We start from the raw sequence: 1,153,433 nt of genomic DNA, 5'->3' as shown, positions 1-1,153,433 counted from the left end.
TTTAAAGAGGCAACTAAGTTAAAATGGGGTTGATAGGGTGGGCCCTAATCCACTTTGATTGCTGTCCTTACAAAAAGAGGAGAACAGTACACAGACGCACACAGAAGGACAACCCCGTGAGGACACAGGGAGAAGTCACCATCTGCAAGCCAAGGAGAGAGGTGTCAGGAAAAAGCAACTCTTCAGACACTGTAATGTCAGACTTCTGGCCTCCTGTTTAAGCAACCCCGCCTGTGGTATTTGGTTATGGCAGCCCTTAGCAAACGAATACAGAAGCTGTGTGACTTCGGCCCCAATTTTGGGGTTCTGGGCAGCTGCTTGATCAGCCTCGAGATGTAAACTTATTTCAGAAGTTCAGCTTCTCTGATGAAACCCTCACCTATTCAGGGTGTTCAGCCCTTCTGGACATATTTTTGCACCATTTCCAGTTTGGCGACGGCCATGGCTAACTTTGGTGAGCACCTGTTCAATGCAGACAGTGTGCCGAGTACACAAGATTGGATAACATATTAATAAAATCATCACCAAACAATATGACACAGACACTGCTATTGGCTCCAGTGTAAAGGGGAGGAAAATGAGATTTAAATATAGTAAGTGGCTTATCTTAGGTTATAGTAAGCAGCAGATTGCAGATCCAAACCAGGGTTGTGTATTCATGACCTTACTGTTTACAAATATCAAAAGCCAGCCCCAAAGCGAGCTGGTATTGATGAATTCTATATTTTTGCCCTGCCATCTCTCATCCATGTATTCTTCATCTGTTTATGTGCTCCTCATGTTTATCAAGTGCTCTCTATATGCCAGCACCTGCCTAGCCTGCCATTCCTGGATTTTCTTCCTCACCCACCATGACTATAAGGAAAAAATAATAGTAGTCATCCTCGGTGCTTTCCACAGCCTTGGTTCCTTCTGTGCTTGTCTTTTAGAGGTAACTTTTGAAGGAGCGTGCTGCAGTTGTGGAGTGTTCTTGAAGTACCACACTGGTTTTGGACATGTCCTTTGCCTTCCAGATATAGCTCTTTCGAGCTGTGTTCATCTGAGAGGCTTCTGGGCAGGGGTCATGCTAGTTTTTGTCCTGCTTCAAGCCATTTTCACTCAAGTGGGGCTAATCTGTGGTTGCATCATCCCAACCTCTTCATGTCTTCTGAGGCTTTTCTTCTCACATCTTTGGCAGTGAGCTTAGGCCCACCTTTTCTCTGGGTTTTTACTGGCGCCTCCACTCTCCAGTCCTCTTGGGACCGCATCTGGGATCACTTACACCTGCCCGTCTCTCCTGTATCCAGGAAGAGGTTCCAAGGCCCAATGGCTCTGGCTTCTCAATGCCCATAGCACCCAAGTCACTGGCCCGCCCCATTCTGGCCCTGACAAATTCTTGCTGGGACTATTAGCAAGTTATTTTCCATATCCAAATTCTGCCCATTCTTTGGAACTCAGCCTAAATGCACCCTGTAATCACAGCTACTCAGGAGGCTGAGGCGGGAGAATCACTTGAACCCGGCAGGCGGAGGTTGCAGTAAACCAAGATCACGCCACTGCACTCCAGTCTGGGTGACACAGAAAGATTCCAAAAAAAAAAAAAAAAAAAGAAAGAAAGAGAAAAGAAAGAGTCAAATATTATGAGCTGGGGAACTGGGCCACCATCAGCAGGGTGACACTGGTTTGGGAATGAATGGGAAGTGTGTCCAGGGACGGAGGTGGGCCCTCTGCCCTCCTGGCTGCTCCCTGGCCTTTACATCCTTCTGTGTGGCTTAGTTTGATTCTCTCTGAGAATTTCTAAGTACAATAATAAAGTCCTTCCATTTTATTTTATTGGGGCTACTCTCTGCCCAGATTGCCATGTGTGTGTGTGTGTGTGTGTGTGTGTGTATAAAATTACATTGTGTGTGTGTATGTGGAGAGAGAGAATCCGTAGACACACATGAAAGAAAGAATGCCTTACATATCATTCTATTTTCTTATTTTGATTTTTATTTATTCTATTTATTCTATTTCATCTTTACAGAGATGGGTCTTGTTATGTTGACAGGGCTGGTCTGGAACCCCTAGATTCAACCAATCCTCCCACCTCGGCTTTCCAAAGTGCTGAGATTATAGGGTGAGCCATTACTCCCAGGTGCACACTATTCTAGAAGTCCCTGTAGGCTGAGTGGAGGAAAGGGCTGCTTCCATTCTCAGCTAATCTTCCTTAATGAATGTGTGTCAATAAAATCAACTAGAGTGTTTATATGCAGAGGATTTTTTTTTTTTTTTTTTGAGACGGAGTCTTGCTCTGTCGCCCAGGCCGGACTGCGGACTGCAGTGGCGCAATCTCGGCTCACTATATGCAGAGGATTTTTTAAGGCCAATCATATATTTTATTTAATCTGACAAAATTACCTTTTTAACATGTAACCAATGTTTAGAAATGCATGAGATATTTTATAGTCTGTTTTTGCACTAAGCCTTTGAAATCCATTTTGGAATTTACACTTACAGCTATCTTAATTTGGACTAGCCACATTTGAAGTGCTAAATAACACTAAGCCTTACCTCTTTAAGTTTGTTTTAAAAAATATGTTTAACAATTTTTTATTATATGCAGAGGATTTTAGTAACATTGTATTCATTGTCTAGCATTAAGCCTAAATTGATAGCCAACAAAAAAGCTATTTCAGTCTTTGTAGAAGAATATTTTATTTAAAAAATTTGCTTTCTTGGGGGGAAAGAATGAAGTTCAATAATCTTATGTCCACTTATTTCTGAAAACCATCATCTTTTATGTTGATCTCAGAGTTACAAATTTGGCTGCGTGTTTTCCTGCTTTTATGAAGTATTGTTTTCCTGCAATTACTCTAGTAATTGGTGTGTTTCTTCACATCTGCAGACCTTGCAGGAATATTGGCTTGGTTATGTTACCCTGCGATCCAGAATTTTAGTAAGACTTGGAGGGTTGTATGCTATATTCATTGCATGAATTACATTATCTATTATTCACCATATTCGCGGCATCCATATGCGTAGAGCTAATGCATTCCTGATGGTTTTTAACTTGCATTGCAAGACCTTATTGTAAAAACAGCGATTCCATAGAAAGCAGTGAGTCCCTGTAAACCAAGGTGAATTTGTAGCAACTGTGTAGTGACCGACCATAAAGGATACATAAAGCACCACAGTTTTCTCTTGGACAGTAGCCTCCTGGTTATAATCTCCTCTTGCCCTTGAGGGAGGCCTGGTGTGATGAGTGGTGCCAGTCTTCCTCTCTCAAGGTTGGCCGAACTGGGGAGTCTCACATCTGTGAGCAGCCCTCCCTGTGACTCTTTAAAGTGTGGCCTTGACAGGATCCCTGCCTTGTCTATCCTCCTTGGGTGCTAGAAGCCATGTGGGTTTTTTGGGAGAAAGACATCGAGAGATTGTGAGGACTTGTGACAGCCCTGAACCTTCCTGGGAAAAAAACACAACCAAACAAGGCTGATTTCTGCTTCTTTGCTGGTTTGCAGCAGAACAGCCAGAAACATGGAAGGGGGGTTTCTAGCCTTCAGTTCTCTGGCTTCAGAGAGGCCCATTTGTAAGTTAGCACCCATACGTTTATCTGGCTTGTTCTCAAAAATTTGCAACATTAGATTTTCTGATTGTTCCAGAGAGTTTGTCCTCGATGTATGTTACATACCCAAAGCAAAATGCTGGCTGGCTGATGGTACTCTCTGACTCTGGCTGGAAAGAATTTGGCATCTCCATGAAATGAAAATAATGTAGCCAGTTATCTAGTGACAGGTCCAGCTGCTGGCAAGCATATTATTATGTAAAAAGGCATGCACTTGAGTTTTTTCAGATCATGATATTTGTTGTTATGCAGAACTTCCGGAAAGTTACAGGTGAATACAAAAGAATTGAACATAATATAGAAGAAAGAGTATAGCGAGACACACATCTGACACTCTCAGTCAACTTAAAGGGAAGTTCCACAACACACTCCGAGGATTCAGATGTGGATGAGTTCCTTCCCTTCCTTCCTTCCTTCCTTCCTTCCTTCCTTCCTTCCTTCCTTCCTTCCTTCCTTCCTTCCTTCAGGATTCTCACCTTCCATTCATAGTCAATGGTTTCTTGCTGCCCTTCCTTCCTTCCTTGGGTCCCCATGGAATTATATGTGGTGTGTTAATGTGGGGGTCGGTTGAAGGGGCCAGATGCTGCATACGATCCAGCTCCAGAGCTTGGTGTAGGAAGGATTAGAAGGACAGCCTCCTTCATGGAGGGCCAAGGCTGAGGGCAGACAGCTGCAGTTGAAGTGACGACTGAGAGCTCTTGAGAAAAACCAGGTTTCCTCTCAGCTGAATTATTGCCCGGGCACTCACTAACAACTCTTGGAGTCCCTGGCTAAGCTTTCCTGTGGTTCATGAGGGAAGCGGGGCTGTGCTCTGGGCTTCAACCTCCTGGTCTACCTAGTACCCTTTTTAGACCCGTTGTGCACCCTCATGTTTTCCTGCCTCCCACAGGTTGTACTGTCTCTGCTGGAAACCACTTCCCCACCTTGGTCATTTGGCCAGCTTCTACTGATCTGAATTTCAACTCATACAGATGTTCTGGGAGCTGTCTTCCCTGGCTCCCCCCATGCCTCCAACCCCAGCCGAGTGTGAGTTAGCTTACCTCATATATCCTCCAAAAGCATCTGGGCTGATTCCTATCAGAGTTATCGGCTACTTGACTTTCTCTACCTCAGGACAGAGGCTTTTGTAGGCATTTCTACACTATGAGCTCCCATCATGGTAATTCACACAGAGAAGGAAATTCATGTCTGTTTCAAGGATGAATGGATGAGTGAATGGCCCTGAGATACTTAATGGGTACGAAGTCAGGTTTGACATGGAAAGTGGATGCTGTAACAGAACTGCTAATGTCTGTGGTAGCTGGATGGCAGGATGTCAGCCCGAAGGTTAGGTCAAGATTTGTATGTGTAAAATGAGGTAATAGATTGAATATTATAGTGCATAGACTCTTTCTCTCACATGCCTGATAAGGAGTAACTGGTACTCATCAAATAGTTTTCTTACCCATTTGTCCTGACATTAGAGTGCAGGTATGGACAAAGGACAGGGCCTTAGAAGAAAATTATTTTGGAGAGTTCTCACTCTGGAAAGAAGTCTTATAGGGAGAGCTCTCTGGGAACTCCACACTGAGGCTGTCAGATTTGTGTATGGGGAAAGATGGGGTAGACACATGTCCATGACTAGTTGTGACACATCATGATGATGAAAGAACAAGGGTTTTCCAAACATTGGAGCAACATGTGGGCCAAAAGCATTAAGTGACCCTCCAGGTCACAAATGATGGCTTCTCTCCTTCCAGGAAGAAAACACTCAACCCTGGGTCTGAGGTCTGAACTTTTATAATTTTTGGATTTTTGAGTAACCTGAGGATCTGCCTCCAATCAGCTGGAGGCCTCTAAGAAGGCAGCTTGAATTCTATGTTAGTCTTTTTAGAATTCCACCCTCCATCCTGGGAGCATTGGGACCGCACAGCTTAGCTTATCAGGGCACTGAATAGCATCTGACACTGGAGTAGGATGTCCCACAGAAGGCAGCAGGAGGTGTGGAGCTGGGGGAGGTGGCTGGGGGAGGTGGGAGTTCAATGGGGACATGGAACCCGGCCATGCATTATTTTTGTCTGCCTAGCATTCCTGCATTTAGAGACACATACTCCCTTATGATGAATTATGTGGTTAGAGTCTACGGTGGGGTACCTGTCAGCCTTTTAGGCATGGTGCTTTGTGCCCTTTGGCCACCATGGGGCATAGTATCCAAGCTGAGTCAGGCCCCTTGTCACCTCCCTGGATACAGCGACTGCTGCCAGGTATAGGCCCTTTCCTGAAGCTGAGTCTTGGAATCCTTCTATGCCATTTTCTAGACTAAAGGTTGAAATTTTACTAAGGTTTAATATCTTTCTCTTCATTTTGGTTCAGGAGCAGAAGAGTGTTAGCTGGGATTGTAGCATCAACTTTGCTGCCACGTGAGAAAATTTGATTGCAAATAGAGCCTAGGGGAGAATGGCAGATCTGAAACACCTGTGGAGGGAAGGAATGTCTGGGAGGGCAGTATTGAACCTGCCTCTAGTTCCTAGATACACAAACTCAATGACATGAGTGTCTCCCTCTCTCTACCCTTCTCAAAGCTTCCATTGTTAAAAGTTTCTTGTAATTCTTTCCAGATATACTGGCATCCATCTATTTATTACACAGAAAGGACCGTAATTCACAGACTTTGCTTTGTGCCTAGATTGTTTTCACTTAATAAAAGATCTTGTAGATTTATCAATTTCAGAATATATAGGTTTCCTTTATTCTTTTTACATATCTTTTTTTTCTATTTCACTCTGTAGGTAAAATGATTTATTTAATCAGTTCCTCATTGGTGAACATGTTGGTCGCTTACAGTTTTTATTTTTATAGGCATTATAAGCTTCATTGCAATGACTAGTCTTGTAAATGTAGTTTGATCAAGGTTTAGGACAACATTACTGGTATAAATTTCAAGTAGCTTATACATTAAAACATTTTGAAAGTTACTATTGAATTTCACTCCAGAAAGTTTGCACCAGTTTATACTTTCATCGATGGAGTACTGGAACACCCGTTTCCTCACATTCTTGCCAGCACTGAGCAGCAATTATTTTTTCCTATATTATGGAAGAATAATGATGTTCCATTATTTTATTTCCTCATTTCATATGTTTATTGGCCATTTGTATATATTTCTTTATGAAATCCTTATTCTTATTATTTGATCATTTAAAAATTGGGCTGTTAGACTTTGCTTACTAATTTGTATAAGTTCTATAAATAAAGAAAATTAACTCTTTTTCAGTCATGTTCTTTTTCTTTCTTTCTTTTTTTTTGTTTTGAGAGAGAATCTCGCTCTGTCGCCCAGGCTGGAGTGCAGTGCCGTGATCTCGGTTCACTGCAAGCTCCGCCCTCCGGGTTCAAGTGACTCTCCTGTCTCAGCCTCCTGAGCAGCTTTTAAGCACTTTTTCAGTGACTTTTTAAAAAATAGAATTTTACATTTCTGTGTGTCCATCTTTACTTCATGACTTCTGGCCTTTGGATTATGCCTAGATGACCAATTCATGTATCCATCTTTTCTTTTAGAATGTTTATGATTTTTTTCCTATAAAAATGTTTTATCCATCTGCAATTTAGTTTTGGGATAAGAAATGAGGTGGTAACCTAGTTTTATTATTTTCCAAACAGCCAATTTTTATATTATCCTTTATTTATAACTCCTCTGTTTCCCATTTATTTGAAATGTCACTTTAATTTATGAACTAAATTTCAATAGGAAATTGTTTTTATTTATAGATTCCTAATTTTGTTTTATTTATGTATAGCTTTTCCAGTGTAATGGGCTTGCTAGTGGTCTCCAAAAGAGATGCCCTTTCAGAGCCTCAGAATATGACTTCACTTAGAATAAGAGACTTTGCAGATGACTCTGGAAAGAAATCATTTTCAATCAGGATACGCCCTACATTCAATGACAGGTGTTTTTATGAGAGACAGAAAAGGAGATGAGACAGGGAGGGACACAGGAAAGAAGCCAGGGAAAGACCGACACAGAGACTGGAGCCATCCATAAGCCCAGGAATGCTGGCAGCCACCAGAAACTGGAAGAGGCAGGAAGGATTCTGCTCTGCGGGTTTCAGAGGGAGTGTGGCCCTGTTGACACCTTCCCTTTGCACTTATGTGCCTAGAGCCGTGAGGGAATACAATTCTGTTATGTTAAGCCACCAGGTTGGTGGTAATTAGTTGCAATGCATTAGGAAACTAGTACATCCAGTCTGAAACATTCCTAATTATTTGAAGGTCGGGTGTTTTAACATTTGACAGCACTAGTCCTCCCTCGTCACACTTTGATCGCACATTCTTTGGTACCCTCAGAAGTAAACCCAAGATGAGCCTGTGTCAAGAACAGCTAGAGTTGAGGACCTAGGCTCTGTCTGTGGGAAAGACTGTTTGCTTAGTAGAATTTCACACCAAATTAATGAGAATCAGACCTTTGACCCTGGGTACTTAACTTAGTTTCATGATTACGTGACACTTTAAAATCAGGAGGACAGATAGATCTATCTCAGCTGTCACTCTTAGTGTTGGGAGATAGCCCTTCTCCCGGCACCTGGCTTAAATCAACTCCTGGAAATAATTATGAAAATCAATGAAGCACAAATAAGAGGGCCCCTTCTTATTGACCACATCGTATATTATGCTTCTGTTTAAAGGAAACAGGGAGCGGCTTTTGTTTTTTAAATTTTTTTAATGAAGAAAAGCCTTATTTACTGGTGCATCAAGGAAAACAATAGCTGATGAGATAAACTTTGTCTTTTGAGTTAACAACTGAAGTGAGAATTCTATGAGCTCAACAGAGCAGTGAGAGTTTACCAGGGAACAATCTAAACAGATACCTTTATCGTAATTAAGTTCATGCTCATCAGCCTGTGGTTCTCTGTTGGAAAGGAAATGGTTAATGCTCTGGTTTCCCACCCTTCTCTCACTTACTGTGGACAAATCTAAAAATGCTCCTGTCTTGTTCAATTTAAATGCAGCTTTGCCCTTCCAGTCAAAGCCCTCATTCACAAGATAGTGGCCAAGTGGGTAATTCCTGGTTTAGGCCTTGAACATCTGGTGGCCTTTGAATCTGATGGCATGTAATTACAGCAGGGGCAGCCAGACAATTGGGGATTAGAGGGATGTTGTTTAATCTTCCGCCATATGTTCCCATTTAACCTCTCTTCTCTCTTACCCACACCCGCACACAGGAAGCATCTCCCAGCTGCTCCCGAGACCCTGCCTCCGTGGAGGCTGTCTCCCTCCGAGCATGGCTGGAACTTGCTGGCAAACCCACAGGCATTCTACATTTCAAGGCTTTACAGTTTAGAAACATATGACCTATTGCCTTTCAGTATTCAAACGATTCCTATTTACCCTACTCCTGATTCCTTGTATTTTCTTGTCCATAAATTGTTAATCAGCATGATCATGATCTAGTTGCACTGGAACGGACAATGGACAATGGTTCTGTCTTCGTGACAGTGTCACATCACATGAAACCATGTCCTGTCCACCTCCTTCATGTCTGTCCCAATGGACATTAAGTGGGTTGATGGGGGTTAGAAGGTTTTCAGAGCCAGATACAAGCCCTGTTTTCTTTCTTTCTTTCTTTCTTTCTTTCTTTCTTTCTTTCTTTCTTTCTTTCTTTCTTCCTTCCTTCCTTCCTTCCTTCCTTCCTTCCTTCCTTCCTTCCTTCCTTCCTTCTTTCTTTCTTTCTTTCTTTCTTTCTTTCTTTCTTTCTTTCTTTCTTTCTTTCTTTCTTTCTTTCTTTCTTTTTTTGATGGAGTCTCTTTGTCGCCCAGGCTGGAGTGCAGTGGCGCAATCTCGGCTCACTGCAAGCTCCGCCTCCCAGGTTCACGCCATTCTCCTGCCTCAGTCTCCCTAGTAGCTGGGACTACAGGCACCTGCCATCATGCCTGGCTAATTTTTTTTTTTTTTTGTATTTTTAGTAGAGACAGGGTTTCACTGTGTTAGCCAGGATGGTCTCCATCTCCTGACCTTGTGATCCGCCGGCCTCGGCCTCCCAAAGTGTTGGGATTACAGGCGTGAGCCACCAGCCTACAAGCCCTGTTTTCTTAGGCTGAGGACATTGGAGTTACCTTGTTTCATGATGCTCCTGCCAGGATAAAAGTGGTGGTGAGACACACAAACTACTAGACACAAATGCTGTTATGTGTCAGGATTTGATAAGCAGCTGTCTGTGTCAGTTTGGGCTGGCAGTATCTTAATATTATTGCACATATATTTTACAATTTTAATAAACATTTAATTCCTTCTTGAAGGTTAGGTTCCATTTCAGAAAACTTCTCTCGTATGTTGTGTCTCTTCAGTTTTTCCTTCTTTATTATTATTAAAGTTACATGGATGCTAATCATATCTTTGTTTCCCATCTGTCTTACTCTGTTCAGGTTGCTATTAAAAAATACCACAGGCCAGGCACGGTGGCTCACGCCTGTAATCTCAGCACTTTGGGAGGCCGAGGCAGGTGGATCACCTGAGGTCAGGAGTTCGAGACCAGCCTGGCCAACATGGTGAAATCCTATCTCTACTAAAAAATACAAAAATTAGCCGGGCATCATGGCACATGCCTGTAATCCCAGCGACTCAAGAGGCTGAGGCAGGAGAATTGCTTGAACCTGGGAGGCGAATGTTGAAATGAGCCGAGATTGTGCCACTGGACTCTAGCCTGGGCAACAGAACGAGACTCCGTCTCAAAAACAGCAACAACAACAAAAACAACAACAACACAACAACAACAACAAAAAAACAAAACCACAGACTGGGTAATATATAAGCAATAGAGATTTATTGCTACCAGTTTTGGAGGCTGGGATGTCCAAGATCATTTGGAGAACTCATTTTTGCCTTATTTTGTTTATAGTGGTTTTTAAACAAGTCTCTGATTCCTTGAGAATTGAAGTTCATCTGAACTTAGTTAATTGCTGAAGAGGTGGTTCATCAGGCTTTCTCTAGAGAGTGACCTGCTTTTGTGGATGAATGTTTGGATGTAAGCCTCAGGATGGAAGCTGAATCTCTAGTTCCTTGACTCATCTGTTATCTAGGATTGATGTGAGCAGGAGCTGCTATGCCTTGTGGGGAGAGTGGTGAGGTCTGCTGGGACTGGACGCTGATTGCTTAGGGGAACAATGGGAAAGAGAATCCCTGGTTGATGAGATGAAAAGGGAAAAAAGACATGGATTGTCAAAGAGTTCACTATAGAGTTCTCTATAGTTCACCAGTCTCTTTAGAAAAATATCCTGGAAGTTCCACACTGCTCTTTAAAGTTTAATGAAAGTGCACTTAACTTATTTGTGGAAACCTAAGGAGGAGGAAGTGGGATTAACAAGAACCAATCCAAAATCTGAATCTCTAAGTATTGTAAAGTATTAGGAAATATGTCTATCTTTATTTCTTCATGAATTTCATTTTAGAAAGGAATGTCATACTGAGTTAAGGAGAATGTATTTTTAGCATAAAAAGTAAATTTCACATCCAAATTGAAGAAGAGTAAGTCAAATTATCTCTGTTCACTGGTGACATGAGCTTATGGCTAAAAAACCCTAGATTCCCCCAAAAGATTCCTAGACCTGATAAATGACTTCCGTAAAGCTTCAAGATACAAAATTAATGCACAAAATCAGTTGCATTCCTATATAACAGCAATAGTCCAGCTAAGAACCAAATCAAGAACTCAATGCCATTCACAATAACCACAAAACAAATAAAATAACCTGGGAATACAGCTGACCAGGGAGGTGAAAGTCCTCTACAAGAAGAACTATGAAATACTGATGAAAGAAATTGTAGATGACACAAACCAGTGGAAAAACATCCCAGGCTCATGGATAGGAAGAGTCAATATTGTTAAAATGGCCGTACTGACCAAAGCAATCTACAGATCCAATGCAATTCCTGTCAAATTACCAACAACATTTTCCATAGAATTTTAAAATTCATATGGAACCAAAAAAGAGCCCAAATAGCCAAAGCAATTCTATGTGAAAAGAACAAGCCAGAGGCATCGCATTACCCAACTTCAAACTATTCCACAAGGCTATAATAACCAACATAGCATGGTAGTGAAACAAAAATAGACACCTAGATCAATGGAACAGAATAGAGAACCCAGAAATAAGTCCACATACCTACAATCAACTGATCTTTGACAATGTCAACAAAAATAAACAAAGGGGAAAAGATACTCTATTCAATAAATGGTGCTGGGAAAACTGCATAACCATATGCAGAAGAATGAAACTGGACCTTCTACCTCTCACAATATAAAAAAAAAACTCAAATGGATTAAAGACTTAAGTGTAAAACCTCAAACTATACAAATTCTAGAAGAAAACTTAGGAAAAAACACTTCTGGACCCTGTTCTAGGCAAAGATATTACGACTAAGACCTCAAAAGCAAAATTCAACAAACCCCAAAATAGACAAATAGGACTTTATTAAACTAAAGAGCTTCTGCACAGCAAAAGAAACAATCAACAGAGTAAACATAACCTACGGAATGGGAGAAAATATTCACAAACTATGAATTCCACAAAGAACTAATATCCAGAATCTATAAGGAAATTCAACAAATCAACAAGAAAAAAACAAATACCCCTTTAAAACATGGCCAAAGGATTTGAGCAGACACTTCTCAAAAGGAAACATACAGGCAGCCAACAAATGAAAAACTGTTCCACATTGCTAGTCATTAGAGAAATGCCATCTCACACCAGTCAGAATGGTTATTATTAAAAAGTCAAAAGAAACTAACAGATGTTGGCAAGGATGTGGAGAAAAGGAAATGCTTATACACTGTTGGCGGGACTGTAAATTAGTTCAACTCCTATGGAAAACAGTATGGAGATTTCTCAAAGAACTAAAAATAGAACTACCATTTGACCCAGAAATCCTGCTACTGGTATATACCCAAAGGAAAAGAAATCATTTTATCAAAAAGACACCTGCACTCATATGTTTATTGCAGCACTATTCACAATAGCAAAGTCATGGAATCAACCTGTGTCCATCAATGGTTGACTGGATAAAGAAAATGTGGTACATATGTGTATATGGAATACTATGCAGCCATAAAGAGGAATGGAATCATGTCCTTTTCAACAACATGGATGGAGCTGGGGACCATTGTCCTAAGTGAAATACCTCAAAAACAGAAAGTCAAATACTGCATGTTTTCACTTGTAAGTGGGAGAAAAAAAATGGGTACACATGGACATAAAGATGGAAATAATAGACGCTGAGAACTCCAAAAGAGGGGAGAGTGACTGGGAGGTAAGGGTTGAAATACTGTCTATTGGGTGCTATGCTCACTATTTGAGTGAGGGGTTCACTGAGAGCTCAAACTTTAGCATTATGCAATACACATACCCCCTGAATCTAAAACAAAACAAAACAATCCCACTACCAAAAAAAAGTCAAAATAAATTTCAAGTATCTCCTACTTCTGCTGTTTCTTTAGGAGTTCTTCTTCACTGGAGAATGTTTTGGATTATGAGAGGAATTCTTGAGGAAGACTGGGTTAGCAAATGCCTTTCTGCTCTATTCAGCCTCAGAAGCCCATGCTCTATTAATGAGGACTGCATGCTGGAGCGTTGCCATGGTGTGAAGGAAGAGACACTTCTAATTTGCTTCCTAAAAATTGAATCATCATAGCGTGAATTTCTCTTAGTCTCTCATGATTCCAAACTCACCTGGTGCTAGGTATGCAGCTAGGCCTTATTTATTTATTTTCAATGATGAGGCTGAAACTACCTTTGACAGAGTACTATTCTAGTCTGGAGAGACTAAGTGTTAAAACAAACAACTCCTAAATCCCGGTGGCTCAAAGTCATTTTATTTCTTACTCACAAGAGTCTAATGAGGTTAGGTGGCTTTCTTGGGTGGTTCTCCTACATGTGCTAATTGAAGAATCCAGGTTCCTTTTCTTAATCAAAATTAAAAATCTAAGTCCCCTAACCATTTCAATAGACGCCTTGTCTTGGCAAAGGCATTCCAAAGTTAACCTGAACCATGAGTTCAGGCCATGATGGGAAGTGGGAGCTGACATGCCTCATTATCCCCTACTCCTTTTTGTAATTACTGATATAACAGACTTTAAGTCTGATAAGAAACATTTGCAATTTATTCTCTCTGAAGCCTGCTACCTGGAAGCTTCATCTGTATAATAAAACCTTGGTCTCCACAACTGTTATCATAAACCTGACATTCCTTTCTATTGATAATAACTCTTTTACCCAATTGCCAACCAGAAAATCTTTGAATCCACCTATGGCCTGAAAGACCTTGCTTCCAGTTGTCCTTGCCTTTCTGGATCAAACCAATGCATATCTTACATATATTGATTGGTGCCTTATGTCTCCATAAAATGTATAAAACCAAGCTGTGCTCTGACCACCGTGGGTAAATGTCATCAGGATCTCCTGAGGCTGTGTCACAGGCACATCCTTAACCTTGGCAAAATAAACTTCTCGACTGAGACCTGTTTCAGATATGTTTTCATTGACATTTTCTTCAAGTGGTTCTGCCGTCTTAGAGTTCTTCATGTTTAGCCTCATGGTTGGGAGAGATGGAGCATGGAAGACAACATGAGATGCTTCAGAGCCAGGTGGAAGCGGCATTTCACCCACACTTGTTACCAGAAAGGGGTCCTGATGCAGACCCCAAGAGAGGGATCTTGGGTCTCATTCAAGAAAGAATTTGGGGTGAATCCATGGAGTCAAGTGAAAGCAAGTTTACTAAGAAAGTAAAGGAATAAAAAATGGCTACTCCATAGGGAGAGCCGCCCTGAGGGCTGCTGTTTGCCCGCTTTTATGGTGATTTCTTGATTATATGCTAAACAAGGAATGGATTATTCATGAGCTTTCCAGGAAAGGGGTGGGCAATTCCCAGAACTGAGGGTTCCTCCCTTTTTAGACCATATAGGGTAACTTTTGGACACTGCCTTGGCATTTGTAAACTGTCATGGTGCTGGAGAGAGTGTCTTTTAACATGTTAATGCATGAGCAGTGAGGATGACCACAGGTCACTTTCCTTGCCTTATTGGTTTTGTGGGTTTTGGCCAGCTCCTTTACTGCAAACTGTTTTATCAGCAAGGTCTTTATGAACTGTATCTTGTGCCGACCTCCTATCTCATCCTGCCTAACCTCCTGGGAATGCAGCCCAGCAAGTCTCAGCCTTATTTTACCCAGTCCCTATTCCAGATGGAGTCACTCTGGTTTAAACACCTCTGACACATTCATTGACCAGACCCCAGTCAGATGTCCCAACCAAACTGCAAAAGAAGGTAGGTAGGAAGTGTAGAGATTTCTCATATACCTAGGAAGACACAGAGGGATTTGGGTGGATCTGGCAGTCTGTGATGCTTGTAATTAAGGAAATGTTTACATCATTGATAACTATCAATCGTGTATAAAATTCCTCCAGTTGTTCTTTTGATCTTTAGGGCAGAATTGGGTCCTCATAGCCCTAAGATCATGGCACACTGGCATCACTGTGGTGTGCAGGGCTCCTTTTTATTTGCCCTTCCCCCTTGTACCAGCTCTGCCTCTCCTACACCTCTCATAGCCGCTCTCTCCAAAGTGTTTATTATGTGTTCTGAAGTATTCATGTGCCTTGTAGAAGGAGCATCGTAGAGTGGGTTTCTGCCTCCTCCCATCTTTTCCAATTCTTGATATTATTCATGACGTATATAAAGTGGTCTGCCATTGTAATTTTGCACTAGTTTGAATGATAGGGTCTCTCCAAAAGTCATGTTGAAACAAAACTGCCCAAACAGTAGTATTACGAGGTGGGGCCTTCAGGAGGTGATTAGGCTATGAGGGCTCTCCCTTCGTGAAATGAGATTGGTGCCTTATAAGAAGCTTGAGGTGGCCAATTTTCCTCCTTCTATCTCTTCTGTTATGTGAGGACACAGCATTCCTTTCCTGCAGAGGGTACAGCAACAAAAGGGCCATCTTGGAGGCAGAGACAGGGATCCCATCAGATGCTGAAACAGCTGGTGTCTGGATCTTAGCTTCCAGAACTGTGAGAAAGAAATTTCTGTTCTTCATAAATTATCCAATCTCAGGTGTTTTGTTATAGCATCACAAATAAACCATAGTAGGTTTTATTTGTGTTACTTTGATCACCACTGATTTCTATACCTGCTTACACATACCCTTCTGTAGGTTCTTAGTCATGTTTTTGTTTTCTATAGAATTTCAATTTTCTATAAATTTTCTTCTTGCTGATTTATAAGAGTGTACATTCTAAATATTAATATGCTGTTGATTTTTGATGAGGCAAATCTCCTAATCTGTCATGTGTCTGGTAACTTAGTTTTTAGCATTTGTCCCTAAACCAAAAGCCTTAATTTTGCTGCATTGAATTGACCCATTAATAAATAACTTCATGGCTTGTTCTTTTTGGTACTTGTTTAAACAATCTTGTGCTAATTTTGGGTCACAAAGACCTTTCCTATATCTTTGCAATTACTTTCAACTTTTAGGTTTTTAAGCTGTCTGGAGTTTAAATGTTTTGATGACGTCAGCTGGGAATAAAGCTTTATTTTTCTCCATAGTGATTCAATTTCTTGCAAATCATCTACTAAACAATCTCTTCTCTTTGCACTGTACTATGGTGCTGCCTTCATTATACACAAAGTTGGTGCAAGACTATCCCTGAGCTCCTTCAGGGGTCTCATTGATCTATTTGTCCAAATCTGTGCAGAACCATATTGCTCTTATTACAATAGTTTTATCAAGTTAAGTCCACCGTGATCCTTATCTTTAGTCTTCATTTTCAAAATCAGTTTAGTCACTTGTGGCTTTTTATATGTAATTTTGGAATTATTGTGTTGAATTCATTTAAAAATCACCTGAAATATTAAGATTGCATTAAATATACAGATTAATTTAGAGATAATTGGTATATCTACAATATTAAGCTGGTTAATTGGTGTATCTACTATATTAGGTATACTATATTATGCTATTTGCACAAGGATCAGGGCATAAATTTCCATTTATTCATATTACTAATATCTACTAATTACTTAAACATTTCCATAAAAGTATCATGCATTCCCTCTTAGGCTAATTTTTTTAAAAACGTGGGTTTTAGTCATAACAAAGTTTAATTGGGGATGCATTCTTCTGAGAGGGTTTCTGTCAGATTCCATCACAAATGCCTGTAGAAATGTGTCCCTCTCGGTAAGAGTTGGCTGGTTCTGCCTCCATCATCAACCTCATTCTCAGATGGAGCTCTTCAGAAAACGTAAAAAGCTCCCATCAATTAAAATAAATTAACTGCACCCTGGGGATATGATTTAAGACATGAACTCTGCCTGAGTAGAAAAATTTCAGCCTATTTCAACCCCAACAATCCTTCAACATCATTTACACCCCAGGGAGCTCTGGGACCTCTGTTTTGCTTATGAAAATAACACGCATTAAGAAACGAGGACACTGGAAATGAGTACTCTTTGGAGAAAGACTCAGGGCCTCTCTGAACTCCTCCACCAACATAGTGTTCACAAAACTATACGTAGTTTTTCTTTTGCGTAGTTTTACCCAAGAACTTATGCCACTAAAAACCCAGCTTAGGATGGCCTGAGGCCAGTACAAATTTTGTTCTGAAGTCTTGTGTTTTAATAGTAAAATTTTATTCAAAATTTGAATTCTCCAAAATATGCTGTTTACAATTTTTTTTTTCTAGGCTCAACATGTTGGGAGGTAAAACGGACTCTCTAGAAGGTTGTGCTACATTCGACCTACAGCTTTGCATAACTCAGGCACACTGCCCAGGGGGCTCTCTGAAGACAATTCAGGTTTTTTTGTTTGTTTGTTTTTTGTTTTGTTTTTGTTTTTGTTTTTTAGACAGAGTCTCGCTCTATTACCAGGCTGGAGTACAATGGCATGATCTCGGCTTACTGCAACCTCCGCCTCCTGGGTTCAAGTGATTCTGCTGCCTCAGCCTCCTGAGTAGCTGGGACTACAGGTGCGTGACACCACGCCTGGTTGATTTTTTTGTATTTTTAGTAGAGAAGGGGTTTCATCCTATTAGCCAGGATGGTCTCCATCTCCTGACCTCGTGATCCACCTTCCTTGGCCACCTGAAGTGCTGGGATTACAGGCGTGAGCCACCGCGCCCAGCCTATTTTTTTTGTATTACATTTTGCTTGGGGATTGTTAGGGGCTGAATTGTCCTCCCCGTTCTCTGGTCCCCAATTCATATGTTGAAGTCCTGACCTCCAGTACCTCAGATGTCACTATATTTGGAGGTATAGTCTTTTAAGAGGCAATTGAGTAAAACGTGAGACCATCAGAGTGGGCCTTAACCCAGTCTGACTGGAATCCTTGTAAGAAGAGATCAGGACACAGAGGGATGACCCTGTAAAGATGCAGGGAGAAGGTGGCCATTGCAAAGCCAAGGAGGGGGGCTCAGGAGAAACGACCTGCTGACCCCTTGATCTTGGACCTCCAGCCTCCAGAATGCTGAGACAGTCAGTGTCTGCTGCGTAAGCTCCCCTGCTCCGTGGTTGTTTGTTACAGCAGCCGAAGCAGAATAATACAGGGATGGACCCGTAGTTTCTATTGTTAAAAGGATATTTTTCTTTGGGAGGCTGAGGTGGGCGGATCATTTGAGGATAGGACTTCGGGACCAGCTTGATCAACATAGTGAAACCCCATCTCTACTAAAATACAAAAATTAGCCGGGTGTGGTGGCGGGTGCCTATAAACCCAGCTACTCGGAGGCTGAGGCAGGAGAATCGCTTGAACTGGAGAGGTGGAGGTTGCAGTGAGCCGAGATTGCACCACTGCACTCCAGCCTGGGTGACAGAGCAGAGTGAGACTCCCTCTCAAAAAAAAAAAAATACTTTTAAAGGATCTCTCTAGAGGACCTTGTAGTCCTCCAACCTTCTTTGATCCTTCCACAAATTATTGGTTTCCTTTTTTTTTTTTTCTTTGAGTTGGAGTCTCGCTCTGTTGCCCAGGCTGGAGTGCAGTGGCATGATCTTGGCTCACTACAACCTCCGCCTCCCAGGTTCCTATGATTCTCCTGCCTCAGCCTCCTGAGTAGCTGGGACTACAGGTGCCTGCCACCATGCCCGGCTAATTTTTGTATTTTTAGTAGAGACGGGGTTTCACCACGTTGGCCAGGCTGGTGTCAAACTCCTGACCTCAGGTGATCCGCCTGCCTCGGCCTTCCAATGTGCTGGGATTACAAGCGTGAGCCACCGTGCCCTGCCTATTGGTTTCTTTCTGGGCAATAAAGACCAGAAAGAGGTCAGCGTGGGCCAGAGGAAGGAAGAGGGGAGCTGAGGAGTGAGCTTAGTCCGGGGTGCACTGGTGGTTCACGGCAAGCAGGAACTCCACTCAGGGGAGAAGAGGTGACCTCCAGAGAATCCTGAGGAAAGAGGAGGCACGGGTCACGCCAGGTCATGATGCTGACACAGGATTCTTTGGGTTCCCCTTCTTCAGCTGGAAATGTCCACAGCTGGTGGTGCTCCTGCCCAGGCTTTGCTGGGCTCCGGGCTCACCGCTGCACTTGCCCCTCCCACTCGCCAGGCAGGCTGCATTCGGCTTGTGCCTGCGGCCCAGATCTCACACCTGCCAAGGGTGGGTCAGGCACGCGCTGCTGTGGCGGGGCCGACAGCTCCAGGTGCTGGCACAGCGCTGGCTCCGTGTGAGGCTGTGGCTGGACCAGGCATACCACAAGCGGCGTCCGCCTTGGGAGCCAGCATCTAGATAAGGGGAGCATGGTGGTGCCTAAAAACTCAGAGACGACAGCCACTGTGGAGCTCCAAGGGGGTGATACAGTGGGTCACGGCTCTGGCTCAGGGAGTCCTGAGGTCTGGGCCCCAGAAGGGTCGCAGCTTCTTCGAGGTGTCTGATTCTGGATAAAATAACAATGTTCGTGTTACAGTTCATTCATTCCCACCATCTGCACGCTTCGCAAACGGGGGCGTGTCCCAGCCCGTTGGGTCCTGCCACCCTGGGGCAGCCCGCAGCCCCTGGGCTGGCCTGGCCACCGCTGCTTCCCATCACACGGGGCAGCCACCCAGTACCGGTGGAGGGTGGGAGGGCTACGGTGTTACCGCCCCTTTTGCACCCACGATTCATCGGGTCCTGGGTTCCTGCGTCCAAGAAGAATGAGGTTACACAGACCACCAGAGAGTGAGCAAGGCAGAGAAGAGTTTCATTGAGCGACAGAACAGCTCTCAGTGGAGATGGGACCCGCAGTGGGTAGACCCTACCTGAAGGCGGCAGGTAGTTCCCAGTCCGGGGTTTTTTATGGGTTCAGAATGCAGGAGTGCATGCTGATTGGTCCATGGTCAGGCCTGGAAAAAGCACCATTTGACTGGCTAAAAGGCATCTAGGAAGTTCTCACTCTGGGTCATGGACTTCACCCAGAACTGGCAGCCCAGTTTTCAGGCTTTACGCTGTTTTTGGCTTGAAGGTTGGGTTTCAAGGGGGACCCACCCTTTCTGCCTAGGAATTTGCCTCGTACTGCTATCAATATTATGGTTAGCATGCAAATGAGAAGAGTTTTTATGTCGGGGCCAGGACGCCAAGCCAAGACATAAACTCCCAGGGAAGGGGCTAGGGAAGAACAGAGTTGAGGCCAGAGATGCCATTCGACCCAACAGGCCTGGGGAATGGGTGCTGTTGATGTAGGGAAGTTTAGCAGAAGATATATTTTTCAGCATGAGCAAAGCATGAATGCAAGGAAAGTTTGGGTACAGGTTGTGGGGAACCTGCCCTCAGGGAAAGATCCATGGTGTTGCAATTCACAGACCCACCTGGAGTGTCCAAGGAGCTGCAATTCTGAGGAAACTGGGTTGAGGCTGGACTTAGTTCTAGGAACCCAATAAGGGAGGACCTTTACTTGTGCATTTATGTTGAGTCAGCAACACTCAGGAGGGCTCGCCTTGGTTCAGACACTGGGGAGGGTGCTCGAGAAACTGACCTGGAGTCCAGGCTCATCGGCTGTTGAGTTGGGACTTTCTCACTTCCCTTGTACTGGAACCAGGATAGTTCTGGGACTCGGGATGAGACTTGGCCTACAGGCGGGGGAAGAAACTTCAGCCTCTGGAAGTTGAGTGAAGCAATGAAGAGTAAGAGAATGAACAGCAGTCAAGCCATTACAAAGAGGGGCTCAGCAGCAGTGTTTGGGGGTGAGTCGAATGTTTAGGACAAGGATCCTGAAGTTCTCTAAATGTGAACCCGTGACTTGCCATATGGGATCTGTCATAGGGAGCGGGGACGTTGGCTGTTAGTGATATTATAAAACTCCAAACTGTAAGATTTCAAAACAAGCAATTATTTTAGCAGAAAATGAGAGACCAGCTTCAAGTTTTCTTGTTAGGACTTGTTTCTAAACAGCTGAATAATTACTGTCGTCTATTTAAGATTTCCAGATGGTTTCTATATTTTCCTGCTTTCTTCAAAATTTCTCAGCCTTTTTACACTTGTCTCAAAGATTGCGATGAAATTTCTAATTGAATCATTGCATTTTCAACAAACATTTCTTAGAGGCCCACTCAGCTAAACTCTGACTGAGATGCAGAAAATCTCCCAGCGCTATTTTAAGAAGAGATGGGGTTTTATATAATTTGGGAATATATATTTTATATAATCTTAGGAATTTTTACCCATTATATTTGCAATTAAACCAATATTGACAAGTCAAATACTGATTTGATGAGGTGTCTGAGTCTGGATAAAATAACAAATTCCATAATTTTCAATTAAATGATATTTTAAGTTGACATTAAATCACAAAATAGTAACATTTTTTCTTTTATTTTTTTACATGAGGATAATAGAATTTTTTATTCTTTTGCAGGAAACTTTAGTTCCATTGCGGATACCCTGGTTTTTTAGTTTTTATTCAGAGCATTAAGCAAAAATGTATCTGGGTCTGGGAGTAGCTGCCACAGTCATGTTGTCTTTTATAAATATTTGTCATTAGCTTTGTGTTTGGGGCCTAGCGTGGGACAGAGGGGCCCAGGGCTTCTCAGCATCACTGTGGTCCATACTGTCATCTGGCTCCAGGTTTTCTGTGTTCCAGTACAAGGAAGTGATTCTAGTACGAGGAAAGTGAGGAAGTCCCAGCTCAACAGCTGATGCGTGAGGCCGCCTGGGAGTCTCGCCTTTTCCAAGTACAGCCTTATGTTTCCTGTGTTCTTCATTCCATCTCTACTGGCTACGTGTTGTTAGGTGTTTCCTGAGGTCCTCACTGAATACGTGTTTCTTTCCTTTGGAAGCTTATTGCATTTTTACTTTTCTTTTGAGGGTCCATAATTCTGCTTTGAATGATAGGCACGTGCCTGTATGGACAAGTTCCGGTATAGATATGTTCCCATTCCCCTTGATAAATTATAATTCTTGAAGACTGGCTGTCATAGATAGATATAGACATAGAAGTGTAGATATATAGATATGCACAAATAGATAAAAATATAGGTCGAGCGTGGTGGTTCACATCTGTAATCCTAGCACTTTAGGAGGCTTAGGTGGGCGAATCACACAAGGTCGGGAGTTCAAGACCAGCCTGGCCAACATGACGCAATGCCGTTTCTACTAAAAATACAACAATTAGCTGGGCATGGTGGTGGGCGCCTGTAATACCAGCTACTCAGGAGGCTGAGGGAAGAGAATCATTTGAACTTGGGAGGCAGAGGTTGTAGTGAGCCGAGATCGCACCACTGTGCTCCAGCCTGGGCCACAGAGTGAGACTCCATCTCAAAATAAACAAACAAACAAACAAACATAAGTATATGGAAAGAAATAGAAAAATAAGTATAGATTGATAAAGGGATATAGATATATAGCTAGATAGATAGAGATATAAATAGTGTAGAAATAGATAAGGATAGATACACATAGATATAGGTGACAGATACACAGATTGATAAAGATTAAAGATATGTGCATATTGATAGAGATAGAGTTACATATATTTCCTATTCAGTAGAAAGTGACCTCCTTGAAAACAAGGGATTTTTGTCTGTTTTCATCACTGCAGCATTCCCAGCATCTAGAACCCACCTGTTCTGGGTTAGACGCCTACCTGTGGGTTCAGCCGGCACCTGGAATGCAGCCCTCATACACTCATGCTGGGCGGCTGTAATTGCCTGCTGTCCGTTCCTCATCCCCGTGGCACTGCGAGCTCTGTGGGGCAGGCCTCTACACCCCTAATCATTGTGTTCCCATATCTCTCACTGAATATGTGCTGACAAATTATGTATATCTACAAAGTGTTCCTGAACAAAAAGAGACACTCCTTCAAGTCTTTGTGCAAATGTCACCTTAAAAGGAGGACTCTCTGGAAATGCTGTTTAAAAAATCAAACTAGTGTGCTCCCTCACCCAGAATGTTTTCCCCTTTAAGTTTTCTCCAAAATTTTATGACTGCACTACACATTTCCTTGCCTGTCCCCAGTGAGGTCAGGGGCTCTATCTTGTTCTTTCCCTGAAAAGTATCTGCAATGTCGGTGTTCAAAAAAGGTTTGTTGAATGAATGAAAGACCGAAATAGAATATCAAAATACATCTGAGGAATTGTTAAAAAGTTTTAGTGATTTTTAAAATAAATATTTATAAATAAATTTTTTAAAATAATTTTTAAAATAAATATATTTAAAAATAATTTTAAAAACTTACTTTAAAAAATTAAAGTGTAATAAGAGCTTTACATTGATGTTCTCTGTGTACCTCTCTCTGTAGATTGGATTTAGCTGGTGAAATTTTGTTAAGCTCTGTGAGGCACCCCCCAGGAATCAGCTTCCTTGTTACCTGGAGGAAGCTGACAATCGATGTTAACTACCCTCAAAGTCTGGAATGAGGACTGAAAAGGAGCTGGATCACAAAGTAAGAAGACAAATCTTTCTTTCTCAGGACTGGTTTGGACTAACAGCTCTAGCAGCTTTGCACAGATGACTGATCCTGTGCCTAGGCCTGACACGTTCTCAACAGATGTTTCCTGAATCAAACATCTCCATAAAAATATAGTTCTTCAATGTGCTTCGGAAACATGGGTTTCATCAATTAAATGTGAGGCTCATCTATAAGGCATAAACCCTTCCAAATCAAATGCAGCAAATATGATCGTAAACTTGCTGTTATAGGAGATGCTATGCTATTCCACATAGTTTGTGAAAGGTCTGTAGCTTAAGAGGGAGGCAGGATTAAGTGGAATGTGGAGACCCCACATGTTTGAGGCGGGGTCTGTCTTAGCAAACGTGGCTGGCTGTATCACCACTGTGGACATGTGCCACCACTCGGGGGCGCCTTGCTGTCTCTGTAGGGTGCTGGAGACCCAGTTTGCAAGCCTGCAGCACTCTGCTGGTCGTTCTGGAAGCTCCTTTCCACATGGCCCAGAGATTCCCGTTAAGGTCTTTAGTTTAACTTTAATGAATGCTCCAGACCGTGGTGTTGACAGACAACAAATATGAGTTCCTGTGCAAGATGTCAATTTACTAGGCTCTTGCCAAATTTCTCTTTTCTTTTTTAAAAAGAATAGTACCATATTTGGAGGCTACATGTTTACATTTAGAGTTTAAAATGTGGACTGCTATAAAGGAATAAATTGAGAGATGGTTTGGTGGTTTACATTTTTCCCTTTGATATATAGCACATGTTAAAACCCCCAATGGCTTGCACAGTGCACACACCACACTCCTTGATGGGCCTGCCTGCTGGGTCTGGAATGTACAGGTCCACCTTCTGCCCAAACCCGGGCAGAGTGGGCTCTTGGCCCCGACCATCCCTTGAGCACATATATAACATGTGCTATATATCCCTTGATATATAGCACATATTAAAACCCCCAATGGCTTGCACAGTGCACACACCACACTCCCTGATGGGCCTGCCTGCTGGGTCTGGAATGTACAGGTCCACCTTCTGCCCAAACCCGGGCAGAGCGGGCTCTTAGCCCCGACATCCCTTGAGGCTCTTAGCCGCGAGCATCCCTTGAGTCTGCGGTGGGAAGCTAGACAGTGGGTTCCAGGCGGGCAGGCTGCCCAGTCCTCTTCTACCCTGTCCCTCATCATACCGTCTCTTCCTACCTCTCCCTCCATCCTTCTTTTCCTCCTAGCGAGCGTCCATTTCCTCCAGAGAGCTTGACACAGATAGACGGGAGAGAGAGAGAAGCTTGTCTTTTGTTGTTTATACAGCACGGTCCATTTTATTTTCTGGTTTGGATTTTGGACTCAAGTTTTGGAGTTTTCCTGTTGGAGTGAATGTCTTTGGGTGACTCTGCGTGTGGGGTGATGGCTGTCCCTGTGCCCCTTCTCTCAGCTTGCTCAGGGCGCCTCTCCACTTTCCAATCTTCCTCACCACACTGAACTTTGAAAAGGAGGGGATTGAAGGATTAAACATACATTTTTTTTTTTGAGACAGAATCTGGCTCTGTCTTTCCAGCTGGAGTGCAGTGATGCCATTGATCATGGCTCACTGCATCCTTAAACTCCCAGGCTCAAGCAATTCCCCTGTGTTGACCTCCCAAGCAGCTGGAATTACAGGTGCACCACAAGCCTGGCTAATTTTTTTTTAATTTTAATTTTTTTGTAGAGACAGAGCCTCACTATGTTGCCCAGGCTGGTTTCAAACTCCTGGCCTCAAGTGATCCTCCCACCATGGCCTCCCAAAGTGCTGGGATTACAGGCATGCGCCACCATACTTGGCAAATATATGGTTCTTTAAAGCCCTTCATGGCTCCATTTTTGGGGCTGCCATGAGTCTCTCTCGTACACTCTGGGGAGAGTGAGGAGGGAGGTGGAGAATAACATGGGGAGGGAGGGGGCAGTTTTTGCTGTGTGACCACCACACTCTGCCCAGGCCCCCCCTGAGGCCCTGGGCTACCTTTTCTGTACCCCATCACCCTCCCTACCCAGGAACCAGCCCTGGGCACCGACTGTGACTTCTCCGTGGCCAGGGGAAAGAAGAAGGCTTCAAGTGGATTGGGAGCAGCACATTAGATGTGTCAGCACAATTGCTCTTCTTTTCACATGCCCTCATTGGCATCATATGTGTATATATATAATTGTGGTAAAATGTACACAACATACAATTTACTTTTTTTCTTTTTTTGAGACAAAGTCTCGCTCTGTCGCCCAGGCTTGAGTGTGGTGGTATGATCTCAGCTCCCTGCAACCTCTGCCTCCTGGGTTCAAGTGATTCTCTTGCCTCAGTCTCCCTAGTAGTTAGGGTTACAGGCACCCGCGACCATGCCCAGCTAATTTTTGTATTTTTAGTAGAGATGGGGTGTCACCCTGTTGACCAGGCTGGTCTCGAACTCCTGACCTTAAGTGATCCGCCCGCCTCAGCCTCCCAAAGTGTTGGGATTACAGGCATGAGTCACCATGCCCAGCCCTACAATTTACCTTTTTAACCATTTTCAAGTGTACGGTTTAGTGGCATTAAGTGCATTCACATTGATGGTGCAGCCCCACCATCCTGTGTATGTTATTTTTCACATGTGCTTTCCAATTAATTATTTCCTGCATTCTTTCAGCCATAGGGGATATGTCTGGGCTATGATAAGCCTTCAAAATGAACAGGAGGTTTTGGGTGAAATGGCCCTGAGGGCAACACCGAGCAACTCAGGTCCAAGTGGCCGGTTCGACCAGGTCGTGACTCCTCAATGCCAGCAGAGGGCGCGAGCGGACCGACCCTTGCAGCTCCGGGCCTCCCGCTCCCCGCGGATGCGCAGACCCGGGAGGAGCGCTGGTCCAGAGCAGGTGCGGAGAGCAAGTCAGCCAGCACGCACCAAGCAAGAGTGCCGGGTGACGTAAGGAACGCGGGAGCCCAGCAACATGGGAGCTGTTTAATTTTTTCGCCAGTTTTCATCGGTGAACGGAATTCTCAAGGAACAATCTTTCTCCCCTCTCTCCCAGCCCGCCTCGTTCTTTGCTTCCGAGCTTTTCTGGTTCCAGGGGGCAGTTAGCAGCATTTTTGGGGTATTTTAAACGGGATGGGCGGTTCTGGGGTATCCAATACCACTCAAGGCAGGCAGAGGCCCATGGTGTGCTGCAACGTTGGTGTGAAATTTGACTGGGAGACAATCAGGAAATGAGAGAGCATTTCTCGACTCTGTAATGGTGTGGAGCGAGTCATATCTATCTAGAGATGGGTATGGCTGGGAACGCGAAATGTTTCTCCAAAGCCCCTGCAGTCACTCATGGCATTACTTAGAGAAGACATAGAAATCAGGACCTCCAGTCTTCACGTGTCTGAAGAGGACCTAGCTATGAATAGCAGAACACTCCACTGGCAGGGGGCTGGCTAGGCGGCAGCCATGCCCATTGTCTACAGGCAGCTGGGATATTTTTAGCAAACAACCAAGAGTAAAAGGAAGAATTCTTTAGGAAATGAAACTCTGGCAATTATAGCCACAGAGAGTCAGATAAAAACACACAGATATTGTCAACAAAAAACGTAAAAAACAACTCTATTATTTTTAAACCTGATAACCTAGAATTAGTTAAAAAGAAAACTCCACTCAAAAACAAAAATGACAAAAAAACAAAATTCAAACCAAAAAAACCCCATGATCTTTAAGAAATCTTTACTAGAAAACAACTCATTATCTAACAGATTTTTAAAAAGCATTTTCTCTTCTCAATGATGAAAAAGTACTTTCCCTCCTTGACCATTCACTACTCCTTGTCTATGAACAATTTCAGGAATTAAAAACAAAAACCAAAAATCAAACACCAAAAACCTCTTCTAACTTGCTTTTCGTCACTTTTTTTTTGTACTGCACTTTATTTTCCAGGTCATCTTGCTTTCGTATTAGCAAAAATACACTGAACTTTGGAGTCTCTTTCTTTCCTATCTCTAGCTGAAAAATAAAGTTCTCTTATGCAAATGAATGCCTTATGTCTGACTTTCTTGGGTCTATGTAATGGGGTTGCTGGCATTTCTTTGACCTCCTAGTAGAATAATTAGGTGCTCTAGTTACCAAGCAACAGAATGTCGGGTGACATAGGAGCAGAGATTTCTGGGCAGACACGGGAAAGATGGAGCCTGCCTCCTGGAGAGCCCAAACCGGGACTGCATCTCTGTGGGGACACTGAGCCTCCTGCCATCAAGGTTGATGCTTTCAGGTAGCCAACTTGGCTCCACTGCCCCCAGACTGGGCACAGATGGGATGCCTGCCCATCCTGCATCCCTGTGGACCTGATTGTATGCAGTGCCCATTTGAAGAATTCAGTCACCTCTTCACCATCAAGATCACTCAGTCCTTGGTCCTGGGGAGGAGGTATCGCCTGTCCATGTCTCTGGTATTAAAGTCTCGACGTGGCTGAGAGGGACTGACCCCATGCACTTAGGGTTCTGAATGGTGACTTTTGTGTGTCAGACTATAAAACCCCTAAAGAGGAAAAATACATATGGTAGCATGGGAAGATTTTCTCTGTCTTTAAAATTTTGTCTTGTAAAACCGAGTAAATTCTTGAAGTGGCACATCAACAAAAGAAGGATATTATACAAAGATGTATGGATAGGGCTATTGTCCCAAAATATCCATGTGTTTAGGGGAAAACTCCCAGAATGTCGACTGCGAATTTTCCTGATGTTGAGATTATGCGATTATGAGTAGCTTCTAATTATTGTCATACATTTCAATATTTTTCAAATTTTCTACAGTTGATGTTGCCTTTACATTAGAAAATATAAACATGTAAAACGTACCTCTGTATACATGTGTATGTGTGTGTTGTGTGTGTTGTATGTGTGTATGTATGTGTGTGTGGGTGTATTGTGTGTTGTTTATGTGTATGTATGTGTGTGTGTTATATGTATTTGTGTGTGTTGTGTGTGTTGTATGTGTGTATGTATGTGTGTGTGTTGTGTGTGTATGTGTGTGTTGTGTGTGTATGTATGTGTGTGTGTTGTGTGTGTGTGTTGTATGTGTATATGAATGTGTGTGCATATTTGCACAATGTCCCGGGGTTTGCTTTCCAAAATGTGATTGTCTTTGTATATCACCTAAAATCTGCTTATTCCTCCAGGGGGAAAAGGAAAAAACTCACTTCTGAGCAGGGCCCTGAGTTGCTTTGTGAACTGCTAGCACTTCCCCACGGCCCTGAGATTTGGCAGGTAGGAATCTTCTTCTTAGCCCCGTGATCCTCCTGCTGTGTTTTTGGCCCCGTCCCCGGAACTTAGATTCCTCAGCTGCAGTTCATAGTGATAAGAGGTAACATTGGTTGGGCACTTATTTCTTCACTGGATGCATATTTTCTCTCATTAGTCCTTGCACTGAGCCTGAGAGGGAGGCTCTGCCATCATCTCCACTTTTCCAATGACAAGACAAAGACACAGGTGTGGCCAAGACCCCTGCATCACCCACCAGCCACCCTGTTCCTTCTAAATGGGGTGGCGGGGCACCCCCAGGGCGTGTGAGGCTTACAAAATCAATTTCACCAAAGAGGTTCTTGGGAATTCAATAACATATTGAGATTAGTTGTTTAAAATACATTGAACATTTCAGTGTATCAAGTAGAGTCCACACACTTGGTCCAATCTAGGTCTGGGTGAGAAGGCTGCCTTCTTATGGGATCTGGTTGGATGCACAGGGGATAACAGGTCCCGCTGAGACACGGTGACCATGTGGTCCAGGCCTCTGTCGATGGGTTGCCTCCTGCTGTCTGGGCAAAGACCTGACCTCTGTGGATGTGAGAGACCGAGGTTTACGCACAGGCTCATGGCGGAGAGACTAAAGCAAGCACGGCCCAGACAAAGTCCGAGGTGATGCTGGGAGGAACTCCAAGACCGTCTGTCTGCTCTGTGGCTTTCCTGGTGCAAAACCCCTGCTGTGTTAGGGCTAAGGTCTACCTCATATGTCCCTGGAATAGGGAATGTATTCATTTACATTCTTACTCAAGAACATGGTTGATGTAACATGTTTCCCTGGCAGTCTATCTTGAGAAGTTTCATGGCAATCATTTTAACTAGCAACCACTCTAGAACAGTAATAGGCAAGTCAAGTTAGTGTCAGTCTATCCTAGACACATGCAGAACCACGAGTCTTTCTGAGGGATGATGACTGCATAGACTTCAGACACATGGCATGTTGAAATGGAGCAATTGTGAATGAAGCCCTAAGCAGCGTGGTGGACAGAAGTGTTGAAAAAACATCTGGAATGCTGAATTCTTATCGCTGCCAGTCACTGCATGACTCTGCAAGATTACAACTCTAAAATGCTCCTTATCTCAGGATTCTAACTAATTGTAACAACTCTGGTTTTTTTGATTGTCATACATTTAGGAGCAAGACAACTTTGCAGCTGTCTTTCCCTTAACAGATCACACAGTCTTCGTTTTTTTTTTTTTTTTTTTGAGACGGTCTCACTCTGTCACCCAGGCTGGAGTGCAGTGGTGCAATCTTAGCTCACAGCAACTTCTGCCTCCCAGGCTCAAGCAATCCTCCTGGCTCAGCCTCCCGAGTAGCTGGGACTACACACACCACCATGCCCAGCTTATTTTTGTACTTTTAGTAGAGACAGGGTTTCACCATGTTGACCAGGTTGGTCTTGAACTCCTGACCTCAAGTGATCTGCCCACCTCAGCAGACGATCTTGGAGTTCCTCCCAGCATCACCGCTGACTTTGTCTGGGCTGTGCTTGTTTTAGTCTCTCCACCATGAGCCTGTGCATAAACCTCGGTCTCTCACGTCCACACAGGTCAGGTCTTTGCCCAGACAGCAGGAGGCCACCCATTGACAGAGGCCTGGACTAGATGGCCACTGTGTCTCAGTGGGACCTGTTATCCCCTGTGCGTCCAACCTCCCAAAGTGCTACGATTACAGGCGTGAGCCACCAGGCCGAGTTGAGATCATGCAGTCTTTTGGCTCCAGGTTGTGACATTCTGTGGTGACTTCTAGTAGATCTCTGCTCAGACCCAGGCACTCATTTATTCAGTCAACAAATGTTTATGGAGCTAGGAAAATGAAGTGGGAGACAGTTCTCTGCCTTTAATGATTGCACCTCTTAGCAGAGATGCCCACAGCCCTCTAGACACAACGACACTTTGTGTTTGTGTGTAACAGACAGCGAGGACTCAGGTCAGGGTTTAACAGAAGTATGTTTGCACTAAACACATCTCTGTGGGTTTGGAGTTGGCCTGGCTGCGTCAGAGTGGAACGCAAATGAGGTTTAAGTTATGTGCAATTAGAAATTTCTCTTTTCCCCTTCGTCTGGTTTTGCTCATCGCTAATCTCATTTCTTGCTCTCATACCCATCATCTGTCCTGGCATCAACTTAGCAGAACAATGTCTATGAAATTAAATTCACAACAGCCTTGGCAGCTGATTCGGAATCTAGTCCTGATGTCATCTGGATCCTGGGCTGCGGCCAGTGTGGAGGCCCTGCAAGGAGCAGAGCAGCAGCGGCAAGGCCGTTTGTAGACAGGCCTGTTGAGCCCCGTCTCGCCTTGGGGAGGGCAGCAGGAGGCTGAGCTCTGTGCCGAGAAACTCCAGGGACCATTAGAAACCCTGGAATTGCTTCTTCCGGAACCTTAATCCCCATGACTTAAGGACACCAGGAGACAGACTTCCACCTTTTGGATAAAATCACTCCTAACAGTTAGCTAGTCACCTCCAAACAACACCGCATGCTAAGAGCCCAGGATTCCTACAGCCTATTTCCCAGACCTTTGCGTTCTACCAAGTTTCTTGGGGGATGACAATCTCCCTCATCCGTGTATTTTATCTCCCTCCCCTTTTACTTTGCCAGCTGAATAATTTGGCTTGTGTAAAACAGAATGACAAAAGGTGATTGTTTTGAGCCTTTTGGGCAGGGACTGCGTAACAGGCCTTTTAATTCCCAAGAAAATTGCTTTTTCTATACAAAATATACTGTACCATTCACTTCTCAGCAGAGCCATTTCTATTCGAACATAGCTTCCTTTCAGATTCGACATACAGTATGTAAATGTGAGCTAGCAACCAAAAGCTCCTTTCTAAAATCGAGACTGTTAATATTTCCCTTTTAGGACTGTCACCTCCCTCAGACGGCAAATTACTGTCAACTTTCCTGCTGCCTGGCAGTGGGTAACTGAGCTTTTTCTCCCATTTGTTGAAAGGAAATATTGTGCTAGGGACCATTTCTAGAAAGACATCTGTATTTAAAAGTCATTATCTCCAGAAGCGGGCATCAAAAGTCACTGGCCGTGCTCTGTTCACATCAAGTAGTCGGCGAACAGGTTAAACATCTTTCCATTGTGTGTGAACTTGGTAACTCTTGGTCTATTTTAGAAGGCTTCAGTTCGGTGTAATTACTACGGTTTCTAAAGGAGTTTCTGTGTAATTACCATGTAGTTTATTTTATGGTAACTATGCAATTAACTTGTCTCACTTCTTTAAGTGGAAAATACTATAATTCTAATACAAATGGTTTGGATGCTAGTTTCCCCAACCATACTTTCAAATATCTATATTTTAAGTGATTTCTTCATTTTTTCCCTTCCCTTTCTTCAAATAACAAATCTGGTTTAGTTATTTTATTTTATTTTTTTTGCTGTTTTTTTTTAGAGCAAAAAAAGGTAAGATTGTTAAAATTTTATTGGGCAGCCCCAAATTATCAAGTTATGTTTTGGGACAATGATAGTTAAACACAACGGTAGTTAAATGATCCACACCAGTGAATGCTGGCCAGGGTCTTTACAGAATCTCTCGAGGTCTGATAGAAATCAAGAAGAGAAGCCAGAGGAAAATGGATACATTTGTATTTACTTTTCATTATGTCAGAATTAGCTTTAGGAGGCAATTTTCTAGACTTGCCATTTCTGCTGGGAAGGTGAGGGTGGCATTTGGAGAGTATCCAGGGGACATCCCCTCCAATTGTTTAAGGCACAGGTAGGGCAGATGGGGCTAGATTGCCATGAAAGGCTTTGAAAAGTGGAAGCTACCCCATCGCTAATTATACCCTAGGGGAAAGTGGAAAGTGTCAGCCCATAGATTTTTTTTTTTTTTTTTTTGATCTGGAGTCACGCCCTGTCACCAGGCTGGAGTGCAGTGGCGCGATCTCGGCTCACTGCAACCCTTGCCTCCTGGGTTCAAGCGATTCTCCTGCGTCAGCCTCCTGAATAGCTGGGATTAAGGCATGCACCACCACGCCCAGCTAATTTTTGTATTTTTAGTAGAGACGGGGTTTCACCATGTTGGCCAGGATGGTCTCGATCTCTTGACCTTGTGATCCACCCACCTCAGCCTCCCAAAGTGCTGGGATTGCAGGTGTGAGTCATCGCACCTGGCCAGATTTTTTTTTTTTTAATATCATTTCAATTGTTCCTGCCTGTGTAACCAGCTGGGATGGCATTTATACAGCCCACTGAAATGTCTGATGAATTAAAAGCAAACCAATTTACCTGTCGAACAGTGGGCCCAAGGCCAACCTTAGGCATAATTCTGACTCATCTAATCTCATCAATTCATTTCTCCATTCATCTTTCCAAGCATCCAAGACATACAAATACCTAGGCATTGGGGCAAAGGAGATAACACCCCCACCCCTGAAGATCTTATAGCCCTGTGTGGGAGGCGATTGGAGTGACAGACAATTAGAATAGAGCAAGAGAGCACCGTGATGGCGTGAACAGTCGTGCTGTGAGAGCACACTTGCATTCTACAAACACTCTACATTCTACAAATAGAGCACCTCCTATGCACTGGGTGTTATTCTAGGTCCTGGAAATGCAACAGAGAGAGACCCATGAAATATCAGTCCTTACGGTGCTCACATTCCAGTAGGAACATGGGAAATCCACAGGTAAACATGCACACTGATTGCATGCGATGGTGTGTTTCACATTCTGCAAAAGGACAGGGAAAAGGGCTGGGGAAACAAGGAGCCATGTTGGATGTGGTGGCCAGGGAAGGCCTCTCAAGAAAGAGGCATTTGAGCAGAGACACCATAAAGTCAGGGCGTGAACCTTGGGAAGGTCTGAAGAAACTAGGGTCTCCGCAGTGGACTTGGCAAGTGCACGGCACAGAGGCTGCTGTTCCAGGAATAGTGAGGCTGGATGGGAGCCTCTGGGAATGAGGCCGGAGAGGCTGAACTGGAGCCACATGAACATCACAGGGAACTGGTGGGTGTACTGTTGTCTGTTTTTTCTGCATGAGATAGGACGTCGTGGGAAGATTTTGGGTGGGGGAAAGACAAGATCTGATTTTGTTTTTTAAAAGGAAAGTATTACTCTTTGGCTGTTGTGTTGAAAATAGAACATAGATGGGGCAAGAAGGGAAGGTGGTGAGCAGTCTACAGTAGCCCCTCTTGACCCAGGGGAGGCCTTGCAGGACCTCCGGTGGATGTCTGTTGCCACGGATAGTACTAAACCCTATATAGATTATGTCTTGTCCTATAGATACCTATGATGAAGCTTAACTTAAAAATTAGGCACAGTAAGAGATTAACAGTAACTAATAATAAAATAAAACACCTGTAGCAACATACTATAATAAAAGTAAAATCAGGGTGGTTTGGACACAAGCACTGTGATATCACAACAGTCCATCTGATCACTGAGATAGCTACTAAGTGACTTATGGGAGCATAGTGCAGACAGTGTGGGGATGCTGGACAAAGAGGGGGTTCACATCCCAGGCAGGATAGAGCAAGATGGTGAGAGATTTCATCGGGCTACCCAGAATGATGCATAATTTAAAACTTAATGGACTGTTTATCTCTGAATTTTTTCCATTTAATATTTTCAGACCACAGTCGACTGTGGGTAACTGCAACTGTGGAAAGTAAAACTGCAGATAAGGAGGACCACTTGTCTCGAGTATTCGAGGCGAAGAACGATGGTGGCTTAGGCTTAGGGATTTTTGGTGGAGGCTGCACAAAGTGCAGAGTAATCTCTGAATAGGCTTTGAATATAGAACCAATGGGCTTCACGACTGAGCTGCGGGTACAGCAGCAGAGGGTGAGGAGGCAATGTTGGCCCCTAGAATTTTGGCTTGAGCAGTCAGAACGGATTTGCTGAAGTAGGGGTGACCTTGGGAGTAGCAGGGCTGGAGGTAATGAACCAAGGCTCATCTTTGGGCCTGCTGTGTCTGAGATGTATGTCTGGTATCCACATAGAGATACTGGGTAGGAGCTGGATACAGGAGTCTCGAGATGGGAAGGGCGCTTGAGGTGCTGATGTGATCTGGCTGTGTCCCCACCCAAATCTCATCTCGAGCTGTAGATCCCATAATCCCCATGTGTCGTGGGAAGGATCTGATGGGAGGTCTTTGAATGCGGGGGTGGGTTTTACCCGTGTCGTTCTTGTGACAGTGAATAAATCATGAGATCTGATGGTTTTATAAAGGGCACACTCTCTCTCACCTGCCACCATGTAAGATGTGCCTTTGCTCCTCCTTTGCCTTCCACCATGATTGTGAGGCCTCCCCAGTCATGTGGAACTGTGAGTCCATTAAGCCTCCTTTTCTTTATAAATTACCCAGTCCTGGGCATGTCTTTATTAGCAGCATGAGAACAGACTAATGCAGCTCATAAGGGAGATGAGGTCACTTTTAGCATGCAGGAGGCATTGAGGGTGGTGAGACTGTGTAAACTCACCAAGAGAACAGGAGTAGGAAGAGGAGAGGTCTGAGGACGGAGCCAGTGGTGCCCGACGTTGACAAGCTGGCAAAGGAAGGAGTGGGGATTGGCAAACGAGGCCAAGAAGATGCAGACAGGGAGACAGGGAGAAGACTGGGGGACCTGATGTCAAGGGAGGCAAGGAAGGAAATGCTGAAAAGGGAGGGGTGATCAGCCATGTCCAAGGCACTGAGAAGTCAAGGAAGGTGAGAGGACTGCCCCCAGGCAAGACAAAGCAGTCACTGTCATTCCTGACAGCATTCCAGAGGAATGTCTGGGGCCAGAAACCCACACGGAGTAGGATCAATAGACCGGGGGTGAGCGGAGCTGAGGAGGTGGACAGCAAGATAGATCACTATTTTGGGGAGTTTTACTATAAATAGGAGCAGAGAAATAAGCTGGGCAGAGGTGAACATGAGGCCAAGGGAGATTTCTTTCTGAGAAGGGAGATTCCAGCATGTTTGTGGGATAAAGGAGTGATTCCTTGGAGAAGAAGGACAGAGGAGAAGAGTGAGAAGATGACTTGTGAGGCACAGGTGAGAGGAGGGACACAGAGTCCCAGAGAGGGGTTGACAGGAGCAGCTCGACCAGGAAGGAAGGCCACATTCACCAGTGCAGAGCCAGGGTGGGAGGCAGTGAAGGGTGAGGAAGAGAGCAGAATAAAGCTCAGAAAGGCATGGGTCATGCATAGAGTCACAGAAAAGGGTGGCGCCAGGCCAGCTTGCGTCCCAGGGCTGCTGACTCCAAGTCAGTGCTGTGGTTTCAAGTGCTCTCTGTCTCTGAATTTGGCAATCTCTACCTTTCTCCTCCTTTTTCTTACCTCTCCCTTCACGTCTTCCAGCCAGCAGACCTTTGAATTAGCATCCATTTCTAAGTGTCCTGTCCTCTGCCTTTGACAGGCAGTATTTCATTCTGGATTTTGCCTTTTCATGTGTTTGCGATAGAAAGAATAATTACCATTCCTCCCCCAACAAGATATCCATGTTTTAATCCTCAGAACCTGTAAATATGCTATATTACACAGCAAAAAGGACTTTGTAGGTGTGAGTAAGTTAAGGATTTTGAGAGGGGAGGGTGGTCTTGGATCATCTGGGTGGGCTCATAGTAATCACAAAGGTCCTTATAGGAAGAAAGTAGGAGGTTAGAGTCAGAAAAGAAGATGTGGCAGGTGTCAAAAACAGAGATGGAGTGACACGCTTTGAAATTGGAGGGAGGAGCTGCCAGCCAAGGAACTTGGGTGCACTCTAGAATCTGGAAAAGGCAAGAAAACACTCCCCGTAGAGTCTAGAAGGAACACAGCCCTGTTTATACCTTGATTTTAGTCTTGCAAGATTCATTTCTGACTTTGGGCTGTTGCAGCAATAGGAGAGTAAATGTGTGTATTGTTAACCACTGCATCTGCAATCACTTGTTACAGCAGCAACAGGAAACTAATACATCTTTATGAGAATTTACAGAGTATGAGAGCCATGGTTCTGAGTTCCATCCTGCTCATAGGGTGCATTGACCTCTGTGAAAGCACTGACACTACCAAAGGTTACTCCTCTTTCGGAGATAGAGCAGGCTGGTGAGAGAGGGATGGTGGACAGATGGTGCTTTCAGCCTCTGCCATATCACAGACTAGGCCTCTGATGCGTGCGTGCCCCAGGCATAGCTACATAATCCCCAGCCGTGACTTCTGATTTGGCAATGCTGCTAGTAAAGCCAGTCATTTCAGCAGCGTGGTGACTGTGACAGAGGTTGGTCATGGTCTCAGCTTTGTGCTCTGCTCTTTGCCCCAGTGGCCAAGGCACAGAACCCCATCTCTCTGCCTCTTTTCACAAAGGGAAGGCCTGCAGGACCTGTGCAGCCGACTCAGGCTTCAGAGTAGGATAGGTCAAAGGCCTTCAATTTCCACTAATTTCAGTTGACAGCATTTTTGTCTATTTGCAAATTTGGGACTTCTCCAGGAAGCCTGTCACTAGGTGGTTTTATGTCATTGCTGTTGATCTTGAACCAGTATAAGCTGTGAATTGCAATCCCTCCCTAATGTTTTTGCTACAAAAATTAATGTGCTGATTTTCTTCATGTGCACCCTTGGATGATGTTGTGATGGGTGGAATTTTAAAAATCAGAGGTACAGGTATGTTGTAATGATCAAAGACAGCATCTGAACTGCGGAGTCAGTGAACTATTTCCCGTAATGCTACAGGAGTGGGTGTCTTCATTTTCCTTTCTATGAAATTTCCACTTCCAATGCAATTGCCCTTTGTGGTTAGAAAAGAGGAAAACAATAGCATCTTATATTCTCTCACTCATAACTCAGACACAAAGCTATCACCACGAAGTGAGAATTAAAATATAGCCCAATCTTCGCATTTGGAAGGTCAGCCAGTGGTGAAGTCTTGCTAAATATTATAAAATGAGATACATTCACCATCTTAATTGGAGCTCGGAAGTGCTCCAATTGTGTCCATAAATTACAGCAAAGAAGATAGTACATGAATATGATATGGTGGAACTTGAAGGATGCCTCTGAGTTGAGCCACAAAGTGGGCAGGGAGTGGACAGTGGCTGGCTAAATCCCTGCCCTTCACTTTGGCAGGCATCTGGCAGGGGCAGAGATAGGAGCATAGGGTAAAATTTATTGGAGATGGGGCATTTCAGAACTGTAGTCTCTCTCTCTCTCTCTCTCTTTTTTTTTTTTTTTTTTTTTTACTATGAGCACAGGAGACTCAGAAGAAAGAGGATGCCCTCTGGGGCATGGCCATGGTGGGAAGCCCCAGCTGCCAGGGACACAGGATGGGATACCTCAAGTGTGTTGATGAGGCGTAGGTGGTAGCCTCTGCAGAAACGAAGCCTCTGTCAGTGGATGGGCAACTTCAGCGCACCTGGAGCCCCTGGTGAAGGCTTTATTTAGAGTGACTGTCATTCCTGACAACATTCCAGAGGAATGTTTGGGACCAGAAACCCACATGGAATAGGCTCAATAGACTGGGGGTGGGGGGAGCTGAGGAGGCAGAGATAGCAACATAGACCACTACTGTTTTGGGGAGTTTTGCCGTAAATAGGAGCAGATAAATAAGTTGGGAGTTGGTGAGCATGAGGCCAAGGGACCCCTCACCTGGGGGTGGCAGGGGGTTGATTATGCCTCTGGGTTTCTGCTGTATCTATTCTTCTGGATCTGCTATTTACACATCACCCCCACTAGGCTGCAAGCTTCTTAGGAGGTGGGTCAGTGTGCTACTCATCCGATATCCCCAGTGTGCTTCCCAATGCCTGGCTCCTAATTCAAGCTCAGTAATCGTTGGATGCAAAAGCAAGTGGAAATCCTCCTAGACAGGGATAGGCAAACTATGGCCCTAATTAAATCCGGCCCCTAGCCTGCTTTTGTCAATAAAGTTTTATTGGAACACGACCACACTCATTAATTTACATATTGTCTATGGCATGCTAAAATGGCAGAATAAAATAGTTCTTGTGTGATCCACAATGCCTAAAATATTAAGTCTTTGGCCCTTTACACACAATGTTTGCCAACCCCTATTCTAAGGCAATTATATCACCACTTGGTGATTGTATCTTAAGCACATTATAATGCTGTACTGAGAATCTTCTGTAAGTTTCCTAATTTATTATTTGAAATAATCAGAGACAAGTTAAATCAAGTCAATTCAGGATCCACTGTCTGCTCCTTTTATTCAGGACTGGACTGTCCTGGACTCTGAAGCATTGCCCGGCCCCCAGGGTCTGGGAAGGGCTCAGGAGGGCCAGCCTTATGCAGGGAATACTGAAAATGGCTTTCTGACCCCACACTATTTCTTTGTTCATTGGTGCACACTACCTGAATTCTCATCAAACACCCCTGTGAGAATTAAGGATATCATTGTTGTATGCCTTATTTTTCAATCAAAGTGCTTTCTCCCCTCGTTCTGACCTGAGATGGGCAGCGCTGGTGAAACAGCCTTGAGAAGGCCTCTGCGCCCGGTCTGGTGGTGGGAGGGGCATTGTGGAAAGCAGGGCAGGCAGCAGGGTTGTTTCACAGCTGGGGGCTCTTTGGAGGGAGGAAGGCCTGCCTGGCTTTTTAGAGTTGAGACATTAGGTGAGGAGAGGGCAGCCTGGCTGAGTTCCTGGAGGGGTGGGAAGAGGAGGACTGAGGAGGAGAGGGTGTCCAGTACCCAGCCTCCCTGCTTCTGAGCTGTGCCCCTGGATCAACCGCTATGCACAGGACCTACTTCCTCAACAACTGGGCAAATACACAGAATCCCGTGGTTCCCAATGGTAGGCCCCGAGGGCACATTTGGCAGTGTCGGGGAAGCATTTTTGGTTGTCACAACTGAGTGTGGTGGGTGGTATTATCATCTAGTGGGTAGAGACCAGGGGTGCGGCTAAACATTCTACAAAAAATTCACAGGCTGGTGCCCACCCCTGCTGATCCCCTCCACACACACACACACACACACACACACACACACACACACACACACACAGAGGCATCTGGCTCTGCAAGTCAGTGGTGCTGAGGTCAGGCAGCCTGGATGGGATCCTGGCATACCCGCACACATCCCCTGAGCTGATGAAGGCTGCTCAGAGAGAGGCCATGCGCGGAGAGGTACCAGCTTGGCTGGGACCAAGTGAAAATTTCTTGCCTGGAAGATTGTAAAGTAATTAGATGGGGCAACTACCTTCTGTTTTGGAAGAATAGGAAGAATTATCTTGTCATCGCAGGGCAATTATCCTGTGAATATTTTGGCAGCCCATTATGTTTTGCTGTGTAATTGCAATTAACATGTAAGTGATCTAGTACTTCTGGTGTGTGTCATTCCTCTGAAAAATATATGACTAATGCCGCGGTGACAGCTACACACGTGTGACATATCTACAGGAAGAGGTGGCACGGCCATCAGCTGCATTGTTGGCTTCTCACCCAGGCTCCAAGCTTTCAAACGTTTGTGTTCTTAGAGGAATTTTAGGCATGAATGTATAGAGGGGTTTGGGAAGCAACGATGGAGCATCCACGTTGAGAGTGGCCATGTGAGCATGTGATTTTTCTGTCTCTTAGAAACACTTTCAGGTACAACACTGATTCTTTTGAGAGCACAATGTCAATGGCAGAGAATACTCTATCTGTTGAAACAGTAGTTCAAATGCAATTTCTTTCCTCATATCTTTAAATGTTTCAATATGGATTTAATTTTTTTTTTTTTTTTTGCTAATGTAGACCTCAATTTTCTACTAGAATTCGTAGGAGTGTCCATTGTCCTTCAACGACAAACTGTGATGCGTCTCCCGTAGCTGTGTGCATTTCAGGGTCTAACACGACAATCACCTTTACTCTGAATTTTCAATAATGATTTGCTAATTTTCTTCAAAGAGTAAACTTTCAGAAAATGTTTTATTTTGAATTGGAGAGCTATTAATATAATGATTCATTCTGGCTCCTTTTCTCCTCTCTAGTCATTTCTAGCAGCAAAATAGGGTGTCATAGAGTATGTTAGCATATCATGAGGAGCTTTGGCCGACCCTGGCCCGCTGCTGATGTCTAAAGAGGGTTGGCTCAGCTTGGGGCGCATGCCCCAGCTCCTTGTGGACAGCTGTTTGGGCTCAGGTTGGAGGCCCTGACTTGTGCTAAAGCTGGTCTTCCTATATTGCACATGGTTGAGAATCAGGCCGGCTGTGGCCTCCAGCCCTGCTTCCTTTTTTTGTGGATCTAGGAACTAATTTTCATCAGATCCTGTGGGGATGACCAGGTTCTTGGAAACCTACTCACACCGGTTAAAACTTCACAAGACGGAAGTGTAAGCTCTCAGGCTGAGATGCTGATTGTCAGTGATTTGAACACCCAAGCTCATCCGAGGAAACTGAATCCATGATGTTTCACTATCCTCCTGGCCGTATACCCCAGCCTGGCTTCACTCCAAAACTATCCAGTTTTTTGGCGATGACAGTAACATCTCTTAGTCACCCAGGCTGCTCTTTGGTTGGTTCCTGATGCCTGAAGTCTTTTTCTTCTGTGTACAGTTAGCCACCAAATTGTATCTTTGTTTTCACTTTCTTTAGTGTGCATCTATGTGTTTGCTCCTGCTCCCCATAGGCTCATAAGCTAAGTCAGGTCTGGGCTGCTGGAACAAACTGGTTTCTGGGCCAGCTCATCTGGGATGCAGCAGCTGAATTCATTTTCTACAGCATAAACATAAAAAACACAAAATGTGAGGAAATGCATTTATTTTACATGAGAGGTCTTCATTTTTTAAAAAGAGATAATCAGTATTTATTTTACTGTCATCGTAATTTTACATATTGAGTTTTTAACACCAAGTTAGAGTTATGGTCACAGATTATGGTGCAGATGTTATCATTAATAACTGATATTTTTGTGCTTTAAAATTTTTCAAAGCAATTGTCTATGCATTATCTCCTCTGGTGCATTTAGAGCATAATTTGACTTTCCAAAAAGAAGTATTAGCATACAATTTTTCAGAAATATATGAAATATACCTACTATAATTATACAAAGTGATAGATATGCATTATATATGAGTTTAGAAATATGGTCTTTATTACACCCTCTTAGGATCAAGAACAGGGTCAAAAATGAGCCCTCACTCTGAATTCAAACCCCTACCCTAGATTCATTTGTAAGCCTTGCCTTCCCATCAGGCTTCCTGTACCCTAATTAGGCCCCAATTCTCCTATATTCCTTCTGTACAATCATTTCATAATGGTTGCATCTAAGCTACTAGTTTAAGAATCTAGATAATAACACATCTTGTACAGAATCATTGATAATAGCTGCATATTTATAATCTACGCCGTGAATGTTTTCATCTTTAGAAACACAATAACATATTGCTCATACCAATTTTGAGTCCCCTCATGATCTTACTTTCTTCTTAACTGCTGATTTCTTCGTGCTGCCGTGGCTGTAGCATCGTCAAAACACTGTCTGGTTTATCCAGCACGTCCCCATGGGACTCGTCCTGTGCCTGCTGCTCTTATCGCCTCCGATTCCATCAATGCTCATTCACCTCATTCAGCATTTACTGCATTTAGGAAACATATCCAAATGTCTCTGCTTTTATCTGGTACATTCCACACAGTCCACAGTCCACACTTTCTGTTGGTCAGTACTTACCTTTGTGAAGGTTTTTGTAGGATGCCTTCTGCTTTTCCTCGGCTCTGGGGAGGTGACATTTCTGCTCATGGTGAGGGCTCCCAGTGGTTGTCCTGCTGTCTGGGGCTGATGCAGCCTCACCGACTCCTCTCTGCAAGTCCATCAGCGTCCTCGCCCCATCCAGGGGTGCAGTGGGGACCATGGACAGAAGATTGGCTCATGGACAGTGACACAGCTGGTTTGCCCCGGTTAGCACTGGCTTAGCTCACCAGTCACACATTGAGTCAATTATTTCAACATTTTAAAAAATTACAACTGCGGTTAACTATTTTGTTCTATTCAAAGTTGATGTGAAATGTTTATTAGGATAAAATTTTGATATCAGCTTTGATCTGGCCACTTTCGGCAGGAAACAGGTAAAAGATCTGGGCTTAGCTAATATTTTTTCTGAAGATAATAAGCCATTTATCAGCAAATCAAAAACTTAAATAAAAGGTGGATATGGTGTGGTTTGCAAATACCTTGCAAAAGAAGTGTTCATCCTCAGGAGCTGAATGGATTCTCCCTGCACAAACCAGGGCAGGGGGACAAGACATTCTCCTTACAGGTTAGCCTGGTATGTCCCAGAGCGTGCAAACCACGCAGTCTCCTCCATTTGCCTTAATGCATGTCCTCTTTGGTTAAATGCCATTTTATGGCTAAATGTTATTGTTCTTTGAAATTGTGAAATGTTAATGGAAATAAACCATTAATACCAAGTCAAAGTTATAGATGAAATCCTACTTCGTGCTTTAGAGATACAAACTTAGAGCATTTACCATTGACATGGGGTCTGGAGAGGCGGTGAAGAGGCAAGATGATAGAATTTAAGCATATGCTCTACAAATGTTTATCTTTCTATTGTTATAGAAATGCACGCTTATTATAGAAAATTTCAAAAGTAAAAATAGCATGAGAAAGTATAATAAATCACCTTCAACTGGTAACCTTGGGACAACCTCTGTCAATATTTTGCCTATCTTTCTCCAGTCTTTTTTTTCTATATAATTTTTTGTTTTTAAACGTAGTTGAGAATGAACAAATGTATTAATCCTGACAGGCAAAAATAGTGGGCCGAAATCAACAAAATAAATTCAAATAAGGACGAATGGAAATTCTAACATTTTGTTCAATTAAGTATTTTTACTAACACAAATGTAGGGAGGCCTGGCTCAACGTAAGTTTAAGTGAAGGATATCATGGCTTTTTAGCTGGTTGCAAATTGAATGTGGGGGGAGTCTTGCCAGTAAAATCTTAAAATTAATGGAGATATACCTAATGCTATATGACGAGTTAATGGGTGCGGCACACCACATGGCACATGTATACATATGCAACAAACCTGCACGTTGTGCACATGTACACTAAAACTTAAAGTATAATAAAATAAAATAAAAAAAAAGAAACATAAATGCTACATTAAAAAAAAAAAAAGGAAATACAGTGTCCTGGTCAAGGGAGGTAATCTAGGGCATTCTTGGAAAAAATTGTGAACACGTGTCCTGATATACGTACACAGGTTCAAAATTTTTTTGATTTTCACGTATTTTTGAATATGTGAAAATATTTTTGATTTTCACATATTTCTATAGTTTTATACATGTAACTGTAAAATGTGTCAGAAATATGACTCATGTCAAATATGTTACATGTGTGTACGATAAGTAAAAATGATAGTAAATAAAAGTTGTCATATTAATTTCCCATGTCTGGATTAATTTCTCACCCCTAGGGTGTTGTGTTGGGAATCGCTGACCTGAAAGAGTGTGCTTCGCTCTGCGCATCTCCAATATGTGCCTCTTCCTAGAGACTGGTGCCTGGGAAGATGAGGGGTCTGGGAACGGAGTCACTTGGGGACCTATGGGAGACTGGGCCTGCTCAGTCAACTCTGTTAGAGACTTGAGACCCCCATGAGCCACTGAATGTCCCACTGCAGTGATGCCAAAGACTCATCTCTTCCTTCTTGAATTTTTATCTGTTCTTGTGACCATGCCATGTGTGTGTACTGTGAAATTTATCACGTATCCTAGCCTTGCCAGAACTTGGGGAGGACTGTGTAGTCATTCTTGATATTAAAAGAACCAACTGCAAACATTACATAATTGTGAAGATGACCTCAATGAGTCTTATGCTCTGTGTGAACACTCCAATCCTATCACACCCTCATGATCTGGACATTTATTTTCTAAAATAACATTCTTCTGGCAGATTTAGGCACAATAAAGGTGGGAGGGTAGATGCATGCTCTGTCCAAGGGATGTAGCATCTGTACATTTCTATCTGTAACCGCACAAAGGGGAAGAGGCTTACAGTGCCTTTTGCTAGCATAGGGCTTGGAGATCTAGTACATCTATTGGGATTACAGGTTTGCAGTACCCCACAGCTACGGTTTCCTATCCAGTTCAAGTATAAGATGCTCTTTTGTATTTGAGCCAAAGGACTTTCTATCAATGGCTCTTGACTTGAGTAGATATGAAAGGCCTTTGATATTCTTAAAAGATATGTCTTGAGATCTTAATAAATATCAAAATTTTCTTATGCAATTACACATGGTTTTATCCAGGAAAAATATATGGTGGGCCGGTCAGAGGACAAAGCCCTGCTGAATTGTCACTTCACTTTTTTATTTTCTTTAACAGACAGAGTCTCATTCTGTTGCCCAGGCTCAAGTGTAGTGGTACGATCATAGCTCACTGCCGCCTTGAACTCTTGGGCTCAAGCAATCCTCCTGCCTCAGCCTCCAAAGCCCTGGGACTACAGGCATGAGTGACCGTGCCTGGCCCTACCTTGCTCTTCAGTACATACTGCACTTGCACCCAGGGACAAAAACTATGAAAAAAATGTGCAGTGTCACTAATCACCAGGGAAATGCAAATTAAAATGACAGTGAGATACCACCACCTTATTTCTGCAAGTATGGCCATTATTAAAAAGTCAAAAAAAAACCCAATAGATGTTGGCATCGATTTTGGGAAAAGAGGATGCTCACACACTGCTGGGAATGTAAATTAGTACAACCTTTATGGAAAACAGTATGGAGATTCCTTAAACAGCTAAAAGTAGATCTACCCTTTAATCCAGCAATCCCACCGCTGGGTGTCTACTCAAAGGAAAATAAGTGATGATATGAAAAAGACTCTTGCACACATATGTTCATCACAGCACAATTCACAATCGCAAAGATGTGGAACCAACCCAAGTATCCATTGACTAATGAGTGAATGAAGAAAATGTAGTATATATACACCATGGAATATTACTCAGTCATTAAAAGGAAGGAAATAATGCCTCTTAGAGCAACTTGAATGGAGCTAGAGGCAATTATTCTAAGTGAAGTGACACAGGAGTGGAAAACCAAAAGCTGTAAGTTCTCACTTATAAGTGGGAGCTAAGCCATGCATATGCAAAGGCATGCAGAATGATATCATGGACTTCAGAGGCTCAGAAAGGAGAGGGTGGGAGGGGGATGCAGGGATAACAAACTACACATTAGGTACAATGTACACGACTTGGGTGAGGGGTGCTCTGAAAGCTTAGAATTCACGACTATAAAATTCATCCATGTAGCAAAAAACTACTTGTACTCCAAAAGCTATTGAAATAATTTTTTTTTTTTTGAAAAAGAACTATTGCTTCCTGAGGCTGCCTCTCTTTCTCTTTAGTTCAGGACCTAGCACTAGCCAGTGGCTCGCTTTTTGGGTCATTTATTACTCTAGGAAGAGGAAAAGTTTAATCAGTTCACAAGAGCTGCTCATAAGTGTTGTGGAGAAGAGAATCAGCTGGGCTTTTGTGAATGGGGATATGGGTTGGTCAGCAGGCTTATTCTCAGGCAAATGATTTGCTCCAACATGCCAGCTTCCTACCTGGCATCAAAACAGGTCTCAGCAACATCACAAATTATCCTATGTCATGGACATGGGAAGTTAGGAAGAACAATTCAACTAGAATCTCGAATGAGGAGCAAATGTGACCGCTGTTATTTCTTCTTTGTTACTCGACATCCTGGGAATGTCCCCAGTTCCCTTGAGAATTAGTGGTCATACAGCAGCAAAGCTTCAGGTACCTTAAAGATAATCTTTTTATCCCATCTCATTCAGCAGAAGAGGACTTTGGGCCTCAAGGTTGTCATAACAAATCAGTGCAAGCACTCTAGCTCCACAATCCACTCATCTTCTGTTTCTTTATCTGTACGATGTCGTGATGGAAGAAGATTAGAGGTCATTTGTGTCACATGCTCGGAATGGATGAGACAGTCTATGGAAAAATGGCCCCTTCTAAAGCAGGATTTACACTAAGAATTCCTGAGTCCTGATGCTGGAGCTTCTTTGAAGACACAGCTAGGACAATAGCCCCTCTGTCCAAGCCTATGGGCCTTACCAGTGGCCACAGCCACGGGAAATGCTGTTCACACTGCTGATGACACAGTGGTACTGTCTTTCTAAAATCACCATTTTCCCACCTCAATTCTTTCTACATGGTCATTTTTGAAAACTCTAAATTCAGAGGGAATACTGCCATGTGTGAGTTATGCAAGTCGCACACATAATTTCCTTGCAGTGAGATATGAAAATAAAGTCTCTTTGTAATAAACAAAAAATATTATGCATAATTTCCCACTGGTCTTTTTTGTTAATTGGGCTCTTACTGTTGAAGCCTCTAATGTACAGAATAAATGAATAACTGGCTTTTATGCACAGCCTCCTTTCATTATGTACAAGGGCTCAAAATTTAAAGTGAGCTATTTTTAGATCTTACATTATGATATAAAGGATTGTTTATTGCTGGTAATGCAGGAAGCAAATTGCATTCCTGCTTCTGCCTGATTTCTCTGTGGTAGCTTATGCTGGCTTCCATTCTTGCTGATTCATTAATTACATCCAAAAAAGTCTCGAGTAAAGTCTGATCATTTTAAACAAGGAATGTGGTTCTCAAACAATTCTAGTACAATTCAAGTTCAAATTCTGCTTTGACCAATCAGGATAGTGGTCCTTAAATGAATCAAATTAAAATTCTCTTATGTGAGCCCTGCTGGGGTGAAACATAGGAAGTGAGATGTCATGTTAGGGGCAGGAGCAAAGTTCTCATTATGGCTTTTGCTTCAAAGGTTGGTTCTCTGCACCCTCTTTCTCAAATCCCTTCTGCCTCTCCAGCTTTTTCTCTCCTTTTCCTTCTCTGATTCATGATCCAACATTACGAATCTTTTTTAATGTGACAAAATGTCATGGTGCCTCACCTGATAGTTTTTGTTCTTTCAGGATCTGAGGCGGTAAACATAGAAATGACACAGAAAATAACGGTGAACTCAGCAACCTCTTAAAACTCATCACAATGATTCGTATATATCTTTCAAAAATCGTATAAACACATGAAGAATTCTTTTTTAGCTTATGGAACAATATGGACCCAAGACTATTCACAATAGGGTTTCATCTGCCCATAGGTTGAAAAACAATAAACTCATGATATGTAAGTTTTCATTCATTTATTCATTAACCTTTTGCTGGCTGCCAGTGATGTTCTGGGCATGAAACAAAACAAAGCAAAGCAAAACAAAACAAAACAAACAAACAACAGCAACAAAAAAAACAGACATGGAAGAAACAGTTCTTGCCCTTAGGTGGGCACACGTGAGCCAATAACAGACTCATCTTGGGAGGCTGGGCAGTGCTGTGCCCTGATTGGATTCCTTCTCCCAGGGATAAGTAGCTGTGTGACAATGGCATGTCAGTTTTCTCATTGATAAAATGGAGGTAACAGTAACAGCCTCCTTCACTGGGCTGTGGCAAGAATAAAATGAGTGACAGCATGTGGAGCATATGGAAGTGGCTGGGGCACACACATTCCATGGGGTTAGTACTGATGACTTGTACCCGGTGGCAAAGGTGTGGTCCAGGGGTTCCAGTCCCACCAGCCTGGGCGTGCACACAAGAACCTCGCCCTCCGTGCAATGCAGACACCTGCCCTCAGAAAAAACAGACTGCAAAAGTGCTGTCTTTGTCTTGTGAGCCTCAAGCCTTTGTCCAGGACAGGCTGGTTAACCTGGCAGCTAGGAGCAGAGGTTTATACCCGGACTCACGTGTGCATACGGATCACCTGTGGGTCTTGCTATGGCACAGGTGGCTGCCCTGCCCCAGAGCTTCTCATTCAGCGGGGCTGTGCATGCCTGAGAATCTACTTTTTAAACAAATTCCCAGGTGAGGTCACTGCTGCTGGTCCAGCGGCTGGCTAAACTTTAAGAACCACCGTGGACACTGCACCCCAGGCCACTGTGGGTCTCAGGGTTTTCCACAGAGGGGAATGTTTGACATCCTGCATCTTGAATGCTACTACTTCCTTAGGACACCAACATTTTACTGCCTCTGATGAGGGCTGACAGCTGCTGATTTACAAAGAGCCTTTGCATTTATTGAGGATGCTTGTTTCTTACCCAACCTTTCCTCTCCTGGATCTCTGTAGACAATTTATTTTTCTCTTATGTTACAGTATCATGATGATTGTGGTTATTGTCTTATAATTTCCTATTCTATCAATTTTATTTGCCTCTTTAAGTACTCTAGATTGAAGGAGTTGTTGGCTGATGGATCCAAGCCAGTCAACCCTCTCCTGTCGCCCCTGTCTGGCACCTCAGTGGCATTCATCCCCCTTAGAAGAGTTAATTCCCTCTACGTATTACTCAAGGTACAGGAAACAAGATTGGTGAAGTTAATAGTTTGATCAGGTAGGACTCAGAGCCTAATTTGTCTGGTCTGCAGTCCAGTGGTCAGTCTGAGAAGGTACAGGTGGCCCGTTCTTGTCTCCTTTCCACATCCTCCCAGCCCTCCTATCTCATGAGTATTCTAGAAGGCACAGCTGCTAACCTGAAAGGTCAGTGTTGTGGTCTTTGCCTGACATCCCTCAAGTGAAAAGAACACGCTCGGTGTTTGAAAACAATGAGATTTTTGTACACACACCAAAACACTTCCCCTGTCCAAAGAGTAGTTGGCCTCATTCGGTTGTGTTTCACGAGAAAGCGTAGTTATTTCTGGAGTTGGTGAAAGATCTTATTCAAAATCCCTGCAGAGTCGACATCAGCAAATATTTACCATCCATCCACTCCAGCACACTCTGTTCTTATGTACACCCTAGAACTACAAGTAGAGATACATATAGATACATTTTAACGAAGAAGTGACTGATAGGAACTGATTAGCTAAACTTGGAGTTGTTCCTGAACCACACTTTGATTTCCAAATGAGAGGTGGGAAAATGGAATTTGGGGGATCAGCAAAGCCCTCTGAATGGCCGGGTGTGCCCTGCATTTCGGGAAACCGCCAGCAGGTGGGAGAGAAGTGTGGCTCCCTCCCTACATCTGCCACGGAGAATGACATACATCATGTAGCAAAGCACGGGGCCTCCACGGAGAGCTGAACAGGCTGCTTTAGGATGCAGTAAGAGATTGCAGTCGGTAAGCACAGCGTGGTGATTTCAGGCAGGAACTCGGCACCCAGGCTTGCACCCTGCTTGCTGTACACCTGAAGCCATTTTGTCCCTCTGCCTGCTGGCCCACAGCCAAGGCTAATAGAGAAGCGTCCATTCATCCACATGCAGGTCTCCCCTGTCCTCTTTCTGTCTCCCTGAGCCTCCCCTCCTTCCAGTCCACCTGCTTATTTCAAAACAAGTTCAATTCTTCTCACTTCCCTTCTGTCCGTATTCCATCCTAGTCCCACCTTCATTAACATTTAAATATTGAATACCTGTAAAATAATACAGCTGCCTTTAGGAGTGAGGACATTGTGGCTGACTTTTTTATTTGTACCTGATTTGTGGTCAAATAGGATTGTTATAAAAGGACTCTGAACCAGCCAAAGACATCAAATAAATGCCAGCATCGGCAATTAAAATGCACCATGTTCTAGAGGCACCCAGCGGCGCTGCCCCAGTTAGGGCTCTGTCAGTGGCTCAATTATAACATCCCTTTTCAAGGTGGCTGGTCATTGTCACTCACTCCGTGCTGCGGCATAACTGGCCACAGTTTTGCATCCTCAGAGTTTTTTGAATTTTGTAAATGCTGGTATTTCTCTTTTAGAAACATGTGATTAAAAGTAGTTGTTTGTTCCTTTCTAGGAGCATGAGATGATTTAGGAATTATTTCTGAGAGGTGCATTGCGTTCCCATGCTCACACTGAGACCTGATTTTTCCTTCCTCCCTCCCCCTCTGGCTCCTTCCAGCTGCTCCTCCCTCTCCCCACATCTTTGAAAGCAAACCTGGAGCTAAAGCTTGCACAATTAGCATTGTTCAATGGCCTCACTATAGGGGCAGAATTTTTTTTTTTAATTTTGTGTGAAGTTCAACTTCATCACCGTTTTCCTTTCTGTAGAGTCTCATGGTAGAGATTTAAAGGATTTTTGACTCTACTAAATAGAGGACTGGTGAGATGTGAACAACTTTTCAGTCGGTCACAAACCCACATATTTTGTGGATATGATTATTTACTGCTTCCACCACATGTAATTTTTGGAAACACACAGATGGAAAATTTCTGTCTATATTCTCATCTGCTGCCCTTACAAATGGGGTAGAGATGTTTGGAGTCGGGTAGTTTGTCTTATACCTTCTCCATTTGATTTCCTGGGCCTCACACACCTGATTGTGAAGTTCCACATGCTGTATTTGTCTTCAATCAGACCTATCCCCTTGTGTTCTGTTTAGCTTCCTTTTCTCTTTTTACTGTCCAAGTATTTCTCCATACTCCAGCTATTTTCCTATTTCCTACTTTAAGGTTCATAGCAAAAGTCACCACCTGCATGAAGCTTTTTTTCTACCCCTATAGGGCAGATGTAATGGCCAACTTTCTCTATTAGGACATTTATCTATTAGAAATATTCATGCCTCCCTCTCTGAGAAGATGCATCTCCTTGGGTCAATGAGCTACGTGCATCACAGAAGTTTCACAGAAGACAGGCAGAATGATTTTACATGAAGAGAGAGAGAGAGAACAGAAACTTTCACAGATACATGACAGAAAAGAAAGTGGCCCAAAGAAAATAGATGTAGATACTTACAAGTAATGAACAAGGACCCCAGCTTGCAAAGCATGAAAGTACCTTATAAATCACGGAGTGCAGACCAGTCACCTGTTTTGCACTGGGTGGGGGCGGGCTCAGCAGAGCTGCCTGAGGGTGTCGCCCTCTTTGGTGCCCATCAGCATCCAGGCTCTGCTGCTTGTATTCTCGTCGTTTCTCTTTCCACAGGGTCCCGTGTGATCATCATTGTATCGGGGCCATGGGTACTATGGCCTATACCCTCAAGGATGTTAGTGCTGAACTGGTGGTAAGGAGGGTATGCATGGAGAAATATGCTGATCCACCAAGAGAAAGGACAGGCCTGGGGCCCCAGGGTACTGCCTGGATGGAGCAAACAGGAGGATGTCTATTCCAGCTGCAATTTGCATGACTTGCTGCTTTGTACACCTTGTCCATATGCTATGGTTTGGGTCTGTGTCTCCACCCAAATCTCAAGTCGAATTGTAATCCCCAGTGGTAGAGGTCAGGTCCAGGGAGAGGTGATTGGATCATGGGGTGAAGGTGTCATGAATGGTTTAGCACCATCTCCCTTTGGTACTGTATAGTGAGTGAGTTCTCGACATCAGATTGTTTAAAAGTGTATGACGCCTCCCCCACCACCTTCCTTCTGCTCTGGCCATGTAAGATGTGCCTGCTTCCCTTCACCTTCCCCCATGATTTCAAGTTTCCTGAGGCCTCCCCAGAAGCTTCTATGCTTCCTGTACAGCCTGCAGAACCGTGAGCCAATTAAATTTCTTCTCTTTATAAATTACCCAACCTCAGGTCTTTATAGCAGTGCAATAATGGACTAATATACTGTACTTCCCATAATCAAAATGGGTTCACGGGAAACAGCAATGATCAGCATATAGCTTTCCCTTTTAGGCCTAAAGTGTACATCCTGACCCCTGGTGGTGCACTTGGGACCAGGAGCATGGCCTGTTTGAATGGCTCTTCCATGTCTATCCCATATCAGGAAGCTGTCTGCAAACTAGGGGTCTGTTTGCCCAGTTATAATTCCCCCTCCCCTGACATTGATATAGCTATTGATACAGCCTTAAGTGCCAATCAATTAGTAAATACACAAACACAGTGCAATGGCCAGTATAGTTTGCAGGACAGTTCTGTCATATGCCTCAGTCTTCCCACTCATTAAATGGGTGGTTATGAAGATTAAATGAGTTAATATGTGTAAAGCTTTGGACACAGTGCCTGGCATATAGGAAAGGCTCATTGTATGTTAGATATGCTGGTGCTGCTGCTGGTAGAGAAGAAGGAAATGAAGAAGAAAAATAAGAAGGAAGACGGAGGAGAAAAGAAAGAGATGAAGAAGGAGAGAGAGGGAGAGAAGGAAGAGGAGAAAGAAGCAATGTGATATACTTTTATTTTTTGAGACACGGTCTCACTGTCACCCAGGGTTTCACTACATCAATGCCAGGGTAGAGTGCAGTGGTGTGATCATGGCTTACTGCAGCCTTGACCTCCTAGGCTCTAGCGATCCTCCCACCTCAGCTGAAAAAATTTCTTTTTCAGATTTTTCATTGTTGGCATATAAACATGCTACTGATTTTTGTATGTTGATTTTGTATCCTGAAACTTTATTGAATTTATTTATCAGTTTTAATAGTTTTCTTGTGGAATCTTTAGGTTTTTCCAAATATAAGGTCATATTTTCTGCAAACAAAGATAATTTGGCTTATTTCTTTCCAATTTGGATGCCTATTATGTCTTCCTCTTGTCTGACTGCTCTAGCTAGGACTTCCAGTACTATGTTGAATAGCAGTGGTGACAGTAGGCATCCTTGTCATGCTACAGATCTTAGAGAAAAGAATTGCAGTTTTCCCCTATTCAATATAATACTAGCTATGGGTCTGTCAAATATAGCTTTTTTGTGTTGAGGTATGTTCCTTCTACTCCCAGTTTTTTGAGGGTTTTTATCATGAAAAGACGTTTAATTTTATCAAATGCTTTTTCAGCATCAGTTGAAATGATCATATGATTTTTATCTTCTATTCTGTGATGTGATGTATCACATTGATTGATTTGCATATGTTGAACCATCCTTGAATCCCAGGGATAAATCCCACTTGGTCATGATGAATGATCTTTCTAATGTAATGGTGAATTCAGTTTGCTGGTATTTTGTTGAGGATTTTTGCATCAGTATTCATCAGAGATATTGGCCTGTAGTTTTCTTTTTCTTCTCTTTCTTTCTTTCTTTCTTTCTTTCTTTCTTTCTTTCTTTTTCTTTGTTTCTTTCTTTCTTTTTTCTTTCTTTCTTTCTGTCTCTCTCTTTCTTTCTCTTTCTCTTTCTTTCTTTCTTTCTTTCTTTCTTTCTTTCTTTCTTTCTTTCTTTCTTTCTTTCCTTCATGTGTCATTTTCTGGTTTTGGTAACAGGGTAATACTGACCTTATAGAATAAGTTTGAAAGTATTCCCTCCTTCTCTGTTTTTCAGAATAGTTTGAGCAGGTTTGGTATTAGTTCTTCTTAAATGTTTGGTAGATTCAGCAGTGAAGCCACCTCCTGGGCTTTTCTTCATTGGGAGAGATGGGGTTTCACTGTGTTAGCCAGGATGGTCTTGATCTCCTGACCTCGTGATCCACCACCTTGGCCTCCCAAAGTGCTGGGATTACAGGCATGAGCCACCATGCCTGGCCATATGTACTATCTCTTGAAAAGTTGTTGGAGTTATAATTTTGGATTGGTTCATTGTTTAGTTTTTCTACTAAGGATAAGAGCAGTTTATACAACACAGTCACAGTGTTATAATACTCTGTGTTTTTCTGTGTATTTACTATTCCCAGTGGGTTTTGTACCTTCATGTGATTATTTATTGCTCATGAATGTCCTTTTCCTTCTGATTGAAGTGTTCCCTTTGGCATTTCTTATGGGACAGGTCTGGTGTTGATGAAATCCTTCAGCTTTTGTTTGTCTGGGAAAGTCTTTATTTCTCCTTCATGTTTGAAGTATATTTTCACTGAATACACCATTCTAGGGTAAAAGTTTTCTTTTTCCCTTCAGTACTTTAAATGTGTCATGCCACCCTCTCCTGGTTTCCACTGAAGAGTCAAGCTGCCAGATGTATTGGAGCTCCATTGTATGCTGTTTGTTTCTTTTCTCTTTCTACTTTTAGGATCCTTTCTTTATCTTTGACGTTTGGGAATTTGATTAATTGTCTTTCTTTTTTTTTTTTTTTTGAGACGGAGTCTCTCTCTGTTGCCCAGGCTGGAGCGCAGTGGCACGATTTTGGCTCACTGCAAGCTCTGCCTCCTGGGTTCATGCCATTCTCCTGCCTCAGCATCCCGAGTAGCTGGGACTACAGGCGCCTGCCCCCACACCCAGCTAATTTTTTGTATTTTTAGTAGAGATGGGGTTTCACGGTGTTAACCAGGATGGTCTTGATCTCCTGACCTCGTGATCCACCCGTCTTGGCCTCCCAAAGTGCTGGGATTACAGGCGTGAGCCACCGCGCCCAGCCTGATTAATTATCTTGAGGTAGCCTTCTTTGGGTTAAATCTTCTTGGTGTTCTATAACCTTCTTGTACTTGAACGTAGATATCTTTTTCTAGGTTTGGGAAGTTCTTGTCATTATTCCTTTGAATAAACTTTCTACCCCTATCTCTTTCTCTAACTCCTCTTTAAGGCCAATAACACTTAGATTTGGTGGCAAAGCCAGCCAGGCCTCTGTCCTTCTTTTCAGGGCAGTGAGATTCCCCCAGGTCCCAGGTGGGTCCAGAAGTGACATCCAGCAGTCAGGGACTAGAACCAAAAACTTCAGAAGTCTACTGATTGTTCTACTGTACCGTGGCTGAGCTGGCATTCAAATGACAACACACAGTCCTTCCCACTCTTCTTTCCTTTTTCTAAAGGCAGAGGAGCTTCAGCCCATAGCCACTGCCAATTCTAGGCCACAAGGAGTACTGCCAGGCTATTGCCAATGTTCCCTTAAGACCCAAGGGCTCTTAAGTCATCTTGTGGTGAATTCTGCCTGGCCTAGAACTCACCTTTCAGAGAAATGGGCTCCCCTCTAGCCCAGGGAGGGTCTAGAAATGCTGTCTAAGAGTCAATTCCTGGAATCAGGGACCCCAAGAACCCACCTGGTGTTCTACCCAACTGTGGCCTTGCTGGTACTGAATGTGCTAGACAAAGTCCTCTTTACTTTTCCTTCTGCTTTTCTCAAGAAGAAGGAGTTTTGCCCCATTGCCACCACAGCTGGTAATGTGCTGAGGCTTACCTGAAGCCAGCAAATCTCAGAGGCTCACCCAAGACCCTGGATGTGATTCCTGGGTATCACTGTTGGTTATTCAGGGCCCGAGGGCTTTTCAGTTACAGGTGATAAATGCTGCCAGGACCGGATCCTTTCCTTCAAGGCAGCAGGTTCCCTTCTGGCCCAGGGTGTGTCTAGAAATGTCATCTAGGCACTAGGGCCTGGAACAAGGGCCTCATGGCTCTGACCCACACCCTATCCTGCTGTGATTGAGCTGGTATCCAAGATGCAAGACAAAGTCCTGCCCACACTTCCCTCTCCTCTTCTCAAGTGGAAGGAAGGGGTTTCTTTTGGAGCCGTGAGCCATATAGCCTGGGGTTAGGGGAGTGGTGATGCCAGCACTGCCTTGGATGCCCCAGCTGGAATCTCAGTAGGTCGTGTGCCCCTGCCCCAGTCCACTGTCTCCGGGCCTAGTTCAGCACTGGGACTCACCTAAGAGTTGCAGTCCTTATGGCCTAGATTGCCATTCAAGTTTACTTGGAGACACAGGGCACTTCGGCTGTCGTTGGTGAGGTCTGCAGGAAGTCAGTCTGGGGCTGCTAAGATTGGCGGTTTCCCTCTGGTTAGGGCTGGTTTAAATGCTCCCTCCATGGGCAGGTATCAGCTGAGTTTGGTCCCATTTCCTTTTCTTTTCTAACAGGCAGGATTCCTTGTGATGCTGGCTGCTTGGGTGAAAGGGGGATTTCCCTGGCATTTCCATTTCGGAAACTATAGGTAGTTCTCACCATGCTTTATGAGTCGTTCCTGATCATTGAAATAGTTACCGATGGGCTGTAAATCACATGCAATGGCTGAACAACACACAGCACCACAGAGCAAGGGTGAATCTTTTATGTGCCCAGCAGCTCATAAACCCAATCAGATTTTACTTGTTTCAGTTACTTTGGATCCCATAACTAATCTAGTCCTTCATTGAGATATAGTTCCAAGTTTTCGTCCTAGAGCAGGAATACTTGTGGGAAGGGGAGGAAGCAGCCTCTGGCAGTAGAAAGTTTTACTGTATAACAGAGAAGCAAGAAACTGCTTTATTCCAGTGCGCCTCTAAGAAAGAGCTCTGAGCCTGAACCTTTTGTCACAGGGTTACCATTGCACTCAGAAACTTTTGTATTTCTTTGTGCCTGGAAAAGGCCTTAGCAATCTTTAATTCCCAATACATTGTTGACGCTCAGTAAATGTGAAATAAATGCACATATAGTAGAGCTGAAAGAGGATCTTTAAGGAACTCTATCTTATCCCCTTAGCTTCTAGATAAAGAACACAAGCCCCTAAATTGGTTACCTGACTGCAGAGCAACTTGATGATGACAACTGGGCCTTGGGACTTTTTTTCCTTTTCCCCCTTTCCCAGGTAGACTATAGGACCTCCTAGAGTCCCGGCTAGAGGAAAGTCACTCCAAAGGATGGGTCAGGATGGCCAAGTCTCCTGAGTGCCTTTGGTGGCCCAGTCCTTGCATGGAAAAGCAGGAAGAGAGTTGAGCCAGACTCTATACTGTGGTAGTTGGTAGCAGGGAAGCAGGTGTCTATAGAAAGTTAAGCTGTAGGGTTTGCAGCAACATTCACAGTATCCTGTGTGTCCATGGGCCATTTCTCAACAAATGAGGGCATTGTAGCTCTCTGATGCTCCCAAAGAGAACATGCAGTCTTACTTGGGCCTCCATTTCTTCATCTGTGATGGGGAGGACAATGTCTGTCATTCATGGGGGCTCTTACGGATGTATGGCACTTTGATTAGTGGCTGGCACAGAGCAAGCATTTGGTAAATATTAGCTGTGTATCTGATGATTTGTAATGGAACAACTTGGTCAGCATATACCAGGATGGTGGAAACAGGCAGTCCTCCAAAGGATTGAGTTGGGAGAAATTCTCTTTGTGAAGGGCACTTGGAGGATGTTCCATATGTAAATGCTTGCAAATAGACTAGACGATCTCTCTCGGTGCCTCTAGGCCTCTCTGTTTATTACAATCAGTAAAATGTTTTAAAGAAAAAGAGAGCTTATGTTGCCCAGGGCTTTTTTTCCCCTATATTTTAATCAGTTGCAGTGGCAAATAAATGAGATGGTCTGTTCTCTAGTGTTAGAGATATTTTGCAGGCTAAAATATTTCCAACTTCTGATTTTCTAAAAAAAAAAAAAAAAAAGAAAGAAAGAAAGAAAAAGAAAAGGAAGAAAAAAACTCAAAAAACCTTTCTCTCAGTTTATATCCTCCTCCTTGGTAAAGCTAAATTTTAAATCACAGAGTTAGATCATCAATGTTCACTCAGAGGATTGTAGCAGAGTCATTAAATCTTATTACAAAGCGAAGTGCAGAAAGTAATTGCACATATTTGTAGGTAGCTTAGAATTGATTAAAAATGCATAAAGAAAAGCTGCAAAATTCTCTGCAGGCCCAAGGATGCTACCCCCTCAGGGAGACCTTACAGCTGCTCATTCTCTGAGTAACCTTCTTCGTTTCCCTGTGAACAGGCAGAAGGGCGGCCAACCTGGCACTCCAGCCTTTCTGAGCAGAGCGTGTGGCAGCCCAGACAGGTTGCTATGGTTCAGCAAGCCCAGGAGGAGTGGAATTCATATTTCTTTTGGGACGTATTAAGGAAAGCTCATCATCTTGAACTGACGGAATCTTACCCAGCTCAATGTTCTTACCTCAGAGGCTGCATTTTTGCAAGGTAGCATTTGCTACAAGGGTGGGCTGGAAGGTGAGAAATGGAGATAAGCTATTGGGGTGTTTCTGGAAGGAGGTTTTCGTCATATGCAAGTTGCAAGCATAGCAGGTTAGCTGACGTCTTTAGTGGGATTTCAGCATATTTCCAAGGAAATCCACTGGTGTTTACCTCTCCCATTTATGATCTCTTGGAAGTCACTTCCTTCAATAATCAATCAATCACTGTGACTGGAACATCAAGGTGAGAAATTACTTCATTTAACTTACATGTAATGAGTGCTTATTATGAGCCAGCTTTAGTTGTGAAGAACTAGCTCCTACCAGAAAGGAGTTCACATTATGAGAGAGAGAGGGAGACAGAATACAGGCACACCTCATTTAACTGTGCTTCACTTTATTGCACTTTGCAATTATGCTTTTTATAAATTGAAAGTTTGTGGCAACCTGGCATACAGCAAGTCTATAGGTACCATGCTTCCAAGAGCATGTGCTCACTTTTTGTCTCTGCATCATATTTTGGTATTTTTTGGTAATATATCAAACGTTATTATTATAATATACGTTATGGTGATCTGTGATCAGTGATCTTTAATGTTACTATTGTCATTGTTTTGGGGCACCACCTACTGCACCCACAGAAGATAGCAAACTTAATCTATACATGTGATGTGTGTTCTGACTGCTCCACCTACCAGCCATTCCCCTGTCTCCTTCCCCTTGGGCTTCCCTATTCCTTGCGACACAGTGATATTGAAATTAAGCCAATTAATAACCCTACAGTCGCCTCTAAGTGTTCAAGTGAAAGCATCTCAGGTCTCTCATTTTATTTATTTTATTTCATTTATTTATTTTTGAGACAGAGTCTCGCTCTATCACCCTGGCTGGAGTGCAGTGGTGCAATCTCTGTTCACTGCAAGCTCCACCTCCTGGGTTCACGCCATTCTCCTGCCTCAGCCTCCCGAATAGCTGGGACTACAGGTGCCCACCACCATGCCTGGCTAATTTTTTTGTGCGTGCGTGTTTTTAGTAGAGAGGAGGTTTCACCATGTTAGCCAGGGTGGTCTCGATCTCCTGACCTCGTGATCCACCTGCCTCGGCCTCCCAAAGTGCTGGGATTATAGGTGTGAGCCACCACGCCCGGCCAGGTCTCTCATTTTAAATAAAAAGCTAGACATGATTAAGGTTAGAGAGGAAGGCATGTTAAAAGCCAAGACAGGCTGAAAGCTAGGTCTCTTGCACCAAATAGCTAAATGGTGAATGTAAATGAAACGTTCTTGAAGGAAATTAAAAGTGCTACTCCAGTGAACATACAAGTGATAAGAAAGCAAAAGAGCATCATTGATGATACGGGGAAATTGTTAGTGGTTTAGATAGAAGATCAAACCAGCCACAAGATTCCCTTAAGTCAAAGCCTAATCCAGAGCAAGGCCCTAACTTCTTCAGTTTTATGAAGGCTGAGAGAGGTAAGGAAGCTGCAGAAGAAAAGCTAGAAGCTAGCAGGGGTCAGTTCATGAGGTTTAAGGAAAGAAGCTACGTGTATAACATAAAAGTGCAAAGTGAAGCAGCAAGTACCGATGGACAAGCTGCAGCAAATTATACAGAAGATTTAACTAAGATCATTGATGAAGGTGGCTACACCAAACAACAGATTTTTCAATGTAGATGAAATGGACTTTTATTGGAAGAAGAGGCTGTCTAGGATTTTCACAGCTAGAGAGGAAAAGTCTGTGGCTGGTTTTGAATCTTCAAAGGACAGGCTGATTTTTCTGTTATAGGCTAGCAAGAGAGGCAGCTGGTGACTTTTAGTGGAAGTCAATGCTCATTGACCATTCTGAAAATCCTAGGGCCCTTAAGAGTTATATGAAATGGACTGCCTGTCCTCTAAAAAATGGAACTGCAAAGCCTGGATTATAGCACAAGTGTTTATAGCATGATTTACTGAATATTTTATACCCACTGTCAAGACCTACTGCTTAGAATAATATATTCTTTTCAAAATATTACTGTTCACTGACAATGCATCTGGTCATCCAAAATCTCAGATGGAGATGCACAAGAAGATAAATGTTGTTTTCTTTTTTCTTTCTTTCTTTTTTTTTTTTTTAGACAGAGTCTCACTCTGTTACCCAGGCGGCGTGCAGTGGTGCAATCTCGGTTCACTGCAAGCTCCACCTCCTGAGTTCAAGTGATTCTCCTGCCTCAGCCTTCCAAATAGCTGGGACTACAGGTATGTGCCATGACGCCCAGCTAATTTTTGTATTTTTAGTAGAGATGGGGTTTCATCATGTTGGCCAGGATAGTCTCGATCTCCTGACCTCATGATCCACCCGCCTTGGCCTCCCAAAGTGCTGGGATTACAGGTGTGAGCCACCGCACCTGGCCTATAAATGTTGTTTTCATGTCTGCTAAGACAACATCCTTTCTGGAGCCCACGGATCAAGGAGTAATTTTAACTTTCAAGTCTTATTATTTAACAAATATATCTTATAAGGCAATAGTTGTAAAAGTTATTTATCTGATGAATCTGGGCAAAGTCAGTTGAAAACCTTCTGGAAATTATTCAACTTTCTAGGTGCCATTAAGAACACCTGTGATTCATGGGAGGAAATCAAAATATCAACATTAACAGGATTTTGGAAGAAGTTGATTCCAACCCTTATAGATGACTTTGAGGGGTTCTAGACTTGAGTGCAGGAGATAACTAAAGTCATGGTAGAAATAGTAAGAAAATTAGAATTAGAAGTGAAGCCTAAAGATGAGACTGAATTGCTGCACCGTGATGATAAAACTTGAACCAGTTGCTTTTTATGGATGAGCAAACAAAGTGGTTTCTTGAAATGGAACCTACACCTGGTGAAGATGCTGTGACTATTTTTGAAATGACAACAAAAGATTTCTAATATGACATAAGCTTAGTTGACAAAGCAGTGGCAGGGTTTGAGAGAATGGACTCCAAATTTGAAAGTTCTATTATGGGTCAAATGTTATCAGACAGCATGGCATGGATCAGAGAAATCTTTTGTGGAAGGAAGAGTCAATCGCTGAAGCAAACTTCATTGTTTTCTTACTTTAAGAAATTGTCACCTCTAGTCCAACCTTCAGTGACCACCAACCTGATCAGTTAGCAGCCATCCACGTTGAGACAGGACCCTCCCCCAGGAAAAATATTAGGACTCACAGAAGGGTCAGATGATTGTTTGCATTTTTTAGCATTTTAATAAAACATTTTAAAATTAAGGTATGCACATCATTCTTTTCACCATAAGGCTATTGCACACTCAAGAGACTATAGTATAGTGTGAACATAACTTTTATATGCACTGGGAAAGCAAAAAAAATTGTGTGCCTCCCTTTATTAAGGTGTTCACTTTATTGTGGTGGTCTGAAATGAAACCCCAAATATGTCCAAGGTATTCCTGTAGTGATAGATGCTATAATGGATATGTTTGCATGGTACTGCGGAAGCACAGAGGAGTTTTATTAGTTAGCTTATTAGGCTATTCTGTGGTAACAAGAAAAACCCCAGTCCTCAGTGGCTTTGAACATAAACCTACATTCCTTCCTCCCTCCCTTCCTCCCTCCCTCCCTCCTTTCCTTCCTTCCTTCCTTCTTTCCTTCCTTCCTTCCTTCCTTTCTTCCTTCTTCCTTCCTTCCTTCCTTCTTCCTTCCTTCCTTCCTTCTTTTATTCCTTCTCTTCTTCTCTCTTCCCCCGCAAACATTTATTGAGCACCTACTATGAGCCAGACATTGTACTGGGTGCTGGAAATACAACAGGTAACAGCCCCTGTTTCCAAGGAATTAGTGATCTGTACTCTAGATCTTCCCTTTTGAGTACATCCTCAAGGGAAGAATATTTGAACTATCTTTTCTTCCTTTTTTAATTTTTTTAAATACATGTGTTATTGAAATGTACATCACTAACCCTACAAATCCTAAACTAAACACACTTCTGTGAACAGCACCCAGATGTAAATAAAATATTTCACACTCCCAAAACCCCAATTTGTGCCCTCTCCCAATCGTTAATCCCCAAAGCAGTACTATACACTATTTTTAAAAAGTGTTTGACCTTTATAAATAAAAGCATACCTTTTACCAAAGAGGATTACAATGAAATACCCATAAAAATGGCTTCTTCTGCCCAACCTTGTTTGTGAGATTCGTCTGTGTTGTGATAGAAGTAGTTTCTTTTTATTGCTGTGTAATATTTCATTGCATAGATACACCCCAAGATACTTACAATCTACTGTTGATGGACAATTGAGTTGTTTCTTATTTTGACTATTAGACACAGTTCTGGTATAAAGATCTTAGATGTGAAATTTCTAGATTAGGGATAAGCATATGTTTAGCTTTATTAGAAATTGCCAGTTACACAAGGGAGTTTTACCAGTTCAAATTCTATCCAGGAGGTTGTCAGAGTTCCAGTTGTTCCATGGCCTTCTCAACACTTAGGAATGTCATTTTTTTTATTTTAGTTATTCATGTAGGTATCTCATTGTGGTTTTTGCTTGCATTTCTCTGATGGATAATAAAGTTGATGATCTCATTTTCTTATTGACCACTTGTACCCGTGATTGTGAATGACCTCTCCTGCCTGTTTTTCTATTAACTTGTTGGTCTTTTTTCTTCTTAATTGGCAAATGTATTTTCTTGCTTATAAGTTCTACTGCAGACCCAATAGCTCTCCAGGGTAGCTCCCTTGCACATGGAGACTCAGGGATCTAAGTTACCTGCATCTTATGGTTACTCTAATGAAATCACATGGCTTCCAAGTCAGTAGGTCCAGGGAAGAAACAGCTGGAAGGTCTTGTACTAGCAGTTAATTGCATTGGCCTGGCAGTTACTCACACCACTTCTGCTCCTAACTGAATGGGCAGAAGTAGCCAGATGTCCCCACTTAAAGGGAGGGGATTGGAAAGTGTGGAGGAGCAGGTGAATAGTCAGTGATTGGTAAATGTCTCATCATAGGAGGAATTACCCATCTCTGCTTGAGGAGATAAAGAAGGTAAGAAAAGTGACAAATTAGCAGGACACATGCTGGTTTAGCTGAGTCTGGAAAAATGGGTATGCGTTGCTGAAAAAAACAGAATGGCACAAGGACAGAAAAGAAGAGGAGGTGACATTCCAGGGATAGAAGCCTTAAAATCTGGGCAAGCAGAATGAATTCACAGCTTTTAAATTAGTCAAGGGAAATCTGACAGAGGTGTTTGTCTCGTGCTGGGTCTTGAGAGAGATGCAGGAAGCTCTGGCATTAGCCAGTATTTATTTCACAATATCCAAAGTTCTCATTTCTGTAAACATATGAACATTAAGAAAAAGACTGCTCCATATGGAGAGATTGTGAGACTTTTTCTTGAAATGCAAAATATCCAGTATTGTGTAACAACGCAATACTCTTGGGTCCAAGGCTACCAGTAGTTGTGGTTGTGATATTTGTAGCCAAATTGGAATGTTGCACTAAAAGCCATACTTGGGGGCACTCAGGTATATTTACTCATTTCTTAAAATCAGTATACAGTCAAATGTACAGTTACAACATGTTGATAAATGTCTGTTATTTCTATCAGAACATAAATTATCTGGGGGCAAGAACCAAATCCTACTGTCTTGTAAATTCCTGAGTTAGTCAAGCACTGTACTTTGAACAAAGTGATACCCAAGAAAATGTCATTGAATGGAATTTTCTTATTTTAGTTGAATCTTTTGAATAATTAACTAAATGAAATTCTTCTTTGGGAAGTTGATTCCTTCAGAAAGTGGCTTCCAGTTTAGAATGAGAGGTGGAACGTATGTGTTTTTATCTCTTCCTCTGAAGTTGCTATTATAAGGAAAGTAAGAGAATAAAAAATGTATTCTCTTTCAACCAGAAAGAGAATCGGAGGAGACCTGCCAATGAATGACAGCTTTCTAGGTATTTTCTTTTTTTTTTTTTTTTTTTTTTTTTTGAGACGGAGTCTCGCTCTGTCGCCCAGGCTGGAGTGCAGTGGCGGGATCTCGGCTCACTGCAAGCTCCGCCTCCCGGGTTCACGCCATTCTCCTGCCTCAGCCTCCCAAGTAGCTGGGACTACAGGCGCCCGCCACTACGCCCGGCTAATTTTTTTGTATTTTTAGTAGAGACGGGGTTTCACCGTTTTAGCCGGGATGGTCTCGATCTCTTGACCTCGTGATCCGCCCGCCTCGGCCTCCCAAAGTGCTGGGATTACAGGCGTGAGCCACCGCGCCCGGCCTCTAGGTATTTTCTAAAGACAAAACTGTGTAGAGTGATGGTGAATGACGAATCATGGAAAGGAAGACCCTCAACTCTGCAGCTGTCTATGTGCTCAGTAGAATCCCATGGAGGCCCTGAATTCAGAACACTTTTGAAGGTAGGCGTGTGATGTAGGAGGATTAACCAAGAGTAAACAGACAACCTATCAAATGGGAGAAAATATTTCCAAACTATGCATCCAACAAAAGTCCAATATCCAGAATCTATAAGGAACTCAAGCATGTCAACAAGCAGAAAACAAACAATCTCATTTTGGAATGGGCAAAGGACATGAACAGACACTTCTCAAAAGAAGACACAACGTGGGCAAGAATCATGTGAAAAAATGCTCAGTATCACTAATCATTAGGGAGATGCAAATAAAAACCAAAATGAGAACCATCTCACACCAGTCAGAATGGCTCTCATTTAAAAAACTAAAAAATAACAGATGCTGGCAAGGTTGCAGAGTAAAGGGACTTATACGTTGCTGGTGGGAATGTAAATTAGTTCAGCCTCTGTGGAAAGCTGTCTGGAGATTTCTCAAAGAACTTAAAACAGAACTACTATTTAACCCAGCAATTCTATTATTGGATACATACCCAAAGGAATATAAATTGTTTTCCCACAAAGACACATGAATGCATATGTTTATAAAAGCACTATTTACAAGAGCAAAGGCATAACATCAATCTAGATGCCCATCAATGGTGGACTGGATAAAGAAAATGTGGTATCTATATACCACTGAATACTACACAGCTATAAAAAAATGAGATCATGTCCTTTGTTGCAACATGAATGGAGCTGGAGGCCATAAACCTAAGTGAATTAACACAGAAACAGTAAACCAAATGCTGCATGTTCTTACTTATAAGTGGGAGCTAAATATTGAATATACATGGACACAAAGAAGGGAACAATAGACACTGGCGCTTATTTGAGGGTGGAGGGTGAGGAAAAGTAAGAATTGAAAAACTGTTGGGTACTATGTTGATTACTTGGGTGACAAAATTATCTCTACACCAAATCCCTGCAACAAGCAATTGAGCCATGTAACAAATCTGCGCCATGTGCCCCTTGAACCTAAAAGTCGGAAAGAAAGAAAAAAGGGTTGAGCCATGACAAAATCTTTCCTACCCTATGAGCACAGTACAGCCAATAAGCAGATGTTTACCCTCAGGCAAAAAAGCAAAGGTTTCTCCACTAAACAAATAAAGTTGTCTGTGGAGTGGCAGAGTAGCTAATGAGTACTGGTGTCCCCAGGCTCTGAATTCTGGGGCCCTAGGGGTTCAGCTGATTTCTATCCTGTTCATGCTGGAGTGAAACCTTCCCAGAAAGTGCCTCATTTACAGACACGAAGCTCACAGCCTTGCAATTGCTGTATTTTAAAATAGAAATGGACAATTGGGTAACAGGCATTTGAGGAGTCTGCAATGTAAAGAAAAAACACCAAGGTAAACAAGCAGAAGAAAATGACCCAGGAGGAAGCAAATAATTCAGGGAATAAAAATGTACTTTAAAAAAATCCTAATTGATGTCCTCAGAGAGATTTGAGAAGACATAAAATTGATAATACATAAATAAGATGTTAAAGACTATCAGAGAACAAGAAAGATCTCTTGGAAAGAAAAAAAAAGATATGCAAACTACAAAATTCAACAGAAGGTTTAACAATGAAAGTTGGGGGAATTTCTTATCAAGTGGGACAACAAAACCAAACAAAAAGGAATAGAAACATATGCAAGAAACTGAGAGATAATAAAAGTCTATTTACAAGGTCAACATACAGTTAACAGAAATTCCAGAAAGTGAGACCAAAGCAAACACAAGGGAACCAGTTTTTGAAGGCATATTAGAAGGTTATTTTCTACGGCTGAAGAAGGAACATGTCCTTGAACTGAAATGGCCCTTTGATCCTGGCATCATGCATGAGAAAGACCACATTGAGACACATCATTACAAAGGTTCAGAATACATCAATTAATAAAATATTCAGAAAGCCTCTGTAGAGTAAGAACTGTTCATTTACAAAGGATAAGAGTCAAGCTGGCTGAAAAATTCTAACCAGCAATACTTAATGTTACAAGACTGAGAGGGATGTCTTCCAAGTTCTGAGGCAAATGATTTTCAGCTTGGAATTGTATATGCAACAAAATTACCAACTAGCTGTGAAGACAGATTATGCAAGAACCCAGAGGTTTTATTTCCTTGGCAACCTTTGTGACAAAGCTATTTAAAGACATGCTCCAGCAAAACAAGGGAGTGAACCAAGAAAGGAGGACTTAAAGTCCAGTAAGAGTATCAGAGGCTTTTGAACCAGAGCAACTCCATCTTGAGTAAGGGCTGGGTAAAATAAGGCTGAGACCTATTGGGCTGCATTCCCAGATGGTTAGGGCATTCTATGTCACAGGATGAGACAAGAGGTGGGCACAAGATACAGATCATAAAGATCTTGCTGATAAAACAGGATGCAGTAAAGAAGCCGGCTAAAACCCACCAAAACCAAGATGGCCACGAGAGTGACCTCTGGTTGTCCTCACTGCTACACTCCCATCAGCACCACGACAATTTACAAATGCCATAGCAATGTCAGAAAGTTACCTTATATGGTCTAAAAAGGGGGCATGAATAATCTACCTCTTGTTTAGCACATAACCAAGAAATAACCACAAAAATGGGCAGCCCTTGGGGCTGCTCTGTCTATGGAGTAGCCATTCTTTATTCCTTTTCTTTCTTAATAACCTTGCTTTCACTTTACTCTAGGGACTCACCCTGAATTCTTCCTTGCACGAGATCCAAGAACCCTCTCTGGGGGTCTGGATCAGGACCCTTTCCTGTAACAAGAGTAGATTGTATCCAGGAGGATAGCTCTGAAACAGAATTAGAGAGGGATTAGGTTAGAGCAAAAGGACTCCATAAAGATGGGAAAAGGAAGAAAAACAATTTCATGTATTTGAAAATGTCCTTAAATATTACATGGTGGTAAGGATATGACAAAGGCAGACATTACAAGATAGATATAGATAGATAGATAGATAATTAAATACTCCAAGAAAAACAAAATGTATGCAAAATGAAATTAATTATCACTTCATTTTTTATGTTATTTATTTCCATCTGAACCTAAGGACAAAGCAAAATTGTGTTTACAGAACAAAATGCATGTACTGCAAACCTTGGCCATGAAAAAAACAAAAGTATGAAGGGAAATGAAAGGAGACATGAAGGAAAGAGATGGGCGTTCATATACTCATTTTAAGAAGAAGAAAGTCATGAGATACTGTCCATAGTTGATCAAATAGATAAATTATAAAAACGGTAAAGGAACAAGCATCCATGATATAACTATATTGGGAGGAAAGAAGAAAAATAATTTAAAATGCTTTTGTGAATTTAGTCCTCATCTCTTGTTGCAGGCAATAATGCCTAAATTTGATAATTAAAGACATACAAAATTGAGGTTGTTACTTAGAAATAACTCTGTAAAGAACTAAATATGGGCAGATTTTTAAAAGTTAGGTTAATTTTTTTTGTAGGCAGGTTTAGGGATAAGAAGGAGTTGAGTAGATACTCTTGCTTTTTACTATAGACTTATTGATATTGATACTATTTGACATTTTACACATGTGCATTTATTACTCCGGGAAAAAAAAGTTAAATTCTCACCAAAAGTGGTTCTCCTTTGCTTTTAGATATGTGCATCTCTTCCCAGTTTGGAACTTTTAGCAGAAGTTAAAGCCTTTGATTTTTTCCAAAAGAGTGAATACCATATCTGATATAATTAGGCTTTGCGTTGCCGCCCAAATCTCATCTTAAATTGTAATCCCCATAATCCCCACGTGTCAAAGGAGAGATCAGGTGGAAGTCATTGAATCATGGGGGCAGTTTCTCCCATGCTGTTCTCATGATAGTGAGTGAGTTCTCATGGGATCTGATGGTTTTATAAGGGGCTCTTCCCTCTTCCCTAAGCACTTATCTCTCCTGCCGCATTGTGAAGAAGGTACCTTCCTGCCCTTTGCCTTCTGCCATGATTGTAAGTTTCCTGAGGCCACCCCACTCATACAAAATTGTAAGTCAATTAAACCTCTTTCCTTTATAAATTACCCAGCCTTGGGAAGTTCCTTAGAGCAGTGTGAGAATGGACTAATACAACATCTCTCAAAGGACAGCTAGGCTTGCAGCCTAGAATAAGACTTTTCTGTTTAGAACTTTATATCTAAGAGAATTCTGTGCAAGATTCAATTCAAAAACTTTTAAGTGCATGCATAGCCTCTTAGACACTTCTGGAAAGGTATCCCAGTTGAGTGCATTGAGGAAACCTGTGGCTACATCTTGTAGTCAAGGGGAGGCAGAGAGCTGAGCATGTTCCCATGTGGTGATCACTCAATCCACTTTCCTAGTTAAGCTGAATTACTCAAAGCAAAAATGGTTTTCTGACTTTTTCTCTGGAGTAACTTGCAAAACAAATGGGCCAAATCCTTCACTCTCTGTTATGCACATACTTTTGAGTGTGACTTTGTAGCTTCTCTCATTAAGAGGTGGAGTCTACTTCCCCATATCTTGAATCTGTGTGGGCCTTGTGACTTGCTTTGACCCATAGAATGTGGCAGCCACCGTCATAGTACTTGAGAGCCAAGCATAAACCTCAAGAGAACTTGCTTATCTCCAGTGGTTCTGGAGTCCTGTAGCTTTCATGCTACAGGCCAGCCTGCTACAGGATGAGAGATCATGTGGAGCAGAGGTGACTCATTCCTGCTGAGGCCATTTTATATGAGCCAGTCCCCAACCAAACCAGAAGCTGACATGCAGATGCACAAGTGAGCCCAGCCGAGATCAGATGAGCCCAGCCCCACCTAATCATGAGTTAAATAACTGAATGTTGTTTTAAGCCACTGCATCCTTGGGTAATTTGTTACAAAGCAGCAGCTAACTGCTATACTTACTTATATTTTATATATATGTATATTATATATGTGTGTATATATACATATAAAATATATAAAATATATGTACATAAAATATATGTATATTATATATGTGTATATATATACATATAAAATATATGTATATTTTATATATATACATATATATAAATTTTGAGAATCATACATGCCAGATTGCCTAAGGATGAGGGAGGGTAATGAGTGTGATTATTTTGTCTTTATTTTCTAGTTTTATATATATTTGTCTTTATTTTCTAGTTTTATATATTTACATATATGTCTTTATTTTCTAGTTTTTTATATGTATTTATATATACTTTATATATATATCTTTTTATATATATTTATATATATATTTATATATTTTTTATATATTTTTTAATATATATATTTTATATATATACCAACACACAAATAAGCTGCTTTTTCACCTTTTCATGTGCATATTGTTCTACACATTGTCAATATCTGCAATCATTTGACATTCATTATTATTTTTGATCCATTCCCTAGTGTGCTATTATTTACCGTATTTAGTTTTCCAATGTGAGAAATGAATTAGATAATATTACAACAATGTAAAGAATGATCCAGCCCCCAAATTCACCTTTGACATCAAGTATCCAGATGAGAAGGGAGGGGAAAAAGACAGTCTAGTGTGAATGTGCATGCATGTGGTGAGGAAGAGCGAGCTTTCTTAGAAAGGCATTTTATTCACCCTTTCCTCTAGCTCCAGATCTAACTGCCAGTTCTCAGGGAGCATGTTGTTCTCTGGGACCTGGAGGTGGGGCCAGAGGGAGGTGCCTACCAGACTGTATTGTGCTGTTCACACTCCAAAAGCTCAGCAATTGGGCTTTCCTCTAAATGAGGTGCTATTAAATGAACTCTGTGCCCCTCAGCCGGGATCCGCATGCCATTTCTCCCTAGTAACAGAGCAAACAAGTCTTAATGAAAAATCATGACCTCAGCAGAGCCTGTAAGCACCGGGCTGCTGTTGAGACTTTGTAACCGATGGGCAGCGGTTACACGGTTTCACTCACTAAAACCGTGAGGCTGTTGCTGGATGAGGCCACAGGTTTCCATAGCAACAGAAGTGATGGCAAGCCCTGGGGACTAGGGGTCATGTGAGGTTCATGTGGGGAAGAGGAGGATTCACGTGGCTAAGGGGGAGGAGAGACTCCTGGCACTTTCTGCATTAAAAGGGAGGCCGGCGCTGGGCGAAACCGTGAGGTTGGGAAGCTTGTCTTCCACGGCTTCCTCCTACTCTTCTGTTCTCCCTTCTTTTCCTTTCTAAATCCTGCCCTGCTTGGGCTGCTCAGGAATCCCCACTTGGCACCTGGACCTGGACACAGCCCATGGAGCAAGCCTGTCCACGCCTCCTTAGCTGTCTCTGCCCTGCTACTTTGCAACCTCTTTACGGATTGATGGTGCTGAACTGGAAGTACCACTGTGTGAAAGACCTGGAGGGCAAATATTTTCCTTGACAATTTTTATGCTGGACCAAGAGATCTCCACAGATAGTATACTTCCCCTCAGGACTGGCATGTAGGTTATCTGGAGAGTCCAGGTCTAGTCTTGATTGCTAGTAAATGTGTTGAGAATTATGGGACTGGGGCCAGGTTGGGCCAGTGGGGCACTGTGATCAGCTGGTGATGTCTGCCAGTGTGCAGAAGAGAAGCCGGTGATGGTGAGCAGGTTACCTGCTAACTTCCTTCAACCCAATTGTGAAACACCAGACAGGAGGGAGGCTGGGGGTAGAAATAGCATATAGTTGAGCTCCTTCACGTTCTGCTTGCATGTGAGGCGTTCTTGTTTCTATACCACTGTAAACACTCTTCTCTTACAAGACGTTCTTGCACCATCTACGTCCTGGGGCATATTGACCCATCAGATGATGTGGGAGAAAAACTATGTGTCTCTACAACTCATGTCTACTCACATTTTGAGTCTGAAAAGGTGGATTTTTCCTATTTCTAGTCATCTCGATCACTTCCTCAAGTCTTACCTTAAGAGAGTATGTTCTAGACCTTGGTTCCTGCGGGGAAAACATCTCCTCTTGCTTTAGCAGCCTCCAGTTAGAGAAAATTCACAGTTTTGTTCACTCTTCAAGGTCCACTTCTGATTTGCATTGATATTTGGAAGATAGGACCACGTGTTTCCCCCCAATTAGACTTAATGTGTGACTTCCAGAATATGGTCTGTTAGAAGCTTAAATGTTATCCTCAAGTTTAGTTTCTATTTTTCTATGCCTTTGCCAAAATGGAGCATGGGCCTGACAAATGGCATTCCTATTTCAAAAACATATTGTTTGGAATGAGCTACTGAAAGGCTGAGAAGAGGTAACCAACCTTGCTGGTGGGTGGGGAAAGGCCATTTCTTGTATTTCTAAATGTCAGTGACCGTCAGCCCACATGAAGGAGGCCGCTGATGCCACTGAGGGTGGTCAGGGTCCTTGTACCTTTCCTTTGTGTCCTCAAGTATGTCAGTTTCCTATTGCTGTTGTGAAAAATTTCCACAAACCCAGTGGCTTAAAAAATATGCATTATGGCTGTGCTTGGTGGCTTACGCCTGTAATCCTAGCACTTTGGGAGGCTGAGGAGGGCAGATCATTTGAGCTCAGGAGTTCGAGACCAGCCTGGCCAACATCATGAGACCCCATCTCTACTAAAAATACAAAAATTAGCTGGGTGTGGTGGTGCGTGCCTGTAATCCCAGCTACTAGGGAGGCTGAGGCAGGAGAATCACTTGAACCCAAGAGGTGGAGGCTGCAGTGAGCCAAGATCGCATCATTGCACTCCAGCCTGGGAGACAGAGTGAGACTCCATCTCTCTCTCTCTCTCTCTCTCTCTCTCTCTCTCTCTCTCTATATATATATATATATATATATATATATATATATATATGTGCATATATGCATTTACTCTCTTAGTTTTAGAAGTCAGTAGTCCTAAAATCAAGGTATCAGCAGAACTGCCTTCCTTCTGATGTATCCAGGGGAGAATCTGTTTTTTTTCTACTTTTCCAGCTTCTAGAAGCCATCTGCATTCCTTGGCTTTGTCCTCTTCCTCCATCTTTAAAGCCAGCAGGGTAGCATCCTCCAATCTCTCTCTCTCTCTGTGACTCTGACCTCTGCTTCATTGTCACATCTCCTCTCTGTGTTTCTGACCCTCCTTTCTCCCTCTTGTAATGGTCATTGTGATTATATTGGTCCAATTCACATGATCCAAGATAATTTCCCCATCTCAAGATCCTTAATCTCATCGGCAGATTCACTTTTGCCTAACGTGGTAACATATTCACAGGTTCCAGGGATTATAATGTGGGCATCTTTCTTTAGGGAGGTGTGATTTTGCCCACCACATTGAGGATCAGGACTTGTTTCCTGTGGCCTGATCCCAGTGGGGCTGGGAAACCTGGCAGAGATGTTGCCTATTCTGGGCTATTAGTGGCTAAGCTACTGAGTAAATTGAATGACCTATGGTCACCTTGCCATGAATTGAAAGACATATGGTCACCTTGAAGAAAAGAGTAACAAAAACCTTGTGTATTTTAAAAGAGAATAAAGACAATCAATTCTGTAACTAAAAAGTAAATAATTTTCATCCCCAATACTAGCAATGGCCCTCCATGAATTAAGGCAACTCGATCTTTATAAGCATTATCAACACTCTCACAACAGCCTCTTCAAACAGGCAAGTTTTCCAAAATTACAGTCCATGTGGCATTTGCATCAGCAGCTGTCTCTCCTGCTACAAAGGAAGCTGCTTTTGTCTTGATGTGAGCCAAGCAATGCTTGCTTTTCTGTTTTATTTTTTTCCCCCCAGAATTCCTTCTCTGATATTAGGAGGTCTTCTCTGGGAGTTCAGTGAACTGGTCAAAGCTGAGAGATGCACCTGCTGACTTTGTGCTCTTGTCTGCTGTTTCCTTTCCGCTTAAGCCACTTTCAACAAAACAGTGAGAGAGGTTTGATTACCTTCGGAAGTAGCTGGCTCAGGCATGCAATCAGGGCTTAATTGGAAACCCTGAGTGCCAAGTCTGACCCCTCAGATGAGCATATTCCTTCCAGGGGGAAGGATAAGTGTATATTTCTTTGTAGGGGGTCTCTTGAAGCCCCTCTGCACTTAATAACTGAAATCAAAGGCTCCCTGAATGAGCCCATCTAGGCAATAGAAACTCTTTCATCTGCATAACACAATTTCAAGCAACTCCCAGTGAACACAATTCATCTCTTTAAAAGACACTGAGAGTCGAGCATGGTGGTGCATGCCTGTCATCCTTGCTACTTGGGAGGCAGAGGCAGAGGCAGACGATTGCTTGAGCCCAGAAGATTAAGGCTGTAGTGAGCTATGACCATGCCACTGCATTCCAGCCTGGGTGTCAGAGTAGGACCCCATTTCTTAAAAACAAAAACAAAAACAAAAAAGATACTAAGGGAGAGAGAAGAAATTTCATTTTGAGTATCCTACCCAGAGCTATCAGCACCAGGGCTCAGCAGGCCATTGAGGTGGAGATAGACCAGTCCTCTCGGGCAGGACAGGTGAGACTGAGTCACAGTTTGTAACAAATGTGCAGGAGGTGCACATTCTGGCTGTCTTCACTCAGGGAGGACTTAAGTTCTTGTTGTCCCTGGGTTTCATAGCTTCAGGTCTGGGCAGAGGTCTGTATCTTCTGCCATCATGCATTACTTTCATCTTTATTAGAACTTCGTAAGTATGGAATCATCCAATATGTGTTCCTTGAGCCTATGTTTGCTTAGTAAGTGTTTATAAGATTCATTTAAGCTGTTGCTTGTATCAACAGTTCATACCCTTTCTCCTTCCTTCCTTTCTTCTTTCCTTCCTTTCTTTCTTTCTTTCTTCTTTCTTTCCTTTCTTTCCTTCTTTCCCTTTCTTTCTTTCTCTCTCTTTCTTTTTCTCTCTCTTCCTGCCTTTCCTTCCTTCCCTCCTTTCTTTCTTCCTTCCCTCCTTTCTTTCTTTCTTTCTTTCTTTCTTTCTTTCTTTCTTTCTTCCTTCCTTCCTTCCTTCCTTCCTTCCTTCCTTTCTTTCTTTTCTCTCTCTCTTCCTTCCTTCCTTTCCTTCCTTCCCTTCCCCTCCCCTCCCCTTCTCCTCCCTTCTTCCTTCCTTCCATTTTTCTTTCTTTTTAAACTGAGTTATATTTCCATTGCGTGTATGTGTCGTCATTGGTTTATCTGTTCTCTTGTACATTTGGTTTGTTTCAGTGCCTGGCTATTATGAATAAAGCTGCCATGAACATCCATGTACAAGTCTTCATGGAGTTATACATTTTTATTCCTTTTGGGTAAATTCTTAGGAGTGGAATTGGGGGTCATATGATAAGTATATGTTTAACTTTGTAAGAAACTGCTAAACTTTTTTCAAAAGTGTTAGAACAATGTTACTTTCTCCCCAGCAATGTATGAGACCTTCAAATATTCCACATTCTTGCCAGTATTTGCTATTGTCTGTCTTTTTTGCTATAGCCATTCTTCTGGCTTCCTAGATATTTTTTAGTTTTGCTCTTAAAATAGTTTTCTTGGTTGCTCTAGCATTTGAAATATTCATCTTCAACTCATCCAAGTCTATTTTTAAATGATATTATGCCATAATTTAAGAAACTCATAGCAATATATACATTTTCTCTCTCTCATTGTTTGTGCTATTGTTCTTATATATATTACTTCTAAATGTGATAAACTCTAGAATACATTGCCACTACTTTTGTTTTAAACAGCTATTTTTTAAAGAAATTAAAATATAAGACAAATCTATTTTACATTCACCCACATATTGATAATTTCTGGTGCTGTTCATTTCTTTGTGTAGAGATTTCCATGTGGTCCTGTTTTTATTCTACCTGAATAACTTTCTTTAACATGTCTTCTTCTGTGGTCTGCTGGAGATGAAATGTCTTGTTTTTCTTTTTTTGTCCTGAAACACTTTTATTTTACCTTACTATTGGAAACATCTGTGCTGCGTATAATTAATTTCTGAGATGTCACTTTTGTTTTGATTTGTACTTTAATGATGTTGATTCATTATCCTCTGGCTTGCTTGGTTTCTGCCAATATATCAGGTCCTTTTTCTTACCTTTGTTTCTTAATAATATACTCTGTGTTTCTTTGGCTGGTTTTCAACTTTTCTCATTATCGTCAGTTTTTAGCAGTTTGCTTATGATATACCTTGGTGTGGCTTTTTTTCGTGTTTATCCTAATGTGGGTTTAAAAAAATTTTTAGAGATTGTCTCACTCTGTCACCCAAGCTGGAGCGCAGTGGGGGTCATCATAGCTTATTGCATCCTTTACCTCCTGGGCACTCCTCCTGCCTCAGCATCCCAAGTAGGTAGGACTACAGATGTGTGCCACTGTGCTCCGTTATTTTTTTTTTTTTTTTGGAGATGGAGTCTTGCTATATGGCCCAGGCTGGTCTCAAACTCCTGGGCTCAAGGGATCCTCCCACTTCAGCCTCCCAAAGTGCTGGGATTACAAGTGTGAACCACCATGCTCAGCCTAATTTAGGTTTTTAGATTTTAGATCTTTGAGTTTTTTTGTTTTCTTTGAATTTTGTAAAAACTTAGAGTCATTATTTTTTCAATTTTTTTTTTTTGGTTTTACTCTCTGTTTTATGTTTCTAGGACACCAATTATCTGTATATGAGACTGATTGATAGGATCACACTGCTCACTGAGATTTCCTTCATTTTTTTCACCCCTCTTTTATCTATACATTTTATCTTAGATAGGTTCTATTTCTATATTTTCAGGTTTACTTAGGTACTATTTCTATATTTTCGAGTTTACTGCAGTGTCTAATCTCTTGTTACTTCCGTTCATTCAGGGAATTTTTAATTTTAAATGCTATATTTTTATCTCTACAAGTTCTTTTAAACAATATCTTTCATCTCACTCCTAGCAGTTATGTTTTTCTTTAAATCTTTGAATATATTTATAATATTAGTAATAACTTCTTTTACGTCTTTTTCAGCTAATTACATCATTTCTGTCATTGCTGTCATTGATAGATTCTTTATTTTGGTTCTTGGTCACATTTCCCCACTTGTTTACATATCTAGTATTTTTTTTTCTTACTGGAGTTAGACATTGTATTTTATGCTATTGAGTACTGGATTTTGTTGCATTCCTTAAAGGTGTTGGACTTTGTTCTAGCAGGCAGTTAAGTTACTTGTAGACCTGCTTGATCCTTTCAAGTTTTTTTTTTTTTTAATTATGGAATTGGGTCAAGAGTAGCCTTTTCTTCTAGGGCTAGTTTATTCCTTCTACTAAGTCATAGCCCTTTTTGTGTCTGTAATGAATGTCCCGTGTACTTAATGAATAATCACTGCTTGGTGGGAACTTGGAAACTTCCCAGTCATATGTGAGCTCTGGGAATTTTTCAGCTTATTGTTACCACAAATAATTTTCCTTTACCGCAGCTGTTCTTTTTCCTAGTCTCAAGGAATTTCACCCTAGATATGTGCAGATTCATATTCAAGGGCTCCTGATGCAGATTTTTGTAGCCACTTTTGTGTGTGTGTGTAGCCTCCTTCCCTCTGGTATTCTGCTGTACAAGTTCTAGCTGCCTCCAGCTTCCTGAAGTACATATTTTTTTTCCACAGTTGAGCAGGTTGCTGGGATCTGTTTGGGTTTTCTCTCTCTAGTGGGTGGTCTGGAAATTGTCTTCAGGCAGAAAGCCTTAAGTGTTCACCTTGTTTGTTTCCACCTTTAATCAGGGATCACAGTCCTGTGGTAGGTATTGTCCAATGTCCATTTATTTCATATATTTTTCCAGTTTTTCTAGTTATTTTTAATGGCAAGAGTGCAAGTACTTTATCAATTGCTCTTTCATGGGCAAATGCAGGCATCTATATTTTAAAATTTAATTCTTATAATAACCCTAAAAGGTTAGTATTATTAATCCCACTTTACATTTAGTCAATCTTAGGTACTGAAGGGTAAGAAAATTGATTGTATCACCTTGTTAACAATTATTCAGCATTGTACCAATGATTCATTCATTCACTCACTTCACAAATGTTGAATACTTGCTTTGTTCCAGACAACAGGTTGAGTCTAGAATGCTGAATAAAGAATGCATGGTCTTGGTACTTATTGAGCTTGCAGTTTCCTGGTGATGACAGCACAGTGCCTGGCTTATTGTAAAAGATCAATAAAGATTTGCTGAATTGATAGCAATATCTGCAACTGATGCTGTAAGAGCCTCCTACTATTTGTGAGTGGAGGGCCTCAGTTCTGCTTTCCCGTTCCACACACTTCTGCAGTGTTCCTGGTTCATGGTCATGCAGCTTTGGCTTGGTTGCTTCCCATGACAGGAAGCTTGTTATCACACAAGGCGGCACATCCCATTATGAAACTCTAATTAACTACAAAGTCCCACAGCCAGGATATAAGTCAATACTGGGCCAAAGAAAAAGTGTAGCAGTTGTTCTGCAGAGGAGAAAGGACAGAGAGGAGGGAACTTGGGAACCACGAAGACTGACTTCATTCATCAATTTTTCCAGTGCCTGATCAGGACCTGTTTGCCTTTTAGTCTCCGAGATCCCTATCTTTATTCTTCAGCAACTGACTGACAGCTTGCCTGAGAGGCTGTGCAAAGAATTCATGTCTGCTGCATGAGTGGTGGGCTGGGGCCAGGATGGACTGGGTGACCACTGAGATTCTTCCTGCTTCTGAGCGCCTTCAGCTTGAGTTTTCTTGCTCCACTTCTGCTCTTCAGAAGCTTTATTCATGGTCAGACCTAAAAAATATAAAAAGCTAACCCCTGCAAGTGCACCTTCATTGCACATTTTCTCCCCAGAGTTTACAAAGGGTTTATTTAAAGTTGCCCTAGTATTTTCCTCTGCACTATATGATCTAATTCCACCTGGCTTGTTTCCACATTTTCGTCTTCTATTTCTGAGTCCTTGCTTCCACCTTCACATCCTACTGGGTGAAGCTTATTTGTAGTCTCAGAGGCAACAAGACTGTTCTCTGTAGTAGGGGCCCTAGAAATCTGTGTCCTAAAGTGTGGGTTTGGCCCTTGGACAGAGATCCAGGAAATACAGGTCTCTTGTATGTGTGCTGTGTTTGTAATCTGAGAGGCTCTTAAGAATGTTTTATTTATTTTAATAAAGCATTTTAATTTACCTTGGAAAAACAAAAAAATCTAATTTAAAATAAGGAATAAGGTTACCCAATAAACAACATTCCTCTATCATAGTGATTTCAGGCTTTGAATAACCTTGTTAATTCAATTCAACTATGTGCCTGGGCTAGCAGAACCGACGCTTAATCCAAGGAGACAATAGGGTAAATTGGATTGCTGGTAGCTCAAGCACACTTTGGTCCTGCTGGCCTGCTTCTCTCAAAGGGCATATGGCTTGAGCAAACCCTTCAGCCTTAGCCATGAGTAGAACACCTGCTCAACTAACTAGAAATGTATTTAACTGTGAGTATGAACCTTCAGTATAAAAAGTTATTACATATTCCTTTTCATATAAATATTTCAAGTAAAATGTATAAGACAAAATATTGATTGCTGAGAGTGATAGTGTTGAAAATCAACTGAGTTTCAGCCATGACTAAGAATAGACAGGCCTAATTCAATGATCCTGTTGGACTAATCACTATGAAGCCAAATTGTAAGCCAATTTGCAAATCATAGGATTTGCAAGTCTATCAGCAACTATAGTAGAAGGTCCAAATTTCTGGAATATATAGTCTGACTTCTATTTTTATTTTATTTTATTTTATGACAAAGTATTACTCTGTTACCCAGGCTGGAGTGCAGTGGTGCGATATTGGCTCACTGCAACCTCTGCCTCCTGGGTTTAAGGATTCTTGTGCCTCAGCCTCCCAAGTAGCTAGGACTACAGCTGCACACCACCACACCTGGATAATTTTTGTATTTTTAGTAGAGGTGGGGTTTTCCATGTTGGCCAGGCTGGTCTCGAACTTCTGGCCTCATGCAATCCACCTGCCTTGGCCTCCCAAAGTGCTGGAATTACAGATGTGAGCCACCATGTCCAGACTACTCTGACTTTTAAAATGTGGTTGGGTCTGATATTTGAAATGTATCACTCTATGTAGTTAGAAACTTTAAATCTCACACTATTCTTTTTGCTTAAGTTAACTACTTTGGCTGCAAGTACCTCTCATTAACCATATATGCATCTTAACCCTCAATATCATGACATTGATTCAGTAAGAAATTATCTTCACATGGCTTGACATAAATAATGCTAATTATTTTTGCTTTACATTCTTCCTCCAAAGCCATATCCTGCCTTTTTATCCTCTTTTTTCTTCTGAAGTCTTAGCCCTAATTTGTACATAAAAACAAATTAAGGTAGGAGGATTGCTTGAGCCTGGGAGTTCAAAACCAGCCTGGGCAACAGAGAGAGAACTCATTTTCTACAAACAATAAAAATTTAGCCAGGCATGTTGGTGTGTCCTTGTAGTCCCAACCAGTTGAAAGGCTGAGGCCAGAGGATCACCTTTTTGAAGGGGAAGGTAACTTTGAAAATTACTGGGTTTCTTGTTATTTTTTCTTGTTAAAAACTTTTATTGTAAAATATAGGAGCTCTACAAAAACAGCACAAAACACATGCCTAGATTACTTACTTATAATGTGAGCGCACTTAAAACAAACACCCAGGTCAAAAATGGTGCTTTTCTAGCCTTCCTGGAGTTTCTCCATTCCAATCATACCAAATCTCCCTGAAGTAGCCACTCCTCTGGATTTCCTTCTTATTTATTTATTTATTTATTTTATAGACAAGGTCACACTCTTTTGCCCAGGCTGGAGTGCAGTAGCATGATCATAGGTCACGGCAGCCTCGAACTGTTTGGCTCAAGTGATCCTCCTGCCTCAGCCTCCTGAAGTAGGTGGTTTTACAGGCACATACCACCACTCCCAGTTGATTTTTTAATTTTAATTTTATTTTGTAGAGATGGGGTCCTGCTATGTTGCCCAGGCTGGTCTCAAACTCCTGGCCTCAAGTAGTCTCTCTGTGTTGGCATCCCAAATGCTGGGATTATAGGTATGAGCCACCACTTCTGGCCTCCCCTGATTTTTATTGTAATAATTTTTTTGTATTTCTTTACAATTTTATCCTCTCGTATGAATCCCTAGACAGTACAGTTTAGTTTATAGTTTTCACAAACCTTCAGTTTGTGAAAAGTGCAGTGTCTGAGAAGTGCAGTAAAGGTGAAGCACAATGCAGGGAGTTCTGCCCCTGTGCAAAATGTTCTGCGTGCATGCTGACCCTTTGGATTCAAAATAGAACTGTAAACTCCGGGGTGTTTACCAAGCTTCTCCCATTCTACATTTGAATCTTCTTTCTTCCGATTAAGAACCCTGGTTCTCAATGACATGGGAATGATAAAATATCCCATAATTGCTTGTTTGTTCATTCCACCTTACACACAAAAGTCTCAGAATAACAATACAAATGCTATCACTGCCGGTATCATTAATGAAAGCATTAAATTGTTTTGTGGATGTTGTACTCATTTTGGCCCCATTTTTCGGTAACATTATATATATTTTGCCAGGGCACAGAGCAATACATACCATGCTCTTTCTGTTTTAATCCACATTATTGAGACTTAGTTATTCAAGTAACTATTTAAAGCTTGCAACCAGTACCTTTATTGGTGCCTCACTAGATATTCTGGTTTTCTGAAGTTAATTCCTTAGCAAGTCCCTCAAGAAGGGCTCACACATGCTGATAACAGTTTTTCTGTGTCATTTATGTATGGAAGTCAGTTTGTTGGCTCTAAACCTGAGGCTTACATTTTCTTTCATATTTTAAATGCTACTCCATTTTCTTATGGCTAAACCATTGCTGTCAAAAAGCCTGATGCTAATACTTTATTTCCCCTTATAAAGCTATAAAGCACTTGCTTGTTTGTGTAGATGTCCAAATACATTTTTTAAGTCTAGTACTTTTACTGGACTATATGACTTGGCCATTCTGGGTCCATATGATAGGGTTCAGGGTGTCTTTTCCTATGTATAGTGCCCATGTGTGGTGTGTATGTAACTGTTTACAGAAATCAAGTTTTTATGTGCATAAGTGCTTATCAACACTTTAGTGGGACCGCAGCATTGGTTTCTGGAATTCTATGAACAATATTTGGGGAAGGTTCTAGAGCAAGGATCATCAAACTGCAGGCCATGGCCAAGTTTGGCCAGCTGCCTGTTTTCTTGCAGCCTGCAAGCTGAGAATGGTTTTTGCCTTTTTGAATGGTGAAATTTGAAATGATTCTGTAAGTTCCTATGCACAATCCTCCATATTCCCTCTTGGCCCTGAAAGCCTAAAATATTTACTTACCTGGCCTTTTAAGGAAAGGCACATTGCCTCCTGTTATGAAAGAACGATTGCAGCAATGTGGGTAAGCATCCGGCGGACAGGGTGGAGGCCACCAAATCAGGAGATTGACTCGATTTGTCCTCGATGCCACAGACTTTCGTCTCCTCATTTCTTTTTGCCTAGACATCCTCTTTCAGAACTTCCCACAGGGATCTCAGATCCTGCCTCCACTTCCCATCTCCCTTTCTACCTCTCTAGCAAGCTCCTCTCATAATGGGGCCTGATGAAGTCACTCACATTGAGGAAATTTACAATGTGCTGGGAAATGCTATTCATTCTGAGAACCTTTCATTTATCTAGGGATAATGGCTTTAAGGAAAAGGAATCGGTGTCCGAGTTTTGAATTCCAAGATTCAGTCAGTGTGTGTGTATGAGTGTGAGTGTGTGTGAGTTTATATGCGTGAGTGGGGGGCTATGTGAATGTGTATGTGTGCATGTGCCTGAGTGTGTGTGGGGGTGTGACTGTGTATGTGGTATGTGTGAATGTCTTTGTGTGAATGTGGGGATTGTGTGAGTGTGTGTGTACAAGCATATGTGAGTGTATGGGAGTGTGTGTGTATCTGTGTGTATTTACGTTTGAGTGTGAGTGGGGAATGTGTGTGTGTTGGGCGTGTGAGTGTATGTGCAGGTGGTGTAAGTGTGCACATGTGTATGCTTATATTTGTGTTTGAGTGGGGGTGGAGAATGTGTGTGTAGTGTGTGTGAGCGTGTATGTGTATATTTGTGTTTGAGTGGGGGTGGGAGATGTGAATGTGTATTTGTGTGTGAGTTTGTGTTGGGTATGTGTGTGAGTGCGTGTGTGAGTGTGAATATGTGTGGGTATGATATGAGAGTGTGTGTGAGTGTATGTGTGTGAGAGTGTGTGTGAGTGCTTGAGAATGTGTGTGAGAGTATAAGAGTGTGTGAAGGTGTGTGTGAGTGAATTTGTGTGTGGGCGTGTGTGAGTCTGTGTGAGTGTATTGGGTCTGCAAGTGTGTGTGTGTGTGTGTGTGTGTGAGAGAGTGTAGGGTGTGTGTGAGTGTGTGAGAGTATGTGTTTGAGGGTGTGTGAGTGAATGTGTGTGGGTGTGTGAGTGTATAGGTCTGAGAGTGTGTGTGAGAGTATGTGTGTGAGTGTATGTGTGTGAGTAAATGTGTGAGCAGATGTGTGTGAGGCCGTGTGTGTTTGAGGGTATGTGAGTGAGAATATGTGTGTGAGAGAGCGTGTAAGTGACTATGTGTGTGAGGCTGTGTGTGTGTGAGCGTGAGGGTGGTGGTCATGGTGAGCTGGTGGACTGGGGTGCTCCCGGGCTTCCGAGGTGCTCCGTGCCTCTCTCCTGAGTCATCTATGGGATCTGGAGCCTGGACCTGGTGAGCAGTTCACTCAGTGCATCCGATGACCTCCTCTCAGGCCAGGCAGGCTACAGGGGTTGTGAAATGAAGGGCTGCACCGGCTCTACCCGCTCCCCACTGGAACTCGGTTCCCTCCCCGGGCTGGAGGGCTCCGGGGCTCTGCAGGTGCAGGCCTCGGCACTGTCAGGACTCTGGTGAATGAGCCTTGAGTGGATGAATGACCAAGTGTGTTCTTGGGCGGGAACGCATAACGTCGTAAAAATATCACGTGTGTCAAAATTGCAATCCCAACAGGATGTTTTTTTTGGAATAGAATTAAATGATCATATTGCAGGCGGTGGGGGGAAGCCTGAAAATTTCCTGGAAAACAATTAGAACATTAGTGAAGGAAATTTACACTACACATTGAAGGTAATCAAATCAATATTGTTTTAGTGTAGGAACAGATGAATTAATTAATAGAATAGAGGATCCAGAAATAGATTCTAATACATAAGAAAATTAAATTCATGATAAAAGTAGAATCGACGTTTTATTTAGAAAAGTTGGCTTGTCTGAAAAGTGATGCTGGCATAACTTCCCGGTTGTCCATCTGGAAAAATAGAACGTTGGACCCGCTATGTCAGATCGAATCCAAAAATAAATTGCAGATGGATTAGGGACATATGCTTAAAAAAATCACTAAAAATTGTAAAAGCAATTTTAAGGGTGAGGAGACATTGTTAACAAAGAAAACTGAAAAGTTATGGGGTGATAGAAACGCACATCACAGTCTATATGAACATTCATTGCAGAAAAAAGCCAGGAACAAAATTTAAAAATAAGTGATAGTTTTGGAAAATGTGTTTGAATGAAGAGGACAAATAAAGCTCTGATGTCTTACAAAAATGACAAGAGAAAAGAGAGACAGATGGGTCCAGCCTGTGAACAAAAGGACCTGGGGATCTCCCCGGAAGCAGGACTGCCTGTGTCTAAGAAGTGTAGGGAGGCGTGGTTGGGGTGGGAAAGGATCCCATTTCAGCTCAGAGGCTCCCTCAGTTCCCAAGCCCCCACATCCTCCTCAGTGGTCACGGGGTGGCCTCAGCGCTCCCAGCCTTGCCCCGCCGGCCCCTGCATGTCCTCGGGGAGGCCTGCCTTCCTTCATCCCTGCCAGGGGTCCCCACCCTGCACGCCTGGCGAGCGCCCCCATGTCATGGAAGCAACGACCTTCTCTACCTCCACCAGTCTAGGGGCTCTGCGGTCAGCTTCAGGTGCTGGGTTCCAGCGACATCATGAAGAGTGCAGTCAATACCCGCTGCGGAAATGGGTATGAACTGCATAAGAGTTTTGTGTGTCCCCTCCCCTTTTACAAATTCAGCCAACATTTAAAAACTGATAGATTGTAATAGCTACCTTTCTTTCTTTTCTTCAAAGATGGGAAGATCTGTACTCTGGATGGAGCAGTGGCCATCCCGGAGCTGCGGAGCCTCTCCCTTCCAGTTCAGAGTCCGCCCCAGACCCTGCAGGCATTTGAGTTTGAGACCCCAGAATCTGGCTTCTCCGGTGTTTTCTGTAGCTCTGGGGCCACACCCCTGTTTTGAGTCGGCTGTATAAAGCTGCTTCTCAGGTTTCTGGGACCATTCTTTACCAGATCCCCTGTGAACCTTGGCTTTGATTAGAGCTAAGCTTGCTCTCGTGGTTTTTGCCTTTAGATCCAGCACACCTGGTTCTTGTATTCCCAGCTTCTGAAAATGCCAGCTTTATGGTTTCTATCGAACCATCCGTCCATCCATCGACATACATGCACGCATATACACGTACATGCACATATGTGTGGGCACATACATATAATTTTACATATATGTATTTATTTATAAAATAGCTTTTAGTCAAGTTCTCTTCCAGATATTGAGACACGATTTTCCCATACCCTGGAAGCAGGCAGAAATAATTATGGGGCAGACTTTTGTGCTGTTTCTTTAGGGATTTGGGGGATGCCTTCATCACACCATCCACTTTTCCTGTTCATGGCTCCGCCATCCAGAGCAGCACGGGCTTTCCAGCAGAAGCAACGTCTTGGGAGAGCTGCACGTCTGCCAGTTCTAACGAGACTCTTGTCTTACTGGCTGTTATGAAAAAACAGAAACAAAAACCAACCAAACAAACAAAACCCTTGGAACTCATGAAAAACTTACACTCATATTTTTAAAAAACCCTTCTTTTTCTTATAATAAGGGATATATGGATTAAATTCTTAAATTAAAAATTAAAAAAAGAAAAGCTTTTGCATCTCTCATGGGGATATCTGTGACTTATCATGCAGGGCTTGGCTGTTATCAGAGATCAACTGGCAATAAGCCAGCACTTCTCTTCCATGATCTGAAGAGTCTCAGGCTACACGGCTCCCACCTAGTATTTCCTGGTACTGGCTTGTGTTTTGAACACATCTGCAAGACACCCTTGGTTGACTCATTAATTCCTTGTCATGCTCTCAAAAAAAACTTTAATGGGGCTATTTTCTATATATGTAGCTTGCATGATGAGCTTTTTCCTTGAGATTTTCTAAATTTTCCTGTAGGTCCTGAGAATCCATCTCCTGATCAGCTCTTGATGTAATTTCCAGACTCGGTGTGAGGAAGGTGGTTATTTTTTACAATTTGCTCTTTTTAAAACACTCAGGGAGACAGTGGTTTTAATCATCCCAAGCCTGCCACTCAGCTTGGTGGCCCCGTTTGTGTGTCTACTTGAGAGTCTCATAGCAACGTCGCACCCAATGGCAGGTTTCTTGAGAAAAGCTGGGGATGATTTATTGATGGCATAGGTGAAAATAAAAAGAGTTTGTAAACTTGGGTGGCAGCTTTGAAAGGTGGGGAGTCAGAGCCTTGGGCTGATGAGAACCATGAGGACCTGCCCCACTCAGGCAGAAAGAGGTGCCTCTGTTACCAGCTTTATGTCTTTTGTTTATTTCTAACAGGCTCCACGTGCACCATTGAAGCCCTGACTGTGTTTGTCCTGGCTGCACTCACAGAGAGCAAGAGTGATGACAATTTTGAACACACAACTCAGGCTCTCGCTTCTTGCAAGAAGAGGTACCACGTGTTAGTCATTTACTAAGGGCCAGCTCTGCTACGTATTTCGCTTTTGACTCTCACAGCAGTCCTGGGAGATGAATGCTTCCTCTTTCCACATGTGACAGATGAGCAAATCGAGTCTCTAAGAATTTACATAACTGGCTATGGCAGGGCCAGAGATTGCACAGGGCGCTGCCTGACACCCAGGCCAATGCCAGACCACATGGTGGCCTGTAGCGTGGAGGTGAAGAGCTCCCATCCAGAGGCCAGACGGTGAAACCTTTTCTCTCTACTTGCTTGTTGGGTGACACTTACCTCTCAGGATCTGTTTCCTTTTATACAGAATGTGGACAGTAAAGGGCCTCTTCATAGGGTTGGTGCAAGCTGTAAGTAACTACAACACCAAGGCTCACAGAACAGTGGGGCAGCTCGTGTAAGCATGAGATGTCGTTGTTGCCACGTCCTCTCCAAAGAGAAAAGAAAATTCCTTGGTAAGAAATGGAGCTTATATTTTTAGAGGTCTGTTGGGTCAATATTCACATTACACATTTTCCATTAACTTCCTGCCCTCTCCCTTTTTTTTTTCTTTTACTGAACTCTGGATTTCAGCCATGCCCAGTATATATGCTTCACAAACTCCCAATACGCACGTTATAGGTATCTGCACTATTATACCATGTGGGCTCCCATGTGGTGTCACATCTGCCAAGATGAAGTCTGTTACTCACATGACAGTTATGTTACCTGTCACAAGGACAGAATTCTGGAAGAACAACTCATTTCTCAGTGAATGCATGGTTCCCCCAGTGATAAAAAAGTGTCTTTGCACGATCCTCTGCTCTCCTCTCTCCTAATGGGCACGCCAGAAGCACGCAGTCAGGGTGCCAGCCAGCATCTCCCGCTTGGTCCTTCATTGTTTGTTTGGTGTTTAGGGTGCTAGAGGGGCCCTGGATTCTGTGAAGCCAATTGTCCTCTCACCCATCCCCTTCTCAGTTTCTGCAGGGCATCCACTCGTGGGTAGACCCAGAAGTCCCCAAGGAGCAGCTTCACACTGTCACCTCTTCTGCCTTTCCCAGCCCACTCCCTCTCGGGAGCACCAGTTCTTCCCACTCACCTCCTGTCCCCATGCCAGTGTGTCTTCCTTTTTGTTTGGCATGTTAGGGGCTACGTTGTGTTCCCCAAATCCATCTGTTGGAGCCCTAACCCCCAAGATCTCAGAGCGTGGCTGCATTTAGAGATAAGGTCTTTAAAAAGTTAATTAAGGTAAAATTAGATCATTAGAGTAGGCCCTGATCCAATCCCACTGGTGTCCTTATAACAAGGGAACTTGAGGACACAGACAGGCACAGAGGGATGACACTGTGAAGGCACAGGGAAGATATCTGCAAACCAAGGAGAGAGGCTCAGTCCTGCCGACACCTCCATCCTGGACTCCAGCCTCCAGAACTGTGAGAGAAGAAATGCCTGCTGCTTAAGTTAATTAGTCTGTGGTGCTTTGTTACAGCAGCCCTGGAAAACTCAGAAAACAAAAAGAAAAGAAAACATATAGTGAAAGCATTTAACACACTGGAGATGCTCAATAAATATTACCATTTTTTTTCTAAATGGTAAAAATAAATAATAAATAAATCCAAAGAAAAAGAAAGAAAACTCATATAGGCATTAAGCAAAAGTTACCAAAGTCAGGTTTGGTTCTATCACTTTGGATGAGCAGAATGGCAGAGGCAGCCCACGGCCAGCAGGTGTTCTTCTACTTCTGCCTTGGGTCAGACACCATGCACCTAGGAGGGGGTTGGGAGGAACGAGAAGGGCAGAACATCCACTCAGAATATTCTTACGTGGAGCTCTCCCTGAGTCCATGCCAAATCAAATCCCTGTACTTATGTTCAAATACATGATATGTAAATTTAGTGAGAAAACTGTACTTTCTTTGTTCATAGTTAGACATTTTCACTTTCTTTTTCAGCAAAACCAGTGTGATATTCAGAGTTCTGGCAATAAATTAAAAGAACTCTCGCTGACTTCAATAGAAATAGTCTCTTACCTGGTGCATGTTTTCCTTACGTCCTGTCTTTTGCAAATGAATTAAGCAGAGGGGAGAAGTGTAGAGAAAATAATTCAGGTAACAAGCAAAGTTGATTCGAACATGCACGGGTGTTTTATAGAAACCATGCAACACCATGTTAATTTATTTTACATGATGAGAAAAAAAATACCTTTCAATAAAATGCCCCACTGCATTCTCTTGAAACACGAAATACTGCCTCTCCAAGTTGCATGTATTTCGAAACCACACATGGCAGAGTTATCCCCTGAATAGTCTGCAGCTTCAGACAAGGATGGGCACGGAGACCACATCCATCACTGTACTCTCTCATGGCGCCAAGTGCAGTCCCACACTCACAGCACAGGGCCTCAGATCACGTGTGCTCCCTTCTGGCTGGTGACTGTCACTCTCTTGCTGTGCTGGATATGCCAAGAAGTGAAACTGGAGCCCAAAGGACCTTCAGCTGAAGCTATATTGTATGTATGAGGGAACATCCTTGAATCTAGCAAGTCCTTGGAAACCCAGATTCATTCATGATGCCGGCCCTTCACTTATCCCCCTGTAAAATAGAAATCACAGAGTGATGCTCTCCTGCTTGAAACCCCCCCAGAGACTCTCCTTGGCACAAAGAATAAAATCCACACTCGCATCAGAGCCTGCAAGGTCCTGGGGAGCCACCCCTGTTGGCATCTTAGCCTTGACTTTGACCGCATGTCTCAGTGTATTATGTAATATGTGGCCCCAAAGGCCATTGTTGATTTTTTCAAATATCATTAAGTCCTTTACTGCTTCAGCATTTCTGAGTCTTTGCACACACTGTTACCTGTGTTTGGAATACAGTTCCTTTCCTGTCCTGGTCTCCAGTGCACAGACATCCACATATAGGAGCATGTGCATGCAAACACACACATGTGCACACATGCACACTCTATCACACCATGCATATATACGCATACACACGTGCACAATCACACACACACACACACACACTTTTCCTCTCTCTACACTTAGAAAATGTCTGTTCCCCCTTTTGGTCATGGCTTAAATGTCCTGTCCACAGAGACAAAGAAACCATCCCAACCTCCCAAATGAAACGATAGGCCTGTTGATTTACAGTTTTTTCTGCTTTCCCTTGATGGCACCCGTCTTTGTTATGAAAATATGTCATTTTGTGTAATTATTCAGTGTCTGTCTCTGCCTCTGTGAGGGAGGAGTCCTATCTAATTTGTCCGCCACTGTTTACCTCCAAAGGAATATCCGTTCTTCCAGTCTCACTAGCTGCTGAATATGAAAGTTAATGAAGCAAAGACCTGTGACTTGACACCTCAATTGTTGCTTTAATGAAAGTGTATACAGACTCCCCAAGCTTTTCTTCTGTACAGAAAGAATGTTGTCATAGGATTCTTCATATTTTGCCAATGGATATTCATTAGCAACTGAGAATGAATTTTTAAGTAGTCTGAACCGGAAGACATGTTCATCAACAGAGAAGCGGTGATGACTCCTCCCTAGTCTAAAATGAGGTCTCCTAAGAATGATTTGATCTTAGTTTCCTTGACCTTAGGTATTTGTGCATTTTTCTTACATGCAGATTAGGTAACTTAGATGCCCTTTTCCTGGCCCCAAAATTCACATTTGATAAGATCATAGACAACTGTAATAGAATGCCTCATGTTTGTGTGGCATTTAATAGTTTACAAATGGCAGTTTCAGTGTGCAGCATCTATTGCAAGGAAGAAGGCGTGCTCCTGGGTGGCTCATCGTGCTTAGCCTTCATATTTTCAGGACTTTCGCCCTACTGAACTCTTCTGTCCATGTCACCCTCGCTGGCTTCCCCCAGGGGTCTGCAGGCTAAGGGCCAAATCTTGTTCACTGTTTTGGTGCCACCTGTGAGCTGAGAATAGTTTTTACATTTTTAAATGGTTGGAAAAAAAACCAAAAAGAATACCTCGTGACAGACATACAAAAATAATACAAAATTCGAGTTTAGCATCCATAAATAAAGTTTTATTGGAACCCAGCCACTTCCATGGCTTTCCTTATTGTCTAAGGCTTCGGCTGTAATGACAGAGTTGAGTGGTTGTGACAGATAGGGTCTGCCAAGCTGAGAACATTTTCTAGGGGGTCATTTAGAAAATGTGTTTGCCAGTGCTTTGCTGACATAGTGACCCGCCCCTGGGTTTCCATCTTGCCCCCCTCAACTGAGCTTCTCTGCCATCCTTCAGTGTCTCAGGCCCAAAGAAATTTCTTCTGGAAAGCATTCCTGACACCAAGCATAGTCCACTCCCCATTCCCTGTGTTCTCGTGACCTCCCTGGTTCACACTGTGTTTTTGCACCCCTAACCCCTGCTGCATATGGTGTTGGTGAGATTAGAGTAAGAATCTTTCCTCCTCTATAGACTGTAAGCTTTGTGAGAGGAGGTTCATATCTGTTTTGTTAACCACTGTGTCAGTAGAACTCAACACAGCACAGAAATATTTCTAGAATAAAAGAGTGAGGTTTTGAATGCCATCTCATACAGAGGAGGAGAGTAATTTCATATGCAAAAAAAGGGGCCTCTGAGAACTCAGCCAACCAGAACCCATGCTTTGAACCATCAACTGTCCATAGTCGCAGGTCACAGGACAACATGGCTAATTAGATCCATGGCAAGAAAGCCCCAACTGTAACCTAGGAAATCTCTCAGGGATTGTTTCCTGGAAGGGCCTCATATGGGAAATGACCTCCAAATGCCAAAGGATCAGAGAAACCAAAGAAGGAGGCAGACAAATCCAGTTTGTCGGTATTAGTTGATGTATCGGGGAACTTACACATGGAAGCGTGGCCCTGGGTGGCCACAAGACAGGTGGCTCTCTGCACTGTTAGTCCCCAGACGTGGGGCTTACGTACCACAGGGAAAGGGTGTACGTGCTCCCGCAAAACAAAGACAACTCTCCAGGACAGCAAGAATGTCACGTGCGCCATCGCCTCTAGTTTGTGCGGTAATGTCCAGGTTGACACGTTCTTACACCAGGGACAGTAGATAAAGTAGAAACCAGGAGGCATTCATGGGACTGGGGCTATGAGACATCAACATGGTGGGTTAGCATCCAAGAGGGACCCACTTTTGTCTCCACAGGGATCATTAATTAGAAGTAAAACGTGCAATCTTTGTGGTAGAACTTTTATAAAACCATGAAGTTGGCAGCAGTGAACAACCCAAATGGCAAGTCTGTATTGATTGGGCACTTATGTTACATGCATCAGGGCTAAATTTCATTATCATTAAGACACAATTATGGCCAGATGTGGTGGCTCACGCCTGTAATTCCAGCACGTCAGGAGGCTGAGGCGGGCAAATTGCTTTGAGCTCAGGAGTTCGAGACCAGCCTGGGCAACATGATGAAACCCCATCTCTACAAAAAACACAAAAATTAACGGGGTATTGGTGGTGCAAGCCTGTAGTCCCAGCTACTCAGGAGGCTGAAGCTGGAGCCCGGGAAGCAGAGGTTGCACTCCAGCCTGGGCGACAGTGAGACCCTCTCTCCCCCCCCAACACACAAAAGACAAAATTATGACTACGCCTACTTTACAGATCCAAAACACAGGCAAAGGAGTTATATCTTAGTCCAGAGCCTGGATTAAAATCCAGACCTGTTTGTGCCCCATAAGTGGGCAAGTAGCTCCTAATAGGGTTAGGTGTAGGCCTCCTCCACTAAATGTTCATTCCCAAAGTTTGCCAGTACCTTGGCATCCCTGGGGCTGCAGGCTGTTGTCTGTAACATGGAGACAGTAAGCTTCAAACAGCAGAAACAGCATCTCAGACCCAGTAGCTGCCGAAAGCTGCAGAGTGCCTGACTTGGAGCCAAGGAAATGTTTATAACACAGCACTGTTAAAATTACCCATTTAGAAGGTATTTTTCTCAAGATTTCCCTTGGGTAATTCTGAAGGGCAAAGTAATTCTGAACCCAGACGCACACAGTGTTTGCTGTGCCACCTCGTAATGGAAATAATACCAGCTTAACTGGCTCAGGGCCTCTGAATTCAGAAGCAAGCTGAGGAATAACATGTAATGGACTGTTTTTCCAACACCAGGTAACGCTTATAGGCCACAAACAGTGTGTATGGTGAATGCAACTTTTGATCATTATAACTAAAAATTTCCAATCAATTTCTTTTTTCTCACCTCCATATCCAGCATGACTGGAAGCCTATTTTTTTTAACCTTAAAAAATATATCCAGGATTTCTAGTTTCAGCTTCAAAATGTAAAGAGTTTGAAAGTCATTACTCCCATCCTTCCAACAAGAAAAGAGCTAAAAAAGCTAAAAATCAAAAAGCTCTTTTCAATCCATCAGAGCACTAGAAAGATGTAGCCACCCAGATCTGCTTGTCTGGAGCAGATGTCACTGGCACCATGAGGTAGGAGCATGTAACTGGTAATGTTGTTGGATTGCTGGAAGCTGAGTATGGACCGGTGTGAGGGTAGGAAATTCCTAGGACTGCAGTCTTAGGGGGCTCCATATTTTTGTAGGCTTTACCTCTAGGAATGCTACCAGGTTCTCACATCGAAGAGCCAAGGAAAATCTTGTTGTCTTTGGCAAAGGGAGGGGAAAAGTAACCATTCTGAAGTATATCCAGGGTATTCTCCATAACTAAGGCCCCACCAGCAAGGGGAAATGCTTCGTTAGAGCCTTATCCCAATCTGGGGGCTCCTTCTAGCCTTCCTGTAGCACTTCAGGGAGGAAAATACCTAAGACATGCTTGTGAATATCACAGCCAAGTCTAAAGGCCAAAAAGACACTCGGTTTTAATCCTATTAATAAGATTTTAGAATGCCCCTCCTCATATTACCTCCATGGCAACAGGGTTCCAGGGCATCAGGACTGGCTTGGAGCTGAGACTGCTGCAAGGCACAGGCTCTTCTAAGGAAAGGTTCTCAGGGAAGCACTAGGACATCAGGGGAGGACAAAAACAAGGGTGCTGGAGGAATCTGACACCTCCGGCACCTACAGCTACAGCAAGCATTAAACACAGTGCAACTCTCAGCCAGATTAACTTAAAACCTAGCACTTCAGACCTACTTACCTCATTGCCTGTTACTGGATATGTTACATCCAGCTTTCACCATAGATTTACATGAAATTTTAAAAGGAAAAAAATAGTTTGAAGAGACTAAGGGGTCTGAAGCATCAGAATCAGACTCATAGATGACAGATATTAGAGTTATCAGACGAGATTTAAAATAACTTTGATTAATACGCTGAAGCCTCTAATGGAAAAATTAGACAACATGCAAGAACAGGTGAGTCATGTAAGCAGACAGATGAAAACTCAAAGAACAAATAAAAAAGTAATGTTAAAAAGCAAAACACTGTAGGCTGGGCATGGTGGCCCACACCTGTAATCCCAGCACTTTGGGAGGCCAAGGCGAGCAGATCACTTGAGGTCAGGCGTTCAAGACCAGCTTGGCTAACACAGTGAAACTCTGTCTCTACCAAAAATACAAAAATTAGCTGGCTTTGGTGGCTGACACCTGTAATCCCAGCTACTTGGGAGGCTGAGGCACTAGAATCACTTGAACCTGGAAGCAGAGGTTGCACTGAGCCGAGATCATGCCACTGCACTCTAGCCTGGGCAACAGAGTGACTCTGGACTCTGTCTCAAAATAAATAAATGAATAAATAAAATTTTAAAAATAGAAACAAAACATTATAACAGAAGTAAAGAATGCTTTTGACAGGCTCATCAGTAGACTGGACAGGTGGAGGAACGCATTAGTGAACCTGAACATAAGTTAATAGAAACTTCCCATCTGAAATGCAAAGGGAAAGAGAATGAACAACAACAAGAAGGAACAGAAAGAACAGAACATCCAAGAACTGTGAGATAACTTCAAAAGGTATGACAGACACATAATTGAAACACCAAAAGGAAAAGAGAGAGAGAACTGAAAAGAAGAAATATTTGAAGTGATAATGGCTGAGTTTTCAAAATGAATGACAGACACCTAAACACAGATCCAGAAAGCTCCCAAAATATCTACACCTATGCATATCTACCATTTAAGCTACAGAAAAGCAAAGATATAGAGAAAATGTTGCAAGCAGTCAGAGGAAAAAGAAATAATTTTACCTATAAAGGAACAAAGATAAGAATTACAGTGGACTTTTCATCAGAAACCATGAAAGCGGGAAGAAAATGGAGTAAATAAAATATTTTAGGTTTTGGAAGAAAAAAACAAAAACAAAATGCCAACCTAGAATTCTATATCCAACAAAATTATCCTTCAAAAGTGAGGAGAAATAGAAGTTTTCTCAAAGAAACAAAAACTGAGGAAATTTATCACTAGTACATAGACCTTTCCTGTAAGAAATGTTAAAATAATTTCTCTATAAAGAAATAAGATGACATAGGTCAGAAACCAGGATTTACATGAATAAAAAGAACATTGGAGAAAGAATAAATGAAGAAAAAATTGAAACTTTGATTTTTCTTATTTATACTTCATCTAAAAGCACGATCTCGGCTCACTGCTTAAAATAATAATAGCAATAATGTATTAAGTGAGTATAGCGTATGGATAAATGAATGAATTATAACAATGTCACAAAGAATGGGAGGAAAGAATTAGGAATACTCTGTTATAAGGTATCAGCACTACTTGTGAAGTAGCGTACTATTATTTGAAGGTGGACTTAGGCTAATTAAAATGTATATTTCAAACTCTGGTGCAAAACCTATTTAAAAAAAATAAGGATAATTGGCGGGGCGGCTCACACCTGTAATCCCAGAACTTTGGGAGGCCGAGGTGGGTGGATCACGAGGTCAGGAGATCAAGACCATCCTGGCCAGCATGGTAAAACCCCTTCTCTACTAAAAATACAAAAAAATTAGCCGAGTGTGATGGCGCTTGCCTGTAGTCTCAGCTACTCGGGTGGCTGAGGCAGGAGAATCACTTGAACCCAGGAGGCAGAGGCTGCAGTGAGCTGAGATTGCACCACTGCACTCCAGCCTGGGCGACAGAGTGAGACTCTGTCTCAAAAATAAATAAATAAATAAATAAATAAATAAATAAATAAATAAATAAAATAAGGATAATTGATATGCTAAGAGAGGAGAAAAAAATCGTTTGCATAAAATGCTCAACTAAAACTAATGTAGGCAGAAAAGGAGATGAGATAAAGACACCAGAAGTGCAACAGGTAGAAAACAGCTGCAAACATGGTAGCTATTAATCCAACTGTATCAATAGTCACTTTAATATGAATAGTCTACATATAATTAAAGGACAGAGATTGTCAGGGTGGATTAAAAATAAGACACAAGTCTCTAAATTTAAAGACTCAGGGAAGTTAAAGAGCTGAAACAAGATATATTATTCTAAAATTAACCAAAAGAAAGCTAAAGTAGATATATTAGTTTCAGGCAAAGTCAATTTCAAAATATGGAAAATTATCAGAGATAGTGAGGAGTATCACTTAATGATAAATGGGTTAATTCTGCAAAAAAAAAAAAAACCCAGCATAAAAATCCTTCATATGTATAAATCTCACAACAGAGTGTCCAAGTATGTGTAGCCAAAACTGACAGAATTGAAAGGAGAAAAAGACATATTGATTATTTAGTTGGAGGCTTCAATGTTCCTTTGTCAGTACTTGGTAGATTAAGCAGGCAGAGAAGATATGTGAGGATATAGATGATCTGAACAGCTTTATAATTAGCTTTATTTAGTTGACATGTATAGAATACTCCACCCAAAAACAGCAGAGTACATATTCTTCCTAAATTCATCTTTACCATGGCAGACTACATCAGGGCCATAAAACTCTCCTTAAAATTGTAAAACAATAGAAATCCTTTGGAGTATGTTTTTAAACTACATTGGAATGAAACTAGAAATCAATAACAGAAAGAGAGCTGGAAAATCCCTAAATATTTGGAAATTAAGCAACAAAAGCCAAAATTGTACATTGGTCAAAGAAAAAGTCTCATAGAAATTAAATATTTTGATCTAAATGAAAATAAAATACTATTAATCAAAATTAGTTGGATGCAGCAAAAGCAGTGCTTTGAGAGAAATTCATAGCATTAAATGTATATGTTAGAAAGGCATAAAGATCTAGAGTCAACAACCTAGGTTTTCATCTTAGAAAACTAGAGAAAGAAGGGTAATTTAATCCTAAAACAAGCAGAAGAAAAAAAATAAAAATTAGAGCAAAAATCAAGGATGTTTTGAATGCAAAAATGATAGAGAAAAATCAATAAAACTAAAAGCTATTTCTTTGAAAATATCAATAAATTGATAAACCTCTAGCTATGAAAATCAAGAAAAGACAAAAAATATCAACACCAGAAATAAAAGAAGGATCATTACTATTGATCTATGGACATTAAAAGGAATACTACGAATGACTCTAGCCCATAAATTTGATCACTTAGAAGAAATGGACCAATTTTTTGAAAGACATAATTTACTAAAATCCACACAAGGAGAAATAGGAGAGTCTTCCTTACCTTAATAATAAAACGTTAAAAAAAAAAACCTACAGCTAACATCTTAGCTAATGATAAGAACCTGGACCCTTAACCACTAATATCAGGAACATGGCAATAATGTCCTTCCTCGCCACTTCTTCATTGTACTGGAAGTTGTAGCTAGTGCTAGAAAAAGGAAATAGAAGTTATACATTGGAGAAGGAGAAATAACACTGTCTTTATTTAGAGATGACATGATTGTCTATGTAGAAAATCCCAAAGAATTGACAAAAAACTCCTGGAGCTAATAATAAATATAGTAAGCCATAGGACACAAAGTAAACATATAACATTCAGTTGTTTGTGTCTATATTAGCAATGAACATGTGATATTTAAAATACAAATAAATCATTTACATTAAGTTATGCATTGAATTTTCCCCCCCTTCCAAAAAAATATGTTGATGTTCTAACCCCCCAGTACTTCATAATGTGACCTTATTTGGAAATAGGGCAATTACAGATATGATTAGCTAAAATGAGGTTCTACAAGACAAGGTAGGCCCCTAATCCAATGTGACTGCTGTCCTACTAGAAAGAACAGCGTGTGTAGAGACAGAGCCAGGCACAGAGAGAAGATGTGAAAACACAGGGAGTAGTCAATCTACAAGGCAGGGAACACCTGCAGCTTCCAGCAACTAGAAAACAGGCATGAGACAGAGCCTTCTCTCACAGCCCTCAGAAGAAATCAACCCTGCTAGCACCTGGATTTTGGGTTTCCGGCCTCCAGAACGGTAAGACAATAAGTTTCTGTTGTTTAAGCCACCAAGTTTGTGGTACCTTGTTATAGCAGCCCTAGGAACTAGCACAGAATAGCACACACACACAAAAGGAAAAAAATAGAAGAGCAAGAAAGAAAGACATAAAAGAAAAAAAATTGTAATTCTGTGGCATAAACTTAAAGTATTACAAAATCTGTGTGTGGAAAAAGACAATCTTTTATGAAAAAATCAAATGAAGTAAACTGGATTGCATGTCCTTGGATTGGAAGGCTTAACATTCTTAAAATGTTAATTCTTCCCACCTTGATCTATAAACACTAGCAATAGAATGAAACAAGACACAGGCTGGGCATGGTGGGTCATGCCTATAATCCTAGCACTTGGGGAGGCCAAAGCGGGTGGATCATCTGAGGTCAGGAGTTTGAGACCAGCCTGGCCAACATGGTGAAACCTCGTCTCTACTAAAAATACAAAAAGTTAGCCGGGTGTGGTGGCAGGCACCTGTAATCCCAGCTACTCTGGAGGCTGGGGCAGGAGAATCACTTGAACTTGGGACGAGGAGGTTGCAGTGAGCCGAGTTCATGTCATTGCACTCCAGCCTGGGTGACAAGAGCAAAACGCTGTCTCAAAAAAATAATAATAATAATAAATAAAAAGAAGACACACACTGGGAAAAAAATATTTGCAAAGCACATATCTGCCAAAGCACTTGAATCCAAAGTATACAAAGAACTCTTTAAATTCAACAATTGGGAAACAAACTATTCAATTAAAAAATGAGCAGAAGATCTGAAGAGACCCTCACCAAAGAAGACATACAAATGACAACAAGAGTTACGGAAAGAATTTCTCAGTATTCTTCAAATAGCAGGTGGAATATCACAGATACTCAGTTTCTATACTCCGAATCCTACTACTCATTAGTCACCTCCCTCTTTTGAGCCTTATAAGTCATGTGAGGGTGATGGAGAGTTGTGTGAATATTTAAAAAGAGAATAAAACGTGTCTGACAGTGTAGATTATCAGTAGATCTTAGTTTCTGCCTTTAAAAATGCTGTACAGTTGACCCTTATATGCAGATTTTTTCTTTTCTTTTCTTTTCTGTTTTTGTTGTTGTTGTTGCTGAGACGGACTCTTGCTCTGTCACCAGGCTTGAGTGCAGTGGCACGATCTTGGCTCACTGCAACCTCTGCCTCCTGGGTTCAAGCGATTCCCCTGCCTCAGCCTTCTGAGTAGCTGAGACTACAAGCACGCACCACCATGCCCGGCTGATTTTTTGTATTTTAGTAGAGAAGGGGCTTCACCATGTTGGCCAGGATGGTCTTGATCTCCTGACCTTGTGTTCCTCCTGCCTCAGCCTCCCAAAGTGCTGGGATTACAGGCGTGAGCCTCCGTGCCCGGACGAAGTTTTTTTCAATGAAGTTTACACAAAGTGTGCCTGCCTCTTCTGTCTCCCCTTCCAACTCCTCCACCTCCTTCATCTCTTGTCATCTCTGAGACAGCAAGGCCAACCCCTCCTCTTCCTCCTCCTCCTCAGCCTACTCAACGTGATGATGAGAACCAAGATCTTAATGATGATCCACTTCCACTTAGAGAATAGTAAATATATTTATCTTCCTTGTGATTTTCTTAGTAACTTTTTTTTTATTGTAAGAACACAGTATATAATACATTTAACATACAAAATATTTGTTAACCGACTGTGTGTATTATCGGCAAGGCTTCTGGTCAATAGTATGCTATGAGTAGTTAAGTTGTGGGGAATCAAAAGTTATACACAGATTTTTGACTGCGTGGGGAGTTGAGTTGCCACCCCTAACTGCCATGTTGCTCAATGGTCAACTGTGTTTAGGTATTTGGCTCACTGTGAGTTTTGACATCAATTCTGTAAAAATTTTAACCTTGTATGATTTTCTGCTCAGCAGTGTAAGCCTTAGTCATATTCATGGGAAGCTTCTTCAAATCAAACCTCATGTTTTCCCATTTGTGATGATGTTGCTCTTGTCCGCTAGACTGCCACAGCATCAGCTAGAGGAGGCTGCCAGGACCACAGTTCCCACAATAATGCAGAGAAAGTGCGACAAGCTAGAAGATCAGTCCTCTGAACTGAATGCATTGCACACTCAGATTCTCTAAACTAAACAAGCGTGATCATAATATTTCTTTTGAACTGTAAAGACAATATGTTACAGAATTTGGAAAAATAGATAAAAATATCACCCGCTGTTCTATGACATTCACAAAATACTTGAGTTTTTTCCTTCAACCATTGCAATCCGGGTCCAGATACATCTGTGTAAAATAACACACAGATGAAATACAGAGTAAATGTTTCTATTTAATGTGTGTTTCCATGGGAAGACTCTTTCTACTGATGAAGGCCTGAAGGCAGAGAAGACAAAGCATCGTCATACTGTTGGTCATTTCCTCTAGGAAAACAGAAACTGTAGGACTTTCCCAATCGAGCTCTTTTCAGAAGAAAATTAGTTTCTTCAGGGATATCTGGAAAGGCTGCATCTCCTGATAAGCACACGCATTTTGTACAATGTTCCATAATTTGAAACTCTTTAGAATTTTTTTGCTAACACATATTTTCCCCATAAATCTGCCCCTAGGGGGTCTACTACATGAATATTTAGGGGATGCTACCAGGATGGATGGTCTCTAACAAGTGGGGAAAGATGCTTTTACCTAGGAAAGGAGACCCTTGAGACCCTGACAGAGCTGGGATGGAATAACTTAAGTTCTTCCTAAACAAGTGACAGAGCCTTCAAGGAAACCCAGTCCTGCCTGTTGAGGTGCTTCCTGCTGTCCCGCGACAGCAATCCTGTGGCTTGCAGCCTTGGCTGGCCAGACCCCCACTGTGTCCTTGCAGACAGAAAGCAGAAGCCAGTTTCCTGACCTATTGATGCTTCATCCTCAGGAGCATTCTGGCATTCAAAGGGCCAAGCAAGGTTTGGAGCAACTTTAGGCCTTCAAGCTGCTGTCTTGTTAGAGCTCTGGAAAGCTAGGTCCTCAGCAATCACCTCAAGGCTTCGTCCCTCCAGCGCCAACTCTTCTCCAGCTCCGTAGCTTCGTTCCTGTTGGCTGTTATACATTAGAAAATCCCCTCCTCTCATCTCTCATTCTTGGTGTGGTCTCTGATACAAATGGCAGACAGTCCTTTGCATGGATTTATATCCTACAGGCCACATCCCCACCCTCTCTCTCATTTAACCCATGTGTCATTTTACTGGGGAAGAAATGGAGACTTGGAGAGGATACGTTGCTGGAAAGTGGCTCCAACTCCCAAGTGGTGACTCCAGAGCCTGCACCCCTTGGTCACTCGGCACCTGCCTCAGCTTTTCTTCAGGGCTGTGGAGCAGTGGTTTCTGTCCCACCCTTCTCAGGAAGGGATCTTTTCAAGCTTGTCTCTTCCACTGTATTGGTCAACTGGGCAAACAAAGCCCCCACATTTCTGGAGATGCTGCTGCAGGATTGCTGCAGGACTGATGACCTTCTCCTACAGGATCCTGTCACCACAGGATCACCCCCTCAGCCTGTGTTAGGGCCATCTTCAAATTGTAAAGGAAACAGGGAAATAAAGACGCTTGAGGGGAAGCACCAAGGTACTCAGATAACTTTTCTCTTTTCATTCTAATGAATGTGTGTGTGTGCAGTATGAGTGTGTGCGTGTGTGTGTGCGTGCGCGTGTGTGTGCAGTGTGAGTGTGGGTTTGTGTGTAGTGTGTGTATTTGTATGGTGTGTGTGATATGTGGTGCATGTGGTGTGGGTTTTTGTGTGTGATGTACGTGCTTGTGTGTATGTGGTGTATGTGTGGTATGTGGTGAGTCGTGTGTGTGTTTGGTGTGTGTTTGTATGTGGGCAGTGGTGTGTGTGTGTGTGTGATGTATGTGTGGTATGTGGTGTGTGTGTGGTGTATGTGTGGTATGAGGTGTGTGTGTGGTGTGAGTATGTCTGATGTGTGTAGGGTGTGTGCATTTGTGTGGTGTTGTGTTTGTATGGTGTGTGTGGTATGCGGTGTGTGTGTGTAGTATATGGTGTGTGGTGTGTGTGTTTGTGTGTGGGGGTGTGTGTGTGATGTCTATGTAGTGTGGTACGTGGTGTGTATGAGGTGTGTGTCTTTGTATGTGGTGTGTGTGTCTGTGTGTGGGGGTGTGTGTGATGTGTATGTAGTGTGGTATGTAGTGTGCGTTTGTGTGTGTGGTGTGTGTGTTTCTATGGTGTGTGTTTTATGTGTTGAGTATGTGTGGTGTGTGTATGGTATGTGTGTTTGTGCTGTGTGTGTTTGTATGGTGCATGTGTGGTGTGTATAATATATGGTGTGTGTTTGTGTGTGTGTGGAGGGTGTGTGTGTGTTTGTGTGTGTGTGGTGTGTGGTATATGATGTGTGTTTGTGTGTGGGGTGTATGTGTGTGTGAGATGTGTATGTAGTGTGCTATGTGTTTGTATGGTGTGCTGTGTGATGTGTGTGGCATGTAGTGGTATGTAGTGTGTGCTTGTGGGGGGGTATGTGTGGTGTGTGTGTGGTATGTGGTGTGTGTGTGGTATGTGGTGTGTGTTTGTGTGGTGTGTGTGATAAGTAGCGTGTGTGGGGGTATGTGGTGTGTGTATGTGGTAGGTGGTGTTTATGTGTGTGTGGTATGTGGTGTGTGTGTGTGGTATGTAGTGTGTGTGGGGTATGTGGTGGTGTGTGTGTGTCTTTATGTATGTCTGTGTGTGTGTGGTATGTGATGTTTGTGTGTGTGGTGCGTGTTCGTGTGGTGTGTGTGTGGTATGTGGTGTTTGTCTGTGTGCATGTGTGGTGTGTGTGTTATGTGGTGTGTGTGTGCACTTGTATGTGGTATGTGTTTTTGTGGTGTGTATGATATGTGGTATTTGTATGTGTGTTTGTGTGGTGTGTGTGGTATGCAGTGTGTGGGGGGTGTGTGGTGGTGTGTGTGTGTGTCTTTGTGTGTGTATGTCTGTGTGTGTGGTATGTGACGTTTGTGTGCATGTGTGGTGTGTGTTTGTGTGGTGTGTGTGTGGTATGTGGTGTTTGTGTGTGTGTTTGTGTGGTGTGTGTATGTGCTTGTGTGTATGTGGTATGTGTTTGTGTGGTGTGTGTGTGGTATGTGGTGTTTGTGTGTGTGTTTGTGTGGTGTGTGTGGTGTGTATGGTATATAGTATGTGTTTGTGTGGTGTGTGTGGTGTGTATGGTATATAGTATGTGTTTGTGTGGTGTGTGTGGTGTGTGTGTGGTATGTGTTTGTGTGTATGTGTGTGTGTGGAGGTAGTACTTTCCCTTTCCTAAGGTGGGGACAGAGGATGTCCAGAGAGCAGCTTACAGATATGGGGAACTGAGCTGAGTGCAGTGAGGGGCCTGGGGAACTTAGTCTGCATCCCTCTCCCCAAATAATGTCCAGGATATTTCTTCCTCTTGCTCCAGAACTAAGGATGATGATCATTTAGTTTGTCTTTTAATCAAAGATGGGAAAATTTTTCTGCCAAGCAACACTGATGCACATCAATTTAATTAAAGGTCATATAAATGAAAAGCAATTTTATCTGTTAGAAAGGTATGTAAAATGTTCTAATCTTTTAAAAATTTTGAATAAAATATACAAGCTCTACTTAATAAAAGCAATAAATTAAAGAAGTTAATTTCAGCATCGAGTTTAGAAGACAATGAGGTTCTGAAATGGAGACCTGAAGAAGAAGGAAGACAAAGACAAGCCTCTCGCCAGTTTGCTAAGCTCCAAGAGACACACATCTCACTAATTTACCAGCACTGGGCTTGATTTGAGGGAAAAAAAATACAATGAGAAAGATTGTGGAAAAAAAACTCTCAGAAAAGAAAGATCAGCATGCATTAGGAAAAGGAATTTTAAAGCTGTAATTTGAGATCTAGAAATCAAGTCTTATCCCATGTTAGCACTACAGGAAAACGCAGTCCTGCTACTTTAAAACGTAGGAAATGTCACTCCTGTATCACTTGAGGGAAATACGGTTTTGAGTTTAAGAAAAGCTCTAATATTTATATTTTTCTGTTTATATAATTAAATTCCAAAATATGCAAATTCATTTTGCAACATGGGGATTAACGGAGCCCTCCTTAAGGTTTGCCAGGGATGCTGCAACAAGTTGAGCTAAGGGATAAGATTCATTTAGAAATTCTACAGATTTATTCCTTTCTGGTGGGTGTGCACCGATATCTCGTCATGTTCTTTAACTTGTATTTCCCTGATTAACAATTATACTAAGAACCTTTCAGCATGAATAATAGTCTTGGATATTGGATATCCTCTTTTGAGAAATTCCCATTCGATTATTTGCCCATAAAAAATAGGTTGTTTATCTTTTTTTATTGATTTCCAGAATCTCTTTAAATATTCTGGAGTCATTTGTCTGATGCAAGTATTGCAAATATCCTGTCCCACTCTTGGTTTTCTCTTTAACTATCTTAATGGTTAGTATGTTTTGATTGACACAACTAAATTTTTATGAGTCCAATGGATGGAATATTTTTTATAATCAGTGCTTTCTGAGTGATGTTTAACTTTTTTTTTGGCTATCGCAAGGCCACTAAGATTCATGAATATTGTAGATCCTTTGAATTTCCATGTTTAAGTATTAAATTTAGCTTGTTAATTTCCTCAAATATATCTGCTGCGAATTTGATTGGAATTTTATTGATGCTATAGAAAATTTGGGGAGACTTAACAACATTGAGTATCTCAACAGAGACATATGCTCATTTATTTAAATCGTTTGCAGTCTCTAGTTTTCAGTGTCGAGTTATTGTACGTCTTTGATCATTTATTCTCAAGTATTTGATGTTTTAAAAATACTATGTGAAATAACATAACATTTAAATTCGTTCATGTTCTCATCCTCTGTTGATAGCATATAGACAGGAGGATGGCAGCAGGTTGGTGGAACAGGACTTTTCTGTGCTTGTCCCCCTGTAGAAACATCCGTTTGAACATCTATCCTCATGCAAAAATACCTTGACAAGCGTTCACGAGACCAGGTGAGACATCACAGCACGTGTGGGTAGCACAGAAATACTAAGAGACCATTGAAGAGGGTAAGAAAGTTTCAGGTTACCCTCACCCAAGGGTAATCTAACCCCCAGGCAGCACAACATGGAGAGAAATGCTCACTGCTTGGGGGAAGGAGAAGGAAGTGAGCACTGGACTTTGCCCTGGCCCTGGGCCTGCCTTGGTAAAACCTAGCACTGGATGGCCCCCGCAGCCCCACACTCCAAGCAGGTATGCACAGACTGAGCCTCCAAGCCTGCCTCAAAGCCAAGCCTGCCCAGAACCAGGTTGGCCCACACAGCCCCAGGCTTCAGGACCTCTCCAGCACCAGGTCAGCACTCCTGGACTCAGGCACCAGGCCACCATCTGCAAACATCAGTTCCAGGCCTGCCAAGTGCCAGGCCAGTCCCTGCAGGCCCATGCTCCAGCAGACCCAGGATCCAAGTATGACCCAGTAGAGCCCAGCGCTGGACTAGCCCTCATGGACTCAAGCTCCAGGACTGCCCCTGTGTCTCCAAGCACCAAGTTCAGCTCAGTGCCTGGCTGGCCCCTGCAGACTCAGGCTGAAGGTCTACCCCAGAGCCAGGTCAGCCCAGTGGACCCAGGCTCCAGACTGGTCCCTGCAAACAACAGCTCCAGGCCCATCATCTTGGATTCAATCAACTGGTCTACCACAGCAGATCTAGGTTCCAGGCGCGACTCCAGAGCCCCAGGCACCAGGCCTCCTTAACTGCTGACCCAGTAGAGCCCAGAGCTGGACTAGCCCTCATGGCCTGCCTGTCTGAAGACTCCAGCAGCAAGTCTGCCACTGATCACGGCAGATAGCCTGCCCCAAACCTCTGGGTGGTCTGACTGGTGAAGGGCTTTCCCAGACAAAGCCAGTCTGAAAAGACTAGAATAACTCTCCTCCGCTTCTTCAAATCCACAGACTGACATCAACATAAGGCAAGAAACATGAAAAATCAAAGAGAGATGACACCACCAAATTTTCCTTTCTTGAAATGCCCATGACAGTTTTTTTTAAATCAAAATTATAAATTGATCTGGGAAATGTTTCCTGATCTTCTATTTTCTGAAACTTTTCATAAAGATTGCTGTTATTTATTTCTTAAATATTCTGAAGAATTCACCAGTAAAGCCATCTTGGTTTGGATGGTGGAAACAATTTTACTGCAATCAACTTGTTTAGAAAATACTAAACATCTTCAGGTTTTCCATTTTTTTTTTTTTGTCAGTTGTAGTAATGTGTGTTTTTCACATCTTATTTAATTTTTTAAATAATTGTCATAAAATATTAAATAATACCCTCAGTCCTTTAACAATTACAGGATTCTTAGTAATGTTTTTAAAAATATGTTGATATTTGTAATTTTTAGATTCCCTCATTTTTCTGAAGTACTCTGCAAGTGGTTTATAAATATCATTAGTGTAAAGCATCTACTTTTGGCTTTGTTGATATTCTCTGTAAGTATTTGCTTTCTATTAAATTGATTTCTGCTGTTAACTTTACTATTTCTATCTTTTGACTTTGTTGGGTTTAACTTCTTTTTCTTTCTCTAACTTGTTCAGATGAAAGTTTTGATAATTATCAAACATCCTTCTTTTAAAACATATTTATTCAAAGCTATACATTTTCTCCTAAGTGCTGCGTAAGCTATGAGATTAGAAATGTTAAATCTTTATAATTATTGAGTTTAAAGTATTTTGTTATTTCCACCATGATTTTTCATTTGAGTCAGGTTTACTTAGAAGTGTGTTGTTTAACTTCCAAGTCCTTGAGAATACTCTAGTTGTTTTTCTCTTGTTGATATCCAGTTTAATTCATGGGCCAATGATTTAATCTGTGTAATTTCACTTCTCTGAAATTTGCTGGGACCAATTTTTTTTTTTTTTAAACAGAATCTCGCTCTGTTGCCCAGGCTAGAGTGCAGTGGCATGATCTCAGCTCACTGCAACCTCTGCCTCCCGGGTTCAAGCAATTCTCCTGCCTCAGCCTCCTGAGTAGCTGGGATTACAGGCGTGCACCACCATGTCTGGCTGATTTTTTAAATTTTTTACTAGAGACGGGGTTTCACCATGTTGGCCAAGCTGGTCTTGAACTCCTGACCTCAGGTCATCCGCCCGCCTCGACCTCCCAAAGTGCTGGGATTACAAGCGGGAGCCACCACACCTGGGCCTGAGACCTATTCTGGCCCACCATATTGTCTATTTTGGCAAATGTTCCACGTGAACTTGAAAATATATGTATTTTGTATGTCAAGTTAGCGTTCTATACGTGCTAAGGCAATTGAATTAATCTTAAAATTTAATTATTCTACAGCCTTTCTATTTTTTTCTACCTCTTCTATATTTTATGTTACCAAGAGAAGTTTAATGAACTCTCCAAATTTATAGTAGATTTGTTTATTTCTCCTTTCATTTCTGCGAATGTTTTCTTTAGCTATATTGTAGCTGTTATTAAGTGCATACAAATTTAATATTTTACATCTTGTGGTTCAACTGATCCTTTTATCCTTCTGGTAGACCTCCCTTAGTCTCTAGTAACAGCTCTTGCCTTAAAGGTTGGTTTTCTTGTATTAACGTAGCCACAACATCTTTCTCTTGGTTATGTTTGAGTGTCATATTCATTTTTATCCTTTTACTTTTATCATAATGGTGTTCATATATTTATTGTCTGTTTACAGGAAACACTAAATTATTGGAGCTTGTTTTTAATCAATTCTTCGTCTTTCAATTGGATCATTGAGTGCATTTATGTGCAATGTAATTAACAATAGAGTTGAATTAAACTTCATCATCTTCCTATTGTTTTTTATTAATCCCACCTGTTTTGGTTCTTTTATTAATCTTTTGGATTAGTCAAGTGCATTTTTATCACTTTTAGAATTTTACTTATATAGTATTATTATTTTTACAGTGGTACTTTAGGAATTGAATGCTCATGCCCCACAAGTATTGACTTTTACCACCTTCTACATAATAGAAGACTTACGTTAAGTGTCATTGTATTATCCACTCTCAACATTTGTGCTATTATTATCATACAGTTTTGCCTCTGCATATATTATAAGTCACACATGGCACTATTATAACTTTTTGGATGAATGCATTATTAAGATTAAATTAGTTATTAAACAGTTAATATTATTTTATTCCTATGCATGTATTTACTCCTTCCAAGGCTCTTCCTTCCCTCCTGAAGGTATGTGCTTTCCTTCAGCTTGAAGAACTAACTTTAGTATTATTTGTCATTTCAATCTTCTACCAACAAATGAATTAAACATTAATTTTCCAAAATGTGTCCTTATTTCATGCTTTTTGAAGGACATTCATTAATCTATGAGGGAATAGAATTCTAGGTTGGAAAGTTGTTTCATTTTCTTCTCTCAGCACATTGAAGATATTCCTTTTTTTTGTTTTGTTTTTGTTTTTTGAGACAGAGGCTTGCTCTGTCACCAGGCTGGAGTGCAGTGGCACGATCTTGGCTCACCGCAATCTCTGCCTCCCGGGTTCAAGCGATTCTCTTGCCTCAGCCTCCGGAGTAGCTGGGACTACAGGCGTGCACCACCATGCCCAGCTAATTTTTGTATTTTTAGTAGACAGAGGGTTTCATCATGTTGGCCAGGACGGTCTCGATCTCTTGACCTCATGATCCACCCACCTCGGCCTCCCAAAGTGCTGGGATAGATATTCCATTTTTCCAGCTTCCATAGACTCTATTGAAAAGGTAGACTGTAATCATCGATAATGTCCATTTGAAGGTCGTGTGTCTTTTTTCTTGATATAAAGATTTTATCTTTTATCTGGGTTTCATTTTAACTAAATGTGTTCTGGTATGAATTTGTTGGTAATTATCCTGTTTATGGTTTGCTGAAGTTTCTAAGTATATGGGTTAAGGTCTTTTATCAGTTTTGAAAAATTGTTAGCCACTATTCCTTCAAATATTTCTTCTGCCCCACCCTCCATTGTCCTCTCTTTTTGGAACTTCAATTACACGTTTATTAGACCTTTAAACTATGTCCTGACTTGTATTTATGCTTTGCTTTTTAAAAATTATTTTTCTTGACGTATTTCATTCTGGGTATTTCAATTTACCTGCCTTTGGGCTTATTACTTCTGTCTTCTGCTGTATGTAGTCTTCTGTTTTAAACTTATACAATACGTTCTTAATTTCAGATATTATTTTTTTCAATGTCCGAATGTCTACTTAATTCTGTTGTATAGTTTTCACTTCTCTGTGGCTCTCCTTCCCTGGTCAGCTATTTTGTACATCTCCCTCACTGGGATTTGTCTGGTGATTTTCTCATGATTAGACCAGGGTTACTGGTTTTTGGGGAAAAGAGTGTAGATATAATGTGCCATTTTCACACATGTATCTAGGGTACGTATTATCAACATGACATTCCGCCATTGATGGTAACCTTGATCCTGAGGTGGTGTTTCCCAGGCTTCTCCTGCTGTGCTGTTTGGGAGGAAATTCCTATACACAGCCTGCATTTAAGAAGTGCGGAGTTATGTTCCACTTCCTTAAAGATGGAGTATCGACATACATTATTTACAATTCTGCATGGGACATTTTTGTCTTCTTCATTTATTTAGTTGCTCAATCATTTATTTATATCAGTATGGACTAGTGAATATGTAAGTCATAATCCAATATTACTTTATTTTTTGCTCAAATTACTTTGGCTTTGACCATTGAGAATTTGTCCAGTTGACTTCAGTGTTCTTTTCTTTTCTTTTCCTTTTTTCTTTATTATGATTATTTGTGTGTGTGTGTGTATTTTTAGTAGAGATGGGGTTTCGCCATGTTGGTCTGACTGGGTCTCAAACTCCTGACCTTAGGTGATCCACTCACCCTGGATTCCTTAAGTGCTGGGATTACCTCTTTATTATTTTTTTAAGAGACAAAGTGTCTGCTGGGGTCACCCAGGCTGGAGTGCAGGGTGCTATCATACCTCACTGCAGCCTCAAATTCAAGGGATCCTCTTGCCTCAGCCTTCCTAGTAGCTGGGACTACAGACATGTGACACCACGCCCGACTCCATCATTGTTTCTTTGAGCATTTCTTTACATTCTGGTAACACAATTGCAGGCTCATCTTGGGTATTTTCTGTCCCACTCCTAGAATTAAATATTTATCCGAAGAATTCTGACTTATTTTGTTAGAGATTGGTATTAGAAACCAAGATTAGGGGCTATATGTGCTGATCTCTACACATATTAATACATTTTTTTCCATACGTAACTATCTGTATGTATGTTAAACTAAATGTAAGTTTTTACTGATGACTCTAACGCTAATCTATTACTACATGAATCATTTTTGCCTCCTCCCTTGCTTGTCTGTAATCCTCCACTCCTACAGTGAGACACCTGGCTCCCACCATCTGCCACTTTTACTTAATTGTTCAAGTCTAGTATACACGTATAATAGTTTACATGTGTTAACCTATGCTCCTATGAGAAACAACCTTATCAACCATACGGTGCTATGTATCATTATTTTTACTTCTAGCTTTAGAGACTCCACTCATTTCCAAGGTTACTTAGGTTAGTGTTTCCCCCACTCCCTGTAGTGACATTGTTTTACACATTTTTAATGCAGTTTGATATTTTTGTTACAGTCTGCATTCTGTGCTGGGATCCCTGAACTCCTAAGTGATTTTAAAATTTGTGTACATTTGCTCTTTGTGCTATAAAGTTCAGTGGGTTTTGACAAGTGCATAACATCATGCATCCACCATTACAGTATCAGACAGAATAGTTTCACTGCCCTAGAAAGTCTCCCGTGCTTTGTCTATTCAACTCAGCCCCACCAGCCCCCTGAAAATCACTGCTCTGCTTACCACCTCTATAAATTTGCCTTTTCCCAAAATTGTATGATTGGAACCTCAGTAAGCAATCTTTCATACATGTTTCATAAATGCTTGTTGTTTAAGACATGCAAAATACGGTAATTTTTTCTTCTGCTTTATATTTAAATTGCTCCTGTTTTGTCTGGTTTCTTAAGATTGAATCTTAGTGTATTGATCTTAGATTTTTCTCTTTTCTAGTATGTGCACTTAATGGTATAAATTTACCTCAACACACTGCTTTCACTGTGTCCCACGATTTTCGACATTATATTTTTCAGTTGTATTAATTTCACTTTGTATTCAGTAAGGTTAAGAATAATGTGAATTCTAATGTCTTTAGGAAAAGTATTCTATAAATGTTAACTAGGTAGAGTTGATTTATAGTGCTGCTTTAATTATCTATATCCCCATTAATTTTTCTGTCTGCTAGATATATTAATTACTGATGGAGGGGTGTTGAACTCACCAACCATAATAATGGATTTGTTTATTTGTCTATTCATTTCTATCATTTTCTCCTTGCCTCACATATTTTGATATCCTATATTAGGTACACACATATTAGGATTATTATATTGTTGGAGAGTTGACCTTTTATCATAGCATAAGTTTCCTACTAATCCCTGATAATATTCCTTCTTTGAAGAGTAGACTTCCTTGTTTAAAGATAATATAGCTACTCCAGCCTCCTTGTAATAAATTAATTGTGTAATGGTATATCTTTCTCCATCCTTTTACTTTTAATCTATCTGATTGCTGATATTTAAAGTGATTTCTTGCAAAGAACAGTTGAACCTTTTTTAAATCCAATTTGACATTCTGTCTTTTAATAAAATTATTTCAATTATTCACATTTAAAGTTAAAATTGATGTGGTGGTTTAATAGCTCCCATGTTTGTAACTGTTTTCTATTTATTGTAATATTTTGCTCCTTTCCTCTCTTCTTTTTTTCTATTTTTTTCTGGTTTTAAGCAAGTATTGTATTTCTCTCTTAACATATCAATGATACTTTAATACTTTTTCTAGTGGTTGGTCAAGGGTTTACAAAATACATTTGTTACCTACTTTTACTAATTTAAGTCTATTTTCAAATAATGCTATGCCAAATTATATGCCAAAGTGGTACCTTAAAGCAGCATCCTCCAATATCTCCCTCCCATCTTTTACACCATTATTGACTTCATTTGACTTACCCATGTGCTATACTCAATAACTTTTTCTATTATTGCTATAGGCAAACAATTAATTTTCAGATAAATTAAGAAAAATAAAAATGCATAAGTTTATTGTGCCTTTATTTATACCTTTCCCAACATTTTTTCTTTGTTTATGTAGATTTCCGTTTCTGGCCTATATCATTTGCCTTCTTCCTGAAGAACTTACTTTAACATTTCTTGTAGGACAGATCTGCTGGCCATGAATTCATTTGGTCTTTGTCTAGAAAGTCTTCATTCTCCTTCACATTTAAAAGATACTTCACTTGTATAGAATTCTAACTAAGTTGGTTCTTTTTATCTTTCAATTTTTTAAATATTTCACTCTATTCTGTTCTTGTTTGGATTGTTTCTGATGAGTAGCCTGCTGAAATTCTTATCTTCATTCCTCTATAGGTAAGATCATTACTTGTCTTCCAGATTTTTTCAAGATCTATTTTTTGTCTCTGGTTTTCTGCAGCTTGAATTTGGTATGCCTAGATATCCTTTTTGTGGGGCTGTTGGTTGAGGGGTGAGGGTGATTTTTCCTGCTTGGTGTTCTCTGAGTTTCCTTGATCTGTAGTTCAATGTATGCCATTAATTTTAGAAAATTGTTGGCCATTATTATTTTAAATAGTTATTTTGCTAAGTTCTCTATTTCTTTTTATGGGATAACAATCGCACATATGTTACACTTTTGAAATTGTCCCTGTGCTATTGTGAAATATATATTTTGTCTTTCTCCTAGTTTCCTGATATACAGCTCCCAACAGTCTTAAAATCTCTGGAGCAATAGGGCATCATTTGTAAGCTAACAAGATGACTGGTGGCTGGCAGCCCCTAGGTGGCTTCAGGATAGGGGCTGGCTACTGGGAAAGACCAATATTAAGACATGATTAAAGGGTTGAGACATTCAGTCCCACCCCCTAATCTCTGAGGAGGAAAGAGGGGCTGAAAGTTAAGCTGATCAACAATAATCAATGACTTAATCAATCATGCCTATATAAAGAAGTTTTCATAAAACCCCAAATGGCTTGGGTTTGGGGGACTTTTGGATAGCTGAACACATGAAGGTTCCTGGAGGGTGATGTGCCCAGAGAAGGCATGAAAGGTTCTTGCCCTTTTTCCCTTGCCTTACCCTGTGCATCTCTTCCACCTGGCCTTTTATCTGTATCCTTTTAAAATTCTTTCTAATAAACCGACAAACATAAATGTTTCCCTGAGTTCTGTCGAGGCACTCTAGAAAAGTAATCAAACCCAAAATATAAATTATGGAAAGCCTGATTTATTGCCTCTTGGTCAGAAGTACAGGCCACAGTCTGTGCTTGTGATTGGCAACTCAAGTAGGGGCTATCTTGTGGGACTGACTCCTCATCCTGTGAGATCTGATACTACCTGCAGGTAGATCAAATTCATTAAATTAGAGGGCATTCAGCTGGTGTCCACCAGAAAATCTGCTGTGCAATGTGCAGAATTTGTTGTTGGTGGGGAAAATTTTTCACACATCTTGGTGCCCAGAGGTGAAGTGTTCTGTGTTTTGAGAGTAAAGCAGGAGAACCTGAGTTTATTTTTATTAAAGTCCCACAGATTTTGGATATTCTGTTTCTGTGTAACATTTTTTCTATTTTTTTCCTTTTTATATTTCAGCTTAGGAAGTTGTTAATTGATGTATACTAAAGTTCACTAATACATTGGCCATATCATGTAAACTGATGATCCCATCAAATGGTCTTAATTTCTCTTACAGTATTTTTTCTATTTTTCTTTTTTATCCTTTCTTAGAGTTTCCCACTCTTTGTTTATATTACCCATATATTATTGTATGTTGTTACTTTTTACTGTTAGTGACCTTAACATAATACTCATGGTTATTTTAAATTCCTAGTCTGATAATTTCAACATCTATATAATATCAATCTGGTTCTTATCTTTCTTTGTCTTTTCAGACTGTGTTTTTTCTAGCCTTTCTGTATGCCTTGTAATTTTTTGTTGAAAGCTGAACATAATGTACCTGATAGTAGGACTGGAGGTAAATTGGGCTGTGGTGCTGTTTTACATTAACCTGGTTAGGAGTCTGGCTGTGTTTGATGTTTGCTACAGTTGTAGGTACCAGAGACTTCCGGTTCCTTCAATGTCATTGTTTTTTCTCACTTGTTGACTTTAAGCTTCCCTAGGTATTCCTTCTTATATAAAGTCTGCATTTTACAGCTCTTTCAGCTGTAATCCATTGTTTTTTATACTAGAAACTTGTTACTGTGGTGGTAAGGTAGGAAGAAGAGAAAGCATTCTATAATCTCATAATTAAATCTCAGTGTGTTAGTGTGGTTGTATCTCTAGGTTATGACCTTCATAGTATTTTTTCTAGTAACTTGGCTTTCTTTTTCCACTTCCTTCTTATGTCTTTCTTGACTGCAGTATTCCTAATCTATTTCCTTGAAGCTGTGACCCTTTATGATTATGCTTTTTCCTCTTTGACCTTAGGGAGGCCAGATGGAGCTTGACTGAGAGAAATGTCTTTCCCACAGGTAGGATAAGGTACTAGCAAATTCTTTTCCACTAGGGAGTAGTCCTTTTTTTGTGATGACTTATTACATTTCATAATGATTGCCTTTCCTCTGCCAGAGCCAGGGCATCTTTCTCAAAGCTTCAATATGAGAACCCAGTGTGGTTCCAGGAAGTGAAGCCCACAATGTGTGGAGGATCCCCTAAGACTGTGGCTCCCAGGACTTTCTCACTTTCATGCTAGCCTATACTTTAGCCTCTAACAGCTCATCAAAATTGCTACAGGAATGTCCCCACCGGTTTTTGAGTCCAGTGGCTTCTGTTCCAGATAAGCAGATCTTGACTATTATGCTCCGTGTTTGTTTCTCAATATTTTGATGTTACTTTTTCCCTGTGACCTCCATTTTCTGTTGAGTTCAAGGAAAGTCACTGATTTATATTTTTCCAGCTTTCTCTTGATTTAAGTAAAGGATGAGAACTTCTAGTCTCTTTACCTGTCAGAGCTGAAACCAGAAGCCTCTATTTTTTTTTTAACATGTTCTGACTTATGGATCCCACTGTCTGACTAATAATTTTTAAAATTATATTTCAGGTATTGCATATAAATAAATCTCAGGTGCTCTAGATAATATCTTCCACTGCTGAGGATTCAATTTCCTCATGTGGGCATATATTATGAGGAACTGATCACCTCAGTCCAATTAAAATTACTTTTGGTCAAGGCTGGATTGCAATTTTAGGATTGTTTCACATCTGGCAAGTCCTTGTTTCTTGTATATGGTGCTTCTAGGTTTTGGTTTATCTCCTTAGCCCAGAATATTCTGCCCTTTAGAGATTTTGTGCTTAGCTCCTTAGCCTTTCACCTTGTACAAGTTCAGAAATTGAATCTGGCAAATGTCTTGAGAGACCTGCCATGTGTTTTTATGTAGGCCCCCTCCCTCTGTGGGATATTTTGCTCTGCTTTTATTGGGCATGACTTTCCCAGATGTTTGACTGAGGGACCTGTTTTCTCAACTCGAATGCTTTGCCCTTTGGAGGCTTTGAATTTTTCCTGCACGTAGGCTCAAATATGGCTGGCAGCTTGAGAGGGAGGCCAGCTTCATGTCTGCTGAAGGGCTTCTCCCTGTAATGGGACTTAGTCTTTTAATCACTAGATTATTACAGAAAATTTTAATCTGTGTTTGTGTCTAGGTTTTTCCACTCCCAGCACTGTCAGAGAACTCAGAAGTCTCATGGGGAAATTGTTTGGAGATGACAATAGTTTCCAAGCCATCACTCTACCCACATGTGACTTCCCAAAGCCTACCAAGAGCATCCCTTAGTTTGAGATAAGCCTAATCTTTAACTGATGTCCAGAATTGGCAAATAATGCCAAAAGAAGAAAACAGCCAGCAATGACTACCTCACTAGAAGGAACTCTTCTGTCTCTGGGGCTTTAGTTCTTCTAATCTTTGGCTTTTCCATATGTCTTATTTCATTTGTTCTGCTATAGCAGAATACCTGAGACTGGATCATTTAATAAAAACAGAAATGTAATTTCCCACAGTTCTGGAGAATGGTCTAAGAACAGGATGCCGGCATCTGGGAAGGGCCCTCTTGCAGTGTTCTCACCTGGCAGAAGTGGAAGGGCAAGAGAGCAATAGTGGGAACTCACTCACATGAGCACTTTTTATAATGGCATTAATCACAATGGGGATTAAGTTTTCAACAAATGAATTCTGAGAGACATATACAAACCATAGCACTATAGCTTTCCAATCCTTTAAAAATATGGGTTGTGTAATTTATCCAGCTTAAAAAAAATTGTTGCAGTGGTGTTATTGGTCTGACATGCCCTAATACATCTTCCTGGAAGCAGAAGACATTATTACTTTTCTATAAGAAAAATTAGAATTCTTTCATTTTGGCCTTTGCCTATATGCACCATTTCTAGTGGTAGATATCAGCAGAACTGTCTAATCCTCCTTTATTGACTCATCACATTAGCTGGGAATATGCAATCATCACTACATGTTAAGTGTTGGATGTCAAAAGAGTAGAAATCCAACATTTATATTTCAAACTTTGAAAGGCATAATAAACATACATTCATTTATGGTTCTTATGGGCATTTAAGGGAACACAGTAGAAGAGAATTCAGTATCCATAAAGAGGAGCAGAAAGCACAATAAAAAAAAATTGCACAATATTACATGAAGCAGAAGAAAACTGAAGTATCCTGTGGGGCACTTTAATTAGAGCCCAGAAAATTGCAATTTCTTTAGAAACAACACAAAGAACAGGAAACATCCAGTGTAGATTCACAAAGGACTACTTAGAGGTATACCAAAAAAAAATTATGCTGGAAACGATAAACAAGGGAGTGAAACTCAGAAATGAAAGGAAAAAAAAAAGTTAACTTCAAAAAAATCTCAAAATGTTTCAACATGATATAATGCCAATTAGACCAAAACAAAAACAAACAAACAAACAAACAAAAAAAGACCGAAAAAACAAACCCACCAAAAAACCAAAAAAACAAAATCGGAAAACACCACTCTAGTTCCTCAACATCCCCCGCAAGGATGCGAGTTGTTAAATATTTGAGAAAATTGTGAAAACAATCAATGTGACTTCAAATTGTTTGTAGTGCAAGGTAGACAGATGACAGTAATGGTATGAGTCTTTGCAAACAGACCTTTGTTTATTTTTACGATTCCTTAGTGTTGAAATATCTGCTTGTTCAAAATATGAAATGTATTACACATATGCACGCGTATTTCTGAGTGTATGTGTGCACTAAAGCAAAGGCAGAATAATTGTGTGTCACTAGTTTTATACATAGATATGGCCACTCTCTTTTCTTTTTTCTTTTCTGAGACACGGTCTCTCTGTTTCCCACACTGAAGTGTAGTAGCGTGATCTCAGCTCACTGCAACCTCTGCCTTCTGGGTTCAAGAGGTTCTTCTGCCTCAGCTTCCCGAGTAGCTGGAATTATAGGCACACATTTCCACACTCAGCTAATTTCTGTATTTTTAGTAGAGATGGGGTCTTACCATGTTGGCCAGGCTGGTCTCAAACTCCTGGCCTCAGGTGATCTGTCCACCTCCGCCTCCCAAAGTGCTGGGATTACAGACATGAGCCACTGTCCCCTGCCAGGTACTCTCTTTTCTAAACATAATTGAGAATAAATAATCTGACATATGTGTGTGTACACTCAGGAGTCCTAAGGGACAAGTGTTTGAAATCAGTAATGTTCCAGAAAATTCAAGGCATACTGGGATGCTGTGTTGGGGCAGTAGAGAGACCATGGATTCCAGAGTCAGACTTGGATTCAAATCCTGGTGGCACCACAACAAATGGATGAGTGTGAACAAGTCATTAATCTTTCTGAACTTCAGTCTCCTCATGTCTAGAATGGGGATAATATCCATTTTCATAAGGTTTTGGTGGCAATTAAATTAGTAATAAATAAATTAGTGATGATAAATACCAAGCACAATGCTGGGCACCTGGTAGGCATTCCATAAATGATAGATCTGATAGTCATGTGGTGCACAGGGAACAGGAATTATCAGGCAGCAGATGGTAGAGGCATGGCTAAAAGGTGGTGTTTCAAGTTAAGAAAGAGGGGCAGTGGTAGAATGTGGACCTAATGAACTCACTAGGATATCAGAGATTGGGGAGCAGAGTTGGTAGATGGAGGAGTGTGGCACTGGTATTGCAAGAAAGCCTGGGTTCTAGGAAAAGAAGAAAGATGGCGACATGTACATGATGTAGGTTGAGGGGACTGTGATGCAAGTGTGGGGGACAGTGATTGGGCCCCAGAGGGGTCTCCCTGACTATGGCATCTTCCAGGTTTTTCTGAGACTTGACAGTGTCTTCTTATAATGCAGTCACAACAAATCTGGCAATCCAGGGATCCTACTTTGGGACCAGGTCTCTATTGTACCCTCCCATGAAGCCAATATAGTGTATAATCAATTAAAAAATTCATGTGCGATCTCTTCCACTCCTGGTAAAAGTCACTATGACTCTTGATGAATGATTCAATAGCTTCATCACCACTACTCTTAACTGTAAGATGAGGGGGTTGAGATCTTCAAAGACCTTTACAAGGCTTAAAGTCCATGCTGTCAAAATTGAGGAAATACGTGATTGTTTTTTAGAATAAGGATCAAAGTAAGAAAAGAACCATACAACTGATATGCAACAGGATGAAAGACAATTGCAAGTGACTACTGTGAGAATCAGAAGAAAACAATGCAGGGGTTATGGTGGGCAGCAAGCCAGATGCACATCTTCATTTGTGGCACTGCTGAGGGACAGAGGGCAATTGAGGGTGGGAGATGGGGAGAAGGAACAATTCTAATTTGTACAGTAAACTCAAATAACCCTTTTATGGGGATGGAGTTCAAGGAGGAAAAGGAGCTAACTTAGAATCTCTTGCTGCTAAGTAGGTAGAAATAGTGGCTCCTTCCTCCTTCACTAAAGGGTCACTGCACAGAGAAGTTTAGAATGTGATTCACTTTTGCTTCCTTGTAGAATTTTTTTCTTCCTCTTTTTTTCTTCCTCTATTTTAGGGCCTGTAAGAATTTTTTTCTTCCTCTATTTTTAGCCTTCAGCCAGAAATGATTGAGTTTGCTGAGTGACTGGCCTCTTAATTACATTTACCTGATAAAGAAAACATTTTGTGCTTAGTCAAACAGTAGATAAGGATAGGGTCTGGGCAAACACCACTGAAACAAAACAAATCTACTTCTCATGAGGTCAGAACAAAATTCCAAGGAAAATCCAAAAGAAATTGGTCAGAATGGGTGAAGGAAAGACATACCAGGTTTCCAGGGGCAGAAGGTTCTAGGTGTTACCCTTCATTATAAAAGAAGATGTAAGCTATGCATAAATGTCAAGGTAAAGGCATTTGGTCCTGCCCAGGAATGTCAGAAGGTTGGGAATACATACTCTAGAATTTCAATCCAGGGTTTCTGAAGTGATTGGACTTTCATCCCTCTTCCACACACCCTTTCTTTAATTAGACACTGTGTTTAGGCAGTAGGTCAAAGTGTTAAATGAGATTGGTTTCTAATGCTCTCTGGCCTACAGACCTATTGCAAGGCTACCACTGCATGAAAAGGGGGGAAATTTATACTGTAGGGCATTCTTTTCCCTTTGGCTTTGCCATCCAGTGGGGAAATCAGAATTGTTGCCAAGTGATGCTTGCTAAATCTCTTCTGAACAGCTTCAGAGAAGCTACTCAAGGGAGAATTGCTGAATTTTATTTTAAATTTTATTTTCTCACATGGTAGACAGATTCTAAGATAAAACCCAATTATCCCTGTTTCCTGCTGTCATGCCTTTGTGCAATTCCCTCCCACTGAGTTTGGGTGGGACTTGCATCTAGTCAATAGAATATGGCAAAGGTGCTGGGATAGCTCCTTTGCGACTGCATTGTGTTATATAAAATTCCAGACTCACTCTTGCTCTCCTATGGGCCTCGAAGAAGCAATACGTCATGTTGTGGAATCAATCTGCCTATAGAGAAGACCACATGGCAGAGAACTATGGGTGACTCTAGGAGCTGTGGAAGTCCCCAGCCAAGAGCTAGCAAGGAACTGGAGCCCTCATTTCTACAACCACAAGGAGATGAATTCTGCCAACCACCTGTGTGAGCTTGGAAGTGGATCCTTCCCCAGTCCAGCTTTCCAGTGAGAACACAGCCCAGTCAATGCTTCATTACAGTGTTGTGTGACTCTAATCAGAGGACCCAGCTAAGCTGGGTTTGGCCTATTGAACCACAGCAATTGAGAAAATGAATGGATGTTGTTTTAAGCCTCTAAACTTGTTGTTATCTGTTTTGCAGCACAGAATATTAATATACCTTTATAAGCCATATTCTATTATACTTGGGAATTTTAGCTCCTTCATGTTGAAAGTCTTCAAGGACTTGGCATGATGGTGCCCAGCTCTTTCCCTCCTACAGGCTGTCTAAAGAGGCAGGTGTGAATGACTGTCCATATTGGGATGACCTTCTTGAGGCACAGCCACACAGAGTGGCAGAAATACTACACCAGGCCTAATGAACATCAGGTTTCCTTTGGCATGGACTCACTTATTTTACCATTCTCCTATTGTGACAGATCCTGTGCTAGGCACATCAGCAGAAATATTAATGTTTAAGACCAGGAACTGCCCACAAAAATCTAGAATCCAGTGGAGGAGAGGAGAATTTAGATAAATAACTTCAATATAAGCCACATCTTGGGTCCAGACAATGAGACATTTCTAAGGAAAATTCAAACTAGGCAAGGTGCTCTTGCATTCATTCTTCCTGGAGTATCTTCTTCCCTATGTCAGCCCCAATCTCCAGACTTCCTGTGCTCCCATGCCTTCAGCTGTCGAGGGGTCTGCCTGTCTTATCTTAACCCAAGCTGACCTCTCTGCTCACTCCCTTACAATTTAAAAAGGGGTCACAAATAGGGCTATTTTCCATGTTAGCACTGTGAGTTTTAACAGCATTCTCAAATGCTGTGCATTCTGTTTTTACATATTTCAATGCTCAATGGTGCTCATACTTAGCAAAATTTTGTATTAAGTGAATCTGATTTTTGGTACCTCTGGTCTTTGCTTTCTGCATCCTTTTCCCACTGTGATCTGATGCCTTCTCCTCTATCAAATGCTGATCACAACAAAAGCATCTGCTGCCTTGATCATCTACTTTGACACTCTCTTGCAAGTGGATCTGTATGACTATGATACCCTTTCCAGGTATTCACAGAGTAAGCTCTAACGCAGTGGATTAAAGGGTTTAGTCATCATTTAAATAGAGTGAACACACGGCAGGAGCTTTCTTTCTGAATGGAAGTTTCTAGAAATACCTCTTTAGGCAAGTAGGCAATAATCTAATTTGCCCATGCAGAAGACCAGATCCCCCAATCTCATCCATGACTAGTACTATGTCAAATGCTTAAAAATAATGGTGTCACATGTGCATTTAAGACAGTAGTTCTCAACAGGGGTGATTTTGCCCCCTATTGGGCATTTGGCCATGTGTGGATACACTTTTGGTTGTTACCAAAAGTGGGGTGGTGTGGACTTTTGGTTGTTACCAAAAGTGGGGTGGTGTTGTTGTATTGGCATTGAGTGTGTTGAGGCCAGGGTTGCTGCTGAACCTCCTGTTATGCACAGGACAACCCCCACAATAAAGAGCTATCACCCACATTGTCAGTAGTGTTGAGGCTGAGAAACCCTGATTTAACAGACTCCAATTCAACCCCATTTATTTGGCAAAAAACTAGCTCCAACAGCAAAAATAAATTAAAGGCAAATCCCCACCCCTCCATTTACCCTATTACCTCTCTTCGAACCCTCCTTCTTGACTGGCCACAAACAAAGCTGAAATAGAAACAAATGTAGACTAATTTTTTTTCCCTTTGAATTTCTGTTGGGTTTTTAATATTCATCTTTATAATTTTATCCTGATTGTGAACATTTGGTGTTCTAGATTACAGAGAGATGATCATTATTTATTTAAAAAGCAAATAATAATGACCACATGGATCCTCCCACCCTGATTCTTTTTTTTTTTTTCCATGCTTTAAGTTTTAGGGTACATGTGCACAATGTGCAGGTTAGTTACATATGTATACATGTGCCATGTTGGTGTGCTGCACCCAGTAACTCATCATTTAACATTAGGCATATCTCCTAATGCTCTCCCTCCCCCCTCCCCCCACCCCACAACAAGCCCTGGTATGTGATGTTCCCCTTCCTGTGTCCATGTGTTCTCATTGTTCAATTCCCACCTATGAGAGAGAACATGTGGTGTTTGGTTTTTTGTCCTTGTGATAGTTTGCTGAGAATGATGGTTTCCAGCTTCATCCATGTCCCTACAAAGGACATGAACTCATCCTTTTTTATGGCTGCATAGTATTCCATGGTGTATATGTGCCACATTTTCTTAACCCAGTCTATCATTGTTGGACATTTGGCTTGGTTCCAAGTCTTTGCTATTGTGAATAGTGGCGCAATAAACATATGTGTGCATGTGTCTTCATAGCAGCATGATTTATAATCCTTTGGGTATATACCCAGTAATGGGATTGCTGGGTCAAATGGTATTTCTAGTTCTAGATCCCTGAGGGATCACCACACTGACTTCCACAATGTTTGAACTAGTTTACAGTCCCACCAACAGTGTAAAAGTGTTCCTATTTCTCCACATCCTCTGCGGCACTTGTTGTTTCCTGACTTTTTAATGATTGCTATTCTAACTGGCTCACACCCTGATTCTTAACCCTGGGGTTAAGAATGATAAAAGCTGAGACAAATGTCCTACACATGCAAATGTCAAAGTCTACATCATAGTTTAGGAACAGGTTTTATCTCCTTATCTAGAGGAGGAAGAGTCAGCCACCTTCTCAAACCTCCCAAAAGGAGGATGAAAAAAACCTTTGTTCCTTGGAGATACAAGAGAAAGGATCCTGGATTCTCACTCTAACCTATTGGAATGTAAATACATCTTTTCTAGGGCCAGGTAGGCCCTCATGTCCACTTCTATAAGCTAGAGGTGCCTTCAAGTTCACAGGGCTCATTTTCCCATGAAATGTAAACATATGCCCCCAGAGAAAGGTAGATCTCTCTGGAGTTCTTTCACTCTTTATGCAGCTGTAAATTAATTTCACAAGGCTTTCTGTGAGCCCAGGTTCCTGAATTTGCAGACAAATATATTCAGAAAGCCTCAACTTCAGAAACACAAAAATATGTTCCTATATCTGACAGTTTCCAAGGGTCCAGGGTCCTTAAGGATGACTTAAAGGATCTTGACTACCTTTTCTTCTCCTTCTGTGACTACCCCATGTGAGGTGGATTCTCCTGTCATATAGAAGACCAGCACTGCTGCTTGTCCAGAAAGCAGGAAGCATTCCTGTGTCATATCCCATTAGGATTATGCCCACAAATGTAATCAAGAAATCCTGCTGAGTTGGTAGAGCTATTGATTAAGATACTTCTCACACCGTTCTGCTTTGAAGAGTCAATATCCCCACCAAGAGGTTATGTTAGGATGGGAATTTGACCCTGAGGCAAATCAGGGGTGGATCTACATCTCAGGTCCCTCTAAATCAGTCTCCAGGGGGTTGTCACGTGTGCATGAGTGCATGCACTCATTGTGCATGGCAGCTCTGTGTCCTTATCTTGGCAGCCTGTCCTGAGTATAGAAAGGAAAGACATCTGTGTGGATTGGATTCTTTCTGCCACTGCCATGTATAGCCCACAGTCAGCAGCTCTATCTGCAGAGTCAGGCAAGGACAGTTGTAGCACACTCTTGGCATTGGGTATTATTAACAAGGATGCTAAAAATTAAGGGAAAGCTATTCTATGATTCCTTCAAATTGCACTATTTTGGGATAAATATGTCCTGAATTATTTATGATGGAAAAAACAATTGGTACAATAAAAGAGACTAAGTAGCAGTCACTAAAAAGCAGGTGTTTATAATTTATGAAATAAAGCTTGAAGGTGAGACATGTTAAATATATTACTTACTCTCTGACTTGAAGGATTAAATGTTCGCTGGGGAGAAAGTGATGATAAGATACCAGACGCCAAGTTTGAATCCTGTTGTCCATGCAAAACATCCCAATGAGAGGGGGCATTCACTCCAAGTCCATTTGTCAGGAATTTGGTAACAAAACAGACTTTCAGACTCAGCCAGGGTGCCACGTCCCCTTTTCTCCAGAGATTGACAGAGACAATTACAGTAAATTGTAAAGACTGGCTATCAAGCAGTCTATTCTGTGATTCTGTCATGTAACAAGAAACTCATCCTAGATTTTTTTTTAGGTAATAAGTAGATATTTTCAAAGTTTACCCATTTTGATCTGAAGCTCAGGGAAGATCATATACCCATTATCATCACATGGTATTTATCACACTTGTAACTGCCCCATAACTATACAACTTAGGACAATCAAAGTCCTGGGAACTTCTAATCCATTAGTGGCAGAAAAGATACTGAAAGGGAAATCTGTACATCAGCCTCTGGGATAATTTCCAACTGGAAAACTTCCATTGTTTTAGGTTGGAAGGTGAAGTGTGTTCTATGGAAAAGTTTAGACTCAAGGTTCCATTTTTCCAAGGGCAGTGGACATAGCCCTGCCTGAAATCATTGTTAGGTGACATAGCTTCAAGGATCTCCATTCCACCTAGGATAAACTTACAGCACTTGGGACCCAAGGCTAAGTAAGTTGTCAGGGGCAGAGAACTGAGGAAGCCCCTCTATGACTTGATCAACAGCCTTTTCTCAAGATCCTGAGTGCCCAAGCCAAGTCATATTTGTGATAGCTGAGTGTCTTAGTCCATTTATATTGCTATAACGGAATACCTAAGGCTAGATAATTTATCAGGAAAAGAGTTTATTTGGCTCACAGTTCTGCAGGCTGTGCAAGTAGCAGAGCGCCAGCATCTGCTTAGCTTCTGGTGAGGGTCTCACCTGCTTTCAATCATGGCAGAAGGCAAAGGGCAGCTGGTGTATGTAGAGATCACACGGTGAGAGAAGAATCAGGAGAAGGGGGAAGATGAGAGACTCTTTTTAACAACCAGCTCTCATGGGAACAAATAGAGCTAGAATTCACTCTCCCCTTCCTCCCACCCCCAACCTGTCCCAGAAGGGGCATTAATGTACTCTTTAGAGGTCCACCCCATAACCCAAAGCCCTCCCATTAGGCACCACCAACACTGGAGATCAAATTTCAACTTGAGGTTTGAAGGGGACAAACATCCAAACTATAGCACTGGGTATACGGCCAACCCAGGAAGAATCTAGGAAAGAAATACAATATCCTCTTTCATCTCAGAATATAGAACCTGCCTGTAGATGAGCCTAAAGGAGTACAATGAGATATCTTGGGCTCATTTATTCAACAAGTGTTGCTGAGGGTTGACCAGTAGGCTCAAGGCATACAACTGTGAATGTGACAGATAGAAACCCTTTCCCCATAGAATTTATAGTTTAATAAAGAAGGAAGAATTGAAAGAAGGTGGCAACAACAAAATGTTATAAGCTCATCAGGGAAAAACCTAGGGCTTTCAAGGTCCATGGAAAGGCCCGCTGAAGATACACTGTCAGAACAGACATGTGAAGGTGAAACAAACACATCAAGCAGATGCCTGGATGCCAGTTGCTGACCAACACACTTGGCAGACAAGAGGACCTTGAGCAAAGGGGGATCTTTGCAGGTAAAATACCTGAAGATTTATTCTTTTGTCTCCAACAGTCAGGGAAGCCTGTGACACCCCTCCCATGCAACTGTGGAGACCATTTTATAGGATGCAGTGTTTTAAAATTTTTTTTCTTTCTCCCTCCCTCCCTCTTTCCTCCTTTCCTTTCTTCCTTCTTCCCTCCCTCCCTCCTTCCTATCTTCTCTCTCTTTAATTCCTTCCTTCTGTATCTTTCCTCCCTCCCTCCTTCCTAACTTCTCTCTCTTTAATTCCTTCCATTTCTTTCCTCCCTTCCTCTCTCCTTCCTATCTTTTTGCCTTCCTTCCCTCCCTCTCTCCTTCCATTCCTCCCTTCCTCCCTCCCTCCCTCCTATCTTCTCTCTCTTTAATTCCTTCCTTCTGTTTCTTCCTTCCTTCACTCTCTCCTTCCTATCTTTTCTCCCTCCTTCCTTCCTTCCTCCCTTCCGTTCTTCCTTCCTTCTTTCTTTCCTTCCTTTTTCTTTCTGTTTCTTTCTGAAAGCCATCATCTAAACTCATTAACCCCTGTGGAGACTCATCCTTCTGGCCTTTTGACATTTGCTCAGAACCGTACAGCAGCCAGAAACCTGGCAAAAGACTAGAGTTGGGGAAGTAACAGACTGAACTTTTGACACCTGATGTACCCAGCCCTCTGGTGAGAGGAGTTGATCACTATCGCCAGAAACAAACTCCAGTCGTACACTACATTTTTATTATATTTAGTAGCTGTCCATAGATACATTTTATTATGATTCTTAAGTATATTTGGCTCCTGCCTACTAGTGCTTGTGCTTAGTCTTCATAGAGCCCAATGCCCCATCCCTTCCTGGATCGTTAGGGACAAGCTCTGGGATGGCTGAGCGTGTGCAGAAGTCACTGTTCTGGTGACCAGAGAAGCAGCCCTCATTGTATATGGCACCCAAACTGGAGACCAGAAGTCCATTTCTCTTTCCATCACATGCCCTCAGCACAAGTGTCCCAAGGAGGAAAGTCCAGCAAAGTGGCTTCTCTCCTCCTCTTCTCCGTGACCTTTTCATTCTTGAGAATGAAACTTTGTCAGTTTCAGTGCTAAATTCAACATAAAGGAAGAAAATCCTACAATCTGTGGAGGTACAGCAAGATAGCTCTGGTGGCACTCACAACACACAGTGGGCCAGGTGAAAATAGACACAACCCATTTTATGATGACCTGTTAATCAAGAGGGGAAAAATAGGTCACATTGATGCTTCAAATTATAGTGGCTTATAGAGATTCAAATAACATATACATCAGAATTTTATGCCACAAAATAATAGCTTTCGCATAAGTTTGAAGTGCTGACACTGACATTTGTGGCAACATAAATGCTATTAGGGGACACAATCTTTGAGCCCTGGGGTGTGGCTTAATGCTCTCAGCACAAACTTTCAGTAATTTTGTGTCTTTGTGTGTGGATGAAAGGTAAATTTGGGCTATTATTTCTATAGCCCTATATTAATTCTGGCACACCTTGCACAAAATCTCATTATGTTACTTTTTTCAGAGTCAAAGTGCTTATGTTATAAAGAAGCTAAAATTTCACCTGTAGGAAAATTGGCACAATTTCTTGTTTTACCATCCTCAGTGCCAGCATAAAAAAGTGTACTTTCTGTTTGGGTAATTTTGCACAGCAGGAACTTTAAATTATTTACAGCTTTCCTTATCTGGAACCAGAAGAAACATACCATTTTCCATGCCACAATTTATACTGAAAAATGTTCTTAGAAAAAAGAATGGGGGTAAATTGCCCATGTGTTCAAGAGTCAGAGGAAGAACAAAAGAGTGTCAAAAATCAAGGGTCTCTTTTTCCTGCTATAATCAGGGTGGATATAAGGGACCCTGTCTAGCACCAAGACACTAGAAATTGCATTGTTCTCAGAGGCTTCTGCAAAATGGCTCCAAAACAAGCCTCTGTGAATGACCAAGAGTTTCAATGAAATGAAGAAAACCTGGGCATGAAATTGGAAGTAGCTCTGGACAGAGGCATGAGCCTCTGATACAGTTGTGCTGTGAAGATTGATCTGTGTCTTATGGGAAATGCTAGCCAAGGACTTGTGTTTTGGAAACTCAGTCCTTTTAATCCTTAGTTTTGGGGGCATTTGCATACCTAGAGAGACAAAGGGAGAGCCGAAGGAATCTCCCTTCTTCTCTTCTCAGCCCTGAAGCTTTCTCCAGCCTTTTAATCACCCTCCCTTCCTGTGTGCCTCGAGGCAGCCTCCAAATAGGGTTACTAAGCTTTGCCATATGTTAACCGGTCTCAGTCCCCAGTGCTGCTTAAGAATTTTACATCCTGGTTTTGCATTGATCTCCTGTCAGTTTAATTAGTGAGAATGGGTCCATTAAGGTTAAGTTTCTGGACCTGTGTGGCTTGAGACCTCATCTTATAAAGAAGGGAGAGGTGTCTAAGGGCCATTCTAATTCTATTAATTAATTGACTCAGTTCAGTCACACATAACAGCATAACGATAGCAGCCAATATTCATTGATCAGGCATCATGATGAGTATCATAGAAGGTTTGTCTGTCTTGGTCCTTACCTCAATTTCCCAATAAACTAGTGCAATTTCTAAAGCTAATTGAAAATCACATAGATAAGAAGGGGTGTTGCTAGTTGTAGTCAAACTAGATGCTCTGACTGCAGAAGCCACCCACACAACTGCCCTGTTCTACTGAATAGCAAGCAAGACGTCCTCTCTTGGAAGCTATTGTTTGACATAACTCATGCAGCACTCCTTCACTACCCACTTATCCTACTAATATCAGTTGCAATAAGACTATTAGTAACAGAGGGCATTTAGTAAGTACATTATAATTTGCAGAATGTTTTCTCATCTTAATTCTCTTTCTGAGACTCACAACAACCTCATGGGCAGGGAGACAAATGTTTCAGCCCTGTTTATGAGGAAATAGCCTAGTTCAGGAGGATATGCTGACAATTATTTGCCTACCGAGAAGGATAACTGAACAGGGCTCTCTGAATTCAAGGCCTGAGCTTACATCATGAGCCTGGCCCACTTCTCCTGTTCTAGAGTTTTGCTCCCAACAAATAGAATCATCTTTATTATAGTTGGGCAATAGTGTGTGCTTGCGCTCCAGGTCAGTGGAGCAAAGTGATGGGAAGCCAGGTAGCAAAAGCTGTCAGATCATATAGCTCATTTCTACTTGATTCTCAAACTCCAGTTAGAAGGCACTTTTGGGCTCATGGCAAAGAAGGCTTGAATTAAAAAAAAAAAAAAAAAGCCACTGGCAAATCGGGGCACAGGCTCCTAGGAGGAGCACTGAGCAATGCTCTAATCAGAAAAGGACCAATGCAGACAGCCAATTCCACTGAGCAAGCTGATGGCAGTTTGGGGACTGGCAAATGGAGAAGACAGGCAAAGAGGAACAGAAGGACATGGGCCACTGTTGGAGGTGGGGCAACAGGAACCTCTTTCTGACTGTCATTGTAATCAGAGAATCTTTGTCTAAATGACAGCAGCTTAGACTTGGGAAGCAATGAAGAAACCCAGGAGATAGCATCAAGAGCTTGGACCTTGCAGTCATCAGAATCCCACTGCAGCACTCACTGGCTCTACAATCATGGCTGAGGAACTTACTCCACTTTGCTTCAAGTTGTCCATCTGAAAAATTGGTACAATAATGATTATTCTTGAAATTTTTTCCAATTGTTTCCAGAATTCCATGTGTTAATATATACAAAGAGCCTATCAGAGTGCCTGGCACACATGGGGTCAGGGGGTTAATAAATATTGTTTTCTGTCTTTTTTCTCCTTTCTTCAGGACACAAATGCAACATGTGAGGGTCAGAACTTCATTCTAGGCCCAAGTAGGTGACTTATTCCAAATCCCATAGTTGGTACATTCAGAAACCTACTTAGTAGGAGTCCCTGGGAAGGCCAAAGGTGGGAGAATTGCAAGCAGCTGAAGGGACAGGGAGAAAGGGTACCAGAAAGAAGAAATGTCTCTTTCCTTTGATCAGTCTGTAGCTTCTGATCACCACTGGCTGCGGAAAAGCAATAGTTAAAATAATTAATCCACTTTCATAACCCCACATAGGAAGAAAAATCCTTCCTGGCCTGAAACACAGTCTGGACCCCTCTCTACAGGAAACTCCTACTAATAGGTGGTCCAGAAAGGATTCACCTTATTCAAGAGGATTAATAAAAAATAAACACCATAAGATCTATCTAAAGGTATTTCAAGAATAAGTAAGAGAAAATGGCAGGTCAAGAACACTCACCAGAAGAAAGATTTCATGAAACTCATAGAAACCGAGGCTAAAAATATCTTCAGAAAATGTATGAAATCTTAATTATCACAACAAAAAGCAAAACTAAAAAAATATATATAGGAATGCAGAAGCTCAGGGAAGAGATAATAAGAGAGTGTAGCAGAAACTGAAAGTAATACAATGAATCCTCAAAGTCATCGATAGATTCTTGGAAACTGTGACTTTAAGCAAAATGACCAGGTCCTTAAATAATGGCATCTTGCAATTCCTCAAGGATCTAGAACCAGAAATACCATTTGGCCCAGCAATTCCATTACTGGATATATACCCAAAGGATTATAAATCATTCCACTATGAAGACACATGCATACATATGTTTATTGCAGCACTGTTCACAATAGCAAAGACTTGGAACCAACCCAAATGCCCATCAATCATAGACTGGATAAAGAAAATGTGGCAGGTATACACCATGGAATACTATGCAGCCGTAAAAAAGGAATGTGGTTATGTCTTTTGCAGGCACATGGATGAAGCTGGAAGCCATCATTCTTAGCAAAGTAGTACAGGAACAGAAAACCACCACATGTTCTCACTTATAAGTGGGAATTGAACCATGAGAACACACGGACACAGGGAGGGGAACATCACACACTGGGGCCTGTCAGGGGGTGGGGGACAAGGGAAGGGAGAGGATTAGGACAAATACCTAACGCATGAGGGGCTTAAAACCTAGATGACGGGTTGATAAGTGCAGCAAACCACCATGGCATATGTATACCTGTGTAACAAACCTACGTGTTCTGCACATGTATCCCAGAACTTAAAGTAAAATTAAAAAAAAAGAAAATAATAATAATAATGTGATTTTGTTATAATGTTGATGAGAAAAAAACCTATTTTCTTTATATGTCATTTTGCTCAAAATCGCAGTTTCTAAGAACCAATTGATGACATTAAGGGAGGACTTCCTGTACAGAGTGGAGAGAAAACACAATGTGCATTCTCCTCGTGTTTGTGGGTATTAACAGAGGGGTTGGTTTGTGGGGGTGGTTCACCACCATCCTGGAAGCTGAACTGACTGCAGTGCTATTTAAACTATTTCAGGGCCTAGGAAAAGGACATGATCTTACTTTTCTAAAAATGACATAAACATAGTTTTGCTATCAAAGGTTAAAAAAAAAGGATGAAAAGCAAAAAGCACAGGCAAATCTCACTTAGTAAAAATATCCAGCAATACACTGACAAAGTAACACCAAGAGCTTTATTCCCAGAGGGCAAATTCCTTCAATACTTGGACATCTTTTAACAATAAGATAATACACATTATCGAGAAAAAAAGAAAAATTTATAAACCTCTCCTTAAATGCTGAAAAAGTTGATAAATTTAACAACTATTAATAAGAAAAAAGTAAGTACATAGTTTCTCATCAATAATGAAATATATCCAACATAACATATATCAAGTACATGCAATCTGTGAACTAATTGGTTCCTGATTTGAAAAAAATCAGCTATAAAAGCCATGTTTTGAATTAGTTGAATACATATTAAAACGAGCTGCATGTTATAATAGAATCATTATTAACTTTTTAATGCATGATAGTCATTTTGTGTATATGTAGAAGAATAATCTTATTTTTTGGAGATTTACGATTTCTGTATTTTTTTGACTAATTCAACAAATTTATATATATATGTGTGTGTATGTATATATTATTTTTGTATGTTTTAAAATGTTCATATTAAAATATTTTTAAAATGCACATCTTCATCCCAAAGTCACTTTAATGTTTCTTAGGAAAGCCCTGGAAGCATCCCCATAAATCAACAGGAAGACAAAATAATGCTAAATGTTTTCACTCTTATTTTTCTTAATCTGGAGCTAATATTCAATGCAATCAGAAGGGAGAGAGAAACAAAAGGATAAAACAACATTTTCATTATAGAAAAACATGAAAAACTGAAAGGAACTACTTGAAAAACAATTATAATAAAAGAATCCAGAAAGTGTCAGGATATGACTATGAAATACACAAACATCAATTGATGTCTTATACACAAGCAATGGGACATTCTAGTGAAAGAAACGGCACACTTGTAATATCAACAAAAACATGACATAACTTGGGGTAAACTTAGTAAGGAATGTTGAAGACCATGATGAAGAAAATGTTAAAGCACTATGAAGTATTACCACATGTAGACTTGGTCAAGGAAAAACATATTCTGCCCGAACAAGAAAAGACAACTTTATAGAATTGGCAAGTCTCCCTTCATTAATCTATACATTTAATACTATATCAATAAAGATATAATATCATTTTTAATGATGCTCTGCAAATTTTATTTTACTTTTTAAAATTTTATTTCAATAGTTTTTGAGGAACAGGTGGTTTTTGGTTACATGGATAAGTTCTTTAGTGGTGACTTCTGAGATTTTGGTGTACCTGTCACCTGAGCAGTGTACACTGTACCCAATGTGTAGTCTTTTATCTCTCACCCCCTCCTATCCTTTCTGTCAAGTCCCCAAAGTCCATGATATCATTCTTATGCCTTTGCATTCTCATAGCTTTTTGAAGAGAGGAATAAAGAAGCTTTCTGGAAACAAAAATATTCCTTTTCTTTTTTCAACTTTTATTTTGGAATCAGGGGGTACATGTGCAGGGTTGTTACAAAAATAGATTGCATGATGCTGAGGGTTTGAGTACAGATGAATCTGTCACCCAGGTAGTGAGTACAGTACCCAGTACCTAGTTTCTTTCATCCCTTCCTCAGTCTCTTCCTCCTTGTGTATTCCCCCAGGTCTCTAGTGCCCATTTTTTTTGACCATGTGTATCCAATGTTTAGCTCCACTTATAAGTGAGGACATGCAGCACTTGGGTTTTCTGTTTCTGTGTTAGTTCACTTAGGATACTGGTTTACAGATGCATCCATGTTACTGAAAAGGATATGATTTCGTTTTTTGTTTTTTTTTTCCCTCCCTGAACATGACCAATCTCATCTGGAAAAAAATTTCTTACATAAAAATACAATAATTAAATCAGTGATGTTGGTCTTAGCTAAGACATAAATGGAAGAGGCCCATAAATAGATCCAATCAGATCTAAATATTTAAAGATGCTCTTTTAAATTAGCAAGGAAAACAATAATTATTAATTAAGGGATACAAAGATGACTTGATTGTATTTGAAAAAATTAATAGTGGAAAACTAATCTTCAATAGCTCAATATATTAAAAAGAAAACAATACAGAAAACATTAAAAGAAAACAAAAGAATGCCGAATTCTTTTTAAAGTGTTCCACAAGACCTAGACTAATAAAAGTGACTAGATAGAGCTCTGAATTGGGAAAACCTTCACAAATTCAAAAGACAAATGACAATCTTGCAAAAAAAGTTGCATTTTTTTATCATGATCAATGGGTTAATTTTGCTAACAAAGCTATGAGAAAATATTTATAATAAAATGGAAAACAAGGAAAGGATATATATATATATATATATATATATATGCACACATACACACACACACATAGTGTCTGCCATTCCTCCAAGCACAAAGAGCTCCTAGACACATGAGAAATATTCCTTCTCACTCAAATTAAGATTCCTGCAGATTTAGACCACATCAGAATACTGTTGTTCATGTGTCAGATTGGCATGAATCAAAGATAACACAGCTCGTTGGAGAAGATGTAGGGACGGAGACACCCTTGTAGTATGGCTGGGATAGCGTATATTGTTTTAATACAGATGATGCCTTGGTGTTCATGTTTAGGCCTGGTGTTAGTTGTTTGAAATCCAGTCTCAGTGCACAATCGCCTTTGGCCTGATTAAAACTTGCCCTTACCATGTTGTTGTTTGTGATGAACTCACATATTTGTCATCCCACTGACCCCAGACCCGGCTCATCTCACAGCTGCTATGATAAAACCACATGGTGAATTGCTGCATTATGCCGTTATGCAAATGAAATTCCTCTTTTTTTTTTCTTTAAATTAGGCAACCCACAGGCCCCTCAGGAAGGCCTAAGGGAGCATGAAATGGACCTCACTAAAAACATAGTCCCTCATCAAAAAGTCAGGAAAAAACAGGTGCTGGAGAGGATGTGGAGAAAGAGGAACAGTTTTACACTGTTGGTGGGACTGTAAACTAGTTCAACCATTGTGGAAGTCAGTGTGGCAATTCCTCAGGGATCTAGAACTAGAAATACCATTTGACCCAGCAATCCCATTACTGGGTATACACCCAAAGGATTATAAATCATGCTGCTGTGAAGACACATGCACACATATGTTTATTGTGCCACTATTCACAATAGCAAAGACTTGGAACCAAGCCAAATGTCCAACAATGATAGACTGGGTTAAGAAAATGTGGCACATATACCCCATGGAATACTATGCAGCCATAAAAAAGGATGAGTTCATGTCCTTTGTAGGGACATGGATGAAGCTGGAAACCATCATTCTCAGCAAACTATCGCAAGGACAAAAAAACCAAACACCGCACGTTCTCTCTCATAGGTGGGAATTGAACAATGAGAACACATGGACACAGGAAGGGGAACATCACACACGGGGGCCTGTTGTGGGGTGGGGGGAGGGGGGAGGGATAGCATTAGGAGATATACCTAATGTTAAATGACGAGTTAATGGGTGCAGCACACCAACATGGCACATGTATACATATGTAACTAACCTGCACGTTGTGCACATGTACCCTAAAACTTAAAGTATAATAAAAATAAAAAAATAAATAAAGACATAGTCCCACCAGTGCCCCTGCCCCTCTACACTTGCTGGTTGAACTTCCTGTTGCCCTTGGACCACCCCATTCCTCCATCTCAGGCTTCTTAACCTCTCTGGGACCTGTAAGTAATAAATTTCTTCTGTTGCATGCATTTGGGTTTCACCTTCCCTCTGTGTCTCACCTGACTGACATAGCCAAACCTAACCCCCAGCCCAACTGGCAGGGCTTTCCTGAAGAGTGGCTATCTTGGCTCATGGCCCCTCTAGACAGAAAGACCTTAAGTCTAAATTAGAAAGGAATGATAACAATGAAAATTAAAACATGGAAATGGCCAATTGGTATATTTTTAAGGATACATTTACTAATATTTATTATAAATTTTAATTATACTTAAATTACATATGCTTGTATTTATGGTTATATGGTTATAATGTTCAAGACTATATCAATAATATTATTTATCTACAATATGTTAATATTTTCATGCGCGTCCGTGTGAAGAGACCACCAAACAGGCTTTGTGTGAGCAACATGGCTGTGTATTTCACTGGGTGCAGGCGGGCTGAGTCCGAAAAGAGAGTCAGCGAAGGGAGATAAGGGTGGCGCCGTTTTATAGGATTTGGGTAGGTAAAGGAAAATTACAGTCAAAGGGGGTTTGTTCTCTGGCGGGCAGGAGTGGGGGTCGCAAGGTGCTCGGTGGGGGTGCTTTTTGAGCCAGGATGAGCCAGGAAAAGGACTTTCACAAGGTAATGTCATCAGTTAAGGCAAGGACCGGCCATTTACACTTCTTTTGTGGTGGAATGTCATCAGTTAAGGTGGGGCAGGGCATATTCACTTCTTTTGTGATTCTTCAGTTACTTCAGGCCAACTGGGCATATACGTGCAAGTCACAGGGGATGCGATGGCTTGGCTTGGACTCAGAGGCCTGACATTCCTGCCTTCTTATATTAATAAGAAAAATAAAACAAAATAGTGTTGAAGTGTTGGGGTGGCGAAAATTTTTGGGGGTGGTATGGAGAGAGAATGGGCAATGTTTCTAAGGACTGCTTCAAGCAGGATTAGGGGTGGTGTGGGAACCTAGAGTGGGAGAGATTAAGCTGAAGGGAGGTCTTGTGGTAAGGGGTGATATTGTGGGGTTGTTAGGAGAAACATATGTCGTATAGAATGATTGGTGATGGCCTGGATACGGTCTTGTATGAATTGAAAAACTAAATGGAATAAGAGAAGGAGAAAAACAGGTATAAAAGGTCTAAGAATTGGGAGGACCTAGGACATCTGATTAGAGAGTGCCTAAAGAGATTCAGCATAGTCCTGCCAGCAAAGATTATTTATTTACTTCAAGAGTTTAGAGTGGCAGTTTGGGGATAGCACCAGGAGATATCAGCTGTGATGGCTTGGAGAAACAGTGTAAACTGGCAGTGTAAACAAGAGCAGGGCATGTATGAGTAGTTGAGAACGGTGAATAGGAGTATGATAGACAAAAGATAGTAGGGATGACAAGTTTTTTTGGGGCACAGTCTAAGTTGGTCTGGTGTCGAATGAGACTGGGGCCTAATAAAAAGGAGCGTCTATACAGGAGCTTAAATGGGCTGTATTCTGTAGCATTCCGAGGACAGGCCTAAATTCTGAGACGCAAAAGTGGTAAAAGTATTGTCCAGTCCTTTTTAAGTTGGTGGCTGAGCTTGGTGAGGTGTGTTTTTAAAAGACCTTTAGTCCGTTCTACTTTTCTTGAAGATGGAGGACCTTAAGGGATATAAAGGTTTCACTGAATACTAAGAGCCTGAAAAACTGCTTGGCTGATTTGACTAATAAAGGCTGGTCTGTTTTCAGACTGTATAGAGGTGGGAAGGCTAAACTGAGGAATTATGTCTGACAGGAGGGAAGAAATGCCTGTGGTGGCCTTCTCAGACCCTGTAGGAAAGGCCTTTACTTATTCAGTGAAAGTATCTATTTAGACTAAGAGGTATTTTAGTTTCCTGACTCGGGACATGTTGAGCAAAGCTAATTTGCCAGTCCTGGGTGGGGGCAAATCCTGGAGCTTGATGTGTAGGGAAGGGAGGGGGCCTGAATAATCCCTGAGGAGTAGTAGAATAGCAGATGGAACACTGAGAAGTTATTTCCTTGAGGATAGATTTCCACGATGGAAAGGAAATGAGAGGTTCTGAGAGGCGGGCTAGTGGCTTGTACTATAGCATAGCCTGCCTTTGCTGGTGTGTGGCAATTAGGCCTGGTGGAACTGCCATCAATAAATCAAGCGTGATCAGGGTGAGGAACAGGAAAGAAGGAAATATGGGGAAACGGGGTGAATATCAGGTGGATCAGAGAGATACAGTCATGGGGGTCATGTGTGGTATCAGGAATAATGTGAGAGGCCAGATTGAAGTCCACGCCAGGAACAATGGTAATTGTGGGAGACTCAACAAAGAGTGAGTATAGCTGAAGGAGCCGGGAAGCAGAAAGTATATGCGTCAGGTATGAGGAAGAAAATAGATTTTGGAAGTTATGAGAACTGTAGAGAGTGAGTTGAGCATAGTTTGTGATTTTGAGGGCCTCTAAAAGTATTAAAGCAGCGGCAGCCGCTGCACGCAGACACGAGGGGTAGGCTAAAACAGTAAGGTCAAGTTGTTTGCACAGAAAGGCTACAGGGTGCGGTCCTGGCTCTTGTGTAAGAATTCTGACTGCACTAACTATGCCTAGGAAGGAAAGGAGTTGTTGTTTTGTAAGAGATTGAGGTTTGGGAGATTAATAGGACACGATCAGCAGGGAAAGCACGTATGTTTTTATGAGAATTATGCCGAGATAGGTAACAGATGAGGATGAAATTTGGGCTTGACTGAAGTAATGGGGGCTGTCTATGAAGCCTTGTGGCAGTACAGCCTAGGTAATTTGCTGAGCCTAATAGGTGTCAGGGTCAGTCCAAGTGAAAGAAAAGAGAGGCTGGGACGAGGGGTGCAGGGGAATAGTGAAAAAAGCATCTTTAAGATCAAGCACGGAATAGTGAGTGGTGGAGGAAGGTATTGAGGATAGGAGAGTATATGGGTTGGGCACCACAGGGGGGATAGGCAAAACAATTTGGTTGATAAGGCACAGATCCTGAACTAACTTGTAAGGCTTGTCTGGTTTTAGGACAGGTAAAATGGGGGAATTGTAAGGAGAGTTTATAGGCTTTAAAAGGCCATGCTGTAGCAGGCGAGTGATAACAGGTTTAATCTTTTTAAAGCGTGCTGTGGGATGGGATATTGGCATTGAGTGGGGTAAGGGTGATTAGGTTTTAATGAGATGGTAAGGGGTGCATGATTGGTAGCCAAGGAGGGAGTAGAGGTATCTTATACTTGTGGGTTAAGGTGGGGGGATACAAGAGGAGGACGCAAAGGAGGCTTTGAATTGGGAAGAAGGGTGGCAATGAGATACAGCTGTAGTCCAGGAATAGTCAGGGAAGCAGATAATTTAGTTAAAGTGTCTCAGCCTAATAAGGGAACTGGGCAGGTGGGGATAATGAAAAAGGAGTGCTTAAAAGAGTATTGTCTAAGTTGGCACCAGAGTTGGGGAGTTTTAGGAGGTTTAGAAGCCTGGCCGTCAATACCCACAACAGTTATGGAGGCAAGGGAAACAGGTCCTTGAAAAGAAGATAATGTGGAGTGGGTAGCCTCCGTATTGATTAAGAAGGGGACGGGCTTACCTTCCACCGTGAGAGTTACCTGAAGCTCGGCGTCCGTGATGGTCTAGGGGGCTTCCAAGGTGATTGGGCAGTGTCATCTTCAGCCGCTAAGCCGAGAAGATCTGGGAAGGAGTCAGTCAGCCTTGGGCCAGAGTTCCAGGGGTTCTGGGAGTGGCTGTCAGGTGAGTTGAACAGTCCGATTTTCAGTGGGGTCCCACACAGATGGGACGTGGCTTAGGAGGAATCCCAGGCTGCGGGCATTCCTTGGCCCAGTGGCCAGATTTCTGGCATGTGTAGCAAGCTCCTGGGGGAGGAGGTTCTGGAGGAATACCTGGCCACTGCGGTTCAGGCATTTGGAAGTTCTTGTGTGCTGGAGATGTGGCTGGGGTTTGTCTCACAGTGGAGGCAAGGAATTGCAACTGTTTTCTGTTATTGTACACCTTGAAGGTGAGGTTAATTAAGTCCTGTTGTGGGGTTTGAGGGCCAGATTCCAATTTCTGGAGTTTTATTTAATGTCGGGAGCAGATTGGGTAATAAAATGTATATTGAGAATAAGACGCCCTTTTGACCTTTTAGGGTCTAGGGCTGTAAAGCATCTCAGGGTTGCTGCCGAACGAGCCATGAACGGGGCTGGATTTTTATATTTGATGAAAAAGAGCCTAAACACTATCTGATTTGGGATAAAGAAAAGGGAGCATTAACCTTGACTATGCCTTTAGCTCCAGCCACCTTTTTAAGAGTAAATTGCTGGGCAGGAGGGGGAGGGCTAGTCATGGAACGAAACTGTAAGCCGGACCAGGTGTGAAGAGGGGAGTTGATAAAAAGATTATAGGGTGGAGGAGCAGAGGCTGTGGAAGAATTGGGACCTAGCTCCGCCTGGAGAGGAGCAGCCTGGGGAGGAAGGGAGAGGTCAGATGGGTCTGTAGAAAAGGAAGATTAGAAAGACTCAGTGACGCTTGGGGTTGGTACTGAGGGGACAGGCAGGAGGGAAAGAAGGAAGATTTGGGACAAGTTGCACTGGGCACAGAGACTAGGAAGGGACTGATGTGTAAAAGAATGCCTGGACATCAGGCATCTCAGACCGTTTGCCTATTTTACGACAAGAATTATTTAGATTTTGCAGGATGGAAAAATTCAAAGTGCCATTTTCTGGCTACTTGGAACTACTGTCGAGTTTGTACTGGGGTCAAGTGGCATTGCAGAAGAAAATAAGGCATTTACGTTTTAGGTCAGGTGTGAGTTGAAGAGGTTTTAAGTTTTTGAGAACACAGGCTAAGGGAGTAGAAGGAGGAATGGAGGGTGGAAGTTTGCCCATAGTGAAGGAAGCAAGTCTAGAGAAAAGAGAGAATAGAGAAATGGAGGGAAGGGGTTCGGGGGTTCTTACCTTCCAGAAAAGTGGGAAAGGGGTTGGAGCGCAGAGATAAGAGGTCGGGGAGTGGAAATAAGGGATTGGGGTGCAGAGATACGAGGTTGGGCCATGGAAATAAGGGATTGGGGCACAGAGAGAGGTTGGGGTGCGGAAATAAGGGATTGGGACACAGAGATAAGAGGTTGGGGTGTGGAAATAAGGGATTGGGGCACAGACATAAGAGGTCAGGGTGCAGAAATAAGGGATTGGGGCACAGAGATAAGAGGTTGGGGCATGGAAATAAGGGATTGGGGCACAGAGATAAGAGGTTGGGGCATGGAAATAAGGGACTGGGGATTCTTGCCCCATAGAAAAGCGGGACTTGCCACTAAGGGTGAAGGAGAAGGGGTTGAGGGGTACTGCCCCTCTCCCAGAAAAGCAGAGAAGGGGTAGAGACAAGGAGAGAAGGGGTTGGGGTACTTGTCCCTTCCCCAGAAAAGCAGGACTTGCCGCTAAAGGTGAAGGACCAAGGCAGGCGTCCCTGCGTGGTCTGACACCCTTGAAATGTGGGTGTATAATCAGAGAGGCATCCCTGCAATGAATAAACACCAAGGGAAGGCTGCCTTCCCAGTGCGTGACCGGTGCCGGAGTTTTGGGTCCACAGATAAAACATGTCTCCTTTGTCTCTCCCAGAAAATGAAAGGAATTGAAATTAAGAGAAGGGAGAGATTGAAGAGTGGAAAGGAGAAAGTGGTTGAGGGACAGTGAGAGAGGTTGGAGAAGAGAGTAAGAAGAGGCCACTTACCTGATTTAAAATTGGTGAGATGTTCCTTGGGCTGGTTGGTCTGAGGACCTGAGGTCATAGGTAGATCTTTCTCAGGGAGCAAAGAACAGGAGTACAGGGGGTTGATCTCCCAAGGGAGGTCCCCCAATCTGAGTCACGGCACCAAATTTCATGCCCGTGCGTGTGAAGAGACCACCAAACAGGCTTTGTGTGAGCAACATGGCTGTGTATTTCACTGGGTGCAGGCGGGCTGAGTCCGAAAAGAGAGTCAGCGAAGGGAGATAAGGGTGGCGCCGTTTTATAGGATTTGGGTAGGTAAAGGAAAATTACAGTCAAAGGGGGTTTGTTCTCTGGCGGGCAGGAGTGGGGGTCGCAAGGTGCTCGGTGGGGGTGCTTTTTGAGCCAGGATGAGCCAGGAAAAGGACTTTCACAAGGTAATGTCATCAGTTAAGTCAAGGACCGGCCATTTACACTTCTGTTGTGGTGGAATGTCATCAGTTAAGGTGGGGCAGGGCATATTCACTTCTTTTGTGATTCTTCAGTTACTTCAGGCCATCTGGGCGTATACGTGCAAGTCACAGGGGATGCGATGGCTTGGCATGGGCTCAGAGGCCTGACAAATATCATATTTACAACCATTATAAAATTAAAGTGCAACTGTCCTTTGACTTGGAAATTTCTCTTCTAGTCTTTAATGTACAGGTATATTCACACATGTAAAATTTATGTATGGACAAGGCCTTGCAGGATTAAAAAAAAAAACTAGTAGAAAAAAATTTTTAAGTACTTATATTAGGAAATGTTTAAATCCATTATGACACATTCAGTTAGTAGCAGGTGTTGAGAGGGATGAGATAAGTCTTTGGCACTAACATTGAAACAGCTCCAAAATAGATATTCAGTGAAAAAAAAAATCAAGAGAAAGGGTGCTGTGCTTAGGAGGCTACTATGTGTAGGAATTTTCACTTCCACGGTCTTCTCAGGTAAGTATAGAATATCCATTTCTGGGGGAATCCTCAAGCAGTGGGTAACAGTGCTCACCTCTCAGGTAAAGTTGTGAAAAGGTGATTGGAGAGAAACTTACATCCAACTGCAGAACATTTTATCTAAATTTCTGTACCATTTGCACATATTACTTATTCAAATTATGAATGCAATTTGAAAGATAATGACATAATAGCAAACACTCAGCACTTATTATATGCCAGGCATTAGATGCATTGATTTGTATCATCCCCACAGCAGTGTTATGAGGTAGGTATAATTAATATGGATAATAAAAAAACAAAGCACAAGGCCTGCAACTCAAAAGTAGAGAAGCAGGACTAGAATTCTTCCAGCGTTTGCCTCAGAATCTCTGCTACATTGGATATGTTTGTGGAGGAAGGACCAGTGAAAAGGAATATTTCCATGGTAGATGATACAGATGAGAAGGATCAAGAGTAATGGAAAGGAAGTCCTAGAGGGCGTGTGAGGGTTGAGATCTAGGGATCAAAGATGCACGTTGTTCAAAGTCTCATGCTAAGTGCTCTTATCACAAAATACAGGTGTATCATGAAAATATTGTAGGTTCAGTTCAGACCACCACAATAAAGCGAATATTGTAGTAAAGCAAGTCATACACATGTATTGGTTTCCCAGTGCATACAAAAGTTATGTTCATCCCACACTGTAGCCTCTTAAGTGTGCAATATCATTATGTCTAAAAAATAATGTAGAAACCTTAACTAAAAGTATTTTATTGCTAAAAAATGCTAGTGATCATCTGAGCCTTCAGCACATGATATGGTTTATTTCTGTGTCCCCACCCAAATCTCATCTTGGATTGTAATCCCCATATGTCAAGGGAGGTGATTGAATCATGGGGGTGGTTCTTCTCCATGCTGTTCTCATAATAGTGAGTTAGTTCTCTTGAGATCTGATGGTTTTATAAGTGTCAGTTTCCCCTGCACTTCTCTCTCCTGCCACCTTGTGAAGAAGGTGGCTTCTTCCCCTTCTACCGTAATTCTTAAGTTTCCTGAGGCCTCCCAGCCATGTGAAACTGAGTCAATTAAACCTCTTTTATTTATAAATTACCCAGTCTCAGGAAGTATTTTTATAACAGTGTGAAAATGGACTAATACAGCAGGTCATATTTTTTTTTTTTCTGGTGGAATGTCCTCCTTTGATGCTGATGGCTGCTGACCAGTTAGGGTAATGATTGTTGAAGGCTGGGGTTGTTATGGCAATAGGACAACAGTGAAGTTTGCCACATCAATGGACTCTTCCTTTCATGAAAGATTTCTCTGTAGCACGCAATACTGTTTGCTAGCGTTGGACCCACAGTAGAACTTCTTGCAAATTTGGAGTCAGCTCTCTTAAACCCTGCCACAGCTCTATCAACTAAGTTTATATAATACTCCTTTGTTGTTATTTCAACAATGTTCACAGCGTCTAACCAGGAGTAGCTCCCTTCTCAAGAAACCACTTGAGTTATCAGATGAGGAGTTATTTTTACAGATGGGCAATGCAAGTGTTTATTAATTTGCCTAATTTCAATATTGTTGTGTCTCAGGGGATAGGAAAGCCTGAGGAGAGGAAGAGAGACAGGCAGCCAGTCAGGGGAGCAGTCAGAATGCACACCCCATTTATGGCTTAAGTTCACCGTGTTTTGTATAGATGTGGTTTGTGACTCCCCAAAACAATTACAGGAGTAACATCAAAGATCACTGACCACAGATCATCATAACAGATATAAAAATAATGAAAAAGTTTGAAGTATTTTGAGGCTTGCTAAAATACGGCACAGAGACCTGACGTAAGTGCATGCTGTTGGGAAAATGATGTCAATAGACTTGCTGGGTGCAAGTTTGCCAAAAATCTTTAATTTGTAAAAAACTCAATATCTGAAAAGTGCAGTAAAGTGAAGTGCAATAAAACAAGGTATGCTTATAATAATAAATAAAGCAAGTAGAAGAAAAATTTTAGAGGTGATGTATAGGTTTATCATTTACATTGTGGTGATGGTTTACAGGTCATACTTATCTCCAGACAAACCAAATGGTATACATTAAATATGTACAGCTTTTTGCATGCCATTCTTACCTGACTAGAGTGTTTCTAACCAAAGCATCCTCTTTGCTTGATAACAGAAGGACCTGGTAGACAGTAAGACAGTAGAATTATAAATCAGGAGATAAGTGTGTTCCAGAAGGCAAGTCATATAGAACAGAACCACAACCTAACACCTCTCTCCAACTAGCATGGCAAAACACAAAATACAGACAGTAACAAGTGTTGGTGGGGATGCGAAGAAATTGGAACACATATACACTGATGTTGGGAATGTAAAGTGGTGCATTTAGCCTGGTACATTTAGCATATGGCTAAACATACAGTTATAACACAACAATTCCACTCCTAGATGTATGCCCAAGAAAAATAAAAACATACATCCATATATGAAATCAGACAATATGTGGTCAGTCCTTTGTAACTGTCTGCTTTTACTCAGCAGAGTGTTTTCATATTGTCTGAATTAATGTATATGAAGGGTCCAGAATAGGAAAATCTATAGAGACATAGAGTAGATTAGTGGTTACCTGGGGCTGGGAATGGAAGCTAAGGGGTGAATGGGGAGTAAGTTTTTCATGGGGTCTGTCTTAGTTGCTTGGGCTTCTATAATAAAATACCATAGACTGGGTGGCTTAAACAACATAAATTTATTTCTCACAGCTCTGGAGGATTGGAAGTCCAATGCCCAGGCCAAAGTTCTAGCCAGTTTGGTTCCTGGTGAGGGCTCTTTTCCTGGCTTGCAGATGGTTGCCTTCTTACTGTGTCCCCCATGCAGAGAGAGAGAACGAGGGAGAGCAAACTCTCTGGTGTCTCTTCTTATAAGGGCACTAATCCCATCATGAAGGCCCCACTCCCTGATCTCATTAACCCTAATTACCCCCCAAAGGCCCTATCTCCTAATACCATCTCATTGGAGTTTAGGGCTTCAACATATGAATTTTGGAGGGCTGCAAATACTTAGTTTATAAGAGTTCATTTTTAGGGTGATGAAAATATTCTAAAAAGGAAGTGATAGTTGCACAATTCTGTGAATATCTAAAACTATTGAATTATATGCTTGCAATGGATGAATCATATGGTATGTGGATTTTATCTCCATAAGGCTATTTCTGATTTCTTTGTGAAATAAAAGGTGAGGTTGTTTCCTGAGAACCTGGGGGAAGATGATGCAAGAGAGATAAGATGTTGTGGGGATGAGAAGGGCCTTTGACCAGGATCCTGCAGGAGGATCACAGGACTGCAGGTTGAAGGGTTGGGTGAAACTGGCATCTGAGAGCTTGTTGTCATACCAATCCTTCAGATATGGTTTCTCCAGTGGCCTTTGGCAGACAAGGTATATGAATGTCCTCCTAGTTTTAAACAGATACTCAAAGAATACATATTTTTATTTTATTTAACAGTGTCTCTCTTTGCAATGGACTGAGCATATTTGCAGAGGTGACTGGATAGAGCCTTGCCCAAGGGCCCCCATTCCCTAATAAAACAGCCATCATCACCCCTACCAGCCCCAGTGTAACTGCGCACAATGACTTTACTCCTTCAGCCTACATTCCTTCCCTAGAGTAGTCATCATCATTACAAACACTCAGTGTGCCCAATTTTCGGCACATCATCGTTACAAACACACAGTGTGCCTAGAGCTGTGTTATCCCTTTTGAGTAGATTAAATTTTTTTTTGTTACAACGAGAAGAGTGTCATTATACCCCCATTATGGATAACAGACCAAGGCTCAGAGGCATTCGGTGACTTACTCAAGACTACAACTTGCAGGCTTTGAGCTTTGGGACTGAAGGGTACCTGATGACTAGGCTGGTAGGATTTCCACCACCCCATGCCACCTCTTCACACATTCAATAAGCACTTCCTGATCACCTCCCTGTGCCGGGTACTGAGCTCAGTGATGAGGATATAGGGATGGCCTCAAGGAATTGCAGAGACCTGGCCCTCTTGTGTGGAACCAGTCATGGCACGCCATATGCATAGGAGGCAGGATAGTTTAATGCAGGTTTTTGATTTGTGAGACATTTTGACACAAATTTTGATGCCACCATTTGACATTAGCTGGGTCAAGATGACTTTATCAACATCACTGTTCTTTAAAATGCCAAAAGCTCCTTGGAAGAGGCATACCTGAACCTGAATACATCCCTAACTCCCACTTTGGCTAAAATGTATTTCCATTTTTTTTTTTATTATAGCAATTTCTTCTATAATGTTTCTTTGTTTTTCCTGAAAAAGAATTGCTTTTGTAATCAGAAAATAAAGATTTTTTGAGAATTTGAAGAGTGGCATTCATTTCTAAGGCATGTTAGTCCAGTCACCCCAAATCATTCTTTTAAAGAGTTTTCATGATACTAAATATATCACAGAGCGTATGGAGAAAACATTTAGTCATCAAGTGGAAGATTTCCTGGCATATCTAGACTCAGAATAAAGAAACTTCCTTCTTATTCCCCAGGCCCAGGGGCTAAAATCTGTATATATTCTATCAAAAGGTAAGCATAATTGTGAAGCCTACACAAAGCAGAGATTTACAATGTCTACAGCTGATTTTTTCTCTTTTTTTTGGTTTTCAATTGTATTTTATTTTAGATGATATATTCACAAGGCACAGTGTTTATACAAATACAAAGGGAATGTAAAATTTTCCTCCAGTTCTCTCTTCCAGCCATCACCTCCCTTCTTTAGAGGCAACCAAAGTTACCACAATCCTGGCAGAGCTATTATACACATATATTAGCAAATAGGTATATGTGTGGGTGCATATCAGTACAGACACATAATATATCCATTCATTAACATAGATATAATGTAGGTATCTAATATGGACTACTAACATTGATTATTTTTTGCATGAATGATAACAACTATACACATTGATGCATGCTTTGCTTCTTTGCTTCCAGTCTTATCAGAAATTTACCATAATAAAAAATCTTCTACAAACTGATCTTATATAATCTAAGATGCCTTAATAATACACTTTTATTTTATGGGTCACTAAAAAGGAAAAAAAAAATGCCACCAATTAAATCATGTCACATCCATTACTCATCCCAATATCCAAAACACATCTTAAAGATTGATAAAATAGAGCATATTGTCATGCAAGGCTGTAGGATAAATCCCCAGAAGTGGAACTGTAAGTTCAAAATGTAGATACTTTGTTCTTGACTTTTGATTAGAATGCTTGGTTTATGGGTTAAGAAGGATACATTTTATCATGTTAAGGAAGTAGCTACCTAATCCTGTGTTATTGGAGATTGTTCTCATTGTTATTAATGTTTTTGCGGCATATGTGAAGATAATCATTCTTTTTAAATTTTTTGATTAATTAATGTTGTGAATTACATTTACAGATTTTCTAATTTTGAAAACCAACTTTGCGTTTCTTAAATAAACTATTCTTGGTTAAAATGTGTTGCTGGTTAACACAATTTTCAAAGGAAGAAAACATTGGTTCTATTACTAAGTAGCCAAATCTAATTAATAACTTGAAATAATTTAAGGTGATACCCACCCTCCTCAAGTGTCTCAAAAATCTCCCTGTACCCTCTCAGGAGATGATCTAGCTCCTATTTTATAGGAAAAAAATAATCAAATAGATATTCTATTTTATTTGTGAAATTACACATACAAACCTATCTACATCCCTTCTTCTCAGCTTCTGAGTTACAGTGAGTCCCTTCCTCTTATTTAAGGCCAAGTGCTTCCCTGTGCCTTGGCTCCCAAATTCCTCCCAGGTTCTCATGATACCGTCACTTATTTTCATTCTCCAATGGATCTTGCGTCTTGCAACTGGTCCTACTGAAGTGGTGTTGTTTGTCTAGAGAAATACTTGAGGTTCGTTGTCTCATGCTAAGGAAATTGAAGATGTGGACACACAAGGAGTTTATTTAAGAGTAGAAGTTTAGGCCAGGCGCAATAGCTCATGTTTGTAATCCCAGCACTTTGGGAGGCCGAGATGGGTGGATTACCCGAGGTCAGGAGTTCGAGACCAATGTGGCCAATATGGTGAAACCCCATCTCTACTAAAAATACAAAAAATTAGACGGGTGAACTGGCGGGCACCTATAATCCCAGCTACTCAGGAGGCTGAGGCAGGAGAATCGCTTGAGCCCAGGAGGCAGAGGTTGCAGCGAGCCAAGATCGTGCCATAGCACTCCAGCCTAGGTGATAAAGAGAGACTCTGTCTCAAAAAAAGAAAAAAAAAAGAAAAAAAAGAAAAAAAATAGAAGTTTAATAGGCGAAAGAAAGAAGAGAGAGCTTCCTTTTCAGAGGAAGAGAGCCTGAGCAGGTTTTTGGGTTTGGGGCGAGATGCAGTTGATTTTATAGATGAGCTTGGGGAAGCAGTGTCTCATTTACACAGGATCTAGAGGAGTGGTTGGATCAGGTGTGCCATTTACATAGCCTGGGAAGAGGCTGGCCAACCCACCCTAATCTTTTATTATGCAAAGGAGTCTTTACCTAGCTGGTGCCACTTTACCTGCACACTTGGCGACAAAGAAAAAGGCAAGAGGGAATCTCCATGTTGAATACACCTACCTGACTTCCAGGTATCCCTTTAATATTGGCAGAGCTGCCAACATTCATCTATGCAAGTCTCCAGCTTGCTTATCTTTGCTTGCAGCTTGATTTTTCAGGGTGCTTCTTGTTAGAAAAGAAATGATTTTGGGGCTGCTTTTTATTAAAAGGAAATTTCACCGAGACCTCATTTACCCTTAAACTGCCTACACAATTTCTTTTCAGCTCCTTTATCACTACCCCTTGGCTTTTGGACTTGAATGGAATTTTTATTTCCCATAAAAGAAACGCCTTCCCTCAACCCTACATTACTCCACACCTGAGTCTATATCTTTCGCCCTTTTATAGTTAACCTCTGGGAAAGAAAAGAAAATCATATTTTCTGTCTGTATTGTCTCACTTTCTGTTTAGTCATCAGTTCTCTGTGATCTGAATTCAACCCAACACTGCACTGAAATGTTCTTATTAATGTCATCGATAACCTCAAGTTTCCATCCTACTTAAACCTCTTGGTATTGTTCAATACTGTTGATTTCTTCTTGTGGCAGTGTCTGTTCTTGGCTCCGTAGCACCACATTATTTCAGGGTTCCTCTTTTTTTGTTGTTGTTAACTTTCATTTTAAGTTCAGGGGTACACATGCAGAATATGCAGGTTTGTTATACCCATAAAGTTGTGTCATGGGGCTTTGTTTTTTTTTTAATTATACTTTAAGTTTCAGGGTACATGTGCACAACGTGCAGGTTTGTTACATATGTATAGATGTGCCATATTGGTGTGCTGCACCCATTAACTCATCATTTAACATTAGGTATATCTCCTAAAGCTCTCCCTCCCCCCTCCCCCCACCCCACAACAGGCCCTGGTGTGTGAAGGTCCCCTTCCTGTGTCCATGTGTTCTCATTGTTCAATTCCCACCTATGAGTGAGAACACACGGTGTTTGGTTTTCTGTCCTTGCGATAGTTTGCTGAGAACGATGGTTTCCAGCTTCTTCCATGTCCCTACAAAGGACATGAACTCATCCTTTTTTATGGTTGCATAGTATTCCATGGTGTATATGTGCCACATTTTCTTAATCCAATCTGTCATTGTTGGACATTTGGGTTGGTTCCAAGTCTTTGCTATTGTGAATAGTGGCGCAATAAACATACATGTGCATGTGTCTTTATAGCAGCATGTTTTATAATCCTTTGGGTATATACCCAGTAATGGGATGGCTGGGTCAAATGGTATTTCTAGTTCTAGATCCCTGAGGAATCGCCACCCTGACTTCTACAATGGTTGAACTAGTTTACAGTCCCACCAACTGTGTAAAAGTGTTCCTATTTCTCCACATCCTCTCCAGCACCTGTTGTTTCCTGACTTTTTAATGATTGCCATTCTAACTGGTGTGAGATGGTATCTCATTGTGGTTTTGATTTGCATTTCTCTGATGGCCAGTGATGATGAGCATTTTTTCATGTCTTTTGGATGCATAAATGTCTTCTTTTGAGAAGTGTCTGTTCATATCCTTCGCCCACTTGTTGATGGGGTTGTTTGTTTTTTTCTTGTAAATTTGTTTGAGTTCATTGTAGATTCTGGATATTAGCCCTTTGTCAGATGAGTAGATTGCAAAAATTTTCTCCCATTCTGTAGGTTGCCTGTTCACCCTGATGGTAGTTTCTTTTGCTGTGCAGAAGCTCTTTAGTTTAATTAGATCCCATTTGTCAATTTTGGCTTTTGTTGCCATTGCTTTTGGTGTTTTAGACATGAAATCCTTGCCATGGGGCTTTGTTGTACAAATTATTTCATTACCCAGTCATTAAGCCTAGTACCCATTAGTTATTTTTCCTGATCCTCTCCTTCCTCCCATACTCTACTCTCAGGTAGGCCCCAGGGTGCATTGTTCCCCTCTATGTGTACCTATGTGTTCTCATCATTTTCCTCCCACTTATAAGTCAGAATATGCAGTATTTGGTTTCTGTGCCTGTGTTAGTGTGCTAAAGATAATGGCCTCCAGCTCCATCCATGTCTCTGCAAAGGACATGATCTTGTTCTTTTTTATGGCTGCATAGTATTCCATGGTGTATATGTACCACATTTTCTTTATCCAGTCTATCACTGATGGGCTGATTCCATGTCTTTGCTATTGTGAATAGTGCTGCAGTGAACATGCACATGCATGTATCTTTATAATAGAATGATTTATGTTCTTATGGGTATATACCCACAAATGGGATTGCTGGGTGAAATGATATTTCTGCCTCTAGGTCTCTGAGGAATCACCACACTCTTTTCCACAATGGTTGAACTAATTTACACCCCCACCAACAGTGTGTTTCTTTTTCTCTACAACCTCGCCAGCATATGTTATTTTTTGACTTTTTAATAATAGCCATTGACCGGAATGAGATGATATCTCATTGTGGTTTTGATTTGCATTTCTCTAATGATCAGTGATGTTGAGCTTTTTACCATATGATTATTGGCTGCATGTATGTCTTCTTTTGAGAAGTGTCTGTTCATGTCCTTTGCCCAATTTTTAATGGGATTTTTTTTTGTTTGTTTGTTTTTGGTTTTTTTTTGCTTGTCAGTTTGTTTAAGTTCCTTACAGATGCTGGATATTAGACCTTTGACAGATGAACAACTTGGAAAAATTTTCTCCCATTCTATAGGTTGTCTGTTTATTCTGAGGATAGTTTCTTTTGCTGTGCAGATGCTCTGTAGTTTAATTAGATCCCATTTGTCAATTTTGCTTTTGTTGGAATTGCTTTTGGTTTCTACATCATGAAATCTTTGCCCATGCCTATATCCTGAATTGCTTAAGTTTTCTTCTAGGGTTTTTATGGTTTTGGGTTTTAGATTTAAGTATTTAATCTATCTTGAGTTGATTTTTATATATGGTGTAAGAAAGAGATCCAGTTTCAATTTTCTGTCTATGGCAAGCCAGTTATTCCAGCACTATTTATTAAATACAGAATCTTTTCTCCACTGTTTGTTTTTGTCAGGTTTGCTGAAGATCAGATAGCTGTAGGTATGTGGTCTAATTTCTGTGCTCTCTATTTTGTTCCATTGGTCTATATCTCTGATCTTGTACTGGCACCATGCTGTTTTGGTTACTGTAGCCTTGTAGTATAATTTGAAGTCAGGTAGTGTGATGCCTGCAGCTTTGTTCTTTTCACTTAGGATTGCCTTGGCCACTTGGACTCTTTTTTGGCCCCATATGAATTTTAAAATAGTGTTTTTTTTCTAGTTTTGTGAAGAATCTCAGTGGTAGTTTAATGGGAATAGTATTGAATCTATAAATTGCTTTGGCTTTGAGAAGCATGACCATTTTCATCATATTGATTCTTCTATCCATGAACATGGAATATTTTTACTTTTGTTTGTGTCATCTCTGATTTCTTGGAGCAGTGGTTTGTAGATCTCATTGTAGAGGTCGTGGGTTTCCTCTTATGCCTTGGGTGGACTGACCTCTACTTCATTTGTAGTCTTGTCTTTAGCTGGCCATTAACCGTAGTTTCTAAAGGCCTGGACCAAGCTTTTCTTATTTTACTGTGTTCTCTTTCCCTAGGAACTGTCTCCCATGCCCACAGCTTCATTTACCACATGTAAACTGATGACTCATTACTCTATTTCTCCACCTATGGTCTTTCCTCTGAGCTCCAGACTCATATATCCAATTGCGAACTGGGCTTCTCCACTTGGAAGTTTTGTTGACATGTCAGACTTGACATGTCTGATCCTAAATCCATGATCCCAATGCCCCCCACCCCACCCCATGCTGATATGGTTCTCCACTGTTACCTTTCAAAATGGTAGAAGCCTCTTTACAGTTATGCAAGCCAAGCTTCTGGCATCTTTCTTAGAACCTCCCTTTCTGTGATAGTCATGAGCTGGAGCTGGCTAGTATTGGCTCATGATAGCTGATTGTTACACCTTCTGGAATTTTGTGGCTTATTGTTAAATAACAAATTATACAAATTTAATTATTAAAAGTTAAATGTTATTAACTTACAATTAAGTCAATTATACTAAAGCAAAGATAATATATATGAAGAAACATCACTTCCTAATTATTTTATTACATTTTCCTATCATCTATGCATTTGAGATTATTCATATCTATGGTGTTCATATGTAGAGATCCTAACAGTGCTGCTATGCATCTCTTCCCTTCTCTGCCCTCAGTGACCTTGCATCGATAGTTTGAAATTTACCATGGAGGAAGTATATTCACCATGAAAATTGGCAAATGTTACCAACCAGAGCTTTATTTATTGCTTTGTTACTTGTCTCGACTTAAGAAAAAATTGGAGAAAATGTTAAAAATGTAGATTAAACTTGTAAGTGTGTCATGTCTTTAGGCATTATGATGAGAACAGCACAAAAAGTTGAGGAAATGGACTTCTATAATTCAAAAATTATTAACCCATTCAGCAGCAAAATAGATCCTGTCATTGACCAATAAGTGAAGTTCTGACGTGGGTCTTCAGATTTCACTTTTGCCTCCCTTCTTAATACAAACAAAAATATCAACTAGTATTCATGTCAGAACTAAACTTCATTAGTTGTAACATCGGGTCTCTATAGATATGAATTCTGCCAACATGAATTAGAACATTAGAGTAGTGAAAATCAATTTGCTATGTGAAATTTATAATAAAGAATACTACTTTTGTTATTATTATTTGAAAATTGTGTGCTGCAGTCATTTATAAGAGTAAAGTTCACAATAAACTGTATGTATAATATATGGAGACAGATGTCACACACATACCTTCAGTTTTTGATAGTTTTTAAAATTTTACCGTGACACCATGGCTCACCAGCCCACCACATTTACTACCAAGACCTGTTGCTGTTAATCCTGCATACCTCTCAACCATACCCATCTCCTCTACCTCAGTCTAATTATGACCATCTACCAAATGCCAGACCCCTAAGTAGCCCCTCAAATCTATCTTCCTCCCTCCAGTCTTTTTGAACTTCAAATGTGATCATTCATCTTTTCTTTTTAATGAATATTTTATGAAGGACTGGCTGTATATCCTACTGTAGAGGCTGGTTATAAACAGCAATGGATAAAACACACAGAACTCTCTGTCTTTGTGGCATTTACACTCTGGAGAATTAGAAATTAGTAAGTGCTATAAAGTGAAATGGAGCAAGGGTGGGGGCTAGCAAGGGCGGGTAACAAGGTTGTAATGATCATAAATATTGCACAACAGTACCGCCACATATTACTGCCCCAGGGAATGGCTTCTGGCTCTACCTCTTAGTGTCAACTTAAATCCAGCTGTTCCATCCTGTTTGACCATGGTCGTAGGTCTCCCAAGCCCTACCCCATGTCAATTTCCCTCTTCCCTCATCCCAATTTCCACTGAGCCATGTTGACCCCAGGCTGGGAGAAAGCCCCAGGCTTATAGTTTGCTTGGGAAAATAATTTGAATAAAAATCTAGAGCTTTATTCTTATTTCAAGTGAAATTTTTTACCCAACAGTGAATGCTAGAGGGGAAATGTCGAGCATGAGCTCAAATGTCATTGAGAGTGCATATATTTTAAACTAAGGAGGTGGGGATACTTTGCACTGCATGATGACTGTATTACAAGGGTTACAACTTGTGCAAACGGGTCTTTATAAGCTACTCTTCCTGCTCTCGGTGGGTCAGCAATGGAATTGTCTTGGCCAGTGAGAAGGGCCTTTTCCTTCACGATGGCTGAGACGGTATTTTAGTTTTCTATTGCTGCTGTAACAAATTACCACCGACTTAATCACTTACTGCATAAATTTATTATCTCCCGGTTCTGTATATCAGTAGATTCCCAAGCCCAGCATGGCATGGCTGGACTCTCTGCTCGGGGCCTCACAAGGCCAAAATCAAGATACTGTCCAGCCTGGGCTCTTATTTGGAGGCTGTAGGGAAGAATTTCCCTCCAGGTTCACTCAGGTGTTAGAAGAGTTTAGTTCCATGCGGCCATAGGATGGAAGTCCCTGTTTTCCTTCTGACCATTGGCCAGGGTCACTCTCACTCTCTGGAAGCCTCTACATTCTTTGGCTCATGCCCTCCCCACCGTCAAAGTTAGCAATGGCCATCAGGTACTTCTCACACTTCAAATCTGACTTTCTCTTTTGCTTTCCTCTTCTGTTACTTTTGAGGGCTCTGGTGAACACATTGAGGCCACCAGGATAATCCAGTATAATCCTTCCATCTTAAGGTCATTTATTAGTAATCTTAATTACATCTGAAAGGTCTCCTTTGCCATGGAATGTAACATTCCTGGGCATAACACCAGTGGTCTAAGTGATTGGGGCCAATATTCTGTCTCCCACAGTCTTCCCTCAGGTCTATGTGATCCAGGTCCATCTCTCATACTTCCTAACATCCTCAAAACATACCTCATCCCATTACAGCATCAACTCAGAGTGCAAAATTTCATCAAAATCTCATCAGTTCAAAAGTATACCAAATCAGAGGCCAGGTATGGTGGCTCATGTACGTAATCCCAGAACTTTGAGAGGCCAAGGCAGGAGAATCCCATGAAGACAGGTCAACAAAAGTAGAAAAATTAGCCAGACATGGTGGCACACACGTGTAGTCCTAGCTATTCGGGAGGCTGAGATGGGAGGACTATTTGAGCTCAGCAGTTTGATGCTGCAGTGAGCCATGACCATGTCACTACACTCCAGCCTGGGCAACACAGTAAGACCCTGTCTCAAAAAAATGTTTTTTTAAGCACACCAAATCCTGTCATCTAAATCAGGTACAGATGTGTAAACCATTAAGTCCAGGTCTTGGGCACAATTATTCCCCCTCCATGGATCCGTGACACTAAAAAGAGAAGGTACCTGCCCCCAATATATAGTGAAAGAACAGGCATAGCTTAACAGCTATAGACATTTCCACTGGAAGTGGCAGAAAATGGAAAGTAAAAAGAAGTCACCAGCCCAAAGCAAGTTTGAAGTCCATCCAGGCAAACTGTATTAGGCTCCAAGGCCTGGGATGGGTCCCCCATGGCTCTCAGCTCTGCCCTCTGGGCTCTCAGTTTTGCCCTGAGTCATCATCCCCTTTTCAGTTGAAGAGTTTTATCAACCTGCTTCCTGCCAGTAGAATTTGGGGAGTCCAAAATGCCCCCTGTTATTTCATCCTTACTCTGTTCCTTTTGGTCCCCACTGGAAGTGCTTATGTTAGAATAAAAGCCTCCTTCCAACCAAGGAACACCAAAGAACCTCACAGTCCTCTGGAACTGCCACAGGGGTTCTTTCGCAGATCCCTCATCCTAACGTGCTATTATCTTGTAAAATTATGATTTTACATTTAGAATGTTTCCTTTTCTTTTGTAGCATTTTAATTCGTATATCAATGAGTAAAACCAGAACACTGGTGGAATGGTCTGCCTCTGTGATCCCAACCAAATCTCATCGACGGGGAAGCCTGGTGGGAGGTGATTGGATCACAGGGGCGGACTCCCCCATGCTGTTCTCATGACAGTGAGGGAGTTCTCATGAGATCTGATGGTTTTAAAAGTGACAGTTTCCCCTGTGCTCCCTCTGTTTCCTGCTGCCTTGTGAAGAAGGTGTCTGCTTCCCCTTCACCTTCCACCATGATTGTAAGTTTCCTGAGGCTTCCCCAGCCATGTGGAACTGTGAGTCAATTAAACTTCTTTCCTTTATAAATTACCCAGTCTCAGGTAGTTCTTTATAGCAGTGTGCAGACAAACTAATAACAACCAACGTTCATTTGTTATAAGTGAACTTGATCTCTAGGAATCTGATTTTAAGAAAATAATAGGGAAGGAATTCATTTGATTCTCTTTACCCTTGTGGTTACAGAATTTGGACACCAATGTAACCATAAACCCCTATAGTACATTTGCTATTTGTTTTCCACAACTCTGGATTATTTCAAATAATCGAAAAGAACATTACAAAATATCACTCACAATTCCACTTTGAGAACCATTTGTCAAAGAAATGATAAAATATCCCATATGTAAATTAAATAGACATGAAATAGATTTATTCATGGTTGGCCCTTGAATAGATATGCTCAAATCTGAAATGAGTCACAATAGAGCCATTCATTCAAACACAGCATGTCATAATAGACAAAAAAAATTGAGAGGCACCTAATATGAGGAAACTGCTATAAGAAAGAATAAAGCAATAAAAATTTAATGGGGAAATTAAGGGAGCAAGAAATTTAACAGGACAATGAGAAAAAAATTTACAAAAGAGAAGGTACTTCCCCCCAGTATCTTGCCTCCTATCTTGATAGGAGTTGAGTGATAGATATCATTGTTATAAGCAATATTTTAAAGGGAGCCTGTATTTTTTACTTTGACCCTTAATCAGAAATTCTTTGAGAGTGAAAAACATTGGAGAAGAAAATAATGGAAAGATTAATTAATAGAATATGAACCAAATAAAGGAAAAATATGGGAAAAAATTTTGGTATTTCAACAAACTAGTAATAAATTGCATATGTATGCATGTATACATTTAAATAGATATCTACACGCATACGTACGCACACACATGCACACACACACACACACAGACCCTCCAAAGGTTTGATTGTGTTATTTTCTAGTGCAATTGTGCTGAAATTTGCACTTGGCCACAAAACAACATAAAAGTCCATCATTTATTCCTCAAGAGATGATAGCAAGTTGGACATTCATTACTGCATTTCAATAATCTAAGAAGGCTTTCAAATTAGAGCCCTTAGGTCATCCTAAAGGTGTTAATTCCTGAGATGCTGACATTCAAGTGTGCAGAGGTTCCAGCTTTTGCGACAGATGACCATGGAAAATACTGCATCAATTAGGCTGGAGTGCAGACATTTATTGTCATCAGTATTCGAAAAGGTATTCTGAATTGCTTACTTATTGGTTTATGTGGGAAAAATTACCATTGACAGAGAATTTTATTTTTGCAGCCTTTCCCTTCCTATGCCTGTTAAGAAACTTCCTTTTGGCTGGCTGAGAGAGAGTCAATGGCCAAGAGCCCAGATACTGTGGATCAATTCACACGGGACAGGACAATGAATTAGTTGGGGAAGTGGAAAAGAAGAGACGGAAATAGTGCAAGCAGTATTAGGAGGAATTTGGGGGAGTTTGCAGAGAAAAATCAGAACTATCGTACTGCTTTATATATGATAGATACCAAGTATTGTGGGTTAAATTGTGGCCCCCAAAAGATCATAGTAATGGAACCTGAAAATGTGACCTTATTTGGAAAAAGGGTCTTTGCAGATGTAATTAAGAATATCCAGATGAGATCATCCTGGCTTAAGGGGGCCCTTAAATGAAAGACAAGAGAAGGGGAGAAAACAGACAGATGGGGGAGAAGAATATGTGAGGGCCGAGGCAGAGGTTAGAGTGAAGCATCTTCCAACCAAGGAACACCAAGGGCTTCCGGCAGCAACTGGAAGGTATGAGAAAAGGAGGGCATTGATCATCCCTCAGTGACTCCAGAAAGAACCAGCCCTGCCAACCCCTGACTTCAGACTTCTGGCCTCTAGAACTGTGAGGGAATAAATAGCTCTTGTTGTAAGACCAAGGTAATGATAAGCTGTTAAAACAGCCTGAGGAAATGAATGTACCATGTGTAGGGTGGAGAGTGGGATGGTTAGGTGCCAGGGGGTAGAGGGAGAAGGAGAGAGAAAGAGAGAAAGAAGTAACAAAGAGATGCAAGAGAGAGCTCACCTTTAAAGGAAACTTTAGTAAATACATTTTTTTTTCAGTGACAGACTGGGTGAGGAAAATATGGTACATATTTATCATGAGCCATATACATACATATCTACACATATATGTATACCATATACATATCTACACATACGTATATGTATACACATATGTATATGTGTAAATATGTATATATGTATGCCATATAAATATATATGTGTATATATGTATATATGTGTATGTGTCTATGTGTATACCATATACATATGCACCATGCAGCCATAAAAAATAATGAGATTATGTCCTTTGCAGGGAGATGGATGGAGCTGGAGGCCATTATCCTTAGCAAACTAATACAGGAACAGAAAACCAAATACGATGTCCTCACTTATAAGTGGGAGCTAAATGATGAGAACACATGGACACACAGAGGGGAACAACACACACTGGGGCAGAGGAGGGTAGAGGGTGGAGGTTGGGAAGAGGGAGACAATCAGGAAAAATAACTAATGGGTAATAATAGGCTGGGTGATAATAATACCTGGGTGATGAAGTAATTTGTAAAACAAACCCCAATGAGACAAGTTTACCTATGTAACAAACCTGCATGTGTACCCCTGAAATTAAAAGAAAAGTTACAAAAATTATATATATAATTATATTTAAAAACATATTGATATATTATAAAAATATGTATATATTTAGACATGTATACATATATATATTTTTAAAGTTTCTACTGTATACCTGGCTGTCCTAGGCACTTGGCTGTCATGGAGCTTATATTCTACTTTGAATGTCAAACTCTCCTAGGGTGAAAGTTCACCGGGGACCACCTGTGGTTCTGAATTCAGGTACTTTCCTGCCCCATTTCCCTCAGAGTGACCATCAGCCTAGAGGCAGCAAAACTGTGCTGTTGGACAGAGGAGCAGTTGCCCGAGGTGACCCAGGTGAGCCATGGAGGTTCGTGAGTCACTCAGCAGAGCTAGCAGAAAACTGTGAAAATGGGTCTGAGCTAGGCATGACAATTCCCTCAAGGACGCACTGTTCAGAACTGCACGCATCAGAAGGAAAACCAAAGACACAACATGTTACGTGAATTCCCCGAAATGAGAAAGGCTGAGTAACTTCCTTGAGAAACTGCCACCTGGAATTAGGAGTTAACCTAGTCTCCATGGACACCCAATTTCTTAAGGAATTTGAGTTGAGCCACTCCTGGATAGACAAAGGCGCCTCCCAGGCACTGAGGCTTGGTTTCCTCTTCCGGAATCACTGATTTGCCATTGGAATGTTATGAGCTCATGGAAGCAGGTGGCAGGGGAGGAGCGGAGGCCACTGGACAGCACAGCGGAGGTTGCAGTGAGCTGAGATCACGCCATTGCACTCCAGCCTAGGCAACAAGAGCGAAACTCCATCTCAAGGAAACAAACAAACAAACTCCAAAACCAACCAACCAACCAAACAAAAAACCAAAGGAGTCAAAAAGTGGAGCCCAGTTCCTAGAGAATTTGGATCATAAAGCTTTAGCTAATATGAGGAAACCCTGATGCTCTTATTTACCTCTGTGCATCTCAGCAGTCCTTGTCATGCTACTCCTGTTAATTTCTCTTCAGATGTAAAAACAGATTTTCCAAGATTTCCCCCACTTCTCTGCTTTCTTCTAAAAAACATGTATGTTTGGTGGTCTCCAGTTCTCTTTTGGAACTGTACTTCAGTTAATCTTGTTCATGGCAGATCTGAGAGCTCCTGCCTGTTGCCAATGACTGTGACTCGCTTGGCAGAAAGGAAAGCTGATCTCAGAGCGCTTCAGCTGCACCACAGATAATGTGCTCAAGTTAAAAGCAATGGAAAGGTCATAACATGTCATATCTGGAGCTGGAATGTTTCACAATTTATTGAGGATTACTTATTTTATTTTATTTTTTTCTCCATAAGCACAAATATTGCCAAGAAGAGTATGAGCTACAATTTTATGTCATGGATAAATTATTTCTTCCACATCGCAATTAATTTTTATTTAATTCATTTTCATTCATTAATTTATTCATTACACAAGTATTTCTTGAGTTCCTACTATGTGCCAAGCTCAACTGAGTTGGTTGATGGAAAATATGCCATCTTGTGCTTTTGGCCATGGACTCTGTAATTTAGTACTTTCTAGTTCTCTTCGCCCATTTCAGTAGATAGTCTCATTTAATTTTGTATTTATCACAAAGTGTATTGTTAAAATCTGAATTCACTTATATGTTTCTAAAGCAATAGTGATAATAGTTACTATAATCATAAGATGTCAAGCTGATTTAATATATTTAAAGATCAACTTGCTAACCAATTTCAATGCCAACATACTTTAAATCACTGATATAAAATGGTTGTAGGAGACAAGAAAAATTTAAAAAGAGGGATAGGAAACTTAGGTACACTGTGCCCATCAGTGACCTTGGGAACCTGTTATAAAATCTTTTACATTTTGAAAGGGTGAAATGAGTGGTTGGAGAGAGACATTTAAAAAAAAACATATGCAGGTATAACAACACATTTAGCAAACTAATTGGGGCCTGTTTGCAGTAATGAACCAACCTGTTGTCCATCACGAATGCACCAGTCAATGTTGACAATGGTGACATTGTGTGTTCCCAGGACTCAGAAGGTTGTGATGTGAAAATGATCCTCCAGTCAGCTCTGTTAGCCTTGATTCCAAATTGAACTCTTAGAGAAATATTTGGTTAGACCTGAGCTTTCAAAATAAAGCAAATGCACTTAAAAAAATCAAAATAACTTACAGACAATGGTTTTACAGAACCATGTGGATTAAGTGGATTTAACTGTAATTTTAGACAAAATAAGGTTAGTTTCAGGAGACTTCACATCAGGAGTTTTAAAAAGTTAAACAAAGCACACCAATGCAATGGAATTCCATGCTGGCTGCCTGGTGGTAAAACGAATAAGCAGCTTCCTAGATCAGCACAGTAATCAGTGGCCATTAGGCTAAAAGGAATCAAAAGATACAGAGTTCACCTAGAGTTTTTATCAGCGTTTAGTGGTTTTTGACTGAAATTACCTTATATTAGTAAAAAAAAAAAAAAAAAAAAAAAAGAAAAAAGAAAGAAAAGAAAAATCCAGATTTGCATTAGGTCTTCTAGTGGAAAATCAAAGCAAGTGTTGAACAATACAGGTCAGGAAGAAATAAAACAAAAAATCTACAAAACAAAAACAGGATCACTTTGCCGAAATAATTCAGATTAACCACAAATACCAGCGTCGCTGGGCAATTACTCCATTCCAGGCAGTGGCGGTTGGATCTTTATGCATGGCCAGATTTCTACTGAGTTTAATATTTCTCTAACAGCCACGTAAAATAGACATTCTTCAGCTAGGAGTTTGAAGGCTCCTTAGTGTAGCCTCGCAATTGCCCACCCAATCCTTTCTACCTCTGGGATGCACATGACCAGCAGGTAAGTAAGTCTCCTTCCTGGCCTTTCCTCTCCTTCCTTTTTCCTTTCTGTTTTTTCTCTCACCTGAGCACCTACCACCTTCACCAGGACGGTAAGCCCTTGGTTCACACTAAATCTGGACACCCCTCTCTCCTTAAGTCTGACTCCTCATGAAGGATGCGTACTAACTAGTTTCTTGTTGCTGCTGCCACAAATCACCACAAACTTTGTGGCTTAAAACAATACAAGTTTATTCTCCCGTAGTTTTTGGAGATCGGAAGTCTAAAATGAATCTTAGGGGGCTGAGATCAAGGAGTTGGCAGGCGTGGTTCCTTCTGGAGCTCTGGGGGAACCTGCTGCCTTGCCTTTTTCGGCTCCTGGAGACTACTGCCTGCATTCCTGGGCTTAGGCCCCCTTTGCATCACTCTGAGCGCTGCTTCTCTGGCCACATCTCCTACCGACCTCTGGCATCTGTTTTGTAAAGACCCTGGTGATTCCATGGGGCTTCCCTGCATAATCAGAGATCATCTCGCCAACAGCAGATCCTTAATTCAGTCACATCAGGCAGTCCTTTTCACTATATAACGTGACATATCCACAGGGGATTGGGGTGAAGGCATTTGCTGGGGGGGATTATTCCACCAACTACAGGGCCTCACCAAATGCTCCACCATGTGTCTACAGCATCCTCTTTGCTGTCTGGCTCTTATGACGGCAACCGTGTTACAGCATTTTTAGCTATTTGCTAAAAATTGACTCATTTGCCTGAGAAATCCCAGCCTTTGCCATCTGTGCGGTCCACTTGCTTGCCCTTGGATCTATTTCTGGGCTGTTTTATGCTCTGCTCCTTAACACAGTGGGGCTGGCCCCATAACCAGGCCTGCAGCCCCCATCTGCTGGTTTTGGGTTGGATTGGGGAAGTCAGGGGAAAGGAGAAGCTGGGACTTTCCTCAGCTTCCCTCTGTGCTGGATGGAGCCTCTGGCCCCAGATGCATGTTCTCTGTGGTTTCCCCTCCTGCTGGTAGTTCCATTCCTCCCCTTGTCCTCTCCATTTGTTTCTCCAGTCTCCTTGTGCTGCTAATCTCTGGGTTGCCTCCCTTTCCGCTGTGTGTGCTTTTAATTCTTTAAATACTTTTGCATTTAATTCTCCCAGTTATATTTCCTCTATTAAATTATCTGATGGGGATTTTGTTTTCCTGGCTAGGCCCCGAAAGATCCACCATTTCAGCAGCAGTGGGGAGGCAGAGATAAAAATGGCTTAGCCTTCTTCTCAGAGGTTAACAGTGTGGCTGAGGACACATCAGAGCAGTGTTGTGCGAAACATGATGAGGTAAGGGTGACAGGTGCCCATCAGCAGGATACCATGGGAGCTACAGATGGGTTCTCTAGAGAGACGTTAAGCCTAACATAGATTTGGTTTGGAAGGACGGAAAGAATTTCAAGGCAAAAAGGTGGGGAAAGGACATCTCAGGAGGTGGGAAGAAATCAGTAGACATGGAGGCAGGACCCTGGAGGGAGCCGCTGGGGATGAAAAGTGCCAGGTGTGGCTGCGGGGCCAGGTTCACACACTCGGGAGGGGTGGGACAGAGTGTCCTAGGGCCTCTGGAAAAAACTAATGTACACCAGCTGGCTTAAAACAACAGAAATCCAATCCTAGAACTTTGGGAGGCTGAGGCAGGTGGATCACGAGGTCAGGAGATCGAGACCATCCTGGCTAACACGGTGAAACCCTGTCTCTACTAAAAATACAAAAAATTAGCCAGGCGTGGTGGCAGGCACCTGTAGTCCCAGCTACTTGGGAGGCTGAGGCAGGAGAATGGCGTGAACCTGGGAGGCGGAGCTTGCAGTGAGCCAAGATCATGCCACTGCACTCCAGCCTGGGTGACAGAGCAAGACTCTGTCTCAAAACAAAACAAAACAAAACACAAAAACAAACAACAACAACAACAAAACCCAAACAAACAGAAATCCACTCTTTTGCAGTTGTAGAAGCTGGGAGTCTCTAGAAGTCATTGAAGTCCCATATTCATGAGCCGTAGGGCCATGCTGTCTCTGAAAACTCTTCCAGTTTCTGGGGGTGGCCAGTTATCCTTGGTGTCCCTGGCTTGTGGAAGCTTCACCCAAATCCCTGCCTCTGTCATCCATGGCCTACTTCCTGTGTGTATCTTATTGTCCAAATTTCCCTCTTGTAAGAACACCAGTTGTTGGATTTAGGACTCTTTGGATTTAGGACACCTTTGTCCAACAGAAAAACACCCTCCTTACATCTTCACCTAGCCAATGCTTACTTGTCTCATGCTAAAAAAGCATTAAGCAGAGAAAGACAGTGAAGAGCTGGGTATTGCAATTATCTTTATATGATTATCCATTCACCCACCCTCCAATTCTCTCCACTTAGGACTCCACTTAGACTCAACCCAAATCTACTCTGACCTCATCTTGATTACATCGGCAAAGACCCTATTTCCAGTTAAATTGCCTTATGTAGCCTGTGAATTTATGTTCACAGGTACCAGGGGTTAGGACTTGGACATATGTTTCTTGGGGACATAATTCTGCCCATAGTAGGCTGATTTATGAAAAGTCCCAAATGCCATGCTTAGACATGTGTTTGGTGCTAGGCTGTTACATTAGCTGAGTAATGACGTGAGGGTCATTTTCTCTACTGTTACACTGCCGTGAGCATTTAAACCAACCCCAATCTCCTTTATTAACAAAAACACAAACAAAACAGCAACTTTCCCAACCCCATGTGTCCCTCTGTCTCTCCTCCTTTTAGAAGCCAACTTGTCTACACTTGCTGTCCCCACTCTATACCTTGCATCTATTCCACCACCCACTGAAATCTACATTGTGTTCCCATTACTCTCATCTGCTCCCTCTGCTATCAGCCACCATCTTTCCTTCTATCTGCTGAAGGTGCTCCACTCTGCCAAATAGTGTCACTTAGCTGCCGCACCCCATCTGTAACTCAACTTCTCCAAAACTCAGTTATTCACTTCTCTATTTTTGAGTCCTCTGTGATAGCAATGAATGGCCTCACTACTGCCCTAGCTCCCAAACCAGAGCTCTAAAGTCAACCTCAACAACTTATTCTCACTCCTGCAATATCCCTAACTCTGCATAATTGCACTATCTCTCACTAAAATTGCTGCAACTATCTCCTAAACAATGCCCAGGCTGTCAGACTGGCTACTGTAAAATGCTTATAGCAGTCACAGAGCTCTTTCATGAATGGGAATCTAGTCATATGACTCTCCTGCTTGAAACCTCTCCGTGCCTCCAATTGCCTTCAGCACAGACTGGCTTCTCATGCTGCTGACCTGGCCCTGCAGGGCTGGACCCAGCTTGTTTCTATTCTTGTCATGCAACGTATATATTGCCTTACATGCACTACCTCAAGTACTATACTACACACATTTCTGAAGCCTAACTATGCTGCTGCTCGTCCCACAAAGCTTTCATCCAACAGAAAAACTCCCTCCCTACCTCTTCACCTAGCCAATGCTTACTTGTCTCATACTAAGGAAGCATGAAGCATGAAACAGAGAAAGCAAGTGAAAAGCTGAATATTGAAATTATCTTTCTATGATTATCTACCCCCCCATCCCCGTCCTCCAATTCTCTCCACTTAGGACAGAATCCAGGTGTCCTCTCTCTTGACACCTCAGGATGCAGGAGTGCAGGGCTAGCCCCCCACACTGAGCACTAGGAGAGGCCAGGAAATTCCCTAAATGATGGGAACATTTCAAATACTCATCAGTTCCCAAATGGACAGGGTAGAATTGGCAGTTAAAAAATCTCTTTGATTTCCAAGCCAAGAAGATGTATTTTACATAAATGACAGGAAATTTGTGCTCCTTTATATCAAAGCCTTGTGCAGTGCAGCATGGACTTGACCATCTGTGGGGGGACTGACTAACAGAAGCCACTTCTAAAAGCAAATCCCAATGAAATTTGCCAATTTGTATTTTGGGAGATACCAAAAATGTCAATGCTGAAAAGGGCCTTAGCCATCACCTAGGTCCAACTACTTTGCTCTCTATACGTAAGAGCAGGTGGATTCAGAGAGATCAGATGACTCACTTAAGGTGATTTAACTCATTGAGGGATGAGCAGACACAGGCAGTGAGTGTCCCAAGCCCCGTGCCAGTGTTCCTTTTATAGACACTTTCTATCATTTCTGATGATACTTTCCATTCCCATCATAGTGAAGAGAAAAGGTCAAAGGAGATTTAGAGTCTAATCCTGTTGAACTGCTCACCAGCTTTGTGATCCCAGGGAAGCAACTTGTCTAAGCCCAGACTTTCCATCTCTTCTATGAAGATATGGTTTAGCTGTGTCCTCACCCAAATCTCATGTTGAATTATCGTTCCCACAATTCCCATGTGTTGTGGAAGGGATCCAGTGGGAGGTAATTGAATCATGGGGCCAGGTCTTTCCCATGCTGTTGTCATGATAGTAAATAAGTCTCACAAGATCTGATGGTTTTATAAAGGGGTTCCCTGCACACGTGCTCTTGGCTGCCACCATGTAAGATGTGACTTTGCTCCTCCTTGCCTTCCACCATGATTGTGAGGCCTCCCCAGCCATTAAACCTCTTTCCTTTGCAAATTACCCAGTCTTGGGTATGACTTTATTAGTAGCTGGAGAACAGGCTAATACAATAAATTGGTACTGGGAGTGGGGTGCTGCTGTATAGATATGCAAAAATGTGGAAGCAACTTTGGGACTGAGTAACAGGCAGATGTTGGAACAGTTTGGAGAGCTCAGAGGAAGACAGGAAAATGTGGAAAACTTTGGAACTTCCTAGAGTCTTGGAGGGCTCAGAAGGTAGGAAGATGCGGGAAAGTTTGGAAATTCCTAGAGACTTGTTGAATAGCTTTGACCAAAATGCTGATAGTGATATGGACAATAAAGTCCAGTCTGAGGTGGTCTCAGATAGAGATGAGGAATTTGTTGGGAACTGGAGTAAAGGTCATGCTTGCTATGCAAAGAGACTGGTGGCATTTTGCCCCTGCCCTAGAGATCTGTGGAACTTTGAACTTGAGAGAGATGTTTCAGGGTATCTGGGGAAGAACTTTCTAAGTGTCAAAGAATTCAATAGGAAGAAGAGGATAAAAGTTTGGAAAATTTTCAGCCTGATGATGTGATAGAAAAGCAAACCCCATTTTCTGGGGAGAAATTCAAACCAGCTGTAGGAATTTGCATAAGTAAGGAGGAGCCAAATGTTAATCACCAAGACAATAGGGAAAATGTCTCCAGGACATGTCAGAGACCTTCATGGCAGCCCCTTCCATCACAGTCCTGGAGGCCTAGGAGGGAAAAATGGTTTCCTGGCAGGGCCCAGGGGCCCCTGCTATGTGCAGTCTAGGGTCTTGGTGCCCTGCATACAAGCTGCTCCAGCCATGGCTATAAGGGGCCAAGGTACAGCTTGGGCTGTGATTTTGGAGGGTGAAAGCCCCAACCCTCAGCAGCTTTCATGTTGTGTTGAGCCTGCAGGTGCACAGAAGCCAAGAATTGAGGTTTGAGAACCTCCACCCAGATTCCAGAGAATGCATGGGAATGCCTGGCTGCCCAGGCAAAAGTTTGCTGCAGGGGTGGATCCCTTATGGGAACCTCTGTTAGGGCAATGCAGAAGGGAAATGTGGGATCAGAGCCCCCACACAGAGTCCCTACCAGGGCATTGCCTAGTGGAGCTGTGAGAAGAGGGCCACTGTCCTCCAGACCCCAGAATGGTAGATCTGACCATTGACAGCTTGCACCATATACTAGAAAACCCACAGACACTCAATGCTAGCCATCTGGGGGACTGTACCCTGCAAAGCCATAGGGACAGAGCTGCCCAAGACCTTGGGAGCCCACCTCTTGCATCAGCATGATCTGGATGTGAGACGTGGAGTCAAAGGAGATCATTTTGGAACTTTAAGATTTGACTGCCCTGCTGGATTTTGGACTTACATGGGGCCTGTAGCCCTTTTGTTTTGGACAATTTCTCCCATTTGGAATGGGTGTATTTATTCAATGTCTGTATCCCCATTGCATCTAGGAAGTAACTAACTTGCTTTTGATTTTACAGGCTCAGAGGCAGAAGGGACTTGCCTTGTCTCAGATGAGACTTTGGACTGTGGACTTTCGAGTTAATGCTGGAATTAGTTAAGACTTTGGGAGACTGTTGGGAAGGCGTGATTGGTTTTGAAATGTGAAAACATGAGATTTGGGATGGGCCAGGGGAAGAATGATATGGTTTGACTCTCTCCCTACCCAAATCTCATCTTGAATTGCAGCTCCCATAATTCCTATGTGTCATAGGAGGGACCCAGTGGGAGGGAATTGAATCATGGGACCAGGTCTTTCCCATGCTGTTCTCATAATAGTAGATAAGTCTCATGAGATATGATGGTTTTATAAAGGGGAGTTCCCCTGCACGCGTGCTCTTGCCTGCCACCATGTAAGACATGACATTGCTCCTCCTTGCCTTTCACCATGATTGTGAGGCCTCCCCAGCCATGTGGAACTGTGAGTCCATTAAACCTCTTTCCTTTATAAATTACCCCGTCTTGGATATGTCTTTATTAGTAGCGTGAGAAGACTAATACACATGGGGTGTCATCCATCCTGTTTTTGTCCTTGTCTTTATAGCAGAATTTAATATTCTCAGATAATACAGCAAATGCACATTATGCTTTTACTAAATACCTCTTTAGTTAGCAGAAAATTTGCAGTGCAGATTAAGAAGTAGTTAGAACAACAGTGAAACTCTGCTTAAGAAACTGGTGGGATGCTGCCAAAGCAGCACTTCCTGGTACATTTATAGCCTTAAATGGTTTTATTTAATTTGAACAAATAAAATTATATGTAATATTTAGTCTTACTAAATAATAGTCTTGTATAATAAATACTTAAATATTTAAAGAAGACAAGTAAATTAGTTAAGCATTCAATTCAAGAAGCTAGATTAAAAAAAAAAAACAGTAGAAAGGAGACGACTTGGATTAAGAATAGTTAACAGAAACGCTGAGGTGGTTTTAATTACTGGGAAGCTCAATAGCATCAGTGGGGTACTGAATTAAGTAAGAAAATAAAAGCAATCTGAGGCTTAATATAAATAAAATGCTTTATGCCAAAGATGGTGATTGCTATGGAATATTCTGCATTATTCAGTTCAGCTCCAGGGCTTTAAAAGATTGGAATGAGAAGTATGGTGAGTTAATTATTCAGGAATTACTATGGAAACTGAATGTCTAACCTAGAAAAAAGAGCCTATGGAAGGATCTACAAAAGGATGGGTGAGACTCATCCTTTATTTGATAATTTAGAAATAATCATAATATACTTGTTTGGAAGTTATAAAAAGTCAAATTTCAAGTTGTTATAAGTAAAAGACATCGATCTAACAACTGGGAGTGTTCAAATGGAGCAGGGTGCCCTGTGAAGTTGCATCCTTTTGGTTCTTTCTGGAAAGAGTTCAAGAAGGTGGGATTATCTGTGAGTAATGGAGAGAAACTAAATGGGAGATCCCTTCCCTTGTGGGAGACTCAGGATCCTAAGAGTCTCTTGATCTAGAATAATAATATGATACTGTGGAGTCAATTCTAGTATTTAAAAGCTGTTTTCTACCCACAAAACTCTATTACACATAAAATTTAGAGAAATGTGATCTTATAATCATGTTCCTGGGGCAGTGTGAGCCACTCCAGATTACTTTCTTCCTAGAATTCATTATGATTAGCAGCTATCTTATTTATTATTTGCTTATCTGCTGCTTATATTATTAGATACTATTTGCTTATCTGCATATTGCCCTTGTTCTCCTTCCTGAGAACAGAGACCACTTTTTCTGAGATCTCTGTGTACTTGGTACCTAGTAATGGACTCGCACATAGTCAATGCTTGGTACATATTTGTTTAAAGAATGAGTCTAGAGTTCTTAACTTTCTAAATGGTCAATGTATCTGGTTCAAAGGATTCATAAACTCTTGAAATCTGTATCTAAATTGGGTCTGTTGGGGAAGAAAGTCCATAGATTCTATCAGACATTTAAACGGCCCCCAGATCCAAGCAGGGCTGAGACCATGAGTTCAGTAAGAGCAGGAAAAAACAAACAGGAGTTTACATTTTTTTCTCTAGAACATTGTGGAAAATTTAGATTTAGTGCAATTCCAGCTGAACTCCAATGTAGTTGCTCTGTTGGAAAAATCTTCATGTGACCTTTCTGGAAGTTGACAATTTGTATAGGATGTAAATCTGATGGTTCAGCTTTAATCACACTTGACTCAGCAAATTCCCTCTCCTACCCTATCAGATAATAGATTTATTCTAAATTTTTTTTTCAGTTTTGAGGAATATTTGTATTTCTTAATACCATGAAAAAAATTTCAGAGATCCCTGAAACACCCATCTCTCTCTCTCTTTTTTTTTTTTTAAAGCACCCACTGGTTTTAGCACAGTGCAGACTCCTTGGGTGGAATTACTGCTCAGAGAAGCACTCACACAAACACAGAAATATACATGCTTGTGCACACACACACTGGTGCACACACACAGAGACTCACTATATAGGAGTCTAAGGAGGAAAGTCCTCAAAGGAGGAAAGAAAGCGAGTTTGGACAGTTTAGACAGCTAATCTACATCGTTTAACTGGATCATTTTTATTCCTGTATGAGTAATTTACAATTGTCTCATTATGGTAGAGACTGTGGCAAGCTCCACTCTGTTAGGAGTTAAATATACACTTAAAATTAATCCCACTGGCAGCTGTGATTGGAATATAAAAATAAAAGTTGATAAGAAATCATGAAATAGCCTGGGCCTTGGCCTCTTTTCGACTTCAGGTGAGTTACTCTTACCTCTGCAGGTCTCTCATTCTCTGTCTTCCTTCGTATCCATTATTTGCATTCCCATAAAATCACAGAATATTGCAATGAAACCCCAGACCGTGATGGCAGCCCTGAAACTCTAGCTTCTTTATTCCCATCACCTGTCTCCCTCTTACAGGGCTAGTGGGCTCTTTGACAGATGACAATAAAATTGGTCAGGCGTGTATCACCATTCTTCCAGCCCTGTCTAGCTCTGAAATGCAAGTAGAAGAAGCCCCACTTGAGAATCTTCTGTGTGACCCCAGGTGCAGGAAAGAAAGAGTCGGCCCTACCTGTGAACACAGGTGAGGGGTGGGGGAAACCCTTTTCTTATGCAACGTGATGCTCATTCGAGAAGTGGTAAGAAGGTTCTAAATGAGAAAATACAGCCTCAAAATGTTCTTTCCATTTTGTCCTTTGACCTGGAGCTAGAAAATAAGTCAGAGAGACTTTTTTTTTTTCTTTATTTGGGGGCAGAGATGAAATGGAGGGAAAACACCTAGTTACTACTTCTGACTTCCAGAGATGCTTTTCAACTGGGTAAAAGAAGGAAATCTGTTTAAACCAAGAACTAATACTATGAATTTGTAGGGTAATTGCATGTTCATAGACCTTGTCCCCTGGAGCATCTGTTAATCTCTCTATATGTGGAGCATCTGGGATTTTCAGTAATTAAAAGAAAGTTTGGAGCCAGATATTTCCTTGAGGAGCCTGGAGAGGTTTGGGCTGCAGGTTCTGTGTAACCCCTGGCACTCAATGACATTTCCAGTACATTGGTTTAAATTGGGCATTGTAGATGTATTTGGTGGTGAGTACTGGCAACTTGAATGCAATAGGGATACATGAATGCAGGCAGGACGGAGGTACGTTTGTGGTTCTCAGGCACTCACACCCCAGCCGGGAGTGTGTTTCTCACACTTATTTGTGCTAGCATCCAGTGGCTGTGGAATTTGCACGTGTCCTGCACCGTCACTTGCTTTGGGCCTGGTCACTTCCTCCACAGCTGTCCTTTCCCCTGCCCCTGCCTGGGTCCTTCTCTGTGAGATCCACGTTGCATTCCTTGGCTTCACGCGGGGAAGCCCCCCGCCCCCAACCCTGTGCCTGAAGCTGCTCCTCCTTGACTTTGTGATCAAACAGGCTGTACTTCTTGTTGCCTTTTTTTTTGTCCACTTGGCCCAGCTTTTATATTTTCCTATCACCTCTGTGAATGAAATTCGTGGAGTCGTGATTTCCCAGGGGAAAACAACATTCCTCCCCCACTCCCTAGTACCACATTTGAAAGGGATTTTTTTTTTTTTTCTGCAGCTACAATCCATAGAATTTCTGTATTTGGACTTGACTTTTACAGCCTGTCTCTCTGCAGCCATTCATAGCTTCCTGGTATAAAAGGGGCAACAAGTGCTGACCACCTGGGTGGTCACTGAGCTCAGTACCACATGTATAAAGGGCATCAATACCGACCAGCAAAAACAGCCCATTGTGTGTGCAGGGTGGCCCTGAGGTGATCCCACCCTTGGGTGATGAGCAGGGCTCAGCTGCTCCCAACTTGAGGTAGCACCCAAGTTCATGATCATCCCGAGGGCTGCTCTTTGGATTCCACACCAGGCTGTGCCATGTAATTGCAGAGTTCAGGTAGATGCAAACACCCTCCCAAGCCATTGCTGCAGCCCATGTTAATTACTCTTCTTCTAGGAATTCAACAGAGCCAGGCTCCAGGGGTAGGAACTCTCACCCTGCCAGCTCCAGGCTCCTGTCAGAATCACCATTTGAGAGCGTTGGGTAAGGACCACAACAGCCCCTCCTCAGGTCTTCCCCGGGGCATTTCAAGTCTTCTCAGTGAACACAAATGAATTCCCTTCTTCGTACCTAAATAAGGCTGCTGATTGACCTGGCGCTAAAAAGGTGGACTAAGGCAAAGACGGCAAGAACGAGAATGGGAAACATTCTTTGGAGCCCCCTAACAGGAAACATATTTACTTTTTGCATTTCTGCAGACATTCAAAACAATTCCTGAACATTAAGAATCGTGCACCCATTTGGAATAATTGAAACTGAAATGTGAAAGGAATTACATTTCACTAATCCATTTACAATGGTATGAATTGCTTCTCATAGCCAACTGCCAGATGGGCTGCTTTATTTAATAACTTGAATGCTAAAGTTCCCCCAGGCAAAGAGACAGTTCTACCACCAACTGTGGAATTTTCTTTCCCTTTCTCCTTTTTCTTGAGGTGGCCTGGCTTTGGTCCAAAACTTCCTGAGCTCTCAGCCAACAGGAGTACCTTCTTGCCTCTCCCAAGTTCTATCCGCCCACGCTGCGCCTCGAGGGGACAAAAGGGGAAATAAAGAACATGTCCTGTTTTGTTCCCACCCCATGATGGCTCAATTTCTCATAATTTATAGAGATAAAATATGCGTGACGGCTACTCTCGAAGCGCAGGAACAGGAACTCTTAGGACTTTGTGTCAAATAGAATCATCAAAAAAAAAAACCTTTTGAATCAAGGGCACTTGGGGAAATGATGTCAGGAAGGCCATCTTGGTTGTGTAGCACAGCAAGGCTCAGGGAATTGCTTTTCCCAGGAATCAAAGCACTCGGAGGGCCCTCCAGGATGGTCCTGTTGTCTTCTTCTCAGAGACTCTAAGCTCTTCTTTAATCAGGTTTGGTACAGAGTCCAATTATTTGTCTGTTATGAAGGTTTGAGACTGCAGAGATGTCAGGAGAGAAAAACGGGTTAGGGCAGAGATTTTCCACGTGTAGGCTGTGGAATCTCTGAGACCCTTTCTGTGGGCCATGAGGTCAAAAGCACTTATATCATATAATCAAAAAGATTTTCTTAATATAATACTAAGGTGCTATTTGCCTTTTTTTTTTTTTTTTGCACTGTGTAGACATTTGCACTAATAATGCAAAAGTGATGCTAAGTGTATTAGTCAGAGTCCTCCAGAGAGAAATAATAGGATGGAGATACAGAAGAGTGGGATAATACATATATACATGATAGATAGATAGATAGATAGATAGATAGATAGATAGATAGATAATTTTAAGGAATCAGCTATGTACTTGTGGGAATTAACAAATCTGAAATCTGCAGGGTATACCATCAGGTTAGAGACTCAGGGAAAAGTTGATGTTTTAGTCTGGAGCCCAAAGGCGGTCTGCAGGCTGAATTTCCTCTTCCTCCAGAGAGCTTAGTTTTTTCTTTTAAGACCTTCAACTGATTGGATAAGACCCACCCACATTATGAAGAATAATCTGCTTTACTCAAAATCTATGGATTTAAATGTTAATCGCATCTTTTGTGTGTGTGTGTGTGTGTGTGTGAGATGGAGTTTCGCTCTTGTTGCCCAGGCTGGAGTTCAATGGTGCAACTTCGGCTCACTGCAACCTCCGCCTCCTGGGTTCAAGTGATTCTCCTGCCTCAGCCTTTGGAGTAGCTGGGATTACAGGCACCCACCATCGTGCCTGGCTAATTTTTTGTATTTTTAGTAGAGATGGGGTTTCACTATGTTGGCCAGGCAGGTCTCTAATTCCTGACCTCAGGTGATCCACTCGCCTTGGCCTCCCAAAATGCTGGGATTACAGGCTTGAGCCTGTAATCACATCCATCCTAATCTCATTTTAAAAGTACCCACACAGAAACATCTAGATCAGTATTTGATCAAACAATTGAGCACCATAGTGTACTCAAGTTGACATAAAATTAACCATCACGGTAGGTAAAACTTCTGGTGCTTCAGGATAAATGAAGGCCATGGATTCAAACTTAATAGTAGTCATTGAATTCTTCTTGATGAAATAATCTGAAATAATTTTATTAAACCTCAAACCCTGAGTTTGTCTTTTTTTAAGTTTAAAAATTAATTTTAATGTCATCACCTTTCTCTGTTACCATATTTGTATAATTATTTTCATATTCGCAAGCATAGCATTCATACATTTTGATATCCTTTTTCATTTAATTGTTAATTAATTATTTTCATTGGTATATAAAGATTGTACATATTTTAGAGGTGCATGTAATATTTTGATACCTGTATACAATGTGAGATGATTAAATCAGGGAAATCGGGATATCAATCACCTCAAACATATATCATTTTTTGTGTTAGGATCATTACAAATCTTCTTTTCTAGGTATTTTGAAGTACACAGTACATTATTATTAGCTATAGTCATCCTACTCTGCTATTGAACTTTAGAGCTTATTCCTTCTGTCTACCTGTATTTTTGTACCCCTCAACCAACTTCTCTTGATCCCTTCTCCCCACCTGCTCCTTTCCAAGCAGCTGGTAACCATAATTTCCCACTGGGAAGATTTCCATTCACCACCATCCTTCCGGGGTGTCCCAGCAAGGGGTCGTGGTGCTGCAAGTGTGCACTTCTGGATGGTGCCCACACATGGTGCAGAACCATCTGTAAACCAAGCCCGAGTCTTCCCTTCCTCTGTCACCTGATCATAGGGAACTTCCCATGAGGCCACGGTGCAGGCTGGAAGAGAGAAGGCAGTATAGCAGGAGTGGGGACCATGGCCATTGGGGTCACTTCTTCGTGTAACTTACTCATGTTTTCAGGGCCTGCTTGGGCCCAGTCACGTACAGACCACTCCTGTCTGATGATGGACAGCTCCTGTGCATGCCCAACTTTACGGCGTGGTGGGTCATGTGCATGCCCAACTTTATGACCCAGTCTGTGATGGGGACCCCAGGTCACATGGTAACCTGGTAGCCCATGGTAAAGTGTTTAGTTTCTATCAAGGCCCAGTTGCAGGCCAAGAGCTGTCTCAAAAAGAGAATGGTTATCTGTGGAGGATGGCAGAGCCTTCCTCCAAAATCCGAGAGGCCTCCACTGCAATTCACCTATAGGGAATGCCTGAAGCTCCACACTGTTTTCCTCTCTGCCACTGACACCTCCAGCACCATTGGATCTGCTGGGTCATATGGTCCAGGTGGCAGGGCAGCTTGAACAACAGCCTGGGCCTGTTGCAGAGCCTTCTTTTCTGAGCCCCACTCAAAACTAACAGCTTTTTCTGGATCACTTTATGAATGAACTGGAGAAACACCCAACCATCTTCCCTCCAAAATCCAAATTGACCCACTAGGTGTTGTCCTTCTGTTTTGGTTGTAGGAGGGGCCAGATGCAGCAACTTATCCTTCACATTAGAAGGGATGTTTCAACAGGCCCAATACCACTGGACCCTTGAAAATTTCACTAAGGTAGAAGGCCCCTGAATCTTAAATGGATTTCACTCTCACCCTCTGACATGCAAATGTCTTACCAATAATTCCAGAACAATTTCTACTTCTTGCTCACTAGGTCCAATCAGCATAAAGTCATCAATGTAACACACCAGTATGACATCTTGTGGAAGGAAAGGCAATCAAGTTCCCTGCAAACAAACTTGTGACATAGGACTAGAGAGACGATAGGCCCTTGAGGTAGGACAGTGAAGGTGTATTGCTGGCCCTGCCAGCTGAAAGAAAACTGCCTCCTGTGAGCCTTATGGACAGGGATGAGGCAACAAAGGCATTTGCCAGATCAATAGCTGCATACCATGTACAAGGAGATGTGTTGATTTTCTCAAGCAATGAAACTACATTTGGTACAGCAGCTGCAATTGGAGTCACCACCTGGTTAAGCTTATGAAAGTCCACTGTCATTCTCCAAAATCCATCTGTCTTCTGCACAGGCCAAGCAGAAGAGTTGAATGGGGATTTGATGGAAATGACCACCCCTGCATCTTTCAAGTCCTTAATGGTAGCACTAATCTCTGTAACACCTTCAGGGGTGCAATATTGTTTTTGATTTACTATTTTCCTAGGTAGAGGGAGCTCTAACAGCTTCCATTTGGCCTTTCCTGCCATAGAAGCCCTGATTCCACAGGTCAGGTAACCAATGTAGGGATTCTGCCATCTGCTAAGTGTGCATCTATTCTAATTATGCATCCAGCATGGGGGAAATGACCACATGTGGGTCTGGAGACCTCCTGGACATACCGTAAGTCAGAACTGAGCCAAAACTCCATTAATGACTTGATCTCAATAAACCCTACCCTAATTGAATGGCCCCAGTGATGTTTTAGGTTCAGAGGCAGTGTCCAGTAGGTCCTTGAAAAATCTGATTATTTCCTTTCCCACAATGCACAGTCATTCTGGCTAAATGCCAGAGGTCCCTTTGGGGAAGCATCAGAGAAACTTTAACGGTATACATTTTCAGTAGTGTACCAGTGTCCTTCTTCAGGGAGACCTGGTCTCCCTTTCACGCAAGGGGCTCTGCATCTATAAACTGGCTCAAGTCCAGAAATTGGTTGAGGGCTCATGATTCTGTTTTTATGATTTGAGTTAGACTTTTATTCACCTGCCCTGAAAGTTTTCTGCTTATACAGACCAAGTAAGAATGTAGTAGACTTCCCATTTATTTCATTTCTAGGAACACCATGATTAACTCCAATGTCATAGGCCAACATGAGTCAGACCTCTGATTGCTGAATTGCCTCTGCTGTCCATTACAGTAACTGCACCCTCCTTGCCTTTGGGGATTGAGTGCTGCCACTTGACCTCTGCCACCCCAGGATCCAATTATCCCCATTGCATTTAAGTTTTCCAATTGAGTAATCGTGGTTCCCACGGTAGGATCTGGCATACAGGGAACAGCAATCATAGAGCTCTTCAGGGATGCTGGGACTTCCATACAAACCTGTTTCTCAAGGAGTTGGTGAAACATCTGTTTTCTGGATCCACCAGTGTGGGTGAGTGGGTTTTAAGTGACAAACCCACTCTAGGATTCCAGTCTGCCTAAGCCTTTGAGTCCCTGCCTCTATATTAGCCCAAGGGAGATCAGACGTCTCCAACTCATTCAGGGCACACCATCTTTTGGTCCATGTTTCAGCCAACCAACCAAACAATTATTGCCTGTTTAAACTCCCTGAGCTGCAACATTAAATGCAGAATCCCTGCTTAATGAGCCCCTATTAACACAACTTTCCCGATCCAACTTTATGTTCCTTCCATCATTTTCCAACATTCTTAATATGCATTCCCACATGTGTTTTCCAGATTTCTGCTTGCATAAATTAGAAAATTCAAATAATGTTTTTGACTGTACCACACCTCCCATGTGTCACCCTGTGTATCTGACCTTTAGGGTCCAGCTGGGACTTCAGCATAGTTAAAGGTCTGGAAGCAGAGGGATGGTGGGGCTGGGTCTCGAGGAGAATCAGCATTGTCTTGCCTGAGGGGAGGCCATGACCATTTCCTCAGGCAATGCAGGGTTTTGCCTCTCAAACAGGTGGAGAGGCCTACATCCCCCAGGATGCCACTGCCATTGAGGGTGAAGAGGCCACTTTCCCGGGAAAACAAGATTCATCAGAATTTAGGAGATCAGTGTCCCGAGCTTTATCAGGGTCTTCCCACATGGCCCCATCCCAGCTCACAGGGTCCTATTCTTTCCCAATCAATGCCATGATTTTAATAGTAGACCCCTGGCAAGACTAAGAGTTCACTTTTCATTGTAAGTCAGCCAATCTCAGGATGAGGGCTTGTGTTTGATTTTCAGCAATGTTAACCCTGTGGCTACAGAAGAGGAGATTCTCCTTCAGGGCACATTTGGAAGCTTTTGGGCTATTTATGTACATCTGGAGCAGAGAGTTGGAATCTCTGAGCTCATCCTTCTTTCATCACTTTGTCCAGTGATGTTAGGAGCAACCAATTGATGTCATTATATTGTGTGGTTTCCCACAAATGCTCAAAAGTGTCATCTACAGAGTCAATGAGTTCTTTGCTTCATAAGGTGGTGAATTAGGAGTATTAAAATTATTTGTTTTGTGTATCTCTATTAACAGTTCATGCCATGGACTATCAGTGCTATCTGAACTATTGGTACAATCTTTCGCATTTTTAGGTCTAGTCAGATTAGAGAGCAAAGTTGAGAAACTCCAAAACCAATTAAGAAAATTCATTCTTAAAATTCTGTTTCTTTTTTTTTATTATTATACTTTAAGTTTTAGGGTACATGTGCACATTGTGCAGGTTAGTTACATATGTATACATGTGCCATGCTGGTGCGCTGCACCCACTAACTCGTCATATAGCATTAGGTATATCTCCCAGTGCTATCCCTCCCCCCTCCCCCCACCCCACTACAGTCCCCAGAGTGTGATGTTCCCCTTCCTGTGTCCATGTGATCTCATTGTTCAATTCCCACCTATGAGTGAGAATATGCAGTGTTTGGTTTTTTGTTCTTGCGATAGTTTACTGAGAATGATGATTTCCAATTTCATCCATGTCCCTACAAAGGACATGAACTCATCATTTTTTATGGCTGCATAGTATTCCATGGTGTATATGTGCCACATTTTCTTAATCCAGTCTATCATTGTTGGACATTTGGGTTGGTTCCAAGTCTTTGCTATTGTGAATAGTGGCGCAATAAACATACATGTGCATGTGTCTTTATAGCAGCATGATTTATAATCCTTTGGGTATATACCCAGTAATGGGATGGCTGGGTCAAATGGTATTTCTAGTTCTAGATCCCTGAGGAATCGCCACACTGACTTCCACAATGGTTGAACTAGTTTACAGTCCCACCAACAGTGTAAAAGTGTTCCTATTTCTCCACATCCTCTCCAGCACCTGTTGTTTCCTGACTTTTTAATGATTGCCATTCTAACTGGTGTGAGATGATATCTCATTGTGGTTTTGATTTGCATTTCTCTGATGGCCAGTGATGATGAGCATTTTTTCATGTGTTTTTTTGGCTGCATAAATGTCTTCTTTTGAGAAGTGTCTGTTCATGTCCTTCGCCCACTTGTTGATGGGCTTGTTTGTTTTTTTCTTGTAAATTTGTTTGAGTTCATTGTAGATTCTGGATATTAGCCCTTTGTCAGATGAGTAGGTTGCGAAAATTTTCTCCCATGTTGTAGGTTGCCTGTTCACTCTGATGGTAGTTTCTTTTGCTGTGCAGAAGCTCTTGAGTTTAATTAGATCCCATTTGTCAATTTTGTCCTTTGTTGCCATTGCTTTTGGTGTTTTAGACATGAAGTCCTTGCCCATGCCTACGTCCTGAATGGTAATGCCTAGGGTTTCTTCTAGGGTTTTTATGGGTTTAGGTCGAACGTTTAAATCTTTAATCCATCTTGAATTGATTTTTGTATAAGGTGTAAGGAAGGGATCCAGTTTCAGCTTTCTACATATGGCTAGCCAGTTTTCCCAGCACCATTTATTAAATAGGGAATCCTTTCCCCATTGCTTGTTTTTCTCAGGTTTGTCAAAGATCAGATAGTTGTAGATATGCGGCCTTATTTCTGAGGGCTCTGTTCTGTTCCATTGATCTATATCTCTGTTTTGGTACCAGTACCATGCTGTTTTGGTTACTGTAGCCTTATAGTATAGTTTGAAGTCAGGTAGTGTGATGCCTCCAGCTTTGTTCTTTTGGCTTAGGATTGACTTGGCGATGTGGGCTCTTTTTTGGTTCCGTATGAACTTTAAAGTAGTTTTTTCCAATTCCGTGAAGAAAGTCATTGGTAGCTTTATGGGGATGGCATTGAATCTGTAAATTTCCTTGGGCAGTATGGCCATTTTCACAATATTGATTCTTCCTACCCATGAGCATGGAATGTTCTTCCATTTGTTTGTATCCTCTTTTATTTCGTTGAGCAGTGGTTTGTAGTTCTCCTTGAAGAGGTCCTTCACATCCCTTGTAAGTTGGATTCCTATGTATTTTATTCTCTTTGAAGCAATTGTGAATGGGAGTTCACTCATGATTTGGCTCTCTGTTTGTCTGTTGTTGGTGTATAAGAATGCTTGTGATTTTTGTACATTGATTTTGTATCCTGAGACTTTGCTGAAGTTGCTTATCAGCTTAAGGAGATTTTGGGCTGAGACAATGGGGTTTTCTAGATATACAATCATGTCGTCTGCAAACAGGGACAATTTGACTTCCTCTTTTCCTAATTGAATACCCTTTATTTCCTTCTCCTGCCTAATTGCCCTGGCCAGAACTTCCAACACTATGTCGAATAGGGGTGGTGCGAGAGGGCATCCCTGTCTTGTGCCAAAAATTCTGTTTCTTTAGAATCACTTTTGGTACCACAATCTGCATTAGAGATTGAATTACTTATTGAATCTTACTGATTGAATCAGTGAGATGTATGGAAGGGGATTTATTAGGGGGAATTGGCTCACATGATCACAGAGGCAAAATCCCATGATAGACCCACTGCAGGCTGGAGAAGCAGAGAAGCCATTCATGTGGCTCAGTCCCAATCCAAAGCCTCACAACCAGGAATCCCCTAGGGTAGCCCTCAATCAGGCTGAAAAGCCCTGGGAGGCTGTGGTGCAAGTCTCAGAGGCCAAGAGCTGAAGAACCTGGTGTCTGACATCCAAAGGCAGGAGGAGAAAAAGCATCTTGCTCCAGCAGGGAGAGAGAAAGCAGAGACAGCACGCAGTCCCGCTTCTTCTGCCCGTTTTGTTTCAGTCACGCCCTCAACCAATTGGATGCTGCAAACTCACATGGAGGGTGGATCTCCCTCCTCAGTCCACTGACTCACACACCAGTCTCCTCTGGAAACATCTCACAGACATACCCGGAAACGATGCTTCACCAGCCATCTAAGCATCCCTCAACTCAGCCAAGTGGTCACCTAAAATTAATCATCTCACAGCTCCACTGCAGCTGACTACATTTTTGGCCAGGCCAACTGGAATCAATGTGTGCCATGCTGGGCACCTCTTCACCATGCTTCCTGCCCAATGCCCCTTTCCTGGCCTCACGTTCTTTTCTCATCTTTTACCTCTTTGCAGACCACTCAATCTCCAGTTCCTGAACGACCTGCCCTTCAGACCCATCCGGCCTCCAACTCTTCTTATTTAGTTTGGACACACACAAACCCATCTCAGATTCTTTCTCTTTTTCTTCTCTCAGGAACATCTTCTGACACTTGCATGGCACAGTGTCTGCCTTCTTTCATTCTCTGCCCACATATCATCATCCTTGGGATGGCTCTCTGAGGACCACCCTCTGGAAAGGGACACACTGGCCATTTTCCATCCTCTTACCTTGCTTTATTTTCCTTCTTAGTTGATATGGTTTGGCTGTGTCCCCGCCCAAATCTCATCTTGAATTGTAGTTTCCATAATCCCAACATGTCGTGGAAGGGACCAGGCGGAGATTATTCGATCAGGGGACTATTTCCACCATGCTCTTCTTGTGATAGTGAGTGAGTTCTCACAAGATCTTATGGTTTTATAAGGGGCTTCCCCTTTCACTTGGTGCTCACATATCTTCCTGCCACCATGTGAAGAAGGACATGTTTGCTTTCCCTTCTGCCATAATTGTACGTTTCCTGAGGCTTCCCCAACTATGCTGAACTGTGAGTCAATTAAACCTCTTTCCTTTATAAATTACCCAGTCTTGGGGATGTCTTTAGTAGCAGCATGAGAATGGACTAATACGGCAGTCTTTTCTTTTGCCATGATATTTCACATTTCCTTTTTACTTGTTTATTGTTTTTCTCCCCCGTCTTATTCACTACCATGGACATGTGCCTTTTTCATTCACTATCATGGCCCTTTATTTAAAACAGAACCCGGCACATAGCAGGCACTCAATGCATATTTGTTGAAGAAATGAATTCACTCCCAAAGTCTCCTTTTCCCTTCTGATGTACAAATAAGAGTTCTCAAAACTTGCCTTTTTTTAAAAAAGGAAGAAAAATCATTTCATTCCAGAAAACAAAATGCTTTCTTTCCTCCTCTTCCTTCTCCAATTCCTTCCACCCAGCCACAGCCCACGACTCAGTGCCTCTTAGAGACAGTGTCCCTTGGTGGCATAATACACATGGGGTCAGCATTTGACTTCTTGATTTGGGAGTGGCATGGACACAGCTCATTTGCCCAAGTCAGATAAGATTTCCATCCCCACATCAGGAACTCCAAGTCATTGCCCAAAGTGGGAGTGGGAATGAGAGGAGAAAGGAAGAATTTTATAATTCATCCAGGCTTCAACTCTAAACATTTATTTTAAAAATACTTTTTTTTTTTTACTACGACAGCATATGTATTGCAGAAAATTTGAAAACTATAGAAACTTAGTTTTATTGATTGACTGATTTTGATATGCCCATGTAGAATGCTTATCCAGTGCTAGACACTCTTCACAACAACCCTGTGAGGTAGGTACTATTATTATCTTCTTTTATAGATGAGGAAACTGAGGCACAAAGGTTAAGTATTTTGCCTGAGGTCACACAGCTTTCAGGGGGAGAAGAGGTTGGGTTTAAACCTGAATCTGCATCCAGAGTCTGTGCTCTTAAACACTATGTGAAAATAAAATAAAAATAAGATGTGTGATTTAGAGATAACCAGTGGCTATTTTTCTCTTCTTTGTGAGATTTTGTTTTCCTTTCTCTTTCTCTGTTTCTCTCTGTGTGTGTGTGTGTGTGTGTGTGTGTGTGTGTGTGTGTGTCTATACACAAATTCTGGGCCATATTGTATATTGCTGCTTTGTTTTTAAGTAAAGTACTTCATAAATTATTACATACCTTACATTTTCTCGTGTCATTAAGTGCTTTTAAGACATGATTTTAGGCCGGGCGCGGTGGCTCACACCTGTAATCCCAGCACTTTGGGAGCCGAGGCAGGCGGATAACGAGGTCAGGAGATCGAGACCATCCTGGCTAACACGGTGAAACCCTGTCTCTACTAAAAATACAAAAACAAAATTAGCCAGTCATGGTGGCGCATGCCTATAGCCCCAGCTACTCGGGAGACTGAGGCGGAAGAATGGCGTGAACCCAGGAGATGGAGCTTACAGTGAGCTGAGATCACGCCACTGCACTCCAGCCTGGGCGACAGAACAAGACTCTGTCTCAAAAAAAAAAAAAAAGAAATGATTTTAGTGGCTTCATGGCATCTCATCCTATGGATGTCTCACTGTGAATGTGACCTGCTGTGATTATTGAACACTGAGGTTGTTCTGTGTTTTTATCATGAGGAATCCTTTCCATCTGCTGGCCACTTCCGTGAAGCCTTATGGTGACAGCTCAGCAGTGGACGCTCTAACCTCACTGCTGTGGTTCCGCAGGATTGAGTTAGGAGAGTGAAGCTTTGGCTGACATCACTGATGGCTTTCTTGTATTTATATATTCTTGATATTTTTACATCTGAATCCAGGCATGGGTTTCCATCATCATCCAATGACACTGCAGTCAAGAACAACCTCATTTGCTTAATATACAGTGAACATGCAGGTGTGACTCGCCCACCCCATGCCGGGAGTGAATTGCCTGATGGTCCTCACCGAGTAGTGGATTTATGAGGATGTGGAATAACCTTTGCAGGAAACAGAGAGCTTTTATTCAGCCACTGCCCCATTCCCAGACTTTCCATCTCAGCACGCCAGTATCACTAATCTGCAAGCATCTTTGAGAGACACACACTGCTGGAGCACATTTTCCAAACAACAGAAGCCATTACGTTGGACAACATTAGCCATTTTTGATGGAAATAATGCTAACATTCAGCTTCCCTGGAGCAGGGATGTTCACAGCATCCCCAGGGATCTGGCCTATGATCAGGCCCTGAACAAATGCTTGTTAATGTCCGGAATGAATGAAGGTGGTGAGGCAAGCCCCCGGCATCTGATTCTGCAAAGTGAACCTGCCTTTTGCCTTTCTCCAGGACTCAGGATGATCCTCCCCAGCTCTCAACCTTCCCTGCATATTCCCCCAGTGGCAAGCAGGCAGATGGCCACTCCTGCAGCAGGGACCCTCTGCTGGGGTCTTAAGATTGCACCTGCTCTTAGTGGTTTCTCTCTCCCCACACCCACTGCTGGTGTGGTGCAGCCTCTAATCTGATGTGGGCCGATAATGACCAATGAGGATTTGTGAATAGTACAGTTAGCAAAGAGATGTTTACCCATGCTGTATAAAACAACCAGCAACCAAGTTTGTTAGCACGTGGGTGTATTTTCTATGTCTGAGGAGTGTTTCAGCCCACTGATGACAAGCCTGTGGCCTGTAGAGCTACTGTGTGGGTGCCAGAAAGCTACAGGTGCCTGTGAATGGGCTCAGGACCTGGTTTGATGCCATTTTCATCACTATTTTTCAGATATACAGAGACATTTGTTGCAATTTATAAAGTAACAGGGACTTGAATGATTTTATTAACATTTCTAAAGAAAGAGCATTTATTAGCCCTGGAGAAGGGCAGCAGCCAAAAAGGAAGAGCATTTGGCCTGAGTCTGAACATTGCTTGAGGACAGGGCTGGCTTCTGGAAGCTCAGTTATAAATAGAGAAAAGAGGGTCCCTTTATTTTAGGTGAGGAGGGGATCCTAGCTGCTGGGCACTCTGTGCACAAAGTTTCTGAGACTGTGCGTGTGGCTTGGGGTCCTCCAGGAAGCTGTGCCCAGCAGAATTCGATGTGCAGGAGACTTCCTGGGGGGCTGTCTGTAGCGCAAGTGAGCAGAGAGGGCTTCAGGACATCATGGGGATCTGACAACTATAAGGAAAGGAGGAGGAGGTAGAGTTGGGTAGAAAGATCCTCACTCTGAACTAGAGCCCCCAGAGAGTCTTGAGCAGGCTGACAGGGATCCCAAGATTGCCTTGGAGGTGGCCTGCATTGGCAGAAATGGCCTGGCTCTTGTACTGTATCAGAGCTGCCTGGGGAGAGAGTGGTCTCAGCGTAAACACTGCAGCAGATATGGGAGATGTGGCAGATGGGTGCTGTCCACAAACTACACTCCTGGCTGTAGCCTTTTCTCAAAGGGTGGGCTGAGATGCCCATACCCAGCTGCCCCATGGCTCATGTCCACTCACATAGGTGGAGGGGCCCTGGGGAAGGTGGACTCTCAGGGGTGGTCCCCTTCTCCCACCTGAGCTCATCCTGAACTGTCCTCATGTCCCTGGACCTGGCTGTGCACAGGAATTCCTCTCCCAGGAATGCTGGTCCAGATCAGAGAAGGGCCACCACGGTGAGAAAGAGGAAATAGCTGATGGAGAAGTGGAGTCATCAAGAAGGTATCAGGCAGGAAAGCACATGGCCCTGGTGTCATTTTCCAACACCACAGTTACCAGGAAAGAAGCCACAAGCTATAGCTGCAACACTGAGGGACCGAGTGAGGGTGAGACCTTTGACATGGAAGCTAGAGCAGAGTTGGCCAAAGAAACATGGGGACAAGGACCATGAAGCCCTGGGTGGGTAGCACTACATAAGTGGAAATCCACCACCACATGTGTCCCTACACACGGCTCATAGCTTTCTTTTGTTTTCTTTTTCAATGGGCACTGAGTAAATTTATATTTTCTTGTACACAGGAGCAATTATTCTGAAGCTGGCAGTGGCTGGGTGCTAGAAATGGCCACTAGTTTAGGCAGTGCCGGCTCCTCAGCCATTTGTAAATTTACATTTTCTTGTACAGAAGAGCAATGGTTCTGAAGCTGGCCATGGCTGGACTACTAGGCATGGCCACTAGTTTAATGCAGTGGTTGCTCCTGAGCCATTGGCCAGCTCGGGCCTGAGCTGAGCAGAATGGTTGTCACAATGGTGGCACCTTTTAGCTCAGAAGATGCAGATACCACTGAGAGCCATCGTGGCAGCTCTATCTTTCCAGAAAAGGTGTGGGAGCTCCAGGCAGGTGAACCTGCCACACTTGTGTTCTGAGGGCCTTTCGTCTTCTCCTGGATCATTCTTATCTCCTGAGTAAGTGGGGCTCTGTGCTTCCTCATCTGCTTTGGGTCTGTGGTTGTTACTGTGAGGCTCAGCCTGGCATTGACCTTCCTATGTGCCATCTGACCCTTTTCCTCCCACCACTTACATCTGGCTCTGCCCTGGTTCATGAAACGCCTTGGCCCACCCTCACCTGTAGATGTCTCTGCTTAGCACTTTGCTCAGTCAAGAGGTTTACCTGTCATTTGCTGTAGATAATTAATATGTATTTATATATATCCCAGGATAAAAATATATATTTACATTTTAAGATAAATATATATAAAAGTATATATATATATATATATATCAGGATTAAAACATATATATGTGTATGACCTAAAATGTGTATTTCTTTAGCTCAAAATGTTTACTTTTGTTTACATTCAAAACGCTTTTCCACTTTAAAACATATTTACCATTGTCTAGAAATGTTTTGAACATATCAGTTTTCCTGATGGGTCACTGAGCACTTTCTATGATGGCTATGTTGTTTGATTTTGGAATGGTTCTACAACTGAAATGTGCCTTGGCAAATTTAATCACCTAATTATAGCATAGAATCTTTCCCGTGTGGTAGAGGTAAAGCTGTTTATCACAGTGACTTTTGACATCACACACATTTTTCAAAGTCACATTACTGGGGTTTCATCGTGAGAAGAGCCACAGGTTAAACGCCTCTACATCAAGGCTCTGTCCTGGATAACAGATGTGACTTGTACACATTTAAGAAGATTTTCATCCTTAAGTTACTGACAGCCTGATTCAAGAGAAAAGACACAAAAATTCCTTACTAAGTATAGACACTAAATAGGTGCTAAGTGAGAGACGGTGACATTAAATTCCATGGAGAAGAGGGAGAGAGGTCTATGGCAATGTCACATTTAGCTTGTGGCTGTACGTATGCAATAAAACATGCACTAATAATATTTAATTACTGTGATGGTGTCTGCCAGGAGCACCGGGGTTGACTGTGCCCCACTGAAGGGGGAAATGGGAAAGTGATGGGGGAGCCAAGCAGGTGCTCTGGGCAGGGAACAGCATGGAATCATGGAATGGTTCCAGGAGACTTGAAGACTAGGCTGAGACCTACTTGATTAGAATGAATGGTTCATTGAAGTGGGGGTGATGAGAAATGAAACTGGAAATTAAGTGAGACACCTCAAAATTGTGACTTCCAAGATGAGCCGTAAGTATCTTCTCCCATGCAGGGTGTGGATTCGAGCACAGATGGCCAGCCCACCTGCAGCCCGTGGTTCCTCAGCATCTCAGCCATCATTTTATTTTAAAAGATGTAATCCTGTGTGCCTACTGATTCATTGATTTGGGGTTACAACGATGGAGGTGTCAGCTCAAACAAGGGGGTTGTGCATAAGGAGAAACAGTGCATGCATTAGGTGTGGAAACCCAGAGCCCAGGACACTGAGGATTCCCCACGCTTAGCATGGCTTGGAGGGAGCTCCCACCTTATAAGAATCCTCAAAGGGCTGAGTTTACTGTTATTGCTGAAAAACTCATGTTCTTTTCCTCCCAGCTAGTAAAGCTATTTCATTTGGTAAGAAAGATAAGCAGGTTGCGTTCCCTGTGATACCTTGCTTCATCACAATTTAATCAAGAAATAAGAATAATGGATACTCAGATGTGGGACTTGCCACTTTGAGCCCCACTGGGGAGAATGAGAGAGCCCCGCTTACTCACAGAGCTGGTTACGTGCAGTTGAGCCCTGGTGGGGGTGTCTCTGCCTCTGCTGAGCCAGGAGGCTGACCTTGATGAACACATCCTGAGGCCACTTACCCTCTAGCCTCTCACAGCTTCCCCAGTGAGAGGCAGGGGAGGGAGATTTGAGGGGGAAAGGGAGAGATGAATTATGTCCAGGGACAGAGATGGCTTCCCACTTTGGTCCCTGGGTACTGTGCAAGCTGTCTTGTACCTGTATTTCAAGACATGGGCCTTTCATTGAACTCTCTTCACGAACTCTTTGTGGGTGCTATCTGATTCTTGCCAGGTCTTTGATGGTACCACCATACCTCATCCTGTGTGTGATGTAGGCAGCATCTTCCAAGAAGTGTATGAGAAGAGGATGAAGGCATTTCTCCCTTTAATCTTGACAACAGAGGGGACACTTCCAAGGAGAAGAGCTAATCCTCTCTATGTACCATGGACCAGGTACTAAGCAGGAAGCACTTAGCCATTACATGTATTGCCTTATTTCCTTCCCATCCCATTGGGTACTGAGGCCATTTTACAGAGGAGGAAACTGAGGCACAAAGATTAGATAACCATGCAGCTAATGCATGCTAGAACATGAGATTAAACCCAAGGTCTCTGAGTTTATAGTCCACTTACAACCATATGTATGTTTTCTTCTTGATAATTATTTCATTTCCTGATTTTTCTTTGATTTCCTCAATAAAATTTTTCTAAAGATCAATAGCTAAAATTGATATTATTTTAAAACATTGAGGTATGATAAAGTATTTTTCCCATTTTAGATGATTAAACAAACAAATAAAATGTTGTGTCATTGATCTAATTTGGACTTTTTCAATTCTATTCTTAATATTTTCTTAATAGTCCAAATGTCTTGACTTCGTTTTTAACTGTAGAGGAGCTAGTATATGCTGGACTTAGTTCAATTACATTGTCAATGAATAGTGAGGTAACATTTCTCATAGAGACACTTGGTTAAAAGTAGTTATGAGAAGCAAACGAAATAGAATGAAAATATAATATTAAATAAAACATATTCATGATATGCCATAGATGAGATTAAACTTACAAGCAGACTTTACCCATATGCTTTCTTAGTATAATTTATTTGTTAAAATTTTTATTTGTAGATAAATTCGTTAAACATAACTGTTTTTAATACAGGGCTCTTATTTGAATTGGTTATTTATGTTGAAATGATGGTTTGAAGTTCCCTTTTCATGAGTTACCATCACTGAATTTCAAATGGTGTGTATACTAAAACCCACATAAGCATAAGATGGAATCTCTCTGACATCGTTTCTAAATGCATTCCTGGCTCCAAACCCAACATGAGTGAACCAAAACTTATCACCAAAAATTTGTCACAAGAGGTAAGACACACAAGACACTTTGACTTTCAGCTCCTCCTCTAAAAAATAATTTACTCCACCTCTAAAAAATAATTTAGATATTATAACCCTGTCTCTCTCAGCTATAAGAATCTTTTCTCTTTCATGTTTTTTTCATTGTGGTAAAATATACACAACCAAAAATTTACCATTTTCACTATTTGTAGCGAACAGTTCAGTGACATTAAGCACATTCACATTTTTGTTCAAATGTCTCCAGAACTATTTTATTTTCCCAAATGGAATCTCCATACTCATTATATCAATGTGTTTGAAGCGTGATTCAGCACTCAGCATAGTGCCTACCTGCTACAGCTAGTGTCACATGAACAATTGATAACCCTATGGCCCCATCCAATTGCTGATAAAATATGAATGCCAGAAGTCAAGATTATAATCCTTTTCCATGCCAATACTGAATCCATTGATCTCTGTAACAACTCATTAATCAGCACGCTGGAAGCAATTGTCCAACTGGCTTACAGTTCTTCTAATTATTCCAAGTTTTCCTCTTCAGTCTCCGCTGCATTCACAGAATGGAGGAAAGTCTTTGTCAAAGGACTTCCTGAACTCAAGCCAACTTTCCCCTGGGGTCTTAATCTTTGAGATGAGATCTAACAGATCAGTAATCTTGCTAGAAAAAGAAAAATGATGCTTTATCAGGACATCCTCTTTGTGACCCCATGCTCGCTATTAGTTGCTGTTTTATGCTCATGAACACATCCGCAAGGCCAACATGTGTCCAGCATGTTCAGTTGTTTACATCAGGATTAGCCAGGGTGCCTCCTTGTTCATACTACAAAATCAGAGGGACGGCAATGTGAGCAGGAGGCACGCCTTCCATGGCTGCTCACTGCCTGGCTTGGCCATGCCATACCCTGGTCCCGGGTGGCACACATGCCCTCCACTTTGGCGATCTATCACCTCCTCCACATCCTGGCACTGCTTGGTACTCCTTGGGCTGCCTACCAGACCATTAAGTGACCCTGAGCCCTCCCAGGTGTCACCATCTCCTGTATCTCTTTTACAACAGCATCCCTTCTGAATTTTCTAGTAAGCTCAAATCCACCTTTTCTAAACCAGCTTTGTGTGTCTGATTTGTCCTGAATTCCTTCTTACTATTAGGGTTTTCTTTTTTTTTTTTTCTTTTTTTTAAATTTATTATTATTATACTTTAAGTTTTAGGGTTATTGGAAATCATCGTTCTCAGTAAACTATCGCAAGAACAAAAAACTATTAGGGTTTTCATGAGACCACATTCACTTTCTCCCGGGATTTCTGGAAATTTACTTTAGCAAATGTTTATTCAACACCACCCAGCACTTGCCAGGCATTGTTCTCTTTTAACCGTCATGACAATCCTTTCAGCTAAGTACTGTTTATTGCCTCCATTTTCAGATGCAAGATGGGTATGAAAAGGTTAAGCAGCTTCCCAAGCCTTGGGGCCATGTGAGCCTGTCTGGTCCCGGAGTCCATGCTCCTAGCTCTGTATTCTCTGTATGCTGTGTCTCCAGAACAAACCAGTTCTTTCTTGGCAGTTATATTAAATGTCCCCTTGTTCCTTCTTGGGATAAAATTTTTAGCATTACTGGTAAGCCAATAATGCATTAGATGTTCTCACTAAGATGAATGAGATTTCCCTTAGACGCTCTTAGGCTGGAAACCCCCACCATTCTGGCCCCAGAAAGATGCAGATGGTGTTTTCCTAAGGCCGGTTACAGGGGAGCCCCTTCTTTTCCCCTTACACACATGGCCTTCACTGCATAATCACACTCTGTGGACTTTCACGTAGTCCAGTGTCCTCTGAACACAGAGTGCCACAACTTCGTCTCTTCAATTAAACATTTAATTATAAAAGGAATAAAGCAAGGTAAGTGTTGCAAGTGCCAAGGAAAAAGTGTTCTTATCTTTGGTCTAAAATTGTAAGTGTTCTTTATAGAATGCCTAGCTCATCTTCTTTCTTTCTGCCTTGCTCTTCGCATCTCTGAAATGCGGTATTATCCATAGCTAGCTCATAAGATTGTTGTACATGTAATCAATAAATAGCAACTAATTCACAAAACTATATTAGCAGATGCGGCATAGTTATTGCTTTCTACCCTCCCCCTCGAAATTATTCAAAAGACAATTTTAGCTAAATACATCAGGTACATTCTCTAAACAATTTATATTTCTCCTCAAATAAAATTATATAGCTGCTTAATTCAAACAGGCACTTAAATCCATTCCCCCTTTAGAAGTAATTCCAGATAAAAAAAGGAATGAAGCCCATATTTACTGTATAAAGAAAACAATCCAGAGAGATTTTTGTGAGCTCAAAGAAGTTCGTGAAGTTTAAAAAAATCGCTTAAGTCTTACAGCTTTGGGTCTGAGAAAGCATATATTAAAACTCAAAGCTTCAGGTAACCACAAAGACACTTCTTAATAATAAGGTATTTCCTGTATTTGTACCATGAACAATTTGAAGTTTTTTATTACTCATGTTTGTGCCCCCAGAAGTTACTATTAAAATTATTGTAGCCCTTCTGGTTTCCTTTTTGTAAGATTTGTAATAATGGATCTTTCTTCAGTGACATTTACCTGACTTTGGACATCCCCCATCATAGAATTCCTGGAATAGAATAGATTATTCTTGAACAGAGCTTTATGAATGATACAGTTTACTAATTCTGCTGTCTCACTGAATCCTCCCAGCAGCCCTGGGAGGTACTATAATCATGCCCACTTCACAAATTCAGAAACTAAGGCTGTAGAGTTGCACCTGTCTTTTGGGAGTGAGATGTAGGGGTTTATACAGTAAAGTTTTTTAGGAGGCTGAGGTCCTGCTAGAAAAGGGAGGGCTCTGGTTACACTTTGGATAAATCATATTGTCCTATCAGACTTTTTTTCCCTTATGCTACTAGCAGTTTCAATCAATGATCTGTAAATTCACTTCTGGGATCAATGATGTATGATTCTAAGCTCTCAGAATGAAAAATATCCATATGTACCATGTGGCAAAACCTCTTTGCTGTCTCTGGGTTGATGTGTTTAATTTGGCTTGTCTCAGAAATTTAGACTTGAGGCTTTTAGAAGCAAAGTCGCATAATTCTGTGGTTTGACTCCCAGAACAGCCAACATGTTTCCTTAAGGTCTGGTTACAAATGCCTGGGATGCTGTGAGTTTCTTTACTGGACAGAGAGTTCCTTGAGAAGCAAGAGCATGCCGATGATTTCTTTCTTCCTTAGTCCTTGCCACATGGCCGGTGATTACTAAACATGTTTCCAATGGAGTCCCTACAATATGGACATCGTTAGGTTAAGGGCTACGGGGGATACACACCATGTTCTGTGCAGAGCTTGCTCTAAGGACTTCCAAGCTTGGCCAAGGAAACAAGGTGTGGCTTCCTTAGAATGAGGGCTGTCACTGTGCCTGGTTGGACTGCAAGGGCTCTGAGTCTGAGAAAGGAACAATGGTCAGGCTGGAGAGAACTGGAAAGGCACTGGGAGGAGCTGGCATGGGGCTGGGCCTGGAGAATGGCCAGGGATTAGATGGGAATGACAAGGCTGTCACCATGGAGGATGGAGCCTGTGGTCCAGGTGTGTCTGGGCCATGACCATTAGGACTGATTCCTCACGGGAAGGGGTTTTTTGTTTTTTGTTTTGTTTTGTTTTGTTTTTTTGGCAGAGAGAGGACAGGGTCTCAGGACCCAGGCTGGAGTGGAGTGGCACAAACATGGCTAACTGCAGCCTTGACATCTGGAGCTCAAGTGTTCCTCCCACCTCAGCCTCCTGAGTAGCTGGGACAATAGGCACACATCACCATGTGATAAGGTTTGGCTGTGTTTCCACCCAAATCTCATCTTGAGTTGTAATCTCTGTAATCCCCACGTATTGTGGGAGGAACTCTGTGGGAGGTAATTGAATCATGGGGGTGGTTCCCCCATGCTGTTTTCATGATAGTGAGTGCGTCTCACAAGATCTGATGGTTTTATAAGCGTCTGCCATTTCCCCCTTCACTTGGCACTCATTCTCTCTCCTGTTACCCTGTGAAGTGGTGCCTTCTGCCATGACTGTAAGTTTCCTGAGGCCTCCCCAGCCATGCAGAACTCTGAGTCAATTAAATCTCTTTTTTAAACAAATTACCTAGTCTCGGATATTTCTTCATAGCAGTGTGAGAACAAACCAGTACATCATGCCCAGCTAATTTTTATACTTTTTGTAGAGACAGGATCTCACTGTGTTTCCCAGGCTGGTCTCAAACTCCTGAGCTCAAGCAATGCTCCAGCCTTGGCCTCCCAAAGTGCTAGGATTACGGTTGTGAGCCACTGTACCCGATGTGGGGAGAATTTTTAATAAAAGTTGTGGGAAGGTTGGAGATATCAGCTCTGACCTCCCGAGGTGATGACCCTCCTCCCAGATCCCCCGCCTCTGAATGCTGCCTTTAGTAACTGGACTGCTGACAGGCATGAGATGCCTGCCAGCAGTGGCACTGAGCTAGCCCTGGGTGCTGCCAGCCACTCATCAGTGAAAAGCAAAGGCTGTTTTCCTTTTAGGTAGAAGAGAGAAAGGGAAAACACAAAGACCAAGCTGGGAGACCAAACACTGTCAAGGTGGCATTTTGCCAACATGCCACAAAAGCAAGCACAGAGAGACGCCAGAGAGTGAGCAGTTGGCTGGAGTGGAGAAAACACCAGGAAATGGAAGGAAAATGGTGAGAAATGAGGCAGAAGCCAAGTGGATGGAGAAATATCAAGATGACATGCACATTCTAACGACAAGCCTGCAGCCATAAGTATGGATGGGTCAGAAGTATTTTTTTCTCACCCCATCCCTCACTGTGTTGTCTTTTGTTTATATCGAACATTTTCTACCTCAATCACTATATACATCAGCATGCTAGGACACAATACTGTGTGGTTCAGGTAAAACAGGCAAATTTTCAAAACTCATGTTTGAGATATTCCTAGTAACCACCCAGAAGTCATAATTTTTGCACAATGTGTGAGTTAGGGAGTTGTTGACTTTGCCTTCTTGTTTTTCAGATTTGGTTAATAGTGAATGGTGTGTTGCTACCGATCTTGGCAATGCTCATGTGGTTTGGAAGGTTTTCCCCTGGACCCACTGGCAGTAGGACATAAACAAGCCATGTCCCAGTAGGGCGATGTGCAGGCTTGGTTCCAGCTTGGCACCTTTCCTCTGCTATCTTCATAAGCACTCCCTGGAAATACCACCTCCAATCTCATGATGAACTGCACGGTGGAAAAACACTTATTTGAGTAAAACCAAAAGCTTCCTAGTCATCATTCTTAGACAGTTCAGTCCAGTCCAATGGACTGCGCATTTTGTGGGGCAACCAAGGAGTTACAATGATTCCCAAATGCTACGTGGACTGATCAGTAATATCAGAGGCAAATACTTGGCAGGTGAAGTGGCTGGAACTCTTGGAGTTTTGGCCAACACAATGTGGATGTTTTTGAATTGTTGTACTTTTTGTCAGCTCACAGCTTCAGTGGTTTACCACTGTCCCCTTCATTCTGTCTTATATCAAATACTCCCAACCCTTCTGTTTCTCACCTGGTTTGAACTGGCTAGGCCTCACAATTGTAGATTCTCATGGAAGCCTGAAGTCTTCCTCAGTTACTGTATTACAAATTCATTTTGAATACTTGTCTGTTTATGTAAGTGTCTCTTCTCCAATATCAAGAAATAACCATAAAGGTAGTAACCACATTTCTCTAGTTGTCTGTTGCCTTCCCAGGATCTAGCAGAGGCTGCATGCACACTTGTTGAAAGAATTGTTAGTTAGCTGGTAGGCACTGCAATGTCCCTGAAAGGATGCAGGAGGGATCTGTTACTTCACCAAGATTAACATGTAAATTAGAAAACAAATCATTTTAGTGTCTTCACTCCTGTGTGTGTTGTGGGGGGGGGGGAGGGGGCGGGGGCCTGTTTCTGGTCCAGCCCTCAACTTTGAAAGCCTGAAATTTAAATCTTTTATGTCTGTTCAAGTCTTGGTTTTCTCTTCCAGAATGCAGTGTACCAAGTGGCCTCCTTCATTGCCTGCATTTTGAATGCAGTCAGGCTGCACAGTGGAATGGAAATCCCTGGCCAAGATATACCTCTTAAAAGAAAATAATCTCTTCCTCTGTGTGTATGCCTGCGTCTACATATGTATTGTGGGGACCAGAATATACCACCCCAAAATATAAATGACTGTTGAACTGAAGGCAATTAAGAAGAAGTAGGTACAGGAAAGAGCTCTCCTCTCCCTTTATTTGCCTAAAAGTAGGACACAGGCTTATAAGGACAAAAGGAATCCTGCCCTGCCTTCTTCTCCTATGGGAGAACAAAGGTTAACCACGGAAGACAACCTTGGGCACTGATGACCCTGGAGATGATACCAGAGGCATCTCCACGAGCAAGCTTCCCTAACTCGCCTTTATTTACCATTATGTGTCTTCCTGCAAGCTGCTGCCCTGGAGAACCCAAGTCCTTTTCTTTGTCTTGTTACTTCCTTAAAAATGTACTGTTCTTTGTTAAAAATGCTATACAAGCCAGAATTCAAAGCCATCCCTTTGAGGACTACTCATTCCCTTGGCGTCTTTCATGTACCTATGAAATATACACATTAATAAACTTCCATTTGTTTTTCTCTCATTAATCTGTCTTTTGCTACAAGAGTCCATTCCAACTCTGAACTTATGAGTGTTAATTATCTTTATTCCCCCAGAGTTCATATGCGTGTGCGTTCGTATGAATACAAGTGAAACACTGTTTTTCCTCATATGAAACATTATTTTTTCTTCAACATTTTGCATTTTATGTTATCTATCTTAAGCATTCAAATAGGATCCCAAAGAGTAAGTTCATTTTTTTATAATGTCATAAAAAACTAGAGAGATGAAGAGAGGGGCAAAGCAGAACTGCTCTCAAAAACCTGCCATGCCTCTTTACCTGAATGTTTTAATTTGGGGTAAATATGAGACACTTCATATACCTGTTTTAAATGACCAAGGAAGCATTTGTTTTTGACAATGATAATTCTAGAAAAGGAAGGAAAGCTTCAGTCGCTAGGAGCCCATTTCATCCTCAGGGTTCAGTAGAACCAGGACTGTCAGGATTTGACCATTTTAACACAGAAAGATCATTTGAAGGATAATAAGGTTGTATGAAAATAAATTTTATTTTTATTCTGGTTTTGGAGATGAAGCGGGGTAAGCAGCCATAACAATCAATAGAAATCATTAGAAAGATAGGCATAAATGACATATGCTTTAGGGTTTAAAAATACAGCTGTGATAGGTCTTTGGGACAAAGAGTTTTGGGGGTGCTATGGTTGGCATGTGTCCCCCACAATTCATGTGTTGGAAACGTAATCCGCAATGCAACAGTGTTGGAATGTGCGCCTTCAGGGAGGAATTAGGTCATGGTGACTCTGTTCTCATAAATAGCTTAATGTCATTGTCAAAGGGCTTGATGGAGAACTTTGGCTTCTTTTTGCCTTTCCATCCCTTCCACTATGTGAGGAGGCAGCATTCCATTCTCTGGAGGGTGCAGCGTGGCAGGCACCGTCTTGGGAGCAAAGACTAGACTCTCACTAGACACCAAACCTGCCAGCACCTTCATCTTGGATTTCCCAGCTCCAGAACTGTGAGAAATAAATTTCTATTGTTTATAAATTACCCACTCTCAGGCATTTTGTGATGGCAGCACAAATAGACCTAAACAAAGATGTGTACTAGCCAAGCTTGACTGAAAAGAGCCATTTCTTCATCTGCAAGCAAAAGAATCCAAGTGCCATAAATGGCTTTATGTTTTATTGTTTGCTCTCCCTTATATTCTAGGCCTTTGTGTGTTTGTCCCGTGAGAGGTGCAAACAAAAATATAATCACCACAATACTCAAAATGCATCCATCACAACTCCCTGCAGAGCTGAAGTTAACGCAGGCTTTTTTGCAAGGAATGCAGATTGCAAACACCCTGGAGTCATCTCTTGACTACAAAGCTGAGGCAGCTGAACCACTTAGCACGGAGTTGATGTTTACAGCAGCCCTCATAGCATGATGCTACTTTGCCTATGATCTAACTTAGAATTCCCTGATCTGTTTTTGTTCATATGAGGTCACTTCAAGTTAAATCTAAAAAGTGGTTTGACAACATGCAGATTTTTCTCCTTGCCCTCCATGTATGTGCCCCATTTCTGTACTGAATAGTGAGATATCTTTCAGGCTGGCCCTTTGCATTTGGTAAATGAACTTCTCTGGAGCAGCTGAAGTGAGAGATCCACAAGGTACATTTCTGTTAATTCTTCTGCAGATGTTGTCTGTTGATATCATTTATATTCCTGCCATATTTCTAAACATGCTCCCCTTGGGTGGACTCTCACAGTATCTTCTTGTTCTTGAGTGGCAGTATGTTAGGCTGTTCTTGCTTTGCTATAACGGAATACATGAGACTGGCTAATTTATAAAGAAGAGAGGTTTAATTGGTTCATGTTTCTGAAGGCTGTATAGGAAGTATGGCATCAGCATCTGCTCTGCTTCTGGTGAGGCCTCAGGGAGCTTGCAGTCACGGTGGAAGGCAAAGGGGGAGCCAACATATCACACGGTGAGAGTGGGAGCAAAAGAGAGGGAGTAGTTGCCACAGATTTTTAAACAACCAGATCTTCTGAGAACATGCTCACTATCAAGGACAGCACCAAGGGGTTGGCATTAAACCATTCATGAGAAATCTGCCTTCATGAACCCATCACCTTTCACCAGGCCCCACCTCCAACACTGGGGATTCAATTCAACATGAGATTCAGAGGGAACAACCTCTAAACTACATCATTCCACTCCTGGCCCCTCAAATCTCATGTTCTTCTTCCACTGAGAAATATAATCATCCCCAGCCAGTAGTTTCCCAAAAGTCTGAATTCATTTTAGCATCACTCAAAAGTCCAAAGTCCCAAGTCCAAAGTCCCATCTGGAGTTGAGTCCCTACCACCTATGAGTCTGGAAAATCAGAACAAATTACTTGCTTTTAAGATACAATGGGGGTACAGGCATTGGTTAAACATTCACATTCCAAAAGGGATAAATCAGCCAAAAAGACAGGGGCTATTTACATGTACAGCCCCCACACAAGTGCAAAACCAAGCAGGGCAGTCATTAAATCTTCAAGTTCCAAAGCAGTCTCCTTCAACTCCACGTCCTGCATCCAGGGAACACAGGTGCAAGGGTTGGGTTCCCAAAGCCATGGCAGCTCTGCTTCTAGGCTTTGCATGGTTCAGTCCCCACAGCTGCTCTCATAGGCTGCAGTTAAGTGCCTGTGGCTTTTCCAGGGTACAAGCTGCTTATGGATCTACCATTTTGGGGTCTGGGGGAAAGTGACCCCCTCCCTACAGCTCCACTACGCAGTTCCCACACTGGGAACTCTGTGTACGGGCTCACACCCCATATTTCCCTTCATGACTGCCCTAGTAGAGGTTGTCTATGAGGGTTCTGCCCCTGAGATAGGCTTCTTCCTGGGCACTCTGGCTTTCCCATCCATCCTATGAAATGTAGACAGAGGCTGCCAAACATTCTTCACTTTTGCACTCTGTGAACCTACAGGCTTAACACTATGTGGAAGCCACTGAGGCTGATGGCTCTCTCCCTCTAGAGTGGAGGCCCAGGCTGTAACTTGGCCCCTCCAGCTGCAGCTGGAGTGACTGGAATGCGAGAAGCAAAGTCCTATGACTGTGCAGGGGATTGTGGCCCTGGTCCTGGCCCCCCAAAACATTATTTGCTCCTAGAACCCATGGCCTGTGATGGGAGGGGCTGCCTCAGAGATCTCTGAAATGTCTTTGAGACCTTTTCCCCCCTTGTTTTGGCTATCAGCACCTGGCTCCCTTTTAGTTACGCAAATCTCTCTAATAAGTGGTTGTTCTGTAGCTCACTTGGATTCTTCCACTGAAATTGGGCTTTTCTTTTCTACCACATGGCCAGGCTGCAAATTTTCCAAATGTTTCTGATATGCTTCCCCTTTAAATATAACTTCCAACTTTAAGTCATTTCTTTGCTCCTATGTCTAAGAGTAGGTTGTTAGAAGCAGCCAAGACACATCTTGAATGCTTTGTAGCTTAGATTTTTTTTTTCTACCAGTTACCCTAAATCATCACTCTTAAGTTCAAATTTCCACAGATCTCTAGGGCGTGAACACAATGCAACCAATCTCTTTGCTACAGCATAACGTGGATGACTTGTGCTCTAGTTCCCAATAAGTTCCTTATTTCCATCTGAGACCTCAGCAGGCTGAACTTCACTGTTCATATCACTATCAGCATTTTGGTCACAATCATCTAACAAGCCTCTAAGAAGTTCTAAACTTTCCCTCGTCTTCCTGTCTTCCTCTGAGCCCTCCAAAATCTTCTAACCTCTGCCTGTTACCCAGTTCCAAAGTCACTTCCACATTTTCATGTATCTTTACAGTAATATCTCACTCCTGATAACAATTTTCTGTGTTATGTAGTTCTTGCATTGCTATAAAGGAATACCTAAGACTGAGTAATTTATAAAGAAAAGAGGTTTAGCTGGCTTATGGTTTTGCAGGTTGTACAGGAAGCATGATACTGACCATCTGCTCAGCTTCTTGTGAGTCCTCGGGGAGCTTGCAATCATGGAGGAAGATACAGAAGAAGCCAGCACATCACATGGTGAAAGCAAGAGCAAGAGAGAGAGGGAGGAGTTGCCACACACTATTAAACAGCTAGATCTCATGAGAACTCACTATCACAAGAATAGCATCAAGAGGATGATGCTAAATCATTCATGAGAAATCCACCCCTGTGATCCAATCACCCCCAACCAGGCCCCATGTCCAGTACTGGGGATTACAATTCAACATGTGATTTAGAGAGGACACACATGCAAACTACATGAATCAGTGAGTACAACAGCCTCTTTCAGGTCTCTAATGGTTTGGTTGTGTCCCTCCCCAAACCTCATCTTAAATTGTAACTCCCACAATTCCCATGTGTTGTGGGACGAACCCGGTAGGAGATAATTAAATCATGGGTATAGGTCTTTCCCATGCTGTTCTCCTGATAGTGAATAATTCTCATGAGATCTGATAGTTTCAAAAATGGGAGTTTCCCTGCACAAGCTCTCTCTCTTTGCCTGCTGCCATCCATGTAAGACGTGACTTGCTCCTTCTTGCCTTCCACCATGATTGTGAAGCCTCCTCAGCCATGTGGAACTGCAAGTACATTAAACCTCTTTCTTTTGTAAATTGCCCATTCTTGGGTATGTCTTAATCAGCAGCATGGAAACAGACTAATACAAGGTCTGTAGGGGAAGTGCTGAGCTCTCCTACCATTTCCTTCTTCCTGTAGTTTTGAAGCTTTGGTCAACTGATATGCATAGATTAATTCATAGTATTGGGAATAATACGGAATGAACATAGTAGCTGACATTTATTGAATGCTTACAATGTTGTTGGAGCTGTTCTGAGCACGTTCTATGTACAAACTTTCTTGATTTTCTCAGCCACTCTATGAAGCCAGGTATCAGTTAGGGCTTGGTGGGGCTTGCTTAGGATAATGGGAGGTCACATATTCTTGGAGCTCCAAAGTGCACAATTCTCAGAAGGTTGCTTGGAAACTGCTGCAAATTTCCACATCTGTCTGGTGCTGATGCTCAAACAGCTACCTTCCACTGATCTCCAGGCCAACTCCAGAAAGCCCATGACAGCTTCTCATTGGCAGAACTTCCCTGGAACCCACTGGTATAGAAAGATGGAATGTGAGTCTCCAGGCCTTACCCTGTGGATTAGGGGAGCATTTTGAAGGCAGATACCCCACTGAATGTCAACACATAGCATCTGGCACATGGAGAAACTGCTATTATTTCCATTGTACAGAAAGAAAATTATGGCACAGAGAGGTCAATTAACCATTGATGTGTCCAAGGTTTTACAATTAGTGAGTGGTGGATTTTAAATCCAAACCCAGGTAATCTGTTTTGTAGTTCATGGTTCTAACCACTTTGATCATGCTTGCTTCCTGCTAGGTGTGGCATGGGAAGGTGCTGTGGTAAGTGTGCTTAGGCTGGGCCACCTCCTTTAATCCTTGAGACAGCCCAGGAGGTAGACAGCAATGGTAGATACTGTCATTATCCCATTGTGTGCAGGTAAAAAAGGATGCTCAGAGGTGTGGAGCCTGTGGCAGTCTCTCTAACAGCAAAAGGGGGAGCTGACCACATCATTCTTCCCTCTGAGCTACTCCACAGAAGGTGGCCAGGCCAGGGATATCAATAAAGGGTGTCCATTAGCAAGGGGAAGCCTGAAAGTGAGCCAAAGCATATGTCCATCATGGAAATCTCTTGGCTGGTGGGAGTGGTGGAGGGTAGGAGGTAGGCTCCCAAGATATCCGTTAAAGAGCCCTGGGAGAAAAGGAGCTGGCATCTGAGCATCTGCCATGGTGAAGGAGCAGACAGCACCTGCCAAGTCAAGATAAAGTTTTGCATCTTCAGGTTCATGCTTCCTTCCTACTCAATACTGAAGACTACAGCAAGGAAGTGGATCAAGGAAGGATAAAATGACACCCTGACATTATCCTTGCAGATTTTCCAGCCTAAATCACAGCTGAACTGCAGGAAAACCCAAAAGATATTGACATTTTGGAATTAGACTAGACTGGCTTTTTTATATTCAAAAATGAGACTTTACAAATACCTGAAACTGACTAGAAAAGCTAGCTTCCATGAGACATCACCCAGTGCTGCAGAATAGAAAATTGAAACGTAGGTTTGAAGATTGTGGTGGGTTAAAAGGAAAACTATTTCCTGATTACAACCTCCCAAGTTCAGCCCCTTGCATAAGCTGGTTACAAAGACATCATCATCCTTGATTTTCTCAAAATAGTCTGAGGTGAGGCCACTATATCTATTTTACAAATGAGCACACTGAAGCTTAGAGAGTTAACTGACTGCCTGATTTGAGGTGATAAAGCTCAAAAAACAATCAGACACACTCACTTCACTGGATTAACACAGTTACTTTGGATGAAGACTGCCTGAGTTTGTACGTGTTTTATGATTTCTCCTTAGAGAGTTTGTTCCTGTCTAGATGTTGAACATTTGGCTATGGTATTGTAATAAATTCTTATGGAGAGATTATATCAGCACTTAATGAGAAACTGGTGGGTAGTTAATGAATCATTAATATTTGAGTGAAGCATCCACTGATTGTTATATTTGGTAAAGAATCCAAGTCTACAGCACAGTTCATATTTGAACCTGACATTGATTTATACAGATTAGCATTAAAGGTAGTATTTTATTACTTGGCAGGAGAGAGGACAGACTGACTGGGAGATCAATAATCCCTTGTGGATTAATGATCAGTTGGGGAAATGAGAAATTGTGAAAAAGATAGAAGTCAAAGAACTATTGTTCCAGACTGAATTCGACCCAGGATAGTGGCCCAACTCAGAATCCTCCGCAGCTGGCATTCTGGTGCTCGGAGTTGAAGAAAGGAGATTGTAACAAATATCATTCTTGCAATTACTAGGAGACAGAGCACTTTGTTAGCTTTATCACAGCTGAAGGTTTACTAACTCTAGCACCATCTTGGATCTGGTAGAGCCACCCCCAGCAGTCCAGACAATTTGGTTCTGGTCCAATTGTAGTGTTTGCCCCTAGCTTTGAAGTATTTATGCCTGCAATGCCTTAGTTTTCTTTCACTGTATTCAGGATTAAGCCTATTTGCATATCTATTTGCCCTTAAAATCATACCATGTGTTATTATTATTGTCATCATCACCACTACCGCCACCATCATCATCACTATATTGTAGGTCCTTTTTCCTCCACTAATATTTGTGTACTTTTTAATAATCAAATTAAAACAATGCTGGAAGTCACATGTTTTTGTCTCATGGAAAATGCCTACAATCCCTAAGCCCATAGCCATGTCAAAGTTCTGAAAAGCCTTCAAATTAAATGTATAGGAAAGTATAATATAGTATAATATAAGGTAGCAGGGATTAGAAGTCTATAAAAATGAAGTATTGAAAAATTTAGTAAAATAGTACAGTAGAAAACTGAATGCTAACTTTAAGATACCATACAATGTCTTTTTAAAAATCTACCTTATATACTTGAGTTATGCCTACTAAAAAGATATAAAATAAAAGCTCATGTATTTGAGGGGAACTACTTAGAGTGAAATTATTAAAAATTCCCAGTGCATCAAATAAAAATGTACTAATGATTAATTATTTCATACCTTAGGCCTTAAAAAAAGTTTTAAGACAATGTCAAAAAAGCACCTTCCAGGACTCCAACCTACAACACCAAGGTGTGCTCATAACACACAAGTGTCACAGCAGCCAGGGAAGCGTCATCTTTTTTTGTGTGTAAAATATTTCTTTTATTTGTTCTTAATAATTTTTAACTAAACCTCCATAATTGGTACAAAATTCTTTTTAAATTTTCATCAAAAAGGTTTTCTTCTTTGTGTAGGAATCCCAGCAATTTTACAGCAACTCAGTTATAAGCTCAGAAATCAAAAATTGCCTAAAAATTATTGGACGTTTAATTCTTACAACGGGCAACCAACTTCATTGATTTTTTTGTTACCGTTGAAAGAAAACTGTTTATTAAATTCACCATGTATTTTCTGACAATGTCTCTTTTTTTAACTTTTATTTTATGTTCAGGGGTACAAGTGTGGATTTGCTACACAGGTAAACTTGTGTCATGGGGCTCCGTCGTATAGGCCACCTCATCACCCAACTATTAAGCCTAGTAACCAATAGCTGTTTTCCCTGGTCCTCTCCCACCTCCCACCCTCCACCCTCCAAAAGGCCCCCGTATATGTTGCTCGCCTCTACGTGTCCATGTGTTCTCATCATTTAGCTTCCACTTATAAGGGAGAACATGTGGCATTTGGTTTTCTGTTCCTGTGTTAGTTTGCCTGGACCTGAATTCTTCAGAACTCTGGGGAGGTAGGACTGTGGAAGGTGGTACCCATTGATGACTGCTTGATTCAATTTTCTCCACCTTTAACATAAAATTCCAAGCAGAAATAGCAGCTTAGAAGTTATTTTCAAAGGTAAAACATAAAGGTTTGTTAGAAACTCCGGAGTACATGTGATAACTTTCAGCACAATAAAGATATTGCTGTAAAAAATACAAGGGATGGAATTGAGTAGAACAGTGTGAATTCCACACTTTGTTGATTGTTGTGGCTTATGGGTTTTAGTGCACTGTGCTACTGAATCAAATTGAAGCTGTTTTCAATTCTTTACGTATCCCCTCTTCTCCTTCTTTCTAGAGACAGGCCTCTTAAACATAGAGTGAGCTGGTGACCTGAATGAATGGGGTCATGAAGAAGGTGCACTACAATGATTCCAGAGCAATAACTGGGATAATAAAAAGCTGAAACCCACTGTTTTCAAGATACAGTTAAGATTGTAATTACTTGGCAATGGATGAGTTATAAGATGGTTTTCAGAAACAACTTAGGTAGAAACAGGGTGCAAGTCCTTGGTATTGCTATTATATAAATCAGATGTCTAAAATGTTTTGTTACGTTATTTAAAATAAAATGGAATAATCTGAATGACATGTCCAAATATGAATACTATGAAGTAAATATTTTTGGGTGTGAAAATCATGAATAATGAATCCTTCACCTCAAATAATTTAGATAGGATGTTAAATCTGTGTTATAGTACACCAACCTCTTCAGCTCTGATTTTATAAAGCATGGGTATGTTTTGAACACAACAAGGCTACTATTCAAGATTCTTCTAGCTATAACTCACTATTTGTTTGTTTGTTTGTTTGTTTATTTGAGACAGAGTCTCGCTCTGTTACCCAGGCTGGAGTGCAGTGGTGCGATCCTTGGCTCACTGCAACCTCTGCCTCCTGGGTTCAAGCAATTCTCCTGCCTCAGCCTTTGGAGTAGCTGGGATTACAGGCATGAGCCACCATGCCCGACTAATTTTTGTATTTTTAGTAGAGGCAGGGTTTCGCCATGTTGCCCAGGCTGGTCTCGAACTCCTGACCTCAGGTGATCCGCCCCCCTCGGCCTCCCAAAGTGCTGGGATTACAGGCATGAGCCACCGTGCTGGGTCCACTGTTAGCTTTTTTTTTTAATCTTTCTACTATGAGAATTGATGTTTAAAATAATAATCATGGAGCTGAACAAGCAGGGTGAGGCTTGTCACGTCTGACTTTGAGACCCTAAGCCTAACACTCCGGATGTTTATCCCAGAATGGTGTTTTCTCTGCTGCTGCTGCTGCTGCTTTTTTATTTTTACTTTTCGCTTCCCTCAGAATTTGAAGTCTTTTTTCCTTTCCTGGTAGACACTTGCTTCTATATCAATCAGTGCACGTGCTTAAGGAGGCGTAATGTGCAACCCCTTCCAGGGATGATGGCAATCTACCAGCAGTGAACTTCAAGCTGCAGAACTGAAATGTTCATTAAGAAATTCCAGGCACCACTGAACTGTTGGAAAAGTCTTTGGAGGGACATAGGAATATGGTCTTGAATCCATGACATGTGGTTTGAATCAGTCAGTACTACATTATTGTCTCTATTCTGCAGATGAGGAAACTAACACACTAAGAAGCTAAGGAATGTGGTGGTCAAAGACTACCATATAGCTAATAAGTGGTAGAGTGAGATTCAAGCCCAGCTCTTCTTACCCCACACCTGGGCTCCTGGCATCCTGGTGTGCAGTGCTGGTGACATCAGATAACAAGATGGCGCACACACATTTCCTGGGAAAGGCAGTGCTGCACAGGGCCGGAGAGATAAACGGATGGAAAATTAGAAGCAGTGGGCGCCGGCCAGGCTTTGAGCTAACTGTTCCCAGATTTTCAGCAAACCCTAGACCTCCCTGGGCCTCCAGTGACCATGCTGAGCCAGAGGCTCCCCAAAATCTCTCTCAGGTATGAATTATATGACTTTCAAAAAACTGCAATGTGTGAAGTACTTTACACATTGAATAGAACTAAATAAGGTCTTCAAAAGAAGTGGAAGATGTGACATAGATATATTTAAAAGAAATTAAAAAAAAAAAAACCCAAAACAGAAAAGAGCCTGACTTCAAAAATACTGATTTTCATCAATAATAAAACAAAAAACTATACGGTTACTGTGTCCACCCATACAAAAACTATATGGTCACTGTGTCCACCCATACAAAATAATTTGACTGAACTAAGAATAAAAAGTTAATTCCATGGGGCATTTCAGAGGGGTAGAGGGTAAGAGGAGGAAGAAGATCAGGAAAAATAACTAGTGGGTATTAGGCTTAATACCTGAGTGATAAAAGAATATGTACAACAAACCCCCAGGACACAAGTTTACCTGTGGAACAAACCTGCACATTACCTCTGAACTTAAAATAAATGTTAAAAAAAGAAAAAGTTAAATTCAGTAACATTATCATACACCCAGTTTGGTTAAATTTTTAATTTTGTAAGTTGATGGTACTGGTGTTGAAGACGCAACATGAGAAAAGGCCTGGAGTGGCAGACTGGGGCCCAGGCAGTAATTGGGCAAACCTGAGCCTGCACAAGTGCTGGTTACTGCGTCCAGGGAGGCCCCCAGCAGCCATGAGCCCAAGGCGTGGGCATGACAAGCCATCCTTTTCCAAAGTAGGCAGATCCTTCCAAGAATACATTGGGATACACAGCCCAAAAGGGCAAGGAAAGCCTTGGAGTCTGGCTCAAATGCCTAAAATCCCAAGAGGATCCCAGGGGAAAGAACTTGTGGAATGAGACACTGGAGGAGAAGGGAAGGATAAGAAGTGACTTTAATATCGTCCTTCAGGCTATGGAGAGCATTTATGGACAATGATGCCTGTTCTAGAATTTCATTGAATAAATGGAAATTGTAATAACAATAAGCCAGGAAGACATTAAAGGACAATTATTATTTTTTTAATAAGGAAAAATTTTTTAAGCAGTGAATTGATCACAAAAAAAAAGTCACACAATTGACCTTAGGCTCCTAAAGAAATATATTACCAACATTTTTTTAACTCATAAAATTTAGCTAAAACTACTACAAAGTAGCAAAGAAAATTAAGAAAGAGTTCATGGAAAGTGACCCTTTGAAGATCTTATTTCTTTTTCTACCCTTGCCCTGCAAGATTGCTGGTTAGGCTGAATTACGTTGGCAATTCCTTTTCATCAGACATTTGGACATTGCTCCTGGCTTATGAGAGTCTCATCTCTTGTTTTGTTATTTTTAGAAGTAATACAGGTACTATGAATAGTTTAAAATAAAATAAAACAGTGATCCCCCTATGATATGCTAGCAATAAAAAGTGATTCTATAAAATTCGGGTATAACGTAATTGGTGGTCAGCTCTGATTCTCTGCCCAGGAGACAGGAAAGACTTGGAGAGAAAGTTGAGATGAGGAGGAAAATGTCAGGAGACTCCATTTCAAAAAGTGGGAAGACAAAGGGTGAGTCCTCCTGTTGCCAGATTTCTCCCAGTTCACTTTCCTCAGCTCCAATCCCACCAAACATATTGTGCCTAGTCACCCGGGGAATCCAGGAATTGCTGACACTTTTCTGGGCATCCCAGGCAGCCACATGCACAAAGCCATCCCTACCCAAAGGAAAGCCTGTGCGATACAGGCCAGCAATGGGTGCCCACCTGCACACAGGGTCAGCCTGGGTTTGGCCAGTGTGCCCACTCCCTGGACAGGCAAGCTCACTCTGTTCCTGTTCATTCCTTAGCCTTTCAGGAGTACCCCCTGTTTGTTTCAGAGCTTCGTGCATGGCAGTGGTCCTGCTGCTGGTGGTGTGATGGTGGCTTTTATGTTTCTGCTCATTGAAGGATGTCATAAAATGAACATCAATCCCCTAAGAAAGATTTCAGTGATTTGCCCTATTTTTGTGCTGCAAGCAGATAAACTGCAAATAACTATGTCACCTTTCAAAATCAATTATCTGGCAAAGCCACAGCCCTGCTGTAACTTTCTGTAATGGCCTTTTTATATTCTCAATAGTCCTCTCCCTCTATTTCTCTATTACACCTGTCCACGCTGTACTCCGAAAATTTCAGAAGACTCTCAGTTACCTACCAGGTTCCTCTTCGCGGTGGTTCAAGAGCGACAGATTCCTGGGACCGTGCTAAACAGAAGACTCAAATGTGTGTAGTTGGCAAAGCTTGGGGTAGAGTCAGGTAAGGAGCTATGGGGTGATGTCTTCACTCTGCACTGGTCTTAAATCAGAGTTGACACCTACCCGGTTGCCACCTTAACCTACATTTTGGCTTTGTTTGCTTGGTTTTGCTTATTAATTTATTACTGTTATTAATTATTATTAGAGACAGAGTCTTGTTCTGTTGTCCAGGCTGGAGTGCAGTGGTGCAATCATAGCTCACTGCAACCTCTACCTCCAGGCTCAAGAGATTCTCTCATCTCAGCCTCCCAAGTAGCTGGGATTACGGTCATGTGCCACCACATAAATTATTTATTTATTTATTTTTGTAGAGACAGGGTCTTCTTATGTTGCCCAGGCTGGTCTTGAACTCCTGAGCTCAAGTGATCCTCCCTCCTCGGTCTCCCAAAGTGCTGAGATTGCAGGAGTGAGCCACCGTGCCTGGCCTGGTTTTGCTTTTGAAGTTGGCTTCAGCAGTGAGTCTTTCCTGGTCAGGAGGCACAGAAAGTAAAATGGACTCTTTCTCATCATTTTCCCCTAAGGTTAGTCTTTTATGGAACACAGGATGTGCATAGGCTTGAGCTCCTCTATGTCTTAAGGCAATGTAAGGAAACACATCCAAATGAACTAGTTATTTCAAGTTCTGGCAGAACACTACCCTTTGCACCGGCCAGGCTAACCTGGGCTGTCATTTGCACTGCTGGGCTGGCCTGGTCACCTATGCGGACAGTCTTCCCAATGCTCTCTCTCGTAATTTGCAGGTACAAACCTGCTGAGTGACTCAACCTGTTTCCTGTGTGAGCCTAGGGCAAATAAGAGAAGCAGCTGTTTGTCCTCACCTGGAAACTTGTTCCTGTCTTCACTGAGACTTTTGGAATTGGGTAACAAAAATTGTTTGTAACCTGTATGTTTCGGTCACCCTTGTTGCTTTCCTGCTGACCATCAGCCACAGTGGGACTCCAGTACTGCTTGAGCACCTGCTGTATACCCTGTGGATATCAACTTGCTCCATCCACACACGGTCCTTAAGAGGCTGACATGGTTTGGATCTGTGTCCCTTTGCAAATATCATATTCAATTATAATCCTCAATGTTGGAGGTCCGGCCTGGTGGGAGGGGATTAGATCATGGGGGCAGTTTCTAATTTAATAGCATCCCCTTGGGTGCTGTTCTCATAATAGTGAGTTCTCATGAGATCTAATTGTTTAAAAGCGTTTAGCACCTCCCTTCTTACTCTCTGTTGTTCCTGCTTGGGGTCATGTGAGGTGTCAGCTCCCCCTTTGCCTTCTGCCATGATTGTAAGTTTCCTGAGCCCTCCCCAGAAGCTGATGCCACCATGCTTCCTTTACAGTCTGTGGAACTGTAAGCCAATTAAACCTCTTTTCTTTATAAAGTACCCAATTTCATGTATTTCTTTATAGCAGTGCAAGAACGAACTAATACAGAGCCAGAGGCCATTCTCCCCAAGGTACAGCTGCTCTTATTTGTAGGTAATACGGCCAGGGTCACCCACCAGTGGGATCTGAGCACCGGTCATCTAAGAGGGTGGCTTAGAAATCAGTCTTCAAAAATAAGTCCTGAACTTCACACACTGGTGGTGGGGAGGTAAAAGTGTGTAGCCACCTTGGAAAACAGTTTGCCAGTTTCTCAAAAAGTTAAAAATAGAGTTACCACATGACTCAGCAATTCCACTCCTAGGTACATACCCAAGAGAAATGAAAAGAAATGTCCACAAAAACCTGTACTTGAATATTTATTGTGACACTCTTCACAATAGCGAAAAAGTGGAAACAATTCAAATGTCCATAAACTGATAAATGGATAAAGATAATGTAGGATATCAATACAATGGAATATTATCCAGCCATAAAAGTATGAAGTACAAACACATGCCACAACATGACGAGCCTTGAAACCATGTTAAGTCAAAGAAGCCAATCGCAAAAGACCACACATTGTGTGATTCCATTTATATAAAATGTCCAGAATAGGCAAATCCATGAAGACAGAGTAGAACGGTGCTTGCCTGGGGCGTCAGGGTTGGATAGGGTAATGGGAACAAACTGTTAATGGATAGAAGGTTTCTTTGCCAGGTGAAGTGTTCTAAAATTAGACTTAGTGATGGTCTTTGGCTTTTACAGTTTATTTATTTATTTATTCATTTATTTGTTTGTTTGTTTGTTTTTGAGACGGAGTCTCACTCTGCCACCCAGGATGGAGTGTAGTGGCACAGTCTCGGCTCACTGCAACCTCTGCTTCCCGGGTTCATGTGATTCTCCTGCCTCAGCCTCCTGAGTAGCTGGGATTACAGGCGCCTGCCACCACACTCAGCTAATTTTTTTGTATTTTTAGTGGAGATGGGGATTCACCATGTTGACTAGGCTGGTCTTGAACTCCTGACCTCAGGTGATCTGCCCGCCTCAGCCTCCCGAAGTGCTGTGGTTACAGGCTTGAGCCACCATGCCTGGCTGGCTTGTACAGTTTAAATAGGTCAGGTGTGGGGATATGAGTTATCTCTCAGCAATGCTATTATTTTTTAAAACATCAGCTTTGTAGGTCATAATTACTTGGGTATATTGGGTATACGTTAGAGGCAGAGAGAAAATACTTGGTCCTCAAAGCAGAAGTTTGGTGGTTAAGGAGGGAGCAGGAAGAGTTTACCCTTTTGAGTGCTCAGAGCTATTATTATTTTTGTGGATTTATTGACACGTAGGAATAGAGCTTTGAAAAATTTTAACCATTCTCTTCTGATGGTTAGGCAGTAATCGGTATCTGTACAAGCAAATAGAGATGATCAAGGATCAACCCACGTCAGTTCTTTTTTCACTTGTTTCACTGAGGAAACAAATAATTGCTCCCAGAGCAACATGGAATGAACAACTGCTTCATTACTGGAAAAACTCTAACCCCCCTCAGAGTTTAAATAGGAATACATAGAAAGCATAGTTTCTTCTTCCAGTTTCTTATTTTATGGTAATGAAAACAGATAATTAATAACAATAATCTGACACTTTATAGGCTTTTACATATTCTTAATAACATATTCTTTTTTTAACTTTAGCAATGTCTGTGTGAGAAGAATAGCACAAGCAATGTTATTCACATTTATTTTTATTTATCATTTTTGAGATGGAGTTTTGCTCTTGTTGCCCAGGCTGGAGTGCAATGGTGCGATCTCGGCTCACTGCGACCTCCACCTCCCGGGTTCAAGCGATTATCCTGCCTCAGCCTCCGAAGTAGCTGGGATTACAGGCATGTGCCACCGCACCCGGCTAATTTTGTATTTTTAGCAGAGATGGAGTTTCTCCATGTTGGTCAGGCTGGTCTCAAACTCCCGACCTCAGATGATTTGCCCGCCTCGGCCTCCCAAAATGCTGGGATTACAGGCATGAGACACCGCTTCCGGCCTATTCACATTTCATAGGTACTTAGTATCAAGGATTATTAGAGTGGTTAAGGATCTTGCGCTTAATCATACAATTCACTAAAATCCAAGTCTCAAGACACTTTCTCATACTGACTGCTCCATTTTAACCCAAAAAAAGTAACTTCTTTCCCCTACCCTCACGCCCAATAAGAGACATATACATACAGAGATTATTATAAAATTAAAATTCTTTCCCTAATTATAGTTTTCAACTTCTATATGCAGTCATGCCTCCAGAACGGAGTTTACAGGAAACGTAAACATTTCCTCCTGGATACAATTACTTCCAGTGGAACACCCTTGTCCTGCTCCAGTTAAGAACCTGGAGAACAAAGAGGACTGGAAGCACATGTCACCTTTCTGAGGAGGCAAACCCTCTTTTTTTTTTTTCTGTCTTTCTTCCTTTTTTTTTTTTTTTTTGAAACGGAGTCTCACTCTGTCACCAGGCTGGAGTGCAGTGGCACGATCTTGGCTCACTACAACCTTCATCTGTCAGGTTCAAGTGATTCTCCTGCCTCAGCCTCCCTAGTAGCTGGGACTACAGGCACCCGCCACCATGCCCAGTTAATTTTTGTATTATTAGTAGATATAGGTTTTCACCATGTTGGCCAGGATGGTCTCGATCTCTTGACCTCATGATCCACCTGCCTCAGCCTCCCAAAGTCCTGGGATTACAGATGCGAGCCACCACGCCGGGGCAAACCCGCTTGAAAGACTAAGGATGATGTTTTTTTTTTTTTGGAGGCCCATTTTGTGGCCTCTTTTATTTCATTTTCATTTTTCTTTTCTTTTTTTTTTTTTTTTTTTTTTTTGAGACAGAGTCTTGCTCTGTCACCCAGGCTGGAGTGCAGTGGAGCTATCGCGGCTTACTGCAACCTCTGCCTCCCGGGTTCATGCCATTCTCCTGCCTCAGCCTCCCAAGTAGCTGGGACTACAGCTGCCTGCCACCATGCCAGGATAATTTTTTTGTATTTTTAGTAGTGATGGGATTTCACCATGTTAGCCAGGATGGTCTCGATCTCCCGACCTCATGATCCACCTTCCTCGGCCTCCCAAAGTGCTGGGATTAGAGGCGTGAGCCACCGCGCCCGGCCACCTCTTTTATTTCTTTACCTGGTGCTTTAACTGACTAAGTAGGGGGTTGGAGGGCTGGAAAAGGGAAAGAGCAAAGCCAGACCATTCGACCCATTACTTATTCAACTCTAGAGATGAGGCCACAAGAAGAGAAGAGAGGAGATGACAACCACATCCAGAGAGGGGTGCCACACAGAGAGATGGAGGCTAGATTGGAGTCTATTCACAAGCCCTGCATTCGACCTTTAGCTCCATTATGACGTAGCAAAGTCATCTTGACTGAACGCTCTGAAGTTTTGATTATTTCACCTACAATACAAGAACTGGGTTGCCGAGAATTTTATGTGAAACAGCATTATGTGAAAAGCATCCATGATGTTTGTTACCTCTAAAGTTGAGTATTTATGGCCATGCCTAAAGGACATTTAAGTGAATTGAGTCAGACTGGGTAGTTTCCTTGATTTTTTAATAAAGTGCACCAGCCTGGTGCTAATCAAGATGATGAAGTGTGCTCAAACAGGGACCGTAAGACTGACAGAACAGAGTGGCAATAAGACACCAAATTATAAACAAGACTAAAGGCCATGCGCGGAGGAGTTAGGTTATACACCTGTGCACTTAAAGAGTCAGCTATGTTCTGCCACAAAGATTTTCTTTTTCTCCACACTGGCCTGGCGATGAGCAATAGTGAAACAATTGCAGCTCACTGATGGACAGACACTGACTAACTGACCTCCTCACCTCACCCAATCCCACAAACCATACTACAGCTTTGATTGGAAAAGAGACTAATTTTAGTAACTTTCTCCTGATAAGAGACCCTCAGCCACAGACTGGTGGTCGGGCAGGTCCACAGAGGCTGCACACTGAGGACCTTCCTGTCCTCTGCTTCATCTTTTTATATATAGAGATTAACTTTAATGCATTTAAATGTTACGTCTCCACCCCAAAGTGAACATGGGATGCATATTACACACAGGTTTACCATGCATGCACATACACCCCTCATAAATATTCACAGCCCCTCCTATAGCTTGTTAAATATATATACTTAGCCAACCCATTCAGCATAAATTCCTGTCTCACCCATCCTCCTTCGAAGTAGCTGCTTTCAGTCTCTGCTGAAGGCTATGCTTCCTAGTCTTTCAGGGTGGCCAGAGGCTGCAACCCTTTATAAGAAATTAAGCTCTCTTCTCCAAGTGTATGGACCTTGGGATTCTTTTGTGGACAAGTGTGAGAAGTTTGTCTTTGATGTCCTCTCAATCCCTGAATCAATGTCCTCTCAGCATGCGGTGACTTTCCCAAACCTCACACATCCAACCTTCCTCCTTCTAGCTCTTGGAGGAAAGAAGGCAAGGAGCCAAGCATTTGCTGAGTCGATTGAGTTTCAGGCACTCTATCAGGAAGGATTATATGTGGTAATTCTGCTAAGGTGTTGATTACAGAGGCTACATCAGGTAGTCTGATAAGGGATTAAGAGGGAACCCTGCCCAGAAGTTGTTATGTTTTAATAGTGAGAAGTTAATAGTAATCACATCTTTCTGATTCACCCAAGCATTTCTTTATTTGCTCAACAATCATTTATTAAACATCTAACAAGTGGTCATCCTGCCAGCTCCTGTAGGGTATGAAGGTGGACTCACACTGCCAGCCTCACGAGGAGCTAATAACTTATCGTCAAGGCCCCCAGGGAGAGGGTGGGCAGCCGGAGCTGGCCTGGCAGCAGCATTATGGCTACACCAGTCACTAAACACGCAACTTTGGGCTAGTTTTGCATCTTTTCCAAATTTTAGGTTACTTGTTAGTAAAACAGAGAAAGTAATCCTCTCTGGCTCATAGGGTGTTGAATGAGGGAATGATTATAAAGAGCTCCACATGGGAGGAGCACGTGGTTCTCAGTAAAGACCTGATATTGAGTTCCATCCAAGCGTATGAGCCCTCAGTAGCCCTCCCGGAATGTGAGGTGGGTAAACAGCCTGCGGAGAATATTGCGGGAAACCAGAGAGAGGGTGCTAGACCATAGCCTGGGTTAGAGGAGGTGATATTTAAACTGGATCCAGATGGGTGAAGGGTGGGCTCTTCCCTGGCAGAGGGAAAGGAGGGAATTTCTGGTGTGTTTTGGAGCTGTGGATATCTGGTTGTTCTGGGACTTAGGGTGATCATGCATTGGGTGGCGTCGGAGAAGAAGGTGAGTTTTCAGGCTGGGATGCGTTTTATTTCTTTTTTTTAGAGATGGAGTCTCGCTCTATCACCCAGGCTAGAGTGCAGTGGTATGATCATGGTTCACTGCAGCCTCTCACTCTTGGGCTCAAGCAATCCTCCTGCCTTAGCCTCCTGAATAGCTGGGATTACAAGTTCATGCCACCACATGCTGCTAAGTTTTAAAAAATATTTCTTTGTAGAGATAGGGTCTCACTATATTGACCAAGTGGGTCTTGAACTCCTGGGCTCAAGCAATCCTCGCACCTTGGCATTGCAAAGTGCTGGAATTACAGGTGCAAGCCACCGTACCAGGCCTGGGATGTGGCTTTGAAGTGCCCTCTGTGGCATGGGATAGAGGTTGATGTTTATCAATGAGAACCTGGTTTAACGCAGAGTTCCCAAAATGTATTCCCATTCCCCTAATTCTATTACATTTTACCTTTAAAAGGCTCGGTATCAGATTTCTGAAAACAAACTGCCTTAGTAATATACAATTGTTGCGATGAGCTAAATGATAAAATGTATAAAATGTTAACAGTCTCTCTCCTCCCCAAGTGCTTTCCAGTCCCATCCCCTGAAGTAACCAAAGGTAATGCGTTGGTTGTGTCTTTCTCCACGCACTTTGGGAAATCCTGGCTTAAAGGGAAAATATTATCGCAGTAAAGTGACTGACAGCAGGGGTGATATTCTCAGTCAAAGGCTTTTTCTGAAGATCCCCCAAGTCACATCACCCCTTAACTGACTTCAAGTCAGGTTTTGTGTCTGCCACAAAGAGATAGGTTCTTGATAAATGAAATACTGTAAATGTTTTGTATGTTGGGTATTTTAGTTGCTATAAAGAAAAAGCTTCTAAATACATCTCCAGCTATCATGCTAATGAAAAGATCTGATGTTATATGACCTGAAGGAAGGAAATAAATGTAGGCCACCTCTGGTTAAAGTAGCCATGAAAAAATGGTGCAATGCATTTCTTTTCTTTTCATTTTTTTTTTTTTTTGAGACGGAGTCTCGCTCTGTCACCCAGGCAGGAGTGCAGTGGCGCATTGCCGCTCACTGCAAGTTCCGCCTCCCGGGTTCACGCCATTCTCCTGCCTCAGCCTCCCACATAGTTGGGACTACAGGCGCCCGCCAGCATGCCTGGCTAATTTTTTGTATTTTTTTAGTAGAGACGGGGTTTCACCGTGTTAGCCAGGTTGGTCCTGATATCCTGACCTCGTGATCCGCCTGCCTCGGCCTCCATTTCTTAACCCACAAGAGACACACAAGATTTTATTTTATTTTATATAATTTTTTAAATCAGCCATTCAGAGATCTGGCACAATAAGCATAAATATCCCTTATCTGTGGACTTGCTAGTTCTGGATGAATTGTTTTGCATTCTGAGGAAAGGCGAACTCTATCAGTCTGGCTGTGCTAAGCACCGGAGATTCCACTGGGTCAGGCTCAGCTGGGTCTGAAAACTGCTTCCCAGACAAAGGCAGATGAGACACAGGTGGAGGCACTAACCGGGCCTGGAAGCCAGGAATTCAGGTTTCCACTTCAAAATGCATATCCAGTAAGCTTTAAATGTTGTTTGGATATCAAATTTGTGTAACACAATTTACTTTTAAGATTGTTTTGATTCTTACTATTCTATTTGAGACATTATAAAATAGGCACACTGACCGTATTTATGGTAAGCTCATTTTTGTAGGATAAAAATTCAGCTTCTAAAGTTAAACTCTGTTGCTTGCAAGAGTATCTCTAGTGTCATAGAAAACTAGAAGCAAAAGGCCACCCAACAGAGCATCGTTATAACATGTCGTTTGGTGCAGACGTGGGTCTGCAAGGCCAAGGTAGGCAGAACATGACGTGATCAGTCCGAACAGTGGAATAAATTCTTCCCTTTGACCATAGAGGGTTCCTGTTAGGTAAGGAACTGGTGTGCTTGCCCTGTCTCTACCAAGTTCCCAGCTGGAAACGGATGGCAGGAGCAGTGAGCAACTGTGAACTGAGGTGTGGGCACCGAGTACGAGAGGATGACATGACTCAGGAATGGCCCCAGCACAAAGCTTCTCCACTCCTAAGAGTGAAAGGGCAATGGGAGCAAAGGGTGTTATAGGACCCTCATCATGGTCAGAAGAACTGTAAGAAGCAGGTCACAGACAGGGCTTGTGGGGCAAGCCTCTCTCTTTCTGCTCTCTGGGTTCCTGTCCAGGTCTCTGTTGGCCAAACCCAATGAAATCAGTGTCTTAGTTCATTTAATCTGTGATAATAAAAGTACCATAGATTCGTGGCTTATACGTAACAGAAATGTATTTCTCATAGTTCTGGAGGCTGGAGTTCAAGATCAGGGTGCCAGCATGTTCGGTTCTGGTGAGGGCCCTCTTTCAGGGCAATCTGGTGAGGGCCGATTGCAGACTGCTGACTTCTCATTGCATCTTCACAAGGTGGAAAGAGGGTGAAATAATTCCTTGGAGTCTCTTGGACAAGGACAGTAATACCGTTCATGAGGGTTCCACCCTCATGACCTAATTATCTTCCAAAGACCTCCTAATAGCATCACATCAGGAGCCAGCACAAAGCTTCTCCACTCCTAAGAGTGAAAGGGCAAGGGGAGCGAAGGATATTATAGGACCCTCATTATGGTCAGAAGAATTGTAGGAGGAGGTTGCAGACAGGGCTTGCGGTCATTAGGAATACAGCCTAACGAGAGGACACAAACATTTAAACGCTTGCGATGAGGGAGTCAAGGTGATGCAGTCCATAGAAGTTAGCTGCTTAGGGCACAGAGACGGCAGGGAAGGGTGGAGGGCTATAGAGACCAGCCAGTACTCATAATATCTGGGATACAGTAGTCGAAACGACATCCTTATTATAGTGTTAATGTTATAAATAAAAATGAGTTGAATCTGCATTTTTATTATATTTCTATACCTATAACAAGTTCATGAGCTATTGCTGTGAAACAGGATCTCACATGAAGAATGGCATGACTTCAAGGTGGCAAAGACATGTTATTTAATAAACAGTCTCCATGATCACTCAGAAACTTTGGTAAATATAGTCTGTAACTTTCTGTCTCTTGTGCATGCGTTTCTAAAACAGCTATATGGAGATGTAATTCATATACCATATAATTTACCCATTTAACGAGTACAATTCAATGGTTTTCAGTATATTTACAGAGTTATACAACCATCATCAAATCTGACTGTAGAACCTTATTGTCATCACAAAATGGAACCTGATAGAGTTTGGTTATTTGTCCCATCCAAATCTCATACTGAAATGTAATCCCCAGTGTTGGAAGTGGGGCCTGAAGGGGGAGATCTGATTGTCTGAAAGTGTGTGGCCCTCCCCACTCATTCTCTTGCTCTGTCTCTTGTTCCTGCTCTAGCCATGTGACGTGCCAGCTCCCTCTTCACCTTCCACCATGGTTGTCAGCTTCCTGAGATTCTTGGCAGAAGCTGAGCAGATGTGGGTACCCTGTTTGTATAGCCTGCAGAACCATGAGCCAATTAAACTTCTTTTCTCTATAAATTGCCCAGTCTCAGGTATTTAGAGTAACAGAAGTATGGCCTAACACAGAGCTCTTTACCTACTCCAATTCTCCTTTTCCCATTCTCTGTTCTCTTTCTACTCCACCTGCCCTAGCCCTAGGCAACCAGTAATCTATTTTCTATTTCTACAAATTTGCCTAGTCTGGACATTTCATATAAATGGAATTATGCCACATGGGATCCTTTGTGACTGGCTTCTTTCACTTAGCTTAGTGCTTTTAAGTTCATCCACACTGTTGTAATTACTTCATTCTTTTCTATTGCTCAATAATATTTCATTATATGGATATATCACATTTTATTTACCTATTCATCAGTTAATGGACATTTGAGTTGTTTCCATTCTTAGCTATTATTAATAATGCTGCTAAAATATTCATGTACAAGTATTTTGTGGATATATGTTCTCATTTCCCTTGGGTTGATACCTGGGAGTTGAATTGCTGGGTCACGTGGTATCTCTATGTTTAACTTTTTAAGGAACTGCCCAGTTGGTTTCCAAAGTGGCTGTGTCTTATCTCATTTCCAGCAGCAATGAGTGAGGGTTTCCATTTCTTCACAACCTTGCAAAGATTTGTTATCATCTCTCATTTTGATCCTTAGTGAAGTGGTACCTCATTGTGGTTTTCATTTGCATTTCCTTGATAACTAATGATATTGAGAGTCTTTCCATGTGTTGTGGTCATTTGCACATGTTCCTTGGGGGGAAAAAGCCTCATCACATCCTTTGCCCATTTTTAATTAGCTTATTTTTAATCACTGAGTTGTAAGAGTTCTTTTTATAGTTTGAATACAAATCCCTTATCAGACTCATGACTTGGAAATATTTTCTTCAGTTTGGTGGGTTGTGTTTCCATTTTCTTGATGTTATCATTTGCAGCACAAAAGCTTTTAATTTTGATAATTTTGCTGAAGTCTGATATATACTTTTTTTTTTTTTATCACTTGTGCTTTTGGTGGGCTACTGAAGAAGACTTTGCATAATACAAGGCCACAAGGACTCACTTCTATGTTTTCTTCTAAGAGTTTTATAGCTTCAGCTCTTACATTTACATCTATGATCTATTTTGAGTTACTTTTTGTGTATGGTGTGAGGAAGTGGTTCAGTTTTATTCGTTTGCATGTGGATATCTAGTTGTCTCAACGTCAAAAAGTTTAGTCTTTCCCCCTTGAATTATCCCAGCACCCTTGTTGAACATCAACTGACCATAAAGTTAAAAGTTCATTTCTGGATTCTCAATTCTTATTCTGTTCCATTAATTTATGTGTCTGTCCTGATGCCAATATTACACTGTCTTGACTACTGTAGCTTTGTTGTAAGTTTTGGAGTTGAGAATTATGAGTCCTCCAACTTTGATTTTCCTTTTCAAGTTTGTTTTGACTATTTCAGTCAATTGCATTTCCACATGAATTTTAGGATGTACTTGTCAATTTGTGTAAAAAAGCCATCGAATATTTTAATAGGAATTGCAGTGACTTTCTAAATCAATTTGGGGAGTATTGACATTGTAATAATATTGTCTTCTGATCTACGTTAATGAGGTGTTTCATTTAGGTCTTTTTTACTTTTCCCAGTGATGTGTTATAGTTTTCTGAATACATGTTTTATGTTTCTTTCGTTAAACATATTTCTAAACATTCTATTTTTTTAATGCTATTGTAAATGGAATTGATTTCTAGATTTGATTTTTAGGTTGTTAATTGAAACTGTATAGAAATACAGCTGAAATTTGTAAATTGATCTTGTATCCTGCAATCTTGCTCAAATTGTTAGTTTTAATAGTTTTTAGTGGATTCCTCAGTGTTTTCTATATACAAGATCATTTCATTTGCCAATAAATAGTTTTACTTCTTCCTTTTCAATCTGAATGTCTTTTATTTCTTTTCTTGCCCAATTACCTGGATAATTTTTTTTCTTTTTTACAATTTTGACTAGAAGTGGTAAGAGCAGACATCCTTACTGTGTTCTTGATCTTGAGGGGAAAATATTCAGTCTTTCACTATTAAATATTATGTTAGCTGTGGGGTTTTGTAGATTTCCTTTATCAGATTGAGAAAGTTCCTTTCTATTCCTCACTTGCTGAGTAGTCTTATCATAAAAGGGCATTGGCTTTTGTCAAATGTTTTGTCCACATCTATTGAAATGATCTCAAAAATCGTATTCTTTATTGTATTAATACGTGTTGTAAGCATTGATTTTTCAGATGCTAAACAACCTTGCATTCCTAGGATAAGTGCTATTTGGTCATGATGTACAATTCTTTTGTGTATTGCTGAATTGGGTTTCTAGTATTTTAAATCTACTTTTATAAGGCATATTATGAAATTCATCCACTACAGATTCTGTCTGTAATTTTCTTGTGATATCTTTGTCTAGTTTTGGTATTGGGTTAATACTGGCCTGTGGAATGAGTTGGGAAACAATCCCTCCTCTTCTAATTTTTAGAAGGGTTTATGAAGAATTGGCCTTATTGGTTTTTCAACTGTTTGGTAGAATTAACCAATAAGGCCATCAGTATCAGTGCCTGGGCAATTTTTGAGGGTAGTTTCTTTTTTTTTTTTTTTTTTTGCCTGGAAAATTCTAATTAGTGTGATTACTATGGAACTGGAAGTAATTATTTTTTATATATTTTATTTTTTATTTTACTTTAAGTTCTGGGATACATGCGCTGACGGTGCAGGTCTGTTACATAGATATACATGTGCCATGGTGGTTTGCTGCACCTATCAACCTGTCATTTAGGTTTTAAGCTCCACATGCATTAGGTATTTGTCCTAATGCTCTCCCTTCCCTTTCCCCTTTTGCCTTTCCCCCACCTCCCGACAGTGCCCAGTGTGTGATGTTCCCCTCCTGTGTCCATGTGTTCTCAATGTTCAGCTGCCACTTATGAGTGAGAACATGCAATGTTTGGTTTTCTGTTCCCGTGTTAGTTTGCTGAGAATGATGGTTTCCAGCTTCATCCATGTCCCTGCAAAGGACATGAACTCATCCTTTTTTATGGCTGCACAGTATTCCATGGTATATATGTGCCACATTTTCTTTATCTAGTCTATCATTGATGGGCATTTGGGCTGGTTCCAAGTCTTTGCTATTGTAAATAGTGCTGCAATAAACATACGTGTGCACATTTCTTTATAGTAGAATGATTTATAATCCTTTGGGTATATACCCAGTAATGGGATTGCTGGGTCAAATGGTATTTCTAGTTTTAGATCCTTGAGGAATCACCACACTGTATGTGGGTAGTTTCTTGATAACTAATCCAATCTTCTTACTTACTATATGTCTAGTCAGATTTTCTACTTCTTTTTTACCTGGTTCCAGAAATTTGTTCTTTTCTAGCAATTTGTCCATTTCATCTAAATTATATAATTTATTTCCATATAATTTCTCATAGTACTTCCTTATCTATTTTAGTAGACTAACAATATTTCCTGATTCTTTCCTAACTTCAGTAATTTGAATCCTCCTTTTTCTTAGTCAAGCTAAATAAAGGTTTCTCAATTTTGTTAATCTTTTCAAAGAAACAACTTTTCATTTTATTGACTTTCCATTGTTTTTCTATCCTTAATTTCATCTCTAATATTTATTATTTTATTTCATCTACTTGCTTTAGGTTTAATTTGCTTTTTGTTTTTCTTCCCTAGTGTCTTCACGTGGTAGGTTAAGTTACTGAATTTAGATCTTATTTTTTAATAAAGGCAATTGCAGTTTAAAAATTCCCTCTGTCACTGCTTAATCTGCATCACATACATTTTGGTGTTATGTCTTCATTTACATTCATCTCAAAATATTTTCTGATATTCCTTTGGTTTGTTCTTTGACATATTAGTTATTTAGGAGCATGTTGTTTAATTTCCAAATTTTACGACTTTCACAAATTTTATATTGTTATTGATTTCTAATTTATTTCACTATGGTCAGTGAAAACAGTTAGTATGAGTTCAATTCTTTTAAATTTCTTTGGGCTTTTTTTGTGGTTCAATATATGGTCTATGTGGAGAATGTTCCACGTGTGCTTGAGAAGAATGTGCGTTTTGCTCTTATTGGTTGAAGTGCTCTATAGATCAGAGGTCCCAAACCCTGGGCCATGGTTTGGTACCAGTCCATGGCCTATTAGGAACAAGGCCACACAACAGGAGGTTAGCAGCAGGCAAGCTAGCGAACTTCATCTGTATTTACAGCCAATCCCCATCACTCACATTACTGCCTGAGCTCCGTTCCCTATCAGATCAGCAGCAGCATTATATTCTCACAGGAGCACAAACCCTATGGTGAACTATGCATGTGAGGGATCTAGGTTGTGTGCTTCTTATGAGAGAATCTAATGCCTGATGTTCTGTCACTGTCTCCAATCACCCTCAAATGGGACCATCTAGTTGCAGGAAAACAAGCTCAGGGCTCCCACTGATTCTACATTATGATGAGTTGTATAATTATCTTATTATATAGTACAATGTAATAATAATAGAAATAAAGTGTACAATAAATATAATGCACATGAATCATCCTGAAACCAGCCCCTGCCGACCCTCCACCCCCGCCTGTGGAAAAATTGTCTTCCATTAGACTGGTCCCTGGTGCCAGAAAGGTTGAAGATTGCTGCTGTAGATGTCTGTTAGGTCTGGTTGTTTATGGCATTATTCAAGTCCTCTATATCTTTGTTGACTCTTTGCCTAGTTTTTGTATTTATTATTGAAAGTGAGATATGAAACAATTATTTTTGCATTGTCAGGTGTGCTTTACCTATTTTGGGGACTCTGTTGTTTGGTGTATATATGTTTATAATTGCTATGTATTCTTGACAAATTTGTTTTTGTCATTATAAAATTTCCTTCTTTATCTCTATAATTATGTTTGTTTTAAAGTTTATGTCATCTGATATTTATGTAGCTACTCCAAGTCTTTTATTGCTATATACAATTTTTTATCCTCTTACTTTAAACCTATGTATATCTTTGAATTTAAAGGGTGTCTTTTGTAGATATAATATAGTTGGATCTTGTTTTTATTTTGTCCAGTCTGACAATCTTTGCCTTTGGTCAGGTAGCTTAATTCATCCACATTTAATGTTATTATTGATATGTTTGGATTTGTCTATTATTTTACTTTTTTTAAAAAATATGTCACACGTATTTTCTGTTTCTCTGTTTCTCATTTACTACTTTATTTTGCATTAAGTGAATATTTTCTAATGCAGCATTTTGATTTCTTTACTGAGTTTTTTACTATATATTTTCCAGTTTTCTTTTTTACTGGTTTCTCTGGGATTTACAATATACATATTAACTTATCAGATTCTACTTTAGATTTATGCTAACTTAATTCAAGTGAAATATAGAAACATTATTCTTACATAACTCCATTCCTTCATTCTCTTTTTAATATATTTATAATGTTTGTTACATGTTATAATAATAAATGTTTGTTTCTTAGTTTACATTTCTGTTTCTCTTTATTTCTTCCTGTGGATTTTAGTTGCCAACTTGTGTTATTTTCTTTCTCTGATATAATTTTGCTTCCACCTGCCTCCTTTGTGCTATTATTGTCAAATATATTACAATTTTGTAAGTTATGGGCCCAATAATATAATTCCATACATATTATCTTATGCACTTGTCTTTTAAATCAACTGAGAGAAGAAAGGAAAAGAAATATGCAATTATACTATCTTTTACAATTAACTCAACTATATAATTACCTTTATTGGCATATATTACCAATAACTATATATTACGTTTTTTGTCTCATAAATTTGAATTACTCTCCTGTCACTTACATTCAGTTTGAAGATATTTCTTTGGTATTGCTAATAAGACAGGTCTGCGTGCTATAAATTCTCTGCCTTTTTTGCTTTCACATTAGAAAGATTGTCTTGCTGAATATAAAATTATTGGTTCTCTCTTTTTCTTTTAGCATTTTTAATGTCATCCACTGCTTTAGCCTCCATTAATTCTGATGAAAAGTCAGCTGTTGAAATTATTGCAGTTTTCTTGTATGTGTCAAGTTGTTTTAGTCTTGCTGCTTTTAAGATTTTTCTTTGTCTTTGGCACTCAACATTTTGTCTATAATGTATCTGGGTTTGGATCTCTTACATTTATCTGACTTAGAATTTATTGAGATATTTGGATTTGTAGATAAAAAGTTTTATTATATTTGGTCTGTTTTTAGCCATTATTTCTTTAAAATTTTTTTTGTACTCTTTTCTCTCTCTGCTGGTTTGATATGCTCATTGCACTTCACTGCTTGAAGTGTTTGATGGTTCCCCACATTTGCTAAGACTGTGAATTTTTCTTTATTCTTTTTTTCTGTTCTTCCAATTGCATCATCTCTATCCACCTATCTTCAAGTTTGCTGATTCTTTCTTCTACTAGCTCATATTGACTTTTGAGCCCCTCTAGTTAATTTTTCATTTTGGTTAGTGTAATTTTCAACTCTAGAAATTTCATTTGGTTTGTTTCAGCAATTTATATCTCTGTCGATATTCTCTATGTGATGAGACATTGTAAACATATAGACCTTTACTGTTTTAAAGCATGGCTTCTTTAGCTCTTTGGAAATATTTATAAGAGAATCTTTGATGTTTTCATCTAAGTCCACAATTTGAGTCTCTTAAAGGTACTTTCTGTTGCCTGGTTTGTATTTTTTATTTTCTGTGTATGTGTCACTCTTTCCTATTTTTGTTTTTGAATGATCTTTCTTTTTCTTTCTTTCTTTCTCTCTTTCTCTCTCTTTCTCTCCATCTCTAGCTCTCTCTCTCTCTCTCACTAAAACATGGACATCTTAGATAATATATTGTAGCAGCTTTCGACACCAACCTCCCTCCCCTGAGGCTTGTTGGTGTTATTTGTTTTTTTATCTGTTTAGTGACTAGTGACTTGGCTGGACCAGTTTAGTGAAGTCTGTTTCCTCTGCAGTGTGTCACCTTTGATATTGCTCCTCACAGGGTACTGACTTGGACATGCATGACAACAGTTTTAGCCAGGCTTTCTGTGACCAATCTCTTCGTGTGATCTCCCCATTAAGCTTTGGGCTGTTTTCACGGTGTTGAGATCACACTCAACTATTATCTTCCACTTATTGCTAGCTGATTGCACTATTGTTTTTTGCACTGCCCTGGGGCATACATTGCCCCACCTTCTAATCCAATTAAAATCAGGCCCTTTTGCAGAGGTAGTTTTTGAGGCTTTCTCTGACTCCAGATGACTCTTCTTAACTGATTCTCCCCATGGTTCTTTCTGATAAACTTCTAGCTTCTCTCCTATTTCACATATTGATATCATGAAGCTATAAGCCTTCTGTTAATTGTTTACCACCACAATCTCCATTGTTTTTTCACAATGTCCTTTGGCTTGGACTTTCCTATGCTCTGTTCCAAATAAAGACAGTCCTGTTAGGGACAGCTACAGAGTTCTCTGTTTCTATAGACTGTCTCTCTCTTGGGAAGAGATTTTATATATATTTCAACTTCTCTTTTAGATACAGGGGGTACACGTGCAGGTTGGTTACATGGGTACATTGTCCATAGATAGTGAACATAGCATCTAATAGGAAGTTTTTCAACCCATGTGCACTCCCTCCCTCCCGCTTCAAGTAGCCTGCAGTGGCTATTGTTCCTATGTTAATGTCCATGTGTGCTCAATGTTTAGCTCCCACATATAAGTGAGAACATGTGGTATTTGGTTTCTGTTTCTGTGTTATTTCACTTAGGGTTATGTCCTTCATCTCCATCCATGCTGCTACAAAGGACATGATTTCATTCTTTTTTATGGCTGCATAGTATTCATGGTATATATGTACCACATTTTCTTTATCCAATTCACCATTGATGGGCACCTAGGTTAATTCCATGTCTTTGTTATTGTGAATAGGGTGGTGATAAACATATGAATGCACGTGTCTTTTTGTTATAATTATCTGTTTCCCTTTGGGTATATACCCAGTAATGGGATTGCTGGGCTGAATGGTAGCTCTGTTTTAAGTTCTTTGAGAAATCTCCAGACTGCTTTCCACAGTGGCTGAACTAATTTACATTCCCACAAACACTAAATAAGCATTCTCTTTTCTCTGCGTCTTTGTCAGCATCTGTTGCTTTTTTATGTTTTGACAATAGCCATTCTGACTGGTGTGAGATGGTATCACATTGTGCTTTTGATTTGCATTTCTCTGACGATTAGTGATGATGTGCATTTTTTCACATGTTTGATGGCCACTTGTATGTCTTCTTTTGAGAAGTGTCTCCTCATGTCTTTTGCCCATTTTTTAATGGGGTTGTTTTTTTCTTGTCAATTTGTTTAAGTTCCTTATAGATGCTAGATATTAGTCATCTGTCAGATGCATAGTTTGCAAAAATTTTCTCCCATTCTATAGGTTGTCTATTTACTCTGATGATAGTTTCTTTTGCTGTGCAGAAGTTTGTTAGTTTAATTAGGTCCCACCTGTTAAAATTTTTTTTTTGTAATTGCTTTTGAAGACTTAGCCAAAAATTATTTGCTAAGGCCAATGTTAAGAAGGGTATTTCCTAGGTTTTCTTCTAAGATTTTTGTAATTTGAGGTCATACATGTAAATCTTTAATCTGTCTTGAGTTAATTTTTGTATATGGTGAAAGGTAAGGGTCTAATTTCATTCTTTTGCTTGTGGCTAGCCAGTTATCCCAGCACCATTTATTGAACAAGGAGTTCTTTCCCTATTGCTTGTTTTAGTCAGCCTTGTCAAAGATCAGATAGTTGTAGGTGTGTAGCTTTCAAAATAATAAGAGCCGTCTATGACAAACCCACTGCCAACCTCATACTGAATGAGCACAAGCTGGAATCATCCCCCTTGAGAACCAGAACAAGACAAGGATGGCCTCTCCCACCACTCCTAATCAACATAGCAGTGGAAGTCTTAACCAGAGCTATCAGGCAAGAGACAAAAATAAAAGGCATCCAAATAGGAAAGGAAGAACTCAAACTATCTCTCTTCACTAACAACATGATCCCATACTTAGAAAACCCTAAAGACTCCACCAAAAGGCAATGAGAACTGATAAAAAATTTTAGCAAGGCTTCAGGATACAAAATCAATGTGCAAATCAGTAGCATTTCTATACACCAATGATACCTAGGGTGAGAGTCATATAAAGAACACAGTCCCATTTACCATAGCCACAAAGAAAACAAAATACCTAGGAATACAGCAAATCAAGGAGGTAAAAAATCTCTACAAAGAGAACTATAAAACCCCAATGAAATAAATCATAAACAAAACAAATAAATATAAAAATATTTCATGCTTATAGGTTGGAAGAATCAATACCATTAAAATGGCCATACTGCCCAAAGCAATTTACAGATTCAACACTATTCTTATCAAACTACCAACAGTATTCCTCACAGAATTAGGAAAAATTATTCTAAAATTCAAAAAAGAGCTCGAATAGGCAATGCAATCCTAAGCAAAAAGAACAAAGCCAGAGGCATCACACTGCCCAACTTCAAACTATACTATAAAGCTACAGTAGGCCAGGTGTGGTGGCTCACGCCTGTAACCTCAGCACTTTGGGAGGCCAAGGTAGGCAGATCACTTGAATTCAGGAGTTGGAGACTAACCTGGCCAACATGGTGAAACCTAGCCTCTACCAAAAATCACAAAAATTAGCTGGACATGGTGGCAGGCACCTGTAGTCTCAGCTACTTGGAAGGCTGAGGTGGGAAAATCGCTTGAGTCTGAGAGGCAGAGGTTGCAGTGAGCTGAGATCACGGCACCACACTTCAGCCTGGGTGACAGAGCAAGACTCTGTCTCAAAAAAACAAACAAACAAAAAAGCTACCGTAACCAAAACAGAATGGTGCTGGTACAAAGACAGACACATAGACCAATGGAGCAGAATAGAAAACTCAGAAATATAATCTGCTCTTAAGTTGAAAGTAGGAATAGAGGCCTATTTCTATACCCCTGATCTATGCATGGAGCATTAAATGGGGTGATAGCCTCTGGTATTCTTAGCTTGCTTCACCTGGCATAGAATCTCTACCCTACAAGTGGGCTGGGATAAAGATAATTGGGGCCCAATATTCTTGGCTTGCCAAGCAAGGGGTAGAACTTCCATCCTATGAGAGGGGGCTGGATGGAGGAGGGGAACCCCAGACATCTTGGCCAGGCTTACTTGGAGTAGAACTTCTGTAGCACAGAGCCAGAGGAAGGGTGGATGAGAAATGCTGGTGGCTTCACCACCCTGGGGAGAAACTGTAGCTATTGTACCACTAAGGGAAATGGTAGCCTTATGTTCTTGGCTGTAAGTTCCTGGAGTATAGCTTTGATTATACTGAGTTGGGAGTGGGGTAGGGAGAGAAAATGTCATGGCTCAGATGCTTCAGATTCTTGTTGTTCTTACAGAGACTTAGTTGATTTTCTTGAAATAATGTTTCTACATTTGTGGTATGCCTCTCAGGATGATTTCCAGGGATATATATATATATATATTTTGTATATACTTATATATATTTATATATATTTATAAATATATTTTATATTGCTTGCTTCACCTGGCATAGAATCTCTCTCTCTCTCTCTATATATATATATATATATATTTTTTTTAAACGTTTTCCACTAGGTATGGTTGTTTCACTAAAGAGAGGGTTTATGTAGCTCCTTATACCACCATTCCAGAAGTGTCCTTCTATATGATTTTATGTGTTTCTTTTTGTTTATATTTTTAGATAGTTATTTGTTTTTCAGTTTTCTGACTTATCTGTGTACTTGAGTTGAAGAATTACATAGTTTACAAGGTTTGCTACAAAATGACATCCTCATCTCCTCTCTCTATTTTCCCTAAAAAATCACTTTTAATTCTTTTTAATTGATATTAAAAACTTATCTCCTTGTTTAGAAGTAATATATTTATAGAACAAAATCTTTTTTAAAATAATTTCAGTTTTATTGCCAGGTGTGGTGGCTCATGCCTGTAATCTCAGCACTTTGGGAGGCCAAGGTGGGTGATCACCTGAGGTCAGAAGTTTGAGACCAGCCTGGCCAACATGGTGAAACCCCATCTCTACTAAAAATACAAAAAAAATTAGCTGGGCATGGTGGTGGGCACCTGTAATCCCAGCTACTTGGGAGGCTGAGGCAGAACAATCACTTGAACCCAAGAATTGGAGGTTGCAGTGAGCCAAGATTGAGCCACTGTACTCCGGCCTGGGTGACAGAGCGAGACTCCATCTCAAAATAATAATAATAATAATAATTTCAGTGTTATTAACTTCCCATGATAGCAGATGAATACTGAGTTCTATTTCACTCTGCCATATCTCTGACATATGCTTCCGTCATGCCTCTCTCAAGGTAGTTGTCATATTCATTAGATCAATACTACATGTTCATATCAGTGTTTCTGAGTAGTCCCAATATTAATAGCTGAGCTATACAGAGTAGTGCTTTCTTTCCCTTCTCATTTTTAAAAATTTATTTTTTCCTAAGGTTAATATTTGTTGGGCTCTCTTATTTGCTTGGTTTCCCATGTCATTATTACTAATTCCAAACTCTCTCTGATTTATGTAATTTTCCTCTTACTGTATTCAAGCACCCAGACATTTAAAGACATCTCCGGAGAGCTTCTGACCAGATTCTGCCTGAACTTGTTGCTCTCTGGGCTTAGGATGCAGCTGCATCTTAGGATCCTCACCATCCTTTTGGACAGTCCCTTCATCCCTGTCTTGTTTTAGATCTTCTGTTTTCTGTACCTCAGGTCTTCTTTTTTGGTTTCTACTTTTGTTTTAGTGGAGTTCATCCTTCAGTAACTCCCTGATAAAGCAATAGGGGGGTAAAGTTTTTCAGACCTTGTTTTATGAAAGTATATTTATTCTACTTACTAATAGTTTGCCTGGGCATGAAATTCTAGGTTGGAAATAATTTTACCTATGGTTTTGAATGACTTGGTCATCTGTTTTCTAACTTCTAGTACCATTTTTAAGAAATCCAATGCCATACTGATTCTCAATCCTTTGTATTAAATGTAACTTTTTTTTCACGAAGAGTTTACAGGATGGGTTGCTGCTGTATCCTAAAGTGTCACGTAAGTGTGCTGAGGTGTAGGTCTATATTCTTCTGTTGTGCTAGATATTTGATGGGCCCCTTCAGTTTGGAAAATCATGTCCTTTGAATCTGAGAAAGCTTCTTGGATTCTTTGAGCATGCTCTTCCCTCCATGTGATCTCACCTCCATCTGGATATCCTTTAAGCCAGATGTTAGACTCCATGGGCTAGTCCTCTAAATTAAAAAATGTCTTATATCTCCAATTTTCTTTCTTTAATTATTTTCTGCTTACAAATATGTTTAGTAGTAGCATTTCTTTATGTTAAAGAAAAACAAAGTTCAAATGCCCAACCATAATTATGTTAAACACTTGGTATGCATATGAATAAAGACAAAGGGCTGCTGAGCAAATCTGAATTTAAATAGAGGTGTTGTAGGTATAATTAACCGTAACTTATTTTTTGAATAAGTAAGAATAAAGTCACTGGCTGCAAAGGATTATTAGAGATGTATTTTCCAAAATTCATTTATCTGGACTCCCTCTCCCCACCTCTACCCCCTGCCAACTGAGCAGACCTCCCACTATTAAACCAAAATGACTACTCACCCTCACCCCCCAGCAGTTATAATACACAACATCACTGCCCCACCAGATCAGGGGAACAGGGCATTTGGCCTGTGGCTCTGCAATCTTTATCCTAATCTTGTTCCAGCTTCAAGAGCCTAACAGACGCCTGTGATCACCTGAGACTTCTTAAACAGCACCGATACTTCTATCTGGTTGGAACCTTAAATGCCACCACTCTTCAGAGACAAGGTTCTCACTAGATTCTAAATCTGTTATTTAAATTACTTTTCAATTTAGAAAAGGAGAGAGAGAAGAAACTTATTAGAATAAGGCCACCTAGGAATGTTCTTAACCTCTCCATTGAGCTTTTGGCTGATACACGAAACTACACATAATAAATACAACTTTTCTTCCAGGTGCACAGCTAAACAACAGCTTCTGGCACTTGATCTCCAGTGTTCAGAAAGACGCACTGCCCAGAGTCAAGCTAGTGTGTAGATCCAGTGGCCTCTGCCAATGAGGGCTTGCCAGTCATCAGAGGACAGACAAATAGGATCCAGCACCAGTTATTGGGCCTTCCCGCCTGTTGAGTTTCACAGGCAGGACGTGTGTGAGGGGAGTAGCCCATACTTCTGTTGAAAGATGGCTGTAGTACTCTTTAGGGCACAGATGATGACAAACTTTCCAGGAACAGATAAGTCAACTGCAGTGGAGCCCAGGCAACATTCAGGGCTCTGGCCAACCCTGATGTGTCCCGCATCAATGAATGAGGACAATCAAAGCCAGAGGTCTTGAGACTCCTCAACATTCAGAGAATTGGCCTGGGAGCTGAGGCTGGCACTGGAGAGAACAACAGGTTCCCCAAACACTTAGGCCAAGTCTTGCATAAAGGCATGATTAGGAATCCAAATGCCTACAAGAGGAGTGAAGGTGTTCTTCACTCCTTCAGGAGTTCAGGTACTTGTCCCGCTCTTCTAAGCATTCCATCACCAGGTCACTGGTCCTGGCAACAGGTCTTTCAAGAGCTCCTTGAGTACTCTCCCATGGCAGGACCTTGTGCATTCCTGCATCCTGGCATGGAGTCCGGAGCCCGGCATATGTTAAGTGTTCAGTACACATTTCCCATTCCAGACTCCTTGGGGAGCCTGGACAAGCCCTTCCTGCTCTTTCTTTAAATTTTTGCTTTAATTTCTAGATGACGGTTTCCAGTCTTTCTATTGAATTTTTCAATTCTGCTATCATGTTTTTAATTTCTAAGAACTTTACTTTTGATCTTTGAATGTTCCTTTTAGAAAAATAACATGTATTCTATTATTACAGATGTAATATTTTTTATCTTCTCTCTCTGAGGGTAATGGTTGATTTAATGACATTGTCTTCTTGCCAAAGAGTCTTTTTCTTTTATGTCACTATTTTTTCGTTTTTGTTTATCTTGCTCACTGTCTTTTAGAATAGATTTTTTTTAATGGCTTGGCTCTTTTGAATATTTAATCTCTGCTTGCACTTAAGAATTGTAAAATGCTGGTTGGCAGCTCATTGACACCCATGGACTCATTGACTCTCTAGAGCAGTGGTTCTCAAAGTGTGGTCCATGGAGCAGCAGTGTCAGCATTCCCGAGGTGCTTGTTAGACATGCATGTTCTTGAGCCCCTCTCAGACCTTCTGAATCAGAATCTAGAGTGAGACCCAGCAATCTGCATTTTAATGCCTCCCTCCCACCATAATTGTTATTCATGCTACAGTTGGAGAAGTACTGAAAATTAAGGGTGGTCTGCCTTGGTGGCTTCAATGGGGGGATCTGCATGGCAGTATCTTAGTGTCTCTTTTGGACTGACCAGGTATCACAGTGTCATCTCTGGCTGCCAGACTCCTAAGAGCCTACTAGAGAAAGAAGGTGGGGAATCTCACCCTTCAGTATATGAACATTTCTTTAACATCCTGTTTTCAATTTGAATTCCATTTTCAACTGTGTCTGGTGTCATTCAATCCAGAGACTGTTTATCTCTCTCTAGAATCAGACCCTGGGTCTTCAGTCAGATGACAGAGTGGCAGTTCCCTTTTGTCCCTCTTGCTGGTTCTGCTACATCTTGCCTTCAGTTGTCTTGGTTTCATAATCTCCCATGTTGGCTCCCACATTCCACACAGAGCCCCCAGAGCTCTGCAGGATCAGCTGCTGCCTGTGCCTCCTGACCCTCCTCTTGCTTCCCACACTCCAGCAGACCAGGCTCCCAGCCATTCCTGGTCACTGCAGCAGCCCTCCTTGCTGAGGGCCTTGGCATGTGCTTTCTTCTCTAGCAATGCTTTCTTCTTCCATCCTCCTTCACCCAGTCTAATTCTTTACTACCTGTTAATGGCTGAAATGTGTTTCTCTAAAAGATGTTGAAGTTCTAACCCCCAGTACCTGTGAATATGACCTTATTAGAGATGATCAAGTTAAGATGCACTCATTATAGTGGTTTCTAATCCAATATGCCTGACGTCCTTATAAAAAGGAGAAGCCTGGACACGGACAGGTGCACTGGGAGAATGCTGTGTGAACCCCAAGGCAGAGAACGCCATGAGAACATGCAGCAGAAGCCGAGGAACACCCAAGACTGCTAGCAAATCACTAGACGCTGAGGGTAGGCCAGGAAATGATCCCTCTCTCAGAGCCTCAGAAGGAACCAACAGTGCTGACACTTGATCTTGAACTTCTGACCTCCAGAATCGTGAGAAAATGCATTTCTGTTTTGAAGTTACCCTAGCATGTGGCGCTTTGTTACAGCAGTCCCAGGAAAGTAAGACACCACCCGCTGGTCCTCCTCATGATGCTGTCTGATCACTCATCCTTGGTTAGGACCTCTTTGCCGTATCTCCCCACACCTTACACTTTTTCACCCAAGTACTTTCCATAGTACCATTATTTAATTGCAATTTCTTTAATTATTCAAATGTTTCACTACTTGTGCAATTCTTGGTTTTATTTGCCCCCATTAGTCTTCTTGTCAGTCCTCTGTGCATGCAGGGGTTGGGGTCATTTCTGTCTTATTTACCAACATACCCCAACCACTTAGCACAAGATTTGGCACATAGCGATCTTGGTTAGCTCTGGTCGAAGGATTTAATTTTCTTTGATTTCTTCCGTCTCCCTCTCCTTGAGGGTCGCATTAGATTTAGACGTATAAAGTAGTCTGTGACCTTGGCCCTCCTACTGGAAAGGAAGCTCCAGGTCTGCCCCCAGCTGTACTTACTGTGGCTGGCCACTTACTGCCCTTCCTGGGCTGCTGTCAGGGAATGAGGGAACTGGTCTTCACTTACAGCCGTGGCCTCCACCAGGACATTGGACTCACCCGGGGCTTATAAAATGCAGACGCCTTGTCTTCACAGCAGCTCAAGCTCTCTAGGTAATTCTAATATGGGAATCACTGAATTTGAGCCCATTTACACCTATCTTAAGTACAGTAGTAATTTATTTGGTCACTTGTATTCCTAGTTCATAGCTGATTAAAAACCAGAAGTGAATATGGGGGCTGGGTACCAGAAACTGCTCCCAAACACCAAACAATTGAGTTCCGCCAAATCAATGGGAACACTAAGTATAGGGACAGATGGGCCTCTGACCTACACTGTAATGTTCACAATGATGGGCTTAAGTAAATAAGAAAACTTTAGTTATGCTCTGTGTGCATTCCTTAACAAGGTGGAAAATGATAAATCACTAACAGTGCCACATTGAGCTCTTCTGATGTACCAGGCACAGCTCTGAGCAGAGATGATATTTGATTTAAACCTTACAAGAACCTTATAGGTTATGTTTTGTTGATATTCCTATTTTTCAGGTGAGGAAGCTGAGGACTAGAGAGAGCCAGTGAGTTGTTCAAGGACACATTACTAGTAATAGGAGGGACAAATTCAAATCTTCATCTGTCCAACTTGAAAGTTGGTAATATAAATGTTTTTTGAGCAAGTTCCTTTTTTTCCCATAAAAGAGAAATTTTTTTGTGAAAATTCATTTATGATGGCATTGCCTACCAGTGCCATGTTAATGACACTACCAGTGTTAATGACCTACCAACACCATGTTAATCGTGTGTTTACTTAAAAATTACCCACAAGAATGAATTGGGTAATGGATGACAAATGTGAACTTTTCAAAAGTTATTTAATTTTTATTCAGACCACACTGGTAGATAAAAAGAAAACTAGAAGTGATTCTATGGTGTTTTACTCCTTTGCACCTTCTGAAGAGAAGCAGATGCTTTACTGAGTTGTATTTGCTGGGTTTTCCCATCTGATTAACAGTGAATAGCAGAAATGTGCTCTTTTACCTCATCTTCCCTTTTCTGGCCTGCTTTGAGGCTCTCTTGGTAAAATGTCTGGCCTAAGACAGGACGTTTTTTGTGGGCTGGTCCAGACCCCATCTTTGCCTCACTTTCCTGCATGGTGAGTTCAGATCAGGTTGCTATTATAAGCTGATTCTCATAAAAGTCTGCGAATAAGAAAAAGGAGAGCTTGTAGCACTGGGAGATTTACATTCCTCTCCTGGTAGCAAGAAGGTCATTCTGAATATCTGTTTGCAGGGAAATATGCAGTTTGTGCTTTCTCTGCAGGTTCTAAGGTCTCTCCTCTAAAATGGATTGTTGCAGTTTCTTCAAGGGAGTCCAAACAGGGAAAAGAGAACTGGAGTGAAAGAGCGTTTTGTATTCGCCCACACTTCCTCCTCTACTAGTTGATTATGAAAACCCCCAACCTAACAGATGGCTTGGTGCAGGGCTCTTTGTTGAAGATACTATTATTAACAGATGAAATGCATGTGTCCTCCACACAGACATCTCAGGAGGGCAGCTCTCCAGCCAGATGACGGTCCAATATTCTATTAGCTTGGTGTGAAAAGGAGAGAATTTTTAAATCAGTTACTTTCACTCTGAAGTGCAAGGATAAGATGTAATTCTGCATTTTTCTTTTCCTAATTGGAAGAAGACGGCTTCTAAGTCTAAAAGTTTACTTTGTTGGCATTTGACTGACTAAGACTCTAGTTTTGGTGGCTGGAGATTTAAATTCATATTAGACTCATTAAGAAACACAAGTAAAACTTTCAGAGTAGAAATGAATGGGCAATCCCCAAATAATTCAGTGGTACTTTTTAGCTTATTGAGCCAAATATACTGATAACAACTTTTAGGCATCCACAGTTATCCAAACTCAAGTCTCAGTTGGGGTTACGTTTGTGGCTTCTCAGAGTTGGACGGGACCTCAGAAGGCTAAACACATTTGAATGTGAGGAATCTAAAAAAGTGAGGAATTACCAGCACTTATACAGTAATTAAAAAATCAGATTAGAGTTGGTTTGGTTTTTTTTTATTATTTTATGTTAATAAATAACACTCAATAAATAGTGATCAACCTGGGTTGCTGCCGGGGAAAGGTACCCAGACCTTGTAACACTTAAAATATATGCAAAATAACTTAAAAGTCTTGATCACGACACTGTAAAAAGGTTGAAGGAATGAATTTCCAACTTTCCTGCTGGTTAACGAGTGGAGATAGAAAGGGAGATATGTGTTAATTTTGAGGAAACTTCCTTCTTATTCTTTACCACACAGCTCTACTGGGTAATTTCCTTTTGAGTCAACTGTAGAGTGAAGAACAAAGGCTTAGATATCTCATGAAAAATTCACTGGCTGTAGGTTCATAGAGTATCCAGCACTGTCCAATATAACTGTCTGCAATAATGGAAATGTTCTATATGTCAGCACTGTTTAATATGCCAGCCACTCACCATTGTGGCTACTGAGCACTTGAAATATGGTGAGTGCAACTGAGGATCTCATTTTTTTTAAAGTTTATTTTAATTAATTTACCTTTAAATTGAAATAGTCACATAGCTAGCAACTGACGTATTTGACAGTTGTAGAAACCATATATAATAACCCCTTAAAGTTCATTGGTATCTTTTTATAATTAAAAAGTAGACTTGTGCATAGTAAAATAAAACAAAATTAGTAAGAACACATCTATTTAATAAAGAAGGCTATTTCATGAAATTATATATCCCTTCTCTGTCCTACCCCAGTCTGTTTTTTGAGATGCAACTATGGATAACAGCTTGTTATAGATCTCTCCAAGAGCTTTCTATGCATGTATAAACAGAGAAATGAATACACATTTCTTTATGGGAGTGGGAACATACAGTATCCACTAATTTTATTTCATTACTCTTCCAGCTTCAAAACATCTGGAGATCTGTTATATGAGCCCTAAAGCTGCCTAGTCATTTTAATAGCTGCATAATATTCCATAATCTAGATGAATTATTATTTAATTGTTCCCTGATGGTGGATATTTGGGTTTTTCCCATCCAGTTGCTATGGTGTAATCACAGAACTGACCATTCATCCAGTTATATTTTTGCATATGCATGTGTGGCTGGTATTTTCAATGATAGTAAATTGCATGAGAAGAGAAATCTCAGAGACAACACCAGGATGCAAGTCATTTAGGATTTAATAAGTTTTTGTCCTTGAAATGCTCTCAGAAACAAACAAGAGTGAGTATAATTTTCATACAGTGAGCATAATATTGACTGTAAGCACCATGTGAGAAACAGTTGCTGTCTGTTTTGTCCACTGATATATACTGTGTGTTCACAGTGCTAGCCAGTAGCAGGGGCTGAATAAATCTTTGTTCAATGAATAGGTAGATGTCCTGGTTGTGGATCACATTCTGAGTCTTTCACTTGCTTTGGAAAGGATCTGCCAAAGACCGAAGAGATTAAATTTGTCTTAAATAACAAAGGCCATTAATATCTCTCACAGTCACATGTTATTTAGTTTTCAGTTGCTCCTCAGCCATCCTTGGAGGAATATCCATTACTATTCCTAGAGAAATAGTCATGAAAAAGTTAAAATACCTTAGAAATATTGAGAGTTGCTTTTCAAAACTTTTCTTAAGATGTGATGAAATCATATAGGCATTGGCAAACAGATGGCATTAGCTATGGTCTGGACTGCGGGTGCTGCTTCTAGTTGCTCTCAGTGGGCCTTCCTCAGCTGAGAGGGCACTGCCCTCAGCCACCCTGGCACATGCCATGCCTCTGCAAGGCAAAGGATAGAAACCATGAGCAAGGCAGTCAAGTGGACTTGAATCTGGCCCTTTCCTTACTCTCCAACCACAGATCTCCATAAATATGCTATGCCCTTTTTTCTGTAAACCACTTACCATCCCTCCCATTCCCAAAAAACGTTCACTTCTGCAAGGACTTGCTCTGTGTAAGTGCAGAAAACAGGTTCCATCTCCCGTGTCACTTCCTTTACTCTCAACTGCTGTTTCCATGGAGTTTTGTTTCTGACTTCTCCCTACCCCATGGCCCGGCCTTCTGGAGGAGAATGAGGAAGTGAACCTGATGGGGTACTGTGATGGTTAATTGTATTTGTCAACTTGACTGGGCCATGGGGTGCCCAGATAGCTGGTGAAATATTATTTCTGGATGTGTCTGTGAGGGTGTTTCTGCAAGAGACTTACATTCGCATTGGTGGACTGAGTGAAGTAGATGGCCCTCTCCATTGTGGGTGGGCCTCATCCAATCTGTTGAGAGCCTGAGTAGAACAAAAAGAAGAAGGAAGGTTGAATTTATTCTCTACCTGATCCCTTGAGCTGGGGCATGTTTTCTGCCCCAAGAGTTTCTGGTTATCAGGCCTTCAGATCCAGACTGGAATATATACCACTGGCTCTGCAGCTCTCAGGCCTTTGAACTACACCACTGACTTTCCCAGGTCTCCAGCTGGCCGATGGCAAGGTATGGGACTTCTCAGCCTCCATCGCCATGTGAACCAGTACCGTACAGTAAATTGCTCTCTCTCTCCACACACATATATGTATAGGGGTGTGTGTGTGTGTGTGTGTGTGTGTGTATGTATACATATAGTCTATATGTCTATATGTAGTCTATAATATAATATATGTATCCAATTTGCTCTGTTTTCTCTTAAGAACCCTGGCTAATATAAGCATGTTACTTTGTTTAGAGATTTTAACAATGAGAAAAGGTCAAAATGGCCTCTTATCCAACACATGTCCACTATAGTGGGGGCTGCAGAATGAAACACACCTTCAAGGCTGCTTATGAACTCTCAGGAGGATATGGATGACATGAGGGAGAAGTGACAAGTGATATGGGAAGAATGGGCCTGTGGACCCACAACTGTGATGGAAAGTGGGTTCACACCCCTCACTAAAGGTGCTGCTAGGTTTCAACTAGGCAGGACCTGAAAGATCAGAAGAAAAGGAGACAAGAGAATTTTGACTTTTAACTTAGTTCCACTGTGTACCTGACAAGCTGTTCGCTGTATTGTGCTACACAAATCTTGTCAGGTTTCATAATTTACTTAATTTTGTTTCTTTATTGCCTTTTAACATAATTTTAGATTTTTTAAGAAAATAAAAAGAATCAAACAACCCAGAAAAGTATAATAGACAAAGAGAAAACTGGCTTCCCACTACTTAGATAGCTACCATTGCCATTTTAACAGTTATATTTTACATAAGTGAGGTTATGTTATATGTGTTGATTTTCTAAACCCCTTTCTTTTTTTTGTTTTTTGGTTTTGTTTTTGTTTTTTTCCCTTTCTCCTCCTCTCTCCACCTCAACCCAATCAGGTAACAAATATTAACATTTGCTGTGCAACATTTTTTCACCCTTACAAGATTTCAGTCTCTCTCTCTCTCTCTCTCACACACACACACACACACACATACACACACACACGTGTATTTTACGAAAGTGAGATATTTCATGTGTTCTTCTGTATCTTGCTTTTTTCGCTTAATTAAATGTGGTGGAAATGTCTACACATCCCTGATTTTTTATGACTATATTTAATTCAACATCCCTCGAGGATAGGCATTTGGATGGCTTCCTCCCTTCTTCCTTTCCTTTCCTTTTCTTCTTCTCTGTCTCTCCTCTTTCTCTTGTTTCAGCAAACTATTCGGCAGCAGATAGCACTGCCCATACAGCTTTAGGTTCTGCTGATGTTTTATCTCAATGGAACAGATGCCTAAGACTAAGACTGCAAAGTTGAAGTGTAGGTGATTTTTGTTTTGTTTGTAAATAGATATTGCCAGAATCCATTAAAATTAAAAACAGCTACAAAAGTATCAAATTGCCACCAACAATGTCCACAAGTATCCTTTCCCCCTGTGTCCCACCAACATTAGTTTCCTTGTCATTTAGTTCTTTTCCATGTGGAGGATGAGAAGAAATATGCAATTGTTATTTAAATGTACATTTCCCTGCCTATTAATGTGGTTCAGCTTCTGCTCAGGTTTATTGGCTGTTTTGTTTTCTTTTCCTCTAAACTATCATATTCAAGTCCTAGGCCTATTAATTGCTTTTTGTTATCAATTGTTAAATGTTCAACCTTATATTGATATTAGTCCTCTATCTTGCAGGTGGTGAGTGTGCCCCTTAGTCCACCCATTACTTGTCTTCTGGCTTTGTTTTGGTCAGAAGTTTGCCATTAAAAGAATATTGCAGTTATTTGTCTTTTATTTTATAGCTTCTGGGCTTATGTCATGTTTAAAGATGTATCCTGGCCAGGTGCAGTGGCTCACACCTGTAATCCCAGCACGCTGGGAGGCTGAGGCGGGCAGATCACGAGGTCAGGAGATCGAGACCATCCTGGCCAACATGGTGAAACCCCGTCTCTACTAAAATATAAAAAAATTAGCCGGGCATGGTGGTGCTCGCCTGTAGTCCCAGCTACTCAGGAGGCTGAGGCAGGAGAATCGCTTGAACCCAGGAGGTGGAGGTTGCAGTGAGCCGAGATGGTGCCACTACACTCCAGCCTGGGTGGCACAGCAAGACTCCATCTCAAAAAAAAAAAAAAAAAGATGTATCCCTGGCCACTGTGTTATACATGAACATGCTGTCTCCAGAATATTCTTCTATCTGAATTGCTTGGTCTTACATTTTGCTTATGACTCAAGTATTTTTCTTGTATAGTTTTTTTTAATTAGCATTTTTAACGTGTCTGAAATGAAGTAAGCGTCCAATTTTATCTCATCCCCAATTTCTTAGACTTCTCTCAAGCCACTAAAATTTGGTTTATGTAAATGAAAAGGAAATGTCTGTATAGTTTTCTTGTTTATTTCTTTCCAACTTCTGCTTTCTACATCGCCTTCCTTCCCGTCTTTTCCTCATTCTTGATCTGTGTTTGACACTGTTCCCTTTCTTCTGCTCTTGCGTCAAGGCATAGAACCTCACTAAACACAGCAAAGCTGTAGCATCAATAACAATAGTAAATACTTACATTTATGGGATCTTTTGCTCTGCGTGCTGGGCCCTGCTCTAGGCGCTTGGCAGGTTTTAAGTCATGTGATTGTCATAGCAGCTCTGTGGCATAGGTAGGGTTAACAGACCAGTCTTTAGAGGCCAGAGGTAAAGCCACGTGCACGGGTCACCTCGCTCTGGCTCAGGCTCAGCAGCCCTGACGGAGTCTGACCCCAACCCAGGTCTTAACCACTGGGCTCCAGAACCACATCACTCCTGCAGGGAACACAAGGCTGGCCCCTCGCCTTTCTCCACGTAGTGTTTTGGGACCCCTGCCCCTCTCTGTTTAGCACCTCCCCAGTGAGGACGGAGCTCCTTTAGAGACCCTGGGGCGTTTCATCAAGACTGTCTTCCCTGGTGTCTGAAAAGCTGCCCACGAAGCCACAGAGCTGAGCTGTGGCTGGGGCTACGGGGTCATACAAGGATCCCTGAGCTGCTTCCTCATTCTGCTGCCCTTGGGGCCACGCTGGATCATTCCCCAGACATTGAAAGCCCCGTGCTAAAACCAGGATTTCTCCGCTCATCTCATCTGGAGGCCCCTCCTGTAAGGAGGCCCCAGGGACAGCTGCCTGGCACGCCTGGCGCCTCCAGGAACTCTGTATGAACACCGTTCTTTCAAGAGGGGGCCGCTGCACCCCTCCACGAGAGTCCCGGGGCTGGTGGGGGCTCGGGTCCCTCAGGCAGATCCAGGCCCGCACCCCCATCTGCAGCTCTCCCCCCAGCCTCTTCCCTCAGCGTCGTCCTTCCCCTCAACTGAATCCCAATGGGCTGTCATGATCAGCGCTCTCCACACAGGCTTATGTTTCGGTTTGAAGTCTTCTCTGCTTCTAAAACCTATTTGATACAAACCCCGCCTTGACCTTCTCTTATAATTCAAATCCCTAGACTCAGTACCTGTCTTCATTTAAAAAAATAACTTGTTAGAGTGCCTATGAGCAAGCCACCTGCCCAGTGCGGAGTAAAGAAATATTTATTTTGATGAAATGTGTATGCAAGTTGATAAGCTGATTTGACATCTAAGAAGTGTTTTTTTTTTAAATTCCCTTCCATCTGGGTTTTTTTTTTTTTTCTATCACAATTCTATGTCTCCCAAGGTGTGAAATGCAGGAGATGTCACTAAGGGTCTCTGTGCCTTGCCTCATGCAACACTTTTTTTTTTTTTTTGATCTAGTCTCTTTCATAATTCAGCAGATATTCATTGAGCATTTACTATACGCTAAGCATTATTCTAGGTGTGGTGAGTGCAGAAGTGAACAGAAAGACAAAATCTCAGCTTTCATCTAAGAAGATAAGCCCGTAAATAATTACATACATTTATAAATCAATATAGTGAAAATAAAGCTCAGCGGATACACACTGGTAGGGTGGAGAATGCTATTGGTGTGGGGGTTTGTCAGGGAAAGGCTCTCCGAAAAGAAGGTGTCTGCATAACCAGTGATGGCAGTGGGAGGGTGGCCCCTGGGGTGCCTGAGGGAAGAGTGTGCGCTTGTGCTGAGTGTGCCTGCACAAAATGCAGGAAGCCAGCGCTGGGTGTGTGAGCAGGAAGGTGGCAGGGGCAGGGGATCTACCCTACAGGAGCTGGTGCTGGAGAACACAGGGCTCATGGCCATGGTGAGGACTTCGGATTTCACCTTGCATGATACAGGGAGGCAATGGAGAGTTTGATCAGGGCTTCCAATGATATTGTGTGTGTGTGTGTGTGTGTGTGTGTGTGTGTGTGCGTGCATTGCAGGATCAAGGTGGCTGCTTTACAGAGACCAGGCTGTGTGTGAGAGAGTAGAAGTGGGGAGAAATGTAAAAGCCCATGGGAGATGATGGGGTTCCTGTTCTTGGTCAGAGGCTCCTCTGTCCACACAAGCATCCACCATGGATCTGTAGGAGTCATCTTGCCATCCTCCCCGTCCCTCCCCACATGCCCCAACTCTTCCCTCTTCAGAAGGGGACTGATCATTACTGGACCTCTGGGTGTTGTGCTTGGGTTCAGACCAAGCTCTGCCCCCAACTGGCTGGGTAATATAGTGCAGGGTTCTGGACCGCTCTGAGCCAAGGCTTCCGCATCTGGAGGGCAGGGAGGAGAGAAGCAGTGCTCACCTCCCAGAAAAGAATTGATTTTGTGAGCACAGACAGCACGTTGCCTAAAACTGAACATACAGATGTTGAATGAGTGTCAGTGACGAGCTAAAGGCCTCATGTACTGAGAATGATGCAACTGTTATTTAAAGTACTATTAAAGTATTTCCAACTCCTGATCATCTCACCTTTTAAATGTCTTTCACTATTATCTGCGGCAAGTGGCTTCATCCCAGTCCTACTGCACTGGTCAGGTCTTCCTCATTTCCTAGAAAGTTCTCCCTGCATCCTTCTCACATTCCTCAGGCCATTATCCAGTGTGTCCCCAGAAGGGAATGTTTCCAAGGCATACCCCTCATTGTGTCACTTCCCTATTGACCATACATCAGTGGTTTCCTTTCGCCTTCAGGATGGACCCCAACTCCTCCTTGCAAGGGGCCTTCCATGACTGTGCTGTGTCCTGCCAGTCTGTCTCTGTACATTCAGCTCTCTCTGCCGTGGGGCAACTGTTCCTTCGTGTACAAGGCTGAAGCTAACAGAGTGTTCAGGACTCAGCTCCGGTATCTGCAGGGAAGCCTTCCCTGCCCACTGTCTCTGCCACACCTGCTTCCACCACACACACACATACCCACCCACCCAAAACAATGCACATAAACACACACCACATATGCAAACACACAAAATACACACACACACTAAAATACAAACACACACCACAGAAACACATAAACACAAACACACTTTCACAGAGAAACACACACAGTCACAAACACAGATACCACACACACAAACACACACCAAACTCAGAAAGACACACATGTACAGCACACACACAGGCACACACACACCACACCAGCTAGTTGAATTAGATGTGTCAACTCCCGATTATATAATTTATCTTATCAAATTGTTGTCACTATTATTTGAATTTCCCACTTGATTGAGGTTAGTAGATACTGTGTTTTGGTCTTTTTTTTTTTCTTTTTTTCCACACAGTAAGGCATGTAAAGTACATAAGGCTTAAGTGTACAGCGTGGCAAATTTTCCATGTGTATTTTCCTGTGTGGTGTTTACCCACACCCAGACGGAGAACATTTCAAGCAGCCCAGAGGCTCCCCGGTGCCCAACCCGGTTCATCCTCATCCATCTTTAGCCCCCACAGGGACTACTATAACAACTTGTAGATAACAGACTTATGCCAAATATTTGTTGAAGGACTCAATCAGTTCATTGGAGGAAGAAATGGGTGGGTCGCTGCTGACATTCTTGATCATCTCTGCCGTTTGCAGTTCTGAGACCAGAGGTGTGGCAGTGTCTGGTTTCAATGAATCAAAACACCCTATAGCCAGAGTGAGGCTTTGCCAAGTAATGTGTTTCCTCAAAATGTTTCTATAGGTTCAGTTGTAGGCTGTTATGACATCATGTAGTGGTTATCTGTGTAACCTTCTCAGAGCCAACTCCCATATCTCATTGAATCCTCTCAACAATCTTCTAAGATCGGAAGGGTGGGTATGATTACTCAATTTTCCACGAGAAGAAACTGAGACTCCAAGTAAAGTCTGAGCTCCTTCTCTGCACAGGGAAGCACCATGATGGTCCCTGATGCACACGGCTCAAGAGAGTTATAAAGCAAGATGCTGGTGTCCTCACCCAAATCTACAGAAACCCTTCTCTGCCCCTTGCCATTTGACTTCAGGCATCTTGATCCTGTTGGGGTTTAACTGTATTCCCTTCTCTCCAAAAGATAGGGTGCAATCCTAACCCACAGTGCCTCAGAGTGGGACCCTATTTGAAAGTAGGGACATCAAAGGTTGCAAATGTAATAAGTTGAAATGAGATCATACTGGAGTAGGGTGAGTCTCTATTCTAACATAACCACCATTCTTGTAAGAAGAGTAGAGACGCCCAGACACTTGCAGGGATAAAGAAAGCCATGTGAAGACAGAAGGTGAGATCAGAAAGATGCAGCTGCAAGTCAAAGAGTGCCAAGGATGGCAGCAACCACTAGAGGCTGGATGAGAAAAGGGGAAGCTCTCCTGCAGGTTGCAGAAGAGGAGGTTCCTACCAACACCTTGGTTTTGGACTTTTAGCATTCCAAATTCTAAGACAATAGGTTCCTGTTGTTTTAAGTCACCCAGTTTGGGGACGTTTGTTTCAGCAGCCCTAGGCAACTAATGCAGGTCCCCCATGGGAAACTCCTTATTGCCTTGATCAGAATGAACCCCACAGGTCCAGCAGGACTGAGGCTTCCCACGGTGGAGACCTTACTGCCTAAAATGCCCTCCTTGCTCATCCCTGGCAACATTCAACCCCCAACCCTTCCTTTAGCACAAGGCTCAAAGGCCATTGCTTCATATATGCTCTTCCTGGTTCTCCAACAGAAAACAGAGGAGTAACAGATGCTATACTTGGATGATGTAACCTGGATGATGTAACTCCTCAAATGTGCATTGTTCCTTATTTAGCATCAGTCAAGTGAGCACCAAGGTGGCCTCTTTGACTTTACCTTTCTTCCCCTAGGATGGCTGACCCAGAGCTGCAGGAAGACAGAACTGGGGAAGGGAAAAGTCTGGATGGAATTGTTTCAGGTCAAAGGTTGATCTTCCAGAGGCTACACTGATTAGGAATACAAAAGGAGGAATCACTGGAAACCTAAGGTATTTTATAAAGTTAACTTTTCCAGATGTTTATACTCTCAGGGCAGAATCCCCTGTCCTTGACTCAGTTTTGCATGTTGACATCTTAACTGAATTTGAAAGCTCAACGTTCTTGCCATTTCCTCTGAGACTTCTATATGAAGTACAGTACTCACTTTCCCTCCTAAATTACCATGGCGCTTTATGTGTACACATGTGTGCATATCTGAGGACAGGCTCCGCCTTCTACCTGCATTAGAGATCTCCATTCCAGCCCACAAATACTTACCGAGCATGTACTTGGGCCAGGCCATGAGGATACCTTCCTGAACAGGAAAGAGTGTCTGGTCTCATGGAACTCACAGTTTAGTGAGAAATAAGTATGTTTCTTACTGAAGTCTATTACGTAAATACATTTGAAAAGACACTGGTGCATGTGTTAGGCCCATTCAAGGTCCTTCACCCATTCACCCTGTGGCAGATGCATTAATAGACAACCACGGAGAGGTGCACTCACACGGGGTCCCATCTGGTCCCAGGCAAAGAAGGGCCTGCACTTGGGGTTGAATTCTCTGTAGTCACCATCTTGAAATGTTTAATGATATCACCTCTGTTTTACCTTTTCTAAATCCAATGGGACAATGGAGCATGAAGAGGGCTTGGAGCCTTGGCTTCTGTACCATCCTGCTACCTGCCACCTGCCACCTCTCCTTTGGGAGAGGTTCTTGGCTGTCCACTTCCCAACCCCATGTTCCCCCAGCTCTTGAGCAGCCTCTGCCCCTGCAATTGTTGCTGCTTCCCAACAGGGTGGCAACTGCATCATTTTGGAACAGCAAGCCTGTGTTCTGCCACCACCTGCCATCTCTGGTGAGTGTATGGGCATGTGTGCAGGACAAGCACTGTGCAGGAGTTCAGAGAAAGGCCTCGCAGTGACCATCCCCTCAGCAGGCTGGCAGTGCCAGGGCACATTCCACAAGTGGCCAGAGGCTTGTGCCCACCTCCAATCCAGATACCCAGAGCTTCCCAGCATGGAGGTTGCAATCCCTGAGGGATCTCCTGTCCACTGTACATTGGGACAGTGGGCTGTGGGAGAGAGACAGTGGCTTCCCCACCCCCTAACTGTGGCTGGCCACAGCATGTGGGTGCAGCCAAGGGCAGGGAAGCAACTGGCAAGTGGAAGCCTCTTGTACTGCACTGAGTCACCTGGAAGGTCTGTGGGGTCTGTACAGGGGTGCATTCCCACGCCCAAGGAAGAGCAGCATGTAGCAGAAAACACCATGACTGGTTGAGAGAGGCAGGAAGAAAGGAGGAAGTGTTCTGTTTTAGCACTTGTTATGGTGCTTCTTTTTCATTTTGAGAAAGGAGCTCTCCATTTTCATTTTATAGTGGACCCCACAAATCATGTTTCCAGCCCTGCTCCCAAACTCAGTAACAGTTAACCACAGCCATCGCTAACTACAGTGACCATGTGCTGTCAACGGATGGAAAGATCTTCACACCTCTGTGAGTTAAGAACTGTGATAATTTCCAGTCTGCATATGAGGAAATTGAGGCTCGAGTCACATGCAGAAGCCCCACATCGGGGTAGTGGAGGAGCTGCAATTCGACCCTGGGTTTCCCTGACCCCAGTGCCTGGGCACCCTTGCAGGTGGCTAGTGTGCAAGTAAGAATTAATGAATAGGTCAACCAGCCAGATGCAGGGACAGAATCAGGCCCATCCCCTGCCTTCCTGGGTTGCATTTGGGAAGGACCAGGGACTGAGCACCCAGCATTTGCAAAGCCAGAGGATGCTGGTTCTGGTGCGTGGTACTGGGGGCTGGGCCTGCGCAGCCTGAGTGGGCGGCAGCACGTGATCACCTGCAGCTGCAGAGCCGTGGTGAGCCAGGCAGCATCACCGGCTCAGCTGACCCTTCCTGGTACACAGGGCCTGGCCATCTTGTGCCCAACCCTGGTAAAGCACCATTTTGTTTCTGCCTCACCATTTGCTTCTCCTGTGTTTTGTGAGCTGTCTGAGATGTGCATCATTCTTCTGTATTTGGAGGGGGACATGGAGCCCAGTTAGGATACCTAGTGCCTAGGAAAAAGCCTACTCAATTTCCCTTGAAAATGTCTCCCTTGACCCCCACCGAATGCTTTTTTTCAGTCCTGATTGTCCTGACTGTGAGCATTCCATCCTGGCTTCTACACTGGGGTGCATTCCAGCCCTGTCGGTCATTATATTGCAAAGTGATGGATAGATGTACGCCCTTGTGAGAGCTTTAATTTAAATATTATCATGACTTCAAGAATCATACAGAACATTCAGGAAATGTTAACATATTGACTTTTCACAGAAACGTGAAAGGGGCTATATGTTTGGGATTACTCAAATTATCAGCAATTTCAATCAGCTTTTTTATGCGCCATTCAGAGAGCAAAATTAGAAGTGCTTGTGTTTGCATTCTACCATGTATTCAAGATAATTAAAAATTAGCCCGTGAAATCATAGAGATCTTTACAGTAGCAGCAAGGATTTGGAAGGAGCATTTCCCTCTAAGCAAATGAACTGGACTTTTCTGAGAGTAAATACGGAATCGGAATCCAGCTGCACATTTTATTAAAACTACGAGCATTTCATGTTCACCTCTCCGTGGCTGGCCACCTTCCGCAATAGTCACCCCGGCCATCCCTTATTAGCAACCGGCAGGAAAATAACTAAAAATAAGCAGCTGTTGAAATGATTATTTAAGCCTCTAAGAAATTCCTCCTGATGACTGTGCGTGACTGTGCGGTGGCTGCGCTCTCCCCGGTCCTGCCTCAGTTCGGCTGCACGTCTCTGCTGCTGCTTTAAGACTGCAGAGCGCCCCAGCGGCCAGAGGCAGGGGAGGGGTCCCTGCTCGCCTCCGCGCTCGGCTTCACTCGCCCGGCTCGCAGGCAGGGAAGGTTGGCAGAGGGATCCATGTGACTGAGGCCGGAGCACGGCAAAGATGAGCCTGCCCGCCCGCCTGCTGCCTGGATGCGGAGGGTGAGGGCTGGCGCACGGGAGGCCGCTGGCTGCGCATTCTGGGCGCCGAGTGCCCGGGATGAGCTCACGCCCGCGTCTGCGGCTCTCTCCACCTGCCGACCTGCCGGGGGCCCACTGAGCTGACGGCGCACCTGGGCTCCGGCCGCAGCGTGGGGCGCGGCGCCCGGGAGCAGGTGTGCAGGAGCGCAGCGCGCGGCGAGCGCAGCCCTCGCTCCGGAGCCCGGCCGCGCCGCGTGCCCGGGCGGCTAGGCAGCGGCGGCGGCGGCGGCGGGCGGCGGGCGGGCGGCGGCCCCCGGGCAGGTGCCGAGCGGCGAGCGGAGCCGGGCCGGGCGGAGCGCGGGGGGCGAGGCCGGCGCGTCGCTCGCGGGAGGCCGGGGAGCGGCAGGGGCATGTGGATACTGGCTCTCTCCTTGTTCCAGAGCTTCGCGAATGGTGAGCCTTTCGGTTTGTGATGAATTTCGTTTCCTTATCATTGACCGGGGGGGCGGGGGGGTGGGGGGTGGCATTGGATGCATGGGTAAAGTCTTCTTTCTTTTTCCGCTTCATCTGTGTTTAAAATTTCGTGCTTTTATTTATTTTTTAAATATCATATTTATTTTTTGGGGGAGAAGAGGTGGCAATGGAGAGGCCCGGGAGAAATTGCTCTGTAATCATTGGAAGGCGCTTACCTAGCCAAGTGACAGCTCAGAGCCTAACTCCAGTACTAGAGAGCTGCCTCATTCAGAATAAACCAGGTTTGGTGACAGAAGGAGAGACAGGAAGATTGCCACTTTGAATATTACAACCTGGAAAGGGATGTGACATTCCAAGTGCACGCAAGTGGAGGGGTCAATGAGGAACATCTCCCTTCAGATTCAATGCTTTTTGAGATTTTTCAAACACGTAATTTCATGCTAGTACAATGTATCTCCAGCACCAAGGAGGGCTTTAAGAATGTTCTGTCCTTCTATGCACCCCGTGCTGCTTCATGCTCCTCACAGTCGTTTATGTAAAAATATGCACTGATAAGCATTACATCATCTGAAATGTTGACAAATTAAAAAAAAAAAAACACCTGTATAGTTGTAAAAATGAAATCAGTGAATATTGTAAATAGCATACATTTCCTCATGCCCAGCCAATATTATATTTTGAAATGATTTCTTCCTGGGTATTTAGAAAGCTATTGCTCTTGACTGAGTCAGACCCAATTAGTAAGTGTGACTGCACCTTAGGCTGCCTGTCACCGCATAAATATGAACTTACATGTATGAATGGCTTCCTCTCTTGTGGGAACCAGAGGAAATTGTCATCATTTGACATCGCCTGGGAGTAGCTACGGCTTAAATTCCCATTTCAAATTTTGGAACACACATCTGCATAAAATGTATAACCTACTGACAGTTGAAATTAAACCATTAAGCAGAATCCCCTAGCCAGAAGAGAGGAGAGAGAGAGAGAGAAAGAGAGGAGGGAGAGAGAGCGAGACAGACACAGAGACAGAGAGAGAGAGAGAGAGAGAGAGAGAGAGGAGAAGAAGAGAAGGTAAAAGAAGAGAAGAGAGGAAATCTGGCCCTTGTGAGAAAATACGAGAAGCAAAGGGGAGGCTCTAAGATTTTCCTGGAAGACACACAGGGAAGCTCTGTGTGTTGGCTGCAAGGCAGTGCATTTTCTTTGCCTACCTAGACAGTGCCTAAAGAATCAGCATACCAACAGGCCAGAAGAAATGCATGAGCATTGTCAATTTTTTAAAAAAACGGTGACTAAGAAAAGGTAGAGTTGAAAGAAGGTACTATCAAAATGAACATGAAAATGATACTTTGCTCTCCAGTATAACCTAAAGCAAAGTGTTTGAAACTTTCATTTTGAGATTTCCTAGCAGGAAAGAATTGCAACAAGTTCTGACAAGACACCCATCTTTCCCAGAGGGCACCATACCTGTCCTGTGTCCTCCTGGGAATTTCCCTTCAGGGACAGATGTGCTTAGGGAACATGCGGAGATGTGTCGGGGAAGTCAGCCCTTTCTGCTCTTCTGCTAATGCGACCTCCTAAGAAATGTAGAGATGCCTACACATGTGTTCCAAAGACACAGAGCCTTGACACCCTGTTTCGCCTGTCAGGGAGTACCTTTCTGAACTCCTTGGAAAGGCCTGGGTTATAAGAAGAAACAAAATTTGCACCCCATTGGGAAGTGTGTGTTTCAGGATGATGAAAGAGGCTGTGCTGGTTGTCAGTCAGCCAGTATTTATTTACAGTTTTAGCATTTTGTATGACAAAATGGTATGGAAGAATTTATGATACTGATACAGACTATTAGCCTCTGATACAGAGATGCTATATGTGTGTGTGACTTTTTTTCTGAATCAGCATTTTATAACTAAAATAAACAATCATAGAAATAATTATATATGGTAATACAATTATATGAAACCTCAAATATTCTGCAATATGAAAAATATATGCAAAAATTATGTAGGTACTCATATAGTGAGTTCTGCAAGTATTATTTTCAAGACTTTTAAAATCAACTGATAATCACCATTATTGTAATAAATATAGGTAGATTCCACAATATTAGACATAAACAGCAAACACAAATGAATATTTTACATTGCTGTATTACGTATTCTGATCCAATCTAGCAGAAGGCTATGGAACTGTCTTGTATAAAAATGCCCCTCTCTTTATATGATCAAGGATGAAAACATTAAAAGCCTGCTGTAAAGCTTTAGGATCTTTGAAGGGGGGAGGGGAAATCAGCTTTAAACAGTTTTCTAAGGTATGGTGTTCATTACATACTGGGGAAAGGATCATAAAATATATAGACATGTTGAAATAAAATAAGAATCCAGTTTGGAACTATGCCTGTTTGTAAGACCATATTTCAAAAATATAAGAGTAAATGGTTTCTACCTATCTGAATTAAACTTTAAAAAATTGAGAATATTTTTGTCAACAACTGTCATATTTTGTTATACCTCAACTTTGAAAAATTTCTGAATGTGTGTGATAAAAGATTGATGAATTCTAATACCTAAACTGATTATTGCTAGGCCTCAAGCATCAAAATGCCTGACATGATAACTTTTTTTTTTCATTTGTAAAAGATTATGTAGTTTAATATTTGGGGCTATTAAAATAAGCCCACAATACATCTGCATTTTAACAGTAGACAACAATATTTTTCTTATTGATGTATCAGAAGTACAGTTATTTCTTAATAAAAGTATGGTTGCTAGACAGGCTGCAGGCAGTATTTTTGAAAAAAAAAAAAAAAAAAAGAAGAAGTCAGTGACCAGGCCCTTCATAGGTTAAACCCTTAAATGAATGACCTCACCTGATGAGGTGCAGTATCGTGTTTTAAAGCAGTCAATTTGTTCTGCAATGTTCTGGAAATACACGCGAGCTTCTGTTACAGTGCAAGGAGCCAAGGTACACGTATGTGCAGACACTCACCCACACACGTCCCTCGGTGTCTTCTCAGCAAAGCTTCCTACTGCATTGTGTTTCATTACCATTTCTCCTGGTTTTAACCCCAGAGCACATTCTAGTTTAAAATTATTGCTAAAAGAAGAGCCAGGCCTTCAGACAAACAGAATGATGAAGAATTAGATTTATTATATGTAATATAGTTTTGCTAGTATCCTGGCATCTCTGTTTTTACACACACACACACACACACACACACACACACACACACACATGCATGCATTCCTGACATCATCTTTTCCTGAGCTGTGGGATTTTCAGTTCTACTGCATCCGCTTTCATGGGGCCTGAGGGTCATGGAGATTAGAGACGGTGGGGTGCTGGGAGTAAGAAGGTGCTCATTAAAGAGAAGATGAGTATGCAGCACCTTTGAGCTTCATCCATTCACTTGATAGGAAATTACAGAGCACACGCTTGCTATTTTATTTAATTAGAAGCAGACCTTTGTAAATACAAATGCACCTTAAGGACTTCAAAGGTGATTTTTATTTAATTCACATAAATGTATGTAAGGAAGAAATGTTATCAGGTGAACAATTTCAGGGCTGCCTCCACTTCCCTTTCTCCCCCATCTTTATTAAACAGATTAAAAAGCTATCCATAATCTCAGGGTTCACCTAAATTCCGAGGCCTTTTAACTTAAGCTGCATGCCCCTCCAAGATGCCCTCTGTAGGAAAACAAAATGCCACGCAGACCTTCAATAAATGCCAGTGGATCGTTCTCCACTTTTTGACTCTCTCCTTTGTCATTTTGGTGTGACCACGGTTTGCTGCCTCGGGGGATCAGTGAGTCACGGGGGGCAGAACCAGCGCAATACAGCATTCTGGTAGGGGAACTAATTTTGACTAAAATATTTGCCAATTCTAATCCCCAATTCCTGGACCTCCGGGTAGCTGGCAAGGTATTTTATGTTAGATGTGTCTGGAGTAAGGTGCACGGAGTATTTCGACAAGAGACTCAATTCAATGCGTATTAAAACTTGATTGAGAGAGGGAGAGAGAGAGGTCATTTTATAAAGAAAGACCTGTGAACACTGTAGATTGGAAATTTATGTTTGCAAAATAAAAGGATGGGTTTATCAAGTGGATGCATTTACAAAATGTGGCATCCAGGTTTCGTAAAATTAGCTGAATTCTACGGGTAAGATTATGAATGTGGCTCATAAATAATTAATAGGTAGTGAAAAAGAATGTATTTTGCATTAGGCAGTGCATTCAATAGTATTTCGGAAATGAGCACTTCGATTTCCTCGGTTTCCATGCGTGGCCCACCTCTCCAGAGCAGGGCAGGCACCCAGGGGTGTGCCCACACAAACAAGCGCGTGTGGGCATTTTCTTGGCTGCTGCGCTGAAGTGCACGCTGGGCCTTGGTGCCCGCACCCTCAGCCTGGGAGATAGGGAGGTGGTGCTACCTGCAGGCCGATTGTGTCCCCGCCATAGGACACTAGTGGGCGGCAAACCTCACAAGACTCTTGCAGCCAGCCTTCAGCAGAGCCAGCAAACCCAGCCGCCACCGAGGGAGGACTGCTCCATGCAGATGGTCAGGGGCTTTCTTCTGAAGACGCCTCCCCCACGATCTCTCAAGTTCACTGCGCCCAAACTCCGGCGTCGTAGAGTTCGTCTAACAGGAACCGGGCAAAGGCAACCGCAGGTCAGGCGAGGTCCAGCAGCCTTTGTTTTCAACTGTACAGCGGAGGACCGTATTCACAGCAATATCTAGAAACCTAGAAGGTGCCCAGAAAGGAAACACAGGTGTTGCAGCGGGTAGCGGGCCCGCAGAAGGGTGCATTTGCACCCCCTTTCCAAAGCCGCGAGGGAACCCCGGCGTGGCGCGCGCCTCGGAGGTGGCAGCTCCGGGAGCAGCTCCGCGCCTGATTGGCTGACCTTCCAATGTCATTCCAGGAGCCGCCGCTTCTCCTGCTGATGGTGACAGGGGTGATGCTGACGTGCCCGCTCCTCCGCAGTCCATCAATCTCCGCAGGCAAGGCTCCGGGACCGGGAGCCCCCTTCCCTCTCCCCCAGGCCCACTGGAAAACACCTGTTCCCCTGGACTGGGGGGTTAACTCTTCAAGTTCCAAAGACCTGGGCACAAAAATGCTCATCTTATCTCTCCGCGCCCCTCCCCCCAACTATATTTATGTTCTTTTCTTCAATGTTGTGAAAATGCCAGAAAATTCAAAGTTGCATTTCCCTTGCCGAATCTATGGGTTAAGATAAGGCAGTGGGAATGGAAGATTCCAGCAGCCCCACGGAGTATCCACTATGTCGTTCTGAATTCAAAGGGTGGAGCACACGGATGTTTTCTGCAGGTGACGCAAGGTCTGTCAAGGTGGCAGGAGGGAAGCAGGGACAGGATTTTGGTTCAGAGGTCAGACAGCTTCTGACCAGGACGTTCAGAAGGGTTGGGTTTCACAAATCTGCTCCTGAAAATCAGTTCCCTCCATATTATCCTTTTTCTAAAAATCTTGGCTGTTTCCTTGATGGAGTCTGTGGTAATCGTTACGCCTGCATTTAGGTGATGCTGATTTGGCTAGTGACTGCCTCTCTCACTAGCTAGACAGGAGCCTCCATAGTCTGAAATGCGTGCGAAGCCTGAGCGTGTCCTTAGCACAGAGCAGAGCACATGGTATGGAGTAGTGGAAATAGATGATGTTCCTTACGGAGTGAAAGGAAAAAGTGATAGGCAGAGCCTTTCTCCCCTCCTTAACTCCTGTCCACCTTCCTCCCTCCCGTCCACCTCTCTCTTCTGCCTCTAGCTGATTGGCTCCCCCTCTTAGTTTGCTTTCCTGGACTTGCTCTCCTGGTCCCTATCTTGCATTCTGACTAAACCACTGGACTCTTTTGCTCTACCCACCTTTTTCTGTCGTAGTGACTCAATCACGGTAGAAATGTTTATTTTCCAGAAACGCCTGTGGCTTGGGGCATTTTCTTCTCTTTTCAAAAAGAGATTCATATTTCGAGTATCTGATGGGACTTCATCACTGTTGCACAACAGCTATGTAATTGCTTTAGGTGCTCTTCCTGCCGTGCAGTGGGTCAAGTGTCACAGACAATAATTTCATCCATGTGCTGGACCCCTTGTTCTCAAGTGTACGCTGCTAAATGGCATGATTTAAAATTCCTATACAGTGTTTATTGCCCTGTCGCATTTTGAAAGCCAGCCAGAAACATCAAACCGACATTTAGGTTCCCCGCCCACTCCGCCACCCCCAGCTCTTGGGAATTCATTTCTTCATCAAAGAGCCACCCAGGACATCAAAACAAAGCTTACTTTCTCAGGCCTTAATTCATCTTTAAAAAGTCATACTACTGTTTTCTTCAGCATCCTATGGATTTATGGGTTTTTTGTCATTATCTTTATTTCTTATTTTGCAGATTCAAATATGACAGTTGCTATCTTCATCAAAGTAACATGAAAGGATATCTTAATCATTGTTAAAGTTGATTTTTGTCCAAATATAAAAATCAAATTAAGTGTCTTATAGCTTACAATATTTATCAGCTTTTGATTTTTGGACATCTCTATTTGTTCTATGTGATCAACGCTGATTTTTTAAAAATCATGCAACTGGATTAATTTTTGATCTTGAAGCCCCCTGGATTATGTAAATACATATTATGGTTTAACAGAGAGGGATGAATGGGATTGAGAAGATATATGTCAAGATATGAAGAAGGAAAGAGGCTACTACACAGAGAGTTAGAATGACAGGGATTAATGAATCTTGCCTGTATCCCTAGTTATTTTTTTTACTGAGAAGACAGTGAGTAAGATTTAAGAGTGAGCAAGCAGTCCTATTTATAGAAAGCTGTTTTTAAGTGCAGCCGCAAAGACAGTGAAAGAAAGAATTGAAAATGCAAGAGATCACCTCCATACTAAATGCTAGCTTCCCCTAACGTCCCAGCTCTGTACAGCATTTTGTAGGAGAAAAAAACAAAAAAAAAAGCATACCAACCCTTGCAGAAATATTATGAAATCTCTTTGGACTCTCTGCAGAATATTCTAGAAGTGCTCTCAGTCTTTAAGTCTATGTTAGGCTTGGGAAGCTGGGGATGAGAAGGCAATATATATATTATCTGGAAACAGCTTGAGTAGGTCTGAACAAAAGACTGGAGGTGAAGGGAGGACATTGAACTTGCAGCACTGCTACAAATATTTATTCTGCAATAAGCCTTGCCTTTCTTAAAGATGTTTCACGGCAGAATAGTAGGAGGGTGAAATCTGCATACATCTCAGTAATAAAGCAATTACTGAGAGAAGAGTTCAAATTTAGGATCCTGTGATTATCACAAGTCCCTCCATGTTAACCTGTTCTCAAACTCTGGGGTTTTAAATTGCAATATATGAAGTCCTTATTTGTCAGTCTGTGTCGGGCAGACAATATCACCCCAGGCTTTGTGATTGACACAAATGTTATTGGACAAGGGAAAAAGAATGCCACATGCTCTTATAAATGAAATAGTCTTTATAAGATTCCATATATAAGTGAGATCATGGATTTTGTATGTGTGTGTCTGGCATATATCACTTAGCTAATGTCCCCCAGGTTCCTTAAGTATATACAATTTAGCATAAAAAAAGAAATGAAATAGTTTTCCTTTCTAGGCCTGTATTTGTTACTTATAGCATTCTGGTTTTCCTGGTTCCAAGTGGGCTTTGGGTTTTATTAATAGTAGAATCGTTGAATTTTTATGCAAATACTGCTGATTTACAGGTTGGAAATCTGGACAAAATCAGACCTGCCCTAGAAGATGATGCTGTGGAAAGTGTTTGCCTTTTGTCTTATAAAGAACCATCTATAAAATGGATCATTTTGTCGCTAGTCTCTCCAGACTATGAAATTGGCATTTTGATAAGGTGATGGAAAGAAATTTGAACTATTTAATTACTGATTTTGATTCATACAAGCCTTGACTCTTTTAGTATTAAAATGAAGAAACAGGAAACAGTTTTAAGTCTGGTTTTACATAAAATTTACACTTTTTTCACACTGAAAATAAAACAGTAAAAGCCAGCTTATAGTTCTTTCTAAATATCCCAACTTTCTCATTATTGGATGCTTCTGCAAAACAGCAGTATGGTGATACCACTCCCAGTGTTGACCTTGATGACCTGAGGGTCCCAAAGTGGCTTCAGCATTATCATGGAGTCACCACAATGATCAGGTAGAAGCTGGTGTTAGGACCAGCGTGAATGGGTCACAGGGGCTGAGGGGGGCTGTTGGGAGGTAGCCCATGCCGTATACTGAAGAGCCATCCATGCCACTTCAGGTGGGTGATTGCAGTGGACTCTCTTACCATTGATTAATCTTCCTAATATTGAGTAAAGCATTGATTCTTCTCATAAGCATGAACTGCTGGATGATGGGAACATTTCTGTGATTGTATCATAAGAGAAAGACAAGTAGAAAGATAATTAGAACTGCTGCAATTCTATGTATATTTTAATTTAATTTATTTTTTTAAATACAAAAGACAGCTATATTTCCTATATAATAAGGAAACTTATTACTTTAAGGAAATATACTTTCTCACGAGAGAAACTCAAGATTCAATTCTTTTCACAGTTAGCCCCGCTGTGGTGTGATTTGATCTTGGGTTCCATAGAGATACAGAAAATCCAAGTCCCAGTCTGCTTAATTGCCATGTTTATTTTTTAATCTCGGCTGTAGAGCATTTTTAATAACTGATATGTAGCTTGCAGGGTAGAAATAACAATGCTTTGGAATATTACCTGTGAGACTTTAGGAATGAGCTGAAGACACCCAACAATGACAACAATGGCCTCTACCAGCAAAACGGGAACCATGACTACTTTATCACTCCTGCCGGATCTAGTTCTTGTCAGTTCCTGCAAAGGCTAGTCACTTGTCTATTTCGTTGGCTAGTGAAAAGGAAATGCACAAGAAATGTGGAATGCTGTCTAACAGACAGAATCCTCCTTTCACAAGTTGTTTAAGTTGGCAGCCCAAGTTAGCAACCTCTATCCGGGTCCTTAACGTGACAGCAGAATGTGGGTAGGATGGTTAATTACCAGATGTGTCTGTTATGACTCACCCAAATCAATAGCTATTAAATCCTTGGTGGCTACTGTTTTAGAATAGGCTTCATTGAATATTTGTATAGAAATCTGGGTAGAAAAATGTGGACCTCGAGGTGATCTAGGTATTTGTTTTGGGCAAGGAACTCTCATCAGTGGTTGGTTTATTTGTGTCTTGGGGGATCTCACATCATCAGCCTTTATTAATCACAGGCACGAGGGGCCCCACACTCTCCCCCATACCTCTACCGCCCCATTGCTGAGGATGGGAGAGTAAGAATATAGAATATGCTGTAGGCTTCTGTGGGATTAGATGCTTGGAGGCAGCGGAGGCAAATGTTCATGGGAACACTGAATATGGAGGAAGAGGCTGTGCCAGCCCCATAGCCACACATCCCCTCCACCCTTACATCAGGATAAGAGGTAGACCACAGTCTGTTGACACTTCAAGCTGAACATTAGTTAGTATCCTTCTATGTGGGCCTTCCCAGGTAAGGATCGAGGACACTGGTTCTCAACACCCCGGTGTTCTGGGTCAGGGAGAACAGAGAAAGGAGATATGGAAGTTTCCTGAAATGCATTTCCTCTCATTAGCCTCCTGTTGGAAATTCTGATGCCAGCGTTGTGGGGAATGGGCTGTAGTTTGGAAAGCTCCCCAGGTGTTTCTAATCCCATGTGACTTTGTCTTGTTTTTCCCACCACCACTGGGGTCTCCCAAGTTATGGTTTCCATGTTTGTTATGTCGTCTTCCAGCTCTGATACCAGAGAGTCTGATTCTGTAGCCTTGGTGTATGCACGACCTGTGAATTTGCATTATTAACGCATGCCTTTGCCTGTTCTGATCCACATGAACCATAATTCACCTTTGCAAAACACACACTTGCAAAGAAGCTACCCAAACAGTAGCTAGGAAGTTGATCCAGTAAAGTTCCAAGTACATCTCGATGAACTGTTGGAGAACTCTGTATTGGGTAGTAATTTATTGGGAATGTCTGTATACAGGGTTAGGTCTTCACTGACCACCATAAGAATTTGGGCATCTTTCGGGATAATTGGTGCTGGGGTTTAGTAACAAGAAAGATTCTGAGTAGAGGGGTATGTAGATCCTGCCAGAGGCACTCCCAATGTGGATGCTAGCAGCTTACGAATCATCTGTGTGTATTAATATCTATCTCTTTGCACCATTTTTTCTTCCTGTTAGCGTATTTGATATTCAGGTTTATAAATGCTTGTGCTTTGCTTATGGTCTTGATTCCATTGTATTTCTCACATTGGTCCCTTCTTCGATAGCAGCTGGAGTCCCAGCAGAGAAGCCCTTTGAAACCTGCCTGTAACCATGAAGCTCCAGGCAAGAGATCCATAGTGGGAAACCATTTGGGTAACTCTACTGAACAAGCTTAAGAGATGAGCTAGAACGGGCTGAGACAGGGCAGGAGAGTGGATCTGTTTGCAGCTAGAGGTTTTGCTTTGATGCCGCCTTGGGATGCTGCACATTCCTTTGTCCAGGGCACAAGCTCATTCCAGAGCCAGATCTGAAGGGCTTTGGGTCATTTGCTCTGTTGGATGTTCTTGGCTTTCTTTTAGGTAAATAATCACAAGTTGACTGTATTTACCATACAAAGTATATGTCATTATCCTAAGTTGTCAGAAAAAAGAGAGAAGCTGGCATATAAGGGCATATGTGCATTTTAAACCTTGTTACATATATGACAAAATAGAGGGCAGTTATTGGTGGCAGATTAATTTTTTCAAAACATCGTGTCCTTGATTTTGGCACTAAAATAGACTCAAATGTGTGCTGGAGAGAGGCCTAAATTCAGAACCTTAAAAATACCTTTTTGTGTCCTGAGATCTTATTTTAGATAATATTAAAAATAACTTTCCCTCCTAGGCATCTTAAACAAGTTTGATGTTATAATCCTTTGGTGATTTTATTGTGATTCACTATAGAAATTACCTTTTTGAGTGGCCGTTTTGAAATTTAGCTTTAGAAGGAAATGGTATAAAAGCCATTGTAGGCTGAATAAATGTGAATTCTGCTTACTCATCACTACAGGAATTAGGGTAGACTGTCTCTTTACAATAATAGTTTCCTATACTCATGTTCCTTTAAAAGGGGGTGGGGGCATTATATTAAGAAGTCACAAGCTCTGACAGGGGAATTGCAGAAGAAGATTTCAGTTTAAAATAGCTCACAGTTCCTCTCTGATTTGGAGTTTTCACAACCTACATGGTATAGCACAGACTGTTCTCTTTTAAATTTTGTAGTAGAGTAGGTCAATCTTTTCCCATCTTTCTGCCACGGAAAGGGCATAAATATTTCCATCATCAGATTTAATAACCTGTGTTAGACTCATGAGTAATTGTAAATGGTGAAACACTTTCTTCATAAAAAAAATAAAAATGAGAGATAATGTGACTCAGTATTATTATTAGAACAAATCACCTTAACCCATAGAAAATATTTCTTTCCTGCAGCAATAAGTGTTGAGTATTTTTCCCTGGGGTCTCTAGCATCTCTTGATAAGAGTGAATATTGTTAGGTCCAGCCTGACTGGTGGCCAAGGCAGGTTAAGTTTATGCAATGAGTCGATTGTGGTGGAGATACATTTGCAAGAAATGGAGGAGCAGTCGGCATTTCACCTCTCTCCATCTTGTTCACCTTTCTCTCTCCCTCTTTAGAAACTGGGAGCAAATATTAGAGCTTACATGTGCTCAGTGAGAGTGGAGGGAGAAAGCTGTATTTTCCTGGGGGGTCTGGAGGCCTTCTCTGGGTTTATTCATTTTCAAAGTCACTGGTGGTTTGCTCTCTCCTGGGTAGGTGGAAGACATTGCTGTGACCTCTTGCCTGCTCAGGGCACACTGAAGTCTAGAAGCAAGGGTTGGAGTTCTCTGAGCCTGTGAGTGTCCCTATTCAAAGGTGCTCCTGGAAGTGTCTCCCTAAAGGTCTTTGATGGAGGAGGCTGGTATTTAATTATTTTTTTCTGAAGTGCACAGGCATAGGCATTATGGGTTATTGTAAAGCTCTAAATAGAGCCATGAGAAATAAGGTAAATCCATGGAACTGGGCAACTATTATTATTATTATTATTATTATTATTATTATTATTATTATTTTATTATTATTATTATTTTGGAGACAGAGTCTCACTCTGTCGCCCAGGCTGGAGTGCAGTGGCGTGATCTCTGCTCACTGCAAGCTCAGCCTCCCGGGTTCATGCCGTTCTCCTGCCTCAGCCTGGCGAGTAGCTGGGACTACAGGCACCCGCCACCATGCCCGGCTAATTTTTGTATTTTTAGTAGAGACGGGGTTTCACCATGTTAGCCAGGATGGTCTTGATCTCCTGACCTCGTGATCCGCCCGCCTCGGCCTCCCAAACTGGGCAACTATTATTTTAGGCTCATTATTTTTTGGCAAATGGAAATAAAAAGACTCCTCCCCTATTTTTATGACTTGGTTACTTTTAAAAGAAGTATGCACCGGACAAGCTGTGTTCTTCAGTGGTTCTTAACGGAGGGCAATTTTGCACCCACAGAGGACAGTGAGCAATGTCTGGAGACATTTTTGGTTGTCACACATCTGGTTGGGGGTTGCTACTGGCATCTGGAGGGGACACTCACTATAAGATGCTCAACACCCTGTAATGCACAGGACAGCTCCCCACGACAAAGAATGATCCAGTTCAACATCTTCATTGTGCCAAGGTTGAGAACACAGACTTAAATAGCTCAGAGTCTAGTTACCGTAACATCAGTACTGCGTTTTTTCCATGGATTTTAGAGTGGTCCTGGAGAGAGAGGAGGAAGGAAAATGTCATGAATCTCAGTTGCAATTCCTTTGGCTGCTAAAACCATAGCTGGTGATGCTTGTCATTGATTAACTTTATTTGCTATTTTCTTTCTTTTCTTATGAAGAAAGGGAAGCCAAATCTGTGTTCCCTCTTTTGTCATTAAGAACATGGATGCTCAGGGTGTTCCTGGGTTCCTCCAGCCATTTCTCCCTCAAGCAATTATGCTAATTAGTGTTTGATCAGATGATTAAATTATAATGTGATTAATCCTGTGTGCTAACCGCTCTGAATGCATTTTCTCTCGCCTGGTTGCCCTGTGCCTGAAGCACCCTTTTCTGCGGCTGGCGGAGGCCTGTTTTTCCTGTGGATGTGGATTTCTGTTTTCAAAGCACTGCAAATTCTCTTTGTTGCCTGGTAAAAGGGAGAGGGGATATTTTTGTAACCTGTTCTCTCAGGCAAAGGCTGGACTGGAGAGACCTCTGGGAAATATTGAAACCGTAGCTAGAAAGCACTAATGATTTGAAGATACTAGATGTGGAGAAACGCTTGAAGAGGAGAGTGCAGAGACAGCTGTAGTGGCTCCAAAGTCCATGAAATCTTTTTCTCTGAGAGACTTTTCGCTGTTTGCCTTCCTTTCCCTTCTGAGTGTTGCCTAAGTCTCTGCCTCTTGTGTATGTGATGGCCCCGGGAGGGGTGTTCTCGGTTTATTTTAGGTTTATATTTCCTTAAAAAGGCACGACATCATCTGGTTTTGTTTTCTGATAACACAGTTTAGGTTTGCTCTTGCATGCCGTGTACTTTAGACTGGGTGATTTTTTGAGGTGAGGTTCGTTAACTTAAAATGTTGATGAAATGCTTCCTAATGTAAGAAAATTGGGACTGCATAGGAAAGAATGTGAGTAGAAAATATCGATGGTGGTGTTGTCATTGATGGGCTTCTTCTCTAAGGCTGCAGATTACCATGGCTCATTGTGTAGTTTGATGAGCTTAGCAGTGATTGAATTTTTCCTTGCACCCTATCACTTTTTCTCCCTTTATATTAGCTTAATGGGGTAGTCTGGATACAAGAAATAAGAGCATGTAGAATATGTGCAGTTTTTTAAATCAGAATTTGCCTGTGTTTTGATCTGGCTGGAAACGATAGCCTCTTGCGTTCAAGAGCAGGTCACACGATGATACCATATATTACCATTCCAGCTTCCCGCATCCTAAGAACCCCTGGGCCACAAGAATTACTCATAGAGAGAGTAATTATCTGCATAGATTGTCACATACCCCTTCGAATATTGTGTAATCTCCTTCATAGAAATGAAAATCTCTTGGTTTGCTTTGAAGAAAGATATCCTCCTTGTAATTATTTCCCTAAAAAAGAATGAGGGTAAAAGGAAACTCGTATGTATTGGGCATCTAAAGTGTGTGGACACTTGAGTGACCATTTGATTCGCACTCGTTATGTTTATTAGCTACAATAGTAATGATCATAAAAACAATAGCTTGAATTTATGATTTATTACTAGATGTGAATATTGTTATTATGACCATCGTAAAGAAGGCATGGTTAGACAATGTGCTCATGGTCACACAATTGTTGAATGACAGACTGAGGACTACGCCTCTGTTCATTCTCAGTCAAATGGGTATTTTTAATTTCAGTTTTACAGATTGCAAAACCAGGGTTTGGAAATGTTGACTATCAGGCCCTGGTCAGGTGGCAACTGTGATTTGAGAATAGCACTTTGAGCCCAGGTTGTCTGGTGTCACAGTCTTTAAATCTTCTCCCAAATCAAGCCACATTCATTCATTTGAAGTTTTCAAGCTGAAAATGATTATGTTAAATTTTCTTTAAAGAGTTGTTTTGGGAAAGTGAAAGATCGGTTTTTAAAAATCGGTGTATAAATGGAAAATTCATTTACTTTTCCATGTCAGCCATTTCGCTTACTTAAGTTAGATAAGTAAGAGACAGGTTAATTAACTCTTACCCACTTCAGAGGTGCAACTATTTCATGAGATTGCATTCTGTTGGGAAGAGTAAAATTGGAGACCAGATGACAGTTATATTACATTCATATTACAGGATAGAATCTTTCCCCAACTCTCAAATTTAAATCATGCATCTGTTTTTAAGTACACTCTATTTCATTTGTCCTGAACTGACTACCAATTTTCTCAATGCCAAAATATCAGAATCAAAATATTTTTGAAATTGCTAATTGGAGGCTGAAATTGTGAGTTTTGTATCAGTTTGAGCTTTTCTGAAAAAACACCCAAATTAGTTTTGTTAGTAAGCGTCTGAATCTTATTGAAGCTGAATCATTTTACCGGAAGTGTCCATGGGACATGCGTCTTAAAGAGTTTAGAAAATACTGCCTAGACATTTCAGCCTGACTGAAAGCTCTTGTAATAAATAAGAATAAGCTATGCCTGTGTGTGCCTGTGTGTGTGTGCATACCTGTGCCACGCTATGGTGATATTCTTATTACTCTCTCACACTGAGTTAAGGTTCAAGCCAGCTACTCATATGTGATATATGTCTTCTGAGAAAGGACATTTGCCTTCTGTGGAGTGTGTCCATTGTCCAAATGTGATGAAAATAGACCAGTTCTCTCAGAGCTCAGAGCTTCCCTCGGCTGCTGGCTGCAAGGTGGTGGAACTCGGTTTATTGCCTGGTTGGCCCCTCTGCAGGATACACACTGCGTGGTGCTGGTTGGAATACTGTTCTAATGAAGTCACCATCTGGGTCCACTGGTTGGTCCCCTGTCGTGACAATTGCCTTCATCCTGTCCAATCAGCCACCTCACAAACCTTGGCCAGGGATCCCATGGAGAGTCTGACTACAGAGAAATTTAAAGATATTTGTCTTCTTGTCTGTGGCCTAAGCAGCCTGAATTTCATACTATGGTAATACTGACAGAATCACCTGTTTATGGAGTGGTGAATGAACCTGTTTATAGTAATTGCTAATATTCATTGAGCTCTTATTGTGTGCCAGAAACTGTGCTAAGTGCTTTTTTCTACCATCCCATTTAATTGACAAACAAGTCTTTGAGGTGCCTGTTGGTATTATTTCCACTTTACACTTGCGGAAATTCAAGACTTACAAAGGTGAATGCCTTTCCTAGAGAAGGCATACATTGAGCCGGGGTGGAAGCAGGATTTGAACCCGGGCAGTCTAATTCCAGAACTCCTGCACTTGACTTCCAGGCTGTCTTCCTGGATGAATGAGCCCCAGATAGGTCAGCTGGTTTCTGAGTGCACATACTATTTAGAGTGGTGATATAGCTTGGATATTTTTCCCTGCCCAAATCTCATGTCCAGTTGTAATTCCCAGTGCTGGAGGTGGGGCCTGGTGGGAGACGTTTGGATCACGGCTTGGCGCCATCCATTAGGAGGGATCCTTCATGGCGTGGCGCTGTGCTTCATGATAGGGAGTTCTCTTAAGATCTGGTCATCTAAAAGTGTGTGGCACCTCCCCCACCTACTCCCTGTCTCTCTTGTTCCTGCTTTCACCCTATGACCTGCCTACTCCCCTCTCACCTTCCTTCATGAGTGTAAGCTTCTTGAGGCTTTCTTAGAAGCTGAGTAGATGCCAGCACCAGGCTTCCTGTAAAGCCTGCAGAACTGTGAGCCAATGAAACCGCCTTTCTTTATAAATTACCCAGTCTCTGGTATTTCTTTATAGCAATGCAAGAATGACCTAACACAAATGGCCATGCTTATCTGGAAAACTGGAAATGTAAGTTATGGGGAGAGTTAAGAGGAGCCAGATAGCAAACATGGCTTTCTTAAGCTTTTCTGAAGGAAGATGTGGGAAAAAATGTGGCAATATGAGAACAATTTGGGAGTCTCAGGGTTGGTTTGTTTTCATCCCAGCATTTCTGGAATCTCAGCTCATTCCTGAGATGAGAGGCTCAGTCACGAAAACATTGCCAAGCACTTGTGGCCTCTCCCATGCAACTAAGCACCTGGTCATCCCCACTTCCCAACGTGCAGCATGTGTCACCCATCTTTTCATATCCATTTCTATGGTATTTGGATTAAAAATTAAACCCTCCAAATTTCAGCAGACAACACTAGGTGACCACCACCTGTCTGTAGTGATCTCGATACCATCACGGATCTATCTCTTGACAGCTGACTCCAACGCCAACTTGCTTTTCCTCTGACCTGTTTCACCAGGTGCTCACACCTACTCACCCATGTCTCAGAGACTATAGACTTTGTGATATACCTGATTATACAGCCCCAGCCTATCTGCCATTGCATCAGAGCAGCTGCACTTGACCAAGGAGCTCTCGCTGCACACACTGTGCTCTGACTGGTCTCATTATGCATGACCACAAACCTCGAGTGGGCTCTTAGCTCTGCCCTCAATCTACCTCACTGCCCTAGTTGATTTCTGTGTCTGTGGGAAGACTACTTCACACCTTTCTCACCTCCCCAAACCTCAAACTCCCCTTCCTTTCCCAGACTCTGAGTCGATAACCTCATATGATTTACTGAGAAAACCGAAGAATCAAGTGAATACTTGGACTATTCCCTGCTCTCCAATACACACCCACACACTCAATTTTTCATGTGATCAGCGTCCACTCCTGTTTTTATTGCCTCCCTTTCACCCCACTGATGATGGGGGATTCAGTTATAGGGGTGGTTGAACACATGACCCTGGGCAGATAAAATTGACAGCAGTGTTGCATTCAAGTATTCCCACAGCCCAGGGGAGTAGGACAGGGCAGGCCATACAGAGTGAACTAGCAGGGGCTGCGGGAAGCAGACCTTGTAGTAACAAGAAGGGATGGTGGCCGTGTGTGCACACCTGTAATCCCAGCACTTCAGGAGGCCGAGGCGGGTGGATCACCTGAGGTCAGGAGTTTGAGACCAGCCTGGCCAACATGGTGAAACCCCATCTATACTAAAAAACTACAAAAATTAGCTAGGTGTGGTGGCATGTGCCTGTAGTCCCAGCTACTTGGGAGGCTGAGGCTGGAGAATCACTTGAGCTCAGAAGGCGGAGGTTGCAGTGAGCTGAGATTGTGCCACTGCACCCCAGCCTGGGTGACAGAGTGAGACTGTCTCAAAAAAAAAAAAAAAAAGAGGGTGGGGTGTCCCCTGGTTCCTGAGGGAGGATGTGATTGGCTTATTTGGCTGATTCCACAGGCTGACGGGAGACCGAAGCCCACTACTCATGGGTAAGCAGGCACTGTGCCTGGTCCCTATGAGCGGAGTGCCATTTGGCTAGGGGACTTTATCCATGACAGCTCATGGGTGGGGGAGAACTAGCAGGTAAGCCCTTTGAGGCTCTTCTGAATTTATCCCGTTCACAGCAACACAATATGGAACCTTAATCTCAGGTCCCACACCAGACCCATACACATGACCTTCGCTACTGTGACCATGGAAGCCCTGGCCTTGCTCCTGTTGAAAGCTGAAACCTCCATTCATGTCCAGAATTCCACATCTCCCATCTGCTTAAAGACTTTGCCCTTGTATTTATTTTTATTTATTTATTTTTATAGAAACAGGGTCTCACTATGTTGCCTGGGCTGGTCTTGAACTCCTGGGCTCAAACAGTCCCCCCGCCTCAGCCTCCCAAAGTGCTGCAAATACAGGTGTGAGCCACTGCATCAGTCCTGCCCTTGCATTTTATCTCAGCCTCAACTTCCCCCTCTTCCAGCTCAGCATATCAACATTCTGTTTTCTCTCTGTTATCCCTACCACTGTAAAACGTACTAACAACCACCACCTCCCATCTTGTCACCACTTCCTTCTTCCATCCAATTCCTCTGATACTTTTTAATAGTAAAACTACTGGAAAGAATTGAGTATACTAGTGCTTCTCAAACTAACTGTGCTGAAAGATCAGTTTTTCATTTTCCAATCTGTTGCAGCTTGATGTGAGGTCCTTACAGTACTTGCCTCAAACACAGCTTGTTGCTCATGCTTCTTATCACATGAGTTGAACGATACACAAAGTTGCCTGTACCGCCCTTCCTGAGAATGGAGCCCACTGATCACCCCCTTGAATGTTGCAGCAACTTCTCAGTTTCTGTGCTTGTCTCACTGTAGACAAGAAACAAGCAGCTGGTCTGTACACACTTCGATTAGCGCTGTTTCAACTCACCTGACACTCTCATCTTTCAGTCTCTGTTGAACACACACTGATCAGGTCTTCTTCACCACTCCATTGAATCTGCTTTTGTCAATGAGGCTGATGACTTCCACATTTCTAGTCTTCTTTTTCTGTTTATTTTCTTTCTTTCTTTTCTTTTTTTTTTTTTTTTTTGAGACATGGACTGACTCTGTGGCCTAGGCTGGCATGCAGTGGCACAATCACAGTTCACCATGGCCTCAAACTCCTGGGCTCGAGTGATCCTCCCACCTCAGCCTCCTGAGTAGCTGGACTACAGGTGCTGCACCACCACGTCCAGCTAATTTTTAATTTTTTTGCAGAGATGGGGGTCTCTTTATGTGCTAAGATTGCAGGCATGAGCCACCACACATGGGCCACGTTTCTAGATTTCCTCATGTTCACTCTCTCAGCAGCTGTGACACAACAGATCACACTTCCCTTCCTGAAACACCTTCACCTGGACCGTGCACACCTCACTCTCTGGGTTTCCCTCTGCCTCACTGGCTTCTCCTTCTCAGTGTCTTTGGTGAGCTTCTTCCCTCTAATTAGACTCTAAATGTTGCAGCCCACTCCAGGGATTAATTCTTACCCCTCTCTTCTCCTCTCCTTTCCTCTCTGCTTCCTTTCCCTTCCCTTCCTCTCTCTAATTCCTCTCTATATAATTTAATTTAGGTCAAGGCATTAAATGCCCTCTCTATGCTGATGACTTCCATATTCGTATCTCTATCCATGATTTCTTCTCTGAGCTCAAATCCAGATCCTGAAATCCAGCTGCCTACTCAACATCCCTTTACAAAACTCACAGGTATCTCAACATTTAAACTCTCTGAAGGAGGCCTTCTGGATTTTCCTCCCTGTAACCACTTCTATCTCACATTTTGGTCATTCAAACTGAGCATCGCTCGTCCCTCACTGCACAGAACAGAAATCTCAGAGTCGTCCTTGATTCCTCTCTGTCCTTCACATCTTGTATTCAAACCACCAGCATGTCCTAGTGATGCTACTTTAAGAATCTGACCATTTCTTCTACCTTTAAATTCCTTCAAGCTGCGTTCTCCTTTTTGCCTGGACTATCATGATAATCTGCCAACTCACAGCTGAATTTCCACCCAGTAGCCAAGGGATTTCCTCAAAATATAAAGCAGATTACATCACTCCTCTTTCCAAAGCCTCTCCCTTCATCCCCAAAATAAACACAGCATTGCCTACACCTCAAACCCCTTCCATGGCCTGGCTTGGGCTGGCCCACCCCACCCCCTCCACAGAGCCATGCTGGCCACCTGGATGTTTCTACAGCTTGCTGAGCTGGTCCTCTCCTCAGCACTGCACTGGCCGCGTGTTCTGCCTGGAATGCTCTACCCTGGCCTTTTCCCGCCCCACTTCTTCACTTCTTTCAGTTCTCTGTCCAAATATCACCACCTAAGAGAGGTCTCCCTGACCACCTGATCTAAAACAAAGTGGCCTCCTTGATTGTTCAGTTTCTCCTTGCCATGCTTCAGGTTTCTTTGTGGAAGTCAGAGTACTTAAAATCATATACTTAGAAGTTTATCATCTGTCTCTCCCAACTGGGGAAGCCCACATTTGTCTACTGTGCTCACCTAGAAGAGTGACTAACAGGCTGCAGGTGCCCAGTAAGTAGTTACTGATTGAATAATTAAACCAATGAATGTTGTTTAAAGCAATGTATAGCTCTTAGGGACTGGATGTCATTGCTGTCTCTTCAGTTCTACTTTATTTATTTATATTTCTGATGGAATGACAGTATATCTCTGTGTGACAATAGTTTCTGCATTTGGAAGATCTGCACTTGTATTTTAATTAAAAGATCAACAAGCATTATGCCCTAGAATTCTCAACTCTCACGCACCCATAAAAGATATAACAATAAAACCCCTTACTTAAAAAAAAAATCTTTGTTGACTACCCATGTAATTTCTGATATGTTGTATATACTTTGAGGAATACAAAGATATTTGGTTCAAAAATTTTTGAAAATGTTTACTGAGGCCAGGCACGGTGGCTCATGCCTGTAACCCAGCATTTTGGGAGGCTGAGGTGGGCAGATTGCCTAAGGTGGGGAGTTCAAGACCAGCCTGGCCAGCATGGTGAAACCCCGTCTCTACTAAAAATACAAAAATTAGCCGGGCGTGGTGGTAAGTGCCTGTAATTCCAGCTACTCGGGAAGCTGAGGCAGGAGAATCACTTGAACCCGGGAGGCAGAGGTTGCAGTGAGCTGAGATCGTGCCATTGCACTCCAGCCTGGGCAACAGAGCGAGACTCCATCTCAGAAAGAAAGGAAGAAAAAAAGGAAGGAAGGAAGGAAGGAAGGAAGGAAGGAAGGAAGGAAGGAAGGAAAGAAAGAAAATGTTCACTGAACACCTATATGCACTAAACTGTAACATCCAAGAAAGCAGGGATTTTGTGTTGCCCATTGTAGTATCTTCAGTTCTTAGAACAAGGACTGACACGTAAGTTGCTCCCTCCATATTTGTTGAATAAATAAATGAGAAAAAAACACTATATTAACGACTGTGCAAGAAACAAAACAACTTCCTCTTTTCTGGGTCATGGCAAAGTCTCCAGGACAATAGGACATGCTCACAGCTTCTAAAAGGGTGTACCCAATAATGACCACCATGTCGGACATACAGAGAAAGCTCTGCAGTGTTTATGGAAGCAGAAAACAACTTCTGATTAGCCTATTTAAAAAGGGCTTCAAAGAGAGGGGGATTTAAAAACTTTACTTTTAAGGTTGTGTATGCTTTTGACTGGGAAACGTGGGCAGTGAAAAGATTGGCAGGAGAAAAGAGGAAAATGAGGGAAGTCCCCGGGTGTGGAGGGAGAGACACAGAATTCTATCAAGCTGCTGTGCAAAGTCATGGTGGAAGACACATCTAAAAATGGGATAGGGGCCGGGCGAGGTGGTGCCTGTAATCCCAGCACTTTGACGGGGCCAAGGCAGGAAGATTGCTTGAGCCCAGGAGTTTGAAACCAGCCTGGAAAACGTGGTGAGACCCAATCTCTACAAAAATATTTTTTAAAAAGTAAGCTGGGGATGGTGGCCTGCGCTTGTGGTCCCAGCTACTGAGGAGGCTGAGGTGGGAGAATTGCTTGAGCCTGGAAGGTTGAGGTTGCAGAAAACCATGTTTGTGCCACTGCACTCCAGCCTGGGTGACAGAAGTGAGGCCAGCTTCTGTCTCCAAAAAAAAAAAAAAAAATCAATAATAAAAATGGGATAGGGAGCAGATTGTGGAAAGATTTGAATTCAAATTTAGATGGAATTGAATTGAAGATTCGTGTGTTAAAATGCTCATCTCTATTTGAGCAATCAATGCAGTATTTTGGTTGCCGCACATAAGAGACATTGGAGAGCAGAGAGAATTGGTGGAAGGGTGGCCAAGCAAAGGCTAATTCCACGGTGCCGGGGTGAGATGATCTGCCACTAGGACAGTGATGGCGGCTGGGTACTGACCTAGGTGGGAGGCTGGGGGACAGAGGGAGCCCAATGGGGATGATCCAAGCATGACTGCTGATAAGGTTGGGTCTAGATTATCCCCATGGCGGTGTCTCACAATGTGAGTTTACCGTTAAACTAAAGCTGTGGATAGATTTTATAGCCTTGTGTGTTTAATTACTGCCAATATTGCCTACTTTTTTTTTTTCTTTTGAGACTCTGTGAAATTTGCGTTTCTGCAAACTATGTGCCAGAATGGAGTCATTGACAGGGATTTTATAACACCTGATGAGAATTATTCTATAATTTTATCACAGCATAACCCAAGAGATGCTGAAACCTGACTGCATTGCAATATGTATGGATCAGAGGGCACATCCTGAAGGGCTAATCAGCTTCAATCAACTCATAACTGACAAGTTTAATTTCTTCTGTTTTTTGTATTTCTCTTGAAATTAAAGTATACAAAAATGTAGTATTGACAGTGAATTTGGGTGAGGTTTCACTGTAGCAATCACCATCTATTATTTTACAAATCATTGGGATCAATTTTGGTTCCTGTTAGCATAAAGCTATTTGGGTTTTTAGTAACCAGAAAATGAAGGGTTAAGCACACCTATAAATATTTATATTTTTTGTTATGTAGTATAACTTGGTATCACCCAAATATCCATTTTCCCTCATTCATATCCTGAAAAATTTTAAGTTTAAAAATGTGTTCCACGTTGTGAGTTTTGAAAGCCTTAAACAAGTTGAATTGAGATTTACAGGATTCAACTTAGTGTAACTTTGACCTCAAAATAATTTACAATTCATTTCATATTTCACATCTGCAGCCTCACTTTTTCGTTGAGCAGCTTAATGGTTTTTTTTTATGGTTTATCTGTTTTTGGCCTCCTTGTCTGTCTTCCTTTCTCTCCTCATCTTGCACACTTATTGACACACACACACACACACACACACAATGTATGTATGCTAAGATTAAGCATTCTTTCTTTTTTGGGGGGGCGGTGCTGGGGGGCTGGTGTCTCGCTTTGTCACCCTGGCTGGAGTGCAGTGGCACAATTTCGGCTCACGGCAACTTCTGCCTCCCGGGTTCAAGCAATTCTCCTGTCTCAGCCTCCCAAGCCGCTGGAATTACAAGCATGAACCACCAAGCCCGGCTAATTTTTGTATTTTTAGTAGAGACGGGGTTTCGCCATGTGGGTCAAGCTGGTCTCCAACTCTTGACCTCAAGTGATCCGCCCGCCTCGGCCTCCCAAAGTGCTGAGATTGCAGGCATGAGCCACTGAGCCAGGCCGAAGTGTTATTTCTTATAAGAAGTTTATGTGTAAATTCTTTGCTTTTGTACTTATTGAAAAAGTTATAGTTTTGTACTTATTGAAAAACTGAAAATAAAGAGAAGTAGGGTTTACATATTGTATATACCCATCTCAACGTGATACAGATTGTGAGGAACTGGCACTATCTAAGCAGGGTGATCATGATACAGAATGTTACTAATGTTATTAATGACCGAAGATGAAACCAGTGTAAACTCACCAATGGGCTTTCTTAGAAGGAGAGCATTCATTAACCTGAAAATATTTACTGTGCTTATTTTATGTCCATTGGGAATATGGAATAAGATAAGCACAGTATAAATATGGTTTCTTAGTTGGCCATTTCATTAGGAAATTATGACATAGATAAGTACAAAGTAACAAAGTCTTTTTTTTTAAAAAAAAACAGAGGTAATATAAGCTAATAAAACAAGGAGACAAACTGAATAATCCAATTTAGTTAGATTATAAAATGAGCTCCTGATCATTCTAAAAAGACTTTTTTTTTTTTTTTTTTTTTTTTTTTTGAGAAAAGATCTCACTCTGTCACCCAGGCTGGAGTGCAGTGGTGCAATCTTGGCTCGCTGCAACCCCTGCTTCCCGGGTTCAAGTGATTCTCCCACCTCAGCCTCCCGAGTAGCTGGGACTACAGGCATGTTCTACCATGCCCAGCTAATTTTTGTACTTTTAGTAGAGACGGGGTTTCACCATGTTGGCCAGGCTGGTCTCAAACTCCCGACCTCAAGTGATCTGCCTGCCTCAGCCTCCCAAAGTGCTGGGATTACAGGCATGAGCCACTGTGCCCGGTCTTTTTTTTTTTTTTTAACTTTTATTTTAAGTTCGGGGATACATGCGCAGATTTGTTACATGGATAAACTTGTGTCATGGAGGTTTGTTGTACAGATTATTTCATCATCCAGGTATTAAGCCTAGTACACGTTAGTTATTTTTCCTGATCCTCTCCCTCCTCCCACTTTCCACCCTTCAATAGGCCCCAGTGTGTGTTGTTCCTCTCTATGTGCCCATGTGTTCTCATCATTTAGCTCCCATTTATAAGTGATGACACGTAGTAGGTATTTGGTTTTCTGTTCCTGCACTAGTTTGCTAAGGATAATGGCCTCCAGCTCCAAAGACATGGAACCAACCTAAATGCCCACCAATAATAGACAAGATAAAGAAAAATGTGGTATATATATACCACGGAATACTATGCAGCCATAAAAAGGAACAAGATCATATCCTTTTCAGGGACATGGATGCAGCTAAAAATGTTAAATATAAACATAGAGGAGAAAGGAAGCTTTGTGAACTGTACTTCGGGAGGGCTTTATGGAAGTGAAGCTGTTGCCACAGAATCCTAGGGAACATGGATCAGTGCTGTCCTGCAGTTTGAGAAGAGGGCTAGGCATTGAAAGCACTGCTGTGGGGTGTGTGTGTGTGTGTGTGTGTGTGCGCGCGTGTGTCTGTGTGTGTGCATGCATGCACATAAATCTAGAGACTGAATGGATCTGAAGGAGGCTGAAGAGCAAAATCCAGGCTGCAGTGAGAAGCTTTTAAGGACTCTCAGAGCAAAGCTGTGTGCAACAGAGCTAAAAGATAAAATGAAAAATGTACTGACTCTTAAGTTGTGAAAAGTCAAAAAAGACAATTTGACAAACTCAAAACAGTGAAGATGATTCAAGAAATTAGAGTGTGTATATATATATATGTGAAGATATATATATCTATATATATGTGAAGATATATATATCTCTCTATATATGTGAAGATCTATATGTGAAGATATATATATCTATATATATGTGAAGATATATATATATCTGCGAAGCCCTCCCCAACTACAGTTCATACATATATATATATGTCTGGATATCTGGTTTGGGTACAAAAAACTTGCTGTACTAAATTATTGATAATATATTTTAAGGCAATTTACTAAGTTAAAAGCATAATAAATTATAATCTATTATTGTGCTCTAGAGAAGTTATTGCTTAATGAGGAAATTAAGGTTAACATTGAAACCTGGGAGGTTCTGATGTTTAAGTGGGCATAAATCTTGAATGGAGTTAGGCTCAGGGCCACACTGGGTGATTTATCCAAATTCACTCACTCTTGATTTTTTGTTTTTTTCTTTGAATTTTTACATGGCTATGGAGTTCAACCATAAGATAATTTTTTTCTGTAATACATATTTATGACCCTAATTTAAAAAAATTTTATTTTACTTTCAGTTCTGGGATACCTGTGCAGAATGTGCAGGTTTGTTACAGAGGTATACATGTGCCATGGTGGTTTGCTGCACTTATCAACCTGTCATCTAGGTTGTAAGCCCCATATGCATTAGGTATTTGTCCTAATGCTCTCCCCCACCTTGCCCCCACTCCCTGACAGGCCCTGGTGTGTGACGTTCCCCTCCTTGTGTCCATGTGTTCTCATTGTTCAACTTCCACTTACGAGTGAGAACATGCAGTGTTTGGTTTTCTGTTCCTGGGTTAGTTTGCTGAGAGTGATGGCTTCCAGCTTCATCCATGTCCCTGCAAAGGACATGATCTCATTCTTTTTTATGGCTGCATAGTATTCCATGGTATATCTGTGCCACATTTTCTTTATCTAGTTTATCATTGATGGGCATTTGGGTTGTTTCCAAGTCTTTGCTATTATATATAGTGCTGTAATAAACATATGTGTGCATGTGTCTTTATAGTAGAATGATTTATAACCCTCTGGGTATATACCCCGTAATGGGATTGCTGGGCATGACCCCAATTTTTTACCTAAGAGCTTTTTATAGTTCTAGCTTTTTTTAGTCACAAGCAGGGGGCCTTTATTTATATATCCCTACACACATTATTTTTCTCCATAAATTGTCAACTTCCTGCCTTATCCCATTCCTGATGATGATATCCTGTTCTTGGGAATTAAGGCCCTAGAGCCCTAGAACCATCAACAGTTAGACATGGAAGGACCTTTGTTAATTACCTGTCAAAATCTTCTATTTGAAAGATAAGAGGGGAGTGAGGATCAAAGATGTAAATTGACTTCTTTAATGAGGCACAATATGAGTGGAATGGAGCTGGAACCCAAACCAAGCTGGCCTATCTCCCAGCTCTAGACAGTTTCCATCATGGCAAACATATTCATGAGAAGAATGTTGGAAGAAATTAGAAATTCGCATATAAGCCAATGCAGATCAATATATCCATGCTAGATTGCGTGATTTATCACAACAGCTTGGCCCACAATGATCTCGTTGGTTGACTGAGATGGGCCTTTTTTACACTCAAAATTTGTGAGGATTAGTAATTATATGGCATTAGCATTATGTTCCTAAATTTATGGCTCAGTGAATGCTAAGTATGCAATTGGGAACGTATACACAACCATTATGTGTTTGGCCCTTGTTGTTTCCTGAGACTCAACATCTTATAGGGTGAAAATCCAATAATGTGTTTTGACGACATAGACTGCCCCCACTGTCTGGGGAAGGTTCACATGGGGCTGAAAAGCTCCCCTGCCTGGGTGCAGCCCAGCACAGTGCTGTGGTTTGAGGCAATCTGTGTTCAATTACGGTAAAATGTTAAATTAGCTGAAAGAGAATTTTTCTGGTCACTTGAGTCTGCCTTTTGGACTCCATTAATCATTCAATCATTAAATCATTTATATTAACCCTTTCTAACCAGTCCTAAAATAATCAGCTTTGTGTTCCGTGTTTTTCCTCAGTTAGATTTTCTTGGGCAAATAGCCCTGGGCCCCAGTGAAGAATCCAGCCTACCTTAGGTGCTCAGTCAGTGTTGAGCAAATGGGTGGATGGCTGTTACGCAAATGGGCTCCGTGTAGGGCTTATTAGACCTCAAATCCTGGTTTCCTGTCATACTTCAACAGGAAATGCTACATTTGTACTTCAGATCTAAATTTTATTTTAAAGCCAGAAAAAGCTCTTTTTATATAAAATAATTATGTGGTTATTTTAAAGTAACAATGTCTCATTCCAAAGACCATCTCTTTCCTTTTTTGGTTCAGCTGTGTTTTAGACATTATCTAAATTTAGTCGTTCTCTTAGATTTTATCACATCTTCAAAAAATGCTATTTTAGAGTAAAGAATATTTTTAATTGTTCTGTTCTTAACCTCAGTGTCCATGGAGGGTTGGAGAAGAAGCAACATATATGAAGCTGAAGATTGATTTCTAAACCTTCAGTTAACGTTGGCTTTCCAAGAGCAAATGCTCAAGCGTGGGATAACTATCTTATGTGACTTTGTCTTTTTTTTTTTTTTTTTTTTTTTTTTTTTTTTTTTTTGTGAGACGGAGTCTGGCTGTGTAGCCCAGGCTGGAGTGCAGTGGTGCGATCTTGGCTCACTGCAAGCTCCACCTCCCGGGTTCAGGCCATTCTCCTGCCTCAGCCTCCTGGGTAGCTGGGACTACAGGCGCCCGCCACCACACCCAGCTAATTTTTTGTATTTTTAGTACACATGGGGTTTCACCATGTTAGCCAGGATGGTCTCATTCTCCTGACCTCGTGATCCACCCGCCTCGGCCTCCCAAAGTGCTGGGATTACAGGCGTGAGCCACTGCACCCGGCCGACTTTGTCTTTTTTTTAAAAAGAAAACAACACATCGCATGGGGGCGGGGTGCCTCCATCCAGGCAGTGTTGCAGGGACAGGCGGATGTCCCTTTACCACATCGAGGCCCAAGGAGCTTTCATCACCGGGAGCTTCTTTTTTTTTTTTTTTTTTTTTTTTTTGAGACGGAGTCTCGCTCTGTCGCCCAGGCCGGACTGCGGACTGCAGTGGCGCAATCTCGGCTCACTGCAAGCTCCGCCTCCCGGGTTCACGCCATTCTCCTGCCTCAGCCTCCCGAGTAGCTGGGACTACAGGCGCCCGCCACCGCGCCCGGCTAATTTTTTGTATTTTTAGTAGAGACGGGGTTTCACCTTGTTAGCCAGGATGGTCTCGATCTCCTGACCTCATGATCCACCCGCCTCGGCCTCCCAAAGTGCTGGGATTACAGGCGTGAGCCACCGCGCCCGGCCACCGGGAGCTTCTTGAAGTGATGAACCACGCAGTGTTATATTCCTTTTACCTTCTACTCTGTCATATAAATGATGACAAATTGCCTAGCTGTAAATTTGAAAGTCCCTAAATGGCATTTTTGTCAAAGCCTTGAGAACAAAATGCTTACTCGGAGAGATTTTTAAGTCTTGGGAGACGGGGTGGCGGGGAGCAGGCCTAATTATTATGCATCATGGCACAATGCATTATGCATCACGCTTGCTTTTCTGCTTTTTAAACACTTGTTATGGATGATGAAACTAATTTAAATGGACAAACAGGGCGCTCTCCTGCACATTACTCCTGTGATGTCATATTCTTCTTCCAGGGGATTTCATCCTGCTTCCCTTGGAAGTCCCCCAGACATGCACATTTTAATAAGACACTTTAATAATTAGCTTAGAGATAATTGTCAGTCAAGGGAAAATAACCTTTTATCATAGGTGCCTTGAAAGTGGCCTGTTCCAGAGAAGAAACAAGCGATCTGATTTGCACTTAAGCTTGCTTCCCTTTCCCTCCTGGCATTTATGTGGAATAAAATACTACAAACGGGGGAGAGTGTAAAAAAAGGAAAAGTGTGGGTGTGGAAGGGGAAGCCGGAGCTGTCAAATTGTTAAGACAAATGGGGCTTAGAGAATCCTAATTAAACCTGAAATTGCTTAGAAACAGGAAGTATGTATTCCTAATTGTTGGCACCAAAAAAAAAAAAGAATCTAATTTACTGCATATCTTTAAATAAGAATAACCCATTATTTGGCTGAATGAGAATTCAATCCTTACCTATTGAAGAGGTGAATGGCGTGATTTTAAAGGCTATGAAATTCACCTCCAAAGTTCATCATCAGCTTTAGAGAATGTCAAAAAAGAGCGAGCTCGAAGCCATGTGTAGAATTTTTTTTTTCTTTTTCTCATAGGTGTATTCTAGCTTTATTTTGGGGAAACTTTAGTCTATTGAGACCTTTAGAAATATTATTTGGGTCTCTAAAAAATAAATATGGGCATATAGTCTCAAGACTCAACAGAAAATAGATTCATTTTGAAGACAACCCAGCAGCGTTGCTTAATAAGAAAAAAAATGTATCCCCTTGGGCTAGGACTTCAGTTCCTGGGAGGATGTGAAAGATCTCTATTGCAGATCGCAGCACCAGTCTTTCCTCCTGTTATTGTATCTTTTGATGCAGAGGATCAACCACCCCTGGTTTTTGTTGTTGTTTTTATTGAGACAGAGTCTCGCTCTTGTTGCCCAGGCTGGAGTGCAGTGGTGCAATCTCGGCTCGCTGGAAGCTCTGCCTCCTGAGTTCAAGCAATTCTGCCTCAGCCTCCCGAGTAGGTGGGACTACAGGTGCATGCCACCACACCTGGCTAATTTTTGTATTTTTAGTAGAGATGGGGTGTCACCATATTGGCCAGGCTGGTCTCGAACTCCTGACCTCGTGATCAGCCTGCTTTGGCCTCCCAAGGTCACCCCCTCTTTTTATTTGGGGGTAGGAAGGGCATCTAGCATCCCGACACCTCAAATTCATCATCACATGGTGCAGGACAGAACTAAGGACAAATTAGGACCCTTTCTGAGCCTTTGCTCAAGCTTCAAATCACACTTCTTCTCGTTTGTACAGCACTTATAGCACTTTGACTTTCATTTATTTAAAAAACACATTGAATATGTTATCCCCACTTTTTAGAAACTGATTTTGCTGTTTTGACATTGTTTCTCTAGTAGACGGGAAGGGATAATAGATTGGAAGCAGGAACTGTGGATTCTGCCTGTGGTTGCCTCTCTGACTTTGGGATCTCAGGGATGTCAGCCACATTGCCTCATCTGTGGTGACAACCACAATGGTGACAGGTGGAATCATGATGGCTGCAAACTACTGAGCACTTTCTAAATGCCAGGCACTGTGTAGGATCTTTCATCATCACATCTCAGTCTCACTGTAGTCCTCTCTCCCCTTTACAGATGAGCAAACTGAATCACAGAAAGGTTGAGAACATTGCTGAAGGTCACTAGAGGTGTGTGTTCAGTTTGAATGCAGATCACCTGACTTCAGGAACAGTATGATAACCTAAATCCCTAAACTCATATCTCCCATCCTGTCTACCTCACAAAATTATCGTAAACAACAAAGCAAACGGCCATAACTTAGGAAAAATACTTTGAAAACAAGGAAGCACACCCTGGGTGTGTGTGACACTTCCATTATTATCACTTTCTCAGCATTTCATCTGGAAAACGGACGTAATCACAGTTGCCCTAGAAGACAGTGGTGCTCATTACATGGAAGAGATTTGATTAGTGGTGGAAAATTTTGTCTTTTAATTTGTCCAGCAGAGGGTTGGTGCCAGCTTTATCCTGGGAGACAAAGGGACCTACATTTGCTTATATTTGCTGACTAGGTTCTTGTGTCTGTGTGAGGGGCAGCCTGCCTTTAAGGCATTATCTGTGTCAGCCCAGGTTGAGGGCTTAGGGATGGAGGCTGCTGGTGGAAACAAATGAGCTTTGTTTAGGGGGAAAATAGCCTTATCTCGTGGCAGTCTGTCCCTTCCTATTTGTTCTGAGAAAATGACCAAGTGATAGGCCCTTCATCATGTACAAACACTCTTTAGATTGGGGTTACCTTTTTTCTTTGGGAACTGGAACTAACAAAATGGCAATGACCTGAAGGTTGAGAATGACTTCTCCTCTCCATTCAGCCCCTACCCTGTCAGCTGTCACTGCCTGCATCACTGGGCTGCAGCATTTCAGCATCTTCTTTCTGAAGCAGATCAAATCATGCTTAGAAAATTTGATGTGTGGCCCTTCTCAAGGGCTTTTCTTCACTTGTTTTTATTTTGAACTTGTAAATTGCTATCACATTTTCAAACACTGCAATCACCTCGCTAATTGCTGTTTTTCATGAATAAGAATACAAGATCAATGGCCTTTTCAATATTTTCCTTTACCGTGAGGTAATCGAAGGTCAGTACATAAAGCTCCTGACATTTCAGTTACCTGCTCTTCCTCCTGTTAACTGGATTACCTACTTGCCTCTTGTGGTTGGTCCCAGTGTTTTTATTTCTGCCTCTGCAATTGTCAGGGTGTGGTTCCAAGTCAATCACATCTGCAGGTCAACGTCTCATCTTCGTTTTCCATTATATCCTTTTCCCGCTCTTCTTCATGATTAACTAAAACCCCTTGACAACAATGATCTATGTATTTGTCAATGTTGCTGCTAAGCCTTTAGCATCACCACGGTAGAGACAGACAGCTCCCTTCCTCATCAATCCTTGTGTTTATGTGAGCATTTAAAATAGCTATTAGATGTAACTTAGAAAGAAGCAGTATTTCTTTTGTCACAGCACATCTTTTCAAGAGAGATTTTGCACTTCTCACTTTGGTCCTTTCTCTACTACGCTAAGGTGTGGGACTTCACACAGATTGTTCTTACATTTTTAATGAACAACAATAGTAAGCAATTAAGAATTTTAGCTTGAGATTAAATATTGAAAAATGTCACTAAAAGAGTTACAAAAAGTGCAACTGGACCTGTGCAGAGCCAGAGAGTCTGCATGGTTCTGCGGTTCTTCATGCGCAGGAGAATTACACAGTTGGCACATCCCAGCCCATGCTGGAGGCCACAAATAAAGCTGTTGTTTAGTATGCTCCAGTTGCATTTTGGTCACATGTGCTTATATTAATGCCTTTGCTTTCTGCTTCCTCTTGGGTATTATGTGGTTGCTTGGCTGCAACAGTGAATTCCAGCTGCATTGATGACCACTGGAAAACTGCAAGAGACCAAAAGATTCAGGGAATCGAGCCTGCCTCATACCCCTCATAAAGCTGGAAATTAACTCCAAAAGAAACCGTCAAAACTGGCTGTGCTCAGGGGCTCATACCTGTAATCCCAGCACTTTGAGAGGCCGAGGTGGGTGGATCACTAGGTCAGGAGTTCAAGACCAGCCTGGCCAAGGTGGTGAAACCCTGTCTCTACTAAAAATACAAAAATTAGCCGGGTGTGGTGGCGGGAACCTGTAATCCCAGCTACTCGGGAGGCTGAGGCAGAGAATTGCTTGAACTGGGGAGGCAGAGGTTGCAGTAAGCTGAGATTGCGCCACTGCACTCCAGCCTGGGTGACAGAGCGAGACTCCATCTCAACCAAAAAAAAAAAAAAAACAAGAAAGAAAGAAAGAAATCCTCAAAACTATACAAATATATGGAAATCAAATAATCTGCTCTTGAATAATCATTAGGTTAACAATGAAATCAAGACGGAAATTTAAAAATTCTTTGAACTGAATGATAATAGTGACACAACTTGCCAAAACCACTGAGATACAGCAAAAGCAGTGCTAAGAGGGAAGTTCACAGCATTAAATATTAAATGCTGACATCCCAAAGCCTGAAAGTGCCAAATAGACAATCTAATGTCAGACCTCAAGGAACTAGAGAAACAAGAACAAATCAAACCCAAATAATACCCCTGTCTTCATATACCACAGTTATTTAGATTAATCAACATATGTGTGGTCTCATAGGTTCTCTTGCCCAACCATGGTTTTTAGGTCAGAGAGATGTGGGTTCAAATCCAATCAACTCTTCCCTAGCCTTTTATGGAATGAAATGGTGTTTCATTTGTGCCGTTATCAATCATCATCTCTATTATACTCTTTAGGATATATTAGGCTGCACTTTTATGCGCATGAGCTTTTTGTATTTCTCCTCGTATTTCAAAGCCAGAGTTCTCTGAAGACATGTCGAAACCCATTTACTTATCTCCCTGCCTATACTCACTCAACACCTGGTGAATTTCCATCTGCCATTCCTTTCACTAAAACAATTTACCCCAAGATCACCAGTGACATACGTATTGTTGAATTTAGCAGGCAATTTTCAATCCTCACAGCAGTTTCCAACACTGGTGACCACAATCTCTTTACTGAAACAATCTCTTGCTTTGGCTTCCAACTTCCCACTTTCTCCCTCCTTCTTTTATTTTTCTAGTCTCTGTATCAACTGGGTTGTGCGTGACCTTTAAGTGAATTCCTTAAAGTTCAAACCAAGGCTCTCCTCTATCTTTATTCTACATCATCTTCTAGAATGATAAATGTGTGCCCATAACTTTCTATTTCCTACTGTACTTTGAGCTTCAGACCTATATGTTCAATTGTCTGGACATATCCACTTCGAACTCTCAAGGTTTCTTCTAAAGCTAGTAATCCTAACCAAGTTCCATCTTCTCCCTCTGTGGCCCACAAATAGCCATACCGTGAGAGTGTGGGTAGTCATGGTTCACATGTATCCAAAAAGAGAGCACAGGTAATGGAAGGGAATTTAGGTGTCTTGGGAGCCATGGTGTGATTTCTTGATGAGAGCTGTGGCTCAGGGGTCACTGTCTGCGTGCTGGGCACAGTGTGACAGTAGAATGCATGGACTCCCAAGCTGAAGATATAAGTGCTGGGTTATCTAGGAAGACTTCCTTCAGACACTGGTGTGATGGTGCTGTCATTGACCTGAGTACCTGCTGCATGGAAGGGGAGAACATATTCTTGCTAAGACTGGGTATTTGAGATGTGGCAGTTTATGAGGTCAGATGGTAACGATTTCTGGCTCTCAGTTGATTTGCTATATTTTTCTGATTCAATTCTGTTTCTCTGGTTATATCTGTTATATTCCTGCTCTCCCTTACCTGTTTCCTCACATCTAAAGAATACTTCACTCTTCACTTACTCACTGGTATTTTCCCTGTAAACCTCTATGCCTTCTCCTGATCTATTGTTTATCTCCTTGTAAGCTAACTCTTCTACTCTCCAATACCAGGAAGATGGGAGATGAAGAAGAAATATTCTCTTTTTGCTGAAGCAAGGATGCCTCAATTGGAGAACATAGTGAGAGTGAATCACAACCTAAAGGCACTAAGAAGTGAGAAAGGCCGGAACAGACACCAAAGTTGACTTCCAGTGGTCCCAGGTGCCTATCCCATATGGGACCCCATAGGTCTTCAACGCAATCTACTCAGCCTGGCTCAGCCCACAGAGAGGTTCTGTGGGAGATAAAGATTTCTCAAAAAACCAAAATGAGAAAGAAAGGCTAGGCCTGGAAAGTGACCCAAAGCTGAGTTAACTGCTCTCTCAGCCTCCAGGTTACCCATGAGGATTTCTCCTTTCTGTCTGCATCAGCCTTTGTTCTGTCTTTGCAGACTGCCTTTATCTGCTTCTCCAGCATGGACCACCTGGTTCTGCTGCTCCAGGGCCCCCTTCCCAATTTCTGGTGGAAAGAATCTGACTCCACGTGCGCCCATTGATGGGTGAACGTTAAAACTCTTTAGAACACACTTTCTTTTCCAGAATTCATGTTGATGAACTTGTAAGAATAATTAAATCAATTAAAATTCAACAAGCATCAAGTATTTGGTAGGTTATCAGGTACTTGACTGAGTCAATTCAGGATTTAATCTCAACAGGTAAAAGCTTAAAAAGGAAGCAATCATTTGAATTAATGTTTGAAATGCAGAGCCACAAATACTAATTTGGGGGTTCTGGCTAATATATAACACCCTCGAAAAGTCTGTTTGTATTTAAATATCACATGGAGGCTCTGTTTCTTGCTCCTTGACTCTGCACGCTGTAGCATGAAAGTGATGACATTGGACTCTCTGTCTTCTCTGGCAGAAGCCCACTGGAAAGGATGTGAGAAACCCTGACTAGGGACACACTGAGCCTTCCCATATTATTTAATGACAGTCTGTGCCAGGGCCTCCATTAATTTAACTGAATGAAATATTCCTATCTGGGGTTTCAATAGCCCTTCACTGAGTATCTCCTATACAATGTCCCCATCATGGTGTAGCCTCTCATTGCAAACATACAATGACCCCAAGTGAAAAAATTATTTTTATAACTATAGCATTTTTTTTAGAGACAGGGTCTTGCTCTGTTCCCCAGGCTGGAGTACAGTGGCACTATCATGGTTCATTGCAGCCTTGAACTCCAAGGCTCAAGCAATCCTCCATCCTCAGCCTCCTGAGTAGCTGGGAGTACAGTCACACACCACCATGTCTGGATAGTTTTTTAATTTTTATTTTGTAGAGATAGGGTCTTGCTATGTTTCCCAGACTGGTCTTGAGCTCTCAGGCTCAAGCAATCTTCCTGCCTTAGCCTCTTGGGTAGCTGGGACTACAGGCATGTGCCACCACATCCAGCTACAAAAATTTTCATTATTACCTCAGCTGGACAAGCGAGAAAACTGAAATCCAGGGAGGTTGGAGCTGGGTCAGCTAATTAGTGATGGGGCCAGGATCCAAACCCAGATCTCTCTGACTCAAAAGCTTAAACACTCTACCCAACCTTCTTGTGTTCCTGGTTTACCAGACTACCCACCAGGAACAGACTCGGGACCTACTGGGTTAAGGAGAACTTCTAATAAATTCATCTCTTTTTACATGACTTCTCTCCCCCTTTTCAGCAAATTTCTGGAGTAGAAACAATTTACATTCTTCTAAGATAATTTTCTTCCCCCTGAAGATTACCACACACTCCTTCCTGTGCACAGACCTGAGGGTGCAACGTTCTAGCTCCTCAGGAACTTCTGAGAGGGTGAATCGCAGATTTGGATCAGGGTGAAGGCTATGTTTGATCAATGTTGTTCCACAAGGAGATGCACAGTAACATTTAGACTACAAGGAAAAGCAGCTCCAGCCCTCTTCTTTGTCTGCAAGTTCAGCCACATGGGCTGTAATCTCATAGTTTCAACAGAGGGGCCTGCTGCCTCTGGCCTTACTGGGCAGCAGGTGGTGGGGACGGCTGTTCCTTCTGGAGCGACACTGCCATCTCGCCTGAAGTCAGGAGGCAATGGTGCAATGCACTGCTAATATTTTTCTCCTGAAGACTGATGACTTGCTGGATCTGTAGCTAAATGTCTTGTCTCATTTTCACAGCCACGTCATCGCCCTTTTCCTAGTGCTTGTGAGTGAGTCACGTGCAAGGGCCATCTGGGAGGAAGCGTTCTGTTAAACCTTTCTTTAAAGCATCTTTTTGATGTCCTGGGAAATGCACCTGCCCACTAGAGTTCAATTCAGCAAATAATTGTTAAATGATCACCATAGGCAGGGGACTTGCTATGAATATAACAAAGATGAAAATGCCAGTTGACAGAAGCATGACGTCTCCTAGAGGACCCAGATCCAAGTGAAGCAAGTGCAGTCCAAGGCAGGGCAGGGTCTAGGCTGACAGTTTACAAGGCTCAGTTTCTTAGCCACTTACCTACTTCTGAAATGCATTCTTATATGTTTAACATCTTTATTGAGCGATAATTTACATAACGTAGGATTCACTTATTTTAACTGTATGATTCTCTGATTCTTAACAAGTTCACAGAGTTGTACAACAATCGCCCTTTTAGAACTACCCCCAAAATATCTCTCATGCCTATTTGAAGTCACTTCCCATCCCTGCTTTGAAGTCCCACCCCCAGTCAACAGCTTCTGTCTACTTTCTTTATAGATCGGCTTTTCCTCAAATTAGGATCTGCTTCTGGAGAACTCACACCAAGACACGGCCCCTTGTCCAGTCTTATGAGCTACCAGTCTGTCCTGGGACATGGTGGCAGCTGTTGTCTCTTGCCTTTATCGTGGTGGTGGCTGTGCTGACCTGGGGAACCCTGGAACTTCTGCTATCAATCCCAACAGGCCAGAGCTAGGTGGATGCTCTGGTCTCATCTCATTGGATGAGACCCCTGTCCTGCCCTAACAGTCAGGACAAGGGTCTAATCCAATGAAGAGGGGCATCAAAGATTGTTCAAGAACAATCAGATTGACCATGGGAATGGGTCAGTGGTGAGCATGTAGGATAGTCTCTGGGGTAGAAGTTAGATGCTAGGCGCAGGTTAAGGAGCCTGGAGCTGATGGTCCAGGAGGGTTATGTCACCTAACAAAGCAGAGAGTGTCAGCTCATCTGCAAATGGCGTTTGCCTTTGGGGTAATTCCAGCCCACACTGAATAGCAGGTCCATGTGTAATCTCCAAAGTCTTCTTCAACTTTATGAGAATGGGCCTGGGCATGGTGGCACATGCCTGTAATCACAGCACTTTAGGAGGGCAAGGTGGGAGGATTGTTTGAACCCAGAGTTTGAGACCTGCCTGAGCAGCATGGTGAAATCCTGTCTCTACAAAAAGTGAAAAAAATTAGGTAGGTATGGTGGTGGTGCACCTGTAGTCTCAGCAACTGGGGAGGCTGAAGCAAGAGGAACACTTGAGCCCAGGAGATTGAGGCTGCAGTGTGCTGTGATCATGCCACTGCACTGCAGCCTGGGTCACAGAGAGAGACTATGTCTCAAAAAAAAAAAAAAAAATGATGGTTGTATTAACCCAAGGCCTACTTAGAATCTCAAAGACCTTTCTCTCTCTCCTCATCTCCTGCCAGAGCTTGACCACTCTGTGGTTCTAGCTGCACTTTTATCACTTCTCTGTTCTACTTGCAAGATGGCTTCTTTTCATTTTTTTGTGAACTTTGGGTCTGTATGTTGTCAGCAATCTTCAGTGGGCATTTTTGGGCCTCTTGGTCTTCTTGTGGTCTGGTGAGTAGAGATGTTGACTGATACAAGGACAGTGGAATTCCCCCATTGCTTCAATAATTTTAATAGCTGACCCTTTGAGGAACATTGAAGCTGGATGGTCATTCAGACTTGTCCCAAATTGAGTTGGGCTCCAGCAACACCCATTGACCAGTCATTGGATGAGTGATGTCTTTGGGGAGGAGGCGTCTTTGGTTGAGGTCATAGAAGGACTCAGCTCTGAATTCTTTGCAAACAACACACTCAGCAGATGAGGAGATGTGTACTTAGGCCCAGAAGTAGGAATCTGGACAGCAGACCACAGTTTCTACTATAGACAACAAAAGCCACACAGTGAACATGGAGCTAAAAGTCACTGTGGTTCATGAACTATAATATACCTCACAATAGCATGCTATAATATGTAAAAATACCCCTCGGACAGATAAGAGAAGAAGGTGGATAGAAATTCAGGCTTTTGGCCCTTTTCACCACTTCCCAACCCTCTTCCCTTTTTCTCTCTTCTCTTGTCTCCTGCCAGAGCTTGACCACTCTCTGGTTCTAACTGCACTTTTATTACTTCTCTGTCCCACTTGAAAGATGGCTTCTTTTTATTTTGTTATGACCTTTGGGTCTTTATATTGTCAGTTGCTATAAATGAATAAAGGCTTTTTCCTTCTTAGTGTGTTGGTGAAGAACTAGGAGTATTGCACTCACTGATCAGGAGGGAACAGGTCTAGGGAGTGCATAGAAGCTTTCCAAGAGGAGTGGACAGGAAGCCTGTCCTCCCCCTCGCCCTCCACCCCCATCCCGCCCCACCTCCTGCGAAGGCAGGAGGACCATGAACCTGCAATTTGGCTGATGGCAGTTAAGGGGTAATCAAAAGTCCAGGCATAGGAACTGGTTCCTTAGTGTCCATCCAAAGCCTCAAGAGGCTGACCTGGAAGGATGCAGGTGTGAGAAGCCATGTGTGGATCCCAAGTTTAAGGACATAGATGTTTTCCTTACAGAAATGGAATTTGGACACTATATGGTTACGTGGTCAGCCAGCAACAGAGTTCAATAATAATAAACCCCTAATAAAATATTTATGTTTTTCCTTATATTACGTTTCTCCTATGAAACACTTATTGATTGATTGATTGATTGATTGATTGATTGATTCATTATACTTTAAGTTCTGGGATACATGTGCAGAACGTGCAGATTTGTTACATAGGTATACACATGCTATGGTGGTTTGCTGCACCCATCAACCCATCATCTACGTTAGGTATTTCTCCTAATGTTTTCCCTCCCCTAGCCCCTCACCCCCGATAGGCCCCGGTGTGTGATGTTCCCCTCCCCATGTCCATGTGTTCTCATTGTTCAACTGCCACCTGTGAGTGAGAATATGTGGTGTTTGGTTTTCTGTTCTTGTGTTAGTTTACTGAGAATGATGGTTTCCAGCTTCATCCATGTCCCTGCAAAGGACATGAACTCATCGTTTTATATGGCTGCATAGTATTCCATGGTGTATATGTGCCACATTTTCTTTATCCAGTCTATCACTGATGGGCATTTGGGTTGGTTCCAAGTATTTGCTATTGTGAACAGTGCCGCAATAAACATACGGAAACACTAATTTCTTAGGGTGATGAAACTAATAGAAACACAGCCCTTGAATGTATTTGTACATATTGTAGCATTCACAATTTTTTCAGACCTCATAATTGTCAAAATGAAGGGTGGATTTTGAGTACCTCTAGGATTTGGAAATAAATTATGTGACTTTTTACCCAAGGTCATTCAAAGACGCTTGTGTAGCAACTCTATATTTGTATTGCAAGAGCTAGACTGGAACTTTAAAATATCATCAGATCTCTGTCAGGTAAACTCACAGAAATGAGCTTATTGGTCAACACACTTTTTTTTGCATCTTCAGGGTGCCAGGCACTGGGAGAATCGGGGCACCACAGATCTGACTCCCCACTTGGTGGAGCTGACAGTAAAGCAATCACGTCAATAATGGCAGCATTCTGCAGCATATCAACAGCAAAGTAGAATGCACCTTGGAAGGCCACAGTGGGGACTTAATCTAGCTTGTGGGCCAGGCAGGAAAGAAGGGCCAGCCTCATAGTGAGAAGGCTTCCAGGGATAGTAAATCATGATGTGCTGAAGGATCTGAGAAGAGCCCAGCAGGGCTGAGGTGTAGCAGGCAGGGGTATCGCAGTAAATCCCCAGCAGGAAACAGATGGCAGGCTCATCTTAGAAAACATTGTGTTTAGGCCAGGTGCGGTGGCTCATGTCTGTAATCCCAACACTTTGGGAGGCCGAGGCGGGCAGATCACAAGGTCAGGAGATCGAGACCATCCTGGCTAACATGGTGAAACCCTGTCTCTACTAAAATATAAAAAAATTAGCTAGGCGTGGTGGCAGGTGCCTCTAGTCCCAGCTATTCGGGAGGCTGAGGCAGGAGAATGGCATGAACCCGGGAGGTGGAGCTTGCAGTGAGCCGAGATGGGGCCACTGCACTCCAGCCTGGGTGACAGAGCAAGACTCCATTAAAAAAAAAAAGAAAAGAAAAGAAAGAAAACATTGTGTTTAATAAAGGGACCATTTACTATGGTATGGGCTGAGTGTCAGGACAACAGGCTAGATGGTATAGGGCTGTGTGATGATGGACTTGCCACCATCCTTAGGCCTGGAGGGGTCAAGGGGTCATGGCGTAATTCCCAGAACCTGGAAGGGGAAGGAAACTTTGGTTGACCAATGGAACAAGCTAAGTAGGTTCATTGGGGAGTGAGCCAAGGGAATGAGTTACTGAGTTTACTCTTCTACTGCCTTCCAGTCTCCTGTCTGGACTCCTGTGGCCCTGAACACACCAAAAGTCAGAGGGCATGGAATCTCACTGATGTCATGATTACTGGTCAGCCTCATGAGCCAGAAGGCAGGATGGAGGGGGAATGAACAAACAGAAGGAACCCTCACAAAACAGAGAGGGGGAAAGAGAGATAGACATACAAGAGAGAGCTAGGAAAGTTGGCAGTGGCCAGATTTTAAGAGATACTTGGCTCATATTAAGATTAAGGTTTACTTGGAAGTCACTGGGCAGTCATCTGTGTGATCAGATTATTATAAGAAGAGAAGTAGCAGACTGGAGGGTGGATTTGAGAGGAGCAAGGGTGGATTCTAGAAGGCCATTTGGGAGGTCATGACAGCTCCCTAGGAGTTGGGGGGAAGTGAGCTAATTCAAGAATATTAGAAGAGTCTCGTTCAGACAGCTGAGTGGACGTGCCTTTCACTGATTTAGGAAACATTAGCATTAGACCAATTATGGGGGTGGGGAAGGAGAAAGCTTAAGTGCAGGTGTGATCATGGTCAGCTTGAAACACCTCTGAATACAATTGGGTGGGGTACAATGTAGCAGCGGGAAGTTAAGTCTGGAGCTCAGTAGATAGTCCTAGATGGAGGGGAATGTTGACTTATAGATGGGAATTTAGCAATGGATATAGTAGAGGTCTCTAAAGAGCACAGGTAGCATGAACAGATACAGAAGGCCTAGGACAGAATCCATAAAAATGTCAACATTTCAGGATTGTGCAGAGACAGATGACTGAGTAAAGAAGACTGAGAAGGAACAGATAAGTAGTCGAAAACCAAGTGGGCAGGGCAGGAGGCAGGTTAGGGTGAGTTGCAAAGTGGCTGAGAAATGAGAAAATGAAACCGTGGGGGCTCTCATCTTCTCCAGGAAGGTGTGCTGGGAACGGGGAGGGGAGATAGGGGCTAGCAGGCAGAGGGTGGTAGGAGCAGAGAGAGCCCTGCTGGGAAAGGAGGACTTGAGCCTACCTAAATGATGACCAGAGTCAGTGGAGAGGCAATGGCAATGGAAAGAACAAGGGTCCAGGAGGAACAGGATAATCATCAGGGAAAGGTTGGAATGCGGAAGGCAACCAAAGCATCCTGCAGAGCGTGCATTTTGAATTTCTGTGATCCTCTGGAAAAACAACCTTCTGTGCTTCAATTTAAAGGAAGGTGCATGGACTCTGTGCTCCCCTGATTCTGAACCACACTCCATCAGCAAGGCCACATCCACATTCAGAGCTCCAGGAAGCCTCCCCTATCCCTGTGGACAGGACTTGGGGAGTGGCCTTGTACTGCACAGGTCACTGTCTCCATTCTAACCTAAGTGAGGGAAGAGTGGATTGGTCCCTGGAGTGTTTACAGACTTGGTGCTGATGGAGGGGTGGTTTAAAGGATTTTTAGCTATTTCCCCCCTTTCTTTATTAAGCAGAAGAGAAGACTGGGTCCTGAGAGTAAAGAGTCTGAGGCTTGAGTAGGTTAGAGAAGGAGAAATGGTCATTTTGTAGAGCAGGAGAGGGGATGCTCCTTAGAGACACTGAAGGACCATTTAGGCTGGTGACGGCAAATTTATTGTGACACAAATCTTCCCAGCTGTGGGATTTTCCCCAACAACACTCAACGGTCCAGACACAGGTATAAAGGTGTTTTTTTTTTCCCCATTCTTCCCTTCCTCTTTTCCTTCCTGTCTGATCTATCCAAGTTGGAGTTCATTACCCACAGATTCTATACATAAATGCCAGTATATTCTATATATACTAAAGTCTGTAGATTCTAGTAATTCCTAACTCACCAACCAACTACAAGGTTTAACAATAATAGAATCACACATATGTCACCTTTCTAAATCATTAACCTGAGAGACGAAAGAGAAGGGGGAGTCTGGGGGCCCGAGATCAGTGACTAGAGGGTGTTGCAGCACTAAAACATCACACGATTGATCAGACCTATCATGGCTCTTTCACTTTCATGAACATTTTGTGTTTTGCTTTAACAGAATTTGAGTCACTCCTATAGGTGGCTTTAGTGGTCCTTCCCTGGGTGTTTTCTCAGACTTGTGGTGGGTAATGGGGTAGCATATGTGTGCTCACGTGACAGAGTGGAGTTCTCATCATTTCACTGCCTTCTTGGCAAACAGAGGCAATGAGAACGTCAAAGGCATCATTTGCATTTGTAAAGCAAAAGCCAGTGATCACATCTGTATCTACCATATGGCAGATGTTCCATAATTATTTTGAAAAACATATGAGATTTCAGCTGTGCAGCACTTATTGGAGACTTGAGGAAAGAAATTTAGGGGCAAGAAATTTAGGAATGAGTATTATTTTCCTCTTAGAAACTGACTTCTCTGACTTACCCTAAATTTAGTACTTCCAAAGAGAATAACAGATTTTCATCATTGTAAAATATCAGCAAAAACAGACCAAAGTGCTGCCATAAGGAAAGGAATTCTGTTAGTGGTACCTTGTCTGTCTAGTTGTGAGGTGTGGTCAGCTGCGTAATGCTGTCACTTCCCCAGGATATCCATGTCTGTATTAGTCTGCTTTCTGTTGCTTGTAACAGAATTCTAGAAATGTGTAATTTATAAAGAAAAGGAATATGGTTCTTACTGTTATGGAGGCTAACAAGTCCAAGGTCAAGGGGCCACATCTGGTGAAGGTCTTCTTGCTGGTGAGGACCCTTTGCAGAGTCCTGAGGCAGCCCAGGCCATCACATGGTGAAGGGCTGAGTGTGCTGCTGAGATTTCTCTCTTTCTCCTGTTACGAAGCCACAAATGCCACTGCTGTGATAACCCATGAATCCATGAATGGATTAATCCCATTGTGAGGGCTATGCCCTCATGACCAAATCACCTTTAAAGGCCCCACCTCTTAATACTGCCACATTGGGGATTAAGCTTCAACATTAGTTTCAGAGGGAGTAAACATTGATATCATAGGCTTTTGCCCCTGGCCCCCAAAACTCATGTCCTTCTCACATACAAATATATGCAATCCATCCCCATAACCCCAAAGTCTTAACTTATCCCCACACCAACTCGGAAGTCGAAAGTCCACAGTCTCATCTGTGAGTCTGTGAAATCAAAACGGGTTGTCTACTTTCAAGGTACCTAGAAAGACTCACAGATTTCTATTTTCAAAGTGATAAATAGGCAAAAAGAAAGGCTTAACTAGTCCCAACCAAGTCTGAAACCCAGCAGGGCAGACATTAATTGTAAAGCTTGAGAGTAATCTCCTTTGACTCCACCTTAGCCTCCGAGACACTGGGGTGGGAGTTGGGCCCCCAAGGCCTCAAGCAGTCCTGTCCCTGTGGCTTTGCTTGGTGTAGCCCATGCAGCTACTTCTATGTGCTGAAGTCTGGTCCCTGAAGCTGTCCAACGTGGGCATTGCATGCTACTGGTGACTCCACAGTTTTGGGATCCTGGTGGAGGTCCTGCCTCTATGGCTCCATTAGATATTACCCTGGTAAGGACTCTGCAGCAGCTCTGACCCTACAGTTACATACAGCATTGCTCTAGTGGAAACTCTTTGTGGTGGCAACCCCCCCTGTGACAAGTCCCTGCCTGGGCCCCCAAGCTTTTGATGACATCCTTAGAAATCTGGGTGGAGGCTGCCAATCCTCTACAACTCTTGCTTTCTGCAAACCTGAGAATTAGCACCACATGCATGCTGCCAAGAGCCTGCAGAATTAGCGCTACATGTATACTGACATGTGTATTCCTTCCAGAGCTGTGCCACAAGCCATACCTAGGGTCTCTTGAGCCTAACTAGGGCAGTTGTGGAGCACCGTTCTGGAGTGCAGGAAACAGAGTCCTCTGGTGGCCTTGGGCACTGAGCCTATGGAGGGTGCCCTTGGTCTAGCTCCTGAAACCATTCTGCCATCTTAGGCCTCTGGGCCTGTGATGAGAGAGGCAGCCTCAAGATCTTTAAAATGCCTTCAGGATCTCTTTTTTCTGCTATCTTGAGGAAAAGCACCTGGCTCCCTTCTATTCATACTAATATGTTTAGCAAATGGTCTCTGAGCTACACCCTTGATTTTCTCTCCTGAACACACTTATTAACTTTTCACTTGGCCAAGATGAGAGCTTTTCAAATCTTTCTGTTCTGTTTCTCTTTTAATTATAAATTATGTTTTTAAATTATTCCTTTGGTCCCAAATATCAGCATAAGCAGCCAAAAGTAACCATGTAGCTCCTTTTATATTTTCCTTAGAAATGCCTTGTGTCAGACCAAGGCAGGGGGATCACAAGGTCAGGAGTTCGAGACCAGCCTGGCCAACATGGTGAAACCCTGTCTCTACTAAAGACACAAAAAATTATCCAGGTGTAGGGGTGGGCACCTGTAATCCCAGCTACTTGGGAGGCTGAGGCAGGAGAATCACTTGAAATCTGAAGGCGGAGGTTGCAGTGAGCCAAGATCAAGCCACTGCACTCCAGCCTGGGTGAAAGAAACTCCATCTAAAAAAAAAAAAGGAGAAGAAAGAAAGAAAGAGGAGTTTGAGACCAGCCTGACCAACATAGTGAAACCCCGTCTCCATTAAAAATACAAAAATTAGTTGGGCGTGGTGGTGTGTGCCTGTAATCCAAGCTACTCAGGAGGCTGAGGCAGGAGAATCACTTGAATCTGGGAGGCAGAGGTTGCAGTGAGCCGAGATTGTGCCACTGTACTCCAGCCTAGGCAACAGAGTGAGACTCCGTTTAAAAAAAAAAAAAAAAAAAGAAAGTAAGAAAGAAGAAAGAAGAAATGCCTTGTGTCAGATATCCTAGTTCATCATTCTTAAGTTTGGCCTTCCATAAAGCCCTTGGGCAGGGACACGCTTCAACCAAATTATTTGCCAATTTATAGGAAGAATGGCCTTTACTCAAAATTTCAATACCTTGTTTTTCAGTTCTATCTGAGATCTCATCAGAATGGCCTTTACTGGCCATATCTCTATTAGCATTCTGGTCACCACCATTTAACCAATTCCTAAGGAGTTACAAACTTCCCTTAGTTTTCTTGCCTTCTAAGCCCTCACCAGAATCCAGGCTTTTTCTAGCCTGCTCCCTCAGCTTCCATCCTCTGCCCATTACCCAGTTCCAAAGCCACTTCCACATTTTCAGGTGTTCACTATCATCAACACCCCACTCCTGGTACCAATTTTCTGTCTTAGTTCGTATTGCTTATAACAGAATGCCTGAAACTGGGTAATTTATAAAGAAAAGTAATTTATTTCTTACAGTTATGGAGGTTGAGAAGTCCAAGGTCAAGGGGCTGCATTTTGTTGAAAGGTCCTTTTGCTAGTGAGGGACTCTGTAAAGTCCTGAGGTGGTGCAGGGAATCATATGGTGAGGATGCTTAGTTATTGTTCAAGTCTCCGTTTTTCCTCTTATAAAGCCACTAATGTCACTCCTGTGATAATCTATTAATCCACTGACTCGTTAATCTATTAATCAATAAATGGATTACCTCTTAAAAGTCCACATTTCAATATTGCCACATTGGGGATTAAGTTTCAACATGAGTTTCAGAGGGGACAAACATTCAAACCAAAGCAGTGTACTGTCTCCAAAACCTGTAAATGCTACCTTATATGGCTAAAGGAATTTTGCAGATGTATTTAAATTTAGGCTCTTGAGATTAGAAGATTATTTTGGATTAACTATTAAGCCTAATGTAATCACAAGAATCTTTAAAAGAGAAAGGCAGGAGATCAGAAGGATAGTAAAAGATGTGATGATGGAATAAGAGGTTGGAATGATGTGTCTCTCATAAGCCAAGGAATTCAAGAGGTCTTTACAAGCTGAAAAAGACTTTATGAGGTGGAAAAGCTTTACAAGCTGAAAAAGGGAAATCAGATATTCCCCATGTTCCTTCAAAGGGAGTGCAGCCCAGTTTATATCTTGAGTTTAGTTCTGTGAAATTGAACTTGGACTTCTGTCCTCCAGAATTGTAAGAGAATAAATCTGCATTGTTTAAAGCCACCAAACTTGGGGTAATTTGTTATAGTGGCAATAAGAATCTAATACTGTAGAATAATTTACTTTGAGTTTTTTTTCTCTGAGTTTCACCAATCAGCTATTCCAATGTATATTCATTATTGATTTTCCTGCATAGGGAAGGTAATGTCAGCAATAAATTTGAGTTAATGTGTTAGCTCTCAATTTACCTATTGGCAATATAGATTCAAATTAGAGAGGAAGCATCACCTACCCCAAAGCCCCAGCAATCTAGTTCTTTTAACTCATTTCACTCCCAGAGTAAAACAGGTATTTTGGTAAGGGAATCACTGATGTTACTTACAAACACAGGCTCTCAATTAAAAAAATAAAATTTTCTTTTTGGTCCAAGCTTTCTCTTTACACACCTCAATACCATCCTTTGCCTACAAACTTAACTGTGGATATCTAAAAATGTCTTTATAGGGTAATAACATTTTTCCAAAAGTCAGTAGCTTAATTTTAGAAGTAAAACATTTTAATGGCTTAGGCTATAGTTTTATAGCATTGGGAATGGAATTTTCCTGTTTTTATGGTAAATTTGTTTATCTAAATTGTTCTAATTTTAATCTCTTTAATTTTGTATGACCTTTATTTTATTTTTAATTGAAGAGCAATATATACTGAATGGGTGAAGTTTGTAAAACACTTGAAACACACAAAAAAGCAACTCTTGTAGTTCTACAATGTAGAGAGATACTGCTAACAGTCTGGTATGTCTTTTATTAAACATTTACAATTAGGTGATTGTTTTATTCTTTTTTTACTGCTTCATGAACATTTTCTTCACATCAGTAGACGTTCTTCCATATTACACTTATAATGACAACATCCTAGTTTATCGTATGTATCTGCTACTATTAGCTGATCCTCTACTGTAGATTCAGGTCATTCCTGAAATATTATTATTGCCAATTCATGTGCTTTGCTCATTTCTTTTTTGGTGTGTTATTTGAAAAATAGGTTTGCAAGCTTTTATAAATGCTAGGCTTATTAATTTTTAAAAGGTATGTATAATCTTCAAAGGTCATTATTTGCCTTTTAATTTTGTTTATGGTGAGCTTTATTGATATATAAGCATTAATAAATTTCATGCAATCGAAACTACTTGGCATTTTCATTTAGGGTGTGTCTGTGATGATTTGTATTCTCTTTTTTTTTACAGATAGGTTTTCTTTTGTCTTGATGGTATACTGGATTTTAACTCTTTTCTTCTTTTAGATCAAATGCATATTTCCTTCTTCGTGGTGGAGCAGTGGTGTTTTTAGTCCTTAACTAACCACTTAGCTTATTCTGTATTAAGAACATTTTTTCCCACTTAGTATATTTTTGACCCTAAATCTGCTGGCTAACTTGATAGTCTGATTCATCTTAAAGCGGCTCCAGGCTGAATTCAATTACAAACATAAGGATAGTATTACTATCTTCTGTAAATATGCACATACTTACATTGTGAGTTAAATACCTAAAAAAAGTAATGTGCATCTAATGAAGGATCTTTTTTTTTTTGTCCCAGATGACAAGATAAAATTCTTAGTACATGGTTTCCATTTTTCATATTTTGGTAATGTCCCCACTATTAACAACATAAACTGATAAATTAGAAAACACCAGATCCTTACAACTGTATTAAATTTGAAGAAAAAAATGATTTCTTTCTATCAAGGTAGAGAAAAAAGAAGCTGAATAAGCTCTGGGTTTCTGGAATGTCTCCATTCAGCTCTTTCTCTGCTTATGTTCCAAACAATTGCATAAAAGCAATCCCAAACAAATGTTTATAGGGCTGCACTCCGAAATAAAGATAATGAATTCTACATAACAAGTACACTCTTTCCCCTGGCTGTTTGCATTTAAAATGTACATTTTGCAGTAATTTTGATGACTTCATTTTGAAGCAGTTCTTAACAGACATTTTGGAAATGTCTCATGTCATGAATTTATTCATAAACCAGCCTGTCAAAAACCTTAGTGTTCACTGGGGAGAATGTGTCTCAAATGCACAAGTGGTTGTTCCACCTACATCATCCACCATCTTGAAATATCATTATTCATTTCCATTACTTCTTGGATGTTCTGGTTCACTGCTACTGGGTTTCGCAACAGTGTGGAGAAGAGACCATGACATTGAATTACCGGCTAAGCAGCATCCATAAGTGTTATATTCCTCCCTTAATTATGATGAGAACTTGTGTTTAGGAAGCTGTGATGTTTACTGATATGGTTAATGGTCAATGTCACTCATCAAAAGGGTGATAAGACAATAATGGGATCTTGGAACAGGGAAGTCAAGATAAGCACAATGTGTCATTTTTTCCCCTACAAGCATACAGTCCTTAATGAAGACAAATAGGCCCTAATGTTTATTTGTTCAATGAACATGCTATTGGATTGTGAACAAGAGGTCAGCGTGACTAGCAATGAGGTGTAAGCTGCTCTATCAAAGGGTGATATTTAGTGACTAGAGCAAGTCCTAGAATGTTTTACAGTAAACCATTGTAGTTACAACACATTGTTTCTACCCCTCTGATCTCCAAGAGACAAGGAAAATAAGTGGATACTCTTGTCTTTCCAATCTGGAAAATAGAATTGGAAGTGGATGCTTTTTTTCATTTCTAATTCATAGCTCTTTGATCTTGATTATTCATGAAGCATATGCGTCCATGACCATGTGTTAAATCAGCACTTATCATATTTTATTGTGACATTCATTCCTGGGAATTTTATTAAAATGCAGATTCTTGGGTGGGAGCTGAGATTCTGCATTTCTAACCAGCTGTCAAGTATTACTCATACTGTTTCTGGTCCATGGACCATACTTTGAGTAGCTGACTGATTCCAACTTGCAAGACAGAGACAGCAGAACCTGCCTACATAGATTTAGAACCTTGTCTCATAATAGTGCATGTATGCTTAGTGAGGCAGCATAGTAACATGGATAAAAGTGCAGGCTCTGGGTGTGAATTCTACCACTACTTTTGCTAAGCTTTGTGTAGTGCCAGTCACCCCTATAGTCTCTGTGATCAATGACAACAAAGATTTATTTTGTGCTCACATTACGTGTTGGACTGACTGTTGGCCACAAGTGTGCAAATTCTGGGAACCACTTTAAAGACAGCCTTCTCTGGGACATGCCATTTTACCCTCATCTTTTGGGAACCTACAATGACTAAAACTTCTGCTCGGATTTGCCGATGTCATGTCCACTCACATGCTATTGGCCTGAGTCAGGAACATGGCCAAGCCTGATGTCAATGAAGCAGGGAAGTAGACTCCTTCTGCACACAGCGTGTATAGACATATGGCCTCCTGCAGGAAAGGGAGTGAAGAGTTGGGACAAGAACACACTTTTCCATTGTGACTTAGTAGCTATGTACTCTTGTTATTTTCACAGGATTGTTTTGAGGATTGAATAAGCTAAAATGGATAGTACATTGTACCTACATGACACTTAGGAGAAGCTCAATAAATGCCTGTAATTATAATTGCTTTTGTTTTTGTTCTCATACTTCACCCTAGTCCTCACTGCACAGTTGCTGTACCCTTGAGGTTGAGAAAAGTCCCTCTCCCTGCCTTTCATGATACATGAAACATACTGAGGCCCACTAAATACCAAACAATCAGATCATCTGAGGCATCTGCAGTTAAAGAAAACTGGATTACTACACAATCAGTTATTTCCAAATAATTTTAGACAACGATTGACTTCTTCCTGGCCATCATATTTTCTGAGTTTTTGACTTGAGTTTCAGATCACTAGATTTCCCCTGATTATTCTCTGAATTTGTTTTATGGCCTGTTCTTGGGTCGTTTGTTCTACAGATGTGTACTGAGCATCCAGTGAAAGTCAGCTGTTGTGTGAGGAGCAAAGATTCATATAAAGTGTGGTTACTATTTAATGAAAGTTTGTGAGTACACTCTTCATAGACGCCCTCATTCACTGTTATCTAATTGCCAGGCAGTGCTGGATGAGGGTGCAAAGGTGAAATCCAGCCTAAATAAATAGGAGTCTGGGGAGCTTGAGCATATTTAGTTAGCCAAGGGGAATCACTATAGCTTGTGAACAGTCCAGGAATATGACCTTGGATTTCGAAAAAAAAAAAATTGTGGGTAGTATATGTAAGTTGTTGGAGCCTCTGCCATTGGGCACTTGGTGGAGTGAGATTATAGGGCTGTGAGCCAGAGCATGGTGTAGTGAATGGGATAGATGTGTTTGTGTGAGAGGAAAATATCCAGTGGCTGCATAGCTCTGAAGATTATCAGTCCAGGCAATTGTGGACAGGCAATAAGTTTATGTGATGGAGGAGGTAGTGCATTCAACTGGGGCCGAGAGTTTGCGTTGTGAATAGTATAACAAGACACAGATGTTGGAAAAAGGGGTTCAAATAATTTGCAGACCAGCTATCCAGGTCAACTAGCTGATGATCCATGACACAGTGCATGTTAAAGGCCTATCAATCTTATTGTGTAGAAGGAGTATAGACCAAGGGATACGTAGTCATTAAATGCTGAAGGTTGAGATCCTTGTTGATGCAATTGTTCACTTTACTAAGAGGTACTTTTTTTTTTTCAATTTGACTAAGAACAGGCCTGAAGATTATCAGTCCAGGCAATTTTGGACAGGCAATAAGTTTATGTGATGGAGGAGGTAATGCATTCAACTGGAGCCGAGAGATTGTGTTGTGAATAGTATAACAAGACAGAGATATTGGAAAAAGGGGTTCAAATAATTTGCAGACCAGCTATCCAGGTCAACTAGTTGATGATCCATGACACAGTGCATGTTAAAGGCCTATCAATCTTATTGTGTAGAAGGAGTATAGACCAAGGGATAAGTAGTCATTAAATGCTGAAGGTTGAGATCCTTGTTGATGCAATGGTTCACTTTACTAAGAGGTACTTTTTTTTTTTTTTTTCCAATTTGACTAAGAACAGGCGTGCTTTACTCATAACACACTTGTTTTTGGTGCAGTATATCGCAAAACAAAGTTGCTGTGTTAAGTTTAACTGTGATTTAAACTGATGTTGCCTGAGTCCCCAAAGACCAATGAAACACAAGTGGGATGGAAAAAGCAGCCACTTCTATTGTTGCCAAATGATAGAAAAGATTTGAAAAATCAAATGCATCAGGTTAGCCTCACTGTGCAGCAAGGAAAAAAATGAATTAATTATAAATAAGATGAATAAATAATTTAAATATATCACTTATTGCTTCTTTATTGCTTAACACTTGAAAAATTGTTTCAATTAGAAACTTAAACTCAATTTGATAGACGAAGAGTGTGCAGCTCAAGATAAATGTAAATCCCTTTGCGATATAAAAATTTGATTTTGCAGTATGAGCTCTATTAAAAAGAAATTAATAATCTCTAGAAAAAGAAGGCAGTGCCAAGGAAGGTTGGCCTTTTCCCACAGAACATTGCTTTTTAAGAGGAAAAATCAGTAAGCTTATTATAGAGAAAATTTTTTAAAAAATCAGAAACGCAAAATACTAACCACCAACCCCACAAACAACAAAACTAATAAGCATTTGTCTCTCTGGATTTCATATTAAAACCGTAGAGTAGGTTTTTGTGCTTCTTATATTTCACATGATTTTTTGTCTAAGCCAGACAAAATGCTTCATTCTCTCTTTGAGTTTGTTGGGCCTATAAAAAATGGTAGAACAGTCCAGGCATCGTGGCTCATGCCTGTAATCCCAGCACTTTGGGAGGCCGAGGCAGGTGAATCACCTGAGGTCAGGAGATTGAGACCAGCGGGGTCAACATGGTGGAACCCCGTCTCTACTAAAAATACGAAAATTAGCCAGCCATGGTGGCGTGCGTCTGTAGTCCCAGCTACCCGGGAGGCTGAGGCAGAAGAATCATTGGAACCCAAGAGGCAGAGGCTTCAGTGAGCCGAGATCACACCACTGCACTCTAGCCTGGGGACAGAGTGAGACCCCGTCTCAAAAAATAATAATAATAAAATAAAACACCAGAACAATTTCATATTTTTTGTACCTAAAAAGCAAGGGATTTATGTATCTGAAGTCACAATGGACCTTACCCAAGACAAGAGTATCCTGGAAAGTTGCTTTGATTCCTGTGCCATCATGTTCTAATGCTGCAAACCCTCTCTCCGCATTCTTGGCAGATATGGCCAATTAATGAGATCATGATCTTTTGTATGTCCAGTCTAAACCTCAGAATCCCTCCCATCACAGGCCTCCAGCCAGCCACTTCTTGGCACGTGGTATGAAACCTACTGCCCATCTGTCCCAGCAGCTGAAGGACTAAGAGTTCAATAACATTTTATCTGGCACATGAACAATTTGCCTGATTTCTTAACTACGTGCAAACATCTATCACCTTATGTTTTAGTTCAGTCTGCAGAAATGAGTTCTTTCTATTATGTATAGAAAAAAAGCAAATGTCTCAGGAAATTATGTGGCCTATGTATTTTACCTTTTGGACCTAAATATACATCTAAGAACTAAATATGGCCTGAGAATCAGCTCCCCTCCTCCCCAGAATCTCATAACAAACTGAACACTCATCATCCATCAAAAAGCAAACACAAAATAAGAAAACACCAGCTGGGCCACAAATGCCAGTCCAGGCAGCTTTCAATTAACATTCAGAGCTGTCAGAAACTCTACAGCAGGGGTAGAAAACGGATGGTCTCAGCCCACAGATGTCTTGCTTGGCCAGAAGGAGTTTTATTTCTTTATTCTGGCCCTATGTGGGTCCCCTCCTCTCCAGGTATCATAGGCTTCCATACTGCCCCATTCTCTTTATCCCAGTGACATCTGAAGACCCCTGACTTTGTGATTCCTGATGGCAGAATTCTGTCTTTCCTCATTCTCAGTCACATATCCGTTTATCTCTCTTTTATGGACTGAATCATGTTCCTCCAGAATTCATATGCTGAAGCTGTAAACTCCTAATGTCACTGTATTTGGAGATAGGATCTTTAAAGAGGTGTCTAAGTTAAAATGGGGATATTGGGGTGGCCCCTAATTCCATGTAAGACTGGTATTTAAGAAGAGGAGATGGCCGGGCACGGTGGCTCATGCCTGTAATTCCGAGGCAGGTGGATCACCTGAGGTTAGGAGTTCAAGATCAGCCTGGCCAACATGGTGAAACCCCATCTCTACTAAAAATACAAAAAATTAGCCAGGCGTGGTGGCGCATGCCTATAGTCCCACGTACTCAGGAGGCTGAGGCAGGAGAATTGCTTGAACCCAGGAAGTTGAGGTTGCAGTGAGCCAAGATGGCGCCACTGCACTCCAGCCCGGGCAACAGTGAGACTCTGTCTCAAAAAAAAAAAAAAAAAAAAAGAAGAAGAAGAAGAGATTAGGACACCGGGACACAAAGAGGGATGGCCATGTGAAGACGTGCGGAGGAAGACGACCATATATAAACCTCAGGAAAAAACCTACCTCCAAACACCATGATCTCTAACTTCTAGCCTCCAGAACTGTGAGAAGCAAATTTCTGTTGCTAAGATCCAGAGTCTGTGGTCTTTCACTATGGCAGCCCAGACCAACTAAGACACCATCTCTAGTCCTGAAATCGTGAGGAAGCAGCACTCCCCAAGTCAATCTACATTCAGTGAGCTGTGGGGAAATGGACTGCAGTGCTGAGCTTCACGGCCTGAGTCCCTAAGGTTGGGATGAAGACAATGTGAGGAGAGTCACTTTGATTTATAGCTCCAACAATTATGAAGCCTCTTAGGAATAGGGCAAGAAAGCATTTTACTGTGTCTCGACTCCAAGAACTATAATGACATCTTTTAAAATTTCATTATTCTTTTTGTTTTTTTGAGACGGTGTCTCTCTCTGTCGCCCAGGCTGGAGTGCAGTGGCGCAATCTCGGCTCACTGCAAGCTCCACCTCCTGGGTTCACGCCATTCCCGCCTCAGCCTCCCGAGTAGCTGGGACTACAGGCGCCCGCCAGCACGCCCGGCTAATTTTTTTGTATTTTTAGTACAGACGGGGTTTCACCGTGTTAGCCAGGATGGTCTCGATCTCCTGACCTCGTGATCCGCCCGCCTCAGCCTCCCAAAGTGCTGGGATTACAGGCGTGAACCACTGCGCCTGGCCTTAAAATTTCATTATTCTATTTACAATATAAATAGCAATACTAAGCCAACGTAAGCGGATATTGTCAGTGTTGCACGCTTTATTAGAGCTTCTTGGAAGATAGACATAAACACAACCTGCCATCCAGCCGTGTCCACGTGATGGCTTGGAGAGGCTTTTGCTTCAGCAGCCAGTCAGTACTAAGCATATTTCTTTTTCTTTTCTTTTTTTTTTTTTGAGATGAAGTCTCGCTTTGTTGCCCAGTCTGGAGTACCTCTGCCTCCTGGGTTCAAGCGATTCTCCTGCCTTAGCCTCCTGAGTAGCTGAGATTACAGGCAGGTGCCACCTTGCCCGGCTAATTTTTTTTATTTTTATTTTTAGTAGAGATGGGGTTTTACCATGTTGGCCAGGGTGGTCTTAAACTCCTGACCTCAGGTGAACCACCCACCTCAGCTTCCCAAAGTGCTGGGATTACAGGCATGAGCCACTGCACCTGGCCGATTGAATGTATTTTTCTATGAAGACCTTTTCCCTGTTTTATGAAGCATCAACTGTGCATTCTGGGTGGAATAACAAATCTGAGTGGAATACTTACTATTTACTTGTTATGTGCTTCCTAGAACATGTTACAAATTCTTATTTATTTTTTGTGCTGTATGCTATAGCATCCCAAACATCTGTGATGCTGTGTTACACTAGAGACAACATTCTCAGGCTTGCATGCACACTCACATACACATGTGCACACACACCCTCATAACACACAATTACTCCCTCCACAAGTCAATCAACCAATCATTTATACAACTTCATCCCATAGAGTGTTCTTTAAATTTCAAGCCCATGAAGGATGGTGAATTCTCAAAGCAATTTCATTGCAGAGGGCAAAACGAGCTGTCAGAACTAGTATAGGTTCTATTAAGGGTAAGATAAAGTAAACTCTAATCAGGGCCAGTAAGAAAAAGCTAACTACGAGAAGCTTGAGAAAGATAAACGTTTGCCTGGCCAACACGGCGAAACCCCGTCTCTACTAAAAATACAAAAATTAGCTGGGTGTGACGGAGCACACCTGTAATCCCAGCTACTCGAGGGGCTGAGGTAGGAGAATTGCTTGAACCCGGGAGGTGGAGGTTGCAGTGAGCCGAGATTGCGCCACTGCACTCCAGCCTGGGAGACAGAGCGAGACTCCATCTAAAAAAAAAAAAAAAAAAAAGAAAGAAAGAAAAACGTTTGCATCCTAGGGGGCTATTTAACCAAAAGGTGTATGGCTCCTGTGAGCTCCAGATAGTGGCTTGTGAACCTCTGATATTAGAAAGGATAAGAAATCATCCGTTTCTGTACTGAGCCTCAAAGAGAAGACTCAGCCCTAGTTAGGAAATACAAACAAGACCTATTTCCGCTAAATTGGCAAAGCCACCAATCAGAGCCATATAGACTTTGTGTGGTCAAGCTTCCCACCACTGATTTCATGACTCCTAACGGTAGAATTCTGTCCTGTGAGGCTGAGAATGAACATCTAACTTTAAGAAATACAGCAGAGGCCGGGCACGGTGGCTCACGCCTGTAATCCCAGCACTTTGGGAGGCCGAGGCAGGCGGATCACGAGGTCAGGAGATCGAGACCATCCTGGCTAACACGGTGAAACCCCGTCTCTACTAAAAGTACAAAAAATTAGCTGGGCGGGGTGGTGGGCACCTGTAGTCCCAGCTACTGGGGAGGCTGAGGCAGGAGAATGGCGTGAACCCGGGAGGCGGAGCTTGCAGTGAGCCAACATGGTGCCACTGCACTCCAGCCTGGGCAACAGTGCAAGACTCCATCTCAAAAAAAAAAAAAAAAAAAATCAATCTACTCCTTGCATCATGTGTGACATTTTAATTACCTAGGCAGCTTATCAGGACATAATGAAGCAGCTGCTATGATTATAGAATTTTGTCCCAATTATTTACAAAGCTGCTCAGCTACAGAAATGTCTCATTGTCATATCCAGCATGCTTAGGTTCTAGAGCAGGTGTTAAGCCTGATTTACTGGCCAAATCAGAAAATTATTCCATGGCCGTCACTTTTTCTTTGGAGCCAAAAGATTAAAATTTAAGTTATTCTCTGAAAGTGTGATTTTTTTTTTTTTTAATCTTGATTGTCTTCTTCCGGCTATCAGCTATCTTTCCTCGTCGTCCTGAAGGTCTTAATGTTTCCCTGGTTTCATTCTCTGTCTTCTTGGTGTTATCAAACTCTGCTCTATCGGCACCCTTCCAACAGGTGAGTATGCAATATTCTGATTCTCCCAAAGGATAAGATGAAGCGTTTGTAGCAAAATGCTTTTCACAGACCCCTAGTAATACTTTTTTCCAAGCATAATGAATACCGACTATGCGCCAGGCAATGAGATAAAAATACTCATATTTTTTTCTAGTAGGAATTCTAAAATTAGATTCTGATTGCTAAGCAGAAAACAGTTCTTTTAAGGCTACCTCTAAATTGTGGTGCTATATGGTTGCTGAAATCCATAAAACAGTATAAAAAGGTCAACTGTTAAATTAATCTTTGTGATTGATTATTGCTGTCCTTGCAATAATCTGGTTTAAGTTAGAAGTTGCATTGTGGCTTTAGTTTTAAATCGTCACAGAATCCCTTCCATATGCTTTTACAGAAAAGAGAGTATGATATTTTAAAAGAAGTTCACATGGAACATTCTCTAGGGAGGTAGACATATTGTGTGGGCCTAAATGGATGAATTTACAGGATGCTGGAACTTGGAGAAAGTGGTCAAAAGTAGCTATCACTGCAAGTTACCTAACATTACTACCTTGAGGCCGGGGAAGTTGGAGATAAGAATGAGTGCTTCCAAATAAAAAGCAGATGGAAGAAAGGGACCTATATGGATAAGAGATGAATGAGTTTCTACTGAGGAGGCCATGCTTATGTTCCCATTGTGACTGGGATGGCTGAGATACAGTACTTCCTCTAGTGAAGGTATAAAACAAAAGTTATTTTTCTCATTAAAAAAAAGTTACACTTTAACACAAAGGGGAACCAAATTTACTTACAAACAAAACAAGTAAGGATAGACAGGGTCACACCCCCATGGCCTGAATTTGCATAATGTTGTCCTTTTAGATTAAGAAGAAATGTGTGCTGATGAATTGTTCATTTTTATTCAGAGCACAGAAATCTAGTTTCAGAAAAGAAGTGTAGGTCTACTTGAGTCATAATGTTTTCTTATTGAATAACATGCATTCATTTCAGAACTAAATGCATTTAGTTTATTGGGAATAATGAAGTAATTCTTGGAAGAGGGCGAGGAAAGTGGACAGCATGTTTTATTCTGGTGTTGATTTGCTTGGATGTTCCACAGACAGTCCAAGCTTTTTGTAGGTCAGAGAAACATCCTTAACCTGGGGCAAACTTTGACACCCAGCAGATGCCTTCAATCCTCTTTATCTATCATAGTGTCTGTTTTTCTGTGGTCTCTTTTACTACTTCAGGTTTGCTATTAATGATTATTTGAACTCATTTCCTCAGTATACAATTGGGGGAGGAGTGGAGAAGATTAATGTCATAGTGTCATTTTTTCCCTGTATTTTGTGGGTCTGACCTCGAATTCTGATCCTTATACTCTCTTAAGTTTATACATGGATAGAATGTTGTATCAGAATGTACTTATAATGGTTGCCTTTACTAAGAGTATATTAATTATGGGTTGAGCTTATAATTAATTGACTTCATGATTGTAAAAGTGAAGGGCCTGGTATTACACCGAACTGCTTCTTAGCACAAAGTAGGAACTCAATATATATGAGTGGAATGGATGAATAAAAGTGAGTATAAATAAACCATGACTGCTAAGATGAACCACTGTTCAATTGTAAACAATGCAAGATAACCCAATCGTTTTGACATTATGAGGGACGTGCATCTTTTCTTGAGAAATGGGGTGAGACATTAAGTCAGGGGCCTGATATGAGGAAGTGGTAGATTCATTTGTACCAGCTGTTTAGTGACAATGAGAAGAGATTACAGAAGTCCAGTGTGTCTAGACTAGGCCACATGTGATTTTTATCTTAAATCTGATAGTGGCATGCCAGTTAGGACACATCATTCGGCAAGATGTAATTGATATCTCAGGTCTGGGAAAAAACCTTAAATTGTTTTGTGCTCTTCTGAGTGGCTAGTATGCAAGCCCGCACATTTAAGATTGACATCACTTTTGAGGGTGTTTCTGCCCCTGAGTAGGGACCTGCCACATGGTGGCAAATGTGTTTCTGTGAAATACTTTCCCAGCCTGTATTTCATGGACTAGTCCTAGGTGGTCTTTGCAAAATAGAAAAAAGCTGTGTCCATGTTCAATGATTCAATGTATTTAGAAAATTGCCATACGTTTCAAATCGAGCCCTTGGGCTTTGGAATCAGGCAGGGCTGGGTTCCCAGTTGGCAAGTTTGCAAACTGTGTCATCCTGGGAAAGTAACTTAGCCTCTCTGAGTTTCAGATTCGTAATATGAAAAATAAGAATAATAACACCAAATTTTGGGGACTGACTGATGATTAAACAGGATTCCATATCCATATCATATTTAAGCAATTTTAGTGGTAGCCTATAGTAACTAAACTATAAATATTAGTGATTACGACCATTATTATGATTAGTATTGGTTTCTTTCTCTTGGGTATTTAAAATAGACATAAGGAACTCTGACGAATCCCAAGGTGAAGAAGTCACTGACTTGCCTTAACCAGCAGTTTCTCACTCTATTTGACCAAAGGTCTGGCTTTTTCACTTAGCATGAAGATGCCATGTCCCCTGCAGCACCTTTTGAGAAAACATCTAAGTGCACTACTTCTCAAAATTCAGTGTCCCTTCAAGTCTCCTGGGTGTCTCGTTAAACTGAAGATTCTGATTGATTAGGTCCAGGTGGGCTCAAGACTGTTTCTAAAAAGCTCCCGTGTGCTGCTGATGCTGCTGGTTCGTGGACCTCATTATAGGTAGCAAGGACTGGGAGCCCGTGACTATGGTACCTGCATGTCTGAAGTTTATATGTGGATGATTTCTTTCTTTCTCTTTCTTCCTTTCTTCCTTTCTTTCTCCCTCTTTCTTTCTTCCTTCCTTCCTTCCTTTTTTTCTTTCTTTCCTTCCTTCCTTCCTTCTTTCTTTGTTTTGTTTTGAGACTGAGTTTCGCTCTTGTTGCCCAGGCTGGAGTACAATGGCACGATCTCAGCTCACCACAACCTCCGCCTCCCAGGTTCAAGCAATTCTCCTGCCTCAGCCTCCCAAGTAGCTGGGATTACAGGTGCCCACCACCATGCCTGGCTAATTTTGTATTTTTGGTAGAGACAGGGTTTCTCCATGTTGGTCAGGCTGGCCTGGAACTCCTGACCTCAGGTGATCTGCCCACCTCGGCCTCCCAAAGTGCTGGGATTACAGGCATGAGCCACTGTGTCCGGCCAGATGATTTCTTTTAGATGAGATAATTGCATATCAGCATTAGGGAAAAAATACCATCTCAATGGAAAATGATGATGGGAGTATGTGGAAAGGAAAGAAACTAGTAGTCTACCATTTTATGTGGGTCTGTCTCTACCCTTCTGGACTGTAAATTCTCTGAGGAGGCAGATGTGTTGGTTTCCTCACTGCTCTATCCCAATGCCCATGGCTTTTCTTGGCATAGCATAGACAGATACATACATATTAAATGACTGAATGAATGAATAAATGAATGAATGAACGACAGGACACCGAGTCTTTTCATCCTGGGAGTCCCATTACATGCCACATCCCAGAGGTTGGCGGGAAGCCATACTGTGGTAACTGAAAGATATGTACAAGATTAGGATTTAGGCAGCATACGAAAGCCTTACTTTTATGCTTTATTTATTGAAAGTACTCTCTATTTTTTGTTAAAAGTCTGTACTGCTATTCTCCTGATAAGTGTATTGGCCAGTGAGGCCTTCCTGCCCTTATTTTAGGAAACTTCAGGAGCACCTTTTCCATGGTGGGACCACAAAGGCAGTTTTCCATCAGAGTAATTCCACAGTGAGCTCAAGGAAGGGTACAAGGATGGATTGAATAATTTCTCTTACAGCTCCTGAAGCTCTCTACAAGGGAGTATTTTCTTATTAGTGTTATCACAGCTCCTGGAGGATAATAGACAATCAACTGAGGAGGTCCTCAAATGAGATTTCTCACAGATTTGCTCATCAGTGTGGTGCAGGTTCATAGCTTTAAATCTCACCAAAGATAGTTTATGTTTGTGGCTCAATGCAAATTGTTTTGCCCACATCTAAATTTATTTCCATTTTATTTGTATTGGTCTCTACTTCTAAAAAGCTTTTAGTGCAGAATCATCGAGTTGACTTGGAAGTTATCTTTCTGTGCATTTAGACTTTATGAATTAGAAGACTAAATGGTATATTTTAAATGGATATAAAAAATCAAATGAATAAAATAGGCCATAATTCAGCTTTGTTTAGAATGAATATTGTCTCAGTTCACTTGGGCTACTATAACAGAATGTCACACCTGTGTGCTTCTCAAAAACCAACATTCTCCCCCCACAGTACTGGAGGCTGAAAGTCTAACATTAAAGCAGCAGAAGGTTCGGCATCTGGTTAGGGCCTGCTTCCTGGTTCGTAGATGGTCATCTCCTCCCTGTATTTTCTCACAGTGGAAAGGAAACAAGAGCACTCTCTGGAGTCAATTCTATCAGGGTACTAATCCCATTCCTGAGGGCTTCCATGAATTAATCACCTCCCAAAGGCTCCATCTCTGAATAACATCACATTGGGGGTTAGGATATCAACAATGAACTTTGGGGAGGCACAGATATTCGGCCCATTGCAAATATATTTGTGCAAAGGAGATTCTAATAAATGTTGACTTGTTTCTGTATGTTAATCCAAAGCACGTTGTATTAGTCCGTTTTCACACTGCTGATAAAGACATACCTGAGACTGGGTAGTTTATAAGAAAAAAGAGGTTTAATAGACTCATAGTTCCATGTGGCTGGGGAGGCCTCACAATCATGGTGGAAGGTGAAAGGCACGCCTTACACGGCAGCAGACAAGAAAGAATCAGAGCCTAGCGAAAGGGGTAACCCCTTATAAAACCATGAGATCTTGTAAGACTTATTCACCACCATGAGAACAGTATAGGGGAAACCGCCCCCATGATTCAATTACCTCCCACTGGGTTTCTCCCATAACACATGGGGATTATTACAATTCAAGGTGAGATTTGGGTGGGGACACAGAGCAGAACCATATCACATGTTTTTGTATATTCTCTAATAAAATGAATAATAAATAGTTATAAATATATAAAAATATTTATATATTTTTGTATATATTTATAAATAAAATAATAAAAGATGAGTTATTTTATAAATTTGTTTTAAAAGAAAATTTTCTTTTAAAATATTTTCTTTTCTCCAAAAATATTGCATACCTATTAGATTATATACAGAAGCAAATTTGACCTTTCCAATTTTTTAAAGGTCTGTATGTGAAGAAAGAGAAGAATGCGATTTTTTAGGCTACTTTGAGCTATGCTCCCCAGAGTTCTTTAGGAAGCAATGGATTCTTCAAATTGGGCATCCTTAAAGCATCACAGTCATTTGCCTTCAACAATGCAGTGCTCATGGACATATGAAAGACATTTTAATGCAGTTTTACATGTGACAAGTTGAAAGCGTCTTCCAAGAGTTCCACCACACTGGTGCTGTCCACTCCATTGCTCGGGATTCTTTGCAGTGATTTTTGAGAGGTGTGGGCCTTTTCCTCTTTATGTGTCACGTGACTCCACAGATGCCTTTCCTGTGTCACCCGCAGCAGATATTACTTTCCCAATTAAAGTCCTTTTAAAGAATGGCTTTTCTCCAAAAGTGGAACTGAGGCCTTTTAGTGGTTTCTTGCTATTTTTGACACACATACATGTATGCATGCACACACACACACGCACACACACGTACACACACATGCAGATAGTAGCAGGTTTAAAGCTACACATTCCACATCAATTTCTCCCCATCCCTGGCTTCCAAGTGCACGGTTTGGTATTGCTGTCTGTGTTACACAGGTTATTGCTGCAATCCCATGTGCCGGTGCTGGTCAACACTGAAGAGCTGTGCCCGCACCTCATCTATTGTAAATCAGTGCCAGCCTTAGGGTAAATTACCTTCCTGGAGTGAGAACTGTAACCTGCTAATGCTGCTATGTAACAGTCTCAGCAATGTCTGACTCCTTCTTCGGAATGTTGTTATTGAATTAGGTGTTATCCAATGTCCACTTTTACACTCTCCCTTCTCTCTTTTCTGTAAAGAATTTGGTTGCATTGTTTGTCTCAAGGATGAAGAAAAATACCAATAAATACCACCAGCAACCTCCCCTGGCAGGTTCAGGACATAAGCTCCATAATCTGAATTTCCCTCCTATGTTTCATGAAGGTAGATGATGTAATCCCTATGTGATCCGCCTCAGGGCAGTCATGTTAAAGTGTGACCCACCTGAATTCTCAACTAAAATTTACCATACAAAAATAAGTGGAAGGTCACTTGCATTACGGAGAAGCAATTCTTAATATGACACTTATTTATTTAATAAGTACAGACTGAATCCCAGCTATGTACAAAGCAGAAAGTGATTTTTTTTTATTTATTTTATATTTATTTATTTTTTAGACAGGGTCTCACTCTATGGACCAGGCTGGAGTGCAGTGGTGTGATCATGCCTCCCTGCAACCTCAACCTCCTGTACTCAAATGATCCTTCCACTTCAGCTTCCCGAGTAGCTGAGTCTACAGGTGCATGCCACCATGCCCTGGCTAATTTTTTGCATTCTTTGTAGAGATGGGACTTCACCGCATTGCCCAGACTAGTCTCAAACTTCTGGGCTCAAGCGATCCTCCCGCCTCGGCCTCCCAACATGCTGGGATTTCAGGCTTGAGCCACTGCGCCCAACCAGGAGGTAATTTTAAAACTCACAAGCCACACTTCCTTTCTGTGAGAAGTTTGTAATTTAGGATGAAAACTAAGATGCTTAGGCTAATAATTAAAATGAAAGCCCATTACCGATTCAAAGTAAAATAGAAGTTAAGAAAGGCAGAGGCCACTTATGGTCAGTTGGTTAGGAAATAGTTGCTGGACGTGATACCATTGGAGTTGGGCTTGGAGAGTGGGGCTTAATTTCTGGCAGGACTAGAAGAGAAGGTTTTTTTTTTTGTTGTTTTTTGTTTTTGAGATGGAGTCTCGCTCTGTCGCCCAGGCTGGAGTGCAGTGGCGTGATCTCGGCTCACTGCAAGCTCCGCCTCCCGGGTTCACGCCATTCTCCTGCCTCAGCCTCCCGAGTAGTTGGTACTGCAGGCGCCCGCCATTGCGCCTGGCTAATTTTTTTTTTCTTTTTTTTTTTTTTTTTTGTATTTTTAGTAGAGATGGGGTTTCATCGTGTTAGCCAGGATGGTCTCGATCTCTTGACCTCGTGATCCGCCCACCTCGGCCTCCCAAAGTGCTGGGATTACAGGCGTGAGCCACCGCGCCCAGCCAAGAGAAGGTATTTAAAGTAGAGGAAAATGGGAAGAAGATGCAGTAGCTTGACCATTTAATGATGAAACCTAGTGCAGTTTGGCTACAGAATGTAAGTAGGACATAGCTGAGGTCTGTTGAGAAGCAATAATGGCCTGGGTTGGGGTGGTTTCTATGGAAATGCAAAGAAAAGTTAATTAGCTCACAGCGTGAGCTTAGTACATTCATCTCTCTGTATGTGTGGGGGATTGGTTTCGGGACCCCCAAGTATACCAAAATCCAGGCATACTCAAGTTCAGAAGTCAGCCCTATATAACCTGCATATAAAAAAAGGTTGTATACTTCAGTTTTCCATCCCTCAAATACTGCATTATCAAGCTACGTGTGGTTGAAAACAAATCTGTGTCTAAGTGGACTTGTGTACTTGAAATCCGCATTGTTCAGAGAGTCAATTGTATGTACATTGGAAGAGTGATTGCAGTAATGAATGCTATTTACTAATCTGATGTTCTGCCGTTCTATATGCTGGAAAGTAAACACATGATAAAATTTAAAATGTACAAAATGGGCCAGGCACGGTGGCTCATGCTTGTAATCCCAGCACTTGGGGAGGCCAAGGTGGGCAGATCACTTGAGGCCAGGAGTTTGAGACCAGCCTGGCCAACATGGTGAAACCCCATCTCTACTATTTTTAGTAGAGATGTTAAAAAATTACCCGGGCATGGTGGCACGCTCCTGTAATCCCAGCTACTCTGGAGGCTGAGGTGGGAGAATTGCTTGAACCCCGGAGGTGGAGGTTACAGTGAGCCAAGATTGTGCCACTGCACTCCAGCCTGGGTGACAGGGTGGGACTCCGTCTCAAGAAAAAAAAAAATGTTACTATTAATAATTCAAGAGATACATGTTAAACATCTTGTTTTGATTTTGTGGAATTTAACTACATCAATCGCCTGAAATATGGCCACAGAAATATTCTAGTATTATACCATATTTAGTGTACATAAACAATTCAAGTACTAGTCTGCTAGGGTCCCATAACAAAGTACTTCAGACTAGTGGCTTCAACAACAGAAATTTATTTTCTCACAAACCTGGAAGCTGGATTTCTGAGACCAAGGTGTCAGCGAAGCTGGACTCTCCTGAGGCCATTCTCTGTGTGTCTTTATAGGCCCACCCCTCTACATGTTCCTGCATCCTCATCTCTTCTTTTTGTAAGGACACCAGTCAGATTGGAACAGGACCCACCCATATGACTTCGTTTTACCTTAAATACCCCTTTAAAGACCCTATCTCCAAACACAGTCACATTCTGAGCAACTGGGGATTAGAAATTCAACACATGAATTTTGTGGGGACACATTTCAGCCGGTAACACTCCACACACTTGACTTTTCAAGTTTCTTATAATATTTTTAGTTCATAAATAGGATAACAGGAGATATATATATATATATATATATATACACACACACACACACACACACACACGTTTATATTTGGAAATAGGTGAGGCACAAAATTATAAATGGTAAGTAAAATACTGAAACCCAAGTCACCTTTACAAAGTTTAGGTGGCCAAGAGGTTGCATGTCAGTTTCTAGAGCCTCATCATGCCAGTATGCAGGTGGGTGGTCCCTTAGCTTCTGATAGAAAGAACATGGGCTCTGGAACTTTGTTTGGAAAGAACACGTGCTTCAGCACAACTTGCATTTAAGGCCAGATTCTGCTATTTACAAGCAGTGTGACTTGTCTGGCTCTGCTTCCTTGACATTCAAATGGAGACGATGACATCTACATCTGCGATTGTTATAATTGAGAAGATGCATGTAGAAAGCCCTAGGCTCCTAACTCTGCTTGTAAAGGTGAGATTCCTACATGGTGTGAATGAGGACACACTTCTGAATTTGATCTGTACATCAGGTGTCTGTTTTTTCCTTCCCATGGATATAGCTGTATATATAAATCTTAGTTGTCTTTTTTAAAGAAAACCCAAGCTCCTTACCATCTGGTCTCTGCACACCTTCCTTACCCCACCCAGCCCTCTGCTCACTATGCAGTGGCCACATGGGCATTTTTCTATTCCTTGGTGATACCCAGGTAATTCCACTTCAGGCTCTTTACACTGCCATCCCTTTGCCAGGCCCGGCTGTCCCTCCAGGTCACTCAAGTCCTGGCTAAGGGTCCTTCACTTACTATGTATTCTGAAGTCACCTCCCATCAACTCACCTATTTTATTTTCCTCTTAACTTTTTATCATATAAAATTATTTATTGATTTGCTTTTTATACCATTTGTCTTCCTCACCTTTCCCCACTGGAATGGCAGATCCATGAGGACAGCAGCTTCGCCTCTCTTATTCCCTATTGTAAACTGGAATAGTGCCTGAATTTGATACGCATGCAATGAGTACTTTTACAAGAAAATGTTATAAATGTGTAACAGCATTGAAGGGTATAAACTTCCTTCAGATAAATTTGGCAATACATATTAAAAATTAATACTGACGTCTGAACCAAAATTTCTCTTCGTCAGAATCCATTCCATGAAATGATTGAGGAAGTTTTTAAAAAGTTTAAGTGTGTTTATCATCAGTCAGTCAGGCTATGGTAATAACATCCTAATAGCCCGTCTTGCCTCTCTCTACTCTCCTTCTTTCATACTTCAGCCCAAAATACCTTTCATTCCCATTTTTAAAAATACACCAAAATGATCAAGGTTAAAAAGTCAAAAGTCTAATATAGTAGAAAACAATAGTTAGCTATTCCATCTTTTCTGAGCCCTTCCATGGGCAGGATTATTCAAACACAAGTTTAGTCTACTCACACTCTTTTTTTTTTTTTTTTTTTTTTTTTTTCTGTTTTTGAGATGGAGTTTCGCTCTTGTTGCCCAGGCTGGAGTGCAATGGCACGATGTCAGCTCACCGCAACCTCTGCCTCCCGAATTCAAGTGATTCTCCTGCCTCAGCCTACCGAGTAGCTGGGATTACAGGCATGCACCATCATGCCTGGATAATTTTGCATTTTTAGTAGAGATGGGTTTTCTCCATTTTGGTCAGGTTGGTCTCAAACCCCCGACCTCAGATGATCCACCCTCCTTGGCCTCCCAAAGTGCTGGGATTACAGGCATGAGCCACCATGCCCGGCCCACATTCTTTATGATTTTTGATATACTGAACTTCTTTTCACACCTTACTTTTGACTTCTATTTGTCACACTTTATCATCCTTATACATCCTTCTTTCTTTGTTTAATAAGTTTTTCTTTTTTACTTTTACTGTACTTACTTAGAATGTATATATTCTATTTCCATTTATTTAGATGTTACCTTGGAAATTTACCATGTACATTTAAATTAGCAAAAGTCTGCAATTAAGCAATAACCTAAGCACCTTCTTCCATGAAAAGCAAACAAAAAACAAAAGCAGGTTTTGGAGCATTTTGATTCTGAACACTCACCTCAAAACCTACATGCTTCTGGGCCAGGCACGGTGGCTGGGTGACAGAGCAGGACTCCGTCTCAAAAACAAAGAAACAATCAAACAAAACTTACATGCTCCTGTTGTTTTCTCTACTTCTATATATTTATTTTTTTTTAACCCAGATACTAGGTATTATTTTATTATTAGCTTATTCAGATGTTATTTCTTTGGATTTGCTTACTGTTTTATAATTTCATTTGTTCATTCTTACTTGGATCCCAAACCATCTTTTTAAGGTCGTGTTCCTTTTTCTTGAAGCATATCCTTTAGAATTTTCTTTATTTCAGGTTTCTTTGTGGCATACCCTCTCAGTTTTTGTTATCTTTACCCATCCTTGTTTTATCTTTTTCATAAAAGAGTATTTGGCTGGGCACACAATTCTGTACTGACTATATATTTTCCCTTTGTACTTTGGAGGTAAAATATCATTATCTTCTAGCTTTCATTAGTGCTGTTGGAAAGTCTGAAGTCATTTAAATTGTTTCCTTTTTGTAGGCTGTTTGTCCTTGCTCTATGGCTTCATTTAAGATCTCCTCTTTGTTTTTGATGTTCTGTAATTTTGTCAAAGTGTGTTTGGACACAAATTTCTTTTTATATATTCTGATTTTATTTATCTCAGTATATTGTACTTTTGGGATTTTTAATACATATTTTCTGATAGTTCTAAAAATTGTATCTTTTTAATGATTTTCTTTTATATTCCTGAGATTCCAGTTAGTTATCTATTTAGTCTTCTCATTCTGTATTTTATTTATCTTAGTGTCTCTTTCACATTCTTCATCACAATTCTATTTTTGTCTTACAAATAGATTATCTCCTGGAATTCTTAATGATGATGATGATGATTATTTTCGTTTTCTCCCGTTTTCTGAATTGTGTTTCATCCAACGTTTGTATTTTTATATTTGTTGCCTTGGTCTTCCTCCTTCATGATGCAAGCATTCCTTGAATATCTGATGGCTGTTGATTTCCATTTATATTAAAGATTGAGCAGATAGGAAGGAAACTTATATAAGTGGGCAAGGGTTATGGAATAGTCTTTGTTGCTTTATGATGTGCTGTTGTCTGAAGGTTTTCGGCTCCCACCAAATTTATATGTTGTAACCTAATCCCCAATGTGATGGTAGTAAAAGGTGCAGTCTTTGAGAGGTGATTAGGTCATAAGTGTGGAGCTCTCATCAGTGGAATTCGAGCCCTTATAAAAGAAGCCCAAGGGAGCTCATTGGCCCCTTCCATCATCTAGGGACACAGCATGAAGGCGCCAACTATGAGCAATGAACCCTCACCAGACACTGAACCTGCCAGTGCCTTGATCTTAGACTTCTTGGCCTCCAGAACTGTGAGAAATACATGTTGTTTATAAGTCATCCAGTCTATGGTATTTTTGTGAAAGCAGTCCAGCAGACTAAGATATAGTGAGAGAGATCGGTGCTTCAGAATCTGCTGACATCTTTTGGTTGCTGACAGCTTTTCCTGTTTTCTTTGCCATAATGATTTTCCCTCTTTTCTTAGCTCATTACTCTTATTTTAAGGAAGCTTAAAGGGAATATCAATAGCTCATTCTACCATCTTGAATTAAAAGCCACATGTAATTTTTTAAGAAGAACACTCTCATTATATTAATCTCTTGCTTGAAATATGCTCCTTGCTGCCCATTGCTCATAGAACAAAGACCAGGATCCTTACGTTGGTCCCCAAGGCCCTGAACAGCCTTCTCCCCAGAGAATTTCCACCTTCACCTTAAATCATGCTCCATCTGGCTTTCTGTGCTCTTTTCTCTTCTGCTAGTCCACAATGACTCCTCCTGTCTAAGGGATGTGCACACATCATATGCTCTCTGTCTGCAGGGCCTTTCTCCTTCCTCTGGCCCTCACAACCCCTGCTCCACAACTGCAACCTCCTAATAGATCAATTTACCCTCTTGTATTATCTCAGAGCATCAGAGATCTTCTTTGTAGTACTTATCAAAGTTGTGATTTTTCTTTCATTTCTATGACTATTTGATTAAATCTGTCTCATCCGCAAATAGAAGTGGGCAGCTGATCATAATCCTGAAAGACACAGTACCTAGAACACCATAATCTTGAATGTTGAAATCCTAGAAAGTCAAAATTTGCAAAGTCTAAAATCCTGAAAATAACAACACTGAAAGATCAAATCCCCAAATTATAATTCTGGAAGAAATAATATAAAAAATTATATTAGAGGTATTTATTTATATTTTTAAAGGGGGATTTATTGGAAAAACATAAAAACATCATCGAGAAACATGATAGGCCACTTTACACAATAAAATAAGCAATAATAACATAAATATTTTTGCAAGCATAAACACTCAGGTATACTAATGATAGTCACATGAGCATAACAGTTAGGAACAGACAGCACATATTCATAAAGAAACAGGCTAAAAAGGGAAATGTATAAATTCACATCACTATGGTTGGTTATTGTGTGCACCCAGCTTTCTAACTACAGTCGTCTGAAATACCATGATGAACAACCTTAGTCTTTTGACGAGTCAATCAAAACTGCAAAGGTTCGCCACCGCATTTGCAATCGCCCAAAGAACCAAGATCTCCAGAAATTGCATCTTTCACAGATACAAATGTACAAAAAGGACATCTCTTCATTTATTGAGGAAGTTCCAATGTTTATACTTTGAGAACCAGGGATGCCGACGATGTGTCTCTCAGTCCAAGGTTGAAAACCTCAGGATCCTGGGAGCTGCTGGTGTAAGTTCCTAGAGTCCAAAGGTTGGCGAACCTAGAGTTCTGATGTCCAAGGCAGCAGAAGAAACATCTGTCCCAGCTCTCAGAGAGAGGGATCTGTGCCTCAGAATCCGTTGTAAGCTTTTGTTGCTGACAGCTTTTTCCAATTTGCCTTCTGTATTTGTTCTTTCCTGGTGCCCAGCGAATTGGATGGTGCACCTGACAACATGGAAGGCAAATCTTCCTCACTTAGTCCACCCAGATTCATACGGTAACCTCTTCTGGAAATACCCTCACAGACACACTCAAAATAATACTTTACCAGGTTTCTAGGTATTCCTTCAGTTCTTAATCAAGTTAACACCTAACATTAAGTCCACTGGTGACCACATTAAGTCACTACTGGTCAACGTGGGTAACTTGGCACCCATATTCCTCGCCTTAAACCATGCTTAATAACAAGATGGCTAGATCTGCCTAACATGATGCAACTATTTTCTGATAGTGATTTTCAAGATTTTAGATATTAGGGATTTTAGGCTTTAGGGATTTGAACTTTGAGATTTTTGGTCTTTAGGGATTTCAATCTTTCAGGATTTCAATTTTTGGGATCATGGCATTTGTGATTGTGTCTTTTGGGATTATGATACAAACCCAACAAGGGGTCAGATTGGGTTTGAAAATGAGCAAAATTATTTTGTAAAAATTATAATTATATGTTATATAATTATTACATAATAATTTTGCTCATTTTCATTCCTTAGTCTCCATGTAGTGAATGAATGCATAACTGAATGAGAGATGAATAATAGCAGTAAAGGACCTTGGATGGTTTATCTTATGCTATTTTTTGAGGATATTCAGGAGATCTTTGTTGAATCTGTTCCATGATCATGGTAAGATGTTTAAGCTGAATCTCAGACTCACCGAGATAGAAGTAAGTGATGATGAAGTAAGTGATAGAACTAAGTGATGATGAATGTGGCTTCCAGTATGAACATGACTTATTTATGTCTAATAATGTGTTCCATTTGTACAGAACTTTAGGCTTTTTAATATAGTTTCACATATTCAGATTAATTTTATCTTCATATTTTTATGAGACATTTTGTTGGTTCATTTAGATGAACTGGAATAAGACTGACTCATGTCTCTGCAGGTTATGAGACACATTTAGAAACGAAGATGCTAGGATCATCAACCACATGGCCAGGCAACAAAGAAGGAAAGGAACTGTCACTCATGTGTACCTTTCCGAAAGTGGAGCCTGGAAGGCTGTTTGAGCTCCCAGGCAGTCTGGAGCCCATGCTGTTCCATTGCTCCTTCATGTACAACCCACGGAGCTTCACCTGACCATTAACTTCACTCAGTTTGATTCCCAGCACACCAGCCTCTGTCTATGTCTCTCTCACATCACTTTCCACTATGAATTATGCTTGTTCTTCCCCTCTATCACTTCTATGCTCTTTCACTCTACATCTTTTATTAAAATCTCAGAGAGAGAGAAAAAAGATTGGTCTTAGGGCAGAACTCTCATAGTAACTAAGTCACAGGCCGCCTGTCCTGTATGATGTGGTGTGCAAAGCACTGTTGTCTTAAAGTGCTCTGGAAGCTCCCTTCTGGTTGTTGGACAGCATCTCAGCTAGCACTTCCCCTTGTTCCCAGTGGGGAAGCCTCAACCCAATTTCAGCTTCCCATGGGACCAATATCTTCCTTTTTCAGGGTAGGGGGGATGCATCTGAACCCAGCTTCTACTGTGTCTTCAAGGCTTCCGTATTCTGGGGATCTGGACTTTCCAAACAGTTGCTTCAAACAGCTGACATCTAAATTCATCCTGCCTGGTGCCCCGGTAGCTGGATTATTCCCTTACTTACAAGATTGCTCTCACACTTGCCTTGTTTAAAGGGCAGGCAGCCTAGCAGAGGGGAACTTCCCCTAGAATTCACAGCCACACTGCCTGCCCACCACAGTGTCTTGGCCCAAATGCCTTTCTATGGCATCAGAGGGAAAATCAGGGGCCTGTGCTTTCTTTTGCTTACTTACCTTGGCTTGTAGGCACTTTGCTGAAATGTGTTAGGTTGGTGTAGTGGGTTGAACAGTGTTTCCCAAACATTCGTGTTCTCCTGGTACCTCAGAATCTGACCTTATTTTGAAATAGAGTATTTGCAGATGTAATTAAGTTAGGATCTGGAGATGAGATCAGCCTGGACTTACTATAAGCCCTAAATCCAAGGACTGGTGTCCTTCTAAGAGAGAGGAGATGGAAATTTAGACATGAAGACACAGGGAGAAGAAGGCCATGTGAAGACGGAGGTAGAAATTGGAGTTGTGTGTCTACAAGCCAAAGTATGCCAAAGATTGCTGGCAGATACCAGAAGCTAAGAGAGGCATGGGAATTAACACTGCCTACATCTCAATTTTGGACCAAATTTCTATTGTTTAAAGCAACCAGACATGTGGAAGTTTGTTATGGCAGCCCTCAGAAATGTAAACAGCTGGGTTTCCTAGAAGTAGAACCTGAGAAGGGGGTTCTCGTGCGAGGGACTGATGAAGGATTGGTTGAACAAGGGTTAGGTGGGGAGCTGCGTAAGTCAGGGATGTGGTTTCAGCTGGGGACTGGCCTCTGTCTGACCTCACAGGCTGGCTCTGGCGCACAGAGCGCCCTGCAGGGATATGATCCACCTGTGGCAATAGGGCCAATGCTTTGACCCCTAGGTCAGCCAGTTACTGACTGTGGGCTGCTGGGAGTGAGCAATGCCTCCAGCAGGAGCTGCTTTTTATTTGACAGAAGACAGCTCTCCGGGACAGGGTCCACCACCGCGGCGATTATGGCAATCGTTATTTCTTAAGGCAAATCCTGTGAAGTTATGGAATTTGTTACGGGCCCTGGTCCATAATGGTGGCAGCCACGAGAGGACGTGATTTGCGTGAGTAACACCCACAAAGGGAACCACGTTGCACAGCACAGCAGATGCCCACCATTCCGGCAGTTATCTGTATTTGGGAAGGGGGAGGTTGTATGATACAGAGAGGAAGAGGGAATTTGGCTGGGGAGGCCACCAAACCAAGACAGGCAGTTGGACATGGGCAGGGCTCCTGCTGAGGGAACTAAGACAGTTCCTAAAACTGCCTGAGCTCTATGCAGAGCCACCCGCAGCAGGAGGTATAGGACACAGGTCTGACATGCCTATAACTGAGAGGAAAGAGATAGGCAATAACCATTAAATCAGGCTGGGCACAGTGGCTTATGCCTATAATCCCAGCACTTTGGGAGGCCAAGATGAGTGGATCACCTGAGGTCGGGAGTTCGAGACCAGCCTGGCCAACATGGTGAAACCCCGTCTCTATTAAAAGTGCAAAAATTAGCCAGGCACGGTGACGGGTGCCTGTAATCCCAGCTACTCAGGAAGCTGAGGCAGGAAAATCGCTTGCACCCAGGAGGTGGAGGTAGCAATGAACCAAGATCACACCATTGCACTCCAGCCTGGGGGAAAAGAGCAAATCTCCATCTCAAAAAGAAAAAAACAGAAACAAATCACTTTTTAAACCTATTACTAGCAAAACATTTAAAAACAGAAGCTAGAAGTATGTGTTGACACAATAGCACATTTTATCAGCCCTTATTATGAAAATTCTGTGTCAATTCCCGTCCACCTGACTTTGAAGTTATCAGCATGTGTAGCAAAAGTGAATATGTTTCATGGCCTCTTTCCCATGAACGTATTCACATTTTATGAAATAATAAAATTCGCATAAAGATTACATCATAAACTCCAGTCTCCATTTTCCCCTCTTCATTGTATGCGACATACGCACGTTCCCTGAAAATAAAATGTGCGTGTAAAATTAACTGGCTATTTTAGGTTGAGTTCCCAGTGTACCTATTTGGAATGCCTTTCCAAGTCAAAACAGGTTTTGAGGCTGTAACAATAGCATCACAAATAAAACAAGTTGGATTCAGAGTTTTACCTAAAGTAATTGGGAGTAAAAAAGGAATTGTTCAAGGTTCCCCACTATATCTTCATACTTCCTTTCGCTGGCTCTTGATTTACTTAGAGATGCAGTTAAGATGGAAATGAGCCATGCCCAGAGGGATGGAGAAGGCAGAGTGAGTGAGTTCCGGTGTTGCTTTTATGAACCACGCAAGTGCTCTTTGCAGAAACCTGGTCCGGAAGCCTTCCCCCGTGTAGGTGCGGAGAGGAGAAATTGCTCACAGTCTGAAGGAATAGCATGCACAAGAACACATTTTCAAGGGGTTCTGCTTTCAAAACTCCACCTTTCGGGAAAAATGTAAAAGGTGCTTTGAGATGACCTTCACTCTTGTTTATTCCCAATACTCCCTCCTCCATCCGTTTCAATCATTGCAGCTCAGAACTGCGTTATGACAGCAGCCTGAAGAGGAACCCAGGCCTGCCTTATAGGACACCCAGCCCATGGCCTGCTCAATGAAAATACCTGGTAAAATGGGCAGCATGGTTCTATGCTAATGAAAGCTCGTGCCCTTAAGTGGCTTTCTGTCCCTCATGTGGGCTGGGTGGCCTGTCTCCCACTGCGTGAAGCCTACAGCTCTTTACACTGCCCAACTCTGTTTCTTGGTTTAGTTTGACTCTGCAGCTACCCTTGGGCATGCCCTGGAGTCCGGCAGCCTGGGGGTGCTATGCCATGTCCAGGCTGCCTCGTGTTTACCATGATCCCCTTGGCTGCTTTCTTTCTTTCATTCTAAATCTCCTGGAAGTTTCCAGAAGAAAAGACTGCCAACTTCTCACCTTGGCACCCTTTCTACCTCTTCTGTTTTTGCATTTTACTTTTACTTTCAATATGCCTCTGCATCTGTTTAGTAACAACTAAAAAGTTTTCCTAGCTAGGTTATGACTATCTCAGGCTTTGAAGCTCTGTTCTTCTTACCAGCCACATGGTTAGGGCTGCCTAACTAACCTTTCTGTGCCTCAGTTTTTTTCATCTGGAAGATGGGGATCCCATAATAACATTCGCCTCCTGTAGGGTTGTTGTGACAATTAAGTGAGTTTTCACACAAATAAGGTTTAGAGCTGCACCTGGCCATTTGCAGGTGCTGAGTGTTAGCTGTAGTTTCTTTTTCTACACCCCCAACTGTTCTGAAAGACGGTAAGGGCTGTGAGCCCTGACTTGGCCGTTATCAGCAATTTTGACAATATTGCATTCTTTTTCCATGGAAAAAACTCGAATAACTCTTACAGATGAGTTTCAAAGTCAATACAAGATCATCACTGTATTCTACAGTTCCAGACTTGGGTGCAGTATTGGTGCCTAAGCTGGCCAATTTCCTAGCCATTGGAGGTGTGAGTCTCACGGCACTACTTTAATACTTTGATGCTGAGATGCCAATAGAGAAAGAAAATATTGAAAAGTTGAGAAACTGATTCTGAATTTGGTTTTTATATTTTGATAAAAATGAAGAGAAACTAAAAGAATTTAAGGAGACCAGTCTTTTAAGAAATGTTCAAGTCTACTTTTTGTTTTGTCTAGGGAAGAAATGAAGACCAGTTATACAGCAACTCCCTTTTGTTTTTAGGAAGATAATTGGATATAATTTTGAGAATGTTCCTTGGTTTAACCTCGGGGAAGAGTTCAGTGTTATTGTTAAAGAAAAAAAAATGACCTTTGATAAGGCAGTAAGGCAGACTTTATTCAGAGCCATAGAGACCCTGCAATTGCATTTTGAAGTGGGCGAGAGAGATTGGGCACAATTCCAAATACAAAAAACAAATGGGAGTTTATAGCCAGGTAGTGAGGTGGGGATCAGTGGATGGAATATTATTTACAGGAGACATCAAGGGTAAGGGGCATTCTGGCTACATCACCTGAACATGACTCTTGCTGAACACAGACCAGGGTGATCAGACAACCACCTGGGGGTTGGTGAAGGAGAAACCTGATCAGATAGTTAGGGTGATCAGATACCCAGGATAGCCAAACTAAGCAGGATTCTTGCTAAAACTGGAGAAGGCAGAGACAAGAAAAAATGCTCCAAAGTCAGGGCTTAGTTGAGAAGAGCTTAGAGAGGGGCCTGCCTAAAGTCTGGTCAGGGAAAGAGTCTGTCGTGATACACAGTTAAGCACAAGACTCTTGGCAGATGCTATGAGATCCACCTCTCCAGGGATGGTTGAAGGAGGCTGGCTTGGATTTGGGACTCTCTGAAAGGGCTCTCACTGTGAAGACAGCAGGATGCTGACAATACCCACCTGTGTCCACCACAGCATGCAGGCCTCATCTACTTCTCCACCCACCTGTGTCTGCCACAGCATGCAGGCCTCATCTCCTTCTCCCCATGGGTGCAGCACAGCTGGCCAGCTTTGAGGTTGGGGTCATCTGTGGGTCTCTGACCAGAGCTCCCACATTCCCTAAATGGAAAATGAAACCTGAGAATTTTCTGTGCTGCACCATCTTTGCTAGAATACTTGGCTCAGGACCAACTATCAAGAATATGAGAGAACAAGTAGTGTATCACAGAGATGTAAGTGTCAATCCTTGTTCTGGAATGTTCCCTGCAGTGGGGATTCAGCACAGATCATGGCCACTTATAGCCTTGGGAAGTGAGAGCAGAGGGTTGGGGAAGGGCCCCCATGAGCCTTTCAGGTCTAGACTCTAGTGGATTAATAGGAGCAGACATCCCCAGCTGCCCTCTAGAGATAGTTCTAATATTTTAGTCACCATACTACTTCACCCTGACATCAAAGGACGTCTTCAATATGCATCTCTTTGATAATCTCCCCTCTTGGGTGAATTTCAGCCTGTCTCAATTGGGCCTCCACCTTCCTTTTCAAAGAAAATGCCTTGTTTTTTCCTCTTGTTCTATAAGATCTTCCATACCCCTATGCTATATCCGAGGTCTGGTGCTCAACTTCTGTTCTCAGTAACTACTGGCTTTTGTTTCTAACTTTCACTACAATTACAATCAACGCAAGCTTTGGGAAGCCTGCTTTTACCTTGAAGCACTTCCACATCAGGAGGTCTGAGTGCAGAGGTGCTCCTTACAACAGATGGATTGCTGCACTTACCGGGGAAAGGCCATCCTGTGATGTTCACCAAAACTAACAAACACCTGGAAATGGGAATTGTGTTTAATGAAAATAAACTGAAGCTGGCTTCGTTCATTATACCCAAAATATTAGCCATCTCTAATCTTTTCCTCACAGGTTATGCCCTGCAGGAATTACTGGGAGGGATAGAGAAGAATGCTTTCGGTTAGTGAAAGACAAGCTGTAATTGTTGGGAGCACTGGATGAGAAAATGCACATAAAATCACTTGGAAACTTGGATTAGCATGCAGGACAGATAGGTTCTGAAGCTCTTCCCAGAATTATCACACTGCAGCCCCTCAGGGTGGGGGTGGGGGGAGGGGTGTCACCGTAAGGTAATGAGGCAGGTGGGAAGGCCACCTGTCTTGGCTCAGAGCCACTGGGGTGCCATCTGGGTGCAATTCAGGCAGGGGGTGACTGGCCACCTGTCCTGGCTCAGAGCCACTGGGGTGCAATCTGGGTGCAGTTCAGGCAGGGGTGACCATGTTTTCTTTAATGAAGTTATAGCCTATGCTATGTGAAATACCTGGATGATTCCCTAAAATCGACTTTAACAGTGTTTGCCTATATTAGTCAACTTTAGAGTGTTTTATAAGTAGTTTTCCACTTAATCACATTCATTATTCTTGATTTTTTTTCTTTTTGTCCCTGTCACTGAACATTTGCATATGTAGACAAAATAAAATGCTGTATATCTCATAGTGAAACCATGTAACATGCACACACGCACACACACACAGGGAGAGAGAGAAAGAGAGAAAATGGTGAGCCATGTATCAATGATCATAACTGACTAAACTGGCAATGTTAAACTACTGCGGGTTCTACCTCTCAAAGATCCTGAATGTCACAGGTGGCACCATCCGTAGAAATGGTAATTCATCCCGTCAATTAGCTGTGATGCTCAGGACCAAATGTTAGCAAGGCTGGGATTAATAGCAAGTGATCATTTGCATCTGGCATTCAATTGGGAGCTGCCATGAGATGCTCCCACCCTGGGGTCTCTGTTCTAAATATACGACAGGCTGATACTTTGCAGGAAGGTTCATTCTCAAACATAAATAGCACACATGGTCTTTGCATTTTGCCTCCCATCCTAGCTGGAGAAGCTTATTTTGTATGTCATCCTAAAGGTCAACTTTCTCACGCTAAAAAAGAAAATGGGCATCAGGCGAAGGTGCAGGGAGCGCAGAGAATGCTCAGTGCAGCAGCTGGTGGTTGTCCTGTACCTGCTTCGTGCTTGTCTGTGTGTTTTGCCCAAAGTGATGTGGGCCCGAAGTTACTGCCAGGATCTGTCTGTGCCCTAGTTTTGCCCAATTCTCACGTCACCAATTCTACGACCCTTATTTCAGATTGAAATTTTTTCATGTGAGACCCACTACCTGAAGAAGGCAACCCTGCTTACTTACTCTAGTAGGAAAAGGAATGCTGGTTTTCTCAGAGTGAAACTATTTAAAATCTTACCCCTTATTTTTCCAAACACACCCCTCCCACAGTGCTCCTAACATGTTTTAGTTGACAATTAAACGTCTTTGTGAATTAGTTTTTTTGTTCCCTGTTCCACATTTCCCCTACCCATAAGGCTTACGTATTTCCTGTAAAGCAAGTACCCTTCTTTTAAAACAAAGAACCATGAAATTAAGAAAGGTTTTTTGGCTGGACACGGTGGCTCATGCCTGTAATCCCACCACTTTGGGAGGCCAAGGCGGGTGGATCACCTGAGGTCAGGAGTTCGAGATCAGCCTGGCCAACATGGTGAAACCCCGTCTTTACTAAAAATATAAAAATTAGGCATGGTGGCATGCACCTGTAATTCCAGCTACTTGGGAAGCTGAGGCAGGAGAATCACTTGAACCTGGGAGGCGGAGGTTGCAGTGAGCTGAGATTGCACCACTGCACTCCAGACTGAACAACAGAAAGAGACCCTGCCTCAAAAAAAAAAAAAAAGTTGTTTTTTTTTTTTTTTTTTTGGAATTGTTGTTTTGTCTTTTTAAAAACATTAGTGATGGTGACCAAAACTTGGAACTTGGAAGCTGTCAGTTGGGTGAGGCTTTCCAGGCTGTGTTTTCTCCATCTGATGCTCTTCTAGCAAGCATTTTCTTTCAGTAAAACTCCCAGGGGAAAAGAATGTGAAATAACTACTTTGTAAATGATACCAAGCCTCAATGTTAATGTTCAGTATTGATATTGAATGTCTCTCAGCATTTTAGTTAGTTATGTGTCATCTTCCCTTAGGTTTAAGAATGTCATATATCAGCTATCCTGTTAAGGATATGTATTTAATCCTTTGAAAATATATATATATATACACACATACCAAATACATATAAAATTGAAAGGCTCTGTTTTATATTTTTATGTATGGGGAAAATGGGGAGAATTTCAACTTACTTTGTAATCGGGTCCTAACAGTTCATGATTTTTAATAAGTAGCAATCTTACCAGCAGTGCTTTCCCACCGTAGATTTAATTAGTCTTTCTTCCCCCACCCCCAACCCCTTTTGCTAGTTGACGGAGCTGAGAGGAGGGAAACGGCCGCAATTTGAAACCTTGTTAGAAATTTATGAAGTGCTAAAATGTTTTATTCCCAGAGGCTGGCTTGCCAGCTGTCACGAGCTCCCTGCCTGCCTCCGCGGCTGTGATAGCAGGGGTAAGAGGGAGGCTGCCAGAGCTGCACAGGGTGGGGAAATGCCATTCCCATCAGCAGCACAGGGCGGAGGTCAGCTCCTCGTTCTCCTGCAGCTGACCAGCCACATGTGAGATGAGAATTCAGGGGATCTGGAGCGGGCATCGGAGCCCTAGAGTAAGACCCTTTGCGGCTGTTGATAACAGGCACTGATCGCTGATCATGCAATGAGACGTCAGCTTTGGTTATAGAAATTAAACAACCATTCTGTTGGTGGCCTCAAACAGATAATTGGCCTCTTACTAGCAAAATGTCCCTGAACTAATTTTTTCTGGAGGAAACACCTTCTCACAAATGTTACCAGGTGTGAAGGATGTTCTTCCCGGGGTCATAGCCTACCTGCAATGACTCTCTGTGTCCCCATCCCTCCCCCATTGCTTCTATGATGCCTGGAATGTGTCTCTCAGGAAACAAAGTTTAAAAAAATTTTTTTTCTTTGGTCCTTGAATGGAAATATCACTTGCACACTGTGGTCATAGATACCCCAGAGAATAAACAATTCATAATAAAGGTGCAAATCACCCACGTTAGATGCTGAGCTGGAGGAAGTGCTAAGTCTGACATGATGGAGACCAAAAGGCCCCACGGAAGCAGAGGAGGAGGAGGAAGTGCCTCCTCCAGGGCCAGGGGCTGGGCCAGGCAGTGCCTTCATGATTTGCCTCCAAGTTGCTCTGCGCAAGGAATTGGGCATGGAAGAAGGAGCCAGAGACCTCAGAAATCTTCATGGCAATGACATTGGTTAGGAAAGTATGCCCTCAGCACCCTCTCCTACTTCCTCTGCCTCTCCAAACCAACAATTATAGTAAGTACTTTTGGTTCCACAGAACTTTCTGACAAGTTCTTTTTTTTTTTTTCTGTGATACATGTGCAGAATGTGCAGGTTTGTTACATAGGTACACATGTGCCATGGTGGTTTGCTGCACCTATCAACCCATCTCGGTTTTAAGCCCTGCATGCATTGGGCATTTTTCCTAATGCTCTCCCTCTCCTTGCCCTCCACCCCCTGACAGGCCCCGGTGTGTGATGTTCCCCTCTCTGTGCCCCTGTGTTCTCATTGTTCAACTCCCACTTGTGAGTGAGAACATGTGGTGTTTGGTTTTCTGTTCCTGTGTTAGTTTGCTGAGGATGATGGTTTCCAGCTTCATCCATGACCTTGCAAAGGACATGAACTCATTCATTTTTATGGCTGCATAGTATTCCATGGTGTATATGTGCCATATTTTCTTTATCCAGTCTATCATTGATGGGTATTTGGGTTGGTTCCAAGTCTTTGCTATTGTAAATAATGCAGCAATAAACATACATGTGCATGTGTCTTTATAGTAGAATGATTTCTAATCCTTTGGGTATATACCCAGTAATGGGATTGCTGGGTCAAATGGTGTTTCTGGTTCTAGATCCTTGAGGAATCGCCACACTGTCTTCCATAATGGTTGAACTAATTTACACTCCCACCAACAGTGTGAAAGTGTTCCTATTTCTCTGCATCCTCACCAGCGTCTGTTGTTTCCAGACTTCTTAATGATCACCATTCTAACTGGCTTGAGATGGTATCTCATTGTGATTTTGATTTGCATTTCTCTAATGACCAGTGATGATGAGCTTTTTTTCATTTTTTTTTTTTTTTGGCGGCATAAATATCTTCTTTTGAGAAGTGTCTGCTAATATACTTGACCCACTTTTTGATGGAGTTGTTTGTTTTTTTCTTGTAAATTTGTTTAAGTTCCCTGTAGATCCTGGATATTAGCCCTTTGTCGGATGGGTAGATTGCAAAAAATTTCTCCCATTCTGTAGGTTGCCTGTTCACTCTGATAATAGTTTCTTTTGCTGAGCTGAAGCTCTTTAGTTAATTAGATTCCATTTGTCAATTTTGGCTTTTGTTGCCATTGCTTTTGGTGTTTTACTCATGAAGTCTTTGCCCATGCCAATGTCCTGAATGATATTGCCTAGGTTTTCTTTTAGGGTTTTTATGGTTTTAGGTTTTACATGTAAGTCTTTAATCCATCTTGAGTTAATTTTTATATAAGGTTTAAGGAAGGAGTCCAGTTTCAGTTTTCTGCATATGGCTAGCCAGTTTTCCCAGCACCATTTATTAAATAGGGAATCCTTTCCCCATTGCTTGTTCTTGTCACGTTTTCCAAAGATCAGATGGTTGTAGATGTGTGCTGTTATTTCTGAGGCCTCTGTTCTGTTCCATTGGTCTATATATCTGTTTTGATACCAGAACCATGCTGTTTTGGTTATGGTAGACTTGTAGTATATTTTGAAGGCAGGTAGCATGATGCCTCCAGCTTTGTTCTTTTTGTTTAGAGTTGTCTTGGCTACACAGGCTCTTTTTTGATTCCGTATGAAATTTAAAGTAGTTTTCTCTAGTTCTGTGAAGAAAGTCAATGTTAGCTTGATGAGAATAGCATTTAATCTATAAATTATTTTGGGCAGTATTGCCATTTTCATAATATTGATTCTTCCTATCCATGAGCATGGAATGTTTTTCCATTTGTTTGTGTCCCCTCTTTTTTCTTTGAGCAGTGGTTTGTAGTTCTCCTTGAAGAGGTCTTATCGCATCCCTTGTAAGTTGTAATTCCAGGTATTTTATTCTCTTTGTAGCAATTGTGAATGGGAGTTCACTCATGATTTAGTTCTCTGCTTGTCTATTATTGGTGTATAGGAGTGCTTGTGATTTTTACACATTGATTTTGTATCCTGAGACTTTGTTGAAGTTGTTTATCAGCTTAAGGAGTTTTAGGGCTGAGATGATGGGGTTTTCTAAATATACAATCATGTCGTCTGCACACAGAGACAATCTGACTTCCTCTCTTCCTATTTGAATGCCCTTTATTTATTTCTCTTGCTTGATTGCTCTGGCCAGAACTTCCAATGCTATGTTGAATAGCAGTGGTGAGAGAGGGCATCCTTGTCTTGTGCCAGTTTTCAAAGGGAACGCTTCCAGCTTTTGCCCATTCAGTATGATATTGGCTATGGGTTTGTCATAAACAGCTCTTATTATTTTGAGATATGTTCCATCAAGACCTAGTTTATTGAGAGTTTTTAGCATGAAGGTGTTTTGAATTTTATCAGTCCTTTTCTGCATCTGTTGAGATAATCATGTATTTTTTGTCATTGGTTCTGTTTATTGATTTGTGTATGTTGAATCTGCCTTGCATCCCAGGGATGAAGCTGACTTGATCATGGTGGATAAGCTTTTTGATGTGCTGCTGGATTCGGTTTGCCAGTATTTTACTGAGGATTTTTGCATCGATGTTCATCAGGGATATCGGCCTGAAATTTTCTTTTCTTGTTGTGTCTCTGCCAGGTTTTGGAATCAGGATGATGCTGGCCTCATAAAATGAGTTAGGGAGGAGTCCCTTTTTTTCTATTGTTTGAAATAATTTCAGAAGGAACAGTATCAGCTCCTCTTTGTACCTCTGGTAGAATTTGGCTGTGAATCCGTCTGGTCCTGGGCTTTTTTGGTTGGTAGACTATTGATTTACTGCCTCAATTTCAGAACTTGTTATTGGTCTATTCAGGGATTCATCTTCTTCCTTGTTTAGTCTTGGGAGGGTGTATGTGTCCAGGAATTTGTCCATTTCTTCTAGACTTTCTAGTTTATGTGTGTAGAGGTGTTTATAGTATTCTCTTATGGTAGTTTGTATTTCTGTGGGATCAGTGGTGATATCCCCTTTATCATTTTTTTATTGTGTCTATTTGATTCTCCTCTCTTTTCTTCTTTATTAGTCTATCTAGTGGTCTATCTATTTTGTTAATCTTTTCAAAAAACCAGCTCCTGGATTCATTAATTTTTTGAAGGTGTTTTCATGTGTCTAACTCCTTCAGTTCTGCTCTGATCTTAGTTATTTCTTGTCTTCTGCTAGGTTTTGAATTCGTTTGCTCTTGCTTCTCTAGTTTCTTTAACTGTGATGTTAGGGTGTTGATTTTACTTCTTTCCCACTTTCTGATGTAGGCATTTAGTGCTATACATTTCCCTGTAAACACTGCCTTAGCTGTGTTCCAGATATTCTGGTACACTGTATCTTTGTTCTCATGGGTTTCAAAGAACTTGGTTATTTCTGCCTTAATTTTGTTATTTACCCAGTAGTCATTCAGGAGCAGGTTGTTCAGTTTGCATGTAGTTGTGCGGTTTTGATGCTCTACATGTTTAGAGAAACTTCTCTAGTAATGAACTATAGAAATGATCCCTGAAAGTACTCTTCTGATAAGTTCTTTTTTAAAAAAGTAAACGTACCAGGGCACTCTCTAATTGGGATCGTTTCTCTCTGTATTAGTTTGTTAGGGCTGTTAAGAAAGCATCACAAACTGAGAGGCTTGAACAAGAGAAGTTTGCTCTGTCTTGCAGTTCTGTAGGCTCCAAGTCCAAGATGAAGGTGTCAACAGGGTTGTTTTTTTTCTGAGAGCTGTGAGGGAAAGATCTGTTCCAGTCCTCTCTCCTTAGCTGGTGGATGTCTGTATTCATGATCACATGATGTTCTCCCTGTAGTACACATCTGTGTTCAAATATAAGATGAGAGATGGAGGGGTGGAGGAGAGAAAAAAAGAGGGAGGGCGGGAGGGAGAGAGAGAGAGATGCTATGTTGTTGGCTTTGAAAATAGAGGGGGGGCCATGAGCCAGGAAATACATGTAGATTCTAGAAGCTAGAAAAGATAAGGAAACAGACTCTCTCCTAAAAACATTTGATAACAGGTACCGAGCTGGGAGACTTGGAGCAGATAAGAGCTGTACTTAGATTTAGCAAAACTGCATCTTCGTGATGAGCCAGACTCAAGGATGATAAAGTCCACTACTTGGAAGGATCATGGATGCAGCCTTGGGTTTAACTTGAAGTCATTCACTGAGTTCAGATACCAGACTGACTCTTTCCATAAGGAATTGCCTGGTTAGGTGAGGGTAGAAATTCAACAATGACTGTTGCATTCCAGAAGAAGGAAGGCAAAGAGCCAAACTCCAAGTTGTGCTTTGGGAATGTTGTGATTATAAGTAAGTGCATCAGCTCCAGGCTCCCCAGTGTCACATGCACACACTATGGGGACTGATCGTGTTGATTCTCAGTGAGGTGTCTTGGGGACCCTGTCCCAGCTGGGAAGGTAGGGATGTATTAGAAGGCTTGGTGCCAGGTGCAGAAAGGGGAAGATTCTGGAGGCCAGGCACAGTCCATGAGCTGTAGCCAGAGATATGGCATGAGAATAACATCTAACTTCCCAGAAAAACAGCACAGCCAAGCCAGGCATCAGTCAAGGATCACAGGAGGAGAGATTTGCAGGAAAGCAAGGTTCCTCTACCTGGGTGGCAAAATGCCACAGCTGCTGAGGCTTCCTTGACTCTTGCCTGCTTGAAACTGGCAAAGCAGTGACTGCTGGTGGCTATGAATGCTTGTTAAATGGCCCATTCTTACTCCCTGACTGGCCTGTGCCCAGGACCTCTGCAGTTGGATAGAAAGACAGTGTCTCTAGGGTAAGGCAGGTCAGAATCAAACACAAATTCCACTCAGTATGACCTGTGGCTCCTGTGCAAGCTAACGTCACCCTCTCAGCCTCAGTTTCATGATGTAAAAAACAGGAGGAATTCTGAAATATTTGAAGCAGCTGTGAAGCAAGGGCCAATTGAATCAATAAATGTGAATGTGGCTGGGCGTAGTGGCTCCTGCCTTTAATCCCAGCACTTTGGGAGGCCATGGTGGGCAGATCATGAGGTCAAGAGATTGAGACAATCCTGGCCAACGTGGTGAAACCCCGTCTCTCTCTACTAAAAACAATAAAAATGAAAAAAAATTTCAAAAATTAGCTGGGTGTGGTGGCATGCACCTGTAGTCCCAGCTACTCGGGAGGCTGAGGCTGAAGAGTTGCTTGAACCTGGGGGGTGGAGGTTGCAGTGAGCCAAGATCCTGCCACTGCATTCCAGCCTGGTTGCAGAGCAAGACTCTGTCTCATAAATAAATAAATAAATAAATAAATAAATAAATAAATAAATAAATAAATAAATGTAAACGTATCCAATACAGCTCCTGATTCTTCATGGAGGCAAAAAGATGAATGCCCCTCTCGTCACCTCCCCCTTTTGATGTGTGGAGGGCGATGGCTGCATTTTCATCTGGGACAGTGATGGAGATAGAAGGCGGCAGTGAGGAAGGAAAAGGAGGGAAGCAAAGACTGGCACCCCAGGCTGTGCAATGACTGCTGCCAGGGGCAGGCTCATGGGATGATGGCAGGAGGGATGGGGAGCTGGCTTTGAAGTCCTGGACTGAAGCCAGAATGGTTCTCATGCTCCCGTAGCAAGTGCTCCGAGGCCAGCCCCAGCAATCAACCCAACTGAGGGCAGCACAGAAGAGTCTGGACAGCCCACTCCCCGCCGTATTGATGTGCATAATTAGCCTGCAGGTGCACCTTGACTGGGGGACAGAGAGATAGGCAGGCCAGCTGGCAGGCTGCCCCCAGGGATATGGGTATTTATCCATGATCAGAAGGGCACAAGCGAGTCACGTGCACTTTAAAGATCATTCAGTTGGTTTTTTTATTCAGGCTTAAAAAGATGTAATCCAGCCTGAAAAGATTCCAGGGGCAATGAGGAATTCAAAGCAGAGCCGGCTATTAGGTGACCATGATGCTTGGAGAATGTGGGGGCAAGGAGGAGTCCTGATGCATGGGGTCATGGAGAGTGGTGGGAGTGAGATGGGCACTCAGGATAGGCTTGGAGCACGTGGGAGGCTGAGAGCCTGGGGACTGTGGAATCCAACCTGGAATCCTCTTGGATGGACTGGGAGACTCAATGCCAAGAGATGAGACAGGATGGGACTAAGAGCAAAGGCCCCAGGCTGGGAGGAGCTATGTGTCCCTTCTCTCTACCCTTCTCTCCCTCTCCTTTTTGTGCCTCCTCACTACCCCATTTCACACCCCTTCCAGGCAGCCTTGTGCAGTCCGGATCCCTGTACTCTAAGGATTGTCACAAGCATACTTGCGTTCTTTATTTATGATGATCTATTAACAAGAATAAATGGTTGTGGGTCAGATAAAGGGCTAAAAATCAAAAGTCATCCTTAACATCTTTAAGATGCTACTATGTATCATCTGTCAGGGCATGAGGGTCTTCATCAGGCCCACTAAAGAATCCCATTTCTCTTGAACCAAGTGTGTCATGACTGGGAGGAAGACAAGACCATTTGGGGTGTGAAGTTTTGGGCTAGAGGCCCTTTTAGGAGCCAGGTTAGCCCCCAGCTTCCCCAAGAAACCAAGCTGCCCCCCTCATCCTCGCCTAAGCAAGCAGCTGATGACAAAACCGGAGTTGGCCTGAGGGGTTCAAAGGAAAACCATAAATAGACCCCCCAAAATAAGAAAATCATGTAACTAAATTCTTTCCACTTTATGCCAGCAGTCACCACACCTCCTGTCCTCTGTATCTCAGTTTTAGGTCTTTTTTTTTTTTTTTTTGAGACAGAGTCTTGCTCTGTCGCCCAGGCTGGAGTGCAGTGGCACCACCTCGGCTCACTGCAAGCTCCGTCTCCCGGGTTCACGCCATTCTCCTGCCTCAGCCTCCCAAGTAGCTGGGACTACAGGCGCCTGCCACAGTTTTAGGTCTTTATTCTGTGTTCCTCTTTATTTTTTTCCCAGTCCCTTTTTCTGCATCTCTCAGAATATACACTAATGTCCTAGGACAGCCGTAACAAAGTGCCACACATTGGGTGGCCTAAAACAGGAGGAATTTATTTTGCCATAGTTCTAGAGGCCAGAAGTCTAAAGTCAAGGTGTGAGCACGGTGGTCTCCCTCTGAAGCTCCTGGTGGGAGTCTGCTTCGCCTCTCTCTGTGGCTGCTGGTGGCTGCCTTCTCAGTCCCTGTTGTCATATCTATCATACCGTGTTCTCCCTGTGGGTCTGTGTCTGCCTCTCTGGGTCTTTGTCCAGATTTTCCTCTTCTTATAAGAAAACCAGTCATTGAATTAGAGATCATTGTAATCCAGTATGACCTCATCTTAATTTGATGACATCTACAAAGTTCTTATTTCCAAATAAGGTCACATCCACGGGTACTGGGTGTTAGGACTTGAACTTACCTTTTAGGGGGACACGATTCTGTCCACTGTGATGGATATACGTGTATTCCCCCACATGAAACAGTACTCCACACATAGGGAGGATTCAATCGAGACTTGATGCCAAAACTTAGTGGCCCAAAGTGGCAAACATTTATGATTTCTCATGATTCTGTGGGGGCAGCTGTGCAGCTCTTCTAGTAAGGAGAGGCACTCTCTTGATTCTCTTAAGTGTCTGGGCTTCAAATCGGATGGCAGGCACAACTGGGCCTCAGCACATGCTCTTTACCCTCTGGTGGACTAGCCTAGCCTAGTACTCGGGTGGTGGACCCATGTCCCAGGAAGCCACAATGCTCATGCCCTTCCCAACTGCTTGCATCACATCTGGCAATATTCCTGTGACTAAAGCAAGTTGCATGGCCAACTCCAGATTGAAGGAGTAGAGAAGTCAGGGGAGCAGCCAAGTCACGTTGCACAGGACATGCATGAGGAATGAGAGAATTTGTTGCAGCCATTTTTTGCAAATAGTCTACCATAGAAGCTGAGTGACATGACCTTTTATATATGTGGAAGAGTAACAATATATACACATGGGCTGGGCACGATGGCTTACGCCTGTAATCCCAGCACTTTGGGAGGCCGAGACGGGTGGATCACGAGGTCAGGAGATCGAGACCATCTTGGCTAACATGGTGAAACCCCGTCTCTACTAAAAATACAAAAAAAATTAGCCGGGCTTGGTGGTGGGCACCTGTAGTCCCAGCTACTTGGGAGGCTAAGCAGGAGAATGGTGTGAACCCCGGAGGTGGAGCTTGCAGTGAGCCGAGATCATGCCACTGCACTCCAGCCTGGGCAACAGAGCAAGACTCCATCTCAAAAAAATAAAATAAAAATAAAAATAAAATACACACACATACACACACACACACACACACACACACGACCATTTGTTGGGCAATCTTTCTTACAGGCTGAATTGTAAATATTCCAGAGATAAATCGCACAGACTTGGGAGTTATATCGTCTGGCTTGCAATACTACCTCTAAGATGTGCAAACTGTATGGCCTTTGACCAACCTTTCTGTGCCTCAGCTTCCTCATTTATAAAACAAGAATAATAATACCTCCCTCCTATGGCTGTGAGTTGTAGGATAAAAGAAGTTAAAATATGAAGTGTTTAGTACAGTGTATTTGTCTATTCTTGCATTGCCATAAAGAAATGCCTGGGCTGCGCGTGGTGGCTCATGCCTGTAATCCCAGCACTTTGGGAGGCCGAGATGGGTGGATCACTTGAGGTCAGAAACTCAAGACCAGCCTGACCAACATGATGAAACCCCATCTGTGCTAAAAATACAAAAATTAGCTGGGCATTGTGGCAGGAGCCTGTAATCCCAGCTACTTGGGAGGCTGAGGCAGGACAATCACTTGAACCTGGGAGGCAGAGATTGCAATGAACCGAGATCATGCCAATGCACTCCAGCTAGGGTGACAGAGCAAAACTCTAACTCAAACAAAAAAAAAGAGACTGAGTAATTTATAAAGAAAAGAGGTTTAATTGGCTCACTGTTCTGTAGGCTGTACAAGAAGCATAATACTGGCATCTGCTCAGCTTCTGGGGAGGCTGCAGGAAGCTTAGAATCATGGCAGAAGGCAAAGAGGGAGCAGGCAGCTCCTATGGCCAGAGCGGGAGGAAGAGAGGGGGGAGGTGCCACAAACTTTCAAATAACCAGATCTCACAAGAACTCACTCATTATCGTGACAGTACCAGGAGGATGGCACTAAACCATTCATGAGAAATCCACCCCCATGATTCAGTCACCTCCCACCAGACCCCACCTTCAACATTGGAAATGACATTTCAACATAAGTTTTTGGCAGGGCCACATATCCAAACCGTATCATACAGTGACATGCATAAAGCAATTACTAAATAAGTGCTATCTGTTTTAATTTAATTCCCAACTTCTTGCATCAGATCTGCCAATATTCCTGTAACTAAAGCCAGTTGCATGGCGAACACCAGATTCTAGGAGTAGAGAAGTCAGGGGAGCAGCAAAGTCACATTGCAAAGGACATGCATGAAGGATGACAGAATTTATTGCAGCCATTTTTTGCAAATAGTCTGCCATAGAAGCTATATGAATATCTCATTTCAAGATGTATGAGCATCTCATTTTGCTCTTAAATTCACATCAGTAAACTTTGGAATCCCCTACACAACTCGCCTATACCTTGGGGGGCCAGGGTGCTACCTCAGTCCTGCTCTCTGCCTTATCTTTTTATTGCAGCATTTTCACTCTGCTGTGGCCTCTCAGGGTAGGGGAGACCTTCCCTTTCCTTTTCTCCACTCCTACCAATCCAGAGTTTCTATCATCTAAACCATACCCACCCTCAAATCTAAGATTCCTCTCAAGAATCCAGGCAACATCTTTTTAAAAACTTTTTTATTTTTTATTTATTTTTTAGCAGGTGGGGACAGAGCCTTTTTATGTCACCCAGGCTGAAATGCAATGACATGATCTCAGCTCACTGCAAACTCTGCCTCCCGGGTTCAAGCAATTCTACTGCCTCAGCCTTCTAAGTAGCTGGGATTATAGGCATGCACCACCACGCCCAGCTAATTTTTGTATTTTTAGTAGAGACAGTGTTTCACCATGTTGGCCAGGCTGGCCTTGAACTCCTGACCTCATGATCCGCCCACCTCTGCCTCCCAAAGTGCTGGGATTACAGGCATGAGCCACCGTAACTGGACCCTAGGCAACATCTTAACCTCATCCTTATCCCCCAAATCTCTCCATGTCCTGCCCACTGCATCATCTCCCTTCCTCTTCCATGTTGTGGGAACTCTGTCCTGAGCCATATTCTAAGTCTTCACACCATGTCTTGTGGCAAAACTCCATCATTAGACCTCCAAGCTTTGTTCTGCCTTAATGCAGAAGGAGGCTTTGGGAATTTAGAAAACTCTCTTCCCTCTCAATTGTCCTATAAATCCAGACTTTCAAATGAAATGCTTACCATAGACTTGAGAAACAAATCAGAAACTCAGAGCAAAACCCTGAGTCTTTATTTTAGGCTGTATCTTTCTTTGAAGCAATGGCTGCCATCAACTCCGTGTGTGAAGGAGACACAGGACAATTAAGAAACAAAAATGAGCGGTGGTGTTGCAGGTGCTGTTGGTGCCTGCCTGGAGCCTGTCACCTCCTTACCATTTCCTGGCAGCACTTCCAGCTGCCCAGTAGCAACACTTCCCCTAAGGACTCTCTTTGGCAGGTGAAAGTGCCTGAGATTGACTCCTGAGAGCAGCCACGGCCAGTGACAGCCGGAGGTGGTGATGTAAACCTCAGCTAGCTAGGCTTTCAGGAAGAGTAACTGAGGCAGGGTCCTGCTCTGGTTCTCAGTGTCTCCAAGAGATGAAGCTGCCATTTCTCATAGTGGCGACTTGCTATAATGTGCCCTTCATTGACCGTCTTCCTTTTATTGTTCACTTGCCTCCTTTCCTGCCTGTGTTTCCTGAAACCAACTACCTCACATAAACTACTTTTGCTTGAATCCCTGTCACAGAGTCTCCTTCTGGGGGATTCTGAAGGTAGACACATTTAATATGTCAAAAGTATTGCACCTGTTGTGTGTTTTAGGGGAGTGATGATTAGCAGAAAATAGAAAGGAGGCTATTATAGTGGTCCTGGGCATGGGAGAACAAGAGCAGGTGCTGATAAAATCAGGAGAACTTGAATAGTGGCAGAGCTGGCAGAAACACGGAGGATGTGTCGGAGGGTCTGGTGTGCGGTTGCTCCCCACAGCGGAGTCTGAGCAAGAAAAGAGGCTCTGGCCTGATGGCAAGAAGACCTCACGGCTGTTTCTTGCCATTGCTGTCACTGTCATGTTCATAGGTTCACTGCCCATAGCAACTGAAAGAATGTCAAATGCTTGCACAACCCCCTTCAATTTGTAGATGAAAACTGGAAGTGTGGACAGGTTAAGTGGAAGCTCAAGGTCATAAAGCCAGCCAGCTGCAGAACCTTGCACTGTAAGTTTTTGTTCGTGACAAGGCCCAGCTCCACTTCAGGTGCGGTTCAGATTTTTGTCTTCATTCGTTCTATAAAACTTCATTTTTTGCTTTTTACTTCTCGACTCTTCTAATTGTCCTTTGTATGTCTATTAGGTGTGGGTCCCCCATTAGGCTGATCTGTAGCATAATTTCTACAATAGGAAAGGGAGATAAATAGGACATTTAAGATGCCTGGACTCATCTAAAGGTTGTTTAAAAGCAATTACTACCATTAGTTTGAAGCCTACCTCTGGCTACTCTGATAGTAATGTGCACCCAGCAATCCAATTAGTTTGGAAATGGATTAGTCTATTTGTTACCAATGTGTGTGGTTTAAAATCAGTATAATATACATCTAAAGGTGTGTCCATTTTATCTATTGACACTTTGTATAAATGTGTTGCTTCATCTTTCCGTAGGTAATTTACTCACTCCCTTCTCCCATACTAAATGTTTCTTCATTACAAATTGATTTCCTAAACTATGATTCATGATGTTTCAGTTTCATTGTCTTTATTAAATGACTGTAATTCTTTCTTTAGTTTTAAGGATTTCCATTTTGTGTCACCACATTGGACTAACCATGGACAACCAGATTTTCCATAGAATGAGGTCATTTTCTGGGAACTAACAGACCAAGGAATACCCCCTGATATACTACATTGGAGGAATCCTTGCAGATACTCTCTCCAAATGTGTTAAATAAATAAAATAGTATGTTCATCAAGTACCTCTGGGGTACCAGAAGCACAGATAAGCTGGTGTCCAACATGGAGCAAGTCTGGCATTGAGGTGTTAGAAGAAAAAGGCTGGGCTCCCTGAACTCTGTTACATGGTGGAGGCTGAGGGGCCTGTTGTGTAGATTCAGGTGCAGGCCACGTGACAGGGTGTTAGCCATGTAAGTCCATATTTTCTCCCATTGCTTCACATCTATTTCATCTATTACTTCATTCATTCAACAAATGCTTAGTGTCTATTATTTAAACGTTTCTGGGGATATACTAGTGAACAAAACACTTGCCTTTCCTCCTTGCTTCCCTCTTCTCCCCTTCTCTCCTCCTTTCCTTCCTTTTGTAATTCTTTACTCCCCGCTTTTTAAAATTGAGCTTATTTTCAGGGCTTCCTTTGAACATCTGCATTCTTATCCAGTTTTGGAACACTATTTGTGTTGTTGTTGTTCTGTTGGACAGGGTCTTTCTCCGATGCCCAGGCTGGAGTACAGTGATGTAATCATGGCTCCCTGTGACCTCAAACTCCTGGGCTCAGGTGCTCCTCTCGCCTCAGCCTTCTCAGTATCTAGGATTACAAACACAAGTCCCTGCACCCAATCTATAAAAGTATTTTTTTAAATAACTGCATATTTTATCACATATTGCCTCAAATCTTGTTGGTCCTCTTGCCAAATTGTCAGATATTAGTGGAGACACAGGTCAGTTTCCCAAGGAAAAGCATTAAACGTGGTCCCTGCCTCTTGCTGCAGCATTTGGCTGCAGGAATGTGTGTGGATTCCAAGCCAGAGGGAGGGCCCCACCTCATTAAGCCGACCTAGGGGAGGGCCCCAGCTGTGCTCAGTCAGGAGGAAGAGGTGAGCTGGCTTTGGAGAAAAGAAGAGGTTACAGCAGAAAGGAAGCACCCATTCTTGACAGAGTCTTAGGGAGCCTTCTCTCCTTTCTGGATACAAAGCTTCACACTATAATAAAACCATGTGGCTTATGTAGTTAATTGGTAGATTATTATTACCATGTACAAAGTGCTGTCAGGAGTGCAAAAGAAAAGATGACCTGCACTTTATTCTTGTTTTGACTCTTCTTGGAGTTTTGTCTATTGGGATGTTTGCCATCCAGTTGGGCTATAGAGCTAACAATGAATAGTGTGAATTTGCTGCACAGTGAGCTGGTAATGCAGCAGATAAGCAGAACAGAGGCATCAGATCAGTGGCCGAGGAGATGGGGATGGGGTCATTTATATTATGAATATTGGATTACAAGGAGGTGATGCACTCTGCTTGCTTCAATGATTTTTTAAATGTAACTTTGTCTTTTTTTGTCTTTTAAAAATGTAACTTAATTTTTTTTACACAAAATATAAACATGAATAGAACCCCACTTAAGAAATAGAAAAGTGTCCTTGAAAAGGCCCCTGTGTGCTCCTCTCCAATCACGTCCCCACCCCACCCTACAGTAGGAACCCCTCTCCTGAACTCCTTGTTAACTAATCCTCAATGTTCTTTGTAGTTGTACCACATGTTTGTAGCCTTAAGTAATATTTTGCTAAGATGTGCATGCTCTTGAACTTTATGTAATTAGAATCACAGAGGAAGAGTTCTTCTGGGACTAGCTTTGTTCTCCACATTATTGCTTTGAGATTTATCCATGGTGATGTGTGTAGTTTGTTCATTTATTCAACAAATAAATTTTGGAGGCAAATACTGAGTGCCACACATGGTTTCTGGCTGCTGGGGATACAGTGTGAACAAAACAGGCGGAAGCCTTCATCTTAAGGTAGCTTTATTCTAGTGGGTGTGGGAGAGCAATGCATCAGATAAATGAATATGTAGACTAGTAGATTGTAATTAGTGCAAAGAAACTGAAGCAGTGAAGAAGAGTAATTTTAAGGGAGACGTGGAGTTTCAGATAGGCTAGAGTCGGTCTCGCTGAGAAGGGGCACTTGAGTGAAACCTAAACGAAGTGATAGAGTCCTGGGGATGTCAGCGGGGGTGGAAGAGGGCTTTTCAGGCAGAGCAAACAGCAAACACCAAGGCCTGCAGCAGCCTGTGTGACAAGAGCAGGGTTAGCAAGGGAGGGACAGGAAGGGGAGATAGGGACAGAGAGGATGTTGGAGGTTTTTGAACAGGGTGGCATTATATGACTTATGCTTTAACAAGATTTATCTGGCTATTGTGTTGAGCATAGAGCTGAAGGGGCATGGGGACTGGAGCGAGGGCTCCAGGTGGGAGTCATTTTAGTCATTCTAACGAGAGATGGTGTGGACATGGGGAAAGGAGCAGCGTGCTGGGTGCATCACAAAGGCTGAGTGTAGGATTTTCTGATAGGTTGGATTTGAGGTGACAGAAAAAGTGAGAAATCAAGGACTGTAGCCTGAGCAGTTAGAATGGCAGAGGGACTGCTCATCGAGTGAGGGAAACAGGGCAGGGAAGGAAGATCAGGGGCTCAGTAAAAAGAATGTTCGGTTTCTGATGCAAATTCAACATCCTGGTGCAGATGTGAGCAGGCAGTTGGGTGTAGAAGTTTGGAGTTTAGATAAGAGGTCTGGATCAGACATGGAAATTTTGTTGCTGCCAGCCTGGAGATGATACTAAAAACCTTCAGAACGGGTGAGATCAAAGGGAGAAAGGGAGTGAGTACAAAGAGACTGGGAAAGAAAGAAAGTCCAGAGACTGTGTTCTGGGATCCTTCAAAACGTAGAAATCAGGAAGTAGGAACCAGCAACAGAGACTTAGAAAAAGCAGCAAGAAAATTCCTATCAGAGGGAAACCATGCATGATCAATAGTGTCAATTATCACTGCTACAGCAAAACACAGGCCACTGGTGACTGCAAGAGCATGTTCAGTGGAGTGGAGGGGACAAAAGCCAGCTTAAAATGAGAGACTAGGAGGCTGAGGGAGAAAGTGGAGCCAATGAGGTCAGGCATGGTGGCTCATGCCTGTAATCCCAGCACATTGGGAGGCTGAGATGGGTGGATCACCTCAGGTTGGGAGTTTGAGACCAGCCTGGCCAACATGGTGAAACTCCATCTCTGCTAAATATATAAAAATTAGCTGGGTGTGGTGGCGGGCACCTGTAATCGCAGCTACTCAGGAGGCTGAGGCAGGAGAATCACTTGAACCCAGGAGGTAGAGGATCCAGTGAGCTGAGATCACACCACTGCACTCCAGCCTGGGTAACATGTCTCAAAAAAGGAAAAAAAAAAAGAAGAAGAAAGTGGAGCCAATGAAGGATTAGAGGGGAGAGGCTACGTGGGAGAAATAACAAGGTTTCAGACAGTTACAGGCCGCCCTTTATACATTCCTCTGTAGGTGCACATTTAAGTCAGTTCCATCTCTCAGCTTCTGTGAACAGCGCTGGAGTAAACATGGAGTACAGACATCCCTTCAACACACTGATTTCATTTCCTTTAGATCTATATCCAGTAATGGGACTGCTGGCTCATATGCTATTTCTATTTTTAAATTTTTGAGGATCTTTCATGCCTCTTTCCATAATGGCTATACTTATTTACATTCTCACCAACAGCGTGGAAGAGCTCTCTTTTCTCCACATCCTCACCAGCATTTGTTAAATTTTTTGTGTGTTTTTGATGATAACCATTCTAAGGTGAAGGGATATCTCATTGTGGTTTTGATTTGCATTTCCCTGATGATTAGTGATGTTGAGCATTTTTTCATATAGCTGTTGGCCATTTGTATGTCTTCCTTTGAAAAATATCTATTCAGATCTTTTGTCCATTTTTAAATTTAATTATTTGCTTTTTTGATATTGAGTTGTTTGAGTTCCTTATATATTATGGATATTAATCCCTTGTCAGATGCATAGTGCACAAATAGTTTTTTTTCCCCATTCTGTAAGTTGTCTCTTCAATCTGTTATTTCCTTTGCTGTGCAAAAGATTTTTAATTTGATATAATTCCATTTGTCTATTTTTGCTCTTGTTGTCTGTGCTTTTGAGGTTGTCTTTAAAGAATCCTTGCTCCATTCCATGAAGCATTTCCTCTATGTTTTCTTCTAGTAGTTTCATAGTTATGGTCCTAACACTTAAGCCTCTGATCTTATTTGAGTTGATTTTTGAATATGGAGATAGTGATCTAGTTACATTCTTCTGCATGTGGATATCCAGTTTCCGAGGACCGTTTATTGAGGATACTGTCCTTTCCCCAATGAGTACTTCTGGTGCCTTTGTTAAAAATCATTTGGATATACATACATATATTTATTTCTAGGTTCTGTATTTTGTCACATTCATCAATGTATCTGTTTTTACGCCAGTGTCATCCTGTTTTGGTTACTATAGCTATGCAGTATATTTTCATCAGGTAGAGTGATGCCTGAAGCTTTGTTCTTTTTGCTGAAGATTCCTTTAGCTCTCCAGGATCTTTTGCATTTCCATATGAATTTTAGGATTGTTATTTCTATTGCAGTGAAGAATGTCATTGAGATTTTTATTATAGAGATTGCATTAAATCTGTAGATCACTTTGGATAATATGTATATTTTTAAACATTATTTCAGTCCATGAACATGGAATATCTTTCTAATTTTTTGTGTCCTCTTCGATTTCTTTCATTGGCGTTTTATAGTTTTCATTGTAGGGATTTTTCACCTCCTTGGTTAAGTTTATTTATAGGCATTTTATTTATACCTTGTAACTATTGTACATGGAATTACTTTTTCAATTTCAATTTCAAATAGTTTGCTATTGGCATATAGCAAACACTACTGATTTTTATATGTTAATTTTATATCCTACACCTTTACCAAATTCATTTATTAGTTCTAATATTTTTTTTTTGATGGAGTCTTTAGGCTTTTCTCTAACCATCTATCTAATTATGATGATATTGTCTGCAAACAGGGAAAATTTGACTCCCTCTTTTCTTAATTTGGATGCCTTTTCTTTCTTTCCCTTGCCTAATTACTCTGGACAGAATCTTCAGTGCTATGTTGAACAAAAGTGGTGAATGTGGGCATTTTTGTCTTGTTCTACATCTTAGAAATGAAGTTTTCAACTGTTTCCTGCTCAGTATGATGTTCTCTGTGGATTTGTCATATATGGCCTTTATTAAATTAAGGTGTGTTGTTTTTATAACCAATTTCTGGAGGATTTTTATGAAGGAATTGAATTTTATCAAATTTTTTTCAGCATCTATTGAAATTATCATATGGATTTGGCCTTGATTCTGTTAATGTGGTAATATTATGTTTATTGATTTGTGTATGTTGAATCATTCTTGCATCTCTGTGATGAATCCCACTTGATCATGGTGAATTATCTTTTTAATATATTATTGAATTCAGTTTGGTACTATTTTCTTGAGGATTTTTTGCATCTGTATTCATCAGGAATATTGGCCTATAGCTTCCTTTTTTGTTGTTGTATTCTTTTCTGATTTTTGGATCAGGGTAATGCTGGCCTCATAGAATGAGTTTGGAAGTGTTCCCTCCTTGTCAATTTTTTGGAAGAATTGGTAGAATTCTTGTGAGAAAGATTAGTTGTAAATCTTCTTTAAATGTTTGGTAGAATTTATCAGTGATACCATTAAGTCTTGGGAGTTTTTTGAATGGGAGATTCTTTAGTACTGCCTCAATATGGTTATTCATTATTGGTCTATTAAGATTTTCTATTTCTTCATGATTTAATCTTGCTAGGTTGTGTCTGTCCAAAATTTACTCATTTCTTCTAGATTTTCCAATTTCTTGGCATATAGAAATTTACAATAGGCTCTTATGGTCCTTTAAATTTTTGTAGTATCAGTTTTAATGTTTCCTTTTTCATCCCTGATTTTATTTATTTGAGTCCTTTCTCTTTTTCCTTAGTCTAGCTTAAGGTTTGTTGTTTTTTTTTTATTTAAACAAAAATACCTCCTTGTTTTCTTGATCTTTTGTATTGTTTTTAAAACCTCTATTTTGTTTATTTCTGCTCTGATTTTTGTTATTTTTCCCCTTCTAATTTGGGGTTCAGTTTGTCCTTCTTTTCTAATTTCTTGAGTTGTGACATTGGATTTTTTATTTGAGATCTCTCTACATTTTGGATGTAGGCATTTATCACAGTAAAATTCCCTCTTAGAACTGCTTTTACTATATCCCATAGGTTTTGGTATGTTGTGTGCATATTTTCATTTGATCGAGAAATTTTTAAATTTTATTTTTGATTTCTTCACTAACTCCTCTGTTGCTCAGGAGCGTGTTGCTTAATTTCCATGAAGTTTTACAGTTTTGAACATTTCTTCTGTTATTGATTTTTAGTTTTATTCCATGGTGGTCAGAAAAGACACATATGATTTTGATTTTTAAAAAATTTCTAAGACTTGTTTTGTGACTTTCATAATCTATCCTGGAGAAAATATCATGTCTTGTTGAGAAAAATGTGTATTCTGAATCTATTGGGTGGAAAGTTCTGTAAATGTCTGTTGGATTCATTTGATCTAGAAGGCTGTTTAAATCCAACGTCTCTTTGTTGGTTTTCTGTCTGGATAACCTTTCCATTGCTGAAAGTAGGGGTATTAAAGTTCCCTACTCTTATTGTATTATAGTCAATCTACAGACCTTTCAGATCTATTAATGTTTTCCTTACATATTTGAGGGTCTCAAATATTGAGAGTCCCAGTTTTGGGTGCATACATATTTACAATTGTAATGTTCTCTTTCTGTATTGATCCCTTTGTCATTATATCATGGTCTTTTTGTTTATTTTTTACCATTCTTGACCTAAAGTCTATTTTATCTGATATAAATATTGTTATTCCTGCTTTTTTTTTTTGCTTCAATTTGTTTGGAATATCTTTTTTCCATCTCTTTAGTCTGTGCATGTTTTTATAGGTGAAAGATCTCTTGTAGACAGCATATAATTGGGCATTTTTAAAAATCCATTCAGTCACTCTATGTCTCTTAATTGGAGATTTTAATTCATTTGCATTTAAGGTTATTATTGTTAGGTGGGGCTTTACTACTACCATTTTGTTACTTGTTTTCTGGTTGTTTTATAGATCCTTTCTACCTTGTTTCATCTCTTATTGTTTTCCTTGAGAGATTTTTTTTTTCTAGTAGTATGTTTTGATTTCATGCTCATTATTTTTAGTGTATCTATTATAAGTTTTTGCTTTGTAAATACCATGATGCTTAAAATCATGTTATAGTTAAAACAAGTTATCTTAAACTGATTAACAACTTAACTTTGACTGCAAATTAAAGCAAGAAAAACAAACTACATTTAACACCATCCCACACACGTTCATTTTTATTTTTGATGTTTCAATTTACATCTTTTTATATTAACTCTTAACTAATTGTTGTAATTACTATCTTTAATAATTGTTTCTTTAGTCTTCATACTTAAGATCCAAGTGGTTTACGTTCCACAATTACAATATTATAGTATTCTAAATTTGTCTGTATTCTTACTTTTACCAGTGAATTTTATACCGTTAGATCTTTTCTTGTTACAAATTAGCACCCTTTTCTTTCAGATGAAGAACTCTTGTCAGCATTTCTTGTAAGACAGATCTGATGTTGATGAATTTCCTCAGCTTTTCCTTGTCTGGGAAAGTCTTTATCTCTCCATTGTGTTTGAAGGATACATTTTCCATGTGAACTATTCTTGGCTACAAGGTTCTTTCCCTTCAGCACTTTGAATATATCATCCCAATCTCTTCTGGCCTGCAGTGTATCTGTTGAGAAATCTGCTGAAACTTGCACTGGGGCTCAGGTGAATGTGATATGTTTTCTTTCTCTTGCTGCTTTGAGTATTTCTTCTTTATCTTTGCTTTTTGATAATTTGATGCTGTGCCTTGGTTAATTTCTCTTTGGGTTGAATTTGATTGGTGATCTCTGAGCTTTTTATACTTGGATACTGTCCTTTTTCTCCAGATTTAGGAATATCTTAGCGATTATTTCCTTAAACATGCTTTCTAGAACTTTTTCTCTTTTATCTCCTGGGGAACTACTATTATATAGAGGTTAGTTTGCCTGATAGTATCTCATAATTCTCATAGGCCTTCTTCAATCTTTTTTTAAAGATTTTTCTCCTCTGATTGGGTAATTTTATATGTTCTGTCTTTGAGGTTGTGGGTTCTTTAAGTCTGCTATTGAAGATTTCGAATAAGCTTTTCATAAATTTCAATAAGTTCAGTTATTGTATTCTTTATTCTTAGGATTTCTATTTGGATTTTTAAAAAGTGTTTCTATTTACTTGCTAAATTTCTCAAATTCTTTCAAAATTTCACTGCATTTTCCATCCACATTTTCTTGTGACTCCCTGAAATTAAAGAGGATTATTCTGAATTCTTTCTCAGACATTTGATAGATATTTAATTCTTCTGGGTCCATTATTGGAGTTTTGTTTGTTTCTTTTGGTGGCATCATATTTCCCTGAGATTGTTTTTGTTGTTGTTTTGTTTTTTTTAAACAATTTTTGCGTGTTTTATGATGATGCCTGCATATTTGAAGAGAAAGCCACTCTTCCAGCTTCTGCTGGTGTTATTAGTGTTGGACCTCTACTACTTGATATTGGGACTTAATCACTGCCCTGCCATTGTTTCCCAGTCTAGGGAACACTTATAGTGAGCACTGGAACTTAAACACTGGACTAGAACTAAATTGCTACTCTACTATTGTTTCCTGGTCTGGGAAAGACTTAAATACGTACTGGAACTTAATTTCCAAAGGAACTTAATTTCCAAACTCAGTTGTTTCCAGGTCAGGGGAAGACTCCACATGAGCACCTGAGCTTTGTGGGAAGTCTGGCCAGAGATTCAGACCTTCCTGCCGATCATGCTTCCTGCAGCACTATAGTGCTGGCCGGTCTCCTCAGTATGACATCTGCATCCCTGCTGATTGGAGCTCCAAGATTCCAGCACCAAGTGATCAGCACCCCCACTTTTTGTCCCCAGTTCACCCCAGGTAGTTCAGCCCTCCTAGCTCTCCCAGGGGTTCCTGTGCAGTGAGACCTGAGTGGGCTTCCCATGAAGATTCCCATACTGGTAGGGGGATCAAACATCCACCTCCAATTCCATCTTCCCACCTTAGAAACCATGAGTCTGTGTCAATTCTCTGTGAGTGGCATTATACAAGCCTGGAGAAGAGAGTGGCACAGTCTGAAATGACCATTTTTCTTAGTTATTATGGCCTAGTGGGTTTCTCCACTTCTCCCCAAGTTCTGGTGAATTCATGGTGGTATTCTTGTCTTTTAATAGTTTCCAGTTGTATGTTTGTGGAGGAAATAATGTCAGGGTGTCTTCTATTCTGCAATCTTGCTCATGTTTCTCCTTCATAATTACTGTTACTTTTTATAGAATTGTATTTAGATCTATTGGTCAGCAGATTTGATTATAAGAAATTTTGACCTATTTACATCATGAGAACAAAGAAAAATTTTGAGAAATGATAGGGAGAATTCCTCAGATCAAGGACTTGTGAAAGATCCTGAGAACTGTTGACCAGACAGAAACATGGTATCAGAATAACTCTCTTGTATCACAAAATTTTTTTTTAAATGTACTTCTTTATCTCAAATTTTAATTTTTTAAAATATACATTTGATTGTTTTTTTCTTCTAGTATAAGCAGATCCTCACTGCATGTTTTGGGGTGTGAAATTCGACATCTCTAGCAGGTTAACCTCTTGTATTATGTCAGAGTGGGGAATAAGCTCAGAAAAATATAATTTATGGAGAACATTTTCTCATTTTCTGGGACCTTGTAAAGACCTTATTTGTTCCAGGTGACAGGCCCCAAGTGGAATAAAAGGCCATTATTGTGAGAAATGACAACTCAGATATAGCAAAGTTGTTGCCAGGAGTTGATGATGCAGAAACAATTTATTTTGGGCAAGATGGTATTGAATGGGGAGTCTATTAGTGGTATTTTACCATGTGAATTTCTATATGAACCATGTCTGTGGGAGCACTGCTGCATTCATTTGTGGGATGTACTGCTTTTTGCTAGTTGCCGTCAATAAAATCTGTTCTGTAGCTCTTCAAAGTGGTTGATTCAGCCACTCTGTATTCAGGCCATAAAGATCATGAAATGAAAGTCTTCTGAGCTCCAATTAGAGTGGAATGTTATATCTCAATGCAGAAGTCTTCTTCAGTAAAGTAAGTGTAAGTATAAATTTGTTTAGTGAAAAGTACCTTTTGGAAATTGTACTTTTGAGACAGAGGCATTCAAACTCTGACTACCGCTTGCCAGGTGGGTAATTTAGGGGATACTGCTTAACTTTTTTGATAATTGTATTTCCTCATCTTTAAAATAAAAATAATGATGAAAATGTTAATTAAAAGGATGATGATGATATTGACAATAATGGCAATGATGATCATGACAGTGAAGATGGCAATAACAGTAACAATGAATCTGGTGATGATGATGACAATCTCAAACAACTGTTGTAAGGATAGGACGTAATCCATTCAAAGTAACCAGCACAGACCCTGGCCCACTAAAGGGAGATCATTAAATTTCAGCTGCCCTTAACTGCTTTCTCAAACCTCTACTCTGTTTTCTGGATTTTCTTTATTTGTGTATATGTATCAGTTTTATATTGCTGCTGTCACAAATTATCACAAACGTAGTGGCTTAAAACAACATACATTTATTCTCTTGCAACTCTGAAGGACAGAAGTACAAAATCACTTTCACTGGATGAAAATCAGTGTGTCAGTAGGACCATGTCCTTTCAGAGTCTGTAGAAGAGAACCCATTCCCTTGGCTTCTCCAGCCCTACAGTGGTGCTCCTCATATTCCTTGGCTCCTGACCCCTTTCTCCATCTTTAAACAAATTCATTAAAGTTGCAGGATACAAAAATCAACATACAAAAATTAGTTGCATGTCTATGAGCTACACCAATAATGAGCTACCAGAAAAAGAAATTGGGAAATGAGCTGCATAGTGAAGTAATCAGAAATCAATTCACTGTCCTTAGTTCTGCTGGGACCTCCTGTTCAGGATTTGGCAGTACCAGTGACAAAGGCTAAAGCTGCTTGGAATTATATATTCTCCATCTTAAAATGCCAAGGTTACCTTGGACTTCAACCTCAGATGTCGCATGTGACTGTCTAGGTTGTACATAAAGATACGAAGGGTGCCCATTGAAGTTGGCCAGTGCACAACTTGTGTGGCTGTACGTGGTGGGCTTTTTCTGATGCCCACCAGACTAAAAACTCTAGAAATGTGTGATCTCTATCTATCTTGTATTCTCAGCACCTACTGCAGTTCTTGGCATACAGTAGAAATTCTCATTTAAGGAAATGAAGGAATGAACATATAGGAATAGTCAATACAAGAACACTAAGTAACACCTCATCTGGAGTTACTCAGGTCAGTATACTGAGCTGCTCATTCGAATCACCTGGTGGAAATTTTAAAAAATAAAAATCTCAGCCCAGATCCTATTGACAGACATTCTGATTTATTTCATCTGGATGGGGCTGCAGTATTACTGCTTTTCTAAGAAGTATCCAGGTGAATCTACCGTGCAGCCAGGTAGCTAGAACCTGCTAGTCTGGAAGAGTGGTTCTCAGACTTCATGCATTAAATTTACCCAGTGGACTTGTTAAACACACAGGTGACTTTTCTTACTCTGTCACTCTGAGTTTGGGGGCTGAGATATTGCATTTCTAGTAATCACTCAGGTAAGGCTGATGTTGTTGGTATGGGGAACCATGGTTTGAGAACTGCTATTCAGGAAGACAGCAGAGAAGATAAGTTCCTTTAGTGTGCATAGGTGGAAAACAGTTGGTAGAGTGATTCTGGAAGAGTGCATGCATGTGCATTCACATGTTTTATTAACATGTGAATATGAAAGATATTAAGCACCCATTTGTCCATTTTAAATATATAATTGTATCCCTTCTGTCCAACAGCATTTCACTGTAGACATTTTTAAGTGTCAGTTTTTTAGCTGAAAAACTAGAAAACCAAGGAAGTAAATCATTGCCCAAGCTAGACTTGATCTTTTCAGCATGTCAGAGTCTCATGCTTTAGAAAACCAGAGACCACTCTCACTATTTTGTGTTCATCCTCTTTCTCCATTTCCAGTCACTTTTTCTGCACTGACTTCAGGTTAATCTTCCATAAGAGGGCCTTGGTGTTCTCATCTTATTCCTATGCCCCCACTAAATTCTGAGTAAGTGTAACAGCCTTTGTCCTTCTGCATGCCACACAGTAGTTACCTAGCTAAGATATTGTCAATCAGTTTGAGAGACTATAAGCTGCCTAACCTAGAGTTGGAGGATAATACCAATCTGAGATCTTCTGAGCTTAGCATCATTATCAACTTCTGTTACTTCCACTAAAACCTTTGTAAATCACAGCAGATATATTTCAGAACTGTGCCACTTATCTCAGTGCCTCCAGGCATTTCAAAGTAGTCACTTCACACTTGCCATCCTCCCTGTCCTTCTGAGTCCTCCTCTCAGCCCCAGTGTGTCTACCACCTCAAAGCCTATGGTTGTTAGCCTGCCTTACTTGGGTCAAAGACCTTGACTCCTTCCAGATGGATCCTAAACTTCCCTTCCATTCACTTTATCCAAAATGAAATTGTACATTCTTGAAATACACAGCAGCACTCAACAAATGCTGAAAATTATATGATTAAAGTAATTTGCACTCAAATGTAAATAAGGCTTGATGCTCCATGGAAGTTTTGAATTTTAAAGAAGAGCTTTTTATTCCCAATGGCTCTAATGTGTGGGAAACATATTGGGGGAGGAGGCACATGGGGTCAGCAAATGCTGTGGACAATTCTCTGCCCTCTTTACCTGGGCTGCCGTTAGTTTGTCTGGCAGGGACTGAATATATGGCTTTAATATTCTGGCCAAACTATCTCCTCATCTCCCCTTAGCTTTGCAAAGTGGCTGCAGTAAAACCTGCCATGCTTGGATTGGCACGGCTCAAAGCTAACTGTATTTGAAACTTCACATTTCAAATCTCGAAGAAGACTTCTGTATTAAATTTAGAGTTTTTTATCCTCAAAGGAGTTGTACATTTTATTTGTGTCAAAATTTACAGAGCACTGTCTTAGGCGCTTTCTAGCAGTTGCTTTAAAGGGTTGTCAGCTCCAGGCATTTCCTCTGCCCACATACAGGTGTTGTCACATGTTCCCAGGTGAGGAGTTAGCAAGGGTTTGCTGTAGCTCTTGGTTTAAATGTTGGCAAAAAAAAAAAAAAAAAAAAAAAAAAAAAAAATTACACCTGCATCATCTAGAGGTGGCCTTTCCCAATGGACATTTCCACTTGTGATGATGGACTGAATATTGAAAATCATTTCTGGAAACTGTAAAGTGAAAGAAGCCACTGACACTGAACTGCCTGCCAGAATCAGGAGATAATTTCTTTTCTGGGGGAAAAAAAAAAAAAAACTAATTCTCTAAGTTTTAACTGATTTCGGGAAGTTAAAACTACAGTTTATCCCCAGGGTTATGGGCCAAACTGTACTTTTAAAAAAATTATATGTTGAATTCCTAACCCCCAGTACCTCGGGATGTGACTGGATTTGGAGATAGAGTCTTTAACGAGGTGATGAAGTTAAAATAATGTCATTAAGTTTGGCTCTAATGCAGTCTGACTGGCATCCTTATAAGAAGAGGAGATTAGGACAAAGACTCACACAGAGGGATAGCCCTGTGAAGACACAGGAAAGAGAGAGGCCCCAGGAAGAGCCAATCCTGCAGACAACTTGGTCCTGGACTTCTAGCATCTAGGACTGTGAGAACTAAATTTCAGTTGTTTAAGCCACTCATCTGTAGTGCTTTGTTATGGCAGCCCCAGCAACAAGAAAGTTGTTGTCAAAGAATACATCCTTTTGCTGGACCAGCCTCTCTGGGGCTGCCCCTTCCCTGAGCAGGTGGATTTCTCTGTCCGACTCCTCAAGGGCATGGCCCCCACCTCCCCCCAGCATTGCTGCAGACAGTGCTCCTGCCATTGTCCTCTTGTCGCCTGTCTAGGTTTGGTTGTCCTTGTTCTTTCCTCTTTGCCTATGGCTGAAATTAAGAATGGTGACAAGATAAGACTATAATCCTCTCCTTTAGTCTCAGTACAAATAATACCACATTAAAATCTGGAGAAAAGGAACATGATGATCCATGGGAAGGACAGCCAGCTCTGTAAAAGCATCACTGGACGCTAGCAGAAATGGTGCACTCCCCACCAGAACTCATGCTCCCCCTTCTTCCTGCAGGGTTGGAGCTGGGAAGCAGCTGCCCAGACACAGGCTGTGGTTTCCATCCCTCTCCTTGTTGGGGATTGTCCGTGTGACTCGCCCCTGCTGAGGGATGGCGAGTTGAAGTGATGCACCTTCCAAGCCTTGGTAGTGAAGCAGGAAGTGTGTTTCTCTGCATTCTCTGCTATCTGGTTCTAGGACTTTGCTTCTCCAAGTGTGGTCCCCTGACTGGCAGCATCAACGTCACTCGATGATTTGTGAGATGCGCAAAACCTGGGGCCCATTCCTGACCTACTGAATCAGATTCTCTGGGGTGGGGCCCCGCAATCTGTCTTTGAACAATCACTCTAGGTGATTCTAATTGACCTCCACTTTGAAAAACACTGGGATAGAGGACATGAGAGGTCTCCAAAAGGCAAGAACCAAGGTTCCTGAATTGTTGTGTAGAGGAAGGGCACCCACCAATCATGAACACTACTGGGGTGACCTTCATGTGACTCCTAAGCAAGATGTAAATGCCTGTTAGCTTGGACCACTGAAATTCTGGGGTTTATTTGTTACAACAGTTAGGATTGTCCTTAATGAAGGGCAGAAGAAGATGCGATTACAATTAAGTGGTTACAGAACCAGCTCTGGGTCCCTGATGCAACTCTTTCCCACTGTTTGCTTTAGGAAAAGAGCAAGAGTTAGAATTTCATGCATTGGCATGGTCTACCTGCAACCTGTTGTGCATTTTAATTTAATTTAGTTTCTTGGTAAAATTTTTAAAACCTTATTTGGTAACCTCTCAAAAGCAAGAAACTAATTGTTCTTCTGATGTAAAATATCAAGCAAATACAATCAACTATTGCTACTTACGGGGAGGGGGTACATAACAGAGCAGACCCTTCTCTTTGCCAAGACTGTCGTGAAATGCATTTCACATGAATGAAACATATGCCTCCCACTAGTAGGAGCCACAGCATCCCTTGAAGGCTATCACTCCCCTGAAATGAGAGCTACCTCTCAGACTAAAGTGTGGTCAGAAAGGGAGACTTGAATGGGAGGATCATTTTATTGACTGTGCCTTCAGAAAAAGAAGGTGGTTTCTGCATGACAGGAGGTAAGGCTGCACCTCACCTTGATATGGGCTGGAAGACTGGGAGCCCAGAACCCACTCAAGAGCCCCTTCTGAGGTCAGCTGGATGCTGGATGTGGCCAGGCTCTGGAAAGCCAGCAGAGAATGAGATGCTCTTTCTGCCTGCGGAGATTGTGTTCCTCTCCCTGTGGCTTAGTGTCATCAGCCCTATAATCACCTGATAGTCATGACACATGAACCCAGACAGGTTGCTGAGTGTTTTTGAGATGGAGTTTTGCTCTTTTGCCTAGGCTGGAGTTAAGTGGTGCAATCTCGGCTCACTGCAACCTTTGCCCCCTTGGTTCAAGTGATTCTCCTGCCTCAGCCTCCCGAGTAGCTGGGATTATAGGCACCTGCCACTATGCCCAGCTAATTTTTGTATTTTTTTTAGTAGAGATGGGGATTCACCATGTTGGCCAGGCTGGTATCAAACTCCTGACCTCAGGTGATCCACCTGCTTCGGCCTCCTAAAATGCTGGCATTACAGGCGTGAGCCACTGTCCGGCCGGTTGCTGAGTTTTTAAAAGCAAACCTCTCCAGTAACTGGGTAAAATGTTGATGTATTTCCTTATAAAGCTGTGTGTCTCTATTTTTTATATATATACACTTGTGATCCTATAATATGTATCATTTCTGCCTTACAGTGAAATTAAAGCCTGCCTTTTATTTTATAACCAAGAGTCAGAATTCAAGAAATTCACTAGTAAAGCAATCCATTAGTAAAAATAAGAAATTAGAATAAAGGAAAATATTGTCTATTGTCCTAACTCCCATAATTCTAGAATCTTCCTTACAGTATTTGTTCCGTAGCATCAACTTGCTTTCTGATTGAAATCACTGTGTGACTGTAATTTTGCTTTCTGCTTAACATTTTATCTTAAGTATTTTCTATAGTGTTTCACGGTCTTTTTAAATGTAATTTTTGATCCATAATATTCCATAAAACTAAAGTTCCACAATAAACTATCTTCTTCTTGTGGAGTAGTTATATAATTTTCAATTCTATAAGGGTTTTTAAGTAAAATTAAAAAGAATAACTTGGTGCAAAAAAAACCCTATGCTATTTAAGATTGTAACTTCAGTATATGTTATAGAAGAAAGAAGCTTGGGCTTGACAATCTGTGACATCATAGAAAGATATTTGGTCTTTGTCCCTGGTTCTTGACACAGGAGCTCCTAAAACCCTTGAGATGTCCTGAATGACAAGTGTGAAGGAAGCCTCTTTTGTTCTAATGAGGTGGTTGGAGGCCCTAGATACCTTCAGGATGGGGGGCTGCACACCAAAAAGACCAAGTCACAGTGACAGGGTTGGTCACAATTGGGGAAGCCTCAGAAGAAATCAACCCTGTGGATACTGTGATCTTGAACTTCTAACCTCCAGAACCATGACAAGATACATTTCTGTTGTTTGAGCTGCCCAGCCTGTGATATTTCGTTACAGCCCTAGCAAACTAATATACCCACGGCCCCCATGAGCTTACCCCCTGACTTTTGGAGAGAGAAGAGGAGCTGGAAGTTGAGTTCAGTTACCAATGGCCAATGATGTCATCAATCAAGCCTATGTAATAGAACCACCAGAAAGCCCCCTAAATGATGGGCTTCAGAGGAGAGCTCCTGGGTGGGTAAATATCCTTGAGTGAAGAGAGGGTGATGCGTCCAGGGAGGGAGTAGGGGCTCTGTGTCCCTTTCCCCATACCTTGCCCTATGCATCTCTCCTCACATTTGGCTATTTCTGAGTTACATCCTTTATTTGAAACTGATAATACTAAGTAAAGTGATTTCCTGAGTTTTGTGAGCAGTTCTAGCAAATTATGAAAACTGAAAGGGGAGATTCATAGGTTCCCCTTGACTTTGTATTCAAGTTGGACTGAAGTGTGGGTAGCCTGGGGATGAGCTACTTGCACCTGGCATCAGAAGTGAGGGCAATCTCGGGGAATGGAGCCCTTAAGCTGGGGGTGGGGAAGTCTGCACTACCTCTGGGTAGTGAGTGTCAGAACTGATCTGAAATGTAGGATATGCATTTGCTCTTCCAGAGAGAATTGGTTGGTGTGAGAAAAAAGTCTGCCCATTTGGTATCAGAAATGCTGTAAATAAAAAATAGTGCAGAATGCAACAGATTTGGGTTTGAATCATGACTCTGTCACTTTCTAGCCATGTGGCCTTTGTGATCTTTCATACATTAGTTAATATCTGTCCTCCTTCTTAAAATAGGACTAATCTCTACCCTATAAGGTGCTGGTGGTTGTTCTTTGAGGGCTAAAGGATGCAATGACATTTCAAATCTCTTAGCACAGTGTGTCTGGAATGTAGGTGGGTACTGCACAAATGGTAAATATTTGTATTACAAAATAGGCCCCCAAAAGTGGAAATACTGGGCAAGAGTTTGCAGCCTTTTTTTGGGATCTTGACACCTATAGCCAACTTGCTTTCTAAAACATGCACACACTCATTTCAGATGAAAGCAAGTGTGTTTTAAACACTGTGGCAGTTTGTAACAGTTCCTTAATTGCTGTAAATTGTATACGTTCCTTAACTAGTTGTATTTCCTCCTTGCTACTTGCCTGCTCATGTATCTTTTGAATGGAATTTAATTCAGTAAACACAAATAGTCATCTAGCTTGTATCAGTGCCGTACTAGGTGTTAGAAATGCAAGCATAATAGGATGCAGTACTTACCCATTTGGAACTTTAAATCAACTGGAGGAGAAAAACACGTGGATCAGTACCCTCAGTGTGATACATGCAAATAACATATATGTACAGGCAAAGAGAACAGAGAGTAATGAATTCCTTTGCTAATTTATCTCTCAATGCTTTAGCAATTTTTTAAAAATTCATTTGTGAATAGTTGACCAGTTTAAATATTGAACCAACCAGCATTTCTGTTTTGTGACAATAACAAGTCAAAATCCAAGATTCTCTTCTTACTTTGTCTACTCTCTTCTCTTCCAAAAGCACATTCACGTTTGTCTACATAAATACATGAGAACATTCAGAACCCAAGAAGGTGGACTGACAAAGCTGAGGGACGGTAGAGACTGCACGTATTAAACAAGCAGGAAAACAACCCTCAGAGTCTACATTTTCATACAACATTAGAAGGAAAAAAGGGTATTAACTGAAAAGAAGGGTGTGGAAATCAAGTGTGAACGAGCCATATTGAAACTCTGGCTGGAATGGTGGGATGGAGGTCCCAGTTGAATTTTTCCTAAGAGGCTGCTTGGTAAACATTATCTGTAGACCTCTCCGACAATTGGATTTACATTCGAAGAAGCAGATTGAGGCTCACCCTGATAGAAGAAAGTGCAGTGATTTACACAGGTTGGATGGAAGACCTTTCTGTCCTTTGTGTATGCATGGCTTGACTCTAAGCTCTGGCCCCTTTGTCTCTTAAAGAGGCCTTTCTCAAGGTGGCTCTTGAATATTTTTAAAAGTATTTTTCAAGGCTCCCTGCATCCAAGCATGGCACCCATGTGCTGTGGGTCCTTCTCTCCCTCTGGCCCATGAGTGACTTATCTGAGAGATGGGTTTGGGAAGAGGAAGCAGCGTGCCCCTTTTCTTATCTTCCTCCTGCTCTCCTCTTGTAGCCCCGTAGCTTGATCTCTGTAGATGCTGTTAAAGTGGAAAGCTTCAGGTGAAAATTTCCTTGGATTGGAGACTCTCAGTGTCATCTTTTGACAACATTTAGCGTTTCTTGGGGTGACTCCGATTTCTAGATGACCCCACATCGCATCTAATGCACATCTAAGTTAATCCTCACAGGGCTTACTCTGCTTATCATTTATTAAGGACTGACATTTGTATAATTAAGTTAGGGCCCATCATCTGTTTAAGATTCAACAGTAAGTGATGTCGGGGTTTACGGATGCCAAGACACCCCAGCTCCCTGCCTATATTTGGAATCAATTAACAGAAAGATATAGAGAGGGGTCAGGTGGAGATCAAATATCATCTGTTTATGACAAAGTCTGAGCTTGACAATGTGGTGCTGACGGGTGGCAGCAATGGCCTTGCTAATCCTAAACCCCAGAACCAAACCAAGCCAGGCCCCTGGAGCCCTTCCCCCAACCACAAGCAGGGTCTTGCTGCAACTTAACATGGGGAGAGTGGAGCAGAGCAGAGCAGTGGGCATGGCCCCTGAGGTCAAGGAGGCTAGAGGGGAGAAGAAAAGGAGGCGTGTCACTTTCTCTTCCCAAACTCACCTCTCTGATAAGTCACTCATGGGCCAGAGGGAGAGCAGGACCCACAGTCTATGGGTGCCATGCTCAGAGGCAAGGTTTCTCAGCAGCGGCCTATTGACATTTTGGGTTGGATGGTTCTTCAATGGGAGGGACTGTCCCACACACAGTGGGATGTTTGGCCACATCCCTGGCCTCTACTCATTAGATGGCATAGCACTCCCCAAACCCTCCCTCATGACAATCAACAGTATCTCCAAACATTGCTAATTTTCCCTAGGGAGGGCAAAATTACCCCCAGTGGAGTAATTCCGCTTCTCCAATGTGAGGTCTCACCAAAAAGTAGACTGGGAGTAGGGAATTGAAACCGCAAAAGAAACTGCAGGCAGCAACCTCCTCAGTCCCATCAGTCAGTATCCAGCAGGCTCCTCTGTTCTTTCCAAGCTCCTGGTTCATACCTCCCCTGGCACTTGTCTCCAGCCTGCCTCCCTGTAAGTGCCTCTCCAGTGGGTTATTTACGAGTGCAGCAACTACCTGGCCTTTTGCCCCTCCAGCACCTGCATGCATGTCTGCACCCTCCCAGTGCCTGGCACAGTTTGCCATACCTGGGGCCTCTTTTGTATAGGTCAGGAAGGTAATGATTTTAGAGAAAGTTTCTCAGATACAGGAAGAAAAAAATAGATGAGAGTATTTTCCCATATTAATCTTTAACTGTCGCTGTAATTGCCTCAAATCACTTTATGCATCGTCTGACCTGCCAATCACATGGATCTTACCCAGCATAGAAAAGCAGAGACTCTGAAATAGTAGAAAAAATAGCAAGTGATCATCATATCCGTGGTGCTGGCTCCAAGCCCAGGACTCGCACAAAGTACCATTAAATGGTGATAATAGTCACATATATTGCTTTCTTCACATTTTAAGTCCTCTCAAAAAGTGTTTCATATTCATCATTTGTATGCATTTGTCTTGGATTCAGGCTAGACTTTTCTAGTTTTATGATACAAGTAGCTAATTAGGACTAGTATAGGGGCAAAAGTAACTTATTTTGCAAAGCATGCTCACTTGAAATTGCCTCAATAATTGTATGAGCTATTTTAGGAATCAGAGCTAATGTGTGATTAATTAGAGGACCTTGTCCACATCAGTCAGGCAAGGAGCCTCCAAGGAGATGAAGTTATTGAATCAGTGTATCTCCTCTAAGGCAGAGAAACATGCATTCTTCTTGTGATTTCATGACTCTTAATTGGAATGAGTAAGAGACTAGATATTGCTGAGTCAACCTTCAAGGTTCTTGGCATCTCCAATACACCATTCTCCTTGAAAACATTTCAGTATGTTCAATGTTGGGCAGTTCTAATTGTTAGAATGTTCTGCCTTACATGGTGGTGGCATCTGCCTCTCTTTAACTTCATTCTTAAAGGAAGGGAGGGTCCTAGGGTGATATAATAGATTTCATCCTCCTGCCCACAGCAGTCATTGCAGAATCTTCAGAATTCTATCACATTTGTCCCATATTATGGTCCCTGGTTCCTCTACCATCCTTGTTTCCCTCTGTTAGGGGTTGAATGGTATCCCCCAAAAACTATGTTGAAGCCTTAACCACTGACCTCAGAAGGTGATTGTATGTGGAGATGGGGCTTTTAAAGAGGTAATTAAGCAGGCCTGGTGTGGTGGCTCCTGCCTGTAATCCCAGCACTTTAGGAGGCCAAAGCAGGTGGATCATGAGGTCAGGAGTTTGAGACCAGCCGGGCCAACGTGATAAAACCCTGTCTCTACTAAAAATACAAAAAATTAGCCAGATGTGGTGCACACCTGTAATCCCATCTGCTCAGGAGGCTGAGGCAGGAGAATCACTTGAACCCGGGAGGCAGAGGTTGCAGTGAGCTGAGATCGCACCATTGCACTCCAGCCTGGGTGAAAGAGCAAGACTCTCACCCGGGGGGCGGGGGGGGGGGTGCAGTGGGAAGGAGGTAATTAAGTTAAAATGTGGCCTGTAAGATGGGCCTTCATTAAATATGACTGATATCCTTATAAGAAGAGGAAATTAGGACACACACACAAAGGGGAATGTGAACATACATTGAGAAGACACTTTCTACAAACCAAGGAGAGAAGCCTCAGAACAAACCAACCCTGTGGATACTGCAAACTTGAACTTCTAACCTCCAGAACCATGAAAAAAAATATTTCTGTTGTTTAAGCCACCTGGCTTATGGTATTTTGTTACAGAAGCCCTAGCAAACTAGTATACTCACCGCCCCATGAGCTATAGCCTCAACTTTCCCCTCCTTATCATGAGGACCATGATTGCAACTGCCTTGTGGGTTGATGGGGAATTCCATGAGATCATGCAGTGTCTGTCCTGGTATTTAGTGAAATTGTCTTCTTGTTAACATTATTCTCACTATCACTCCTATCATACTACCTGTGTTTAAGTGACTAATGAAAACATTAAATACAACAAAGTTAATACTAGCCTAATTTTGTGTTACTTCAGAATCTGTAAGGTTGACTTTGACCCATTCCTAAATACTTCTTCAGAACAGTCATGCTTATGGCTCACATCCTTATTACCAAACCTTCCTTACCGAAGCTCATATTTGTTGCCTCTGACATTCTAGTTTACTGGCCTCATACTTTAAAAGTATGAGAGAAACAATAAATATGTAAATTATTTTGTTTTTAAATGCATAGAGTTGGTCCAAATATGCAAACATAAAAATAGGTCTTTAGGTAGTGACTTGGGGTCATAGGTTTACTTTCTATGGGCTAAACATTTTTCTGATGGTAACAGGATCATTCCATAATATTTTGTAACAATTTCTGTTTTGGGCTTTAGTAATCATTGAGCAAGTTGCATGTGCTATATTGTTAACATTGTACTCTAGGTGCCCCAAAATATGCAAATACTCTAAATCTACTGATTTGAAATCTGGGGTATTGTGAGTCCGGGGTCTTGCTCCCACCCCCTCCTCTCTTGCAGTTTGTGTTGCCTTGGCAACAGTCTTCCAGCACATCACATCAGGTGGCCTCTTATAGAGACAGCATCATGGGCTGGACAGCGTGCCAGGCTTGTGGCCCTGGGGCATCCTTGATAGATGCTATGGGCGTTATTTTCTGCTTATAAAATCTTAGAACAGTTATGTCTTTACAGATAAGATTTGATTTTTATCAAACGGTGGAAAATGCTGTGACTGGCACGGTCTTCACACTCTCTCTTGGAAATCTGCGATCCTGGGTCGGTTTAATTTAAAACATTCCAGTAATAACTTTCAGACTTTACAACTCAATTTTATTTTGAGAAGTCATCATGAAGGAAATATTTAAGAAGTCTCATTCCTTTAAGTTTAAAAATGTTCCACAGGATTCATTTGCAACAGCCAGCCACTCACCCCAACCCCAAACTTCCAGAAAAAATTATGCCTCCAGGACATTTCTCCAAATGAAGTGTCAAGTCCAAATCAAGTCAAATTTCCAATGTGGAATAATGGACTCTATTTTATGACCTCCTGCGCCCCGGAGGCTCTTCGGAGCCCATTACACAGCTGGTGCATATTAGGTATAGAAGGAAAGAGACCTGAGTGGCTACGGGTTTCTGCTCGGTGAAGCCCAAGCCACATTTCATAGGTTCTGGGATTATTAATGGTATGTCTAGTTGCCTTGAGAATGTTCAACTCCAGTCTGTTATGAATACTTAATAGCAAGGAGAATGTGATTCTTCTCTTTTCAGAGACGTTTCTGTGACTCGGCGAATTCATTCTAGTGTGATAGGCAAACTGTCAAAATTAATGAATTCCAACTGAGATTTGGTTGTAGTGCAGTTGTAAATTAGCATTAATACCACAGTGTATGTTGAATGTGCTACATTTTCACCATGGATCTGGCCTAGAGGATGTCTTTGGAGGAAGCCACTCTAAAAATCATGTTTTCTGGTTTGGTTTTTTCAATTTTTGATCATAGTTTTAATTCTGGAAGAAGTATATGAAAGTAGGTCATTAAGATTTTATAGAACACAACAAAAAAAGAAACAGGAAATAAATGTTATAACCAAAGACATGTTAGCAGAGTTGTCTTGTTTTTGTGTGGCTGTGACTTAAAGATCTGATTACTGAACCTCAATCTATCTAAATGTTAAGTGATTACAAAGGAACACGATTCAGTTTATAAGGCTTTAGATGAGCTCCAAGGACTACACGGCATACCTAGCCCAAGCACATCTTATTATGAGAATTTTAAATAATCTGCAGCAATGTTTAGATCAAAGGTGTTTTAAGTGGGGATTTGGACCTTTAAGGAGCTGGAAACAGAACTGTGTGTGTCCTTTTTGTTCATGACAGAGTGCAGCACTTTCTTCTCATTCTTAAAGGGTTCTGAGCCCAAACACAGTCACTGCTTAACTGACAACCTAGCACCAAATCCCAGCTCTGTTCCTCACGACAGAGTTCAAAGTTTATATGGTTTCTCATCTCTGACATAAAAATAGCAGCAATAGCAGCCTGTGAGGTGTAGTTTGAGGATTAAAATAAGGTTTTGTATTTAGATTACTTAGCATAATCCTAGCACATAATGTGTATTCCATAAAAGCTAATTATTTAATCATGCCAAGAACAGAAGCAATAGTTACAGCTTTGAATATAAAGTTTGATAATGCACTTGGTGATATTTTCTTGGCAGACACGGGGCTAGCGACCCATGTCAGTGGAGATTGAAATATTGCCACGTGTAGATGCATTACCACTGAGTGAAGGAGCACACTTGGGCATCTTGGTGCTTTGCTGACACACAATACGGAATCCAGGGTAACTAATTTCCTTCTCTTCTCTAGAGCTCTGACTTCTCACCTAGTGCAGTCTGTAAGAATAAACATCTATAGGATTAAATGTGACAATGATGGGTGAAAATGCTTGGGAAGGGCCTAAGGTGCTGTGCAAATGGAGAGGCGGCATTCAGAATCATTTGTAGTGGGCTAGGCATGGTGGCTCATGCCTGTAATCCCAGCACTTTGGGAGGCTGAGGCAGGTGGATCACCTGAGGTCAGGAGTTCGAGACCAGCCTGGCCAACATGATAAAACCCCGTCTCTACTAAAAATACAAAAAATTAGCCGGGCGTGGTTGTAGGTGCCTGTAATCCCAGCTACTCAGGAGGCTGAGGCAGGAGATTTGCTTGAACCCGGGAGACGGAGGTTGCAGTGAGTCAAGATTGCACCACTGCCCTCCAGCCTGGGCAACAAGAGCAAAAGTTGTCTCAAAATAAAAAAAAAAAAGAATCATTTATAGTGAATGTTTAATTTTAAAACACTATATGTCACTGAGACTTATTGATATTTAATTGAATTTAGCCTAACAGTCTTGTGTTCAAGAAGTATTAAATATTTGTTGAGACTCTTTGCTACATGCTAGAAACTATTGTAGGAATTGGGAATACATCAGGGAATAAAATCAACCAAAATATTTACTTTTTAGGGACCAAAATTTTAGGATAGGTTTAGAGGCAGACAGTTGAAGCAAGTATAACAAATAGGTAAATGATCGAGTGCACTAAAGACGCTGAGGGCCATGGGGAGTAAGTGCAGGCGTGGGTCGGAGGGGGCGCTGCAGTAGTGGAAGTGCCGCCATCTTTACCAGGCAGTCAGGGGAAGCATCCCTGAGGGGGAGACGGCACAGCCAAGGCTGGAAAAGGTGAGCCAGGGAGTTTCTGGGAGAAAAACATCCCAGGTGGAGGGAGAGCAGGTACAGAGACCCAGAGGTGGGAGCCTGCAGGGGTGGTCTAGAGACGACAAGGAGGCCAGTGTGGCTGCGGTGGGATCCCCAGGGGAGGGTGGTAGGAGATGACATCAGAGAAGAAACAGTGAGGATGGATCCTGTAGGAAGATAGGCTTTTACCTGGAGAATGGGGTCCTCAAAAGCTCAGAACAGAGGCCAGAGATGGCCTGAGCCATCTTAACTGGATCACTCTCACTGATGGAGCTGATGGATGAGAGTGTGTGTGTAGGGGACCAGGGTAGAAGCAGAGAGACCCATTGGGCACCAGGGAGAGGTGATGGTGGATTGGACCAGGGAGTGGCAGAGGAGATGGCACAAGGCAGATGCAGGGTATATTTTGAGGGTACAGCTAAGAGACTTATTGATGCTGTGAATATAAGATATGAGGAAAACAGGGACCTCTACAAGCACCCACATGTTTGGGTTGGGCAACTGTTAAGAATGATGCTTTTTACTTCTTCGATTAAAACTCTCATATTTTAAGGATATTTTTGAGTATACCTTATGTGACTCTTATTAATTTTTTTCTGAAGTACTAACAAATGTGCAGAAGAATCACATACATGAGGAGGAAGGCAAGAAAACTTCTTGAAGTTTTAAGAATACTGGATCCCAGAACAGGGGCATAGCTAAGTGGACAAGGAAATTAGGACAATAATTTAACCAGGGTTCCAATCAACAGATTTTTTAAAGTCTTGCGTGTTTGAGACTCCTAAATAAGCCTCTGTAGGCGAGATTTCAGCATCGTGTGTTTTCCATCATTGAGAGCCTGTGGGGCGTCATTAGTCTCCAGCTGACTGATGTAGGTGAGAATGTCTTATTTTGTTTTTTGTTGTTTGTAACAGAATGCCTGACACTGGTATTATAGAGAAATGATATATTGATTTCCTCCAATTATGGAGGCTAAGAAGTCCAAGGTTGAAGGGCCACATTTGGTGAGGGTCTTTTTGCTGATGGGGACTCAGAGAAGAGGGGGCTGGGTATGCCAGCTCAGATCTCTCCTCCTCTTCTTATAAAGTCACCAGTCCCACTTCCATGACAACCCACCCACTAATCAATTAATCCATTACTCCATCAATCCATTCATGGATTGATCTATTCATGAGGGCAGAGCCTACATGACCCAATAACCTCTTAAAGGCTCTACCCCTCAATACTGCCACATTGGGGATTAAATTTCAACATGAGTTCGAGTGGGGGCAAACATTCAAACCATAGCAGAGAATCAGACAAATTGTGCTGCGTCCACTTGGAAGGCACTGTTCCGCATAGGGTTGGTTTGGGCTCCTTCTGATCATGATTGGAATTAGACAAACTCTCTGGAAACACACTCACTTACAGACTTTGCTTTCTGTGAGTATTTTTTTTTTTCCTGTTAAAGCTGACTCTTCTATGTTCAGACCCATATTTTTAAGTTATCTTTTTACACTGAAATTCTTAATCTTTCAAGTTTAGATATGGATTTACCTTGATTTTATGGACTGTGAATGCCCTCTTTTCTTATCTTTTTCTATTTTATCTATATAATGATACTACCATTTGGGGTTAGATCAATATTTATGATTTACATTATTATGACTATGTAAATATTAGCTACAGCTGAGCCACATAGTATATGATGAACACTTTTTCTATTACAGCTTTGTGTTTTTCCTAGGATTAATAATCACTTGCTTCTTTGTTTACTTAGTTTTCACTGCATGTGTTACTAATTCATTCCCCAAATTCTCCAACGGACTAAACACTCTTCTTAATACATTCAGATGCATTAGCGTGCTTGAATGTTTATTTTTTTCCTGGAAACATCTCTCCAGGAGCCTTCTTTCTGCTTTAATCTGGACTGATTTCTGCTGTATGTTTGTTGTTCTGTTATCGTTCACAGTTATTCTGGAAATTCTTTTTGTTTCTCACCTATGTTGTACCGTCTGTTTTCTGGATATCGTATGTTCTTTCTGAGTTTGCAACCTTTTAATTCATTTTTTAATTGCTTTTTGAAGAAGGGTACATGAGAGGTCAAAATTTTGACTTTGCATGATCTAAAATTGTCCTCGTTTACTTGTTTGATACTTTGAGTATGGAATTCTAGGTCAGTCACACCTTGCTTTATAAATGGCTGCACACTGAGGTCCAGAAAAGGCAGGCCCTTGGTCTCCACACTCCTAGGTCAGAACCTGAGAGCAGGTTCCAACTACAGAGAACCCCAGAAATGATGGCACCTTTTCTCACAAAGAAATGCTTTTTCCACCTCCACAGAGGTCTGCCTTCGGTTACATTTAAGTGTTGATTGCATTGTCCATACACTCAGTGCTGTGTGAGCACACGGTTTACAAGGATGACAATGCCCCCTTTGCTGCATTCAAGGTACAAATGTTTTGGCAATGAATAAAGTCACATATACGAACAGTCTGTTGATATGCAAGGGCAAAAATACAGAACTGGATCAGGTGGTATGAGTACAAGGGATGGTAAAGTCAGGTGAGTTTCATTCATGCAGTATTCCCCAATGTCCTCTGGGAAGATAGAAGAGTACCTCATACCTGGAGCCCGGACGCAGGTTTTTTTTTCCATCACTGCTTTGGCGACAGTAGGCATTGCTGATAAGAAAAGGCAACTGGACATCTACACTTTGTCATTGCTTCCTCATCCTGCCACAGAAGCTTCATTAACATGGAAATAAAGGGATTTACAAACACTCTAAGGACAAAGGGGAAGAGAGATGAGATGCTGGCAGTCATGAGATGCCAATGGCAATGGATTTAACATTGTGGAGAAAGCCAAAAGAAGTCATACTAGAGGAAGCCAGTGAGCCAGTCTCTCATTCAGAGCAAACCCTGGAAAGGCTGGTAAATTCGAGGGACCAGATTAGACTGGAGTCAATCCTTAAAGAGTCTTTCAAAGTTTTTTTAAAAATTGTCATCACTCATGACTTAGGGTGTATTTGCATTTATGAGAATGGTCATTTATTTTGTTTCTGAAACTTAAACCTGTGCGTTACATGAAGAAAGAAATTACTTAAAACATTAGATTTCTGTAAGTCCTTAGGTCAGAGCAAAATGAAAAATGAAGCACTTCTGAACATAGTGAAGTTCTAGCAAAAGAAAATAATGCTCAACAGTGTATTAGTCAATGAAACTAAGAAGAATTTATGTCTTTTTGTCATTTCACTTCAGTGTTTTCACTTAATGCTGGAGTGAAAGGTTTAATTACCGAACTTGGATTTTACATTTTTATGCTGAGGTACCAGTCAGTCTCTGGTTATAATTCATTTTCTTCTTTAATCATAGGAGAAATGATTCAGTTGGCTTTGGTTAACGTCCTCCTCCCCTTCCCTTTGATAATCTTACTTTATTGTTGCTTCACTGTTTTTTTGTTGCTATTTCACATTGCCATGTTTTTGGACATTCAATTTTGTAATTTTTTCCCTCTCTCTCCAACTCTTTGCCTCTTAATCTGCAGAAAGCAATTCTGTTAACATTATTGTGATGTTATCTTTATTTCTCTGTTATTTCTGCTGATTTTCTTCATTTGTAATTCTTTACATAACTCTGTACTCTTTCTTCATTCGTTTGTTCTATTCTTGTTCCCCAGTTTTTATGCTTCCGAATCCTAAGGAGCCATTTACATCATTTTGGTTTATTCATGTGCTTTACTGCCTGTGATCATAATGCTCACTGGGTCTTCTGCTCCTTCCAAATCGCTAGCCACTTTCATGCCTTTTGAAACCTTTGAGCTTAAAATGTAAATGCCGGAACGTAGTAAACCACATACATATTATTCATTACAGATTCTATATTCCTCTCTGAAAATGTACACTTAACCCCTAGCAATGTTAATGAGAGTGACTTTAATCCATCCAAAGGGATGGAGAGACTTTTATCTCTAAAATGAATTCCCTATACACATATGGAAGTAGTACTCTAGAAATGGATTGCAAACAATACTCAGACATTTTCTGGGTAAAACACTAATTTATTTTTACTTTTTTTCTCCAGAGCTTTGTAAAACCCATGGCAAAAATCAGGCTTTTTCCTTCTTGTTGCAAAATAAGTACAAATATTGGATAAAAAGAACATTCTTACACAAAGTAGCTAAAATCTTCGAAGTGTGTTCTTATAGCACCTCAGAAATTCTTTTTGTCAGCCACTCATCCTTGTGGTCCCTTGATATCTATATAATGGAATTTAGATTATAGTAGATGATGTATATAAAATACAGATTGTTACTTCTTAAAAGGAATCTCTTTAGTTATATGTAGTATGAAAACCATAATATTTTTCTTTTAAACATTTATTTATGCATTCAATAAAAAATGTGAGGGCTTCTATTATGTATTAGCCAGCACACCAGCTGCCTCTAAGAATAAGATTGCATCATCTCCTATGAAGCATGCTGCCCCTCTTCTAGATTGCAATGGAGTGGGGTGCACATGCAAAATAGCTATGAAAACATTGATGACAGTGTGATGCAAGAAGCTGAAAGGTAGGACACGGTGTCTAGTATGAAAGGTAGAAGACCGGGAATAAATTCTAAGGAATTGGTGTTTAGCTGACATTCAATGAATGAGTAGGAGTTAATTGGATAAAGGAGGGTGAAGTGTTCCAGCTAAGAGCCTAGTACCAGCACAGACCCCGAGTTGGAAGGGGATTGGGGACCTAGGACACTGAGGAGACCAGCGTGGCCAGACCCTAGTGTATGACAGCTGTGAGATGACATTGGATTTTTTCTACTCACAGTTTCTTAACCTCCAACATTCAAGAATGCAACCTACATCTCAACAAAAAACACTGTTACGTTACCCTAATGGTAATTAGCACTAAAAAAAAAAAAAAAGAGCGAGAGAGACCCAGCTCTCAGTTCTCCTTTTGGATTTTATATTTTTCACTTTAATTCCAGCAGATTTGCTTCATGTCCTCTGAAGCTCTTTTATTAGGTACATAGACATTTAGGATTGTTATGTCACCTTGATGAATTGACCACTTTATCATTAGGGAATAACCATCTGTCCCTAGTAATATTTCTTATTCTAAAATCTACTTTGATATTAATATAATCACTCCCACTTTCTTTAGAGTAGTGTTAGCTTATATTTTTTCTATTTTTTTTACTTTTGGTCTATCAGTTTCTTTATAATAGAATTTCTCCTGGATAGCGTATAGTTAGGTATTTATTTTTTATTCAATCTGACAATGTTTTACTTTTAAGAGTGTTTAGGCAATTTATATTTAATGTGATGGTCAATTTGGTTTCGTTTAAACCTATCATCTTGCTAATTGCTCCCTATTTTTTCTATCTGTCCTCTGTTCCTTTATTTTTCTCTTTCTTGCCTTCTTTTGGATTAATGGAGTATTTTTTAAATTGTCAATTTTACCTGCATTAAAGGATTAACATGTAAGTTTTGTTTTTATTTTGCTTTGTAAGTGGTTGCTTTTAGAGTTTACAATGTCCATCTTCAAAGTAACATGGCTTACTTTCAAATAATACCACTTAATTTATAGAAGGACCTTACAACAATAAATTTTTATTTCCTCCTTCCTCCTGCCTTTGTGTTAATATTGTTATTCATTTTATCTATATGTTACAAACCACACAATGCATTATTATTGCCTTAACAGTAATGTATCTTTTGATGATTTAAAGTGAGAAAATATGATTTTATATTCACCCACATGCTTAACATTTTTGTCACTCTTCATTTCTTTATGAAGTCACAAATTTGCATCTGATATTATTTCTTTTCTTCCTGAAAGATTTTAACGATTTTTGTATTGCTAGTCTACTGACAATGAATTCTCAGCTTTGGAATGTCTAGAAAGTTATTTTGTCTTTATGAAAATTTTTCTGCATATAGAGCTTTAGGTTGACAGTTTTTCTTTCCTGTCTTTTTTTTAAAAAAATGCTTCAAATTTCTCTCCCCTTGTCTTCTGTTTTGCGTTGTTTCTGATGAGAAGTCTGCTGTCATTCTTATCTTTGTTTCTCTAAATATAACATGTATTTATTTTTTAATCTGGTTGCCTTTAAGTTTTTTTCTTTATGTTGGATTTGAACAATTTAATCATGTGTCATGTTGTGGTTTTCTACATGCTTCTGTTTGGTGTTTGTTGAATTTGATGGATAGTTGAGGTTCTAGTGTTCATTAAAGTTTGAAACTTCTGTATATTAATTGTTCGATTTTTTTTCTGTATCTCATTTTCATCCTAGAACTCCAATTATACGTATATTAGGCCAAACGATATTGGCCCACATCTCACCAGTTTTGTGTTTACTGTTTTTAAGCCTTTTTAAAGTTTGTTTTTCAATTTGGGTAGTTTTAATTGCTCTGTTTTCTGGTTCATTGACAGTTTCTTCTGAAGGGTGTAATCTGCCATTAATCCTATTTGTCTAACTTTCATTTCATATATTACATTTTGAATCTCTAGAAGGTCCATTTGACTGTTTTATTTGCAGCTTGGCTGTTTGTATTTTCTCCATTTCTCTCATCAATGAGCTCTTCCTTTTTCCTACTGTCTTGTACATATTGACAGAATATTTATAAGAGTGATGTTAATATCCATGCTTGCAAATTGTATCATCTCTCATTTATGTGTCTTTCTGTGGAATAGTTTACTCCTAATAATATGCCATATTTCCCTTATTGTGTCCAATTTTTTATTGAATGACAGACATTGTAAATTTTATATTATTGATTGATTGTTGGTTTCTATTAATTATCATCAAAGTTTTTTGTTGTGCAGTTCAATTACTTAGACTCAGTTTGTTCCCTTCTAGGATCACTTTTAAATTTTGTTATGATTAATTTGTCCCCTGCAGCTGTGTGATACATTTCTGAATACTCAATCTGATGTTCTATTTATTAGAAGTTCTTACCTCTTTTGCTGGTTGAAACATGAACTATTTTCTCCCCTGTGTGAGCTTCACAGATTTTCACCCACTTCTTTCTGGTGTTCCTAATCCAACCTTGGTAGTTTTCTTACACGCATGCAAATATCAGCACACAGTTAAGGACTCATCAACTGGAAGCTCCTTCCGCTCTCTGGAGCTCCCTCTCTATATAACTTCCTTCTTTCCACTTTGTAAATTCTAGCAGCCTTAGTCCCCTCAAGTGTCATACTTGGTCCCCCTAACCCCACAATATAACCAAGTTTTATTCAAATTTCCTCCTTTTGGAATTATCTTAGAAACTCAGGAAGTAAGCTGGGCCACTCATAAGGTCCACTTTGTTTGTTTCCTTCTTTCATTTTTTTTTTTTCTGTACTGTCTGAAACTTTAGTGAAGACATAGAGTAAATCCAGTTCTTGTTTCTGTGTTTTTGTTTGTTGTTTTATGATGGACAGAGACAGAATTTCATATTTCTAAGTGATGACAGTTGCAACATCATTTCACAGCTTGGGAGTAGATAGAATGAGTGAAATATATTAACGTTAAAGGCAAAATTGCTATAACATATGAGCACATTTTAATAACCTGACTTGGAATCACTTCATAGAAGCCTTGGAATGCTTTCCAAGTCATTATAAGCCCATCATTTAACTGATTTGTGATTGTCTGATCGAGATGACACTGAATTTCTAAGCATTTATCCAAAGAAAAAACCATTTTGGAGTCTCAGAATCAGCTAAATGTTATGCTTTCTAGATATGTTTACCTAAGGCTAAGTTATATTCCCTTTCATTTTGGAAGACCTTTACACAAGCAGTTCATTTTAGTAAGCATACCCACTCACGTATTCCTATGAAATCAATAAAGCTAACTTGAACCCAAATGGCATTTCCATTCAAAATTAATGTACCCAATTTGCAAATTCGATAGCCTGTTTTAGTTCTCATGTTTTCTGACCTCTCTGAAGCAATTGACAGTGTTGAAAACTGTTGGTTAACGTCTCAAAATGTCTTTTTGTTTCTAAGACATCACTCTCTAGGGTTTGAGCTACTGATCTCCTAATTTCCTATTTATCTCCTTCATGATTTTTTTCCAATTTCTTTAAACTCTTTTAATTTTTTAATTGAAATGTTACATACATGCAAATCACTGTGTACACATGCAGTGTGCCCAGCACCCAGATCAAGAAAAAGAACATAGCCTGCACCTTGGATGCCACCTCATGGCCCTTTCCATTCTCTGCACCTGACCCCACCCCCACGGGCAAACTTTATTCTGACTCTCAACATCATAGATTAGTTTTTCCTATTTTGATGTTTGATATAAATGGAACAATACAGTGTAAATCCCTTTGGTGTCTTTTTGCTTTTCTTCACCATTATAGTTGTGTGATTTATAATATTTTATGTGCAGATTGTTCATTGTTATCAGTATGTAGTGATTCAAGGTGCCAATATATCACGATGTATCAATTTTATTATTGATCGATATTTGGTAAGTTTTCAGTTTGTGACTGTTACAACGTGTTGCTGCTGTAGATATTCCAGCGTGTATTTTTTGATGGACATATGCATGTGCTTTTGTTGTATAAATACTTAGGAGTGAAATTGTTGAGTCACAGTGTACACATGTGTTCCCTTTAGTAGAGGCTAATAATTTTCCACAATAACTACTGATTTACATTACTACCTGCATTGTTTGAGGGTCTTGTTGCTCCACATTCTTAAGACCCTCAATATATTCTGTCTTTTCCATTGTAGTTATTTTGGTGGATGTGTAGTAGTACCCCACTGTACTTTTAATTTACTTTTTCTTAATGACCAGTGGCATTGAAGCACTTTTTAATGTGCTTATTGGCCATTTATATATTGGCCTTTGTGAAGTGACTGTTCACACCTTGTGTGTGTGTGTGTGTGTTTTTCTTCTTTGGAGACAAGGTCTCACTGTGTCGCTCAGGCTGGAGTGCAGTGGTGCGATCTCGGCTCACTGCAACTTCCAATTCTGGGGCTCAAGTGATCCTCCTACCCCTGCCTCCTGAGTAGCTGGGACTACAGGAGCATGCCACCACACCCAGCTAATTTTTGGTAGAGAGAGTCTTGCTATGTTCCCCAGGCTGATCTTGAATTCCTGGGCTCAAGCGAGCCACACACCTCGGCCTCCAAAAGTGCTGGGATTACAGGCATCAGCTACTGCACCCAGCACTTTTGTCCATTTTTGTTGGACTATCTTTTTATATTGGTGTGTAGGAGTTCATTATGTATTTTGGGTACAAATCTTTTGTCAGATATTTTCCTACCTTATAAAATACTCCCTATCCCTGAGGATTTACTTCTGGTTTTTGTCTCTTCTTGTTCTTTACACTTGATATGCCTTGGCTGTGCCCTCACCCAAATCTCATCTTGAATTCCCACATGTTTTGGGAGGGACCCAGTGGGAGGTAATTGAATCGTGGGGGCAGGTCATTCCCGTGCTGTTCTCATGATAGTAAGTCTCACGAGATCTGACGGTTGTTAGAAGTTTTCCTGCACAAGTTCACTCCCTTTACCTGCTGCCAACCATGTAAGACGTGACTTGCTCCTCCTTGCCTTCCACCAGGATTTTGTGGCTTCCCTAGCCATGTGGAACTGTAAGTCCAATTAAATACCTTTCTCTTGTAAATTGCCCAGTCTTGGGTATGTCTTTATTAGCAGTGTGAAAACAAACTAATGCAACACTTTTCTTGGAATATCTCACCCAGTGATAGACTTAAATTTCCCTGGCTGCCAAATATGTCTCTAGGGTCTTGGACTCCTATTTCCAATTTGCTATTGGGTGGCCCAGGGGCAGTGCCCTCTTTACGTTAGTGAAACTGACATGTTGTTTCCTTTACCAACCAGCTCTGTCTTGTAGGCTCTCTTTGTAATAGTGTAACTGTGCAACTGGGTATGCAAGCAATTACATTTGCCTCCTATTGACTTTTTTTATTTTCTTCACTCTTTTTGCTCCCACATCCCTGCCCACCGATGCTGGTAGGATCATATCAGACATATCCATAATTAGGCCTTTTTTCTCCCTTCTCACCACCAATGCCCAGCTGGCCTAGACTCCCAGCAGAGCAGTCTAGCCAGGCTTTCTGCCTGCAGTCTTCTCTCCCTGTCTACTCAGTGTTTACTTTCTCAAACTTCAATTTGGGAAATTGATTGTTCATTGTCAAAACTTTCATTGACTTCCTACTTTTTAAAATAGCTTTATTCAAATATAATTTAGATACCATAAAAAGAATCCACTTAAAGCATACAGTTTAGTGGTTTTTAGTATATTCACAGATAAGGTGCCTTCACCACAATCAATTTTAGCAGGTTTTCATCACTTCAAAAGAAACCCTCCTATCCTGTCCCGTTACCCAGTCCTAACCATAAGTAAGCCACTAGTCGACTTTCTGTCTCTACAGATCTCCCTCTTCTGGACATTTCATACGAATGGAGTCATACAGTATGTGGCCTTTTGTGGCTGTAATTGAGGGTCATCCCCATTGTAGCTTGTGCCAGTTCTTCACTCTAGTTTATTGCTGAGTGATATCCCATTGTAAGGCTAAGCCGCATTTTGCTTACCTGTTCTTCAGGGGATAGACATGTAGGCTGTTTCCACCATTGGCCATTATACATAATGCTGCTTTAAACATTTGCTCACAGTTTTGTGTGGATGTATGTTTTCATTTCTCCTGGGTATGTGCCTAATTGTCCTTATTGTCTGCAGGGCTAAGCGCATGCTTTTTAGCTTGGCACCTGACACTCTTTACAATCTTGACTTTATAATCAGCACCCTTCCACGCCTTGGTTATTAGTGTGTCTGCTGGTCTTGGCACAGTGCCAGATACATGGTAGGTGCTGAAGAGTGTTTCCAAGATAAATGAATCTAAGAAACCTGTAGCTCCCTCTCCTAATCGTGCAACACTTTTAGCTGTGCATTGAATTTCCTGCTTCCCAGCACCTTTTTATTTCTCTCCTGACTGGGACAACTCAATGTCCTAATATTTTTTAAGACTTCTGCCTAGAATGTACTTTTCTTTCCTCCTCTGGAAAGTTGTTTCCATTTTTCATAGGTCAGATTAGTTTCTCTATCACTTATGCTTCTGTTGCATTTTGTGAATGTTTCTGTCACAACCTTCGGTAAATAGAATTATAATTGACCTCACTATGTGAACTAGAGTACCCTTCAGACTGAAATTTCCTTGGCAGTAGTACCAGGACTTGTTATATCTTGCATTACTGGGCCCTTACACAAGACCTGGTACCTAGTAGGTGCTCAATAAATATTATTGCATCAGTGAATGCTTGTGTCACTGCCTACTGCAAAATTCCTCCCACATCTCCCCTTTTCACCCTGCCCTGTTTGAATTTTAAGAAAAGCTAAAATATTGATTTATTTTCTTTTTGGTGTAACACTCTTCTTTATGTTTGTCAGTGGAGCCTTGGTTATGCCGTCTGTTACAGGGATGTAAAATATTGAGAAGTCTGCAACTGAAGAAACAATTCTCCAAGGTCCCTCCCATTAGCTCCCTTAGTGTTGGTACCCCAGGATTTTCAACCCTGAATTTCACAAGATTGTGCTGAATGTTTCATTTAGCTTTCTGTTTTGAACCCACAGTTATTTTTTAGGAACTTTCACACACACACACACACACATAATTCACATTAAGGTTGCCTCTGCCCTTACTGGAGGAAGCAAATGTTACTGTATTAAAGAGCAGGAGGCACTCTATAAAAAGAAGTGCTATTATTTAGGCAGATGGATGGTCCCTTAGATGGAAGAAACAAAAGCTGTTGGAATATAGTTTGGGTTTTCTTTTGCCTGTGGCCATATGATGTGTCTCTTAGAGAATGAGTTTATGTTACATTATTAAACCCTGTGGCATGAAGGAGAAAGACTAATGTAAAATTCTTTAAAAATATAAGGAGAAGTGACAGTAATCCCCCATAGGTCGCTTATCTCTTTAACTGCTAGGATTAAACATTTATTTATCATTTTTTTCCTGCAGTCATTTAAATAATTTCACAAGCTGGCTTGTGGAATGAGATTTTCAATAAGAAACTATACATTTAATTAAGCAATGTTTCTTGTATACATTTACATTTTTAAAGTCTTGCTATTCTTAACAAGACTACTTTTAGGATACAAGAGGATAAATTCAAATATGACCAAATTTTGCTTAGTTCAAATTACCCACAGTCGGGTTGATAGAAAAATAATGTAGGGAAAAAAAATAAAAGAATCCTGGTGGAATTAATTAGCCTTGAAGAGTGACAGTTACCTCATTCCTAACAATATGTTTGGGGTAATGTCAGTTTCTTGGAAAGCTCAAATGTAAAATTACAGTGCTACTATCAGCATTTTTATTTGAGTTGAAAACTGCCGTGTTGAACTATTAACTATGCTTCTGATCTGAACCGATTTCTTAGTTAGCAATAATTTTCATATTCTGACTTATGAAGCATTGCTAAAGACTTTAGTTATGGTTGGGAGAGAAAACTATAAAACACTTACGACTTGATGAACACCCCTGCCTCTCTTCTCTGTGGGTAAGAGCTATCGCTTGTACAAAATGTATTTTTCTCTGCCACCTTTTGGCAATTGGTGTTCACTGTGCTTCCCAGCTTAGCCATAGCCCCAACTGGCCCTGGAGGCCAAACTCTTGGTTTCTGCCAGTGATGGAGACCAAGAGAAAAACGATGGATGTTTCAAGTAAGATACCTGGAGGATGCTAAATCTCATGGACACAGCTTCCCCTAGATCTGACTTTCCGGAATAAAGGCAGGCATATAATGAAACTAAAATAGTGATGTGAAAAGGTTTCACCTATTCTGTATGAGTGTGAAGAGTGAAACTTTCGTGAATTGTTGTCTTGGTTCATTTTCTGCTACTAAAACAGAATACACAGACTGAGTAAATTGTAAACAACAGAAGTTTATTTGGCTCATGGCTCTGGAGGCTGAGAAGTCCAAGGCCATCAGGTGAAGGTCATCCTAGGTGGAAGGATGGAAGACAGAAGCAAGTGTTCAGGATAGAAAGAAAATGGAGGCAGAATGTATTATTTTATAAGGAGCTCACTCCTGTGATAATGACAATAATCCATTCATGAAGGATCTGCCTCTTACGAGTCACCTTTTAAAGTTTCCACCTCCCAGTACCATTACCCTGGTGATTAAATTTCAACGTGAGTTTTGGCAGGAACATTCAAATCGTGGTATTCTGCCCTGGCCTCCTGAAACTTCTAACATACAAAATGCATTCATTGAATCCCAGTACCCCAAAAGTCTTAAGTAATTCCAGCATCAGTTTGAAAGTCCAAAGTCTCATCTGAATCAGATATGAGTGAGACTCAGGCATGATTCATCTAGAGGCAAATTCCCTCCAGCCATGAGCTATGAATCAAAGCAAGCTATCTAATTCCAAAATTCGATGGTGAGACAGGAACAGGATGGACATTCCCATTCCAAAAAGGAGAAAGAGGCAGGAAGAGGTAACAGGTTTCAAGTAAATCTAAAACCCAACAGAGAAAACAACCTTAAGTTTAAAGCTGGATAAGAAACCCCTTTAATTCCATGTCCCTCACCTGGGGAACACTGGGGTGGGGATTGGGTCCCCAGGGCCTCAGGAAAAGCTGCCTTGGTGGCTTTGTTGGGCTCTTGGGCTCAGTTTACCCAGCAGCTCTCATGGGTTGGAGTCTTATGTCTGCAGCTCTCCCAGGCTGATGTTATGTGCTGGTAGCTCTACAGTTCTGGGATCTCAGGGCCAGCCCCACTTCCGTGGCTCCACTAGGCATTACTCTAGTGGACAGTCTCTGCTGCAGCTCTGGCCCATTAATTCGTCTCAGCACCGCCCTAATGGGGACTCTTTGTGCCGGCTCCACCTCTAAAACAAGTCTCTGCCCAGGGCCGCAGGCTTTCTGGGAAGTCTTTGAAGTTTAGGTGGAGAAAGCCATGCCCCACAGCTTTTGCATTCTGTGCACCTGCAGAATTAACACAACATGGATGCCACCAAAGTTTATGATTAGTACCTTCCAGAGCAGTAAGTTAAGCCAGGCCTGGGACCACTTGAGCCATGGCTGGGGCAGCTGAGGAATACTTTGTCACAATGCAGCGGATAGGTCCCGAGACAGCTTGGGTAGCAAGCCACGGAGAGTGCCCAGGCCTAGTTATTAGCTCATCTAGTTATTAGATTAATGTCTCTTCTGCCTCTATTCTGCTCCCTACTTCTTCCTTTATTGTGACAATCTAAAGTTGGTGCTTAGTGTTTAAATGACTGGTTACATGACCATTTAGTTTCTTAACAAGATGTAGTGCTAAAATGCATGAGCTCATTCCACCATACCAAATCTTGACCACCATATGCCATCCTCATAACTTTCTAACAGTTCTTCCTAATGAAGTTTTCTTTCTAGGCTATAGTAGGCCAGGAATCTCATTACACTTGCCCTTCCTCATCCCCACACCAACATATTTATTGATATATTTCCTAACCTTAGTTAAAGAATGAAGTTTTGCCATGTGCACTCTAAGGTATATTTGTGCAAGGAAAGACAGCAATCCTTCCCATCTCTCCTTAGTGAGGTTAGGGGTTAACCTTCTTGGTTTTACTAAATAGAAGTCTACATTCCATATAGGCACACGAGAGCAAGTTTCCTAATGTAACTGTGACACAACACACGTCTCAATGCCCTGCAGGATTGTGTGTCATTGACCACTGTGTTTATACTGATAAACTTTTCTATAATTGAAGCCTTTGGCCCTGGTAACATTTCCATCCTATATGACACCAGTGAAAAGTTAGAGTTTTCATTGGTGCCATATATGGCCTAACAGCCAGAGTGACCCTCAGATCTCACCCCAGTAGTGGACCTGTCAGGTAGATATCATCTGCCAACATCCCCAAGGAGGTGTAGGTCTTCAAGTGTGAGATCATCCATGTTATTTCCAGCATTGTTGAACAAGACACTTCTTGAGACGCACAGATTGACAATAGCTTTTGATGCTTCCCCTGATCAAGGAGAAAGAGGGTCTTATCGGGGGCCCATCTACTTTGGAGACATCTACATTGTGTGTCCCTCACAGGGGAGCAGAATTCACATCAGTATGTAGGCTTTCCTGTTCATAGTGGAAGGGGGGCCACAGTTTGTAAGCATCTCTCTATATCAGGACCTCGCTAAAGGCTTTCGCCTGTACCCCCCACCTTCTCTCTCTCTCTCTCTCTCTCTCTGTCTCAACTTCTATACAGTCAGTTCCTAAACTGTGAGAGGTAATTCCAATCTACTTAAAAGAGTTGTAATTTTGTAAAATAGAAATTCCAAAAATACTTCAAAAGGTTACATTATATTATCAACAGAAGTTTGACATACCACATGAATTATGAGATGGGAAAATGAAAAAATATGGGGACAGTGAATGCACCAACTAGCATTTACGAAACACACACAGCTTGCTAGGCATTAGGCTTAGGGCTATGAGCCCATTGAATATGTGAAGTTTAACTAAAAATCAAAATGTTTATATAATAGATAAATGTTAGATTCTTTTTTTTTTTTTTTTTTTTTTTTTTTGAGACGGAGTCTCGCTCTGTCGCCCAGGTCGGACTGCGGACTGCAGTGGCGCAATCTCGGCTCACTGCAAGCTCCGCTTCCCGGGTTCACGCCATTCTCCTGCCTCAGCCTCCCGAGTAGCTGGGACTACAGGCGCCCGCCACCGTGCCCGGCTAATTTTTTGTATTTTTAGTAGAGACGGGGTTTCACCTTGAAATGTTAGATTCTTACATGAGTATGTTTTCATAAAACAAACTACACACTGTCACTGTCCAGATTCAATGGGTTCCCAAAAACATAACAGCCTGAGAGTCTTAGTTGTGTCATTGCCTTATTCAATGTAATAATTATTGCTTGTAAAAATGTTTTAATCCAGTGATAATCCAGATTTAGTACTTTCTTCCATCTTGGTGTATTTTATTTATTGCTCATGCTCTATTGGGGAGCTTACATGGGATGTTAGTTGGCACTTTCTGATTACTTTATTTAAAATAGAAAAACATTTCAGAAAGACATGGTTGTAGAGGGTAACTAGCAGAGCCTCATTTGATGTCTCCTGTTGAGTTACCTGAAGGGAGATGCTCAGAGGAAGAGTTGCATGCAGAAGGCCTCCTGGGAGTGTATTCTCAAGAGAGACATCAGCAAGGGTGTGAGGAAGGCAGAATGAGTGGAGGGAGAAGCTTCTCTGCAAAGCTCTGATGATAGCGGTCTCAGGTGGGATGCACCTTCAGCATTGTTGCAACTTAACACGAGGGGGCCAGGCTTGTGGAGCCACCTTTGACCAGTCATTCCCTGCAGGCCTCAGACAAGGCAGTTCCCTGTAACTTGGGCTGGTTCCCAGTGTAGGACTCAACATAGGATCTTTCCAGCTGCTTTGGGGCAGGGTGCATTGGCGCTAAAGAGGAAATCTGAAGGGAGCCCCACAGTGTCCACCAAGTGGCAGCAGGGAAGAACATGCTGTGAGTAGAGTCAACCACATCTATTCAGCCTTGTGCCAATGCTTGGATGCTGTGCTTCCTAACAGCAGGGTGGAGACCACCCGCTACCCTCACATTTAGTGAGCAGGTTAAATCTTATTATTATAAGATGAGTCCAATCACCTTTGTAAATAGTGTTAATTTCTTCATCTCTTTCTTACCAAATCATGTCAGTTAACTACAGGCAAAGTGAGGGGCTCATGTATTTTATCACATAGACTTAGTAGCAACCCCAGCACATAGCAGGAGCCTGTAACCCCTCAGCTCCACACCACGGAGAAAGACTAGATCTGGAAGCACAGGCCATAGACCCACTCTATACAGAGCTGCCTGTAATCCCCACACAAATGAGGGGGGACTGTTATGCCACATTTGGTTCTAAGATGAGAAAACAAAAATCTCAAAAGCCTTCATCAGAAAGACTGAATCTAGTTCTGCCACCTCCTAGCCCTGCGTTCTTGCTCAAGTGACAGCCTGTATCCTGTGTCCTTGGTCAAGTGACAGCCCTGTGAATCTCCATGTCACCGTCTGCAAAGTGGAGCCTTTGTTTACCTAGCGGAGCTGTTGTTCATCTCGAGTGTTAGAAGGTTGTCTGGTATGAGATACTATGAAGCATACAATAAATGTTATTCTCACTTCTGACCAGTGAAGTTCATTCGAAATATCTGGGGCTTCTCTTCTCTCTTACAAATATGTAACTAGGTATGCACCTGCTTTAGAAAGTCATGGAGAAGCTCAGATGTGTGACAAGTAGGCCTTCATTATATTTATAAATCTTTTATTTAACTTGTAAATTCTGGAAGTCACGTTTTATTTCTTCACATAACCAACACTCCAGAAACACTTGTTATAGGCCCTTAAATGAATTAAAAAGCCAAATGTGTATGAACACATTTGATGATATTTACTTGTAGAAGCGAAAAGAGAAACAATTTAAATGAAAAGAGCAGAAAAACAGTTCATAAGAATATGTATAAATTGTGCATTCACTGATATTTACTTGTGAAGTCCGTATAGAACCATGGAATAATGTAGATGATGTATAAAAGAATTAAACAGTTATAAAAATGGTACATTTTACGTATGTACACTTTAACATGATATAATTATATAGATAAGGCATGGAGGCAGGTGGACCACAAGGGAAATGTAAAAATCAAAACAGACACTGTAGGCTGGTGGAGTTGAGTCATGCTTTTGTCAAAATTCTCTTTATTGTTATGTCCTATTTTAAATAAAAGTGTATTGTTGATTTGACATTGTATTTTCTGATAATGGTGCTTTTTTAACATGCTTTACTCTACAAAGAACTTAAATTTACAAGAAAAAAAACCCCATCAAAAAGTGGGCAAATGATATAAACAGACTCTTCTCAAAAGAAGACATTTATGCAGCCAACAAACGTGAAAAAAAGCTCATCATCACTGGTATTAGAGAAATGCAAATCAAAGCCACAATGAGATACCATCTCATGCCAGTTAGAATGGTGACCATTAAAAAGTCAGGAAACAACAGATGCTGGAGAGGATGTGGAGAAATAGGAACGCTTTAACACTGTTGGTGGGAGTGTAAATTAGTTCAACCATTGTGGAAGACAGTGTGGAGATTCCTCAAGGATCTAGAACCAGAAATACCAGTTGACCCAGCAATCCCATTACTGGGTATACACCCAAAAGATTATAAATTATTGTACTATAAAGACACATGCACACATATGTTTATTGTGGCACTATTCACAATAGCAAAGACTTGGAACCAACCCAAATGCCCATCAATGATAGACTGGATAAAGAAAATGTGGCACATACACACCATGGAATACTATGCAGCCATAAAAAACGATGAGTTCATATCCTTTGCAGGGATGTAGATGAAGCTGGAAACCATCATTCTCAACAAACTAACACAGGAACAGAAAAGCAAACACCGCGTGTTCTCACTCATAAGTGGGAGTTGAACAATGAGAACACGTGGACACAGGGAGGGGAACATCACACACCGGGGCCTGTTGGGGTTGGGGAACTAGGGGAGGGATAGCATTAGGAGAAATACCTAATGTAGATGACGGGTTGATGGGTGCAGCAAACCACCACGGCACGTGTATACCTATGTGACAAACCTGCACATTCTGCACATGTATCCCAGAACTTAAAGTATAATAAAAAATAAAATGTTTTACATATGATTTGCAATTTTAATTAAAAATGTGGCAAATTTCATTGCATAATAACCCTCAGTGAAGCTAGTAAAGAGAGCAATTTGATCCCAGCAACAAGATCTAGGCATTCACACATTCAGCTTCCCTTTACTGAGAGTCCAGTGAGAGCTGGGCTCTATGCTCCAGGTAATAGTGGGAGTAAATTAAGACCTTGTCCTCATGAGGCTTATCTCTAGTGGCAGAAGATAGACAATAAGTGAATATAAAATATATACAGTCCAATGGTGGTCAGTGTGGGGAGAGAACAGGGTTTGGGGCATGAGGCAAAAAAACAATCTATTAAAAATTAACATCCAGGATAACTTAACAGTTTGTGTACAAAATGTGAAATTAGGATGGTGCCTTATTTTTTAGTATCAGCCTGTCTGCTCACAGCATTTTCAGAAAATTTGAATTATTTGGTTTTATTTGAGCCTGCGCCTCATGATTAATTTTCAGGATAACTTTCTGAGGCCAGACATTGAACTGCAAATGTCAAAGGCATGTTTTACTCACCTATGGATCCCTGTGTTGTCTTCTTGCAGTTTTCAGTGAAGACCTACACTCCAGCCTCTACTTTGTCAATGCATCTCTGCAAGAGGTAGTGTTTGCCAGCACCACGGGGACTCTGGTGCCCTGCCCCGCAGCAGGCATCCCTCCTGTGACTCTCAGATGGTACCTAGCCACGGGCGAGGAGATCTACGATGTCCCCGGGATCCGCCACGTCCACCCCAACGGCACTCTCCAAATTTTCCCCTTCCCTCCTTCAAGCTTCAGTACCTTAATCCATGATAATACTTATTATTGCACAGCTGAAAATCCTTCAGGGAAAATTAGAAGTCAGGATGTCCACATCAAGGCTGGTGAGTACAGCTCTGGGCTTTGTTTTTTCTGTGCCTGCTTGGGATGGGAGGATAATGACAATGACACATAGCAAAATGCCATCACAGCAGAGAACCAATGAAAACCCCATCATCAGTTCATTCTGACCTTGCTGATGACTTCTTTAAGGTCTCCTTGTTTAGATTTCAAAGTGCCTTACATTGTTGGAACTAAACCTTGAAAGAAAGCAGTGATTAGCAAGTTGGCAAGTTCTAACATCCCAGCCTCCTTATATTTTGTCTAATTTGATACTCTAATTCAAATTTTCAGTGTCTCAAACCCAATGTGTTTGCTTCCACCCCTCCTTTTTTCCCACTTGCCCTTCCCCTACCCCATCCTAGGGGAGGAGAAAGAGAGAGAAAAAAATGACAAATGGTTGAGCTGGAATAAAACCATAGCATCAAGATGTACTGTTATGGAAACAGAATCAATCTAATATCCTTGCTTTCCTTGTGAAATAGAAAGGCTATTTTAACATTTTTGACTGTATCACATGTTGCTGAAATGTTGTCAGTACATAAATCCTGAATGGGCTATGTTCCTTTTAACAACATATTGTGTCTTTTTTTAATCACCATTGCTACAAGTCAACCCAGGAAAGAATACTGCCTGAGATACACAGACATCAAGGGCTATATATACAGGACAGATTGTGTGGTTCTATAGATTTAACAAAGCCCTGCAAAACAAACTCACAGCTAGACTCCTGTTAGCAAACAGCATTTTAATTTTTTTAAGTCTAGCTCTGAAATACTTGTGTAGACTGACATAATATAATAGCAGGGCAAAGAGAATGTGACTTTGATTTTTTTCTTATACACCAGGTAGCTGGGGGAGCTTTGCAATAATTTCTTCAGTAAGTGAGTAGGTGCTGGTAGAAGACATCACAACATGAGAAAAATATGAGGTGTTTCTGAATTCCTGCATATGATCTCTTTGATGTAAGCCATCAAACATTAGACTATGACTCATGCTGCTAGCTAGTCATTTTCCCAACTATATTTTGATCTTTGTGACATGCTCATGAATTCCAAGACCTGCATGAGAATTCACATAAGAAAGAAAAAAAGGATTGTCTTTAATCAAGATATATGAAAATTTGATGTGTCAAATAATTACAATGCAATTTGTATAGGGACCTCTAAACCTGACAAACAGGGAGATACAGTGAATGACTTTTACTGGGAAGACTGCACATTTTAATGATGTGTTATAAAAGCGTATTTATAATCTGCAAAACACCACTTATAGGGAAACCTAGAATTTCAAACAGCTCCATCTGTGCGTATTAATCCATTATGTCTGCCTTGGATTTTCTGTCAGATAAAGGAATGAAATGCTTACTCCTGTTTTAACTATCATCTTCTAAATTAGTCATAGAATTCATTGTTTTTGCATGACACTGAAAGTTTTAGAGCATGGACATTGCATCATCTTGTCTGGCGTCTGTGCTACCTGCCTCTTCCTACCCAGTTGTGCTTTTACTATTTATGTGCTGGCGTTCTTGACATCTGAAACCCTATGGACTATGAATCCAGCATATGGATGACTACTGTATCAGTTTGAACATATAAGATGGGCAGTCATATTACCCAAATCAAATTTCTCTCCTGATTTCATTTTGCTTTTTATTGTGAACACATAATGGTTATAATAATCTTTTAGGTTGTTCACTGGATACTTGAAAATCTTTTTTCATCCTGTTTATGTAAATATGAGTACAGAACTGGAAGCTTGTTCAAAAAGACAGATGAAGGGCATAAATGCTACCCTTTGACAGCTGAAGGGTAGGTTTGAGGGTGATGACTGCTCACTCACGGGGTATCCTCTTCTGTATCAGGTCATCCTAAATGTCTAAATATCCCTGTAGATTGGTGTTTGGATTTTCCTGGAATAAGCTATTAGGTAGAATGACTTCATAATCTTTCCCTTGGCAGCACAAGGGATTCTCATTCTTAAATTTCAGAAATTTTGACCTAGGTCTGGGTGCTAGCAATTGAAGGAAGGTTTACTCATCATGTCTCATTAATCATCAATCCTAGTCCTAACATAAGATATTTTCTTGCCTGTTCTAAGGGCTGGAATGCAGGTGGGCCACTTCAGACAGTATTGCTCCTTACCCAGGCTGCCTTTGCTACAGAGCAAGTAGCAATGAGCCGCCTGATCCTGGGCAAGTCAGAAGATTTCTCATGATTGTTTTCTCCTTAGCAGACTGTGCTTTCTTTCTTTCTTTCTTTCTTTTTTTTTTTTTTTTGAGACTGGAGTCTCGCTCTGTTTCCCAGGCTGGAGTGCAGTCGCGCGATCTCGGCTCACTGCAAGCTCCACCTCCCGGGTTCACGCCGTTTTCCTGCCCAGCCTCCAGAGTAGCTGGGACTACAGGCACCCGCCACCACACCCAGCTAACTTTTTTGTATTTTCAGTAGAGATGGGGTTTCACCGTGTTAGCCAGGATGGTCTCCATCTCCTGACCTCGTGATCTGCCCACCTCGGCCTCCCAAAGTGCTGGGATTACAGGCATGAGCGACCCCGGCCACAAACTGCTTTCTAACATTTGACTAGGACTTTTGCTTGTGGCCGAGATGGAGGTGTGGGAGCCACATTTACCCTTTTATCTGAAACAACCAAAAACCAGTGTCCTGAGGCTGATAGGGTTTAACTCTATGTCCGCACCCAAATCTCATCTTGAATGATAATCCCCATAATCCCCATGGGTCCTGGGAGGGACCCAGTGGAAGGTCATTGAATCATGGGGTAAGTTTCCCCCATTCTGTTCTCGTGAGAGTGAGTGAGTCTCACGAGATCTGATGGTTTTATAAGCATCTGGCACTTCCGTTGCTTGCATTCATTCTCTCTCCTGCCACCCTGTGAAGAGGTGCCTTATGCCATGATTGTACGTTTCCTGAGGCCTCCCCAGGCAGTTGAAACTGTGAGTTAATTAAACCTCTTTTCTTTATAAATTGCCCAGTCTTGGGTATTTCTTCATAGCAGTGTGAGAATGGACTAATACAACCAACTGAAAAAAAACAACGAAAAATGCAGACAAAATATCTGAAGCAACCATTTTCAAGACTGGACCTCAGGCAGTAGAGGAAAGCATTCCTTAAGGAGCTGGAAATAAGATGTGTCCTATGCTTGCCTTATGCTTTGGGATAAAGAATATCAAAATCTGCACATAAATTTGTATAGCAACTTTATTCCTAATTGCCAAAACATGGAAGCAACAAAGATGTTGTTTAGTATGTGAGTGGATGGGGATAAAGAATCTCTCCTTGACTAACTTTGGAAAGGCTCCTCTGAGCCCTCCTCTCAACTAGTTCTCAACCTTAGCTTTTCACATCTGGTCTCTTGTCCCCAGCTTTAGCAAGAATCCTGCTAAATCATCCCCTTACTCTTGATACTTGATCACTCTTAATATCTGATCAAGTTCTTCCAGTCCCATCTTTGATGTATACATGTTTGGCCTGATTTTAGCAAGAATCTGTTAGGCCAGTTTAGCAAGAATCCTCATCCCTTGATGTCTCCTCTTTCTAATTTTCCACCCACTGCTCCCCTCACTGTGTTCATTGGCTATAAACCCTCACTTATCCTTGTTGAATATGAAGTTGAATTACCCTTCCCTGTTGCAGTCATCATAGATGACTCCTACTGGAACAGACATGAATATAATCTTATCTTTTTAATAAGTGTTAGAACATTTTTTTCTGTTCTTTAATATTTTTGAGAGGACATCTCCCTCTCTTGTCCAGGTCGGAGTGCAGTGATGGGATCGTGGCTCACTGCAGCCTCAACTTCTGGGCTCAGGTGATTCCCCTCAGCCTCCCAAGTAGCTGCGGCTACAGGCATAAGTCACCACACCTGGCTAATTCTTTAAAAAAAAAAATTTTGTAGAGGGTATTCTCACTATGTTACCCAGGCCGGTCTCAAATTTCTGGGCTCAAGCCATCTGCCTGCCTCAGCTTCCCAAAGTGTTGGGATTACAGGAATGAGCCACAGGGCCCAGCTACAATTTTTCTTTAACATTAGACAAATTATAGTATAAAATGAAGTATTAGTCAGCGATAGAAAAAATGTGCTATCAAGCTATGAAAAGATATGGGGGAAATTTAAATGCCTGTTACTAAGTGAAAGAAGCCAGTCTGGAAAAGCAACATAGTATACCCTTCCACCTACTTGACATTCTGGAAGAGATAAACTAGAGAGACAGTAGAAAGATCAGTAGTTTCCAGGGGATAGTCAGGAGGGAGGGAGGGTTGAACAGACGGAGCACAGGGGATTTTTTTAGGGCAGTGAAACTGTTCTGTATGATACTGTAATGGTGATACCTGCCATTATGCATAGAACTTACAACATAGAGTGAAACTTAGTGTGAACTATGGACTTTAGTTAATAATAATAATGTATAAATATGAGTTTATTGTCACAAATGTATCACATTAATGCAAGATGATAATAATGAAAGAAATTAAAGGATGTGGCAAGAGGGAGAATATGGGAACCTGCTGTGAACTTTTCTCTAAACCTACAACTGCTCTAAAAAAAAATCAAGCTTTATTCAAAAAAATTAAAACATGCTTCAGGAAGCTTAATGACAAATTAAGCCCCAAGGGAAGGGATGGTGAAATTTAAAAAGAAGTGGAAAAATGCAGGCCAAAATTTTCCAAATTTGTTGAAAACTATAAACCCACAGATCCAAGGAGCTCAACAAACCCCAAGCTCAAGACACGTGAAGAAAAAATGCACAAAGGCACATCATAATATAATAAAATTGCTCAGCGCAATAATAAAATATCAAAAGCAGCTACAGAAGAAAGGCATATTACACACAAAGGAACAAAGATAAGAATGACAGTAGACAGGATTTTTGTTGTTGCTGTTGGGTGTGTGTGTGTGTGGATGTGTGTATATGTGTGTTTTATGAGACAGGGCCTTGCTCTGTCAACCAGGCTGGGGTGCAGTGGGGTGATCATCGCTCACTGCAGCCTCAGCTTCCCTGGCTCAAGTGATCCTCCCATCTCAGCCTCCCAAGTAGCTGGGACCAGAGGTGCATGCCGCCACATCAGGCTGATTTTTATTTTTATTTTTGTAGAGATGGAATCTCGCTATGTTGCCCAGGATGGTCGCTAACTCCTGGGCTCAAGAAGTTGCCCTGCCTTGGCCTCCCAAAGTGCTAGGATTACAGGCAAGAGTGGAAGTAAATTTATAAAATAATGGTGAGATGAAGGCTTTCTCAGACACAAAATAGCAGAAAATTTATCATCAGCTGAATCCTACTACAAGAAATCTTAAAGGAAGTTCTAGAATCAGAAGAAAAAAATGACACCTGATCAAATCTTAGATCTACTCAAAGGAAAGAACTGCAATGAAAATGGTAACTACATGAGTATCTAAATCAGATTTTTTAAAAAATTGCAATATTTTAAAAAATAATTGGCTATTTAGACAAAAATAGTAACAATGTCTTAGGTAGTTTGTAACATAGGCAGAAGTAAAACTTATAGCAACAATAGCATTAAGGCCTACAGTGAAGACATGGGAGTGTAATATTGGAGGTTATTTTGCTATATGTGAAGTTGTGTAATGTCACCTGAATATAGATGGTGATAAGTTACAAATGTATACTACAAAACCTAAAGCAACCTCTAAAATAACAAAACAGAGTTATAGCTAATAAGCCCACAAAGGAGAAAAAATAGAATCATTAAAAAATCCTCAATCCAAAACAAAGAAGAAAATGATAAGAAAAAGGAAACACGGTAAAAAAAAAATACATATCAAATAGCAAAATGATAAACCTAACCGTATCAATATCCACATTAAATTTAAATGTTCCAGTAACCTGAATTATAAGGCAGAAATTGCCAGATTGGATTTAACACTGCTTAAAAGAAACATTCTTTAAATACAAAGGCACAAATAGCTTAAAAGTAAAAGGATAAAAATGATATACCATCCTCATCAAATCAAATCAACCTAATTAAAGTAAACCACTGAAAGAAAGCTAGAATAGCCACATTAATATTAAGCAAAGTGTATTTCCAAACAAATACACTGTTTGCTCAGAGCATCTTGCATTAGTGTGATACATTTGTGACAATAAGCTCGTATTTATACATTATTATTAACTGAAGTCCATAGTTCACATTAAATTTCACTCTATGTTGTAAGTTGTATGCATAATGGCAGGTATCACCATTACAGTATCATAAAGAACAGTTTCACTGCCCTAAAAATCCCCTGTGCTCAGAGCTAAAGCAGTTCATTTCATAATGTAAAGGGGGGAGGTGAAGAGGATATGACTATTGTAAATGTTTATGTACCCAACAACAAAACTTCAAAATACATAAAGTAAAAATGGATAGAACTGCAATGAGAATCAGACATATCAAAAATTATAGCCGGAGATTTCAATACTCCTAGTTCAATAATTGGTAGAAGTAGACAGAAAATCAGTAAGAACAAAAAAACACGTGAATGACACTATCAATCAATTTGATGTAATTGACCTTTAAATAAAGAACATTCTATCCAACAACAGCACAATATAAATTCTCTTCTGAGACACACAGACATTTACTAATATAGACCATACTCAGAGCAACAAAACAAATCTCAGATAAATTTGTTTTAAATTCAAGTTGTATAAAATATGTTGTTTGATCATAATGAAATTAAATCACTAACAATAACATCTCTGAGAAATAACCAAGTACCTGAATACTGAATAGCACTCTTTTAAATGATCTGTGTCAAAAAAAAAAATTCAGAAAAAAATTTGAAGAAGGAAATTAGAAAGTTTTTTCAACTGAATAAGAAATGAACACACAATATATATGAATTTGGGGAGTGCCACTAAAAAAATAGGGAGATTTTATTGCTCTAAAAAACTTATATTAGAAATTTTTAAAAAAGTCTTAAATAGTGGTCTCAGCATCCATTTTAAACTGAAAAAGAGGATAAAACTAAAACTATAAGCAGAAAGCAAACAATGAAGATCAGAATGGAGATCAATAAATTATAGAACAGAAAGAAACAATAGAGGAAATCTATGAAACTAAAAGTTCTTTTAAAAAAATTGTTAAAATTGGTGTGTTTTTCACCAGAAAAGTGAGAGAGTTGGTAAATGACTAATACCAAGAATGAGGGAGATAACGTCACTTTATCTTCTACAGGTATTAAAATGATACTAAGAGAACATTAAGAAAAGTAGATGAAATAAAATATTTTTTGAGAAACACAAACTATCAAGACTCACTCAAGGAAAAACAGATAAACTGAATAGCCCTATATCTATTAAAGAATTTAAATTTATTGGTAAAAATTCTCTACAGTAAAATTCCTGGCTCAAATGGCTTCACTATTGAATTCTACTAATCCTTTAAGAAAGAAATAATAATTTTGGCCAGGCACAGTGGCTCATGCCTGTAATCCCAGCACTTTTGGGAGACCAAGGCAGGAGAATCACTTGAAGTCAGGAGTTCAAGACCAGCCCGGCCAACATGGTGAAAATCCATCTCTACTAGAAACACAAAAATCAGTCAAGTGTGGTGACACATGCCTTTAGTCCCAGCTACTTGGGAGACTGAGACAGGAGAATTGCTTGAACCCAGGAGGCGAAGGTTACAGTAAGCCAAGATTGTGCCACTGCATTCCAGCCTGTGTGACAGAGTGAGGGAGACTCCATCTCAAAAAAAAAAAAAAAGAAAGAAAGAAAGAATAAAAATTATAAACAAATTCTTCCAGAAAATTGAGGAGAGAGTATTTCCCAAATCATTTTATGAAGTTAGCATTACCCTAATACATAAACAAGACATAAGAAAACTAAAGACAAGTATCTCTTCTGACTATACATGTAAAAATTCTAAAAATTTAACAAATTGAATCCAACAACATATAAAAGGAATAATACATTATGACCACAAAGGCTTATATTCATAATGCAAGGTGAGTTTCACATTTGAAAATTAATCAGTGTAAACCATGTGATCATTTCAACAGACACAGAAAAACATTGATGAAACCCAACATCCACTAATGATTAAAAGAACTCTCAGAAAACCATCAGTAGAAAGGAACTTCCTCAATCTGATAAAAAGCAACTACGAAAATCCTGCTATAGCGAACATCATACTTGTCAAAGATGAAATGTTTTCACCCCCAAATGAAGAACAATATCAAAGTGTATGCTCTCACCACTTCTATTCTACATCGTCCTGGAGGTTCTATCCTGTGCAACATGACATGCTATAAGAAGATGTGCTGTGACCCAGACCTTCTTGTTTTATTTCTAGAGCATAGGCAAAGTAGATTTGTCATAATTAATTCTAAGAAATAATTTTAGAATTATTGAAATGGTAAATGAGCATTGACTTCATCTTAGTCATCAGCTGCATTAACCCTTAACAAGAATCAGCTTGTTTTTTGAAGCATTGAGGCTAGGCATTGACTTCTCCTCTCTAGCTATGAAAATCCTGGATGGCATTTTCTTTTAATAGAAGGATATCTTCTGTACATTGAAAATATATTGTTTAGGGCAGCCACCTTCATCATTGACATTAGCTGGAGCTTCTAGATAACCTGCTGCAGTTTCTCCATCAACACTTGCTGCTTCACCATGCATTTGTATGTTATAAAGATTGCTTCTTTCTTTAAATCTCAGTAGCCAACCTCTGCTAGCTTCCAGTGTTTCTTCTGCAGCTTTCCCACCCCTCTAAGCCTCCCTGGAATTGAAGAGAGCTAAGGACTTAGTTTGATTTAGGCTTTCGCTTAAGGCAATGTTGTGGCTAGTTTAATCATCTCTCCAGATCTTCTATCTACTCAAATTTTCTCCACACCACCAGTAAGGTAGTTTCACTTTCTTATCATTTGTTCGCTGAAGTAGCACTTTTCATTTCCTTCAAGAACTTTTCCTATGCATTTACAACTCGGCTAAATGCACAAAAGGCCTAGCTTTCAGCCTGTCTTAGCTTTTGATATGCCTTCATCACTAAGTTTAATCATTTCTAGATTTTGATTTAAAGTAAGAGATATGAGACCATTTCTTTCACATGAATACTTAAAGACCACTGTAGGGTTATTTATTGATTTAATTTCAGTATTGTTGTGTCTCAAAAAAAGGGATGCTTCAGGAGAGGGAGAAAGACGGAAAATGGCATGTCAGTGAGGTGGGCAGAGCACATATGACCTGTATTGATTAAGTTTGCTATCTTCTGTAAATGTGGTTTGTGGCTCCGCAAAACAATTACAATAGTAATATCAAAGATCACTGATCAATGATCACCGTAACAGATATAATGATTTTAAAAGTTTGAAATATTGTAAGCATTACCAAAATGTGACACAGAGACACAAAGTGAGTTCATGCTGCTGGAAAAATGGTGCTGATAGAGTTGCATGATGCAGGGTTTCCACAAATCTTCAACTTGTAAAAAACATAATCTCTCCGAAGTACAATAAAATGAGTATTTCATGTGAGAAACGCACATACAGCCATCCAGATGCAAAGAATGGACTCAGAGACACGAAGAACAGCAGAAGCGACTCTTTTTTTTTTTTTTTTTTTTTTTTTAAGACGGATTCTCGCTCTGTCGCCCAGGCTGGAGTGCATTGGCGCAATCTCAGCTCACTGCAACCTCTGCCTCCCGGGTTCAAGTGATTCTCCTGCCTCAGCCGCACTAGTAGCTGGGATTACAGGCATGCGCCACCACGCCTGGCTAATTTTTGTATTTTTAGTAAAAATGGGGTTTCACCATGTTGGCCAGGCTGGTCTTGAACTCCTGACCTCAGGTGATCTGCCCACCTCGGCCTCACAAAGTGCTGGGATTACAGATGTGAGCCACTGCACCCAGCCTAAGCAAGACTTTTGATGCAAGATCAGGCGCCTGTTAGGCAGGCACACCCAGGGCAGGTAGAGCAGGTAATTTATTGCCTAGCAAGCAAGTCCCTCCCCCAGTTCCTCATTGATTGAGTACTATGGAGTTACAATCTTCCTGGACATCGCCTAAGTTTCATTATCCCCCTTTTAAAGTTATAACCCAATCCCCTTCCCCACTTAAGTTTTGATTTCCCAGTAACAAAACTTTCTTCCCTTTTATGGGCTGACCCCTCGTCTACATTCTGTTTGCTTATCGTGACCTTCTAGGTGCATGAGCCATGCAATTTGTTACATCTGCAGGCTGGCTGCCAGTGCTTAGATTTATTATGCCTTGAAAATGGACCATTTAAAATGTTTTCTCACATTCGCTGCTGTCAATGTAGACCAACCGTGTGATCTCTTGCTCAATAAATAAGCCATGTGTGTGTAATCAAAGTAAAGTTGATTTCAGTTTTAAATAACTTCTTATAACTATAAGATGCTTTTCGTAAGCTTCATGGTAACCACAAAGTAAAAACCTATAGTAGATATGCTAAAAATATAAAGAAGTATGAAAGAAATTGAAGAGGACACACACACACAAAATGGAAAGTTATTTCATGCTCGTTGATTGGAAGAATTAATAGTGTTAAAATATCTATACTACTCAAAGTGATCTACAGATTCAAGGCCATCCCTACCAATGACATTCTTCACAGAAATAGAAAAAAAAATCCTTAACTTTGTATGAAACCACAAAAGACTCCGAAATGCTAAAGCAATCCTGAGCAAAAAGAACAAAGCTGTAGGTATCACACAGTCTAATTTCAAAGAATACAACACAGGTGTAGTACTGGCATACTATAGCATAGTACTGACATAAAACAGACACATAGACCAATGGGATAGAATAGAGAATCCAAATATAAGTCCATGCGCTTATACCCAAATCATTTTTGACAAAGGTACCATGAACACACATTCAGGAAAGGGCAAGCTCTTTAAAAATTAGTGTTGGCAAAACTGGGTATCTATATGCAAAAGAATGAAACTAGATCCCTGTCTTTAACTGTGTATGAAAATCAACTCAAAGTGGGCAAAATACTTAAACTAAGTCTTGAAACTATGAAATTACTGAAAGAAAACACTAGGGAAACACTATAGAAAATTAGTCTGGGCAAAGATTTTTGGGGTAAGGCCTCAAAAGCACAGGCAACAAAAGCAAAAATAGACAAATAGGATTACATCAAGCAGAAAAACTCTGCACAGCAAAGAAAATAAAAATCAGCAAAGTTGAAGAGACAACATGCAGAATGGGGAGACTATTAATATTTGCAAACTCTCCATCCAACAAGAATATAATGATGGATGAAACTGGAGGTTGCTATGCTAAGTGAATTAAGCCAGGCTCAGACAGACACACATTACATGTTTTCACTCACATATGGGATCTGGAAAAGTGGATCTTATGGAGGTGGAGAGTGGAATGGTGGATACCAGAGGCTGGGAAGCAAGGGGATGAGGAGAGGGGTTAAAGAGTAGTTGGCTGAGGGGTATAAAAATACAGTTAAATAGAAGGAATATGTTCTAACATTTGCTGGCACAGTAGGGAAATTATAGTTAATAATTTATTGTATATTTTTAAATTGCTAGAAGAAAAAAGATTTACTGTGCTCCCAACACAGGGAAAAGATTGAAGTGATTGATATTCCAATTACCCTGATTTTATGATTATACATTTTATACAGGTATGAAAACATCACATGTACCCCAGAATATGTACAACTCTTATATCACAATGAAAATATTTGATTAAAAAAATAAATAGGCCTGATTTTGTTTCAAAGTCATATTACCAGAGATTTTTTTTTCTTCTGATCTAAAAAGATGACAGATTTTACTGAATGAAGGCTAAAATGATTGCAGTGGACCCTACTGGCATCCCTGAATCAGATCCCCCAAGATCTGCGCGCTGGTTGCTAAGAACATGAACCTGCAGCCTTCAGAGGATTGCTTGGGCACTGGAACCATTCACAGAAACAAGAGTGGGAAATGCCTGGGAGTTCCATCCTCCTGAGGCCAGCCCTAAGCCAATGACAGACAGCTACAACAGGGGATCCCAGCTCCTCTGCATGACCGAGCATGTCAGGTGTGGCTGGGACTTCACCTGAAACCACACACCTGCTTTGCTGCTTCCCTCCCTGCCCTACTCACACTTTCCCTGCCTCTCAGGGGATTGTGTCCTTGCTCAGTCGCTTGAACCCAGCTCCTCCTTTTGGGGTCGAATAAGGAGAAGGGATGGGGAGTGTGCAGTTTTCTTCTGATCCCCGTTCTCTCTGAGCGAGCTGGGGTTCAGAGCACCACAGTGCTGTCCCTGCTTTGAGAAGATCTGGGCTCTCTGGGGAGAGCCTAACTTATGACACCAAGCACAGTACTTAGATAATACTCTGTCTTATAATGCAAATGTCAATCAAATTTAAAACAAAGTGTATTTTTTTTTTTGCCTGCATCTCAGGTTTCTAGCCCAGTGTCTGTTACTGCAACAAAGTTAGCAGTAGTTGGATGTAGAATGAAGATCAAGGCTGCACCCCTGTCTTCGGGGCTGACTATGGGCTCAGGAAACTCACATGGCCCTCTGAGAGATATATCGCCATAGACAGCAATGTTGGTGTCTTAAGTTATGGAGGCCTCAGGAACAAACAATGCTCTATTACAAAGATTAGGAGCTTTAATAAAACCCTGATTTGCATTTTTTTAAAAAACTATAGATAGTGGCTATAAATTCAAATGTGCATACATGTATATTCTGTAAAAGGATTAGAAGTTCTCCCAGAATGGAAGCTCTGTCTTTCTATATATTCAGTCTCAAAATATGTATTGAACACCTCTTGTGTGCCAAGTATTTTCTAAGATAATTTTTTAAAGGCTCACTGCACAGGCTATCTTTGTGGAATGAGTAATCGAATAAGGAGAAGGGATGGGGAGTGTGCAGTTTTCTTCTGATCCCCATTCCCTTTGAGCGAGCTGGGGTTCAGATCACCACAGTGCTGTCCCTGCTTTGAGAAGATCTGGGCTTCTTGGGACTGACCTGGAGGTTGGAGAAGCAAAAGTCACACAGGTTTAAAATTGTGACTACTAAGGTGTCCTGGTACTGGTGAGGGCAGTGGGTAGCTAGAGAGGAGAAAACTCCATGATATGTGGGTAAGTGCTGGGACTGAGGGGTTTCCTAGGACACTGGACATTGGGTGGTAACACTGGGAATGTCCCCGGTCAGTCACCCCATATTTTTATGGCTCCTGTGATCCCATCTAGTGTAGGCTGTACACCTGGTGGGAAGGCATTTCCCGTGTCTCCCGGTAAACAGGTGAACATCTTTTCTTCTCACTTTCCTGTCTGATACATGGAACTTGACCCCTTTCCTTGATTTCTATTAAAAATTATCCTACTTGAGTCATTAATGTTTGAAGCAGAGTCTGCGGAAGGTTTGGGGAGACAGAGTGATTTTATTGCAAAGAAACAAGCATCACACAGACAAAGGAGCTTAAATTGAAATCATTCCCCTGCTTAGGGGCACTATTCCTGTGACGGTAGACTCTCTCTGTTGACCAGTCCCTCTTTCTCCTCTGTCCTCCATCCTCCTCTTCTCCTCTCTGTCTTCTGCTTCTCACCATGCCCAGATTCTCACCAATGAGTTTGATTAGTTTGCCTATATCTTCATAGTCTTTTTCTAATCTATTACCGTAGACCTCAGCTCCCAGCAAAGGTTTACTTATGCAGGAGCCTTTCTGTACAAAGTCAGTTCCCTCCTCTCGGTGTAAGGATGTTGTTGCTGAGGTCAGTCTCTTGGGCGCCCTGAATTTTTGCCTAGTGGACCTCCTGCAGGAGGTGTGGAGTTGCTGCCTGGACCTTCACCTCATGCCGCTTGGGGATTACAGTGATGGGGGTCGCAGAAGATTTCAATACTTGGAAAAATCTCTCTGGTTAGATACAATAATGAAGAAATTCTCCAAGTTGGGGAAAAACGGCTAATGTTAAAAATGGAAACTGGAGAGGAAGGCTTTCATGAAAGACATGCTTTACTACAAAAATGCTCAGCATATCACAAGGTTAGCCCGACCTTAACAGTCCTCTTCTAAAGAGCTCACCTCTGCCTACTGGGAGATTTCCCTTGAGAAATTCACCTTTAGCTTTGTTGGTGTGTTAGTACCTTTTGAAACCATTTTCATGGCACATATTTGTCCAGTAAGTGATTAATTCTTTAAGTGAGGTGGTTAGATGATTAGACAATAAGTTATCTCTGTGGGTATCTTAGAAAATCATAGACTTATAAGATTTAGACCTTGAAGAGGTTCCCACCACAATGCCCTCATTTTAAATTTGAGGAAAACAAAGCTCTAAAGAAGTAAGGCTGGCACATCTAATTGGGACTATATTCATCAGTGTCTTACTTCCCTGGAGACAGATCTTCCCCAACCCTGGGGATCCATCTCTGGCTATTGGTAAGTGTGGCCTTACCCAACCTGCTTCTAGCAGACACTGTTGAATTTTCACCTACGTTAACTGATTCACCACAGTCACCCTAGGGGGCAGATGCTACCAACATCATCCCCATGGTATAGATGGTGAGAGGATTTGCTCACTGCCCCACAGTCAGGGAGTGGCCGAGCTTGGATTTGAACCCAGGGAGTTGGGCCTGCTAGGTAGGTTCTGAACACCAGTACCACCCTGCCTCTGAGCCTAGACATCAAGGACGTGGAAGTCCACTCTGCAGTCTTTCTGGGATGCTCCTATCATTGGAGTGTTTGGGCAGGCTGTCTAATCAACATCCTTCCCTAAACAATGGGAAGCAGGATCAGTGTTTCCCAAACTGCTTTGCAACTGTCATTTAAAAATTTACTAATGAAAAATTATTTTAATTGTCTCAGAGTTCTCAAGGCTTCCCAGAAAAATTGCCTTGCCTGAATTTTTTATTCATTTTTTGCAGTCAGAAAAAAAAATCTTCCTCGGCCCTTAGAGGACTAATAGCAGTTTGCCATCATCATAACTTTGCAGAGCCAGTAACTTTTCTTTCATGAAGCTATTTCCTATCTCATGATACCTTCAGGGGGTCTATTAACTATTTTCGATTATACTCTGGCCCCTTGGTATAGAGTGTAGTGTATTTTTTTTTCTTCACCCAGGCTGGGTGCAGTGATATGATTATAGCTCACTGCAGCCTCAACCTCCCAGGCTCAGGTAATCTCATCTCAGCCTCCCAAGTAGCTGGGACTACAATCACACACCACCATGCCCAGCAATTTTTTTGTATTTTTAGTAGAGATGGGGTGTTGCCATGTTGCCCAGTCTGGTCTTGAACTCCTGGGCACAAGGGATCTACCCATCTTGGCCTCCCAAAGTGGTGGGATTACAGGCATGAGCCACCTTACCCAGCTATGTATTGTTAAGGGAATGAATGTTTTCTTAAGTCAGGCGATGAAAGACGTGAAATGTAGGCATCTTAACTGTTTTCCAGAAAGATATGTTATGCAATTGATGTGTGTGTGCTGCAGTGTATATATTACAGTGAGATACTCTCAGAATGAGCCTGTTGACCGTGTGCCTTACTGACGTCCTCTTTCTGCCTTCCAGTTTTACGGGAGCCCTATACAGTCCGTGTGGAGGACCAGAAAACCATGAGAGGCAATGTTGCGGTCTTCAAGTGCATTATCCCCTCCTCGGTGGAGGCGTACATCACTGTCGTCTCATGGGAGAAAGACACTGTTTCACTTGTCTCAGGTAGGCTTTGCGTCTCCAGGGTGCAGGACACCACGCTCACCTTCTGAAAAGGTTATTTCAGAGATGGAATCGGGTCTCCGTTTATGTGTTCATCATAATTCAGAATTAGTATTCTTAAGGCTGATGCTATTTTGTAAGTAAACCTGAAATAAGTGTTTTGTATTGGCTTATAATGGCTTGATTCAGACATCCTTTGGTGGGTTGACTGATGAAGAGAGATTAGTTACCGGCACTGTAACTGTAGCCATTGTGTTAACTTTTTTGAGAAAATTGTGGTTTTACGTCTGCTTCTAAAAACAAGGTAGTAGTATTTTGCATCTGTGAGAGACCTCAGCATTGCATATATAGCTGACATTCTGAAACTAAAATCTGGAAAATGGAAGCCCTGTTTTCATGACCTTTTGGTGCTTTCCAATGTCTTGAGAGTTATGTTGTATCTCTGACCTATTTCTTGAAGATTCTACTAAGAATATATATGTAGCAATGAAATGTATATTTGCATATGAATAATTTCTTGGCTTATATTTGGTGTGTAGAAAAGACAAAATTTAAATTTAGCCTCCAAGAAACTGCAGTTCTTCATTTCTAATGGTGTTGATTTCTTGCTCTGTGCTATTTACCTGGAAAGGCGACTGTCCGCGTGATGCATGGTGCTCCTGTTCTTACATCCTTGGATAATGACTGTTGGCATATCTCAAAATGTGTTGGCTGCTTTCGGAAAAGAATTGTGAGGAGCATAGTCTGTGTTCCGATGTGGATTATAAATAGTTGCCTTTTTTAGACATGTCTGTATGCCCTCACATGCGGGTGCACACACGCACAACACACATGTTAACAGACTTCTTGACTAAGCAACATTTTATCCATTTATAGAGAGCAGAATTTGGAACTAAACCCTCACGGTGACACACCGTTTTTGTTTCTCAGCTTATTGATTAGCTAGAGAGGTTGGTTACTGTACACCACCACCAGAGGCATTTAAAAGATCCAAATCAAAGTTGAAATACATTGCCATCATAGCACATTACAGGAATCTAGGATAGAATGGAATTCTTAGTTTTTATGAAAACATTGTCTTTACAGTGAATTCAAAACCCCTCACACTTCAATGAACAGTACATTCCTTGCTGTTATGTTGATTAATTATCATAATTTAACTTAGGGTGTTGAAAAATACTAAGCTTAATAACTCAAATGCGATTGTAATAATCAGAATAGAGACTCCCTTATACATTTTTATTTGCTAATTTTCAGTGTTGAAACATCTTCATCTTCTCTCCTTAGGGGTCATGTTAGTTGTCTTAATGGCAAATGGAAGGATTTGATGACAGTCATCTGGCTAAGCTCGGAATCAAAGGGGAGAGGCCCTCCAATTTATATGGCAAGGGAGTATAGGTTCAGGGAGTGGAAGAATTGGGAGCTACCTTTTCAATCTTCCGGACTCGGTGACCTAGGATAGAGACTTCACCATCTTTTAACCCTGTCATCCAAATTTTCAGCTTCATGGTCTGCTCTGGCAGAGGAAGAGAGCATGGGAGAATTACAAACGCCTTCTTAGTGCTTCCACTTGGAGGTGACACATGTTATCTCTGTTCATATTTAATTGGCCAAAGCAAGTCTCATGGCCATGCCTGACCTCAATGGGGCATGTGCCTGAAGGAAGAGGAGAACTGGAAATCTGGGTGAGAAATTGAAATATCTACCAGGAGGATTTTTTTAACTTTTATTTTAAGTTCAGGGGTACATGTGCAGGTTTTTTACACAGGTAAACTTGTGTCATGGGGGTTTGTTGTACAGATTATTTCATCACCCAGGTGTTAAGCCTAATACCCATTAATTATTTTTCCTGATCCTCTTCCTTCTCCCACCCTCCACCCCGAAGTAGGCCCCAGTGTGTGTTGTTCTTCTCTATGTGTCCCTGTGTTCTCATCATTCAGCTCCCACTTACAAGTGAGAACATGTTCTACCAGGAGGATTTTTGAATCTCTTTGGTTATGCATAATACGTGTGTTCTTTTGTTTTTAGACATCTTTAATTAGCAGCATCCTCATTGTTCTTGTTTCACCTTTTTGCAATCTCTGTGAACAGACTTTATTTTCCTTCAAATGTGAACCTAACTAAATAAAAAAAAGGAAATGTGTATCTAGTGAGGGGATGATGCTGGCATGCAATATAGAATTTATGCCCCTCTGATAGGAACTGTTAAAGCCCATGTCCTCTCCTCAGTCAGATACTGGAGCTTCATCCTTTCATACAATTTTAAATGCAAAAGTTTTGGAGAAGTGCTTGGTTTGTACTTCACAACAGCATCTAGAAAATAAATACAACACAGGTGTTTATCTTATTAAGGAATACATCAGTAAGAAGCTTTGGTTGGTTTGTAAGTAAATCACTGAAAGAAAGGGAGAGAGAGACTTCATATCAGGTCGTTCAACCTGAGTCGAATAGACTTGTCACTAAAAATGACCTTGTAAATGACAACAAGGCCCCAAAGCAGTGGCATGATCTGCTAATAGAAAGTCTGGAAATTGAGCATTTTACCTGACTTCTGTTGCTCACTGCTACAGTCAGACCCTGTTCCCAGTGTCTGAGCTCCACCCATCAGCAATGCCCAGAAAAGGAGGTCATGAAGTCACTGGAGGTGACGCATGGTTTAAAACATTGGAGATCTTAATAAATAAACCATGCTCAGGAGGTTTAGGTGGAGAAGGGTTATATTTCTCTCTGGTTACCAGCACAAGGCACAGATAAGGACAGAGGACAGCCTCCCTCCCCCATCACCCAGGCTGTGCCGGGGTGGAGGCCGCTAAAAGGAAGACCCTCCCTCCCTCCACACTGGCTGGGGCTGAGCCACTCCAGGGAAGCACTGGGATTCTTGGCTTCAGGGAACGACCTTGCATAGCACAGAAGTCCCAGGAACAGAGGGACTTTTTCTAAATTAGCCCTGACCTTCAGGGAAGCTGTCCTGAATGCCATATGCACAGCAGATGACCTGTAAAAGGTTAATTTGTCTCTGCTTTGTATATAAACTGTAACTCCTGCGAGCTAGTTTGGATTTATTCCTTGGCATGGCCATCTCCCAGGTCCCTCTTCCCGGATTATCAAGTCATCCCAGCCTGCTGGGATCTGGCTGGGAAGTTTGTTCCAGGAAGCATTCGTACTCTGCAGAGATCACTTCCTTCAGTGGTTGATTCTTTCCATGGAGAAAAGCGATTAACTAAATCAGCCATGGAAATAAGCCTGTGTAAGTATCTTACTAAGTGAGTGAGTTAGGAGCAGGTATGGGAGTGCCAGAGAGTTGACCTAGGATAGCTGAGAGCTGATGGCAGTCAAGAGAGGGCCCAAAAGCATGATTCACAGGCCATGGCCCAACGTGCCCCACTGGGCTCAGGGCGAAGTGTGACCTGTCAGCCTGGGGGATGCTTAGCTGCTCAGCCTTGACTGTTGGGAGATCCCCTGGGAAGGTCGGAGCAGCAAAGACCTGCTTCTAACAGATGAGCTTTGGGTTTCTGTGAATCTCTAGGCCAGGGGACCTTTGGAAATCCTGGTGAAGGTAAATGGGTATTTGTCTTCTACAAATTCTTTTTTAATGAAAAGCAAAATTAAAGATGTTTGTGTATTTCCCTAAAAAGAAGCAAAATGGTTTCTATTAGTATGTCTCACTAGGTTTTGCCCTTTATTTTGGTTAAGAAAACAAATGAGTAGTTTATTTTCCTGAGAAGCACAAATGCAGTGTTTGTCAGGGTTTAATGAGTGTTGTGCATATTGTCATGGTTCCTTTTGGGAGCTTACTGCACATTAGGGCCTGCATTGATTTCTTTCCAGGACAGGCTTCGGTTGGCCTGAAGGTAGACGCAGGAATCAAGTTATGCCTCTTCATCATATGAGGCCATGAGGCTACCATTATCAAGGACATTAATGAGTTCATTGATTTGGAGTGACCTTTGGAAAGAATACCCCAACAGCTGAAAAGTAGAAATCCCATAATTCTACCAAATGGAGGAAAGATTCATAATATCTGATGTTGCTTTTCTGCCTGCCTGAGCTCTTCCCTGGGCCCTGGGGCCTTACAGGGTGACCCTTCCCTCTGGTATGATGGATGGGGGTGGGGTCGTAAATGTGCAGAGGAAAAGCATTTCAGAGACAGGCACACAAGGTGCCATCAGATGACCTCAGTTAATATGACAGATCCTGACCTATTGTGTTCTTACCTCCCTAAAATGAGCCAGGAAGAACAAGAGTCATGATGTCTATGTGGATTTTTTTAGACATCCTCATCACTTATCCTAAGCTGCAATGAAATCCTTTTAAATGCCATAATATTAATGTAGCCCAGTAAAAATATAGTAGCTTGAATAATGACATGCTTTTGGAGGTACTGCTGATGTGGAGATACATAAAACACCATCCTGGAAAAAAACAATAACACCGGCTTTATATTTGGGTTTCCCTTCACAAGCCTGTTGTGAATTTCCTCCCGATTAGGGAGGCCAGCAGTAAGAGAGCCCAGCCTTCCGTTTCTGTTTCTTCTGATAAAATTGTGAGAATCTCACCAGGGGTTTAGCTACATTAACATCAAAGACACAGCCCAGGGGTAACCGGATTTGGAAAATGGAAAAAGCAAACATTTTACTATTCCCAGAGAAACTGCCTCCCTCTTTAGCAGTGGCCCAATTTTCTGCTGTAATATTTCCTATCTGAATACCTCTATTAGTGATGATTCAAGGAGAATTTTACCTCTTAGGATCATTGAGTTCAGGTCGAAGGATGATTATCTTCTTTCTGTATTTTGGCTAAACGTGAACAATTTTCTGCCCACATGAAATATCAAAGGACATAAACCAACCACTTTACATGAAACATTGGCTGTAATTCTTCACTGCCACAACTGGGTCTGGGCATCATAGATCACGCAAGACTTGGGCTTTAAGAAGCACTCCCTCCCCAGGCCCCTGCAGAGATGGTTTCTGCTGTTGAGATGCTTGGGGAGATTCCTGCACTGTCCCTCTTGGGGTGTTAAGTGCTGCAGTAGGCGCTTAGGGCCTGAGGCTGTAGCTACACACACGGTTTTGCCTGGGGAAGTAGAGAAGGTTTCAGAAAGGAGGTTGTGATTTAAGAAAACCTTTGCATTTTAGAGAGGGGAAAAGAGATTATAGGTACAGCCAACCAAATTAGACAAGGCTGCCCTTAAGCACGTTTCAGCAAACCAGAACTAAGAGCAGATTGGATGCCGTATTCTCATGTGGGGAGGGAGGGAGAGCTAGCACAGCTGTCGGGGGGACCTGAGGGTCATGCTGTGGGGGGCCTCTGCTTTGTGCACTCTTGACTATAGAAGTTAACCTTCCCTTTCTGTGGCACTTCTATTGTGATTTTATTGCTCCTCACTGAGCATTTTCCAGACATCTGCTATGCTGTGGCTGCTATCTTGCGGAGACCTGAGTCTGCCCTCAAAGAGCTTATGAGTAAAAGGAATGAGATAAACATTAAAATAATGTGAAATTTAAAAAAAACCTAGAGTCACCTGAAAGCCTCATCTTTGATTTTAAAAGTGCCAGAGAGTTGCAGAATTAAAGAAGCATTTCTTTAACATTCACTGAAAAGAAATTCGTGGGACCAAATGAAAAGTATAAAAGGAACATTTTTCTGTCTGTTATCATCTACCTAGCTATCTGTCTTTGTATGTATCATCTAATCTTCTATTTATATTGCTTTTAGTAAATAAGAACCTCATTTTAAACACTGGAAAGTATTCTCAGCTCAGAACGTGCACATCAGACTGGAATTAGAAAGGCACAGAGATGTCATGTTTTTACCATGCTATATTTTTGGGAGTGAATTAACTGAGAAATAGGAAGAGAGGGCCCTGGTCTCTTTCTTTTTAAAAATCATTAATTATGTTATACTTTTTCCATTTAAGTCTATCGCTCACTAAATTAGGTTTTGCATGTTACCCCGCTGCCACCTGAAAGTAATTAAAAGCTGGTTGTTTACAGCTCTGGAGAGCCCCTGTGTGACACCAAGAATGGGGGTCGTGTAAGGCGAGGGGCACAGCCTGAGTCTCCAAACAGCTGCCAGCAAGGCTCCAAAGCAGCCACAATAGCAGCTAGTCTGCAGGGCCTCAGCCTGCCAGGAGGAGACCTGCACCCATTCTGAAAGCTGCAAACTGTGTATTGTGGAGTACAACCCAACACAGAGAAGTACGCTTTTGACTTTTGAACTACCAAAACAAGTAGATAGACACATAGAGATAGGTATGTTAATATTTTTTCTTTAAAAAAGAAAACAAGAAAAGAAAGCATTGGGGCAAATTTAGCCCAGAGGATATCAGGAGGGGTGTGTGTACATGTGTGTGATGTGCGTGTCCACATATGTGTGTGGTGTTTGGTGTGGTGTGTGCATACGTGTGTGTGGTGCATGATGTGTGTTTGTATGTGTGTGTAGTGTGTGTGGTGTGTGTGTGGCATGTGGGGTGTGTACTCTGTGTATATGTGGTGTGTGTGTGTGCCGTGTATGGTGTGTGAGCTCTGTATGTGTGTGGGGTGTGTGTGTGGAGTGTGTGCTGTGTGTGGTGTGTGAGCTCTGTGTGTGTGTGTGTGTGTGTGGAGTACGTGCTATGTGGTGTGTGTGCTCTGTATGTGTGTGTGTGTGATATATGCAGGGGGTGTGTGTGATGTGTGTGCTCTGTATCTGTGTGTTGTGTATGTGTGTGTAAAACCTCATTTGTTGGGCCACTCAGTCACACTAAAATCCCCCTTGATTTCCTATTTTAAGTTTCTGGAATATGACTTGATTGCAGCGCTGACTCAGGTTAGCTGGGTGGCCTAGGGAAAGGCGTTTCTATCTCTCTCTGTTTTTGTTTTTGTTTTTGTTTTTGTTTGCCTCAGTTTCCTCCCATGGATATGCAGTGATTTCTCTAGTCCTCTCCCACAATACAATGCCAGGATATTAAAATTCCAAATTGAATATTCCACTTCTTAAGCCAACTGCTGTCAAAGTTATTTTTTCACTTTCTTAGATTTAATCTTGCAGGATGTTACATGCCCATGTCAAAGGTCCCCAAGCCCACCCTCAGGTTTGGTGATCTGCCAGGAAGACTCAGCATGTAGCTGCATCCATGGCTGTGACTTAATACAGGAGAAGGCTATGGAGCAAAAGCAGCAAAGGCAAAAGGCACATGAGGTGACATTCAGAGGAAAGCAGGCCCCAGCTCTCAGGGGTCTTCTCCCTGTGGAATCACTAGGAAGCACTTAATTTCTCCAGCAATGAGTCATGATAAGAGGTGCAATGTTGTCTACCAGGGGAGCAGGAGAGCTCCTGGAGACTCAGTGGCCAAGGTTTCCTTTGGGGGCAGGTCACGTAGGCACCCTGGTATGTTTGGTATGTGCCAAAGTTCCAGACTCCCCAAGGAAGGCAGGTGCTCATCATGAACTGTATTGCTTATGCAGTTCAGGCAGTGAGCCACTCTAAGGGTGGTGGGAACGCTGCCAATATCCTAGTTCCCAGATACCAGCCAAGGGACAGTCCTGCAAGCAGCCCTTCATAAGACTGACAGTCTCAGACCTACTGTGTTAACTCTTCTCTGTGCCATGCAACTTTTTAAATGATGTTGGCTCATCTTCATTTTCATACATTCAACGATCACTTTGCATATGCTCATCATGAAATGCTGGAGAAAGCAAATGAAGAAAATCTATGCTTTATGTACTTTATTGCCTTGTACCCAAGTATTTCAAGCCTTAAGAAAGGTCTCATCCCAAATTATTTTAAGGTCTGAAAACACATTGACTCATACTCTTCCCTTGCTCCACCTAAGTGTAAATGGAGTTCATTTTATATTCTGCCATTAAGGATCTTCTGCTTTCTCTCTCTCCCCGTGATGTTTGGTTCTTTCTAGACATGGGAAACAGATGGCCAGCTAAGTCAATCAGATGTAATTTGGACACAAGCATATTCTCTGGTCTGTTGTTCATCTAAGAGTTTTCATTTCAGGAAAATTCAAGAGAATAACAGGATCATTTAGGAAAGAATATTGTGTAGTGATAACCATAATGCTGTTAGATTATTATTATTATCGACAAGCTAAAATAGATGTCACAAATCAAGATTTGCTTAGACAATGTGCCACAGTATAAGAAAACAGGATTTGAGATTGAGAAATATAATTTTTGACTCAGAATAACTTGCTAGCTACTCAAGAAGTCAGTGTGAACTCAAGGTATTGTCGAGCAGAGATAAAGGTGGGTTGGACCAGGCTTATGGTGCTGTGTCCTTTGCTCTGGGCTGGAGCAGGTGGAGGAAGGTCTCCTTAAGCAGATGGGTTGCTTGGCCTCCAGAAATCCCTCAGGCGGAGCTACCATGGCTGTCAGCCCTTTGTGGCTGTCCTTCTGAGCAGATGGGGCAGGATGGAGTAAACCATCCAGCAGCCCAGACTTCCTCTCTCCTCAGCAACCGCGTCACCTGTGGAATCCTCAGTCTAGGAGCCACCCCGCTTCCCTTCTCCACCGTCAGCCTGTGGAGCGTTCCTGCAGACTGGGCACATTGAGCATTTATGCCAGTCCGGTTTCTTTTTTCTTTTTTCTTTTTTTTTGATGGAGTCTCACTCTGTCACCCAGGCTGGAGTGCAGTGACGCGATCTCGGCTCATTGCAACCTCTTCTCCACCGAGTTCAAGTGATTCTCCTGCCTCAGCCTCCGGAGTAGCTGGGACTACAGGCACCTGCCACCACACCTGGCTATTTTTTTTTTTTTAGTAGAGACAGGGTTACACCATGTTAGCCAGGATGGTCTCGATCTCCTGACCTCGTGATCTGCCCGCCTCGGCCTCCCAAAGTGCTGGGATTATAGGTGTGAGCCACCGTGCGTGGCCCGGTCTTAACCAGCTCTTCACTGATTGTCTGGATGCTCAGGTGTTTTTGCGCCCGCGTCTGTATAGCTGAAGAGGTCTTTCCCAAGCTTTTTCTCAGCATCCTGGAGCACCCCATTCTCAACTCTGCTGCACCTACTCTCCAGTGTTCAAAGGATCGTAACTTTTCACTCTGCAGGGGCTGAGAACAGCTTTCTTCAGATGACCCTTTCTACCTCCTTCATGGCTCAGCCCCACGTTCTCTCCCACAGGAAGAGCTGTCCTCTTTCCTTCCAGCTTAGCCTCCCACCGTGCTGCCCTCCTGGTCCCCTTACCTGCTCCGGCGTTCTAGGACCTCTTTTCATCAGCTGTGCCCTCTGTTGCTTCAGACAGCTTCTCTTTAGTAATTACCGTATTTCTTGTGACACAGGTGCTCAGGTCCCCCAGTTTTAAAGAAACCTTTCCCTTTGCTAACTTCCATACTTCTTTCTTTCTCTGTCTTTACTTTCTTCCTTCCTTCTTTCTTTTTTCTTTCTCTCTCTCTGTCACACACTCCTTTCATTCTTTCTCTTTCTTCTGGCAAACTGTTTGAGATAATAGTTTATAGTAGTGAGTATTTTGGGCTTTGCCTGTTACAATCTACTGAAATTCACTACTTCAAGATCACCCATGACTTCCAAATGTTAAATCCCAAGGCTGTCTCCTGGTCCAGTTTCTCTCTGACCTCCCTGTTAGATGTACACAGTTGACCTACTTCCTCTGTTGGTTCCTGTATTTGGCAGCTCTGGACGCCAAAACAAAATATCACACACTGGGTGGCTTAAACAACAGCAATTTATTTCCTTATAGTCCTGGAGCCTAGAAGATTGAGATCAGGCTGCCAGCATGGTCAGGTTCTGATGGGGGCCTCATCCTGGCGTGCAGATGGACGCCTTCCTGCTGTCCTTACATGACTGACTTTCTCATGTTTCTTCTTGCAAGGACACTAATTCTATCCGATTAGGGGCCACCCTTATGACCCGATTTAACCTTAATTACTTTCATACTCCAAATTACTTCTCTTAGTAATTACTGTATTTCTTGTGACACAGGTGCTCAGGTCTCCCTTCCCTTCCCTTCCCTTCCCTTCCCTTCCCTTCCCTTCCCTTCCCTTCCCTTCCCTTCCCTTCCCTTCCCTCCCCTCCCCTCCCCTCTCCTTCCCTCCCCTCCCCCCCCCCTCCGCTCCCTTCCCCTCCCCTCCCCTCCCCTCCCTTCCCCTCCGCTCCCTTCCCCTCCGCTCCCTTCCCCTCCCCTCCCCTCCCCCTCCGCTCCCTTCCCTTCCCTTCCTCTTTCTTTCTCTCTCTTTCTCTTTCTCTTTCTTTCTTTCTCTCTTTCTCTCTCTCTTTCTCTCTTCTACCTTTATTTTCTTCCTTCCTTTTCTTTCTTTCTTTCTTTTTTCTTTTTCTTTCTCTCTCTTTCTCTCTTTCTTTGGGGTTAGGGCTTCATCATCTACAACTTTAGGGGACACAAGGCAGTTCATAGCAGTTGCTCTCCTTTGGTTTGTATCCAACTACACTGCCTGGTTGATCTTCTCTCTGAATATTTCGGTGCTATCTCTTTCCTTCAGTTTGCATCTTCCCCTCTCAGAAATGTATGTCAATCTAAAAGTCCAATCCCATCCACTTTCTGTATTGGTCATTTCATCATCTTCCAGGGCTTCATCCATGACTTGCACCTGTGTGACCCCAACTTCGGACCTGCCTTCTCTCCTGGTCCTGCTTATTCACTCCCCCGCATCCCTCTGGCCACCTCCAACAAAGGAAACCTTCCCCATGACCACAAAGGAATTTCCCTTTGATTTATTCATTTATTTTTCAATATCATGACTGTATTAGTTTCCTAGGACTACAAAAAAAAAATACCATGAACTGACTGGTTTCAAACAATAGAAATTTATTTCCTCACAGTTCTGAAGTCTGCAAATCCAAAGTCACAGCGTCAGCAGGGCTGTGCTGACTCAGAGGGCTGCGGGGAGGGTCTCTGTCAGTACTCTGGGGAGGGTCCCTGTCAGGCCTCCCAGCACCTGGTGTTGCCTGCGGTCCTTGGCTCCTTGGCATCCTTGACTTGCAGAAGTCTCACTCCATCCAGTCCCTCCCTCTAGCGACATGTGACTTTTGCCCTGTGTGTGTCTTTGCATTTCTTCTCCTCTTCTAATAAAGCCAACAGTCATATTGGATGAAGGGCCCACCTTATTTCAGTATGACCTCATGGTAACTTAAATGATTACATCTACCACAACCCTGTTTCCAAATAAGGTCACATTCTGAGGCTCCAGAAAGGACATTTTTGGGGGAAGCTATTTAACCCACTATGATTACAAATTCTTCCAATTCTTTATTTGCCCTCTCTCACACATTTTATATCTTTCCATCTCCTGCTGGACACACAGTAGACAACTGATAAATATATACTCAATGAGATTCTTAAAAAAAAAAAAAAAGCATTTTTAAGGGAAGGAAACAAAAAGCAGACAGCCCCATCAGGGTAGCCAGGAGTGCTGGTGTGCCAGGTCCTGTGGGTCCCTGCAGCCCTGTCCCCGGCGGCGCCAGCATCCAGCTGGCAGCCACACCACCAGCTGCCGCTGTCCCAGCTGCAAGTAGCCTGGTCTGTGTCAGAACGGGCTGGGGGCCAGTAGGGGACAGGATCCAGGCAGTCCTGGACCAAGCACAGGGGCGGCAGGCAAGCTGCTTCACCTGCATTTCAGATCCTCACTTTCGGGTGCCACGGTTTATTGGGCATCTTCAAGTCCTGTGTTTCCTTCCTCAAAAGGAAAAGGGGGAAATTTGTTAATGGACAAACGACTCATCAGTTTCCCAAGTGATTAGTAGTCTGAAAACATGTGCATGAAAAAATTGCCTCAAAAGTTACCCTTGATTACAAAATCAATTCCAAACAAACTGAATTTTTATTGGATAAACTGTCACCTGTGGTTGAAACTTCAACAACTAGATTCTATTTGCAAAGTTGTATTGACTGTCCAAGGCTCATGTATGGGGGAAGTAATGAGAGTATTTACAGAATATTTCAGTGTGTGTAGTTCCTGAAAATACAGTTATTCCAAAATTAATTCCAAACTAACTGAATTTTTATTGGCTAAATCGTCACCTGTGGTTGAAACTTCAACAACTAAATTCTATTTGCAAAGTTGCATTGACTCTCCAAGGCTCATGTATGGGAGAAGTAATGAGAGTATTTACAGAATATTTGAGTGTGTGTAGTTCCTGAAAATACAATGATGCTGCTGAAAATATTGGCTGTCCAGAATTGGACTTTATGAGCAACAGAAAATCCACAGCACACACTGCTCTGCAGTAGAGCAGAGTCAAAATGTTCTTTGAAAAGAAGCTATAAACAGATACAGTAAATAAGCAAAAATACACAGATCCTGTGTGCTCTTAGAGGTGGTTTCAGGTTTCTGCATGTCTTTCATTTTGCCAGCAGCGCACAGCAGGGCTTGGGTTTGCACTCAGAGGAGCCTGGCTTTGGGTCCCTACTGCACAGTTGTGAGACCTTCCATAGTTAAATACCTCTCTGTGGACCTGGGTACTGTGTTTTTATAAAGATGAAGAGTGCCATAACTGCAGTTTCAGGCCAAGTGAGGTGCTCCATGAATTGGAACATAGCTAAGTAATTCTGGACCTCTAGGTGTGCATTTCTCTATAGAGCCTGTAGATAGTGTGGAGCCTGAAGCCAGTGTCTAGGTCCATACCCCATATTCAACCTGGACCAAGTTACGTAACCTTGAGTTAGTCATATAACCTTGCTATGCCTCAATTTCCTCAACTGTAAAATGGAAATAGGAATAAAAATAACATTATAGTAAGATTGTTATAAGAATTAAATGAATTAATATAGGTAAAGTTCTTAGCACAGTGCTTGACATTAATGTTTGTCATTGTCCTTCTTCTTCTTATTATTATTATCATTATCTTCTGTCTAAAGTGTTTGTATCCCAGAAACCAGAAGGTCAGGACACCGTGGTTTCAAAACAAATAGGCCGTTGTTTGTGTGAGGCTTGTTAGGAAGTAAAAGAAAAGTAGTTCTATTTAAGAATTGCTAAAATGCAAGGTATGCTGAAGAAGTCATGGGGAAATAATCCAAAATCCTTCAATTTCAACATAAAAGCATTAGAATGCTATTGAACTAATAGTCTGTAGGATTTTAAAATAAACAACTCTTTACTTATTTATTAAAACGTTTATTTTTCTTAAATAGCAAAAGTATGATATAAAATGACAATAAGGCAGAATGAAAGGATCTTATATTTTGCCTTAACCATCACAGCTAAATCAGAGTATGTATTTGCAGTAAACATTAGTATTTACATTAAAATACTTGTAGCACATGTCAGTTATTGAATAGCTAACAATTCTATGGCATGCACATGTCAGGTTATACCTAAAAACTTCTCGACAACCCCATTAAGTAATTGCTTTTGTCGGCCCCACTTTACAGATGAGAAGGCTGAGGCAGAGAGAGCTTCAGTAAGTGACCCAAGGTCCTTTCTTGAAATTCTCCCTCTCTAGAAGATAGAGATTTTGCCTTTTCTTAAACTTTCTTTCAGTTTCCCATATTATGTACGTGCATAAGAGCCAACAAATATTGTCGACTGAATGATAACATTACCATTCCAGACACATAGTAGAAGCTTAATACATGTTTATGGAGTGAATCTTGAATAAGAAACTTTTCCATGAGAGTGGTGGTGTTATTTCCTTTTAAATTCTTCTTAATGCTTTAATAAGAGCTTTTGCTTTTCTATATTTTTTTCTACTACTCTAAAATCAAATTTCACATCAGCCTCTCCTCCCAAGGCAAAGAGTGCCTGTGTTGGCCAATCAGGGGCAGCCTGGGATTTCATAGCTGACATCTCCTACGTGATGCCGTTCTGAGGGAAATCGACATTTCAAATTCCCAGTATTTATTATTCCCAAAACAAAAGCTGTCTTCTTTTATTTTCATGAAATGATTTTATTGTTGGAACCACCTACAGCTTTACACTGCAGCATTTGTTAAAAAGCAGGACAGTGCAAGTCAAGGCGAGGCTGACATGCCGAGACCTTCAGAGGCGCGTTACAGCATTTCCTGATGCACTGAATCCATAGCCACACCACGAGCCTCAGACTTTACTTTCAGTTTTTTATCTAAAGGGTTATACACATTTGGTGAGCACAGAGTGTCAACCTGCCATGGATAGCTTTTGTGTGTGAGGGCATGTTGTTTCAAATAGTGATCAATATGCTTCACCAATTTATGATGATGGATCTAAGAATGGTAGAATTTCTGTGTGGAGAAGCTTCAGGGTGTCTTTTTGAGCTGGATACTGGAGCCCTGGAAAGGTTACATGGGGGAAAGGGATGGCAAAAATGACAGCTGCTGAGCCAATCAGATCACCCACACGCGCCCATATGAGGATGTAAATATCACCTAGATCAGCCTCCCATCTCTATCACTGGCTCCGATTTCTCATCGGAGAATTATTTTATAGATGAAGAAAGCACCCAGATGTGAAAAGTCACCTGAGCAGTGAATGGCGGTGCAGGGACTCCAACCTGGGATTTTGTGGTGGTTGTGTCTGCACTAGTTCTGTGTTCAGTTGAAAATTTCTCCATTACTGTCATTTAAGCACTTATTCTGGATAAGGCAATGCTTTTAAAGTTGCCATTTTAAAAATTATATGACCTGTTTTAAAAAGACACAAAAGAGATAGAAACACGCCAGATATAACCTAATTATAATCAGTAGGCTTATTATACTGAAGGAATTACAAAGACTTATTTTTCTGAAAGAAGTTCATTGAAAACTGTACTTCCCAAAATGATTCATTTTGAAATAAACTTATAACTGAGCTTTACTTCAATATCAAATATTTAAAATATACTTTAATGCAAATAATATGTTGTATATCTGAAAATGTTTACCTGTAATTTCTGAAAAAAAAGTATTATATATAAATATTGTCTTAGATTGTTTGGGCTGCATTAACAAGTTACCATGCATTGGGTGGCTTATAAACGACAGAAATTTATTTCTCAGAGCTCTGGAGGCTGGGAATTCTAAGATCAAGGAGGTGGGTAGATTTGGTGTCTGGTGAGGGTTCTCTTCCTGGTTCATAGACAGCTGTCTTCTCATTTTCTCACATGGCAGAAGAGGCGAATGGTGTCTCTGGGGTCTCTTTTTAGAAGGGCCCTAACCTCATTCATGAGGGCTCCACCCTCACGACCTAATCACCCTCCAAAGGATCCACCTCCCGATAGCATCACATTGAGGTTTAGGTTTCAACATATGAATTTTGGGAGGCAGGGAAATAGATCTTCAGTCGATATACATATTTTTTTAATAGATGGAAATATCCTTAGGCCAATGTTTCTTGACTTTTTGGGGGGATCATGGACATGTTGAGTAAGTAATAAAAGCTATGGGGCAGTGGATCTTCAGAAGAACACACCAGTATCGAAAGCTGCAACAGTCCAGGCCTTTTTTGCTTCCTTTCAACCTTGTGACTATCTGCATTCCCTCACCCCCCGGCTCCCACTTGTCCTTACCCAGATTAACCAGGGATTCATACTCCATTAAAATGCCTGATATAGATGTTGGATCGTGTCTTCCTTTTTTTCAACCTAAATTGCATTTTGAAACCTTCAGCCACACTCTTTTCTCTGATCTCTTATTTGTCCTGGTTTCCTCTGCTTCTTTTTATGCACACATTTTTTTTTATCCTCCTATGCCCATTGCATTGTACCAGTATCTTTCACTACAATTGTTCTTGTACCAGGAAAAGTAAAGGGTTTTTATAAAAAGCCTTCATCAAGTCATTTTCAAACTGCAGATGATACTAGGAAAGAAAGGCCATACTGAGATTCCCCCCCGGCTAATTAGATGGTGAAATTTTTAGTTCTCAGCATTGTTATCTGTTTGAATTGAAACCCTATCATTGAAAAAGCCAAATGAACTTGAAATTGAGGAGGGCCATTTCCCAAAACGGAACGCAGCCAGGCTGAATCCCTCGGTGGAGAGCCAGGGAGCACGAGGCCCGGATGCACGTGACTCGTTTCCACAGTTCTGATTTCCAAGCGAAGTAATTTGTTCTTTAAAAAAGTTATTCTAGGATTCAAGACTTTAAAAAAAATCTGTATTGCCAAATGCTTACCATGCATGATGAAATATTGAAGAAAGGTGTATCTCAGCCTTGCAGGTAATTTTTAAATGATCCACAAGGATTTATTCAAGGTCAGTAAATTCTGTGTTCGAACTTTCCATGTCAGTCTGTGTCCCACACTGTGTCCCCATCAAGTCAATTCCTCTGATGCTGAATCTACTCTATTCCTTGCCTCTAAGTAAAAAAATTTTTAAAAATTAAAAAACAAAACAAAACAAAAAAACAAGCAAACAAAAGAACAATACGGCAATCGAAGTCTCAAGCATTTCCTCTTTTACTGAATTCGACACAATTCCATCGCTAAGTAGAGAAAACCTGAACATCCTATTGCTGGCCGTGCCTCCCAGGGTTCTCCAGTAAACCTTTTCCATGAAAGCCTGAAGTCCATTTCAGATGCAAAACATGCAGAACCTCTGGGCTCCGCGAGGCCTGATGCATGACTTTGATAGGACTCTGCACATGCTTAGTTGATGGTCCTGAACATGTGTATTTTCCTGAATTTCTTGTGCTTTTTTTACTGGCTTTGACTTGTTGACATAAGATGAATGTTTCTCTCTTGTTTTATCAAAATATTTAAGTGTTTTTAGTTTTGTATTGAGATTTTTAAAAACAAAGCTTTTCTTGCTAGTAAGGATATGGATGATTACTTTCTTTTCAAGAAAAATGGTGAAACTGGAAAAGTAATTTCATGTATTTAAAATATACACTTGTTGCATAGTTATTGATCAGTTTATAAATTTTACACCTTTTTGGTGGTGGGAAAAATATATTCATAGTGACTTCTATCTTAAATTCTGGATCTAAGACGATGCTGCTTTTTACTAATAGTGGCTATAGAGTATATGTGTTCTTGTAAAATGGTTATGCAGAAGGAGAATAGGAAGGACTATAGATATGTGATTAAAGATATTTCTCTTTTGAAGGGTTAGTTAAATTGAGGAGGCGGCACGAGGGACAAACATTGTAAACTCTGTGTAACAGCAAGGATATTCAAGGTGACAAGGATCAGAACCTCTGTGAAGGTTCAGTAAAATTATTTGTGCACATCAGGTTATTATATAGGATGTAAAAATCCAGTTTTATGGCAAGATTTATTTGTTTATTTGTGACTAACATATACGACCTGAATTTAAAAACTAGAGGCAACACTCATAGCAATTTAGAATGCAGCTTTTCTTGTGATTTAAATTGGACTTATTTTTCTTTAGTCTCCAACCCTTTCTTAGAAGAATTATGGTGGAACAGAAGCTGTAAATTAGGGACAGTTATTTGAACCTAGTTACAGAAACGAAGTTATTGGCGTGGGGATTCTATAGGAGGGACTCTACATTGGATGGAAATGAAGGAATAACTGGAAGAAGAAAGGAGCAAATAGGCCCAAGTATACATTTCACTGTGTGAACCCATAATTCTCTCTGATAGCTGCATGATTAATTCAAAGATTTATTGATTTTTCCCTTCTCTACTCCAGCCTGCTGACCTGGTTTTGTTGACAGGTTTGTGTGGATCAAGCCAATCTGACAGATGAAAGTGTGCTACCATATTAGTCCCCGTGGTCTGGGGCAAATATTTTATACAGTGTCCTTATCAACAGTAACCGAACACATGTGAGGCATCCGTCAACACTCCTTCCCATGCCATGCCATGAAATAGACTCAGAGATGCCAGCCCCACAGCAGAAGCAGCTGGGATTATTCGTTTTAATGAACATGCATCGTGTGTACGTGTGTGCGCGTGCATGTGTGTGTGTGTGTGTTTATATAATGAGGTGGGAGTGTGGAAGTTATGGCATTTTTACTCTTAGTAACAAATATTAACTGACAGTTAGCTTTTAAAAATACCTTTATGGGCCGGGCGCGGTGGCTCACACCTGTAATCCCAGCACTTTGGGAAGCCAAGGCGGGTGGATCAGGAGGTCAAGACCATCCTGGCTAACACGGTGAAACCCCGTCTCTACTAAAATACAAAAGATTAGCCGGGCGTGGTGGCAGGCGCCTGTAGTCCCAACTACCCGGGAGGCTGAGGCAGGAGAATGCCATGAACCTGGGAGGCGGAGCTTGCAGTGAGCCGAGATCGCGCCACTGCACTCCAGCCTGGGAGACAAAGCGAGACTCCGTCTCAAAAAAAAAAAAAAAAAAGAAAAAGAAAAAGAAAAAGAAAATACCTTTAATGATACCTGAGATTTACTTCAAAACAATCCATTGCCAGGGGTGAGGTTGTAGCCTGAATTGATAATTTCTGAAGCTGGGGGATGGTACATGGAGGTTTATTATACTCGTTATATCCTTCATGTGTGTTTAAAATATTCTATAATGAAAAGTTGAGGAAAAACACCTATAAGACAAATCATATTTTTTACTTGAAACTTCAGATTACATGTTTAAACATGAGCAATTGGCACATGACCAAGCCAGGAATAGGCAGATTATAAATGTCATATTTTAAAAATTAATGCTACAACAACTGAAGCATTTTTCTGTTGGTTATGAGCTCTAAATTCTGGCCAAAGACTAGAACCACAAATAAAATGGTCCTTTAAGACTAGTGAATCATCTCCAAGTTGAGTGTATTCCTTCTCAGCTAATAAAATGAGATATTTTTGACCAACATTTCTCAAACTGTGTCCATGGAGAGATTAGGAAGATAGGGAAAAGATTATGTGGATTCTGGTTCAAAAAATTTTAGGAAATAATACATTAAGCAATAGCAACCCAGTTCCATGCAGCACGAATGTCAAAGTGATTGTGGCCACTTTTTAAAACCAATTAAATTAGTTTATTTTTATTTTTATTTTCTCTTTTTAGATGTATTAGTCCATTCTCACATTGCTGTAAAGAAATACCTGAGGCTGGGTAATTTATAAGGAAAAGAGATTTAACCGGCTCACGGTTCTGCAGGCTATAGAGGAAGCATGGTGCCAGCAGCTGCTTCTGGGGAGGCCTCAGGGAGCTTTTACTCATGGTGGAAGTCAGAGCTGGAGCAGAAAGTTCACATGGTAAAAACAGAAGCAAGAGAGAGTGAGGGAGGAGCTGCATACTTTTAAACAACCAGGTCCCATGAGAACTTACCATCTGAAAAATATTGTGGATAGTGCTAAACTATTCATGGGAAATCCACCCCCATGATCTAATCACCTCCCCAGGCCCCACTTCCAACATTAGGGATTACAGTTCTACATGACAGCTGGGCAGTGACACAGATCCAAGCCATACCACCAGACCACTCATGTTATTCTATAGAATATAATTTAGAAAAAACTACTTCCAACGTAAGGCCACTAGAGGTGATTTGCATAAAATTGAGGTTGTTTAAGGCCTTGAGTTCAACAATTCAGGGTTAAATATGAGTTAGATGTTTTCATAGGACCAAACAACATTTATAGGTCTTGAATAAATCTGAAATTTCTACTTTTATAAAGTCTAATATGTAGATACACTGGGTTTCATTGGATTCTAATTCCATTTTTTGTATTTTGGGGGGGGCATCATTTTTATCTTTACTACCGTAAAACAAGACACCATCACAGCCAACTCCAAATGGCCAGCTGTGAAGTGGAAGGAAAGATGGAACAAGAGGCAACCAACCATGTGTGGGTGCTCAGGTGGAGGGGACTGTGGTTGGTGGAAGACCCCTAAGTGGAGTGAGCTTGGATAGGGAGTCAGGATGGGAGGTGGCCAGGGAAGGGATGGGGCAGGGCCAGCCTGCATATGAAGGGCCTTCCTGGTTAAGGCAATAGCTTTGGATTTTTATGCAGGGATAATGGCAAACTGTTGAATTCTGGGCTGGGGATTGATGTGACTGCTGTTGCTGTGTGGAGAAAAGTGCGGGGGAGAGCAAACATACCATTAGATGACTAGTAGGAGGCTGGTGGAGACTGACTTGAGTGGCAGACATGGGGACAGAGAAAAAAAGGACAGATGTGAGAGATGTTTGGGGAAGCTTTGGTATGTTGGCTGATAGATTAGATGTGGGGGTGAGAGAAAGACAGTCATCAAGGATGATTCAGGTAAGGAATTTAGTGCATGTTGGTACCATCAATAGGTGTGGAAACTCTATTATTTAAGGTTATCAATCAGAAATTGAATAGCATTAATAATAGGCAAAGCCCTTTAGGCACTCTGTTCTTGGTGTATATGTGTGTGCGGAGGATGTCCTGTGAGCCACTTAGGCTCACTATAAATATCTTTCTGAAGCCTTCCTTGAATATACTACTCTGGCCTCCTACCTTTGCTCAAGCTGTTTTCTTTTTTCTGTTTCACCTTCAGCTTTATCTTACTCATGCTAGGTCAGACTTATCACTGACTTCACTGCATTTTTGTTGGCTGATTTCCAGTTAGTCAAAATAAAAGAAAGTGGATAGTTTTGGCCTTTGAAGCAAAAAGAGACACAGGGACCTCTCTTTCCAGCTTCCAACTCCGGATATAGCAGTTGATGGTCGACATCTCACAGTAATTATTAGGCACTATAATTTTGCTAAATTTACTTAAGCTAAACTAAAGACCACCAAGAGCACCTTCTACGGACTGATGTTATGTCCCTCTCTAAAAGCCATATATGTTGAAGCCCTAACCCCCAATGTGACTGTATTTGGAAGTGAGGCACTTAAGGAAGTAATTAAGATTAAATGAGGGCATCAGGGCAGTACCTAACCCAATAGGACTGGTGTCCTTATAAGAAGTGGGAGAGACACCAGAGAGCTTGCTCTTTCTCTCTCTGCCATGTGAGGACACAGAAGGTGGCTGTCTGCAAGTTTGGAAGAGAGCCTTCACCAGATACACAGTGGCTGGAAACTTGATTTCGGACTCTGGCCTCCAGAACTGTGAAAATATAACTTTCTGTTGTCTAAGCCATCCTGCCTGTGGTATTTTTTGCAGCAGCCTAAGATGACTAATACAGCACCCTTCTGCTCTTCTGTCTGACTGTGGTTTCTTGGAGAACTGCTGTCTTATATTCTTCTTACTTCCAATGGTCATTCAATTTCCATACGGTTTCCATGTAGTCTAATGTCAGTTCATTTTTATAAATTTAAACTATTTTTCCATTTTTCCCATAGTCATCCTTTTTTTTTTTTTTTTTTTGTTTAAGGAATCATCTTGCTCTGTTTCCTAGGCTGGAGTGCAGTAGTGCAATCTCGGCTCACTGCAACCTCCACCTCCCAGTTTCATGCAATTCTCTTGCCTCAGCCTCCCAAGTAGCTGGGACTACAGGCACACACCACCCACCACACCTGGCTAATTTTTGTATTTTTAATAGAGACGGTGCGGGGGGGGAGTTTCACTATGTTGACCAGGCTGGTCTCGAACTCCTGGCCTCGTGATCCACCCACCTCAGCCTCCCAAACTGCTGGGATTACAGGCATGAGCCACTGTGCCAGGCCTCTTTGTTCATGTTAGTGTATGGAGACTTTTTTATTTGTTCAGGCTAGTCTGTTCGCCTTTTCTTCCTTTGAAGAAATTATCTGTTCTCCTTATAAGTTTTACAGTGTTCAAACTTTGGATCATGTCTTTTTCTCTCTTTGATCTCTTTCTAAATATCCCTTTATTTAAAACTGTGCATGGATTTTCTCCTAAAATCATGTGGTGAGGAAAATGAACTTTTACATTTCTTCAGGAAAGTAAACCTGGTCAAAGACTACAGTTGGGAGAAATTTTAGACACTCACGTATGTGACTAGACTGTGGATGTGAATGGTGTCTCGTTAAGCTTGTCTCAGGCTTTCATATGGCAAAGTAGTATTTTTAAGTTCTTTTTAGGTCCTGCCTTTACCTCAGGATGCATTTTCTTATAATCTGATTACAATATTTTTTAATGGAGACTATTTTCTCTTGTACAAGTTATATGACAAAAGTACATTTGGCTTGTCTTCTGTTTGTTTGAGTTGATTGTGTTCTGATTAGGAATGCTAAGTCACCTATGCAAAAGCAACTGAGAACTAACTTAAAAACATGAATTATTGGGGAAATGTTTGTACACCCATGTTCATAGCAGCATTTTTTGCAATCGCCAAAAGATAGGAACAGCCCAAATATCCATCACCCAATGAATGAGTAATGCAAATGTGGTACATAACATTCCCTGGAGGATTTGTCAGTCTTGAAAAGAAAGAGAACTCTGACATATGCCACAACAATCTTGAGGGTATTACGCTAAGTGAAATAAGCGTGTCACAAAAAGACAAATACTATATGATTCCACTTATATGAGGTATCTAAAGTAGTCACTTTTTTTTTTTTTTGAGACGGAGTCTCGCTCTGTCACCAGGCTGGAGTGCAATGGCGCGATCTCGGCTCACTGCAACCTCCGCCTCCCGGGTTCAAGCGATTCCCCTGCCTCAGCCTCCTGGGTAGCTGGGACTACAGGCACACGCCACCACACCCAGCTAATTTTTTTTTTGTTTTAGTAGAGATGAGGCTTCACCATGTTGGCCAGGATGGTCTTGATAAGCAGTCAAATTTACAGAGGCAGAAAGTTAGAACGGTGGTTACCAGGGGCTGGAAGGAAAGAGAAATTGAGAAATTGTTTAATAAGTACCGAGTTAACAATACTGAACTGTCCTCTAAAAATGGGTAAGATAGTAAGTTTTATGTTACATGTACTTTACCACAAATAACTTAAAAAACGTATTGCACCTCTTCTCTTAAAATAGCTGCATGGGAAAATTGATTTTATTTGTAAGTAAAGACCTAGGTGAATTAACTTGAACTAGTACTATATTGTGACATTGTATTTTATAAACAACTTCCAAAATCATAATCATAATTATTTTGTCCTGGTATTTTTTTAAAGGATGTGTGTGATGGTATTGAATTTGGACTTTTTTTTTTATTATAGCCATATGTTGAAAAAAATCAAGCCTTAGAAAATGAAAAGTATATTGTAGGCTTAAAAATTATAATAACATGGTCGGGCGCAGTAGCTCATGCCTGTAATCTCAGCACTTTGGGAGGCCTAGGCGGGCAGATTACCTGAGTTCGAGATGAGCCCTGCCAACATGATGAAACCCCATCTCTACTAAAAATACAGAAATTAACCAGGCGTGGTGGCACACGCCTGTAATCCCAGCTACTTGGGAGGCTGAGGCAGGAGAATTGCTTGAGCCCGGGAGATGGAGGTTGCAGTGAGCCAAGATCAAGCTGCTGTACTCTGACAGAGCGAGACTCTGTCTCAAAAAAAAAAAAAAATATATATAACAACATTTGGGAAAATAGAATGATAGTAATTTTATCTGTCTTTATATTCTTTAACACTTTGGTGACTGAATTATAGACAACTAGTGTATAAGCTACAGGAAAGCAGAGATTTTGGTCTGTTCTGTTAATTTCTAGAATAGTAACTGGCACATAGGAACTCCATGACTCTTCATTTAATGAGTACACGTTGAGAGTATCCAAGTACTAATTACTCTTTGGGCACGTGGATTGTGGAAGTGTGGAGACCAGTCCACAGTTCTCCTAGATATAAGGAGCTTTCCCTGTGTCTGTTGATCACATAATTATTCATCAGTGAGCTCTTTGTTGCTTTTGTATCTTAGGGTAAATAATTTAAACAGATCATATAGATAAGACACTGAAAATCTCTCCACTGAGAGGTGGAGAGATTCGTCTAGGGTCTCAAAATAAATGACTAACAGAATTGTTCTCTGTTCAGGACACTAAGTGATGCAAGAAATATTTAGTGACCACCGACTCTGTGAAGGTCTTGAGCTTGGCTTTGTGAATATAGCTATGAATAAGAGAAATACGCAATCCCTGCACTCAAGGAATTTATTATCTGGTGTGTGTGTGTGTTTGGCACGGAGGTGATATAACTGCTTCCTGAACTCAATACAATCTTTTCATTACAGAGCCTCATTTTAGCCCCAATTTCTGTATCTTTTCTTTGTTTTTTTCCCAATCACTATCTTTTGACTGGACTATACTACTGAAAGGAAGTGGAGTCCTTAGGCATCTCTGGGTGGTCTGGAGTGATCTCATCTTCCAGGAAAGCTGTTACACAGACGTTAGTTTCTGAAAATGATATGACATGCAGCTCACTGTAATACAATCTATTAATTCAACAGATAAAGTTTTATGTTCTAATCTCCCAGAATAGTACTTAAACAGTTTAGTGCACATGAATCACCCAGGAATCCTGTTAAATAAAGCAGATTCTGATTGAGTAGCTTGGTGTGGGGCCTAGGATTCTGCATTTCTAATGAGCTCCCAGGTGTTGCTGAATCTGCTGGTCCAAGGCTGGTATTGTCAGTGACAAGGCTGCAGGTTCTTAGCCCTGGTTGTTCATTACAACCCCCTGGGTGGATTTTTACAAATACCAATGCCCTTAGAGATTTGCTTTAATTGGTCTGGGCTTGGGCTCCAGCATTCATATTTTGAAAAACTTTCCAAGTGAGTTTTATGTTCTACCAGCACTGAAGACCACTTCCCTGCACAAACACAACTGATGCTGCCTGTCATTGTGTGTAACTGAATCCACTGATGTGAGTTGGTGCATATCAGTACCTTTTATAAATGCAAGGAAGGCTGGAGGCTGGGGAAATTGTCATAAGACAGCACCCAGTGCAGGGACTAGTGTACAGCAGTGTGTTTGCTGAATAAGTGAGTGAGGCAACGAGTCATTTTCAGACACTGTAGAGGATGGCTAGTGACTGGATCCCAGTGCTGTTGCCTGGAGCTCTAGCAACTGTATTTGGTATCTCTAAACATGCTGGCTATGGGATAGCAGAGTTAATAGAATGAGACTGGGGCCTTCTACTTCCAGATAAAAATTTGGAAAGGTATTAGAAGGAAGGTACTGGGGAAATAAGTTTTGATCTATGATAGATAAGATAATTGAAAACCAAACCAAAGAAATTAAATTCAGAGTGGAGAGGTGTATTAGTCCATTCTCACACTGTTATGAAGAAATGCCTGAGACTGGGTAATTTATAAAGAAAAGAGGTTTAATTGACTCACAGTTTCACATGGCTGGGGAGGCCTCAGGAAACATAGAATCATGGCAGAAAACAAAGCAAACACATCCTTCTTCACATGGCGACAGGAGAGACAAGTGCCAAGCAAAAGCGGGGAAAAGCCCCTTATAAAACCATCAGTTATCATGAGGACTCACTCACTATCACGAGAATAGCATGGGGGTAACTGCCCCCATGATTCAATTACCTCCCACCTGGCTCCTCCCACAACATGTGGGGATTATGGGAACTACAAGATGAGATGTTGGTGAGGACACAGCCAAGCCATATCAAGAGGCATAAATCGAAGGTAGCCTTCCAGGGACTGAGGTCAGATTTGTCCCAAGTTAGACACTTTGGGCACATATTTTCAACAGACATTCCACAAAATATGCAAGTATTTATTTTTTGATAGTATGTTTAAATACAAATAGAAATCAAGCCTTAAAAATGACTCGCTGATGAAACTACATTTCTCCTGCTCGGGACTGCATTTCAGATACTGTCCATTTGCATCTGGGTCCATGATGTGCTGTTGAAATAACATGAACTCAGCTTGTAGGTGAAGGTGGGGAGGGAAACATGCATTTTTCCATCTGAACAGAAAGTGTGTTCTGGCTTTTTTCTGAGATATTATTTTTATTGAATTTTAAGACCCACACAGGAAGTGGCTTTCACTTGGTTTCATCTTCCTGATCAGTGCATGTTGGGGACAAAGGAGAGAGGAGGGAGTTAACCTGGATAAGTCTGCTGCTTCTTCGGGAGAGTGGGGCATCCCACCAACCTGCTGCCCATGTTGCTTTGTGGGGATACATGAAGCAGCTTCTAGAAAGGCTTCTCTAGGAGCTTGGTGAGGCTGTGCAATGCCTTTTTTGCAAAACGCTTGCTGTTCACTAATGGAGCAGATGAAATAATAAAGCCAACCAAGGAAGCAACTTAATGGGGAACTAACCAGCCACAGTGGCTTTTGGAACTCTTGTGCCTTGCTGCACATCACTTTGAAGTAGTCTGTGGAGTCCATGCTTCTGATCCTTGGAACATTTGGTTCATTTTTATGTCATTGTTGTCTAGCGCTAACCGCAACTGGTCCCATAGACCTGAAGTAGCCCAGGTGCAGGGGCAAAGCAGTGGCCAGGTGTGAGTGCTGAGGGCCTAAATATTTCAAGTACAAAACGCCCAGGAAAACAACCACCGGGGGCTTTACCATACTTATAAAAAGGAATCCTTCCCTCTGAAAGCCTCCAGCCTGACTGTAGGCAGAAGCAGAAGCAGCCATTGCCCATGCAAGGTGAGGAAGAACAGGTGTTGGTGAACAGAGTGGGCTCAGGTCATCATTTGTGTGGCAAAATTCTATCAGGGATGAAAGTATCAGCAATGGGACCACCTGGAACCCAAGCTCTGCCACTTTCTTGCTATGTGATCCTGGGTAAGTTATTTAGCCCTTCTGTTCCGCGGTTTTCTCCTCTGGAAAATGATGAGGATGATACTACTCTGCTCATAGGGTTGTTTTAAGGGTTAAATGAGGTACTGCATAGAAAACACTCATCTCAGGGCTGGGCATGCACAGTGCATGGGTGTAGCTATCATCATCCTCCTCATATTTAGAATGCTTTTCTGTGGCCACCCATCATCAGTATGTGCCTATCTTCATCAGCAGTGAAGAGGACAGAAGCTTCTTTCTCCCTTCCTGGCATGCTGGAGATGTGGTTGGTCTCCTCAGGTTACCATTAAATTGTTGGCAGTCCCCACTGAGAGTAGGGATGCAGCCAACTCCACAGGCACCTGAGGAGCTGGCCCTCTAGCAGGTGTCAGCCAGGAGAGACATTTACCAAACTGAAGTTGGGGAAAAGCCTGAGCTGATTCCACACTCTAAGTCACCTTAGGGCCCAAAGAACAGGTGGCATGAGATACTCAGGGAATGCTATGGCAGCGTGCCTAACCATGGTTCTGCAATCTTCACACCCGAGGTCATGGCAGCGGACAATTTCTGTCTTCTGGATAAGATGGGGGTGTATCTGTCTGTGAGCATTCATTCACTGATTCATTCAAAGTGGATGGATTGGGCATTGCCATGGACCAGACCCGGCACAGATGGGGTGCCCAGGGTGGAACGGTGAGCAGTAGTGCCAGCTGTGTCTGTGCTCATGGGCCTATGGTCTTGGGGAAGACCTCAAGTAATCATGTAAATAATGACCTGCTTACAATTGTGAGACCTGCTGGAAATGAACAACAGGAGTGGGGGCTGTACGGGGAATTTCAGGGGACCTGGCCTGTCAGAGGTCAGGGAATTTATGCCCTGGAAAGTGACAAGTTGTCCTTTAGATTGGTTAAAGAAAAATGAAAGTGCGGAGAGGACATTCCAGGCAAGGGGAACAGGTGCAGTGGGCACTCACAGAAGGCCAAGGGGACAGCCCTGTTCCACAACAGCCTGCTCAGAGTCCAGTTTGCTCCTTGCTCCTGATTGGAGATTTTTCACATACTGTCTCCCAGCAGAGGATTCTGTCCACAGGTATTGACAGGGCCTGGCTGGTCTCTTCTTGTCATTCAAGTTGTAGTTCAGGAAGGATGCACCCAGAAGGCTGCTTTTGACTACTCACTCTGAATTTGCCACCTCCCCATGCCCAGCCTGCCTCTGTGTTTTCTTTGAAATTCTGCCGTTCCTTTATTCCTTTGCTTGCTATTTATAAAGAAAAGAGGTTTAATTGGCTCCCAGTTCTGCATGCTGTAAAAGCCTGGCACCAACATGTGCTCAGCTTCTGGTGAGGGTCTCAGGAAGCTTGCAATCATGGCAGAAGGTGAAGCAGGAGCACGCACACCACACGGGGAAAGCAGGAACAAGAGGGAGAGAAGAGGAGGTTCCAGACTCTTAAACAACCAGATCTCCTGTGAACGAACTGAGTGAGAACTCACTTATCACCAAGGGGATGGGAGGTCCACCTCCAGGACCTGGTCACCTCCCACCAGACCCCACCTCCAACACTGGGAATCACATTTCCACATGAGATTTGGAGGGGACAAACATCCAAGCCCTATCACCTGTGTACCATTTGTTGCTTCTCCTCTGAACAAAAGTCCTCAAAATAGGTTCTTCGTCACATCCACTGTTGTCCCTTATTTTCAGGACACTGTCTGACAATCTGACAAGGAAGTAGTGGGCACTCCACGTCTGTGGAGCAATGGACAGTGGCTCCCAGTCTGGCCAAATTTCCCTAACATGAAAGCATGGAACACTTCCTCTCACAGGTCAAACGCGTGGAATGAATTTGCAATGCAATTCTCGGCACAGCTGACTTTCCTTGTTGCTTCTGCTGGTTTTGATCACTTTCCCTGGGGTGCTGTGCCATCAGGAGCAGGGGCCTCCTCTTTCCTCTCCTGTCGGTCCTCTCCAAGTGATCTGCAACTTCATCCCGGGGGGAAACAGGGCAGGGAACTTCCTCCTCAATTTCTGATATTGCAAGGTAGCAAACTCACACAGGCCTTGATAACAATAAATGAAGAGTCAGGTCTTTACAAATATGATGAGAAAATACAATGGAAGTCCCAGTGGGGAGTCCCCACTTACTCCTTCCATGCCAATACAGATCTCCCTACAGACTTTACCACTGGTTCTATATATATGCGATGCCAGTGGGAAGGTATTTCTCAGCCGTTAGAATAATCCATTTCCTTTATCCCGGACTATGGATAAGAGGACATTTGCAGGAGAGGGGAGACACTTAGGAAGAAAAGACTGGCTTTGTGAATAGAAATACATTATTTGTGCATATGTTGTAGCTCGACTAGACTTTGAGCAGACTGATATCTGAAAACATATTTATAAGCCTGTTATAAACTCATAATTCTAAAATATTGAATTTTATTTATTTTGCATCTATAAACTGAGTTTTGAATTTGTGCAGTAATTTGCATTATTCAGAACTCTTGATTGCAAGTGACAAACAGAAATCAAAAAAAAGTCTTATTGGCTCACAGAACTGAAAACTCCAGGAGTAACTGCCTTCAGGCCCAGAAGCATCAAGGTGTCCAGAAACTCTGACAGGAGCACCTCTCACTCTTGCTGTCAGTCTTACTGCTCTTGGAGTACTCTGGTTTAGATTGGCTCCTTGGCATACCTAGCATGGCACGTTGCACACAACCCCAGTGACAGTAGCTCAGTAGCCAGGGGGAAAGAGTCTTCTTTCTCCAAAATCCCTGAGAAGGGTCATGTCACATGCCTATCTGTGAACGAGTCACCATGTCTAGGGGCACAGAGGTGATGACCTTGGTCTCATGCCCATGAGGGATGGCTCCTCAAAGGAAAACCCAAGTGCTCTTATTCTAAGAGGGAGAATTGGATGCCCAGAGACAAAGTCTATAGATGTACGTGGTCCAGTGTTGAAGCGGTGGGAGGAGAGTGCCGGCAACACAGGCAATTCCACGTTGTGTGCGACTGGCCTGTGCATATGGAGGTGTTCAGTGACCTGGCCCTGGACACTCCTGCTAACAGGACACACACATACTCTCTTACACACATACATGTCCACACACACCACACACACACACATATACACCCCCCCCACACACACACTTTGACATACACTCACATGCTTATATTCCCCCCACACCATGCACAGACATACACTCACATGCACATATGTCATACACACACCACACACACTGACATACATACACTTAACATGCATACATGCACACACCACATGACATACACTCACACATACACACCACACACATACATACTACACATACTGGCATACACACAGGTGCGCACACACACACACTCACATGTGCACACACACACACATCATTGACAACTATGAAAAGCCCCTGCATACCTCAGAGCCCCTCAAGCTGGGCTTCTGATGACACCTCAGGCACTCTCCCCTTTTTATTTTGTTTCCCATTTACTTCCTACCTTACCCTGTTCAGGCTGCCGTAATAAAGTTTGATGGACTGCGTCGCTGAAACTACAACAGTTCATTTCTCATGGCTCTGGAGGCTGGAAGTCTGAGATCAAGATGCCCGCAGGGTGCTGGTGAGGGCCCTCTTCCTGGTGGCAGAAGCCGACTTCTCCTTCTTTCTTTGCCTGGCAGGGAGCAGGGAAGGAAGTGAGTGGTCTTGTGGCTCTCTGAGGGCACTGATTCCATTCTGCCCCACCTCCCATAGCATCATGTTGGGGAACAGGGTTCCAGCATATTAATTTAGGGGACACAAACATCCAGCCCCTAACACTTCCATTCTCATTAATTGCCTTCAAAGAGAGCTAAGCTAATCCTAATGGTAACTTTGGCATAAAGCAAAACTTTGAGAAGATGACATCTGATATCTGCTGTTCAATGCATGCTTGTTGGGAGAAGAGTGTTAAGATTTGGACTTTGCGTCACTTATGGCCAAAATAGGACGCTCCTGTATGTCTGCACTTGAATTTAAATATGCCAGTCTCAATATAAAGCACGGAACTCATGCTGTTTAAGCAAGAGCACATATTAAGGCTGGCATGTCTGTCAAGATAATAATTTTGATAGAGGATTAAAAAAAGGAAAAAAATGTAGAGAACTGAAGGTAAAAGATAGCCAGGATTAGACCTTTCAATATTAACAGTGAACTTTCTTTAGATATTTCTTACATAATCATCAATGCTTATAAATTCTAGTGCTTCTGTCTTTTCACAGTGTTGTGTTTTTGTTTGTTTGTTTGTTTGTTTTAACAACGTAATGTGCTTATTCCTCAGGCTTCAGGTAACCTCTGTAATTACACACCCAGTGCTGATGCCCACGGGCTGCCACAAGGCTGGGCATGTTACTTTATGCTCTAACCCTATGTGTTCAATAAGTACTTTGAAAAAAATAATATCTTGCTAGGCATATTTTAAATCATAAAAATCTCAATTTTAGGGTTTTCTTCCCTCAAATGTTAATTTACTATATTATTTACACTTATTTGCCAAACAGGGAACTTTTGCTCAAAGAAACAGGTGCAGTTTTAGAAGCTGAAATTAAACACCTCTCTATTCTCATATTGCCTTTTTTCCCTTTGGACACGCCCCAAAGCAGACATCCTGCTTACAAAAGAGAGCTTAATGGCCTCCCTCCTGCTCTCCCTGCCTGAAGTCTTTCTAGAATTTGGAAATATGTCCATTTTGTTAGGGCAATCTGTTAGTGTTAATGATTTTATCAATCTAAACTCCACTAAAAGAAGCAAATCAACACAATGCTAATAAATTCTGTTTGTTTTCTAATCCCAAGAAGACACAATAAATTAACATACATTTTTAATTTTAATTATAAAACCTTTCAAATAGGGATGTTGTCTCTCTTATCCTCACTGTCATTCTTGTGCCTGGTACAGAGCAGATATTTTGTGAGGGTTATTTTTGTTGTCGAATAATTGTATTTTAAATACACAGAAAAGGACAGAGAGTCACAAAAACAAAAAGCACGAAAGAAAACAAAAACCAGGTACTTAAGCCCAACATAGAGTCAGATGTTTATGCTTTGCCACATTTCATTCATTCCTTTTTTTATGAATACGAGTGTTAGATAGAATTGAGGTCCCACTCACATTTTCTATACACATCTTGAAACCTCTGCAACGTATTTGTGAATCTGTAAACCATAGAAACTAACACAGTGTATTTTTCAAATGCATATAAATGATATCGTGCATGCTAAGATTTTTCTTAGATTTCCTATAAATCATTTCAATCAAACTCTCCCTACTTTTCTGTGGAAACTATGTAACAAAATGCTCTATTTCCGGAAGCCTCCAGGCCAAGGGTGAGTGAGCCTGGGGTGTTCAAATGTAATCAGAGTCCAAAACAGGCCCTTGCTTGGGCTCAAACTAAACTGAGTTAAGAAATTAGCCTGGAAGGGAGAGAAGGTGATGTCAGATCTTAATAGGATAACATTGCCATGAGTTCTCCTTGCAATAGAGGAGGCTGCTTTTCTTCAGCAGTTATTGAGATGTATGTTTCTTTTTTCACTAAATTTCTGTTATTGTCGGTTGATTTTGACCACAGGTTGTTGTCTTATTGTCTTGACTGTCAAGGACATATAATGGCAGAGGGATTCTTAGGTCAGCAGACATGCTCTCAGCTTAGGCAAGCCTCAGGGGCTGTATGTGTTTCAGAATTTCTCACATTTTAGATAGCTATCTAAAAGTAAATGTTACCATACTCTGCATGTTTTCTACACCCTCACGGTGGAATGTGGGGCAGTAATGCTTCAAGATTTCTTCAGCAGAACTGTGGAATTTTTATTCTGTGTGTAATGAACAAGGCTCAAATAGAACCTCACGTCCATTTGGGCCATGTTTTGGCAGCAGGTGAATCATGAAAATACTTTTTCATTTTTGAGGTATTTTTGGATTGTGGGATTGCAGATAAGGGATTGTAGATGGGTGTTATTGTTGTTGTTACAATATAAATTTCTATAACTTCTGGCCAGTTGTTAGAATTATCCCTTGTTTTTCAATGTTGACTCCTATCCCTCCCTACCTCTCTCCCTCCTCCTTTGATTTCTTCTTTCCTGCTTTCCTTCCTTCCTTTCTTTCTCTTGTCATTTCTTTAGGATTTGAAGAGAGGGCACAGTATACGATCTTTAAGGACTCAGATTTTCAAGTTAAGCATATCTGTGGCCAAATTATCTTTCTGCTGCTCATTAACTGTGTGGCCATTTTTCTATGTAACTTCAGGAGTTTCAGTTTCCTGAGATAATCATATCTACCTCCTGTGGTTTTGGGAAGATGCAGTAAGGTGATGGATGTCAAAACATTTAACACAGTCTTTAGCATATAACTAGCACTTGATAGATGACCACTGCTAGTATTGCTGTTGTCGTTACCATATCACACAGCATGCACCATTTGCTATTCTCTTTTAAGCAATGAATTTATTCACATTCAATTTCTTGAACATTTTTGAAATGCATCTGGTCTTCGCTTACATGTATGTTATTTGGCAACCTGTCTGAAAATATTATTAATTATGGTTTCTATCGTTGGCTTTAGCTTTAAATGTTGCTTGAAGGCCCCTGGCACACAGCCATGCTTGACCATGTGAGGAACATGATGCTGCCCCCATCAGGTACAGCCTAATGGGGTGGATGGATGGATCGATCGATAGATACATAGATAGATAATAGATAGACAGATAGGCAGATAGACGATAGATAGGCATATACATAGATAGATAGATAATTGGTAGATATGCAGAAGAAAATTAGATGGTAGAAAGGCAGATAGATGAAAGATAGATACATAGATAAATAGATAGGCATATACATAGATGGACAGATAACTGATAGAACACAGATGATAGATAGATAGATAATAGATAAATAGTAGATAGATGGATAGTAGATAGATAATAAACAGAAAACAGAATAGATATGAGAGAGATGATAGATAACTAGAGTGATAGAGAGATGAGAGAGATGATAGATAGATAGATAGATAGATAGATAGATAGATAGATACTCATCTGATCACCAAACAGGTGTGAACAGAGGATGTTTTAAAGTGTGGGATTCTGCATTTGCTGTGAACAGGAGTACACCAGACAATCCTTCTATAGGAGGAAGGGAAGAATGCATGGGGCCAAGGTTTTATTTTGCTAAGAAATCATAGCCTTCCCAGAGTTTAATTGCCTCCATTTTTATCAAATAGTTAGAAACACGACTATTTTTTTTGACCCTTGGAGGCACATTGGTGACATCTGTGGGGGCAGCGTTACTGATGGTTGTCCGTCTGTATGTTGCTGAGCCCTGCAATCCTGGTATCCCAAGATGCCTCCCCTCTTCCAAAGAAGCACTTAAGAGCTCAAGTTGATTACCGCAGGGGCTTGAAGACGAAGCCTCATTTGCCCGATTATCAGAACAGATGAGGTGTGCACACAGCCTTTGCAACTTTCCATTCATCTCAGGAACTAAAATGAGTAATATTTTTAAGACTAATGTCTTAAATTTATGATTTTATTTGATTCTTTATTCAGCAATTTGAATATTATGGTTGATTACAAGTACATAATAAGAGCCTTTCTGTGATTGGCATTTTCATTTTTCTAGGTAAATAAAGTACCTCTTGATCTGTTTTTATTTTTCTTCCTACCCCCACTCCCCCCATCAATTTTCTTTCACTTGTGTTTCTCTACACATACTGTGGGCATCCCAAGGGGACCGTAGTCTTCTTGTTCATGTTTCAGACTTGTAAGTCGTATGCAAATGCAGCCATATTTTACAGATTGGCAATTTTGCTATAATTAAGCTTCATGAATATGAAGATTCTTGTAGAATTCCCAGGACGCCCCATGGTGAGGATTTGCAATGAAATTTCTTCTCAGCTCACTGTGACCTATTAGAGTGTCAGTTTGGCTCAGTTTCAACATGGTGTTTACTCTTATGAAGTGCAAACCACTTATTAGCTAATTTTTAAGCCATGACAGAAGCAGCCTGAGAGGCACATTTGTCCAGAGGGCTTGACAAAAAGCTAGAAGGTCAGTGTCTTCACAGACCCACTGAGGTTCAGAAATTAAATGATAATTTTGTAAACCAGGCAGGAAGTGACATTTGTGCAATTGCCTTTGATATGTTTTCTTTGGCTGTGTTTGGTTTCTTTGTCTCTGCAGAATCTCAGAATGAGCCAGCCTCTAACTAAAATGGCGCTGCTTCATCTTAAAATCTCTTTGTGACAGCTTATGACAGGAGATCCCTTGGAACCCTGGTTCTCTGTGGGACCTTTCCTGGACTCCTGTGTCTGCAATACAAATGTTAATTCTCAGCTCTATTAATACCTCAATATCACTTAAAAGATATCCAAGGGAAACTTTACCTGGCCAATTTCTTTCCACAAAGTAGCATTTCTGAATTGGAGATTGCTGGTTGGCTCATTCTTATTTTATTTACTTTTGTAAACAGGTTATCATTTATAATTCAAAACTCAAAAAGCATACAGAAAAAATTCTAGTCTCACTCCAGTCCCTTACTCTCCATTCCCTGGTATGCCTCCCCCACCCTCAGGTACTAATAGTTATTCATCGGTATCCAACCTTCCAGAAATTCTCTTGTATATACACAAAACAAATAGAAATGTATCACTTTGTACCACCAGTACTTTAGAAATCATTTCAGCATGGGTACTCCTGCGGGGTACTCCCTGATCAGATTGCCGCGTTGTGGAAGATTTCTTTCTGCCTGTCAATTTTATTTCCAGAAAATAGTGGTCACATTGCTTTAGGGTAAGTCACCAAAGGGTGTAGCTGCGCCTGTGTCTGTGCAGCCCTCTGGTATCCTGTTCTCAGCTGAAAATAAAGCCCTGGAATTGGTCCATTTCACTTTTTCTTTTTCTTGCAGTTTGAAAGGCACTTGAACTAGCCCACTAATGTTGCTTTTTACTCCTTTTACATTTTAAAAGGAGTCGTACCCTGGTTTATTTGCTTTTATTGCCTGTGAAAATGGCCTGAGTAATTAGACCAACAGAGAATTGCATCTTAAGGGCTAATTATTGATATATTCCTTGTGTCAGCTCAAAAGTAACCTCTGGGGATAGAAGATTAGGCAGAGTATGCCTGCCCATGAATATACACTGTTCATGCCTCTCTAGGCTTCAACACACACAAGGTCATGTAAGGCAACCTTACCTACCCCATTAGGGTCCAGAAAGATATCCACCTAGGAGAGAGTGTAAATATCACACCCATCAACTCACTCTTATGCCCAGTGGCTCATCCTTTCAAACATGCAAAACTTTCTATAATGGGGAATCTGAAATACTTTAACAAGTTTAAAAATCTTTATTGAGCACAGATTTTGATTTTTAAAAAATATTTTTGATAGACATACTATGGTTCAAGTCCCATACTTGCATTAAAGGGTTAAGGTGGAACAATGCTTCATGCACAGTTAGCATTTCATATTTTTTGTCCAGTGAAGAAAAGAAAACATTCTCAACTTTGATCTCCTTTAGTTTAAAATGAGATAAGATAAGATACACTCCAGCATCATGCTCTTACTTAAACTGAGCTGATTCTCTTGATTTCTATTTCTTGCTTTCCTCGCCATTGGCCTGAAATGAGTAGGCATGACAATTTTTGTCCATATGTTGTATGTAATTAAACTCCAGCCTTTACATTGCCACCATCAAAGACAGCGAGGAAGAGACATTTTATTATTGCAATTCACTGTCTTAAGGTGGAAGCTTCTGCAACGGTGACACAGAAGCGTGATGGAGAAGGCACAAAAATGATCCATCTTGCTCTTTTAAGAGAGGAGAACATACCGGACTTGTGCAGACAGAACTTTTTTTTTTTTTTCTATTGAAGCATCTTCTAGTGCATTTAAGCTTTTTTCTTGTCAACTTGAGGATGGAGTGAAGAAATAACACACACAGCTTGTTTGACAGTGTGGCTATTAATGAAGCAAGCAACAACAGCTTTCACTCATGCACAACAGGGCTTGGCTGTGTGGTTTGCAAAAAGCGATGAACATTTTCACATTAGGATTTTGAAGGGGCTGGTGAGGAAACTAAAGATCATCAGCATTTGCGTGTGAAAATAAAATGGAAACGTTAAGAAAGGTTGAATGTAGCCTTCAAAAGGGGGTAGAAAGAACAAAATGAAATAAGAGTTGCTCTGGTTTGAATGTATGTGTCCCCCCAAAATTCATATGGTGGAACCTAAAACCCAATGTGATAGGACTGAGCAGTGGGGCCACTAAGGAAATGATTACATCATGAGCACTCTGCTTCCATGGATGAGATGAGTGCTTTATTTTTGTTTTGTTTTGAGACAGTGTCTCACTCTGTCACCCAAGCTGGAGTGCAGTGGTGCAATCATGGCTCACTGCAACCTCCACCTCCTGGGCTAAGCAATCCTCCAGCCTCAGCCTCCCAGGTAGCTGTGACTGCAGGTGTGCACCACCACACCTGGCTAATTTTTGTATTTTTCGTAGAGATGGGATCTTGCTATGCTGCCACGCTGGCCTGGAGCTCCTGGACTCAAGCGATCCCCTCACCTTGGCCTCCCAAAGTGCTAGGATTATAGGCATGACCTACCATGCCAGGTGGATTAGTGGTCTTAAAAAAGAGGTTGAATAGTGGCTCATGCCTGTAATCATAGCACTTTGGAAAGTCAAAGCAGGAGGATCACTTGCATCCAGGAGTTCATGACCAGTATTGGCAACATGGCAAAATCCTGTCTCTACAAAAATTAAAAAAAAAGAAAAAAATTAGCCAGACATGGTGGTGCACACCTGTAGTCCTAGCCACTTGGGAGGCTGAGGTGGTAGGATGGCTTGATCCCAGGAGGTCAAGGCTGTAATGAGCCGTGATTGTGCCACTGTGCTCCAGCCTGGGTGACAGAGTGAGACCCTGTCTCAAAAAAAAAAAAAAGAGAGACAGATTGAAGGGAGCACAATAGCACCTTTTGCCCTTCTCCCATGTAAAGGTGCAGCTATAGGGTGACATTTTAGAAGCAGAGAGGAAGCCTTGCCTAGACACCAAATCTGTCTGTGCCTTGATGTTGGACTTCCCAGCCTTTAGAACTGAGAGAAATAATTTTATGTTATTTCTAAATGACCTGGTCTCTTGTGTTTTGTTATAGCAGCACATGTGGACTAAGACAAGCATGATATTTTAGGTTCCTTAAGCAGGGTAGAGAAGAGAGTCAGAATCCTAATATGTCTAGTTGCTGTCAAGATGGGTGCATGAGTGTGGCACGCTGTGGACTGTGCACTGCAAGAAAGCAGGCTCCATTTTCTCTCTCCTTCTCTGGCTGCTTCGGAATCTCCCTAAGCTAGCTAGTGATTACCTAGTACAAATACGCATTTCCAGACGTATCTCCCTGTCTAGACTGAGAGTATCTCCACAGCTGAGGGGGTATCCTTAACCCCTGGTGGAAAATCTGGTACTTAGTAAGTGTGGCAGGCAGAGTAATGGCCCCTAAAGATGTGCGTGTCCTAATTTCTGGAAGGTGAATATTTCACCTTACATGGCAAAAAGGATTTTGCAGATGTGATTAAGAATCTGGAGATGTGATTACCATGAATCACCTGGATGGGCCCGGTGTTGTTCAAGGGTCATTATAAGTGAAAGTCAGAGTCAGGAGAGTCAAGTTCAGCATGATGAGATGTGAGGAAAACTCCGCCAGGCACTGCTGACTTTGAGGATGGAGGAAGCAGCCATGAACCAAGAAACAGGGATGGCCTCTAAGAGCTGGAAAACACAAAACACACTTTCTCCTCGAGCCTTCAGAAGGAGCACAGTCCTGCCAACACCTTGATTTTAGTCCAGTGAGATCCATTTAGGATTTTGATCTCTAAAGCATGAGGTAACAAATTTGTGTTATTTTGTGCCACCAGGTTTGCAGTGATTTGTTACCGCAGCTGTAAAAATTTAGTGCAGTGAACAATCAAAATCGAACAGCCTCTTGCTTCACATGTGCCATGTGCTGACATCAAAGAGGTGCTGAGAAAGTACTGCTATTGATTTTGTACTAGCACCAGAAAGCAGAGAGCATGCTTCTAGGACTCAACCTAGAGCTCCATTTCTATGCTCTTGATAAACAACTTCCATCTGCATATTTGGGTCCATTTCCCTGATAGCCAATATGATTTTTAAAGGAAAACAAAAATATTTTTACCAGACAGTAATATCGTATTGGTGATTGGGTTAAAAAGCTAACAGTTTTTCATGTATGTAATGGGTGTGAGGTTTTTCTTTTTTTCTTTTTTCTTTTTCTTTTTGAGATGGAATCTCAATCTGTCACCCAGGCTGGAGTGCAATAGTGTGGTCTCGGCTCACTGCAACCTCCGCCTCCTGGGTTCAAGCAATTCTCCTCCCTTAGCCTCCCGAGTAGCTGGGATTACAGGTGCCCGCCACAATGCCTGGCTAGTTTTTATAGTTTTAGTAGAGATGGGGTTTCACCATGTTGCCCAGGCTGGTCTTGAACTCCTGACCTCATGATCTGCCTGCCTTGGCCTCCCAAAGTGCTGGGATTACAGGCGTGAGCCACTGCGCCTGGCCAGGTATGAGTTTTAATCCACAAAGACGGCATGGTTAGAATTGAAGTTGTATTTTTGTATAGTTCAACTTAATTTGTAACATATACTGCATGATGCCAGGTGGTAGAATCTTAATTTCATTTAATTCACGATGATCACAGTCAACGCGGGGTCTTCTCCACTCTGTGTCTGGGTGCTTTCCTCTGTGTTTAGGAGTCTAACCTGGGGCTAAAGGATCTCAGCAGACCAAGTAGAGAGGGTGTGGCCTTCTTTCCATCACTGATACCAATTCACGGCCGGCATCTGCAGCTACCAAGTTTCCATCATTGAGTCAGATTGCCTCTGGCCTCTTGTGTCCTTAACTATTAATATAAAGCCTCTCCACAAAAGGCTCTTTCAACAACATCTATGGCCTTGTGAGACACCCTGAAAATGCCTGGCTGTGGACCACCCTCTCCAGAGGTGGAGGAACTCTCTTAGGCTGTTGTAGGACCATCCACCTGGGCACATCAAAGCAGCCATCTTTTTTCTACTGCTCCAAGACCGTGTCGTTAACAGGAACCCATGTGGAAATGTTGGACTGTGTTGGAGTTTCCTGAGACCACCCCTTGGGTTGATGATTTGCTGGAGAGACTCACAGAACTCTGAAAAGCTATTGTTGTTAAGGTTATAGTTTATGAAACAGTGAAAGGATACAGATTAAAATCAGCAAAGGAAAAAGTGCATAGGAAGGAGTCCAGGAAAGACCAGGCACAGGCTTCCAGTTGTCTTTCCCGGAGACCTATAGGGACAGGGCTTAACTCTTCCAGTAAGAAGTTGTGACAACACATACAGAGTATCATCAACCAGGGAGCTCATACAAGCCTTGGTGTCCAGGGTTTTCATTAGGGGTTAGTCACATAGAGTGCTCAGATGACTTACCTTAACACTTGAGTCTCCAACCCCTCCTCCAGAGGTTCAACTGACACAGCGTGGCCCAGGGTCCCAGAAGAATAAAAACAGACACTCGTCATAATCCAATTGTTGGCATAAACAATCTTGCCTGGCCCCAAGCCTCAGGTCTGTAATGACACTTTTATCAGGCTGGAAATTGCAACAGCTTAGAGGTTACCTCCTAGGAGTCAGTCAAGGGCAAGATCTTTCTTTAGAATGTGTGGGATTTGGACCCCCTAAGCCTGTGGGATTAACCCTTTACTGCACACAGGCCTAGATTCCCTGGGCTCTCAGCTAAGCCCAAAGCCATGTGTGGTTTCCACTGTGTCTCCTCCCATTGGATGTGCCTCCTGTGGATAGGTCCTTGACTCAGGGCTTCTCTGCTGTTAGCCATGGGCTCGTTATTCAGTCTGGGTGGAAAAAAATGGTTCTGGCTGATCACATAGCTTTTGGCATCTGTTGTTCATGTCATCAACTAAATGACATGACACAGAGATTAGGCTTTTGAAGCTCAAAGCAGGATTCTTATAGCTAGAAGTTGTTTTTTTTTTTTTTTGTTGTTGTTGTTGTTTTCAAATTTCCAACCTTAATTTTAACTTCAGGGGCACATGTGCAGGATGTGCAGGTTTGTTACATAGGTAAACAGGTACCACGGTGGTTTGCCGCACAGATCATTCCGTGACCCAGGTATTAAGCCCCACATCCATCAGCTATTCTTCCTGATCCTCTCCTTCCCTCCACCCCCACCCTTCAACAGGCCCCAGTGTGTGTTGTTCCCCTCCATGTGTCCATGTGTTCTCACCAGCTAAAAGTAACTTGACTTTCTCACTCCTTTATAATCTTTTACCTTTTCCCCTGAGAAAAGAATGCCACCAACTAAATGGGGAAGTATGGCCCTAGAGAACAGTGCTGAGGTCAGCAGGTGGGGCCAGCAGAGAAAAAGGTGGGGGGGCTGACCTCTTTTGTGCCTGTCCCTTATTAAGGAGGAAATCCTTTCCCAGAAGTCACCAACAGATTTTAAAAAATGTCTTTATCTCATTGAAGTTGGGTCCCACTTAGACTAATTCCTGGCAGAAGAAACTGATTTTGGTGTATTTGACTTAAAGCAAACATAATGTATTCCCTAAAACTGAGTATATATCCATCAGAACAAAACCAAGATATTTCTTGAGCAATCAGTCAACAGTGTTGGCTATAATATGCATGTAAGATATAAGACTCTGCAGCCTTGTAAAGCTGCGGTGAAACTGAGTTTCCAACAGGTCAGAGAGTGACGAAATTGCAGTAGCTCTACTCCAGGGACTCCACAGCACTCTTTAGGTTGGGAAAAGCAAGTGAGTTGCTTTTACAGGTGTAAATCAGAGGGATGGAAATTATTGATGAGATAATCGAGATGGGATATGAGCAGGTATTCAGAATATATACGGTTTGCAAATGAGAATGAAGACTTCCCAATCCTTGGAGCAGTTCATAAAGGTATGTCAAAGCCTGCAGGAGCCTAAGGAAGAATGTGCTAACTTTTGAACCATGTAGATGGCTCATAAGAAATATAAATATTGAATACACTTTTGCTGCTATTAGTGGCTGCCTTCATAGTTGTGCTCAGTAATTTGCCTGAAGACCCTCAAGCCTTGCGGTGTTAAACATTGTGATTCAAAACCCAAATCTAGCCAAGGCCGTCCATGTGTTAGATGCTTCTCCACCCCAGGAGACAGGGCCTGGAGTTGGTCTGTGTGCTTGGAGCTCATGAGGCAATGACCTGAGCTGCAAATCTTCAGCTGTGCACCCACAAAGCTGCCCCAGAATCCTAGCCATAGTGTTTCAGGCCAGACCTCAACTTTTCCTCGGATCATGGGTTATACTCCAGATTTTGAACTGGACAGCTGGACAACCTTTAGGAACCCTCCCCTAGAACTGGGAAAACTCCTAAACCAAGCTCCTGCCTGACCCACTCTCCAGGCTCCACCTTTCCCCTCTTCTTTATTTGTTTATGATGGAGTCTTGCTCTGTCGCCCAGGCTTGAGTGCAGTGGTGCGATCTCAGCTCTCTGCAACCTCCGCCTCCCAGGTTCAACCAATTCTTCTGCCTCAGCCTCCTGAGTAGCTGGGACTAAAGGCGCACACCACCACGCCTGGCTAATTTTTTGTATTTTAGTAGAGATGGGGTTTCATCATATTGGCCAGGCTGGTCTTGAACTACTGACCTCATGATCCGCCCGCCTTGGCCTCCCAAAGTGCTGGGATTACAGGCGTGAGCCACAGTGCCCAGCCTCCCCACTTCTTTATTAATGAAGACAGATGTCCCAGCTCAAGAAAAGAGAGTGGAAAAACTCCTCCTTCTTCTGCCTTTCTGTTCTATCCGGGCTCTGAAAGAACTGGACGACGCCAGCCCACGTGGCTGAAGACAATCTTCTTTACTCAGTTCACTGATTCAAATGTTAATCTCTTCTGAAAACACTTTCACAGACACACCCAGAAATAATGTTTAACCAGTTATCTGGGCATCTCTTAACCCAGTCAAGTTGACACATAAAATTAACCCATCACAATGTCATTGATGAAAATTGCCTAAATACCTCCACCCTTGTGAAATTGATAACTACCTTGTCTAACCACTTAGTTAATGATAAGTGGAAATGTTGCCTCTACATCATGCAAAATGTGACAGATAGGGAATAAATGCTTAGAGATGCTTGGATGAAATAAAGCCTTGTCCAGATGAAGAGGTTTTTGTTTTGGGCATTTGACCTTGGGAAGCAGTTCAATTAAAAAAAGAAAAAAAAAGTCCCCGTCAGTGATTTTATAGCACCTGGTAAAATTGCAAGTGATTGCTCACTTCTCCCCTGCTCCTTCACCCCTGCAATAAGCTTTGTTGTCGGTCACAGCCTTATGACCTCCTCTGTGCTGCTCATCTCACAGAGAGTGTGGAGCACCCTGGAAGTGAGACTCAAGGCCACCAGCCTTCTGCAATCTCCAGGTCTGTACCTGGAGCAAACTCTACTCTGTCTCTCTCTCTCTCCAAGTTTCCTTGCAGAAGGCACTGCTGACAGAATAGGTGAGACAAAATATAGTGAAAAGAGGAGCTGGTGCCATCCAATCCAGAGAGACAACTACCTGGCCTGCAGTGCCCTGGGCTTGCTGGCATAGCTGGGCTCAACTGAACCTTTCCTGCACAACATCTCTATTTTGTGACCTCACTGTGGCACACTCACCTCTCAAAGCGCTTCTGAGACCTCCCCTAATGTGAACTACCTTGGCATGTTTTTTTCCACCCCTGCATATTATTGTTTGTGTGTCACTGTTCTCATTGCCAGGGCATTGCATTGGGATTTCTTTGTCAGAGCACATAAAGAGGCGTATCCAGAATAGGTATCCAGCCAGCATAAAACAATGTGGCATAATGTGTTGCTAAAGTATATATATTTTAAATTCTTCTGTAGTAGTTGGTAATCAGAAATAGTTTACTTGAGACCACGCATTATCTAATGACGTTGGCCCATGGAGGCTGTGGTGGTGGTGTGGTCTTGGGAGTGGGGCTGTCTTGGAGGTGGACAGAGGTGGAGGTTCCAGGTGGGATGTGTGCAATGCCTCCTGCTGCTCTGGAGTGGGCCAGAGGTGGCAGGGACAACCCAACAGGGTGGGGGCTGAGGCTAACCTTGAGGAATTGGGGTTGGGACCAAGACAATGGTCTTTTAAGTTCAAGCTAGCTGAAAAGTGCTGGCTTCTGGGTGATGCCCAGCCCAGACACCTTCTTTTGTAACCAGATGTAGTGCACTGGCCTGATGACTATTAGCTTAATGGGAGGTCAATAAAGTGTGTGAGGCTAAATCACAGTGATGCAGAATTTTTCTCAGCCACTTTGCCAACAAGAGACCTCCATGGCTGGCGATATCCCCCTGCCTGGGCCTTGCTCAGCCCCGGGCCTGCCATTGGAGGCACCCCCACCCGCTGAGCTTGCTGTCCTATAGCTTGTACCCATGTTTGGCAGTTCCCGAGCTCCTGTCCCGTGTCCAAGAAGAATGAGGATACACTGACAATTCCAAGGGTGAGGATGGGCAGAGAAGAATTGTATTGAGTGATGGAACAGCTATCAGTGGAGAGGGGATACAGTGGGTGGTCCCCCAACCCCTCAGTTGGGTTGTTTATCTCCCAGTGTGGCTAGGTCTGGAGCTTTTTATGGACTCAAAATGGAGAGTGTGTGCTGATTGGTTTATGAGTGTGCAAAAAAGGTTAAAATGAAGACACCACTCAAAGGCACGACAGTGTAGAAAACTAATTAGGAAAGGATAGGTATATGTAAAATAGATGAAGGGTGGGGATCAATCAGAGAAAAGTGCACCAAAATGGAAAGACAGGTTCTCAATCCAGTCTGTGGATGTACCCAGGACTTATAGCTAGGCTTTAAACTGTCTTCGGCTTGAAGGTTGGGTTTCAATGGGGACCCACCACTGTCTGCCTAGGGATTTGTCTGTCTCCTGCCACTATCAACAGCTCAGCCACGGACGTCAGCTTGGGACATCTGCCCAAACGAGAGATCACCCTAGCAATTCCTAAAATCAGAAGTGTCAGGACAGTTGGGTAAACAATGCTATAGCTTCAGAAACTTGCTGAGCAGTGTGTGAGTGTGTGTGTGTGTGTGTGTGTGTGTGTGTGTACAGGGATATGTATGAAATTAGAGGAAAGTTTTTAATTACTAATTTATGTATTTGTGCAGGTTGTTGAATTATTTTAGTATCACCCCAGATATACATGCAGCACAGCAGTTATTGAATCTTTTCAGTTACTGAGTCTTTTATTTTACTTTTCCAAATTTTGCAAGTATGTGAACTACAACTGCTTTCTTTCTCTATTTATTTGTTTTCTTGCTACTCGGTGCATGTGCTGTTGCATGCACCAAGTTAATTCATTTTATTTCCCTAACAAATGTCAGTATCTCTCCCTCCCCCTATGCAGCACATCATTGCCCACTCAGCGTCACTGTTTGGCACATTCAATGTGGAAGACACATGGGTGAATCATTCCCAGCATCTGGACATTTAGAGTCAGCTGGATGCTGTTGGGTGTCTTATTTTTCATGCAGATGTGAGGCATTATATAAAGCAGCCACATTTGTATTAATGTTGAAAGGTCCTAGGGTTTCTGCATTATGAAATGAAAAATAGCTATTAGCTACTATTATCTGATGAGGTTTGAAGGTATGTAGTTCTAGAAGGAATATTTTGAATGGACATAATTTCTCAAATAATATATAGTTTTTATCCTAACTACACCAAAGATTTTGTCTTATAACTGTGCTAGCACTATTAAATTTTTGTCCTATCACTAGAAATTTTGCTATTTTAGACAAGAGAACCTGACTTTGGACTATGATTTATGTAATGGAATTTCGAGTGGTCCATTAAACTTATTTAATAACCATAAAAACTGGCATAAAATTAGCCATAATTCATCAAATCTTACATTATATTCTTAGTCTGGGATTGATGTTTAATCAGATTTTTTATTGTTTCATAACATTTAATGGGCTATTTATAATTATTTTCTCAACTATATCTGATGGAAAAATATATTACAGAAGAGTTTTTAATGTTCCAGAAATAAGGATATAAATATACAAACAGTGCTCACCCACACAGGAACTAAGGCAAAGATTGTTGCTGTTATAATTTCAGAGCAAATCGATTGGCCTTTGTAAGCTATGATTAGTGTAGACATCCTAATAACAGCGTGTGGTGAATGCTGGTCTTCTGAACTTTAACAACTCCTCCAATTCGGCCACCAATAAAGTGATGATAATAGGACTGAAAAACTTGTTCTCACAGTGATAAATTTGCATAGCCCCATGCATATTTGTGGCTTGAATTTTTCCTCCTTCAAAATCCCAGAGCAAAATTTGAACAACTTTGTGTCTTTATGATGTTATAAATTCTTGGCAAGAAAGTATAGAGTGATGGCAGAGAGCAAAGCGAAACTTTAGAAGAGAATATTGGCAGAAACCCTTGGAGACTGGTCCCGAGCTGTGTGTGCAAGTGGATGCATTCATGCATGCAGGGCATGGAGGCTCTCAGCTGTGATGGGACCCAAGAGATGGTCCAGGGCCCCTGGAGGGCCTGGAAGAGATTGGAAACAAGAGTCGAGAGTGTTCCCTGGCAGCTGAGCAAGGCCAGTCAGCCTCACTGAAATTCAACTGCACACCAGCTTTCTACTTAATATGTTAATTTTGTGTTCCATTTTCTCCTGCAATCCTTTCTGCCAGCCACTCTTCGCTTTTACATGCTTCATGTTGGAAGTCATTATTTCTGTCATCTCTAAATATTTCATCCAAGGAAGAAAAGCTAGGATATGTCTAGAGAACAGAAACTAAGTTTGTAGGAAGTTTGGTGGGCAACACGATGGACTCCAGATCAGTCAATGCCACGTGAGTTCTCTTTGCTAACAAGAAATCAGTGCTCATGGTATCAGGTGAACAGCCCCCCTTTTTTTTTTTTTTTTTTGACAGAGTCTCTCACTCTGTTGCCCAGGCTGGAGTGCAATGGCAAGCTCTCAGCTCACTGCAACCTCCACCTCCTGGGGTCAAGCCTCCTGCCTCAGCCTCCCAAGTAGTTGAGACTACAGGTGCATGCCACCACACCCAGCTAATTTTTGTATTTTTAGTAAAGACAGGGTTTCACCATGTTGGCCAGGATGGTCTCGATCTCTTGATCTCATGATCCACCTGCCTTGGCCTCCCAAAGTGCTAGGATTGCAGCCAGGAGCCACTTCTTTTAGTGATTTTCAGGATTAATTTCTAGGCCTTATGTTCCACCCTGTGTCTTTCTTTTCAATCCTAGTTTCACAGCCTGCTCCCTTCATCGGCTCAAACTTCATGGTGGTACTTTATCTCCTCCACCGCCTCCAAGAACGGTATCTTTTCATTTAGTGCAGTTAATTTTATAGGCTAAAGGCTCTAAGGTTCTAATACTTGTATTGTTTTTCACTCTGCACCCATTGTATTTTATAGAGGAAATATTTTTGATGTCCCAAGACAGTTTAAATAATTTATTGTTTTGGAATATTCCCTGGACACAACAAAATACTTTTTGCTCAATTTTTCCATTTTTCTAAATTGAAATGAATTTAGAAGTGAATATGGTAAAATAATTGTATAATAACCACTTGATTTTTTAGACCCATGACCTAATATCATCAAAACACATCACAGTGTTTTGTGAATTACAGGAGTATTTACCTCAGATAGAGAATTGGATTGTGCATTTCTAACATAAAACATGAAGAGGGGCACCGTGTATGCCTGCCTGATTGCTATGAGATTTAGGAATCGTCCTACCTATTCTTCTCATACTACTTATAGTTATAAGTCTTTACTAAATAGTGGATGCCTACTAAAAAAAAAACTGAATTAAAGCATCACATGATTCCACAAATATGGATCAGTTCCAATTTTCACTATTTTACCCTAATTCAATTAACAGCCTTCTACAGTCCAGCTGAATTTCATCTTTATGTATCATCATCTCTAATAAAACATTTTTACTCTTGGTTCATGATTTATACTGCTCTTTATCGGATACTTTACATTCAGTTATTGCATCTCTGTGGTTTCGGATGCCTGTGTAGCATACTCAATCATCAAAACTGTAAGAAACAGGGCTGATTGTTATTTCTATGCTCAAGAACATTTTCTTTAATTGCTGTGGCTTTCAGGACATCAAACAACCACCACAGAAGGAAGGGAAAGGAAATATTAGGGAGAAAGGATGCAAGAAGAGAGTACGTTAATTATTCTCAAAAGAGCCCATCATGCTCTTTCTAGGCTGTGCTAGGAAAGTGTCCTAGATTGGCAGCCCCCGGTATGTGTATGCTTCTGTGGCCAAAACCTGAAGCTGGAATAAAATGAAGTGTTTTTTTCTTGAATCTTTACTTGCAAAATTTGGTAGAAGGGTATGAGTGCTTGGCTTTAGTAACTTGAAAACAATTTTTAAAATTTGGCAGTTGTATTTTGAAACTGTTTTAAAAAGAAGAATGACTATATATCTCCTCAGATTTTAGGGATGGAACGTTTTGACTGTGAGTTGTCCAGGTTCTTGGTGCATTGAGCAAAGAACTAAACAAAATCCACAAAAAATGCAACAAGGAATGAAGCAATGAACGAAGTAACAAAAGTCCAGCTTTACTGAAGTGAAAGTACACTCTACAGAGTGGGAGCAGGCTCAAGCAAGCAGCTCAAGAGCCCCGAATGCAATGTTCTTTAGGGTTTCTATTAAGCTAAAAGAATTTGGTAACACCCCTAGGTGCCCTTTCGAGGCCTCCAGTTAGTCACACCCTATGAAAGATTGGCCCACCACCAATCAGAGGCTGAAGTGAAGACTTGGCCCACAGTGGACCAGAGGCTGAGGTGGAAACTACTGTTTTGCCATCACAGGAGTGAGGGCATGGCCTGTGTGCTAATCTTTCCTAGAACTGGCCGAACCTGCTGTTTTCTTGCTTATGCCTTAACCCTTGGTTACCCTAAACCCTATTCTCCTGCCTCACCATTGGTTAGCTATCCATTTTCTATTTTCACTCACTCTGATGAGGGTCCCAACTACAGATAAACCACTTGACTCACCAAACACTGCTTGCTGAAGTGAGAAATGTCATAAAGTTATCTGAGTTTGGCTTTGTACTCTTTTATTTGAAAGAGCGTGTTCATCCATTAACCCATCCATTCAGAAAGCATTTATTAAGCACCTGCTGTGTGCTGGCTTTGCTCACTCTGCCAAGCTGTGAAATCTGTTTCTCTAGGCGGAGTTCTGAAGTCACCCACATTCTGAATCTCAGTCTTGGACCAACTGAATTAGAATGTCTGGGCTGGGGCTTGGGAAGTTGGGAGTTTAACAAGATCTGCCATGGTTTTTATGCATGGTGAGCCTGCTGGTCTCAATTGAACAAATGTGGATGGAATGAAGCATGGATTAGTCTGTTCAGGCTGCCGTAACAAAATCCACAGACTGGGTAACAAAAACAACATAAATGTATTTTCACACATTCTGGAGGCTGGAAGTCCAAGACTAAGTGTTGGCAAGTTTGGCCTCTCCTTGGCTTGCAGGTAGCTGCATACTCATTGTGTGCTCACATGGTGTTTCCTCTGTGCACACATCCCTGGTATCTCTGTGTGTGGCCAACCTTCTTATGAGGACACCAGTCATTGGATTAGGGCTCACTTTAACAGCCTCATTCTAACTTGAAGACTCTGTCTACAAATCTGATTCTACTGGGACTGAGGGCTTCAATATATGAATTTTGTTGGTGAGACACCATTCAGCCAACAGCAAAGCAAAAGAGTCCACTCTTGGCCGGCATCCCAAATTAGTTGAACCTCTGCCATCTCAAGCCAGAGCTTTGCAGTCCACTCTGAAATTGGTGGGTGACCTGTGGAGGTAGTTTCTCCCCTGAGAGCTTCTCAGTGCACAGTTAAGGCTCTGAAGTCCTCCTGAGCAGCTCGCGAAACTGAATTTAAACCAAAGTTTTCTACAATAATTTCACCATGACCCTCTGATGTTTGCAAAATTTCTGTTCTCAAACAGGTTGCTCACTTGTAAAATATGTTGTTTCTCCAAGCTAGAGAAAATAAAACAAGAAGAAGTCAGGCCCCTTCCTGAAGGCCACCCAAATGTGACTTAGAGATGAGATATCAATCTGTCTTACTCAGTTCAAGACAGTAGGAAAAACATTGTGTATTTACAGGCAGTAGCCATCAGACAGATCTTATTCCTACATATCTGAGCTGCACTCTGGAATTTTATCATATTAATCTCTAGTGTCTCTTCATCTACCCACCCCGCCACTCATCCCTCTAATAGAAAACAGTTTTAGTTCACTCCAGAGACTGCAGCAGGTGCCAGGAGCCTGAAACACACAGCAGCCCCAGCCTATGTATCCCAGAGCCCTGAGTCCAGGCTCTATGCTCTTATCAAAGCAAATACAGAGCCCATCACTGGGTCTCCTGGGAGGCCCTCTGCCCTGGTGATTCTCATTCTCATCACACATCAGAATCACAGGAGGCTGTAATCTTTGAGAGGCCAAGGTGAGCCAATTGCTTGAACTCAGGAGTTCAAGACCAGCCTGGGCAACATGGCAGAACCCCCAACTCTACTAAAAAAATAAAATAAAAATTAGCTGGGCATGGTGGCAAGCACCTGTGGTCCCAGCTACTTTGGGTGGCTAGGGTGGGAGGATGGCTTGAGCCTGGGAGGTGAAGGTTGCAGTGAGTTGAAATCACACCACTGCACTCAAGCCTGGATGAAAGAGCAAGACCTTGTCTCAAAATCATTTTTAAAAAAATGAAAATAGAATTACAGGAGAGCTTGTGAAGAGGCAGATCCCTGGACTTCATTCCTCACCTCTGGAACCAAAAACTCCTGTAACTGGGGGCAGAAAAATTTCTCTTTTTGGAAGCTCTCCAGGTGATTCTAGTTCTAAACCATGGCTCTTTCCGGTGTAATTTCTCAGTACTCCTAATGGGTGCTTTTAACTATGACCTAGATCAGCTGCTCCCTCTTGCTTGTGCTGGATACATACTTATCGTGCCTCTGTTCCAGCCATGTCACCCTGCTGTGCTCTCCGCCTCCAGTGTTTCTTCATTCTTTAGACTAGCACCTGCCCCTCTTCACCAGGGAAGCCTGCATCATGAGGAACACCAGTATTGAAGTCTTCATCTCTGTGTTCCTTCAGGGCTGTGGAGTCCAACAGCCAGGGCCCAGCTGTGCCAGTACAAGATGTATCACCCTGGACAAATATTTACCCTCTCTGAGCCTTGATTTTCCCATCCCAATCCACAACAGGAATACATGAATATAATCTTTGTTTTTTTTTTTTTTTTTGAGACAGAGTCTCTGTCACCCAGGCAGAGTGCAATGGCGCAATCTCAGCTCACTGGAACCTCTGCCTCCCGGGTTCAAACAATTCTCCTGCCTCGGTCTACCGAGTAGCTGGGATTACAGGCACTGGCCACCATGCCCAGCTAATTTTTGTATTTTTAGTAGAGACGGGGTTTCACCATGTTGGCCAGGGTGGTCTCGAACTCCTGACCTCGTGATCCACCCGCCTCGGCCTCCCCGTAGTGCTGGGATTACAGGCATGATGAGTGTAAACTTTGAAATACATATTAACTTGGCTTTTATCAGTGTGTAGTAAGGCTCTCCATGTCAGAGTAAATAAATCCACCAAATAGGAGTCAAATAAATTCTTATCTGAAAATCCAAGCCTTAAGATTAGGATATTCTAGAACTTCTCTTCTAGATATTTTCAATCATGTTGAATCTCTTGTGTTACATATTTAAGAGAAGGAGAAAAGAAAGCTTCTTTTGAAAGCCTGTGACCAAAAGAAAGAACTGGAACCAGCAAAAGCAAATTGGTTTGTTTTCACTCAAATAACCGTCTGCTTGACTTAAATGTGATCTGGCAAATGGGCATTGCTACAGGAAACAAAAGGCTTCTTTTGAGCTTCTAGAGAAAGAGAAAGCATCCTGAATACTTAATCAAGATACCTTTTCCTACAATTAGTGGAAACCAGCTCATGTCTGTTTTCTCTCGCCCCGTTTCCTTGTATAACACTCATCTAGCTGCTTCCGTGAGGTAGATTTAAACGTCCACCACCCAGACCACACCCATGGGGCCACCAACATTCTAGAGCAGCTTGCTCTGTGCATCTTATCCACACTGCCATGCGCTCTGTTTATCTCATTAGAAAAACCCTTGCATATTTACTAAAGGCAAGAGGCAAAATAAACGCTGAGTTACATATGTAAAATTCCATGCAGCATCGTTCTCCTATGTATTACTAGGTTTGGTTATTTTACATGAAGACAGTTTCTTTTTACACAAACAGTAGGGCTCTTATGCAGTTGTTCTCTTTCAACATGAACACAATAGACTAGATAATGTTGTCTGTTTATATTTCTTTCCGAAAGTAGGAATAATTTCCTAAATTGCTTTCACGTACTGTGTAAAACACCGTAGAAGTTCTGAGGCTTATCTGACATCTCATTGTCCCCTGGTGTGTGTGTGCGTGTGGTGTTTTTGTGTGTGTGGGGTGTGAGTGTGGCAGAGAGGAAAGGGGAGCTGTTTGATTCTGTAGTTCCTTTTCTGCCTTCTTCCTTTCTCTGTAAACTTTGGATACTTATCCAAATTACTAACGGCAGATTGAGCCCTATGCAGATGGCATGTGTCTGTGACAACCTCTGCTCTCCACATCTCTTGGGCCTGTTTACCTGCGCTCCCAGAGCCTCCGCCAGCATCCCAGAATCTCCATCCCCATCTCTCACTTATACACACATCAGTCATCGGTTATCCATTAGCTAAACCGCCTTCCTTAATAGCTTTACACTGTTTGCTTTCTCTGGAACATTTTTAGTTAAAATTTCATAATGCAGTTGCACACAAATGAAGACACAGATGGCTGCATCCTCCGTCTCTTCCCCTCGTTTACAGGAAGCTGCGGATCAGGGAGGGGTGTTAGGGTTACCCACATGGTAAGGGCAGAGACAAGAGGGGACCCCAGTTTTCCATGCTGCACATGGTCATTGCTGGGGACTGAGGTTTGCACATCACCCTGCCCTGTTCTCCCTCCGCTGGGGAGAAAGTCAGGGATGGAGCAAGCTGCAGCATCTTCTGAAAAAGAAAAGGTGGCCTTGTCTCCAGGTCTCCCCTCAAGTCCCACCTTCCCATAGTTTTCTGCCACTTCTCTTGATTTTCCTCTCTGCCACTTCTCTTGATTTTCCTCTCTGCAGCTGCTTTGAGGTGGGTTTTCTCCAGATGCACACTTTCCCCTGCTTTGCGTCCTTATTCTGGTAGAAGCACAATCTAAAGCTCATTAAGGGAACTAATCAATTCTGTGCATGGCGCTAGCTCAGCAGATCACCACACAGGCAGCACTATTAGCAAGTCGGTGCTTAACACATGGCACTTCCATGAATCGATATGGAGCCCGTGTAGAACAAGGCATGGGTTTTTTTCTCCTCCCATTAAGAAAAACTGATGCCAAAAATAACTTCTCAGATATTTTCAAGTATGACTTTTATGGAGGGAAAAAGCATTTTTGTTTGCAAAATCATGCTTCAATGCAGGCCAGTTGTGAATTGTGATGGCTTTTATTTCTCCTGGGGCTGTAACTTTAAGGGTTTAGAATTTGGAACCACAGCCTAGCTAATCATGACACACACACACACACACACATGCACACACATACACATACACAAAGCATCACGAAGAACCATACAAATTGTACATTATTTTACACATGGAGGCTCACTCTAAAATAGATACCATTTTAAATATTAACTAAAACTTGTGCTCATTGTATGTTCATTCTATATGTACTGATTTGTTATTCACATTTCTTTCAAAATCGTTCAAATTTCTAGCCCACATCAATTAAATATTAATAGTACTTTCTACAAACATGAGCGCACAAAATAAATTCAAATCTATTTTTCCCACTGGTGTTATCAGTACTGCTCATACTTTGTCAGTATCTAAGTATCACATGATCTTAAAACTAATGTCACATACTAAAAAGCTTCTGAGGCAAATTGTAGAAAGAACTCTCAACATCATTGTTCTACTGGACAACATACATAAAATTATTTTACAGTGATGGGAGAGAAATAGGCTCCTCATCCTAAAAGCTGCGAAGACAGTAGCGGTGCCGTGTTTTGGCGTTACTCCCCTGTGGATCCCAGCGACGGGTGGATTTCTCCTGTGCTTTATCATCAGACACAAAATGGACCAAAATGGACCAAAATGGACGAGTGTGAGGGACACAGAGGCTGCTGTAAAAAAAAAAAAAATGCAGGATATTTATGGGTCTATGACGACCCAAATAATGAGCAAACATGGGAATCCCCTGCTGAAAAGCTGTCACAGAACTGAAGCCTGCCTGGAAATATCTTGAGAATGTTGATATCATTTTAATAGGATCTAAAATGAGAATTCTATCAATATAAAACAGGGAGAAGGGCCTCCTTCTATTTTTAAAAATACCCAACATTCATGTTTTTCATATTTTCCTAGCCTATAATTACTCTTAATCAAAGCACAACAAATAGTAAACAGTAAAAATGAAATAAATGTGGTGACAGTTTGCCAATAACGAGGAGAAAATGTCCCATCTGTCTAGCCGCGAGTAAAATGGGTGTAATTACCGCTCATTTTTCTCGTAATTGCTGAGTTATTAGTTTAAAGCTTACACACAACTGGTGAACAGTGAGTACTACCCATTCCGTAATTACAGCCCCAGCCTCGCCGTGCTTGAAATCAGGGAATGCAAGAGCAGAGGAAACGATCTGAATTAACCCTGACTGCTTGCACAGAATTGTGACTGTCTATCTTATATTTAAATTTTATAAACTCTGAGTTCCTTTGCTATCCAAATGTTAAACTGGAATGTTTGCAAATCCAGCTTGAATTCTAATTTGCTTTTAAGCTATAGTCTTGCATCTGCTTCTAATGGTGAATGCATAAATTCATTTTTGATAGAAATAATCCATGCAGACCACCACCCTTTGCATTGCATTTGTTAAAGTTATGCATGGTTCACTGATATGCAGGGGTCTGTTAGCAGTTATGTTACCATCTCGTTACCAGGGAAATTCCATTTGAAAGTTTAGGATTACACATGGGTAGTCAACACCTGACGTACACAGCAGGGCAAATACAGAAAAAAGAATCTCCCTTGATTGTTTCTGTTTATTACAAATCAAAGATTAAGACAAATAGAGCTGTGGTTTATTTCTTCTTCCAGTATGTTATTTTATCTCTGAGATTCACCTAAGAAAGACTAAGTTCTATGATGTTCTCATAGAACTATAGCTACTTTTGCCTAAAATGCTGATATCATTTTAATAGGATCTAAAATGAGAATTCTATCAATATAAAATGGGGGCCGGGCATGGTGGCTCATGCCTGTAATCCCAGCACTTTGGGAGGTCGAGGTGGGTGGATCACCTGAGGTCAGGAGTTCAAGACCTGCCTGACCAATATGGTGAAACCCCATCTCTACGGGGTTTTTTGTAAAACTACAAAAATTAGCCAGGCGTGGTGGTGCGCACCTGTAGTCCCAGCTACTTGAGAGGCTGAGACAGGAGAATTGCTTGAACCTGGGAGACAAAGGTTGCAGTGAGCCAACATCATGCCATTGCACTCCAGCCTGGCTGACAGAGTGAGACTCTGTCTCCAAAACAGAAAAAGAAAAAAATTTATATATATATATATAGATATATATTTATATATATTTATATATGTATATATTTATATATATTTATATATATATTTATATATGTATATATTTATATATATTTATATATGTATATATTTATATATATGTATATATGTATATATTTATATATATTTATATATTTATATATATTTATATATTTTTATATATTTATATATATTTATATATATTTGTATATATTTATATATATATTTATATTTATATATTTATATATATATTTATATTTATATATATTTATATATATATTTATATTTATATATATTTATATATATATTTATATTTATATATATTTTTATATATATTTATATTTATATATATTTATATATATATTTATATTTATATATATTTATATATATATATTTATATTTATATATATTTATATATATATTTATATTTATATATATATATTTATATTTATATATATTTATATATATATTTATATTTATATATATTTATATATATATTTATATTTATATATATTTATATATATATTTATATATTTATATATATATATATATATATGAATGAGAAGGGCCTCCTTCTATTTTTGAAAAATACCCAACCTTTATGTTTTTCATATTTTCACATTCTAGCAAAGGTAGATTTTCTGGGTTACCTCTCTTTGGGGTCCTGTCTTTGGTCTATACAGGGAACTGTAACTCACCACAGACAGAGATAGTGCTGAGATGACAAAGCTGGGCTTGATTCCGCTTGGATCCCTGGCTTCTCAGCCATTCCTGATGAACCTTTTATTAGCTGCCTGTCTCTGATCCGGGAACACTGATGACAGGTGCGTTTATTTTGAGGGAGCATATCCTCAAGCTATGGAGTGGTTGTTGAATGAGATGTTGTGAAAAAAAAAAAAAAAAAGTCATGAGACCCCCGGCCAAAATCCTCAGACTAGCGTGGCATTTTTTTTTTCCTAGCAAGTTATGTCATTTAATTTATAGATATAGAAGTGGAGACAATGAAAATATAGCATAGTATGTTCATTTCCTTCCTCTGAGCCTGAGTGATGCCAAGGCATATTTTTCTATGTTAGAGGGACTACCCTGGAAAAAGGAATGGTTATAGTAAAATTTGGTATGGAAGATTCACTGATACGAATCTCACATTTTCGGAAAGAGAGGAGATGAGGAAAGGACTTGGTGATGATCAAATATAACCTAAGAATCAAAGTTATTTCCATTCCTGGCTGCAGAAGCAGTGAACCACCCCCTTCCTTCTTCCCTCTCTTTCTTTCTCTCTCTCTCCCTCTCTCTCTAATATTTAACCTCTTGGTTGAGATAAGCTGGTGAAAATCATGGAAATGTATTTTTAAAATCTTCATTCTAAGCCCCCGAGAACCACAGTATGCCAGATTCCTTTGAGCTCCGCATAAATGTCTTGGCTCCGTGAACCACGTGCATCTTATGCATAATCCTTTGGTTGTGCGCGCCAGCTGGGCAGCAGAGATAGCGAGTGCTGGGGTCTTGCAGCTTTAAAACTGTGCCCAGGCCTCACTCAGAAGTAGGAAAATGAAATGAGCATTTGCATAATCTATCTCGAGTTACCCAGGTTTCTTTCAATCTTCTTATCACGTTTTTAAAAAAATCTATTAAGAGAATATTAGAACAAAATGCATTTTTCTCTTCAGAGAATTCATTTTGCCTGCGTGTTTGGGTCCTATAGGGCTTTTCATTTGTTTTAGTTTTTTAAAATGCCTTAAGAAAAATTTTTAGGAGTTTACTTTGTTCCTACTCTTCTCTATTTGAGTCAGCAACACATATTTAGATTAATTCTTTTGACTTGGAAGTGCAGTTCTGAGCGATTACAAAATTTTTATCTAAAAAGGCTCTAAATGAATTGAAGTTGTGAAAATTGTGATAATTTATTTCCTGGAATTGAAATACAGAGAGAAACTAAAATACACACCACATTTTAATTCAGTGTTAATTTCTCCCATTTGCTTATAAAAGAAAACATGGTGCAGATCTTGTGTACTTGAAATAACTGTCCACACATTCTCAATCCACAGTCACGAATCAGACACACACACATGCACACACATGCACACACACCTGCCCACGCACACACCGGCATACACTGCTAAAGTAACAAGCTTGCTCTCCAGGCCTGTGCTGCCAAGGCTGGCTGGCCAGACTGCCTGCCTCCCTCTCTCTTTCTTTCTTAACTAGATTATTTTCATTAACTCTACTTTCTAAATCTTTCTTTACCTCGGTAGCAATTTGCAGCTGCATCATTTACTGACACGTGTTTCTTGAAGTTCCCTAGCAGGCACTGAGTTTTGAAATCCAGCGGTCTCCAGTGTCTGGCCCGCACACCAGCATTTGGTACTGCTGCCCTGTCCTTTTCCCTCCTGCTGACATCCCTCCCTCCAGGCTGTCTGCTGTGTGTCTTCGCTTTCTCTTCTTTATTTTCCCCTTTCTCTCCTGTCGATGGGATTTCCCTTCTTTCTTCTGCCTTGTCTGTCCCCTCTCTGTGTCCCTTCTTCCTTGAATGGTGACCTACCTCTCTACAGGCTGTTCCCAGATGCCGTCATTCTTTCATTTAACACAGAAGTACTAAGAACTCATCTGTACCTGGTGCTATTCCAGGGGCTGGAAGACTACAGAAAATTTTAGAGAGACAAAATTCCTATCTTTGTGAAACTTATATTCCAGTGGGAGCAGGCAGACAACTACTAAAATAAACATGTAACATGCTATGTTTGATGAAAAGTGTTGTAGAGAAAAATAACTCAAGGAAGGGTGATAGTAGGTTGAGGCTGTTTAATGCTTTAAACAGGATGGTTGGTGAAGGTTTCTGAGAGGTGGACGTGGGTGCAAAGACACCCTTTCTTCTCGCTCAGTTATTACCAAAACGGAAAAATCACCACGTGCCTGTGCTGAAGACAACCTTGTAGATACACAGGCTTCAAATGAATACACTGAAGTTCACACATTTCTTTAACCTGGGATGTCCCAAATATTTCTTTTTAGATTTGTACATATTTTGTTTTACTGATAGCTTATTTGATGTATTAAGATACTATTACAGAGAACAGGAATTTCTAGGGCATATTGGGAATGAAAAGTATGGCCATCGTGTTGCATCTGAGCTGTGGGTCCCCATAGAAATGTGAAGAGATGAGGGAAAAGGATAAATCTTTGGAGGAAGAGTGTTGTAGGCAAACAGAACCGTAAGTGCACAAGTGGGAGTGTAGTACCACTGCATGCTGGTAGAAGCCTTGGTAGTGAAGAGCTGAGTGGGGAAACACGGTTCCGTCACAAAGTCCCTCTGTGTGCAGACAGAGGCTGATGCCAGCTCTATGCCTACTGCCAACCGCTGCCACCAAAAATTACGGACAGAACAAGAGGAACAAAAGCCACAGAGCTGGTCTGAATCTCATTCCTGAAACATCTTTCCTCTTATTGTTTTCAAACTTTCTGTGTTTTGAAAGTTCTTAAATGTAACTCTTGTGCTTTTACTCCTCCATTAACCGTTCATCAAGTCGTCTTTCAATAAAGAGACTTATATGTTGTGTCTTTGAGATTCCTTTATATTGGGATATAAAGGAGCATATCCCACTAAGGAATAAATAGCTGCTAGGCTTTCTCTTTCTTTCTATTTGTTAGGCTATGTTCCTGGGTCGAGAATAAGAAATAGTAAACCCTTTGTGTCCTCCCTTTGGGAGAAGACCACCTTATACAGCAACAACATGGGATCTCTGGGGCGCATCATTCCCTGGGAGGCTTCCCAATCTAATAGGAGACTGCCTCCCTTTGGGAAAAGACAACCTTGTGTTTTCTGTGTATGGTTCATTCCAAGTTACACACATCCAAGCATCTTACACCATTGAACACGCTCTCAAAATTCACTCCAGGCATTTGCGTTTTGACTCCATGCATCCCCATCAAACAGTTCTTAGCCTACAGTCCTGACGGAGGCCCATCTGAGCAGCCATCTTATTCTCAATGTCTAGCTAACCCCTCCTTTCTTCTCACTCAGTTATTGCCAAAATAGAAAAATCGCCATGTGCACGTACTGTACGTGGCTGTGGATACACAGGCTTCAAATGAATACATTGAAGTTAACACATTCTTTAATGTGGGATGTCCCAAATATTTCTTTTTAAATTTGTACATATTTTGTTTTACTAATAGTTTATTTGATTTATTAAGATGCTATTTACTGAGAACAGCAATTTCTAGGACATATTGGGAACGAAGAGTATAGCCATCTTGTTTTATCTGAGCTGTGGGTCCCTGCTCTTGCAGAGAGATGTGGAACTGGGTCTTGCTGTGAGATCTTGTGAAGTCACCGCCTTCCTCTCAGGACCACCGCCATTTGATTATACGTTGTGTGCATTCCTTCACGTGACCATGTGCCAGATGCAATAGAAAAAGTCGTTTCAGACTGCCACTCTCTGCTTCCAAAACCCAAGTATCACATTGGTTGGAATCGATGAAAGTAACTGTCACCCAGCATTTGTGTTCGCTGGTGATGATGTATTAAATAGGGAAGAACCACAGGCTGGGAGGACATCAGTAAACAACCTAAAGGGGGTTTTAAATAGCAAATCAATATGGAACAACGGATGTAGAAAATTACCAGGAAATGGATAATTAAGTTCCTGCCATGCTCTTTTACAAAATCTCTGAGAATAAATTCTCTTAGGACAAATAAAGAGGAAAAGTGATGCCCATGAAAACCTTAAGGAAATGATTGAGTGTTGGTGCTTAAAGTGATGGAGTATCGGTGGTGTCATAGTGTGCAAAGGGAACCCACAGCCTCTTGAAGGGATTCGCACATGGTCACGTCCATCTTTCCATTCCAGTGGCGCTGGGCTTCCTGTGGATGCAGCACAGTTAAGTGTAGTGGTCTTTCTAAAAGCACCGCACAGGTGCTTGTCAATCAACGTGGAATGAAAGCCACCGGCCTAGGGATGAAGAGTGAGTGAGACCTCTTGCATTTTCCGACTAAGCAATTTCAGTGCTGTCGTGTGATCTTGTTATTCCAATAAGCAAAACACGTTATTTTATTTTGGGCTCAGTGTTGGATATACTGAAAACAATGATAATAACCAGCATTTACTATGGAGCACATACTGTGTCCCAGGAACTGTCGTGTCCTTTATATGTTTTACCTCGTTACTGAGTGTGTGTGTAAAACAGCTCTTTATTATGTGAGCAGAACAACTCCCCAATATATGTGTGATAGTAGTGTGTCTTTTAATACATTTGTGTATGCATATGTATATATAAAACAACTGTCCTCTCACCCTCCCCCCACCCAATTTCCTTTTATTCTTGTAAACGACTTTCTCTACCTCTTCATTTTTTTATTTACAGAATGACAAGTATTCATAAAGCCAGGTATAGGCAGATTCTATCAGTTGGCTACAATAGCTGGATTTGTCTTGGGGGTAGTTTTATTTATTATTTTGCCCTCCTATTTCTGACAGGCTCATGAACCCCTGAGCACTGGGGTCAGCATAGACCTGGTCAGCAGCCTTGGAAGCCAGCATAGCTCTTTGGAGGCCCCATGCCCAGGGCACTACCCTTGCAAACTCAGAGCTGTAAAAGGATGCCCTCTTCAACTGCGTGGACGCGTGCTGTTCAAATGCACCTTCTCACAGAACCTGTGCAGTAGCGCAGGGAGGCAGACTTTGTCAGAATTGTACCCACATTTTACTAGGAAAGCACCAACATGCAGACAGTCTGAAGAACTTGCCCATGGTGGCGAGGATAGTGTCAAAGCCATGGCCTCTGTTGCCATCACCCTTTATTTTTCCTTCTGCACCACAAGCCCATGTCTCCTGATATGACTGGGAAGCCTCATGGGGAGTGAGGTTCCCCACAGAGATCAGATGTGTTGCTGTATAACTTCCTACTTTGGGACAGAGATAAAATGGATGACTTCTTTGGCCCTCCCAGTCCTGAGATTCTATCATCCAGATTCATTCCAGTAAACATGGAACACCACCTAAATGTGCTGGAGTGAACAGAGTGATTGTTTCCATGACTGATTTCAGTGTCTTAATTCCTTCTCACCAATTCCATGACTGTGGGGCCTGAGGGACAGGACAAAAGAGTAGACCCAATACTGGGAAGTCTTATTGGGTTGCAGGGGTGCTCTGAGTCAGCTGGAGGAAAACGGTGAATCACCCATGCAAGCCCAGAATCCCACCCAAAACCATGCCCAGAATTCAGACACATTTTATTTTAAAGAAATAACAAAAGTGGTTGAATGAGGCAAGATGTGGGAGTGAAAGACTGGACCTGATGGTGACAGCTAGGGAAAGGAATCTGAGCTGCTAGAGCAGTTCAGTAGCTGGCTCAATTATCAAGCGGTGAGATTTGCTGGCAAGAGTCAAATAAGGAACAAGAAGACAAATGACATGGGGCAGATAGAGCTGCACTGTGGCAGAGCTGATCTGCAGGCTGGTGGAGCAGAGGAGGGGAGCCACTGAGCCATGCAGAGAGGCCACGTATAAGATAATACGAAGTGACTTGGCCAAAATGTGTAAGCACAGAAGGTTCATTGCTGGCATACACAATTTCTGCTACATAACATGGTGTCCTTAATGGCCATAACTGCTGAAAAGCACAGGGAGAAAGTGGATGTTATCTAATTTATAAAATGATAATACTTTTATTATCCAGATTGATGACAGATGCTCCAACCCCCAGAGTCTTTCTCTCCTTGGCCCCTTGACCTGAATTCTTCAAGCGGGGACTTCGTTTCATAGCCTCTGAGCCCATTCTTTCTTCCCCCAACTCCCTCAAAAATCAAATTACATTGTAATGATCTGTCCACCTTTGGGTGACACTCTACCGTGTTCATCTGAGACTCTCTCCAGCGTTTTTGTTTGTGTCCAGGCTTCCAGGAAAGCTGATGGGGTCTACATGCACTTTTCCTATATCCCCCACTGACAAGTACAGTGAAGGCCGAATGCTCAGTGAACAGTAACTCTCTGCCCTAAATCCAGGTGGGTGATGGATCAACACTGAACTTTTATTTATTTATTTTTTTAGAATATATTACTTTGGCTGGGCGCAGTGGCTCACGCCTGTAATCCCAGCACACTGGGAGGCCGAGGAGGGAGAATCACTTGAGGTCAGGAGTTCAAGACCAGCCTGGCCAACATGGTGAAACCCTGTCTTTACTAAAAATACAAAAACTAGCTGGGCATGGTCACGTGCACCTGTAATCCCAGCTACTCAGAAGGCTGAGGCACGAGAATCTCTTGAACCCTGGAGACAGAGATTTTTGTTGTGGTAAAATATACATAACATAAAATCCACAATTTGAGCCATTTTTAAGTGTTGACTATACACCATTTAAAGCAACAAAAATGTTTGCAAATTCGGGTTTTATCCAACAATGCATGCATTTCCTGTAGATTTTATTCTCACCTCACCTCTGTATGAACTCTCTGCCTCTGCTTCTGTCAAATGTGTCCGTTCCCTAATATTAGACATACTTTGTGCTTTCCTGCTTAATTAATTGTTTATACAGCCCTTCTCTTTCCTTTTCACTTCTGCTTTCCTGGCCACCACACCTCTTCCTGTTGGGCTCCATGGTAGACATCCATCAGCATTTACTCCTTGCCTCCCAGGGAATCTAGGTCATAAAGGGCACCCTCTTTGTTTATAGCACTTAATAGTAATTGTAACATCTCTATGTTGTCTATATTGTCATTTACCTCTTCTATTAACTATTCACATGCTACCAGATAACTTCTTTTATTAATCTGTATGTATATGTCAGGTTCTATAGTAGATGCCAGGTCTCCAATAGTAAATATGAATATGATTATTAATATTAAATATGATTTGTCTCCTTTTCTCATGGAAGTTTTATACTCTGGACAAAGGGCAGACATTGAACAATCACTGTATCAATCAGAATAGGCTATGTTGTGGTAGGCTAACAACCTTCAGCACCTTCGAACAACAAAGGCTGATTAATTTCTTGCTTACTCCATTTGCCCTGGTGGCTCAGCTGTGACTTTCATGGTCCTTACTCATGGACCTTCCACACTGAGGGAGCATGCTGCATCTGGGGAATTTTGGATATCAGGAGCACTGAGAAAAAGAGAACACAGTAAGTCTCAAACTAGCTCTTAAAACTCCTTCCTCACTTCTCCTCTTGTTTCATTGGCAAAAACAAGTGACACGGCCAGTTCTGGCTTCAATGGTTGATAGATATGTAATCTTCCCCTGAGGAGTTTGGGTATCGTTTAACTGGATATACAGGCTATACATACAAATGCACAATTGCACATTTTTATGAGACTCAAAACCCTTCCAAAGTAAATTTGATTACTTCTGTTTGAATTTGGTTTTGAATTTTCTAGAATTAAAGGGTTCGAAGAAATGTATAAGGATAATCTTGTCCAATCCCAAATGGTTTGACCCATGACTCTCAATCTCTGGGCCTCTGCATAAGAGTAGAGACTAAATTATTTTATAGGACAAGAAGTAGAGTAAACATCCTAAGTGCTTGCCATAGAGTAAGTAATATCACACACACACACACACACACACACACACACACACACACACACCACACACACACATACTACACACACATACACACACAAAAAGATAGATATATAGGGCTGGGTGCAGTGGCCAGGGAGGCCGAGGCCGGCAGATTGCTTGAGGCCAGGAGTTTGATACCAACCTGGGCAACATGTCAAACCCCATCTCTCCAAAAAAATTACAAAAATTAGCTACATGGTGGTGCATGCCTGTAGTTGCAGCTACTCAGTAGGCTGAGTTGAGAGGATAACTTGACCCCAGGAGGCGGAGGTTGCAGTGAGCTGAGATCGCACCACTGCACTCTAGCCTGGGTGACAGATCAAGACCCTGTCTCAAAAAACACAAGAAAAGATAGATAGATAGATAGATAGATAGATAGATAGATAGATAGATAGATAGATAGATAGCAAGTGCTTATACCATGGACCATTCTAAATGTTTTTCATCTATTAACTCAAGAGTCAACAAACTTTTTCTGTAGAGTAACAGACACTAGATATTTTAGGTTTTGTGGGCCATGAGATCTAGGTTATTACTACATAACTCTGCCACTGCAGTGCAAAAGTGGCCACAGACAATACATAAACAAATGATCTTGGCTGTGTTCCAATACGGATTTATTTACAAAAACAAACAGTGAGCTGGTTTGACCTCTGTTTTAACTTAGTTTATTCTGATGACAACCCTACTGTTATCCCCATTTTATAGAAGAAGAGGCCTGTAGAGGTACAGTAATTTGTAGAAGTGCAGTTGAGGCTTGTAGAGGTTCAATCATTTGTCAAAGTTCTCTCATCTGGTAAGTGGGGGAGCCAGGCTTTCACAAAGGCAAGTTGGCTCCAGGGTTCATGATCCCAACTGTTAGGATTCATTTCTTCTCTAATAATGCTACTCTGCTGAATTCAGTTAAGCTATCGAAGTATGGATCAGAAAAGAGGGTTGGGCTTCCAATATATTTGCTCATTTTATGGATGATCTTTTCTGTCTACAAAGACAAAAGACACAAATTATTTGTGGTTTCATTGTGCTGGGGTTGTGTGATTTACTGAGCCACACTAAATACACAACAAGGTGGTATACAAAGTGGTCAAATGTACCATCTGAATCATTCTTGACATACACGGACACACAACTTTGGGGGTCTTCAAGTTTCCTTCTACCCTTCCCAGCAGGGTAGAAGAGAAGACAAAAACACAGCAGAAAAACTCTGTCCAAGAATGGGAAAGAGTAGTTATGGCATGCTTAGGTGGTGGGAAACAGCTGATTTAAAGTTAGTAAATCTGAATCCAAATAATGGTTCGATTTCTCTGTGCAACCATGCTTAAATCCCCGTGCTTCTCCAAATCGGAGCTTTCACGTCTGAATCATGGAGATAGTATATCTACTAACAGATGTGCTGTGAATGATAAAGGAGTTTAAGTAAGTGCAAGTGTTGGCTAAATTACAGCATCTTATAGATATATGTAAAGTCATCGCTATTACTGGATTGTCCTTAGAAATAAGGGTTTTGCTTTTGTTGTATTTCAAGGTGACTTAAGTATGGTTGACTGCATATAGAAAAGGAAGAATCCAAACATGTACTCGCTGTAATTGAGTCTTTAAATTGCATATTTAAAGAAAATTACTAGCTTTTAAAATCCCAAGTGATTTTAGAGAAGACTCACAGAATTGTTAAGGCTTTCCACAACATATTTACTCATATAGTGGGGGTGGAAGGAGTTGGATTTGCCCTTGTGGTTTTCATAGAGTTGACAGCTTTTCTTGCCTATTCCACAAGTTCTAATGCTACATAATTTTTAAGATTTGGTCCACTCAGCTATCACTGTGATCTCCCAACTTAAATCTGTTATCAATTTTTCAGTCCTCTCCTAGTTCTTTGCATTCACTTCTATTTGCCACAGGTTATTAGAGTTATTTGTCCATTCATTCAACTAACGTGTGGCTGTCTATTATGGAGAGGCAGTGTACTAGATGTTAGGGACACAAAGCTCATGAAGTAGATATGGCTTCTGTCCTCAGTCGGTGTATCTCTCAGTCAGAATCTGTTACTTGAGGGGGCAGCTGGAGCTCTTTCTCCCTTCCTAGTAGGCTGAGCATATGGAAACCAGATTCCCAGTTAATTTTAGTTGTTGTTTTCTTGATACGTAAAGAAAAGATCCATAAACTCAAGATGCTTTCTTATGAATCAAGTTTTCAAGTTTTATAGCATTCGCTTTGTACTACTTGTTTTGACCCCATTGAGAAGTTTTATTTCTTCTGTTCTCCTGATTCTTCGCCATTTTAGCAGCAAATATGTACTTACCATCCACTATGTGATTGATGCTTTGGAAATACAATGGAAAACTTGGTAGCAATGAACCCTCTGCCTTTAAGAAGCTTATATTCTATTTTAGATTAGGGAAGCAGGAAGGTCTCTCTATGTACAATAGAATGGGAAAGAACGAGCCACATAAGTGGTGTCAAAGAGGAATGCAAAAAGACAGCATGGCTGGAGCCAAGTGAAACTAAAAAGAAGATGAGGTTGACTAGAGACATGATTCAGATCACCAGAGGCTGGGAGGCAATGGAGAGCATTTTGATTTGATTCTAAGTTCAATGGAAAGTCACCAAAGAGTTCTAAGAAGGAGTATAACATAGGGTTTGACACAGTGGGTGGGTGAAGAAGATCACACTTGCTACTAGAGATGGGGAGTACGTTGTAGAGGGGAAAGTATGGGTGCAGAGAGATCAGATGGGGGTTATTTCAGGTGTCTACATAAGGGATGATGGTGACCTCAAATGGAAGTAGAGGTAAGTGGAGAGATGTGAGATACATTTTCAGATAGCAGGAGTAGGACCTGCTGATGGGTGTGTTGACATGGGCTGAGGGCAGGGATGAGGCAGGAAGATGGTAAAATCAAGAATATTCCTGGGTTGCGCAACACTCCTCTGTCCACTCCCTGTGATGCGATTTGGCATTTCCCAACTCTGCCTTCCCTCCTAAAAATCAGGAATCGGTCTTATATTAATTTTATTTTGGGTTCTGTATCTGTTGAATTCCATAAACATCTCTCATTTTTTTCTGGTTACTCATTCATCTATCAGAAATTGTGTAAAGTCCATATTTTTTCAAATTTAGACACCTAAATAATAAAGATTTAAACTATTAATAAACATGTACTTAATTTCAAAAAGAGCCTGCTAGACATAGGTGAATAGGGTTTCCCATTTCCCGAGAGGAGGAAGAGGTGAGGAAGATTGTGTGGGGAAAATTGAGAGGAAAATGGAGCAGTAGTAAAGGAGAATGCCAGCTAAAGGGAATTTTGTTTTGTTGTTGTTATTTGTTTATGTGTTTTTTGTAAAGATGAGATACAGTAGAGCATGTTTGCCCAGTGAGTACAGTGATCCAATAGAGAATAAGCTGTCGTGGTGCAGATACAAGAAAGATAAAAGAACAGACGTAATGACATCCTTGAGAAGGCCACAGGGTGGGGGCTTTCCAGCTCCTGCAGCAGGATCCGCCTTGAGTGGGTGATTGGGGTGGGTGCAGGGTAGAGAGAGATTCTAACTGAGCAAGTTTAGGATGAGGGCTTGCACTCCAGAAAAGGCTGGAGAAGGCACTGAGAGAGCTGTTAGGAGGGAAGCCAGAGATGAGAAACATAGAATCTCATCTCAGGGAGTGAAAAAGGAGACTCCTAGACACAGGATGGTGGGCCTTTGTTGAGCGACTCTTCCATAGAGGAAAGTGCCGGATAGCTGGTTTCTGGAGAATTTAAGTATTACTGTATTATACATTATAATGCATCTTTGTATAATGTTTTTCTCTTATTCCCCAAGATCTTTCATTTTCTTTTGGAAAATGTGGACAGTTAGTCTCCATGTATATCTCTGTGGTTTCTTACTCTTATATTAATTTTGTTTTGAGTTGAATATCAATTGAACTTCATCAACATCTCTCATTTTTTCAGGTTACTCATTCCTGTTTCAGAAATTGTTCATAAATGTTCATTATTTTCACATTTGGACACCTAAATAATAATGATTTAAACTAAACATTTATTTAACTTCAAAATGTATATACTATTTGCCTTTTTTATGGTGAGAATATATTTGTATAATACCTATTTATGTCAACACAGCAACTAACATAATAAATATACTCTTAGATTATAAAAGCTCACTTTATATAATCAAAGAATTTTCTTTATGTTATAAAATAACTGGTATGAATATGCTATTTAGATTATCATTCAATTACTTACACCTCATTTCTTTCAAAATGTATTGGAGATATTTCCCAATTTGCAGGTGCTTGGAAGGTTGGAGTGATGAGTGTGTGTTTGTGTGGATGTGCTTTTGGATGTGTATGCACACAAAGGTTTCTTCTTTCCTAATCTAATATTTCTTTTTTCTTTTTTGGCCTGACTTCTATACACAATTTTCTTAGCCCTTCTGGTAGGTTATTTAGGAACTCAAAAGTGCTGGGTATTGGCTTTCATGTCCTGCCAGCCTTCCTTCTTTTCTTTGGGAGAATGTTCTGCATTCCAGGAGACCCTGCTCCCAAGCATCATTCACATGGTCAGGCTGTCCAGGTGCCTCTCACCCCACTTGGAGATGAGGCTGCTCTGTTTTCCTACTTTGGTAATCCCTGCCTCTGTTCTAAGGGCCTGGCCAAAACATGGAAAGTCTTACTCTTTTTTCAATCCGATCTTACAGCAGTGCTGGTGACATTTTATTCTAGGTAGATGTTTGCATGAGGCAGTTCTTAAAAAAAAGTTTAAAAAAAGATCTTTCTGTCTCTGAGCTTTTTTCATCTATTTCCTCCTTCTGTCATATTTCCAGAAGGTAATTGAGAGTCAGTTATGTTTTATTTTATTTTAACCCAGTGATACAGGCAATGATGAGTTTGCATGTTAGTAAAATGGGAAAATGAGATGTGTAGAGGCTGAGGGGCAAAATGAGAATCGGCACAAAAATCTGATTGATACAACATTCTGTGAGAGGCAAGAATGTCCCTGTTAGGCAGGAAGCCCTGGGTAAGATAACCTGGAATGGGTGTATATGATCAGAACACAGGGCAAAAAAAACCATCCTCAAGACTTATCGCCATATGAAGACTGAAAGACAAACCAACCTTCTGAGTGAACTCACTGAAAAAAATCTTGTGTGCCTGGAAACATTCTGAAAGGGGCCCCTCCCTTGGGCTATAAAATCAATGGTGAATATCATTATCAAATCAGATATGGGTAAGCTTTTACAGCATCCAGTTCCCAGTGACTATCCCTTAAAGAACAAAACAAAACAAAAACACCACTATCCGTAGGCAAGTGTTTTCTCTTGACCACATATTTACATATGAAAGTCTATTCTGGGGAAGGACAGTGAGGAAGATGGAAAAATCAATGAAAAGCTCCCTCTTTGAATTTGTAGAGGCCTTTCTTTCAAAGGTGAGCCCTTCTGCACAGATTTGTTTGCAGAGACCCACACAGGCCCCATATTTATTTAGTTCCTATTTGAAAAGAAGCTTTCCTCCTGCCTTAGAAGAAGCTCATTACAGATAGACTTCACCTTTCTGTTGCAAAAGATGTTTCCTTGAAATGAAAATGTAATGAGTGTTAGATCAGTAGCATGTAGCTGCCAGGCTATCTCTTTGATCCAGTTTGGAATGCATTTGTTAAAAAGCTGCTTTATTGATTTTTTTAGCTGCTTTTTGCTGTGTTTGGATCATTTGTACATATACACATCACAATTTTTGCTACATCAAAGTGCTTAATAAGTTCACTGCACTCAGGAAATAGCATACAAAACAAAGGAACTTTGCTCTATAAAGATTTCTGCCTCTTAACCTCCAGTATGAAAGTTGTTTTTAATGTGTTTTTTTTTTTCTGAATAGCTTCAAAATATTTTATGCAGTCTTCAATGAGTCAGCCAGGGCCCCGCTTCAGATCTCCTTCTTTGAAAATGATGCATTCTGGAAAAGGAAGGATTTGATTGAACGAGTAAACACATCTCACATCCATTCTGCTGGACAGGAGTCATTTTACTTCAATTAATTATTTAATTGGCTCAATTTGTGGGTAGCGGCAGCTTCCAGGAAAGTGTTGACAATATTTGATGTATGTGAGGATAGCTACTAATTTAGTAATAAGTTGAAATTTACTAGGTAACTAATGTGATGTTTGTTTATTAGGTCCAATTATATGACAAAGAATGAGCACATTATAACCTTTAATGCTGATTTTTTTTTTTTTTGTATCATGTACATACAAATCAGTGTTAAGTGCTTTTAACTCTAAACAGGTATTTCCTGGGGGCAGACTCGGAGCCAGCTCAGTGGAAAGCACGACTGGGAAGACAGAGCTGAGTTTGCTCCACTTTTGGTCTCAGGCCAAAAGTGCTGACTGTGGTCAAGTGTGGGCTGCACAGAGGAGCTGTCCAATCCAGCTTTCCAACTAGACCCCTCGTGCTGGTATTCGGGCAGGCTATACCTCCTGCAGATGTACAAATGAACATGCATTAAAGATTTTATTTACCTCATTCAGTGAGGGAGCTAGGAAAACATTATAAACAGTTGAAATGGGGATCAAAACCAACATTTATTTGTCAGTAATAGTGAAATGAATATGCAAATGGAGTCAAAACTGGTTTTTCCATGGGAATGGTGTCGGTGGGGAGGGAAACCAATTAAACCCCTATGACAGGTGGAATTTATGGTGTTCATTAGTTACCTACAGACTATAGGTTTGTAAAATAGCTCAAAGACAATGAAAACTTAGAATGTGATAACCTCTAGAGTCTAGAAATTGTGGCGCTTCCCATTGAAGCACACCTTTTTTTGTACACCTCCAACAGTGGGGCGGACACTCAAATCCTTTTCTTTTTGTCTTTAAAGTCAGGAAAGTACGTTGACTTCAGGGGTCAGGTGAAGGTCAAGGGGTAAGAAAATAGGAGGCAGGTGATAATTGTGGGCTTCCAGTAATATTCTGGTAAGTGAAAAGGAAACATGACCTAAAATAGCAATGCATCAACTGAGTATTTAAAAGTCTTTTGTCTTTTCTAGAAATTTTGTCATCGTGGTGGTAGTTGATGTAAAAAGTGGTTTTCCTACTTTGAATTTTATCTTTTATTCTCTCTCTCTCTTTTTTCCCCTCCCTCCTTTCTTTCCTTCCTTCCTTTCTTTTTTCTTCCTTCCTTTCCTTCCCCTCCCCCCTCCCTCCCTCCCTTCTCTCTCTCTCTTTCTTTCTTTCTTTTCCATGACCTCATTCAGTGCCAGTTCACATTTTCATCTTGATCCATCCCTTTGTACATTGGACTCTCAAAAACAGCAATTCTTAACAGCTCAATTGGATTTGCCATTTGGGGCCATCTCTGTACATGGCCTCTAAATAAATTTACGAACTCCCCTTGGTGCAAAATTGAGATATAGATGAATGGGTGGCTCCCTAAGAGAGGAACGGGGACACCTGGGTCTGGTGGAACCATGTCCTGAAAGCACTATATGACTTTGGCAAACAGCACTCTTCTCTGGGTGCCATCCCATCTGGTCCCCAAGCAGAAGTCAGAGGGTGCTTAGCAGCCATGGCCTGGCCTGGCTGCAAAGGGCATCCAGTCAGCATTGCTTTGTACACTGGAGCTTTGAACCAGTGATCCTCAAGCCTCTCCAGTCAGGTCACTGGGAATTTATACTTTCCTAAAATGTCCGTTTTCTTGCTGTTTGCCTCAGAATGAAATCTCACCTCATGTGATAGTAGTCATGAAACCCAAAGACACAATGTGGAGAGGAGTTCACGAGAATGCCTGGTATGAGGAGAGCACCCCAAATCACTCTTTATGAGCTCATCTCAAATCTCGGGCTCCACTTATCCCACGGTAGTTTTTTTGTTTGTTTTTTTGTAGTTATAAAGATATAATTTACATGTAATAAAATTTATTTTTAATGTGTATTTCTTCTTTTGAACATATGCTTAGAGTCACACTACAATCAGATAATGTTTCTGTGGGACACCCAAACTTTCCTGGTGCCCCTTTTTTGTCATTTTTATCCCTGGTCTCCCAACTTTAGTAACCACTGTTGTGATTTCTGTCTCTATATTTTGCTTTTTCTAGAATGTCATATCAATGGAATCCTAGAAATGCAAACTTTTGAGTCTGGCTTCTTTCACTTATAATGCATCTGAGATCCATCAATGTCGTCACACGCATCAGTGCACGCTGAGTCGTATTCCCTTGTATAAATGGAACCCGGTTTATTGTCTCACCTACTGAAAGGGAGGTTGTTGGGTTGTTTTTAGTGATGGGACATCATGAATACAACCAGTAGAAACGTTCATTTACAGATTTTTTATATGAACACAGTGTAGTGTTTCTGAATTGGATGATAAATACGTGTTTAATTCTATAAAAAGCTGTCAAACTGTTTTCCAAAATAGCTAATCTATTTGGAATTCTCACTAGCAGTATATGAGAGTTCCAGTTGTTCCATCATATTCTCACCATCATTTGGTATTGCCTGCCTCCCTCCCTTACTCAATCTTCTTTTTTCTTTTCTTTTTTTCCATTATATTCTCACCATTATTTGGTATTGCCTGCCTGCCTGCCTGCCTGCTTGCCTTCCTCCCCTCCCTCCCTCTCTCTCCCTTCCCTTCCCTTTTTCCTTCCTTCCTTTCTTTTCCTTTCCTTTCCCTCCCTTCCCCCTCCCTCTTCTCTCCCTCCCTCCCTCCTTTCTTTCTTTCTTTCTCTTTCTTTCTTTCTTTCTTTTTCTTTTTTCTCTCTCTTTCTCTTTCTTTCTTTTTCTTTTTTCTCTCTCTTTCTCTCTCTCTTTCTTTTTCTTTTTTCTCTCTCTTTCTCTCTTTCTTTCTTTTTCTTTTTTCTCTCTCTTTCTCTCTCTTTCTTTCTTTTTCTTTTTTCTCTCTCTTTCTCTCTTTCTTTCTTTTTCTTTTTTCTCTCTCTTTCTCTCTCTCTTTCTTTCTTTTTCTTTTTTCTCTCTCTTTCTCTCTCTCTTTCTTTCTTTTTCTTTTTTCTCTCTCTTTCTCTCTCTTTCTTTTTTCTCTTTCTCTCTTTCTTTCTTTTTCTTTTTTCTCTCTCTTTCTCTCTCTCTTTCTTTCTTTTTCTTTTTTCTCTCTCTTTCTCTCTCTCTTTCTTTTTCTTTTCCTTCTTTTTCTCTTTTTCCTTTTTTCTTCCTTTCCTCCTTTCTTGCCATTCTACTAGATTTCATAGTGTTATCTCATACGGTTTAAATGATATTACCTTAATTACTAATATGTTGAGCTTTTTTTTTTTTCTTTACATGCTTAAAATCTTCTCTGTTCAAGTGTCTGTTCAAATCTTTTGACTGGGCTCTCTTTCAAAAGCTTTCCAATTCAAATTCTATCTTTCCAAAAATATGAATTCATTAAGTCTAGAAAGTATCGATCGGCGTATTTACAATGCCTGTGGATGCAATGGCGAAACAAACTCCTAGAACAGATTATTTTGTAGTACCTTAATACATAGATATTAAAGCAGTAATCAACTCAAGCCAGAGTGGATTCACTAAGAATGAATAATGTAAAGGGACCCATTTCCTTTCTTTTTCATGAATTAACTTAATTTTATATTAGAATAGTTGAATAGATATATTTTATTTCATGCTTGTGAACAAAATGGAGAAATATGAACTGCGTAACAATAGGTAAATTATATTTTGTTGAAAAACTATTACCCCAACATATTAATCTTTTTGAATCTGTCTAGCTGGAGGAATGTTCCTTAGTAATTAAATTCAAAATAATGTAATCATCAAAAATATTCCAATTAAGTCAACAATAATTGTTTTATAAATATTATTAAATGTGTATATTTTATTCTTATTTTAGAAATATCACATATTATAATAAATCTGGTATAGTTTCATGGGAGAAGGATCCTCTGACATTCATCTCAGAATGCTATACTTCACTTAAAGTTTACTTCCTTTTGTTATATTAACCCCACTTCATGAGATGCTATTTACTCTACTTTTTTTAAATGTGTATGCCTCACTTTAATGGTGTTGCTTTTGTTTTTTTTAAAATTGCTTATCTTTATATTTGAGCTTTCCTTTTACCCGGTGGGTTTAAGTGGCATACTGCTTGCTTCAGCCTATTTCGAGTAATTCTGAGGTAGAGGCAGGACAGATTGCGAGGCCTGTCATGCCAGGAGCTGCAAAGTCTCTCCCCTTCTTCCTGGGTCTTGGTAGACACTTGAGTTTCTGCCATGTTGTCCCTTCCACCTCCAGGCGCTGCTCCTGCCTGAGTTCTGCAGCCAAGTGCCCTGTGATTGCTATAAGAAGGAGGAATGAGGACTGGGGGGCGGCGATGCAGCAAACTGACCAGCTGCCACCTCTCCATTCTCCCAGTCAATCTCTCTGATCATTGTCTCTGCGCTAGCTCACAGTCTGGAAGCTTGGAGAGCCTCTTTTGTTTCTCCACTTTTTTTTTTTTCTCAGAGTTCTCTGTAAAAGCATGTTTTGGGTTGTGCTCTCCTGTTTCAATTAATTTATATCTACCCTCTGACTTTTAGGAACTTATTATATTATTTGACAAAGCACAAATGTGCAGAAAAATCCTAGGCCTAATAAACCCAGATGTTCTGGATGCAGATTCATGCTTCTCTCTCATGAAACTCCGCCTCCCAGGCCATCAGGGTGAAAGCAGGGTGGCAGCTGCTGTGAGGACAGCGCTGCCATGCAGCGCTAGAGACCATTCCCCACACCGCACCTGCTGCCACGGCAACAAGCACCCCTCCTGCCCTCCCCCTTTAGAGGATGTCATGTGGAAGTTCCATAAAGGCAAAGACCACGGAGAGCTCATCAGTGGATTTTACCCAGTAACATTTTAAAATGTATTTATTCCTTCTTCGTTTGGATTTTCTGAAAACGGAGCACACATTTCGATAGGCATCAAGCAGCCTGTTGATTTCATGTGTACTAACTAGCAATTTTCTTCTTATCAGAGATGCTTATTGAAACACGAGGCTTTCATTTCTTAATACAATGACACCTTTTTAATCAGTCCCGCACAGCTCTTAATTCAGGAGCCAGAATGTCAGTGAATAAAGTTCTCCTTAGAAAGCAGACCTGACAATTCCTATGGTTCGTGAGGCTTCACCTTCACCCAGGCAGCCATATTGACAAAAGCCCCAAGTGTGTTGCAAAGTGGGTGGGTGCCGGTGTTTTGCCTGCTTCGCGTTGGAACACCCGTCCTCTGTCTGGCATTGCTCTGCAGTAGGAATTTTGGTGGGAAGGAAGAAGTTGCAGAATCTGAGTCAGCAGAGTCTCTATTTCTAGATGTGCTTGTAGCTACTCTATGGACACCTGACCTAGCTTCTTCTAAGTCAGTGCTCCTCAACTGAGCACAAGTTTGACCCCAGAAGTCATATGGCAATGTCAGCAGACAGTTTCAACCATAACGACTGGGAGGGAGCTGCTGGCATTTAGTGTGCAAGGACCAGGGGTGCTGCTTACGCATACTATGATGCATAGAATGTTCCCACGAAAAACAATTGTCTGACTCCAAATGTCTACAGCGCCAAGCTTGAGAAACCCTAGTCTCAGTTACAGTACCTGGGAGCCAGTGGATCTCCAGTGTCCTGCTCGGGTCCTAGAAGGAGCTGGGAGGGGGTAGATTGTGGCCTCTGGTGTTCTGTGATGGCAGCAGCAACATTTACTCAAGACTCATTCTGGGCCGGGCGCGGTGGCTCACGCCTGTAATCCCAGCACTTCGGGAGGCCGAGGCGGGTGGATCACGAGGTCAGGAGATCGAGACCATCCTGGCTAACATGGTGAAACCCCGTCTCTACTAAAAATACAAAAAAATTAGCCGAGCGTGGTGGCGGGCGCCTGTAGTCCCAGCTACTCAGGAGGCTGAGGCAGGAGAATGGCGTGAACCTGGGAGGGGGAGCTTGCAGTGAGCCGAGATTGCACCACTGCACTCCAGCCTGGGCAACTGAGCAAGACTCCGTCTTAAAAAAAAAAAAAAAAAAAAAAGACTGGTTCTGTGCCTGGCCTTTGTTCTGGGTGTTGGCTTCTGCCTGGCTGTCTTAGAGTCTATTTCTGGTGTCTCATAACCATTCTTTTTTTTTTTTTTTTTGAGACGGAGTCTTGCTCTGTCGCCCAGGCTGGAGTGCAGTGGCGGGATCTCGGCTCACTGCAAGCTCCGCCTCCCGGGTTCACGCCACTCTCCTGCCTCAGCCTCCCAAGTAGCTGGGACTACAGGCGCCCGCCACTACGCCCGGCTAATTTTTTGTATTTTTAGTAGAGTCGGTGTTTCACCGTTTTAGCCGGGATTGTCTCGATCTCCTGACCTCGTGATCCGCTCGCCTCGGCCTCCCAAAGTGCTGGGATTACAGGCGTGAGCCACCGCGCCCGGCCAATAACCATTCTTAAGTTCCGTGACTCACTAGAAGGGCTCACAGGGCTCAGGGAGACTCAGGACTATGGTTCATTACAGTGAAAAAACACGCAGTGGCATCAGCAAGGAAAACAAATGCACCAGGCAGTGTCTAGAGGAGACCCAGCAGTGGCCTCCAAAGTCTTCCTGTGGATTTGCGCAAGACACACTCACTCCTCCAGCAATGAACTTCAGTGATGTAAGCCAAGTGTCTAAGCCCAGGGAGGGCAGCTTGGGTCTCAGAGGCTAGAGCTTTTATCAGGAGCTGGTCACACAGGCACCTATTTCCAGGAGGAAACGTGACCACCGTAAATCATGCTATTGACTTGGTACGAACCAACTAGATAAGCTTGGGCAGCATGTGTCAGGACCCCGGGTGTACAAAACAACCTTATTAATTAGCAGCGCAGGGAATATTGCAGGGCCAAGTTTTCAGGAGCTGGCCAAGGGTCAGTTAGGCCTTCCTGAAGAGATGTGAGACTCTGGCACTGTCAGGCAGCTAGCTCTTTCCTGCACACTGCAGTTGTCAAAAACTTCCCAGTCATTCTGTGCTTTCTTCAGTAACCTTTCAGTGAAGCCCTTTCTGCTAAAGTCAGACAAGTTCAGTTATTTCTGCTTCCAACCAAGAACAGGAGCTGACTCATACACAAGGTAATTCAAAAATAATAACCGAGGCCTCTTGTGTTGTTTGCATGGATCTTGTATGCATGTGTGTGTGTGTGTGTTTGATTTGATTTCAAAACGTTATCATTTCTATCAGAAAGGGAGCTTTCTTGAAGACTTCATGACAGCCACACATGAGTCCTTGGGCTGGTGTTCTAGGGAAGCACATTATCTGCCCGTGGCCTTTAATGATATGCATTTAAAATATTTTTTCTTTTTTTAATAGAGCCGAAGACCCAGGACACAGGCAAAGACTGCCCATATCACATTTTTGACGTTTGTTGATATAGAGCTCTCTGCCCAGGAAAGACTTTAGCTCCATCTGTCTGCATGTTATTACACATCCCAGGCCACTTAATACATCCAGCTTAGCTGTGGTCTGAGGTACCCTGCTTTTCTTAGGTTTGAAATGAATGCAGCTCATGCATGTAAGATGTGTCATAATCTCTTAGGAAGCAATATCACCACTCAAAATAATGAAAGATCTCGGAAAGAAAGGGTACGAATTTGTTGGGGAATATTTAGCCATGTTGTCTGACTTTCTTACCCACCACGTTTTTTGTTTTTCAGAGCCATTGAAGATAATGAAGAGATCACTCTTAAAGTGCTCTTTTTTTCTTTTCAGATTTTAATAGTAAAGCAGAACTTTAAAAAAAAATAAAGCTGATAAAAATTATTCATAGATTCATCATTTAGAGAAAATTGCTGTTAACATTTTGGTATATAATATTCCCATCAATTTTCTTTTCTTTTCTTTTTTTTTTTTTTTTTTGAGACAGAGTCTCTCTCTGTCGCCCAGACTGGAGTGCAATGGCATGATCTTGGCTCACTGCAACCTCCACCTCCTGGTTCAAGGCATTCTCCTGGGTTTACAGGTGTGTGCCACCATGCCTGGCTAATTTTTGTATTTTTAGTAGAGATGGGGTTTCGCCATGTTGGTCAGGCTGGTCTCAAACTTCTGACCTTAGGTGATCTGCCCGCCTCGGCCTCCCAAAGTGTTGGGATTACAGGCGTGAGCCACTACGCCTGGCCCCCATCTACTTTTAAAACGTGTGTGTGTGTGCACATGCATACATATATACATAATGTATATAAAATATATAATAAAAACATAAATATATATTTATACATGTGGCATAAGTGTGTGTATATAGAGATGCATGCACAGGTAGTCATAATTTATGCAGCAATTTATACATAATGTATATCATGTAATCCTGTTGATGTTCTTCTGAAACATGTGCCTGTTTCATTGATACCACATCGACCTGCAATATTCTTCTGCATCATGGAAGAATGTAGAATGGCCGCATGGTATTCCATCTCATCTCATACGATAGTCAGCACTTCCGTTACTGGACATACAACTGTTACCATTTATTTGCAGTCACATGTCAGGCTGTGATTAACATGTTTAATCAAATCTATGTGCATATATAATTTTACCTCCAGACTATATCTTGGTGGTAGAATTTCTGAACCAAAGAGTGAGCACATTTTTCAAACAATTGAAACTCATGGCCAGTTATCCTCCATAAAAGTTGTTCCAAATTTCACACAGTAGGTCTTTTTTCCCATGAACTTGCCAATCTTAATGATTTCTAATTTTTAAAAAATCTCAACAGTTTGGTGTTTGTAAGTAGCTTTTCATTATAATTAAAACAACCTTGATTGTTAAGGAGTAGCCAGAAACCCTTTAAACAAAACCTTACTGGTATTTTTTGTTTGTTTGTTTTAAATCAGGATGTCAGCCTGTTTAAATTTACCAAGTACATGAAAAGGAAAACAAAACAAAAATTTCTTGACTCTAAAAAACCCTTAGGGTGGTCTACAGCCTGCATCTCTCTTCCATGACTTCCATGACTGCATCTGACTTCCATGGCCTCATGACTGAGGCCTGGGGCTGCACTCAGCAGGACAGGCCACCTTAGGCTGGGCCCCCGGGGGCAGTGCCAGGATTGGGACTGGGGTGGGACTGGTTGACAGGAGTCTTCTCAAATTATCTGTGCATCTCACAGGGGAATATATGGGTGTGCTTTTTTCCTTTGATAGGATGGATTAGGAGGACTCAGAGTTTTTCTTTTGTGCAAGGATAACGATTTGCTCCCCAAATTTTGATTGTCTCATACTCATTCCTTTTCTAATTATCCCATATTTGTTAAATACAAGATAATAGATTCTGACAAGCAATCAGCAAATGGGCACCAAGTGATGTGCTTCATTTTAATTGGATTGCCTTTTTTTTTTTTCCTTCTCTGCTAAATTATAGCCCATCAGCATGAGATTCCCTGTGGTGAGCAGCTAATAATATGCCCAGGTGCAGCCAATTTTACTTCCTAAAGAAGAACTAGTAGCTACAGATCCCCCTAAAGTGAAGTGGAAAAGTGGGCTGTAATAGCTCGTCTCAGCAGTGCGGCATGCTAGGGCAACTTTTACATCCGGATCTCTATTCTAACAATTTTTTTTTAATGCAGTGGCAATTAATTTGCATTATATTGATGAATTAATGAGGCACAGGACAGAAGGTTTTCTTAGAGACTTCTGAGAAATCTCTTGTTTAATTTTGCCTTAGATGTTACAATTTTTAAAAAATCTTTTTTTTAAGAATTAGGAATATAAAACCACTATAGATAAACACAAATGAAAATATCACTGTTAAATGAACCAGTGAAACAGCATTCCATATGTATTTTCCAAAGTGGTGCTGGGATGTGGCTTTGCTTTGGTGCACAAACCATAGACAAATGTACCCAATGGAATGTCAGTTAGGTTTTTGGGAACACTTTTCCCTATTTGCCATTAATAATGTTTGTTCCTATTTAAAACATTTTAGTGACTTTTAATTAGCTACAATGAGGTGAGAGTATATGTTTTAATCTTTATCTAACTTAATTTTATTTTTAAGCCACTTGACCATGATGTGCAGTTTTCAGATAAACCCAAATATTCTTTCTGAGGCTGAATCAATAGAGATTTTCGTCATCACATACTACACACCATCTGTCACAGCCATCTATCTGTTACTCTCTTGGTCAAGTGGCCACCAATACTCTTGAGCCAACTTGAAAACATATGGGAAAGACAGTAAAGGGACAAGGATTAAAGATTCCTGTCTTAATTCTTGAACCTGGAAAGAAAAAATGAAGGAGGAGAAAACAGAAATGGAGAAAACAACAATCTCCCCTCCCTACCAAGACAGGGAGGGTTTTCAGGGTGACCTCTCAGTGTGTCTTCACTCAGCCACTGCCTTCCATATTCCTGCCACATTCTGGTTCAGTTACTATTGTCCACACATGTCCTTCTTCCCTTGCAGTTTGTCCATCTCCACACTTCAGCCAGAGGGATTATCAAAACCCTTTGATAACATATAACAGACATCCTCATGCTGTATAACAAACATCCCCTTAAAACTGCCATTGGCTATGTTTGTAAACATGAGATTTGGACAGGACTCAGTGGAGCAACTCCCGTCTGCTCCAGGATGCCTAGGACCTCTGCTGGGTAGACACCAATGGCCAGTAGACAGAAATCTCTTTCTCCTCGCGGCAAATCTGACTTGGGGATTTGTAGAGGTCATTGTCATTCATGAGCTGATATTTGCTTCTCTTCAGCTCATTGCCAAGTGTCCCATCCACATGCTATCTCTAGCATGGTGCTTTCTGGGTAGTCACACTTCAGGGCTTCAAGAGAATGTTCTCCCAAAGACTGGGGTGGACTGCAAGGCTTCTAAGGACCCGAACTTGGAGATCTCAGGACCTCACATCCACCAGATTCTCTTGGTCAAGCAAGTCAGTAGGACCAGTCAGAATTCAAAGAGAGAGGGGAATTAAATTATAAATCTCAATGAGCAGAGCAGCAAAGAACTTGAAGACATATTTAATTTCTATAAAATCGTGTTGGATCATGTCACCCTCTAAGCGTACAACCTTCCAAGGCTTCCCATTGCTTTTCAGATAGAATCCAGCACTCACCCCAAACAGCCTGTATGTTCCTGCTGACCAGACTCATCTCACAATGTGCTCTCTGAGTCCTGCTCTGTGTATTTCAAATCCACTGATCCTTTATTTCTCTAACTATGGTGGTTGTCCCACCTCATGTTCCTCTCTTTGCACACTGTTTAGCTAAAGCCAAGCTATCTTCCAAGTCTCTGTTTAAATGTCACTTAGTAGGGGCAACCTCCACTGACCCATGGGTGCAGTCAAGCTTCCCTGTCTTAGCATCCAGAATTATCAAATAATTAGTTGTGTGATTTAGTATATGCTTCACTGAAGTCCCATGAGGGCAAGGGCATAGTGTGTGGTTCAGAGCTATTTGCATAGCACCTAGAAAACTGTCCTGCACACAGTTGGCACTTACTAAATATTTACTAATGAGTCAACATTACATTAGCCAACCTTAGGAAAGAGTGCTTACCTGTGCATCTCAAATGACACCAACTTTGTGAAATAATAGTCTCCTGAGACATGCTGGATCTGCACCATCCAGTAGGGTAGCCCTGGCCACACACAGTGTTGGGCAGTCAAAGTATGGCTGGTCTGAATTGAGGGTGCCATAAAATACATACCCTTTTTCAAAGACATGGTGTCACATCAAAGGGTATCAATTGTCTCATTGATATTTCATATGAATTACATGTGGAAATGATAATAGTTTTGATACGCTGTGTTACCTAACAGTATTATTAAAATTGAAAACTAGGCCGGGCACAGTGGCTCGCACCTGTAATCCCAACACTTTGTGAGGCCAAGGCAGGCAAATCATGAAGTCAAGAGATTGAGCCCATCCTGGCCAGCATGGTAAAACCCAGTCTCTACTAAAATTACAAAAATTAGCTGTGGGTGGAGGCGTGCACCTGTAGTCCCAGCTACCCGGGAGGCTGAGGCAGGAGAATCGCTTGAACCCGGGAGGCAGAGGTTGCAGTGAGCCGAGATCGCGCCACTGTACTCCAGCCTGGACGACACGGTGAGTCTCCATCCCAAAAAAAAAAAAAAAAAAATTGAAAACTAATTTCACCTGTTTCTTTTTACATTTTTATATGACTTTTTGAAAATCTGAAACCACATATGCAGTTCACATTTATGTCTCATGTTATATTTTGTGGGACAAAGCTGCTCTGAAGAGAAGGTTCTAGGGTGAAATGTACTTGGAGAAATTCTGCAAGCACTCTCACTCTTTAGAGGGTTTGCAATGAACATATCAAAAGCCCTGAGAAGTCCTGCAGCAAAACTGCTGTTAACTCTAAGCCAGTGCATTTCAAAGCTGACTGGACCTTGCATAGGTCTCATCTTTTTAAGACCTTGGATATTCACCTCCCATGAAACACACTTAGGGAAACATGATTAGGTGACGGCCACCCTGATGCCTGGCCCTGAGGTCGTGGACATGGTTCATGTAAAACTGAATCTTATTATGCAGATTAGAGGCAGAGCCTATGGAAGTGCATTTTTATTGGGGGAGGGGAGGGGATGGAATCAGACACAGGAGAAGTGCCAAATTCAAGCACTTTGGCAGAATCACACAGCCCCACACATAAAGTCGTATAAGCACATATGTTCCCACCGGAAGCTGGAAGCCGCTTCTACTCTGATGGAGGGGATGGGGCCTTGCCAGCCCCAGGGTCATGGGCAGCCCGTGCTGGGCTCTTTACAGACATCTAGGGCTGTTCCTTGGTTTGCCTTATTTCTCTAGTTTGCTCAGTTTGCTGAAGGGGCAAACCAAAGGTAGGACACAAGTTCAGGTCCACAACGGCTGGGTGCAGTGTCCGAGATGGAGGGGAGAAATGTACACCGAGTGGCCGTCAGGGCAGCAGATGGTCTGCAATTTCCTCCCAGAAATGTGGGCATTTTTTTCTTTCTACAGTAAAGAGTGGATATTGTCTCGCTGGGCTTTCTGAATTTCATTTTTGATGAGAGATTTAAATATGCTGTTTCTCAGCCCAGAATCCTCGAGATGTTCGTGTGGACTATGTCCCAAGCCCCGTGCTTGTTTTAAAGGTGTTTGGTTGTCAAGAAAGGTATCCTGTGAACCTAAGAAATAGTCCGTCTCCCTATGAGGCAGGATTGTGGCCTCTTTTAAATTAATCCCACGTGAACTGTGACCTCTTTGTTGGACTGTCACCAGAATCATCTTGATATAAGAGCACTGAGTAATAAGAATCTAACCAGAGCTTGAGGCAGCCGTGATAGTCTCACCACCATCTGCCCATCCTGGAGCTAGACTTTCCCAGGCAAGGCCTGCCTGTCCTCTGTCAAAGCAAATGCTGGCCTCCCATTAGCTCCTAATTCTAATAAGGGTTTCTATTTTATCCACTTACCTCTCCTCCAGTTGATATTTCCCAACATCTTTTTTACCATCTTCCCCAACAATTCAGTCCTAACAATGCTCTCCCCTTCCTGAGTCATCTTTCCTTTTCTCACAGAAGTTCATCCCTTCCACACTGCAGGATTAGAAAGATCACTACCTTGTGTTATTCTCACAGAGCAGAGATGCCAAGCATTTCCCCACAAGCATAAATCTTAATTGCCGTCCTTGCTACAAATCATAAATAACCCTAGCCCAGGTATCATTGCACAGAAAGCCAGGCAAAGGAGACAGAAAGCCAGGCAAAACATAATGAAAAGGTATTAATTGATAACTAAACAGGTGTTCTATCTTGCTCCAGTACAAATTTTATGGCAACAATTTTGTTGAATTGCTTCTTCTGGCATTGAAAATTTCATATGATGTGCATAGTTTCACTCTTTCTAAACCCATCTGGGGAAACAACAACGGCAAAATCGTGATTTAAAAATCTGAAGCAGGCTGGGCGCGGTGGCTCATGCCTGTAGTACCAGCACTTTGTGAGGCCAAGGCAGGTAGATGACTTGAGTCCAGGAGTTCCAGTCCAGCCTGGGCAACATGGCAAAATCCCATCTTTTCTAAAAATACAAAAAATAGCTGGTCATGGTGTCACATACCTGCAGTCCAAGCTATGCAGGGGCCTGAGGATGGAGGACTGCTTGAGCCCAGGAGCTCGAGGCTGCAGTGAGCCATGATTGTGCCACTGCACTCCAGCCTGGGTGACAGAGTGAGACCCTGTCCCAAAATTAATTAATTAATTAATAACAATCTGAAGCAATTCAACTTATTCAAAACACTTTACCCAGAAAGAACTTGCAAATTACCCAGGGTGAAAACGAGTGGTAGCTCCTGGAATTAATAACCTTAAATTTAAAGAAGAGAAGAGGTCCCTGGTACACTTCAAACCAAAATTGTTGTATCCTTTAAGAGTATTGCAAAGTTAACTTTCTAAATATGTGAATTTATTTAAATTTCCCAACAATTAAAATGAATCAATGTTTCCCAAATTGTGTTCCATTAAATACTTCTCAGGGAGAGTTTGAAAGTTCTGCATTTGAATATGGGCTTTGATGGTCAATAGACTTGAAAAATACCTCATAGTAGAGATCTACTAAGAATACAACGCATACAAGCACACTAAAAGTGCTGAGATATTCTGTTGTCAACACACCTGTTTCACTTCAGCTAACCTTTTCCAGAGCTTATCTGGGCACAAAACAGTTTATTTTGAGCTGTATCTCTTATTTTTCCTTAGAACACCGTTTAGGAAATGAGAAAATATACAATGTTACCTGGTATACAATGGCACGGTTTCTTTTTTGTTACTCTGCTCAACACACCTAACCATTTCTCCCTAATTTTAATTTTGCATATAATCACAGGATATTTTGCTGTTCTTTGCAGTTTCAAATATATTTTCAAAATATTAATTTTTATCCCTAATGCCAGAAAAATACACTGCTATGGCATTTCAAAATTGTAGCCATGAAATAGAATGAGATGTGATGTCATCACGTTTTTAGGATAATTTCTCACTGCCACTAGAAAAATACTTCAGCAGAATTCATGAGGATTATGTATATTTTATAATCAGTCTCCTCCTACCATTTATGGTGCTCTTTAGAGGTGATAATTCTGTCTTTTGAAGATCTCTGGATCACAGGAACAAGAGTGATGGCAACACCAAGAGCAAGCCAGGGCCCTCCTGAAACTCCCCCCTTCCTCACTCACTCTTCACTGCAGCCTCTGAGAAGGGACCTTGGCCCTGTACCAACTTCCTTCTCCATCCAAAGTGGCACCTATGGAATGGCGCCTCTCAATGTGGGAATATTCTAACCAATTGCTTTGTATTAGTTCATTACCTTGCTGCTGATAAAGACATACCCGAGACAGGGTAATTTATAAAGAAAAAGAGGTTTAATGGACTCACAGTTCCACGTGGCTGGGGAGGCCTCACACTCATGGCAGAAGGTGAAAGGCACGTCTTACATGGCAGCAGGCAAGAGAGAATGAGAGCCAAGTGAATGGGGAAACCCCTTATAAAAACATCAGATCTCATGAGACTTATTCAGTAGCATGAGAACAGTGTGAGGGAAACCCCCACCCGCCCATGTTTCCATTACCTCCCACCGGGCCCCTCCCATGACACGTGGGAATTATGGCAGTACAATTCACGATGAGATTTGGGTGGGGACACAGCCAAACCATATCATGCTTCTTTTCATTTTTCCCCTAAAGAAAGAATATCGCTTTCTAAAAAGATGAAATCCCTGAAAAGATGGAATTTATTTCCTAAAAAAAAAAAAAAAAAAAATCAGAATTAAAGGGAGAATGAGGCATATGAAATTTGGATCCAAATAACTTGAAGCACATTTCTTATATATGATGTTCTTTGTAGAATTCCTTTGACTGATTGGAACCATTTATCTTGCTGTGATTTCACAGCACAGGCATAATTGTGATTGTTTTATTAGTTCTTTTTGCTGATTAACTGAAACATAATTGTGCTTTTTGAAAAAAGAGTGTGAAGTTAGTTGATTTCTGAAAAGGTATGTAAGAATGTAAACACGAGGATTCTTAATATCAGTGGAAGAAAATGACTCAGTGGTGGGACTGTGTTTTCACACTGCTAATAAAGACATACCCAAGACTGGGTAATTTATACAGGAAAAAGGTTTAATGGACTCAGAGTTCCACGTGGCTGGCAAGGCCTCACAAACATGGTGGAAGGCAAGGAGGACCAAGTCATGTTTTACAAGGATGGCAGCAGGCAAAGACAGAGCTTGTTCAGGGAAACTCGCCCTTTATAAAACCATAAGATCTTGTGAGACTTATTCATTGTCACAAGAACAGCACAGGAAAGACCTGCCCCCATGATTCAATTACCTCCCAGCAGGTCTCTCCCAAAATATGTGGGAATTCAAGATAAGTTTTGGGTGATGACACAGCCAAACCATATCAGACTGAAAACAGAGCAGAGAGATGTTCATTCCATGGAAGCTAAAAGGTACATTTGCTCTGAGCTGTGAGCTCGCATACAGAAGTGGGCTGCTCAGCTACTACAGCCCAGGTCACACTCTGCTGTCTCCTGGCTGTGTGACCTTGGGCACCTTCTTTAACTCCCATGCACCCGTTTGGTAAAACTTGGGGCTGGCCTGGGTTGGAGGCCAAATTCAACCACAAGCCAGCCAATGTTAGCCAGCTAGAGGATTTGTACTTGACAAATATTTGTGTTTGACTGTTGACCTGGGCAATGTTTAAAAATTTATTTTGAATAGTTGCCAACACTAAACATTTTAAAGGTAACATAAAATCTGGATTTCCAGCTCCTCTGGAAGAATTATAAATCTGGCAATGCAGGCTCTCATTCCCACCTGGCAGCTCCAGCAGTGGCTTTGGTGCTCTTCACTCCAGCTCATCAATGTCCCCATCACCCCCTCGTGGCCCCAACACCAACACTGAGACAGAGTACCAGCTGCCAATTGTGTGGCTGTCTCTTTATTATAATTCAGAAGCATTAAATGATTTATGATATTCATATTCCTATCTAAAGTAGAGTATTTGTTTAAAGAAAAATGAAATATAACATTTTTATGGAAATAAGAATGTGCATTGGCTGGGCACAGTGGCTCACATCTGTAATCCCAGCACTTTGGGAGGCCAGGGTGGGTGGTTCGCCTGAGTTCAGGAGTTTGACTCCAGCCTGGCCAGCATGGTGAAACCCTGTCTCTACTAAAAATACAAAAATTAGCTGGGCGTGGTGGCACATGCCTGTAATCCCAGCTACTCGGGAGGCTGAGGCAGAAGAATAGCTTGAACCTGGGAGGTGGAGGTTGCAGTGAGCTGAGACTGCACCACTGCATTCCAGCCTGGGCAATACAGTGAGACTGTCTTAAAAAAAAAAAAAAAAAAAAAAAAAAAAAGAATGTGCATTAAGCACATATATAAGTGAAGAACATATTTTTTGTTTAAAACCCATTCACCTTTGCTCATGTTTACTAATGTCTTGGCCCCTGATGGCCTTTCATTCTGTAGCCTGTATAGAGCAGGGATCAGCAAAATGGGGCTCACAGGCCAAATGTGGCCCAACCCCTTTTTTTGTAAATGAAGCTGTATTGGGACGCAGCCATGTTCACTTATTCGCATTTTGTTTATGGCTACTTTCATATTACAATAGGACACTTCAGGAGCTGCAATAGAGACTCTGTATCTCTCAAAGCCAAAAATATTTATCATTTGGCCCTTCGTAAGAAAAAGTTTGCTGACTTTGATTTTCAGCGAGGGCACCCAGAGAGCTTGGAAGTGATTACTCCTGGGCTCATAACATGAAAAAAAGCTGAACAGAATGAAAATCTATGACTTTTCTGGATTCATCAGAGGATTGAGGTCACAGGGCAAACCACTGGTCTGCAATCTGGAGAGACAGGTCAACACAGAGAATGAGAGCCAAGGTCAGCTTACAGGGGGCAGAAGCTTGCGGAGCCAGTGATTGGTAGGAACACGTAAATGGTAAGTTCAATGAATTGCTGGAGACTAAGTATGTGAGGCTTGAGAGTTAATATTTCCTAGGAGCCCCTACAGCTTTCTTGAGTTTTTCCTCCAGGAAGCTCACCAGATTCTCACATGAAGGTCAGAGAAAAATCCCCTCCAGTTCTGAGCATGGGAAGTGAGAAGGTAAGTATTTGAAGCAAGCCCATTGCATTCTCTATAAGAAAACCATGTCCTTCAAGGAAGGCTACCTTACCAGAACATTGTCCAACTTGAGGAAAGGAAAATTAGCCACTGGTGCCCCCTTCTATCCTGCCTGCCTCACATAGGAGGAGGAAGAAAAGCTAAAAAACAAACAAACAAATAAACACAACCACAAAGCACATCTGAAAGTCACAATCCAGGGACTTGGGTATACTGCAAGCTGAGATTTTATCTTAAGAGTATGGAGAGCTTCCTCTCCCTAACACCTCAGCATCACATCAACAAGGCTCCAAAATAATACCAGTGAATTACAGCTAAGAGAGCTGCAAGATGCAGCCTCTATTCAAGAATGAGTTCCTAGGGAAACACAAAGACAACAAGAGAGAAAAGTGAGATAAAGAAACTAAAGGCTGTGTCACCTGCAGCTACATCAAACATTAAATACAGCCCAGATTCATGTAAAACCTCATGCTAAAAGTCTAATTATATTAGCTTTCATTACCCAAATACTGTGTCTGACTCTCAACAAATAATGACAAGAAATGAAAGGCAAGAAAAAATACATATGAAGAGACAGAATAAGCATCAGAACCAGACTCATATATGGCAGTGATTTTGGAATTATTGGATATGGAATTTAACTATGATTAACAGAATTAGGGTTCTAATAGGAAAAGTAGATGACAAGCAAGAACAGATGGATAATGTCAGCACAGAAATGGAAACTCTAAGGAAGAATTTAAAGGAGGTGCTAGAACTCAAAAGCAATGTAGCAGAAATAAAAAGTGCCTTTGATGAGCTCATTAATAGACTAGATATAAACAAGAAAGAATCAATGAGCTTGAAGATACGTCAGGAGAAACTTTTTAAACCAAAATGCAAAGAGAAAAAAAATGAATGGAAAAATAGAAACAGACTGTTCAAGTACTCTGGGACAATTACAAAAGGTATAACACATGCAGAATGAGAATCCCAGAAAAAGGAGAAAAGGGAGCAGAAGATATATTTGAAATAACAATAGCTGACAGCTTTCCAAAATTAATGATAGACACTAAACCACATATCCAAGAGGCTCAGAAAAAAAAAAAAAAAAAAAAGAAATGCAAAAAAGTCTACACCTAGGCATGTCATATCCAAACTGCAGAAATCTAAAGAAAAAGAGACAATATTGAAACAAGCCAGAGAAAAACACCTTACCTGTAGAGAGACAAAGCTAAGAATTATACTGGACTTTTTGCCACAAGCTACACAAGTAAGAGAGTGGAGTGAAATGTACAGTATTGAACAACAACAACAGTAACAACAGCAACAAAAAACCCACCAAGATAGAATTCTCTGTCTACATAATGTTTCTTCAAAAGTGAAGGAGAAATAAAGATTTTTGTCAGACACAAAAAAATTGAGGGAATTTGTTACCAGTAAACCTGCCTTTAACATTTAAGAAAGGTTAAAAGAATGTATTCAGAAAGAAGAAAATAGCATGGGTCAGAAATTCAGATTTACATAACAAAAGGAGGAGCTTCGTAGGAATAAATGACAGTAAAATAAAATGCATAAGCAGAATTAGAAAAACTTGCTGTTATAGTTAGGGGCTTCAGCACCCCTCTGTCAGTAGTTAACAGAGCCAGCAGACAGAAAATCAGTAAGGTTATAGTTGACCTATGTAACAATGCCATCAAACAACTGAATCTAATTTACATTCATAGAATACTTCATGAACAACAGCAGAATGCACATTCTTTACAAATTCACATGGTCTATTCACCAAGACTATATTCTGGACTATAAAAGACATCTCAAGAAAATTAAAATCATAGACATCATATAAAATATGGTCTTGATTATAATGAAATTAAACTTCAATGGAATTAAATTTAATAACATAAAGACAGCTGCAAATCTCTAAATATTTGGAGAATAAAAATACACTTCCAAATAACACATAAGTCAAAGCAGAAATCTCAAGGGAAATTTAAATTATTTGTAACTAAATGAAAATATAACCTATCAAAATGTGGGATGCAATGAAATCACTGCTTCACAGAAAACTTATAACATTGAATGCATAGATTAGAAAAGAAAAAAGATTTGAAATCAATAGTCGAAGCTTCCACCTTAGAAAACTGGAGTAAGAAGTGCAATATCAGCCTAAAACAAGCAGAAGAAAGAAAATAATAAAACTTAGACCAGAAATCAGCTACATTGAGACCAGGAAACCAGTAGAGAAAATCAGCAAAACTAAAATCTGGTTCTTTAAAAATGTCAATAAAATTGGTAAACCTCTAACCTGGCTATCAAGCAAAAAGAAGACATGAATTATTAATATTGGAAATAAAAGAGAACTCATCAGGAATGCTTTCATAGATGTTAAAAGGATAATAATTAAAGGGATAATAGGGTTATGAAAAGCCCTGTAGCCATAAATTTGAATACTTGGATGAAATAAACTAATTTCTTGAAGGACACAGACTATCAAGATTTGTATAAGGAGAAACAGATATTCTGAATGGGCCTATATCAATGAAAGAAATTGACTCAATAATTAATAACCTTCCAAAAAAGATAGCATCAGGCACCAGTGTTTGCACTAGTGAAATCTACCAACTCTTAAAGAAAAAAAATGATACCAATTCTTTGCAATCTCTTCCTAAAAATAAAAGCTGAGCTGACGTTATGTCTCATGACTATGATCTCAGCACTTTGAGAAGCCGCAGCGGGCGGATTGCTTGAGCTCAGGATTTCCAGACCAGCCTGGGCAACATGACAAACCCTGTCTCTACAAAAAATACAAATAATTATCTGAGCATGGAGGCACATGGCTATAGTCCCAGCTACTTGGGAGGCTGAGGTGGGAGAATTACTTCAGCCTGGGAGACAGAGGTTGTAGTGAGCAGAGATCTAGCCACTGCACTCCAGACTAAGTGACAGAGTGAGACCCAATCTCAAAAAAAAAAAAAAAAAAAAAAAAAGTAGAAGCAGAGGGAACATTTGCTAACTCATTTGATGAGGCCAGTATTATCCTAAAACCAAAACAGATAAAGACATCACAAGAAAACTACAGATCAATAGCTCTAATGAATTTAGATACAAAATTACTCAATAAAATACTAGCAGATTAAATCCAACAATGTATAAAAAGAATAATGTACCATGATGCATTTGGATTTATTCCAGGTATTGAAGGATGCTTTAACATTAGAAAATGAGGAAATGTAACCTATCGCATTATAATAGGCTGAAGAATGAAAATCATATGATCATAACAACAGATGCAAAAAAGAATTTGGTAAAACCGGCACTTATTTATGATAAAAATGTCTCAGCAAACTAGGAATAGAGGGGAACTTCCTCATCTTGGAAAAAAGAATCTACATAAAACCTATAACAGACATCATACTTAATAATGAGAAAATAAGTTTCTTCCCTCTAAGATTGGAACAAGTAAAAGATTTTCCTTTTCATCACTCCTTTTCAACATTGTGCTGGAAGTCTGAGCTAATCCAGGAAGGCAAGAAAAGGAAATAAAATATATACAGATTGAGAAGAAATAAATAAAATTGTCCTTGTTCACAGATGACATGGTAGTCTATTTGAAAATCTGAAACAGTTAACAAAAAAATTTCTGGAATTAATAAGTAGTCATAGAGGGTTGCAGGATACAAGACTAATATATGAAAGTCAATTGCTTTCCAATGTACCAGCAATAAACAATTGGAATTTGAAATGAAAAACCAATATAATTTCTATTAGCACCAAAAAACCCACTTAAATATTAATCTAACTACATCTGGACAGTATTTACATGAAGAAAACTACAAAACTCTAATGAAATAGACAAGATATATAGAAATGGAGAGAGATTCTATTGTCATGGACAGGACTCAATTTTGTTACGATGTCAGTTTTTCTCAACTTGATTTATAGATTCAGAGTCATCCCAATCAAAATCTCAGCAAGCCAATTTTTACACATTGAAAAACTGATTCTAAAGCTTACATGGAAAGCTAAAAGACCTAGAATAGGCAAGGAGATACTGTAGAAGAACCATGAGAGAACTGACATTACCTGACTTCAAGACTTTTGGTAATCACTAGCTTCTGGTGTTGGTGGAAGAACAGGCAAGTAGGTCAATGGAACAGAATGAGGGCTCAGAAACAGATGCACACAAATATATTCAACTGAATATTGACAAAGGAACAAAGACAATTCAATGGGGAAAGGATAGTCTTTTCAACAAATAATGCTGGAACACCTGAAAATCCATGTGTGAAAGAAACTAGACACAAAATTTAGCAAATATTTTACAATACGTGCTTTAACAACAACAACAAAAAAACTCAAAATTGATTAGAGACCCACATATAAAGTGCAAAACAATACAACTACTAAAAGATAATATAGGAGGAAGTCTAGGTAACCTTGGGTTTGGTTTTGACTTTTTAGATACAACCGCAAAAGTATGACGAATGAAAGGACAAATTAATAAGTTGGTGCTATGGTCTGGATGTATGTGTCTCCCCAAAATTCATATGTTGTGATAGTCTTAGGAGGTGGGGCCTTTGAGAGGTGATTAAATCATGAGGTCTCTGCCCTCGTGAATGAGATTAGTGCCCATATAATAAAGACCCCAGAGAGCTGCCTTGTCTCTTCCACCATGTGAGGACGTAGCAAGAATCACCATCTATGAACCAGAAAGCAGCTCCACACAAGACAGCAAATCTGCTGGTGCCCTGATCTTGGACTATCCAGTCTCCAGCACTGTGAGAAATGTCAGTTGTTCATAAATTACCCAGTTGATGGTATTTTCTTATAGCAACCCAAGCTAGCTAAGATAGTTTGACTTCCTTCAATTTAAAAACTTCTGCTCTTTTTATTGTTGTATCTCTGCCAGGTTTTGGTATCAGGAGATGATGGCCTCATAAAATGAGTTAGGGAGGAGTCCCTCCTTTTCAATTATTTGAAATAGTTTCAGAAGGATGGTACCAGCTCCTCTTTGTAACTCTGTAGAATTCAGCTGTGAATCCATCTGATTCTGGGCTTTTTTTGGTTGGTAGGCTATTAATGACTGCCTCAATTTCAGAACTTGTTATTGGTCTATCCAGAGATTTGACTTCTTCCTGGTTTCATCTTGGGAGGGTGTATGTGTCCAGGAATTTATCCATTTCTTCTAGATTTTCTAGTTTATTTGCATAGAGGTGTTTATAGTATTCTCTGATGGTAGTTTGTATTTCTGTGGGGTCAGTGGTGATATCCCCTTTATCGTGTTTTATTGTGTCTATTCTTCTCTCTTTTCTTCTTTACTAGTCTATCTAGCAATCTATCTATTTTGTTAACATTTTCAAAAAACCAGCTCCTGGATTCATTGATTTTTTTGAAGGATTTTTTGTGTCTCTATCTCCTTCAGTTCTACTCTGATCTTAGTTATTTATTGTTTTCTGCTAGCTTTTGGATTTGTTTGCTCTTGCTTCTCTAGCTCTTTTAATTGTGATGTTAGGGTGTCGATTTGAGATCTTTCTGGCTTTCTGATGTGGGCATTTAGTGCTATAAATTTCCCTCTTAACACTGCTTTAGCTGTGTCCCAGAACAATGATAACACATGGACACAGGGAGGAGAACAACACATACTGAGGCCAGCCAGGGGGTTGGGGGCCAAGGGAGGGAGAGCATTAGGATAAATAGCTAATGCATGTGGGGCTTAAAACCTAGATGACAGGTTGATAGGTACAGCAAACCACCATGGTACATGTACACCTATGTAACAAACCTGCATGTTCTGCACTTGTATCCCAGAACTTAAAGTAAAATAATAATAATAAAAAAAAGCCTTCTGCTCAGCAAAAGACACAATTGAACAATTGAGAACGTTAAAAGACAAGCCAAAGATGGAGAGAAAATCTTTGTGAAACACATATTGGAAAAAGACTTGTATCCAAATATATAAAGCAGCCTTAAAGCTCAACAATGTGAAAACAAATGATCCAATGTTAAAAAAGAACAAAAGATCTGGAAGATCACCTCACCTAAGAAGACACAGAAGTGGAAGATAAAGATATGAAAAGATGATCAGCATTATATGTCGTTAAATAATTTTAAATTAAAACAATAACGAGATACTACTCTATAGCTACTAAACTGGCTAAAATTCAAAAAACTTACAATATCAAATGCTGATGAGATGTGGAGTAACAGAGACGGCAGAGTCACTTTAAAAGACAGTTTGGGCCAGTCGCGGTGGCTCACGCCTGTAATCCCAGCACTTTGGGAGGCCGAGGTGGGCAGATCACAAGGTCAAGAGATCAAGTCCATCCTGGCCAACATGATGACAACCTGTCTCTACTAAAAATACAAAAATTAGCCGGGTGTCATGGCGTGCACCTGTAATCCCAGCTACTTGGGAGGCTGAGGCAGGAGAATCACTTGAACCCAGGAGGCGGAGGTTTCAGTGAGCCAAGATCGTGCCACTGCACTGTAGCCTGGGTGACAGAGTGAGACTCCATCTCAAAAAAAAAAAAAAAAAAAAAAAAACAGTTTGGCAGTTTCTTACAAACTAAACATAGTCTTACCATAGGATCCAGCAATCACGCTTCTTGGCATTCATGCAAATAATTTGAAAACTTATTTCCCCGTAAAAATCTGCACATGAATGTTTACTAAAGGCAACCGAACTAAAATCAACCGAAGTGTTCTTCAGCAACTGAGTGAGTGAACTGTGGACTTTTACTCAGTGATGAGAAGAATGATCCATCAAGCTACAAAAAGATCAGGAAGCACCTTAAATGCATACAGCCACACAAGGAAAGCAAGTCTGAAAAAGCCACATCGTATGTGGATCCAACCATATGACATTCTGGAAAAGGCAAATGCTGAGACAATAAAAATGTCAGTGACTGCCAGGGATGTGAAGGTGGCAGGTGGGGAAAGATGAACAGGACAAACCCCAGGGATTTGTGAGGCAGTAAAACTATTCTGCATGGCACTAGCATGGTGAATACATGACATTATACATTTGTCAGAAGGCACAGAACGTACAACACACAGAGTACAGCTTAATGTAAATCGCGGCCTTTAGTTAACAGCAAATTCCTCACACTGTTGCAAGATGTTCATAATATAGGAAGTTGAGTATAGGGGAGTGGCAGGGGACAGTGCATGGGAGCTCTCTCTACTATCGCCTCAATTTTTCTATACATCTGTAACTGTTCTAAGAAATAGGCCGGGCACTGTGGCTCACGCCTGTAATCCCAGCACTTTGGGAGACTGAGGCGGATGGATCACCTGAGGTCAGGAGTTTGAGACCAGCCTGCCTGGTCATCATGGCAAAACCCTGTCTCTATTAAAAACACAAAAAATTAGCTGGGCGTGGTGGTGGGCACCTGTAGTCCCAGCTACTTGGGAGGCTGAGGGGGAAGAATAGCTAGAACCCAGGAGGTGGAGGCTGCAGTGAGCCGAGATCATGTCACTGCATTCCAGGCTGGGAGGCAGAGTAAAACTCTGTCTCCAAAAAAAAAAAAAAAAAAAAAAAGCCTATTACTGTAAAAAAGATAGGTTAAAAAAAAAAAAAAAACCGGCTTGCAAACTTTGATTTAGAACCATGAACCTTTTTATCCTAAAACTCTGTGAAATACTTAGTACCCCATTTCTGTCATTAAACCAACAAAGGAGACATTTCGTTTGAAGAAGATATTTTCCCAAGAAATAAAACATAAATATGAAATACACAAGGTCATGTAGGAAAAGTAGATTATTTTTCTTTACCCTGTGAATATTGCTCTCAGGGTGTAGCAGTGCCCTCCAGTCAGGCAAAAATTAGTTGAAGCTAGTAATAGCCAACCTGGCTTAGAAATAACGGCTAAATATATGCATTATGTTGTGAGTGCTTACTATTTATTGAGAGTGTGTTTTATTAGATTTGGGTTTCTGAAAATGTGATAAATTAATTGGGTTGGTAAAATTAACTAGCAAAAATATTTGTAAACAGCTATAATCTTAATTACAAATGAGTTTATAAACTTTCATTTTTTCATTTTAAGGGAAAAGACAAGTGTAGAAGATGATGCTGTTTATTTTATTTTTAATATAACATCATGCTGCCTTACCTATTATCTTTTGATGAATTCTGGAATACTGAGGAACATGAGCATATATATATATATGAAATATTTGTAAAATGAGGAAACTGGGAGCTATTTTATTTTTCCCCAAGAGTGATTTTCAGCTATAAAACTGTAATGTGGTCAGGTCGTAGATCACATAAAAATCATTCTATGTTTCCCTTAAAATTATCTAAATAGAGTTCACTAGTTTTTCTTAATGTGCACATTTCGTATCACCCAGTATGGTCAGGGGTGCAGGAGGTAGGTCATCTTCAAGACATTTTCTTGTTGCAAGAAATTACCACAATTCTGTGTTCTGTTGTTCTTGTTTTTAAGATATTTACCTGCCAAGCATACGGCATAATTATACTTTCCAACCTCTCCAATTAAGAAAGAACTTTTGGTTCTTTGTGCTGTGGAACTCTGAGTAGATAAGATGTTTTTTCTTTTAGCTAACTGAATAATACCCACAAAATTCAATAAGCTCTTTGACAAAAATGGCCATTGAGGGCCTCTGAGTCACCTTACGCTCATCAACTCCCACCCGTCAATGAATATCAGAATATGGGCTCTAATATGCTTTAAAATTAGTCCTTCCTTAAAAAGGTGTCATGTAGGGGAAGCACTCTTATATTTGAAAGCAAGTATCAGAAAGCTGGAGAGTGGTACCGATCCTGCAGATATAAAAATATCTTTAGTGTTTTTCTAAAACATCTACTTTTCTAGGTAGTACCTGTCTATTATTAGGGGACAAGTGAGTCAGCCGTGTTGATGTGACGATATTAGGGTCCTTCTTGCTACAAGCTCATGTGCCATTTTAAGGCTTACCCCCAGAGCATGGGCTCAGCAAACCACTGCAGAGAAAACAGGCTGGTCCTAGTGCTCTGCCTTGTGCTAGTTCTTGCGCAAAGGAAAACCACAGGCCAGCAGGGCCTAAGAATCAGTCCAGACACGCACATGCACTCACACAGAGCACAGAGGCCACAGTTTGCCGCCTGTGGATCCCATTACCAACAGGGATGACTTTAGGTACCAGGATACTTCGTCTCATTCAGGTCAAAACTTTTACTTTGCCTAAAGCATTTCTCATTCGCGATGTTTGGATCCAAAGACTGTAGTAATGCTACAACTTGCTTGCTTCTTTGCTATTTTCCTTTCTTTTAAAAATGGATTCTCATCAGAACATCCCTTTCAATGTAATAAACTATATTTGGATCTGATCCTCTTATAAATTGGAACCAGAGTATGTGGTTAGGTTGTGCCTCATCTTTTCTGTTGATAAGTGTTTTATGTGAGGAGGTTCAGAAGAGCTGACTTTCAGCTACAAAGGTTGTGTTCCCGTTCCTGAGGCAAACAGCACCCTGGCCTTCAGGGCAGAGCTTGGCTGGGCCTTTAAGCACTGGGAGTCTTTTGCACACCTTCGAATAGAGATGGCTCTTGGAAACCCAGTATGTGCCTTTCCCTAGCAATTTCTCTTTTCTTTTCTTTTTTCTCTTCTCTCCCTTCCCTTCTCTTTTCCTTCCTTCCTTCCTCTTTTCTTTTCTTTTTTTTTGAGACAGGATCTCACTTTGTCACCCAGGCTGGAGTGCAGTGGTGTGATCAGGGCTCACTGCAGCCTTGATCTCCTGGGCGCAAGTGATCCTCCCACCTCAGCCTCCTGAGTAGCTGGGACTGCAGGTGTGCACCACCATGCCTGGCTAATTTTTGTATTTTTTGGAGAGACGGGGTTTCACCATGTTGCCTAGGCTAGTCTCAAACTCCTGGGCTCAAGCAATTCACCTACCTCAGCCTCCCAAACTCATGGAATTATAGGCATGGATATGGAAAGAAATGCATAGCAGATGGTAAAATAAGAAGGAAACACAATTGCACTTGGTGGCACCAAAGAAGGCCTGCCCTGTGCTGCCTGGGCTAGGGGGACTTCAGAAGGTGTCCTATTTGAAGGTGCACCCAGTAAGTGTTGGTTGCTCACCTCACCCAATACCTACCTGTCCTTCCATCAGGGAGCACATAGAATTGGGCTCAAGAGCATGAAACATTCTCAAGCGATATCTCTTTAGCATATGGGGTTCCCTCTACAAAGACTGAGGTTACTGTCTTGGCATCAGCCTCCCCTCCCCTGAGTAACACCAAAAACACAATCATTTGTTCCATTTGCTGGACCCAGTTGAGAGCCCACATCTGTTACTGTAGACAGTCAAGTTTTTATCTACATACAAGTTATTGATTATCTACAAGTTATTGATTATGATTATGGCATGCGACCCTCTGTTCACACCTAACTGTGCTCCAGCATCCTCTTTAGGCCATCATCCCAACATTATCTCTATGGCTACTCTTTATTACCCCCTACCCTGTGCCAAATATTGTGCTAACTAATGGCCTGACAGCTGTTATTTTATTGAATACTCACAGCAGTCTTGAGACAGTCGTTAGTGTTTTTATTTTTCAGATGATAAGAGTGAGATTCAAAGAATACAAGTATCTTGCCCAAGGTCATATTCCTGAAACGACAGGCCAGGATTACTGCCCAAGTGAGTCCTCTTTAAACCCAGGTTCCTGTCCGCTATTGTGATAAGCTATGTCACACTGTAAAATTAGTCTGCTGGTTACCTTCCAGGGACTCATGGCTTTGCAGAATCTCCACCCACCAGCCACACATGTCCAGACTCTATTGCACAGTGTATTATTGTTCCAAATCTAGGATTGATTAATATTTTCCTGTTTTACCTTTAAGAGGATGACCCTTTTTTGACTTTATCCCAATAAGTTTTGAGGTAGGGGCATCTTCCTACAGGCCTTATGGATGAAAATAATTCTCCACAATTTTAAGTATGATAGCCACCTGAGATTAACTGAAAAGGGGCTTGTAAGAAAGCAGAATTTTGTTTCAAATATAGGGGGATAAATGAATGGACCTAAGTAACTTTCTGAAAAAGCATAAACGAAAACAACAACAACAAAATATGCTATTTAACCTGTGTTCATAGGAGTCGATTAAAACCTTCTATTTTGGAACATGAGATTTAGCGGAAAACATCTGTAGATAGGTAGCAAATGTTAGCAGCTATTTAAGATGTAAGTCTGACTTACTGATGAACATCAGAAATGGATCACTCGGTCGCTTGGAAATTCAACCTCCATTTCCTGTGTGTAAAGTAAGCTGAACTGGCTCAGACTGAGCATTCTAGCTCTGAATAGTAAAATAACAGTGAGGAACTCATGACCATGATACATGATGCTTTCAGATAATTTTAAATAGTTTTATAATATTGAAACATCATAGCCTGGTATAGTGGCTCATGCCTGTAGTCCCAGCACTTTGGGAGGCCAAGGTGGGTGGATCACTTGAGGTCAGGAGCTCAAGACCAGCTTGGCCAACTGGTTTCACCAGTAAAGATGGTGAAACCCCATCTCTACTAAAAATACAAAGAAAACTAACCAGTTGTGGTGGAGCATGCCTGTAGACCCAGCTACTCGAGAGGCTGAGGTGGGAGAATCTCTTGGACCCAGGAGGCAGAGGTTGCAGTGAGCTGAGATCATGCCACTGCCTGCCAGCCTGTGCGACAGAGCAAGACTCCATCTCAAAAACAGAGGAAAAAAAAAAAAGAGAAACATCATGAAAAGGTGAAGGATTGGAATGCTGATAGTTGAGGCTACAAAACCATGACATAAGTCTAGGAGTTTGGCCTTTATTCCAAGGACCAACAATTTCAAGAATTATTAATAGCACAGACTTAATAAAAAAAAATTAAAAAATCCTTTTTTGTGAAGTTCCAATATATAAAACATATGCTTTAACTCTTAAATAGTGTAGTTTAAGTTAACAGGTTTCTAAGGCAGTACCACACTTCAGTTTAGGGCAGAAAATACTTTTAGTACTAATTTTGAACTCTAATCCAGAAACTATTTTGGCTCTTCAAACATTTAACTTCGTCAAATGTATTTTGTTTTGCATCTTTTAAAACCTCGTTTCCATTTAATCACTGGTACAATATCTGCAATTCATTAGCTCAACAAATATGTGCGTGCTTGTGAGTTCTTCTGAACTCTTAAGGGCTGGGGACAGCAATAAGTTAGAATTCGATCTGTGTCTTCATGGGGCTTATATTCTGTGAGAGGGAAGGACAATAAACATATAATCCATGGTGATACAAGTGCGGTGAAGAAAATAACCCAGAGTGATGCTGTAGAGATGACATGGGGTGAGGGTGATGGATGAGATGGTCAGGAAGGGTTCTCCAAGGTCTCCCTTGGCAAGTGACATCTAAGTCAAGACTTGAATGTGAAGGAAGAAGCCAGAAGGAACAGCATGGGCAAGCACACAGAGGCAAGAAAGAGTTTGGTGTATTGGAAGAACAGGAAGAAGGGGTGTTTCGGAGTGGACAGTTAAGGAAGTGGTCAGTGAAGTGGGAGAGACAGGGAGGGGTGAAACCACTACACCTTAAAAATGATAGCGAGGTCTTTACATTTTATTTCAATTGGAGCAGGAAGCCATTGTCCAAAACCAAATAATAACTTGACCTTTTGCTTCCTATTTGAGTCTCTTTAACTTATTAAAAATAAGACATACAAGCTCATATGAGTATGTGATATTTGATAGATATTGAGTTAATATAGTTTATCAGATATTTCAAGTATTTGAAGTATCCTTACTGTTACCTTGCCTTAGGATAACTACCTAAACTCCTTACAGACTAATTGCATTATCAGAGTAATTTCTCACCTGAAAAATTTAACATTTTATATATGCAAAAGTCAGATTGAAAAAGAAAACAAAATTGTACTTAGCTCTAAAACTTTAATGGGGTATTACTGCCTTCCTGGATGTTGTAGACCACCTTCTTAAATGTGACACATTTAGCAATTCTGAATGCCAGCAGGATGTTGTAGACTACCTTCTTAAATGTGACACATTTAGCAATTCTGAATGCCAGAAGGCAGCTGGGCCATGGGGGAGAGTCCTGGCTAAGGTCAAAGTAAGACCCTGTCCCTTTCTTGCTCTTTAATTCTTGGGCAGATAATGTAGTTTCTATGACACATAATTCCTTCATTTGTAAAATGGGTCCAACAAGCTAATACATATTATTGGTAAGCTATTAGAAATCGAATGCATTTTCTCCAAATAGCCTGGGCCATTTGTATTGCCAACGTATACTTGGCATATGGTTAAGGGATTGAAGTGAAAAATATTAAATTAGAATTCAGTTTGTCCCTATTATAACTATGACCACTTCTTGGGAACAACCCTAGAGTTTATGTATATTTATACCTTGTTACCTCACTTTGTTCTTTCCAAACTCATTTTTAATAGAATTATTCCAAGAAATTTAACCCTAGTGGACACTTTCTATTCCACACAATATAACATACCCTCACAAGTACACTCCTTTTATCTGTTTCAAATGTCTGTCATACTGGGATAGAAAACAAGTTAACATACAATTTTCCTCTTTACTTATATCGAATGGTAAGGAGGCTTTTAACAAATGGCTTTATATAACAACTAGTATTGCGTGTTTAGGTAACAGGTGGATACTCAGTACTTTATTGGCAATGGTGATGAGGGAATTTTGATCTTGGAATTCCCAGCCTCCTGAACTATGAGGAAAAATATTTATGTTGTTTATAAGTGTATTATTCTGTTTCCAGACTGGGTAATTAATAAAGGAAAAAGTCTTAATTGACTCACAGTTCTTCATGGCTAGGGAAGCCCCAGGAAACTTACAATCATGATGGAAGGCAAAGGGGAAGTAAGGCACCTTCTTCACAAGGTGGCAGGAAGGAGATTGAATGCAGGAAGTTCTACCAAACACCTAAAAAAAATGTGATCTCGTGAGAACTCCTTCACTATCACGAGAACAGCATGGGGCAACTGCCCCCATGATTCCATTATCTCCACCTGGTCTCTCCCTTGACACATGGGGATTATGGGGATAATGGGGATTACAATTCAAGATGAGATTTTGGGTGGGGACACGGCCAAACCATATCAATAAGCCATGGCATTTTGTTATAGCAGCCTGGACAAACTAAGGCAGTTGGTTAGAATACATGTTTTTAAGGCAAAGATGAGGAAAGGGAAGAATCCTGGACCTCACCATGATAACCAGATGGTTTAGACAGGGCAATACCCCTCTAAGATGCTGCTTCACCTGAGAAATGAGGAGGATAATATTGGTACAGGACTTTCAGAAGTGAGATAATGTTCAAAAGTTACAAAAGGGAGACCCAAGTATAGTCTCTTGTTAGTTTCTTAGTATTTTTGACTTTGAGATTTATTTTTTAAAGTAATAGTAAGTGACATTATTATTGCTATTACTAGCTATATCATCTATTGGCTGGTTACTGTCACCAGCACTATACAAAATCCTTTAAATATGTTACCTCATTTACTCCTCACAGTGACACCATTAAGTCAGAGCTGTTTCCCCACATTTTACATGAGGAATCTGAAGTCAGAGAGTTTAATCAACTTTCCCCATGTTCACACTGGGAGCAGAGTGGTGGAGATGGGATTTAATTCCAGCTGTAAATGCATGGGGCAGAACCCCTGCAGGGGCTCCATGGCTCATTAATGTGCCCCTCTGGCCCAAGCATGGGTTAAGAAAGTGGACCTAATGATAGAGCACTAAATAGGGGATATTCGAATCTTGCATTTATCAAAGTGCCATTGTCCATATCATGTTAATATTTTATATTTACATACTTCCATGTAAGTCGCAGACCTGGGATATGAATCTAGGCCTTTGAGCCTAGGCTTGGTCTTCCCTGTGGGTAAAAATCCTGTTGCACTTTGGGTCTATTTCTTAGTTACATTGGAGATTCATATTCAGTGTTTGGAATTTCTTACAAAATGACGGAAACTGCCTACTAATTCCCATTGATTGAAGACACAATATCTACCAATTCAGTTCTCAGGAAGAGGAGTTATTAGGTTTAAATTTATTTTTACATCTTAAAAGAAACTGCTGAGTGATAGGAGAGGAGAGTGTTAACTTGGAGTGACAGATTAAAAAAAGTGAGCCAGTTCATTTGTACATAATTTTTGGCTATGTTATCCAGACATAAGCTACCAGAGGACAAAGCAGTGTAATAAATCTAATATTCTCAAATAGTTTGTGTGCAGAAGTTTAGCAGTGAGGATGGTTTTGTAATGACCGCACATGCTAGATTGCAAACTCCATTCTTCACTATTCATGTACATTTGATGTCATATACATTGCCAAAGATGATTTCAAAAATGCCAAGCTTCTAGTCTCACTTTCCTTAGTTATGATACCTTATATCTTAAAAGGGTGGTAATTTATTAGTTGGTTTTTTGTTTTTTGTGTGTTTTTTTCTTTTCTTTTTGGAGATGGAGTCTTGCTTTGTTGCCCAGGCTGGAGTGCAGTGGTGTGATCTCGGCTCACTGCAACCTCCACCTCCTGGGTTCAAGCAATTCTCCTGCTTCAGCCTCCCAAGTAGCTGGGATTACAGGCACATGCCACCACACCCAGCTAATGTTTGTATTTTTAGTAGGGACGGGGTTTCACCATATTGGCCAGGCTGGTCTCAAATTCCTAACCTCGTGATCCACCCACCTCGGCCTCCCAAAGTGCCGGGATTACAGGCATGAGCCACTGTGCCCGAACTAATTTATTAGTTTTTATTATTTCATTTTGTTTAGATAGAAAGCATGGAGTTAAACATTAATTGTACTGTATTGGCTGCCAAAGCATAGAAATTGTATTTTGGAGGTGAGAGCTGCAGGGTGGGTTGCTGTTTCTTCACTGATTATTCCCCATGAGAAAAAAGTGACTTGTTGATTGCAATTTCGTTGTGAATAATAGTTATTTTCATGGTCTTTGGAAAACAAGACAGAGAAGTGGAGAGGGATATGGTAGCACGGCTGGGATTGTCACAGGAAATAACTTGCCCCAGTCTACTTTTTTTCATACACATACAGTTTGAGTTCCTAATTAATCAGTTGAAAAATCCAGCTCCTGAAAATATGGCTACAGAATACTGATCATTGATTGTGATTCATTTTGCTTCACATAAATGGTTGCATTTTCTTTTCAATGAGAATAAAGTTTTTCTTTTTCTTCCTCTGTCAACATAATTCCCTTTGTTCTTATTCAGTTTTCTTGTTAAATGTTTTTCCACATGTAGAATTTTACAAATTGAATAATACATGCAGAAAAAAAGAAAAACAACAACCTGTCTTTTTTTCTTTCGTCTAGGTCATGGGAGAATGAAAAACTAGAATCTTCATGAGCATTCCATACTAAATATTTGTATTAGATTATCATTATTTATTACTTTGCTAAACAACCATTTTTATCCATCACTTTTTATGAATCTATAGTAAAACAAAAGTAAACAGCCTCCATGCTTTCAACAAGGAGAGTCTGTTGCTCTAAAAATGTCCATTTCACCACAGTTTTTCCTCATCACCACTTGCTGAAACTTACTGCATTTGTTCATGTTTATTATAAAGACTTTTGCCATCCTGCTCGGTATTTAAGATTCATCACAAGGGTATTCCCCCTTTAGATGTTCTGACTAATGTTGATATTAACCATGTGACATTCACAAAGTAATTTTTTCCTGAATATATGACAGTATATATTAGGTTGGTGCAAAAGTAATTGTGATGTTTGCCATTACCTTTTAATGCCAAAATCCATGATTTTGAGCCAACCTAATATCAGAGGGGTAGGTAATGCAATTGTAAGTGAGTGTTCTTTGGAGTCAGGTAGATCCTGCCTCTTCTCAGAGCAGCTGAGGGGCCCGCCAAGGTCTGTGGCTGTAATCCTGAGTCATGTGGATCAGGAACGCCTTTAAGTCCATGCCTGGCAGCTGAAGGCATCTGCAGTTTAGATTCTCCTTGTACCAATTTTGCAAATCTCTGCAATATTGGAAGCCATGCACCCAGCTGAATGGAAGCAGGTGAAAACAAGGCCGCATGAAGTCATAGCACTGTGGGCAGCAGTGCACCAGTAGTAGCTCTTTGTGCTCAAGAATCAAATGATGACTGTTGGCAGGGATTAAAACTGGGGCTGACTGAGTGCTGGGCTTTGATCTTGCCAAATCCACTGAGACAGCTGAAATTTCATGAAAAGGTGACAAGGATTTCCTAAACCAAATGCAAATTGATGTTTAACTTTCAACTCCAGCTCACACCCAAAGGCTTTGCAAGTGCTTGAAAAAAGAATATCTGGCTTGTACATCAGAAAATGACCTTTACAATATATTTTATTTGGGCTAAAACTTGTGCTGCAGCATCACTGAAAAAAATTACTCTTACTATTTAAATGATTATACTTTTCATAAAATTTCAATGACAGAGATGCTAAGTAGAGATGATGTTTATTGAAAGGCATTCTTAAAATTTGAGAAGGATTTATCAAATGATAAACAACATTTTGTGATAAAGACTATGCATTCCCACTTATTTGGTAATGCAGCCAGTTACGGGGTACACACCATTTTTTTCTTTAACTGATGTGATAAAAAATTGTATAAAACTTAATAAACATTTTCCAACATGAATGGATGCTGTAATTAACCTATACTCACTAAAATCAGTGTGTGGATTAGCATTGTATTGGGAAAAATATGTGATTATGTGAGTTATAACCCAGATTTTGTCATGAAAATTAGATGCTTAAAGCTAAGACATGACCCTAGTGTTCTCATCAGAAATACGGGTAGATACAAATTAGATGATTTTGAGGTAATTTTCAGTTAAAAGTCTCTGATACATATCCTTTTTCATATCCTCTCCAATGGACCCTTGTTTCATTGATGAGATTATTACACGTATTAATTCGCTCCCAAAGCCTTTTTTGTATGTTTGTTGATCACAAGATTATTTTAAGTATAATAATTTTACTAGATTTAAAAATTATTTTTGAAAAGGTTGTGTCCTCTAATGTACTCCTTGAATTACTCATCTGCTCTTCTTTATTTTTGTATCTGGAATTAGTGCCTTGTTTTCCTTTTTAGATGCTGTGTGATGTGGTTACTGCCCCAAATGTTCATATTTGCTACCACTTAGAGTCCAGCCTTCTTCTGTTGTCTAATTATATGCTATTAAGACTGTCATATTGTGTTGTTAGGTACAGAAATTTGCTTTAGAAACAAACTGAGGATTGCGTAAGTATTGACATGGCAGGGTAGTGTTCCATGTGTTTCTTGGGCAAGTTGGGTTTCAAGCATGGATCTTTGTCCACACCTCTCGCACCTTCTTGGAAATATATACAGCAATGTCACCAGAAATATCTTGCACCTTAAGGCTGTCTGTCACTGTCAGCATCACTTGGAAGCTGGTCAGGAATGCAAAATCTCAGGCTCTACCCAGATCTCCTGAATCGGAATTGAACTTTAACAAATCCTCTAGTGATTATTATGCAAATGAAGTTTGAGGAGCGCTGGGCTGAAACATCCTTCTCCTTCATAACAGCTTTGGGTGGGGTGCTTCTGAACACTCTTTCCCAAGATGCAGTGTTGTCATTTTCCTTAATCAACTCTGTCTCTGGGACACAGAACAGTCAAACAAGATTTTCTGTGTTAGTCTGCTTTTATGTTGCTGTAAAGGATTACGTGAGACTGGGTAATTTATAAAGAAATAGGTTCATTTGGCTTATGGTTCTGCAGGTTGTACAAGAAGCATGGTGCCAGCATCTGCTTTTGGTGTGGGCTTCAGGCTGCTTCTGTTCACAGTGGAAGGCAAAGGGGAGCCACTGCACAGAGATCCCATGGCAAGAACAGAAACAAAAGAGCACGGACCAGGCATGTTGGCTCATGTCTATAATCCCAGCAGTTTGGGAGGCTGAGGTGGATGGATCATTTGAGGTCAGGAGTTTGAGACCAGCCTGTCCAACATGGTGAAACCCTGTCTCTACTAAAAATACAAAAATTAGCTGGGTGTGGTGGTGGGCACCTGTAATCCCAGCTACGCAGGAGACTGAGGCAGGCGAATCGCTTGAACTTGCGAGGCAGAGGTTGCAGTGAGCTGAGATAGTGCCATTGCACTCCAGCCTGAGTGACAAGAGTGAAATTCCATCTCAAAAACAAAAACAAACAAAATGAGCACAGGGAAGGTGCCAGGCTCTTTTTAACAACCAACTCTCAGGGGCACTCTCATGGGAACTAGTAGATAAATAATTCATTCTTTACTGCAAAAACACCACCAAGCCATTCATGAGGGATCCACTCCCATGACCAAAACACCTCTCACTAGGCCCCACCTCCAACACTGGGAATCAAATTTCGACCTACAACTTGGTGAGGCCAAACTATATCCAAACCGTAACACCCTCTTATTTGGTCAGTCACTACTGCTGAGAGGTGGGTGGAATAATTCTTCATTCAGCATTAAACAAGAAAAAATAGATCCTCTCTGAAATTGCCCATGTATTTTGCTGTGCTTTAAAAAAGACTTGTAGATCTATTACCACTTGTAAACTTTTGCATATGTGTTCTTTTAAGCATTTTTCTTTTTTTTTTTTTTTTTTTTTTTTGAGACGGAGTCTTGCTCTGTCGCCCAGGCTGGAGTGCAGTGGCGGGATCTCGGCTCACTGCAAGCTCCGCCTCCCGGGTTCACGCAGCATTTTTCTTTAACACTCAATAGAGTATCTTCATGGATCTAATGAGCTCCAATATTTCCCATCTCTCCAACCCTTTTTGTGCTTGTGTTAGTCCATTTTACATTGCTGTAAAGAAATACCTGACACTGGGTAAGTTGTAAAAAAAAAAAAAAAGAAGTTGATTTGTCTCGCGGTTCTACAGGCTGCACAAGAAGCATTGCCCCAGCATCTGCTTGGCTTCTGGTGAGCCCTCAGGAAGCTTCTACTTGTGGTGAAAGGCAAGGTGACATGGCCTCCCACATGACAAGAGAGGAAGCAAGAGCGAGAGGAGGGTGGTGCCAGGCTCTTTTTAACAACCAGCTCTTGGGAGCACTCTCTCTGGAATTAATAGAGCTGAAACTCACTCATTACCGTGAAGACGGCACCAAGCCATTTATAAGGATCCACGCTTATGACCCAAACACCTCCCACTGGGCCCCACTTTCAACACTGAGGGTCACACTTCAACATGAGATTTGGAGAGGACAGACATCCAAACTGTATCAGTGTTCTTGTATCTGTGGAGCATCAGAATCACCAAGATGGATTTTTGACAATTTCAGGTTCATAGCTCCCACCTACAGCGCTTCCTGGACCGAGAGAACCCCCTCCGCAGGACCTGGTAACTGTGCAGAGCTCTTCAGGGCTTCCAGGGAGCTGCCATGTTTGGGCCCTGCTGACCTGACTTTGCAGAGTCCCTGCTGCTTCTTTGAGGGAGGGAGGTGTGATGAGAACAGTGATGTTGATGAATGTAAAAGCACTTCGCAGACTGCAGCTCTCCGCACATCGCCATGGGCACCCTCTGCTTTCATTCTTCCATTCTGCGATTCTTCCTGATTTCTATGCTTTTTCTAGCACCTCACTGCCCTGCTGCCGACGCTTCTGAGATGAAAGTTGATCTCAATCCTTGTCATTCTGATAACACTCCAGCTTCACATCTTGAGATAATTCCAAGGTTCCTTTTATCTGACTTGCAGATGGATTTGCAAAATATATGTAATTCATTTATCACCTAGGCTTGACCTGGTTACTTCTACCATGAGGTAACTAGGGCTCTGAAACTGGAGTTACTGGTGCTTCAGGTGAGCTATGCCTGTGCCCCTGTGTAACACCAAGGAGCGGAACCTGACCCCAACAGGCAAGTTCATGGGAGGAATATCAGCTTCTCTGTGCTTCTTTTCTTATGGATTTTTCCATGGCACATATGGGAAGTGGGGATCAAATGAGGTCTTTTCTGACTGATACAGAATTGTTTTCCCCTACAGGTTTTTGGGGGCATAGTTCCAAGCACACTGGCAATTTTGCCTCATTCCTTAATGCAGAGGTATCATGCTTTTCAAAATACAGAAAAACGCCACTGAATTTTACTCACTTTGATCCTTTACTATCTGGGCTTTTTTTTTTTTTTAATAGACTTTATTTTTTAAAGTAGGTTTCATTTCACAGCAAAACCGAGTGGAAGGTACAGAGGTTTCCTGTACACCCCTGATCCCACACATGCACAGCCTCCCTTGTTATCAGCATCCCCCGCAAGAGTGGTACATTTGTTATCAATGAACCTGCCTTGAAAGATCATTATTACCCAGTGGACATAGTGTATATTAAGGTTCACTCTGGGTGTTTATTAGTTTCCTTGAATATTTGAAAGACTCAAGGAATTTCCTTCTGAACCAGTTTTCCAGCCAAAAGGAAACTGGCATTTTTTAAAAACTAGGACATTTTCTCTCCCTTTATCCTCTTCTCTTTTTTCCTTCCCACTCCCCTGGTAGGTCTGAGGTCCCTTAAAGTTGAGGTGAGGGTGGGAAGAGACAGGTGGGGACAGCAGAGTCAGGTGTGGTGGAAGAAGGGAGGGCAGAGGACCAGCTCGTGTTCCATGTACCAGGCCGAGAAGCATATTCGTGTCTGTGGGTTCGTTTGTGGGTTATAGTTCCGAAAGTTGATATACCACAAATACAACTCTCTGGAAATTGAACAGCCAGATACGAAATCAATGGAAATCAAACCCAGTCTGGAATTGTTAATATAATCTGTCCTCAACCCAGAAAAAGCAGTGAGTGCTTCAGATGGTACAATGTGTACTGGCCCCTGGTAACCTTTGCGTTGCTGGCTGTGCCCAGGATGTTTATTTCTTTTGCCTTACATTTATAAAATGGATCTCTTGGAAACTTCAGTACTGGTTTTCTAAACATCCTTTTGTGATTCTACTTTGTACTTGCCTGAATTCTGAAGTGATCTTTCTTCAATAGTTCATTCATAGTCAGTCATCCTTGATCTATATATATTTTTTTACTGATTCCTAAAATTTTTTGGTAAGTTTAATTCATCTCTCATCTAGTAATGACTTTAATAGTCTGTTGCAAATATCGGATTGCTTTTCCATTGCTCAAATATCAGTGTGCAGTACATATAAAGGCAATTCCTTTGTTTACCAAAGGACAGTTCCCACTAGGTTAAATCTATTGCTCCATCTGGCCCAGGGGATGGGTTCTGTTCACTTAGTGTTTCCAAATATAGGGCACTGTGTTCTAGACACTCTTGCTTCTAGTAAGGCAATGTTCAAAATATCATCTCAACTTCTAGTAAGTACTTATTAGTAAAACGCAGATGCTCTCTAACCAGAGCTCATTTTCTCCAGGTCTTATCTTTATGTACATAGTATATGTACAGAATCCCAGTGACTGCAAATTCCTGGAATATGTATTATGTGTGTTTATGTCTCTAATTTGCTATCTCTCCTTGTATGCTTAATGTTGAACTTTAAAACCACTTTTTGGGAATTGTTACAAAAGCTATGTTTACTACATACTATGTGTATATATTTATAATACATAACCTAAGAATGTGTTGCTCTTGATCCTTTCGGCTGGGACTGTTAGTTATCTTGGTCTCTGAATCTGGTTTCTGTGTATGTGAGTATGTGTTTATTTGTATATTTTGTCCCATTTTTGGACTCACAGAAAATTAAAAACCTGCAAACCGAAACTCACCGTGAAAATATTTGATATAGGTGTTTTTGGATGCATTTTAAAAATAATAAGTATTCTCATTATTTAAACACTATTGTAACACTTCAGCAAGATGCAGATTTAGGCCTGAAATCAACCACTGGAATATATGAAGAAGAACTGATTTATGGATGTTACTTTATAGAGTTTTATTATACACAGTCCCCAGGACTATATAGCCAATCCCAGTAGGGCTTAATCAGGTACCGTTAAATACTGGGCTTTAGGACCATAATCCTAAACTGCAGAATGACATTTATCTAAAGTAATTACCTTGTGACTCAACCACATTTCACTAGTATTTGCTAATCTCCCTAGCATATGGGATCTGGGAATTAAAAATAAGCAGATCAAATAAATTACATTTTATGGTATCCTTAGAGGATACAATTTGACTTTGGAATTGAAAATATGTTTGATTGCGTTACTTTGTTAATTTTTTTTACAAGGAAAAATTAAAAGAAAGAAATTCTTCTATATGAAAATGTTACTGTATAGCTTTAAAGGCAGTAAGAATAAACTCGTAGCCATGAATTACCAAACTCAATGCCTTTTTGTCTGTTTCCAGCTAACACCTGTGTCCCCTGGAAGGCTTGGGTAGCAAATGTGCCCACCTAACAGTGGGAAAAATAGCTTCTGCTGGGCTGGCAAAAGCAGAAAGTCGTATTTTGGAAAGAGTGAAGAAAAATGTCAATGCTGACCTCACACTTTCTCCCAGTTTCTGTCCCCATCCCCACTCCCCTCCTCTCACACCTGGGAGGAAGTGAGAAAGTTGCTACAGTTTAGGATTATGAACTTTGGAATAAGACAAACCTGGGTTTGAAACCTGGCTTGCCCACTAACTGGCTAAGCAAACCTGGCTCTGCTGTTTGACATTCCTGAGCCCCTATTTCTTCGCCTGTAAAACAGGGATGAGAGTGTATACCTCACCAGTTTCAGAGATAAGATTTATAAAAGGTCCTAGGTGAACACTTCTGGCTCAGAGATTGACACAAAGTGCCATAAACAGCTGCTCAGCCCATGGAACTAGCAAAAGGTGGTCTCAGTCCTGAGGGTGGGGACTAAAACTAGGTTTCCCGCCACCTCCTTGAGGCTGCAGCGCATTCCCCAGCTTCTGCCAGAGGACCACATATGCTTCTTCGTTTAAAGGATTCTCTTACGATTTAAAAGGACCTGCTTTATCCAGAGTCCTGTCTTCTTTTTCATTCCCATTGATCATTTGTGTTTTGCTGAGATGTTTTTCTATACTATATTATTCGTCTTTTTAAAAACAAAACACAGCTTTCATTTTCAATTCCTTGTTGTTTTGTATTTTATCATCTTTCTTCGAAGTCCTTTCAGTTTACTGCATTCTTCTCGCTTCTTAAATTGAATATTGAGCTAATTTGTTTCCAGTCTTTCTTTTTCAAAAAAGAAATGCATTTAAACCTATACACTTCTTTCTAATAAACACCATAGCTATGCTCCACAAGATACTTTTCAAAATCTGTTATTGTTTTTCTTTAGTTAGTCATGTAGGTACATATATTTTTCCTTTGGCTTCTGGTACATTGGGTGTTTTCCACTTACTGCATTTGGTCTTGGATTGTCTTCCAGCCCACCCGCCTTTCCTGTCCCCATTAGATGATTCTCTATTTCCTTTATTTCTTCTACTGGTGTGGAAGTTTATATAAGTTCTATTGATTTTTTTCTACTTTCCATGCTCTTTTAATTACAATTTTAAAATCTACCTTCTTTTTAACGTTCTCAGTAGTCTGTTTTGTTTTTTTTTGAGACAGAGTCTCCCTCTGTCACCCAAGCTATAGCTGTAGTGCAGTGGCACCATCTTGGCACACTGCAACCTCTGCCTCTTGAGTTCAAGCAATTCCCCTGCCTCAGCCTCCCAAGTAGCTGGGATTATGGGCGCCCGCCACCACGCCTGGCTAATTTTTGTATTTTTAGTAGAGACGGGGTTTCACCATGTTGGCCAGGCTGGTCTTCAACTCATGACCTCAGGTGATCCACCCACCTCGGCCTCCCAAAGTGCTGGGACTACAGACGTGAGCCACCCCGACCAGGCCTCAGTAGTCTTTAAAAGTTAATTTAATGTAGTCCCAGCTACTCGAGAGGCTGAGGCAGGAGAATGGCTTGAACTCGGGAGGCAGAGCTTGCAGTGAGCCGAGATCGCGCCACTGCACTCCAGCTTGGGCAACAGAGCGAGACTCTGTCTCAGGAAAAAAAAAAAAAAAATTAAACATGGTAAAGTTGGATTCTCCAAGGTAGATCTAGAATCTGTTATTCACCATTGGTTCTGGTGGATGATCTGAAGTGAAGATCCGTGTAGCACGGACCCTAGCCAATCAGGAGAGAGGCCTGACCATCAGCTGAGTACCCTGGGCCACCACGTGGCTCACAATGGCTGAATGCCCACCTTCTACGTGACATCCCACATGTGAGTGTGACACCCTCTTAGTACCAAAGAAAAATCTTCACTTTTTTTTGTGGTGAAGGTCTGATAGTAGTACATTCTTTTATTCTTATATCTGAAAACATCTTTGTTTTGCTTAATTTTTGACTAATAACATAAATGGAGATGGAATCCTATATTGACATTTATTTTCCTTCAGAATTTTTGTAATGATTTTCTAGCGACGATCTTAACTTTGTCAGTAATCTTTTTCTCTCTGATAGGTTGGAATATATTTCTCTGGCTCTGTAATAGTCTGTAGTTTCATATAGGCAAGACATGGGTTTCTTTCCTGCTTGGCTTGTAATCTTTCTAGAATCCAAGGATTCTGGCTGTTTGTCAGTTCTAGAATCTCCTTCAGATTTTAGCTCTTCAAATATTGTCTCTTCTTTCGTCTTCTTCCAGGTCTCCTATTAAAGAGACATTGGAATTTATCATTCTTTTCTCTATATCTCCTAACTTTTCTTTCATATTGCCTACCTCTACCCCTCTGTGTTATGCTTTGGGTGATTTCATCAAATCAGCTTTTTTTCCTCACTGCTTCTTTTTCTTCTGTGTCTACTCTGAAGTTTTATTGAGGTTTTTTTTTGGATCTGCTTTCAGAATCCAAATTAATTTATTATAATTTAATTATGTACCTCTGAACTTCATATGTATTGTTGCTTTCAGATGATCCAAAAAAACACAGACCCATCAGGTCTTTTGCTTGCTTTCTGTGGTGGGCTGTGGTCTGTGTGAGAATTGTTCCCCTTTGGTTATGTTGATTTCCTTTGATCCCTATAGCCCATTCCCTCTACCTCCCTCTGTCGTTACAAATGTGCTAATGTGCATCTTTCTGTGTTTTGCACAATGCATATTGTTGTTTTGTTTGCATGTGGGTTTCAATTTACATCATCAAGTTGTATTATACATCTTTCATCTTCATCCACACTATGTTTCTGGAACTCTTCCATGTCACTTGAAAATTAAATTCCTGACACCTAACTGCTGCACTGTACTCTATGGTCTCTATACTGCACATTTTATGTATCCCCATTCCCAGGGATGGATTCTAAAACTGACCAACAACCCCATCATACATCTTGCTGTGTCCATAATTTATTCCTTCCTATGGGTTCTTGTTCTCGCTGACTTCAGGAGTGAAGCCGCAGACCCTCACAGTGAGTGTTACAGCTCATAAAGGTAGTGTGGACCCAAAAAGTGAGTGGCAGCAAGATTTATTGTGAAGAGCAAAAGAACAAAGGTACCACAGTGCAAAAGGGGTCCCACGCTGGGTGCTGCTGCTGGCTCCAGTGGCCAGCTTTTATTCTCTTATTTGGCCCTGCCCACATCCTGCTGATTGGTCCATTTTACAGAGCACTGATTGGTCCATTTTACAGAGTGCTGATTGGTCCGTTTTACAGAGTGCTGATTGGTCTGTTTTACAGAGTGCTGATTGGTGCGTTTTTACAGAGTGCTGACTGGTGCATTTACAATCCTTTAGCTAGACACAGAGCGCTGATTGGTGCATTTACAATCCTTTAGCTAGATGCAAAAGTTCTCCAAGTCCCCACCCTACCCAGAAGCCCAACTGACTTCACCTCCTATTGCTACAGTGAACATCCTTGAACTTGTCCCTTTCTGAAGGTGTGTAAGAGTGTCTCTGGGCTATTCACAGAAGGGTTTAACTAGATACTGCCGGATACCTCTAGGCTGTGACGGTGTTAGCCTGCACTCTATTTTTCTCAGTGCATGAGGGTTCTTCTGTTCCTATATACTCACCAATCCTTGCAAATACCTGGTTTTCTAATGTAATGCCCAACTTTGTTTTTACTAACTCTGTTTTTAGGCTTGTTTCCACCTGAATTGATTCTCCCTTAGCTAAGAGAGCCAGATAGACTCCATCTTGGCTCTTTGACTGGCAGCCCCTTCCTCAAGGACTTAACTTGTGCAAGCTGACTCCCAGCACATCCAAGAATGCAATTAACTGATAAGATACTGTGGCGAGCTGTATCCGCAGTTCCCAGGATTTCGTCTGATTGATAACGCCCAAAGCCCCGAGTCTATCACCTTGTAGTAGTCTTAAAGCCCTTGCACCTGGAACTGTTTACTTTCCTGTAATCATTTATCCTTTTAACTTTTTGCCTACTTAACTTCTGTAAAATTGTTCTAACTAGACCCCCCTCCCCTTTCTAAACCAAAGTATAAAAGAAAATCTACCCCCTTCTTCAGGGCCGAGAGAATTTTGAGCGTTAGCCGTCTCTCGTCGCCGGCTAATAAAGGACTCTTAATTCATCCCAAAGTGTGGCGTTTTCTCTGACTTGCCTGGATACAACATAATGGAGGCCCCAGCAAGATATTAACGCCACTGGGCGAGAGCCAGTCTCGCTCCGGGCTCCCCCGGAAGGACAGCCGGCTCGGAGGGGGGCGCCACCTGAGGAAACAATTTTCAGGTCCCCAAAGAGTGACCGTCTTCCGGAGGAGAGCGGATCGACTACCGTGTCAGTGCCCTAAAATTCAACATCTGAGTCCTCAGCTTCTCACCCCGGGGTCAGGTAGGTCAGATTTGACTTTGTTCTGGTTCTGGTAAGAGGGAAGCGGCCTGGTCGCCGGCTAATAAAGGACTCTTTTTTTTTTTTTTTTAATAAAGCTTTTGAGTAAATAATTTTATATTTTCAAATTTCTCCATAATAAGGGATGGTGAATGAATATATAATACATAAATAAATGAATATTCATTTATATATCATTACATATATTTTGTTCATAATATATGAATGAATGGATGAATTAATTTATAAATTTATGATATATAAATTCACATAGAATTTTCACTAAGATACCCTCTCGTGCCCTTTCCAATTTGCATCTTATTTTTTTTTTTATTTTATTGTTATTATACTTTTAGGGTACATGTGCATGACGTGCATGTTTGTTACATATGTATACTCGTCTCAAAGTGTGGCGTTTTCTCTAACTCGCCTGGGTGCAACGCTAATTGTTGATAGATGCAAAGGTATAAAAAGATATTTCGTGATCTTAGCCCTTTTTATGATTATTAGTTAATTCTAGGAGTTTTGAAATAATTTATTTGAACCTTACGTAAAAATTGCGCATTTATATCTTTTCATTGTGCTCCTATGGGGCTTCCTGTCTTCTTCTGTTGGATTTTTCAGGAGTTCTATATATATATTATAAGTATTAAATTTTGTTGATTTTAGATGTTGCAGGTGTCTTCTCCCATTCTGCCACTATCTTAACTTGTCTCTGTTCTCCTGTGTTAAACAGAAACTCATGGTTTCTCTTAAATGATTTTTTGAATTATAATTTATATACAATAAAAGGCACTGATCATTTTTTAGCTTAATATGTTTTGTCATTGGAAGACACCCAAGTTGACACCACCTAAAACAAGATGTAGAACATTCAGTTAACTGTCCCCAAAGAAGATTCCCTTGCTCCCATAATTATCAGTGTCCCAGCCTGCACCCAACCCAGATGCAATCCTTTCTGATTTGAACACAAATTAGTTTTACCTGTTATGTAAATAGAAGCAAGTGGTATGTATTCTTAGGTATCTGATTTCTTCTTTTAAATTATAATACTTCTGAAATTCACACATGTTGTTGCTGATTTCAGAACTTTGTTTCTTTTCTAAACATTTTTCCTATTCTGTTGCCAGACTTTTGGGCTGTTTCCAGGGATTGACTAATAGGAGAAAGGCTGGTATGAATATTTTTGTAGAAGCCTTTTTGTGAACATATGTTAGGATTTCTCTTGGGGAAATACTAAGTGGGATGGCATGTTTAACTTTATAAAACTTCTAAAAGGTACCACTTAAACTCTTGCCAGAAATGTATGATAGTTCTTGTTGCTCCATATTCTCTCCAACTTTTCATCCCAACAGTATTTTAAATTTTAACCAATATAGTGTGTATGAGATGGTATTGTATTATTGTTTAAATTTGTCTTTATCTAATTACTAATGATGCTGTTACATGTGCTCATTGGACGTGATATGTCTTCTTCTGGGAAGTGACAATTCAGGTCATTTGCCTAATTTTTCTTGGGTTGCCTTCTTACTACTGAGTTGCAAGAGTTTTTTTTTTTAATATATTTTGGGTATGAATCTTTTGTCAAGTATAATATTTTGTTTTTAATTTGTAGCCTGCCTACCTATTTATTAGTGATGCCTTTCAATTAGCAAATTTAAAAAATTGATGAAGCCTAATTCTTTTATTTTTCTCTAGTTAATTTTAACATAAGGAGTTGAGTCGGACTCAAGGTTTATTTCCCTCCATCTATTTATCTGATTCTTACAATATTATTTATGAAACAGGCTTTCATCCCCTGTCACCTAATTGGCTTTGCACCTTGATTTTTAAAAAGAGCCGTATATGTGTAGATCTCTATTCTATTCCCGTAATCTAATTGTCTGTCTTATGCCAAAACTACACTGTCTTAATTATATATGTTTCATTCGCGTCCGTGTGAAGAGATCACCAAACAGGCTTTGTGTGAGCAATAAAGCTTTTTAATCACCTGGGTGCAGGTGGGCTGAGTCCAAAAAGAGTCAGCGAACAGAGATGGGGTGGGACTGTTTTATAAGATTTGGGTAGGTAAAGGAAAATTACAGTCAAAGGGGGGTTGTTCTCTGGAGGGCCGGAGTGGGGGTCACAGGGTGCTCAGTGGGGGAGCTTTTTGAGCCAGGATGAGCCAGGAGAAGGAATTTCACAAGGTAATGTCATCAGTTAAGGCAAGGACTGGCCATTTTCACTTCTTTTGTGGTGGAATGTCATCAGTTAAGGCAGGAACAGGCCATTTTCACTTTTGTGATTCTTCAGTAACTTCAGGACATCTGAGTGTGTATGTGAAGGTCACAGGGGATGCGATGGCTTAGCTTGGGCTCAGAGGCCTGACAATATGGTTGTTCTAGAAATCAAATTGTATAATTGTTTTGAGATGGTAGTGATTACTAATGTTTTATTGCAGTCTTAAAAATCAGGTACCTTAGCCAGGTGCAGGGGCGGGCACCTGTAATCCCAGCTACTTGGGAGGCTGAGGCAGGAGAATCCCTTGAACCCAGGAAGTGGAGGTTGCAGTGAGCCAAGACCCTGCCATTGCACCCAGCCTAGGCGACAGAGCAAGTCTCCGTCTCAAAAAAAAAAAAAAAAAAAATCAGGCACCTTATGTGATTCTCTTTTTTGACATTGTTTGGCTTTTGAAATGTATTATCTTGCCCTACTGCACTACCTAAGACTTCTTGAACAATGTTGAATATTGATTAGAAGTGACTAAAAGTGATGAGTGAATACCTTTGCCTTGTTCCTAACCCTAAGGGGAATGTTTCCAATAATTCAGTGTTAGATATCATGTTATTTGTATATCTTCTGTAAATGCCCTTTATCAGATTGTGAAAGTTCTCTTTTATTCTTAGTTTTTTGAGTATTTCTCATAAAAGAAGCTGAATGTTGTCAAATGCTTTTTCTACATGTATTGAGATAGTTATATAATTTTTCTTCTTTAATCTGTTAATGAAATGAATTATTTTGACTGATTTTTAATGTTAAGCCAATTTTGTATTAGAAAATAAACTTGACATGGTCATGACCTGTTATTCTTTTTAAGTTTATAGCATCCAATTGCTAATATTTTAATAGATCTTTGTGTATTGGACCATAAGGGATATTTTTCTTTTTTCTTAAACTTATAATGTTTTTTGTAGGTTTAATATCTGGGTCGTGCAGTCTCAGAAAGTCATTTGGGAAGTGTTCCCTCCTCCTCTATTAAAAAAAAAATTGTGAAGGATTGGTAATTGGTATTACGCCTTCCTTAGATATTGACATCTAGTCAGGAGTTTTTTCTTTTATGTTTTTGTTTTATTTTATGGGAAGGCTTCTGATTACAAATTCCATTTCTGTAACAGGTATTAGGCTATTTAGATGTTCTATTTTTTCTTGCATCAGTTGTGATAAGATGCGTTTTTAAAGGAATCTGTTTTATATAAGTGGCTGTATCTTTAATGGCATAAAGTTGTTTATGATATTCCCTTATTTTTAATATCTGTAGAACCTGGAGAGATGCTACTACTTTTATTACTGATATAGATTCTTTTCATTTTTTCTTGACAATTTTTCTAGAAGTATACCAATTTTATTAAACTGTCTTAAACAAATTTCTCACATTGTTAATTTTCTTTTATGTGTTTTCATTTTATTTCTGCTGTTTTTATTATTTCCTTTCTTATATTTTAGTTGTTTTTCTTAGCTTATTAAAAGCTAAAACTTTTTGTTTTACAACTTATTATTTTCAATTCAAATAGGGAATTAAAGCTATGAATCTCCCTCTATGCACCACCTTCACTGCCTTTCACATTTTGATATGTTGTGTTTTCATTTTCATTCAATTCAAAATATATTTTATTTTTCCCTGTGGTTTTTCTATAGGTCATCATCTGTTTAGAAACATGTTGTTTAATTTTCAAATATTTGAGTAGTTTTAAAGCTATTTATTTTCATTTATTTCAAGTTTATTTATTTATTTATTTGAGACAGAGTCTTGCTCTGTCGCCCAGGCTGGAGTGCAGTGGCGCCATCTCAGCTCACTGCAAGCTCCACCTCCCGGGTTCACGCCATTCTCCTGCCTCAGCCTCCTGAGTAGCTGGGACTACAGTCACCCGCCACCGCGCCCGGCTAATTTTTTTGTATTTTTAGTAGAGACGGGGTTTCAATGTGTTAGCCAGGATGGTCTCGATCTCCTGACCTCATGATCTGCCCGCCTCGGCCTCTCAAAGTGCTGGGATCGATTTTAATATTATTGTTTTCAGCTATCATACTTTATATGAATTTTATCATTATGATTTGCTGGGGAATTTTTCATGTTGCAGAATGTGATTCATCTTAGCAAGTGTTTCATGTGATCTTCTCAAGAAATTGTAGTGTATAGTTGTTGAGTGGAGTATTCTATTAGAGATAATTATGTAAATTTTGTTGACAGTATTAAAATCTCCTATGTTCTTTGATTTTTGGTCTACTTGTTTTATCAGTTATAATGAGAGGCATATTAAAATCTTCCATGGTGAATGTGAGCTTTTCAAAAGCAACATTCTTCCTTTAGTGCTGTCAAGTTTTGTATCATGCATTTTGAATCTCTTTATTAGGTTCATACACATTTAAGATAATTACTTCTTCTTGATGGAGTGACTCTTAGCATTAGAATATACTCCTTTTTCTCTCTGGGTTACTATTTGTCTTGAATTGTACTCGGTCAGATATAAACATAGCCGTCGAGATTTATGATGCATAGTGGTTGGATAGTATGTCAGTTTTCAACATTTTATTTTCAAATATCTATCTCTTTATGCTCTAAGTGTTTCTTGTAAAAGTCATTTATTTGAATCTTATTTTTAATTAGTATGTAAGTGGTATTTCATTTATATTTAATGTAATTATCAATACAATTGTATTTAAGTATTTTACCAGTATTTGTTTCTCTTTCTTATTTCCTGCCTTATTTTGCATAATCCAGCAATTAACTTTTTAAATATACTTTGTGTTATTTTTTAGGAGTTTGCTAGAAATTACAGTATGTATACTTAACTATCATAGTCTAATTTTCAATTATACTAAACTTTAAAAAAATCTAAGACTATCACAATTATATAATTCTATTCTCTCATTCTTTGTATTCTTTTGTTTCACTGTATTCTATAAAACTTATAACACATTGCTACTGGTTGTGCTGAAATGCATATATATGTACACACAAACACACACACACACACACACACACACACACACCCACACACACACATGTTGAGTATCCCTTATCCCAAGTGCTTGGTACCAGAAATGTTTTAGATTTCAGATCTTTTAGGATTTGAATTTGCATTTGCATTATATACTTAGTAGTTGAACATCCCTAATGAAATGTGCAATTCTCCAATGAGGATTTCTTTGGAATGCCATGTTGGATCTCAAAAAGCTTCAGATTTTGGGCCAGGTGCAGTGGCTCACACCTGTAAACCCAGCACTTTGGGAGGCTGAGGTGGGCAGATCACCTGAGGTCAGGAGTTTGAGACCAGCCTGGCCAACATGGCAAAACCTCATCTCTACTAAAATGGGAATATTTCAGATTTTGGATATTTGGACTGGGGATGCTCAACCTTTAATATGTGCTTAATATATTATGCAACATGTATGTCTGTATACAAACAAACACACATGTATATTAAATATAATAAGTAGGTCCTTTATTTTTACCTATATGTTATACTACCTATGTTTTCATTCTTTCCTGCAGATTTGAGCTTCTATCATGTATGATATTCTTTCAGCCTGCATTTCTTTAAGCATTTCTTGGAGCACAGGTTTTTTGGCTAAAAAAATCTCTGAGTTCTTCTCTAGCTGAAAATGTCTTTACTTAGCTTTCATTTTCTTAAACTGATACATATTAGATGTCCATATCTTCAGGATACATGTGATTTTTTGAAGCATTCATATCAAGTGTAAAGATCAAATCAAGGTAATTGAGATATCTATCACCTTGAATATTCATATTTTATTTATGAGAAGAATATTTGAATTGCTCTCTTCTATAGCTTTTATTTTTTTATTTATACTTTGACTAAATGTAGAATTCAATGTAGAATTCTATGTTGACAGTTTTTTTTCAGCATTTTGAATTTTTTTTCCATTGTGAGGAACTCATCCATCATTCTTTTCATACTTCCCCTAAATATAACATGGGCTATTTTTTCTTGCTACTTTTAAGATTTCTTTTCAATTTTTTTTTCTTTTAAGGTTCACCTCTGATGTACCTAGGTGTGATTTTGAAATAACTTTTTAAAATCTTATGTTGTGGTTTGCTAATCTTCTTGGGTATGTACCTTGCTGTATTTCCTTAACTTAAAAAATATTGGCTATTGTCTCTTAAAATATTTTTTCTCCTGTATCTCTCTTCTTCTTCTGGGATTCCAATTGTTTATATTGATTGATATTTTTACACAGGTCTTGGATGCTTTGTTTTATTTTTTTCATGTTTAATTTCTTTGTGTTTTATTTTAGATATTGTCTATTGGCCTGCCTTTGATTCTTTTCTCTTCTATGTCCAGTCTGCTATTAAGCCCATCAAATGAATTCTTCCTACCTAGTATCATACAGTTACGTCCTGATAGTTCCATCTGAGTTTTGCTTTCACCGTTTGCTTCCCATGCTGTAGTTCTTCACCTGTTCACACGTGTCAGTATTTTCCTCTAGAGCCTTCATCGCAGCTACAAAGTTCCTGAGTGATAAATCAAACATCTGGGCCATTTCCATATTTGTTTCTGTTAATGAGTTATCTTTTAAACATGGGCCTTGTTTTGTTGTTTCTTTGTGTGTCTTGTGACTTTCTGTTTTATGCTAAACATTGTGTGCAGATTGAAGTAAGGAATGTTTACCTTGCCCTTGCAGGAAGGACATGCTCCTTCTGTCCTTCTGTCGGGCTGGTGATGTGGGGCTGAGTCAATCTGACATGTGGCTGGGCTGTGCTGGGCTCTGTTGCAGAGTTAGGATCCTGAGCTAGATTCTCTTTACCTTGGGTTCACATGGTGTGAAGGTGGGGTCAGCACTTTGCCTTCAGAAGGGCTTGGGATCTGAGCACCAGCCAGACTCTTTGAATCTTTGTGCTTTACTGACCAGTAACCAGCTTTCCAAACTGTGGGAGATCTCTTTCTGCTTTACAGCTTGCCTGCCAGCTCTTTGAGTTTCTGGGGCATTCTCTTTGCTCTCTAGACCTGTTCTTGACTTTCTGTACCTGGGGAGATCTCTTTTTGCATCAATGGACTGCCCTCAGCCTTTGAAGGCCACTGCAGGGTACTTGGGGAATGCAGAGATCCACCTCAGTTCTCCTGCACTCATCCCAGCTTTTGGCATTCATTTTGTTCACTACATTTGTCCTTGCTTCCTTACGTTCATACCACAAATTTTTTTTTCTGCTGTTTGCTAATTCTATGTTCTATATATTATTTTTATATTTTAAATTTATATTTTGCTCTCTTGACATCTGAAATCCAGTGTGAACACACAAAAAATAAGTAGGAAAAACTCCAAGTTTCATAAACCTTACCTAAAGAAGTCATTTCTAATTTATTCATAATTGAAGCTCCTGAAAGGTCTGATACAGCTCTGGTACAAGGGAGGTATGTCAGTCAGGGTCCACCACAGGCACAGAACCAGTAAGTTATATAGGGGACAGATAGAAATCTGAAGAGGAAGCGCTTGAAGTGTTTTTAGGAATTGGCAATTGCTGTAGCAACTATGGGGCGGGGCTGAGAGTGTCTGAAATCCGTAGGGCAGGCTGTCAGAAAGGGCTGGCTAGAACTCCCAGGCAGGAGCTGATGCCGCAGTTCACAGGAGCAATTTTCTTCTTTCTCAGGGAAGCTTCAGTTTTCCTCTTAAATCTTTTCGACTGATTGAATGAGGGCCACGTAAACGATCAAAGACAATCTCCTTTACTTAAAGTAAATTGATTACAGCTGTTAACCACACCTACACAATAACCTTCATAGCAACACCTAGATAAGGGTTTCATCAAATAACTGGAAACTATAGCCTGACCCAGTTGATACATAAAACTGTTTATCACAAGAGTAAGGGTCTATTCCACAGTGTGGCACAGTATGTGTTAAAGAATAAACTGTAAGGAAGAAAATAAATGGAAGCAAGAAAATGAAAGGGCTGTGAATCCTGACATCATCCAACAGCAAGGCACCCTGGGGCCAGCTCTCCTGCACAGTGGGTAGGTCTGTGTCCAGTTGAGGGACCCTCCTGCACCCAGTGACTCTCCCTTCTTGTAAGCCCCAAAGAAATGCTACTAGGCAGGGGGATAAACAGCCTATCTGGGATTAGGCATCAGCTGTTACTGGAGTTGTCTGGGACAGCCAGCTGCCCAGCACCTGGAGATGCTGAGGCCCATGGGAATATGTGGGCCCTGCTGCCAAGGGAAGAGGCCTCCTGCTACAGCCCTCGTGGTAACAGAAAGGAGGACCCCCTTCTTCCAGTTGGCTCATTGTCTAGCCTGCCCTGAGTGAGCTCCTGGGGCCTCTCTCACATCATTCTGCCCACTGCACAAAATTGTCTGCTTATAGGGCAGACATTAAAATGCTGGTATTTTATTCTCAAAGTGTAAGATTATTATTTATTTTTATTTTGCCTTTCTACCCATCTGTATTTACTAAAACTTTTACTATGTGACTATATTAATTCTATAATAAAAATCAATATAACTTCCAGCATTTTAAATAAAAATGGAGACAAGTTTATATTCCCCGAGGAAGAAAATATCATTTTAATATTTTGTATTTTCCATAAGTCTCCACATATAAATACCTTAAGCATCTCCTTGAATGTACAGCCTGGAGTGTTTCTGTGCCTGCAGTGGTCTGTGGGAAGGACAAAAAACACCCTAAGACCTGGGAGAACTCCTTTTTGGAGGCAATGGGGTAGCTTGTATAATCAGAATATTGGAAATGATTAATCCAAATTCATTGTCTTTTTTCAACTAGACCAGCAATCTTAAAGAAAAAAAATATATATATTTGAACCATACTAACACACTGTGCTTTAATAAGGATAGACAAGTAACTTTGCTAATATGCTCTCTTTCTCCTTGCTTCTTGGGAAACTGTCAGAATGGTATAAAATTTAGATAAGATGTTGTGACTTAGAAAAGAATTTGATACAGGAAGAAGGGGGTGGTACACATGCATTCCCCATTCATTGCTAAATGCTTCAATCAAACATAGTTTACGTATCAGAAATGGAAAGAAGAAGAGACAGGAAAACATACTGATTATCTACACTATCAAGAACACTAGAGGCGGAGGTTGCAGTGAGCGGAGATCGCGCCACTGCACTCCTGCCTGGGCAATAGAATGAGAGTCAGTCTCAAAAAAAAAACCAAACAAAAAAACACTAGATCAAGAGTGGTAGTTTTGTAGAGAATAAATTCTTATAGAAAGGAACAAAATATCCTAAAGACTGAATTTTAATGTTTTTGAAACTAGTGTTTCTGATAATTTTCAAATCCATGCCATTTAACGAGGAATAGGCAGAGTGCTTATGTTATGCCTGATGCTAATCTAAGTTTGGGAATGCTAACACATTAGCAAACAAAACATCCCAGCCCTTGACCTTGTGGAGCTGGCATTCCCGTGAGGGGAGACAGATGTTGGGCCTGATGAGTAAGTCCATTGTAGAATATGTTCAGAGTGATAAGTAGGGGGAATGAGATGAGGAGGGGCATTTGGGGCGTATGGATAATTATAGAGACAGATGTTTGTCTGTGTTCCTTGAAGTGGGGCTTCTTTGGTTTAGTGCATTTACTAGTGGATAACTAATAAAAAACGGCTGCAGTCCCTTGAGCCTTATTTCACTTGGATGTCCATTGTCTTCTAGAGCAAATTGTTATTATTTGGTGTGGAGAGGAGATGCGGAAACGCAGAGCTCTGGCTGTGTCCTGAGCACTAAACCAGGCACTTTCATTTCCATTTCCTTCGTCTTAGCAAGGAAGACAAGGAGGCATTAAGCAGCTAGCTACCTTGCACAAAGGCCGTTCAATTAATGGGTGGTGGAAGACCGGGAGGCCCCAAAGCCGGGGCCAACTATTTGCTAGGCACAGTAAGTTCAGTGTCTGAAACCAGGATACGTTTTGGAGCCCATGACAATTGTTTTAATTTCTTTTAAAATCAGAAGGAAAAACATATGTAATCCAGCCTGATTGTATTTGTCTTTATACTTACAGAGTCATAAAATGTAACACTGATTTTTGGGGAGGGAGGACCCATGAGCATCTTAACATGGCCCTGCTTATGTGTCTTTAATAATTCTGTTGCCTACACCCCTTCTGCTTGTTGTTTCTTGGCATTTCTCCTTCGCACTGAAAGGATGCTTGTGCTTACGGACTTGGGTCATCTTCAACCTGTGTCCATCCCCACTTTCCTGTGTCTCACAGAGGGCCAATGAAGCCAAGGCTGTTGTCAGCAAGTATGATGCTCAGCATTTGGTAGGGTGCAACACATATTTGTTCAATGAGTGAATGAATGAGCAAATACATGAATACATGAGTGGAGGAACCTGGCAATAGCAGTAGTGGTGGGTGGGGGGATATTTACTTCTCTTCCTAGCAGACTTTTTTTCAAAGAAATGTGGCATCAGCCCACTGAATGTTCCAGCCAATGAAATTATTTTCAAAGCATTCTGTGTCACAAAGCCCATATGGCTCTGAACTAAAGGGAGAATTAGAAATAATCTGAAACTCAGTTAAAGATAAGTTTGCTAAATCCAGTGCATGATGAATTCAAATTACTTTTGCATAATGAATAATGTGTTGGGTGGTGAGTAGCGGTGTGAAAAGCTAAATTGTGATAAACGCAAGCTTGCAAGAGTCAATGAATGTCTGGAGAGTCTTAAACTACTTAGGTGCAGTTGAAGGTCAAAAGTTCAGCAATGTCTGGCAGAGTAGATCACATGGGATTCTCTTGATTATGTTAGTAAGATTTTATGATATTACTTTCAGTGTCTTGTCTTCTCTGGATGATGGCTGGTAAGCATGTTTCAGGCCATGGCATTCTTGTTATGATGTCTCCAGAGAGACTCCCCAGCATCACTAGCCATCTAGGGTGGCCGTTTCTGAGCGTCAACAGTGCCAAAGCTTCTGCCCTGTCTCCCAAAGCACATGCTTACAGCAGGCTAAGGAGAAAACCCTGAAACATGAAATGTAGGACAATAATAATATATGTGAAAGAGGAAAAAGGATGACATCTTAATGACTGATTTAGCAGAGAGGGTTTACAGAGTTTGGCTTACGTCTAGACTTAAACCCTTTTGGTTTGAGAAGTCATGTTTTAGTTATCTTTATGTGCCGTTTTTCATGAAGCTTCTCTTGGCTGGGGTGTAAAGTTGATATAAAAGGGTACATGTTGTTGGTTCATGCGTTCATGCTGGGGGACCTGCATGTGTGGAAATGACAGGAGTGACAAGAGTCCAATTTTACAAAATAAACTGGGACTCTGAAGTTTTGGAGGCAGACATTTGTGATTCCTTCTGTGTAGTTGAAAGTGATTCACCTGGCGGTATTTTCCCTCTGTTGAAGTTGAATCCCCCTTTCCATGTGATGTTAAGGATGCATGTGGACAGGCAATATGGCCCTTCTTCAGATAAGACACTCTGGGCTGCTGGCTGCGGTTCTGGGACATCTTGAAGCCCCCGAGGCACTGAGTGTGAACATGTGGGTGCTGATGATAATTCAGAAGCTATTTAGAAGGTAGGGACAGCAATGGAATTTTGTGGAAATTAATTCCAATGTAAGTGTGATATGTCACTTATCCAAGGGTGTTCCTTATGTGTGACCTATTTCTATGACATCAGTGGCATGAGGCTTCTCTGTGAACATATTAATATCTTGGCATTCTTTGGTTGAGATTAGCATCAGTCAGAAGCTGTGGATAGGCTAGAGTCAGCTCAAAAACCCCTGATCACCTACCCTGACCCCTGAGAGTTTATTACGTAGTCACAGATGGCTTCTCTGTTCTATAAGAGTAGAACTTCCTCTTCATGGTCTTCTTCGAGCTACAGTGTCTCTAATTTCCCTAAATGGCTGCTCAACTGTCAAGAGATGTAAGCCCTATTAGCCGCATTGGCCATTCAGCTATAGACACCCAGTAGCCATGGTGGGTAGCAGAGCAGGTCTGGCTGGAGAGGAGAAGCCAGTACCTCGGCTACTGGAAGGCAGCAGGCATACAAAGGCTGCACTTCTTGGCTCCTGTCTTATGTCTTTACTTTGTTGTCTTCACAACATGGCCTTAAAGTATTTTGGAAATGGCACCGTGTTGGGTCATGTGTGTCAGGGGAGCAGTATCCTCCCCTCCACCTCTGCCCATCCCACCTGGGCCTCTTCCCTTCCAATCTCCAGGTGCTCACCTTGGAGGCACAGGGAGCAACTAGGTCTGTACAGCACACCTTGCTGGCACACCAGTTCTCCTTATTGCCAAGCAGCTTCTCACCCTAATTAGGTATTAAAATAAACTTGCATTTGTTATGGAAAGAATGTGGCTTTGTGTGTTTTTAAGGCAAGACACAAAATTTTAGGAAATTTTATTTCTTGACTGGCAGAATAGGACACAGAAGGGTCTAGCCTTGGCAGGTTCCCGTTTCACGTGCTCATTCCATTTAGTCTTGAAAACAATCCCATGAGTAGAGACAGACCTAGAGAAAGGAACAAAGTGGCTCAAAGTGACCTTTTTGTAGGAGGCAGGGTTGGCAGGATCCAGGCGAGATACTTGGTGCTGTCCTCAGCCCTAAGTCCATGCCCCAAAACAGGTCAAAGGAAGGCCAGAAGTATTGATAGAGAAGTAGAGGAAGGAGGAGGGTGGTGGGAGGTCAACGCTGAGTAAATAAAGCAACACTGCCTCTTCCCTCTAGCTTCTTTGTGTGCATAGTCAGAACAATTTCTCCAAATTTACTCTGAAGATTAGTTACTGGCATCCGTGAAGAACTTGGAAGGGACAAACGTACCATTGTTTTCATTTTTGTTCCTCACAGGAAAATTCATACTCTCAAAATCATTGTTTTTTCCCCTGCAGTGGTCTGTTTTGTAGAGTTCCCTAACCACTTTGTTTCCAGTGGTAACTGTGTACTTTCCTCTGACACAAGATTTTAAGGAAAAGAAACTACCAAAGATGTTTTATGTTGATTTCTTTTTCCATATTTAGGACTGCTGACCAAGCACATTTATTGTGGTTATCATTAAATGTTTGACATTTACAAACAGCAGGGCACAGAGTACGCATCTCTCAGATGGGCGGGAAGCCTGAGAACCAAGGGCTTTCAGCCGCGTGCCTTTTGCATGGCTGGCCTTGCTCACAGCTCTGCTCTCACTCTGCCTCCCTTCTCCCCTGAAATGTGCTTTTTCATAGGAGGCTCTTTCTGTTTTGGTTTTCCTGTTTTTATGGCTCTGCTTCTAAACATATAACTATATATAAACATATAAACATATATAAACATATAAACATATATAAACATATAACTATATATACACATATAACTATATATAAACATATAAACATATATATAAACATACAAACATATATAAACATATAACTATATATAAACATATAAACATATATAAACATAACTATATACACACATATAACTATATATAAACATATAAACATATATATAAACAAACATAAACATATAACTATATATACACATATAACTATATATAAACATGTAAACATATATATAACATATAAACATATAAACATATAACTATATATAAACATATAAACATATATAAACATATAACTATAAACAAATAGATATATTTTGTTTTACAAATTTTTATTTTGTTTTATACATATATAAACAAATATATATATATATTTCAAAATATAGATAGTATTATCATTGATCTGGTGGAACTCTGAGAATTTCTGGATTGAAGTTCTCAGAGTTCCACCAGATCAATGATAATACTACCTGTATTTCAAAATATAGGTAGTATTTCTGCTGCTTCTCTATGATGTGTTAGTAGTAGATCTCTTGATCTCAGGTGACTTCAAGCTGGGAGACAAACTATCTTTGTTTAGCAAGGACAGAGAAGTTAACCAGTTGCATGACTTTCAGTAAAAAAAATGAGAGAGTCCTGGACAAACCAAGACAGTTGGTTGACCTGTGAGTGGTTTCAGTGTGCAAGAACACACTGGCAGTTTTGACATTTTGAGATGTGGTGGCTCTCCTAGATAATAAACTGTCTTCCACTTCTGTGTAAGCTTTTCTTAGGGATAACTCACCCTGCTTCAGCAAATCCGGGCGATTGTCTCTATCAGCCAAATTCTGCACATGTAGCCTCTGAATCTAAAATAAAAATTGAAATAAAAAGAAAAATATAAGATGCTTTGTTTTTGCGTCTCTCTCTCCTAGCCGTTGACTTTTAGTGCATGTCGTGCAGGCGACAGACGTATTGCTGCCCTTTCTGTCTCTGGTCCTTTTTCTAGGGCAGGATCCAAGTAGTTTTTGTGAGCATTGCAGCCAGGGATCATTTCCTCTTTCCCTTTTAGGGCCACAATAGTGACCTCCAGCAGCACTGGGTACTGAAATACAGGGCTTTGGCTTTCCCAGGCTCATACACATAGCAGAGCGTCTGGTTTAAGGTCTGTATAATTTTGTGTAATTATATTCAATTGCTCACTCAATCTCTGATCACTTTCTAATGAGCTGTTATTTTCAGAGGTAGTAGAAAAATCAGTTCAGGAAGAGATGATGATGTGAGAGAAATAAATAGCAAATGACTAGTGAGGAGAAATTACACAGTAAACATGATGCTGAGCTTTCTCTGAGTGAGTGGTGTGTCTAGGGAGGTGTATTATGAAGTACATTGCTATGAAGAACGGCCTGAGACTGGGTAATTTATAAAGAAAAGAGGTTAATTAGCTCACAGTTCCACATGGCTAGGGAGGCCCCAGGAAACTTAACAATCATGGCGGAAGGGGAGGCAGGCACATCTTACATGGCCTGAGAGAGAAGGTGAGAGAGCATGTGAGAGTCTGGGAAAAACTAACATTTATAAAACCATCAGATCTCGTGAGAATTCACTCACTATCATGAGAACCGCATGGGGGAAACTACTGCATTGATCCAGTCACCTCCCACCAGCTCTATCCCTCAACACCTGGGGATTACAGTCAAGATGAGATTTAGGTGGGGACACAAAGCCTAACCATATCAGGAGGGGTGTGTTAGTTGAGCAGACACAGAAAAGCAAAACATTTGAGCCCAAGAGTGGAACCCATCCCTTATAAGGAGAGACCACGATGTGGGGAAAGTCAGTGAAATGGACATATGGCTAAGTTTGTTTAGTGTTTGAAAATGTCACCGAAGTCACTTTTTAATAATGAAAAATATGTGGATTGAAGAGTTTAAAAGAGAAGTATGCCCAGATGTTATTTTAAAAATTGGAGTGTATACAAAGGGCCCCCAAATCTAGGCTGCCTTAGTATTTTTGCCCCTAGCTTTGTTTTCCCTTAAGTGATGTCAGGAACTGCCAGTGTTGGCCTCTGCATCTCCAAAACTGAAGACAGCTTAGTTCACTCGGTCTCGTCATTATTGTTTCATGAAAGCATGTCGTTGGGAGATCTGGGCTCAGACCTAAGATTGAAACAAAAAAGGAAAGAGAAAGATAAGAAAACCGTCTCATTTTCAAAAACCTTCACAAACCCCACGTTTTATTAAAATATAAACCATTTGAAGAAAAGCCAGAGGAAAATAGAGGAAATGGGGTATCACTGAATGAAGCAGAAGCTAAAGGATGATCATATAAATTGTCTCAAATAGCAGGTCAGGAACCAGTGGCCTGTCACCATGAAAACAAAGTTAGGGGAAATAGACAAATGAAAACAAGTGAGTTTACATTATTCCTAAGAACTTTCTGCCGGTGAGAAAATAATGGAACGACGTGTAGTCAGCATACACACAGGAATCTATATTTTGTAGGTTATATTTCAAAGGATTCATGTACCCTGAAAAGAACTGTTGACTGTAGGGTAAGTTAACACCAGGGGGTGCTGGGTGCAGGCACATTGAATCTGAACTACTGGGTTGCCATTTTAGACTGTTACCATCATCACTGTTACCACACCTGTAGTTTAGGTCATTAGATAGGTGTGGAAATGAAGCCTGGCTCCTTATCAATCGAAAGCCTATGCTCTTACCAAATACACTATGCTATTTAATATTGGTAATATTAGTGAAATTTAGCCGTTTCAGAGTTTTCCTTCTTTCCCCAAAGCATCATTTGTCAATGTTTGTTAACATACGACACTTAATGTAATCCTCATAAACAAAGTGGACACCCTCAAGTTGTTTTCTGGGATTTTTACATAAGCATATGGTCCTTGAGCAATGATGGTTTGACTTTACTATGACAATATTTGGCTTTACCGTGGTGTGAAAGTGATATGCATTCAGTAGAAACCATACTTCAGATTTCAAACTAGATCTTTACCCGGGCTAGCAATATGTGGTTCCATACTCTCTTTTGATGCTGGGCAGAGGCAGCAAGCTGCAATCCCCAGTCAGCTACACTGTCACGGGGGCAAACAACCGGTACTCTACAATGCATTGTGTTGCCAGCTTTTTTTGGATGTGATTTTGCCCAACTGTAGGCTAATGTGAGTGTTCTGAGCACATTTCAAGTAGGCTAGGCTAAGCTATGATGTTCAGTATGTTAGAGGTATTAAATGCCTTTTGACTTGTGATATTTTCAACTTACAATGAGTTTCTCCAGACATAATCCCACTGTAAGTCGAGGAGTCGCTGTATTAACAACGGGTAGACTGAAAACACCGATGTGCAAACCTGGTTCAGTACGGATGGGGTGGACATCGGCATCAGGGTTCTTGTGAATATTCCCCGGGAACATGGGGAACGTGGTGTTGTGAAATCTAGAGCTGGCCAGGAATTTCCGGATCCTTACCTCCAGCTTTCCACCCCACACAGGGGGTCCCCCTGGAGCCACCTGCCTACCTGACTGCTTATCTTCCAGCCTCTGTCTGAGCTTCTCTAGGTAACTCCTACATCCAGGGCAACTAATTTCCTGGAGCAACAGAAGAGCCTTCCTTGTATTGAGACAACATGCATGGTCTCCCTGCAAATGCTGCCTCTCTGCTCCTACATCTTCACATTTTAGTGTAGAAAGAGCAATCGTGGGTGAGAATTTAAGCACAAGTGTTTAGTTCAAAAGACAGAAAATTGGCCACGCATGGTGGCTCAAGCCTATAATCCCAGCACTTTGGGAGGCCAAGGCGGGCGGATCACGAGGTCAGGAGATCGAGACCATCCTGGCTAACACGGTGAAACCCCGTCTCTACTAAAAATACAAAAAATTAGCCGGGCATGGTAGTTGGGCGCCTGTAGCCCCAGCTACTCGGGAGGCTGAGGCAGGAGAATGGCGTGAACTCGGGAGGCGGAGCTTGCAGTGAGCCGAGATCGCGCCACTGCACTCCAGCCTGGGAGACAGAGCGAGACTCCATCTCAAAGAAAAAAAAAAAAAAAAAAAAGACAGAAAATTTTAAAAGCATCAAAACAGCCGTTACAGAGAGGGAAAAAAAGTTCTTAAGTATCTTAGAACTGCTTCATTTCAATAGATGTTGCAATAAGCTGACTTCTATATGACTTATAGGTCCCGAATCATTGATATTTATGTTTGCAAATTTGTGTGTTTTGTGTAAATGAGATCCCAGAACTACAACATAAACTTCTAATGAACTCTGTTTCTATACCTATGTGGATCCTGAGAGGTGCTCAAATATGAGAGGCTGTTTCTCTTAACCTCCTATTCTGCTTAAAATCATTTGTCTTTACTTGTACTTTTTTTTTTTTTTTTTTGAGACGGGGTCTCGCTCTTTTCGCCCGGGCCAGAGTGCAGTGGTGCGATCTCAGCGCACTGCAAGCTCCACCCCCCGGGTTTACGCTATTCTTCTGCCTCAGCCTCCCCAGTAGCTGGGACTACAGGCGCCCGCCACCGCGCCCGGCTAATTTTTTGTATTTTTAGTAGAGACGGGGTTTCACCGTGTTGACCAGGATGGTCTCAATCTCCTGCCCTCGTGATCCTCCCGCCTCAGCCTCCCAAAGGTCTGGGATTACAGGCTTGAGCCACCGTGCCCGGCCTACTTTAACTGGAGAATTCATTCTTCCAAATGTGCTCATTCATGGTTTTATTTTATTTTATTGCATTGGATTGTATCATTGCATCTCCTACCTGTGCATTTTAAGAGTTTCCACTTCAAACTTTGTTTCATTATGAGGTAAACCTTAAAAAATAAAGCCTGTTTTCTGGAGTGCCACAGACATTTTGTCAGAAGAAAATGTGACTGTCCTTTAATCGGGCACTGTTTTATGCACATAATACAAATGATTTCTGCATGCTTATCAGATCTACTTGTGGGCTTATAAATTCACTTCATCCTGGCATACGTAGTGAAGGACATTCCTCTGTGCCCTGTCAAGAATAATCAAGCTTTTAAAATCAATTCCAGTGGTGATAAAAATAACGAGGATGGTTTGTGAAAAGGGACAAAAACTTGGTAAAAATAACATTGAAGGATTTACAATATACAGAGAGAAAGTGAACCATCTCTTTGAAAATAAGTGTAAAAAAGAAAAGTGTATCTAATATTTTTATTGATGCATAAGCTATGAAGAGAACTATCAATGTTTCTGTCTTGCTCTAAATGAGATATGACTGGTGGGATCCCAGATCATTTGATTATCCGTTTGCAGACTGCTCTGTTTATTTAAAACATAATTCACTCTCTCATTCTATAGATGGACTTACTAGATAGGAGTCTGTGCTTTATAAGTGAAATTAACTTAGATAATTTTTTTTTTTTTCTTTTTGAGATGGAGTCTTGCTCTGTCGCCCAGGCTGGAGTGCAGTGGTGCGATCTTGGCTCACTGCAAGCTCCGCCTCCCAGGTTCATGCCATTCTCCTGCCTCAGCCTGCTGAGTAGCTGGGACTACAGGTGCCCGCCGCCATGCCCAGCTAATTTTTTTGTATTTTTTAGTAGAGACGGGGTTTCACCGTGTTAACCAGGATGGTCTCGATCTCCTGACCTCGTAATCTGCCCATCTCGGCCTCTAGATCATTTTAATGACAACTGATAAAGAGATAATCAAATGATAACCTGTTTTTCTCAGTGATAGAAATATGTGATGGAAAGTATCTGAGACTAATGAAAGACATGGAAACTAATTTACCGATGATCCTTGGATACTAGTTATGGAAGTATACTTATATTATCTATGCAAATATACAAGGTCTTTTGAAAACCTTTTACATGCCCAACGCCAAATATATTAAGTGAAGCTACACAATAAGATACTGTAGGATCAGTAAACAGGTATTGCTAACGTTTGTAGCAAAATCCTGTTGATCCACATTGTTGGGTCTTTCTTGGTATGGTCTAGTGAGATATCAGTGCGTGTGTATATATGTATCAGTGCATTTTAGTTCATTTTGTGTTGCTATAACATAATACTGGAGGCTGACAAATTAAGAAGAGGTGTTTGCTTGGCTCACAATTCTGATGGCTGGAAAGTTTAAGATTGAGCATCTGCATCCAGTGAGGGCCTCAGGTTGCTTCCACTCATGACAAAAAGCAGAAGAGAAGTGCGCATGTACAGGGAGATTACATGGTGAAAAAAGGAAGCAGCTGGGCATGGTGGCTCACGCCTGTCATCTCAACACTTTGGGAAGACGAGGTGGGCAGATCACGAGGTCAGGAGATCGAGACCATCTTGGTCTCTACTAAAAATACAAAAAATTAGCCGGGCCCGGTGTTGGGCGCCTGTAGTCCCAGCTACTTGGGAGGCTGAGGCAGGAGAATGGCATGAACCCGGGAGGCAGAGCTTGCAGTGAGCTGAGATCGCACCACTGCACTCCAGCCTGGGGGACAGAGTGAGACTCCGTCTAAAAAAGAAAAAAAGAAGCAAGAGACAAAAGCCAAATAAGCCAGACTCTTTTTAACAACATACTCTCTCAGGAATTAATTCCCGAGAGAAGGGGAATGCACACCTGAGGGAGGGCATTAATCTATTCATGAAGTATTTTACCCCGTAACCAGAAAAACTTCCACTTGGCCCCACCTCCCAACACTGCCACACTGGGGATAAAATTTTAGTATGGGTTTTGGCAGGGACAAACCACATCCACACCATAGCAGTAAATATTGATATACAGTTGACCCTTCAACAACATGGGTTTGAACCGTGCAGGTCCACTTACATGTGGATATTTTTCAGTAAAACTTACACTGGGTGTGCCTGCCTCTCCTGCCTCCCCTTCCACCTTCTCCACCTCTCCCACCTCTGCCACCCCAGAGACAGCAAGACCAACCCCTCCTCTTCCTCAGCCTACTCAATGAGAAGATGATGAGGATGGAGAACTTTGTGATGATCCACCTCCATTTAATGAATAGTGCTATGATATGGATATTTATTCCCTTCAAACCTCATGTTGAGATTTGACCCCTGATGTTGGAGGTGGGGCCTAGTAGGAGGTATTGCGTCATGGGGGTGGATCCATCATAAATAGGTTAATGCCATCCCTCAGGGGTGAGTGAGTTCTCACTCTGTGAGCTCCCTCCAGAGCTGATATTTAAAAAGATTCTGGTACCTCCCCTCTCTCTCTCTGACTTCCTCTGTCTCCATGTGATCTTCACACAGTTGGTTCCCCTTTGCCTTCCACCATGAGTGGAAGCTGTCTGGGGTTTTCACCAGATGCCTAATCTTGAACCTTCCAGCTATCAGAATTGTGAGCCAAATAAACCTTTTTTCTTTATGAATTATTACCCAGACCTCTGTATACTGTCATAGCAATACAAAATAGACTAAGACATATAGTAGTATATTTTCTCTTCCTTACAATTTTCTTAATAACGTTTTTTTCTCTAGCTTGCTTTATTGTAAGAACACTGTATTTAATACAGATAACATACAAAATATGTGTTAATTGCCTGTTTTTGTTATCAGTAAGGCTTCCAGTCAATAGCAAACTATTAGTAGTTAAGTTTTGAGGGAGTCAAAATTTATACATATATTTTTAACTGTGTGGGGACTGGACACTGTGGCTTTGTTCAAGAGTAAACTAAATACATAGAATCTCATCTTCTGAATATTATAAACATTATTAGACGTGTCTTTCCTCAAAGGTGATTATTCTATATAGTGATTTGGTTTGGAGGTAGAAAAAGTGCAGAGAAAATTTAAGCAAATATTAAACATCACTTTTTCTTCTATACACTCTATTTTTCTTACTGACAGAATTTTTCTGGAACATTTAACAGTATCTTCTAACAGGTACCTCTCTCACCCAACTTGTCCTCAAGTAATCCCCCTACCTCAGTTGAGCTGTATATGGTGGCTCACACACCTGTAATCCCAGCACTTTGGGAGGCCGAGGAAGGGGGATTACTTAAGGATAAGACTTCAAGACCAGTCAGGACAACATAGCAAGACCCCATCGCTGCAAAAAATTAAAAAAAATATTAGCCAAGCATGGTGGTGGACACCTGTAGTGCCAGCTACTCAGAAGGCTAAGGCAAGTTGATCACTTGGGAGCAGAAATTTGAGGTTATAGTGAGCTATGATTGCACTAATGAACTCCAGCCTGGGTGACAGAATCAGATGCTGTGTCTTAAAAAACAAACAACAACAAAAAACGTTGGTTTGAAATTTGACAAAATGTTCTGCATTCACATTTAGAATAAACGTTTTATATGAGGAAGTTAATATGTCATTTTCTATAATTAAATACAATATAATGTGGGTTTAAAATTTCATTCTGATTCTTATTTTGGCATCATTAAATATCATTACTCGATCTTGATATTTAGAAGGTTTCAGAAGCCAATTACTAGTGCCTCAAAAACTCAGTACTGTGGAAATGACATATCATTGGGTTCTGGTAATGAGGAATGACTATTTTTCTTTGGATGTTACTATCAAAACATTTTTATAGGCATCTGGAAAATATCTGCCTGATTAAAGAGCTGTGTTTTAAATGCTCAAGATCACGTGTGCTTTTTTCTTCCCTGTGTTCCCCAAGCAAATGGAATGCCATCTGGATTCTAGATTTGGCTTTCTCATGTAATGGATGTGAGACCCTGAGCTAGTTACTTAACATCATCAGGCTTTCTGGAAAGTGAGGATAGGAATGCCTGAATATTGAATTTAAAATATTCAAGTTAATCATGTATAAACTATAAAGATTTTTGAAATATAAAATATGCATCATTTCATTCACTCACTCACTCATTCTTTTATTTGTTAATTCATCCACCATTTACTGAATGCCTTCTGTGCACTAGGTACTGGGCTTGGTGCTACCTACTGGAAAATTAATAAAACATTGTCTTTAAGGGGCTCACAATGTAATGGGGGAAATCACCAAGAAAATAAACAATTTCAATACCATGTGTCAAGTGTTAAATTCCAGTACAACATGTTGGTGGTTACAAAAACGTAAAAACAAAAATGAAATATTATGGGAGCAGAGATTACACTTAGTATCCTCCAGAAGGTTACCAAAATCCATTTTATATTTTACATATAGTTTGTTCTGTCATCTTCTAAGAATACCTAAAAATAGGAATTACCTCTATAATTTTAAAAAATAATTTAGTGCAATACAGCATAGGAGGAGAGTATGTCTCCCTCTATGTGAGTGGATAACCGTCTCTGTAATATATACTTTTCTGAGATTTGTTACTCATATTCTTTACTCAGTACTATATTCAGTACACAATGGAATTCCTGTTACTGTTGACTAGATGACTGTCGAAATTGGCTCATTTCCCCAAAATTGTCCACAAGGTGAAGGACTTGAGGGGTCCCTGAAAGGCTAGGTCCACAGAAGAACTTTCCCCATGGTACTGGCCAGGGGAAAACATTCCTAGTCAGAGACAAGTATTTCCAGGATTTAAACTATCTTTCCATTTTTGTAAGAATGATAGCTGCCCTTTCCCCTGGATCTTGCACCTAAGTAAGACTTAGCAGAAGCAGTCTAATTTTATTGTTTGCAGTTATGTTCTAAAATGTTTTTAATTCGTTTAATCCAACAATTTGTCGCATTAAAAAAAAAAAAAAAAACTAACAATCAAAACAAACAGCCAGGCATGGTGATGCATGCCTGTAGTCCCAGCTACTGGCTACTAAGGACACTGAGGCAGGAGGATTGTTTAAGCCCAGGAGTTTGAGGTTGTAGTAAGCGTTATGACATCTGTAAATAGCCACTGCATTCCAGCCTGGACATCTAGCATGACCCTGTCTTAAACAATACCTCTACAAATGACAACAATGACAAGCACCCTGATTCAAGATCTGGGATTTTTTGTTTCCTCCTCCGCTTGGCTTTGCTCTGAGGAGGATAAGTCACGTAACCTGTTGGGCCTCAGTTTTGTCATATGATAAATGAGAAAATGGAACTAGGTGATCTTTCATGAACCTTTTATTTTTAACAGTCTTGTTTTAGTGATCCTATGACTCTGTCACAGAATGTTAAAAAAAATAATTCAGAAGAAAAATTTACAGGTTGAAATGGATTTGAGAATTGAAGCATGAATTGCTGGCAGGTGTTTGCAATATACTTTTGGGTGCAAACGGATGTGTTATCTTGGGAATGAAGAGTGAGAAGCATTTAGATATCACAGTTGTTGGCTAGAAGAGGAAGGATTGGTTAAAAAATTAAAGGTATATTTGGTTAATGATATATATGTAAAAATCTTATTTGTTTGCAAAGAGTTAGACACATCTGAATTTTCTTACATTATACATTGTAATGCAGGGGCCTTCTTGCAGGGCCTTGGGATGTGTCCTGTACACAAATAACTGATACCTCCTGAAACCTTGCATCAGGGGAATCCTGGTGGATTTCCACATTATCACCACAGGCCTTTCAATATAAAATGCTGATTTGAATGACATACTGTCATTGAGTTGATCTCTAAAAGTTGCTGGAAATTTTCAGAAGAACTTGATCCTCAGATACTACATATGCCCTTTCCAAGGCATAAAAGGTAAGTCCAGTGGTACTTTCATAAAAGCACTGCTTAAATATATAAACAAAAACATTTTGTGGAGTTCTACAATCTAGAAAGAAATGTGACTTGTGCTGTTTCTTCTTTTATTTTTAAAATCCACCAATAGAAACTGTCCCTAAGAGGCTTTGTCCTTTAATCCTAGCTGATTGTTAAACGGTTTGTTATTAATATCTTACAATTCAGTGCAGATGGTTTTGAGCAGTGATCAGATGAACAAAGATGCTTAGTGATGGTTCAATTTCCGGGTTGGATTTGCATCCTAATCTTAGTCTTAAAAAAATTAGAAAGCTGTTTCCACATGAGCTGTATAATGTTTTACTTTTTTACTACAATTGCTGTAATACTTCAGTCCTTAAGCATAGAAAATAATGCCCATTATTATATTGGGTGAAATGAAAGCTTTTTAAGTGTAAAACATGTAATTGTAGTCTCAAAACTATTTATGTGGCATCAATTATGGTGAAATTAGTTCATGAAGGTAGGTGAAAATACATAAACATTGTGTATATGCTAATTCATCTAGATAAGAATTTTCATGTAGATTTGGTCAGCTGTGTTAGATTTAAATGTAGTTTCAGATCTGGTTCAGATGGAAAGTAGATGAAGCTGCCAACCTTTGGCAGCAGCACACAGGTGGAATAGCTGAGATAGAATAGGTGATTGGTGAAGAAGATAGAAACATTTCTAACACATAGAAGATTTCAGGACAGTGAGTGTGGCACATTCTAGATGTTTCCCACACTGCAGCAATGGGAGATATACAGATCTTCCTCAGTAAACCCCTATTTCTAGACTACGTGAGTTTCCAGTTGAATCAGATTTGAGAAATGCAGTGTGCTAAAGGCAGCTCTTCTTAACTCCCTCTGTGAACCCAAGGAATCTGTCTCATTCATTGGAAGGGTCTAGGAAGGGAAGAGAACTCTTTTTTTTTTTGAGACGAAGTGTCACTCTGTTGCCCAAGCTGGAGTATAGTGGTGTGATCTTGGCTCACTGCAACCTCCAATGCCCAGGTTCAAGCAATTCTTCTGCCTCAGCCTCCTGAGTAGCTGGGACTACAGGCACACGCCACCATGCCTGGCTAATTTTTGTATTTTTAGTAGAGACGGGGTTTCACTATGTTGGCCAGGCTGGTCTTGAACCCCTGACCTCATGATCCGCCCACCTCGGCCTCCCAAAGTGCTGGGATTACAGGTGTGAGCCACCATGCCCAGCTGGAAATAGAACTCTTACAATTTTTCTGAGTTTATCTCTTTACATCAGCTGCCTCCTTACTGTAAACCAAAAAATACAAGTCTAAGCCCCCCAGCTGACTGAATGGACACACCCTCTTGGCCAAAGGGACCCAAGGAAACCTGAAAAGGTAGTTCAGGCCATGACAGGAACAGAGGCCATCAGACATGTCTCATTATACACTCTGCCTTTTGGAGTTTAGACACGACTGAGCAGCATTAACATTAAAATAGAGATCCTAAGATGGACAGAAAGATTCTTCATAGCAATAAGATACCAAATTCCAACCTAACTTTAGTATAATATCACATAACAGATAAAGAAGGAAATCAAAATATTTTACCCCAAAATATCTTTCCTTGCCATATTTTGGAAATGGTTCTGCAAAGCTGTCTTTTGTGGGGGAAATTTTGCACCTGTAAGGAATCCCTATTAACATAACTAGATCTTTCATCTTCCAGGCCCTCCCAATCCTGAAGAGATTAACAGAGAGTCTAGCACCTTTTAAAAGTCTGAATGGGAAACATTTGCTATCTATTGTCTCTAAGGGCAGCCACCTATGAGACTTCATCTACATAATAAGAACCTCAGTCTCCACAACCCCTTATCTTAATCCAGACAGTTTCTTTCTACTGATTCCAGGTCTTTAGATAATAATTGGTTGGAATAATTGACAATTCCAACCAATTGTCAATCAGAAACTCTTTGAATCCACCTATAACCTGTGAGCAACACCCCCAACCACTTCAAGATGTCCTGCCTTTCTGGACTGAACCAATGTATACCTCGCATGTATTGATTGATGTCTTATGTTTCCCTAAGACGTGTAAAACCAAGCTGTAACCCAACCACCTGCAGCTCATGTACTCAGGACTTCTTGAGGCTATGCCTCAGGCCATGGTCATTGGTATTTGGCTCAGAATAAACCTCTTTAAATATTTCAGTTTGGCTTTTTTCATTAACACTACACTTTTTAAGTTTGACCTAAAGGTTTCTCTGTACATAGTGAACTGTCATCTAACTGGACGTGTAAAGGGACTGTAATCTACACTGTAACAAGTAGCTGAGTCTCAGCCAATCACAGCATCCCAGTTTCAGCCAATCACTTGCATCCAACTATTCAAACTGAGCTCAAATAAGCCTGTAAGCAGCCCTGCTGTTTCTGTGCCTCTCGTCCCTTTTGTCTACCTCACTTTCCTTTTTCTGTCCATAAATGTTATCCCAACCATGTGACAGTCCCTCAGTTACTCTGAACATATTATGGTTCTGGAGGCTGCCCAATTCTCAAATCATTCTTTGCTCAATTAAACTCTGTTAAATTTGTCTAAAGTTTTTCTTTTAATAGCTACTACTACTCTAGAGAAATATCCACAAAGACGTAATGTGTTTGTTCGGAATACCTTGTTGAATGGAAAGAAGGGTCTGTCCTAAGGGACAATTGCAAGGATTGAGACACTTGGTGGCAATTTTGAGGAAAAAGCAATTTTTTTTTGAGATGGATTCTTGCTCTGTCACTCATTCTGGAGTGCAATGGCGTGATCTCGGCTCACTGCAGCCCCTGCCTCCCAGGTTCCAGTGATTCTCCTGCCTCAGCCTCCTGGGTAGCTGGGATTACAGGCGCGTGCCACCATGCCTGAGTAATTTTTGTATTTTTAGTAGAGACGGGATTTTGCCATGTTGGCCAGGATGGTCTCAAACTTCTGACCTCAGGTGATCCGCCCACCTCCGCCTCCCAAAGTGCTAGGATTACAGGCATGAGCCACTGCGCCCGACTAGTAAAATATTTTTGAGTAGATGGCTAAACAGCAGAAAGCCCTGGGAGGCAGGACGGCCCAGAGAAAGGATATTGGTTGAGCTGAGTGTCAGGCCTGGGGCTCGGTGTTGGTGTGGATCTGGGATCCAGATACCAATGACTAGCTGGGTGATATCGGACATTTCCTATAGGTAGGACTAGTATTTTGGTAGGGTTCTTTTCATTTGTAAATAACGTCAAGAACTCAAAATACCAAGCGTAGGGCTTGATGCTCCATGGATCCTCCATAAAGCAAGACTCTTTGCTTAGCTTTTCATTATTTCATTCATTTCAGCATTTATGTCAGTGTGTAAAGGATACAGCAACCTGTTGACTTAGCCAGCACATTTTCTCAGCTTAGATACTGGTAGTTAACAGTATTATTTATCTCGTCTTGCATGATGTACCTCTAAGAGGTTTGTTCATCACCACCATTTCACCACAGCCCTTCTCCCTGTTAGCTTAGCTGGGGTTTCCAAACGTCAATATAACAGATTAAATTTCTTTGTTAAATATGAAGGTGAGTGAGCTGAAGTATGACTTGTCCCAAAATGTAACACCTTATGAGACAGGCCTAGAACCTAGGTCTTCCATACCCTTTCATGCTGCCTGAGTATCTCAGTGTGGTTGGCAGCCTATTAAAACACAGACATAACTGATTCAACTCAGGGTCACAAATGTACATATCAGGGAACTTTGTTTTATTTCGTTTGGTCATATGGATGCTGAGAGAAGGTAGTGTAAGGACCACTGCTTACCGTTCTCAGCTGTTCTCTTCCTAAGCGCAAGTAGTGGGACCCTCACAGCCCTGGATGCATTGTTGTTTTTTTTTATCTCGAAGTAAATGACTGAAGAATCAGCAGGAGTTTTCCAGAATGAAAATGTAATACCTTGGTCTGTTTGGAACTCAGTCAACACCTTAGGAATGTTCTGCCAAGCTTGTTTATGTTACAAATTAAATGTATGTATCTTTAATATTTTTGTTGTTGGTATTCTCTCAAAACAAGAAGATAAATGACATTTTTAATGTTTTTTTTGAGACAGGGTCACACTGTGTTGCCCAAGCTGAAGTGCCATGGTGCAATCTCGGCTCCCAGGCTCAGGTGATCCTCACGCCTCAGCCTCCAGAGTAGCTGGGACCTCGGGCGCACACCACCACACCCAGTTAATTTTTTGTATTTTTGGTAGAGATGGGGTTTCACCATGTTGCTCAGGCTGGTCTCGAACTCCTGAGCTTAAGTGGTTTGCCCATCTTGGTCTCCCAAAGGCTGGGATTACAGGCATGAGCCACCGTGCCCGGCCTTGTTTTACCCTATTTTGATTCTTCCATGGCTTTTGGAAAATGCACTAGATTTTTAATTCTTTGGGCCACTCTCAGATAAAATATCGCTGTGTACTACTATTGACATGTTAATTTGTCTTCTAACGGACAATTATATATCCCAAAGTCATGCCTACCTAATGGTACTTTAAAAGGACTAATTTGATGATCACTGTTGAGGATGTAGAAAGGCTGTGACCCTGGCCTTTCAAACACATTCTATTCAATTTTGCAAATTGAGAAGGAAAGTAAGAGGAGAAAGAAAAAAACTGCTGTAATAAAATTGGAAATTGTTTCAGGAAATTGCACGTGCTATTGAGATCTTTCTCTGATAATTTAGAAAAGGAAATACAAATTCTATTATATATTTTATATTGTACATATATATATTTTTTTTTTTACTGGTTTATTTTCAGTTGAAGATTAATTACATCCAGGATTGTAAATTGCTCACGGGTCATTACCAGTCACCTACTGTCTTGCAGCAGAGCAGGAAATCAGATGTGGGCGCTTTAAGATGAGCTGGTTTAGCGTTCACTTACTTAAAGATCAGTACCAAGCCGAACCCCCTTGGGAGGAGTCGATGGCTCATTTGGCCCCATGGGGAGGGCGGTAATTAAACTCTGAAGGCAGCCCTGATGTTCAGCTAAAAGCTGGTCTTTAAATAGTAATACACTCGCCTTGTAAAGTGCTAGGCCCTCGGGTGGCTGTTGACACAGTGCGAGGAGCTGGCGCTTTTTTCTATAAAAGCCAAATTGAAGAAACTGTTATGAACTCATCTGCATAAAGCAATATGATTTTGCCTGAGGGTGCAGGCAATGGGGAGTGATTAACCAACCGGCTCTCTCCCCGCTCCTCCGCAGCTCTGCTAACATGCCACTTGTCACTAAAAAATTGGAGACACCATATGCCAGGCTGCCTCTGCTGAGCGCCCCTTACTGATGCCACGCGAGGAATCCCTCCCCAATTTGGGGGGCTGCGGGACACTGCGCAGTGTCTGTCTGTAGAGGAAATGCTGCCTGCCTGCCTTCGTCTTGCTCCCTGCCTTTCTCAGCAAGGACATTCCATTGTTCCAGGGAACGTGGCAGAGACGTTCTGAGTTTGCTTGAACAATTTGAGGCACATTTGAAGGACAGTGGAAGCATTGCTCCAGAAACCCAGTGTCCAGACATCTTGTTTCCTCTCCTCCCTGTGCTGAAGGCTGGAAGAGGTCCCCTGTGGCTGGTTCTCATGACCTGCCTTTTGATTCCACCGGTGTCTTTGTACTTGTGCAGGAAACTCAGGAGGGCATGCCTTCCTCCTGCAAGCCTTTTATTTCTCCTAAAACCTACTTTGCGTTCTGTCTCCCGATTTTTCTGTGCTCCATTAATTATGCAAACCTCTTTTGATTCAATGTGCAAACAGTGCATTAAGGTTTTAACCTTGAGGAGAATGGTTTTCATGAGGCCTGACAGCTGAATCCCAGGACTTGGAAAAGGAGACGACTGTGTTTGGCTTTTGAAGAATTAGCTTTCACGTCCCTCCGGGTGATAGGTTTGGGTGCAGAGTGGCTTCTGGGCTGATTTGATTATAAGCCACCATTTTGTGTTTCCCTCAGTCACCAGAATTAAGATCTTTCTAACAGCAGGCGTGTAAGAAGCAAGAAAGGAAGGCCGTGGTGTGGGAGTGTGGAGAAAAATGGATTCTAGAAAGGTTAGCAGGCTGTCTTCCTTGCTGCTATTGTGTCTACACCGGGGGACAGTGGGGTCATGTCTGCCTCTGGGCTGTCTTCCCCAGGATAGACAGGGTTGGGGACAGAGAGGACGGTGAGGATTCCCCATGACCAAGGTTGGGCTGCTCTTGGCTCTGTCTTAGTTGCTCTGCTTGATGTTATGAGGGGATTTGGATGGGGTTGACATGGGCCTCAAGAAGAAATGCTTCTCAGCCCCCTTGCCCCCAATAACTGGGGGGTATCAGCCTTTAGAAAGGATCCTCCAGGCTCCCACCCCAGCCCCAGCCCCTGGAGCAAAACCACATTCTCACTAGGCCTCTCCTGAAAAGGGGAAGTGTAAGACGTGACTTCCCTTAGAAAGACCTGAGCTTCTCTTTTTCTATGGGTTTTGGGGTGAGGCCAGCAGTGACTTAATCCCAATAAATATTAAATGAGACATAAATCCAACTTTAGCAAATGTCACCCACAGATTTTTGCTAAATCAAACTTATTTGTATTTTATTTTTTTAAATGGATGAACTTCATCTCGAAGGAATATAAAAAAACTGACAAACCAAAGGCCACTGAGGTCCATGCATGGACTAGGGAGGAAAACCCCATGTATTTACTGCCAGATCCATGCCAGGAGCTGTGCTTGGGCGAAGCCATAGCTGGTGGCATAGGTATTGTCACCCCCTACTCCTCACATGGAAACTGAGGTGGCTCAGAGAAGTCTACATGATTTGCCTAAGGTCAAAAGGCAGGGAAGTGGCTGTTATTTGAATCCAGATCTGTCAGACCCAAAGCCCATGATCTGTTGGCCACTTTGCCGTTTGCTTTGGGCCAGAGTCTGCCTGAGGCCCTGGCAGAGATGTCACTGACTGGGCGGTGGCCCTTTTCCAGATACATATCCCCATGACCCAAGGAAATGCTGCTCACAGCTACCCTGAGTGTGTGGACCCCCAGCTCTCCTGCACAGCTTCCTACTGAAAATATCTCCCCATAGATGCCTTGTGAATCATTTTCCCAAGAAAAGGACTTCTCTACACCTTAACCCTCTTTAAAAATGCTTGTGTCCTAGGAGGGGAGAATGTACCCGCTGAGTTTCATGCAGGGGTCTTGTCAGGGAAGACAGAATGAGTGCCTATGCACTGCCAGGTCCTGGTACCAGATCACATCATTTAAGTATTACGACCAGGTTACTAGGGATTATTTGGATCTTCTTTTGTGGAGGAGGGAACAAAGGCTCGCCAAGGCTGGAAACCCACCAAGGTTTCCCACTGGTAGAGAAAGCCCAGACTGGACCTGACTTTCTGTTCCCAAAGCCCTTGACACGTGGCCACTCCAGTCACTGGTTTTCTCAGTGACAGACTGGCTGGGCTACACACAAGGGGGCTAGGGGCTGAAGCCACTTTTTGAGGTGACTCTTTGTTCTCCCCTCATTCAGTAAGTGTTGGAGGCTGGTGCTCGGAGCCATAGCCAGACCATTGCTGGTGCCAGCTCAATGCCTGCAGTGTGCTGGGATGGTGTGCATATTTCACACATCATCTCACACAATTCTTACCCCTGCCAAGTGTCCCAGGACACCTGTTTTAGAGATGAGGAAACTGAGGTTCCCAGAAAGTCAGTGGCAGGTGCAAAGGTCATGCCTCTTTGTGTGACTTCTCTGTGGTCTGTCTGGTTTCCCATGACATTTCTGGCTTTTATAAACTATTAAAGCACAGACTGAAAGAAAAAGTGGGACTTTGCAGGTGAGGCTGTTTAACGTGCTGGAAGAGTGAATATATGTAAAATTTCGGATATTACAGGGCTGCCTATCCCCAGTGGAGGTTGTCTGGGCAGAAATGATTTCCCTGATTTGTGAAGATTAATAAATATTTTGTAGGTCCTTGGTCAACTCAGGCTGCTGTCACAGAATACCATCGTCTGGGTGGCTTAAACAACAGACATTGATTTCTCAATTTTAGGGGCTGGACATCCACAATCAAAGCACCAGTAGATGCTGTGTCTGCTGATGTCCATGTGGCTTTCAGATGGTGGCCTTCTTACTGTGTCCTTGTATCCCTACATGGCACAGAGCAGAAGGACAGAACACAAGCTCTCATGTCTTTTCATAAGGGCACTAATCTCATTCTTGAGGGCTTCATCCTCATGACCTAATCACCTCTCAAAAGTCCTACCTCCTAATACCCTCACCTACTGGGGTTTATAATTTCGACAAATGAATTTTGGAGAAACATAAACAATAGGTTCCTAAATTTTGAATTCTGGCGCCTATTCTACCTTTTTTTTTTTTTGGAAACTTTTAATTAAATAAAAGTGAATACATGACCCAGTTTTCTTATTTGGAAAAAAGTGACGCAAGTTCAATTTGACTATCAAATGCAAATTGAAAGATAATTTTCATTTGGAAAGGTTCAATTGATAAATATATAACAACAATAAAAATGGCTAAAGTACATTTCCTAGGGTTGTCATAACACATTAACATAAACTGTGTGGCTTAAAAAAATTATTCTCACAGTTCCAGAGGTGGGAAGTTCAAAATCAAGGTGTCAGCAGGGTCGAGCTCTTTCTGAAAGCTCTAGAGGAGGATTATTTTTGCCTCTTCCAGTTTCTGGTGGCCCCAGGCATTCTTCAGCATTCCTTGGCTTGTGGCCGTATCACTTGAATCTGTGCCTTCATCTTCGCAGGGGGTTCTTCTCTATGTCTCTGTGTGGCCTCTCCTCTTCTTACGAAGACACTAATTATTGGGTTTAGGGCTCACCCTAAATTCAGGATGATTTCATCTGAAGGTCCTTAACTAATTACATCTGCAAATACCCTATTTTCAAATAAGGTCACATTCTGAGGTTCCAGAGGACTTTCTTAATTTTGGGGTGACACCGCTCAACTTAGTACAGCTGCTATTCATGTGAAGTTTCCGATGTGACAGACTCTTCCAAGTGATTTGCATATACTTTGCATAGACTGCCTCCCATAATTCCTGTTCTACTCCGTGACCAAGGCTTATTCCTCAATTTCTAGAACCCTGCATGGTGAGTTATTTTCAGCCCACCTGCCTGTATTATGAAGCTTCTCCCCTGCCCTCCTGACTCCTGCTGATGCTGCAGGAAATTTCACCAGTGCGATGGCTCACCCCTCACTTCCAGGTATCCTCTTGGTTAAACCCAACTCACACTGACTAAGAGTTCAACTTGGCACTTACTGTCTATGGAACAGGCATTTTCAAAGTTAAAAAGTTAGCTTTTGAAAGAACAGTGAAAGAAGTGTTCCCCTTGGGTAGGTAGATGAGACAAATAATGAACACAACCGAGAGCAGCAATATTTTATTTACAAATATTTTTAATTATGTAAATTTATATGAAATAAAACTTTTAAACAGGAGATTATGAATAATAATAGTTGTCATTTAATACTTTCGTTGCCTGGGGACAGTCCTAAAATTACTAAAGTAATGCTTGGCGGCTAGGTGACCAGAGACTCATGAGAAGTACTAATTTGATATCCCTTTAGAGGTAAAGGTGGAAGACTGATACCAAGTAGACAGGGTTTGGAGGCTTCCTCAAGCTGGGACTTAGTTTCCCTTGTAGATTTGGGATCCCTGCCCCCCCATTCCTTTCCTCCACAGACTCACTGTGGCTCCCCCTTCCCATGAGGTATGAATAAAGGTGTGAAGAAGGGATGTGTGATTTCCATTCAACCTGACATTCTGCTTAATGCATTCCCCTAGAGGGTCGCTTGTGATAGGACATGACCTACCCCAGATTCTGGTTCTGGGTCATGAGGCCAATGCTCTGTGACCTGGCTGCCCATGTCCTCTTCATCACTTAGCTAAAGGCCACCTGGATGCCAAATGGTGGATCCCAGTGGCCATCATAACATTTCTTGTCCCCATCCCTATAATTGATTGCTGGAATCAGGGAAATGGCAGGACTTCCTAGGACTAAAATGTTTAGGCCTTTGGGGTGTTGGAGGTGAATACATCAGGTTTTAAAAATTTATGGCATTTAGACACACACTGTCAGAGGGAAGAGGAATCTTACTTGTCTGACCTTTCCAGCCTATCAAATATTTTAAATACTTAAACATATTTTGTATGTGAGATGTATTCTGTATTCTTTTTTGAAATGAGCCAGATACATTTTATTTAATGCATTGATTGTTTCCCCTTAAAAATGAATCAGATAAATATCTCAAGGAGCATATATTGTCTTCAGGGAAATGCCACACAGTGTGATCAGCACCACCGCAGAGGCCCGGGTGAGGGGCCAGTATTCAGAAGAGGACACCTACCTGGAGCTCTTTCCTGGGGTCGTTTCTAATATTGTGACATGATGCTGGACTAGGAAGACCTGGAGTCTGGTTAATGGTGCAAATATTTAATAACTAGGATTTTAAGCACTTTGCTCCAAGCCTTCATTTCCTTATTGACAAAATGAGCACCTTAGCCCATTTTGGGTTGCAATCATAAAGTTCAAAAGACTGGGTGGCTTAGAAACAGCAGACAATTATTCCTCACTGTTTTGGGGGCTGGAAGTCTGAGATCAGGTTGTCAGCAGATCTGTCATCTGGGGAAGCCTTGCTTCCTGCTTCCCAGACAGTGCCTTCTCTTTGACTCCTCAGATGGCAGAGAGCAGAGCTGAAGAATAAGCTAACTCTTGCGTCTTTTCTAAGGGCACTAATCCAATTCTTGAGGGTCCCACCCTCACGACCTCACTACCTTCCAAAGGCCCCACCTCCTAATACAATCACAGTGGGAGTTAGGATTTCAACATATGAATTTTTGGGGAGCACAAACTTTCAGTCCATAGCAATGAGCAATTAGAACAATTTGAAAACCATTAATCTAACTTCCACAACATTTGAGAGTAGATGCTGGGCATCCAAATGTGTTTCTTGTGACATCGTTACCCCTAAAAATGTTCTCTTATTACAGTTTCAAATTCATGTTGAATAGGTCATTCCCAACGATATGTATAGATAGCACTGAACATTCATTTTTTGAGATTGAGTATTTATTTTTTGAAACATTCTATATATTTTGAATAATCTTCTTCTGAAATCAGTCAGTTAGAGAACATGTAGGCAGATAGTCTCAATGAAGAAGTGGATCAAAAATGCCATGTGTTTTCAGAAAACAAGTTTCTTTTGTTAAAACTTTGAGTTCCTATTTCTTTTTCTCCATGCTCTTTTGTGTATTTTGCTTGGTTCTTTCTTTGCTTTCAGCCACTGATCTATGCAAGTGACATTCTTTTTGATCATCAGGACTGCAAGTTATCCCAAAATAATGCCTTTTGTTTTAGAGGCGTTGCCACATCTACCAGGTCCAAAACAAATAGAAATTTAAATTTATTCCAAATACTTGTCTTCTACTACTTTCAGTGCAATACATTTTGCTGAATTTGGTTGGATTTCTTCCAAGTCTTCCTAAACATCAATATACTGAAAAATCATTCTTCCTTAAGTATAATATTATTACTTTATTAAAGTTCATTTTAATACATGTAATGACATCACAACTTGTAAAATGTTGACCTTAGGTCTTATATATACTTACGCACTTATATGCATTTATGTGTGTGTATAGACCACACACACACACAAATATACACATATATGTGATATATTAAACATTTTAAAATTCTTGACTCTGAGAAAGGCCTCTATTCTTTTAATAAGGAAATAACTTTCAATTTATGAAGTAAACTAAACCAGAATAAATGGTACAGACAACTATTTATGAAGAGCATTATGTTTAGGATTCTTCTCTTAAAATACTTAAATTTAAGCTTTGCTGTTTATTCTCGTGTGTTTCAAATATGTATTATCTGATGCTTACTAGCACGCACTTTATTTTATTTGTAAACTTACTTTCCACATAGGTCTTGTTTCAGAGAAGCATTTAAATATAGTCTGTTACTAAAGGCTGGCATAAAATAAGTATTGAAATAGAGGCAATTGCAGAAAGTTCTGGACTAGTTATAGTAATGTGAATGCTTTTTTATTGAAAATTTTTATGTTATCTAATATGCAGAAAACAAATGAACAAAAATAAAAATAACAATGGCCTGTAAAATGACATTCATTAGTATTTTGATGTATAAAAAGACTTCCCCTGTATCAAGATTATATTGATATGCAACTGGATTTTCTTCTAACACTTTTATTGTTTTATTTATAACATTTAGTTTTGTAATATGCACCTGTAGTCCCAGCTACTCAGAAGGATGAAAGCAGGGTAATCACTTGAGCTCATTAACTTTGAGACATGCCTGGGCCACACAGCGAAACCCCATCTTTAAAAAAAAAATACCCCAAACAAAAAACCTTTAAAAGTAATATATATGGGATTCCTTTTAATAAAATATTTTCTCTCAGTTGTTAGTTGGTTGGCTCAATATTTGTTGGTGGAGTAATGGCATTAAAAACGGATTGAAGTTGATCGAAGAGGGATCAGGGTTGCACAGAAAGGCTGGGAGGGATGGGGGAGCTCTTTTAGGGCATTTTGGCAGAAAGCAAAGGAGATGCGGGACCCAGTAGCCTAAGCAGCACCCCCTCTCTTTTGTTCATGTTTGTTTATTACCGATCTTTTTCTGATTTATATTTTTAAAGCTCTTATATCCTAGGAAGTTTTGTTTGTTGCCTCCTTCACTAAGCTTCCTACAATGTGGAAGAATTAAGGCCATATTTAGTGACATTAGAACACAGGAAGCAAATAAAACCTGCTTCTCATCCTCCAGAGATTCACAGCGCAGTGTGAGGAGGGGCATGGAGGGACGTAGATGTGGGTAATTAACATCGACAGAGAGATTACGCTGTGTGTGAAAATAGAATCTCTGAGTCCTGTGGGAGCGGAGGGGAGAGAGGAATTGGTTCTATCTGGGAAATCAATGGAGGCTTCTTAGAGGAATTGTTGTTTGATCTGAACTTTTGCCTTCAGAATCTAGACGGACCTTAATTAATGTTTAGTGAATGGATTAATGAATAGAGTGTTTTTTTGCTTTCTGCTTTTGGGTTGTGTGTGCGAAGGGGAGGTGAGCGGGCATCAAATGTAGGAGGAACGGCCCAGAAGCATGACAGTTGATAATTAGTCATTGTGTGTTAAGAGCTCATTAATTCTAATAAAGATATTGGAGATGGATCATACGTGAAAATAAAGCACCCCAAATGCATAATGCAACTCAATAGAAACAAACTGCTAAAGGCTATCGACACTAACATTATAGTACTATGCAAGTAAGGACAGGTTTTTTGGCCATATTTTTCCATAGCATCTAGGAAAAAATAGAAACGTGAAAATATTTGTGAGTACATGGGAAAATGATTTTATGTTAATAAAGCCATTAGGTAAAACGAGACACACCAGGAATGCCCTGGGTCTTATCTGCATATAGAGACTATGCTTTCATCTTAATGAAGGTATCTGGTCCATATTTTCCCTTTTCAAAAATCTCAGGAATTGTCTTTTTTTCAATTAATAACATCATAATATCCCTTCTCATCTTATAAGAAACAGAGATACACAGGACCAACAACAAAAAACATCCTTGCTCTTGATCTGTCCCTGATTATAAGTGATTTTAGCTGTATTTCATTTCACTGATTCTGTTTGCAAACAGGCTTTCACACTTGTTTTTAAGAAATAAACTCCTTTTCTCAAATAAAATTTCACTGGAAATCCCAATTTTTCTTTTTTTTTTCTTTTTCTTTTTTTTGAGATGGAGTCTCGCTCTGTCGCCCAGGCTGGAGTGCAGTGACACAATCTGGGGTCACTGCAAGCTCTGCCTCCCGGGTTCACGCCATTCTCCTGCCTCAGCCTCTCCGAGTAGCTGGGACTACAGGCGCCTGCCACCATGCCCGGCTAATTTTTTGTATTTTTAGTAGAGACGACGGCGTTGCACCATGGTCTCAATCTCCTGACCTCGTGATCCGCCCGCCTCAGCCTCCCAAAGTGCTGGGATTACCAGCGTGAGCCACCGCGCCCAGCCATGGAAATCCCAATTTTTCTAACAAATCTCAGCGATGCTCTGGTGGACCCGGTGTGGACATCTGGGGTCTGGGCCCTCTCGGCCTCCCCAACCACAAGCTTGTCCCATGGAGACCCCTAAAGCTTGTCTGTAAAACATGGGACTCCCTTAAGTAATCACTGGGCTGTGGTCAGCGAGGTTCCATCCTAGTCCCAAGTTTTGTTCTATGAAAGTCTCTGTCTGGGTTTCTTTTCATCCTCTAAAGGACACGTTTTTCTCTTCATTTTACGAGTTGATTTTCCTTTGTGCTGTTTCATCCTCTACTACTTGACCTCATGAAGGAAAGACGGAACCCAGAGAACTAGGTATTGCCCTTCATTGTGTCTGAGACCCCGAATAATAAATTAGAGCAGAAATGTATCATTGTCTTTCTTCTCTCCTCCTTCCCCTCCCTTGTGCTCCATGTTCCCCAGTCTCATCAAGCAATTCTACCTGAGAGGCCTTAAGATCTGATTTGAACACCACGGCCTTGATGACTTTATTAGCAGGCGGTTCAAGGACCACACTGGGAGGAAAGAAAAACAAAACACAACAGAAAATTAAAATAAAGTAAAATAATACCATTGCTCCAGAATTCATTGTATGGCAAACACAGAAAGCACAATATCAAGGCAAATTTTGATTTCATACTTAAAAGTTGCTCGCTTTTAGTTTTGGGCCAAATTCTGCTTGGTGTCAAAATGGGGAAACCAGAATTGTTTTCAAAAGATGAAATATTTCCCAATAATAATTTAAAACTTGGACATTTCACAGCTTTGTGATTGTTAGAGGAAAGTACTTGGGGGAGTGGCGCATTTTGGTTGAAGCCAACAGCTCCGGGTCCTACAGGACAGCGTGATGGGCCTGCTTAGCTTCCTGCTGTGCTTGGCGTGCTGCTGTGCACGGGGTTAGCTTTGGATTCATACAGATGCTGTCATCTCTTTCAACTGGAAATGAAGGAGCACTAACACCCCATCTCTTGATCAAACACGTGACCTCTGAGTGGAGAGGGCAGAAGGGCTCTCAGGAGTGAGTGACCGATGGGAGAGAGGCTATCCCCAAATTATTTGGCTGTCAAGCAGACCTTTACCCAACTGAGTGGCCCCTGCTCTGCCTCTGTGTCAGACAAACACTACATCCATCCCTTTACTCATTCTCTTGCTCCACTGCTCACTCACTCACCTACCACTTAGCATTTATTGAGCGCTCTCTCTGAGATCCAGAGATGAATTCCACCTGGGTCCCACTTCAGGGCCCTCCAAAACCACATGGAAGGAGGAGGACTACTTCATATAATGCGAAAGGTGCTTGGGAAGCGTTGGTTTGTTGGGGCTGCTGTAAGGAAGTACAGCCAGTGACAGAAATGTATTGTCTTACAGCTCTGGAGGCTGCAATTCTGAGATCAAGGAGTCAGCAGGGCTGGTTCCCTCTGAGGCTGAGAGAGAGTCAATTCCAGGTCTCTCCCAGCTTCTGGGAGTCTTTGGTGTTTGGTGATTTCATCTCTGCCTTCATCATCTCAGGGCATTCTCTCTGTGTGTCTGTCTGTGTCCAAATTTCTCCTATTTATAAAGACACCAGGCATATAGGATTAAGGACCCGTCCTACTCTACTATAATTTTGTTTTGTTTAATTACATCTGTGACAACCCTATTTCCAAATAAGGACAGAGGTACTAGGGATTAGTACTTAAGCATGTGAGTTTTTTGGTGGGGGTGGGGAATATAATTCCTATAAAAGGTAGCATTCTCTCCCAGTAATTTCTTCTTGAGGCATTAGATGTCACAAATAAACAATGTTAGTTTTCTCAGAGTTTAGTTACTCAAGAGTGCTGTCCATTTGTGGACATGTTTGCAAGAGGAGAAGGCAGCACCGATCTATGTCATAAATCAGCCTGCTGTCTGTCTGTCTCTCTCTCGACCTACCTCCCTTCCTCACCACATATTGAATAAATTATACTGAGTGATATGATATTTCAGTAGGCCTCCAGGAACTTTGTTCAGTGAAAAGAGGGTTTGATAAGTTGTTAAACAATAAATTAATCAAAGTGCTCAATGCTAAGGGACTTTCATGGGTATCTCTGTGGCCCATGAGAATGTTCTGGAAAGCCAGGGAGAGAAAAAGATGTTTCTCAAGTCATGAGCTGGAGTCTGAGACCTGAAATGGGAGTAGAAAATCCTCTGCCTTTTCATCCGGAAAGTTTGGAATAAGTTAGGTGTTTTGCAGTTCTAGGAGCATTTATTAAGGGGCATTTCCTAAGTGAGGCAGTCCTGTTCTGGGGATGCACAAGGAGGCACCATGCCTCTGGCCTTCAAAGCTGTCACGGCTGGACTTGTTTTTAAAATTCGAGAGCTTTAAATCAAGTTCAGAAATCATTGCCAAAATTTTCTGTGTCCTCTTTACGCATCCCAAAACTGTATTTCTGTGTCAGCCGTTATATTATGTCCTTACAAAAATTAATAAGACCAAATCTTCACCCTGAATTAGATTAGAATCTACCGGGACCGGGTGCAGTGGCTCACGCCTGTAATCCCTGCACTTTGGGAGGCCAAGGCGGGCGGATCACGAGGTCAGGAGATCGAGACCATCCTGGCTAACATGGTGAAACCCTGTCTCTACTAAAAATAAAAAAATAAAAATTAGCCAGGCGTGGTGGTGGGCGCCTGTAGTCCCAGCTACTAGGGAGGCTGAGGCAGGAGAATGGCGTGAACCCGGGAGGCGGAGCTTGCAGTGAGCCGAGATGGCGCCACTGCACTCCAGCCTGGGGGACACAGCGAGACTCCGTCTCAAAAAAAAAAAAAAAAAAAGACTCTACCGGTCAGCTTTGGTTTTCAAAATCCATTGGTAGAGTATTGGAAAACCTTTGAATCTTAGATGGTTTCACATCACCTCTGTAATGACCTGACCTCTAAATATAAGGTCATATTCTGAGGTTCTTGGGGTTAGGACTTCAACATAGGAATTTAGGGGGTCACAACTCAACCCTTAACAGTGTCCCAGTCGGCATCACAGGAAATCAGTTTCCGCTTCTTCTCCAACCATAAAATCGAACATGCTGATGCCCACTTTCATTGTTTTTCGCACATTTGCTGGCTGAATGTTGGACACTTACGTTTATTAAAGGCATGAGGTTCACCATTCAGAGATGTGATGTAAAGTAACGTCTCAGGCTCAACACTGCACTGCAGTGGGTGTCCTTGTAGGGGCTTCTTTATTTGCCTTGAGAATTGGCCACAGCACTTACCTCCAGCTTCTTGCCTATAAATACTTCTCAACCAAGTAGGTGTTTTTTTCTCCCAAATCATGATCCATGTTGACCTTGCAAGGAGACAAAGTCCTGCTTTAAATACTTTCAGGTGTGGTTGGACCTAGACATCTCTCACTATCTTTGAACCAGTTGGTCACCTTGCTCCATTTAGGTGTATCTGAGGTGCCGCGTCTCTCTACAGTCTCACAACCACCAACCTTTAGCATGTTATGTATTTATCTGCCTGTCATTCCCACCTGACTTTGAGCTTCTCAAGGGCAAGGATTGGCTCTTATCCATCCTGTCTCCTCTGCACGTAGCACAGTGCTTGCTACATATCTGATACTCAACTAATAATGTACATTAAGAAATGAGATGAATATATTTTTGAAAAATGTGCTTGCATATCTACAGTTAGTTGAGTCTCTACAGTAGGAATGATGCTGATAATTTATTTTTTAACTTCGACAAACACTGTGACTCTTACATCCTGATTGGTAAAGGCTGAATGAAAGTTAAGGAAACTAAGGCTTATTGAGATACAATGTGGCAGGCATTTGCCAGGATCTGAACACACGCCATCACATTTAAACCACACCCTAACTCTGTTTGCATTTTTGTCTGACATTATGGTTGAGGATATAAGTCTAGGGAAATTATTTGCTCAAGTTATTATATGTTATAATAAGGAGAAAATGAACATTTTGTTTTTAGTGCTTATTCACATGAAGCACTGTTCTAAGACTTTAAATATGTATTATCTTATTTAATTCTCCCCTACACCTTTAAGATAGAGAGTGTCATTGTATCCATTTTAAGAATGAGGATACTTAGACACAGGGAATGTAAGTAAATATGCAGATCAGATAGGGAGCAGGTGGCCAGCCAGCATGAAAACCTAGTGACTTGGTATCAAAGGTTACAGTCTTAACTGTGACCACCTCTTGGGGAACCAAGTCAGACCCAGGTATGTCTATCAGAAAAGTCCATCCTCTTGCCCCAAGCTGGAACCCCCTATTTTTCTTATTCACTACTAGATGATACCACGTAAGTTTAGAGATTACAGAGGTAATATTGGGAGAAATCATTACAACCGCCCATGATTTGATGTCATTCTGTACTTTATTTCTAAATCAGAGGATAATTGATAATAGATTAAATTAAAATAAGTAATATAGAAGATTATTTTGGGGTAATTACCTTACATAAAATTATTGAGTAACATAATAGATTACTTTTTAAAAATATATCACTCTATATCATTGCCCTGGATAGCAAGCAAGATACCTGCTCTTCAAATGTAAAGAATGTTTTTCAAGGCAGAGCTCAAGAAATATGTTCATAAAAATGAACACTTGGTGATAAATGTCATCATCCTGCAGAGTGAAGCAAGAGTTCTGGGGACATGCCTGTGGAGTCTCCAGGTCCACATCAAGGCGGGGTACACACATGGATCACCCCAAGTCTACCCTTTGTGCAGGAAGACTCCCTTCAGCTACCCTGGAGATGTGCACATTTTCTAGTCGAATTTCCTATTTTTCCCTTTCTTACATACAAGAGGAAGTAAAACCTTGACTTGCTTCTGAACTGTCACAAATGACATTTACTTTTTTCCCTGTGGAAACTACTTGAAATAATTAATATCCAAGAATATAATCTTTATGCAACTACTTTACTCCTAGAGAAATTCCAAGGTTAGAAAATGTCAAAAGGAATCTGAATTGATTTTGCCACCTGGGGTCAAATTTTCTATTCTAGTTATGAAAGTCAATTTTCATAAAAAAATTTCACATACTCTAACCTGGGAATATCCTAATTTCAATGAATAAAAAACATATGGCTGCCTGTTTAAATTTTGACTTTTAATGCAGAATGGTGGTATTTAGCTTTTACCTTCTATTTTATAAAATTCTGTTATTCCATAGGAATAAAGTAGATGCAGATTTATCAAGTAAATTTTAAAATATGTGGCCATTTTAAAATGAGATCATACTTGCAGCACATCAGGTATTAGTAACAGAAGATTTATTTAAAAGAAAATCAAATGGATTTCCTTTCAGGGAAACCACTTGAAGAAGCTAGAATATTGAGAGTGATGACATGTTCCAATCACCTAAATAGGTTTTGAAGCTTCATTTTCAAACCTAGATGGAGGAAGGAAGAGATAGAAAAACAGAGGGTTAGATGGAAGGATGGATGGATGGATGGATGGGTGGATGGATGGATAGATGGGTGGGTGGGTGGGTGGATGGATGGATGGATGAATGGATGGATGGATGGATGGACAGATGGATGAATGGATGGATGGATGGATGGACAGATGGATGGAGGGTTGGATGGATGGATGGATGGATGGACAGACAGGTGGATGGATGGTTGGATGGATGGATGGATGGATGGATGAATGGATGGATGAATGGATGGATGGATGGACAGATGGATGGATGGATGGCTGGTTGGATGGATGGATGGATGGATGGACGGACGGATGGATGGACGATGGGTGGATGGATGGATAGATGTTTGGATGGGGAAATAGATAGGTGGATTCATTTCCTTTAACAATGCTTATATGTTGGTTTTGTGCATCAGATCTTGAATTAGGAAATCAGAGAAAGAAACAATTTTCACATATATCCTGGAATATGCAAAATATTTTGTACATATATAGAGCAATGAAAAGGAAATTATTCTTACATGCATTCACACATGCCTGGATTCATCACACACATTGGCAGGAGGTAAGGATAGTTTTGATTATTTTTAAGCCAAGACAATGAGGTAGCGTTTATTCTCTTTACAGTATCCTGAAACAATCTTAGGACCTACAGAATCCCTTTTCACTCAGATTCCCTGCTTTTGCTGACTAACTGCAAGTGAAACATTTTTCCATTGAACTTGTAAAGTTAATTCAATTAAGTGACTTTATTTTAACCCACGTCTGTCCAGGCTTCGGATGACTGTGCCATCCCTCACTGAGGCTGTCACGGTGGTCCCTGGGGCCCTGTGAAATGCCCAAAAGCACATATGCGCACATGCGCGTGCGTGTGCACACACACACACACACACACACACACACACACACACACACAGAGCCTTGTGGCTGTTTTGAAGCACCACCCCCGCCAAAGTCCTACCCAGGGCCATTCCATTTGCAGGTTTCTCTAACCCCAAGTTCTCTCTTCTCCAGGTCACCCCATGCTCTCTCTCCCCCAGGTTACCCCAGGCTCTCTTGCTCTTTCCTTTGAGTCTCTGTACTTATGTCCCCTCATCAGGATGCCCTTGGCCATCTTATATCAGCAGCATGCCCCCATCACCCATGATCTTCTTTCCCTGCTTGCTTTCTTGTTCCGGACCACTGAGCTAAAGCCCTCGGCAAGAACTGTCTGAACACTACATATAAATCATGACCTGCATGAGACATTTCTGACCACCTTTCCTTTATGTTTCCCTATAGCTTTCATTACCGCTGCACATACCCCATGCTTGCTTATTTATGTGTTGTTTTTTGCTTGCCTTCCATGTGTCTAGAACATTCATGTTGTCTGCTCATTCAGTGAGGCATCTCAGACACCTAGACTTGAAGTGATTCTGTCACAAAATAGTTCAGGGAAATCAATCTGCAAGGAGGAAAAAGATGGATCTTTTATTTATTTTTTTAACTTGACGTCAGCAACTGTCTTATCTGATATTTATTAGTATTTCAGATTCATTGTTCTTTTTTTGTTTTCCCCAGTGGTTTGAATTTTAAAGGAATTTCTTTGTATAAAGTATTTTAAGCACCCTCTTTTATATAAAGTATTAAATCATAACATTGATTTAAAGCCATTTAATTTGTATGACCTTTTAAGCAGCCGTGAGAGCATAAAAGAAGAGTGTATCAAAGCAAAAAGTAAGAACTCTTGAGTCTTTTGAAAATATTTACTTTGAACAGATTGCAGCTCCTTAAATGATGAGGCTTTGGAATCTGGGAGGTGGTCAGACCCCAGCTCTGCCTACTTGAGGCCACCCACATGTCGCTGGACCCACTGTGTGTCCTCCCCAAGCCCAGCACCTCATCTTCAAAGTGACACCCACAATAGACAGCTGTGCAGAGCATTGAGTGGGATGCTGGATGCAGAACCTGCCAAATATCACTGGTTGCTGATTTATCAGTTTAATTGAATTTCTGCTGCAAAAGAAGGAAAGGAATGGGGGCAAGACCTGCATTTTCCATGACAAGATTTGTGTTTTGATGGCAGGGAATGTGCTGCATGCCACCCACCTGTGATGCAACCACTCAGGAATGGGGACCAAACCTTTTTGCCCATCTCTCCTCCTTCCTTAAGGCTGAGCTGAGAGCTCTGGGTTGGAATTTCCTGTTGGAATCTGCTCTGTTCTTCCTTCACCCTTGCCCTGAGCAAGCTCACTGAGCAGCTGCCTCTCTGAGCCGGGAGCTGGGCCCAGTGGTGGAAATACTGACGTGGTCCCTGCCCATCAGTCTGCAGTGCAGAGGGGAAACACACCCAAGGCTACTGTGGGACCCTGGGGTGTGCTGGGTGCTGGAGAAGGACCGTGCAGGAGCTTGGGCATGTGGCTATAAGAAAGGACAGGTAAACGGAGACAGGGGTGAATGAAGAATGAGACAGGTGTGGTGGCTGGAACGGTGTACCCAGCAGAGGGAACCTGATCCCAGAGGGTGCATAATGCGCCTGAGACCGGCAGCAGCCTTGGGGAGAGGGAGGCAGATTCCAGGCAAAAGGCAAGCTGCAGGTGCCAGCAGGAACTGTAAACCACCATGTCCTGCAAGCCTTGGTGGTTTTGGCTCTGCTGGTGTTGACGAGACGCCAAGAAGGAGATTGTAGCTGGAGAGAGACAATCACGTTTTCAGTGTAAACTCTTATTCTGCCTGAGGTGTGGAAAATAGTCGTGGGAACGAGGCTGACCAACACCAGAAGCAGGGCACTCCTTGTACATAGTTCAGTCGAGGGGAGTCTAGGGAAGCCTGAATGGATGGTTGGATGGATGGATGGATGGATGGATGGATGGATGGATGGATGGTTGAATGGATGGATGGATGGATGGATGGATGGATGGATGGACAGGCAGGGCTGAGAGATGTTATGGCAAAGAGGCATGTAGCTTTGATGGACACCACGGATGTGGACAGAGTGAAGAAAACAGGGAGGATGTTGTGACTCCCTTATCGAGCGATGGGGTGGGTGGTGGAAACTGTGGCTCTAGGAGGGGCCTGAGGAAATGTGGGTTTAGGGTGGAGAAAGGGTGGTTTGGTATTCCATAGGTGGATTCTGAAGTGTCCTGGGATTTCCAAGTGAGAGGAAAACTGTCTCTATAGATGAGAAAAAATATTTTCTTAGAGCATTTTAATGTCAAATAGAACTTATTTTAGGTTATTTGTCATTTTAAATTAGCCAAGCACTTGAGTCTTTCTATAGGGTGGATATGCAATTGCTCAGAATTGTCTTATCATGACACAGAATGGGATAGAGCATTTACTTTCAGTGTAAACTCAGTTCAAGACACCACCTGTTATCAGAGCTCCCAAAAGACAACTTGTAGACAACCAGTCAACTGAAGGGCTGAAAATTATTTTTTGTGAATATTTAAAAACTTTTTTTAACCTGTAGTTTTGTTTATCAACAAAAGTCAAATTGAGAAAAGAGAGCTTATCAAATCTGTATGTGACTTAAACAATAAATGGAGTTTCAGTTCCTGGGTAAGAAAATTATTCTAAAAAGAAAACCAAATCAGGAGGAGTCAATGGTGTTTCTTTGTACTGAGTTTGTGTCTGTCGTACAATGACCATGGAATGGTGCACTTGGTTTGGACAAGTCACTTCTGGGGGCAGTGTGGAGCTACAGCAGAGAGCAACTGAGATGTGAGCCCAGGGCAATTGTATAAGGTGTTCAGTTCTTATTATTTCATCATGTTAAGGCATCTCTTGAAATAAACAGCACCCTTAGAGTTAAAGCAATATATCTGTGACATAGAAATTGTTTCTCCAAAGTATTGCTGGGGTCAATGGGAAATAAGCAACGACAAGCCTGTTCCCATAAACTTTATTGCCTCCTGTAACTGACTTTCTAAGTAAATAAAGGTTCTTAGTTTTGCTTTTCTTGCAGAAAGGAAAGAAAGAGGGATACCCGAGGGATAGATAGCCAAGAGTTATGCTAATTCTCTGATATTTTATAATAAAAGAGATTTCATCTAAAAAGAAAAGGAGGTTCTGAAGGTGGTTATGTACATTCTTCCAAACTCAAAGTCACGTCTGGAACATTCTTATATGGAAAGAGCTAAAAATACTTAAAAATTTACCTTGAACATTTCTCATCCAATCATATTATGGTCCAGGCAGGTGCTGATATGAGGGACATGATGGTGCAATATCCTTTGACAAGCAGAAGGGACTGTGAGTCTCTGAGGATGGGATGCAGACCTTTGATCTGCTCCATACCAACTATGAAGGAGGTCCATGTGCTTTTGAAACACATTGTAAGGATCCAAGACTTTGCAGTTAAGGTTGCTCCTAATAAACACAAGCTAATAGTGCAAATATGATTCCTGTGCAAAGGTAAAACTATTTAACGGCCACTAAGAAACAGCACCCTGTTTTGTAATAGTAACATGTAAAACCAATGGCAGATGCATGCCAGCGCCTCTTAGCACTGGAGAGCACAGTGATCACTGCCTTACTGGAGAAACTTCCCAGAGGGGAGTGCCATGGAATGCTTTGAGGAAGAGGAGGGGCTAAAAATGGAAAGCCTAGGCCAGAAGCAGTGGCTTATGTCTGTAATTTTGGGAGGCTGAGGAGGGCGGATCACGAGGTCAGGAGATCGAGACCATCCTGGCTAATACAGTGAAATCCCATCTCTACTAAAAATACAAAAAAATTAGCCGGGGGTGGTGGCACGCGCCTGTAGTCCCAGCTACTCAGGAGGCTGAGGCAGGAGAATTGATTGAACCCAGGAGGCAGAGGTTGCAGTGAGCCGAGATTGCACCACTGCACTCCAGCCTGGGCGACAGAGTGAGACTCCATCTCAAAAAAAAAAAAAAAAAAAAAAAGTGGAAAGCCTGGACATTGCCAAAGACAAAATGTGTCTTTCATCCTGTCCATGAGGAGGCTCTGACTGCTGCTCACCTCGCTGGCTGCTGCTCTGTCTTTTATCCTCTAGGATTCTGAAAGCAGAGACAATGACTTAGCAGGTGAGTTACTGAGGCCAACTGAGCAAAAACAAAGGACAGATGGAGTACCTGGCAGTGGAGGAGTAGGGACGTATAAAGCCATCCCTCAAGGCTTGTGACCTTAAGGAATAGACCAGTTAGTTAGAAAGACAAGATGCACTTGTACAAAATTTACCAACAGTATGAGACTATGGTGCTAGCAAATGTCACAGACATGACGATTGAAGTAGAAGAAATTCTTGGCTCAAGGAAGAGCAATATCCAGTATTTACTGGAAGGAATATTTTAAATTAGTGCTGTTCTAGAAAATTCAGGGCAATGGCTATGCATTATTCTATTTATAAAACATTTCTACACACTCTATGTATAATAATGTATAACAAAATAACAGGCCAGTAATTACTATAATGGAGTATAATATAGTATATTATGAGAACTGGAGGCCAAGTTCTCAGAGGAAGCCACTTTATTCCTTAAGTTAATATGATGAATCTCGCTTTGTGTCTCTTATGCCTTATTTGAGCCACACAGAGGAGGAAAGAGGAGAATCCCAACACATAGTAGATTCTTGAATTTCACCATTAAATATGGGTCAGGACTGTGGCTATGGCTGTGCTTATGTCATGGAGAGCTTTGTGAAATTAAATCAATGATGATTTATGAAGTCATCATCAGAACATGGTAGAAATACTATGGTTTTGGGCACTGAACCACCCCAGTGTTGAAAGGTTTGCTTTTTGGCTTTGAGGTTTAAAAAGGAGCTGTGATATTTTGAGACACAGAGATGATGGATGGCAGCCAGACCAGGTTACCTTACATGGCAGAACTCCTGGAGATGACTAGTGGCATGATTAGAGCATCCGCTCCTGTTTCCACAGCTATGAGGCGGGTGGTCTTCAGATAAAAGGAGAGCCGCATACAGGGTTTCTGTCTCAGGATTTCACCCACGGTTCTTCCTCCAGAGGCAAGGGTGAGCTTCATGTTTCCTTTGCACCAGTAGCAATGACAGCAGAAACAGGCACTGCAATATAATTATACTGGATTTATTCCAGGGTGTATCTGTTATTTATTACTGTATAACAAACTACTTCAAAACTTAGTGGCTTAGAACAATGGCTATTTGTCTAGTTCATGATTGTGTGAACTGGCAATTTAGGCTGAGCTCAGTTGGGTGGTTCTTCTGCTGTCAGCTAGGTTCAGTCATGAGTTTATGAGCAGCTGCCTGTCAGAGAGGTGGCTCTTCTCCTGGGGTTGGTTGCCAGCTATGTGTTAGGAAGATAAGGAGAACTGGATCATTGTTTCCTGTTGTCCAGCAGGCAACCCTAGACTACCTCACATGGTAGCTCAGTAGGTTTCAGAGAGAGAGTGTGCAGAAGCTTAGACTCAGTGCTGGTACACAGCAACTTCTTTCACATTCTGTGGGCCAATGTGAAATACAAAGATGCCCCATGTGGCTAGAGTGGAGAAGAAGACTATGGGACTTGATAGGAGGAGTTGTGAAGATCATTGTAAAGGCTATGATACTTGGAGACATGGAGGATTATGGCTATTTTTGGCATCTACCATACATGGGGTAGATTTTGTCTGAAGGCAGTGTGGCTGGAAGCATTTAGGAAGTGAGAGCTTCACCTGTATGTCCATATAGGGACACTATCAGGAATAGGAAGGTCAGAGAAAAATGGAGCTTAACAGAGCAAATGCCCTAAAGAGACACAGAGGCCAGAGCCACCTGCTTGGAAAGATCAGAGGGATGGAACAGCAGGGCAGGGACTTTAAGCCACACCAGGCAGTGCAAATGCTGCTAACTTTGCAGGGGCTCAGGAACACAGGCCAGGGAAGCACCTTGACCTCCTGGCTCCAAAGCTCTGAGCATCATTCTTAGAAATAGCTCCCCTGCCAGCATATTTTGTACCACTGAGAAAGTGACTCAGGATCAAATCCAGAGCTCTGTTTTTTTTTTCTTAATTAACTAATTGATTTTGACAAATAAAAGTGCTCTGTATTTAAATTATATAACACAATGTTTTGATATATGTATATACTGTGAACTGAGTGCCACAATCAAGCTAACTAATGTATTCAGGCCTCTGTTGAAGTGCCCTAATGGTTCTCTTCAAACTGCTGCAAAAATCTGATAAGCAAAGTTCCTGGCCAGCCCGAAGTTACCTCGAGGGCTCTCATTATCTCCCTGAATCCCACCCCCCGGCCTCACCTACCATGCCATCTCTCACCCCATCCTCTTTTGGCAGATGTCCTTGTCTTCTACACACCTGAAAAGGGGAAGGCATCCAGTTTCATATTCTCATTGCAGCACCTGTGTCAGTTAAGGCTTGGATGGAGCCCTCTGAGTAGCCTTCACCCCCTTCTCCCTGAATAAGCCAAATAAAAGTGGGTTTCATTTGAGGGAGTGACATGTCCCTGAAAGGCTTGGCCTTGTGGTAAGTCACAAACAAGGCATGAACAATATTCCCACCTTCTCCTCTCTGCTAAGTACTTGCCCTGAAAAAAACTAAGTTCTGCAAAGTGCTCAGAGGGTTTAGGTGTGAACCACCCAGCTGGAGGCAGAGTTATAGCTCTGCCTCTGGGGGCCAGCTCCAGCTGGGAGGTTGATGGGAGCCTCTGACGCTGGGCTCCCCGAGAAGCAAGATCCTAGACAAGAATTTGAGTGTAAGGAACTTCTTTCAGAGGCAGGCCCAGAAAGTATCCTAGGAAATTGGGGAACGGACATGGGAAAGAAAAGAAGTCAGTAGAGAGGGTGTTGTCCAGCAGTTTATTGGTGTGGGAAACTGGGGTTCAGTCCCACCTGGGGCCCCCGAGAGATTTGGTACAGTACACTTCAAATGATCATGTCTGAGATACCAGGAGCCCACCTTATCTATGGCTGAGGTCTGTTCATGCTCTGTCTTGTTTGCTGGCCAAGAGAAGGTTCTCAGATGGAAGGCCACAGGGGTTTTCAGTAGGAGCCCTCTTGGCTGAGACTGAAATGAGGGTACCTCAAAACATTAAGTGAATTTTCTGAGACCATATAGCTGGGAGCTGAGTCTGTCTAATTTTAAAGTCCTTGTTCTTTAACAGGAGAAAAGAGAAAATGGTGACAAATAAGTAGTTTCTTGGATCCAAGACATTGAGAGTGGCTATTTCCTCCTTGCACAGAAGGCTTCTTGATGGAAACCAAATTACTCTGAAAAGTTACTAGTTTTAATATCTTAGCAAATCATTTGATACATTCACGGAAGTGTTTATCAGCAATGTATAATTGTTCTTCTCACTTAAAGAATGTTTGTTTCATGACATTGGAGATCTGTAACACAAAGACCCACTTTGTATGATGAACCCCCGTGGTGTAGCTGCTTACAGGGCCCTCACACACACTCTTTTGGTCCCTGACCACATCTGTTTTAACCTGGTTCTGACTATACCACTGTCCACTGCTAGACAGAAAAGAGGAAGACATGCCTCATTCTCCAAAAACTGGAGGAATGGCATCATTTTCAAGTTTAGTTTTTGTTGTTTCCAAGTATATTTATGTAATGCTGTATTATATGTATATACTTGCCATGAATTAAATACGTCACAAATAAAATCCACTTTTGGGACTCAACAGTATGTAAAAACACAAGTAGTATGAACAGATTTATTTATAAAGTTATGATGAGCCTTTCTGAAATCTTTCTAGCATATCACTGGTGTAAATGTCATGGGAATTGAAAATAATGTATTTGAATTTCACAGTCTTCTGTGAATGGATTTTTTTTTTTTTTTTTTTTTTGAGACTGAGTCTCACTCTGTTGCCCAGGCTGGAATGCAGTGGCATGACCTTGGCTCACTGCAACCTCCACCTCCCGGGTTCAAGCAATTCTCCTGCCTCAGTCTCCTGAGTAGCTGGGATTATAGGTGCATGCCACCACGCCTGGCTAATTTTTGTATTTTTTAGTAGAGACAGGGTTTCACCATGTTGGTCAGGCTTGTCTTGAACTCCTGACCTCATGATCCGCCCACCTCGTCCTCCCAAAATGCTGGGATTACAGCTATGAGCCACCACACCTGGCCCTGTGAATTTTTTAATACTGCATTTCCCAAAAAGAATTTGTCTTTCTCTACTTTTTAAAAAAAGTTTTCCCTGAGTCTATTATAAAGTCATTCTTGACCAGAAAACTCAAGCAAAAAAAGAATGAATTAGTTGACTTGTCCAGATTCTATGTTTAGCAGACATGTGTACCAAGAGTTTGTATTGATTGTTAATACATGATAACACAGAAAGCGCTGAAAAATCTTAACTCTATGTAAAGTGTTTATATATGTATATAAGCACTTAAGATTTTATGTAATATAACTTTTTCTATTCAACCTTTTAAGGAATATCTAATATTTTAAATTACTTTATCAAGCAAAGAAAAAGGACAAGTTTAAAAATAAAAACATAGAAAAGGAAAAAAAAGAGAATTATCCTGTGGTGTTCTCTCATTAACGAAAAATAAAGGTTTCGGAAAATCTGTTAATTTTCCAAATTTTAGATTTTTATGTGCTATTAGATTGGAAAATGACAGATTAAAATTTTGAAAAATTTGTTCATGAAAATTCTAACTTTAAGTTGCTCATGATCTAAATTTTCTTAGCTCTCATGAGATCTGGTTGTTTAAAATAAATAAATAAATAAATTTTCTTAAGGACCCAACTGCCACTAAGATTGTTTAAATGGTAGCTACTGGCATTTTTTGTTATAAGCCGAATTTCTTTCATCAAATCAAGCTCACACATTCACTCAAGTTCTTAAGATACTGTTGAAATGGGAAAAGTCCCTTTGTCCCCCTCTCAGGGTGTGTGATGGGGGTGTGGCTCGTGTTTTCGGTGCCTCACTGCTCAAACTTTCAGGAGAGGGCATACAGACAGGCAGGCTGTGGTGACTCCGACCCCATGGCAGCGTCTAGAGGTGAATGTTTACAGCTCCTGAGGCCCCAGTGTGTGTGTGTGTGTGTGTTTGTGTGTTACTGTGTGCTCTATTGGTTTAGCATGTGCAGGTGGCTTGTGCGTATCAGATCAATTAGACTCCTGCCTTATCACAAAGACAGAGGGCTTTTCTGTATCCCAGGATTTCTTGCTTTGCTGTACCAGAAGAATCAGATCACACCTGGGCTTGGAGAATGAGTGCAAGGTTTTGTTGAGTGGAAGAAGCTCTCAGCAGATGGGGGAGCCAGAAGGGAGATGGAGTGGTAAGGTGGTTTTCCCCTGGAGTTGGGCCGCTCAGCCACCAGGGCTCTCCTCCCTCTGCCTCCCCGAAACTCTGCGGCATTCACCGGTCAATGGCCTGCTGGCCTGCTGGCTTCTGTCGGTGTGCTCTTAGGCCGGTGCATTCCTCCCGAAGTCCAGCCACTTGTGTCTTTTTCCACTGATGTGTTCCTCTCAACATCCAGCTGCTTGTGTGCGTGCCCGCTAGAGTCTCGGGGTTTTTATAGGCACAGGATGGGGGCATGGCAGGCCAGGGTGGTCTTGGGAATTGCAATATTTGGGCACAAAAACAGAAATGTCTGCCTTCACCTAGGTCCGTGGGCACAGGCCTGGGAGTAGAGCCCTAGTCAGGGACCACAACCTCCTCTACCCAACACTTCCCTGCCCGCTTCTGTATCACTATTCCTTCATTAATTAGAAAGTATGCATTTTTTAAAATTATGAAGTGTCTAGGTGTCTGCCAGCATTACTCAATAGGAAACTCCAATAGAGGAGTAAAGTTATTTCTCCAAGGTCAACAAAATTAATAAATACAAAGCCTTCATCACCAGAGCCGTGGTGAAGAGCTCTTTGCACTATGTGTAAGCGAAACATGAAATCAACAATTTATTTACCTTCAGTGTAAATTGTTCATTGAATGTCATTATGTTGTCGATTATTGATTCCTACCGCATGTGACAATTACATGTGCTTCTGCCTTCCCTGCCCTGAGTACCAGGCTGCTTTCAACTCTGGGCAGCAAGGTGGCAAGATAGAGTTGATGGAGTTGCGAATGGAAACAGGAAGATTTGGCATCTGAATCTCGAAAACTCTTGACGAAAATTCTCTTTAGATACAGAGATTTGATAACTTCTTAAAGCGAAGTTTGTTTTGCTCATGACGATCACACCTATCAGCTGATCAATTCTGTTTCCCTTTCAAGGAAAAAAATATGTATCCTGCATCAGCAAGGATTCATGAACTAAAGGACTCACAGAGTAGAACTCTCCACTTTTGAAACTGAGGAGCCAAGGCCCAAAGAGAAAACGTGACCTAGATTTAGTCATTATTTATTGTTTTAAAGGGGGGACAATCAAATTAATGAAGGCAGTTAAAAATACATTGCATTCTTATTAAATACATTTTGTAGGATTTATGCCTGATGATCATGAACATCAAATCTGACTTTCCTGTTGAGCAAAATGAACTATAATCAAGTGGAACGAATTGCTTTGCTATTATCCCTTGTTGTGGATTTGTGTCAGCACATGGTAACTGAGCTGAAATGGGCTTTGTTTGCTTAGCTCTTCTCCTAAGGAGAACAACACCATTTACTCTGAGTTTGTACTGGGTTTCTGTCTACTAACTGCTTATATTGGCCTTACTTTAATAAAGATTTCTATCTCACTCCTTAATACGGCACATGCCAATGGGAAACACATACCTTATGCCTAGCTTTGTTCTATAGCAGAGTTTCTCAACCTCAACCCATTGACATTTTGGGCAAAATAATTCTTTTTCTCGGGGAGGGAGTGGCGAACTGTCCTATGCATTTTTAAATATATTTTTTAAAAAGTTTAATTGACACACAATTATTGTACCTATTTATGGGGCACAACGTAATGTTTTGAAACGTGTATACGTTGTTTAATGATCAAATCAGGATAATTAGCATATCCATCACCTCAGACATTTATCATTTCTTTCTGGGGAACATACAAAATCCTCTATGACAGCTATTTTGAGATGTGCGTACCTTGTTGTTGACTGTAGTTGCCAGACTGTGCAACAGAACGCCAGCACTTCTCCTTTCTCATCGTTAACTTTGTACCCATTGACCCTCCACTCCCCATCTCCCTATTCCTACTCCTTACCCCATTCTATTCACTATTTTTATAAGATTGACTTTAGATTTCACATATGAGTGAAAACGTGGTATTTGAGGGGTTAATATTCAGAATACATAAGGAACTCAAACAGGTCAACAGCAAAAAGACAGCAAAAAAAATTAAAAAGAAGATATACAAATGGACAACAGGTATATGAAAACATTCTCAGCATCACTAATCATCAGATAAATGCAAATCCAAACCACAATGAGGTATCACCTCACTTCAGTTAGAATGGCTATTATCCAAAAGACATAATAAGATAACAAGGGTTGCTGAGGATGTGGAGAAAGGAAACCCTTACACACTGTGGGTGGGAATAAAAATTAGTAAAGCCATTACGGAAAAAAGTATAGCGGTTTCTCAAAAAACTAAAAGTGGACCTACCATATGATCCAGTACTTTCACTCCTGAGTGTACATCCAAAGGAAATGTCCTGTGTATTTTAAGATGTTTAGCATTATCCCTGGCCTCCACCCACTAGATGTCAGTACCACCCACCCTCTCACTCCCAGTTGTGACAACAAAGAATGTCTCCAGGCATTACCAAATGTCATCAGAAGGTCAAAAATGACCCCGGTTGAGAAACACTGTTCTACATACAGTAGGGATTCTTGAATTATTGTAAAACACAGAAAGAGTGCTTTTAAGTTGTTTGAAATTTTATTTTATTAGAATCTATGAAAGTATTTTTAAATTTTTAGCAATACATAATATTTGTACATACTTACAGGGTACATGTGATATTTTTAAGCAAACAAGCAAAGGCCATTTAAGCTCAATTCTCATGTGCTAACTCAAATACAATGATTTGCAATTCCTTATATACACACTACATCACACTACATATATTTTCTATTTATTTATTTATTTTTAGAGAGAGAGAGTCTTGTTCTGTCACCCAGGCTGGAGTGCAGTGGCACAATCTCGGCTCACTGCAACCTCCACCTTCCAGGTTCAAGCGATTCTCCTGCCTCAGCCTCCTGAGTAGCTGGGACTACAGGCACACACCACCATGCCCGGCTAATTTTTTTATTTTTAATAGAGATGGGGTTTCACCATGTTGGCCAGGCTGGTCTCGAACTCCTGATCTCGTGATCTGCCCGCCTCGGCCTCCCAAAGTGCTGGGATTACAGGTGTGAGCCACCGTGCCCGGCCACACACTACATAACTTTTCATCCATTCTCACGTTAGTGTTTGTGTTTTATTTCCTCCTCAAGAATCTATAAAATATAAAAATATTTAATGCATTTAAATTGTTGACAGCAATCTTTGATTTTGAAATACTTTCATGAAAAGCATATTTTCTGGAAGATAATAGCATTGCATTGAATCCTGCTCCTCTTAACTGACTTGCTATAATTATTGCAGAGAATTATTTTCTCTTGAAGAAAGATGGTATTTAAAGTAAGGTATAACTACTGACCTGTGTGCCTCTAGAATGAGAGCAAGTAAGTATACCACCAAAATTCAACTGGAAGTTTGTAGTTTTATGGCTCCTAGAATTTATTCTAGGAGCAATTTATTCCACTATTGCAAGCTAATCTACTTCACATATAATTTAGGGCAAATGAATTATGTCATTAAGGAAACATATTCATTTAGAGTTGTTAAATGCCTTCTAATAGATGCAAGATCTGAAATAATATAAATATGTGCTTATATTAAGAGTCAGGGGCAACAAATTTTAGAGTCTAGAATGTTATAAGAAGGAAGGTCATGTGTTTTATGATTTGATTTAAACTACCCTAGTGATTCAAGTTACCTAGAACCAATAATCAACAGGGTATTTTATATGTGTATGGACACACACACACACGCATACACACACACAGAGAGAGAGAGAGAGTGAGAGAGACAGAGACTTAAAGAAATTGGCCCACACAATTGTCGAGCTGGCATGTCTGTAATCTGTAGGGCAAAGCAAGAGGCTGGAAGCTCAAGAATGATTTCTATTTTTATGTTATGGTCTTGAGTCACAATTTCTCCTCTGGGTGTCTTAGTCTATTTGGGCTGTCACAGCAAAAATACCATAAACTGGGTGGCTTGTAAACAATAGAAATTTCTTCCTCACACTACTGGAGGCTGAAAAATCCAAGAATAAGGCACCAGCACATCCAGTATCTGTTGAGGACCCACTCCCTGGTTCATAGACAGCGCCTTCTTGCTTTATCCTCAGATGGCCAAAGGGGCAAGGGGTCTCTCTCAGGTGTCTTTTAAGAGTGCACAATACCGTTCATGAGGGCTCTCAAATCCCCACCTCCTAATACCATTACCTTGTGGGTAAGAATTTCAACACAAATTTTGGGCAGATACAATAATTCAGACCATAGCACTGAGACTTTTTTTCATAAGGTTCTCAATTGACTGGATTGTAGATGTTAACCATATCTACAAAACACCTTCACAGCAATACCCAGATTCGTGTTTGATGAAATAACTGGGTATTATTACAGCCTAGCCAAGCTCACACATAACACTCACCGTCATATATTTACACATGCCTAGGAAGAGTAAAATAAAGGGCTATCTGGACATTTTCTTGAATTACCAGATTCATAAATACAGTTATGTACCACATAGTGACATTTCAGTCAACATCGGACTACATGTATGACAGTAGTCCCATAAGATTATAATACCGCATTTTATTGTACCACTTTTATGCTTGGTATATTTAGAAATGAAGTACTTAACATTATGTTCCAATTACCTACAATATTTATGCAGTAACATGCTGTATGGGTTAGTAGCTTAGGAGCAATAGGCTACACAGTAAAGCCTAGGTGTGTAGTAGGTTATGCCATCTAGGTTTGCATTAAGCACACTCTGTGGTGTTTGCATGATAATGAAATTGCCTAATGACATACTTATCAGAACATATCCCACTGTTAAGCCATGCACAGTTGTATCATGATGGATGGATGTTCTTCCTATAACTCAATGAAGTAAAATTTTAAGGTTTTAGGTGGTGTGTGTGTATATATATATACATATATATACATACACACACATACACATATATATACACATATATACATGTATATATGTGTGTGTATGTATATATATGTGTGTGTATGTATATATGTGTGTGTGTATATGTGTGTGTATGTATATATGTGTGTGTGTATATGTGTGTGTACATATATATATATAAAATATATATTATATATATTATATATATAATATATAATATATATATAAAATATATATTATATATATTATATATAATATATAATATATATAATTTATATAATATATATAATATATATAATATATATTACATAATATATATAATATATTATATATATATTATATATATATATGGGCAAACTGCATTGAAAATATGTGCAGATGGTCTGCGAGGCTCTTTGACAGACTGGCTGCCACATGTCAGCAGATGACTGGGCTTGTGCCTCACCCAGCAAGACAGGACGCATCTCAGGCCTTCAGGGTCTCTTGCAAATGGTCAGAACTCAAGGGTCCATTGGAATGCACACACAGATTCCTATTGAATTGGAATATCGGCTATTCACTCTGTGTTTAGGAATACTCAGTATCGAGGTTCACTAATACCCATCATGGAGGTTCTATGTGCCCTCCTTGGTCCCCTGTGTCCCTGGACCCAAGGTGTGCCCACCCTCTGCATGAAGCACCCATGTCTCTGTGAACCAAGAGTCTGCAGAGGCCAGAAAAGCATGGGACCCAGAGGTTGGCATTTGGGCTAAAGCTCATACTCAGAGCCATGTGCAGGGCCAAACAGGTGATGAAAAATGAGAGCACTGGGCTGGACCCAGGCTGAACTCAGGAACAGGCAGCAGCAACAAATTTCCAGTAATGAGAGTCTGCCAGGGACACAGCACTGTCACTTTCCTCCTGCCACCTCAAGAGTTAAGCCTAGGGACAGCTGCAGGTCTCAGTGCCCACAGCAGCACCCCAGAACTACATTCCAAAGAGGGGATCAGAGAGGAAGCACTTTGGTTTTTTACACAGCTCCTATTTATGTGTTCTTATGACATGCACTGTCCTGTTTTCATGGTTTTGTTGAAGTTCCAGGTAGAATGGGCTAAATGCACATTAAGACTGAAAACAGAATGTTAAATGGCATCATAGACATATTAGAAAAGGAGGGCTTAGAGATTACCTGAGTCAACCTTGTGTGAAAACTGAGAAAAATGAGACCCTAACAATGTTATATGGTAGGCTGCAAAGGCTGGCTTTGGGTCCCAGAAGAAAATATGCGTGTCTGTGTGTGTGTGTGTGTGTGTGTGTGTGTGTGTTGCTTGTGTGTGTGTATAGATGTGTGTATGTGGGTATATGTGTGTGTGTATATATATATGTATATACAGAGAGAGTATATAAGGTGAATATGTACATTTGCATTTATATATAAATATATAAATACACAAATATAAATATATAAGGTATATATATACACACATAAGGTGTGTGTGTGGATGCATATATATGTGTGCATATATATGTATATGCAGAGAGAGCGTATATGAGGTGAATAGGTACATTTGTATTTATATGTAAATATATAAGGTATATATATATACACATAAGGTATGTGTGGGGGTATATATGTGAGTGCATATATATGTAACATATGTATATATATACACAGAGTATATAAGGTATATATATATATACATATGTTAGTATGTAAGGTATATATATGGTGTATATATATGTATATATATAATATATGTATATTTACAGAGAGTAAGGTGAATATGTATATATAAATATATAAGGTATATGTGTGTGTGTGTATATATATATATATATATGGTGTGTGTGTGCGCATGTGTGTGTATCCGGATTTGCTACTGTCTAATGAATAAACAAGATCCAGATTTGAAACACAATAGTGTATATGAATGTTATCAGAAAAAGCCCATCAAATTTCTCCCACACTGGGGCACTGCAGAGTCCTTCCCTTCTCGAATGTTCTCCCTGGCACTTGTGTTTCTCTCCTTCCTGACCTCTGCCTAGTCGCAGATAGAGATGCATTTTGACAGAACCGGGAAGAGTTGTTCTATTTCCATGGCAACGTCAATTCACATTCTGCAGGTACATTGGCCGCCACTGCCTAAATGAAGGCTCCTCAAGGCTCTGTGTGTTGCCGTGCCTGGCCAAAAATAACTGGGCATGCCACCGTTCCTCACAGCCCCATGGAGAGAGGCATTAAACTGACTGGATGCCAACTGTCAACTCTGTTCCTGTCTTCCTGCTAAAGAGGAAGAAACAGGAACTGCCAGTGTTTTGGGGGAGGGGAGCCAGGGAGGCTGCTACATTGTTTCCATGGTCTGAGAAACATCGCATTTCCTCTGTTGAATGGAACATGAAATACATTCTTACTTGTTCACCCCAGGGGCACCAGATAATTTGTATTTCAGCAGAAGTATTATAATTACATAGTTTAGAGTTAGAATTAATTAGCATTTGGGGAAGTAGTGATAAAACCAAGCAGTTATTAAAAAAATTAATTTTAATAGAGGTCAGTTTGGAGAGAGTGCTTGGTTTTCTTTTGAAAGATTTGTGTGTGTGTGTGTGTATGGTGGGGGAGATAAAAGAATAAAATTATTAAATGATCCTTTAATCAGTCTGAAATGTGAACTACCTTATCATTAGACGCTACCACTGGATGTTAAAATCCAAATTAGTGGCACACATGCAGAACATATTTCAAAATTAGTCAAGAGTTAGGTGAATCTTTGAGGGTTATCTATGAAAAAAAAAGAAAGTTTTGTAGAGTCCTTTAAAAAGTATATCATGTTCCCAAGAATGTGGGTCATAACAACCTTCTTGACGTTAAACATAGTCAAGAATGATTTCATGTATTATACTAGACACATGAGATACTTCATAATAATTAAATATTGTTTGAAGAATAATTTTTGAAATCAGTTAACATTGCCTACGAGTGCGCTGAGTGTGAAGCTCTCCTGGGAGGGCTTGTGCACCCGGGAATAAAGTTGAATCTTTGCCCTCATGAGGCTTTTACTTTGTTTTGAGTGAGGAGTCAGAAAAGACTGCAATTTTTAAGAGTATTTTTACCTTCAATTGGAGTTTTACAACACTCCTCTAAGTTCTTAAAATCAAAGACCATCACAGTTAAATTTTAATTTTTTTCTGAAATTGATCACCGTTCCGTGGTTGTATAAAAGACTGTCCTTGTTCTCAGAAGATAATGTTGAAACCTTTGGGGAGAAAGAGACATCATGTATGCAGTTTACTCTCCAATTGTTCAGCAGTAACAATAAGTGTTTTCATTAGAATGAGAGAAAGGGAAAGCAGTGGAGAAAATGAGGCAACTTGTTATCAAGTGGTGAGTGGAAGTGGAAGGTATGCTACAGTTACTGTACTATTCGTATAACTGTTCCTTCGTTTATATATTTTTTTCAAAACAATAAGTTAATGTAGTCTATAGCTTTAGGCAAAAACTCTTTTTCAAGGAAAAGGAGCAGTGTGCAAAAGTTATTTTTATTTTTTCTTAAATGAATTCGCAGTCTTTTTGAAAATCTGGAACGTCAACACTTGTAAATGTATACTTCTTTAGTTTTCAGATTATAGTAGGAATTACCCTACTAATATTCTGAAATAAGAAGTAGCCTTTACTGATGTACCAATATTTTTAAGCAGTGCCAGTTTCTAAGTAATCTTTTCTTAACTTCGCTTCTGAAAATTTGAAAAATGTCCTTTCGTCACAAGCTATAGGCTGCATTAGTTTAGCTTTTCCTTTTCCTTCCAAGACAACACCCTTGCCGCAGTTTGGGGCCAGAATGATCAGCTGACCCATTCCACATCTTTATACTCTAAATCAAAGTTGTTCCCTTTAAAGAGCTCATTGGAGAGGAATATGTGGGATTTGATAAGCTCCGTTGATGGTTTAATAATTATGAATGTTTAACAGACATTATACATTTATCCCACATTTACTAGTATAAGAGCGAAAATAAGGAATGAAAGCAAATTGTTCTGCAGGGTCCATTTGTGCATGCTATTATGCCCCATAAAGAAAAAAAATCTTTCATAAAGGATCGTTAGTTTTTTCATCTTATTTACACCATTAGATGTTGCTGCAGAACATTAGAATATGCACTGGTGCAACGTGAATAGTCTGTCTGCTATTTATTGCATAATCCATTTTATGCAATGTCAAAAAGGAAAACAACCAAAAATACAGGGTTTATTTTAAATTAGGAGTTAAGCTCTGACTTTCTGATGTGCTAAGTTGAAGCCTGGAGCATTTTCTCGCTAATCCAGTGTGAGTTTCTAACAGTGAGCCCTGTTTTAAGAGGAAAAAGGGTGATGTAGTCCAATTAATAAGATGGCCTTGTTCATTTTCCCTGGGATGATGAAGCATTGGATGGCTCCCTGGCTCAGTGAAAACAGGGTGGAAAAACGTTGATCCAGGAATTGTAAATTGAGCATGCAGGGCTCTGCAACAGCTTTCCTATACTTCTTTGGGAATAAGGAGTAGGGTTCACCATACCTGTCCAGTTTTCTTTGCACTTGCCACTGTTTCTCTTAAATTGTTTTGGGAGGTTGCTTTCATTTTGGCACATTTTTGACGAAAAATGTGTGCCTTCAAGTTCATGCCCAGGTTGTCTGTCCTGATCACACAAATGGCCTTGGAGGTTCCTTATGAATTCTGTATGCAATCTGTCACTGCATTGCTTATGTAGCAGTTTTGAGTGCAAAGCCTTGAAAATTAATGAAGTGCCTTTCTGTTTTCTGTCCCAATCTGTGATCTGGTGCCTGGAGGGTATTTTGACTATTTTTGACTTCACTTGTTTTTGTTGTTGTTGTTGTTGTTACATACAGTTTTTTTATTTTTAAATTCTCTCTCTAATATGTTATTTTGCTTTTATTCTGTCCATTCATTCAACACCATGTTGACATAGTTTGGATATTTGTCCCTACAAATCTCATATTGAAATTTGGCCCCTAATGTTGAAGGTGGGGCATAGTGGAAGGTGTTTGGGTCATGGGGAAAGATTCCTCATGTATAGCTTGGTGCCGTCCCTGTGATAATGAGCGAGTTCTTTTTCTACTAGTTTATGCAAGAGCTGGCTATTTAAGAGAGCCTGACACTTCCTGCCATCACTCTTGCTCCTTCTCTGGTTGGGTGACCCACCTGCTCCCTTTTCACCTTCCACCATGATTTGAAGCTCCCTGAGGCACTCACCAGAAGCAGATGTTGGTGCCATGCTTCTTGTACAACCTACAGAACCATAAGCCAAATCAATCTTTTCTTTGTAAATTATCCAGCCTCATGTATTCCCTTACAGCAGCACCAAACAGACTAAGACATATATGCATAGTTGTGTTCTTAGATTTTGTTGTTGTTGTTCCCAAGATAGATTTTCCTTTCTTTTTTTCTTTTCTGTTCTCCATGTCTCTTCATTCATATTACAGATGAGGCACAGGACCTGGGCTGAAGTATGTACGGGGTAGGTAGGTTATGTTCTCTCCTCTTTCTATGCAGTCGATGTAAGAATCCCAGCACTTTGGGAGGCCAAGGCGGGCGGATTACCCGAGGTCGGGAGTTCAAGACCAGCCTGACCAACATGGAGAAACACCGTCTCTACTAAAAATACAACAAATTAGCAGGGCGTGGTGGCACGTGCCTGTAATACCAGCTACACGGGAGGCTGAGGTAGGAGAATCGCTTGAATACGGGAGGCGGAGGTTGCGGTGAGCAGAGATTGCACCATTGCACTCCAGCCTGGGCAACAAGAGTGAAACTCTGTCTCAAAAAATAAATAAATAAATAAAAATAAAAATTAGTGGAGGAAATGGGCAAGCGTCGAAGCTGAGAATTTTCTATGGTCCCTTCCCTCCCCTGCAGTTCTGGGAATGGCCACTAGGGACGCAGTTGTGCCGTTAATGGGTCTCGGGGGAGGCCTTGCCCAGGTGTGAACGAGGGAGGTCAGAGCACTGTTACTCTTATGGCGCATAACTATACAGTACTATAACTTTACTATGATAACTTCACTGAGCAACGGTACAAATCGACAAATGGACAACAGTTTCTATCATTGATTAATCAAATAATCAGAAGTCAATAATCTGCTAAGAATATTCTGACCTCTACTGGCCCTTGGCAATAGATGGAGACAGAACAATGCCGCAAACGTGAAGACAGCCTCCCACTCTCTCCTCTCCCACTTCTCCTACAGGCTTTGAGGATCACCACGTTTCGCTCCTTCATTCACATGTCTCTGACATTTTAGAGTCCAGAACATCACAAGATACCCATAATTTCCAATGACGTGAAGTAATAGAGATAAGATTTAGTAGGAGAGTAAACCTACCTCTGTCCTTGCTGTTGTATCCCCAGTGTGCAGTGGGGTGACTTCCCAGAGTAGGTGTGAAGTCAGTGTTTGTGGAATAACAGATATGAAAGAAAATAGACTCAGTTTTGTAAGAAAGAACAAGGTTCACTCAGGATAAGATGGGCAAGGGAATTTCTTCTTATGTGTAATCGCTGAATCATGCATAATTGGAAGGGAAAGATCACTGCTACGTTAATTTCCTCCTGCAAACACACACACTCTCTTCTTGCAAAACAGTGTAACCTATCTCCCTTGCCTTTCTCATTGGAGAAAGCTTTTTGCATGCAAGTGTTTCCCCCAAAAGCAAGACCTCAAATAGAATACTTTTTTTTTTTTTTTTTTTTGAGACAGAGTCTCACTCTGTCGCCCAGGCTGGAGTGCAGTGGCGCGATCTCGGCTCACTGCAAGCTCCAGCTCCCGGATTCGCGCCATTCTCCTGCCTCAGCCTCCCTAGTAGCTGGGACTACAGGCGCCTGCCACCACGCCCGGCTAATTTTTTGTATTTTTAATAGAGACGGGGTTTCACTGGGTTAGCCAGAATGGTCTCGATCTCCTGACCTCATGATCCACCCGCCTCGGCCTCCCAAAGTGCTGGGATTACAGGCGTGAGCCACCGCGCCCGGCCGAGAATACTTTTTGTAGGTTGGTGAAAGAGTGACTTATGTATAGGCAGAGGTGCAAAGAGAGTGTTTTACTGGAAGTGCAGGGTTGTAACTTTACTCTATAAAGAATTATAAAATTTGTAGACTCATGAATATTAGAACTGAAAACAACATTAGTGATTCTAGTTTCATCTTTTCCATGTTTGTAGTCAAGGAAACCTTTTCTTTGGAGAAATGATAAAGTTAACCACAATCACATTCATTTTGAATATTTTTGTTATTAAGTAACATATGCTAAATTTATGACATTTGTTTTCAATAAGAGCTGTGACATGGATACTCTAATCAAGAAATTAATGTAATAACTTACATTAAGCTGAATTTCTTGTATTTAAAATTTTATCTATATGTGAATATATTTTTAATGTCACTTTTTATCAGCCCTGTTAACTTGAGGGCTGTGGCAAAATTCCTATTTCTTTATCTATAAAATAAGGATAGTATCATATCTGTTCTGCTTTCCTCTTTTCTCAAAAGTAACTGAGAAAATGTGAAAGCATTTTATGAACTATAAAGCAACATACCATGAAGAGAATTAAACAAATGAATATAATTTTATTATTCTCCCAAATAAATCCAACCTTTATTATTAACACATATGTGAACAGTGCAAAAACAAGTCTGATACATTTTTTAAAGGTCAGGAATTTTGTAGAATTTTTAAACTATAAAAGAAACATGACATGATTTTCTCAAACATAAATTTCTTGCTTTTATTCTAATACGTAAATAAGCACAATACTGATAACCTATGGGTCAGATCTGGCAGGCTTCCAAATTAACCCATCTGGCAGAAGTCTTGTGATTCATGGCAACATGCGGTCCCTGGGTAGGGTCTTATCAGGAGTTCTCCAATTGTTGGCATACTGTTTACTATGTAACTTACAGACACTGAAAAGGATCCTGATTTGTTTCAGAATGGGAAGAAAGTCTGGCTGATGGTCTTGCACATGGACACTTTAACCTGTATGTTGCCATCTGTAGCCAATGATTGTAACTTCTGTAATGTACCCTCCAATGAAAAAGGACAGCTCTGGTGTGAGGAGTTCTCTTCCTTCTAAACTTTCTTATAGAGGCCTTCCAACTCCTAGCTGACTCTGGAACACACCCAACTTCTGTTGACTTCCTGAGTCAATCTTCACATTTAGTTTTCAATAAACCTTTGTCAATCGTCACGTTTGATTTCGAACAAATGTTTATCAAACCATTATCAAACCTCAACAGTCTTAATTTTGGTCAACAATACTAACATTTTGAGCAACTTATTATTTAAAAATTGATGTATATTAATTCCTAAAAGGTGGACTTATTACAATGTAACAACCAGTCATATCTAAAATGCCACTAGAAAATTCCTCATAAAAATGCTATCTCTGTTGAATTAATAAATTTTCCCTTCAATTTCATAGTCTTTTTTTTAGAAGCCTAGCCTATATAGTGTTTATTTCTATATTGGACCTGGCTATACTCATTAGTGATTTTATAGTGCTTTCTTTGTTATTTATTTTAGAGTGCTTTGGGGGGGGACAATTTTAGATTCTTTTTTTATGAGATGGAGTCTCGCTCTGTCACCAGGCTGGAGTGCAGTGGGGCGATCTCAGCTGACTGCAAACCTGTGCCTCCTGGGTTCAAGTGATTCTCCTGCCTCAGCCTCCTGAGTAGCTGGGACTACAGTTGTGTGCCACCACGCCTGGCTAATTTTTTGTATATTTAGTAGAGACGGGGTTTCACTGTGTTAGCCAGGATGATCTCCATCTCTTGAACTCGTGATCCGCCTGCCTCGGCCTCCCAAAATGCTGGGATTATAGCCATGAGCCACCTCACCCAGCCTAGATTCTTTTAGAGAAAGATCAAAGCATGTGTAATAAAGTTTGCTTTCTGTTCTAGTTTTGTTTGGTTTCAGAATGCATGTATAAAATTTTTATAACTTCACAGAGTAGGATGGCATTGTGCTTGGGCCTCGTTCCTGTTTTTTAATGTGATTACATATGAGTTCTTTCATAGAAATTTTACTAGCTAGTGGTCACTGTGTGTGAAATGCTGCTTATTGACTGGGTCCATGTCTGTGTCTGGTTTTCCTCATCATTCTGAACCCACTGCATATTGGCATTTGCCAGTGGGGTGAAAGTACTGTACAGGCCTTTTGGAAAACCAGGCTCAGGCCCCAGGCTCTGAGTGAGAGGAACAATGGGGAGCTGTCATCCCCTCACCTCCTCCCAGTGAAAAATAGAAAATCAAATCTCCTTTGGCCACTTGGCAAGGATCTAGCCGTTATTTCTCCAGTGTAAAAGAAAAGGGTCTTGGAAAAAGACCCTTTGCTAATCAATATACGAGTAGGAAAGATTAGAGAGGTTTGACATCTTGGGCATTAGGATTCACTGCCTGAACTCCTTTTGAATTCTACTTTGTTTTATTTTCTTGGAATTTATGGCTGCAAATGACTGTGCTCTTGGAAACTGAGGGCCTGATGAAAGTTCTTCCCTTGCTTGTGTAACAAGTGACACTCACGGACTGACATCAACTTCCAAAAATATGCAGAATTTTAGAGAAAAAAACCAACTGCACAAGTTGCAATTTTGTACAAAGAGGAAACAACAATAACTTTGTGTTTTAGGTATTAGGGAGCTCATCCATGTTCAGGCCATTTTACCAAATTTAAAATTTTTAATAACCAAAATTTTACCTTAGAAATGTAGCATTTTGCCATCATTCCTTTTGTCAAAATGTTGTTTTTCTGGCTGGACACAATGGCTCATGCCTGTAATCCCAGCACTTTGGGAGGCTAGGCAGGAGGATTACTTGAGGCCAGAAGTTTGAGACCAGCCTGGGCAACATAAAGAGACCTTGTCTCTATAAAAAAGTAAAAAAAAAAAAAAAAAAAAAAAAAAATATATATATATATATATATATATATATATATATATATATATATATATATTTGCCGGGTGTGGTGGTTTGCACCTGTGGTCTGAGTGACTCAAGAGGCTGAGGTAGGTGGTTCCCTTGAGCCCAGGAGTTTGAGGCTACTGAGAGCGATGACTGCACCGCTGCATTCCAGTCTGGTCGACAGGGCAAGACTCTATCTTTAAATAATAATAATGATGATAACAACAACAGCAATACTAATTTTAAAATGTTGTTTGTCTCCATATTTAAATGCCAAACTGTTTAGTTAACATTTTTAATTTGATTTCAATTAACCTATGCTTGGGATCTTTTTACCATTACAATTTGCATTTGAAATACATAATAGAGTTATTCTAATAATCCAAAAACAGACTTTTGAGATCTTTTCCCTTCTCTTTTTGATTTATAAATAGCATATTGATTCCCATTTAAAGTGTGGGTGCAGTGTGGCTGTCAGCATATTCCATTTTAGTAATTTCATTATTGATTTATTTCTTTTCTAAAAGTTACAAAAGCAATGGTGATTTGCTTTCGCAAATAGAAGTGACTCAGAATGGTAAATACTCACAGTTCATGGTTTCTTCCCTGCCTGACAGTGTGAGTCAGAAATTAAATAAATCAGTGTTGAAATTCCTAGAATGGAATCTGCTGGGACCCACACTGCGTCCATACTCCATCCCCTTCTCTACAACCAGATTAAACATACTCTCTCCATGTAGGGTGGCTCCACTTAGGAAAATAAAAGTGACTCAACTGTACCCATTTTTCCACAGGTACATTTAGCAAATACCGGTGGGTTTTGGTTACAAAGGTCCAGGGATTGGTGCTCTAGGAGAGCAGTTCAGGAAAAGGGTCTGTATGCAGGAGTGGAGGGGCGAGGGGGTACAGAGAAAGCTGCTCTGTGATAGGCTGTCCAGAGGGCAGCTCCAACAGTCTCCTGTGAATGTAAGTTATTTTTATTTATACATTTATTTTTTTGAGACAGAGTCTTGCTGTGCTCTGTCACCCAGGCTGTAGTGCAGTGGCATGATCACTGCAACCTCCACCTTCCAGGCTCAAGAGATCCTCCTGCCTCAGCCTCCCGAGTAGCTGGGACTACAGGTGCACAACACCGTGCCCAGCTAACTTTTGTGTTTTTTGTAGAGAGGGGTTTCACCATGTTCCCCAGGCTGGTCTCAAACTCCTGAGCTCGAGTGATCCGCCCACCTCAGCCTCCTAAAGTGCAGAGATTACAGGTGTGAGTCACCACATCCAGCTGTAGATGCAAGTTATATTCACAAATGTAAGATGGACATTAGAGTACGTGATTTGCCTGCTATAGAAATACAGCAGTGTGTATGTAAAGTTGTAAATGCCGTATTTTTTACCCGTAAGACAAATAGAAGAGCTATATGCTTTAATGATGCATAGGACTATTTTCTGAAATCTGCTACTGGTGTTGAATAGTTGCGGCTGTTTTTTTAAATTTATTTTTATTATTATTATTTTTGAGATGTATTCTAGCTCTGCCACCCAGGCTGGAGTACAGTGACGTGATCTCGGCTCACTGCAACCTCTGCCTCCAGGGTTTAAGCAATTCTCCTGCCTCAGCTTCCCGAGTAGCTGGGATTACAGGTGTGTGCCACCATGCCTGGCTAATTTTTGTATTTTTAGTAGAGATGGGTTTTCACCATGTTGGTCAGGCTGGTCTCTAACTCCTCACCTTGCGATCTGCCTGCCTCGGCCTCCCACAGTGCTGGGATTACAGGCGTGAGCCGCTGGGCCTGGCCAAGTTGTGGCTGTTATTTTAACATAGAAAGTTTTTTTCCAATCAAAGTGTAACTTCTCTGATAATATGCTTTGTATTTGTGATTTATGTTTTAGTAATAGTAGGGCAAAATATTTTTTTCCTCTTTTGATTACCACTAGACCAATATTTTTTGTATTATATTTAAAGTTGATATTTTGGTAACACAATAAGATAAAATATATCTTTTTCCCTTTATAACCACCAATCTGATGTTTCCAATGTAACAGTTTTAAAAACGCTTCTTCCTGGATATACCTAGTGATTCCTGAATTCTCTTACTGCAGCCTAACGACTGTTACTCGCTCTTTGCTTTAAATAATCTTGACACATAGTCCTCATCACAGATCCACATTTTCTTTGGCCATATATACAAACTCGACAGTGTGGTGTTGGAAATGTGAAAGGGCTGCTAACTCTCCTGAATCTGGGGTCACTGGTTATCAAATACCATTTAAGCACTTTATATCTGAATTAAGCCGATTTTGTTTGAGCCACTTGATTTTTCCAATGAAGCAAGAAGGAGCAAATAAGTGGTAAAAACAACCTTGGCTTGTTTTACTTTTCCTCCGTGAAGTCAGTGAGTCCGGGGCTCCCACTGGTATTTTTCATGTTCATCATGGACGTCCCAGGCAGTAGCACATTCTGAGAAATGGCATCTAACCTTTCAAATTGAAGATTTTATTTGCTAGAATATTCACTCTTTATTGCTTATCTCAAAATCAGGTGGGATGAGTGTCATTACTGTCCCCTCGTGCATGGGCTTCAGATCAGTTGATAGCTAAGCCTAGCCGATGCTCATTCATCTTTGAGATTAACAGAGTAGCTTATAAAATGCGTTACACATTTTTGAAATGCAAGCATGAAGTGCGTTAGTAAAAAAGTTCCTTCAGTAAATCTTTAAGAATCTGGAAAAAAGCACAAGTCAGTTTAAGAGTATCATATCCGTGGTTCACTTTGCAGCAGTGACTTTATATCTTGTTTTGTGTGTGTGTGGTTCTTTGCATCATTTTGAACATTTTCTTGAATGAAAATGAGTCAGATACAGCTACTTTGCTTGTCTCCTGTAGACACACACTTTGATTAATAGAGTTGTTGGCGAAGTGTTAAAAGTCAAGAATGTTGTTATCACCACACACAGAGGGACTGGATATGGGGAGTGTAGTGGGATTTTAAATGAGAAGCACTGCATATCACAATCATAGAGTAACTCCTCGAGTGATTTTACGTGATGAGCCGAGCTTCCCCAAAGAGTAATTTAATTGGCATATTTGAAGCTAGAAGTTTCTGACAGCCACCCTGTACCTTAGCAACAGCCTGTTCTCTTAGTAAGAGTCCCTGTAAACAGGTGGGAAAATTAAGGCACTCCAAATGTTTATCAAGTGTAGGACATTCATTATAGTATTTACCTTTTAGAGATATGTCTGAAATTCCATAAGACAGTTTAAGCAAGCCACCAGCTGTTGTAAAGGGACTGAGAAAGCTCTGACTAGTAGACTTCTTCTTAGAATTTACCAGACTTTTTTTTTTTCTCAGAATGCTGTGAATCATAAGACTTTCACTAAACTTTCCTATTCTTATCAAACAGCAAATAAACTGGCTAAAAATAACTGGAAGAAATCTTTTAGCATGTAACAATACTCAACTACATGGAAATAACTCTATCCTGTTTTCCTTTGTAAAACTGCAACAACAAAAAAATTGTCATTTTCAAACTGTGCTGAATCTCTGGCAGTTTTTGAACCCAGCTGCCTGTCACGGTTTGAGTCTCTGTACTGTGTGAGTGATGATAGGCTAAATCCACTTCCACTGATTTTTCTAACTCATTCTCAAAGTTGTCTTAAGGCTTTCCCATTATTTCCAATTACCTGTGAAAAATGGGCAACCAGGAGGTGGGACACAGTACCACAAAACCAAGTCATTGATAGGCTCTTACCTTCCACCTGGTGGTGGCCTCAGTCTTCCTTTGAATCTTCTGAGTAACATAGCACCAGAGAACCATATAAACAGCCCTTGATTTCCAGCCTCAGAGGCAGACATGAGAGCTGGTATGACAGTCAACTCTTACTATATCTTATCTGTATACTATACAAATAAGGGAATAAATACAAATAAAAAGATTTTTTTCTGATAATAAAGTAATGCATGTTTCCACTGGATAGTCTTAAAACTGCAAATAGTTACTGAGAAAATAAATAAAATGCACTTGCAGTTTCACCCCCAGAGATCCATAATCAGGTCCTCTGTATTGAACCATTCAAGGGGGAGTCCAGGTTCCATTGGAACACAGGATGGATAGCGGCCCCAGAAGTTGCACAGCTCGGGTCTTAAACAGCTGTTAACATCTTGTGTCACGCATTATTTGAGCCTTTCGCATCGCCTATGTAGTTTTTCTGTTGTTCTTCTTTTTTTATTTTGCTTTCTAAAACGAGTGTCATGCCATGCTGACAGGTTAAAGCTTGTTGTATCCTGTATATTTTAATGTAATGCCCGCTAACCACAGTATTCCACATCGAGAATTCTGTTCTCAGTGACAGGTGGACTGTTCTCCCGAGGGAGGGCTGAGGCAGGAGGAAGTACTCAGACTTAGAGAAGGCATGGAGAACAGGGAAGGCAGGGACAGCTGTGTGCCCCGTGGCCATCACCATTGCTGGGACCTGATTCTTGATGCCCTCCTGGCTGAGGAGTCGGCCAACATCCCTGGTACAGACTTGGTGTTATTGAGTGATAAACAAATCCTCTTCCTCCTCTCTCCTCGCCCCACTCTTTTCTTCCTCTTTTCTCTTCTTTTCTCCTCCCCTCTTCTTTCCTCTTCTCTTCTCTTTCCTTTCCTTCAATGTTCTAAGCCTCAGACTGTTCATTTCTAGAGCTGGCCAGATAGAACAGTGAGTCACGGTGAGATATTGTGTCCCATGGATTTGTTCTACCAGAAACGTTTATGAGCCACTGTTGGGGAGCTCTGGTGCTCTTTTGAAATATCCAATAGCATCTTTCTGATGAAAGCCTGGAAGAGAGGTTCCACTAGTCAGTGAACTAGCAGAAATGACCAACTACAATGATAACCCATGACCATCAATTCACAGTGGCTGTAAATCAGTGCCAATTCAGACCTGAATTACCAGGTCAAATACGGTTCCAAGTTGCACAGTGAAGATACTATCCAGCCAAAACTAAAACCAAAACCAAATCAAACAAATACATGAAAATCAGAGCTAGATCTTAATCTTTGTGGCTTGAGAAATCCAGAGAAAATAGGACCCTGGGTAAGCCCTGAAATTAAAGAGACGAATGTTAATGACTTAAAGATTTGTGTTCCAGATCTTCAGTGTATTTTTGTTTGAGAGTTCTTGTAGCTACCTGAGGTAAGGTAACCCACTGAAAATCAGCGGATGTGCAGCGTGAAGTTGGCATCTGACAGCTCCTTGATAGCACTGCCACCTGCTCACTTGCTCATTCTAGCTACAACAGTTGGTGGGAGAAACATGTGCTAGTCTTGTTATAAGTGCATGTTAATAAAGTTTTCTCTGATAATGCAGGAAAGCTGGGGACAGAGGTAGCTAGAGTTTGTTTTTCAAAGATAACATTTCTAGTCTGGTCAGATGCATCCATAAGAGGGGGAATAAACAGTGTAGGCTGATACTCATCTGGTACTAATATCCTCTTGGTCGAAGCATATCAGGCGGTGAGTGAATACAGGGCAATGCTCGAAGAAGACTTGAAGCATGGGAGCCTCAGCTCCAAGGTCGGTGGAGCGCTCTTTGAATTTAGCCCTGCAACCCATCAGCAGTGTGGCCTTTGGCAGATCACTCTCCAAACCCTGGTTTCTTCTTCTGTAAAAGTAGCATAATAGATATTCTTAATGCGTAACGTTGGGAAGTAGGAAGTAAAGAGAACATATGCAAGTGACTTTGTAGCAGATATTTCCTTAAAGGAATGCTATGGTTCTAATTGTCAGCATCACTGTCGCAAATGAGACGTTCTTAACCTGCTGTGTGCCGTAGAGCTCTCTGGCAAACTCATGGAGCCCATGGAACTCTCCTCAGGATAGTTTTGTTAAATAAAAAAAATTATACATAATATTATAAAGGAAATCATTTAGCAAATTATTACTAATATATATGTTAGGCAGAATTATGACTCCCCAAAAATGCCTGTGGCTTAGTTGCCAGACCTGTGAATATGTTATGTCCTATGGCAAGGGGAAATTAAAGGTGGAGATAGAATTAAGTTTGCTACTCAGCTGTCCTTGACATAAGAAAATTATTGTGGATTATCTGGGTGAGTCCAATGTCATGACAAGAGTCCTTAAAAGTAGAAGGAAGAGACGGGAGAACCCGTGTCAGAGTGATGCAATGGGAAACTCGATGGGCCATTGCTGGCTTTGAAGATGGAAGGAGACCATGAACCGAGGGGTTTGGGCAGCCTCTAGACATTGGAAAAAATAAGAAAATAGATTCTCCCCTTGAGCCTGTAGAAAGAAGACGGCCTGCCAACCCCTTGCTTTTAGCCCAGCTTGACCCATTTTGGATTTATGGCCTACAGAACTATAGATAATACCTTGGTATTCTTTTATGTCATCAAGTTTGTGGCGATTTGTTACAGCAGCAATAGTAAACTAATACAGTTATCAAATTAGATAAAATCCATGATGTATGATATGTTCTTCTTGATTAATTTATTAAATGACACACTAGATTTGTGTCCATAGCAAATTTTAAGAAGTTATTAGTGTCAATAAAAATGTATAGAGAGCTATATCTGAAATGTGATTTTGAAAATATTAGTAATTTTTATTGATGATGAAGTCACAGTACTAATACTACTGTGGTTTGTTGCCTATATTAATAATTTTAAAACATGATAAATTTCAGTTAGAGGTTAGTGAAAAATAGAACAAATGTTTTCCTATACCCAGCTTCAGGGAGCTTCCTGAATTTTATGCATAGAGGGTATGCAGGCCCCAGATTAAGAGTCCCTGGTTTAGATATATGAAAGAATGAGAAACCTTCTAAGTTCTTCAAGATATATACAATTCAAAAGCAAAATTAGAAAATCACTGCAGCCGGAAAGAACATTAATAATCCATTAGCCGGCGCTGTGGCTCACGCCTATAATCCCAGCACTTTGGGAGGCCAAGGTGGGGGTGGATCACCTGAGGTCGGGAGTTCCGGACCAGCCTGACCAACATGGTGAAACCCTGTCTCTACTAAAAATACAAAAATTAGCTGGGCATGGTGGTGCATGCCTGTAATCTCAGCTACTCTGGAGGCTGAGACAGGAGAATCGCTTGAACCCGGGAGGCGGAGGTTGCTGTGAGCAGAGATCGTGCCATTGCACTTCAGCCTGGGCAACAAGAGCAAAACTCCATCTCAAAACAAAAAATAAAAGAATACGAAGCTTAATGCCTTTAAAAATTTATTCTCATGAGAAAAGAGGCAGCTCATGGATGACCTCAGTGAAATCAGTACATTCTCTGTGGAGACAGTCTTTATATATCACAATGAATAAAAGTAGGGAGCATAATTTTTAAAAATGGAGGACTCAAGACACAGATTGAAAAGGGGAGCACAAATATAAAGCTCACAGGAATAATACTAAATATAACACACCTGGGTAGAAACGCATCATTTCCTCTAGTGTTTGGGACAGAAGTAATAACAATACTTCAAATATGTATTTGAAGAATATATATTTTAATATACAAAGAGGTGAGGTTGTCACATAAAATAGAGGATGCCCAGTTCAATTTGAATTCCTGATAAACAAAACATAATATTTAGTGTGAGTATATTCCAAATATTGTGTGGAGCATACTTATCCTAAAAATTATGCATTATGTAACTAACATTTAGATTGAAATGGTGTCCTGTATTAGCTAAATATGGTAACCCTGCTGAGAAGAGACTACTAATTCTACCTTTAGGCTGTATGAAGTAATATTTGCAGTAATAGATATTGTTTGGAGTATCTCTGCAATGAAATTCTCTTTGAGCTTGCTCTCTTTAAAAAGAGAAGCCTCGTGCTGCATACCTACCATATTGCCTCTCCAAGCCCACTCTTTCCCTGTCTTCACCCTGCTCTGAGCCCCAGGAGGCTGGCTGCCTCAATGGGCTCCCAGGTCATGGGCTTCCTACCAGGTTCCACAATGGGAGGCATCAGCAGGAGACTATAGGGCAGAAGAGCAGTATCGTTAGAGAGTTGATTTTGTTTCACCTGCTCCTTCCCATTCAGGTTGCTCTGAAACCACTCCTGCCCACTAACCCTCCATGCCTAGGGAAGATGACAGTTTTGAGCTGCTCTTAGCCCCTGGGTACTGCACTGGCTTTGTAAATTGCCCCTTTATTAATGATTGAGCTTGAAGGTGCCATCTCTTCCCTTCTGGAGCTTTAATATGCTGAAGAATATGATGTAGATCTCCAAGGTCAAGAGTACCGTCTGCATCCATGAAGCTGTGAATTAGAAAAAGAAAAGTAAGATTTGGAAAGAAAATAGTTAAGTTGACATTCAATAGTGAGGTCTTGCTGGTCACTTAATCTCTCTTTTAAAACAGATATTTATTCCTGGAAGGTTTCTGGAAAAATTAATAGAAGCAGGAGTCTTAATCAGTTGAAAGACATAAAGACATAGACTACAGAAATAAGCAGTTTATTACTAGAATGTCTATGTTACTCATAAAACAAGACATAAATCCTGTATTTATGAAATATATGTATTTAAAGGGCTTTCTTCAGAAAACTTAAAAAACAAAATATTTAGAAACTATTTCATAAATATTTAGGAAAAAGGCAAAAAGAAGCAAATCATGTGTTGTCCTGAGACTTTTTTCCTGCAATCTCCCTTTTCTCCTCCTCCCTCCCAGTACTGCTGAAGTTTTCTTCCTAAAGAAGGGTACTCAGCCGGGCGCAGTGGCTCACGCCTGACGCCTGTAATCTCAGCACTTTGGGAGACCGAGGCAGGTGGATCGTGAGGTCAGGAGATCGAGACCATCCTAGCCAACATGGTGAAACCCTGTCTCTACTAAAAATACAAAAATTAGCCAGGTGTGGTGGTGGGTGTCTGTAGTCCCAGCTACTCAGGAGGCTGAGGCAAGAGAATCACTTGAACCCAGGAGGCAAAGATTGCAGTGAGCCGAGATCGCATCACTACACTCCATCCTGGGTGACAGAGTGAGACACTGTCTCCAAAAGAAAAAGAAAAAGAAAAAAAGAAGGGTGCTCAGATCTTCACCTCCAGCACAGACACTTGGATGACTTCCTTCTATGCATCTGAGAAGTTTTCAAAAAATATTTGCTAAATTTAATTGCATTTCTGCTTCTTTAACCCAACTGTCTTAGATATGGTTTGGAAAAGAGCAAGAGAAAAGTAAAGTTAAATTCCCTAATTATTTCTTAAACTTTCCCCAGAAACTTAATGGGCACGTTGGATCATAGTTTGTCCCACATAGTAAATGAGACACATGCGTTGCTGGTGAGTGCCTTCTTAAATAAGAACAGAGATCTTTCATCTAGAGGCTGGCACAGATTGGAAGGTTCTGGCTGCTATCATCCTATATGTAGTAGAGTTTTGGTTTTTTTGTTTGCTTTAATCTGAATGTCTGATTGAGGTATTCAAAGAGCAAGAGAGAAACCTGTGAAGAGATGGACTATTTGTGTCAGAACTGTTTAATCTTGTGGCTAGGATCACTTGTATTGTTGAGCTAGATTCCTCAATAGCTGTCTAGATATTTGACATATGGTGTTTTACTCTATTGTGGTATATGACCACATAAACAGATAAAATAGTAGTAATCTTTTCAATCTTTTATAGTCTGCAAGTATTCATACACTTATTTCAAAGTAGTCTGTTTCTAGCTTAGGTAAATTTAGATGATTTCATTGAATACTGTATTAAAAACCTGCTTCATTCCAGTTAATTTTTTTCAGGAATTATTACTCATACTACAAGGCATTATTTATAGCTCCAGCTCTCTTACATGATAAAGAATGAGCTGCGTATTACATTGCTATAATGAGAAATTCTCTTGTGTTTAAATTAATCTCCCTTCTTAGCATTGAGAAATTCTGTGGATTCTAAAATTCTATTTGAGAATTGTAAGAATGTTTTATTACTCTCTTATAATATGTACCATATTTTTTCTCTCATATATCTGTCAGTGATGGGTATATATATATATATATATATATATATATATATATATACACACCCATATATATATATACACCCATATATATATATATATATATACACACACCCATATATATATACACCCATATATATATATCTATATATATATATATATATATATATATATGGGTATATATATACACACACACTATATATATATATATACATAGTGCATATATACATATTATATATATATACACATACTGTATATATATTCATGTTTACATAGGTATATGTGAAATACATGTGCTTATAAATCCTGAACAATGCCAGGCAGCTGTTTTTATAATCTTGCTGGTTTATACAGAAGTCAGTTTCTACCACCTTTCTTCCAATCCTAGGGAAGTTGTCTCTAAAACACCCATCTACAGCAGAAAGGGAAGCCCATGGGCCAGCCACTGTGTGGTTTTTTATACGCATTGCTTTGTTTAGTCCTCACAGCAGTCTTGCAGAGCAGGTGTGGCGTATTCCCATTTTTAGATAATCAAACTGAGGCTCACTGAAATACAGTGAGCTCTTTAAGGTTACTCAGCTCGTAATGGTGGGTCATTGTTGCCTTCATATACAATTGACAATAGTAATTCCTCCTGGCAACAAAATGAGATATGTCCTGAACTCTCATTGTGAAGGAGGCACTGTGCCAAACATTTAAGCAGCCCAATGACACAGAGTTATTATTCCCGTTTTATAAATGAGGAAAACCGAGACACAGAAAGGTTATGACATGTGCAGATTTTGAAACCCAGATCTAATGCCAAAATCCATACTCTTAACACTTTACTATGCAACCTACCATGTGCTAGACTTTGATGAGTCTGTTGGATTATACTCGAAATCCAGTACTTCATATTTCATAATTTTAGTGGTTTCAAAATCCACGTTATTTTGACCAATTCCAACATAGCAGTTCTCATAGCTGGAAATACAAGTTAGAAATCAGCTTCCATTTAGTGATGCAAAACTCTGCAAAGGCAAATGTATGCAAGCTGATCTTTATGAAAAGCAATCCCAATTAACTTTATTTTTTAAACAATTTATTTGTATATTGACAAATAAATGTATATATATTTATTGTGTACAACAGGATGTTTTCTTATATGTATACATTGGGGAATGGCTAAATTGAGCTAATTAACCTATGCATTACTGAATATACTTATTTTTATGCTCAGAACACTTCAAATTTACTCTAAGGGCTTTTCAGGAATACAATATGTTGTTATTAATTGCAGTCACCGTGTTGTAGGATAGATTTCTTGAACTTATTCTTTCTGTCTGACTGAAATTTTGTCGTCTTTGACCAACATCTCCCCAACTCCCCACCCCTGCCCCCACCCCTGGAAACCACCATTCTACTCACTACTTCTATGAATTTAATTCTTTTAGATTTCACATATGAGATCAAGCAGTGTTTGTCATTTGTGTCTGGCTTATTTTACTTAACATAATGTCCTTCAAGCTTAGCCATGTTTCAAATGACAGAATTTCCTTTTTTATAAAGCTGAATATTATTTACTTGTGTAAATTTTCTTTATTCTTCTGTTGACACTTAGGTTGATTCTAATTTTTGTCTATTGTGAATAATGCTGCAATGAACATGGAGGTGGAGATATCTCTTCGATACGCTGATTTAATTCACAGCCTTTGGATATAGATCCAACAGTGGAATTACTGGATAATATGGTAGTTCTATTTTTGATTTTTTGAAGAACCTCTATACTGTTTCCAAAAATGGCTGTACCAGTGTAAATTTCCACCAATAGAGTACTAGGGTTCTCTTTGATACACATCCTCACCAATACTTATTATCTTTTGTCTTTTTGATAACAGCCATCTGATAAGTGTGAGGTGACATCTCATTGTGGTTTTAATTTCCATTTTGCTGATGATTAATGATGTTGAGCATTTTTTCATGTATCGATTGGCCTTTTGAATGTCCTATTTTGAGAAATGTCTATTCAGGTTCTTTGGCCATTTTTTAATTAGGCTATTTGTTTCTTTGCTATTGAGCTGTTTGCATTCCTTATATCTTTTAGATATTAATCCCTTATCAGACATATGGCTTGAAAATATATTCTCTTATTCCATAGGTTCTCTTTGCTGATTGTCTTCATTGCTGTGCAGAAGCTTTTTAAGTTGATATAATCCTAGTTGTCTACGTTTGTTGCCTGTGCTTTTAGGGTCACATACTAAATTCATTGCCAAGATCAATATTATGGAGCCTTTCCCCTGTATTTACTTCAAGTCTTATGTTTAAGTGTTTAATCCATTTTGAGTTGATTTTTGTATATGGTGTGAGATAAGGGTCTAATTTCATTCTTCTGCATGTGGATATTGTTTTCCCAGAACCATTTATTTAAGATTGTTCTTTCCTCAATGTGTGTTCCTGGCACCTTTGTTGAAAATCTATTGACTGTAAATGTGTGGATTTGTTTCTGGGCTCTTTATTCTGTATTCTGTGCAACTGGTCTGTGTGTCTGTTTCTATGCCAGTACCATCTGTTTTGGTTACTGTAGCTTTGTATATATTTTGGAGGCAAGTAGTGTGATGCTTCCAACTTGTTCTTTTGCTCAAGATTGCTTTGGCTATTTGGGGGTCTTATGGGGTTTCATATACATTTTATGCTAATTTTTTTCTATTTCTTTGAAAAATGCCATTTTGATAGGGAGTGCATTGAATTTGTAGATCACTTTGGGTAATATGGACATCTTAACAACATTAATTATTCCAATCCATAAACATAGAATATTTTTCAATTTGTATTTTCTTAAATTTCTTTTAACAATGTCGTAGTTTTTAGTGTACAGATTTTTCACTTCCTTGGTTAAACTTATTCCTAGATATTTTACTATTTTTTGGCAGCTGTAAAAAATGAGACTATTTTCTTGATAACTTTTTTGGATAGTTCATTGTTAGAGTATAAATATTCTACTACTTTTTATGTGTTGATTTTGTATTCTGTAATTTTTTTGTATTTATCTATTAGTTCTAATAGTTTTATGGTGGAGTATTTAGAATTTTCTACATAAAAGATATGTAGCCTGCAAACAGTGACAATTTAACTTCTTTTTTTTCCAATTTGGATGTTTTTAATTCCTTTCTTTTTCCTAATTTCTCCAGTTAGGACTTCCAGAGAAGTAGAACAGAAAGGACAAGAGTGGGCATAGTTATTTTCTTCCTGATATTAGAGGAAAACTTTCAATTTTTCATCATTGTGTACAATGTTAGCTTTGGGTTTGTCACATATGCCCTTTATTGTATTGAGCAACATTCTTTCTATACCTAATTTGTTGAGAATTTTATCATGAAATAATTTTGAATTTTCTCAAAAGCCTTTTCTGCATCTATTGAGATGCACGTGGTTTTCCCCTTCATTGTGGTAATGTGGTGCATCCCATGTATTGATTTGCATGTATTGAACCATTCTTCCATTCTAGGGACCAATCGTACTGATCAAGGTGAATAGCCTTTGTAGTGCGCTGTTGAATTTGGTTTGCTAGGATACGGGCCTGCAATTTTCTTAGAGTGTTCTTGTCTGGCTTTGGTATCAGGGTAATGCTGACCTTGTTAAATGAGTTGCAAGCTTCACCTCTTAGACTTTTTAAAATAATTTGGGGAAGATTAGGATTAGTTCTTCAATATTTCATAGAATTTATCAATGAAGCCATCAGGTCCTGGATTTTTCCTTGATTAGAGTCTTTTTACTATTGACTCAATCTTGTTACTCATCTCTGATCTATTCAGATTGTTATATTCATGATTCAGTCTTGGTAAGTTGTATGTGTCTAGATATTTATCTGTTTTTTTATGTTATCCAGTTTGTTGGTGTATAACTGTTCATATTAGCTTTTTATAATCCTTCGTATTTCTGTTGTATCAGGTGTAATGTTTCTCCTTTTATTTCTGATTTTGTCTTCTTTTTTTCTTAGTCTAGCTAACGATTTGTTGGTTCTATTTTTGAAAAAAAAAAACCCAACTTTAGTTTTGTTGATCTTTTCTATTGTTTTTCTAGTTCTATTTTATTTGTGTTTGTACTGACCTTTATTATTTCCTCCCTTCTACCAATTATGGGCTTAGTTTGTTCTCCTTTTTCTTGTTCCTTGAAGTGTAACTTTAGGTTATTTGAAATCATCTTTTTTTTTTAATTTAAAAGTTTTTTTGTTAAAAACTTCTTTATTAGAACTACTTTTGCTACATCCTATAAGTTTTGGCACACTGTCTCTGTTTTCATTAGTCTCAATGATATTTTAGTACTTAAAATTTAGACGTAAAAAATGACCTATTAATTTCTTCTTTGACCCATTGATCATTCAGGAACATGTTTAATTTCCATGTATGTGTGAATCTTCCAAAATTTCTCCTGTTATTGATTTCTAGTTTCATACCATTGTGGTTGGAAAAGATACCTGATGTGATTTCAATCTCCCTAGATTTGTTAAGACTTATGGCCTTTCAGTCTATGCATGTCCTTAAATCTGAAGTGACTGTCTTACAAGCAGCACATAGTTGGGTCATGTTGTGTTCTTTTTAAATCCACTTATCCACTCTTTGTCTTTTTGTTGTAAAATTTAATCCATTTACATTCAAGGTAATTGTAAATAGGTAAGGACTTATTAGTGTCACTTTGTTACTGGCTTTCTGGTTGTTTTGTAGATCCTTTGTTTCTTTCTTCCTCTCTTGCTGTCTTCCTTTGTGATTAGGTGATTTTGTTTAGTGGTGTGCTTTGATCCTTTACTTTTTATCTTTGTGTGTCTACTATAGGTTTTTGCTTTATGATTACCATGAGGATTACATAGGTGGCTTATATTTATAACAGGCTATTTTAAGCTACTAATGACATAACTTTAATTGCATACAAAGGCTACACTTTCACTTCGCCCAACAGTTTATATATATATGTATATATATGTATATATTTTTTTTTTTTTTTTTGAGATGGAGTTTTGCTCTTGTTGCCCAAGCTGGAGTGCAATGGCACGATCTTGACTCACTGCAACCTTTGCCTCTCGGGTTCAAGTGATTCTCCTGCCTCAGCTTCCCGAGTAGCTGGGATTACAGGCACGTGCCACCATGCCCAGCTAATTTTTTGTATTTTTAGTAGAAACAGGGTTTCACCATGTTAGCCAGGCTGGTCTCGAACTCCTGACCTCAGGGGATCCACCTGCCTCGGCCTCCTAAAGTGCTGGGATTACAGGTGTGAGCCACCATGCCCAGCCAGTTTTCTATTTTTGATGTCACAATTTGGATCTTTTAATATTGCATATTTCTTAACAAATTGTTGTAGCTAATATTATTTTTAATGGTTTTGTCTTTGAACCTTCATACTAAAGATATAAGCAATTTACATACTACCATTACAGTATTAGAGTATACTTAATTTGACCATTTACTTACTTAGACTGAGTTTTAACTTTCATATATTTTCGTGTTGTTTATTAATGTTCTTTCAGCCTGTAGAGCTCCCTTTAGTGTTTCTTGTAAAAGGGGTCTGCTGGTGATGAACTACTTCAGCTTTATGTTTTCCTGGGACAATTTTTATTCTTCCTTTATTTCTCCTAATAATAAGCTAATATTTAAAAATGTAAAATTTTGACATTAAAAATATAAGTGTTGGCAAGAGTAAAAGTATAGAGATTTTGTATACAATTAAAGTTATGTCCTTTTCTGAAGGACAGGTTTGTTGAATTGGCAGTTTTTTCTTTCAGCATTCTGCATGTATCATCCCACCTCCTCCTGGTTTGTAAGGTTTCTTCTGAGGAATCTGCTGCTAGCTTTATTGGAACCCCTTTATTTTTGATTCACTTATTTTCTCTTGCTGTTTTCAGGCTCCTCTCTTTGTCTTTGATTTTTGATAGTTTGATTATAGCATGTCTTGGTGTAGTCTTGCTTGCATTGAATCTGATTGAAAATTTTGACTTTTCTGTACCTGTATATTTATACCTTTCCCTAGATTTGGAAAGTTTTATACTATTAGTTTTTTAAGTAAGTGTTCTACCTCTTAGTCTTCCTCTTCTTTGCCTCAAACTCCTGTAATGCAAAGATTTGCTTTCTTGAATTGGTCATATAATTCCATGTATACTTTCTTCAAATTTTCTCATTCTTTCTTTTTTTCTGTTCTAATTATATAATTTCTTCTTTAAGTTCACAGATTCTTTCTTCTGCCTTATCAGGTCTACTGTTGATGACCTTTATTGCATTTTTCTGCTCCTCGATTGTATTTTCTAGCTCCAGAATTTGCTTTTAAAAAAAAATGTCAATCTCACTGCTAAATTTCTAATATTGATCATTTATTGTTTCCTGATCTCAGTGAATTGTTTCTCTGTATTTTTTGAAGAGTTCTGAGGTTTCTTAAAAATTTTTTGAATTATTTGTGAGAAAGATCATAAATTTCTAGTTCCTTTAGAGTTTTATTTTATTTCTTTGGTCTTGGAATCTGCTCTGGGAGTGTGGTGGGAAGTCAGCCTGTTCTCAATTAGTTCTTTTTTCTTATTTTTATATAACTGGCTACCAATGACCTATATTCAAATAGAAAGCAAGCCAATTTCTTAATTTAAGTGGAACTTATCCTCATTATCTATAATCTATACCTAATAACACATGCATTATAAAGTAGAATTTATCAAAGGCTCTGAAGCACTAGAATAGGATTTTTTTTTTCTAAAGCAATGGAAAAATCACTTGATTTATTTGAAAGATATTTATTGGTTACTTATTATACTCTGGTCATTATTCTAGGTGTCTTAGATATTTGAGTGAACATAACAGACAAAAGTTTTCCTTTATGGGATTTCTGTTGTGGGAAGAAGGGTACTACATCAAACCTAATAAATATGTAAATTACATAGTATGATCAAATGTTATGTGTAGCATGTGTGAAAGAAATGAGACCCCCGGGAAGGGGGGTTGGGAGTGATGGCATAGGGGTTGGCAATAGTCAGTGGGGGCAAAATGCTTCAAACAGGGCTTGCTGAGAAAGTGGCATCCGAGGAAATGCTTAAAGGAAGGGAAGTTGCTGGTGAAATGTATTTAGAGGAAGAGCTTTTCAGGCAGAGAGAGAAGCTAGGCAAAGGTCTTAGGGCAGGAGTGTGACTAGCATGTTGCAGAAACAGCACAAAGGCCAGTGTGCCTGGGTTGAATGAATTGGGTGTGGGGGTGTTTATAGAAGGAGGGTAGGTAGGACAGAGAGGAAATGGGAGACAGGTTACCTGGGGTATTGCAGCCCTTGGAATACCCTTGAATGGTACAGGGTACTTTTGCATGGATTTGAACAGAGAATCTAATTTCTGTTTTAGCAACTGCAGCAGTTGCTGAACTGAGAAAAGACAGAGGTGACTGGAGGGTGGGGGTGGCGTGCAACACTAGAAAGAGGCAGGCCTGCAAGGGAAAATTGCCAGAGTCCCAGCAATGCTTGACAATAAGAGAATCGTGGCAAAAAGGTTAGGCAGAAGCAATCACTCTCTGGTCATATTTTGCAGGTAGAATAAGTAGGATTTGTTGACAATGTGAACAGGAGATATGAGATAAAAAAAGAGAGCAATTACCAATAACCTCCCAGAATTTTGCCTTATTACCTGTCAAAGAGAAAAATAGATTTTTCACTAGAAAGCATTTATTTTTAAAAAAGAATAAGAGAACACATTTGAAGTGTTCGTAATTAAATTAATTTTAGACTCTAAAATTGCACTTTCTTTTATGATATCGTAAGACAAAATACTTTGAAATTTTACAAACATCTTAAAACACGGGGGCAGAGACTCACAGATTTTATAAGCTGGTGAAGTTTTATGTTTGAATTCCTCATGTGCCCAAGTCACGTAAAAGAATAATGGAGCTCATCCATGTCATCTGTAGTTTAAAAAGTGACCTTAAATCTGTTTTAATTAATTATTTTGCCAAAGTTTGGCAATTTTAGAGAAAGTTGAAGAATGATTTTTACACTAATAGAAGTCAGCAAAAATCCCCAGTGACAAGGAATCCTTGTGTGAATAGAGAATGCTGGTGTTTATACTGACACATTTTCATGTCCATGAGACAGAAACCTTGCAGGACAGTGGGAGAGAATGTGGGGATAAAAACTAAGCAAAGAAAGCACATTAACAATTGGTCCTCATCCTACCAAGTGCCAGAAGCTCCTGCCTGCACTGCCAAATGGCTCTAGACAACCTCTTTGTGACGTCAGGGTGGGGGTACTCCAGCCAGACCTCTCTCAAATCTTTTCTCAAGAATGAGGTGGAAGTTAAACAAAGACTTCCCAACCCTAACCTCCTTCCTCTCACATACCCTTACCTGATTCCTGCATGGAGAGGAGGATGGTATGTGATCCATCAGCCACACAGTGGGAAAGTAATATTTCAACATCCATGTAATGAAAATATACTGTGTGAACCTACATAGTAAGTAAAAGAAATTAAAATGTCTAGAATCCAATTATAGATTCCATTTTTTTAAAAAAATACTGTATTTATTGTGTATAACACTGTCCTTAGCAAATCACATAGACCTACTGATATGGTTTGGTTCTGTCCCCACCCAAATCTCATTTTGCATTTTATCTCCCATAATTCCCACGTGTCATGGGAGGGGCCCGGCAGGAGGTAATTGAATCATGGGGGTGGGTCTTTCCTGGGCTGTTCTCATGATAATGAATAAGTCTCAGGAAATCTGATGGTTTTATAAAGGGGAGTTCCCCTGCACACGCACTCTCTTGCCTGCTGCCATGTAGGACATGATTCTGCTTCTCATCCACCTTCTGCCATGATTGTGTGGCCTCCCTAGCCATGTGGAACAGTGAGTCAGTTAAACCTCTTGCCTTTATAAATTACCCAGTCTCTGATATGTCTTTATTAGCAGCATAAGAGCAGACTAACACACCTACAAAATCTTACGTTGTATCCTAACTGAATAATATATCTTTGATTTTTATTTCCATTTCCAAAATTTAGGGGATGGAAGATGTCTTAGGGTTCTCTGGAGAAACAGAACCAATGGTACTTATTTTTTTTTTTTTTTTTTTTTTTTTTTGAGACGGAGTCTCGCCCTGTCGCCCAGGCTGGAGTGCAGTGGCGGGATCTCGGCTCACTGCAAGCTCCGCCTCCCGGGTTCACGCCATTCTCCTGCCTCAGCCTCCCGAGTAGCTGGGACTACAGGCGCCTGCCACTACGCCCGGCTAATTTTTTTGTATTTTTAGTAGAGACGGGGTTTCACCGTTTTAGCCGGGATGGTCTCGATCTCCTGACCTCGTGATCCGCCCGCCTCGGCCTCCCAAAGTGCTGGGATTACAGGCGTGAGCCACCGCGCCCGGCCCTTATTTATATATAGAAGATATTTATTTTAAGGAATTGGCCAACGTGATTACGGAGGCTGATAAATCCAGAATCTGCAGGGTGGGCCAAGAGGTTGGAGACCTTGAGAAGAGCAAATGTTGCAGTTTAAGTTCAAAGTCAGCAGGGGACCCAGGAAGGAACTGATGTTCCAGTTTGAAGGCCATCAGCAGAAGAATTATTTTGCTTGAGGGAGCTCAGTTTCCTGTTCCATTTAGGCCTTTAACTGATTGGATGAGGTCACCCGCATTAGGGAGGGCAGTCTGCTTTGCTCAGAGTCCACTGACTAAAATATCAATCTCATCCAAACACACCCTCACAGAAACACCCAGAATAATGCTTGACTAAATGCCTGGGCCCCCTGTGGCCTAGCTGATTTGACATCAAATTAACCATCACAAAATTTTCTTTTCTTTATGCAAATTTTATAGCATTACTTTTGTGTTGTGGTTTTTTAGAAGCATAGACCTAGAGAATAGTGCCCATGACCTCTGACTATCCTATTATACATGAGGATTGCATAGTATGGTAGAATCTCCTATAATATTCTTTCCACGTGGCTGCAGAATCTCTGTGAATTCTCTTTGAAATCGCTGTGAACTCTCTTGAACTCATTTTTGTTGGCTTTTGGTGGGGAAATAACTAGAATTTAAATTGTGTCCAGTAAAGGTGATTCTGGAAATGAAGCCAAGGAAAAATAAACCATTTGCTTAATCTTTCAAGGGGCACAATAATTGGAAAAGACAATAGTGAAATAAAGCTTTTTCTTTTCACTGTTCGAGCTATAATATCCCTCCCAGGTGAGAGGTATTCTGGCTGTAATTCCCAAGGGAACCCTTGTCACAGTGGCGTCTTTAGTGAGATGATTTGATTTTTACCTTTTTTCCTTTGGGTGGATGCCTTTCTCCTCTTCTTGACTGTGCATGTGTCACTCTGTGCCCACGGAGACAGAAAAGAATAAAAAGCTTACCTCTCCCCCTGAAATGCAGCAGAGTCAAACTTCAGAGTTCAGCAGTTTCTCATTGAAACTATCAGGCAATCTGATGCAGAAAGACAACCTCAGACATGACTGAGCCTTCAAATAGAAGTTTCCAGAGACCAAACGTCTCTTTTCCTGGATCCCCGATATGGAGAGAAGCCGTGATCTCCACAGAGACTTCCAAGCTCTCTGGCATCACTTTAGCAGAGCAGCCCTTGCTGCGGAAGCAGAAACTCAGAGAGGAAGGGCTTTGCTGCTGGGGCTCAACAAAGGTGTCCGTCTCCAGCCAGCCACTGTTCCAGGTGCGGAGTACAGAGAGGGCGACACACTCATAGAGTTGGTAAGTTCATTGAGAATGGGTGCATAACAGGAAAAGTTTTGATTAATGTGGAGCCTTAATTCAAAATGTGGTCCCTGACCAGCAAGATGAGCATCAACTGTTAGAAAGACAGAAACATCAACCCCTCTCTGGATCTCCTGAACCAGTGCCTGTGTTTTCATAAGATACCCCAGGGATTTGAATGTGCCTTAGTTTGCGAAGTGCCATCTAGAGTGTACAAGAACCAGAATGTACATAAATTTGACTCTAATCAACTGGCAATGGCCTCTTCACTATGCTGGCTACAACTCTCTTCTCTCTCCTGTGCTCCTTATCTCAGTGAATAGCAGAACCATCTATGAAAACTCATGCCAAAAACCTGGATGTCTCCCTGGAAACAGCCCTCACCCTCAAGCAGCTTCATAGGTTCTCTCTAGAATGTTTCTAGAAGCTGCCCATCTTCACTGCCTCTCCCCTGGTTCCGTCTCTAAGATTATTAACTTTCTCACGGGCTTCCTTGCCTTCACCCTCAGCCCTTCCAATGGATTCCCCACCCTGCAGTTATGCTGATTTTGCTAAAATTCAAATCTTCTCATGTATCCCTCTGCTGGAAATGGTTGAGTAGCTCTGATTACTCTCAGCATGAACCCACATGACTTGGTGTGACTTCTACCTCTCTAAGGATGTGGCTCCAGCAGCCCCCTCCAGCCTCACCTCATGCAACACCCAAGCCTGCCTGAGAGACAATAGCAGTATGCTTCACTGGTGAAATGTTTTATAGCTACCTGGAGTGCTTACCCTCTACGTGTGAGCAGGCAGTCTCTCTCTCTCTCTCTCTCTCTCTCTCTCTCACACACACACACACACACACACGCACGCACACACGCACACATGCACACACACAGAGAGAGAGAGAGAGAGGGAGAGAAAGAGAGAGAGAGAGAGTTACAGGTTATAGAGAGAGGGAGAAAGTGCTTTCTCACCCTGAGATTATTCCATGAACCCATAGATAAGTCAGAACCAGGAATTACATAAAAGGCCCATGAAAGGTTAAATTTAAAGGATCAAACCTTTGTGCTAAAGACCCTGCTTCAAACATGTGGAGTTCCTCATGGTCTTATTCTCTGAGTCTGCATGTTGTTGTTACCACCTGCTTACCTGGTGCTCCCAGACTGTTAGAAGCAGAAAGTGAGACCAAGCAGAGTTGCTAAAGGCAGGCACTGATGACCCCATGCCAGCAGGACTGGCACCCAGGAAGGAGCAGAAGTACTCTAGGGAGCCAAGCAGGAGCTCAGCGGAGGCCAGGGTGAGGGCAGGTGTCCTACAAATGTCAACTCCGATGGTAGCTGATTTCAAGCTCTGTTTGATGACAGATGTTGATCCCAGTGGTTTCAAGCTTGAGCCATTCAAGGAACATTAGAAACTAGAAAGGAAATATTGCATAGGTTCTTCAAATATCAGTTTACCCCGTGAAAATTCAAGCTTTAGTCCTAATGCTTAAACAGTGCTGTATTAAGGTCTGTGTGCACTTCAAGGTTAAAACCTGAACTGTAAAATATCATTTTTTACAGTTATGGGCCCTTTTATGCTACAACCCCAGACCCCCTGAGGGCCTTCTCATTCCTTCCTTCTCCTTCCCCCTCCCTCCCCTGCCATCCCCTCCTCTCCTCTCCTCTCTCCTTCCCTTTCCTCTTTTCTTTCTCTTTTTCTTCTTTCCTTCCTTCCTGCCTGCCTGCCTGCCTCTTTTACTTGACATTTATTGGTGAGTAAATACTCCATGCCAGGATCTGAGTTTACAATGGTTGGTGGCTAGGATGGACAGTCTGGAGTCATCTGAAAAAGGACAGTCAAGAGGGGAAGGACCAGCCAGTATAAAGGCTGTGAGTTGAAAGTCATAGAGAGAGTAGTGGAAAGAAAGGCCCAGGATAAACCATGCCGGGTGATTATCCCAAGTCCTGGTGAATGCATTTCATGTGCTTTGTTGACTGTGTTACTGTATATTCACTAGCAACTGAGTGGATAGGGGTCTCTCCTTATAGTTGGGTGATCTGTTAGCCATCTATGGCTGACCTCTAGGAATCAGGGAGGGTCTTTTGATGTGTAATTTGAATATTAGCTATATCTCAGGCTTTATTTTTGCTGCCCTCAGTTTATAGTACGTAGTTTTGTAAGCTGCCTTAAAAACTTTTAGACACAAGCAAGTTAAAAGAATATGCAGTAGATTTAAATGAGGCTCCTATTTAAAAACATTTAATAAAAGTAATGGTGTAATAATTGTGTTGGTAGTCAAAAGGTAAATTTCAGACTGTGTGTATATGTGTGAAAAGTCAGTGTGTATGTATGTGTATGTATATATGTGTGTATATAAATATATAATAACATACAATATAAAATATACATTTGACACACAATTTAAGTATACAGGTTTAAGATATTTTAAAGTTAAATAACAAATAGAAATAACATATGCATGTAAGTAACATCTAAATTGTTCTATTTAAGTATGTAATTTATAAAATAAAATTATTTAAACTTAAATACATTTTATTTATTTATTTGTTATTGGTGGATTCAAAAACTACTGATGATTAGCCTTCTGTATTAGTTCCTTCTGTGTCTGGTAGAAAGTCAGTGTGGGCCGGGCGCGGTGGCTCACGCCTGTAATCCCAGCACTTTGGGAGGCCGAGGCGGGCGGATCACGAGGTCAGGAGATGGAGACCATCCTGGCTAACACGGTGAAACCCCGTCTCTACTAAAAATACAAAAAATTAGCCGGGCGCGGTGGCGGGCGCCTGTAGTCCCAGCTACTCGGGAGGCTGAGGCAGGAGAATGGCGTGAACCTGGGAGGCGGAGCTTGCAGTGAGCCGAGATCGCGCCACTGCACTCACTCCAGCCTGGGCGACAGCGAGGCTCCGTCTCAAAAAAAAAAAAAAAAAAAAAGAAAGAAAGTCAGTGTGATATTGAAATATGTAGAGTGGCTGACTGTGTTTTATTTTTGGAGGGTGGATGCAAAGGGGGTAGCAGGGAGCTTAGTAGCAAGGGACCTCAGTGAGTCTTGTGTTGTCAGTGAGGCCAGAAATTGATGTAGGCGGAGGAACTAAAACCTAGTTCTTCAATTCCTCTGTATAATAACATAATGAGACTCTGGAAGCGTCTCTAAAAGCTGCTGGAGGAAGCTTCAAGGACATGCAGATGAGTGGAAATGAAGGAGCAGGAGCAAAGAAAGGTGACCTCCATGACAGAGCAGGAAGCTACAGGCTGGGACTGTTGGCGTCACCAAAACATTCTCTGCAGGAGGGATAGACAAGAACTTATAGATGACAGCATCTACCATTTGATTTTAGGATTTTTTCAGTCTTTGCGCTGTGTGGCAATTGTCCTCATCCTACATCTCCCTGTATAAAACAGGTAACCACAGCAGACTTATGTCAGCAGCACTTTGGGGAATGAGGGAGAGAGAGTTGCATTTTATGCTTGGCCTCATGCAAGCTGGAGAAAGAACAGCAGCTTCAGGAGATGACGCAGTGGCAGGAACCAGAGGAAAAAAAACCACCCATGAACATTATCCAAGAGTTTCTTTTTTAGGTGATAAAATCATGAGTTTCATACAAATAGCAGATGAACATTGAGTCAAATATTTTATTTAACTCATTCATGAATGAGGGAATTGCTAAGATGTTGCAACTGGTTCCATTGAAGATTCTATCCACAGAGATTTGTTTTCTATGGGGCAAAATGTATTTGCAGCACTGAGAACAGGAGTCCTTTGCCTTGCTATGGACAGGAAGTGTTTTCATTGCTTTATGTTTTCTATCAGTTAACCTCTATCTCTGCAGAGTTGTAAACAGTCAAGTCAAAGACAAGCTAAGGTATAGATAGGATGGATGGATGAACTGGATAGGGCATTTAATGCCCACTTACTCAATTTCTGCCCACTTCCACCTTTCACAATTCTGCCGGACAATATATTTGAGACGGTGAAATATTCGGGAAGCCTCTGGACAGACCCATAAATCGTAGTCTTTGGATGTGGACTTTGTTTATAGGTGGGGAACCTGCTGAAGATTAGATGAGTTTGGGTGGGTTGAGACATTCTCGAAAGCAAGAACCTTGTCTAACATCTTTTGTTGCCGAGGACCTACATCCTGCCCCGTAGAATTAACAGTTCGTAATTATTGGCCAATAGCCAAAATGTCAGGATTAAAATTGCTTACCTCTCAGAAAAATTAAAAATACTTCCTCAGCCTTGGTAAGGAAAGAAGTGATTAAACATCTAGAGTTTTAACTTTCTATTAAAATTTTAAATTGGAAAGAACCATAGTCATAGAAAGCATTCACAGCAAACTTTAGGAACACACAAAAGACACGTGTGTACCAGGGAGCCCACGCACGTCTGGGTACTATTGTTAAAATGAGAAGAACTAGGCACACTAATCTATTCCAGGGATAGGATGCTTGAAATGGACAAATAGTAATCTAGGTTTATTAATGGGTATTCATAGTTGTTAAAGGAATTATATATAAATAATTTCCAACAAACAGCTTAAGAAATTTTAACTTATGTTTAATTATAACATGCCTCCGTTATACAGGAAAATAAAAAGAAAAAAATTATCATTGTGTAATCAGGCAAAAACATCATGGCTTGTTGATCCTCACAATAATATTGTTAGGAGAAATAGCTATTAAAGATATAATTCCCATGGTAATTTCCTGTTGAAATGTTTGGCCAGTGACACTAAAACCAAGCCAACTTAAATAAATATATTGCCCGTTTAAGTTGATTTCACTTAAAAATAACCCACAGTAATATCATAAATGCCTAAAACCATACTTATCCATAATAGGTAGCTGTTTTTTCCTCCTTACTATTCAAATAGATTCGACATGAAATGAAAGTAAAATCTCACAATGGTGAAAGACTTCTGGAAATTTTAAAATAGATATTTGCTAATTTGTAAGTCCTGCAAGATCATGAGGAGTTTGTGCTTTTCTGCAGATGCACCTGCATGTTTACTTTTCCCATTAAATGACATTTCTTCTGTTTCTAATCTTCTAGAGATGCAGAAGAATTGCGTGGGACATTTTAAAATATTAGTCACAACTAATTTGTCATCAAATTTTGTGAGATCTTTCACTGACACAGATGATCAGTATATAAAAAGCAAGTCAAATATACTTTAAAAAATAATTACATCCACAGCACCACAACTCTACCTTAATAAAAATTTCACAATTAGGCGGGCTGTGTGTCATTAGCCTCCCTGATAGCATTCAGTGTATTGTCACCTCATGTTCAAGCACACATCTGATAGAAGCAAGACATTCTGCCACCTCATTCCACCTTCTCTATTTTACACCTTTAAAAGTGTGGAGGTAGTGTGCTAAGAGTTATAAATTGTCTTGCTGAAATTCTTTGGGAGAAAACATAGGGGGCTTCCATATAAAATAAACAGTGAGACTCAAAAATTCTAGAATCAAACATTTATTGCCCTCTGCTGTCAGGGTCCACCTCCTGGGAATGTGTGTTACCTTTTGCTCTAATTCTTTTTGAAATGTCTCCAGAGAGTATGAAAATGTAGTGATTTCTCTGGTTTTGATTTTCAAAACCAATAAAGTTTTTCCTTTAGTCCAATTTTTAAAACACAAAATGTTTTCAAAGTATACCCATGTTGTAGTGAGTAAAAATTCTGAAAAATTCTCTATATTAAAAAATAAAAATAAAAAAGTTGAGTCTAGAAGGGGCAGAGAGCAAAGAACAGTGTGAAATATCTACAGATGACAAAGACAGTCATTAGCTTTATTATTTTGGGTGCTAGGCACGTGTTTTCAATGTAGTTATACTCTCCCACAGCTATAAGGGCATAAAGCTACATGTTAGAAAAAGTGCTTCTGACACTACATAAGTGTACAATAGCTACGTTTAGAACTGTTCAGTGTGGTCATATTTTAAAATTATGAAATGTAGGGAAGAAATGCAATTATGTGAATAAAAAGACTGGAAATGGTCTTCATTTCTATGCAAGGATGGCCACAAAAAAGGTGACATGGAGCCATTTTCATGTACAAATAAATGAGAAATAATCTCACAAGGAGGTGAGAGGCTGCACTTGCTCTTCCCCCCGGAGTGGTGTTGCCATGGTAATTATAGTGACTTCAGACACTTCTGAGATTTCTGGTTTCACACTCAACTGGGAACGGCGAATCGCCTCTATGGGTGACAGGATCCACTTTGGATCAATAAGCAGTGCACGTGTGTTCCGGGTCTAGCTCTGCCTTTCATTTGCTGTAGCTTCATAAATTGCTCTGTCCCTCACTCAACTGTGACACGGGTCCTGTCTGCCACTCCGGGTTGTTATGGATGGAGAGCCAAAACGCAGCTGCTCAGGAAGTAACTAGGCAGTGCATGTGGGTTAGGATGGCAAGATTTAGTCTCATCATTTGTTGTTTCCACAGTTGAATATAGTTCTGGCTTTATTATGAACTTTAAAAATCAGAAGAAGAAAATCACACTTTCGTAGTGTTGTTGGATTATTTTTGGTCATTTCCACTCATACTGAAAAATGCTGGGTATTTGAGTCCATTTCATTGTTCCTGAGCAAGGCTTTCCTTTGCTCTTGTGAGCTTTTTTTTTTTTTTTTTTTTTTGGAGACAGAGTCTTGCTCTGTCTCTGTTGCCCAGGCTGGAGTGCAGTGGCATGATCTTGGCTCACTGCAAGCTCTGCCTTCTGGGTTCACGCCATTCTCTGCAAGCTTTGCCTCCCGGGTTCATGCCATTCTCCTCCCTCAGCCTCCCGAGTAGCTGGGACTACAGGCACCCGCCACCATGCCTGGCTAATTTTTTTGTATTCTTAGTAGAGACGGGGTTTCACCATGTTAGCCGGGATGGTCTCGATCTCCTGACCTTGTGATCTGTCTGCTTCGGCCTCCCAAAGTGCTGGGATTACAGGCGTGAGCTACCGCACCCGGCCTGTTCTTGTGGTCTTTCTACAGGAAGTGACTTTTGCTGCAGGGAGCTTCTGTTGGGGGAAAAATGAATTTAATAGTTTTGAAATAGTGGGTTTTAAAAAGTGTATGCCCAAGTTTATTTGACTTACAGTTTTGGAGGCTGAGAAGTCCAAGGTCAAAGGGCCGCATCTGGTGCGGGCCTTCTAGCTGCAGCATTTCAGGGTGTAGGGCATCCTAGGCCCAGAGGGCAAAAGCATGGCCTAAAAGAGTTGTTTTTTTCCCAGATGAGAATAAATTGTTAATTCTTTCCCAAATCAGTAATTTTGGTAGGTTGACTAAAATGTTTTCTGATTGCATCAGAGAAAAGATATAAATATTGATATTTAGAGTGCCTTTTGACCTTGAGCCAGTATCATCTTTAAGGTCCAGTTATGTGAAATTCAAAGTGTCAGTGATAATGGCCTTCCTAATGTACATTCTTTACTGTCACTTAAACTTTCTGCACTCAAAACCATGTGGCACATCGCTGTTTAATATGACAGTCCAGCACGAGGCCTTACATTCACAACCTTCAGTAGCAACAGCGTCAAATTTCTATCATCAAAATTGTAGCATGTAAATATGTCACATGAAGATAGGTTTCAATACAGAATGTACGTGAGAGATAAGTAATGTCTACAAACATTAAAAATTCCTCTTGACTATGTTTCAAGTTTCTAGAAAATGAAGTATGATATTTGCAAAAATATAGCTTCAATGTGTTATGCATAGAACTTAATGTGTGTGAGGCTATGAACAAGACTGTCTCAGTCTCTGACCTGTTATTTGTTCACACTGAGTTCAGATTTTTAAAGGGAAGAATACCAGGAGGGAAAGAGCAATACTCTCTCTTCCCTAAAAGGCTTTGGGAAATGCTTTATCTCATGTGTTAGTGATTCTTTAACTTTTGTGTATACAGCCACATCTAGAAAGAGACTATTTCCTTTTCTAACAGGAGCCTATAGATTTCTAAAAGGAGCCTAAGTCAGGGCACAAGGAACTGCCTCTGGGCTGTGAGGCTGGAGCAGCCTTTGAACAAGGACTCCCAGAGAAATGGCGTTTGACCTTCCTCTGCCTCATTTCTGGCGTTCTTGTTTCTTAATGTTGGGTGCAGGCAGTTTCTGTCACAGCTGACTGAGTTTGGGGGTAAAATATTGTGGCACAATATTTAGTTTTGTTTAATTAAATAAATGACATGGTAAACAAATCTCATACATGTTGCTATCATTTACCTGGCACAAAAGACCATTAGCTGTGTGTGTGAGTTTGTGTGTGCGTACATGCATACGCATGTACACACACATATGTCTGAAAATAAGATTCAAAATATTTACAACTTATTTTTCTTCACTGCTAGGATATTCATTTTTACTGCTGACAGATTTTTAAAAATCATGTCAGTCCATGTGGAGAATCCCATGTGATATGGTCTGGCTGTGTCCCCACCCAAATCTCATCTTGAATTGAGCTCCCATAATCCCCTCGTGTTGTGAGAGGGACCCAGTGGGAGGTAATTGAATCATGGGGGCAGGTTTACCCATGCTGTTCTCGTGATAGTGAATAAGTGTAATGAGATCTGATAGTTTTATAAAGGGAAGTTCCCCTGCACACTTTCTCTTGCCTGCTGCCATGTAAGACATGCCTTTGCTCCTCCTTTGCCTTCTGCCATGATTGTGAGGCCTCCCCAGCCATGTGGAACTGAGTCAATTAAAACTCTTTCCTTTATAAATTACCCAATCTTGGATATTTCTTCATAGGAGTATGAAAATGGACTAATACATATGTGAGATGTTTCTAAGGGGACTAAGGAATTAAGCATATCAGAAAACATAGATGAGCAGATGTTACCCCTGCACCGTTAATGATGATGATGATTGTGTACTTCCCTGAGCAGATGGAAGCACTGGGCTTTATAGGGTAGTAAGAGCTGAGTTTCATGTCCAATGGACCTGAGTGGTGAGTGGCTTTTTCATCTTGGTTAAATTACTCATGGCCATGTCTCTGGCTTCATCACATTTAATTGAGGACAATAATAGAATTTATAGGATTACTTAGACGTTGAAATGCCTCATTGCAATGAAGCACTTAGCACAGCACCTGGCACATAGGTGGGCTTCTGTTCTTACAGCATTCTTCCCCCTTATCTGCAGCTCCACTTTCTGCAGTTTGAGTTTTCCTTGATCAACCATGGTCTGAAAATACATGAGTGCAGTACAGTAAGATGTTTAGAGAGAGAGAGACCAAATTCACATAACTCAGAATACAGTATATTGTTTTAATTGTTCTATTTTATTATTATTTATTGTTGTTAATATCTTACTATGTCTAATTTTATAAATTAAACTTTGTCACAGGTGTGGATGTATAGAAAAAAACAAAGCATATAAAGGATTCAGTACTATCCGAAGTTTCAGGCATCCATTGGGGGTCTTGGAAGCTGTGTATAAGGCAGGGCTACTGTATTTGTTATTTTGTTGCAGTCATTGTAATTAGTTGTAGTTGTGGTAGTAGCAGTAATAACAGTAGTGATCATTGTTAGATTTATAGTTCTTTGCTCAAAATCTCAGTTCAACACCTGAAATTAAAAATCCTCCCTATTGGCCAAGAACTGATTTTTTAGGATGTTCCATATATTTTGAAGATTATATGTAACAAAAAGTGGCTATAATTTTAGTACAATGTAACTTTTTACAATTTGCTATTTTATTTGGTGCATAGAAATTAAGGTCATGCAATCACTTTGGAAAATGACCAATCTTTTTAAAAGCTGGCTCTGTGCCTACCCTATGGCAAAGCCATTCCACTCCCAGCTATGTCCCCAAAAGAAAAAAATATTTACCTATGTCCACATGTACTACAGGTTCCCAGGTACACACAGGCATATACAGTGTTCTTGGCAGCACTTTTCATAATAGCTCCAATCAAAAAACTATGCAAATTCCCCCAAACAGCTAAATGGAGTTATGTTCATTCAATATAATACAGCTAAGAAATGAGAATGAACAGCCAACAACTACACACAACCATGTGGATAAATCTTGAAAAGGTAATGTTGAAGGAAGAGAGACAGACACAAGAGAATATATTCTGTGTGGTTCTATTTACATAAACTTCCAAAACAGGCAAAACGAACCTATCCTATTAGAAATCAAGATACTGGGTGGCTTTGAAAGAAGAGTAATGACTATAAAGAAGCATGGGGGGTGGGGCTCAGGGGTCCTGGTAATTTTTTTTCTCTACCTAAATGTGGGTTGCATGGGTGGGATCAGTTGGTGATGATTCAGCTGGGCTATTCAGTTAAATGTACTCTTCTCTAGGTATATTACACTTTACTGACAAGTTTTTTAAAAAGACAGAAAAAAATGTCAGTGGAGAAAATGTTGTTATTTTATCTTTTAAAATACTGAATAAAATGTTAACAATTTAAATGAAAATGCATGATTGGATTTTAGATTAAATATATCATTTTGATAATATTCTAAAATAATTACAAATTTGTGCTCAAATGAAAAGCAGACCTCTCAGTGTTAATAAACACTGTGTGTAATTCAGTTCCTCAAGTAGTATGGGTTTTATCACTTTCTTCCAAAACATAAAAAAGTGAAACTTACTAAGTTTCATATGCTGTTTTAATGGGCAGGTTCTCTGGAAAGGATGTAAGTACATATGGTGGAAATAATTATAGATGACTCACGGCCATCAGTGGAAATTTACACGTCCTTTGGAACTTCAATACTGAGCATCTGAGAAATTGCAAATTTCTACTATAGAAAAGACGATCAGAAAAAATACCGTTTTCTTTTTTTTGCCATTATCATTTTTTAACTATCTCCTTTTTTGTGTGTTAAGCATGGTATCTCCTTTTTCCTATTTCTTTTCCTTTTCTTCTGGTTCTTATCTTTTGTTAGATCAATTTCTGATTTTCTATGGCAGATAGAGAGCTGGTTTTATTTTTCTAGACTATTCAGTGAAAAAGAATTCATATTCCTCTTTATTTGTGAATATTGTATGAATGAGGTTTGAACAGGTATATTTTGAAAATTTCTTTTTAAATTAAAACACATTTTATACTTTTCCACATTGAGATCCTAAATGCCTGTGGGCTGACTGCAGTCTTCCTTAAATACTATTTAGGAAGTTATATAACTTTTGTTTTCTTTGAGCTCTTCCCAAATATTCCAAATTTCATGCAATAAAATATACTTATTTGTACTTTAAATTTTAAAATGAACATTATTTTTATCAGGTCTTGGCTTGCAAAATTATGGTCACAGGACTAAGGTGAGAAAGTAAACGTTTTTCCTACTCTCTCTGAATTTTCCCTCAAGTTTTTTTTGGCAGTTCATGGTTAATTGGATTGTTCACGTAGAGAACTTTCCACTCATTCTTCTTATTGAGGCCTTAGCAGGGAACACTGTATAACATAGCCTACAATGACTGATTTTTGAGCCCTTCCCATCAAAGCTTTCCCTATGACCTGCCCTGCCCACCACCTAACCAATGGTTAGTCAGCAAAGAATAAATTCTTTCCCCCAAAACTCCCCAGTTATAGTCTTCTGAAATTCCTAGAGTCCCTTCTGTCCTCACCTTAAGCACATTCGAAAGCTCATTGTTTAGTTAAGACCACAAACATTTTAGCTGATAAGGTTGTGAGCAAACTCTATTTTAAACATACCTCTTATTAAATGTTTGTGATTGTCACTATCATCATCAATATTATTATGATAAATTGATCACTATGTGCCAGACACTTACCTGTGCATTTTGCATGCAATATATGCATATTAATGTTATCTAAAAATTAAAGCCTTATAACAACTCAATGGGTTATATTAGCCTCTAAACTGAGGCTCAGGAAAGTTAAGAAATGGTCCAAGTCGTATCCATGATGAATGGCTGAGCTGTAGCTCAAACTCAGAGTTGACTGCCCTTTCTCATGCCATATTATCTCCCTAAAATTATCGATATACCTTCACTAAGGGCCTTCAAATGGGGACCCTCCTATAGAAATACAAGGACGTTTCTGGCATAGCCCCTTTCTCTATGAGGTGGTTAGTACAGCATGGGAGTGAAGCACCCAAATGGGGACCCTCCTATAGAAATACAAGGACATTTCTGGTATAGTCCCTTTCTCTATGAGGTGGTTAGTACAGCATGGGAGTGAAGCACCCACCCAAAGATGAAACACTTGTGGAGGAAAGAAGCCTAATAGGATTGGATAACCTGACAGATAGTTCGAATGTCCTACAAAATCAAAAATGGAATGAAATACCAACTTACACACAAAAGAAACTTGAAACTACTCAAATGGAATAGGCTGATGTGTTTTTTTTTAAATTTTATTTATTAATTTATTTATTTAAGACAGAGTCTTACTCTGTTGCCCAGGCTGGAGTGCGACGGCACGATCTAGGCTCACTGCAACCTCCGCCTCCCAGGTTCAAGCGATTCTCCTGCCTCAGCCTCCTGAGTAGCTGGGATTACAGGCGCATGCCACCAAGCCCGGCTAATTTTTATATTTTTAGTAGAGATGGGGTCTCACCATGTTGGTCAGGCTGGTCTTGAACTCCTGACCTTGTGATCTGCCTGCCTCGGCCTCCCAAAGTGCAGCCACTGCGCCCGGCCAGGCTGACCATTTTGTATGGGAAAGTCAGCACTTTCGTGAATGAACACATTGATCAAGCCACTGAGGAAAATGTGATTCAAATCATAAGGAGGCCAGGACGAAGGTCACACAAAGAGCCCCTGACTCTAATCTACAATCATGACGAAGGGGGCCCCAGTCCAGTTCTAGGAGAAGCCTCCCTGCCACATCCTGTGACAAGTTTCACACCAGCAGGGATCTTGCTGAGCCAGTTAGGTGGGCTGAGTCCAGCCCTGGAAGATGGGCCATCCTCGTGTCCTTCTGAAGGGCACTGGCCTGAATGCCAAGACCTAAATAAAAGCAGATTTTGAAGGTTTAAACGTGGAATAAACCCAAGAGTGACCCAGAGGAGCCAGCTGAAGTGCTAATGCACCTTCACAATCAAAGATATGAAAGCTTGTCATTAATTGCGCACGACAGTCTGAAGGAGGAGGGTGGAGCATCTTGCTGGCTGGAGAAACTTCTGGAAACCTTAAGTGCTCTCCAACTTCAGCATCCAGGGTAGGTGAGGCAACAGCAAGCCTACTGACTGTTTGGGGTGATGGGCTTTTTTTTTTCCTGGAGAGATGCCAATCTTCAGAAGCCCTGAGAGCCTGCAGAGCTCCATGGAAGGTCTCTGGCCTAGGTGCCCAGGTGTGGGTCTGCCTGCACTGGGTCTCTGAATGAGCAGGGCTCCCTCGCAGTTCTCGTCGTGGGAACCCTCAGAGGACACGGCAAGAACAACGTTCCCCTCAGTCTCTAATGGACACGGACTGCCCTTCCCAGGCAGAACGCACGCACTCGCCTGCAGAAACCTTGAGTTCACCATTATTTATTATGTCTGGGGGATGCTGCCATCCCCTGTGATGCCCCTGATTAATGATAATGTGCAAACCTGAGGTAATTCGCTGACATGTTAGATCTTTGTGAGGCACCAGAATGGAAGCGGCATTTTTCAAACTCTGCTCTGCGGGAGCCCCAGGGGCTGTTCCAGCTCAGGGGGGAAGGGGAGGGCGGCAGCTCCCGCGGCTGCTGCTCCATTTTTAGCTATTTTATGTGTTTATTTGTTTACAATGCTTGTTAGGATTCTGGATGGACAAAGAAAAGTATTGCCTACAATAAAAGAAAGAAAGAAAAAACAATTAAATGGAATATTATATGCTGCAAAGGAACATGCCAAGGGGTGCTTGGACCATTTTCTGGAATTTTCCAGTACTGAATATGCCTTTGTATTTTTGGTTGTGTTTTTTTTTAATATTTATTATATATATTTTTGAAGACGGAGTCTCACTCTGTCACCCAGGCTAGAGTGCAGTGGCGCAATCTCTGCTCACTACAACCTCCACCTCCTAGGTTCAAGTGATTCTCCTGCCTCAGCCTCCCAAGTAGCTGGGATTACAGGCGCCTGCCACCACACCCAGCTAATTGTTGTATTTTTAGTAGAGAACTGGTTTCACCATGTTGGCCAGGCTGGTCTTGAACTCCTGACCTCAGGTGATCCGCCCGCCTCAGCCTCCCAAAGTGCTAGGAATACAGGCATGAGCCACTACACCTGGCCCTTGCCTTTGTTTTGATGATCGTCTGCATTCATCTGCTAGGGCTGCCACAAAAACATGCCACTGAGCAGGGGTTTGAACAGCAGTCATTTGTTTTCTCATAGTTTTGGAGGCTCTAAGTCCAAGACGAAGCTATCAGCAGGGTGGTTCCTTCCAACACTGTAGATGGCACCTCCTCTCTGTGTCCTAACGTGGTTGTCCTCCGTGTGTGTCTGTGTTCTCACTTCCACCTCTTCCAATGACACCAGTCATACTGGATTAGGGCTCATCTTGATGACCTCACTTTACCTTAATCACCCCTTTGTAGGCCCTATGTCCAAATACCTTATCCCGAGGTACTGGGGGTTGGGACTTCAACATGAATTTTGGAGGGACATCATGCAGCCCATAACAAAATCTGACAATAGTTGTATATGCACATTCTGTAACACATAGAACCTGTATGATCTACCTGATAGGTGACCGCTGCCCAATTTCAGAGCCCTCAGTTTTGGTCATATTTGCGCTGGTGTTAACACCAGGCTATTATCTAAGGGGTCGGCATCCGCAGTCTATCATGTTGGAAAGCATGGCAGCCATTAGGTTGGCCGTTATTGTCAGATGGCTTCTCAGCCCCCTCTTGATTTAGTTACTGCCTATGTCACTGGTGGATTCCCAATAAGCTTTGTAATTAATTCCAGTACTTGCCTTTGTCTATTCAAATTGTACATGCAGTATAACCTTAACCACCTCTAGGTCCAAAATGAATGTGCCACTCTTGGTGCCACTCTTTGTGCCTGCAGCACATTCTGCTTTTCTAATTCATTCTGCTCTCCTTTAGTTTTTAAAAAGTTAAGAGCCGTTACCTAGCCGTAGCTGGCAATTCTTGCTTGCAGGTAAACTGAGTTGCCATGGCTGCTTTTTAGGAAGGTCTCTGCCTGGTTGGTGAACAGCCCCTTTATTCCCCCAGAACAACATGGATACTTCTCCTCAAATAAATCCGTGCCCCGTATGGACCGTCCGCTTTGCCAGGGAAATGGGTTTGTAGCCCACTGAGAGGGCTGACCCATATGACCTTAGCAACAAAAATATGAAGTGCACAGCTGTGTTTGCACCATCAGCATGGCCAAACACCCTTTCTCTTCTCGTTTCTCTCCACACAGTGATGTGCATTAACTGGCACCTGGTTTCTGCATCACACATGCATATTGGGAGAATTGTTATTCTAGAAGGGGATGGAATGTGACACACCTCAGATAATTGCTCTGAGAAATGAGTATGAGGTCTTTTTAAAAAAACTTTACATTTAAACACACAAACCATTTAAAAAAACCACTCCTCCAAAACAGACACACAAGTGAAACAAACCAAATCGACTGTCCATCCATTTAATTTTGAACTATCTGCAATATCACCTTAAAGCTCTAAGCTCCTAATGATTTTGGTCATTACAAATCCAAAATAACATTATTTCAAAATGAAGTTTTACTATGATTTTTCCCATTTGGGAAACAGTATATCCAATACAACAAGATGCATGTGTACCTCCATTAAAATTTTAACAATTAGGAAAATTAGAATTTATATATGATAGATTAAAATATGATTATTTCCTAAAAGTTTTCTTTAGTTTTACGGGTTTGCTTCTGGATTGCTTTCAATAGTTATTAGTGAATTTAAAATTTGATTCAGTATGAAGGTAATGTACACCCATCTTCTTCAGAACACGTATTTTAAAATGTGACATCATCTGTTCTGAGTCTAAGCACTGAAGAATGAAGTGTCCACATTCACCGTATTTATGCACAGACACATTCTCATTCCATTGACATTTAAGTGATGTAATGAACTAAAACTGCCACAAAGAGAGGAGGGTTGGGAGGCTGAGCTCTGGACAGCTCTGTCACTGGGCAAGTAACATGGTGTTTAGAAAATCTCTGCTCCTTTCTGTGCCATTGGTCTATATCTCTGTTTTGGACAAAAAACCAAACACCGCATGTTCTCACTCATAGGTGGGAATTGAACAATGAGAACACTTGCACACAGGAAGGGGAACATCACACACCGGGGCCTGTTGTGGGATGGGGAGAACGGGGAGGAATAGCATTAGGAGATATACCTAATGTAAATGACGAGTTAACGGGTGCAGCACACCAACATGGCACATGTATACATATGTAACAAACCTGCACATTGTGCACATGTACCCTAGAACTTAAAGTATAATAAAATAAAAATAAAAATTAAGTAAAGTAAAATAAAATCTCTGCTCCTGTTTGCTGTCCCCACTGATAAAATGGTAGAGCAGATCACTCCTAAGTCAGAGCTTGTGTAATAGCTGCGTAGGAGTGTGAAACCAGGCTACTTGGGAGCCAGTGCTGGCTCCAGAACTTTCCAGCTGCGTGTCCTTGGGCAGGTGGTTTACACTCTGTTGCCTCAGTTTCTCCAGCAATAAAATAAGAAAAAAATCATAGCCAGCTGATCAGGTTGTTGTGGAGGATTACATTATTAAATCTTGGCCAAGCCCTCGGAGCAGACTGTAACCCTAGTACTGTCTCATGCATAATCAGTTACTGATGTTGTTTTAAAAGCACTGGGTTAAAATTGCTGCACCTAAGATCTAGAACCTGCCCTACCACTGCCTAGCTGTGGTGGCTGGAGGCATAGAGCCCCATAGTTGTGGAAGGAAGGAGTGGCCCCAAAGGCCTCTACCTAGTGAAGTTCACTTCCCCCTGCTTCCTTCCCTAATGTGGTTTCTTAGAGTTGACATAAGCATATTTCTCTGACACACAAACAGATGACTTTTTCTGCAGGATTGGTCAGAACTTTAGAAGTAAAGTGCTCGAGTTGATGAGATAATTTGCAGCTAACTGCTTGAAGTTCATGTTGGTTATGCTAAACCTTAGAGAAAGAAAGCTACCGTTTCTGAATCTTTACCACTTATGTTTTTATCCGCTCTGACACATTAAAGGGAGAAAAATACCAGTAAAGAAATGGCTAGAGAAAATGGAATATGACAGCTAGGGTCTAGGGAGGAAAACCGTGAAAATGTCTGTAATGAAAAGAAAATTGCTAGACAAAAATAATTTGTAATTTGTCTTCTACATGTGGCATTCTAAGACTACTGAATCAATATTGCAAGTTCTTTGTTAGCCATAATAATAGTAATTTTTAATAAATGCCCAGGTGAGGTGGCTCACACTTGTAATCCCATCACTTTGGGAGATCCAGGCAGGAGGATCCCTTTAGTCCAGGAGTTCAAGACCAGCCTAGGCACCATGGGGAAACCCTCTCTCTACAAAAAATACAAAGATTAGCCATACATGGTGGTGCAAACCTGTAGTTCCAGCTTCTTGGGAGGCCGAGGTGGGAGGATCTCTTGAGCTGGGGAGGTCAAGGCTGCAGTGAGCCAACAATCATGCCACTTTGCACTTCAGCCTGGGTGACAGAGAAGACTTTGTCTCAAAAACCTAATAAACAAAACACTTCAGGTGCATGACTAAGAGTAAGCTTCGTGTTGGGCTCAAAATGCTGTTCAGTTGAAGGCGCTGGAGAAGAGAGGGCAGAAAGCTCTTGGACTCTTGGACAGCCTCGCAGAAGCAAACCTTGCTCCAATGAGGGAGGCACCAAATGGCACAGGTGGCTTTGGCAGGACGTTATTGTAAGCCTGCCACGTTTCCGTGGCATACAGTTTAGGATCCAAGGTTCTTTAATATTGTGTTTCCATAGCTTTTTCCTGCAAGGCAGACACGTAACATTAATGAGCTCACAGCACTCTTGGTTTTAGTCGTAGTTACTGAATCCTCATTGGCTGAAAAGCTTTGTGTATTAAGTTACACAATTTTTTTCTTTTGCATCCAAACTTGAAATAAAACATACCAATTTGATTATTTTATATTAATTATAACATGACTTACGTCATTGTGGTTTATTGAGGTTAAAAATTGATGTGCTATACTCAGAAGACAGAAATGATTATTAAGATAAAAGAGGCCCCTGTAATTCTATGCCCCAGAGATTAACATTTTAAACATGTTGGAATAGATTTCTCCTTTCATTTTGCAGTGAAAATATATGGGATTACATTATTCTAAAACCGTTTTTTCCACTGAACCTATTACAGCACTTTTCCATGGACTACATATGCCTCATTGTTAAATTTTTTAGTCAAACACTACATGCAAATAATTTTAATGTCATATGGTTATAAAGAAATTATAACAACAAAAAACTGAGAATGCATTCCCCGTTTTCCTCCCACGAAGAAATCACTCTCATTATTTTTTAACTAAATTTCTGGTATTTAATTTTTTTCAATCTTATTCATGTATTTATTGACTTCATATTGTGATGGTTCAGAAATTTAGGTCACTTTGCCCATATTCCCATCCTCCCAGTATGTCTTACATTTTAGTTAAATCTATTATAATCATGTAAATATTAAGTGTCAAGCCAAGTTGTGTGCTATGATTACATTTTTCCTTTTTGCTTTAAACATCTAACATTTCCACACTTCAAAGCACAAAATGATTTTCCACATGTTCAACTTTGTCAGGGAATTTATTCTATTTTGTTTTTCCAGCAGAGACAGCTCCAGGAGCCCCTCTACCAGCCTCCAATCTGAAGGGGCTGCCACCTTAAGTATTCTTCTCATGTCTCCCCTATGCTGGATTTCCTATTTCCTAAATCCTGTGCTTTCCCATGTCTTTTTTTCTCCCTCCTTTCAGCGGGACATACCATCCATCATTTCTGAGAAAGGATGCATGAGAAGAACATTTTTAAGAACTTATGTTTGCAAAAAGAATATAAGTTTGGAAGTAATTTTTATCTTAGAAATTTTAAAAATTGCAAAGGGAATGATTTCTCCATTGTCTTTTAGCTGCCAGGGTAGGGGTTGTTATAGTTCTGATTGCTGACCTTCGGGTGTAAGTTCACTTTCTTCCTTTTGGGTGGGCAGTGTTGAGGCCATTCTCTTTATTCCTGAAGTCCCGTAACTTTATGAAGGTGTGTGTGGCTGTAGTGTGCTGGGCACTGAGTGGCATCTTGGAATGCAAACACTCCTGCCCCTCAATGTAGGGTGATTTCCCTGTATTTCTTTATGGATGATACCATTCCTACTCTTTCCACCTTTCTCTCCCGCTGGAATTTCTACTGTTCAAACAGACCTCCTGGATGGAGGTAATTTTTTTTTAAATCTTTATTATTTTGTTGTACAAATCTCCTCCTTTTTGACAGTTCAGAAATTTTCGACTTTTGGTTCTTTTCTTTATACTAACTTTCAGAAAATATCTACACTTCCATCTTAAATACCCAATAATCTGTTTCAGTTTAGCCAGAGAATAAACCCCTTAGGCTATCGAGATGCTTCTGGAAGCAGCATAATGTGCAGCTGAATGTGCAGGCGGGGCACGAGGACGCAGAATTTCAGGAAACCCCTCCTTGTTCAGCCCTTGCCCCACTCCAAACCCCAAAACCTTTGAGGCCTCCCCCTCCCCAATCCTGTGTGCAATATTTGCTGTTTTTCCATTTACTCCCTGACTTCAGATTGTTGAGCTTGAGTTCATGGACATTTCATAGTAACCCTGAAATATTATAAGTCTCTGAAATAGTGTATTTCTCTTCCTTTCTCTTCTCGCTCCTTCTCTTCCTCCTCTCTCTGTCTCTGCTATGAAATTAACTAGTTTCTTATTACAAACCAAAAAGTATCTCAGACAGGTCTCAATCGATTGAGGAGGTGCACCCAGGACACAGGTCTGTGCCTTCCTCCAAAGATGATTTTGAGGGTTTGGGGATTTAAAGGAGAAAGGGCAGATATTGGGGAAAGAGAAAGAGAATTTTAAATTTCAGTGAATCTTTATTTTTACATAAGATAAAATAAACATAGGGCAGAGGAAGCAAATCAGATGTGCATTTGTCTCAGATGGGCAGAGGAATGACTGAGTTCTGTCCTTCGTCCCGCACCTGTGAAGATAAGCTATCAATTTATCTCGTCAGGGTGAAATGCAACAGAACTATTTTAGGGTAAAGATCTTGGGGCCCGCAAGGAATTTCCTAGTGGGCAAATTGTGAGGGAGCTATGTAGTTTTTTTTTTTTTTTTTTTTTGGTTAATCTTTGTAGCTATCTTATTTTGGAATAAAATGGGAGGCAAGCTTGCCTGATATAGTTCCCAGCTTGACTTTTCCCTTGGGCTTAGTGATTTTGGGGTCCCACGATTTATTTTCCCCTCACATAATTGATGACATTTTAGTCCTTATTCCTTTACTTTTACTATTTTTAAAATTGCTTATAAAATCCCAATATTTGTGTATTTTTTAATCAATTCTTAGATAAGTTACTGCTTACTATAAATTCGTGTACATTTTACAATATTCCATATTTTAACAAATTACCCTCAAAGACATATCAAATTATTAAGTTTCATTTCTGGAAAGTATGTATAAAAGTGTTGATTCTTCTCTTACACTTCCTGACATTAAGCGTTATTTTTTAATCAATTTTATATACAAGTCAATTTTATGCCATCATTCATACTTCTAAATACGTACTTTTAGAAAGCTACATATTCCTGAAAACAGAACACTTATTCTTTCCACACAAAATAGTCATTTGAAAACTTCTGCAGATATAGACAAGTAAGTCATAAAACATTTAAATGTGTTTACAGAGATCAAGACTAATTATTTTGTAGATTAAATCTTTGTGTGCGTGTGTGTGTTTAAGAAGATTGTGGGGATTAAATCATTGTGTATATGCACAGTGTTTAAGAAGTTAATGTGCTGGAATTAAGAGGCAAAGGCAAATAAAATTGTTTCTAAAAATTTGTGACCTATCTTTGTGTCAGAAACAGCTTATATTTAAATTTGTTGTTTCTATAAGTCCACTTAATTGTCTTGATTGTTTAAATACAGGTAGAGTAATAATGATCAAAATCTGGGAGCCCTCTGGTGGCCAAAATATCTTTAGCTACAGACATACATCTTTGGCTTATGTTCTAGGTTCTCAAGATCTAGTTATTTTAAACTTCTTGAAAGTATAGGCATTTAAAAATAATCAACAGATGAACAAAGTGAAATAAACAAGAAAAAAATGTAATTGCATTAGGAAAACAATGTAAATTTGAAAAGTGATAGCCAGGTTCAACTCAGTTCTTGTAAGTGTTTTTGGAAACTGGCAAAAATCAAATGCATGTATTTGTCCGGGAGAAGCCACAGTATCATTGGAACCTTGTCCACTCTCAGCAATGCAAAAGCCCTTTGAGGTGGTCCCATAGAAATTTATAACATGTTACCCTCAATGAAGTGAAGGCATTTAAATTGGAGGAAAAAAGAAAAGAGGTGTGTTAGCTGTCTTCAGAGGTCAGAAGGGATTCTTTGTCATAGGATCACATTCCTTACCTGGACAGTGCAGGGAGAAACGGAAGCTGAAAAAACAAAACAAAACAAACAAACAGTTTCAAGTCCATTTAAGAAATAAATTATTATTAAAAACTATTTTTAAAAATGGACTGCCTTGATAAGCAGTGAGTTGCCCATCACTGTGAGTACTCAAGCAGGGAGATGGAAACACACTTGTTAGAATTGCCATGGAGGGGACTCAGGCTCTCAAGCTTGGGTCTAAAGTACATGGTCTCTTCCAGTGCTGTAACCCTGGGGCTACGTGGATCAACAATCAACCATCAGGTAGGAACTGTTGATGGCCTCAGAGCCTGTCTCTTTAAATCAGAGTTTCAGGAATGAAAAGTGATATTGGCATGAGAGGTCTTGGGTCTAGACAGGAGTGAATGTCATTTGTCTCAAGTTCTAGGAGGGGTAGATGTATCCAGCTGCATGCCGCCTTACTTCTGAAGGGATAAAAGCAGAGATGGCTTCTGATCTCCAGCAACTCCTTAGTTGTTCATAAGCAATGAATTTAGAATCACAGATGGGACCACACATATGTCTGTGGGATGCTGGCGTTTCTTTCTGAACAACAGTTCCATTTTTATTGCACTCCTTGTGACCACATCTGCATGTTTCACAGTCTTTTTGAGATTTTTGCAGGCATGATTCCGTCACCCAAAACAGCAAGGATATGCTACTCTTATTTCTATGCCTTCAAAAACAAACAGATCTGCAGATTTGACAACCTTGCTGAAAATATTTTTTTTTTTTTTACCAAACGTGTTTATAATCAAACAAGTTGTCAGAACAAGGGGTCATTGTTGCTTTCTCAAGTATTTCAAGAGTAAGCTGTAATGGCATTTGGAGAGAGAATATAATTTTATTCTCTAGAACAGGGGTGTCCAGTCTTTTGGCTTCCCTGGGGAACATTGGAAGAAGAATTGTCTTGGGCCACTCATAAAATACCCTAATGATAGCTGATGAACTAAAATAAATTGCAAAAATGTCTCATGTTTTAAGAAAGTTTACACATTAGTGTTGGGCCACATTCAAAGCCGTCCTGGGCCGCGGGTGGCCTGCACGCCACGGGTGGGACATGCGTGCTCTAAAGGAAATGAGATGAATGGCTCGTCTCATTATTTTTAATGGAACAGAGCTTCTGTAGTTGATCTGGATCCATTTGAACAGGTGATTTAACCCACTTGGGTGCCTCAGTTTACTCATCATTGAAGGTACCTTTTCACATGCAGTTCTATATCAAATGTTCAAACAGAGCTTTTGGGAGACGTTTAAGCTCAGACCTGAAAGAAGAGAAAGAGCCGCTCATGATAACTGGAATAACAGCATTGTGGGGAGAGAGAAAAGCAGGTGCAAAGGAGGCCAAGAAGCATTTCATGTGTTTCGTGCAGCAAAAGGACAACACATCCCAAGCCAAGTAGTAGAAGGATAGATTGATGAGAAAGGATGTTGAAGAGACACACTGATGCCAGATCTTGCAAGATCTTATATGTACATGAAGGGAATTGGGATCTTATTTTAGTGCAAAGACGAGCCACTTTTAAGCATTTTAAACAGACGAAAACAATTTTATTTACATGGTTCAAAGATGGTTCTGGGCCAGATGCGGTGGCTCACACCTGTAATCCCAGCACTTCGGGAGGCCAAGGCAGGCGGATCATGAGATAAAGAGATCGATACCATCCTAGCCAACGTGGTGAAACCTCATCTCTACTAAAAATACAAAAATTAGCTGGGCATGGTGATGTGTGCCTGTAGTCCCAGCTACTCGGGAGGCTGAGGACAGAGAATTGCATGGATCTGGGAGGCAGAGGTTGCAGTGAGCTGAGATTGCACCACCGTGCTCCAGCCTGGCAACAGAGCGAGACTCTGCTTCAAAAAAAAAAAAAAAAGATGGTTCTGGGGAGAATGAATTAGTGACGGAACAGGAACAGATGCAGAGAATCCAGGTGCACTTGGGACTGAACAGGGTGGCTCTTTCAAAGATGGAGGAAAGTGGGTAGAAGTCGGATATATTTTAAAAGTGGGCTGGACAGGAGTACCCTGATGTTGCAAGTGAGGAAAACTGAAGAGTCGCAATGACTCCTGTTTTGTTTTTGCTTGGACAGTGCTTGTAGATAGAATGAAAAGCAATGCCTTTGTGTGTATGGGGGTTCTAAAGTGAGGGAGTCATGAACTGAGGCTCAGCTTTGGGAACCTTACATTTAAGTGACTGTGAACAGTTTCTACCTTCCTCTGAGCCTGTTCTCTATTTTTCCCCATTGTACTCATCACTTTCTAACATGCTACCTAGTTTATTTATCTTGTTTATTGTTTCTTGTCAATCTCCCTGCTCCACCTGCTCCCTGCTCCTGCATTGAAAGGAAGGTCCATGTGGGCAGCGATTTACTGATTTACTTTTATTGATGTTCCCAGAACAGTCCCGGAGCCTCCAAGGCATTCAGAGAACCTCTGTAGAGGTGTGAAGGAAGCAGTCAGGCTGCAGAGTTCAAAAGAGAGACTTGGGAGATAGAAATGTGGGAGAAATTCATATGTGGATGGTAAAATCATGAAAATGGATATGGTTACCTCAGGAAAGAGTGTGCAGATGGTTCAGGAAACAGCTGGAGAATCTCTAGTTGATGTTTGGAGGGGAAGGATGAGATGGCAAAGCAGAACCAGCAGTGGGCATTTTATCAGGTGAGAGGTTAGAGGGGGATTGTCCTAGAAGCCAAGAAAAGAGAGGAATTTCAGAAAAGGAGGTGCTCACCTTCAGAGGTGCTTTCTAGTGAAGTATGAGGTAAGGCCAACAGTTGCGGGATGGGTGTCTAGGGATGAGAAGACAAATGATGGAGCTCAGGGAACAAGAAGGATGCCAAAGAGGCTGGAAGCAGATGTTAATGATGGTGCAGCCTTCTGGAACCAGCCTCTAAGGAGCAGGGGTCTGGACCTGCACATGGATGGGTGGTGCCAATCTGTGATTTGAAAGCCAGCATGGGGACCAAGGATGGACCTTCTCTTTATCTGGTCCTGATGAAGGTCAGGAAGAGCAGCAGCCTATGTTGCAAAGGATGGGGTGAGATTGGGTCTACAGAGGATGCCCAAGTTTCAGTTAAGACCTGGGGAAAGTGGGGATGATCAGAGCCTATGCTGCTGATATTGGAGGGGAATTTCAGAGAACACACTGGAAGAACTGATGGAAGAAGGGGTGATTGGACAAATGAGCAGACATTCAGTGCAATACCGGGTGGTCTCGGTATGAGCAGTGAGGCTTGCATTTCTGATGCTGATTGAGATGGACAGAAGAATATCAGGGCACTGGGCATAGTTGTTATTGGATGTTCAGCTATGTCCAGCTCACCACATGTGATTTAAACTAGGCATTTGGGGTTTATTTTTAAAGTGCATTTTAGAAATTCCCAGATAACTCCTTGCTTGCAAGCCATTATCTAGTAGGTGTGCAATAATAATGAGCTTCTCAATGCCATCATTTTAGTATCCTAAGGAAGTATATTACAATGCTCGTTATTAGGCTGAATAATATGAAATTGCTGTTTTATATGTCAAATGTGGACCAATCAAGCAATTTCAGATGGTTCAACCTAGCACTCCTTATAGCAGAAAGTATGTCAAAGAGGAAATAGTAGCAACAATTGCAGTGATACAATAAATCAACTCTTGAAAATACTTTGAACTATATGGAATAAAAATAAGATTAACATTTCTATTTTGCAAAGTTGAATATCAGTTGACTTTTCAGAAATGACTGGGGGTTGGGAAATGACTCTTCTCCTGGCCCCCACATTTACCATGTGGCACCTAACTCTGATCAGGTGCTACAAGTGGGAATTCTGCTCTAGCTTTCACCTTAGGGTTGCATTAGAATCATCTAGGGATTAAGATTCCTGACACTCAGGCTGTAAACCAATCAATTAGATCACCTAGGGATGGAACCCAGGTATCTATACATTTTAATTGGCCCTGAGTGGTTTCAATGTATCAAGATTGAGAACTATTGCTCTAAACCAGTGCTTTCAAACTGTCATGCATATGGTTCACTTGGGGATCTTTATTGCCACCTCCCCTGCCTAAGCATTCTAATTCCATGGGTCTTGGGTGCAACAAAGATGTGAAAATTTTTTAAAGATCTCCACGTGATTCCAATGTGCAGTAACATTTTGGATGCCTTGCTCAGTCTAAACCAAGAGCTACATTAAGCCAGCGGTTCTCAGGCATGCATCACATCAGGCTTACTTGGAGGACTTGTCAAACCAGAGTGTTAGCCATGGCTCTAAGATTTTTATTCCAGCTGCCAGAAGATGGGTCCAAGAATTTGATTTGCTAACCCATTCTCAGGTGACACTTCTGCTACTGGTCTTGGTGCCACATCATGAGAGCCTCTGTACCAGGCTCTAATAGAAGTACTCTTGGGTTCCTGTTTGTGGGTGGTATGGCTGGGATCTCCTATATTCCCTGCATGAAATTTTCTTATCTGAACTTGCAGGAAGGAGTTCCAAGAGGAAAGACGTGGGTTAAAAATCCCATCTGCTCCCTACTGCCTCCTTATCTTCCTGTGGTCATTTTTCTATTCTTTTCTGCCATATTCATTTCCTGCTGCTGCTGCTTTAACAAATTAGCACACACCTAAGTGGCTTAAGACAAAGTTATTGTCATACTATTGTGGATGTCAGAAGTCCAGAGCGTTAAATGCTCTCAGTGGTCTAAAATTAAGGTGTTGGCAGAGCTAGGTCCCTTTCTGGGGGCTCTAGAGCAGTTCTGCTTGAGTTTCCCAGCTTTTTGAGACAACTTGCAGCTCTTGACTCACAATCCATTAGTCCCTTCTCTCTGCAAAGCCAGCAATGGCCATTCAAGTCTTTTTCACATTGCATCGCCGGCTCTGATGCTTGCTTCCACTTTTAAGAACTCATGATTACCTTGGACCCACGTGGATAATCCAGGCTAATCTCCCTACATTAAAGTCAGCTGAGGAGCAACCTTAACTCCCCTTTGCCATGAAACCTTACACATTCACAGGTTCTGCGGATTGGGATGCAAACGTATTTGTGGGGGGATTGGGACATTATTCTACCTGTCACACCTGCCTCCCCCCAGACCCCAGAGCTGGAATGCTTGAGTGTGAAACCAGCTCTGCCTCTTAGAGCTGGGTTACCTGGAGCAGGTCATTTAACTTCTCTAAACTGCTGGAACCCAGGGAAATAAAGTATCTACCTCACAGTATTTGTGGCAGGGCTACCTACTGTGGGTAATGAATCATATGTATGTGTGCCAGGTCCTGGAAAAGGGATTTTAGAAAATGTTATTATTATTGTTATAATGTTCATCTTTTGCAATTGTATTAAGAGTTTCTGCCTATAGTCACACAGTTCCTCATTTCATAGGCAAACACCAGTTTCTCGGGTATCCTTTCAGAGCTACTCTATGCATGTATAAGCATATGCAAATATATAATTTATTTGCAGAAGTGGTAAAGTATTATGCCTATGTGAATAATACTTCATTCATGTTTTTTCTTTCTTTTAAACAGCTGCATTGTTCCTATTTTATGAATATACTTCATTTACTTAGCTAGCCTTTATTGATGAATATTTTGTGTTCAATTCTTTTGCAACTATGAACAGGGCTGTAACTGATAGTCGTATAAATCAATAAGCTTGCATATGCACCGTATATCTGTTGTATAAATTCCTAGAAGTGAGTCTTCTGAATCAAAGGTTATATACACTTTAAACGTGTGATAGATGTTGCCAAATTTGTCTCTGTATATATTTTATCCATTTTCATTTCCATCAGTACTATGAGAATGTGTATTTCCATATCTCTTTGGCTGATTCATGTCACCCAGCATTATTATTTCTGCCGTTCTGACAGTTGAGAATAACATTTCATGTTTTTTATTTGCATCTCTCTTTTGAAGAAAACCAGCATCTTTTCACACATTTCTTAGCAATCATATTTCCTTTTCAATTAACTACCCATTTATGTCCCTCATCCATCATGTTTTTGGGTGGTTGATTTTTTTCTTTAATGGATAATTAATAGGATTTACTCACAGTTTAAGGAAAGATCTATTTTCTGTGGTCTAAATTACAAAACATTTTCCTACTTTGTTTACTTTTTGCTTTTGCTGTAAATAATTATTTTTTATGTGGTTAAGTTTCTAAGTTGTTTATGGAATCATAATTTTGTATCATACTCAGATCTTTGCTATCTTAGGCTACAGAAAACAAAATTTCCCATATTTTTGTCTAATAATAACATTATTTTATGTTTGTCATTTGTATCTCTGGAACTTGTTTTTATTTTTTATTTTTATTTTTTTCTTCCAACTTTTTAAAACATTTAATGATATTCTATTTTAAGTTCTGGGGTACCTGTGCAGGATGTGCAGGTTTGTTACATAGGTAAATATGTGCCATGGTGGTTTGCTGCACCTATCAACCCATTACCTAGGTATTAAGCCCAGCATGCATTAGCTATTTATCCTGATGCTCTCCTTTCCCCAATGCCACCAACAGTCCCCAGTGTGTGTTGTTCCCCTCCTTGTGTCCATGTGTTCTCATTGTTCAGCTCCCACTTATAAGTGAGAAAATGCGGTGTTTGGTTTTCTGCTCCTGTGTTAGTTTGCTGAGGATAATGGCTTCCAGTTCCATCTGTGTCCCAGCAAAGGACATGATCTCGTGGAACTTGTTTTTATTTGATGAATTCGATAGGAATGCAATTTTAGTTTTTTCCACAAGTTCCAGTTGCCTCAACACCATTTATCCATACTTGATTCTGTTTTTCCTACCGATTGCTACCTTATTTATTCTTTTTTTTTGGGTGGGGGGCAGGTTTTCTTTAAAATCTGGTTGTTTTTGCATGTTTACTTTAAAACTGGATTACTTTGCTGGAGAAAAAAATATCTTTCATATTTTGCTAGAGTTGTTTGAAATATATAGATTAATTCATGCATTGCTTTCTTTAGGATATTGTGTTCCCATCTTAAGTAGAGTCTGCATTCCGCTTACTCAATGGTCATTTTGTGTAGTAAAGAAGCATTTCAACGTGCTGTTCATATGGTTTGTACACATTTTTTATACTTATGCTTTTTGTTTCTATTGTGCATGGATCTTGGATCTGAAAGCATGCTTCTTTGTACATACTTAGGCAACCTATTTACTTTTTACTTTTTACTCAGTCACTTCACTGAATTATCTTTACCATGTCTAAGAGTTTTTCCATTGGTTCTCATGAACTTTTTATTTATACAGTTATATTTTGTGCAAACAATGGTAATTTCCTTTCTTTTTTAATATGCACAGTTTTAATTTCCTTCTCTTATCGAATGGTATGTTCTAGCATTTAATTTCATCACTATCTGATTCATTCCCTGTTCTCATTTCTAATTTTGTTTTGTTCTTCTTTTCTTGCTTAGTTTAATCAACAATCTAATTTTTATTTCAAAACTTTTGATTTATTTAATAGCTCTAACATCATTCTGTTTTCGAATGCATTGATTCTTGTGTTTATGATTTTATTAACTTGTTCCTTTTGCTTTTTTGTTCGTATTTTATTGATTTTTTTTCTAGTTCTTTTAGTTGGATGCTTATGTCATTTATTTTCATCCTTTCTTGTTATTTATATACGTATGTGTACAAGACTTAAAATGTCTCCTGAGCATTGCTTTTAACATTTTACCTAGGTTCTACTCTCATATATAACTTTTGTATATGTTCTCCAGTCACCGTTTTGGTTTCCTTTGTGATTCAAGAGTGAATTCTTGGTCATAAATCCTGATAAGTTCTAACTTTGTGGGGAAATATTTAATGAACTTCTCTTTGTGACCTAACATGTCTTCAAGATTGGCAATTTTTTCCTTGATTGCCGGGAAGGAATATGAATTATCTGTCCTTAGGTTACAGAATTAGGTAAAGTACAAATAGATCTAACTATGTTGTTTAAATCTTCATTATTTTTGCTTTTGATGTTTAATCAACAATCTAATTTTTTATCTTAAAACTTTACATTTACTTAATAGGTCTAACATGATTCTGTTTTCAAATGCATTCATTCTTGTATTTACGTTTTTATTAACTTGTTCCTTTTGCTTTCCTCATGCATATTTTATTGGCTTTTTTCTAGTTCTTTCAGTTGGATGCTTATGTCATTTATTTTCATCCTTTCTTATTATTTACATATGTATGTGTACGAGACTTAAAATGTCTCCTGAGCATTGCTTTTAACATATTACCTAGGTTCTACTTCATATACAACTTTTGTAAATGTTCTTCGATCTCTGGTTTTGTTTCCTTTGTAATTCAAGAGTGAATTCTTGGTCATAAATCCTGATAAGTTATAACTTTGTGGGGAAATATTTAATGAACTTCTCTTTGTGACCTAGCATGTCTTCAAGATTGGCATTTTTTTCCTCAGTTGCTGGGAAGGAAGGTCAATTATCTGTCCTTAGGTTATAGAATTAGGTAAAGTACAAATAGATATAACTATGTTGTTTAAATCTTCATTATTTTTCTTTCGTTGTATACTGGGTCAGTCATGGACTGAGAGATGTGAATTGAAGTCCCTCACTATTGACATACTTCTGCCTATTTAAAAAATTCTTGTAGGTTTCACTTTATTAAATTTGATGTAATATTTTCATCGTGTGCACATATTCATACCTCTTACATGTTTATTGCTGAGTATATGCTTACTCATCATAAAGGGCCATGCTTTGTCACAGGAATGCTTTCTACCCTGTTTTAACTGTGTCTGCTACTCAGAACATGGCCATGGCTTTCCTTTCCAATTTGCCTGATTTGCCTTTCCACATTATTAATATTTGATATTTGTAAATACTTTAAAACTTACCACAACAATGTATAGTTAAGTTTGTGGTCCAAAGGGAGGCATATGTAGCACATTCACATTGTAAATATCATATTTTACGTTATTCTTTCTCTTTATATCTTTATTTTGCATTTTCCCCTCTTTTTCTGTGTAAGTGTGTGCAATATTTCTTTTCATAATATGAAAATGTGGGATGTTTTTAGTTTTTATAATGGCTAACTCTGTAATTACAAATTGATATAATACAGGTTTTTTTGTTTGTTTGTTTGTTTGTTTGTTTTATTTTATTATTTTTTTTGAGACAGGGTCTTTCTCTGTCCCCCAGGCTGGGGTGCCGTGGTGCAACTGTGGCTCACTACAGCCTCAAACTCCCGGGCTCAAGCAATCCTCCCGCTTCAGCCTCCTGAGTAGCTGGGACCACAGGCATGTGCCACCACACCTGACTAACTTTGTATATTTTGGTAGAGATGGAGTTTCACCATACTGCCCAGGCTGGTCTCGAACTCCTAGGCTCAAGCAATCCTCCCGCCTTGGCTTTCCGAAGTGCTGAGGTTACAGGTGTGAGCTACCATGCGCAGCCAGCCTTCTTCTTTTTCCAAATACAGTGTCAACTTCCCACTATGGCCAGAGATGAAATTATAAAGTATTCTAAGTATGCCACTCCCCAAATTAACTTGGTTATATTTTTATTGGTTTTTCCAGTATTTATATCTTGATTAATTGATTTATCACCATTAAAGAATCTATTTGATTCCTGTATAGGCATCCCTCTATCCCTTATCTCTCATCTTCTTTGTCCTATGGACTTTTGTTACAGTAATTCTAAATTGCCATGATTTACAATTGATTTCTGTACAGTAATTTCCACAGATATTTTACTCCTAATACTATAGTTAAATAGAATAAATGTGGAGAGACAATACTTTGCTATGGTTTTGTGATTTTTCATCATTTTATTATGAAAAGTCATAAATATATAGAAATATGAAAATAATTGTATTGTGAGCACCCATTAACCATTACCTGGATTGTACAATCAATATATGCAATATTTGCTTTACCTATTAGCTATCCATTTAGTGACACTCATCATTCCATTGTATTCACAATAATTTTTGTATTGTGTATTCACAATAATTTTTGTATTATTGTGAAGTGTATTGCACTTCACAATAATTTTCAGATAGCAATCGACTTTACCTTTGAACACGTTAGCATACATATCGTTAGCTAGAGTTCAATATTAGTGGTCTTTCCTCATTTTCTCATTAGCTAATTTTTTTTCTGATTGTCAGGAAGATTTTACAGCCCCTGCAATTCCTGCCTATTTTCCCATTTGAAAATGTGACCTGTAATCATATAATTAAATGTTATTCTGCCTGGGTATAACATTTTGTTTTCTTGAGAATTTCATAGATGTTATCCCAATAGTTTCATAAGTAGACTGTTACTGTGAGAAAATCTGAGATTGGTGTAATTTTAATTTACTTTTTTTTAAGTGAACTCTAAAAAATTTTTTTTCTAATTATAATTTATCTACAAAAGTCCAATTAATGAAATACTAATTTAGATACAGTTCTTGCTAAATTTTTAATATCAACTATTCTTAGGGCATTGTGATCATTTTCATCTGCATATTCAAGCCTTCTTGCAATGATACTTCTCTATTATTTAAAAAAATTATATTTAATACTTTTTTCTTTTTCTTTTCTTTTATTATTATTATACTTTAAGTTTTAGGGTACATGTGCACAATGTGCAGGTTTGTTACATATGTATACATGTGCCATGTTGGTGTGCTGCACCCATTAACTCGTCATTTAGCATTAGGTATATTAATACTTTTTAGCTCATTTATGTGCTGCTCTTCCCCGAGCACACCAGTTATGCAGATTTTGAATCTCCTTGTCTTCTTCCCTGTCTCTCTCCCTTGAATATTTTTTCCTATCTATCTATTTATCATCTATCTATCATCTATCAATCCATCAATCTATTTATCTATCATCCATGTCGTTTTTTTGTTTTGTTTTGTTTGTTTTTTGAGAGAGAGCCTCACTTTGTTGCCCAAGCTGGAATGCAGTGGGGTGATTTCAGCTCACTGCAACCTCCACCTCCTGGATTCAACCGATACTCCTGCCTCAGCCTCCCCAGTAGCTGGGATCACAGGTGCATGCCACCATGCCCAGCTAATGTTTGTATATTTACAGTAGAGACGGGGTTTCGCTATGTTGGCCAGGCTGGTCTTGAACTCCTGACCTCAAGTGATTCACCAGCCTCATCCTCCCAAAGTGCTGGGATTACAGGTGTGAGCCACCGTGCCTGGCTTGGTTTATGTTTCTAATGCAATTCTTCCTCTTCTGGACAGTGTCTAGTTTCTTTGGGTTGATTACAATATGGCAATCAGTTTTTTTATTTTTTAATTCCCTTTTTTTCTTTCAAGTATTCTGATAGCTTATATTCCATCTTTCTCTCGTCTGAACTTCATCTTTTACCTCTGCTCTGAGCTATTTGATTGCTTCATTCAGTTCTTTTCATTCATGACCATACATTTCGTTCAAATGATTCGTCGGCTCAATAACTACTTTTTCTGGTGGAGCATTATGTTCCACTTGTTTTTCCAGTGCTTCTCTGAACCTGGTCTTACATTACATTGATATCAATCCCATGCTGGGAGCTTCTTGATCTATGTCTCGCTTTTTGGTGGAAGTCTTCCTAGATCAGGTACTTGCAAAAGGTTTATTTGGAGCGGGGAAAGCATAACTAGATTAGTAGGAGTCATCCCCCATTTACAGGGAAGTACCTTCTGATATCAGGTTACATTTCTGTGTGAGTTGTTCCACTTCACTTCTCTCCAGCCTACCAAGGTCAGCAGGTTGTGCGCAGTTTGTGATTCTGAGGACCTCTGCCTCACCCATTCTTGTGGACGTCGAGATAGAATTTATCTGGCCCTGCCTCTCCTACTATTTTATGGTGCCACACACTCGAAAGGAGAGGTACCCATCACCAAAGTCATCACCAAAGTCTGTGATTAAGCCATTGGTAGTGTTTCCTCTCTGTATATTTACCCTACTTTGAGAAGAATGCTTCTGCCTGAGATACTGCAGAGACCTTCTTGTGGCGACTTCTACATTTTCATTTGATTTCCCTTGATTTGGGAAGGTGATTTGCATGTACGGAAATCACTTAGTTTTTTTCAAAGATGAATTGTATAAACTCTGCAGCTATTAAACACTTCCCCGTGTGAACTCTTTGCCCATCCTTCCTCTTCATTCTAGAAGGATTCCTTTCTGTTCTATATAGTGCCTTTACATTGTTATATTGCTTTTTCTGCTTTAGTCATACATTTTTTAAAGTGGGAAAATTGGGTAATTGAAAATTGAGTGTTTCAGAGTGGTCTTCACAGAAAACTTTCACAGATATGGTTTCATTTCATCCTTTTGACAATCCTTCAATTTGGGCATTGTAATCTTCATTTCACAGAAGAACAAAAGAAACTCAGAGCACATGTTATGGCTAAAGCCACATACGAACACGTGACTAGGCTGAGTTTCTGACACCTTCATTGTTTCATTATACTGCCTTTCATAACTGGGAATGAAACCTGAACAGTCCCCTGAACATGGTGAGAGTTTAGACATTTGATATAGATTAGAAAAAAGAGAAAATTGCCCTGATTCATCATGAGCAGACTTTGCCATGGTGACAGACTGTCTAATTGGCTTATATATATCTTTCTGTTTCAGTCCGTAAGTTTGCTCATTAGGATGTGTTTTTCTTTATCCTACCTAGGCAGGTATTTGGGGTGTACTCGTGAACCTTGTTCCCATGTTAGGGCCCTGTTGGAGAGTAGAATAGTTTCATGTGCCAGGCATAGGCCCAGCCAAGGACATATCCCCTGCTTCGATGTACTTACACACAATGGATGCCTTTGCTGATTCAAGGGCCAAGGCTCTTACTTCCTTTTAGTCTTGTTAGTGACTAATTAGTTCATCTCCTGAGCTTTTCAGTTAGAATACTTTTACAGGAGGGCAGGGACTGTTTGTACTTTATATAACCTCAGTGCTTCAAGCATTTCAATATAAATGTTTCTTAATTGAATATTATCTGTTCTTAAAAGAAGAGTTGTAGCACTTTGATGTTCTACTTTTGTTTATCTCTTGTCAACAGCAGCAAATATTTATTGGCATTAGTACTAAGCAATGCTCAGATGGATGGTGGAATTGTCATCCTAAGGTGTTGGATCAGGACATGGGCAGTGGTCCCCAAGGATAGCTGGAAAATCGTTGAGGGTAATTGAAGCTTTCTGGGATGTTTTGCAAATGCAAAGGAAAACATGCATTTTGTTGTTGCAGGCGTTTTGTGCATTGAGGACATAAAGTCATTTGCCTGTCATAGTGCAGAATCTGTCAGGATTGCAGCTGTCAGCTTGTCAGTGTGACCTTTCCTAGTGTGACATACCATGGAATTTTATGTCATGCTAGGACAATATGACAGGACTGTGCATTGCTTTTTCAGTAGATCTCTCCATCCTTATCTTCTCAAGAAAGAATACATTCTGAAAGAGATAAGGGAGTACGCTTATCACATATTAATCCTATAAAGTCAGAAAGCAGATAAAAAGGTTATACATTAAGCTTGATTTTATGCAGTAATTCACATAAGTGTGTGATATTACTTATGTGTGTTTGCATGTATGTGTAGATATACACATATATCTCACACACACACACACACACACACACACACACACACACACACACACACACACAAAGTCTTTAAAATTCAGGAACCAGAGAGGCAGCCATGTTTCTGTCTAGCAGCAGGCAAAGAAAGACTGGAAATATCCAAACTCATTTTAAATGCCATTCTGAACTTAATATGGAATTACCTAATTATGTCTAATTCAACAACTGAAGCATAAACTACTGATTTCAGCCCAAGCCAGAATTTTACAGATTTCCCTATTTTCCTGTATAGAATATAACACTTGGCACAAATCCTAGATCACATCTTCTTTGCAGCTATTACCAAGGCTCTATGAGCCTTGGTAGAGAATGGTTTGCATCATGCACTAAAAAAAAAGCAACTAAATCCTAACATTTTGAGTTTCTTTTTTTCTATTGGTAGGGAACTCTCACAGACGTTGATATCACATAACCTAGTAGCATCCTGCTTGCTAGAGCATGAGTGCTGTATTGTATGCTTTATGAAATAGAATATAGAAGTTTGCTTGATACTATTTGGCAGGTAATATATTTTATACTTTGTATAATGCTAATAAGTTATTAGAGTAACTGTTGAAACTAAACTTTCAATTGAAAAATGTTTACGAGCAAAACAAGAATTGCATACGATATCACTCTTTAACTTCTTAACTTCACTAAATATCATAAACCTCTTTATGTCCCGATGCACACGTTTCCTGAACCAGCTTGTAAAAGGTGTAATTGTTCAGAAATCAGATTTGAATACTCAGTTTTTTATTTCACAAGTTAGATTGATGCATTTACAGAGTATTTTCCAGGATACCTCCAGGATACCTGTGTGTGTGTGTGTGTGTGTGTGTGTGTGTAATATAGTGTATACATAGTATGTATATACTATTATAGATATTATATAGTGCTCTGTATCTATATATAGTACATATAGTCTGTGTATCTATACAGTGTTCTGTATTTTTCATTGGATGTATTTTTCTCCACATTTAATCATCTTGATTTTGTGTATAATGGGTAGGAAAAATTATTTTTGAAATTCTCCTGGTTGAGGGGCCTATCGGTACTTCATAGTCCCAGGGAGGTAATCAATTGGAATCTTTCAGCAGTAGCGCTGACTGTTGAGGGACCCTTCTGTCATAACCAGTATCCACAGTGAACTGGGAATACCTCCTTAAACCCATTTATGCTGGAGGTTGCAATTTTTTTGAATTTTTGCGTCAGTGAAAAATCAGACTTTGATGATGACCTTGAGCAGTAGGATATAAATAACTCCCACATGTTTAGTGTTCCAATAATGGAACACTTGGGTATTGCATTGATGTTAATAATCCAAATAGTTTCTGGCGTGCACACATCCTCCAGCCACCCTGAAATTCGAACCCTAGTGATTTGATTTATTTGTACACTTCTAGGCAGTCCACCATGTGTTCTGGAAACAGTTGCGGCTAAATTACTATCATTGTTGTGCTTTGGCACATGGATGTTTGATGCAACTGAGAAAGCAATTTTAATGGAATTTATTCTGACAGCTATATATACCTGGTGCAGACTTAATATGACATGATACGAGCCCCACACACCTAATTGTGTAGGATTCTTATGAATACATCACATGGATACAAAACCAAGAAACACTCAATTATCTCATGTGTTTGATGTGGAAATTTCTTTACTACCCCAAGTCTGTTACCTTTCATAACCATTAAAGCAGCCCCACTAATCTTTTTATAAAGATTTATGTTTCATTCAAAAAGAAGGGATGTCTAAGCCAGTAGAAAGTGCCATGGGGAGCTGGGCCATAATAGTAAGTGCTCTCCTTTCATTAAAATACCTCCTGTTCTTTTTTATAAATGCTGGAGACTGGCCTTCTCTTACATTGTGGCCCTTTGGAGTCTGAACAACTTAACCTCAGCCATCAACAGGCGATCCAAATTCCAGTGGGGCAGAGCCTCTGGATGATGGGGCTGAATGCCCAGAGATGACTTGCAAAGCATCTCGGAAATCTTTGGCCTTCCTGCCCCCAACTCCACTGACGTGCATGCTTATTTGTAGGCCTGCCCTTGAAGGACAAGGCATACAGATTTTCATCCATCCTGGAATGGTCCAGCCAACTGGCCAGAATGCCCACCAACAGAACATATCTTGAGCAGGAGGGTAGGTGACCTGCAGAGATTCACACGTTTATAAAATAAGATTGAAATCCTAAGATGCAAAAAAGAAACAAATAGTACTGTTCAATCGTTACTGGAAATTTTACATATGCGTTCCTTAGTAAGAAGCTTCCTATACATTTCTTTTCAGAGATATAGTAATGTCTGTCATTAAAAAGCAGCAACAACAACAAAACTTACCTTTGATAAAGTCTCAGTATATTCAATAACAATCATATGTAACATAGACCCTGTGAGCCCTGATGGCTTAGATAAACTTCATGCCTATGAAAGATAAAAATCTCAAACATTTGCAAGCAAATTTTATTTCTGAATTAAAACCTATGTTGTAGGCTGTGAATATGGGCAATTCATCAAATGTTCTGAAGTCATTGTCCATGAATCCTAAATCAAGGGCTTTATCCCTGTAAATATTTTTTTCCAAGGCCATCAAGCTTGTGTTTCTGGGTAAATAACATTTTTTTTCATTACTGAAAGCAAAGTGCTGAGTTTCATGTAGTTGTGAATGAATTAATAAGATTGTGGCCAGAATTTGAAGGCAAACAGTGGTACATCAAAAACATGTGGGATCTATTTTCAAGTGTCAGCCAGGACTAGAACATTTTAAAAATCTGTACTTGACGGCCTCTTCAGCAAACTAAAAGTGATTTGTTCTGCTGGTTTTCCCAGTATCAAAGCAAGCAGGAATCTTCAGATGTATTATTTTATGTTACGTTGTTTGGTTTGGTTTATAAAGGTGCTATTGTGCCATGGTGTGAAGAAAATTTTTTTTTAAATGAGTACCAGAGTAACTTGTTAACCATTTCCTGTATAGCTTTCTAAGACTTTTCACTGCATATTGACATTTATGTTGATGTGTATGGAGAAATGTCACTGAACATTTCATTGAGTTTTTCTCCTGTGTATCCCAAGGCAGAACTTTCTTAAAAGAAACACAAAAAATCAAATGTAACATATTAAATTTTATTTCTGCCTTTGAAGAAATATTTTAATTGGCTTATGTATTGTGGATTTGGCCATCAACTATTATAATGTATAGAATTAATTAAAAATAGGCTTAAATCAAATATATTAATGTAATTGTGAAAATTCCTATGAGGTACAGTATGCCTAATCTTTATTAAGAAATTTAAGACTGTTTCATCAAAGAAACTGAAGAAGTTTAGAAGTAAAAAAGATATATAGATGTTAGCTCTTCTGATTACCTTGGCTCAATGTTTTCATGCTTTTATCTTCAACAAAAACTGCCACCAGAAGAACACAGGCATAAGTCATATGATGCAGCAGAACTAGCTTTTAAAATAACTGCTTGATTACTGTTTAGAATATAGCATTAGACAATACATCATAGATGACTCCTGAAATCACTTTTTTGGTCACACATCAACATCTGTGGGAGGTACAAGTTTATTTTGATTTCTAAAAAGTGAATGTAATAACTGGATGTTTTCTTTTCATCTTTCATTTCTGAGAATACAAGGATACGGATTAGTGTCATGCATTTACAATTTCACATTGTGGGATGTACAGCTCTTACAGGTGAGGAATATACTTGAGAAATAGTCATGTATATAAAAATATTGTGATAGAATGATGCTCCCCCACCAAAGATGCCTAACATCCTAATTCCCAAAACTTGTGTTATGTTACATTCCATGGGAAAAGGGAAGTAAGGGTGCAGCTGCAGTTAAATGACCTTGAGGTAGAGAGTTTATCCTCTATTATCCAGGTGGGCCCAAACTAATCATATGCATCCTTAAAGGCAGAAGACCTTTTTCAGACATAGTCAGAGGGAGGCGTGACTACAGAAGATGGCCGGAGAGAGTCTATGGTGCTGAACTTGAAGATGGGGAAAAGGGCCACAAGCCAAGAAATTTCGGCAGCCTCTGAAAGCTGGAAAAGGAATAATAATAATAATTTTCTCTTCAGAGGCTTCTGTATAAATGCAGTCCTGCCCACCTTCATTTAGTTCAGTGAGACTCAAGTTCAACTCCTAACCACCAAAAGTATAAGATATAAATAAATGTGTGTTGTTTTAAACCACTAAGTTTGTGGCAGTTTGTTATAGCAGCAACAAGAAAACAAAATAAATATGAACAAGATTTAGCCTTTTCACCCTCCATCCAGAGACAAAACTCTCATAATTATATTTTTGAATTGATTTTGTGAGAATATACTCCTAAAAACAAAAGAAATAGATTTTGTTTGCAGCATACATTAAAGTACTCCAGAGAAATCAGAGAGCCAGTAGAAGATTAGATAAAGTAGATAGATAAATAGATTGATTTATTATGATAAATATTATTGATTTATTATTGATTTATTATAGATAAATAGATTGATTATTATTTATTAGGAAGGTCAAGCAGTCCCATGATCATTTCCCTACAAGCTGAACCAGGAAAGCTGGTGGTGCGAGTCAGCCTGAGTCTCAAGATTTGAGAACCAGGGGACCCAGTGGTATAATTCCCAGTCCAAGTTCCAGTGCTTGAGAACTGGGGGGCCACTAGTGTAAGTCCTAGAGTCCAAATGTCAGAGAACCAGGAGCTGCGATGTCCATTGCAGGAGGAGACAGATGTTCTAGCTCAAGAAGAGAGAATGAACTCACCCTTCCTCTATGTTTTTGTTCTATTTGGGCCTTCATTGGATTGGATGGTGTGTGCCTACGTTGCTGAGGGCCATCTTGTTTACTCAGCCTACTGATTTAAATGCTGATTTCTTCCAAAAACATCCTCGCTTCACAGACACATCCAGAATTAATGTTTCACCAGCTATCTGGGCATCCCTTAGCCAGTCAAGTTGACACACACAAAATCATCACACACAATAAACAGACTATAAAACACAGTTGATTTCCATGTTGACCTATTGAGGGAAGTTAGCCTTTATATTGAATTTTATTCAACATGTACAAGAAATGCTTAATTTTATTAGGCTAATATTATAACAACTGTAGAAATAAATATCTAATTGATCAAAAATGCCCTTTAGCAAAGTAAATTGGTCTTGAAGAATAGAGCAATCACATAAAAATAGAACTTAAAAATTCCAAGTAGGTTTGAAGTTGATCGATATAAGCATCACGCTCCTCCTCGTTATGCTGCTATATTTTGTGGAACACCTACCACAGATAAGCTGTCTGATTTAGGAGAAAAAAATTAATGTCATTCACCACCAACAGAAATGTGCTTATTCTTTCAAAATGATTATTGTTGCTGAAAGTACAAATGTATTGTATTCAGAGTTGCCATAACCACAGTAAGGAGTTATGTTGCATGATGAATGTGTTTTTTTATTAGAAAAACCAAGAAAAGGAAAGTTTGCCATAGCATTTCGCTGTGTAAATTAGAATCAGTCTTTCCATTGGGTCTGGAATGTCTGAAATACTTTTTTTCCTAATTTGAGTAATGTTTTGTGATCATAGGTTACTCTTACACACTATAGCCTTGGATAGAGGTGGTTCATTGTTGTCAAACCATAAAGCACACGAACAGTAATGGTACCCAGAAAAGAATAAATATTTCAGAGGTTTGTGAAAAATACAATAAGTACATTTTAGTTTGTTCGTGGTCTTTACTTATCCTAGACCTTTTACAACCAAAATGAGTCATGGGACTTTTAGAAGGAAATTGTCAGTGTTAGGTTTTGTGATGGTAATGCAGCAATCTCCACCTTCCATGATGCAGCCCATGCTTGGGTATGAGACTGTAAGGAGTCGAGTTTCATTCACCTACATGCCCAACCTTAGCCTGATTAGTAAATCCTCCACCCTGAGGAAGAAATGTTCATTGGTGGGTTCCCTACAGTGACCCCTGTGCTGCTAGGGAAGGGATCTCATCTGCATCCCACACCATCTCTGCCAGAGCATGACAGAATAAGCACAGCACAGGAACACAAGGAGGTGACCAAGCGGGAGGGCACCTTGGCAGACAGGCTACCTCATCAGTAGAGGAGACATTGGGGTCTTCAGCATCACTCAATCCTGTCTCTATTTGTGAGTGTACCTTGTCATCTTTGCTGCATTTGGGGCTGGCCCTGTCATTAGTATTTCCCCAACAGGACTTTGAAAGTCATAGGGATTTATATTTTCATTCTTAAGTACTATTTCCAATAAAAGACTTCTAGATTTCTTAGGGAACATGTGGTTGCTCTACTTTAAGTTGAAAACAGATATGTTTATTTAATGGTAGTCAGTAGAATTATTTCCTTTGAGGGGAGAGCCATAAACCTGAGTTGCTGAGAGTGATTCTTAAATGAAATTCACTTTGAGACTTGGCCAGAGCCTGTTCTGGCCATTGTAAACCACACACTAAACACATTTGCTTTTTTGCTGGTTTTAATATTGACAGAAACACTGACTGGGAATCGCTCTTCCTTAATGCAGTTGATCCTTCACTTTTTTGCAGAGGGGGCCCTGGGTGCTTAACGGAAGATAAACTGGAAGGATACTGAGTGGGGTCTGACCAGCAAAGCACTGTATGCAGTAAAGATTTCCACTGACAACATCCAAGATGGGCTGACATTCCTTGTGCCCAGTGGCCATAGGACTGGACCTTTCCATTGGATTACATGACATGGCCTTAGCAGAGTCCACAGTTGCCTTGATTGATGACAAAGTCAAGCAGACAAGCCAGCAGGTCATTTCAGCATGCAATGACCATCAGTATCCATTATTTGGACTATGTAATAATCTTTCAGGAACACTGTAAACAGTGGTATTAGACCTAAATAACTAATATGGTTTTAATAAACCTAAATTACTATTTAAACTTAAATAGCTTTTAGGTATTCTTGACATCACTTCTTGATGTCTGTCAGGTAATAAGTTCCCACGTAAGAATATAAAGCTAACGTATCCTCTTAAACCTTTGTTTCCAAAACCAAGAGCATTTTACTGAAACTCTAATATACAGGCAAGTTGATCCCTCATTAAGCCATGTGTTCATCTTAACAGATATGCACATATTTTTCTAATACAGAAACCAGTTTCCTAGACTAATTGAAGATCCTTGCATTGAAGGTAATAGAGTCTTATTATTTGCATTCAGTGTGAACTGTAAAATCCAAGTCATTAGAGAAAACAAGAATATGCTTCTCTTTCAAAAAACATCAAGCATGTTTTATATAGTCTTAGTTGCAAATTTCCATAGTTACTATGTAGTGAAGGTTTTCTGAAGGAGATGAGGATTCTTCAGAGCAAGGGTTCAGTTAACTGGCATCTGGAAAGAACCAACCTTAATTCTAAATCCTAACTGGATTTTCAGAGGCCATTCTGAGGGTAGTAGATTTTATCTATGACCTTGTGTGCCAGATGTTTCATTTTATGTTCTCCCTTATTTACCTGAAAGTGATGATGGGCAAGGGAGGCATATGAAATTAGCTGACTAATGATAACACGTGATCAACTACAGGCTTCATAGCTGAGATACCCCAAAGGGTTTAATTAGGATTTCCTGCCAATCTGAGATTTGGAAAGTGATTTGGGATAACAAAACAAACACATGGAAACAGAATGTGATTTAAAGAGACGACTCACTTAAGTCACCAGTCTCCAACAGAACAGAACCAATGTTGCATTATCCCAGAGTGAACTGAGTCACCTAACAGCCCAGAGGCCAGCACGCAATTAAAGCTTCTGAGGTGCTGTGATCTGAATGCTGGTGTCACCCCAGAATTCATATGTTGGAACCTAATACCCAATGTGATAATATTAAGAGGTAGAGCCTTTTGGGAAGTGATTAAGACATGAGAACTCCACTCTCATGAATGGGATTAGTGCTCTCATAACAGATGTTGAAGGGGCTGCCTTGTCTCTTCCACCATGTGAGGATACAGAGAGAAAGTACCATCCTGGAAGCACAGAATATGCCCTCACCAGACACAGAATCTCCTGGGGCCTTATTCTTAGATTCCCCAGGCTCCAGAACCATATTTTGTTATAGCAGCCCAAATGGACTAAACAGAAAACATAGACAATGTAGGGCAAGCGTAGGTCAGTGATAGAGAAGCTTTGAAGCAGGAAGGAAGAATGTGGGATGGACAGTGAGTGAGGCACATGTAGGGAATGGAGGTAGACAGCATCATCCAGGGTACATTACAAATCCCACCATCATATGTAATCTGCCATTGTTCAGTGTGAACAGTCACTGAGCATCAGAAGACCTTGATCCTATTCCCTTCTCTACTTTGGAGCAAGTTACAACATCATGGGCCTCAGTGTTCTCATCTACCAGATAAGAGGATCAGGCCCAGATAATTGTATCAGTTCTTATTCATTTTGTAAATATTTTATGCTATGCCCCAGTTTTTAAAAATAGAATATGTATTAGTCAGCCATTACTGCAATAATGCAGTGTAACAAATAGCCCCTGAATCTAAAAGCATCTCTCTCTCTTGCTCATGGGTGCTCCAGGTGGCTGGATATTGGCTATGCTCAACCGGTTTAGGTTGGACTTGCCTCCAGGTACCAGATTGGTCCAGATTGGCCCTACTTGATTCTCCTCTCCCTTATGCTAGTAAGTATGTGGGGTTTTCTCTTCTCAGGCAGATCACAGCAGTGTCAGAGACAAGCCAAGCCACACAAAAACATTTAAAACCTCTGTTCCAGACATTCTGCTATCACGACCTTGGCTGCCAGTTACATGTCGGACTCCAAAGTCAACAGCCCTGACAAGTGTACACCTCATACCCTCAGGGAATGGCAAACAGTGGGAAAAATGATAGATTGGCCACAATCTAGTATCCTGAGTCTCCAGTTTTAGTTATGAATCCTCTCTTGAACATGTTTTAGAATATTTCAAAGTTGAGAAAGGAAAGTAGCCCCTATTAATGCTGGAAAGACAAGGAGGGAAAGAAAAGTAAAAGCAGCAGTTTTTCCTCTATTATTGCACCTTATTCCTTGTCTTAAGGAAATCCCCATTTTGCACAAGATTAGGTTATTTAAGTGTTTTTCTTCACTTACTTTCTTCTAAATTATTGGTGAAAATACTAAGTTCACAGCCAGAAAGCTTGACATAAATGCCTGTTTGTCAACTTTGTAAAGTGGATAGGAATACAAATATGATGTAGAGCTGCTGTAAATCTGGTAGAATAATTAAAACTTTAAAATATTTCATTTCATGTCACTTGTAATCACTACAACTGTAGGAATGATGTAAAGCAGAGAAAATAGGACCCATCTTACATCTGCTAGTGTTTGTTATGAGGACATTACCTTTCCTTTACTTTTTTAAAAATTTCACCAGTGAAATTATATTGACCAAATGAAAACTCATAGATTACTAATGTGAATTTACTATTTAAAAATAATGTTGAACTCATATTGGACATAACAAGTGATGATATAAACCTAGATTTTATTTTGATCATGAAATAACCTAGTCATGAGGAGTAGGACTGTGGAAACCTGGCTTCCCCAGCAGGAACACAGACGGGAACACAGACCACCATGAATGGAATCCTGTAATCCATCTGCAGCTTCAACTCTTTAACTCACAATGAAGCCATATGAACATTCTCTTTAATTAAGAGATGTTACAGTTTTGTGAGATACAAAATACTACCGAAATAAAGAAGGATTTCAACGTCTTTATTGACACTCTACTGCAGCATAAATGGATCTACCAAGTAGGGTACATTATGCAGATACATGCCCATAGCAATACAAATGTTAATTAAAACCTTGTTTAAGATTTCTATTTTGGAATGAGTTAGCATTTCATGCTGGTAAAAGAAATTGATTAAGCGAATTACATAAATTAGCCAATACTCAGAAGATCCACATAGCCTTCCTGTCACTAATATAGATTTTTATCAACACGATATGATCCACAGGTGTGAGAGCAAACATAACAAAGGAAATAACTAAGAAATCTGTAGTGGTGATTTCTGCATCTCGGGAACTTATCATCTAATACTTTATAACAAGAACAGTTATACTCTCTCCTCTGCTATTTTGTATGCTTTTGTTTCATGTCCATCCACACATGCATACACATGAACACATGTACCGGGGAAGAGAGACAAGGTTCACAGATGTATCCTGTATTATTTCCTTCATTAAGGGGGCATGTTCCAGTTGGAGAGTCTAAACATTAATAAAAAATTAACTCGGCCAGGCATGGTGGCTCACGTCTGTAATCCCAGCACTTTGGGAGGCCGAGGCGGGCAGATCATGAGGTCAGGAGTTCGGGACCAGCCCGGCCAATATGGTGAAACCCCGTCTTTACTGAAAATACAAAAATTTGCCGAGCGTGATGGTGTGCTCCCAGCTATTCAGGAGGCTGAGGCAGAAGAACTTCTTGAACCTGGGAGGCAGAGGTTGCAGTGAGCCGAGATCGTGCCACTGCACTCCGGCCTGGGTGACAGAGCGAGACCCAATCTCACCAAAAAAAAAAAAAAAAACAAAAAAAAAATTAGGGGTCTTAATTTGTATCATATTCTTTTTATAAATTATTGAATACATTGGTAGTACATGTTTATTATTAAAAGGTAGCAGATACCTTTTAAATATAAAAAAATTAAATTTAAAAATATTTAAATTTAAAAAACTAGTAAATTTTAAAAAATAAAATCACTCTGATGTCACCATGCTAAGATGGATACTGTGACCATTTTGACCTCAACATCCAGACTTCTCTCTACACATATGCATGTAAATGTATATATAAGTTATATACACAGATATTTTACATATATAAACTTAAACAGGATTGTGCAGTGCCTAACATTTTATAATGTACTCTTTGATTCAACAATATATGATGAATTACTTTCTGTACTAAGAAACATTTTTAGGGAAACTCATTCTTTCAGCAAATATGCTCGGTTTCTTTCAATATACCCCCTTGGATGAAGTTGTAATTGTTTGGTTGTCTTCATAACCTCTACCCTCTGGATCTATAATCTAGAAGAGAAGATAAACATTAGTTAAGTAAACAAACAAGTGGATTTCTTACAAATAGTAAGAAATATTCTGAAAGCAAAATAAACAGTGTGCAATGAAAAAGAGCAGTGGAAGAATAGAAGCATGAGGAGGAAATGGAGATGAGTTGCCAACAAACTCAGAAATGATTCCATCATGGGGTCCCATGGCACAAGGATCCTGAGCAGAGGGCATTGGTCAGCGAGTAGATGGGAAAAGATGCATGCACAGAAGCCCAGTGAGCTAAGAAGGAACCAGAGAAATAAGTCTGGGGTTCATCCAGGGCTTGGTAGGGCAGGTCAAGGGTTTAAATTTTATCCTAAAGTTTGAGTATCTTTTAGACAAGAGAAGGAAATGATCTATGTTTGGAACCAGAAGTTCATTGATGATTTTGGCAAAAGGATGCTTAGAAGAAGTAGGAGAGAGGTAGCCAATTTGAAGGGTGAATGGTTTCATAAATTTATGGTGAGGGATCTGCCTTGTTAATCCTTCTCATATTGTGGAATATTTAGCATCTATTGTCTTTGGTACCAAAACAAAACTGAAGAGAATGATGGTAAATATCTATATCTTGGATAACTAAGTCACAATGAATAATCCTGCTTGTTAGAGGCACATGACAACTCACACATGGTCAACGCTCTATGCTTATTCGGCCTCCAGGGAGCTAGACCAAGGGAAAGACTTACAAGAAGACTACAGGATGGGGTTGAGGGGTGAATTTCAGGGGGCTAAATAAACAACAAGGCTCTGTCTTCTTGGGTCATGTCTTCCTTGGTCGGCTCTCAAGAAAGATGATCCTGGCACTTCCTCCTTCTTGGAACCTGGGCTCTAGGGTCTAGATCTGGTCTACTTGGCACTCAGAGACAGACACTCCCTTTTCCTTCATATTCTATGTGTTTGCCTCAGGGTTTACCATTTCTTGTCCACAGACTAGTAGAAACTGAAGATCCAACTGAGTAAGCTTGGGGTTGGGGGAAAGAAGGGCTGAATAGGTCCCATAGCCTGCATCCAGTGCAGACCCCAAACTTGCCTGAAGTCCATTAAGAGAGTGTCCTCAAAGCTCCAGGTGGTCCATTCTAATAACATTGATGATAACTGTATTAATAATAGGACTAGCTAATACACACTGTAAGTGCTGTTCAATTTACATATGTCAACTCATTCCATCCACTCAGCAACCTCATGTGGTATAGGTCCTGTCATATGGGGTAGCCCTGAGGCTACGTTGCTCAGTGTCACACACAGCCAAGACTCATGTCACACACAGCCAAGACTCAGACCTGGGCCTTTGGACTTCGGAGTCTTTAACATTTGTGATTACCCTTCTTCTATACTGTCTCTTTCCGTGTCTGTAAGTGCTGTTCAGTTTCCACATGTCAACTCATTCCATCCACTCAGCAACCTCATGTGGTATAGGTCCTGTCATATGGGGTAGCCCTGAGGCTACGTTGCTCAGTGTCACACACAGCCAAGACTCATGTCACACACAGCCAAGACTCAGACCTGGGCCTTTGGACTTCGGAGTCTTTAACATTTGTGATTACCCTTCTTCTATACTGTCTCTTTCCGTGTCTGTAAGTGCTGTTCAGTTTCCACATGTCAACTCATTCCATCCACTCAGCAACCTCATGTGGTATAGGTCCTGCCATATGGGGTAGCCCTGAGGCTGTGTTGCTCAGTGTCACACACAGCCAAGACTCAGGCCTGAGCCTTTGGACTTTGGAGCCTTTAACATTTGTGATTACCCTTCTTCTATACTGTCTCCTTCCATGTGTCTCTCTGGAGAACTGCCACTAGGTTGAACAATGAGTCAGATGTTCAAAGGGCTAGCATCATGGATGCTGATCACCCAAATGCTATCTCACCATGGCCACTGACATCATTAATGTGCAGATACATGTTCCTACAACTCATTCAGAAGACCCAGGTTGCTTTACAGTCACAAAATACTTTTTTGTAAATACTGTAAATTGTTGAGGACATTGATCCTCCCTGATTTGGACTGAGGCACAGAGCATTGGGAAGGGGTCCAGAAGGTGATATGGTTTGGCTATATTCACACCCAAATTTCATCTTGAATTCCCATGTGTTGTGGGAGGGACCTGGTGGGAGGTAATTTAATTATGGGGGCAGGTCTTTTCCATGCTGTTCTCGTGATCTTGTGATAGTGAATAAGTCTCATGAGATCTGATGGTTTTGTAAGGGGGTGTTTCCCTGCACAAGCTCTCTTTGCCTGCTGCCATCCATGTAAGACATGACTTGCTCCTCCTTGCCTGCCATCATAACTGTGAGGGCTCCCCAGCCACGTGGAACTGTGAGTAAATTAAATCTCTTTTTCTTCCCAGTCTTGAGTATGTCTTTATCAGCATTGTAAAAGCAGACTAATACAGAAGGAAGCATTGGGCTTTAGCATGGCTAGGCAGCTCCAATGTGTGCATGGGACTCAGATCTCAGCCACTTCTGTCTGAGGTTCCGAATACATGCTTCCTAAGTACTCAGTGCTGAATTCTTTCTGTTCAAACATCTGAAGTGTTGCTAGTCCTACCTTTATAGAACTATGTTTCACTTAAATCTGTTCTACCTTTAACTTGACTTTCTGACTTCACTCCAGTTCCACTGTATTAATAACTGAACAGTGGGATCCAGGCCTGATCTGCACTGGAATAACATTTTTGCACAGGGATCTTTTAAAAGTGATTTAAGTTCTGATTCTGTTTTGCCTGTGTATATGTTGTGGAACTAATATTAACTAATTTATTGAGTACTATTTGCAAGACCTATCATAGCTGTTTTGTGTCTAGTTTCTCCCTTAATCCTCACAACAGCTCCATGATACAGGAGGTAATATTAATATTCCCATTTTGGAAATGAGTAAGCTAGGACCCAGAGAGGTTCAGCAATTTGCCTAAATATGCACAGCTAATGGGTGGTAAACAGGGATGTTGCTTGCACCTATGACAATGGTGCAATAGAAAAGGGTACTTCTACTTTATGATACCTCACTTTCATCTGCTGAAAAATTATTGAAATATACTGGTTTTTTAAGAACATGCCACTCTATGGCTACCTTCCAGAAAAAAAAAATTGTAAAATTTATAAATCTAAGATGTCGATATTGGCAGTGTGCTTGGCATCCCCTAGAGTGTGTAGGGGTGAAATCTGTGAATCCAACTCCAGGAACCAAGCTCTCAGCATGTATGTTACAGTGCCTCGTGAGAGATGAAAGGTCTGCTGTTTTTCAAAAGGTGCCAGAAGACACCCTCATTTTGGAGAGCAAAAATAAATTATCTCAATCAGTCCTCATTCCTTATGTTGTTAGCATCAAAAGAAAGCTTTTTCTCGGGCCAACATGGTAGCTTTTACTCAGAGACACTGTGTGCCTATTACCAGCAATGATAGGTCCAACAACTAAATGTTGATGAGACCTTGGACCTTGAGGTTGGCCAAGGCCGTGCTATGATTGCAAGATTCAATTTGGTGCCATGGTTTGTGAGGCTTACAAAAGTGTATAATGTTCATTTGCTTTATGTCGGATTATTGCACTTTCTCATTTATTTAACTCCTTCACTTACCACTCATTCATTCATTCATCAACCCAATCATTGTTTGAAAGCCTACTGTATATCAGGAACTGTTCTAGACCTCCAAGATACCAAGATTAACATAACACATGATCGTTGCATCTATGGAGTTTATATTCTAGAATTGTTTTACTTTGGACAATATCACAAGCTCTATTTTATTGAGTGTGATCATTAAATTAGGATACCAGATCTTAGGGTTGAAAAGGGTCTCAAAAATTATCTCATCTCCTTCATTTTAAGCTCAATGACAAGTGGCATCCTCAAGGTCACACAGTCTATGGCAGAATACAGACTCGATGCTGTGTCCCCAGACTCCTGGTCCTGGGTCTGCTGCTACTGCCAGAAACTTCATTTTAATCAGGTGTTGGTGTCAGCATACACCTGGTGGCGAGCAAGAAGGCAGCTTCAAGGTCAATACAGGGTAGGACATAGGGTCAGACTGAGACCTGTGAGGCTATGAGATGAACATTGCTGCAAGCCAAATCTGAGAGCTTGGCCTCAAGGGCCTGACTGCCAGTGCCCCAGTTCTGGCTCTTCTTCTTTTTTTCTTTTGTTTTTTTGAGACTAAGTTTCACTCTTTTTGCCCAGGTTGGAGTGCAGTGGCAGGATCTCGGCTCACTGCAACCTCTGCCTCCCAGGTTCCAGTAATTCTCTGCCTCAGCCTCCCGAGTAGCTGGGATTACAGGTGCCCACCACCACGCCTGGCTAATTTTTGTATTTTTAGTAGTGACGGGGTCTCACCATGTGGGCCAGGCTGGTCTCGAACTCCCAACCTCGAGTGATCTGCCTGTCTTGGCCTCCCAAAGTGCAGGGATTACAGGTGTGAGCCACCACCCCTGGCTGGCTCTTCTTTTAAGGTCTGTGAACTTGAGTAAGTTATTTAACCTCTCTGTTCCTCAATGCCTCCCTTGCAAAATAGAGATAATCATAAAGCTGGTCTCACAGGGTTTTCACTAAGATTATGTAATTGCTCATGGGAATCTTCATACTTCTCCCATGGTTGGTGCTTGGTGAAGCTTGGCTATTGTTATTACTATTATTAGTAGTAGTATTGCCTCTGTGACTCTGTGGACACCTTGGTGGAGCCCCGAGCTTAGTTTCTTGAATCCCCCTTGTGATTCTTAGAGTGGCAATTCCCACAGCAAGTCTCCCCTTGCTTGAAAATGGTCCTGAATGTGACCCAAACAGTGAACATGTCACAGAGCCTGTCTACACCCCTTCTGAAGAAAGCCGCCTGTAGGTCATCCATCAAAATAATCATTTAATTTCACATTCCTGATTTTGATCCTTTTCAGGAATCCTGAAAGTGAATTCCTACCTTTTCAGCCAAATGTAATCTACTTCCTGTGTTTTCAGCCACCACATCTGATTATAGGTATGTGGCATATCTGCAGTAAGTGTAACACACTATTTCCCAAAAAGAGGCCATAACTCACATGCAGAACCAAATCCTTTTGGAAAACAGTATATGCCCTTCCCAGAAACCCAAAATTTACAATAACTTATTAAACACCCTGGAGGGTACTGAGGTAATAAAATCTAAATTCTATAAATTGATTGTTTCAGCAAGAAACAGGCTTCCAAGCTGGCTTCATGCATGCAGGAACTCTATCATCCCAAAAGACTGTGCTCTTAGAAGGACCCAGTGCTTGACTTAATGCGCTGCTGTTTTCGTCTTGAAATTCTTAACCATTTTTTAACGAGGGCGGCCTAGTTTCACTTGGCGAGTCCTTCAAGCTTTGTAGCTGTTCCTGACACCCCTCATCATATCCCACAGAACTGGTGTTCTGCCAAACAAGTCTCAGGTGAGACCCCTGTTGTCTGTTTTCTGTCATCTGGGTCAATAAGAGACAAACTCAGTGGAGAGTTAAGAATCTATCTTAATTGTTAAAAATATGCACCAGATTTCCTAATCTAAATGTATGTGCACACACCACTAGATGCCAGCATGAACCAGAGCTGCTGAATTCCTGTTCAGAGAGAATTCAGCTCAGCCTTGTTTTGAGAAGTTCTAGGTTCTTCCCCCAGAGGACTATGATGGGGCAACTTAAACCCGAAAATACTGTTCAAGTGTAATTTGTGTAAACTAACCATCTCAGGGGGAAATTTTTCCATATTAATCTTTGTGTAATTTCTGAATTATAAAACTATTTTTAGATGAAGAAATACATCACTACAATTGATACAGAGACACTTTAATTTAATTGGCACAAAAGTATGTTAAAAATATTCCACAGTACAGATGCTCCCTGACTTATGATGGGGTTATGTCCTGATAAACTCATCCTAAATTGAAAATATCTTAAGCTGAAAATGCATTTAATATGCCTAACATATTGAACATCATACTTAGCCTACCTCAAACACTCAGAATGCCCACATTAGCCTACAGTTGGGCAAAATCATCTAACAAGTCCGTCTTGTAAAATGTGTTGAATGTCTCATGGTTGTTTTTCTTGATTCCATGGCTGACTGGGAGCTGTGGCACCCTGCTGCTGCTCAGCATCATGAGAGGGTATCATATCACATATCGCTAGCCTGGGAAAAGATCAAAATTCAAAGTATGGTTTCTATTGAATGGGTATCACTTTTGCACCAGTGTAAAGTGCAAAAATCCTAAGTCAAACCATCGGACAGGAACTGTCTGTATAGGTAAAGGGATAGGCATAGAGATCAGTGAAACTGAATAGAGAACCCAGAAATAGACCCACACAAATATGCTCAGCTGATTTTTGACAAAGGTACAAAAGCAATTCAAAGGAGGGATGATAGTCTTGTTTCCATAAAACAGTACAAGAGCAATTGGATATGCATAGGCAAAGAAATGAACCTTCACCTAAATCTCATAGCTTTTTTTTTTTTTTGGTAGATACAGTTTTTAAATTTGTATTATTTATTAATTTTTAAACTTTCATTTTTAGGTTCAGGGGTACATGTTCAGGTTTGTTATAAAGGTAAACTTGTGTCACCAGGGTTTGACATAAAGATTATACAAAAATTCACTCAGAATGGATCCCAGGCTTAAATCTGAAATGTAAAACTATAAAATTTGTTGTTTTGTTTGCTGCATAATACCAACTAAATTAAACAAACATTAGAGAAGTTGAAAGAATGCAAGGATTTAATAAATCATCTAGCAACAAGGCTGCACTTTGAGCAGCTGCGGGCTCACAGGATTTTCCTTTAAGCCAAGAGGATTCCGCTTGGCAGCTGCGGGGCAAGGCCACTGGTGTGCCACGCCACCTCACACCGCAGCCACCAGACTTCAGAACTGGAAAAGGGTGATTCCGGGGTAATCTCTGCCACCTCCTGCCTAAGGAGAGATCTTGTCCGCTCCCTACCATTTGTCTATCACTGATCGATTCCATTATTGGAAAACTTTCTAGAGCACTTGTTGGGGACAATGTAGGTCTTTCAGGATAGGATGGCCTGTCTCAAAAGGTCATCCTAGGGCCATGTTCTTTCTTCGTTTCCTACTTGTCCCACTCAACAAACAAGGCTAATTGTGGCTACCTCTCAAGGCTGTGAGGAAATAATCATTCATAGCTGAAATGGGTCTTGTAGATATCAGTGATTGTACATTCTCCCCAATATCTGGATTTAGTGTCTAATCGGGTGTTTTTTTGTGACACATGTTGTATTGATAATGATCAATATAGGTTTATTGAGAATAACAAATAATTACACAAATTCAAAAATTATTTTCCTTCATTATACACAGGGCATATCAGGACTGCTTTTTGCAATTATAATTGAGGTGCTGCTGCATTATTTTGTTTAATTATTTCCACCTGATGGCCTGATTAGGAAAATTGCTCACCTTGTTTTCCTAGCATAATGCACCATTATGAGAAGCAATTACTGCAGCCTGTGTCCCCAGCCCCCAGGCTGAGCTACCATCCTACAGTGGCTACCATCCTGTAGTGTGCATGGTCTTGCCAGCGTCCAGATAGAGTTTGAGTTCAGCCATTTGATTCTAAGCCTAAATTCAAATAATCTGTTTTTCAAGAAAGGGTTTTGTTTAACTCTAAGACACTGGAAAGGTGATGTGTGATTTCTCATTTGCTGATGTTTGACGCCGTTGTTGGCGTCTCCGTGTTGGCATGAGCACACTGCTCTCTGCCTCCATGTTGTGTGTTCACACCTGCTCTGGCTGTACAAGCTGAAAGGGTTAAACGTATCCTGTCCTGGTGGACTTTGTGTGGCATTAATGTTTGAGAATAAGTGTGCTCTGCCACCACGTGATCATGTGTGTGTAAACATGATTAAAAGGAAAATGGTGATGACAAGGCTGGTAAGGAAAGTTGTGGAACTGCATTAGGACAGGCAGCCATGCGAGGGCCAGAATGAAATACCCAGTTTGGAAGAAGAAAGGCGGTCTAGATGCCCCTTGGAAGTCACTGGCCCTTCCCAGGTGAAACCATGTGGTGTGGACTCCAGCTGCCTCAGGTGACATCGCCCAACGCAGGTGATATTATCCACTTCAGATGACATCGTCCACTTCAGGTGAAATCACCTACCTCATGTAACATCATCTACCTCAGGTGACATTAACCAGCTCAGGTGATATCTTCTACCTCAGATGATGTCATCACCTCAGGTGACCTCATCCAACTCAGGTGACCTCATCCAACTCAGGTGACATCATCTACCTCAGGTGACATCATCCACTTCAGGTGATATCATCTACCTCAGGTGACATCCACCTCAGATGATGTCACCTATTTCAAGTGATGTCATCCACTTCAGGTGACATTGTGCAGTCTCTTGCTAGCCATTTCCCTAAACTGGAAGAGAGATAGAAAAAAATAAATCCTACCTCTGCCATCCGCCAACAGTGTGAACAAATCCAACTCTCTCCAAGCTTTTGTTTTCATTCCTTAATAATTGAATTATAGGAAAATCATCTTCAAAGAAAAATGCAGTCCCGTGCAGGGGTTGGAGATGGGGCCAGTCAAAGCAGAAGGAGCCCATATGAACAGGCAGATGTTATGCTTTCTGTGTTGGTCCCGTGCAGCTGGTGCCTGCCTGCTGCAGGTGCTCTTTTTTTTTTTTTTTTTTTTTAGACGGAGTCTTACTCTGTCACCCAAGCTGAGTGCAGTGGCATGATCTCAGCTCACTGCAGTCTCCACCTCCCGAGTTCAAGCAATTCTTCTGCCTCAGCCTCCCGCGTAGCTGGGACTACCTACCATGCCCGGCTAATTTTTTGTATTTTTAGTAGAGACAGGGTTTCACCGTGTTGGCCAGGATGGTCTCTATCTTCTGACCTCGTGATTCACCCACCTCAGCCTCTCAAAGTGCTGGGATTACAGGCGTGAGCTACCATGCCCGGCTCATTTTGACAGGTATATTAATGAATGAAGAAGAAATGTGACTGATTTTTTTTGTATCTGTAAATTGCTTATAATTTGAAACAGATAGAAAATGGTTACAACAGAAATGTTGGCTTTCACAGCTGGGAAAGAAGAACAAACGAGAAGCGATGGGTCAACCTGGTTAAGAGAGTAGGTTTCAGGCTCAGACTTCCCCAGGTGCAAACCCAGCTCAGCTACCGTGGAACCTGGGCACATGACTTCACCCTCTGGGCCTCAGTTTCCTCACCTGTATGACAGAGATTATCTCACCTAAGCCATATAATTGCTTTGAGATTTAGTAAGTTGATGCATGTCAAAATGAAGGGCACTGACTACTTTTTTCCTTTACTATATCTATTCATAGCTCATCTTCTGGCTTCGTTGATGAAAAGGGGCATCTATTTTAGGGCAAGATAATTAGCTGTGTCCTATATGATAGGCTGAATAATGCCCCATTCACCAAAGATGTTGAATCCGAAGCACTAGGAACCTGTGAATGTTACTTTACGTGGGAAAAAGGACTTTATAGATGTGATTAAATTGAGGATCTTTGGAAGTGGGGAGGATATCCTAGAGTGTTTGAGTGGCATCTAAAGGTAACCCCAAGGGTCCTCATAAGACAGAGGCTGGAGGGCCGAAGTGGGAGGTGGTGGTGTGAGGAAGGAAGTGGAGATCTGAGTGATGGCCAGGAGCTGAGAAACACCGCAGCCTCTGGAAGGTGGAAGAGGCAAGGAACAGATTCTCCACTGAAGCCTCTGGAAAAAACAGCCTTGCCAACACCTTGATTTTAGCCTTTTGACTATCAGAAGAAGAAGATATTTATTTATTTATTTATATATTTATTTTTTATTATTATTTTTGAGGCAGAGTCTCATGCTGTTGCCCGGACTGAAGTGCAATGGCACGATCTCGGCTCACTGCAACCTCCTGGGTTCAAGCAATTCTCCTGCCTCAGCCTCCCAAGTAGCTGAAATTACAGGCACCCACCACCATGCCTAGCGAATTTTTTTGTATTTTTTAATAGAGCCGGGGTTTCACTATGTTGGCCAGGCTAGTCTCAAACTCCTGACCTCAGGTGACCTGCCCGCCTTGGCCTCCCAAAGTGCTGGGACTACAGGCATAAGCCACCACACCTGGCCAGAAGAATACATTTATAAGAGAATCAGTTTCTATTGCTTTAAGCCACTAAGTTGGTGGCAATCCATTACAATAGCCACAAGAAACTAGTACGGTTGACTCTAGAAAAATGCAGCAGTTGGGGTACTGACTGCTCAGGCAGCCAGAAATCTGCATATAACATTTTACTCCCCAAAACTTCAATATAGTAGCCTACTGCTGACTGGAAGCCTTACTGATAAACAGTTGATTGACATATTTTTTGCATTATATATTTTAGATACTGTCCTCTTACAATAATCTTGAGAAATGAACACATTATTCAGAAAATCATAAGGAATAAAAAAATATGCTTACTATTCATTAGGTGGAAGTGGATCATCATAAAGGTCTTCGTCTTCATCATCTTCACATTGAGTAGGCTGAGGAGTCATAAAGGTCTCCGTCTTCATCGTCTTCACATTGAGTAGGCTGAGGAGTCATAAAGGTCTTTGTCCTCATCGTCTTCACATTGAGTAGTTCATTAGGTGGAAGTGGATCATCATAAAGGTCTTTGTCCTTGTTTTCACATTGAGTAGGCTGAGGTGTCATAAAGGTCTTTGTCCTCATTGTCTTCATATTGAATAGGCTGAGGAGGAGGAAGGGGGAGAAGGATTCATCTCAGGAGGGGCAGAGGCAGAAGAAAATTTGTGTATCAGTGAAACTGCAGAAACTTGGGTTGTTCAGGGGCCAGTTGTACACCCCATTACATGAGATTTCAATTAGTTTAGATGGAAGTTTTTCTGAAAATCTTTGCATAACATCAGCCCTTTTAAATGAGAGATAATGAAGATGTGGCAGGATAACTATTTTTGTTCTATTTATCTTCGCAGAGATTCTGTATAACATAGAGATGCTCCATATTCTCAGACTGCTTTGCTTTTCGAATTGCTGGTTTTCATTTGTAAGATTTTGCAGTTGTTTTTCTCCCTCTCCAGCTGTCTCAGTAGCGGCTTCTCTCTCACTGCTGCCTCCACCCTTACCACCTTCTAGTTGTACAGCTAGAGAAGAAGAATGCCGGTAAAGATGTGTGAAGCACGTGCTGTGTGTTCTGCCTCAAGTGCGTCGCACACGGTATCTCATTTGACTTTCCCAAAACCTCTGTTTACAGATTGTGACAATGAGGCCCAAAGAGGCGAAGCCGGCAGTAAAGCTACACAGGAGGAAGATAGACAGGAGTCCAGCGGTAGAGCCAGGGCCCTGAAAACCACTCTTCACTGTTGTATTAATTGGGGTTCTCTAGAGGACAGAACTAATAGGATAGATATGTGTGTATATATATAGGGGAGTTTATTACGTATTAACTTACACAATCATAGGATCTCACAAGAGGCTGTCTGCAAGCTGAGGAGCAAGGAGAGCCAGTTCGAGTCCCAAAACTGAAGAGCTTGGAGTCTAATGTTCGAGAGCAGGAAGCATCCAGCCAGGGAGAAAGATGTAAGCTGAGAGGCTAGGCCAGTCCTTGTTTTCATGTTTTTCTGCCTGCTTAATATTTGCTGGCAGCTGATTAGATTGTGCCCAACAAATTAAGGGTGGGTCTGCCTTCCGCAGCCCACTGCCTCAAATGTTAATCTCCTTTGTCAACACCCTCACAGACACACCCAGGATCAATACTTTGTATCCTTCAATCCAATCAAGTTGACACTCAGTATTAACCATCACAGCTGTCTCTACATCAACTTGTAGAAAACATTGTGTTGCTAAAACTGTACCTAAAATAGCACTGAGCTAGGCTGTGAGTGAAGGTATGAAGATTAATTCTCCATCAAATGCAATGTGCAGAGTGCTGGATTTTAGCAAGAGGTGACAAGCAGCGACCAGCCCCCTCTATGTGTGTGAGGGTACTCTTCAGATTACTGGATATTAGGAAAAATTATTTTTTGTTCATTTGTATTTTACACAAGGTCTTAATGACTTTTAATAGAGTTGCTCTGAAGGCTCTTTTCTTGGTCATTTTTAAGGAGATATTAGTAACTTTAATTCCTATGACCCAAAATTGCATTAAGGAAAGAGGTCATGTCTTATTATATTTTGCATCTCACCATCTGGAATAGCGCCCAGCATAGAAAAAATCCAGAAAGTGTTTATCAAATAAGTAAAATAAGTAACATATTCTGGAGTACTTAATAATAGCCAGCACTTAATGAGTACTTACTGTGTGCCAGGCAGTAAGCCAGGTGCTGTTTGTTTGTATTAACTCATTTAATTCTCTACTGACATTATAAGGACCTGAAGTACAAGGGCGTTTAACAACTTTCCAAACTACAAGTGGCAGCCCTGAGCTGGGAGCCCAGGCTATCTGGGTCCACAGTTCACACTTTAAAACTTGATGCAGGCTGGGCTTGGTGGCTCATGCCTGTAATCCCAGCACGTTGGGAGGCTGAGGCAGGTGGATCACCTGAGGTCAGGAGTTTGAGACCAGCCTGACCAACATGGAGAAACTCCATCTCTACTAAAAATACAAAAAATTAGCCAGGCGTGGTGGTGCATGCCTATAACCCCAGCTACTCGGGAGGCTGAGGCAGGAGAATTGCTTGAACTCGGGAGACAGAGGTTGCAGTGAGCCGAGATCACGCCACTGTACTCCAGCCTGGGCAACAAGAGTGAAACTCTGTCTCCAAAAAAAAAAAAGCACAAAAAACTTGATACAATACTGCCTCTCTAAAGTCCATAAATGTAACATTTAAAATTATATTTTGCAAAAGACATTTTGCAAAAAATTGGAAATCTGCAGTTGTGTTTGCAATGAAAAACATTATTATATTTTGTTGGTGCCATATAATAACATTGAAAATTTGGATACAACTTTAAGCACCATGGGAGAGCAAAGATTATGTCTTGTTGCCAGTTCATCTCCCTTGCCTAGCAAGCTCAGAGCCTCCTATACAGTATGTACTCAGTAGCCATGTGGGGGCTGTCAAAAGTGCCATGCTGCAAGGGGTTACAGTGATGCTTGAAAAAGTACCTAAAATGCAAAGTTTTCATACACTAATGCAACTTTCATTATATTTTATATTCCTAAATGAAAGGAGTCACATGAAATGGTGTGTGTGTGTGTGTGTGTGTGTATTAGGTCGCTGTATGATAAAGGAAGTAGAACGATATCATGTCAGTGGTCAGCTGGGACACAACATGCCTATGCCCAGGGCAGCGGCCAGCTGAAACACACAGCCCCACGACACTAAATATGGATATTTGCTCTAGAGGGAATTAGTAAATTTGCATATCCTGTTTGGAGATAGTTCTGCCTTCTCGTTTAGTTTTTGCTTGTCTTAGACTCTATAAAAGACTCATAACTGCAGTTCAACAATTGATAATAAAATAGTATTTGCAGCAGTGTGTGGTGGCTCACACCTGTAATCCCAGCACTTTTGGAGGCTGAGGCGGGTGGATTACCTGAGGTTGGGAGTTCGAGACCAGCCTGACCAACATGGAGAAACCCCATCTCTACTGAAAACACAACATTAGCTGGGCATGGTGGTGCATGCCTGTAATCCCAGTTACTCTGGAGGCTGAGGCAGGAGAATTGCTTGGACCCGGGAGGCAGAGGTTGCAGTGAGACGAGATTGCACCATTGCCCTCCAGCCTGGACACCAAGAGCAAAACTCCATCACACACACACACACACACACACACACACACACACACACACACACACACACACACAAAGTATTTGCCCTCATGGTCACACAGTTGAGGCCAGCGCCTTTGTTGGGAGAATGAAGAGTAAGTAAATCTCAGGTAAAATATTAGGGTTAAGACAGATGAGCTTTGGTGTTGAACATGCCAAGCCTAAATTTCAGAAACTTAAAGGCAGATTCCCCTTCATAGTAGATCAGACTGGACCTGGACTGTGAGGACAGACAAGAAAGATGGAGCTCTCCCAGAGCGAAGATGATACAGTGTAGCACAAAGTATAATGGGTCAAGGTCTGGAAGAATTTAGGATCAAAATTCAGCTGATTAATCAGTATCATTTGGGAAATTCCCTTTAAAAAAATGGGGCTTTCTGCCTCAGTGCTGATATTCATCCAGAACACAATACTTAACTGACCTCAACTGGATGACATCTTCAATCAAAGCTCACAGGAAGACATAGCAGCACCAGGCCACATGCGGCAGGCAGCCGTGAGCATAGCCTCCCTAGCTTGTGTCTGGTTTGGTTTGATGCATCAGGATGAGAATCTGCAGCATTCTTCCAATGACAAAGCCAATGGGGCAGCTTATCCTCTCCCTAACTCTTTCCCTGTGTTTACTGTGCTGTAGAGATTTTGCATAAAGTGCTGCAAAGTGGGTAGCAATAAGGGAGCTGAGGTTTCATTCACAGAGGGAAGGCCAGGGATTCTGAATGTTGACTGCAGGTGGGCATTGTGTTTGGCAAATCTCTTCTACTTGAGGTCTGACCTTAGCCTTCTAGACTCTGAAAAACGATCCTGATACTGACCCAGATTGGAGGGGGTTTGGTAATTCTGGTTCATGGTAACAAAGCTCCCATTAACCTATTGAACAATTGAGTTTGTCAGTATATGAATGGCCCATGCCCAGGGCCATGGTCAGCTGGGACACATGGGTTCATGCCGAGGGCCATGGTCAGCTGGGATACACGGGTTCATGCCCAGGACAGTGATCAGCTGGGACACACGGGTTCATGCCCAGGACAGTGATCAGCTAGGACAGACAGCCCCATTCCAATGACAGTGGTCTGGTCAGCTGGGACAGACAGGTCCATGACCAGAGCAGCAGTCAGCTGGGCCACCTAGGCCCCTCTCCTGTATGCCCTGCTCGCTGTCTTCAAGGCTCATTGCAGAGAGTGCTGTGGCCAGAAGGTTGCTTGGTGAGCCTGGAATCAGAACACTCAAGCTTCTGGTATCTCAGACGGCTGACAGCATCAGGTCCCGGGGCTGACACCTAGGGAGCTGCTTATTATACCCCCTGTAATAAGTATTCCCACAAATAGGGATAGTACCCTTGCACACTAGATTTTTTTTTCAAAGTGTTAGCCAAGTACCAATGAAGAAAGAGCAAATGTGAGCCAAGATGACGGTTTGGGCTTGACTGAGGAGAATGACTGTGGACATTGTCCTGTGTGTGCTGCTCCAACCCCCCAGCCCAAATGACACCATTCCCATTGTCATGTTTGCTGTGGTCACTAGCTGGTGCTCCTAGGAAGCACACAACAAAGCTTGCTGGGCCTCTTTCCTAGGCTCCAGCCCTTTGAGTTATGCCTCTGGGAAAGTATCTTGTACTTTTCTTCATCTCTCATGTCATAGTACTCTCTAGAACACTTATCTTTTATGACATTGACATCTAAAAACAAAATAAATAGTGAAATGTGGCCTTTGACAACTTTAATATTGCCATTTACATTATGAACCTTTAACAATTTAGAATGTATAACGAGATGACAAATTTCCTATTTCTGAAAGTAGTCACAGATGCATAGTAGTATAGACACATAGATGCCGTGAACTGTTCCCACAGCAGGCAACGTCCACTCGTGAAAATGCCCATAGACCACCTCGCCAAATTACTGAATGGCCAATGAAAGGACAAATGGAGAGAAAAGGAAGCAGCACAGGTTTTCCAACAAACTGTCCATGGATCTTGTAAAGTGACAACATTTGTGACCATTGTAGGCAGACCCATCTATGCAGCTTCTGTTAACTGTGACAGCAGTCAGGCTAGTTTAGGAAGTCTGCCTCCTGCTTAGCTAGCCCCAGGGCACAAGCCCCTGACAATTGTGCCTGGCTTTGCTGGATACAGTCCAGAGTCGGTCTTTTCTTCCAGTGCTACCAATGGAGTAGTATGGGGCCAGCCACACCCTCTGACCCCAATCCATGTGTGTTCACAGGTGCAAATTTAACAATCAAACATGAGATTTGGAGAAGCTCTTGATTGACCAGCAAGCAAAGTGAAATTTACTGAAAAGTTTAGCTTCATTGTCCTTTATTCTGCCCCCTACAAAAGGATATTATATATAGATAGATATCCATATATACATAGTTTATTCATGTTCACATATATAACATATATAGTTAACATGTGTATGTTTATATATGTTTATGGATACACATGCATGTGTGTGTGTATATACATGCTGAAGGTGGATTAGAAACTATAAGATTGGAAGTAAATATATTCTTTAGAATTATACTAAAACAGAAAAAAAGCTGTATTTTTGTTTTTAAGTTTATGAAATGAACAAGGAAGAGTTTTTTTTTTTTTTTTTTTTTGGACACCGAGTTTCGCTCTTTGTTGCTCAGGCTGGAGTTCAAGCGATTCTCCTGTATCAGCCTCCTGAACAACTGGGATTACAGGCACCCGCCACCACGCCCAGCTAATTTTTGTATGTTTTTTTTTTTAGGGGGGGGTAAAAAAATTCTTATTTATCTATTTATTATTATACTTTAAGTTCTAAGGTACATGTACACAACGTGCAGGTTTGTTACATATGTATACATGCGCCAGGTTGGTGTGCTGCACCCGTTAACTCGTCAACCAAACACCGCATGTTCTCACTCATAATTTTTGTTATTTTTAGTAGAGACGGGGTTTCACCATGTTGGCCAGGCTGGTCTTGAACTCCTGACCTCAGGTGATCCACCCACCTTGGCATCCCAAAGTGCTGGGATTACAGGCATGAGCCACCATGCCTGGCCGGGAAGAGAATTTTAATCTCAGCTACATCATTATCTTTTTTGATCCCAGCATTCCTTTATGTAACCCAAACCTTGGTTCTGTTTTGGAGTTGTAGCCTCAATAACTGTAAGAGATTAAACTTCTGTTGTGATAATTTTTGTTTGTTTTTTGAGATGGAGTTTCACTCTTGTCACAGAGAGTGCAGTGGTGCAATCTTGGCTCTCTGCAACCTCCACCCCCCAGGTTCAAGCAATCCTTGTGCCTCAGCCTCCAGAATAGCTGGGATTACAGGCACCCATCCCCATGCCCAGCTAATTTTTTTGTATTTTTAATAGAGATGAGGAGATTCACCATGTTGGCCAAGCTGGTCTCAAACTCCTGAACTTAAGTGATCTGCCCACCTTGTCCTCCCAAAGTGCTGGGATTACATGTGCGACTGGCCTGTTGTGATAATTTTTTGTGGAAACCCCCAGGAAACTCACACAGCTTATTTAGATTAAAGATAAGAAAGCTATTTCCAGAATATAATCTATTCCCAGAATGTCATGTCCTCAGGCATATCGTTGTTGAACCTTTGATTATATTCTGGAAATAGATTTTTTATCTTTAATCTGAAGTAAATTGTGTGAGCTTCCTGGGGATTCCATAACATATGACCACAATAGAAGCTGATTCTCTCACAGTTCTGGAGCTTACACCTCCAAAATTCAGGTGTCTGCAGGGCCATGTTCTCCCTGACAGTTCTGGAGAGGTCCTTGCTCACCTCCTGCGGCACCTGGCGCTGGCTGGCAAGCCTTGCTCTTGTTGGTTTGTATTATAGACATCACGCCAGTCACACGGCTGGCTTCTTCCAGTGTTTTTACCTCATGTTCCCTCTATGGGTGTCAGTGTCTGTCTCCATATTTCTCCATTCTATAAGGACACCACTTATATTGAACTGGCACCCATCCTAATGGCCTCATTTAAATTTGATTATCACTATAAAGACCTTATTTCCAAGTAAAGCCATGTTTTGAGATACTGCAGGTTAGGGGTCTGCCATGAATTTTGGGGGGACGCAATTTATCCCATGACTTCTAAATTAGAAAATAAAAGAAATCTGTTTTAAAAGGTACGTCATGCTGCTAGGCTATCTGCAAATTAACAGTGTTCCAAATCTTGGTATTGATGTTTGCAAAATTTAAAAATAGGACAATTCAAATTTTACCTTCCTGTTTTTAGAAATCATATTTTTATATTAGCTTATTTATTAAAGTGGAAAACCGATATTAGCTATATATAAAAAGAGAAAGGATAATAGGAAAGTGAGGAAATATAAAATTTTGTTTGTAATATTTCTCTAAATGTTTATCCAGCATCTCCCTCTTCCCCACACCCCTCACAGCCTCCGCTCTTGGATTTCTGCCCATTAAGACTGATAGCAGGAACATCTATGAAATGCCATTCATAATTAATTTTGTTACATCACTGATCATGGCCCACATGTGTTACTGGTGGATGGTATCTGAGTTACCGGCAGCGAATCCATATGGCTCTATAGCAACACCAATTCTTGCCTCCTCAGAGGAAAGAATTCGACCAAGGGGTATAAGGCACAAAAAGAGACTGAGGCAAGTTTCAGAGCAGGAGTGGAAGTTTATTTTAGACAGCTTTAGAACAGGAAAGAAAGGGAAGTACACTTGGAAGAGACTGAAGCAGGCAACTTGAAGGACAAGTGCAATCTTTAACCTTGATCCTAGGACTTTGTAGGCTGGCCCACTTCAGGTGTCTTGCACCCCTTTCCCATGACTCTTCGCTTAGGACGAGCTTCCCGCATGCGCAGTGCCCTCCTTCCCCTTGGGAGGTGAGCATGCGCAGTGTGTTTAGGAAGTTGTAACACCGTTTACATACATGTTCTCAATCTCTCTCTCTCTCGTTGTGGATAATGAGTCAGTTAAAAATTAGTAACTGTCCTTGTTAATGAAAACCTACCTACATTAATACAATACTTCTGTTCAAAATATTCATCGTGACTCAAAATTTTGGGAATGAATATATTTGCTGTTAAAATGCTTCTAGATGCTCGCATATGCCACTGCCTGGCAAAGTCAGAAGAGGGTACATAAATTACCCAGGCGATACCTTCTATGCCCTCTGGACTTTTATGCCTTGTTAGTGTCTAAGGTTACAGAAAAAAGAAATGGAACACTCGGGTTGCCAGGGAGACATCCAAGCCTGTCAACCCCTCTAGCTCTAATAGTGACAAATGGTACTTATTACATCAGGACTAATTTCATTGGATTCTGCTCAGATAAAGATACTTAACCTTTACTGATAAAATTGTGTCGTTATAATTACTTAGTAAAAGACCTTATTAGGCAATAGTATTCTATGTGGATAGACGAACATTTTATTGAGGTTGATTACCTATTACATTGATGGAATATTTGAATGTATGATTTTCTGCAAGACCTTTACTTCTTGGAAAAACCTGCAGCAAAGAGATTTTGGTTTTGTGGCTGCCTCATATGGAGGAAGTTTAAAAATGTGGTTTTTGCAAGTTGTTATTGAAAATCCAGAAAAACAACATATACATTTTTTAAAAAATAGACTTTACATGTCAACTTTTTTGTTGTTGTTATTGAGACGGAGTCTCACTCTATCACCCAGGCTGGAGGGCAGTGGCGCGATCTTGGCTCACTGCAACCTCCGCCTCCTGAATTCAAGCAATTCTCCTGCCTCAGCCTCCTGAGTAGCTGGAATTATAGGCATGCACCACCATGACCGGCTAATTTTTGTATATATATATTTTTTTTTAGTAGAGATGGAGTTTCACTATGTTGGCCAATTTGGTCTCAAACTCCTGACCTCAAGTGATCTGCTCACCTCCGCCTCCCACAGTGCTGGGGTTATAGGAGTGAGCCACTGTGCTCGGCCACCAACTTTTAAAACAAAGCTTTCTATCCAGGCACATAAAATTAAAATATCCAAATATGTCAACGAACCTTTTAGACTTTTAGGGTATATGCCCTCGAAGGCCAAGACTGGAAATAAATTACATTTTGAATGTCAGTTCCATCTGACTGGTAGTGACTGCCTGGAATGCAGAACTGAGAAGGATTCTGAAGTCTTATCTGTGCTCACTAGAAAAGAGTGTAGTAATTGATTAGCAATGTCTGCCATGGGCATGAGCAGGACATGCATCAGTGGATATGCTCATAATTGCCATCCCTTGTCTAAGTTTATAGAAAGATAGCAGTTGTGTCAATGAGGCATTCAGTTTAAAAGAGCCTTTTCTGTCTCCTCCATATGCATTACATGCTCAGAGCCTCCTCATTCTCAGTTTGTCTTAGGCAGGGAAACCACAGCCCTATAGGACATTTCTCAAGGTTGGCTCTGTAGACCTCTTCTAAGCACCCTCCCCTGCAGGGCACCTGGGAAAAGAAATGTCCTCTCCCAAGGAGCTATTTGTTTCAACACTGTCAGAGAGAAAGTCATGGAGATATTTGTCTTAAAATCCAAGTACTTTTTGTTTCCTTTGTCCATTTTGGTTTCCGCCTCTCAGGTGTTAATTCTGCTAAAATGGTGATTGATAATACTGTTGTTTATCTCTCCTGAGAGCCAAAGATATGCCCCTTGATGGCGGAAATTCAAAGACTGTGAGAGGCAGTAAAAGAAAGGCTCTGGGACAGGGTTATTTTTCAACATACACCTCAAAACACACAGCGCTGGCAGCTCCTATGAGAGCACATGTATTTGATATCCAAATTTTTCTAGCCTAGTGTCCCACACCAATCCCACAAGCACAAATGTAATTCTTCAAAAAGGAGCATGCTAAGAAGTGCCCTGAAGTTTGCAGAATGAACTCATGCAGCACTTTCTGAGCAGGCTGGGTTCCCCTTGCCTATGACTATGCTTACCGAAGGTCAGGCTTCCCTTTGACAAGACAGGACAGGTACTGTATGCTTAGTTTCTCTCCTCTGTCTCACCAGTTTCGGAGGCGTGTTCAGGTTCTAACGTCAGGGGTGAGGTGAATCCAGGTGAGGAATGGTGGAGTGAAGGATGCAGTGATGGGCCTGAGCTGCAGGCAGTGGTGATACCAGCTCCTCTCCATGGCTCTCAAGTCTTGAACACACATCAATTCCTCTGTCTTTCTTCATGGCTGAAACAATTGTCAGGTTAACATATTATGGTAAATATAGGTGAGAAGGTGACACTTTTAAGACTATGCCTGAGGCTGTTGCTCCCAGGCACTCTCCTTATTAAGCTTCTATATTAGTTTAATATTAGTTTAGTATGCTGGGTCTGCCATCACAAAGCACACACAGTGAGTGGCTTACAGCGAAAGAAATGCATCATCTCCCAGTTTTGGAGGCTGGAAGTCTGAGATCAAGGTATCAGCAGGGTTCTTCCTTCTGAGGACTCTGAGAGAGAATCTGTTCCATTCCTTGATCGTAGCTTCTGGTCGTTTGCTGGTAATCTTTGGCATTTTGTTGGCTTGTAGAAACATCATCTGATATCTGCCTTCAGGGTCACATGGCATTCTTGTATGTCCGTTTGTGTCCAAATTCCCCCTTTGTATAAAGATACCAGGCATATTGGATTAGTGCTCACTCTAATGACCTCATTCAGCTAATTTCATCTGCAAGGACAGTATTCTCAAATAAGTTCACATTCTGAGATACTGGTGGTAGGACATGAACATACAAATTTTGGGGAAACAGAATTCAACCCATAACACCATAGATACTTGGTTCAAACCAACTCTCCTGAATCCTGACCTTCCTGCTTGCTCCATAAAGTTTGACTTGATTCCCTCAGTTTTCCTCAGGATTTCAGTGGCTTCCACCTTTTGAAAACAAAAGCTGATTTTCTGAATTATAAATACCAGGCATTCTGATTTTAGCAAATGTAGAGGCTTTTGATACGGATAAAGAAAAGATAAACGAAATCCAGAACCCAAGTCATAGATCTTGAGTCATACACTCAAGCGCAGATTCATGTCAAACTGTTTCCTTTTAGTCTTTCACATATATCTATAGACTTACTTTAAAAATGAAAATTGGCATTGTTTATATATAATTTCTCACCGGGCTTATTTTACCAGTGTTACATTGTGATTATCTCATCAAATTATTCAATATTCTTGAAAATATGAGTTTTCTTGAGCTACAAAGCTATCACAATTGGTATCCTGTTACTGTATTTTGCTTTGTGCCTAATTTTTTTGTTTTATTATATTATCAGTCCCTTAATATGTCATTTTCATAACCACTTTTTCTCTAATGACTCAAAAGCATTCCTTCAGTATTTGTTCTAATGATTACTCTTAAATTTTATATATACTTATCCAAACTTTTTTATAGGTGTAAAAGCCAAGAATAAAAAAGTATCTATGGGTTTCTTGGGTATAAAGTGGGTAATTTTATATAATTTTAATTTTTTATTCTTTCTAGTCAGTTCCTTGTTCCAATAACAATAATGTGAGACTTTATACATGGTGATGATGATGCTGACAATGATAGAATTGATTTTAGGTTTCATGACCATATCATATCTTTTGACATAATTTATGTTTAGCTGAGATTAAGTTATGCAATACATTCTTGAGTTCTTTTGATAGGCTAGAAGATGTATCTGAGTAATTTTTCCCAGAAATTATATGTGAGTGGTATAGCTGGTGAGACCTTGAATCTGGGTGAATCTCTTTCTTTGCCCTCATATATGAAAGATAAGATGGCTGGGTATAGAAGTTTGCTCAGAGAGGTGCATATTCTGTTCCATTGACCTTGGATGATGAAACCCAGTGTTTTCATGTATAAATTACCTGTTTTACCAGCCTGCACAGTTAGAAAACTTTCTTTACCCCTATATTTCAAAATTCTTTGATATATGTTTCAGAATTATTTCTCTTTTAAATAATATTTCGGATACTTCATGAATTTTTCTATCTGAAAACACAGGATTTTATGAACTCTTGAATACATTTAAAAAATATTTTCTGGGCTGGGTGTGGTGGCTCACGCCTGTAATCCCAGCACTTTGGGAGGCTGAGGCAGGCGGATTATGAGGTCAGGAGATGGAGACCATCCTGGCTAACACAGTGAAACCCCATCTCTACTAAAACTACAAAAAAAAAAAAAAAAGCTAGCCGGGTATGGTGGCGGGCACCTGTAGTCCCAGCTACTCTGGAGGCTGAAGCAGGAGAATGGCGTGAACCCGGGAGGCAGAGTTTGCAGTGGGCCGAGATCGCACCACTGCACTCCAGCCTGGGTGACAAAGCGAGACTCCATCTCAAAATAGATATATATTTTTTTCTTTAATTATTTCCTTTTCTGTGTCCTGAATTCCTGGAATTTTTGGAAAAAAATAGGTTGAATATTCATGTCCAGTTCATAGGTTTTTAAATTGTTCTATCAGGGGTTTTTTTTCTCTAAATTTTTGTGAAACATTTATAGTTTGTATTTGTATTTTACCCCACTAATTCAATTTTATGCATTATTCTACTGTTTTCAGTCCTTAATTCATTTATCATGTTTTTTCATATCTATCCAGTTTATTCACATCCTAGCCTATCCCCTCATTTTAGCAGATTGTTCTAGTTTCACATACAAAATTCCTTTTTGGTTTATGTTGTGATAATTAATTAGATGTTTTCTAAAACACTAATTTTTACTGTTTGCTAAACAATCTTACTTTTGCCCTTCAGTACCGGCAATCCTGAGCAAAAGAAGGCTTGCTTTGATTGCCAGTAAAACCCATGTTCTTGTGGCCATAATCTTCACCTCACATAACCTAAACACCCTCCTTGGAATATTACAAAATTCTCCCGTTCCCAGCTGCAGAACTATATGAATTGGATTTACAGATATCATAGTTTTTTTCAGCATCCACATCTTTAACTTGAATTTCAATTAAAACTTATTGGTTGGTCAAAACTTAAACTCTTAGAAGATTTTTTGCTCAGATACCATGTCAAAGTTTAGAGGACGTTCACTGAATCCTTTCCTCTGGCCAGCCTTACTTTCCTGTCTTCCCACCCAGACAGTTTTCCAGAATCTGAGCATTGAAATCTCCTGCCAAACACAATGGATAACACTGAATCTCAATGCTTTCAATGGATGGCATTGAAATCTCCTGCCGAACACAACTGATACTCTGGCTTCATGTTCATGAAGGTTCTTTACACCCCTCTAATCCCCTATCGTACTTCAATGGTTACTTCCAAGGAAGTTCTCCAATCTGCCTTTTGTTGAGGAACTTTTGCATAGAAGAAAGGGCAGGTGTATCCACGCACTAGGTCTAGGTTTGAGGCTGCCTTAAAGTTACTGAGGGCAAGGGGCTTCATAATTTGGAGCCTCACCTTCCCCGTTTATACATGAGGATCATGATAGTGGACAGGCATTTTTCTTAGAAATAAATGAGATAATTTGTATAAACAACTTTTTTTTTGTATTTTGTTATTGTGATCCTTTCTTCATGTCTATTATGTCAAGTGATGTACTTATGTGAAAGGGATTTTTTAATTTTTCTTGTGATTAATATTAACTAAGCACAACGATTATAATTTGCTAAGTTAAACTGAATTAAATTGCTTTATATATCTAGAACCAGACCGGAAATATCTGGGTGGTTATTATAGCTAAATTCCATACTATAGCAATAAGATAAAATATGAGTTATTTACTGTCTAATATGGACATATACATGGCTCTGTATATCTATTTTTCTTCATCAAATATCAAATGCAATATTACACATTAGACACAACAATTAACTTGTGTTCATGTTTCTGAAATTGATTCTAATGTATTTTCTATTGTACTCAGAAATTTACCATCAATTTGCAAGATCTTTATAATGATTATTTAAAGATTACCTTATTTCTTCACCTTTATTGTCTTGAAAAATGGTTTCTGCTCAAAAAGAATTAAATCTGTAAATGACGAGTTAATGGGTGCAGCACACCAACATGGCACATGTATACATATGTAACAAACCTGCACATTGTGCACATGTACCCTAAAACTTTAAGTATAATAATAATAAAATTAAATCTGTATGAAATATTATATATTGGCAATAAAAAATGAAAATAAATGAGATAAAAATAGATGTTCACGCAACCTTAACAACTTTACAATGCTATTAAAGGAAAATTTTAGGAAATTTCCTATTCAGTTGGGAGTTGTCATATTGGAAATGCAAATATGGACGTCAGAGTTACAGATATAGTCAGATGCCTCAACCAAATCAGACCAATGTCACCTTTTCAGATGACAAAATTTGAAGGAGCATTGCACGTTCCAGAGTCCCTTGATTTTCACCTGTAATGATAGCTAGTTACATGAGATGTTCTTGAATTTTGAAATTATAAAGCATTTTTGGGGGGCATGAAATGTTCATGAAAGAATGAGATTTTAAATTTTATTTACATTTCTGTTTTTATCTTTCTAAAAAAATCCTAAATTAATTCTGAAATCATCTTGCTCTATAATCCAACCACTAGAGAGTAGTATAATACCTCTCCTAGACATATCATTCATGAAATTTTATTAAAGTTTTTATTATAGGATCCTTATTTTCTTTTAGTTTAATAATTCTATCAACTCAATTGAAGTTTATATCAATCCCTACAATTTTTTTTTGCAAATAGCTCACTTTTTTCCCCAAATTGCTGAAACTACAAACCTGTCATTTTTCATTTTGCTCTTGCTTTGTCTTGAAATACAGTGACTATTCTTGTCTCCAAACTCTTTGTCTGCTTATTTTGGCAAAATGACAACATTTACACAAGAGATGGCAAGAGGAATGTCCATTTTCTTTATTAGATAACTTCAACAAGCATCCATTAAGCACCAAAAACTTACCAGGCACAGAGTGCAACCAAGGGTATTTCTACAAATAATTACGAGGCTTTTCCTTCCTTTATTGATAAAACACGCAGACAGATGAAGACATAATCTGTGTGTGAGCACAGTGGGTCAAGCGATCAGTACAAATAAGGGTAACGGAGTTCAGAAAGGGGAGAAACCAATGCAGGATGGGCTGTCAGAAAAATGCCACAAAGAAATAGAGGAGTGGGCAGGAGCAGAGCCTTGAAGGACAGGTATGAAGCAGAGCGTTAAATCAAATGTGTCCAATCCAGAAAAAGGGGATCCCCTCATGTCCAGCCAAGGCAGGACTTTTCACATCATGTCCAAGTGTGCAGGTCATTTTATTGAAAAAAATATATTTGCACAGAAAAACTGATGAAGTCTAGATTGCAAATAACCTCTTTTGCCTATTTTGGAAGTTTGAAGTAATCCTGTGTGCCTGTAGTTCCCAACCTTTTTTTCTGCCTAAAAATAGAAAATCTGAGCTATAAAACCTATGTGTCATTAATAAAAATGGATAATGATGACAGCGATGCATGACATGATGGTGCCGTCCTGAGAGTTGGGGGAAGGTGTGTATAGGGATTGCGGCAGGGGTTGGGAGAGTTTAGAGAGGGGAAGCAGTGTATAAGGATGAGAAGACCCTCGAAGAGGGTCCCACCGGCCCCCTGGGGAGCCTGTGCAAATGGTGCCTCACAGCAATTACCTTGCCAGGGTGTGAGATCTCCCTTAGAGGGATAGAGGCATTTGTGCAGTTCTGCAGATCAGATTTCTCCAGGGCCAGGGCAACTTCCCTGTCCAGGCCTAGGCCAGTTCTTTTGTCCTTTCAGGATTCTAGATTTCTCTTCCAGTATTATCACAATGTCTCCTAAGCAACTGTGCTCCTTGAAAACATTTGGTCTCACTCCTCAGCATCTTGCACAGTGACCATCCAGACCTGGGTCATTCATTAGTTTGTCTACCTCATATTCATTTCTCTTTGAAATACATCTATAACTCAGTATATTAGCTCTGTTTGTTGTTTGAACAGTCTAACAGTGGTGCCACCAACTTTTGGCACGCTCTGTTAAAGAGACTGTAGATGACAGTGCCCTTTTATATTCCGCCATGTTGCACTGCTATTTTGTCCTAGAAATTGAGCCAGTTAAATTCCATCTGTCTTTTCTTTTTTTATAACTATATAAAATCATGTATCCTACATTTAAATATAAATACAGAGCTTTGTTAGAAAAAATCAGGCTCGTTTGATGATAATCTTTAATTTGATATCAAGAAATACATTCTATTGAGTACCTAACATGTGAAAAACGTCCAAATCAAATTCCAGGTCTTTTTTTCTCAGGCTTTTTCTTCCTTTGTTTCCATGGAATCACACCTTCTTTCTGTAGCTTTGATCCTGGAAAATGTTGTAGGCATATATTATAAATCCTGCTATATGTAACTTTGGATATATTTTATTGAGGGTAAGAAAATTGTCTCTTGGTTACTTGTGAATATCTATATGCTGAATAAAGCTGAGATGAATAAATAGCTCTTCCTTCCTTTGTCCCATGTCTTGATAAATTATCTTTTTAGCTTTTAGACCTGATGACTTACCTTGTGCTTTATCAGAACACTTTGTTGCCTTAGGCAGGTTCATGTCGGCAGGTAATGACTCACTCGAGATATTCTCTGCACTTTGATAATAATAATCTGTGATTTTTGAGACATACCTATATAGCTAACTGGATCAATGTATTTCACACTGCAGGTTGCACTCATTGTTAGGATCTGAAATACATTTAATATTGTAAGGCCAACATTAAAGAAAAAGAAAGAGAAAAATAGGGACTAAGCAATATCAAAATGTACCTCATGGAAAAAGTGTAAATTATTCATTAATATTTTGCATTCCCACAAGTAATAGTTGAAAAGTTTAGTTGTCTCAGTTCTTCACAGTACGTTTTAATTTTAGCTATTCTAGGAGGTATGCGTTGGTATCTCATTGTGGTTTTACTTTACATTTCCCTGAAAATGATATTAAACATTTAAAATATGCTAATTGACTGTTCATATATCTCCTTTCACTAAGTATCTGTTCAAATATTTTGCACATTGTAAATGGCAAAGAAGACTTTTGTTTTCTTATAGTCGAGTTCTAAGAACTCTTATATGTGCTAGATACCGGTCCCTTATCATATATATGTTTTGTAAATATTTTCTCTTAATCTGCAGTTGGACTTTTTATTTTCTTAAACGTATTTTTGGAAGAGCAATGGTTTTCAGCTGTGATGTAACTTGTTTTATAAATATTTTTTCTTTTATAGCTCAAATTATTTTTGTCCCATATAAAACATCTTTGCTTAGCCTAAGGTCACTTCCGTTTTCTTAAATGTTTTCTTCCAGAAATATTACAGTTTCAGCTCTTACATTTAGGTCTATGAGCTACTTCAAGTTAAGTTCTGTATATGGTTTGAAGCAATAATTGAGGTCCATTTTGGCCATACAGATTTCTTAGTTTTTTTTCCCCTATGTATGTTCACATATTCCAGCACTACTTTTTGAATTTTTTCTTTCTCCATTGAATTACCTGTGCACATTTGTTGAAAACCAATTAACTCTATCTGTGTGGGTCTGTTTTCAGAATCTAATCAGCTCCTTAGGTCCCTATGTTTATCTTTGTGTGAATAATATACTGTCTTGATTAGGTAACTCTATAATGAGTCTTAAAACCAAGTAGTCTAAATCCTTTCACTTTGTTCTTATTCAAAGTTGTTTCAGTCATCCTGTATCTTTGGAATTTCCTTGCAGACTTTATAATTAGTTTGTCAATATCCTGCTGGGATGATGATTGGGATTGCATTGAATCAAGAGAAATAGGAGAAATTGGCAAAAACAAAGGGGCTACAGGCCCCATGTAAGTCCCAAATCCAGTAGGGCAGTCAAATCTTAAAGCTCCAAAATGATCTCCTTTGACTCCATGTCTTGCATCTGGGTCATGCTGATGCAAGAGGTGGGTTCCCATGGTCTGGGCAGCTCTGCCTCTGTGGCTTTGCAGGGTATAGCCTCCCTCCTGGCTCCATTCATGGGCTGGTGTTGAGTGTCTGCAGCTTTTCCAGATGCATGATGCAAGTTGTCAGTGGATCTACCTTTCTGGGGTCTGGAGGACAGTGGCCCCCTTCTTTTGGCTCTACTAGGTGGTGCCCCAGTAGGTACTCTGTGTGGGGACTCTGACCCCACATTTCCCTTCTGCACTGCCGTAGCAGAGGTTCTCCATGAGGGCCCTGCCCCTGCAGCAAACTTCTGCCTGGGCATCCAGGCATTTCCATACATGTTTTAAAATCTAGGTGGAGGTTCCCAAATCTCAATTCTTGACTTCTGTGCACTCGCAGGGTCAACACCATGTGGAAGCTGCCAAGACTTGAGGCTTGTACCCTCTGAAGCCACAGCCTGAGCTCTATGTTGGTCCCTTTCAGCCACAGCTGGAGCAGCTGAGATGCAGGGCCCCAAGGCCCTAGGCTGCACACAGAGACCTTGGGCTTGGCCCATGAAACCACTTTTTCCTTCAGGTCTGTGATGGGAGGGGCTACAGAGGTCTCTGACATGCCCTGGAGACATTTTCCCCATTGTCTTGGGGATTAACATTTGGCTCCTAGTTACTTATTCAAATTTCTGCAGCAAACTGGATTTTTCCTCAGAATATATTTTCTTTTCCATCGCATGGTGATGTTACAAATTTTCCCAACCTTAATGCTCTGTTCCCCTTTTAAAACTGAATGCCTTTAACAGCACCCTAGTCACATCTTGAATGCTTTGCTGCTTAGAAATTCCTTCCACCAGATACCCTAAATCATATCTGTCAAGTTCAAAGTTCCACAGATCTCTAGGGCAGGGGCAAAATGCCATCAGTCTCTTTGTTAAAACATAACAAGAGTCACCTTTGCTCCAGTTCCCAACAAGTTCCTCATCTCCATCTGAGACCACCTCAGCCTGGGTTTCATTGTCCATATAATTATCAGCATTTTTGTTAAAGCCATTCAACTAGGCTCTAGGGAGTTCCAAACTTTCCCATATTTTCCTGTCTTCTTCTGAGCCCTCCAAACTGTTCCCAGCCTCTTCTTGTTACCCAGTTGCAAAGTCACTTCCACATTTTCAGGTATCTTTTCATCAGCACCCCACTGGACTGTACCAATTTACGGTATTCGTCCATTTTCATGCCGCTGATAAAGACATACCCAAGACTGGGCAATTTACAAAAGCAAGAGGTTTAACTGGACCTACAGTTCCACATGGCTGGGGGAGCCTCAAAATCATGGCAGAGGCAAGGAAGAGCAAGTCACATCTTAGATGGATGGCAGCAGGCAAAGAGAGAATGAATGCCAAATGAAACGGGTTTCCCCTTATCAAACCATCAGATCTTGTGAGACTTATTCACTACCACAAGAACAGGAAAGCGAAAGACCCAACTCCATAACCCAAACAACTCCCACCAGGTCCTTCCCACAACACATGGGAATTATGGGAGCTACAAGATGAGATTTGGGTGGGGACACAGAGCCAAACCATATTAGTGAGTATTGGTAGTTTGTGGTTTTATGAGAAACTAGTCTAAGGTGTTTAATTTGTATGTGTAGAATTGCCCATATTATTCTCTTATTATTCTAATATCTGGAAGATCTTCAGTGGCATCTCGTATTTCATTACTTATATTGGTAATGTGTGTCTTCTCTCATTTTCACTTCTTCAGTCTTTCTGTTTATCACTTTGATATCTATTTCACATCAATGGTTTTAGCTATTATAACTTATGTTGAGTAGTGTTTATGTGAGATTTTTTGTTTGCCTTATTTTTTATATCTTTTTGCTTTAACCTTTCTATGACTTAACTTAAAGTATGTTTCTTTTACACAGCATATGATTAGGTCTTGCATTTTATACAATCTGATAATATTTGCTTTTTAGTTGAAATACTTGCAGTATCAAAATTCAGTGTGATTATTGACAATGTTGGGTTTCAGTCTTGCTATTTGTTTTCTGCTTATCCTATCTATCCTTTGTTCTATCTTTCCCCCTTTCTTGCCTTCTTTTGGATTAAGTCCATATTTCATTGTATTAATTGTATAAAACATTATTTTGTCTCCATTCGTGGCTTATTCTGCCCCTCTTTTGTTGTTATTGTTTGCTTGTTTGTTTTCCCCTACAATTCAGTGTGTGTGTGTGTGTGTGTGTGTGTGTGTGTGTGTGTGTGTGTGTGTATATAATTACTGTCTATCTTCAAGTAATATTGAGTCTGGTCACATATATTGTTGAATCTTATTACAGTGTATTTCCAATACTCCCCTGCTAGACTTGCTACTATTTTTGTGTGTATTTTATTTCTACATATGATGTAAACTTCACAAAATATGGTTAATTATCTTTTAAATGGTTAATTATCTTTTAAAGATATTTTAAAACTGATAATAAAAGGTGTTACATTTAACCACATATTTTCTGACTCTCATGCTCCTCACTTGTTTACATCGGTTGAATTTTTTCTGATGTTCTTTTCTTTCTGCCAGAAAGGCTCCTGTGAGCAGTTTAGTGCAGGTCTGTGGGCAATGACTTCTTTCTACTTTGGTTAGTTTTAGCAAGACTCAACTTTACTTACTTTTTTGAATTTTTTTTTTTTGTACTGTATAGAGAATTCTATATCAACAGTTTTTCTTTGAAAACTTTACAAGTGTCACCCCATTGTCTCTGGTTTGCATGGCAAAATCTTGTCTTTCTTGTCTTCATTTGTTCGTAATTTAACCCTGGCCCCTTTAGATATTTTTTTCTTCATGACTGGCTTTCAGCAGTTTGATAATGATGCATCTCGGTGTTGTTTTCTTCATATGTCCTTGGCTTAATATTAACGGTACTTATTGCATCTGTGGCTTTATAGTTTCATCAACTTTGGAACTATTTATTTCAATACTCCCTTCAAATATTTTTTCTGTTCTATCTCTTCTTTCCTCTGATAGGAGTCCTAACTCTGCCTCCCCTAAGTCTCTAATTGCACATATTCTATACTGCTTGATATTACACTTCAAGTCATTGATGCTTTGTTCATTTTTATCTGGTTCTTTTTCTATCCGTATTTCATTTTGTGTAGTTTCTATTGTTGTTTATGAGTTCACAGATGATTTCTTCTGCATTGCCCAACTTCCTATTAATCCCAACCAATGATAATTTTTCATTTCAGATATTAAATTTCTTATCTTCTAAAGTCTTACTTGGGTTTAATTTTTATATTCTATTTCCATTTATACTATCCTTTTTCTGCCTTCTTGAAAATGGCACATATTTATGATCCGTGTTTTAATTTCCTTGCCTGTTAATTTTATCATCTGTTTCATTTCTTTATTTTTTGGACTGTTAAAATGGATTTATTTTTCTCCATATATATAATTTTGCTTTATATAATATATACATATTTCTGCTTTAGACATGTTTTGTAATTGTTTAGTGGATGTCAGCCATTTTGAATTTTATGTTTTGGGTGCTGGATTTTTTAGTTTTCTTTCAATATTGTTGGACAGTTTACTGGGATGCAGTTGAGTTACTTGGCCTCAATATGATTCCATCAAGCCTTGCTTTAAGCCTTGTTTGCACAGTTCTTGTTTGCATGGTTCCAGTCTAGAACTGATTGGCTCCCTTACTAAGGTAATATTAATACAATTCTGTGGTTTCTACTTGATTTCTCAAATATTCAGACATACTTTCACTGACTTGCAGGGATACAAACTATTCCCACCTCTGTATGAGCTCCAGTGATTCTTGTTCTTGCCGTAGCCTTGGCTAATCTTCCCACATGCATTATCAGAATAACTCAATAAAAGACAGGGGTGGGCCCTCTGTAAAACTCAGGATCTGTCCACCTCTCACTAGGATTCCTCTAGTACTTTTTCCTACATTCTAGCTCTGTGGCCTCTTCAGCGTTGAAACTGTGCTCTCAACTCAGAGAAGAGACCATCAGGCTGGTTGGGTCATCTCTGGAAAAGCAGAGATTTCACTTTGTTCGCTTTCCTTATTTCAGGCTTCCCTGCATGTTTTCCAAATTTATAAATCACTATTTCATATATTTTGACCATGACTCAAGTTGCATAAGATAAAAGGGAAAATAGGGACTTTCTTAATCAAGGCTGAATGTGGAAGTGATTATAGTGTAATGTAACATTTAAAAATACAAATTACATTCTAATGGAACTTTTTAATGCCATAGCTCTCAATACTCAGAAGCTAAAGGTATTGCCAGTATTTACTGTACAGTTTTTATGACTATGTATTTGGGAGCAGTTTTGAAAATACACCCTTAGGTATTTAAATTATTCTTTAGGCTTAATGGTTTTCTTTCTTTGTAAGCATTAATATTGAACTATAATTGTTATCCAAATAAATATTTAGTGATTTCTCAGAGAAAAAGATAACCACACATTACCTAAACACCTGGATAGGTCAGATGATAATATTCTAGTTCCATTCATAACATACTAAAAATGGACTATTTGGAGATTGCTACCTATTAGAGAATAAATGTCTCATTTATCGGAATCACACTAGCCTACGAACTCTAGTTATGTCATTTAAAATTATGACTGGCATCATGGGGCACACAGTGACTGCACTGCACATGTGAGTGAACACGTCACTCCAGCTGTGTGTCAGACAGGGGTACTGCATCATCCCTCCTGTAGGAATGAGTGGGCTCGGGGAAGGAAAATGGAGGGCACATCAACAGACAAAAACAAAGCCTACTGAATATCCATAAATGATGTAACTAAATCTTAGGATAGAAGAAACCTACAAGAACCAATGCCAACTTACGACTGATGAATGTCTGTTGCTGTGTCAGAAATAAAAGATATTCAATTTTCAGGTTGTCAATGCTCCTCACTAAATGTGTTCCCCAAACTGAATGTGATGCCCAGATGATCTCGTAGGGCAATTTCCAGCAAATGTCTCATAACCAGCATGTCCCTTCACATTGTTTGTCAATAGCCTTTCAAGCCCTTAAAGCTCAACATTTCCAGAATGTATGGTTTCCCATTCTAATGATAATCTATTTTAATAAGTTACCTTAAATTCCAGCTTTTCAGTGTCCTGTCCCCCCACCCTATCACAGACCTTCCAACTTAGTAACCATTCTTTCTTTCTCATCATCCACGTCATCAATGAAAATTGTCAATGCTAACCCTGAATTATTTAGGCTTAGTGTACTTCATTCTTTATTTAATATATTCTTTGTTTTCATGTTGGGCACCGAGATGACCCAGGGCTTAGATAATTCTGTGCCTCCTTGTAGCAACACAAACCTATTTTCAGGCAAAGATGGGTAATATCTTCTGTTGTTAAAACACAGTGAACACAGTTCTGTAGTGCTGTGTAAACCCACCAGGTAGCCAGCGAGCCTTATAAAGAGCTAAGTTCCTTTGATGGGCTCCTTGAAAGATAAGGAACCATCAAGATATTCCTCTGGATCTGGTTCACACCCAGAAGGGTTATAACCAGTTATTAAGAGATGCATAACAAATCACCCAGAAAGTTATTACTCAAGATAAACATCATTGTACAGCTTATATTAATAAGTTTTTGGGACAGGAAGCAGAGCAGGGTTCTGGAGGGCAGCTTGTCCCTGCTTCACATGCTGTCACCTGGACTGGGTCTGAAGAATCAAAAGTGGCCTCCCACCTGTCTAGAACCTCAGCTGAGACAGCCCAAATGAGTGGGCTTGCAGACCTCTGGAGCCTCGCTACTCTTCCACATGACCCTTGTCTTTATATGGAGTGTCTCATCCTCCAGGGTCTCCCCTCCATGTGACCTCCCTCTTTATATTAGGAAGTTTGGATTCCTTCTTATGTCTGCTGGGTTCCACCTGAGCAAAATTAGAAGCTTGAAAGACCTCCAAAGGGTCACCTTGAATCTCCCAGGACATTACCTGCATTGCTTTCTATTGGTCAAAGCAAGTCACAAAGCCATCCCAGATTTAAGGGGCAGGAAGAGTCCCTACCCTTGAATCTGGGAGTTAAGGCAAAGTTGTCTCACAAATGGGTTGTTGACATGGAGAGGACTGATTTATTGGAGACCTTCTCTTTTTAAAATTTAGTTTTAGTGGACACATAAAAATTGTATATACTTATGTTGCACAACATGCTGTTCTGAAATATATATACAATGTGGAAATGTACACAATTTATTCTAACTGAGCTAAATTAGATAAAGCTAATTAAAATATATATTACTGCAGACTCATTTTTTGTGGTGTGAACATTTAAAACCTATGCTTATAATGATTTTCAGGTATACAATACATTGCTATTAACTATAGTTGCTATGTTGTACAATATATTTCTTGAATTTATTCCACCTGTTTAACTGAAAGTTTATATTCTTTAGCTCGTATCTCTCCAATCCCTCCACCTGTCAGCCCCAGGTAACCACCATTCTACTCTCTGCTTTTATGAGTTCAAGTTTTTAGATTCTACCTATGAGGCTGGGTGCGGTGGCTCACATATGTAATCCCAGAATTCTGGGAGGTCGAGGCAGGTGGATCACTCGAGGTCAGGAGTTCCAGACCAGCCTGGCCAACACGGTGAAACCCTGTCTCTACTAAAATTTAACAACAACAAGAAGAAGAACAAAAAACACAAAAATTAGCATGTATGGTGGCACACACCTATAGTCTCATCTACCTGGGAGGCTGAGGTGGGAGAATCACTTGAACCTGAGAGGTGGAGGTTGCAGTGAGCCGAGATTGTGCCACTGCACTCCAGCCTGGGTGACATAGCCAGACCCTGTCTCAAAAACAAACAAACAAACAAAAACGTTTTACATATGAGTGAGATCATGTGGTATTTGTCTTTCCGTGCCTGGCTTGTTTCACTTAGCGTAATGTCCTTCAGGTTTATCCATGTTGTTTCAAATGGCACGATTTCATTGCTTTTTTAAGGCTGAGTTGTATTTCATGGTTTATACATATTTTCTTTATTCATTAATGCTTTGGTGGACACAGGTTGATTCTGTATCTTGGCTATTGTGAATAATGCTGCAGTGAATATGGGAGTGTAGCTGTCTCTTCAAATATTGATATCATTTCCTTTGGATAAATACCAACTAGTGGGACTGCTGGATCATATGGTAGTTCTATTTTTAGTTTTTTGAGGAGCTTCCATACCATTTTCCATAGTGACTGTCCTAGCTTATGTTCTCCACCAACAGTTCATAGGGGTTCCCTTTTCTCTACATTCTCACCAACTCTTGTTTTCTTTCATCTTATTGAAAATAGTCATTATAACAGGTATGAGGTGATACGTTATTGCGGTTTTAAATTGCACTTCCCTGATGATCAGCAATGTTGAGCATTTTATCATATACCCCTTGGCCATTTATATATCATCTTTCTTTGTTGTTGTTGAGACAGAGTCTCACTCTGTTGCACAGGCTGGAGTGCAGTGGTGCAATCTCGGCTCGCTGCAACTGCTCCCTCCCAGGATCAAGCGATTCTCATGCCTTGCCCTCTTGAGTAACTGGGATTACAGGTGCACGCCACCACACCCAGCTAAATTTTGTATTTTTAGTAGAGACGGGGTTTCGCTGTGTTAGCCAGGCTGGTCTTGAACTCCTGACCTCAAGTGATCCACCTGCCTTGGCCTTTCAAAATGCTGGGATTACAGGCATGAGCCACTGTGCCCGGCTATATATCATCTTTTATAAAACAAGTATTCAAGTCCAGTCCCCATTTTTTAATTAGATTATTTGCTTTCTTGTTATTGTATTGAGTCTCTTATGTATTTTGGATATTATCAGATATATGATTTGCAAATATTTCCTTTCATTTTGTAGGTTGTCTCTTCATGCTGTTGGTTATTTCCTTTGCTGTGCAGAAGCTTTTTAGTTTGATATCATCCATTTCACTATGTTCCCTTTATTGCCTGTGCTTTTCGGGTCAAATACACAAAAATTATTTGCCCAGACCAATGCCATGTGGCTTTTCTACTGGGGACCACTTTTAGCATATATCACTAATGCTTACCCCCAAAATTGCACCAGTGGATATAATGCTAGGTCTTGATAAATTGCTCAACTCCTAAGTGCATGCATAGATATTATATACACAAGGTCTCAGAGGGATAATATGGTAAGATGGCTGCTCTGATCCCAGTTTAATGCATGAAAGACCCTGTTACATTTTCCCAGGGTCTACCTCTGCTCAGTGCTTTCAGAACATAAGCATCACTCAGTATGAAAATTATTATTTTTACTAGACAATATACGCCACTAGATTCTCAGTTCCTGGGGGCCATGGGCTATGTCCCATTCACCTTTGCATCTCCCATACTTCATGGCTTCTGTTATACGGGAGCCAGCTGCCCAGTTGAAAAACCAAAATAGCTCAACTTGAATAATACATATTTTGTACTGAAGCAAATTAAAAGCCTTGCTGTAACCACACTAAATTATTTCATATGTCTCTGAGATCCTAGAATCTATTGCCTAGGTCTGTTACTGGGTGTGCCTGCTGACCTCATGAATATCAGTCATTTTAGGAAAGATGATCCATCCATTGAATCAAAATGGAAATGAATTTGAAGCAAACAGTGCCAGGAGTGCAAACTGAGGAGACTTTCCTAGAGGATGACAGCACAGTGAGCTCCAGTCAAGGAGGGACCACGCCTTCCTCCACTCACTATTCTATATCCAACCCCTGGCCTGGAGCCTGGTGTATGACAAGCCCTATGTGTTAAATGGAGTGTTGGCAATGATAGAACTTTCCGGAGAGGATATCTAAAAGTGGAATTATTCCCTGTGTTTATTTAAGTGCAATTCAAAGAGCAGGTTTTTCAGAGACACACAGGAGGAGCCTGGAAAATCTGTGACGTGTTAAGGGACTTGTGCTGTATTAAAGAAACACCAGGTTTCCAAGGAAACCCTTTTAGCCTTGTGCTTAATGTTTGCTCTTCTGCCCTCAAGAGGCCCAGTGAACACACAATTGTTTATAACTAGTCAAGAGACTGGATCTTAGGAAATCACTTGCAAAATTGTCCAAAATTCCTCTAAAATCTTTGATCTAAGAGATCTCCAACCGCCTCTTGGTTCACAGAATCTGAAACAGTATCTTAACTGTTTCACTTTGCTATTTATGTACATTTCCAGAACATTTTGCAAATGTAAAGTGCCTCGTAGCAGCATTTTGTTTGTACCATAGATGAATCCCTTTGAAGTTAACCTTTATTGAGGCAATTGTTAAATGCAGTATCATGAACTTGTGTTCACAGAAGACAGGAAAAGTGTAAGCTATAGGTCTGAAATAAGAGAGAAATAAGAGAGTCAGCAAGGGACACAGCAGTCCATCTCAGGGCTTTCTCATTTATGTTAAAAAGGGAATTAACATAGATAATCTATGTCAGTTTCTTGGCACAATGCTGAACAGGTAGTTCAGTAAGTTGTAGCCATGATGGTGATCATGATGATGATGAATGATTTGGAAACAGACATGCCTGATTTTCATATTATTTTCTAAGATATTTTCTTCATCAAATGTTCTGAACACTTAAAACTTAACTGCTGTATGCTTGTCACAGGCACATTCAATACTCAAGCTTTATTAATGAGCATAATGTCCTCATCAGCCATTCAAGTCTAGGGCCTTCTATCACATTTTAGGCTCAACTATCTTCTTTTGTGATTTTGTCATTGGTAGCCTCATGGTGAAATTTATGGCTCTACAGAGAGAAGGGCATGTGTATTGTGTGTGTGTGTGTGTGTGTGTGTGTGTGTGTGCACATGCATGCTTGCATACATGTATGTAAGCATGTGTGTTGATGACAATGATTAGCCTGCCAAACCACCCATGTAAGAAATCGGCTGTATAAGGCATAGTTTGTTAAACCACAAGTCTGATTTTAAGGTTTCCAAAGAAAATTCCACTGGGCATTGTCTTTAATTTATTCTTTGTAAAATAGATTTACTCTGTAGTCCCAGCTACATGGGATACTGAGGTGGGAGGATCACTTGAGCCCAGGAGGCAGAGGTTGCAATGAGCTGAGATTGCATCACTGCACTCCAGCCTGGGTGACAGAGTGAGACCTTGTCTCAAAAAAAAAAAAAAAGATTTACTAATCACCTGGACATTAAAAAATTGTTCTTTTAAAATGTACATTCTCCATTAAAGTATGCTAGTTCATTGATACCTTTTCCTTTTTAATATTTCAAGGGATCACTGGAAATATATAGTGATGCTTTTAATAATTATGTCCTTTCTAATCATTCCACATCATTGAGCGTGTTAAGCACACATGATGTCAGCTTTGGTGCTTGATAGAAATGATACAAGGTTGGCATGTTATTGGAAGTGCCTGCTTTCAGTGTCTAGTGAAGGATATTGGGAAATAGTTAAATGAGCCAGAATAGGGAATTACTATGAATTATGGGGTGGGGGGGTATAATCTTGCTTCCAAATTTTCTCAATTGTGTTAATTCATTTTTTCCTGTACTTGTCTCTCTTAAGTAATACAAAGAAATAATTTATTGATAGCTATTGCCTTACTCTGAGTTTTGATATGTCATTAAAATTAAGCCTTAAAACTTTGTATTTTGAAAGGTCAAAAAATGGTTAGTATAATGAGAACCTGACTTCCTAAACCTAAAATTAAAATGTATCTCAGAATCAATTGAATTTTTCCTTCAAGAAATTGTTGTTAAATCTTCCTCTCAATAAATTAAAAAAAAAAAAACAAATAAAAAAGACAATGTCAATTTTGAGTTAAGTGCCATTTTTTTTAATCCTGTTTATCTACAAGGAGCCACAGTCTGCCTAACTTTAGGTAAAGAAAAGCAGTATCACTTGGAAATATATAGATAGTTTACTCCCCGTGGAAAAAATCATTATTTCTCCATTTAGAAATAATTTCACATTTAAGATCTCTAGAACTTTACTTTTTCCCTAGGCAGATACTTGTTCTAATGATCTGAGAGGTAAAAACTCTTAGCTTAGCTTCTTCTTAGGAATCTAATACCATTTGTCTTAAAAATAATATATTTTAGCCGGGCGTGGTGGCTCGAGCCTGTAATCCCACCACTTTGGGAGGCTGAGACGGGCAGATCACGAGGTCAGGAGACTGAGACCATCCTGGCTAACACAGTGAAACCCCGTCTCTACTAAAAATACAAAAAAAAATTAGCCGGGCGTGGTGGCGGGCGCCTGTAGTCTGTAGTCCCAGCTACTCGGGAGGCTGAGGCAGGAGAATGACGTGAACCCAGGAGGCGGAGCTTGCAGTGAGCCGAGGTGGCACCACTGTACTCCAGCCCGGGCGACAGAGCGAGACTCTGTCTCAAAAAAAAAAAAAAAAAAAAAAAAAAAAGGAATAAGAATAATAAGAATAAATTTTACTTGACCATTTAGAAATCATAAATGTTCCCTGTCAACCACACGGGGAACTTAAAAGGGGGAAACATTTGATTATTGTCCAGTGTTGCTCTGCTCAGTTGGGTGTAAAATATAGCTAGCAAGGCTGGGCCGACTTCTGGAGAAAGAGGAAGGAGAGCTGGCAAGACGGGCCCATGGCAGGTCTCCAGGTCAGCAGCCTCCAGAGGGGAACATGGGGCCCCTTTGGAAGGCCCTGGCTTGGGCTGGGCTTTGTGCTGTTCTCTTGACCCTGGTGGGAACATGGCTGTAAGAATACCATCCCTGTCTACTCTCCTTATATCCTTTGTAACATATGATTATCCCATCTGCAGCACATTTTAAATCACAATGCCAAAGTGCAACAGTCCTCAAGGAGTGGTCCCTGCACGCTTGATGGTCTCCAAGACCCTTTAGGGATTTGCAAGGTCAAAACTACTTTCAAGATAATATTGAGATATCATTCACTTTCTTTGTTGTTTTGACATCTGCAATGGTGGATAAAATTGCTGGTGTCTCAGCAGGTGTCAAGGCTGCGGGATCCAATTATACTTGTTTTGTGTAAATAGTGTACTATATTCTTCACTGCTACACACTAACAGAAAAAAAAATCCAATTTTATTGAGAATATCCTTTATGCAGCCATATAATTATTAGTTTTATTTTATCTCAACCCTTGAGTATATGACTTTTTAATAGCCTCTGTGAGGAAACAGGAAATGTATTCCCATAAAGTGTGGTTATTTTGAGGAAAAGCATTTGAGTGGTTGAGCTGCAAGCTGAAATAATCCTTTTCTTAATAGAACTTTAAAAAAGTTACTTTTCCTGTTACTGTTACTTTTACTTAGCGGAACAAGGGACAGAAAACTATGGTAATTTGGACTACAGATGACAGTTATTTTCTCAAAGTATGAACCAAGGTGATCCTGTTACTTCAAGGAAAATAACCAACAGTATTTGATTCAATGGTAAAATTTTTCAAACAAAAATTCAAATTGTGGAAAAACTGTATCCACCATTATGTACTTGACAGCCTCCCAATATTTAAAGAACTTTTGTGATGAGATCAGTGATTATATTAACAAATATGATTTTTTAGTGTTATATATTGAAACCTGTCAACATTTGAAAGATCTGCATAACTCAGTGAACTATAAATGACTAATGCATGATGTTACAAAAGTCATGCATTAGTAATAGATCCATTTAAAGCTCAAGATAGGGCAATCAATTTTAACATAACAGAGTATGAAAATACCATTCCAACTAACCTTTAAGAAATTACCCCAGAAGGCCAGGCACAGCGGCTCATGCCTGTAATCCCAAAGCTTTGGGAGGCCAAGGCAGAAGGATTGCTTGAGGCTAGGAGTTCAAAACCAGCCTAAGCAACATAGCAAGACCTTGTCTCTACAACAAAAGTTTTTAAATTAGCTGGGTGCTCATGCCACTGCCTTCCAGCCTAGGCAAGAAACCCAGACCCTGTCTAAAAAGAAAGAAAGAAAAAAAACTTACCTCAGTAGAATATTCACAATTACTTACAAAGACTATTAAAACACTCCTTTATTTTCCATCTACATATCTCTGTAAAGCCTGAATGCAGATGCAGATATGAGAATTGAGCATTCTATTAGGGTAGACGTTAAAAAGATTTATGAAAATATAAACAATATTACTCTTCTAGCTATTTTTTTGTTTTGGAAAATACAATGTTTTCATTAAAATATTTTTAAATAATGTAATGGGGTTACTATTTCATTTTTAAAATAAATACATATTTTAAAATCTTTTAAGATTTCTACCACACTAAATATAAATAGCTACAAATCACATAATGAAACCTCTTTATGGTCTCCAATAATTTGGAAAAGTGTAAAGGGGCCCTGAGACCTGCTGCACGGGAGGAAGGTGCTCCCGGAACAGGGAGAAAGGTTGAGTCTGGGGAATGCTGACCATGACACCTGCTTCAAACACAGATTCCCTGTGGCTGTTTTTCCTCTAGGATTCTGTTAAAAATCCTGTTGAAGAATCCATTCCACATATGGGTAAAATTTAGAAATATGTTCCCTGGAACTGGGAAATCCAGGGACAGGAGAAAAAAGCAGCAACATTGCTTTGTTACTTTGTTTTACTTGCTACATCAGACAAAAAACAAAAAGGAATGGATATAATTATTTTACGTACCTCTTAAGGGCAGTGTGAGGTTTATGTGAGTCAACGTTTATAATGCACTTAAGGCATACTTGTCACTACTAAGTTTATATAAATTCTTGTTAAATAAAAATGAATGAATGAATGAATAAGCAGCTTCTAACAGAAACCGTGGCAGCATTTTTTGCTGAGCACATTGCTAGGCAGTAACTAAATTAATATGATGCTTGACCTCAGAGATTTAGGAAGTTGGTCCAATCTAGGCACATGCAGAGAAGATACGTTTAGAATTCTGAATTTTGATGGATATTATCTCAAATATCTTTCTGAAACACAGCGAAATATAAAGACTTTTATAAAATCAGATAGCATGCACACAGGAATTGACAATCCAGGCTCTCCAGTTTAAGTAGGTGGATTTCCTAAAGAACTCTAAAGATATTTAGGAACTAGAAGTGACTCAGCTTCCAATATAGAAACCCTTTTCCACCCATACTCTCAAAATCAATGTGAAATAGCTATTTGTAGATGGAATCTTTGGACTCCTATGTTTTGTTTTGTTTTGTTTTGTTTTGTTTTGTTTTGTTTTGTGAGACAGGGTCTTCCTCTGTCACCCAGGCTGAAGTGCAGTGGCACAGTCATAGCTCTCTGCAGCCTTGACCTCCCAGTTTCAAGCAGTCTTCCTGCCTCAGCCTCCCAAGTAGCTGAGACCACAGGCATGTGCCATCACACCCAGCTAAGTTTTCTATTTTTGTAGAGTCAAGGTCTGGCTATGTTGCTCAGGCTGGTCTCAAACTTGTAGGCTCAAGCTACTTGCCTGCCTTAGCCTACTAAAATGCTGGGATTACATGTGTAAGTGACTGCACCTGGTCTGGACCCCAATTTGGCTGAATCATTCATTCCTCAAGCAACAAGTACTTACATGGGAGATACAAAGAAAACAATATTGCCTCTTCTTAGAAAGAAACTCCTAGGCTGGGTGCGGTGGCTGACACCTGTAATCCCAGCATTTTGGGAGGCAGAGGTGGGCAGATCCCGTCCCTACTAAAAATACAAAAATTAGCTGGGTGTGGTGGCACACACCTGTAGTCCCAGCTACTTGGGAGGTTGAGGCAGTAGAATCGCTTGAACCCAGGAGGTGGAGGTTGCAGTGAACTGAGATCATGCCACTGCACTCCAGCCTGGCGGCAGAGTGAGACTCCATCTCAAAAAAAAAAAAAAAAGAAAGAAAAAAGAAAGGAAAGAAACTTCTAATTTCACAGTGGAGATTTCAGTGTGTATGCATAATTCCAAAGTTAGCGGAGCAGACAGAGCAAGGGTGTTGGGACTGTAGAGCCCTAGAGGCTAATTTTAAGTCCAGCTCCAATCATTTTGTATCTGTGTGACAGCAAGCAAGTTATTTATTATTTTAAACATGGGATAGGGAATTGGGGGTATTTTGACATTTTAGGAAGAGGAAATGAATGGTGTGAGTGAGCACAGGGGAGAAAACTGCAAGGTCTGTTGGGAACCATTTGGAGTCAACTGCAAAAGGGATCCGGGCTGTAGGTTAGGATCTGGGACAAGGTCATGTTTAAGGGGACCTTGAACTTCAGGATGCTCAGAATAACTGAGGAACCATTAACATTGGGTCACTTCTTAAAATGTCTGAATCAAAGTGACATGTCCCCTAAGAGTGTATAAGTGCCCAGAGCATGAAGATTCCGTAGTTTGTAGACAGGCCCAGGACCAGGGAATTTAGGTAAGTTTTTTCAGCAATAGCCAGCAGAATCCAAACATCCTTAATGAGGTACTGTGTGCAGCACAGCCTCCTAAACTACAAGCTTACTCTCAAAAGTGTAAGTTGACAAGGAGTAATGCTCCGGGTGCTCTTAGAGTAGTGGTAGAACTAGTGGCAGTAGTGGTGGTGGTGGTAATTGTTGCAGTAGTAATGGTGGTGGTAATAATGGTATAGCAATAATAGTAAAAGTAGTGGCAGTAGAAGTACTGGTAGTGGTAGTAGTGGTGGTGGTAGTATTAGTGGTAGTAGTGATGATAGTAGGGGTGGTAGCAGTATTGGTAATAGTAGTAGCATAGTAGTGGTGGTAGTATTAGTGATAGTAGCAGTAGTGGTAATAGTGGTAGTAGTAGTACCGCCAATAGTAATAGTGGTAGCAGCAGTGGTAACAGTAGTATTGGTAGTGTTGCCAAAACACTAGGGGTTCAGTCTAGGTCCTACTGCTCGCCACATGAATGCCAATCACTGAGTGTTTTAGGCTGTTCTTGAATTGCTATAAAGAAATACCTGAGACTGGGTAATTTAGAAAGAAAAGAGGTTTAATTGGCTCACAGTTCTGTAGGCTGTACGGGAAGCATGGCATTGGGCATCTGCTCAGCTTCTGGGAGGCCTCAGGAAGCTTCTCATCATGGTGGAAGGCAAAGGGGGAACAGGCATGTCACACGGTGAAAGCAGGAGCAAGGGAGAGAGTGAGAGGGAGTTGCCACACACTTTTAAATGACAAGATCTCGTGTGAACTCAGAGCAAGAGCACACTCGTCACCAAGGAGATGGCCGAAGCCCTTCATGAGGGAGTGACCCTCATGATCCAATCACCTCCCACCAGGCCCCACCTCCAACACGGGATCACATCTCAACATGAGATTTGGCAGGGACACAGATTCAAACTATATCACTGAGACAATGATTATTGCCAGTGAAGAAGACTATTCTGGTGCTGCAGCCAAGGAGATAGAAGATCAGTCTCAAATCCATCTCTCAGATTGATTAAAATTGGGGTTTTTATAGGATGAAAGCAATGTAACCATGTGTGGGAAAACAGGAATTAGGGAAGGGTAAGGAAAAGGAGTTTGTCAATAGGAAGCAGGTGGTCAGTTAGGCAATCATGATAGGTGAGGGTCTGGTACCTCACTGTCTAGATGTGGTGATCTGGGAAGTTTCAGTTCTTTGATGTTATCTGGGAGGCCCTCATGGTTAGTTTCCTAAGAAAAGGACTTAGATAAGACAAATGTAATTTTGTCAAGTTGTAAGACTGGGAGGGTCAATTTCTATGTTTATTCAAAAGAAACTATAAACATTAATTCTATAGGACAGTTGGGCCAGCATCAGTTGTAGTAGCTGTGGTAGATGGTGGTAGTGGTAGTAGTTGTGGTAGGAGTGGTGGTAGTAGTAGTAGTAGTAGTAGCAGCAGTGGCAGTAGTAGGGGTAATAACGGTAGTAGTAGTGGTAGCAGTGTTTTAGGGGCCTGCATTCTCCAGTATTTTCCTCACAGACCAGTGGCCACAACCATTTCCAGTTAAGTGTTCCGTTCCTGGTGGGCACCCAGCTCAGGAACACTGCACGTGTGTACTGTGAGTTGCCCCCCATCTGAAATATTCTTCACCTGCTCACCCTCCATTACTGAGCTGAAACTTCCACAACAAACCAACAGCCTCCTTGTGTTGGGAAACCGTTCCCATTACAGTAGATATTAACGAGCCCTAAATCCAATCTAACTGAATTTGGCTAATTCCTAAAGTTAGGATTTTCTCAGAAGTTGGCGTGATGGTGAAGAATCCCTTTTCTCTGGTACCCGTTATGGTTGACAATCAGTGAAGTTTTCTTGTGCAATTGCATGGCATTTAAACATTATTTTAGCATATTTTTGTGAACTAAATATACTATTTTGGAATTTGAATTTATCTTTTGGTGAGACATAGTAGCAAGGAAGAGGAAGTAAACAAAATCTCTCTAGTGAATTAAAATATAAAATGGTAAATGTCATCTCGATTTAGGAACCCTGTCGGCGGTTCAGAAGCAAAATGAGCTGCCCTGAGTTGGAGCCTCCATGGGACCCGCTTCCGTAGGCACAGGCATAAAGTCAGCTTTCTGTTGCTGAAGGCTTGGAAGAGGCTGCAGGAGAACACTGTAATCAGATTTGACATTCCGAACTGATGGCTGATGGGCTGTGAGGGCCGTGGCAGGGAGTGATTTCAGGGGCTTTAATAAGGCTTGGCAAATAAATGATCAGGTCACACTGTCACTGTGTGAATGCCAATGTCTTTCTCCCCAATCCATTCCCTGAGAGGACTCCAGGGCCAAATAGAAAATAAATTTAAAATGAACTGTGAACACTAAAAAATCTTTAATAGACTTTGTCCATGGAAAGTGATTCTTTTTTATAAAATTGCTTTAATGCCCATTTTCTTTGTGTTCATGAATATAAAGAGAAAACAAAACCAATAGCAAGGTCTCAGTATTTCTGATTTTTTTTTAAGTTTTGTGATTTAAGAAAAAAAAAGAAATCAAAGATACATTCCTTGCGAAGGCAACTATGGAATCTACACCCAAATCTCCAAATTATATTCATAAGTCAATTGTAACTAATTTTAGTATTCCTAAAAGAATGAATTTACAAATTGCTCTCAACCCTTTTAGCCTAAAATATAGGAAAATGTTACAGTCTCCAGGTAGGAAAAAAAACATGCGTCATTTTACAGCTGGATACCAAAGAGACTCAAATTTTTGATCTAAAAGAAAAAAAAAAATACAGAAGGAAAGTAAAAATAGACCTGACCTTTGAAGGCAGAAATTTCTTGTCTTTAAATTTGACTTTCATTTTCTTTCATTAAAATAAAAATAAAATAAAATAAAGAATGCCCCCTAATAGTCTCTTCTCAAGTTAAAAATACTGCACCACATCAAATTATTTTTGGAACCAGCCAAGAGAGGAAAGGGAGGAAGAAGTTAAAATACAATGCTATCATTTCTTATTGAAGTTAGAATTTTCATAACAATCTTGCCAATGTTTTTCGTCAATTACACTGACTGAACACAGTATATTTGTATCAAACGACATTGTTTGACCACTCAAATTAACCATGTAAAAATTACCTAATTCTACCTTTACTTCCTTATAAATTTTCCTTAGAGTTCCCTTGGGAAATATTTAACATACAGTAAAGATCCTGGGATTAAAGTTTTAAACCCCTCTGCCATCTAAGACTGTCTGTATTTCTATCCTAATCTCTCTTAGTACTCCCCAATTACACACAAAGGATCCAAGTCTGAACTGGTATGCCTTCGGTTCTACAGTTCTCAGTGTTGAAAATCTCCCTCTCCCCTGTCTTCCAGGTGATATTCATCCATTATCCAAAACCTCAGCCCAAGATCAAGGCTCCCTCTAGGGAAAAGATAGCTTGGCCCTGCTAGGAAGAATTTTCTCACTCTTCTGTAAATACTTCTGTGCAGGGTTTGTGTGGCTCAATATTGCATTTCCACTTCTTTCTGGTTTACCTGCCTTGGTTGAAGACTCAGGGAAGCAAAAAGCTGCATTCCCAGACATAGCTGCCAGGGCTCTGGAAGCGGTTAAAACGCAGTCAGATGCATTGTGTATGTATGGAGACTTGAGAGACTCTGACAGCCTGTTGAGTGCAGGTTCATATTCTATTATTTTTCATCCTGACTGTATAAAAGCCATCTGGTCTGATGTGGAAGAAAGAATGTGGCATTGGGAGTCAGGCAAGCCTAGATTGTATGACCTTGGTCCTCAACCTATGCAATCTTGCTGAAACTCAGACCTCTCATTCAACTAATAAAAAGGGTTAGGGGAATTAAATGAAGTAATATGAAAAATGCCTGGACTGTAGTAAGCAATAAAGATCATTGTTCTTATCTTTATCTCGCCTCATCTTCATATTCTAGGTGAAGTAGATAAGTGTGAATTCACTGCTGTATTTAGACCCCCACAAGATTGTCATTGCATTAAACCACCCAACAACTGCCTTGACTATTCCATGAATTTATCAGTTTGATGTCTTTCTTTAAGAAAAAGTATAGATTTGACCACAGAAACTTTCCTTGAGAGAACTGTATTAAAGAAATAATTAGAAATGCAGAAAAATATCTATTTGGAAACTTATTTTAATTATAATGGTGAAATATTAGAAACACTCAAGAACAGATAGGCTAATCCAATTATTATATACCCATCCAATGGATTATTACACAGTATTAAAATGATGTATTAAAGCATTCAAATGACAGGTAGCCACTCATAATTTAGCAACATTCATACAATATTCATTGAGCACATGAATCTCATAAAAGGATCAAATAAAATAAGCTGAATGGAAAGCTATTTAAATAACAGTTTAATCTCAATTATCTAAATACTATATATATGTAGAAAAAAGCATAGACGGATATATGCAAACATGTTAATAATGGTCAGCTCTGGTGTTCAGCTGTTCATCCTTGGTAATGGAATTATGTGGGATTTATATTTTATTCTTTCTAGTTTTTATTTTTCAGATTTTTCACACTGTGCCTATACTTGTAGTCAGAAAAAAATGTAAGTTAAAGTTTTATAAAATGATAATATGGATTTCCTATTACCTTGATTTTAAAAAAATATGCCTATAAAAACATATACATTTAGTAAAGTGGCTTTCTAGAATTTTCGTTGTATTTTCTCCTCCAAAGCACAAGCTCACAAAAGGGCTGGGAACATGTCTTTTCATGTTTAAATCTTAATGAAGACTCATCCATGTATTCCCTGTTCGTGGAGCTGTTATGGATTGAGTGCTGCTCCGCATCAGAGGTCATGCACGTGGATCTGGAGATTCCTGGATGATGAAGGGGAAGGTGCCAGAGCCTTTGGGTATGGCTTTGAAGTGGGAGAGACTGAGAAATCATTACCTTTCTTTGGCAGTATACCTTTAAGTCTGCACTCTTTAGATTTGAGGGCATTCTAAATCTTTCATCCAAGAAGACTTTGTGGTCTCAATTTGGAGCCGATATTAGGGAACCAGCCTTTGGAGCTGCGTGCATTAAATATGGGCTTACACTTGATGTCAAGGAAGCAAAATTTGCCTGATATCTAACATGCACTAATAATTCTGTACATGTGTATCAGCTCATTGATCTTTTTAGTACTTGATTTGGGGGTTGAATTGTAAATTTTATTATATCTTTTGAATGTGTTAAAATTTTTTTCATGATTAACAGTTGACCTTGTGGCTTCCTAAGGAGCTCTGGCCAAGCTGTGTCATGCTTTGAAAAATTTCACTGAGTTGTGGACATTGCTTCTGAGGTTATATTCACTGTACTACTGCTCTTTGGTCCTTTATGGGAAGCATCTCTTCAATAGCATCTTGCAGAGCTTGGCAGGACCTGGGGGAAATGCTCGTGTTTGGGAGTAGACCCAGAGGCTTCACCGTTCTGTACGTGGTGGCTTCTTTCCCTTCTGCGTCTGAGATACATAACACATTCCCCATCCTGGAATTCCAATTCCAGTGTTACAAGAACTTGTGTTCTACCCTTCTTTCTGACCTCGAAGGATACTTACAATAAATTCATGTGATTATTACTTTCTACGTCGTGTTGGTTAGTTTCTTAGGAAATCGTTGAAAATATATGCTTTACAGGAGTACCATTTTCTAATCCACTCTCATCCTATAACTATTTAAAAAATACATATCATTTTAGGAAGAGTGTGGCCTATAGATGAACCTCTGATCTGACTATTTGAGGCTTGTTTTATTGCTCTTAGATTTTTCCAAATATTTATCAAACACTGTTTATCTTTAACCCACACTAGAATAATACATGATTATTATTCTTAATACCTGTACATAAATATCACTTATAGGCATTAATTTTTATAGTACTAATAGGTTTGCATGTTCAGGAAGTACTGAGGATTAAAATAAAGGAATTCCTCTCATTTACCCAATATTTGAATATGAGATTTAAGATGTGTGTTGGATGCCAGACGAGGATATGTAGAATAACCATGGAGATAATGAAGGAAATAAGAAATGACTTTTGAAAAGACTGGTCAAGGCAACTACCTTATGAAGACTCAGCCTCAGGTGGGTATTTCACCGGCGTGGTTCCCACAGCCCGAACTCCATGCTCTTTTTCACATCTGCTTCCCCCTTGGAGAGGTGCTTTCTCTCTGGGAAGAAAGAAGGGGCTAGCCAAACTTCCTGGCGTGTGAGATGACCCAGAGTCACATTCTAATGCCTAGTCTGTGCAAATTGTGTCAACATACCATACTCAAAATGAGATTTTTGTAGTTAGCAATCTTCTAATTTTTGCAACGAGAAATTTCCGATAACAGCAATGTGGTAATACACTTCTCTAAATATTTGCAGTGAGCAAGTATGTATTGAGTGAACATACCTGATGCTATGTGGGACACTGTAGGAGAAATCATCATGCACCAGTGGGGAGACATCCTGTCACTGACACTGCTCAAGCTTACGCTAACCTGTAGAAAAACTCCACAGTATGAACAACCCTGGAGAGAAGGATAAATCATAGTATGAAACTGATAAAATTTTAAAAAGTCCCCTTCCAAAGAAAGAAACATTGAAATGCTCTATGGTTGTATTAAATTACTTTCAAGCACATTGTATCATTTGATCAAACTAAGTTGATGGTTCTCTAATCTTCTCAATCTGCATTCTTTGCACGTAATTTACATTAACTATAGCACTCTTATTTCAAACAGCAGGTGGGTAGACTGTGTAAAATTTAGCCTCCCTCCAGATTTCTATATGTTTGTGTTTATGCACTCAGCGATTTTTAAGCGTAAAATTGGCTTCTTATTTAAAGCCAAAGTGAGTGAATAGAATACTCATTGCTGCTCATTCTAACAGCCATGAGTCCAGCCCCTGGTAAGGCAATAGCTCTCACCTGTCTTTGTGAATATTATTTATATTGCAGCATTTGCTGGTATGGTTGGACCTTCAGGGATTGTTTAAGGAGCACAATGATTTCATGCGGTCTGCATCATCCAATATGAAATGTTATATACCTTGAAATATTTTTCCATAGTGAGAAGGTCTCCCTCCACTCCCTACACTTGCAAAGAACCATAGATACAGTTTTCTTTCTTTTATTTTAAGCTTGTTGCTACCTGAGGTAGGCAAGGAATGAGCTGCTTTGAGATGTTATAATAGATTCAATTGTGTCCCCTCAAATGATATTGAAGCTCTAATGCGCCAGTGGCTCAGAATGTGACCTTATTTGGAAATAGGGTCATTGAAGATATAAGTAGTTAAGATGAAGTTGTATTGGAGTAGGATGGGCCCTTAATCCAACATGACTGGTGTTTTTGTAAGAAGAGGGAAAACTTAAACACAGAGAGAACATGGCCATGTGAAGATAGAGGTGGAGATTGGAATTACGCTGCCATAATCCAGGGTCATTGAGGCCTACCAGAAGCTGGGAGAGAGAAGGGAAGATCTTCCCTTGAGGCATTGGAGTAGGTACGGACCTGCCAATAATACTGCTGGCCTCCAGAAATGGAAAAGAATACCCTGCTATCATTTAAACCACCCGGTTTGCAGTACTTTGTTGCAGCAGCCCTGGGAAAATAATGTGGATGCCACATCAGAAGGTGAAGCCAAGAGCACAGCACGGAATAGGGTGCATCAGCAATCAGCTAACCCAAGGCTATCCACCTTCTCTCCATGAATTATTCAGGTCTTATTTTTGTACCTGTCAGTTTTTAAAGGGAGATTGTCATCTCTTGATTGGCTATTACGGATCCATCTAAAATGGTTGCTGTCTAACAGCTGACTGATAGACTCCACACTTTTTACCCCTGTGCAGTGAAGAAGAGTCAAAAGAACAAAAATGTAGTTTTTGATTGAATACTAAGATCAGACTCATCCACCTGCTGAGCAGGTCTGAATACCACTGCACATGCAACTGGGCAAGCATAGTCAAAGGAGGCTTGATTAAGCAAAACGAAGCTGAGACAGCTCCAGCCTCTCCCTTGCCCCACCCTGTCCATGCGTGCAGCTCCCCCTCCAGGAGATTTGAAAGGGACAGGGTGGGGTGGTGGGGGAATGGATAGACACAGGATGAGCAGGTGACCAAGGAGGCTTATTCTCAATGATGCCTGATGAGAAGAAACACCCAGACTTGTAGCTCTGACCACACAATACGTCCTCTTAGGATACATTCTTTCTCATTTATTCCCCGTGTCCTCACGTCCACACCTGTTCTCTCACTTTTGCATCCTTCCCAAATCTGTGTTCTTAAGTTTTCTCTTCCTTGATGCATGAACACGTGGCATGGCCATTGGGTAGGAAGCAATGCAGGCAAACAAGTCGGCCAGTGTACATGAAGATTTCTCGAGAGTACTTGTCCATTCTGCGATGGTAACAGGCTATATCTTCTTTCAAAGACAAGAGTTTAGGGTGTGGTTTATCACTCTTTTCATTAACCTGAGTCAGATAAATCCAGATTCTGATGTACTTTATGTTTTAGATGGTAAGCTCTTTGTCAACTTGGTTCATATGGTTAAAATGATTTGGAGAATTTAACAAATAATTTAATCAATATACCTGGACAGTATTAATGATAAAAATCCTATTATGGTAATTCAGCATAGATTTTCTATAATCTATTGTGGTACTGGCCAAATACAGTGGATATCTTTGGAATGTGCCAGAAAGAAGTGGTGCCCACTAATCAGATGTCTTTTTTAGAACATTAGCTGTTTTTTAACGGTCCTCTTTTTTGTTATTTCTCTTCATAAAATATTGGCTATTTAAAAGAATATTCTCTAATTAAAATTTAATGTCAGGAAATGAAAGAAAGATGGTTTCAATGCTAGACATTTATAATGACTTTTGATTTCCTTGCTCAAATGACAAGTGAAGTTTTCTCAGCATGACATGAGAATAATTTATCAGAAGATATAAAAATGAGCAAAATGTACATTGGAGAAAACCCTTTTGTACTCTCAAGAAGAGAGCAAATTATCTTAAAACACGGGGGATTTCTATTCATCTTTTATGCAGGAATATCCTACTTTTATTAAATACATGTTGAATTACATTGAGGGAAAGAGTAAACTTACCATATTGTATCCCACCCATTTCTAAATGGCACAGGGTAGTTACACTGTACACTACATTTACTGTAAGAATTGCTAAGAAAAGCCAACATGAAATGAGCATGTTCTACCTGGAATTTATAAACAATTACTAAGTGGGAAAATGTGGGGAGAAAATACAGGGAATGAAATTAAAAAGCAAGATTTGCTTACCCAGAGTGGTGAATTTATACCACCCTACTCCAATAGGGTATGTGCATTTGAATGGATTGTAATAGGTTTTAGTAGGATTGAACACACTTTCCAGAATGTGAAGTTTGCAGTGCTTAGAGTTGTATCAAATATTTTCAAAGAACACAGCTGGTTTATCAGTGGAGGAGGGGGGGTTTAAAATGGCCTTAACTCCCGTGATTTTCCTATGAAGATTAAATAGAGTAATGACCATGACAGCCTTATGGAAACTGTAAAGAGCAAGGTCTGGTTTCTCAAACAGTAAAGAGATGCCTGCCAGGTTAAGATGTGGGTGAAATGGAATTTGTGGAAAAGTGTCAAAAGCACTAAAGAGATTGCTTTTCTTCACCCACAAATACAGCACGCTGACCTACCTCATACCGAGAAACACAGGACTTCATGATACCATCTGCTGTGATCTCCCTCCCATCTGAAATGCAATTGTCTTCCAGTGTTCTAGAGGCATCTAACTTTTTATATCAATCATATTTGCCATTATTATCACTTTATACAGTCATTATTTGTTTAGGGTTACTCACGCATACCTCGTTCTTTCTCCACCCTTCTTTTTGCATCTCATTATTGAGTACAATTTCTTTTCTGGAAGCACATCCTTTAGTTCCAGGCGCAAGCCTGCTATTGGCAAACTGTCGGTTCTTATCAATACTGGGAAATTTCCAAATTGTTTTCCCAAATATTGCTTTTCTGCCATTTTTTTCTACCCTCTCCTTGAACTGTGGATTTCCTCTATCTCTCCTTCAAGTCTCTTAACCTTTCTTTCATATGTATCTTTCTTTCTTCCATATGTTTCTTTTTCTCTCTAGGAAATATTCTGAGTAATTTCTGTAGATTTATTTTCTTGTTCACTAATTTTTCCCAACTGTGTCTAATATAAATATTTATGTCAAGGGTTATGTGTTTTATTTCTGCCCATTCTGCAAATATTTTATTGTTTATCTAATATTTGTATCTTTTATGATATACTCTTATTCACTTATCCTATTTTTAATTCAATTCTATAGTTTTGCAACATTTAAAATACTTATTGTGTAAACATTGTCGAGTTATTTCATTGTCTGAGGCCTCTATTGCTTCTTCTGACTCCTTTTTATGATAAATTGTTCTCTAATGTGTTAGAGGTTTGGTACTGGAAGCTCAAGATTGGAAGGGAGGAGTCAAGCTTCATCTGTAAACATTTCTCAGTGCTCCTTCCTCCAGGGAAGATTTATTTGTCTTTGCTTCTGCCAGATGTCCTTAGAAGCGAAGTCACTATATGTTATTTTCTAGAGTGAGGTCTACTGGACCCTGGAGACAGTGAGACTACAAATCCCAAACCAGAGCAAGGCCAGTACTATGGTTAGACATAATCCCTACACAAAGCTTAGGCTAGGAAGGCAAGGGTATTTGCAAAGGCTGTTTTTTTTTTTTTGGAGGTCCAATCTTTTAGTGAAGTTGTACTTTTCTGCAGACTTCTCTTGTGTAGGACTTGTGTAGGACTAACAGCCTTCCATTTCCTCATTGCTGTTAAAACTATGTTTTTTCCCCCTAAATGTGCAAATGTCACAGGGAAATTATAGGTAGTATCAACAAGATCTTTGCTGTTAGGTATTCACCCCCCCTCTTCCTTTATAGAGCCCAGAGGGCTTTCCTTACCTGAGAAACCTGCTGTTCATTTAAGTCAATGTTAGATTTATGCAGCTTGTCTAAGTTTCTTATACCTGGAGAGTTTTCAAAATAATTAGTTTTTTACATAGTCAGAAATGGAAGTTGCTACAACTCACTGCTGATTCACTGACTATATTAAACTACCTGAAAAAAAAATGGAAAAATAAGGTTCCAAATAATGTAATCTGACATACATTTCATGAGAGAAATGACCAAAACTTAATCCTAGAGGGAATTTTATCTTAAAATCCTAGAGGGAATTTTATCTAAAGAAAATTCATTAGATGGTTGTAAAGCAAAAATGAAATTAAAAAATAATATAAATAAACGTGGAGTTCAAGAAAAACGTCACTGTTTCCACTTTTAAGTGGAGAAGTAATTTGACAAATTTTCATTGAAAGAATTTTGCTGATCACGAGTTTCTATCAAAACCCAAGAAGTGTAAACATAGGAAGTGCTTATAGGTTAATAAAGCAAAAATCATGTGTTATTAACGAGGAAGTGTTAAGGTGGTGCCAGATCCACGGGCACTCACTATTTCATTTCTGGGAGCGTTTTTCAGCCTGCAGTTCCCACACCACGCGTGCCGTGGAGCTCTCTGTGCCACGCTGCGGGGCCTCGGTCTGACCAGCAGGGGGCACCGAGTGTTCTCCCGCAGCGGCCCGGCGTGGGCGGCGGCTCCAAGGCCGATTCCTCAGCACCAGGCAGGTGCCTTTGAAGCAAAGGGCGTTCATTCACATTCACAAAGGTCTCCGGAACAGCCTTGTAGGTTCTTCAACTGCCCTCAACTAAAGCTTCGGAATCTGAAAACCTGGGAAGAAGCTTAGTGTCCTGACAGTATTTTCCTTTTAATTTTGCAAAGTTTACAAAATCCATTAAGAATTGCTTTGCAATGAAAAATATACACATTTTTATACTTTTTGTTTTCAAGTGCTTCATTCCATTTATATTTAGCGGTGAGGCGGGCCTAGGCAAAAATGAAATAAAAGCACAGTGTTAAGATCTGCAAGGCCATTAAATTGCAGTGCACGTAATTAATGGACCATGATATTGCTTAAACACAAATGTACACTAATCTTGATCCAGCGGTACTAGTGATTTGTTGTTACAGGGCTAGATCCACCTAAAGCTCATGGTGAACACTTACAACCTTGCACAGAAAGTGACTGTGCTTGAAAGCACGAAGGCAAAATCCCATTGGCCAAAGATACCTTGTATTCCTAGCTGTGAATCGGTTTATCCTCTTTATTTTATACTTTGCATTATTTTATTACTTGGAAGAATTCACCCACTTTTTTCTGACAAAGGCTTATCAGATTTTTCTTCTTAAAAAAATATATATAAAGTTTTGAAGAAAAGACAAAGCATTGCAAAGAGCTGTCAGAGGGGGACGAGAAGCTTACAAAGTGAGCAGGTGGCACACAGCCTGTCTGCAGTGGTCATGTGAGAGCCAAACCCCTCAGCCACATTAACAGCCTACAGCATGTGCCAAGCCCTTAAGAAGTCACATAGCATTTCAGAGAATCCCACAAAACCAAAAACACAAATTCTGTCAATGCAATACATATATTTCTAGGTAGACGTATTAGTACGTCTCTTATGTGGGTGCCGAGGAATCTTGTAAAAGTTTGTGCAAAATTGACGTCAGTTTTACTGCTTGTCAGCAGTGAAATGAGTGGATTCATTGATTCATTCATTTGACAAACATTTAATGAACCACTACTCTGTATGTGTTCTAGGGACTGGGAATACAGCATTGAACAAAATACAGAACTAAATGCATGCTTGATGGAGCTTTTATTGCCATGGTTAGCATGAGTTACATTCATAAAATATACTTTATTTTCATTAAAAAGAATGAGCTAGATTTCTTTATATCAACATAGAGAGATCTTAAGGAAACATAACGTTGGATGGGAAAAGTGAGTTTTTCCATGAGAAATAGTAAAATACTTATGTAAGTTTGAAAAACAAAGAGAAAATACAGAACCATACTATGTGAAGTTCATTGTCACAGCTATGTGTGGGAGTGTGTGTGTAATAAAATAAAAAGTCGAAACTGGGAATACACACTAATATTTCTGATAATAGGGTTTTTTAGGAGAAAAATATAGGATGGGGAGGGAACAAAGAGAAAAATAAAGCATTTTCTGTAAAGTTTTATTTATTTCATTAAAAATAAATAAAGCAAATTACACCAAATGTTAACAATGATCAATTTTAAGAAATGGGTACATGGATGAGTATGTCATGCCTATGTGGGTGATTGGTACTTTTTCAGTTAAATAAATAAATGGCAGTTGGAGGAGGGACAGAGAAGGACATGGGGAGTGAGACCAAACAAGGATCATGATGAGACCAGAACTTCCCTAGAGGAGTGGCCCGTTGTGAGCCTGAGAGATCCCCTGTAGCGACACTGAGCAGAGCTCCCTGTGCCTCTTTCCGTCCTGGCCTCACGCTGTCTGGTTGGCTTTCCCGATCCGTCGTCCATCTCTGTTGTCCTGTTGTTGTTGTTGTGGTTTTGAGATGGGGTTTCGCTCTTGTTGCCCAGGCTGGAGAGCAATGGTGCGATCTCAGCTCACCGCAACCTCCACCTCCCAAATTCAAGCAATTCTCCTGCCTCAGCCTCCCGAGTAGCTGGGATTACAGGCATGGGCCACCATGCCTGGCTAACTTTGTATTTTTAGTAGAGATGGGGTTTCACCATGTTGGTCAGGCTAGTCTCTAACTCCTGACCTCTGATGATCCACCCACCTAGGCCTCCCAAAGTGCTGGGATTACAGCTGTGAGCCACCACGCCAGGCCTTCTGCTGTCCAGTTTTAGTAACAGCTTTAGCAACTGCCTTGCTCTGCTCTCAGCATTCTCTGTTTTAACCATCCCGATTTCACCTCTGCCTCCCTTATGTCTACCTTTTGTCTCACAGTCTGACAATGAAAATCATCTGCCACTATCCTAGCACCAACCTGTGGGCCTCCCTGAACTCCCACTTACCTGGGCCACGTCAGCCCTGCAGCCCACGGAGCTCCTCCAGGGGGTGCCTCTCCTGTGTTTCCTTGGCTGTGATCTCCAAGCAGAGGGCAGGCCAACTGCGTGTTTCCTAGTCCCCCTAAGTAGCTTCATCTTTCCCTCCTAGCAGTAGACCCCTATCCCTTTCTCTAAGAAACACTGTATAACCCACCTCTTCCAGGAAGCATCGTGAACACAGTACTTCTCAAATCTTTGTCATTCATGAACTATCTTTATGATATCTGCAATCATTGAATGCCATCTGTGCTAGTGTTTTTGTCCTTTGAATAATTCTTGTTTACTTAAAACAATGTAATTATAAAAAAATGCATTACTACTTTTAAATGGAAAATCAGTTTAACTAGCCATACAGATAAATGCAATACAATGAAAGAAAAACAATAATATTAAATTCTAGTCAGATACAATTGCCTTCCAAAGACTCTAAACCAGCGGTTTACTTTTCCTTTGTCTAAAAAAAAAGAAAAGAAAGAAAAAGGAGACTAAGAAGTGTTAGAGCAATAGTGAAGATAACTTACTTCTGCAAAAACGTGCTGAGAATTCTAGTGGAGGCACCTAAGTCAGTGAGTGGATAACTGGTACCTTCTGTGGCTTTCCCTTTGAAAGAATCACAAGAATTGAGATTTACAGAGGAGAAAAAGTCTCACCATGTGTCCGGATATCATTTCTCTATAGCGTCTTATCAGCTGCATACCATCAGTGGGTTCCACTCCATTTTAATTCATCATGGATATATCATTTTCTTTTCTTTTCTTTTCTTTTTTTCTTTTTTTAGAGGGAGTCTTGCTGTGTCACCCAGGCTGGAGTGCAGTAGTGGCATGATCTCAGCTCACTGCAGCCTCTGCCTCCCGGGTTCCAGCATTTCTCCTGCCTCAGCCTCCTGGGTAGCTGGGATTCCAGGCGCACACCACCACGCCCGGCTAATTTTTGTATTTTTAGTAGAGACGGGTTTTGCCACGTTGGCCAGGCTGGTGTCGAATTCCTGGCCTTAGGTGATCTGCCTGCCTCAGCCTCCCAAAGTGCTGGGATTACAGGCATGAGTGACCTGCCCAGCCAGATATATCATTTCCAATCTCTCTTTACATCAGCGCTTACGTATATCCAACTGACACTGTTTGCCTCTGTTTTGCAATTGTTTGCACTTTTACTTTATGGTATGTTTCCTTTCCTTCTCATTAGGAATTAGCCTTTTAGGTAACTTGGATTCCATTACTAGGTCTGCATATGATGGGCAGTTGCTACATGATTTTATTAATACCATTTTGTTACAAAGGTTATTGCAAGGCAATGGAGTTTGTGATAAGCTAGATCTGGGGAAGTCATTTAGGGAATTGAGTTACTCTCACAGTGCAAGGCTCTGTGACATGAAAGACAGTCTCAAAGATTCTCATGGGGTCAGACTATTTGAAACCAAAAGGCAGTGGAGTGGGAGTGACACGAGGGACCGCATCTGACATGGTTTCTACCCTTGCGTGTTCTTGTAAGTATACATATTTGCATGTACATTTGTATGGATAGCTCAGTAAACTCATTATAGTTTCCTTTGACATCATCACGTGTCATTGGGAAACAAATGTAATCCAAGACCTTCAAATGATGTTGCAGTTTTAAAAAAATAAACTGCTTTCTCTGCTATTCCCATTATAAATGCAACCAAGCCTATGGCCTTATAGACTTGCTGGTCTCAAAGCATGTGTTTGAGGTGGGAAAAAATGTGTCATGTCCAAGGAAATGATACAAGATATACTTTGAAAATAGAACTGATAGGACATAGAATTGGCCTGAATGTCAGGATGAGGCAAAGGAGATGAGGACCAAGGCGGCTGCTAGGTCTTGGTGAGGAGCCCTGAACAGGTGAAGAGTCCCCCTACCAGGAATAAGAACTAGGGGACTTGCTAAAGCAGGAATCTTTAATTTAAAATGCAGAAATATTTAAAGAGAGAACTTTAAGAATCCAAGGTATACCAGCTGATGCTAAAAGACGATTAGCCTTGCTTTGAAACGGAAGCCTAGTCAGAAAAGTAACAATTCCATCACTAAGATGTTGAAAAAGGCTCTTCAAACATTTTTTGCTCTGACTCACAGTAAGAGATACATAGAATAAAGACATTTTATCTTAGAACTCAGTAATGCATACACATAAATACACACATAAATATACAAACACACACATAACTTTATGTATGCACAGGTGTACTGAAACAAGCTGCAGAATATTTATCACCACTATTTGATACACACTGATACATTCTATGCTCTTTTATTTCATTTTTTTAAAAAGTAAAGCTGCAATCCATGAAACTGATTTCACAACCTATTAGTAGGTGAACCCAAAGTGTGAAAAACCATTATCCCATAATATTAAGTGGCCACAACATAGTGTTAGTTTCATTCTTTATGGTGGTTCCTATTTTTCCAGATTCTTTCCCATAATCCTATGCCATCTGTATCAGGTAGACAAACTTTACAGTTAATTTTCAATGTGTTTTGCCAATAAGCCCAGTGTCTTAAATTCCTTTTGGGTTGCTAACACAGACCAGGTAAGCATAGTCACTGTGGGTTGAAGTGCCGTGCTCTGACCTTCCTTCACTTATTTTTTCCTTTTTGTATGTGTTGCTTTTTAATCAGCACTGTATTGTGCACCCACAACTGGAACAGACAGTCAACCTGAAATACACATTCCCTTCCAGCCCCAAAATGCAGAAATCTTGTGGGACAGTAAATAATGCTGATGTACCTCTTCTAAACATGAGTCCGCCTGATACAACGAGCACATCCAATAGCATTCTCTTCCTTCCCCTTTCCATATCTCTATAAAGGGCTACTTTCAATTCCCCAAAGTCCAAAATAAGTCAGCCATGGACAGCCAGTGCCACACCCCGTGGTTCTTATTCCTGGCAGGAGGACTCTTCACCTGTTCAGGGCTCTTCACCAAGACCTAGCAGCCACCTTGGTCCTCATCGCCTTTGCCTCATCCTGGCATTCAGGCGAGTTCTATGTCCTATCAGTTCTATTTTCTTTTTTTTTTTTTTTTTTTTTTGAGACGGAGTCTCGCTCTGTCGCCCAGGCTGGAGTGCAGTGGCACGATCTCGGCTCACTGCAGGCTCCGCCTCCCGGGTTCCCGCCATTCTCCTGCCTCAGCCTCCCGAGCAGCTGGGACTACAGGCGCCCGCCACCACGCCCGGCTAATTTTTTGCATTTTTAGTAGAGACGGGGTTTCACCGTGTTAGCCAGGATGGTCTCGATCTCCTGACCTTGTGATCCGCCCGCCTCGGCCTCCCAAAGTGCTGGGATTACAGGCGCGAGCCACCGCGCCCGGCCTCAGTTCTATTTTCAAACCATATCCTGTGTCAGTTCCTTGGATATGCCACAGTTTTTCCCGCCTCAAACATACTTTTCCTTTAACCTTGTTCTTAGCTCTACTTATCCATGAATAATCCCTTCTTATCTTCCTACCTTCTGTGGCTCTGCTGAAGTGCACGTCCTCAGAAATCCTTACATACACACCCCACTCCAAACCCCCACCATCTAAACAGCTCTTCTCTTTACTAGAGTCAACTTCTGTTTCTCAATTCATGTAAATGCATTTATGAGAGTGGATTTATTTTCTTTGTCAATGTACTCTTTTTGTCTGTGTTCCCAACTGAAATATTTGCTTTCAAATGTCAGTGGCCAAAACCATCTTGTTCATCGTATAAATAAATAAATACAATTTATAAGTTTTACGAGCTTCTTTGGTTCTTTAATAAAAAATTCTTGAAGTGATTCATTTAAAAGTAAAGGAATTATACAATTATATTCTTTCTAAGGATTCATTATTTTAAACAACTAGAAATCTAACTAGAGCAAAGATTAGTGACAGACTTGAATATCTGCACAAAGATCTGATCATTAACAAACTAAATAGGGTAATTAGGTATACAGTTGGAATGCAGTATGCAGGCTTAAATTAGTAGTGTATAATTGAGCCTCATTTAACTGCAGGAGAATTTCACTGAGAGAATTTTATTTACATAAAAGAAATGTCTTAGTGAAATTGCTTTGAGAGAATTTAAAATATGTACACCAAATCTCTCCTTACATACTGGATCCAGCAGAATTGTAAGCTTATTCCTCATGCCCCATGTGATGGTGTTATTTCTAGCCAAATGATTTCTTCCAGGCGGCTCAAGATCCACGCTGGGGCTTCATTATTTCTTGGATATCTTGATGATACTCTCATAAACATAATAGGCTCCAAAGAAGGTTAAATAAAATGATATGGTGAGAGCTCTGCCCCCTCAATATGATCCCTTATTTTACTGATCCTATTTTTAGAAAAAAACTCGAAGTATGTATATCTTCTAAACAGTCACTTAATTTAGCACTGTGCAAACCTTTGGGGGCAGCAGGTAAGTGGGGCAAACAAGAGGATCCCTTTGTCTTCAGAGAGGCAACTGCCATTTTGAGGAGGCAGCTCTGACACCCAAATCAACTGGACTGATGCAATTATGTGTGAAATGGGGAATTATCACAGAAGTTCAGGAAGAGACAGAGATCAGCTACATGGCAGATTCAACTTTTGTGTGAGGTATTTGGAGGGGAGGGAATACAAAGACCAGGGTGAATATTGAAAGTCTCCCCTTCTGCTTTTAGGCAAGTCCAGGTAGCGACCAGCTTGAAAAGCAAGCATAATAAAAGCCCTCTTTGACGCATCTACTCCCGACAGCAACATCATCCTAAATTTATCTCCTTCTATGTTGTGTGTTACATGGGTTTGGTTTACGTCTACTGTGTCCATATGCTCACCACCCACTGACATCTTTTTCCAAAATACATTTTAACTACCCAAGAAGCACATTAATAGAGTCTTCTTTTAAGATACTCAAATACGTGACAGTGGGAAATGAAACATAATTTCTCCTCCCCTTCCTCTAATCCACTCATGATTTCAGAGGCAACCACAGTTAACATTTGGGCAGATATCTGCTGATCCAGGCCTCTCTGTTCATTTGCATACACAAATTTATTCATATACCACTGCCTTTGGTACATAACATTACAGATTGTTATGTAACCACTTTAGACTATGTAGTGGAGATTTTTCTGCAGGGTATGTGTACATATACCTTACTGTCTTTTATGTAACTGCAGAGTATAGATGTACCCTAATTTATTTACTTATTTATCCCTTGATTGGCATTCAGGTTTATGTATAAGTTTTCATTGTTGGCCGGGCGCGGTGGCTCACGCCTGTAATCCCAGCACTTTGGGAGGCCGAGGCGGGCGGATCACGAGGTCAGGAGATCGAGACCATCCTGGCTAACACGGTGAAACCCCGTCTCTACTAAAAATACAAAAAAAATTAGCCGGGCGTGGTAGCGGGCGCCTGTAGTCCCAGCTACTCGGGAGGCTGAGGCAGGAGAATGGCGTGAACCTGGGAGGCGGAGCTTGCAGTGAGCCGAGATCGCGCCACTGCACTCCAGCCTGGGCGACAGAGCGAGACTCCGTCTCAAAAAAAAAAAAAAAAAAAAAAAAAAAAAAAAAAAAAAAAAAAAAAAAAAAAAAATAAGTTTTCATTGTTAAATTATGCATCCGTGCATTTGGGGGTGAACGTCAAAGTGTGCACTTCTGAGTTTTTCCATAGGATAATCTTTGACGTTGCAAGAGGGATTGAAAAGTATGCAAGTCTCACACTTGAAATATACTGGCAAGTTGCCCTTCAAAAATCAAAAGGCTTCACCAATTTACATGCCCACCTATAGAGGTTTTTATTTCCCATACCTTTTGTCAAGACCACTTATTTTCAAACATTTTATTTTTTGTTCTAATCTCCTGTATGAAAAGAATCTCTCATTTTAATTTACATTGATTTGTTCAAGTTCTAAGTAAATTTTGTTCAGCAATTAATTAAAACGTAATTCATTTCACTTGTGAAAAGGTGACATTTTTGCAATATTAAGTTGACTAATCCTAGATTTGGATATGCCTCTTCATTTATCCAGGGCTTCTATTATGTCATTTGGTAATGACGTGGAGTGTTCTTTAACTCAATTTTGTGCATTTCTAGCTCTTAGACACTTAATATTTTTATTGGTTCAGCAAGAATATTTTATCATATTTTATTACAGATTAGAGCTACTCTAAAGTGCTTTTCTCTGTCAGGTTCTTACATGGATGTTCTTATTTAATATCATGATTTTCCCAAAAAGGCAATATTGCCCCTTTGTACAGGTTGTATATGTACTCAAGGCTATGGCAATAGGAAGGCAGGGAGCTGAGGCCCTTTGCAGCATCCTTTAGAAGTCCTCTCCTCCCCTGGCTTTCTTAGCGCCACACTGGCTTGTGTCCTCCATGCCTCCTCTCACTCCTTTCCTGGGTCTTTTCTTGGCCTTCTTCCTTCACTCGCCTTCCTTCACTCCCCTTCCTGGGGAGTTACTAAACTTCAGTTCTCATGAAGGGCTTCTCCTCAACAAGCATAGTTTGGTCTCCAACGCCCTGTCTGCAGCTTGACTTTTTTGATTTTAACTGACTCAGCATGCTCACAGCTGAGCTCTTATCTTTTCTGAAACAGAATCTCCCCTACCCCAACTCCTTTGTTCTACCAAGGCCACCCCAACCCCATAGGTCCCTCAGAATCAATACCTGGCATCTTCTTCTCCTCACCCCAGCTCTGTTGAACCTTTAGGTTAAATTTCTTTCTGTGCTCATGGCTTCTGCCCCACTCTGGTTGTACCTCCGCTTGCCCATGCCTTGCCGTCTCACACTTGTGCCATGGCCCAAACCCAGGGGAGCGATTTGCGTGAGGGCATGAGCCAGCAAGCCAGGGCACCATCCTGGCACAGATACTTCTAGTTGTATAAACTGGGGCAAGTCCCTGAACTTCTCTGTTTCTCAATTTTCTCATCTGAAAAATGGGAATAACAGTATCTTCCTCTTGGGGTCATTGTAAGAACTAAATGTGTCATAACATAAATAATGCCGAAAGCAGTGGTAGCCTCCACCTAGAACCTGTTGGCTCTGATTAGGATTCATGTTAATATCCATGTCTCTATCTAAATTTTCCCTTTTTATAAGGACACACCGGTCACATTGGATTAGGGGCACACACTATCCAAGTATGAGTTCATCTTAAGATATTACATCTGCAGTGACTGACCCTATTTCCAAATAAAGTCACATCCCGAGGTACTGCAGGTTAGGACATTAACATAAATTTTTGAGGAAGGGGGAAATTCAGCTCATAACGTCAGGTTAGATGTCTTCTCTTTAGGGGGCTCTTCTTTTCTCTTATATGCAGCTTTCAACATGTGCATATTTTTATCTGGCAACTCAATTGCTCAGGAAATATCTGTAGCTCGTTCATGCCTGCATGTAATCCTTTATATATATCATATATATGATATATAGATATCTATATAAGATATATATGATATATATGATATATAGATATCTATATAAGATATATAGATATCGATATCTATATAAGATATATAGATATCGATATCTATATAAGATATATAGATATCGATATAAGATATATAGATATCGATATAAGATATATAGATATCGATATAAGATATATCGATATCTATATAAGATATATAGATATCGATATAAGATATATAGATATCTATATAAGATATATAGATATCTATATAAGATATATAGATATCTATATAAGATATATAGATATCTATATAAGATATATATGATATAGATATATATATATCTTCTATTTCCACTTCTATTTTAGTTAATGCTAAGAGGATCATGTGGTTTCTAATGCTATATACTTAGAACTTAGATTTAATTCTTATGTTCCTCTAATATTTCAGAAACTGTTATTGAAACGGCTTTGAAGAAAGCTGAGTTTCATGACACAGTGTGGCCATCAATTGGCGACGGCAGGCGCAGCTGAGAAAAGCTTCATCGTGCTTGTGCTACCATTTAACATCTTATTAGCAGAGCCATCTCTTCTTTCAATTGCTATTAACTCAATTCATATAGACTGCAATAGGAAAAACACAACAACAAGAGCTCTAAGATATATTTCTCTAAGTGAAAAATGACATATGCTTTTAAAATCTTCCCCCAAATAGTATTGCCTTTACTGAAGATCTAACAGCTTAACCACACAGTAAAAAGCCAGGGAGCATAATGAAAGAATAATTCATCACAATCTTAAAATATGCTCATTTTCATATAAGAATATATTCATCTCTGGAGGAGAACAAACTCTTTTTATGCAGTCTACATGAGGAAATGTGCCGAAATCTAAAAAAAGGTACTTTAGCTTTCTTTTTACTGAGACCTAGGAAAGGATGTTTTGAATACAAGCAATAATAGACTGTTTCATCCACCCATGCATGCATTCAACAAATATTTTAGGATGTCATAGCCAAGTACTGTTCTATGTAATGGAGATGAAATGTTGAACAAGACAAAATGAGTTCTTGCTATTCTAGATGAAGGAGGGAAATGTTAAACCAATCTCATGCACATGTACAAGATAACGTCACATACAGGTATAATAAAACCAAGTCTCTCATCATGAATGACCATGATCATGTGACTTTGCTGGAAATTTGACTTAAAAACTGAGGCCAGGATGACAAGAAGGACCCATCCAGGGAGAGATCTGGGCTCAGAGCCTCCAGTCAGAGCAATTAAAAGAAGTACAGCATGGCCTGGGTATGGTGGAAGAAGGAGAGAGTGGAGTGGAAGCTTTTGGAGATATGGCCAAAGCCCAAACTATCATAGACCATCATAAGTGGTTAGGTCTAGTGGGATTCCATCAAGGCACTAAATGATGTATATTGCTAAATGCTCATGCATGTTGAATAGAGATTAAATTGTAGGGAAGCAGAAGTGGACACAGAGAGTTTGAAAGCTACAATCCTTAGATGTGTGTGGTACAGTGTTGAGGGAGGAAAGTGGATGGATTCAGGATATATTTTGGAGGTAGAAGCAGAGGGCCTTCCTGTTAGATAAAATATGATGGACAAGAAATGATTAATTTTGAGAACTTCAGGATATTTTTTTTATACTCAGATACTAACAGATATGCCAGGGAGAATTGTTCAAGTAACATGATAATGATTTTGGGGAAAGTCCCTGAGTTTCTGTGAATATCCATTTCTACTGTGGAAAAGACTTCTGAAGATAATATCTTGGTCAGCTTGGGCTACTATCACAAAATAGCATGGACTGGGAGGCTTAAACCACAAAAATTTATCTCTCACTGTTCTGGAGGCTGGGAAGTCCAAGATCAAGGTATTGGCAGATTTGGTGCCTGATGGGGGCTCCCTTCCTGGATTGCAGACAGCCGCCTTCTCACTGCGATCCCACAGGGCGGAAAGAGAAAGTGAGGTCTGGTCCCACCCTTATAATCACACCTATACCTAATTACTTCCCAAAAGCTTTATTTCCAAATACTGTCATATTGGGGATTAAGAATTCATCATATAAATTTTGTGCAGATGCAAACATTCAGTTCATAGCAGATGTCTGTGATCCTCCTTTCCCCAAGCCTTTCACTGGGGTATACAAAAATACTCCATGGACTCAGTATATCTTTCTATGTTTACCAATGCTCTGTCATGTGACATTGGCTCAGAGGTTTAGTAAATATTTTGCCTGTGGTGAAATAGCTCCAAATGGCAGAATTATGATGTAAAATTCATCTACATCATTACCACTCAGATGCTTTCTTTAATATATGCGGTTGCCTTTCATAAGTAAGCAAACAAGCAATTGAAAGGGGGCCCTGCTATGTTTATGTCAGTGGGATCTTCCCTGTCTGGCTCACAAAGGCTACATTTTATACACCTGTGGATTGTCCAGAACAGCAGAATAACAAACATGGCATTTACTAGGATAGATACCAATTTAATTTTTTATTTATTAATATTTTTTTCAATTGAAAAGTTATATACATTTATTGGGTACAATGTGTTGATTTTGTATGTGTCTATATATACACACCTATGTGTATACACGATGTGAAATGATTACATCAAGATGATGAACATATCTACCACCTCACTTATCCCTTTTTTTGTGATTTGAAATTTACTCTCTGAGCTATTTTGAAATATAGAATACATTATTATTCAGCTTAGTCACTCTGCTGTGCAGTAGATGCATGACTATCTGCTAGATGACATAAATGCATTTTAATTTGATCTTCAACAGCAGAACAAAGAGATTACTCATCATCTCTCTTTTTTCTAGATGAAGAAAGCAAAGTTTAGAGTTAAATGACTAGACTGAGGCCACACAGCTGGAAAGGGACAAGGACCGTTTTGTAGTTCAGATCCACTGGCTTCCAAAGCCCAGGTTTTTTCTTCCACACTGAGAAATCTCTCAAAGTGGATGAGCTTATTGCACCTCAAACCAGGGAAAATCTTTTAATTTGATTCTTCATAAGAACAAGAAAAAGTTAGCTGAGAAGATTGAACAAGCACATTAATGATGAGGACTTTAACATATAAAATTAAGTATTTGTATTAGAATAACACACAAGGATAAAAGCAGGTATGGGGATAAATACCAGTTTTCCTCCCTGGGTATCAGTAGCCCCTTCATCCCAGGGAGACAAGGACAATGCCACTTCCTTGATTGCTCTCCAGGTTCTTCCCTTCTATCCTTTTTCCTCAACTTCTTGGGATGTTCCTAAACCCAAAGGCTCAAATCTGTTTAGATTATAAGCTCCCTAGAGATAGGGGCTGTCTCTCTCCTTTTTGCATTTCTGGAGCCTAGGACAGTGCTGGTCCAACGAATGGGTGCATCACTTGGCTCTGTTTCCTGACCACCTATAACACCTGCTGGTTTCTAGAATCAACTCTGATGTGCCTCTTTCTGGAGATCATGCATGCCTGCTTTCTGCGGCTCAGATCTTAAAGATCTGACTTTCAGCATTAACAACCCATAGTTCAGCAAAATAGATTTCTAGAACTGCTGCTATTTTAATATCTGCCTTTGAAGAAAACCCAAAATGGTGTTGTGCCTGAGTTTCAGAACCCACTGCTCTATGAGTGTTTTTTGCGGCTCAGCTCCGTGACAATGGGAAGAACGTGGCTGTAGAACTCCAAATCTGAGGGTTTCTGCAACATTTTCCTACTGGGCTAATGCCCCATTTTCTTTGGTAGTTTTGTGTCCCTACATAGAAATATCCCACTGGCCCCTATGCTAATCTTAACCAGGCTGACTGAACTGACACCAAGCGCTGGATTTATTTTAGTGGCACTAACATGTAAGCTCATGTTAACTGATGTTGGAAAACCACTATGTTACTTGCTCATAACCTATTTACTCTTAGTTTATACAAAGTCCTAAAAGCCTTGATATGTCTGTTTTCTAACTCTCAGCATACTGAATGCATCACACTGTGTGTTGACAAAGATACTGATAACAAAGGGAAGTAACATATAACAGCTGGATAGTAAAGGAGGAAGCAGAAAAGCTAATAAAGACAAGCTCAGAGACTTGAACATCTGGCAGTCTGGGACCATTCCATGCATCTTGAGATGCCACATAGCTTCTGAGACATCCCTCTGGTAACTGAGCAGCATGGCTCAATAATCGATGTCCAAAATGATGACTCAAAATCCAAAAATCATTCCCTGTTCAGTAGGCTCTAAATTGCAGTGTGTCTAACATGACAAAAAGTATGAACTATGTTTTAGAACTGTGTCCGGTTAAAATGCTAATAGTATTCCAAGGAAAATAAAACAGAAAGACACACAAAGGGAGACAGAATGAGACAGAATTGTGTGTTTGCACTTTTTGCTGCCAATAAATTGTATTTAAACATTTGCCTATTTTAACAGAAGCACATCCATTAATCCCATTGAAGGACATGAACAAACCATTTAATCCATATGACATGGAAACCTTTGGTGGCATAAGGTAGCAAGTGGGGTACAGTGGCAAGTTAGGGAGCAGTTAAAATGATTCCTTGTTACCACAGGGCTGACATATTTGGTGCTCTAATGACTTAGCTGTGTCCTTGTTGTCCCTTGATAGTTCCACAGGACTCCTGAGTTGAGACTGTACCCAAGGACCCTGGACTTACCTGTTCCTCTCATAATTAAAAGATCCTACTTTTCAACCTTATTTTATGTTTTAAAATGTTGATCAATTTCAAGATGAGATAAATTGAGAAATGAAGGACTAGACAAAGGAGGTCAAATTAACCCATTTATGCCTGAGGTTGCAATTTTTTAAATTTTTGCAATCAGACCTTGGCAATGACCTTGAGCAGCAGGAAATAAATAATTGCCACATGCTTAGCGTTCCAATAATGAAACGCTAGGCTTAAATGGGTTTACGCACAGAAACTCAGTTAATGTCAACTCCTTCATTCCTGTAAACATCTCAAAAAATGCTTAAGACAATCAAAGGTTCAAGTTCTTCTGAAATGATACGCCCTAAAGCCTTATTTAACGTAAGTGGGTAAACGAAAAAAATGTTAGATATTACAAGAACAAAATGTTCCTAGAGAATAGAGCCCTCTCTGGAATCAGTAATAATGCAGGCTGCTGCTATCTGTGTGCATTTCTCAACCTTTCTGGAAAATGGCACACAAAATCCTTCCCACTTGTATTTTGCCACCACTCATGGCCTATCAATTCTAATGAAAATACTCCACGCTAAGAAGGTGACAGGAATTACATACATCATCTTTTTTTTTTTTTGACTTTCCTTTCTGTCTATCAAACTGTACTTTAAAGGAACTGATTATTAAAGCATTATGTAAGTATGCAAAATATATTGAAAGAGAAATAATGTTTCCATTATACACAATGTGTATCATAAGAAAGGCTGGTGTGTGATGACACATGACAAGTGGTAAAAGGTATTTTTAGTTGCTTTCATTTTGGGGAATAATAAAGCAAAATTATCTGGAATATACAGCATTAGGAGATTTTTCAGCTTCTCTAATAGCTAGCATTATTTATGGCATATTTTAAACTAAATGTCTAACTGGAATTGTTTGGAAAGTTAATATAGATATTACTTTAAAGATATTTTATACTACCTTTAATAATTAATTTGCGCTCCTTTGAAAAGCTTATACAAGGTCAGTATTTGCTCTGTTATTTTATGATCTTTTTCACATCTGTGTTCTTTGGAATTACTCCTAACTCATGATAATTCATAAATCATTTTTAGGCTGGGCATGGTGGCTCATGCCTGTAATCCCACTTTGGGAGGGATTACACTCCCTGGCACTTTGGGAGGCCAAGACGGGTGGATCACTTGAGCTCATGAGTTCAAGACCAGCCTGGGCAACATGGTGAGATCTCGTCTCTATAAAAAAATACAAAAATTAGCCAGGTGTGATGGCCCACTCCCATAGTTCCAGCTATTCGGGAGGCTGAGGTGGAAGGATTGCTTGAGCTCAGGAGGTGATGGCTGCAGTGAGCTGAGATGATACCACTGCACCACAGCCTGGATAATACAGCCAGACCTTATCTCAAAAAAAAAAACCATAAACCATTTTTAATTTATCTGAGAAACTGACCTATGCATGATGTGTAGTTACTGCAGAAAATGACCAAGAAATTATCTTTACAATTTAAATATGTAAAGCTCAAAAGCAATGAAGCTAAGACTCCTGGAAATTCTGACTGAAATAAACTAAAGGATGTTTCAACTGAACCTGAGAAAAATAAGCAATAAAAGTTGATTATTTGGCATTTTAGTCTTTTTTCAAAGATAAAAATCACATTCTTTCTAGTGGAATCACATCACATGCAGAAATAGCCCATAGAAGAGTCTAACGGTGGCAGGAGGTGTACTGAGTTACCCACCGGGAAGGTGCAATGAGGCACTCTCAGCTCTACTTTTTTTTTTTTTTTAAAGTAAAAGACCAGAAATTTTATTATCTTAGGGAAATTATAGAATCCACTTACGATGATCATTTACATTTTACCTTTATGCTCCAACTTGTTTTATCAGCCAATTAAAATTGAACAGCGAAAAATATCTTTAAAAGTTACATTTTCAAAGGGAAAAAAACATTTTTGCCCTCTTAAACTAACACTGATATTTGATCTCAATGTTGGCCCTTTCTGTTCAACTGAAGCTTTACCGGTAAAAATTAGAGGTTACAGATAGGACATTGTTTTGTGCTGACATAATGGGGAATGACTGATCATGAATTTTTTTTCTTGAGGTGAAAATTGTTATTGTTAGTGATTTGAACAGTCCCTTTAAAAATTAGTGATTAAGAAATAACAGAGTATTCTAAAACACTGAATCTGGGAAGAATTGATATGTGTCATAGAATATAGTGATAAATATTGGTTATTAATGTGAGGAAATAAGACAGCCTTTTTAGGGGAAGTTTGTAGAATATTTTATTGCTTTGTAGTCTAATATTTTTGTGCTTTTATTGAAACATTTTAAACTGAGGCAAAAGTTTATACTTTCATAAGCTAGAGATGTGCAACAAAAAGTTAATATTCCCTTAATTTGTCACATTCTAAGGGAAATGTAATGATCCAAGAAAATCTTCTGTGTTCGGTATATACCAATTATATGACAACTTCGTTGCTGTAAGATAAATGCATGATCTAAAAAAAAGTTTATGAGGTTAGATTTGCTAAGTATATATTTATTGTATAGCATAAGGACTAAAAACCCTTAATGTAGGCTAGTCAAAAAATTAAAACAGCTTGGACCCTTAATTGACACACACACACACACACACACACACACACACACACGCAGACGCACGCACCCATTTTTAGCCTTTTCATTAAGTTTCTTCAGGTGGGGGAAAAAAAAAACTGTTTAAGGACTTTGTCTGTGTGGTTGGGTTGCTTTCATTGTCTTTTAACCAAGCCACTGTTTTCCTCTATTTCAGGATCTAGATTTCTCATCACATCCACGGGAGCCTTGTATATTAAAGATGTACAGAATGAAGATGGATTGTATAACTACCGCTGCATCACGCGGCATCGATACACCGGAGAGACGAGGCAGAGCAACAGCGCCAGACTTTTTGTATCAGGTAAAAACTTATCAAGACTCTGTCTGCTATGTCTGCTATTTCTTTGTTAGTGTCCTGAGACGACTCAATCAAAATTGTGGAGTGTTGCCACTAAAATGGAGCCTTCAATTCCTTTTCCAAAATATTTTAGGAATTTTAAAACTCTTTTAAATGAATATGAGTACAATTTCATAGAAATACAGATTTCACATTTGTCAAACCAGTAATTGACACATTCACATAATGATGCGTTAGCATTTCAGGGAGCACATTAGGAGTGAAAGATCCATCTCCATCCCAAATATCCATCTCAAATGCAGTCAAATTGCATTTGATTTGATTATAAAACCAAATACAAAATACCCAACCTTTGCCTTTGTAGCTGAAGAATATAAAATTGCCCCCCTGTGGTAAATATCCTATAAGGTTGTAATAGTGAGATGGAAGTGACCAAAGGTTGCTTGCTATCAATATTTGAGAAGTACCTTATTTGTAATAATGCTTTATGGGAAGAAGTGAAGGGAACTTGTTGAACATTGGAATAATTTAAAACATCACTGCCTGAGCACCCACTTTTTGTCCTTGATAATGTACTGTTGGGATTTTTCTCTTCATCACTTACATCTTCAAAATAGCCAATAGTCTTTCAAGGTCCAGCACAAATACAAGTCAGAATTAAATTAGTTTTCCTTTGAACTTGCAAGTATTTTTGTTTCTTTATCTGTTCTTTTACAAGTCAATTGCTATTTTCTCCCTTGCTTTTATAGTTATCATGTCTTTTGGGGGAAAAATGAATTAGAAAATGAATAATAACTATCATCTTAGTCCATGATAGCTTTAAGGAGAGCACAATATTCTGCTTATTCAGAAAATCCTAGAAAACGTCCTCTTTGTGTTAAAGAGAAATTTTCTAATGGCATGTTCAGAAAAGAAAGGGGAAGGATTCGAGGTAGGAGGGGGATCCTGATATAAAATTAATTTGGGATTCGCAAAATTAGTAAATAAGCATTTCTCCCTCCAAATGATGACATAAGTGGTGATGATCTAAGAGCCCGTCTTTCTGTTTCAGGTGACCTTTTTTATCTTCATGCTGAATCATCAAGTGTTGATTTTTAAATGTATCTCTCAGGGTTGGAAAGGCAAGTTTACTTTCCTTAATCCCACGATGTTTGTTCATTTTTTGTTTTGGAGTGATTCACTAATGTTTCAAAAATGGACAGAAGTAGTCACAAGCATTTTGTCACCATGGGAGTCCTAGGATTGCCTAGTGAGCATTGGAAAAGTGAGAGCAACAATGTATAATCCAGCCAGGGAATATCATACACTAAGCCACCTGCCGAAAAGTAGCCAAGGAATAAGACTGAGCATTCAGGACTAACAGTATAGATGAAGACAGGGAGGTGATAGATGCCAGGAGAAGGGAGGGGTCCACAGAGTCACATGCCACAAAAAGGCTCATATGAGAGTCTACCATATGTGGAAAATAACTCAATATTTTTTGTCATTGAAATTTTAATAAAGCAGTTGAGGAAGAAATTTGTTAATGCTAAAAGATGAGACTGTAGACACTGAATACAGAATGCATTTCTAACATGTCAAGCTTTGAAGGAAAAGAGAAATTAATTTCATTTTAAATTAGATTTAAATATACTGAAAAATGTACATCTGGAGTTTGGGTCATGGTGGAAACATGTTGGTGTTTGACCCCAAACTCCTCCTGAAACCAACACAGATAAAATAGGATGACAAAGAAAAAAGTACATGGATGGCACCTTCAACACAACTGGATTACTGGCAACAACAGGACCAGCAGCAGAGGTGGAAGGCAGTAGAAGGGGTCAGCCTGTTGGGTTTATGGTAGTGTCAGAAAACTGCAAATAACCAACGGGTCCCCATCTCCAAAAGCAGAGGAGAATTCTTTGTGTCTTAGAGTCCTCACAACACTGGGATAGAACTGCATGAGGTCTAGGTTGGAGATGAGTCACAAGGCCATTAGAGTGGCTGGTAATGTTTGCACAGGCCAGTGATGGTCTATGTCCTTGAAGATAGTGGAAGTACTCAGCAAGTACTCCTTTCAGAAGAACAGAGACTCACTCTCAGGGGAACGGCTCAATTTAGAAATCAAATTGAGCCAGAGTAGAATACAAAGAGTAACAGAGAAGGCTCGGGAACCAGGGGAGGCCCTAGAGAATTCCATCCTATGAAATACTGCAAAAGAAAATACAACACGCACAGCCTTAGAATGTAAAAAACAGTGTTCTAGGAAACACATGGCCAGAAGTGGAAGCCCATACAGTTCAATCCCATATAGCTCTGAGAGATGGGCTAAATGTCGAGTCCTTGAAGGTAATATCAAGGGAGAAGACTGGAAAAATATACTCATTTCATCCTCTCCTGCAGGAACCTTCTCCTAATTAACTAAGAATCTCTATCTTATTGTAAAATGAAACAAAAAGGAAAAAGATTTAACCCAACACAACTTTATCACAAGAAAAAGAATGAAAATTTTTAAAAAAGTTTTGATTATAAGTAACTACAAAAAATACTGACAAATCATATGAAAACTATATTTTTTTGTTTGAAATGATTAAAGCTTTGAAAGAGCAGTATAAATCAGAAATAAAATGATGAAACAACACAAATCTGTGAAACAAAAAGTGGCATATTTTGGAAAAAGTTAGAAAAATGAAGAGTTCTAAAATTAAAATGAAATGACAGGGAACACATCAGAGGATAAACACAACAGAAAGCATAATATGGGAAATCAAAAATATTAAGGAATAAGACAAATAGAGTTAAAAATGTATAGATGTCTGACAAAGATGATGAAACACATGTATAACTAAATTCTCTTAAAAAGAAAGCCAAGCAATTGATGAGAATAAGTATTAATAATAAAACACTAATTCAAAAAAAGTCTCCTGTCATTAAAAAGAATGCATAATGACTACATATTAAAATGGCACAACCCTACCTGGAAAAATGGACCCAGAATGGTCAACATGCAACATAGTCTAATAAAATTTTTGAGCTGTAAAGATAAAGAAAAATATCATTTAGACAGCCAGAAAATAAGTTCAAGTTACTTCTAAGGGAGAATATAAACAGACTAATGAAATAGAAAATAGACCAAAAGAACAGTAAATGTAATAAACAAGTTTTTTCTTTAAAAAAAAAGTCAGTAAAATAGACAAACTGACCTAATATTTTTTAAAATGGTCTTGATTTCTGTGCTAGGGCTAGTTATTTGGACAAGTCATTCTTTCTCTGAGGATAACTAGAAAGACTTGTTAAATGTGTAAAAAACATCTGCTCATGGCTGTTAGGAGCTAGAGTGAAAACTTACAGGACCAAATTCCAGAGGAAAACAGCCACAAGAAGTGAGTTTGGTATTGAGGACTGCCTTTTCAGTAGGGACAGTTTTAGAGGAGATTGCTGAAACTCCGAGAAGATGAGCAACTCTTCTGAAAGGTTAGTAGTGTCTAGAAGGTAAAAATTGGAGTCTAGTCTCTATATATGTATTAGGGTTCTTTAGGGGGACAGAATTAATAGGATAGATGTATATATAAAGTAGAGTTTATTAAGGAGTAATGACTCACGTGATCACAAGGTAAAGTCCCACAATAGGCCGTCTGCAAGCTGAGGAGAAAGAAAGTCAGTCTAATTCCCAAAACCTTCAAAGTAGGGAAGCCAACAGTGCACCCTTCAGTCTGTGGTCGAAGGTCCAAGCGTCTAAAAGTTGAAGAACTTGGAGTCTGATGCTCAAGGGCAGGAAGCATCCAGCACGGGAGAAAGATGTAGGCTGGAGGACTAAGCCAGTCTAGTCTTTCCATGTTCCTCTGCCTGCTTTTATCCTAGCCATACTGGCAGTTGATTAATGGTGCCCACCCAGATTGAGGGTGGGTCTGCCTCTCCCAGTTCACTGACTCAAATGTTAATCTCCTTTGGTGACACCCTCACAGACACACCCAGGAACAATACTTTGCATCCTTCAATCCAATTAAGTTGACACTCAATATTAATCATCACATTAAATATATTTGTTTATATATTATATATTATAGATACTCATTTTTATTTATAGTAGCATATATAGTGGGATAAGTGAAAAGTGATTATGTTTATGTTATTTTTATTTTTATTTTCAGTATAAGAGAAAAATAAAAGTATGAAATTCTTTTATAATTCTTGAAAATTTATAGAAATTCTTGAAATATAACAAAAATGTAAGGCATTTATACAACTGAAATAATTATTTCTAAATACTTTACATATGTACTTTTTATCCTAAGCTCTAAGAGAACAGATGTGCCTTAGTGTGTATATATATGTATGTGTGTATATATATATATATATATGTATATATACTAGTGTGTGTATATATATATATGTATATATACTACTGTGTGTGTATATATATATATATATACACTTTTTTTTAATTGTACTTTAAGTTTTAGGGTACACGTGCATAACGTACAGGTATGTTACATATGTATATATGTGCCATGTTGGTGTGCTGCACCCATTAACTCGTCATTTAACATTAGGTATATCTCCCAGTGCTATCCCTCCCCCCTCCCCCCATCCCACAACAGGCCCCGGTGTGTGATGTTCCCCTTCCTGTGTCCATGTGTTCTCATTGTTCAATTCCCACCTATGAGTGAGAACATGCGGTGTTTGGTTTTTTGTCCTTGCGACAGTTTGCTGAGAATGATGGTTTCCAGCTTCATCTATGTCCCTACAAAGGACATGAACTCATCATTTTTTATGGCTGCATAGTATTCCATGGTGTATATGTGCCACTTTTTCTTAATCCAGTCTATCATTGTTGGGCATTTGGGTTGGTTCCAAGTCTTTGCTATTGTGAATAATGCCTCAATAAACATACGTGTGCATGTGTCTTTATAGCAGCATGATTTATATTACTTTGGGTATATACCCAGTAATGGGATGGCTGGGTCAAATGGTATTTCTAGTTCTCGATCCCTGAGGAATCGCCACACTGACTTTCACAATGTTTGAACTAGTTTACAGTCCCACCAACAGTGTAAAAGTGTTCCTATTTCTCCACATCCTCTCCAGCACCTGTTGTTTCCTGACTTTTTAATGATCACCATTCTAACTGGTGTAAGATGGTATCTCATTGTGGTTTTGATTTGCATTTCTCTAATGGCCAGTGATGATGAGCATTTTTTCATGTGTCTTTTGGCTGCATAAATGTCTTCTTTTGAGAAGTGTCTGTTCATATCCTTTGCCCACTTGTTGATGGTGTTGTTTGTTTTTCTTGTAAATTTGTTTGAGTTCATTGTAGATTCTGGATATTAGCCCTTTGTCAGATGAGTAGATTGCAAAAATTTTCTCCTATTCTGTAGGTTGCCTGTTCACTCTGATGGTAGTTTCTTTTGCTGTGCAGAAGATCTTTAGTTTAATTAGATCCCATTTGTCAATTTTGGCTTTTGTTGGCATTGCTTTTGGTGTTTTAGACATGAAGTCCTTTCCCTAAATTTTAAAAAATGCATAAAATCCTTGAAATGTCAAATTCCAATAGAAACTATTGGTATTTGTGGTATGCGTGGTGGCTCACACCTGTAATCTCAGCACTTTGGGAGACCGAGGCAGGCAGACCACTTGAGGTCAGGAGTTCAAGACCAGCCTGGCTAACATGATGAAACCCCATCTCTACTAAAAATACAAAAATTACCCAGGTATAGTGGTGGGTGCCTGTAATCCCAGCTACTCAGGAGGCTGAGGCAGGAGAATTGCTTGAACTCAGGAGGCAGAGGTTGCAGTGAGCCAAGATGGCACCATTGCACTCCAGCCTGGTGACAAGAGTGAACTTCCATCTCAAAAAAAAAAAAAAAAAAGAACACAAAAAACTATTGGTACACACTTCAAAAAAAAAGTATGAATTTTCAGTCTTTCCACTGAGAAGTCCCAGAAGTGATGAGCAAACAATAGCAACAAGCCCCTCTAACATCTAGATTGTAGATTCTTTTAAATATAATTCACTACTAAAAGGGACCATGGCTTCTTGGAGGAGTGGCTGATTGAAGGTCTGAGGCAGGAAATGTCTGAGGTGAGTCTGAAACATGAATGGGGTCTTGTCAAAATGACATAGGAATCAACATAAAGCGGCTCTCGTCAGCCAAAGGGGATGAATTGAGTATCAGCAGTGATGCTTGCACATGATTGATAACCATTAAATATTTTGAAAACCTTTGAGTTCATTTTAATTTTATACATACATGTGTGTGTATATATAGATATATACACATATGTACATATATACTTACATATGCACACCTGCATATATATTTCATATAAAGAAAGAAAGAAGAATCTTATTGGTCTGCATAGTAGAAACCAGGGCACTAACTCTTCATTCTGATAACAGATGATTAAAGACAACAACCACTAAATGTATTGTCTTTCCTATAGCTGCTGTATTTTAAGATAACCAAATAACCTTAGTTCAGAAGGGAAAGTTCATTCTGCAGAATAATTATATCTACTGAATGCGAACGAAATGACACAATTAGAAAATTCCATTTTCAACCTTAGCAAAATAGCTCAGATAAATTTTAACATCTGACCTCACTGAACAATTGAGTGTCACTAAGAACGGGAAAACCATACATTTTGTGGAAGCAATGTGAAGTGCACAGCACCCCTCTCAAAGAGAGAGAGGTTGAACACTTATCTAACCAACCCACTGAAATAAATTCCAGTTCATAAGAAAAATGCCTATGGCAATAACGGAACAAGTTAAATGATGACATGGACAAGCAAATTCAGCATGGTAACTACCTGGTTTCTTTTTTTTTATTATTATTATACTTTAAGTTTTAGGGTACATATGCTGCTATAAAGACACATGCACACGTATGTTTATTGCGGCACTATTCACAATAGCAAAGACTTGGAACCAACCCAAATGTCCAACAATGATAGACTGGATTAAGAAAACGTGGCACATATACACCATGGAATACTATGCAGCCATAAAAAATGATGAGTTCATGTCCTTTGTAGGGACATGGATGAAATTGGAAATCATCATTCTCAGTAAACTATCGCAAGGACAAAAAACCAAACACCGCATGTTCTCACTCATAGATGGGAATTGAACAATGAGAACACATGGACACAGGAGGGGGAACATCATACCTGGTTTCTTTAAAAAGCCAAGTCAAATACATGGGAGAAAGGAGGAGGGCTAGCTCTGCATTAAGAAACACTCAAGAGATGTAACAACTGCATGTGAGCAAGAGAAGGATCTTGATTTAATTAATTCAATTGTTTAAAAGCTAGCCACTTTTGAGCTGATGAGGAAAAATGAATTGGGAGTGTATAATACTTGATATTATGTAATACTGACTGTGGTTATGTAACAAAACCGTATTTTTATTAGGGAAACATGCTAGTCATGTAATGATAAAATGACATAGCTTCCCTTTTTTGTTTTTTGTTGTTGTTTGTTTGTTTGTTTGTTTGTTTTTGAGATGGAGTCTCACTCTGTTGCCACACTGGAGTGCAGTGGTACAATCTCAGCTCACTTCGATCTCTGCCTCCCGGGTTCAAGTGATTCCCCTGCCTCAGCCTCCTGAGTAGCTGGGACTACAGGCATGCACCACCACACCCAGCTAATTTTTTGTGTTTTAGTAGAGACAGGGTTTCACCATGTTGGCCAGGATGGGCTCGATCTCCTGACCTTGTGATCCCCCTGCCTCGGCCTCCCAAAGTGCTGGGATTACAGGCGTGAGCCGCTGCACCCAGCCTATAGTTTCCCTTTTGTTGCATATACTTTACCACCAAAAACAAAGTAAAACTATCAAGAAATAAACATGACGAAAAATAGAAAAGGTTTGGTGCCAGAGCCATTAATATGATGAATATATGGGATGCGTCATATTATTTTTGTCTACTTTTCTGTACGTTTTCAAATGTTTGGGGTAAAAATAATTTTTGTAATATATATATATATATAAAAGTTTGAAGACTTTGAGACAAAAAAAAATTTGAAGGGGATGAAAATGAAAGACAATGCCGTTCGGTTATTCAGATTTGATATATGACCAAATATCCCCACAAGAGCCTGTCTCAAGCATTGCTTCAATCATGCACTTAAAATATAAAACATCAGATGCTGTGAGGGTGCAGAGAAAAGGGAACACTTATACACTACTGGTGGTAAAGTAACTTAGTCCTGCCATTGTGGAAAGCAGACTGGAGATTTCTCAAAGAACTTAAAATAGAGCTACCATTTGACCCAGCAATCCCATTACTGAGTAATATATCCAAAAGAAAATAAATCATTCTTCCAAAAAGACATATGCACTTGTATGTTCATCGCTGGGCTATTCACAATAGCAAAGACATGAAATCAGCCCAGGTGTCCATCAATGGTAGATTGGATAAATAAAATGTGGTACATATACACCATGGTATACTGGAAAGCCATAAAAAAGAATGAAATCTCATTCTTTGCAGCAATGTGGATGGAGCTGGAGGCCATAATTCTTAGTAAATTAACATAGGAACAGAAAACCAAGTACCTCATGTTCTCACTTATAAGTAAGAGCTAAATATTGACCACACATGGACACAAATACAGGAACAATAGACACTGTGGACACTAGACTGTGGAAGGCAGAGAGTTTAGGTTAAAAAGCTACCTATCAAGGGCCAGGCACAGTGGCTCACACCTGTAATCCCAGCACTTTGGGAGGCCTAGATGGGCGGATCACAAGGTCAGGAGATAGAGACCATCCTGGCTAACACGGTGAAACCCCGCCTCTAGTAAAAATACAAAAAAAATTAGCCGGGCGTGGTGGTAGGCGCCTGTAGTCCCAGCTACTCGGGAGGCTAAGGCAGGAGAATGGTGTGAACCCCGGGAGGCAGAGCTTGCAGTGAGCTAAGATCACGCCACTGCACTCTAGCGTGGGCAACTGAGCGAGACTCTGTCTCAAAAAAAAAAAAAAAAAAAAAAAAAAGACTACCTATGAAGTACCATGCTCACTACCTGAGGAACAGGATCTCTACTCCAAACCTCAGCATCACGTAATATTCCCATGTAACAAATCTGCACATATACCGCCTATATCTAAAATAAAAGTTGAAATAAAAAAATAAATACCTCATTCAGGTTTCGTAAAACAGTTTTGTTGAGAGGTAGTTTACTTTAATATAAACTCCATCCGGTTTATTCAATTCAATAATTTTAGTAAATGCATGGAGTCGTGCCACAATTACGCCAATTTAATTTTAGAATATTTTCACCACCCAAAAGATTCCTCCTACCCGTTTGAAGCCAATTTCAATGTCCATCCCCAGTCCCAGACAACCACTAATCTATGGTCTGTCTCTGTAGAGTTGCATTTTCTGGATATTTCACATAAATTGATATATGGATTTTGTGTCTGCCTTCTTTCATGCAGCACCCATGTTGTTACATGTATTAGTCATTCATTCTCTCTTGTTGCTGGAGAGCATTTGCTCATCTGTAAATACTGCATTTGGTTATCAATTCACTAAATTATGAATATTTGGGTTGTTTCCACTTTTTGATTATGAATAATCCTGCTATGGACATTTGTACCTAAGTCTTTGAGTGAACATGTTTTCATTCATTTAGGGTAGATACCTAGAACTTGGGGCCTTATGGCAAATTGAAGTTTAAACACTTTAAGAAAATGCCAACTTGTTTTGGCTGCTTTTATTTGGCAAGTATACCACAATACACCTGGGGAAAAAATAAACTCTAGCCAATGTGATGTAAGAGGAGAAAAATGTGTGGGTTTGTAGGAAATTCTGCTTAAAAGTGACTTCACTGAGGGGGCATTCTTAAGCATTTTTGCTGTGATGTGGATGTGAAGGCTGGCACTCCAGCAAGCCATTTTTACGTGAGATGTATATGTGTGCATATGTAAGTATATATTACCTTCCACCAACGATGTATGAAGATTCCAGGTCCCCATATCTTCACCAGCATTGTTTGTGATTTTATTGCAGTCATCCTAATGGGTGTGAAGTCATGTCTTACTGTGATTTTAATTCATATTACCCTAATGCCTAGTAATATTGAGCATCTTTTTGTGTACTGATTAGGTATTTGTGTATCTTCTTTGGTGATGTAAAATAGTCAACTATTTTGCCCATTTTGATTGGGTTGTTTCTTTTCATTATAGAGATATAAGCATTTTTAATATTTTTTGGATTTGAGTTCTTTATTAGAAATATGATTTTCAATTTTTTTTCACTTTCTAAATGGTGCCTTTGAAAATGCTACAGTTCTTAATTTTTTTTTTTTTTTTTCGAGATGGAGTCTTGCTTTGTTGCCCAGGCTGGAATGCAGTGGCATGATCTTGGCTCACTGCAACCTCCGCTTCCCGGGTTCAAGCTATTATCCTGCCTCTGCCTGTAGCTGGGATTACAGGCTCATGCCACCACACCTGGCTAATTTTTGTATTTTTAGTAGAGACGGGGTTCCACCATGTTGGCCAGGCTCGTCTTGAACTCTTCACCTCATGTGATCTGCCTGCCTCGGCCTCCCAGAGTGCTGGGATTACAGGCGTGAGTCACCGCACTGGGCCAGTTCTTAATTTTGAAGAAGTTTATTATGTTGATTTTTTCTGTTTTTGCTTGTTTTCTTAGTGTTATGCCTAAGAACTCTTCAAGGTCATGAAGATATTTTCCCTATGTTTTCTTCTAAAAGTTTTTATAGTTTTAGCTGTTATATTTAGGCCATAATCCATTTTGAGTTAATTTTTGTAGGTAGTGTGAGGCAAGGTTCTAAATTATTTTCCATGTGGATATCCAGTTGTCTCAGCCATTTTTTAAAAATGTCATTAGAATTACATAGCACTATCTTAAGCATATTTGAGAAATTTCTGCCAAGTTTCAGTTAGAATAAAACTTTTTAAGTGCAGTCATTGAGAGTTGATTTTTTATGAATAGCATTAGAAGTTGGTGCATTTCATTTTCAGAGATTGTGGGATTATTCTGCAAAGAAAGTCAGAGGTGCACACTGTGGTGTTTATTGTCAGCCACCCCTGCCAAAGGGGTGACATCTTTGTGCCACCTTCTCCAACTCTACTTCTACTTCCTACTCTAAGTAAAATGACAGATTTTGCAGCTATTTTTTCATAGTACTTTCTAATATCTTCAATATTCCACTCTAGTGTAACTAAAATCTGTATTACTGAAGAACGAGAGCTATCATTATATTCTCACATTTTTTGTTTTTGTTTTTTTTTATTATACTTTAAGTTTTAGGGTACATGTGCACAACGTGCAGGTTCGTTACATATATATACATGTGCCATGTTGTTGTGCTGCACCCATTAACTCGTTATTTAACATTAGGTATATCTCCTAATGCTATCTCTCCCCCCTCCCCGCACCCCACAACAGGCCCTGGTGTGTGATGTTCCCCTTCCTGTGTCCAATTCTCACATTTCTTAATTAAATGAAGACAGAGTTCAGAATAATAGAGAAGCTTACCCCAAGTAATACATATTATCTTGGATGTGATTTCTACTTACTAAACAATATTGCAATGGTGTTTATATGGTCTGCAAGTTAGTGTACTAGGAATTAAAAAATCCCATGTGGTTAAGGATGTCCAGGACCATTTCTGGAGCTGGCTTTAGGCACAACTTTGTGTCTTCTAGTTCACTGAACCCATTGGGTGTGCAGGTGATGATACTTCCAGTAACATGGATGCAGACAGCTAACCATTTTTCTGGATTCTTGGTTCATGCTAGAAGATGCCAGAGATCAGTGAGACATCATTGGTTAGGCCTGTCTCCACTTAATTATTCAGTCTATGGGAACATAACTTGATCTTCAAACCAATACTTTTCAAAGTCCGTTTGTAATTTCCTTTAGAAGCAGGTAAATGAAGCAATGAAGTTTTTGCTGGCACAGGCTCTGTACCTGGGTATTGTGAAACTTTTATATCTCTCTTGCCTTCTGGAGCCCTATAGTCATGCATATGAATGACTGTAATTCTGGAATATAGAATTCTTCAGTTAATGAAGAATTAGAGGAGTCCTGGAAGCTCATCAAGTATTCTTTAAAAGAGTATTTAGGTTCCCTCATTATATCACTGTCATAAGACACCAGTGAAGTAAAAAGAGCAGCAAGTTCATAATGAAGTTTTATCTCTGATGATCACAAAAGAAATAGAAAGCCAAGACATTTCAGCTAAATGTTTTTGTTCTATTTTCAACAGTGCCTGCTGACTGCCCTCAGTGGCTGACTACGGAATCACAGCCTCTTAAAGAAGTCTTCCTACTAATAAATGATTTTTTGATGTTATTGTTTATTAAAACAGAAATTTACTCTCTTGTATATAAGTCCAGAAGCTGGTTTGCCAGCTTCAGTTTCACAAGGGACCAGGCTTTTATCTTTCTGATCCATTATCCTCACGTGCAGTTCCATTCTCAATATGATTTCAAAGTCCAAAGTGATTGCTGCAGCTCCTACCTTTATATCCACCTTCCAGGTGATGTAAAGAAGCAAAGGAAAAATGCATAAAAACACCCCTCCCAGCTAAGTCGCCTTTAAGCAGAATTTCCTACAAATCCACACATTTTCGCCTGTTACATCTCCTTGGCTAGAGTTTATTTTTCCTCCAGGTTAATTGAGGTATTGAAAAATGAAAATTGTATATATTTAAGGTATACAATGTGATGTACAATGTGCATATATATATATATATATATCACTATCAAGCAAAATAACATATCTATTGCCTCACATAGTTAACATTTGTGTGTGTATGTATGTATGTGTGTGTATGTGATGACAATGTTTAAGATCAACTGTCTTTGCAAATTTCAAGTATGTAAGATAGTGTTATTAACTGTAGTCACTGTGCTGCATAGTAAACCTCTAGAATCTATTCATCTGGCATAACTGAAGCTTTGTACCCTTTTACCTACCATATGATCTAGCAATCCCACTCTGGGTATATATCCAAAGGAAATGAAATTACATATCTGCACTCCCATGTTTATTGCAGAATCATTCGCAACAGCCAGAATATGAAAAAAACTTAAGTGTTGATATACATATACACACATGCATAGGAATATCATTCCTATATACACAAAGGAATATTATTCAGCCTTAAAAAAGGAAGCAAATCTTCCCATTTGCAATGACATGGATGAACCTGAAGGGCATTGTGCTTAGTGAAGTAAGCCACGCACAGAAAGACAAACACTGTCTTTTCTCACATACATGTGAAATCTAAAAAAGTCAAACTCAGAGAAGCAGGGAATAGAGATGTTCGTCAAAATTACAAAGTTCCAGATGGCTCTCATTTGATAGGACAGTGAATATCCATTCCTTGGCCATCAGATTTATTGCAGGTAGATCAAAAGAGTCATGGCATTTTTCTCACTGAGGCAAAGACAAGAAAATTTCAGGTAGCAGGAGTCTATAACGTTTCTGTAATATCCATGTGGAATGCAAGGGTATTGTTTCATGCAAGTTCTAAACAGGTTGAATTAGAAGAGAGAGCAGGGTGAGAACACTGAGTTTTACGTTTAGCATCCAATCAGGTGCTGTATTTTATATTCTTCATAGTCATGCAAAGATTATGACCTTGGGAACATCACTCCATTCAAACAAACTTGAAGGACATTGAGCTGCGTGGTTTCCACAGACCCAGTTCTTGAGAATATTTTATCAATTTCCTCACCTGGTTCAAGATGATGTCACAGAACAGGAAAATTATACAAGGCCCTGTCATAAGTGATCATTTGCAAGCTGCTGCTTTTTAATCCATTGTCTTGCTACGCCACATGCTGTCGGTAGTGCTCATTCACCTTATCTCAAATACCATCTTCTCAGAGAGTCTGTCCCTGAGGACCATATCTTGAGTCCTCCTGGCTGCCTCCACACCCATAGCACGTGGACTTCACTCTCTGTTATGCCCTCTTTTTCTTTCTTTAACTACACTTATTACAAACTAAATTATCTTTATTTGCTTGCTAATGTGTTGCTTGCTCCCCAACACCACCCGCCCAACAGAACATGAGCTCCAGGAAGACACCTGTCTCATCCACCACTCTCCCTTTAGTCCCTAACTCTGTGCTGGTCTACACTGAGGGATCAAAACATATTTGTGAAATGAATAAATAAAATGTTTTAAAATTCAAAAGCTATGTGTAAAACTCTTTTGTGCAATAAATTTTACTAAAGTTAAACAGCTATTTCTGCTTATGTTGCTCTTTTTTTTTTTTTTTTTTTTTTTTTGAGACAGAGTTTCTCTCTTTCACCCAGGCCGGACTGCAGTGGCGCTATCTCGGCTCACTGCAAGCTCTGCCTCCCAGGTTCATGCCATTCTCCTGCCTCAGCCTCCCGAGTAGCTGGGACTACAGGCGCCCGCCACCACACCCAGCTAATTTTTTGTATTTTTAGTAGAGACGGGGTTTCACCGTGTTAGCCGGGATGGTCTCGATCTCCTAACCTCGTGATCTGCCTGCCTTGGCCTCCCAAAGTGCTGGGATTACAGGCCTGAGCCACCATGCCCGGCCTAGTGTTGCTCTTTTTTTCTGTTTAAATTTATTTAGGCTGGGTGTGGTGGTGCATGCCTGTAATCCCAGCATGTTGGGAGGCCCAGGCAGGAGGATCACTTGAGCCCAGGAGTTTGAGACTGTGGTGAGCAATCATTGCACCACTGCACTCCAGCCTGAGCTACAGAGTGAGCCACTAACTTAAAAAATATTTATTTTATTAATTTTATGATATTTTATTGATGCATAATAGATATATAGTTTGGGGTACATGTGATAATTTAATGTATTCATATAATTTGTTAAAATCAAATCAGTGTACTTGGGATATCCATCACATTATATGTTTGGCTTTTCTTTAAGCTATAATTATTTCAATTCTTCTGTTTTAGCTATTTTGAAATATACAATACATAATTGCAAACCATAGTCATTCCACTGATCTGTCTACCACTAGGTCTTATTTCTTATCTCAAATTGCATATTTGTACCCATTAAGGATCTTTTAAAGAGAATTCTGACATTCCCAGTTATGAAAAGACAATCTGATTTTTGGCCTGAGCTGACAGCTCTTGTTGAAGCCTGCTCATTCTGGATCTTTTATTCATTTACTGAGGAATGACCAACAGAAGCTCTGACCAGTGTTCAACCTTTTGTAAATTCTGAGCAGAAAATAAATTGTATGAATAGGGCACTTCTTTTTCTGTTCACTTATAAAATCTTAAAGATCTGTATCAATAGTTGGTATGATGCACCGTATTTAAGTTATACATGAAGTCCTACAATTCTAAATGACCACTTCAACTCCTCATTCCTGCCTCTAAGAGTTTTTATTTCTTCTACAGACCCAGCGAACTCAGCCCCATCCATACTGGATGGGTTTGACCATCGCAAAGCCATGGCTGGGCAGCGTGTGGAGCTGCCTTGCAAAGCGCTCGGGCACCCTGAGCCAGATTACCGCTGGCTGAAGGACAACATGCCCCTGGAACTTTCAGGGAGGTTCCAGAAGACCGTGACGGGGCTGCTCATTGAGAACATTCGCCCCTCGGACTCAGGCAGCTATGTTTGTGAAGTGTCCAACAGATACGGAACTGCTAAGGTGATAGGCCGCCTGTACGTGAAACGTAAGTTGGACGGTAACTTGCAAAGGTGGTGTTGGCTTCCATCGATGGAGCTCCTGTTATAAGCAAATCTCCATGTTTTCTCTGTAGCTTTCCATTAACTCCCAAAACAGTCCAGCTGAGATCAACAGAAACCTCATTTTACAGATGTGAAAATTAATGCTCAGATGAATTCCCCAAGGTTACACAACTGGAGAGTCTTGGCTGTCGGATTTGATTTGAAATCTTTCTGATCCCCAAACCTCTGTGATTTCCATTAGGCCACAGACTATTACATTTCCAAGATATGATTTCAAGATAACACTTCCTAGCTGATGAATTCACAACAACCAGTCTCTCTAAAAATGAACAGAGAGAGAGGGTAGGATTGTTCTTTCAGCACAAGTGATGGTAGCCAATCAAAGCAGTTGTCCTTTGTCTGTTTCCAGACCATTTCTCCATTAAATTTCTAAATGAGGCTATTATCACCCAAAGTACGGGGCTCAAACATACCCAAATATTAGACTTGTGCCTAGTATTATAGATCATCTACTCCAAATATAATGGATTTATTTGATCTTCTATTGATTGCCTTGGCTGCCTTGAGGAATGTGTTCAGAAGGATACTGAAGGCAGATTTGGAGGAAGGAGGGATGTGATCGCAGGGTCACAATCTAATCTACTCAACCACCCTCAATTTTGCTCTTGCAGAAACCAAATTAAAGTGAATTACCCAAGATCACATGGCCAGAAAAGGGAGGCAGAGCATTGGTCAGAGAGGAGGTCTTAGTTGCCAATATAATGCTCCTTTTTTGAAAATATATTTTTATTTGATGAACTAAATTGAACAAATTTAACCACAAGAATCTCACAGTGACAATAGAAGTGTTTTCTTACTTCCTCCTCCCCACCCAGCCCTAACCCTGTTTATGGAACTTTCTCTTCAGTGTCAACCTGAGTGTAGACTGCCTTAGCGCAACACCAGCCTAAGAGAATATATTTATATTAAATATCCAAATGACTCTCTATCTGGAACAGGCTGTCCAGCCTGAATCCTGCAAATATTTGAATATGTTTAGTCTGGGATTAGAAAGAAATGGATGATAAAATCCACAGTCACACTTCTATAGCTGAAGAATCATGTGGATAAAATAATGCAGCATTGGACAGCCAGTAAGAATTATTCCCACGGGCTCAAAGTCTCTTCTGTGTTTAAAGACCTCTCCTAGCTCCCTGTTCTCCATTGAATAAAGTTTATATCTTAGGATAGTACTGAAGGCATCTCAAGCAAATCTGTCTGGTTGTATTTCCCATTGTTTTGCATTAAAACCCACTTATGACTAGTGTTCCATTATTGGAACACTAAGCATGTGGGAGTTATTTACATCCTACTGTGCAAGGTCATCACCAAGGTCTGATTGCAAAAATTCAAAAAAAATTGCAACCTCAGGCATAAATGGGTTAATAAAAACCTATTCCTGCTAAATCTAACTTCTTCCTAATCCCTGCACAAACCTATTCCTTTCCTGATTGCAAGTCACATTACTTATGTTGCTTCCTCCACATGGAAGATTATTTCCCAATACTTGGTTATCTAACACTTCCCAACTCTCTTAGCCTCCATCCACAAAGATGTGTTGTTCCCCATTCTCCTGTCTCCTTCTCAACTCAGAGTATGTTACTGCTTTCTCTCTAAAGGCGTTTATCACTACCTATATTTTAAAAGCCTTTATTCTTAATGTGCTTATTTTTATCATTGTTCCCTTCTTCCACATCTAGGTGATTCTCCAATGCTTCTGGAATATTCTCTGCCTCCCTTCTGACTGCTTCTTCTAACTGCAGAAGAAAACAGCTTCTTCGTTCCTATCTCTCTTCTCTATTGGAAGGCATTCTCTTGGGCTCCAAATTCAGAACTGTCTTCTTGTCAAGCTCTTCCCTTTTCCTTAGGCTCTGTTTCATTTGTAGAGCTTCGAATTCCTTGCCCCTGAAAATAAGCTCTGAATCTGTACTTACAGCCTTGGCGTCCTTCCTGAATGTCAGACAAGTGTGTCAACCAGCTTTCTTTCAGAAATTTAGTTGGCACTTCAAAACAACAGGGTCGGATACCAAACTGAACTCTCCACCACCTCTTCCTTCCAAATGGCTCTTGTTATTATTATCAACATCTTCCTCCTTCTCATCCCTCAGATGCAAACATGAAATGTTGGGTGCCCTTTAAGCCTTTCCTTTCTACATCCTGCCAAGTCCTGCCATGTCCTGCCAAGTCATACAAACTGAATCTCACAGTTACTCAGCTCTGTTCTCAACCTCTGTCCTGTCCTAGATTGGATCTTAATTGTACCTACACTAGACATGTGTAATGTCTTCAATGACGGGTTTTCCTCACCCTAATTTGTCAAAAGACCTATGACCTAGTGATTCCATTAAAAGTATGTTTGTGCTGGGTGTGATGGCTTGTGTCTGTAGTCCCAGCTACCCAGGAGGCTGAGGCAGAAAGGGAGAGGAGTTTCAGGCTACAGAAACTCCTCTGTATGATTGTGCCACTGCACTCCAGCCTAGGTGACAGAGCAAGGCCCCAATTCTAAAAAAAAAAAAAAAAAAAAAAAAAAAAGTATGACTTATTTGCTAAACACTTTTGAATGCCTTCTTTAGTTATCTTTGTTTAATTCCAAAATCTCAGGGACTCTCTGTTGCATCCAAAATGAATCAGAAATTCTCAGACATGCCCCTGCTCCCTGCCTTAATTCATGTGGTTCCCAATCTCTGTGATTCCCTCTTTCCATTCTGACTGATCTCAGTTCTATGCACCCTTGATATCTGTGGATTTCCTGCTCTTCCCATCCACCCTCCTCCACATGTGCTATGTCTCTAATGGCCCCTCCATCACTCTGGTTGGTTATTACAGCCATTTATTGCCTTTGTCTTATCAACCTAGAAGACTGAGCTCCTTGAAAACAAAGTGTGGTGAGATGAAAAGTTAGGAACAACTGGGGTAAAAAAAAGCTTTTTTTTCACCCACTTTTTGATGGGGTTGTTTGTTTTTTTCCTTGTAAATTTGTTTAAGTTCCTTGTAGACTCTGGATATTAGACCTTAGTCAGATGGATAGATTGCAAAAATTTTCTCCCATTCTGTAGGTTGCCTGTTCATTCTGATAGTTTCTTTTGCTGAGTAAGTAGAAGCTTATTAGTTTAATTAGATCCCATTTGTCAATTTTGGCTTTTGTTGCAATTGCTTTTGGTGTTTTAGTCATGAAGTCTTTGTCCATGCATATGTCCTGAATGGTATTGACTAGGTTTTCTTCTAGCGTTTCTATGGTTTTAGGTTTTACATTTAAGTCTTTAATCCATCTTGAGTTAATTTTCGTATAAGGTGTAAACAAACCTGTAGGTTCAGCGCATGTATCCCAGAACTTAAAGTGAAATAAATAATAATAATAATAATAGGAGAAGATTACCAGAATGGATTAAAAAGCAAATCTTAGCCATCTGCCATCTACAAGAGATGTTTGTTAATTTAAAAGATATATTTATATGTCTTCTGGCCTCCATTTGCTTCTGCTAAACAATCAGAGGTCATTCAGATCTTTGTTTCTCTGTATGTCATTTGCCATTTTTGCTGTCTGCTTTAAAGAATTTCTCTTTATTTTTCGTTTTCCATAATTTGTAATATGACTAGACAGGATTTTCATCAGATTTTCTCTGCTCAGCACTTTCTGACCTTTAAAAATCTGTAACTGTAGGTCTTTCACCAAAAATTTTGTTTTGTTTTGTTTTGATTTGCCATTTACCTGTTGATTGGATTTGGCTGAGTTATTTAAGCGCTCTCAATAACTATTTTCTGTTTTGTAAAATAGAGATAACACAAAAATTACAGGATTAGGAGAAGACTGACTTAAATGATGTATGAAAGATAGTCGATAATTTTATAGCACAAGCTAGCTGCACCACAAATATTATTCCATTTTTCTTGCCTGTGAGTTTAACCTCATCCTTGGCATATGACAGATGCTCAGTAAATGTTTTCTACATTGGATTAAGGTTGTTGAATTGAAAACATAGCAAGGCGAGGATGAGAGTTTCTTCCCTGTCTAAATCACTCAGCCCCATTTTAAAGAAAAACTCTGTTTCGTGGTCACAAATTCTAATACCAACCTGTTTTTGTTTTTTTTTTCCTCACAATTGTGTGTTATTGGCCCTGGGTAAACCACATATGTCATACATGTGTGTGAGAATGGCCCAGGGCAAACCCACCAGTGCCACCTTGGGACAAGGCAAATTAGGATTTATATGATCAATACTTAGGTCACTATTGGTAGCCAGCATGTTGCATTTCTTTTTTTTTTTTTTTTTTTGAGATGGAGTCTCACTCTGTCCCCCAAGCTAGAGTGCAGTGGCGCCATCTCAGCTCACTGCAAGCTCCTCTTCCCAGGTTCACACCATTCTCCTCCCTCAGCCTCCCAAGTACATGGGACTACAGGAGCCCGCCACCACGCCCGGCTAATTGTATTTTTAGTAGAGATGGGGTTTCACTGTGTTAGCCAGGATGGTCTCCATCTCCTGACCTCGTGATCCTCCCACTTTGGCCTCACAAAGTGCTGGGATTACAGGTGTGAGCCACCATGCCTGGCCTGTATCTCTTATTGTCAGTGGATTTATATCAACATCCTCACAGAGACTCCTGAGAAGGCAGTTTGACCAACATTATTGCATTTGTTGCAAAGAGAAATAAAGCCAGAAATAAAAAATAGCGAAGAGGATGTTCCCAAACAAAATGCTCCTCTGTGAAATAATGTGGCTGATACGAACTGCATGCAGTATGATAGCAAAAATGTGGCTGATAGGAACTGTGTGGAGTATGATTGCAATAATGTGGTTGATAGGAGCTGTGTGGAGTTTGATTGCAATAATGTGGCTGATAAGAACTGTTAGGAGTATGATTGCAATAATGTGGCTGATAGGAACTTTATGGGATATGACTGCAATAATGTGGCTGATAGGAACTGTGTGGGTATGATTGCAATAATGTGGCTGATAGGAACCGTATGGGGTATGATTGCAATAATGTGGCTGATAGGAACTCTCTAGGGTATGATTGCAATAATGTGGCTAATAGGAACTCTCTGGGGTATGATTGCAATAATGTGGCTGATACAAAATGTATGGGGTATGATTGCAATAATGTGGCTGATAGGAACTCTCTGGGGTATGATTGCAATAATGTGGCTGATAGGAACCGTATGGGGTATGATTGCAATAATGTGGCTGATAGGAACTGTGTGGGGTACGATTGCAATAATGTGGCTGATAGGAACTGTGTGGAGTATGATTGCAATAATGTGGCTGATGGGAACTGTGTGGAGTATGATTGCAATAATGTGGCTGATGGGAACTGTGTGGAGTATGATTGCAATAATGTGGCTGATGGGAACTGTGTGGAGTATGATTGCGTGATGCACTTGCTTTGTTGAAAGTCCAGCCTGTTGTCGAAATGCTATCTAGTGATGTTTTTATCTTTTTTCTCTCTCTCTTACTAAAACCTCCAGAGCCACTGAAAGCCACCATCAGTCCCAGGAAGGTTAAAAGCAGCGTGGGTAGCCAAGTTTCCTTGTCCTGCAGCGTGACAGGAACTGAGGACCAGGAACTCTCCTGGTACCGCAATGGTGAAATCCTCAACCCTGGAAAAAATGTGAGGATCACAGGGATCAACCACGAAAACCTTATAATGGATCACATGGTCAAAAGTGACGGGGGCGCATACCAGTGCTTTGTGCGCAAGGACAAGCTGTCCGCTCAAGACTATGTGCAGGTGGTCCTTGAAGGTCAGTGGGCCTCGTTTCAGGGTATGGCTGAAAAAGAACCCAAACCCAGAGCACTCAGAAAAGAAGAAGACAGGGTGAAGCAGTGCTGATCGCTCAGTTCTAGGCTCTCTGTCTCACCAGCTAGTACTCTACCCTAATTTTTCAAGCTAAATCAGGCAAATGGGAGAGAAAGTTCTGACGAAAATAAAATTGTTTCATATTAGAAGTAATGTAAAGTAACATAAATGTTGCCCACTTGTGCATTAGAAGTTATCTGCCAGGGTTTAAATCTTAGAAGAAACTTGACACTTAACAGTTTTGTTGATTATTCATCTCTAGACCAGGGTCTTTCAAGAATGCCTTGCTTGGGGAATTTTTTTTTTTTTTTTTTTGAGATGGAGTTTCACACTTGCTGCCCAGGCTGGAGTGCAGTGGCACAGTCTCAGCTCATCACAACCTCTGCCTCCCGGGTTCAAGCAATTCTCCTGCCTCAGCCTCCCGAGTAGCTGGGATTACAGGCATGCACCACCACACCTGGCTAATTTTGTATTTTTAGTAGAGATGGGGTTTCTCCATGTTGGTCAGGCTGGTCTCCAATTTCTGACCAGGTGATCTGCCCGCCTCGGCCCCCCAAAGTGCTGGGATTACAGGCATCTTGGGAAACTTTTTTATGTGTTATAGGATCTTTGGCAGCATCTCTGGCCCCTTTCCACTAGATGTATGCTAGGAGCACCTTCCTCCAAGTTGTTACAACCAAAAATGTCTCCAGACATTGCCAGGTGTTTGCTGGGTGGGGTGGGGGCAATAGCCTCCAGTGGAGAAGTACAACTTCAGATTGAAAATGCAGAGCAAAATGTCAGTACAGTGGTTGGTAGAATGAAAATATGGCATCTGTTTGGTGCAGTTGTCCCTAGTTCCATCCAAATGTTCTCAGATTTAAGTAAATGAAATTTGTGAGGAATTATTTTGTGGTATAATAACAGGTTTTGGATATGTGATACGATTTGCTTTTTTTTAACTGGTTACTGCATACTAAATCTTAAAGCTTATCAGTCAGCCAGAGAAAGAAGCTATCACAGGCAACATATATTTATCACTACCTGATTGAACTAGCTTCTATCTATGTATTTGTGTGTCTTGTTGGAAATTATGTCCATATATAATTTAAAATTCATCTGATATCAATTGATTAAAATAATAAAATGATTTTGATATAGCCTAAAGGGAGTACAAAGAAAACACACTAATATGTGAAAGTAAGTTTAAATATATCTTGATTATAAGACCATATTTCTGTCATTCTTTTTTAACCTTAGCTAATTTTTTAAGAAGTAGCAGGTTTAGCAATGAGATTCCTATTTTGATTCAATCGTTTCATTGCAGACAGTGAGATTTTTAAAGCAGAGGTGAAATTAGCTGAAGGCATGGTATTCATATTAAATGCCTGACACTGTGTTCCGTATAATAATTAAGTGCAGAAAGTAATCAATTTGTGCAGAACCAGTTTGCTAATGATGATGCACTCTAGTCCTTACATAGTCACTATTTTTAGATTCTTTGTAGAAAAAGGAGAAATTACCTGTCTAGGCCCAGTTACCCCGGCAACCATTTGGTGCAACTAAGAAAACCTAAAGACCATATTGATGATCCATAACGATGTCAGAAGAGTTCAGGTTATCAGAGTGACAGCAAGAAAGATTTCAAAGACACTCAGGTCTCCCTGGGAAAATAATGTCTGCTTTCATCTCCAAAAGAGCCTGTCACTTGAACTAAAAAGGGGGCCGAGGCGCACCGCCAGCACACTCGCAGATTTATTTGTCGCATGTCAGCTTCCATTCAGGACAAGAAGCTTCACTTTTTTTTTTCTCTCTTCTGAGAGATGACAGTGCTAATGTAGCAAAGAAAGCAGAAATGGAATTACAAATACATATCTAGTACCTGCTTTAAAAGAGTGTCTGGCTAATTTCCTCTGGAAAACAAAAACACTCCCATTATTCTCACTGAAATAGCGATGGATTAAAGTAAAATTATAAAAATTTGCAATACTGTGAACTAGGACTGAGGATAGATACAATGGAGAATCTGAGAATATTTCCTATGAGGCTATAAAATGGAATTTAATAATTATAAGTTCAGGATAAAACCATAATACCTGAAAAATGGAATGATTTTAAAAAAGAATAATAAAAGTTTCCAGTTCTGGGAATGGTAAAATAGCATATATCAGCCTAACTCCCAAGATGATAAAAACAAGAAACTTTGGGAAAAGCAAAAGTATATATAGACATTTGAGAGACACCAAAATCAAGTTGGGGAGTGTCCTCTTCCACTGAGGACACATCTGAACTCCAAAAATGGGGAGTGAGAATACAAATGTGCAATAAAAATGAGACATACAAAAAACAGGACTCTGCACCCAAAGGACAAAAGACAAAGCAAACGATAGAAACAAATCATGAGAGGACCCAGATGTTAGAACTGGCAAACAAGGACTTTACAGATGCTATTTAAAATATGTTCAATAACTTACAGGAAAATATGGACTGAAAGAGTGAACGTATGGGAAAGACCAACAGAGAAATTGAAACTGTAGAAAACAGTCTGTAGAAATGAAAAAAAATCACCATATTTGTTTAATACAAGATTAGAGAAGGAAGAAGAAAGTATCAGTGAACTTGAAGATAAATCTTAGAAAATTATTCAATCTGAAGCATGGAGAGAAAGAAGACTGCAAAGAAAATGATTAGAGCTTCAGTGACAAGTAGGACATCATCAGATAACGTGACACACACATATGACTAGAGGCCCAGAAAAATAGGAGATACGGAATGCAGAAGAAAAAAGTATTCAGAGATAATGACCTTAGTTTTATCGACTTTGGTATAAAAGTAAGGTTGCAGATCTAAGAAACTCAGCAAACTCCAAAAATAAACACAAAGAAAATTCTATGTCAGTACATCAGAGTTAAGCTGCTGAAAACCGAAGATAAAGAGAAAAACTTAAAAATCTGAGGGAGGAAAAATATTACATAATGAGGACATCAATAACAAATGGTAGATGATTCATCGGATATTTTGGAGGACAGGAGACAATGGAGCAACATCTTTAAAATGTTGAAAAGAAAACGAAAAACAAAGACACAGCCCTGCCAACGCAGACTTCTGTAGCAAAAAACCCAACAACAACAGGCTTTAAAAATTAAGGAAAAATAAAGATATTTTCAGTAATAAAGAGGTGAAAGAATATAATGTCAGCAGCCCTGCACATTAATAAATGATAAATGAAGTCATGCCGGATATAGAGAATGGACATTTATATCTACAGGATATAGATAACATGGAACAGAAATGGAACATAAAATGGAGACATATCTATAAGAACAAATACCATGAGAAATGGTAAATATATTAGTAAATATTTAGCAAAATTGTGTTTTCTTTTTTAATTTCTTTAAACAATTGATGATTATAACATTATAAAATTACCACACTTGGCCATGTGCTGTCGCTCACGCCTGTAATCCCAGCATTTTAGGAAGCCGAGACAGGCGGCTCACTCGAGGTCAGGAGTTTGAGACCAGCCTGGCCAACATGGCAAAATCCTGTCTCTGCTAAAAATACAAAAACTAGCCAGGTGTGGTGGCATGTGCCTGTAATCCCAGCTACAGGCAGAGGCAGGAGAACAGCTTGAACCCAGGAGGTGGAGGTTGCAGTGAGCCGAGATCCTGCTACTGCACTCCAGCCTGGGTGACAGAGTGAGACTCCATCTCTAAAAATAAAATAAAATAAAATAAATAAAATGAAATAAAATAATAAAATAAAAAATAAAATAAAATGAAATAAAATAATAATAAATAAAATAAAGTAAAATAAAATAACACTTTATTATAGAGTAAATATAATAGATGTAATAACACAAAGGGCAGAATTATTTGTTGCAGGGTTCTTACATTTCACATAAAGTACTGCAATCTTAACTTTTAGCAGAGATAATTTAAAACATATACACACACATTGATATACATATAGATTGTGTGTGTGTGTGTGTAAATCAATTGGAGCTTATCTTATAATGCAAGATTGGAAGAACATTAAAAATCTAATCCGTGTAAGTCACTATGTTAATAGAATAAGGGAGCAAATCCAATTGATTATCTCAATATATACAGAAAAAATCATTTGATGAAACTTGCATCCATTCAGCATAAAGAATTTCTAGCAAACTGAGACTCTAGAGAGCTTCCTTGACCTAATGAGTGGCATCCTGAACAATCTACAGCTAAAATCATACTTCCTGGTTAAACACTAAATGTTTTTCATTTAAGATTGAGACCAAATCAAGGATGCCCACATCCACCACTTCCATTCAACATTATACTAGCAGCCCTAGTTAGGCTTGAGTAGAAATAAAATGGATGGAGTTTGGAAAGGAAAAATTTCAGCTGTCTTAATTACAGGCATTGTTGTTTACAAAGAATATGCCAAGAAAACAATAAAGCAATTTCTAAAAGAGAGTTTAAAAAGTCATTGGATATAAGAATGATACACAAAATGCAATTTTATTTCTATATACTCAGAACAAACAATTGGAAACTAATATTTTGAAACTTTCATTTACAATAACATAAAACATAAGATAGGAATATATTTTAAACAAACGTGAAAGATTTCAACATACAAAAATACAAAACTCTGCTAATATAAAATTGAAATAACCTAAAAAATTGAAAAGATATACCATATTCAAGGATTAGAAAACTAAATATTCCTAAGTTAACAATTCTCTCTAAAACGATTAATGTGATTTCAAGCAAAACTGAGGCATGGTGGCTTGTGCCTGTAATCCTAGCCCTTTGGGAGGCTGAGGCCCTTAGCCCAGGAGTTTGAGGCCAGCCTGGGAAACATGGCAAAACTTTGTCTCTACAAAAAAAAAAAAAAAAAAAAAAGGCGTGGTGTGCACCTGCAGTCCCAGCTACTTGGGAGATTGTGCCACACCAAGGACAACAGAGGGAGAGAGACACTGTCTCAAAAAAAAAAAAAAAATATATATATATATATATATATACACACACACACACACATATACACATACTATATGTACCTTTTCAACAAATTAACACTGAAACAACTCAATAAATGTATGGCAAAAAAATGAGTATTAATCCCTACATCACACTTCATATCCACACAAAATTAAGTTGCTATCCGTATAGAATTGAATATAAAGTATAAAGCAACACAGTCTCCAAAAGAAAACAGAATAATTCTTCATGATTTGCGAATAGGTGACGATTTCTTAGGACACAGAAAGCATTAAATGTCAACACAAATACATTATTAAGAAAAGAAAAAGGCAACCACAGACTGGGATAAAATATTTTATACACACACAAATATATGTGTCATATATATGTTGACAGATATTATATATAATCTCTATAGGAATCTTACAAATGTATCAGATCATTATAAGATATCTGACATAGATACTATATATATATTTCCTTGTATTTCAATTGTTGTATTCCACAACAAATCAAAAACAAAAAGGCAAACAGTCTAATATAACAATGGCCAAAGATTTGAGCAGACACCCACTAAAGGAAACACACGGATGGCCAATAGGCACATAAAACACGTGCCTTCCACGGTATTTCTGGGAAAAATATACAACCTGCGTTTAGTCATGAGGAAATATGAGACAAACCCAATTTCAGCAACTGACTACAAAATTACTCTTCAAAAATGTAAAAGTCAAGAAACACAAAAGAGGCTGAAGAATGTTCCAGATGAAAAGAGGCTGAAATGACATGAAACATAAATAATGGGTGATACGGACTGCTCTGGAAAAAAAACAGTGACGAGGGATATTAGCGGTCAATGGACAGAATTTTGCTGTGGACAGTGAGTTAGATAATAGTACTGTTCCAAAGTTACATCTTCTAATTATATTCTAAGTGTACTCTGATTATGATGATATATATGCACATATAAAGCGTGCATACTCTATTATTATGTTTCTTCTAAGCTCAAGCACAGGCAAAACCAGCACATCCTAAGAGGAATCAGAGCAGTGATCTCTGTTGGATGTGGATTTATTGAAAGGAGCACTTAAGGAATTTTGGTAATGGAAATGTTTTATATCTTGATCGTTTTTGTGGTTACTCTGGTGTGTATATATTTAGCAAAACTAAGCTGTACACTTAAGATCTGTATATTTCACTGTATGTAAAATTTACCTACAAAAAGAGAAGTATAACTGAAGAACATTTTTCTAAACACTTGAGTTTTCAGAGCTTAATGTAAAAACCAGTGAAAAGAAATCTACAGCTAAACACATTTTACAAAAACCATGGAATTATAAAGGACACGTGAAATAACTCCAGTACTCCTAAGTATTAATGACTGATCATGGACAATGAATAGCAATCATGATGACATCTAACTTCTCTGTAAAATTAAACACAGGATGTGATGAGGCAACGTCTGCAGTGCGTTAAAGACAAAAGCATCAATTTTTCATTTTAATATTTTAAAGTTGTCTTTTTCATCTCTGATAGTAAGAGACAAAATGCTTACAACCCAAGGACACTGCAATATGCTACTTATGAGCATAGCCTGGAGGAAACAAACTCCAGGGACTTCTCCAGCCACCTGAAACATGAGCTGGAATGAAGAAGTGAGATTCAGGAATTTGGAAAGGAGTAGGGGGTGGAGGGAAGAGCTGCAGCACAGCCCCATCACCATGAAGACCCTACATAACTGGCCTCCCTGACCAAGAACTAGGCCCCAAGGTTCTGGGGGAATGAGTGGCACTTTCCTCAAAGGTGTCTGGTACTATTAACCATTAACTGTCACCTTTCCCTGATGGAATTGCAAGCTATCCTAATTTTGCTTGCCTCCTTTCTTTTTGTTTATAATACTTTCCAATTTTCAACAAAAAAGATATTCAACAATGGAGATTCATTACTTTTATAATAAAATCAAAAACTAAAAAAAATCTACTCATTCTTATCTTTCATTATGGGACAACCCTTTAATTGAACACAAAAATTCTTTTAAAAAACAAAAGATGTCCCCTCCAGCAAGGTCTCTTACCAGACTCAGAAATCCTGTGGCATGTGATTGCAATTATGTCAAAATGACCCACTTATGCCTAGAAAAAATGTGTCACAGTGTTGATTTGTATGCCTGAGGCTGGCTGACCTATTGGTAACTTTTCTTCTGATTTTCATACATTTCCTTTAATATGCATGTATTTCTTTTTATAAATGGAAAAACATATATAAAAGAAACATGCATTTGTAACTATTACTATATAAGAGAAAAAACCATATGGATGATAGAAAAATAATGGAATATGAAAATTTGATCTATGTAAACATACTGAAAATTTCTATGGAGACTTCTCTAAGATTAAGATCCTAGTTTGCCTGCGATAGTTCTGGGTCATGCCTGTTCTCTTGGCATAATTATTAGTCCTTTCTGTTTCAGCCTCAAAAGTGTCCCAGGTTGGATGTTAAATTATATGGCCAGCCTACTTAAGATACTTTTAGAGAGATTTAAAACATGCTTAAGTACCCTACTTAAGATATCTTTAGAGGTTTTTAATACACGGCATTTAATACAAACTTTATTTAGCTTCTACCCATTCTCAGAGACTTCATGGAAGTTTGCATGCAATTACTATTTGTAATTAAAGTTATTAAAAGAGGATTTCTTATGAGAAAATGATGAAGATGAGGTCATCAATCTCTCAGTAGTTTCCTTTATTCCTGTAAAGAATTCCCTAGTGAGAAAACCCCAAATAACTTGAGGAAGTATTAGGTTGGTGCAAAAGTAATTGCTGTTTTTGCCATTACTTTTTGCAATCACTTTTGCACCAACCTAACAGATAAAGTGACTGTTTGTGGGAGTGAGCGGGTGTGGATTTTCCGTCTGTTTATAACTTTGTGTGAGGAAACACCAGTTTTAAATTAAGGACTTCTTAGGAGCTGTCATTGTTTAACCTGAACATCTGAGTTGTATTACCATTCCTCTTAAGTCAATCAGGAAATATAGAAACAGTTGATGAAAGCTTGCTAACACTGTGCTTACCTGTTTTGAAAACAGTGAACTCTTGTTCTGATTAACGTTTTGCTTTATCAGGAAAACCAGACCTTTTTGGTAATGTTTAACAACTACGACATTTACCCCCTAGACATGAAAGACATATACTTGGAAGTTGTTTAATTATTTGTATGTGCCACTTTCTTCCATAATTTGTTTTCCTGCAGATGGAACTCCCAAAATTATTTCTGCCTTTAGTGAAAAGGTGGTGAGTCCAGCAGAGCCGGTTTCCCTTATGTGCAACGTGAAGGGAACACCTTTGCCCACGATCACGTGGACCCTGGACGATGACCCGATTCTCAAGGGTGGCAGTCACCGCATCAGCCAGATGATCACGTCGGAGGGGAACGTGGTCAGCTACCTGAACATCTCCAGCTCCCAGGTCCGGGACGGGGGAGTCTACCGCTGCACTGCCAACAACTCGGCGGGAGTCGTCCTGTACCAGGCTCGAATAAACGTAAGAGGTGCTTGTCAAATCAGCTCCTCAAAAAAACACACATAACTCATTATAGTGGAGAAGAAGATTTCTGCATGCACCGAGCTGGGTCTTGGAATGCCAGAGCGGATTAACTGTTGCTTCCCATTTCCTACCCTCTCCTTCCTACTCAGGAATGGCACTGACTGGGTTAATGTTGGAAATGGCATTTTGGTTTCTGTAGTCAGCTTGTTCTTTTTTACTCTAGATCTGTTCACCTGATGTTTCCTTTCCTGGTTTATGCTCTGCATGCCCTTTCCCTTCTCCTTCTCTTCGGTTCTTCCACATTCATGGTAAACCTTCATGTACATGGTATTAAACTTACATTCATGCTGCAACGTGATGTAACCTCCATTGTCGTCCTAGATTTTACAGAGAGAGTTAAACAATTGATCAATTGCTGCCAGTGTGTTCACCAAAAGTGCGTGATTGTCCAGTATAGACTAGTTACTTTCTATTAATTAAATTGCCTTTTATCTTGTAATTTTTAATTCAAAACATTTTCATAGAAGTAGCAGATAAAGTGTTTCACAGTTATACATTTGAATTTAAGAAAAGGAAAGAAAAACCTTTGTTGTAGAAAATGCCACATGCAAAAATATTTGTTTAACTGAAAAAGATGTGCTTACATGAATATAATCTACATTTTTAACTCAAGGAAAAGTGTACCCATTTCCCTACATGAGATGTACCCTTAAATTATTTTCAAGAGTTTCTTTGTGTCTCTCCAGGGCCTGCAAGCATTCGACCAATGAAAAACATCACAGCAATAGCAGGACGGGACACATACATTCACTGTCGTGTGATTGGCTATCCGTATTACTCCATTAAATGGTACAAGAACTCTAACCTGCTTCCTTTCAACCACCGCCAAGTGGCATTTGAGAACAATGGAACTCTTAAACTTTCAGATGTGCAAAAGGAAGTGGACGAGGGGGAGTACACGTGCAACGTGTTGGTTCAACCACAACTCTCCACCAGCCAGAGCGTCCACGTGACCGTGAAAGGTAAGCCCTGTTCTCCTGGTTCCCACACAACTCATTCCATAGCCCGACTACTTCCCAGACCAATGATTTGAAGTCGGGTAATCCAAGATCTGCTTATTTAGAGCAGGATAATTGTACAGGCTGAAGAATGACAGGGAACATGAGATGTCCTCTTTACTACTGACTGAATCTTCACAGGAACTTTAGTTGATCTGATTTTCTCTCCAGGTGGAATTTTGGCTTGGTTTTCCAGAGGGCATGTGTTGTTAACAATACAACAGAAAAAAAAGGAGCACATCATTAGCTTCATTATCTAGTCATCTCTCAGATAATTTTTAAATAAATAACCTTCTTTTCCTAAAACCTCCTAAAAGCAAGGTCTCTTAGAACTTCACTGGAAGGGATTTTCTGTATTGGATGAGGATTTCAAACAAACGTCTTATCTTCTGTAGATGAGCAGGTCAAAGCAACAACATAGAAATTATATGTTTAAAGGATGCCACAGAACGTTTTCCTCATTAAATTATTCTTTGCATCATGACATGGACTGTCATGGAATCTACCTGTCAGGATGATCTTTAGAGATCCTGCAATTTGAATTGACTACAATCTCCTTACCAGAAAAAAACAATAAGGTGATCAGACTCATCCAAGGATACGCAGACTTTTAGTGGCAGAGCCTCAGAAAGACTCATTTCTTCTATTCTACAAGTCAGTTTCCTGAGCTGAATATGAAATAAAATTGTTTTAATTATGTAAGGAATCTACCTGAGGTGGGTCCTAGGAATAGAACTAATATGTTATAAAACTATTTCCGAAACCTGTGGGTGTTGCTTCTAGCCACATTGAGCTGCCTGTCTGAGGTGTCCAAGTTCTCTCTCCAGGAACCAATAAGTGGCTTTTAGTTGCCCTTGTTACAAAGTTGCATAGGTTTCCTGTGGTCTTCCCCAAGCTTCTTTTCCCACCAACCCTGTGAGTTTTACTTTTGTGAGAACGCATACAGACACACACACATGGAAATAATAATATGTGTATACTATTATTACGGGGCATATATATTGCATTACATTATATATTATAGAATATGTATTGTGCATTGTATATTAGATATGCCTGCACATAATTATAAATCGGTTTTTAATAACCATATGTCTTGAGAATTTCCTCAAATCACTAGATATTCTTGGTAAACCAGGCTGCATAAAGGTTCATTTGGTGGTTGTGTTTATTTATTTAATCCTCATTTACAGAACATCTGCTTCATGCCAGGCACTACTCTAGACACTGAGGAATACAACAATGAAAAAGGTCTGCAAGGTCCTTTCCTTCATTGACTCTCTTCTCAGTCAGGAGAGACAAACAATAAACAAATAAAACAAGTGAATAAACCAGAAAACACCTAATGGTACTCCATACTATGCAGAGAATTAAAACATGGCAGTATCTTAATGGTTCATTGCAATAGTCAGATGCCATATCAACACATTTTCTGTACTCTGTCATCTTAAAATTCATTGGTCTATCATACCCTTGGAAGGAATGTTTTACCCACACATGATTTTGTAACATAAAAAGTTGATCATTTGGAAATGATTGGTTCACTGTGTTACACAGATCTTCCAAATGTTGATACAATTTGTTATACAATATCAAAATATCACAACTACTAACATTACCATGATCTCATCAGAAAGTCTTCAAGTAAACTGTCAAGTTCATGCTGATGGATGCAAGTTTTCTAAAATTCTATTCTTTCTTGAAAGATTCAATTTTATTATTTATAATAAACACCATCAATTGTAATTGTAGGAGTGATGGGCTCATTTATCTGTAAGAAATTGTTTGACAAATAGAAAAGACCGCATAACCATCGTTTTTAGGTAGCCATTCTTTTAAGAAAGAAATGGAATTCCATGAAGAAAAGCAGCTGGTCGAATTTGCAACTCAAGCAAGCACAGACATACTCTGCTTGAAAATAGCCGTGCTGCTCAGGAGGTGGAGGAAACACTGTGCCTTCTTCCCATTTTATTACACAGGACATAGAACATTAAAAATAACGTGAGCTTTAGGGTAAAGATGTAATAAAACTGTTATGTTTCCTGCTTCGTCAAGTGTCTGTAAGTGAATCTGGCATTTTTAAAAAACCAACTCACAGTATGCATCGGTAAACAGTACAATGAATAGTCATCCTGTTAGTGTCCCTGCTGGGATTCATGGTAACGCCCAGCAGTCTCACCCACCATGGCTTTTGCTCCAACAGTGCAAATGTCAACACCATGAGAAAGGCAAACAGCACCTCAGCATTGTCATGAAAACGATTTTCTTCTTACAGATCACCTAAAATTGTCTCAGGGATCCCTACAGGTCTGTGAGCTACATTTTGAAAACATCTAATACAGTGCTAAAATTTTAGTTTATTTTTAATGTTTGACCATTACAAATGAGGCATCAAATGAACTTCTTTATGCATTGGCCTTTGTCTGATTTTAAGATTATTTCTTTCGAGAAAAATTTCCAGAAGTATGACCATTGGATAAATAGGTATAATACTTTAATGTAATTTTTAGGAGACATAGATTTAAACGAAAGCCCTTTGAATCATTAACATTTATTCTTTAAATTTGCCAGATCAGTATAAATGAATGTATTCATCTTAATCCTTTTGAAGTGACAGAAACCAACTCAAACTAGCTTATGGCCAAAAGAATAATTTATTGTCTCTTATAAACAATATATTTATGATTTTAGGAAATAATTCTATTGAATAATTTTTTCTTCAGGAGCTTCTTTTCTTCTGAATACTTATCATATAGTATAAAACTTGTCAGCTCCTTTGCAAGTACTTGCAAACAAAAGAAGGAAAATATTATTTTATGTGGTATTTTATTGCCTGGAGAGAAATGGCAGTTGTTGGGATTTGGGGCTTGCCAAATTTTTCAGAATAGTCGGGAAAAGCTGCCTGGAAAAAGTGAGATTTTGAGCAAAGATGTGAAGGGGTTCAAGACAGCTCATGGATACCTGGGGAAGGGACATCCTAGGTAAAGGGAAGAGATACAACCACGGTGTCTAGAGTTTGCCTGGCAAGCTTGAGGAATAACAGAGAGGCTGGTGTGGTGGGAGCCAAGTGAACAAGAAAACACTAAAAGGCCCTGAGTCAGAAGGAGCAGAACCTTTTCACGGGGGACTTACTAGATCAGGACTTCGGTTTTCAGGACGTGGGGTTTTCTGCTGAGTGAGATGGGGGCTTTATTGGATGACTTTAAACAGAAAAGTCACATGGCCAGACTAAGGTTTTAAAAGGATGCTTTTAGCCAGGCAAGGTGGGACGAGCCCGTAGTCCCAGATACTCCAGAGGCTGAGACAGGAGAATACTTCCAGTCTAGTAGTTTGAGGTTGTGGTTGTGGTGCACTATATTTGCACCTGTGAATAGACACTGCACTCCAGCCTGGGCAACATAGTGAGACCCCATCTCTAAAAAGAAGAAGGACGCATCTGATTCCTGTGCTGAGAATGGTCTATTCGGGGAAAGGGGGCAAGTAGAATGACCTGTTGGAAAGTGAATCCAGGTGAGAGATGATGGTGGCTTGGACCAGGGGGAGAGCAGAGGAGGTTGGGGGTAGAAGACAGACTCCGGATCTATTTCGAAGGTCTATTCAGTCGGTTTTCCTAGTGGTTGGATACAGGTGTGAGGAAAATAAAGACATCAAGGATCAGGTCAGGCTTCTGGCCTGAATATCAGGAAGAATGGCATTGCTTTCTACTGAGTCAGCAGAAGATGCAGTGGAGCCGTTTGAGGAAGGCGATTAGGAGTCTAGTTATCGATGTGTTGAGGTTGAAATACACACTAAACAAAGAAGTGGATGCTGTCAGTAGGAAATTAGATATGGGAGAGTAGAGTTCAGGAATCCAGGCTGCAGATCTGGTGACATCAGTGAATAGATGATGTTCAACACCAAGGCCTGAACAGGACCCTCAGGGGACTTTGTGCACTACACCGCAGATTTTAACTTCATATGTACAGGCTTCCCCAGCCCCCAGTCAGGCTCACATTAGAACCCTTCACCAAATATCTGAAAATAAAGTCTGACAAAAATTCAAACAAGGACTGTTTGAAATGTAAGTTTACCTATTTTTAGATTTCCCAGATTGGCACAGATCCATGTATTGACTATGACCCCATTGGTTGCAAGGTGCGAGAACCCAAATTACCTTTGCTTAAGCAGCCAGGTGCAGAGGCTCACTGCTGTAATCCCAGCTACTTGGGAGGCCTAGGTGTGATGTGGTACGCACCTGTAGCTCCAGCTACTCCGGAGACTCAGGCAGAAGAATGGCTTGAGGCCAGGAGTGCAAGACTGTGGTGAACTACTTCCAAAACACAGTAACAGTTTTACACCATTCGCAATCTTAGCCTTTACTCAGAACTTAGAAGGGTCTTAAATAAAATGACTTCTGAACATTTAAGTTTACATTTTAAAATATTTTAACCTCAGCACTTTGGGAGACCGAGGCAGGAGGATCACTTGAGGCCAGGAGTTTGAGATCAGCCTGGCCAACGTGGCAAAACCTGGTCTCTACTAAAAATACAAAAATTAGCCAGGCATGGTGGCACACACCTGTAATCCTAGATACTCAGGTGGCTGAGGAGGGAGGATGGCTTGAACCCAGGAGGCGGAGTTTGCAGTGAGCCAAGATAGCACCACTGCACTCCATCCTGGGTGACAGGGAAGACTCTGTCTCAATCAATCAATCGATCGATCAGTAAAATGTTTTTAAATGAAATATTAATATATAAAGTAAATTATACTCCAATGGTCAGGATTGTAGTTTATCAAGGCTTTTTAAAAATTAACCTTTACTATTTTCAGTTACCAAGTATTAGGGGAGGGAGATAAGAAATTAGCTAAATTTTAGGAAAAGACTTAGAATTTTGGCTTTCCCTGTGGATTAGGATTGAAAGAGACTTTCTTATTTTGTTCATGTAAATGCAGCTCCACTACTTTTCCTGGGAGACCACACAGTGAATATTTCAGCCAGCTAATTTTGGAAGAGCAAACCTGAAGCCTTAAAAATTGGCTTCCTTGGGAAGTGGAAGTGGCCCACTTGATCCCGGCAATAATGCTGCTAACAGGGAAACCAAATTATTGTTATCTTGTCCCCAGGAGGTTCGTTTTAAATACTGGATATAGCGGAAAGTGTGTGCATATGTGTTTAGATGATATTTGGAAACAATACTATTTTTTCATCATGTCTTTTCCTGGCAATAGTCATAACCCTTTGCTTATTTTGGAGCATATGCCTGCAATTTTTTTTATTTCAAAGATTGATATAAATAATATGCTTATTATTGATGGTGGTTGAAGCTTAAGCAGTTCTGAAATATATGTAACTATCCAGAAGTGCAAGTTTGCTGCCTTCAAACATATAGGCAGAAGTAAAAGTCAAAGTCCCTTCTTTCACTTCATTTCAACTTAACAAGCAGTTTTATATTTAACACATTTTCAAGCTTTGTCTTTCCCATTTTAGGTGCCACATTGAACTTGAACGGTGCTTAATTGCGTGTTCTAATTGCTGGGGATCAACACTGCCAGGAAAGTTAATTGGCTGCTGGATAAAAATGTCACCTTTTATTTATATTTATATAAAACTTTATAGTTTACAAAACACTTTCATCTGTGTCACCTTAATTAATACAGTGACTCTGTAACGTAGATAAAGCATAATCAGGGAAAGAATAGAAGAGAGATGAGGCTGCGCACAGTCACCCAGTAATACATTCAAGACTCAAACGCAGATGTTTTGATTCCAACACAACCCGTGGTGACTCTCAGAAGAATAATTCGTATTGCAGCGGGAAGCCAGGGTAGGAGTGGGGAGAAATGAATACAAAGAACCCAGGAATAAAGCTATTTAAAAAGTCAAGACAGACAACATGTTAAAATGTAGGGCAAAAGATATTGAGGGACTAATTTAAGAGAGATAGCATTTGTTAAATTGGAGAGAGGAAAAGGAGAGAATGGATTTGGTGAAAGAGGGCAGGTCAGAACAAGAAAGGACTCCAGAAGCTCTTGCTTGGGAGATGGAGAGGCTGAGAGGAGCGATGTGGCACCTGAGTGTCTTGGCGAAAGCCTTTGGATGGCGGGGTTGGTCTTAAGTGCCTGTGGATCACCATTCTGGCTTCAGACCATGGGGATTTAAAAAAATAGACAGGAAAGCAAACTAAAATTCATAGAGAAGGGTAGTTAAAATCACAGGTAAATAAATGTCTAAGAAGCACCAAGCTTTCAGAGTCATATTTTATGAGGATTTTTAAAAGTGAATGTTTGCCAATAGTGAGATGAAATGGCCATGCTAGGAATGCAGAGAACAACAGAAACATTCGCTTTTACATATTTCATTCCATTTCTATATTTGTGGCGATTTCTCATTTTAATGTACCAGCATTTTTTTACCATGTCCTCCTTCAAATTGAAGGGAGAATTAGATGTCACTGCCAGGGTTTTCAGCTCTTGTGTTGGTGGTACTTTGTGTACTGTAGCCCAACAGGGACACTGTTCTGCACATTTTGACGTTAAAATCCTGCTTCCCTGCAGCTTTTTGTCCTGTGCTGTGTCTCGTCTGTCACCGTAATGTCTTGCTGTATTGCTGTTGGTGCAAGTGGGGAAATGAATGCTGAGTTAAAAATAATGCTGTGAGTGTGTCTGCTCGCCTTCCACTCGAGGTGAGCGGCCGGGGATGCCGTCTTCTAATGACATCATTCTTCAAAGGCTGGGAACAAATGTCATCTCGCCTAGGTGGAGGGACAGCTTTGTGCACAGAAACAGCCTTGGCAGTTTCCCCACTCCTGCTTTCAGACATTTGCTCATTAGCTGTTCCAACCTTGGCACTATCAGCTTCCACTGAATTCCAAACCCAACTCTGTTGGCAAGGAAAGGTCTTTCATTCTTAATCTGTCACTTTCTTCCACTTTCTCCTACTATCTCTCTAGATACTGGAGTTACTTGCAATATTGTTTATGGAAAGGACAGCATTTTGAGTTTATTTTTCCATTTTAGTTCCTCATTAAAGTGGAGCAATGGTTAACTTAAGCTCCAGTTTGCTGGGGTCTTTTGTGTGTGGCCATACACTGCAGTCATCCACATATTTTCATATTTATTTTTCAACAACGACTTGGGAATTGCAGAGCTTCTATTATGAATAATACACGAGAAATATAGACCTGGGGAAAAATAGAATGGTAACGTATTAAATGTATAATCCTTTTATGTTAATTTATTATTTAAAATGAGAATTTATACTCTCTTTTTAATTTAATACCCTAATGTGAGAAAAGAAAGCTAATGAAGTGGGAACTTTCACTGTCCTCCCTTTTTAAATGACGCAAGAAAGCACTCATGCTTCAATATACTTAAATGGATGCATTGGCTCAGCTACCCTGGGGGTTTATGCTCTCAAGTGTCTGCAGAAGAGAGGTAGGATATCAAAATTGAGTGCAGGACTCAGCTTCTATGGGTTCCTTCAGACAGGTTTGTCCTGGAGGTGGAATGACTTAAAATTCCTCTATTCTAGAAATCGAAGCAGACACCTTTCTTTAAAATATGGCATTTTATTAAGTGTTTTATAAGCGATATCTCAAATTACTTTACCCTAATTGGAGGGAAAAAAAGACTATGTGTAAGATTGGTTTCATTATGAAAGAATGCTATATATATATATATGTATAATATATATTTATTATATAATACATATATAAATATATGCATAATTTATTATATATAAATATATGCATATAATATAATAAATATATAATTTATTATATATAAATATATGCATATAATATAATAAATATATTTTGATATATATAAATATATGCATAAATATATGTTATGTATTGCATATATTACATTACATATTGATTTTAAATGTATATACATGATTTTTTACATTGTAAATAAAATAATATGTATTTACATTTTAAATAAAGTGATACGTATTTCCTGTGTATAGTATAATGTTTTGAAATATATATCCATTGTGGAATGACTAAATCTGATCAAATAACATATAGGTTGTCTCACATAGTTATCATGTTTGTGGTAAGAACACTTTACATTCACTGTAAACATTTTTCAAGAATACAATAAATTATTAGCTACAGTCACCATGTTGTACAATAGATCTCTTGGACTTTTCCTCCTGAAATTTTGTGTCCTTTGACACACACCTCCCCAGTAACTCCAGCCCTTGGGAACCACCATTCTCCTTTCTACTTCTATAAGATCAACCTTTTTAGATTGCATATATGAGTTAGATGATGTGGTATTTGCCTTTATGTGCCTGGCTTATTTCACTTAATATAATGTTCTCCAGGTTCATCCATATTGTCACAAAGGACTACAGCTCACTCTTTCTTAAGGTTGAATAGTCTTAAGGCTGAAGGTCCTTATTTTATTTTTTATTTTTATTATTTATTTATTTATTTATTTATTTATTTATTTATTTATTTATTTAGAGACGGAGTCTCACTCTGTGGCCAGGCTGGAGTGCAGTGGCGCGATCTCGGCTCACTGCATCCTCTGCCTCCTGGGTTCAAGTGATTCTCCTGCCTCAGCCTCCCAAGTAGCTGGGACTACAGGCGTGCACCACTATGCCCAGCTAATTTTTGTATTTTTAGTGGAGACAAGCCTTCGCCATATTGACCAGGATGGTCTCAATCTCTTGACCTCGTGATCTGCCTGCCTCGGCCTCCCAAAGTGCAGGGATTACAGTTGTTTTATTTTAACTTGTCCCTTTTTTTGGCAACCATTGTGTATGTATACCATATATTTTTTAATCCATTCATCTGCTGGTGACCATTTAGCCACTTGAATCCATATCTTGGCTATTGTAAACAATGCCACAATGAACATGGAAGTGTAGATATCTCTTCAACACACTGATTTCATATCCTTTTCATGTATACCCAGTAATGGGATTGCTAGAAAATATGGTGGTTCTATTTTTAATGTTTTGAGGAACCTCCATACTATTTTCTATAGTGAGTATAATAACTTGCATTCCTATCAATACAGTACAAAGCTTCTCTTTTCTCCACATGTTCACCGATGCTTGTTTTTTTCATGTTTTTTATAATAGCCATTCTAACATGTGTGAGATGATAACCTCATTTTGGTTTTAGTTTGCATTTCCCTGATAATTAGCGATGTTGAGCATTTTTTATATACCTGTTAGCCATGTATGTCTTCTTTTGAGAAATGTTTATTCAGGTTCATTGCCCATTTTTTAATATTCATTCAATTTGCCTATTTTCAAATCAGGTTGTTTTCTTGCTATTGCATTGTTTGAATCCTTTATATATTTTGGATAGTAACCTTTTATCAGATGTACGGTTTGCAAATATATTCTTTCCTTCTATATATAGGTTGTCACTTCATTCACTCTGGTGATTGATTCCTTTGCTGTGCAGAAGTTTTTTTAGTTTGATGTAATCCCATTGTTCTATTTTTGCGTTTGTTGTCCATGCTTTTGGGGTAATAACCAAAAGTCACTGCCCAGAGCAATGTTAGGAGATTTTTCCCTATGTTTTCTCCTAGTAGTGTCATAGTTTAGGCCCTTCCATTTAAGTCTTAAATCCAGTTTGAGTTTAATTGTGTATATGGCATTAGAGACATCATAAATTAAAGTTAATGATCTAATTCCATTTTTCTGCTTGTGGGTATCTAGTTTCCCCAACACCATTTACTGAAAAGACCCCATTGTGTGCTCTTGGCTCCTTTGTTAAAAATCAGTTTGCTGTAAATGTGTGGATTTACCATTCTGGTCCATTGGTCTATGATTTTATGGAAGTACAATGCTGTTTGGTTATTATAGCTCAGTAGTATATTTTGAAGTCATGTGGTGTGATGCCTCTAGCTTTGTTCTTTTTCCTCAAGATTGTTTTGGCTATTCTGGCTCTTTTTTGGTTATATTGGAATTTTAGGATTTTTTTTTCTATTTCTGTGAAAAATGTCATTGGTATTTTGGTAGAAAGTACATTGACTCTGTAGGTCACTTCAGGTAAGATGGGCATTTTAACAACATGAATTCTTCTCATCCATGAACACAAGTTATGTTTCCATTTATTTCTGTCTTTCTCAACTTCTTTCACCAATGTTTTATACTTATCACTGTAGAGATCTTTCACCTCCTTGGTTAATTTATTCATAAGTATTTTAGTTTTTGTAGCTATTGTAAATGAGATTGTTTTCTTTAATTTTTTTCAGATAGTTCACTATTAGTGTATACAAACACTACTGATTTTTGCCTTGTAGCTTTATCATATGATTATTTCAATAGGTGTAGAAAAATACTTGACAAAATTTAACATCCTTTCATGATAAATATTCTCAACAATTTAGATACAGAAGGAATGTTCCTCAACATAATAAAGGCCATACATGACAAACCTACAGCTAACATTGTACTCGAGACAAGTTGGAAGCTTTTCCTTAAGATTCTGAACAAAAAAAAAAAGATGCACACTCTTGCCACTTCCATTCAACATGTCACTGGAAGTCTCAGCCAAAGCAATTAGGCAAGAGAAAGAAATACAAGGCATTCAGATAATTCAAATTGGAAAGGAAGAAATTAACTTGTTTGCAAATGACATGACCATATATATAGAAAACCCTAAGACACTACCAAAAAGGATTAGAAGTAATAAACCAATTCAGTAAAGTTGCAGGATACAAAATCAACATATAAGAATACAATTCTTTTATTTAGTTAAAATTGCAAGATAAATTATGTTTTATAATACTTGTTGCACTTGCTGAACATGGGAAACTTAGAGAAGGAGAGAATTATGTAGAGATAAGAAAGGGAAAAGAATGCCAAGCAAATTACTAACACTTTTGCTGTCTAATTCATAATTAATCTGCAAATACACACACGTTTGTGCACACACCACAGGGAAAAACTCTTTGGCAGTGCTAAAAATAATGCCGTGATAATGACATTTTAAGTCAGAAATAACAACTCTCAATTATTCAGAACCATGCGGTAGGATCTTTTATATGCATTGACTCAAAACACATGTAAATTGTTTAAATATATAAATTCAATAAAATTGTGTACTTCATACACCTATATAACATTTATATGCATTATATTTTAAATATAAAGATATATAAATATAAAACACAAATATAAATATACATATAGTTATATATGTATATTATATATAAGTACATATATATGTGGTTACAGATATATAGATGCATGATACAATTATAGACTCTTAGAATCTTAGGGCTATAAATCAGCTTGAAGTTCATCTAGACCAGCCTCCCATGTGATATTCAACATGCCCCTGGACTGTACCCCACATTTTTCTAGACTCTTCCTGCACGATCTGTGCAGTGGTTCACTAAGCTCTCAGCCCTTTCTGTTTCTACATGGCTGTGATTGTCAGACAGTTCTTCCTCTGTCTGACATACATACAAATAGAGATACATACAAATATGCCTTCTCTAGCTCTTCTCTTCTTTCTGGTTCGAATATTCCCTCTAGAGCAACACTAAATAGTTCCCCGTTTCTCCACATAAAGCTCCCAGTCGTGCAAAAGACTAAGCTTTGTCTTCCTGGCTAACCATCTCTAGCGTCCCCATTTGTTTAAATACTTTGTATGCAACGAAGTTCAGCAGCTCCTTTCCTTTGAAGGACACACTGATGTGTCTATTTTGTCTCAATGAAACATAGCCCTCTGGGCATTTTCTAATGAATAAAAGAGGGGAATGAGAGTGCCACCTCTGTCCTGAAGACAAGAACGCCTAGTTGCAGCCCATGTCCCACTGTTGAGCCATGGTTTGGGACTCATGAACAAAAATCCCAATGGTGAATTTTGTTTTTGTTTTGTCAACTTTTGGCTGACACCACACCATTATCATCTGTCCATGCAAGATCCTTATTTTGTTTTATTTTAACTTGTCCCCCCTTTTTTCAACCATCCACCAATTCTGGTATCGTTTGTCCCTGTCTCATAGGCACAGACTTATGTGTACTTAATATATTTATTTTAAATTAATTTTCTGGCATCCTTATTTAGACATGCATGTAAATATATACAATAACAGCACAAAAGTGAATGCTTAGTTTGCCCCCCACCCAGCCCTTTGACTCTGTACAAATACTACCATGGGTATCTTATAAATGTGTCCATGTGTAGTATTAATATTACTAGAGGGCCAGTAGTAGAATTGTTAGGTCATAGAATTTAACTTCACTAATAATTGCATAGCCACTCTCCAAAATTCCTATACCAGTTTACTTTACCACCAGCTATGCATTAGAGGTCCCAGTTCCCCGCATCCTGGTACCTGTGTTTCTATTTGTGACAAAGCTGATTGATGTAAAGGAGCTCTTTGTTTTAATTTGTTTTCTTTTCATTACTATTGTGCTTGAATGTCTTTTTATACTCTCAGGAGATGTCTGAGGATTTCATCTATGCATTGCTTTGTGCATTTGCTATCACTCCTGCTACTTCTTCCTGCTTTGCTGTAGTTCTTTAGTATAAATATGAATCTCTTATTACTTAGAAATGATTGTGAATATCTTTTCCAAGGCTGTCTTTTCTCTCTTAACTTTGCCTTTGTCTTCATTTGGACCTTGTTTAAGAAATTTATGAGCTCATGAAGATGCATTCCTATTTTTTTCTGTATTTGTTCTATGTCTCTATTTTTGCTGTTTGCATTTAGGCCTTCAACCCACACTGAGCTTCACAGATATAGTAAAGCTGGGGTCCAATATATTTTCTATCTATATCGAGTCAGTTATCCCAATATTTATTAAATGACCCATGTTTTCTTCTCCTCTCCATCTACCAAGATACCATGATGGTGCTGTCAGAGGCAGTCTTAGTTCTGTGAAATATATTGACTACCTTTTTATACCCTTGTCTCACTGTAACATATTTCAGCACTTTACTTAAAAAAAAGCCTCTTCAAGTCAGTTATTATTAACCAAGCTTCTAAAGAGCTATGACCTTTTCTAAGCCAACGTCATGAAAAATACTTCTCAAGCAAATAATCTATTACTAACAATCCTTGTAAAAAAACTAATTGGAAAAATAAGCCAAGTTTTAAAATGAATACCAGTGATTTTATGAATCTTGTTTACTTTTGTTATTAAGCCTGGTTGTCGTCACCTCTGGTTGGGGTCACATGGCTTTGCTTCCATCAGAAGTCCATATAAACAAAAATAAAATAATTGTACCTCATCTAGATGACACTTTTCTCTAACTAAATAAGTAAAACATGAGATATGTTTCATTTTCTTGATGCCTTGATGATTCAAATGGCTTTTCTTTTCATATTAAAAATGCAGAAAAGTAACTCAGTTTTATTACAGTCTTCTGTATGAAGGTATTATTGCTCTCAACCAGGGGAAACATAACCTGTCATCCTGCTCAGACCATGGTGACTCTAATTGTTTACATATAGATATTATCATAAGTTTTTAAGTTCTTGGTCGTTTTAATCTTTTAAAGAAACTATTTCAACATAATATGATTATGGCTTTACAATACACTCCATAAAAATAACTTTCAAGAGATGTTTCATATGATTGAAGACTCAAATGGCCCCAAGAAATTATCCAGTTCTTTCCACCACATTCCCCTTTAGGCATCTGGTTGACAATATTGCAGGGCATCCATTTTTTTTGGAAGTGCATTGGAAGGAGACACTGCCATGCTTCTCAGAGTTTGTTTTACTCTTTTACGCCCCCAAATTTCAAGTAGTTTATTTTTTCCCTTTATTGTATCCAACTTGCATCTTTTGTGTTTCTCTTTATTATAATTCTACTTTATGCCTTGGGATATCTTTTTCTTGTTCCTAAAACATTTTAATTATTTTTTTCCTCCCATGGACTTACTTGATAATTTTAAACAATTTTTGGGAAAAAAGTTATTTGCCTTCCTTTTATTTCCTTTTCTCTCTCTCTCTTTTTTTTTTCTTTTTTTTTTTTTTTTTTTTTTTTTTTTGAGACAGAGTTTCACTCTTGTTGCCCAGGCTGGAGTGTAATGGCACAATATCGGCTCACTGCAATCTCTGCTTCCTGGGTTCAAGCAATTCTCTACCTCAGCCTCCCAAGTAACTGGGATTACAGGGGTGAGCCACCATGCCCAGCTAATTTTTGTATTTTTAGCAGAGATGGGGTTTCACTATGTTGGCCAGGCTGGCCTCAAACTCCTGACCTCAGATGATCCGCCCACCTCAGCCTCCCAAAGTGCTGGGATTACAGGCGTGAGCCACTGCACCCAGCCCCCTTACTTCGTTGTTATATTTATGACTCTTTACCTCTTTTCACAGTCTAGCAGTCTAAAATAAGCATCCTATAGAAGAACTACTTTGTTTAAAATCATTGTAGAAAAGTTAGCTACTCTTATTCCTGATATATTCCAATTATTAGAGAGAAAAACTGAATTTTTGCTCAGAACACTAGCTAAACTTGGGCCAGCTGAATGAGCAAAAACAACAAAACAAACACAGCATTTTTTTTAAGTTAGTGAGCAACAATTTTAAAATTCACCTTTTAAACGTTTTCCCTTGCTTCTTTTTTTATTCTTCTTCTATCTTTTCCTTGTTCTGAGGGAAAATAACAAGATACTTTTCATCATGTATAGAGGGGTATATTTGAAAGAGAACTCAGCACTAATTCTCTTCTAGTCCCAGTCCCAGATGAGTTAAAGTAATGTGAATGGATGGTTGAAGTATATGGAGAGTGTGTCACACACAGACCTGGTTTTGTTATTAATGGTGCATGCATTTTTGCTGTAGATGAAACAAACCATTGTGGTTGGGTTTTTCGGGAAGCTGACTCTGAGATGGATGCTAGTGTGAAGAGTGTTTATCAAGGAGTGCCTTATGATCAACAACCGAGGAGGGAAGGACAGGAAGAAGGACTGGGCGAAGAAAGAGTGAGCTGGGATGCAGGCCAATGACAGTGAGCTCTGGAGCAAGAACAGTCCTTCAGGGTTGTCCTGAGTTTGGGCAGAATTGCTCCTCAATCAGTCACTAGATTGAGGACACTCCAAAAAAGAGCCTGTCCTTGGGTGAAGTGGGCCTCTGCAGCTGAGACAATCTCCGAGGTGGCCAATAACTTCCAGATGACATCACCCCATGAATTGGTGGTAACATGTCCTTTCTTGAAAGGAATCTGGTCAGTGCAACTCCTCCCACTTACGTAGATGTCAAATGGCTATACATGTGGGTCTTAAACACCTTTTCCTAAACACATTTTTTCATTCATTTGCGCCCACTGGCCGGGCGTGGTGGCTCACGCCTGTAATCCCAGCACTTTGGGAGGCCGAGGCGGGTAAATCAACTGAGGTCAGGAGTTTGAGACCAGCCTGGCTAACATGGTGAAACCCTGTCTCTACCAAAAATACAAAAATTAGCCAGGTGTAATGGCGGGCACCTGTAGTACCAGCTACTCGGGAGTCTGAGGCAGGAGAATTGATTGAACCTGGGAGGCGGAGGTTGCCATGAGCCGAGATCATGCCACTGCACTCCAGCCTGGGCAACAAGATGGGAAACAAGAATCTGTCTCCAAAAAAAAAAAAATTGCTCCCGCTTTCTATAATGACATGAGTCCAATATTTCAAATTAGAAATGAGAAATATTACAGTGTACCATAGTGTATTGTGTTGTAGTTCATAGCTCAATTGGACCTTTGTCATCAGAACAAGTTTCAACTCAAAAAATCTCTTTAGTTTTGTGAGTGCTAAGATGTTTTTTAAAAATGTATTCAGGTAATACTTGTGCGTCTGCTGTTAATGAGATCAAGTAATAATAGGATGGTCACTGCCAGCAAGGTGTTGGGGTCTGTGGGAGAACCCACAGACAAATGATGGCAACACACGACAGGAAGCAGCAAATGTCCTGGGCGAGGGGCAGCAGAAGGTCCAAAACAGCAGCCATGACACCTGGCGCAGGAGAACAGCAGGGAGACAAAGAAGACAAATGCAGACATCAACACAATACCATCAGAGAAATATGCAGTATGTGTTTTAGGAGCAGAGGAAGTGGACATTTATCTAATTCTGGGCATAGGGTAGGCTGAGAAGTCTTGAGGAGCCAAAAAAGAATGTCCAAGAAAAGCTGAGTTGAATCTCAAAAGGGTCTAGCGCCTGAAACGGTTTCCAAAAGCAGAAACAATTGAGTGTAGTTTTGCCATTATAAGATGATCAGAGTGAGAATGGGGCTCGGACAGGGTGTGGGGACAGAGGTGGGTCAGGTGCAGTTGCTCACATGTAAGAGCCCCTATGGCTGACACAAAGGATACTCCCAGTAAGCGAAGGTCTGCATCTGCACAGAGAGGACCAGGCCTCGGAGAGTTAGCACATCCTGCTGAATCCTAAAGGTGTTGGAGCAGAGGTAAATGCTCGCAGCAATGTTTTAGAAACATTAATCTGGTTGAGGTGGGTAAGGTATATCACAGTGCAGAAAGATGAAAAAAAAAAAAAAAAGAATGACCAGTTAGGACACAATTGAAAGAGTTGTAATTAAAAAGGTGATAGTACTGTGTTTGGAAAAAGAGAAACCACACAAAAGACATGTTGAGAATTGGAGTAGACAATACATAGCAGCACACTCTCAGCAGCTGGACACAAAAAGAAATGCACAACTAGGAACGCTTTTATTATTCGAAGCTTCTTGCAACCAAAATATTTTGCTATCACTACTAAGAACAGAGAATTGAAGAAGCTTAGATTAAGGGGAAACTTGCTATGTTTGGTTTGGGATTTGAGATACTTCTGAGACATCAAGATGAAGATATTGACATACTACTGAACAAGCAGGCATGAATCTTGAGAAGGAGTTTTTGTTTGAAAATTTAGATTAGGAGTCAACAGCATTGAGCTGACAGCTGGGGCAAAGGAGGTGCTGAGACCATCAGGGAGAGAGAAGGAAGAACAAGGCCAGGTCAGGACACTGAGGAACAATGGTTCCATTAGCGTATGATTAGTAAGAGACATTCCTTTCCATCTGAATTGTTGAACTATTTATTCATGGTTTTCAATCTCATAATTCAATTTTGTAATGTGTAGTATGATTCTTCAAATGAATGTGATATCCACCCTCATTAACTTTTGCCATGGGATCTATGAACTCTCATAAACTCTTGTAGGGTACTTATCTATCTTTTAGACATTTAAAGTAAATACACATAAATGAACAGAGATGGTGACTGATAGGGTTTGGCTGTGTCTCCACCCAAATCTCATCTTGAATTTTACTCCCATAATTCCCACGTGTTGTGGGAGGGATCTGGTGGGAGATAATTGAATCATGGGGGCAGTTTCCTCATACTGTTCTCGTGGTAGTGAATAAGTCTTATGAGATCTGATGGTTTTATCAGGGATTTCCGCTTTTGCGTCTTCCTCATTCTCTTTGCCTGATGCCATCCATGTAAGGTGGGACTTGCTTCTCCTTGCTTTCTGCCATGATTGTGAGGCTCCCCCAGCCACGTGGACCTGTAAGTCCAATTAAACTCTTTCTTTTGTAAATTGCCCAGTCTTGGATATGTCTTTATCCACAGCATGAAAATGGACTAACACAGTGACAAAATTTATTATTTTAAAGAATATATTACTGGCCCATTTAATTAACTTAGAAATAATTTCAAATCATATTTACTATAAAAAAATTGTGTGATACAATTCTAATAATGGAACAAAGCTAACACTGCAATGGCCATATTAGAATCTTTATTGTGTAAAATAAAGAATAATTCTATATAGGAAAAACAATATGCATTATGAAATAATACCAGGAAATAAAATAATTCAATCCACTGTTTAAAATTACAATATAATATGAGGAAAGATTTTTATCACATCAGTAACTATAGCGGACATAATGTTCTTCTATTTTATTTCATTTAATTTTAAGTTCCAAGGTACATGTGCAGGATGTACAAGTTTGTCACATAGGTAAATGTGTGCCATGGTGGTATGCTGCACCTCTCAACCCATCACCTAGGTATTAAGCCCAGCATGCATTAGCTATTTTTCCTGATGCTTTCCCTCCCCTTACCCATGCTTTCACATGCTTTCTTCCTCTCCCTGTGTCCATGAGTTCTCATTGTTCAACTCCCGCTTATAAGTGAGAACATGCAGTGTTTGGTTTTCTGTTCCTGCATTAGTTTGTGGAAGATAATGGCTTCCAGCTCCATCCATGTCCCTGCAAAGGACATGATCTCATTCCTTTCTATGGCTGCAAAGTATTCCATGGGGTATTTTTACCACCTTTAATCTCTTGGTGCCCACTCTGAGTGAGAATTGTGAAATTTGGCCTGCATGATTTAGTTGTTAGTATGGCTGTGGTCAAAAAGTCAAAAGATAACAAGTGTTGGCAAGGCTGTGTGGAGAAAATGGAACCCCGTACAGTGTTGGTGGGGATGTAAATTAGTGTAGACATGATAGGAAACAATAGGAAGTTTCCTAAAAAAATTTATATAATCCAGTAATTCCACTACTGGGTGTATATCCAGAGGAAATGAAATCACTCTGTGAAGGGGGTACCTGTGATCCCACGTTCATGGCAGCACTATCCACGACAGCCAAGACATGGAAACAACTTAAGTGTCCATTGGTAGATGAATGGATAAAGAGAATGTCACACACACATACACACACACACACATGCACACACGAACATTATTTAGCCTTTCTTGTTTGTTTTCTCCAAGTCACAGCAGGTTCAGTGCCTTGACACTTTCTGAAACTAAGGAAGACATGGATGATTGGGTCCAGCTATTTTTTTCTGTCCATGGGGAACATGTTTTCTTAGAATGGAGAATGTGGCCAGAGAAAACTTTGGTCTGCTGTTTTTACTTATAACTCCTCCCCTAAAGGAGGTATACTTCTCATTTGAGTACACCTTAAATAATTCAAAAGATGTAAATTTATCAAAATATACTCAAAACTCCTACTTCATTCATCCACAGAAATTCAAATGTGGTATTTCAAATCTATGTCTAGAGAAAAACAGATACTTGAAACATTTTTTAAAGTTTTGTATGATTTGGGCTATTACAAATATGCCCAAGACACAGTTCTTTAAGGAAACCTTAAAGATAGATCCTAAAAGTCATCTCCACCACACTGCAAGGACAATGCCTTGTCCTTCCCTGTCCTTCCCACCCAGAAGGCAGGGCCAAAGAATTCCCCACTGGCTCACTCTTGCCTTTTTCGCCTAGGTCAATGTCAGTTAATATCAGCTCATATTGAACCCCGCGGGGAGCTTGGAGTGAGAGGCTAAGAAGGGAAACTAATGGAATCTAAGTTGATGTGACCCACGCAGCCTCTGGTTTCTTTTAGCACCCACCGGCTCCAGCAATATCCTTATCACTCCCTCATCATATGTCTCTGCATCTTGGCCTCCTGCCCTTCCTGCTAAAGCAGGTGCAGGTCACGGGACCAGCAGCCTAAGTCACGGTAAGCTAGGTGCATCTCTGGCTGCTGCTGGTTGGAAGTCACCGATCTCAGGGAAACAAACTCACATAGCAATTCAGAGTTGGCGCGAGGACCGTACCTAAATAAACAAGGCCAGATATTGACTCAAGCTCCCCAACTGGCCCTGCCAGCAGAGGGGAGAGTTGGCACAGTAGTTAGAAGTCCTCGGCCCCTAGGCTAATAAGACTATGAAGAGGAGCTTCACTCTTGTCCCTGCCATGTCGTCATTATTAAGTCCTGGAAGTGTCTGCCTGCTCCTCTTTTCTAAGTCATTCTTTTTTTTTTTTTTAATTATACTTTAAGTTTTAGGGTACATGTGCACAATGTACACGTTAGTTACACATGTATACATGTGCCATGCTGGTGTGCTGCACCCATTAACTTGTCATTTAGCATTAGGTATATCTCCTAATGCTATCCGTCCCCCCTCCCCCCACCCCACAACAGTACCCAGAATGTGATGTTCCCCTTGCTGTGTCCATGTGTTCTCATTGTTCAATTCCCATCTATGAGTGAGAACATGCGGTGTTTGGTTTTTTGTCCTTGCGACAATGATAGACTGGATTAAGAAAATGTGGCACATATACACCATGGAATACTATACAGCCATAAAAAATGATGAGTTCATGTCCTTTGTAGGGACATGGATGAAATTGGAAATCATCATTCTCAGTAAACTAAGTCATTCTTAATGACTTCAGGATTGTCTAAAGTGCAGAGTGTAAACATATGTTCATCATCACCTCTGAAAGTTTTTTTCTAAAAAACATTATTCAATCAAAATGAACAAGACATCCAGGCTCGGTGGCTCACGCCTATAATCCCAGCACTTTGGGAGGCCAAGGCAGGTGGATCACATGAGGTCAGGAGTTCGAGACCAGCCTGGCCAACATGGTGAAACCCCGTCTCTACTAAAAATACAAAAAAAATTAGCCAAGCCTAGTGGCGTGTGCCTGTAATCCCAGCTACTTGGGAGGCTGAGGCAGGAGAATCACTTGAGCCCGGGAGGTGGAGGTTGCAGTGAGGCGAGATCATGCCACTGAACTCCAGCCTAGGCAACAAGAGTGAAAACTCCGTTTAAAAAAGAAAAAGAAAGAAAAGAAAAAAAAAGAACAGGACACTATTTATCCCACTAGTTGTGGGAAATAAAAAAGATAAACTTGATAGATCTCCTGCCCTCCTGGGTCACTCTACTTAAGAAAATGGGCACGTCCATAAATCACTGTACTCACTTGAGTCATCAATGTGATAAATTCCATACAAGAGTTTTGAACAAGAGTGAGTAGAGGAACCGCTTACTTGTGTTGTATGTACATTGTGGAGAACTGTATCAGACTGGGTCAGTAATCTAAAATTTAGCTAAACGATGTTGTTAAGTAGCAGAATTGACCAGATAACCAGACTTATGGGTGAGGAGATCTTGAAGGTATACCCCGGACTAGAAACTCCCACCTGCTCACAGCCTCATCATTTCGGAGTCACGCCTTGCACTGAACTGGACAGTAAATAGCCCTGTGGCTGCGCAGAAGAGCTACTTGCTGTCTATTTCAATGCAAGCTGATAATGAACTGTGTTTCATTATCACCTCGTTACACATGAAGAGATAGAATCGCAGAGCTAAATAAACTGGATCAAGATAACACTGCTAATCACCCAGAATTGACGAGCACCCCACCCATGATTTTATCAAAGTCTTATACGCCTCTTCTCTAGGAGAAATCAAAGCATTTCCCTCCATGAAGAAGAATATACAATTAATTTTTAAGAGACAAGACAGAAATATATCAGTCTGATCTAATATTCTTGTTAAGGGTTTAGATAGAGTAAGAGTCAAAATTGACATTTGGCAGTATTCAATGGCTCTGAGCTGCCTAGGAAAAGGACCCCCGCCATTATGTAGAGTGAAATACACAAGCCTGGTAATAAATGACCTTTATCAGATATTTACGTACTTCTTGTAGAAAGGGTATGTCAAAAGCGGTGTGTGTCATATTCAGGATTTCTGCTCCTATGATATACAAGCTTTTACTGTCAGCAAGATTCAGATAATTTACCTTATTTAGGTGATATCATGAATCAGGTAATCAGTGTGTCTCAAATAGGAGGTTCAGCTTTCCCAAAATCATGAGAAGAGTTTTCTAATCACTGGAGTTACTTTGTGCCATCGATCTTATGTCTTATGAATATAAAATATAAGGCTTAAGACGCTTTAAAAATTTTATGCATTTGTATGCAGCAGACTTGCAACTCACAGCTGATGCAAGCAAGGCAACTTAAGCAGTGAAGAAAGAATTGACATGATTGACAAATAGGTCTTGTGATTTAATTTACATTAACAATGATGTAATGTGCATACTGACCTAATGTGTCCTTACATAATGTGGCAAGCAAAGCAACACATAGCAAACCTAATTTTGACATTCTTCTGGGAAAACGCTTTTCCTTATGACTAAACTTTTCTTTAATATTTATTTTAACCATTTTGGAAAGGCTTTTTTTTGGTAGATATGTTTTAAAATATTTTAAATGTATCTTTTTATTTAATATGTTAACCGTGACTTATAATTCAGAATGCTAATTAAGTATTACGATTTTGTATTAATTACAAAAATGCTGACTACTAAGGGCAATGTGCTCCCAAACAAAATGTCATCCAACTACTGTGTGTGTTGCGTTTTTGTGTCTGTTCTTTATAATTTACTTTTAGTTTCTCACCCTCCTCCTTTTGCTTGCCAATTGTGGCTTCTTACTAAGCCCTCTTCAATATGCCTGAACTCCCAGAATCTGATTTAGGCCAAGATATCAGATAACTGACAGTGTTGTAATGATTTAAAATAAGATGTTCAAAGCAAGGGATTATCCTTGGAGTGATGTGTATGAGATTTAGTGCATTAGCTTTCTGACACTGGTTTTTCAGTGCTTTGGAAGTGTACTTCTTGATTTTCAGCCCTGTTGCTTTGTACTAAAGTAATGATAAAAATATTCCTTAAATACCATACACTGATGAATTGCAAATATTTTGGAATTATAGAAAACACAGGGTTTTGGTTTTCGTTTTGGTTTTAATGCTGATTCTTCTATAGCTACCTCTTACTTCTGTTCTTGAAAATTTGTATGTGCATATATTTCCTGTATTCTATAACTCTCTTATGCTCTAAAGGGACATTCTAATACTTTACAATTATTTACAACCTACACTCTATGTTTTCCTTTTTTTTTTTTGAGACGGAGTTTCGCTCTGTCTCCCATGCTGGAGTGCAGTGACATGACCTTGGCTCACTGCAACCTCAGCCTCCCGGGTTCAAGCAATTCTCCTGCCTCAGCCTCCCTAGTAGCTGGGACTATAGGTGCACGCCACCATGCCTGGCTAATTTTTTTTTTTTATTTTTAGTAGAAACAAGGTTTTTCCATGTTGGCCAGGCTGCTCACGAACTCCTGACCTCTGGTGATTTGCCCACCTGGGCCTCCCAAAGTGTTGGGATTACAGGCGTGAGCCACCACACCCGGCCTTCTTATTAAATAGCTAGATTAAAAAATATGCTATGTCTTACCTTTCTTTCTTGATTTGGAGAAAGTAAATCCTCACGTATTCCTTCTCCCTGTTGTAACTGATAGAGAAAATTAGCCCAGTAACCTTTCAACTTACCTGTTTTTTCCTCATCTTAAAGGCTTGTGAAATAGAACAAATGCTAAGAAACTGATTCAGATACACAACTAAGTTTGAGAATTACTGTGTTAACTCATTCAGAGCTCAAGGCAGCACTCTATTTTATAAATAAGGAAACTGAGACCCTGAGAGGGGTTAAGTAACTGTAGTAAGTAGCATAGCTGAACTTAAACCAAAGTAGCCTGGCTCCAAAGTTCTTATCTTAGAAAAATTGTCTGTAATTCAGACAGTAAGCACCAAGCCAAGGTTTGTCTGAGTATGCTGACAACCAGGTTTTTGTGTCCAGGAAATCAAAGGGGAGGAAATGTAATTATTTTCTTTAATAAAGCATAGCAATTTAGTATTAATAATATTTACATATATAGTGAGCATTTATGCCACTTGGGGGCAAGAGATTTAAAGAAATACAAGCACCTTTGGTACAACATGACATTTTCTCCAGCACATTCCAACTGAGAACGTTCATACCTCAGTCTGACCCGATTCTCTCCACCAGCACTGGATAGAATCTCATCCTGAGACCTTTATCTCTTAGCATCAGATCAGCCCTTTTCAATCCCAAAGATCTAACTTTACATGGAGAATCCACAGGAGGATTGACATTGAGTATGCTTGTCGGTACCTTTGACCATTTAAAAAAATTAATTTCCCTGGTAAAACCTAACTTGAGCTACCTACTTCTTCGACCTCTGGCTGTACTTGCAATTTTGAGTTCTAGCTCCCAACTGCTTTTGAAAGCAGACAGCCGTCATAGTGATAATACGAAATAAGAGAAGCGCCATGGCTGCACTTCCTTGCTGTCTGCGGCCTATGGCTATATATGGAAGCTCCACTGGCAGAGGCTGATGGGTTATGCTCATTGCTGTGTGCCCAGCACGTTCACTGCTGCCACACACATCCCAGGTGCTCAATAAACATGACTTGATTGAATGAACAAATAAATGAATGAATGGTTTTCTATTCAAATTTCTCAGCCGGATCCCTTACCTCTTCCTTAAGCTGATAGTTGAAATGGACTTACAATTGTTGAATAAACTGTAGAAATCTTTAATAACTTCATTAGGAAAAACTCGTAATATAATAATTGGTTTATATTAGATTATCACATGATTAATCATCTTAGTTTGTACTCTTAGTCATTTCCAAGCCCCTGCATACAAATAAACCTTTTTCTTTCCAAGAATGTATGCAAAAACACAAAAAAGGCTTACATTACAGGCTCTGATATTAGTTATATTGACATGATTTAAGCCCTCCGAGAATAGTTAACTAGTTCTAAGACCAAAAGGGCAAGGTAACATCTTTGAGTATCACTTTTCCCATCTGCAAAGTAAAGCAATAAATAACTAATCCGTAAGGCTGATGAAAGAGCATATTACTTTGCTCATAACTAACAAGTAACAGTTAGAGTTCAAATGTGGTTCATCTGACTCCATTTTAACTATTTCAGAATGTTAATACCCTATGACATCATCTAGGAGGGCACTGAGGAAGAGAGTTCCTAAGGCAAGGTGGACAAAACAGGCATCACTCAGCAAAGCTGAATCAGGAAAGAGCTTTCCAGGCTGAGTTTGCTTGCAGTGTCCATGGCAGGCCAGGCTGAAGGCTATAACCCGACCTCCTTAGCAATACATCAGCAAGTCAAATAACCTGCCACGGACCAGTTCACAATTAAAAGTTACACACGTAAAGTGTGCAAAACTAAGAGATGCAAAGTAAAGATGTAGTTATTCTAATATGAAATAAGAATTTATAATTAATGGTTGTTATTAGTTGGACATAACAGAGAACTTTAACAATAAAATTGGAATATTTATTTTACTTTTTTTTTTTTTTTTAGTTTTTTAGACACAGGCTGGAGTCACCCAGGCTGGAGTGCACTGGTGCCCTCGTAGCTTACTGCAGCCTCGAACTCCTGGGCTCAAGGGATCCTCCCGCCTTGGCCTCCTCAGTAGCTGGGACCAGAGGTGCACACCATCGCACCTGGCTAATTTTTTAAAAAAATGTTGTAGATATGGGGGTCCCGTTATGTTGCCCAGGCTAGTCTTGAACTCCTGGCCTCAAGTGTTCCTCCTGCCTTGGCCTCCCAAAGTGCTGGGATTACAGGTGTGAGCCACCACATCCAGCCAAAATTGGAATTTCTGCTTCTTCAGTGGGTTTAGAATATGCCTATTTACAAGGCAGGAAACAATTAGAAGGGGAACAGTAATTGTAGTGTCATAGTCGCAAAGTAGGAAAGAAACCTCCTCTTGTATACATCATTTTAAAAGGCTTTGAAGGAAAACCAAACCTAAATCCCTCTTTCACACTATTTACACTACAGATATAGTCTGAAATGTTTTCATTCAAAAATAATTTTTAAATTAAAGTTTGTTGAACAAAATTAACTTGCTGAAGTACAAATTGAACCATGGTTTTTATTTAAAATGATGAGAACATTCAAATAATAGAAGCAGAATTTCAAATTTGCTACAGTTCCTGTATTTCTATGCTGTATCTATGATCGTCTGTACTACCCTTTCAGTGCCGTATACAGGGTTAAAGGAAAAGCAAATGTAGAATAAGCACAGTTCGTTATTATCTTTCTTTTTTCTTGCAGTTCCGCCTTTCATACAACCCTTTGAGTTTCCAAGATTCTCCATTGGGCAGCGGGTCTTCATCCCCTGTGTTGTGGTCTCAGGGGACTTACCCATCACGATCACCTGGCAGAAGGATGGCCGGCCAATCCCTGGGAGCCTTGGGGTGACCATTGACAATATTGACTTCACGAGCTCCTTGAGGATTTCCAATCTCTCGCTCATGCACAATGGGAATTACACCTGCATAGCCCGGAATGAGGCCGCCGCTGTGGAGCACCAAAGCCAGTTGATTGTCAGAGGTGAGCAAAGGATCATGAGCCATGTGGCATCTGTAGAGTTGATTTAACAATGGTTTAAGATGATGGGGCTTGAAATATTTCGAAAATAACTGGAACTTAGAAATTCAGTTTTATCTCACTAAAAAAAAAAAAAAAAAAAAAAAAAAATACGACTCTAAACCCAACCATGAATTCCCCTAAACTCCAAGATAAGGTTTTATTTACCTAAAATATGTTTTAAATAATTAATAGCTAAGAAGGTGGGAACCATAGGATTTAATTCATGAAATAAGGCTTCCGTATGCTAAGCCAATGAGTTTTGAGGACTAACGTCCGTGAGCTTTTGCTTTATTGTATTCATATAATATTTTTAGTATTTCTTATTTCAATAAATGGTTTTTTAAAAAATATGTCTCAAAGCTATGTATCAAAGTTTTTCTAAAGAGCCATGAAATAGCTTTTCATAATGTTTGTTTTAGTTTTAGAAATGTGGTTTTCTTTGCCCATCTATTCTATTTAGCATTAAATCTATCATTATTTTGGGACGCCATTGCAACGTTTTAAAATTAAGCAGAGTATGGTAGTACTTATTCAAAAAAATTAAAATAGGGTAGGCTAACTTGTAGAAAACTGGCAGTAATCTCATTACATCTAAACTGTAAGCTTCAGTCTTATTTTGAACTTCTATTCAAGTCACCAAATTCCCATTAAGGCTCACACTCTTCATCTATGAAATAAGCTGCTAGTGTTCTCTAATGTATATCAAACACAGACATTCTGTGATGTTTATGATTCTCCAAGAGTACTATACATTAATCTACCATTACAATATTCATCCACATTGCAAAAGTAACTGTCTGAAGTTAAAGATTTATATTAACAATGATTATTTGCATTTTAAAATTCCCCAGATTGTGGTCCCAGAGTGGTTGTTAGGAGGGGGAGGATTTCTGTAATTTCCCAGAGAGTGGAGATAGCTCTTTCTTGAGCAGGAGATTCTCATGTCCTTCTTCATTCCTTACTCCTTGTCCCCTTGATACCTCTTCTTCCTTGCCAGCTGGGAAGAAATGCACTTTTTATCTACCTGCCAGCAAAAGGAAGTGACACAGACTTAGAAGTCATAGGAAGAAACTAACTTTGTATTTCTGAAAAAAAAAATTTCCAGGTGAATAATTTAGAAAATATATATTCAATTAGACACAAACTTAGCAGCCTCATGACATTTTTCTCATTTCCACCTTGCACTTTGGAGTGGAAGAATTGGGATACTTGATTTTTTCCCAAATTTTGAAAGATAAATAAAAAAGGGAGCCAACCTAGTATCTGTTTCCCAAGCGTTTTCTTATAAGCAGAGTTAACTCTTGGGTTTGTGAAGGGCAAAATAGTACATCAGCCTGCTTTCTATATAATCTGCTCTGAAGGATCCAGGCCAGGAATCTGAAACGTCAGATAAAAATGTACGGGGATGCTTTTTGTACAACTTGCCCTTGCAGAAAAGGCAACCAGAAGTTTTTAACCAAGGCAAAATCAGATGAGCTGAAAATGAGCCTAGCTATTTGGGATAATGTAGCTGATCATGATATGACTGATGTCTCCATGTGATTGTTCTTCAAATATGTTAAATAAGCTTTAGTTAAATTAATATTAAATCACCAGTGAGATAATGCAGCCTAGAGGAAGAAAATGTGCTTCACAAACAGGTCAGTGTGACTGGAGAAACAGGCAGGGACAAGGTGATGTGGGACTGTGGTTCTCAATCCAGACAGTTCTGTAGAATCTCCTGGGAGGCTTAAGAAAACACTGATGTGCATTTTTTGGTCCCAATCTACACCAATTAAATCATAATCTTTAGGGGTAAATCCATCTTCCAGATCTCTGGGGAATTGTTCTTTTTTCCCAAAAATCACTAGTTAGTGGTTCTCAAACTTTGTTGTACATTCAGATTGCATAGGGAGGTCTAAAAAGGTCCTGATGACCAGGATGAAGCTCCTGTCAATTAAATAACCATCTTTGGAGGTGGGACCCAGGCATCAATAATTTGTAAAATCCACAGGTTTATTCTAATATGTAGCCAAGTCTCAGTTCCAGCCCCCTGAGTAATTAGAACGTGCAGCCATTTTGAGGTGTGGATTTTCTTCTAGATTAAAGAGTTGGCACTGTTGACTTTAACCACCACAGCACTATGGCCTGATTGATCTTTTTAGTTGTCACACTAGTAGCTGTCTGAAGAATGGACTGGGCTAGAAAGCAAGAAGAGTAGTTAACAGGCTATTTCAGACATTCAGACAAGATAAAAATGCCTTGGATGAAGGTGTTAATGTTAAGGTCATGAGAAGCAGTGGAATTCACAATCTATTTTGGCGGTAAAGCAAATAAAACACGCTTATGGAGTGAATGTTGCAAATGAGATAAAGAAGAACCTTTAGTGGAATCATGCTTTGCCTAATAACAAGGTGAATGAAAGTGTCTTTAGCAGAAGCAGAGAAGAAATGAGGAAGAACGGTATTGACAAGGGGAATAATGGTCAATGATATGGGAGAAGCACCTGTCCCAGCAGTCACTAGGGCACTCCAGCATTTAAGGCCCCAGAATAAGAGAAGGAGGAATCAGCAGAAGAGACGAAGAGGGAAAAGGAGCAGCCTGTAAAGGAGGAGAAAATCCAGTGGACTGTGGCACTCTAGAAGCAAAATCAGAAATAAATCGAGAAAGAGAATATTAAACAGTATTGAATCCTGCTGAAAGTAGACAAAGAGGAAAACCAAGAGTTGGTCACTGGTTTAGGAAGATGGATATTGTTTATGACCTTGATGGATATTGTTTATGACCTGGTGTCATTGCAGCGAGGGCTTGATTAGAGGAGCTTCAGAAAAGAAAGAAGGTCAATGTGCAGGAACTCAGAAAACACAACTATTTTTATATTTTTAGGAATTTTGCTATCACAGGAGGCAGTAAAATGGAGACAAAGTTGGAAATGGACATGGGGCAAGGGCAGGAGTTATTTTTAAGACTGGATACTTTACAGCCTGCTTTATGCTTATGAGAATAAGCCAGTAGAGAGGAAAAAAATATGTGTCAAGATAAAGAGGAGATTATTACAGGATCAAAGTCCTTGAGTTAGTGAATGCAACCAGAATTCTTTGTACCAGTGCAGTAGTACGTTCAAAGTAGTATAATAACAACCATGGTGTGAAGCTCCAGTAGGTAGCACCAACAGAAATGATTGAAAATTATAGGGAAGGGGGATGTTTTGGGTCAAAGAAGTGGAAAAACAAAAATTATCTAATAGGACCATCACAGAGTAACAGGTAACACATTTATCCTCCTACTACAAACCAACTATAAAATTGGTCTAATATATATAAGAACTGCTTTCAGGAACAAAACAAAGTGCATGAAGTCAGTTCCAAATTCACCCCAGATAGCTGCTTGGGGTACTTTCTGCACATGACAGAGAGTGCAGAGCCCAAATAGATCACAGTGATCTTGGCAGGTGGAGAAAACAGAGAGAGAAATTGAAAGATACTAAGATGATTACTGGGTATTGAAGGACAAGCTACTGGAGATTAGGGAGCTATTCAAAGAAAGGTCTCTAGAAATCTGTACAGGGCTCCTTTGCAGTTTCAGCTGAATACTGTTCTTCACATGCACAGGGTGCTAGCAGAAGTTGCACATTGCTTGGGAATGCTGGAGTTCTAACTAGCCAGAATAGGGGAATTCAGCCGCAATCTCAGGAATGCCACACCCTAGGAGTAGGACTAATCTATCCCCAGCATAAGGGTTACTCTAGACCAGCCCTAAAAGAGCCTAAGAAGATTCTTGGCAAGATAAAACTTCTCCACTAGTAAGTTAATTGTGTGCATAAACAATATTTGACACTAAAAAGGAAGACAACAAAATCCAGACCCCCAACAGCATAGCGTATCCACAATGTACTGCATTCAATAAACACAGGCACACCTGATTTTATCACACTTTTCTTTTTTGTTGTTGTTGTTGTGTTTTTTTATTTTATTTTATTATTATTCTTTAAGTTTTAGGGTATATGTGCACAATGTGCAGGTTAGTTACATATGTATACATGTGCCATGCTGGTGTGCTGCACCCATCAACTCGTCATCTAGCATTAGGTATATCTCCTAATGCTATCCCTCCCCCCTCCCCTCATCCCACAACAGTCCCCAGAGTGTGATGTTCCCCTTCCTGTGTCCATGTGTTCTCATTGTTCAATTCCCACCCATGAGTAAGAATATGCAGTGTTTGGTTTTTTGTTCTTGTGATAGTTTACTGGGAATGATGATTTCCAATTTCATCCATGTCCCTACAAAGGACATGAACTCATCATTTTTTATGGCTGCATAGTATTCCATGATGTATATGTGCCACATTTTCTTAATCCAGTCTATCACTGTTGGACATTTGGGTTGGTCCCAAGTCTTTGCTATTGTGAATAGTGCCTCAATAAACATACGTGTGCATGTGTCTTTATAGCAGCATGATTTATAGTCCTTTGGGTATATACCCAGTAATGGGATGGCTGGGTCAAATGGTATTTCTAGTTCTAGATCCCTGAGGAATCGCCACACTGACTTTCACAATGGTAGAACTAGTTTACAGTCCCACCAACAGTGTAAAAGTGTTCCTATTTCTCCACATCCTCTCCAGCACCTGTTGTTTCCTGACTTTTTAACGATTGCCATTCTAACTGGTGTGAGATGGTATCTCACTGTGGTTTTGATTTGCATTTCTCTGATGGCCAGTGACGGTGAGCATTTTTTCATGTGTTTTTTGGCTGCATAAATGTCTTCTTTTGAGAAGTGTCTGTTCATGTCCTTTGCCTACTTTTTGATGGGGTTGTTTTTTTTTTCTTGTAAATTTGTTTGAGTTCATTGTAGATTCTGGATATTAGCCCTTTGTCAGATGAGTAGGTTGCGAAAATTTTCTCCCATTTTGTAGGTTGCCTGTTCACTCTGATAGTAGTTTCTTTTGCTGTGCAGAAGCTCTTTAGTTTAATTAGATCCAAAAAGAATCCAGGACCAGATGGATTCACAGCCAAATTCTACCAGAGGTACAAGGAGGAACTGGTACCATTCCTTCTGAAATTATTCCAATCAATAGAAAAAGAGGGAATCCTCCCTAACTCATTTTATGAGGCCAGCGTCATCCTGATACCAAAGCTGGGCAGAGACACAACCAAAAAAGAGAATTTTAGACCAATATCCTTGATGAACATTGATGCAAAAATCCTCAATAAAATACTGGCAAACCGAATCCAGCAGCACATCAAAAAGCTTATCCACCATGATCAAGTGGGCTTCATCCCTGGGATGCAAGGCTTGTTCAATATACGCAAATTAATAAATATAATCTAGCATATAACAGAACCAAAGACAAAAAACACATGATTATCTCAATAGATGCAGAAAAGGCCTTTGACAAAATTCAACAACCCTTCATGCTAAAAACTCTCAATAAATTAGGTATTGATGGGACGTATCTCAAAATAATAAGAGCTATCTATGACAAACCCACAGCCAATATCATACTGAATGGGCAAAAACTGGAAGCATTCCCTTTGAAAACTGGCACAAGACAGGGATGCCCTCTCTCACCACTCCTATTCAACATAGTGTTGGAAGTTCTGGCCAGGGCAATTAGGCAGGAGAAGGAAATAAAGGGTATTCAATTAGGAAAAGAGGAAGTCCAATTGTCCCTGTTTGCAGATGACATGATTGTATATCTAGAAAACCCCATCGTCTCAGCCCAAAATCTTCTTAAGCTGATAAGCAACTTCAGCAAAGTCTCAGGATACAAAATCAATGTACAAAAATCACAAGCATTCTTATATACCAATAACAGACAAACAGAGAGCCAAATTATGAGTGAACTCCCATTCACAATTGCTTCAAAGAGAATAAAATACCTAGGAATCCAACTTACAAGGGATGTGAAGGACCTCTTCAAGGAGAACTACAAACCGCTGCTCAATGAAATAAAAGAGGATACAAACAAATGGAAGAACATTCCATGCTCATGGGTAGGAAGAATCAATATTGTGAAAATGGCCATACTGCCCAAGGTAATTTATAGATTCAATGCCATCCCCATCAAGCTACCAATGACTTTCTTCACAGAATTGGAAAAAACTACTTTAAAGTTCATGTGGCACAAAAAAAGAGCCCGCGTCGCCAAGTCAATCCTAAGCCAAAAGAACAAAGCTGGAGGCATCATGCTACCTGACTTCAAACTATACTACAAGGCTACAGTAACCAAAACAGCATGGCACTGGTACCAAAACAGAGATATAGACCAATGGAACAGAACAGAGCCCTCAGAAATAACGCCACATATCTACAACTGTCTGATCTTTGACAAACCTGAGAAAAACAAGCAATGGGGAAAGGATTCCCTATTTAATAAATGGTGCTGGGAAAACTGGCTAGCCATATGTAGAAAGCTGAAACTGGATCCCTTCCTTACACCTTATACAAAAAATTAATTCAAGATGGATTAAAGACTTAAACCTTAGACCTAAAACCATAAAAACCCTAGAAGAAAACCTAGGCATTACCATTTAGGACATAGGCATGGGCAAGGATTTCATGTCTAAAACACCAAAAGCAATGGAAACAAAAGCCAGAATTGACAAATGGGATCTAATTAAACTAAAGAGCTTCTGCACTTTTCTTTTCTTCCTTTTTTTTTTTTTTTTTTTGAGACGGGATCTTGCTCTGTCACCCAGGCTGCAGTACAATGGGCCAATCTCCACTCACTGCAACCTCTACCTTCCGGGTTCACACCATTCTCCTGCCTCAGCTTCCTGAGTAGCTTGGATTACAGGCATGTGCCAACATGCCAAGCTAATTTTTTTATTTTTAGTAGAGACAAGGTTTCACCACGTTGGCCAGGCTGGTCTCGAACTCCTGGCCTCAGGTGATGCACCCCACTTGGCCTCCCAAAGTGCCGAGATTACAGGAGTGAGCCACCATGCCCGGCCACACTTTGCTTTATTGTGCTTCCCAGATATCGCATTTTTTACAAGTTGAAGGTTTGTGGCAATCCTGCATCGAGCAAGTCTATGGGGACCATTTTTTCCAACAGTGTGTGCCCACTTCGTGTCTGTATGTCACATTTTGGTAATTCTTGCAACATTTGAAACTTTATCATTATTATTATGTCTGTTATGGTGATTGGTAATCAGTAATCTCTGGTGTTACTATTATAATGTTACTATTATAATTGTTCAGTAGCCATATGAGATGGCAAACTTAATCGATAAATGTTGTGTGTGTTCTGACCACTCTACTAACCAACCATTTCCCAGTCTCCATTTCTCAGCTTCCCTATTTCCTAAGACAACAATATTGACCATTTCTCAGCTTCCCTACTTCCTAAGACATAACAATATTGAAATTAGGCCAATGAATGGCCCCACAACAGTCTCCGGTGTTTCAGTGAGAGGAGGAATCATTCATTGCACATCTCTCACTTTAAATCAAAAGCTAGAAATGATTGCATTCAGTGAGGAAGGCATTTGAAAGCCAAGAGAGGCCGGAAGCTGGGCTTCCTATGCCAAACTGTTTGCCACATTGTAAACACAAAGGAAAAGTTCTTGAGGGCAATGAAAAATGCTACTCCAGTGAACACACAAATGGTAAAGTGAAACAACCTCGTTGCTAATATGGAGAACGTTTAAATAGTATGGATAGAGAAAACCAAACCAGCCACCACATTCCCTTAAGTACAAGCTTGATACAGGGCAAGGCCCTAACTCTCTTCTATGAAGGCTGAGTGACGTGAGGAAGCTGCATAAGAAAAGTTTGACCTGGGGTCATTGTAAAGCTTAGCACATTGTTTGATAGCCTGGGTTAGTGGGAAGATTTGTAAAGACTTGATCTAAAATAAATTAGCTGTTGTCTTGAAGAAAATATAAGAAAACAAAAACAACACCCCAAAAGCAAAAATCTCTTAGCTGTTATGTATGAGCCAATAAGAGCCAAATCTCATAGCTCTTATGACAGTGGACTGATGGTTTCCCTGATATCCTGCTCAGTGGAGTGACCTTGGCATTGATTAAGGTATTAGAAATAACGCATTAGGCTTCATGAAAGAGCACTCCTGCCCTTTGCTTCCTGTTGTGGTCTCTAGACCACTCACAGGAAAGCACCAACACAACAGTTCCTATCTGTGATTCCAAAGGAGGGCCGTTTTCTCACACTTTTTTATATCTTCTGATGGGTCAATGGTTTCTGGCTTTTAATGGTGAACTGCCACATAGAGAAACAAGCACATTGGCTAAAATAGTTGACTGTCAGTTGACAGGAAAAATGAAAATCATAGAAGGTTGCTATTTTATTGCCATCTGTTGATCCAATTTTTGATAGAATTCTCATGCTATGATTTTACTTCATTCATTCATTCTTACACAAAATATTTCTTAAATATTTGTTTTATAATAGGTGCTGTTATGAGTGCCGAGGATACCATGGTGATTAAAATAAAGACACCAAGTCTCTGCCCATTAAGGTTCAAAGTCTAGTGAAGGGAAGAGATAATGAACAAACAATGTCAGTTATCTACAAGGACTATGAAAAATAAACATGTTGTACGTGGATTGAGAAAGATGGGGATGAAAATAGTATTTTAGGTAGGCTGGGCAGGGGAAGGCTTTCTGGAGAGATCTTTGAGCAGAGACTTGACTGAAGTGAAGGCGTACGTCCCAGGGAATTGTAGGAAGCGAGTTCCAAGCAGAGAGACCAACAAGTCTGAAGACTGAGTGTGGAGTGAGTTTTGTGTGTTCACAGCCCAGCAAGAGGCCCAAGGTGCCTCCTATTAAGTAAGAGAGGACAGAAAGTGTAAGGCAGAGATATAAGCAGAGGCCAGGCCATCTATTCTCAGAATGATGGGAAAGCAATAGGTTTAATTGTCAGTGTCGTAAATTAAATCTTACCTAGACTTTGGCCAAGTCCCATCTCAACTAAATGTCACCAAGTAGAGAATGGTGGTATTTATCCATGCACCCCCTCCCACCTCCACCAAATGGCTTTCATTAAAACTGAATTTCTGCCCAGGTTTACAGCTAGGGAAACCTAAATTCATTCTTTGGAAATATATAGCAACTTAGAAGCCATGGCTTCCAAACATAAAACGCTGGACTACATTTAAAACTAGAAAAATGCCTGTCTTATTATAACCATAGTATTATTTCTTTAAAAATGAAACAACAGAAGTAATCCACCCCCCACCAACACACACAAAATAAGCAGATCAAGCCAAAGACCTCTGTGTTTTAAACAACCTTCATTTTAGGCAACACCAGGAGTAAACTTCCTCAAAGAAACCTATTTGAAACTTCAGATACTCTCAGCCTATGTGGATCCCATGACAAGATTTTGGTATTTTGGAATATATATCAAATTGTTCTTTTTGGGGAGACAGGAGTGCTGGTTATGTGCACGTAATTATGATTCAGAGAAGTGTTTGGCAAGTTTAGCCATATTGCATCTTGGAGATGTGATGTAATTATGTAGTTGAACCTATTCATCTCTTTAATTACTCTTCCTCCCTACCAGAAAAACCGCTCTGTATTAGTCCATTTTTATGCTGCTGATAAAGACATACCCAAGACTGGCTAATTTATAAAGAAAAAGAGGATTAATGGACTCACAGTTCCACAGGTGGCTGGGAGGTGAAAGGCATGTCTTACATGGTGGCAGGCAAGAGAGAGCTTGTGCAGGGGAAATCCCCTTTATAAAATCATCAGATCTCATGAGACTCATTCACTATCACGAGAACAGCATGGGAAAGATCCGCCCCCCGTGGTTAAATTACTTCCCACTGGATCCCTCCCACAATAGGTGGGAATTGTGGGAGCTACAATTCAAGATGAGATTTGGGTGGGGACACTACCAAACCATATCATGATCTATTGGAAAACAAACTATATTGGCAAGCCGGCTCACCACAATATACTAAATAATGTGTTATACTAATAAAAGGAAATCTAAATATCATCTTTAAAAAAGGAAACCAACAACCTTGGGGAATTATACACCCAGACAATATAGAGTACTGGTGGTCTTTTTGTTCTGTCATAAGTTTTGGCCCAAACGGCAACAGTCCCAAAGGCTTCACATCCTTCCATCTCAGGCTCTGTATCTTCTTGGCCAGAGTCCTCCTATGAGGCTGTCTTCTGCTGTCCCTCAGATGGCACTTCCATTGGGTCCACTCTTCTCAAAGACCTCAGGCTTTGGGGGTCACCCTGATCTGCGTTATTAACTTAGCCATGCTCCGTTTCCCTAGTCTATAAAACTGAAGTAATAACATTCATTGATTCATGTGTCCTTTCAACGCATAGTTGCAGAGTGCTTTCTGTACTGCAGATCTGTGCTGTGCGCTGGGCATGCCATGGCCTGTGAGAAAGGAATGGTTCTTGTTCTCATAGCATGCACAGCCTGGTATGGGACACAGACTGTTAAACAGCAATACCAGATGAGCGTAATAAAGGCTATGGTAAGTAATTAAGGCCTCAGAGAAGCACTTAATCTTATCCACAGCATCAGAAACAAATGTGCCTGACTGAGTGAGTGCTAAGCTAAGATGCAAATGGTGAATGGGAACTTATTAAACAGACATGAAGAAGCCTGTGTGAAGACCCAGCAGCAAGAATGGTCTTGGGGACTGGATAATAGATGGGGTTTTAGAATAGTTGGGGCAAAGCCTGCAAGAGGAGAATGTCACAGAATGCAACTGGAGACCAAGGGCTCAAGTCATAAAAATCCTTTAAAATATCCCAAGAGTCTGGATTATACCAAAGGGCCATGGGAATATGCGATGCTTTTAAGCAAGGAAGTCACATCATCCAATTTGTGTCTTAGATCCTTTAGGTCCCTGAGTGAAGAATGAATTCAAGTGGGACAGTTCGTGGCAGGTAGACCAGTTAGGGGGCTGAGAAATCTAAATAAGAGGCAATATGGGCCTTGTCCTAGGTTGGGTTCCCTTGAAAGTAGAGTGTGAGGCACAGAATTGGCTGGCAGGTTATTTATTTGGGATGTCATTCCTGGATCCCAGAATGGAAAGAATGAGATTAGAAAGGGAGAAAAGAAAATCAGTAAAAGTTGCTTTAATGAGCTGGTTGCTGCTATGGGCAACTGGAGCTCATTCCTACTGGGAGCCTTCTAAGGAATCACGTAGAACAGTGGTTCTTGAAGTGTGGTCTCTGTACCAGCAGCCTCAGCATCACCTGGGAGCTCATTAGAAAGGCAAAATATTGGATTCCACCCCAGATGTACTGAGTCAGAATCACTGGAGACAAGGTTTAGCAATGTGTGGTTTAATCAGCTCTTCAGGTGATTCTGATGCCCTCTAATGTTTGAGAAGCGCAGGCACAGAGCAGGCCTCATAATTGCCCCACTGGATCGGAGGAAACTGAGGCAGAGGCAGAGAATTTATACCCTGACTCCTGTCCCTCAGTGATGGACAATTGTTTTTCACATGTCAAGGTTGCACCAGTAAGGTGGGTAAAGGCTCATGACTTCTGAGAAGGCCTGAGACAGCAAAGAGAGGGCCGCATCCCCTTAGTGCAGTGTCCTGGCAAAGTGTGTGGAGGTGGAGCTGTCCTCCCAGAGGTGCTGAAGCCGGGTGGACAGAGGGGCTGTGCCCCTTTCCCACATAACCAGACTACTCACTGTGACTGGGGTGTGGCAGTGGAGATGCAGAGAATTTGAGGATACATTTTCAAGAAATAATCATCAGCACCTGATAAAAAGAAATGAAAGAAGAGGATATGAAAGGAAATTCCATTTTTCTTTTTTGAGGACCTTAATGGATGGTGAACAGGAACAGGTACCATTTTGGAAACTTGAATTAGAGGTACCTGTGATATAAGCTAATGATGGAAGGATATGGTGCTCTACACACCAAGGGAAGATAAAGGCAATCATCGTGATGGGAGTGGGTGAAATAGCTCAGGAGGTTTGTTGAGTAAGATGTGGAGAAGATTGAAGACAACACCCTGAGAAGAAGGAGAGGGCCACAGTGGGGGATCCTCTCTTTAATAAGCAAGCAAAGTAAGAATTGTCTTGAGGGCAATTCTGGGAGGGGTCAAAGGATGGAACTAGGAGTACGTGAAACCCACTGAGTACTCAGGAAATGCTCACTTTCATTACTAAGTGACTCCTTGTGGGGGCTCCTGATTCTTTTAGGACAATTTCTTAGGCTGCCATTTTGTAGAAAAAAAGTATCTAGGTCGAATATTAATAGTTTCTTTAAAAAATATCTGCACTTTTTAAAAAATAAACTGCTGCTTACTTTAAAAAATTGGGAACTTTGTTGTCCCTAGGGATAATGGTCATTCTCATATGCTTAGAGCATATGAGAATGATGTCATTAGTTACATGTTAAACACTGGGTCCTCATTCAGACACTCCCCTGCCCTGGAATTTTAATCTTAGCTGGTGATGCAGCTGTCTCAAAGTGATGACAACCCCCAGGGGACCATATGCCTGTTGTCTTCACATTAGGCTCTGGGCAGGCAAAGAAATTTGTTTAGAAACTTATTACTACTTTTCCCAGGAATCCATCACCTCTAATTTTGCCAGGCAGAACTCAACCCAAGCATATTCTTAAGGTGTCAGATCTGAGGGGTGTGGCCTCAGGTCTTCTTGATGTAAGTACATGGATGTTCCCAGTCTTAGAGTTCTTATTGTAACTCACAAGTTCACTTTCATGAAAGGGACCTACGTATTCACTGGTACACGATAATAAATCACTTAGGGATTGAATATTTACATTCATGACAGTCTTCTGTCAAAATTTAAAGGAAATGTATATGATTTGGCTTATTCATGCACTTAGTAAAATATAGCATTTTCCTCAAGGTGGTCTCAAGTTGCATGGTATATCAGCCAAAGACCAAACATCTGAGCTATTAATTATTCTCTTTGCTATAAAAATTAAGAAGCTCACTTACTGCAGAAGCTTCTTTCTTAGGTCTTCATGTGACTGTAAATCACTGGGGTATCTGAAGAGAGAATTCCAATCTATGAGCAAAGAGGTGTACGTGGGAAATCCCCTGGCTACTCCTACCAGGGTCAGAAACAGTTTTCAATGATACGGGGTAATTATTCTACTAATTTAGGGACCGTTTTTATCTGTAACTACCTTATACTTACCGTATTTCTATGGTTGTTTCTCATATACACTTCTTTGATGAGATTTTAAGGAACATTTCGTTGGATTAGAACCAAATTGAGGGGAGGAGTAATGGATCAATTATGATTAGACATGCTTCCAGAGGGAATGCAAGAGATTTTCTACCCTGTCCATTGATGAGCAATTTCTTGCTCTTGGCAGAACTTGAGCCAAATGGAGCACAGAATGTGGATGGCTGCAGATTTTCCTTCCACCCTGCAGAGAATAATTTTGGCATGGTGTCTTCAACTTTGTCACCTGCTCTTGAGTTGATTGGTCACTTTTACTAGAAAACTTAGCTCTAAATAATCTCTACCATATTTCTTAGAGATAATTTCCTCACTCAGAGATAGTCATTCCTTATTATCTTATTTTAAATATATTTTCATTTTCTTAAATACATTTTGTCTCCGAATACCATCTACATGAAGTAACATTGCTTATCACTTAAGCAATATCTCAGAAACCCATTGGCTGTGTAAATTATTTATTTCATTTGCAAGTTGGGAACTTTGCTCATCAAGAATATGTCAGGCCGTGCGCAGTGGCTCACGCCTGTAATCCCAGCACTTTGGGAGGCTGAGGCTGGTGGATCACGAGATCAGGAGTTCAAGACCAGCCTGGCCAAGATGGTAAAACCCCATCTCTATTAAAAATACAAAAAAATTACCTGGGCGTGATGGCAGGCACCTGTAATCCCAGCTACTCAGGAGGCTGAGGCAGAGAATTGCTTGAACCTGGGAGGTGGAAGTTGCAGTGAGCAGAGAACATGCCACTGCACTCCACCTAGGCAACAGAGTAAGACTCCATCTCAAAAAAAAAAAAAAAAGTAAAAGCTAAACATACCTGCATTTACTAAATTAATCAACACTCTTACAGCAGTTAATATCTCCACAGTTCTGAGAACTTTTCTAATCTTAATTTATTTGATCATCTTAACAATCCTTAAAATGAGTTCCATAATCATCTCCAATTTTCAGATAAGTAAATTGAGACCAAGAGCCATTTTACAGTTTGCACAAAATTGCCCAACAGGAAATAGAAAAGCTGGACACCAAGCCAATGTGTTTAACACTTGGCTTTATGCTGGTAGTCATTATTTTCTGGTGCTTCTTCATGTGTAAATCATTCTACAGAAAGTAAAGCTAGAAAATTAAAAGCAATATTTTCTCCAGAAACACTGCGGTGAATTCCATCTCTGGCTGCTTCTTGTGTCTTGACATTTTCCCTTCCTCCTTTGTTATTTTATGGCCAAAGCGATCGTCACGTTGGCTCAGATCATTGTAACAAGCTTCTAAGCCCCTTGCTAACTTAGGCCCTAACCATCTTCTCAGTCTATCATATGTGGCAGCTGAGTTCCTATCTACCTGTAACACATAGGCTCACATTTATGTCTCAAAATTAAGAATTCTGTATCTTGCAAGGCTGATGAGATTAGCCTTACCAGGAATTTCTAAGTATCTACTATATGGTGTAGATAATTCATCTCTTCTCACATAGTTTATGACTGCCTCACTGAAAGTCTACCCTGTAATGAATCGCTGATCTGCTGGGAAAGATACGGGGATTAGAATACTTTCAGATGCTACCTTTTCTAAGAGATGTGATACATATTAAAATCCTAATGGCTTATCTCAAAAAATATGCTTTCTTTGGGGAGATATGTTTTAAGTGAAATCATGTTTATGTTTTAGGTAGGGATGGTTCTTTACAGCACCTCACAACATTCACCAGATAAGCAGTCACTTAATATCTTGTTTTTTATAGGCACACTAGAAAACCTTTATGGTACTTCACTGCAACTACTCTCCACAGTCCCCCTTTGGCCCACCGTGGTGCTGACATCTGGCATAACGGACTATGTGTTCTCACCAGAATTTTGGGAAAAGTTCAGTCCCACATTGTATTCTCGATTGCCTTTACGAGGTGCCTGTTATTTCTCACTTTATCTCCTGGTAGAGGAAAAATCAACATCGAATACTTTGACCAGTTCACATCCAAGATGAATACTTATATTTGATAATTACTATTTGAGGCACAAATATATATTTGATCTACTTTTTTTTTTTTTTTTTTTTTTTTGAGATGGAGTTTGACTCTTGTTGCCCAGGCTGGAGTGCAATGGCATTATCTCAGCTCACTGCAACCTCCGCTTCCCGGGTCCAAGCAATTCTCCAGCCTCCGCCTCCTGAGTAGCTAGGATTACAGGCATGCGCCACCACACCCAGCTAATTTTGTATTTTTAGTAGAGATGGGGTTTCTCCGTGTTGGTCAGACTGGTCTCAAACTCCAGGCCTCAGGTGATCTGCTTGCCTCGGACTCCCAAAGTGTTGGGATTACAGGCATGAGCCACCGCGCCCAGCCTGATCTGTTCTTTAAATGGTGATTCTGATTCAATTTTCCATTGAGGGAATTTCTGTATATTTTTGATAACACAATTAAAAGCAAAATATTCCATCCCTTTGATTTAGTCAAACTTCCTCCCTCGAGGCCAGTTTTCCCTAGTTCAAAGGGCTTTTACCTGTGACAAAAGCTCATTGATATGAATCAGAAAATTTTTCAGCACTGAAATTACTCCCTTAATTTGTCCCAAACTGCCAATAGTGTTTTTATTGTCCCATGTGTATGAAACAGTCTTCATATTTTAATATTCATTAAAATGATTCAGTTTCTTAGAATCATACCTTTACTCAGTTTCTGGTCTAGTCTTAATTACTGGTGACATTTCTCTCTTTTCAGTTCCTCCCAAGTTTGTGGTTCAGCCACGGGACCAGGACGGGATTTATGGCAAAGCAGTCATCCTCAATTGTTCTGCTGAGGGTTACCCTGTACCTACCATCGTGTGGAAATTCTCTAAAGGTATGGAGTTACTTGATCTACTTGTTACCTGTCAAACATTTGCTATGTTCTAAAGGATTAGATAAGCATTTCTAGATTTCCAGAGAAGTTTCTTGCAAGTAGATACGTATCTCTGTTTCCACCAAGCCTATCATTCTCTCATAGACATTCCTAGTTGTCCACCTAGGTGTTTTTATTCAGACACACAACGTGTCTGTTGTACATAACATGCCCTTGGAAAGGCCACAGAGGGATGGAAGTCTTTTGTGTAGATTGTTTCAGCACTTAGGAAGTCCTACCTTGCCCACCTGTATTACATAACCATGGTCTGCTTAGAGATCACTGCACACTCGTACATGAAGAGATGTGAGTTTAAATTGTCAGAACTACTCATAGCTGGAAAACTATTTCCCCAGTATTTAGAGAGATGAGTGGGTTTAGAAAGTTAAAGATAATATCATTGATTGTTTTATTCCCCTTATTACCTTAGAATATACAGATTACACGTCATCTCCTTGGCGTGCTCTTTTTAAAAACAAACACGCCCAATGTCCTATTGCGATTGTCTCATGTTCCCTGCTTGCACCCCTAATCATGTTTCCTCTTCTAATGCAGAACAGTAGCTCCTGGGTTTTAGGTGACATTGTAGATATTATGCAAGTAGAAATGTATGACATGGAAACGAAGAGTGGAATCATGTTAGACTTTGGAAAAACAATTTCTGTTCATTAGGGTGGCTTCTTCAGAACGCCTCCTTAACGGTACTTGCAAACATATTGGAAGTTCTCTTTCTTTTCTCATTTAGACACTTGAATTCAGTACTATATTAGTTGAGGGCCAGATATGTACTGGTGAGATCAAATAATCAGTCAATCATGACCTTTTTTTTTTTCCAATAACCTAAGACCTAGTATCTAGGTTTAATTATTGTGAGGTATTTGTATTTGTGTTGACTTAATCATCATTTATACTCTAGATCTTTCTTTTTTAAAATAGCATGTTGCATTTTCTCATTATGGAAGCAACAATGACCAAAGGAAAAATAAATGGTACATTTGTTGCAACCCTCCTGGCATCTCTCTTTTGAGAAGGAAGGTAAAGAAGTGGGGAAGGTTGCTAGACACTGTCTGATTGGGAAAATAGCTAAATTTTTAAAAGTCCCTGAAGCAACTCCCCTGTCACACACCACACACCACATCCACTGTCCATGTGCAAAGGACTTCTTCAAAAATAAAATCCTGTTATTCAGAGTCTCTGCCCCCATGACTTTTTATTTCCTGCCGTATTTGAAGCTCCATTGTGCATTATTACATGGAAACAGATAAACATCATAAATTTAATTTAGTTTCTATGGAAGTGCATATTTGATATTATGGACATTTTCCATGACATTTGCCTTCTTCAACATTATTTTTAATGCCTGTCGTTATGCAGGTGTTCTCTCTCTCCCTGAGGGTGTTTACAGTTTTCACTCTCATAAACACTCCAGCAAATGAACACTCCTGTATGTTAATTCAATGCGCATATGTGTAAGTGAAGTGAAAAGGCACCAGCCATATACAAGGCTCTTACTCTGTACTGCCCAAGGGCACTTAGGCCACCAACAGTATGGGTGGGTAAATGTGGCCCAGCATCCTCACCAACTAGATAACATTTTTTTTAAATAGTCTTTACAACCTGATGGTTGAAAATGCCCTCTCATTTTAATTTGCATACTTAGATTGTTAATGTTGTTTAACATGTTTTATCTTATGTTAACAGACCACTTCTACTTCTCCTTTGGGAAATTTCTTATTCATGTTACTTGCACGCTTATCTCTATGTCTTATTTATTTGGAAGTGTTTCTACATAGATTAAATAATACTTTGTCTGTCTTGGATGTTACTGACATTTTATCCCTTCTTACCACTAACTTAAAAATTAGGTTGTAATAGTAGCTTTTTTGTCTTTAAATTTCATATCCAATATCAAGTCATCAAAGAAAAAAATTAGAAATTGCAATTTTTTAAAAAGTTAAATTCCCCCCAATAACATCACTCAAAGATGATCAAAGATAACTGCTGCAAACATTTTTTGTCTCTAGACTGTCAGTCCTGTCCCCAAGCAATTGCATACCCATAGATACACATTATACATTTTTAAAAGTTTGATGATTGTTGCTGGCTTATAATCTTTCTTCAGTCAACAATATACTATGTATGTCTTGCCATAACAACAAATATGGTGCTTAATATGACTTTTTTTTTTCTGGAGACAGAGTCTTGCTCTGTCGCCCAGGCTGGAGTGCAGTGGTGCGATCTCAGCTCACTGCAACCTCCGCCTCCTGGGTTCAAGCAATTCTTCTGCCTCAGCCTCCCAAGTAGTAGCTGGGATTACAGGTGTACACCACCAAGCCTGGCTAATTTTTTTGTATTTTTAGTAGAGATGAGGTTTCACCATGTTGGCCAGGCTGGCCTTGAACTCCGTGACTTTTTAATGTCTGTGTAATGTTTATTGTAGTACATCAATAATTACGTTTATCTAATTACTTTAGTTAAGATTGAGTTCAGCCACTTAAATTCACAAGGGTTTATTTTTCTCATAAGAGGACTCTGGATGTCGACAGCTCAGGACTAGTTTGTTGGCTTGGCTAAGTCATCAGGCACCCAAACTCCTTATGTGTTAGGAAGAGTTCTGCCTCTCCTAGCAGCATTCTTCATCCTCAAACGATGGCCACCAAGCTATAGTGTCAACTTCCTTTCACATTTCCCTGTAGGAGGAAGAGCAAAGGGAGATGGCTGCCCCTCCCACACGACTCACCTCCCTTTAAGGTCCTTTCCAGAAGTGCATCACAGATCAATTTTGCCAGCATCTCTCTGGATCGCTGGCCGGGTCGCCCCTGGCTATAAAGGGTCCGTAAGCCATCATGGACATAATGTGTGTTATTTTCCTAAGTCAGAGGGGGTGTTGGATACCTGGCAACTGGATATCTCCAACACTATTGTTGAATGTCATATTTTTGGTTTTTGCCAGTTTTTCTTTTAGAAAAATATCGTAATGGGCCAAGTGCAGTGGCTCACACCTGTAATCCCAGCACTTTGGGAGGCCAAGGCAGGCGGATCATGAGGTCAGGAGATCAAGACCATCCTGGCTAACACGGTGAAACCCCGTCTCTACTAAAAATGCAAAAAAATTAGCCACGCGTGGTGGCGGCCACCTGTAGTCCCAGCTACTCAGGAGGCTAAGAATGGCATGAACCCGGGAGGCGGAGCTTACAGTGAGCTGAGATCACGCCACTGCACTCCAGCCTGTGCAACAGAGCGAGACTCCATCTCAAAAAAAAAAGGAAAAGAAAGATATCATAATGACTTCTAATGACTTCTGTCACATTTATCTTTGTATATGTGTTCATTTATCCCTGGGGATAAATTTCTATAAGTAGAGTTGCTGGCTCAAGGAGTAAATAATTTTTATAACTTTCAATATGTATTGACAATTTGCCAGCATTTTATTCATTTACACAACTCACCTCAGTTTGCAGTAGTGTCTGTCTCTTATAACCAAAATAATACTGGATATTAGGCTTTTTTTTTTTGACATTTTCCAATCTGATAGAGAAATATGGTATATTGTTATTTTAATTATGCAAGCAGTAAATCTATTTCTTAAGAACAATTTAGCCTTGCTTATGGAACATGTTTTCTTTCAATGAAATGATCACTAAGAGCTGAAGTGCAGCTCCCTCATAAATGACAAAACTGTATAAACAAAACAGATTCAGCTTGTTTCCTTGAGAGATGCAACAGTTTAATTCAGGGGAGGCAGAATTCCAGGGTAAATCACTGCAGTTTAAAGGTAGCTATTGTAGAAATGAAACAATCTTTGCTACAAAAAAAAAAAAAAAAAAAAAGTCATTACATTTTTGACCTTGGGTCTAGATACACAAAGTCTGAGACATTCAGTTCTCTTTTTTGATTTATTTATTTACATGAACAAATGAGGCCTCTTGCCTAAAAGAGATTTAAAAAAAAAAAATCAGGGCTTCATTCTGAGGTGGGTCTCACCTGTACTCCCAGAAGTCCACAGCTTAATGCCATTCTCTTGCATGTATGTCACTTATACTGGAGGGAAAATAGTTCAGGGCCATCTCCTTGTTACCTGCTGAGAAGCGAAGAGGGACTGCAAATGCGAGAGAATAGATGATGCATCAGCCTGGGGCCTGGCCTGGGCCTCCTTTGCTCTCTCTGGCTGTCCATAGAGTCTCTGACCTTCAGGGAAACTTGGTTGTGGGAATGTCCAAAAAGAAGAGTCAGAGCATGCCTGGGGGGTGACGCTGGAGGACAATGGGGAGTAGTTTGCATTTAAAATAGCATTGTCAAAATACCCCAGGAGTAGGGAAAGTCTGAGGAAAGACTTAAAGACAGATGAGTCCTGTGCTCCTGTCCTCCGAGGGAGACCGGAAGGTGAGGGGCCAGCTAGTTCCCAAGAGTTGGGGGTAGGGGGCGAGGCCGGGAGGTTGATGCCTGGAATGATCCAGAAACACCAAGGAGGACATTACAGCTGTGGCAGAGTTAGTGAAAGGAAGTCCTGGGAGAGGAGACTCCTGCACTGGGTCCCCATCAGTCATTGTAAGGACCTGGCTCTGCCCAAGTGGGGAGTGGGTATGGTGAGCAATGAGAGTGGTGATGGTGATGCGGTCTCTTCAGCTGCTGCTGTGCTGAAGCCAGAAGCTAGGAGGCTAGCTGGGTAATTGGAGAGAGATGGTGTGATCTGCCTCATGCTTTAAAAGGATCACACTGGCATGCTGTTTTGAAAGCAGACTGTGTGAAGGACAGGAATTTCAGCCGGAGAGCTGTTCTAAGGCCTTGGCCGGGATGTGGCCGGAACCAGGGTGACTGCAGTGGAGGAGGGACAAATGGATTCTGAATGTCTTTGAGTGATGGACATACTATGGGTGTGACAAAAGGGGAGAACCCCAGGCAGTGAGGATAGTGGAAGTGCCGGTGACAGACAGGACGACTCCAGGAGGGCAGACCTGTGGCTGGGGTAAGATCAGGGTTTTGGGCTCCTCTCTATGCAGATACAGCTGTCAATTTCCAATATAAGCAATGATAAATTTTCTAAATATCCTAGATTTTGATGAATATTTTCTGCATTGTCAGAGCTTAGACCCTCTATGTTCTGTTCTGCAGCCATATGCCCAACTTTTGCAATTGCCAGTTCTGTGTTAGATTGATTTTGTGCTCAGTATGAGTTATTTGGACATAGTGAAGAATATTCCAACCTCTTTCTGGTTTGCAATGGTTTGTTCCTTGCCTTTTTACACCCAAAGGACAGATATTGGCGGCTCACACTGTCTCCTTGGAGGGAGCACAGACTGCCTGATTTCCCTGTAGAAGGAACTTAATCTTTTTGGTTCTGTGCACCAAAGAGCTGACTTTGAAGTCTGGTAGTTTATTTTCTTTTTTTATTTTTGTGATGGAGTCTCGCTCTGTTGCCCAGGCTGGAGTGCAGTGGCACGATCTTGGCTCGCTGCAACCTCCACCTCCCGGGTTCAAGAGATTCTTCTGCCTCAGCCTCCCAAGCAGCTGGGACTATAGCCATGCACTACCATGCCCAGCTAATTTTTGTATTTTGGGTAGAGATGGGGTTTCACCATATTGGCCAGGCTGGTCTTGAACTCCTGACCTCGTGATCCACCCAACTCGGTCTCCCAAAGTGCTGGGATTACAGACGTGAGCCACCGCACCTGCCCTGAAGTCTGGTAAATTTTTAGTCTATAATTTGGTGTTTTCCATTTGGGGTCAATTTTCCCATAGATGTGGTGCATCTATTTAATATGTAGATTCAGGTTATTTTAAAAAATATTTTTCCCATGAATTGTATCTCTAAGTGTTCTCTTCCCTGCTTTAATTTTCTTCTTCAGGGTCTCTGATTGTGGTTCCATAGGATTGCCACCTAGTCTCTGTAGCTGTCATTTTCTCTCTGGTTTTTTAACTCATTGATTTCCATTTTAATTTGTTCGATATTTTTCCATTTCTGTTCTCCATGTCTTTTCCCCAGCAAGGTCTGTTCTTCTTTGTGCCAACTCCGGTTCTGCCTTCACTGCTGTGAGTTTATATTTTTTCTCCTTCTTTCTCTCCAGCTCTGCCAGCTCACAGTTCACCCTTCTTCAGCCATGGCTTTATAGACAAGTGACTGTTTTATTCACAGTCTTCATCTAAGTCGTAATACCTGGTTTCTTGTTCTGTTTTTTTCTTCTATTTTGCTTATTGTATCTTTGCTAGGTCTTGGTTTCCTTTCGAATACAGCAGCCCCAAGACCCCCAGGGGATGACTGAACCTTGGGGAGCACCAAACCCTACATATACTATGCGCTTTCCTACACATGCATACCCCTGATAAAGTTTAATTTATAAATCAGGCACAGTAAGAGATTGACAAAAATTATGAGTACTAGAATAAAATTATTATTACAATGTACTGTAATAAAAGCTATGTGAATGTGCTGTCTCTGTCTCTCTCAACATATCTTATGTGTCTATACTCCCCTATTTTAAGACTGTAATTGACCTCAGGTAGCTTAAACCATGGAAAGTGAAAATGTGGATGAGGGGGAACTACTGTACTTACATTTGAAGAAAATCCATGTCCCCAGAAAAAGATTGTTGTGTACAAATGCCTGATTCCTCAGCTAACCCTACTTCTAAAATTCTAAGCCACATCAGGCCTGGGGAAGTGCCACCCACACCCACCTATGCACACTGTTTTCACTGATGGAGGCTTGGCTCTCACCTGTGACCCACTCTGCTGGGACTTCTGAAGTTCACAGCGGTGGCCCTGATTCCCTCATCTTCCTGCATGCTCTTCTGCTCAATTACCCTGTTGGTTGCCCATTTACCCATTCTGTAGCTGGAAGTTTAGCTATTTTCTAATTTCATAGGAAATAGAGGTTACATTTTTCTAGGCTTCTCTCTCCCATTTGCTTTCATGTTGTTCCCAGGAAGAGAAGAAGTGCTGGTTTATGCCTCCATCTTCAAATATGAAATTCTATTGTTTATATACAAAGGGTCATTAAATTTGGACTTGATTTTAGTAAAATAAATAAAGTAGGAATCTAGGAGGAGGAGTAGAAATCATCAGTTAGGAGACTGGGCTATAAGTTCAAACCCCAGCCATAATACAACCCTGTCTGGTTGGGTGACTGCATGTAAATTACCTACCCCATATGAACCACAGCATCCTTGCAGCTGAAACAGATAAAATAAGGGGATAAATGTGATGATTTAGTAAGATGACTCATAGAAAGCATTTATTATGGCTTCTGGCACATAGCCATTAGTCAGTATGTATTAGCTATTATTAATATCATTATTGCCATTATCATGAACTTACATGGTTAGCCATTTGTCCTAAAACCATTTATTGAAGAGCCCAAACTTTTTCATTTGCGATACCTTATTGTCTAAGGGGAAAATGTGAATACTGGAGTCTGTGTTTCAGCCTTCTCTCTGTTACACTCAATTGCCTGTTCAGCACCATACGTATTAGAAGTTTATCTCCTTCTATTTTAATGTCTGTTTTGACAATACTCCCCTTGTGACTTTTATTTTTCAAAAATGTCCTTGCTTTTTCTGCATGGATTTTTGTTTGTTTGTTCCTTCTAGATGCATATTAAGATAACTTTATCAAGTTTCCAAAAAATCTGGAAAATTTGGAGGATCATAAATTTAAAGCTTAACGTGAAGAATGCTGATGTCATTAGAATATTGAGTCTTCCCAGCCAATACCATGGATAGTCCTTTCATGTATCCAAGTTTTTCTTTTATGAACATTAATAATTTTATTGCATTCTTTCCATTTGTCAGTGGTAGTGAATTTTTATAAGCTACGGCATCTGGTTTTCTTTTGTCCTCCTTGGTTTTCTGGGCGGAAAGGGGTCAAGAGCTGTCTACAGCCAATCTTTGTTGAGCTTGTCCTTATGTAGCTGTCCACATCTCTTTCTTCTCCCAGCAAGGGTAATGCTGTTCTTAATTTAGAGGAGTTTCTATTTTCCCCACTCTGTAGCTCATACTAAGGGCTGCAATGGTGTGTGACTCTATTTCTTCCTGTCTCTCTTGAGATTGTATTTCTCCCTGCCCCTTTTCCTGTGTCCTTTCTGCTCATTGTAGTTTCCCCAATTCCATATTTCCCTGGAGGCTCCAGAGAATCCACCATTATTTGGTGCACACACAGGTTTGCTTTAGCTCCTCCTTCTCCTACTGCACCCAGACAAGCTGCTGGAGGCTGTCACTTCTGCACTCACCACGCACAGTCCCCCAGAGGGCCTGGCTGTCCCTTACCACTAGGGCCCTAAAAGCACCCTCTTCTGCTCAGTGTCAGCCCACCTGGAGAAATCCTCCCCTGTGGTTATAGACTCATCACAGGGGGCAACAGGAACTTGATTCTTTTGTTGAGAGATTCATAGAAATAAAACTAGGCACTCCAGACAGTTAACTAAACGTTTCCATGCAAGATGGAGGGGAAAACACATGCTGTGCTCAATACTGGCCAAACTGCTCAGGTGACCCTCTCTGGAGTCCCCTCCTACTTTAGGGGCATGCCCTGGAAAGGCTCACCTTGATCCTGCCCACAACTTCCCTCCCAATGTCCAGGGGACATCCCTGGAACCTTCTGTAGTCCTCATGGCCTATGTCTCAGAAGACCATGAGAAATATGAGGGAAAGGACAAGCCTAAGTCCCTCAAGCAGGTTAATTCTAGAGCAGATTTTCTGCCAACACCAGTTTCAGACCTCTCTGGTGAGATGACCAAGTCAGTCCCTTCCTCAGCAGTCAAGAGAGGGCTCACACTGCAGATCACCTGTTAATCACACTGTGATCACACTGCACATCATACTGCAGATCACACTGCAGAAGACCCTGCAGATCACACTGTGGATCACACTGTGGATCATGCTGCAGATCATGCTGCAGACCACCTTGAGATCACACTGTGGATCATACCGTGGATGACATTGCAGATCACCTGCAGATCACACTGCAGATCACACTGTGATCACACTGCAGATCACACCGCAGATACCTGCAGATCATACTGCAGATCACACTGTGGATCACACTGCAATCACACTGCAGATCACACCATGGATCACACTGCAGATCACAACGTGGATCATACTGCAGATCATGCTTCAGATCCACCTGTGGATCACACTGCAGATCACACCTTGGATCACACTGCAGATACCTGCAGATCATACTGCAGATCACACCATGGATCACACTGCAGATACCTGCAGATCATACTGCAGATCACGCTTCAGATCCACCTGTGGATCACACTGCAGATCACACCATGGATCACACTGTGGATCACACTGCAGATGACACTGCAGATCACACTGAGGATCACCTGTGGATCACACTGCTGAACACACTGCAGGTTGTACATTCAAAAGATAAGTCTGGAAAGAAGCAAATTATCAAGAGACAGAAATTTGCTTAAATAAAATTCTCTTTTGTTTTTCCTCTGGGAAAGCAGGGGGTTTATATTAAAATAGCTCAATAGGGAGCACGTTCATAGGGCCCAGTTGGGATGATACTGAGTTTTCAGGTCCTCCAAGGCTTCTCCCCAAGTTCTGGTCCCTTTGTCCTGCTCTGTATGCCCTTGCATGTTTCACTCTGCGCCAGCCTCGTGCCTGAGTGCCCCCAGGTTCAGTGTCCAAGGCATTTCGTCTCATTCTTTTTTTGCCCTTGCTGCCACTCACTCTGACCTTGAATGCCAGTTCCACAGGCTTTGCTCAGACAAGTGTCTCTTTTGCATCCCTGTTCTGAGAAATTGGGTCTCTGCATTGTCTCTGACCCTTGTCTTGGTCATCTCCTTGGGACCAGTGGCTCCAATCCTGGCCCTATCTTAATCCTCTTAGTGTGGATCACCAGAATAAAACTTCTGACCACAAGCCTGACCTGGTGGAGGCTGCTGCCCTCCCACTGTCCCACCCCTGCCTGTGCATCTGCACACTATTCAGTGCTCTCACCATGCCCATTCCTAGACTCACCATTTGTCTTGCTCTGTGTTGTTTAGAGCACCCCAAGACTCCACACCCATGGTTTTGACCTCTTCCATGTCCTTCATTTCCTGAAGCAGCAGTGATCCCCTGCTCTGCCCCAGTGCACTCCTCTGATCCAGGCTATCAAGTCCTGGCTCTCACCCAGCACCCCGATTTCCAATTAGGTGATAAGATGCAAATATTGAATTAATATGGGGAAAGAATTCAAATAATCCAAAAACGAGAAGAAGGCAACATCTCTCTATGGCACACATGGTAAAAATAAACCCAAGTTCAAAGTCCGATATGGATCCCTCATGCACAACAAAAGGAGCTCTGCTTGTGTGTTGTGTGTTCCCCAAGAAGAGACAAGGGGCCTCACAAAGAAATAATGAGTTCTTGAAAACAAGTTGTAAGCTGAACAGAGAAAGTGAGTGTTCCATATATTGTTTTATTTTCTTCCTTTGATGGTAGGAAAAACCTTAGCAGAGCAGAAAACCTGCCTTCCTCTGTGCTACCCTAATCAGCATCTCAGTGGCCCTGGGAGCTGCTGCAGGACCTCTGCAGGGTCCTCACCTAAGGAAGTGTAATTACCCTGAGCCTTGGTGGAGCCACCAGGACAGTCAACCCTGGGGCCCATCTTGCTCTTCCTTTCTTTATTTTTCAGCACTCCTCCATCTTTCCCCCTCATTTATTTCCTGGGAAACTTTCTGGAAGCCTTCTTCTAGGTGTAGGCAGTCACACTGAAGACAAATGTTTGGGGGGCTCTTGCTCCAGGGAAACGGTGGCTGGAGACCTTGAATGGTAGACACTGCTGCAGGGCTCCTCCCAGGAGCAAGGCAAAGCACTGGTGGAATCTGCATAATTGAGTCACCTCAACCACTTCCAATATCACATGACCCCTTGACGAGTGCTGAATTGTGTTCAGTTCATGGATCAATTATCTGATAAGTGAGTGAAGGGCCAATTCCCTCTGGCTGATTTAAAAAAAAAGGATTCTTATGTATTAGTTACATAATTACGTATTAGTTACAGAATTAGACATTGAAGTGCTAGTGGACTAGCAAGTTGTAACAAATCCTGATTAGACACTAATCTAGACCATGAAATTTCCATTGTTGTCATTGGATAGCCTTCTTCAACATAGAAATGAAGGTATTAAGGAAAGATGACTGGATTGCACAGTGGACACAATTATGTGCACATTTACAAAAGAAGTAACCTGGACGGTGTCACACCTGGATGGTGTGGTGTGTTATCAAGAAGGGATTTAATAAAGGGAATTAGGGGCATGCAAAATCCTTTGAAGCGTGGACAAACTGCGCGGCCCTTTAAGCACCTGAGAAGTGTAGGAACTAAGATGCTTCTCCCGTCACTGCTAACAGCTGCTTCTAGTGCTCAAGCAGTGATTTGTAGTTCTCCCACAGGCAGCCATAAACCTGATGTTTGGGGTTGACCCATGCATCAATTTGCTGCTTCTAAAGCAAAATAATGGCTTTTCCACCCTTGCACCTACAAAATTGTTTTTAAGTGCCTCTCACTGGTAAAATGTAAACCAGAATCTAGTAACAAAGCCAGGGAATGTAGTTTTCAGGCTTTCAAGCCCTGCAATTTAGGGCAGAGTTTAGAGGGAAAGTGGTAGTGCTAAAGATCAACATACAGCATCTGACACAAACTTTCAGTGTCATAAATATTACCTGCACAGTGGTGGAAGCTTCTTTCTCAGGGATTGGAAATAGCTCTCCAGCCTGGAACCAAGCCAGTGGTGTCTCAGGACTATACCTCTGTCCACTTCGGGATTCTTCTTTGTAACAGAACTCTTCAGCACTCCTTCACTGAATAAGCATTGTATTTCAGCTACTAAACCTTATTTAGGTGCAACTGCTGTTGCTATTCTTGCTTTTTCTCTTATCTTTCCATTGCAACCTCTATCTTTTTACCCAATGCTTTCCTGCAATCCCCCAACTATTCTCAGAGAGGAAACCCCCCTTCCTAAAGAAGAAAAACAAATGCATTCTTGAGGAAAACACCACTCTCTCCATAAGGATGAAAGGGATTGTGTTTGATTCCTTGGTGAAAAGAAAGAACAGCTTACCGCCTGACCATTGTGCAAACCATTGGTGAGGCTAAAGAGACCTCCTTTCCATGGTCCTGCGACTCTTCAGTCTTATTTCACCCTACAAGGGGACCCCTCTGGATGAGCTCATTGACCAAGCTCTCCTTGCATGCAGGCATTTATACCCACATTCATACAATCTTGCTTCACTTTATGTGCACAACAATCCTACATCATATGTAAATGGATTATTCTCCTTATTCATATATGATGAAATTAAGGATGCAGAGAAAATAAGCCACTTGCTGTAAGGCATGGGTAGTTTCAGAGAGCATGAGAACCTAACCCTTTTGACTCTTATCCAAGTGCCCTCTCTACAGACCAGCAAAGACTTAACAGTGAAGGAAAAAAATTGAAACAATTTTCTTATTTGCTGCTGCCTTCAAAGTGGGCTCATTTGGTGACAATCTGCCGTTCTTTTTCCACTGTCCCCATACTCTCAGTCCCTGTGAACACAGCTATGCATATATTTGCAATAAATAAGAAAGGTGACCCAGAATTAATATAACTAGCAATTCAGTATGTGCCTTACATAATGCTTTAACATTTTATTTTCATGTAACGGAGCATTGAAATTGTCCCCACTTGACCCCTGCTAGCCACAGAAAATTGGCAGTGTTTTAATTAATGACTGCTGGTTACCACATTGTATCTTCTAGCTAATTACCTAAAGTGCTTACCTTGTGCTAAGAAGATTACAGGATTTTACATATTGATGCTTTGGGTTAAATTTTACTCTTTAGAATAAAGATGAATCTAAAGTAGATGACTGATAAATAATTCTGTCAAACCCTGGCGAAGTCTACTTCCCTCCAATTAAACAAATGCTAGCCCTTGGAACTGTAGTCCTCATAGTAGATGAATCAGTTGGCAGTGTGTTCACTATTATTCCATTTAGTAACCACAATTAGATCTTCAGATGCAATAACCCTTCAACTTAGGTTCATTTTTCTGATGAAGAAAAGATTTAATGTTTTCTTAAATGCATTTGAAACTTTATTTCTATCTTCATTAGGACCTTTTAGTAATAAAGAAACTTACTTCAGTCTAGATAGGAATAAACAGATCATCCTTTTCTGCTATTTAATTGAGACGACTTAGCATTGTAGTTAATTTTATGTTGTGATTCTTTAATATAAATGTTTCAACAATTACAAGCATTTTTCTGGTGAAAATTATTTAAGAAAAGGAAAACAATGTGTTGTTGACATGGATATTCATGTAAATTTTTCAAACCACACCAGCATGTTATTTGATTTTCAGTTTCTTAAATACAGTTTTATATAATTTGAAATTTTTAGATTACCTATCTTTTTTTTTTTTTTTTTTTTTTTTTTTTTTGAGACAGAGTCTCGCTCTTTCGCCCAGGCTGGACTGCAGTGGCGCTGTCTTGGCTCACTGCAAGCTCTGCCTCCCGGGTTCAGGCCATTCTCCTGCCTCAGCCTCCCTAGTAGCTGGGACTACAGGCGCCCGCTACCACGCCCGGCTAATTTTTTTTTTGTATTTTTAGTAGAGACGGGGTTTCACCGTGTTAGCTAGGATGGTCTCGACCTCCTGACCTCGTGATCCACCCGCCTCGGCCTCCCAAAGTGCTGGGATTACAGGCGTGAGCCACCGCGCCCGGCCTAGATTACCTATCTTATAGTTATATTTTTTCAATCCTATATTTGGTTGAGTTTTCAGGTTGTGTGTATTGGACTAAATCTATTCTCAATTTACAGTCAACTTTGGGAACGACATTAATAGCCTTTACTGATTTTCAAAGTGTGTTACAAATTTAAGCACTTAAATAAAAGTTGAAGGCTTTTTCCTTAATTTTAACTTCCAATAAATCTATTATCCTCACACTAATGAACACAATATCCACAAGAAGTAATTTGATAATTTATAAAAGCCAAATTCTTTAAAAATGCAGTCTAATTTTATAGGAGAAAAAAATGATTATCTCAATATATGGTTAAAAACTAGCTGATAATATTCAACATCCTCTTCTGATTGAAGCAACGAGAACAAAAAAAGAGTTTTGTAAAATAATTACATAGAAACACTTCCTTATAACCCAAAGTGCTTTGGAAAATGAAGAAAAAGACAAAAGCTCAGTAGAAAAATGGGTAAGGGATAAATGGGCTGTTTACTAAAGAACAAATACAGATGGCCAATACATTCATGATGCTCAAAATTATCTATAAACAGAAACAAACAAAAATACAAAAAAAATCCGCCAAAATGTGCAAATTAAAATAGTGATGTATAGCATTGATGCAGATTTAAAAGTTTAATAGCATACATGTATGAGGAAAAAATTAACCCTCAGCTAGCACTGAAGGAGATAACGTTTGTACATTTTTAAGGCAGTTTATTGTAAATATGGTAATATATTTTAAGATTTGAATATGCATCACCTTTGGTCCGAAATTCTTCTCCCTGAATTAAGCATACAGATTGCCTACCGCTATATATATATATTTCTCTCCACTGATGCACTGATTGATGAGTGGAGACATTCATTGCAACGTGGTCCCTATTCTTGTGGAATGGGAAAGACAGACAGCCATATAATCTTAAAATTATTAAATAATTAAAAAGAGAATGTTAGAAAGCACAACAATGTTGTTTGCTTACTATAAGCCATACCAATACATAGTTCAAGAACTTCAGTGCTTCTACCATCCCATAATGAAGGTTCTATTATTATTTCCATTTTACAAGTTAAGAAGCTGAAATATTATGTAACTTACCTAATTTTACACGTTAGGAATCTATTGCTTTGTAACAAATTACCCCAATTTAGTGGCTTAAGATAGTATACATTTAATAGCTTCCATTTCTGTAGGTCTGGAATGCATGTGTGGCTTAGCTGAGACCTCTGGTTCACCATCTTCCCAACATTGCAGCCAAGGGGTTGGCTGGGATGCAGTCATTTCAAAGCTTAGCTGTGGGAGGGTCTTCTCCCAAGCTCACTCCTGTGATGGTTGATAAGCTTTACTTTCTCAGACTGTTGACTGAAGACCAACTCCCAGTTCCTTCCCATGGGAGCCTCTCCACAGAGCAGCTCACAACATGGTAGCTGGAATTCCCCAGAGTTAAGACTGAGCGGGAGGGAGAGAGGGAAGAAGAAAAAGAGATGGCAGTCATGATCTTTTTAGCCATAGCTCCTCACCCAGTATTTGTCACAGTACAGGTGCTCAGTAATTAATAAAGTCCATTTGCATAAAAACGAAGGCTACATTATTTTATGTTTAGAAGATATTAGAAAGTCCGTAATCTCTCTGAAGGTATTTACTTTTTTACTGTTTGAATTTTTGACAAAAAATTCAGATTCCCTAATCCAAAATTCTCATGCTTTAAATCCCAATAAGTAAACTAGTAAATAGCTTTCATTAATTATTTTTCAAAATCAACCACTCTTATACTGATGTATTTATTTTTTCTCAAGCATTTGAGGCCAAGAACAATGGCTCGTGCCTATTTTCCCAACACTTTGGGAGGCTAAGGTGGAAGGATCAATTGTGGCCAAGAGTTTCAGACAGTCTGAGCAACCAAGCAAGACCCCATCTTTACAAAAAATTTTTAAAGGCCTAGCGGGGTATGGTGGTGTCTGCCGGTATTATAGTCCCAGCTACTTGGGAGGCTGAGGGGGGAGGATTGCTTGAACCCGGGAGTTCGAGGCCACAGCGAGCTATGATGGTGTCACTGCCCTCCAACCTGGGCAAAAGAGCAAGACCCTGTCTCAAAAAAAAAAAAAAAAAAGGCACCAAAATCTGCTGTGAACTTTCATATGAATTAAGGTTTTTTTTTTAATTATTATACTTTAAGTTCTGGGATACATGTGCAGAACGTGTAGGTTTGTTACATAGGTATAAATGTGCCACGGTGGTTTGCTGCACCCATCAACCTATCATGTAGGTTTTAAGCCCTGGATGCATTAGGTATTTGTCCTAATGCTCTTACTCCCCTTGCCCCCACCCCCTCACAGGCCCCAGTATGTGATGTTCCCTTCCCTGTGTCCATGTGTTCTCATTGTTCAATTCCTACTTATGAGTGAGAACATGAGGTGTTTGGTTTTCTGTTCCTGTGTTAGTTTGCTGAGAATGATGATTTCCAGTTTCATCCATTTTCCAGTTTCATCTATTTTATGGCTGCATAGTATTCCGTGAAGCATGTGTGCCACATTTTCTTGATCAAGTCTATCATTGATGGGCATTTGGATTGGTTCCAAGTCTTTGCTGTTGTGAATAGTGCTGCAGTAAACATATGTGTGCATGTGTCTTCATAGTAAAATGATTTATAATCCCTTGGGTATATACCCAGTAATGGGATTGCTGGGTCAAATGGTATTTCTAGTTCTAGATCCTTGAGGAATTGCCACACTGTCTTCCACAGTGGTCAAACTAATTTACACTCCCACTAACAGTGTGAAAGCCTTCCTATTTCTCCACATCCTCTCCAGCATCTGTTGTTTCCTGACTTTTTAATGATCACCATTGTGACTGGCATGAGATGGTATCACATTGTGGTTTTGATTTGCATTTCTCTAATGACAAGTGATGATGAGCTTTTTTTCATATGTTTCTTGGCCACATAAAAGTCTCATATGAATTAAGTTTTAAATTATCTACATTATACAAGTTGCTGGTGTAATTCTGAATTTTGTACATTTTGATAACTTATTTCCAAGGAGGGAGCAGATTTAGGGATAAAAATGGTTGTCCTTTTAGTCTCACTTTATAAAATACTCATTAGCTCAAGTGAGGAAAACATATTGAAGAGATAATAAAATACTGTTATGTTTTTAAATGTTTTTATCCCTGACTTTGAATTCCTTATGAAAAGAAGAATTTTAAAAACTTTTTCTACTTAGAATCATTTTATGAAAATTCATATTTTAGATATGTAATAAAGAACTAATGCAAACATGTGAGTTTTGTTAGTAGATGTTCCCTCTTCTAAATGTACAATTATCCTACATTTACATTTCTCTTAATTACCTTTAAAACAGATATCAGAAAACTATGGGCCACAATTCAAATTTGGCCCACATCCTGTTTTTGTTTTTGTAAATAAGTTTTTTAGACTATCTTATTTCCTCATAATGATCACCAACATTTATCACTATATGCTAGGACAAAGATCAATTCTTCTCAGATTCAGTATTTTTGAAGACTCCTCCTCCTCCTCTTCCTCCTCCTCCTCCTTCTCTTCCTCCTCTTCCACTTGTTTTAGAGACAAGATCTCACTGTCACCCAGGCTAGAGTACAGTGGAGCTCACTGTAACCTCAAACCCACCTCAGCCTCCCAGAGCATTGGGAGTAGCTAAGACTACAGGCATGACCCAACATGTCCAGCTAATTTTTAAAATTTTATAGAAATGAGGGCTCACTCTGTGACTCTGGCTAGTCTCAAACTCCTGGTCTCAAGTCTTGCCCCCACCCTGGTCTCCGAGAGTGCTGGGATTACAGGTGTGAGCTGTCATGGCCTGCCAATAAGTTGTTATGAAACACAATCATGCTATTTTGTTTCTGTATTTTCTATGGCTACTTTCATGACTCAGTGGCAGAGATGAGTATTTGTGACAAAGACTGTATGACCTGCTAAATTTAAAATATTTACTCTCTGGCCTTTACAGAAAGATTACCAACCTCTTTCTGAAAATGTTAAGCATTTTTATTCATGAACATGGTATAACTCTCTAATTATTTAGGTCTTATTTAGTTATTCTCAACAACTTTTACAATTTTCAGTGGGCTGGTCTTGCACATATTTTGTTAAATTTATTCTAAATATTTTATGGTTTTTTGCCAATATATTTTCTTTTTAATTTTTATTCCCAATTGGTTGTTACTATTATACATAAATAAAATTGACATTGATTTTTGTATATTGATGTTGTATCCCATGACTTTGCTAAACTCATTTTATAGTTATAGCAACTTTTTTGTTTACTCTTTTCAATTATCTATGTAGAAAATCATGTTATCTGTCAGTAAATACAGTTATATTCTTATCAATCTACATTCGTGTACTTTTATTTTCTTCTTATTATTTTTCTTTTTTTTTTTTTTTGAGACGAAGTCTCACTCTGTCGCCCAGGCTGGAGTGCAGCGCCGTGATCTCAGCTCATTGCATCCTCTGCCTCCCAGGTTCAAGCAGTTCTCTGCCTCAGCCTCTCAAGTAGCTGGGATTAGCAGGAGAATCACTTGAACCCAGGAGGCGGAAGTTGCAGTGAGCCGAAATCGTGCCACTGCACTCCAGCCTGGGTGAGAGAGCAAGACTACATCTCAAAAAAAAAAAAAAAAAAATTCAGGTTGTCGTATGTCCCCTCTAGCAGTTCCATTTTGATGGGAACCACCTGTTGTGGGGATTCTACTTGATCTCCTCATTCAATGTGAAAGGTCCCCTTAGGTACCTTATCAATTTCTCTCGTCTCTTCAGTGGGGCTAGAGACAAGTTGCTGAGAAATCTAAACCAGAAACACGGGAAAGGAAGGCACAGCCACAGTCTCTGCCATTGTGAGCTCGAGTGAGACCAATACACAAGTTGTCATTAGGGTATGGAGACAGCAAGAGGAAGTGTCTCCCATTCTCCTGTCCTCAGATGCAAAGTCTGAAGTTTCCTGCTTGAGGCCTGTGGAGACGTCTGACTTGTTCAGCTCCCGTGTAGGTTCTTGGGCCAGGAAGCTAGCACCTTCTCTCTAGAACACATCTTTGGCCCAAACGTTGAGCTTCCTCCAGGAAGATCCTCACCCCAGAGCTTTCCCCTCAAGTCCCCAGATACTCAGGCCAGAGAAGAAAAATGCCCTGGGAGAGTCTTTCAAGGCCTGAATCCCATTCTCCCAGCCCACCCAACTCCTCCAGGCCAGAAGCAGGCAGCATGGCAGGTTCATCCAGTCACCATCTTCCCAGAAGTCTTCTAGGACCTTCATAATCTGTTTCATTATTTCTAAAATCCTTTTTTTTTTTACCCAGTTGTATATAAATCCTTCATATGAATCATACCACATTCATTATAATAGCATATCATATCTGTGCCATTCCCTCCTTGCATGGAAGCACTCTGAGGAGAGAGGTGTTTTAATTCTGTGCTGTCTTACTGCACTAATCTGATGTATTTATTTAAATAACATTAAATGATATTAATGGTGTATTGTGTGTCTAGACCGGAATATAACCACCGTTAAAGAGAAACCTGCAATATTCCTATTCTCTTTGTAGCCTCAGACATGTGCAGTGAGCAAAGACTTCAAATGCCATGTCCCTGGAGCACTCCTTGTTTACATTCATATTAAGTCCCTGGGAACACAAGGAATTTATTTAGCACCATGAGAGTTGTCTGCTTCTGTGGTTGTTCTACTGTGATTTCTTTGAATAATTTATCAGCTACTTAACACTCATCAAATTTGGCTTTTTATGTAGAGAAACTATCTGTAAGTTCTGTTAGTTTTTATCTCAGAGTCTGAGATACTGTCATTTTAAATAAATGCTTTTCTCTCTAAACAAGAATTTTAATACTGGAGGAAAGAAAGAAAAACCTGGTGTATCCCGTGACTGCCTTATGGGATCAGTGTGAAGCATCTCTTTATGAGTCTGTGTGTACTTGAACTCGTTGTCTTCCCATACTTACTCTCGTTTGCATCATTGCTCGTCTTTCTTTTTCTGTCTCAGGTGCTGGGGTTCCCCAGTTCCAGCCAATTGCCCTAAATGGCCGAATCCAAGTTCTCAGCAATGGGTCGTTGCTGATCAAGCATGTCGTGGAGGAAGACAGTGGCTACTACCTCTGCAAGGTCAGCAACGATGTGGGCGCAGACGTCAGCAAGTCCATGTACCTCACGGTTAAAAGTAAGAGAGAAGAAATGCTTCGTTTTACCTAGTTTAAATACATAGGTCTCTGGGGGCTTCCTTTTTCAATTGTCTCCATACATACCTGTTTAAAAGCAACACAAAAGAAGACCCGTTGGTGTGATATAGCTGGGTTTAAAGTTTTGTTGTTCTGGAAACATGATTGAAGAGGATGGTAAACATCCAGCTAATTGTTGACAGTGTGCCCAGGGCCCCTTGTGTGTGGAGCATGAGCCACATTCTTCTCTTCCTTTGGTTCTCACAGCCATTGGTATGGGCTCTGGGCAACCTAGCAGATGAGTAGGTCTCTGCCTTTAACACCCACATTGCTACCCTGTTGATTTTCCCGTGGAAAAACTCAATACATGGTCTCAGATGTGCTCTTTACAAAGCCTTTTGTCATGCATTTTGTTATTTGCAAGCTGTCTTGTCCATGGATTTCCTTTTAAGGATCATTTTAAAATCAAGTGACTAGCGAACAACTACAAGACAGAAATGTGTAAGACTAGGCTTAATGCTGGCGCTGCTGGCCCAATATATAGAAAAAGGTGCGTTATAATGAAATTATTCTCATACATTGGTAACTGGCAACCAAGGAAAGGATATAAAGTGAACCAGTTTTACTGAGTTGTGCTTATTAACAAAATGATGGTGCATCTAGTTTACAGTGAATGGCTTATGCCCATTTATGGAATTTTCCATCGAATGAACTGTGATTTCTTCTTGATTACAAGGCTTTATTCAGACTCCCCTCCCACTTTTTTTTTGAGGCAGAGGCTCACTCTGTTGCCCAGGCTAGAGTGCAGTGGTGCCATCAAAGCTCACTACACCCTCGAACTCCTGAGCTCAAGGGATTCTCCCACCTCAGCTTTCTTAGTAGCTAAGACTACCAGTGTATGCCACTGAGCCCAGCTTTTTTTTTTTTTAATTTTTTATAAAGATGAGGGTCTCACTTTGTTACCCAGGCTGGTCTCAAGCTCCTTCCCTCAAGTGATCCTCCCCTCTTGGCCTCCCAAAGCACTGGGATTACAGGCATAAGCCACTATGCCTGGCCCTTGGATTTCCTCTTTTTTTTAACTTTAATTCTGCTATGGATAGTTTGGAAAAGTCTCTACTATATGATTTATTAGAAGAATGAGATTTAAAAGTGGCATTCAGGGGTGTGTGTATTTGTGTGTGTATGATATTGAAAGGCTAGCTAAACAGACAAGTATCCATCCTAACTCACGAAGAATTTATTTTAGTTAGTCCACTATTTCCAACAGAACAAAAAAAATCCAAGTGTTTATTTATTAAAGTTTTATATTGTGAAATGGATTATAATTATGAAATGGGGTTGTTTTGGAATATATTTTGCACATACTCAATACCTAGTTTTTGACTTTTAAATCGTATGCTCTGGAGGAAATGATGTGCAAGAATTTGATAACGAATTGTGGTACTGTTTAAATCCAGAGCTGAAATGGTAATTTTTAAAAGTTATAAAGGAAACCTAAAATCTGAGGAGCAATGTTGACCAGAGTCGGTCCATCTTTCCCCAAGGAAAGGGGTGTATTTTGCAGTTATTTTAATAGACTTTAAATGCATAAGACAATTTTTTAGTCCATAAACACATATCTAGGACCCAATATATATAAGACCCTATGAAGGATACAAGTACAATCAACCATGGGCCTTACCCTCATGAGTGACAAGCCTCATGTTTTGGAAGGGGAGATAACCAGGAAGAAGATAGAAGCCACTGATTACAATGCAGGGTGAAGAGTCACATGGATCATGTCTGTGACATTCAGAGGAGGATGGAAATGTCAGCTTGGGGGAATTAAGGAAAGCTTCATGGAAAATAGGCTTCAAGAATGGACGATGCCCCCATATGTCCTCTCTCCAGATCTCGGTACTCAGTGGCAGTTGTGCAGCATCAGGGAGGACTAAGGAGATGAGGTGGCCCCTGCCCTCTAGGAGCTTTTGCTCTCTGGGGATAATTGAGTGGATATATGTCCAATTCCTGTCTGGCAGAATACACAACTGGTGGAACAGAGCCCAGAACACCAGGGTTCATGGAAGAGGGTATGATTTGCTTCTGTTTGTAGAATCAGTGACCGTGTGGAATGAACTGAATGTCTGTGTCCCTTCAAAGTCCATATGTTGAAATCTTACCGCCAGTGTGATGATACTAGAATCTGAGGCCTTTGAAAAGTGATTGGGTCACAAAGGGGGAGCCCTCAGGGATGGAATTAGTGTCCTTATCGAAGGGACCCCAGAGAGCTCTCCTGTTCTCTGTTTCCACCATGCGAGGATATACAAGAAGGTGGCAACCTGGAGGAGGATGCTAGAACCTGCCCCTGCTGGCAGCCCCATCTCAGACTTCCAGCCTTAGAACTGTGAGGAATACATTTCCGTTGTTGATAAGCCACCAATGTATGGCACTTTGTTACAGCAGCCCCAGTTGACTAAGAAACTACGGAACGAAAAGCTGCAGCATCTGAGTTCGGTCTTAAAGACACAAGGGCCTTCAAAAGGCAGGACTGTTGAGGCTAGATAGGGTATTCCAGGGACAGGAGACAGAGAAGCCAGATACAAGAAACTGAAAGACTCCAGGCAAGAGTAACTCTCTGTTCGAATGTTCTACAGTACATGGAGGAGATGGGAGAGGAGAACATTTAAAGTGAACACACTTCAAAGAGAGATGATAGAGTTGGCCAAATTTTAGATTCTTAAACTAATACAAGCTAGTCATGGACAGGTGGATTTAAATAAGTTAAATGCACCTCTTCATGACTGTTTGTATTAGTTTATCTCTCTAGGCCTAGAAAATAGGAAGAACTATGCCATCTTCATAGAGTTATCATGAAAATTAAACAGGGTAACACATGTGAAAACACATTGTAAGACATAAGATACTCTAAATAAGTATTCCAATACATACATAGAGTAAATGATTCTTTGGTTGGAAAGAAAGAGAAAATGTATATTGATGGCACAGTGCATAGGAGCATTTCCAGAAAGTTATTCTGAAAAAAAATTAAAAGGCCAGAGGCTAGGAAAAGGGAAGAAGAAAGAGGACCTCCATGGCCCATGGGGAGGTATTTTCATCCTTGTCTAATACTCGTCCAAAGCTCAGCCCTGGAGTGGTGTCTTTAGCAACTCTAATGGCCAATGTCTTTTGCCTAACCCTAGTTGTTTAAGAACAATCAGTAAAGTGTTTTAGGATCTCAAACTGAAAAAAAAAATAGATATAAAGGAGAGTTTACTGGTCTAAATAAACACATTAAGTACTCTCCCCTTTCTGTAAGTCATTTTAAAAAATGGGCTGCAAATATTTCTAAATTCAATAGGGGAGACCTTGCTGTCTAATTGGATGATGTCAGGAAATTAAGACAGCTGCTCCTGCAGCAAGTCTGGACTCCCAGGATGGCCTGGTGCTGGCTGTAAACATAATTTAAAGACCCAAACTCTCCGGATAGGACCTGCTTCTGGGGGCTCACTGTGAGATCCTGCGAACCCTGCACAGAGGGTTTCTCCTATATGGGAAATTTTCTTACTGCTTTCAAGAAACATCACTCCAAAAATAAAGCATTTTAACAATAAACACCCACCACATACACACACATCTTTTTGTTGTTGTTATTGAATCAAGCATAAGGAAGCCACAGGCAAAGAAGAAAGCCAGCAAGCATGTATGGAATTGTCATGGAAAGCAATCAATGGGATGGAAGGTTACTGCATGCAAATCTTTCCAGCTCTGTTGGGGTTCCTGTCTGTGAGTCTACACTGTCATCACAATTCTGGTTTATGTTTTACCCAAAATAATTATCATGTGAGATAACGATTAGGAGGCTTGGCAGAAAAGGCAGAGGGAGTAGGCTCTGCTTGCAATCAAATTTGGCCTCTGGTGATGACATCCTGCCCTATGCTCCAGGCCGATCGGGGGCTACAGAAGCTATGCCACTTATGTGCCCCTTCCCCCAACCAGGAACTGTTTGAGGCCCAGGGAATGACTTTATGTTAAAAAAAAAAAAAATAGCTCTGTCAATCGAGGAAAATAATGAGACAAGTCTCAATCATTTTAGGATATTTATTTGCCAAAGTTGAGGATGCTCCCAGGAGACAGGTCTATTCCTTTCTCCGAAGGTGATTTTGAGGGCTCCAAATTTAAAGGGGAAAGGATGAGATATTGAGAAGCACACAGCTTTCACATAAACAAAAGGGGCAGAGGAAAACTGTGGGGAATGTGCATTTTACATACCACAGACAAAATGGAGAGGGGAACGTTCAGTTATACATTTGTGTCTGGTGGGCAGAGCGACTGCACCTGTAAAGATAGGCTATCAAGTTGCATTGCCATGGGGAAGCTTTAACAGCTCACCAGGAATTTCCTTGTGGGCAAAATATGAGGGAAGCGTGTAGCTTTTCATCTTGTAGCCATCTTGTTTAGGAACCAAAAGGTGGAGGCAGATTTGCGTGACCCAGTTCCCAGCTTGACTTTTCTCTTTGGCTAAACGAATTTGGGGTCCCAAAATTTAATTTCCTTTCACAGCTCCAAAACCCACTGAATCTCTTAAATGGATAGCCATCCCTAAGGTTTGTCTCAGATGCCCAAATTACATCCTCCCCGCTCCCAACTTTCTGCCACTGGCTGATCTGAAGCCTCGTGTTTCCGGGAACACTGGTTTCAGCGTGAACCTGTGGCCCACAGTGAACAAGCCGCTCTGCTTTTGTGAGCTGCTCTGCATAGGTCCTTTCTGATCCCTGCATGCAGGACAAAAGAGCACCGCTTATCAAACAGGAACAGGCGCTTCCCTGGAGAGTCAGTTACTCTTGGAATCTAGTGAACCCCCAAGCTCCCAAAGTTAGCCCGTGGGCTCTAGTCCAGCCTATGTAATGTGGTCTCCCTCCTCCATGCTGAATCCAGGAAGGTCTGTGGGTCGCTGTGCCCATCAGATTTCTGTACTGTCAGAATGCAAGTGCACACATGTGCATGCACCAACTCACTCAGCTCTGACCTGACCGTCTGCAGGGTCTTGGCTATTTCTGGACAGATCTCCATGTTATGATTTGACCTCAGGCCACTCTCAAGCCCTGCCATTGCCAGGGCAGATATGTTGGGCCTGACATATAATAACCCATCTCCTTTTCTGTTGAAAACATGTGTATCTATGCCTGGATAATCCATAGTCAACCTCCTTTACTTTCTGCCCTCACCCACTGCCACCAGTACCCACAAATCTTTATCCTAACCCCTAATTAGCTAAATGGAAATCTCCAGTCCCGGTAGCATTGCTCTGTGATACTTCTTGGAGGAGGAAGTAGCCCAGCCCCAAGCTGCCCCCAAGCGGCCCCCAAGCTGCCCCCCATGGTGAAGCTTTGGCCACCTTGAATTAACCCCACATGTTTCCCAGGCTCTTTATGATCACTCAGTCTGCTGAGCCAATCACCTCCCACCAAGCCCCTCTTCCAACACTGGAATTAAAATTGAGCATGAGATTTGGGTAGGAACACAGATCCAAACCATATCAATCATCATTTCTGAATTATAGTTTAAGTCCTTCCCAAACATGACAAATTAGTGCCTGAAATAGAATATGAGGTGTCCCAGGTTTGTGAACACCCAGCTTATGCACTTTCCTAAATTCAGTCACCAGCACCCCCAGCAGTCCTCCCCCAACAATTTATCCTGCACATATGCAACACTCAGATCCCTCCTGCTTCACTCTCAAGTCCAGTTGCCAGATACGTCTGCAACTTTGCTGGGAGTTTTTCCAAGGAAGGAGTCTCCCGCAGAAGCTTCAGAGGGACTGCAGCTGTGCCAGCACTTTGATTTTGCACTTCTGGTCCCCAGAATTGTTTAAGCATAAATTTCTGGAGGCAGAAGCAGAGAATGGGAAGAATCCAGGGAACGTAAGTGTGCTGGAGGGGACATTGCTTAGTGAAGGAAACCCCTCAGCAGCTGCCACGCCCTTGGTAGGGCATCCTGAGCTCCACCCAAACATATGCATTTCCCTTCCTAAGTCAGCCTGAAGTTCCACCAGCTAAAGATTCTCTGGGGTAAAAAAGGAATTTGTAAAACAGGAGGGTCCATATAGCAGATGCAATTTGATCCCTGCTCCAGTTTCAATTTCCCTCCTTTCTCTGTGCTAAAAATTGAATTATTTCCCGTCCACCCCCTAGATTTGTATGTTGAATTTGTAACCTCCAGTACCTTATATGACCATATTTGGAAATAGCGTACTTGCACATTGCAGGTATAATTAGTGAAGATGAGGCTCTACTGAAGTAGGCCGCCGGATCCCTAATCCAATATGACTGGTGTCCTTATTAAAAGGGGACAATCTGGGTGCAGACACAGATGGAAAACATAGCTGGGCAAAGACAGAGATTGGAGTTATGCTGCCACAGGCCAAGAGACACTGGGCAAGGCAAGGAAGGGGTCTCCTGTAGAAACTTCAGAGGGACTCCAGCCCTGCCAGAACTTTCATTTTGGACTTATGGCCCCCAGAAAGATGTGAGAATAAATTGCTGTTGTTTAAGCACCCCAGTTTGTGGAACTTTGTTACAGCAGCCCCGGGACACCATACACTCAGTGACAACAGAACTCTTTTGCGGTCTTGTGTTGGAGGGAAGCCCACCACAGGCCAGATCCCCTGCCTAAGCAGAAGAGTCCGAATCCATCAAAGCCACTGGGTGTGAGCCCTGGCCGGGACCCATCAAACGCAGCAGCTCCCTTTGATTGAAGGATGGGCAGACAACCAGAATTTGCACAATGAAACGTAAAAACAATTCTTTTGAGGAGTTTCTGGAGAAGATTTCCGTATTCTTAATACGGGACTCTGCAAAAGAGGTTTATCCCATTTAATTCTTGACCCCATGATGTCTGGCAGTACATGAGATCACCTGGGACTTTATTGCCTTTGCTGTCTAGGCCAATGTGGGTCAGGGTTTTTGCATTTGCAGCTGGAGGCATCCAAACTAATTAGCTAAGGAGAGAGCAGCATCTCCAATTCATGGAGTGCGATTCAGCCACAGTGTTCCCCTCGGTAATCCTGCTGAAATAAATGGCTCTGGGGGAATGAGGAGTTAGATCTGGATTGAGAAGCTATAGGGATTTGCAGTGCATGCTTTGGGCTGGGGCAGAACAGCTCCGTGGGAGGATAGCTGAAGGTGGATGGCAGCACTCGGACCTGGGCACATATGGTGGCTTACAGCAGGGAGCTCAGTACCTGGTGAGGGAGGTTCTCCTGCCTCAGCTTCCCGAGTAGCTGGGATTATTATAGATGCCCATCACTACACCTGGCTTATTTTTATATTTTTTCAGTATAGATGGGGTTTCACCATGTTGGCCAAGCTGGTCTCAAACTCCTGACCTCAGTTGATCTGCCTGCCTTGGCCTCCCAAAGTGCTGGAATTACAGGCATGAGCCACCACAGCCTTTCGAAAAATTACTGGGGCCAGTAAAAATCTTATGTTTCCACTCCACTGTTCTCCTCCTCCTCCTCTTCATCCTTCTGTTTTGAGGCACCCTTCTACCAAGCAACTAAAATGTTATTATTTTTTTTAACTTTGGGGTAATTGCGCCTATTTCAATGTTTTTCAGTTGATTTAAGGTCCTTCTGTTCCATGGCCTTCCCCTGTGGCCAGTGGCACTGATGTTCTGAACCCTCAATCAGCCATTACCTTCCACACTGGCATCTGCTGAGAAGTCTGAGTGCCATATGGTCCTTGACTGTGGGGTCACTGCTTAGTTCCCTTGGAATCTCCTCCTGTCTTCTGGCTGCCCCTGACCAGACCCACCCATTTGCCCATCAGCAGGGTTCACTGAATGCTCCCTAGTGTCAAGAATTGTTCTACATCCTGCGTGCTCTGAATAAGACCAAGTATTAGTTCACCGTCATGCAGCACAAATTCCCTTGAGAAAGACATGGAGATGGGTATATAACATAATGCCTGGCAGAGGATACAGTGATGTAAGAAAGCAAGGTGTGCATACGTCTTGGAGAAAGCATTCCAGGCAAATGAATTAGCAAGGGCAAAGGCTGAAGGGAGAAATTGGTTACATCTGTGGAGCAGCAGGGACCCTGTTTGCTGGAATGTATATATGTGTGTGTATTTGTATATACTTGTGTATATACGCATGCCTATGTTTGTATATATACACATACAGTATACATAGACCCACACAATCCAGATTTTTCTTTCTTTTTTTGAGGTGGAGTTTCTCTCTTGTTTCCCAGGCTAGAGTGCAATGGCACGATCTCAGCTCACTACAACCTCCACCTCCTGGGTTCAAGTGATTCTCCTGCCTCAGCCTCCCAAGTAGCTGGACTTACAGGCACCTGCCACCATGCCCGTCTAAGTTTTATATTTTAGTAGAGATGGGGTTTCAGCATGTTGGCCAGGCTGGTCTCAAACTCCTGACCTCAAGTGATCTGCCTGCCTCAGCCTCCCAAAATGTTGGGATTACAGGTGTAAGCCACCACACCCGGCCCATAATCCAGATTTTATGTTATATAGTTATGTGCTGCATAACAACATTTTGGTCAGTGATGGACCACATCTATGACAGTAGCCCTTAAGATGGAGCTATAATGGTTAACATACATCTAATATATGTGATAATGGACAACATCCTAACATTGTAACTTAATGCATGACTCACTTGTTTGTGGTGATGCTTACATAACAAACCTACTGCCCTGCCAGTGTACGAAAGCAGAGCACACATTATGTACACTATGTAATACTTGTGATAATAATAAATGACTATTCATGGTTTATGTATTTACTAATTGTTCATAATTACTTTAGACTACTCCTTCTACTTATAAAAAAAAAAAAAGTTAACTGTAAAACAGCTCAGGCAGGTCCTTCAGGAGGTGTCCAGATGACCTGTTACTTGTTTTTTCATTTTTTAATTTTTTCTATTTCAATAGCTTTAGGGGTACAAGTGACTTTGATGACATAGATGAATTGTTTAGTGATAAAGTCTAGGATTTTAATGCACCTATCATCTGAGTAGTGTACATTGTACTCAATATATAGTTTTCTATCCCTCACCTCCCTCCCACCCTCCCCACTTCTGAGTCTCCCGAGTCCGTTATAGCACTCTGTATGCCTTTGTGTGCCCAAAGCTTAGCTCCTACTTATAAATGAGAACATGCATTATTTGCTTTTTCAATTCCTGAATTACTTCACTTAGAATAATGGCCTCTAGTTCCATCTAAGTTGCTGCAAAAGACATTATTTCATTATTTTTATGGCTTAGTAGTACTTCACGATGTGTGTGGGGGTGTGTGTGTGTGTATATATATATATATATATATATGCATGTGAAAATTTCAAGATGATATATATCTAACATATATATATACACACAAGATATACAAGATTAATCTATATATAACATCTTTATATATATAAAATTTCAAGATTATATATATATATATATATATATATATATATATATAAAACATCTTTGTCCATTCATCAGTTAATGGACACTTAGGTTGATTCCATATCTTTGCAATTGTGAATTGTGCTGTGATAAACATAGACATGCAGGTGTCTTTTGATATAGTGACTTCTTTTCCTTTGGATAGATACCCAGTAGTGCGATTGCTGGATTAAATGGTAGATCTACTTTTAGTTATTTGAGAAACCTCCATACTGTTTTCTGTAGAGATTGTGCTAATTTACATTCCCACCAGCAGTGTGTAAGTGTTCCTTTTTCAATACATCCATGCCAACATCTATTGTTTGTTAACTTTTTAATAATGGCCATTCTGGCTAGGGGAAGGTCGTATCTCATTGTGGTTTTAATTGGCATTTCCCTAATAGTTAGTGATGTTGAGCAGTTTTTTCACACGTTTTTGGCCATTTGTATATCTTCTTTTGAGAAATATCCATTCAGGTCCTTTGCCCACTTTTTAATGGGATTATCTGTTTTTTCTTGCTGATTTCTTTGAGTTTGTAGATTGCGGATATTAGTACTTTGTCGGATGCATAATTTTCAAATATTTACTTCCATTCTGTAGGTTGTCTGTTTACTTTGATGATTATTTATTTTGCTGTGCAGAAGCTTTTTCATTAGGTCCCATGTATTTACTTTTGCTTTTGTTGCGTTTGCTTTTGGGGTCCTAGACATAATTCTTTGCCCAGGCCAATGTCCAAAAGAGTTTTTCCTAGGGATTCTTCTAGAATTTTTATGGTTTCAGGTTTTATATTTAAGTCTTTAATCCACCTTGAGTTAATTTTTGTATCTGGTGAGAGATAGGAATCCAGTTTCGCTCTTATATATGTGGCTATTTGATTTTCCCAGCACCGTTTATTGAATAAGTTGTATTCTCCTTAAATTGTGTGTCTAATCCATTATGTTTTTATATGCTTTGTCAAAGATCAGTCAGTTGTAAGTATTTGGCTTTATTTCTGAGTTCTCCATCATGTTCCATTTGTCTATGCATCTACTTTTATATCATTACAATGGTGTTTTAATTACTATAGCCTTGTAGTATCATTTGAAGTTGGGTAATGTGATTCTAAGAATAAATCTTTTTGCTTCGGATTTCTTTGGCTATTCTAGCTCTTTTTTGGTTCCCTATGAATTTTATGTTTTTTTTTTTATTTTGTGAAAAACGATGTTGGTATTTTGATAGGAATTGCATTGAATCTGTAGATTACTGAGCAGTATGGTCATTTCCACAATACCGATTCTTTCAATCTATGAACATGGGATGTTTTTCCATTTGTTTGTCATCTATGATTTCTTTCAGCAGTGTTTTGTAGTTCTCCTTTAGAGATCTTTTCACCTCCTTGGTAGAGTATATTTATTAAGTGTTTTAAAAATAAAGTGTTTTATTTTCTTTGTAGCTATTAAAGGGGTTGAGTTCTTTTTTTTTTCTTTTTTTTTTGAGACGGAATTTTGCTCTGTCCCCCACACTGGAGTGAATGAAGTGGTACGATTTCGGCTCACTGCAACCTCTGCCACCTGGTTCAGGCGGTTCTCCTGCCTCAGCTTCCCGAGTAGCTGGGATTATAGATGCCTGTCACTACACCTGGCTAATTTTTATATTTTTTTTCAGTATAAATGGGGTTTCACCATGTTGGCCAAGCTGGTCTCAAACTCCTGACCTCAGTTGATCTGCCTGCCTTGGCCTCCCAAAGTCAGGCGTGAGCCACCATGCCCAGCCTGAGATCGTGTTTGATTCTCAGCTTGGTCATTGTTGGTATATAGCAGTGCTACTGATTTGTGTATATTGATATTGTAACCTAAGACTTTACTGAATTCATTTATCAGATGTATGAGTCTTTTGGAGGAGTCTTTAGGGTTTTCTAACAGAGGTAGTTTTACTTCCTTTTTTCCTATTTGGAGGCCCTTGATTTCTTTCTCTTTCCTGATTTCTCTGGCTAGGACTGCCAGTATTATGATGAATGGAAGTGGGGAAAGTGGGCATCGTTGTCTTGCTTCAGTTGAATGCTTTCAGCTTTTCCCCATTCAATTCAGTATGATGTGGGCTCTGGGTTTGTTATATATGGCTTTTCTTATTTTGAGGTATGTTCCTTCTGTGCCTAGTGTGTTGAGAGTTTTTATCATAAAGGGATATTAGATTTTATCAAATGTTTTTTCTGCCTCTATTGAGATGATCATATGGTTTTTGTTTTTAATTATGTTTATGTGATGAATCACATTTTTTGACTTGCGTATGTGGAGCCATCCCTGCATCTTTAGAATTATCATGGTGAATTATTTTTTTGATGTGCTATTGGATTCGATTTGCTATTGGATTTGGTTTGCTAGTATTGTGTTGAGAATTTTTGCATCTGTATTCATCAGGAATATTGGTCTGTAGTTTTCCTATTTTGTTATGTCCTCTCCTGGCTTTGGTATGAGGATACTGGCTTCATAGAATAAGTTAGGCAGGATTCCCTCCTTCTCTGTCTTTTGGAATAATTTCAGAAGGATTGGTACCAATTCTTTTTTGAATGTCTGGTAGAATTTAGGTGTGAATCCAACTGGCCCTGGGCTTTGTTTTGTTGGCATTTTTTTTTTATTGCTGATTCAATATCACTGCTTGTTATTAGTCTCATCAGGATTTCTATTTATTCCTGATTTAAGCTATGGGGTTGTATGTTTCCAGGAACTTATTTATTTCCTCTAGATTTTCTAGTTTGTGTCCAGAGTGGTGTTCATAGTAGTCTCAAATGATCTTTTGCATTTCTGTGGTGTCAGTTGTGATGTCTCCATTTTCATTTCCAATTGAACTTATCTGAATCTTCTTTCTTTTCTTGGTTAATCTAGCTAGTGGTCTATCAATTTTATTTATCTTTTCAAATAACCTCCTTGTTGTTTCATTGATCTTTTATAATTTTTTTGTTTCAATTTGATTTAGTTCTGCTCTGATCTTTGTTATTTCTTTTCTTCTGCTAGCTTTGGGTTTGGTTTGTTCTTGTTTCATTCCTTGAAATGTGATGTTAGGTTGTCAACTTCTGATCTTTCAGACTTTTAATGTAGGCATTTAGTGCTGTAAACTTTCCTCTTAGCAATGCTTTTGCTGTATCCCAGAGATTTTGATAACTTGTGTCACAGTTATCATTCATTTTGAAAAAAAATTTAAATTTCCATCTTGATTTGATGGTTAACCCCAAAATCATTCAGAGGTAGATTGCTTAATTTTCATGTATTTGTATAGTTTTGAGGGTTCCTTTTGGAATTGATTTCTGGTTTTATTCCACTGTGGTCTGAGAAGATACTTGATATGATTGAAATTTTCTTTGCTCTGCTCACACGTTTATTCATCCAGGTAAACCTAAACATGATTTTGTCTATTTCAAAAATAACCATTAAGTAATTATTTATAGAATAATTTAATGTGAGGGACCCACCTTTTTACCATATTGAGTCATTATATCCAGAAATGAAACTTCTCTTTATTGTCTTTAGTTTTCTGGTAGATTCCTTAACGAAGAGGCACAGTTGTCTCCATTTTGGACTTAGACATATTTTATTAATTTTTACCAAAGAATTTTGAATTTTGTATGGCATTTTAAAAAGGTATCTTGGCTTTCTCTTTTATTTGTATAGCCTAAGCACACATCCTTATTAATTTAATACTATTGGACTCTTAATTATGTTTGAATATTTTTGCAAAATTAACAGCCTCATGGTGAGATGGCCAATGGCAAGAAAGCTCCAAGGTGCATGCACATTAGTTTCAACAGGAGCTGCCTGATTCTTTTCATTGATTCAAGAAACATTTGCTGAGTTCTTACCATGTGCCAAGCACGGTATTAGGCACAGTCAGCCAAGCCTCTGAGCTGGGATTCCCAAACTGCTGTCCTTGTACCTCATTTCTATCACTGCCCTCCAGCCAAAGCCCATCAGTCACATACTTGTAGGGTACCAAGTTGAGTTTATTCTTGTCATGAGCTAAAGCATACAACATGGAAACAATGAGATGCCTTCATAAGAGGGTGTTGGGAAGGACGTATTATAAACTTGGGCTTGTGTTAGGTGATTTGGGGGAAGGTTCAAGTAAGTAGGACCTAACTCTGGAGTGACGCTGCCAGAAAGTGGGAGTAATTCTATGATTGGGTATTGTCTTGATTTGTTTTCTGTTGCTATAATTATTACTTGAGACTGGGTACTTTATAAAGAAAATAGGCTTATTTCTTACAGTTCTGGAGGCGGGGCAAGTTCAAGGTGAAGAGGCTGCACCTGTAAGGGCCTTAATGCTGGTGAGGACTCTCTGCAGAGGCTTTTTGCTGCATAAAGCATGACATGGTGAGGAAGCTGACCTCATCTAAATCTAATTATCTCCTAAATATCCTGCCTCTCAAATACCGTGGTTAGATTTCCCACCCTCTTTTGGGAGGTGGGCTTAAACAACAGAAACTTATTTCTCACAGTTATCGAGGCTGAAAAGTCCAGGATCAAGATTCTAGCAAGGTAAGTTTTATTCTGAGGTCTCTTTTCTTGGCTTGTGGGTGGCTGCCATCTCACTGTGCACTCACATTACTTCTTTATGTACACATGGACAGAAAGAAAGAAAGAAAGCGAGAGGGAGAGAGAGAGGGAGGGAGGGAAAGAGAGAGAGAGAGAACACTCAAGTTAACTCTCAGGTGCCTTTTCTTAAAAGGATATTGATCTAATCAGACTAGACCTTCTCATGACTTCATCTCACTCTAATTACCTCTCAAAAGTAATTACCTCCCTGTCTCCAGATACCATTACATTGGTTAGGGCTTCAACATATGAATTTTGGAGAGGTACTACCATTAAATCCATAACATTAAATTTCTATTTGTCAGGGTTCTCCAGAGTAACAAAGCCAATAAGACATATAGAGAGATAGTGCTATTTATTAGCATACATATTTATATCTCTTTATATTGGTATATATGTATATACTTATATAAGAATGTGTGTGTGTGTGTGTGTGTGTGTGTGTGTGTGTAGAGAGAGAGAGAGAATAAGTTTATTATAAGGAATTGGCCCACATGATTATGGATGCTAAGAAGTCCCAGGAAAGCCAATGTGTAATTCCAATCTGAAAGCCATCAAGCTCTAGACCCAAGGAGAGCCAATGTTTCACTCGAAGTCCAAAGACAAGAAAAGACCAAGGTCCCAGCTCAGCCATCAGGCAGGCAGAGTTTCTTCATACTCAATCTTTTTGTTCTTTTCAGGTCTTAAATGGATGGGATGAGGCCCATGCACACTAGAAAAGGCAATCTGTTTGACTCAGCCTACCAATTCGGCTTTAATCTTGCCCAGAAACACCCTCACAGATACATATAGAATCATGTTTGACCAAATATGTGGGCAAGATTTCTCACCCCCTTAGCACAGTTATATAATTGTGGTTAAGTTTCACTGTGAGTTTCAGAGGGGACAAACATTCAAACCATAGCAGATATTTAATAAATCTTGTTCATAAGATGAGAGAAATGAAGCCAGGCTAATGCTGTTATGGGTAAAGAAGCAGTGGTCAGTCACGTTAGACAAAAGAACAGATGTTTGGTCATTGTTGTGGTTTCTTTGAACAATGCTCATGCTATTGTCTATGTTCAAACATGATAACGGAGGGGTCTTCTTTTGTCTTGATCCATCTCGGTCACAGAGCTGTTTTGTCTGATGTTAGTGTTTTGTGAAATTGTTTATCTTCAATAACAGAACACCAAGGCCCAGGTGGGAGTTCCCAGCCAGCTCCTGGATGTCGGGGGCTTTTTTCCAATCTCTAGTTTCATTATTATCATGTAATCATTTTTAATATCATTCATCTTGAAAAGGATGCAGAAGACAATACATAGTTTTGTTTAGACTTAATTAAGAAGAGAAGCTACACATAAGTGCTTTCATCAAGGGCCACTAGACCAGTCTTATTGCAAACTCAGCTGAAACAAGCTCCTGACCTGCAATGGGCCTTGTGAATGGGTACATGGAAATAAGCTGATGGACAGGCAAGGCTTGGAGATGTTTCTCTGATGATTTATTCTTTGTAGAATGCAAGTGCCTGGTTGTGATGCTCACTTTTCTCTTGAGGACTCCCAGGTGTGACCCTCTGCAGGGACCATCCTCACTCCTCATGTTAGGACATATCCAAAGACAACAGCTACGGAGCAGAGTCACTGATGCACATTTGTAAAGCAATGGCAGGTCATGGCAAGTGTCCATGCTACAGGGCAGTGACCCACCATCTGCTCTTTGCAGTTCAGCTGTGGCTGAGGCAGGAAGGCAGAGACAGGGCTGGAGGTGGTAGACTTTTGAATATACTGTTTTCCCACCTATTTATTTCAATTTCCACACCCTTAAGCCAATTGATTCCAGAACCTCAAGTTAGATGTCCACTTTTTGTGGCTATCCGTTTGGCTACTGATTGTAAGACACATTACAGAGGTGTACAGTCCATGTATACACAGGCAAGTAAGGATCTTCTCATTCCAAAGATGCTTGAGCAGAAAAGAGCACCTGATTTTCAGCTCATTCTGAACACTGGAACTGTGACTTTAATCATCAGTATGTTGTATAATAAAACCTGAAGGACTACACAGGATAAGCATTGTTAGTTAAGAATGGCTGACTCGGCTGGGCGCGGTGGCTCACGCCTGTAATCCCAGCACTTTGGGAGGCCGAGGCGGGCGGATCACAAGGTCAGGAGATTGAGACCATCCTGGCTAACACAGTGAAATCCCGTCTCTACTAAAAATACAAAAAACTAGTACTCTTGTAACTGTACAAGAGTACACCGAACAAAGGAGACAGGGTCATTTATAACAGGTGTGGTGGCGGGCACCTGTAGTCCCAGCTACTCGGGAGGCTGAGGCAGGAGAATAGCGTGAACCTGGGAGGCAGAGCTTACAGTGAGCCGAGACTTCGCCACTGCACTCCAGCCTGGGCGACAGAGCGAGACTCCATCTCAAAAAAAAAAAAAAAAAAAAAAAAAAAAAAGAATGGCTGACTCAAAACTTTCATTCTCTCTAAGAACTATTCAGTAACCAGTATTCAACTGATTCCAGTTGTAGCCTTCTTTCTAAGGAAATGGAGGTAACTTTTAACTTCTGGGCCCAGATGCATCGCCTCTTTACAGGTGTGGCCTAATTCTCATCTCTGGTTGGTGCTGTGGGATCTGCTCCATACTGGGAAGTCCCTGTCTAGCTTCTTGCCCCTTATTACTTAGCTTCTGTATTTGCTCAGAGTGGAGTCTTTATTCTTAATGAGAAGGAGGGAAGCCATATGCATTCCAGGGAGATGGTATAACCAGAGAAAAGGCCCTATGGCAAGAGGAAGCTTGGTGTGTTTCCTCCATGACACTGCTGGGGTAAAAAAAAAAAAAGAGTTCATTAAAGAGGAGATCAGATCCTTCGAGGGAGGTGAGAACTTTGCATTGCACTCTGGATGGATGGCCAGGCTCTTCATTTTTCCTTTTTCCTAGTAGGCATATTCATATGTGTAAGCGTTTTCTCTTTTAAGAAAATGAAATCACAGAGTATATGTTAGTATGCATTTGCTTTTTAAGTTGACAATATATCACAGTTGTCTTTCCAGACGTTAGAAATACTTGTTCCTCAGTGCCATAAAGAAATAGCACTTCAACATAAATTTAATCTCCTCAGCAGTGCCATTTTTACTTTCTGCAGAAGGGGTACACCCGCCAGCAGTTTTGCCCCAAGAGTACACCAAACAAAGGAGACAGGGTCGTTTATAACCTGAGGTGTCCACTCTACTGCTGTGTCTGGTTTCCATTGGCTGGAACGGGACCTCACATTCTGTGTTTGTCTCGATTGGCTAGCAACTTAGAACTTTTTAAAAGAGGTAAAGAGAGAGGAGAACAAAAGAAGGAGGAAGTAACTTGTGGAATGCTGAGAAAGGTAGAAACACCTTCAAATAAGGAAGAGGAACAGGCTATGACCTAATGCTTGTTTGGACCAGTATAAGCATGCCAGGGCAGATATTTAAGCTAAATTGTGGGAGCTAAGAACATAAAGTACCTTGATTTCTTCATTGCGGCTAGCAGACATTTAAGAATGTTAGCACAGGTCTTTGAATAAATTTCGCTTCTAAGAGAAGTTACTGTTTATTCCTATTTAGATGGGGAGGAAAGTCTTTGAAGAGGAACCTCTACTTTACTTTTTACACAGATAAATACACATAGCTCCATTTTATTGTATTTCAGGAGTAGCTCATATTTCACTTTATGGTTTGGCATCATTTTGCAACTGTTATCTTAGTTGGACATTCAGCTTGGAAACAATTTCATGTGTTCCTGTCATTTGAGAATAACATTTCTAGGCCTTGGAAGTAGTAGGTTCTCAACCAGTGTTTGCAGCAGGAAGAAATGCAAGAGGGAAAGAGCAGGAGAGCTGATGCCAGACATAGAAGAAGATCTCCAGGAAGAAGTTTTGGAAGACATGCTTTTAGGTTTTCATCGCTTCTCCTTTTTGTATATGGTACTGCTGAATGCTGCTAGGAACAATACTTTCTCCCCGGAGATGCAGGTCAGATGCCATGTTTTCTGTGGCTCATTTAGATTGATACAGAATGGGCCATTGCTAGAAAATGGAAACAAAACAGTCAGAAAGCACTTCACAATTCTGAGTCTGTAGCCATTGATTGTAAATGTGCAAGAGGAGAAAAGAGCACTTTTGCTTAAAACCCCATTGATAATGCAGCAAGGGGAAGGTACATTGCTCTGTGAAAAGAATAAGGAGAAAGGGGCTTTCTGTAGCCATAAACTGCATTAACAGGCACATAATACCATGAGTGTTGTCATTGTCATCACACCATGGAGCCACCTCTGTGCTACCTTGGCCATGTATTGAAGCCAGGAGAAAAAAACAAGGGTAAGTGCATGAGCATTAAAAAAATTAACGTTTGGAAGTCCTGAGTTGTCTTTTATTTTCTGCGACCTCTGAGAAGCCCCTCTTTCTCATGTGCCACTGTAAAATTATTTCCACAACTGTAAAAATTGGGATTGTAGTAATGCTAAATGAATCCATTCTGCTCATTCAGTCCTGTCTCCCAAGGTAATCACTGTAAAAGGCTAAGGATGATGCATTATGAGAGAATAGCATAGCCATGTGGAGAGGCAGTGCCAGGGAGTGCGTTTGCCATTGTGTGTGTGTGTGTGTGTGTGTGTGTGTTCAGCAAATACAGCCAGCCCTTTGAATCTGCAGCTTCCACACTCATAGATTCAACCATCCTCAAATAAAAAATATTCAGGGAAAAAAAAACAAAAAAATACAACAATAAACATAAATACAAATATAACACAGTACAATACAACAACTATTTGGATAGCACTTGTATTTTATTAGGTTTCATATGTAGTCTAGATGGCACCTAAAGTGTGCAGGAGGATGTGTGTAGGTTAGCTGCAAATACTAGGCCAGTGCATATGAAAAGTCTTGAACTCTCTCAGAGTTTTGTATCCTGTATGAGGGGTTCCTGGAACCAATTCCCCAAAGATACCAAGAAACAATTGTATCTTTGTTTTCTTTCCTCTCTTATCCCATTATCATATAACATATGATACATTGATTTGCTATCATAGTATTTAAGTATTGTCAACTTCACATCATAGTAGTAAAGTTACGGGACATTAAGGAGAGGCATGAACATCACCAAAGGACTTTGCTTTTCTTTTAGGGACAGGGTTTGTGTGCTTTCAGTTGTGCTCAGGGTAGTGATATTATGTGAAGTGGAAGTATAACCTTGTTATTGTCTTTATTTGAAGAGTAAGTATGGTGTAAGCAGACGTGCATGGATGCCGAGTTGACAAGGTGTGGATTTGTGATGGTTAATTGTATGTGTCACTTTTGCTAGGCATGGTACTCAGATGCTTGGTCAAAAGCCAGCCTAGATGTCGCTGTGAAGGTATTTCTTAGATGTGATTAACATTTAAATCCATAGATTTTTGAGTAAAGTAGATTATCCTTCATAATGCGGGTGGGCTTCATCAATTAAAGGTCCTTAGAAAAACAGACTGAAGTCCCTGGAAGAAAGAGGAGATGCTGCCTCCTTCGGACCCAAGCTGCACATCAGTTCTTTCCTGGGTACAGCCTGCTGGCTGGCCCGGCAAATTTTAGACTTACTAGCCCACACAATTTCATGGAGTGGTTCCTTATCATAAATCTCTCTGTCTCTTTGTGTGTGTGTGTCTGTCTGTGTGTGTCTCTCTCTCTCTCTGTCTCTCTCTCTCTCTCTCTGTCTGTCTCTCTCTCTCCTATTGGTTCTGTTTCTCTGGGAAGCCCTGACTAATGCAGATTTTGATATTAGTGGCCTAAAAGTTCAGGAAGGATTATATTCCCACACACATGCCTTGTAGCACCCACAGCCTAAATACCTAAATACCTCCCTCAGCAAAATGACACATATTAACGTGTGCATATTTTAACATGCCGTGAACTTCCATGCTGTTTACAAAAAGTTGAAACTGCAAATTCACTCTGTAAATGCTTCAGGGTATGCTGCATTTTAATTTGGGAATACAGAGTTTTAAAGACTCAAGTCCAAAACATACATTGGATACCTTCTGTATTAGTTTTCTCAAGTTGCCATTACAAACTACCACAAACTTAGTGACTTAAGGAAAATACCCTTTTATTATCCAGAGTTTTGCAGGTTGGGCATCCAGTGGCTTGGCTGGTTTCTCTGCTTCACATATCACAAAGCCAAAGTCAGAGCGTCCGCAGCACTGTGCTCCTCTTACTGGAGGACCTGGGAGAGAATTTTCTTCCTGGCTCTTTCTGACTGTGGGCAGAATTCTGCTCCAGGTGGCTGTGAGACAGACATCGCTGCTTCCCTGCCAGCTGTCAGCTAGGGGTTGTCCTGAGCTCCTATAAGCCTCATTCTATTCCTTGCATATAATCACTTACATCTCAGAATTAGCCAAGTGTGGGGTGAGTCCTTCTGACACTTCAGATCTCTGACTCTCCTTCTGTTCTGTTTCTTTTGCTTCTGTTTCTGCCACAAGGCATGGACTGACTCCTCTGCTTTCTTATTCTGCATTTAAAGTCCCATGCGATGTCTCTGGACCCACCCAGAGAATTTAGGATCTTCTCCCTATTTTAAGATCAGTTAATTAGCAACCTTCATTCCATCAGCAGAATACCTTTCACTGTGTACAGTAACATATTTATGTTCCCTAGATTAGGCCGGGGAGGTCTTTGAAGCACCATTATTCTGCCTACTGTATTGCTATGAGCAAGGACTGTAAATGTCCTCGCCTTTAAGTCTTTTATAGACTCACTGGGGAAAAGAGCCACATACATGTAGTAGATCATTTGTAACATTATCTCAAACCATAACATGGGGTTGCAGAGCGGAACCCGGCTTCATGAATCACACCACAAAAACGGAGCGGGAGCTGTCTGAGTCACCACTCTCTGGCACAGAACACCCAGCACACAGTAACATACACAGCAGGTACTCAATGGTTAAAGGGATGAATGGATATAGAGGAAAACTGAGTAGGAGACTTAAAAAATGGAGTCGTCTCCTCAATGGGATTTAACATCCTTTATTTACCTGTTTATTCCATAATTATATATTGGAAGTCTAATCTATACAACTGCCAGTGCTGGGCCTTAGAGATGCAATTGTGATTAGACCAGGGGGCCTTTACCCACACGGAGCTTATAATTTGACATTAATCATATCAGCAGATGAATAATCTCACAGTTAAAACATGCACCAAATATAATGAAGGCACTTACTAGATGGCACGTGAGAGATAAGGGAAAGCCACTCTGAGGACGCTGATTTTTGAGTGGAAAGCTGGATAAAGGAGGATTGTCTTAGGCTGGCTTCTGGCAGGGATCTGTGTGCTGGAAACCTGCTGGAAAGCGCTTGGGATCAACGCCATAGGGGGAGTACAGGAAGTTGGAGAGGCACAGAAAGAAGCTGGGATGCAGATGCAAGCAGGGCCCAGCTGATCCTGCAAAGAGCTCTGAAGCTGGGTGGCCCTTCCAAGGTGGCTGGGGCTGGGGGCCTGGGCTTTATACCCACCCCCGTGAACCAGTCACCTTGATTCTGTGTGTTAAGTCATAATGTACCTCAGTTTTCTGGAGGTGAGACCTCTGTTTTCAATGGTTGGAAAAGCTCATGACTATAAGCATCAGATGCATTCGTATTGCCAACTGTATCATTTTGTATGCGTCAGAAAATCCTTTCTTGCTTAGAGGAATGGGGGAGCATAATGAATCAGTTTAAATTTGCTCCCATCACCACCTTCCACCGGGTTCTGAGCTTTTACTTATTTCCTTATATCATCATAGCCAGTCCAACTTAAACTGTGATATTCCACCCTCCCCCTGCCTGGAGTGTTTGGTCTTTTCATTCAGGGTAACTTGCCTCTATTGTAATGGGGTGATATGATATGAGGAGATCATGCAAAACAAAGGCTCTGTCATTTATCTTAGCTGTGACTATTTATCTAATATTTACTGACCATCAAAGCCCTCACTCTGTATGGAAAACAGCCTTCAATATTGTCTGACACCAACTGGGTATCCTACAATTTAGTTTGATTCAGGCACTAATTACCTGGAGTTCGTATCAGATCCCATGAGTTAAAGGGCAAGATCCCTAACAAGACTGCTCTTATGTCAGACACCAGCAGTGAGTGGGGTCCCAGGCTTCCCACACTTCTGCCTGGATAGCTGCAAATTCAAGATAGCACACCCTCCTTGGGTTTGATAATCTGCTAGAACCTCTTACAGCATTCAGGAAAATGCCATACTTAACAATTACCATTTTACCAAAAAGGACATGAGTGAACAGCCAGATGCACAGGTACATGTGGCAAGATCCGGAAGGGTCCTGAGCACAGGAGCTTCCAGCCTTGTGGATCTGGGTTGTGCCGCCCTCCGGGCGTACCCATATATTCACCAACCAGGAAGCTGTCTGAGTTGCATTGCTCAGAGTTTTTATCTAAGTTTTATTACGGAGGCGTGATTGATTAAATCATTGGCCACATGACTGAGATCTATTTCTAGCCCCTCTTCCTTCCCCAGAGGTCAGGGGGTGAGGCTGAATGTCCCCCTCCTCTCATCACATGGTTGGTCTTTCCAGAAGGCCAGCCCCTCCTTGATAATCATCTGAGGGCCCACCATAAGTCACCTCATTAGCATAAACTCAGGTACTGCAGAAGTAGAAAGGGTCTGTTGTGAGTAACTGAAGACATTTCTATCACTCTGAAAACTCCAAGAGGTTTTGAAGCTCTGTCCCGGAACCAGGAACAAAGACCAGATATATTCTGCATTGTATCATGTAATCAAATACATGCAATTTATTTGGCAGGGAATTTCCAGGCTCCCTGCTATACAGTCCCTAACAGAGTTAGGAGAATGATAAAGAGGTAAATAACATCCTCCCTCCCACGATGCTCCCCAATGCCTTGCAGAGACTTGTGCTACAGAATTCCCTCACTGTGGACCAACCATCCTAAGCCCAGATAGTTTCTGTAGTGTCCATGGAAACTTAGGCATCATCGTCCTGTGCTCACACTTCACCTGTCTTCTCCCTCCTGGTTTATGTCTTCCTGCTCAGGTATGTGTAAGGCAGATAAACATGTCACTTCCCAATTAAATAGCAAACAGAAGAATATAAATTCCATTTACCCACTTTACAGGCACTCCCAACCTCTGTGAGTGATACGTTCTCAGCCCCCCGCCCCTTACTTGGGTCTAGGGGGACAGACAACTCGAGCCTTAGCACTCTCTAGTAACCCAGGACAATTTTCTCTTTCTCCCCACTTCCCCCAATTTTGTTTTATACGTTGGGAAGTTGTGGGGACTGGAGTAATGATTGAGAGTAGCAGAACTTAAGCCTTTAATGGGAATCTGGTTCCCATAGTCTTGAAAAAAGTTTAAGGATGTGATACTTTGATCCTCAATCTTGAATCATAGAAACAAAGTCTAGGGCAATAGTAAAAAGTCCCTATCAAAACTCACTTGCATGTACCTGGCCACCCGGCTGGCCCTTCTTAGTATTTTTTTTCTGATTATAACAATTACACAGGTTCCCATATATTTTAAAAATAAAATAATAGATTGAAAGGTAGAAAAATCTCTCCTTATCCCAACACTCAAAAGATGGTGATAGAAATATTTCTCTTTTTCCTACTCAAGATCTGAAATTTATGAGGGAAACAAAGGAGGAAAACAACAAAATCTCATTTGTCAAAGATAAAATTCATGTGAGACAATGCTGTTTATATCTATGGGCAGATACTCCTCATAACTTAAGCTAAGAATCCAGTAGGCTTACCCAGACAGTCCTAGGCATCACAGGACCCCAATACCACCTCTGTACCCTACCAAAGATTAGGGCCACCCATGCATACTTTATGGCATAAAGGTCTGATTTTATTATCTATGTCTTTGTAACTAATTATCACAGATTTTGCAGCTTAAAATGGCATACACTTATGTTCTTACAGTTTTTGTGGGTCCAGGAGTCCAGACATAGCTTACTGAGGTCCTGGCTTCAACCATCTGAAACAAACAGCTTTCTCAATGTCTTCCTCAAGGCTGCAATCAAAGTAGTAGCCATGGCTTAGGTCTCATCTGAAGGCTCAAGTGGGGATCTGCTTCCAAGTTCATGTAATTGTTGTCAGGAGTCAACTTGTGGCCTCACTTACTCTTTGGCTGTTGGCCAAGTAAAGGTCACCCTTGGTACCTTGCCATGAGGATGTCTGCAACATGGCTGCTTGCTTGCAAGTGTCGTTTGTTTGTTTTGTTTTGTTTTAAAAAAAAGAAAGAAAAGAAAACATGCAAGTGGAGAAGGCAACAGAGAGAGTTGAAAGATGGAAGTTATAATATCATGTGAGCTTATCAAGGAAATGATGTCCCACTATCTTTGCCATATTTAAGTGATTAGAAGAAAGTCACAGGACCTACCTACACTCAAGAATAGGAGATTCCACAAGGGCATGAATATCAGGGGACAGGATCACTGGGGGCTATCTTGGAATCTGCCCACTACAGGGTGTTTCTTAGGAACTGTCAGCTCCCAACAAAAAGTACAGGAAAGGGTAGAGCTGTATATGCCTAGTTCCCACTTCCAAACTCATTATCAAGTGTAAGTCATTCCTTCTATCCCAAATTAAAACAAGGGAAGACTAGGAAATAGGAGAAGTGTTACCTCAACAGGTCTGATCTACGTAGAAGGAAACATCGGGAATGGTGAGAAAAACCCTCCCTCACAAAAAAAAATTAATATAGTGATAAATCTCCTTGTGGCCTATTTTTTTTTCTCTCTGCTAATATGTGCTGAAGCATTTTTCTGTAACTAGAAACATCTGAATGTACTGTTTAATAACTTAGCCTTTATTCTGATCTATATGTGTTGATTTTTTTCTGTGTTACTCAGTATTCTTCTGCTATGTGCCTTTTAGTGGTCTGCACTCTCTATCACATGGCCAGCCCAGTAACTGTGTAGCCAGCCCTCGATGGCCCATTTGACTCTGGTCCCTTACAGCCTCCAAGCTGCATCAGCAGCATAGCTCCCTCCACCATATTTCATTGATGACAGAAGAGAAGGCAGGCAGCATGCTGCAGCACAAGGGCTGTGGGAGCCCAGAAGTCTGCAAAAAGGCCTCCACTCCCTTTTCAGGATATCAGGTGATAGAGATTGAGCAAATGCTCTGTGGTGTTATCAGTGCCCAGAACTGGTCTGATAAGCAGGGAAAGACGCCAAGAAGGACAGGGTCTTGGAGATGCAGGTAACATGTGCACCCAGCCCAGCCATCACCCTTTTCCCATTCAAATCTTGAACTTGCCAAGGTAGCCCTTTATTGAAGAGTGCTTAATTACTTCCGGCCACCTCCATGAACATGAACATGTCAGTAATCTTTCAAGTCTTCTCATTAGCAGTGAGGTTGGGAACGTCAGCCCCGACCCAGTGCAGCACAGCAGCCCTCACTGAGCTGTCGCTGCCACTTCAGGAAAGTGTCTTAATGTGAGGGCTGCCTTTTCACAGATTAGTGACGGGGATGAAAGGAGGCAACAGTGAAGCCATCTGGGGATTCAGACATTCTGGGTTAATTCTTTGTGAGAAAATGTAAAATGGCCACATTTTGCACTGTATTAGCAGGCCATCTATCACAACTGTTTAAGTGTGGAATTTTTTAAAAAATTATGAAAGAACCACAGAAGATGCATCAAGCTAAATTGAAATTTTTATCTGCAGCTTACCACATAGTGTCATATATACACTCTTACTTTATGTCTTCCTGTCTTGATACAACCTTAAAGGAAGTAGCCTTCATCTCCCTTTATTCATATTTCTAATTGAGGCCCTTGACTTTTTTAAAAAACACCAAAATTCCTTACCATGTAGAAGTTTTTCAGAGATGTCGCAGACCACATGAAGAGTGTTGGGGTCCCCAGATGCTGCATGAATTAAGCTTGCGACAGAGGCTGTGAATCCCCAAACCGTCATAGGTCATTCTACTGGCCTGAACCCTGCAATTGCCAAACCCAGGCAAGGATACGACATTGTCTCATGTTTAAATTCCAAGGTCATGGAGTCAAGGTCAATGTGAGTAGAACCTGCAAAAACAGTACAAAGTGACCATGTTCTCAAGGTTAAAAGTCAAGAGAAGGACCTCAGCTTCCTTTGAAATGGCTCCACCCAGGTCTCAGATGTGTGTCAGCTTAGGGTTTCCTTCCACTTGGAATAGTGCCAGGAGGCCTTGATCTCAGACAAAATACCTTGAGGCCTCTTCCTTATTAGGGGCTGGGGCTACACACCTAACTCCTTCATCCTTCTTTGGAGCTTGGAGGTTGTTCTCTTCTCTTCTGGCTGCAAGGAACCCCTGCATTTTCCCCATGAAGCCATGATTACCTCAACTCTGTGTTTCCTAAAGCTTAACTCCCAGCATACCAGGTTGCAAAGAGAGCTCACTTCTGACCCTGAGACCTGCCACATCACACACTCCAGAGAGACAGCTGCCTTCATGAACAACTTTCTCAAACCTGCTGAAATGTTGCTTTCATACTCGTGTTTGTTCACCCTTCACAATTCCCATGATTTGAATATATTTCTACGCTAATGTATCGTTTTGTTTTCATGCTGCTAATAAAGACATACCCGAGACTGGGAAGAAAAAAAGTTTAGTTGGACTTATAGTTCCACGTGGCTGTGGAGGCCTCAGAATCATGGTGGGAGGCAAAAGGCACTTCTTACATGGCAGCGGCAAGAGAAAATGAGAAGGATGCAAAAGCAGAAACCTCTGATAAAACCATCAGATCTCATGAGACTTATCCACTACCATGAGAACAGTATCGGGGAAACTACCCCTATGATTCAGATTATCTCTTACCTGGTCCCTCCCACAACACATGGGAATTATGGGAGTACAATTCAAGATGAGATTTGGGTGGGAACACAGAGCCAAACCATATCAGCTAATATCCAACAATACTGCAATTTGCATAACTATCTGCCCTGCTTCAGATGACAAAACTGATGTTCATTGGTATGATTTGGCTGTGCCCCCATCCAAATCTCTACTAGAATTGTATCTCCTAGAATTTCCATGTGCTGTGGGAGGGACCCAGTGGGAGATAATTGAATCATGGGGGTCAGTCTTTCCTGTGCTATTCGTGTGATGGTGAATAAGTCTCATGAGATCTGATGGGTTTATCAGGGGTTTCTGCTTTTACTTCATCTTCATTTTTCTCTTGCCGCCACCATGTAAGAAGTGGCTTTCGCCTCCTGCCGTGATTCTGAGGCCTCCTCAGCCATGTGGAACTGTAAGTCCAATCCAACCTCTTTTTCTTCCCAGTCTCAGGTATGTCTTCATCAGCAGTGTGGAAACAGACTAATACAGTAAATTGGTACCTGTAGAGTGGGGCACTGCTGAAAAGATACCTGAAAATATGGAAGCAACTTTGGAACTGGGTAACCGGCAGAGGTTGGAACAGTTTGGAGGGCTCAGAAGAATACAGAAAAATGTGGGAAAGTTTGGAACTTCCTAGAGACTTGAATGGCTTTGCCCAAAATGCTGATAGTGATATGGACAATAACGTCAGGCTGAGGTGGTCTCAGATGGAAATGAGGAACTTGTTGGGAACTGGAGCAAAGGTGACACTTATAATATTTTAGCAAAGAGACTGGCAGCATTTTGCCCCTGTCCTAGAGATTTGTGGAACTTTGAACTTGAGAAAGATGGTTTAGGGTATCTGGTGGAAGAAATTTCTAAGCAGCAAAGCATTCAAAAGATGACTTGGGTGCTGTTAAAGGCATTTCATTTTATAAGGGAAGCAGAGCATAAAAGTTTGGAAAATTTGCAGCCTGACAATGTGATAGAAAAGAAAATGCCATCTTCTGAGGAGAAATTTGCATAAGTAACAAGGAGCCAAATGTTAATTCCCAGGATAATGGGGAAAATGTCTCCAGGGCATGTCAGAGGTCTTCATAGCAGCCGTTCTTATCACAGACCTGGAGGCATAGGAGGAAAAAATGGTTTCATGGGCCAACACCAGGGTGCCCATGCTGTGTGCAGCCTAGGGAGTTGGTGCCCTGCATCCCAGCCACTCCAGCCATGACTAAAAGGGGCGAAGGGACAGCTCAGGCCATGGCTTCAGAGGGTGCAAGCCCCAAGCCTTGGCAGCTTCCATGTGGTGTTGAGCCTGTGGGTGCACAGAAGTCAAGAATTGAGGTTTGGGAATGTCCTCCTAGGTTTCAGGAGATGTATGGAAATGCCTGGATGCCCAGGCAAAAGTTCGCTGCAGGGGCATGGTCCTCATGGAGAATCTCTGCTAGGGCAGTGTCAAAGGGAAATGTGGGGTCAGAGGCCCCACACAGAGTCCCTACTGGGGCACCACCTAGTGGAACTGTGAGAAGAGGGCTACTGTCCTCCAGACCCCAGAATGGTAGATCCACTGACAGTTTGCATCATGTGCCTACAAAAGTCACAGACATTCAACACCAGCCCATGAAAGCAGCTGGAATGAAGGTTGTACCCTGGAAAGCCTCAGGGGTGGAACTGCCCAAGACCATGGGAATGCATCTGTTGCATCAGCATGACCTGGATGCAAGACATGGAGTCAAAGGAGATCATTTTGGAACTTTAAGATTTGACTGCCCTGCTGGATTGTGGGCTTTCATGGGGCCTGTAGCCCCTTTGTTTTGGCTAATTTCTCCCATTTGGAATGGCTATATTTCCCCAATGCCTGTACCCCCATTGTATCTAGGAAGTAGCTAGGCTTTGATTGCACAGGCTCATAGGCAGAAGGGACTTGCCTTGTCTCAGATGAGACTTTGGACTGTGAACTTTGGGTTAATACTGAAATGAGTTAAGACTTTGGGGGACTGTTGGGAAGGCATGATTGTTTTTGAAATGTGAGGACATGAGATTTTGGAGGGGCCAAGGGTAGAATGATATGGTTTGGCTGTGCCCCCCCACCAAATCTCAACTTGAATTGTATCTCCCAGAATTCCCATGTGTTGTGGGAGGGTCTTAGCTGGAGGTAATTAAATCATGGGGGTCAGCGTTTCACATGCTATTCTCATGATAGTGAATACATCTCACAATATCTGATGGGTTTATCAGGGATTTGCGCTTTTGCTTCCTCTTCATTTTTCTCTTGCTGCCACCATGTAAGAAGTGCCTTTCCCTGCGCCCCATGATGCTGAGACCTCCCCAGCCATATGGAGCTATAAATCCAATTCAACCTCTTTTTCTTCCCAGCCTCAGGTATGTCTTTATCAGCAGTGTGAAAATGGACTAATACATTCATCAAGGTTAAAGATTGACCCAAGGCCACATATAGGTGACCAGCTGTCTCAGTTTCCCTGGGACTCTCTCAGTCTCCACATTGAAAGTCCTGCATCCTGGGGACTCCTCACACAGCAGGAAATTAAAAAGCTGAGATTTAAACTTGGGCCCTCTCCAGGCTATCCACTGTGGGCTTCTGCCTGATTTCTAGCACTGTTCTTTACAGTAGTATGGACTTCACCTTCATTGCTGTTGGATACTTCTTCACCGTGTTAGTCATGAGTAGTGCACATCTACCCACCCCAAGATCCTGCTCTCCTGGGGCCTCTTTTTTTTTTTCTTTGATATAGAGTCTCTCTCTGTTGCCCAGGCTGGAGTGCAGTGGCGAGATCTCAGCTCAGTGCAGCCTCCACCTCCCAGGTTCCAACAGTTCTCCTGCCTCAGCCTCTTGAGTAGCTGAGACTACAGGCATGCACCACCACACCTAGCTAATTTTTTTTTTTTTTTTTTTTTTTTTTTTTTTTTTTTTAGTACGGACTGGGTTTCATCATGTTGGCCAGGCTGGTCTTGAACTTTTGACCTCATTTGATTCACCTGCCTTGGCTTCCCAAAGTGCTGGGATTACAGGTGTGAGCCACCATGCCAGAGCCTCTTTTCTGCTTCTTTCTGGACGTATAGGAAGTGAGTATGGGATTCTTGCCCATGTTCACTCAGGCTCTCTGAACAGGCTTCTTGAGGATGTTTTTTAAAATCTCCTTTGGCTTTTATTTGAGAGTCTAGATTCAGGCAACACCTCATTTGATGCCATAGAATGAGTGTTCCCATGAGCTGAGCAGAGGAGGTGGGGTTTATAGAGAGAAAAGGCCTGAGGAAAGCAGATACAGAGAACAAAAATCTGATGGGTAGTTTAAAAGTGACTGTCCTTAAAGGGCTAAAACAGAAGGGACTTCCCTATCCTGCCAGCTTAGGTAAGCTTGGCCCCTTCTGATCCATTGCTGTGGAGCTCCTAGTTTTTAAGGAACAGGAACCTGGATCTTATCAGCAATCTACCATCCCCGTTCCTCCTCCTGGCTAGATAAGTATGAAAGCGTCATTGATTTGTCCAGTTTCAGAATAATGAAAAGCACAAAAGCCCATGGCAGACCAGAGGTGTAATGTCCATGGCTCAGGGAGGCTCACACACAATCTCTTCCTCATTTGTTAATTCCTGGCATAAAGGAAAAAGAGAGACTATGAGCTCCACCCACCTAAGCGAGCCTCCCTGCCAGCACCAACCCTGAAAGGGTGAAAAGCAGAGATTCATGTCATCAAAACACTTGCAAAATTCCCCTGACTTGCTGCTTGATAGGCCTCCCTTCAGGGAGAGGTGCAGGTGGAGGCATCTTCAGAAGCCATCCCAGCCCCGGGAACCTCATGCGAAATCACCCAGCAAGCTATGATGGACTGGGCTACCCTCTCAGCTTTCCTTTTTTCTCATGTGTCAGAGAGGAGCTAGGGTAAATCCTGAAAACATGAAACAGTTCCCAGACACGAGGACTTGCCCTTGTTAGGATAACAGGCCCCTTTTTGTCCTAAAGAGGTCCTCCCACTCAGAGGGATGAGCAAACTCAGGGCTGCTGGCTGCCTCTCCAGACCAAATGCACAGCTTTGATTTAAGGACTTGCACCTTAATCACCCATCATGTGTCATTACCCCAACAGGCGGCAGCAGCCGTAAGACACAAGTGCCAATAAATTGTGCTGAAAGTTACTGGAGTGATTCTTTGTTTATTTTCTCTCACAGCTATTCTGTGACACTTGGGCTGGCATTGGAACAACATGGTTGCCACATGTAAGGAAGGGGTTCAAGGTGACTGGGGGAAGCAGGAGCATCCCTCCCTCCCTCCCTCGATTTTCTTCCTGTAGATTCCCAGTGCCTCGCTCAGCTCTCTAGGAAGTCAAGCCCTTGGCAGTCGGCGGAAATGAGCACTGTCTCATTAGCTAATTGCCAGTACAGATTTTCAAGTACTTCTGCATGCAAATCATAACAGCACTGAGCTTTCTTGCTTTTTAAAACTCCTCTTTCACCCATCCCACCCCCTGGCTTCTGGAGGAAAATGAGGTCTGTTACAAACTGCACATCAGATTACTTCTGGGGCTTTTCTGGCTCACGTTTCCCACCCTCGCCGCCCCAACCTGAGCAGAGCTCCTAACTACCTACCTACCACTGCTGTGAGGGACCATGAAGCAGAAGGTGCTACTTAGCTTTGGTCCAGAACACCTTCAGCAGCTTTCCTCGTGCGCCCCATCCCTTCAGGATTCATCTCAGACCTCTTAGATCTGCATCACAGAAAACAAAATGCAAACCAGGCACAGGGACTTAAGAAAATGATTGATTAAATGGAGAGTAGTCTACTGCTGCACAATTGTGACTTTTTTTTTTTTTTTTTTTCCGGAGACGGAGTCTCATTCTGTCACCCAGGCTGGAGTGCAGTGGCACAATCTGGGCTCACTGAAACCTCCTTCTCCTGGGTTCAAGCGATTCTCCTGCCTCAGCCTCCCAAGTAGTTGGGATTATAGGTGTCCACCACCATGCCCAGCTAATTTTTGTATTTTTAGTAGAGATGGGGTTTCTCCATGTTGGCCAGTCTGGTCTCGAACTCCTGACCTCAAGTGATCCACCCGCCTTGGCCTCCCAAAGTGTTGGGATTACAGGCGTGAACCACTCTTCCCGGTCACAATTGTGAATTTTAATAACAGTTTGGCTCCAATCAGTATGATAAAAGTCATAAGATATTAGTTCACCGTGACAGAATGGTCCATTTCCACATGGCAGTAGACCAGTTTAAAAATGGTCTCCTCCTTGTGTTGTCTAAATGGGGAAGGAACAACCCATTTGGGCATCAAGGTGCATTTATTTTCCACTTGTCTTTAGCTGTGCTTTCTGGGGTTGACAGGACTGAAATGAACATCACAGATGGGAAATGACCCCGTCACCGTCAGAGGTCCCTCCCTCTGATGCCTGTGTGGATCACTGCCCCGGTAGACCGTCTCCATGACACTGGGGGAAATTAATGTGATGACAAGCAATGGTGGCTGCTGGCAAGGGTGTTCCATTCCTCTTTCTTTGCATTATCCTTTTCTCCTCCAGAAATGCTCACCGAATTCAGCAATCACACCTGGGCATTCTCTGAAGTCATGGAATACAGTGCTGAAACAATGTGTGGAGGAGCAAAAAATCTAGGATTTTAGAAGGCTGCCATGTCACAGGCAGGGCTGGCTTTATGGGGGAGCAAACGGTGCAGTCACACAGGGCCCCACACTCAGAAAAAACCGATGCTTTTATTTATTTACTGCTGTCATCATCTTGCAAATCTTAGTTTTTGAATGAGAAGCTTCACATTTCCATTTTGCACTGATTATGTCTCCTGTACAGGTAATATGTGTGAAAATATTCTTGTTAAAAGTGCTCATTTCTTTCCTTTTTTCACTACCTTTCACTATTGAAAAAGAAAAAGAAATGCATTTAAGAAGACAGTCTGTGCTTTTTTACCAAAGCAAAACAATCCAATCAAGGAAATGCTCAATCCATCCCCTCCCACAAAGACTGAAATTTTATTTTTAAAAAAATCACTTTATTATTTTTTTCCTTTTTCTTTATGATTGTACATCTGCTTTAATTCTAAATTGCAAAATGTAACAGGAGTATTGCAGGGAGACCTCTTCTCCTGAGCTTTCATGTTCCAAAGTCAGTCTAAATACATGAGAACATTCACTGTAACAGAATCCCAGGGGTGGTCCCAAAGCACAGACCAGATCACTCAGCTGTGAGGTGGGAGACTCAGATATCATTAGCTGTAAATAGAAAACAGGAAGCAAAGCCCCAGACACAGGGGAGTCTTATGTTACTAGAATAAAATGGGTAATAAGGGGTCACCTTCAAGGACAGAAGTTGTTGAGAGAAGGACCTGGTCGTGGCTGGAAGAGCTGTACGTGAGGTGGAAATGAGTGGTGGGAAACAGATCCAGAAAAGTCCTGTGCCAGTGAGGATAGAGGGTTCTGCTCAGTACGCAGCAACCTGCTTCTTAGCTGCTTAAACAAAGAGTTGTTTATCACTCACACAATATGCCCACTGTGGGGTTGGGGGCAGGGGGATCTGCTTATTGTGGGCTCAGGATCCCAGACTGACAAAACAAGCACCATTTCAAAGTTGCATGTCACAGTGTCAATAAGAGTGGCCTGGATGGTGCCATCATAACAAGGCTTCCAGCCTGGAAGCCACACATGGCACTTCTGCTCACAACTCATTCACTGAAGGCTACACATGGTGCTTATGCTCACAGCTTATTTGCTGGAAGCTCATGTAGTACTTCTGCTCACAGCTCATTGGCTGGAAGACACACATGGTACCACATGGTACTTCTGCTCACATTTCCTGGGTCAGAAGACACATATGGCACTTCTGCTGACAGCTCATTGGTTGGAAGATACACATGGCACTTCTACTCACAGCTCATTGGCTAAAGCCAGTCATATGGCCCCATCCAACCACAAGGGACCAGGCAGAACAAGTTTCCCAGGTGCTCAGAAGGTAGATGAGCGGAAACATGTGACAGACAGCACTCACGATCACCACAGAGCCTAAAACATTACTTTATTTACTTGATTATTTTGACCGTTCATCCATTTGTTCATTCATTCCTTCAGGAGTCCATCTAACAAAGTCATTTTCTTTCTTTTAAAAAAAAAAAAAAAACTTTTAGGTTCAGGGGTACACATGCAGGTTTCTTCCATAGGTAAACACATATCACTGGGGTTTGTTGTACAGATTATTTTATCACCCAGGTATTAAGCTCAGTACCCAATGGTTGTCTTTTCTGCTCCTTTCCCTCCTCCCACCCTCCCCACTCAAGTAGAACCCAGTGTCTGTTGTTTCCTTCTTTGTGTTTATAAGTTCTCATCATTTAGCTCCCACTTATAAGTGATAACATGTGGCATGTGGTTTTCTGTTCTTGCATTAGTTTGCTAAAGATAATGGCCTTCAACTCCATCGATGTCCCTACAAAAGACGTGATCTCATTCTTTTTTATGGCCGCATGGTATTCCATGGTGTATATATACGGCAGTTTCTTTATTCAATCTGTCATTGATGGGCATTTAGGTGGATTCCACATCTTTTCTATTCTTAATAGTGCTTCAGTGAACATTTGCTTGCATGTGTCTTTATGGTAGAATGATTTATATTCCTCTGGATACATACCCAGTAATGGGATTGCTGGGTTGAATGGTAGTTCTGCTTTTTAGCTTTTTGAGGAATCACCATACCATATTGCTTTCCACAATGATTGAACTAATTTACACTCCCACCAACAGTGTATGAATGTTCAGTTTTCTCTGCAACCTTACCGGCACCTGTTATTTTTTTTAGACTTTTTAATAATAGCTATTCTGACTGGTATGAGATGGTATATCATTGTCGTCTTGATTTGCATTTCTCTAGTGATTGGTGATATTGAGCTTTTTTCATATATTTGTTGGCTACATGTTTGTCTTCTTTTGAAAAGCATCTGTTCATATCCTTTGCCCAATTTTTAATGGGGTTGTTTGTTTTTCCCTTGTAAATTTGTTTACATTCCTATAGATACTAAATATTAGACCTTTGTCAGTTGCATAGTTTTCAAATATTTTCTCACATTCTGTAGGTTGTCTCTTTACTCTGTTGATAGTTTCTTTTGCTGTGCTGAAGCTCTTCAGTTTAATTAGATCCTACTTGTCAATTTTTGCTTTTGTTGTGATTGCTTTTAGAGTCTTTGTCATGAAATATTTGCCTGTTCCTAGGTCCAGGATGGTATTGCCTAGGTTGTCTTCCAGGGCTTTTACAGTTTTGGGTTTTACATTTAAATCTTTAATCCATCTGGAGTTGATTTTTGCGTGTGGTGTAAGGAAGGGGTCCAGTTTCAATCTTCTGCGTACGGTTAGCCAGTTCTCCCAGCACCATTACCATTAGTCATTTTCTGTGGGTAAGATGTGATAGATCTTGATAGAATCATCAGGATCTCTGCACCCAAGAAGCTTAGATATGGTGGGGAAGCTACAAATACCTGTTACAAGGGGATCAGTGGCACTCGTCACAAATGGCATGCATGCCTGTCAGGCAATTTGTTATTGGAATGTAGAGGAGGAATCCAATATTTTCACACAGGGCAATCAATGGATACTGCACAAAGGAGGGGGCATTGGAGCTATGTAGTAAAAACTATGCAGTTTCAGTAAGCAGAGGAAAGGACGGGAATGGGGAAGAAATTTCTGACATTGGGAACAGCCTGAACAAAAACGTGAAGGCTGGAAAATATAAGGTAATTTAGGTAGAAAAGGCTCACATGTAATTCACTGTCATCTTGTGGAAGACACAGAATGCTATTAAAGGCAGACAAAGTGTAATCCAAGATGTATTTGCAGAAAAGTAATGAATATCTATCTATCTGTATGCAAGATACATTAGAATGGGTAGAGTTAGAATAGAAAAGGAGGCAAAAAAAAAAAAAAAAAAAAAAAACCAGTGAGGAAGCTACTGCAGTAGCTAGATAAGAGGGGATGAAGGCCTACTGAACAAAGGTAGAATGGGAATAGAAAGGAAAGGTGGAGGTCCCTGTGGGACAGGCAGGTAGATGTGGCCAGCCTTCACCTGCCTGGCTTGAATGTTAATCGGGAGGGCTTCCTCCTGTGGTTGTATAGATCGGTGCTGCCCAAAGTGGGGTCTGGGGACCCACCGCATCTGCATTGCAGGGGGCCCAGGGGCAGATCTTGTGAGAAATGCAAATTCCCCTGGGTTGTACCCTGGCAATTTGTGTTCCAACAAGATCTCTGGGTGTTTTGTGTGCACATGAAGGTCTGAGCAGCTATGGTAGAGGCGATGTGCAGTGAATCTAGCCTCCCTATCCAGTGTTCCTGCCAGGACCTGATGGAAGTATAACTGAGATGCTCGCCTGGAGAGGCCCCTGCGTATGTACCCCCTGGAATGGGCAGGTGTTAGACAAGCATGGAATACATTAAAAAGTAACCATCCTAAAGCATTCAGGGTTACTGTATAAAATATTTCCAGCCCGGTTTTCTAAGTCTTTTGCATACAACTTTTGAGTGCTTTGGGAACTCTTTCTGAGGCTGGATTAAGTTTCTACTGCTGTAACCTATGCCACTTCTGAGGGAAGAAGCCATATTGAGCCTCATCTGTCCTTCTAAATCAAGTGACTTTGGAAGTTTCCTATAAAATTCTAGGCACTTATGTTCAATTACTTTATCATATCTTCCCAGCATAGAAAAACTTCCTAACCCAGATGATCTCATTCACCTTATGCTGGAAAAAGCATTACATTTTATTTCCTCTCTTATAAAATTACTTTCTTTATCTCTTGAAAACTTAGAAGGAGCCTCTTCTTTCATCGTTGCTTTTTTTGATTTCTTCTTGCACAGTAAAGTGATTAACTCAAATTTAAGAAGGCAGGTATCCAAAAATAGCATATACAAAACAGGCCTACTTCTCTATCTTGTGATCTAAAGCAATGTTGTTATAGGTTATTATTTCCTTTTCCTAAGAAACTTGTGATATCAAAATTATATTTCCAGCATGTACTATCATTATTTCTTCTCACTTTGAAAAAAAAGGAAAAACTAATTTTCCTGTTCTTTGCTAGGGCCCGATTCATCTTTAAGTATCCGGGTATTTAAGGTTTTGACATCCTGAAACGCTGTGCATTCTTCTCTGCAGAAAAGACCTTTGGAGCAGACTTTCTAGAGATAGGGAGAAATGATGGTAATCCATCATAATGGCCTGATTCCACTCTGGACACATAACTGTTCTCCATCTCTGAAGCCATTCCTAGGGAAAGTTTAAAAGATCATAAGTTAGACGGTGAATGATACACATGATGCTCAAATTAGAATCTACTTTTTTTCAGAGTGGCATTGACGCTGCCTCTCAAGCAAAGAGAAGCAGGATCATCACCTTATATGGGGACTTATATCACTGTCAGATTCAGATGAGAAGGGCACAGTCATTCTCACCTGAAAGTGGTAGGATTCTAGAAAATTACGGAAAGTCTTTTAATTCCTCCCGAGTACTGCACTGTCACCTCTGGGAGCTGTCACCAAAAAGAATAGTTGCATGTCATTTAAGGCCATGTCAAGCCGGTACTTAGACATGGTTTAGGCATGGAAAAGGAAAGAGATGCTTCTGGATGGTGTTGCTTATTTAGGCAACACACAAATTAGTCATTTTCTTTTCCCCCAGCTGCTATGGCACATGTGAGAGAAGACGCAATGCTTTCCACTCAGAGCGCTTGGTTGTCTCTGTCTTCCTCCTTCTGAGAGGACACCTAGGCCAACATACCTGCTAGGTGGAGTTTAGCGGTGAACACCTCTATCCCCTCTCCTACTCGCTGTTAGGCCCAGATGTCCCCAAAAGCTATCCAGCTCTACCACCTCCCTGGTTTTAAAACACAGAGCCTTTGGCTGTGGATTATTGTGTAAAGAGGAGATTCTCATGAGCCAAAGTCTGGCCCATTTTCAGTTCCTCCACCTGGAGTGCCACATCCTGAGTATGCTTGTCCAAATATGTCCAAGGGTCGTTTTCACTGGAGATGAGAGAGCTAACTAAGAATGCAGATTCCCATTCCACTTTCCAGACCACAGAATCAGACTTGGGGGCTGGAGTCTTATATTTCTATTCCTGGAGGCACCCAGTTGATTCTTTGGAGTATTATGGTTTAAAAAATCCTCAGATTCTACCCCAGGGAGGGCCATCTTTCCTTCATTTCCTCCCACATATCCCCATATCTGATTCAATTTTTCTCCCAATCTTCCACAAGCTCTTTGGTAGACAGAAAACTATACACCCCCTCCCCAGGATGTCTGTAGCCCAACCCACGGAATCTGTGAATGTATTACTTTACATGACAAAATGCCTTTGCAGATGTGATTAAGGGAAAGATCTTGAGATGGAGAGATGACCCTGGATTAGCCAGGCAGGCCCAGTGTCATCACCAGGATCTTCATAACAGAGAGGCAAGAGGCCATGAACCAAGGAATTTAGGCAGCCCTTAAGAGACTTGGAAGACAGTGTGGCTATTCCTCAAGGATCTAGAACCAGAAATACCATTTGACCCAGCAATCCCATTACTAGGTACATACCCAAAGGATTATAAGTTATTCTACTATAAAGACACATGCACATGTATGTTTATTGCAGCACTGTTCACAATAGCAAAGACTTGGAACCAACCCAAATGCCCATCAGTAATAGACTTGATAAAGAAAATGTGGCACATATACACCATGGAATACTATGCAGCCATAAAAAAGGATGAGTTTATATCCTTTGCAGGGACATGGATGAAGCTGGAAACCATCATTCTCAGCAAACTAACACAAGAACAGAAAACCAAACACCACGTGTTCTCACTCATCAGTGGGAGCTGAACAATGAGAACACATGGACACAGGGAGGGGAACATCACACACCAGGGCCTGTCAGAGGGTGGGGGCCTAGGGGAGGGATAGCATTAGGAGATATACCTAATGTAGATGACAGGTTGATGGGTGCAGCAAACCACCATGGCATGTATATACCTATGTAACAAACCTGCATGTTCTCCACATGTACCCCAGAACTTAAAGTATAATAATAATAATAAACTTCTTTAGTGCCTCCAGAAGGAATACAGCCCTGCTGACACCCTTGAGTTCAGACTTCTCATCTCCAAAACTGTAAGAGAATAAATGTGCATTATTTCAAGAGTGAGAACTTATTCCAGCAGCCACAGGAAATGTCTACAACCTCCTAGCTTTGTTGCAGTGTTTGTTCAGCAAACCTGGACTGAACAGTCTCCACAGAATTGTTGAAGAGCTAGCGCTGGGATGTGTGATGGGCACTAGACACCTACCTTTCAGGAGTTGACGGGAGAGTTGGAAGACAGTTGTTCAGTCATTGTCAGAAGTAATAAAGCTGTCCATGGCTTCTCGCACTGTTCTCCTCATGTGCCTTGCCTGGTGACATTGGCAGCCTCCTCTCAGACACTAGTAAGATGAAACATCTTTGTTTCGGTTATCTGAGTGTAATTAGGTAGACACTGACTGCTTACTGTAGATCAGTCATGGTCCCAAGCTGTTTATCCATATTAACTCATTTAATAATTATTCCTCCACAATGATTTCAGTACTATTATTAACCTCATTTTAAAGATGAGGGAACTAATGCCTAGGGCTCAGTTGACCCCAGGCTTCTATGAAGCAGAGCCAGGTTGTGAGTCTGGGCAGCCTGACCCCTGGTGTCACTCAAAACCCGTCATGTGCTCTGTGTCTGAGGGCTGGGTGTTTCTTTCCTTTGACTACAGCACCTGAGATCTAGCTCCTTACCCCATGTATTTGTACCCTGGAAGTAACACCCTACAGAACTGGAAGTTCTGTACAGATTTTGGAAGGATAAACTAGCCCACATCCACGGAGACCCACCAGATAGAGAAGAGCCAGAAGCCCTGGGCTATGGTGACCTTACAACACGGTGAGCGTGAGCCAGAGCTCCGATGCTCTTCAGAGTGGGCACTTTGAGAAGCATATTTTGACTTATTCATTAATCAAATGTTGATTAAGTTTCCTCTTTGGGCCACACCCTGGGCTCAGTGCTTGGCATATCATACAAAGCAAGGCAACCTGCTACCTATACACAGAAAGCAGTTTCTAGAATGCAGGCAAGAAACATGGGCAGCTAAGTTCAAGGTTTAGAATTCTTCTTTAATACATGCAGCTGCATCGGCAGAAACAAGTTTATATATTTAAGTGTGCAGATGGAAGCAAGTGTACAGAGGAAATTTATTTCCAACCCACAGTGTTTCCACCCTCGATATGGTACTTGATAATACAGCCACATTGTACTTCATCACCTGGGGCTTTGGCAACTTTTGTTTTAGCAAAACAACCTTACTTTTGAATAATAGAAAAATTATCCATGCAACAGTGAGCTTTTTTTCTTAGTCCCGTTGATGATACAAACATACGTTTATTGCATCTAATGTGACGGAGCTCTCTCAGTAATGATGATGGCTGTTGGTGCAGTGTAAAGGGACCTGATTTTTTTTTTTTTCTGAAAAGGAATGCAAGCCTGGTGATGCATCATCATTAACTTCCTAGCTGCAATGTCCTTGGGAGTGAGGCCAAATTTGCTTGCAGATGAATACAGTTGAAGAAGTGTCGAATCAGGTGATCCTAAGGGGTGGAGAAGATACATTTTGAATGGAAGGCAGTGTTTGGCCCTCATGGGTGTGGTGCCATTTTCTTTCTTCCGAATGGTCCTTGAGAACTAAATTCTGTTTTCCATTATTTCAGCTGAGCTCTCTTGCTGAAGGGGGACAGGGTGATTAAAGAGCTCAGAAAGAGCCCTACACAGACCGAAGTAGCAGCTCTCTTAGTCTTAATTATCGGCCTTTATGTAACATTCTTCAAATTAAACATACAGCGAAAGAAAATAAATGCCTCCATATTTTGAAAACCTGACAGCTTCCTCTCTTGTGTTTTCCTACTTCATAAGGCAAAATGTGTTTCTTGTAGAGGCTAGTACAGATGGTTACTCTGGACCATACGGTTAACTGATATGAAACCACTGTCTGTTTTGAGTCTCATCTTTGTATTTTATGGTCACCATCTGGCCCCCTGACCATATCCCAATGCCTCAGTAGGGCTGAAGGTGGATAACTCCATTGTAATGTATCACTATTTTCATAGAATAATATAAACATTTGCTCTGCTAATTTTTGTTTCTTGCATGTAGTGTAGTAGATTCTTTAATTACACAGGCAAATAAATTACTCCTAATACTATTGCATTTCTGAAGAGGCTAGTTTCATACAAACGAGGAAGAGCTGATAGTGATAGTGATTTTTATTAACAAGGTCTGCTATCATTGCAGACATAGGGCAACTAAGTCATAATGCCCTGATATGCTTACGAAGATCTGGAGCTAGACGGAGACCAAGAAGCCTCCTGTGACCTGCCTCTACCCTGGGCTTCGGGGATACATATTTTACTCACATTATATTTTTAGGAAAAACAACCCAGGGGAATCATTCAGGGTACATGAAGTTCTATCAGCAAAAAAAGAAAAAAAGAAACATATCCACCCAAAGAATTGGCAACTGGATGCATTTAAATGTACCAGGAAGGAATGACAGAGACCATGTGACTGCAGAAAAGTGAGAGAAGAGAGAACTGGATCAAGAACATCATAGAATAGGCAAAGACAGAGAGGAGAAGCAGGAAACAGAATGCTGAGGCTACAATAGACAGGAGTTAGAATGGTCACAGAATTTTCATATTCCTTATTTCCCAAAAGTTCAAGAACCAGCCACATCTTGACTCAACATTACCAAGTATGGAAAAGCACGTAATAGCTTACAATGATCTTTTCTTACAAGTGCCAGGCCCAGTGGGAACTGCTTTGCTTATGTAATCTCATTTATCCTTGCATCAGCCTCTGAAGTGGACATGACCATGATTTCCATTTTACAGGCAAAGCAACTGTGTGGCTCAGAGATGTTAAACTACTTGTCCAAAGTTGCAGAACTGTTCTGTACCAGAGACGAGTTGACTTCTGCGCTATGTAGATCTTCACAACTTGGATGGTCTTAGTAGAATTACTCAAATTTACCTTGACCCAGGCACCATGTTGTCCAAAAAGTAATTCCATGCCTCAAGAGTAAAGTGAAAACCAAATCACTGTTTTAAGACCGATATAATATTCTGAGAATGCAGCCATGTTCCGTGCTAGCCAGCTCTTCAGGTTCACTCTGTGACAAGAGCTGTTGTACATTCCCAGCATGGGCCTTCTGGTTAAGAAGGACTGCAGGCATCATTAGCCTGGGAACTGAGATTTGCACAGACTGGCTGAATGAACTGAGTCATTCAACAGCCAAAGCGAGGCAGGAAGGAGTGTGCAGACCTTACCTGAGGCTGTCAGATGTTGATACAGCCTGGAGCCATCTTAACATGCAAGAACTATTACTGAGCCATGAAAAAGAAGTGAATTGGAGTGATACCAGGTCATGTGGAATTGCTATGAGTTATTGCTGCTTGGGAAAGTAAATGCCGAGTTGTGTGTAGTAGATACCGTTCTGTCAAATGAACTATAACCAAAAAATTGCGTATGTGTGTACATGCGTGTGTATGATTGCAGAGAAAAATATGAAAGGGCATACACCAGGTTATTAATAAAGACTAGAGGGCAGGGATGAGCATGAGGGAGTGTGTCCATGTGGAGGAGAAGGACAGAAAGGTGGACATAGGGGCAAAAAGTCTCTAATTATATCAACAGCATACGTAATGTGTTTCCACTTGTGCAATATTACGTGTTGTGTGTGTGTGTATCATACATAAGAACATATTGAAGCATGGTCAGTAGAAATTTGACCAAAATTGCCTCAGACTGGTTGGTTGAATTTTTAGTGACCTTTATTTTCTTCATCAGATTTAAGTATATTTGTTTAGGTGAGTTTTTTGGAGCCTGCAGATGCTTTTGAGTGAAGAAAAAAATATATTTAAAATATTACTTGGACTTTAATATGGTCATTTATTAAAGTTATAAATGTAAAAACCCTCTTTTTCAGTTCAACTTATAAATTTTGTTATTCTATGTATGTATCTCGTAAATTTAAACAAGTACTCTTAAGGGATTTTAAAAAAAACTTTTAGGTTCGGGAGTACATGTGCAGGTTTGTTATACAGGTAAACTGTCGTCACGGGGGTTTGGTGTACAGATTACTTCATCACCCAGATAATAAGCATAATACCCAATAGGTGTTTTTTCTGATCCTCTCCGTTATCTCACGTGAAGAGATTTTTGATTAATGTTTAGACCCATTTATAAACATAGTTCATTTTCTTCTTTATATATTAAACTACATTTATAAATTATACATATTTAATTTCCTTTTTAAATACTCCAATTATCTAACAGAACTGTTCTGGGCATCTTAATAACTTATAAATAAATAAACAACATGAATAACTTAGTATTATTATGACTCCTTAAATATCACCCTACTAGGTTTAATCTCAGTAAAAGTCCTGCTTAGTATCACCTGTCTAAATTGATTACTTAATTATATATTTAAATTAGAATTACAAATATGATAAATACTAATATGCTATATCTCATAAAAATTACAGCTAAACTGCACAGATTTCTTACCATAAAAATAGTAATGCTTGGGGCTTCTTCTCTAAAACATCTCTGTATGGAATTCTAACTCTTTCTGGAGGTAGAAGACACTTATCTACTGAGAAAACATGAAATGTCAAACAGCTTGGGCAGTAGCTTTCCGGGCACCTTTAGGGATATTTTCCTAGTGGACTGAGGTTTCTTAATAACCAGAGAAGTCCCTTGTAGAGACACTGACTAGCATCTTGTTTGTAAAATTCAATCCCTGTCTGTTCTAAGGTGTATCAAAGGGCTGTATCAAAGCTTTTCCTATGGGTCTATCATACCCCATGCTCCGTAGATTCATACATTTATTATCTGTCTCTTATGGCAACTCACAAAAGCCAGCCATCCCATAACAGGTGGCTAAGCCTCTTGATTTAACTCAACAAGTCCATTTTTGGCTTCTTCATATTTGAATTTTTCTCTTGTTTCTCCTGTCTTCAGGGCTGCAACTAGAAATAGAATTCAATCTTAGTGCATAATGAGTGACGTCATCTGCCTGTAGTTACAGTTCTAGGTCTGCCAATGCAGAAGTAGTGGAATTCCATTCTGTAAACATGCACTGTTTATAAAATCCAAAAAAAATTACTATATTCATTGTGGGGTAAACAATGATATTTTTCAAGTAGATATATGGGAACATTTAGATGATTCCTAGAATGTAAGATAAATATTAATCACCTAAAATGCCAAGGGTGGTGTCCAGACCAGTTTCTCATTGTGCTGCTCAAATATATATCAGATTGGTAAATAAAATATTTGATCACAAAAGAGGAGGCATTAACTTTTAATTTCAGCTCTGACACATGAAGAGCTTGTAGGCCATCATTCTCATCTTTACAACAAGAAAAAGCTGGAGGCCAGGCTGGGTGGCTCACTCCTGTAATCCCAGCACTTTGGGAGGCCAAGACAGGAGGATCACTTGAGCCCAGGAGTTCCAGACCAGCCTGGGAAACATGACAAGACCTTGTCTCTACAAAAAATAGAACAGTCAGCTGGGCATGGTCGTGTGCTCCTGTAACCCCAGCTACTTGGGAGGCTGACGTGGGAGGATCACTTGAGTGCAGGAGGTAGAGGCTACAGTGAGCCGTGATCATGCCACTGTATTCCAGCCTGAGCAACAAAGCAAGACACTGTCTAAAAAAAAAAGAAATAAAAGAAAAGCCTGGAAAAACTGAAAATCAACAAGTTTTCTTACAGAGAACTGAATTGACAGAGATAAACTCTCACCCGGAAATCTAGGGAGATAGGTGTCACAGCGAGATACAACAACAGAGATTGGCTTACCTGGAACAGAAGCTGCTGGGCCAGTGAAGTAGCAAGAACAAGCAAATGGCAATTTTGGTACAGTGTTGGTGGCTGAGTGTGGACTGGAGTGAGAGTGAGGAGCTCCTAAAGGCCACCGTCTTGGGGTCGTCCTCACACTTTCACAGACTTTCTCTCTAGGAACCTTACCAGATTCTCACAGTGAAGATCAAACCTTCTCCATAACAAAGGTCTACTCTCCACGGAAAATTTAAAAAAAAAAAAAAAAAACCTCTTCCAGAACCACATTCTGAAATTTTGTCTCACCTGCAAGAAATAAATTCCTTCCCACTCCAGCCCTCTCCAGCCTACCTATATGATCTAAGTTGTGAAAAAAAAAAAAAAGCATAATCGAGAGTCAAGGCTTCAGAGAAATGGATTGGGCATGCTGCAGCCAGAGAACAGAGCAGGGATGCCGGGTGGGGGTTGTGGGGACATCTGTGTACCTGGAAGAGAGGCAGACACTTGGAAGGACACGGCCCTGAAACACAGGCCCAAAAAACACTGAGATTTAATCATAAGTATGGAACACTCCCCAACCCTCACAACTTATGACCACAAAAAAATCAAACTGCCAGCCAATAGCAGAAAGATAGCTGTAAAATCCTCTAATATCTGGGAATTAACACAACACACTCTTCAGTTATCCCATGAGTCAGAGCAGAAGTCTCAAGAAAAATTGAACAATATTTTTAACTAAGTAAAAATAAAAATACTTATTAAAATGTGTGGTTTGCAGCAAAAGCAGTGTTTAGAGTAAAATGTATAGCAATAAATCCATATATTCAAAAAGAAGAAAGATCTCAGATCAAAAACCTAAGTCTACACCTGAGAAAACTAGAGAAAGAAATAAAAGAGGGGCCACTATGACTGGTCCCATCGACTTTAAAAGGTCAGTGCTCACAGATTTGATTATTCAGATAAAATTGGCCAATTCCAGAAGTTAAGCAAAGAGAAACTGATAAACTGAATAGTCCGATTTCTATTAAAATAATTGAATAAATAATTTTAAACCTTTCAAAAACAAAAACAGAGCACAATGTTCAGATTGCTTCACTGGTAATTCTAACAAACATTTAAAGAAGAACTAATACCAATGCTCCACAGTCTTACAGAAAACAAAAGCAGATAGAACACTTCTTCACCCATTCCATTAGTCTAGCATTATTCTAATATGAGAAATAAAAACATTGCAAGAAAAGAAAACTTTGTACCATTATTTCTTATGAACATATGATGACAAGTATAGAAAAAGATGCTCGCTATTATTTATCATTAGGAATATGCAAGTTAAAATGACCTTGAAATAGTACTGTGCATCTATTAGAATAGTTAAAATCCAAAGATCTGATAGTATCAATTGCTGACAAGGATATTAAGTAATAGCAACTCTCATTCATTGCTGGTGGGCATGCAGAAGTATAGAGCCAGCTCGACAGTTTCTTACAAAACTAAATACAGTGTTGTCTTAGGATCCAGCAATTGTACACCTGGGTGTTTGCCCAACTGATGTAAAAATGTATGTCCACATAAAAATCTGCATATCAATGTTTATAACAGCTTTGTTCGTAATTGCCAAAAATTTGGAACCAATCAAGCTGTGCTTCAACTGATGAATAAATACAAACTTTTGTTTGGTACATCTCTCGACAGTAGAATATTATTCAGCTATAAAGTAGAATGATGAGTCAAACCACTAAAATTAAGTGCATATTAAGGGAAAGAAGCCAGTCTAAGAAGGCTGGATACTCTATGACTCCATTTTTATGACATTCTGAAAAAGGCAAAACAATAGAGTTCAGAAGCAGATCAGTGGTTGTTAGGGATTTGGGGAAAGGAGAGGACTGAACAGGTGAAGCATGCAGGACATTTTTAGGGAGTTGAGGATATTATGTATGATAATGCAACCATGAATATGTAACACCATGTATTTGTCAAAACCACAGAGCCTTCCAGCAAAAAGAATGAATCTTAATGTAGGTGAATTAAAATGTAATTAAAATTTTCAAAAAAAGCATTTAAGAGGTCATGGGACCCCAGGATGAAATGGAGACTGTGCAAATCAATCTAATTGTATTACAAATGAGTTAAATAACTTTACTAATTGGATGCTGACCTAAGTAACTTTGGAGATGAATGGAAGCTGTATGACTAAAGGCAAAAAGAACTATACCTAAACATTGCACTCTGGTTGACAAAGTTGTTTCTAACAGGGACTTACTTCTGAAACTACTATACATCTAAACTGTAATTAAACAATTAGGGCCCTGGGTGGCAGATCATGGGAGTTGGGTTTCTCACCATGAAGTGGGAGTTTACAAACAAGCTAGGGAAGAGGCTAGAATGAGCTGTGTGGTACCTGATTAGACTTAGAGACATCAGTACGAACTCATGTTTAGCTGAATAGAGATACAATGGATACATACAGGAATATTCATAGATGTGTGTATATACATGTGTTAGTATACACACATTTTTTTTTCTGTCAGCTAAGAGAACCTGGAAGCAAGGAACAATGCCACAGTAGCAATAAACACAACTGTCCCCAAATCTTGGTTTCTAATAGGATTTTCCAATAAAATGAACCAGGACTCCTTTGAGAACGCTAATTCTAAGACTGGTAAGGGAATATAAAAGAACTTGGAACTTCCAAGCACTTGGAACTTCTTGTAGAGTTAGAAAATAAAGAAGTACCAAGAAAAAAAAAAAAAAGAAAAGAGGTGGAGGGGGAAAGAAAGGATAAAATAAACAAGCAATGATGGTGATACATCAATAGGATGTGGGAGCCACCTGAAGGAGTTCCCAGTGGTTAAATCTGGAATCATTTGAGCAACAGAACAAATAAGGCGGTATTGGATTATAACCCAAAGTTTAAAATAAATACACCCTGATAAGTGTATCAGTGTAAAATAAGTGATAAGTGTAAAATAAGCCCACACTGATATAAATGATTGAATAAATGGTAACAATAGCCAAATTTTCCTGACGAAAGAATTCCAAGTAATTTATGTAGATATACCACCTCAAGAAGATGAAGCATAACTCTCACTCCTTATGTGTGGGCTTTGCAGAGCGACTTCCTTCCAGAAAGGACGACATGGAAAGAGAAGCTTTCCAGTGGAGAAACCTGGCAGGCACCACCTTAGCCAGGTGGCCAAGGTCAACAGCGACACTGATAAGCCCTGTTGATAGCATTTACCCTTGATATGATGTGATGAGAATGGTACTTTACCTCCGTAGTTTGCCCCTTCAAAACTCTCATAACCTCAGCCTAAAAATGAGAAAAACAACAGACAAGCCCCAACTGAGAGGTATTCTACATAATTCCTGACCAGCATTCCTCAAGACTGACAGTCATCAAGAACACAGAAAGTCTGAGAAACTGCTACAGAGGAGCTTAAGAAGACATGATGGCAGAATGTAGAATGGGATCCTGGATGGGATCTTGAAACAAACCAGGGACATTAGGTAGCAGGTAGGGTCATCTGAACAATGTATGCACTTAGTTAACAATGCATTAATAGTCATTCAATAATTGTAACAAACGTGCCACACTAATGTAAGGTGTAAATAATGGAGGAACTGGATGTGGAGATGTGAAGTATATGGGGACTTCCTGTGTTATTATCTCAACTTTTCTATAAATCTAAATGTATTCTAAAATGTTGCTTATTACTTTGAAAAACCAAATAGAAGAGCAGGTATCCTCCCAGGTGTACCAGTAAGGGTAGCAGTGGGGGAAAGGGGTGGTACTCTGTAGCTACAGACCTCAAAATACCTGTATGATCTTAAGACAGAGTCATCACATTTCAAATTCTGAGAAATATCATGGGAAGAACTTGAGACAGCTGCTAGGCCTTTAGAAAACAATTTACCCCAAATGTTGTCTACTATTGGTAAAGTAGCATTTCCTATCAGCCTCAGTCTTGTGACAGGCCACAAAAATGACCCTTTTCCAAAGAGTTGGTTAACATGCCATAAGATGCCTGCCCTGTTCTATCTTCAGGAAGGTGGCAGCTGGGAGGCTGAGTCATTGTGCTGTGATTCTCACAGGATGCACCTGTCTTCTGGAAAAGCTCGAAGCCTTCCAAATGCTTTAGTGCTGAATTCTCAGGAATGTGGCTTCAGAATGGGCCAGAGTCAACCATGACACATTTTATCCCAGCATCAGTCTTTGATCCTTAAATGATTTTTTTTTCCTCCTAGAGCCTAAGAAACTACTAAAGAAAATGTGGTACATATATCATGAAATACTATGCAGCTATAAAGCAGAATGAGATCATGTCCTTTGCAGGGACATGGATGGAGCTGGAGACCATTATCCTTAGCAAACTAACGGAGGGACAGAAAACAAATACTACATGTTCTCACTTACAAGTGGGAACTATATGAGGAGAACGCATGGACACAGAGAGAGTAACAAGACACACTGGAGCCTTTTGGAGGGTGGATGGTGGGAGGAGGGAGAGAATCAGGAAAAGTAACTAACGGGTACTAGGCTTAATACCTGGATAATGAAATAATTTGTACAACAAACCCCCGTGACACAAGTTTACCTGCATAATAAATGTGCACTTGTACCCCTGAACTTAAAATAAAAATTTTAAAAAATGTTAAATAATTGCTGAAGTATAAACAACATAAATGGCAAATTAACTTTTGGATTGGTTAAAGATCTATATTGCTGTTCTTGAAAGAGGTCTCTAAACATTAGAGAATGACTTTGGGTTCATTTGTTACAGCCTGACACAATGAGGTCTTTGTGGAGGGCTGCATGGGTTTGGGACATTTTGTTGCCACCAGGCCTCCTCACTTAGCTCTTGTCCGTATCTATATTTCTTTCATTTCGTAGCCAAATAGAAAATATCATTTTAATATAGAATCTCTTCTGCTGCTTGATATCTCTCCCGACATTAAAATAGCACCCCTAAAGAAATGCAAGGAAGTGAACTGAGCTATTATCAACTCAGTGTTCAAGGGAGAAATTTCTGTTTCAATCCAAGAAAATCCGAGAACCCACTGAATTACAAAGAATTGTCTACCAAGTAATAAATAAAACTATGTGTTCCACATTTGTGTCCGCACATTGTCACCAAACTTTCTGTGCATCTTATCTATGTTCCTTATTGCAGAGTTCACTACCATTTGGGGAGAAAGTCAAGAGCACAGGTTCTGAGGGCCAGACTGTCTGGCTTTGTATCCCAGCTCTGCGATGTACTAACTCCATCTCTTCCAGCCTTAGTTTCTCCAATTGTACAACAGGGATCATAAGAGAACACATCTCATTGGATAGATAAGTGGACGTGCAAGAGTTAATGCATGTAAAGCAGTTCGTAAATAAGTGCTATTTATATGTAGAAAGTCTTTATCAAACCCATAAGGGAATAGATATTTTCATGTTGGAATCATTGCCTTTCAGTGTGAAAATATATCAATGTAGTGATGGTTCTGGGATCTTGGTCAATGGTGGAGCATCACCAACACACTTGTGTCTGATTCCAAGAAGGTGTTGGAGGACAGGGGGACTTTCTCTGCCCTCTACTTTCTTCTCCCCTTAGTTCACACAAATCGAGGCTCTGAGGCCTGGGGAAAAGTATTGTTACCTTTGTGTTCTCTCCATGGTCCCAACAAAGATCGTGTGGACCCCAGCGGTAATAGGTAGGGATAGGGAAGCAACTGGCCTCCGGGAATATAGAGACGTTTATCAACAAGGTCTGCACTATCTCAGGATGGATGGCGGGGCCTCTTAATCCCTCAACCTCCTGGATGAGGGATCCAGGAGGGCACTGTTGAGTCCACACACAAAGAAGGGTGGAGGAGAAGATGTCATGGCTTCTTTCATATCTGGCAGGATTTTAGCCGTTTTGAAGATAGAGAAGGCTTAAAGGTTGAAGGTGGGAAAATTACAAATTGTAGAGTATTTGAGTGGGAATGAATGTGGGTAAGGGGTTTTGAGAGGCTGTGCCTGAGATCGCTGGGGGAAGAGGCTGGGATGGCAATGAGCTTCTAAACACAAGGCAGATGTCATGGGCTTGGTCCAAAGGGCAAGGTGCAGCCGTGAAATGATGGTCAAGGTCAAGTGGTTGGGGCAGGTCTTGTAAACAGAAATGAAGGCAGGCAGTAAAGAGAAGGGAAATACAAGTACGCATATGTGTACACTCATCTATCATTCACAGGCTTACCTTGTTGGCAGGAGGATCTGAGTCTGAGAATGGGCAGTGTCTTTCATGCAGTTGGCCTGGCCAATCTCCTGTGAACAGGGATGTTTCAGTGTTTACCAGTACACAACCTGAGTGTATGGTGTGTGTACCTCGTGTGAGTGTCATGTGCTTCACCTTGTAGCATGCACAGTACCTCCTTGAAAAGGTAGTTTCTAATTCAAACCAACTTACATTTTTATCAAGAGTCCATAGAGCCAACTACATGTGGGATTGAATGTTCAGGTGACCGACAATTCAATTTAGGACAAAACATGGACTTGTTATCTTTTTTGAAGTGTCCTTTTTAACTTGAATATTCACTGGCATATAAATATGAAACGTAAGATGTAGCCTTAGAGATGGTTGTCCCAATAGCTGTCATTTGAGAGGATGCAGTGTCTCTGATACTCATTTTAGAAAATATGAAAGCAAATTTTTATGTTTATTTTTGACTATTGTAAAATCTTCAAATGCAGATTTAAGATGTCATTTATTGCCAATTGTTGATTTTTGCTCATTTGTGCATCAATATTAGTTTATGGAATTGAATTCTCTTTTTGCAACGTTATTGATAATTTTAGTGTATATAGTAGAAGGCTGCATTTCCCAAGCAGTCTTTCCCCATCATAGAGCTCTTCCCATCAGTGTCATTGCCTCTAGCCAGACTTCTTATGTTTCTGATGAAATGTGAAAGATAAGCATATTCCTGCAAGGAAACCGTAATTGTTTTCAAAGAGGAGCAAACATCTTTCTTTCATTTCTTCTCAACATTCACTTAAACAATTGACTAAGAACAAAACTACCAGAGATGTGTAAATACCAGAGACATTTAAATATTAAATATGATATCCATTTATCACCAGATTTATTCTCATTTGCAATTTAACCAGATCTTGTTTGAAATAGTGTTGGTGTTCAATGATGCATGAGTGATAATCAACCAGTTAATGAAAGATTATACTGCTTTGATTTCTTGGGGGAGAAAAATAGACTGAATCATAGGATATTTAAAGAGTTCAAAAATTCTTTTTCAGTTAAAAAATCCCCATTTTTATACCTAGCCGAAGGTTTTCTCAATTCCCTAGTACATACATTGTTATGACACTGTGGGTTATTTTGAGAAATTCATTTTGCTTCATCCTGATTTCATTCATTCTTCACTTCTCTGAAATCTAGGAAATGCAAGTGCATTCCCCAGGGACCCACAGCATGTGGGGTGGGGTAGGGGTTTCCAGAAGCTCTCCATCCTTCCTGATGGAGGCAACCATCACATGGGCCTATCTGGGCAGGTGGGAAATATGAGAGGGCATTTTTGAGCACCCTCTCTGTTTTAGAGAGGCCATTAAATGTGTTCACATAAGTGTTGTCATTCTCATACTCAGAAACCATTCTAACCTTCATAAGTGAATGAGAGCAACTTTTTATTAATGTTGTAACTTTTAACAATTTCACATTGAAATATAGCCTAGGCATTTTATTAGATCATGTTAACAACCGCTATTGATGACTTAAAAGACAAAAAAATCTATTTAGATAGATACATGGATGTGTCTGAGCATGTGTGTTTCTAATTATAATGTGTATATATGATATGACTGTAGAAAAAAAAGGTAACTTAGATTTTCGTTAAAGATGTTTAAAAATACTCTTCTGGTTCTGAGAAAAGCTGTCTTCCTATTGGAGCTTTTTTTACCTGTGTTTAGGAAGCCCATATGTCATGCTGCAAGAAAAGAATGTGTTTAAGAGCTGAAAATGGCATTTCCCTTAGGATAGTAGCAGCTGGAATGAAAGCGGTGATGATGGCAAGTTCAACGTGGCTCAGAAATGACTTGAATGGGGGCTCTCAGGCTCAAGTGATGGGCTGGTCTCTGGGTTGCAGGACTAAGGACCATGTTCAGGTGTTACCTGGGGTTCAGGGCCCTGCAGCCTGGGGACCTCCTCAAAGCTGCTCTGAGGGTGAGTCTCAGGAGGCAACTCCAATCCTGCACCTTCCTCTTGGCTCCCACATCGGGAGCAGGGACTGAGGGCAGGCTGCTGGGCAGGTCTCCTGGTGTCAGGAGGGGAAAGAGAGGCCACACCGGACACACCTGAGAAGGGAACAAAGGTTGGTAGGGATGCTGGAGGGGAGCGTGGTCATGGGTAAAAGAATATTGAGCAAAGAACATTTCCAGGGATTAAAGTTTATTATATTTGCAGATTTGGCCCTCATTCTAAGAAACTTCCATTAGACTTTAGATCTTTAATACAGATCAGTATAGATTTCAAACTTTAAAATTGTCTCAATTATATAGAAGGACACTTCTCAAGATTTTTGATCCTAGGACCACTTTATAATCTTAAAAATTCTTGAAGATTCCAAAGGGCTTTTGTTTCTGTGGGTTGGATCTATCAATATTTGCTGTACTAGAGATTACACTGAGATATTTTTTTAAATGACAACTATGACATATTATCATAAATATACTTCTTAATAAACTATTTTTAGAAATTGGTGAGAAGAGGATGAATTATTTTACATTTTTTGAAAATCTCTGAAGTCTGGCTTGTAGCTGCTTCTGCATTCAATCTACTGTGATGTGTTATGTTCGTTGAAGCATATGAAGAAAATACAATTCGCACAGAGGTGTAGTTGGACAGGGAAGCTTAATAGCATTTTCAGATCATCATGGCTATTGCTCTTTGATACTCTACCAAAATTTGGCAAGCGGTGGTTTTTAAAGATTAATTCCCATGCAGAACCAAAAACCATATCAACAGCCTTTTCCTACCCTATTGCATTAAAATATATCAGTGTTTCTGGATCTTTTACACATGCATGATTTTATAACACCATGCATTGGTTTTTGGAAAGTATTTATTCACTTAGTAATGTAGACGTTCCAAATGTTGATGCACTCCATTATACAATACTTTTGAAAATCACATTTATAATATCACTACTAATGTCATCCAAAATATCTTTAAATATTGGGAAGGTGTGTTAAGCATGTGGTGAAGAATCCAAGTTTTCTAAAATCGAATTAAGACTTAAAAGCTCAAATTTTACCACTGGCAACAAACACTCTCAGTTGTTTCCCTTGAAGTGACAGGCTCACTTCATTCCTTTTGAGAAAATGTTTGTCAAATACCCAGACAAAAATAGTTTATCAGTTTTTCTTTCAAGTAGAAATGTGTTCCATGAAAATCACAGCTGATCAGCTCATATTCAGTCCCACACTGGAGCTTTTCTTGAGCACCCAACACACAGGTGCTTTGTATGTTTCTGCCATTCTGTCACACAGAATGTTAAAAACGCACACCCTCAATGGTTGAGATGGAATGAAATGAAATGATTTCCACTGCTTAGTCAAGGACATGCTGAAGTGAAGCTGCCACGTTTGTTTTTGTTGCGAGTGTTGACGGACAATTGTGAAGACCACAACGGCCGTGAGAAGAGTTTGGTGCCACTGCCTTGAATCCTATTAAGGCCCCAGCAGATTTGCCCACTGTTGCTTTTGTACTGTTGGCTAAAAAGGCAAATAATTTTTTAGTGTTATTCTGAAAATAGCTCTGATCTCACAGATCCTTTGAAAAAGTATCAGGGATCCCAGGTGTTGTTGGACTGTACCTGAGATCAGTTGATACAAAACAATCTTATGATTACTATTTATATGTATATTATATATAATATGTATTATTTTATATTATGCATATCATATATATTTTATGTTATTTATATAATAATCCTATTACGTATGTATATTATATATTTATATATTATACATATATGTATTATACACGTACACATTATTATACATATAAATATACATATGAAATAATTTTTCAGGTTATCTAGATCTTGGATCTGAGTAATCCAATCAGGTGTCTGATTGTAATGCCCTCTGCAGGCTGGGTAGTGTGGTGGTGGCATGGGTGGGACAGGTAGTGTAGTTCTGGGAGAGATCCGTCTATTATTCATGGTTTCACTCTACTCAACTCTTTGAGGCTCTCAACTCTTTTTCATCCTGTTTGACACTCCACAACTCTTGCATAATAATAAACAGAGGTACTATAGTCAGGCAAAAATGAATTTAAATCCTTACTTTGCTTCTCACTAGCCATGTGAATTGTAGCAGGTTTCTGAGCACCTCTGAGCCTCAGTTTCTGCATCTGTGAAATGGAGATAATACAAAGCTACCTCCTAGGATGGTTCAGAGATTAATGAAATTAAAACCTCCATTGATGGAGTGACCTCAGACAACACGTTGTAAAAGTAAGCTTGTGCAGCCTCGTGGCCCAGTGAGCACAGTGATGAGCGCAGAAGGATAAATGACCACCTTTTGGTTGGGTGCTAGGGTGAGCCTGCTGCATTTCCTACCGCTTTTCACACATGCACAATACCTCTATCCACCTTGGAATACAAGGAAATAAATTGTGTCCTGCATCTGTTTCTTCAGTCACAGTTAAGCTGTGAACTCTCATGGGGAGTCTCATATAGCTATTCTAATACATCCTCATCACTGTGTGGCACCAAAATTGTGGAGACTTTTTATTAAAGATTATACAGTGTTAGAGTTTATCATAGCAGAGTTTGCATAACATCAAATTTCTTTATAGTCTATTTATGTACCATGGAGGAAAACCATTTTAATTAAAAAGTGGGATAAGCTAATTTATCTCTTGAATACCAAATGTCTTAACCTCAAAACCCAGGCTAAGGTTATTCTTACAAATACAGAATGTTTTCAGAGGAGACAAAATAGTGAATTCAGTGAATATTTTGTTGTACAGTCCATTCTGTATTTTCCTTCTACATTTTATTTATTAAGTCAGACATGTATATTCACTTTAAATGAAACTCTTCTAATGCTTGACTTGGCTACGTTTGGAAATAGCCACTCGAGGTTGGTTCATGGAGAAAGAGGTAGCTGGCCACACACAGACAATGACTCTCCCTCAAGTGTACACAAGGTGCTCACATCTTCCCAAAGCCTGCTTCCAGGACCCCAGGCCACAGTGGATGTGAGAGAGACAGGATGTCATGTTGAAAGGCAGTTTTATATTGCTAAGGCTCCCATAACACAGTTAAAACCAAAGATCAAATCTAACCTGGCAAAACGTTGAAAACAGTTTACAGCTGTTTGTTAGAAAAAGTTAAGCCATTAACTCCTTAGATAGCCTTGATTCCCGTTTTCTTTTTGTCCACAGCTATTTAGTATCTTTTATGGAAGTATAGAATATTTATGTCTGAACTGCACCAAACATATTCAAAAATGCTATTTGGTGTATATATAACAAAAGTAAACATATGTAAGATTTCTACCTGTTGGCATTTGTATTAATTTACAAACATTTATGAAGTAGAATGCTACTCAAAAAAATTCATTTAACTTCACTTGTTGGTTATTGGTTTTATTAATAAACATATAGAGAAACAAAATAAATGATAATATGGAATATTGGCAGAGATGCACAAATATTTACATTCTGATATATCATTTGGCAGGAAAATTTTTTAAAGCAATTTGACAAAATATATCAAAAGCCAAAGACAGTTAATGTCTTTTGACTCATTAATTTCACCCTTAATTATCTATACCAAAGAAATAAAAGTTATAGACAAATATTTATGTAGAAAGAGTCAAGACAGAACTTTAAAATAATAAAAAATTGTTTCTCTCTAAATAGCTTAATGAAGTGACTGCTTCTGTGAATGGTGGTGCATCAGCCTAATTCAATATTATGTGGTAATTTTAAATTATGGGTTTAAATAAGTTTTCTTAATATAGGAGGCAGTCGTATAATATAGCTGCATTTTTAAAAAGCAGGATTTGACCACCATGATCAAGTAGGCTTTATCTCCAGGATGCAAGGTTGATTCAACATACACAATCAATAAATGTGATTTATCACATAAACATAACTAAAGACAAAAGCCACAGGATTATCTCAATAGATGCAGGAAAGGCTTTTGATAAAATTCAACACTCATTCCATTTCAAAACTCTCAATAAACTAGGTATTGAAGGAACATACCTTAAAATAATAAGAGCTATATATGACAAACCCACAGCCAATATCATATGGAATGGGCAAAAGCTGGAAGCATTCACCTTAAAAACCGGCACAAGACGAGGATGCCCTCTCTCACTGCTCCTGTTCAACATACTATTGAAAGTCCTAGCTAGAGCAATCAGGAAAGAGAAGGAAATAAAGGGCATCCAAATAGGAAGAGAGGAAGTCAAACCAGATGACATGATTCTATATGTAGAGAACTTCATAGTCTCAGCCCAAAAGATTCTTCAGCTGATAAACAACTTCAGCAAAGTTTCAGGATACAAAATCAATGTACAAAAATCACTAATTCCTATATACCAACAACAGCCAAACTAAGAGCCAAATTAGAAAGGCAATCCCATTCACAGCCACAAAAAGAATAACATTTCTAAAAATACCAGCTAACCAGGGAGGTGAAAGATCTCTACAACAAGAATTACAGAACACTACTGAAAGAAATCAGGGAAGACACAAACAAGTGAAAAAAAAAATCCCAAGCTCATGTATAGGAAGAATCAATATCATTAAAATGGTACTGCCAAAATCAATTCACAGATTCAGTGCTATAGCTATCAAACTACAAATGACATTCTTCACAGAACTAGAAAAAAATTTTTGAAATTCATATGGAACCAAAAAAAGGGCCTGAAAGCCAAAGCAATCTTAAGCAAAAAGAACAAAGCTGGAAGCATCGCGTTACCCAACTTCAAACTCTACTACAGGGTTACAGCAACCAAAATACCATGGTAATGGTACAAAAACAGGCTCATCGTCCAATGGAACACAATAGAGAGCCCAGAAATAAGGTCACACATCTACAATCATCTTAGCATTGATAAAGCTGACAAAAACAAGCAGTGGGGAAAAGACTCCCTATTCAAGAAATGGTGCTAGGATAACTGGCTGACCATATGCAGAAGATTGAAGCTGGACCCCTTTCTTACAACATGTACAAAAATCAACTCAAGAAAGATTAAAGACGTAAAACCCAAAACCATAAAAACCCTGGAAGACAACCTAGGCAATACCATCCTGGACACAGGAATGGCAAAGATTTCATGAAAAAGATACCAAAAGCAATTGCAACACAAGCAAAATTTGACAAGTGGAAGCTAATTAAACTTCAGAGCTTCTGCATAGCAAAAGAAATGATCAACAGAGTAAACAACCTACAGAATGGGAGAAAATATTTGAAAACTATGCATCTGGTAAAGGTCTAATAATCAGGAACTTAAGCAAATTTACAAGAAAAAAACAAACCACCCCATTAAAAAGTGGGCAAAGGACGTGAACAGACACTTCTCAAAAGAAGACATATATGTGGCCAACAAGCATATAAAAAAATCTCGATATCACTGATCATTAGAGAAATGCAAATCAAAACCACAATGAGATATCATCTCACACCAGTCAGAATGACTTTAATAATTTTATTATTAAAAAGTATAAAAATAACACATGCTGGAGAGGTTGTGGAGAAAAAGGAATGCTTATACACTATTGGTGGAAGTGTAAATTAGTTCAGTCATTGTGGAAGACTTGAGTGGGGAGAGTCAGAGGAGGGAGAGGAGCAGAAAAGACAACTATTGGGTACTGGGCTTAATACCTGAGCAGTGAAATAATCTATACAACAAACCCCCATAACACAAGTTTACCTATGTAACTAAACCTTCACATGTACCCCAAACCTAAAATAAAAGTTAAAAAAAGCAGGACGTTTGAAAAGTATATGTATACATATATGTAGTATTATGTTGACAAGGCTCAGAAATCATATCTTTTTAGATAGAAGAAAATGTGCTTGTTAAAATGGTTGCTTCTCTCAGTATTACAATTATGAATGATATCTTTCTATGCTTTTTTATACTTTTCTGCATTTTTCAAACCTTCTGCATTAAGCTTCTATTCATTTGCAATCAGAAAAATATAATCAAGAAATGTAATACAATAATAAGATATATACATAGTCTTCTGAGACTTCAAATATAAAATAATCTTGAAATGATGAAAATCTTTGTCATGGCATTTTTGAGAAAGGGATAACAGATATTCTCTTTTAGAAAGCCAGGTTGTGTTTTAGAGTTTGAGGAGAGAAATCTGTCCACTGGTCCCTTTTCTGGCCTGGGAATGGAATCATTAGTTGTGTTCAGTTTTTCAGACACAGCCATCTTTGTTTTCTACTTAGGGTGACCGACTTTGAAAAATAATGCAAATGACATGAGATTCTCGGCCAAGAAAAGACATTGGTCACTTAGCCCTGCCAAGGTGTCCTGTCTGTTCCATCACATTCTAACAGGGCAGCAGCTCCAGGGGGGAGGTAGGGCAGTGGCTGCCTTCTCATGGGGGCACTGGTTGGCTGCGGGAGGGGCCTCCTGGCCTTACTGCTGGGTGTTACCTGTGCTGCTGTGACAACAGTCTCATCTGCCAGGTGCAAAATCTGCTCTATGATGAACAATTTAAGTGATATTCCTTGTGGTTGCATAAATCTAGTTTAAACAGTATTGACATTTTCCTATACTCACAGTTCTCACTTTGGTTTTGTAACTGATGATGCATTAATAGGTGTTGATTATAGATATCCATGTAGATAAGCCTATGATTTCTATCAAGATTCTAAAATAGACGGACTTTGCCTCTAGAGGTTTTTAAAAGCTTTTTTTATAAAGCAACCAGTTTAATATAAATTTCATAAAAAAATGGATCATTGGCTGGGTGTAGTTGTTCATGCCTGAAATCCCAGAGCTTTGGGAGGCCGAGGTGGAAGGATCACTTGAGGCCATAAGTTAAAGACCAGCCTGGGCAACATATTGAAACTCTGTTTCTAAAAAAAAAAAAATTTTTTTTTTAAATTAGGCAGGCATGCTGACACATGACTGTAGTCTTAGCTACTTGGGCAGACGGCTGAGGTGGGAGGATCACTTGAGCCCAGGAGTTTGAGGTTGCAGTGAGCTATGATCTTGCACACCAGCCTGGGTGACAGAGAGATCCTGTCTCTAAAACAAATACAAAACAAAAAGGGCTCATTTGTTTTATAGGAGGCCAAAAGAAATCATTGCATGTCTTGACTTGCTTAGCACTTATTCTGAAGAAGAAATATTGGCGTGAAATGCATGTTTATAACTGGGTCCTTCCCATAGTAGTCTTGAGCACAAATACCAAAGTTGTTTTTTTTTTTTTTTAAAGGAGAAGAAAAGGAGCAGTTTCACCTTTTTTATACAGAATGTAGACAAAATGGCAGTCATTTATGATTGATTTGTTCTACCTACTTAGCATGCAGGGACTCCCCAGTGTGGTTTTTAAATTAATTAGTTAATTTTTTTCTTTCATTAGTTTTAATGGTACAAGTGGTTTTTGGTTACGTGGATGAATCGTGTAGTGGTGAAGTCTAGGATTTTAGTGCACGCATCACCCAAATAGTATACATTTACCCAACTGCTAGTTTTTCATTCCTCACCTCCCTCCCCACTTCTGAGTCTCCAATGTCCATTACACCACTCTGAATGCCTTGGCATACCTATAGCTTAGCTCCCACTTATAAGTGAGAGCATGAGTACCTGGTTTTTAATTCCTGAGTTACTTCACTTAGAATAACGGCCCCCAGTTTCATCCAAGTTGCTATAAAAGTCATTATATTTTTTTTTATGGCTGGGTTGCATTTCATGGTATATATATCACAATTTTTTCTTTTTGTTTTTTTTTAGTTGAGTCTTGCTTTTATGATTTTTTTCCTTTCCAACTGTTATTTTAGGCTCAGAGGGTACACGTACAGGTTTTTTACATGGGTAAGTTGTGTATGAACCACATTTTCTTTATCCATTCATGGATTGATGAGGACTCAGGTTGATTCCATATCTTTTTTTTTTTTTTTTTTTTTTTTTTTTTTTTTTTTTTTTTGAGACGGAGTCTCGCTCTGTCGCCCAGGCCGGACTGCGGACTGCAGTGGCGCAATCTCGGCTCACTGCAAGCTCCGCTTCCCGGGTTCACGCCATTCTCCTGCCTCAGCCTCCCGAGTAGCTGGGACTACAGGCGCCCGCCACCGCGCCCGGCTAATTTTTTGTACTTTTAGTAGAGACGGGGTTTCACCTTGTTAGCCAGGATGGTCTCGATCTCCTGACCTCGTGATCCACCCGCCTCGGCCTCCCAAAGTGCTGGGATTACAGGCGTGAGGATTCCATATCTTTACAGTTGTGAATTGTGCTGTGATAAACATGTGTACAGGTGTCTTTTTGATATACTGATTGCTTCAAGAACTTAGGAACTCTGGAGTTTGATGCATATATATTTACAATTGTTACATCTTCTTGTTTAATTGGTCATTTTATCATTATATAGTGACCTTTGTCTTTTTCTTGTTGTTTTTTGTTTTGTTTTTTTTTTTTTTTTTGCTGTTGTTGCTTTGAAGTCCGTTTTATTTGATATCAGAATCGCTACTCCTTGTTTTTGGCTTCCATTTGCTGGAAATCTCTTTTTCCACCCTTTACCTGTAGTCTATAAGAATCCTTACATGTTCAGTGGTGTTTCCCAAAGACAGCGGTGTAGGCTGCTACTCACAGCTTCTTTCAAAGCTGTTTACGGTCCTGTGTTCCTTCTTGGAAAAAAGTTCACAGTGTGAATCTCTACACACTATTTTATCTTTCCAAGTGGAAAAGGAATGCTAACAATGCCTATATTCCATCATCTTGGAAAAACAAAACAACAAGAAAAACCCAATGTAAATATTATCAGCACAGAATCTTTCTTTATAGGCTCCAAAATATACCAGATGCACACTTCATATTTTATCTTGATTACATATGCCACTCTTTAGAGTCTCAGCTAACTATGACTGAGTAAGAATGTCTTAGAACACAGGCTCCCACGTCCATGAGTGCATTAAATATTCTTATTTCCAAAGTGGCCAGGCTGGCTGATAGCTATGACTAGTTGGAGAGAAAGCAGCATTTATAGCCTAAGTGGGCTGGGCAACAAACTACCTGAAATCCTTAGGAGCAAGAATAGAAGGGATGCCTTGTTCTCTACACCCAGGTATCACTCATTGCCTGATGTCTCGCTTCGTGTGTTTGCTGGGTTTCCGTCTGTCTAGGAAAGGAAGCTCTATGGGGGCAATGACTCCAATGAGTTTGTCTCCCTTTATTCCTCACCATGTAGGTGTGGATTTGAGTGGACTCCAAATGGCTGGGCCAAGGGCCTTGGATACCAAACACAGCAGAAGATGCGGAAAGGATGAGGGACCCAGGGGTTCTGTCTTTGGGGGAAGAGCCCTGTTCCCTGGACATTGCCTCCTTATATCCCTGCACTAGAATATCGTAAAATTCCCCTAGTCAAAACCCATGATCCTGCATGTCTTGGAGAGGCTGCCTCAAGGATTCCTCCTTGACTCCACTTATTTTCATGGAGAAGGAACCCCTCCATCCCTGGCATCCTTAACAGATTCCCTTCTAGCTTCTCACCCACTCCATCTCCAAGCCAGGTTTCCCTTCGCTTCTAGAAATAATCTGCAGTGGCTGCCTAAGATGTTTTCTGCGTGGAACCCAAATAAAAATGTAATAATTTAAATTAGAATTTTCTACAATCATGTGTTGCTCATGTCTGCATTATGGATACCCAGGTCACATGTAGGTAAGCAATTAGCAATTATGGTGGAAACAAGACTTCCTAACAGGTATTTTGGTGGAAACTTGAAAGCTGTTTCTAAAGCTGTTTATTCATGCAAACCTCATTACAGTCCTGACAGTAAACCTATGTGTGCACAGGGAGGCAGGAGGCTGTGAGGCAGCAGCAGGATCCTTCACCCCATGGCTCACTCACAGTGCACTCTTTAACCAGGTCTTATTATGTCCATGCTTCTGGGGTGATTAAAATATGCCCTAGAAGCCTTGATACCCAAAATAAAGCAAAACGTGGAATATGAAGTTTAAAAATGTGAAATAATAAGTAAAAGTTTTGTGAAATACATTTTTCTATACTGTTCAAATGATCTTGAAGATGGCATCCGTTTCTTAGGTCTGCCATGCAAAATGACCACGATGGAGTGGCTTAAAACAACAGACGTTTCTTCTCTCACAGACATCTGAAATCAAGAAGTCAGCAGGGCTGGTGCCTTCTGGAGGCTCTGAGGGCACATCAGTTCCTCACCTCTCCCAGCCTCCAGAGGCTTCCTCAACCCTTCACACTGCTGAGCCTGTGGCTGCCTCACTCCAGTCTCTGCCTCCACCTTCACATGGCTTCTTTTTTGTGTCTCTGTGCCTTCTCCTTTTCTGTCTCTTATATGACATTCTTCAGTGGATTTAGGACCCACCCTAATGAAGGATGACCTTATCTAGAGGTTCTTACTTTCTTTAACTCTGCAAAGACTGTATTTCCAAGTAAGGTCATATTCTGAGATTCCAGGGGTTGGGATGTTGATATATTTTTGAAGGACCACAATTCAACCCACTAAAGGGATGAAAATTAAACTGAAAAATATCAACCCCTAAAAAACCTGCTTTATTGCCAACCATATAAATTGCTCTTTGTCACAATATACAACAGAGGCCTCACAAACCTTGGTGTTCTTGGTGTGAGAATGGTGAAAAACAAGATAGAAAGCAGCCTGAAATATGCACAGGGGTGTGTCATCTCGTTACTGGGAAAGGATGTACTGTCCAAGCGACAACTAGACTGCAGAGGTAAGGCTGAGACCAGGGCTGCCATGGTGTTTAGATTGAACATGAAGTTAGAATTCTTAAGTATCAAAACTAAATTCATGTTCAATCTAAACCCCATGGCTATGCCTCTCAAGGTGAGGCCTCTGTGTTGTTCTCTATGCCTTGAGCACCCTTCCTTCTTTGCAATAAAAAAAGTTGCAGAATTGACTGGGCACAGTGGCTCACGCCTATAATCCCAGCACTTTGGGAGGCCGAGGCAGGCAGATCATGAGGTCAGGAATTCGAGATCAGCCTGGCCAACACAGAGAAACCCTGTCTCTACTAAAAATAAAAAAATTAGCCAGGCGTGGTGGTGCACGCCTATAATCCCAGCTACTTGGGAGGCTGAGGCAGGAGAAATGCTTGAACCTGGGAGGCGGAAGCTGCAGAGAGCAGAGATTGGGCCACTGAACTCCAGCCTGGGCAACAGAGCAAGACTCCCTCCCACCCCCCACACCAAAAAAAAAAAAGCTTCAGAATTTCAGTCTCCCACAACAAAACCCACACACACACAAATTTGTGTAGCAGCTACTATTTGCCAACAATTAGGGTCTACACAATTAAGACATCATCTTTAACCTCAAGCAGTTTACAATCCAGAGGGCAATGATGGAGGAGAATAATGAGGTGTGGATAAAAGTGCCTATTAGCAGAGTATGCAGTGGAAAGTGTGATAACACTTCTAGATAGAAGGCAGTTGGTCCATAGGTATTTTGGTGAGAATCTACATGTCTGATGCATCATGGGCTGTACCAAGGACAAGTCACTGCCTTTGGAAATGTTTGACTCATGCCCTGATGGATAGGTGGATAGGTCTACACATCAAAAATGCATGCCTGGCTACACATTTATGAGAACAACAAAAATTTTTTAAAAATTATAACGCCACATGCTGGCAAAGATGTGGAGAAACTGGATCTCTCATGCATTGCTGGTGGGTATGTAATATGGTGCAGACATTCTGGAAAACTCTTTGGCAGTTTCTCATAAAACTAAACATGCACTTACCATGTGGTCCAGCAATTGTTCTCTTAAGCATTTATCCCAAAGAAATATGAATTTATGTTCACAAAAAGTTATATAAAAATATCCATAGCAGCTTTCTTTATAGTAGCTAAATTCTGGACAAACAGCAACAACAACAACAACAAAATGAATGTTTCTCACAGGTGAATGGTTGAAAAATCTATGGTCCATCCATAGTTTGGAATGCTGCTATTCAGCAATCAAAAGAAATGAACTGTTGACACACACAATAACCTAGATGAGTCTGAAGGGCATTACGCTTAGTGAAAAAAAGCCAACTTCAAAAAGTTATCTTTATAAAGCATTCTCAAAACGATAAAACAGCAGAGGTGGAGAATACCTTAGTGGATACTAGTAGACAGGTACAATGGGTAGGATGGGGCCAGGTGCAAACACAGACAGATAGGAATAAGGAATTCTTCTGTGGTGTGGAATAGTTCCTCATTTGATGGTGGTGGTGGGTACATGGACCTGTAATGGGATAAAGTTAAACGGAAGTATACACCTACAGAGCTACACGAGCACATACACACAAATGAATGTGGGTTAAAAATAATGAAGGTGGCCAGGTGCAGTGGCTCATGCCTGTAAACCCAGCACTTTGAGAGGCTGAGGAGGATGGACCACCTGAGGTCAGGAGTTCGAGACCAGCCTGGCCAACATGGTGGAACCCTATCTCCACTAAAAATACAAAAATTAGCCAAGCATGGTGGCACATGCCTGTAATCCCAGCTACTGGGGAGGCTGAGGCAGGAGAATCATTTGAACTTGGGAGGCAGAGGTTGCAGTGAGCCAAGATCGTGCCACTGCACTCTAGCCTGGGTGACAGAGCGAGAATCCATCTTAAAGAACAAATAAATGAATAAAAGATGAAGGCATCTAGTCTACTGGATAATGTTAACTGGGAATGTTCCCATGTGGGTTTCCTGGCTCTGATATTGCACCACAGCTATGGAAATTCACAACATGGCCAGAAGCTAAAGGACACACAGGACTCTACTATTTTTGCAACTTCCTAGGAGTCTGTATTGCAAAACTTTAGCTTTGTAAAAGTAAATGCCAAAAGATATATATGTGCAATAAATGTGAATATATACATTAAAAAGTTGTGGGAGTTTGGAGAAGGGAGAGCCCCTTGTAGGGGTGAGGTCAGGGAGGGCTCCATAGAGGAGGTAGGACGTGAGTTTAACCTGGAAGGTGGAATGAAATCCAACTTGAAGAACTGGAGGTAATTTTCAGAATGGCAAAACAGTGCCAGCCAGTCATACCTGGAAAAGGAAAACCATGTTCTCAGACCTCAAAATAGGGAATGGGGGAGGTGGAGAAACATACAAGGTATGTTTGAGTGCTGGGGTGGAATGTCTGGGTAAAGAAGGAGTTAGTGGGTAACTGGAAACATAGGTTGCAGCAAGATTATAAAACGTCTTAACTTTTAAGCTGTGAAAACTGAGCTTAATCTGTAAATAGCAGGAAGACATTGTAAATTGCAAGTGAGAGGATATCATACTGGAAGTTGCATGTGAGGAAGCTGAGTCTGGCAGAGCCCTAGGATAGACTGGAGTGGAAAAGGAAGATGAATGAGCGATGAGTTATAATGCCATTTCACAGCCCAGCACAGGCATCCTGATTATGGCTTGCAGTAAGCTGATGGTCACGGGCCTAGAGGGGACAAGTCTAATTTAAATGATGCTATGAACCTTGACCAAGAAGGACCAGGCCACTGATTGCCTTGGGGACCTGGAATCCATCCAAGGAGGAGCCTGGGACAGGAATAGGGACAGGGAGAAAGCTTGGAAGGAAAGGTGCCACATTTCATCTGTCTCATGTTGATTGTAAGGGGATGGTGTGCCTTCCAAATGGAAGTACCTGGCTGACCTCCAGAGATGGGAGACAGCAGCTCAGGAGAGAGTGGTCAGGGCTTTATAAGAAATAATCGAGACAGCCCAAGCAGGTCAGATCAGCAAGGGTAAGAGTGGAAAAGAGAGCAGAAGAGGAAGAACAGAAATGTAGGAGTCTTGTGTGTGCAGGCATCGCCATGCAACGTCTATGAAATGAGTAGTTTCTCACTTCATCCAGTCTTCTTCTTGGCATTTTGCTCAAAGCCTGGCATTATACTGGACAGGTCCAGGGTTGGCCACACACCCTGCATAACCTTCTCACTCATCCTCCCCCACTGCTTCCTTAACAACCTCCTGTCACTCACTGTCATCAAGGCGGAAGCATGTGCACTTCACTTCATCAACCATGGCAACCAGCTCTGAGAGTCCCAAGTGGAAGACGATGAGGGGAGAATCACTCATTGTCCTCGTGGCTACAGGCAGCCTCTCTGAGCCCACAGAACCTCACCCCTACAATTAATCCTGAATGCGAGTTCTCAAAATAGTGCCCGCTCATTTAGCTGTCAGCTGTCTTGCTCTTAGAGCTTCTGAAAAGAAATCACAATAGCTCAGACCTCATCTTTGAGGGGCTGTTTGTTTTGAGGGCTTTTTCCTTAGTTGCATGCTTCCTATTGCCAGCAAAAATTTCTTAATCTTCCTAGAGGATCAGATTGGCCTGTTTTAGATTTTTAAATGAAAGGTTAAGAGGAGGGAGGAGTAGGGCAGTGAAAGCCGCAGCTGCCTCTCCATATTTCTGTTTCGCAACCCAAGGGGATTTTGTGTAGGGCTAAATGGAACCCCCTACGGATAACAGTTATGTCAGGAGATCTTTCTGCATGTTCTCGTCATACTCAAAATGTTCCTTCACATGTAAGTTAGAGAGGACATGTTACTTCTTTCCCCAGCTGTTTCCTGGTGAGTAAGAACTCCTGACCATGTGAGAATATGAGAGCATGCAGCACTCCAAGATCCTTGGGGAAAACAATGAAAGCAACAGCTCAGTGAGCCATTCTCCATGCTCAACCGAAAACCCTTTGAGATTCGCTGCCACTTTCTGTGACAATGGAATTGTGGCCCGGTTTAGCCCAGAAATGTGTTGCCCAGGCTGGAGTGCAATGGCGCAATCTCAGCTCACTGCAGTGTCTGCTTCCCAGGCTCGAGCTATTCTCATGCCTCAGCCTCCCAGGTAGCTGGGATTACAGGCACCCACCACCACACCCAGCTAATTTTTTGCATTTTTAGTAGAGATCAGGTTTCACCATGTTGGCCAGGCTAGTCTCAAACTCTTGACCTCAGGTGATCCACCCACCTCAGCCTCCCAAAGTGCTGGGATTACAGATAAGAGCCACCATGCCTGGCCAGTGCTGCTCAAATTTGAACCAGGAATATTTGTTGATGGGAACATACACTAAATCTATTACTCCATGGATTCCATTTTTATTCCATTGATAATGTATTATAGGTATTATTAGGAACTAACTTGTGTCTCCCCCTAAAATTCGCATGTTGAAGCCGCAACTCCTGCTGTGACTGTATTTGAAGATAGAGGCTTAAAGAGGTGATTAAGGTAAAATTAGGTCCTAAGGGTAGTTCTCATCTAATCTGACTGGTGTCCTTCTAAGAAGAGGTTAGCGTGTAGCCACACACATGGAGGAGTGACCGTGTGAGGACCCCAGGTGAAGATGGTTATCTGCAAGCCACGGAGAGAGGCCTCAGGAGGAATCAACCCTGTCAACAACTTGGTCTTGGACCTCGAGCCTCCAGGACTGTGAGATAATAAAGTCCTATTATTGAGGCCAATCCATGATAATTTATTATGGCAGACCTAGCAAATGAACACAGATCTATCTTTCTGAGACTTTACATTATAGTTTTTGTGTTTTAGGGGCTGAATAATATGCCACTTATAGATGTGTAATTACTTTTTAAGTAACTGTGAACATTTATGTTGTGCCTAAAGGCTCCTATAATCAATAAGATTGCAATGAGCCATCCTTATACATAAACTATGCACATTTATCTAATTAATTTCCTAGGATAAAATACAAGAAAAGGAATTACAGGGTCAAAAGATCTGCTCACACAACATATTTTTACACCTGGCCAAACTGGCTTCCCAGAAGACTGTACCATCAGACATTTCCATTGCAAGACTAGAGTGCCAGCACCCCAGTCCCCACCTCCTACCAAACTGGACACTTTCAGTCATCTGCTCTGCAATGGCAAGAAAATTTCACAGAAATTAAAGAAATTATAGAAAGAATTTGAATATCTTGGTATTTTAATATTGAAATTTCCATTTGTTTAATGAATTCTCTATCCTTTTTCACTTTTTCTGGGATTGTTTTTAGTATTTATAAATTTATGTTATTGCATAATAATACTTTTTTACTATAGTTACAATTTTTTTTCGGTTTGACTTTTTAAAAATTTTGTTTTCCATATTTATTTGTTTGCATGTTTATTGCCATACAGAATCTTTAGCAGGATGCATTGTCAAATCTGCTAAGCACTATCTTTGTGGTTTCTATCCTGGGGTATCATGCATGCAATGTCTTTCTTTTCTTGAAATGGAAAATAAATCACCTAAATTTTCTTTAAATTGTTTTTGTTTTGTTTTGAGACAAAGTCTTGTTCTGCTGCCCAGGCTGGAATGCAGTGGCATGAACAGAGTTCACTGCAGCCTTGACCTGTTGGGCCCAAGGGGTCCTCCCACCTCAGTCCCCCAGCTAGCTGGGACTACAGTCATGTGCTACCATGCTCAGTTATTTATTATTTTATTTTTGTAGAGATGGGGTCTTGCTATGTTGCCCAGGCTTCTTTTGAACATTTTTTTTTTTTTTTGGCAAATCCCAGGAAAAGCAAGGATTAGAAATGTTTACTACCACATTATTGGGATTTTTAAAAAATAAAAGCAGAGTTTTAACTTACTTGATATAACACATCCAAATAGCTATGTGGAAATGGCCCAGGAAATATGGTTGATGCTGGAGGCACCCATTCCTCTCACTGGGTCTCAATGTGTGCCCTCCTCCACCACCTACCCAGCTGTACCATTGTACCTCAGGAACATGTAGAATGTGCAGCCTCTGGAGTCCCCCCTAGACCCACTGAGTCAGCTCCACAGGTCGGGCCTACCCCCGTGTGCTAACATGCCCTCCAGAGGATGCTCACAGCCTCTGCTCTGCTACCCAGAGCTGCCTCCTTGACCCCTGGCCTCAGGTGCTTTTCCCCAGCAGTTTCCAGTGGATTCATCCTCACATCCTGTTCCTGTCATTAGGGACACACCTACTGGGATGAAGGTATTCTGGTGACAGCTCATTTGCTATTCACACAGGCACACACAGACTCACACGGGTGTTCAAAGGTCTCTTTACCTAGACGCACTGACATTACTATCCTTAGAACTGGGTGGAGTTCAGAGAGATACAGTTAGAGCACAGGTTACACGTTGTGTCAGATTTCACAGTTCCCTCTGCTTTGGGCATCCCAGGCTCTCTAAGAGGAAGCAGGTGCTGCTGCCAATGCCAAAAAGCCTCTGTGGGTGAGATAGTTCCATGTCGAATATAAAAGGCCAAATGTGGTAAAACCTCCAATACTTATTGCATAAATCCTCCCTAAATGGGATGGAGAGAGCAGTGCAACAATCTTTCTTCAGGAGAAACTATAGGTGATGCTTTTAAACATTATTTACTATCCTTGAATGTTTTTGAAACATGCTTAAATATCTTATATGCCTGTTTTATATGTGCATATGGGGAAATATACAATATAATATTCACCGAGGCAAAGAATTGGGGACATGATCAAGGAGATATTTTTAATACTTCAACAGATCATTTTTTGTGGCTCTTTAGCTTGGGACCTTGTGCTGTGAGAGGCACAAGTTTCTGTGTTCAAGAGAACACTTTTTTTTTTTTTTTTTTTTGAGATAGAGTCTTGCTCTGTCACCCAAGCTGGAGTGCAATGGTGCAATCTCAGCTCACTGCAACCTCCATCTCCCGGGTTTAAGCGATTCTCCTGCCTCAGCCTCCTGAGTAGCTGGGATTACAGGCTACCATCACCATGCCCAGTTAATTTTTGTATTTTTAGTAGAGATGGGGTTTTGCCATGTTGGCCGGTCTGGTCTCGAACTCCTGACCTCAGATGATCTGCCTGCCTTGGCCTCCCAAAGTGCTGGGATTACAGGCATGAGCCACTGCACCAGGCCCAAGAGTACACTTACTTGCATGAAGGAGCAGTGAATGAAACCTGCTAAGGCCCCCAGCATGCACTGCTTGGCAGCACTCATCTTCCTTGGAGCTGAATCTTCTAGCAGGTTTCTGCTTCATTTAGAGCCGTCAATACCTCAATTAGTGTCTGTTCGTCTCCCCTGGGAGGGACCTTTACACATGTCTCTTCATGAGCCTCTGAACTTTAAAAACCCCCTGAGAGTTGCTGGGTCATAAAATACCTCCTGATTAACAGTGCTGTTTGCCAACAATTCCTTGCTCCTTCCATTTCCCCCTTCTTAAAGATGTATCAACTGACATAAACAGAAGACACAGAAGGGGTGCAGCCTGCCAACAGTTACATGGAATGTATTCCTGCAAATGTGCCATGCATCTGTTTACCCATTTCACTGCTGGATGCAGGGCTCATAAGCCCATAACACAAAGCAGGAAAAAGCACTGGTTTTAGTTGCACATGTGACTGTGTGTGTGCATGTGCAGACACACTTGCTTGTGTTGGCATTTACTCGAAAGCTAGGATACGACCTCCATCTCTTTGTATCATTAATACTACAGTTCAGTTACATGAGAAGAATCTCGCCCCCACTTTGAATTATGAAAGTAAAGGCGCTGGTTCTGGCTTCCACAGGCTGGGTGTATTCCTTATTCTTTCAGAAGAGGTGCTTTTCTATCTGCAAAACCATTGGTGTTATTTTGTATCTCCATAGCCTCTCTAAGTCAGTTGTCCCTTCCACAAACCTATAAAATAGGCCAAGGTTATAGAGACCATCTGAGAACTTTAAGGTTTTCCTTTATGAGAACGTTCTTAAATAAGTAAGAAATATATAGTTGTATATTTATTTTCTAATAAACATAATAAAAATGCATCATCTTGGCTTTCACACAAAATTTGGGAGAAAGGTTTCAAGATAATTAAAAGTCTTTAGGAGCCATTGCCCTCTAGTCTTCCAGCAGACACCCAGGCAGGTATGAACATAAACACACATCCACATCCACGCAAACACATGCACACAGGCACACACAAAAGAATGAATGTACATGCATAGAATTGCACACGTGCTCACACAGGCACATTCATGGGTACATGTGTGTGCACACACGCACACAAATATGGGCCCTACAATTAATCTGTAGCAGCAATCTCTTTGAAAACACCACTGGGAACCCTATTCTTGGAAAGTAAGCAGACCATCACCCCATTCTCTTCAAAACAAGTTAACAAAAGTTAGCACTTAAAACACCCCTGTTTTCCTTTTATCTTTTACCTATGTTGTTAATATTCTACGTGATATGATGGACACAACCGTTATATTATTTATCAAATTCATTAATATTTCATTTAAAACCTACATAAGTGAAATTTACTTTTAAACATATTTTATTTATTGCTCAACCTTTATAAAAACCACATTAAATATTTAAAATTTTTAAATCTGTATGATCCCATTATCTTAACACTTTTTTTCTTACAATCCTTGCCTATACATATATATGAAAAGCTCTTTAGCCGTACAGGAATGTACAATGTAATTAGAAAACCAAGTCATGAACACAAATATTAACTAGAAAAAAAACTAACCTTATAAGCACTTTATAATCTACAAAGGTCTTTGCATGTATTTAATTGTGTTGCTTCTCTCTATTGAGGTGGGCATCACCCTTGCACCCATTTGATAGATGATTCAGAACATAAATACCCACCTAATTTTATAGCTTATCAATTGGCAGAGCCAAAAAACCTCAAAGTTAGCTCTGCTGATTCCAAAGCCTGAGCTGCTTCTGCAATATGCACGCAGGGTACTAGAAAACAAGGCTCTGGGTGACGGGTAGGGGAGGGATGCCACAAAGAACAGATGTAAAGCAGCCCCCAGGTGGGGGATGATTCAGACAGGTTGTGGGACCCCAGAGTGTGCATTTCTAGCATGTTCCCAGGTGATGCTGGTTCAGGGCTGTATAATAACTCTGTGTATAAAAGGAAAGAAACAACAGGTACTATACATGTATGGTAGATATCTGCAAACATAAGGTGGAAGGAAAGAAGCCAGACACAAATGAATGCAGAAAGGTTGATGGTATTTTACATACAGTTCAAAAGCAGCCAAGGATGTACCAAGTTGTTCATGCATCCATACCCAGGTGGGAAACAGATGGGCTGCATGGTTTAAAATTCTGGCTCCGCTCCTCTCTACCTGTGTGATCTTGAACAAGCCATTTAGCCTCTCTGTGCCTCAATTTTTATACTCATATTTACAAAACCTCCTTCCTAGGATTGCTGTAGGTATTAAAAGCTAATACATTTCTCAGCAGAGAACTTAATGCATATTAGCTATAATTATCATCCTCATTATTACACCAGATGTTTTTAAAAGGGCATTTATGTCCTTGATACTAGCATAGTCAAATGAAAAAGGAATGAAATAAATGATACAATCCAGATAACCAAATAAAAAAACCATATGGGCATCACATGCAAGCCAATGGAATCATGCCACTAATGCTTGAATGAAGAGGCACAGTGGAAAATGAATATTAACACAGATGAAGATCACATGGTCAGAGTGGTTTCAAGGAAAAGGTGAAACTTTAGGAATCAGAAATATGGTGGAGATTATAACGTTGAAGGAAGGATCAAAATACTGGGCGTTGGCCCATTTTGGACAAGAATCTTCAGGTAGAGGAGATCCCTGGGACACCCTAAAGAGCTATTAGCTTGTAATCTCTACAGCAACCCTAGGAGGGGGTGCTGTAATTATAGGTACAGAAATTGAGGCACAGAGAGGCCGAAGGACTTGTTCAAGGAGATAACCAGCCCAGCTTCCAGAAGACACAGCACACTGAACGGCTGGGAGCCACAGGCAGTGTGCTGTGCAGTGGGTGATGGAGACAAGACATGGTAGAATTCACCACCCCATTGAGTGCTAATGGGGATGATGATTTATCTTCTCTGTTTCTCCATGAAAAACAGCTGTACATAAAGCAGCTGCTCAAAAGTTAGAACATGGCTTCAGACATGACAACTCTGTGTCTGTCCCCAAGCCACATGGAAACTGCTTGCCTTCTGGGAAATGCATCTGAATATAAGAGTGAAGGGTGGCGGGGGTGGAATCCACCCCCCAGCTCCCACACAGGGTTGTTGGCAGGCTATTGGCCCAAGACTTGTCCTTCTCATGGTCCTCTCCATAGGCCACATGGGTATCCTGGTGATATCATGGCAGGCTTCCCTGGAGCAAGTGATCAGACAGAAAGAGAGAGAACTGGGGCACCCAAGTAGAAGGTAGAAGCTACAGTCCTTTTATAATCTGGTCTCAGAGTGATAAAATGTGGAGAGTTTGAATTCCAGGAGATGAGATTACCACAGGTCACCTTAAAAACTGGCTAACCCATGGCTCATAATATATTTTTGCTGCAATTAATATCCTGGACAGCACTTACCCAATTTTTCAGGATGACATGATCTATTTTCTTCCTTGTTTCTTTATTTTTTTACTATCATTGATGGCAGGAAATCAAAATCTATTTACTATTTTCCTTTTTCTACATAATTATTAAGAAGTTTTCTGCTGAGTACAATGGCTCATGCTTATAATCCCAGCAATTTGGGAGGCCGAAGCAGGCGGATCACCTGAGATTGGGAGTTTGAAACCAACCTGACCAACATGGAGAAACCCCGTCTCTACTAAAAATACAAAATCAGCCAGGCATGGTGGAGCATGCCTGTAATCCCAGCTACTTGGGAAGCTGAGGCAGGAGAATTGCTTGAACCAGGGAGGCAGAGGTTGCAGCGAGCTGAGATCATGCCACTGCACTCCAGCTTGGTCAACAAGAGTGAAACTCCGTCTAATAAATAAATAAATAAGAAGCTTTCTTATTGGGCAAAATATAGTACCTATGTACAGAACCAGACAGATGGAAAAAAAAAAAGAAAGAAATGGCCAGCCTGCCTCCATGCGAGTTAGAGGAAAATACTGTTTTTGATATCTTTTGGTTAATATTCATACTTGTCTTAAAAAATAAATCAACTTTCTTCCAATAATGTGACTTGAAATAACTTCAGAGTGAATGTAATATGAACCCTAAATGTTCTTCGTCTTTCCCCTGACACATTCAATCATGTCATAAGGGCCTGGAAAAGCTGCCAGGAAGTGGAGATGTTGTCATTCTTGTTCAAGCTTAGCATCAAATATGACCCACTCCAGCTTGGAAACATGAATTTGATTAACGGTTATAATCTAAGTAACTTCATTATGTAAGCATAATAACCCAGCTGAGGAGATATTTTAGTATGTGCTAAGAATTTGTTAATTCCTGGCTGGAAAAATCATTTTCTTTATAAGGATTAGAGCTGCCCAGTAGGCAGCCTCACTTGCCGAAATCTTATGAACAATAAGTATTTGGACAGGAGAAATTTTTGATTCTGCAGCAGGGATAATCACACTTGGTGTTTCTGTGGGGCCATTCTTCCAACACCCTCAGAGGGTTCCTCTAACATAATCTCATTAATCCTCATTACAGCCTTAGGAGGCGGCAGGTCTCATTGTTCTTACAGATGAGGAAACGGAGATGAAACTGAGAGGCAGAGACCACAAACAGGGAAAATACTGCTTGGCCTTTGAATGGCTTGAGAAGAAACAGGCAAAAAGACTCAAGCCATTTTCTCTAGCAAAGTTCTACAGACTCTAAAAAATAATGTTTTGTACACCAGTGTTCACAATAGCCAAAAGGTGAAAGCAACACAAGTGTCCGTTGACAGATGACTGGATTAAAAAAATGCTGTGTACACATATCTTGAAATATAATTCAGGCTTAGAAAAGAAGGAAATTCAGACACAGGCTACAGCTTGACTGAACCTTGAGGAGATTATGCTAAGTAAAATGAGCCAGATACAAAAAGACAAATACTGTATGATTCTTCTTATAGGAGGTCCCCAGAGAAGTCAAATTCATAGAGACGGAAAGTAGAATGGTGACTGCCAGGGCCTGGGGGCCAGGAAAAGGAGAGAATAGGGATTGTTTAAGAGTTGCCAAGTTTCAGGTTGGGAAGAAGAAAAAGTTTGGGGGATGAATTGTAGTGAAGGCTGTACAGCAATGTGCCTTGCAGCTGAGAAAATGGAAATTTCAAGGACTTTATGGGGAGTCTCCTGTAAATGGACTCAGGCCCCAGAATGAGGGGCTTCCAAGGGTGTTCTGATTTGAAGACAGACTAAGAATGTACTTTGTCCACTGAAAGTGACCAAAATGACCAATTTTTTGTTATGTGTATTTTACCAAAAAAAAAAAAAAAAGAATCCTGAGGACAGCAAGTATTCGCTGTGACTGGGAAGATACTACTGTGGGTGTTTTTTGTTTTTTGTTTTTTTAATTTTACTTTAAGTTCCAGAATACATGTGCAGAATGTGCAGGTTTGTTACATAGGTATATATGTGCCATGGTGGTTTGCTGCACCCATCAACCTGTCATCTAGGTTTTAAGCCCTGCATGCATTAGATATTTGTCCTAATGCTCTCCCTCCCCTTGCCCCACCCACCGACAGGCCCCGGTGCGTGTTGTTCCCCTCCCTGTGTCCACGTATTCTCATTGATCAACTCCCACTTATAAGTGAGAATAGTCAGAATGGCTATTATTAAAAAGTCAGGAACAACATATGCTGGCGAGGCTGTGGAGAAATAGGAATGCTTTTACACTGTGGGTGGGAGTGTAAATTAGTTCAACCATTGTGGAAAACAGTGTGGTGATTCCTCAAGGATCTAAAACCAGAAATACCATTTGACCCAGCAATCCCATTACTGGTTATATACCCAAAGGATTATAACTCATTCTACAATAAAGACACATGCACACTTATGTTTATTGCTGCAGTATTTACAATAGCAAAGACTTGGAAACAACCCAAATGCCCATTAATGATAGACTGGATAAAGAAAATGTGGCATGTATACATGATGGAATACTATGCAGCCATAAAAAAGAATGAGATCTTATCCTTTCCAGGGGATGAAGCTGGAAGTCATCATTCTCAGCATACTGTGGGTGTTTTTATGGCTCCCAGGTGATGTAAGGAATAGGGACCACAGGTTTAATGAAAGATAATCGTGATGTATTGAGTGGCTTGGGAAGATGTTGATTGCAAGTGGATTAGTCACTTCCCTCATTAAGGCTTGCCTCTGTACCCATTGCCTTCATGATGGGCAGAGTGGGCTCCCTACTTCAGATTCCAGATTGTGGTTACTCATATCTAAGTCTTATCCAAGAGACTGCCCTCTCCTCAGCTCTTCTTATTCCCCTCCTGCTCAAGGTACCTGGGCTGTTTCTTTCTACTGGAAGCAGTAGAGGCTGCCTAGGAAGTGGAGTACTGTCCTGACATTCAGGGACAGCATCATCGGTACAAGACCAGTCCAGTCCCACAAGCCAAAGATTATCTGCAGCCGCCATCTTGAATTCTTAACAATTTTGTCTTTGAAATTGTGTTTTGCAAGTGAAGTCCAGTGTGACAATGGAGCATGAACAGGGTATGTGGAGCCACAGCTCCCATGTCATCCCACCTCCCACTGCCTCTCCAGAATAGGTTTTCAGCTGTTCACTTTCCTGCCCCCTGGAGCCCCAGGCTCCCCTTTCCTGCAACTGCCCAGCAATGGCTATGGTCATCCAGTCCATGGGGATCTGGGTAAGTATGTGGAGAAGGTCAGAGACAGCCTCCTGTAACATTTCTGGGTGTGGCACCCCTCCCTGCTTCTAGGTGGCAGTACCAGAGAGTTTACAGAGGATGACCGGGCAGGGTGGGTCTCCAGGTCACTGAAGGTCACCTATTCGACTGAGAGAGGCCTGACTACACGTCCCCACCCTGGCCTGGGTATGATGATGGTGGGGATCCAGGCATGTGGTGGGGCACATGAGTGTGCATGCCAAGTCACAGGGCTGTTACTGGGAGTTAGGGAGGGTCAGCACTTGACCAGCCAGTATCACCATGCCAGAGGAAGTGGGATATTAAATAAAAAATAAAGGCCATCATGACAGAGGGAGAGAGGGAGACCACAGAAGGAAGGAAAAAGCTTTATATTTTAGAACTTTAATGGCACCTTTTTCCTGCTTTTTGAACAAAAGCCTCCATATTTTCATTTTGCTCTGGGTCCTGCAAATTGTGTAGCCAGTCTCGTCTGCTTAATTCTACAAATATGCAATAGGCTTGCGGGAGATGTTTGGGTCTTGCCTTGCAGCTGAGAAAGTGGAAATTTCAAGGACTTTATGAGGAGTCTCCTGTAAATGGACTCAGGCCCCAGACTGAGGGGCTTCCAAGGGTGTTCAGGCTTGAAGACAGTCAGGCTGTCAGATACCCCTGTGGTCAGACACTCTGCACCCTTGGCCTCCTCCGCTACTATAAGGGAAAGAGGCTTTGCACTTGGAATCAGAAGACCTGGATTCTCCTTCTAGATCTTCCATTTACTAGTTGTATGACTTTAGGCTAATTACTTAGTTTCCCCATCCTAGGTAATTATAGGTAAATGGAATTAAGAATCCCTTCTCCACTGAGAAACACATGTGTTGCTGCAAGCTCATGATATGAAAATGATCTGAGACGTGAAAGGACAGAAGGACAGATGCGTTATTAACTAACTGTGCTGCTACTACCATTTAGCTTTCCAGACCCTGGAGGAAGGAAGGAGGAAAGAGAAGGGAAGAGAGGGGATGGGAAAGATTCATCACTTTAGGGATTAATGAAGATCATTTTACTGTATTACTTTTATGGTAATATTGATTTTTTAATAAACTTACTAAATAAAATAGAACTTTGCATTAGGGATAGGAGAGAGGCAAGGGGAATAGGTCTAGTCATTTCCAGTCTTAAACCCCCTAGTTCTCTGTTTCCTTACTTAGAAATTAAGGAGAGGCTGGGCGCGGTGGCTCACGCCTGTAATCCCAGCACTTTGGGAGGCCGAGGTGGGTGGATCGCAAGGTCAGGAGATCGAGACCATCCTGGCTAACAAGGTGAAACCCTCTCTCTACTAAAAATACAAAAAATTAGCTGGGCGTGGTTGTGGGCGCCTGTAGTCCCAGCTACTCGGGAGGCTGAGGCAGGAGAATGGTGTGAACCCGGGAGGCGGAGCTTGCAGTGAGCCAAGATTGCGACACTGCACTCCAGCCTGGGCCACAGAGCAAGACTCCGTCTCAAAAAAGAAAAAAAGAAAGAAAGAAAGAAATTAAGGAGAAAGGGGAGAAGATGTCAAGTAGAAATTAATTCCAAAATTCTCTTATATTCTAATCTTTATTTTTGCCCATTTAAAGGCGGTGTTTGGTGTCTGGTTTCTATTTGACCATCTGCATAGACCTTTGTTAATATAGATGCAAATCCAATTAATCTGCTGGAAATGTTTTGTCTATGTGTCTCACTTCTATTTATAGCATAATTTAGAATCAACTTAAAATAGTACTCATGTGTCTTGGGTCATTTCCATGGCTAGTGTTTTTATTCCATCATGTCGTATGGCTGAAATACTTATGCAGTATATGGAAAAGTTCTTAGCACACAGTCAACACTCATAAAAATTAGCTATTGTTGTTATTATGGCACTGTGAAGGAGAAAACAGAAAAAAGCAGGAGACAGAAATAGAGGGAGGATGAAACAGAAGAAAGAGAGGGGAAAGTGAAGAAGGAAGGAAGGGAAAAATGAAGAAAAAATTGGGAGGGAGGAACAGAAGGATAGAGGGAAAGAAATAAAGAAAAAAGGAGAAGGAGGGGAAATGGCAATTAGTGGGGGAAAAGACCTTGGGGATCATCGGATTGAGTTGTTTCAATCCAGGCTGTATATTTTAGGATCGTCTGGGAAACTTAAATAAATCCATGCATAACCCCCACCCCCAGGGACTCTGAGCCAACGTGCGGTGGGGCCTGAGCACTGGCCTATTTTAAAGGCTTCTAGGTGATTCCGAGATACAGGCCAGGTTGAGAGCCCGTGATCCCATTCAGCTCCTCTATGACTCAGGTGAGAAAGCCAAAACCCAGGACGGCCAAGGGTCCTGCCCAGTCCCAGCGGCAGGAGGTTGGAGTCAGATTCTCTGCTCCCAGGCCCCTTCCTCACCTTTCCTTTTGGTAAGACATATGTGAGGGGCACCACTCTACCCCAGGCACCACCTAACCCCACATCACCTCTGCAGGCCAGGGTGCGGCAGTTCCTTTACCTGGGACACCAGGAGGCCAGTGGGTCTGCACCCTGAGCTGCAGAATCCAGGCAGGTGGCTGCCATCTTACAGCTCGACCTTTGAGACCCACGCTGATGTATGTGTTTACCCAAGGTAGTTTTAAAATAGAATAATAAAAAAAATGTATTCAGTAAATCTTGATAACAAAGAAAACACATTTTGATTCAACACTGTGCATTAAAGTGTGAACTGTGGAATCCAGGCAGTAGATACATGGCTGATTGGCTTCCTGTATGTTTGAAATTTTTTCATAATAAAAATTTGGGAGGACTGGTTTAAAAGGGACTTGAAAAAATAGCTTTAAAATGTGTTTATGTCCCAGAGCATCTCCTTCTTTTGACCTCCCACCCGGGAACCCTGTAATTCCTGCCTCAGTTTCCCATCTTGGGCATTGGGCCAGGTTTATGCTGCCTCGTTCTTGGCTCCACACCCTCCTCTGCCATATCTGCTCTGAATGCCTGGAGGGACTGAGAAACTTCCCAGGATACAGACTTCCTGTGTTAAAACACTGGAAGTCCTGGACACCCTGGGACAGTTGGCCATCTCCTATGTTTGGGGTGATCATGACGATGATGGTTTTCAAATAGGACCGATCAGAGTCAGATCCTGATGGACTCCTGTATTTGGGCATTTGACACCCTTTCTTCTCTATAAAATGAAAGTATTGAGCCAGATGCTTGTGACAGGAATCTTGTCTCATTCGGGATTATCCAGGCTGTTTGGTACTTTCTCCTGTTTTCTTTTCAGTTGTTTTCTTTTCAATCTGTTTTCTTTTCAGCAGAACCAGGTAGGAACAAAAACCATAAAAATGTATAAGGATTAATTTTGCATTATTGATAGAGTCATTAAAAGACTTGAGAGTAAAGTTTGGAACCAGTCTTTAATATCAGTGATTTATTGATAGAATTTTTCATTCTCTCTGTATCCTAGGGTTAAAAAATTAAGATATTCATCAATTTATCACTGAATTACTTGTCAAAACGTACAGTGACAAACTGTTCATATTTTAATTATTTAATTAATAAATAAGGGTTTACTTTCATTGATAAAGTTAATTATTGCTCTTAGCTTAATCTTACTATCTTCTCAGTATCTCTTGTACGATGGGAACACCCTTTAAAATTATTAATATAGTGAAACACTCTCCTAAGTATTATTCTGGTAAATGTTTAACAATTAGCTATTGAGGGGGAGAGGATGGAGAAAGCCGTGATTTCTAGCACTCGCCAATTTCAGTGGTATAAATACTACCACCATTGCCAATTTCAAGCTAAATGGGAAAGAGACATGACTGCACTGCCAAGCTGGGCAGAGATGTGCACAATCAGATCTCCCTGGCCAATGACAGCAGCTCCACTACACCACTGCATCTTTATGCTGCAAAAAAGTAGGTCAGAGGGATGCTCCCTTATATCATAAGAACACAGATTTACTGAGCATTAAGGATGCTGTTAGATAATATTATAGTTTATGAAGCAAATTTATAAATTGATATGATGTAAAACAGCACCTTCCTCAATGGGTAATTTTGCAAGAGAGGCACGCAGCACACAACCTTTGGACAAAGCCTTCTTGGGTCTGGATCTCCCTTGGCCCTGCTAGCAGGGTTTGCCCACAGCCTCTCCTTGGTACCAATCCCTGTTAAATTACCCCATCCATTTGTTATGCTTCAGAAATCCTCGCAAAAAGGGCTGCTGTACAGACATGTTGTCATCTCTAGGCATCCATAACTGTGACAAGTGAAAAGGTCATGCCTTCAAACATTAGCATTGCAAAGAAGCCATGGTAATGATTCATTTTTTCCTTTCCACCATTACTTTAAAGGGCTGAAAATACTTGAGCTGGATAGGAGAACATGGGCTAGTCAGAGCATTTCTCTCTAAGTGCTGAATTTAATAACCAGAACAAAAATACCCATTTTAGTAGGGCACTCTTTCAAAGTAGAAATCTAAATAAAACTGAGGAGTATTGTGTGCAGATTAAGATGGGCAAGTCATAAACAAACCAGAGGTCTATGGTTTGGCCAAGGTACTTCTCTCATCAAATGCGATAAAACTTGTGATTATTTTTTTAAAAAAGGAAAAGAGAAGAAAACAAACAAGTCCTCAAAACAATGCTGCAGTTTTTGGAGAACAGTTCTTCCAGTTGGTGGTTTTAAAGTACTAGGGAATTACATTCTGGGTCAACACCAGCCTTGGAGCTCCTAGAATAGGACAGAAACCCTTACTTCAGAATTGGCTTGCTCTCATTGGAATATAGTCAGTGAGTGTTAAACTACCCTGGATTTGGGAGGTGATGATGGTGACTTACCAAGTTCTCAAAGGAAAACTGTCTGTTTTTATGTCTTACCATTTTATACATTTCCTTTTTACAAACACTGCAAAATAGGAAATCCTGACCATAGCCTTGAGATGCCCAGGAGACTGGGAGGCATTAAACATGGATTGATTTTCAGTTTTGCAACAAGAGTTTCTATATTTTATTCTAAGGATGAGGGTGTTGCAGGAATCAGGACACTCATCAGGAATTGGGGCGTGGGGGTTGATGGTAGTGGACAGGGGTCACCTTTCAAAGCTAAATTATATGTGGGTGTCATGGTTTCTGATTCACATTCCCCAGTCGTGAGAGAAAGAATGAGGAGTAAATATTTTCTTGTTCATAGGCCTGTAATTTATTTATTCACAGTTTTGTAATTTAGGTTACTTTTGTTGGCTTTGAGATCTCTAATTATCTTGAGTTAGCCTCTTTCCCGTATGAGAAAAAATCTTGATTAGTGGATTGAGGCCAAACAGAAAGTGCCACCACCTTCAGTTCCTCTGTGATGGCAGATCCATGGTGAGCCTGGGGTTTCTACAGCCAGTAAGCCTCCAGCTGTCGAGGAACATGCCAGCTCACCTTTTTATAGGTGCACCCAATCTCTACTCTTTGAGTTCCCCTGTTGAATTCAAATGGTTGAACTTAAATTGTTGAACTCAAATGGTTGAAAGGGAATGTTCTTGTTCCCTCACCATAAATGCTGAATCTTAACACCTCCTCTTATTCCCTCTTCTCTCTCCAATCTCCGGCCACAAGAGTGCAAAATGGTGCTGCCACTTGGTCAAACAGTGTGGCAGTTTCTCAAAATGTTAAACATGAAATTGCCATATAACCCAGTAGTTCCACTTCTAGGAATCTCTCCTGGAAAAAAATGAAAACATTTGTTCACACAACAGCTTATACAGGAATATTTATAGTATAATTACTCATAATAGCCCCAAAGTAGAAACAACCCCAGTGTGCATCAGTGGGTGAGTGGATTTAAAAAAATGCAGTATATCCGTGTGCTGCAATATCATTTAGCAATAAAAAGGAACAAAGTACTGTGCTATGACATGGATGAACCTTGACAACATTATGCTTAGTGAAAAAAATCCAGAAAGCTAGATACTAAAGAATACATGCTATATGATTCCATTTATAAAAAATGATCTAAAAAGGTAATACGGGTATTGTGTTAGTCTGTTCTTTTAAAGACATACCAGAGACTGGGTAATTTATAAAGGAAGGAGGCTTAACTGAGTCACAGTCCTATGCGACTAGGGAAGCCTCAGGAAACTTACAATCATGGTGAAAGGGGAAGCAAACATATGCTTCTTCACATGGCGGCAGGAAGGGGAAGTGCAGAGTAAAGGGCGGAAAGCCCCTCATAAAACCATTAGCTCTTGTGAGACCTCACTCACTATCACGAGACCAGCATGGAGGTAACCACCCCTATGATTCAATTATCTCCCACCAGGCCTCTCCCATGACACTATGGGAGACGAATTGTATTTATGGAAACTACAATTCAAGATGAGAGTTGGGTGGGGACACAGCCAAACCATATCAGGGAGAGAAGGTAGATTAGTGATTGCTTAGAACTTGAGGGGGAAAAGAGAAATGACTGCAAATGGGCAGGAGAAATCTTTTGGGGTAATGTAAATGCTTTAAGATTTGATTCAGTGATGATTATACAACTGTGTATATTTGTATACAGGTTATAATGGTATATATGTATATGTACTGGATAATATAAATATATTTGTAATGGGTTGAATAGTATCCCCAAAAATTAATGTCCCCTTAGAACCTTGGAATATGACCTTATATGGAAATAGAGTCTTTGCAAATATAATTCGTTAAGAAGAGATCATACTGCATTAGGGTAGGTCCTAAATCCAGTGACTGGTATCCTCATAAGAAGTCCATGTGAAAAGACACAGAAACATTCAAAGAAGAATGTAAATTATGTGAAGATAAGGCAGAAGCTGAAGTTTTGCCGCCACAAGCCAAGGAATGCCTGGGGCCACCAGAAGCTGGAAGAGGCAAGGAAGGGTCTTCCTCTAGAGCTCTTAGAGGGAGCATGGCTCTGTTGTCGACTTGATTTTGGAATTCCAGCCTCCAGAACTGTGAGAGAAGAAATTTCTGTTATTATAAGCCACATAGATTCTAGTAATTTGTTACAGGCACTCTAGGAAGCGAATGCAATATTAAGTGTACAACTGAATTGCACACTTAAAACAGGTGAATTTTATGGTATGGATATTATACCACAATAAAGCTATTAATAAAAATAAACATTTTTATTTATTTTATAGGCTAGGGGAAGGGGGGGATCAGAACCAAAGGCTGGGGACAGTACAGCCAGTTTTGCTGCATCTCAGAAATGCCAGAAAAGGAATTTCACAACAGTTGTGAGCAACTGTCCTTGATATGCAGGACTCTTGGCACCTCTTTCTTGAGTCACCAATTTGCCTACTTTCCATCTTATTACACGGTCAGTGCTGTGGGGCACATCTCTGCCACATGGCTGCTGACTCTAGAGAAACTCCCAAATGTAGGTTCTTCTGTGGGTGTTCAGGCTACGGAACTGGTAGTATTTTGACGTTTCATTATATGTCTCAAACCTCTCTAGTAAGCCATGGGAAAAGACATGACCCAGTATGTGCCAGTCTTAGAAGAAGCCACAGTGTTTCTATGGTCAAGTACCTTGGAAGTCTTACGAGGCAAGCAATCAAGTACGTAGTCTGAGCTTGACCTCAGAAATGGGGGAAGGGAGCTTCTTCCTGTGATTGGGGAAATGAGATAAAAAGCAAATAAAAAGGTTGTTATGTTTTGATGAATTTTCAAACCTTTCTAGTCCTTTTTGTTAACATCTTGTTCCTTTATCATATTTTTAAAATATCTTTAAACATTCTTGCATAGTTATTTTGCAGTCTGTATCTGACAACTGTATCATCTGAAGTCCTGGGAGGCTGGTTCTCAATCATGGTGTTAGTTTTCTCATGTGTTCTTTAGTTTCAGTTTGTGAGCTCACGGCCAGCAGGGCTTTATCTGGGTGCATTTCAGTGGGCCTGGACAGAGGACACATTCTTCTAGAGTATGTTAGCTTTTGCTAGGCTCCTCAGGCCATTATCAAATTACGGTCACCTTCATGTTAAAGCTTTAGCATGAATTTGACTACAGACCTATGTAGAGTCAGGCCAGTTTTATAAATTCTCAGGGGAGAGATTGTTTTTCTACATATATAACACAAGCTGAGGCAGCTTTCTTCTCTCTTTGCCTTTGTGGATTTTTATTTATTGTTATTATTATTTTGGTTATATACTTTCTGTCAAGATAGAACCCTTTGAGGAGCCTGGCTTTGGAGGTCTCATATTTAATGTCATGCCTCTCAGGTAGTCAAAGCACCGCCATTATATATTACCTCTGGCTTTTCACTATCAGCTTTTGTGTTTGGTCTCTGGTTTTTCTCTCACTTTCTGATAAGCTTAGTATGCATTTTAAAAGGTGTTTGTCATATGCAGTCTACAATTTATAAGTGGCTTGTGGAATTGGGGTGGGATCTTTTGTCATCTATTGCCAAGAAAAGAAGTCTATGTATTAGACTTCTTTTAATTTTGATGTGGGAAAAGGAAACTTGAGAAGCTTCACAAATAAAGGGTTCCCTTTTCTCAGTAAATTGGAGACGAGATTCTCTGCTATAAGTTATGGAAGAAGGACAGGTTTGAGGTCTCCAGTGACTGATAAAGGTTTGCAAGGTTTATAACAACTGTGGGAGATGGGCATTGTGAAAAGTGGTTACAAGGACTGGTTAGCAGCAACAAGGGATTCACCTAAAGTTGACTAAAAGTGGAAGTTTTATCCCCATTGTTTATAATGATAGTTAGAAACCAGTAACATCATTGTATTAGTCCGTTTTCATGCTGCTGATACAGACATGCCTGAGACTGGGCTGTTTACAAAAGAAAGAGGTTTAATGGACTTACAGTTCCATGTGGCTGGGGAGGCCTCATGACCATGATGGAAGGCGAGGAGGAGCAAGTCACATCCTACATGGTTGGCAGCAGGCAAAGAGAGAGCACTTGTGCAGAGAAAATCCCATTTTTAAAACCATCAGATCTCATAAGACTTACTCACTATCATGAGAACAGCATGGGAAAGATCCGCCTCCATGACTCAATTACCCCCCACCAGGTTCCTCCCATGAAACATGGGAATGAATTATGGGCATACAATTCCAGATGAGATTTGGGTGGGGACACAGCCAACCCATATCAATCATTCTGGGTGTGCTAAGGGACATAGGCCATAGCCCTCAACAGGGTTGGAAGAGCAACGTGCCGTGGATATGAAACGGCATGGCAATTTCTGCTGAGGGCTCACTTACTCAAGTTTCATTTTTCTGGTGCCTTTCCTTTATTTTGCTCGAGATTCTCATGCAGCAGTTTCTTGAATAAATTTCATTTTGAAGAAATATCTCTTGAAGCATGGTTTACCTGAGTGTTTTGCCAGGGAAAATCAAGAACCCTGCTTTGCTGAACAAGTTGTGTCCCTTTTGCTTTTTCAGTTCCTGCGATGATAACATCCTATCCAAATACTACCCTGGCCACGCAGGGGCAGAAAAAGGAGATGAGCTGCACGGCGCATGGTGAGAAGCCCATTATAGTCCGCTGGGAGAAGGAGGACCGAATCATTAACCCTGAGATGGCCCGTTATCTTGTGTCCACCAAGGAGGTGGGAGAAGAGGTGATTTCTACTCTGCAGGTAAAAGCATGGCAAATACAACACAATGGAATGAACTTTATTGGAAGAATAAGTCTTTCCTTTCACAGAAGCGGGTGCAGATAAGTAGCAGATAATCTTTCGGAATTTATTTACGAAGCACTATTTCTCTCCCCTTTCACACAGCGAGATTAGTGAAGTAGCCTTCAAAAATAGTGCTTCAGCCTAAGTGTTATTAAGAATAGGGTTATTATGAACGCAGCAGGGAACCCAAATGTAGTAAAAAAAAAAAAAAAAAGTGAGAAATAAGGTTTTTAAATGACAGTTAATCCTTCAGGAATGATGGCCTATGCTGTGTGCATGTTTTAACTTCCTGCAAAAAGAAAAATGAGATGGGCTTTGGGACAAAAATATTATCATAAAAACTATCTTGCTTCTTTGGAAAAATCCACAATAAAAAAAAAATCTGTCGTTAAAAGAGGATCACAAAAGCTAGAGAAAAGGACTGTGAGCAGTGAACTGGTTTGTGCTGTTGTCATGCGGTTGGAGGATGATACTGTAGCACACACAGGGTGGGGAGGTGGGGAAGCCCTGTGTTTGAAATGCTTATATTGGCTCTCAGACAAGGGTCCATTCCTGGAATCCTCCTAGAAAAGGAATCTGATGCGAGTCTTGCGGGCCCCCAGCCCTGCCTGCAGTATTTAATCTGTCTCTTTAGGCATGGTTGCTTTGGATACCATGAAAAAAAAAATGTATATGTGGGATATATGTCAAGCTGACCACGACATCTTATATAAATTACACATCCAATTTAATGAGCTACACCTGACATGGATAATGTACGTGAATCCTATCCATCCGCCTACTTTCAATTACACTGAAATAATTTGTCCTCAGAGGGATACGTGCATGTGTGTGATTTAGTATGTGAGTCTGGAGGAATGGGGGTTTTGTGAGTGTGTGTGTGTGTGTGTGAGTGTACCTATGTGTGTGCTTGGCATGGCAGGAGAACTGAAAGAGTGGAGAGAGAGAGCTTTACGGCTCAAAGTCATTTTGCCTACTGAAAAAGATGAATTTCTTTCTGCTTTACACATAGATTTTGCCAACTGTGAGAGAAGATTCTGGTTTCTTTTCCTGCCATGCTATTAATTCTTATGGGGAGGACCGTGGAATAATTCAGCTCACAGTGCAAGGTAGGAAGACGATAGCGTAAGAGAATAAACACAGTCATTTCAGGATGGGAGCTGTATGCTCAGCCTCAGGCATCTCTGTGTCCTCAACTTGCCATGTAACACTTCCTAATTCCCAGGAAATTTTGAATATGTATAATGTCAGTGCTAAAGCAGAATTTTGCAGTGCCTGGGATTATGTCAAAGTAAAGCCCCCAAACAGGGAACGAAGCCCTTAGAGGAACCAGTCAAGATGACAAGCCCATGACAGTCAAGCCACATGCACACAAGTACAGCGGTGGAATTTCTTTGCTCAATTTTAGGAATCCATGTACTAGATGACCAGAATGAAAGGGAAGTTTAACATTTGGGGCCAAAATATGTTTTGAGTTAGAGATCCAAACTAGAATCGTGACATTTTATATCCTCCAGGCTTGGTCCAGTTCTTAAGGGCTATGAAAATTGGAAGTCTTGGGAAAGTGGAATTTCTCTTCCCTAAAATGTGATTAGGAAAAAGAAAATGCTTCCAAATAAAAAGCTTCTGTTCTTGTCTAATGCAGACAAATCGTTTGTGAGTCACGCTCAGCATTTCCACTAGCGTTTTATGTCAGAGCTCTGTTTGAACTAACTCGTAGTCTTTCTGTTGATGGCACAGAGCCCCCAGACCCTCCCGAAATTGAGATCAAAGATGTCAAAGCACGCACAATTACGCTCAGGTGGACCATGGGGTTTGATGGAAACAGTCCCATCACAGGCTACGATATTGAATGCAAAAATAAATCAGGTAAGTTCTTTACTTCCTCCAGCTTCCCTTCCACCTCAGAAAGTTCTTTTATTTTTCTCCTTATTAATGTGTTTTACCTGTAAGCGCACAGCTCAGCTCACAGGAGCTCAGAGGGCACCACTTCCCCCAGTCTCCTTGCTGGAAGCACATCCTGGCTTTCTGCTGTGGGAGTGGAGTTTCGTGTTGAGGCTCAGCTCTGCTTCTTTCTTTTTTAGCCAGCCCAGACTTCAGTCTTGCTTCCTGCTGGACTCCTTGATATTGCAGCTTCCTGTTGGCATGTGGGCAGTGGCTGATGGAGACAGGCCCCCACCATGACCTTTTCTATTTCACCTGCTCCCTTCACTTCCCGTTTCCCGAGCTGGGTGACTTTTGTAGAGCCTGAGCCCATGTCCTGCACCCAGAGCGTTGAGCTCAAGCTGTGCTTGGTGTTGGTCGGATAAACTGTGCAGTGGTGGTTGGTGCAGAAAAAGGAAAATTCACTCTGGAGCAACCTCCTGGAAATGCTCAGGGACCATCGGCGACACTGGCTGCTGCACCCAGGACCACTCGGCCCAGAGCCCATAAATAAAACTGACCCTGCTGCCAGGGCCGCTGCAGGTGTGCCCATTCATTGCCTTCAAGGAACAATGCCCGGGCCATTTTGAACTTTATGATGCATTGGGCGAGGGTAGAATACCACCACAGTGGCCTCTAGTCAGAATTTTTACTGTGTCTCATAAAAGATATGAGGAATTCGAGCACCACCAGCATGGGAAGGGTTAATAAAATCCTTCTAGGCCGCAAAAGCAGCTTTATTTTTCACTTCCTGGATACCGCACGTTATTTCAGATTACCCAGTTGTGACCCATCTAATATCTTTGGCACTAAAGCTGTAGTAAAAAATCAAGCTCAAGGCAGCTGGGAACCACAGGTCAGGAGTGAGGAAATGTTTCAGCAAGAGCAAGCCAGGAACAGAGCCAGGAAATGGTGACTGCAAAGGCAAGCCGAGGGGTGACTCTTCGGGAATTCAGGAGAACAGAATTTGAAGATTGAGAAGATATGGATCAAAACAAAAAATAGTGTTTTGAAAAGTAGTATCTGTGACTGCTGGGTTGGAAATGCACATGAGGAAAGATGGAATGGCTCAGGTCATCGGCCTCTGAGTTGCAACTGGGGGCCTAGAAGTGAGGTGTCACTTACACAAAGTCTGAGGAAGGGCCTTCCGGGGTTGATTGGACTGCAAGTCTCACCGTAGCCAAGAAATGCTGCAGAGCCAGGGCCCTGGGCTCAGGGGTGAGGCACAGTGACCTGGGGGGCTCACCCAAGACAGTGCTGAGCTGAACAAGCATCTTTTGGGGACTAGGACCAACAGGTTTCCCAAGGGCCCAGGGAGGAGAGGCTGACCTTGCCTTTCTTACAAGTTCATGTATACAGGTCTTGAAGTGAAGCAAATGCTTCTTAGGTGAGGCAGGCACATTTGAGCAGAAACTGTCCTGGAACTTAGTGACAGTGATGAGAGCTCAGACAGATGCAGTGAGCACCGTGGGGACAGGGACAGCCCTTTATCTCACTGGCTGCGCACTGGCTATGGGGCTGCAGGCTGCCCATGCTGTTGGTGCGGGAGCACACAGGAGACCTCTCCTACTGGAGCAGCCCAGGACCTCCCCTGTCCTCATGGAGGAGCGGGCATTGCCGGATGCTGGTGGCAGGCCTGGGCTCAGTGATTTGGGACCCAGCCTGTGTGGGATTCGCTGCTGGGCCTGCGTTGCACCAGCTCTGCACCCTCGCTTGCGCATCTCACCTGTGAAGTGGGCACTGCTGCATCCACCTCAAAGGACTGGCAAGGAGACCACAAAGGCCACCAGCTGCCCTCTGCCTGGAGTCCTCCCTTCCCTGAGCCACCCAGTTACTACCCCCTCCATAGATCTCAATTCTCAGGTGCTCACCCAGCTCCTTCTCCCTTTCAATCTGGGCAGGTGGCATTATGGGTCACTATATATGTATCTCTATGATTACTGACAAATATGCTGATTAATGCATTTCACCTCCACCACGCTAGAGGCTCCTTGGGGGCTCCCTGCACCTAGTAGGTCTATTTTCACCCAGCTCATTTCTCCAACACCCAGCACCGCACCCAACATGTGGAGACACTCAATGGAAATTGGTGAACTCTAAGAAGGGAAGACATTGAAAACGCCTTCCTCGTTGTCTGGAGCATACTCAACATCTAATAGGTGGTAGCTTGTAGATTGCTCCAGCATGCAGGAAAATACTTAGGAGTAAAATGCCTCTAAAACCCTCTGTGTTAAACTACTTACTCAGCATCTAAGTGTCCTCACTATCTCCCTACTCTTACCCAGGAGTTTCCCAAAGGCAGGGACTCTGGTTCTCTGTGTCCTGGGATCCCCAGCACCCAGCACAATGTCAAGTGAAGAGCATACTGTAAATGTTTATTGCATTAATTTACATGCAATTGAAATCTAAGAATCATTATTATCAACAGCATCTTTAAATGTATAAATTGATCATGGTTTATATAACCAAAGCAGGAAAGCTCCTTGTCTATAAAGCTGAGTACAGGCGGGATTGAGGGATACTCTTTTCCATCCTTCATGCCCTACTTCAACCAGAGACAGGGCCAGTGGTGTGGCTAAGATGTTTATGTAGCCCTGGAGCAAGTCATTTTAAGGGGCAGCATGGGTCCCAGGAGAAAAGCCCACAGGACAAGCAGATCCAAGTCCATGACCAAGGTCTCTACCAGGACCCTACAGAACTTCAATTACTTTCAGTTTGGAAGCCCTGGGAGGAAGGAGCTGTGCTGAGAGTAGATAGCACCTGTACTCACTGCTGTACGAGTTGTGTTAGTCAGATTTTTCATGTATTAGTTTCTTCCTCCAGAAATTTTTGGTGTATAAAAATTACAACCATAATTTAAGTGAGTGTAGTTTTAGACTGAGTACATAGAAAACTGATCCTTCAAGTATTAATAACAGCCTAAATGTCACTTCTTCCAGGAAGCCTTCCCTGACTACCTATTCCCCTTCACTATTCATAGCATGTCTTGGAACACTTGGTGGGCTTGTGACTATTAATTTACTATCTGCACCCCACTGAACAGTTGTCCCCCTATGGGCCATAGTGAGCCCTGAGGGCTGGAATTGTCTCTGACAAACCTTATGCTATGTCCCTGTGCCCCTCATAGTGCCTGACATGTATACGAGACTCATAATAACCATTAGTCAAATTGTTGACTCTCAACATCTGTTTTAGGCAACGGTGAAATTATCCCCCCAAAAGTTTTCCTTTCCTTTTCATTAATTTTCAAAGAAAGCAGCATATAACCAATGTATTAAAGTACTTCACATTCGTAACAGAAAGAACTTCTGCAAGTGACCATTCACTCTATGCTTGAACAATCCGAGAAACAGAAACTCACTAACCCAGGGAGCACAGCTCTGCCTTTGGCCAGCTGTGACTGCTACAAGTTCTTACATTTATTGCACCAAAATAGACCTTCCTGGATCCAGTGTCTCTCCTCCCACCTCTTAACCCTTTGGCCAAATGACAGTCCTCCCAGGATTTGACAACAGATGACTTTCCTTGGTTTACTCTTTTCCAGGAAACACTGAACACCCCAAGTCCTTGTTATTGTATCTCCTGTCATCATCTCCTGCCCCCCTAACTCTGGTCATGCCCAGTGGCAGCACCAGAGGCGTCATCTGAGCGGGCACAGGCACAGTGAAGCTGTCCCTTCCTTATCTGGAACATTCTTCTTCTCCCATAGGTGGCAATTACACAGGTTGCCTTGGTTGCCATATTTTCTGATTCCCAGGGACTACTGCTTCTCCCCTACAAGGACCCAAGGCCACCTTTAACATCCCTTCGAGCATATTGTCTGGGGACCTCCAGCAGATTCGTCTGCAGTTTGTTGCCTCCCTTTATTCCCTTCCTTGGAAGGCAGCCTGCCCTTCAGAGTCTGTTCCTGTGGGGGCCATCTCCTGTCCGCAGGTTCTCTTGTTGCCTCTCCTGTCCACGGTTTCTCTGGTAACCCCCCCCGTCCACGGTTTCTCTGGTAGCCCCCTCCTGTCCACGGTTTCTCTGGTAGCCCCCTCCTGTCCACGGTTTCTCTGGTGGCCCGTTCTGTCCACGGTTTCTCTGGTAACCCCCCCCGTCCACGGTTTCTCTGGTAACCCCCTCCTGTCCACGGTTTCTCTGGTGGCCCGTTCTGTCCACGGTTTCTCTGGTAACCCCCCCCGTCCACGGTTTCTCTGGTAGCCCCCTCCTGTCCACGGTTTCTCTGGTGGCCCGTTCTGTCCACGGTTTCTCTGGTAACCCCCCCCGTCCACGGTTTCTCTGGTACCCCCCTCCTGTCCACGGTTTCTCTGGTACCCCCCCCCGTCCACGGTTTCTCTGGTAGCCCCCCCGTCCACGGTTTCTCTGGTAACCCCCCCCCGTCCACGGTTTCTCTGGTAACCCCCCCCTGTCCACGGTTTCTCTGGTAACCCCCTCCTGTCCACGGTTTCTCTGGTGGCCCGTTCTGTCCACGGTTTCTCTGCTGGCCCCTCCTGTCCACAGTTTCTCTGGTACCTCCCTCCTGTCCACGGTTTCTCTGTTGGCCTCTGCTGTCCACAGTTTCTCCGGTGCCTCCGTCCTGTCCACAGTTTCTCTTGTCCCTCCCTCCTGTCCGTGGTGGCTCACAGGTCTCTGACCAGGTTTCAGCACCATGGCAAGCTCTGTCACACCCTGAAAGGTAACCAGGAAACACAGACTCTGACACAGAAGGTGCACACCCCAACCCCTCTCCTCTCTTGGTCTTCCCACCCCTAGTTCACCCTGAGGACTGTTATCCTTGAGAAGAATAAGACAGAGAACAAGGGGCTCTCCTGTGTCCCCACACCTCCTCCTATTCACCAACATGAAGGGCCCGCTCCCTCTCCCAGCTACCTCTCCATTGTTAAACCTTTCATGTAATTCACCTCCAGAACTTTCAGTCACCTTCACTCATTCTGGTCTTTAGCCTCTAACAGCACTTCTTCATACCAAGTCCACTCTCTTATATTAGTCCTTGTTGCTCTTGCATCCACTGGATTTGGGGTATCTGACCCCCAAGGCGAGCTCCCCAGCAAGCACCCAGCGCAGTCTCACTGGCTCCTGTCAGCTCTTCACTCCTTCCTCACCTCACAGAGGCTGCAGTGGGACTCTGAACTGCCCCATCCTCCTACACCACCAGTCTCCCTGGAGCAAGCCATGGCATCCCGCCCACTCTTTCGTGAATGCTTCTGACATCTTCCTAAACCAGGCTGCAACTCCGAGCCTATACAGCCCTCTCAGTCTTCCTACAAACCCACAGATGGTACAGTCATTCTTGGCCAAAGTTTTCTTCTCTTACATTTGACCAAACGATTTCTGTGCATTGTCAAGTCAATAATTTGCCAGAAGGTCTTCTTCTAGGCATACGAGATTTTCAGCAGGTGCCCGGAAATATCAAAATCCTGTCTTATTAGGTGTTTTCAGAGAGTATGTGGAGGTCATGCATTACAGAAAAATGACCTTGAACTTGGAGATAACACAGGCGAGGCCAAATCCCAGCCCTTCTTGTTACCAGCTATGTAACAGGGCTTGAGTTTCTTGACTTTCACTAAGGAAATAAAAACCTTACCTTGACAGGATGTTGTACAATTTTAATCAAATGAAGCAGTCTGTCCAAACTATACATCGGAATGACCAAGATAGGGAGCCTTTTTAAAAGCACAGGTTTCTGGGCACCATTCCCCAGAGACTCTGGTTTGGTAGGTCTGAAAGCAGAATTATCAAAAAGCCCCAAGGTGTTTCCAATGTGCCCACAGATTTGGGGCCACAGAAGTCACGTTTGAAAATGCCCAGCACATTGACCTGATGGGAGGAGGAAACTGAAAATTGAGATATAAATATAACTAGGAAGAATGCACCATTGACCCAATAAAAAAGTTCTTAGGCGTAAAACACAAACAGAAATGTATGCATGGACATCCAAGATCTGAAAAGTGGCAAGTGTGACTGGGGAGAGTCTGGGAAGGCCACGGACAGGAGGGTGAGGATGGGCTTTGTAACGGGTCCCCCAGCCCATTGGAGGGAGTTAGTGGTAGTTGCTACAGACAGGGTGCAAACGCAGCATCAGAGAGGATTTATAAGTCACACTGGGAGACTGTTGAACAAGGTGACATCACTGAGATAGGGGCTGAGCTAAAGGAACCTATAGGGCATGGATGTGGAGGTGCCCAGTGACCACCAAGAGGGGACTGTCCCCACCCTACCCAGGTCCACCATATGCCTTGGATTGGTGTAAGGGACTGCAGTCATGGACACTCATATGCCTCTCCAGGCTGCCTGCCAACTCCCAGACAAGAGCCTCCAGTGAAGATGGCTGTATCTTCATTGGCCCCGTCAGTTTCAGAAACTTCAATGTTGCCTGGGCAGAGGCATCAACCACCACAACTGCCTACTTCCTCCAGGGGCTACTTAGCAAATGTCTCTGCATCTTGTGGCACCTGGCATTCCTCCTCATCCTCCTAAACATCTCTGCAGAAGGTCTGGCTTTCTCTCTGTGGGACAAGCCTCATAGGTGTGTGCCGTTTCATTGATATAAAATTTCCTCTCCTCATTTGTCTTCCATTGAATCCCATTCTTCCCCTTGTCAATTTTTTTCCAACTCTTTGTATTTCATGTTTTTCCACCTCTAATCTTCTTGACCCCAAATATGCTTTTTCCTTCTAACTGCAATATTCATTGTCAGATTCTATTAGGCTTCATTCTCTGAGAAGTTACAGTATCCAAAAGCAGTCTTTAAGCCACATATTTTTTCTTCAATTCCAGAAAATCTCTTGCATTTATGTTTAACTCTGGACAGAGAAGTCCCCTAAACTGCCATACTCACCCTTAGTGTGACAAAGTGATTGGCCCCATTCCCAAGACTCAGAGGTCCATGTATTTGTGGTTTATTTGTTCCTCTATTAAACATTCATGTACTATTTGTCTACTATGAGCCAGGCACTGTGCTAGCACTAGGGATAAAAGACTGGGTATGGCCAGCATGGCCTCTGCCCTCCTGGAGCTTAAAGTCTAGCAGGGAACACAGATTCAGATTATCCATGGAAGACTTACTTGTGTGGTGAGCACCACCAAGGCAGACCCTGAGGAGGGTGGGAATATGTAGGCACCATCTCTGTCTACTGTCTTGGGCCCTCCTTTTTTCATCCCCAGCCAATACCAGCTGTCGACCACACACCTACAGTCAACAACTGCCCAAACTCTTTTGATATAAGAACCACGTATTGACATTCTCATCCTTGCTTGAAGCCTGAAAACCACCAGATACAAAATGTCACAGATTCAGTGATAACATTTCACACAAAGTAGGTGCTGCTGTTATAATTAGCTGTGGTTGAAAAATAATTCCTACAACCAAGGATTTGGCACTAAATGATTTCAAAAAATAGAACTGAAAAAATATGTTTGGTAATCAGGATTTATTCTGGAACTTGAGATTGGTTTGTATGGGATTATCTTGTTTTTACCACACTCTATTTGGGGAGGAAAGGATCTGATATGGCTTGAAGTTTTGCTGGTTTTCAAATGCCAGGGATTTTGGGGGGGCCCAGGGGTACTATCCAAACCATAGTTCATTGTACTGTCCTATACAATGAGTGCTTACAGTGGCCATCGTCCATTCCACTAACCTGAGCTTCCACCACTGGAATTTGCCTTCTGAGATCTCCCCCAGTCGGCTGATCTGTGCTTCCTCCATCACCCCTCCCTGAACTCAGCTGGCTTGTTGCCCCATGTCCCTCGCAGCGTGAATAATGTGTGTGGGATGTCACATCCCCTCTGATGGCCAACTCTGCCAGAAAGCTGGGAACATTGCATTCAGAAATCACTTTGAGTGTAATTTTTCTTTCTTTCCGTCTTTTTTTTTTTTTTTTTTTTTTTTTGGTTTTTAATTCCTACTTGTGAACTTTCAAAGGCAGAGGAAAAAAACTCACGTCTCTATCTCTTCTTTTTTGAAAAACAAAACCCAAAAGACTCCTGGGATTCTGCTCAGAGAACCAAAGATGTTTCCCCTCAGCTGAACTCGGCCACCATCATTGATATCCACCCTTCCTCCACCTACAGCATCCGCATGTACGCCAAGAACCGGATTGGCAAGAGCGAGCCCAGCAACGAGCTCACCATCACGGCGGACGAGGCAGGTACGTGGGACCGGGCGGAACCTTGCTCCAGAGGAGCCCGGGAGCTAACTCTTGAGGGCTCAGATGCTTAAATGCAGAAGCAGACCTTTGCCCGTGCTAGGCGGAGGTCTTTGATGCGTGCTCTCCGTAGTTCTGTGCCCTATAAAAAACGCAGACAGCGCTCTGCATCTTACTTTGAAGGCACTGCTCTTCAAATAGGATTTAGTTCAAGTTTCCCATACCCAAGACTTAAAAGAAAGACGTATGAGGCTAACAATCTGGTGAGATTCAAAGAATCATGCCGTTTTACAATTCCTTTGTTTGGACACATGGAATCCAGGTTGACAGGAGAACCGTGAGTGTGTTTCTTTCCTGAGACCCTGTGAAGTCCAGTGTGGGAGGAAGCAGTAATGCTTAACTAGGAATCTGCAAGCATGCTTACTGTGCGGGAGATGTGGGAAGGGGAACAGATTATTTTATTGACTAGAAACATCAATATTTAAAAATAATGTTTTTGCTCTTTTTTCTATTACAAACAACATTATATTTAGTGTTGCAAATTCAGAAGATAGAGATAAGCATTGTGGAGAAGGCAAAACAGCTTCCATCATTTTCCCACTGAGAGCTAACCCAGGAACAGGCAGTGATAACTGGCTAAATAATTTCATCACCCACACACGCACATGCACACAGGCACGCACCAGTGTATTCACACCCCTTAACACACTGCGAGCCACTCATGTTTCCGGGGGGGTGAAATTAACAGGTGTGCAGAGAACTGAGCAATCAGGCAATGGTCCATGAATGCTGATTGTCAGCCCGCCTCCTGGCAGGAGGAGAGGAAGCCACTGCGCTTGGGTTTCATCCACAAGGATTGCATGCCTGGCCCATTTATTGTAGGGAAAGGGTGTCCAGCTCCCAAACCTACCTCTTCTTTTCCTGCCCACCATCAGAGCAATCAGCCACTCCCTACTGCAGGGAAGATGGCAGCTTAGTCTCAAGTCCCTGTTTCTCCATCACCAAGATTAAGGTGATTGCCACACCCAGATGGCTAACAGAAGACCGGAGGTTTGTTGCAACTTTCAAGAGAGGTTGATCTTGGCTTCCTTCCCACCACCTCATCTCTGCTACCCTCATTAACAGCATCCCAAATATAAATGGAGCTTATGTATCTCTTAAGTACTTTTCTACAATTTGTAATGATATCTCTCACTATGTGTTTAACAAATCTCATATTGCCAAACGGGTCAATTATTTTCGAGTTTTCATTAGTATAAACACCACTACAATGAACATCCTGGTGGTATGTCTTTTGCTATCTCCAAGATCATTTTCTTAGATTAAATCCTAAGAAGTCAGATGGCTGGATCAATCAAATGCAACATTTTCACCCTTCTGATATCTGTAATCAGTGTTGTCTTCAAGAGAATAGGTTAAAATGTACAACTCTTCCTGAACTGCAGAGGAATGCCCATTTTTCAATGCTGGAAGATGTCAGTTCTTGAAAATTGTTTTCAAGAGTGAGTGACAGAAGATCTTTAGGCTGAAGTGCCTGAGAGTGAGCCATTTCTGAGACTTGGATTCTCTGTATGATTTCTCATCTGCAAAATGGACATTATGATGCCTTTCTGCTCCTTACACAGACATATCTGATCACTGAAAAAAACTCAAGCTCTGAAAATACTTTGCATGTCTCAGAAATAAGTGGGAAATAAGTGTTAATCTGCTTCTGCAAAAAATAGAATTGTATTTAATTATGTATGTAAACAACCCACTAACTTCCTCAGATCCCTGAGATTTCATTATGCTGGGTACTTAGGGAGAATAAGCTGTCCCCATCCTTCAGCCCAAAATGTCATCTCTGACTTCCTGCTCAATCTTCTCCTTCTCTCTCAAGCCCTTTTCTAATCTCGCCCCATCCCAGCCACCTCCTCGGGAAAACAGCATTTTTCCGGTGGTGCATTTTGCACCTGCTTTTCTGATTGCCATTATTAATGCTGCTGTTGTTGCTTTTTTCTTCGTTTCCTCTGTGACCTCTGCTGCGGCTGGCAGTTGCCATGGAAGCAGCTCTCTCCCTGCCAGAAGGCCAGGTGAAGAGCCTCTGGGGTGCTGGTCTGCAGGGCAGCTGCCTGGCATGTCTGCAGACAGATGCAGATGCTGCCTCTTTGGCTCCCAGGCTGGCCTTTTGTATTGTATCTGGGTGTGCTGGCTGTGGCAGCCCCACACAGCCCCTCTCCTTTAATATTCAGAGGAGCTAAGGGGAAGGGAAGGAAAGGAGCAGGTTCTAGAAATGAAAAGCTACAGCAGATAACTTGTCTTTGTCTTGGTTCATAGGTTTGCATGACTGAAATTAAAAAGTCAATTTCCCATGTGTGACTTACCTAGAATGGGGTGCTCTGGCCAAAGGCATCCTCATTAGAGTATTGAGCAGGGGCTGTAGACACTGCTGCCCCTTCCCAGCAGGTAAACCCAAAGGCACATCTTTTTAGGAGCTGTAGCTGTCTTGAGGTGACCTTGTCCCACTGTTCCCTTATTCCTCATATGGGAGCCTCCGGAAGCTGTCAGCCCACTCACTTTTACTGTAATCTAGTACCCAAGTCTTGGGCACACGAGGATGCCCCCCAATGCTACTACTTTGCAATGACACTTAGTGACTCCCCAGAGCCCAATGCCCAGCACTCACCTGCCTTTGCATGCTCCCAGACCCCTATTGTTGTGCTTCTTCCCCTGTCTTGAAGGCACTACAAGTTCCATGTCTCCTTTTCTGTGCCCTTCCTTGAAAAGTCAAGTTCAAGAATGCCTTCCTCCCTGGTGCAATGCCTTTTTCCATCTCCCATGTGTAGTTAGGGACTACTCAGCTCAGGACAGAGGAGGGATTTTGCTGACAGTAGCCTTTGAGGTGTATCATCATGTCTTCATGGACCCTGCTGTCCATGATGATATACCACCTGATGTGGAGGGGCTGTGGCCCCCTCCACATCAGGGGGCATATGTGCTTACAATTCTGTCCCTTGTGTGTGTCTGGCATAAGGGAGATGAAAGTATGAGATGAACGTTTATAAACATTACCCACAGTATTGCCTTTAGAATGGGTGTCACAATGAGCAGAGTATGTGTGTGTGCGTGTGTGTGTGTGTGCGTGTGTGTGTGTGTGTGTGTGTGTGTGTATGTGTGTGTTGAGAAAATATATGCTGGATTAAACCCACAGTGAAATTCTGAAGGGTGCCCTGGTCTGAATGTTCATGCCTTCCCTTTCAAATGAATATCCTGAAACCTAATTCCTAATGCAATAATATTAAGAAGTGGGGCCTTTAGGAAGTGAGGGTGGACCCATCATTAATAGCATCAGTATGCCCTTATACAATAGGCCCAAGGCCCAATAAGATCACTTACCCCTTCTGCCCCGGGAGGACATGGGAAGAAGGCACTATCTATGAACCAGAAGAATGAGCCCTGACCAGACACCAAATCTGGCATCTTGATCTTGGAATTGTCAGCCTCTAGAAATAAATTTCTGTAAGAAATAAACTTCTGAGCCAGGCACGGTAGTTCACGCCTATAATCCCAACACTTTGGGAGGCTGAGGCAGGGGGATCACTTGAGGTCAGGAGTTCGAGACCAGCCTGGCCGACATGGCTAAACTCCGTCTCTACTAAAAATACAAAAAAAAATTAGCCATGCATTGTGGCACATGCCTGTAATCCCAGCTACTTGGGAGGCTGAGACAGGAGAATCGCTTGAACCCTGGAGGCGGAGGTTGCAGTGAGCCAAGGTCGTGCCACTGCACTCCAGCCTGGGCAACAGAGTGAGACTCCTTGTCAAAAAAAGAAACAGAAATAAATAAACTTCTGTGGTGTATAAGTCATGCAGTTTAGAGTACTTTGTTATAGCAGCCCCAAAAGACTAAGACAAGGACTTCATGCAGAAAAGTAGAGAAAGGTGAAAGATAGGACAGGAAGGCTGAGAGGAAAGAAGATGGGGAAAGAATACAGCCCCCATCAGAGCTCCAGTGACCACCCATGAAATGGCTGCATCTGGAGCTTGAGGTGCCCTCCCCGCATCCTGATGGAATAGGGCATGTCCCAGGCCATAAGCTGCAGCCCACGACAGACCAGGCCTGTGGATGTGAGTCGGCTCAGTGTTGTGCGAAACTTTTAAATTCGATGTTAATTTTTAAAATCTGGAAATTTCAGCTGAAAATCTAAATTTTGAGTTCCTCTTGAGTTCCTGCTTGGCAGCAATGAGCTGGAGTTAAGCATGGAGTGGCCATCCCAGAGGCTGACCATACCCCCTCAGTGAGCCATAGTTCCCATCCTCCATTCATTGAAGGATCAGCAAACTACAGTCGGTGAGCCAAACTTCACCTACAGACCTTGAACTAAGCATAGTTTTTTCATCTTTAAAAAAAAAAAAAAAGAATAACATGGGCCCATAAAGCCCAAAATTTGTACTATCTGAGTCTTTACAGAAATGTTTATGGATCTCTGATGAAGTCTGGCCACCATGGGAATTTGAGTTTTAGATTTCTGCTGTATCTACTGCAAAGCTTAGTGAGGAAGGGATTGCTGCCACTGGCATAGTGTCCCTACCTAATGTTGGGAAATCTCATTGCTCCAACCCCAAACTACTCAGTTTATTTGCATGTGTTGCATGTGAAAGTGCATAAAGCGTTATCATACCACTTTAATACACTCGACCTCAGAGAATAGCCATGAAGCCAAGACCACACCATTCAGCGCAGTCTTCATGGCTTCCCCAACCACCCCTAGCACCAGCAGCCCCCACAACAAAGGAGCAGTCAAGAGAATAAGTGACACAGTCGGAGTTAATGAGATGAGCTGTTAATGGACCCGAAGTGTGTCTCTTTGACACGGATCAGCCACGTGACACATGACATTCACAGCTAACCCTTGCTACAGACCAACTTCCCCATTAGCAGCTGCCCCCTGCAGGTCATGAGTCACTTAGTGCCTTGTGACCGAGTTTGGGATGGCTGCCCCCTTCATTATTTTCACTATAAATCTGTGCATAGAACATGCAGCTTCAATTAGTGGGTGCTCATTGAAACACCACTGAATTTGACAGACCATCAGAGAATAGAAGGTGTGGATTATGGAAGGGTCATGATGCAGAGTCACTGGGTTTCCAATGAATCTGGCACTGAGTTAAGTCCTTGCCTCATCTTTCCTCCCATTCCGGGGCAGCAGCTGTGATCTGGAAGAAGAGTTTCCTATGTGCTGAGCTGGGGTGGAGGGGAGAGGATGGAATGAGGGCAGAAGGAATAAAAGTCAGGAGCATGTGAAGCAAACACAGGGCTAGCAGTGCTCATTAGTGCAGAGGGCGGCATCAATGTGTTCTTCAGTAAGAGTCAAATGCACAGCATTCACTCAGCGAGAAGAGCCGAGCACACCCCATGACCAACCAGGCCCTCAGCGATCTGCCTCTGTAGATTTTTGTCATTCTCCTCCATCCTGGGTTTGAAGAAACTTTGGGAATTAAATCTAAAGAAAGTTATCGGCCTTCTTGCTGTCCCTCATACACATTGTGTATACCCCTGTCTGCTATCCTGAAAGGTTCTGGAACAGTTCTGGAATGTTCTGAAATGTTCTTCGTCTCTTCCCTTACCACTTTCAAATATTATTCTCCAAGAATCCAATCCTGGCCACCCTATTAAAATTCAACCCACTGCCCACTCCACTGGGTCCCCTGCCTCCCTTACCACTCTCCTTCTAGCAGTCGCTTGTATCAGCACCCAGTGTACTGTATAAGTTGTTGATTTATTTTGCTTATGGTCTGCTTTGATCCCATCCCACCAGGGCAGGTGGAGTTGCTTGTTCTGCTCACTCACTGCTGTATCCCAGGCACCTAGATTGGTGTTTAGCACATAGGATGTGCTAATTAAATAAGTAGGTTAAATAAATCAGCCATTTATTTAATAAGTAGTTATTACATGACTTCAGCCTTTCCCCATCTGGGCACCAGCTATTCTTTGTCGTATTTTGATTTTTACTAAATACTGTCTTGGTTCCCTTTGTCCAACACAGAGCATGCCTCTCGCCCACCCACCCAACTCCTGTAGAAGACAAACGTGTGTTTGTAGAATTATGCAGCTGCTCCTCACTACTTTTTAAAAATTTATATATTTTTTTCTGCTTTTGTATCCCAGTCTTTGCCTAGTTTAGGACCTGGCACATAGAAGGCAAATCTCCCAATCAGAACCAGAGGCAAAAATGTGGGACTGGTTCTCACTGGGGTGATTGAGCCCATATCAATTAATGATGAGGCCCCAAGATGCTGGCTAAAGCCAAGATATTGAGACAGGGAGGAGAGTATTTTGGAGCAGAATGGAGCACCGAGGCTTGAGTCTCAGCTCTGGGAGGGACACAGGAGCTGCTGGGCAGTGGGAGGTTGTCCAGCTGGGGAGGGACAGAAGCAGAGACAGCGTAGCCAGGAAGGATCAGGACAGGGAAGCAAAGCGGAGATCCATGCGTTTGGCAATCAGGAGGTGCCTGTCATCCCTGTGTTTTCAGCCAAACAGAATGAATTGTCCTGACTTTTACCTTTGCAAACATAATACAAATTATAAAGATAGTCTTCGCTTATTACTGCTTTACAGATCGAAGAGTTTTGGATTTCTTAGAAATGCAGAGTTTATTTTGTAAAATCACTTGTTTTTTGTGAGATGGAGTCTTGCTCTGTTGCCCAGACTGGAGTGCAATGGCACAATCTCAGCTCACTACAACCTCCGCCTCCTGGGTTCAAGCGGTTATCCTGCCTCAGCCTCCCCAGTAGCTGGGATTATGGGCATGTACCACTGCACCCAGCAAATTTGTGTATTTTTAGTAGAGACCATGTTTCACCATGTTGGCAAGGCTGGTCTTGAGCTCCTGACCTCAGGTCATCTGCCCACTTTGGCTTCCAAAGTGGGGAAGCCAATTCTGCTTTTTCTATATATTACATTTGAAACCATGTAAGTAAATTCTTAAATTTCCAATGTCAACACAATTTTCAAATTTAGTTAAATAAATGGATATACCTAATTTTTGACCCTTAATACATTTTGCATTGGAAACTCAATCGGCTTTGGACTGTAATTTTATAGGCATCATTGGCAATGAGATGATAACCTATGAAAAAATTACAGCTCAGGAGTTATACAGAAAGCAATAAAATTCTTAAAGAAGGGAAATTTTTTATAATTTAAAAAATTTTTAAAGTAATGTTTTAGAAACATAGTAGAAAATTTAGTGCCCTTTGTAAAACACAAGCAAACAAAAAACCTTCCTAATGATATTGGACATAGCCCTATTGTGTGTTTGTACAAATTAAATTATTTTGGTTTGTCTGGACTGTTTTCATCACTTTTTTTTTTTTTTTAGGAGGAGGGATCCAAATGCTTTCACTTCAGGGAACAGGCAGAACAATAAATACATTACTGACAAATCATGGCAGCATTGGTAGGCTAAGTAATAAAGCTGTTACATTCTTAAAAACAGTTAAGTCTGTCCTGGATACAAGAACTGTACCCCCTCTCCTCTTCAGTGGGGACCTTCATAAAATACCAGACCTGGGCCTGGCATGGTGGCTCACACCTGTAATCCCAGCACTTTGGGAGGCTGAGGCGGGCGGATCACTTGAGGCCAGGAGTTCGAGACCAGCCTGGGCAACATGGCGAAACCCCATCTCTACTAAAAATGCAAAAGTCAGCCAGGCGTGGTGGCACACACCTGTAATCCCAACTACTTGGGAGATTGAAGCAGGAGAATAGCTTGAACCTGGGCGGTAGAGGTTGCAGTGAGTCGAGATAGTGCCACTGCATTCTAGCCTGGGCGACAGAGTGAGACCCTGTCTCAAGAAAAATAAAATAAATACCAGACCAGATTGGAAAAGTAAGTTACTCCCAATTCATGATTACATTATGATATGTATGCTATCTGATAGAATTGGGGACATTCTTGTAAACACTATGCTGGCACCTTTGGTTTAATTATGAATATATCTCAACTGGAAAATCAAGGTTGCAACTCTTGTGTGCCATCTTCCTGAGAGGACCACACCAAAGGCCATGCCCCAGGGAGCCCAGAGGATTCAGGATGAGACAGTGCTCCTGACATTGCCTCCAATTCCTAACAAACTGGCTTCTTGTCAAATTCAGTTAAGTGTAACTAAATTAAAGTAACCCAGCCTCAGTATAGCTGTCAGACTCAAAAATCATTTTTCAAGGATTTTTATGGAAAACCGTGTGCTTTTCAATGAGCACAGAATTATCTGTGTGTGAGGGAAATCCATTCCATGAGTTTTTATTGAATTTGAGGTCCAAAGTTTCCTGCCTAAGAGCTTGACCCCATGTGCAAGAAATTGGGTGCAGAGGCTCAACAATAATCATCACCATTAGCTGGAAGCCATTCTCTCCCTCGGCTCCTGTTCTGGACTTTAACTTCAGTTCTAGCAGAGCCTTTGCATTTTTGGAACTAATAGATCTGAGAGGCTGTAGCACTCCAGACTGCCAGCTGTCCCTGGACCTGCTGAGGAGAGGGATGCATGCTCAGCATTTCAGCATCTACAAATTGCTTTACCCATTCAAAGCAAGGACTCACTCTGGGCTTAGTTCCTGGTGCCATGTAGAGTCTGCTGGGTGACCAGAGACATGCAAAGACAGACACGCAAACATATATGCACACTACAGGGACAGGTCCCCAGGCCTAGGCAGGTGTCAGCTGCAGCGGGAGGCTCACAGGCATGGGCGGCAAACCCTGATGGAGGGAGAAGAAAGCCCCAGGGAAAAGGCTCGGCTCTACCCAGGGGTCCCGTGTGTTTTGGACATGGCTGGGACACAGGGTGCATAGGGAGTGCGCGGAACGAAAGCGTGGAGAGGACGGCGAGGTGCCTTCTGGGAGCAGAAAATTACTAGGGTGGGTGAACAGTGTGAATTGTGCTCTGGGGCCATGTCCCTTTTAAAAGAGTACAATAGAGACCAGAATTAATGTTTAGGAACTAAATAGAAACTGTCACCAGGCATAGAAGTGGGGTGGGAGTGGGGTATCAGAGTGAGAGATAGGGATCCCCATAAGGACGATGGTGGAGAAAGCATAGGACAGGGGCCATTTGGATCAGATGTCAGGGACAGCATCAGCAAGTGTGTGAAGGAGGGGTGCAGGGAACAAACAGCCCAGAGACCTAACCCCCACCTCCTCTCTCTCCAGCTCTTGTCTTTTAACACCTTTGTTTTAATTATAAGTACATCTTAACTGGAAAATCGAGGCCGCAATGTCCCCATTTCCTTTCAAACTCATATTTCTAAACCATAACAAACCACATATGCTGGAGAATCGGCTTCGTTTCTTGGCATTCTTATAGTATCATTCTCTCCCAGTCCCGCCAGCCCTGACCTGCGGAATCAGCTTCCTGCTTGGTCCTCAGTGCGAGGACGGAGCTGTGGAGTCCCATTATCCTCTTGGAGTAGCAATCCCTGCATCTTAGAGCACTGACTCCTGGGGAGGGGCACCTTGATAGAGCGCCTTAGTGCCCTAAGACACAGGGTGCACCCTTTTCTATAGACCATAGCCATTTTCCAAGACTTTGTTTTGTTCCAAAGCCCATAACTCTCTCCTTCATGTTCCCATTCTGATTTCCTGCTTGGCTTATTGTCATATTGTTGAGAAAAGCAACAATCAGGTTTCAACCCGCTTCTTTCAACCAGTAAGTTTACCTGTGTCTGCCCTCACCTGGCTTCCCTCAACCAGTAAGCCTACCTAAGGCCTCCCGTCGCTCTGCCCTCCTCCCATCCCAGAGGTATTTGTTCCTTTGCCCCACTCACTCCATAGCCTGTATCTTCTGCCCTCTTCAGTTTCTGCCAGGACATTCATTATTCCTTCAAGTTTACCTTTTGTTGTTGTTGTTAAATTTCTCCCATTTGCTTCCCCCTATTTACAAACACTTAATGATAATTATATTATGATTATGATTTCTTATATTTACTGAGCACATTGTTTTCATAACAACCCTATGATACAAATTCCATTGGCCCATTATATATAGAGAGAAATGGAGTCACAGACAAGCTAAGTAACCCGCAGAAAAAGCACACAGCCAACAAGTGATAGAACCAGAATGTGAACTTGGACAGAAAAAACTCAAATGGCCCATCAACTTAGCAACTACATCATGCTACTACTCAGAACTTCCTCTTCCTTTATAAAAAAGGAAGGGAGCTTTCCCTTAGTCATGCGCTTCCCCAAATCTACCCTTTATCTATAAGATAGCTTTACTTTTCCCATTACTTCCAAACTCCCCAAAATGAGTTCATATCCACTACTTCAGCTTTCTTATCTCCCGTGTGCCATACAACCTTTTGCAAATGTCCACAGAACTGGCTTTCTGTAGTTCTGCAGTGATCTAAAAATTGTCAATCCAAAAACATTTTTTAATCTAAAGGATTCTTTCCCTCTGATCTCTGTGTCGTCATTTGCTTCTGCTTCTCAGAAGACACCTGTTTTCCTGCTGCCTTGCATTGCAACCTTCTTTCAGTGTGTGTATCTCATAGCTCTGATTACATTCTGAACTCTTGGTTGGCAAAATGTTTTACATCTCTTAGTTCTACACCATGTACCTAGTAGGTAGCACATTTCCAACACATGCCTATCAGCTCTAACTGGGATGTAATTGGAATTGTCTCTCATTGGCTCCCTGTAATTGAGATTGTCTCTCATTGGCCCCCTGTAATTGGGATTGTCTCTCATTGGCCCACTGACTTATTGCACACTCAGCAGAAATAGGTTGCTTTAAATTGCACACTTTTGTTTCCTCTTTAACATTGCTTCAGCACTCTGTGGCTAGAGCCCCTGGTTCACAAGGGTTTTTTTGTTGTTTTTTGTTTGTTTATGTTTTGAGATGGAGTCTCACTCTGTCGCCCAGGCTGGAGTGCAGTGGCGCAATCTCGGCTTACTGCAACGTCTGCCTCCTGGATTCAAGCAATTCTACCTCAGCCTCCCGAGTAGCTGGGACTACAGGTGCATGCCACCACACCCAGCTAATTTTTTGTATTTTAGTAGAGATGGGGTTTCATCGTGTTAGCCAGGATGGTCTCAATCTCCTGATCTCGTGATTGCCCGCGTCGGCCTCCCAGAGTGCTGGGATTACAGGCGTGAGCCACCGTGCCCGGCCACAAGGGTTTTTAATTGAAGAACAAAAGCCATGAAAGACACCCAAAGGCAGAAGAATCTTGATTATTTTTGCCCGAAGTCATTCTAATCAATTGAGAAACCCCAATACCACATCACTAAGCAAAGCTTCCAGCGGGGAGAGAAGGACCTTCAATACACACCATAGACAGCATTTCATAAGGGAAATTTTGTTTTGCAACTTTCTGTTGTACCCCTTGTTCAAAATTGGGATTGATTCACGAGGTTGTCAAAGACATGGTGAGAAGGAATACCATGATAGGTCCCCAAGATTCATGTTTCCAAAGAGCAAATAAACAAAGGCCTAGAGTTGGACACAGTAATTCTACAAAATTGACATTTCCCATGACCGCTAAAAACTTCTTTCTCTGTGCCAAACATAGGGATGGGTTGTCCTCGGGGACCACCTTTGGCTGTGTAGGCTTCGATCTGCTCCGGAAAGCGTCTCTAACCTGCCTGTGGGTTTTTGGTCCTTACAGCTCCTGATGGTCCACCTCAGGAAGTTCACCTGGAGCCTATATCATCTCAGAGCATCAGGGTCACATGGAAGGTAAACTCAGCAAACATTTGTATTCTCGGTGCTTTCCCCCCAGGGCGAGCCCTTCACTCCTGTTCAGTGTTATGACACCAAGACTCTCGAATTTTACAAAACTTTTATTTTTTCAAAATTAAGTTGAAAGCCCTTTTCTTAAAATGCAGTATTTGTATCCACATTTTGAATACTTTTACAGCAAATTCTGTGTCTCAGAGAATAAAGTGGTTGTATCTTTTTTTTTTTTCTTCCTTGAATCTTGATCAAGGTCTAAGCAGTGGTCTCTACAGAAATAGTAAAATTGATGTCCCTGACTGCATGCTCTCATTTCATCCCAGCAAAAATGTTTTCAAATTGCTTTTTTTAAATGGCAAAGCATGCGGTGGCAGACAGTCCACCGAGGTGGCAGAAAACAGGCCAAGTCCTCACTGTGCCACTAACTAGATGTGTTCTCAAGAAAGCCCCTAAATTTTCTTGCCAGTGAAGTGAGCTGTTGAATCCACTGACTCCCAGGGCAGTGCTACCCCATGTGTGGCCCATAGAGGCAGACTGGCTGCTGGTTACTTTAGTGTTTGTTGGAAGTAGCTGGGAGAGAAAGAAAGCTTGAGCCACAGTGTAAACAATTGCATCACTAAGCACATCGTTTCATTCAACAGCCATGGTTTCCATAGCAAATTTTCTCAAGTAAGGAAGCAGTGTTGATTCTGGAGCAAGCTCATCACCAACCACCACTGTTCCATGGCCTTCAGGTCAGTAGCATGGCCCTGACCTGGTGGGCCATGGCATTAGTCATCCTCCTGAATGTGCTCTTGGAGATGGCTCTGTCTTAGGCCAAATTCCGTTTCATCCAGAACGTTATTATCGAATCAAAAGTTCTGTAACATTGCATTAACTATCCCCGCTCTGAATTTCTCTCATGGCATGTGATTTTTTTTCTTGTCTCTTTCCTCACCGTTTTTTTTCTGTGGCGTCACTGGGAGAAGAGGGCAGCCAACAACTACAATAAGGTCTTCACATCACACACCTCTTCTAACCATTGCATCTGTTTGTTTGTTTGATTGTTTGTTTGTTTTCCTTCTAGTATGGGTTCTTTCATAAGATGACCAGCCTCTGTAACAAAAATGGATTTTCATTGTTGGGGCGGATACCACCTTTGGTATTACGGGCGTTAATGCAGCGAGCCCCTTTGTGTCAGCGTTTCTCAACCGCAGCCAATGAGTTGTGTTTCCAGCGGGCAGCGTGATATGACTGTTTAGCTGCATAGAAAGTGCAGGCCGAGGAGTGTGGGAGGTGGTGTCATTGGTCTTTGTAAGCACATCCACCCCCTGCGAGCATCACACACATTGTAGAATAAAGACGCTCAGCAAGCCATAACCCCACACGCATTCCCGCCACTCTACAAATGGAATGCTGACTCACTCTGTCTTGAATTGAAGACTGTGAAGTTTTACCCACTAGCTTTACACATTCTCTCGTGTTTTGCCCTGAAAAAGACCAGGTATTACTGTGGCCTCAAAAGCTTTTTGGATCTTTTGGGTCCTGCATGAGAGAGGTGTCTGTCCACAGAGGATCTAGCTCTTATAACTAAAAATGGAAACTTCTGAGGCTTTAAAAGGCATTGTATCCTTTCTCTCTCTGTAGAAAGCAGCCACAAAAGTCAGTGCATTGCAGTTAAATTTCTCTTTAGTGCCAAAGGGTGAAATGTTGTGGGACTATTAAAAGGAAGCCTGGCTCTCATTAGATTGTGAATCGACTGAATACATTGTTCATGGAGGAGTGCAATCTATCTCTGTAGTGGGCCTTTGTGGCATGGCCTGTCAGCAGGCAGACTTGCCGGTGATCTAACTGACTAATGAGGTTGGGGCTGCCCTGTCACCAGCTTAGCATTTCACATCGGCCTGTTTATATAATGAGCTTTTAAAGGACACCACTGATTCAATCGAATTGGACACTATTACACGAAATCTTAAGTATATGTAAAGGACAATATGTTACATATAACATGCCTTTATTTATGGCATAAAATTCAGAATATCTGTTTTGTGTAAGGAGAAAGAAAGAAGGAGAAATAGCGTTAGCCCCAAAGAGGGAGCCCCACATCTGTCAGCCACGGTGGACATATGCAGTCGTGGGAAGTCTAAGGTGGAAGCTCATTCATGGTCACGGACACTGATCAGAAGTAAAAGATGCATTCAGTACAGAGACACAGGGTAAAGGAGGAAATAGCTCTGGGGTTTTGGTGGGAAAATAGCCATTTAGACTCTAAGCCTTTGAAAGGTAAGGGGCACTTTGGTGGCCTTTCTGTAACACTGGAGATAGATATTACATTTATTTAATTATCATTGAATAAGCACTGCTTCTGTAATGACACCCTCTATTGATCAAAATAAGCAACTTTCCACTTTTATTTCATTTTATTTTATTTATTTATTTTGAGACAGAGTCTCACTCTGTCGCCCAGGCTGGAGTGCAATGACACGATCTTTGCTCAGTGCAACCTGTGTCTCCCGAGTTCAAGCAATTCTCCTGCCTCAGCCTCCCAAGTAGCTGGGATTACAGGCATGTGCCACCACACCCAGCTACTTTTTTTGTATTTTTAATAGAGACAGGGGTTTTCACCATGTTGGCCAGGCTGGTCTTGAACTCCTGACTTCACGTGATCCACCCACCTTGGCCTCCCAAACTGCTGGGATTACAGGCGTGAGCTACCACACCTGGCACCCTTTTTATCTTAGTTATTTCTTTCACCAAAGAAGAGCTTCTAATTTTAAAATCTTTCATGTCCAGCAAAGGTTGCTCAGGACCTAGTGAATGCAGCCATCCTACATCAGCTGCAGCACCTGGATTCAGGCCCCTTATCTTGCCTCGCCTTCCCAGGGATACCTACCCAAGCAGCAGTCCACAAGTGTCATCGTCTCTCCTGTCAGTGTTCAGGCAGTTTGTAACATGCTTACCTCTCCTGTCCATTCCTGCTCATTTGAGGCTCAGATTGTGCATGACTGCCCCCATGAAGATGGGAATCCCCAGAGTGCAATTAGAGTTTCACCCTCTATGTTACCCATTGCTCTTGGCGATGGCTCAGGGAGGTTCCCACCCAGTGGCTTCTGCAGTCTGTTTCATGTGCATCCCCTCCACTGTTCTGGGAGCTCCTTGGCAGCAGGAAGAGAGGCTTACTCAGTTCTGATCCCTCATGGCTGGCATGTGTTCCATGAATGAATGAATGGGTAAGTGAAGGAGAGGTGAGTGTATATGTGAGCTGGGAATGAAGAGGCCTAGAAGACAAGTGTTCCATATCACAATTGCCTGTGAAGCATTACGTGTTTCCAAGACTGCCATGGAGATGGCATCCCCGCTATCAGGATCTCCAGAGAGCAAACATGCTGAGCTCAGGTCTAACTCATGATACAGTGAAATGCCCTAGACTATACAACGGCAGGCACCCAAAGATGTGAACCACACTCAGTACACCAGGCGACCAACCACTTTTCATATGAGTTTCTACTATGGTAATTTTCAATATAGTTTATTGAAAAGTAAAGGGCAGTAGTGGTCCAATTTGTGATAAGTTTCATGGGAAATGGACATCTTCACATCCCAAATATAAGCCCATAGAAAGATATTCAAGAGGAATATCTTTCTATAGGCTATATTATGATGTCTATATTATGCAAGATGAAGTCTCAGAAAGGGCTCTTAAATACTTTTACAAATATTAAGCTAATTAAAGTGCTACCCCATGCCTTGACAGAAATCCAAAAGACAATGTAAGCAGTTCTGAATAAAATTAAAAGTAAATGACAATAAAGTTTCATTTGACATTCTTGGAGAAACAAAAGGATTTGTGTAAGCAAATACAATTTAATTCATGGCAGGTTTTGTTTCTGATTCAAAATCAGAAAGAATATTTAAAGCTATGGATAATTGATAACATATTTGATGAAGTACCTGAACATTGTACAACTAAGGAATTCTTTGGTTTTTCAGAAAATTCCAATTTTTAGTTTATCTCCTAAAGTGTCTCTTTTAGCAGTGCCTGTCACCTTCTCTCCTAATCAGTCTCAGAATCAGCTGACCCTCTTTGGATGCAAATTAAGGACAATGTGATTACCAGCTACTTGTGTGCATGCTTGTGTGTGTGTGTGTGTGTGTGTGTGTGTGTGTGTGTTTGCCATGGTCACTCATAAAATAAAACATTCATTATTTAGAATATTTAATGATTATATACATCTCAAAACATTTATCCAGAGAATGCAATTTAAGACAGAGTTTTTTTCCTATTGATATAAAATTTGTGTTGTTGTTTTATTTTTGCATTAAATAAGAAATCTTTGCAGAACCACAGGCTGTCCCCAAAATATGAAATGGTCAATTGCTTAAATATTTCTGTGCTGAGAACAATTATCAAAGTGATTACTTGCAATAAAAATCCTGAGAATAATTTTACCATTTGGCCCTCAGTATTGTACTATCTGCGTGAAAATTTTACTGAGAATAAGCAAAATTCTCATTTAGAATTAAGAAAGAGAGGTATGATTTCTGTAAAATACTAAGTTGAATATTCAGAGATTTAATTAAATTTCAGTAATCTGAAGAATATTTTTAACCAGAATATCACATCTCCACTATACCCAATAATTCCAGCTAATTGAGGCATCATTACAACCTATTAAGTTTCAGAGTTGAGCTCTTACAACAGGAAAATGACTCAGTCTGTCATTTAAAAACAAAACTGCCTTATTTCCAGTGACCTCCGTAGTCATCGTTTAATAAACTGCAGGCTCCACTTGCCTTCTGCACTAAAATCCCTCTACCCCAGGGAAGTGCAAGGTACCTTGGAAAAGGCAGTCTTGGAGGCACCTTCCAGCACTAGTATTTCCTGGCCAACTGGGACAGCTGTCCTTAGAGATATTTGCTCCCCGCCAGGCACAATGCTAAACTTCTGCATGCATTATCTCATTTGATCTGTGAGCTGGGAACACCCAGTTTTGTGCAGAGGGAGATCCTGAAGTCAAAGGAACTTACCCAAGTTCTGAAGGCTGGTGACTGTCAGATTGAGGACTTCCACCCAGGCTGCCTGGTTCTGCCTCCTGGGTTTCTGAGCAGTCAACCAGTTAATTACTAGGAAGTGCCAAGATTGTAGTTCGTGCATAATAATGCTCAATAAATATTAACTCCCTTTACTATTCCTTGCAAACTCATGTTATAAATTATACCCAACCCCATAAAAATTAAAGATATATGAAATTTACATTCTTACGTAGTATCCTTTTCTTTCCAAATTGTAAACTTAAGCTTAGAGTAACTTTCATAGTGAGTAGACACCCTTTTTTCCTATATCAACTGAAATTCAAAAAGGTTGCCTTGAAATAAACTTTACTTAATTCTTCAACTATCACTTTAATCTTTAGGCTATGAAAAATGACAAAAGTTTGCATTTGCTTTTAGGAACTAATCCATTGGTTCTAGCATTGGTTTTATAATAGCCTTATTGAAATTCCTGAACACCAACATGTCTTACAAATACTTAAAGAATTTTTAGCCCTTCTCATATTAACGAGTCTAACCTCCTTCCTTGATAACAAGAAAAGAAAAAAAAATTTCAAAATCTCTGGTCATCCGTATAAAGTAAGATTGTTCTTTCTCAACTTTTTTAGGTGGACTAGACTCTAGGTTCCGTGAGGGTTGAGGACATGTCTTGTGTGTTCACTGTACCCTCAGCAGGAGTGCAATTAATATGCGTTAAATTAATGCATAAACCATTTACCATTGTTTACTTTTATCATAAAAGGTTCATATCAAGAGGTGGTGCTTTTAAAAAAAAAACTGTGGACTTTCTAGAAAGCCCTAGGTGACTAAATTTGCATCTTTTTGGTGTATATGTAAACTATGCATGTTTCTTTAATGAAGCCATGGTGTTTATTTATACCATTTGGAATGTATTCTGCATCTCTCCGTCTATACATTGGGTTACTCCTCTCGGTTTAGCCATGTGATGGGCCTTCTTCAAGGACTCCAGTTCTCTGTCCCAGGACAGAGCTGCCAGCCTGCATGCACAAAGGGTCCGGCAGGTCTCCTCAACTAAGCAGGCAGTTCCCTTGGTTTCCAGCCTAGAGCGCAGCCAGGAAAATGCTGGCTGCATTTGCAAGAGCTACTCGCAGCCACAGGGGTGGAATCTAGGTCTGATGCTCAGGCAGGCTGGGAAGAGACACTATCTGGGACTGTCAGCCTAAGAGGCAATTCTTGATTCAAACCCCACTGAAAAAGCTGTACCTCTCCAGCAGAGTGGCCTTGACAGGACACAAATTGAACTTGGACTAAGGCTTAGGACCAAGGCCGTCTGCCGTCGAGCCAGAAATCCTGTTGGATGGTTTCTTCTAAGAGTTTCACGTTGAGTCTGGATGAACACAAAAAATCTAAGTGTAGGCACTTTGATTTTTTGTATAACGGTTAGGTTATAAGCTGTAAAGTTGCAATATAACTTTAGAAGGCAAGTATTGTATTTGCCTGATTTAAAGAGCATATTATCAGAAATGCAAATAAGGTTGCAACTAAAGGGGTATTTTGGACATCTATTGACGCTCATCCTTAGGTGTTTTCTTAGTGCATCAACATTACATTTTTACAATTGGACCAGGTCCTGAAGTTGTGACACTAGGTCAAAAATTGTGTATGGTCAGAATGATATTGAAAATGACTTAAATTGTCTAATAAGCACACTATGCATAATATTCACTAGGAAGCTTTACAGTAACATATATATACAAACATGTAATATTCATAGTGAAAACTGAAAAGTACATGTAAAAATATAAGTTGACACTATTTCATCACATTTTAAAGTAACATTAGCGTAAGTTAAATCCATTTCCAACAAGTAAATTATATATAATTAGAATACAGTGTAAAAAGTACTGGATTAAATTTCAGAAAATTAGATACGACACCCATCTCTACACCTAACAAAATGACCTTAAGTCACTTGATTTGTCATTATTGGAACTTGAACCCTTTTCTCTAGTTCTGAGTTGTGTGTTTTATTCATTATGTCATAACCAAGAAAGTAGCAGTGCATTTTAATGATGAATTCTCCTCTCTCCTCACCTCCCAGTGCTGACTTGATAGCCATAGAGGATAACGGATGTGGGCCCACTCTGGAATCCATAAGGTGGTCCCTTGATTAACAACCCCGATTTGGATCCCTATCCTAGATGCTGATTCCGCCCACCCCACCAATGGCTCTGGACAGCACTGCCATTTCTGATGGCAAATATCTCCCAATAAATGTAAATGTGGTGAAATTTTCCCAACAAAAAATAGAAGTTTATTTTCAGTAACCTAATAATAGATGGATAGGGTCGGGCACAGTGGCACATGCCTGTAATCCCAGCATTTTGGGAAGCCAAGGCGGGCAGATCACTTAACATCACGAGTTCGAGACCAGCCTGGCCAACATGGTGAAACCCTATCTCTATTAAAAATACAAAAATTAGCCAGGCATGATGGATCATGCCTATAGTCGCAGCTACTCATGAGGTTGAGGCAGAATAATTCCTTGAACGCTAGGAGACAGAGGCTGCAGTGAGCCAAGATTGCTCAACTGTACTCTAGCCTGAGTGGCAGAGCAAGACTCGTCTCAAAAATTTAATTAATTAATTTTTAAAAATAGATGGGTAGGTAGTAATTTAATAAAAGTATTCAGAAGACCATCTTAGACAGTTTTATCAGTTCTCATATAATCCTAACTCTGCTTTTCACAGAGAACAAATTGGAAAATCAAGCTAAAGTTAATATGGCATTGAGCATTATGAATGCATGGATGCCATCCGTACAGGGAGTGCATAGGTGGATATACACTGTTTAATGTGCTGTATTTCCTCAGACAGCAGTCCTTAAGCCATCTCGCTGATGACATTTCCCATCTTTTCAGAGAAATCAAGTGAGATACATAAGTTAGTAAACAGGGCACAGATGTTAGAATGAAAAAGGAAAACATATATCCAATCAAGAATTACATAGACATCATCAAATGGCATCTGCTATGTCATGGACCCCTCTCCTAAGGCAAGGGAAGAAACATGACATTAGTTTTATTGTTATTATTATGGCAACTCGGCTGGACGAAGTTGGTTAGGGTCCATCACAGGAAGAACCCCAGCCAGGAGGGCACAGCTATTTTCCAGACTATTTTCAAGGTAGCATGAAGCAAGACAGAAAAACACAATGTGTGCCTTCAAACGTATTTCACTAGTTCAAATACATTTAAGTTAATGCACTAAGATGTAACAAACTATTTCAAGATAGCCCATAACATTTTTAAAGCCAAACTCTTCATTGTATTAAAAATGCTGAAAGCTACTTCAAATTCTTTCAATTCCTGTAATAAACTCTTCCTGTTCTTTTGAAAAATTTAAGTTGAGACCAAAAATAAAAGTACTTTGTGCTTTGAGTAATTATAGATGTATAAGAAATAAAACCATTTTACCTTCTTGTTTTGCCTGCCAGTAACAATTTGAAGTTGGAAACAGGGTTTGTTTTTCTGTAAATAACAGAAGAATTTAGGTGGCAGATCCTTAGTGAATTTAGGAAACAAGACTTCCCACTGAAGGAGAGTGTGATTCAGGGAGTGCCTGTGTTGCTCCCGTGGGCCCGTGTGGAATCTGTGGCACGTGTTGCATCTGGACTTGTGGAGTATTTCCCCTCAACATAAGCCAGAGTGTTCACAGGGGCCCTTGGTCTGAATGCTTCTAGCACATTCCTAACAGGGAACATACAGTAGCCTATTGGACAACTGTTTCTTTTCTTTTTTTCTTTTCTTTTGTTTTTTTGTTTTTGTTTTTGTTTTGAGACAGGGTCTCACTCTACCACCCAGGCTGAATGCAGTGTAGTGGCACCATCCTGGCTCACTGCAGCCTTGACCTTCCAGGCTCATGTGATCCTCCTACCTCAGCCTCCTGAGTAGCTGGGACTACAAGTGCATACCACCATCACCATGCCCAGTTAACTTTTTGATTTTTGTAGAGACAAGGTCTCACTATGTTGCCCAGGCTGGTCTCAAATTCCTGACCTGCAGCGGTCCTCCTGCCTCGGCCTCCTAATGTGCTGTGATTACAGGCATGAGCCACTGTGCCTTGCCCAGACAACTTTTTCAATATTCTCCTCGCAAATACCTATTCATGCATGTTGATGTCTAAAATTCTCTTTAGTCAAGGCTAAAGCTTTTCATTACCCAAAAATAGATAAGAGGCTAGGCATGGTGGCTCACACCTATAATCCTAGCACTTTCAAAGGCTGAATTGGGAGGATTGCTTGAGCCCACGGGTTTAAGACCAGCCTGGGCAACATAGTGAGACCTCATCTCTATCAAAAGAAAAAAAATAGCTGGGTGTGGTGGTGTGTGCCTGTGGTCCCAGCTGCTCAGGAGGCTGAAGTGGGAGAATCACTTGAGCCTGGGAGGTCGAGGCTGCAGTCAGCTGAGATGGCATCAATGCACTCCAGCCTGGGTGACAAGGCGAGACTGTCTCAGGAAAAAAAAAAAAAAGAAAAAAGAAAAGGAAAGAGAGACAAAGCCTAGCTCTAGAGAAAGAATGCCATCCTCCTCTTAATCCCTACTGAGCTATAGAGGGCAGATATTGAATCCAGGACTGGAGCTCCATTGTTACTGCAGACATTACTATTCCTTGTCTTCTGATAGAACACAAGTTAGAACTATCCATTGGAGCATGGATAAAAGGAGAGTAACGAACTCTAACCAACACTGGGCAGAGCCCAGGCCTTTCTCCAATGCTCCTTTCTTAGTAGTGCCTCTCCTGTCAACCTTTCTCCCCTCTCTCCTTCCCACCCTGCCTTGGACCTGCAGCACACCCAGTAAGTTCTACCTCACATGCTGGTTCTGTCCACAGCACTGTCCTGTACGAGTCTGCAAACTGTTTCTCTAATGGGCCAGAGAGCAGATATTTTCAGCTTTGTAGGCCCTGCAGTCTCGGTCTTAACTGCTCAATTCTGCTGCATAGGCACAGCTGCAGTCCATGCGTGGATGAGTGAAGACAGCTGGGATCCAGTAAAACTTCACCTAGGAAAGGTGAAATTTGAAGTTCACATAATTTTCACATGACAAAATATTCTTCCTCTTTTGATTTTTTTCAATCATTTAAAAATGTAAGCCACAACAAGAAACCGTTGTTAGCTAAGAGCCACATAAAAACAAGCAGCCAAACAGATCTGGAGGAGGGACCAGTTTGTCAACCCTTATTTCCTGGATTGAGATGATCTCTCGAGAGGGAGCCACATCCAACTGAGAGAGTCTCATCTGAGACAAGGCTAGCCCCTCCCGCCATATATGATATATGCTAAATCATCACTCTCCAGTTCAAAGATCCACAGATCTTTGGGGCAGGGGCACAATCCCTCCAACCTCTTTGCTAATGCATAACAGAAGTGACCTTTGCTCCAGTTCCCAATAAGTTCCTCATCTCGTCTTAGAACTCCTCAGCCTGGACTTCTTTGCCTATATCACTACCACCATTGTGATCATAACAATTTAACAAGTCTCTGGGAAGTTCCAGACTTTCCCTCATCTTCCTGTCTTCTTCTGAGCCCTCAACACTCTTCCAACCTCAGCTCATTACCCAGTTCCAAAGTTGCTTCCATATTTTCAGGTAGCTTTATAGCAGTGCCCCACTCAAAAATGGCTTCTGGTTCATTGGTTCTTTTGGCACAGATGTAAAGCACTCAGGAATTCCTTCCAGTTATAAAATTAAAGCTCACCTTTCAGTGGGCAGGCTCCTTCTGAGACCTGGATCTTCTCTGGTTCTTCTGAACAGATACTTAGCAAAAATGACAAAGGCTGCAACAACCCGGCGTGTGACTGATGCCGCTTACTCCTTTACAAGCCCCTTTCTCTCTCTCTCTCTCTCTCTCTCTCTCTCTCTCTCTCTCTCTCTCTCTCTCTGTCTTAGTTTGACTGTCACAGCTTCCACCTGCCTCCTGGCAGTGCCGTTCCCATCTGTGTGTCCCTTCCAGCCCAGGGTCACTCTCACCCGCTACTGGCTCTCAGCCTCATCCCTGTGGATTCCAGGACTCAGTTTGTCTCCATACTTACCCTCTCCTCCTACATCACTTAAGGGTTCTCTTAGTTATTCTTTAATTTATATTATTAAATATAATATAAATTATATTATATATAGGGTGGGAGGGAAATGGAGGCAGTTCCAGTTTAAGGACCTACAGGGTAGACAGAGGCTGCCCTGTGTGCATGTCAGAGCACTGGCTGGGGCGACTCCTGGCTTGGCTCCCTGCCTTGGCCTCCAGCTTCCCACGCCCTGCCCTCCCCAGTGGAAAGGGCCTGTTTCGTTCCAAGGAAGATTCTTCTTCACCCTCCTTTCCTGCCTTTTCTCATCAAGACATCCAGGATGCCTCCAGAGCATGCAGACCCAGTGGTTTGTTGGGGTGAGAGGTGGATGTGGATGTGCCTTCATCTCACTCAGCTCCACCCCTGCCCGACTGACCTCTTTACCAGCGGTGTTGGATCATGATTGGCCCTCCCCTGGCGCTGTCTTACAGAGCTTCCAGAATCAGACACTGTCTTCTCCCATCCCGCAAAACTACTTCCGAGCATTTTTCATGGCCCCATGACCATGCCTTTGAAATCCTGCCTCTTGTGCTTGTTTATCAGATTGGAGTCGGGGTGCCCCTCCCTCCCTTATCTCTGTGGCCTTTCTCGGGCCCCTGCCCTGCCCTCCTTGGCCACACTGCCGTTACAGGGCCTCCATTACCTGCAGAGGGGCTACTCTGGGTTGGGCCCTCCAGGCGTGTGTGGTGGGCCAAAGCCCTTTGGGTTCACTCAGCCACCGCTAAATAGTTGGGGCCCAGCCTCAGGCTCACAGACTAGCATACCCCCTCTTTTGCATCAGAGTGCACCCTCTAGGTCCCCATTGTTGGGCGCGGGAGCTAGGTGGGGGTATTCCCAGAGGCCAGCCCTCAGAGTTGATTCATAGGAAGCAAAGCCCGAATGCCCTTGTGTGGTCCTTGGCAGAGAGCACTGATAGGCCTCTGTGGCTGGTAGGAAATGTTAACTGTGGTTAGCAGGTGGTGTGATGTATGAGGAACAACAGAATTCAAAAAGGGAGTGTCCCAAAAAGAGGAGCTATGTCACAGGTGTTTGTTGGCTGGATGAATAAAGCGGAAGCTGTCCTACACTTTAGAAATGGAATAAATGGAGTTTTGCTTTGCAGTAGTTAACCTCAATTCCATGTCATAAAATTATCAATCTATTTCTAGCATTCTGCATTTGTGTCTCAAGGCAAAGCCCACATATACCTTGGCCACTCTTTCCTCCTCAGCTGCCAAGTCTGACTAGAATATGGCAGCTGCAGCCTGCAAGTAACATTCTTGGCTCTCAAGACAGTGCCTATTTCAAATAATCTGTCATTTATCATTTATTTCTCAAACTGAAATTGCACAGCCCCTTTGTTCTAAGCACTGTCTCATTATCAGGTCATGTGGCCCTTTTCTATTTCATGAAATGTGGACATCTCATCCTTTCCTAGCTCCTCAAAAGATAATGACTTTGGGGGAGCCAGTCACGTGGCCATACATCTACCCATTATGAGACCTAGGACACAGATACTGTATTTAATACAGTGCAACTCTAAGGAGAGATATATGAACAAAAATATCATTTGAGACCGGAAGCAGTGGTTCACTGCTGGTAATCCCAGCACTTTGGGAGGCTGAGTTGGGCAGATTATTTAAGCTCAGGAGTTGGAGACCAGCCTGGGCAACATGGCAAAAACCCATCTCTACAAAAAAAGTTCAAAAATTTGCCGGGTATGGTGACATGTCTGTGATCCCAGGTACTCAGGAGGCTGAAGTGGAAGGATTATTTGAGCCTGGGGTGGTTGAGGCTGCAGTGAGCCATGATCCCACCACTGCACTCCAGCATGGGTGACAGAGTGAGACCCTGTGAAAAAGAAAGAAAAATAAAAGAAAAAGAGGGAAGGAAGGAAAGGAAGGGAGGAAGGAAGGAAAGGAAGGGAGGAAGGAAGGAAGGAAGGAAGAAGAAAGGAGAGGAAAGAAAGGAGAGAGGAGAGGAAAGGAATTATTTGAGGCAATAATGTAAGAGGTCTCCTCGACCTGACATAGCCCCCTCAAAATCCATTGTCCATGGACCAAGATAGCCAGCTGGTTCTCACACCACCCCTATACCTATTGTAAAGCAGAATCCCTTTAGTGCTGAGTAAGGTAGATCTTTAAATTACTCCCAAGACCAGGAAGGTCTAACAGTTTTATGTGCATTTATTCCCTTTTGTTTGGCCAAGAACCAGGAAAATGGGCTACTGGCTAACCTGAGAAATGGGGGAATGCATAGTTGCTGCTTTTTAACTAAATAGTCTCTCCCAGCAAAGCCAAATCTAAATCACTGAGTGACTCCCAGTGATAACAACAGTGATTCTCAGACTCAGGGAGCACTGGTATCCCCTGGAGGGCTTTTTAAAACACACCTCACCAGGCTCCACCCCCAGAGTTTATTCCTGATTCAGGAACTCTGAGTGGGTCCCCAGTTCTTGCAGCTCTAACAGTTTTCCAGGTGATGTGGATGTTGCTGGTAGCGCACCATACCACTACATACAGGCTCCATAGGTTCTGTCCCGTAGATATGTCCCTAGCTTCATCTGTGCTTGTACCGTCCCCCACCCCTGTGATCACCATGGATACCTCACCCCAGAGTCACTTGAGCCTCTCTCCATTCCTGGGTGTCTTCTGTCCTTGCACCTGGGTGCAGCTGTGTATGCCAATTGCTTTGGCGACAGCATTGTACCCTCCAAGGCAATGTCCAGTCACCCTTTAGCTCAGGTGAAGTATGCTCTTCTCTGGCAATCCTTCTGACCACGATTTGCCCCTCCATAGTACTCTGGGCAAACCTTCAGCACTGCAAGTATCAGGCAGTATTCTGAGCACTGATTCACTCAAAGGTGTCCCTGGTTGTGCCATGCCTTGTGTAGAACAGATGCCCAGTTAAGGTTTGTTCAATGTGATGCACCCATTCACTGAGCAAGCTTATGGAATGGCTACTGTTTATGTTGGAAAGCAGGTAAGGGGAGGCTGCAGAAAACGCACAAAGATGAAAAAGACTGTCCACCCAACTTGTCACATAAGGGAAATGAGGATAGATTACATTTTAAGTGGATTTGGAGGAATCTATAAAGAAAATGTTCAATTCATTTCCCAACTAAATTATTCAGCATGCCTGAGAAAGGCAGCATTCTTCAAACGTGAAATTCTGCAGTGAGGCTCTTAGCAGACTCCAGCCAACAGGTGAATTCTGCACATCCAGCAGAGGCCATTTCCTTTCAATGGGAAGGGGGCAGGAGGCATGAGGGAAACAGAACATGGCTGGTGGTCTTCAGCACAAGAGATGCCTGTTCTAATCATTCACATCCAGGCAGGTGCAGTGAGCATTTGCACGTCTACTGTTTTACTGTCCCTTTAAAGGATGATGCATCTGCCACAGGCGGCTTGCAGCCGACTGATTGAGAAGGACATATAAAATAAGTCACTTGCACACCGTGCAAATACATTGACATGGTGCGACTGTTGTCATGGAGATCAAAAGAGAAGGTTTCTTAAAGGAAGTGGAGGTTGGGAGGGATTTGGAAGCTGGAGAAAGGGCATCTGGGAGGATGAAAGGAGGCTGTTGAGGAGGACTACAGGAGAAAAAAACCTGCCAGGCTAGGAAGGGGGAGAGAGCATTCCACAGATGGCAGATAAATGAAAGAAATGAGAAGAAATCAGGATCATTACTGAATCCAAAGGCAAATGAATGGGGGAGTAAAGTTCAACATGGGAAAAACAATCTTTGTGTGAGAAACCTAACAAGGAGCAGGCATGACCTTCTCTTAGATTTGCACTGCGTTCAAGGGGATTTGAGAAGAGGCAAACAGAAAGCACTCACTTAGGAAAGAAGTCGGTTGTTTGTAAATACGTCCTCAAGGATTTCTTTAACTTAAACACATTTCTAAATTTCAACATTTTCCCTGTGGAAAGGGCCTTGTTTTATTGAGTTCTTAAATAGGAGTAGAAGGGAGCCCTTAGTTTTTTGTTTTTTTTGTGTTTTTTTTTTTCCATATGCTTACGTTTCAAAGGACTCCTTTAATTTGTCTTAAGATGACTGGTTACCAGGTGAGATTTGCTGTAAATCTGCAGGTCCATCATCATAAAAACATGTAACCCACCGGCTGGCTGAGTAAGTGAGCAAATTCTCTTTCTGGAATCCTTCTTTTAAGAAGGAAAAAAATGAATGACAGTGTCCAAATAAATTGGCTCATCAGAAGCTATTTTCATCCCTGGTGGGGCCTGGGCAATGAAGCTCAACCCCTCCAAATCCTGCCTCAACCTGTCATCCTTCTGTGTAGGCCAGCAGGCTAAGTCCCAGTGCGGAAGCCAACTCTCAGCTTGAATCCACACTTCCCGGCTGTCACACTAGACTGCTGAGTTCTCCACTTCTGTAGTGGCTAAGCCAGGCCTCTCTTCAACAGCTAAACCATGTGTCTGCAGTCAAGGAATTTCTTCTGACTTCATACCCTTGCTATCAGTCCTTTACCCAGTTAGATTATAAACCTGTACCTGTGATCATTCTTACCCACCTCTTTTTTTTGCATCTCATGTGTGTTCAAAACCATTCTCTTCTCCATCTGCAAGAATATCTTCTGAGAACATCCACAGTGTTGAAGCCCCGATTTAGACAGGGGGAAATAACAAGTGAGATTTCATTCTGTAGGGTTCTTTGCATTCTAGAGCTTGCAATGACATTCTTTGAAACCACGTTTCATTGAGAATGGTGGCCACTAGAGGAGGTAGAAGTGATCAGTGAATGCCAGTGGAGACCAGGGAGGGAGAAGGCTTCTTGGTGGGAGTGGTCTAGGGAAGAGCCCTGGTGAGCTGGAAGCTGAGCTGGCCTGCAGAGAAGGAGTAGTGGGGGTATTCTTTGAAAGAAGAAGGAAGAACATTTTTTGACAACAGCTTTTATAAGGTGGGAATATGTAAGACAGTTGGGATCCCCACCCTTTTTCAGGCAGTCAGAGAGGAACGCAGGTGAGCAAGCAACACCCAGGAGGCATTAGTCTTGAGAGATGAGGCAGCGATCAGATCTCACAACAGGTACTACTGAGATCGGGAGACAGAGATCAAAGAGGCATGGTCAAAGTGGTTTCCTAGGAAATTTGTCTTCTCCAATATTATGCAACTCAGATTCAAAATATGTTTCCAGATCCCTACCTGATTTCTTGTTTTCCTTTTCTTCTTACCCCACCATTAACCTCATTCACTGAGTTTCATGAAAGTGAACCATTATTTCCACCCATGTATCAATTGTTCTACAGTGCTAATTAACAACCTTAATACAGTGTTCTAAAGATCATTTCCCTATAAGGATATATTCTCTATACCCCAGAAAACCATCTCCCTTTGTTCCTAGTAGACACATGCTCCAAGCAAAGATGTCTAAAGCATCATTCAAAACAATTTTCCAGTTAAGGATCTTATGCACTAATTTGCCTTGGGAATATGAAGCCCACTGCCAGACAAATGGATTCACGTGTCTCCACTAAGCACACCTTCCACTCCTACTGACTCATCCATAACTCAGAGTGAGCCTCTAGTGTCATTTTCGAAAACCTGAACCACAGGCCATAACATTTCTTACACTTAATATACAAAATCCCTACATTTATGGATTTTTTTCAGAGGTTGTTTTAAAATACATCCACAAGGATTTCTTTAATTTAAATGCATTTCTAAATTTCAATCTGACTAGTCTATCTACAAATTAATAAAGTAACTTAAACTTTCCCTGATAAAGAATTTTTGCTTGCTTTTATGCATAAAAATATACAATTTTCTCTTCATGTGATCTATTAAATTTTCCTCTGATTAGAAATGCCATGTATACTATTACTTTACAAAACTAACAAACTTTGCAAAAGGGTGAAAAGTTCTCTGAGGCTCTATGAGCGGTTAATACCAAATACAACTTTGGAGAATTCCTACCCTGTACTTGCCTTGAGATAGTTGTTTTAACATATTTGACCTTTTGTTTCTTCATGTGTAAAGAAGCATACTTATACTGTGTGGGGTTTTTTAGGGAAAGAAAATGAAATAATATACATAAAGCACCAATTACAATGGGAAAAAACAGTGTTCAATAAGTGGAAGTGGAGGTGGTAGAGGTAGTAGTAGTTGTGGTCATTGTGGTGGCATTCATGTTGGTGTGGGATAGTAATGGAATGATGGATGGTTGTGGTGATAGTGATATTGGTGTTGGGATAGTGATGGAATAATGGATGGTTGTCGTTATAGTGATGTTGGCACTGGGATTGTGATGGAGTGATGGATGTTGTGGTGACAGTGGTGTTGGTGTTGGGATTGTGATGGAGTGATGGATGGTGGTGGTGACAGTGGTGTTGGTGTTGGGATAGTGATGGAGCGATGGATGTTGTGACAGTGGTGTTGGTGTTGGGATAGTGAAGAAGTAATGGATGGTGGTGGTGATAGTGATGGTGGTGTTGGGATAGTGATGGAGCGATGGATGGTGGTGGTGATAGTGACGGTGGTGTTGGGATAGTGATGGAGCGATGGATGGTGGTGGTGACAGTGGTGTTGGTGTTGGGATAGTGATGGAGTGATGGATGTTGTGGTGACAGTGGTGTTGGTGTTGGGATAGTGATGGAGTGATGGATGTTGTGGTGACAGTGCTGTTGGTGTTGGGATAGTGATGGAGTATTGGATGTTGTGGTGACAGTGGTATTGGTGTTGGGATAGTGATGGAGTGATGGATGTTGTGGTGACAGTGGTGTTGGTGTTGGGATAGTGAAGAAGTAATGGATGGTGGTGGTGATAGTGATGGTGGTATTGGGATAGTGATGAAGTGACGGATGGTGGTGGTGATAGTGATATTGGTGTTGGGATAGTGATGGAGTGATGGATGGTTGTGGTGATAGTGATATTGGTGTTGGGATAGTGATGGAATGATGGATGGTTGTGGTGATGGCAATGTTGGTGTTGGAATAGTGATGGAGTGATGGATATTTGCGGTGGTAGTGATGTTAATATTGGAATAGTAATGGAGTGATGGATGGTTGTGGTGATAGTTGTGTTGGTGTTGGGATAGTGATTGAGTGATGGATGGTGGTGGTGATAGTGTTGTTGGTTTTGGGATAGTGATAAAGTGAAGCATCTTTTTAGTGACAGTGATGGTGGTAACATCAAGGATGATGATGGAAGTAGTGGAGGTTAAAGTGTGGTTTGTTGGTGAAGTTTGTGATAAATATGGTGGTAAAGTTGGAAGAAGTGATAGAGGTGCTTCTACCATTAGGTTAATTTTATGGCAGTGATGTTGATACTGGTGGTTGTAATGTTGGTGATGTCAGTGGTAGAGATGCTATTGCTGGTGGTGGTGGTGTTCACAGTATTTTTGACAGAGATGAAGCTGGTGGTGATGATGGTGGTAAAGATGGTAGTAGTGATGGTGGTGGCTTGGCTGTGTGGGGGACCTGAGGGAGTGGCATTGATGTTGGCAGTGGTGACAGTGACCTGCAGAGGTGGTAAGCATTGATTGGTGGTGGTGGTCATCATGGTGGAGGTGCCAGTTAGTGTTGTAATTGAAATAGAAAGATAACCTAGAGATGAGTTAGCACACTACCTTTGTAAAAAACAGCTTTATTGAGATACAGTTAGCATGCCATAGCATTCCCTATTTTAAGTGTATGATTCAGTGGTATTTCATATGTTTACAGAGATGTGCAGCCGTAGCCATAATTGTAAACATTTGCATCACCCCACAGAGAAAGCTTGCAACCACTGGCTGCTGCTCCCATCCTCTCCCACTACCTTTTAAGTCTGTTTTTAAACCTTATAGTTTGGGGACCTGCAAGCTATGAAACTGAAAGTATATGTTCCCTTTATAAGAAACACATCTCACTTCTTCCTCAGGTGCAACAATTTATTCTGCATGAAAACTATAGATCATATTAGCACCCTGAAAAAAAAAGATGTAAAAACACTACTACCATCAAATAACGCATAACTCTACTCCATATATTTCATTTCAAAATTGGAATATTAAGAAAAATAGAGGAGAGCTCTCTTGTTTGTTCCTTGTGATATAATCCCTTAACTTACCCTATGATATTGCACATCTGGAAGAATAATAATCAAAAAAGCCCTATCTCATTAACAGCCAATTGAAACATGGACTTAAAAAATAAGATGGTCATCTACTTCTGGGACTTGAGTTCAATAAATAAACTTAGAAACAGAGAAACTATATTGTGAAGGTGTCTAACATAGCATTTGTGGTAGTAAATAAACCTGGAAACAATAATATCCCCAACAATTAAAAAAAGGTTAAATAAAATAAAACATCAATATGATGGAATATGATATTTAAAGACTATGAAGTAAAGATGGGAATATAATCATAATAGCATATTAAATGAAGAAGAAAAACTCAGACACTAAATTGTACAGGCTACAAACACAGCTATGTGGGGCAAAACACTTTACTTTAGATAAATAGACTGAAATGCATCAAAATGTGAATAGAATTGCATTGGATAGAAATGGTGGTTGTTTACTTTTATTATAAAACAAAATGAGATAATTATTCCACACAATATTTTGCAGAAGTATCAACTAAGAAAAAATAAGCTTTATTTTAGAACCACAGGACTGAAATGTAGTTCTTCTAAGAAAAATGTAAAGAATTTTCTTTTTCTTTTTAACAAAATATTGAAATGGAACAGAACAAAAACACCTGCGTTGTCTATTATAGTTAAGCTAGTTAGGATGGGTTTTCACCCATGGAGAGGAAACAAGGGAAGATTTCTCCTTTCTACCTGTACAAACAGATCACAGGCAGGATTAATCCCCCCAAACTGGAGGAACTACATGTCAGCAAGCAGGTCCCTTCATTCTTGTGGAGGATTTAGCTAAATTGGTGGCTCTATGAAAACACTTTCTCACAGGCATTTGACTTTACTGTCTACTCTTCTTGACCTGACTCCACAGCCCCCATACTGTGAATCCAACTTGCTGTCTTAGGGAGGCTTAAAGCCTCACCGGGAGCCAGTTGAACAATTAGAATATTTAATGGATGTAAATCTCATTTAAAAAATAATATTATTTTATTTGGGTCACTATATCTAACATTAAAACACTAGGTAAAATAGGGGAAATCTCTTTGTTGGTAAATTTGACTTATAGGTGACGTTTACAGGGAAATTCATTTGATTAATTAATTAGGTCACATAAATGTAATTCAGTGGTTGCAGCAAAACAATTTTCACATAGAGTAATTGAATTTTCAAAACATAGAATCTTGAAATCTATTTCTAAACAGTGAGAAAAGCCATAGCTCATCAATGCAAAAGCCAGCACATCTGTGGATTCAGAGGAGCATAGACATTTGTTTATAATAAAAAAGGTATGAGCTCTTCCACCAGGGTCTAACTCCGAGCCAACAGATACAAATAAATAAATGGTTTACGCGACTGTTTCACTGACACCTGCTGGCACCATGAATATACTAAATTAGATTGGCTGTTGGGAAAAGCAAGTGGAGTCCAAGAAAACCATAAATGGAGAAACTTGCTGTGAAAAACAAAAATGATTTTACTGCTCTTGGATAAGTCAGACTTACTACTAATGACAGGCTGAGGCATGGAATCCCCTGGGAAGTTATTATTAGGCAATCCATAAGTGTTTGCTGAATCCATCAATGCTGTTCATCAGCTCGAAACCTTCTTCTGACTTCTCATTGTCTGCCCTCCCCCGGTCACATTTGGCAGGTTTTCAAGGTCTTGCTCCACTCTGTCCGTTCCCTCCTGACTTACCGCTGGGCAGGTGTGCACCCTTTGCAGGCTCCACTCACCCCATCCTCCTTCTACTTCTCTGAGCCGTGCCCCGCCACCTCCCCCCCTCCGTCAAGCCCACCTGGGCTCTGAGTCTTCCCACCACTTCAGACCACCCATACTCACACTTTCTAGATGCCTGCTGGCCTTCACTTTCTTACCATGCATTTCCACACTTCATAGTTCTCTACAGGTTCTTAAGTGCTTATTTCCTCTCTGCAGGTCGATTATAAACACTTTCAGGACGGAGAAAGCTTTCAGAGGCTTGAGAGATCCAGATCCATAGTTTGTACTTAAATGTATGTGTGTACGTGTATATGTATATACATACATATGTACATGTATACATACATACACATGTATGTGTGTATGTATACATACACGCATACACATAAACACACATATCTGTTGACTGCCTGAAAGTCTACAAAACCTTTATTCCCTAGAGCCTCATCTTGGTGGCATTCGCATATCTTTTTTTACTTTTTGAGACTGAGTCTTGTTCTGTCACCCAGGCTGGAGTGCAGTGGGGCAATCTCAGCTCACTGCAACCTCCGCCTCCCGGGTTCAAGTGATTCTCCCATTTTAGCCTCCCAGGTAGCTGGGACTACAGACACCCACCACCATGCCTGGCTAATTTTTGTATTTTTAGCAGAGACGGGGTTTCACCATGTTGGCCAGGCTGTTCTTGAACTCCTGACCTCAAGTGATCCGCCCACCTCAGCCTCCCAAAGTGGTGGGATTACAGGTGTGAGCCACCGCGCCCAGCCTTATACCATCCTTGAAAAGGCTCTGGTTTCTAAATGAGTCCTACGCATCAGCCTAAATCCTACTTTGACCTGGTGGACCATCTTCACATCAGCAGGGTGGAGTTAGCACCAGCCTCTCTCTTGCCCCACATTTAATCACCCCCAAATCATTCCAGAATGATTCGGGGCTTCATGAAAGAGATTACCTTCCTATTGGGTGTGCACTCACCTTCCCATGCCAGTTTTCAACCTGGAAACACTGTGATTCTGGGATATTTCCTTAGAATGTAAGCTCCATGAGGACGGGGGTCTTTTCTTTTGTCTTCTTACATTTCCAAACTCAATTCTATTCCCTGGTGCCTGGAACAAGGCCTGGCACACAGCAGCGAGCCCGAGAGTTCTTGCTGGGTGCAGGCCTGAGGGTCAGTCTCACCCGGTCGTAAGCGTACCTGGAGACGCCACAAACATGATCTGTATTTTGACACTTTCTCGCCAGTTAGACAAGTCAACCAGTACATCATGAAGGACAGAATGAGAGCGCAGGCTCTGGGGCCCAACACCCATGTTCAGATTCCGCTCCTGCCATGCATACTCAGGTGACCTCCTGTGTCCATTGACGGTCCAGTGGCTCAGAGGGGCTGGGAGGGCCGGATGCATTCACAGGTAAAGGAAGGGTGCCTGGCACAGACCAAGTTGCACTGTACGTGGGTTTGCGGCTGCTACCGGACCACCGCCCCAGCATCGTGGCGATGACTCCACTTTATTTCTGCTTTCCTACGTGGGTGTGGGCGTTGATTTCGCTCTTGTCCTACCTCAAGACTTCTTTAGTGTGTTCTTTTCTCTCCTGTTTAGGCTCCCAAGAAACATTTGCAAAATGGGATTATCCGTGGCTACCAAATAGGTTACCGAGAGTACAGCACTGGGGGTAACTTCCAATTCAACATTATCAGTGTCGACACCAGCGGGGACAGTGAGGTTTACACCCTGGACAACCTGAATAAGTTCACTCAGTACGGCCTGGTGGTGCAGGCCTGTAACCGGGCCGGCACGGGGCCTTCTTCTCAGGAAATCATCACCACCACTCTCGAGGATGGTAGGTTCGGCCGGGGCCTGGTCGTGGCTTTTCCCTCCGCAAAGGTTCCCTCGGGTCTGCCCCGGGGCTCCCCCAACCTCGCACTCCCCCGCCCCACGACTTTGCAGTGACCTGCAGGGCCTGGGGTCTCGGGTGGAAAAGCCTTCCCTCGTGACCTCGCCCACCCCGCTGATCTGCCCGCCCTGGGGCAGGGCTGGACTGCAAAGCCAGCAAGTCCCTCCCTTTTCAGACTCTTCCTCATTCATTTCAGGTACAAGAATTGGGCTTTTCTGGAGTGAAAACAAGGCTCTCTCTATTACTGCAGAAGTCTCACGAGAATGCAGAAATGCTATTTGCTAAAAAACTTTCTCCCAAATGTTAAGAAGGTTTTTTAAAATTTATTTTATTTTTCATTGTTTCCTATTTTCAAGCATTCTGAGTACAGAGAAAAGGAATTTTCAGATTGCACAGTGATCGATCGCCCCCTAGCGGCCGAGATAAATTAATTAGCCCTTCCACCATGTCACTGAGAATAACCCAGAAGCTCAAATTTCCAGTAGTGCTTGAAAATAGAGAACCCTGGTATCCAGAGGCACAGTGTTTTAGGCAGGAAGTTAAGATATGGGGTTATTTGTAGCAATAAGTGGTAGCTTTGAAGGCAGGAAGCTGGCACTACATTTACCTCTTGTGCAGTTAGTCATTTGATCATAGATTTTTTTTTGAGACGGAGTCCGGCTCTCTCTCCCAGGCTGGAGTGCAGTGGCGCGATCTTGGCTCGCTGCAAGCTCCGCCTCCCGGGTTCACGCCATTCTCCTGCCTCAGCCTCCCGAGTAGCTGGGACTGCAGGCACCCGCCACCACGCCTGGCTAATTTTTTGTATTATTAGTAGAGACGGGTTTTCACCGTGTTAGCCAGGATGGTCTCGATCTCCTGACCTCGTGATCTGCCCGCCTCGGCCTCCAAAAGTGCTGGGATTAGAGGCGTGAGCCACCGCGCCCGGCCCTTGATCACAGGTTTGCGGAGGCAGATAGGACTTGCACCTGTAATATCTGACAATTTTTGCGAGGAGAGGAGTCTTCAATGACTTGCAGCCTGAACACTGGAATTGTCTATCTTCATAATTGCAATAGTCGTTAAATATGCCTTTGTTTTTGCTTCAATGCTCATTTTTCATTAAGATGCGTGTCTCAGCCAGTATTTTGCACCGCCCCAGCGCCAACATTTAAGGTTTACAAAAGCTCAGTACTAAAAATATTTTCAATATTCTTCTGACCTGTCTATGGTCTCTCTTCCCTCTAGAGAAAGGGATGAGGATGAGACAGGAGAAATCTATGATTATGTTTCTACTTTTTAGCACTTTACAATGGTTCAGCTTCCAATTTATATGCCAGATATTACTAAATACAGAGGTACCGTACTCTATAAAGTAAATGCAACTTAAAGAAGTAACTTCCAAGAGTAAGGGGAAAATAAATCAGACAAACAATGATTTTCTACTCAGGCAATAAAATTAAGAAGGGTACACGACTCAAGTCCCAACAACTGTCCTAAAAGTAAAGAAACTAAGTTGGAAAGAGAGACTATGGAATCCATTAGAATATATGCATTGACTCATGATATTTTACTGAGCACTGAGTTATCATAAGATTTTTCCAGGGAAGTGATCTTTGTTATTTTTTCTTTCATTTTGGGGTTGAGTGCAATTTTTTGCTTGCATATTGAAATATTAAAATACGTTGCTTTTTCGGTTATTGCTTTGCTCATAAACCACCCACAGTTATTACAGATTCTAATTATTTGATTTCAGTGCCCAGTTACCCCCCCGAAAATGTCCAAGCCATAGCAACATCACCAGAAAGCATATCAATATCCTGGTCCACACTTTCCAAGGAAGCCTTGAATGGAATTCTCCAGGGGTTCAGAGTCATTTACTGGGCCAACCTCATGGACGGAGGTAAGAGGACTAAACTAGGACTTTGGGTTTGCCTCCAGAGAATGCATGATGGAATTTGCAGACCCCTCCTAGTTCCTAACAAGGGGCTCAGGATATGGCGGGCACCTCTTTATCAATAGACACTTTCCCCTTTTCTGTCATCCCTCATCTGACATTTGAACAGGTCTCTTTGTTTAAAACATCACACACCTTCGAAACCCAAGTTGAAGCCTAGGCGGGGGCGGCACTTGGGAAATTTCAACATGGATGTATTTTCCTAATTATGTCTATGTCAAGGCTCTGCAGGCAGCACCAAAACCTCCATCTCTATCTAGAACATTCTGTGTGATATGTATTCTAAAATGTTGGCCTCTTCCTACTTCCCAAATAGAACTCCGCGGGGAAACGTTAAATTTCCTGTAGTTGTGCTGTAAGTGGGTGTGGGAAGAGTGCCCAGGCACATGGAGGGGGGCACTCAGGAGGGGGCCAGGAAGTTCAGGGCCCTCCCGTTTTGTCTCCTGTTTCTCTTTCTCCTCTTCCTTCCCCTTCTCCTCCTCTCTCTTTTCCTTGTTCTTTATCGTGTGTGTGTGTGTGTGTGTGTGTATTTCAAGTGGTAGGGCAAAATGTTCCTGTTTGTTTAGGGCAAGGCTTTGAATAAACGACTTTCTCAAGTGGACATAAGATTGGGGCCACAAGTTTCTTGCAGCAACACCTCAGTGTCTTCGCCCTCAGGCTGCGAGTGGTGCCCACCAGGCTGGGCCGGGCTGCGTGAGTGTGCTGGGGCAGAGCGAGGCTGCAGCCCCCAGCAGGAAAGGCCTCTGGAAGCCTGCTCACTGTCTCTGTCCCAAGCCTGGGGGGCCCACACCTGCCTCCTCCCCTGCCCTCCATTTCCAGCCCCCTCCTGCACCCCCCGTCACTGGACAGTACCTTCCCTCTTGTTTGGGGTTTCTTTTCTTTTTTTGAGACAGGGTCTCCCTCTGTCACCCAGGCTGGAGTGCAGTGGCACGATCTCAGCTCACTGCAACTCTCCACCTCCCCGGGCCCAAGCAATTCTCCTGCCTCAGCCTCCCAAGTAGCTAGGATTGCAGGCGTGCACCACCACACCTGGCTAATTTTCAGTATTTTTAGTAGAGATGGGGTTTCGCCAGCTTGGCCAGGCTGGTCTTGAACTCCTGGCCTCAAGTGATCTGCCCACCTTGGCCTCCCAAAGTGCTGGGATTACAGGCGTGACCCACCACGCCCAGCCTGGGGCTTCTTTCAACCCCTCTGACTGGGTGTGATCCCTGATGAGTGCTCACCTCTAATTTTGGGCAAATGCGGTCAAGGACCTATCCCTTCCCTGCTCAGGACCACCTGGATCTGTTCTACCAGGCAGACCCCTGTCCCCATGCAGGTAAACATAGGGCTCCACAGGTGGCAGCAGCCTCCACGGTTGGTGCAACAGTAAAGGCAAGAAGACACATGAGCAGCACAAGCATTACTGGCTCAGCGAGCATAGGCCTTTGAGCCTTAGCTCTGCATGTCCCTAACTGTGTCCCTAACATGTGTTTCTCAGGACTGAGAGCAGACCTCATGCCTTTGTTGCCACATGTAGTACCTGGAGCACTACCAGCCATGGGAGGCAATCTAGAAGGACCCCCCCCCGCCCTCCTTGGTCCTGCAGTAGACACATTTGCCAAACACCCACTCGACACTGAGCTCATGGGAAACACCAAGGTTGCTGTGTCTGTCCCTGTGGAGGTTCCAGACCAGTGACCGAGGGAGATGCTAATGAATACAGAACCACAGACCCAAGAAGGGACAGCCCCACAGAAGGGCAGATTTAAGTAGATGATTCTGTAACACCTTCACCCCTCCCACCTAAACACAAGTTTTAAAACACCCCAGAGTAAAGAGCAATGAAAATTTGCAAAAGTCATCTATTTTTATGGACAAAATACCATAGGATATCATTACATATGTTTCTTCTGATTTCTACTCCTTATATTGAGTGGATGAAATTAAATACCCTTAATGTTCTTTGAAAGGCAGTGTTATGCTAAGATGTCTTTTCTGTTCTTATTGGAAATATTTCAGAATCCAGTGGTGACTTCATCCACATCACCCATATTTTCTAAGCTCACTCACATTTGCTAGCATTGCCTGCTGGTATCTTCATTCTAAAATGAAAGATGTGGCTTCATACCTTTAAAGCTTTGAAAACTTGAATATTCAAAAACATAATTCTTTAAACAAAGAAATGCTTGGGAGTGTGCATGCAGCTTTTTAAAGATACTTTCACTCATGGGATTAAAATCAAAGTGATGAGATAAATGTGCGATGTAGAAGTCTGCACTTCATTTCCGAAAGATAAGCAAGAAACCTTCAGAAACATGAACCTGCCTGCGAATGGTCACTCTTCCTGCTACCTGAGAGATTTCGTTTATGAGGCAGGTCAGTTCACGGGGCTACTGGACACTTTTGCACAAACTCCCCAGACTGCAGCCTCCGGGACTGGCTGGATTCCCACAGACACTGAGCAGGAAGTGACTGCTGACCGACACCACATACACGTGCGCACACACCACACATACATGCACCCCACATACACCACACACCACACATACCACACACACACCTCACAAACATCACATACCACACCACACCCACACATATCCCACACTCACCACACACACCACACCTCACACACCCCACATGCACACACAACACACATACACACACCCCACATACACCACACATACCACACCACGCATACCACACACACACACCACACATACACCACATATCACACCACACACACATCCCTCATATACCACACGCCACATGACACACACCCCTCATACACATACACAAACTGCATGTACATCACCCACCACATGACACACACTCCATATACACCACATACCACACCACACGTACACAAACACCACATACACCTATGAAAGGAAAATATCTTTTTGGCCCCCAAAATCACTAAGGAAAAGTCAAGCTGGAAACTGCTCAGGGCCAACCTGCCTCCCATTCTATTCAAAGTCACCCCTCTGCTCACTGAGATAGATGCATATTTGATGGCCTCCTTTGGAAAGGCTGATCAGAAACTCAGAAGAACGCAACCCTTCCCCTCTCACCTACCTGTGACCTGTAAGTCCCCTCCCCGCTTCCTGTCTTCTTGCCTTTGCTTCAGGTTGTCCTGCCTTCCAGACCGAACCAATATACTTCTTACCTATATTGATTGATGTCTCACGTCTCCCTAAAATGTATAAAACCAAACTGTGCCCCGACCACCCTGGGCACGTGTTGTCAGGACCTCCTGAAGCTGTGTTGTGGGTACGTCCTCAACCTTCGCAAAATAAACTTTCTAAATTAACTGAGACCTGTCTCAGGTTTTCAGGGTCCACATACCACACCACACACACCCCACATACACCATGTACCACACCACATGTACACACCACACATACACACACCACACACCACACCACACATCCCACATACTCATGCATACACACACCACACATACATACACACACACACAACACACACTACACACACACTACACACACACCACACATACACCACACACCATAACCCCAGGCACATCTCACATACACCACACACCACACCACACACACCCCATATACACCATGTACCACACCACACATACACACCACACACACCACACTTACACACCACACACACCCCACATATACATGCACACACACCACACATACACCCCACATACACCACACACCACACCACACGTACACACACCACACATACCACACATACACATACCCCCCATACACTGCACACTATGCCACACATACAGCCCACATATACTGCACACCACATACATACACACCACACACACCACACATACACCACACACCACACCACACATACACCACATATCACACCACACACACCCCCCACACACACGTACCCCACATACACCACACACTCACCACACACACCTCACCTACACCACATACCACACCACACACACCCCGTATATGTCACACACCACACATACACAAACCCCACATACACCACACACACTCCGCATACATATGCACACACACACACCACACACACCCCCAATACACCACACACTACACCACACATACACACACACCACACCACGCACACCCCACACGCACCCCCCACATACACCACTCACCACACCACACATCACACAACACATGTAACACACCCCATGCTACTCACAACATATACCTCATACACACAGCACACACATACACCATACACACACACCACGCACACAGGTACACACACACCATGCACATCGCATACCACAAACACCACACACACCCCCCACACATTCACACAGGCTGAGAGGGGCAAATATTGTTACTACCACTGTAATTAGCAATAGCCCGAATACTTTCCAAAATACGTCTAAGAAAGAATTCTGTTGTTAATGTGGTCAGATGAAATAAAACTGGTTAGTATATTTGATAGGGAAGGTTAAATAAACAATATTTTGATGAATTTTCTGATTTTTTTTTCATGGTCAGAAAGTTAAATCATGGTTAAGGCCTGAAAGAAACAATTTATTTGAGATTGCTAGGAAAGTTGTATCCTTTGAAAAGTTACCATTTTCCTCTGAATTTTTGCTAACTTCCATCTCATCCATCTTTCTTCATGGAAAAAATGGTACATTCTGAAAGGAAGCAACAATTAGGTGCCAACTGGAGTGTGTGGGCAGCTGAGGCTTGCTTCAGAAGCTATTCCCGCACCTATTGTTTTCTGCCTTAAAACCCTCTGAGGATGAGGCAAGATATAAATACACAAAACTATTTTGTTTAAAACAAAATTTTTAATAGAAAAAATCTGATTTCTAAATTTATTTTATATATTTTTTTAATTTTATTTCACTCATGACCTCAACTGAACAATACACTTCAGTTAATGTGTGTGTGTGTGTGTGTGTGTGTGTGTGTGTGTGTGTGTGTGTGTGTGTATTAAACAGCCCTACAGAGGCATGAAAGCTAGACTGTAGAAACTCATGTTTAAAAAGAAAAAGCGTTAAAAAGAATGGCAAACTAAACACTCAGTTTTGTATCTGGCTTTCTTCTTTTTCATTCTTTGCTTTTTATTTCTTCCATATCTGCTAGTCACCTAGTATCTGTCATCAGGAAAATAGCCTTCCTTCACAGCCTATGAGGCGTTCTAGCAGATAGAGCCAACTGTGGCTCAGGTAGTTTTAGAAATCTTAAAATTGGGATTTTGACTGCCTTTGTCTTCATGGTTCATGATAAATTAGTTAATCAAAATAACTTGAACCCCCCCCCCAATGTTAATTCTAATTAGTATATTAACCATTAGCATTTTTAATCATTTTGTTTTAAGTGTTTGCTTTTTTTTTTTTTTTTTTTTCCTTGAGACAGAGTCTCGCTCTGTCGCCCAGGCTGGAGTGCAGTGGTGCGATCTCGACTCACTGCAAGCTCCACCTCCCAGGTTCACGCCGTTCTCTTGCCTCAGCCTCCCCGAGTACCTGGGACTACAGGTGCCCACCACCACGCCAGGCTAATTTTTTGTATTTTTAGTAGAGATGGGGTTTCACCGTGTTAGCCAGGATGGTCTCGATGTCTTGACCTCGTGATCCACCCGCCTTGGCCTCCCGAAGTGCTGGGATTACAGGCATGAGCCACTGCACCGGGCCAAGTGTTTGCTTTCTTTAAGAAGATCAGAGAGGCCAGGTTGTCCTTCTCCCTCCCCACCAGGCTCCTCTTCCTCATTCTGTCTGATTCAAGAGTTGCATTCTGATTCAAGTATTTGCCGGAGGGTCACAGCTTTCTCCTATATTGTGAAATGATCCTACTTTTTCTGTGAGGTGGACACCCTGCACTCTTGGGAAAAAAAGACCTTCATCAGAGTCTCATAACCAGCTACCAGCACCCTGCCCTGATCAGCCCCTCCCCTCAGCTGTATTTTTATTGATTGCGTGTGTATATATCTGTAGGGAGGTACGTGTGTGATCTTTGACAGTGAAGTTTCTAAATCTGAAAAGATCTTAATGAGTTCTATATTTAAAGTTTGTCCATTAGCATATGAGTTTTTAATTAGTTTGTTTAAAGACAGGGTCTGGCTCTATCCTTCAGGCTGGAGTGCAGTGGCACAATCACAGCTCACTGCAGCCTCCAGTTCCTGGGCTCCACCGATCCTCTCACCTTGAGCTACTTGGGAGGCTGGGACCACAGGCATGAGCCATCATGTCTGGTTACATTTGGGTTTTTATCCTAATCCAAAAGACTTATGTTAAATATATTCAGGAAAAGGAATATAATTGAATATGGAAAGACCCGTCCTTCAGAGATGAGAATTTCCAATCCATCTGGGACAACCAAGTATTGATATTTTGACTACCTGGTGACCACACATGCTCACACAGTCTCCTCATTTTCGTAAGCCCTCCGTTGAGATTTCCAAATTGTGACCTTTAACAGCTGGCACCCTGCTGGCCTCCCTAGAAGACAGGAGTCCAAAGGCCTGTCTTTGGGCCATCCTCGCCCTGCTCCCTCCCCAGCAAAGCCCCAGCCTACAGAACTGTCTGCTTCTGGTGCTCCCAGGCCTTTGGCTCCCACTGGGGCCTGGACTGTGGGAGCCACATGGAGCCCCTTTACCCCTCTTCTTGCAACTCCTAGAAGGCACAGGGGCTCTCTGGCATGTGAGGGACAGGCCTCAGCCATCCCATGCAGTATTTGCCATGCTCCTTTAATGCTGTATCCGTTCCACATTGATCTTTTTGGTGACAAAAAAAAGATGAACAAAAGATGTTCCACAGTCATCGTAATCACAAAATACATGGCTATTCATTTGTGAACCTCCATGCAATATCCTGGACACACAAAATACGTGGCTATTCATTTGTGAACTTCTGTGCAATATCCTGGACACACAAGAGAAAAGAAAAACAATGAGCAGGAAGGAAAACCAAGACAGGCAAAAAGCAAAAGCCCGTTTAATCTGGCCGACACGACGGCTCGTGGGTGCCTCCATTTTCAGCCCATTTTCTGCTTTTTCCCAGAGCGACTGAGGAGAGCAGCTGAGATCCGCGGCCTGTGCCCTCAGCCACTGTGCTGGGCTCCTTGATCCTCTCTGTCCCTCGACTTCCTTGTCTGTAAAATGAATGGGTTGCAAAAGTAATTGAATAACTCTGCTGGTTGTATAAGTTACTATCTGTACTTAGAATAGCATAGCGCTGGCACCTAGGCAGGCATGCATATCACATCCACTCCCTATATGGAGGCCAGGGAGAGTGAGAGGGATTGACAAGCAGCTGGATTGTCAGTTGACGAGCAGGTCTGCCAAATCAGAGCTGTTCAACAAGGAACTCCCCAGACCTGCTGGTCTCTTGGGGTAACCGGCCTGCTCTGGGTACCAATGTGTCGCTGACAGCCCCTTCCCCTAGGGGAACAGTTCTCAGGCCCTTCTCATGCTCTGAAGGCGACTCATTTCAAAACCCATCAGCCAAACACCAAGGAAGTACTTAGCACAACATTCGTAAGTTTTCTCAAATTGCCGTGTATCATATGCTGGAGTTGAGAGCGCATAGTGTTCCATCTGTGAATGTTATTAGTTGATCCCACTCCTGAAAGTGAAGCATTTTTAGCTGACACCAAGTTTCTGACACATGGGCATGTCACTTCAGGATTGAAGCTGAGAGGAGTTCACTCCAGGTAAAAAGAGGGGTTGGCTGAGCCACTCAGTTTAGCTCAGGTGTATTTTTTTCTTATTTAAATATGTTATCTTTTCAGCTTTATTAAGGTATAGTTGACAAATAAAAATTGCATATATTTCAGACATGCAGCTTGTTTTGATGTATGTATCCAATGTGAAATGCTCGCCACAATCAAGCAAATTAACAGCGGGTCCACCATCTCACATAGTTGCCATTTTCTTCCTCCACCCCCAAATGATACAAAGTTTCAGTTATGCAAGATGAATAAGTTCTGGAGATCTAATGTACAAAGTGGTGACTATAGTTAAAGACACTGTCTTATAGACTTGAAACTTGCTGAAGAGGGTAGATCAGATATTTGGGATGAAGTTAGGTACTTAAAAATACATGTATGTTAAAGTAGAGCTTGTTTAAAATAACAATAAAACCCCTCAGCTTGCAGAAGCTTCCTAATGAATAGTCGGCAGTGGGGCTGCCAAGTGTGCAGCGTGTGTGTGTCGCCCTAAGTGTGCTGCTAGGGGTGCAGGGGACATTGCTCATTAGCACCTGCTGAAGGGTGAGTGGCAGCCCTGGTGCTGGCCTTGGGTTGATAACACTTAACTTGGAGCGAATTACTTCGTTTTCCAGACCAACGTTCTGCCTTGTGTTCTGGAGCAGTTTGGTGTGAATGTTCTTTTCCAAAGGGCCACGTGACACCATGAGCTCACAGGATGACTGTGCACAGTCCCTTTGAGAATTCTCGTGTCCAGATGATGGCTGGACGGGTGATGGCATGGCACAGGGACAGTCAGTGGGGACAGTGCGGAAAAACGAGCAGAAATGGGCTCAGAAGTGGGATTTTGTTTTCTTGTTCTTGTCCTCCAGAGCTGGGTGAGATTAAAAACATCACCACCACACAGCCTTCACTGGAGCTGGACGGGCTGGAAAAGTACACCAACTACAGCATCCAGGTGCTGGCCTTCACCCGCGCAGGAGACGGGGTCAGGAGTGAGCAGATCTTCACCCGGACCAAAGAGGATGGTGAGAGACGGGTGGGCGGTGGGTCCCAGCAGTTGCTGGAAGGGCTGGGTCACAGAGAGCTCACTTGCCTTTACCCTGCAGTTCATCAGGCTATTCTCAGTGCAAACCTTTGCTGCCCTCCCAAAATATCCCAGTGCAATTCAGACCATTAACTTCCTCTCTTGCCTTTGCTTGATGTGTCTAATCCATTGCTTCTTCTTCCTCTATATTTTTTCTTCTTTCTTTTCTTTTTTTTTGTTTTTTGTTTTTTTTGGCCAAGTATTATTGTAAATAGAAACTCATTTTATCCTAGAGCTGTAATACTTGTCATACATGTTTTGTATCTTGTTAGAATAATTTTAGTAGCTATTCAGCTATTAGTGTAAACTCTGATTAAATCCATCCTTCCACTTCTTGAAAATTATGTACAGACTGAAGTTCTATTATTCTTTGCCAGCTGAATCACTTTAGAATAAGTCCTTAATTTGAGAACTTCATGTTAATTTTTTTTAATTCTTGCAAGAATTCATGGTGATTTAGTAAAAATTTAAATTGCTGCTCATTTTGTTCTACAACAATAATTCTTGCTGTTCCTTACAATTTGGATTGGGTTGTGACTATTACCCAAACGTACAAAAACCATACAACAAAGGTTCTGTATTATTTTAAGGGAAACTCTGAGGGGCCTTGGCCAAGCCTGTTTAAGGAACAGATAAGTTCTGATAAATACTACCGTGGTAGTGAGAAAAGTAGCCTCCACCTTAATAAAGGAAGGAGCAACTGATGTCAAATTGATGCCCACATAGAACCTTCCCAAAATATTCCAGCACAGAAGTATACATTGAGATGAGACATTAGCAGATCTAAATGCTGTGCTGGATTGTCTCTGCAACTTTTGTCTTCTTGCCGGGACTCTGTTCCCCAAGCAGTACAGGGGCGGGAAAGCTGTTGGCCATTGCTGGTCACCTCCTGTGTATGGGCAGGTTTGATGTCTATGCTATCTCCCCCACTACTAGAGTATCAAAAATGCTGTTATTCCATCCCATATCTGCTCTGATGGAAGCAAAGAACACCTGCTCAGGGGCCATGATACGCTCTTCTCTTCAGCCTTTCTGCCCCTGACAATGACTCCCTGTTATTCTGAGCCTGCCATCTTCCACGTCACTCTCTGCTCTCACCTTGGCAAGCCAGGCCTTGCTCCTCCGAGCAGCCCCAGGCATCCACTCTCACCTGGTGTTTTTGCTGCCTCTGTAGCCCTTCTCACATTGTAATGTCTACACCCAAACTAATCCTCATTTGCTTTAGTTTTTTTCTAAAATGCACAGGTAGTCCTTCCAGGGAATGTGCAGGTGTCAGCCAGTTCTGCTCTAAGAAATTGGATTATTTAGGGAATCTAAGGTTCAAATGTAATGCCATTAGGAAGTCACACATCAATAGAGATATCTAGAAAGCTAAGTCCTGAGTGAAGGCAGCCATAAGTTAATTTTTTAAAAATGTAACAGACAAACAGCTGTGCAAATGCTGGCTCTGTCACCTGCTGCCCGTGGGTCTTTGGGCACCTTACCTAAGTGTCTCTGAACTGGATTGTCCTCAGGGACAATCTGCTGTAGCCATCAGACTGCACAGAACCAGTGTATGAGAGCTGAAGTGGTGTCTGAAAACACCTGCTTGCCACAGAGTGGGATGCTTCCTGACCCTCAATATTTGATTATTTGCTCTCCACTCCTTCAGAGTAGGGGTGAAATACTCCTTTTTACATTGCTAGGCAATAATGCAAATGTCACTGGAATTATTATTTAAAGAGCAAATTGATCATCCACAAAATGTTTTGCATCTGCATTTTTGGAAGAATGTACAGAAATCCAATAAGAAGGGAAGGCTCTTCACAGATCCTTATTAACTCACAATTTTAGATCAATTTTTAATTAATATTGGAGTTTTAAGAATCATGGAGTTCTGTCTCAAAACTTGACCCCAAGGCCCAAGGTCTAATTTGTCAATCAATTATGCTTTGCTTTTGTCTCCAGTGCTGATAGTGTATGGAGCTGGGATTGACTATCGAAAACCCTGCCTTGGGTACCCCAGTTACCCCAAGGAAGATGCCATGAATCCCACTTTTGCTGGTGGTATGGGACAAGGACTATGCAGAACTGAGTGTCAATATTTCTTTAGGATAAGTCTGCATTTTCAAAAAGAAGTGGAGTGGTGGATCGCTTGAGGCCAGGAGTTCGAGACCAGCCTGGCCAACATGGTGAAACCCTGTCTCTACTAAAAATGCAAAATTAGCCAGGTGTGGTGGTGGGCACCTCTAATCCCAGCTACTCGGGAGGCTGAGGCAGGAGAATCACTTGAACCCAGGTGGCAGAGGCTGCAGTGAGCTGAGATCGTGCAACTGCACTCCAGCCTGGGTGACGGATCGAGACTCTGTCTCAAAAAGAAAAAAGAGGTGGAGTGAAGATTGGGTGGAAGAAGAGAAGAACTAGAATAATATCACTTCATCTCCCAGGTTCACATGAAAAATTCAATAATTTAGAAACGGTGAAGAATTGTGTCAACCACTTTTGTAGACTCAATACCTAATATAATTAGGCATTTCAGCAGTTTACAGAATTAAATGCTATTTTATTTATCTGATTGGAAGAAGGGACAAAGGACAATTCAGAGAACAAATGCCCAGTCAAATTGATTACAGATCGTATTTATACTTCAATGAGAAAGCTTTGTAATTTTGAAGTTTGGATTACACTTACAATTTCAATTAAATTGTGTAAAAATACAGATAGATTTCCAGTAAAATAATAATTACCAACATTTGCTCAGTTCTTTCTCAATAAGATACTATTTTAGGCTCAGGTTGAAGTTTCAGCGTTTATCAACGTTCTTGCAAGCGAAGAAAGATAGCTACATTAACAGCGAGCATCCGATTCAGTTGTCTATGCCAGACACACGTCCTGTACCAGTCTTCCTAATCTAGGGAGCCTGGAGGCTTAAACTGTGTTATTAGGTCACTGGTCATACTAAAAAGAGAAACTTAACCCTAATAAAGGCAAAATTGTACTTTTGCAAGGGATTATTTGCAATAGAAATATTTGTTTAGAGGACAAGTCTGTGCTTGTTCTCTACAGGTAGTTTCTCTACCACTATCTAAAGATTCTTGGGCTCATAGTCATATTCACAGTTCCATGGACACATTCTCATGTCTGTGGTCATAATCTCAGGGCCATGGACATAGTCTCTTATCCATAACTATAGTCTCCGGTGCATGGACATATTCTCATGTCTGTGGTCGGAGCCTCAGGGCCATGGATATCATCTCTCATCCGTAAATAGAGTCTCAGGTACATGGACATATTCTCATGCCTGTAGTCAGAGTCTCAGGGCCATGGATATCATCTTTTATCCATAAATATAGACTCAGGTGCATGGACATATTTTTTGGGGTCTGTGACTACTGCTCACAGTTCACGTTCTCTTTCCAGGACTGCTCTATCAGTGAGAACTTGTACCCCATTATTGCTGCAGAAACACGAAGGACGACTTGGTGATCTGGCTTTTCTGTTTTTGAGCACAACAGCAACTAAACCTGACTTCTAAAAACAGTTGTGAAATCCTGATGCCATTTTATTTGCCAATACTATAATACGAGTCAAGCCGTAAGGAAAGAGAACACAAACAAAATGCAATCTATTAATCTTCCAATTGCTGTTTTCACTCTGAAGGCAAAAGCTAGTTTCAGCCTTGATCCCTTTACACAAGAGTAAACTTTGCATATGTATCAATAGAGATAGTTAAGTTCAAATATTTACTGAACACATCACTAATGCACCTAACTCTGAAGGTACATGTGAGAGGGCCAGCAGCAGGTGTAATATGTGATCTCTACTCCCTCCCCACCATCAATTAGCAATCTCATTGGGAGGAGATCTGAAAGTAGAGCTAAGAGGAAGCAAAAAAATAAGCTGACATCTGGATACCTCTGAATCTTCTGACCACCCATACTTTGAGCCATACATACTTGTGAAGGTGTGGATAGTGTGTGCCTGTGACGTGTGCTGGGGTGACTATGTGACCACACCTCAGTAGACCTGAAAGGGGGTAGATTGCATGCTATGTTTGCATAGCCACCAGTGGTGCTGCCCCTCAGTAGACACTGGGAAGTACTGCCAATCCACACTGCTCAAGATTCCAGTGCTCTATAGCCTATGGTAGTGTGCCATGTGCAGTGGCAGGTATACCAGCAACACGACAGACAAGATGTCCTAGAAGAGATTCTACCATGTGGCTTTCCACACTCCCTCCACTGCAGTGGATCCCAAACTAGGTTCTTACCTCAAACTAGGTGGGCCTCAGCAGTGCCCAGTGGTAAGCAAGAGGCCCAGTGGGAGACTCCATTCTCTCCCTGACCCCAGCTTCAAGAGCCACCCCACTTCCACTTGTGTTATGTGCTGGGTTTCCACATGATGATTTGGTTAAAGGATCAGTCAAACATTTAAAGAATGAACACTCTTGCTCTAGTGAGAGGAAAGGCCAAAAATACTAGAGTCTTATGGACATGGGAAGAGAAAAGGGACATATGTGCATGCTTGGTGGGATGACAGCTGTGAATGTGACATGTCCCTCCAGGATCGTAGCATCTGCACGGCACGGCATGGCTCAGGAAAAGCCACTGAAAAGTTGTGGGTTCAGAAGGATCTGGCTACCATGGTGTACCACATATGTACATGCATGTTTGTGCATGCACAAGTCACACACACACCTGCCTGTGGCTGTTTACTAAGACCAGAAAAATGATGGTGAAAAAAAATGAAGCTGACTGCGGTGTCTGTGTGGGTGTTTAGTCAGACTTTTGTCCGATATTCATACTTCAAAACAAGGCAATACTGTTTCAGAAAAATGATTGTGGTATTTTTACATTAAGGTATGTTACAGGAGGGCTTACCCACTTGTATTTATTTTCTATGCTGTGGAACAGATTGCTACAACCTTAACACGTTAAAACAATACAAATGTCTTATCTCATCGTTTCTAAGGGTCAGGCATCCAGGTCTGGTTGAGCTGAGTCCCCTGCTGAGGGTCCGACAGATGAATCACGGTGTGAGCTGGGCCTGTGCCCTCATCTGAGGTCAAGGTCTCCCAGGCTCACAGGATATGGGATCTTTTTTTTTTTTTTTTTTTGTTTGGTTATGAGGCTGGAGTCACCAGCTTCCAGAGGCTGCCTGTTACTCCCTGTCACACCCCCTACAGCATGGTAGCTTCCTTCTTCAGGACCAATAGGAAAGTCTCACATGGCTTCCAATCCCTCTGACCTCTTTTGTCTCTGACCTCCATCTCCTCTTCTAAGGGGCGCATCTGATTAAACCCAGCCCACCCAGGAAACTTTCCTTTTCATTAACTGAAAGTCAAGTGATTAGAACCTCAATGATACCTGAACAAGCCCTTCACCTTTGCCACATGGCACAACCTGCCCATGGGAGGAATCTGTCCATCATAGTAACAGATGCCACACCCATTCAAGGGGAAGGAATCACCCAGGCACATACACTAGAAGGTAAGGATCTTGGGGACCCATTGTAGAATCCTGCCTACCACACAGACACGAATGAAATCATTTTTCCACTCTTGGAAAATCTGTATTGAGGATCTAGTATGTTCCAGATACTGGCCCAGGAACTAAAGATGCAGAGAAACAGGATGGGCATGGTGGGGTTTGCAAGCTAGTGGGGGAGACAGACGTTGATAGATCACCCCTGAGTGGACTGTGTCAAGTGCAATGATGAAGAAGAGTCTCAACAGAGACATGGGAGCCCTGACCTGACCTAAGCTGGTGATCAGGGAAGACTTCCTGGAGGAAATGACGTGTGCTAGAACCTGAGAGATGAGTAAGAGTTGCCAGGAAGAAGGCAGAGGGTGGGAAAAACTCCAGACAGAGGCATCCCAAGGCCCTGGATCATGGCATCCCAAGGGCCCGGGGTGGGAGAAGCAAACCACGTTCAGGGAACTGAAACAGAGCTCAGTGTTGGGGAGCACCATCAGATCAGGGGGAGAGCCCAACTGCTGACCTGTCCTGTCCATGTGGACCTCCAAAGGGCCCATCAAGTGACAGCAGGAAGAGAATTCCAGGTCCTGGTTCTTGCAACTGAGAAGATGATGGGGCCATTTCCTGAGATGGGGCAAGAGAAGCACAGGTTTGGATAGAAGATGGTGAGTGCTGTTGTGACTATGTCGGTCTAAGGTGCCCGTGTGAAACATCTCAGCCAATTGGACACATGAGACACAGAAGCATCTGCAGCTCAGAAGGGATGTCCAGGTGCATTGGAGGAATGTAGAAGAGAGGATTCTCTGAAGGCCACATTCTTTACTGCAATCAATTAAACTTAAATGCAGAACTCCTCTCTATGATGCCCAGGAATTCATGAAAACTTCCCAAGTTTGTTTTGACCTTCATAAGAAAAACTCAGATTACCAAAATGGAATGTGGTCACTAAGAATGTTTCAAGAAAATATGTCCCAGACAGACATATACCGTTTTTTACTCCATCCTATGCCATCTCTGTCTTCTGCAACTCTCAGTGTCTGGTGTTTGTCATTCACCACTGAGTCACAAAGTAAAGGCTAGTATCATTTAGTGACATATAATCCAAGGACATAAGGATGGTTATTAGAGATGATAGCTAGAACTTATTTGGTGCTTACTGTACAGAGAACAATAAATAAATGATTTACATGAATTATCTCTTATAATTCTAACAGTAAAAACATAAGCCAGCACAGTTATTATTGTAGATTTATAAATGAGGGAACTAAAGATTATTAGAGAAGTTAATCAGCTTGTCCAGGACGTGGAACTAAGTGCTAGAGCCGCATGAAACCAGCAGTGAGGCTCCAGGGCCCACACCTTTAAGCTTTATGATGTTGTCCAAACCAGAACTAAAATGTTAAGTTCTAGCTCTGAAAAGATTAGCTCAGTCATCCAGAAAACCTTCCAAAATGCCGTGTTCTTCAACTTATCTATGTTGTTATTTTATTGTACAAAGTTCTAGTAACCATACAAGGAAAGACTGTGTAAGATAGATCATAAATCCATGCAGGAGGAGCCAACTGCGAGTTTAGATGGTGCAGTAAAAGTCCCTTGATCGGCTGTGACACAGGCATGCTCACGGAAATCATCACTTAAAACAAGGAATCACCAAACTTTGCAGTGGCCAGGAAGTACCTGAAATGTTGCATTTTAACTTAAAACATATAAATATGTATTTATTCCCTAATCATTCTCTAATCACATGACTTAGGATCACTTCTTGAAGTTTTGGGTGAAAAGATTGGAGCTCTGTGCCATCTTTTACTCCATGAACTGCATTTAATGTGTAGCATCTGCATTTTTCAACTGGTGTCTCAAGTAAGAGCATGTGACCATTTACCAACGATCTGTTTGCAAATTGGGACAAATCCACATGTCCCATTCTTCTCAGTGGTCCTGACCAAACATAGATCGGCCTTCTTCTTTCTTTCCTTTCTTCTTTCCTTCTTTTCTTCTTTCTTTTCTTTTTTATCCTTCTTTCCTTTTGTCTTCCCTTCTTCCTTCCCTCCTTCCTTCCTTCCTTTCTTTTTTCTTCCCTCTTTCCTTTCTTCCTTCCTTCCCTCCTTCATTCCTTTTGTTCTTCCCTCCTTCATTTCTTTCTCTTTTTAATTTCTTTTCTAACTTACCTCTAAGGAAGGCTTTCCAAAGTAGTCCCATTAACTGTCATAGAAACAGCTTTCTCTTGCACTTGAATTTCATTGGTTTACGTAATTAATTAACTTACAGTACTACCCATGACACGTACAATTGTCACAAACAGGTTGGAAACAAATACAACTGACTCCTCTTCAGCAGCCATTCAACTGGTTGGTGCTAAACTACTTGGCCTCCTAAAGAGAAGCTGTCCAGCAAGAATGTTCACTGTGGTGAACACCAACCAGGGGCTTTATGGAAAGGACTGAGAGTGTTGGCTAAGCTGGGGTGTCTACTAGGATTAAAATCCCCAGGAAACGTTCACTCTGCCCTTGTTGTTCAGGAGGAACCCTGGCAGCTCTGAACTAGGTTGTGGATGTCTTAGACATTACCCTCACCTGATAGAGGTTTGTTCTCAAGGGATTTTTTAACCCAGGATCTATCATTTATGTGTGTTACCTTTTCTAGACCTTCCACTGTTAGCAAGACTTGCCAAAAATGGATTACCAAGATTTTATATTTTCAAATGGTGACTATGTCCAACCCAAGTTAGTTCTCACCAGAGCTCTTGGTTTTGTTATGCAGACTTAGAAGAGTCAAGGTGACGATTATGAGAAGCACATTCAACTCCAAAACAATTTACTGAGCAGTTGCATTGCCATCAAAGCAGTAAAAGACTCACAGATTTCTCCAGGGGCTTGCAAGGGACTTCTATTGGTTTGAATTTCAATGTCTCCATCAATGTGGTTGCCCTCCATATGGACAGTGAGGTTAATGAGAAACAAAGCAAGAGCTCTGATGCCTTCCTCACTGGCACCTTTGACATTTTGGCATCTTCTTGTCTTGGCCATCTCACCCGCCCTCACCTCTTCAACCTGGAAAATAAAAGAACAAGAGGAGTGGGACATGCCTTCAATCTCACTCCCAAATCATGCTTAGTATTGCTGCCACCATGTTCTGCCTTCTTAGCTGGTTTACAGAGGAGAGTTTGTCTTACATGGATACTGTGAATCTTTGACCCAATAATCCCTATTCATCAACAATATTTCCATACCTCTCCTGAGCCCAAAGTGGTGCCATTACAAAATGACTAGGGTGAGGGAGGGTGGGGTCTCTGATGGCTGAGGTAGTTCACCCTCATGCTTCTCAAATTCAGGATCCAAAAGGTTCATCCCCAGTACATTCAAAGCCAAAAACTGCAGCAGAAATGAGACTGATCCAGAAGTTAATTCTCCAGTTATCCAGAGGCAGGAAGTTGCCAGGGGCTGAAATGGGTTGGGAAGACTCCCCAGGACAAGAGGGACTAGAACTGACTGTATTAGGTCCTAGAGCTACAAAGGACCACAGACTCCAACATTAGGAATTTATTTGCTGTCTCTGAGTTCTGGAGGCCAGAAGTCCAAAATCAAGGTGTCTGCAGGGCTGGTTCTCTTTAAGAGCTTTGAGACAAGCATCTGTCCTGGGCTTCTCTCCTTGGCTTATAGATGCCCTCTTCTCCCTGTGTCTTCACATCATCTTCCCTCTATACATGTCTGTCTCTGTGTCCAAACTGGCCCTTTTTATAAGGACACCAGAAGTACTGGATTAGGGACCACCCTAACAAACTCATTTTAACTTGATTACCTCTGTAAAGACCCTACCTCCAATTACAGTGTCATTCTGTGGTCCTGGGGGTTAGGACTTCAACATATGCATTTGGGGGGACACAGCGGAACCCATAACGCTCATCCTGAAAGAGCTGAACAGTAAGTGCGGAGTGGGGTCATGTTGGGAAGCGTGGGTCCGCAAGCCCAAGTTGAGGCCCCACCTTGTGACTAAACACACGGCTCTTCCAGTTCCAGGTCCTCCCGCGGGTGTGAAGGCAGCGGCGGCCTCAGCCTCCATGGTCTTTGTGTCCTGGCTTCCCCCTCTCAAGCTGAACGGCATCATCCGAAAGTACACTGTATTCTGCTCCCACCCCTATCCCACAGTAAGTTGGTAAATAACCAAGTGCCTTTCAAGCGTCTGCCAGGGACGAGCTGCAGGTGCTCGCACTGGACAGTTTCGTTCCTTTGTTTCCCACCTACCTGGGTCTTTCCAGTGGTTTTGTTTTGCCCCTGCTGTCTCCACATACAAAACAAAGTCCTCATTTACACCTCATTTGAAAATACGCTCCTGAATCATGACAAGGGGGACAATTGTCTGGAATTATTGTTTATTTGGTGAGTTCCCACTAAACTGCCAGCAGCCTGATCAAAATCAAAACCCAGAGGCCTTGATTGTGCCTTAATTGATAGTCAGTGGACAACACCTATTGATTTTACTGTTGGACTCATCATGATAAGCACTTCACGCCTTCCCTCCCTCCCTTCTCCCTCCCTCCCTCCTTCCCTCCCTCCTTCCTTCCCTCCCACCCTATCCCTCCCTTCTTTCCCTCCTCCATCTCTCACAGGGAAAAGAATAGCAGGCAAAACCCTATTGTGCTAGAAATGAGGGACTTTAATGAAGATCTATTACCCTTACAGTTACAGCAGTCAGCCTGGTTCATTGTGAAGGAACTAAAAGTTATTTACTATTTCAAAGTGTGGTTTTTGTTATCGTTCATATTATTCCTGCTGAATAATCATTATAAAGTTAGACTGCTTCTGAGACCACACCAAAACATATCAAAAAGGGAAATTTTAAAGAAAAGAAAACATTAAAATGACCCACCAAAATTGACGATGTCTTCATGGAAACATTATGACATTTTCTGCAGCAGGTGCCATGTCTCTTCCATCTTTGTATCTCCAGCTCCCAGCATAGAACTTGACACATGTAGTCATTCACTAAGCGTTTGTTGAGTGAATATACACACTGGTTTTGTTTCCTTTCTGGTAAAATACACATAACGTAAAACTTACCCTCTTGACCACTTTGATTATTGAGTTCATCAGTATTACATACCTTCACGTTGTTGTGAAGCCATCACCACCATCCATCTCCAGAACTCTACAAAACCGAAACTCTGTCCCCATTAAACACGAATTCCCTATCCTCCCTCCCACCAGCCCATGGCACCCACCATTCTACTTTCTGTCTCTGGATTTGACTCCTCTAGGGACCTCATGCATGTGGAATGATATAGCATTTGTCATTTAGTGACCAGCTCGTTTCACTTGACATGATATCCTCAAGGTTCATCCATGTTGTAGCATGCGATGGAATCTCCTTCCTTGTTAGGGCTGAAAAATATTCCCAAACAAATTTATGGATTAATCTTTTAATCAAGGTGATATGTTTGCCCAAGCTCAGAGTCCACAGGTGCCCCTGAGGCCTGGTGTACCCCAACAGTGAGTGTGTGAGAGTGTGTGGGCTTGCTTGGCCCATGAAGTTCCGTCTGTTGCTGAAAAAGCAAGGTGTGTTCTCTACTGCTTATGCATTCATGGCAGTACTCTGCCCTTGAAGTCAATATGTAAACGTAAATAGTCAGAGTTAGACTCCACAACATTTTTCTGGGCTTCTTATGTGGTTTTCAATATGCTGTTAATCCTCACTTACTGAATCCTACTATCAAAGCCCAGAGATGGAGAGCAGCGTAGACACTGAAAAAAAGCTGAGCCATTGTGCCCTCAATGCCCAGGGTGGCTTCTGCTTTTCTGCTTATCACTGACATGTCCCGTATTCACCAAAGAGAGACAAAAATTATTGCTGAAATAAAGTATACTCATTTTCCACTAGAACTTGAATTGCATCTGTATTAGTATTCACTCATTCATTCATTGATCTCTTTGCTATGGGATTCACGGTTGCTCTTTTGACTCTAACAGGCTAGAAAGCACCTAGCAGGGTATAGAAAGACCAGCAGCTTCCTCTCGTTTTGTCTTCTCAATCATCTTATCTTTATCTCTGCACTAAAAATCCCTACCTGGCTTACTTGAAATGAGTCCTTAGTGACTGATGCTTACTGAGAAAGCCCCTATTTGTGGATGATACAGGCTGTATTTGGCTCTGTCCTCCTGGCCTAAGAATTACATACAATAGAAAAGGAAGAAAAAACATCCTATCCTGAAAACAAAGTCACACAGGTGTTGTTAGATGGGGTAGAAACGCATTTCCCCAGGATTTCTCCTGTCTCTTCACCCACAGAACAATGGGATTTGACCTGCCCAGGATCTTAACAACACACTCTCAAAAGGGACAGTAATGAGGGCCAGCAAGGCACGGTGGCTCACGCCTGTAATCCCAGCACTTTGGGAAGCCAAGGCAGGAGGATCACTTGAGGCCAGGAGTTTGAGACCAGCCTGGCCAACGTATGAAACTCCGCCTCTACAAAAAATACAAAAATTAGCCAGGTGTGGTGGTACATGCCTGTAATCTCAGGTACTTGGGAGGAGCTGAGGCAGGAGAAACTCTTGAACCTGGGAGGTGGAGGTTGCCGTGAGCCAAAATGTCACCACTGCACTCCAGCCTGGGCAACAGAGCAAGACTCTGTCTCAAAAAAAAAAAAAAAAAAAAAAAAAAGACAGTAATGAGAGCAAACCCACCAGAAAAAGGTGGGAAATAACAGCTGAGATTTTTATCAGGGTATCTCTGTGTTGCCTTTTGACCATATTAAAAAGACTAGAGACATAGAAATATGATGGGCAGGTGCCTGTGTTCTTCCAGGAGATAATACCTAGAAAGTGTTACAAGGAGGTCCCAGAACCCCAGAGCATCTTAATTGAAGTGAAGTGAACTAAAAACAGTTCCCTCTCCATATCCACCTTCCTGTCTATCTATCTCAACCATCATTTAAGAGCACGAGACCTATTTTTTACATCAAATAGTATCAGTGAGAGTCAAGCTCAGAGACAATTATTTCTCTTCAGAGGTGAATACTTGTAAATAGTATCCATTATTCTGTTTTAAATATGAAATGATCAAGAAACTTTAAAGTACAGGAAAGAGGGTGTTTTTTTGTTTTGTTTTGTTTTCATCAGTTTCTGCAATTTGACTTTCAGTCGGTAAACTAGATGCTGTCAAGTTTTCCAAGGCATTTGCATTTCTGGCTATGTGTGCGAATGACCACCAGAGGACAGTATGAGCTCTAGATATTTTCCTTGCTCATAAATCTGAATTTTTTTTTCTTTGAAATGATTTCATAGTTAAATGTAGAACATAGGGGGATAAATCAGGACACAATATGCCTTGTAATTTGGTCCCTTTTATAAGAGTCCCTCAGCTAACCTCCTCGCTGATGTCATTTTCTCTCAAGATCCCAAATTCATCTCCCCTTCTTGGGAAAGAACCCTGTTAAAATAGACAAGCTTTTTTCTCTAATATGTGACATATAATGTCTGCTGATAGGCATTTATTTCATGGTGCTCTCTCAGTTTAGCTTAGAAAAAGACATTAGAATTTGAAACTTGCATGTGGCCAGATGACAAGTTAGGGTAACTGAGAATGAATCTACAAACAGGTTGTCTAAAGATGATGTGGACTGAACATGAACTTTCCCTCGGGGGTCCAACAGTGCAATGAGATATTAAACTCCCCAATCAGAGATTCAAACTGCAAAATCTCAAAAGTCATTTGATTCAGAGCCTCATCCACATAATTTGTGGATTCTGGCTATTAATTTTAATATATAGTGGTTTGAATGATCAAACAATCTATTATAAGCAATGAAAATCCAAAGACGTGAGATAACCCTTTTAAGGTCCCAGGAAGAAAACAGCCAAGCTTCATTTCCTCCCCAACGCTCCCGTCTACATAAAAGCAGTCTGAAAAACTTTCACAAACAGACTGCTTTTACTATATACACATTAAATAAGCATTATGATATAGACATTGTCTGTTTCACAATGCTAATCTCATTTGCGGAGCTTAGAAATGTAAAATTAGGAAGCACAGACTTCTCATTAATGAAAACTAAAAATCAGAAGGCATAAAATATCTCTGAGCTGTGATTCACATTGGTTATTCCAGCTTCAGATGATAATGTTATTCAGTTCCTGTACATAGTAGGTGCTCAATAAATGTTGCTGAGTTAATCAGTGAGAATACACCACTACTCTTCTTACCCAGAAGACCTGGGCAATTAAGTTCTCCACATTGTAGCCCATAACTTAGAATTAAACAAGTCTTCTGGGAGGCAAAGTAACTCACCAGGTCCAGACAGCTTCCCACCCCAGGCAACAGGTGTGTGTTTGCCTCCCAATCAGCCACAGACTGCATCAAATAAAGCCATAGTCAGGCTGAGAGCGAAAGGGGACTTCCGAGAACCAGAAATGTGCAGGAATCTCAAGGAGTGGAAAAGTGGTATAACGTGGAATCTGGAAAGCAGCATCTAACGTGCTCATCTGTATCTACAATGATACTCATCGCTGTGTTCATTCTTCCTCTCTCACACGGAACACGGACCTCCTGGCTGTATTAAAACGTCGTTCCTCCCTCCCAGTACCCTCCCTATTTCATGTCACTGTAGCATATAGTGACGCTACTAGATAGCAATTTGCTTTTAAAATCCTCCTTCTCTTAGCTTCCATTATCATGTTTTTTATTCTTTGTTGCTTCTTGTCCCTCTGCTTCCCACCCTTAAATGTAGGCATTTCCCAATATTCTTCCTTTATCTCTTAATATTCTTCACTATCTCTGTGGATCATTGAATCTGTTCTTATAATGTAACTATCATCTGAAATTAAAGAGTTCGCATTTTTTATCTCTATCCTGACAATCTTAGAGAACCGTCAGTCCTATATTTCCAGCTTACCACCATCTGCGTACTCAGGAAGACCTCTCCAGTACTTCGCATTCAATGTGCCCACAAACACATTTATACTTGTGTCTCCCTCTTTTCCTGTGTTCTGATTTAGCTTACGATCTAACAAAATCTGCTGCCTTCTGACCAGAAGCCTTCAAGCTACCTATAGTTCCTCTCCTAATCATTTATTCATTTTTACCACAAATAAACATAGAGCACTACTCTTACACCAAGCTCTGAGCCAGGTTCTGAATCACATCAATCAAGAGATGCTGAGTTAGGGGGCATCACAAACAGGCCTGAAACCTCAGTGATTTACAACAACCATACAACAACCAATGGTTTTATTTTTCTTTCACGATCATGCTCATTGTGAGTATGTGGTAGTACATGCCATGCTATCTTCACTCCAGGAAGGACCCAGGCAGGTTTCATGACAAAGAGAAAGAAATCTCTGAGGCGCTGACATAGGCAGGTAAACGCTCCAAGCACAAATCACGAGCCAGAATCTGTCATAAGATTCTGGTCCATGTCTTAACCACAAAGGGACCATGACGTACGCTCCAAACCCATACCCAGAAGTTCCAGGGAAGGCAGGAAACACTAGACAATGTCACCCTTCTGTGTGATGTGACAGAGGACACAGCAATGATGTGCACAGCACAGTGCAGGAGCGCGGACTGGGTGTCACTCAAACATACGGCCAGAGATGGTTGCTTGGAACACATAGCTAGCCCTGGCTTGCAGGAAGAGAAGAATTTTACCTGATGAATCAGAGGCAGGAAAGGGTAATATGATCAGAGGAAATAAATGAGCAAAGTGACATCATGTCACAAGAGCTCTCTGCAATGTCTTTTTTGTTGTTTGTTTGTTTTGAGACGGAGTTTCACTCTGTCGCCAGGCTATAGTGCAGTGGCGCAATCTCGGCTCACTGCAACCTCCACCTCCCAGGTTCAAACGATTCTCCTGCCTCAGCCTCCTGAGTAGCTGGGATTACAGGCACCCGCCACCCCACCAGGCTAATTTCTGTGGTTTTAGTGGAGATGGGGTTTTCACCATGTTGGCCAGGCTGCTCTCAAACTTCTGACCTCAAGTGATCGGCCTGCCTCGGCCTCCCAATGCAATGTCTTCTTAATCTCCTTCCTTTCACACCCAATGCCATTGCCTTGCTTCAGGTCCTCCCCTGGAGAATCAAAACCAAGTCAGAAGCCTTCCCACTGCCAGGCTCAACTCCCAGTCTGTTGTCCACATCCCTGTCACAATTCCTTTTTCCAATTCTGAATCTGAGCATGTTATTTCCTAGTGCAAATTTATTGGATGACTTCGCAGTTTTTACCTAAAGACATTCAAAATTCTCAATATGACCTAGATAGATTTCCACAATCCAGCTGCATCTCCTGTCTAGTTTCATATTCTAAAAACCTTCTTCCATCCAATATCTAAGTAATACCATGTCTCATATGTGTCTGCATTTGTGCACGTGTGTGTATGTGTGTGTGTGTGTGTGTGTGTACACGTATTGGGTTTTTCTTACCTTTTCCATTCCATCCTCTTTGGTAAAAATGTTTATTGTTTAAAGCTCAACTTAAATGCTGTATTTTTATTTCACCACTTTTTATCACTGGCTACACATTAGGCACCGAGTGCCAAAAGCTTTATACCTATGGTTTTTGAACTTGCCCTATGGTGACCCACGATAGAAAATATAAGTTATAATCACGCCACGAAAGTACTCGCACACCACAAACTTACATTTACTACACGTGATGCCCTCCGATATTTTCTGTTCCATTTGACTTTTTTTCTATTCTATTTCATTTTGTTTTTAAAGTGATTGTCATGTTCCATTAAATTCCTCCTATGACTCACATTTTTAAAAATACTGTTTTGCATCAGTTAATTCTGGTGACTACCTTACGCAGGAGGTGTTATGATTGTTATCTTCACTCAGTGATACTGAAATGAAGACTCTGCAATCTGGCCAGGGTCACGCAGGTTAGCAAAGGAAGATGGGATCTGCAACCCACAGCGGGCTGAGCTCTTTGTCCTCATGCTTACCTGCCTTCCCTGGGATCCCAGTTCCATCCTGCCCCAGTACTCCCAGCACTGACTTTCAACCTCACTTTGACATAACCACAATCTCTTGCGTTATTGTTAGACATGGGCATAGACTGGCAAACCTGGTATTGTGCTGAAATAGTGGATGTTCCTCAAATGTGTGTTGAATTAAATTTTATAGATGATGACTGTGAGTCATCTAAAAGAGGTTAAATTGTGTAATGAAGCTGTAGCTTAATAAGGCAAGAAATTGTGTTATGTACTTTGGGATGCTTTGTATCCCAGAAGGATTTGGATCAAGTGCCTGTGCTTTTAAATCACTTACATAGAAATCATTCTTCCATCATTTTATTTAAATGACTTAAGGATGAATCTTTTTTTTTTTTTTTTTTTTTTTTTTTGAGACAGAGTCTCACTCTGTCACCCAGGCTGGAGTGCAATGGTGCGATCTCGGCTCACTGCAAACTCTGCCTCCCGGGTTCATGCTATTCTCCTGCCTCGGCCTCCCAAGTAGCTGGGACTACAGGCGCCCGCCACCATGCCTGGCTAATGTTTTGTATTTTTAGTAGAGATGAGGTTTCACTGTGTTAGCCAGGATGGTCTCGATCTCCTGACCTCATGATCCGCCCGCCTCGGCCTCCCAAAGTGCTGGGATTACAGGCGTGAGCCACCGCGCCCGGTCGAATCTCTCTCTTTTTTTTTTTTTAATAATGGAAAATCTGAAAATTATGGAGATACCACAAGTTGGCCTAAAAATAGACAATTGTATTCCATTTACGCACATGTAATGAATCATATACATGAGACCTTTGTGCAGTGCTTCTACATGGCAGGCAGATGCTAGGCTCTCTATGTTCTTGGATCAACCAAGGATTACTGTAGCCCCAGCATCCTGTCATGGAATCATACGGCTGGAAAAAACCTCGAAGGGTTTCTTTGAGGCAAGGCTACATCTAAATATCCCAGACATGTGAAAATCAATTCTGGTTTTATAAAATTTCTTGGGAAGTCTATTCCTGAAGCTTTCTTGGAAATATCTTTTTATTTCACGGCTAGTTCTAATGGAATGCAGTTCGTTATTTTTTCACTTTTAAGTTCAGGGGTAACGTGCAGATTTCTTATATAGGTAAACTTGTGTCACAAAAGTTTGTTTTACAGATTATTTCATCACCCAAGTATTAATCCTAATACCCATTAGTAGTTTTTCCTGATCCTCCCCCTCCTCTCACCCTCCACCCTCTGAAAGGTGTGTGTTGTTGTTGTGTTGTGTGTTGTTCCCCTCTATGTGTGTGTATGTTCTCATAATTTAGCTACCACATACAAGTGAGAACATGTGGTATTTGTTTTTCTATTTCCATGTTAGTTTGCTAAGAATAATGGCATCCAGCTCCATCCATCTCTGCAAAGGACATGATCTTGTTCTTTTTCATGGCTGCATAGTATTCTATGGTGTATATTTATCACATTTTCTTTATCTAGTCTATCATTGATGGGCATTTAGATTGATTTCACATCTTTGCTATTGTGAATAGAGCTGCAATGAATATATGTGTGCATGTGTCTTTATAACATAATGATTTCTATTCCTTTGGGTATATACCCAGTAATGGGATTGCCAGGTCAAATGGTATTTCTGTCATTAGGTCTTTGAGGAGTTGCCACACTGTCTTCCACAATGCCTGAACTAATTTATACTCCCATCAACAGTGTATGAGCATCCCTTTTTCTCCACAACCTCACCAGCATCTGTTATTTTTTGGCTTTCTAATAATAGTCATTCTGCCTGGTGTGAGATGATATCTCATCGTGGTTTTGATTTGCATTTCTTTTTTTTTATTATTATACTGTAAGTTTTAGGGTACATGTGCACAACGTGCAGGTTTGTTACATATGTATACATGTGCCATGTTGGTGTGCTGCACCCATTAACTAGTCATTTAACATTAGGTATATCTCCTAATGCTATTCCTCCCCCGTCCCCGCACCCCACAACAGGCTCCAGTGTGTGATGTTCCCCTTCCTGTGTCCATGTGTTCTCATTGTTCAATTCCCACCTATGAGTGAGAACTTGCGGCGTTTGGTTTTTTCTCCTTGCGATAGTTTGCTCAGAATGATGGTTTCCAGCTTCTTCCATGTCCCTACAAAGGACATGAACTCATCCTTTTTTATGGCTGCATAGTGTTCCGTGGTGTATATGTGCCACATTTTCTTAATCCAGTCTATCATTGCTGGACATTTAGGTTGGTTCCAAGTCTTTGCTATTGTGAATAGTGCCACAGTAAACATACGTGTGCATGTGTCTTTATAGCAGCATGTTTTATAATCCTTTGGGTATATACCCAGTAATAGGATGGCTGGGTCAAATGGTATTTCTAGTTCTAGATCCCCAAGGAATCGCCACACTGACTTCCACAATGGTTGAACTAGTTTACAGTCCCACCAACAGTGTAAAAGTGTTCCTATTTCTCCACATCCTCTCCAACACCTGTTGTTTCCTGACTTTTTAATGATAGCCATTCTAACTGGTGTGAGATGGTATCTCATTGTGGTTTTGATTTGCATTTCTCTAACAGCCAGTGATGATGAGCATTTTGTCATGTGTCTTTTGGCTGCATAAATGTCTTCTTTTGAGAAGTGTCTGTTCGTATCCTTCACCCACTTTTTGATGGGGTTGTTTGTTTTTTTCTTGTAAATTTGTTTGAGTTCATTGTAGATTCTGGATATTAGCCCTTTGTCAGATGAGTAGATTGCAAAAATTTTCTCCCATTCTGTAGGTTGCCTGTTCACGCTGATGGTAGTCTCTTTTGCTGTGCAGAAGCTCTTTAGTTTAATTAGATCCCATTTGTCAATTTTGGCTTTTGTTGCCATTGCTTTTGGTGTTTTAGACATGAAGTCCTTGCCCATGCCTATGTCCTGAATGGTATTGCCTAGGTTTTCTTCTAGGGTTTTTATGGTTTTAGATCTAACATTTAAGTCTTTAATCCATCTTGAATTAATTTTTGTATAAGGTGTAAGGAAGGGATCCAGTTTCAGCTTTCTACATATGGCTAGCCAGTTTTCCCAGCACCATATATTAAATAGGGAATCCTTTCCCCATTGCTTGTTTTTCTCAGGTTTGTCAAAGATCAGATAGTTGTAGATATGGAGCATTATTTCTGAGGGCTCTGTTCTGTTCCATTGGTCTATATCTCTGTTTTGGTACCAGTACCATGCTGTTTTGGTTACTGTAGCCTTGTAGTATAGTTTGAAGTCAGGTAGCGTGATGCCTCCAGCTTTGTTCTTTTGGCTTAGGATTGACTTGGCGATGCGGGCTCTTTTTTGGTTCCATATGAACTTTAAAGTAGTTTTTTCCAATTCTATGAAGAAAGTCATTGGTAGCTTGATGGGGATGGCATTGAATCTATAAATTACCTTGGGCAGTATGGCCATTTTCACAATATTGATTCTTCCTACCCATGAGCATGGAATGTTCTTCCATTTGTTTGTATCCTCTTTTATTTCGTTGAGCAGTGGTTTGTAGTTCTCCTTGAAGAGGTCCTTCACATCCCTTGTAAGTTGGATTCCTAGGTATTTTATTCTCTTTGAAGCAGTTGTAAATGGGAGTTCAGTCATGATTTGGCTCTCTGTTTGTCTGTTATTGGTATATAAGAATGCTTGTGATTTTTGCACATTGATTTTGTATCCTGAGACTTTGCTGAAATTGCTTATCAGCTTAAGGAGATTTTGGGCTGAGACGATGGGGTTTTCTAGATATACAATCATGTCATCTGCAAACAGGGACAATTTGACTTCCTCTTTTCCTACTTGAATACCCTTTATTTCCTTCTCCTGCCTGAATGCCCTGGCCAGAACTTCCAACACTATGTTGAATAGGAGTGGTGAGAGAGGGCATCCCTGTCTTGTGCCAGTTTTCAAGGGAATGCTTCCAGTTTTTGCCCATTCAGTATGATATTGGCTGTGGGTTTGTCATAGATAGTTCTTATTATTTTGAGATACGTCCCATCAATACCTAATTTATTGAGAGTTTTTAGCATGAAGGGTTGTTGAATTTTGTCAAAGGCCTTTTCTGCATCTATTGAGATAATCATGTGGTTTTTGTCTTTGGTTCTGTTTATATGCTGGATTACGTTTATTGATTTGCGTATGCTGAACCAGCCTTGCATCCCAGGGATGAAGCCCACTTGATCATGGTGGATAAGCTTTTTGAAGTGCTTATTCGGTTTGCCAGTATTTTACTGAGGATTTTTGCATCGATGTTCATCAGGGATATAGGTCTAAAATTCCCTTTTTTTGTTGTGTCTCTGCCAGGCTTTGGTATCAGGATGATGCTGGCCTCATAAAATGAGTTAGGGAGGATTTCCTCTTTTTCTATTGATTGGAATAGTTTCAGAAGGAATGGTACCAGCTCCTCCTTGTACCTCTGGTAGAATTTGGCTGTGAATCCATCTGGTCCTGGACTTTTTTTGGTTGGTAAGCTATTAATTATTACCTCAATTTCAGAGCCTCTTATTGGTCTATTCAGAGATTCAACTTCTTTCTGGTTTAGTCTTGGGAGGGTGTATTTGTCAAGGAATTTTACCATTTCTTCTAGATTTTCTAGTTTATTTGCATAGAGGTGTGTATAGTATTCTCTGATGGTAGTTTGTATTTCTGTGGGATTGGTGGTGATATCCCCTTTATCATTTGTATTGGGTGTATTTGATTCTTCTCTCTTTTCTTCTTTATTAGTCTTGCTAGCGGTCTATCAATTTTGTTGATCTTTTCAAAAAACCACCTCCTGGATTCATTGATTTTTTCAAGGGTTTTTTGTTTCTCTATTTCATTCAGTTCTGCTCTGATCTTAGCTATTTCTTGCCTTCTGCTAGCTTTTGAATGTGTTTGCTCTTGCTTCTCTAGTTCTTTTAATTGTGATGTTAGGGTGTCAATTTTAGATCTTTCCTGCTTTCTCTTGTGGGCATTTAGTGCTATAAATTTCCTTCTACATACTGTCTTAAATGTGTCCCAGAGATTCTGGTATGTTGTGTCTTTGTTCTCATTGGTTTCAAGGAACATCTTTATTTCTGCCTTCATTTCGTTATGTACCCAGTAGTCATTCAGGAGCAGGTTGTTCAGTTTCCATGTAGTTAAGCGATTTTGAGTGAGATTCTTAATCCTGAGTTCTAGTTTGATTGACCTGTGGTCTGAGAGACAGTTTGTTATAATTTCTGTTCTTTTACATTTGCTGAGGAGAGCTTTACTTCCAAGTATGTGGTCAATTTTGGAATACGTGTGGTGTGGTGCTGAAAAAAATGTGTATTCTGTTGATTTGGGGTGGAGAGTTCTGTAGATGTCTATTAGGTCCGCTTGGTGCAGAGCTGAGTTCACTTCCTGGATATCCTTGTTAACTTTCTGTCTCGTTGATCTGTCTAATGTTGACAGTAGGGTGTTAAAGTCTCCCATTATTATTGTGTGGGAGTCTAAGTCTCTTTGTAGGTCTCTAAGGACTTGCTTTATGAATCTGAGTGCTCCTGTATTGGGTGCATATATATTTAGGATAGTTAGCTCTTCTTGTTGAATTGATCCCTTTACCATTATGTAATGGCCTTCTTTGTCTCTTTTGATCTTTGTTGGTTTCAAGTCTGTTTTATCAGAGACTGGGATTGCAACCCCTGCCTTTTTTTGTTTTCTATTTGCTTGGTAGATCTTCCTCCAACCCTTTATTTTGAGCCTATATGTGTCTCTGCATGTGAGATGGGTTTCCTGAATACAGCACACTGATGGGTCTTGACTCTTTATCCAATTTGCCAGTCAGTGTCTTTTAATTGGAGCATTTAGTCCATTTACATGTAAAGTTAATATTGTTATGTGTGAATTTGATCCTGTCATCATGATGTTAGCTGGTTATTTTGCTCGTTAGTTGATGCAGTTTCTTCCTAGCCTCGACAGTCTTTACAATTTGGCATGTTTTTGCAGTGACTGGTACTGGTTGTTCCTTTCCATGTTTAGTGCTTCCTTTAGGAGCTCTTTTAGGGCCGGCCTGGTGGTGACAAAATCTCTCAGCATTTGCTTGTCTGTAAAGTATTTTATTTCTCCTTCACTTATGAAGCTTAGTTTGGCTGGATATGAAATTCTGGGTTGAAAATTCTTTTCTTTAAGAATGTTGAATATTGGCCCCCACTCTCTTCTGGCTTGTAGAGTTTCTGCTGAGAGATCAGCTCTTAGTCTGATAGGCTTTCCTTTGTGGGTAACCCAACCTTTCTCTCTGGCTGCCCTTAACATTTTTTCCTTCATTTCAACTTTGGTGAATCTGACAATTATGTGTCTTGGAGTTGCTCTTCTCAAGGAGTATCTTTATGGTGTTCTCTGTATTTCCTGAATTTGAATGTTGGCCTGCCTTGCTAGATTGGGGAAATTCTCCTGGATAATATCCTGCAGAGTGTTTTCCAACTTGGTTCCATTCTCTCTGTCACTTTCAGGCACACCAATCAGATGTAGATTTGGTCTTTTCACATAGTCCCATATTTCTTGGAGGCTTTGTTCATTTCTTTTTATTCTTTTTTCTCTAAACTTCTCTTCTCACTTCATTTCATTCATTTGATCTTCCATCACTGATACCCTTTCTTCCAGTTGATTGAATCAGCTACTGAGGCTTGTGCATTCGTCACGTAGTTCTCATGCTGTGGTTTTCAGCTCCATCAGGTCCTTTAAGGACTTCTCTGCATTGGTTATTCTAGTTAGCCATTCGTCTAATTTTTTTCAAGGTTTTTAACTTCTTTGCCATGGGTTCAAACTTCCTCCTTTAGCTCTGAGTCGTTTGATCATCTGAAGCCTTCTTCTCTCAACTCATCAAAATCATCTTCCATCCAGCTTTGTTCTGTTGCTGGTGAGGAGCTACGTTCCTTTGGAGGAGGAGAGGCATTCTGATTTTTAGAGTTTCCAGTTCTTCTGCTCTGTTTTTTCCCCATCTTTGTGGTTTTATCTACCTTTGGTCTTTGATGATGGTGACGTACAGATGGGGTTTTGGTGTGGATGTCCTTTCTGTTTGTTAGTTTTCCTTCTGACAGTCAGGACCCTCAGGTGAAGGTCTGTTGGAGTTTGCTGGAGGTCCTCTCCAGACCCTGTTTGCCTGGGTATCAGCAGCGGAGGCTGCAGAACAGTGGATATTGGTGAACAGCAAATGTTGCTGCCTGATCTTTCCTGTGGAAATTTTGTCTCAGAGGAGTACCTGGCCGTGTGAGGTGTCAGTCTGCCCCACTGGTGGGTGCCTCCCAGTTAGGCTACTCGGGGGTCAGGGACCCACTTGAGGAGGCAGTCTGTCTGTTCTCAGATCTCCAGCTGCATGCTAGGGGAACCACTACTCTCTTCAAAGCTGTCAGACAGTGACATTTAAGTGTTCAGAGGTTTCTGCTGCCTTTTGTTTGGCTATGCCCTGCCCCCAGAGGTGGAGTCTACAGAGGCAGGCAGGCCTCCTTGAGCTGCGGTGGGCTCCACCCAGTTTGAGCTTCCCGGCCACTTTGTTTACCTACTCAAGCCTCCGCAATGGTGGGCGCCCCTCCCCCAGCTTCACTGCCACCTTGCAGTTTGATCTCAGACTGCTGTGCTAGCAATGAGTGAGGCTCTGTGGGCATAGGACCCTCCAAGCAAGGCACAGGATATAATCTCCTGGTGTGCCGTTTGCTAAGACCATCGGAAAAGTGCAGTATTAGGGTGGGAGTGACCCGATTTTCCAGGTGCCGTCTGTCACCCCTTTCTTTAACTAGGAAAGGGAATCCCCTGAACCCTTGTGCTTCCTGGGTGAGGCGATGCCTCGCCCTGCTTTGCCTCATGCTCGGTGCGCTGCACCCGCTGTCCTGCGTCCACTGTCCGACACTCCCCAGTGAGATGAACCCGGTACCTCAGTTGGAAATGCAGAAATCACCCATCTTCTGCGTCGCTCACACTGGGAGCTGTAGACTGGAGCTGTTCCTATTCCGCCATCTTGGCTCCACACCACTGATTTGCATTTCTCTAATGATCAGTGATGTTGAGCTTTTCCTATGCTTGTTGGCTGCATGTAGGTTCTCTTTTGAAAAGTGTCTATTCATGTCCTCTGCCCACGTTTTATCGGATTGTTTATTTTTTTCTTGTAAATTTGTTTACGTTTCTTATAAAGGCTGAATATTAGACCTTTGTCAGATGCATAGTTTGCAAAAATTTTCTCCCATTCTGTCAGCTGTTTACTCTGTTGATAATTTCTTTTGCTGCACAGAAGCTCTTTCATTTACTTGATCCCATTTGTCCATTTTTGTTGTTGTTGCGAATTGCTTTTGGTGTCTTCATCATGAAATCTTTGCCCATGCCTATGTCCTGAATAGTATTGCCTAGGCTGTCTTCCAGAGTGTTTTTAGCTTTAGGTTTTACATTTACATTTTTTAATCCATCTTGAGTTGATTTTTGTATATCGTGTAAGGAAGGGAGCCAGCTTCAATCTTCTGCATATGGCTAGCTAGTTATCCCAGCACCATTTATTGAATAGGGAGTCCTTTCCCCATTGCTTGTTTTTGTCAGGTTTGTTGAAGATTAGATAGTTGTAGATGTGCAGTCTTATTTCTGGGTTCTTTATTCTGTTCCATTGGTCTATGTGTCTGTTCTTGTACCAGAACCATGCTGTTTTGGTTACTGTAGCCCTGTAGTATAGTTTGAAGTCCAGTAGCATGATGCTTCTAGCTTTGTTCTTTTTGCTTAGGATTGCCTTGGCTGTTTGGGCTCTTTTTGGTTCCAACTGAATTTTTAAAATAGTTTTTTCTAGTTCTGTGAAGAATCTTAATGGTAGTTTAATGAGAATAGCATGAATCTATAAGTTGCGTGGGTAGTATAGCCATTTTCAGATATTGATTCTTCCTATTCATGAGCATGAAATGTTTTTCCATTTGTTTGTGTCATCTCTGATTTCTTTGAGCAGTAGTTTGTAGTTCTCCTTGTAGGGATCTCTCACCATCCTAGTTAGCTTCATTCCAAGGTACTTTATTCTTTTTGTGGCAGTTGTGAATGGGAGTTTATTCCTGATTTGGCTCTCAGCTTGACTGTTGTTAGAGGATAGGAATGCTAGTGATTTTCGCACTATCCTGAGACTTTACTGAAGTTGTTTATCAGCTTAAGAAGCTTTTGGGCTGAGATGATGGCATTTTCTAGATATGGAATCATGCCATCTACAAATAGGGATAGTTTGACTTCCTCTCTTCCTGTTTGAATGCCTTTTATTTCTTTCTCTTGCCTGATTGCCCTGGCCAGAACTTCCAATACTGTGTTGAGTAGGAGTGGTGAGAGAGGGCATCCTTGTCTTGTGCCAGTTTTCAAGGGGAATACTTCCAGCTTTTGCCCATTCAGTATGATGTTGGCTGTGGGTTTGTCATATATGGGTCATAATACTTTGAGGTGTGTTCCTTCAATAACTAGTTTATTGAGAGTTTTTAACATGAATGGATGTTGGATTTTACCAAAAGCCTTTTCTGCATCTATTTGAGATAATCACATTGGCTCAAAATAAAGGGATGGAGGAAAATCCAGTAAGCAAATCAAAAACAGAAAAAAGCAGGGGTTGCAATCCTAGTTTCTGACAAAACAGACTTTAAACCAACAAAGAACAAAAAAGACAAAGATCTAACTGTCCTAAGTTTACATCATCCTATATTTTACATAATGGTAAAGGGTTCAATTCAAGAAGATCTAACTATCCTAAATATATATACATCCAACACGGGAGCACCCAGGTTCATAAAGCAAGTTCTTAGAGACCATCAAAGAGACTTAGACTCCCACCCAATAACAGTGGGAGACTTTAACACCCCACTGACAATATTAGACAGATCATTGAGACAAAAAATTAACAAAGATATTCAGGACCTGAGCTCAGGTCCTGAATTAGATGGATTTGATAAATATCTACAGAACTCAAATGGATCTGAAAGATATTTACAGAACTCTCCACCCCCAAACAACAGAATATACATTCTTCTCATTGCTACATGACACTTACTGTAAAATTGATCATATTAATCAGAAGTAAAACACTCCTCAGCAAATGCAAAAGAACTGAAGTCGTAACAGTCTCTCAGACCACAGCACAATCATATTCAAAATCAATACTAAGAAATTCACTTAAAACTATACAAATTACATGGAAATTGAATGACCTGCTCCTGAATGACTTTGGGGGTAAATAATGAAATTAAGACAGAAATCAAGAAGTTCTTTGAAACTAATAAGAACAAAGATACAATGTACCAGAATCTCTGAGACACTGCTAAGGCAGTGTTAAGAGAGAAATTTATAGTACTAAATGCCCACGTCAAAAAGTTAGAAAGGTCTCAAGTTAACAACCTAACATCACAGCTAGAAGAACTAGAGAATCAAGAACAAACAAATCCCAAAGCTAGCAAAAGACAAGAAATAATCAAAATCAGAGCTGAACAGAAGGAGATAGAGACATGAAAAACCATTCAATGGATCAACAAATCCAGGAGCTAGTTTTTTGAAAAAAAAAATAAAATAGATAGACCACTAGCTAGGATAATAAAGAAAAAAAGTGACAAGATTCAAACAAGTACAATCAGAATAAATAAGTGGGATGTTACCACTGGCCCCACAGAAATACAAACAACCATCAGAGAATATTATGAACACCTCTATGCACATAAACTAGAAAACCTAGAAGAAATGGATAAATTCCTGAACACATACACTCTCCCAAGACTGAAATAGGAAGAAATTGAATCCCCGAACATACCAATAATGAGTTCTGAAGTTGAGGCAGGAATAAGTAGCCTACCAAATGAAAAAAGCCCAAGATTAGATGGATTCATGGCTGAATTCTACAAGATATACAAAGAAGAGCTGGTACCATTCCTATTGAAACTATTCCAAAAAATCTAGGAGGGGGGACTCCTTCCTAACTCGTTCTATGAGGCCAGCATCATCCTGATACCCAAATCTGGCAGAGATATGACAAAAAAGAAAACTTCAGGAGAATATCCTTGATGAACATCAATGCAGAAATCTCAACAAAATACTGAAAAACTGAATCCAGCAATACATCAAAAAGCTTATTGATATAGTTTGGCTGTGTCTCCACTCAAATCTCTTCTTGAATTGTACCTCACATTTTCTCCATGTGTCATGGGAAAGACCCGGTGGAAGGTAATTGAATCATGGGGGCGGATTTTCCTGTGCTGTTCTCATGATAGTGAATAAGTCTCATGAGTTCTGATGGTTTTATAAAGAGCAGTTCCCCTGCACACCCTCTCTTGTCTGCCACCATGTAAAACATGCCTTTGCTCCTCCTTCGCCTTCTGCCATGATTTTAAAGCCTCCCCAGCCATGTGGAACTGTGAGTCCATTAAACTTCTTTTTCTTTATAAATTACACAGTCTCTGGTATTTCTTCATAGCAGTATAAAAATGGGCTAATACACTTATCCACCATGATCAAGTAGGCTTTATTCCCAGGATGCAAGGTTGGTTCAACATACTCAATCAATAAATGTGATTCATCACATAAACAGAAGTAAAGACAAAAACTACATGATTATCTCAATAGATATGGAATGTGGTTCTAAATCTTCTCAGTTTTTTGTGTGCAATTTTTGCCTATTTATTTGACTTCTATTCTTTAAGAAAGTGGAAGGGAAGTCGATGTTGTTTTTTATAAGTTTATCATTTAATAGTGGTCTTTTTTCCCTGTTATCCTATTCACAGTGTCTGTTCTCACACTGCTAATAAAGACATACTCAAGATTGAGTGACTTACAAAGGAAAGAGGTTTAATTGACTTACAGTTCAGCATGGCTGGGGAGGCCTTAGGAAACTTACAATCATGGTGGAAGGGGACACAAACATGTCCTTCTTCACGTGGCAGCAGCAAGAGGAAGTGCAGAACCAAGGCGGGAAATGCCCCTTATAAAGCCAGGTCTCATGAGAACTCACTCACTGTCACAAGAACAGCATGAGGGTAACCACACCCATGATTCAGTTACCTCCCACGGGGTCCCTCCCACGGCACATGGGGATTGTGGGAACTACAATTCAAGATGAGATTTGGGTGGGGACACAGCCAACCCATATCACACAGTGAACAAGCCAATAACTACTCAATCTTTCTGTTGAAGCTATATTTCAGTTTTCTTCTCATATTGTTCTCAGTGGTTGTTTGTCCACTAGGCATTATGTGAAATCATTCAATTGCTATAACTGGTAAAATGCAGATGGCCTATACTCAAGGTAGAAATCTTGGCCTTTAAAATTCTGAGCCCAATCATGTAATTTATAGAGCAAAGAAAACTTAAGCATATACTCCCCTAAAATTTTCATACAGAAAGAGGCCCTGGAAATCTCTTTTGAAGCTCAGTCTCATAAGACTGCCTGCCTGATTTGTCAGATAACCTGTCACTAAGCATTCTAGCTTTGAGGTAGCATTCATTCAGACTAGGTAGCTTAGTGTATGCCACCCTGAATGTACTTCCCCATTGCTGCGTAGAGCTTTCTGATTATCCACAGGCTAAAATGCCTTTAAAAAACTTGACTTTATTTTTTAAGCAGTTTTAGGTTCACAGAAAAATTGAGAAGAAGGTACAGAGATTTTCCAAATGCCCCTGCCCCTACTGCACAGCCTCCCCCACTATCGACATCCCCCAATAAAGTGGTGCATTTGTAACAATGGTGGAACCTACATTGACACATCATTATTAGCCAGTGTTCATAGTTTATGTAAGACTTACTCTTGGGGTTGTACATTTTATAGGTTTGGACAAATGTTTGATGACATGGATCCACCATTATAGCATCATGCAGAAGTTTCACTGCCCTGAAAACCCTCTGTGCTCCTCCTATTCATCCCACCCTCTTAACCTCTGATCTTTTTACTGTCTCCAAAGTTTTGCTAAAATGCCCTTTTTATCAATTAGCTTTTGGAGCTTTTGGAAGATTGCAGCTTTGAAAACATCTTATCTTTTTGACTTGGCCTGACACAGACATATTGTACTATTTAAGGAAATAAATTGGCTTTAAATCATTTTTCAATTAACACTAGTGGAAAGAGCTATTTTTTTCAATTTTGTAAATTCTGCATATATTATTTTTATTACTAAGAATTGTGTTTCTCATTAATTTCTTGTATGTGAGAAACTATATGATAACAAATTAGTTTTTTTGTACAGAATTTGTTGAATAGGTGACAGCAATCAAGTTAAATTAATAATGTAACTTTGACAGATAGATAATTTTCATGGCAGGTGGTATGACAATGAAAAGGGGATGAGGAAAAATTGTAGCAAAGGGAGATTATATCGGTTGGAAAGAGCCTGTTAACATAAGTATCTGTAATGCCACCTGGGCTAATTGGATGGTGCTTCTAATTCTAAACAATTACATCAAGAAACTAGTTTTTCTCATGCCTTCTCTGGATATCAACTTTAATATAGTTGCAAAACATTATAGCAATAACTTTTATATTTGGAAGGCCAAAAATAAAATATTTTATATTTGAAAGGCTTTTTAAAAGTAGCCAATAGTCTATGTATATAATTATATATATAGTCTACATATAGTCATATATATAGACATATATATAATGGTATCTATAGTCATATATATATATATGGTCATATATAAAATATTTTATATTTGAAAGGCTTTTTAAAAGTAGCCAATAGTCTATGTATATAGTTATATACATAGTCTATATATAGTCATATATATAGTCATATATGTAATGGTATCTACAGTAATCTCAGTGAAAGGCAGAGGAAACTACCAGAATTGCCTGGCTGTTATCCCATTTCTACCAATGTTGGCCTCTCAACCTATGCCTTTAGGAAGATCTTTCTGCCATGACATCTTCTTTTATAGATGGGAACTGTGAAATAAAATGGAAATTAGATCAAAATATATTATACATAAGAATTTTAAAAATCTTAAATTAATGCAGTGAACTGCTAATTCTTAATGGAATCCAGGCCATTTCTTTGCCACTAAACAAGAAGATGTTAAGCATTCTAAAAGTTCCCTTACCCTATAATTAAAAGAGCTATCAATTTTGTTTATTGCTTGGGGGAGTTTTTTTTTCACTGCTGTGGACATTCTATCTATGAAATCACAGCCTTCAAGTTTTTTTAATTGCATGTTAACAATTAGCTATCAGAGCTTTTTAAAACATCACATTTCCTTATAGAATTAGTTTTTCATTAAAAAGTTAATTGAAATTTTTAAAAGTAGAATTCCTTTTATATCAGACAGGCTGAATAGTTTGACATGAACAGCCTATGGCTTTGTAGTCATTTTATCCTCATTATTTCCTATCGTACTCAAATCATTTCTAGGTCATTACTAAACTCACCTAGTACAACAAGAATTTCTTCAGTGTATTCCAGTTACTGGTCATTGAGTCCCAGCTCTAAGCAATGCTCTGAACCAGGTTCCCTGCAGAGTGAGTAGAGGGATGGGTGAGTAAAAGGAGTAGAGGGATGGGTCGGGGAGCCTGACCCCTGGGGAGATGCAGTAAGCACATGCAAGACCATAACCCACAGTGGAATAAAGGCAAAGGCTATGAAAGACAAAGGGCAGACTTAGCCCCTGATTGAGAGGACTAGAGAAGGCTCTGCAAGGTCTTACAAGTGCAGCTACAAGCTAAGTAATGTGAGGGGTTCGGAAATGAATTTGGCAATTATTGGGTAAACGTCTAGTTTTATAGACATGACCAAAGAGTGTTTAAAGTGCCTCACTGTGGCTAATTATATCTTATTTACTGGTCAAAAGCATCTTACACATGAAAAGAAAAATATTATATCAACACCACAAGGCAACAATAATTGTGGAATGAAGGCAGGTCTAGAAGACGCTGTTCCCAGGCTTTCCATGAGTTGACCCTGAAGCACTAGGAGAAAACTAACTTCCTCACAACCCTTACACTCTTTTGACTGGAAGAGTAAACTGTGCACATTTAGTTCCTTAGGAACCCACGACTCTACCCAGCAGACCTAAAGCAGTAACATACAAAGACAAAACGCTTGAAATGTGAACGCTCTGGCTTGGGTGTCACAAGATTTATCCCATTTACTGTATTTTCCACTCTGGATACGGCTTTGGGGAGGCAAACATGTCAGAAGTCTTGTAAAACCTTGCTATAAATATTTTTTAAAACAAATATATGAAGTTTCCATTTATTTTTTAGGCATCTTATAAATATTCATCCATGTCTTCAACTATGACAGGGTTGGTTTTAGAGAAAGGTTCAAACGAGTTTATATCTAAATTTTAGTAGGAATTGGTCAGACTTCTATGGTGCCTCATTTTAAATTAATCTGTTTGCCAAGCTGTGGTCACTTCTTGCTCCCCGGGGGCAGGAACTTGCCTTATAATCTACACACTGCAACTGAACTCAGTAAATGACCATTAATTGAAACTCAGTAATTATTTACAAGCCCTTCCTATTACGAGGCATGAAGCTAAGAACTTTTGCCTAGATTTTCTTCCCACAGCCCAAAGGAGAGAACGATAGTCCAACAAGCTTCTATGTCTGGCTCATGGGGTCCTATAACTCTCGCCAACATCCCTTATCCACAGACCTCCATACTTTGAAGGCAGCAGTGTCTGCCTGGACCCCCCCCCACCACCTCCCACAGTAAAAACCATGACCAGCCCACTGTAAGAATAGTATTTGAGATGGTTCATTACATAAGCAACATGCATATTTTACATTTTATGTGTGTGTCCTCAGACCAAATACCCAAATCTTCCCCTAAGAACACTGTGGATTGCCCCTGTTACATGACATCGGTAGAGCAGGATTCCCCAACCCCCGGGCTACGGACTAATACTAGGGACCTATACTGCATGCTTCTTATGGGAATCCAACTAATGCCTGATGATCTGAGGTGAAACAGTTTCATCCCAAGACCATCCCATCCTACCACGTCCATCCATCTGTGAAAAAAAAAACTGTCTTCCACGAAATCTGTCCCTGATGCCAAAAAGGCTGGGGACCGCTGAGCCAGAGAGAGCCCTGTTCTTCTCATGCCACCATGTTATCTGGTGGACCAAGAAATCAGTAACTTGGCAGCCACTTAGAGCCTTTCAATTGAGAAGTGATTAATTAATAATAAATGTTGGCTTGCTTCTCAACTTGGATAGAGCCTACATGTTTAAACACATTTTAGATGAGAAATAACAGGCTTTTTCCTCAGCTAGCCAAGAGGAATATATGACAGATGCAAAATAATTGGCAACCCCAGTCCACAAATGTCCCATCCACTTCCTCAAGCTGGGCATAGACAGAGCAGGATTAAAAATAAGCCATGGAAGGGAATCCCTGGCATTCTGGTTCAGGGACATGGGGGATGGGATCCCTCAAGTCCATGCCTGGCGGCAACTTCGTAATGTTGGCTGTTTCTGTATTTCCACAGGTCACAAAGGAACTCTTATGTCTTCTCTTCAAACAAATGGTTAGCACAATTACTGTAGTCCACTCAAAATTAATTCACACTTTAGGCATAACAAAATCTAGGATGACTGACACGTCTGTCTTAACTCTAAAGAAGATGAGACTGGAGAGTTCAAAGTCTACCTGAAGAAAATGAAATATTTAAATATTAAGAAAAGTGTCTCTGTTGCTTCCCCACAGATTTCTCCTTTTGCCACATTTGGTTCATTAATCCCTAAGAAACTCCATTGTGAGTTTGCCCTTCTTTATACCGCAGTGTTTATCTGTTGTCCTTGATAGCGAAGCTTTGCTTTGTTTCTTTAAAAAAAAAAAAAAAAAAGATTCAGAGTCTCTGAAATAGCAACCCAGCTGATATATCAGGCGAAATCTGGAAATCAAAGTGATCCCTTCTCATTGAACATTCTCTATATTTGGAAGAGAGTGCTACGTAATAAAATATGCATGTAGAAATTAGCAAGTCAGTTTACACACTATTGGATTGTTGTGTTGGAAAATCTGGTATCCAATAAAAAGAAAATTAATGAAATATAAATATAGTCCATGCTATCCTAACTTAATAAAATATGGAGGGAAATATTTCAAAAGGAGATGATATTTATCATCCCTTCTTTTCAGAACAAGCATTTTTGGCTGAGCATTAAAAAGGATTTAATCAACTAGATTGGCTCCACTACACTGAGAGAACTTCTGGTTATTTTCTTCCCATTTTGCTCTTTTTTTCTTTTTTCTCCTACCTACTGTTAAAATGGTTAATAATGATTGAGTTATGCACCATCCATAGCTAATGATTCTGTTTACAATAAATACTATATAATTTACACTGCATCCCTCTGTTGGAGGCATTTCATGCCTATGGTTCTCTCTCTCAAGACATCCAGGCTTGCTCTGTCCTCTAGGGTCAACCAGTAGGCATCCTTACCCTGCTTCACTCTAGGAGGCGTGGCCAGTCCAGCCCAGCCTCCTCTCCTGTTGTGAGCAGGGCTAACCTCTGCCACTGTGGTTCGCCATTAGCCTTCTCAGGTGTGGCTCACTTACCAAGCTCTGTGTCCTTCAGACTCCAAGTTCTCCGAGAGATTCCCTAGAGCTCAAAGCCCTCTTCCACCCATAAGAGGGAATACTCACAGACCTCTCTCAACAGAAAATCCTTATTCCTGCCCCAGCCTCTTTTGGAGCCTGGAAATGGATGACTGGCAAAACATGAGAACCAGCAAGTCCTGCCCAGGTGGCCTCACAGCTCTTGTTAGGAAAGAAGGCACTGGCATCTTTAGGAGCATTCTCACGCTTTAAGATCATCGCTAAAACTTCCAGAGAACAGGAAGAGTCAACTTTAATATCCAGTTACATATATTCCAAAGAAAATAAATCAACTCTGATGGTTTAAATTGTTCAGTTATCAACTTTCTGCTTGCCCTTCTACTAAGACCAGGAAAATTGTGCCTAATTATGGCAGTCCTCAGAGGAATACACAGTGGCATCAAAGGGTGGTGACATCAGTGTAACTAACTTACCCAAATAACCAATAGGAGCCACTAACAGCTTGACGTTATTATTTTTCATCCTAACCTACGGAGAAATTAAGGAAGTTTCTATGAATATACCTTTTTTACTTCAATTCTTGATTAGTCTTCTATATAAATGATGAAACAAATCTTGTTGCATAAAAAGTCATATTTTATTGTTGATTTTAGCCATGCATTATGTTACAGGCAAAAATTAAAGTGTGTGTTTTGGAGGTAATCAAGAACGAATTTTACCTTGTCAACAGGATAAGTATGGAGTTTTAACTAAAAGCTATGTTGTCTACACAGAAAAAGATCTTTATTTTATAAATATATCTTAATGCTTTCCTGATGCTTAATGTTCAGTAAGAGTAATTGTTAGAATTTGCACATCATTAAGCTTTGTAAAATTAATTTGGCAATGACATAGCCTTGGAGAATCACACAATGCAAGTACATACAGTCTCAGGATTGTCTCTTTGGTTTATCAGGAAACAGGCCAAATTCCCTCTGAACTTCTAGAGGGACTAATTTTCCCATAATACTCTAAGACGTGACTGGAGTGTTGTAGTGGGAGGGGGGTGGAGGTGAGGTGTAAATGAGTGCATACACATGCACGTGCATGCTAGATTATAGTGATGTATCTAGGGAATCCATGCAAGAGTCTCTCCAAATCATCTGACACTGTGTACCCACAAATTAAAGTTTTGACAATAAGTAATTATCTGACATTATGTTTTGTTGAGGAAGCATGAGGTTGTATGACAATTAAGAGATATAGTGAAGATTTAAATCCCCTGTTTAATTGCATGACTGGTATTGTAACTTATGCAGCCTGCTGAGGCATGTAAGGTTTATTGAAAAGCTAACAAGAGTAAAAGTAAGTCCTTCTTGTTTTGGTCACTTCTAATTGACAGCATAAAGTGTGAGGAAATAGCACCAGACTTGGGACCAGAGGCCCTGAGCTGGAGCCATTGTTCTGCAGTTGTCTGGTCTTGTGACATCAGTGAATCACTTACTTTCTCTGAACCTCAGTTTCCTGATCTATAAAATGGATCCAGCTCCACCTACTTCACATGGCTTTTTAAGGAACAATTCTGACCTATCTAGGTCTATGTCTCCTTGAAGTTCCATTAGTTTTGTTTCATGTAATAATAAATCCTAAACGTTTATTCACCTAATAACCAAGCTTCATATCTTTGAATAATAGGTGAATATTAGGTGAATAAATGTTTAGAATTGTTATGTTCTCTTGATGAACTGACCCCATTATCGTTATGAAATTTCTGTCTTTATTACTGGTAATATCCTTTGCTTTTAAATCTATTTTGTCTGATATTACTATAGCCATTCCATATTTTTTTGATTAGTGTTATCATAGGATATCACTTAAGTTCCTTTATTTTTAACCTATTTGTGTTTTTATATTTCAAGTACATTTCTTTCTTTCTTTCTTTCTTTCTTTCTTTCTTTCTTTCTTTCTTTCTTTCTTTCTTTCTTTTTTTTTTTTTTTTTGAGACAGAGTCTCACTCTGTCACCCAGGCTGGAGTGCAGTGGCACAATCTTGGCTCACTGCAAGCTCCGCCTCCTGGGTTCATGCCATTCTCCTGCCTCAGCCTCCAGAGTAGCTGGGACTACAGGGACCCACCACTACGCCCGGCTAATTTTTTGTGTTTTTAGTAGAGACAGGGTTTCACCACGTTGGCTAGGATGGTCTTAATCTCCTGACCTCGTGATCCACCTGCCTCGGCCTCCCACAGTGCTGGGATTACAGGCGTGAGCCACCGCACCTGGCCTATTTCAAGTACATTTCTTGTAAGCAGCATATAGTCGGATATTGCTTTTATATCAGGTCTGACAATCTTTGCCTTTAATATATTTAGATCATTTATACTTAAAATTATTATTACTATGTTTATGTTTAACTCTGTGTAGTGCTATTTGCTATTTGAGTTCTGCTGCTGTTGTGCTACTTGTTGCCCTTGTCAGTCTTTCTCTGACTTCTTTGGGGTTTTTTTTGTAATTCCATTTTATTTATCTTATTAGTTCATTAGCTTTATTTTATGCTATATTTTGTAATTTCAGCAGTTTCCTTACAATTCACAGCATATACTTTTAACATCTTAGTGTACTTTCAAGCGGTATTACACACTTTGCATATAGTATAAGAAACTTACAATCATATACTTCCATTTTTTCCTCCCAACATTTGTGCTATTGTTAAACATTTTACTTTTATTTATATTATATACCCACATTACATTGGTATTGTTTTTAACTATCAACCATATTTTAATAATATTTAAATAAGAAATACCATATATATGTATCTGTATAATTACCTCCTTTTTCTACTTATTTGTGTACATTTATGTCTCTGTCTATCTGGTATTATTTTCCTTCTGCTGGAAGGACTTTCTTTAACATTTCTTGTAATGTGGGTCTACTGGTGATTAATTCTTTCAGCTTCTTATGTATCTGAAAAAAGTCTTTATTCACTTTCATTTTGAATTATATTTGTTGAATATAGAATTCTAGGTTGATTTTTTTCTTTCAGTACTTGAAAGAAATCATTCCACTGTCTTCTTACCTTGATTGTTTTTCAAATGAAATTGGCTGCCATGCTTATCTTTGTTCCCCTTTACACAACATTTACTTTCTCTGGCTACTTTTAAGATTTTCTCTCTAGCACTGAAACTAAAACTCTTGAGTAGTTTGATTATGATGCTCCTTGGTACAGTTTTTTTTTTTAATATTCTTGTGGCTAGAATTCACTGAGTATCTTGGCTCTGCGGGCTACAGTTTTCATCAAATTTGGAAATTTTTCAACCACTATTTTTACAACCTTTTTTTGGTCCTGTCTCTCTCCCCTCCTTTAGGAACTCCACTATGTGCATGTTAGGCAGCCTGATATTTTTCCATAGCTCACTAATGCCCTGTTAACTTTTTTATTCTCTTTTCTATGTATCATTTATTAATATGTGTTGTGAACCTCAAATATCTGAGACAGGTCTCAGTCAATTTAGGCAGTTTATTTTGCCAAAGTGAGGATGCGTGCCCATGACACAGCCTTAGGAGGTCCTGACAGTATGTGCTCAAGGTGGTCCGAGCACAGCTTGGTTTTATGCATTTTAGCGAGACATGAGACATCAACCAATTTTTTAACATTGGTTCCATCTGAAAAGGCAGGACAACTTGAAGCAAAGGCGGGACAACTCAAAGTGGGGAGGGGGCTCGTGAGGAGGGGGCTTCTAGGTCCTAGGTAGATAAGAGACAAATGGTTACATTCTTTTGAGTTTCTGATTAGCCTTCTAAAGGAGGCCATCAGATATGCATCTATCTCAGTGAGCAGAGGGATAACTTTGAATAGAATGGGAGGCAGGTTTGCCCTAAGCAGTTCCCAGCTTGACTTTTCCCTTTAGCTTAGTGATTTGGGGGCCCCAATATTTATTTTCCTTCCACACCTTTAAGTTCACTAATCAGTTTTTCTGCAATATCTACGCTGCTGCTAATCAAGTTCAATGTATTTTTTATTTCATGCATTATAGTTTCATTTTGAGTTTAATTTAGGTCTTTTTGTATCATATCTACTTAAATTTTTGAACATATACAGTTATAATACCGCTATAATACAATTATAACTACTTTATTGCCCTTGTTTGCATAAATCTAATGTCTGTGCCAATTATGGGTGAATTTTGATTGATTGATTTCTTCTTATGAATTATGTTTTCCTGGAAATTTTTATGACAGCTTTATTGAGATGTCATTCACTTTTAACTTCAACAATTCAGTGGCTCTTAGTATATTCACAGAGTTATGCAACCCTTACCACTATCTAATTTTAGAACATTTTCATCACCCTGAAAAGAAACTGCACGCCCATTAGCAGTCATTCCCAATTTTCCCCTTCCCCTACCCTGCCCCTGACAACCACTAATCTATGTTGCCATCGATCTGCCTATTCTGAACATTTTAAATGAAGAGAATCACAAATGTGTGGTTTCTTATAATTGGCTCCTTTCACTTAGCATAATGTTTTCAAGATTTATCCAAGTTATAGCATTTATCAGTACTTCATTCCTTTCTATTATCTCATAACACTCTGATATGGCTTGGCTCCATGTCCCCAGCCAAATCTCATCTTTAATTATATAGCTCCCATAATTCCCATGTGTTGTGGGAGAGACCTGGTGGGAGATAATTGAATCATGAGGGCAGTTTCCTCTGTACTGTTCTCCTCGTAGTGAATAAGTCTCCTGAGATATAATGGTTTTACAAGGGGGAACCCCTTTTGCTTGGCCTCATTCTTTCTTGCCTGCCACCATGTAAGACATGCCTTTCACCTTCTGCCGTGATCGTGAGGCCTCCCCAGCCATGTGGAACTGTGAATCCATTAAACCTCTTTTTATTTATAAATTACCTAGTCTCGGGTATGTCTTTATCAGCAGCATGAAAATGGACTAATACAGACTCCATGGTATCGCTGTGACATATTATGTTTATCCAGTCATCAGGTGACACATATTTGGGCTATTTGTTTGTGGAAATATTTTAGTAGGTGTTAAACTTTGTGAACTTCACCTTTTGGAGTACTACATGCTTCAATTTCTATAAATTCTATAAATATTCTTGACCTTTATTCTTGGATGTAGTTAAGTTATTTAGGAATAATTTGTTCTCTCTAAGTCTTGCCTTTAAGAATAATTAGGAAAGACTGGAGTGGTATTCAGCCTGGGGCTAATTATTTCCCCTTTGTGGTAAGACCCTTATGCACTATACCCAATGCTCGAGGAATCTTGATGTTTTCCAACCCAACTGGTGAGAACAGCCACTACTCCCATCCCTGTGTGAGCATTAGGCACCGTGACCTCCAATTCTTTCAGGTGTCTTTCCCTGGCCTTGGGTAGTTTCCTCACATGCATCCATGGATCTGCTCAGCTGAATACCCAAGTAGGACCCTCTTCAATCTCCAGAGCTTGTCCTTTGTGTGTAGCTCTCTTTCCAGTGCTCTTCCTTGTGAACTCTAGCTTCCTTCAGGCTCTCAGCTCTGCCTCCTTAGCTTGGAAAGGCTGCCAACCTCCCGAGTTGAGGAGGTGGAGCTCTCTATTTTATCAGAAATAAAATTTACACTGCCCTACAAATTGCAAAATCTCTGCGATTGTGGGGTTTTCTTCATTCGTTTCCCATCTTTCAGAGATCACTGTCATTTATTACCTGATGTGCAATGCTTTTAGAACCATTGTTTTATGGATGGTGTGTGTTCCTCAGTTGTTTCAGGTGGGAGGGTAAATCTGGTTCTTGTTACTCCATCTCAGCCAAATACAGAAGTGCTGTGGCCTGTAATGTAAAGGGGTAAATTATTTATTGGTGGCCATCAAAGCTGCTGCAGAGAAAAATGTAGATGGTGGGTCACTTAAACTTACCAGTTACATTTTATATTGCAAAGCCAGCCTTTTAGAGGAGAGTGAGTTGAGTTTTTTTGTTATGATATTTAATATGTTCATGACCATTCCTTCGGGAAATCCATTTTTGCCACATGCTTCTTTGAATGTGGGAACACTTATGTCTCTTTTTACAGGTGATCAGCGAGTTTGAGGCCTCTCCCGACTCGTTTTCCTACAGAATTCCCAACCTGAGTAGGAATCGTCAGTACAGCGTCTGGGTGGTGGCTGTTACTTCAGCCGGAAGAGGCAACAGCAGTGAAATCATCACAGTCGAGCCACTAGCAAAAGGTAGGCAGTGGCTATAAGGACCTCATTTCCTGTTGTAACTTGACTGTTTTTAAGTCTCTATTTTACCTGAAATAAAACTTACACTTTCCTAAAAATCAAATAAACCAGAATATCACATTTTAGCTCAAGAAACAGGGTTGTGGCTAACAAGCTCTGAGCTTCTGTCCCATGGAAAAGTAATTCCCTGGAGGTAAACACAAAGCTGAGAATGAGTGGCCTTACAATGGAAGTGTCTATGAAAATTAGGAAAGGAGCCCTCATTCATTCCTTGGAGTAGCTGAAAATCATTACACGGCATTTTCCCAAGGATGTTCTACTTTCAGCAAAATCAGGTATCACACTTCTTAATGAGAAATGTCTATTTTATAGTCTATGGAATTTGCAAGCTTAAAAATATTTGAAAATCATTCACTATCTGTTGACAGAATGCTATAAGCAAAGACTTTAAGTAACAGCAGGAAGTAGGAGTCACCAAAGAATAAAAAGTTCCTTAAAGTGAATATAATATCTTCACATTTGTACGTTAAACTGGTCCTTAAAAAGCACACGCAGGCACGGGGTATTCTTGCTCTTCTGGTAATCACGGCCATCCAGTGTTTCCAGGAACCCCCTAAATTAGCATTCATAATAAGTCAATTTCCTTACGACACAATTCCAGGCCAGCAGGAGTTGCCCCTAATTTTGAGTTATAGAACAGTGGCAACTTATTACTAATATGTTCTCTGATAGCCTGAAAGACAAGAATGAACATTCCAAGATTCCAATTTTACCTCCAAGAATTCTCTGAAAAATGTGCTTTTTAATGAGATAGTTAAGAAATAGGCAGAATAAAGCAGTGAGGGGAAAAAAGAGGGGTGTCACATTTTGAGCTCAAATACAGATAGAAAATAAGTAAGTTGGTAAGGGAAATAAACTGGGGGACTTACTTTATGTATTACACTCTTTGGTCATGATATCCAGCCACTCCCTGAGAATGAGAAAATGATGATTACCAAGGAAAATGTTGGACATAAGGACTGAGCTGTGGGATTTACCAAAAAAACAACAAAAACAAACAAACAAAAAAACACTGCAACAAAACACATAGGATTAGCAATAATGTTTCTTCCTTTCCTTTGTGCTTTCAAAGTTCTATCTCTAGACACAGCCAGAAAGGCCTGGCTAGTGCAGTGGGGTATGACTTACTCAGTGGGGGAACAATTGAAAACTCTCACAGAAGCAGGTCTTGCCTGGGGAAATTCAATGTCCTCCAGTCATTTAATAAGTCATTTTGAGTGCCTGTTGTATGTCAGGGTCTATGCTGGGGACACAGAGGATTTGGTCAAGGGAGGCTGACTGCTGAAATAAATGTTCCCTAAATCTCAGTGGCTTCACATAATAATATAGTCCAACAGAGGTATTTTTGGTCAGGGCTCTCTTGGGTGGCCTGTTCCACATGGTGATTCAGGCATCCAGGCCCCTTCCACCTTATGATTTACAACCCTGGATTTCTCCTCATTTACAGCTAAATAGATGGGGGAAGAAGGGAGTATGGAGGGTTTGATGAGAGGTTTTCATGAGCCAGATACGGAAGTGTATACATTATTTTTACTAATATCCTATTGTCTAGAATAAAGGCATGGACCCACCAGGGAAAAGAAAACAGGGTTTGGAGAGCCCAGAGGAGTCTTTTGAGATGGTTTAAGAGATGTGTTCACTCCCTGACCCCCTGAAGCTTACAGTTTGGTGGGGAGCCAGTCAGTGATATGGTTTGTCTGTGTCCCCACCCAAGTCTCATCTTGGATTGTAGCTCCCATAATTTCCAAGTGTCATGGGACGGACCCAGTGGGAGGTAATTGAGTCATGGGAGCAGGTCTTTCCTGTGCTGTTCTCATGACAGTGAGTAAGTCTCACGAGATCTGATGGTTTTGTAAAGGGGAGTTCCACCACACATGCTCTCTTGCCTGCCGCCATGTAATACATGCCCTATGCTCCTCATTCACCTTCTGCCATAATTGTGAGGCCTCCCCAGCCATGTGGCACTGTGAGTCCATTAAACCCCTTTCCTTTATAAATTACCCAGTCTCAGGCATGCCTTTATTAGCAGCATGAGAACAGACTAATACAGTCAGTAAACAAAGCATCACAAAAGTATATGCATAGAGACAAACTGTAGTAAGTGCTATAAAGAAATAGTGTGAGAGGACCTCACCTGGAGTGTCAGATGGAGGACACACTTGGTCCCTGAGCACAAGCAAAGGCGGTTATGTGAAGAGAGAAGAAGTGAGCAGTCAGAAGCTCCTGCAGAGAAAGATTTAGCAGGTGGGAGGTCCAGGACACTGGACCCTGCTGGGGCCGGGGAAGGAACAGTGGTCCCAGAGACGCTGGGAAGGAAGACAGGGACCTGATCATGCTGGGTTTTCAACACTGTGTTAGGGATTTCAGATTTTGCCGCAAGAGAAATAAGGAGATGGTGTAGGGTTTTAAGCAAGGGAGGCACATGATCTCTCTTTCTCTCTGTGTGCATGTGTGTGTGTGTGATAAACCTTATTTTTTAGAACAGTTTTAGATTTACAGAAAAATTGTGATGATAGTACAGAGAGTTGCCATTTACCTCACACCTAGTTTCCCTTTTTATAGACATCCTAATTAAATGCCTTTCTTACAACTAATGGCGGGTGTGCTTTTTAAGACCACCTGGTCTCTCTGTCCTGAATGGACTGCAGAGAGGCAGAAATGGAGGAGGGTGGAGAAGGAGATAGCAAGAATGAACACCCAAATTCTCACATGAGTTAGCATAAGTGGAGGCACGATTTCTTGATGAAGAAGACCATGGAAGAAGTGGATTTTGAAGCCAGTGAGAGGAGGTACAGACATTTGGAGGGGTTCAATCCAAGGTGACGAAGAGCCATTCACTCAGAGGCATCTGTGCACTGAGGCATGTCCTGGCTCTCAAGAGACATCTGGCAGGAGGCAGAAATTCAGGCGGGTCAGCGTCTGGATATCGCTTACACCTGGGATGGGAATGAGATTGGCTGAGAGATGGAGGAGAGATGAAGGTGCAGGACGGACTCTCAAAGGGAGTGGGAGCAGGCAAAGGAAAAGGGGAAAAGCCAGAGAGGCAGCAGAGCCAGGAGGGTGTTAGGCTGTGGATTCAAAACAGATGCTTGCAAAAGGAGGGAGTGGTCAGGTGAGGCTGCTGCTGCTGGAAAGTCAGGCAAAACCAGGCGAAAATGCCCCTCAGTGGCCACACGGAAGATCGTGGTGACCTTCCTGTGAGCAGCATCAGTGGGTGTGGAGGGGCATGCAGAAATGAGCCTGAGTCAGGTGAGAAAGTGGGTAGGAGGTGAGGGGCAGGCTGACTGGGCAGAACATTCCTTCAACACACATCACCTGGAAGAAGTGACAACCAAGAGAAGAAGCTGGGAGGGGGAGGGAGGCTCTCATTCGAGGAAAGGCTCTGGGTTCATTATTTTTCATGAGGCCTGCCATCAGAGCATGTTTATGTGGTAACGGGAAGATCCCAGTAGAGAGGGAGAAACGAGAAATCAACAATACATAAGAAAGAGCCCACGACCACAGCACTGAGGTTTAGAGGAGGAAATGCCAGTAGGTTCACAGATTTGGTGGCTGGAAATGCAGGGTTCCTGGATGGTGTCTCTGAAGCATTAGGCAATTTGGGGATAGTGGAGGGAAGCCCAGAAGTGTGAGAAGAGGAGGGACAGCAGGAAGCCATCGTTGCAGGGAATGGGGAGGACATTTACTAAAGAAACAGTAAGACCAGCAGGGAGTGCTGACAGTTCAATTGAGGTTGATGATCCTAAATGGTGGTCAATCTCCAAATGCTCTATTGCGTGGATTTTTTTTCCAGAAATGTTCAACTTTTCATGCTTAAGGGAGGTTGACTCAGGGTTAGGATTGCTGTAGGTAGGTTTTCTGGAAAGGGGATAAGCTAGGGAGTGCCTCAGGATGGAGCAGACAGTCAGTTGGGCAGCCCCCACCCAGAAGCCCAGACACTGGCAAACCATGAAGGCTGAAAGGCCCATCCTAGAGGGATGGGGATGTCCACAGCAGAGGAGATTGAGACAGGTTATTCTGTAGTTGTTGGGAAGTCAAGGCAGACCAGCAGCAGTCTAGCGACAGGTAGCAGGGTCCAAAATTCAGATACAGTTGAAGAAGAGGAGGACCACTGCTTTTATGGAGGGAGTGGCAGAATGGGGCCATGGCACTGGTCCTGGGGGAAGCCCCTCCTAGGAAGGGGTCCAGGACACGAAGGCACAGAGAGCCTGGCCCCATGGCTGAGAACAAACGGGACCCGAATCAGAGGGGACACCAGGTTGCAGAGGGGTTCAGTTTCTCATCAGAATCACCTGGGATGCTTGTCAAAAGGCAGATGCCCCAAGTACAGGAAAGAGCTGCTGAATCCACAAGGCTGTGGTGGGAACCTGCATTTTAAACAAAGATTCTAGGGGATTCTCTTGGCTGCCCCAGGTCTAGTGTGTTGAGTTGCCCAGTCATACATTTCTGGCTAGAGACCCTTTAAATTTCAGCCGTCTAAAATGGGCAAAATGGGCATTGAGCGATAGCATGGGGGTTGTTGGGCTTGAAGATGAAGTAGCTCTAGCTTGTATTTTTTAAATTGCTAATGGAAAAGCATTCATAAGTCCTGGAGTTAATTTGAGGGGTTATGCCCAGAATGTTAAAGAACAACAATGGAATAGAGTGGAACAGAGTCAAATCAACTAGACTAGACTAAACTAGGGTTTAAAAAAGACAGAAAATATCAGAATGCATCACATACAGTGAAGTCTTTATTCATGCAACTTTGTTTGCACATACACAACATCCCAATGCATGTGTAGCTTCTGGAGTTTGATGTAAAACATATTTCTTAAAGTGGGTGACTGTTATAAAGCTGGAAAGCCCCTAACTCTAGCTGAATTTCTCTAGCCACCCGCCTTTTACTGCTGAGGACATTCTCTACTCTCTAAAGAACTGTCTGAAGTGTGTGAAAAAGAAAATGCCAAAAGCTACCAATGCAGGAAATCTGATGCTGCCTAATCAGGACCTTTTTGTTATCATGATGCAAAATCAGAAATGTCAATGACTGATGAAATGGGCCCTGCCTTAGAATACTTCATCTCAGTCCAGGGAAATTGCTTGAAACATGGGTTTTGCTGCAACAAAAAACAAGGTCCAGCTTCTAAGCCCTCTGGCATTTTCTTTTTCTCTCTACTCTTGCCCACAGTGCCCAGAGGCAAAAATGTATGATTTGGTCTGGTAGATCCTAGTGACTAATGTGGGTATTCTATACTAGGATGGCTGCATAATGACTTGGCTCTGGGTACTCTGCCCTTCCAGGGATTCTAGAGCTTCCCTGGGGGAGCCTTCTCCTCATCTTCCTTTGCCAATGCAAACCCTCAACCCAGAAATGGTGCAGGGGTCTCACATTTGTCCCATTTTTATGGGCTCTGAATCAGTTCAAGGCTGCCTTCCACCTATGGTTTCCGGTCTGTGCATCCATCGAGGGTGAGCTCCTGTAGGGGCACCTGTTTCCTCTATGTCCCCAGCTCCATGACAGTGTCTGAAGCATACTGGCTAAAACAAAGGACAGGAGAAGCCCCGGGCTCCTGTTTACACCCCAGAAAGTAATGTCCCAATGTATGGCAAAGACTGAGCAGATTGTTTTCCTCTGGAAGACTTGTGTGTGGTGTCCCTGTCAGCTTTTGTGACTCACTGATGGAGGTAGCACTAGAACCTCTCATTGCTGGCCACACTGGACTTCAAGGCAAGTTCACCCTGGGCTTTTTCTGACTGTCTTCTGGGACTTCTGCTACCTTGGGGCTGCACCAGTACCAGATGCCCCTGGCAGATGCTCCTGTTTGGGCATCTGAATCACTGTTCCAAGCAAATGGTTGTTCTTCAAGAGAGGCCACTCTGAAAATGTTCATTCTCCTTAATGTGTGTCCTAAAGATCAACTTGCTATAATACAGTCGGGAAATTGTTAAGTAGAACTTGTTCCAGTTTTACTCCTTCCCGTCTTTGGGGCCTTTGTGTTTTGTATTGTCTACTTTCTCTGATATTAAAGTATATTTTAATGAGCAGTTTTTGTGTTGAGGTAAATTGCTTCCTAAAGTGCTTTGAGAAATAATTGGGCTCATAGAAAACACAGCTTGGAGCTGCTTGGCTTATGAAGCCCTAGATATTTAATTTGGACTCCTCATGTTTAGTCAATAGAAGAAAAGAATGCTACAATGGGAATTTTCTGCTAGTTGTGTGTTCTTACAATGACAATTCCTCATAACCCGGGTACCAGAGAGTAGTGTTGACAGTTGTAATGTGAATTGGCTTCACATCCATTTTTAGGTATTGCCCTTATTGAGTAGGTCATGTTGGCCTCTGTGTAGACACGTCTGTGGAGTAATCAGGATTCCACTTTGTTTGGTTCCTCAGCTCCTGCACGAATCCTGACCTTCAGTGGGACAGTGACTACTCCATGGATGAAAGACATTGTCTTGCCTTGTAAGGCTGTTGGGGACCCTTCTCCTGCAGTCAAATGGATGAAAGACAGGTAACCAGTAACCCAATGTATGCCTTCAGTGAGACTCTAAGAGATTACATCTGACATACTCAGGTTGTGTCTAGTGGTCTCCTAATTTTGTGTTTATTTATATTAGTGAAAACTCAAGGAAACCTACCAATTCTTCTGAGATGAGGGCAGAGAAGGAATCTCAGCTTTAGCACTGAAAGGGTCTGATTTATTGTATCAACCCTCTGTTAATTCAGAGCCTTCTAGTTCATGAGAGAATGCTTGCAAGGAAAGTAGTTGAACCAACTCAATTATTGTGGAAGTTTGCTGCACCCTCTCAGGTAAATTGTCCATGTAACTGAGATGAATGCAGCCAAGGCTATTGTGAGATTTAACACCTATCTCTTCTTCTTTAAAGATAGTGAACTAACCATAACTCAAATACCCTGAGAAAGAACTTTAAGAAATGGAGTACATTAGGACTTTGCTAATTTAAAATCTGGTTCTCCATACTCCATAGTAATTATTTAAATAATAGGAGCCAAGATAGAGGGAGAGAGTGAGTGAGATATGGTCTGTCCATATAACTTTTTAAAGTGCTATATCTCTATTCAGGAGAAGAAATTAGGATATAAGTTAAGGGTCGAAAATTCATTTATGAGCATAGAAATGTGATCTAATGGATTCAGAAGAATGCCTATTTTCAAGCAAAAGCACTTAGAAGGCATAAACTGTAGAAATAATGGCTTGGTGTAGTGACCAAACTGTAGAAATAATGGTTTGGTTTAGTGACCACTTTTCTCATACATTTAAAGTTGGTTCATCCAAATGAAATATGTAGCTCCCAAGGTCAAGTTGGCATTCTGCCTGTTGTGGGAATGACCCCAAAGGACTGGACAATCTGCCACCGGAGCAGTGGTTATGATGGCCACGCAGTTCTTTTTATACTAGGGTAAACTCATCACCCTCTTGAGATATCACATGTCATTTTTCATGTCAAAATCATGAATAATTGTGACTTTAAGTGAATCTAAAAATGATCCCAAGGTTTAGTTTCCCCTGTATGATTTGTTCAAACTGGCACTTCTGCCTACAGAAGAAATTCCCAGAATTGCCAAAATGAGGATATCTCCAGTGCCCACAGAGTGGAGTAAAGAGGGACCCATCAGTCTCTGGCACAGATGAGGAGTCCACTGACTTGAGCCAGAATCTGGGCCCTTGACACAGATCTCATCTTCAACGTAACATTTTTTACAAAGGAAAACTTCAGCTACACAGCTATTGATTGTTTTCATTATGTAATCATATTTAGTTCTTTCATAATGCAAGAAATATGAAGCTTCCAAATGTGTGGTTTGCTTCACAGAGTCTTTCTGTTTTTCCCCAACCTCAGCTAATTTGGATTGTAATTTCTTTAATCTGTGCATTTTTCTTCCTGTGAGGCAGTAACGGGACACCCAGTCTAGTAACGATTGATGGGCGGAGGAGCATCTTTAGCAACGGAAGCTTCATTATTCGCACGGTGAAAGCAGAAGACTCCGGCTATTACAGCTGCATTGCCAATAACAACTGGGGATCTGATGAAATTATTTTAAACTTACAAGTACAAGGTACAACATTTGAGGACTCTTTTTAATGATATCTTTTACATGTATGCTTTCTATGCAAAAAGTAGCACTGAACAAATTTTAAAATCAGCCCTTATAAAGAGCTAACTTCTGTTTCCATATTACAGAAAAAGAAAACACATGTTCATTTTGCAAAATATAATTAAACAAATCAAAGAAAATACAAAGCATTCACAACCTCAGAAATACTGAGATACAAAACATCTTTGCATACAGAAAGCCTAGTCTCTTTTTTCTTTATGTGTACATGTCTAAAAAAGTCCTTCTTAATAATTTCCATTAATTGCACTGTTTACTCTACATATATGTAAGTGTATCCCAGAAAACACAAACAAAAAACAAGTCTGAATTGTGGTCTTTTTTGTATGCTAATTAACTCAATTTTTATATGCAATGTATTTTAAAAAATGAAAGTAACTGGAGCTCTAAGTAGATCGCTGTAGTATTTAGCTATGTATTTAATACTAAGTATTTTTCTTGATATCATACACAAAATGTGCACAACTTCAAAAGATTGTCATGTTAAAATTTTGTGTAAATCCCAATCAATAAGTGATTGAGTTCAGATTTGTATGCACAGCAATATTTTATTAGTAGAAAAATCAAAGTGTGTGCTTCTTTGGATTTAGGTGTTGTCACATTAATAGATTACAGCAAGTAAAAATAAAATCAATACTGTTCTCGGTGGGATGGAAGGAAAGGAAAAGAACTATATTTCTAAAAATGCTGCAAAATTGATCTTGAATTTCAAATTAATTGAAGTCAGGAGAATTCCAGGGAATTTTGGAAGACAGGCACTATATTATGACTCTGAAGAGATAGGTCAATATATTAGGCTTCTCTCAGAGGAAAAGAGAAGGGAATTTTATATGAAGCTTTCTATATGATTTGGATAACCTGATTCTGAATTTCTTTAGTGTTTCTGCCCTCAGAACCCATCCAGACTTACTTACCAGTATGTATTCTACAAGCCTTGTAAGAGAGACCAGTTCATATTCTGCAGTTCAAAGGCCTGCTTTTGATTTTCTGTGTGTGTGTGTGTGTGTGTGTGTGTGTGTGTGTGTGTGTGTGTGTGTGTGTGTTGCATCTTGGAGCAATAGCTTAGAAAGTGAAGATTTTTGCAATTCTTTTTCCCACTAGCTATTTTTCCTCCTTCCCCTTTTCCATCCTGAGAAGAACGGAACTGCTAAGTGGATGCCATTTATCTTTTTCACTTAAATTTCATGGCTGAAATTCATAGTAAAATGAGGCATGTATCCTTAGTAAGTTTAAAGAAGATTTCAATTAGTGATAAATAACTCAGACAGTCAAGGAACTGGTGAGGAAATGAGTTAGATATGAATCCAAGTAGAAATGTGGCTGAATTTTTTTTTAAATAATAGATTCACTCCGTTCTATCTCTTTAGCCCAGGATATCAACTAAATAGACATTTTGACAGAAGTGAATTGTATATTTTGGCAAACTGAAACACTTATTTAATAAATGGCTGTTAAAAATGAGTTGGTAAATGACTGTTCAGGAAAGTTAAAGATGTGAAAAACTAATTCTTGTTTTCTAAAAACTGTTTCCTCTCCAGTTCCACCAGATCAGCCTCGGCTTACAGTCTCCAAGACCACGTCTTCCTCCATCACCCTTTCTTGGCTCCCTGGAGACAACGGGGGCAGCTCTATCAGAGGTAATAAGATATAGATTGTCCACAATAGTTGATTAGTTGTGTGATCCACATGCCAATAAGTGACACATCTTCAGCAAATGACTGGTATGTGTTACTTTATTCTCCCCCAAAAATACGTCATATAAACAATCCCTCCATTACCTAAGAAAGAAACCATACATTTATTTTTAGGATATTTGTTGAAATTCAAATCATTCATCCAAGGATGCTCATTTAAGAGTGAAATATCAACAGTTGCAAGAAAGAAAGAAAAAAGAAATTTGGATATCTCTTTTTTGAGATTCTAAACACTGTTTCTTTTTTATTTTGTCAACACAAAGTCATTCATTTATGTAACCATGGGTACTGTCCTGACTTAGAAAGTAATAAAAGACAGAGGACCTAAAGTGTAGATGTAAAACAATCTATTTGCACAAAACCTTTGCAATTAGTTCATAGTTGAGGTGTATAAACAAGATTTTGTTTTGTTTTGTTGTTTTGAGATGGAGTCTCACTCTGTCACCCAGGCTGGAGTGCAGTGGCACTATCTCAGCTCACTGCAACCTCCGCCTGTCGAGTTGAAGTGATTCTTCTGCCTCAACCTCCCAAGTAGCTGGGATTAGAGACACACACCACTGCTCCCAGTTAGTTTTTGTATTTTTACTAGAGACGGGGTTTTGCCATGTTGGCCAGGCTGGTCTCGAACTTCTGACCTCAGGTGATCCGCTCACCTCGGCCTCTCAAAGTACTGGGATTACAGGCGTGAGCCACCACGCCCGGCCTAAATGAGGTTTATATGGAAGGAGTGAGCATGGTCGTTCTAGTGTGGGTGGAGTTAAGCTAGAGACAGAAGATACACAGGAAAGAGGGCCTGTACCATAAAGGAGGTCCCAGGGCCGGGGAGAGAGAATAGGGGCTTAGACTTCCTAAGGCAGAGAACATCCTTTCTTCTGAGAGAGAAAGAAGGCTGGGAAGTAAACAGGAAGTCAGGAGCATTTCAGAGTGACATCAGTAGTGTGCTGGAGCAGCTCCTTCCAGCTCCGAGAGTGAGGTGCCACATCCCTTCCCAGCTTCATGCTCAGTGGCCACAGCCACCCTAAGAACATTCCCTCACCATGGAAATCAGAAATGCTACAAATCAGAGCCTTTTTTCTCCTCTCCAAGAACCAGTTGTTAAACATTTATCAGCACTCCAATGGGTGAAGGGAAGATCTTTTTTTTTTTTTTTTCTTTTAGGAAAGAAAAAGTGAGGTGATTTTTTTAAAATCGTGGTGAGGATGTGTCTGTGGATTTGAGGAGCATGGGATAGGTTTGTAATAGCTGCCTTGTGGAATGCACAGAGAGTCATTAATAGATGAACCGAGTCATTGCCAAGAAGCTTGCAAGGACCCAGCTGCAGATGCACAGCACAAATTGTACGAGTCACAATTATCACTGTCTAATGACTTTCTTTTTTGTTTTGTTTTGTTGAGACGGAGTCTCACTCTGTCGCCCAGGCCGGAGTGCAGTGGCACGATCTCGGCTCACTGCAACCTCTGCCTCCCGGGTTCAAGTGATTCTCCTGCCTCAGCCTCCCACGTAGCTGGGACTACAGGCACGTGTCACCACGTCCGACTGATTTTTTGTACTTTTAGTAGAGATGGGGTTTCACCATGTTAGCCAGGATGGTCTCAATCTCCTGACTTAGTGATCTACCCGCCTTGGCTTCCCAACGTGCTGGGATTACAGTCCTGAGCCACCACACCTGGCCTAATGACTTTTCTAAATGATTCTGGACAGCTGGGAAGAAAAGTGGATCACAGATTACCAGTAACATAAGCATTGCCAGAAGTCTGAAGAGTGAGAGAAACTAGGCTCCTTGTTGAAATGGCCTACCAAAGGTTCCAGGCTGACTAGAGAACCTTCTTATAGGAAAAAAATAGGGGGCACCTAGGGATGGGCTCGAGGGACCCTAGGTTTTAGGCTCAAATGAAATGAGGCTTGGATTCTACAAGTGTGAGAGCATGGGAGAGGTAGAACAAGAAGGGTGTGTCAGAGCACAAGGTCTTCCAGATGAAGCCAGTTTTAGTGAGGGAGAGTTTCCAAGACAAAGGTAACCCAGCATTCCTGAAACACAGTAGTGGCCAAAGCCATTGCCATCATCAGGAGGTGTCGTAAGTTGTGTGCCCACACTGATGGACACTGATGGCACTGAGGATGATAGCAGGGGACAGGGAACTATACAGGCCTATCACCAAGGATTAGAGGAGTTTTTTGAGGTGGCTTCGAGGGTGGAAAGTGGGAGGAAAGCAGAGTCCCTACAATGTGTAGGGCGGCTGGAATACAGGCTGGGATGTGGCTGGGAGCAGGTGCACAGGTATCACCTGTCAGGTACTGAAGGAGCTTTATGGAGGTCAGATGAGGAACACAAAGGCTCAGGAAGGAGGAGGGACCCTATGGCCACAGAAGGCCAGTGGTGAGGGAAGGCTGAAAGGAGTAGGGGAGATACTGACAATGACCTCAGAAGGAGGCATCAGAGATGAGTGATCGCCATGTAAGGGGTGTGGAAATCAGCAAACCTGCCCATTTGGGTTTAGGAGACACTGTAGTGTGCAGGGAAAAAAAATGCTTTATTTTTATTAAAATGGAGCTCCACAGGACAGGAATAGAAGGTACCAACCCGTTGTTGCAAACACACCATGTTCCAGGCCAGCTAGCCAGGGTGGAGAAGGAACATGGCTGCAGATAACAGGGCTGAAGGAGTTAACAGGAAGAATATTTCAGCATTCACAGGGGTGAAGAACATGGGCTTCAGGCTGACTGCAGGATCTGCATCCTCCTTTCAGCACTTGGGACTCACCGCTTAACTGCTCTGGACTTCAGTGTCCCACGTGTTCTGTGGGAGAGTCGTCACTGTTCCATAGGGTTGCAGAAATACTGTAAGCAAAGGGCTTAGGACAGGGCTTGGCATGGAGTGAGTGCTCTAGAGTGGACAGTCATCCTTACTAGTTGTAAAAGTAGAGGTAGTGCTCATGTGGGGGAATGAATTGTTGGAGGAATTTTTCAAACCAAAGAGAAGCCAGGTTACTGTCAGAATAGTGGGATGGCTGCAAGACTTGGAGCTGTTTCTCCTAGTGTCTGTGAACTGTGAGACCAGGAGTACATGAGGAGTGAGGCAGTTGAAGAAATCTCTACTCCCATTGATAATGTATCCCTTTCCCAGAGATTCGAGTGTCTTGCAAAAATAACAGCTTCAGCCTATGTCTTCACTCAAGGATTCAGGCATGTATGATCTGAGGGACAGATATTTGGCAACTTAAGTATTCCCTGCTGCTCAATATGGCTTTTAGAAGAGAATGAGCAGAAAACAGCAATACTTCACAGTGATAATGTCTGGTGTGGCCCAAATGACTCACTAATCAATACATCATGGTGCTTCTCCCAGGCTGGGTTACATTTCCTGGAATCAGAAAGAGCGAAAATGTTCCTTCTGAAGATTCTTCAGTTCTGAGAATGCTCGTTCTATTACCCACACAAAATGCAAGCATCAGTCCACTTCCCATAGAAAGCAAACACAGTGCTCATGTGAATCTTTCTCATTCTCTGCAGGATACATACTGCAGTACTCCGAGGACAATAGTGAGCAGTGGGGGAGTTTTCCAATCAGCCCCAGCGAACGTTCCTATCGCTTGGAAAATCTCAAATGTGGGACTTGGTATAAGTTCACACTGACAGCCCAAAATGGAGTGGGCCCAGGGCGCATAAGTGAAATCATAGAAGCAAAGACCTTAGGAAAAGGTAGGTATGCCTTCTCATCGCTTCTTAATATCCTTTCTTTTCCCGGCCAGAAGAGGAGATTGGAATCATAAAAGATCCATCATGTTTTACGTTTATGTGTTTGAACTTTGTCATTCCTCACATGGCTTCAGCAGTGCCACGGCATAATGAGAGGGACAGCTGGACCTTCCAGAGTGTTCTGGTCCTCTCTTTTATTGTTTCATTTGCAGTTAAAAAGAAGAATGTCAGTTTGAAAATCAAGGGCGTTGGTGTGAATGTGAGGTGCCAAGGCTGGGCAGCCATGAAGCGTGGCGCTTGCCCTCTCAGCCGTTTGGAGGCGCCCTTCTCCCTTAGCCACCCTTGCTCCCACCTTCCTATCATTTCCACATTGCCACATAGCCACCGCTTTTCAGAGGGAAAATGATGGGGTAAATTGCGTTTGTTTTTTTTTTAATCTAAAATGTGGACTTTCAAGGAGATGAATCCCAAAGAAATCATATTCAGAGAAAGAGGTTTTGTCCCAGGAACTCCAGAAGGAAGGAGGGATGATGCAGCTCTATGTGGGCATAGGAAGAAGGTGAGGAGATGTCTTTGCAGGCTTCCCTCCCATAGGAGTCCTACCAGGTGGGGTGGGGTCAGATGGCAGGAGAGCGAGTAATGAGATAGCAAGGGTATTATTTGTGCCTGGTGCCACAGTTTTGGGTAACAAGTGGTAAGAGGTCAAATGATCGGGGATTGATTTATGCAGAAATATATCCTTTAGGTCCCTGGGCACCAAGACCAAGTGTTTAGTTGTGGAGGAAAATCTGTTGGTGCTTCCCAAATCCAACTCTGTCTTCTCTTGAATCAGGTTCATCACATGAGGATGGAAAAAGTGCCCAGCACACTGCCCCGCAAACCACAGAAGGAAACCCATATGTGAACATCCTATTGTTCTTTAGGGAACTCTAAGATACCCCAAAATAACCTCCACCCATGCAATTTTCTGTCACACACCCAGGTCATTACAGTTGGAGAAAGCCTGTTGGTCCATAAAGTCTCTATTAACAGGGGACAAGTTGCCAGTGGCCTGTGAGCCAGACTTGGACTGAGCTCCTGGCCTCGCTGGAGGAAGCAGTCCGAGGGAAATGCGTGAAGATGCTGATGGCCTCCCCATGTGTCCTGTGAGCTGACCTCCATGTGCCTTCTCCCCCAGAGCCCCAGTTCTCAAAGGAGCAGGAGCTGTTTGCCAGCATCAACACCACACGCGTGAGGCTGAACCTCATTGGCTGGAATGATGGCGGCTGCCCCATCACCTCCTTCACACTAGAGTACAGGCCCTTTGGGACCACAGTTTGGACCACAGCTCAGAGGACCTCTCTCTCCAAGTCCTACATCCTGTATGACCTGCAGGAAGCCACCTGGTATGAGCTGCAGATGCGGGTGTGCAACAGTGCGGGCTGCGCGGAGAAGCAGGCCAACTTCGCTACGCTGAACTACGATGGCAGTAAGCTGGCTGGCTTTGTGGCTCTCCTGCTTGTGTCTTGGGGGATGTGCACGTGGGCCCTGCCCCTTTCCCATCGAACATCATCTTTGCCATAGTTTGACCAGTGCCCACGGAGCCCATTAGGCTTTCGGGATTCAATGGACTCTGTCTGGGGCTCCCTAGTTCGTTATATCCAGATGACCATCACTGTGTGTCCAGAAATAAGAGACTCAGGGCCATAGGGAGTCTCACTGGGGAGTCATGGGGCAGGAGTGATTTCTCTTAGGGCTGAAGGACTCTTGACCCTGTGGTTCTGTGCTTGTGTTGATGTCTATGAGCTAACATTGCTTTTGTTGTCTCCCACCCCTTTCCCCACCTCATCCCAATCCACATAACAACTTTCTTTTTTGCACTCATTACACCCTAAACTGCATGTGCAAAAACAATTTTCCATGGTAAAGGAGCTTATGTTAGTCTCTGGGCAGGAGCAGGGCCACTGATGGAAATAGGATAATAATAGGAATCCATGAACACGTGCACACACACAAACTCACACACACTTGCCACTTGCATTTACTTTCCAAAAACTAGGTGAGGTGTCTCTTGACATTAGTTAACCAAAAATAAATGGTTTAAAATCTCACTCATTTTTTCTGGTATCAAGGGCCATTTATTGCTAACTGAACAAATGCTAAGCCCAGTGAAGCTGAAAGGAGCGAGTCCTCGACTGCAACTTAGTAGGGGAACTTTAGAAAGTCCCAGCAGCAGCGGGCTGATGCTCATTTCTCACTAGGGGAACAGCAAGGATTGAGTTAGGTGCTCTAATTGCAAGGTAAAAACGGCAGCAATGCATCAGGATGAGTTGGAACTCCAGTGCAACTCTCCTCAGAGCCTTCTATTCACTGCCTGTTGGTCAGGCTAGACCACAGTGTTGAATGAGTTAACCAAGAAACACCCAAACCCTTTATTGACAGCCAAGCCAAGACCACGTTGGAAGTGCTCCTCTACCTGTGGGTGATGCTTTGTGAGGGGATGCCTTTCAATGAAGTCACTCATAACTGAGGGCTGTAAAATTAGACAGAGGCAGCCCATGAAAAGCATCAGCATTGCTCTCTAGGAGAGTGATTCTTTCTTTACTTTGTGCATTTGGGAGGCCGCTTTATTAAAGCTCCAGCAGGTAGCTCCTTGGAGCACAGTTTATGCCATCCTAAGAAGAGTGGCTGTGAACCTAAGGACCCACAGAAATGACCACCAGGAGCTAATGAGGTGACATTGCCTGGGATTTTCATCGGACCAATTTCTCCTATAATGTCCGGATGGCCCAGGGCTGGCTCTTCTTGCTTTGGCACACAGAGCAGACCTACCCCAAATCTCCTGTCCAAGGTCATTTTTCCACAACATCCTTCTCTGCCAGAGTCCAGGGTCTTCCTGGCACTTCTGGCCTGGGTCTCAGGGCTGTAGGAAGACCTTGAGCTTGTAGAAAGCTCTTCTAGTGTTGGTTACGCTAGCCGGGGTCCCTGGCCTCTGCACGGGCTCTGTCCTATGGCCCCAGAATAGCCTATGCCCTCCCAGACGACAACTTTTCTCTTCAAGGGCTGATGCTTTTCATGGGCTGCCTCTTTCTAATTTTATAGCCCTCACTCTTCAGTGACTTCATTCAAAGGTGTCCCCATCACAAAGCATCACCCAGAGGCAGAGGAGCACTTCCAAGCTGGCCTCTCCCTGTAATATGGTTGAATTATTTGATCTTACAAAATAAAGAACTTTGACACTTACCAGACACTTTACTTAGCATTTAAGGGTGCACCAAAATCCTCTGTTAACCAGCACACATTTGAGTAGTAAGTATCTTTTTTACTTTAGATCATTATCTTGCAATATTCACACTCTGGTTCCCAGCTTCTCTATAATATGTGCAGATGCCTGGGCACCCAGCTTAAATGTGCACACTGATGATATGCTCACAGCTAATGATTTAATTAGAAACTACTCATGTGTAGAATTTGAAACTGTGATTCTAATTCACAAAGTGTTCTGCGGATTTTAAATGTTTGTCTTCTAAGAAAAGATATAATTTTCTCACTTTATCCAAGATCCCAAATTTTGAAAAATGCTGCAAGCTACCTTTACGTTTTGGAAATATGAAATCACTTTATTACACTAAGAAATATGGCTGCATATTTATATTTTCCTTGAGAGAGATTACAGATTTCTTTGGACCAGTCTCATGAATGGATAGCCTCTATTGTCACATCTGCCTGAAGAACTTTGTTATCTTGAGAAAGCCAAGATTGGCAGCCTACATTCATACCACTCAGGTTTCAGAGTCCTCCATTTAATGATCTCACTCTTTCTTCTGCCATTTCCTTAGCCGAATGTTTCTGCTTGACCTAGTGTTGTCTTGGTTTTGCAGACCCCTCTTCATGGGCATCCTGTAAGTGCCTCTTTCCTGAATTTCTAAGCATTTGGAGACTTGGGCTTCCACAAAAACACTTTAAAGTTGGGAGAACACTCTTCTCAGCTTTAGCAGAGATCACAGAGGAACGAGGATTCCATTATCCCTGCTCTGCTTACTAAATGCAGGATAAAGACCGTTTTGCTGAGGGAGAAATTATATTATTTTTGCATTCTCTTTTCCTGAAGTGCTGACTTTCTGGCCCTTGTTGTACATGGAAAGTGCAGTGGCGTGGAGCATCTTATATAATGGAGGGTAGCAAAATATATACCTCATAAAAAGTGGATGCCTGTGTTTAGATCTCTGCACCCACGGTACTGAGCATCTGGATAGAAGGCAGCTTAAGATAGCTCAGAGTTCATCTTCCTTCAGTGTTTCCTTATTACTCGAAATAATCTAGATTTTGTAGCACTATTTAACCATGCCTGATCAAAAGTAGGCTCCTTTAGAAACCTAGTTGGGTCCCCTTTGAAAAGCTGTCTGTAGCTCTTGTACCCTCAAACCACAGCTGTTGAAGTAGATTTGGTCTTACACCTGCGATAAAAGCCAGCAAATTACCTAATCACAAGGGATTTGAGTTTCTTTATGCCAGTGTATCTAGGACCCTCTCCCTGCACACGCGCTTCTGTCCATTTGCCCAACCTTTTGTTCATTCTTTGATGTGCAATTTTTTCGAATAGTCTCTATCAATTGTACTGTGGGTGACAGTCAAGGGAACACTTAATTCTGGGTAGATGCATGTGGCTTTTGTCAGCACCAAGCCTGGGCCTCATGCTTTCAAGTGCCTGCACACTGTAGTGCATTGCAAAATGAAGTCCTTTTCAAACGTGCACTATAGAATAAGTTGGAAGTTCAGGCAGAGGGAGGGAAATAAATAAGAAAAAAAGTTAGCCAGGGCCTAGAGACAGAGTTCTTTTCATTTCTCATCACCTCCAACACCCTTGGATCACACAGCGCGATTTTTATAACCTGTCATCCCTAAAAGCTCCGCCATGCCGTCTTCATTAATAGCCATCTAACACCGTGGCCCTGCTTTCAGGTACAATTCCTCCACTCATTAAGTCAGTTGTCCAAAACGAAGAAGGGCTGACGACCAACGAGGGGCTCAAGATGCTGGTGACCATCTCCTGTATCCTGGTGGGGGTCTTGCTGCTGTTTGTGCTCCTGCTGGTTGTGCGGAGGAGGCGGCGGGAGCAGAGGCTAAAGAGGCTGCGAGGTAGGTCCAGGCCCAGCTGTCCACCTACGCGTGTCCCCTGCTGCTCTGCAGCCAATGGGAGAGATGCCAGCTGGAGAACAAACCTCAAAAGGGAGTGACTCTTCCCTCTTTAACCCAGGTCCCTCCACTGCCTGGTTCTCTGACATTCCTTCAGCGAGACTGCAGAGCCTCAGGGAAGAGCAATAAGAATGTTCCTATCTCGGTCAGAAATCAGGTGAAAGCCAACCTGTCCCCTAAATCCTAGCTGTTGGTATGCAAGGAAAATTAATTTTTTAACTCTAGTCTCTTAAATTTTCAGTGGGTCCAGCAAAGCCACCAATTGTGGCTTTCTATGAAAAGATCTATCAGATTTGCTCTGGGAATGAGAATTACTTGACTGACTGGAAGTGGAAATTGAGGGCTTAGGATACTGGTGAAGCATTGTGAGGCAGAGGACACATGCCATCCCAAATTAGAAACGGGAGCTGAAGCCCAGTGTAAGAGTTTCACTCTAATGTAGCAAAAACATAATGAAGGCTGGAGAAGCCAGGCCAGATGAGCTCCATTGTGAACAGACACCATGATTATAATGTCCAGCCCCGTGTCGTTCTGTGATGAGGCTGTTCTCAGCTTCTGGCCAAGAGCCCTTACTTGCCCTTGCTCTGCAATGTGAGGACAGGGAGTTATTTCAAATATGAAACTGTGCAGACGTGTTCCCAGGTCCTTTGCCCTTTACCAGTGAGGGTGTTTAACTAAGCCACTTTTTCGGTAACGTGTATTACAAGGGATTTTCATTTTAATATCAGTGCAGTGTGGGATACTGCTATGCAGCATCCTATGTGTGTTTCAAAGTTATGTTCAAAGTACAAATCTGGAAGCACTCTCTCCTCAAAACATATCCCAAACTTTACTGATACATTTAGAAAACGTTGACCTCTTCTGTAAATACTTAATTTGACCATAATCCACTTAGAGCAGAGAACATGGTAATATTTTCACCTGTCTTCACTTATCCAAAGCACCAAAGCACTGCTTTTTATGGAATTCTGGTACATTTCACTATCAACTTGCTTTTGCTCTGCCAACAAATTACAATTCTGAAGTACATTGTACTTCATCTGTACAATTAAGAATCTGTCCATGTAAATCTCCTGCAGCCCAATAATTCAGGTCAGCCATCAGTCTCCTTGAAATGTTCTTTCGCAATCGTGCGAACCAATTATCTTTTAATTTTGCAGACATTACTTGAGTGAATGCTAGGTGCTTAATACACAAAGATGAGAAGAAAGAGCTTTCTGAACTCTAGGTTTAAGGTAGGAGGTAGGCCCATAAGCAGCTACCAGTGAAAGACAAAACATGTCATGAATACAGAAATAGGGCTTCAAAGAAAGACCGCATCAGTGAAAAAGAAGGACGGATTAATCCCAAGTGGAGAGGAAAAGGGAGGCTACTTCAGTGCTAAGTAAAACAGAACTACAAGCGTATAATACAGCCCATTATGGTGAGAAGTTCCATATAATGTGGACCATGTTGAATTCCATTCAGTTCATCACTAAAACACAAAAAGGATGTTTTCATAACCCTTGTTCACAGTGGCCTGGACTTTAGGAGAATTATTATGAGATACCAAGGGTGTCTTTCCTTGTTACCATTAGACAACTATGTCTAACTACTTGCATTTAGAAGGCTGCACATTGTCTGTATGATGTTTCTAAAAACCAATAGTAAATATTTCTTATTAATGATTTTGATTTAATCACAAGAGTTAAGCATCTAGGTAATGCTTCTCATCGGTCTACACCCTCGCCAAATTCACTTTTTCTTCTTTTCCCTGACTCCTATTGCTCTCCATCCTTCTCAGCTACTATTTTATTTTTCCTACTCACCTTCGAACTTGAGCACCCCAGCTGTGCATTTCCTCTCGCTGAGAGCACCTCCAGTTAAAGGTGCTGTGGGCTCTTACTGAGTGAGGCCTTTGGGTTGAAATGATGACCCATGCACCCTGTATTTGTATTCTTAGTAGTTCCTTGTAATTTAATTGTTGCTGTACAAGGGCTATCTCCAGAAAACATCCTGGGGCTGGCATTTTTATTGTTGGCCTCCCTGCTTCCAGACACTAGTGTTTTGCAGTTGGTTTTGGTAAAGACAGCAGTCTATCACCTCAGAGAACATGGCCTTTCATTCTCCGGAAATAGTTTTGATTTCTATGTTCTGGGGAAAAGGTAAATCCAACACAAAGGTTTCAGTAGGAAGAAAGTAAGTGCTGAGGGAAAGAGGGAGTATTACTAAGAGATGTTAAGGAGCAAAGGATTTCAGAAAAGTAGCTTGCCATGGCACAAAGGTATCTGCAGTTCGGCATTTTGTACATGGCTAATAAAGGGTTCTCTCAAATCAAGAATCTGACAGGAGAGGCCGGGTGCGGTGGCTCACACCTGTAATCCTAGCACTTTGGGAGGCCAAGGTGGGCGGATCACGAGGTCAGGAGATCGAGACCATCCTGGCTAACATGGTGAAACCCCGTCTCTACTAAAAATACAAAAAAAATTAGCCGGGGGTGGTGGCGGGCGCCTGTAGTCCCAACTACTTGGGAGGCTGAGGCAGGAGAATCGCTTGAACCTGGGAGGCGGAGCTTGCAGTGAGCCGAGATCCCGCCACTGCACTCCAGCCTGGGTGACAGAGCGAGACTCTGTCTCAAAAAAAAAAAAAAGAATCTGACAGGAGGGCGGTCAGGATGCCAAGGATTGGGTACCCAATTTCACACCACTTCTGAATGGCAAGTTTTAATGTAGACACACTGCAATAAATTCAGTTTGACAAACCACTGTAGATTATCTACCAGGTGCAAGATGGAACCTTTTTTTAAACTAGTGGTAACATTTGCTGGTTGACCATTTCTATTTGATCACAAGAGTTTAGCCAGGTCCTAGAGAGAGAAGAGATTTCTAAGACTCAGAACTATAAAGGTGACATTGTAGTGGCAGTGGGTCAAGGCTTGCAAGGGGCAGACTCATCTCCGTAACTGTGCAAAGCACTGCCATAAAAGGACAGCGCCAGAGGTGAGGGTGGTAAAGGGGAATCGATGAAAGGTCAGGCATTGCCCCAGAAAGACGTTTGTTTCTTAGCCCTGCAGGGCCCTGAAATGTTCATTAATGATACAAAGTATTTTCAACTCACTCATGGAGGGAAATTGCAGCTGCAGAGTTTAAAGGAATAGGTGCCTGTCTATTAAATATCCGGAGTGCATTAGTCGAATCACCCAATAACAAGCGAACCCACATAAGGTACAGACTCTGTGCCTCTGGGAGAATAAGTTCAAATATATTTACAGACTCTACAGACAGAATATTTTGATTGTCAAAATTAAGGACAACATTTCTAGTAACATGTCAGTGTTGCGTGAGCAACCATCTATCAGGATCAAAAATGGAAATAAGGAGATTTGAATTATAGAAAAATATTATAGGGATCCCCAGTGGATGTTTTTAGAGTGATTAGGTGGGATCAATTTTATATGGTTGAAATTGATCACATTTTTCAATTGCTAGAAACAGCAAAAATGTTTATAAGCTGAGTATGTTTTACTGTATAGACAAGTAACCTAGTTAGATGAATATAATATAATGTTATTTTATGTAAAATTTTAGAAAGAAAGAAAGAAAATGGGACTCTAGCAGTGTCGTCAACCTATATTCTCTCTTCCTGAGTACTTTACTAATTTTAGAGCATGGCGACCTCCTAAACTCTAAATTGCCTGCAAGTGCCCACATTTTTTTTTAAATCTATAACCTTATCCAGGAGTTCAGGAGCCGCATTTTGCTTTTAATGATGCCCTGGTTTTTCTTGAACTTCTAGATCCTTTGAAGTGCAAGGTTATAGAGTGAGTCACTGGTTGGGCCTGAGATCCCAGCAGCCCTAACCTTATAAAATGTGATCCCGTGTCAAGTAATCAACTCCAATATTTCTAAAAGCCTCCTCCTTTGGTACGCATTTACGCAAGAAGGCACAAGCTTCTGTTGGCACCAGTTAGTGTGGGTCAACCTGCAGGACTTCAAATAAGCTAAAGATAAAAATCAGTGAGTGATGTCACATTTGACCATGCTTTTGTGGCAGAGTGTCTTGCTTCTCTTGAATGGAAATGTGTTTATTATTTTAAACATGCTTTGAAATGGATTGTTACAAAACTGATCAATTCCGGAAGAGACTGTTCCCAGAGAGGATCTGGGTTCATGGTGCTATGCAGGCAGATTAAGGGGTAGGTTATGAGAAATCATTGTTATTTTCTGAGTACTAACAGGACATTTATCTGCTCTGCAAATGAGCCCAAAGCTCCCCTCATTTGGAAAACCAAAAGGTAACTTGAACTTTACTAACCTAAAGCAGGAATGTGCATCCAGGAACCCAGTGACACTCAGACTTGAGATAGACTCAAAGTTTCAATAGATGCCCCAGCACTAATGCATAAAGCCACCCTGAATGTGGGAAGCCCACATTGTTAATGCATGAGTAGCACACATGCACCCTAGAGCTTTCGTTACCAAGTGTGGCTAAGATGGCATTAGAAGCCTGTACTCTGAAACTCTTTAGTTCTGTGCTTTGTGTTTTCTTTCTTTCTTTCTCTTTGTCTTTCTTTCTCTTTCTTTTTCTTTTCTTTTCTTTTCTTTTCCTTCCTTCCTTGCTTTTCTCTCCTTCCCTCCCTCCTTCCCTCCCTCCCTCCTTCCCTACCTTCCTTCTTTCCTTCTATCCTTCCTTCCTTCTCTCTCCTTCCCTCCCTCCCTCCCTCCTTCACTCCCTCCCTCCCTCCCTCCTTCCCTACCTTCCTTCCTTCCTTTCCCCTTCTCTCTCCTTTTTTCTCTCTCTCCCTCTCTCTTTCTCTTCCTCTCTCTTTCTTTCTGTCTTGGTTTCTTAATGAAATTATTCTCTTAAAACATCAAACTTGTTATGGCAAACTGAATAGAAAAGGCTCTCTGCATCTGACAGCGGGAAGCAAAAGAGCATGGGGGTGAGGGGGAGTCGAGGGCTACCAGTGGAGGGGAGCCAGGGAGTGGGTAGTCAGGAGGGGATTGTGGGTCTCAGCCGGGCCCTGGAGCTCTGCCTTGCCTGGGTGTCCTATTTTGTCTGTGTCTGTGCATGCAGTTTTTTCAGATTACCAGTATATATGGCCTTCTTTTTTTAATATATGTCTGCCACAGTTTTCAAATTAGCTTTCATCTGAGCATTGTGATGATTGGAAGTCCTATTTGGGATCTTATAAAAACATAAATGCAGGTTTATAGCCCTTGCAAAAATAGCTACTTTATGAGACTATTTCAATTCCACAGAAAGGCAGGGACTGTTGAGGGAGAGGCTGCAAATAAAACCTTTTGATGGATGGTAATATAAGGTCAAAATCTGCCACCCTCAGAAAGTTTTTTTGTGGATATCTGCAAGTGACTGCCCAGTAGAAGTATTAACCTAAGCGTCTTCCATTTTACGTAACTAGAACTTCAGATATGAAAATGTAGCCATGTGGCTATAAACAAGATTTCTCTTTTTTAAAGAAGCATTTGAGTGTGCAAAATGTGAGGCAGTTCAGCCTCTCAAGCTTTGCACAGCTGCAGTGCCTGGGGCCATGGTGGGCACTCTCCCACGCCATGCTGTGTCATGCTCTGCCTTGCTGATGTGCACCTTCATGCCAGGCACAACCCCAGGATGCAAGCTGTGGTCTATAAACAGAACACAGGAACTGGGCAAGACCAAGCTGGGAGCCTCCTCATCCAACCAGAGGTGCCATTTCCCAAAACTCGATCTAACCATGTACTAATCCACAGGCTACTAATGCTTCCCATTGTTTCGCTCCTCTTTCTTCTCCATAGTACTTCACTATACACCATCCTGCCTTAGTCTCTCAATAGCCATGCAAAATGGTTGAGTATGAACTGCCCATTATGATGCCCCAATTTTCTTTCTTTTCTTTTTCTTTTTTTTTTTTTTCTGAGACAGAGTTTTGCTCTTTTTGCCCAGGCTGGAGTGCAATGGTATGATCTCAGCTCACCACAACCTCCACCTCCTGGGTTCAAGCGACTCTCCTGCCTCAGCCTCCCAAGTAGCTGGGATTGTGGGCATGCACCACCATGCCCGGCTAATTTTGTATTTTTAGTAGAGACGGGGTTTCTCCAAGTTGGTCAGGCTGGTCTCGAACTCACAACCTCAGGTGATCCGCCTGCCTCAGCCTCCCAAAGTGCTGGGATTATAGGCATGAGCCACTGCGTCCAGCCATCATACCCCATTTTCTGACGTGAAAACTGAAGGCCAGCTATAGAATTATCCAGAATCACATATGAGTCCAGGCAGAGCTAGAAGAGAGTTCAGATCAATCTCCCTACCCTACTCCTCTTGCCATGAAACTTCTGCAGGATTTTGAATATTCAAGTAAGAAACAGGTTGTCTCATCAATATTAAGTAAGCTCTAAAGGTTTATCAATTATACCTGGAATTAGAAGATGTATTAACACAGTATCAATAGCTACTATATAATTTTATGTTTGCCCATCAAAAATACTTGGTCTATTGATTTTGTATTTCGATATTCACTACCCTTCAGCCTTCCCCTAATTATATTTTAAATATGTATATATTATATACAGAGAGAGGCACATATACATATTCCTTCTAGCTTGCATATCTTCATCCTACTGTCTCTCTGATTCTTTTCTCCACTGAATACTTGAGAGTATTCTGTCCTCAGCTACACTACCTCTCAATTACTCCCAAATTCCCACAGTCCCCTTCCACTCGCCACCCAAATGTAACTGTTCTCCTGAAGACAGATGACCAGTTATTCTCTGATCTCCAAATTATCCTTTCAGCCATCATTTTTTAGCCCTCTTTGCAGCATTCAGAGTGTTAGCAAATGTTGTCTTTTGAAATTCCTTCCTTCCACATTTTAATATCACTAGATTATCCTGGTATCATTTCTCCATCATTTCCCAGCCCAACAGATAAGGGAGGAGCCCAGAGCCAAGGATGGAAGTGTGGGAGTAGCAAGCGGCTTTAGAAAAGATGTCGCGAAGTCTGAATCTCAGGCTGATCTGAAATGTGTGGGAAAAAATGTGACAGGCAATGCAAGGGCTGTTTAGCTGTGTTTGGGCAAGAAGAACAAGGCTGTGAACAATGTTCTCATATTAACAGATGGCAGGTAGACAGGAGAGCTGCTCAGCATCTGCTTTGCTTGATGTGTACCAGGAGAAATGCTATTTGAATCAGAAAACGTGGACCAGGAATTATAAAAAGAAGGAAGGAAGGAAGGGAGGGAGGGAGGGAGGGAGGGAGGGAGGGAATGAGGGGAGGGAGGGAATGAGGGGAGGGGAGGGGAGGGGAAGGGAGAAACTCAGGATGCTTATGAAAATAATCAGCACCCTGATAGTTTAAAAGGATTTATTTTTTTTCAAAACATACTCTGTATTAGCCATTATGTGGAGGTGGAGATGTTGCTTTTTGCAGACAATGTTTACAAAGAACTATTACACAAGTTCCAAAGCGTAAGCAGCCTAATGCAGACAGAATAAATGCTGTGCTGTTTCACTGAAAGGAAAGATCTCCACCACTTAAAAAATTAGGGAAGCTGTCATGGGGTTCCAGTCCCATGATTCTGAAGGATAACATTTTAGGGTTCTGAACAAAATTTTTCCAGACATAACCCCAAGATCTTTCTGGATAACCTTTGAACAATCAAATGTAAATTAGAGGTGTTAGAAAATGATTATGCAGATGGTCCCTGACTTACTATGGTTCAACTTAGGAGTTTTTGACTTTGCAATGGTGCAAAAATGATATGCATTCAGTAGAAACTGTATTTTGAATTTTGATCTTTGTCTGGGTTAGTGATATGTGATCCATTATTTTTACATGAGATACTCAACACCTTATTATAAAATAAGCTCTGTGTTAGATAGTTTTGCCCAACTGTAGGGTAGGGTAAATGTTCTGAGCACGTTGAAGATAGGCTAGGCTAAGCCCTGATGTTTGGTAGGTCAGGCATATTAAATGCATTTTTGACTTAATTATATTTTCAATTGATGATGGGTTCATCAGGAGGTAATCGTAAGTCAAAGAGCATCTAGACCCTGGACCCATTTTCAACAACAATAGATTAATTCTGGACATTATAGACTGAAATAAGTTAGTTGAGGTTATAGAAAGGATGTTTTGTGAGCAATCAGGGAAGGGAAGGGACCACCAGGGGCCCAGACAAACTCCATTTGCATTTTGACAGGGCTGATTAATAAGGGTACACCAGGATGTAGCTGAAAGCATGGGCAGGCTAATCCAATCTTGGAGGCCACATACATCCTGGTGGGGAAGCTAATGTATTAGAGGGACAAATCCACATTTTAAGAGATTTTGAAAGGCTGGAAGCAAGAAGATACAGTTTAATAGGAATAATTGTGAAGTCTTCTATAGAAGTTGTAAAAAAAAATTCATTTGCAACACGTATAATGAGCATTGTGCTCTCCCTAGTGTGCTAGAAGATCAAGAATTACCAGCGTCTTTCTCAGCCTCATTTTATAGAGAAATAAAAAAATCACAAACCTTTCAAAGAAGAGATTCCCAAGTAGGGAATTACCTAGAAATCATTCCGTATGAGGAGTGGCTGAGAAAATTAGAGAATGTAACCCAGAAAAGAGAAAGCTGAGGCCAAGCAAGGGAAATGCAGCTACATGGAAATATCTGAACAGCTGGCAAATGACTTCAGGTTAAAATTACATCAAGGAATTTCTGCACAAGAAAAGGAAGATGTCTCTCACAATTAAATGTGTCCTCAGGAAATCTTTGTGCAGCTTCACTATGGATCAGGGACAGGACTGTGCCCAAAAGGGCCAAGAGAAAGACAACCCGAAAACAGGTGGGCACAGTATGAGCTGGGAAGGGCTGTCTGAGATATAAGGCAGAGGTCCAGGGAAGCGGAGGGAACCGAAGCTTCACCCCTGCCTACTGGGCATGGGAGGGTACACGGAGCAAGTTGCGTCTGCATGGGGCGGTGGGGACGATGGAGGGCTTTGCACTAGCAAAGTCTTGGGCTCTCTGCAGAAAGTGGCAAGTGCAGGAAACTCAGAGAGAGGTTGGAGGTTACAAGTGAGCGGCAGCGGAGCCGGATGACAGCTTGGACCAGCACGGAAGGTGGGTTCTCTGTGCTAATGAGGGCTGTTGCAGTGAGGTCCCTTTGAAGGTTTCAAAGCACAGGTATCACTCAGTAAGATGGATTCCAGTCTTCACCCTTCCTGCAGTGTGGGTATCAGTGTTGGGCACACCAGCAGTAAGGATGCTGACTAATAAGTGAGATTAGGACTGAGAAGAGAAAAAACAAAGGTTCCCCTGGGGACATGCTGGCTGGGAGAGACCTGCAGACCTGGAAGGCAGGAGAGTACTGGGAGGAGAGGAAGGACACTAGGTGTGCAGCAGGAGCACCGACCCCAACCGTGGAGTGGCAGTGGCCCCAGCTCTGGATTCATGCAGACAGAGAATATGTGTACGTCTGTGTAAGACATTGTGAAAGGGATTCCAACATTCATTAGGTGGCCAATCTGAAAAGTCTTTATTGCTCTTAAGATTCTGTGATTCCGGGACTTTAAATTTTTTTCTTGGCTTGTCTCAGACTCTCTTCTCACCCTCAACAAAAGTGTGTCCCAGATGAGATTTTGCCATCTTCTTTTTGCACTCTCTCTATGGGGATATGAAAAACACCCAGACCCTCATCTCAGCCCTGGCATCTTTCCAAATTTGATTCCAAATTTGCCTCTGAACAGCCTCACCTAATGTCCCCCGATATTGAAACTAGACAAGTCTCTCCCAAGATTGCTGCTTCCATGTTGTTCTAGTCCATTCCTGTCACTCATGTTACTACATCCAGCTCTGCATATCCCAAATCTTGCCCTTTTCCTGGACTCCCTGCAACTCCTCCTTGTCCCACTGTACACCTGGTAGGACTCTGATTCGTACAGATTTCCTCTATCTTCACATTATAATGTTACCCACATAACCCTGGCTCTCTTCTCTAATGCCCAGAGCCTCTCACTTGGACTAAGGACTAAGAAGCTTTCAACAAGTCCCAGGCCCCCACCTCCACATTCAGAGCATTCTGGATTGCCTGGTGGATGCTAGTTCACAGCACCCACACCCATCCACCACCCACCTCTGCCCTCCTTTTTCCTCTCTCCCTTTGGCCCAGGTAGAAGCTTTCAGGTCAGTAATACAAAGTCACATCTCCTTAGCTCTTTAATGTCTAGACTGTGCACCAGACCACCATCCTGGCAACTTCTCTGTCCAGTCAAATTGACCTAGACTTTACTTCTCAAATGGGCTCATAATTCCGATGCATGTGAATTCTCTGCATGGAGCACACTGCCCATTCATGGCAAAGCTCCCCACGTCCCATGCTCCTTTAAGGTGGGGTCAGTGTTAGGTTTAGGGAAGGGTTGACCCAAACGGTCAACCCTTGGCATCTAGACCTGTGAAAGACCTTAGCCTTGGGGAGGATGCCTGCACGTGGCAGCCAAGAGAGGTCTGCTGTCGGCATGGCAGTCATTGTGGGGAGCTCTTTTCTCCCTGCTGGACTCCGCAATTCCTTAGTACATTGCCATGAACAGCTCATAGGAGAGAGCTGTGATGACTGACCGAGAATAGGAAAAGGAGAGATTATTGTGGCGGGCAGAATGAGGAAAGCAGTTGATCAGAAGACAATTGAGGCTGAGAACTCTTTCAAGTGTGAACTGAAGTGGGATGTTTACTCCTTGAATTTGTTTCCCCCTTTTTAGAGTATTGTACCAGCCACTGCTTGGTAGTTCATTGGAGCTAATTAAGTCCAGGCTTCTGGCATTATATGTATGTGTATATATATGTGTGTGTGTGTATGTATATATATATACATACATGAAGTATATATAAGCACATATATATATATATATACTTTGTAAGTGTTAAATCATTCAGGGAAAGAGGAAATTCATTATATTTACTGTGTCTTTGCAGATAAATATAAAGACATGAACTGGGAAATCCAATCCTATTTTGATTTCTTTTCTTTGCTGTGTGGGTGGAGTATATGGGCCCTGTTTCATTGCCCAGGCTGAACCCATCTGTGCACAAAACCAGGCCCCATCTTGGGGTTACCATTGGGACTGGCCAACTTAACGAACTAAGCTTGGCTCATGGCAAGGACAGCCTCTACGTGGTCATTCTGTGACTGTCCACGTCTTTCAGAAATAGCATGCTGCCCACTGTGCAGAAACTGACTACGTTTAATTGTCAGCCCCCAAAGGCATGAGATGGAAATGCTCCCACATACGTATACTTTCACTGCAGAGCTGGTCACACTGTCAGCTGAGTCCATTTCCGGAAAGTTCTGTTCATTGAACAGTATACTTAGCATCAAGACTTTTTAGAGAGCAATGAAATAAAAACAAAAAGAAGGTTTTTGTGCTCTAAGTAAGGAAACATTCATTTTTGCCAGGACCAAATGTGTAAAAAGAATAAATTATATTTTAAAGGAAACGGGAATTTCAAAATAACACCACCAAAAAAAGGGATTTTTTTTTTCCTACACTTTTAGTCAGGATTCCTTCTGTCAAGAGTGGTAACCCGGTCTTGGTAAACAATGTGCTCAGAGAAAAAAAAAATAAAGTTTTTTTAATTTCTGAATTCAAAATAAACATCTAAGTTTCCAGGAACATTTATATTTCATTTATACGATTCTTTGGTCAACCCAAGGAACTCAGAGCTCTGTAATAATGCCACTTACTTCTGATATTTTGATAACAAAAAGCATGGGTTTGTTCAACGTAAATGATATACCCTCAAAATGTTAATTTTCTGACTACTGAAAATAAAATTGGATTTCCTAGAAGTGACTGTAGGTTGGAATAAAACATTTAGTAGATGTCTGAGAATGTTATAATCATAGGATAGTTATGTTGATATTTTTGTAATTAATAAAATACATTTTAAAAGTCCCATTTAGAAGAAATAAGGACTCCATGAAACTCTAGGTCATTAGTAGTGAGCTGGGTATATGATTGTGTTTCAAAATGACTGTTCTGATCTGACTGTAGAGTATTTGTCATAAATGCCTAAGTGAATGTTAATGAGTTATTTACCATGTACTAATGTTAACTTTCTTTCCCCAGATGCAAAGAGTTTAGCTGAAATGCTCATGAGGTAAGAACAAGACCTAGCACCCCAGATATCATGTTTGAAAGAACAATTTCCAACTTGCCTTGATGATTTCTATTTTTTTAATAATGGCAGTCTGAAATTGATAATGTCTTTTCTTTTTAGAAAAAACTGTAATTTCCTATACATTCCAAAATATCCATGTAATGCCTAGCTGAAGGTGTAGATGAAAATGATGTATTTGTAGACATGCCACAGGTAGTTGTCTTGTTGGCTGGACACAACCAATAGAAGGCTTCCCATTAGCCTGGGAACAGAAGCACGTAAAGAGGAAGTAGCTTTAGTTTTGCCTTCATCTAAATTTACTACTGGTGAGGTCAAGCCTTCTTTCTAACAGAATAATCCAAGTTAAAAGAAAAGCACAAAAGGAATGTGCTATGCCCCATGCTCTTCAAAGGCTCTGTGTCTCCATCAGCACCCTCCACCAGGGCACCCTTCAGCTCCTCTTACCACTGTCTGTTCACTGTCTATTCTGGTCCTGGAAGTCACAGCCTTCATAGTTCATCCTCGTGTTAGGAGTAGCCAGCACAGTAGTTGCCCCATTCATAACCGTGGAGGGGATGAATGAAGAGTGGTTATTGAATGAGTACGAGAATGTTCACAACTGTGGAAGACAGAAATGCATCCTTCACAGCTTTCCTTTCACACGTCCACAGGCTTGTGATTGGCAAAGCTGTGACAAGTGTGTTACTTTCACGTCCCCAAACTCTATTTTCCACCCAGTCCCCCTCTTCAAATGTTCAGTTTTCTTGTGCTGTCCAACCTTTTTACTCTGTAAATACTAGAACACTCTGATATGAAGCATTTACACGTATGGATTAATTGCCTGATGTGTTACCTCACCCTGATATTTGCATTTTAGGCCTTTCATATTGCAATGATTACATGAAAAGTGAAAAAGGAAAATCAGAGTCTAGGAAATAAGTAGGGAAAATGTCAAGGACTCCGATAGTGAACTCAACATTGCCAGTTTAGGATGATTTACGTGGGAGAGAGAGGGTGGATCTAGGACCTCTTCCCACTCCCATCACCAACACATTTGCCTGTGACTTCCTCCTCCATCTATACATATAAAATTAGTACTCTTTGTTATTTAAAAACTTCCCATGTTCCATATCACTAATATCTTTGAAGACCGAAGGCAGTAGTAGAATGCCATTGGCACACAGATTCCATCCTACAGACATTTTGTTTGGCCATACCGTATTTCAAAACAATGTGAATCGTAGGTAAAACAATGATATGAAGGATAAGTCTTTTCCTTTTTCTTTTTTTTTTTTTTTTGGGACAGAGTTTTGCTCTTGTCGCCCAGGCTGGAGTGCAATGGTGCGGTCTTGGCTCACTGCAACCTCCGCCTCAGAGGTTCAAGCGATTTTCCTGCCTCAGCCTCCCGAGGAGCCACGATTACAGGCGCCCGCCACCATGCCTGGCTGATTTTTGTATTTTTAGTAGAGACAGAGTTTCACCATGTTGGCCAGGCTGGTCTCGAACTCCTGACCTGAGGCAATTCTCCCGCCTCAGCCTCCCAAAATGCTGGGATTACAGGCATGAGCCACCACGGAAGGATAACTCTAAAATACATTTGTTGTGACTGATCTGATGAATGTTGGTGCCATCTGCCAAGATTAGGAAGATAGAGGCAGGCTATGGACTTTTGATTTTTTTGGAAGGTAGGTTGGGAGGAGGTATTGATGGGAATGAAAAGACCTATTTGGGTCATGTTGAATTTGGGATTATTTTTAAGGCATCCAGAGGAAATGTCAGATAGACAACTGGTAGCAGAAATCTGGAGCTCAGAGGAAAAGCAAAGATGCAAATTCCCTGTACAGTATCTCCTTCATAAGGGGTACTTCATCACATTTCCAGGAGAAGATTACAGAAATTGCATGAGATGCCTTCAGCCCGTGCTTTTTGTTTATGTGACATTTATGGGTCACAGGGAACACATCCAAACACACATGCACTTGTGTTAAGCAGATCTGATAAAACAAAGATCTGCTTAACACAAAGAAGCTGGAAAACAAAGAAGTCAGAGTCACATGACTTGTAATAACTGATCTACCTAATAAAAGAAATTGTCAAAGGTAGACTTTAAAAATATGAATTAGTTGATGACATTTAAAATGAGGAGATTTCACATAAAATTTGGCTTTCTGATTTCTCTTGAAAATGCCCTGGCCATACTAGCACCGCGGAGGTGATAATGGTGCCTGGAGGTAGGCACAGTAGCCCTTTAGAATGGCGTGAGTTTGCTCACCACCGCAGCCCCCACCCCTACCCCACCCCGGGCCTGCTTCACCAGTCCGTACACTGAGCAGGGCTCCTTCAGCCCTCCAGAGAGCTTCTCCTCCCCTCAACTGTGCTCTGCACAACCTACCCTGGCCCCCTCCCCTATCTACTCCCAAACTGTAAATCATGCCTTTGTCCAGAGGCTGTGAAACTGCGGGCTATATTTTCTGACATGTTCAACATTTGCTCAATTAGGATGATTTGCTTTTTCTCTTCTCCTCATATTCTAGAGTACATTCCTACTCCTTCTCCCTAGCCTCTGAGAAAGACATTAGCAAGCATCCTCTATGAATAGGGCAGTTGCTGTGGTTGCAAGACCATCTGTTGATAAGAGGAGGAATTAATTATGGTCTTCCTATTGCCAGTTACCAGCATGAATTAGGAAGAGTAAAGCCAGTAATCACAACCACTTATGATAGTTACAGTGGTTTTCCTTCAAATGGTCAAAGTGATTGAAAAGGAAGAGAATTTTCAAGCTCCTCCAATAGGTGGATTTGTATGGGATTAATTTAGAAGTAAAAGCAAAGCTTTTACCCATGAAAGGTTGGTTCAATCTAAGTTCGGCAGGTGAATGGGCCAAGCAAACAAAAACCTCATTACCTAACTGGTCAATTTAGAATCAACCATATTTGGACATGGCCCAGGGGGTCCAGACAAATCATGTCCACTGGCAGAGAGAAAGATACTGAACAGCTACCCCTGGTCTGTGTTGCTGTTTTCTCTAGAAGTCAAAGGAACTGGCAGCCTGGTACAGTGAGAATACGAACCACAAGTCTGTGCTCTAGGCCCCATGTGGCCATAAGCTGGTTTTCAGATCTTAGTAGGTCATTTTACCGCTTTGTTTTCCTTACCTAAAAAATAAAAATAAAATAAAAAATTCAACATTGTTTCTAGCTTTATCACTCCACATTCTGTGTTCTAAATGGATGTAACATTTATTTTTCAACCATTTTCTACCAAGAAGTATCTGCGTATTTCAGGGAGATTAGCTGAGGGCCAGGCCAGGAAGGCAGATTGGACAGCAGAACATACCCACTCAGTCTAGGTCCCCAGGGATTCCTGGCCTGGCAGCATCACCCATTGCTGGGCTTCATGCTCCTAGATATCCACCTGTTTCACCCATGCACATCACCCCAGAGAAGAGAGACTGCATCCCTCACACCCAGACAGAAAGATTGTCCTTTTATATTTTTATGTAAGATTTTTATTTTTAAAAAACAGCCTTCTAAGAGGTGTTTGCTCCAAAGAGATAACTGTATACTGTAGAGAGCTAACATATAATGTTTAAGGTCCAGGAATCAGCATTAGCGAGTGAGTTGGGTGTAAGCAGAAAAAGGTTCAAATTAGTTCAGCTTTTTTGATGTTCATATTTTTGTGCACATAATAAAAAATCTCTACCCTAGTGTTATAATGAGCTATGCTCCTAATAGTCCAATAGTCATTGTACATTTAAGGAATGTTCTGTGTCATATTTGGGAGGATGATGGACTATTAAGACTTTGAAGAGTGGCAGTGGCTGCAAATAATTGATTGGCTAAGCTGGGAAATTCTCTGCCCTATGAAACCGTCTCTGCTCTCCTCTTCTTCTCATTTTATTCAAACAACCAGATGGCAAATAAATGGATGGTTGAAGATTATAGCTCAATAATAACTAATATGTTTAGCATGATCCTATGCCATGCAAAAAAGATGCAATTTTTGCTTCCACAGTGAAAACATTTGGACTGTTTTTCCAGGTTGCAAATGAGGTTTGTTCAAATCACTTTTTTAAGGTTTGCTGCCATTCTAATGACCAATTGTTATCATTTTTGAGGTTAACAGAACACAGAGTGATAAATATAAATGTAACAATAGATTGTCAAAAGTGACAGCAAATATTAAGTAATGAAATAACTTAGTTGGAATCCAGTGACCTTTTAGAATGAGAAGGATATTATTGCCTCAAAACAAAGTCTTGGGGACATCTCACTCAGCTCACGTTGTGCCCTCAAAATAAATCAATGTGAGGATTTACTTCACAGATATTTATTGAGCACCTACTTTGGCCATATACTGTTCTAAGTTCTAGGGAGACACAGGAAACAGAGCAGGTGAAGAAAACCCTGGTGGAGCATATTTTCCAGTGAGAGAGGCAGATAATGGATAAGATAAATCAACTAAGTATATGCTAGAGAGTAATAAGTGCCAAGCAGACAAAATTAAACAGAGAATGGGGACAGGACACAGAAGACGTCCCCATCGCAGGGCCAGCCTGGCTCCACTGGAAAGATGATGGCATCTGAGTCCAGCCTTGCAACAAGGGAGCCAGTATGTGGGTTTTGGGGGTAGCAGGGGAAGTGTGTTCTAAACAACGGGAACAGCCAAGTGCAAAGAGAAAGAAGAACTGTGAGTCCGGCCAGGCGCAGTGGCTCACACCTGTAATCCCAGCACTTTGGGAGGCTGAGGCGGGTGGATCACGAGGTCAGGAGATTGAGACCATTCTGGCTAACAGGGCGAAACCCGGTCTCTACTAAAAATACAAAAAAGCCAGACATGGTGGTGGGCACCTGTAGTCCCAGCTACTCGGGAGGCTGAGGAAGGAGAATGGTGTGAACCTGGGAGGCGGAGCTTGCAGTGAGCTGAGATCGCGCCACTGCACTCCAGCCTGGGCAACAGAGCAAGAGTCCATCTCAAAAAAAAAAAAAAAAAAAAGACTGCAGTGAACTGTGATTGCATCACTGCACTCCAGCCTGGGCGACAGAGCAAGACCCTGTCTCTAAAAACAATTAGCTTCTGAATCTCAAGGCTTGTTGGGCCGTTTTCTTATAGTCTTCTGAGGAGGAAGAATTTACCTCCAGCCTTGGTTGTCCTGGTTCGCAGAGTTGAATCAAGTTCTAAATCTTGGTGCCAGCCAGTCGCAGTGGTTCACAGCCATTATTTAGCCTGCTTCCTGTGGCAATCTGGTAGCAGACCCCTTATTGTTGTTTAAGTATAGCCTGCACTTGGTGTTCATCGCTATTTAATAGAGCAGCCGCTGACTGCCTCATAACTATTCATGAAGAGCAGAAGGAACTAGCTCACACTTCTATTTTTGGTGCAAGGACAAGCTCAAGTCCCTAGTGAGGTTTCTAAACAGATCTTTGGGATATTCACAGAGGAGTAGTTCCCCATATGTTTTTGTGGAAATATAGCTTGTCTAAGCATGCCGTAAATGCAGCCCCCCAAGTAACCAAAATGCTCCTCCTTTTATTTGATTATTTGAATTTTTTCATTACTCTCTTTTTAACAAAATCAACGAATGACAAGTTAGTTAAGTCAGTAATTTGAAAGAGCTTGGAGACCATGTGAAAAGTCAGGACAAAACGTTTGAATTTGGGCTCTGCATAATTAGCATGATGTAGGTACATAGCCCAGTTCCTTATCTGCAGAGCAAGCAATCTGGTTCAAGATCAAGTCCTAAGTAGGAATGTTGCACCTTTCAGAAGTTGTCTTTTTCATGGGATAATTTGCTTTTACTCAAACGAGGAGTATACATGGATCTCATCAGGCAAACATCTAAGGGGGTACTTGAGTGACCTTCACTTTGGGATAATTAAAGTTCTGTCCACCACTTGGTTTAAGAGTGGATGAGTCCTCATTAACAAGGAAGGATCGGTGGAGGCACAGCCCTGGGACTCGGGGTAAATGGCTCGGTTAGAGGGGAAAGCATTTAAAATGTAGCATTGAGTATTCCTATTTTGGTCTCCACTAAAAGTAACACAGAGGTAAACCATTATTGAGTTAACTAGGCTCCAGAAATCTTTCTCAAAACCAGTGTTAACAACAATTGAGCTGGATTGATGGATGCCATAGATTATGCCATTGATTGGATTATCCAAGTGACTGCTGCTTCTTAGAGGATGCTTCAGTAAATACTATTTGAACATCTAGTAAAGTCTTATTATTCTGTAAAGACTGAACAACCACCCTTCTAATGTGGATTGCTAATTAAAGTCTTTATTGACTTTTTTAGATTTTTGTGCAACGTGGAGTTTTTTTTTTAACTGCAGGCTATAACTGAATCCGATTCTACCATGCAGTTTTACTACTTATTTTCATTTACTTTTAGAGAACAGCTCACTCTAAGAGTAATCTTCTGATACACAAATTTTGAGATTAAATTATGATAGTAATTGCTTTTTTTCCATTCTAAAATGTACTATCAGTTAGGAAAACTAACGTCAGGGAAGCTAACAAGGTTTGTGATTTGCTTCTAGAACAAAAATAAAATGACACCAGATATAAATACAAATCCATTAGTAAAACTCCCATCCGACAAACAGCTGGTGCACGTGCTTTTTCCCTCACCATCTTTGGAATATCTGGTGCTTTATTCCTCACCATCACTGGAATATCTCACATCTGACAAATGAAAATGCTGTTGGTTTTTAATTGCTTTTCATTTGTTTCATTTAGCATTTACACAAGAAATGAGAACTTTCTAAAGATTCTATTGGTAGATATAGAGCCAATCTCTATTGACAATTTGTATTTTCTGAAACTCTCCAGCCAGCTGAAATTTAATATTAATAAATAAATAACATTTGAATGAAGGAAACGTTTTCATAGTATGTACGTTTTCTGTTCCCCTCCTCACAAGGTATTTGTATATTTAGACAATAAACTAAGTTGGTATACAGGTGCATGTTGGTAGAATGTTAACACTGAACTGGATTTGTTAATGCATTACCCCATTTTATTCCCAGTAAGAATACCCGGACTTCAGATACGTTAAGCAAGCAACAGCAGACCCTGCGAATGCACATCGACATACCCAGGGCTCAGCTTTTGATTGAAGAGAGAGACACGATGGAGACCATTGGTAAGCTGCCCTATTTGCCACTTTACACAAAGTGGCTGCCACAGCCATGCCTTCTCAATCCAAACCCCAGGATGTGGGAAATATTAGACAGGAGAGCGTCTTGAAGGCTACGTGAGTACCAAAGCTAGAAGGTAGAGAATTGTTCTTGTGAAGAAGAATCAGTACCAGCAAATGTGCAGAAAATTTGACTTATATATACCACCATATATGCCAATATGCCAGTCAGTTCCAGGCATTTGGGACAGAAATCCCTCAGCTCTGATCCATTTGGGATCTTTCCAGGGGAGGCTACGGATGCCACTCCAAGGAATAAACATCTGTAATCGACTACACATCAATCCAGAAGGCCTGCACTCTAAAGCCCCAGGTTGAAAATCCACTCCGTGCCCCCCTCATCAACTCTGATAATGCAAGCCTTCATTAAATAAAACTTTTAAACTGTACTTAACACTTAAACAAACACATGTCTTTGTACAGGGTATCTTCCCCCACACCAGTGCCCCAGAAACATCCTGCAGCTGTTTCCCCAGCAGCACTTTGGGAAAAACACCAGGGCCCTAGTTTTAGGGTTTCAGAACAGCCACCCTGAGGTTTTCTGGCTTGTTCAACCAGAACCCAGGTATCTTCACTCTTCCCAGCCTCTTTCCACCTGAAGTCCATTACCCCACACTGCCTGCCTCGATTATTCTATTTATTCCGGAGTGAAATACCTTATATTTCCTTTCCAGTAATAATGAGAAGAATAGCTAACATGTATTGAGAATTCTGTAAATGTCACATAGTTTTTATAAGCACTTCGTGTGCATTACTTAATTTAACCTTTCAACCAACATATGAAAGAAGTCTTGCTTTTGTAACCAAGATGTAGAGAGGTCTGTGTAGCTTTCCAAGGTCACAGAGACAGGCGCAGAACCAGGTTCCCCACCTGGCCACACTCACCGCCATGCTGTCTGTCTCCAATGACAGCTAGCACAGCAGCAGGCCACCTGCTTCCACACCAACAGGCTGCTTCCAAGAAACCCTCAACCAGAAGTTATCCAAGCTTTTGAGTGCCCATGGAAACACCCTGAGGCAGGCTCCGAGGCTGCCTCTTTTCAAACCTGGCTATGTTTGTTTTGGAAGGTGTTTGCTGGCATGAGTCCCAGGACAACCCTTTCTTGTGGTCTGGATAAACTGCCTGACTCTCAGCACATAGCCCAGCTGCCTCCTGCCGGGAAGGCAGTGGTAAGAGACCAGGTGGGCAGAACACCTGCTCCATCAACCATCACCCTTCTGCTGCCCCACCCACCACTGGAGACATCTTGACCTAATGGCTCCTAAATTCTAAGGCCTGGGTTCTCCTGGCTGAAGTCACATTTGGTCCAGGCATAGCAGCACTTAAAGATTGGTCAAGTGCAAAGTGGCTCTTGATCAGCTAACTTCAGTGAAACACTTCAGTTAAACCATGTATGTGAGGTGGCACTACCTGCCCTAAAGTACACAAGATTTTATTAGCTTGCTTGTATCAGGACAAGGGATAAGCTACTATGTTTTGCTTTTGATTATCTTTTTTTGGGAAAGGGGAAGGTATACCTGGAATCTCTTTTGTTTCACCCAGTAGATTGGGCATTAAAACTGAAAATTTCCTTTGAAAAAATTTCAAAAATTAGAATGTAATTCCTTTGACCATATAATTTTATAAGCCATTTATATGCATTATTTAATTTAACCCTTCCAGCCAACATAGGAAAAGTTTCTTTTGTAACTGAGACACAGAGAGGTTACATAGTTTGTGGAGGTCACCATGGTTATATAACACGTTACAATATTTGCTAAATGCGTCTCACTAGACAATAATCCTACATATGGCTATGAAAATAGATAGCTAGGCAGATGCCATGAGTGGTCTATGGCCTTCCAAGAGCTGGTCACTGGGGGGCTTAACACCAGAGGAAGCCTGCCAGTCATTTCCATTTGTAAATATGACCGTTCGCCAGAGATCCATCCCAGTCCATGCAGGATCATGTATCAGCAAGAGCCCTTGACCTCCTTGTGATGCCTGACAATGGGTCGATGGCATTTTCTAATTACTGGGAAGTGGAACTGTGGTGCTTCAAAATGCTCTGGGCTCTGACCACAAGAATCCAATATTACAGTGACATTAATTTCCAGCTAGAATGAATGGTTAACCTCATGATCAGACAGGCGCCCAAAATTTTCCATGAAAAGTGTGTAACCTAGCCCCGCAGATCATCTGGTGTGATCTAAAAGGGCCTGCCTGCTAGAAACTGTGACATATCCCATCATTAATGAAAAACAAATGTAGACACGGAGCCTCTCGTGCTGGGTCCAGTTGTAGGAAGCTGTCTCTGTGGAAGAGCCACCCTCTTTGAGGAGTCGAGTGACCGCCACGGGGCCGGACCTCCAAGCCAAGCCCAGGCGCCTGCTGTGGTGCCAACCTCACCGCACCATGCGCTGGGATACTCACAGACATCTTGGCAGCCTTTCCTCTATTTCTCTGCCAGGAAATTTTATTCTAACTTTGAGAGGCTTTCCTTTCCTGCCAGAGACTGAGTAATTGGATTTTGTAAGGTTCATTCTGTTCAGAGCCTTTTTTGGGCACAGAAGTCGAGCTGTGTTGTTTACGACTTTCGCATCCCTGTTGCAGTGTCAGGGCAGGGCTGCAGTATGGTCCCTGCTGACTGATAAACTCTTAGCAACAGCATCCTGGGCTGCAATCTTTGAAAATTTATGAAAAATCTGTATATCCTAGCCAAAGTCTCCCTTGGAGTAAAAAAGCTTTTTAAAAAGTATGAAACATATCACAAGGTAGTAATGAGAATCCTGGCCCACCAAATAATGACCCAGCTCAAACAGCAGCTCCTGCTCCAAGCACTAAGATGCCCAGAACCCATCCAAACCCAGGCTCCTGCCTCGCTCACCTTCAAGTGCCCACGGCAGTAGGACTTGGGAAGTCTGACAAGTGAATCATGTAGGAGAAGTCAGTTAATGGATGTTCTAGAGTGCTTAAAGCTTACAGGAGGTGGGAAGAAAAGGAACATACCTTGAGTCCTTTAAAATAGAGCAATCAATAAGCTCTGAAGACTGGCATGTTTTCTTCTCTTTTATTTCCCCTCCAAACATTAGCCAAGTTCAGAATGAGAGCAAACCTCAGTAGAGAGAACTGTAGTGGCGATTTTCTAGTCCTGCAAACAGAGCTTCCCAGCAGCCAAAGGGACCTGTCTTCATTGACAGCCTCATCACTGGTGAGGGGGCTGGCATCGCAGATGATGTCTCAGAGAAGCTTTTGACAAACACATAAATCCAGAGTTCAAATCAATGTTAGCTTAATGAAAAGCCAAGCCCAAAGAGAAAAGAGAGCTCCTTCTCTGCATAGTCATGGTTCTTCTTAGCTCATTGCTCCCAAAGCCAACCCCTAGGAAGAAGCTTCTATTCCTAGCACTCTAGAGTAATGCTAATTCAGTGCTTGAATTTTCAATCATTTTTGTCACTTTAGATGGGGCTATTATTGTGGTTGTCATTAACAATAACACAAGTGCCTCAGGAGAGAAAAGGCCAGGGAGTGGTTGGAAGGGAGATAAACGTGTTTGGCTTTCTGTGTTCCTGCCATCCTGTAGATGATCGCTCCACGGTTCTGTTGACGGATGCTGACTTTGGAGAGGCAGCTAAGCAGAAGTCCCTGACGGTCACTCACACGGTCCATTACCAATCGGTGTCTCAGGCCACTGGGCCCTTAGTGGATGTTTCAGACGCTCGGCCGGGAACGAGTGAGTGGTCAACAATGCTTAAAATGTGTGGGTGTTAACAATGCTGAAAACATAGTAATGTTCTTTCTCTCTCAAATGAAAATGTGTGGCTTTTCATACCTATGCCTGAGAAACAAATGGGTATAATAACATCCCTAATTGGGATAATGAGCTGTTATTGATGGATCTTGGCTATTATTATGTCAGTTGAATTACTGTTAGTATTGGTTACTATAAAAAGTGCTAGAAATTTCAGGTACATGTATTTATTTTTTTAATTTAAGCAACACAGAAAAGGAAAAAAGTAATCTACTTTAGTGTGTATCTGCTGTATGCCAGTATTGGGATAGAACGATGATGTCATGCACGTTATCTTTGCAACAATCCTGTAAGATACCTACTCGTGAAGCAGGTATCATAGCCTCTATTCTGCAGATGAGAAAACTGCAGCCTCAGATAAATTATGCAAACAGTATAAAGTTGCACACATAAGTAGTAAAACCAAGATTCAGAAACAGACCCATCTATCCCCAAAGCTTATGCTTTTGCCCCTGAACACACTGTTTGAGAAAAATTATAATTCTAGTTAATGTGAAGATTATGTTGGATTTTGTTATTAATATTTGCATCCATAATATATGGAAATTAATTACTGCAATGAAGGTGAATCCCCTAATATGTATCTAGAGCTTATTAATTAGATACTCTTATTTCTTCATAATTGGAATCGTTCCTAAATCTCTTTAAAGACTGAGAAATTGATGTCCTGATTATTATCATTTTGGAAACTTTGACGTCTAGCTTTCAAATCTCTAATCAATTTCTTTGCAAAAATTTACATTCTTAGAATAGTGTGTTATTATTAGAAAAATAACTATTATAATGTTAAAAGCTATTCTTCATAAATCCTAGCTTGGGAAGCATTTGCGAAATGCAGTGAGCTTTATGAAGTAAACCCATTGCCTACGAAATAACATTGTAATATACAGAAAACAGTTTCAGCAGGCATTGAAATTCATTTAAAAAATGTTTTCAAGAATATTCTACATTCTAAAGAAGTCTTTTACCTCTTCCTTTTGTCTAATCTTCTTACCGCCTTTCTTCTTTGATCACATTAATACATTCTGAAGACATAAACGGGATATGAGTGGGAATTAGCTTTGCAAAGGGGTGTGTGCCAGAGCCTTGCTCTTAAAAAATGATCCAGACTGGGCGCAGTGGCTCAATCCCAGCACTTTGGGAGGCCGAGGCGGTCGGATCACGAGGTCAGGAGATTGAGACCATCCTGGCTAACATGGTGAAACCTCGTCTCTACTAAAAATAAGAAAAATTAGCCGGCCTGGTGGCGGGCACCTGTAGTCCCAGCTACTCAGAAGGCCGAGGCAGGAGAATGGCGTGAACCTGGGAGGCAGAGCTTGCAGTGAGCTGAGATCACGCCACTGCACTCCAGCCTGGACGACAGAGCGAGACTCTGTCTCCAAAAAAAAAAAAGATTCAAGGGCTTTGACATCTCTTCAGCCGTTGGCTTCTCCCTTGTGAACTGCCTGGTGTGGCTTGCTGCTACTCCAAGACACTGCTCCAATGGGTTTAAGAGCCACTTTTTTGCTGCTAAATCAGAAAAAGTTACAGATATTGAAAGGATTAGATTTTTAGAGTGATGCAGCATTGGCTTCAGCATTCTGTTGGAAACGGTGGCAGAAGAGCAGGCAAAAGAGACAACAGAGCAGATGCCCTGGGTCTCGTTCTCCACCTTTACATGCATCAGAATCACCTGGTGCCTATTTAAATATCAATTCCAGGCCTCCACCCAGAGATTCTGGCCTAGGAATCCGCATGGTAACAGACACCCTGGGTGATTCTGATGCTGGCCGTTTGGACCCCACATTGAGAAACACTGCCCCAAGGGTTAGAAATGTTTCCTGCATGTAACGCAGCAGGGCAGGACCCCTCCGGCACATCAGTTCTTCCTGCCAGGTAAAAAGCAACATGCATTTCTGCTTCCCTGTCAATGGTCAGCTAGCAGCCGAGAATGCATAAAGCTAGTCATAAATAGTTAAGACAGGAGAAGCAGCAGCCCAAAACAAAAGCACTGGCAACCTTCCAGCTTCATGGTCAGCCCCAGAATAATGGGGAAGTTGATTTGTTGGCATGTAAAATATCAACAGAGACATGAACCGGAGTCACAGCAGATACTGTAAACCAGTGGTCAGCGAGTGCCAGGCAGGACGCACATGGGAGGGACGTGTGTGTATCTCATGGCTATAAAGTTGGAAGCAGGGCTGGGAATGTTAATGCGTTCATTCAGCACTCAAAAGTATTTATTCAGGTTTCACTTTACGTATATGGCTCAGTGCTGTATGATGGAGATACACCATGAGTAAGATGCAAAAAGACATTCATTTCATCCTAGTCAGGGGGCAGACATTAGACATGGAACTAAAGTAGTTTTCATTTCTCAGTAAGTCCTAGACAGAAAGAGAATGAAGCCATGGTGAGTCAGCGGGCGTGTGGAGCAGTGGGAGGGGCTCTCTTGGGTCCAAGTCATTCAGGAGGACTTCCAGTGAGGGGAAGACATGAAACAAGATCAGAGTCACAGCAGGAGCAGAGGGGGCAGCAGGGAAAAGCTCCCAAGGTTCCCCGCATGATGAGGATGGAAGTGGCACTGGAGCACAGTGAAAGGCAGGGAAAAGGTGAGACAGAGAAACAGCTGTCCTCATCTTTCAGGGTCCCCTAAGCCAGTGCCTGGCAGGTGCATTTCATTCTGAGAGTGCTGAGATGCTGTCCCTGGGGCTTAGCCTGATGATCACAGGGAAACACTATAGCTTATAGAACAATGTTTCTGTCCTTTGTGCTGAATTTCACTAAATGATGTTTACCAACATCAAGCAAATCTACTCAAATGCATGCATCAGTCTCTGGTTCCCCCCTCACTCTCCAAATTGAGCGTATTAATTTAGCATTTGCAGAACCCTCTGTATTAGTAAAAGATCTGCTGGATCATTTTTTTCATTAAATCTTCCTCAAAAACCACAGTGTGAGGGACTGACAACACTCCGTGTTTTATTTAGAGTTAGAAATGGTAGGTGACTGGCCCCACAGTGGGTTCAAGAGTCTGAAACCCATGAACTTTCTGAAGCACAGTCCCCCACTAGCTTCTTGCACCAGAGCTTCTCACCTCTGCCCAGGTGTTTATACCTCTGTGAATTCCATGGAGCCGGTTCTTCTCACCACAGTTTGGCATACTTGCAGAGAATCATTTGTATTCTCTATTTTCTCAGCTAGAGAACACATCGTGATTCTATTTTGTATGTTAGGACTGTGTTGTCATTGCAAGAATTCTTTATTTTTAAGAAAAGCATCTAAAACATGTTGCTTGCATACCAGAATGACTGCATTGTAGAAGTTATGTTTCTAGGCATTTTATTAGTTTGCCAGAGGGTTGCAACAGATTCTTATGAGGATGGAAGAAATCATAACAATTTGCTATTTATCTCTGTCAGTAGTGAAAACACATCCCTTGGCTGGTTCTGCTGCACTGATTACTTCTCTGTCTTTCCTGTGGATTATAATACACTGGAAAACTAGGACTCTATCCATGTCCTCATCCCCATACCAGCCACAGTGTCTGACACAGGCATGTAGTGGATAAATACCAATCAGCCATCAAGTTCTGAGATCAGAACAATGGGAATGGAAAAGAAAAGACATTGAGTCATGTTTGCTGCATAGGAATCATGGGCACGGCCAGCTGTGCCTGTGCCATGTGCCCGGAGCACTTGGGCACATTAATCTCATTTAAACTTCAGGACAGCTCTTAACGTGGGTGATGACATCACCTAGTCTCAGAGACTAGGGGATTAGTCAGGTCTGTCTGACAAGGTCACTTGGCCAGCGACACAGCCAGGGAGTAGTGAATATGAACTTCCAGCCCAGGCAGCCTAATTCCAAAGCTCTCACTCTCAGTCATTCTACATGGCCTTTAGGTAGAGATACTACATATAGAATATGTAGAGACTAAAGAATAGACTTCACATGTACGCACATTCAATGACAAGAGCTTACAACATGGACTTGAATCTTTATTGCTGAGACTTTGAAAGAAAAAATGCCCTCTGTTACCCAGGATGGGACTAGCAGTGGCCCTGAGGGAAATACCTGGGGTGGGTGAGGTGCATCCAGTGGTCCAGGATGTAATAAGTGCTAGATAAATATTTTTTAGTTACATGAGGGAGTGTTCAGATCTCCCAGTTTCATCCTCTCTCTGAGACAACTAGTAAATTCGTTATGTAAAGCTGGACCTCCACAACTGCAAGATATGGAAACCAATGGCACAGATGAAAGCAGATTAATACCATGATCACAGTACGCATGACATGTTCTGTAACCTATTATATTATCTACAAAATCCTCTCTCATCCCAAACTCAGGATAATTAAAATAATCTGATTCAATGGGCAGAAGCTTAATTAGGGTTCAAACCCCATGTTGAAAGGCCATGAGCTATTTATATCCTGTGCCCTCCAACTCATGGGCTGCTGAGCAGGCATGAAGCTTAATCACCGAGTTTTATTTATATTAGAATGCTGGGAGCCTAACAAAATACTTTCCATGAAGGAGCAGTAAATCCCAGCGTTTATTTGCTCAGTAGATGAGCTAGTAAGTTACACAAAAAAGGCTTCCTGTGGAATCCAAGTAAAAATTATATTTTAGCTGCTATCTTAGTCATTATCATACAGCAGAGTTCAGTTCAGGTACAAAACAATGGCTCCAAAAACCAAATTATTAAAAAATAAATGTGTCAAATACCCCAGTATTCTACATACTGAGGCAATTTTGACCCTAGGATGCCTGCCTAGCGCAGTACAGAACTGAGGGCTGTGGTTTAAGGAAACTAATATCATGACCTAAATTTTCAACATTATCAGGCCACCAGTAAAACTGTCCTCATCTAGAAAAAAAGAGATTATGAACAAAATTAACTTGAAAAGAGACCAGGCTTTGAATCAAGGCTGCATGTGCGACTTTCCCATGGAATTTTCCAAGTAGGGTGATCTCAATGAGGAAAGGGGCTATGACAGTGAAGATCTTTGCCCCACCATTGGAGAGTGAGCTCAAGCAGAAGAAATGAGGGTCAAGGTTTGGGGGATTGGAGGAAATGACTGTATCCTTGAAGTGGGACTAGCAAACTATACCCCCCAACCACCCCCCAACTTCCATGCCAGAAGTAAACCTGCTCAGAATGAGCTACAACAGTTGTAGTTGCAAGAAACTTAAAGAAGAATAAAAATGAGAATTTTCAAAACTTATGTAAGGGACTGGGTAATTTTCTGGAAAAGACTCATTAGCATTTAAATAACAAGCTTCACTTATTTAAGCTCCACTTATCAAGTCGATAGTGCCTGGAAGACATTTAGCCTCTTCCCCATCATAATGTTTTTCTGTCTTTTTGAGGGCCTCTTTCCTAGCATTTCGGTGAAGAAACCCAATTATCATTCATACCTGGTTGTGTAGAGCTCCAACATAACTCATTTACATTCTCATCAAGGACAAAAAAAATCTAATGAAGTCTTCCGTGGAATTGTGCAAGTAAGGGATGAAATGTGTCTTAAAATCAATGCCCCAGAGAATATTTACCAAGATTGAGTATTCTGATGATTTAGGAGATCTTAAAATCTATCTCTTTGGCTGCCATCTTAACGCACCTCTCCAGCGACACAGAATGATAGATTAGATTCAAAGTCGAATTAACTAGAAACTTGCAGTGAGGAAATCTCCCGTTTAAAAACAAAGTCATTGCACCTTCCCAGTGTTAGCCTTTCACATTCCAACATGGAATTATAAGCAAGCCAAGGTCATGTAGACACAGCACTAGGAAACTTAGACACTCAGGATTTGGCCATATGTGGTCAAGTAACAGGCGTTATCTGAACTGAAAAGGCAGAAGGTTTGGGTTATAGTTTTATCACGTAACAGCTATGTCACTTCTCTCTGAGCTTCCATTGCCTTCATAAAGTGACCCTAGGTCTATGAATTCCTTCAGAAAACTCTGTATGTCAGGGATTATTGTAGGCTCTATGAATGGATCCACAGAGGGATACCATTGCCCCTGCCCTGGAGACACTGCCAGGCTCATGAAAGCACATAAATAAATCGGTGCAATAACATTACAGGCCGGCCCTGTCAGTTTTGCTCCTTTGAAACTTCGTGAGAGCCCAACAGTGAATACAGTCTGCTGGGTTTAGAAGTGGCCAGACCATACTGAAATATAACTGTATCAAACTGCTCTTTGAGAAGCAGAGAATTCAAAGGTAGAAAAGACCCATCTAGGACCTTAAGCTGTCTCCAGGCTGGAGCCCCAGAAAAATCATTCCAGGTAACTGAACCTCTCTCATTTTCCACAGAATTCCAGAAGAGGCGATGTTGTAGCCCATTCTGGTACCTGACAGTCTCTGCTGGTGGAACATCCTTCTTCTTACCTCACCAAAGGGTTGAGCTAAGAACTCCGTCCACCCCATAGACTTGCTGCCTTTGGTTCCAGATTTAGAGAAAATGAAACCCATCTGGCACCAGCTTAACCCTTTGTTCTCCATATTAAATAACCCAAGTTGTCTCTGTTAAAGTTAGGACAATTCTATTGAAGAGATGTGCTATCATAGGCAAGGCCTTAAGGAGAGTTGGGACATAAAAATATGGTCCCTCTGCTTTAGGAGCTTTCAACTTAATGAATAAAACAGTCATCATTAAAACAATGAGTAGTAATATGAGAAACAAAAATACAGGCAACATCTGTATTAATTTCCTAGAGCTGTTTTAACGTAGTACCACCAAATGGGTGGCTTCACAGCACAGAAATGTATTTGCTTGCAGCTGTAGCACTCCAGTCTCCACCTGCATCATCCCATGGCCCTCTCCCCTCCTGTGTCTGTGTCCTCTTCTTAAAAGGACACCAGTCACAGTGGATTAAGGGCCAACCCTATTCCAATATGACCTTGTCTTAGCTAATTTCATCTGTGATGACCTTATTTCCAAACCAGATCACACATTCTGAGGTCCTGGGGGTTAGGACATGAACATGTCTTTTGGGGGGACGTGATTCACGCATAACAACACCTAAGGATGTAGAAAGGAGGTCATGTTAGAACACACTGGGCTGAGCTTCCTTGTTTTACAGAATATGACGATGCCCAGGAAGTTTAAATGATGTGCATCGGGTCATAACATTATTTTTTGTACTATCATCCATTTAATTGCAGTTGCAAACATCGTAACCAAAGTACCTCTCTCAAGTCATTCTCTAGCACAGTAATTGGTTTCATTTTCTTTATAATCTTCATCACTGTTTGAAATTTTCTTGTTTTGTCCTGTAATTGTTGTCAGTCTCCCCTCATTCCATTTCTAGCTTTTAATGTTAGAAGGGTCATAACATTATTAAAGGCCAAGAGCAAGACTCAAATATGTAACTTCTGAATCCAAGTAGGGTGTTCTTTTCCCTGCAGGGCTGATTAAACACGTAAGTATCAGATGAAGGTTTCAAGCCATAAAGGAAAGGGAAAGTATCCTCTGCACAGGAGAAGTCAAGGAAGTTTTCCTGGAGGGCGTGGGCGAGTCGGCAGTGCTGGGTGGGTGGCACTGACCTCTACGCTTGCTCTCAGCTGACCACACTCCTGCAGACAAAGGCAGACATGATTCTTGGCTCTTCACAGATCCCACCACCAGGAGGAATGCCAAGGCTGGGCCCACAGCGAGAAACCGCTATGCCAGCCAGTGGACCCTCAACCGACCCCACCCCACCATCTCAGCACACACCCTCACCACAGACTGGAGGCTGCCAACACCCAGGGCTGCAGGATCAGTAGACAAAGAGAGCGACAGTTACAGCGTCAGCCCCTCGCAAGACACAGGTAGGCCCTGACGCTGCCTCCTCCGTCCCTGGGGACCAGCACGGCCCCCGCACCTTGAGCTTCATGGGCTCCTTGGGGAGGGGAGAGAGGGCTTCCTCCCTCTTACTTATGTTCTTTTGAAGGTCACTTTCAAATTGTTACGCGGTTTATCTAACAGTTACTAATACAACTGCACAGCCTTTACTCCACACAGGGCAAAACAGAGCCAAACTGCATCTATTCTGCAGGTGTCCTGAATCTTAGACCCAAGCTTATTTCTCCATTTAGTTCCTACCCCACTGGGAGAAATAGAGACATTTTTAAATTTTCACCCCCGTGATTGCAGTAATTGCTGATTACACTCTGAGGGCGTCTGACCCATTACCATCTCCAAGATTAAGACACAGCACTTGAAGTTACATGATGAGGTCATAGCACCCTCTATAGGGAACACAGGCTGATCCGTTTGACAATTAAACAGGGGTTGGTTATAAGGTAAGTCATCCAGTCTATGCCATCAACCACCAAGTTTTCACTTCAGAGAGAAGACAGGCCCTAAGAATAGCACCGGGTTGCCCACCACCCCCTCTTAAATTTTGAAAAGAAATTACATCTGAATCTAATAGCTGTAGGAAATTTTAATACTCATTTTTCTTTTGTTCTTGATGATATACTTCAAAAACAGTGTTCCAGAGGAGGATCATCGCCATGTGAATTTATTTTTAAGGCTGTGATTTCTCTTAGAAGAGTCTCAGAGTTCCACACAGAGGAGACCCTAAAACTTTTTAGTGCATTTGAAACGCAGACATCTCCCTGACCAAGATGGCGTGGCCCAGCTCAAAGGCATGTGGGCACCAGTTTTTGTCCTGATGGTTTTCTAGTCCCCATAAAGGGTAATCACAACAGAAGACGCATCCCAGGGGTCGGGGGCCATTCTGGCTTGTGGCCAATTTCCGTGCAACATGACATCTTTATTTCTAAATATCATCACATCTTCCTTCCTGAGCTGAGGCCCCAGAAGCTGAACTGCAGCTCAAATCATTCATGCCAATTAAAGAGTCTCTAGGGCATAGATCCATTTGCAGGTTGGAGCAGAGAGGGGGCTGCTGCCTGGCTCCTACTGTTTTCACTAAAAGCAGGATTTTTTTTAAAGGGAAGGCGTTATTTATTTATGGAAATGTCCCAAGCTGGGACATCTGACTACAGCAATTTGGTTGCAACAAAGCTTCCCTTAACCGGATCTGCTGAGACTTGTGAAGCTGGCCTCAGAGTGCCTAAGGCAGGAGCCTCCGCCAAGGAGCCAGAACTCCTACCAGGTCCCACCATGATCTGGAAGAAAACAGCCCCAAGCCAGGAAGGGCCATGCCGTTGGTTCAGACTTCTGATGGTGAGTCGTCCGTCTTGTTTTTCTCTTTCCTGGTGTAGATCGAGCAAGAAGCAGCATGGTCTCCACAGAAAGTGCCTCCTCCACTTACGAAGAACTGGCCAGGGCCTACGAACACGCCAAGATGGAAGAGCAACTGAGGCACGCCAAGTTCACCATCACGGAGTGCTTCATATCAGACACGTCATCGGAGCAGTTGACGGCAGGGACAAATGAGTACACGGACAGTCTGACCTCCAGCACCCCTTCCGAATCGGGAATCTGCAGGTTCACTGCATCTCCCCCCAAACCTCAGGATGGAGGAAGAGTAATGAATATGGCAGTTCCAAAGGCACATCGGCCAGGTAGGTGAGCAAGGCCACCTGGGGGCCGTCGCTTAGGGAAGTGCACCTTCCTGGTCCTCCCTCATCTGCTGTGAAAGCCCTTCTCAGTGTTCAGACCAAATGGGTGCTCTGTTTATGGATGGCTGCATAACAAACCATCCCAAAGTTCACTGGATTAAAACTACAGCAGTCACTTACTTTGTTTATGAATCTGAAATTTGGGCGGGACCTAGTGAGGGTACCATGCTGCAGAGGCTCTCCTGGGGCTGGGGATCCACTTCCAAAGTGGCTCACCGACCTGGCTGTGTTCTCCCTGTGCTGGCCTCTCCACAAGGTGCTTTAGCTTCCTCACAGCATGGTGGCTGGGTTCTAGCAGCAAATGGTCCAAGATACAGTCTGTGGAAATAGCCAGTTTCCTTAGGTTGGGCCTGGAAACTGACACAGCTATCATTTCTGTCATATTCTATTGGGCAAGCAGTCACAGAGCCCAAGAAACCCTGATTCCAGAGAAAGAGGCCCCCACTGCTTGATGAGAAGACTGTCAAAAATGTGAGGGCTGTATTTTAAAACTGCCACACTGAGGGCTTCTGAAAGGGGAGAGGTCTTACTATATAGTCAGTGTTTGGGACTTGGCCTCACTGAATTACACAAGGTGATGGTAACTGGCTAACATTAAGTCAGCCAGCAGTTTGGTCTTCAACTTGAACACCTGTGAATCGTCCGGGTTGTGAAAGCTGCAAATTTTGAGGTCAGCAAGGCATGGCAGATAATAGAATGCAGAGGCTAGAGAACAGGGTCAAAGGAGCGAGGCGGACATGGGCCATTTCAGGGTTCACTACTGTCTAAAAGAAAAGACTCTAGCAAGGCCCTGCCAACTGATCGCAAGTGGAAATGGGGTCTTAGTATGGACTTGTGTTTTAAGAGAAGCCGGAAAACTTGGTTTTATATGGAAATTCACAGCTTTTTAGTGTTGGCTTGGATATTTGTAAACCATTGTACAGGGCAAATAAAACCCATCTTTAGGTGGAATCCAACCTATGGCAGCCAAGTGTAGTTCTCATCTGAAGAACCACTTTTTCTTTTTCACCCTGAAATAGTTGCCTGTAGACTTTCCTTCACAGACTGATCTATCCAATCTTATTGAATCCAGTTTTGTTTCTCATTTTACCCATTTTCTACACCACTGTTCTAGTTCCATTTCAAAAAGTATCTTCACTTTTGAATTACTACAATTCCCTTGGGTTTTATGGGACAAGGCCTAGCTGAAATGAGCTTTATAAATGCATAAAAATATATAAAATAAGAATAGTTTATCCAGCAAATAATCTTCCATACCAGCTCAAGATTCATGCCAGCATCCAATAAAGAATGATGGCTTCCTTTATTTTCATTCTGTCTACCTCCTTAGGGGAAAAGACAAGCTGTTATTTGTGGGTGTTTTTATTTCAACTATTTTTTTTTTTTCGTGTTGTTGGCATTTATTTGCAAGGCAAATGGAGAAAAATGCAGGATAAATGCCATGACTTTCTGCAGCTCTTCAGCCTGAAGGTGAGGAGGACTGGAGAGAAGACCATAAGCCTGTGGGCATGTTGTATAGGCGTTCTCAGCTTCAGTTCCTGCATCTGTAAAATGGGAATGGCGTTGGTGACTGTGTACTGGGCTTCTGTTAGATGCACATAGCATTATACAGGTGAAGGGGTCAGCAGAGGAGGCACTCAGCCATGTTAGCCATTGTTTCTGGCACTGGGTTGCTAGAATCCCCACTGTGACTCCAGCTGTACTGCTGACCTCCTCTTCCTTCTTGCTTTTATTTTTCTCCAGTGACCACTGAAGTCCTAGCAGGTACCCACCTCAATTGTGTGTCACCCAGTTAAGTACTTTATGTTTCCACCTGAGATAGCATGCCGTCATTTTCCCTTTGTGTGTGATTTAGGGCACAGAATGAGCTTCTAGGTTAAAAGACTGTCCTATTTGTGCAGGCCTTTACATAATTACAGGGTTGAAGCTTGTTTTTGATGGCACGCTGCTCATATTGTTGGATTGTTTCTTAAAAATTTGACCTTTGCTCATGATATTGTGACCTGGACCCATTAGAGCAATGGAAGATCATAGCTAAGTTACTATTGTCTTCATAGACTATTCAGAGTAAAATGATTTTATAAATATAGGTTTGAATAATCTCTTAAATCAATGCAAGTTCAAATGTCCACAAACTTTGTTTTGTCTACCCTAGATGACTGCATTATTACTGAACATCTGATATGCTTTAGAAAATATTTCAGCCTTTGGAAACCTTTCCGTCGCTCCTTTATAATTCAACTAAATTCAACATTGGGCACAAAATACAAGGTTGCAGTTTACTATTCTGCTAACTAGAGCTTGTGATACAATTAGCAGCTCCTAGAGCTGTGCTTTTACATCACATTCTTTCCCTATATGCCCTCTTCACGCTAGATGATATTCGTCATGTCTGTTTCTGTTTATAGTCTTCCAAATCTCTCAATTTCTTCCTCCTCAACTTTAGAGCTTCTTTTCTGATGGTCCTTTTTTTCTCTTTCCCTTTTTATTTTTTCTGTCTTCAGTACAAATAGTTATGATCCCCAGACTTTGAAATTCTCTGCAAATTGCCATCAAGTTACATGAATTTGGCCAGACTGTGGCTTCAGAAAAATAGGAAATATGTCTTAGTTATCTTCATACTTCCTTCTCAAGGTCTAGCAGATACCTGATAGCCAAGTAGTTATCATGCAAGAATTATTTTTAAATGAATTAATAGTATTGAATACTCAATACTACATACTTAAAACTCTCTCTCTATACATAAATATATATATCTCCTGTGTGTGTTTATAATATACACATATATGGCCAGACTGTGTCTGGCACATTAGTAGATGCTTCATAAACCTTACTGTATGAATGAATATATCATGCTTGTGACAACAAAACCAACTGGTTAAATTGGTTAAAATATTTCAATTAATAGAAATTATAGTCAAATAAATACAAAAGGACATTTAAATCTACTCCAACTTTCAGTAGCTTTAATCAAAGTGACTTATTTTCCATTCTTTTTTTTTTTGATTTTTATTTCATCTGCATAATTTAATCAGTTTTTCCTTCACATATTCAAAAACCTACATTGGTATTTTTTTCTGACACGTTTCCCCTGTTAGACTTTAGTTTTTCTTAGTTCATATTCTTTTTCTTTTCTTTTCTTTATTATTATACTTTAAGTTTCAGGGTACATGTGCATATTGTGCAGGTTAGTTACATATGTATACATGTGCCATTCTGGTGCGCTGCACCCACTAACTGGTCATCTAGCATTAGGTATATCTCCCAGTGCTATCCCTCCCCCCTCCCCCCACCCCACTACAGTCCCCAGAGTGTGATGTTCCCCTTCCTGTGTCCATGTGATCTCATTGTTCAATTCCCACCTATGAGTGAGAATATGCGGCGTTTGGTTTTTTGTTCTTGCGATAGTTTACTGAGAATGATGATTTCCAATTTCATCCATGTCCCTACAAAGGACATGAACTCATCATTTTTAATGGCTGCATAGTGTTCCATGGTGTATATGTGCCACATTTTCTTAATCCAGTCTATCATTGTTGGACATTTGGGTTGGTTCCAAGTCTTTGCTATTGTGAATAATGCCACAATAAACATATGTGTGCATGTGTCTTTATAGCAGCATGATTTATAGTCCTTTGGGTATATACCCAGTAATGGGATGGCTGGGTCAAATGGTATTTCTAGTTCTAGATCCCTGAGGAATCGCCACACTGACTTCCACAATGGTTGAACTAGTTTACAGTCCCACCAACAGTGTAAAAGTGTTCCTATTTCTCCACATCCTCTCCAGCACCTGTTGTTTCCTGACTTTTTAATGATTGCCATTCTAACTGGTGTGAGATGGTATCTCATTGTGGTTTTGATTTGCATTTCTCTGATGGCCAGTGATGGTGAGCATTTTTTCATGTGTTTTTGGCTGCATAAATGTCTTCTTTTGAGAAGTGTCTGTTCATGTCCTTCACCCACTTTTCGATGGGGTTGTTTGTTTTTATCTTGTAAATTTGTTTGAGTTCATTGTAGATTCTGGATATTAGCCCTTTGTCAGATGAGTAGGTTGCGAAAATTTTCTCCCATTTTGTAGGTTGCCTGTTCACTCTGATGGTAGTTTCTTTTGCTGTGCAGAAACTCTTTAGTTTAATTAGATCCCATTTGTCAATTTTGGCTTTTGTTGCCTTTGCTTTTGGTGTTTTAGACATGAAGTCCTTACCCATGCTTATGTCCTGAATGGTAATGCCTAGGTTTTCTTCTAGGGTTTTTATGGTTTTAGGTCTAACGTTTAAGTCTTTAATCCATCTTGAATTGATTTTTGTATAAGGTGTAAGGAAGGGATCCAGTTTCAGCTTTCTACATATGGCTAGCCAGTTTTCCCAGCACCATTTATTAAATAGGGAATCCTTTCCCCATTGCTTGTTTTTCTCAGGTTGGTCAAAGATCAGATAGTTGTAGATATGCAGCATTATTTCTGAGGGCTCTGTTCTGTTCCATTGTTCTATATCTGTGTTTTGGTACCAGTACCATGCTGTTTTGGTTACTGTAGCCTTGTAGTATAGTTTGAAGTCAGGTAGTGTGATGCCTCCAGCTTTTTTCTTTTGGCTTAGGATTGCCTTGGCAATGCGGGCTCTTTTTTGGTTCCATATGAACTTTAAAGTAGTTTCTTCCAATTCTGTGAAGAAAGGCATTGGTAGCTTGATGGGGATGGCATTGAATCTGTAAATTACCTTGGGCAGTATGGCCATTTTCACGATATTAATTCTTCCTACCCATGAGCATAGAATGTTCTTCCATTTGTTTGTATCCTCTTTTATTTCGTTGAGCAGTGGTTTGTAGTTCTCCTTGAAGAGGTCCTTCACATCCCTTGTAAGTTGGATTCCTAGGTATTTTATTCTCTTTGAAGCAATTGTGAATGGGAGTTCACTCATGATTTGGCTCTCTGTTTGTCTGTTATTGGTGTATAAGAATGCTTGTGACTTTTGTACATTGATTTTGTATCCTGAGACTTTGCTGAAGTTGCTTATCAGCTTAAGGAGATTTTGGGCTGAGACAATGGGGTTTTCTAGATATACAATCATGTCATCTGCAAACAGGGACAATTTGACTTCCTCTTTTCCTACTTGAATACCCTTTATTTCCTTCTCCTGCCTAATTGCCCTGGCCAGAACTTCCAACACTATGTTGAATAGGAGTGGTGAGAGAGGGCATCCCTGTCTTGTGCCAGTTTTCAAGGGAATGCTTCCAGTTTTTGCCCATTCAGTATGATATTGGCTGTGGGTTTGTCATAGATAGCTCTTATTATTTTGAAATACGTCCCATCAATACCTAATTTATTAAGAGTTTTTAGCATGAAGGGTTGTTGAATTTTGTCAAAGGCCCTTTCTGCATCTATGCAGATAATCATGTGGTTTTTGTCTTTGGCTCTGTTTATATGCTGGATTACATTTATTGATATGTGTATATTGAACCAGCCTTGCATCCCAGGGATGAAGCCCACTTGATCATGGTGGATAAGCTTTTTGATGTGCTGCTGGATTCGGTCTGCCAGTATTTTATTGAGGGTTTTTGCATCAATGTTCATCAAGGATATTGGTCTAAAATTCTCTTTTTTGGTTGTGTCTCTGCCTGGCTTTGGTATCAGAATGATGCTGGCCTCATAAAATGAGTTAGGGAGGATTCCCTCTTTTTCTATTGATTGGAATAGTTTCAGAAGGAATGGTACCAGTTCCTTCTTGTACCTCTGGTAGAATTCGGCTGTGAATCCATCTGGTCCTGGACTCTTTTTGGTTGGTAAGCTATTGATTATTGCCACAATTTCAGATCCTGTTATTGGTCTATTCAGAGATTCAACTTCTTCCTGGTTTAGTCTTGGGAGAGTGTATGTGTCGAGGAATTTATCCATTTCTTCTAGATTTTCTAGTTTATTTGCGTAGAGGTGTTTGTAGTATTCTCTGATGGTAGTTTGTATTTCTGTGGGATTGGTGGTGATGTCCCCTTTATCATTTTTTATTGCATCTATTTGATTCTTCTCTCTTTTTCTCTTTATTAGTCTTGCTAGCAGTCTATCTATTTTGTTGATCCTTTCAAAAAACCAGCTCCTGGATTCATTAATTTTTTGAAGGGTTTTTTGTGTCTCTATTTCCTTCAGTTCTGCTCTGATTTTAGTTATTTCTTGCCTTCTGCTAGCTTTTGAATGTGTTTGCTCTTGCTTTTCTAGTTCTTTTAATTGTGATGTTAGGGTGTCAATTTTGGATCTTTCCTGCTTTCTCTTGTGGGCATTTAGTGCTATAAATTTCCCTCTATACACTGCTTTGAATGCGTCCCAGAGATTCTGGTATGTTGTGTCTTTGTTCTCGTTGGTTTCAAAGAACATCTTTATTTCTAGCTTCATTTCGTTATGTACCCAGTAGTCATTCAGGAGCAGGTTGTTCAGTTTCCATGTAGTTGAGCGGTTTTGAGTGAGATTCTTAATCCTGAGTTCTAGTTTGATTGCACTGTGGTCTGAGAGATAGTTTGTTATAATTTCTGTTCTTTTACATTTGCTGAGGAGAGCTTTACTTCCAAGTATGTGGTCAATTTTGGAATACGTGTGGTGTGGTGCTGAAAAAAATGTGTATTCTGTTGATTTGGGGTGGAGAGTTCTGTAGATGTCTATTAGGTCCACTTGGTGCAGAGCTGAGTTCAATTCCTGGGTATCCTTGTTGACTTTCTGTCTCGTTGATCTGTCTAATGTTGACAGTGGGGTGTTAAAGTCTCCCATTATTAATGTGTGGGAGTCTAAGTCTCTTTGTAGGTCACTCAGGACTTGCTTTATGAATCTGGGTGCTCCTGTATTGGGTGCATATATATTTAGGATAGTTAGCTCTTCTTGTTGAATTGATCCCTTTACCATTATGTAATGGCCTTCTTTGTCTCTTTTGATCTTTGTTGGTTTGAAGTCTGTTTTATCTGAGACTAGGATTGCAACCCCTGCCTTTTTTTGTTTTCCATTTGCTTGGTAGATCTTCCTCCATCCTTTTATTTTGAGCCTATGTGTGTCTCTGCACGTGAGATGGGTTTCCTGAATACAGCACACTGATGGGTCTTGACTCTTTATCCAATTTGCCAGACTGTGTCTTTTAATTGGAGCATTTAGTCCATTTACATGTAAAGTTAATATTGTTATGTGTGTATTTGATCCTGTCATTATGATGTTAGCTGGTTATTTTGCTCGTTAGTTGATGCAGTTTCTTCCTAGCCTCGACAGTCTTTACAATTTGGCATGTTTTTGCAGTGACTGGTACTGGTTGTTCCTTTCCATGTTTAGTGCTTCCTTTAGGAGCTCTTTTAGGGCCGGCCTGGTGGTGACAAAATCTCTCAGCATTTGCTTGTCTGTAAAGTATTTTATTTCTCCTTCACTTATGAAGCTTAGTTTGGCTGGATATGAAATTCTGGGTTGAAAATTCTTTTCTTTAAGAATGTTGAATATTGGCCCCCACTCTCTTCTGGCTTGTAGAGTTTCTGCTGAGAGATCCACTCTTAGTCTGATAGGCTTTCCTTTGTGGGTAACCCAACCTTTCTCTCTGGCTGCCCTTAACATTTTTTCCTTCATTTCAACTTTGGTGAATCTGACAATTATGTGTCTTGGAGTTGCTCTTGTCAAGGAATATCTTTGTGGCATTCTCTGTATTTCCTGAATCTGAACTTTGGCCTGCCTTGCTAGATTGGGGAAGTTCTCCTGGATAATATCCTGCAGAGTGTTTTTCAACTTGGTTCCATTCTCCCCATCACTTTCAGGTACACCAATCAGACGTAGATTTGGTCTTTTCACATAGTCCCATATTTCTTGGAGGCTTTGCTCATTTCTTTTTATTCTTTTTTCTCTAAACTTCCCTTCTTGCTTCATTTCATTCATTTCATCTTCCATCACTGATACCCTTTCTTCCAGTTGATCGCATCGGCTCCTGAGGCTTCTGCATTCTTCACGTAGTTCTCGAGCCTTGGTTTTCAGCTCCATCAGCTCCTTTAAGCACTTCTGTGTATTAGTTATTCTAGTTATACATTCTTCTAAATTTTTTTCAAAGTTTTCAACATCTTTGCCTTTGGTTTGAATGTCCTCCTGTAGCTCAGAGTAATTTGATCGTCTGAAGCCTTCTTCTCTCAGCTTGTCATAGTCATTCTCTGTCCAGCTTTGTTCCGTTGCTGGTGAGGAACTGCATTCCTTTGGCAGAGGAGAGGCGCTCTGCTTTTTAGAGTTTCCAGTTTTTCCCCATCTTTGTGGTTTTATCTACTTTTGGTCTTTGATGATGGTGATGTACAGATGGGTTTTTGGTGTGGATGTCCTTTCTGTTTGTTAGTTTTCCTTCTAACAGACAGGACCCTCAGCTGCAGGTCTGTTGGAGTACCCTGCCCTGTGAGGTGTCAGTCTGCCCCTGCTGGGGGGTGCCTCCCAGTTAGGCTGCTCGGGGGTCCGGGGTCAGGGACCCACTTGAGGAGGCAGTCTGCCCTTCTCAGATGTCCAGCTGCGTACTGGGAGGACCACTGCTCTCTTCAAAGCTGTCAGACAGGGACATTTGAGTCTGCAGAGGTTACTGCTGTCTTTTTGTTTGTCTGTGCCCTGCCCCTAGAGGTGGAGCCTACAGAGGCAGGCAGGCAGGCCTCCTTGAGCTGTGGTGGGCTCCACCCAGTTCGAGCTTCCTGGCTGCTTTGTTTATCTAAGCAAGCCTGGGCAATGGGGGGCCCCCCTCCCCCAGCCTCACTGCCGCCTTGCAGTTTGATCTCAGACTGCTGTGCTAGCAATCAGCAAGACTCAGTGGGTGTGGGACCCTCCAAGCCAGGTGCGGGATATAGTCTCGTGGTGCGCCGTGTTTTAAGCTCGTCAGAAAAGCGCAGTATTCGGGTGGGAGTGACCCGATTTTCCAGGTGCCGTCCGTCACCCCTTTCTTTGACTAGGAAAGGGAACTCCCTGACCCCTGTGCTTCCCGAGTGATGCAATGCCTCGCCCTGCTTCGGCTCGCGCATGGTGTGCACACCCACTGACCTGCGCCCACTGTCTGGCACTCCCTAGTGAGATGAACCCGGTACCTCAGATGGAAATGCCGAAATCACCCGTCTTCTGCGTCGCTCAGGCTGGGAGCTGTAGACGGGAGCTGTTCCTATTCGGCCATCTTGGCTCCTCCCCCCCAGGCACAATACTTTCTAAAGGCACCTTGAAGCCTAAAAGAGCCCTTCTTATACTCTGAGGTATCTCACCACTGAAACTGGTTACATACATCTGTATTGGGAATTAATGGATAAGGGTGGAACAAATGAAATGCATTTCTGGGGGCCAGATATTCCAAAGCAGTTTGGGGTAGCCTTCTTCCTCCTCCTCTGCAATGCTTTGTTAGTTGGAGGCTGTAAACATGCCGATGCTTTCCCAAATTTGTGGGAATGAATGTGAATCACAGTTTTTGGGGCTTCAATCTCCTCTGCGGACACATAAAAAGGAACTTTCATCAATTTCTAACAAGGTTTGAGATCTATGCCTGGATAGAGCTGGATATTGATGCAAAAGTAAGAAGCAAAAGATGATTTCCTTGAGTTCCAGCAATTTCAATAAAAAACACAGAGACCAGACTTGCAACAACACTATAGTGTCAAAGAGCTGGTTCCCAAAGGGGAGCATAGAGTCCACCCATACCAGAGACAGACGAGATCTAACACTTTTTGAGTTTAATATTAATGTTGCAGCATGGTAATGAAAACTAGTAAAAGAATCTCTCTTGGTAAATGAATCTTCACTCCCAAACGGCAAGCAGGAAAAACCCTAAATAAATAATGTGAGATTGATATCAGAGGCCCATGTGCAGGGACTCGATTACAATTCTTGGCTTGTACTCAGGGGCCCTCATGCATTTTTTAAGAGCTCATCAATATTGTGATCCTTCTGCTTGCTGGTGAACTTTAAAAACTACACCGAGGTATAAAAGTAGGGCTTTGACTTTGTTGAGGCTTATGATTCTTCTCAAATAAAGTAGATCTGAATAAAAGACGGATTGGAAAATCTTCCCTGGCCTTTAGGCAAGCACAGAACTTAGCAGTGGTTTTGGAGCACCCACTATGGAACGATCCATGAGATCCAAAGATGGATACAGTTCCCACACAACAGCCACAAGGAACCACACATTGGGGACCACCTGAAGCAGAACCCTAGCTGGGGGCTTGGCCTTGTTCTGCCATGAAGCTGACAGAGCTGTTTCTACAACAATGTGCATCTTGAATCATCCCACAGAAGGAGCTGAGTTAGGCTGGAAATGAGAGAATTCCAGACAGAGGGAAGGTATATTTGTGGAGTTGTAGGAGGCCAGAAAGTTGAAGGCTGGAGACTAGGGGCAAGGTTGGAGGCTGGAGACCAGGGGTCAAGGCAAGGAAGACAAGGCTGACCCCTCAGACGCTAGTAAGTCTCTACTGTGAGAGCAGCAGGAAGCCATGGAAGGGGGTTAAACAGAGGAAGGTTGACTCTTACTGGAAATGATGGCTTGTCTCCCATTTCTGGTTTGGGATACAGGATGCCTTAGGCCCTGGTGCCAGCAGAGTGTACAGGAGGCCACATTGGAAGACGATGGTCTTTGCTGTCTTCTTACCTTTCTGTATGCTCCCTGGGCCTTCGTGTGGCTTTAGCTTCTCACAAGGCCTCACTGGGCTGTGTATGTGTGTGCGTGTTTGTGTGTGTAGGTGGTGACTGACCATCTTCTATGAGCTGGGCTTTGTATTATTTCTTGACCTTCTCAAGATTTGCCTGTCTCATGTCTTCAGAACCCATTGCCTGCAGTCTTTGATACACACTATTCTGATAAATGAATGAGACTGTGAGGAGTGTTAATTTAAGATATTAACCCTTTTATGTGTTAGGGTAATACCCAGTGTCTTTTTACTCAGGAGATATTCAATCAGTAGGGATTCAATACACGAGTGTCGTATATTTGTGTTTTAACCGGGTCTGTCTGAGATGCAGTGAACGTTCAGTTAGCCTGGGCAGCCTTCTTTCTTGTCATCTGTAGAGCTGGAATCTGGGAGCTTCCTTCTGGTCACTCAGCAGGGACAAAGAGGCCTCTACCCCCACATCACTGTTCTCTAAGGTACATGCCTCCCCCATCACTTTCCACCTCTCGAGGAACTGGCACAGCCCAGGATTTCGCAATGATTAGAACTGAACCCCAATAAGCTACCCAAGAAAAACAGTGAGCCTTTTAAGGGGCTCAGAAGTCAGACAAGAGAATCAGAACACAGGGAATACATGTTCTGGAACAAGAGGACACAAACACCAGCTTAGCAACTGCAGCAAGTACAGTGAACCAGCCAGACCACCGGACAAGGTCAGAGGTACAGGGGATGGCCTCTTGAACACAGTGGCAGGAGGATGGTTGCAGGGTAGTGGCTGCAGAAGACCCCATGTACATACATGCTAAGCTTTTATTTCAGGCAAAGGGCTTAGAGTTCTAAGCTTGAGAACCCCTCAGAACAGGTCCTACTGTCACTTTCTGAGTCTGAGGGAGAGTTACTAAGAAGACACTGAAATTCTATAAGAGCCCTTAAGAAGCTAAAATTGCAAATACTCCTCAGAGAGACCTGGATTTCCAGCAGAAATCAGGATTAGCACATGCCAATATTTAGGTCGACATCGAGTGGGCGTGAACAGCAGTATGTGGAGGCTTTGTTGGATGGCCCCAGGGTTCTTTTAACCTAAAATTCTATGGGAGTGTTTGAAGGGTCGTAGTTCAGAGGGAACTCTTGATCCCTGTTGTGAACGCCAAGCTCATTCCTATCTCCTGGCCTTTATCTTTGCTCAGCTCTCTGGACCACCAGAAGGATCTTTGCAGGGCTCCTTCCATCCCATCATTTACGTCTCATTGCCTGAGAGGCCTTTCCGGGCCATTCTTTCCAAAATACTCCCCTCCCACGTTTTATCCCCTTCCTGGATTTGCTTCTCCACCCAGCACTCACCACAGTCGGGAACGATACTATTTGTTTGTTTACTTGATCAGTGGGGATCTCTGTGGGTCTTGTCTATCAATCACTGCATCCTCAGTTCCCAAAACAGGACCAGTCATTTAGTGTCCACTCAACACACGCATGGCAAAAAAAGACAGAGGAGCAGGGAGGCTGAGAGGGAGGGAGCAAGCCTTCCTCTAGAAGGGTGGAACGCAGAGCAGTGCAGTGAGAATGTGTGTGTGCCTGTGTGTATCCATGCATGGGAGCATGTGCTTATGTATCCACGTACATGTGCATGTGTGTCAACATATATGTGTCCATGCATGTGTACTTGTGTGTGAATGTGTATGTGTGCACGCATGTGTGTGCGCAAGCACACGTGTAGGCATCAAAGAGACTTGCATTTGAAAGGAGACCCTTAGTATAATATTTATGATAAACATTTCAAAACTGAGTTTTAGTGATGTGCAGAACAGAGGAGGAAGATGCAAGCCCCGAGGCTTGGCACCCCAGCTGCCTGAGCCAAGTCCTCAGGCAGTGAGGGAGATATAGGTAAGTGAAGCTGGGGGTGGGGGTTATTTAGCTCTGAAGATTGGACTGCTGGTGTCTTGTTTTGATTTCAGAGCCAACATGACAGATACCCAGACTTCAGAGAGGGAAAACAGCATGGTCAAAATGACAACTGAGAATACGGTGGCCAGCCTTGGTCAGAATAGTGCTGACCTGTGCAGAGGTAGGCTCTTTCTTCAGGTAAGGGCTCCTGGCCTCTCTGCATGCCTTGGGGCCCGCCTCCTACTCTCCACCCTCACACCCTCAGGAGAGAGTGATGCAAGATGAATGGATCCTAAAATTAAAATCCAGTAACTCTTTCGAATTACTGGCAATTTAGTGAATTAACAAGTTGGCACCAGGCAGTGGCCTTTTCCCACTAAAAAAAAAAAAAACAACCTCAAATGCATTCCCCAAGGAAGGGGCTGAAACTCATAACCTTGTGTCTGGGGCCCAGAGGGCATGAGCACAGAGATCCAAAGGGGCTGATGCTTTCCCTACCACTAGTGGGGCAGGCTGTGTTAGGGTGCATGTCTGAAACTTGAAACTGAATTAAGTAGCTTCATGTAATGGCTTCTCTTGACGGCACAGGATAAACATCATAAGAAGAAGAAGCAGTAATCCAAGAAGGTTTGCAACTGGCTCAAAATGCTACCTGAAACCAAGAATTGGAAGCCACCTTGACCCAGAGGAAAAAAAATTGTTAAACTTTGCAGCTATTTCTCAAAAGAATAGAGAATTTTGTTTTCTGTTTGTAGAGATGGGAATAGTCATCCCTTATGGAAGAAGACAATAATTTGCTGCATTTTTAGGACTTGTAATTGTACAGGCAAATTCAAAATTCAGGTAGCATTAAAATTACAGCTAGATAATGCTGCCTGCTTTGTGGATAGCTATCCTCATTTCAAGGGAGAGCACCCCTTTATCTGTTGAAGAGATGTCTTTTTGATTTGCTAAGGGCAAGAATGGAAAATAAGTGCGAATAGGAACAGCTCCGGTCTGCAGCTCCCAGCGTGAGCGACGCAGAAGACGGGTGATCTCGGCATTTCCATCTGAGGTACCGGGTTCATCTCACTAGGGAGTGCCAGACAGTGGGTGCGCACACTGTGCGTGAGCCGAAGCAGAGCGAGGCATTGCCTCACTCGGGAAGCACAAAGGGTCAGGGAGTTCCCTTTCCTAGTCAAAGAAAGGGGTGACGGACGGCACCTGGAAAATCGGGTCACTCCCACCCGAATACTGTGCTTTTCTGACGGGCTTAAAACATGGCGCACCACGAGATTATATCCCGCACCTGGCTTGGAGGGTCCTACGCCCATGGAGTCTCGCTGATTGCTAGCAGAGCAGTCTGAGATCAAACTGCAAGGTGGCAGCCAGGCTGGGGGAGGGGGGCCCGCCATTGCCCAGGCTTGCTTAGGTAAACAAAGCAGCCTGGAAGCTCGAACTGGGTGGAGCCCACCACAGCTCAAGGAGGCCTGCCTGCCTGCCTCTGTAGGCTGCACAGACAAACAAAAAGACAGCAGTAACCTCTGCAGACTCAAATGTCCCTGTCTGACAGCTTTGAAGAGAGCAGTGGTCCTCCCAGTACGCAGCTGGACATCTGAGAAGGGCAGACTGCCTCCTCAAGTGGGTCCCTGACCCCGGACCCCCGAGCAGCCTAACTGGGAGGCACCCCCCAGCAGGGGCAGACTGACACCTCACAGGGCAGGGTACTCCAACAGACCTGCAGCTGAGGGTCCTGTCTGTTAGAAGGAAAACTAACAAACAGAAAGGACATCCACACCAAAAACCCATCTGTACATCACCATCATCAAAGACCAAAAGTAGATAAAACCACAAAGATGGGGAAAAACTGGAAACTCTAAAAAGCAGAGCGCCTCTCCTCTGCCAAAGGAATGCAGTTCCTCACCAGCAACGGAACAAAGCTGGACAGAGAATGACTATGACAAGCTGAGAGAAGAAGGCTTCAGACGATCAAATTACTCTGAGCTACAGGAGGACATTCAAACCAAAGGCAAAGATGTTGAAAACTTTGAAAAAAATTTAGAAGAATGTATAACTAGAATAACTAATACACAGAAGTGCTTAAAGGAGCTGATGGAGCTGAAAACCAAGGCTCGAGAACTACGTGAAGAATGCAGAAGCCTCAGGAGCCGATGCGATCAACTGGAAGAAAGGGTATCAGTGATGGAAGATGAAATGAATGAAATGAAGCAAGAAGGGAAGTTTAGAGAAAAAAGAATAAAAAGAAATGAGCAAAGCCTCCAAGAAATATGGGACTATGTGAAAAGACCAAATCTACGTCTGATTGGTGTACCTGAAAGTGATGGGGAGAATGGAACCAAGTTGAAAAACACTCTGCAGGATATTATCCAGGAGAACTTCCCCAATCTAGCAAGGCAGGCCAAAGTTCAGATTCAGGAAATACAGAGAATGCCACAAAGATATTCCTTGACAAGAGCAACTCCAAGACACATAATTGTCAGATTCACCAAAGTTGAAATGAAGGAAAAAATGTTAAGGGCAGCCAGAGAGAAAGGTCGGGTTACCCTCAAAGGGAAGCCCATCAGACTAACAGTGGATCTCTCGGCAGAAACCCTACAAGCCAGAAGAGAGTGGGGGCCAATATTCAACATTCTTAAAGAAAAGAATTTTCAACCCAGAATTTCATATCCAGCCAAACTAAGCTTCATAAGTGAAGGAGAAATAAAATACTTTACAGACAAGCAAATGCTGAGAGATTTTGTCACTACCAGGCCTGCCCTAAAAGAGCTCCTGAAGGAAGCACTAAACATGGAAAGGAACAACCGGTACCAGCCACTGCAAAATCATGCCAAAATGTAGAGACCATCAAGACTAGGAAGAAACTGCATCAACTAACGAGCAAAATAACCAGCTAACATCATAATGACAGGATCAAATACACACATAACAATATTAACTTTACATGTAAATGGACTAAATGCTCCAATTAAAAGACACAGACTGGCAAATTGGATAAAGAAAGAGTCAAGACCCATCAGTGTGCTGTATTCAGGAGACCCATCTCACGTGCAGAGACACACATAGGCTCAAAATAAAAGGATGGAGGAAGATCTACCAAGCAAATGGAAAACAAAAAAAGGCAGGGGTTGCAATCCTAGTCTCGGATAAAACAGACTTTAAGCCAACAAAGATCAAAAGAGACAAAGAAGGCCATTACATAATGGTAAAGGGATCAATTCAACAAGAAGAGCTAACTATCCTAAATATATATGCACCCAATACAGGAGCACCCAGATTCATAAAGCAAGTCCTGAGTGACCTACAAAGAGACTTAGACTCCCACACATTAATAATGGGAGACTTTAACACCCCACTGTCAACATTAGACAGATCAACGAGACAGAAAGTCAACAAGGATACCCAGGAATTGAACTCAGCTCTGCATCAAGTGGACCTAATAGACATCTACAGAACTCTCCACCCCAAATCAACAGAATACACATTTTTTTCAGCACCACACCACACCTATTCCAAAATTGACCACATACTTGGAAGTAAAGCTCTCCTCAGCAAATGTAAAAGAACAGAAATTATAACAAACTGTCTCTCAGACCACAGGTCAATCAAACTAGATCTCAGGATTAAGAATCTCACTCAAAATCGCTCAACTACATGGAAACTGAACAACCTGCTCCTGAATGACTACTGGGTACATAACGAAATGAAACCAGAAATAAAGATGTTCTTTGAAACCAACGAGAACAAAGACACAACATACCAGAATCTCTGGGACGCATTCAAAGCAGTGTGTACAGGGAAATTTATAGCACTAAATGCCCACAAGAGAAAGCAGGAAAGATCCAAAATTGACACCCTAACATCACAATTAAAAGAACTAGAAAAGCAAGAGCAAACACATTCAAAAGCTAGCAGAAGGCAAGAAATAACTAAAATCAGAGTAGAACCGAAGCAAATAGAGACACAAAAAACCCTTCAAAAAATTAATGAATCCAGGAGCTGGTTTTTTGAAAGGATCAACAAAATAGATAGACTGCTAGCAAGACTAATAAAGAGAAAAAGAGAGAAGAATCAAATAGATGCAATAAAAAATGATAAAGGGGACATCACCACCAATCCCACAGAAATACAAACTACCATCAGAGAGTACTACAAACACCTCTACGCAAATAAACTAGAAAATCTAGAAGAAATGGATAAATTCCTCGACACATACACTCTCCCAAGACTAAACCAGGAAGAAGTTGAATCTCTGAATAGACCAATAACAGGATCTGAAATTGTGGCAACAATCAATAGCTTACCAACCAAAAAGAGTCCAGGACCAGATGGATTCACAGCCGAATTCTACCAGAGGTACAAGGAGGAACTGGTACCATTCCTTCTGAAACTATTCCAATCAATAGAAAAAGAGGGAATCCTCCCTAACTCATTTTATGAGGCCAGCATCATTCTGATACCAAAGCCAGGCAGAGACACAACCAAAAAAGATAATTTTAGACCAATATCCTTGATGAACATTGATGCAAAAATCCTCAATAAAATACTGGCAGACCGAATCCAGCAGCACATCAAAAAGCTTATCCACCATGATCAAGTGGGCTTCATCCCTGGGATGCAAGGCTGGTTCAATATACACAAATCAATAAATGTAATCCAGCATATAAACAGAGCCAAAGACAAAAACCACATGATTATCTCAATAGATGCAGAAAAGGCCTTTGACAAAATTCAACAACCCTTCATGCTAAAAACTCTCAATAAGTTAGGTATTGATGGGACGTATCTCAAAATAATAAGAGCTATCTATGACAAACCCACAGCCAATATCATACTGAATGGGCAAAAACTGGAAGCATTCCCTTTGAAAACTGGCACAAGACAGGGATGCCCTCTCTCACCACTCCTATTCAACATAGTGTTGGAAGTTCTGGCCAGGGCAATTAGGCAGGAGAAGGAAATGAAGGGTATTCAATTAGGAAAAGAGGAAGTCAAATTGTCCCTGTTTGCAGATGACATGATTGTGTATCTAGAAAACCCCACTGTCTCAGCCCAAAATCTCCTTAAGCTGATAAGCAACTTCAGCAAAGTCTCAGGATACAAAATCAATGTACAAAAGTCACAAGCATTCTTATACACCAATAACAGACAAACAGAGAGCCAAATCATGAGTGAACTCCCATTCACAATTGCTTCAAAGAGAATAAAATACCTAGGAATCCAACTTACAAGGGATGTGAAGGACCTCTTCAAGGAGAACTACAAACCACTGCTCAACGAAATAAAAGAGGATACAAACAAATGGAAGAACATTCTATGCTCATGGGTAGGAAGAATCAATATCGTGAAAATGGCCATACTGCCCAAGGTAATTTACAGATTCAGTGCCATCCCCATCAAGGTACCAATGCCTTTCTTCACAGAATTGGAAGAAACTACTTTAAAGTTCATATGGAACCAAAAAAGAGCCCGCATTGCCAAGGCAATCCTAAGCCAAAAGAAAAAAGCTGGAGGCATCACACTACCTGACTTCAAACTATACTACAAGGCTACAGTAACCAAAACAGCATGGTACTGGTACCAAAACACAGATATAGATCAATGGAACAGAACAGAGCCCTCAGAAATAATGCCGCATATCTACAACTATCTGATCTTTGACCAACCTGAGAAAAAACAAGCAATGGGGAAAGGATTCCCTATTTAATAAATGGTGCTGGGAAAACTGGCTAGCCATATGTAGAAAGCTGAAACTGGATCCCTTCCTTACACCTTATACAAAAATCAATTCAAGATGGATTAAAGACTTAAACGTTAGACCTAAAACCATAAAAACCCTAGAAGAAAACCTAGGCATTACCATTCAGGACATAGGCATGGGCAAGGACTTCATGTCTAAAACACCAAAAGCAAAGGCAACAAAAGCCAAAATTGACAAATGGGATCTAATTAAACTAAAGAGTTTCTGCACAGCAAAAGAAACTACCATCAGAGTGAACAGGCAACCTACAAAATGGGAGAAAATTTTCGCAACCTACTCATCTGACAAAGGGCTAATATCCAGAATCTACAATGAACTCAAACAAATTTACAAGATAAAAACAAACAACCCCATCGAAAAGTGGGTGAAGGACATGAACAGACACTTCTCAAAAGAAGACATTTATGCAGCCAAAAACACATGAAAAAATGCTCACCATCACTGGCCATCAGAGAAATGCAAATCAAAACCACAATGAGATACCATCTCACACCAGTTAGAATGGCAATCATTAAAAAGTCAGGAAACAACAGGTGCTGGAGAGGATGTGGAGAAATAGGAACACTTTTACACTGTTGGTGGGACTGTAAACTAGTTCAACCATTGTGGAAGTCAGTGTGGCGATTCCTCAGGGACCTAGAACTAGAAATACCATTTGACCCAGCCATCCCATTACTGGGTATATACCCAAAGGAATATAAATCATGCTGCTATAAAGACATATGCACACGTATGTTTATTGCGGCATTATTCACAATAGCAAAGACTTGGAACCAACCCAAATGTCCAACAATGATTGGATTAAGAAAATGTGGCACATATACACCATGGAACACTATGCAGCCATAAAAAATGATGAGTTCATGTCCTTTGTAGGGACATGGATGAAATTGGAAATCATCATTCTCAGTAAACTATCGCAAGAACAAAAAACCAAACACCACATATTCTCACTCATAGGTGGGAATTGAACAATGAGATCACATGGACACAGGAAGGGGAACATCACACTCTGGGGACTGTAGTGGGGTGGGGGGAGGGGAGAGGGATAGCACTGGGAGATATACCTAATGCTAGATGACTAGTTAATGGGTGCAGCACACCAGCATGGCACATGTATACATATGTAACTAACCTGCACAATATGCACATGTACCCTAAAACTTAAAATAATAAAAGAAAAAAAGAAAAGAAAATACTGCTAAAATACATCCAACTCAATACTTTTGGTAAATATTACTTGTTGCTAATAAAAAGTTTAGATATAAGAAAAAAAAAAAGAATGTATTGTGCCTCATTCATTTGTCTAAAGGCAAGAGCACCAAGGCTCAAAAGGGTCACAAAACTACCTGGAGGCAGAAGCAGAGGCAGAGACAGGATTTCAACACCAAGCCCTGCACTCTGTAACTACTGCTCTTTCCACTGGAATCAGCTCCTGCCTCAGCGGGTGCCAATGGAGAAAGACCTGGGGGTTTTGCCTTCTGATTACAGTTCCATTGGACCATCTCTTATTTTCTTCCATGAAGAACTGAGGTCGTAACTCCTTGTGGACTAGTATTCTGAGGCTGAGGGGTACAACTGCTTATCCTGGTTGAATTCAATGCTTTATAAGTAGAATTAAAGTGAAATAAGGAACACTTGGCCTTATGAATTCTGATCATCTAAAACAGAGTTTCTCAACAGCAGCACCGTTAGTATTTGAAGCCAGATCATTCTTCGTGGCAGGGGCTATTCTGAGCATTGGATGATGTTGAGCAGCACCCCTGGCCTCTGACCAATAGGTATCAATAGTGTCACCCTCCCCTGTGTTATGACAATCAAAATGTCTCCAGACTTTGCTACATGTCCCCTGGGGACAAAGCCACCCTCAGTGGAGAGCCTCTGATCTAGTGTTCAGATATTTTCCCCTAGTGTGGTGCCTGGGAGATAGCAAGAACCATAGCAAGAACCATTGTTTGATGATGGATTAATGGAATGCACATCCATTTTCTGAATTGCTTCATTCTTGTTATTTCAGTATTGATTTTGCCATCCTTCTTCCAAGAACTGAAATACATTCAAACCTTGCGTGTGTCTGAATAGATTGAGAAAATTCAGGAAGTTTTGCTTTCCTAGGTTTCAGCTAAAAGGAGGCAGGTTTAGTTCAGCAGTTTTCCCACAGTCAGGCCAACCATGGTTCTAATGCACCGTTAGTGGAGGGGGACAAGCTCTGAGTGTGAATCTGCTGATGGATGTGGGGCCTGCAGAAGGAATCTGTACATTTCAGGACCAGAGGCAAGGAGGAGCTTGTGATACTAGTATGCAAAGTGGTTAGAGAAAGAGAGAGAAATCAATGCTGACCTATTTAATCAGAACTTTTGGAGACATTAATGGCACTGAAGGTCCCCAGAGGGCAGCAACAGAAGGATGAGAAATGAAGCATGATGTCAAATAAGAAAGCAAAATGCTGCAATAATGGGTAAAGCGTCTCATCCTCAAGGCGGAAGTCAAAGCAGCTGCCTGGGTTCCCTCCAGAAAGGCAGTGATGGGTGCAGCCTGTGATCTGCACTGGGTTTTGGTGAGGCTGATGAGAAAAGAATGAGAAATGGGTGCCCCAGTGATGGATGGGCCAGTGGTCCTTGTATGGTGCACACATCTTTAAAGCTCCACAAGGGCCGTTCAAAGTGGGTGGTACACATTTATTCTCATAGTACTCACCTTTCTGGTGCCCTCTTCCTCCACTGCTCCTTACCACTGTCCCAGATGGTTACCATGTTCCCCTTTTCCCTTCTCTATTTGTGACTCTGTCTCTAATTTTTATCTGTCTACCGACCTGCGTAGCTATGTTTCTTTTCTTTTTTTTTTTTTTTTTTTTTGAGACGGAGTCTCGCTCTATCGCCCAGGTTAGAGTGCTACGTTTCTTTCTTTCTGCCTCCCTGTGTGTGTTTCCATCTCTCTGATCCCTCTCTCTCTCTCTGTGTGTCTCTTCCCCTCTCTCTCATCCATCCTCCCTCACACCCCCCCAGCCTTATTCATCTCAGCCTCCCCTGACCCTGGTATGTTCCTGCATCTCAGTCCCTGAACTCAGTTTCCCAGAGCCCTTCTCTGTGCTTGGCCATCTCCACCTTCTCCATCCCTCACCCTCACTTAGGGTCTCTGACAGGAAGGGCATTGGCCTCAGGGCAGAGCACAGTGGGTTCATGGTGTGCAAATCCACCATTACAGCCCAAAGAAGTCAGCAGGGGGACCCTGTCCCAAAGGCCCAGGCAGGACTCTGTGAGCCTTTGTATTCATGCTGGGCCTGGGCTGGAGACACTAACTGGGTTTAGCTCACTGGGAAGGAACCGGCAGTGCGGGCAGGTAGGTGAGCAGGGCAGAAGGAGGGCATGGAAGTGAGTTCAAGCTCAGTTCCTCCTGCCGTCAGACCATGAGCTGGATCCTCCTACCAGCGCTAGTCCTTTCCTTCTCCATGCCTCAACTTCCCCTTTCAGTATGCTGCTCTTCCAGTTAGATTTTCCCTCCCATATCTCTCTCCTCTCTCTCTCTCTCTCACACACACACACACACCACACTTTTCTTGATGTGTATGCCCTGCTTGCTGTCTTATTGCACTCAGCTACCTCTTTGTCCCTCCCCTGCTTCATGTTTTTACCCCTTTTCTATGCCTTTGATTTCGTGGATAGAAGTTTTAGCACAAGGGAAACAAAACAAGGAAAAGAAGGAAGGAAGGAAGGAAGTTAGTTTTCATGTTGCCTGAGACTGGGTAATTTATAAAGAAGAGATTTAATGGACTCACAGTTCCATGTGGCTGGGGAAGCCTCACAATCATGGCGGAAGGTGACAGGCACATCTTATATGGTGGCAGGCAAGAGAAAAATGAGAGCCAAGTGAATGGGGCAACCCCTTATAAAGCCATCAGACCTTGTGAGACTCATCCACTACCATGAGAACAGTATGGGGGAAACCACTGCCATGATTCAATTACTTCCCACTGGGTCCCTCCTACAACACATGGGAATTATGGGAGCTACAATTCAAGAAGAGATTTGGGTGGGGACACAGCCAAACTATATTAGAAGGAAAATAAAGGAAAGAATGGAGGGAATGAGAGAAAGAGATAAAGAGACAGGAGGAAGGGAAAGAAGGAGGGAGAAGGGGAAGGGGGGAAATGTGGAGAAAGGTTGAGGGAAGCAAAGCAGAGGAAGTGAAGTGACACCATAGAGTATGGAAATCATTGCCAAAAATATAAGTGAATTTTGTCATAGCTGGTTTTACTGAAACAAGTACTAAGACTGGGCATTTGCCTTTGCCAGTGTTTATGGCAATGATAGATTTACACACAGGGATGCCGAGGGCATTTGCACCCAGTGGAGGTGAGTACCCATGACATGGTGACCCAATATGGTGACCCTGGAGTTCAAAGCACAAAGGATCCTTGGACTTCTTCTGGATCCCTGCTACTTTTCACTGCATGGGAGAACTGGAGAGGGTCCTGAATGGTAAGCTGTGGGGCAGGTGAGCTGGGGAGTACCAGACACACCCAAGAAGGCCCTGCTCCCTGTGGAAACAGATTCCTTAATCCAGGGAAAGCTTTCACATGCATTATCTAAGTTACTCTTCACCACAGCCCTCTATGCTAGATTCTGCTATTACTCCCATTTTATGGATAAGGAAACTGAGCCCAGATCTAGACCTGTCAGATAAATGCAGGCAATGTTATCCTGGCCTCTATTCCTCATCACCACAATTAAAGCCAAGGGCTGGTTTCTCCCATGTGACACAGGCAGATGGCAGGCAGGGCACTGGGGAATGCTGTGCCAATGTCCCCATGGTCACCACAGTCTCACACATCATGTGTCTCTTTCTGGATCAATAACTGCATGAGTTGTCTTGCTATGTGTAGGCATCTTAAGCATATAGGAGGACAATTAGAGAATCCAGGTCCTCAGAGGCTTTGTTGATGAGCACATGGGCTGGGGTTTTAAAGAACATAAGTGCCTGTAATAACAGAGCTTACCGCTGACTACTCTGGTGCTCTCTTCTCTGTAAGTGCATTAATTATTGAGAGAACTCATTTGCAGCACGCACACAGTTGAAAGGGCTACTTTGGACGCTAATCAGAAAATACACATTGTTGAAGGGAGCTAATTAGAGAATCACACAACTTTGTAGAGCTTTGCCTGAAAAACTGGATCAATCAGAGATATTGGATATTCAGAGATACTTGTCAGACCTGCAATAAACAAATACATGTAGGCATTGCATGTAAAGATGTAACACTGAGCTGTTTCCATTAGGAAGGATTTTTATTTCTCATCTGTCCATTTCAGTGACTGGAGCCCTCTTGATAACTACATCTGAAGTGGGAGCCCCTGCAGGCAGGATGCAGATATTATGAGTCCTATCTTTTGATTTCAAACACGTTTCTTCCTTCCAATCTAAGACCTGCGCATTCTGCAGTCCAGCCGGGACCACAATGCTATTACTTTGTGGAGGTTTAATAAGCCCTGTGCATTCAATGGGGAGTCACTAAAATAGAGATTTATCCCCAAATCTGTTGCAACACATTACAAATATGTCAAGCGTTCGTGATTGAGTCGGGTCTCAGAAAGAGCATGAGGCATTCTTGACCTATATATTTAAAGAACCCTGGAGGTAAATGTCTGTCCCATTTCCTCAAATATACAAACAACATGATAAAAATAATATTGAATAAAAATAATTTAAAATTTAAAATAAATAAATAATAAAATTAACAATTTGTTTATCAGATTCTTAGGAATAAAGACATAATCACTTTCAGGAGATTGAATGTATAAAACTACAAATCGCAAGACTGGTCAATTAAGGTGTATTGATTCACATACAAAAGGATGTTCACATTACAAAAGAATTATTCAATTTTTTCTTAATGACAGCTCTGTTAATGCTTTCATCACTTTTTTTGCAAATAATCCCTGGTTAGAGAAGACTGAAGAATAACTACCATAAACGAACATTAGTAATTTTCAATGCCATCAAGTTTCATAAAGTTTTAAAAACTCAAATTCTTTCAGGAACAAAGCTATTCTATATGGCAAGAGATTCCTGAACCCTCCACATTAGTGTCTATAATGGGTAGGCCTCATGCCATTATATTTTTCTAAGCCAAAGTTCAGATGCATCAAGTTACCAAAACCCTTTTTACAAGAATGCCAAATTATGTAATTCCTTCCTATAAGAATGTTATGGGCCAGGTGCGGTGGCTCACGCCTGTAATCCCAACACTTTGGGAGGCTGAGGCGGGTGGATCACCCGAGGTCAGGAATATGAGACCAGCCTGACCAACATGGAGAAACCCTGTCTCTACTAAAAATACAAAAATTAGCCAGGCGTGGTGGTGCATGCCTGTAATCCCAGCTACTCAGGAGGCTGAGGGGGGAGAATCGCTTGAACCGGGAGGTGGAGGTTGTGGCGAACCGAGTTGCACTCCAGCCTGGGCGACAAGAGCAAAACTCCATCTCAAAAAAAAAAAAAATGTTATGGCCCATTTATTGTCTAGGTATTTATTACTGAGCTTCCCTTGGATCCAGTTGACAGTAGGAAGCCAACGTTGAATTAGAATGCCTTTAATTTCAGTGAGCCCAGTCCAGTGTCGCTGGGGTCATTTAGTGAATTACATGCTGCCATTCCCAGTGAAATCATATAACTACTCATCATCACTTAGTAGAATAAAGATATCCTGAAAAAGCTAAATGGAGTTTTGAATCATAAATCCCAAGTGGTGCAACAATGTAATAACACAATGACAAAGAAATCATTTGCTGCATTTCCCAAAAATAAGGTCATTGCTCCTGTTGTTCGCGGAAAAAAATTTTCAAGACGGGTAATAACATTTTGAAAATTTGTATGCTCATTTAAATTGTATAAAATGCATTTTTAGGGCTTGATTTGGCCATATTTATTTTTAGTTCTCTTATACTTTTTTTTTTTTTTTTTGAGATGGAGTTTCATCCTTGTTGCCCAGGATAGAGTGCAATCGTGCAGCAACCTCCAATGCGCAGGTTCAAAAGATTCTCCTGCCTCAGCCTCCTGAGTAGCTGGGATTACAGGCGTGTACCACCACGTCCAGCTGATTTTTCTATTTTCAGTAGAGACGGGGTTTCCCCATTTTGGCCTGGCTGGTCTCGAACACCTGACCTCAGGTGATCCATTGCCTAGGCCTCCCAAAGTGGGCGGGGATTACAGGCCAGTTCTCTTATACTCTTGAATAGTCCTTTCCTTCTGTTATGCTGGTTGTTCTTTTTCTGTGGGTAAACTTGAAGGTGTTTCCTAAGGTTCAGGCTTTAAACACTGTCTAAACACATATCACTTTCATTGCCCCGCTAGCAGAGCAGCTGGCTAATGGCAGCCCTCACTTGGCTCAGGTGGTCTCAGATCCCCTCAGCCTGCACCTTCGGGGCCTATGGGTCCAAAGGGGCTGGATGAGGAAGGCTCAATTAATTATTGTTAGCATACAGTAACATAAGGAAAGCAGGGGATATTTTGAAGCAAAAGAAACAAGAATGTTCAGTTACTTTAGACTCAGAAAACGAGCAGTGAGTCATCCTAGAGCTACGTTTCTATGATAAAAATACCTACTAGATATCTTGTCTTGAATGTCCCCAGCTGCATCAAACTCAGCAGGTCTGAAACTAAACCCTTCATCTTTTGTCATCAAAGTACGATCTTTCCCCTATACACCCTTTCACAGTTAGTGATTTCACTGTCCACACAGTTTCCTGAGCTTAGAGCCTGGGAAGGAGTCACCCCTAACCCCTTCTCCTCTGTCACCACTCCCACTTGTCATTGACTCTGAAGCCACCTTCCTTGGACCCCCTTCATATCTCACAATTTAATTCCCTCTCTCACATCCCACAGCTGCTCCTGAGCTCAGACCATCATCATATCTCTCTCCCTGCACATCCTTTACCCTGGGCCCTCGCTCCAGGACCACACACCACCAGCCCATTCTCTAGACAGAGTTTTGCACCTGGTATGTCACGAGTTACAGGTGTGCCAAGATGGTGAGTCCTTCAGACCTCAAGGTGGCCAGAAACAGCTCCCTGGGTTCATCCCAGTGTACTGCACAAATACCCCTTGTCTGCCTGTTCCTCAAAAAGTGGGAAGCACTGGGCTGGATAAGGCACACTGTCTGTACCAAAACAGCAGAAACTCAGACCCAGCGTCAGTCCAGCTCAAGTCAGGCAGTGTTGGTTGCAAAGTGGACCTGGTGGCTGGGCCCTAATTGTGCTCATGCTTTGCAAGGAGGTGATGGGATATATTAAAGCCTTGAAACAGGGCCCTGAAGATGGGAATGAGAAGGAGTCAAGGCCAGGTGGCTCATGTCTGTAATCCCAGTGCTTTGAGAAGCTGAGGCAGGAGCATCACTTGAGTTCAAGAGTTTGAGACCAGCCTGGGAAACCAAGCAAGACCCTGTGTCTCCAGAATATTTTAAGAATAATAATTAGCCAGGCATGGTGGTATGTAACTGTAGCCCTAGCTACTCTGGAGGCTGAGGTGGAAGGTTTGCTTGAGCCCAGGAGTTTGAGGCTACAGTGAGCCATGAATGCACCATTGCACTCTAGCCTGGGCAACAGAGCAAGACTCTATCTCTTCTTGTTTAAAAAAGAAAAAAAAAAAAAAGAGTCAAGAGATATTTTGCCGGTAGAATTAACCTGGAGAGAAAGGTGTCAGTGAAACCTCTGAGGTTTCAAGGATGGAAGGATGGTGATAATGTTACACAAGATGGAGCACACAGGAGAGAAGCAGTATTTGGGATTGGGAGGGGATGGGGTTGGCCTTCATTAACTGAATTGGTAGACTGTGGCCTTCAGAATTCCAGATGGACACTCGTGTGGAAATGCCTAGCAAAGCACCTAAAATTCACATCTAGGGCTCAGGAGAAAGAGCAAAATGGAAAAGATAGATGGGAATGTTATTTATAAAGCAATGAGGAAAGCAGCCAAGCCTTCCGAGAGAGGCCTGAGAGCAGGCCACTGAACACTCCGTATTTAGAGGAAAGACAGAGAAAAGGATCCAGTCAAGGAAAGTGAGAAAGGGTGGCCAGAAATGTAGGCAGAGATCTGGAAGACCACAGTGCCCTGGCAGCTGAAAGGGCCAACAACAAAAATATCAACGGCATCAAATGCTATAGTAATGCAGGTAGGAAGAGGACGAAGAGGAAACCAGAGAATTTGGCAATGAGAGGTCAGGGTGACCTTTCAGTAGCTGATGGTGAAAGAAGCTGTGTCAGTTCAGGTTTTTGAGAAGCGCCTAGCAAGACAGATTAGACACACAAGGAATTTATTGGGGAAATTCTTGTGAAGAAGGAAGCAAAAGGAAGCAGGAGGTGGCAAGGAGAGTCTGGAGACCATAACAGAGGTCCGACACCTGTGAGAGGAGAAGGCGAAGGAGGGATTGGTTGGAGGCACGTCAGGCTGCGGTGCACTTCTGAGAAGGCTGCAGTGAGGCTGATGGGGTATCCCTGAGCAAAGGATGCCTGTTAGGGAGATCCTGCATCGGGCGGGGACGGCCATGAGAAAAGCCCTGTCACGCTTGTCATTGGCTTGCAGCATCCCAGAGAACACATGCCTCCCTTCCTGCAGCAGATGCTCTTGGTTTTTTTGTTTTGGTTTGGGTTTTTTGTTTGTTTTGTTTTGTTTTGTTTTGTTTTGTTTGAGTCTTGCTCTGTCACCCAGGCTGGAGTGCAGTGGCATAATCTCAGCTCACTGCAACCTCCTCCTCCCGGGTTCAAGCGATTCTCCTGCCTCAGTGTCCCCAGTACTGGGACTACAGGCGCCCACCATCATGCTTGGCTAGTTTTTGTATTTTTAGTAGAGAGGGGGTTTTGCCATGTTGGCCTGGCTGGTCTTGAACTCCTGACCTCAGGTGATCCTTCCGCCTCGGCCTCCCGAAGTTCTAGGATTACAGGCATGAGGCACACCGTGCCCAGCCAGCAGATGCTCTTGAAGGAGACCTGAGGTTATGTTTGCGTGGCACCACAGAAGCCAGAGTGACCATAAGCAGGAAGTAGAAACACTAGAATTCTGGTCTAAGCTGCTGTCATCTCTATACACAGCATGGCTGAAACAGAAGAGCCACGCAGAAGTTAGCAGGTAGGCAGGGCCTGGTAAGAAGGCCATAAGCTGTGGCGCTTTCACCCAAAGCCATCATGAAGACCCATAACTAAGTGGCTGGCCAAGGTCACAAGGTTTCATAGAATTGCCAGGACGAGAGCCAGCTGTCCATCTTCGCTTGGCGTCCCTGGCTCTCTCCTCAAACCCTGTGCTCTCCCTGTACTTCCAATCACATGCGGGGTTTGGTCTATCACCGTTCGTACCCAGTGGACACTGATGCCTTTGATGTATGTTTTTCTTTCAACGATGGTGTGTTGAAGGATTCTGTTACCTCCATTCCTCCATTTCTGTACAAGTAAGTTAATACAAGTAAGTAAGTACTGTAGGAAAATGAGCTCCTCCCGCGCCCAGGGAGGAGGTAGGAGGACGATTCCACCTGTCTTTGTGGTGAGCGCTGAAGGAGGATCTTGAGAAAGGCACCTGTGTGCAGCGGCATTCTCATCTCTAAAGCCCGCATGGCTTCCCGTGTGCACACAGGACATTCTGCCCATGTTTACCAAATGAAGACACCAACTAACTACCCTGTCTTTCCTTCTAGGTGACCTCATACATTTGCCTCCATACCTTAGAATGGACTTTTTGTTAAACCGAGGTGGTCCAGGCACCAGCAGGGACCTGAGCTTAGGACAAGCATGCTTGGAACCTCAGAAAAGCCGGACCCTGAAGCGCCCCACGGTCCTGGAGCCCATCCCGATGGAAGCCGCCTCCTCCGCCTCCTCCACGAGAGAAGGACAGTCGTGGCAGCCGGGGGCCGTGGCCACATTACCTCAGCGGGAGGGAGCAGAGCTGGGACAGGCAGCTAAAATGAGCAGCTCCCAAGAATCACTGCTCGACTCCCGGGGCCATTTGAAAGGAAACAATCCTTACGCAAAATCTTACACCCTGGTATAACAGACAGCATGACTGGACAGCGGTTGTAAATACAATTCAAACAATTCAATCAAAGCTACCTTTTTTTTACGGAATTCCAATATTTATAATTAAAGAAAATTGCCAAAATATATTAAAAAAAAAAAAGAGAAAATACTGAAACCACAGACAGTGCAAAGACTCTCCTGCTTTTTTTCTGTCTGAGTGTGAGCTCCATCCGCCTGGGCATCTGATTTTTTGGGAAAGAAGTCCAGTTTTATGATCTTCACAGGCTATTGCATTTTTACTGATTTTCTACAAAAGTGCATGGGGGGGATTAATTAAACCTTCTGACTGGAAGTTCTATCACACAAGAGGCAAGAAAGAAAACAGGGTGGGTGGGAAATCAGCCTATTTGTGAATTTAAAAGGAACACCGATTTGCGGGCAGGGGAAAACTTCAGTCACGTTTGCACACCTTTCTTTCCCATTAGAAACCGGGTTCTCAATTTGGTCTTCTTTTGTTGTTAATTAGGATGAGTGCCGTCAGTGAAGGGGTGGGGGGAATCAATTTGGTTTTCTCTCTTGTTTCTTTTTTAATTTAATGAGACACTCTTTGCATTTTGTCTAAGCGAAATAAAAAAGAAAAGGTTGTCTGCCTTTATTTCCATGTCTGCTTCTCTCGTCTTCTGCCAGTGGCCTGGTCCTCCTTCCCATTGACACTTCTGTTTGGAAACACCAGGCCTGAACCCAGAGCCCAATTCAATAAACCAGAGTCGATACTAACACCCTGAACTCCTCAGGAATCTCCAGGAAGCACAAAGAAGGTGCAGCTCCTGCTCTCAAGCTGGAGAGGACAAAATGCAGGCTGGTCTCCACCGCAACCAGAGGCCAGCCCAAGTATTCGAAGCCCGTCGCAAAGCTCTGCCCCTTGCCTGCCCATGGCCAGAGTTCAACTGACTGTGGCCTATGGGCCAAATCCAGCCTCCTGCTGTTTTTTAAATAAAGTTTTATTGAAACAAGGCCACATGCACTATTTGCTATTGTCTATGGCTGCTTTCATGGCACAATGGTAGAGCTGAATAGTTGCAGCAGAGATGGTATAGCCCATGAAGCCTAAAATATTTATTACCTGGCCCATTACAGGAAACATTTGCCAGACCCGTGCTCTGGAGTCTGAAATGTAGCCCCAGCTTGCGTGACAAGGGGCAAGATCGTGCATCTTACCCTCCATGACTTTTCCTATCTCCACTATGCCTGGTATGCAAATTTGTGATAGACCATCTTAATAAACATTGCCTGAATCCTCTGTAACCAGAGGAAAGTGATGTTCCTCTAAAATCTAAGTTTTTACTTTCCTTTCCCTCACTTTATCTCCCATGTGGCTCATCCTAAGAGAGAATTTACTCATAAATAGTCGGAACTGCATTCTTTATCCCACAACCCTCACAGGGTTTGCTTTATGAAAGAGGATGTAATCCTCCCCTGGCTGCAACACTCCATTCCAGGCTCACTTCCATAAAATGGAAAGATAAACAGGTCTTTGTGTCAGAGATTTGGCATTAACCAGAAAACATGATCAAATATCCACAGCTGCTCAGTCTCCCAGGCTGAAGATTCTCTACAGGCTTCCATTAAGGCCACCAACATAGACTGGTGCCAGTTATTACCATCTTGGGAACATATTCAGAAATGTCTTTCCTTCCCTCCCTCCCTCCTTCTTTCCCATCCTTTCTTCCTTCTATTTATTTTCCAGGCAGGCCCATTTGTCTGCTTAGATTCAGTGACACAGAATGGGTCCAGGACCATGTCAAGACCACCTGCTGATGCTAGTGTTAGATGACTCCAGGAATGTGAGGTGTGCATCCATGGTTTCAGAATGTAATCCGTGTTGACGTGTACTGTTTGCATACTCTCAGACTGTTTTTTTTTTATGCAAAAGAAATGTTACTTTCTGGGGGAAAAAATTAAAAGTCTATCTTTCATCAACCTAAAACTTCTATATCCCCCAAACATAGAAGTTTACCTTTTTAACATTTTTCTCTCAACCTGTACAAAAATAAAAAAATTCTACATTATGTCTGCCTCTAGAATGGATTGCTTTCAAGACTCCTGCCTTAAAAATACTCATTAAAATCAGTTTAACACACAAACAATTGTCTCAAAAGATCACCTCCTTCCAGTTCAGATAGGGGTCTATTATTGCTGTCTTCAAGGGGCTGCAGATTAAAGGGTAGTGTATACTAAAACGACTGTTATTGACAGTAATAATAATTAATCTTCCTCTAGACCTCTACCTGTCTGATTTGTTTTGTGGAAGTCACCGTATTAGCCCAAATCTGCACACAGATTATTCTATGTTGGAATGGTGAAACTCAAATAAATTCTCTATCCTCTGGTCAATATCTATAGGGTACATGGACAATAGCTGTTGAATCAGTGGACTGGGTTTCCTCCTCAGCATCCATCTGGCTGGCAGCCTGGAAAATGCCCACCCTCCTGGACTAAGCAAGGCCTTCTCTTAATACGCAGCCAATAAGCCTCGCAGGACTCAGCACTCACAATGTCTCCAGGAGCCTGGTTTTCCATGCCATTCACATCTGCCTGATGCCTGCTATCCTGCATCCACGTCCACCATGTCTACCCTTGAAGAGAAGAAGGTGGAACAGTTGAGATGGGAAAAGATGGACCAGTGCCATGACATGAAGCTGGTTACCAGCTACACCGGATAAGCTTTTATTCCACCCATCATCTTTGGGCCCTTGCTGCAGAGACCCTTGATACTATCTTACAACACAGAAAACACACTGTTGCTTAAATTGCTCTTTACGCAAGCAGGAGATCACCACTCAGTAGAGGTCCCTCTGGTCTGGTGTCAGGATCCCTGAATCACTCATATGCCAAAAGTTTTATGCAACTTTTAAGGACATGGCTGAGGCCTTCTAGAGAAGCTCTGAAACTCTATGAATCAATTTCCAGCAATGACACACAGCCTTCTGAAACTGGGATAAGACTGGGAACCAAAGGACTAGTGTGTTATAGACCACTTACCCACCAAAGGTTCAAAGGAAACTAACAGTTTGTCCATAAAAGTCCTCTTTTAACTTTCTAAAGAACGTGGTAGAGAGTATCTCAGCTCTCTGAGGAGCACCTGGAAAGACTAAATATCCTCAGTTTAATATCCAGGGCACCCGAGGCCCATGTTGCTTCTCCACCCATTATTCCAAAGTGGTCCATGAGAGGCAGCAGAGTGTGGCTGCAGTGAAAGAAAGATTTTCTGCAGGTCTTGGAAACCAAGCTGTTGTAATCCCTAACAAGAGTTTAAGCCAGGAAGGAATCTTCAGGCCTGCATAAAAGCTGTGTCTGTTTGCTGTGGGATGTTTGTTTGCTTGAGGAGGAGACTTGTGATGGCAGGGTCACTGAGTAGCCTGAAGAATATGTGGCAGTGACAAGCCAGAGCTACAGCAGGGTCAGATGGCAACTGCGGACAGGATCCTCGCTGATCTCCTCACCCCCTGGCAAGCAGGGACTGAAGACTGGATAGGCCTGATGCTAACTTGGGTCACCTGAGTGCCATCAAGGGAGTCAGTGTACCTGTGGGGAGACCATCCCCCATGGGTCATTGCATTTGTGCCTGTCTCTTGAGCAGAGGCTTTGATGGTTTCTGTTCTGTGCTGTTTTTTCAAGGATGCTTGCATAGCAGATAGCCTTGGAAGATAGAGATAGTGTCTCCTTGCTGGGCAGAAGGCAGATTTGTTGGCTGACCTAGATAATAAAAACAGCATCTCCATCTGAGGCAAAATTTGGGCAGGTGTACCAGCAACCCCCTTCCAGAGTTTCTTAGGCATTAGACACAGCCAATCAGGAGTCACAGCCTCTCTGGTCTCTGCCTAGAATCTGGGTGGTCTGGGGCAGCCTCCCTCAGCTCCTTCATCTTTGGTCCAAGCTCATCTTTTCAATGAGGGCCTCCATGAGCACCCTATTCAATGCCACAACTCCCCCAGGATTCCTGCCCCCCACATCTGCTTTAGCTCTTGTCCATACCCTTATCATCTAACTCACTCTAGAATTTATTTATTCATAATGGTTATTCTTTGTTGTCTGTCTTTCCTCTCAAGGATGTCAGCTTCACAAGAACATAATTCTTTGTTTTGTTTACTTGTGCCCATAGTTCCTAGAAAAGTCCCTGGCACACAATAGCCATCTTACAAGTATTTGTCGACTGGAAAAAAAAAAGTTTAGGGTTTCCTAAGCTTAGAGCTCCTCAGCTATGACACAAACCCACTGCGTACACAGCATCCACTGGACTGCTCTGCCTCACCCCAAGGGCCCTGCAGGGATGGGTAGCTGGTGAGAATATGGCTCTCACGCTCATTGCTATAACTTGAGTAATGATATTCTCAATCTCTGATGCTGCCTTCTGCCAGCATCTATGAAACTGAGACAAGCCAGCTTGGTAACTCACAAGAAAAGTATAAATCCCAGGCTTTCTACCATCCTCAACAAGCACAAACCAGACATGGGCAGCACCAGCTCCCTCCCTGACTCCCCAGAGGGACAAGTCACAGCTTAGACTCACAAACTTTTTGCAATTTGGTGGGAACGGTATTTTTTTTCTTTCTCTCTCTTCTCAATCTCTCACCATCAAAAAGGAAGAAAAATGGAAAACTTGGTAAAAGTGACTGTTAGCACATGGCGCGGGGTGCCTGTTTCATCTCTCAAGACCAGCTTGACAAAGCCAGAAAGCCCTTTGTGTCCCAGAAACTTCAACCCCACTCTAAGAAGAAAAGATAATGTTTATCATCTTCAGCACTGGATCACCCAGAGAGTGCTGGACTCTGCCTCTAGGAGGTCATCTTTCCATGGAGAAGAAAATACCTGCCACATACATTCATGTGTGTGGTGGCACCAGGGGCAAGGGTCCTTGCTCCAAGATCCTTGGGGATGGCAGTCCTGGACCAGACCGCAACCTAGGTGGGTCACCAAGCCCACTGGACATCAGAGGGCATCACAGCCAAAGGAGAGGTGCCATTCCCTATCATGCTGTGTGTGCCTGCAAGGGTTTTATTCTCAAGCAATTAATTAATTCAATGTTTCCCTCAATCTTTCATTCTCTGAGGTTCCCCTAAGGGTGACCACCTCACTAAATAGAGGGGACGTCCCCTTGCTACTCTGTGAAGAAATGTTTTAGCAGTGTATTAAAAAGATGCTTCTGTTTCCGGAGCCGAAAGTATAAGTGTCTTATAAAGGTGCAACTTCCTAGATAGCAAACTGATGGTGTGGTATCCTGGTTCAACCCCCAGGTATGGAAAACCAGGCCCCTCACCCTGAGTGGAAGCACAGTCGTCCATGCAACCACTGCTCACACTTGGTAGAACACAAATCCACTACACGCCTGCAGCACGCCAACAACCCTCAACATCTGTTTCCCCATCCAGGGTGAAAGGTGGTTCCGTCACAGCCCAGCAAGGTGACTGATGACAGTTCTAAGAGATACACTTTGCACACGCCAAGTGAAGCAACAGCCAGAGAAAGATACAGCCACTAGAACTGATTTTACCTCCATCTAGTATCAACCCAATCCTGTGTCTGTTCCTCTGTTTAGTCATGTGATGACAGAACATTCCTCATTGAAACTTCTACTTCTCTTCTCCAGTTGATACTCTTTGAAAGGTCTCTCATCATCTTCGAGTTAGCAGATGGCATTCTGTCCACTTCTGTAGCAAAAGTTAACCCTCAACACCAAGGTGCTGACGTTTTCTGTAGCAAAAGTTTACCCTCAACACCAAGGTGCTGACGTTTCCAGGAAGAGGACTGGGAGTTCTTTGCATGGAGCCAAGAATAATGAAGACGCTTCCAAAAGGAGTTACAGAGCACCTGGGAAGGGGACATTCTTGTTGCTATGGAAGTAACTGGAAAAGCTTCTGATGTCCGTCTTGGTCAAGGTCCATTCTTAGATGTGTTTGCGTGTCCATTCCGCAGCATGTAAAAATTGGGCTTATTCAATGACCTAGGATCACAGGAAAATTTGGGGCGAGCAAGGGACGTGGCCTAATAGGAAGAACACTGCACTGAGAGGCTTAGTCCAAGCACCAGCTCCTCGGTAACAAGCCAGGAGGTCTCACAAAAGGCCATCTGGTTGGACATCAGTAAACAGACCTGAGTGGACCAGGAGGACGCTAAGGCCCTGCTTGCCCAACAAGGAGATGACCTTTCTCAGTACCAACCTCACTGGGCAGATATTTGAGCTCCTTAAAAGTGTGTGGTGGGGGGTAAGTTGAGGCTGCCCTCCATTTATTTTTTGTACCCCTAGCACCCTGCACAGGCATCAGCCCAAAGTGGTGAATTGGTGACTGTTTAAGAAGGATGTGACATGAAAGTCAGTGTGCATAGATGTGTCGTGGAACATAAAAAGGGAGGTTCTCCATGTCTGTGAGCTCAGTGTGTAAGGCAGACTTTTATCCTTTTAATAAACTCCTAAACTCACCTAATTATTGTTGTGTTTGCATTTTATCCTAGAGGGAAAAGGAAGTTTAAAAGACCAACCTGATTATTTGTAGGTTTCCGATACTACATGTGTGTTGCACAAATTCTCACATGCTGCTGTTGAAAAGATGGACCTTCCCTCAGGTCCTTCTAAATAAAAACCTCTCTTTAGGCAAAGCTCTACCTGAACATCCTCTTGAGTAGATTTCTAAATTCATGCTGGTGGCCCCTGCGTGAGAGTCAGCAGAAAACTGCTTTCTGTTGTTGCCATCATTGGTAAAAAGTCTGAGGGTCTCTCCGTAGGGGGCGTGTGCCCAGTCCCTCCCTCTCCCCAGGCCCTCCCTCTCCCCAGGCCCTGCTCCTGCCTTAGTACACCGGGCAGCAGGCACCTCACATTTCTCATCCTTGGAAATGTGAACCAGGTGACCAGAGCTGAGCCAGCTGAGGCTCCTGGGGAGCCAGCACATCTGATGCCAACCCAGGCAAACCCTTAGGGACCTTCCCAAATGCCCATCCCGTCTCCTTCCCTCACTCTCAGCAGACAGACACCCCTGACATCAAAGGCCATGGTGTATCTTTCCTGTTCTGCTCCCACCACCAAACTCCTCACAGCCACCTCCTTCCTGACCCTGCCTCTTCCCATCCATAACTCCTCCCTCCATCCACACTCTGGATCCCAGCTGCTCCCAACTTTACAAACTCTCACCCTCCCTTCTACACCTGGATCTTATCTCATACCCACGTGTGAAGACATTCAAGTCTCCCCCATCAATAAAAACGCCACCCACTTTCCCTGAACTCACTGGAGACACTGTCCTACATCTCCCCTTCGGTCTTAGTCCATTTTCTGTTGCTCATAACAGAATACCTGAAACTGGTTTATGAAGAAAAGGAATTTATTTCTCCAAGTTATAGAGTCTGAGAAGTCCAAGATCAAGGGGCTATATTCAGTGAGAGCTGTGTTGCTGGTGGGGACTCTCTGAAGGGTCTTGAGATAGAACAGAGCATCACCTCAGATCTCTCTTCCTTTTTTTTGTTTTTTTTGTTTTTTTTTTTTGAGATGGAGTCTCACTCTTGTCACTCAGGCTGGAATGCAATGAATGGCGCAATCTTGGCTCACTGCAACCTCTGCCTCCTGGGTTCAAGCGATTTTCCTGCCTCAGCCTCCCGAGTAGTTGAGATTGCAGGTGCACACCACCACACCCAGGTAATTTTTGGATTTTTAGTAGAGATGGGGTTTCACCATGTTAGCCAGGATGGTCCTGATTTTTTGACCTTGTGATCCACCCACCTTGGCCTCCCAAAGTGTTGGGATTACAGGGGTGAGCCATTAGCAAGGTCCTTTTTTTTTTTTGTTTTTTGGTTTTTTTTTTTTTTTTTTTTTTTGACAGAGTCTCACTCTGTCGCCCAGGCTGGAGTGTGGTGGCGTGATCTCGGCTTACTGCAGACTCCGCCTCCCGGGTTCATGCCATTCTTCTGCCTCAGCCCACCAAGTAGCTGGGACTACAGGCGCCCGCCACCACACTCGGCTAATTTTTTGTATTTTTAGTAGAGACGGGGTTTCACTGTGTTAGCCAGGATGGTCTTGATCTCCTGACCTCGTGATCCGCCCGCCTCGGCCTCCCAAAGTGCTGGGATTACAGGCATGAGCCATCGCTCCCGGCACCAGCAAGGTCCTCTTTCTCCAAATTACCTTCAAAGGTGTATGTTCCCAGAGTTGCAACCTCAGTCCTGTGCATTACTCACCCTGGGCAATGTTAGCATTTCATCTTCAATCACAGCTTTAGTTACCGTCTATATTCTGGTGATTCCTAAATTTAAATCTTCAGCCTGAACTTTTCTGAGCTTCCAGTCCACATTCAATAGCCTCCAGACACCTCTGCTTGCCCATCCCATGTAAAGCTCAAACTCAATCTAATCAACACTCATAACTACATGTGACCCCACTGCTCCTGGATCCCCTCTTCCTGAGTCTGTATTGCAATAGATGGCATTGCCATAGCACTCGGACTGACTGACAATTGCAGGTGTATGGAAACCCAGCTTCCTGGCCTCAAGATGGAGCACAGTCTGAATTTTTCCAACCTTTCCTCCTCTACCCTTTTTCTGATTTATCTTGATAACACTTTAATAAATCACTGCATATAAATTCACATCTCGAGTTCTATTTCTGGGGAGCTCTACCTAATGCAAGTTCTTATCTTTTATTCTATCCCTGTACCTATCCTAGTGCCTAGTATACATTCAATGTTCAATAAATATTTGATGATAAATAAATAAGTAGATGAATGAATAAGAGTAGATGACATTGTAAATGTGAGTATCTCCTTCCTTATTCTCCCCCGTGAAGTTTCTCTAGGGGCCAGGTGTGGTGGCTCACGCCTGTAATCTTAGCACTTTGGGAGGCCAAGGCACATTAATCACTTGAGGTCAGGAGTTTGAGACCAGCCTGGCCAACATGGGAAAACCCCGTCTCTACTAAAAATACAAAAATTGGCCGGGCATGGTGGTGGGCACTTGTAGTCCCAACTACTCGGAAGGCTGAGGCAGGAGACTTGCTTGAACCTGGGAGGCGGAGGTTGCAGTGAGCCAAGATTGCACCACTGCACTCCAGCGTGGACAACAAGAGTGAAACTCTGTCCCAAAAAAAAAAAAAAAAAAAAGATTTATCTAGGGCGACGCTTACTGAATACTATCTGAGCTTCTCAATGCATAGTGCAAGTAAATCTTGGCAAAAAGTAAAGGAGAAAGTATAAGATCAAATCTTCCTGAAATGCAAAAGTCTCTGCTATGCTTTCAAGGAGACGTGAGCCAGCCTGAGTCTGCTCTGCAGCTGCCCAGGAGCCAAGGGGAAGGAAGTGGGAAGCAGCATGATAGCCACTGCCTCTGCATCCCACAGCAGTCAGAACAGGCTTGCTCTGGGTTCAAATCTTCCCTTGTGAGCCCCCCTGCAGAGGACGACCTGAGAGGACACTGATACCCAGGTACTCAGCAAATGACTTTTTCAACTGGATTGACAGCCTGGAGGGAGAGGCGAATCCGTCAGGGCTTTGAATTCACAGAGGGGGAAGTAATTTGGCTTCTTCAAGCAAGCAGAATGGGCTCAGCCAGGAAGCATCTAATTTTAGCACTATCTTTGATGACAAAATCCTTTCAGGGTTTATAACCTAATGAGGATTTACATTTGGACTAGCAGTAAGGGCTTTCAAAGATAGAAGATGAGACATTTATAGATCTCAGAATACATGTGGAACCTTTAACACATTTCCAGAAATTTGAGTTTGGCCTCCTTTTAAGGTTCCTTTGTGAAGCCCTTCTTTGTGGCTGATTCATGCTCCCAGCTTCCTGCTAGGATGTGGCCCATGTTTCTAACACCTGGGGCAAGAGCTTGTTGACTTGAGCTGAGCACAATATTTCAAAAGAGGGCCAAAAATAAATTGCATTGCACACAAAGTTAACAGAAGCTTATCTTTGGACTAAAAACAATAAATTTGGGAGAATGAGCTTCATTGGAGCCTTCCTGTTGTACAGATGGAAGCCACTCTGAGACCCTGAACACACATCACACGAGGATCTTTTCATCAAGCAGTTAATCCTGAGATTTCACTCAACAGCCCAAAGACGGCTTATTTGCTTTTCTTTAACCATCTCAAGACTTTTTCACTGACTTCCCCATGTGCACCAACCCTGAAGGGAACTTAAAATGCAGTACTTAAGAGTGTGGGATCTGGAGCCAGAGGTTGAGTTCAGAACCGCGCTGCACCACAGATAAGCTTCTGACCGTGGACGAGGTACTAACCATGGCTCAATGTTCTTATCTTTAAGGCATGAGAAATAACAGTAACTCACTCCATTTAGGGATATTTTGAGTTATCAAATGAGTTAAGACATATAAAGGGCTTAGAATAGTGCGTGGCACATAACAAGTTCTCCAATAAGCATTAATGATGATCGTTAGCCATTCTTTTATTCTACTTACATAAGACCATGCATGCTTAGTAACACCTGCCCATGGAGAATGTCTCAGCCAACATCCCACTCAGTCATCCCAAGCACTGTCTCAACATTTGGGCTGAAAAGGGTCATTCTGTTATATTTGTACATATCAGCATAAGGCACACTCCCACGGCACTTTTGATTGGGCGACAGCCCGTGTATCCTGAAATCAATTCCTAGCCCAACAGCATATATGCATGTGTTTACTCATGTTCAAATGCTTAATTGTGCAGTTCTTTGCCGATCTGATACCATGTCTTCAGCTCATTTTAACCAGCTTCATTAATAAAGTTAATTATATTGACATCTATTTAAGAATGAGGAGGAGGAGAAAAGAAGAGAAGAGCAGCTAATTAAAGCCACCTTCTAAAGGATTTCTACCAATATGTATAAATGGCAGCATTTACATCTTAAGCTTCAAATGAAACTGTTCTGTTATCAGCCTAAAAGAAACATGTTTAAGGTTTTAAATAGTCTTTGTTGCCGTTGCTACATGCTCTCATTTATTTCTTATGTATTAGACTTAATAATAAGTAATAAAAGCAAGTTTGAGTTTCTCAAATGTTATATCTTTTGCAAGAGCCAAATTATTAATATTATTATTATTTGAGTCAGAGTCTAGCTCGGTTGCCCAGGCTGGAGTGCAGTGGCACCATCTCATCTCACTGCAACCTCTGCCTCCTGAGTTCAAGTAAATCTCCTGCATCAGCCTCCCGAGTAGCTGGGACTACAGGAGTACACCACCACACCCAGCTAATTTTGTATTTTTCGTAGAGATGGGGTTTCCCCATGTTGGCCAAGCTGGTCTTGAACTCCTGACCTCAAGTGATTCGCCCGTCTTGGCCTCCCAAAGTGCTGGGATTACAGGCATGAGCCGCCATGCTTGGCCATAGCCAGATTATATTGAGTAATACTTCAGTAAGTAAAGGAAACAATTCTGCTGGACTCTAGTGGCATATGAAAGTGTAAAATACAGTACACCCACATGGAAGCAATCCTTTCTAGCAATCACTAGAGTACTGCTTGTCCAGGTTTTTCCAAATGCAGCACTCCCTCCTGTCCTTTCTGTTCTCCTTAACTTTTCAGCATTCTACGTTCTGGGGGAAGCAGGGGAGAGAACTTACACGCAGTTTAGGACAGGGTTCCTGGCACAAGGGCTGCCTACAGCTCTTGCAGTTACCTCTGCCTCAGTGAAGTCACCCCTCATGGTCTTTGAGAATTCTTGGTTGACAGTCATTGCTGAAGTCCGTGGTGTCTGCCGTGGCACCTGAATTTCACACTGACCTTCCAGGCACAAGGTCCACTTTGGAGGCCTGCTCCTCCCTAGGATGTGCAGGACCCTGTGGCCTCTCTGGCTAATTGCTTCCCCCAGCTGTGGTTTCAGCTACCCCAGGGCCATGAGCTCTGGTCCCATCTTAAGGGGTTTGCAGTGCTTGCAGGCTTCCTTATGGAGCTCCCCAAACCTCTCTTCGTGACTCCTCCTCATTAGAGTCTTCACTCTGGGAGGAGGCAGAAATCATGGTGGGTGGAAGGGCTCTTCTCAGACTCCCCCCAGCAAGCTCAGTTCTGGCCTCATTGCCTTCTGAGCCCCTTGCCCGTTGAACTCCCTTTTTCTTCGCAAGTAAATAGCTGTGTGTATTAGTTCTCTTTCATGCTGCTGATAAAGACATAGCTGAGAGTTGGCCATTTACAAAAGAAAGAGGTTTAATTGACTTAACAATTTCACGTGGCTGGGGAGGCCTCACAATTATGATGGAAGTTGAAAGGCATGTCTCATATGGCAGCAGACAGGAGAAGAGAGCTTGTGCAGGGAAACTCCCCTGTATAAAACCATCAGATCTCATGAGACTTATTCACTATCATGAGAATAGCACAGGAAAGACCCACCCCCATGATTCAATTATCTCCCACTGGGTCCCTCCCACAACATGTGGGAATTATGGGAGCTAAAATTCAAGATGAGACTTGGGTGTGGACAGAGCCAAACCATATCACTGCATTTGCATCTTACTTTGTGTGCCCCCAGCTTTCTGGCTTATTTTATGCTTTCTGTGTTCAGGCCTCTGAGCTTTCTTGCTGAAACTCACGAATCCTTTTGTCTCTCAACAAACTCCAGCACTTGTTCATCTATATCCTTTAGTTTTTAGACTGTAATCTGTAGAGTGAATTTCAAGAGCCTGCTTTGGAACTCAAAAATCAAAAATCTGGCCTTTATCCTAGACATGATCATTCCTTCCCTTGAGGGCTGGGAGATAGAAAGCTGCCTGAATGCCAGTGGAAGATAGAGGGAACAAGGGGAAAACACCAAAATGATTCTCTGCCATGCATGGCCATGTACAATAGACATGAGAGCCTCCCAGAAAGACATGTTGAAGCCCTAACTCCAGTACCTGCGAATGTGACCTGGAAATAGGCTCTCGCAGTTGCCACCAAATAAAGACGAGGTTGTTTTCAACTAGGGTGGGCCCTAATTCAATAAAACTGGTGTCTTTATAAGAAGAAGGAAACACAGACTGACAAGCAGGGAAGATGGCAATGCATCTGCAAGCCAAGGAACACCAAGGATTCATGGCAACCTTGGAAGTCAGGAAGACACAAGGAATTATTCTCACCTACAGCCTTCGGAGGGAGCATGGCTCTGCTGACCTGACACCTTGATTTCAGACTTCTGGCCTCCACAACTATAAGAGAATAAATGTCTGCTGATTTAAGCCACACAGTTGGGGTCACTTCCTACGGCAGCCCTGGGAAACTAATACAAGGAGGTAGCCAGAGGCTGGTACCATCATGAATTGCTAGCCTACGCCACCTCTCTTCTCTGCTACCAGACTTCAAAATAGATGAGCATATTAGTGAATCATCTTTCAGATGCAAGTGAGTGGACACCCAGCCCATCTTGGTTTCAGCAAGAGAGAAAATTTGTTGGCTTAACCAAAGGTCTGAAAATGGATTTTATCAGCTTCAGGAGCAGCTGGATGCAGGGGCTCAAACAGCATTGCTGTTACCCAGCACCTCTGTATTTTCCCCTGGGCTTGTTCTTTGCTCTTCACAGGTCAACCCTTTCACTTGGTCTATTGCTCTACACTTTTATTCCTTCTTTGTGGTTGTTTACCACCAATTTCCTTCATCTTTCTCTGCTCAGCCAATCAATCAATCAATAATCAGTTTTTATATTGAAAGCTCATTCAGCATGAGACAGTGTTGTACAGTGGTTAAGAGCATAGGTTGTCAAGCCCATTTCCCTGTCAACTGCCTTCTCTATGTTCTTGGGAGAGTTATTTAACCCCTCTGTGCCTCAGTTGCCTCATTTGTAAGACAGGGATCATTTAAAAATTGGGCTCCTAGGGTTGCTTTAAGAATTGAGTTAGTAGATGTTAACTGCATGCAATTCAGTGAGTTCATATGCATTAAATATGGAGAACAAGGCCTGACACATAGTAAGCACCATATATGTGTTCCATATTTATGGAAGTAGAGGCACACTATGCATGATTGTTGCTATATTGATGGTATAACATTACAAAACTAGCTTTTGACTTAGGCTTGCCATCTCTAAAAGTTCCATATATTAAGAATGTGAGGCTCTGAGAGGTTTATTATCTTTTCCAGGGTCACCAAGCTAGCAGAAGTGTAGCCAAGATTCCATAAGAGGTTGAGCATTTTCACTATACATGTTTGGTCTCTCCTGCACTCTCGCTCTTTCTCTTCTGTCAACCATGATACCCAAGTCTCCCTCACCCTAAAAATATCTTTCCTCCACCCTGCTTGGACCTAAATGTTCCCTATATGCCCTAAAGTTTCCATCGTCTGTCTCCCCCTTTATTTACTAGGATCCCATAAAAGTAAGTGGCTGATACTGAGCTTTTCCACATTTCCTGTCCTTACAGTCTTCACTGACCTTCTTACTCTTTACAACCTTATTTTCTTTCTGGAATTCTCCCAAAAATATGCTCTTGAAGGTCACCAAACATCTCTCAAATATCAAATCAAATGGCTTTTCCTAAGGCCATCTTCCCCCGACCTCTGTGTAAAGGGTGTTCCTTTTATCCATGGCCTCTTCCCTCGAGCCCTCTCCCACCTTTGGCTCCGTTTCACCTCCCACTGGCCCATGGCTTTCTCCACTGCGACCTTGAGGCCCCCACTGCTCCAAAGCAGAGTCATCAAGTCAGCAGGAAAGAAAGAAGGAAGATGTTAAGTACTTCATCATCTGAGTTTTGTCTTTTGTTAAGCTCTAGGTCAAAGAAAAGAAGAAAATATTTTTTAACTACTTGCTTCTTCTAAGGAAAAATACTCTCTTCAGGCCAAAAGAGAGAGCATGGGAAATGAAAAGAATGAAGTGCATATGGGGTTTCTCAGAAGGAACCATGAACCCACCCAATGACTGGCCCCAAGGGGATTGTCGTTGTTTGACAATCTTAGAGTTAAGGGGTCCTGAGTGCACTTTGCCTCCTGCTACCCTGGGCACCAAGACAAGTAGGAACAGGTGTCTGCTCAGAAGGCTGAGGCCAAGGGCATGAGGAAGGCTCACAGTGGGCCCCCGCCCCTGCTGACCCATAATAGAGTAGAGAGGAATCAAATATGGCAGCAGACAATGGAGGAGGGGACACTGTCCTTGGGTAGGGTGGACTGGCCAGTGGAACCAATAAGTGCCAATGGGACAACACTCACTGCAGAGGAGGCCAATGCCTACCGAGGCCAAGGAAAACCCGTCTCTCCCCTGCTGAGACTGAGAAGCCGCCATGTCAGTCCCTGGAAGGAATGTGTCCCCTCTGAAGTGAAGGTGGTGGGAGAGGAATCTGAATAGTCATTGTGCTTCCTGTGAATTAGGGAGACTCTATTTCTGCTCCTTGCAAGAAAGGGGCCTCCAGAGAGAAAGTCAGTCACATTTCTAGCACACCGAAGGTGGTGGATTGAGAAATTCCCGCCTGTCACAGAAGCAGCCTTTTTCTACACCATCTTTAGATTTTTCAGATCCTGTTATTCCTTCAGCCTGATTGACCAGTTAGAGTCTATAAAAATCAGGGTTAGATCTGAGCAACAAAACCATCAGAGTGATAGAGACCGAGAGACAGAGAGAGACTATTTAACCGGCTTCCATCCTTGACTGTTTAACCAGCTTCCATCCCTGTGTGAGGTCACATTCCCTTATAATAAATCCCTTATGATATGGGATTTGATACCTTATGATATGATTATAGGGATTTGATGCCACATAATGATGGAAGCTAGTTAAATGGTCTCTGCAAGGCTGTCGTCTTTGTGTCTGGTGCTGGGATTTAAAGTCCACGGGGAGGCAGTGAGGAAGAGGGGAGGGACTTGAAGTGGGAGAGAGTGAGGCCACAGGCAGGAGCCAGAATCCAGGAGAACAGACTGGAACCTGGCGTGGGGCTGTGTTCTGAACATCATCACCTCTTCACCTTGTAGGCAAAGGAGGGATTCCCTGCCCAGGATTTTGAGCCTGGTCAAACACAGGACACCCCAACACTGAACAGGTGAAATTGACAGGTTGGGAGGAGGACACCATATACCATTCAGTGCCACACAGGGGTTTCACCCAGGAGCTGAGTGAACAAGAAAAGGCTAAGGGAGGCAGGCTCTGTGGTATCAAGAGAATGGGGTGCCCCTTGGCTTCTGCAGGAGGAGATGGTTCCTGCAGAGAACAGAGTCCCCTACCAACAATAGCAGGTACTGTGCCTGGCTCTGGTATTAGGGAGAGCGGCTTAGCCAGGACACCTTCTCTGCAGGAGCACCGTGGGATGGGGAATTTGCCATTAGGCTGGGTTCCCCAGATGTGAAGGCACACACATAATATTGGGCTGTAGCTTTAGGCCTCATACCCTAGTCTCTCACACTTCTAGGCCTCAACTTCAGTGACAGGGCTGGGGGTTCTGCAGGAGAAGCTGGCTTTCCTTGTCATGAGGCTGAGTCTGCCTGCAGCCCAGGAGTTGGAGAACAGAGTGGGCATTCAGCAGGAGCTGGAGGCTGAGCAGCCAGATGAGCCACAGGTGAGGACAAATTGCACAGGCAGTTTCAGAGCCCAGCCCTGTGCATTGGAGGAACATAGCTGTTGCTATGTTCCAAGGGCTGAAGGAACATAGCTGTTGCTTCTCCTTTACCTTCAAAACCTTCTGCAAATGCCCTGTGGCCCACCTCCAACCCACCCTCCAAGGGGAGCAGAATTCTGGAAAATGTAACTCCAGCGTAGCCAAGTCAACGTGTGAAGCCACCACAATCCCTGCCTTTCTTCCACGTTCAGTGGAAGTTCCATTTCCTGATTATCTCAGCTGAATATGACCCCTTTCTCCTCTGAACCTCCTGATCCTTCTCTAATGGCACTTTTCACTTTGTGCTAGATAATAACCATTTGTGATTACATTTTATTTCCCCTAATAATGATAATTAAACCAGGACGGGCCAGATCTTGCCCTGTATCTCCTCTAATTCTCCCAACAGGCAGAAAGCAAGCATGATGATCCCCCTCTTCCAGGTGGAGAACACTACTCAGGGAACATGGGAAACTCACCTGAGACAATGGCAGTAGAAGGGGCAGTGATGTGAGCCTGAAACCTAGACTCTCTGCTGACACTCAGCCTACTCACCAGCTCTCAGCTCCCCAAGGGAAAGGGACTGTGCCTTATCTGTGTCACTTGCATGCTGACTATTTCTGTAGCTTGCACAGAATAGTAACCCACTTGGGATTCATTCAAATCCTTTTCCTGTGTGCAAAGCAAAGGACCCATTTTTATGGAGACCACAACTGCAATTGATTAAACCTCAAATCACCATGCAGTTGATATTGACTGGCCCCTGGCAATGTTCGTGTCCTCAAACGATATAATGACTCTTCTGATGACAAGCTTTTGACTTGGGCCCCCTGACCATGCCTCAGGCTCCAGGCTCTGTGTTCAGTGCACACAGTCCTTTGTTTGATGTGCACCACAGCCCCCATGGAAGGTGTTACTACCCCCATTTTACAAGTGAGGAATCTCAGACTTGCAAATAACCACTTGCCCAAGGTCATGGACTTATGAAGTACAAAAGCTGGAGTATGAAGCACCCAGAACTCCTTATCACTGTCTCAGGGGCTGCTCTTGCAAGGTGAGAAGGCTTCACCTTGTACCACCTGCCAGATTCTAACATGTCTCAATGCCTTTCTCCCCTCCAGACGCCTCAGCTCCTTGCTTGCCAATGCTGTCTACTCTGTGTCTCAACCGCCGCTTGTTTCTGTGTTTTCTTGTCCATCTCTGCAGCCGTTGCTGGGGCCAGGTGCTCCTTCTCTCAATGCAGTGTTCTCCCAACCAGCCACTTGGACTCCAGTCCTTCTCCCTCCATCCCCTCCTTCATATTCCTGAAAACTCCATTCTCCCGAAATGGGAATCTGATGACATAAGTCCTCCACTGACATTTTTGGTGACTTCCTGTTGCCCCAGGACATGACACTCAGGGTCCCCTGGTCTCGCTCTACATACTACACAGACTCAACTCCCCAGCTCCTTGCAGCAGTAACTCCAGAACTCACCATGGCTCTCCATGCCTCTGAGCTTTTGCTCAAGGGCTTCTCTTTATTGGGAACACTTTGCCATGCCTAACTCCTACCCAGTCTTCAGAATGTCCCTTCAGGTGTCACCCTGTGAGCCCACATCTGGGACAGATGCTCCTGAGTACCCCGGGAAACCTCCATCAAAGCCAGGGTCACCCTGAGCTCTCTGACTACTCTACTTGTCTCTCCTCTTACCAGATGGAGCTTCTGGGTCCAATGGGTTCATCTATTCATCTTGGCACCCCCCACTGGTCTAGCCCAGTGCCTGGTAAACAGTGGGGGCTCAATATAGTTTTGTGGAATGAAAACAGTGATGAAACAGCAACTGCACATTGATTGAGTCCTTATCACATGCCAGGAACCTAGAAAGCCCTTCCCAGGCATTATCTCATGTGATCTTCCCAATATCCTTATGAAACAGCAATCTTCATTTTACAGATGCTGAAACAGTGGCACAGAGCCGGAGAGCTGTAATAACTTCCCCCATGCTACTCATGGGTGGCTGAGCCAGGCGTGGGGCTCCATGGCTTGGATTCCATCACCACGCGTTTCCCAGGGCTGACCAGGCAAGGCTTTGAGCACCCAGCCTGCACCTTCGGCAGATGAGAAGCTGTGCTCTCGGATCCATGGCAAAGCAAGGGTTAACTTATCTAAAATACGCTGTGCTGCTGTGTAGGGCCCTTAGGAGTTAGCAGGGTCTTGTTTAATGAGGGAGCATTTCCCAGGGTCTGGATTGCAGGAATTAACACACTGGGGTCAGGTCAAGTTACAAACTCATGGGAACCTCCTCAGCCTCAAAGAGAATCAACAGCTTGATAAACAAAACAACAAAAAAAAAAAGACACCTGCTTAACAGAGAGCCCGAGGGTTAACAGAAAGGACATTCATACTAACAAAAATTTCAGGCTGATAAACGTTGGAAATGCTGCCCCTCTCGTCACTTCAGGAGGGTTTATTGCTTCTTGGGGTGACCAGTTGCTCCTTGCAGAAGAGGCTATTCATGGGCCCAAGCCCTGTGAGACCATTAAGTCTTTTTCTTTTTTAGTTACTTTTCTGAATGTTTTTGAGTTTTCTCATTAGGATGAAAGCAAATTTTATGCTGTAAACAATTTAAACATCCTCTACCGTGTCCCCATTAAGCAGGAAGTCCTCTCACATGGTAAGCAATGGCTATTTTTAATTAAGTTTCACTGCTAATGTTTCATAATTTTCAAGTAACTCTTCAAGTTGATATTTTCAGCCAAAGGGTGCTCTTGGGTTTAGGCCCAAATGAACAATTTGTGAAAGACTTAGACTTACTTGACCCAAATGCGTTCAGCTTAATGAGAATTTTTAAAAACATTTTTACTTTTTTTTTTCCTGTTTATCTTGGGTCTTGGGTTGATTACTATCTCTTACAAAGCTGGCATGCCTTCTGCTTCTTCTCCTAACCACTCCTCTTTGTCCTCTGCATTCAAGATACTACCTTTGTACACCATACCAGATTCGCCGGAGGCAGGGCTCCTGGCCTCTTGAATTTAAGGAGGGCTCGCCAGGATCCCGCATCCTTGTTCCTTCCTCAGACTCAAGTGAGGGGGCATTATAAGTTCATAGATGTCAACCAGAATGCCTTCATGGAAACATTATGACATTCTCTCAAAAAAAAAAAAGTAAAATAAAAAACAACCCAGTTCATGGTAGATATAAATATACTGTATGATCAGATGTCAGGCTTCCTCATCATTGGCATCACTATTTGGATATTTGCATCTGAAGCAACATGATTTTTGGTGTGTTATACAAATGTAAGCCACCATAAGTGGACACAAAGCCCTTTGGCAGCAACAGCAGTCTGTGTCCTCAACCCCATTCTTGGGCTGCTGCAAGCACGGGACCTTTGATAGTTTAACATCCATATTCTGCTCTCTACAAATGAAAAAGATCAGAGGCAGAAGTCATCATGAAGATACTGCGAGTGCAGGTGAGTCAGCCAAAGTCACATACCTCCAATGGGCAGCCAAGTGGAGGTCAGAACCCATGTCTCACTGACTCCAGTTTCTGCTTTCGTCCACTCAAAAACCAGAATGGATTCTAGAACCAACCCAGCCACTGAAATAACCAGGAGGAAACAAGAGCCATTCCTGGGGAGGAGAGGTCAGGAGTGGCAGTGAGACTTATGCGGAACTCACATTGGAAGAAAACGGCACCTCTGAGTTACTTTAAGGGACCTCTGTCTTAGCACAAATGAAGCTAGGAGTACAATTCATGAATAGCTTTCTATATTTCAGAGTCAGTACTTTGAGGAATAATTGCTGGAGACTGGCTTACCGTTTTTAAATCAGCCAGAACACAAGTGGTTGTCCATCCAGTGCAGTCAGTGAATGGCCAGAAAGAAAAGGACGCCGCAGAACCACACCAGTGGAAAGAAGAGGGCAGAGACAGGGTCTCTTCAGTGGCCCCAACTCTCAGGGGGAAATGGATTTGCACTCAGTACCAGAACCAGGCTATTCTAGGGTACATAGGAATATTGGTTTCTTAAGCACATATTATAGTCAAAGTCTCCTGCCTAGCCAGCTGTGTATACATCTTCCCTAGCATGATTTGATTCTTCCCAAGTTTTTCCTTGGTTACCTCTGTAAGGCACCATGGAGAGGCCCCTTCTAGGGAGACTGGGAAGGAAGCTGAACAGGAGAGGTCACCCACCATCCGGTGTTAAGGTTCTGGATCTCAGAATAGGTGGAACTGGGATGTCTCCTCCATCAGAGCCTGTGAATGGGGCCCCCACTTGGTTGAGTCTGCCCAAGGTCATACATTTGTACATAAAATTAAATAAGGGAAAAGGGGAGCATCTATCAATTATGGATCTTTTCAAGCACATCACAGTTTCCCAATAAAGAAGGACTCAGAGAAAGATCAGAATAACTCAAACTTCTACCACTAGTTTGAGCTGCCCCTCCCAATCAAATGTTCAGCATTTTCTACTCAATAAAGAGCATCTTCTACTCAATAAAGAACACTCTATCAAATGTTCAGCATTTCCTACTCAATAAAGAGGCAACTATAAGTCCTGGAAAATATGATTCCCACTTTTAAAACTGTATCATCTGATTAGAGAAGTGAGATGAGTAGACTTCGCATACATAGTAAGACAAAACTGATTAAATTTAGTGCTGAATTATGCATTCAGGAAGAAAGATAAGGCCAAGGTAACCATAGGAGCCTTCGAGGACATAGTTATCTCAGTATTAAAAGGACTGATTTGGATGATGGAGGAAAGACCTAGATGCTCAAGAACCACGTGTGTGAGGAAGAAATGTGAAATGGAGGGGCAACATAGGCTGGGATGTTTTCTCTTCTGTAAAAGGAGAAAAACATCAGTCTTTTCAGCCTTATTGGATTTCTCTGGACAGGAAATTTAGGTAGCTGGTGTGTTTCAATTCAAGCCTGATGAGGAAGTTAGAAGCCATGGGGTCCTTGGAAGAATGAGTCCCTGTAGCCAATCAGAAGATTCCCCCATAAGCCTCTCTCCCTCCTGAGATACCACTAGCCCCACCCTACTGCTCTGTCTGCTGCTCCCCACAGCTCTCCTCGGAGTAGAGGAAAAGTGGGGTAAAGCAGCACTCCTCCTCCACGAAGACCAGTGAGAGGTCTTCAAGACTGGGCACCCCAAAGCAGCCTGAACCTCCTCATGAGACGTTGCAAGAATCCAGGAGTTCCCTGTGGATTGAATGAATACCAAAGGTTGTTCTGGCATGTGGATACCCAGTCAAGAGGGGTCTTTTAGACATGAAGCAAAAACTGAGGGCATGACTTCCTATAGTGGGAGCTAAGGAGTTGGAGATCTCCATACGGTCTCCAAAGAACCATATGGGTGTCCACCAATGATGGACCCTTGGATTTCCAGCTTAGCAAGAGCACCAAAGGCCAGCGTCAGCCACCGAGGCCACAATACACAGCAAAGCAGACTGTCATCTCACCCAGTCACTCGGGGGGCACTTGCACTTTCTTGCCAACTTCCTGACCTTATACTCAGAGGATCCTAGAAGAGAGATAGGGAGGAGGAGAAGAAGGAGGAGGAGGAGGAGAAGGATAAGGGGGATGAGGAGGAAACAGCTGAGGTGTACTTGCTCTGTAGGCAGGAGACAAGAGATCTGAACCCATCTCGACAGTGACGTTTGCAGGGGAACAGCACTGAATCCTGAGTAGCAAGATGAAACTGTGCTGAGAATCAGTGGGGCTGAGAAAGAAGTGGGGCTGCAGCAGAAAGTCATTGAGGATGCCTGGAGAAGGAAGGGTTCATCCTAGCAGAGTTGGAAGGGGCAAATATTGGAAAAAATAAAACTACAGGGTTTCCTGTGCATCCTGCCAGTGAACTGACACTTCACAAGAAGCCAATGTTCATTTGTATTTGTGAGAAATGAATATGTTCACGTTCCTGAAAGTTAGCATTTCGGGCTTCTACATAAACCTATGGCTCAAGCTTTGTCAATACCTTTGCAGGTGCTTCTTATCAAGGAATCAGAAAGAGTAAATAGGAAATCATTAGCTTCATAATAGGAGCATAAAACATATAATTCACAATGCTTATTGTTTTCCTTTTTTGCCCTGCTGCAGTCCAAAGTGACAATAAAAGCTATTTCCCCTAATTCACAACAACCTCAATTTCAGTTGACAGAAAATTCCCAGACAGTGGTTGTTTTGGTGAGCACTACATTTACCCTACGAAGAAATATTATATATGCAAAAAGCCATATTTACATAAAGAAACATCCAGTAAAATAAACCATTTGCTACAAAGCAGGTTTCAGGACCCAAGCATTCCAGTTAATTTGACTGTAAGGAAAGTCCTTGAATGGGAGCGGATCTTAAGTATTCAAAAATTTCCAGTGACCTAGTTTTTTAAGTTTATGTACAATTGTCATGATTTTTAGAATTCTTTTTCAGTCATATTTTGTTTTTTATGTCTAAAGTTGCAATTTACTCAATAATGCCCTGGCACCCTGAAAACATTAACGAGCATGTTTGAAAGCTGGTTTGAGGTACCTATAGAATCATTCACAAAAATCCTCAAAAACCTGCCTTAAAAGTCCCGTTTATTTATTTCTGGAATACAGCAAAGGTGGGCTTTCCTGGTGTGAGCTTCCTTCTCATGATCTTCACAAATAAAGAAGCAAAACCAAAATAGTCAAATGGCTCTGCTCAGGGTCATGAAGCAAGTGCATCAAAAATGGAAATGGACATTCTCTTTGTCTTTTTGCCAGTCCAATGACCACACAGATGGCTTCTTAACATGGTGGGAAGATGATGACCTATCCCCTTTATTCCTCCAATATCAGGAACATAGAGAAGCCGCATGGACAGGGTCCTTGGAGAGATGGGCTCTCCTTAGGCTCTGATTCTGGACCACAGACACTCCCTTCCTAAGAGTGATAGACACGAGTCAAGCACCCAAGTTACTCAATTATTTCTTTCTGAGATTTGCCAATTCCCAATGAAAGCCAAGGAACGTTATTACAAAATGTCAGTGATTTTTGATGCACTGTTTAATTTCTATGTTGATTCCACACACAGAAGCACAGGAAAATCTTTTATGACACTAATGTGAAACAGAGCTGTGGGTCTGGATTTGTCTGGACTGGAGGAACTTGGTGTTTACGGGTTCTGATGGCAACCGGCTGGGGATCAACCCCATGTAACTATCTCTCAGGCAACTCACCTGATTCCTAGAAACCAAAACCCATTCCAATTTTTACTTCTTTATCCCTATCAAAAAAAAAAAAGCATCTGAGGACTATAGACGCAACCTCAAAACCCCAAGTTCAGACAACGTTCAATATTTCCTAGGATTTTACATTCTTATAACAGAGCCCCTGAAAGCCAACCAGACAAATGCCTCCATGTGATGATAATGGAGCATGCACTGGGTTGAACTGTGTCCCCCAGAAAGATATGTTGGCATCCTTAACCCCTGTACCTGTGAATGGGACCTTATTTGAAAATAGAATGTTTGCAGATGTAAGCAAATTAAGATGCGGTCATATTGGATTGGGGTGGGTCCTAAGTCCAATGACTGGTGTCTTTATAAGAAAAGGGAAAATTGAGCACATAGGCACACACAAGGAGTACATTATGTGAAGACGGAGACCAAGATGAGAGTGACACAGCTGCAAACCAGGAAACACCACGAATTGACGGCCACCACCAGAAGCGAGGAGGAGGCAATGAAGGATTCTCTCCAGTGTCTCAGAGGTAGCATCTCCCTCTTGATACCTTGACTTCCTTTTTTGTTTTGTTGTTGTTGTTTCTTTTAGGAAAAGATAACAACCATCTTCATACTCACTCCAATTAAGATGTTATGTTTATCATCTTTATAGTTACCTCCCCCCATTACAGTGTAAATTCTTCACTGGTATAGAGCAGAGTCAGGCACATGGTGCATCTGTTGAGTTAAACAAATGTTTTAAAAACTACCAAAGACTATCATGAGAAAAAGGCTATTCTTATTTCCTGGAACCAGGATAAATCACTGACAAAGTCAGAGGCAGGGCCACAACTAAAATTCAAGTCACACAACAGCACTCTATGGAAAATCTACATACTCCTATAATAAAGATCTTCCAAATGGCCAAAATGTGTCATCCACTAGTTTGTGGGTAAGTGAATATGAAGCATGTCTCTAACTGATACCTTGACTTCTGACTTCTACCTTCCAGAACTGTGAGAGAATAAAGCGCTACCATTTTAAGCTACCCAGTGTGTGATATGGAACCTAGAGTTGCAAAGAAATCCAGAGTTGCATAGATTTTAGGTTTTTCTGTTTGTTTGTTTTTAATTCTTCTCCTTAGAATGCACATATTTTAAAGATAACAGCCCTCACTGACATTTCCATTTCTCCTTTGCTGAAGCTCAAAAGTGGTAGTGAAAATGTAACCTCCTGAGCCCCTCCCTGCATCCCTTGTTTTATCTTCAGCTCGAGGCTGCAACAGGACTCATCTGGAAATATGAAGGGCAGCTAGACCCATGGAGCCCATCACACACCTGGATCCTGTCCACAGGGCATCCCTGACATCTGGTCGGCCAACGGCAGAGTTTGCCAAAAATGTCAGAGTTTTGCACCCAGCACGTGCTTCAGGATGCAATAGATAATAAAAAGCACATCAAACAAAATGACTTGAAGCCTTTGCAGAAGACATGCGTTAGAGCACATACCCTGAAATTGCAATGACAGGTGCTTCAAAGTTGATCAACCTAGATAAAATATGGTTAGAAGTTGGAAGCCAAGAGTCAGAAATGTTGGCCCTATTTCCTTCTCCTTGCTGAGCTGTGGTGCTTCTACCAGTAAATCATCTTTGCCTGTCTGGATTCCAGTAACTCAAGTACATCTACAGCTATAACTGCATCTAATTCCCCAAGGCATGAAATTACCACCTTATCATGAAGTGCCTATGAAGAGCAAAGGAATCATGTTAGATCTCACAACAAAGTGATCTGAGTTCCTCAGAAGTGGGGGAGAAGAAAGGTATATTCTGAATATTTGGTTCTTTAAAAATCACACACCTGTATTTGAAGGGAGCAGATGCTGAGGTGAAAGATGATTATGCAGATGACACTGACTCTGAGCAGCCACCCTGTGATAATTGTTATTAATAGTCATGCTTCATCTCTAACCCTAAGACCATTCGCATGGCCAAATTCTGGCCTGCTGTGTACATCTGAGCATCCCAAAACCTCTTCCAGAAAGCCAAGCACTTGCAGCAGCCTGGCTGGAAAGAAAAATATAAATTAATTAAAACAAAACCACCCCGCAGTGACCTCAAAGCTGAAAATACAGCTCTCCTGTAAAAATCTGTAAAAAGACATTGATTCGATTCAGGATGCTTTCTTTTGAGGGGGGTGAGGGGGACGGAGTCTCGCTCTGTCACCAGCCTGGAGTGCAGTGGCGCGATCTCAGTTCACTGCAACTTCTGCCTCCCAGGTTCAAGCAATTCTCCTGCCTCAGCCTCCCCAGTAGCTGCGACTACAGGCACACATCACCATGCCTGGATAATTTTTATGTTTTTAGTAGAGACGGGGTTTCACCATGTTGGCCAGGATGGTCTCCATCTCTTGAACTTGTGATCTGCCAGCCTCTGCCCCCCAAAGTGCTGGGATTACAGGCGTGAGCCACCACGCCCGGCCCGATTCAGGATTCTTAACTACAGGAGACCAAGGGTGATAAGAGCACAGATGAAAATGTAAATTGTCCATGTTGAAGAAGGAAGAGCTGGTGGAAAGAAGAACCTTTCGGGGGCTCATTGCTGACCCTAAGATGAGTACAGAAACCAAGAGAGTGATCAAATGTTGTGATGGGTAAAATTACATCCCCTGCTACCCAGAAGAGGTATGTTGGCTTCCTAACTCCCAGTACCTCAGAATGTGACCTTATTTTGAGATACAGTCTTGACAGAGGTAATCAAGCTCAAGTGAGGTGCTTAGGGTGAACTTTAATCCAATATGAGTGGTGTCCTTACAAAAAGGAGAAATTTGGGAACAATTATACTCATTCAGGGAAGACAATTATCTTTGCCTGTTTTGTGCTGCAATAACAGAACACCACAGGTCATGTAATTTATAAAGAAAAGAAATGTATTTTGTATAGTTCTGGAGAGTGGGAAGTCCATGATCAAGCTGCCAGCAGGTTCATTGCTTAGTCAGGGTCTGGCCTCTGCTTCTAAGACGGCGCCTTGAACACTGTGTCCTCGGGAAGGGGTGAATGCTGTGTCCTCACATGGCAGAGGTTCCAGGCCTCAGAGACATCAAAAGTGTGTGTGTGTGTGTGTGTGTGTGTGTGTGTGTGTGGTGGGATGTGGTGTGGGATGTGGGAGGTAGGATGTGGGGTATGGTATAGGGGAGCAGGGTGTGTGGGAAGGTAGGGGGCTGTGGTGTGTGGAAGTGTATGTGTAGTGTGTGGTGTGCTATTTGTGTGTGGTGTGCATATGTGTGGGGTGTCTGGTGTTTGGGTGTGTTTGGTATGTGTGGTGTGTGGTATGAGTGTATGTGTGTGCACAGTGTGTGTGGTGTTGGGGGAGTGTCTGGGAGTGTGTGTTTGGTGTGTGTTTGTGTTATATGTGAGTGTGTGTGTGTAGTGTGAGGGGTGTCTGGTGTCTATGGGTTTGGTGTGTTGTGTGGTATGTGAGTGTGTGTGCACAGTGTATGGTGTGCGTGTTTGTGTGGTGTGTGTGATGTGTTTTGTGTGGGTGGTGATTGTGCATGTGTGTGTAGTGTGGAAAGTGTCAGGTGTGTGTGTATTTGTGTTGTATGTGAGTGTGTGTGTGTAATGTGGGGTGTCTGATGTGTGTTTGGTGGGTGTGTGTGGTGTGTGTGATGTGGTGTATGTACATTTGCGTGGGTGGTGAGTGTGTGTATATTTGTGTGTAGTGTGGAGAGGTGGCGTGCGTGTGTTCGGCGTGTTTGTGTTGTATGTGAGTGAGTGTGTGTGTGTGTAGTGTGGGGGTGTCTGATGTATTTGGGGTGTGTGTGTGTGTGTGTGTGTGTGTGTGTGTGTATGTTTGGTGCGTATGTGTGGTGTCTCCTGAAGAGCCCTTCAGAACCGTGTCTGGAAAGGTCAGAGTGACCCTGACCGTGGAGTAACATGACCTCCTGCTGACAGACTGGACTGTAGATTGGGAGCCCATGGATGCTTTAGAGACCCTGTGGGCCCCAGATGATGCAGGGATGGAGGAAGAAGGGAAGGGGCGGGAAGGCCAGTGTGACAATAATCCATTCTGGAGATGGGTCAGCCTCCATAGGCCAACTAACATCATATTTGGGGGTTGAACTAGAGGAGAGGCTGTGAGAATGTCTGGGAGACAGAGTTTTAAAAAGAAACACCAAAATCCATGACCAAGTAGGGGAGACAGGTAGGTCCCAGTGATGCAATGCTGGTGGAGAACTTGAATTAGGAGCCAGGATCTTGCCTTGGGGCAAGGGCAGGATTTGAACCTTCCCTCCAATGTCTATTAGCTATGACCTTGGAGTTTACCAATCTCACTATGCTTCGTATTTCCAAAATGACAAATATGAACAGATCATACCTCAAAAGATGACTGAAATTATTAAATATACAATACCAATAAAGCACTTGGTATGATGCCTGGCGCAAGATAAGCATTCCTAGAACATTAGCTACTGTGGGGGAAGAGAAGCACCAAAGTACACTTTGAAAATCTGAAAAAAATCTATGTACTTTCTTCCCAGAAAAATGCACTGTGCAAACACACCCTCCCCACACCCCCACATCCATAGGTATGCACACCACACGGACACGGACACACACACACACACACACACACACTCAATTTTGCATAAAACTTCCCCGGAACTATCGGCTCCCAGCAGCCGTGGCGGATTTTGTTAAATGCTCATGGATCCAGGCTAAATCGTTCCAATCTCCATAGAGGCGTCCTGCAGATATTCGGAAATGTGGCTGGATTTCCAGAGACTAGTCAAAGCCAGAGACATGAAGTTGGAAATCTCCAGCACATGTTTGTCCAAGATCATGAACCCTGAAGACATTCCGCGGGAAGTGGGGAGACTCAAGGGGGAATTTGGACGGCCTCACGCAGTCCACAGGCCGATGGGAAGGGGTCAGCAAACTGAAGAAGAAGCCCCCACACCAGAGAGCTGCAAACAGCGCTGGACCACCGGCATTTTAACTCCAGCTGGGTAATGTCTTAAGAACACAAACCACCACAACGAAAGCCCATAGGCAATTATTTTAAATTTCGTTGAAGTACATTTCACCATCAAATCCTTCTGTCTTATTTGGAGGCTGAATTTTTTTTCAAGCTTGTTTCTCCAGCTGTTCAATTTAAATTTATCCCTTTGCATAAAACTGTATTTCCCAAACCAAAACCATGGTACACATTTAGAAATAAGAGTATTTTTAGGGTTTATGGATTTATTTATGAGAAGTTTTACAAGCATACAAAAAGTAACATTTAGTTATGTAAGTTCAACAAATTAAATTTATTGAAAATAACAAAATTAGATGAAACCACAGAGATTCTGGAAAATCCCATTCTCCGATTTGAGATATTTTCATGGGTACCACTGCTGGGCAGAGAGCAGTGGCCCAATACATACTAGTTTCTCCTACTCCCTTTCAGCCTCAGCTTCAGAGGACAATGGGGAAGGAAGGAAGGAAGGAAGGGAGGGAGGGAGGGAGGGAGGGAATGTTAGTGTTAAGAGATGGGGAGGATGTGGTGCAGAAGGGGGAAGGAAGGAAGGAAGGAAAGAAGGAAGGAAGGGAGGGAGGGAGGCAGGCAAACTTGGTGGGATGAGGATGTGGTGCAGAAGAGGTGGGGTGATGGCATCTGGTGATCCAGGATTCTGCTCCCTTAGATGATGGGATTTGCAGGGCTCCTCTCACTAAGTTTCATGGTGGTTGTGTTACTGACCACAAGTTCTTAGGCCCCCATGCAACAGAAATTGTCACTAGGCCAAGCAAGTTTCCTAGACAAGCTTTATTAAGACTTCTGCCTGAAACATTGGGCATACATTGGGAGACAGCACAGGAAGAAGGGTCCTCTGGCTGGCACCCCAGGGGAATGCCTTGCGGTGTCTTAAGAAGGGTGACATGCATAACTCACGAGGTAGGTGAGGGTCATTTCACGTGCAGGGTGGAGTGCAGGGTGTGCAGATGCAGTAAGAAATCATGCTAACACATATTTTGCATGATTAGAAAATGGCAGCTAAGCCCCTCCCTGGGCGAAGGTATTACAATGAGGCTCAGAGTAAGGATTGGTCATTCTCCTGGTCTTGTGCACATGTGGGCAATAGACTTAACTCTCCTGAGTGGAATTTATGGTGAAATACTTCTTAGCTTAGTTTTTTTAGACAGCTTGCAAGGTCTGGTCAGCGGGTATGAGCCAGCTGGGGTGATGCCAGGAGGTCCGATGGTCAGCAGGCATGTATGGAGAAACATGTAGGTGGGGGTGGGCTCAGACCTGTCCCTACTCTGGCTCAGTTGGTGTATGTGGGTTTTTAGTTTTGTGCTCTGGTGTTTTTGTGGGGAATGTAGGGAGTTTCCAAAGCCATGCCACCGTCTGCTTCTTTCCGCTAGATGTTTTCATCAGCAAACTTGCTAAGCATCACTTAGTGATAGAAACGAGTACCACAGTCCATGAGAAATTTTCCCTTGACCCATCCTGGTAAGCACCAAATTGAAACTTGCAGAAAATCCAGGGTTAGTTGTTCTTTGCAGAACTACTGCATTAGCAATGGCACAGAGGGAGACATGGTGCTGATAATGACAAACATGGCAGCTAAGTACAGCGTGATTTGGGCCCTGAATCTGAATCTCAGTTTGGGGATCAATTCCCCCAATGCAGTCCGTGCGCCTGTGTCATGACACCTCAAACTACAGTGAGCAATGACAGGCCTTCCCTCCTTGAGAACTAGACTCCTATCTTAATCCTGTTTTAGTCCCCAGCACAAAACAGAGTCCCTAGCCCATAGATGCATTTTTTTAAATCTATTAATTAAGGGAAGGAATGATGCTTTAAGTTCTAGTTCTTGTCAACTGAATCCTATGAAATGCTTTTCTTTGTTGCACAAAATCCAGGCTGCCTATGTTATCGAACATGGAAAGGTGTGAAAACAAAGCTCTCTAATGAAATGGGCTCTGAAATCATTGGAACCTATGTCCACTGACATTGGTGGCGATGGTAGTAGGGTCCTTTAAACACCCTGTGGTGCTATAGGATGTAAGATGAAAATGGATGCGATCCTCCATTGCACCATCAGAAATCAACCTCTTCCCTTCTCCAGTAACAGCAGATCAAGCCATTACTGTTGAATATTTTATGCTCAACAGCATGTGGTCTACATAAAGATCATATTCATTTATTTACTTACACATTTAATAAATATTTATTGATCACCTACCATAAGCAGGGCCATGAGAGTAAAACAGTGAGCAACGGTTATGCACACCCCAGGAATATGACAAAGAAGATAAATTCATGACATAGAATCGAAATATGACAAATTATGTCCTAATCATGATCTGTTCTATATGAAAAGATCTTCTCTTGAAAAATACGAGAGCATTTTGGAGAAATTTGCATGTACTGATTCCAAAGTTGTGCATTTGCAGGCCAGGCATCTCGAGGCTGATCTACATCATAGCTGAATTTTACATAGGAAAAGGAGCTGGAGGGAAGTTACTGTGCTAGAGTATATAAAATATATTTCCAATATTTTCATGCCAAAGATATTCTGGTTTCCCATTAAACTCCTAGAATTTTGCTTTTCTCTTTTTCCTTTTTATTTTTCTGTTAGAGTACTTAAAGTATATTTTTGAGTTTGGTAGTAGTAGGTGGTCTGCCACCAGGTGGTCTTACTAAAGATCATAACTCTTGGCTAGAAAAGGGGAAAATAAGCAGAGAACCCTCAATGAATAACTCTCAGAAAAATTATTCTTTTCAGCCGGGCTCTGTAAGCAGAGACTTGACATCTAACATGTCGATTTTGAGGGAAGGCTGGTTTCTTATGATCACAACAAGTTTCTTATGATCTTGGTTAAAGACTGGAAAATAAATGGTTCATTATTTTCTTCCTTGAGACTCCTTTACTTTTGCCTTATCCAAGTGTGCAAAAAGAAAGGCTATCCTCCTCACCCAGTCAGCTTTGACGTCTACAATACTTGAGGTCAGGGACACTCATTCTGATCTGCACAAAACAGTGACCAACAAGATTTCTTTTGCCTTCTGCAAGGCCTCATTCTGATATAAAGGACCTAGTTAAATGGATTATAAGTATTCAGCTCTTGATGCTTAATCTAAATTTTCCATATTGGGTTCCTTTCTTGTTAACTGAGTAACAGCAAATGGAAAACAGGGCACTTACTGGTTGAAATAAAACTGGTAAACACATTTAGAAGACATTTGGATGCTCAGCAGATGTAGGGGGAGTCTGCCTGTGGGCTGGTGCAGGTGAAGGAAAAAAGATAGCTTCCTTTAATGTCCTTAATGGATGTGGCAATTTGCTTTTTCTAGTCAAGAATCAACATAAATTAGTTGCCTATAACAACGGCCAGCCATTAGAATTAATTCTTGGTTACTATGTGGTTAATATCCTAAATGGAAAATACCTATTAGCATGAATATTCATATGGCACCACAGGCCATTAAAACTCCATTTATTCCACAAACAGAGTACTTGATGATTTTGGAGCCAACTTCTTTTAAGTAGCATCAATAATAGAAACTTTCAGATCTTCAAAGTCTGTCTTTTGAGCTCAAAATAAGAGGCAGGATTGTGTCCATTTACTGAGAGAATTATGCTGTGGAGCTGGGAATTTCATCTCCATTTCTTCTTGATTTCCCAGAATCGTTACACTTCTGAACTGTATAATAAATTTCAACTTTGTGATAGCAGTCGATGAAGGATTTGTTTCCTGGATTTAATGGAGTGGTCACTAGGAGATGGGCTGGGACCACCAGGATGTTTCTCAAACTCCGCCAAGATTTTTATAGCACTAAAAAATTATTTCTGCCAATAGAAGCTCCCTGCTGCAGCAATCTTAAAAGAAATTCACTGCCTGCCAGCGGGTTCAGACTGTAAAACGATTGAATTAGAAAAATTAAAGCTGAAAACCCCTGGAGAACGGGCACAGATTTCCCAAGTGAGCTATAAGACTGTAACCACTAATTTCTTTTCATCTTTCCTCTGACTAATGTGATCTTTCTACCTAGTTCTCAGAGAAACCTGCCCAGAAAAAGTCAGGAGAAAGAAGAAAGAAAAGGGGCTGAGGCAACCAGAGAAGGAACACAGGCTAACCACAAGGCATGCCACTCCTGGGACCCAGTAAGAAGGACTTGCCCCATCCTTGATGGCCAATATGTGGACTAATAAAATGTATGGGACATTAGTCTTACCGTCAAGCAATCATACATGAACACAAAGGAGGAAGTCATGCCTGGAACTCCTTTTTCAAAGGAGCATACCATTAAAATTTAGAATGTGGCCATATCTCCACCTTCCCCAAACCCAGTGGCCTTTTCCTAATCCACATTCAAATCAACTAGTATTTTTTCAGAAAGAACCTTATAGATGGCTTATGCGGAGGTATTTCAAAGGAACCAGCTATATGATCCTGATGACGATCATTACTACTGCGGAATGTCTGTTATGCCCCAGACACTGTGCTAGGAGACTGTACATGTTACTCCCTTACATTTAATCTGCATCACAGGTGACTCTCCACACATAATAAATGAGGAATTGAAGCTAAGTAAAGGTAACCGACTTCCCCAGGTCAAGAAAATGGCCCAGTCTCATTCCAAAACACAGAGATCTCTTTTCTTGGCAAATAAAAGGAAATGATACTGATAAAAAAAAAGAAAATGATACTGATATCAGCGTATTGCTATTCGGTTGTTTCCCACTAGGAAAGGTGGCACCCATGTGAGTGCACGTCTAACACATGAACCGGGTGGAATCTGTGACCTAAGAGGATTTGCTGGGAGAGCCCGACCTGCTGACTACATGCCTCCAGCTCCAAGTCACGTGACTATGCCTGTCCCACAGGAGCCCCGTAAGCCCCTGCCCCCACAACTCATGTAGCTGCCTCCCTGTGCCCAGTCCTGACTCCTGCCCCAGCCACCTCCAGCCCCCTCTCCACCAAGTACATCACTAAGTTCTGGGGATCCAAACCCTTAAATACTACAGATTTCCCTGCACCGCTACTGGAGGGTTAGACCCATGGGTCATAGAATTTGATTGTAGAATCTGACGTTGAGGAATTTAAGAACTTTCAAAGCGCAGTAAGCTTGAAAGCCAATGTAAATACATTTATAGTCACTAATATAAAGCAACAAAACTCCACATCATCAACGGCATGGATACATTTTTAATTAGCAATGCTGTTTGCAGGGAGATTTATTTCCATGTATTTTCCTTGCTTGCCAGGGAATTCTCTAGCGCTCCACCTTGCCCAGGCTCAGTGAGCTGCTCTGACCCTCATTTTGCTTGACTGCAGCTCTGCTTACCGCAGTTCATCCCTGCATCTGATGTCCTGTCGGGACTTTCTGACTGCGGGATTGAGTTGCTAACCTCTACAATGGCTCTGTGGCCCCAGCGAGGCTATATGGCATGACTATTGGAGATACATTGGAATATTTCCTTGAAGACTGCAGAATGGGCATTTCTCAAGCCCTCCATGTTTTCAGTCTGCAGCCCCTGTCCCCAACCCCTCTCACCTATACCTCTGTACCCTCTCTCCTCAGGATCTGAGATTTGAGATCCTTTCCATCTCCCAAGGCTTTCAGTACAAAAATATGTATTTTTATTCGCCTTGTTTTCAAAAAATTACTCGCAGGAGCAACTCCTATTTTACAAGTACCAGAAGTGAAATTCTCCCAGATTGAGAAGAAAAGGTGTCTGCACTGGTATGACGCCCTTGGTTGGAAAGAGAGCTGCATGGTCACAAATCCTTCTCATCCTCTCCTTGGCTGCCCTGCTCATGCTGTCTCTCCCAGACATGGGCACACCATCCTTGCTCTCTCTCTCTCTCTCAGGTCTTTCTCAGCTGCAGTCTGTCCTCTGCAGGGCAGCCTGAATGTTCACTCCACCCACACCCTGACCTATCCTCCCCAGCTCACACTCTCCCGAGTCTCCACGTCCCTCCATTGCAGCAGCCCTCCATACTGTCTCTGTCCCAGCAAGCCTGAGGGACACACCCACAGCAGCCACTCTCATCAATCCAAGGCCAGTGCATGCAGAGGGGAAGAAGGATGTGCAGGTTTCCCAGTGGAAGGAGTGGCCAGATCTCTTGGGGTCACGTGAACTTTGAAACGCCCCCGTCTCAATAATTTCTACACTATTTTCCCATCTCATAACTCCAGACCCCAGGGTGACAACCACATGTTCCAAATTCTTCACCACAGTCTACAACATCCTTCCTGCCCTGACCCATCCCGTCCCTCACCCTGGAGCCTCCACCCTCCCAGGGCCTTAGACTCCCTGAGCCAGTGCCTGGGTCAGCACCCAGCATAGAGTAGGCATTCTGTAAGTGGAAGCTATTTCTATAGTATTATGAATAGAATAACCCCTGTGGACGTGAGTGGATGGCTATTCAGGGGCCAGGGGCCATGCTATGTGTTTTATATCCATTACCTGCCAATAGCCTTCCATATGTCTCATTACTCCCACTTGACAAATGGAGAAACTGAGGCTCAGAGAAGTGAAATCTACTTCATGGCAGAGACAGCCTCAAATGTGAGTCTGTCTACTTCCACGTCTATGCTCCTTCCATTAAGCATGATAACCCACACTGGTTGGGAGCTGTGTTAATTCCAGGCAAGGTGCAAGTGTCTTTTTTTTTTTTTGAGACGGAGTCTCACTCTATCACCAGGCTGGAGTGCAGTGGTGCGATCTCAGCTCACTGCAATCTCCAACTCCTGGGTTCAAGACACTCTCCTGCCTCAGCCTCCTGAGTAGCTGGGATTACAGGTACATGCCACCACACACAGCTAATTTTTGTATTGGGGTTTTACCACGTTGGCCAGGATGGTCTCCATCTCCTGACCTCATGTTCTGCCCACCTCGGCCTCCCAAAGTGCTGGGATCACAGGCGTGAGCCAACACAGCCGGCTGGTACAAGTGTCTTTTACACATCAACTTATTTTGGACAGCAGCTTATGAAGTGAATGTTATTATCATTCCTCATTAATAGGTTGAGAAAGGCAGAGAGAGGCTACATAACTTCAAGACACACAGCTTAGTAGGTTATTTGACCTCATAAGCACTGACTCTGTGTCCTGTTCTTGTAACTCTGTATAGTCTAAGGTTTAAATTAAAGCTAAGTATTATTTGTTTCCTTACATCTGTCAAAATCAGGAGGGCCTCAGATGGCATCACCACAAACTCACCTCCCCAGTCTGCTCCTGCAGAGAAGGTCCCCCAGCCAAGCAACCCTCCTTATCAAGGGACCAGGCAGATACTGCTTATCCTTGAGTAGTGAGTTTCATTCCCTGCCAGCCGGTGGAATTACTCAAATAAGCCAGTTGCATCCTCCCACAGGAACCGAGAGACATTGCAGTCTCTTGTTACTACAAAGCCTGCCTCCCACAGCCCCTGGTTATTCACTCTGTCCTTAAATGGCCTGCGTGGCATGGTGTCCTCCTCCCTTGGGCTGTGGGTATATGTTAGGAATAGGCTGCTGTCGATCGCATCTGTCCACTGTCAGGTGTTGTGTGTTTAGCCACATTCCAAATCCTAGGGAGAGAACCCTCCCTCACCAACAGGGTAAACAGGAGGCAATTAAAGCTCTAAGGAGGCTGAGGTTGGGGGATCACTTGAGCTCAGGAGTTCTAGACCAGCCTGGGCAACATGGCAAAACACCATCTCTACAAAAAATACAAATATTAGCCAGGCGTGGTGGTGCACACCTATAGTCCAAGCTACTTGGGGGGCTAAGGCAGAAGGATTGCTCAAATGCAGGAGGTCGAGACTGCAGTGAGCTGAGATTGCATCACTGCACTCCAGCCTGGGTGACAAAGTGAGACCCTGTCAAAAAAAAATAAATAAATAAAAATAAAGATAAAAAAGCTCTGGGAAGGACCAGACCAGGGAGTGAAAGTCAAAAAATTCAGAGTTAAATTTGAACAAAATACGCATAAATGAAGCCTCGTGCTCACTATTCATTCCTTCACATCATGTATTTATTGAGCACCTGCTATGTCAAACATTGGGAATAGGACCTGGGATCCAACAACGAACGTAACAGGCAAGTACCCTGACCACAGGGAGCTTCCATTCTGATAAGGGGGTGGGGTAGTAAACAGGAAAACAAATAAATAGGAGCCTTGATTTCAGATTGTGCTGGATCTTTGCAGGCTCTTCCCTCTGCCAAGTCCAGGTTCTAATTGAAGATTCCTAGTTAGAATTATAGAACCACAGAAGTCTAGTATGACTTCCAGTTGGACCACCATCTTTACTGACTTCAACTAATAGAAAAATTCTGAACGGCAGTACTGACAAGGGCAAGTTTGCCTTCTTCCCTGTGTTTTGTTCCAGAGCCTCCATCTATATCTTAGCTTCTATTTTCGCCCTTGCGAGGGCCCATTCCCCACCTTGGTTGGGCCCATTCCCTCTGTTCCGCCATACTGGGGTTCTTCCTCTTCTATTTATCCCAATACCATCTCGCCCTGTAGTCACTGCTGCCCTCTCCCTGCCCCAGGCCTCCCCATCACTTCACTGCTGACCCCTCAGCAGGGGAGTGTGTTTTTGTGAGCACAGTCCGCTCTGACAGCTCCTCCAGGAAGGGGCACTCCTGCCCTGAATCCACGGCAGGGCCACCATGAGTCTGCAGTGGGAGTCCACGCACTGTGGTTTGAGGAATGGGGAGAAGTCATTTCTGACCACAAAGATCTTCCCCATCAACTCTTTAGAGAGCACAAATGCCATTATTTTGGAGGAATTCTTTTGGATTTTTACTTATAACATTCCTTAAGTGAAAAAGTGCCTGAGTAGTACTGCCTAATTCAACGATTTACCCTCAAATTCCAATTTTTATGTGCAAAATCAGAGAATTTCAGAGCTATGGGGAGCGCCCCCCTCTAGCCACCATGCAGGGAACTTTAAAGCATTATCTTGGGGGAAAGAAAATGGGTCAGGTCAATGCAGAGTGAAACTCCTGCTGTCAAAGGCTTTGGTTTTCTAACAAATATCTCCCAAAAATTGAGTTACAACACTTAGTGGCCTTTCTGTGTTGTGTATTGTGGTTTGATGGGAGCAGCCCCCAAGAGATGTCCACTTGAGACCTGTGAGTGTGACCTTATTTGGAGAAAGGGTCTTTGCAGGTGTGATGAAGATAAACATCTTGAGATAATGTCATCCTGGACTATCCAAGTGGGCTCTAGATCCAGTGATACGTTTCCCTATAAGAGGAGGGTGGAGGGCAATTTCAGACACAGGCATTGAGGAGCAGGCAATAGGAAAAGGAGGCCAACACCTATAAGAGAAGGGTGGAGGGCAATTTCAGACACAGGCATAGAGGAGAAGGCAATAGGAAAAGGAGGCCAACACCTATAAGAGAAGGGTGGAGGGCAATTTCAGACACAGGCATAGAGGAGCAGGCAATAGGAAAAGGAGGCCAACACCTATAAGAGAAGGGTGGAGGGCAATTTTAGACACAGGCATAGAGGAGAAGGCAATAGGAAAAGGAGGCCAACACCTATAAGAGAAGGGTGGAGGGCAATTTTAGACACAGGCATTGAGGAGAAGGCAATAGGAAAAGGAGGCCAACACCTATAAGAGAAGGGTGGAGGGCAATTTCAGACACAGGCATTGAGGAGCAGGCAATAGGAAAAGGAGGCCAACACCTATAAGAGAAGGGTGGAGGGCAATTTCAGACACAGGCATAGAGGAGAAGGCAATAGGAAAAGGAGGCCAACACCTATAAGAGAAGGGTGGAGGGCAATTTCAGACACAGGCATAGAGGAGAAGGCAATAGGAAAAGGAGGCCAACACCTATGGCAATTTCAGACACAGGCATTGAGGAGAAGGCAATAGGAAAAGGAGGCCAACACCTATGGCAATTTCAGACACAGGCATTGAGGAGAAGGCAATAGGAAAAGGAGGCCAACACCTATGGCAATTTCAGACACAGGCATAGAGGAGAAGGCAATAGGAAAAGGAGGCCAACAATGGAAAGATGTGTCCACAACCCAAGGAGTGTGAAGGCCACCAGCCACACCAGAAGCCTGACACGCCTCCTGCTCTGGAGCCTTCAGAGGGCATGAGGCCCTGCCAAAAACTTGATTTTGAACTTCTGGCCTCCAGAATTGTGAAAATAAATGTGTGTTGTTTTACGTCCCTGGTTTGTGGAAATTTGTGACGACAGCCCCAGGAAACTCACACGTGGGTGGTGGAGAAGACACCCCTGACCACCACCACCTTCCAATCAACTCTCTAGGAAGCCCACATGCCATCATTTGACACAGATTTTTGCAAATTGTGAAGAGTTTTCAGTTTTTAGAAGTTGCATATTAAAAGGTGGCATCCTAAGCTGTTGAGAAATTTGGTGGTTATTAATTTTCTAAACCTGGTAGTGAGCAAAATATCAAGAACCTATAGTCATGAGATTTCACTTAGTTGCCTACAAGGGAGATGAGTCCAAGGTGGAAGTCAGGGCTCTGAAGAGGCAGCAACAAAGATCAACAAAGGTCACCTACTGGACATTTTCGTATCACACACACACACACACACACACACACACACACACACACACACACTCTTAATAAAACAAATTATTTTAAAACCAAAACTATGCTTTCCATTTTCCCCAAGAGCCAAACATGCCTTGATGATTGTTACGTAGTTTTAGCGACTCACACAAGCTATGACTCTTTAATATGCAACTGATGCACTGAGCACAGATGCAAGCTCCCTGGGAGATATTTATGGAGGCCGCCGTTAGGTTTACCTAATTAGATGTTCCAGAATGCAGATTTCCTACTTACAGTATGCCTGTTTTCTGTGAAAGCACCCCACAAATTCAGTTCAGCAGACACTTTTGTTTATCCACAGATCATCAACAGAAGTTAGCTGAAATAATTTAAAGAGGCAGTTACATGCTTCTGGCAAAAAGTAAAAACTGTAAAAATCAGCATTTCATGGTTCTTAGCTAGCTTGAGCCAAAAATATGCTGGGCTGCAGTCCGAAGTCTGATTTCCTTCCGTCTGAAGTTGACTGGGCGTGCTTTGAGCAGCAGCAGGACCGCAGGGAAGGACTCGTGGGTCAGAACTTTGGGTGGCGGGGCCAAGCACCAAGAGCGGTTTCCTTTACCTGCCTCTGTAGGCCACCCCAGGGGAGACAGATGCAGGGCGGAGGAGAAGCTGACCTTCCTGGGAGAGGTGATACATGTGTCTGGAATGGCTCCAGGCTAGTGGTGGCCATTAACAGGGGACATTCCATAGTCCATACCTTTGCCAGACATGGGATTGCATGGGAAACCTCAGGCCACCTGCACTCACGTATGCCTGATATATTTAAGACAAATCAGGAGTCCGGGAAATCAGAGGTGGGTAACAGACCCATCACCAAATGGAACATTCTAGAAGCCCTACAGAGCCAAACATACTATTGGATAAAAATGGACACACTAAACAAAAACAAACTGAATGTTTGCACAGATATTGGTGACTGAAAGGAACAGAAAACCTCCCATCCAAAGAGATGCTTGGAAATAAGCTCATAGACACGGCTGCTGAGAAGCTGTGATATCCAGGAAATTGGGGAACTGGATGGGCGTCTGCAACATGAAAGGCTTCCAGGCAGGTGAGGTCTACTTAGAGTCCAATGAAACACCTGCAGGCTCACACCTTCTCAATGATTCTTCTGTTTGCCTTAGCAAGACCAAAGGGCAAGTGTTCTCTTGCATTTACCCTCAACTTCTGTGACAACTCAGCACACAGACTCCAGCATCAAGACTCAGTAGCAAAATGGATTTTCCCTGGCCGGCAACATAGGACCCAACGTTATCCTTCTGCATCTCTGGGAACTCTTTGTAAGCCTTTGTGCTTCCTGAAGCTAATCTGTCACTCAGGGCAAAGGCCTTGACCTATAGAGAATTAACTTCCATGTCAAAGCCTCAGAGATGCTGGGGGTGGTAGAGATATTAAAAGATGGGGCAAATACTTTGCTAACAAAAAAAAATGAAAATCCCTCTGTTATTGTTAGAAAGGAAGAAATCACAGCTTTCAACTCTTTAAATGAAAATTTGTTTGACAAACTAACTTTGAACTTGATTTTTTCAGAGGAGCTTGCTGCAACATCAATTAACAAAGTCGTCAGCCCTGATTGTGCCAGTCTGCAGCAAAGGTCTCCACTTAAAAGGCTTTCTCAGCATTTCAAATATTTTGTTTGTACCAGATAAAAGCTGCTTTAGAACACAAAGGTCAGAGTTTCCATGATTTATCTTTTAAAAGCAGGCATGCTGGATGTCTTTTAAATGAAGTCATCCTGGATAAACTGCATACACACACACGAAAATTCAGTGGCTAATTGATGATGGTGATTTGGGGAGGACCCTCTCCCTGAATCACTTTGGGACACAATTGGTAAAAAGCTGCCATCTTTGATCATGGCAAGGAAAATCTATTTCAGTTTCCTCCTCGTATAACAGCAATCATTTTTTTTCCTATGTACTCTTTAATCTTCACAGCAAACCTAGGAAATAGACATTGCTTTCTCCCATTCTACAAAGAAAACAACGAGACTTGGAGATATTTATTTACTTAATTTGTTGCTGATGCAAGACTTGAAACTAGACTCTTTCAGCTCTACTCTGGGCATTTTAGACACATAATTCCTCATTAAACCACTGGAATTGTCCCCATGTGCTGAAGTTAGGTTTAGTGCAGAGTCATTTGACTCAGCATAACTAACTGTTCATTATCAAATAACAAAAAAAAGAAAAGAATTAAGAATAAAAATTAGTCTTTGGTCTCAAGGAGTTCAAAGCACTTCGTTTTTAAAAAAATTTTATTTTTATTTATTTATTTTAGAGACAAGATCTTGCTCTGTCTTCCAGGCTAGAGTGCAGTGGCACATTCATAGCTCACTGCAGCCTCAAACTCCTGGGCTCAAGCGATACTCCTGCCTCAGCCTCCCAAGTAGCTAGTACTACAGGTGCATATCACTATGCCTAGCTAACATTTTTATTTTTTTTATGTAGATGGGGTCTAGCTATGTTGCCCAGGCTGGTCTCAAACTCCTGGTCTCAAGTGATCTTCCAGCCTCAGTCTCCCAAAGTGTTGGGATTATAGGTATGAACCACTGTGCTTGCCCTCAAAGCACCTTAGAAGATTAGGGCTCCTTAATGCTCCTTGAATTATCTTCTTTATCATTTGAGTAGAAAATGGTGCTGAAAATGTGTGCAACTAGGCTAAAGATGAGGTAGTTAGTTCACAGTATCTAGTGTGAGCTGTGGAGTCAGTCAGAGCTGGGTTCAAGCCTAAATTCCAAACCTCAATTTTCTGATTTGAAAATTAATATGATAATAATAGTCACTATTTCAAAGAGTTCAAAGAGTTGTGAGAATTAAAAGTGTTAATGCCTGGGAAATAATGCACTTAAGGCATTTAGCTCAGTGCCCAACTTGTATGTGTGTATTTAATGAATCCTAGTTACAGTGGTTAGCTGTCACCATGAAAGATTCACTCATTTGGCCTTGCAAGCTTTAAGATCTTTGAGCGTCTGTGGTATAAATTCAAACAGCTCTGCAGAGCTGGCATTTAAAACACTCTCAGGCTTAACTATGTTAGTGAACATTAGTTGATCACCAGCAAAGAATAATACCCTGTGGCACTGGGAGAGAGGAGTCGGCAGCACAGGGAAAGAAATTTGGGATGGGAAGGAGGCAGGTAAATAGAGTGTTGAAAATGCAAGGACGTGGAGTCAAGGCTAAACTCCCTTGCTTCAAAATTTTACCAAGAACCAGCCCATGGGCAGTTAGTCTTTACTTAAAATTTTAAAAAATCTGGCCAATTTCATACTATTAAAAACGATGATACTAAAATAATAATAATGTAAATAATAACCATTGTTTGTCAAGTGCTTATTACAAGCTCAACTCTGAGCTCAGAGAATTTGATGTTCACATAATTGTTGCCGAATACCAGGGGTTCAGCCTAGGTCTGGATGCTCACCACACAGAAAGCCAGTCACTGAGACAAGTATTGCCAGGGAAGAAAGGCTTTATTGCAGGTGACGGCAGCCAGAAGATGGGAGGCAAGTCTCAAATCCATCTCTATAACCAAGTAAAATTCGGGGTTTGTATACCAGAGAATTAGGGAGGGGTAAGGAAGAGCAGTTAGTAAAGAGGCAGCAGGTGCGTCTGATTGTCCGGTTGTGGTGATCTGGGAAGTTTCAGTTCCTTGATGTGATCTGGGAGGCCTGATGGTTAGTTTCCTGAGAAGGTAACTCAGGTGAAACAAATGCAAGTTGCTCAAGCTTCAGTTCTATAGGAAAATTGGGCCGGTTTTGTAATTTTGCTTGCCTTGGTGTAATGCTCCTTTCTTTTCAGTAAAACTACATTTCTTCATGACTCTGTTGCACACAGCAGTGAAAATCAGTGGGGGTTTTGCTCACTCAGATTCAGAACATGGTTCTTACTTTGAGGGAGTCACCCCATTGTGTGACTTGCGGTGGAAGGCATAGCGGCAGTGCCACCTTGACTGCTACTGCGTGGGCCTGGGACTGCCACTCTGCCAAAGAGAAGCTCCTGCCCCAGCCTTCACATTCAGGAGGGTGACCCAGAGATGCTGGGATAGTGTGGTGGCTGCCACATGGAGGCAGATGTCCAGGGGCCTCTGCCCCCAGGATGTATCAGCATGGGCATTAAGCAACCAGTGGTAGCCACAGTGCCAACAACGAGGCCCAGGCTGGCAGGTTCTGGGCTTCATCGCTGTGCTACACCTGCCTTGGATACTGCCCTTCCTCTGTACCACATTCTCCAGCCTTCTCTTTGGTTCTAGAAACTTCCAGTGCATTCCTCCCTACTGCAGTTGGCAGAGGCTGTTTTGCATTCACCCTACACCCTCTGACAAGGTGCTCACCTACAAAACAGCCCCCAAGGTCAGGAATCAGATGGACATGGTAATATCTGGGCCAGCAATGCTGAGTGGTTTAAGCCACATGGACAAGTGTACCCCTCAGACTTGGCAACTATTTTACATTTTATATAAGCATCTATATTCCTACCTTGTATTCATTCATTCAACAAATATTATTGGGAGCCACCTCTACACTAGTTATTTAAGATGGTATGTCTTTGAACAAAGAAATAGGGTCCGGGATTTGTGTAGGTCTTAATCAGCAATTAAAAGATATGCCATATTTCATAGAACCAGATTTTTCTGAGACAAATTGAAACTTCATTCAAGGACACACAGGACTAACTATAATTATGATGCAGCTAGATCCTCATTCTAAGTCTGGGCTTCAAAAGTTTTATTTTTCAAAGCATAATTATAATAATTGATCTAAGTGACAAAATAGATGGGTTTTGGCTTTGTAATCAAACCACAGAAAAGGGCTTATGAATAGAGAGGTGCAAATGCATTAAGCCCTGGCCTTAGTAGATGTGAAAACATTCAAGTAGAACAGTGCCAGCCAGAGATCACCAAGAATTTCTGTTCCTATATGAAGAAACTAATGCTTGTGAATATTCCTTATCTTGTCCCAGTCATCAGGTTTGAGGAAAATTTGAAAATGTCCTTCAGTTTCATTCAATTTTCTTTTTTTTAGTGTGGTGGACAGTGATCCACCAGCTGAAATGGACAAAATGTTTTTGTCCCCTCCCCACTGCATTCAGATATCAGAATCCTAACTTCCAAGATGATGGTATTGGAGGTGGGGCCACTGGAGGTGATTAGGTCATGGGGGTGGAGCCCTCATGAATGGGATTAGTGCCCTTATAAAATAGGCCCAAAGTGACTCCTTACCCCTTCCACCATGTGAGGACACAAAAAGAAGATACCATCCATGAACCAGGAAATGAGCCCTCACCAGACACCAAATTGAGACTTTCCAGCCTCCAGAACCACCATGAGAAATGAATTACTGTTGCTTGTAAGCCACCCAGTGTATGGTATTTTGTTATAGGAGCCCAAATGGATTAAGACACCAGTGAAAGCAAGATGACTAAGATGCAGAGACAGTGATGGAGGAAGTTCTGGTCCCAGTGAACAGAACACACAGGCAATCTCATCAGTGCAAAGCTGTAATTGTTTGCTATTGTAGACATACAGCCATTAATGAATTGACTCAGCGTTTCATACCCAGTGACTCTTTGTGCCTGTGGTGCGCCCCCTGTGTCAGGTGGCAGCTAAGGCACTGCAGGGTCCCCTCCTGGAGAAAAGATGACATGCAGAACCAGGGCAGCAAGGCTCAACTTTTGAGCTTATAAATAACCTTTGAAACTCATTGGAGAAGCCACAGTTTACAAGAAAAGCTATTTGAGTCACAGAAACCATGATTTGGAGGGGCTGGGGAAAATACATTTTACACCCTAAACAATAGATTTGGAAGAACATAGGATAAAGGGAGAGCCAGGTTTTTCTGCCCCATGCCAGAACTCTCAGATGTCCCTGGCCTTTGGGTGAAGGAGTACAAGAAAGGAAGTCTGACAGTTAGGGGTCAGTGGGTGTGCTGAGAAGGAACCCTATGCCCAGGCTGGTTCTCGTCCTCTGGAGGGAAGCCATGCAGGAATGATAGATTTCCCCGCTCCCCTCCTGGATGAGTTTGAGGATCTAAGAACAGAGGTGACCTGTGCCTTACTTCCCAGCTGGGGACTGATTCCTCAGCTTTCCGTCTACCCTGTGATGGTTAATGTTACATGTTGACTTGGCTGGGCCCTGTCTTGTCGATACTGGCTGGTGCCAGTTTTGTGGTCAAATACCAGCCTAGAAGTTGCTGTGAAGGTATTTTGTAATTGTGATCAACATTTAAATCAGTAGATTTCAAATAAAGCATATGGCCCTCCATGCTTTGGGGAGGCCTCCTCCAATCGGTTAACAGCCTTAAAAGACTGAAGTTTCCCAAATAGGAAGGTATTCTCCTCAAGACTACAACACAAAATTCCGGCCTGAGCTTCCAGCCTACTGCTCTGTAGAACTCAATCCTGAGACTGTGACATCAGCACTCACCTGGATATCTGGCCTCCCAGCCTGCCCTGCAGATTTTAGCCTTCCCAGAACCCACAATCACATGATCCAATTCCTTAAAAATAAATTTATCTGTGTATGTCTACATGTACATAAAGATAGAAATAGAAAGAGACAGATACAGACATAGACATTGATATAGACCAATGTATGTATCCTAGTGGCTCTGTTTCTCTGAAGACCCCTGACTAATATGAGGGAGGAATAAGTTTCCCCCTCCCCTCCTGGCGGAGTTTGAGGGTCCAAGAAAAGAAGTGACCTGTGCCTTACTTCCCAGCTGGGGACCGATTCTTCAGCTTTCCACCCACCCTGGTGTTTTGATGCAGGAGAGCAGAAGTGACAGCTGGGACAGCCCCACAGTTCCCCAAAGCATAGAAGAGTGTCCCTTCCTCACTGAGAACTGCTCAGCAGGTGCTGAAGTGGAGGACAAGGAGATCTGCTGAGGGCTCAAGCTCAGGACAAAGCAGACATAGAGAGCTCCGAGTGGACCAATAATCCCTGATCAAATAGGAACATGGGAGTCTCAGAGTTTGCAGGAATGGACTGTGACCTCAAAGGACATGATGCCCAATCCCACCCAGGCTGTGGCACTTTCTGAACCCACCACCCTTGAATTTAGACACCACCAGAGGGAGAAGAGACCCTGAAGTGCCAGAGGAAACTCTGAATTGGTTGTGCTTATGTTTAATTAATTGACCCCACCATCCAGTAAGGGTTAGAATATAAACATGAAAACAAGGTTGAATTTTTGGTTCCTTGTGTTTGAAGACTGAGATCCATCCTCTCTGCAGAATTGTGAGCACAAAGATGGTAAATTATCCCTTGATAATGGTTTGGCTGTGTCCCCACCCAAATCTCATCTTGAATTATAACTCCCATAATTCCCATGTGTCATGGAGGAACCCGGTGGGAGGTGGTTGAATTATGGGGGTGAGTCTTCCCTGGGCTGTTCTTGTGATAGTGAAATGAGTCTCACAAGATCTGATGATTTTTAAAATGGGAGTTTTTCTGCACAAGCTCTCTCTTTTTGCCTGCTGCCATCCATGTAAGATGTGATTTGCTCCTCCTTGCCTTCCACCATGATTGTGAGGCCTCCCCAGCCATGTGGAACTGTAAGTCCAATAAACTTCTTTATTTTGTAAATTGCCCAGTCTCAGGTATGTTTTTATCAGCAGCCTGAAAACAGACTAATACATCCATCTTCACTCAGAAAAGTTATAAAATACTCTTTGTCTTAAGTCATTGTGTTTTTAAATCTGGAGTCTATAAATTCGCGGAGATCCTTCAACTCCTATGATGACATTTATATTATATAACATGTGTTATTTCCTTGATGTCAACTCTCTAAAGCCCAAGATTATTCTGAATGGCTGGATGCTCATGTTCACCTCAGGATTTCTGATGTTATGAGACTAGCTGACCGCCAAAAATGGCAGCATTTAACTCTAGCATTTCCCTTGAGGATCCATAAAAAGGATTTTCCTCTTTCAAAGGAGTTTCTACAATACTTGAGTTTGAGAAACACTCTTGTAATAAAGAGCATAGAAGACCTCGGTCTAAAAACATGATCAATCCTGGCTCCATCATTCTTTCCTCTGGTGGGTTATTTTACTTCTAGTGATCATTTTGGATATTAAATAAATTAAAATATAAAATACAATGTGTGCTGTAAATAATGAGATTATGTAGAATTGTAATATCCCTTGTAATCCAATCCCAGCACTGCAGAATGAGATGTTCTGGAGTTCTTAATTGCAATTTGCCGTGTGTGTGTGTGTGTGTGCATGTGTGTGCTTGTGTGTGAGTGCAGATTTTAAAAAGGCAAGGGAAACTCAGTGTCTAATAAAATCATAACCATGGAAGTTCATTCCTTTCCTTTAGCAAAACAAGCAAGCACCACCTATTTTGTGCATTGAGTATAAATCAGTTTATATAAACTGGGATTGCTATTTTGGAAAAGACAATTCATTAATTTAGGAATCCAAATGAAAATGAGTTCAAGCAGCTGGTGGGGGTGCAGGGTGTGGAGTGAGGAATTGATTATCTCTCTCTTCTCTATTCTTAAAGGATCTTGATTCTGGCTTCTGGCCTAGGGCACTGAGCATGTCAGAACCACTGGGGAACAGGATGATTACTCTATTAAATTGAGCGCAAAATCAATCAACAATATATCATTAAAATAAAAATGCAGCTTCTAAATGTAATTTAGCTCCCCAGTGATGGGCTTTTGTTGGAAGCACAGAAAATCTACTCTAAAATGCCTGGAAGGTTCCTAGCCAGAGGCAGAAAAGAGACCATCATTAAAAGCAATAGAAATCTTTAAGAAGTCATGCAAGAAGGATATTGAATGTGTTTTCCCCCAAATCTTGTGAATACTCTAGTCTTTGCTAATAGAGTAGGAACCATTGCCTTCTTCACAAGGTATTTAAACATACTTGTTTCAAAACAAGGTATGAATGAGAGATAATGAGACTATGACAGAATTTATATCTCAAAATGAGTTTGACTCTGAAAGTAATGTTTCAGTGATGCTGAAACACATAAGGGCATATTGAAATGGCTTTCGGAGCTCGTTTATAAATAATCCAGGCTTTATAAAAAATTTCATAAGAAATACAGGCTTAATTATTTATTTAAATCCTGTATTTAACTAGCAGAAAAGGCCTAGGACTAACCCCCTTTGTTCAACTCTGAATGATTTCAGACAATTCTCAATTTGGTTCTCAACTCTGACCTGTTTGTTCCCATTTGGACATTTCAAAATGTCCAATCATTTTGAAATCATCTGGACATTTCAAAAACTCAAATTCACCATCAAAGAGCAGGAATTTGCCAGCAGTGAGAAGAATGTGCCTGTCTTTGAAAGAACTTTTTTGTTTACCACTATATGCTTAGTGCCCAGATCATATTATCTGTTAAATAAATGGCCATACTTGCTTGTAATGGTTTGGGTGTACACTTTAAGCCATGTGACTATCAATATGCTTGCTTTTTTTCATAAATATGCTGACACTTACACTTTGAAATAAAAATTTTCCACCAACTGGAAAGATAGACATAAATTCCAGTGATGCTGTTGTTGTACAGGATGTTTTTGGAAACCATTTTGTTGGGATTTTTTTTTAACAAGTTCTATAGGGCATTACCAGCCCACAGGAAGGTCTCAGGCATTTAGTGTTACACCACAAATGACAGCAAACAGGAGGTCCAAATGATCCAATGGGCTCTGCACCATTTTAGGGGAGAGGGCCTGGTACATGGAAAGGACTCTGAATTGAGAGAAGACTGAGGGCCATTTGGTAACAGGAGTCCACGCATTAACAATGAAATAAATACTTCCAATCCTGAGGCACATACCAGCCTAGAGAAGCATTTGAAAAAGAGCAGTTAGCCAACAGTGCTCACAAGGGACTTATGAGTTACTCAGGTGACCAGGGAGGCAGGTAAACATATTACTCCAGAAGAGGTGATAAACGCTACCCCCAAGTTGCTGCGGAGCACAGAGGATAGAGAGAGGAATTCTGGAGGAAACACGACAGACCTCAGGGAGGTGCTGGCATTGGAGCTGAATCATAAAGAATGGATAAGATTTTAGTAAGCAAAAAGGAGAAGATAGCACAGCATGTAGAAAAGAAGGGAAGAATGTATTTAATGAGTTTCTTGTCTTCCATTTAATAGACACTTACTGAGTACATCTGATGTGCCAAGTACACGGATCAGAAAACCATGCTACCACTTTGTGAGAGGCTCATAGTCTAGATTGGTTTCTCAACCTTGGCACTGCTGACATTTGGGACTGAGGCATTCCTTGTTGTGGGGCTTCTGCTGCGTATCATTCAATGTTCAGCAACATATCTGGCCTCTACTCACTAGATGCAAGTGGAAGATGCCAAATAGTCACAACAGAAAATGTCTCCATATATTGTCAAATGTCCTTCAGAGAGCAAAATCTCCCCTGGTCAAGAATTACTGCTCTAAGAAACAGGAGAGACAGCTAACGAAAATGCAATGCAGTGATGACTGTCCTGATGGAGGAACACAGGGATCCCAGAGAAAAACTTCCCCCCGCCCCAACTCCAAACCACTCCATGCAGCCTGAGGACCCAGAGGATGCCAGGGGAAAGAGCAATATGACTTGAGTTTTGAAGGCCAAATGGAGGTTATGCAACTTAAATTTCAGGTCAACATATTGTGTTTAGGGTAATAATGAGCCAATTATATGGAGGCATCTGATAAGCACTTGAAATCTGGTTTGTTGCCTGAGAGAAAGGTAAGAGACTACAGGTGAAAATTTGGAAGTCATTCAAATAGAAATGGAAGTGTAAGGCATGAGTTTTAGTGAAATTAGGAGAGAATGTCCAGTAAGAAGAGGAAAAAGAAGAGAAAGTGGAAAAGACCCAGAAAGGTTACATCAAGGGAAATGCTGAAAAAAAGTCCAGAGGGGGAGAATTTTAACAGTAAAAGCAGCTGGATGTTTGGGTGTGAGAAACACTGAGAAGAAGCCTCTCGATTTTGTCATGTAGAAGGCATTTGAGGACCTTACCCAGAACTCTAAGAAGCAAAGTGCCAAGGGGTGTAATAAGTAGGAGATGGGGAGAAAAAGACAGCCCTAACACTGGAGTAAAAGGGGAGGGGGCGAAAGGAGGTGGTGTTAAGGGGCGTCAGAGTTTTAAAAACGTGTTTAGAGGCTGGGTGCGGTAGTTTATGCCTGTAATCCCAGCAGTTTGGGAGGCCGAGGTGGGAGGATTGCTCTCATCCAGGAGTTCGAGACCAGCCTGGGCAACATGATAAAACCCCATCTGTACAAAAAAATACAAAAATTAGCTGGGCACAGTGGTGCATGCCTGTAGTCCCAGCTACTTGGGAGGCTGAGGCAGGAGGATTGCCTGAGCCTGGGAGATTGAGGCTACAGTGAGCCGAGATCACACTACTACACTCCAGCCTAAGCAATAGAGCAAGAGACCCTGTCTCAAAAAAAAAAAAAAAAAGAAAGAAAAAAGAAAGAAAGAAAGAAAAGAAAAGAAAGAAAGAAAAGTGTTTAAGAGAGAAAAGACATAAAGATGTTTTTAAGCCAAAGGAAAAGAACAGGAAGAAAGGAAGATTCAAGGGAAATAAATATGGTTTGTGGGGCAGGATCTTTGAGGACTCAGACACAAGACAAAGAATAGAGACATTTTCCTTAAAAGGGAAGACAGAGAGACTTCTGCTTCAGGGTAAGATGTAGAAGTCATGGTAGGGCAATGCCCCTATTACAACAATTACAAAAAGGTGAATAAATTATAAAATCGTAGTTTTAAAGCAGGACTATGGGACAATAGGAAATGGATGAACTAAAATATCAGATGTAGGGCAACCATTCTGAGCCTCCATTTTTCCCTGGGAGATGTTCTATGTCTGGGTGAGGGCAAGGATCAGAACAGGCAGAGGGCCCTTGTTGAGAGACCGGAGAACCGGCAAAGCTTCCAGCAGCAAATGAGGCTGGTGTGACCAACTGGAAATGAGAGAGGTCTCAGGAAATCTGCTGAGCTCTGGAACTATGTGGGAGATGGAGGAGCCAGGCCACAGTCTCTAAACAATAAAGTGAGTTCTCCTGCATTCTCTCAGTACTTAAAAAATAAAACCTACCAGGGGTTTACCTCAAATACAAGGCAGGTCTTCTCTCAAGATGTTTGTCAGATTTTGAAAGACATATAAAGAGGTTTGATGGTTTTAAAGTATGTTCACAAATTTGCTTATACTCTTCCCTTCAGTGGAGCTAATTCCCCTCACCTTGAGGGTGGACTCTACTTAGTGACTCACTTCTGATCAATAGGAATTTCTGATGGCAGAAAATATGGACAGTAACCACTGAGCCTAAGTAATAAAAACATTATGATTTGCACTCTCTCTCTCGAATCACTCATGCTTGAATCACTCATAATGAATCACCATGTCATCAAGACACATAAGAACTCTCAGAGAAGCTCATGGTGAAGAAATGAGGCCTTTGGCCAGCAGCAAAAAAAGACAAAAGGCCCCAGCCCACAGCCACAGGACCAAGCTTGGAAGCAGGTCTTCCAGTCCCAGTCCAGTCTTCATTCTGTGGCATCTGCAGCCAACAGCTTGAGTGAAACCTCATGAGAGACCTGCAGCCAAATTCACCCATCTAAGCTGTTCACAAATTCTTGACACACAGAAACCATGACAAAATAAGTATTTGCTGTTTTGAGCTTCTAAACTTCAGGTAATTTGTTATGCAGAAATAGACACCAATACAGGTGTGAAGTTCAAGAGCTAAGCTAAAAACCTCTGAAAGGCAGAATGAAATCTTTCACAGTCTTTCAGGACTGAGATAGAAACCCGGATGGGCTCAGATCAAAAGGCTAGAAGAGCCGTGAACTAGATGTAGACTGAGTCTCACTAAAACTGAAGCTCAACACCCAGCTCAGCTCAACCTCTGTATTAAGCCAATTAGTCCTTACCCTCTCTGCCTAACAAAGGAAGCAACAATCTCTTTGGTGGAAGAGAACAACAACTGCAGTCTCTACTTACTACGAAGAAAAGGAGAATTGGACATCCAAAGAGGGAAGACCATATGACCAATAATCAGAAGAAAAAAAAATTTCAATCAAAGTGAAATCACAGATAAGCTAAAGAGAGCAAACAAGGTCTTTAATTTGATTAATATGTTTATTTAAATGAAGAAAAAGAATCATAAAGTGGATAAAAAGAAGGAGAATTTTGCCAAATAACTACTTTATAAATAACCAAGTAGACCTCTAGAATTGAAAAAGTAATAATATCTAAATATTAGGTAATAGTGGATAGGTTTAACAGTGGATCGGACACAGCAGAATACAGTATTAGTGAACTGGAGGAAAAACTAATAGCACCCGAATTTCAGAGAGGAAAAAAATAGTGGGAAAAATGGTTAAGAGCGTAAATAACATACGGGATACTCACAGAAGGTCCAACATACATATATTTGGTGTCCCAAAAAGGAGAAGAAAGAGGGAAAATTGGACAGAAGTAATATTCAAAGAGATAATGGCTGAGAATTTTCCAGTGATGAAAAAGGAAGAGAGATATTTCATCTTATGAAATATTACTAAAAGAGAAGAGAACAGGCGATGTAGAGAATTCTGATACTGGTGGGGTGAAACAGGCTGAGAGAGAGGGAAAATTTAAATAGTCATGTCTTCTCAGTGAAGTAGAACACAAGTTGATTTTCAGAGGATAAGGAGGTTTAAGAAAGTAAGTTTGAAAATTGGAGAGACTAGGAAAGGGACAGATTAGCCACTGTGAGCAACCCACTAGGGAATTAACTAGGATAACTGATGAGAAATGTCACATACGAAGGAGGACTCAACTGAGGCTATCTGAAATAATTTTCTAGTGGGAGTAATAAACATTATTGAGTATCGTTGGCCAGGCATGGTGGCTCACGCCTGTAATCCCAGCACTTTGGGAGTCCAAGGTGGGCAGATCACTTGAGGTCAGGAGTTCAAGACCAGCCTGGCCAACATGGTGAAAACTGTCTCTACTAAAACTACAAAAATTAGCCGGGCATGGTGGTGCACATCTGTAATCCCAGCTACTCAGGAGGCCGAGGTGGGAGAATCACCTGAACCCAGGAGATGGAGGCTGCAGTGAGCTGAAATGGCACCACTGCACTCCAGCCTAGAGGACAGAACGAGACCCGGTCTCAAAAACAAACAAACAAAACAACCATTATTGAGTATCTTTCTCTAGCAGTATCTAGAAGCTCAAAGTCAAGACTAGAAAAAAAAAATACTGCACATGCAACGTGGACACACACAGAGGTGAATTTAATAAATGAAAATAAAAGCAGTGAGAGTGAGGAAGTGGAAGAGACCAAAGGTCATAACCAAAGTGAGGAATTTGCCCTCCTTGTAAGCAGAGTAGCACTGAGTGCTTATAAGACCCAGAAAAAGGCCATGAATGACAATTTCTGAACCGAACTGAAATGCAAGTGATGATTATTGATGCCGAAAGGGTTGAAAAACTGTTACTGTGTTTCCCTACATCTGAGGTAGAATTCAAGTCAGACCCATTCTCTCATCCCTCTATTTCCTCTCCTCTCCTTGGATTCCTGACTTAAGCTAAAATGCAGTGTTTTCTGGGGTTGTTAAATTCAAATTTTTGAGAAAAGTTTCATTCTGTAAGCGTTCTTGCTAACATGAAGCATTCTTTTAAAATTTCTATTCACATTGTTAAAAATAAAAATATAGAAATAACAGTTTTTGAAAAGTCACTGTATTTAATAAATGCCTGCCTATTTTATTTTTGAGCCCCAGCCAAAAATATACAAACTGGCAGAATTTGAACTTCAAAAAAAGAAAAAGAAAGAAAAATCCACCTGACTCTTGAAATTTGAGGTGGAAAACACATCAGGTCAGCAAGTTTCAAAAAAAGAAGCAAGAAAGAACATCCCATTTCACGTGACTGCTTGGCTTATTAACACCGACACTGATAGAAGCATATTTTGGACACAACTTTGAGAAAAATATGACTCAATCCACAGCCTCCCCTTCTCTCCTGCCTTACCTGTTAAAAATGTTGTATATTTGCCTCTGTAATCCTAGCACTTTGGGAGGCCAAGACAGGTGGATCACCTGAGGTTGGGAGTTCGAGACCAGCCTGACCAACATGAAGAAACTCCATCTCTACTAAAAATACAAAAATTAGCTGGGCATGGTGGTGCTTGCCTGTAATCCCAGCTACTTGGGAGGCTGAGGCAGGAGAATTGCTTGAATCCAGGAGGCAGAGTTTGTGGTGAGCCGAGATCACACCATTGTACTCCAGCCTGGGCAACAAGAGCGAAACTCCATCTCAAAAAAAAAAAGTTGTATATTTGCTTAATAGTGATATATACCTTATGGGCAGGAGTTTTCAGCAGATGTACAGTTGTATGTCACTTTGAGAGTCAGTTCGCAGAAGGTATATCAAATACCCCTCAAAGTTTCGCCACACATTCATAGAAATTTCTTCCTCCTCAGATAAGTTTAACTCTTAAAACCTCAGAAGTACCACTTCTTTTCATAAAACTTAGTTTCTTATCTTTAAGTTTTTAAAAATTAGTTGCTTAGAAGCCAACGTCTACATTTAAAACCAAGAGTTAGCAGGCTCACATAATATTTTTAAAATACTCTTTCTACTTTGTTTTATTCTGTCATGTGCCATAACTTCCCAAGGTCAGACATTGTGGAAAAAAAAAATCTGTGCTGCAGTGTTTACTGAGGGTGCCAAAAGTAGAAAGAAACTAATTTTTCATAAGCTTAGTTTCATTTACATGACATTGACTTGAGCTTCTAAGTTTTAAAGACATTCCTAAGCTTCTAGAAATAGTTCCCTAGAACATTAGCTAGAAGAACAAGATCAGCTTTTATCAGCAGGAAGCCTGACTATCCTTGGATACAACATTGCGTTTGGGGGCTTTTGTTGGTGGGGTGGTGGGGAAGTGAACAAATTAATTTTATGAAATTCCCTTTGGATTTGGGACTGAGTAATAAAATGCCAAAAACAAATCCAATTGAAATGTGTAAGGAACCAACAGAGAGTCTTTGTAATTTTGCACCAAAGTGACTGACACAAAATTTTTAGTTTTTGAAATAATCATCCCATCGATGGGAGGTTTTCTATTTTCTCTTTAAGCTCCTCTTCTTTCTCCAGTTTAAGGCCTTTGCATAGCGTAATTTCAATGATATTCAGAAACAGTCACTCTCTCTTCCCTACACAGTAATTTTTCAGTAAAATTATAAATAAATCCCAAAGAAACCATCCTCTAAAGTGTTGATAGAAGATCATTTTTATGTTAGCCATCCCAAATTAAAAACTTCAGTGGTAAACCTGTGTATTAAAATCCCACAGCATTTTAGCCTACTAACAATTCTACTTTTTTGAGAAGAGGTTGCAGAGCCTGTTACAAAAGCCCATTGCATCTTGACAGGTTGCTTCTATTTTTAGCAATAAGCACTTTATTCTCTAAGATCATCCTTCATAGCTAGCTGTAGAGGTGGCTAGAACTATGTACTGGATCTTACATCTTTTACATTTTATAAACTATGTTAAACACACTCCCTCTTTAAAATTACTATTTTAACACAATTACTTACAGTTGTTCTATGAGCCAGTCACATTGAAGAGCTGTGCATGCGAACCTTGAATTCTAGAGTACCTAGCAGTGAAGGAGTGAGAAAGTCACAAAGCAAACATGGCGCATCTTCCTGAAAAAGTGATTTCTTTCCCTGGTGAGTAAAGTGCAAGTACTAGAGAATTGAATGCAACGTTTATGTGAATTTTTAGACTGAAACACCAGATTTCAAACACATTTGAAGCCTTTGGTCAGGTCATGTCCTGGGCTGGACATGACATTAAACATAACTTAGAATTTCTCTTTTATGGTCTCTGAAACTGAGTCCCATAACAACCATTACTGCAAAAGTTGAGTTTCCAAATGGATTCTCTCTGTCATGCAAAATGCATCTATGTATTTCTACTACCAGGTGCCGCTGATTCCCTCGGGCTGCATTCATTCAGCAAAGTCACTGAGTGTCTGCAGAGGTGCCGGGTACTGAGCTTTTCCTGTGACCACAGCACCCTCTCCCAGGTACAGTGTGTGGATCCTCTTGCCTCATGTTTTGGAACATTTAGTAGCCAGCTGCTGAGATCCATTTGGGGGCCCCCTTCAATTGAAAGCTGAACCAGAAAGTTTTCAATAATATTTAGACTCGATAATAGTTTTTGAATGGTGGGAAATGGAATAAACCTGTGCTAGTTAAGATTCCATTGTATGGTGATGTGAGAGGCCTGGGTGTGTTGAAAGTGAGAAAAAGCAGATAGCCTGATTCTTGCCCTTAAATAATTTGTAAGAGAGCCTGCCATTTGCAGTAACATGGATGAACCTAGAGGACATTATGCTAAGTAAAATAAGCCAGACAGGGAAAAAAAAAATACTGCCTGATTTCACTTATACGTGGAATACAAAAATAATAATTAAATACATACAAACAGAATAGAAAGTTGATTACCAGGGGTGGGGGCTTGGTAGGAATGTGGAGACATGGAAGCATATCAAGATGCAGTTAGCTGGGATGGATTACCCTAGAAATCTAATATACAATATGAGGACTGCTAAAAAGTGTCCATTTTTGGTACTCTTACTACAAAAAAAAAAAAGAACTATGCAAGGTGATGGATATGTTGATTTACATGACTGTGGTAATGACTGCACCATGTACACATACATCAAAGCAACATGTTGTAAACCTTAAATTCATATAATGAGAATATTTAAAAAGAGAAAACAGAGGTTACAGTTCGGCTATACCTCTGGGCCAACTGCCCACAGCCACATAGCTAACAAACCATCCTGATTTCCTTGCAATGCTAGCTTTAACTGTAAACAAAACTTAAGATTTTATTTTGTCAGCATGATTCTGAGCTAATCAGCTACAGACAAAACAGCTTATACAGTTCTACTTGGCCTAAAAGGAATGAGAGTTTATAATAGCCTGTAACAATAAAGTCAGTGTTCTTCTTCATTTGTGCTTCATGAGCTACACTGTAAATGCTATGACCTGAGCTACTTAGCACTTTTGGTTAGAAGTCTCCCAGTTCAAGACTGCTTTATTACATGCAGAGTAAACTGTTAAAAAAATTTTTAGGCCAGGCATGGTGGCTCATGGCTGTAATCCATGAGCACTTTGGGAGGCCAAGGCGGGCAGATCTGTTGAGCTCAGGAGTTTGAGGCCCACCTGTTTATAAAACAAGACTCTGTTTCTAAAAAAAACAAAAAAAAAATAGACTGGTGTGGTAGCACACACCTGCGGTGCTAGCTACTCCAGAGGCTGAGGTGGGAGGATTGCTTGAGCCCAGGAGGCAGAAGTTGCAGGTTTGCAGTAAGCTAAGATCTCGTCATTGCACTCCAGTCTGGGCAACAGAGCTAGACCCGTCTCAAAAAATAAAATAGAATAAAATAAAATAAAATAAAATAAAATAATAAAATAATTTGTAATCTCTGTATGCAGAAATATATTCTTATCAGACAACGGAGGAGCTTTCTTTAAGTACAATACATCACAGCATACGCTGGACACTAAGTACGGGCAACCTGAAGAAGACTGTTCACACAGTGGGACGTCAGCAAACAGTCCAAAAGACGAGCATCAAGAGAAAATCATGACTCAAACTTCAGCAAAGGTATAGGAGCCAGAAACCCCTCAGAGGCAGCAGCTAAACAGCCAGAAGAAATGGGGAAAAGAGAGCACCCCAGTCCGGGGCCCCAAATACATTCATACCTGGTTTTCCAGAGTGGAGCTAGCCCAAGGGCTGTACGAGGCCAATCTGACACTTCTAGAGCTTTCCATGAGTTTCTGGCCCTTCCTCTTCCAATCATTTTAGCCACAGGTCCTGGAGGTGACTTGGAGTTGACAGGGTGAGCCCTGTTCATGGCCCAGCCTTTCCAGCTCTGTGGAGTTGCCAGCGCCTTCACAGAACACGGAAAGGCCATCCACACTGGGCTCTAACATTGCCATCCCTCCTCAACGAAGCCACCAGCTCTCTCCACCAGGTCTCGCTGCACCCTGAGCACAGCTGCTGCAGAGCGCTTCCAACAGGCCGCCTATGACTGTCGGCCTGCTGCATCCTGCAAAACAAAGTGGCACATTTAACATTAGCAGAGGTTTTATTTACATCATTGGCTGCTTAACGACCTACCGTAGATAGTCTTCCGTACTTGTAATAGGTCAGATTAGCTGTGCTTCATTGGTTTCTAGACTGTTCTTTCTGGGAAGTGTTTTTATAGACTCATTAGTCAATCAGCTGGTCTTTGTGAAGGTTACGTGATTTCAGAACATCTCACTTTTGATAGGCAGGAGAGGTGGAAACTGCCCCCAATATCCCTCTAGAATAGTAGTGGTGAGTTAAAGGGATGGTATTAGTTACCTAGAGCTGCTGTCACAGATTACCACAAACCCGGTGGCTTAAAATAACAGACAAGCATTCTCTCACAGTTCTGCAGAAGAAATCCAAAATTAAGATATCAGCAAGACTATGCTCTCTCCAAAGGATCTAGGGGAGAATGGATACCTTGTCTCTTCCAGCCTCTGGTGGCCATCTGCATTCCTGTGGCAGGCCAGGTCTCACTACCAGCTGAGCAGGCAGCCTCCACGACAGCGGTTTCGGCACTGACTGAGTGGTTAAGTTAAATACTAAAAGCTGAAAGAGGTTGGGCATGGTGGCTTACGCCTGTAATCCCAGCACTTTGGGAGACAAAGGCGGGCAGATCACAAGGCCAGCAGTCTGAGACCAGCCTGACCAATATGGTGAAACCCCATCTCTACTAAAAATACAAAAATTAGCTGGGCGTGGTGGCAGGCACCTGTAGTCCCAGCTACTTGGGAGGTTGGGACAGGAGAATTGCTTGAACCTGGGAGGCGGAGGTTGCAGTGAGCCAAGATTGCGCCACCGCACTCCAGCCTCAGCAACAGAGCGAGACTCTGTCTCAAGAAAAAAAAAAAAAAAAAAAAAAAAGGCTGAAAGCCCCAGCGTCCTTATACAAAAGCTGGAATGTAACAAAAGCCCACCAAGAGTTTTGCCCAGGCCTTTCCTGGGCCTTGAAGCATGACAAGATAACAAAGGAATTCTTAACAGGACCTGTTTAGGATTAAACAAGTTTTATCGTGGGTCTGAAGAATCTCTCCAGATCTTCACAAACAAGTTTTATTGGGAACTCCCCAAACCTCCCTGATTTAGCAGGTGACAAGATAAGGGTAATCATCTCTGGCACCTGGACCCATCTACATTAAGTAAATTTACTGAGGCTCCAGAGGAAGGTCTTCAGGACTCAGACCTTAGTTATAGATTAGAAGTTAATCACTTATATCTTTGGATGAATGCACACTTACATGTACACATTAGCTTAGAAGGTATATAAGCTCCGGAAAACTTTGTAATTTTGAGTTGGCCCGGTGATATTTTCCTGGCCTTCTCCCTGTCCCTGGTTACAGAAATAAACTTTCATCTTTCCCAGTTCATCTACATCTCATTACTGGGCTGTGAGAATAAGCACCCCTACCCTCGATTCAGTCTGGGGACATTCCTTGGCTTGGGACTGTCTCTCTGCACTCTATGCCTCTGTGGTCACATGGTCACCTTCTCTTCTGTCTGTGTAATCTTCCTCTGTGTTGTTCTTATAAGGACGCTTGCCATTGGATTTAGGGCCTACCCAGATAACCCAGGATAATCTCATCTCAAGATTCCTAACTTCATTACATATGCAGAGACAGGGTCTGGGGTCTCTGCCTTTTCCCAAGTAAGGTCGCATCGACAGATTCTGGAGATTAGGATGCAGACATATCTTTTTGGGGACAAACTATCCCGGTTTTCCAGGGACTGAGGGGTTTCCCAGAACATAAGAAGTTTAATGCCAAAATGGAGACTAATTGATTACCCTAACTCTGAGAAACAGATCCCAGAAGAGGAACACCCTTAGGCAGAGTTAGGCAGTGGTTCTCAAAGAAGTGGCCTGGACCAGCAGTACCAGCATCAACTGGGTATTTGTTAGAAATGCACATTCTTAGGCCCCACCCCAGACCTACTGAATCAAAAACGCTGAGGATGAGCGTCCAAAATCCGTCTTAGCAAGTTCTCCAGGTGATTCCAATATACACTGAAGTCTGAGAACCTTTGGAGAAAAACTTAAGTCTTGGCCAAAAAAGCACAAAAAAGCAGAGAACAAAACCCAACTGGAACGTTAGTTCTCTGTGCTGGCAGCACATTTGAATCCTTTGAAAAGCTTTGTGAAAATCCTGATGCCCAAGCCCTATAATTGGTCTGGGGAGGAGCCCACACAATGGTGCTTTTACAGAGCTTCCCAGGTGACTATTATGTGTGGCAGGACTCAGCACCTAAGCCACGAGGCTCCATCCAAGAGCAGCTTAATGAGCACGTGAGCAAGTGAGGGGCTCCAAAGAGGTTGCTTGCTCCTTTGTGCACTAAATCACAGAATACGCACTAGGCTTTTATTTTGAACTTAAAAAGAGTGAAAGACCATATTTCCTTGGTCTACATCTACAGATGGACAACAAAATGTAATTTCAGAGTAATTTGGCAAGCAGAAGTATGTGAATAGCTTAGGAGCAAAACAAAACAAAACAAAAGTTCCCAAATTAAGATAGAACAAAATGAAGGTGTGATGTGGAGGAAGGGTAGAAATGCCGAATATTTTCTCTGAGGTGAGAGGCTATTTTCCACACCTGGCAAAGTGAGCCCACCAGGAAACCACAGCAGGTTGACAGGGGATGCCGCACTCTGCCATTATGCACGTAGCCATTGCAGCAATATTTTGACTTCTGTCTTTTTTTCCGCACTGCTGCAGCTGTGGCCAGGATTCCCTCGCAGTTCCCAAGAGAAGGGAGTACACCATGCCATGCAGGACCAGTCGGGAGGCTGGGGAAATCCTGGCCCGGAGCCCTCATGATGGTTTCCATGGTGAAGCAGAGTAGATAAGTTTGAGCAAGTTTAGGATTGGATAGTTTGAATAATTTCAGCAGGCTCTGGGCTAGAGAGATGGTCTCTAGTTGTCCAGTACCTGACCTTTGGGGCAATTTAGGGCAGAGAAAACATTGGCTTGGTATATGAGCGTTTGATAAAAGAGGTGGTTGGTGATTTGGGCTTTCTTTTATTGTTTTGCACATGAAAGGCGTGTTTGCAGGGAAAATGTTTGCTATGTCGGGAATTCGCTAGCGCTGGAAGGGATCGTCTCTCCAGGCCCCAGAATAGCAAAGCATCAGCAAAGCATCATAAAATGCAAAAAATACACATATGACTAATATACCCACATAATCTAAAATCACAGGGCTCTTACCCTCAGGTATGCCTCATAGGGAACCTGAGCTTGTTAAACCGGGAAGCTGGTGATGCAGATCTGGGAGCCAACTGAGTAGAAACCATGGGTCTGCCTACGATTATCCCGCAGAGAAGGAATAAGGGGAGTGCGGTGCCCAGAGCGACTCTTCCATGTATTAGTGAGCAGGAGGAAAGGAACACCCAATAACGGGGAGAGAAGAAACCAGCAGAGAGGAAACACAGTGACAAGAGGATAGGGAACTCTGGGATTGTCCCCCAGAGGGTCAGCCAGGATTATCACCAGTGATATTTGGAGGGAAGGAAGGGAGGGCCAGCTCTCATATGCCAGGTGGGTAATTTTTTTCCAGAAATGCAGACAACTTTTTTAAAGAAAATTGGCTGTGAGGAGAAGGACAGGAGTCTTAGTAAATACCAGAGTAATGGAATGACTTTGTTTTTAAAGCCAGAGTAGACTTGACCATATTTTTACAGGAAGAACGGGGACCATGATGTGGAAGAAACGGAATGCTCACGTAAAGGAGAACTGTGGAGCAGCTTTTTTGGACAGCTAGGAGGAGAGTGATCCGGCACACAGGGCAACGGGGCAACTTTATAAGGGAACAGACATTTCTTCATAAACAGGAGTGAGAAGAGAGATGAGGCTAAGCCACGCCGTCCATAAGAGGAATGAAATTAGGATTTATATTGGAATGGCTTCAGTCTGCTCAGTAACATGGGAGGTGAGATCATCTGCTAAGACTTCAGGGAGCAGCTGACAGTGGATAAGCGTTTAAAGAGAATTTAAAGGGTATGTGGCAGCTACTGGGGAAAACCAGCAGAGTCAACTCTGAAAGAAGGAATGACCTGCAGGGAGGATGGACAGAGGTTAGAGCTCAGGGGGACACTGGGGAGCAGGTGTTCCCAAAAACAGGAGCATTGATTGAAAGTCTGTGTAAGGGCAGTTACCTCCCAAGCTGTCCACCTCCACCCGGCATGAGGCTGAAGTTCATTCTCTAGAGAGACTGAAATAGAGGCATCACTGAGGTTAAGAGAATTCAATAAAAATGGACACACTAAAGGGTAAGACCCCTGAGCCCCTTCAGTTCAGAGCACATGCGTTGCCAGACTTATACTCTTCCCGCTACACACTCATGCTAGGACTTTGAGGATTTCTCCTGAGCCCTAACAATGATCCAAACATAATAATGGAAAGACCCAGCCAAACCTCCCTACCTTGAAGCCATGGGTCAGCAAGCCTTGCCCACAGATACTTTGGAATGCACTGCCTTTAAATATGAACTATCAGCAGACATTTCACAAAAGCATCTACAAGCACAGGGTTTCTCAGCCTCAGCACTATTATGATTTGCAGCTGGAAAATCCTTTGCTATGGCAAGGTGTATTAGTCAGGGTTCTCTAGAGGGACAGGACTAATAGGATAGATGTATATATGAAAGGGAGTTTATTAAGGAGCATTGACTTACACGATCACAAAGTGAAGTCCTGCAATAGGCCATCTGCAAGCTGAGAAGCAAGAAGGCCACTCCAAGTCCCAAAACCTCAAAACTAAGAAGGGGACAGTGCAGCCTTCAGTCTGCGTCCAAAGGCCTGAGAGCTCCTGGCAAACCACTGGTGTAGGTCCAAGAGTCCCAAAGCTGAAGAACTTGGAGTCCAATGTTCTAGGGCAGGAAGCATCCAGCACAGGAGAAAGATGAAGGCCAGAAGACTCAGCCAGTCTAGTTCTTCCATGTTCGTCTGCCTGCTTTATTCCAGCTGTACTGGCAGCTAATTAGATTGTACCCACCCAGATTGAGGGTGGGTCTGCTTTTTCCTGTCCACTGACTCAAATGTGAATCTCCTTTGGCAATACCCCTACAGACACACCCAGGAACAATACTTTGCATCCGTCAATCCAATCAGGTTGACACTCAGTATTAACCATCACAGGGGGCTATTCTGTGCATTGTAAAATGCTTAGCAACATCCCTGGCCTCCACCCGCTAGATGCTAGCAGCACCCACGCCAGTTGTGACAACTCAAACTATTTCCAGCTATTGACAAATATCTATTGAAGATGAAATATCTGCCTACTCCCAACCCAGTTGAGAATCACTTATTTAACATGAAAGGAAAGACAAACTCTAAAAAATAAAAAATAGAAAAAAAGAGATGTTGCAGGGAGCATAATATATCTTTTGGGGAAAAAACTGTAATTAACATCCTAATAGCTATGAGTAGATACTTTTTAAATAAAATCAGAAAAAAGTGTGATTACAAAAAAAATAGATTCAAGCAACTAAAAATAGACATAGGAAACTAAAAATATCAGGTCAAAATGAAAAACAGATGCATTGAAAGGCAAAATTGAAAAAAGAAATCTTCCAGCTAGTAAGACAAAGTGACAGAGAGATGAAAATGGGAGAGAAAAATAAACAAAATAAAAGGATCATTCCAGGAAGCCAACATCCATATAACAGATATTTTAGAAAGTTACTTCAGATAAAAATGGAGAATAAATTACCAAATAAATAATTTAGGAATATTTCCAGGAACTGAAGGATGCAAGACTCCAGTTGGAAAGTTACCTTTAAACATCCAGTACAAATGGATGAAAGACACTTACCTCAATGCAATCCATGTAAATTTTCAGAAAACTGGGGCTAAAGAGAAGAATTTTAAGTATTTTAGAGTAAAAACTAGGGCACAAAAGATTGGAAATGAGAATGGTGTTGGATTCCTCTTCAGCAATAATGGAAGCTATACAATAAAGAACAATTCAGAGTCTTAAGAAACAGTGCCACGTGTTGAAAAGGATGGGCAACTACTAAAAATCTCATGCGTTGCTGGCAAAAATGCAAAATGGCACAGCCACTTTGGAAAACAGTTTGGCCATTTCTTATAAACTTAAGTACAAACTTACCATATGACCTAGCAATACCACTCATTGAAAAAGAAATGAAATAAACACATATATGCACACAAAGACTTGTATGCTAATGTTTGTTTCAGAATGAATAATAAAATCCCAAAATGGATGCAAATAAATTGTCTATCAGTTGTTGAAGGGATGGTACAGGATATCCATACTAGGGAATACTACTCTGCCATAAATTGAAATGAAATACTGGCATACACAACAACATGGATGAATCACAAAACATACTAAATAAGAAGTTAAACACAACAGTCTACGTAATGTATGATTCCTTTTATATGAAGTTCTGGAAAAGGCAAATCTATAGTGACACAAAGCAGAGCACTGGCTGCCTGAGGTTCAAATATAGAGGGGCATGAGGAATTGTTTTAGGGTGATAGGACTGTTCTGTATCTTGATAGTAGTAGCCGTTACACAGCTGTATACAGTCACCAAAATCATAAAACTGTATACTTTTTAATGAGTGATCATTATTGCTTGTAAATTATGTATCAGTAAAGCTAATAAAAGAGTATTAAAAACCAAAAAAATAATTGTTCACCCCCTAAAATTGTATACCTAGCCAAACTATCATTCAATTAAAGTGTTAAGAAAAATACATCTTAAAAATGCAGAAATTCAATACCTTCTAGGTCCCCTTTCTTCACCTTTCTTAACAGGATCCTAAAGATATATTCCATCCACATGAGAAAGACAACCATGAAAGAGGAATGAACATATGATGACCTAGGACAGGAGAAATACTGAACAGCTCCCTGAAGGATAATGAATAGACACTCCAGGATGGAATCTGTGCCAGAGCCCTACTGGAGCATGAAGATGGAGGAAGAGTCTCTGAAAAAAAATTTGAAAAAAGGAAACTACAGGTTACTCTTGAGACCTTTGAATATATTAAGGAAAAATATATTTTTGGTGGAAAGTCCAGCATTAAAATAGTGGTAACTACATAAAAACTAAGCAAAGGTAAAATTAGAAAATTATTAACTCCAGGAAAGAAAATGCGATGACAGTATGTTAAATGACTCAGCTGTGGATTACATTAACAAAGACATAATAAAGAAAACATCAAAACATCAATTGTATTGAGAAAATAAGGGAAAGGAAAGATCAGGAGGAGAGGCAAATCCTCATGTTTCATGTAGGAAGTCATCATACAATATCTGAAACTGAAAAATTAAGAAAGAGCTACATAAGCAAGTTTTAGAAATATGGAAGTAAGTGCCCAAAGGAGCAGCTGAAAAAGTTGAAAGCTATTTTGGCAGGGAAACAGGACATGGAAATGGAAAATTTGGGGTATAGAATGCTGATAGATTCTTATCAGCTTAGTAGAATCATGTAATGTTTTCACAAGTAAGAAACAAAAGCCAGGCAATGGGCCAAGAGGGAAGGGGAATGTGTATGCTAAAAAAATTAGGCTGACTTAGAGGCAGAGGCTAAAAAGAAAATGAAGGTTAATGGGGGTGGTTGGAAGAAATTAATGAGAGGGCAGAGACACAGTCATAGTGGGGCTGTGGAGCAAGGTCAGTAAACGGCTGTGGTTGCAGACATGCAGAGGGAATTAATGGAGGCAGCAAGAGGGTAGGGGTGGAATTCAGCATTCGGATCAGAACAATGTGTTTCGAAAACCATCTTCATCAATTTTCTGTTCATCTGCAGGTCAGTTCTTCAAGCACTTCATTTTTCAAACAAAATGTCCCTTTTGTTCTATGCTAAATCATTTTATCAATAAAGAGTCATAATAATGAAGAACAGTTATCAAGACAGTACTGCCGCTGCCCAAGTTTTCAAGGGACACATGCACTAAACACTTACATGCTGTAACGCTTTGCTGGAAATTCTGCCTTTGGCAGATGAATGTGCTTCTCTTTACATACCCTGGTCTACCAGATTAACTAAAGGTCTGCAGGACTCATGATGAACATGATTAAGAAAACAAAGCCTAAGCCATGACATGAATATTATGCTTTTAAGAATTGGCTCCAAATAAGTCTAAAAGCATAGACAGGCTAAAGCCCCTAAATACAGAATACAACCAATGGCATTATATACATCTTCAAAATGGAGATAATAGTTCCCAATCTGTAGGGTCAGTGTCAGGGTTAAATGAAAAAAAAAAAAAATGAGAGCACTTAGAATGACATCTGGCATGGCATGTGAGCTGGACACGTGTTCATAGTCACAGCCATGGTGGTCACAGCTGCTGGTGGCAGCTGGCATGGTAGCATGTGTGGTACCACCATGCAAGCTCACCTTCCCCCTGCACATAGAGTCTGCTCCTCTTTGGCGGCAAGTTTACACCCTGCTTTGTAATGCACTTTAGTTTGATCCTGACTTTTCTTCCTTGTTAGGCTGAAATGTTTCAAAAAGCAAGAGCTCTATCTCATGTATCATTGATTTTTCAACATGCTGGAGTAGGGGGACTTGAAAATAATAGATGCTCAACACTACAGTGAAATAAGAAATTTTTGAAATAATGAGCATGACCCACCATTCAAGGATGTTTATCCACTCTAAAGGGTGACAGAGAATTTGTTGTCTGAGGCTCCACAATAAGGAACCTATGGACTTTCCTTTTATTTCATCCATGGGACATGGGTTGGCAACAGTTCCATCTCAGATGTGCTCCTTGATAGATGGAAGATACAGACCCCCTGGCTCCTCACTGCCTGTTAATAAAACATAAGCACCTCACTTTCATTTGTAACTTTATGAGTTAGAGTGGTGCTAGGTGGAAGATACAGACCCCCTGGAAGATACAGACCCCCTGGAAGATACAGACCCCCGACTTCTCACTGCCTGTTAATAAAACATAAGCACCTCACTTTCATTTATAACTCTATGAGTTAGAGTGGTGCTAGCTGCTATAACAGGTACGTCCCCAAATCTCTGGGATGCACACAATAGTAGTTCATTTATTGCTCAAGTTAAATCCAAAAGAAGTGTTCCTGAACATCAGGAGGCCTTCTATATGACCATTCAGTGACCTGGATGCTTTCCATCCTGTGGGACTCTGCAATTGTCTCCATCTGTTAAGACTGCTAAAACAAAACTGCCATCAAATGGGTGGCTTCTATACAGGAATTTATTTTTCACAGCTCTGGAGGCTGGGAAGTCCAAGGTCTAGGCATAGATTCTGCATCCAGTGAGGGTCTGTCTCCTGGTTCATAGAGGGTACCCTTTTGCTGTGTTCTTATGTGGTGGAAGAGGCATGGGAGCTCTCTCAGGTCTCATTTATAAGGGCATAAATTCCATTCATAATGGCTTCCTCCTCATGACCCCCCTCCCCCATCCAAGATCCCACCTCTTAACACTGTCACACTGAGGATTAGATTTCAACATAGGATTTCTGGGAGAACACAAACATTCAAATACTAACAGCCCTCTTAAACCAGTTCCAAAGTCACCCTAATGGGCATGAAAATAAAAGTGCTATGTGTGATCCTCCATTCTCTTTCCCCATCATGGAAACAAGGATAAAGAGAATGGAGGACCACACATAGCACTTTTATTTTCTATGCACCTGGCTTGAAAGTGGCTCATGTGGCTTCTGCCCTGTGGTTTCACTGGCCTGGACTCAGGCACGTGGCCACATTTCACTGCCAGGAAGGCTGGCCAGTGTTGACAGGCTGTTCCCAAGATGAAGAGAAGACAGGCTGGTGAGCTGTTAGCCAGCTCGGCCACAGTGGCCATCTGTCGTCCAGCCTGGCCTTCACCTACCTCTCCAGACTTAGATTCCACTGCACCCCTCCAAGCTCCCTATGCACTTCCCAGCCTGGAAGAGTTGCTATTCCTCAAAAGAAGTGTTTTCTTGCCTCTGAGTGTGGCCCATCCTAAAATGTCCTTTTCCCTATCTCCACCTGTTCAACTTCTATGCTTTCTTCGAGACGTATATTTCTCTATCAAGTGTTCCCCTAGTCAACATTGATCTCTCCCCCTTCCCATTCTTCATCTGTTTGTCTCTCAAAGGACTCACCACTTTTACCTCATTAAGGAACATGTCTGTCACTTCCATGAAAAAGCAAACTCCTTGAAGACAGATGGCCACGTCTTGCCATTGTGCCTCACCGAAGAAAACCTATAAGCACTACCTGTGCCTGACTGCATCCTTCACTCTGTCCCCATGAAATTGGTACAATGCCTTGGACATGGTAGATGCAGAGTGAACTAGAGCCCAACTCATGCTCTCTGGTGTCACCTGCCCCCGTCACAAACTGACCATGGCTATCCAACTCCTAGAATGAAATCTGTTGCATCTGCAGACACGGAGAGTGGGCTTGCCAGAATTTGTGGCAGACAGGGTTATCCACTAACTATGTACTTATCAAAGGCATGGTAGAACATGTTTTCTCCTACCTCAAAACCAAACTACAGGGAAGTTATTTTCTTTCCCACCTAGTGACTTTGTTTCTTTTCTCTCTTCCCTTCCAGTCTCTCTTCCTTCCTTTGATTCTTTTCTTCCTTCTTTTTGCCCTTCCTCCAGCTTCATTATTCTCTTGGTCTTTATTTCTTTCAAAACATTATTTACTTTTTTATCTGCTATGTGTACAAGACAGATCTGGATCAATAATCAGTAATGAGGTACTAAATTACATAAGCTTATTTTTCCCGCTTTGATCTTCTGCAAGCCAGCAGAAAATTTTCCAGAACAGAAGGGGTAGCATAGAATAGGAAAGTGAACCTGGTCCCTTTCCCCACCTGCCAAGAACCTACAGCCTTCTTGCTTGCAAATATGGTATGTGGCTCTATTCAGACAAGGTAGCCTGGATCTGCTTCAAACAGGCTGCCAATTGATGCTTTGCAGCTTGATGTAGATTATGCTGGAGCTGCTGATAAATGCAGTTCTGAAAGCAGCCAAAGTAGAAATAAATTTTCTGTATCCTCTCACTCAAAGTTGATAGCTGTGCTTGAAGAATAAAACATCAGGCTCCACCTAGCCGGCTTCTCTTCTTTGGCAGATGAACTTGTTAATATTTGCTTCCATCAACTTGAGACATCTGCATTGTCACTCCCGTCAATTGCTTTCATCCAGTTTCTGGACCAGAAAGTGAGAACTTTGGCTATATTTTCAGTCTTTGATGTGTCCTTGAACAAGTCACTGTGGGGACAAGAAAGCTGAGACAGTGTCTAGGGTGAAAGAAAGAACTTTTGCAAGGAAAGGCAGCCCCCAGTCAGCACTTAGCTCTAAGCACTCAGTTCCAACGAGCTCAGCCCCCAGTGATAAGTAAAGGAAATCTGAGGCTAGGCATGGGGGCTGTGACAACTGTCCCACAAGGATAAAAGACCAGGAGTCAGTACAGTTAGAAGCAGCATCCTATGGGGCAAAAGGCACAGGCTCTGAAAAGTCTGCTTAGATGGAATCAGTGGTTCTACCATTCATGAATGACCTGGGAAATTTGTCAAGGGACTCTGTGCCTCTGTTTATTTGTCTGAAGATTGGATAACTACAAGTGTCCGCCTCAGAGGCTTCTTGTGAGGATTAAAAGGAGATAATCCTTGCAAAGTCCTCAGCATGGCATCGGGCACAGAAGAAGCACTCCTTGAACACTGGCCACGTGTCTGAGACTGGCTAGGTGCTCACCACCTCCATCTGCTTATCTGGGCAAATAGGAGGATGATCTTCCCACCCTCCCTTGCAACCGAGGCTGTGCTGTGTGATTTGAGCTGACCGATGGAATGTGAGTGGGCATGGGCGCCACTTCTAGGCATGATAATAAAACAAACAAACGTGTGCAGTGGGTTGAATATCACCCCCCTAAACGATGTACCCAAGCCCTAACTCATGGAACTCGTGAAGGAGACCTTATCTGAAAAAAAGTATTTTTGTAGATGTAAGTTAAAGATCAAAAGATGAGATCATCCTAGATTTAGGGTAGGCCCTAAATCCAATGACTGCTGTCCTTGTAAGAGGCAAAAAAAAAAAAAAAAGAAGAAGATTCACACAGACACAAAGGGTGATGTGAGGATGGAGGCAGAGACTGGAGTTCCGTGTCTACACTCCAAGGAATGCCAAGGACTGCTGGCAGCCACCAGAAGCTAAGAGAGCCATGGAACAGATTCTCCCTCTGTCTCCAGAAGGAACCACCCCTGCCAACACCTTGGTTTCAGACTTCCAGCCTCCAAAACTGTAAGACAATAAATTTTTGTTGTGTAAACTATCCAGTGTGGAAATTTGTTATGGCAGCCCTAGAAACTAACACATTTTGTGATCATCCAAACTCTTTCTCTCAGAAGCAAATGACCCAAAGACATAGTCATCCAAGGGACAGAACCTGCATCCCTGAGTCACTGCCTGGATGGAGAGCTGCCTAGATAGCTGCACAAAGCTCATCAGGCTTCACAGGAGTGAGAACAATACTTCCTGTGTATTAAATCACTGAATGGTGGGGTTGTTAGTAACAGCATCTGGCATTGATTATCCAAGCAATATGACTATTATTCTTAAGGGATCTATAGTAGGGATCTAGATAGAGAGGAAAAGAAGCCTGGATATTAGGAAAGGTGGTGAATAACTAATTACAATGATTGAGTAACTGTAGTTAGCAGTTCCAGCCCC

The 1,153,433-nt window shown here is 41.3% G+C and overlaps 1 protein-coding gene, 3 long non-coding RNA genes, 2 other non-coding genes and 2 pseudogenes across 12 annotated transcripts, besides 18 other annotated features; 3 read left to right on the top strand and 5 right to left on the bottom strand.

The window, feature by feature from the left end:
* Window positions 41,803-43,002: an enhancer, noted in NCBI's record as "BRD4-independent group 4 enhancer chr21:42424381-42425580 (GRCh37/hg19 assembly coordinates)". NCBI's record gives its function as "activates an origin of replication core promoter dependent on BRD2, P300/CBP, MED14 and CDK7 cofactors, and independent of BRD4, by STARR-seq in HCT116 cells {active_cell/tissue: HCT116}" and the evidence as "EXISTENCE:reporter gene assay evidence [ECO:0000049][PMID:35650434]".
* Window positions 127,280-127,780: an enhancer, noted in NCBI's record as "NANOG-H3K27ac hESC enhancer chr21:42339602-42340102 (GRCh37/hg19 assembly coordinates)". NCBI's record gives its function as "activates a minimal SCP1, AML or CMV promoter by ChIP-STARR-seq in primed H9 embryonic stem cells {active_cell/tissue: H9 hESC(primed)}" and the evidence as "EXISTENCE:reporter gene assay evidence [ECO:0000049][PMID:30033119]".
* Window positions 134,732-135,433: an enhancer, noted in NCBI's record as "OCT4-NANOG-H3K27ac hESC enhancer chr21:42331949-42332650 (GRCh37/hg19 assembly coordinates)". NCBI's record gives its function as "activates a minimal SCP1, AML or CMV promoter by ChIP-STARR-seq in naive and primed H9 embryonic stem cells {active_cell/tissue: H9 hESC(naive and primed)}" and the evidence as "EXISTENCE:reporter gene assay evidence [ECO:0000049][PMID:30033119]".
* Window positions 140,222-140,793: an enhancer, noted in NCBI's record as "OCT4-NANOG-H3K27ac hESC enhancer chr21:42326589-42327160 (GRCh37/hg19 assembly coordinates)". NCBI's record gives its function as "activates a minimal SCP1, AML or CMV promoter by ChIP-STARR-seq in naive H9 embryonic stem cells {active_cell/tissue: H9 hESC(naive)}" and the evidence as "EXISTENCE:reporter gene assay evidence [ECO:0000049][PMID:30033119]".
* Window positions 157,949-159,148: an enhancer, noted in NCBI's record as "BRD4-independent group 4 enhancer chr21:42308234-42309433 (GRCh37/hg19 assembly coordinates)". NCBI's record gives its function as "activates an origin of replication core promoter dependent on BRD2, P300/CBP, MED14 and CDK7 cofactors, and independent of BRD4, by STARR-seq in HCT116 cells {active_cell/tissue: HCT116}" and the evidence as "EXISTENCE:reporter gene assay evidence [ECO:0000049][PMID:35650434]".
* Window positions 160,064-160,565: an enhancer, noted in NCBI's record as "NANOG hESC enhancer chr21:42306817-42307318 (GRCh37/hg19 assembly coordinates)". NCBI's record gives its function as "activates a minimal SCP1, AML or CMV promoter by ChIP-STARR-seq in naive and primed H9 embryonic stem cells {active_cell/tissue: H9 hESC(naive and primed)}" and the evidence as "EXISTENCE:reporter gene assay evidence [ECO:0000049][PMID:30033119]".
* Window positions 170,144-170,643: an enhancer, noted in NCBI's record as "H3K4me1 hESC enhancer chr21:42296739-42297238 (GRCh37/hg19 assembly coordinates)". NCBI's record gives its function as "activates a minimal SCP1, AML or CMV promoter by ChIP-STARR-seq in naive H9 embryonic stem cells {active_cell/tissue: H9 hESC(naive)}" and the evidence as "EXISTENCE:reporter gene assay evidence [ECO:0000049][PMID:30033119]".
* Window positions 170,644-171,145: an enhancer, noted in NCBI's record as "H3K4me1 hESC enhancer chr21:42296237-42296738 (GRCh37/hg19 assembly coordinates)". NCBI's record gives its function as "activates a minimal SCP1, AML or CMV promoter by ChIP-STARR-seq in naive H9 embryonic stem cells {active_cell/tissue: H9 hESC(naive)}" and the evidence as "EXISTENCE:reporter gene assay evidence [ECO:0000049][PMID:30033119]".
* Window positions 225,607-226,108: an enhancer, noted in NCBI's record as "NANOG hESC enhancer chr21:42241274-42241775 (GRCh37/hg19 assembly coordinates)". NCBI's record gives its function as "activates a minimal SCP1, AML or CMV promoter by ChIP-STARR-seq in primed H9 embryonic stem cells {active_cell/tissue: H9 hESC(primed)}" and the evidence as "EXISTENCE:reporter gene assay evidence [ECO:0000049][PMID:30033119]".
* On the bottom strand, window positions 230,986-231,438 carry YRDCP3 (yrdC N(6)-threonylcarbamoyltransferase domain containing pseudogene 3; annotated as a pseudogene).
* On the top strand, window positions 248,298-1,084,457 carry DSCAM (DS cell adhesion molecule). Of its 4 annotated transcripts, none has more exons than NR_073202.3 (33): window positions 248,298-248,837; window positions 386,685-387,002; window positions 402,500-402,646; window positions 726,211-726,357; window positions 741,713-741,991; window positions 747,511-747,786; window positions 756,041-756,337; window positions 757,080-757,355; window positions 783,097-783,375; window positions 799,282-799,401; window positions 819,186-819,359; window positions 906,218-906,414; window positions 907,469-907,565; window positions 908,197-908,325; window positions 916,362-916,529; window positions 928,168-928,238; window positions 950,725-950,965; window positions 952,752-952,898; window positions 961,447-961,602; window positions 971,128-971,261; window positions 1,001,582-1,001,735; window positions 1,008,169-1,008,286; window positions 1,009,691-1,009,854; window positions 1,011,450-1,011,548; window positions 1,015,116-1,015,304; window positions 1,016,479-1,016,738; window positions 1,020,403-1,020,419; window positions 1,032,557-1,032,587; window positions 1,039,616-1,039,731; window positions 1,043,349-1,043,498; window positions 1,051,181-1,051,378; window positions 1,052,783-1,053,085; window positions 1,082,070-1,084,457. NR_073202.3 is itself a non-coding variant. In NM_001271534.3 (33 exons), the coding sequence occupies exons 1-33, from the start codon at window positions 248,795-248,797 to the stop codon at window positions 1,082,420-1,082,422; spliced, it is 5,985 nt and encodes a 1,994-aa protein (NP_001258463.1). In that variant the 5' UTR covers window positions 248,298-248,794; the 3' UTR covers window positions 1,082,423-1,084,457. The 4 variants fall into 4 exon arrangements, 3 of the variants coding, with proteins under 3 accessions (NP_001258463.1, NP_001380.2, XP_016883770.1); NM_001271534.3 differs by having other exon boundaries at window positions 1,016,479-1,016,769; window positions 1,020,243-1,020,419; window positions 1,082,124-1,084,457; NM_001389.5 differs by having other exon boundaries at window positions 1,016,479-1,016,769; window positions 1,020,243-1,020,419.
* LOC124905066 (uncharacterized) lies at window positions 333,638-333,712 on the bottom strand (annotated as a pseudogene).
* Window positions 464,689-476,949, top strand: DSCAM-IT1 (DSCAM intronic transcript 1). Its single transcript, NR_046774.2, has 4 exons — window positions 464,689-464,798; window positions 465,815-465,916; window positions 474,056-474,201; window positions 476,588-476,949. It is a non-coding gene; the product is annotated as a DSCAM intronic transcript 1 (long non-coding RNA).
* Window positions 471,385-472,027: an enhancer, noted in NCBI's record as "NANOG hESC enhancer chr21:41995355-41995997 (GRCh37/hg19 assembly coordinates)". NCBI's record gives its function as "activates a minimal SCP1, AML or CMV promoter by ChIP-STARR-seq in naive H9 embryonic stem cells {active_cell/tissue: H9 hESC(naive)}" and the evidence as "EXISTENCE:reporter gene assay evidence [ECO:0000049][PMID:30033119]".
* Window positions 507,305-507,829: an enhancer, noted in NCBI's record as "NANOG hESC enhancer chr21:41959554-41960078 (GRCh37/hg19 assembly coordinates)". NCBI's record gives its function as "activates a minimal SCP1, AML or CMV promoter by ChIP-STARR-seq in naive H9 embryonic stem cells {active_cell/tissue: H9 hESC(naive)}" and the evidence as "EXISTENCE:reporter gene assay evidence [ECO:0000049][PMID:30033119]".
* Window positions 546,878-547,487: an enhancer, noted in NCBI's record as "OCT4-NANOG-H3K4me1 hESC enhancer chr21:41919896-41920505 (GRCh37/hg19 assembly coordinates)". NCBI's record gives its function as "activates a minimal SCP1, AML or CMV promoter by ChIP-STARR-seq in primed H9 embryonic stem cells {active_cell/tissue: H9 hESC(primed)}" and the evidence as "EXISTENCE:reporter gene assay evidence [ECO:0000049][PMID:30033119]".
* Window positions 582,177-582,312, bottom strand: LOC124900473 (small nucleolar RNA SNORA51). Its single transcript, XR_007067946.1, has one exon. It is a non-coding gene; the product is annotated as a small nucleolar RNA SNORA51 (small nucleolar RNA).
* Window positions 673,961-675,160: an enhancer, noted in NCBI's record as "CDK7 strongly-dependent group 2 enhancer chr21:41792223-41793422 (GRCh37/hg19 assembly coordinates)". NCBI's record gives its function as "activates an origin of replication core promoter dependent on BRD2, BRD4, P300/CBP, MED14 and CDK7 cofactors, with strong dependence on CDK7, by STARR-seq in HCT116 cells {active_cell/tissue: HCT116}" and the evidence as "EXISTENCE:reporter gene assay evidence [ECO:0000049][PMID:35650434]".
* Window positions 674,242-679,854, bottom strand: LOC105369294 (uncharacterized). Its single transcript, XR_001755058.2, has 3 exons — window positions 679,754-679,854; window positions 674,512-674,745; window positions 674,242-674,333 (listed from the first exon to the last, which is right to left on the bottom strand). It is a non-coding gene; the product is annotated as an uncharacterized LOC105369294 (long non-coding RNA).
* DSCAM-AS1 (DSCAM antisense RNA 1) lies at window positions 710,098-712,373 on the bottom strand. 4 transcript variants are annotated; one of them, NR_038896.1, is made up of 3 exons: window positions 712,001-712,373; window positions 711,318-711,804; window positions 710,098-710,877 (listed from the first exon to the last, which is right to left on the bottom strand). It is a non-coding gene; the product is annotated as a DSCAM antisense RNA 1 (long non-coding RNA). The 4 variants fall into 4 exon arrangements; NR_038899.1 differs by lacking the exon at window positions 711,318-711,804 and adding an exon at window positions 711,872-711,950 and having other exon boundaries at window positions 712,048-712,372; NR_038898.1 differs by lacking the exon at window positions 711,318-711,804 and having other exon boundaries at window positions 711,872-712,373.
* Window positions 756,281-757,480: an enhancer, noted in NCBI's record as "BRD4-independent group 4 enhancer chr21:41709903-41711102 (GRCh37/hg19 assembly coordinates)". NCBI's record gives its function as "activates an origin of replication core promoter dependent on BRD2, P300/CBP, MED14 and CDK7 cofactors, and independent of BRD4, by STARR-seq in HCT116 cells {active_cell/tissue: HCT116}" and the evidence as "EXISTENCE:reporter gene assay evidence [ECO:0000049][PMID:35650434]".
* MIR4760 (microRNA 4760) lies at window positions 883,025-883,104 on the top strand. The gene has a single exon (NR_039917.1). It is a non-coding gene; the product is annotated as a microRNA 4760 (primary transcript).
* Window positions 992,336-992,837: an enhancer, noted in NCBI's record as "NANOG hESC enhancer chr21:41474546-41475047 (GRCh37/hg19 assembly coordinates)". NCBI's record gives its function as "activates a minimal SCP1, AML or CMV promoter by ChIP-STARR-seq in primed H9 embryonic stem cells {active_cell/tissue: H9 hESC(primed)}" and the evidence as "EXISTENCE:reporter gene assay evidence [ECO:0000049][PMID:30033119]".
* Window positions 1,030,815-1,030,982: a silencer, noted in NCBI's record as "fragment chr21:41436401-41436568 (GRCh37/hg19 assembly coordinates)". NCBI's record gives its function as "represses an EF-1alpha promoter that drives an FKBP-Casp9 reporter gene in an ReSE screen in HepG2 liver carcinoma cells {active_cell/tissue: HepG2}" and the evidence as "EXISTENCE:reporter gene assay evidence [ECO:0000049][PMID:32094911]".
* Window positions 1,066,469-1,066,968: an enhancer, noted in NCBI's record as "H3K4me1 hESC enhancer chr21:41400415-41400914 (GRCh37/hg19 assembly coordinates)". NCBI's record gives its function as "activates a minimal SCP1, AML or CMV promoter by ChIP-STARR-seq in primed H9 embryonic stem cells {active_cell/tissue: H9 hESC(primed)}" and the evidence as "EXISTENCE:reporter gene assay evidence [ECO:0000049][PMID:30033119]".
* Window positions 1,110,748-1,110,948: a silencer, noted in NCBI's record as "peak4411 fragment used in MPRA reporter construct". NCBI's record gives its function as "represses an SCP1 promoter by STARR-seq MPRAs in K562 erythroleukemia cells {active_cell/tissue: K562}" and the evidence as "EXISTENCE:reporter gene assay evidence [ECO:0000049][PMID:32103011]".

The sequence above is a fragment of the Homo sapiens genome, chromosome 21, assembly GCF_000001405.40.
Source record: "Homo sapiens chromosome 21, GRCh38.p14 Primary Assembly".
In the NCBI taxonomy this organism is placed as follows: domain Eukaryota; kingdom Metazoa; phylum Chordata; class Mammalia; order Primates; family Hominidae; genus Homo; species Homo sapiens.
Note: the sequence above shows the minus strand (reverse complement) of the source record. Positions and strands in the feature narration are given on the sequence as shown.

Coding starts and splice junctions, on each gene's coding strand:
- DSCAM (NM_001389.5), top strand. CDS start 248,795: ATGTGGATACTGGCTCTCTCCTTGTTCCAGAGCTTCGCGAATG. Junction 819,360..906,217: donor CATGTACCTCACGGTTAAAA/GTAAGAGAGAAG, acceptor TTGCTTTTTCAG/TTCCTGCGATGATAACATCC. Junction 1,009,855..1,011,449: donor TTTAAACTTACAAGTACAAG/GTACAACATTTG, acceptor TTTCCTCTCCAG/TTCCACCAGATCAGCCTCGG.